General features: G+C 40.9%; 7 protein-coding genes and 1 long non-coding RNA gene across 12 annotated transcripts; 7 read left to right on the plus strand and 1 right to left on the minus strand.

Annotated features, from left to right (window-relative positions):
• Window positions 1-128117: 128117 nt before the first annotated feature.
• LOC134287608 (uncharacterized) lies at window positions 128118-129309 on the plus strand. Its single transcript, XR_009997402.1, has 3 exons — window positions 128118-128308; window positions 128373-128482; window positions 128539-129309. It is a non-coding gene; the product is annotated as an uncharacterized LOC134287608 (long non-coding RNA).
• Window positions 129310-129457: 148 nt separating this feature from the next.
• LOC134286284 (uncharacterized) lies at window positions 129458-131864 on the plus strand. The gene is made up of 2 exons (XM_062847895.1): window positions 129458-131537; window positions 131602-131864. The coding sequence occupies exon 1, from the start codon at window positions 129458-129460 to the stop codon at window positions 130712-130714; it is 1257 nt and encodes a 418-aa protein (XP_062703879.1). The 3' UTR covers window positions 130715-131537; window positions 131602-131864.
• A 10898-nt stretch (window positions 131865-142762) lies between these two features.
• LOC109623006 (fork head domain-containing protein FD4-like) lies at window positions 142763-145737 on the plus strand. The gene has a single exon (XM_062849734.1). It carries the CDS (start codon window positions 144231-144233, stop codon window positions 145335-145337), a length of 1107 nt encoding a protein of 368 aa, XP_062705718.1. The 5' UTR covers window positions 142763-144230; the 3' UTR covers window positions 145338-145737.
• Window positions 145738-445290: 299553 nt separating this feature from the next.
• Window positions 445291-964996, minus strand: LOC109408847 (protein catecholamines up). Of its 4 annotated transcripts, XM_029863770.2 has the most exons (7): window positions 963452-964996; window positions 925359-925848; window positions 653256-653315; window positions 636865-636894; window positions 538062-538155; window positions 450085-450382; window positions 445291-447275 (listed from the first exon to the last, which is right to left on the minus strand). In XM_029863770.2, the coding sequence occupies exons 2-7, from the start codon at window positions 925501-925503 to the stop codon at window positions 447120-447122; spliced, it is 783 nt and encodes a 260-aa protein (XP_029719630.1). In that variant the 5' UTR covers window positions 925504-925848; window positions 963452-964996; the 3' UTR covers window positions 445291-447119. The 4 variants fall into 4 exon arrangements, with proteins under 4 accessions (XP_029719630.1, XP_029719632.1, XP_029719629.2 ...); XM_029863772.2 differs by lacking the exon at window positions 636865-636894 and having other exon boundaries at window positions 963452-964990; XM_029863769.2 differs by lacking the exons at window positions 925359-925848; window positions 963452-964996 and adding an exon at window positions 677921-678089.
• LOC109409081 (uncharacterized) lies at window positions 893344-900769 on the plus strand. The gene is made up of 5 exons (XM_062847942.1): window positions 893344-893619; window positions 893687-895884; window positions 896235-900374; window positions 900434-900497; window positions 900565-900769. Exons 2-3 carry the CDS (start codon window positions 894243-894245, stop codon window positions 897830-897832), a joined length of 3240 nt encoding a protein of 1079 aa, XP_062703926.1. The 5' UTR covers window positions 893344-893619; window positions 893687-894242; the 3' UTR covers window positions 897833-900374; window positions 900434-900497; window positions 900565-900769.
• A 115947-nt stretch (window positions 964997-1080943) lies between the features above and the next one.
• LOC109403417 (uncharacterized) lies at window positions 1080944-1082181 on the plus strand. The gene is made up of 2 exons (XM_062849739.1): window positions 1080944-1081509; window positions 1081576-1082181. Exons 1-2 carry the CDS (start codon window positions 1080947-1080949, stop codon window positions 1081760-1081762), a joined length of 750 nt encoding a protein of 249 aa, XP_062705723.1. The 5' UTR covers window positions 1080944-1080946; the 3' UTR covers window positions 1081763-1082181.
• A 15770-nt stretch (window positions 1082182-1097951) lies between these two features.
• Window positions 1097952-1100144, plus strand: LOC109421127 (opsin-1-like). The gene is made up of 2 exons (XM_019695624.3): window positions 1097952-1099630; window positions 1099689-1100144. The coding sequence occupies exons 1-2, from the start codon at window positions 1098917-1098919 to the stop codon at window positions 1100124-1100126; spliced, it is 1152 nt and encodes a 383-aa protein (XP_019551169.3). The 5' UTR covers window positions 1097952-1098916; the 3' UTR covers window positions 1100127-1100144.
• A 12931-nt stretch (window positions 1100145-1113075) lies between these two features.
• LOC109408854 (ecdysteroid-phosphate phosphatase) lies at window positions 1113076-1135652 on the plus strand. Of its 2 annotated transcripts, XM_019682224.3 has the most exons (8): window positions 1113076-1113552; window positions 1113623-1114059; window positions 1121588-1121686; window positions 1122172-1122344; window positions 1133864-1134203; window positions 1134307-1134643; window positions 1134707-1135113; window positions 1135175-1135652. In XM_019682224.3, the coding sequence occupies exons 1-8, from the start codon at window positions 1113446-1113448 to the stop codon at window positions 1135411-1135413; spliced, it is 2139 nt and encodes a 712-aa protein (XP_019537769.3). In that variant the 5' UTR covers window positions 1113076-1113445; the 3' UTR covers window positions 1135414-1135652. The 2 variants fall into 2 exon arrangements, with proteins under 2 accessions (XP_019537769.3, XP_029719627.2); XM_029863767.2 differs by lacking the exon at window positions 1121588-1121686.
• The last annotated feature ends 17781 nt before the right edge of the window (window positions 1135653-1153433 follow it).

Genomic DNA, 1153433 nt, shown 5'->3' on the forward strand with positions numbered 1-1153433 from the left:
GCGGTCGAAATCGACCCTTACAACGATTAAGTGGCCGCGGAGAGGAAGTCCCGGTAGCGGTGCTGTCGTGGCGTCGGTCTACTGGGTTGGATCAGAGCCCGCGGTTGGAAAGGGGTCCCCGGCAAGGGTCGGGGTAGGTGAGATCCTGCTGTCTGCAACCTACGGGTGCATCTGATAGGGCCTGAAGGGTAGTGATACCCTTCCTTTGCGGGCAGGTCAGATCGGGTTGCACGTGGGCATCAGTTCTTGATGTCCGCTCAGCAGTAGGGCGCGGGCGGGGTTGACCCTGCCCGCCTTCCGAGGACAAAGGGAGTGGCGAGGACCACTCGGGAAACTGGCTAAGCGCCAGCATGCTACCGTGATGGACTCTCCAAAGCGAGTCATCGATGTTCGTTGCTGCAGGCTACGCAGCTAACCTTGTGGGTGCGATGTGCACTAGCCCCTCTCTGAAGCAATACCTTCTTGGTGGTTCCGGAGAGACGTAGGGTTTGGCGACCATAGGAATGGTTTAGTGGGTACGAGGAGAGAGTAGTCCTGGATTTTACTTTTGTTGTAGAAGACGGCCTGTCAGACCTACACTACCCTAACCTTCTGTTAGGGTGTCTGTTGAGCAGATTATCCCCCTATGGTTTAGAAGGAAAAAAAAAAAAAAAAAAAAAAAAAAGAGGCTTTGCAGTAATCCCTTACGGGCGTGCCGCGGAGTAAGGTCAGGTAGTGCAGAATGAGGTTTTTTACGGTGTTGCTAACCAACAGATTTCCTCATTCTATAAAAAAGAGGCTTTGCAGCTACTTCCAGAACAGAGTGCTGATTTATGACACCGAGGAGGGCCAAAAGGAGTAAAATGTCACCGCGGGGGTACCACAAGGTTCAATCTAGGGCCCGGTATAGTGGAACGCGGCATACGACGGCGTATTGAGGCACTACCACCGGGAGTAAAGTTGGTTGGCTTTGGTGACTACATTACCCTGGTGGTATACGGTCGGTTAAAGAGGTCGAGTTGACGGCAGCGCATGCGATAGACGTAGTGGAAGGCTGGATGAGGTCGAGGCAACTGACACTCGCACACCACAAGACGGAGGTGATGGTGGTGAACAACCGCCAGTCTGCACAGCAGGCAGTGGTCACCACGGGCGGGTGCTCGATCGAGTCGAGTCGCTCACTGAAGCTTCTTGGAGTCATGGTCGACGACAAGTTGAACTTCAGTAGTCATGTCGAGTATGCCTGTAAGAGGGCGAGCGTGGCGGTTACGGCATTATCTAGGATGATGCCAAACAGTTCGGCAGTTGTCTTGAGTAAGCGAAAGCTGCTCGTGTCAGTAGCGGTGTCCATACTACGGTATGGCGCCGCTGCATGGTCGAATGCGCTCAAAGTGAAGCGGAATGTAGAAAGACTAGAAAGCACACACAGGCTTATGTGTCTTAGGGTGACCAGTGCATACCGGACCGCCTCGAAAGACGCGGTATACGCGGTATGCATCGGCATGATGCCGATAGCACTAGTGCTGGCCGAGGATGTTGAGAGCTACGAAGAAAGAGGTACAAGAGGTATGCGACGAAATGCCACAATTTCGTCCATGATGAAATGGCAGAGAGTCTGGGACTCTTCGATCAAGGGTAGGTGGACAGGACACACAGGCTCATACCGAGCGTGTACCGGTGGACGTGTAGACCCCATGGCGAAGTAAACTTTCACCTGACACAATTCATGTCGGGCCATGGGTGCCTTAGGTGGTACTTGCACGGGTTCAGGCATGTAGATTCGCCCTCATGTCTGGAGTGTGCAAATAGGGCGGAGACGGCCACGATTAAAAGTATAAGAGTACGATTAAAACAGCGAACGTCGGCTCCCAGATCCACAAGCTTGGCGTCGCTTAGCATGACGTCTCTATTCTCCTCTAAATACGGCTTTTTTCTCCTCGTCCTCTTCCGCTCGACTTTTGTCCAAAGGGAGTCAACCCCTTGGTTCACCCTACTCTGTGGTTGCTGAGGGCCTACCAACGGTCGCAACTCCCTGTTCCCTTCCATCCGAGATGGGCCAACCTTTCCAGGCGCACCCTTTCCAGTTTTCTGGGACTCCAGGCTAAGGCACGTCTTTCCGGCATTACTGCTGACATTAGTATCATGTTAGTCTTGTGGGCACCGCCAGACAGCTTCTCACCTGACGGCTGCCTCACCCGCTTCTGCGAGTGGTTATCACGAGCAGTCGCATCCGCCACACTTTTTAGACTTTCTGCGAAAGCGACGACCTCCGTCTGGGTAGACTTCGTAATCTACACTTTCACCGGTTCCACCGCTGCTGCAGTCTTCACGAGGCTCAAATGATCCTGTTTGGCATTGTCCATCGACTTACGAAGTCGCACCAGGGCCGTTTCAGATCCTTACTAATGTTGGACTTCGTGGACGCAAAATCGAAGAGCTTGCCATGCTGCTGCTTAGCCACCTCGATCGCAGGCAGTCTTCCCGAGTAACATTTTAAGTTTTGTTCGGCTCTACAAGAGATCTTCATGACCAATTTTATAAAACTTGCAATAAAACTGATTTATACACCAAAACCTCTTGATAACCTCTTTAAGAGCATCTTCCGGCTAAGTGGACCACTTTCGGAGAGGTTTCGCAAACCGCATTAAGAGTAGCAATAAAACCATTTTAAAACCTAGTAGAAAAATTTCCTGTTCTCGATTGTTGTTGTTTTTTTTCAACAAAAACTATGACAGCTCAAGATGCAGAGAAGCTTCTTCGATGGCACGTGAAGTTCAGGACGATACATCATTCGTCAGTAGAAGCGGTCATTTCAAAGTAATATTTTAGTTGTTATTGTATTGGTAGACTTATGCGCATTCAATTTTACCGTGAATATTGGGGTTCCAGAATCATAAAATTAATGCGCTTCAAAAATCGTGAATATTATCACCTTGGAATGAAATAAATCAATTTATTTATTTAGTAAAACTATCTCGAATCATAAGAAAACTCAGCAGAGAGAGTTTATTTATGTGAGCATGTTATGGAAATGATGGTAAACAATGAATTCATTGGTAATTTGAGCAAAATTAACTATTTTCCATCCACGTAAGCTAATTCTTCAACATGGCGACGACCATAATCAGCGAAAATAAAACGAAAGCAAGTTTACTTTTATGATGACCGCAATAAACCTAGCAGTGTCGTAGTTTCTGCTCTTCCACCAACAGATGTCGTTACTAATCGAACGGATCGCCATCTGTTGAGAGTTTTAACAGTTTTATTGTGGTAATAATGATTGCCAGAAGGTTTACATATCGGAAAGTTTTGTTTACTCATTGATAAAACATTTTATCAATGGTTTTCATGAAAGCATTCATAAAACTGGAAGTTTTAATTATTGCTGTAATAAAACCCTAATAAAAATCAAACAAAACCAATCAGCAATGAAATTGTTACTTGGGGCTTCTCTCTTTTGGATGATGGCCCTCATCAATCATGCTCCCTCCAGTATCTCCACTGGCTGGCTTTCCGGGGAGTGGATCGGAGCTCCCACGTTGGAGCTGCGTGCGCAGTTTACCGCACCTACCTCCTCGCTTATCCTTAACGGAGACTTTGACAACCCACCTCTTGCGATCTTTTCATGCTTAATCCCACAAGTTGCACGGGAAAGGAGGTCCGCCACGCCAGAGCCCTACATTAACGCGGTAAGTGACAAAATACTTTTCACCCCCTTGATCACTCATTCTTCGGCACGGGTCGCTTGACATCTTGAATAGGGGTTAATAGTCCTATTCTTAGCTGGCAACTACGCGGCTGACTCACAAGCGAGGGGGAGGGGGGGGGGGGGGTTTCGTCAGGCCCCGGGACTATAATCTCTGCTATCCCATGATCGAGAGGTGGTGGCAGCATTACAATGAGCATCTCAATGGTGGCATTTACGTGGTAACAGATCTAGGAGTACGTGTGCAGGACGAAAGACTTCCGGCTCCTAACATCCAAGAGATTGAGGAGGAGGTTGGCCGATTGAAGAACAACAAAGCCGCACTGGAGCAGATCAACTACCAAGCGCGCTTCTAAAATACGGCGGAGAAGCACTACACTGGGTCATTACCAAGATTTGGTAGGAGAAAGTCTTACCGGAGAAATGGATGGAAGGATCAATTCTCCCATCTACAAAAAGAGCGACAAATGGAATAGCAGGAACTATCGCGCTACCTACATGGCACATTATCAAATTTTATGCCGCCGTCTATCACCGATTGGAAGAGTGTTTGTGGAGGAACATCAGGATGGATTCAAGGGTGAACGCGCTACAGCGGGCCAGATGTGTGCCATCCGCCAAGTGTTGCAGAAATGCCGTGAATACAACGTGCCAACATGTTCATCGATTTTAAATCAGCGTCTGACACAATCGATCAGATTATGCAAGAAAACGAATTTCTGGACAAACTGACATGATTGATCAGAATGACGATGGATCGAGTGATGTCGTAGTTCGAGTATCAGGGACACTCTCGATTCCCTTCGAATCACGCAGAGGGTTTCGGCAAGGTGACCCAAGTAACCAAAAGTTCCGCTTCTCATGACAAAATGCACTTTCAAGTTCCGCGAAGTTCAGATAAAGTTCCGAATGAAACTTTCTGGCTGCTTAAGAGGCTAACGATGAGCCTTGCTGGAACTTCGGTCACAAGTTCCGGCAAGGCTCATTGTTAGCCTCTTAAGCAGCCAGAAAGTTCCATTCGGAACTTTATCTGAACTTCGCGGAACTTTGAAGCTGCTTAAGATGCTACTCGGAACTTTGTCGGAACTTTCAAGTTCATAGAAGTTCAGTTCAGTAGCATTGTGTTTCAATGAAGATTTAATTTATTTCTTTTACAGAAAACAACTGTTTAAGCATACACGAATAAAAGACAAATATGAATTTATAAAATCAATGAGCTTGAGCAAAAAAATAAAATAAAAAATTGCCGGATTCGAACCGATAGGCGCTGCGTGAGAAAACTACGCTCTACCACAGTATTACGGCTGCGATTGAGTGGACAGCAGGTAAAGTCTGACTTGAATCAATGTTCTGTCGTCAGCTAGTTTTGCACATTTGTACAGTAGTGAAGTTGGCTTGACTTTGTCAAGTGTCGTCAGCAGCGCAACGGTAATTCGGCAGGCTATCACGCAGAAGGATCCAGTTCAAATTTTCATAGCAGCGACAAGTGTGAAAATATTATTATCAGAAGCAATTTTCAGATGTGAATCACAAACCCACCAACAGGGTTGTGATTCTGAAAAACACATTTTTGTTTCTGCATGAATTTTGTCCAATTCTGTCAGAAGCGGCTAAGAAGGCTATCCAGCGTGCTTATGTGAACTTTCAAGTTCCAAAATTACTTAAAAATGAAGCTGCTTAGAAGGCTAATGAGCAACCTCGAACAAGCTGCTTAGCTTATAAAGTACACTCTTATCTGAACTTTTGGTTACTTGGGGAAGGTCTTTCATACTTGCTGTTTAACATTGCTTTAGAGGGTGTTATAAGGAAAGTGGGGATAAACACGAATTCACGATTTTCACGAAGTCCGTTCAGCTGCTTGGTTTCGCTGATGACATTGATATTATAGTTCATAAATTTGAGCCGATGGCGGAAACGTAAAAGAATGAAGTGAGTGAATCGGAGTAGACATTAATGTGTCGAAGACAATGTACATGATGGCAAAGGGCTCCAAAGAAGAATCACCGCGCCCGCCACTTCGAATTTCTTTCGAAGGTGATGAAATAGAGGCGCTTGAAGAATTCATGTACTTGCGTTCACTGTTGACCGCCGACAACGACACCAGCAAAGACACTCAGAGATGCATTGTGGCAGGAAATCGAGCTTACTTTGGACTCCGCGGAGCAATACGATCCAACAAAGTTCGCCGTCACACGAAGACCGGTATTTCTCTAGGGACATTGAATCATGGATTATTCGTGGACAAACGCGGCATTGGAGTTTTCGAACGGAAGATGTTGCGAAACATCTACGGTGGAGCGCAGATGGAAAACGGAACTTGGAGAAGGCAAATTAATCACCAGCTGCTGAGAGAACCAATCAGCGGCCGCACCGCGAAAATCAGGAGGCTACCATGGGCTGGTCACTTTATCAGGATGTCGGATAGCAACCCTACTAAAATGGTTCTCGAGAGTCATCCGACAGGTACAAGAAGATGTAGTGCGCAGCGAGCGAGGTGGGTCGATCAAGTCGTGGACGATTTGCGGACCCTTCGCAGAGTGCGGAACTGAAGACGCACAGCCATGGACCAAATTGAATGGAGACGACTCCTACGTACAGCAGTGGACACTCAGACCTTAGTCTGACCGGTATGGTTAGTATAGCGAGTGGGATCAATGCTTTGTTGAGGGCTTCATCCAAGTTGTCGAATCATGCTTTAACCGCTTAAGGACTTGGAAAGTAATCAGGTAATATCACAGTCGGCATGAAACAATGACGTGGTTCTTTTGCATACATTCAAGGAAAATACACCAACTCACCCCTATTACCCTACAATCCGTGTAATTATTTAATTACCATCTGAAAACTCAAATCAGCCCGCTCTCTTACGCAAGCGGCCGCCTACCCATTCACCAATTAACACTAATTCAGTGGAGCCAATCTCGATTTCAAACTTGACAAAGCGATAAAATACCATCCAGCCCACTCACATGCTCAGCTCACTGCTCATCTCGCCGGCTCACATGCTCCGTTTCGGTGGTGCTGGTGGGGTCACGCATTCCACACATCGCCGTCGTCGGCGATCGGTCTTCTCTCCTCTCAAACGCGGTACGAGATCAAGCGCGATCCGACCCGTCGTCGTGTGATGATCATGCTTTGATTTAATGAAAATTGTTCCACTCGTTTTACTACCAGGCAATTAGATTAGAGTGGGCGAAGAATGACTTGTGAAAAATGATGTCTTCTCGCCTAATGCGTGCTACCAACTTCAATATGCGTGTAAACAGATAGTTCAACCCACTTTTGGAACGGGTGTGAAATACAGATCAACAAATCGAGAAGTTCCTGAAATTTCTACTGAAGTGAACCTCACAAGTTTGCCGAACTCGGCTATGAAATTGTTGATGAAAATTGATGGAAGTCTACCGACAAAATCAATCGCGTCCCGCTTTTCTGATTTTTGTGTTTTTCTTTCCTAAATAATTAAATCTTTTTAACTTTGTTTTTTTTATCTGTATTAACGAGATTTTTAGCCCTGGGCTAGTTCATCTCAGGACCCACGCTTTACTTCCCTTCCGAAGGAAGAACTCACTTTTTGCGAGTTTGTCGGGAGTGGGATTCGATCCCAGGTCCTCGGCGTGATAGTCACGTGCTTTAACCATCACACCAGGTCCGCTCCACTTTTTAACTTTATTGTCTTTGTGTTATTGTTATTGTTTTTTTTTATTTACCCAAACATTTTGAATGAGGGAAAAGTCCTTTTGAGTGATTTAATTGAACAATTTATTGGATGTTATTCTGAATGTTTCAGTATTACGCCGACTTCAAGGTCACTAATAGTATATGTGACCAGTACGAAAACAGCTTGGAAATTTTACTATTGCGACATTTGCACCCATTTAGACTCTGACCGAAAACATTATTATCACAATTGAATTTCGCTCACGACTTCGCAGCGGCTAACGTACACAAGTTCATTTGAGTTCATGACAAAGTCATCGGATGCACAACAGGTAAACGAAATAACATTGGTTAGTTCTGGGATATAGCAATTCAGTGGATTTCAAATTATCACAGAAGCCTATAAACATAATTGAGAAACCAATATTATATGCTTTGAATCGATCAAATATAGGAAATTTACCTAGGGGGCATCCATTAAGTACGTCACGCAAAATTTGGGAATTTTCGAATCCCCCTCCCCCCTTCGTACGGTTTTTTTGTATACCTAATGCATTACTTGTCACACTTTCCAGAACCCCCCCTCCCCCCTATGAGCGTGACGTACTTAATGGATGTCCCCCTAGTGATAGTCTCGTCATGTATCAGTTGCTGTTTTACCATATTTACTTAGGCGCTGTCCATAAACTACGTAGACTTTTTTTGGGCAATCTCAGACCTCCCCCTCCCCCCTCGTAGACTTTTGTTCATACAAAATTTTCGAAATTTGTATGGAGCGTAGACTTTGGCCAGACCCCCCGTCCCCCCCTAAGAGTCTACGTAGTTTATGGACAGGCCCTTACTGGCAATTTCTTCTGGAGTTTCTTTGTTCTACCAATGAAATTCACTGTGTTTTTTCTTTGATTCGATCATCAAAAGTTCCGCGTCATTTCCAAAAGCCATCATAGCCTTTGAGTTTTGTTCGCATCCATCTATTGTGTAAAGACTCATCAATCGACTGCCATTTTCGGGCACAGCATGAAATCCGAATTATTGATCCATTTGAGTGTACCGGTCCATGCTTTCGTCATACATAAATTCTGACTAAGAAAGGTCACCGCTGCTCAATTACCGCAGATACCTACTAGGGACCTCGCAACTGAACTGACTTTGTCTTGATAATTGATGAACACACACCTCACACCGTATGGTTGTCGACAAACCCTACCTATTGATTGAACGCTCGTCAATCTTCAGCTCGGCCCATCTCCAGCTGCTTACGGATCACAATGGACCCCATGTCTAATGATTCTCAAATATGCAAATCTTTTGTGTGGATTTGGTGTACCCGGGGGCACAAATCGAACTGTGTGCGCGCGAGCTTCAATTATACGATGGATCCAGAATGTGAGAACAAAAACTGGACAATAGAAGCTGGACAATCCGGGTTCCGAATACAGACGTCCAACTTTGTGTTCATCAAACTGCAATTAATCAATCTCGTCTCCCTCCCGGAGTAAGAAGGGTGGTGTTTTCGAGTAAACAAAATATTTTTTTCTCCTACTCTCCGATTTTAAATCATTGTCCATGTTTTATCTTGGGGCTGTTACTTGGCAGGGGTAATGCACACTGAGGTTCCGTCTGCTGCATAGCGGTCAAAGCTGTTAAATTGATGGCCTGAATTCCAAAGCATTATAATGACTTTTCTTTAGGAATTCACGGATTATCACTGGAGCTTCTCCTGAAACCCTTCAAGATTTCCTCCACAAGTCACCTAAAAATTCTCCAGAAATTCTTTCAGAAATGTATTCAGGACCTCTTTTCGGAATGCCTCATTTCTTTGAGAATTACTACAGGAGTTCCTCTAAGAGTTTCCTTTTTCGAAAATTGATTAAAAAACAGCGGCAACCCCTAAGGAGGTCAATAATTTCTCTGACAATCTGGCTTCAAAAGGTCCTTTGGGGCCGTTCATAAACCACGTAGACTTTTTGGGGGGAGGGGAGGTCTTACCAAAGACTACGCTCCATACAAATTTCCAATTTTTTGTATGGAAAAATGGGTATCATCGAAAACTCAGAAGATTCTTTAAAAATTCTTTCAGAGGTTTTCAGTATTTTTCAAGGTTTCTTCAAGAAATCCTTCGGTAGATTTTTCTGGAAGACATTTCTTCACGATTTCCTCCAGGAATTTCATCAGGAGCTCCCGAGAGAAATTCCCAAGACTTTCTCTGAATTTTTTTTGGGAAAAATCTCAAGGAATCAGAAGCTTCATTAATATTTATTTCTAGACTTCCACCGGGAATTAAGTCGGGAGCTCCTCCGGAAATTTCTTAAGGATTTCGACCAGATTTTTCTTCAAGAGTTAGTTTCGGAGTTCCTACTGAAGTTCCTCCAAAAATTGATTCAGCAGTTCCTCCGTTTTTTCTCTCAGGCGTTCCTTTTAAAGTTTCTTCAGAGATTCCTCTAGAAAATCATATTTTTCTTCATTAACGTGGATCTCAAATCATTTACGCATCGAAGAGTTCAATAATAAGTTATTGTTTAAGAGTTCATATGGATTTTTTTGTGAGTTCGACTTTAAATGCATTAAGGAGGCAACCCGCGATTATTTTTTTTTTCAGAAGGTCCTGACTCTTCAGGAGTTCCTCTAGAGATTTCTGTCGAGTTTTCTAGGAAATTCCTTCAGGAGATGTCCCAAGATTTGCTTCAAAAGTTCTCCTAGAATAAAATCGTTAAGAAGTATCTTCAGGATCAGGAGTTCTTTCAAAAGTTTTACTTTCTTGGGAAAAACCATCAGACATTTTTTTAGAAAGTTTCCAGGAACTCCTGCTAGACCTGCTTTAGCGTTTCTTCCAAGAATTTGTTCAAGAAATCCTCCGAGATTTGTTTTTTTTTTTGCATGAGTGTTCCAGAAATCCTTTCAGTAATTCCTCCGGCAATAATTTCAGGATTTACTTCAGAAGATTCTCTCACATTTTTCCAAAATTGCAGTAGTAGGTATTGTTTCCTTGGATTCCAGCCGAAAATATTTCAGTCCGCATCTAGTCATCAGACATATTCTAAACTTTCCCGGAATTCCTTGGGAAACCCCAACATTCGTTCAGGGTATCAATTAGTTCTTTTGGTAGGGTTTCTAATGTTTTTACCAGAAATACCTTCTGGAATACATTCGAGAAGTCCCATCAGATATTTCTCATAAATCTCTTCGTTTATGTTCGAGATAGAATTATTGAAAGAATTTCCATAACAATTTTCGGAAATATCTCTCGGATTGAATTTTTGAAGAAACAACCGGAAGAATCCTCAGAGGAACTACTTGAAAAGATTACGGAGGAATCATTGGAAAATTTTCCGGAGTATCTTCCCAATCAGTTACAGAAGACACTTTTGGAGCTTCCGAAGAAATCCCGTATTTCAGCAAGAATTGTTCTAGGATCCTTCAGAAGGCTTCTAGTTGGTTTTTTTGCCAGAGATTTCTCGGAAGAACTTTAGGGAAAATGTGTGGAATAATTCCCTGAGCAACTTTTAAATAATATTCCAGTGAATCTTTTAAAAAACCATTTCCCGGGGCAAAAACTGGAAGAATTCTCAAAGGAACCTCTGGAAGAATTCTCCCGGGAACTTTCAAAAGTCTTCAAAGTGGATGCTCTCAATATTTCTTAGAAAACTGCTGGAAGAATTCCTGGAGGAATTTCAAGAAAAATTCCCGAAGGAACGTTTGAAACAATTCCAAAGGAGCTATTGAAGATCATTCGGAAGATTTTCCGTACGAAATTTCTATTTAACTTCTGGAAGAATTTCTTTAGAAACTTTTGTGAGAATTCGCTGGGAAATTTCAGGAACATTTCCGGGAAGAATTTCCAGAATAACTTTCGGTGCAATTGGGTTGTTTAGTGAATTAAATAATGCTATTTTCTTTAGCCTAATCGAAAGAGCTTATTTTTCTGAGCATAAGGTGATTTTATTGTGTTCCGATTCCTTTGTTTCGATGGTCAAATAAACAAAACAGTTTTAATTTCCGTGGATAGAATGACAGTTCAATCGATAAAGTGACAGTTTGCCCCGAACAAAAAATTTTCCCCATACAAACTTTAAATGCATTTTAAAAATAGTTCCCGGGCACCAAAAATGATGAAATTTTGGATTTCGACTAATTTTTGGACGGAGATTCCGATTATGCAACAATCTAGATACCCCTAAAGAACCCAATTCCTGGATGATTATTTGAAAGCATTTCCGGAGGAATTTCTTGAAGAATCCCCGGTGAAATACTGGAAGGATTTTCGAATAAACACTGCAAAGGGGCTGTTCATAAACCACGTAGACCAAATTTTGGTCATCTCAGAGCACCGCTCCCTCTCTTCGACTTCGTCCATACAAAAATTTTGCTTTTGTATGGAGCTTCGACTTTGCCCAGACCATAACCCCTCTCCCCTCAAAAAGTCTACGTGATTTATGAAGTCCTCAGAGCCACTCTTCGAAAAATTCGTCTAAAAAATAAAACATTGTGCAACCTTTGAAAGAGTTGCCAGAGTAACTTTGAAATAAACTCCCTGATATGTTTAAGAGAATTTTTGAAACATTTATGATAGAATTTTCAGAAAAACTTCACTCACCGGGAAATTCTTCAAATGTGAAGATGTTCAAGGGTTGATACGTAAATTTCTCCATGAGTTTTGCTAGAAATTCCTGAAGTTTCCCCGGGAATTCTCCAGAGTTTCTTCAAGAATTTTTCAGGAGTTGCGCTGAAAATTTCTTCAGGAGTTCCTCTAGGAATTGCTTTAAGAGTTTCCCCGAAGAAAATCTCTTTAGAAGTATCTGCGGGAGTTCTTTTAGCAGTTTATCCTGAAACTCCTCCAGTAGATTGTTCAGAACTTTCCTTAAGAGTTCTTCTGAGATTCCCTTCATCAATATGTCGGGGAATTTCTCCAGGAGTTCTTCCAGATTTTTTAAAGTTCATTCAATAATTTGTTTGTGAGCTCCATCAACAATTTTGTAAAGAGTTGTCCTGGAATTAATTTTCAACTTCATTTCATGAGATTCTCTTATATTTCTCCAAAAACACCTGCAGTTTAATTTATTTTCATTTAATTTAGAATTTCTTATGAAAATACTGCAGTTTTCGTCTTTTGAGTTTTGGTACTAATGGTATAGAAAGCTCTAGATGAACTTTTGAAAAAAAAAATCGGATGGAATTTCCAGCTAAATCTCCGGCAATTTACTCGGAGTAACATCCGCAACAATTTACGGAGGCATTTCTGAGAAATACCCGGAGAAACCTAAACAAATCAGAGGCAGTCATCAGTTCAAATTTCAGGAAAAACAAACTTCCGGTAGATTTCCAGGAGAAACATTCGGAAAAAAATCGGAGGAACTTCTGGAATAATTCTCCTGGAAAATTCTAGAATATTTCACAGCTTTTCCCAAGAATGACACGGCTTTTCCCAAGATTCTTCGGAAGGACTTCTTAATTGATTCCCGGAGGATTTACTTGGAAAACAACTGGAAGAATTCCTTAAGAAATTTTAAGAAAAAATCCGGAGTAATTTTTGAAATAAATCTTAAGACACTATAAAAGATTAATTGGAAGAACTCCTGCAGGAAATTTCAATTAAACTTTCGTGAGAATTCCTAGAGTAACTTGAGAAAGATTTCCGGGAAGATTGTCCAGAGGAAGTTTTGGCTCAAATCCTGGGTGATCATCCGTAGGTATATCCAGAGGAACTGTGGGAAGCCTTGTGGAACTCCTAAAATAATTACCTATGAACAACAACAAGTATTATTACTCTTCTGTTGAACTCCTACCGCAACTCCTAACTGATCTCCTAGGGACATTCCCGGTGGAATTTATAAAGCAAGGTGTTCCCAGCGAAAGTCCTTCAGGATTTTCCGGATAAACTCCTAGAAGAATTCCCAACGGAACTTTTAAAATAAATCCTAGTGAAAAATATCGAAAACATTCCAGTGGAACAAGCAGTGAAACTCCTAGAATTCATCGTGGAACTTCAAGGGAAATTCATGGTGAAGCTTCTAGAGGAATTCGCGGTTGAACTCCCAAAAGAATTTCCAGTGAAACGTTTAGAAGAATTGCCGAATGAGCTCCTAAAAGAATTCACTATGAAACTCCTTGATAAATTAACCAATGGAACTCTTCAATGTCGTCCCAGGGTAACTCCGAGAAGGATGTCCAAAAGAACCCATAAAAGTATGTCCAGTGCTATTTCTAAAGAAATTCCTAGTGGAACAACTAAGAAAACTCACGGAGAAGCTCTTTCAATGGAGAAGAATTTCCAATGAAACTTCTAGAAGAATTCCCTGTGGAACTCCTAGATCAATTCTAGGTGGAACTTCTAGAAGCATTGCCGTTGGAAGTCTTGAAGTAATTACTATTGGAACTTCAAGAATAATTCCTCTGTTGCATTCCTACAGCCAAAGTAAATGGAAGGGTGCTGGGAGTTAAACCTCTCTTATTAGTGTCATTTACTAGGTGCCTTTACACCTTCTGTCGAGATTACTCAAAACCCTTCCCTGTCGCCTATTCAGTGGACGGGCGTGCCAACAGCAATTCCCAGTGGAACTACCAAAGGAATTTCCGGTCAAGCACCTAGAACAATTCCCAGTGGAACTCTTAAAAATAATAATAAAAATGGTCCAGAGATCCCAGTGGAACTCGAAGTAAAATTCATGATATTACTTCTAGAGGGATTCCCTGTGGAACTCCAAGGGGAATTCACGGCGAAACTCCTAGAGAAATTCCCGGTTAAGCTCCTCAAAGAATTCCCAGAGCAACTCTGAGAAGATTTCCCAGTAATACTCTTCGAAAAAGCCTCAGTGGAACTGCTAGACAAATTTCTAGGGGCTAAAATATAAACGACTCATAAGAAAGTGATCATTCTTCATAAATAATTCGAAAAGTCCCAGTGAAGAAACAGGGCTGTGAGCAGTAATAAATAACAAAATTTCCATAAACAAATAAAAAAATGCATAAATAAATCAAAAGTTTCCATAAATAATTGATTTTTGGGCAATTAAAAACGTCAAAAAAGCAATGAATAATTCAACTGTTGCAATAAAAAAAGCCAATTTTCCCACCAGAAAACTTCAAATTTTCCATAAATAAATTCGATTTTTCCATAAGAAATTAGAAAATCTATATATATAAAAAAGAGTTTGAAGTCCCTTTGAGGCAACAAAACTCATGAACGGCTGAACCGATCAGGATGACTCTTGCACAGTTCGGTTCGTATTCGTGGTGGCTGTGTTTATATGTACAAAAAGTTACGAAAAACAGCTAGAAAAGTAACAAAATTGAAAAAAATTGATTTTCCATTAGCTGGGAAGGAAATCTACACGACCGAAATTAAATCAATCTAGAGTGCGGTGCTATTTTGAGCTCAACAGTTGTCAAACCACCGCAAGACGGCAAGACAAAGTTTGCCGGGACAGCTAGTTCACAATAAAAAAAAAAAAATATCTAAAAAGCAATTAATAATTCAAAAAGTGCAATAAATAAAAAAAATAAATTATCAATAAATGTCAGAGTTCGTAGCATGCCATGCTCGAGTGCGGATGTCAAAAGTTTGCTCCCGCCGCGTTTTTTGTTTTCTCGGGCAGCTGTTTGTAAAAATTCATTTCAAATAAGTTTCAAAGTGAGAAGTGTTAATTGAACAACAATTTGATTGTGTGGAAAGTGTGACATACTTAAGCATAAATACTATGCACTTTTTTTCGCTGCGCTGGGAAGGATATTACAAACTTGTGTGTTCCGAGTTTCTGCTAGTGCCGGTGCTACGCCATTCGGAGAGTGCAGTAATTTTGCGTTGGAAATGTTTTCGAAATGTTTCGTAATTGTGTTCTCTCTGCGTATAAAAGGCATTTGAAACACTGTTTTTGGTGTTGTGAATTATATTCAAGCATGAGAAGTGGTCGGACGATGACCACTAAAGAGGCCAAACGGAATCAAAATGCAAGCAGAGCGAAGACGGCTTCGAAAAATTTTGGTGAGATTGTTCTTATTACACTTTGAATTGCAATTAAAATGCATTAAATACGTGCCAGCATCAAAGAGAATATTTTTGGAGCAGGAAGTGTGCTTATATTATCCTTATACATTTGAAATTGGTAATATATGCATGCGGGGCTTCTGCCGGACAGTGGGTGTTAGATGGAATACACATACACACAAGCCAATTGATGAAACCACAATATTTTTTATGTAAAAATTGTACCCTGCAATGCAAATCTACTGAAGAATTTTCATTCATAAAATCGATTCGTAAAATAGAATATTATAAGGTACCCCGGGGCAAGTGAGACCTACAGCAACAATTTTCTTTATTTGTTAATTTTAAGGCAAACATTCTTCATACAAAACATAGGTACCACACCAACGGATACTTTGAATTCAAAAATTATTATTGTTTTCACCATAAAGAGACCATATATGTTATTGTTGTTCATATGTAATTTTCAATTGACGTAGTGAGATTAACGTACTCTACTATATTCGTCGTTTAAAAATAGAATAACCAATAAAGTAAAACTTTTTCGGTTTCAGGATAATATTTGGAGTGCTTGCAAATAATTTTAATCGAAAAAGCTGTAATTTATTTTCATTTATAACCTTTTGCTAACTGCTCTCACTTGCCCCAGTGCATTTCAGCATCTGGGGCAAGTGAGACCTATGAGAGTAAACAAACACAATTTCATAGTTTGATCTCACTTTCTTCGGCGTAAGTCGAAATTTACACAAAAGTGAAGTAAAAATCGGCACCTTAAGTAATCAATCGTTGAATTATACGTAATTACTTCTATTCTGATGATGAAGGTATTTTTCAAAATGGTATAGTCTTTGATAGAACATATTTTTTTTTTGAAATCATCTATTTTCCATATTTTTGTTTAAGCAAATTCTATTATTTTTTTCATTTTTCGCTGCATATTGAAAGTTTCTGAACGTTAAGGAACCGGCCAGAAGGTATGAAAAAATTGGAAAACGACTTATTCGAAGGTCACGATTTAAAAATCTTTATTTAATGATCGTAAAATTATGTAAGGGAAAACATAATATCTGTAAATCTTGAAAAATCTGTTGGCGAGACTCATCAACTACGTAATATGAAAAGTAAGTTTGGACATCTTTCGGCATTTCACCTTAGGACACTTTTTGTATAAATAAAATCTATTTGTTTTGCAAGAGCTACTAGAGTTAAATGTTGTTTTTTTTTTCTCAGTAATTCGTTATTATATGTGTTACGTAATTTACGCACGATACCACAAAACTTTTCCAACATAAACCGCTAAACATATTTATTCGCATAATATATTTATAATTTATGCTACCTTACATATATGTAGCAACTATAATAAACCATTAGTACAAAAATCCGAATAGGTCCCACTTGCCCCGTGATACGGTGTAAATGAAGATCTGCTCCACTTTTTATTATATGCATAATGTACAGAACTTAAAAATTTTGAAACAGTTTTAATGCCCGTTAATAAGAAGAAATATACCAACAATGTCTTTTAGAACGATTGGAATTATAAAATTATTTTTGTTTAGACTTTTTTGGCTTGACAAAACCAAACTAGCATTTTTTTAGGTCCCACTTGCCCCGGGGTACCTTACAGTAAAAGGCGAATTTTCTAATCGATCAACGCACCTATACCATACCATACCATTTAGGTGTAGCTGTCTCTATATGAAAATTCCTACCAAATATATATAACAAAATACTGTCTAAATTTCAGATAAAATTGTGGGTACTTTTACCGATTCCATAAAAGACTCGCAGTTATGGTTCTAAGTAGTTTGTCGGGTAATAATACAAGGTATTCAATCCAGTCGGGGAAGGGATCGTTATATTTTCTTCTCGTTTCAGAGAGCGAGCAATGGCGCTTAAACCTAGGCTTTCGAGCCAGGACATGAGGGGTTAATACCATAAATACCTTTGTCCCATCCCAGGAAGAAGAGGAGCCCCAACGGAGTGACATTAACTTTCTTAGCAACGTCACTCCCAACGTTTTTGCTTCACATTTATTACACATACGATACGGAGCGGCTGACGAGATGTCGCCGTTCCATAGTTCTGTTCAATTGTTTTCAATAACGCTGCACAGTAGGCCTGGCCGCTTCAATACTTGTAATACATCTCCGATGCCTTGCAAGTATTGATAATGACAAGAAAAATGGTAGAAGTAGTCGATTCTATCATTTTCCAGGATTCTTTCAATGAATGGCTGTGTATGTGTAGACTAGACTAGACTAGACTAAATAAATTATCAATAAATGTCAAAAAACGAGCAATAAACGTAGATGCATTTTGAGCCAAAAAAAAATATATAGAACATGCGGCGAAGCCGCATAGAGGATTGAGGAACTGAGGCGGCAGAAGGCCGCCGAAGTTTCCGATATCCGATGCACCGCAACTGCATCGATTCAGTTCTAGGCAAACCACAGATCCAAGAATTTGCCCGGTATAATGCAAACATAGATGTTATCCCTTTTTTAGGTCCGACGAGCGATAGCGAGTTCGGACAGCAAGCAATTGCTCGGTAAATTGCAATCATAGTTACGCAAACTTTTCAGTCGTTTCAGTCATATATAGGTGCGATTCAGCATTTCACTGTCTCATACTTTCCTGCGTTTGTTTTTCATGGGTAATTTCGTCATTTTTCATTGCATTTTTTGTATTTTTTTATTGCTTTTTCGATATTTTTTATTGTGAATTTGCCCGGTATAATGCAAACATAGATGTTATCCCTTTTTTAGGTCCGACGAGCGATAGCGAGTTCGGACAGCAAGCAATTGCTCGGTAAATTGCAATCATAGTTACGCAAACTTTTCAGTCGTTTCAGTCATATATAGGTGCGATTCAGCATTTCACTGTCTCATACTTTCCTGCGTTTGTTTTTCATGGGTAATTTCGTCATTTTTCATTGCATTTTTTGTATTTTTTTATTGCTTTTTCGATATTTTTTATTGTGAATTTTCTAATTTATTATGGAAAAATCGGATTTATTTATGGAAAATTCGAAGTTATTTGGTGGGAAAAATGGCTTTTTTTATTGCAACAGTTGATTTATTCATTGCATTTTTGACGTTTTTAATTGCCCAAAAATCAATTATTTATGGACTTTTTTTTATTTATTTATGTATTTTCTTATTTGTTTATGGAACTTTTGTTATTTATTACTGCTTACACCCCTGTTTCTTCACTGGGATTTTTCGAATTATTTATGGGAAATTTTGTATTTATTATGGAACGTTTAATTGTCTGCCAATTTCTAGGCATGCCTTAATGCATTCCCAGTGAAACTTTAAGAGGAATTCTCTAAAGAACTGATACAGAAATTTTCAGGGCAACTTCTAGAGAACTTCCTGGTTGAATTTCTAAGTAAGTTCAAGGTAAACTCTAAGATGAATTCCCAGTAAAATCATCGAGAAAGTCCTAGTGGATCTTCAGTGGAATTCACGATGAAAATCCTATATGTGCACTCAGTTGAGCTCCTAGAAGAATTCACAGTGGAACCCTTAGAAGGGTTTCCAATTGAACTCCTATGTGAGTTTATAATGAAATATTCCTTCAGGAATTTTCATTGGAACTACTAGAGCAATTCTTGTTTGAGCTACTAGACGAGTTCCCAGAACGTATCAAGCAAAACTTCTAGAAAAAATCCTAGTTCAGTTCTCTGTGAAACTGTAGAATTCCCAGTTTAACTCTTAGAGGAATTCCCTCTACAGGAACTCCACGGAAAATTCCCAGATGAGCTTAAAGAAAATATACGGTTGAGTTTCTAGAAGAATTACCAGCGTAACTCCAAGAAAACTTCACGGAAGAAAGCAATTACGTGCGAGTGTTTTTTTATGGATTTAAAGTCAAACAACTAATAAAATTCCTGGCAGAAGTGTTGGAGTAATTCTCTGCGGGATTCCTTGAGAAATCTTCTAATCTACCGTGTGCAGCATAGTTATCCCATGTTAATAGGGATTCCCATAGAACATGGCCAGCTATGTTGCACACGATAGTAAAGCGCTCCTACAGCAACTCTTTCTCTTCCAATAATGACACGGCTCAACAAAAAAAAACTATTTTTGTTCTGCCAAGCTCTAAACTTAACATTTTCTGATTGCTCTGGGAGAAGGTAGGGGCGAACTGTTAAAAATTTAGACCAAAAATGGACCAATCCTGAAATCGACCTATCAAATGTTGTTGTCTTCTTCTTCGTGGCGAAACGTCCCAAGCGGGACAAAGCCTAATATTTTTGGCCATCGAGCAGACCAATGTGCTAAAATAAAAAAGAACGGTGGCGGCGGCGGCGATGCTTCCAATTTATTACCAAACTCCTGCTTGGAAACCACAAATCATTTTTTCAACCAGCTGCTTCAAGATTGGAAGCCGCAAGTCCGTTCCATACGGGCTAATTTCTGAAATGCGGGTGCATAAAAGCTTTCACCATGCGCTGCTGCTTTGAATTTAGTGGTTAGGTGAACTATAGCAAACTAAAAATTTTCCTATACGCATATATAGAATAATATCTACCTTTCAAAAGGATGGCAGCAACAACAATGGGGGGAAGATCCAGAAAAGCTCGACTTCTAACGAGGTGGTTGAAAAACTTCTCAATGCGATTGATTGTTGTGTATTGTGTGTAAGTAGCTGAAGAAAAGGAAGAGTTGCCCAAAGAATCTTTGAGGTGTTTCAGTTTAAGCTGCGGCATCAACAGTGTGGGCTAATTATCACGCGAGGAAGCTGTTGTTTGTGCTGTCAGGCTACACAATGGAGGCGGTTTCAACTTGGTTAGTAAGTGAGTATTCTATAAATGGAGTGGTTCTGAAAATAAATATTATATATTAGACATTACAAGCTGTATGATCGACCTGATGTGCCATCACGATCTGTTAACGATTTGTGTAGTTTATGATGATTTCTGAGTTCTAAATTATGTTTTATGGGAAAATATATACTACGATCTCTCGCTGATCAAATGGATAACAGAACTGTTATTCTCATATATATTGTTGATAATAATGAGTCAGTCGCAAACCTAAAATCTTCCTAAATAATCTTTGGTTCACTTCTGCAGCATGGAAAGTGATTTGAATCAATTAATAGAGAATTACTATATCAATTTGTTGAGGAACGGTATTGCTTTACAGTGTTGGTATCAATTTTATTTACGACGTATTGTAATGGAAAAAGTTGTATTTAGATTGGATCGACATCTGCCATACAAATACATGTAATAAATAAATACAAATCATAAGCAACGTCATTTCAATAAAGATGTTGCCAAACAAATGAAGAGGTTGCACGGGTGCTTTTGGGAATACAAACCACAGAGAACAGACATCCAAGCCTATAGACAATTTTCTCGAATGCTGTGTAAGGATTCCATTTTTTTAGCGTTGACAAAACTAGCGTCACCTATGCGGCAAATTGCCACAGTCAGTGGTGAGTACGCATATCTAGATAAGATTTATATTCACCACCGACAACAGCGTGGGAACTTTGCGACAGCAGCGTCAAACCGAAGTTGCCAATTGTGTTGAAATTTCAAATGACCGTTAAATTCCTTACACAGCTTTGGAACTGGACTTAGATGTCTGTTCTCTGTGTACAAACCTAAACAGATTATTAATACAAAGGTCCTTTGGGAAGGACAACACAGTGGCAGTGGTGCACAAGATTTGCCAAGTCATTCTGAAATCATCTTTGTAGGAATAAGTTCTGCAGTGTATTTTTAGGATATGTTGGTTGACAAATAGATACGTAGGTATAAGTTGTTACTGAAAGTAGGGAAACACCAGTAGCTGTGTTATTTTAGGTTTCACCCTTTTCCTTTTCACAATCATTTTCAAACTATGAGGAGAGTCCAGAACATACAATAACAGCATTTTTTTTTATAAGCATACATCACAATAACTCGTGTTCCTTACAGTTTCAAGACATCGTTCGCAATCTTGCGGTAGAGAATTTATACCTCGTATGTAAAAACTGAATTCCGCTCGCTTAGCCCATCCTAATTCTTCTTTTGAATAAGAGAAGAATCTGTAAGCCGATTCACAGTATGCAATTAGATCGCATTTGAATAGTTCCATTCAATCATAAATCATCTGAATGGTTATTTTGTTTTGCACCAAGCCTAATTCAAACTGGAGCTTCAAACAATGACTTCCAAATGCGTTAACCCCCAAAAAAACTTACTTCAATGAACACATGAGACGTCAAGCAACGAAGAAAACCCAAACAATACCCTCCGCCATCTCTTCAGTCGACCCCGCCGATCGAACAGCACACCTTCATAAATACACAATTAGTGTATCAATAATGCTTCTTGCCGTTGGAGAATTGATGATCTCCTCCGGATAATCTTGTACGGCAATCCTTTACAAACAATCGCCGAAGTTCATCCATAATATGTAGGTAGGGACAGCAGAGTAAAAGCAGTATATATAGCCCCAACCCGACAACTCCTCGTCCATGTAACACCAAACAGAACGCCGTAATTTGTTCGATTTCACATTTGATTTTATTTGAAATACATTATGATGTTTTGTTTGTTATTAACTGCCATTTAAGGCGCGGGTCTGCTGAGGGTACCATGCTGGTTGGTTCGGTCGGACAAAACTAGCATCATTTGTCATGTGGCTGCAGGAGATGCCTACGAGCAGGACTGTTGCAAGCCTCTGTGTGTATCAACAAATCAGCGCTACGTATGCTCCCGCTGAGTTTCAATGTTTGGAAGAAAGAAGCCGCTATTCGTGTGTCATTTATTGTTAGAGAATATTACAGTAAAGTAAATGGCTCTTATAACTTACATCATTTCATAAAATATCAACCCTTTGGGGTTAATATTTGTTTCAAACATTCAGCCATTTCATGCAGGACAATGATATAGTGGAAATCCGGTTGTCCGAATGTTGTAAGCAATATTGGGTTTCTCATCAATGTTTAGACTATTGTGATAATTTGAGAATCCACTAAATCATAATTTCCCAGCGAAATTTCACACTAATCAAAATTATTTTGTTTACCTGTTGTGCATCCGACTCCCCTGTCATGAACTCAACCGAACTTGTGTATGCCAGCCGCTGCGAAGTCGTGTGCGAAATTCGACTGTGGTGATAATGAATTTCGGCCGAGTCTAAATGGGTGCAAATGTCGCAATAACTAGTACGGCTGATACGCGCAACGGTGGATGGATCAAAATCAAGTATTCGGATCACAGACGAAGTCTCTACCTCGTTTGTTACCTTGGTTAGATTTAAGCAAATTTGCTCTTCATCGTTGCACTCGAAGTAGCGAATAGCAGGCCTGACGTGCAGAGCAATAGAACTATCATTACATGATCGCACATGCTCCTCAGCTATGCGAACGATATTGATCACATCGGCATCGATCGTAAAGCAGTGGAGGAAGCTTATGCTGTACTGAAAAGATAGACAACGAGGATAAGCTTGATGATCAACTCTACCTAAACAAGAAAATGGAGTGTGGCGCAGACGCATGAATCACCAAGTGCACCAAGTGCAAAATTTGTGAAATATATAAAATACGGCAGACTTCAGTGGACTGAACACGTAGTGCGAATGGCGGAAGAAAATAGCTAGAACAACATTCAGCAGGGGACGGGGTAGAGTTCGGTGACTTCGTGGGCCGCTGTGGGACCTGCGATCCTTACTCGTTTGGGGAAACTGGAGGAAGATCGCCCAAGACCGACGAAGAGGAATCTCCGGAGGAATTCCCGGAGGAATCTCCGGAGGAATTCCCGGAGGAATCTCCGGAGGAATTCCCGGATGAAACTCCAGAGGAATTCCCGGAGGAATCTCCGGAGGAATTCCCGGAGAAATATCCGGAGGAATTCCCGGAGAAATATCCGGAGGAATATCCGGAGGGATTCCCGGAGGAATTCCCAGAGGAATCTCCTGAAGAATTCCCGGAGGAATCTTCGGAGGAATTCCCGGAGGAATTTCCGGCGGAATTCCTTGAGGAATCTCCGTACAAAATCCTGGAGGAATCTCCGGAGGAATTATTGGAGCAATCTCCGGAGCAATTCCTAGAGGAATCTCCGGAGGATTTTTCAGAGGAATCTCCGGAGGACTTATTGGTGATATCTCAGAAGAAATGTCTGGAGATTTGTTCCAGAAGATCCTCTGGTGATTTCTCTAGAAATTCCTCCAGGAATCCCTCGTGGTACTCCCGGGGAAGTCCTGCAGGAATGCTGGAAGAAATGCACGGCAATTCCAGAGGAACTCCTGGAAAATTTCCCGGAAAATTTCCCAGAGAATTCCAGTTGGAAATATTGGTGAATTTCTGATGGAATTCCCGTGGTAATTTTAGGTGAGTTTCTGGGAAATTCCTGGAGGAATTTCCTGGAAACTTTTTGGGGAATTCCAGGGGCATTTCTGCAGGAATTCTCGGGGAACTCCTGCAGAAATTCTCGAAAATCCCCTTGACGAATTCCCGATGAACCCCTGGAAGAATTTCCGGGGAACTCCTGGATATACTCCCGGCGAACTCCTGATGAAATTAACGGGGAACTTCTGGAGGCATTCCCGGGGAACTCCCGGAAGTTTTATAGGGGATTTCCTGGAGATATCACCTGAGAATTTCCGGATGATATCCTGGGAAATCCCTGGAGGAGTTTCCGGAACACTCCTTAAGAAATTCCCGGGGAACTCTTGGAAAAATTCGCGGGAAAGTCCCATGGAAATTTCCGGGAAACTCCAGAAGAATTCCTGATAATCTCCAGGAGGAAGAACTGGAGGAGAACTTCTGGATGAATTTCCGTGAACTCCTGGGGACATTCTGGAGGAATTATCGGGGAACTTTTGCCCCAGTGGTGGGGCAAGAGTTCGAATAAAACACACACATACAAAAAGTTTATATCTCTAAATTGAAAAGGCATTTGGCGTAACTTTGTTAAGCAAATTTTAGCTCATCGATGGTAGTATCCCCACACGGTATTCATTAACCCTTGAGCAGTCGCGTCTTTGACTACCTGCAGCGACGCCGTGCTCACGCTGTGTACCACAAGCGTGCATTTTCCATGGTGCGTGTACTCAGTACACGACGCAACCGCTCCCGGGTTAATTTTAAACTGCTTGGTTTTTTTTTTTGAAAAGCATTGAATTTTCAACTAGGGTGGAACTTTTGCCCCACCTTACTCTATTATATTTTCGATAGAGTAAGGTGGGGCAAAAGTTCGACCCTAGTTGAAAATACAACTTTTATCAAAAAATCGGAGCAGATAAAAATAAATTAATACCGTATGGTGATTCTACCATCCATGAGCTAAAATTTTGCTAAACAAAGTCACCCCTCTTTTCAATTTTGAGTTACAACACTTTTTGTGTGTGTGCGGTGCGTCTTATTCGAACTCTTGCCCCACCACTGGGGCAAAAGTTCGAATCAAGTGCTTGTGGAATTTCGCTAACCGTAGCACACTATTTTGACACTTTTGTAATAGGAATACCTGAATTTAATTAATATTTGATGGTGGAACTGGAATACACTTTAAAGTTCGATCTGGATTTTACCCAAATCAAGATTAAATTTACTACACCAAAAATTAGTAGTTTTTCGTCAAACTCAGATAAAACAACATTTTTTCAACTTTGATGGAATTTTCTCACTAATTCCATCATTTTTAGAGATAATATAGCGCAATTAGTTCACCACTGGACTATCGCACTAGTTTTCAAGAGTGCGAAAACGCAAATAAAAGTGCGCGATTGCATCCAATCGACTCGGTGTCTTCAGAGCACTTATTCAGCATACATCGAAGAATTAGTGCGCCGAAGACATCAATTTGATTTGATGCAATCGCGCAGTTTTATTTACGTATTCGTACTTATGAAGACTCAGTGCGCAGTCCAGTGGTGAACTAAATGCGGTATATGTACATTTTGCAAAATTTTAGGTTTTTACCTTAAGTTGCCACATGACTCGAACTCTTGCCCCACAATTCGAACTTTTTCCCCACTATGTGTAAAATATGACTTCCAAATCTTTTTTGCAAAAAGTTATACATGCTAAAGCATCTTCAAAGTATACCTAGTTACGCTCCAAAACAAACTGAATTTGATTTCATTACAATTCCAATCAATGCGTTGGAAGGACCATCGCATATCACAATTTTTTGATCAAAACCCAGCATTTTGTCATAACTTTTCGAAATATTGATCAATTTTCATAATTTTTGGAGTGAAAGACTCTTTTTCAAAAAGGCTTCGAACAACCTTGACACCCGAAAGAAATAATTTGAATTGAGCTCAAAAACTTCAAAAGAAACTCTTGCCCCACTCGAACTTTTGCCCCACTTTACTCTATGTTTGTTCGCTTCCAAATATAACCAATATATGATCGATTGATTACCTGGTAGTGATAACCAAACGAATAGCTTTTTCCATTTTTTATTTTTCCGATTTTTATAACATCCCTACACTTTTCAAGAAGTTTATTTGCATAACCATTTTTTTAGATGAAAACATTTTGAGATTTTGTGATTTTTCTTTGAATATTTTGATTTTTAAATTTTCTCACGAACAATTTTATTTTCCGTGTATTTAAAAAAAAAAATATTTTAGAATGTATTCAACTCTACTAAACTTTTTAACTGTGATGAAAACATGATTTATTCAATGTGTTGGCGGGGGGATAGAGTGGATTAGGGTGATACACCGGGTTGTCAGCAGCTCGCAAAACACACAGCCAAATTTGTGGTTAGGTGCAGCTTTAAACTGCAAATAGAGATTTATTAAACAAAGCCAATTCAATACTATAACTATTTCTTACACTTTCGGTATTTCCACGTAATTGCGATTCACTCTATACATCCCAGCGCAACAGTGATGTATGCAAACTGTAATTAGTTAAATTATAAATAAGCTAAACTATAGGTTTTAGGAATCCCATTTACTTTTAGAAGCTAGTTTTAGGTTGCATGACTCTTCGATTTCACTTAGTTTTCACCATTCTGTAGATTCTGTAAATAGTTCAAATCATATCAGCTATAAACTTTTACTACTAGTTTGACTATTATTTTAATTTTAAACTTACTATTTATCATTTAGGCTCAAGAAAAGATCAAATTTAGATTGGTATCTATCATTACCTAAGATAAACAAATGCATCATTTAGGTGCACTGAATTCTAACTGACAATATTCTTCTTTCTCTCTCAGTTCTATCTTCAGCGCTTCTCGTCTCATCAATTTCTTTGCTGTCACTCGTTTTGGCCATTGACAGCTGAATAGAGACAAGTATTTAAAGCATGGAGCTCAGGCAGTGTAGCCAGCGGCAACACAATGTATTTTGAGAAATGTAAATACGCTTTAAAAGACATAAAAAACTATTGAGATAGCTGTGCATCTAAATATCGATCAAAAATATAAAGGAAGAAATCTTAAGGCCGGGTTGGGTATTAGAGGGTTAAGAAAAATAATCTTGTAAATATTTGTGCTCCACCTTAAGGCGAAACTGGATCCATTTCCTCACTTTTTGGTTTTGATTTTTTTTTTATAAAATAACGAAACAATATTTTCAAAATCGGTTTTCGTGCACATGTAGAGTATGGATCAAGGTATCTCCTGATTTTTTTTCCTGGTGGAAAATGTTTTTCGTTTTTGCAGAAATCATTTAAAAAAATAACACAAAAAATGGTTTCTGCAAAAATGGAAAACATTTTCAACAACAAAAAAAATCAGAAGATACGTTCATCCATACCCAAGTAACAAATTGACAACCTTTCAGCATTCATGCTTATTTATAAAGGTTTTATTGTAGCAATGTACATGCCACTTTACCTAAAGAGCGCATTTAAGGATGCAAAGCAATTACTTTACTATTGGCTGTCTCAATAACTTTTGTAGCTAGAAAATAAAATCATTCATTGATAAGTTTTAATAACTAATTTAACACGGCATTCTATACCTTCATGAAGCCGTTCGACAAATCTGTCGAATTGATACTTATGAAAACCATAATAAAATGCTTTACAAGAGTGTTTCGTTTCCATAAATGTCACTACTAAACCATACGAACATCCAGCGGAGCGGCTATCGCCCCCGGTGGTCACTGTCATTCGTTTTTTCATCACTGCGAGGAGTAGCGGAATTCCTTAAGGAACCACAATTTGCTAGCAGGTATTATTTGGAGAGAAGCAATCTTGTTATCCAGGTCCTTCCACGGAAATAGGACGTGAATAGATAAACCGATCACTACGTGGGACGCAAACACCATGTCAAATTGGAAGGTTCGGAGACGACAGAACTCTGAGTCGTCAAAGAAAGTCGTTTGCTAAATATAAACTGACGCGGCTCGATGGTTTGCCGATTTCCACTGGGATGTTGTTGCTGAGTGTGAAATAGTAGTATTTATATACATACTTACATGCATCTGAGATATGGAAGCGCTTTTGCGCAATGTAAAATGAGAACAATTTACGCGAAAGATGATTGTAAACAAAGCGGTACATCTGTCAAATTCTTATTCGGCTGCTGTTCGATCTTTACAAATGTTGAAATAATGCTAAACGGTTTAATATCGGCTTTTAAAGCAACTTTTTGGCATGAATTCGGTGATGATGATGATGATGATTAAAGTGTACCCACCACCAGCGCAAGGATTACCTATGGCTGCAGAATTATTCCGGCATGGTATGATCTACCTGATGGTTTGTTGTAGCAGGGTGAGTTAAAATCGCTGAATTCCTTCGGTAGTCAACATAAAGTTGCTAGCTCATGACAAAAGACTGGCTACTCCACGAACTTAAGGACAAACGTCTTGAAATCCCGCTTCAACATTGCATCGAAACTTCAGACGCACAAATCTCAAGAAGCAAGCTTTAAACAACAATGTATTTAATTATTCTGTTCTTACTCACTTGTAATTAGCTTAAAATAAAAAACTCAGGTGCGCTGGTTTTGTTTACGAAGAGATTTGTGCCCTCGAAATCGTGAGTAGGTGCCAAAGTCGGCCATTGTGGCGGCCATTTTGGGATTCTAACAAGTCTGTCCTTAAGTCCGGTCATCAGTTCAATTAACCCCCTTAGGCTACCCCTCCGTGTGTATGTGTGAACCCCGTAATATGAAATGTAAATTATACAATTATATAATAAATAAACAATTAAAGGCAAAGTTGGGTAGATCTCACCAAATTTGTCTCCTGTGAAGACACAAAACACAAGATAATTTCCTTCACGGATTTGAATCGTTTGTAAATCTCTGCAGAGATCAACAAAACATTTATTGGTTTTTCCTTTTTGCGAAAATATACAGCAAAAGGACCAATAAATGTTGGATATGTTTTTATATGAAAAGGTTTGGAAGAATTTTCCTTTGAATTCAAATTCTCCGCAGGCATTGTTCCCCGTCAGATTCCATAATAGGGAAATGACGGGGGTAAATAAGTAAAGGAAGTACAATAAAAAATTAAACTAATATAAATTATAACAAAAAACTGAAAAATAAAAGTATACTTCACCAAACAACTTCGATAAAAGCTTGAAGGTTCAGCTGCTTCACACTCCGAGCCCAGGTTAACAAATCCAAACCACCATCGAACAATAATCGATAAGAAGCTTGAAATTTCCTTCTTGATAATTTCCCCCATGAATTGAAAAACTAACTTGAAAGTTGACTAGCTTCGAACTCCGACTACAGTTCAACGAACTCCACCCGCCAGCGAACGGAACCGCAAACGAACGGGAGCTTCAAATTTCCTCCTTCTCCAAGACCGCAAATCCTTAAGCCACCACCTTCGGAAACACCAAAACTAACCGCATACAATCCGATGCCACCAGAAATCCGCCGAATTCAACAGTCGTAGTCTTGAAAATTTTCGCTCCAGAAACGAGAAAAAACTGTCAGACGCAGGGAAAATCCAACCGGCCAAGACTTTTTGGCATGAATTCGGTGTTCATAAATGCGATTTTAAATTTGTTTGTATTAATGAATGCTTTTATATAAGCAAAGCAGCAATGCTGATAAAAATGAGATTTTCGCATTCGCCATGTTAACTGCATAGATTTTCGTTGATATGAACTGTAATTTTGAACGCATTTTTATGTCACAATTCACATTATTCAGCATTATCTTGAACAAAAATTGTGTCGTGCTATGGAAGAAACCATAACAGGAATGTTTTAGGCAAATTTCGTCAAAACTGATATTTCAGCGAAAACTTAACAAAATTTTGTAATAAAATATTTTAGAATATTACAGATTTCGATGGGGGAACTTGTTTTACAGATGTTTTACGGCACTTTTCACAGTAAATTTTATTGGCCCTTGGAAACTGAGGCACTATATAGCAAATAACTATCCATGAAATTTTGTAATTTTGGAGCTTCACTGAAAGATAATTTATTTTTTAAGATGAATTTATCGAAGCAATTTATTATTTATAAATGCCCCAATGTAACTATGAATGCCCTCGCTAGTGAAAGTAGCAGCTGCCAAGACAGAGTGAGCTGGAGAAGGTTATTATAAATGTCATACAGTCGACTCTCCACATGTCGATGTTCTACATCTCGATATCTCTCTCTATCTCGATGGATTAATCAGTCCCTTCAATCTGCATACATTTTGCCTTTCCACATGTCGATATCTCCTCATCTCGATATCTCTCTATCTCGATGCTATCTTGTGCGTTTTTGTTCTAGATTTTCTCTCCATATGTCAATATGTCCGTTTCTACAGGTTGATAGATCTCGTTTCTTAGGTGCAAAACATTCTGGCAAGGCGAAGTGACATCTGTTTGTTGACGGTTTTTCCTAGTTACGGTCCGTTTTTTCAATCTAGTGTTCATTACAAATTGGTTCTTAAATTCGATCTCTCCCTATCTCGATGTTCCCTTCAATATCGAGATGTAGAGAGTCAACTGTATTGATATTTAGCACTCTTCACAACCTTCCCAAGGGTGGGCCAACTGGCCGGATTCCATTCTCCATGAGGTATTGGTAGAGGCATTGAAGACGTTATTGCTTTGATATGTGTTTTATGGACATTGATTTATAGCAACCTTGTAGTATCTAATCTAATCTAATCTAATCTAATCTAATACATACGCAGCCAGTACAAGAAAGCATCCTGGAAAATATTCAGGTTAGATTACTCCCGACTATTTTTCTTGTCAATATTGAAACTTGTGACATATTAGGAATACGACACAAGCGTCAAAGCGGCCAGGCCTACTGCACAGTATTTACCGCAGAGATGATTCTTGGAAATGCCTCGACTTCTACATTTTATTTCATTTTGTGTCGAAACATTTCTAGAATCTACAGGGGTGGAAGGATGCGTGGACATACCGTACCAAACGCTCCATATTGTACGCAATTGAATTCATGATTGAAATATGAATAAGTAGTATAGCAAAGGTTATTGAGATTGAAAGTTAAATAATGTATGTTGGAAAGATCTCACCAATCTGTTGAGTTGCTCGTTGTCCAATGGTATACTTGAGGAACTTTCGACAGTTGATCATTTTGAAATTTTGGAGCCTGATCCCGTTCAACGGCAGATGGTATGTTTACGGCATTGTTAACATTACTTCACACTTTCACCATGAATCTCTATTATCGCATTTTTGCTACGCCATCACAAACAAATTTTCCCTTGGAGAATATTCTTATAGATCCATGCACATTTTCTGAAACACGGCATGATGTCCCCTCAACTTTCAAAGGAATCGACTGTTTTTTTAGCACCACATCACCAGAGGCAAATTTCTGCATAGCTTCTGGCAGTCAAACACTCGCGATCTCAACAGAAAAACCATATTGAAACGCTGGGCTTTTCATGTGTATCTGTTCACCACTAGCAAATTAGTAATTATTTTAAATAGCCTTCTGCTGGAAGCACCATCCGCGGAATCAATTTTTCTCCAGCCGAACTTTAGAAAAACAGTCGAGACCGCTGTCGAACGCGGCTGGTCTTCTGGCAGCGAGCCGCAATTCACTCAGGAAACACTTTTTGCGAAAAAAAAAAACGTTCTCCAGCAGAAGTTATATTTTCAAAACCAACATTCTAGAACATACAGCCTTACACTTGCTTTTCGAGGCAATCATTGCTAGTTGCGGTAATTATTGGGGTAAAATATGAATTTCGCAGACACAGAAAAAATTGACAGCGGAAAAACACAAACACCCGTACGCACTCGCGGACTGCTGCGATCCTCTGTTGTAAGTCATTGGACGTTCCAGCAGAAAACTCTTGATTTATAGCAACCTTGTAGTACAGCATAAAACTAAACATGTTACTTCGGTACTACATGTGCACGGAACCCGATTTTGAAAATATTGCTTCGTAATTTTATAAAAAAATCAAAAACCAAAAAATGAGGAAATCCTTCCAATTTCGCCTTAAGTGTAAAAAAGAGTAATCAGGAACTTTTTAAGACATATGTATATTTAGCTTCTCCATATTATAACAAAAAATCTTCTTTTCGATACGGTATTTATGTCTTTATTTGTTTCGTCTAACTGTAATTGTCTGGTCAAGCTGTTTTTGGTACATGCTATAAGTTTTGAATTTGTTATCAAGTGGAAAAAATATCACTGGTTTTCTCTCCCAAATAGCTTTCTACATATAAGTAACTGATATAAGAGTATTAAAGCTTTAAACATAACAACTTTCAGTATGCAATCTTCGATACACTCCGTTACCACGCAACGCAACGCAAGAGGAAAAAACATCACTGTATTCACAGATTTTTTAATCTCACACTTCGTGAGCTTTCCGGAGATACCGTACTCATCCTTGATTTCGCATAGCTCTGTGCGGTCGATACTGTCGAACCGGGCGTTGAAACCTGCTATTCGCAGCATTTTAGAGTCTCTGTCGCTGGGTGAAGATCTGGTCTGTGGTCGAGCGGCCATCGACCAAGCCGAATAGATAACTTCTCTTAAATTCATTCACATTAGGTGAAAGACGACGGCAGCTGATCTGGGATAGCACTTCAAATATAGGCGGCATTAACAATTGTGATCGCTCGGAAGTTCCCACACTTCAACTTGTCACCTTTCTTGTAGATGGGGAATATAACCTCTTCCTTCCACTCCTCGATAGCTGTTTGGCTTGCTAGATCCAGACTGTTAGCCGGTGCAGGCAGGTGGCCAACTTTTGCGGCCCCTTCTTGGTGAGTTCCGCTCCGATACCATGCTTATCAGCTGACTTATTGTTCTTGAGCTGCATGTTCACGCTCCCCGCATTATTCAGGTGTTCTTCGTTGGACTGCTTCCACCTTTTAATCACGTAACGTTTATCTGTCAAGATGCTCCCGACCTTATCCCAGCACATTTCGGCTCCCGGCTCGAAGCCTCTTTGCGGGATGCGTTGAGCTTCTGGTAGAACTTCCGTGTTTCTTGTGAACGGCAGCATTTCCATTTCCTCGCACTTCGCTTCTTCCATGCAACGCTTTTTCTCCGGAATAGGTGGCTCTGCTGTCTCCACGTTCATTTATATCCTGTTCCACGTTCTGCCGAGTCCCGTGCTGCAGCATGACCGCTTCGTTATTCTCTTTTCAAATCTCTCTACACTCATCGTCGAACCAACCGTTCCTCCGTCTCCGTTCCATATACCTAATGTTTGTCTCAGCTGCGTTATTGATGTCTGCTTTTATCGTACGCGCGTTTACGGTGGCGACTTCCGGTTGCTTTAGTTACTCCAGATCTTTAGAAATATCTTTAAAGATTACTTAAGGTAATCCTTCAAGATTCCTTCAGAAATATTTTCGAGTTTTTTTTTTCGGAAGATCTTTCAAATATTCCTTCAGAAATTCGTCCTGATTCTCCATGCCTTGTTAAAATTATTATAATAATTCAAAGATTCATTTGGAAATTTTCTTTGGGAAGAGATTTTAGAACTTCTTCTAGGGATTTATTAAGACATTGCAAAAATAGTTGATTGGAAACTCTTGTAAAGAACGCCTCAGTGGTTCTTTAAGAAATTCGTCCATGAATTAAGAAATTCCTCTGCGTGCTTATTCAGCATTTTCCGTGGAAATTTCTTCAACGAATCTTCTATCAAACCTTTTAGACATTCCTTCAGAAAATCTTTCACAAATTCAATCAAACAATCTTCTGTGTTTAAAAATGTTCAGAAATTTCACAAGGGAAGTTTTTTTTAGAAAAAAAAATGATAGCACTGGTTCAAAAATTACTGAATAAATTTCTTCAAAAATGCCTCCGGGAATTCCTTCAGAAGTGCTTCAAAGGATATCTCCAGAAATATTTCGAAGAATTGTTTACGTAACCCTTCAGCGGTTTTCTTCTGAAATTCCTTCCTGATTCCTATAGGGATTGTTAAAAAAACTGTTTCGCTGTTCGGCTGTAGTCCGTAAATTAGTTTGTTCTTAGTCGTCGTATACAGTTCTGTTACTAATGGACCTTGTCACGAAAGCTAGGTTACGTCAGGGTTGTGCAGTTTCAGGATGGTCAATGTCGATTGACACTCGCTCCAACCATCACTTCATACGACAAACGCAGTCCATCAAAACATAATCGATTCACGCAAAAGCCACTCAAGCCAACCCTCGTTCAATGCAGAGTCAACCACATCCAACAGCAGCGATCGTCTCTTGTTTTCGAACCACACGATGAAACACCGAAGCGAGTTTTTGTTCTACGCTTGGCATTCTATTCATAGGGCGTGCTATGTTTGTGTTTGCTGCGCCATGCAATACTACTTAACAAATTGACCCTCATCCAGGCATTTTTAGACGAGAGTCACCCCGCAGTGAGTGACATAGCTCTGCTTCGGAACGACGGTTAAGAAGCGTTCGGCTACTCAAGAGATTTGCAGAGAAAGAACGTGGCGGCGGCAGCCACCGTATCAATGCGTTCGTCTCGAATGTGTTTGTTAGCAACATAGAGACGGTCGGCTGTAGCGTTGATGGAGGAAGAAGGGCAATGTTGATGTTGCGGCTTTTTTGTGTTATGATGGTGATAATGCACAAGACTGGGTTACGTTTATGGTAATATGCAATTCAGAAGTACCGAATGACGAAGTGTACGTAGTTCTTGAACCGTGCAGTGAATTTTAGTTTATAATTATGATTCAAGAGTCACTTCATGCGATTATTTCTAGCACATAATATAAATTCAATGTATAAAGCAGTAATTAATAACAGTAAGAAGCGATTTCTCACGAAATTCTTCCTGAGAAGCGTACAGAAACTTCTCTATGTATTCCATTAGAAAATCCATCATTTTTTCTATGGATTCTTTCGGAGATTGCGCCAAAAAATCTTTACTTATGAGTATTTTATCAAGCGATTTCTTCAGAAATTTCTCAAGATAATCTTTCAGAAATTTTGCGAGACATTCTTTTAGAAAGTGGGATGGTTAAGAAATATCCCCAATGATTTCTTCAGAAGCTTCCAACATTTTCGACAGAAAATGTTTAAGAAAATTTCTGATGAATTGCTTGATAAATTCCTTCATGAATTTCTACAGAAGCTTCAGGAATTCTTCTAGAGATTTCTCGAGAAATTTCTCCAAGGTTTCCTTCAAAAAAACTTCCATGAACATTCTCACAAATTCTTCCTAGGATGTTTTTTTTCAAATTCCTGTGGAGATTCTTTCGGTAAATATTCCACGGACTTCAGAACAGATGAATTTCGGATTTTTTATTTTTTTTTATTTTTCTCAAATTTACTTTATAACTTTTAAAATTCCATCAAGGTATTTATTGGAAATCCACTCAAGATTTGATTCAGAAACACGGTTGAAGATTTCATCAGAAATGTCTTAGGGAATTCTCCAGAAAATCTTCCATGGATTTCTTAAAAAATACTTCAAGGTTTCCTTCTCAAAATCTTTTAGGAATTTATTCAGACATTCTTTCAGTGGTACCTGTAAAGATTCTTCAAAAGATTTTTAGGAAAATCTTCCGGGCATTCAAGTATTTCTTTATTATTTCTTCAGAAAATTTTCCAAGGATTATTCCTGTAGTAAGTCTTTCGTGGTTTCTTTCAGAAAATCGGCTGGGAATTTATTCAGAAAATGCACCATGGATTGCGTCAGTTATTTGTCCCGGGTTTGCTGCAGATTTTTTCCTGGTCCTGGTCCTATTAATGAAGTATAAGTTGTGTAGGGTTCGCTAATAGAAGACTTGGGATTCGAGATAATCGTAAGAAAAGATGGAACTGAAGGGTTGATTAAGGGCCCATATAGCCACTGCTGTGAAGGCGAGGGTATTCAATTTGATCAAGCTGAGGGTGACGGGCTTATTTTCCGGTCGATCCAAAACTTTTCGTGAAGAAAAATTTCTTGACTTCCTTGGACGATACGCTATTCGTGTCCGCTATACGTTGACGTTATACACATGCAAGATCCTAAACAACGTTTTGATGGCCAATTAGTCTTGACGAGGTGTTTAGAGCCGTCATAAAACCTATTACCATTTATTTTGGTTTTATGATGGTTTCAAGAACCTCTTCTAGCTTATTTGACTACAAAATGTTACTTGGGATGATCATTGGCAGAGAAAGCAATCAATAACTGCGGAAGTACTCATAGATCACTAAGCTAAAAAGTAGGCTTTGTCCCAGTGGGGGCGTTAAGACAAGCACAAGGAGAATGAAGGGTCGAATGTAAATGTATTTGAGTAACAGTTAAAAAGTGGCTTACTCAATTAGAATAACGATCGATTTTCTTCTAGTAAATATGCTGCTTTCTTACTCTACCCAACTCAGCTGTACCAAATTAAGGATAGTCTTCCGATTAAAGGACTACAATGGGGTGAAGCAAAAAAAAAACAAGAAAACTACCATCAAACCACTCGAAGGTGGTGGTCCTTATTGCGTTACTACAATAGTTCCGCTTGAGGTGCGATCGGCCACCGCCGCTGCCGCACCGGTTGTGGAACAAATTAAAAAGCCATGAGGAAATGAAAATTACACCTTTTGTTCGGGAGCGCGAACACGGGACCATCCCACGGCTCATCCGGCTGGCTGCAAGACCGTGGTGGCACGGCGTGGCGTGTCGGTGGTCCTTGATAGAAAGGACCTTTCGGGATGGGACATACAGGGGGTGGTGGTGTGATGATATGTGAGTTTTTGCCTAACTGCTGGGCTAGCTTTAGTCGGTGCTGTGGTCAGCTGGGCGAGTCCCGGTGCGTGGTGAAATTTTAATAAAGAAATTATTTACGAATGATAAAGGAAGTGATAATTTTGGTTTTCTTCTGGATCGATGGGGTGGTGTGCATTAGAATGCGGTAGGTCCGAAGGAATTTGTAGTTTTTTGACACATTTTACGAGCGTTTTGATGGTCGTTAGATGGACGATAAACTTCTCCGTCAGGCGAAGCGGAGCCAAAAGGTGTTTTCAAATTCGATGGATTTTGTTATAAGCAGAACATGAAACTGACCATGTGCTGCAGACCTTTTGCAGACCGTATTAATCTTTCCCGGAAGGAGGAGATTTGATCCTGCGAAAAAGACATTGGTAATCCACTTTTTCACCTTCTGTTGACAAATTAAGATAAGAAAAATCTGGCACATTTGCAACCCTTTTCCGGCGAACAACGCAGAGCACAGCAAATCCTTTCTCCCTGCAAAATCTGCAGAAAATTAATCATTAGCCTTTCCTCCGTTTGACTACAATTACTCTGTCTAAACAAACAATGTGCTAATCCTGTTTACATTGGCAGTGGAAGAAGTGGCTGCTCTGACCTGATTCCGAGGAAACAGAGTACGCTGAGCCTTCGAACTGGCCGTGGAAAAGCGGATTAGAGGTTTACCAGAAGATGCCCAGCTAAGAAGGAAGGACAACAGGGGTGAGAATGATTTGACACTTTAAGGCACTTTACGGGATTTGAGGAACAGTTCTTTTTTTCATTTTTTCCTCGTTCACAGTTCACTGGCTTCTCCCTGGAAAGGGCCACTTGAACGGTATTAGAGCTCGAAAAGTTTTGCTTTGTATCGAACCCTAAAGAGGGTAATTGATGTTTTCTATTAAGCCAAATATTGGTTCATCATCGAGGGGTTGACCAGTGTGGTGTTATTCTCGAAATAAAAGAGAAAAGTTCTCTTGGTTGAAAGGAAGTTGCAGATTCATGGCAATTTTTGTTGGCTTCGTGCTAAAAATATTACTTTCCTCAAAGATTAATGCAGAAAGTTTTCCATTCCGTGTTTGAGTACAATGAAATTTGTGAACATTCAATATCTTCCGCAAATAAACATGTTATCGCTTGTTACAATCGGAGCACATCGAACCCAACATGTGATCCTGTGTTCCCTGGAAGCTACACTTGCAAAAGTCATTAAAAATGCACTTCTGACATGCATCACAATTAACGTTCCATTACCACGGAGCACGCATCTCTTTGTGTCGTACTCAGTCATAGGAGGGGAAGGCGGGATTGGATGCACTGCCCGGATTCGATTTAAGCCTAAATGTGTCGAGTAATTTACAACATAAGTCCCATACTAAAATAGTTTAACAGAATAGGCATTTTGAACCGATTCCCCTCCACCTGCATTGTGCTCACAGCGACTGCCAGCGACACGATGCTGTATGCGCGGCGTAAAAAAACAACGATTTCTGATAAGGGCCTATCGGCGAAACAACAAAAGCCTGGACACGCTATTTGTTTTACGTAAACATATCTTAATTGTAATTATGCAAAAAAAACAGCGGCCAAGAATTAAATACCCTGGTTGTACGCTCGAACAGAGGGCGCAATTTCTGACACGAAAGTGTAGCGGACATAAGTGCCCTGCACTGGCTTGTCACAGGGGCATAATTTATTAGCAACCGCTACCACCAACCCTTGTCCGTCCATAAACTGCTTGCTAGTAGCTTACCCGATGGTTGGTGAAAAACATGAAAAATGAGTAACGTCATTGATCGACATAGCTTTCGCCCTCGGGTTATTTGATTCTGGTGTGGAGGAATAGCTTGTTTGGACAAGGAATCCATTTGACCTCAACTATTTGACCCACTGTAAACAGTTTTCAAGATACAGGTTATTTCCATGTAAGAAATATTTGCATTTCACGGTAGGCTAATTAAACATGGTGTTCTTGTGTTATTGACGGTAATAGCTTGAGGTTGAGCTTGGTTGTCAGTCCATAGCTGCTACTCCAGAATCGCAAAATTAGGTATAGTTACACGAGGAACCAATGAGATAATTGCTTTGTAATAATAGGTTTCAATACCACTGCGTCTGCGCAAGTTCTTGCTGAGGTATCGGAGTGTTTGGGGAATGGATGTGTGGAAGAGTACCGGGGTCTCCAGTTAGCCTTGTGGATAAGGCTTTGGATCGCCAATCCGAAGACGATGGATTCGATTTCAGTTCCGTTTGGGAACTTTTCTCGACTTTCCTGAGCATAGTGTATCATTGTCATTGCCCCACAACATACAAATTCATGCAATGGCAGGAAAAGAAAGCCCTTCAATTAAAAAATGTGCAAGTGCCTAAAGAACACTAAGTTGAAGATAAGGCAGGCCCTTGCTTTACTTCCCTTTCGAAGGTAGAATCCAAATTACTTGAGAATTTCGGGAATGGTATCCGATCCCAAGTTCTGTGCCGTTCCCAAGAAACACGGAAGTTCTATCAGAAGATCAACGCATCCCGCAACGGCTTCGTGCCGCGAGCCGAAATAAAGACGGAGGACTCTTGACGGACGGACGTGAGGTGATCGAAAGGTGGAAGCAGCACTTCGATCAGCACCTGAATGGCGTGGAGAAAGTAGGCACGGGAGACCACGGCAACGGAGGAAACGACGACACCAGTGCAGCGGAGGACAGAAATGAACCAACTCCCACGCTGAGGGAAGTTAGCGATGCCATTCATCAGCTCAAAACTAACAAAGCAGCAGGTATCGCAGCTGAACTTATTAAAGTGGGTCCAGAAAAGTTGGCCAGTTATCTGCAACGGCTGATAGTCAGGATCTGGGAAACCGAACAGCTACCTGAGGAGTGGAAGGAAGGGGTAATCTGTCCCATTCACAATAAAGGCGACCATTTGGAATGTAAGAACTTCAGAGCATAGTAATCGCCAAGATGATGGACTCTCATATCTACTCTTCAACATCCCTCTGGAAGGTGTGATGCGACAAGCCGGGCTGTTGAGCCGGGGACAGCTTTTCAAAAAATCCGGTCAATTTGTGTGCTTTGCGGACGACATGGACATTATTGCCAGAACATTTGGAACGGTGGTAGAGCTGCACTGTACACCCGCCTGAAACGCGAAGTAGCAAAGGTCGAACTGGTGGTGAATGTCTGAAAAACAAAGTACATGCTGGTAGGGAGAACCGAACACGACCGGGATCCTTACTGACGGCTAACAACAACGTGAGCCCGTGAAATTCGAAGGCGCATCATCAGCGGATGTCGGGCTCCAGCAGAAGCTACGGTCTAAAAAGATGCACCTACGCACCAAATGCACCATGTACAAACCGGTGGCGGTCCTCTACGGCCACGAGACATGGACCATGCTCGAGGAGTTTTCGATCGTCGGTGGTGTAGTAGGCTGAGAACACAATTGTTATTGTAGTAGGCTAATCTAGGAATCAGGAAATAAACGTCATTGTGGATATAGTAAACAACCGAACTACACGCTCTTCTACATTGGCGACGAGAATAAAAGTTCATTTTCCGCGATTAGGATATCTGTGTTAAAAAAAAAATAGTGCATTGTATTTTAAAACAGTAGAACTGTTGAGAAGTGAAGTGTATGTATAGTGTTTAGAAGTAACCATAAGGCAGGACTGTTGAAAGAGTCTATTCATTACAAAGACAAGGAAATTGCGTCGTCGATGAAAGCTCTTTGGTAATATTGTGAGATTTGTCATTTGGAATTAGAAAATTATACAGTAATCAGAAAGTAAGGAGTGATCTAAAGAGCCAACAGAAAAGGAGAGATAAGGAGTTATTGACCAAAGGTGGGAGGTAAGAAAAACCATATTCGGGTATGAGGAATTCCCATAGGAATTCCTGTGAGAAATGTTACAAGATTTGGTTTGCTCATTGAAAAAAAATCAGTGCACTGATTTAATTTATCACGAAAGCTTGGTTGACACTTTGTTCTGATAATTTGTTATTTGCTGCTGACAGTAACTAGTAATCCTACATTATAGAGATCTGCGGAGGCGGCCATTGTGAGCCAATCGTGCAGAGAGAACTGTCAAAGTGTAAGCCAAATGAACATGCTTATCGTTCGTAGAAAGGCGTCGTATGAACGGTTTTGCAATCGGAACTAAATGAATTAAAATTATTTATTTTTAATATCGAGAAATTGGCGGCATATGTAAGTTTAGTAAAAAGATAAAAATTTATGAATTCTGCTTTCAAAAGCTCATGCTTATAATGACACTTTTGTTGCTGCACTTGTCGAAAAAACTTCCATTGCTACTTCTTGCTTCACTTCTGCCGATATGATTAGCGTAACACTTTTGCAATAAATTTCAGATTTCTTCGATTGCTCCGCTATTTCAATAAAATTTTGAAAAAAAATTCTACCATAATTAGAAAATGTAAACAAAACAACTTGAACCACAACGAAGTCACGCACAAAGTTTGAACATCTAGCTTTGTAGCAAGTGTTGGAAGCTGTTGTAAACAAAATAAACAGCGTTGCCGAATCGACATATGTAACTTCCGCTCATCTCTATGTAGAGGATTTTTAACAGTAACAGTTGCTTAGCAACGGGACGGCAAATGGTATAGCTGCTTTGTTAATTAGATTTAACATTTGAAATAAAATGGCTTCGTTCTGTGGAAGTCATTGGATATAATGTGTTCATTTTTCAGATATATGGAACAAACCTATTTTAAAATGTTTGTTAACTTGTAATGGGACGATTTTGATACAATATGGACATACAATTTGTAAATTATATCGATTTTACCATTGCATAGTTTTCTCAATTATTTGTTATTACCTGTGTTAGAATAGATTATATGTATAATGGTTTATCACCATCATCAGGCTGTTAAAAGCGAAGAAAGATATTCACTTATTCAATTTTACAAACTGAAGGTCGTTTATCGTTAGTTATCGGTTTTCGTCACGCGAAACTTAAAATGTCGAGGAAGATTGTACCGTATCGTCAACGTATCAGAAATAAAAGAGTTGTAAGTGAAAATTAACATGCCAAATTATATCAGAATTAAAAAAAAAAATACATGAGATTTACTGGCAGAGAAGTGATTTACCAGATAAAAATGGCACAAAATAAAGACAAAGGAGTCCTAGAAAATCGCAATGCAAGATGAAAAATATAAATCTTTAAACGCGTGGTGCACAATCTTTACGGTATTCGATTCAATCGGGAAAAACCTGAGGCACATTGAGTGGATTGTCAGATTACGCATGGTAGTGAGTGATATTGCATGAGTGTTTCCTTCCTATGCTTGTGAACGTGATTTACAAATCAGTAGAAGAAATAGCAATTAAGACTATTTTTCTGTTAACCAACTAATACATTACATGAAAAAAAAGTGCTATTGTAGTCTAAAAAAAAAAGTTTCATGTTTAAGAATAGATGAAATATATGAATTGAAATGAAATATAGAATAGCTCAAATATTGAACGTCTATTTTCGATCCATTAGCAGGAACACAAAAGCATGAACTAAACGTTCAGGTTCAACGACAGAAAAAACAATTCCAGACACACTTGCTGAATTTAAGTAGATTCACTGAAATTCAAATGCATATAAAAACGTAAGAAGTTCAAAGAATGCTCGTTTCTAAATAAAGTGGATGAAATCATTCTAGTCTATTTGAAAAGCGAAACAAAAACATGGAATGTAGGGGAATAAAAATCCTAGTCCATTCCTAGAAAGAAACGTAGGGACCTCTCAAGGAGTTCTAGTCCGTTTCTGTTACCAAATATAGAGGATAAAGTTATCCTAGTCTATTTGGAGTTCAAAGAGAAATTATGGAATGTAGGGGATCACGAATCCTAGTCCATTCCTAGTATGAAACGAAGGGAACTTTTGGATAGTTCTAGTCCGTTTCTGTTACCAAATATAGGGGATAAAGTTATCCTAGTCTATTTGGAGATCAAAGAGAAATTATGGAATGTAGGGGATCACGAATCCTAGTCCATTCCTAGTATGAAACGAAGGGAACTTTTGGATAGTTCTAGTCCGTTTCTGTTACCAAATATAGGGGATAAAGTTATCCTAGTCTATTTGGAGATCAAAACTTAAAAAAAAAAACGAATGTAAAGACCAAAATGAAGGAGTCCAGCTCAGTTCGTTTGGCGCAATATTTAGTATGTTGTTTATAAACCTGAAAATAATATATTCTGAAGTTTATTGTAGCTAATATCCCAGAAAAATAAATTGAACAATTGAAGAAACTATCAAGATCGAAGCTGAAGCTGGGGCTCAAAGGAGGATAGTAACATGAAACATTAAATTTCCCAATGACTCTGGTAAGACTATTCCACTGAACTGAAAAAAGAACAAGGTAAACGTATGTGAAAATGGCCTAGTAAACGCCACTTACTTGAAGATATCAAATGGTTTATAAATCCTTATTTTTTATTCCTTTATAGATAACCAAAACTATGTCAAGTTGTCCGAAAACGCATGGGAAGGCCTGACGATTGGTGGCAGTGACCCTTGGACGAAATCCTGTATAATAATTTATGAGTTCAACAGATCTAAAATCAAGAATCATCGAATGTTGTTAAATTTATGATTTGGTATTTTAAATACAATAGTGCTACTTTTTGAAGAAAGGGAGAGATGTAGTAGGCTGAGAACACAATTGTTATTGTAGTAGGCTAATCTAGGAATCAGGAAATAAACGTCATTGTGAATATAGTAAACAACCGAACTACACGCTCTTCTACAGGTGGTATGCAAGAGAACGGTGTGTGGCGGAGAAGGATGAACCACGAGTTCACTGCACTCGAAGGCGAACACAGCATCCAGAAGCAGTGCTGAAATTTTTCGACAGGTTTTGGTTTTCCTGTGAAAGTTGCTTTCCGATCAGCAACACGGGAGCGAAATGAAATAGGTGGGGTACTCACACTTGCACGCAGCGTGCTGAAAGCGAGAGCCACCGCTTGAGACGAATGGCCTGTCAGCATGAGTCGTGTGTGGATGATTGGGAATTGACCTTGTTGGGTCGCTCACGAATGGAGCTCTCGGACTCTGTCAGTTCTCACATCGAGGAACTGAAAACGACCGTCGCAGTCATTCATTTTCGGCTGAAAAACAGGCACTGACACTGATATTTTGCAGGCCTGTTCAGAAGGTGGCCAAAGCCGGAAGGATACGATGGGCTGGGCATGTTGCAATAATGACGGACATCAACCCTGCAAAGTGAATGTTCGCGACAGATCCGGTTGGCAAAAGAAGACGTGGAGCGCCGAGAGTACGATGGGCGGATCACGTGGAGCGTGACTTGGCGAGCATCGGGCGTGACCGAGGATGGAGAACGGCAGCCACGAACCGTGTATTATGGAGAAATATTGATGATACAGTTTTATCTTGAATTTGATGTAATACTAAATTGCTCAACAGTCACAAATTTAATAGAATTCGTTGATTACTGTTTGGAAGCAATGGATAATGAAAACCATGTAGAAGCTTTGTACACCGACTTCAGTAAGGCATTTGACAGAGTTGATATACCCATGCTACTGTTCAAATTACAAAAAGTAGGGATCCAACTCCAACTTCTAAAGTGGATTGAATCATATTTGGTCAACCGTGATCTTATAGTTAGATTTAATTGGCAGAAGTCATCCGCCGTACGCGCCACTTCGGGGGTGCCGCAACGCACTCATTTAGGTCCGCTATTATTTATCTTGTTTGTAAACGATTTGCCACACATTCTCAAGAAAATAGGATTATTAATATAATTATGGTGATGATATGATGCTATATCTTAAGGTAAAAAATACTGAAAACATCGGATCATTTCAAAACGACATAAAAATTTTCCATACATGGTGCCGAAAAAGTCTTCTACAGCTGAATGTGAAGAAATGCTACCTAATTTCTTTTAGTAGGAAACGAAATACCACTAATATAACAATAACTCTTGGAAATCAAAATGTTGAAAGGTGCAACATAATCAGAGATTTAGGTATTCTTTTGGATTCAAAACTTACTTTTATTGATCAAAACAACACAATTATAAATAGAGCATATAGCATGTTGAGCTTTATTAAACACTTTTCTCATAACTTCAATGATCCTTACACTATTAAAACATGTCAGATCAACATTAGAATATTGCAGTATAGTTTGGCCGCCTCATACTTCTACCCACGAAGATAGAATTGAGTCTGTACAGAAGCAGTTTTTGCTTATGTACTCCGCAGATTAGGTTGGTCATCACTTACTTTGCCGTCTTACAGGTAGGGCTATCGCAGTCTTAATGTAATGCATAATAAATCATTATTAATTATTTTAAAACAGCCATTATATGCGTAAGCTAAACTGTGTCCAAAACTATCGTTAATTTCCTTTAAATTGTACAAAAAGCAATGGCCTGGATAAATTGACAAACAAAAATGCAAATTGTAATAAGGAGAAGGTAAATAGACCATTTTTCCTTGAAATGGGCCAAAACCCATGGCGGAAACACCGGATGGAATCAAATGAATCGTTTATACATCAAGACTGAGATAGCTGTTTCAGAGCAATAAGTTCTCCGAGAATTCCTTCAGGCAATCCTCTAATGATTACTATACAGGTTATACTTCAAAGATATCTTCAGCTATTTACAAATTAAACAAATCTTTAAATGATTGTTTTAAAAAATGCTGCAATGATTCCTTCAAGTATTTCCTCAAAGATTTTTTTTAAATCCTCTAATTGAATCTTGAGAAATTCTTACAAATGTTCCTTCAGAGACCTCTCAAAGGAACGAGTCAAAGAATTTGTCTGGAATTTCTACAAATAAATTTGCAATCATTTCTTCAGGAGTATTTTTAGTAACCTCTCTAACTAATTTATTCAAGAAAACTTTAAGTATAGTTGAATGGACTTTTCAAATTGCTTCAAGTATTTATCCAAGATTTTCTCAAAAAAAATCACAAAGACTCGCTCAGGAATTTTCCGAAGGCTTTGAGTACAAACTCCTACAAGGATTCATTCCAGATTTTGCCTTAAGATTTGCTGGAAATTTCTCTAAAAATGTCTTTTGAAATTCATCCAGTAACTTGAATCATCCAGAGTCTATTACTATTCCCTCTGGAGTACCACAGGGGAGCAATCTCGGACCGCTTTTATTTTCGCTGTTCATCAACGACGTAGCGTATGTACTGCCCCGTGGCGAACGCATTTTCTATGCGGACGACGTGAAGATTTTCATCGTGATCACCTACATTGAAGACTGTGTGGCATTACAGGCAGCGTTAAGCTCTTTTGAATGCTGGAGCAGGCGTAATGGTTTAGAACTCTGCGTGGGAAAATGCATTGCTATAACGTTTTGCAGAAAAAGGAATCCAATTCTATTTGACTACTCCTTATCAGGTGAAACGCTGGAACGTAGAAATGAAATTAAGGATCTTGGAGTGATTCTGGATACGGAGATGACTTTCAGGCCTCACTACGATGATGTGCTTTCTAGAGCAAATAAACAGCTGGGCTTCATGTTTAAGATTGCTGAAGGCTTTCGTGATCCTTTATGCCTTAAATCGCTATACTGCGCTTTAGTTCGCTCCATTCTGGAATCAGCAGTAGTAGTTTGGTGCCCATATAGTCAAAATTGAATCGACCGTTTCGAGGCTGTGCAACGAAAATTTGTGCGATTAGCGCTTCGGAGTCTACCCTGCACAGTGGCTGATTTCGTCATTTTAGCGCGCTTAATTAATAACTTTTTAACTATGACGTTTAGCGTCATGGTGTCTTCGAGAAAGTTTTTCGCTATAATAAGGAGCTTCTTTTGAGCTATTGTAAAAAATGATCAATCCCCCTAAAAGTGAGATAGAAAATTTATTTTTTGCATTTTTCAAGATACAAGGTTGGTGTCTTCACAAAAGTTGTAGATAATGTTATTTGGAGCAACTTTGTCAAAGACGCCAAGTTTGTAACTCCGTTACTTTTCAAGATACGTTACGTTTTTTAACATCAGCCCCTTGAAAAGGGTTTTTCCGCAATAACTTTCGAAGGATTGATTCTACATTTTTCCGATGTTCAACTAAGTTATAGATAATGGTAAAACACATAACTTTGCCGAACACGACATCTCGCTTATTTCAAAAATAAAATAGTTATAACGGTTTTTGTAGTTTTTTGGGCCATATTTCAAGCATATATAACCTAGCTATAGGCAATTATATGCAAATTTCCTTTTACGCATGTAAATATACAAGTAATTGCCTCTCTTAGAAAGCCAAAACCATCAAACTGTAAGAGACTGTAAGATGGTTTTTGTACAGAAACTTTCAACCATCTATGTTACTATTATATGGGATTTATTCATATTTTTACCATATTTTTTTGAGAGTTCATTACAGCTTGCATTTTTATTGTTATTGTAAGTGTGTGAATATATAGAAAGGATTGTGGTGCATTCTGCAACATTCATGAAGTACGTTACATGAACACATCAATCCTTCGAAAGTTATTGCGCAAAAACCCTTTTCAAGGGACTGATGATAAAAAACGTAACGTATCTTGAAAAGTAACGGAGTTACAAACTTGGCGTCTTTGACAAAGTTGCTCCAAATAACATTATCTACAACTTTTGTGAAGACACCAACCTTGTATCTTGAAAAATGCAAAAAATAAATTTTCTATCTCACTTTTAGGGGGATTGATCATTTTTTACAATAGTTCAAAAGAAGCTCCTTATTATAGCGAAAAACTTTCTCGAAGACACCATGACGCTAAATGTCATAATTAAAAAGTTATTAATTAAGCGCGCTAAAATGACGAAATCAGCCACTGTGCCCTGGCGTGACGCTGTTCATCTTCCGCCGTATGAGCACCGGTGTATGCTGTTAGGGTTGGAAACTTTAGCGAGTAGGAGGTCGTCAATGCAATCCAATTTCATTGGGAAACTTTTGAATGGTGAGATTGATGCTCCTTCTTTACTGTCAGAGCTCCGAATATATGTTCCAGAACGACCACTACGGCGCCGCAATTTCCTGCATTTGGATCCACGTAATAGTCGATACGGACAACATGATCCCATTAGGTTTATGATTTTAAATTTTAACAATGTATTTGATCAACTTGACTTTCATTGATGTGTTTCGTTAGATTTTTTTTTTTGTTCTTTTATAATGTTAGCATTAGATAGATAAGTTGTGCCGTATATGTAATTAATTGTAATTGTTTGTCATGTACTACTTCAAAAGATGCGGGTTTTTATGCCTGGTTAAGGCTTTTCCCAGCCACACTTCATTGAGATCCAAGTAGATCAGATGAAGAGAAACAATAAATAAACAAAATAAACAAATAAACTGTTTTACATACTCCTCAGGGGATCTTCTCCGAGCATACCCTCAGAGTTCGGTCTGGTTTGCGATGATGGTGCCAGGCAGTAGCAAGAACCCGTTTTTTTCGTTTCGGCCGCGTTGTAGAATTATGCGTGTCGTTATTCTCCGTGCAGCCAGAGCAGTTTGGTTCGGTGTGATTTACTGTGGCGTTACGAAGCAGTGGCAAGATGCTGCGTTTGTCCACATCGATTTGGGGCGCATCGATGAGCTCATTCCACGTTATTAAATTAATGAACATTAAAAAAATAATTATTTTTCGTTTATTTGCCCAACACGTATTGAGAGCTTCGGTTCGGAGTGTCGGTTCATGTTCTCTAGTTATTTCTTATTAATAGTATTTTCCTTCCCTCTATTTTTTTTTTCATTTGCAAAATTATTTTGATGGTTCGTCATCTTCGGCGCCAACATGTGTTAAGCGTAATTAGAAGGAAAATAAGTGTTTTGTTTTTAAAAGAGGTTGCATGAACCACATCACTACTTACCAAAGTGAATCCAGAACATGTGACTTTTCCTCCTCCCCACTAACAAAACATTCTTTCCCGTGACTGTCGTGGTGAAGTAAAAGTGATCTATGTTTCTAGTAGTTCCTTCATTTACTCGATGACCGTAAGAATGTAGCCGGCGCCGTTATTCATCTACAGTCTTCTATGCTTAGGCTCGTTCTCATTTCGTCCAAGCATACCCTCAGGAATTTCTCCACGACAGTTGCATCTACAAAAACGGCTTACGACTCAACTATTGCGCCGCCTTCAAAAGCATGGCTAAACGTAGTACCTTTTTCCAACACAACCTCCCTTACATTATGGGAGCCAGCATTTTCTTTCTTCTTACTCACTCTCCTAAACACACACGAGAAAAATAAAGATAGAAGAAGCTTGGGGAGCGTCTTAAAAATACAATTCCCAGCTGCCGTCACCAATACAATAACTTTCCGGCTTTGTTGATGATGGCAAACGTTTTGTGGTTAAAAATAATCCTTCATTTTAATCTGAAACTATCAAATCTCTGTCAACCATTTCACAAATAAAAAAGTGTATAATCAAACATCAGTTTGTCGCTCTAGTAAACCCGAAAATCTGTTAATTTGAACTAGAATTTAACACTCTAATACCCCGACGGGGTATAGTTTGAGCATTTTTGTAATTTTTGTTTCGTGGAAAATCATTTTTTTTTATTTTTGACTGATATTAAGGACTGTTCTGTATAAGTCAAAACGGTTTTTGGTGTATTTTAAAGCGTATTTATATTTTTAAAAAAATCATTGAAATAATGATGTTTTAATCACCTTTTAGAAGTCATTGTTTATTTTGTATTGAATCGCTACAATTAACATATTTTAAATTTTTCCCGAATCATTCTATTCCAGTTCAATAGTTTAAGCGGGTCGAATACACTCTAAAATTATTTTCCTTAAAATTACACGGAAAATAAAATTTTGCATGAAAAAAAAAATAAAAATAAAAATATATTAACACTAATCATAAAATCTCAAAATGTTTTCGTCTCAAAAAATCCGTGTCCCAAATAGGCATCCAGGAAAAATATAAAAGTGTGGGGATATTCAAAAATAAAAATTAGAAAAATCAAAAACCGATATTCATGAAATCGAGAATTAAAAAGAATCATCTTCCAAAACATGTTTCAATCGATTTTAGATGACGAAAAATGATATTTAGATCAAAATCAAAAATTTGGGTATTAGAGGGTTAATTATGTTTACAATTTGTTTGAGTCCAAAGGAGTAATTGATATAGGACGATTGAAAGACTTCTACCCTGACGTCTACTGTTAAGAAGTTTCAAAATGGGTTGCTATAAAGATATTGAATTTTCCATAATCATAATTTGAAAATACAATGATAAAACCATACTATGATTACTTGTACACGAATGCAAACTCATCTGGTAAAGGGTCTTAATAAATATAATAAAAATAATAATAATAATAATAATAATATCATGCTTTTACTAATAGTGTTTCAGCAAAAAATGATCAATTTGGGCATTTTGTTTACTAATATGTAGTTATTTATGTAACGAATTGCAAAAAGTTGTTTTTGCAACTTGGCACTATAATATTGAACTTTATACTTGCCGTTTAAGTGTCACTACGGCCTACTTTTCCTTACTATAAAAAGCAGTTGCATTATGATTCATAATGCAACTCATTTGGGTTGCATTATGAATCATAATGAAATTGTTTGGGCAACAACCTGTAGTTCCACGTCAAGAGCTTGAAAAACTGTGACGGTTATAGCACAGCTTACTTGATTCAAGTTTTGTGTCTTGCTTGATGGAACACGTGGGTGATCTCGTACAACCACCTGGAAGCATGATGATGCTGATGAAAATGATCATATTACAGTGATTATTTTTTCTCATTGCAAAAAATGTTGTATGCAACTCGTTGCAAAACTCGATTTTTACAGCACTCGTCATATTTATCCAACTCGGCAAGCCTCGTTGGATAAACGTACGACTCGTGCTGTAAAAATCATCATTTTGCAACTCGTTACATAAATAACTATTTTTTTTTCAGCACGAGTCGTACATTTTCCCAATGGAGAGTGCTGAAAAAATCGAGTTTTACATCGAGTTCCCTACAAAATGTTATGCTATGATGTTTTTCATGATACAAACCATGTGGATTACATAATGTTCAGAATACAACTATATTTCATTATGCAACTCATTTCAGTTTCATAACAAACAAGGGCGGAAAAGTTGATCATTATGATACCAAAATGAGTTGTAAGTATAAAATCAAAATTTTGATACTGAATTGCAAAACTCGATTTTTTCAACACTCTTCGTATTTATCCAACTCGGCAAGCCTCGTTGGAGAAATGTACGACTCGTTCTGAAAAACATCTTTATGAAACTCGTTACATAAATAACTATTTTGTTCAATATTTTGCGATCAATATATTTAAATAAAGATGATGAAGCTACAATCGAACAAAAATGTTTGCATTGATATAAACATACTTTCTTGCTACTTGGAATGAAATGTTTATATCAGACAATCGAGTTTAAAGTTTGAAAACATTTATTCAAAACAAGAATTCAGCATGTGGTAGAGGATTAACTTTCAATAATGTAACGTCCGAGCATGCATTCGGATGCCCTTAACAACAGCACCTTCATAATCCCCAGCAATTTGAGCTCGTGCTATTAGCGAAAGGTGAACTTTTCTAGTCCATTTCTTTGTCTTTCTTTGTGTCAGACAACGAAAACTCAGAGTGACTTCTAATTGGCCCTGTTTGATGCCGAGTCAAATATTGACCCGACACACCGTCCTCGTGCGCTCCTCCCTTAGGATTAGTGAGAGAGAGAGATAGAGGCTAAATTTCTAAGGACCTAAGCAGCACGGCCGCATAAGTGACTTGCACCTCATCCAGGTCAAATAAAACCCAAGCCACCATTCTGACACCTTTTTATGTTGATTTCTGTGAAATTATTGTAATTAGCCGCTCGGTTTCGTTTGGTTGCCGTTTTTCCCGGGAAGCCAATCAAACATCTCCCTCCATGCCAACAGGAGGAAAAAAAGGTGAAATCTAACAAATTAACACCTGACTGGGGGCTGCCGCCTTCGAAACACAACTCGACGTTGCATCAGGGCTGTTAATTTCGGGACATGAACAAAGGCATCGGGCCGGTTGCAATCTGCAGGCAGATTACCTACGCGGTTTTGTTGCAATAAAATCATAAGAATGGGAAACCGCCACTAGATACTGCTGCTGCTGAGGCTGATGCTGCAGCAGCGGCATCCATCAGAGTGGGGCGGCCTTTTGTTTCTGGTTCAATTCATCGCACAAACGAGATCCGGATGTTGGGCTGATTTGGCGCGGCTGCCCTCCAATTACAGTGATCATCATCCTACGAAGCGAGCCGCGCTCGTTTGAATTGAAGATCAGCCGCGAAAGTAGTCCTCGGGTGCGATTTTCCAGGAAAAGTCAGCGCATCATGATGTGAAAATAATCGCGCTTCCTCATCGGCAGGCTGATGTTTTTGTTTTCGTACTTATAGGTACATATCCCCGAAAGCGATACTTTACGACGCTAACTCGCGCGGTACATTGTTACAATTAGTCAACAATCACCATAAATTAATGATCACGGCATGCAACCGCATTTTCAATGGCCACCTTCCGTAGCAGCCAGCCGATCAGCTCCGTTAGGGCAGCAGCATAGGCGTACATAGGCGTAGGTGCTAGAACGTCTAGTGCAGGAAGTGCAAACCTAAGCAGATAAGCAACTAACACTAGCCCTAGTCAACGGTGGGGAAACAGAAAGGGTACTGGGGGTTCTAAGGATATCTCAAACCGATGATGAACTGAGCAAATATGTACTATCGTTGATGCGAATATCATCGACACGGCCCACGAAGAAGCAAGTACTGCGGTGCGTGATGACGTGTTCATTCACGACAAAGTTGTGGTTCAATATCTTTGGAGAGAAGGTATGGATTGGGTTGGTCATGTCAGCTTGGAAATTTTCAGGAAGTGGCAGTGATTCCAGAGAGTCCCGAGTGGCCTTGACCAGGATCAAGAATCAGTCGGAGATGATAACATCTGAGTAACTGCAGTTCCATTGGTAATTCCTCCAGAAGTTCCTTCGGGAATTACTTGAGGAACTGCTTCGGGCTTTCCTGAATTTTTTAGGGGTTTCTTCGAAAATTTCTTGAGTAATTCCATTGGGGTTTACAAAAGGAGTTTCTTTGAGAATTCCAGTTAGTGTTCCTTCGGGAATTCAGGTAATCCATCAGGAATTCAATCAGATTTTTTTCCAGGTGCACCCTTAGAAATTTGTTTAGTAGTTCCATCCTGGGAGATGCTTCAGGAGATCCTCCCGTGAATTCCTGCAGGAGTTGCATAGAGCAGGGGTTCTCAAACTTTTCCAGCTGAAGTAGAACATGGCCGACAATATCATTTTTTTATCAAAGCATTTATAAAAATATCGCCCAAGCCTTCGCGACCCACCAAAAATCAGCCCTGACTCATAGTTTGAGAAACGCTGACATAGAGAATCCCTCCAGAAGTTCCTTCGGAAATTATTCCAGGAGTTTTTCGAGGATTCCTTGAGGATTCCATTGGATTTTACTTAAGGAGTTCCATCGAGAATTCCATGGGAAACTCCTCCAGATGCTTCCTCGGGAATTCCCTTAGGAGTTCCATCGAGAGTTCCTTCAGAAGATCTATGAGAAATACCCCTAGGAGTTCCTTCGGAAAATGTCTTCTGTGGTTCCTTCGGCATTTTTCCCGGGAGTCCCTTCGGGAATTACTCCAGGGATTGCTTTGGGAATTCCTCAAGAAGTTCTTTTGAGAATTGATCTAGGTCTTCCTTCGAAATTTACTCCAGGTGTTCTTTCGGGAATTGCTCCATCAAGATTTCCTCCAGGTGATCTTCCTATATTTTCTCTGGGGGGGTCCCTCAAGAGTTCCTACGAAAATTCCTCCAAGTATTCAGACAAGAACTGCATTGGGAGTTCCTTCATGAATTATTCCAGATATTGCTGCCAAAATTCCTCCGGATTTCCTTCAGGAATTTCTTCAGCTTTTCCTTGAGAAATTCTTGTAAGAGTTATATCGGGAGTTCCTCCAGGAGTTCTTTCGAAATTTCTTGAGGAGTAACGTTGAGAATTTCATTAGGTGTTCTTTCGGGAATTGCTTTAAGAGTTCCATCGCGAAATCTTCCAGGTGTTTTTTTTTTCATCGTGTTTTCCTTAACAATATTTCTTTGGGAATTCTTCCTGGAGTTCTGTCGGAAATTCCTTCAAAAATTGAAATTTTTTACAGGAATTATCAAAGGAATTTCATCGGCAATTCCTTCAGCAGTTCCTGCGAGGATTTCTCCAAAAATGCCATCGGGAATTTCTCCCTGAAACAACTCCTGGAGCGATTCTTCAGCTATAAAGTAATTCCGCCTAAAATAAATTTTGACCGGAAATAGCCAAACAGAGAGACAATTTTTCAGGAAAAAAGTTTTCCTAAGGAACTGTTGAAGAAATTCTGGAAGAAATTCCTTGAATGATTCCCGAATCAATTGCTGGAGGAATCCCGATGAAACTCCCAATAAAATTCCTAGAGGATTTATTAATGGAATTCCTGGAGGAATTCCGAATGAACTTCCTGAAGGAGAATGCCTCATAAAACTCTGGGAAAAAATCAGAATAGAGCTCCAGCAGGAATTCCCAATGGATTTTCTGGAGGAATTCACTATGGAACTCCTGGAGGATTTTTTAAGAAACTTTTAAAGAAATTGTTGAAGGAATCAGGTACAGGATAAATTCTCGAAAAACCTGAGAAAATTTTTTGGGAACTTCTTGAGAAATTTCCTTAAGTAGTGTTGGAGAAATTTTCGAAGAAACTCCTGAACCTGAACTTGGAGGAATTTCCGTTGTCCGGGAGTGGTTCTAGAAAAAAAATTGAAAGTATTCGAAATGCAACTCCTTGCGAAATTCCTTACGGAACTCCCAACTCTAGTGGATGTTTCGAAGCGACGTTCGGAGGATTCATAAATAGTATTTCTAGAGGATTCCACAAATTCAAAACAGGGAATTCTTACTAAAGAAATCTTAGAAAGGTTTCCTGTAATGAGAAGATCAGAAAAAGTTTCTGCCGGAGGATTCCCAGAACAAGTTCTGCGCCAGAAAAGTTTATGTGCACCGCACCTTCAGCGATCGGTTTCCGGATGAAATTTCACAATTTTCGCAGATAATTCATGATTTTATTGACCACACTAGCGGCTGCTTGGAATTCGGATATTCAATTCCAAATTCCAGTAATGATTAATGATTTATGATGTTTTTGATTTATGATGTTAATTCCGATTGAGATTCCATCCGCGATTACGGATCCGTTAACGCTGAAATCGAAGTCGAAGTCGACGCAGCATTGTGGCTTCCGCTTAACCTTCTTCGGGCATTAAAAAAAAGTTACGAATAATGTATTGGGGTCATTATGACCCAGAAATTCAAACTCTTTTAGAATGATGATTTTTCCACCAATTCAAATGACCAATGTCTTTTTTGATAGATAATTTCGTCAAGAATCTGTTGATACGTCGAAACAGTGGTTCCGGGAATATTGGCCACCAGGAATCTGCTACACAGGGCACCATGTCGGACGTGTGGGATAGCACTACATTTTGCCATTAGTTGGGGAACCCAGCCAGCAATTTGGTTGCTATATTGAAATTGCAACTGAAATAGTCACACATATATAGCACCAAAGCAATCGTATTCAATGCACGAAACAGGCATATACACTACCCGCCATAAATATGGAATCGCATCTTCTAGTATTGCAACACCCCAATTGAATATTGCAGCACCCCAAAAAGTTTGGCATCACCTGAAAACCTTATGATTTACTAAACTATATCTCATAAACCGTATCCTCTGTAAAGTTTAGACCTTCAGCAAAGTTGTTCAGCGGGTTTATGACCTTTAAATGGTGAAATGTTTGGTACGTAATTCCGCCGCTATGTGGCGCTAGTGTGCATTTACAATGAAGTATTTTGACATGGTTTATCTCATGATTCTGACCACCTAGAATGTTCGTGTCTTCAGCAGTGTTAATCAGAAGGTCTATGGCTATTAAATGGTGGTAATTTTAATGCGTAATTCCGCCGCTATGTGGCGCTAGTGTGCATTTACAATGAAGTATTTTGACATGGTTTATCTCAAGATTCTTACCACCTAGAATGTTCGTGTCTTCAGCAATGTTGATCAGAAGGTCTATGGCTATCAAATGGTGGTAATTTTAATGCGTAATTCCGCCGCTATGTGGCGCTAGTGTGCATTTACAATGAAGTATTTTGACATGGTTTATCTCAAGATTCTTACCACCTAGAATGTTCGTGTCTTCAGCAATGTTGATCAGAAGGTCTATGGCTATCAAATGGTGGTAGTTTTAGTGCGTAATTCCGCCGCTATGTGGCGCTAGTGTGCATTTACAATGAAGTATTTTGACATGGTTTATCTCATGATTCTGACCACCTAGAATGTTCGTGTCTTCAGCAGTGTTAATCAGAAGGTCTATGGCTATTAAATGGTGGTAATTTTAATGCGTAATTCCGCCGCTATGTGGCGCTAGTGTGCATTTACAATGAAGTATTTTGACATGGTTTATCTCAAGATTCTTACCACCTAGAATGTTCGTGTCTTCAGCAATGTTAATCAGAAGGTCTATGGCTATCAAATGGTGGTAGTTTTAGTGCGTAATTCCGCCGCTATGTGGCGCTAGTGTGCATTTACAATGAAGTACTTTTACATGGTTTATCTCATGATTCTGACCACCTAGAATGTTCGTGTCTTCAACAATGTTGATTATAAGGTCTATGGCTATCAAATGGTAGTAAGTTTAGTGCGTAATTCCGCCGCTATGTGTCGCCAGTGTGCATTTAAAATGAAATACTTTGACATGGTTTATCTCAAGATTCTGACCACCTAGAATGTTTTTGTCTTTAGCAAAGTTGGTGATGCCAGTGTTCATTTAAAACGAAGTACTTTGACATGGTTTATTTCAAGATTCTGACCACCTAGAAAGTTCGTGTCTTCAGCAAAGTTGATCAGAAGGTCTATAGCTATCAAATGGTAGTAAGTTTGTTGCGTAATTTCGCCGCTAGGTGGCGCCAGTGCGCATTTACAATGAAGTACTTTAACATGGTTTATCTTATGATTCTGACCACGTAGAAAGTTCGTGTCTTCAGCCAAGTTTGTCAGGCGGTCTATGGGTATCAAATGGTGATAAGTTTAGTGCGTAATTCCGCCACTATGTGGCGCCACTGTGCATTTACAACAAAGTACTTCGAAATGGTTTATCTCATAATTCTGACCACCTAGACCTACCTGTGCGCCGACTATATTTTGCTCGGCGGCAGTGTGATAGCCATTTATGGCCGGCGGCGGTGGCGTCACGCCGGTGGCAGCTTTCGGCAGCGTGAATCGGCGTGACCAAAATTTGACCATAATGTTACATTGACAAAGCAAACAAGTTATCATTACACTCTATAATTTGTAGTCTGAGCTATTTCATGACCATTGATGACATAAACTATTGATTGAATGAGCACCTTTTGTAAGTCCTGTTCAGATCCGTCGCTGCGACCAGTGATAAGACCTATTGTGACAATACTCGCATCCTTAGAGTAGTTCATGTTGCAATACTGCATTGCAATTGAAGGCAATACAATAGAGATTTTGCTGCAATTTTTGTTTCATTTATTTAGAGGGAAGGAATCTCGTTTCTTCTGGGAGGAATCTCAGAGAGAATGCCAGGAGGCACCTTGAAAGAAACTGGAGAAATCCATGAAGAAAATTCTGGGCTTATCTCTGCAGGAACTGCTGTATGAAATCCTGAAGGAACTACTGCAGAAATCTCTGGTGGTTCAAGAGTCTGTCTTAGAGAGATCCCTGCAGAAACTTCTAAAGGAATCCATGATTGAAATTTTCGAGGAATTTCAGAATCCAGGAGGATTCCATAAATGAATTCAAGAAGAAATCCTAAGGGATTTACAGCAGAAATCCTCGAAGGAATGCCAGCGGGAATTTCCAAGGGAATTCGAGAAGGAATCCTTTAAGCAAGGATTTCTAGGAGGAATCAACGAAAAATATCCAGGAAAAATCCCGAAAGATTTTCCAGCAGGAAACGTCAAAAGAATTCAAGTGGGAGTTTAGAAGAAAATTAGAAAAAGAGTCCCCGAAGGAATTCTAAGAGGAATCAACGAAAATTACCTTAGAGGTATTTCTGGAGGAATTCCAGGAGAAATCCCTGAGAGAATTCTAGGAGGAATCCCCGAAGGAATTATAAGAGGAATCCTCAAAAGTTTTTTAAGAGGAATTGCCATAGGAAGTCAGAAGGAATCCCCGAAGAAATTCAAGAAGGAATCCTCGAAGGAACTCTATGAAGAATCCACGAATTCTAGAAAGAATTTCCGAAGGAATTCTTGGAAAAATCACCGAATAAATTCAAGAAGGAAACCCTGAAGGAATTCCGGGAGGAATTCCATGGAGAATTTAAGGAATTCCAGGAGGAATTTCCGAAAAAAAAATAAAAGAGGAATCACCAGAGGAATTTCAAGAGTAAACTTCAAAGTTATTCCAGGAGGAGTTCCCGTGTGAATTTTAGGAGGAATCTCCGAGGGAATATCAGGAGGAATACCCAAAGAAATTTCATGAAGAACCCGTGGATAAAATTGAAAAGGAATCTTCGAAGGAATTTTAGGGGGAATCCCCAAAGGCATTTCAGGAGGAATCCCCGCAGGAATTTCAAGAGCAAATCCCGAAAATAATCCTGCGTGAATCCCAAAGGAATTCCAGCAATTACCCACAAAAAAATTCCAGCAGGACTCCAGAGGGAACTCCCAAGGGAATTTGGGTAAGAATCTCCAAAGGATTTCAATAATGGATCAAAGAAAAATATCCTCTGAAAGAGTTCCAGGAGAAATTCGTGATGGAATTCTAAGAGGAATCACCGAAGGAATTCCAAGAGAAATCCCCAAATGAATTCCAGAAGAAATTTCCCAAGGAATTCCAGTAGGAAACCCCGAAGGAATTCTAGGTGGAATCCCCGGAGGAATTCAATGAGAAATTTCTGGAGCAATCTCCGGAGAAATTCGAAGAGGAATCACAACAGAAATCCCATGAAGAAACTCCAAAGGAAATCCAGGAAGAACCTCCGCAGTAATTGCTGTAGGAGTTCCCGTAGAAATTCCAGGGGGAATCCCCGACGGAATGTCAGGAGGAATCCCCGAAGAAATTTCAAGAGGAATCCTTGAAGGAAGTTCAGCAGAAATTTCCGAAAGAACTCGAGGATCAATCCCCGAATTAATTCCAGGACAAATCCCCAAAAGAACTCTAGGAGGAGACCCCGAAGGAATTCCAAAAGAAATCTCCAAAAGAATTCAAGGAGAAATCTCCGAAGGAATCCATGAAGAAAATCCAGAATGAATACTTCGACGGAACTCCTGAAGGATATCCTGAAGAAATTTCAAAAGAAATCTCCGATGAAATTACAGGAGAAATCCTTGCAGGAATCCCAGGGGGAAGAGGAAACCCCATAGGAAGTTCAGAAGGAATCTCCGAAGAAACTCTATGAGAAATACCCGAAGAAATTCCAGGAGGACTCCTGGAGGAATTCTATGAGGAATTCCTGGAGGAAATCAAGGAGGAATCTCCGCAGGAATTCTAAAAGAAATCATCGAAGAAATTCCAGGAGGAAACCCGGAAGGGATTTTAAGAGAAATCCATGACAGCGTATCAGGAGAAATCCCCGAAAGAATTTCAAGAGGAATCCTTGAAGAAATGCAACATTAATTTTGTTTGTGCACTGATCACCGGCGCGAAAAATAAAAACCGGCGGCGTGACAAACTGCGGCGTATGGCCTAGGTGATCAGAATCATGAGATAAACCATGTCAAAGTACTTCGTTTTAAATGCACACTGGCACCACATAACGACGAAATTACCCACTAAACTTACCACCATTTGATAGCCATAGACCGTCTGATCAGCATTGCCGTAGACAAGAACATTCTAGGTGGTCAGAATCATGAGATAAACCTTGTCAAAGTACTTCGTTGTAAATGCACACTGGCGCCTCATAGCGGCGGAATTACGCACTAAACTTACTACCATTTGATAGCCATAGACCAGCTGACCATCTTTGATGAAGGCAAGAACTTTCTAGGTGGTCAAAATCATGAGATAAACCATGCCAAAGTACTTCGTTTTAAATGTACACTGGTGCCACATAGCGGTGAAATTACGCACTAAACTTATCACCATTTGATAGCCATATACCGTCTGATCAACTTTGCTAAAGACACGAACTTTCTGTGGTCAGAATCATGAGCTAACCCATGTCAAAATACTTCGTTTTAAACGCACACTGGTGCCACCTAGCGGCGGAATTACGCACTAAACTTACCACCATTTGATAGACATAGCCCGTCTGATTAACTTTGCTGAATACACGAACTTTCTAGGTGGTCAGAATCATGAGATAAACCATATCAAAGTACTTCGTTGTAAATGCACACTGGCGCCACATAGCGGCGGAATTACGCACTGAACTTACCACCATTTGATAGCCGTAGACCGTCTGAGATAAACCATGTCAAAGTACTTCGTTTTAAATGCACACTGGCGCCACATAGCGGCGGAATTAAGCACTGAACTTACCACCATTTGATAGCCATAGACCGTCTGATCAACTTTGCTGAAGGTCTAAACTATGCAGGGGATACGGTTTTTAAGATACAGTTCAGAAAGTGATGAAGTCTTCAGGTGATGCCAAACTTTCTGGGGGTGCTGCAATATTCAACTGGGGTGTTGCAATACTAGGCGATACGGTTCCATATTTATGGCGGGTAGTGTACATACTAAAGTGGAGGCCATATCGAAACATATATACGATTTCTGCGATTCCATCCAACATAATTTACGATTTCTCGAAAAATTTCTACGATTTCGCTGATTTTATCCGTCTAAATATACGATTATGCATGATCTTTTTACGATTGAGAATACCAATATACGATTCAAGATTTTCAAATAAAAAAAACAAATGGTGTTCAGTGGGAATCGAACTTAGGTCCTTTGATTGAGAACTGCGCGTTATCTCTATTGGCTATATTGCCAAGCTGAAAATAGAGAGTTCAAAGTGAATGGCATGAAAACAATAAAAATAAGCATGATACGGTGCGAGATTTGTGGTGGGACCGTTGTTGTTGTGTATTGAGTGACACCAAAAGTGGTACCGTGCAAGAGGCCCGGAATTCACATCGTTGTTGGAATCTATACATCACTTATTGTAAGTCATCTGCTAGTATGAAAACCTATATATTTGGTTGAAATTATTGCTACCATGGTTGGAATGTGTCAACAACAACAAATTTTTGTTGAATACCATTTTTTCTTTTTCTCCACCATACAAGTATGTAAACAAAACCATTTACGATTTCCGAGATTAAGATTCGACTATTAAAAGTGCAGTAACAATCATATGCGACTGTAAAAATGAATATACGATTTCATTCACTTCGTATACGACGCAAGTGTGACGCAAACGATCAATATACAACATTGTTATGGTTGTATACGATTTCATCGATTTTGATCATACCTTTAGGTAGCAAGCTCGATTTAACAGATTCATATACGATGTGAAGCGACGATTTCCACGATTCAAAGAAATCATATATACGATGCTAGCGAACTTGTAGCTTGACACTAATGTCGAATTCGTTTATTCCCGACGGTGCACTGCACCGGTGTAGCAATTGACACCGGAAAAACGAACGGTTTCGGTGCAAGTTGTTGACAGCTTATGATGGTATTAGTAAGAGCGCGTGAGAGCGTCAATAAAAACAATAAAGAATATCAAAAATAAACATTATCAATGTTTTCATGATTTCCGTGATTAACAATTTTTTTTTACTTTCTATATCCAATTTAACAGTTTTAAAAGTCTTCAGTAATCCACTTGTACATGATAAACTTGTAATAATAAATGTTACTTGGAAATTGTTATCCAATGTTTTAACACTCCTACATTACTTATCTTCTTCAAATTCTCGTAATACCTATCATAATTTTTCAATTAAAATCAACTTTTTAGAATTTAACAATTTACGTTGCCTAATAAAAAAAGGTGCTAACATACAATTGTCAACGATCTACGTGCACAAATTTAACACAAAAAATGTAAAGGCAGTTCAATAGAAAACGTTTAGCTACAACGTAGAAAGAAAAATAAATAAATGCTTTTTAGAACATTTAGAAACGTTATTGAAACGCAACTCATATTAAAAACGCTTCCTTTGATGACATTTGTTTGACTTTCAATGTAATGCAAAAATTCAATATTTGTTGTAGGAAAAACAAATAGAATTTACGGTTTTTTAAACTGTTTGTACCTACAAAATATTACTTCAGTAATATTTCAGTCCAATTTGAATGAATAGATTTTTATTCTATTCTGGGCTTATCAAAACTTTATTACGTCAATTTTTTTCATAATTAATAGATCACCATGCGACAGAAAATTCTAATGATTAAAATCATTAAAGATAATCCACAAATTTGCGATAATCAAAAAAAAAATTGTAATGGGAAAAATATACGTTGACTCAACTCTTTGAAATTTCATGTTATAGATAAATTTTGAAGATTCCTCAGAAGTTGATTGAAAGACGTGATAATAACGATCAAGGTTAAATAATTTTTAAACGCACAGATTTGCTGTTAAATGTATATCCAAGAAAACTGTTTACCTAATGCCGAAGAGAAAATCATCATTCCTACCAAAACAAAACCACGATACAAGTTCAGCGATATGCATGTATTGGTAAAACTAGCTTTGTACCTGCTACACCGCGCTCAAACTGGGTGTAGCATTTTCTTGCACCGGTGCCAATCGGGTGTCAAAACAGAACAGTACCTGCGAATAAACGAACGGTTTCGGTGCAAGTTTGCTACACCCGGTGGCAAAGCGGTGCAGGCGGTGCAAATAAACGAATTCGACATAAGAATGTATGTTTTTTTCACGATTCTATCCGATTCTGGGCGATCCTACCGATAGTATCTCGCACCTTTTATGATCGGAGACGACTATATGAAACAAAATCGCAATTGAAATTTAATTTGGCATGAAATGCGATTTACGCCTTCATTGTCAACAACTATACATATTATTATACAATTCTGATTCAATATATAAAAATATACGATTTTTTCCACACAATGATTTACAATATGTGGTTGGCTGGGAATATCTCGCGTTCTGAACCACTTAGATATAAACTGTCTTCGTCAAAGTTGCTCAGAAGACTAATAGCTTCCACATAGGAAACAATTTAAAAAGACAAAAAAAAAGACAATACACCGTCTTCGACCAGTGGCCGCACAGACTGAACATAACTAACATTAGACAACGGACAACACACCCAGTGGCCCAGTGGAGAATTTTCCGTTTGACGAAAAGTTTTCCCCGACTGGAGCGGGAATCGAACCCACACTCCGAGGCTTACGAGACACCTAAACGACTGACGCCGCTAACCGCTCGGCCACGAAGCCCACCACATTTAGTTCGAGAATTAATCACTACGTGGCCCTAGTGTTCCTATGAAATTTCAGTTCAATTCATCTAGTGTTCTGAACATCTTTGAAGGATACTGTCTTGGGCAAAGTTACTCAGAAAAACAAATTTAGTTCAAGCTAATCACTACGTGGCGCTAGTGTTCTAGGGAGCACTTAAAAAGATAAGTTTTTGGTGAAGTTGCTCATAATACTTAAAACTTTCCCATTGAAATCAATTTAGTTCGAGATTCTCTCACTACGTGCAGTTTTTTGGTCTATACTTAGTATATTTCGCGTTCTGGACCGCTTTATAGGACACTGTCTTCGGCAAAAATAATAGAAAAATAATAGGTTTCAACAGAACCCTAATGCTGTAATGAGCTTTGATTCAGGGCGTCGCATATCTCACGATCTGGATTACTAAGAATGACAACTGTTGTTGCAAAAAAAGATGGTCAGTTTGATCAAAGCGTAATATATCTCGCGTTTTGAAATGAGTTTGAAATTTGTCCATTATGTGGCGCTAGTGATCTTAGCAGTTCCCAGTTTTGTCTAAGCGTAATTTATCCCGCATTTTGGACCACTTGAAAGAATACCGCTTCAGAAAAGTTGCTGAGACGACTTTCTTCAAGAAAACAATTAAGTTCGAGATTTACTCACTATAATGGTTTAGTGCTATAATGAGCAACGAGTTTGGCTCAGCTATAATGGCAACGTCCTGGACCAATTTAAAGAAAGCAGGTTTCAGAAGATTTGCTCACAAGAATAAAACCTTTTGAATTTTTATAGGATGTTTTCAAGAAATCTGTTTGGAAACTCTTATGGAAATTTCTCAGACAATTGATAGGAAACTTTCCAGCAGTTCTATTGGAATTTTTCAACAATTCATTTAAAAATAGATCCGGCATTTCTATTGGCAATTGCTTTGGAAAACCATTCTGCATTTCATTTAAAAACTTATTCATATTTTTTAATGTTTTGATTTTTTTAATTTCTTCGGAAAGTATTTTGAGAAATTGTTTTTTTTTTAAATTTCTTTGGTAACACCTTCGGATTTTTTTTTCTTAATTTTGGCAATCCTTCAGGATACTTTTTGAGAATATTATATTGATTTATTTGATTGCTTCGACTTCGATTGCAAATTTTTGGTTTCTATTTTTGCAAATTTTTGCAATTATTTTCAAAACATATATCCTTTGAGCATTTCTTCTGCAATTATAATGGAAATTTATTACAAAATTCCTTTGAGAATTTATTCAATAAATACTTTTAAAATTTCTTTCTGCAATTTTTTATTAATTTATTTTTGCAGTTCCGTCGACAAATTAATTGTGATATTATCAAGCAATCCCTTTGGTAATTTCTTTTTCAATTTCTTTAGAAATCATACAAGAAATTCATTTGGAAACGATTGGGAAATTCCGTCAAGGTTTTTAGGAAACTTCTTTTGGAATGCTTAAGGAAGTGCCTTCGACAACTAATTCAGTATTTTTTTTTGTTTTATTAACGACCCTGTAATCCAAAGGATCATTCGAGTCGGGCTTTATTCAAAATTCTACAATAATTTCGTATTCAATTTTTCATAGTCTGCCAACTTTTTTTTCCATCCGTCGTGATCTGCTATATACGGCTAGCCGTCTTCCCACATCTTTTCGATCGGGTTCAGAGTCAGTATCAATGCACGTTTCCATTTCGCTATCCTCTACTTTGTCCATTTCGGTATTTTTTTTGGAAATTTCTTCTGCAACGGAATTTACTTCAGGATTCCCTTGTGTAATTTTTGTAGCAATTCCTTTAAAAAATCCTTCGGTTATTCTTTTAGGGTACATTTAGTTATTTCAGCATTCAAAAGTATTTAGAAATTGCTTTTTGAAATATTCCGGCATTTTTTTTTTTTTTGAGAACTTCTCTGGCAAACACCTTGATTTTTGGAAATCCTTTGAGATTTTCTCCTGCTATACCATTGTATTTTTTTAATCCATAAAAGAATTTCTAATTGAATTTTCAAAGCAATCAAAAACGGAATTCTGTAAAGATTTTCCAAAGGAGTTTCCAGAGGAATACTGAAGAAATATTGAAAAAAAAAATGCAATTAGCTATCGAAAGAATTACAAAAGTAATTATCAGTCAAATATCCAAAGGTGAAACTTCCAAAGAAATTGATAAAGAAAATCCTGAGTTGCCTGATAAATTTGCACACCGTCTTCAGCCAGAGATCACAGACTTGATATAACATACATTTGACAACGGATAACGTGTAAGACTGTAAGGCACCCAGTAGCCCAATGGAGAATTTTTCTTCCGACTGGAATGAGAATCGAACCCACAATAACCAAAGTCAATTTCCAATATTACTGCTGAGAAATTTCCAAGAGTTATCGAACAAAATTCCAAAGGAATTGCCGAAATAATAAAAAAAATGCCCAAGAAAACCCAAAAAAATCTTACATGACGTTTTGGATCAAATTCAATAAAAACAGCAACAAGCATTTCCAAAAAGAAATTGGAAATGTTTTTATAGGGTAACTTAAAGGAAATTCGCCAAATCAATTTGCAAAGTAAATGCCCAATAAAATACCCAATCGAGTTCAGTAAGAATTGGCAAAGATGTTTCCAGAAAAATGTTGACAAAATTTCCAAAGTAATAACCATATGTTTTTCCAAGTGATTTGTAAAAAACTAAAAGTACTTTCAGATGGAATTCCCAAAGAAGTATCCGTGGGAGAAATTTCCAAAGAAGTTCACAAAGCCATTGACGAAGCATTTACTACTTTAATTAAAGTTTTCAAAGGAATTTGGAAAAAAATTTTGCCACTGAATTTTTTCAAGAAATTTCTAACGAAGCTCCTAAAAATATCTTTAAAACTTTCACCAATGAAATTGCGAGTTTAATTGTCGACACAATAGCTGAGACAGTTTCCACAAGAATTGCCAATAAAATTCCAAAAATAATGTATTTTGCCGAGCTCAAAGCTATTTCAAAATAATGCTGAATTTTAACCGGCAAGGTTTGCTGATTTGTTGAGTAAAATCTACTGATCACCATCAACGTTTTGCTGTAACTAAGCAAATTTTGCCGAAAGTCCAGCAAAAAAAAACAACCTTTCAGCTCAGCAAAATTTGGCTGATGTGTAGCATCACATTACGAATGCTGTTAGTAACCTTAGTGAAGCGGAAATAGCAGACCAGCCTTCTTCGGGAGATAAAGTGTCGCCCAGAAGAAGCGGAGTGCGAGAAAACGGAAGTGCTCTGCCAAGAAACACGGAAGCTCTACCAGAAGCTCAACGCATCCCGCAAAGGCTTCGTGCCACAAACCTAAATCTACAGGGATAAGGACGGGAATCTCAAAACAGACAAACGTGAGGAGTTCGAAAAGTGGATGCATCACTTCGACGAGCTACTGAATGGCGAAGAGAATGTAGGACACGAGATTAAGGCAGCGGAGGGATTGACAATGTTTGTGCAGCAGAGGAGGGAATACGATACGGCTAAGCCGTAACTCTATGGTGAACTCAATATCCTGAAAGTGGCCAAAGCTAGACGGATATGGTGGGCAGGGCATATTGAAAGAATGCTGGACCAGGTGAAGCGTGATCTGGTGAACGTTGGGCGTGACCGACGTTGGAGAGCTTTAGTTGCAAATCGAGTTTTATGGCGGCAATTCAATTTTCCAAATTGTTGATTCAGTGTTATCATGAACCACCACATCCATGGAGCCCATCCCTATCCATGCCATTGCAGAGCCGCCCGTTCAAATGATGATCTTTCACCTATTGCACATAAGTTCGCGACCACGACCACAACCCCCGATCAACAGCCGACCGGCCGTGAATGTGAATAAGCATAAAATAGATCTCCTCCACACCCACCCAAAGAGGAGAGCGCTTGTGGTCACCGTTTGGTAGGCCAATCTGTGCTGGTGATGACGACCAGGACGACGACGGGTTTCGAGAGGGTCGGCGATGGTCGATAATCGTTTGTGATGTGGCCGCCAACACCGCCACCACCACATTTCAGAAGTCCATTAATTATCTAATGATAGATCGAAAATGATCGGCAAGCTGTACCGATCACATACGTGTACCCCAATACCAAATGAAGGGTTCTCGGTAAAAGCGTGAAATTGGGATTAATCAGTGAGGATTGGTGCGATAGCTGAAATTTTTAATGAGGTCGATTTGAATGGACTGGGCCACAACTAGGAGCACTGTTACATTTAATATAACGTGTTTTTACTTACAGAGTAAAGGCTTTCTAGATTTTGTTTGATATTGTCTGCAGGCGACCCAAATAGATGAATCTATAAAACAGTATCTTATTCACTATTTCTTCAATTTTTTGTATTTAACAACTTATCTAAAGTAGGAATTCAGACAAAATCAGATAAACAAAATAAAACAGGCCCTTGATAGTTCAGTCAGTCAGCCAATGTAACCCTTTTTTCATCTCCCCAGTAATCACCGTCTCAAACGAGCCTCATCCCAATATATCATTTCCCAAAATAAAGAAAAGATAAAGGCGAAACCCTTTTTATCGACATGATAAAACCCATCTGCAACCCCGCAAACAGCTCGTTACAATCAATCTCGTTGTCCGCATCCTCGGCTGCCAGGATTTGCGCTCGGAACCTGAAAATGTGCGAAAAGGGAAAACTCACCGAGCGGCTAACAAGAAAAGGAGGTGTGCGTGCACATTCCTGGTTAATTTGGTCGATTAAAACGGCGTGGCTTGGCCCGAGACCGGAGTGACCGACCGGAGAAACTCTGCCATACCGAAGCTCTACTGGGACCCGGCTGTTGATTTTGAAATGACGAACTGCGGCATCCCTCTCGGCTTAACAAGCAACACTCGTTTTTCTCCCCTCCGCGCGGTGGATCCTCTGTGCACTAGGGTGGACCAAGCTAGGTTTGTAAGCGACCGAGTTCCTAGCCTATGGCGTTCAGTACCTTGCTATCATCGACACTTCTATGAATCTACTGCTGTTTAAAACTCGACCGTCTCGTTACACATTCTTCCATAGTCTGCCTTATTTGGACCACTCTACTGCACCCGATGCATTCGGCTCTGCCAAAAGCACCGAAAACAAATGAGAAATCAAGGATCTGGACGCAAAATACGACGCGTTATCTGCTGCAGCAGTTGAAATTGAGAAAAATTAAAAAAAAAAGAGGCGAGATCTCCCCAGAAAAGCGCTTCCTCTTCGCGCGCTCTAAAGTGTTTTTGTGTTTATTTTACCAGACTCGTTAAGGAATCGCGCGTGATTTTCCTTTAGCTCGTTTCATTTTTCGGCGGTTTTGGCTGGCCCGGGACGGGCCCAGAGCAACGCAGCAGTCCTTGTTGTTCCGGCACGCCGCGCAACAAAAGGAGCCCGAAATTATAGGACCGGGCATGGTTTACCGCCTATTCGCAAACACCTCGACTTCACGCGTCCGTGATCCCTGGGTAGGCAGGCGGTAGCGAGAGGAGGACCCCCCTCTTGCGCAGAAGAAAAGATGCCGCGCGAAATGTGCTGCTGCCCAGAGCTCTGGGGGCAATTTGGGGCCGTTTTTCTTTTTTTTTTTTTTTTTTGGAGGCAGCATGGAAACCATTCGGTGCAAAACGGCGAAACTCGGTGCGGATGAGTTTCGGAAGGACGCCCGGTCCAGGTATAAACATAATTTGATGTAAGAAATATGTTTATTATTATCATTATATTGCATCTTTGTTCTCTCCCGACCCGGACTGGTACCCTTTTGTCTGCCTCGGCTAAGCGGAACACAGTGGAATCAGAATAATGTTCTGTTGTATGCGTCCTGAATGTTGGAAAAATCATTCTGTTTTCTAATTACGTTGAGAAAATAATGCTATAAAAATCGAAATGTTTGAGTACGTACTTCGTACTCTCTTACAGTTGTAAGTACCTTAAGTTTTTAGGAATCTATTAACAAATTTCAACATAAATGTCCACGAAGACCATGGCTGAAGATGACGTGTGCGATTCCCGCTCTGTGTAAGACCTTTTTGTAATAGAATTATTCTTGAATTCTTGATTATGATCTTAACTGCCACATACCACTCCTAAGAAATTATGATTATGGGAAATAATGTGGTCAAAATTTGAACTGTTTTCATCCATCGATTTAAGCCACAGCCATTTAACGAAGTACTAATTTGGGTGCCTAAATTTTTCACTCCGTATTGCTTTTACTTTCATCATGCGGTTGCACGCTGCTCGGCTTTTCGGACGATATTGATCTCATCGGCACGGTAAAGGCTGGGTATGCTGCGCAATTCAGATCCCATTGTGATCCACTAGCCTCTGCCCAGCAACTCCTATCCCTACCTCCACGCGGTACCGGCCGGAAACTATGAGCAACCTTAGGGAAGATCGGGTAACCAACCCCGGTGGGAACTTTGGTCGTAGGCTGACAGGGAAGGGGGGGTTTGCTTCGGTAAACCTGAGCGTCTGTTCTCCAGGAGGAGCGGCTCACAACAGCGTCTGATCCCCATGTTAGGGGCGGCTGATCTACGTCCGAGTGCCAGGGAAGGACTCTAAGCTCAACTGTGCACTATGGTCCTCCGGAAAGTAGGGGGTTGGTGTCAGGCCCTACGAGCCAGCCGTAAAAACCCATTGTAACGGAAAATCAGCAACAGAATAATACGAACCGAGACCAACGGCAACGACCCCAGCGAACAAAAAGGACTTGCGATTGGAAACTCGGTACGTGGAACTGCCGATCTCTCAACTTCATTGGGAGCACCCGCATACTCGCCGATCTACTGAAGGACCGCGGGTTCGGCATCGTAGCGCTGCAGGAGGTGTGTTGGACAGGATCCATGGTGCGAACGTTTAGAGGTAATCATACCATCTACCAGAGCTGCGGCAACACACGCGAGCTGGGAACAGCTTTCATCGTGATGGGTGATATGCAGAGGCGCGTGATCGGTTGGTGGCCGATCGACGAAAGAATGTGCAGGTTGAGGATCAAGGGCCGATTCTTCAACTTCAGCATAATAAACGTGCACAGCCCACACTCCGGAAGTACTGATGATGACAAGGACGCATTTTACGCGCAGCTCGAACGCGAGTACGACCGCTGCCCAAGCCACGACGTCAAGATCATCATAGGAGATTTGAACGCTCAGGTAGGCCAGGAGGAGGAATTCAGACCGACGATTGGTAAGTTTAGCGCCCACCAGCAAACGAACGAAAACGGCCTACGACTCATTGATTTCGCCGCCTCCAAAAATATGGCCATACGTAGCACCTTTTTCCAACACAGCCTCCCTTATCGTTACACCTGGAGATCACCACAGCAGACGGAATCTCAAATCGACCACGTTCTGATTGACGGACGGCACTTCTCCGACATTATCGACGTCAGGACCTATCGTGGCGCCAATATCGACTCCGACCACTATCTGGTGATGGTCAAACTGCGCCCAAAACTCTCCGTCATCAACAATGTACGGTACCGGCGACCGCCACGGTACAACCTAGAGCGACTGAAGCAACCGGATGTCGCCTCAGCATACGCGCAGAATCTCGAAGCCGCGTTGCCAGACGAGGGCGAGCTCGATGAGGCCCCTCTAGAGGACTGCTGGAGTACAGTGAAAGCAGCCATCAACGACGCAGCCGAGAGCACCATCGGGTACGTGGAACGGAATCGACGAAACGAATGGTTCGACGAAGAGTGCAGAACGGTTTTGGAGGAGAAGAACGCAGCGAGGGCGGTAATGCTGCAGCAAGGGACTCGACAGAACGTGGAACGTTACAAACAGAAGCGGAAACAGCAGACCCGCCTCTTTCGGGAGAAAAAGCGCCGCCTGGAAGAAGCGGAGTGTGAAGAAATGGAACTGCTGTGCCGTTCCCAAGAAACACGGAAGTTCTATCAGAAGCTCAACGCATCCCGCAACGGCTTCGTGCCGCGAGCCGAAATATGCAGGGATAAAGACGGAGGCCTCTTGACGGACGTACGTGAGGTGATCGAAAGGTGGAAGCAGCACTTCGATCAGCACCTGAACGGCGTGGAGAACGTAGGCACGGGAGCCCACGGCAACGGAAGGAACGACGACGCCGGTACAGCGGAGGACGGAAATGAACCAACTCCTACGCTGAGGGAAGTTAAGGATGCCATTCACCAGCTCAAAACCAACAAAGCAGCTGGTAAGGATGGTATCGCAGCTGAACTCATCAAGATGGGCCCAGAAAAGTTGGCCACCTGTCTGCATCGGCTGATTGTCAGGATCTGGGAAACCGAACAGCTACCGGAGGAGTGGAAGGAAGGGGTAATCTGCCCCATTCACAAGAAAGGCGACCATTTGGAATGTGAGAACTTCAGGGCGATCACTATTTTGAATGCTGCCTACAAAGTGCTATCCCAGATCATCTTCCGTCGTCTGTCACCTAAAACAAATGAGTTCGTGGGAAGTTATCAAGCCGGCTTCATCGACGGCCGGTCGACAACGGACCAGATCTTTACCGTACGGCAAATCCTCCAGAAATGCCGTGAATACCAGGTCCCAACGCACCACCTGTTCATCGACTTCAAAGCGGCATACGATAGTATCGACCGCGCAGAGCTATGGAGAATCATGGACGAAAACGGCTTTCCTGGGAAGCTGACTAGACTGATTAAAGCAACGATGGACGGTGTGCAAAACTGCGTACGGGTTTCGGGTGAACTATCCAGTTCATTCGTATCTCGCCGGGGACTGCGACAAGGTGACGGACTCTCATGTCTACTCTTCAACATCGCGCTGGAAGGTGTGATGCGACGAGCCGGGCTCAACAGCCGGGGAACGATTTTCACAAAATCCGGTCAATTTGTGTGCTTTGCGGACGACATGGACATTATCGCTAGAACATTTGGAACGGTGGCAGAACTGTACACCCGCCTGAAACGCAAAGCAGCAAAGGTCGGACTGGTGGTGAATGCCTCAAAAACAAAGTACATGCTGGTAGGCGGAACCGAAAACGACCGGATCCGTCTGGGTAGTAATGTTACGATAGACGGGGATACTTTTGAGGTGGTGGAGGAATTCGTCTACCTCGGATCCTTACTGACGGCTGACAACAACGTGAGCCGTGAAATTCGGAGGCGCATCATCAGCGGAAGTCGGGCCTACTACGGGCTCCAGAAGAAACTGCGGTCGAAAAAGATTCACCCACGCACCAAATGCTATTCGTTTCAGAATTTTATTGAAGCTCGTTGCTGTATGTTTTTGCACAATATCTCTACAACTAAAACTCCGGGGTATCTTTACGACAAACTAAGACCATTCATCAGTTCGAGAGTTAGAGATTATGTCATACCCACTCACACTTCTTCTATGTACGGTAAATCATTTTTTGTTAGAGGCGTTGTTCTGTGGAATTCATTACCAAGCTACATGAAAAATCAACGGTCTATATTTGTGTTCAAGAAGCAATGTCAAGAGTATTTTGATTAGTCAAGATTGTATAAGGAAAGAAGAAAGTGTGTATTTTAATGTGTTATTTTTATTATAATTATGATCAAATTAGTGATGCCCAAATCCATGCCAAAAAGCTGTGTAGCATTTAAAAGACTTTAGTCTTAAGCTATCGGAGAATAAATAAATAAATAAATAAATAAATCTTAAAAAAAAAAAAAAAAAAAAAATGCACCATGTACAAAACGTTAATAAGACCGGTAATCCTCTACGGGCACGAGACATGGACCATGCTCGAGGAGGACCTACAAGCACTCGGAGTTTTCGAGCGACGCGTGCTAAGAACGATCTTCGGCGGTGTGCAGGAGAACGGTGTGTGGCGGAGAAGGATGAACCACGAGCTCGCTGCACTTTACGGCGAACCCAGCATCCAGAAGGTGGCCAAAGCCGGAAGGATACGGTGGGCAGGGCATGTTGCAAGATTGCCGGACAACAACCCTGCAAAGCTGGTGTTTGCAACGAATCCGGTTGGCACAAGAAGGCGTGGAGCGCAGAGAGCACGATGGGCGGACCAGGTGGAGCGTGACTTGGCGAGCATTGGGCGTGACCGAGGATGGAGAGCGGCAGCCACAAACCGAGTATTGTGGCGTACTATTGTTGATTATGTCTTGTCTTAATGATGTGGAACAAATAAATGTATGTATGATCTCATCGGAATCGATCGGAAAAAGACAGTGGAGGAAGCTTATGCTTCTCTGAAGAGGAAGCCATCGAGGATGGGCTTGACGATTAAATCTACCAAGACAAAATGCATGATTGCGTGTAGAGTCAGAGGCAGGTCTAGTGGTGTTATTGCTGAGGTAGTGGTTGATGTGAGAGGGAACAGGTCTTGCTCCTGGACATTTGAAATGGGCGAAGGAGGATTCCAGAAAGTTCTCAGAGAGCATAAAAATTCAGGGGGGTCTGAGGAGCCTGTAAAAGGCATAACATGGGTTTCAGGGGCATTTCAAGGCAAGTCAGAGAGTTTCAGAGAGTTCCAGGATCTTTTCAAGGGCGTTCCAAGAGGTTTTAGGGGCGTTTCATTCGTAACATTCCAAAGACGCTTCAAGGGAATTTCAGGATCATTTAAGGGGGTTTCAGGAACCTTGAGTGTTTCAAGGAGTTTTAGGGGCGTTCCAGGGGGTTTCAAGGAGTTTTAGAGCGTTAGAGGATTTCAGCGGTATTCTAGGGGCATCAAGGGTGTTCCAGGGATTTTCACAAAGTGTTCCAGAGCCTTTCAGGGGTGTTACAGGAGGTCTCAAGGGTGTTCTATGTGGTTTAGTTCGTTTTTTGTATGTGCTGAGTCTATAGTAAACACTAACTGCGCTAAAAAATCATCTGGATTCGATGCAAGACAGCTGAGAAATTGTGGTAAGTAGGTAAGTAGAAATTGCGAAAAGTAGGTGGCAGCGTCTAATAGGAGACTCTACTGTGCACGGAGCCCTTCAAAAGTGGACATGTTTTCCCAAAGTTGTGTATCAGTAGTGTTACTCTAGGAGTAATCTTATAAGAACCAGATCAATATTTGTCGAGATTTTTGGTGGATTCCGACGTGTTGTTACAAAAAGAAAAGAAAATTATTACAAAGTAAGTAAAAAGAAAATCGCGTTAAGTACTGTTCCTTTGAATTCCACTAAGAATTTGCATCCTTTGACAGATACGTATTTCGACCTCAACTGTAAGGTCGTCTTCAGTGTCTTGTACTTGACTCGAGGTCGAAATACGTATCTGTCAAAGGGTGCAAATTCTTAGTGGAATTCAAAGGAACAGTACTTAACGCGATTTTCTTTTTACTTACAGATATTCCCCTAACAAGCCCAGGTTAATCATTATCAATATTACAAAGTATTAACACATCACAACACATAGAACCTTACAAATGTACAAATAGGCAGTGAAAAACACTTGGTGTAATTTCGAAACCAAATCCTGGAGGTTGATAAAAACTATTCTGCAGAAATGCACTTGGAGGCATCAAAAGGTACGGCTGTAGGAATTCCAGATGGAGCTACTGGATTAATCACAAAAAAATGCAAGACGAATTCAAAAAATAATTTCTGAAGAAATCTCAGAAGGAGCTCCGGTGAAGGGACTTCTGGAGAGATCCTAGAAGTAACACCTGTTTAATAACTGTTTATCAAGTGGTTAGAACACTTGACTATCACGCCGAGGACCTGGGATCGAATCCCACTCCCGACATACTCACAGAATGTGGGTTCTTCCTTCGGAAGGGAAGTAAAACGTGGGTCCCGAGATGAACTAGCCTAGGGTTAAAAATCTCGTTAATACAGACAAAAAAAAACTGTTTATCAAACCAAATAATTTGAAAGAAATGGCTTTGAACAGTGAAATTGATGGATTTGCGTAGAAGTTTGATTACCAAGATGTTAAACTAAGAAATGACCATATTCAGATTGAAAAAAACATCGTATTTGTGACCAACTCTCATTCAACTATCTACTTGTTTATTGTTGTCTGGCACCGCTGTGTGACTTGCTGAGGCGCTTCGGCAGAGATGTGCACCGCGGAAAAAACATCATTTTTGGTCAGCGGCGCACACTGGGGCAAGATGCCATTATCGACAGACAAAACCTCTAGCGCTCTGGATATGCATCCTAGAGGTTTGGCGTCTTCTACAAAAAGGCTTGGGGTAATGTGGACCAAATTTTGGTAACTCGATATTTGATCTAGATAAGTTAGAACTGATCTAGATCAGTTCTATCTTTTTACAGTTGCCTCGTATCAAAAAAAATTTCTTCGACAAAGTTGTTTGATGTTATGTTTTTGACATATCTTCCGAAGGCACTAATACTCCACAACTTACGTAGATGGCGCTATCTGATATTTAATCAAAAGTACTCCAAAAAATCAATTTTGACCATTTCTTTATGTGTTGATGTTTTATTAATCATGATTTGCATCGAATGTTCAAATATACATACTAATGGTTCTGGCTGATAAAAATTTTGAACATTTTTCAACTATTTTTTCATAAGTTTTGAAATTAGTTGAAAAAGTATGTTTTACAAATCTATTAATATCTGGGACGAACAATGGTTTTATATATCCACATGATCATACTTGGTTTTAGGCCCCATCTTTTACCCAGGGTTTTTGAACAAACCCAAAGTGTATTGAGACCTTTCTGCACAACTGATTGGAGATGAGAGTTCCAATTCAGTTTTGCGTCGAGTATGACACCTAGATATTTTACTTCGCTTGAATAAACTAGTTGTGTATGATTCAAGAAAAGGGGTTTCAGTTGGACCTTCCTCCGTTTGGTGAAAGGGATAATGGAAGTTTTTGTAGGATTTATGCCTAGTTGTTCCTTATGACACCAGGAAAAAGTGTGATTTAGGGCAGATTGCATTCTTTCCACGATAACACTTTCGAATTTGCCTCGTACAATAATGACAACGTCATCAGCATATCCAACCACTTCGAAGCCTCTTCTCTCTAAGCTGTCTAGAAGCTCATCCACCACCAGTGACCACAACAAAGGAGAAAGCACTCCGCCTTGCGGACATCCCCTTGTTGCTTTAACAGTAATGTATGAACCACTAAGCTCAGAGGAGATTTTTCGATTAGCTAGCATAGCATGTACCCAGGTAACAATGCATGGGTCGAATTTTCTCCTCAACATTGCTGACCCTATAGACGAATAAGAAGCGTTATCGAATGCGCCCTCAATATCAAGAAATGCTACAAGAGCAATTTCTTTTGCATTGAGTGTTTTTTCGATCTTTTGAACTACCGTATGTAGTGCCGAGATCGTAGATTTTCCACTTTGATAAGCGAATTGGTTTTTTGACAAAGGCATTGCTTTCATAAATTTGTGATTTATGTACTCACATAGTACCTTTTCCATAATTTTGAGCATTACAGAGGATAAACTTATCGGCCTGAATGCTTTGGGGTTGGTTTTATCCCTCTTTCCTGCCTTCGGAATGAAGACAGCCCGGATTTGACGCCAATCGTTGGGTATATGCCCCAAAATCAGACTCGCCCTAAAAATCTCAACCAAGGGTGGAACCAGTGTTTTCTTCTCTTTTTGGATCAACGCTGGGAATATTCCATCCATGCCAGGAGACTTAAATGGCTCGAAAGATCTCACAGCCCTCTCAACCCTGGCCCGAGTGAAAGCTTCCTTTGCAACCTTTATTGCGTCTTTTTTAGATCCAGAAACCCATGATTGGATCTCTTGTGGATCTGAGACAGCAATTCCAGTGTCTTGGTCGCCGATGCTCGACTCAGGGATTGAATCAGGGAAGTGGATCTTTAACAATTCGCTCAGTGTATCGCTAGGCTCTACAGTGAGCGCACCATCCGTCTTTCGGAGGCTACCCACACCATTGGAGTGGTCTTTTGAAAGAGTTTTTTGGAGTCTGGCCACTACGGGTGTATTCTCTATGCTTTCACACATTAGAATCCACGATTTCCGTTTGGCTGACCTTATTTCTTTGTTGTAGTTCGTCAGGGCCTTTCTGTATAGGCTCCAATCGCCGGTTCGCTTGGCACGATTGAATTCTAAGGCAGCATGCATTTATTACGTAAAGCAAGAATTTAATTTTTTTGAACTCTGAGTGTGTACTTGGCATGATGTCCATATACTCAGTGTAGCAAAGAGAAATTGAAAATACACCACTCACGCTGTGCATGTCAACAGGAGCCTGTCTCTCATATGTGGACCCACCCCTGAGATTCGGATGTACGCAAGTATGGTGGGTAGACATAAATCTCTTACCTTCCTGAGCACTGGACCAAACAACAGTGTGGTGAGAGCGCTTTAAAATTTTCTCCGGTGAATGTGTAAAAAATCATCTCGGCGCGCGCTTCAGTGAGGATTTTGCGACAGAGTGCGCGCTGCAGTGAAAAACCGGAGAGTTGTCGCCCCAGTGACACCATGGTGCTGATTCGGTGACTGCTGGGTGAAAACACGGGAGAGCGCGCGAAATAGATATCCACAAACGATCCAAGGCGAACGAGCAAGAGCACACACTAGCGCTTGGTTTAGCCACCACACAGAACAATAAGAAAAACTGGCTTCTTGGTGCGGTGAAAAATGTTCAAATCCCCAGTGTGGTCGAGAAACGGATGTCCCAGTGAATCGCTACAGTGAAGTGCCATTTCTTGCACTTGGATTATGACGCCAGCTCTCACTGCTCCCACTCTGAAGCCTCCCTCAGAGACGCTCTCACGCATAGTTTTTCTTTATTTTTTTGTGCAATGCTTTCTCTCCTTTTCTCTTTTGTTAAGTAAATGAAATGTGTGCGGTATGCCACCCCAGGCAGTGTCGAAAAAAAATCAGCACAATGTTGTTCTATTAGTGCGAAAACGAACACAAATAAACAAATTACCCATAAACACGAGGCCTAGAATGAACATGACAAAGAAGAGACGAGACAATGAAAGCGGCGTCTTGTGGTGTCATCCACTGTAGCTGAAGTTCAGTTCAGCTGAATTTCAGCTTGATGAATTCGAAAATGAATACAGTCGAGACTCTTATAAGATCACTGGTCGGGGGCGCAATAGGAATCCGCTTAATAGGAGACTAAGAGCTTATGGGATTTCGGCATTTTGGGGGTGTGGCCTATTATCTCGGGTGTGTTAAGAGTTAACGCAATACTTTCTTCGGCAAAGTTTTAGGGCTTGATAAGATCTACCATTTAGAACTTTGGTTCATATGATTAGTTGGCAATTTGGCCGCTAGAGGGACCATCAACAATTTGATGCTAAATTGCACTACGGGAACCATATCAGGTTGTCAAGCAAACGTTACGATATGCGACAGCTCAAGACCCTGATCATTTGGAAGGATAGTGTCTTCGGGAAAGTTGTTGGGTACGCCAATAACTTACTGACGATGAGTTGCGAAGTTCGAAATTCCTCCACTGGGCGGCGCTAGTGAGCAAGTAAAATTTCAAAACCTCATATCTCAGAATCCCGATAACTTAGGAAGATGGTGTCTTCGGCAAAGTTGATCAGTATGACATGAACTTACACTTTGTTCAAAATTCTGCCACTAGGAGGCGCTAGTGAACTTGCAAATTTTAGAAATCTCATAGCTCAGAATTCTGATAACTTAGAAAGTTGGTGTTTTCGGCAAAGTTGATCAGTTTAACATAAACTTACATAAAAATAAACACTTGTTTCAAAATTCTGCCACTAGGAGGCGCTAGTAAACTTGCAAATTTTAGAAATCTCATAGCTCAGAGTTCTGATAACTTAGGAAGTTGGTGTTTTCGGCAAAGTTGATCAGTATGACATAAACTTCCATAAAAATAAACATTTGTTTCACATTTCTGCCACTAGGCGGCGTTTACCGGGTTTTTTCGTCTTATTTCGACTTTTTTGACGGTTTTTCGGCTTTGCATGTTCACTAGCGCCGCCTAGTGGCAGAATTGCGAAACAAGTGTTTATTTTTATGTAAGTTTATGTCACTCTGATCAACTTTTCCAAAGACACCAACTTTCTAAGTTATCAGGATTCTGAGCTATGATATTTCTAAAATTTGTATGTTCACTAGCGCCACCTAGTGGCAGAATTGCGAAACAAGTGATTATTTTTATGTAAGTTTATGTCATTCTGACCAACTTTGCCAAAAACACCATCTTTCTAAGCTATCGGGGGGAGCGACACTAGTTTTGCCAAGCCGAAAAACCGCCAAAAAAATCGAAAAAAGACGAAAAAACCCGGTAAACGCCGCCTAGTGGCAGAATTGCGAAACAAGTGTTTATTTTTATGTCAGTTTATGTCATACTGATCAACTTTGCCGAAGACACCAACTTTCTAAGTTATCAGGATTCTGAGCTATGAGATTTCTAAAATTTGCATGTTCACTAGCGCCGCCTAGTGGCAGAATTGCGAAACAAGTGATTATTTTTATGTAAGTTCATGTCATACTGATCAACTTTGCCGAAGACACCAACTTCCTAAGTTATCGGGATTCTGAGATATGAGGTTTTGAAATTTTACTTGCTCACTAGCGCCGCCCAGTGGAGGAATTTCGAACTTCGCAACTCATCGTCAGTAAGTTATTGGCGTACCCAACAACTTTCCCGAAGACACTATCCTTCCAAATTATCAGGGTCTTGAGCTGTCGCATATCGTAACGTTTGCTTGACAACCTGATATGGTTCCCGTAGTGCAATTTAGCATCAAATTGTTGATGGTCCCTCTAGCGGCCAAATTGCCAACTAATCATATGAACCAAAGTTCTAAATGGTAGATCTTATCAAGCCCTAAAACTTTGCCGAAGAAAGTATTGCGTTAACTCTTAACACACCCGAGATAATAGGCCACACCCCCAAAATGCCGAAATCCCATAAGCTCTTAGTCTCCTATAACGCTCACCCCTGTCTAGTAGGAGTTCGTTTAATAGGGGCCGTTCATAAACCACGTAGACTTTTTGGGGGGAGGGGGGGGTCTGGCCAAAGTCTACGCTCCATACAAATTTCAAAAATTTTGTATGGACAAAAGTCTACGAGGGGGGAGGGGGGGGGGTCTGAGATGGCCAAATTTTGGTCTACGTGGTTTATGAACAGTCCCATAGGAGTCCGTTTAATAGGAATTCGTTTAGTAAGAGACTCGACTGTATTTCAATTTGGAATTGATTTATTATGGTTTCAGGTATGCAAATACCAATATGTTACCTTAATTCAATGCATTATAGTTACTTTTAGTGAGTGATGCAAAACAAATGCATTTTTTGCTTCTTCATCGTGCTTAACCTTCCTTTTGCATCACGTTGGCAGCAGCTCGCTGACGTAGTGTAAGGTTTGGGTCAAAAATGACCCTAATGCCAAAGGAGGGTTAATTAAAAGTAATCAGTTGAAATTGAAAATACTGATTTTGAATATCAGTAGGTGGTTGAAGTTCAGCAGACAGGGAGTCAAAAGAATTTTGAAAGCATACACTGCAAATTTTGTTTACTGGTATTCAGCAAACTTTGCTGATTTTTTTTGTGCTGATTGCATTCAGCAATACGAGTTTACTGATTATCAGCAATTATTTTTCAACTTACTGAACCATCCAGCAATTTTGACAGTTGATCAGCAATGTTGTGCTGAAATTCAGCAAAAATATTGCTGAAATTCAGTAATTTATTTTGCTGTTTTTTTTTGTGCTGGAAGCTTTTCAAAAAATTTGGTGTGTAGGTACATTTCTGAGAATGCCGCTCGGGTTGTCAAGACGACTATCAAAACAAAAACAAATCATCGGCGCTAACGCCGCTGAGCGTTGGTGCAGAAGACCGTAATTTGACAAGTGTCGACACTGATCCCAGGCGAAAGTTGCGAAAGTTTCGAACAGGCTTGGTTTTGATATGGCCGTAAAAGGCTTGAAGGAAAAAATGAAAGAAGTTATGGCATAAATTGAGATATTAGAACCTGAATTATACACGAATGTCGTTATGACGCCACGCGAGGGAAAATATAAATTTTGAACAGATATTTTAAAGATATTCTTACTTTAGTTTTATCAACATGCTCAAATAATTATTTGATTCTTCTCTTTAACTTCCAAAATAATACGTTGGGTCCACAATTATCAGTCACGTATGTTACGATTGCATGCTTTATACACCTTGTGTGAATAATATGATATTTGCTAGGATTTTTGCCTTTCTCGTACACTAAGTGTACTGGAAAGGCTATATGTTCACTCCGAAAACGACTTTTTAATAGAAGGCCCGGAGGGTCAAGTCACATATACCAATCAACTCAGCTCGACGAATTGAGGTGATGTCTGTGTGTGTGTATGTGTGTGTGTGTATGTGTGTATGTGTGTATGTGTACAAAAAAAACTCACATCACTTTTTGGCAGTAAACCTCAACCGATTTCAATGACCGACGGTTCATTCGACGCGGAATCTCGTCCCATTGTTTCCTATTGAAAATGGTTCGGATCGGTCCAGCCGTTTCGGAGTTATGGCCATTTACGTGTTCCGGACCAGTACCCTTGGAAGGGGTCATACATAAAAATGTAACAAGCACATACATGCGACACATCAAACTGCGGCATTTTGGATAACCTGATGAAAAAATAGCAAGAAAACAGTCTCAGACCATATCTGAACCGGTTGTGTTCCGAAACCGGTTCCGGATGTCCCGCCGGAAGTGGCCAAATATAAAAGTGAACCAAATCCATGCATGCGACACATCAAACTGCTGCATTTTTTATAACCTGATGAGCAGTTAGCAAGAAAACAGTCTCAGACCATATCTGAACCGGTTGTGTTCCGTAACCGGTTCCGGGTGTCCCGTCGGAAGTGGCCAAATATAAAAGTGAACCAAATCCATGCATGCGACCCATCAAATTGCGGCAATTTCGATAACCTGATGAGCAGCTAGCAAGAAAACAGTCTCAGACCATATCTGCACCGGTAGTGCTTCGGAACCGGTTCCGGGTGTTCCGATGGAAGTGGCCGTATATAAAAGTTGACAAAACTTTTGAATACGGCACATCAAATCACGGTTTTTTCGACAACTTGGTGACCGGTTATTGAGGAAGTAGGCTAAGACGACATTATGGACTGTCAGTAGTGCTGAAACTAGTTCCGGGTTTCCCTCCGAAAGCGGCTAAATATAAAATTGAACCATACCCATGGCTTTTTTGATAACCTTATGAACTTTAGCAAGCAAACAGGCTCAGACTATTTAAGAGACTATCGGTAGTGTTCCGCAACCTGTTCCGGGCCGGAAGTGACACCAAACCCATGCATGCGATAGCTCAAATCACGGCTTTTTAGGTAACATGTTGAACAGTTGCAAGAAAATAAAGCATTGTCCACTTAGAATCCGGACGCATGGCATATTTTCTAGGGGCGCTCTCAATGATCACAATCTTTATTTTTTTACAGCAGTCTGATTCTACACTAGTCCTCTTTTAACGGTGAAAATTTCATCGATTTTCTTGCAACGAGTGAAAAGTTATTTCAGATTGAAGACAAGAGAAGGAAAAAAATCTTGCACAAACACGTTGAAAATTTAGCGTGGTCAGGTACGGCAGTCGCAAAAAATGTTAATATCTCCAAAACCATTATGTGTTTTGTGCACAGATGTTGTTAATCATGGCATAAAGAAGTATCTCAGAAGATTAAAGCATGGGTTCATTGATTAATCTGCTTGGAATTCGAAGATTTGGCAAGAAGTACGAAATCTGGGCATCGTTTTTTAAAATCAAGATGATGAGAGCAAGTTTATACAAGGATGACAGCGTCAATAACCGCGTGCTCCTTTTCAAAAACGCACACAAGGGATCTATAGAGGTTTTACCTATTTTGATTTTTCGGCCCATATAGCCGAGGCGGTAAACGCACGGGTATTCAGCATGACCATGCTGAGGGTGACGGGTTCGATTCCCGGTCGGTCCAGGATCTTTTCGTAAAGGAAATTTCCTTGACTTCCTTGGGCATAGAGTATCTTCGTGCCTGCCACACGATATACACATGCAAAATGGTCATTGGCAGAGGAAGCTCTCAGTTAATAACTGTGGAAGTGCTCATAGAACACTAAGCTGAGAAGCAGGCTTTGTCCCAGTGAGGACGTTACGCCAAGGAGAGAGAGAGACCTATTTTGATGATTTGTCACGGCAGCTGGAGCCGTTCAGTGGTTTCGTCATAGATGGGTAGTATTTATCAACGAAAAAACACTCAAATTTCGCGTTCACTCTATTCACCAAATTGCCTCTCATTTCGCAAGAAGAAAAACTTTTTGAATTTTTTCTTCGGAATCCTTATCAGACTAATCAAGGTACTCAGGAAATTGCATAGACGACCTGATTGTTGGACTAACATGCCGATGGGGTTGATTCTAAAATTAATCACCGTTGTGCAGATTTTTGAGGAAGTTAACACGGAAAAAGTGAAAAAATGTATTTGAAATAAAAATAAATAATTTCAATGTAATTTTTCCATGAAACTACAATAAATAATCTTTGTTTTGAGGGCTTCACCTTTTATGTTTGTTATTCCATCCCTGAGATATACGTGATTTTGTCCGTCCGGATTCTAAGTGGACAATGCCATAGACGCAAGCCATATCAGTGTGTTACGGAACCGATTGCGGGTGTCCCACCAGAAATGGTCAAATGTAAAAGAGAACCAATATATGCGACATATTAATGACTTATTCAGTAACAAGATAAACGGTTAATCAACAAAAAATCTCAGACCATATTTGGGAGAACCGGTAGTGTTCCAGATCTGGTGACAAGACGAGTAACGCGTCGGAAGTGGTAAAATATAGAAGGGAACTAAACCATAGCGGCGTTTTTGATAATCTGATGAACGGTCAACAAGATAATAGTCTCAGGCCACATGTAGAGCTTGTAATAATATTCCGGAATCGGTTGTGGACGTTTCATCGGAAGTGATTTAATAGAAGTGAACCAAAATCACGCATGCGATACATAAAATCGCGGCTTTTTCAAAAATTTGCCGAGCGGTTAGCAAGAAAATAACTTCAGATCACATTAATTTTCGGCTTTTCAGGTAACCCGATGAACAGTTGACAAAAACATCGTCTCAGACCATATTTGAGACAACCGGAATTGGTTGCAGGTGTCCCGCCGGAAGTGGTCAAACGCAAAATTTAACAAAACCCATGCAAGCTGCACATCAAATAGCGGAATTATAAAGGTGAAAAAAAAAATAAAAGTCAAAGCGATAAATCAAATTGTGGGTTTTTTGATAGCATGTAAACGTTGGGTAAGATTATAAGATTATATATGCAAGAGAACAAAATCGTGACCAAAGCGATCTCTTCAAATCATATCATTTCAGATTCCTGCGGTGTAAATGTATAGTAGGATGGATCAACGCTTTATGGAAAAAAATATAATTTAATCGCATCAACACCTTATACAGTTTTTCAATCTCCAATGCTGCAATCTCCTTATGCTTCTAAAATTAATGCTCACAATTTGGATGCGACTGGTTGAGCCCTCACTTTTTTTTATTGCGATTGAAATTTGAATGGCAATGAAATTCAAGAATTTGAATGCATTTTTCTCGAAGGAAGGTCAAATTTTACATGAATCATGTTATCAATGAAAATAAAATATAGCCTAAAGTGTGCTGAAATAAACATTGGCGAAGATCACAAAGTGATCTGTGATTGTGAATAAAGTTAACCTTCTTCATGCATTAGCTGACGCTCACCCCGCTACCGTAGTGGATGGAATGGGGTCATAATGACCCCAATATACGACTAGGGTTAAGGTGGTCAAGCAGTCAGCTGAGAGGTCTGATATTTTTCAGCTCTGTTTTGCTGTTGAACATAACATCGGAATATATATCATCTATAAGTTTCGAAAATAGATGATGGCTTTGTTAAAATTGTTGCTTTTCTATATGAAGTGTTTTCAGGATTCAGGAACATTTTGGCTAACGTCGACGAAAAGTTTATGAGTACATATTCGACGAGAAAGGCTCTATCACCACTAGGTGGATTAATCTGGGTTTTTTTATAATGATAGGGTCTTGTATCATTTGGGAAGGTGTACCTATTTTGGGCACTTGCCGCTATAACTAAGTCAATTTCAAACGGATTGTTTTGAATTTTTGTACAGAGTTGGGCACGTACAGTATCTAACTCTACAAAAAAAAACTCAAATCAATCGGTTCGAAATTGACTTAATTATAGCGGCAAGTTAGTACAAGACCCAATATAACTAACTAAAAATTACTAAAATCTCAATGGCAGGACGTTTAATGAAATATTTTGTTTATTCGGTAATGAATGGCATTACCTTATTTAGAGCAACTAAAATGCCGTACCATTTATTGGTTCGGTAGCTTGGTTGGTAAAGCACTTGACTAGCGTGTAAGGGTCGTGAGTTCAAACCTCATCTGTGCTGTGGATTTTCCCCTAATTTAACCTATACTTTATCCTTTTTTGCATATGTACGTTGATTTAAATGAAAAATATAACTTCTGAAAACTGTCAAGTTTGTATCAGGCAAAACCGCATCACCACGTACTGTGCCACCGAGTTCCTCACTTCACACTATCCAAAGGTCCCGACGAATCGCGTGTGTTCTCAAAGTAGGTATATATACATCGCTGTGCATCCCATAATAACGCAAACCGTCTTTGTTTGGCCACGTCTTGTTCCACACTTTTCTCGTTTCGAATTTTATAGTTATTATCCGCCATCCACCAAAAACGATGTGCGCGTAAAAGAGCATTCTCGCTGACGACTCCGTGCTGCGATGCACTGGTACCTGACTGTCTGGTCAGTCCAACTGTCTGGGTGTTGCCCGAGGGGTATGATTAAATCTGGAACAGGGTTTCCGTGGATGGTGGGAGTTGTGAAAATTTGTTTGAAATAGTAGTTGGATGGAATAATGAGTATTGTGAGCTTTTTTCTCTGTAAGTTACTCAACGTTGAACAATTCATCATTGAAATCATCGTCATCATCAAACATTTGAAAGCAGTTTTTTCCTTCAAAACAAAAGTCTTTGCTATGAAAATATATTCACTGTACTCCGCATGAGAAATAGAATGCAGTGAATATATTTTTATGGTCGATGTTTTGATTTACAGCGAGAAAACTGCTTTTTATTTTCCGAAAAATGATGACGAATGCTTGAGCCTTAAGTGTAGAATTAGCTTTTGCTAATTCTACACTTAAGGCTCAAGCATTCGTCATCATTTTTCGGAAAATAAAAAGCAGTTTTCTCGCTGTAAATCAAAACATCGACCATAAAAATATATTCACTGCATTCTATTTCTCATGCGTGTATTAACCTTTTGGTTAAAATACACGTTAATAAAAACAAAAACATAAATTTGTAAGTTACAATTCTTTGACAAATGTTTCAAGTACATTAGTTTCTGAAGATCTAAGACACCTTTCCCACTATGTCTTAACGTGTCAATATATAGTATATGAATATACAATTTGTTTTATTTTTAATCACGGTTAAAGTACAGATATCAATGATTGTGTTGGAAACAAATCAATAATTGACAAACGACTAAAACGGTTTTTAAAGAAACCATACAATTAATAAAACGTACAAAAGGTACCAATAGGAAAACTCAGTAGAAGAAATGACAAAAAAGTTTGTACTCAAGCATGTACAATACATGAATTCAAAAGAAGTGAAGATGGGGTACAATACCAACATTCGAGCTGACATCAAACACAAAAAAAAGGAATGAACGAAATACTCCCGAAGAATCGTTAAATCTACATCACTTTTACGGCTGTTCGATACACTCGGTGACTTCCAATGTTCCACGGTAGGTAGGTGCATATAATAAGTGGATGCATGAGGTATGGGGTTCGTCGCTTGCCACCTCGTCGTTCCCTTACGACCATCCCCCATCATCATCATCGTCGTCATCATCATTCGTCATCCAACTCGTTCGAGAGCTGTCTTCGGGATGGTCGGCCAGCCGGCGAAAAGCCCCAAAATGCCGCACTTTATTATTGGTTTTCTGATTTCGTACAGGCACTCACTCGGCTTATGATGATCAGAAACCCCGATGAAGCACGAAACACAAATTCAGCAGAAGCCCAAAATTTCTGAACGAGCGCACGATCTGTGTCCGGCTCGATTCTGCCGTGTGTCGGTCAGGCCCAAACGATTGTAAATCCGAACCAGTGACCGAACCAGAGAGCGAGGAGTGAAAATGGCCAAAAACACATATATTTCATCCGTAATAAAAGGTGTGATGACTTTAAAATACAAATTTTCACAGCATGGGACCCTGGCGGGTCTTTTCTGGGCCGAATGAGCTATGGGCCGGTCGGGGGATGGTGATCGCATGGGGTGTTCGTTCGAGTGACGGCTCGGCGGCACTGGCTAGCTGGCAGTCGGTATCTTTGATTTGAGTACGAACGACGACGGGCTTTCAGTTCAGGCCGAGGTGCTTTCAGATGGAAATTTTCTGTGCCAAAGGATTCCGACATTAGGTAAAGTGTGTACAAGCGGTTAAAGATTAGGTCGATTAGGAAACGGTGGGCTACCGGACTCGCGGTCGACTGAGATGTCCAGGGCTCAACTGAGTTGGACGCTATCTAGCGTTGTAATCTTAATAGTGTTAGATTGGACACGTTGAAAGTTGTGTTTCAATCGTTGTGTAACCTTTTAAAATCTTCCAACATGGGATACCAATTATCAGTGGAAACACGTTGGGGTGTGTAGGTTTGATCTTCACTACTGTCCCGGATTTTAAAAATCCATATAAAGTAAATTCTGAACACTTTTTACGTTTATTTTATGGGTCGTTTTAACTTTTTTTAACTGTATTAACGAGATTTTTAGCCCTAGGCTAGTGCATCTCGGGACCCACGCTTTACTTCCCTTCCGAAGGAAAAACTCACATTTTGCGAGTTTGTCGGGAGTGGGATTCGATCTCAGGTCCTCGGCGTGATAGTCAAGTGTTCTAACCATCACACCAGGTTCGCTCCACTCGGTTTAACTTGATCGGTGATCGTGCGATAATTCAGCAAGACTCCGAGTTTAGAACTAAGGAATCGATGAGCCAGAAGAGAAGAGGAGAGAAGAGAAGAGAAGAGAAGAGAAGAGAAGAGAAGAGAAGAGAAGAGAAGAGAAGAGAAGAGAAGAGAAGAGAAGAGAAGAGAAGAGAAGAGAAGAGAAGAGAAGAGAGAAGAGAAGAGAAGAGAAGAGAAGAGAAGAGAAGAGAAGAGATGAGAAGAGAAGAGAAGAGAAGAGAAGAGAAGAGAATAGATTAGAAGAGAAGAGAAGAGAAGAGAAGAGAAGAGTAGACCTGTGCACCGCCGCGCCACGCCACCGACACTTTTTGTCCCACGTCGACGCCGACCAAGGTATCGGCGGCGCTCCATACGCCGCTGTTTTTCACGCCGCCGGTTTTCATTTTTCGCGCCGGTTATCAGTGCACAAACAAAATTAAGTTTACATAAAGTTGAGATAAACAAAATCTCACGATCACCATCATAAATGACTGACTACAATAAGGGCCTAAACTACATAGACTTTTAGGGAGGATTCTTCCAGAAGATTCAGTGATGCCTCCAGGAGATCCACCTGGGATTCCTCCAGAAAATTCTTCAGGGATTTCCCCAAGAGTTCTATCATTGATTTTTTTTTCAGTAGATCTCTCAGGATTTCGACAGGGAAAACTCCAGGAGTTCCTTCAAAAATTCTTTCGGGAGGATTCATGGATGCCTCCTAGAGATTCAACAGAGATTCATCCCGAAAATCTGTCAGGGATTCTCATAGGAAGTCCTTCAGAGATTAGTCTGAAAGTTTCTTCTTGAATTCCTTCTGAAGTTCCTTCAAGAATTCATACTGGAGTTTCTTCAGGAACTAGTCCAGGAGTTTCCTCAGAGATTCCTCTGGGATATCTTTCAGAAATTCTTCTAGAATTTCAACAAGGGATTCCTCTTGACGCTCTGTAGGGATTGCTCAAGAAGATCCCAGGTAACAATTTGATATTGATTAAGCGCTTCTCTAACTTATGCTAATCAACCTTAATTTGAACACAAGCTGTGCAAAAGAACTGTAAACATTTGTTCAGCTCTTAAACACCCAATTTTGGTGATTTTATCCAGCCATAAGTTGATTTGAGCTCTCCATGAAGCTGAATTAAGGTTGAAGAAGTGCTTATATCCGAGCGAAGAACGCTTTTCAGCCTTTATCCAGCAATTATTCAACAAATGGGAATGATTTATGATTCTATTTATAGAACAGACAATGATCAGGTGAAGCTTTAGAGTCGCTTAATCATCTTTAGTTCAGCAATTAATCATCACTTCTGCCAAAAATACCAAAAAAAAATCAGAATTAGTCCCACAGAATTTAAGCCAGAATTGTCAGGACTCTTGGTCTAGATGTAGAATAGTAATTCATAGTTGCTGAAATTGAAATATATAAATGATGATTTTAATTGAGAATCGAACTTCGGTGCATTGATTCATAGTCACTTACCTTAGCATCTGCTCCACCTGAAATGGTACGAGCTTAGTGATTTGTGAAAGAACAAGCTAGATACCGTCGTGTCTGAATAAAGGTTGAACAATTATGAACAAAGGCTGTGTTGAGGTTGAATAAGCGATGAAAGTGCTTTGTTACGAATGCATGGATTAGCTGTCAAAACATCATTGTTTTGTTTACAGTTCAGTTCTTGGTTTGGTTATCGTAAAACACCGCTGCAGTCAGAGAAATGAACAGAAATACAGCTAAATATTCATAACTAATATTCCACGGTGTGGATAACAAGAGTCTGCTATCTGTTTTTAGAGAACGCTGATTATTTCGCCGTTGTCGAAACGTTGGGTCAACGGAAGCGTCTTGATGTGGCCAGACAAAAGTACCGCAACGCTTATCAAAGATCGGTCGTCAGTCCGTCTTCAAAATGGTACAGTTTTTCAGACAAACCTCCAAGCCTTGATACTAGTATCTTCCACCTGGAATGTCCTTGATGAAATTGCTCGTGTTCTAAGGCGTGGCCAGTAATGTTCGTGGATCGGAAGGCAGACCATTATCTCGATATTGGTGTTTTATAAGCCATAAGAGATCTTTTAAGGCTTGATGCCTTATGTTATGTTCAATTGCCCATTTCCATAATGATTCTCTTGGTTCTTCATTGTAGAGGTTTGCTTCACAGTCGAGCGCCTCTGCCATACGATCGATTTCCTCTTCCGCCGGTTCATAAGATAGTGAATCACTTATACCGTCACCTTCAATACCATAGATTACCTTTCGATAGTGTAACTTCTGCAGCAGGTTCGCAATCTATCGTTCGGTGATCGAAGACGACAAAATCCCTTTCTTTATTTTCAGAAAATAAGGCCTTCAACACATTTTCACATTTCTCACGTCTTTTTTTTTCAAATTGCGGAAATAAGTACCATTCCTTTTGAATGTTATTTTAGTTTTACAATCCATATTTGTGAATTATTATGGTCCGCACAACTTTCTCACTGATAGTTTGTTATTATCATTAAAGGCTGAATAAAAGAGTCCTAGCGCATAACTTTCAATATTGTAGAAAGGCTGGATAAATGGATATAGAGAAGTTGGATAATCTTCTATCGAATATCATATTCAGCATACGATGATAAGCTGAACAAAAGATACTTTGTAAACTCAACAAGCTACTTTTCAACTAGATGTTCAGCTTACGGCTTATTCAGCTAATGGCACCATTAACCAACCATTGTTCAGCTTTGACTCTCACTGTTCAGCTACCATTGTTATTTGGGATCCTTCAGGGATCACTCCGGGAGTTTTATGAAGGGTTCCAACGGGAATTCCTTCTAACATCCCTCCTGAAATTTGTTCAAGATTCCCTCCTGAAGTTCCATCGGGGATTCCTCTTGGCATTATTTCGGGATGCCTCGTGAAAATTTTTCAGAGATTCTTTCAGGAGTTCTTTCAAGGATTGCTCCAGAAGTTCCTTCGGTGATCTCTCCAGGAGTTCGCTAAGGGATCGCCCCAATAGCTCTAGTAGGATTCAGAGATGCCTCCGGGTGTTCATTAGGAATTCCTTCAGAAGTTCCCTAAGCTATTTTAACAGGAGTTCGTTCAGAAATTCTTCCAGAAGTTCCTTTAAAGATTCTTCGGGAGTATTCATAAATGCAACCCGGAGATTCATCAAGAATCCCATGAGAAGTTTCTTCAGGAATTCTTGCAGTAGGTCTTTAGAAATTAGTCCAGTCCTGCAGGGATTCCTTCTGAAATTCCTTAAGAAATTCCCACAGGAGTTCTTATAGAAATTAGTCCAGGAGTTCCATTAGGGATTCCTCCAGGAGTTGCAGGGGTTCTTGCAGATGTTTCTTCAGAGACCCCTCCTGAATTTCTTCAGGGATTCCTACAGAAGTTCCTTCAGAAATCTCTACAGAAGTTACTTCAAAGAATTTTATAGGAAGATCCAAGTATACCTCCAGGAAAATTCAGGGACTCCCAGAAGTTTATTCAAGGATTTTTATAGGGTAAAACCTCTAGACTTTGCACACCCCTAAAAATTTGCTCTAATCTTCGCCACTTTATACATAAAAATGGAGTTTGTATGGACGGGGTGAAGACAAGAGCAGTGGCGAAGTCTAGTGCTTTTACCCTATAAGAGTTTCTTCCAAGATTTCTTCAGGTTCTTCCTTCGGAAGGGAAATAAAACGTGGGTCCCGAGATGAACTAGCCTAGGGCTAAAAATCTCGTTAATACAGATAAAAAAAAAGATTTCTTCAGGATATCTTTAGACGATTCCTCGAGAAGTTCCTTTAGGGATTCTTCCAGAAGTTAATCCAGGGATCGCTCCTGGGATTCTTTTAGATTGTAGATTGAGATCGGGATTTTTCAAGAAAGACTCACGGATGCCTTCTGGAGTTACATCAGAGATTTCTCCAGAAGCTCATTCAGGAACTCCTTCAGGGATTCTTGAAGGAGTTCTTTCAATCATTTTCTTAGGACTTTAATCAACCATATATCAAGGATATTCTTGAGGGATCTTTCATGGAGTTTCTACGAGAATTCCTCAGGGATTTCGATCCGGAACTCTTCCAGGAGTTTTTTAAGGGAATACCTCCTGCAAATCCTTCCCCTACCCGAAAATATCCTCTGAAAATTCTTCAAGGATTACGCCAGGATATCCTTAGAATATTCCTAGCGGAATTCCTTCGTGCATTTCCCTGGAATCCCTGCTGGGATATCTCTTGTGATTTCTTCGGAAATTCCTCCTTGACTTCCTTCAGGGGTTCCCTTGGACTTCCTTCGAGGATTGCTCCTGGAATTTCTTAGGGATTTCCTCCTGGAATTTTTTCGTAGATTCCTCCCAAAATTCCTTCGTAAATTTTTCTTGGAATTTCTTTGGTGATTTCTCTTAGAATTCCTTCGGAGATTACTCCTGGAATTACTTCGACGATTTCTCATATAATTAATCCAGGGGTTTCTCTTGGACATCCTTCGAAAATTCCTCCTGGAATTCTTCGGGGGATTCCTTTTAAACTTTTTTCGGAGATTCCGCCTAGAATTCATTATGGAATTTCTCCTGGAATTCCTTCGGGTATTCCTCCTGAACATCCTTCATGGATTCCTCCCAAAATTCTCTGGGATTTCTCCTTATTTTCTAACGTGGGTTTCTCTTGAAATCTCTTCGTGGTTTTCTCCTGGAATTTCTTTGATGATTACTTTTAGAATTCCTTTGAAGATTCCACCTGAATTTGCTTTGGGAACTTCTCATGGAATTAGTTCAGGATCTTCCTGGAATTCCTTCGGGGTTTCCTTCTGGAATTTCTTCAGTGATTTCTCCTAAACTTCCTTCGGGGATTCCTACTGGAATTCCTTCGGAGATTTCTCCTGGATTTCCTATGGGGATTCTTCTTGAAAATCCTTCGGTATACACGTTTGGAATGTTATCCTCCCAGAATTCCTTCAGGAGTTCCACCTGGGATTCCTGCAGGGATTTTCCTGTAATTTCTTCAGGGATTTCTTCAGGAATTCCTTCAGGAATTCTTCCATAAATTCCGTCAGGTATTCCGTCTGGACTTCCTCAGGGATTCCTCCTGGTTTCTTTTGGGGATTTCTCCTAGAATTAATTCGAAGATTCCTCCTGGGATTCCTTCGGAATGTCCTCCTAAAGTTCTTTTGGGGAATTCTTCTGGAATTCTTTCGGAGATTCCTCCTGGACTTCCATCGGGGATTTCTCCTGAAATATCTACGGGAATTTCCCTTAGAATTTCTTCGGAGATTCCTCCCGGAATTCATTCGGGGATCCCTCATGGAATTCCTCCGGGGATTCCTCCTAGAATTTCCCAAGGATTTTTTTTCTGGAATTCTTCGGGGATTCCTTTTGGAATTTCTTCGTTGATTCCTCCTAGCATTTCCTCAATAATTTCTCCTGAAACTCCTTCAGAGATTTCTTCTGAATATTTTTCATTGATTTCTCTTAGAAATCCTTCGGGAATTCTTTCTCGAATTACCTTAGAAAATCCCCCTGGATTTTTTTGGGGATTCCTGCTGAAATTTTTTTGAGATTCGTGCTGGGATTCTTTCGGAGTTTCCTCTTGGAATTCCAGCTGGTACTCCTCTGGGAATTATTTCCAAGGAGTTCCAGGAGTTCCATCCTGGATATTTTTCGATGGATCTTTCTAGAAATACTTTGAGGATTTCTTCTCGAGTTCCTTTAAAAAATCTTTCTGGAATTCCTTTGAGGATTCCTCCTGGACTTCCTTCATGAATTCCTCCTGGGATTTTTTTCGGGGATTCCTCTTGATATTCCATCGTGGATTCCTCCTGGAATTTCTTCGGGGTTTTCTCCTGATATTTTTTGCTAGAATTTCTTGGAGGATTCCTCCTTAAATTACTTTGGAGATTCCTCCTAGACTTCCTATGGGGTTTCCTTTTTTTTATTCCTTGTCTAGTATTTAAGTCACTGCGACCACCTGATTGATCTATTGTGACAAAAACCTTTAATGGTCCGCTTGTTATTACTTCGGAGATTCCTCATGGAATCCCTTCGGTGGTGCCCCTTGCCTCATGGGATTCCTGTAGGGATTTCTGCTGCATTTTCTTCGAGGATTCCTGCTAAAGTTTCTTCGGGAATTTCTCCTGAAGTTTCGTCGATTATTCCGTCTAGATTTCCTTCGGGATTCCCTCTTGGAATTTCTTTACTGATTTATCTTCAATTTTTTTTCGGAGATTCTTCCTGGAATTCCTTTGGGAGTCCTCCTAGAATTCCTGCGGGACGTTTTGAGATTTCTTCCTGAAATCACGCCGATTCACGCCGCTGCCACCGCCGCCGAAAGCTGCAACCGGCGTGACGCCGATGACGCCGCCACCGCCAGCCAAAAACGGTCCTAATGCCGCCGCCGAACAAAATATAGTCAGCGCACAGGTCTAGAAGAGAAGAGCAGAGAAGAGAAGAGAAGAGAAGAGAAGAGAAGAGAACAGAAGAGAACAGAAGAGAAGAGTATTTTCGTGCCTGCGCATGACACGCATTATGTACAGTTCAACAAATGAAAGCAAAAACTCCAGTACTAGCTATTCAGGTGCATTTTCTGCATTTTTTTGGCATGTGCTACAACTTTTGTGCATGATTTCATCTGCCTAGGAAAAAGAAAAAAAACTAACGCCCACTGGTTCGACGACCACACCATTAAACCGGAAGGAAGGAGAGAATTGCAAAATAAATGCTTCACAGCCAATAAAATGGGCGGTACTGTGTCGAAGATAATAGGGTATATTCTAAACGAACCCGAAGATTGTTACAGAAGAGAATGATTACGGTCGTAAATGCTGAAATCTTCTTGAGCAGAAGATCTAAAAATTTGCCACAATAGACCTTCAAATAATCTGCTTTCTTGAAGAGGTGTTGGTTCTTAGCACACTTTGAACCGACCCAATTCGACCTGCATTTACCGAAACGTCGAATCAATTCCAGTGCCATTCAACGTTCTGGATATAAATTAAAGTCCCATCAACAACGGGCGGCAACAAATGCTGGTGCTGCAGCGTGAATGTGGGTGGGTTCGTGTGGCACTTCCCTACAACGCATCGAAACGGTCGCCGGCGACCAAAAAAAAAAAGAAAAGAAATCTAATTAAGCCCCGGAACGGCATTATTTGAAGAGTCTCCTGCGGGGTCCCGGCTGCATGTCATCTGTTGCTCAACAACAATCATCACAGCAGGTAGACGCACGAAGCTTTCTCAGAGTTGGATTGCTAGCGTTGGTTGTTCGGATCTCGTCTTGTGATATGGCATGAATTGCTTCGAGCTATTCACTTTTGAGGTGGTTTGAGCCATTTTTGGTGATTTTTTTTGTTTGGGTTCATGTGAAATTAGGATTGAGGCATCATAATACCCATAAAATTGCTGAATAACTTAGTAAAATAATAAGACACATCAACATAATTTAATAAAACTTAACCCTTTGAAGCCGGATTTATTCCAAGCATTGTTATGGAGTTTTTTCTACGTTTTTCTGTAGTTTCGGTGATCAATAACATAAAAACGGTAGAATATTTTGTCTGGTTATTCTAGGTCATCCAAACTGTTCTTGGTTTTAGTTCCTAAAGTCTACGGGTGTAACGGTAACTTCTTTCATTATACAAAGTTACGATTTGTAATCTATCGTGTCCAGTAAATCTTCTGAAAGGTTAATAGACAATATGAGATCAGTCGGGATATCCTAGGTCATCCAAACTGTTTTTGAGTTTAAATCCTAAAGTCTGCGAGTGTAATGATAACTTCTTTAATTATACAAAGCTACGATTTGTAATCTATCATGTCTAGTCAGTCTTCTGAAAGGTTAATGAACAACATGAGATCAGTCGAGATATCCTAGCTCATCCAAACTATTCTTTAGTTTAGATCCTAAAGTCTACGGGTGTAACGGTAAATTCTTTCATTATACAAATATATGATTTGTAATCTATCATGTCCAGTAAGTCTTCTGAAAGTTACAGTCACTACTGACCGTAGCGGCAAAAGCTATTACATATCACAAGTGTAGACCTGAAGCTTTGGTCTCCGGAGTAGTGTTGTTGATCTGGAATATCTCAAAACTATCTTGAAATGACTCATGATATGCCAGGGGGATTACAGATTACAGTTTCAAGTTTATTGTGAGAATAACTACTGTTACTATCAAGAGCTAAACTTCAGAATAGTTTGAACGACCCTCAATATCCCAAAGGTTCATAATAATATATAGTGGACATTGGATTGGTCCAGTCACCGCGATTGATTATGAAACGTTACTCAGTATGTCAGATATAGCTGATGTTACGAGTGTAGATTTGAAGTTCAGAACTCAAAGATAGTTCGGCTGATCTGGAACATTCCCATAGTGTCTCTAAATGATATTTGAGATTTCAAGAGCTTCACTATCTCAGCATGCTATGCTATGCTATGCTGTAATTTATGGTGAAAACACATAAAGCTTTTCTTGTAGATTTGAAGATATAGAACAGTTTGGTCGAATCTGAATGTCCCAAAGGTTTATAATAAAAAAGTAGACTTCAGATTGGTCCAGTAACCACGGATAAATATGCAACGTTACTCAGTATAGCAGATATCGATACTGTTACGAGTGTAGACCTGAAGTCCTGAACTCCAAGGTAGTTTGGCTGTTCTGGGATATCCCTGTAGTGTCTCTAAATGACAATTTGGATTTCAAGAGCTTCGCGGATCCCAGAAGATTATATAATATTATTATTTATGGTGAAAACAGATAAAGTTATTCTTTTAGATTTGAAGGACTTCATCATAGAACAGTTTGGACGATCCTGAATGTCCCAAAGGCTTATAATAAGCTAGTAGACTTCAAATAGCTCCAGTAACTGCGGTAGTTTATGCTACGTTACACAGGCTACTGTTACGAGTGTAGACCTGAAGTTCTGAACTCCAACGTAGTTTGACTGACCTATTCTTAGTGTCTATAAATGACATTGTAGATATCAAGAGCTTCACGGATTCCAGTAGCTATTATTTGTATCGAAAATGCATAAAATTATTCTTGTAGATTTCACGAACTTCATTATAGAACAGTTTGGAACACCTAGAACATGCCAGAATATAAAACACCTTTTGATATTCTTGACGAAGGCCAAATGAATACATATAAGCGTAACCCACATCCAAGTTCAGATTTTAAATCAACTGGTATGTCAATAATTTTCCAAATTTCATGGTGTTCTGGATGTTCTAGGTTATCAATGAAGTCCTAAATACAAATATTCTCATTTTTCCCTGATTGAGTCCTCTAATTTGCAACAACTTTGCTGAAGACAGTATCTGTTTTATCGAATGGGTGAATTTATACAGCTGTTTGTATGTTGGGGTCATATATGACCTCTCCAGCTTCAAAGGGTTAATAGACCTGCCATACAGTCGCGCCTCTGCTCTGTTTTTTTTTGCTGAATATTATCTTCGCGAGTCGTTCTTCCGGCATACTCCAGCATTGCCCTCGGAATGATCCAGGAATCGTCAATTGTCAATTCCCGATGGAAAACTGCCAAGAAGATTCGGGTGATGTATTAGAATGAGTCTCCGCAAGGTCCGAACTTGTCCGTACTAACCTCGTGTTCGGCTGCGTGACGAAGAACAGCAGGAGATACCTGTGTGGCCATTTGATCAACTACCTAAAAATTAAGCCGCGACCACCCGGCTTGATCCAGGAGTTGCCGGTTTCCGTCATCTAAGAGCGGAGCATCGAAAGTAACATAGGGTCGATGACCCAACTGAAGAGCTCCGTGAGACCGTTGGGTCTATATGATTGCCTCATCGATCACTCAACAATCGTGGCACCGAGAACTACCGCCCGCTTCGACCCAGACATTACTCGAATCATCTACGAAAGGCTGAAGTAATAAAATTAGCTCAACGAAAAAAAATAAATAACTGGTCGCGTTTATTTGGAGCCCTGGAGAAGGCCCACACTGGGTTGAAACTTTGGAGAACAGTCGTCGACGGCTAAGTTGAACCCCCGTTCTTCTGCACAAGGATCATTATTTTGCAATAGAGGCACACCTACCACCCCCAAAACATCCTAATCCTGAAAAGTTAGAAGACCCTCCGGGAGCACCCTGGAATCAGACTTTGGCTAAACCAGCAGCTCGGGGCATATTCAGACAATTCAAGTTGATCTGGAAATTACGCGGGGTTTCAAAAAGGTTTGAAGCAGGATCTCTGGGAAGGTTTAGGTGGGCATCAGAGGGATATCAGAGAGATTCTCGGGGTATCAAGAAGTTTCAGGGGCTTCCAGAAGGATGGGATTGTGGGTAATTTTGGGGGGTTTCAAGGGTTTTCAAGGGATTTTAATGACAATTCAGGGCATTTTACAGGTTTTCAGGAGCGTATCATACATTTCAGAGAGAGTTCAGAGGGGCGCTTAAGCAGGCTTCATGGGAGTTTCAGAAGCGTTTCAATGGGCCTTAAGGGGTGTTGGAAGCGTTTCAGGAACTTTCAGAGTTATTTCAGTGGGGTTTCAAAAGCATTTTTGTGGGTTTCATTGGGTTTCAAGGGTAGTAATAACGTTCTAGGGGGTTTTAAGAAGTTTCCGTAGCGTTTCAGGGATTTTCAAGGGCTTTCTGGGGAGCTTTAGCGGTTTTCAGGAGCATGTCAGAGCGTTTTTGTTGTTTTAATGGCATTTCAAGGAGTTTTAGTGACGTGCTAAGAGTTTCAGGGGACATAAGATGGGCTTTAGGGAGGTTGTAGGGTGGTTCAAGCAAGTTTCATGCGGTTTCAGAAACGTTGAGATGCAGCTATTTCATGAACTTTTCGTTTAATTTTGTTTCATAGTACACTAAAACCTCAATCTATGCACATGGCTGGGGGTGCATAAATTTAAAAAGGCATGAAATGGGGGAAATTTGTGCATAAATTAAGTTTGGGCTTTGATGCGGGAATTTTGTTCGTGAGAACAGGTCTTGTTCCCGGGAATTTGAGGTGGGGCAAAGGGGGTTTCCATGAAATTCCCAGAGAGCCCAGAAAAGGGGGTTCCAAGGGGCCTTAGGGGTGTTCCAGGGTGTTGTTTCAGGGGATTTGGGTTGCTTTTAAGAGCGTTTTGTCAGGTTTTGATTGCGTTTTCATGGGATTACGAGTAGTTCAGGGACATTTTAATAGAATTTAGGGGGTTTCAAAGACGTTTCAAGGTACTTAAAGAGAAATTCAGGGGATCTCAGGAGCCTTTAAAATGCGTTACAAGGGGTTTGAAATGGCGTTACACGGCATTTCAGAGTAATTTAAGAGACATTCAGGGGGTTTCATGAGCATTTTAAGGGCGTTCCTAGAGATTCTCGGAGTGTAGAATAGCAATTCAGGGGTGTTTCGAGGTTTTTCAGGTCAGGGTCGTACCAGGGGGTTTTAAGAACATCTTAAATCAAATAGAATTTCAGGGGCGTTTCAAAGGATTTTGGGATGGGGTCCCTGAAAATTCTCGGCAACTTCCTGAAACGTCTCAAAGATCCCCTTTAAACCGTCTCGGACTCCATGTAACGCTTCCGTAACGCCTCTGGATCCCACCGGAAACGCTCTGAAACTTCCTGAAAAATCCCCCTAATACCCCTTCGGACCCCATGTAACGCATCTGAGCTGCTCCGAAACCTCCGTAACGCTTCCGTAACGCCTTAAAATCTCGCAGAAAATGCTCTGAAACTTCCTGAAATGCCTCCAAAATCCCCCTAAACCCCCTCGGACCTCATGTAACGTACCTGAGACGCTTCGAAACCCCTGAAAACTCCTCCGTAACGCTTCCGTAACGCCTCTCATTTCCGCTGAAAATGCTCTGAAACTGCCCGAAATGCCTCTAAAATCCTCATAAAACCCCCTCGGACACCATGTAATACACCTGAGACCCTCCGAAACCCCCGAAAATGCCTCCGTAAGGCCTCTGAATCTCGCCAAAATGCTCTGAAACTTCCCGAAATGCCTCCAAAATCTCTCTAAAATTCCTTCAGACCCAATGTAACGCCTCCGAATCCCTCTAAAACCCACTTGGACGCCAAATAACGCACGTGTGACCCTCGGAAACCCCCGAAAATGTACCTGTAACGCCTCCAAAACCCGTCGAAAATCTTCTGAAACTCTTTGCAATGCTTTCGAAAACCCCCTCAGACCCCCAAAAACCCCCCCTGAGATCATATGGTACCCCACGGAAACCCCTTGGGACCCCCTGAATCTCCCCTGTGGCTTCCATTTGCTCTATAGGGATGCGCACCCCCTGGCAGCCGTTGCAATAGTTACCGTCATTATTAAATATTCTTATGCATAATATTAATTCTGAGTAGCTTTCCTTCTTTTTATGCAGGGTATAAAAAAGGTACATAAACTAAAAGTGCATAAAAATAACATGCATAACTTGAGGTTTTAGTGTATGAGTTTCATGTCGGTTATGTTGCTTACTAGTCTCGAAGCCCATTTAAACCCCACTGAAATCACAGGATCCTTCCAGGAGTTGCGCATGAACCATCCCAGTCAGTGCTCCCTTAAAAGTCCTCAAATTCATCTCAACGTTTCTAAAACTCTTGAAAAGCTTCGCAAAAATGCTCCTCAACCCCCCTAAGACGCTTTGTTACAATTTAAAAACCCCCTGAAACATCAATTCTAAATCATCCCTAAGACCCTTTTGTACCCCTTGAGATGCCATAAAGCGTCCTTGAACCTTCCTGAAAGCACTGAAACCCAATGGTAAGGCCAATGTAACCCTATGAAATCCCCATGTGACCCCATGGTTGAGATGTGAACAGTTTATTAGGGTTTCTGGGAAGTTCCTAGAGAGCCCAAAAAGGGGGTTCCAAGGGGCGTCTAGGGCGTTTCAGGAGGTTGTTTCAGGGAATTTCAGGAGCATTTTAAGAGCATACCATCAGGTTTCGTTCGCATTTCATTCGGATTTACGGGGCGTTTCAATAGTATTACGTGTCAGAGACGTGTGCATAGAACTTTAAGTGCAATTCAGGGGGAGGGAGTCACACGAAACGCCTTTGAAACATTCTTGAGATCTCCTGGTACCCCCCGAAACTCCCAGGGATTTCAAAGGGATTACAGGGGCTTCAGGAGACTCTTAACAGTATGAAAAACTCCCTGGGACTTCCTATTTCAAGGGGATTACAGGGACTTCAGGAGCCTCTTTATAGTATGAATAGCCTCAGAGACCCACTGGAACCCCCTGAGACCCCATGAAATGCTTCTGAAACATTCTTCAGATCTCAAGGTACCCCTTGAAACCTCGGTGAACCTATGAAATGCCTCTGAAACAATCTTGAAATCTTCTGGTACCCCCTGAAGCTCCCAGTGACCCCCTGAAATGTCCCTGAGACCCTTGAAAGAGCTTCGTAAAACCCCGTTGAAAGGCCCTTGAGAACCCTTGGAACGCCCCTGCAACCGCATGGAACCCTTCTGAAGTCCCCTGAGACCACTACAAACACCCCGATAACCCTATGAAGCGCCGATGAGCCCCCAGGAAGCCTCCTGAAACGCTCCTGATATTACCAAGTATCCCCCCCTTAAAACCCACCGATAAGCCCTAAACGCCCCCGAGACCCTCTGGAGCCCCCTGGATCACCCTGAGATCCTAGAAGATGCCCTTTGAGACCCCCTTAGCCACACCTACTTCCTCATGAAACACACTGGGGTCTCTTGAAATGCCCCTGAAATTTCCTGGTACCCGCACAGTAAGGAAAGCTCTCACTCATTCGTCTCTGTCTTTCGTCAAGAACGGGAAATAAGAATTTTAAATTGTGTGAAGTGCATATAAGCTTTTTTGCACCGCACTGAGTATGACGACAAATCCTGATCTCAGAGGTACTTTCAAAGCGATTTTAAGGTTTTCTAGTCAATTTTCAGGGTGTTTCGGGACGTGTCAGAAGAGCATAAAGGAAGTGTATGGAAGAGTCAGGTTTGGGGCCCGTGGCGTAGTCGCTACGCGTTCACTTCATGAGTGGATGGTCATGGGTTCAAGCCCAGCCCCGGCATTTGCAATTTTTCGTCAGTTGCTCTTCCCCCCGAAAGAGGCTAACACCTGATCCTCTCCAAAGCATATGAACCAACGGACCCGGAAACCTGGATATCACCTAACGGCAACTCATAATGGACCCCCAATCAGACTGGAAAAGGAACAAGAGCTACACATCAACATCCTCGTGCTCATCATTCTACCATTGATTGATTGATTTGTCTTTATTTAAGAGATTTTCAGCCCTTGGCATTCTACCATGAACAGGGTTGAAAAGTGACAGTAGCGCAAAGGCATCCAGCTCGATATAGTAGAATAAGAATAGAATACATTTAGGGGCTGTACAAAGTTTAAGTGCCAATTGGAATCGCTCACGCTGTGCCCTAGTGGACAAAAGAGCTGTAAATTAGTTTAAGTGATTTAAGGAAGTGTCAGGACGGTTTTCTAAGGGGTCTTGAGTAGAGCCAAAGGGAAGACTGCAAGATTTTAGGGGGGGGGTTACCGAATGGATTTAAAAAGGTTCACGGCGTTTCAGTGGATTTCAAGGGGTTTCATGGGCCTTCCGTTAAATATAAGGGAAGTCTACGGGCGTCTCGAGGGAATTCCAGGAGGTTTCAGTGGGGTTGATAACATTTTTCACCGTCCCGAAAATCCCGGGATTCCCGAGACACACATTTCTAGCACATTTTTTTCGCTTTTATTTCAATTTGGAGAGTCTTTGAACGTAGGGGAATTGGGGGTAATATGAACACCCTAAGCGATTGTGGTCGTTTCCAATACAAATATGACAAAATCTTTCTTTTTCACCCCGTAATATCGTAGATGGTAATATATTCTAAGAGTTCTGGAAGAAAATATTAATAAAAAATACAGTTTTCTTACATTATTTTTGATTACAAAAAATGCAAGAAAATAGAGTCATGGAAAATAGTGTGTGTAAAATGAACATTCGATGGGGGTAAAATGAACATGTCTTCGAAAACAAGTTTAAATGAAATAAAAAGAAAATCGCGTTAAGTACTGTTCCTTCGAATTCCACTAAGAATTTGCATCCTTTGACAGATACGTATTTCGACCTCAACTGTAAGGTCGTCTTCAGCGTCTTGTACTTGACTCGAGTCAAGCGATTTTTCGGATAAAAATCTTATTTTATGAGCGTAAAATATTTTTTCTCAACTTTTTGCACTAGTTGTGTCAAAATATGTGTTACAGATTTCAATATACCGAGTTTGCACAAAATTTTATAATAAATAGACAAAGTGTTCATTTTACCCCCAAGTAGTTCTGGTTTTTAAGTTGTTCTAAAAAATTTATGGAAAGCGTAACCTAATTTTTTTTCAACTGGATACTATCTTTTGGAAGTACATTGTTGACATATGAGATCACACATGTCACAATTTGCGAAAAGTATACGAATTGACCTTAATTCAGATAAGCTCAATTTTACATCAGAGCATATTTTTTGCGTGGCTTTTGATATTTTCGTCATAATCAAGTAGTTTATTTAATTTTTAAGTTCAAGATCAGTAGAAGTATAATGATTTACGTTATCACGCAGAATCCAATCGTTAAAACATGCAGAAATACGCTAATTGCTGTAAAACAACAACCTGTTCATTTTACCCACAATTCCCCTACTCGAAGAGTCGTGATTTTTTTTTCGAAAATCGCCTTCAACAAAAAATCACGAAAATGTTACATAAACCACTTCAACTGCGTGTGGACATCAAAACTCGTTGGAACTCCACTGAAACGATGCTGGAGCACTTTCTTTCACGGTTTTGATTGCATCAAAGAGATTTTTTTCGAAATAGGCCTTTCTAGACTTATGTTGGACAATGATTTTGAGGTTGCAAAAAAAAGACCTTCAGGAAGCTCTTCAGCCAATCAGACTCGCTTCGGAAGCATTGGGAAGACGAGATGCTAAATTACTTTCTGCGGAAGGCAGCTTGAATTTCTTGTATTCGAAGCTTACGAAAAGTAACTACGAAGTTGGAAATGACCTCTTCCACGCAATCATGAGAAGATTCAACAAACGGTGCCGAAAGGACATAATAACAGCGCTAAAATTCCTTCAAGGTCTTCCGTCGTCAACGCAAGTGCCAGCAGAACTGGAAAGCTCATCGAAAAAGCAAATGATTAAGTTTATCAAGGAACTGGGAGTTCGATTGTTGCGAGACTGCCAAAGACAGATCGATATTGATGCTGCCGAGTTGAATACTGGATTGTCCTGTATGCATATCGAGCATGCGTGAAGAACTTGAAGTTACTATAAAGTAATATGCCAACCCGTCTTAGACTGATTTGGCAATGATTGGTTTTTCAAAACTAATTGCGAAAGAGCTGTCACTTGTTGAGCTAAATGGTAAGTTTATCCCGTATCTGAAAAACGAACTCCGGAAATATCTGTTCTAAAAAGCAATTCTCACTGTCCAATGAAATCATTTATAAAATTTGCTTCTTGAAGTCGTATTTTCAGAAAACGAATTCAAATTGATAAGACCAGTTACTTGATTCGAACCATTGATTTTGCATTATGATGACATGCATATTGATGAATAAAACATATTCCTGATCGCAAAAATGCATTTTTAAGCATATTGAAAAATTTCCCGGGATCCCGGGATTTCCCGGGACAAGCAACAAATTTTATCCCGAATCCCGGGACAACCAAAATGGTCGGAAAATGGAACCTCTACTTTGAACTTGTCATGCTTTTAGATCCCATGATCTATGCTCAAGGCAGTTCTTGGATAGCACTAGACTTGCTCCCACTCCAACATGAACCTATACGGTTTCTAACTTCTTCTTCGGCCCTTTTCCAGCAAACTTTCATTAAATCTCACCATAAATCACCCCACCCAGTCAACCAGTCATCGTATAAGATGTTGTATAAGATGTTAAAGTGGAGGCGATATGCGTACATTTTACATGCGCCTAAATGGAGGCATGCACGCATATGGCCTCCACATTATCATCTTATGCAACATCTTATACGATGACTGGTTGTCTGGGCAACTACTCTGAATGCAATAAAATTCAATTTAGATAATGTTATACCTTCATGGAGGCAAGGTTGCGACCATTCATTTGCCAAGATTTACATTCATTTTCTATTATCTCAGTTCAGAAGCATGCTATCAAAAAACATTGTATGGATGAATTTAACCTTGTAGTTCTATCTGAAAGTTTGCCGAATAACATTGGGGTCGCACACGCATACCAAAGTCGTGAGCGAGCTGTGAACTCAACTTTCCACAGCGTGAATGTAATTTACATTCACCGCGTGGAGAGTAGTCATCACAGCTCGCTCACGACTTTGGTATACGTTTGCGACCCAAATGTTATTCGGCAAACTTTCTGATAAAACTACAAGGTTAAATTCATCCATACATTGTTTTTCGATAGCATGCTTCTGAACTGAGATAATAGCAAATGAATGTAAATTTTTGCAAATGAATGGTCGCAACCTTGCATGGAGGTACCTACATACACTCAGCGAAGTAAACTACCGAAATTCATCAAAATATCTTATGAAATTTAGCCATAACTGTGAAGTATGGATGCCATAAGAATACCTTATGAAAGTTGAACATGCTTATTATGACCTTATTACATGAGATAAACTTATGAAAAGAGCAGAAAAATCACAAAATGATGTAGACTGGAATCGATCCATGAACGTCGAGATCACTGAGCTCGTACCCAACCCACGCGGCTATCGACGCTTGAGAATATCGTGCTGCTAAATGTGTACCCGAGCAGGAATGAATAACTGCCACATAACTGGAGCATACCAAAATCAGGTATCATACCAAGACAAGGTATTGGTCGATTATCCAGGTATTGAAAATAACTTATTTTGGTATTTGGTAGGTATTGATACAATACCTCAACGAGCTATTGGTTTGGTGTTGAGGATGGTTTGAGCACAGAGAATAGACGAACATGCTCGAACAAAATTGTTTGAAAATCTTGTGTAAAGAAAAAAACAAGCTCAGTAGCGACATCGACGGTGACTTTCCCACTCAAAAACTTGTTTCGACACCATGATGGCGCATTCTGAAGATATATTTCACTAGCGCACCTTTAAATTTTCCTATTCAGATTCTGAGCTGTATTTGCTTGAATAACAAGATGTTTATGATTATTTCACTAATGCAGCAACAAAATTTGAGCAACCCATTGATAATTAGTTTCATTACTTTCAATAAGAAACAAGTTGAACAAGAATTCAATTAATGTTTTCCAAGTAAAACCAACACATTCTCTTGGTGGAACTATACTAGGGTGCACACTTGGTGACACTAGCGCCAAAAGGTAAAACAACGGCAAATTTATACCCCGATTCGAAATTTGACAGCGCCGCGTAATGGTCACATTCCCAGTTATTTCAAAACAACCGTTGCAATGCTTTACACAACTGCACTACATGAGCTTGGACGTCTGTTCTCTGTGATTTTAGGTATTTTACCTCTTATGCAGGGCTTCTTAATACCTCATTCAGGTTGCAGGTATTCGATTTTCCATACCTGAGTTAGTTATTCTTCAGTTATTTTCTCCTCTATATATAGAAGCCAAACTGTGAGTCAATTCTGCGTCATAGACCGACCTTATGAAAACACTAGTTTACAGCATTTTTGAACTCGGTAAGTTGATGATCATTTTTTGTGTAGAATCATGCCCTGAGTTCGAAAACGCGAAAGAAAAAAATTACAGTAGAGCGGAAATTTTTTCGACTTTCCATACAAGGTTCATGATATGAAATCGATTTTTTTTCTATTTTTAAGCAAAGTCGCTCACTTCAAACATCTCATTCTCCGTTATCAATGCTCCGATTGAGCTGAAATTTTTACTGTAACTCGCCTACATATGATATATCAAATAAACGTCGAGAAAGAATTTTTAAATGGTTTTTTTTTCTATTGAAAAAAAATACAATTCTTCAAGAATTTTTGGGAATTTAGCTAAAATTTAAGGAGATCGTCCCTAAAACTCGCCAATATCTTGAATTTCATCAATCTGACGCAAAACCTGTATTCAGATGATCGAATGGTATTGTATTCAGCTTTTAATTTATGGAAAAAGATTTAAAATTGCTTGAACAAAACGCAATATATTTGAATTCTAGTAAATTATATATTTTGAAAAGTTGTAAAACTCGATATTGAGCTAAAACTCTAAAACTGTTCTACTTAAAATTTTCTGAAAGTCGGTTTCGAAATCAGCACTAAATTGTGCTTCAAAAATTTTGGTCGTTGACAGAAGTTCACGACTTTCGTTTTATTTTGTAAACGATAAACCTTATGATAATCTTAGGTTAATTTGCCTGAGTGTATAATTTGTCTAAATGGAGGTTCCAGTGTATATGGTAAGTTCAATGATACGTTATTAAAAAAAAACAGGACACAAAGGTAAAATAATTCCGCAGAAATGCGCATCCACCTTTGTTGTCTTAACTTCAATACCGATCTTCTCGAAAAATAAAACTAAAATAAATAAAAGCCGATCAAACTTGACTAGCTCTGAGCAAATAACGCGTCAGTAGGGATCAACTTCAATCAATTATTCACACTTCGTTGGTGGTGCGCTTCGGGGACTTTTCTAACAGCAGTGTTCCAGCCATGTTCTCTCTTTCATCTCAAACCCGCTGTCACCTTTTCTTGGCCGAACCGAACCAATCGAGCCGAAAGTGTAATCCCACAGTTTACGTTGGGATTAGTGTCAAATGGTTTCCCATCATCGCATCGTGGACTCTGGCGGACTGCGGGACTGAGAATTAGGTTAGGCGATGATCGTTGGGTGCCAAAATGCCATAAGTCACGGGTCTAATATGTTTTCGTTCGGCTCGTTGCATGTAGAACATGATCTGTAATCATTTTGATAGGGGAGAACAGGTAAAATGAATGTTTCGAATATAAGGCTTGACATGTATTAAACAATGGGTTCATGTTAACTACTTAAAGTTCAGAGATCTATATAATAGCCTATTGAAGCTTGTGGATGTGGTGAACACATGACAATATGTAATTGAAAGACTTGGATAAGAATAAATAAAAAAAAATCAATAAGAAATGAAATACTGTTCCGTTCCAAAACCTTTTCTAAAAGAAATTTTCCTTTACCTCTCAGGGCATACAGTAGCTTCGGATTACGTACACATTGGGTAAAGTTTATAGTGGCCATTGAAAGGTGGCAAATCTTGCATTAAAGACTGCCCGAAGCTATTTTAAAGCAATGAAACATGCTTGGGAGTTGTCTAATTGTTTTTACATATTTTTTTTTTATTTCACGTGACATTGGAAATTTCTTTTGATTTTGCCTACAAAATGGTTGATCTTTCTGTTGATCTCACCCTAGTAGCTTAGCAACTCGCCCTTCTTGCTTTCATACCTAGAAGCAAAGGGGTAGGTGCAACCAATATGTGTGATTAATCCCAATCACACGACCGACTGAGAAACCTGGCAAAACAAGCGCGAAAAATGATCTAACCGAAAGCATCCTTTCACTGACTGTATGTACTGAAACTGGGAGTCTCGTTAGGAAAAATTGTACCTCACCAATACCCCCTCCCTCCCCCTGACTCTCGTTCGTGTTCCCTTGTTTATTGCATTATTTTTTATCAATATCGAAACAGTTCGTGTGGAACTAATCGCTAACTACCATATTGGAAGAAGCGTGGAATGATGATGGTGCTATCGGCGCGGAAGGATCGATGCGGCAATAATAAGTGCATCCAGTCAGGCTGCGTCCAGCAACGGTTGCCTGTTGCTGCAACAGCCTCGAAGGGAGGGATATATCGAGCAAGATGGTAAACCATATGCAATGTGCAAAGGAGCGAATCAATGGCAGATAACGTTAATCATGTTTAAAAGTTGTTTGTGCAGCGCGACTTTGCCGCTGCGCGATGGCATGGCGAGAGCTGGTGAAACGAAATGATGCCGAAGGGGGTTTGCCTGAACAGGGGCGTCGGAAGGGGTTACTGATGGTGAATCGTTTTTCGTTCGCTGCTTTCAGGTCAAATCCATTAATTTCATTGATTCAATACAACGTAACCGGATGTCGCCACGAAGAGTCTCGAGGCAGCGTTGCCGGACGAGGGTGTGCTCGATGTGGCCCCTCTAGAGTACTGCTGGAGTACAGTCAAAGCAGCCATCAACAACGCAGCCGAGAGCACTATCGGGTACGTAGAACGGAGTCGACGAAACGATTGGTTCGACGAGGAGTGCAGAACGGTTCTGGAGTAGAAGGATGCAGCGCGGGCGGTAATGCTGCAGCTGTAACCGTTCGTTCGAACGTGCTTTCCGGTAAAGTTAGCAGATGGCTTATGCGCCACTCCGGAAGGAGACCATCTACCTGTTTTCAGGGTTGCCCGGCCTGAGACCTCTCGAGGGAAAGGATTTTTGGGTCCAATTACTGGACAGAAAGCACGAAGCACGTCTGGCTACGCCGTTGCAAAACGAAGACCCTCCCTTGGATTATACTCCAGACTGCTAAACTGAATAAAAAGAACCTAGCCGATAGTCTAGACCACATTTACGCCTGTTCTCATCACTGGCTGGCTGTACACGTAAACCCCTCACTGTTTCATGGAAGATTAGGGAGAAGTCCTTGGCTGGATTCGGAGCCAACCTCCCCAGTAAAATAAAATAAAGCAACAAACTAGAAAACGACACCGAGTAACATGTAAACCTCCCCTACATTACCTCTTCTCGCTCAAATAACTCAAACACAGGTCGGTTTGTCTGTGGTACCCTAGCTGTTTATTGAAAGACACTCATCTCCACTTCAACAAATTCATTTCTATATTTAATTCAGTAGGCCTACTTTACCGACTCTCCCTTTCTCTCTTACTCTATATATACATTCTCCAATTCGTTATTCTATCTTCCTATTTCTCCCCTAACACGTGCTCTTGTGCGGTGTGGGCATTCACTTTCTCGAACGACTATGGTCAAACCAAAAATAGTCGGCGCCGCGCGTCTCGAACCAACAATCGGGAGCGGGCAAAAAAAACTACACCATGCGCATGGGACTTTCACTGTTATGCATGCATTTACTCACGGTACCATATCAGCACGACGGGGACGGATGATCGTCAGGCGATGACTCTGCTCGGCTCACTGACGCTGTGGACGCTGTCGTCGGGGCGCGCGTCGGGGGACGCTGCGGCTCTACCGCGCTTCTGACCGACGCTGCGAAACTGTGGGTGGGTCGTACGGTGCTGAGGTGCGGCGCGTCGGGGGACGCTGCTGACTTACGACACTGGCGGGTTGATTCGGTCGACGCTTACCTACAGCACATGTCTGGCGCGCGTGCGCGCTTTCCTGTCGGACAACGGACGTCTACGCTTCACGCTACATTCAGGCGCCGTCGGCGCCTCACACAGATTTGTGGGCTTCTACTTTCACTAGCGGTCGTCACCGAAAGCGGGAAAAACTGTTGCTGCTCGCTGCTGCCTTCTGCCCTGTCTGGGGCGCGGAATTGACGGGCGCGGCCCCCTTCGGCCACGTGTTGCACTGACCGGGATCTTCGAAGCTGCAGAGTGGGGTCAGGAATAGTCTCAACGGAAATTGTGAGGTGGCGGGCTTGGCACGCTTGCCACAAATCTGTTAAAGAAACCACCCACGCACAATCCATTACCACTTAGCATATTCGCACAACTTGAGCACGTGATTTACCTGGTTGGTTTTCCACACTCGCACACTTCCTAGCACTAGCACGCTTTTCTTGCAATAGCTTAGCACGATTTACTAGCCTCAATGGTTTGAACTTTGGCTATCTAAGAGAGATTTGAACTAAAATTAGTAATTTCAAAAAGGCTTCCATGTCACTATAATTCACCTGGACTAACACCTCACGACGCGAAACACAAGCTAAACTACTCCTGCCTCTTCCACAATGCAGATCGAAGTGAACGAGTCACAGCCAGAAACCCTCAGATAAAGCGCGAATATTTTCCACGATCTTCGCTACCGGATTTGACTTGACGAAGTCTCTAAATTCCCTTTACTCAGTCTAACAGTCTATTGTGTCCAAGAGAAATTAGATACTTCGTATTGCAACGATTTCACCAGCCGAGCGCATCAGAATTTCGGAGAGAATTCTCATTAACGAATTCCCGGGGTCAACAAATCCTGAAAAGGTTTCCCACAGGTCGATGGCCACCAACCAACGCTGTGATGTGATCACATGCGCTTGCATTTGCGGTCACATGTTACAACTTTCTTTAGCACTCATCTAATCCATGTGAGACACTGCTTGAGTGCTTGAGCGCAGAGAGAAAAAGCTTGAATTCGCGGTACAAGTGATGGTGGAACTTTAGGATGTTTCAAATTATTTTTAAAGAATTCATTTTACTTAAGCTAACTTTATATTTAAATATTTACAAAAATGCAACGAACTGAAAGTTCGTTACACAGCATGGAACCCGACAGAATGTGGAGCGATACAGACAGAAGCGGAAGCAGCAGACCCGTCTCTTCCGGGAGAAAAAGCGCCGCCTGGAAGAAGCGGAATGCGAGCAAATGGAACAGCTCTGCCGTTCACAAGAAACACGTAAGTTCTACCAGAAGCACAACGCATCCCGCAAAGGCTACGTGCCACAAGCCGAAATCTGCAGGGATAAGGACGGGAGCCTCCTGACGGACAAACGTGAGGTGATCGAAAGGTGGAAGCAGCACTTCGACGAGCACCTGAATGGCGAAGAGAATGTAGGCACGGAGGACCAAGGCAGTGGACGAAATGACTATATTGGTGCAGCAGAGGACGGGAACGAACCAACTCCCACGCTGAGGGAAGTTAAGGATGCCATCCACCAGCTCAAAACAACAAAGCTGGTAAGGACGGTATCGCAGCAGAACTCATCAAGATGGGCCCGGAAAAGTTGGCCACCTGTCTGCACCAGTTAGTAGTCAAGATCTGGAAAACCGAACAGCTACCGGAGGAGTGGAAGGAAGGGATATTCTGTCTCATCCACAAGAAAGGCGACAAGTTAATGTGTGAGAACTTTCGAGCAATCACCATTTTGAATGCCGCGTACAAAGTGCCATCCCAGATCATCTTCCGTCGTCATCCATCTAAAGTAAATGAGTTCGTGGGAAGTTTCCAAGCCGGTTTCATCGACGGCCGGTCGACAACGGATCAGATCTTCACCATACGACAAATCCTCCAGAAATGCCGTGGATACCAGGTCCCAGCGCACCACTTGTTCATCGACTTCAAAGCAACGACAGTATCGACCGCACATAGCTATGGAAAATCATGGACGAGAAAAGTTTTCCCGGGAAGCTTACCAGACTGATAAGAGCAACGATGGACGGTGTGCAGAACAGCGTAAGGATTTCGGGTGAACTATCCAGTTAATTCGAATCTCGACGCGGACTACGAAAAGGTGATGGACTTTCCTGCCTACTATTCAACATCGCCCTGGAAGGTGTTATGCGACGAGCCGGGCTCAACAGCCGGGGAACGATCTTCACGAAACCCAGCCAATTTGTCTGTTTTGCGGATGACATGGATATTATTGCTAGAACATTTGGAACGGTGGCAGAACTGTACACCCGCCTGAAACGTGAAGCAGCAAAGGTTGGACTGGTGGTGAATGCGGCTAAGACAAAGTATATGCTGGTAGGTGGGACTGAACGAGACAGGACTAACCTTGGCAGCGATGTTACGATAGACGGGGACATTTTCGAGGTGGTAGAAGAATTCTTCTACCTCGGTTTCATACTAACGGCTGACAATAACGTGAGCCTTGAAATACGAAGGCGCATCATCAGTGGAAGTCGTGCCTACTACGGGCTCCAGAAGAAACTGCGGTCAAAAAAGATTCACCCCCGCACCAAATGTACCATGTACGAGACGCTAATAAGACCGGTGGCTCTCTCCGGACACGAAACATGGAACGCTCGAGGAGGACCTGCAAACACTCGGAGTTTTCGAGCGACGCGTGCTAAGAACGATCTTCGGCGGCGTGCAGGAGGATGGTGTGTGGCGGCGAAGGATGAACCACGAGCTCGCCGCACTCTACGGGGAACTTAACATCCTTAAAGTGGCTAAAAATGGAAGGACACGGTGGGCAGGGCATGTTGCAAGAATGCCGGACAACAACCCCGGTTGGTACAAGAAGGCGTGGAGCACAGTGAGCACGATGGGCGGACCAGGTGGAGCGTGATCTGGCGAGCGTTGGGCGTGACCGACGTTGGAGAGCTGCAGCTGCAAATCGAGTATTATGGCGCAAATTGTTGATTCAGTGTTATCATGAATTTGATGTTGAACTAAATAAATGAAAAATGAAATGCAATGAATGGGTGAGTTTTTGAGATATTGAGTTTCAAAGTTATGTATTTTTTAATGTGTGCAAGTGAGTGATTAAGTGAGCTAGTGAGTGAAGTAGTTAATTGATAAGTATATGGCTGAGTGAGCTGGTGAATGAGTGAATGAGTGAGCTTGTTATAGTGAGTGAAAGTGTGAGTAAATGAGTGAATTAATAAGCAAGTGAATAAGTGAGTGAGTCTGTTAATTAGTGAGCCCGTTAGTGAGTAAATGAGTAAGTTAGTTTGTTAGTGAGTAAATGATTGTAAGTTAGTGAATGAATGAGTTAGTGAGTAAGTAAGAAATATGTATAGTGAATTAGCGAGTAATGTAGTGAGCTGACAAGTAAATGAGTGAGTGAGCGAGTGAGAAATTGGTTGATTAGTGAGTGAGTGAATCTGTGAGTGAGTTAATGTGTGGGTAAAAAATGAGAAAGTCAGTGAGTGATGTAGTTGGTTTATGATTTGATGAGTGGGTTGTTGCTAAGTGCGTGAGTTAGTAAGTGAGTGAGCCTATTGGTGAGGGATGTAATAAGTTAATCAGAGTTAGTTGCTAAGGGCGCGTATTAGTAAGTGAGTGAGCTTGTTATTGAGTGATGTAATGAGCTAGTGGGTGATGTGGTGAGTTGAAATATTGATTAATGACTGAGTTGATAAAAAGTGAGCAGCTGAGCAAATGAGTGAGTGAGCTAGTGAATTGGTGAAATAGTGACTGAGTGAGCCTGTTAGTAAATGAAGGTGTGAGTAAATAAATGAGTTAGTAAGTGATGTAGTCAGTTACTAATTTAATGAGTGAGTGAGTTGGTAAGTGAGGTAATTTGTGAACAAATGAGTTAGTGAGTGAGCCCGTTAGTGAGTAAGTGAGTGAATGTGTGATTAAATAAGTGAGTGAATTAGTGAGTAAGCGTGTGTGCGTGAATGATAGTGATGGCCACGAATGATGATTAATGAGGATGATATCTGTCATTAAAACAAAGCCCCATCCGTTCAAACGCAATGACCCAAGTTGTTGGTAATGATAACATTGTGTTTGTTGGCATGAAGCTGCTAGCCGCTACCTTACGACATGATTCATTTGCCAATTCACTCACTTTTGAACCCCCTCACATACCAACACACCTACCACACTCATCTAAACATTTGATTCTAATTCATTAATTCATCAGCTTACTGACCAACTCACTAGCACACTCATCCATAAATTCAGTCACCAACTCATTTACTCAAGAACCTGTTCACACATCACACTCTTTTTTACTTCAACTAATTCAGTCATCGAATTTACTACTAACTTAAGATCCCAGTACACAGGGTCAAAAATTTGTCCAAAAAGAAATCAATTCCCAAACAATGTTTGACTCGATCGAATTTTCATTTGGGCCTCGGCCATAAACTACGTAGACTCTTAGGGGGGGGGGGGGGGGTCTGGCGAAAATCTACGCTCCAAACAAATTTCGAAAATTTTGTATGAACAAAAGTCTACGGAGGGGGAGGGGGTCTGATATGACCCAAAATGACCCAAGCAGCACACATGTCACAAATAAGTATCGACAGCGCAAGTTTTTGGTTGGACACGAGTCATTTTCAAGTTATTCTGCCTTTAGGTCAGAATTACATGAATGTAGACCCTGTACAATCAAAAACCTGCGCTGTCGATACTCCTTTGTGGCATGTGTGCTGCTTGGGTACATATCATACTTATCACTTCACTCTCTTGGTTGATCACTCATCAAATCATTCACTCACCATTACCTCATTTACTTTTCAAATTACTTATTCAGAAACTCTCATTTACCAATTCACTGACACATCATCTCACATTCAAACTCCGATAACATATACCAGTCATATTATTCAACATCCTCAGCGTCATCTTGCACGGCATATTACATCGGCTTCATCATGCTACACGACAAATGAGCCACTTGGTTATAACTTTAGTTAAGTTGAACGAACACTATGTTTGCTTTATGTGCTCGCCGTCCATTGCAGTCATATGTAACGTAGAAGCGTCAGGCACTTTTTTTTTGTCTGTATTAACGAGATTTTCAACCCTAGGCTAGTTCATCTCAAGACCCACTTTTTACTTCCCTTCCGAAGGAAGAACCCACATTTTGTGAGTATGTCGGGAGTGGGATTCGATCCCAGGTCCTCGGCGTGATAGTCAAGTGTTCTAACCATCACACCAGGTCCGCTCCCCTACAGGCACTTTTATGAAATCGAAACTGATGTTTGTGAAGAAGCTACAGTTTTCATTCAAGTGGAAAGTAAGTTCTGTTCCAGCTGGAAGGTAATGCCAGCATGAAAGAACAGTATTTACTATGCAACATTGAAATATTCTTGCTATTAAGGCAAGCAGTTTACTAAAAATGTCTATTGCATCAATTTTGCGTACAAGTTTTATAGTGGAACTGGTATGCGTAGAATTTCAGTTGTGGGACTGGTATGCGTAGAAATTCAACAGAGGGACAATTTGACTTGACTGTTTTTCATTGAGTCTTCGAACAAAGTATGTTATTTTTGATGTTATGTGAAAATATATGTATAAATAGAGCGGTTGGTGCCAAAAAAAAAAAAGTAAAAATCGTCAATAACTGACATGGTACAACTATGCGTAGAACGGCAGTACAAGGTATTCTCTCAAATTTGATGCCACCGTCTATCACCGATTGCAAGAGAGTTCGTGGGGCAATATCAGGCTGGATTCATGGGTGAACGCACTACAACGGACCAGATGTTCGCCATCCGCCAGGTGTTGCAGAAATTCCGCGAATACAACGTGCCCACACATCACTTGTTCATCGATTTTAAATCAGCGTATGATACAATCGATCGAGACCAGCTATGGCAGATTATGCACGAATATGGATTCTCGAATAAACTGGTAAGATTGATCAAGGCGATGATGGATCGAGTGATGTGCGTAGTTCGAGTATCATGAACGCTCTCGGGTCCCTTCGAATCTTGCATAGGGTTACGGCAAGGTGAGGTCTTTCGTGCTTGCTGTTTAACGTCGCCGTAGGAGGTTTAATAAGGAGACCGCGACACACGCGAGTGGAACGATTTTCACGAAGTCCGTTTAGCTGCTTGGTTTCGCTGATGATATTGGTATTCTAGCTCGTAAATTTGAGACGATGGCGGAAACGTACATCCAATTGAAGAGTGAATCCAGACGAATCGAATTAGTCATTAATGTGTCGAAGACAAAGTACATGCTGGCAAAGGGCTCCAGTGAGAAATCACCGCGCCCGCCATCCCGAATTTCTATCGACGGTGATGAAATCGAGGTGGTTGAAGAATTCGTATGCTTGGGCTCACGACCGCCAACAACGACATCACCAGAGAAATTCAGGGAAGCATTGTGGCAGAAAATCGTGCTTACTTTGGACTCCGCAGAACTCTACGATCGAATAAAGTTCGCCGTAACACGAAGTTAACCATCTACAAAACGCTGATTAGACCGGTCGTCCTCTATGGGCAGGAAACATGGACTCTACGCGCAGAGGACCAACGCGCCCTTGGATTTTTCGAACGGAAGGTGTTGCGTACAATCTACGGCGGAGTGCAGATAGAAGCCGGCACTTGGAGAAGGCGAATGAACCACGAGCTGCATCAGCTGCTCAGAGAACCAACCATCATCCACACCGCGAAAATCGGGAGGCTACGGTGGGCGGGTCACGTCATCAGGATGTCGGATAGCAACCCGACTACAATGGTTCTCGAGGGCAATCCGACCGGCAGAAGAAGACGTGATATGCAGTGAACTAGGTAGGTCGATCAAGTGGATGACGATTTGCGGATCCATTGCAGAGTGCGTAACTGGAGACGCACAGCCATTGACCGAGTCGAATGGAGACGATTCCTACGTACAGCAGAGGACACTCAGGCCTTAAGCCTTGACCAGTAAGGTAAGTACATGTTACACATATAGCGCTACAATATTATGAGCCTATGGAAACATTCAAAACCCAGTTTGGGCTGCTCTGCAGTTCCGCACACGCCTCTGGCTCCGAACAGCGACTCCGCACTCTCTTTATGTACCGCTCACCGCGTGTAGGTACGAGATGCGCCCGTTCGTTCTCCGCGGCAAAAGCAAAGCTTAAATTATCTTATTTGCGTTCCCCTTATTCTCCGCTGGGTTTCATCGGCTTGTTCTCATATTGCGAACACACAGCCGCCCATTACCGCAGTTACCGACGACCGGGGCCACAGCTAGTTTATACATAATATGATTTCGTTATAAAATAAATATCGTTAGTCCGACCGGACCGAACCGCAGCAATGTCGGCCATAATGGTGGATCGCGCCCTTTCAACACCTCGTGGCGTGGACGAGCCTTTCGCGCTTTGAACAGGAATCCTCGCACGTCCATTACCGTCACATGATCGTCATCAATCCTAGCTAGTCTTGTCGGCGGTGCGGCGCAGCATCGTTCGTCGAAACAGTCAATAAAGGGGCTGTCCATAAACCACGTGGTCATGAGGGGGGGGGGGGGGGGCCAATGAGAATTTTGTATGGACGAAAAAAAAAATTTGTATGGACAAATGACCACGCGGGGGGGGGGTTGAGAAGTCCCAAAAAAAATGACCACGTGGTTTATGGACAGCCCCAAAGTGTGCATCGAGCCCGGGCCTAATGAGGCACAATTATGGATGGACGGAGGAGTCGTCGTAGTCGCTTTCGTGGATGGAAGAATTTGCACACTTTTGAGGAACGGGGTGCGCAATCTTTGCTTTAAGCAGCGTGACCGAATCGTTGACTATGGGAGAGCGCACCAAATCAGGGCTATATTTTACGTGCGGATGCGTGGCTCGTTAGGGCAAGTTTTAGAAAATTGTAGCGGTAATCTAGTTAGGATGCAACATTATTGAAGTTGTGACTATTATTACAAACAATAGTTCGAATGTAATCGTTGTAGAATTGATTTGGTTTCAATGAAGGAAAAGAGATTTAAATATGGACACAATCCAATTTGATACGAATCTCCAAATGAATTAGCATTTCCCAATAGGATTAAATGTGAAAGAAAAGGATAGAACATTACTGAAGTGAAGTGCCACTCGACAACACTTAAATATCAGGTGCGCACTTTACAAGCAGAATCTTGAATGAAATTTCTGCTACCTGATACCTCCAATTCAGACCGCCACCTGCCTGCCTGACTGTCTACTTAGCGCATCAATGAGTACCCAAATGGATTGCTGCTGCTGCTGCTGCTGCTTTAGTTTGGTTGCAAAGGCGTTTGGGGAATTCCAGGTGTAAAGTATGGGCGGTTTGGAAAGCAACCAACAACGGTAGACAACAGTTTCCTCCCGGAATCAAAGGATTTGTGGAATTTACGCACAAGGTAGTTGGAGATGTGCGAAACCCTTTCGAAACTGGACTCTGGGTTTTCGGCAGATCAAATGAAATGAGTTTGAACTTAATAAATACTCAGATCAAAAATAACTATTTTTGCATCTGTTTCAATGTTTTTCATGGATTTTTTTTTTAAATCACTTGCAATATGAAACACAATTGAAATCTTATTTTCCATGCTCGAACATAGAATGCAGCAAAATCAGTTACTCCCGCCTTTCCCTTTTCTTCTAAAATACTTCATCTTTTAAGGACGAACTCTCATAACAAAAGTTAACACAAAACATGGCGTTCAGTACTGAGGGCACTGTTTCACAATAGACTTCACGTAAGGTCTATACAGGTATTTCCTAATGCTTGGAGAACTGATGTAATGTGTTCTCCTATACCCAATACTTCCTTCTTCTCACAATCGCAAACTTCTTCCTCTCTCTAGAGTGATACGTCAATAATGGATGATCCCTTTCCAAGTTTATTGATCCTTGGACAGGCAGAGAATGCAGTTCATTCATTATTTTCAATGTTCCACAGAGAACCTGTTGTTGCCTATCAAAACAAAAAAGGAAAGCAATTTTATAGCAGGACCCTTTCTCGATAATTCGGCATGTTTGAACATTGCTTGACAATTGGTTAAAAGAATATTTGCGCTTGAATTGGCGTTTGAATTCAGTATGAATTTCGGGCAAATGTTTTTGAAGGTATGTCATCTATTTAACACTCCTGCGTCGATGCTATTTTTCACTTACACGAACGTCTATGCCTCGAAAAAAGTTGGAACGCTAATTTCAACCTTCTATATCTCGGCCGTTACAAGTCCGATTTCAAAAATTTTTTTAGCAATGAATTTTTTAGGATCTCTGGATGAGTATACATGTTTTGAAAATTTTCTCTGATCAAAATTCTAATTTCTAGTACTAAAAACCCGGAGCAAGTCGTTATAAATTTCGTAAGATTTTGATGTTCGAGCAGAACTTTAAATTTATCGGGATGACCACATGATTTTTTGATGGTGAATAGCCCACACGAGTGTAATAAAGCTATCAATGTGATTATAGTGATTATTTATCACTCAAAGCACTGCAATATATTCACAAAACTACGTATAATACAGAGAAAACCATATTTTCTTTTGTAACTTTAAATTTGTCGCGATGACCAATGCATTTTTTTATTTTAAAATGTGCGCATATACTTAAGGAAGCAATTCTCAGAACATTGTTGATATTTTTATCTTCAAAGAACTACAAAAAATTCAGAAAACTACGAATTTTTCAGGAAAAATATACAATTTCGTTATAACTTCAAACTAATCTCGAATTCCCATACATTTTATGATTTTAAAATATTTGTGTATTTATCCAGAACAAGTTTGCAGAACATTATTGATACAAATCTGGCCAAACAACTACAAAAAAATCAGAAAACTACAATTTTTTCAGGAAAATTATACAATTTTGTTATAACTTCAAACTAATCTCGAATTCCCATACATTTTATGATTTTAAAATATTTGCCTATTTATCCAGAACAAGTTTCCAGAACATTATTGATATAAATTTGGCCAAAGAACTACAAAAAAATCAGAAATTTACGATTTTTTCAGTTAAAATATACATTTTTGTTATAACTTCAAACTAATCTTGAATTCCCATACATTTTATGATTTTAAAATATTTGCGTATTTATCCAGAACAAGTTTGCAGAACATTATTGATGTAAATCTGGCAAAAGAACTACAATAATTCAGAAAACTACGAATTTTTCAGGAAAAATATACATTTTTGTTATAACTTCAAACTAATTTCGAATTCCCATACATTTTATGATTTTAAAATATTTGCGTATTTATCCAGAACAAATTTGCAGAATATTATTGATGTAAATCTGGCAGAAGAGCTACAAAAATTCAGAAACCTACGATTTTTTTCAGGAAAAATATTTAATTTTGTAATAACTTCAATCTAATCTTGAATTATCATACATTTTATGATTTTAAAATATTTGTGTATTTATCCAGAACAAATTTGCAGAACATTATTGATATAATTTTGGCCAACGAACTACAAAAATTCAGAAATTTACGATTTTATCAGGAAAAATATACAATTTTGTTATAACTTTAAACTAATCTCGAATTCCCATACATTTTATGATTTTAAAATATTTGCGTATTTATCCAGAACAAGTTTGCAGAATATTATTGATTTAAATCTGGCAATAGAGCTACAAAATTTCAGAAAATTATGAATTTTTCAGGAAAAATATACAATTTTGTTATAATTTCAAACTAATCTCAAATTCCCATAGATTTTAAGATTTTAAAATATTTGTGTATTTATCCGGAACAAATTTGCAGAACATCATTGATCAATCAGATTGATCATCAGAACAAATTTTCAGAACATTATTGATATAAATTCGGCCAAATAACTACAAAAAATTTAGAAATTTACGATTTTATCAGGAAATATATACAATTTTGTTATAACATCTTATTGGTCTCAAAATCTTAGACATTTTATGATTTTAAAATATTTTCGTTTGTATCCAGAACAAGTTTGCAGAATAGTATTGATATGAATGTGGCCAAAGAACAACAGAAAATTCAGAAAACAATGTTTTTTTTTGAAAAAATATACAATTTTGTTATAACTTCAAATCAATATCAAATTCTCATACATTTTATGATTCTAAAATGTTTATCAAGAACAAGTTTGCAGACATTATTGATATAAATCTGGCAAAAGAACTACAAAAAATTCAGAAATTTACGATTTTTTTTAGGAAAAATATACAATTTTGTTGTAACTTCATGCTAATCTCGAATTCCCATACATTTTATGATTTTAAAATATTTGAGTATTTATCCAGAACAAGTTTGCAGATCATCATTGATGTAAATCTTGCCAAAGAACTACAAAAAATCAGAAAACTACGAATATCATAATATCTTCTTGATCACAAAATCTTGGACATTGAATGATTTTAAATATTTTCGTTTATATCCAGAACAAGTTTGCAGAACATTGTTGATATAAATATGACTAAAAAACTTCAACAAAAATCAGAAAACGTCGAGTTTTTCGGGAAAAATATATAATTTTATTGTGACTTCAAATTGATCTCGAATTATTATACAACCAGGAAGGGGTCGTCGGCTTCGTGGGAGGCCGCGCACACGTTGGCTTTTTGCAGTTGAGGAGGACCTAAGGACTCTAAACGTTCAGGGTGACTGGAAGCGATTGGCCCAGGACCGAGGCCAGTGGAGGCGGATACTTCATTCGGCGTAGAGTCACCGCAACGAGTTGTAACCCATCAAGTATCAAGTAAGTTATTATACATTTTATGATTTCAGATTTTTTGCGTATTTATTCAAAACAAGTTTGCAGAACATTGTTGATAGTTAAGCTGCTAAGAACTACGAAAAATTCAAAAATCTACGAATTTTTCAGGAAAAATATACAATTTTGTTATAACTCAAAATTGATCTCGATTTACTATATATTTTATGATTTTAAAATATTTGCGTATTTATCCAAAACAAGTTTGTAGAACATCGATCATAGCTTTCTCCTAAGAGAACTACTAAGAAAACTAGGAATTTTTCAGAAAAAATATTCAATTTTGTTATTACTTCAAATTGATGTCAAAATCCCATACGTTTTATGATTTTTAAGTAATTGCGTATTTATGCAAAACAAGTTGCACAACATTGCTGATATAATTCTGCCGAACAAACTTCAAAAAATACAGAACACTACGATTTTTTCGGGAAAAATATACAGTTTCGTTATAATTTCAAATTGTTTTCATTATTTCATATATTTGCGTATTTATCTAAAATATATATGCAGAACATTGTTGATATTATTCGGACAAAAACACTACAAAAAATCAGGAAACTATGAATATTTCCGGATAATTTATAATTTTGTTATAACATAAGATTGATATTATTCTGGTCAAAGAGCTACAAAAAAATCAGAAACTATGAATTTTTCAAAATAAAAAAAAACAATTTTATTATTACTTCAAGTTGATCTCAATTCTTAATTCTTTTTATGCATACAAAATTAATGATTAAAAAAATGCCAATTTTTTCGAAGCAAACCACTGTTGATATTATGCTGGCAAAAGCACTACAAAAATTAAGAAAAATACATTTTTTTTCTGATGACGTACATTTTAATTATAACCAATTATAATCAATTTTAAGATTTCAACATCCCATACATATTATGATTTGAAAAAAAGTTGCATATTTATACAGAACAAGTATTTGAAAAATTCGTAGTTTTCTGATTTTTTTTTGTATTTCTTTGGAGAGAAAACTATCAACAGTGTAACGCCAACTGGTTTTGGATAAATACGCAAATATTTAAAATCATAAAATGTATGAGAAATTGAACTCAATTTGAGGTTATATCAAAATTGTACATATCTGCTGGAAAAAATCGTAGGTTTCTGAATTTTTTGTAGTTCTTTGGCCAGATTCATACCAATAATGGTCTGCAAGCATGTTCTGGATAAATACGCAAATATTTAAAAATCATAATATGTAATGGATTTCGAGATTGGTTTGAAGTTATAACAAAATTGTATATTTTTCCTGAAAAATTCGTAGTTTTCTGAATTTTCTGTAGTTTTTCTGCCAGATTTACATCAATAATGTTCTTCAAACTTGTTTTGGATAAATACGCAAATATTTCGAAATCATAAAATATATGAGTAATTGAAATCGATTTGAGGTTATATCAAAAATGTAAGTTTTCTGAATTTATAACGAAATTGTATATTTTTTCTGATAAATTCGTAGTTTTCTTAATTTTTGTAGTTCTTCTGCCAGATTTACATCAATAATGTTCTGCAAACTTGTTCTGGATAAAAACACAAAAATTTTAAAGTCATAAAATGTATGGGAATTCGAGATTAGTTTGAAATTATAACAAAGTTGTATATTTTTCCTGGAAAAATTTGTAGTTTTCTGAATTTTTGTAATTCTTCTGTCAGATTTACATCAATAATGTTCTGCAAACTTGTTCTGGATAAATACGCAAAAATTGTAAAATCATAAAATGTATGGGATTTCGAGATTAATTTGAAATTATAAAAAAATTGTATATTTTTCTTGAAAAAAATCGTAGTTTTCTGAATTTTGTGTAGTTCTTTGGCCAGATTTATATCAGCATGGTTCTGTCTAAATACGCAAATATTTTAAAATCATTAAATGTATGGAAATTCGAAATTACTTTGAAATTATAACAAAATTATATATTTTTCCTGAAAAATTCGTAGTTTTCTGAATTTTTGTAGTTCTTTTGCCAGATTTTCGTCAATAATGTTCTGAAAACTTTTTCTGGATAAATACGCAAATATTTTAAATTCATAAAATGTATGGGAATTCGAGATTAGTTTGAAGTTATAACGATATTGTATATTTTTCCTGAGTAATTCGTAGTTTTCTGAATATTTGTAGTTTTACTGCCAGATTTATATCAATAATTTTCTGCAAACTTGTTCTGGATAAATACGCAAATATTTTAAAATCATAAAATGTATGGGAATTCAAGTTTAGTTTGAAGTTATAACAAAATTGTATATTTTTCCTGAAAAAATCGTAAATTTCTGAATTTTTTGTAGTTCTTTGGCCAAATTTATATCAATAATGTTCTGCAAACTTGTTTTGGATAAATACACAAATATTTTAAAATCATAAAATGTATGGGAATTCGAGATTAGTTTGAAGTTATAACGAAATTGTATATTTTTCCTGAAAAATTCGTAGTTTCCTGAATTTTTGTAGTTCTTCTGCTAGATTTACATCAATAGTGTTCTGCAAACTTGTTTTGGATAAATATGCAAACATTTTAAAATCATAAAATGTATGGAAATTCGAGATTAGTTTGAAATAATAACAAGTCGAGTCAAGTACAAGACACTGAAGACGACCTTACAGTTGAGGTCGAAATACGTATCTGTCAAAGGATGCAAATTCTTAGTGGAATTCAAAGGAACCGTACTTAACCCGATTTTCTTTTTATTTAACAAAATTGTATTTTTTCCTGAAAAATTCGTAGTTTTCTGAATTTTTGTAGTTCTTCTGCCAGATTTACATCAATAATGTTTTGCAAACTTGTTCTGGATAAGTACGCAAATATTTTAAAATCATAAAATGTATGGGAATTCAAGATTAGTTTGAAGTTATAACAAAATTGTATATTTTTCCTGAAAAAATCCCAAATTTCTGAATTTTTGTAGTTCTTTTGCTAGATTTACATCAATAATGTTCTGCAAACTTGTTCTGGATAAATACGCAGATATTTTAAAATCATAAAATGTATGGGAATTCAAGATTAGTTTGAAGTTATAACAAAATTGTATATTTTTCCTGAAAAAATCGTAGTTTTCAGAATTTTTTGTAGTTGTTTGGCCAGATTTGTATCAATAATGTTCTGCAAACTTGTTCTGGGTAAATACGCAAATATTTTAAAATCATAAAATGTATGGGAATTCGAGATTAGTTTGAAGTTATAACGAAATTGTATATTTTTCCTGAAAAATTCGTAGTTTTCTGAATTTTTTGTAGTTGTTTGAAGAGAAAAATATCAACAATGTTCTGAGAATTTCTTCCTTAAGTATATGCGCACATTTTAAAATAAAAAAATGCATTGGTCATCGCGAAATTTAAAGTTACAAAAGAAAATATGGTTTTCTCTGTATTATACGTAGTTTTGTGAATATATTGCAGTGCTTTGAGTGATAAATAATCACTATAATCACATTGATAGCTTTATTACACTCGTGTGGGCTATACACCAACAAAAAATCATGTGGTCATCGCGATAAATTTAAAGTTCTGCTCGAACATCAAAATCTTACGAAATTTATAACGACTTGCTCCGGGTTTTTTAGTACTGTAAATTAGAATTTTGATCAGAGAAAATATTCAAAACATGTATACTCATCCACAGATCCTAAAAAATCCATTGCTAAAAAAATTTTTGAAATCGGACTTGTAACGGCCGAGATATAGAAGGTTGAAATTAGCGTTCCAACTTTTTTTGAGGCATCGGCGTTTGAGTGTTAATGGTACATCATCAGTCAACATGCCCACATCCTAATCATTATCGTGGAGAAACTCTTAAGAAAAAACAAATATTTGGGAGATCTAGATGATTTTGTGGTAAAATTCAAGGTATAATCTAGTTTCAAACGAGTTAGACTGTTCAATTTCGGTAAAAAGATCAGGTCTATGTACGTCCAGCAAATAAATAGAGAAGTTCTGCAAGCAATTCTCGCGCTTAGTTTCATACGGGCGTATCTACAATGATCGATTTCTCTTCATCGATTTTCTCTTCGGATTATTCCGGGAAGTACGATCAATATTCGGTGCGTTTCGGTGGAGGACGACTAGAACTAGCATCTTAATCAACAAAAACAACCGAGAATGATTTGCCGGCAAATATATTTACGAAAGAGAAAATCGATGAAGAGAAATCGATCATTGTAGATACGCCCGTATGATACTAAGCGCGAAAATTGCTTATCGCTCTGTCACTCTACAGAATTTACGGTGATGTTTATCAAAAGTTCGGCAAAACTTATCTGAACTTGGGTAAACTAAACGAAATTTCTTGTAATATGCACGATCATTTCAATTGGAACTGCCGATCAAGTGTGGTTGTTTGAGCAGTTTCAATCAGAGTTTAAAATTTTCGATTTCAATGAGTGAAATTAACGTGAATTTTAAAATTTGTCAACTGAGGAATCAAAATGAAATTCAGTTTGGTGAATGAAATTTTTCACTTATTCATTTGTTTTTCTCTCACTGACAATTTTCACTGAGAAACAAAACTAGACCACAGCTCCTGATTAAACGTCCAACCACAAAAAATAAACTTGGCTATAGTAATAATTTTAATTTTCTGTATTAACGAGATTTTTAGCCCTAGGCTAGTTCATCTCGGGACCCACGCTTTACTTCCCTTCCGAAGGAAGAACCCACATTTTGTGAGTTTGTCGGGAGTGGGATTCAATCTATGTAATTAATTGGCAAACTAACCATCTGTACCATTTGTTCGAAAATACTCATGACAGGGAATTGAATGGAAAAAGAGAGGCATTCAGCTGACAATGAATGTGGCGAAAAACGAGTGAAGAATTGAGAATGTCAGTTTTCATTTTGAATTTTCGATTTTTTTTTTTACACTCTGGTTTCAATATTGCACATTTTCCACTACACTGGACCCTTTTTGCAGAGCTTAAGTGCGGGATCGTGAATAAAACTGCGATTTCGCATCGAATCGTATCGGTATCTTCTGCACCCTTATTCTGCATTTTGTCGTAAGCTAATAGCGCAAGATTTCAGGAATTTATCAAAATCATAATTGAGGGGTCCAGAATCAAAGGGATGTAAGTGGCCGTTTTGTCGATTTAGAGCTGAGCACATCAAAAAATTCTTCAGATTTCAAGCTTTCAAGCTTTCAGGAACTTTTTTAGGAATATTTTTACGATGATTAGATAAATTGCAATAAATCGTAAAAAATTGGGATGATTTTGAAACTCCATACATTTTGTATGGGATTAAGAATTGGTGAAAAACTTTAAATCTCATTTACTCGAAAGTGGTTTTCTGTCACTTACACCCCTTCGATTCTAACCACCTCAATTGATATACGCGGAAATAATAGAGTAACGGTCGAATTTTGGACCCCTAGAAAACATTAGCTAGAATTAAGTCTAAAACAGGGGTGCCCAACCTTTTTGAGGTGGCGACCCCCTTTGTAAATTGTTAAAACATCTGCGGCCCAATGGAAATGTTTAGGAAAAAATATGAATTAAATAAACGAAACCGAGTTATTTGGGTACAGTGGCGTAGTCAAAAATTTACTGAAGGAGGGATTTTCGACGATCAATGATATTCTTTGTATTTGACACTCACATTTTGTAAACAATGATGATTACATTAAATTTGAGTCGTAGCTTAAAAATAGCGGCACAGCCGAATTTTTTTTTCTTTTGAAAGTGGTTTATACTGAAAATTTATTCCTCAAATTGTGGCCCTTGGGTGTGGCGGTTGGGGTTCGGTAGTGGTTAACCGTGAAAAATGGAAAGGGGGTTTAATGAATGTTTCGCTAAATTCTTGTGTTTTCCAAGCTATTCCTAGAGATATGCAAAATTCATAGTTCTCCTGGGAACTTCTTAAAATATCCAGTCCAAGACAGTCTGACGAACTACAACAGAACTCATGATTTAGTTCTTTTTTTAGATGTTGAATTTTACCAAAAATGGAGTATGTATCATGAATTTGTTCTAAAAAAATCCGCCTATGAATATAAAACAAACTTTTCTTATCCTTTAATTTCAGAAAAAATAAATCTTAAATATTAACTAAAACAACCAACTTTGAAGTTCTGTATAATAAAGTAGATTTCTGAGATGTTTTCAACAAGCATTTTTAAATCCTGAGGAAAAAAAAATCCTATAAATATTAGGGAATGTAACCTTAATGAATTTTCTTGAGGCGAACCAACCAAGGATTGAAAACCTCATTAATAAAGACAATAATAATAATAATAACCTTAATGAATGAATAAACATCTGGACATGGATTGGCCAGCCGAACCAAAATCATGAAATTGATATCTGGACATGTTTCTTGATAATACTGAAAAAATCGCCGCTATAATTCTGGGAATTACTTATTTGTATCCATCTCTTATTTTTACGTGTAACTGATTACCGGTATAGAAAAAAAAACGCAAAACAACTGTTGCCGCTGGGAACACTGCTCTTCCTTTAAGCGGTACAGAACTTCGAGCGATGACAGCGTCGGCGCGTGACAGTAGATTATTTGTGTGGAAAAGAGTAGCAAGAAGGTCTGAAACCATGATTATTAGTTATTCTATTGAAATTCATTGAATCAATTGTTCTACTTAAATCTAAATGTTTGATTATTCTACCTTAAACTAATTGGTGAAGTGAGTCATGCAGTTAGGAATTATTTGTAAAACTATGATATTAATCTAAATCAACTACTTACAGTGCCTAAAATCTACGAACATGCAATGCTAAAGTTAAACTTATCTAAAACATAAAATACTTGTTGCTTGGGAAGGCGAAATCATTGTTAACTAAGTGGAAGCACCGAAAGTGTAAGTAAAATGAATTATTGTATGCTAATTGAATAAAAATGAATAAACATTTGCAGTTTAAAGCTGCACCTTACCGCAAACTTCATGGCGACCCTTCGTGCTGCTGAGAACCCGGTGACGAACTGGATTTCATAACCCTTCCCCCGCTAACAAACTTTAAAACTTTCGATGGCAAACCTACTACCATTGCCGAAAGTAGCATCAAAGGGAAGCAGCGATACCTACCCGCGCCCCGAATCATACCACAACATGTCATACATTGGCCGCAGTGGTTCGTCAGTGAATAAGAGTTCACTAATCAGCAAGGAATCTGCTCGTTTGGCTCTACAACTAAGGCAAATACATGAAGAGCGCGCAATTCAGCAGCGCGCAATAGAAATAGAAAGGCGCACCTTTGCCCTTGAGCGCAAAATCCTGGAAGAAAAATATAAATTGTTGGAGCAGCAGATTCGGATGAAATCAGCTGTCCGCAAACGCACCAATGCCAGCGAATCATCAGCCGATGGTATCCCTTTGTCAGCACCAGCACATACAGCGAGTGATACTACGATGCATCGGGAACCACAATTTGAAACATTAACGATACAACCGAAAGGAATAGAATCCTCACCAGATCGATTGCAAGTGCTTGGGACTCAGCAGCTTATTTCCAGCGCGTTTCCCAAAGCAGATTTGAGAAAACAACATCTGATCGCAGACAGCAGTGAAAGATGGGACGAGACTATCTGCATCTCTCGTCCACCGTATGGAACACCATCAAGCTCCGAGTTCAACTCTGAAGATACGGCAGGCCGACTTCAAGAGCTATATCACGAGACTGGTCAGCACCAGACACAGACTGGGGGCTCGTCCGGGATTCAAGCACAAGTTTGTGTGAAGAAGAACTCGAACAATATTCATAGAAAGGACCAGACTATCACCAATAATTTGCGAAGACTCAACAACATCAACAGTCAGCAGCGTATACTGATACCAATGCCCACACTTCAACTACATCAGTACGAAGAAACGTACAAAACCCTCACCATAGTGTGCGCTTTAAAGCAACTCACGGTTAGAGATCGAGAGCGAAACGAGTATGGACCAACGTTGAGTGAGATACTATTGTTTCGTATGCCTTTGTACCTGGACACAGGTCAGAAGTTAGGAAAAATACGAAGCGCTCAGAATTGGATAAACAACATCGAGGCAATACTCACTCTGTTTTGTGCAAAAAAGATCGACCTCTTGGTAGCTGTGAGACACGATCTCGGAAGCAGTTTGTTGTCGTACGTTTTCGTCGAAGGTCAGAACGCGATGATCAATAGTTTGGTATCGAACGTACCTTTTCCGAACCTCGCCAAGTTGTCGATATTACGTGGATTTTTCACATACACGTCCGCGAAGCAGTTTTGTGATCAACAAGAACTCCAGACCATGACTTCAACGATATTGACTACAGAGTATGCATCAGAAGGCTGCATCACAAAACATTTGTCAAACGCATCTAGCAGTGCAATCCCTACTGCACTTGAGCAGGATAAATCATCGACATCGTCAAAATTTTCCCGCAACACCAATCATTTCTTGCTGGTGTCCTGCTGGGACTTTAGCGTCCGGTCGCACGACGTTGTAAACAACGTCCTGCGCCAGAAGTACTATCACGACGCGCCGTTTTTGGATTGCCCTTTTTACTATTCGGTCCATACGGTCAGCGCCGGTTTGGACAACCTAGTTGAACTGTCCGATTTGAACGAATACGCCGAGAGCTTTGTCGGAAGTCACGACGCTGGAGTGGTGATGGCTACATCGGAGCGGAAGGATCTGAGCTCGTATTTACCCAGCATAGGTCAGCATCTAACCCAGAGGGAATTCACGCTCAAGCTCCAGATCCATGCTATCCGGTGCTCCCCGAATGTGAAGCGGTACATGATAAGTTGGACCGAGGGTCGGGTGGCTGGGGTGTATCTCGACGTGGAAGTGCAAAAGAAGAAAGTCGCCTTCAAGTGCCACCGCTCTAAGGAGAACAACATCGAGCTGATCTGCACAGTCAATGCGGTCAGTTTCAACAACGTATACAACACATTCGATACCGGTGGTTCCGATTGGTATGGAAACGATCTTGGAGGACAAGCATCGTCTAGAGATTCCCAACTGGTTTGCGCTACCTCGAACCAAGGAGTTTGCTCTCACGTCCCACGGAGACAGATTCGAACACAATGCTATCCTGAAAAGCTTGAAGAAGAGAAGTAAGGATGAGGACTACGGGTTGATAACGTTTTACAAAGCTGCGAAGGCCAAGTTCATGCACCAACCGCCGTTATTAAGAGGAATAGAACTTGAAAAGCTGTCGCCGTCATCAGAGAAAGTGGAACCTTCTAAAGAAACTTGGGACAGTGGCGGAAATTACTTTGAAATGGAGGATAAATCTTTGATGCTCAACTGTAAGCTTTCACGGACTAGCGCGGCGCCCTTCTTCGGTCAACTTTTGCTACATGTCCAAAGTTATTACAGGAGTTCGAACGGCGATATTTCAGATTGCCGAGATAACAGTGCAAGTGAACGGTATTTTGAAGAATATGATGTCCTTGAACTAGTGAGTGAATTTTCCGCGAAGGCTATACGTGTCAACGGATTATCCGGGATAAATCAAGCACAGTTGCCAAAGTTAGTTGATAGGCAGACGTCTTAATAGGTCGTAATCGGAGTTATGATTGAAATCCTGGTAACTACAAACTTGTGGGCCTTATTCAGTGAAACAACCATGAACATTTGACATCGACAACGAGAAAACCAAGTGGTATGATATTTGGTAAAACTGGAACCACTAGCTTGCAACTGGTGGCCAGTGTTACGGGGGGGAGTATGTTGCCGCTGGGAACACTGCTCTTCCTTTAAGCGGTACAGAACTTCGAGCGATGACAGCGTCGGCGCGTGACAGTAGATTATTTGTGTGGAAAAGAGTAGCAAGAAGGTCTGAAACCATGATTATTAGTTATTCTATTGAAATTCATTGAATCAATTGTTCTACTTAAATCTAATTGTTTGATTATTCTACCTTAAACTAATTGGTGAAGTGAGTCATGCAGTTAGGAATTATTTGTAAAACTATGATATTAATCTAAATCAACTACTTACAGTGCCTAAAATCTACGAACATGCAATGCTAAAGTTAAACTTATCTAAAACATAAAATACTTGTTGCTTGGTAAGGCGAAATCATTGTTAACTAAGTAGAAGCACCGAAAGTGTAAGTAAAATGAATTATTGTATGCTAATTGAATAAAAATGAATAAACATTTGCAGTTTAAAGCTGCACCTTACCGCAAACTTCATGGCGACCCTTCGTGCTGCTGAGAACCCGGTGACGAACTGGATTTCATAACCCTTCCCCCGCTAACAACAACAGTTACAAAATTAAAAATTGGTAAGATTTGCACGAAATTAAATAAAAATTTACCAGTTTTTTTTGGTAACATCGCGGCCCCCTGGACTGACCCCACGCCCCCCCAGGAACCCGTGATCTAAAACAAACAGGTTCAGAGGGTTGCAATAATGATTATGTTAGTATTATCGTAAAAGCTTCCACTGGTCGTTAAAAATACTTACCGCATTTCTGGCGGGAATTTCGTTGAAAATAAGTAATTTCTGAAGCATCAGTTTTCACTATATCGGACACTCTAATGCATATTGAACCCCTGTTAAGAAATGAATGCTTTCCGTTCCGAGTAATCTAATCTTGCGAATGATTCTAATAACTTTCGTTATCTCTTCATTAATCTTGGAAAGTCTGCGTAACACTAGGGCGGGACACCTCCTAATATCTAATACTTCCTTATAAATATAAGATAGCTAATCCTCGTCGTAAACTATCTCAATTTTTCTATAGTATGTCTTGACTTATATTCAATCCCACAATTGTCAAAAAACTGGAAACTCAGACGGTAAATTTCATTTCACATACTATTTCATATCCGTATTAACAAAACATCCATTTTAAGTATAGAAATGTTACGATGTAAATGCAGAGATGCTCCGAAGAAGGTGATACGTCCCCCACTGGTGTGTGCTAAAGCTATGTAGTTCTTCTGGTGAACATATCGATCTGCGCCTCCCGTTTATCTGCTAAACCCTACGATCAACCCGCCATTGAACGCCATTGAACACAAAAAAAGATTCTTTCGTACAAAATAAAGAAGCTGCACTTTTACTTCACTTTTAATTTGTAAAAATAAAATGAAAATTTGATACTGAGAACATTATGATGCCGATACAATGTCGATGGAGAATTTTGTGTGGGCTGCTTTATTGACCCGGATCCCTCAGGACCCTTTAGATCTATTATTTTTGACTACAAAATAAATACACTATTCTTTACGGGTGCAGCATGAGCATGAGCTTTGTACACTGTACACTTCGTAGTTTCTATTCCGTAATTGACGTAACAGACCAATTGCACAGAGAACCAATAGATAATACTTGGGATTAGCACAACATCCTCAATGTTCATGTTCCAAAACCTCAAACTCTAATGGGTCAATTACGGCGCCGACCACATACACAATTCTTTACGGGTATAATAGGGCCAAAACAGTCAAAATAGACAAAACTTAGGTTGCTCAAGGATTTTAGAGTATTGGTAGGTTTTACATACTCTTGAATGTACTGCACTGAGTACTACACCGGAACCGACATACGATTTACATATAACAAAGCTCTATGCGGTGCTCCGCTGGGGCCCTGACAGGTAATTGTATAATTTTGACAATCGTTTTCGTTTGTTTGTCAAAGATTTCAGCATGGCTTACTTGATTGAAAAGCATTTGGATCTGGGATTAATACTTTCTAATAAGGTACACCGGGGCAAGTTGAAACACGAAGTTTTGAAATAGATTTAAATACAATTTGGAAATTTTTCCTTCACTAAAAGATTGTTTGAATCAAAAACATTGTGTTATGGCGATCAAACTGTTTATCATCATTAGAAAACATCATGTTAACCCGCTGTTTCAACTTGCCCCGGTGTACCTTACTGCTAATATCATTAATAATCATCTAAGCTGTCCCGCCCCTAGGCGTAACTCGACCCACAGGGTCCAAAACATATGGGGGGTTCAAATTATATTAGTTACCCATATCTACTTTTAGATTTGAAATTGAACAATAATGGCTTAATATGGTAGAAATTTACTTCGTCATATGCGCTGATTCCCGTCACATCAGATCGAAAATATTCAAAAATAAAAGATATTCTAGCTTACCTTTGCCAATGACTCGTCAGGTGGAAGCAAAAAGGTGTAGACTATCAACGATGCACTGGAAATGAAATAATTACGTAAAATTTCACATTTCAATTTCATTCCACTTACGACTTCACAATTTTACTCATTTTGTAATTGTGTACGTGAATTTTATACAAACTGGCCATGAGGCATTGGGCGAGGTACAAGAATAAACCCGATCATCATTGGTAGCTGCTTAGCTAGACACGAATTAGACAAAAACCTTAGTTAGCTTCATGGCCGAGTGCTTAGTGGCGTCAGTCGTTAAAGTAAGCCTCGGAGTGTGGGCACAGAGAACAGACGTCCAAGCTCATGTAGTGCTATTGTGTAAAGCAATGCAACGGTTGTTTTGAAATAACTGGGAATGTGGCCTTTACGCGGCGCTGTCAAATTTCGAATTGGGGTACAAATTTGCCGTTGTTTTACCTTTTGGCGCTAGTGTCACCAAGTATGCACCCTAGTATAGTTCCACCTAGAGAATGTGTTGGTTTTACTTGGAAAACAATAATTGAATTCTTGTTCTACTTATTTCTTATTAAAAATAATGAAACTAATTATCAATGGGTTGCTCAAATTTTGTTGCTGGGTGAGTGAAATAATCATAAACATCTTGTTATTTAAGCAAATACAGCTCAGAATCTGAGTAGGAAAATTTAAATGAAATATTTCTTCAGAAATATATAGCCGAGGCGGTAAACGCACGGGTATTCAGCATGACCATGCTGAGGGTGACGGGTTCAATTCCCGGTCGGTCCAGGATCTTTTCGTAAAAGGAAATTTCCTTGACTTCCTTGGGCATAGAGTATCTTCGTGCCTGCCACACGATATACACATGCAAAATGGTCATTGGCAGAGGAAGCTCTCAGTTAAAAACTGTGGAAGTGCTCATTGAACACTAAGCTGAGAAGCAGGCTTTGTCCCAGTGAGGACGTTACGCCAAGAAGAGGAGAGAGGAGAGAGGATTTCTTCAGAAAGCGCCATCATGGTGTCGAAACAAGCTTTTGGGTGGGAAAGTCACCGTCGATGTCGCTACTGAGCTTGTTTTTTCATTACACAAGAAGCAATTTTGTTCGAGCATGTTCGTCTCTTCTCTGTGACTCCATGTATAAGGTATACAAAATAGCGTGACAGACGGGGGAGGGGGGTGTCTAAAATTCCCGAAAAATGATGGACGTCATATTTGAATTGGCCCAATACCCTCTTCGAATGAGTGTAATCAGTTTCGTACCTTTTAATTACGCCCTAATTTGCTCATCCTTTGACAGATACGCGTATTTCGACTACCACTTGTAAGTTATCCACTGACACTGAGGAAGATTACATTATATAAATTTCAAGTTAACGTTGTTTTAATTTAAAAAAAATGGGTAGGGTAATTCGCTAATTGTTGAACACTACCCAAATGTTAAGCAGTTTCTGAATATTTTATTATAATTTTTATATAAGTAGTTTTAATCCAACGTAAACGTATGATGTAGATGCATATACATGTGGGTCACAATATTGCTCTAATTAAATTTCAAAATTATACATATTTTACGTCAAAAAAATTGATTGGAAATTTTGTACCGCTGATGACACGAAAACTGCACAATTCTTAAGATTAATTTTAAGAAATTGCTGTTAAGAAATAAGCTTTGCGTGCAAATCGACCACAAATATCAAAGGCACACCATAGTTACAAGAACTGGAAGGAAGTCATTAACAGTTTAACATTGTTCAAAATAACATTTTCATTGTAATTTAGTTTGAAAAAAATATTTTTCTTATCACACTATCATTATGCATCCATGATCCAATTGTTGAACACTGGCATAACCTAAGATGTTAGCATGACTGCTAGAATTTTTTTCACTTTACCTAACCGTGCATTTCATGGGGTTTCAAGGGCGTTCCAGGGATGTTCTAGGGGTGTTCCAGTGGGCTTCAGAAAGACTCCAGTGGTTTTCAATGGGTTTAAGGGCGTTCCAGAGGTGTTCAAGAGGAATTCAGATTGTTAAGGAGGTCCCAGGAGTATTTCAAGGCGTTCCAGGAGGCTCAGGACCTACCCACGGGTTTTCAAGGGATTTCAGGGTCGTTCCATGAGTGTTCTTGGGGGTTGAATGGGTCCCATGGGTATCCAGGAGTGTTTCAGGGGCTTATAAAGGCGTACTTTTCTTCTTTTTTTTTTTGTTTTTATTAATGTGTATTTTAACTTATAGCTAATTCTACACTTAAAACTTTTCTTCTGTCGTTTTCGCTTCTAATTAAACCTTTTCAACCAATTTTGCATCTAGTCATGTTTAAAACGATTTCAGTCCACTAGAGCTCTCTTCAAATGAGCGATTCCTTGTCATTTAAATGAATTGTCACTGGCTCGGACTAGCTGGGCACAAAACACGAAGAACCCGGAAAAAAATCCGCCAGAGTGGAAAAATATCGGATGTCGGGTCAAAGTCGGGTCAAATTTTATCAAATGTTGGCCCATTGTTGGACTCACATCGGATAACTGTTGGGTCTATGTTGGGTTTGGTGGCCAAAATAAACAGGTGAATGATAGGTTGATGTCGGGTTATACGTCATCAATTATGAACAAAGCTTCAACCGTTCAACAATTGGCGAGAACCGTCCAACATTAGGATGAGCTGGCTTAAGGAAGCGTTCAACATTTGGGTTACAGACCTCCCATACAAATGTTCTATTTTCTCTTAGAAAATGGAATTTATGGGAATACCAATTCAATGGGCAATGTAAGGGATGAGTAGATCTAGACGTTCACTGGATATTTTTCAACTAAAGTGGAATTATGCACGGAAAAACAAACGAAAACCAAAATGCCAGTACTAACCGTTCAACAATTAGCGAATTACCCTACCTCCCATCTATGAGGCTATGTGCAAACAACATTTTGGATATTTTTGGAGTAAATAAGCAATGGTTGATCGTTTGGAAACGTTTGGAATCTTTGGTATTAGGATGAGAACTACTTATACTTGTATGCGTGAAAACTCAAAAACTACCAACACTTCGAGATCAAACTCGCCAAAAATGGTTTCTTTAGAAATAATCCATGTGTATTCGATTTTTTATTTAGTTTTTGTGAAATAATCATAAATAATAATCATCAAAATCATAACGAATGCCGTTAAATAACAGAAATTCTCAAATTTTAGGGAGAACTGGGGTAAAACGGGATCTATAACTTGCCTCAGAGTAGTTGCCCGTGGTGGGACTCTCCGAGATATAATTTTCCAAGTGGAAAGTGATCTACTAGTCGAAATAAGTGAGCTGTACAAAAATGAGCGATTTCGATTAATATTTAGGGGTGACGAAAGGGTTTAAGTGATTTTTTTGCTAGAGCAAACCTTCAAAAACATTTCAAATTTAATTTTCAAACATAACATTTCTAGACTAAATCGGTGATTCTAGAACCCAATTCGACCAAATTTGTGCTCAAAATTGCGATATCTCCACTGGAAAAAATGTCATTATTTGGTAGGTACCCAACCCTTGACCCAACCCAAAAAATACCGAAATACGACATTTTTTTCAAATATCTCAGAAACCAGTGGAGATATCGCAATTTTAGTCTAGAAATGTTAAGGTACACCGGGGCAAGTTGAAACGGTTGGGGCAGGATGAAACAGCGGGTTAACATGATGTTTTCTAATGATGATAAACAGTTTGATCGCCATAACACAATGTTTTTGATTCAAACAATCTTTTAGCGAAGGAAAAATTTCCAAATTGTATTTAAATCTATTTCAAAACTTCGTGTTTCATCTTGCCTCACCCGTTTCAACTTGCCCCGGTGTACCTTATGTTTGAAAATTAAATTTAAAATAGTTTTTGAAGGTTTGCTCTAGCAAAAAATCACTTTTTAACTCCTAAACTACCAAGGGTCCAAAAAAAGTCGGAAGTCCAACTTTGACAAGGCATTTCTCGGCCGTTTTTCAACCGATTTCAAAACTTTTTATTGCGATGGAACCGGACAGGTTTCAAGATTATCGTTCATTTAAAAAAATATAAAATAGATGCGTCTACCCAAAGTTATTAAGCAAAAGGCACTTCCTAGTTTTTTTGAGAGCGCATTTTTTGCGCACATTGATCAATAAAACAAAATTTAAAGCGATGACATATGGTTTTTTCGACTCTTAATCATGCGTACAGCTGGAGTGAACATGTTTATGCAAAATTAGTGATTTTGCAGTACACTGATAATTTACCTTACTCAAAAAACTACTATAATACCCTATTTTTCACATAAAATAAGCAATAAATCAAAATTCAAAGCGATGACATATAGTTTTTTGGTCTTAAATTGTTCGTAGGATTGTACTCGACATTTTTGATGAACAATGAAAATGTTCTAATTACACACTTATTTTGTTTTAGCCGGAAAACTACGAAAATTCCATACTTTTTACACAAAGTATTCAACAAAACTAAATTTAAAACAATAACATGTAGTTTTTTTAGCCTTGAAATGTTCGTAGCAGTTTGGGGGACATACTTATAGAATAATAGTGATGTTTTCATTACACTCAAATTTTGATTCACTCAAAAATCAACGAAAGTACCACATTTTTCACGCAAAGTGCTTAACAAAAATACTGGCTTCAGAGAGTAAAAAATTCGAAGGTTGAAAGTGAAGATTGACATTCTCATTTTTTCATTCGTGTTTGGCCACATTCATTGTCAGCTGAATGCCTCTCTTTTTTCATTCAATTCTCTGTCACGAATATTTTTTCGCACGTCGTAAAATGTCCAATTGCTGTTAACAGACGCACAATGCGACTTAATGGACAAATAGAGAACATAATTAATATTTGAATTAACTAATATACACAAGTTTTGAGGTGATTGGAAGTATAATCGGGAGTTACGGTCCAGTTTTATTTCTCAGTGAAAATTGTCAGTGACAGAAAAATTAATAAATAGGTGAAAAAATTCATTCACCAAAATGAATTTTATTTTGATCCCTCAGTTGAGAATTTTCAAAATTCATGTTGAATTTCATTCATTGAAAATGAAAATTTTAAACTCTGACTGGCTTACATCTGTTACGTCTGTTTGTCTGTGACTTTGGGTAGATGCATCTATTTTGTATTTTGAAACCTGTCCGGTTCCATCGCAAAAAAAAGTTTTGGAATCGGTTGAAAAACGGCCGAGAAATGCCTTGTCAAAGTTGGACTTCCGACTTTTTTTGGACCCTTGGTAGTTCGCGGGAGTTTTTACCTCCTCGGTAGTTTAAGTGTTAAGCCCCTTGTGCCACCCCTAAATATCAACCGAAATCGCTCATTTTTGTACAGCTCACTTATTTCGACTAGTAGATCACTTTCACTTGGGAATTCATATCCCGGAGAGATTTTTTGAAATTAGCCCCACCCTACCCGTTCATGAATCATCCACCAACCAATTCTTGAGAAAATTTGCTTTCAAAAAACCCGCATAAACGATAACCATAAAACGTGCTTAACCACCTATTCGTGATACAACTCGAACAGTATGCGGTATTGTTGAACCGTCTACATTACGGTCCGTATGTGATGTTCGTTTATTAGGGAAGCCATCGATGATCACAAAGTGTCTTGTATCGAGATAGTTATTATATTTTTCCACCTTTGGGCTTGATTTTGCCCAATGTGCACTGAGTTATACAATGTCGCCAACAGAAGACGCTAGTGTGAAACGTCAATCGCAAAGAAAAACGATGTGCGCACCTCTCGATGTGAAAGCAACAACTATGAAGATTTTGTTACCGTACGGTAACTCTAGTTAGATCAATGGACATCTGATGTGGGTCGTAGGAACATAATAAATATTCTATATTAACGTTCAATTTACATGGGTGAGTCAACATAACGACTGCCAAATTAAAACGCATCGGGGGTGGTGTAGGCTACACCTCACTAGCTGCGAACAAAAAGCGGATGCTCGAAAACGCCGAAGGCGGTGGAGACAGAGAGCAATCGGCACGAGAACAATGGGTAGTTGATCTCCGGCCGTCGGCCGAATAAGGCATAGCAACACGCGGAAAAAGTATCGGGATAGAGAAGTGGGTCAGAGGCCAATAGTTAGGGGTGTGATACCAAAGACCCTATAGGCTGTACAGCAAAAGAATGCAGCCAGCCCCCCCACCCCCCTTAAGATTGGCCAGCGTCAAGTCAACGGCTGCCAAAATACCGCAATCTAGTGGTGGAAATTTCTACACTTTCCGTCACCTTTCGGGTTCCTTAGTCCGCTGTGCCGCTGTACCATCGACCGGATAATGATCGACAATCCGGAATCAGCACAAGCTTAGCACCGCTGAACGTTATATCCTCGGTGGATTCCTAGCTAGTCACCACAGTGCTCCGTTAACTACCTCTACACGACTACAACCACCTGAACCCCCCTAAGGGCCGGGTTCCAAGAAGACAAACTATCAACTACGAAGTATTTCGACACCGGCGGCCGAAATATCCACCGGCCGATGGGTTACGACTCTCCATGCCTTCGTGGACCTCACGATCGTCAACCAGGCCATTCCAAAGCTGCAGACGACACCCCCCCCCCCTCGGGTGGGCCTACGGAGAGGTCACTGCCACTGCCACCCACGAGGTTCGTTATTGTACACCACTCATGAAAGAGGTCTAATAGACATGTAAGTACATAGTTCATTGTTATTTAGTTAGGACCACCCACATCTGAAATCTCTCCCACGCTTACAACGCCCTGCGACCCGGGAGCATAAGAGGCCTTCTGTGCCCACCCCGGAAGCGGCCGCGGCTCAGACCAGCTGCTTGGGGCTTAGCGACGTTCCCTTCTGGAGCGTCGAGATTCTCCCGGGGTCAAAAAGCAGTTTCAATTTAAAATAATCGTCAAAAGCGTGGTCGATGGAAATTTCACAAGTGTTACGTCTGCTTGTCAGTGTACCTATGCTCCATGGTTAGTAGATGCGGTGTTATCTCGTCCTGTGTGGGACGTACACGAAGAAACCTAAATTTGAGTATTTTTTAACTCACGCAACCCCGAGTTTGGGTGAAATGAACTCATACTGGGATACTTTTTTCTCCGTGTGCAGATGTGAGTGCAACATAATTTCACAGAGAACAGACATCCAGGCTAGAACAAATTTCATTCAGAAAGTTGTGTAAGGATTTGAATCCTCACTTGAGTAAGATAGCAAACCAAAACATGATGACAACACTAACGCCGCCAAACACCATATTGCCACTGTCAGAGGTGAATTGAAACATTTCAAGTGGTGAATTAAATTAATATGAGAAATTAACCGATTGCAGCGCCACGCTATTGCCACTTGTGTTGCTGATGAAATATTCCTTACCCAAAATTCAGATTGGACTTATCAAAAAATTATTAAGGTTCCAAGCTTTCAGGAGCTTTATTAAGATTATTATTACGATGATTAGAAAAATAACAATAAATCGTAGAAAAATTGGTCGATTTTGAAACTCCATACATTTTGTATGGGATGAAAAATTGGTGAAAAACTTTAAACCTCACTTACTCGAAAGTAATTTTTTGACACTTACACCCCTTTGCTTCTAACCCCCTCATTTCTAAAATCTACAGGGGAAGAAAGATGCGTGGATATACCACAGAGAAACAGATGTCACACTTGGAACATCTTTCATTAAAAAAAACACCGTCACGAAAACCCAATGGCCAAATGCTATAAGTACTGTGTTTGGCCGGGCCATCACTAGGTGACGGTAGTGAGCAAATGCTAAACCAACTACTGAATATTTGAATCAACCGTCAATGAGGTGGTCGATGAAAAGCGATCATAGTGTGACGTCTGTTTCTCTGTGGATATACCATATCAAACGCTCCAGAAACTATACGGTTAAATATGATTGAAAAATGGGTTTGATGTTCCTTTGAGTCTGAGGCTCCATCAGACATTATATTTTACAGGATATAGATTCATTACATATATCAATGGAAATTCTTTGAATAAAAATATAAAAATAGTTGTTTGGGAGCATCCACAAATGAAGCCACATGGCCAATTTTCAAAAACAGTTGCGTAGTTGCGTATAATCATAATTTCACTTCTTCTTATTAGTTACCACTTTGAGAAACCAGGATCCCACGTAACCAGAAGTATCAATAAAACAGCAAATTTCGACTTGTGATTATATCATGCAAATTGTCGCTGCAGATTCATTTATGTCAAAGCAGAATATCATCATCCCCATGATATTTTCGAATGAAAAAGCACATCTTTCGTGAACTTTTGTTGCAAATGATGCAAACGAGTAAAGGACATTGTGATACGCAAAACTAAAATGATTTGCTCGTTTTTCTTAGAAGTGCCGCCCTACTTCAAAGTCCCATTTGAATATGAGATGATCACAATCATCAAGGTTTTACGTATTTTTTCATCAATCATACAAAGATATGCTCGTATATTTTTTGAGCGATTTTATATCAATAGAGCACAGAGGTAAACCGTATATCCTCAGTAGAAAATCATTAAAAAAAAACATTGAAGTTTTCAACACTGTTTCAAATCAACATATAGAAGCGGGGAAAATTTTCAAATATGTCACTCCAGTGTGAAAGAAAAAATGGGTAAAAAGTCCATTTTCCAATGGTTATGTTAATTCGTGAAAGTTAGCTCCGATAGCAACAAACAAAATTTTAGGAATACCTTCGCAAACGATAAACGTTACATATCATAATCAATCGGTATATTTTTGTGTTGACATTCTCTTGATTTTGGTTTTTCCTATATATGTAGTTTCTACCTATCCATTAACAAGTAGTCTTGCACTGACCGTAGTGCAACCGAAAAAATAACCAAGCCGACGGATCACAATCGGGAAATCCCAAATCCCATTGTGAATTAAAGAATGGATAGCAACTACTGCTTGTTGTTGCCTGCATGATTGCGAAGTGCTTGGTACAGGCGCCCATTTGAAGAACGTCTCAAAGTGGTTTTTCCATTACTTTTTTACCCTGGCTGAAAGTAAAATATGTTTGCTCACTGGAAGGTTATTGAATAAAAAAAACTAATATCTATCCCCTTCGTATGTTCAGAAGCGTTCCTCTCAAAACACTTCAACCATATGTTTGCCCACGAAAAAACCTAATTGATTTTAAATTTATGGGTAATTACCACATAATTCAAATAAAAGCGTTTAAAAGCTTGCACCTCTGCTAGCTGAAAACAAGTTTGTAAAACAAAACATCAGTTCACATTCAACTCGCTGCAATCCATTCACTACCGCCAACCCACCCCGATCGATCCAAGTCCAGGCCCCATCTCTCACACCAAAGCGCAATGTAATAAAAACCAGTTTCATCGGAAGAAACCTCACTTCCGCTGGCCAGGCACATCACAACTTCACCCCTTCCTTTCCGGCCAGCAACCGGGAGCGACCGAGTGCCACGCAAACGGCTACTCTCCCGAGTGGTCTTCGCGGGCTGTAGGAAACCGAAAATCATTAAATTTTCTACAAATCATTATCCCCTCGGATAAAACGTAAATTCATAATTAATCATGTAATTTATTTAACCGATCCGTCCGCCGCGCAGGAGGGCGCGAGCCGGCCGGGGGTCTTATCCATTGCACGCACCCAGTCAAAGGGCGAAAACCGCAAACGACGACGACGACGACAACGCAACGATGGCAAAAATGGGGGAGAGAACGCGCTAATCCGGTCCCAGTTAGCCGCGCGGCGAAGTCGAATCCAAGAATCCACGACAAGAAGACATCTTGTTATGTACATTGTTCATGCACACACTCAGCGGCGCAAGCAAGCAAGCAGCGAGAAGATAAATATTTGCTGGCATAAACGTGTGCGCCGCGTTTGGAGGAGACCCTACGAGGAACGACGATGCAATGGACGAGCGAAACGCGAGAGGGATAGCCGAGAGAGAAAGAAGAATGGTGTCGTACGCCACGCCCATTGCGCTTTCTCCTGGTAGTCTGTGGTTGTTGCGCGAGCGAATGGTCGATTGCACTGCACCGGTTTTGAGCGCAGCACTAATACATGTACCCGAACCGGTTGCATATAACGAGAGAATCCATTTTCCACTGTTCTTGACTGTATAGCGGTATGAGAACACAATGGTATTCGAGGGGGAATTCCCTTAAATGAATGAAGTGAGGGTAGAAGAAAAGCAGCGCACGGACGGCATCTCTTTTCAGCTCCATTGAGCGCCGCTTGAATCGAGCTGGGAAATCCCGAACGTTGAAGCGAGAAGACGTTTTTTGTGCGGCCGCTCTGGGCTGCTCGTGCTCACCTCTGCTCGGTCGGAGATTTTTTGTGTCAGTCTCAACCGAGCAAGAGTTACGAACGGATCGGGTGCTCTCAGTAATCCTCAAGTATTATCGATCGATCGACAACTGGTTAATTAATGGTTGAGCTATTTGGAGTAAAAGTGAAGTGAAAGTAAGCGGAAGTGGTTATTTGTTGAACTGCAAACAAACTATCAAGTGAGTGACTTCCGCGATACGCAGAATACAACAGTGAACAAGTGTTACAAGAACAATGCCTCGACCGTCGCGTGAATCGTACGGGGATCAGAAGCCCCCTTATTCGTACATTTCGTTGACCGCCATGGCCATCTGGAGCTCTCCGGAAAAGATGTTGTGCCTTAACGACATCTATAAGTACATTACGGACAGATTTCCGTATTACCGGAACAATACTCAGCGTTGGCAGAACTCCCTGAGGCATAATCTCAGCTTCAACGATTGCTTCATCAAGGTTCCGCGACGTCCGGACAGGCCCGGCAAGGGAGCCTACTGGACTCTGCACCCCAAGGCATTCGACATGTTCCAGAACGGTAGTCTGCTCCGACGGCGTAAGCGCTTCAAGCTGCAGGACGGCGACAAGGAGAGTCTCAACGAGGAGTTTATCGCCCTGGCCAACATGAACCGATTTTTCATGTCCCAAGGAAGTTACTTCCACGATCCTCACTATGCGCACGCCATGCCGGAAAACATCAACCCAAACATGATGTACACACCCATCTCGCCACCTCATTCACCACCGGAAGCGCTCCGTGCGACCAGTCAGTCTCCAGAACAACCACAATCAGCCGCCATGGGAGCGTTTCATCATCCAACCACCGCAACCTCCTCACCCGTCACCAAACCAAAGCGATCGTTCACCATCGAAAGTCTCATCGGTTCCGACGACTCCGACAGCAAGGAGGAGTGCTCTTCATCCGACTCGGAAGACTACTCCAGCTCCCCGCCGAACGTCGTGGCCCCGAACCCTCAGCACCTGGAACAACTCCGGGCGTCCTTGCATCTCAGCCAGCAGATCCAAGCTCAGCAGCAGGCCGCCTTCAACGAATACGCAGCGGCTGCAGCAGCCGCGGCCGCCCATCATCATCACCAGCAGCAGGTGGCAGCCGCCGCGGCCATTGCCGCTTCGAACGGAGTGTCCCCGTACGGAATGCATCCGCTCCTGATGCCGATGGGCAAGTTACCAGCCGGACCATACTTCCTTCAACCGGCGTACCCAGCACCGACGGCAGCTCACCATCACCATCATCATCACCATCTGGCGACGACGGGTGGCATTCCACAGCCGTCGGATGCTCACATGCTCGACTCGCACAAGGACACCGCTATGGTTCTTGGTTAGCGCTTGAGCGTTTTAGTTCTGTAAGTAGAGAAGTATTTATTCCTACCATGTTTTATTTCCTGCAATATTTTTAATCTAGAAAGAATGAGATTATTAACCTCGGGATGTGTTGTTAGAGTTTTATTCTAATATATATTTATCGATAGATTTCGATGTTCATTCTCGATGTTTAGGGAATCCGAATCGAATCCAATCAAATTGTGATGTCTTTAGTTATAGTTACGTATGTAGGAGCCCGCAATATCTCTCCACTTGACCCCTTTCTCTCTCTCCCGTTTCGATCTAAGTTAAGTAGGTTTAAGTTTGCACCCGCAAAGGACTGATATGTTACTCGTTTAAGTGTGAAGAATAAAAATTTATTTCAAAAACCCAAAGAAGCCAGTGGTTCGCCCGTTTTTTTTTTTGCATAATTTGTGGAACATGAAGAAAAGAAAAACCATCCGTGTCGTCATAAACTACTTATCGGAAAGTCGAGTTTCTGTTGTCCGGGATCAATCAGGATTGTGGTTTCTGTTTCAGCATCGGTTACCTGATCGCGATCAGGTTGGAAGCTTAGGATGTAAGGGAAGATTTATTTTACCTGAAAGTGTTGCCGTAAAGCAGTAGTGTTGCCCGATAGAAGTGCGACTGTCATTAGTAGCTTGACACACCGAGTTATAAGTGAGGTTTAGGAGTCTTAAGTGGTGGGGCGGGGTTTGGAATTAACTTTTTAACGCGAAGGGTTGCCTGATTTGAATGTTGTGTTGGTTCGTTGAACGGTTGGGCATTACACGGAAAAATAGAAGTGTTCAAGTTTGAGTAATTTACGGAATGAATTATTGGGATGTGAAACCAATTAGAACTTTTCAGACAATTGTGGACTTTTAACCAATAGTAACTGTCTTTGTAGTTATCCTTGAATTTAGTAAAACCTGTTTCCCCCGTTGCTAAACCATAGTTTTAGCTGATAGAACCGTCTACCCCCGTTGGTTTGAACCACACCTCATGCAAATTTGCACTTCTAGTAACCCTATGAGCGTCGAAAAACACACTGCTGGTAACCTGATTTGCTGTTTTGTTTTGATTCTGCGCTCCGTTTCACCCCGTTCCATTCGCAGAATGACGTTTGAACCATTTTCTAGTCTTGTACGGCAGATTATCGGGGATCGAAATTAAAAGAGTTCAGATTAGATGCGGTCAAACCAACGGGGGTGAATGGAATTATGTTCACCAAATGTTTACAAATATGCAAATGTAAACACGGCTGGAGAAACACTACTGGCTAAATTGAAGGGGTCCACTATTGTCACCAATTTAACATGGTAAGAGAATACGTTCTTTTCAATAGTGAACCCCAACATCCTAAAGCGGACTCCGGAGCAATGGTACTGGGTGTGCCATATCTGGAGCTATATTTGAAAAGGGCTGAAGAAGTCTTATTCCTTCTCATGAAAATGCTCCGTAGAACTTAGTAGAATCTGTAATTTCTGTTTGTGATAGCGTTATTAATTTGTGTGGATATGGAGAAGACTCGCCGGGATGGTTAGAGTACATGCCTTATACGTCGAGGATCTGAAATCGAGTCCGAATCCGGACAAATTCACCAAATGTGTGTTCTTACTGCGGAAGGCAAATAAACCTGTAGGTTCCGAGGCGACCTAGCCGTATCCCAAGTAACACAACATGTTCTATAGGAATTATTTCGACTCCAATATGACCAATTACTGTGTTTTGGTTCATAACAATAAAACCGTTTTTCAGACAGATATATGACCGGAAAAGCGCAGAAGGTGGAGCTTCGGTAACATATTTGAGATGTTATAATCATGTTCTATATGAATCAAAGCATATTTAATAATGTTTCTTAGTATGTTTTACAGTACATAATTCTGACAACTTTTTAATAAACAAACTACACGTCTTCTTTTCCTAATTGAGGATGAAAATTCAGTTTCTTTTCTAAACCGTAATCAATGTTTGTTGCATAACCGTATTCAACTATGTTTCGAAATGTCAAAAAAAAACTATTCAAGTGCAAAATATGGCTTGCGATATTATTTCAGCTAAACTATTCCAACTTAAAATTGGCTTTCCATGACCAGAAACTGTGGTGCGAGTCATTTTTTCTGGTGAAATAGGCATTTGTACTTCGATAAATTTAATGCGCCTTTTAAACACGTATACTTGAAGGATAATAAAATAAAACAAATTAAAACCATCGTTTTACTTGAGCATGTGTAACATAAAGTGCTTTGTTTTCCTAAATAATATTTCTAATTCCTGCAAAAAAAATCATACATCATGGATAAAAATGTGATATTTGACTAGATATTTTATAAATATTAAAAGTAATAATGAAAAAATAAATGGCATACTTGGACACGGCATGCTAAATGATTCGAGATATGATTAGAAATTAGCTTAATGCTTACTAATCTGGAAAATTTGTAAATGTAAATTGAGAATATTATTTTTACAATGTCATACATATAGCCATCACAATTTATATGAATATGAATGAATAAATTTTAAAGTGACATACACATGCAAAATTGACATTGGCAGAGGAAGCTCTAAATAAATAACTGTGGAAGTGCTCGTAGAGTAACACTAAGCTGAGAAGCTGGCTTTGGTCCAGTGTTGACAACGTCAGAAGAAGAAGAAAATGTATTTCACATTTTGGGCTGATTTTATAAACGAAAATTTGACAGGAGGTAGTGTCACTACCTCGTGAAAATCAATATCATTATCAACATTGTTGTCGGTTCGTAAAATGGGTAATTTTTTCATAAAAAAATGCGGTGGAAGTCGATAAGAATTTCCATCTAGAAAAATGATACACTACTAGTTTTTCCAGGATGATAAAATTGATGTATGCCGTCGAGCCAATTGAAATTTTAATAATTAATACAATCAAAATTGGCACGGTAAAAGTATAGTTTTTATTCTTAATTTATTACATATTGAACATCATATCGACATTTTTATGATCGGTAGTGTAACATAGCCTAGTTAAAAATAATGACTTTAGTTTATGTTACATATGTTTGTTTACTTATTGAAAAACCCAGATTAATCCACCTAGTGGTGATAGTGCCTTTCTCGTCGAACATGTACTCATGATCTTTCCTTGGTTGGGATACGACTGGGATGATTTTGCTTCACAATGTTGGCTTCAGCCTTTTGGGGGAATCGAAAACACTAGTTAATGATTTTTTCCGACGTTTCGGTCCGTATGGGGACTTTTCAAGGGTTCAATCGGTCAAGGTTTCCTAGTCAAGATGGCCTTGATTAACTTAAAAATGTCACACGGAAGTTTTGGTATTTATTGAGTCCGTTCGGTTTGAAACCGTCGTGATGCGGACAATCTCCTACCTATCGGACGGTCTAGAATTCGGTCCCTGTTTTGGAATCTTCGACTATTGCTTTGTTTAGCTAGTTTCTGTGCATGGGCCATCATTCCGAAGCATGATATTTCCGTCGACGTAATGCGAACTGTTCCTGAATCCTGAGAATACCTTATTTAGAAAAGCAATAATTTTAATAAAATTGGGAAACTTAATAATTGAACATATTCCGACGTTACGTTAAACGTATAGACAGAGCTGAAAAATATCAGAGTTTTCAGTTGACTGCCTGAGCACCTTCACTATCACTGAAGACCGATCAACATCAAGACGATTATTACAAGCTAGGATATAACGTCTTTCACAATCACAGATGACTTTACGGTCTTCGACATAGTTTTTTCTTCACACTTTAGGCTGTATTTTATTATCATAGGTTTCAAAATTCATGTAAAATTTGACAAAAAATGCAAGCAAGTGAAATTGCCCATCTAAATCCCATAAAAAAATTCCCAGTAGCTTTAGACGCAAAAGAGGATTGAAAAAGCTTTGATGCGATAATTTTCATTTTCTCATATAACGTTGACCTATCCTACTGTATATTTTTACACCTCAGTGATTTGATGAAATTGCTTTAGTACAGAAAAACAAGACATATCAATTGTAACATATTGCTATTATATTCATCGTTACCAAAAAAATAATCGCCAAATGCTAATCAGGTTGCGTTTCACAAGCCGCTGCTGGCTTGATGTTGGTAGTGAGTAGACGTCAAACGAGCAAAAACGATTAATATTTGATTCAACCGTTGAAAACAAGGACGATGGAGAGCAGTCCTGCAAAATATCAGTGTCAGTGCCTATTTTTCAGCCAAAAATGAATGACTGCGGCGGTCATTTTCAGTTCCTCGATGTGAGAACTGACAGAGTCCGAGAGCTCCATTCATGAGCAACCCAACAAGATCAATTCCCAATCATTCACACACTACTCATGCTGACAGGCCATTCGTCTTGTGAGAGTGAGTGCCCTATACAATACCACGGGTGAAAACACTCAAATACAGAAAATTGAATGGAAATTTAGCCCGGTCAGCTCTCGCTTTCAGCACGCTGCATGTGAGTGTGAGTACCTATTTCATTTCGCTCCCGTGTTGCTGATCGGAAAGCAACATTGACAAAACAAAACGAAGAAAATGAAAAGAGCAAAATATCGCTATCATAAAGGCCTGTCGAAAAATTGCAGTACTGCTACTCACTCTCTAATAGAGAGTGAGTAGAGTAAGACGTCTGTATGTATGTGGCCTTAGTTCAGTCAAGATTTTGTTCTCTTACACATATTTATCGCTTGCATTGACTTTGTTCATTTTTGTAGTTCCTGCGAAGCACCCTACGATGCACCCAATGCTGGTTTTGCATCACTATCGGTAGCCTCTAATGTGGTCTGAGCCTATTTTTTTGCTAATCTTTCCTCATGGTTTAAAAAAAGACCGCGGTTTGATGTGTCGCATGCTTCCGGCTGGACACCCTAGATCGGTCCCGGAACACTATCGGTAGCCTTTATAAAGATCTTCGTTGTGGTCTGAGCCTATTTTCTGGCCAATCGTTCATCACGTTATTCAAAAAGTCGCTGTTTAATGTGCCGCAGGCATGGGTTTTGATCTCTACTACATTTGACCACTTCCTGCGGGACACCCGGAACCGGTTCCGGAATTCTATCGGTTGTTCCAAATTTGATCTGAAACTATTTTCTTTTATTAACCGTTTATCAGGTTGCCTGAAGAGCTTGCGATTTGATGCGTCGCATGTAAGGTTTTGGTTAATTTTTGTACTTGGCTACTTCCGGCGTGACATCTGGAACCGGTTCTGCAACAATACCGGTTCCGATATGGTCTGAGAATGTTTTCCTGCCTACTGTTCATCAGGCTATCGAAAAAGCCGCTGTTTGATGTATCGCATGCATGGGTTTGGTTTACTTTCATATTTGGCCACTTCCGGCGGAACGCCCAGAACCGGTTCCAGAATACTACCGGTTCAAATATGGTCTGAGAATGTTTTCCTGCCTACTGTTTATCAGGTTATCGAAAAATCCGCTGTTTGATGTGTCGCATGTATGGGTTTGGTTCACTTTCATATTTGGCCACTTCCGGCGGGTCACCCGGAACCGGTTCCGGAACACTACCGGTTCAGATATGGTCCGAGACTATTTTCCTGTTTACCATTCATCATGTTTTCGAAAGTGCCGTGGTTTGATGTGTCGCATGAATGGGTTTGTATCGTTTTCATATCTGGCCCCTTCCTGGGGTACCGATCCGGAACACCTAAATGGCCATAACTCCGGAACGGCTGGACCGATCCGAACCATTTCCAATAGGAAACAATGGGATTAGATTCCGCGTCGAATGAACCGTTGGTCATTGAAATCGGTTGAGGTACACTGCCAAAAAGCGATGTGAGTTTTTTTTGTACACACACATACACACACACATACATACACACACACACACATACATACACACACAGACATCACCTCAATTCGTCGAGCTGAGTTGATTGGTATATGTGACTCGACCCTCCGGGCCTTCTATCAAAAAGTCATTTTTGGAGTGAACATATAGCCTTTCCAGTACACTTAGTGTACGAGAAAGGCAAAACATGAATTTGACTCAATGTAAACAAACAAAACATAATATTATTATTGTTATTATTAGTTTATTAAAGACACTTTACCACTAGAGTGGCATTCGTGTCGAAAAACATATTATGTTTAACAAAAACTTCATCGAAAACAAGTATTGAAAGACAGACTGAAAATGTTACTCATATATGACTTATGAAACATACTGAACATGTCATCATGTTACACATTTTTGCATACATACTGCAGAAACCCTGAATATGACTTCATTAGAACAAATGAAACATATTATGTTTCGACAGAACTTAACCAAAACAAGTATTGGAAGTAAGACTGAAAATATTACTCTAATACGACTTATCAAACATATTGAGTCTCTTGAGCTGTAGAGGGACTTTCATTTGTTTATCGTGTGGTAGGCATGAAGAAATTCTTGAAAGTTTCCTTTGCGATCTACGTCACTATTGACCCCATTAAATAGTAGTAAATTTATACCATTATTATAAACAGCAAAACAAATCCTCCTGATAGTGCTACGAGTTGACGTAAGTGGTCTGAAGAGGTCTTTAAAGAAACTATTTTAGGAAGACTCAAGCCATTTTATGTCGTAAAATATAAATGTTTATATATTTATTACAATAATCTGGTAAGTTGAACGGCAGTTGTATAGAGAAGAATCTATTGAAAGTTTGTTATTGAAAGTTCGCGTGTTTGATGAACATATTAATACAAATATAAAACTTAATCAGACTTGTCATATTGCGGCAAAATAAACGTTATTAGAACATTTTCAACAAAATTGATATCAACATGTCAGATTTGTTTGAAAAGACAAAATATATACTCAAATACGACCTTTTAATAAGAGATCATTGAAGACTAGTATTTGGAATCATGAATATGACTTATACAAGACAACATTTGTTTTAAAAACCTTGAAACAACTGTTATAGGACAAAATTATTAGTTTAAGACTTCTGATTATGTTTTCAGTGTTACTTGGGATGTTATCTGTTCTTTAATCTATAATCTCATTATTACGATAAAGATTTCTGTGATTGAGTTTATGGGGGCTCAGTAGCAACCAGTGCTGGGAAAGATCGCGAAGTTCATTCTGCGGAGTCAAAACTGTTCAAATCACAGCTACCCATGGTTATGAATGCAATACCGTTCGCTACGGTAGTCTAGTTTGTTGAATTTCATTTGAAAACTTATGTTGCTACGGTAGTTCGCTACAGTAGGTCGTTATGTCATTGTTCTAATGGGATTACCTAAACATGGGGACATGGCTTCGGGATATTTTGGTGAAAAGTTGTGTAGGCCTTCGCTGGATGAATGGGTTGGGCTCCCGGAGACGAGACATTTGGAGAATCGATACATTAACGAATTTTAAGGGGGAGAGGTGTTGCTGGCAGAATCGGACGGCAATCGGAGCGGTGTGCTCCGAAATCGTCGGGCATCGGCTTGTGGCTTTTCAAGCAATTGAGAACAAAACTAAATATTTTCTAAGGATTAGATTAGAACAAGAGGACATCTAGTTATGATTCAGATTTTTATGTTGATGGTGGTAGCTTTTCTGTGGAGCGGTACGCCGATCGACGTGGGGTTTTTACGCTTCCGCCGCCGATTTCCTCGCCGACACGTCAATGCTTTCTGCGTCTAACATCATAAACCTGACTCCACCAGTGCACCATTATCCAAATGTATTCTGGAAAGATTAGGAAGCCGCAAACCGGCTGAATCACGGATAACACCCACGAGAACCAAAGGGAATATCAATGCTTGAAAGGTATAACCATGGAGGTAACGATGCTGGAATGAACAGACAGGTTTTCGGGAGCGTGTCATCGGGGAGAACTGTGCTTCGGGTATGATGGACGATGGTCTCAATGAAGAACGTTAAATACGTAAAAATGAATTTCAATGAAACTCATTTGGAGCTCCCGCGTTGAAGTTGCTACTGTAGAAGTTTTTTGGATCGCCTACTATATTGATCCAAAACATTTTTTTCCGATTCTGAAGAGCCAGCGATACATTCATCAAATTCAAGCAAACTACTGTTACCATTCCCAGCACTGGTAGCAACGTTTATTTAGATATTGTACCGTAACATCACCTAATTTCAATCACTTTTTTTTTAATTCGGAACGGAATTATCTCACCATGCAAAATAAATGGGGTGAACGGAATTAGGAACTGAAAAAAGTTATTGGAATTACGGTACCAGTGTATCAGATGTTCTTCTATTCCATCAGGCATAACATCATTAGTGTCACTAGTAGCTGGTTACTCCAAGCTACTCACTGAGTAACCAGCTCTACTGATCAAAGTATATGTTTCAACTCCCAGAATACGCTTCTTTAAAAAAAAACCTCTTCAGAATTAGGCAAAATTTCATAACACTGTCTAGTGTAGAAGCTTCAGTTTTGGCCAGCCCGGAGTTTTGGCCATAGTGCGGTTTTCAGCCTGTAACGATCTAAATCGGCATACATTTAAAGTATTAATTTTCTGTTACCTGACCCATCTTGCCCCCGTAAAAATTAGGTGGGGCAAGATGGGTCATGTTTTGAAAATTGCTTGTCAAGAATCAGATCTCAAACCTTATGTCCTTTCTATCATCTTATATCATAGCTGATTAGTGTTTCTAAAAGTCATGGTAGAAAACAGAGAAATACGATTTATATTTAGAAAGTAATGGGGATCCATTTCTTAGGCGACCCATCTGACCCCCTCTTACTATAATTTGTAGTTAATGGCATCGGCAGAGTTGTTCGGTAGGGTGGACGGTTGGGTAGAGGGTTAAAATTGAGGGGCAGATGGTAGGATTGAGGGTTAGAATAGAGGGTTGAGATGAAGGGAAGGAAAGACGATATTATGAAGAAATGAAATGAAATTAGAAAAGGTGACATTTTCTCGAGATACCCACATAGAACTTTGGAACTTCACCATAGAATTCCGTTTTTTTTTTCGTGTAATAATGTTTATTTTATTGAAACTTGACTGTTAATCACACTTTTTTATGAAGATTTCAATTGTGAGATACCCTGTGCATTTACGAGTTAACCTCAACGAATTGGTTCTTGCATGCCAAATAAAAGAAAACCGCCTAAAGGTGTTCTAGATTTTTAAAATATGGAAAAATATATATATCTATCTATATATATATAAAAATGCAGTGGCATACGTGGGACCGCGCATAACTTGCGAATGGAAGGTCCGATTCTGGTCGTCTTAGTTTTGTTCTGTTAGTTTTCACCCAAGGAAGGTTTATGAGGCTAAAAACATGGAAAAATTTAGACTTCTTGAAAATCGATCTTTCATACATTTTGACCGGGGACTTGTTCTCGGCTTGAAACTTGAAACGTCAAAAAATGCAGTAAGCAAGACAAAGTTTGCCGGGTACAGCTAGTCTATATATATAAAAATGAGTTCGAAGTGCCTTTGAGGCAACAAAACTCACGAACGGGTGAACCGATCAGCATGATTCTTGCACGGTTCGATTCGCATTCATGGTGGCTGTGCTTATATGTACAAAAAGTTACGAAAATCAACTAGAAAAGTAAACAAATTGATAAAGTACTGATTTCCCATGAGCTGGGAAGGAAATCAACACGACCGAAATGAAATCAATCTAGAGTGCGGTGCTATTTTGAGCCCAACAGTTGTCAAACCACCACAAGACGGCAAGACAAAGTTTGCCGGGACAGCTAGTTAGGTAAAGAAATTGCACCATCATACGTACAACAAATCACTACGATATTGATTTTTTTCTTCCGCTCTCCCAAAAAAGGAAATTGCCTATGTGATTTTTTGATACTTTTGCACAATCAAAAATTGAAGAAAAAAAATCCTTCAACAAACAGTTTTGCGCCCCCGCCCCCTTGGCTTTTAAAATTCAGAGTTTTGTTTCATCTAGGCATATGGAAAACACCTGTGTGTATTTTTTTCGAGTGTGTATTCTTACGAGTTCATAAATATAAAAGAAAATATATAAAAGAAATAAAATATTGTTTTATAAATTTCTCCAGAAATTTCAAAAAGGATTCTCTTTGAACATCTTATATTGATTGTCTTAGAAGTTCTCTTTTAATATATTCAAAACATTCACTAGGGATTCCTTTGAGCTTCCTTTTGCATCGCGTTAAGGACAAGGTATTTGGAGTACATTGCTCAACACCGTTTTTTTAGAACCGTTGAACGGATTTGGATTAAAATGCATCACGCTGTTAACAACCACTGAACAATTAGTGTGATGCATTTTCATCCAAATCCGTTCAACGGTTCTAAAAAACGGTGATCTAGAAATTTTGAGCTATGTACTCCAAATACCTTGTCCTTAACAGTAGCTCGCTGAAAATGTACGGTTTGGGTAACATTAGCGACCTGTTCCCAACGTGATGCAAAAGGAAGGTTTATTTCAACTTCTATTCAATTTCTCTCTTCCTTGCTTAATCGTTTATTTTAGAGAGGCTCATGCGCCATATAACATAACGGAGCCGAAATCATTTGTTTTTATATACAACAAGCTGACCCGGCAAACCATGTATGCCCATTTAAAATGTGATGGTGTATTTTTTTTTTTTGACAATAGTCTACCGCACTTAAGATTGATTTTATTGTGTAGTTTTGGAAATTCTTCTCATCCCATACACATTTTAGTAACGACACAATTTTTTAAATGTAAGGTCTGTATCGTTAACCTTCGAGCAGTCGCGTCTTTGACTACCTGCAACGACGCCACGCTCACGCTGTGTACCACAAGCGTGCATTTTTCATGGTGCGTGTACTCAGTACACGACGCGACCGCTCCCGGGTTAATTATGAGTACACCTCTAAGAATTGCTGTATTAGAAAATGTTTTATTTAGGGGTCGTTCAAATATGACGTCCATCATTTAGGGGGGAGGGGGGGTCTGCCCAGTAAACCACAAATCGTAATGGGAAGTGCATTCAAAATTGTATATCACTCTGTCAGAAATCAAAATCGTAAATACCGTTGAATGTTTTAATAAAAAGGTCAGGTCCAATTGTATATAAATCGTTGCTGCGAGTTGTTTTGGAGTAAGTTTGTTGTGTATAAAGCAAGTCATAAATCGCGCTAATTGAAGTCGTCACTGTTTGCATACGCTTAAAAGTCATATATAATGTTAGTAAAGTTTGGTTGGGAATCGTAATGACTTACTGATTTTCGGCACCGCGACAATGCAAAATGAAAAAAGCAACCCACTTGCCTTGCTCATCACCGCCTGGCCGCTGATTATGTTTTGGGACTGGAAACATTCTGTTTGCCAATAATGATATTCGGGCAATCTTTGCGAGTGTTCATAGTTACCGAAGGAAGATATTTGTCTCACAATTATTCCTACATGAGCAGTAAACTTTTCTCGCGACGACGACGACGACGACAACGACGTCGACGACGACGTCGTCGTCGAAACGTTCACTCGATGCGGGACTGATGTTGTAAACAAAACATGTCGTAATAAGTGCAAATCCAACTCGCTACGAGTTCTATATAAATTGACAACTCATCATTAAGTATACTATATATCAGTACAGCATTGTGATAAATGAAATCGCAATGACTTAGAAAAAATTGCAGCCCATTCTTCATATTCTGCACTCATGTAGGAAGGCAAAGGCAAGTTTCATGGGTGGTTTAGAAAGCTTTAGCTTATATTGGGCAAAATTTGTGCTCTTCTCAAGGCAGATCAGTTAGTGCAATGGTATGGGCTTAGACTCACAATCTCGAGGTGCCGTGTTCTAGGCTTGGTGTCAACTTTTTTTATAGCTAATTTCGGACATCGTATTACATATCACCCGAAGTCGTATTTTATTCTTCCGATCGATTATTCGAGACATCGTAAAGATGATCATATGAAATCGCAAAATATCATCAGAAGTATGTATATGGCCTCCACTTTGGTACGTATATAGCAGTTTTGTGCAGTTAATGCGATTGAATTGGTTCTTATATAGTAGTGTATAACACAAATTATACAGACCAAAATGTTTACTGGGTGAGAAAGTGTGACACGCCATGTATAAGGAATACAAAAAAGCGTGACAGTGGGGGGAGGGGGGGTCTAAAAATCCGAAAAAATGATGGACGTCATATTTGAATCGACCCTTATTTTGTAAATTAAATTCAATAACATTGTTTTTTGACCATCATTATATATTTTTTATTTTTCGTGGATCTTGCCACCTCTTGCACTTTCTTCTTGGTGTTCTTCATAAGGCTTTGGTCAACCGTTCCGACGATGGTTTTGCTTGGGTTGACCCAGTTTTCCTTCAATTTGGTGACGTCCTCTGCTCCTCTATCCTTTTTCCGTGGTTTACCTTTCATCAAAGTTAACTATATCTCAACGGTCCTTATTTGCGGGCAATTTAGAGGATTCATTGCCTTTTCCACAAATTCAACATTGTTTTCTTCATACCAGTCACAGGTGTCAAGCGCATTGTGACAGGATGCCAAATCCAGCCAAAATAATGTATGACCTTTGTGCTTTCAGATGAATGGCAGAATAAGTTTCTGGAAACATTCCTTCCGACATTATTTCGACGTTCATACTTGGGACGGTGAAGAAAGGTGACGATTTCATACCACATTGACAAATTGCTTGCCAAACCAACACATTTTCCGAATTTTTTTTCGCAAAAGATTGATTTCTCCTAATTCCATGCCACGCTTCACAGTGAAAAACTATGCCCCTGGAAGTGCCTTGTAGTCCATCCCAGACAACCAGTTATCGTATAAGATGTTGCATAAGATGATAAAGTGGAGAACATATACGTACATGCCTCCATTTAGGCGCATGTTAAATGAACGCATATCGCCTCCACTTTAGCATCTTATGCAACATCTTATACGATCACTGGTTGACTGGACAATGTGACCTGCATATCATCATCCATGATTATGCACATGTCATTTTTGCTCAAAACATCGTCGTACAGTTTCCATGCCCGAGTTTTCACATAATCTGAAACTTGACTGCGTTTTGGACATTTCTGTTTTGGGTAGGTCTTCAGGGAATTATGCTCCTTGGAGCACTGAACCATTCCAACAGTCGTTCCACACTTTTTTGCACAATTTCTGATGGGTACCTTCTATTTTCCTTTAATGATTTTGCAAATTTTGCTGTCCAAATTTGACTTGGACGCATCTGTTTTTTTTTTGCCGCATCCGGGTAAGTATTTCAGTGCGTTATGCATAGGGGCTGTCCATAAACCACGTGGTAATTTTTTTGGGACTTCTGGGAATGTTTACCGTTTCAAAATCTCGATTTCTCCATAGGAATTTTGTTAACCAACTGTAACGAAAACATAGCCAGTTTGGTTCATGCATCGGCCACGAGATAGTACGATTTATGGTTTCAATATATTTTAACCGTTACGGATGGAGCGTGCGTTCGGGGGATTAGTATCAATTTGAATTTAATTTAATTTCGAAAAATAAAAAACTACACTCAATTAACTGAATAATAATCAATTATGATTTATTTTCTTCATACCGATTCAGTTCATAGATACATTTTATTACTGGAAAGGCTTATCATAAAAGACACTGCCTTGCTTCGGAATCTCCTTTGGGATGTCGTCTGGGGTGTTGTTTGGGTGCGTTGCTCTTGAAAACCATCTTGCAAACTGTCGTTGGTATCTTTGGTCATGGATCCTTGCTCAGGCTGAGCATCCCTGCATGATCTAATTTCTCCTGCTTGGAATCTTCCTTCAGCTCACCTCTGAAAGAAATATAAGCGGTTAGTTATCTGTTTTTGTTGGTGGAAAATGATGGAAACCCAAGATGAAGATGAAACACTTACCTCCAGAAAAGATTGTTAGACCACGCATCCTTTTTTATATTATTTGTGCTCTTTGGTAAATTAGATCAAATTTAAAAGAAAACACTTTACAAACAAATTCCAATGAACTAACGAAAACAAACATGGCTACCGATCACCGCGGAATGCTGTGCTGCCAGACGAAGTGGATGGACATCATCATCTATGGTACCACTAATGTTCGGAAAAGTCTCTCCACAGTGGGGTAATTTCGAACAGTAAATGGACATTAGTTGATGTTGTAACAATATCACTCAATTACTGCAATATCGTTTTACCATAACGAACATACCATACGTGGAATGTATGATAAATAGGTGACAACAAAAATAATGGTAATGTTAATTTTCGAACCGTTTTAGGTACAGTAAATTTCTATGCGGGAATTAACGATACAGTCCTTATATGGCTTACTATCTAGCAGGAAAAACAATAGTATTGTTTGAGGTCAGGTTCAGCACAAGTATATAAAACAAATGGGAAACTGACCTGCCTCAAACTGTTGGGAGTAGGTTGGTACAGAAAACGAACAAAATACTGTGGAATGAATGTTCTACTATGTACTTAACACATTTTTTCATCAAGCTTTGTAGGCCCTGAACCTTTTTGTGGAGTTCCTGAATGTGCTCTTCGGATGAAACTAAAAATTTTGGAAATGTCCACGGTAGAATCTAATTGGAATGCTACGGATACATCCAAGCAAGCAAAAAGGTTCATAAAACCCAGTGCAGAAAAAGCCAGGTCCATACTGAATTTAAACAAAAGATTGGTCTGATGACTGGCCACTGCCCGAGTAAATATAATCTAAGTAAGATTGGAAAAATCCAATCCTCCGAGTGTCGTTTGTGTCAAACGGAAAACGAAACTACCGAGCATTTACTCTGCAACTGCGGAGTGCTGTACCATCACAGATTGGCGATATTTGGTAAAGGGTTTCTAGAGCCCTTGGAAATTTGGAGAAGTAATCCCAACAGGGTAATAAACCTTATAAAACGAGTTGTGTCTAGTTGGGATCAGGTGTTACATCAACCATTGTCCATCACAGCTCAATTGTGACAGGATATTTGACTAGCACCAAATTTAATATGGGTCATACCACAATATTCTTAAATAATGGACGTAGTGGTTAAAAGGCTCTACAGACGAGGAAAAAAAATAACACATTTTTTTTTTTTCAGAAGAGTATTGAACAGCAGACATGATAGTTCATCACCTTGGTCACAGTTTCCGGTGAGATTTGATCAAACAAGACAGATTGCCAGAAACCCTTACGCTTTTTTCCACCGTTCATCGTTGCTTTGATCAGTCTAGTGAGCTTCTCGGAGAAGCTTATCTCGACCATGATTTACCTTCAGCGCGGTTGATGCTCACATATACCATCTTGAAGTCGATGAACAGGTGTTGCATTGAGACCTGGTATTCGCGGCATTTTTTGAGGATTTGCCGCTAGGTGAAAAATTGATCCGTTGTAGACCGGCCGTCAACGAAGCCTGCTTAATTACTTCCAACAAAATCGTTTGTTTTAGGCGACGGATGACGGAAGATGATCTGGAACAGCACTTTGTAGATGGCATTCAAAATGGTGATAGCTATGAGGTTCTTACATTCCAAATGGTCGCCTTGCTTGCGAATGGGGCCGATTACCCCTTCGTCCCACTGCTCCGGTAGCTGCTCGGTCTCCCAAATCTGGCTGGACTATCATCCGGAGCTGGTGAATGTCATCCGCAACCAGTGGCGTAGCAAGAGGGGGGGGGCGGAGGGTATAGTGTTATAAACCTTCCCTGATTTGGAGGCCCCTGAATTCGGGGGCCCAGTTTGCATAAAGTTATGTGATTAGCGAAAGATTCCTACATATAAGTATAAGTTAAATACTTGCCGATCTGCTGATAGGTATGTAGGGGCCTCTTCGTGATTATCAAGAGATTTTGGAATGGGGAACACAGATGGCTATTTTGATGTTCTATTATTAACAATTATAAATGTTCACACTTTATTCATGTAGTTTCGTTAGTTTTGTTTATATTAATTTGATTACTACTCTTTGCACCTGCAGGAGCCCCAAAATACAATAAAAAATGTGTTCGATATCAAAATTGAATTTTACGATATTATGAAAATGTCCCTGATATCCTAACCACAGAACCAAACATAGGTGTTGATTTAGCATAAGATAGCAGCTGAAATTCAGGGGCCCCATTTATCAAAATTAAGAACTGAACGCATGTTACGTTCTTGAAGGATTTCTGCGGGAATTCCTTCGGGCAAGAATATATTTTTCGATTTATCAGGCAGTTACTTCAAAGACTTCTACAAAAATTCCTCTATGATTTACTTCCGAACTTTTTTCAGGGATTGCTTAAGAAAACTTTCTAAGCATTGGTTTACGAATTCTTACAATAATTGCTTCAGGAACTCCTCCTGACATTTCTTCAAGAATTTCTTCAAACAATTATCAAGAAATCCTTCAGGAATTCCTTTGAGATTTTTTTGTAAGAATTTCTTCAAGCAATCGTTCAGAAATACCATTTTGGAACCGTTCATAAAGCCATTCAAGGATTATATCATGAAACTCTTCAAGAAATCCTTCAGATGGACCTCAGGGAATTTCTCCAAGAATGATTTTAGAGATATCTTCAAGCAAGAATCTTGCAGTAGTTCCTCATGGAAAATATATTTGATGATTTTTTGCGATTCTTGAAGCCATACCCGAATTAGAGGTGTGCGCCGCCGCGCCACGCCGGCGCCGCCGCCGGTTTTCTGTTCACGCCGCCGCCGCCGATCATTTTTCGGCGCACCGCCGCTTACGCCGCCGAACTCCATTTTCTACGCCGATCTCAAAATCGCATTGCTAAACTATATTATTTCTTAATTTATTTTATTACAATATTTCTACAGTTCTAAAAATTTGGAACGCTAAAATATATATTTTTTGTCTGTATTAACGAGATTTTTAACCCTAGGCTAGTTCATCTCGGGACCCACGTTTTACTTCCCTTCCGAAGGAAGAACCCACATTTTGTGAGTATGTCGGGAGTGGGATTCGATCCCAGATCCTCGACGTGATAGTCAAGTGTTCTAACCACCACACCAGGTCAGCTCCACGAACGCTAAAATAGATCAAATTACGCGCAGTTTCATTGATAGTTACTTCAAATTCTAAACTTCGCATGTCGCGTCAATGATGTTTTGAAGGTGAAAGCCATTTGAATTAAATCGAGTTCACAAACACAAACCGGGAGTTCCTAAAGATAACCGATGGCTGGAGAAAGAATCTAGGGATTCCGAAGATTGAAGAAAATGCTAGTGATTCTAAAGAAAATGTTTTTGACGTGTTCATCTCCAGAAGTGATGAAATTTCGCCAGCAACTCTTTTGATGATTCTTCCAGCAGTTTCTCCAAGAATCCCGCTAGGAGTTCCTCCGGGAACTCTAGAAGGTCCTTCGGGAATTCCGAGGGATTCCTCCGAGACATCCGAGGAGTTTCTCAGGGCATTGCTACAGAAGTTTCACTTGGACTTTTTGTATTACTTCCTCTAGAAATTCCTCTAAGATTTACTCCGGGTATCATTTTATGAGATCCTCCGGGAATTCCTCTAGAAGTTCCTGGGAATATCTTTAGGAGTTCGTCCGGCAATTCCTCTAGGAGCACCTCCGGGATTCCTCCACGAGTTCTTGAACGAAATCATCCGAAAATTCCTTATCTTATTTCTACGGGAATTCCTTCAAGAGTTCATAGAAATTACACTGGAAATACCAGTGGGTTTCATCGGATATTCCGATAATTACTGTAAGAGTTTCTCCGCTAATTCCTTCAAAAGTTCTTCCGGGAATTCTTCTGGGAGTTCTTCGGCAGTTTCTGTAGCAGTTCCTCCTGGAATTCATCCAGGAGTTTCTTTAAAAGTTCTTCCGGAAATTCTTTCAAAAGTTCCTGTAAGAATTTCTCTAGGATTTTCTCCAACCAAGAATTCCTCTGGGATTTTCTCTACGAATTCCTTCGGGGATTCCTTACCGATTTTTTCCGGGAATTACGCTGAGAGTTTCACCGTGACTTTCTCTAAAAGTTCTTCCGGGAATTCGAATGTCTTCGAGAACACCTTAACGAGTTTCACCGGAAATAAGTTATCCAGGAAATTTCACTACGAGTTGCTCTATAAGTTTTTTTTTTCTAGAAGTTTCACTAGGTATGCCAGGAGTTTCCTCCGAGAATTCCTTCAAGAATTCACCCGGAAGTTCCTCTAGAAGTTTTTCCGGAAATACCTCTAAAGTTCCGGGAATACATTCAGGAGTTTTCCTAAACGTTCCTCCAGGAGTTATCCCTGGAATTTCTCTAGAAATATCTGAGTTCATCCGGGAATTCCTCTACGAGTTCTTCCGGGAATTCCTTCACTAATTTCTTGGGAATTTTTTGGAGTACCTCCGGGAGTACCTCTACGAGTTCCTCTTTGAGTTCCTCAGGGAATTTCTTTACGCATTTCTTCGGGGATTGCTCTTCCGGGAATTCCTTTAAGAGTTCATCCGGTAACTCATCTAGGAATACCTCTGGTAATTTCTCTACGAGTTCCTCCTTGAATTCTTTTCGGAATTTGTTCGGAAATTTCTCTAGGAGTTCTTCCGGAAATTCCTCCGAAAGTTCCTCCGGCAATTACTTTACTAGTTGCTCTAAAAGTATTTCTGGGAGTTGCATAAAGAATGCCCGGAGTTTCCTGCGAGAATACATCTTAAAATTCCTCCGTTAATTCTCTAGGAGTTTTTCTAAGATTTGTTTCCGGAATTCCCCAAACGTTCCTCTAAGAGTTCATCAGGCAATTCTTTTAGATGTTCTTTTGGAAATTCGTTTAAGAGTTCATCCGGAAATTTCCCTACGAGTTCCTCCGGGAATTCTTTCAAGAGTTTATTTTGAAATTCCTCTAGAAGTTTCGCCTGGAAGTCCTCTAAAATATCTTCCGGGAATTCCTTTAGGATGTCATTCTGGATAATTGTTTAGGCAACTGATTGATGATTCACCATAACAATTACTTCAATAAATTTTCAAAAAAAAACATGTGAAAAAAAAAACAAAAAAAAATCGAAAACTATAAACAGGTCATTGCATCTTAAACATTATGAGTTACTAAAAAATAAAACACTGATGTTGATTAACGTATTTAACAATTTTGACCACGCCGTTTCACGCCGCCGCCGCCGCCGAAAATTCATTCGGTGTCACGCCGATCACGCCGCCGCCGCCGGCCAAAAAAGTGCAAAACGCCGCCGCCGACAGATTTCAAATCGGCGCACATCTCTAACCCGAATGGATCCTTGGGAGGTTTTCCAAAGAACTCTTGCAGAAATGTCTGTAGGATTTTTTGTAGAAATTTCTAAAAAAAAATCTTTAAGAATCGCCTAGATCAATTCTAAGATGTATTAGGAAAGAATCATTGGGTTGATTTTGGAGGTATATTTGATGATGTTCTGGAAGGATTACTACAGTACTATGAATTAGTACTGCAAGTACTAGGAGTACTATGAGTAATTACTTAAAGGATTCCTGAAAAAAATCTGTAAGCAAAGGGATTTTTGGAAGAACTATTTATGAAATGCCTAGATAATTTCTCAAGAAATCAATGACGGAAACCCCAAAGAATTCCAAATTCTTTGGTGCAAATAAAAAAAGAATCTTCAAAAGAACTTCCGCAGGCGGCTTTGGGTGAATTTCTGTAAGACCCCCTGAGGAAATTTGTGCAGGAATTCTTTAGGGATGAATGTGTCCATCCTTGTAGGGTTGTCTGAAGAAAAACTTCGAGAAATCCATGAACGAATCTTTCTTTATACGTAACTTGAAAAACAAAATCCTTGTTGAAAAGATTAAATTTTTACTGGAATTTCTGAAAAGATTCTTGAACGAATTGTGAAAAAGGACTTAAAAACATTGCCTAAGGAATCTTTGAGTGATTTTCTACAGAAATTATTAGAGAAATTTATGAGGAAATCCCTGCAGGTATGCTTACTAAAGAAATGCTTGAACAAATTCTTAGAAATCCTTGAAAGGACTTCCAAGAAAAATCGTATGAGGCAGTGCAAAAAGAACCCTTGAAGAAGTTTCTAAAAAATCTTGAAGGAACTATAAAGTATTCCTCTGAAAAAATGCTGAAGAGAACATGTGGGAATCGTTTGTGGATATCTTTAAGAAACTCTTTATAGAGTTCTTGAGATTACATAATACTGAAGAAAATCCTTCAAGGAATTGAAGAAGAAGTTTCCTAAGGAATCGCTGTTGCAACTTTCGCAGAAAATCTTCGAGGAATTTGTAAAGTAGTCCTTGAAGTATTTTCCAGATGAATCGTAAAAGATATCCAAGAAAGAGTTCTTGGAGCTCCGCACTTGAGAAAAAAATATTGATGAAATCGTTAGAAACATTTCGTTAGAAGTTTCGTGAAAGAAATCCGGACGAAACTGGTGTAATCGCTAGAGAAACCGTTAAAGGTATCAATAGAATAAAAATCATATTAACATAAAATGCTTAAATCTTTCAAATTTGATTTGATAAAACGAAATATTTTGCGTGAGTCGTAAATTTAGATGTCAATTGACCATTTTACCTTTTAATTGCTTAGAAAAAATATTTCCATGCTTAACGGATTGCAGTCAAAAAAGCCCAAAATCGCATATTTTGCCCTATAAGTTGAGGTGTAGCTCAAAATTGTGGCGTCCTGAAACAAATCTGAGCCCGGATTCGGATTCAGCGGCCCAAAACCTGTCAGAGACACATACAGGTACTTTGAAAATTAATTAGTCGATTCGTTTGTAAATTTAAGTGGCAACTTTTAAAAGCTTCTTTGGTTATTCCTCTGTAAATTTCTTCTGATAATTCTTTATTAAATTCCGTCTGTTATTACTTTTGATGTTCTATGAGATACATCTTTGCAAATTAAAAATAAATCCACGAATTTACAACGGAACGACCGAGAAAAATCTCAAGAGAATTACCAAAAGAATTTCCAAAAAATTAAGATGATTACCAGAAGAGATCACAAACAAGTTCCTAAAAATGTATGAAGAAATTTCTAGGAGGAATTTCTGTGAGAATTGAAAGAATTCTTTTTTTTGAGTATCTGAAGTATTCATTGGAGGAATTTATGAATCCTTGAATAGGCTTATTAGAGGAATTTCTAAAAAAAATCTAGCAAAAACACTCAATGCATCCCCTGGAGGAATTCCTATGGAATTTCTTGGTGGAATTTTTGTAAGAATCTCCGGAAAACCCTTGCAGTAGTAATTAAATAAATGCATGAAGAAATCCTTGCATAAACAGACCCCAAAAGATTTCTTGTACAAAACTATTTGTAAAATACCTGGAAAAATCAGTTTAGGAATGAATGAATTAAATCAATTGAAGAAACTCTAAGAGAATACTTGATTAAAATCTGAACGAATCTTCGGGCAAATCGCGAGAGAATTACTAAAAAAATCTCTGGAAAAAATCCTGAAGGAATTTTGGGAGCAATTTCTAAAGGCTGCCTTAAAGGAAATCCTTAGAACATTTCCTAAATCCTTGGATAGACTTCTGGAGAAGCTATTTGTTTTGATAAGATAGGATATCTGTTTCTTTACTATTTAGCCATTTACGCTGCCATTTTTATCTCACTCAAAACAATGGAATGAAGCGTTTTTGTTCTGTTTCTTATTTTTGTGTATTTGTTAGAAGTGAGCACGGATTATATAAAAAATAACGTAATAATTCTGGTTTAATCAATCATAAATTCTGGAGAAATAGATTTTTTTTTTAAAGTGCCCAGAGGAATACTAGCAAAAAATCCTGAAGGAACTCTTGAGAAAACTCCTAGAGTTGATGGATATTGAAAAATTCGTTAGAGGAAGTCCAGAAGGATTTTTCGAAAGAATTCCTACAGAACTCCTACAGAAGTCCATCTAAAAATTTAATTTAATTAATTCAATTTCTTCAGTAGGAATCCTTGGAGATTTTGTTTAATTAATGGAGAAATCCTTTGATGAATATCTTAGTAAAACTTTAGATAAACTTCTTGAAGAATCCTTGAAGATTTTTTTTGGAAAAGGGAATTTGGCATTTCTGAAGTAATCTTAGGAAGTATTTCTTAAAAAATCTTTAAATGGACACTTGGATAAGTGATGAATGCTTGAGGAATTTCCAAGTTTTATTATTGGAGAAATATATAAAAGAGTTATTTGAGGGAAGAATTGAGAAATACTTGAAGAATCTATGGAAAATCACCAAAGGAATATTAAGAGGATTCTCTGAAAGAAACGGAAGAATGTTTAAAGAAACCCTAGAAGGGCTTCAATTCCTCTGAGGGAATCCCGATGTAATTTCTCGGAAGAACATCTGGTTCTAAATGAATCATTGATGATTTTTTGTAGTATTTTTTTCTGGAATTTTGAAAGAATTCTTTAGATGATCTTCTAGATGAATCCTCAGAATATAATTGATAGATTCTTGAACTAATATTTCGAGAAATACTCGATGAAGCCTTTGCAAGAATCTTTTGAATTACTCTGTAGTATTTTGAAAACATTCCTGCATGTCTGAGGTGAACCAGCCAAGGGACTGAAAGCCTCATTAATAAGGCTAATTATAATAATATCATTCCTGAAGGAGTGCTTTTAGAGGAATACTGAATGATATCCCTGCATTTACAACTTAAAAGTTTCTTGAATACAAATTATTCTTCAAGAAAAATTTCTTAAAGAAAAAAGTAAAGCAATCTTTGAAAGCGTTTATAAATGATTATTTTGTGCAATTTCTAAATAAATTGTTAAAACATTTTCAGCATAATTCTTATAAAAAAATCTCGCGCTCCCGAAAAAAATCATAAAGGAAAACAGAAAATAAGATAAGATAGATAAGTTTTAACCTTCCGTTGGCCATCACTGCCAGCATCACTAGAATACTGAGTACAAAAAGCGAGATTTTTTCAAAGTTTTGTACAAAATATAACAGTGAGATTATTCGACAGTTAAATGTATAGATTTATCATTGTAAAATATGTACATATTATGTAATTTTCATGGGGGCCTACCAAATTGCTTCCGCACCGGGCCCCCAAATTCCTAGCTACGCCACTGTCCGCAACTTCCTTCAGCGTGAGAGTTGAATCATTTGCGTCCTCTGCTGACGTACTGGTTTCCTCCGTTACATTCTCCATGCCATTTAGGTGCTAACCGTCCAAAAGAAGACCCTTATCCTAGCTTCTATAATTATCACTGCATATTTCGGCTCACGAGACAAAGTTGTTGCGGGATGCGTTGAGCTTCTGGTAGAACTTCCGTATTTCTTGGACGTGGCATAACAGTTCGATTTTTTCGCCATGCGCTTCTTACAGGTGGTGTTTCTTTTTCCCGAAAGAGGCGGGTCTGCTATTTACGCTTCTGTTTGTAACGTTCCACGTTCTACCGGGTTCCATGCTGCAGCATTACCGCCTGTTCTGCGTTGTTCTCCTCAAAAACATTTGTTCCGTCAACTTCTTTGCACATACCCGATGGAGCTATCGGTTGCATCGTTGATGGATGCCTTTACTCTATTCCAGCAGTCCTCTAGAGGTTGATGTTCTCAACTGTATTTAAAAACAGCTTTGTTTTGGCTTCGCAGTCTTCGCAAAATCAAAACACTGTTACTCTATTTTCTCCAAGTTTCGGTCCGTTGCTGGGCACACGCAAAAATCGATGTACACAGCGCAAGGAGTAACTTTCACGCAGCGACCGAAAAGACAAAAGATTTTTCACGCAAATTTATGTAACACCCGATCAGCACATTTTTTGTGTTGATCCTGTCGTACACAAATATGAGTGATAAATCCATTGTCTTTTTGCTCGCTGCGTGAAAGTTACTCGTGTGCTGTGTTGTTTCATTTAAGAGTGCAGAGGCTAGTGATCTCAATGGGATCTGAATTACCGTGGATGAGAGCATATCCAATGACGTGATAGTTTTTCATCCAATTCTTGACATCACCTCCCCTCTCATACATATTTTCTAATAGTTGGATCGCATGCATAGTTCGCAGCTTAATTTAAGACTACCCTCATCCCGAATAGTAATGTTTGTTGTTGGAACTAATGTACTGATAAACAAGAGTGTTTTTAAGAAAATAGATAGTCCATTGAGGCACTGTACAAAGCATTTCCGTGTAAAGTAGGTACTACATAATGAAATCTTGTTTGATTCCATCCAGGCACTCACTATGTTCTTTGAAGAGATTAAAAATAAGCAAAATCAGGAAAATTAAAGTATAAAATAAAAAAAGACAAATATGACATTTCTTTCGAGCAGAGAGCTCTCATGAACGAAAATTAAGATAATTTCAAATATCTCATATTTCCCTAAACTGATGAATCAAGTCAGACAGGTATGGTGCGCCAGGCTTTATTGTGGGTATAATAAGCTCACAAATTGGGCAACAATTTGTTAAAAATGACAAACGAACAGCGACCCCGAGGGCTAGACACCGCACCTGGTCGGCGCGGCGGCGTGGCGATGTGGTGGATTATCGCGGATTTTTCGTCAGGCCGTAGCTAATAAAGATATATCAAAATCGCACCCCGTCGTCGCTAGCTGAGGGGATTGAGCAAACGGCTGGCTGCTAGAATATATCGACTGTATAGAGGCCGGGGTTTCTGCAGTAAGTGAGTAACCGTCCAGCTATTGTTATTAATCCGTCCAGACGGATCCGGCATCGGACATGGCAAAGGCAGTAGCTCAATTCGATCGCAGCCAGTGGCGGTGTTAAAATTCTGCGGTAAATATTTGTTATAATTTCACTATCGGAAGCCTATTCGTGTTTTTTTCGACGATGGTGTTAGCCAAACAGCCAGCTCGAGGCAGACTTGGTCTGATTTATTACCATGCAAGGACGAGGAGCACTGCGGATACATTGGTGGCTATAAAGTAGCAGAAGAGCGTTTCGATTGGGCCTTGCGAAAATGATTGCGGAGAACATACTAATTCAAATATTCAAAAAATGGGCGGTAAGAGAATCGATAGTGCTGGTAGTGTCAGAGATTCATAGTAAGATTGGGCAGATTCGGGCTCAAAACGGAAGACCAGATTTCGAATTCCACTCCCAATCAACTGACACTAATGAACAATCTGTTCTGTCATGTTCCTGCTCGTCGAGCGCCTCCCAAACCTGTGTGGTCCAATCTCCGATTGCGTAAATTGAAGCGTTTGAGATCGAAAGCTTTGCGGAACTATTCCAGATCACGATGCCCTTTTCAGAAGCGATTGTTCGTCCATGCCAGTAATAGGTATCGACTATATAATCGTTTTCTCTACAAACGATATGTGTTACGTACGCAAGAGAATCTTCGTCTAAACCCGAAACAGTTTTGGGCTTTCGTAAACAACAAGAGAAAAGAAAACGGTTTACCTGTGGAAATGTACTTGAAAGATGAAACTGCTACCACGTTGCAGGCCAAGTGCAATTTATTTGCCGTTCATTTTAAATGTGCATTCAACAACGAATCAGCTTCAGCACCACAGATCCTAGAAGTACTGAACGAGACATCAAGCGATGTGATAGATTTTAGCATGTTTCGAATAACTGCTGAACAAGTTAAGTCTGCCATTGAGAAGCTAAAACTGTCTTACTCTACGGGTCCTGATCAGATTCCATCTTGCATTTTAAAAAAGTGTTCAACCGTGCTCATCTATCCGCTTTTGTTACTATTCAATGCTTCGTTACAACAACGGAAATTCCCTCAAGCATGGAAGCTCTCCGAAATGTTTCCGGTATTCAAGAAAGGCGACAAATCTAACATCGAGAACTACCGCGGCATTACTTCATTGTGCTCAACTTCCAAGGTGTTGGAAATCATTATCAATGAGGCCCTTTTATCCAGTTGCAGAAACTATATTTCTACGGATCAACATGGTTTCTTTCCCAAAAGATCAGTTTCGACTAACCTGGTAAGCTTCGTTTCAACCTGTCTACAAAATATGGATTCTGGATTCCAAGTAGATACTGTGTACACCGACCTGAAGGCAGCATTCGACCGAGTTGATCACGGGATATTACTCGGAAGACTGGAGAAAATTGGAATGTGATCATCGTTTGTCCGCTGGTTTAGGTCATACCTCACAGGGCGATCTCTTTGTGTGAGGATGGGACCAGAACAATCAGCATTATTTCGTAACCTCTCCGGAGTTCCTCAAGGCAGCAACCTTGGCGCTTTACTGTTTATCATTTTCGTCAATGAAATTGCAACACTCCTGCCTCCTGGATGCCGCGTTTTTTACGCCGATGACGTGAAAATCTTCATGGTCATCAAAACCCTCTTCGATTGTGTGGAACTGCAAAACCGATTGAGCAATTTCCAAGCGTGGTGCGTACGAAACTTTCTAACATTAAGTGTCGGGAAATGTTACGTAGTCTCTTTTCACCGAAAGCTAAAACCACTGATCTTCAACTACAGCATAGGCGGACAAACACTTCAACGAATGGAGGATGTTCGAGACTTAGGTGTCACACTTTAGATAGTGGGCTTACGTTTCGGACACACTACACAGACATTTTTTTTTATATCTGTATTAACGAGATTTTTAGCCCTAGGCTAGCTCATCTCGGGACCCACGCTTTACTTCCCTTCCGAAGGAAGAACTCACATTTTGCGAGTTTGTCGGGAGTGGGATTCGATCCCAGGTCTTCGGCGTGATAGTCACGTGCTTTAACCATCACACCAGATCCGCTCCACACTACACAGACATAATCACCAAAGCTAACAAACAGTTAGGATTCATATTCAAAATATCTAAAGATTTTCGAGACCTCTATGTTTGCGTTCACTCTATTGCTCACTTGTACGTTCAGTTCTAGAATTCGGGAATGTAGTTTGGTGTCCTTATCATACTACTTGGATAAAACGTATTGAAAAGGTACAGAAAAAAATTGTAAAATATGCTCTACGAAATCTTCCGTGGCTTGATCCTGTAAACTTGCCGCCTTACGAAGATCGCTGCCGACTTTTAGAGCTCAATACTTTGGAGCAGAGGCGATTCAACGCTCAAGCTGTCTTTGTCGCTAAAATTTTGAAGGGAGAAATCGACTCGCCTTTAATCTTAGATCAAATCAATATGTATGCCCCTGAAAGAAGACTCAGACAACGTGGTTTTCTCCAACTAGGCGCGCGCAATGGGCAGTACGGTGAACATGATCCGATAAGATATATGTGCTCATCTTTAAATCTAGTTTTCGACCTTTTTGATTTCAATATGTCCAGCGATAGTTTTCGTTTTAAGTTGTCTCAAAGACGTTAGTATTTTTATGTAATTTGTGTACACGGTAAAATATTTTATAAGTGTTTTAGTTTTATAGTTATTCATTAAGACCTGTGTTGTGTCAAATGAATGTAAACCATAAATAAATAAATAAATCTACAGGTTTGAAATCTCGTTAATGCAGATACCGACATAAGATGCATAAAATGGATAAGTTATCTGTGATGTACAATTCATATGCAGTGAAGACTGAAGACCGAACAAAGAATCCACTTTAATGTTGACCAAAATACATACTTCAATATTGACATCATTAGGTAAGAAACCGCACTTCATCGTTTCGTCGCCATCGCATCAGAACCACTTAATTTCAGTTGATCGTAAATCACTCTCTAAGCCCTTGAAGGACCGACCAGACCTCAACAGTTACGATTCACTCCGGAGCTCATAGCCCTCAGAAGTGGTCTTTTCCATTTTTCCACAACCCTGACTTATGGGAAATTAACTCGTCACCAATAAAATAAAATGCATCAACATTCTTGTCCTGGAGACGACGCGCACAAGCCATTCAATGTCCATGGTACACAAGCTTAACTGCCACCATCCACCTATAGGAATAAAACATTTCAACCCAAGAATGGGCCATTTGGCTCTCTCTGGCGGCATTCAAATGGCTTCATTTTCTGCAACAACGCACCACCGGTGGCAACTCTTTTTACTACAGATACTAATCTCAGTGCGTTTCCTTGTTAAAAATGCATTCGGCTTCGAAAAAGCGTTGACCCACCATTAGTAAATCGGGAAGTTCTTGCACCCTTTTTTGATCGTTCCTTCCATTCCACGCCTAAAAACACACGGCTAGAATAAAGAAGTTTGGTGTTGTTCCAACAACATAATGGAGGCTATGATTTATGGAATTCAAATTTCCTATGATCAAAGGGAATAAATAATCTACTTGATAAATTGTTTTATTTATTTTGGTACCACCTTGCAGCTACACCACCGTAGAAACCCACCATCCGAATGCATCAACTCGCATATCTTCTTGGGCACGTTTGGGCGGCATACCGTCGTCATCATCACCGATGCGATGACGACGAAGACCGTCTGGCTGGCTGGTGGTGTTGTTATTTATCGTTCCGTTTCGGTCGGTCCGCGTCGTCGGTTGCTTCTCCGACAGATGCGGATACCCACGGCTCACCACGAGGGTTGACGACTGAATGGACTAGTTTAGGGCTTACGGGTCGACATAAAAAGGTTTGTCTGTCGTGGCACTTCCCCCTAGGGGCAATGCGTGGTTGGATCGATTGTTGGCTGTGTGTAGGAAATTATGTGGCTGAAGAAAAGGGTTCCCGTTGCGTGTGTTTATGGAGTTACATTAGGTTTGGCGTTCTATCACATTCGTTTATTTCATGCATTTGGTTTACCCACTTATTTTTGGTGAGGTGTTCCAACTGGAACCAAGCCCAATTTTCAGCTTTATATGCTTTATATGCACAGTTACTAAGTTATTTTTAGAGTTAACTGGAAAACCTGGAATGTCCAACGCCACGAGCCATCCTGTCGTGTTCGGTTCCGTCTACTAGTATGTATGAGAGTCCGTCACCTTGTTACAGTCCCCGGGAATATCCGAATGAACTGGATAGTTCACCCGAAACCCTTACGCAGTTTTGCACACCGTCCATCGATGCTTTAATCAGTCTTGTCAGCTTCCCAGGAAAGCCGTGTTCGTTCATGATTTAACATAGCTCTACGCGGTCGATACTGTCGTATGCCCCTTTCAAGTCGATGAACAGGTGATGCGTTGGGACCTGGTATTCACAGAATTTCTGGATGATTTGCCGTACGGTGAATATCCAGTCCGTTGTCGACCGGCCGACGATGAAGCCAGCATGATAACTTCCCACGAACTCATTCGTTTTAGGTGACAGACGACGGAAGATGATCTGGGATAACGCTTTGTAGGTAGCATTCAAAATAGTGATCGCTTTGCAGTTCTCACATCCCAAATGGTCGCCTTTCTTGTGAATGGGGCAGATTACCCCTTCCTCCGGTATAGTTGTTCGATTTCCCAGATCCTGACTATCAGCCAGTGCAGACAGGTGGTCAACTTTTCTGGGCCCATCTTGATGAGTTCAGCTGCGATATCATCCTTACCAGCTGCTTTGTTAGTTTTGAGCTGATGAATGACATCCTTAACTTCCTTCAGCGTGGTTCATTTTCGTCCTCCGCTGCACCGATGTCGTCGTTTCCTCCGTTGCCGTGGGCTCCCGTGCCTACGTTCTCCACGCCGTTCAGGTGCTGATCGAAGTGCTGCTTCCACCTTTCGATCACTTCACGTTCGTCCGTCAAGAGGCTACCGTCCTTATCCCTGCCCATTTTGGCTCGCGGCACGAAGCCGTTGCGGGATGCGTTGAGCTTCTGGAAGAACTTTCGTGTTTCTTGGGAACGGCACAGCAAGTCTATTTCTTCGCACTCCGGTTCTTCCAGGCGGCGCCTTTTCTCCCGAAAGAGGTAGGTCCTTCCGCTACTGTTTGTAACGTTCCTCGTTCTGTCGGATCCCTTGCTGCAGCATTACCGCCCGCGCTGCGTTCTTGTCCTCCAAAAGCGTTCTGCACTCTTCGTCGAACCATTCGTTCCGTCGATTCTGTTCCACGTACCCGATGGTGTTCTAGGCTGCTTTCACTGTACTCCAGCAGTCCTCTATAGGGGCCTCATCGAGCTCGCCCTCGTCTGGCAAAGCGGCCTCGAGATTCTGCGCGTATGTTGAGGCGACGTCCGGTTGTTTCAGTCGCTCTAGGTTGTACCGTGGCGGTTGCAGGTACCGTACATTGTTGATGACAGAAAGTTTTCGGAGCAGTTTGACCATCACCAGATAGTGGTCGGAGTCGATGTTGGTGTCACGATAGGTCCTGAGTCGATAATGTCGGAGAAGTACCGTCCATCAATCCTAACGTGATCGATTTGAGATTCCGTCTGCTGCAGTGATCTCCAGGTGTAACGATAAGGGAGGCTGTGTTGGAAAAAGGTGCTACATATGGTCTTGTTTTGGAGGCGGCGAAATCAATGAGTCGTAGGCCGGTTCAGTTCGTCTGCTGGTGGGCGCTGAATTTTCCAATCGTCGGTTTGAATACTTCCTCCTGGCCTACCTGAGCGTTTAAATCTCCTATGATGATCTTGACCAAGGTTGTTAATCGATAAATTATCGTTATCGGCGATAAAGTTAACGTCTGTTATCGTTTATTTTCGATAACGATAACGTCTTCAGATGGATTCGTTATCGGCGATACAGTTAACTGTTGAAATTATCGACTCGATAACGTCTCCGGAAAATTTTCTTCGCGATCTGAACCGTTGTTGATGCCGTCACTAGGGTTACTAGATTTATCGCAAAATTATCGAAGGTACGTTGATCTTCGCGTTGATTCATCGTTTGGTTATCGTTATCGAGAGATTATCGAGCAACCTTTATCGTTATCGAGTTTGCGTTGAGTTACCTGTCGTTAATTTATCGGTTAACAACCTTGATCTTGACGTTGTGGCTTGGGCAGTGGTCTTACTCGCGTTCGAGCTGCGCGTAAAATGCGCCCTTGCCATCATCAGTGCTTTCGAAGTGTAGCTTAAGTTGAAGAATCGGCCCCAGATCCTCAACATGCACATTCTTTCGTCGATCGGGCACCGACCGGTCACGCTCCTCTGCATATCACCCATCACGATGAAAACTGTTCCCAGCTCGCGTGTGTTGCTGCAGCTCTGGTAGATGGTATGATTACCTCTAAACGTTCAGCACACCTCCTGCAGCGCTACGATGCCGTACCCGCGGTCCTTCAATAGATCGGTGAGTATGTGGGTGCTCCCAATGAAGTTGAGAGATCGGTAGTTCCACGTACCGAGTTTCCAATCGTAAGTCCTTTTTGTTCGCTGGGGTCGTTGCCGTTGGTCTCGGTCCGTATTACGCTGTTGCTGATTTTCCGTTACATTGTTTTTTTTATGGCTGGCTCGTAGGGCCTGATACCTACCCCCTACTTTCCGGAGGACCATATTGCACAGCTGAGCTTAGAGTCCTTCCCAGGCACTCGGGCATTGATCAGCCGCCCCTAACATGGGGATCAGACGCTATTGTGAGCCGCTCCTCCTGAAGAGCAGACGCTCAGGTTTGTAGAAGCAAAACCCCCCCCCCCCTCCCTGTCAGCCTATGACCAAAGTTCCCACCAGGGTTGGTTACCCGATCTTCCCTAAGGTTGCTCGTAGTTTCCGTCCGGTACCACGAGGAGGTAGGGATAGGAGTTGTTGGGTAGAGGCTAGTGGAGCACAATGGGATCTGTATTGCGCAGCATACTCAGCTTTTCCCATACTAAATATACCCATATTACATGGTTTTAGAGCCTAAACACCATTAAAAAACCGCCATCTTGAATTTTTGAGCCGCCATCTCGAATTATGGACCGACATTGTAGAATTTCCAGTCTTCAATGTTAATTTCCGTACAACATTTGTCAACCATGCTAAAGGTTAGAAAAATCGCCGCAGTTTGATGTGCCGCATGATGGGGCTTGGTTCAGTTGTCTATACGGCCAGCTCTGACGGTGCTGGTCCAGATCACTTAAATGACCATAACTCAGGAACGCCTTGACCGATCCGGACCATTTTAATAGCAAATGCGGTTAAATTCGGGTTCGATTCGAGCTAAAATCGGCCAATGCGATGTGCCTTAAAAGTGTGTGACCTCTTTGAACACAGACATACATACACACACATACATACGCTCGGAAAGCTACTGAAAAAAGACATCCTCAATAGACTGACGGCTTTCACAGAAAGAGAATAGGGTTTGTCGGAAATGCAATTCGGATTCCGAAGAGGGAAGTCTACGATAGATGCCATCCAGACGGTTGTTGCTGCAGCCGACAAAGCGAGGACGAAAAAACGACGGGGTAACCGCTTCTGTGTCATCGTCACAATCAATGTGGAAAATGCATTTAACCCTAAAAGGGATACCTGGGGTCCATTGGACCCCAGCCGCCTTTCAGAGCTCGTCTTTGATGGAACACACTCAGCGAGGTGACGAAACTGAGGCCATGAAGGTATCCCTTTTAGGGTTAACAGCGCAAGCTGGGAAGCCATCGCAGCAGCGCTGCACGAGATGAAGGTTTCTGGCTACCTCTGCAGGATTCTCAGCGGCTACTTTGAAAACCGGAGCCTATGCTACCATACAAGTGCAGGTCAGCATAACGTTACGATAAGTGCGGGCGTTCCTCAGGGGTCTATCCTTGGTCCGACGTTGTGGAACGCAATGTACAACAGGGTACTGACACTGGAGCTACCGACAGGCGTCAAAATCGTTGGATTTGCGGACGACATCACGTTGGTGGTAGTTGGCGAGTCTTTAGAAGCAGTGGACTACTTGCTACGGAGGCGGTAGACGCTGGTGAGTACTGGATGCAGGGCAAGAAACTATCTATAGTCTGCCAGAAAACGGAGCTGGTGCTGATCAGTAACTGCAAGGTGGTGCAGAAGGCAGCCATCACAGTAGGGGAGCATGGCATAGTATTTAAGCGGGAGTTGAAACATCTCGGCGTAATGATCAACGACCGGCTAAATTTCAACAGCCATGTCGATTATGCATGCGGGAAAGCAGCAAAGGCGATCACGGCATTGGCGAGGATCACGCCGATTAACTCAACAATCAGCTGTAGCAAGAGGCGGTTACTAGCTAGCGTGTCTACATCGATTCTAAGGTACGCTGGTCCAGCTTGGGTGACCGCAACGAAAACGAAGAGAAATCGCGTTCAGTTCTGCAGCACGTGCAGACTGATGGTCATGCGAGTGGCGAGCGCCTATCGCACGATACCATCGGATGCGGTGTGCGTGATTGCCGGGATGGTTTCAATCGCCTTCGTTCTATAAGAGGATATAGAGTGTTACGAGGCCAGGGGCACAAGAGGGGCGCGGAAGGCAGCGCGGGTCGCCACGATAGCGAAATGGCAACACGAGTGGAATAACACAGCGAAGGGAAGATGGACCCACCGCCTTATTCCAAATCTGGCAGAATGGGTGAATAGAGCTCATAGGGAAGTCGATTTTCATTTCACGCAGTTCTTGTCAGGTCATGGCTGTTTCAAGAAATACCTGCACTGGTTCGGACACGCAAGGTTGCCCTTCTGCCCTGAGTGTGGAGATGTTGAGGAATCGCCGGAACACGTTGTTTTCGAGTGTCCACGTTTCACTGTGGTGGTATAAGGGCCGACAATATTGTGACTAGAATGTGCCGCGACGAAGCCTACTGGAATGCGGTGAATGCTGCGGTGGTAAAAATAATGTCGTTTCTCCAGCGGAAATGGCGAGAGCAGCAAATGAATGCTTGCAGAGACAATCCGGGGCAAGCGTAGTAGTTTACCGGTGTCGTGAGCGAATAAGGTGTGGAGCTAACTGGCTCTCGGTTGGTATTTGGGAAAACTTCCTACGTCATTGAACTCTCTGACGGAGTAGGATAGATCCACTGCCTGGAGTATCCGAGTAGTGCGCGTGAAGTTATTGTGGTAACGGGAGAACTCTTTCGTCGGGGACTTCTCTGCGGAGTAAGTCAGATCCACCGCCGGGGACTGTCAGAGTGGAGCAATCGGGAAGAAGCACCGGAGCATGGTCGTCAGGGCGCCTGTGAACCAGAAGCCGTCCCCAACCGGAATCGCAGGACCGACCTTGGCATCTGCCCGGGAAGTCGGTTTCGGAAGAAGATTCAGTGTCAGGAAACTCTTCGTCGGGTAGGGTAGATCCACCGTCGGGACCTATCCGAGTCGTGCGCGGAAACCTCGAGTGCTAATTGACACACGGGCGGCACCGGGAAGGCACCGTTCTTCGAAGCAAATAAGTAGGAGCCGGAGAGCTTAGCGTGGCTTTAGAATAACACCGCTAAATGACGGAACGTTAAGCATTAACCAGCTAACAGGAGCCGTAAGGCTAAGAACGAATAGAATAACAAATTTGAAAAAGAGCATGTGTGTCGCTAAATGGCGAAACTGTAGGATTAACAATAAACTCACGAAGCGGTGCGCATTCCAAGTAATATCGAAAGGTGGTGTCGGAGGAGAAGGTAATGTACTAAATCTAGGACATTGTTTTTTTTGCGGTGAAAGTCAAAAAATGAACGAACACAACAGACCAGTCTGTCCAGATTTTTTAAACTCCTAGTTGCATGTAAAAATAACACACATACATACACACATACAGACATCACCTCACTGAGCGAGTTATCGATGTTCGTTGCTGCTAGGCTACGCAGCTAACCTTGAGGGTGCGATGTGCACTAGTCCCTCTCTGAAGCAATACCTTCTTGGTGGTTCCGGAGAGACGTAGGGTTTGGCGACCATAGGAATGTGTTTAAGTGGGTCGAGGAGAGAGTAGCCCTGGCTTTTACTAGTGTTGTAGAAGACGGCCTTAACCCCACATTACCCTAACCTTCCTGTTAGGGTGTCTGTTGAGCAGATTTTTCCCCATATGGTTTAGAAGGAAAAAAAAAGACATCACCTCAATTCGTCGAACTGAGTTGATTGGTATATGTGACTTGATTTTTCCACAATTGAATAATACCTCAAGCATCCCTCAATACTAAACCTATAACTCGTTGAGGTATTCTACCAATGCCTACAAAATACCAAAATAAGTTATTTCCAATACCTGGGTAATGACCAATACCTTGTGTTGATAAGATACCTGACTTTGATATGCTGCAGTTATGTGTCAGTTATTTGTTCTTTTGCTCGGGGTCGCAGTCAGTGCTGAAAAATTCATTTCATCATATCTAAATTCAATCACCTACTGCTCATTTAAGAAGCTTAACCTGAGAATATGGTATATAAAAAACCAAGAAAGTCACGAAAAAACCGTCATTTTTTAAATATTTAAGGTAAATGTCACGGACTACCTTCGAAAAATGCCAAATGATATTCACGGTGAATATCATTTGGTATTTTTTGAAGGTAGTCCATGACATTTACCATAAATATTCAAAATATAGCAGTTTTTCCGTGCCTTTTTTCAGAACTGGTCTAGCCGCACAAGTTTTTCATATGCCATATTCTCAGGTTCAGCTTCTGAAATGAATTGAATTGAATTTAGATATGATGAAATAAAATTTTCAGCACTGGTCGCAGTTTATGTTCCCCGTCCACTAAAGAGTGATTGGTATAGAAAGTCGCAGGGCGGCCTTACAAACATTGATCATTTTAATTTTCAATTCGTTTCCTGTTGACTTAAAAATTGCGTGTCGCTTTCTCTTAGAATGCATAAGAAAAAACAAAGTCTCCATCAAATCCCTCTCGTACAATGTCTCCCACTTGCTAAGTACCACCCACTCAGCACGACAAACGATGACATCAATCAACGAGCCCGGTCTGACGTCGTCGTGGACGGTTATGCCCTAAAGAGCTTAACCATCAAGCGAGACAATCAAATTAAAACCGGTTACGGAGGAAAAACAAACACGAAATAATCGAAATAATTGCAACAAATAGCAGCGCAGCAGTAGGTACGTATAGTGCAACTTCAGTAGTAGTTGGATGGCTCGCTACACCGTCGTCGTTTCCTATTGTCAAGCGAGCCGCACTCGGCGGCCAAGTGGGTCAACCCACCGCTGGCGCTGCGTCACCACCAACGAATGGTTTCTGTATGAAGGTATGATTCAGAAGCAAGCGTAAAGGGGGAAAAATGCCCCCAACTTAAAGAGTTCAGCTACAAGATTTATTCATACCAACTACTCTGTAACTCTTACTTCATTCAGGCCTTCAAATTATGTCGCAAGAATTCGTTGGTCGTCCGTTTGACCATTCTGCACGCTATTCGAGCGTTTGTAGAAGGACTGCTTCCACCTTTCAATTATCGGAGGTGTTCTCATACTTGTCCTTGTGAAACTGTGATGAGCTTTTCACTCCCCGGGAGTACATTTCACGCCGACCTCCCTCAACTGTTTGATAAAAGTTGGCAAGCAGTTTGTTCGGTAATCGGTTTGTTGTTGCGACCGAGCAAACAGCAATGAAATAAGTTTGATTTTAGAACAAAACTCGCGAAGCAATTCAACGAACGAGGCGGGTTGCGTGATTTAGTCTGGCATGGCGGCTACCGGCGACGTAGCTCGTCCCAGTAGTGCCTTCAAACAGGCCCCTTCTGTTGATTCAAGTTTGTTTTGTGTACCTTTATTTATTTATTTTTCAATTTTACTCTCCTGTGCGGTTGGCGGTGGTGGTGGTGGCGGTAGTGGACGCTTGTATTGAAACGATTTTCCGTTGTGTGCAAGCAACCAACCATAGGAACTTCGTCCGTACTACGGAGTCCGTATCCCCATATCGGAAGGTTCAACCTGTCAACCTGTGAAGTGCCTACCGTTCGTTGTGGGTGCACCATCGCCATCGCCGTATCGCATCGCATGTTTACACAAGCATTCAGTGTGCAACATTCCTCTGCATTCGCCGCGGAAGAAGCTGTCAATTGGCCTGATCGTCATCGTTATCGATTTGATCGCTGGCTGGGTTGTGGATGACTCGGAAAGAAGGTGGAGGGGCTATTAAATTGGAAAGCAATCAAAACGATGTGGCTCGGAATTGCTTTTGCCTTGGGGCATGAAAAGTGGAAAATTGTTTTTCGCTACTGCCTTACGGTGTTGGCAATTGGTTTGGATGGGTGCACTTGAAGTTTGTTTATTTTCACGGTTAGGTCAGTGATCGTCTATTATTTTGTGTTTGCATTGTGTATTATTTAGGTAATAAATTGGATTGTTACATAAATTTCGTGGTGGTATAGGGAACTGGCAGAATTGAAGTCGTAAGTTCTATACTATTCCAAAAAATTATATGTGAATTTCTCGAGAACTTGTCGAGGATTTAGGCTACGCGTACGTTTGGACATCTTTGATCTTTCAGTTCAAATTACATGTTGTTTGTTCAATCTAACGAATAAACAACACCGGATAACTTCACCAAAAGCGATAATTAGAAGTATCATTTACACCGGCTCTCTCCCGACGGACGGTGCGGCACAGGTGCAGCCCAAAGACGCCACCGTAGCCTCCACACTCTCTTCTGCCCAGTTTCGCACAGGATTCACAAACGTAATGAGCATCCAGCAGCAGACTCGTACAAACCAGCTACATATACCGATACCAGAAGTTGCCACCAGATGATAAAAAAAGGTGTTGCAATCCGATCCAGCTTGCTTCTTGAACGTACGTCTGACTTGGAGCTGGCGAAACTGATTTCAAACCAACTGCTACACCGAGACGCGGTGGCGATGGTTTATGTACGCTAATGACACGGTTCACCATACGGACCCTGATAGTCAGGATCAGGAAAATCATTGGTAGTTGGTTGACCCCGAATGGGAAGGGTCAACTCTATTAACAGCCGTGATGGGATAGTAATGATCATATATGCATGTAATTCATTTAAAAAGCTTAAGATTTGTTTCGTTTGAATTTTTTTTTCTAGGTTATATATGCCAAAGCATACTTTTGTTACTAAACCTTAACTAAACTTTTTTACTTAACGTAATTTACAGGTCTTTTGTCCACTAGCACGCTAACGCCGCTCAGCACAAAAGTGCATAATTTCCAGACTACACCAAAAATGTGTAACCCTTGCACATTCACAAAATCAGCTCCTGTGTCCGCAAAATCGTTAAATTCGCAAAAATTTTTGTACAGCAATCTAGCTAGGTTTACTAGTGACCTTGGAAAACAAAAAAAATATCGACATTTTGCATCTAGACGAGTATACGAGCTGTTTTTGAAAATGTGTAACTGCGACACATTTTTGTGTGGTCTGGAAATTATGCACTTATGAGTAGGGCTTACACATTTTAGTGCTGAGCGGTTTTACTGTGAGGGCACTACGTGAGCGATTCTAATATTGGTAACTGCACTTCCGCTTTTGTACAGTACCTTGATGTATTCTATGATTCTACTATGTATATCGAATAGGTTGTTTTTTGGGCTGCTTTCACTTTCTACCCTAGCCTAGCATGGTATGTTAGGATGTTGATGTGTGGCGGTTGGTAGGTCCTTTTTCCAGTCCGATTGGGGGTCCATTATGAGTTGCCGTTCGCCGATATCCAAGTATCAGGGTCCGTTTGAGCCATGCGCTCAGAAGAGGGTCAGTGTCAGCTGCTCTCAGGGGGGAAGTGCAACTTAGCATTAGCATTGGCATTAGCGAGTCGCACAAATTCGTAGGTGGTACAGTCCTAGACCGCTGTTATGAGGGTCGCCTTCTTCCCGTCCGAACCAAAGCACAAAGATTTGGGACTAATCTCTGACTCTTAGACAAGACTGACGCAACCCTCCAATGGTCGAGCACTGTCCTGGCCACGTCCTTGCGACTGCTGAGGAATGGGAAAGGATGCTTAGTTTTGGACACCTATGAAAAATGAAGACAACTCTACGATCTCTCAGGCCTAGGTGTCACGGGAATTTGGGTGTTGTTAGTGGAAGGGTAAACTCCAAAGGATACGCTTGGTTAACGTTCAGGCACACCATTGTTAGACTGCTTCGAATCAGTTGACTGCCCAATTCATCCTGGTTTCCTTGTCATCTCGTTGGCATTTGGTTGAATTACTAGATTCTTCGGTTGATAATCTGAAATATAAAATAATATTAACATCGTACGTCAAATAAGTTACATATTAGTGATACGCTCGGCACAGTTACATATTTTTTAAATATTAATTATATCGTACGATACATTTGCCTGAATCCTGCTGAAATAAAATGTTAATAAGCAGTACATTGAAACACAAATACTACAAAACACAAGGAAAAGAGCATCAAACTTGGAATATTTAAAAATACGGTAAATATCAAGATCAAAATTTGATTTGGGGTGATACACAAATTATGTCACGCAAAAATTGGCCTTTGTCAACCCTCCCTCCCCCCTATGTCACACTTTTTGTATGGGACCTCAATATTTTTTGTAAGGGTCGTCACGTTGTACCCTCAGGGGGAAGTGCAACTGTTGAAAAATTGCCGGGGATCGAACCCATGATCATCTGCTTATGAAGCAAACGTGTGACTACTTTCACCACGAGCCCCGGGGGCTGTCCATAAACCACGTGGTCATTTTTTTGGAACTTCTCAACCCAGCCCCCCCCCCCCCCCCCCCCCCCCCCGCGTGGTCATTAGTCCATACAATTTTTTTTTTCTTCCATACAAAATGGTCATTGGCCGAACCCCCACCCCCCCCCCCCCCCCCTCATGACCACGTGGTTTATGGACAGCCCCTCGGCCCTGTTTCATTTGTTACTATGTTTATATTAATAGTGACAATGTTATAACTGATCAGATCCATTCCTATACTGCGGTGTTAGATTTGATATCGTTCTCATGACGCCTTTTCTAGCCCGGGCTTCTTCACAATCAACGGCTGCTATTGGATGACGTTGAGCAGTCTGACTCATGTCCATCGGCTCCTTTCTCGCTGCGATCTTCTGGCGTTGTTTGAGATGCTGACCTTGCCAGTAGAGGAAAATCAAACTCTGCATGAAATGGCACTGTTGGTGGAACGAAGAACGCAGGAGGCAGTATTGCCTGTTGTTGTTGCAGAGTAGAGTTTGGGGAACTTCTCGTTGACGAGGCTGATGAACTTCGTTTGTAAGGGTATGCGAGTCTCTACGGAGTGGAGTGTTTGCTGATCTTTTAGCTGTAGGTTTTGCTCGGTTGGACTGCCAACGTAGCAAGCGTTGGTATACGAAATTGTGTCCACATGCAGTTTTTTAAGCAGTAGGGCATTTTTTTTATTATCGTACAAATTGGACCGAAGAGTTTCAGATTTTCATTAAACTTTCTCCACAGGCAGGGCGCATGGATTAATGAATAAAAAAAATGATAAAATTTCAGGGTCGCCTATTTTTTCCGGAAAGGTGGAAATATCTTGTTTTCCCCTGACACTACTTACTTTGAAAAAATCACAGACAAACAGACGTAACACTCTTCAAAACGGCTTGGCACATGCATTTAACGATCAATTCAAATTTCATTTGATTTGCGCGATCGTTCCACCAGATGCGCTAGTGTTCGATCGCTTTGACGTTTGCCAGTGTACACGTTGCTGAATGATGCAAACGAAAATTACAGGCAATTTGTGTAGTAGTGTGCGTGTCAGCAAAACGTCAAATCGAAATCCATCATGGCCGACAGTGTCACGCGCGGTTCTACCAACAGGTGGCAGTGTGCTTATGAAAATGATACCGGGCAAAAGTGTTTGATGAATTTTCTCTAAGAGTTACGTCTGTTTGTCTGTGAAAAAATCATAACTCAAGAACGAAGCATCGTAGAAACAATGTTTTTTTTAGGAAATGAAAGCAAATTTTCAGAAATACAAAAAAAATTTGCCCGACTCGTGAAGGTGGTTTTACATGCTTGGATTGCTGAAATTTTTGGATTGCACTTTTTTTCTTTCCTGAGTTATGAGCAATTTTGTGACCATGTAAGCCTATATTATATGGTAATTTTTCACAAAATTGGTCATAACTCAGGAACGAAAAATAAGTGCATCCCAAAAATTTCAGCAATCAAAGCTTATAAAATTACCTTCTCAATTTATTTTTTCGAAAATTTTCCGAGAGTTCTGACGTAGGAGATCGAAGTAGACAGTGACCGCGAGTGCGTGTGTTTTTGCGTTTGACAGCAAATTTTTCGTGTTAAATGTGTGAGCCAATATTCACGATTTGGCTGATGATCCGGCTGGCCCTACGCCACCCGGATTATAGATTTAATGGAAGTAGAATGTTTCGGAGTGTGTTAGACGTGGTGAAGCCGAGTGTTTCGCCCAAATATCTTTATAAGTATGGTGATTGCAACGAGTGGAAAAGGTTACTCGGTCCACAACGGTTGCATTGCGGCAATCGTCGTTGTTTCGCGTGTGTCCATATCGATTGTCGGATCGCGGTCGGTCTCAGTTTTAGGGCGGCTAATGTGAGCCACCGTGGTATTAAGTGATCGTAGGTGCTATCAGTACGGAATTCAGTTCTGGTCGCATGGCGCTTTTTCTTTGACTTCTTTGACCAAACGTACGTGGCTGACGATCGTGTGACATGCTGTGGAGCTCTCACCCGGAAGCTGCGGAGCGATTTCCCACAATGATCAATTATTTTGCAAAAGTATTCAGTTGAATTGAATTATTCAATCGTACCATAATCAACCTTTAATTAAATAATTATATCTACTATGTACTAATGTTTACTTTTTCAGCGTTAACCAGGTAAATGATTAAACTAAATTAATAACAATTTGTCATTCGCTTTTTCGCCAAGGAAAGCATCCCAATGAACCCCATCCACATCCAACTCCAGATATCTATGAAGTGGCCCAAGTTCTTGGACATATTCTGAGTAGATATCTAATCAACATTTCCTCCCCATCCCCGCTGATCGTAAGGACCTGGCCAGGTGTCGAGAGTTAGTTAAATGAAAAGTTTGTCAAGTCCCAGGCAACGTTTCTGGCGCATTAAACGACTCTATCGACAGCCACCCCAGGATGTGTACGGTCGGCTATGCTATGCTATGCTAATTTTCCGAGAGTTCTGACGTAGTTTTTCCAGCTTTTCTTTATAAATTTTTTTCGACGGTGGAAATTTTTTTTTCCATTTCATATTTTTTTGGATTGCCGAGAAAATTTTCTTTCATAACCTTCTGTCTGTTTTTTGAAAATTTTACACGATTTTGGGCATAGTTTTTCCGGCTTTTCTTTACGAATTTTCTCAACTGTGATTTTTTTTGGAAAACTTTGTCCAGTTCATATTTTTTTAGATTTCTGAGAAAATTAGCTTTCATTTTCATTGAAAAACTTTGTAACTACGGATGCTTCGTTCTTGAGTTATGATTTTTCAAAGTAAGTAGTATCAAGGGAAAACAAAAAAATTCCACCTCAGTTTTCCGGGAAAATAGGCGACCCTGATTTTTTCTCATTTTTTTTTTGTTCATATATCCATGAGCCCTGCCTGTGGAAAAAGTTTCATGAAAATCTGAGACCCTTCGGCCCAAACCCGTACGGTAATAAAACACTCCATTGTATGAGAGCTCTTTGCTTAAGGACAGACTTGTTAGAATCCCAAAATGGCCGCCACAATGGCTGACTTTGGCACCTACTCACGATTTCGAGGGCACAAATCTCTTCGTAAACAAAACCAGCGCACCTGATCTTACTTCAAGCTTATTACAAGTGAACAAGAACAGAATCATAAAATGCACTGTTGTTTGAAGATTGCTTCTTGAGATTTGTGCATTTGAAGTTCTAGTGCACTGGTGAACCGAGATTTTGAGGCGTTTGTTCTTAATCTATGCGGAAAGTATTTTTTGCGAAGCTGCATTTTGAGGACACACGAAAGCACTGCGGTGATGATTGGACACGATGTCTTGAACGCAAATTTCAAAAATATTTTATGGACAAAAGTCTACGAGGGGTGGGGGATCTGAGATGACCAAAACTTAGTCTACGTAGTGTAGGGATTGAGAGGGATACCGGGAAAAGGGTAAACAGGGCATATAGCATTAGCAGCAAAGATGCGGTACCAGATAAACAAAGCAAACGAAACAAACGATCAAGATGAAATGAAACATCAGTCTTGTAAAGTATTTCGAACGAGTAGGTTGCGTCATTCGCAATCTTCCTCGTCGGTGCAGAGTTTCGGCCGGCGGAATTGGCTGGACTGGAATGTCACGGTGTACGTCCGGACACGACATAGACCAAGGTGATTGTCACGTTTGTCACGACAAAAAGAAAGTTGTTCATCGTGGTCAAGACCTATCCCAAGACACAGCAAAAAAAAAAATACATATGAGTAATAGTTCCAGTCAAATGGTTGGACAAACCTGGCCACATGATTCTGGGCATTTCTCCAAAACTGCGGAGGAATTTGTTTACGTTTCTCTTCAAAAATCAATCGAGTAACCATTGACAAATTTAATCAGATATTCAAGCAAACATTTCTCAAATATTTATTTTAATTCCCTCATGAATATTATCAGAAATTATTAAGAAATTCCTTCTGATATTTTTCGAGAAATACTTGTTGAAACTACACAAACCATGCTACAGGAATACCGGATTCGTCCTTTGTGGAGCGGACCTGGTGTGATGGTTAAAGCACGTGACTATCACGCCAATGACCTTGGATTGAATCTCACTCCCGACAAACTCACAAAATGTAAGTTCTATCTTCGTAAGGGTAGTAAAGCGTGGGTCCCGAGATGAACAAGCCTAGGGCTAAAAATCTCGTTAATACAGATTAAAAAAAAATCCGGATTCGTCCAGAGTTGCATGAGTTTCCTCAGAAATAGCTTCATTTATTCATTCCAAAATATCTCCTTAGATTCTTTCAGAAAACCATCCACGGGTTCTGTAAAATAATCTTCCAGTGAATTCTTCCAGAGAATCAAAAGTTCAGAAGTTGTTCAAAAATTTCTCAAAGGTTCCCCCGAGAGGGTAAGCTGACGGTGAATTTCCCCGAGAGGGTAAGCCATAATAAAAAAGCGAATTCCCTCGAGAGGGTAAGCCGATGATGAATTCCCCCGAAAAGGTAAGCCATAATAAAAAAGCGAATTCTTCCGAGAGGGTAAGCCGATGGTGAATTTCCCCGAGAGGGTAGGCCATAAAAAAGCGAATTCCCCCGAGAGGGTAAGCCGATGGTGAATTCCCCCGAGAGGTTAAGCCATAAAAAAAGCGAATTCCCCCGAGAGGGTAAGCCGACGGCAAATTCCCCCGAGAGAGTAAGCCGATGATGAATTCCCCGAGAGGGTAAACCAGTGGTGAATTCCCCTGACAGGGTAAACCATATTATAAAGTGAATTACTAGTAGGTAGGTTAATGATGATATACGTAATGATGAGATATAATGAGAGATAAGAGGAGAGGTGAGAGATTATTAAGGAGAGATGATAGATGAGACATTATAGATGAGAGGTATGGGATAAAGGATATGAGATGGTGATGAAAGATAAGAGATGAGAGATGATGATCAAAGATTAGAGAAGGGAGATAAAAGAAAAAACCCAGATTAATCCACCTAGTGGTGATAGTGCCTTTCTCGTCGGATATGTATTCATAATCTTTCCGTCGACGCAATTAATCTTGCCTTAGAGTCAGTGATCAGCCCCAAATCTCTGTGCTTTGGTAACGGACGAGACGGAGGAAATGCTCATAACGGCGATCTGGGACTGTTCCGAATTTCTGAATCATGAGAATACTTTATTTAGAAATTCAAGGTCATCATCGAATTGGGGCACTTATTCCTACGTTATGTTCAACGTAAGGGCAGAGCCGAAAGTATAAGACCTTTTAGTTGACTGCTTGACCACCTTCATTGGAGGCTGATTCATACCAAGATGACAATTACTAGCCAGGAATTAACTTTTTCACAGATCACTTTGACAAAGTTTAATCTGCTCACTTTATGCTATATTTTATTATCATTGGTTACAAGATCCATGTTAAATTTGTAATGTAGTAATTTGAATTGCCAATGCTACACGCAAAACAAGAAAGGCTACCAAAAATTGAGATATGCCTTTTCTACCAATTAATGTATTAAAAACGTACAGAAAATGTGTTAAATCATAATCTATTCGTTGTATTAGGATGCGCTACACGGTTCCACAGGTTCCATACTACTACACACAAACACCGCTATTCAAACCCGAGAAGTTGAACCGGGATGCGTCTAAAAATAACTTTCGCTTCGCTGCCGAGCTTCGCGTCCTATTGTCTACTAGGAATTTTCCACTAGTAAACAGCACACTGCTGGATGCGGCTTGGGATGCGAGCTTTTCAGTGCACAATGGGTTTAGAGTTATATTTACGAAGACAAAAATGTATCTGCCAAGTTCTGTTATTTTTTTTTGTGTTATTGTGAAATGAGTACGGTCACTCGAGTGTGGCTTATCCAAAAATCTGCTGATTAATTATTCTCTATACAATTTCAAAATGTTCTACAAAGTTGTAGCAAATTTGCACACAAACCAGCCGCTCACTCTCTGGCATCCATTGCGGCACTCTCAAAATGAGTGCTCAAACAAATGTTAGAACAAACATGTTTTTTCAGTTTCTGCCTGCACATTTTGTGCGCGCAGAAAATGTGCACACAAAAATTCGTGTTAAGAGCGCACTCAGTCGTGCTTCCAGTGCACGACAAGTGCACAGACAAGTAGATGTGATACTAACGAAATTTCAATCTCATATGTCTCATGATCCTGTTTACTTAGAGAGTTGGTGTCTTCGGCAAAGTTGTTCGGCTGGTCAAGGACTAACAGATAATGAGACTTAAGATTCAAAATTCCACCGCTAGGCGGTGCTAGTAAGCTAACAAATTTTGTTTTTCATATATATCAGGAAACTTTGCAAAAAATTGCAACTAGCGCCGCCTAGCTGCAGAAACTTGAACTAAACGGTAATTATTCTGAAAGCCCTTGATCTACCAAACAATATTGCCGAAGACACCATCTTTCTACAAAATGAGGATGCTGAGATATGCGAAATTTAAAATTTGTTTGCTCTCTAGCGCCGCCTAGCGGTGGAATTTTGAACCTTAAGTCTTATTATCGGTTAGTTCTTGACCAGCCAAACAACTTTGCCGAAGACACCAACTCTCTAAGTAATCAGGACCATGAGATATATGAGATTGAAATTTCGTTAGTGTCACATCTATTTGTCTGTGATATCTTAGACAAGCAGATGCAACACTGACAAAATTTCCATCCCATATATCTCAGGATCCTGATTACTTAAAGAGTTGATTTCTTCTGCAAAGTTGTTCAGCTGGTCAAGGACTTTCAGAATATGGACCGTATGATTCGTGATTTCACCACTAGGCGGCGCTAGACAGCGTACAAATTTTACATTTTACATATCTCAGCATTCTGATTCTTTAGAAAGATGGTGTCTTCGGCAAAATTGTTTGGTAGATCAAGGGCTTTCAGAATAATTATCGTTTGGTTCGAGTTTCTGCAGCTAGGCGGCGCTAGTTGCAATGTTTTGCAAATTTTCCTAATATATATGGAAAACAAAATTTGTTAGCTCACTAGCACTGCCTGTTGGTGGAATTTGGAACCAAAATATCAATCAACTGTAAGTCTTTGACCAGCTTAAGACGTCTGCTTGTCTCTGATATCACAGGATTTGATACCCCGTAGTGGGTTTAGGACTCACTGGCAAGCTTTTGGTTCACCAAATGCTCAAACAACACATACCCCTTTAAACACACTGCGTGTGCACTGAGTTCTGTTTTTTCTGCGTGCGCGCAGAAATTGCGCACTGGAATCTGACTTGCGGGCTGCCATTGCTCTCACGCAGCACTCTAATCACCCGCACAAAAACTCTGCGTGAGAGACATTATGTACATTTTATTGTTCGTTTTTTCTCTTTTTGTAAGGTAAATGAAACTGAGAAGATCAGTGAAAGATGAGCGTAAATGGGCACAGTTTCTGCGTGACATGCCATCTCTGGACTTAACAAACAAAAGAAAACAAAATTTACAGCTTGTTGATTACTTCACGAAAAAAAAATCAATCATTTGAATGATTTTGCAAATGTGTAACTAGTGCCACTTAGTGACAAAATTTTGAAAAGTGGACCATTAACTGTAAGCTCTTGACTAACTGAATAACATTGCCGAAGACACCATCTTTCTAAGTGATGAGAGTCCTGAGATATATGAAATTTAAAATTTGCTTGATCTCTGGCGCAGCTTATTGGTGGAATTTCCAATTAAACGATCCATCACCATCCATCATGGAATCGTAAATAAAATTATTAGAGAGCAGATTTTTGAATCAGTTTAATCAGATGTTTGACATTACAATAATGGGGAAAAGGATCAACAATTAAAAAGAAACTTTCTAAAACACAATATGTGTCTAAAAACTTAAACAGTTTTGTCTTCGTAAATTCGGCTCTGGGCCCATTGTGCAGTGTGGTGGCTGTATCACTTCCATCACCAAGCCACGTTTGTGTTGTTAATGATGGCTTTCAGTCTCTCGTCTATCCAAGTGCAGTTGTAGCCGTGCTGGTTAGAGTGCAGGGTACTATGTATCATCATAATACTGTCTCGGTTCGATTCCCGCCGCCGCCCGTTTTTCTTTTTAAACATGTTTTGGTAATTGATGCCGCCACTGCTGCCATGACCAGTCTAAAAATAGAACAAATAAAGAGAAACCAATGCGGCAGAGCACACGCACACATGCGAAATTTCCCTTTTCCAGATTCTAGGAAGCCAATACAATTTTTGGTATACTGCCACCTACCAATTTTTGTATTTGCAAAGCCTTAATACAATATTTGTATATGTTCCATACCCAACTGTATTAGAATCTGCCAATCTCAGGTTGCGTGTACAAAAAATAAAATTGCATCCAACCAGAGTGAACTGTAAACCATTCCATAGAATCAGCGAAATGATTTAGTGTTGGTCCAGATGAAGAACATTTCAAGTTATGCTCATCACCGTCAAATTTCTGACTTCCAACCGACTCATAGTAACAATCTGTAGGAGAACACGTTATTAGAAGTACGGATGTTGGAGGATACAACTATGTTCGGATGGTGCTGATCGCCATTTTTCCAAATCACATTCAGCCAGACCGAACCAAATCCACTGCATTTTAGAATCTATTTATTCTCAACAATACAAAAATTAACTGGTCTTAAATACCTGCGTTATGTTGACACACCTCATACTGATAATTTAACACAGAAGCCGTCATTGAACAACAAGGCTAATAAGAATAATTAAGCTAGAAAAAAATCAAACACTTGGTTCGCTTTGTCCCCAACAAGGAAAAAAAAAAAAAACTTGATTCAGACTTAACGACTGACCTTCAGCTAAGTAAAATGACCTAGAGGTAACGTGCTTGGTTATCACTTAAAGGACCCAAGTTCAAATCACTTTAATATTTTCGAATTTTTTTTTGTCTTAGTTCACTTTGGCAGATCATTTTCATGGTTTTCTTCGACCAGTATAAATTTGAAGTACACAAATTGCTCCATTTTCACATCTTAGGATCTCAGGACATGCAAGGACATCATTTTATATAATCACTCTTGCTCTGTGCCTGCACATGCTCCGCCTATAAAAAAAAACATAGGTGGGAAGGGCTGAGCTAAGAGGGCTTCCGGGGCTTCCGCCGTTCATATTTCAAACTATTTTGAAGCCTCCATGCTACCATAATATACGCGTCCTCTCTGATTCATGTAAAGAATTGTGAGTGATATCGATTTCAATTTTATAGACGATGAAAAATCGAGTTTTTTTTTTTTACAATCCGAATGGTTTTCTTTGAAACTAAGAAACACAGCCAGCCACATTGAACTATAAACCATATTCCAATGTTTTTGTTCAGCCAGAGTGAACTGAGTGCGAAGTACTGAAAAATTAAATGTAATTATATCAATGATTTCAAATAGTTTACATGTATTCTTCATCTCTGATGATTCATAAAGGCTTGTAAGTTACATGTGTGTGGAAAAGTTTCAAATAATCTTAGCTGTTGTTTATTTGTGAGTGGTTTAACTTTAAGCTTAATTATCTTGGAATAAAGTTTTTGGCGCTTAGTTCGGTTTAGCCCCGGCCATATCACATTCAAATATAAACAACATTACAGTGCTCGCCCTCCAGTCGCTTCAAAATTTTGCGCAGTAATTTTAGACGCAAATAAAGATTTAAAAGAATGTTCGGGGCTGATGCGCTTAAATTTTAATTTTTCCATACAACGTTGACCCATCCTACTGTAAATTTACGTCTCAGGAATCAAAAACTGTGTGATTTAACGAGATCGCTTAAGTTATATTTAGGTTTTTGGTTCTCTTGCACATATCCATCGCTTGTATTGATTAAGTTCACTTTCTTAATTCCGTTGAAGCACCCAACGCTGCTTCTGCAACACCACCGGTAGCCTCTTATGTAGTCTCAGTCTATTTTTTATTGCTTACGAGACCCCCGTTAATGGTTCCGGAACATTACCGGTATATTTAAATGTGGTCTGAGTTTATGAAAACTTTTAATCAGGTTACCCGGAATTAAAAACACTACCGGTGGTAACTTCTATGGACTGTGCCTATTTTCTTATTATCCATGCATCAGGTTACTGACAAAAAACCGATTTGATGTACCGCAAGCATGGGTTTGATTCACTTTTATATATGTCCATTTCCAGTGGGACACTCTTAACCGGTTCCGGAAAATTTACATGGTTTATTTTTTACATTTGACCAATTCCGGCGGGACACCTGAAACCTGGTTGTGAAACACTAGCGGTGGTCTCTTACGTAATCTCAGCTAATTTTCTTAATAACCGTTCATCAGCTTATCGAAAAAACCGCGATTTGATGAAGCGCATGCATGGAGTTTGGTTCCCTTTTACATTTGACCACATCCGGAGGGACACCGGGAACCGATTCCGGGACACTACTAGTTCTCCCAAGCATGATCTGAGATATTTTTTATTTGTAACCGTTCATCAGGATACTTTAAATGCCATTTGATGTGCCGCGAATTTTTGTTTTTTTTTTTTGCATTCGGCCACTTTCAGCGAGACACCTCGAACCAATTCCGGAACACTATCAGTAGTTTCTAATGTGGGCTTTGCTTATTTTTTTTTTGCTAATCGTACAATTTATCAAAAAGGCTACGATTTGATGTGTCGCATGTATGAATTAGGCAACTTCCGGCGGGACATCAGGAACTGGTTTCGGGATGCTACCGATAAGATATGATCCGAAACCGGTTCCGTAACACTACCGGTTCAGATATAGTGCACGACTATTTTCCTATTTACCGTTCATCAGGTTATAGAAAAAGCTGCGATTTGATGTGTCGCATGCATGTGTTTGGTTCACTTTTATACTTGGCCACTTCCGGCGGGATACCCGGAACCGGTTCCGGAACACTACCAGATCAGATATGGTCAGAGACTATTTTCCTGTTTACCACTCATCAGGTTACATAAAAAGCGGTGATTATATGTGCCGTATAGATGGGTTTGTTTCACTTTTATATTTGGCCACTTCCGGCGGGACACCCGGAACCGGTTAAGGAACACTACCGGTTCAGATATAGTCTGCGACTATTTTCCTGCTTACCGTTCATCAGATAATCGAAAATGCCGTGGTTTGATGGGTCGCATGCATGAGTTTGTTGCAATTTCATACACAGCAAAAATTTTCTTGTGATATCACATCATTTATGCTGCACATCAGTCCCGTCGTAAAAGTGATGTACAAATTACATCCTTTCTACGCATAAAATTGGTCACCGCCTCTTGAAAGTTGGTCTTGCAATCGCTAGAACCGGATCGATGGATGGATCATATATAAGTAAAATATTTTCATGGAATCGTACACTGATCCGTTGATTGTGAGACATATCCCTTGCCTCTCGGCTATTTCACCAAGTTAGAAGGTAGATGATAAATTAGATACTGCTTCTAGGTATCTGCTGGAATGGGTTTATTGACACTTTCCGGTGCCAATCAGGGTGTTCATAATGAGTGTGAAAACTGTAGGAAAATGATGTAACCCAGTGAAATTACGTTTGAAAATGGATACATCGCCAAAAAATACGCGCCTGGATATTACAAAAATATTTGCTGTGTATCTGGCCCTTTCCTGGGGTACCGGTCCGGAACACCTAAATGGCCATAACTCCGGAACGGCTGGACCGAGTCAAACCATTTTCAATAGGAAACAATGGGATCTTTTCGTAAAGGAAATTTCCTTGACTTCCTTGGGCATAGAGTATCTTCGTGCCTGCCAAACGATATACGCATGCAAAATGGTCATTGGCAGAGGAAGCTCTCAGTTAATAACTGTGGAAGTGCTCATAGAACACTAAGCTGAGAAGCAGGCTTTGTCCCAGTGAGGACGTTACGCCAACAAGAAGAAGAAGAAGAAGGAAACAATGGGACAATATTCCGCGTCGATTGAAACATAAAGCGTAGAAATCGGATGATATTTACTATCCAAAAGTGAGATGACATTTTTGTACATATACACACATACACACGCACACACACACACACACACACACATACATACATACACACACACACACAGACATCATCTCAACTCTATTTTTACTAGGTTTAATCACCGCTTGACTTTATCATAATTAACTTTAATTGGCTTTTTTCGGTGATATGAATACTACTTGTGGTACCTTGTGGTATGCACATAATAAATTATTGTATTACTCTATTACGTTTAGCGTGTATGTTTTACATTGAGTATCTGTCATATGTGGAGATGTTGTTATTGTTGTCCGGAGTGTGATTCATTGTATGTAATATTGAAGTATCGGTAATAAAGTGTATACAAATAATGAATACAGTTGTTGTTCGCAACCATTGCGAAGAGTTAGCATTTCTACATAAATCATAGATTTCGACACATTAAATAGACGTAATTATCTGCCTCTTTCCATGCACTAATAGCTTATCAAGTTTAATCAATGAATCATCACAGTAGACTGTCGCCCTGTATAAACGAACCAAAAGAGAATACGCAACCTAACAACTGATAAGGTTAGGACCCTACTGCACCACGCAGTCGTAGGCTGATCACGTGATTCAGAAAGAAAGCATGATAAGGTGTCGATGTGTGATTCCTTTAGGTTTAGAATTAGTATATAAGCACTACTTGAACCAACGAAATACATGATCTTTTGTCAGTCGAAATAGTGCGTTTCACTGTGAAAGAACTCATCCTCGGGAAGTGACTCCTCTACCAAGGTGGATTTCAATCCTCTAAGAAAGCCAGGACTTCTAATGCAAGTAACCAGCTCTTAGGTTTTGAATTTTCATCTCAGAAGTTTCACTTCACCTCTTCGACAATATTTTATCTGAGCCACTTCAGTAACCTTACGCTCTCAAACCATTAGAGCAATCGGCCTGAAGTTTCGCAAGGATACAATATTTCGAAAGGTTCGAGATTATTCCGCCAAACTGCAAACGTAGCAGTGTGTCCGTCTCAATCAGCCGATTGAGACGATTTCATCGGCCATCCATCAAGGCCACTCATCGAGGCCACCTTCAGCCGAAGGTTCCGCCAGTTTCCACCAATGGTCAAGTATCGACCATTTTTTGGTCCTTCGAACCGGATTTCTGATCCACAACCGTGTGAGCGGAGACACCCATCCGCTAAAGGTTGCTGCTAGCCACAGGGGTTAGTCCAGTCCAACCACATTCCAGGAGGAATACAAGGATTCCTCTGCACAGCTACATCTATAGTTAGGACATAAATCCACAATTGTAGGTGGATGATCGGTCCACTCCGTTCCCAGACCGTTGCTTCCGGAAACAAGTTGGTGACAATCAGCCGATTGTACCATCAAACCTCTAAACCGTGATAACACCCAAGAAAGGAAAGCATCGTCGTAAAAAAGTACATTATCAGTGAAAGGAAATCAAAGAAATTTCGTGGTAATCTCTGTGTCCAGCTACAAAGCTGTAGCAAATGAACAATATTAGGGAAAGACGTGTCCCCAGAAAACAGTAAAAGTGACCCATTACAAAGTGCAAGAACTATAACCTAACGATCGGAACAAACTTTCTACATTAAGTACATTAAAACCTGAAGTAAAAAAAGTGTTTTACCAATGCCGATTGAACATACTCCAGTGAAAGAAGTAAATACCGCACAGAAGATGTCGGATATGAAAACCTCAGTTCATCTACGTGGCCAAGTCAAGGCCAAAATAACGCGCATTCGTAAAGCGATTGAGGAGGCTAACGCGACAAATGCTCAATATGACTCCGCGCTATTGAAAATGTTTTCCCACAATCTGGAAAATCATTACAAAGAGTTCTTGAACATCCATCATCATGTGGTGGCAGTGTGCCCTCCCGAGAGAATTGATGAGCAAGATCAAGTATACCTGGTGTTCGAAACACAATTCAATGAAACCTATGTGTTGCTGGAACGAGCAATACAGGCAAGCCGTGACCGTTCCGTGGTCCAACCGCAAGTGCAAACCAACGAAAGCCCTCGCATCATTGTTCAGCAGCAGCCATTAAAGGCTCCAATTCCAACTTTCGATGGCAAACCAGAAAATTGGCCTCGCTTTAAAACCATGTTTTCGGATGTGATGCGATCCTCCACCGACTCAGATTGCATCAAGCTGTACCATCTCGAACGCTCTCTAGTAGGAGCAGCTGCTGGCATTATCGACGCACGCACTCTCAATAACAACAATTACGCCCACGCTTGGGAAATTCTCGAAGACCGTTTCGAGAACAAACGGGTAATCGTTGATATCCATATCCAAGGTTTATTAAGTCTCCGTCGTCTGAACCGGGAAAATCAAAAAGAGCTACGAGAACTCATCGATGAAGTGACTCGGCACGTCGATGGGTTAGCACTTATCGACAACGAGTTGGATGGAGTCGGAGAGAGATTTGTAGTTAATCTTGTGTCTGGAGCATTAGATAAGGATACCAGGAAAGAATGGGAAGCATCCATCCCGCATAAGGAAATTCCATCCTACGAAGACACCATTGAATTTCTAAAGAAACGGTGTGCCATCCTCGAACGCTGTGAAGGTTCATCGAAAATTCCATCAATCATGAAGCCATATATCCCTGTAAAGAATGCTGCCAACCAAATGAAGAACGCACAAGCCAAATCATGTGCTATTACCAGAAGTTCCGAGACAATTTGTGATATATGTTCTGGTATGCATTCCAATTTCAAATGTGAGGTTTTCCGTGCCATGTCCATTCCTCAACGCCAAGCAAAGGTTCGAGAGCTGCGAATGTGCTACAATTGTCTACAAAAAGGTCATCCAGTCAGTTCCTGTAGTTCATCCAGAACCTGCCAGAAATGCCAAGGTCAACATAACACACTTTTACATGTTGAGAAAACATCCTTTGTGAATACGAAACCTGTGCCATTCAAACAAGAGCTTGGACAAATCCCAAAAGTTCCTGAAGAAAAACCTATTACAACATCTTGTTCAATAAGTAAGGCTCCTCTTGATAATAGCCTTTTGATGACGGCTGTTGTTAATATTCTGGATAGTAATGGCAAATTTCATCCATGCCGAGCATTTTTGGATTGTGGATCGCAGGCTCACTTGATATCGGCAAGACTTCTGCAAATGCTAAAGCTTCCACACATTCCTGCCAAGGTTGAGATTATTGGGGCCAATGGAAAAAAGACAACTCTCAACAATATGGCCAAAACTGAAATACGTTCCATACATTCCGATTATCATGCACAAATAGAGTGCCTCGTTACAGATCGGATCACAGGTGTGATGCCATCTCGAAAAATCAACACGCAATTCTGGTCAATTCCTCCCGGATTACCACTTGCAGATCCAACGTTCCACATTCCAGGGGAAATAGATCTCTTGATAGGAATCAAGCTATTTTTCCAACTACTGATGCCAAATCAGCTGAAGATTTCCAACGATCTTCCTATACTTCAAGAAACTCGTCTAGGATGGGTTGTCGCTGGAGCTATGGACGACGAAAACGTGGATTTAATCTACAACCGACAACAGTGCCATGCTGTCATTCTTGAACCACTGAATAAAACCATGGAAAAGTTTTGGTTTCTGGAATCCGTCGGATCATCTCCATTGCTATCTAACGAAGAGCAGCAATGCGAATCCAAATACTGTTCAACAACTACTCGTGATATCAACGGTCGCTACATCGTCCAGCTACCTTTGAAGGACACAGCATCTAACCTAAAGAGCAATCGATCCCTTGCTCTCCGTCGATTTTTTATGCTAGAACAGAGACTTAAGAAAAATTACGAGATGAAGGAGTTATACGGCAAATTTATTGATGAATACAAACAACTTGGTCATTGCCAGCGAGTGAATGAGCTTGACGACACTCCAGGAAAGATAACTTATTATCTACCACATCACGCAGTCCTCAAACCATCAAGTTCCACAACAAAGCTTAGAGTTGTGTTTGATGCCTCAGCGAAATCCTCGGGTGTTTCCCTCAACGAGACATTGATGATTGGTCCAACAGTCCAAGATGACCTCTTTTCAATTCTTTTAAGATTTCGTAGGCATCGCTATGCCTTTACTGCAGACATTTCCAAAATGTATCGCCAAATCCGCATCGACCCAAGCCAGACATCCTTGCAACGAATTTTCTGGCGAAAAGAACCAACCGATCCGCTGGAAGTTCTAGAAATGACAACCGTCACCTACGGGACATCCAGTGCACCATTTCTAGCCACGCGAACTTTGAAGCAATTGGCCATCGATGAAACAAAACGCTATCCCGTAGCGGCGAAAATTGTGGAAGAGGATTTCTACGTTGATGATGTCCTTTCTGGTGCCGATACCGTCGAAGATGCTATTCAATCCCGATTGGAGCTGACCCATCTTTTGCATTCCGGAGGTTTTCCCATACACAAATGGTGTGCTAACGACGAAGCCATCATTGAAACAGTTCCAGAAGGGGAAAGAGAAAAATTTCTTACCTTTGAAGATGCTGATATAAACGAATCCATAAAAACGCTAGGATTACTATGGGATCCAAAAAAGGACATTTTCCTCTTTGTTCCTGATTGTTTTTCATCAAACCAAGAACCTCCGACCAAACGTCGTGTTCTTTCCGAAATTGCAAGACTTTTCGATCCCCTTGGTTTGGTGTCTCCCGTAATAGTGAACGCCAAGGCTATAATGCAGCAGGTATGGTTAAGCAAGTTAGATTGGGACGATATACTTGAAGGTGATTTACTTACGGAATGGCAAATATTTCGTGATTCACTTCATCAAATCCAACAAATCAGAATTCCAAGATATATGGCACTACATGCAGCTATTCATTACGAAATTCATGGGTTCGCCGACGCGTCCAACCTGGCATACGGTGCGTGTATTTATATTCGTGCAGTATCAAATCAAATCGTGAAAACTACGTTGATATGCAGTAAATCCAAAATAGCGCCAATAAATGGTCTAACCATGCCAAGAATGGAGCTCTGTGCTGCGCTATTGCTATCTCGATTAGCCTCAAAGGTTGTTCCTGCCCTCAAGATGAATTTCAACCAAATCACATATTATTCTGATAGCCAAATCTTCCTTGGGTGGCTAAGAAAGTCTCCCATTCAACTAGAATTATTCGTTCGCAACCGTATCATGGAGATTAACAATCAGACACAAAACGCCCAATGGAGGTATGTACGAACAGATGAGAATCCAGCTGATGTGGTATCCCGCGGCCAACTACCACAACAGCTTGCCGTGAACTATTTGTGGTGGAATGGACCATCATTCCTCCGCAACATGTGATCCAGAATGAAGAACCTGAACCTATTCCAGATTGCGAGTTACCAGAATGGAAGCCCACTGTGATTGTTACGCCTGTCGTTCGACTCGAGACTCTTCCATTTATGACCAAATTTAGTTCCTTCCGACGACTCCAAAGAATTGTCGGATATATTTTGCGATTTATAAGGAACACTAAATTGCCTAGGTCCCTAAGAAATATTTCAAAATTTCTCACCATTCCTGAGATGAGACAATCATTGGAAGTCATCGTCAGATATATCCAACAAACCGAACTATTTGAAGATATCCATTCCCTGAAATCTGGTCAACCTACTCGTCGACTTGCAAACCTTTGTCCCATCATAGATAACGATCTTCTGCGTGTTGGAGGTCGGTTGCAAAATTCACGATTATCATACAATGCTAAACACCAACTAATTCTTCCAAACAAAAATCCTATAACGGAGTCCCTTGTGAGAGCATTACATGAGGAGAATTTACACGTTGGTCCGTCCGGCTTAATATCCCTCATTAGACAACGGTTTTGGCTCCTCAACGCCAGAAACACAGTACGTAAGGTAACGAGATCCTGTATTATTTGTTTCCGATCCAACCCAAAACTGCTTCAACCACCAATGGGTAACTTGCCCGAAGCCAGAGTGGTTCCTTCCGCTCCATTTTCCAGAACAGGAGTTGATTTTGCAGGGCCGATTTTTATTCGTCGAGGAGGAAGAAAATCAGTACCGGTCAAGGCCTATATCTCGCTATTCATCTGTTTGTCTACAAAGGCAGTACATTTCGAAGTCGTATCGGATCTGACTGCAGCAGCATTCATAGCAGCACTCCATCGATTTGTGGCCCGACGCGGTCTTGTCGAAGAAATACATTCAGACAATGGAACTAATTTCGCCGGTGCTAGAACTGAACTACACGATTTATATCTGTTGTTTCAAAAGGATCAAATGCAAGGAAAGTTGAATGATTTCTGTCAACCACGGGAGATAATATGGAGATTCATTCCACCTCGCGCTCCAAACTTTGGTGGACTATGGGAAGCCGGAGTGAAGAGCACAAAAACACACTTGAAGAAAATATTACGCAATGCTTCCCTAACATTCGAAGAATACTACACTGTGTTGACCCAGATTGAGGCTATCCTCAATTCACGCCCTCTCTTTTCCCACTCCACTGATCCTACTGAACTCGAGGTGATTACACCAGCGCATTTCCTCATAGGTCGTCAATTAACTGCTATTCCTGAACCTACCTTGGAAGATGTCCCAGAAAATCGGTTGACCCGTTGGCAACATCTACAGAAATTACGGGACCACTTTTGGAAACGCTGGTCAAATGAATATTTGAACACATTGCAAACTCGTCAAAAATGGACCAAACATTCAAAAAACATTACTCCAGGAGTTGTAGTTTTGTTAAAGGAAGAAAATACGCCGCCCCAGTCGTGGAAATTAGGCAAAATTGTGACAGTGTATCCAGGTGCTGACTGCACTATTCGTGTTGCTGATGTCCAGACTGCCGCTGGTCTGTATCGCCGACCAGTATCCAAGTTGGCCCCACTTCCCTTTGAGTCTAATGTCCCACAATCCAATAACGCTTTAGATTTAAGCGCGGGGGGTGAATGTTCGCAACCATTGCGAAGAGTTAGCATTTCTACATAAATCATAGATTTCGACACATTAAATAGACGTAATTATCTGCCTCTTTCCATGCACTAATAGCTTATCAAGTTTAATCAATGAATCATCACAGTAGACTGTCGCCCTGTATAAACGAACCAAAAGAGAATACGCAACCTAACAACTGATAAGGTTAGGACCCTACTGCACCACGCAGTCGTAGGCTGATCACGTGATTCAGAAAGAAAGCATGATAAGGTGTCGATGTGTGATTCCTTTAGGTTTAGAATTAGTATATAAGCACTACTTGAACCAACGAAATACATGATCTTTTGTCAGTCGAAATAGTGCGTTTCACTGTGAAAGAACTCATCCTCGGGAAGTGACTCCTCTACCAAGGTGGATTTCAATCCTCTAAGAAAGCCAGGACTTCTAATGCAAGTAACCAGCTCTTAGGTTTTGAATTTTCATCTCAGAAGTTTCACTTCACCTCTTCGACAATATTTTATCTGAGCCACTTCAGTAACCTTACGCTCTCAAACCATTAGAGCAATCGGCCTGAAGTTTCGCAAGGATACAATATTTCGAAAGGTTCGAGATTATTCCGCCAAACTGCAAACGTAGCAGTGTGTCCGTCTCAATCAGCCGATTGAGACGATTTCATCGGCCATCCATCAAGGCCACTCATCGAGGCCACCTTCAGCCGAAGGTTCCGCCAGTTTCCACCAATGGTCAAGTATCGACCAGTTGTTGAATAATCATTACAGAGAAAGATTCTCACACTACTCAAAGTAAGAGGGAGTAAGGAAAGTAATGAAAGAATACGATGGATAGATACGCAAGCGAGCGATAAGAGAAATTGAACAGAAATTGAAATTAATAGAGGGCCATTGTTGAGCAACACAATCACAACGACGATCTTCTTGCCATGCGTTCTCGAGTTGAACGGCTAGGTAATAGTAGTTAGATGAATACTAGGGAATCGCGCTACTTGGGCGGTGGCTTCTATATTCGTCTGTTTTCCACTATAACTCAGTCAATCTTGAACCAATTGACACAATTCTTGGAATGCGGTGAGATAGGTATAGTATCTACCCGTGTACAAAATTTCAAGTCAATCGGTTCAAAATTGACCGAGTTACAGTGGAAAACAGACGAAAATAACAGACGAAGAAAACCACCGCCCAAGTAGCGCGATACCCTACTATCCCTAGACTGGCAAAAAGATCGTGGTTGTGATCTGTTAAATGTTGCTCGGCGGTATTTTCGGTTCTATCGATCGGTGGTACTTGTTCAGAGATTCATGACGAGCGAACGTTACTTATTGGATTTTTTCGCGTTTTCATCTCGCATGCTCCTATTGTACCATGCGAGATGAAAACGCGAAAAAATCCAATAAGTAACGTTCGCTCGTCATGAATCTCTGAACAAGTACCACCGATCGATAGAACCGAAAATACCGCCGAGCAACATTTAATAGATCACAACCACGATCTTTTTGCCAGTCTAGGGATAGTAGTATTCATCTAACTACTATTACCTAGCCGTTCAACTCGAGAACGCATGGCAAGAAGATCGTCGTTGTGATTGTGTTGCTCAACAAAATGGCCCTCTGTTAATTTCAATTTCTGTTCAATTTCTCGTATCGCTCGCTTGCGTATCTATCCATCGTATTCTTTCATTACTTTCCTTACTCCCTCTTACTTTGAGTAGTATTCATATCACCGAAAAAAGCCAATTAAAGTTAATTATGATCATCTCAACTCGTCGAGCTAAGTCGATTGGTATATAAGACTTAGCCTTCCGGGGGTTCTATCAAGATGTCATTTTTGGAGTGAACATATAGCCTTTCGGTACACCTTGGTGTACGAGAAAGGCAAAAAATGGAACACGATGGTGATGAAAGGAGAGAGGTGAAGGATGCGAGACGTGAGATGAGAGATTAGAAATGACAAAAACGAGAGGTAAGAGATGAGAGACGATGACGACGAGAGATGACAGATGAGAGATGAGATCGGCATTACTGTGCGAAAGGTTAAAAACAGATGTGAAAATGTCTTGGAGAATGTAATAAGTGACAAAGACAAAGATAACACAGCGTAACAATAATTAACTCTTGGTCTGTCTCAAGAGTAAATTTATGTGTCTCTGACAGATTTTGGGCCGCTGATTCCGAATCCGGGCCTAGATTTGCTCCAGCACGTCACAATTTTGAGCTATACCTCGATTTATAGGGCAAAATATACGATTTTGGACTTTTTTAACTGCAAGCCATTAAGCATGGAAATATTTTTTTTACGCAATCAAAAGGTAAATTGGACAAATAACATCTAAACGACTCATGCAAAATATTTCTTTTTACCAAATCGAATTTGATAGTTTTTAAGCGGTTTGTGTTAGGTACGATATTTCCCATACAAGTAACCCATCAAAAGTTGTATGCAATTTTACATTCTCACATAAAATGCTTAAATTTTTCACAATTTGATTCGGTAAAACGAAATATTATGCATGAGTCGCTAAAATAGATGTTATTTGACCAATTTACCTTTTGATTGCCTTAACAAAAATAATTCCATGCTTAATGGCATGCAGTCAAAATAGCCCAAAATCGCATATTTTGCTCCATAAATTGAGGTGTAGCTCAAAATGTTGACGTTCTGGAGCAAATCTGAGCCCGAATTCGGATTTAGCGGCCCAAAATCTGACAGAGACACATAAGTTTGCTCTTGAGACAACAAAATGTTGCGCTGTGTAATGATGAAAGATGAGAGATGAAGGATAAGAGATGAGAAATGAGAGATGAAAGATGGGAGATTAGAGATGATGACAAGAAGATATGTTGATGATACCTACCGATCAGGCTAAGGCCTGGGTGGCCTCTGCTGTACATAGTAGCCGTCTCCATTCCACTCGGTCCATGGCTGTTTGTCTCCAGTTCCGCACTCTGCGTAGGGTCCGCAGATCGTCCTCCACTTGGTCGACCCAGCTAGCTCGCTGCGCTCCACGTCTTCTTGTACCGGTCGGATGACTCTCGAGAACCATATTAGTCGGGTTGCTATCGGACATCCTGATGACGTGACCCGCCCACCGTAGCCTCCCGATTTTCGCGGTATGGACGATGGTTGATTCTCTCAGCAGCTGATGCAGCTCGTAGTTCATTCGCCTTCTCCAAGTCCCGTCTTCCATCTGCACTCCGCCGTAGATGGTACGCAACAGGACCATCCGATGTTGTTTGTAATATCCATTTGGCAAACGAAGTTTGTTCAATCGGAAATCCTTAGATTTCGCAAGCATTTTGTGTCATACAAACTAGAAACATTTGTACAAAGGTTTTTCCAGCCGGATCGTTTAGCAAACTGAAGAAATTTCTGGTAGGCCTAGCGAGCCGACCTGAAAGCCTCCGATACAGTCAAACGTCGTCTGAACAAACTTTTCTACTTTGTTTCCTCAGCTTGGTCAGATCAAAGTTCTACCAAGGGGTTCCTGTTGTCTTCACAGACCGCAGAGAGCAAGTTTCTTTAAAAGCTTCCATAATGAAGGCCGTTGTAGTATCAACGGCATCATCTAAACCACTTTGAGAGTCAAATATTCGAAAAAGATGTAGCGATGGTTAGATTAAAATTCTTTATTGGACACATGCCAATTGGTCATCTCGTGACTCATTCTACTAGAGCAAGGCGTTATGTCTAACACTTCCTCTCTAGCAGATACCATGAAGGTTGGGCGGTTACCCATGTACGGTATAATCCGAGATCTGTACTTCTTAAGTATTCCATCAAACTAGAGCCCCTCATGTAAATATCTGAACTGCCCCAGATGAAATGGTGAGCATTAGCATCACTGCCAACAATTGGTGAAAGGCCTTTTGAAGTGTTGTTTGCCAGCATCCATATATCCCTATAGGGGATGGTTCATCGTGTGGTAAATAAACCCAACTAGACGTATTTCCTGTTGAGGCTTGCAACAGATACATCAATAGTGATAGCACATACATACATCTTTGGTAGTTAGCTCAGAGATAAGTATAGCAACGATTGCGTTGTTGACAAGCACACATGCTCGAGGCATGACACGTGTATTGATCATTTCATTTTTTTTTTCTGAAAATAGCAAACATCGGGTTTACAAGGTTTCCTAGATTGAAATTTCCCTTAAAAAAGTAAGGTTCTTGAACAAAAGGAACTTTAGCTATTCTTTTATGCTGAAGATTGATCTGCGTTATCCTACCCGCAGCTGATTGTCTCGGAGAAACACAGGGTTCATTACGCTATTGCTCCGGTTAGCACAGGTAGGGCATAATACTGTGGAGGGTGCACTGATACTCAACAGGCTTCGTTTGCAATTAGGTTTTTATTAGATCCCGCTAGCCATTCATATCTAGGCACAGCACCTAAACATAAAGCAGCGTAACACCATGAATTGGGGGTTACCTGGCTAGTGGACTCATATTCAGTGGTATGGTAGTCCGTAGTGCTATTCTTAGCCATTTGAACCAAACGCTACCTACACTACACAGCTATCTAGGCTAATCGGGAAAATAAGTTTATATTGATGATGATGCACTTCATACGGGCCCTAGAAGCCGCCCAATGAAATCTTCAAATATGATGTTTATTAATATCTTTGATTAAACTCTTTGATTGCAAATGCATCGATATGATAACCGCAACAAGCTCCTGAAGCCTATTTAGCAACGCAACAACCCGGTCGTCCCAACACCCTTCAAAGTGACAATGAAGTAATAAAAACGTCAAACAAGCGGCACACTATCTGTCACAATTAGTTCAAACATGTAGATCAGCACTTCCTGTGAGTTCGAGTTCGAGGTGTTGGATGAAAAACTTGTCAGAAGCCGTTTTTTTGCTACTGGATCGCCGGAGACGGTGGTGTTTCAAGATCCCGAGCTCGAACCATTTACCCAGGTAGTCAGCGGAATTCTAATCATACTAATTGGCGTTTGCTCGGGAGCATTGTAAAGGCATTATCATTTTATAATTTGCTCAGCTCGGGTCAGTTTCCAGTAGGTAGTGAGAGAGACCGGTCAGTCGGCGCGGCGGCGGTGAGCGCGCGCGATAATTGGATCAGAAAGCGGATTGGCGGCGTTGCAGCTAGCTGCAGTTTCAGCAAACATGTATGCAAATCACGACTTGGCCTGGCCAGAGCGCTCAAATTATCGTCCCAACCGCGGCGCACCGACCGCATCGATTCACTCACATCAGCTTGGTTGGGCCCATAAATCGTTTCGAGGTGTGAAAGGCGTATAATTATTTGCCGTTTTTATGAGTGATCTTATTTTTTATTGTTGTTTGTATCGAACCGGCGCGGCCGGCGCGGCGGTGGCCGATATCGCGAAAGGGCTGCTGATGTGGCTGCCTGCAACCGCGGTTGTCGTTTCATCGAGTGATGAATAAATCGGCACCAACATTTCAAAAGGGCGTAACTGCTTTTTGAAATAGTGCCTTCTTTCAAAGCTGTGGATCGTATGTTCAATCTTTTGGACAATCTATAAGCACTAAAAGAAAGCTAAAATCCCCCTCTTTCTGATAGTGGGGATGGATTTCATGGGAAATATGAAATACGATCTACAGCTTCAAAAAAAGGCACTGTTTTGAAATGCAGTTACGCCCTTTTGAAATGTAGGTGCCGAAATATGGTTGTTTGAGCTGTGGTGACTGGGGCGCTCGAGTTCCTGTACTTAGTAATGAAACCTCTATACGTGCGTCATAGGTACTCGCGGCTCTGTATCACCGTGTCCTAGCACGGACCACTGACTGACTGGCTAGAGGTGTAGGGTTGGGCGCATAAGCCGAGCTGCTACGGTAGCAGCATGTGTGCCGTGAATGTAATTTTCTAGGTAAATATTGAATTTTTTAAACTCTTTAATCTATAATTGATAGCGGGTGCGTTATAATGTAATAATCACCTGCAACGTGTTTTTTCCTAGCGTGACTTGGTGATGTAGTGTGTCGATCGAGATTGTGCACATTGGAGCACAGTTGAATGCAACTTGGAACATTAGTTTTTCTGTGACTATGGGTTGCTGAAGCCGCAGTATGCAATATGTATTACATTAAATTCAAGATAAAACTGAATCAACAATATTTCTCCATAATACACGGTTCTTGGCTGCCGTTCTCCATCCTCGGTCCCGCCCGATGCTCGCCAAGTCACGCTCGACCTGATCCGCCCATCGTGCTCTCTGCGCTCCACGTCTTCTTGTGCCAACCGGATCCATCGTGAACACCAGCTTTGTAGGGTTGTTTTCCGGCATTCTTGCAACATGCCCTGCCCACCGTATCCTTCCGGTTTTGGCCACCTTCTGGTTGCTGGATTCGTCGTAAAGTGTATCAAGCTCGTGGTTCATCCTTCTCCGCCACACACTATTCTCCTGCACGCCGCCGAAGATCGTCCTTAGCACGCGTCGCTCGAAACTCCGAGTCCTTGCAGGTCCTCTTCGAGTATGGTCGATGTCTAGTGTCCGTAGAGGACCACCGGCCGTTTGTACATGATGAATTTGGTGCGTGGGTGAATCTTTTCAGACCGCAGCTTCTTCTGGAGCCCGTAGTAGGCCCGACTTCCGCTGATGATGCGCCTTCACCACCACCTATCAGACGGATCTGGTCGTGTTCGGTTCCGCCTTCCAGCATGTACTTTGTTTTTGAGGCATTCACCACCAGTCCGACCTTTGCTGCTTCACGTTTCAAGCGAGTGTACAGCTCTGCCACCGTTCCAAATGTTCTGGCGATAATGTCCATGTCGTCCGCAAAGCACACAAATTGACCGGATTTTGTGAAAATCGTTTCCCGGCTGTTAAGTCCGGCTCGTCGCATCACACCTTCCAGAGCGATGTTGAAGAGTAGGCCTGAGAGTCCATCACCTTGTCGCAGTCCCCGGCGAGATTCGTATGAACTGGATAGTTCACCAGAAACCCTTACGCAGTTTTGCATACCGTCCATCGTTGCTTTAATCAGTCTAAGCAGCTTCCCAGGAAAGCCGTTTTCGTCCATGATTCTCCATAGCTCTGCGCGGTCGATACTGTCGTATGCCGCTTTGAAGTCGATGATCAAGTGATGCGTTGGGACCTGGTATTCACGGCATTTCTGGAGGATTTGCCGTACGGTGAAGATCTGGTCCGTTGTCGACCGGCCGTCGATGAATCAAGCTTGATAACTTCCCACAAACTCATTCGTTTTAGGTAACAGACGACGGAAGATGATCTGGAATAGCACTTTGTAGGCTGCATTCAAAATAGTGATCGCTCTGAAGTTCTCACATTCCAAATGGTTGCCTTCTTGTGAATGGGGCTAATAACCCCTTCCTTTCACTCCACCGGCAGCAGTTCAGTTTCCCAGATCCTGACTATCAGCCGGTGCAAACAGGTAGTCAACTTTCTTGGTCCTTCTTGATGAGTTCAGCTGCGATACCGTCCTTACCAGCTGCATTGTTAGTTTTGAGCTGATGAATGGCATCCTTAGCTTCCCTCAGCGTGGATGTTGATTTATTTCCGTCCTCCGCTGCACTGGCATCGTCGTTTCCTCCGTTGCCGTGGCCTCCCGTGCCTACCCCAACCAAGTAACAGAACAAGTTGAATAACAGTTTCTTAAGCTAAAGTTTGCTTAAGAGCAGTTTCTTCCACTCTTGTACAGCAAAAATGTTTGTTGGGACGTTCTCCACGCCATTCAGGTGCTGATCAAAGTGTCGCTTCTGGTAGAACATCCGTGTTTCATGAGAACAACACAGCAGTTCCATTTCTTCGCACTCCGCTTCTTCCAGGCGGCGCTTTTTCTCCAGAAAGAGGCGGGTCTGCTGTTTCCGCTTCTGTTTGTAACGTTCCACGTTCTGTCGGGTCCCTTGCTGCAGCATTATCGCCCGCGCTGCTTTCTTCTCCTCCAAAACCGTTCTGCACTCTTCGTCGAACCATTCGTTCCGTCGATTTCGTTCCACGTACCCGATGGTGCTCTCGTCTGTGCCTTTGATGGTTGCTTCCACTGTATTTCAGCAGTCCTCTAGAGAGGCCTCATCGAGCTCGCCCTAGTCTGGCAACGCAGCCTCTAGATTCTGAGCTAAGGTGACATTCGGCTGCTTCAGTCGCTCTCGGCTGTACCGTGGCGGTCGCCGGTACCGTACATTATTGATGACGGAGAGTTTTGGGGGCATTTTGACCATCACCAGATAGTGGTCGAAGTCGATTTTGGTAGCACAATAGGTCCTGACGTCGATAATGTCGGAGAATTGCAGTCCGTCAATCAGAACGTGGTCGATTCGAGATTCCGTCTGCTGTGATGATCTCCAAGTGTAACGATGAGGGAGGCTGTGTAGGAAAAACGAGCTACGTATGGCCTTGTTTTTGGAGGCGGCGAAATCAATGAGTCGTAGGCCATTTTCGTTCGTCTGCTGGTGGGCGCTGAACTTACCAATCGTCGGTCTGAATTCCTCCTCCTGGCCTACCTGAGCGTTCAAATCTCCTATGATGATCTTGACGTCGTGGCTTGGGCAGCGATCGTACTCGCGTTCAAGTTGCGCGTAAAATGCGGCCTTGTCATCATCGGTACTTCGGGAGTGTGGACTGTGCACGTTTATTATGCTGAAGTTGAAGAACCGGCCCTTGATCCTCGTCCTGCACATTATTTCTTCGATCGGCCACCAACTGATCACGCGCCTCTGCATATCACTCATCATGATGAAAGCTGTTCCCAGCTCGCGTATGTTGCCGCAGCTCTGGTAGATGGTATGATTACCTCCAAACGTTCGTACCATGGATCCTGTCCAACACACCTCCTGCAGCGCTACGATGCTGAACCCGCGGTCCTTCAGTAGATCGGCGAGTATGCGGGTGCTCCCAATGAAGTTGAGAGATCGGCAGTTCCACGTACCGAGTTTCGCATTACCCCAACCTGAAACATATCGTGATTCAATATTTGCCAAGACAAAATATTTATTGCGCTTCGGACATTGTAAGTCTAGAATTACGAACTTAATTCACACAGTGTTATCCAAGTTAGGTCTTTAAGGTCAATGAAGACACAACGTGCCCTATGATTCAATACAAACCGGCAATCTTTCGCGGTCAATTGCTGCTATTACACTCCGAAAGTTGTATCTGGCACCTCTGCACAGATGGAATAATTGTTCTGCAAGTGATAGGACAAGTTTCGATTTGCCTTTTTACCTTGTACTACACATCTTTTTTCTAGGAAAAACAACAAAACTTCCATCCCTCAAACGACCGGCACTCAATAGTCAGCTGACTAATTGACTTGGCCACAGCGCACCTGACTGCATGCATGTGTCGCAAATGACCGGTCATTACGTAATGCCACCAATTGAGTTTAATCCCTACGGAGCGACACCCAACAGTGCAAGGAATTAATACCATTCCGAAAAAGTGCTACCGCTCACTAACAATGCCCAAACGAAAATGCATCATTCTCCGGAATTGGTCGCAGAGAACAGAAGCCAAGCCGAAAAAAAAACAGTCAATTGCGTTTGACAGATGCTGTAACCCGCAAAGAGACCGACCGAAAATCATGATGTGCCGGTTCCTATCAGATAAATGACTTATTTTGCCGGGATGACGACGACAACCGGTAGCTTGAGCCATTGCTGCATCATCAAACGTCCGAAATAAAAGGGAAAACGACACGATGCAGTTTCGGTTTTTGTGCCATTTTGGACTCAGCAGCCGCCTGTATGTGCAACGACGAGATATAATTTAGTAATTGTGGTATGATATTAATTAGCCATTTATATGCCAGTTTGTTCGTCTCCGGTCGGTCAGTTTTTCTTAATGGATCAGTGAATTATAGGTTTTTCGGGAAGATGATGTTTTGTCGTCTTCGAGGAATTGCTCTATATTGCAGAATTTGCATTTGTGTGGTTAGGAGCTGAGACGATAGAAGATAGGGTGAATAAGGCGACGGTAATGGAGCCAACTTTCGAAGTGTAATAGCAGCAATTGGCCGCGGATGATTGCCGGTTTGTATAGAATCACAGGGCACGTTGTGTCTTCATTGGCCCTAATGACTTAACTTAGGAATCGGTGTTTGAATATAGTTCATAATGCCAGACTTATAATTTCCGAAACGCAAGAAATATTTCGTCTTGGCAAATATTGAATCACGATGTTATTCAGGGTTGGCAAAGGCTGGCTAATGTGTCTCTGAAAAAAAGCGGACTTGCGATTGGAGGTTCGATTCGTTGCACTACCAATCTCTCAGTTTCATCGGGAGCATCTGTGTAGTCACCGATTTACTGAAAAATCGTGGCTTCTGCAGCGTAGAGCTGGCACTACACAGCTGAAGCTGTGCTAGCCAGCATCAATGATTCCAAGTAAGGGGCTGTCCATAAACCACGTGGTCATGAGGGGGGGGGGGGGTTCGGCCGATGACCATTTTGTATGGACAAATAAAAATTTTTGTATGGACTAATGACCACGCGGGGGGGGGGGGGGTTTAAAAATTCCCAAAAAAATGACCACGTGGTTTATGGACAGCCCCTAACAGTAGTTAGTCAAATAGGCTAGAAAAATTCTTAAAACCATCATGAAACCAAAATAAAAGGAATTGGGTTTTATAACGGTTCTTAAAAACTCTGCCAGAATTATTGGTCATCAAGTTTTTACTTGGTATGTGAATGTCTAGGCAACAAACGTTAGCTGTGAACAGCTACACATTCTACGTTCTTCAGCTCAGACGTAAGTAGGTGTGATAGCCGCCCAAGCCACGGCGACAAGATCATTTAAGGAGACGTAAATGGCCAGATAGGCCTCGAGGAGGAATTCAGACAGACGATTGGAAGATTCATCGAACGTGTGCAAACGGCCTACGATTCATCGGTTACACCTTCTTCAGAAATATGGCCATTAGTATTCATTGGGCACATACTTCCATATCGTTGCTTTGGAAATTATCCGGTACGACCCAGGCCTACTGAAGCAAATGGAAGTTGCAATTACATACAGGTAGAAACTTGAAGTAGCGCTGCTGAAAAAGGGCGAGCGCGATGTGGTCCTTTAAGCGCAGTTTCGAGTCCGAAAGGAATCGCTCAAGAAACTTCTTGAGTGATTCCTGACAGAAACTTTCTTCGGTGACTGCCATTTGAACTGTCATTTCTTCGCTACTGCGTACTGCGATCGAAGAAAACCCGGTTTCTTGAGCGATTCAGGCAAGGAATTTCCCATGCATCAAGATAGGCTGAGAAATTCCTTCTGATCTGCAAACAGTGCTTTACAGAGGAATGCAAAAGTGGAGTCAAAGCAGTGGTTAACCCTCTAATGGATACCTGGGGTCCATTTGGACCTCAGGCTACTTTGGAGTAATGGAAGACAAGTGGGTATAACATATTGACTTTATTTTTACAATACCTTCAAACTAAACCTAGTTCTGTTATTTAAGTAAAAATAAAGTTGATTTCATGTCATACTTTGATTATTGTTCCATGTCAACGTTGAACCGGGTGGTTTTGTATACCTGGGGTCCATTTGGACCCCAAATTAAATCTATATATATAAAAATGAGTTTGAAACCCCTTTGAGGCAACAAAACTCACGAATGGACGGACCAATCAGCATGACTCTTGCATGGTTCGATTTGTATTCATGGTGGGTGTGTTTATAAGTAAAAAAAAGTTTCAAAAATCAACTAAAAAGTAGGAAAATTTATAGATTACTGATTTTTCATGAGCTGGGAAGAAAATCAACACGATCGAAATAAAACCAATCTAGAGTGCGGTGCAGCAATGACCTCAACAGTTGTCAAACCAGCACATCTTGGCAAGACAAAGTTTGCCGGGACAGCTAGTTCTCTATAACTTTTGATTCTGATGTTTTAGAATATTCATGTGTTCAGTGAATTTGTTCGGTAAGTCATGCGCCATATGGCGGTGTATTGGTTAATTCGAAATTTCCTCACTAGATGGCGCTATTTGGCATAAATAATTTAGTAATATAATCTCATCAAACGAAATTATCGGAAGATCTAGAGCTTGTAGCAGCGTCACGTCTTCAGGAAAGTTGCTTTGTAAGTCGAGCGCTTACAGATAATGAACCGATTGATTCGAAATTCCACCACTCAGTGGTGCTAGTGAGCATGTAAATTTTGAGTCTCATATATCACTTGATCCTTATCACTTAGAAAGATGACGCCTTCGAAAAAGTTTTTGTGTTTGTCAATTACTTCCAGATGATGGACCGTTTTATTTGAAACTTCACACATATGTGGCGCTAGTGAGCATGCAAATTTTACATGTCATATATCTCAAGATCCTGATCACATAGAAAGATGGTGTGTTCGGCAAAGTTGTTTCATAGGTCAAGAACTTACAGATGATGCAAAATTTGATTCGAAAATCCACACATAGGTGGCGCCACTGAGTATGCAAATTTTATTCTTCAAATATCCCAGGGCCCTAATAACTCATTTATCGTCTCTACTGTCTTCAGCAAAGATGTTTGGTAAGTCAAGAAAATGCAGATAATGGACCGATTGATTCGAACCTCTGTCACTAGATGACGATAGTGAACATACAAATTTTGATTCATTTTTACATCAGAATTCAGATTATTTAGTAAAATTGAAGATTCTGCAAATAAGTTGCAAGAACTTATAAATGATGAGTCGTTTTACTCTGAATTTTGCTCATAGGTGGCGTCAGTGGGCATGCAATTTGTATATCTCATATAGCACAAGAGCCTGCAAGTCATAATCCCAGTGCACAATTTCTGCGCGCACTCAGAAAAAAAACACCACTCAAAGCATACGCAGAGCGTTCACAGGGGGCTGTTCAAATATTTTGATGATACCAGTAGACAGGCCTGGATTTAGGATTGTGGGGGCCCGGAACCGAAGTGGATGGGGAGGCTCTCGAACGTACTTCAGCAATGTGAAAAATAAATTTAATGTGTGACAATTAAAGAAAAAGATATTTGTGGGGGCCCCAAAATTTTATGTGGTCAGAATCTTGATATATATGTGCTCAAATACTGAGTACTTACATGCTCACTAGTGCCACCTACATATGAAATTCCGAATTAAACGATCCAGCAGCTGTAAGTCCTTGAACAACCCAACAACTTTACAGAAGACACCGATATTCTAATAAATCAGGATCATGCGATACAGAAGAACGAATTTGGGGTCCAAATGGACCCCAGGTTTCCGAAATGGACCTTTATTTGGCAATAAATTCTACGATAAATTAGATGTTTAATTTGCAAGCTCGGTACCGCCACCTACATGTGGAGTTCCGAATTATACGATCGATTAACTGTAAGTCGTTGATCTAGAACTTTGTCGAAGACTCCATGTTTGTTCGAGCTCAGAATCCTGAAATATATAACATATGTATACAATTTGCATGATGACGATTAACCTGGGCTTGTTAGGGGAATATCTGTAAGTAAAAAGAAAATCGCGTTAAGTACTGTTCCTTTGAATTCCACTAAGAATTTGCATCCTTTGACAGATACGTATTTCATCCTCAACTGTAAGGTTGTCTTCAGTGTCTTGTACATGAGTCTGACACGAGTCAAGTACAAGACACTGAAGACGACCTCACAGTTGAGGTCGAAATACGTATCTGTCGAAGGATGCAAATTCTTAGTGGAATTCAAAGGAACAGTACTTAACGCGATTTTCTTTTTACTTACAATTTGCATGCTGACCTATACCATCTATGTATGGCAAATTTCCAAATTTAACGGCCCATGGTCAGTAAGTACTTGGCCTACGCGATAACTTTTCCGAAGACTTCATCTTTCCAAGTGATCAGAATCCCGCGATATATGAGACATATGAAATATGCGTGCTCAGTGGAGTTCCAAATCAAACGCTACATCATCTGTAAGTCCTTGACGTACCCCACAACTATGCCGGAGATATCATCTTTCTAGATGCTCAAGATCCTGATACATGAAACATAAAATTTGCACGATGAGTTGCGCCATCTATATGTGAAATTTTCAAACAAACGGTCCATCATCAGTAAACACTTGGCCCTATAAACTACTTTGCAAAAGACATCCAATTTCTATGTGGTCAGGATATTGATATAAATGTGATCATATACGTAATACTTACTTGCTCACCAGCGACACCTATGTGTGAAGTTCAGAATCAAACGGACCAGCATCTGTCAGTCCTTGAGCAACTCAACAACTTTGCCCAAGATACCATCATTCTAGGTGATCAGGATCCTGAGATATATTTAAATAAAATTTGCACGCTCAGTTGCGCCATCAATGTGTGAAATTTTCAAACAAACGGTCCATCATTAGTAAAGACTTTTCTTAATGAACAACTTTGCTGAAGACACCAAAGGTCAGGACCTTGATGTATATGTGCTCAAATACTGATCAGTACTTACATGCTCACTAGCGCCACCTACAATGAAATTCCGAATTAAACGATCCAGCAGCTGTAAGTCCTTGATGAATCCAACAACTTTACAGAAGACACCGATATTCTAATAAATCAGGAACATGCGATACAGAAGAACGAATTGGGGGTCCAAATGAACTCCAGGTTTCCGAAATGGACCTTTATTTGAGGTTTCCTATAGAGGGTTAACGACGCAGTCGAGAGCACCAATGGAAAGATTGATTGGTAAAACGGGTAGTGCAAAGAGTGCAAAGAACGCAACACGGGCAGTAATGCTGCAGCATTAAATCTGGCAGAACGTGCAGCGATGCAAATAGATGTGGAAGCAGCAGTCCAGCTTGTTTCAGGAGATAAATTCCGCCTATAAAAAGTAGTGTTCTGTGCCGTTCTCAAGAAACATAAAAGTTCGACCATAAGCTCAAAACATCCCACAAAGTTTTCCTGCCGCGATCAGTATTGTGCAGGAATACGGATGGGAGCCTCTTAACGGAAGGGCGTAAGATTTTAGGAAGATGAAAGCAGAAATTTGATGATCACCTTAACGGCACGAACAGCATAGGCCCAGGAATCGGAAGATGCGATTTCGTTATTGTAACATAGAACCGAACCAAGTTGCACATTGAGGGGATTTCAGGCGTTTTTCCACTAGGCTCGAAATAAACAAAACAGAGCTCTGTAAGAAACTGCTATCAAAGAAGACAGAGTGCTGATTAGAGCAGTGATCGTCTACACTAAGGCAAAAAAAACTTAGAAAGAACAGACATTACGATTATTGTTGAAAGTCATATATTTCACGTACGATTAAAGAGAGGAAAATTCCATGTCCTAGTACTTACAAAAATCATAAGTTACGCTAAAAAACATCATACGATCAAAATTATAACTATCGCATGTTTGCTTTTATTGAATTCATTTATTAATATGTATAGAAATCAAAATTATAAAGAATGAATTTCATGTCCCAAAATAAATAATATTCATATTCTACTCTAAGGTTTTTAATGAATTAATTCCTTGATTAATTCTTTACTAAAGCATGTCATGTTTCTTGAATTACATCGTAGGTGAAATTATGTTTCGCATGTATGAGTTTGGTTCACTTTTATATTTGACCACTTTCGGCGGGACACCCGGAACTGATTTCGGAACACTACCGGTAGTTTTAAATGTGGTCTGAGCCTGTTTTCTTGCTAACCATTCATCAGGTTATAGAAAAAGCCGCGATTTGACGTATCGCATGCTTGCGATTGGATAACTTTAACATTTTTACAACCTCCGGCGGGACACCCGGAACTGGTTCTGGAGCACCACCAGTTGTGCGTTTGGTTCACTTTTACATTTGACCACATCAAGTGGGACACCCGGAATCGGTTCCGGGACACTACCGGTTGTCTCAAATATAGTCTGAGGTTAATGAGACAATTTTTGATTTGTACTCCACTTATTCGACATTTGTCGATTTAAAAAATTATCAAATGTCACAGCGTTCCACACTGTAGATGCGAATGATCCGGTATTGTACTGATACTCACACCCGCAGCCACTTCTCTTGAAAAAGCTACATCCGGAAGTTCAAATTTGGTGCAATCCGACACCTGCTCCGTCTGGAGATAAAACCGGAATGAACTCCAGAAGCCAACATTTATAGAAAAAAAAAACAAGCTATCCGTTTGTACCATGTTTGTTTTATATCAGTAACAAATCCGACAATCAAAACAAAAACAAACAAGATCGTGTAGGGTGATCAATTTGTCAAACTAAAATGGGTTGCATGGGTTTGGTTCAATTTTACATACAGAACTAGTTCTAAGGTCTCCTATTAGCCTAGTGGTTAAGGCTTTGGATTGCCAATCCGGAGACGGTGGGTTCGATTCCCGTTCCTGTCGGGGAATTTTTCTTGACTCCCTGGGCATAATGTATCATTGTACTTGCCTCACAATATAGGCTAATCCAGATGACCCCCAATTGTAGAGGCGCTTGGTGAGATAAGGAGAAAATCGTTTGTTTACATAAAAAAAAAAAGTCAATTTTATGTCGTCAAATTTTACTCATTTTTTTGCTCTAGAAGTTGTTATTTTCCATTTACAATGGCTTCCATTATCATCATTCTTGATGGCCATGCCGACAGATACCGGATTGGCTAGCTAACAAAAAATCCGGAAGATCGCCCGCCAGAGGCATAGCAAAAGCTTCTCAAATTAATCACATAAATTGTTCGTAAGTACCTACCGGATCTTAGCGAACCTGAAAGAGAATTAAATTTTCTTTCCAAAAAGTGCTCGTTTGTTTCTCTACGATGCGGAATTCGATATGAAAAAGTGAAAAAAGTGCACTTTGCCTATGCTACGCCATGTGAAATTTTGGAGGAGCCACGTTTTTCATAAAGTTCTCATTCCTGCCACCAGATGCGGAGGGATCGTTAGTCTTCGTTGGATTTACCTATACAAATTCATGCAATGGCAGGCCCTTCAATTAATAACTGTGGAAGTGCTAAAAGAAAGCTAAGTTGGAGAGAGGCAGGCCAAGTCCCAGTGGGGACGTAGAGCCACAAAGAAGAAGAAGAAGAAGAAGAAGAAGAAGAAGAAGAAGAAGAAGAAGAAGAAGAAGAAGAACCAGTTCATGGACTGTGCCGATTGTTCCTAATGTGGTCTGAGACTGGTTTCTAGCTAACTGTTAATCAGTTTTCCTAAAAAGCCGTGAATTGATGTACCACATTCAAAGGTTTGGTTTATTTTTGGCAGTTGGCCAGTTCCTGTGAGATACCCGAAACCAGTTCTGGAACACTACCGGTGGTCCCAAATAGGGTCTGAAACTATTTTCTTGTTAACTGCTTATCAGGTCATCTAAAGAGCCGCGATTCGATGTGTCGCATGCACTGGTATGTTTTACTTTTATATATGGGCACTTCCAGCGGGACACCCGGAACCCGGAACTACTGATTCAGATATGGTCCGAGAATATCCTGCTCACCGTTCATCAGGTTATCGAAAATGGCGCGGTTTGTCGTGTCGTATCGACACGTGACGACGTGTTGGTTCATTTTTATATTTGAGGTTTACTGCCAAAAAGTGAAGTGAGTTTTTTGTACACGCACACAAACAGACATCACCTCAATTCGTCGAGCAGATTTGATTGATATAGGGTAAGTGTACCAATTATGGCTATAGTACCAATTATTCGCCATAGTTGATTTTCACCAATTAACGATGTAAATCAACAAAAAAATTTTGTGAACAACAGATCACGTTCACAAAAAATGGTCGCACTCATTTATACTCCACATTTTGCTCATATCATAGTAGAAATAAATAATTTTCCTTAAAATTTCGGCTTCCTTGCACCCTTTTTCGCCATAGTGTACCAGTTATGGCTAACTCCATAAGGAATGCATGCAAATAGTGCGAAAAGGAACCGAAGTTAAAAAATGTAACCATAACTGGTACAGGGTTCCTATTATTGGCACAAGCTGTAACAAATACTAAAAGTAGTTTTGGCTCCGTTTCTATATTTTTCCTGTTAAGTATGGAAACTGCCCAGTCAACACAAAGTCTTATATGATGTTGATTAGGATGCTAAAGTAGATGCCATATGCGTACATGCTTCCATTTAACCGCGTGTAAAGTGTGCGTATATCGCCTCCACTTTCGCATCCTATCCAACACCATATACGATCGTGTGTTGACTGGGTAAGCTGTTTTTTTTTTTTGACTTAAAGCCTGTATCCACAATAATCGGGACACAGAAATACAGCTGTAACTCTGTAATAGATACATTAAAGTTGCTCAAATTCAGCCTCATAACATCTTAAGATGTGTTAATTTCACCTACAAAATTCCATGTGAATCGGTGCAGTACTTTTTGTTGTAGCAATGAAAGAGTAGACTGTGCGCCATTGAATTTTGTACAGCCCCTAGTTTTGCTTGTCAGCGCTGTAACTTTTAAATTTAGCAAAGGAAATGACTGAAATTTTGAACACAAACCTCTTAATCTAAATTCGTTGCATAGGCAAAATTTCAAAAAAATCGATGCACTATCAACAATTTTATAGTCGAAACATGAATTGGGACTAAACGTGATTTTAGCCCCTCAGACAGCAATTAGTCAGCACCCTTTATTGTTTCGATTGTACTATTGAAAGTACTACATCAATAATCATCAAATTTTGTAGACATAATATACACATGATCAACTACCTTCTGTGAAAATTTCATGAAAATTGGCAGAGAAATACAAAAGTTATGCATAGGCAAACATCGCACATGAAAAACACGAAACACATTCACTAACACAAAAAAAAAAAAATAAAAAAAAAAAAATAAAAAAAAAAAAAAAAATCACAGAACTTTTAACTGTAGTGTAAAACAACCATCTACTACGCGAATGAAAATTGGCCATGATTGTACAAAATGCTTTTAACCACGTCTGTTTGTTTTTTATCCACAATTAAAAGTAATGCATCGATTTTTATGAAATTTGGCACAGATAATAAACATACACCAAAGAGTTCCTAGTCAATTATTTGGACAATTTCACCGATTCATTACAGAGCTGCAGCCGTACTTCTGTGTCCCGATTATTGCGGATACAGGCTTTATTGATGACATTCGTCGGTCTTCTCGTTATATTTGTATAAATAACTTTCCTTGGGTAGTGCCACAATTGGTACACGCACCCTATATAGCCTTTCCAGTGTACGGGAAAGGCAAAAAGGTTCAATGATCGGCATTCGTAAAAACTATAGTATTGGAACATTAAAACTGTCATAAGAAACTAACATCTACAACGGAACCATTCTATTCACTGAATTTCGCCTCCCTGTTTAGAAACAGTTCGCACGGGTTAACGGACGAAAAGAATTCAATAACTATTCATAACTGCTCTAGTAATTTTCCTCGGTTCACTTTTAATTGAAAATCCATTAGGCCGTTCCAAGTACTCAGAGTGCCATTAGTCAGGCACCGGACACCACTTCTTATACAAATAAAGCGAATCCAACTGTGAATTTACGCTCATTAAACCCCGGGGTCTCCTCGGTGAGTTGTCTTCTTCGCGATGGTGTTCATGTTCAAGTCTTCTGTGCCACTCTCGGGGGATCGACTCGTCAGCCACTCGTTTTTTTGCACCTCTAATGATTGTTCAGCTTGCCACCACTCAACCTCACCGCGCTCGAGCCACGACGATGGCTGAGAGTTCATCGTTGCAAATTAATTACCTCGATTAAACCTACCATTATCGGGCATAAATCTTATTCGCTCGCAGTTCGCACCGGCACTTGGCTGTCAAACAAAAACAACCGCGACCGGCCAAGCTAAAAGCTAGTGACTTCTCGCACGCAATAAATGCAAATACATGACACTTTAAGCGCGACGTGCGATAAAAGGCCTGACCAAGCGAGGCTGGCAGGAGAAATTGGCTCTGACGCGGTGATCAAGAGACCTGGGTTTTGGGGTCTTAATTTACGATCAATTAAAATATTTATTCTTTGTCGGATAATGGCGGTTGTTTACGCAACGCGGTGATCTGGAGCTGTGAAGTAGCGAGCGAACCTTATAAGGACTGTGATCGCGTAAATCGTTAATCATATTCCGAATCCAGAGTGGTTGTTCATCATCGCTACGCATATGAAACTGCAAAGAAGGGTGACCCATTCTAAATTGAGGATAATTGGCATACGGGGGACCGTGCAAAACTTCTGTTCTGTTAATTTCCACCCAAGGTTTATGAGGCAAAAAAACCTAGAGAAGCTGAGTTACTGTCGCGTTGAGCAGTCGAACGTCGAATAAAGGATGGATCACCCTAACGAGCTCCCAATAAGCAAGGAAGTAGCCTTCGGACCCCAAAGGGACACTAATGAGCGATCTAAACGAGGTATAGTGCGCAGCCGCCGCCGCCACTTACTTGGACACTTGATTATAGGGGTGCGTTGTTGCTCACACTCATGGTTGCACCTATTAATCACCTGCAAAGTGACAAGTCGGTTGACACCGATTTGAGCTGATGTAGTCACTTGCCACTTTGGATATGAAATTGTGCGCTGGTAAGCTGTTTTAATTACAAAACTGCGAGGGGCGTCGAAATCAGTTGGTAGATATGAGAAATACGATTAAAAATACTTGCTTAGACCTATTGGTGAACCCCTCGGTCGTCAGTTGCCTTCTAGGCTCATATAGCATAGTAATTTTATCACCGTTCGACGCGCAGCCAATCAACACAACTTCAGTGCAATTAATTAACATTTTTTATTTGATTTTCCTTTTTTGTACTACACAAACTACTCTGGTCGCGACTTGAGGTTTGAGCGGGAACTGCCCTGATGGGGACCAACGGTGGATCGCGAGGCTAATAAATTGTGGTCTCCGGTTTTTTTTTAAAAATTCACCACGATCTAGCCGTTAAGGTAAACACGCACAACAACGCAACGCAACGGTGCGACCGGGTGCTTTGAGTCCCCATGTAGGGAAACCACGCGAACACACAAGGGCTGTGATTTTGTTTAACGATTTGTTTATTTGCATATTTATTAATCGCAGCTGAGCGATCTATAAACAGCGGCATAGATAGGTAATTAGATCGATCTGGATCACCGCAATGCAAGTGATAGCGAGGTGAGCAATATGCTTAAAAGGTAATCAGTAGTAGGTCAATCAAAAGTTTCAATATCCATGAGACAATTGTTTGAAATTGTAGTAGCCTTGCAAAAATAGCAGGTGGAATATCGTAGGTCAAAGCCAAAACAACTGGTAGTGCAGCCTGGGTACTGTTGTCCTTTTGACTTCAGCTAGAGTGAGGAAGTACGTCCCAAGCGTATGTACCAAGAAGGTGCGGCTCAAACAGCGTCTGTTCTGGCATCCAGTGGCTGAATAAGAAACACTGTATCGCTTCATCTATACCTAGAGTTGTAGCCCTAGCTATCCAAAGCGAAGGTAACCTGTTCAGTGTCCAAGCCGTTCAACACCACAAAAAATGAAGAAAGAAAAAGATATGCGAACGATACTCCCGAAAACCGACCTAGGGGGCATCCATTAAGTACGTCACGCTCAGAGGAGAGTGGGACTTCAAAAAAGCATGACAAGCAATGCATTAAGTATATGAAAACCCCTTACGAAGTGGGATCATTAATTCCCAAATTTTGCGTGACGTACTAAATGGATGCCCTTTTAGCTACAAAATAAGGACTATGATTAGAAACTCGGTACCTAAGTAAGTACCTTAAATGAACCTATACGAGTGAGATTTTTGGCTCGTGAATTGCAGAAAGTCGGTGTGTGTGGCTGTTATTCAGGGATACTTACTTATTCGATACTTGATGGGCTACAACTCGTAGCGGCGAGTCTACGCCGAATGAAGCATTCGCCTCCACTGGTCTCGGTCCTGGGCCAATCGCTTCCAGTCACCCTGAACGTTTAGAGTCCTTAGGTCCTCCTCAACTGCAAATAGCCACCGTGTGCGCGGCCTACCACGAAGCCGACGGCCCTTTCCTGGTTCTCTGCTGAATATGATTTTAGCTTGTCGTTCCTCCGGCATACGAGCTACGTGCCCAGCTTGCCGTGTTTTATTCGCTTCAGTATATCCATCTCTTTATATACTTGGTACAATTCGTAGCTCATGCGCTGCCACCAAATGCCAACATCCAGTTTACCGCCGAGTATTGTTCGCAGATTTTCTATTTTCCCACTCATGCTCGTGAACAAACTTCCTTGTGTTTATTAAAGCGCCCGCAGCACTTTACGTTCGAAGGCTTCGAAGGCTCTCCAATAAACTTCTTTCAACGTTCACTTTTCCTGACCGTATAAAGCAACCGGGAAAAGCAGAGTCTTGTACAACACGAGTTTTGTCTTCGTTTGCAGCCTTTGGGACTTCAGCTGGTTTCGTAGACCTAAAAAGGCCCAATTTGCAGCCGCAATTCGGCTTCTCATCTCGCGCATAAAGTCATTATCGCACTTTACTAAAGTACCAATATAAACAACACAGAAAAAAATATTCATGTAAAATTCAGCGAGAAATCGTGCACATAAAGGGAATGCTAGAGTTAGTGCATATTTACATGAGATATCATGTAATATTACGTTACTATCGTGTAAATTTCCGCTAATAGTCACGTAACCGGTTGGAGTCCATGATGATTTACGCGATGATTGGTGGAAATTTACACTATGGTATTGTAATTTTACATTATATCTCATGTAAAAATGCACTAACTCTAGCATTCCCTTTATGTGCATGATTTCTCGCTGATTTTTAATTACATATTTTTTTCTGTGAAATTCGTCCACAACCAGTGTTTGGACGAAAAAGTGATCAATGAACCACTCGGCAGTTTTTCTTCCCTTCTGTTGGTTCTGTTTCAATTACCAAGCGGTGTATGTTCTCTCGTCGAGTCGCATGGTTCACGAAGGAACACAAAGAGGATACTCCGATATAAACAAGCTGCGGCGATGAGCGGGCATCGCTAAGTGTAACACTTACCGATGATCGCTCATCGTTGGCTTGGGGCAACTGTGAATAATCGTTATTTTCATCAGTATTTAATGCGTTTTCGCTTTAAAAACGTGAAATACTATTTAATTTAACTGTATTCATGACGTTGCAGGTTGTGTAGTCACAATAAAAAAAGAATTATGGCAATAAAATATTCTTACCGAATGCATCGCTTTCATTAGCGTCATCGAGCATCTTCTCTCTTGATTGCGCTCTCGTATCGAACCGGGCAAGAGAATGAACAGCATTTCGGAGAGCGTTCCCGATCATGTTGGTTCATGAAATGTTACATTCGCGAATGTATCACTTGCTGAGCATGGACCATTCGCGATAAAAATCCACACACTGTCCACAACATTACCTCGCTCCACTTCGTATTACTGAATCGTACGCCGTATGAAATCAATAAACAGGCGATGAGTAGAACTTTCAAAATATACTAAGAATCTACCGCAGCATGAACATCTGATCCGTAGTGGATTGGGCCTCATGAAAACCTGCCTGACATTCGCTGACGAAGGACACCTGAATCGACATCAGCCTGTTAAACAGTCATCCGGACAAATTTGTGTACGCTGAATTGAGAAGTGTTATTTCTCTGTAGTAGACCTGTGCGCCGCCGCGCCACGCCGCTGCCGCCGACACTTTTTATCCCACGCCGACGCCGACCAGGGTATCGGCGGCGCGCCATACGCCGCTGTTTGTCACACCGCCGAATTTCATTTTTCGCGGCGGTGATCAGTGCACGAACATAATTAAGTTTACATAAAGTTGAGATAAAAAAATCTCACGATCACTATCATAAATGATTGACTACAATAATTGATTTTGCAACTTTTAGGACATCTGTTTTCATTTTTCATTAGATTGTATGAATTATTCCTCACAGTGGCGTAGCCAGAAATTGTCTCTAGGAGGGGTTTTCAACAGTCAATGATACCTTTTTTGATTTGATACTTACATTTTATAAATAGTAATGAGTAATTGTATTCGTAGTTAGAAAATAGCGGCGCAGCCGAAAAATGTTTTCGTCGCAAAGCGTTTTATACTAAAAATTTGTTCCACAAATTTTTGCTCTGGGGGGGGGGGGGTTAACCCTATAACCCCCCCCCCCACCCGTGGCTACGCCTCCTCATTCACATCTCTCCAGAAGTTTCTTCAGGGATTTTTCCAGAAGATTCAGTGATGCCTCCTGGAGATCATCCTGGGATTTCTCCAGAAAATCCTTTAGGGACGCTTCCAGGATTTTATCATTGATTTTTTTTTTCAGTTGATCTCTCAGGAAGATCTCGGCAGGGAAAACTCCAGGAGTTCCTTCAGAAATTATTTCGGGAGGATTCAGGGATACATCAGAGATTTAACCCGGAAATTCTTCAGGGATTCTCATAGGAGGTTCTTCAGAGATTAGTCTGAGAGTTTCTTCATAGATTACTTCTGAAGTTCCTTCAAGAATGCATACAGGAGTTTCTGCAGGAACTAGTCCAGGAGTTTCCTCAGAGATTCCTCCAGGATAGCTATCAGAAATTCCTCTAGAGTTCCAACAAATGATTTCTCTTGACGTTCTATAAGGATTGTTCAAGAATATTCTTCAGGGATAAATCCGGCAGTTTCATCAAGGGTTCCTACAGGAATTTCTTCTAGCATCCCTTCTTGAATTTGCTCAAGAAACCCTCCTGAAATCCTCTTGGAATTGTTTCGGGATGCCTTATGAAAATTTTTCAGAGATTCTTTCAGAAGTTCTTTCAAGGATTGCTCCAGAAGTTCCTTCGGTGATCTCTCCGGGAATTCGTTAAGGGATCTTCCCAATAGCTCCAGGAGGATTCAGAGATGCCTCCGGGTGTTTATAAAGAATTCCATCAGAATTTCCCCAAGCTATTTTAACAGTAGTTCGTTCAGGAATCCTTCTAGAACTCCCTTTAAATATTCCTCAGGAGGATTTATAAATGCCACCTGGAGATCCATCAAGAATCTCGTAAGAAGTTTCTTTAGGAATTCTTGCAGGTGTTTAGAAATTAGTCCAGGCGTTCCTGCAGGGATTCCTTCTGAAATTCCTTAAGAAATTACTCCAAGAGTTCCATCAGAGATTCCTCCAGAAGTTGCAAAGCTCTAGACTTTGCCCACCCCCCGAAATTCTGCTCTAATCTTCGCCACTTCATTCATAAAAAAATGGAGTTTGTATGGAGGGGGCGAAGACTAAAACAGTGGCGAAGTCTAGTGCTTTCACCCTATAACAGTTCCTTCCAAGATTCCTTCAGGATATCCTTAGGGGATTCCTCGAGGAGTTTCTTTAGGGATTCTTCCAGAAGTTAATCGAGGGATCGCTCCTGGGGTTCTTTCCGATTGTAGATTGAGATCGAGATTTTCCCAGGAAGACTCACGGATGCCTTCAGGGGCTACATCAGAGATTTCTCCAGAAGCTCATTCAAGAATTCCATCAGGGAATCTTGAAGGAATTCCTTCAATAATTTCCTTACGATTATAATCAGCCATATCTCCAGGATATTCTTGAGGGATCTTTCATGGAGTTTCTACAACAATTCCTCAAGGATTTCCTTCTGGAATTCTTCCAGGATTTTTTTCAGGGAATGCCTCCTGCAATTCCTTACCCCTACCCGGAAATATTCGTTGAAAATTCTTCAAGATTCCGCCTGGAAGTCCTTCGTCTTTCTCTGGCTGCCATTGCATGAATTTAAATATTGTGAGGCAAGGACAATGATACATTATGCTCAAGGAGTCAAGGAAATTATCCCGATCGCAACGGGAATCGAACCCATCCATCGCTAACTGGAAGGACCCTGCAGGGATATCTCTTGTAATTTCTATGAGAATTTCTCCTAGACTTCCCTCAGGGGTTCCCTTTGACTTCCTTCGAGCATTCCTCCTGGAATTTCTTCGGGAATTCCTCCTGGAATTTCTTCGTAGATTCCTCCTAAAATTTCTTCGTGAGTTTTTTTCTAAAATTTCTTTGGTGATTTCTCTTAGAATTCCTACAGAGATTTCTCCTGGAATTTCTTCGTGGATTTCTCATATAATTCCTCCAGGGATTCCTCCTGGTCTTCTTTCAGCGATTCCTCTTGGAATTCTTTCGGAAATTCCTTCTTGACATTTTTCGGTGATTCCGCCTAGAATTCATTCTGGACTCTCCTGGAATACCTTTGGGTATTCCTCCTGGACATCCTTCATTAATTCTTCCTAAAATTCTATCGGGGATTTCTCCTAATATTTTAACGTGGATTTCTCCTGAAATCTCTTCGGAGTTTCCTCCTGGAATTTCTTTGATGATGTCTCTAAGAATTCCTTAGGAGATTCCTTTTGAATTTGCTTCATGCATTCATCATGGAATTCCTTCAGAATCCTCCTGGACTTCCTATGGGGATTCCTCTTGAAAATCCTTCATGAATACCGCTTTGAAATCTTTCGGATATTCCTCCCAGATTCCCTTCAGCAGTTTCACCTGGGATTCCTGCAGGTATTTTTCATCCATTCGATTCATTCGGGGATTCCTCCTAGAATTCCTTAAGGAATTTCTTCTGGAATTCTTCCAAGGATTCCTCTTGGAATTCCCTCGGTGATTCTTCCTAGAATTTCCTCAAGATTTTTTTCCTGGAATTCCTTCAGAGATTTCTTCCGCATACTTTTCGTTGATTTCTCCTAGAAAGTTTTCGGGGATTTTTTCCCAAATTCGCTTGGAAATTCCTCTTGGATCTTTTAAAGAATTCCTTCTGAAATTTCTTTGGGATTCGTGCTAGAATTCTTTCGGAGTTTCTTCTTGGAATTCTAGTGGGAACTTCCCTTGGAATTCCAGTGGGAACTTCCCTTGGAATTCCAGTGGGAACTTCCCTTGGAATTCCAGTGGGAACTTCCCTTGGAATTCCAGTGGGAACTTCCCTTGGAATAACTCCTCATGGAACTCCAACGAGGACTCCTGGATATTTTTCTATGGTTCCTCCAAGAAATACTTCAAGGATTTCTTCTCGTATTCCTTCAACAAATCTTTCTGGAATTCTTTTGGGGATGCCTCATGGATTTCCTTCATGAATTCCTCCTGGGCTTTTTCGGGGATTCCTCTTGATATTCCGTCGTGGATTCCTCCTGGAATTCCTTCGGGGGTTTCTCCTGATTTTTTTTTTCCTTGAGATCGCTTGAGAATTTCTCCTTGAATTACTTTGGAGATTCCTCCTGGACTTTCTGAGGTGTTTTTTTCTTAAAAAACCTTTGATTTTGCGCTTGGAAGTCCTTCGGAGATTCCTCCCTGAAGACCTTCGGTGGTGCTGTAATTTCTTCGAGGATTCTTTCTAAACTTTCTTCGAAAGTTCTTGCTAAAATTTCTTCGGAGATTTCTCCCGATGTTTCGTCGAGGATTCCTTCTGGATTTCCTTCGGGATTCCCTCTTGGAATTTCTTTGGTGATTTTTCTTCAAATTTCTTCGGAGATTCCTCCTAGAATCGGGGATTCGTCTTAGAATTCCTTCAGAGATTCCTCCTGGATATTTTTCGTTGATTCCTCCTTGAAATGCTTAGAGGTTTCCTTCATGGATTTCTTTTGAAATCCCCTTCGGAGATTTCTCCTGGGATTCCTTCTTGAATTCATTTCAGGAATCCTCCTGGAATTTCTTTCGAAAATTCGTCATGGATTTCCTTCTGAAATTCCTCGAAAACTCCAATCATCGATTTCTTCAGAAGCTTCTGCAGGGATCTCTCTAAGAGAGATTCTTGAACCACCGGAGATTCCTGCAGAAGTTTCTTCAGGGTTTCATACAGCAGTTCCTGCAGAGATAAGTTCAGAATTTTCTTCATGGATTCCTTCAGGAGTTTCTTTAAGGCTTTTGAGATTCCTTCCTGAAATCATTCTGGATTCCTTAGTAGGTCTTCCGTAGTTAGACCCATCAAACTATATAAAGTTTGATAGCTTCTGAAGGTTCTGAGAAAACAAAACAAAAACTGTAGCAAAATCGATACTTTTTTGCCCTTGATTTGCAATGGAATAATGCATTACACTAAGGATACAGGTAATGTCACAATATCTATAATCACTGGTATCAGTGATGGACCCGAACAGAAATAAAAAAGGTATTCATTCAAACGTAACAGTTTATGTCATAAATGGTCATGAAAAAGCTCAGACTACAAATTCTAGAGCGTAATAACAACTTCTTTGCTTTGCCAATGTTGACATTATGGTCAAATTTTGGTCACGCCGATTCACGCCGCCGAACAAAATATATTCGACGCACAGGTCTACTCTGTAGTTCGCGCACTCCAGTCGATGGTCTTTAAATATGGAAGGCAAATGAGACCATGTCTTATATCCAACAAGCCCGGATGCGACTTCAAAAGTCGATGACGGCAGCCAAACAAGTCCACGAGAAACTCATGGAGACTGCAGCGACGCCAGCGACAGAGCCCGCCAAGGCAGAGGTTTCGATGTCAACCCAGACTGAGGCCTTCGCTTTCGCGGGTAGCCGACTGCTTTTGACAAGCATTTGTGGAAGCGGGCGAAATACAGGGGATAGACAAAATGATCGGGACAGGATAAATTTTCATCTCTCAAAAAAAAATTAAACAGCTGTAACTTTTCGAAAAGTGCATCAAATGTTCTCAAATTTTCACTGTAAATAAATCAACTAGTTGTGCATCAGTGGACAAAATTTGGAAAAAAATCGGGCTATTCTACACGAAGTTATAAAGATTCTAAAAAAAAGGTAGAATTATCCGATAGCCAACTTTGAGCTGTTATATCTCCGGATTGAATGATTCGAATGTAATGAAATTTTGACCATTTAAGACTTATATAATGAGCTTTGACAAACTTTTGACATAATTTAAAATTCCTAACACGGAAGAAAATTATAACGATTTGATTATTTTTATAATAAAACACCAATTTTTCCTAAATTTTAACATCGTTTCAAAATTCAAGATGCGAATTATAGTTCACTTAAATTCCCTCTGATTGTCTTGAATACAGCTATGTTTTCAATTCATTGAAAAAGTAATGATGACTTAATTCTCGATCCTTCAATGGCGGTCGCACTTATTGTAAAAGTATAATGAAAGATTTCTCACGATCAGGCGATCACATATGAAGTGGATAAAAGTCAGTCGTCGAACACATGATTGAACAATATCGTGTTAATCAATCGCCGTGGATCAAATTTCACCACTTTCATGAAACCCGACAGCGACGATGCGGCATCGTTAAAACCACCCGATCGGTCGATGACAAAAGGCAAAGGCAACCCCGGGCACATCAAAGGGCTAATCCCCACTCGAGACGAACAAAAGCACAAAACTTGAAATCCCGCATGTAGAAAATAGGCACAAAGAGACACATTCACAACGCGGCTCTCCAATAAAACACGAAAACCAATATTGATTTCAATAAATTTTGAATTTGACAATCCGCGCTTTGATGGCCACCGAGAAAAAACGAGATTCTAGCCGACGCGACGCGACGACGAAATAATAATCAAAGCGAACCAAGGAAAAAGATTCACCACCCGGTCGGAGACCGCGGAATGCGCGGAAGAACCGCCGCCGACGACGACGATCGGGAAACAGAGAGATGAAAGAAGAGTTGACAGCCGGCATGAACAAACAAAACATAAATAAGGGAATCGAAGAAAATGGCACCGCGTGGTGGCTTCAATGCAATGGGGGGAAAGATCTCTCCTCACGGAGGAACGGTGGATGGCTGGTGGTCATCGCCGGTTCAGGTTCGTGGCGCGATCGCCACGATCGGCGCGGCTTTGACTGCACCACACCACAAACGCGACGACGGAGGATGCGAGTTATTATAATCCTATAATTTATATTAATAATTTTATTGCACCTCATTCGGGCTCATTTTCATATTTGTTCAGATGAGCTGGCAGCGTTGCGGATGGTTTGTTATGCCAGGATTTGCAGGAAACGGTTAGACAGTTCAGTTAATGAAAACGAGCGGAAATGGTTGGGAGTTTTATCGGATTCCCGAGCAGTCAATGGGTTCTTTATTGATTCCGGGAACATTTTAATGTTTATTCCCTACTATGCAGTCACTAGAGAAAAATGCACATAGGCCGCGAATGTACGGAACCGCTTGAAAAAAAAAATCTCGCTTACAATCCACGAGCTCGTTGCACTTTACGGTGAACCTGGCATCCAGAACGTGGCCAATAGTGTGGGACAAACATCAAATTCTCGCTCAAATCGTCTTTTTTGATTCCATTTACATAGGTCCCATATGAACTGTGCAAAATTTCAGCGCAATCGGTAAAACTATAATTTAGCGCAAGCTGTTCAAAGTTTTCATAGGATTTGCTATGGGAAAAGTAATAGTTTCAGAGAAAAAATCCCAGAGGTCGCCGCTTGTCTCCTTAATTCAAATCAATCAACGTTTCTTGTACAAAAATCATTTATGAAACTTTCCTTCGAAGACCGCAAAACGATTGGATTCTTGTGGAAAAAGCTATTGATTTATTACCGATTAGTGATCCAATGAACGGCTTTTTGTTTTGTTTTATTAGCTTTATTAGTTTTATTAGTTTTATTAGTTTTATTAGGGTCATTCCAAGGAAGTTTCCTTAAAGGCGTATCTTATAAACGACCGTTGAACACGTTCGTTTTGACAGGTCTCCTGCTCGATTGGAACTATGGAGATGACACTAGATCGGCTGTTCCAATTTTGACGTTTCTCCTCTTTGTTTTATCCAGGCTCGTTAGTTCAAACCTCTCAGCAGTAAAATGTGTAAGACCTACTGATTTTTTTCCTCTTTCTTTATTTGAAAGGCTCATGCGCGCTAGGCATAACGGAGCCGAATCCTGTCTGTATTCTTCTACTCTTTGAGCCTCCTCATCAAGGTATTGCTCACGAAGTGCAGAGTCCTTGACATGAACAACGGCGATATCCATGTGGAGGACGAGCGGAGGAAACATCAGAAACTGCTTCGTTGCTATTGCTTTCACTAGACACGGTGATAGGTGGTGCGATACGTTTGGGTGCGTTATTGGCGCTTTTTGTGTCCGAGTCGGTGGAATCAATTGAACGTTGTCGCTTTGATTACTGTTTAGCGGTGGCTTGTTATTTGTCCTATTTGTAACAATGGCCGCCGATTTGCACAAAGAGGGCCATTGTTGTTCAGCAAGCATGGACGAATTTGTACCTACTGATAAATGCTTAATTTCAAGACCATACAAAAAGTGTAACCTTTATACCAGAGAAGAGAAGGTCATCTCTTGAGTCAGAAATTGATGAATATATCATGCTGTTAGTCGCGTAAGTGTTAGTACCCTGCTCTTCTCTGGTTATACTTTTGCATAATCGACTCTTGTGTCCACATACCTAATCGTCAAATTCGCAAGCATTCTTACACAGAAATCTCGTGGAACAAGTGGCATTCGTGATTTAAAAAAATATAGACATTGCACATCCAGCACTTTTTAAGGTCTGATTTTGTGAATGTGTTACGCATATTTGATGTGGGGTGAAAATTATGCAGTTATGAGTAGATCTTACGCATTTTTGTGCTGAGCGGATTTAGCGTGTAGTCCTACGCCCCTTTAAGGATACTGCAAAATGACGTCACTGACAGTTCTGCGAGTAACAAATATACATTGGAACACTACAATTGCATGAAAAAAAGCACATCACAACGATAGAAGAATTTTCTATGAATCGGAGAATTTGGTTCATGGAAAATTCACAAAACTATTTAACAAACGTAACAATGTTAACAGGGACTTAGATTCTGCAGGAGATGTCGCAAAAATGTTTTTGAAATCAAATTTAGTACAACTGGAGTTGAATAATTGGTTTTACATTAGTTTAATTGAACCATATTTTCGTATCACAACGATTTCGGGATGAAAAACGTGAATTTAATGTATCGCCACTTGTTCCAAATTTTCAAATTGAAATATCTCTCAAAACGCAAAAATTCGTTTCCCTAAATTTTCAGCAAATACAAAGCAATACTAGGCAACCACAAATGGAAGAGGTATATTTTGGTATTTTTTGCAAGAGGTATATTTTAGTGATATTTGATCTTTTGTAACAAAGATAGTAAAGCACCAGCGTCTAGCTTTTTACCATGATGCTTTAGAGAGTTTGTTTCTTCGAAAAAGTTGTTCATATTGACAAAATGAACAACTTTTTCGTAGACGTTAAAGTTACATGGCCTACTGTTTTTGGGTTATTATAGAAAAAAAAACATTATAAAGTTTTTTTTGGGGAATATATGCACAGAGTAAACTAATCTATCAATAACATGATAGTATGCTATACAATTTCGACGTCTAAGATAGATTTTTTTCATTTTGTCAATATAAACAACTTTTTCGAAGAAACCAACTCTCTAATGTGTAAAAGTTTAAAGTTAGACATTGGCGCCATCTTTACAGGGTGGAATTAAAAGGTACAAAATTGATTACACTCATTCGAAAAGATTCTTCAGTAATTAAGTTTTCAAAATATCGAAACAACCTCAAACACTGATTTTTGGAAGTGTAGAATTAGCTAAGTTAAAATACACAGACGTTAAATCTGTAGGAAATATCTAAAAAATTAGATGGTGGCACCACTAATGCGGAAAAATATTTATTTATATATTTATTATTTTTTTTATTTATTGATGTATTTGCAATGTAAGGCAACACCTTTTAAATTATTGCAAAAAGAATTCTTTGATGGTACAAAAAAAAATTATGACTACATTACAGTTTCTGAACTCATGATCATGTACATTGAAGTAGTTTACCTATTTTAAAACTAATTCCCTCTGTTGAAAAACTCTGTGCACTCTGAATGGAACCTGCTAAAGTTATCAATAGATCTGATTTCCATTGATTGATTGATTTGTCGTTATTAAAGAGACTTTCAGCTCTTGGCTGGTTCGTCTCTCTCTGATCTGATTTCCAGTGGTAATTGGTTCCAAGAAACAACGCCACGAACGAAAAAAGGTATCTCCATAATAATATGTAGTATGCTGCGGAAGAACGAAATTGCATATCCGTGTATAAAGACGAACCAGCCAAGGGCTGAAAGTCTCTTAAATAAAGACAAATCAATCAATCAATATCCGTATGAATTTCAAATAACTCAACGTACGTATATTTTTCGAAAACTTTAGATAACGCGCTCAGAATATGTACTTATCGACCTTAAATTTCCCAAGTCACAACCCCTAGCTTTCTTTCTAACTGGTAAAATTTTAGCAAATTTCCATGCCCGGGTATATTTACAAGTTAGTATTATTGTATTGAATAAATGAACAATTTGTGTAATGACAAATGGTAAGATCAATTTGATGAATTTCAAAAGCACACCATCTGGACCAATAGTATTGGAGGTAACGGTATCGATCATTTTATGAATTTCAAACTCGTCCGTAAACTCGTCTGTAAATCTGACCCCGTTTTCATTAGGAGGGGGTAATCTAGGGAAACAATCGTCAAAGGTAAAATTGTATGTATGTATGTAGGTAGCCACCATCCTAGCTGTAGTCTTGCTCTGCATGCAGTTCCACTTAACAGCAAAGATCAATTTCATTACCACACTGACTTCAACACACCTCTGTATGAAGGGCCAAAAGGGGGTGTTGCGGACCCGTAAGTAGAGACACTTACGCGAAATCCGCGGGATTAAGGGAATCTCCTCCCAACAGTATGATCCAACAGGGTGAATAATGAAATTTACATTACTTGTCAAGCTTTCTACGGGATGGTTTGTCACAAGAAGGGCGCGTCATATCCATTGCAACTGTTGGGATAGAAGAACCCATCTACAAGGATGTTATAGTTACTTCTCACCACACTCCGGCTGGCAATCCACTCCGTCGTACAGCTACAACTTCAATGATGCCCTGATGCTCCCTCCCGACCCCATATAGTCATATAGTTACAGTTATATAGTTATACAGTAATAAAATTATATTGTTACTAGCTGTATCTGGAAAACTTTGTCTTGCCTACTGCGTTTTTTGACGTTTTAAGTTTCTAGCCAAGACCAAATCCCCGGTCCCCCGGTATGGAAGATCGATTTTCAAAACCTATCAATTTTTCCATGTTTTATGCCTCGTAAACCTTCCTTGGGTGAAAACTAACAGAACAAAACTAAGACGACCAAAACCGGACCTTCCGTTTGCAAGTTATGCGCGGTCCCACGTATGCCACTGCATTTTTATATATATAGATAGATATATTGATTTAGTTATATAGTAATATATTCATATAGTAATATAGTTATGTAGTATAATTCAATATGATGAAATATAATGATACAATGTTATGCAATCAATAAAAATAATAATGAAATATATTGTATTGGAATGTAGATAATTTCAATGGGTATTACACATTTACTGACCATTCTTTTCATGACCTAGATGACAGGGTAGACCATTATAATAATAAAATGTTATCAAGGTAGATGATATATAAATAAAAAAGAATATAATATTGTAGAATATATTATTACGCATTAAAAGGCACTATAATATGCATAATGAAATAATATATAGTGTAGTAGAACGTAAAGGTAGGTGATTATAAGAAATATTATTTGCCGACGAATAGTATAACTGCGTTTGACCTTCAAGTAATGTAGTAGTAGTAGTTGCCCTTAGGAATGCAAAATAAAATAGATATGGAATGACAGCCAACAGATCTATCTACAGTGATATCATAGTGTTTTCTCCCCTTCCTCTGGCTGGCAATCCCTCCATCGTCCAAATGTTTCTCCAGTAAGGGGCTGTCCATAAACCTCGTGGTCATTTTTTTGGGACTTCTCAACCCCCCCCCCCAACCCCCCCGGTGGTCATTAGTCCATACAAAATTTTTTATTCGTCCATACAAAATGGTCATTGGCCGAACCCCCCCCCCCTCATCACCACGTGGTTTATGGACAGCCCCTAAGTCATGTTGCCCTCTCCCAACTCCATGTAGTAATCTAGTTAATCATGTAATGTAATATGACGAAATACAATTCAAAATAGTTGAATGACATTTTATAATATATTATATTTTAACTGCTCTACGAGTGTAGATAGCCCTAGGATGGTGAATCTTGCTCTGCATGCAGTTCCACTTAACAGTATTATTTGTATTACAACTCTGAATTTAACATACCGCTGTATGAAGGGCCAAATGGGAGTGTGGCTGGCCCGTAAGTAGAGATACTTACGCGAACCACTCCGTCGTACAGTTACAACTTCAATGATGCCCTGATGCACCCTCCCAACTCCGAATAGTTATATAGACAATAGTATAGTTTATTATGTTGAAATATGATATTGAAATATGGTTTAATCAATATAATGAAATTATGAAACATATTGTTATGATAGAGAACTATTATAGTAATAAAATGTTAAAGCGATAACTGATATATAATCAATAATGGAACATAATTAAACAGAAAATAATATAAGGCCATGAAAGGTAATATACACTAGAATATACATGAAGATATTAGCATGACGACAGCATATCGCTGAATTAAGGTCCATTCGTAAGTTTAGGTGCCCGTGAATACACCTGCGGAATAAGAGAATCTCCTTCCATATAAATGATCCAGCTGTCCGAATAATTAAATCTGCAGAACCCGTTACGATTTCTACGGGAGGGTCTGTACAAGGCTGGATGCTCTCTCCTTACTCTGGTAGGCAAATCACTCCATCGTCCAGATGTAGCATCAGATGTTGCCCTGATGCAGACTCCCTACCCCATATTATTATGTGGCTTATATTATAATTTATACTGACGAAATATAATATGTAAGAATGGCATAATCAATAAAATATAATATAATCAATAATGATATATATAAAATGTAGCAAAAGGAAATAAAGAATCAATTTATAGGTACCCGAGCAGAGGAAAAAAAGCTCAATAATAGCAAATTTTGATATGGACAACAAAAAGTGATATTTGTTTGTTTGAGATAAGAGGCAAAAGTACTGAAAATAATAGCTCAGTTTTACTCCTGGAACATTATCATAGCACATTTGATTTGCTAACATTTATATCTTTTAGCTTTTTCCAAAGAACATTATTTGAATGAGATGATTCAAAAGAGCGTGAGATATAATCGGATTTAGCTTGATTTATCAGCGTAGTTACATTGTTACGTAAGCAATTATATTGATCTCTATCCAGTTGGTTTTTGGTGCGCTTCCAAATTCGATAAGCTAAATCTCGTTCAACCATTGCACGACATATTTCATTAGTGAACCACTTATTGCATTTAGAAGATCTACGTAAGCGAATAGGTACAAAATCGTTGAAAAGAGAAAAAAATATTTGATTGAAATCGTCTAAAGCAATGTTTGAGTCACTGATGGAATAAAGGATCAACCAGTCAATTGTTGATAGGGCATTATTTAAAGATTCCATATTAATGCAATTATAATCACGGTATGATATTATGTTACTAAGCGATGACCGAGCAACGTTTAAGGAGGAAAAAACGATATCGTGTGCTGAAAAACCTGGTCCTGACACTTGGTTGAAATTGAAGATGAAATCTGAATCATTTGTAAACATCAAATCAATATGAGAACTGATTGATTTCCGACCGTCTTGATAATTTATGGGACTTTTTGGCGCTGTATCGGTCTTCGGGTTTCTTTAAAAACAATCATCACAGCACGGGGAATATGAGAAATACCTTCATTCGAAGCGACGTTGGTTAACAAGCTATCTGATATCGTAGCAGAAGTAATAAGAACATAACGTGTAGAGGACACAGAGGAACAACAGAGGGATTACAGGTGTTATAATTTGATCGGTATTCATTCTTCACGGCTGATTTGAAAGTTTTTAGTTTTCATAGTAACTGTGTGATACAAAGGCAACTATGACGTTGGTTTAATGATCAACGTTGTAAGCTGGTTTAAAGAGTGCATAGGAATAGGATTTCGATCATTAGGTCTTCTCACTAGGATAACTTCGTCTCTTAAGCGTATACGCGTATACCTATAGGTCCCTACACTTGTCTAATCTTTCTCTCCAAGTTTTATCCGAAAGCGCATCTGATTGAATAACAGCAACGGAATCTGCTAACTTTTTCATATTTGATAAATATGCCCTATTTAAAGACGAGATCTCATTCTGCACCAACGAAATTTCTTTTCGAATATCAGCGACGATATCCTGAAACTTAGGGCTAACCATGGAACGTTCTTTCTCGCAAAGCTGCAAAACTCTCTGGAGCAAACCATCCAATGTTGACAAGCGGGAGCCCGACTTTAGCCGCCTGTTAGTAGTCTCCAATCTCCATGATGCTTGACCAGATGATCGTTGTGTTGTGAGCTGTTGTGAGTACTGTCAATACGCGAAGAGATAAATATAAATATGCAAACATTCTTGACAATCGATGTCTCTGTAGGGGCCCGTGGCACAGTGGCCACACATTTGCTTCATAAGCGGGTGGTCATGGGTTCAATCCCAGCCCCAGCACATGCATTTTTTCGTCAGTTGCTCTTCTCCTTGAGAGCGGCTAACACTGACCCTCTTCAGAGCCTAAACTCTAACAGACCCGGAGATTTGGATATCAGCTAACCACAACCTTAGATAATTAATATCTATTAATTATCTATGCCACAACTCATAATGGATGACCCCCAATTGGACTGGAAAAGGAACAACAGCCACACAACAACATTTTATCGTGCTCATCATTCTACCGTGGACAGGGAGGAAAAGTGAAAGCAGCACAAGGGCACTAGTTCGGTATAGTAGAATTAGAATAGGAAACATTCAGGCGCTGTACAAAGCTACAAGTTCAGTTGCCAATTGGAATAGCTCACGTAGTGCCCTAGTGGACAAAAGAGCTGTAAATTAGGTTTAGTGGTTGACAATAAAAAACATCGATGTCTCTGATCATGACAAAAAAAAAACTTTGTCGAAGGCACCATGTGTCGGGAATACTTCGTTTCGGAGTTATTATTTTTGTCCCGCTAGATTGCGATCCTGGCTTTCAGTGCAGTGCTTGCAGTACCCAGTACCCCATATAAATATTGCTTTTTTTACTGAAAATTTTCCTTGCTTCGCTGAACAACATGACGTTTTCTTCCAGCGAAGGCTTACGCGATACAGAAAACCGCTGAATTTCACACTAACACTGCAGAAAATCTGTCAACAATAACTCAATACACATGCATTTTCAGCGAAAAGATCTATTTGCGTGACAACAATCCACTCCCATGACTACCGGGCGGCCGCCGTCAAATATCAGGATTGCCAACTGTCCGGCGACTGCTGTCAGTTTTCTTTGTCGCCGAATCTGGCGCTGGGTCTTCGGCGCGGAAACCCAAAGGTGGGAATAAAATTTTGGGGTTTGCGCGCAATAATGCCTTTTTTACAAGGAATGACCAAACCAACCATTCAAGTCCATTATTCAAGTAGTGTATGGTTTGTGAAATATCGAGAAGCAAAAAGAAAAATCATTCAGATGAGCAAAGAAAACTCATCAGGCATCGAAGTACCGTCTCCATTGGCACGTAAAATCAACGTTCAAACAATTTCGAATGCAAATCTTTGCTCTGGTTTGCCCCTTTTCTTAGATATGCACATCCTCTTTGAGTACCGAACAAACTGAAAAAAAAGAACAAAATCGTTACTTGCTTACCTACTCCATTCAAAACAGATGAATGAACACCGGATGTCGTGGTACTTCTCCTAAGGCATCCGTATATTTATTCACAACCTTCCACCCGAGTCGGGATTTTCCAAACCCTCGAACCCACTCAATTGGGCCCAATTATTAGCAAATATTAGACCACTTGTCACCAGGTACCACATTGAGGTTTTATGATAGCGCACAGCATACAGTATCCTTCAAAAAGAAAAGCCGGTGCCACAGCTTTTTGGCTTCTTCCATTGATGCTGTTGACGATGCTGTGAGGTAAAACAACGGACCAACGAATGGTTTTTCCAAAGATGATTTACTGAAAAGTGAAAAGGAGCCAGTGCAGCAGTTCGTTCGGGAAAAACCGATCCGCTTGTTGGAACGGATCTGTTTTTTGTTTGGCCTACCCTTAGCATCCGAAAATTTGTAATGGGACGCAAACGATGAATGTATAATTTTCTGTTGAGCCTTGAGGGGACGTGTCTCATATCAGCTGTTTAAGTTGGGAATTTGCATACTAAATTAGTGTTGTTCTAGTTACAAATCAGAGCTGACAAGGTACTATATCAGGTACCACACGGCTACCGGAAGATTTTAGGGCAGGTTTAGAAGTTGGCGACCCCATTCCTCTGCAGAATGAATGGCGTTATAAATTTTGATTGATACCATCCTGGTGAATGACATACAGATGTAATTGCTGTCATATTTATTTCTACACAACTAATTGAGGAGTCCCTCGTACGGAAGAAAGTTCTTTCAAAATTGTTCGTTTTCGAAGGATAATAAAAACCATAATAGAGGATACTAGAAGTGCAACGACGAAGACGAGCTCTCCCGATGAAACAAGACCAAAATGCCAATTCATATTCTTATAATTTGTGCTCCATGATAATTTGTCGCTTATCCTTATCAATTTTATTATAATTCTTCGTCAATTTTATGTTTCAAAATTTGATTTCTATTGAGCAATAACCCGATCTCATCAGTATACACGGACATCAGTGTATCGGGATTTTCCCAATCATTCAATCCATTCAACAGGGCCCAATTATTAGATAACACTACCACCACTTATCACCAGGTACAGGGAGCTGATAATATCCACCGCAGTGCTTTTCATGAACAAAAAACCAACGGATGAGGATTTCCTTGAAGATAGAAGGAATAAAATGAGAATCAGTGCACCAATCGGATCGGGGAAACCCAATTCGTACGCTGGACTAGAACGGTTCTGTTTATCTAGCCAGCCTTCAGCATCGCAGAAATTCTGAATGGGTTGAAGGAAACGATGAATGAACCTTGCTTTTGTTTGATCGTGTGAGGACCTGTCCTGGCTCGGATGTTTAAGTTGGGAATTTGCATACTAAATTACTATTGTTCTGGTTGCAAATCTATGCTAACAAGCTTGCAGGTACCAGGCTGCTGGGGAAACTTTATGGCAGGATGTTGAGTGGCGACGCCATTCTTCGGAAGCATTATTGGCGTTATGAATGTTAATTGGTTGTAAAACGGTGGTATTGGGGTCTTAGTTTTGTGAAATATTTCGATCTTTTTCCTGGAAGTAAAAATAAGTCACGCTAAAAATACTCTGGAGAATGTTGGTACATACAGGGGATAGACAAAATGATCGGGACAGGCCAATTTTTCACTTCTCAAAATATTTTCAAATAGCTGTAACTTTTCGAAAAGTGCATCAAATATTTTCAAAATTTCAATATAAGTTGATCATCTAGTTGTGTATCAGTGGACAAAATTTTGAAAGAGAGTAACAACATAGCCGGAAACTTATTGAAAAAGTAATGGGATGCATTTTAAAAATAGACCAATTTACTAAAAAAAACATAAAATAAATTAAATTGCCATTACTTTACCTCTTGTTAATAATTTCAAGTTGAGTCAAACATTTTTCAGTGCTCATTATATAAGTCATAAATGGTCAAAATTTCATTGCATTCGGGTCATTGAATCCGGAGAAATAACAGCTCAAAGTTGGCTATCGGATAATTCTCCCTTTTTCTAAAATGCCTATAACTTCCTGAAAAATAGCCCGAACTTTTCCAAATGTTGTCCACTGATACACAACTAGTTGATCAACTTACAGTGAAAATTTGAGAATATTTGATGCACTGTTTAAAAAGTTACAGCAAATTGAACATTTTTTGAAAAGTGAAAATTTTGCCTGTCCCGATAATTTTGTCTATCCCCTGTTACTGCCGTTCTACGCATAGTTGTCCCATGTTGAAAAACTTGAAACTGAGAAAATCGCGATTGAAGTTTCAAACAGGTTTTTCATGTTTTTTGACCAAATGGCGCAACCAATCGGATTGACGTTTTAATAGCATCATTAGAAATCGCTTATATTTTCATGCCTGAAGTATTTCGAATCAAATATTTTTTAAAATATAGTATTTTTAGCAAAAAAATGATTAGTGGGACTGTTATGCCTAGAAATATGGTCCTATTGGCGAAATTTCTACGCATATCAGTCCCACGATAATTAGTCGTCTCTTTTCACGCTCGATGTGGTCTGTTCTGTACTTTTTGTTATATTTTTTTTTAATAACAAACAATGTTAGCTTCTCTTATAACATTATAAGACTCTCATGCATAAGGCTCAAATGTCTCGAGGCAAAACGGAGCCGAAAGACAACATAAGAGTTACATCACATTTTAGCACTTTCTTAATAATCGGGTAAGTAGGAACTAGGTGAGTGAGTTGGTGAATAAGAAGTTTTAGTGAATTGATGAGAGGATGAATGTGAGGTGCTCCAAGATTAAGTGAGTTGGTGAGTGAGTCAGTTACGAATTAGGAAAGTCACAGCTTACAGGGAGTTGCCCCGTTAATTTTAATGTGTTGGTAAGAGAATTGTTAAATTGGTGAGTGTGTGTGGGATAGTAAGTAATTGAGTTAGTGAGTCAGTGAGTGACATAGTGAATAAGTGAGTTTGTTGGTTTATGAGTATGTGAGATCTTTTCCGTAGGAGTGAGTGCATTAGTAAGTGAATTAGTGAGTTAATAAGTGAGTTATAAAGTATGGGTATCGTGGCCGTGCGGTTAGCAGCGCCAGCCATTCAGGCGTATTGATATCCACGTAGTGTGACTTCGATTCTCACTCCAGTCTGAGGTAACTTTCCATCAAACGAAGAATTCTTCATTGGGCCACTGGGGGTCGTACACTGAAATCTCCATTAAAGAAATAAATCGGGGATATTTTTTAAATGTACATATTCATTACGTAAATGGATTCATTTTTTCACCTCAATAGCTTCCATCGCAGTTTACGTCGAAATATATACAGTATTATCGAAATAAGCGATTAGAACGTTACGCCAAAGACGTTATAAGGTCTGAAAGGTCATTGGGCCGAAAATGTTGTTAGGTCGAAAAGGTCGCCAGGCCTATCGTTTGGTCGGAAAAACGTCGCGTGACCGCAAAATATTGTTACATCAAAGTATTTATATGGCCGAATAAGTCATTAGGCCAAAACGTCATTAAACCGGATTGGTCATTAGGCCGAAAAGGTCATGAAGTCTAAAAGGACTTTAGGTCAAAAATGTCTTTAGGCCGAAAAGGTCTTTAGGCCGGAAATGAATTGAGCTTGAAAATGGCTCTTCCAGTCTTGACAAAATTCAAATACAGCTATTTAATCTTGGGTCTTTAGGCCGAAAAGGTCTTTAGGCCGAAATGGTCTTTAGGCCGAAAAGGTCTTTAGGCCGAAATGGTCTTTAGGCCGAAATGGTCTTTAGGCCGAAAAGGTCTTTAGGCCGAAAAGGTCTTTAGGCCGAAAAGGTCTTTAGGCCGAAAAGGTCTTTAGGCCGAAAAGGTCTTTAGGCCGAAAAGGTCTTTAGGCCGAAAAGGTCTTTAGGCCGAAAAGGTCTTTAGGCCGAAAAGGTCTTTAGGCCGAAAAGGTCTTTAGGCCGAAAAGGTCTTTAGGCCGAAAAGGTCTTTAGGCCGAAAAGGTCTTTAGGCCGAAAAGGTCTTTAGGCCGAAAAGGTCTTTAGGCCGAAAAGGTCTTTAGGCCGAAAAGGTCTTTAGGCCGAAAAGGTCTTTAGGCCGAAAAGGTCTTTAGGCCGAAAAGGTCTTTAGGCCGAAAAGGTCTTTAGGCCGAAAAGGTCTTTAGGCCGAAAAGGTCTTTAGGCCGAAAAGGTCTTTAGGCCGAAAAGGTCTTTAGGCCGAAAAGGTCTTTAGGCCGAAAAGGTCTTTAGGCCGAAAAGGTCTTTAGGCCGAAAAGGTCTTTAGGCCGAAAAGGTCTTTAGGCCGAAAAGGTCTTTAGGCCGAAAAGGTCTTTAGGCCGAAAAGGTCTTTAGGCCGAAAAGGTCTTTAGGCCGAAAAGGTCTTTAGGCCGAAAAGGTCTTTAGGCCGAAAAGGTCTTTAGGCCGAAAAGGTCTTTAGGCCGAAAAGGTCTTTAGGCCGAAAAGGTCTTTAGGCCGAAAAGGTCTTTAGGCCGAAAAGGTCTTTAGGCCGAAAAGGTCTTTAGGCCGAAAAGGTCTTTAGGCCGAAAAGGTCTTTAGGCCGAAAAGGTCTTTAGGCCGAAAAGGTCTTTAGGCCGAAAAGGTCTTTAGGCCGAAAAGGTCTTTAGGCCGAAAAGGTCTTTAGGCCGAAAAGGTCTTTAGGCCGAAAAGGTCTTTAGGCCGAAAAGGTCTTTAGGCCGAAAAGGTCTTTAGGCCGAAAAGGTCTTTAGGCCGAAAAGGTCTTTAGGCCGAAAAGGTCTTTAGGCCGAAATGATATTTTGGAAAGATCTTGGCGAAATGACCTTATTCTATATGTACCTGAATTAATCGGCCCTAACGTCCTTTTCGGCCTAATTACCTGTTCGGCTTAATAAATTTTTCGGCCTAATGACCTATTCGGCCTAATGGCCTATTTTGCCTAATGACCAACAAAGCATACAACTGATTAAGCTTTTGTATTAATTTTAAATGACAAGAAACATGTACATACATTGAAATAAAATATGTTTGGAAATACAACAGCTTAAGTTTTCAAAACATTCTGCACCTTGCCTTCCTGTGCTTGTATGGGTCATATGAATAGGAACCCCAACAAAGATGGTGAGTTATTTGCCATTAGAGGCTTCATGCTTCGTGTATCTTTATTTAAATATGAAGAGTCAGAATGCCGTTAGTAATGGTACGGTTCTATATTCATCCTATTCTAAAACAAGCAGTTACGGTACTATCACAGACAAACAGACGTAACACTCTGATAATTCACATCGTACACCGATTTGACGGTCTTTTTCAAAATTTGATAGTTGGCCAACTGCCCAACCGTGGCGCTCGCATCGTTTTTGTTCGAGTTGACGTTTGCTCACTACCGCCACCTAGTTGGTGGTCGGCCAAACATAGGCCTTTTAGCATTGGGCGAATATGTTTTCGTGACTATGATTTGAATCGAAAAATGTTCGAAGTGTTACGTCTGTTTGTCTGTGGTACTATGTTCACTTTTAATACAAATACAATAATACGAATTTAATGCTTTTAGGCTCTATTATTTCTTTTACATATACACAGAAAGCCGCTTATCTACGACACAACTTACTAACAAGAGTTTACTCAAGAATTCATTTACTCATCAAGTCTCTGAGCGTCAAGTTCACTTTTTTATCAAGTTACTCAATAACTCATTAACACATTCATTCAAAACAGTCACTCACTTACCCATCAACCTATTATTAAACCAACTCACTTATCAAATCACTCGCTTATCATCTTACTCATTTACTCATCAACCCACACACTTACAAAATCTCGCTCACCAAGTAACTCACTTACTCTTCAATTCATTTACTCGGTTGATCTCTCATCAATTGATATATTGATTGCTTGTTCAGTACTCCAGCAGTTCGTCTTCGATTTGAGTTTAACCCAAAAGTGTTCTTTTTATTTTCTAAATAGGCGATAACTAAGCCACTCACTTACCGACACACTAATTCAATCAAATTATTGGGATAACATATTGAAATAAAAAAGTGAAATGCATCAACTCACTTATTAACAATATTTCAAGCTTGCTTAAATTCTGAAAATTTTCACATATACCAGTCATTCAATTCAGCAACCTCTTTATTAACATTATATTGGATCGGCTTCGTCATGCTTCACGACATTTGAGCCTCTTAATTATGTTAGAATGTTTATGTTTGATTTATGAGTTCAACGCGCATTGCAGCAATATTGAAACTGCAAGTTGCGAAGAAATAACAGTTTTTGTTTAACTGGAAAACAAGTTTCGTTCCAGCTGGAGCGTAATGCCAACATGAAAGAAGAGTTTATACCATGCAGTATTGAAATAGCCATGCTATTAGGTGAAGTAAGTTACTAAAAATGCTTAATGTATCGGTTTTACGTAGAAATTTTATAGTGGGACTGTTATGCGTAGAATTTCATTTGTAGGACAGACATGCGTAGAAATTCAACAGTGGGACAATTTGACTTGACATGCTTTTCATTGAGTCTTCGAACAAAGTATGTTATTTTTTGATGTTATATGAAAATATACGTATAAATAGAGCGCCTGGTGCAAAAAAGTCGAAATCGTCAAAAAGTAACATGGGACAACTATGCATATAACGGCAGTACATGCCTGTTGAATACAAAGATTGATGAGTATCTTGTAGCAATCATTGAGATATTTGAAATATTGACGCGTGTAAACCCATGGAAAACTCATGGACAATTTCTGGAAAAAATAAATTCGAGTATTCTGGGAGCTTACCTGGTATTATGGGAAAAGAAGAGTCTGGAATTCCACTGCCGAAAATCTCACAAAATGTGAGTTTTTCCTTCGAAAGGAAATTAAAGCCGTGGGCTCCGAGATTAACTAGCCTTGGGCTTAAAATCTCGCTGAAAATAAAACAGATAAAACATGACTATTGGAACATGTTTCTGGACATTTTCCGATATTCAAATTTTCTGATATTCAAAAAAAACCTAGTACGCTCAAGGATCACTGTTTTGAAATCCAGCTTGCGACATATCGAACTTCGAGACTTTGCAAAACAAGGCTATTGGATCATGTTTCTGAAGTTTTAGATATTGCGCATTACGTTCATCAGTGGACTGTGCACTCAGTCTTCATAAGTGCGAAAACGTAAATAAAAGTACACGATTATTGCATCAAATGGAGTTGCTGTCTTCGGCGCACTATTTCTTGGATCTAAGTTGAATAAGTTCTCTTAAGACTCCGAGTTGATTTGATGCAATCGCGCACTTTTGTTTATGTTTTCGCGCTCTTGAAAACGTGTGCGATAGTCCAGTGTTGAACTAAATGCGCAATACATCTCTTCGGAAGTTTCAAATACGTGGTTGCTCACAGCGAAGAGACCACTTTTCAACCTACCATGTACAATATCTAATTTTATTATTCTTCAAACTTTTCAACTAGTGATACATCATTAAAGCCACTTTAAATTATTTGATTATTTCGCGGTGCAATAAGGAATTATCTGGATCCCTGGAAAATAGTCAATTCTCTTCTGGTTCTAAAGCTGCTGATCCATAAATAAAGCTATCTTAAAGGTGTGAGAATCTTTTTTGGGAATGATTGTTAAACAACTGTATTCATTATATTTTTTATTTGACTTGTGAATAAGTCAGCTATTTTTGGTTATTAGGGTGAAAATACTCAATATCGACAGGTAGAGATATGCCCAGCCAACATGAGGTGTATTCGTGGTAAAATTATGCTATCCAAATTATTCAACTGTCAGTTCAAAACACTTAAAATTGGCTTCCCGCACCAAACTCTTAAAGTTGGGTTGCTTTATCTTTCGCTCTCTGATACTTCATAATGGTCATAATAGAGTTTTTGGCGGTAAAGTCCCTACTTTGCCCTTATCTTACATTCTAAGCGCCCCTTCCCTTTTCCCGAGATTTCGAAAACCCATAGGAAGTATTGCAGACCGGGGTCAAATTGATTTGACTTTTTGCCTTTCTCGTACATAAAAAGGATTTTTTTGTAGAAGGCCCAGAGACTCGAGTCACATATACCAATCAACACAGCTAGACAAATTAAGGTGATGTCTGTGAGCATGTATGTATGTGTGTATGTGTATGTACAAAAAAAACACATCTCTTTATGACACTAAACCTCAACCGATTTTGATGACCGACTTTTAATTCGACGTGGAATCTGGACCCATTGTTTCCTATTGACAATGGTTTGATTCGGTCCAGTCGTTCCGGAGTTATGGCCAAATGACCATACCTAAATAGGTACCTCAGGAAGGGATCAGATAAGAAATTTTCGATAACTTGATTAACGGTAAGCAGAAAAATAGTCTTTGACCATATAAGAACCGTTAGTGTTCCGTAAGCGGTTCCGGGTGTTCCGCCGAAAGTGGTCATATATAAAAATAAACCAAAATGCAAGTGACAGATCAAAACGCGGCATTTTCGATAACCTGAAAACGGTTTACAGGAAAAAAGTATCATACCGTATCAGATTCGGTTATGTTCCGGAACCGGTTACCGGTGTCCCACTGGAACAAACATAAAAGTAAATCAAACCCATGCATCAGGTATCAGAAGGCCGGCTCCAGAGGCACGTTATCCTCCATTTGGGACATTTGTGCCATCGCCAAAATAATAGCCTATTCCGTTATCTACCTGAGGGAAAAGGAAGGAAATAAGGATAAGGATGGGGATAAGGACAGGTAGGGAAATAGGAAAAGTACCCTGAGAGGATACTAACGCATAAGCGTACCACAATGGGTTCAAACAGCGCCCTGAAAAGGGCACTGTCATAACGCATAAAGCAAAAGAGAGCCTATAGCTCTTTACCACAGCGGTTTAAGAACAACAGAATATCCTGAATATTCAGGTCTCTGAAGTCAGTTTCACCTAATAAGTGTTTACCGAATACTCGGAAACGCAGTTGCGCAAAAACTGGACAGTTACATATCAAATGATACGAAGTTCCATAATCGGATTCACAGCTATCACATGTAAATGAAGCAGCTTTCTGAATATACGCCATGTGATAGCTGAGTCGACAGTGGCCAGTCAATGCTTTGACCAGAATGCTGCAATTCTGCTTTAACAGATTTCCCAAGTAACACACTTGTCACCGAAGAGTCACGGCGGCGCAGGTTTTTGTTGTGCAGAAGTCACTGTGACTTACTTCTAGCAAGTAAGTGTTTATTTGTTAGAAGTAAGTCACAGTAACTTCTGCGCAACAAAAACCTGCGCCGCCGTGACTCTTCGGTGACAAGTGTGTTACTTGGGTTGTAAGATACTTCGCCACCCTTGGAGATGGCTCAGTACAATACAATTTGGTTTGACGACATGACTCCAAACTATTTAAAAAAAAGACACGGACAACGTCTTAAGCTTTCGGCTGTACAGACTGTTTTTAAACTTAACATGAGACAACGGACAACGGAGCATGTACCAGTGGAAACGGGGAAGAAACTATTCTCACGAAAAGTTTCAACGCCCGAAGCGGGAATCGAACCCTCACCCCATAGCATGGTGCGATTATAAGCTTGGTGATCCTAACCGCACGGCTACGAGGCTCCACTATTCCAATATTGTCTGTGTTGAGTGGCAGCCCAGGTGTGAATCTGAAGCTTTACCCAACACTTCGATATCGGAATAGCTGGCTCAGGGCCAATGAAGTCATGTGATGCTCCAGTGCGAGCTAACTCATCAGCCAATTCATTTCCAGCGATGGAAGAATGGCCAGGTACCCATACAAGGTGAACAGCGTTTGCTGAATTCAGCTCCTCGATTTGAGTTCGACAAGCGATAACTATCTTCGACCTGGAGTTGGCCGAAGCAAGTGCTTTAATAGCAGCCTGGCTATCTGAACAGAAGTATATTACTTTGCCCATTACGTGCTGCTGAAGTACTGATTGCACTCCGCACATAAGAGCAAAGATTTCGGCCTGAAAAACGGTGCAGTATCTACCAAGTGAGTAAGACTGATGCAGCCTTAGCTCACGAGAATAAACACCAGCACCTGCTCGACCTTCGAGAAGGGAGTCATCAGTGTAACATACGATGCCGTCTGAAATACTTCTTCCCAGATAACCAGATATCCACTCTCCCCGTTAAGGGAATTTCGTGGAAAATGTCCTATATGGAAAATTACAAGCAATTGTAAGATCACTTGGAGCAAGGACAACTTTGTCCCAATTCACCAAAAGTGGAAACAACGAGGTGTGCGTTGATTTAAGACCCTAAGTTGTACCAAAGGTTCGCCGGCATTTCCTGAAGGCCATACAAGCTTTCTTGATTCTGAACTCAATGTGAGGTCTCCAGGAAAGCTTGGAATCAAGAATGACTCCAACGTACTTTAGGGTAATTCATGTATTTTGGACAGGCTGAGGACAACGTTGGAAAAATCATCCCCTAGCTTCCTTAGAAAACAGTTGATTATTTTGCAAAGTTACCAATACGCTTATAATATGATTGTACATTACGTTCCTGGTGACAAAAACCTTAGCGAAAGCATTTTAAGCTGAGAAAATCACAATTTCCAATCACTTGTTAGAATTGCATTTTGGACACCGAATATATGTTTTGGACACCGTCAGGTATATATAATTTGGACAGGGCAATTATCTCAATGTTTAGCCATGAATACTGCTAAATCATGGAAGTAGCATAAATTAACAAATATTTTCTTGCAAATAATCTAATTTCTCCGCTTAACAGGCATCTATTTTGATAACTATTACAATTTTTGTTGAAATCGAGGAAATATCGCCAGACCCACAAAATACGCCTCCAAGTATGCAATCGCACAGCATCCCGATGTAGTTCGTCAGATGACCAAAACATATTTACAGTAGAAAACTTGTAATGTATTTTGGACACCACCTATTTTAAGCTTTCTAGATGAATGTTAAGAGATTGGCTGCCTAATGCTTCTTTATTGACCATTTTTCATTGCAAAAAGGCTTTTAAATTTCATACAATTATTAATTCAATCATTTTGAGGTAAATATTGTATGTGACTGTGAAGTGTATGTCGTCTTGCATACCTGTGCATTTGAGGGGTTTTAGTGAAATAATTTACATTTTCGATAATTTTGAAGTAAATTCTTAATTGTTAAGCGTATTTACAACGTAAGTCATCAGAATAGGGTCTATTTGATCCAATAATGGATATTGAGAAGTATCTACTGTTATTAGCTCTCCGGAACAAGGCATACATCGCCGTGCATGTCCAAATTATACACTAGAGTGGGTCATCGTTTATATGGAAAATAGAAAAATTCAATGGTATCCCATAAGATCAAAGTTTTTTTGATCCCATTTCACGACCCAAATAAGTGTGCAAAATTTGGGCACGATCGGTTATGTCTACGTTTTGCGCATCGTGTTTGAAGTTTGTATGGGGTTTTACATGGGAAAACACACTTTTTTGCATTTCTCTCATAACAAGCTCGAATTTTTCTAAAACCGTGTAACCGATAAAGTGAAAACATAGCCTAGGGTGTCCTGAAAAACTTTGTCGAAGACCGCGAAGTGATCTGATGCTTATGAAAAAAGTTCTAGCGTTGGCATTGCTTGGCGAAACAGCACGATTTTGTTGCTATTGTTATTCCTTTACGTGTTAAAACATAAACACGTGCATGCGGTTCGTTGGTTATAACTATTTTCACAAGCATCGGATCGCTTTGCGGTCTTCAACAAAGTTTTTCAGAACATCCTAGGCTGTCATTTTACAGTATCGGTTAAAAAGTTTCAGACAAACTTTTTCAACTTATGGCTAAAATGCAAAAAAGTATGTTTTCCCATACAAAATCCCATACAAATTTCAATTGCAATGCGCAAAGTGTAGACGCAACCGATCATGCTCAAATTTTGCACAGATACTGAGGACCCGAAACGGAACCAAAAAAGCTTTGATCTGAGAAAACGGTTCCGATGACCCACACTATTATACACATGTCCAAATTATATTTTTTACCCTACCTGAATCAAGGAGACGCAAAGGTCGAAAGCCATTACGGTTTCGCCTTTCCGTAAAAAGAACAATTGATGTTTTACTCGGATTAACCGAAAGGCCATATTGGCGACACCAACCCTCAACTACCTGAAGGGCGCTTTGCATCCAGGTCAAAAAAAGTGGTGATATACATACCATCTAACAATGCTAGGTAGTCGTCGGCAAAACCATAGGTAGGAAAACCGCCGTTATTCAGTTGCCTCAATAGCGTATCTGCTACGAGATTCCACAATTTCCTAATCTCTGCTAGACGCAATGTCGAGAAGAGATATCGGTTTTTGAGCATTTGATGAATCCAATTGGAAATCATTGGAGGTATACCATGACTCCGTGCGGCTTTCAATATGGCATCGAAAGGCACATTGTCAAAGGCACCCTCGATATCTAAGAAAACACCCAAACAAGATTGTTTTTGAGCGAATGCTTTCTTGATATCGTAAACAACCTTGTGTAAAAGAATCACAGTGGACTTACCAGATTGGTAGGCATGTTGGTTCACATGAAGAGGCACGTTGGCCAGATGAACATCACGGATGTGATGATCCACAATGCGTTCTAAGCATTTCAGAAGAAAAGAGGTCAAACTGATAGGTCTGAAAGTCTTTGCTTCTTCATACGACGCACAACCCACTTTCGGAATAAACTTCACAGTAACATCCCGCCAGGATTTGGGAATATACCCTGTAGCAAAACTGCAAACAAATATTTTTTTCAAAACATGTTTGAAATGATCAAATCCCTTCTGAAGCAAAATAGGATAAATCCTATCTGCCCCAGGAGATTTGAAGGGGGAAAGCTATTAAGTGCCCACTCAATCGATACTATAGTTACAATACTCCGAGCCGAAGCCTGGGAATCGTAACTACAGGAAAAGACATCAGGTTCATCCGAAGATGTAATATCCACACATCCAGAGAAGTGTGTGCTGAATAAGCATTCGAGAACTTCCTCATCAGAGGAAGTCAGATCGCCATTGGGCAAACGAAGTTCGTTCACTCGGAAATCCTTAGATTTCACAAGGATTTTATTTAACCGACTGACTTAACTCAAGCTGGAAACATTTGAACAACGGTTTTTCCAGCCGGATCGTTCAGCAGACCGGAGAGCTTTCCTGTAGGCCTTGCGAGCCGACCTGAAAACCTCCGAACCAGCCGAACGTCGTCTGTTCCAACTCTTTCTACATTGTTTCCTGAGCTTCGCCAGATCAGAGTTCCTCCAAGGGGTTCCTCTTGTGATCTTCACAGACCGTAGAGGGCATGCTTCTTCAAAAGCTTCCATGATGAAGGTCGTTGTGGTATCAACGGCATCATCTAAATCACTTGGAGTGTCAATGGATGGTGAGTATCCATGAAATTTGACCGCAACCAAATCAGTAAAAATATCCCAGTTTGTTGACCGGGGATTCCTGAAACGCAATGTTTGCGAAGTAACATTTAAATGTTCAAAAAAGATGTAGCGATGGTCAGATAAAGATTCTTCATCTGACACATGCCAATTGATCAGCTCGATTGGAAAACGCCAAAGGCGAGGATACACAGAATACACTGAGTAAATCGCATTATGCGAGACCATATAGGTGAAAATTTAAACTAATTAACAACATCTTCATAATCCCGCCCTTATTTAGCCTCAAGTGAGACTAAAGAAGGGCAGCTGATTGTCTCGGAGAAACACAAGGTCCACTGCACCATTGCTCCGGTTAGCACAGTAAGGGCAAATACTGTGGAGGGCGCCCTGGTACTCCACAGGCTCCGTTTGCGGTTAGGTTTTTATTAGACCCCCCTAACCATTCATTCCTTGGCACGGTAAGCATGCAGCCGCATCACACCATGAATTAGGGGTCACCTGTTGGTGGACTCTTACCACCGAAACAGGCGGTCCGTAGTGTTATTCTTAGCCAATTGAGACAATCGCTACCAACACTACACAGCTATCTAAGCTGATCGAGAAAAGAAGTTAATATTGATTATCAACTTCATACGGGCCCGAACAGCCTAAAGTTATGGCCATTTAGGAACCTCAGGAAGGGATCAGATAGAAATTAATTAACGGTAAGCAGAAAAATAGTCTTTGACCATATAAGAACCGTTAGTGTTCCGTAAGCGGTTCCGGGTGTCGCGCCGTAAGTGGCCGTAAATAAAAATAAAACAAAATGCAAATGACAGATTAAAACGCGGCATTTTCGATAACCTGATGAACGGTTTACAGGAAAATAGTCTCAGACCATATCAGATTCGGTTATGTTCCGGAACCGGTTCCCGGTGTCCCGCTGGAAGTGGCCAAACATAAAAGTAAATCAAACCCATGCATGCGACACATCAAATCTCGACTCTTTAGAAAAACTGATAAACAATTAGCAAGAAAATAACTTTAGACCATTTCAGGACAACCAGTAGCGTTCCGGAATCGGTTCTGGGTGTCCCGCTTTAAGTGGTCAAATGTAATAGAAAACCAAACCCATACAAAAAAAATCCGTTCCGATATACGTGCACGCTCAGTCACGGCAACGGGAACAAACGGGAACTATGCATAGCAACGATAACATCAATGAGAAATGTACACCGTGAACTAGATGTCACGGTTTCTAGAACGCCCATATTGACAGCTGGAACTAGTTCCAGTTCACGGTGTATATTTGCTTGTTCTCATATTTGCGTTTGTTTGTTCACGTTTATCAGAACGGTTTTCTGAGCGTATATGCGTTGTATATAATATCGGAATATATACCATCAATAAGATTCCCAATTCGAAGATGACTTTGCTTCTATAAATAAAGTATTTTCAGGATTCACGAAACTTTGCCTCACGTTGACGGAAACATCATGAATATATATTCGACTAGAAAGGCACAATTATCACTAGGTTGATTACTCTAGGTTTTTTTTTTCTATGTAAAAATAATATTGTTTCTAATAATACGATTCGGCTTCCCATTCATACCGCTTTACGTGTACTCTAAAACCGTGCAAGCTCCGAATAGACCACCTCACGGCGAAATTCTATCTCTTTCGCTCTTTCAGAAAGTTTGAAAACAACAGGACCAGTACCTGTCAAATTTGACAGGTGTTGGTCCTGTTGTTTTCTAATTTTCCATAGGAGAGAAGGAGAGAGATTTCTTGATGACGTCACCGTGCAATGGAGTATTGCAAATACATGGTCCATCGACTGAAGCAATCAATTTGTAAAAACCTCACACCGTCACCGCTCTTGCAAAACCAATCGTTCGCAATCATACCAAGAAAATCCAAATATTTTCTCATCCACGCGCCACACACTCCAAAGTGAAACACGTACCGATTTTATTGACCGAAACCAAAGGCGATAAATTTGACGACACCCACTCACTCATTCTCTGTTATTCAACCAACTACGTGTGGTAGCTATGTAGCAGGAAGCCAGTCACTTCAGGATTCGAGATTTGCCACAGAAGAATCGAATGCTGCAAATATTAGCTCAGCGCCAGGGTGGATTGTTTCCCTCTGGTCGGTCACGTGAGGAATTCCAAACAGCTCGCTCGCTCTCTGTTCCATGATGGAGTGGGTGACGGTTTGACTTTGGATTTTAGGCAACACGCACATGTCGTCATCGTTGGACGTTGTCGTGCCTCCGTCCGTCGGCCTCTATAAATACTAAGTGGTGTCGAAAGAAATCGGCCGAGAAGGAGAGTAATGGCTACATTAAGAACATTTGTTAGCTTGGTTATGGTGTACAATAATAACGATTGAGGGGGATTTGAGAGCATTCCCGGCCTACCAGTTTGTCATTCACGAAGGGATGTGTGAAGGGTGTTGTATGTGTGGCACCACATATCACATATCCAATAAAATTATCATCATCCGTTGTAACGCCTATTGGGTCGATGGGTTTTTAATTGACTCCCGGATCCATCAGGCATGGCGTTCCACAGGCGTCGTCACCGCCCGTCTCTTGTGACATTAAAAGGCGATTAAGCAGTTAAAATGTAATAAATACAAATATTATTCTAAATATCTTAATAACATACCGTTCCCACCGCCGAACGACCAATGATACCATGAGCCATGTGATTGAAACCACTTCAGCTTTGGAGTAATCATTGTTATTACCAAGTTAGAGCTAATACGGCGGGTGTTGTTTTCTTTTTCCTTGCGCTGTCATGCAAGTCAGCCCCCGACGAGCTACAAAAGCGCTTCCTTCGGAGCCATTCCATGGGAAATCGATGAAATGATACATATAGTATTTGTCGAACAGAAGAATGAATGCTACTTTAACCTTTTTGAGTTCAATTAAATGTATCTTTCGTAAAAAAGGCGCGGAATCAAACTAACCTGTTTACGCCCAAGGTGTCTCACAATTTAAATCATCATAAAGTTTCAATAAAATAAACATGATTTCACGAAAAAAAAATGGAATTCTAAGGTTCCAAAAAAATGTTCAAAGTGGGTCCTCAACATCTGATAATTTTTTCAAGGTCTGTTTTGGCACAACTCACTTGCTGCTTCAGATCTGGCAGACTTTTCTGGGTGCAGCTTTGTTTCGGAATACTTACAGCTGCTACATGCATGTCACCTCACCATCCGGACCTCCTTGAAGCAACGCCTTCCCTGCGCCAGCGCAAGAAGGTGTTGAATGGTGGCGTAGCGGACAACAGGAGAATATGTTTCGCTGTAGCCCACTCCTTTCATTTGCGAGAAACCGTTTTATGGCAAGTCTTGCCTTGTATCGTTCGATGGATTGGTTTTGACCTTGAAGATCCACTTGCTCGTCTCGTTCGCGTTCAACGCATCGAGTTCTGTCTCTATTGCTTCAACCCATCGGTCCTGGCTTAGCGCTTCCTGTAGCGTATAAGGTGTCGTGGCAAAGTTCTCCCACAAATCTCGTTTCAACATTTCTTAGGCTTCATCATAAAACAGTCTATTTTTCCGTCATAAATTAAACACTTTCTCAGCGTGACGCAAAAAACCGAAACCTCCATCCAAATTCTTTACCTACCAAAACATGCAACCTTGTGAAAGTGCTTCCTCATGCGCGCTATGAATTACACGTATATGCAAGACTCAAATAGTTTACCAAACAACTCTAGCGCGTCGTTCTTTCATTCTTATTTAATCTACTAGCATGTTTCCTATTTTCTGTTGAACACAAAACTTAGTTCTTAAGTATCAAGTGAAATAAATTTCATTCCTATTCGCAACTCCATGCCGAGTAGTTGCGTTGAAAAACAAATATCCGAAGTCCGAGATGCCTCACAGAGTTCTTGGAAACCTGTGGAATGTATTCCGGCGGAGCGAACCTGGTATGATGGTTAGAACACTTGACTATCACGCCGAGGACCTGGTATCGAATCCTACTCCCAAAAAACTCACAAAATGTGAGTTCTTCCTTCGGAAGGGAAGTAAATCGGAACTTTAGCCTAGGGCTAAAAATCTTGTTAATACAGATGAAAAATAAAAATGTATTCCGGCAAGAGATGGTGGCCATTATCGAAAGAAAAAACAACTTGCCATGGAATAGGCGCTCCCAGTCACTATGCCGAGTTGTGTGTTGCATTCTGATAGCTGCTTCGTTCGAGTGTGACGAGGGCACAGTGCAGTTAAGCACTGCGCAAGCAATTGTTGCGGACCCAGTGGCTTTTCTAGCACACTGCACTGTTCGCCGACGTCGTCGCACTGTCATGCTCCCTCTCTGCGCTTTTAATACCTACGTCACAGTTAGCAACGGCATGTTACTTTTACCACGGTGCAGTGTTGATCGCCATCCCTGAAATCTTGCTCATGAACTCTCGTGGAAACCATCGGTTCGATGATGGTTCTCCGTAGTTGCATGTCCGAAAGATTGTGAAACTATTGAGAACTTGAGCTATAGGTCCTAAGCCCTGGTAAAGGAGGAAGGTTGCGATGGCTGTTATTCATGGCCATCGTGTAAAGCAAAAATGGATAAACCCCAATACCAAGGTGTCATGCGACCCGTGTCGAGGGCTGAATGGTTGAAGGGGTTCTAAACTTGCTGAACCGCAAACGGAGCCTAGGGTGCACCAGGGTTAACACCCCAGTAAGCAACCCTTACTGCCCTACGGTGGGGCACTGGTGCAGCGGACATTTATTTCCCTAGCTACTCGTGGTATCAAAAATGAGTACAAGTTCTTCAAACAACCTTCAATGTGACGATTGCCTCTCTCAGTCTGGTGAGAGCGAATTAGAGAATACTCTGAGTCAGCTTGGCCTTACCGAAGACCAGCTACTCAGTAGTTCACAGGAGAAGATGGAAATATCCTGCCCCTCAACGCCTTCTCCCGGAGCAGCACATGTTTCGACAAAGCTGATCCAGATCTACGACACCCCTTATCGACCGACTCCAACCTTATGTACATGGAAGATAACGAAGATGATGGTCTAAGGATCGTCATCAACCTCCAAGAATCTTTAGCATGCAGCAAAGGACCCGAAGATAACAAGGGATCTACGGAAGCCCAGGGTGTTCCGAGCAAGAAAATCCCCACACTCACACGCTTACAGAGGAAGCAGCTTAGAATTCTTCGGGAGAATGGAAAAGACCAGAATGAGGCCTTATCCATAATCCTGAATAAGCAGAGCGAGCCCATTTCCTCAAATCGCTCGAGAAACGACCTAGACAAATCCGCTACAGGGGACCCCAAAAAAAGGGTGATGCACCATCTGGATACGAGAGAGCGCGCCCAACAGTCCTCAAACCGCGATCCTCAGAAAAACATGTCTGGATAACAAAAACCACTCATGGGGGAAACAGTTGATATCAGCTACAGTTCTATGGCCAAAAGCGTGAAGGTCGGGATGATACCCAAAGACTTTCCCGCCGTCCAACTCACTACAACCCAGTAAGACTTTCTACAAGAAGCACTCCTGCTCAGCGTAGTTCAACATCGAAACGAGCTAATAAAACCCAAAATCAACAACCTCATCTGCAAGTCCGGTTACATGGTTCTAATCTGTAAGGATCAAGAGACTGCTGAGTGGTTAAAGAGAATATCCCCATCCATGAAACCCTGGAAAGGTGCAGAGCTGATTGCAATGGACGACGTGGCGACTCCACGTCCAGAGCTGATCCGAGCATTCTTCTCACAAAGGTCCAGTTATGACGAAGACGGAATAAAGGCTTTCATGTCGAATGGATCTTCACAGTAGAGGGTGCATCGATGGAAAAGTTGACGAAGTCCAAATATACCCTGAACTACCGATTTGGCGAAATCCAACTAACGAAGATTACAGATCAACCGACTGCCGCTACCAGCAATCCAACTGGAAGACCGACCCAAGAGCAATCTGAGGAAGCCTCCTGTTCGGGCAAAGTTCGGCTAACTGGAAGGTCGACCCAAGAGAAATCTGAGGAAACCTCCGGTTCGGGCGAGGTTAGTAAATCTCACCCCAAAAGCACCATAAAAGCCTAGCCTGTCCGCCTCAAAAGGAAAAGAGAATTTAACCGTTGCCCTCATTCAAGAGCCATAGGTCAATAAATCCAGATTACAAGGTATTCCACAACACTCATGTAAGTTGGTATATGATGACAGCTGGCTTTCTCCTAGAGCGGCTATTATTGTTAATACTTTCCAATTTCAGAATTCATAAAAAAAGACATTGTAGCGGTCAGGATGGTGGTACCTTCCACTAGAGGGAGTTTGGTGGTCTCGGCATACTTCAAAGGCGACGTGGACGAAATGCCCCTTCCAGAAATAGCTGCGGTCGTAGCCTACAGCCACCGACACAACATCCCCTTCGTCATAGAGTGCGATTGATTGATTGATTGATTGATTTGTCATTATTAAAGAGACTTTCAGCCCTTGGCCCATAGAGTGCCATGCAAATGCACATCACACCGTATGCGGAAGTATCAATATAAACACCAGAGGTGAGTACCTGTTACAGTTTTTCTCTTCCAAGAACATTGACATTTGTAATGTTGTTGACAAGCCCACGTTTGAAAACTCCATTCGTCAGGAAGTTTTGGGCTTGACTCTATGTAGCCGGTCTATTTCTGATAAAAAAAAACAGACATGTTTCTGAAGAAATTTCGATGTCAGACCATAATCACATAATCTTCGAATAGGAAGGGGGTTTAACGATAGAAAAAAACGTTTAAAGATCCTTAAAAACTGATTGGAAATCCTACTCAGCTATCCTACAATCCGAAGAGTACATCATAGATAGTCAAATCAAGTCCATAATACAATTGGAAGATGAGTCCAAATCCATTAAAAACAAAATCCATAACGCCTACCAAGAGAGCTGTCCAACTTATTCAACTGGTTGGAACAGAGACGTTCCATGGTCACAGTCATATCACCATGTGAAAAATATCAAACATCGCCTCTGATAACGCACTAACATTTTTGACTAACTTCAGTTTTTTTGAACAGGTGCACCGCGCAGCAATTTATTTCCAAAACGTGCACCGCGAGACAAAACGGCTGAAAACTCCTGGCTTAGAGGATAAACCTAGAACCTAATATATCATTATAGAATAGCTCTTGATGCCCCGATAAACTTTGTCAAAAACGAAATGCATATTTGCGGCCTGATTCTCGAAAAACTGATTCTTGGGTTTTTTTTTTTCAAAAAGGCGATTCTTGGGATTTTCAGGAAAGTTTTGAAAAGGGTTCTTAGGAACAGGTTTTGGTAACATGGGGTTTCGAGGGGTTTCAGAGCAGTAATTGGAAGTTTCTTCAGGGTTTCTGGGGTGTTCCAGAGGCCATACCAGGGGTCATGGGGGTTTCCGAGGCATTACAGGGGGTTTGAAGGTTTTCGGAGGCATTACAAGGAGTTTCAGGTATCAAGGTAGCTACAGGGTGTTTCAGTGGATTTTCAGAGGCAATAAAGAGGCTGCAGGAACCGCAATGCATTTAGGATGGGCCTGCATGTCCCGAAACCCTTTTGAACCCCAAATAGCGTCCCTTAGGGGCTGTCCATAAACCACGTGGTCATTTTTTTGGGACATCTCAACCCCCCCCCCTTGCGTGGTCATTAGTCCATACAAAATTTTTTATTCGTCCATACAAAATGGTCATTGGCCGAACCCCCCCCCCCTCCTCATGACCACGTGGTTTATGGACAGCCCCTTAACCTTTTGAAGTCGGAATTTTTCCAAGCCTTATTATGGAGTTTTTTCTACATTTTTCTGTAGTTTTGGTGCTCACTAGCATAAAAGCGGTAGAATATTATGCAGAATATTTTTTCTGGATATCCTAGGTCATCCAAACTATTCTTGAGTTTAGATCCCTAAGTCTACGGGTGTAACGATAACTTCTTTTCCAAGTAACACACATGGTTACAAAACAAAAACGGCAGCGTACGTAAGGGTTGCACAGAAGTGACTGTGGCTTACTGCGCAACCCTAACATACGCTGCCGTGACTGTTATGTAACGATGTGTGTTGCTTGGGTTCATTATACAAAGGTACGATTTGTAATCAATCATGTCCAGTAAGTTTCAATAGACAGTATCGGGATATCCTAGGTCATCCAAACTGCTCTTGAGTTCAGATCCTAAAGTCTACGGGTGTAACGATAACTTCTTTGTTCTACGATTTGTAATCTATCATGTCCAGTGAGTCTTCTGTTCTTGAGTTGAGATCCTGAAGTCTACGCTGTAACGATAACTTCTTTTATTACACAAAACTACGATTTGTAATCAATCAGGCCCAGTAAGTCTTCAGAAAGTTCAGACAATATCAGATCAATCGGGATATCCTACGTCATCCAAACTGCTCGTGAGTTTAGATCCTAAAGTCCACGGGTGTAACGGTAACTTCTTTCATTACAAGCTACGATTTGTAATCTATCATGTATAGTGAGTCTTCTGAAAGGTTAATAGATCAGTCGGGATATCCTACGTCATCCAAACTGTTCGTGAGTTTAAATCCTAAAGACCATAGAGGTGTAACGGTAACTTCTTTCATTAAACAAAGCTACGATTTGTAATCTATAATGTCCAGCAAGTCTTCTGAAAGTTACAGTGGTTGTTTTTATCGACTAAGCATCATAATAGTAAGGAAGTCCATAATATCCCAAAAATATACAACAACGCTTATTGTTCCTCAAACTACTTTGGTACAGTGGATTATGTAACACTACTCACTACTCAAAGTGGCAAAAGCAGTTATCACAAGTGTAGACCTGAAGCTATGGTTTCCGGAGTAGTTTTGTTGATCTGGAATATCTTAAAACTATCTTGAAATGACTCATGATATGCCAGGGGGTTTACAGACTACAGTTCAAAGTTCATTGTGAGAATAACTACTGTTACTATCAAGAGCTAAACTCCAGGATAATTTGGACGACCCTGAATGTCCCAAAAGTTCATAATAATATGTATATGGTAGACATCAAATAGTTCCAGTAACTGCGGTTGATTATGCAGCGTTACTCAGTATAATCGATATTGATACTGTTACGAGTGTAGACTTGAAGACCTGAACTCTAAGGTAGTTTGGCTGACTTGGAATATTCCTGTAGTACATTTAAATGACATTTGATATTTCAAGAGCTTCGCGGATCCTAGCAGATTATGCAGTACATACTATTATTTTTGGCGAAAACACATAAAGTTATTACGGGATGAATGACCCATAAAAGGTTAAAATCCCTGGTAATAAACAAACAACAACAACAACATAAAGTTATTCTTGTAGATTTGAAGGACTTCATTATGGAACAGTTTGGACGATCCTGAATGTCCCAGAGGTTTAAAATATGCTAGTAGTATTCAAACTGCCCCAGTAACTTCGGTTGATTATGCAGCGTTACTCGGTATATCAAATATGGATACTGTTACGAGTGTAGACCTGAAGTCCTGAACTCCAAGGTAGTCAGGCTGACCTGGAATATCCCTATAGTGTTTGTAAATGACATTATAGATATCAAGAGATTCACGGATTCCAGTAGGTTATGCAATGCTAATATTTGTGGCGAAAATACATAACATTATTCTTGTAGATTTGAAGGACTTCACTATAGGACAGTTTGAAACACCTAGAACATCCCAGAATAAAAGACACCTTTTGATATTCTTGACGAAGGCCAAATGATTACATATAAATGTAACCCACATCCAAGTTCAGCTTTTAGGACAACTGGTACGTCAATAATTTCGTTTTTCCAAATTTCATGGTGTTCAGGATGTTCTAGGTTATCAATGAAGTCCCAATTATAAATAATCCCATTTTTTCCTATATTCCGTATGCGTGATAATGTTTGCACCATCGTACAAATAAGGTACCCATGTCACCTGTACACACAATGTCTTGGTTTTTATTGCATGCACGTAAGCTCTAACTCATATCACAGTAGGTTGCGGGTAAAAAAATCCGATTTCTTAAGTTTAAAGTTTGCACCATGAAGGGGTAGCAGCGGTAGTCGGGACTTGTCCACGCGCAAATGTTAAAAAAGACATTTCAGGAGTGTTCAGGAGAACCGTAAAACGATCTTAGACCGAAAAAAAAAGCAAGGGCAACTATTCCCGAAGGTGTCCACTGGTCGTCCAAGGTTAACATGGATTAAGAAAGCTATCGCTGCCACCAAAAATAAGATTTGGGTGATTTATATGCGCTGAATGAGAAAAATGGCAAAGAAACGCTAAATCAGCGACTAAATGGCATGGCATATCGAAAAGGAAAATTACGGTGGCCTTTATGATCCTTCGACCATAGAAAAAAAAACTTACATTGTTACCAATGGCATCCAGGAGCTACGAGTAGCGCCATATAAGAAAGTCTTGAATTTGCCCGAACGCAACCTCCGTTTTTTTTTCGATTTCCGAAAAACTATCGATCTGTACCAAATTCCAGAATAAATAGTTATCATAACTTTTGTTTGTGTGTCAATGTCTACACCATTAGCCAATGTCAACATAAAAAAATAAATTCAAAAATTGTTAATATTGACTTTGACTCTATCACGGATACTTTTCGACGTTTGCGCGTGGACAAATCACGAGCTAGTTTGCCACTTAGTCATTATGCAAGTGTTCAACTAAGAAAATCAACACTTTTTACTCACAGTCTACTATGATATGAGTTATAGCTTAAATGCCTGCAAATAAAACCTTTAACGAATTTTATTTAACGATGGTGCAAACATTATCACGCATACGGTAGGACTCAATTTGCAACAACTTTGCCGAAGAAAGTATTCTGGTTTACCAAATGGGTGAATGTATACAGCCGATTCTATGTTGGGGTCATGTATGACCCTTCCGGCTCCAAAGGGTTAAACCACCCAAAACCCCTCAAACTACCATACAATACCTTCAACACCCCAGTAACGCGCCTAAAGCCCACTGAAACTCCCACAACGATCCTCAAATCTAAGGAAACCTTCCTGAAGCGGCTCTCAAACCCGCTGAATATGTGCTAATACCCGAGAAAATGGCTCCGGAAACACCCTTAAACTCCCTCGGGCCACCTGTAATACATCCCCCATATACACTCCCAAAAGTCCCACAGAATTCTTCTATTCAGCCCCGGAACCCTTTGCAAATCATTTCGCAATTTGACATAATAACTGATTGAAGGCAATGTGCGTTTAATTGACAACCTGAGAGATAAATTTGTGAAAAAAGTGCCACTTGTTTTGGTGGGATTTGAAGCCACGATTCCGTATCGCCAGTTGGGCGCATTATCCATTTCAGCCACAGAACAAAGAACGATTCAGCGGAATGGGAAGCCAAACTGGTGTCGACAGTGCGGGATATTGACATCTAAGTAAGAGCCGAAGGGAAGATAATGTTGTGGAAGACAGACCTGGTTAGGGAGGCGTTGTCAAATTCAGTTTGACTTCTATTTAGCAGGATTATAGCTTGTTTAAAGAGATTTCCTGTTCCTCATATGCCTTGTAACACACCTAAAACCCTCTTGAACCCAAAAACGGCCCGATCATGGGGTAACGCTCCCTAAATTTGTTGAAAATTTCCCCATCTCAAACACCCTGATCTCGCGAAGTAAGTTTCCTGATTATTTGAAGTGCTGTGTAGACGGTTTAGTTGGTCCTGGATTAAGTCCTGCTCGGGCTCCTGTTGACTTCGGCCAACATGAGGTGAAGCTTGTCGATATAGAATTGAGGTGTTCAGTTCAGTGTAAAACTTGTGTGGGTGGACATATGGTCATTTTTTCATTGATGATTGGCAGATGAGTTAGCTCACACTGCAATGGAGCATCGCATGATTTCACTGGCTTTGAGCCAACTATTACAATGTCATAGTGTTGGATGAAGGTTCGAAAAAAAAACTATAAAATTTTTAGGGTTCAATTCTAATTTTACATATTTTACAATGCAAGATGATCAGGCTTTAAATCATATCTTTCGATTGAAATTGTTTCTGTATGGAAAAAAATAAAGTACTGTCAAAATTCCATGGAATGACCCTTTTAACTAGCTTAGACCCTGCAAATGAGGATCGCTCATTACACGGTGTAAGGTAGTTGTGTGCGGTACAAAAACACCAACGGAAATCGAGTCTAGCCAAACAAAACGCCGCTGCTCCTCGGCCACGACACCTCGCCAGCTCCGTTGCGCTGCCGGAATGTCGCCCCCCGATTGTTGAAACACTAGTTGGTCCCTATTGCGAGTAGCCAGACACCTCACCAAACCATCGCATCGCATCGGCGTCATATCAGGGTAAATATAATGATTGTAATTATCTTGTAAAAACTAACTGCTCATATTAGCGAGCAAGCGTGTCGGTCGGCTCTCTGGGCTGTGTTAGTTGGCTGGTGACTATTTAAGCGCCGGTTTTGTACCTAAAGGTATCGCCAGAAAGTGATTCCGTGTGATGGCGTGCGATGCGATGCGATGGCTCTCTAACAGGCGTCCCCGAGTTAATAACCAAACAACGCACACCACACGGTATAAAGACAGGTGCCAACCTCCAACCAACCGACCAACCAAACAGTTTGCATGTCTATGGAAATGTGAAAATTTTGCCCACTTACTTAAGCGCTTATTGCTGCGACGCGACGGAAGTCTGCGATACGAACGGCGGGCAGCCATGCTAGGGAGGTGTGAACATGACGGATCGCAGAGTTGCAACGCTCTACGATTGTCGGCTAATTAGTTGAAGCATTCGAAAGGTGATTAGCTGCCTATGTGATGCTGGTGAATGGCGAGTATTGGCTGGATGAGAATCTTCTGGTTTATAAATGGCTGAATGATCTGTAGACTTGATAAGATTACATATCATAGAAGACCTAAACGTTCAGGTCATGAGAACGAATTCAACAAACGACGCTTGGTAAGTTCCCAAGACCCATATCGCCACAGCTGTAAAGGCGTAAATATGACCATGCTGAGGGTGTCTGTCTGTCTGTCTGTCTGTCTGTCTGTCTGTCTGTCTGTCTGTCTGTCTGTCTGTCTGTCTGTCTGTCTGTCTGTCTGTCTGTCTGTCTGTCTGTCTGTCTGTCTGTCTGTCTGTCTGTCTGTCTGTCTGTCTGTCTGTCTGTCTGTCTGTCTGTCTGTCTGTCTGTCTGTCTGTCTGTCTGTCTGTCTGTCTGTCTGTCTGTCTGTCTGTCTGTCTGTCTGTCTGTCTGTCTGTCTGTCTGTCTGTCTGTCTGTCTGTCTGTCTGTCTGTCTGTCTGTCTGTCTGTCTGTCTGTCTGTCTGTCTGTCTGTCTGTCTGTCTGTCTGTCTGTCTGTCTGTCTGTCTGTCTGTCTGTCTGTCTGTCTGTCTGTCTGTCTGTCTGTCTGTCTGTCTGTCTGTCTGTCTGTCTGTCTGTCTGTCTGTCTGTCTGTCTGTCTGTCTGTCTGTCTGTCTGTCTGTCTGTCTGTCTGTCTGTCTGTCTGTCTGTCTGTCTGTCTGTCTGTCTGTCTGTCTGTCTGTCTGTCTGTCTGTCTGTCTGTCTGTCTGTCTGTCTGTCTGTCTGTCTGTCTGTCTGTCTGTCTGTCTGTCTGTCTGTCTGTCTGTCTGTCTGTCTGTCTGTCTGTCTGTCTGTCTGTCTGTCTGTCTGTCTGTCTGTCTGTCTGTCTGTCTGTCTGTCTGTCTGTCTGTCTGTCTGTCTGTCTGTCTGTCTGTCTGTCTGTCTGTCTGTCTGTCTGTCTGTCTGTCTGTCTGTCTGTCTGTCTGTCTGTCTGTCTGTCTGTCTGTCTGTCTGTCTGTCTGTCTGTCTGTCTGTCTGTCTGTCTGTCTGTCTGTCTGTCTGTCTGTCTGTCTGTCTGTCTGTCTGTCTGTCTGTCTGTCTGTCTGTCTGTCTGTCTGTCTGTCTGTCTGTCTGTCTGTCTGTCTGTCTGTCTGTCTGTCTGTCTGTCTGTCTGTCTGTCTGTCTGTCTGTCTGTCTGTCTGTCTGTCTGTCTGTCTGTCTGTCTGTCTGTCTGTCTGTCTGTCTGTCTGTCTGTCTGTCTGTCTGTCTGTCTGTCTGTCTGTCTGTCTGTCTGTCTGTCTGTCTGTCTGTCTGTCTGTCTGTCTGTCTGTCTGTCTGTCTGTCTGTCTGTCTGTCTGTCTGTCTGTCTGTCTGTCTGTCTGTCTGTCTGTCTGTCTGTCTGTCTGTCTGTCTGTCTGTCTGTCTGTCTGTCTGTCTGTCTGTCTGTCTGTCTGTCTGTCTGTCTGTCTGTCTGTCTGTCTGTCTGTCTGTCTGTCTGTCTGTCTGTCTGTCTGTCTGTCTGTCTGTCTGTCTGTCTGTCTGTCTGTCTGTCTGTCTGTCTGTCTGTCTGTCTGTCTGTCTGTCTGTCTGTCTGTCTGTCTGTCTGTCTGTCTGTCTGTCTGTCTGTCTGTCTGTCTGTCTGTCTGTCTGTCTGTCTGTCTGTCTGTCTGTCTGTCTGTCTGTCTGTCTGTCTGTCTGTCTGTCTGTCTGTCTGTCTGTCTGTCTGTCTGTCTGTCTGTCTGTCTGTCTGTCTGTCTGTCTGTCTGTCTGTCTGTCTGTCTGTCTGTCTGTCTGTCTGTCTGTCTGTCTGTCTGTCTGTCTGTCTGTCTGTCTGTCTGTCTGTCTGTCTGTCTGTCTGTCTGTCTGTCTGTCTGTCTGTCTGTCTGTCTGTCTGTCTGTCTGTCTGTCTGTCTGTCTGTCTGTCTGTCTGTCTGTCTGTCTGTCTGTCTGTCTGTCTGTCTGTCTGTCTGTCTGTCTGTCTGTCTGTCTGTCTGTCTGTCTGTCTGTCTGTCTGTCTGTCTGTCTGTCTGTCTGTCTGTCTGTCTGTCTGTCTGTCTGTCTGTCTGTCTGTCTGTCTGTCTGTCTGTCTGTCTGTCTGTCTGTCTGTCTGTCTGTCTGTCTGTCTGTCTGTCTGTCTGTCTGTCTGTCTGTCTGTCTGTCTGTCTGTCTGTCTGTCTGTCTGTCTGTCTGTCTGTCTGTCTGTCTGTCTGTCTGTCTGTCTGTCTGTCTGTCTGTCTGTCTGTCTGTCTGTCTGTCTGTCTGTCTGTCTGTCTGTCTGTCTGTCTGTCTGTCTGTCTGTCTGTCTGTCTGTCTGTCTGTCTGTCTGTCTGTCTGTCTGTCTGTCTGTCTGTCTGTCTGTCTGTCTGTCTGTCTGTCTGTCTGTCTGTCTGTCTGTCTGTCTGTCTGTCTGTCTGTCTGTCTGTCTGTCTGTCTGTCTGTCTGTCTGTCTGTCTGTCTGTCTGTCTGTCTGTCTGTCTGTCTGTCTGTCTGTCTGTCTGTCTGTCTGTCTGTCTGTCTGTCTGTCTGTCTGTCTGTCTGTCTGTCTGTCTGTCTGTCTGTCTGTCTGTCTGTCTGTCTGTCTGTCTGTCTGTCTGTCTGTCTGTCTGTCTGTCTGTCTGTCTGTCTGTCTGTCTGTCTGTCTGTCTGTCTGTCTGTCTGTCTGTCTGTCTGTCTGTCTGTCTGTCTGTCTGTCTGTCTGTCTGTCTGTCTGTCTGTCTGTCTGTCTGTCTGTCTGTCTGTCTGTCTGTCTGTCTGTCTGTCTGTCTGTCTGTCTGTCTGTCTGTCTGTCTGTCTGTCTGTCTGTCTGTCTGTCTGTCTGTCTGTCTGTCTGTCTGTCTGTCTGTCTGTCTGTCTGTCTGTCTGTCTGTCTGTCTGTCTGTCTGTCTGTCTGTCTGTCTGTCTGTCTGTCTGTCTGTCTGTCTGTCTGTCTGTCTGTCTGTCTGTCTGTCTGTCTGTCTGTCTGTCTGTCTGTCTGTCTGTCTGTCTGTCTGTCTGTCTGTCTGTCTGTCTGTCTGTCTGTCTGTCTGTCTGTCTGTCTGTCTGTCTGTCTGTCTGTCTGTCTGTCTGTCTGTCTGTCTGTCTGTCTGTCTGTCTGTCTGTCTGTCTGTCTGTCTGTCTGTCTGTCTGTCTGTCTGTCTGTCTGTCTGTCTGTCTGTCTGTCTGTCTGTCTGTCTGTCTGTCTGTCTGTCTGTCTGTCTGTCTGTCTGTCTGTCTGTCTGTCTGTCTGTCTGTCTGTCTGTCTGTCTGTCTGTCTGTCTGTCTGTCTGTCTGTCTGTCTGTCTGTCTGTCTGTCTGTCTGTCTGTCTGTCTGTCTGTCTGTCTGTCTGTCTGTCTGTCTGTCTGTCTGTCTGTCTGTCTGTCTGTCTGTCTGTCTGTCTGTCTGTCTGTCTGTCTGTCTGTCTGTCTGTCTGTCTGTCTGTCTGTCTGTCTGTCTGTCTGTCTGTCTGTCTGTCTGTCTGTCTGTCTGTCTGTCTGTCTGTCTGTCTGTCTGTCTGTCTGTCTGTCTGTCTGTCTGTCTGTCTGTCTGTCTGTCTGTCTGTCTGTCTGTCTGTCTGTCTGTCTGTCTGTCTGTCTGTCTGTCTGTCTGTCTGTCTGTCTGTCTGTCTGTCTGTCTGTCTGTCTGTCTGTCTGTCTGTCTGTCTGTCTGTCTGTCTGTCTGTCTGTCTGTCTGTCTGTCTGTCTGTCTGTCTGTCTGTCTGTCTGTCTGTCTGACCCTTATGGATTCGGAAACTACTGAACCGATCGGCGTGAAACTTTGTATGTGGCTACTTTTGGGGCCGGGGAAGGTTCCTAGCAAAGTGTGCGACTCTTCCGACCTCTGCAAAGGGGAGCTCACATACAGATGAAGTTGCGGGGACTTCTTTAGGGAGCTGTATGACCAAAAAAAACATAGTTGGCAGGCAGTACGACGTTTGCCGAGACAGCTAGTACTATATAAATGAATCATGAAATTAATACCCAATGATACAAGAATGTAAACATCCAAACATATATTTTGCGTTCAGACATCCGTCTGTGTGATGAAAATTCAAATCTTCTCGCTTTTCAAAACCATACCTAATTGACTTTACTACTGCAAAATTTCACGGAACGAATAAATATTTGCATTCTGAAGCCCGTCCACACATCAAAGCACTATACCATCTTCTTTCACATCTTAGGGTAAAACAAAGTTCCATTTTATGACTGAACAAATCGCGAAGCATTTCTGCACCATCGCTCTCGCCGTGGTTGTCTCCGTTGGCCGAGACGCCTCAACATAACTCACTTTGGAACTCACCTCGGTTATTGTCTCGTCCTGTGTGGTACCTAACGTGTGTATCGATAGGTGTCTCGTTCCGCAAGGCCGCAGGCCAAACAAGGTCATCTCCGCCGCAAGAACTTGACCGTTTGGATGCCTTCCTAAGAAGGCGAATGACCACCAACAAAGCCACCTCGCTGGGACCTCTGACCGGTCCCGGTTATCCAACTCCGGCGTGGCTTAGCAAACAGAGTGTAAACATTCTTTCATCGGGGTCTCTGGACCAACCAACCTACCGCAAACACGGGAGGAAATTGTTTCTCAGTTTTGAGAAGCTGACACGAAGCGAAGAAAACGGTCTCCGAGCGGGAGTCGTAAGCTCGCTAATTTATTCGCCAATTTAGTGTCAAAATTTTAATTAAATTATCGATATTTACGATTCAATAATTTAGTTGGTTTTACGATGTTTGGCGCACACGCGGGGTCCTCTCTCCTCGGGAAACAGACGGACAGACCGTAATTCGGAAGATGCGAATTGGTCGGGCGGCTTTTCTACCGGCAGACAGAACACGGGAGTACGGTAGGATCATAAAGGACCTGGACTGATCTCAGCGTGATACAAAACATGCATTTTATGACGTGCTGACGATGCAAGGGCCCATATAGCCGAGGCGGTAAACGCACGGGTATTCAGCATGACCATGCTGAGGGTGACGGGTTCGATTCCCGGTCGGTCCAGGATCTTTTCGTAAAGGAAATTTCCTTGACTTCCTTGGGCATAGAGTATCTTTGTGCCTGCCACACGATATACGCATGCAAAATGGTCATTGGCAGAGGAAGCTCTCAGTTAATAACTGTGGAAGTGCTCATAGAAGCAGGAGCTGAGAAGCAGGCTTTGTCCCAATGAGGACGTAACGCCAAGAAGAAGAAGAAGAAGACGTGCTGACGATTACGCTGAAATTGGAAAGGAAAATATTGAATTTTCTGTCTCAAATAGTCGGGCGCATGGGAGATATGTTGGAGCCTTTCTGGCGGTAACGTCTACGGCTACAATGCAATGCCATGAAAGCGGTTCAAACCGTTGCATTGGTAGGTGGCTAGTCGCTTTCCTATGCGCTTCCTAGTACTCTTTGCACAATCAACCATCTTGCATTCTGCCCTAAGATAATCTTTGTCCTGATGTTCGTTGATTTCGAAAAAAATATCTTAGATCCCTTCTTCATGGATTTTAACCTATAAATAGCTGTTCACTCCAATTTCAATCAGACTAGAATCCAATAATTCTTTTGGTAACCTAAAGTGACCGCAAAAAAGTATCCGCATTTGCATTATGCATCCCATTCAAATTCAAGCAAATTAAATTCCACTGTATGATAAAAAGTTTAGCATAGAAAATCTCTGCCATTCGCACTGCCATCTATCCGACATGGCCCAGTTCAAATCGGACCACTCCACCTGTGACACCGACCCCGACCTGATGAACCGTTTATCTTGTCTGCTCCCCGTATTATGCATATCCTCGGCTGACTAGCTTTTGCTTGAACACAGTTCAATCCATCGCATCGCCGACCTATGTGACGACAAAAGGCGAGCACCCGGATAATGACTTGTAAGCATGCACCTTACCATCTTCTGACTGCCCTGGCTCTGTTGACGACGTCGGCGATGACAACGACGGGATGGGATCGCACTCGATCCAGCAGAACCAAAGCCAATCGAGCATAATTCGCTCGTTTGTCACATGTTATGCGATTACAGACACTTATGCGGGTCGTAAAGAAGAAAGACCGAAACGTCACCGAGAGGATTCTCAGTCGTACCGCTCCCTTTTGAGAACTGTGTCGAAAGTAAGCTGTAGTTTGCCGCTAGTACACCCAAAGCTCCATTTAGGTAATGAGTCGGGACTGCCTAAATAGATCTTTTACCTATAACCTAAAACGAGTTAATTACCTAAATTACCCAAGGATGCAAAGAAGTTTGAGTAGCGCAAGTGGCTAGGAGATTTAACCCTTGAGAACGCACGCCGTTGTAAAATGTACAACAGTACGAAAATACCTCGCGAAAATATCACAGCGCGAGCGCGGTGTAGTTTCAAGATCAACAGGGCGCACGTCCTGAAAGGTTTAAGGGAGGTTATGAGGGGTTCCAGAGGGCTTTCAACGGATTTTCAGCAGGAGGATTAAGAGGCATTACACGGGGGTTTCGGAGGATCTAAGGTGCGTTATAACAGACACCCAAACAGGAAGGTTAGGGTAGTGTGGGGCTGAGGCCGCCTTCTACAACAAATGTAAAAGCCAGGACTACTCTCTCCTCGTACCCACTAAACCAGTGATCCTCAGCCTAACTGTCTCTGCGGGCCAAAATTGTATTTTGAAAAGAGACTGCGGGCCGCAAGTCATTCAAGAGTTTGTTTCACGGTTTATTTTCAACAATTTTCAAGATTTAACACAAAATACATTTGTTTGATTTTTTTTAAATTGTGAAGAATTAGCATTAGTTAAAATTCACGAATAAAAAAAATATTTTTTTTGAAAATATTGAACGGAAGCAAAGAACTAAACAACCTGGAGGTTGTGAAACTGTTATGTTTTCTGAAACTTCTCGTGGTTTTTGAGAAATTTCAGAATAATTTGTAGGGATTTTAGGGTTCTCTGAATAAATTCCGAACAACTGCCTGGATATACTGTTTTGGAAATCCGTGATGATCTTTTTTTTAAGTTTTTCTTGCGAAATTTCTTAGGAAGCCAATGAAGAAAAACTTGCAGACATGATTTGAAAGTATTTGTAGCCAATTTGGAATAGATGTTTAAAGAGGAATTCCCTAAACTATTGCTTGGGGAATGAAGAGTATCTGATCTAATGCCTGCAATTTTTAGCGAAATTCCGAAAGTTTGGGCAACACTTGCTCTAAAAGAAATGGTAGGCAAAAAATCTTTGAAAAGAATTTGGAATAGTTTCCTGGTAGAAGTGCTGAATATGAAGAAGTATAGGGTATGTGTTCCATCATTAATCTCACGCTCCCATATTCATCCTATTCGAAAACAAGCGATTACGGCACTGATTGATTCCGTTATTTTTGTTTTCATGGGAGCTCACTTCTAACAAAAAATACAAAAATAAGAAACAAAACAAACAGCGTTTCAATCCTTTGTTTTTCGTAAGATGAAAATGGGAGCCACATGCTTAATAAGGGAACTAATACCCTATACAAGAAATGTTTTAGCCGATAGAAACAAAACGGAAATTATTTTAATTTTAATTTTGTGAAATTAATCAAATTACACAACGAGTTCTGTCACAAGTCCAAGTAGCCTTTTACAGTGTGTAAAACTTTCAAAAAAATCGTACTTCTTTTGAAAAACTCTCCTCCGTAATATTTTCAAAATTAGTCAAAATTCATTCTACTTTCATCATTTCATTTTCATTATGGAATTTATGAGTGGGCCACTTTCTAATACATTTCAAAATCAGTTCGTGGGCCGCACTAATCCTGGTCGAGGGCCGCATGCGGCCCGCGGGCCGCAGTTTGGTGACCACTGCACTAAACCATTCCTATGGTCGCCAAACCCTTCGTCTCTCCGGAACCACCAACAAGGTATTGCTTCAAAGAGGGGCTAGTGCACATCGCACCTCAAGGTTAGCTGCAACGAGCATCGATGACTCGCTCTGGAGAGTCCATCACGGTAACATGCTGGCGCTTAGCCAGTTTCCCGAGTGGTCCTCGCCACTCCCTTTGTCATCGGAAGGCGGGCAAGGTCAACCCCGCCCGCGCCCAACTGCTTTGCAGACATCAAGAACTGATGCCCACGTGCAATCCGATCTGACCTGCTGAAGGCAAGGGTATCGCTACCCTTCAGGCCCTATCAGCTGCACCAGAAGGTTGCTGACAGCGGGGTCTCCACCTGCCCCGACCCTTGCCGGGGACCCCTTTCCAACTGTGGGCTCGGATCCAATCCAGTAGACCGACGCAACGACAGCACCGCTACCAGGCCTTCCTCTCCGCGGCCACTTAATCGCTGTAAGGGTCGATCTCGACCGCAGGGCACCGGTATGACCTACGAAGCCAACTCCGAACCCCTGGACCACCTCTTGTACTGCATCTGGACTAGCCACTCTCCGAGTCCACGCGCCACCTCCTCTGTAGTTCCCAGACGATATGGGTGATAGCCGTTGAAACGGCGTTCCAGCCAAACTCATCCCTACACATCCTCTGGACCAAGTTGTCCGAGTTTGTGTCCTCCCCGCATGTGGCAAGCATGCGGTCACGCATTGTGCGAAAACGCGGGCACACGAACAAAACGTGTTCCGCCGTTTCCTGTAAACCATTGCACACTGGGCATTCGGGAGAATCCGCATGCCCGAAATGGTGTAGATACTGTCGAAAGCAACCATGACCTGTAAGGACCTGTGTCTGGTGGAATGTAACTTCCCCATGGCGCCTATTAATCCAACTATCTACCCTCGGTATCAACCTTCCTTTGGTGGAACTGTCCCACGCGCGCTGCCATTTGACCATAGAGGCCATCCTGGCAGTCCTGCGTATGCCTCTTGTGCCGCGCATTTCGAAGCACTCCATGTCCTCACTGATAAGAATGCTGATAGGCACCATACCAGTAATGACGCAGAGAGCGTCGTGTGACACGGTACGATATGCGCTCGCAACCCTCAGGCACATAAGCCTGTAAGTACTTTCCAGCTTCCGTCGGTAGCATTTAGTACTTAGCGCGGTGCCCCACGCTGGGCCGCCATACCTAAGTATGGACGTAGCAACACTAGCCAGAAGCTTGCGCTTACTGGCGTACACCGCAGAGCTATTGGACATCATCCGGGACAGTGCCGCAATAGCTGTGGTGGCTCTTTTACAGGCATAATCGACGTGGCTACCGAAGGTAAGCTTATCGTCGATCATCACGCCCAAGTGTTTGACGGAGCGCTTTGACAGGATAGTACACTCTCCTACACTGATCTCCGTCTGCTGCTCCGACTTCAGGTTGTTAACAACCGTCACCTCTGTCTTGTGGTGAGCCAGCTCCAGTTTCCTGGACCGCATCCACGCCTCCACAACCTTGATCGAGTGGTTGGTAGTCAACTTTACCTCCTCGATCGTTTCACCGTAGACTTCGAGCGTAATATCGTCGGCAAATCCAACAATCACCACTCCCACTGGGTACTCTAACCTCAACACCTCGTCGTACATGACATTCCATAACACCGGACCCAGGATGGAACCTTGCGGGACTCCTGAGGTTATGTGAAAGCACTTCCGACCCACCTCCGTGTCGTAGACTAGTACACGATTCTGAAAGTAACTTCCGAGAATCTTGTACAGGTACTCCGGTATCCCTAGACGCAAGAGCGCATCGGCAATAGCAGACCAGCTGGCGCTATTAAACGCATTCCTTACATCCAGAGTCACTACCGCGCAAAAGCGAATTCCCCTCCTCTTAGGCTCGAGTGCTTTCTCGGCGGTTTTTGTAACCGACAAGACAGCGTCTACGGTGGACCTCCCCTACCGGAAGCCGTACTGGTTGCTCGAAAGACCATTTTCGCCCTCGGTGAACCTCAACATTCTATTGCGAATGATCTTTTCGAGCACCTTCCCCGCCGTGTCAATCAAGCATGTTGGTCTATATGCCGACGGGTTTCCGGTTGGATTCTCCGCCTTTGGCAATAGTACCAGGCTCTGCCTCTTCCAAGCTTCTGGGAAAACTCCCTCGTCCAGGCATTTCTACATAGCAGACCAGAACATCTCGGGAGGCTCTGCAATAGCTACTTTTAAGGCCAGGTTCGGAACTCCGTCCGGACCTGGGGCCTTACCTACGCTAAGGGACTTAGCTATCCCCGCAAGTTCCACATCGGTGACCCTCTCCTCATCGCCAGCCCCAGTCCCCGGCTGTCCTACGAAAGGAGGCCAAGGACTAGGATCATGACGCGGAAAAGTCATCCAATTATCCCCTCCAACATCTCTGGAGATTGCTCTGTAAGAGCCATCACACCTCTCGTCTTGGCCATAACGATCCTGGAGGCGCCACCCCACGGGTTCGTATTGGCACTCTGACAGAGACCCTCAAAGCAGGTCTTTTTGCTTGCTCTTATCTCGGTCTTGAGCGCGGCTTTTGCAGCGGCGAACACCACCCGCCGTTCGTTTCGCTCTTCCTCTGATCGTGCTCGCTGCATCCGCCGCCTAGCCCGTAGGCAGGCGCGGCGCAGGTCCGCAATCGCGTCGGTCCACCAGTAAGCCGGTGGCCTCCCATTTCTAGGTTGGACTCGCCTAGGCATGGTTGCATCACACGCACGTGAGAGCACCGCTACCAGCTCGTCGCCGTCTAAACCGATTAAGTTTCGCTCACGGCGGAGCGCTTCCCTAAATACCTCTTCGTCGAAGTATGATGTCTTCCACCTGCGAGGGCTTGGCCTTGGCCTAGCCGCCTCTTCTTCTGTCCGCTGTCTGCTGTTGTTGTAGTCGATACTGTAGCGAACCGCCAGGTGGTCGCTGTGAGTGTAGCCATCATCTACTCTCCAGTTCGAGCTACTTGTTAGGCCAGGACTACAAAAGGTCACGTCAATAATTGACTCCGCTCCGTTCCGACTAAAGGTACTCTTGGTACCGACATTAGCCAAGTCGACATCTAAGATGGCCAGTGTTTCTAGCAGGATCTGACCCCGCTGGTTCGTGAAACGGCTTCCCCATTTCACGGCCCAGGCATTAAAGTCACCCGATATAATCACCGGCCTTCGCCCTGTTAGCACGGTCGTTAAGCGGTCCAGCATTTGCGTGAACTGCTCGATCGGCCACCGCGGAGGCGCATAACAGCTACAGAAGAAGACCCCGTTTACTTTGGCGACCACGAAGCCCTCATAAGTAGTAGACACCAACTCCTGAACGGGGTATTCACCCGTCGTCCATATCGCCGCCATTTTACTGGTCCCATCCGCTACCAAGTTACCGTTGCCGCTGGGTACTCGGTATGGGTCAGATATGATGGCGATATCCGTCTCCCACTCAGAAACCGCCTGACAAAGCAGTTGCTGAGCCGCATCACAATGGTTCAGGTTCAGCTGCGTTACCTGCACTGTGGTTTGTTGTTCACTGCGGCTTTCTTGAAGGCCGGGCACCTTGGACCACCCATCGGATGTCTGTTGTTCGAGGTTTTCCCGGTACAGATCATGCAGATGGGCGGACTCTTTGGGCCTTATGACCTTCAGCGCCGCATCGCCTGCACAGTTTGCGCCTGTCGGGGCCTTTGCAGTCCCACGACTTGTGTCCTGGTTCCAGACACCTGAAGCAAACCTCTGGTGGCTCGTGGAATGTCAGGTGACATACACACCAACCCACCTTTATGCTCCCTACTTCAACGAACTTTTTGACGTCCGCCACAGGTAGCTGAACCAAAGCTATCTGTGTCCCTGCTGGCCCTTTCCGTAGCTTAACGGCTGCGGCGGCCACCTGCACATCGCACTGTTGCCACAGTTTCGTGACGAGCTCTTCCACTTCGGTGATCTCATCAATGTCCTTGACCTTCAGAGTCGCCTCATGTGTCAGAGCCCGCACCTGCACAACCTCACCAAGGACCTCTTCTGCCAGCCTCTAATAAGCGGCGCCCTTGTGCTCCTTCTGGCGCTTCAGCTCCAGGATCATCTCGCCCGTACGAGTACGTCTAATACTGCGTACGTCAACTCCAAGACCCTCAAGCTTTGCGTCGCTTCGCATCGTCTTCAAGACGTCCGAGTACTTGGACTGTTCCATCTTGATGACGAGCACGTCGCCTTGGCGTGCCTTCTCACGCTTGGCACGTGCTCTCCTACGCCTTGCCCAAGTAACAATTATACTTTTGTGGCAACCCTGAAGTAATTTTTAAGATAGAATCATAAAACTTAGCAATAAAGCTCTTTGTTCTGCAAATCTGAGATAAAATAGGTATAAAACATCCATAAGATTAATCTGGGCCACTCTTCAGGAGATCTTCAAAGCTGCTTTTGAAGACTGCTTTGAAACTAGTTGTATTTATGTACATGCGCTGATGATTGACTATAAGAACTTCATGAAACTTTATCAAGAATATCTTGAGGCGTGTTGATCTTTTAGCTGTCTTTCTCAAAAGTGTCAACAGTGCATAATAAATGAAATCTTTTACCTAAGCATTATGCAGATGCAAACAAGTTTTGTTTCATGGATGAAATATTAATTGAACTGCGAATTAATTTTCATCAAATTGAAATGGCTAAAACATTTGCCTGACAGATCATTGATGACAGGGAATCGAAATTTTCCGTGCCATACACTCGAACCTCCATTTAGGTAACGCGTCGGGACTGCCTAAATAGAATTTTTACCTAAATGGATTCATTACCTAAATGGATTCAGTTCATTACCTAAATGGAGTACAAGGTTGCAAAGAAGTTTAAGAAGGGAGAGTTACTAGGAGATTTAAAGAATGTCATGTGTGGGTCATGTGGAGGGAGTTTCAGATGGCTTTCAAGAAGTTTCAGGGGGGGATGGGTTTCAGGAGGGGAGGGGCTTCAGGGGCGTTTTCGGGGGATTTGGAGGGTCTTAGACCAGAATTGTCATTCAAATGGCTAGCTGTGCACGAAACACGAAAAACCCTGCAAAATTCCGCCAGACTGAAAAATTATTGAATGTCGGGTCAAAGTCGGGTCAATTTTTATCGTGTGTTGGGCCATTGTTGGACCAACATCGAACTACTGTTGGGTCTATGTTGGGTTTGGTGGCCAAAATAAAAACAGGTGAATGATAGGTTGATGTCGGGTTTGACGTCATCAATGCTGAAGCTGATATCAATTGAATCATGGAAGGATGGTTGCTTATCTCAATTTCAGCTGGAAATGATGCTGGATACTGACACTTTTCAACACTGCAGGGAGGGGGGGGTGTTTAGGGGATGTATCTCAACATTGCATCCCCTCCCCTCCTACCCTCCCCCCCCCTCCCATATCCTCTTAACACCACTCACTACTTCTTTCCCGTAAGCGAACCTTATACCTAAACTTAAGTACTCCAACTGATCTGAACACAACCAAATTCCATTTAGGTAACGTTACCTAAATGGAGGGACCTAAATAGATTTTACCTAAATGGATCCTACCTAAATGGAGGTTTGAGTGTACCCACTTTTTCGTTGATATGCCACCCAAAACATACGAAAATTACAAAGCGCCTCAAAAATAATATCAATCATTAATATACGAAGACATAAATTTCCTTTAAAAACAGAAGGCTACGCCACTTTTTCAATTCTTTCTAAGCATGGCTGCCGTTCCAAGCGAACAAAACTCATGCAGCCGCCATCAATTGTTATTACCTTTAATCCAAACCCCCTCAAAACAATGATGGAACCAAGTCACCTTGCATGAACGCTACAGCCTTTATTGAAGATTGTTTTTACTAGTTATGATCTTAAGGCAGATTTGTTCGTCTTAAATGAAACTTATTCGTTTTATACAAGAGTAACAGCCTTTAACAATTGTTTGTTTACGTTTTCGTTGCTAGAAAGTTGTTTCTGTACATTTCGCGGTGTTTCGCGTCAAGGTATGCTAATTCAATTTTGTTTCCCTGTATTTTTGCTATTAATAATGAAGTGCAACTTACTGCAATTACACTATTTGGCATGAGCTTAAGCAGAGTCACAGTAAGTACCCATTTCATTTTCGATTCGCATAGCTATGGCCTGTGTGAGAAACTGGTTGAAGGCAGGACGACAGCAGCCAGCTACTCGCATTTTTGATTGGCCGTAAAATCATTATTTCGTTGACATGATTACTTTTTAGCACAAGAATGGCTAAATTATCAGTGAGCAAACATGTTTATGTGTTTATATTTGCATGAGAACGCGGTTTTTCAACCAATTTGTTACATTCATTATTTGGATTGAAAAATAGTTCGTTGTCTTATCATTATTTTGCATAGTTCTTGTTCCAGAGTAATGGCTCTAGCTCAAGAATAGTAGGCTTCAAGAAGTTTTTAAAGAAGGATTAGCCAGATGAAATGCACTTGAATAAACGAAGCATAAACTTTTAATAAAATATGTTGATGTTATGTGTTGAAAACAACTTAAAATACGCCTTAAAACTTATTATAAGATTTAATGCTCTTGTAAATTCAGTTGTTTTATGCGCGAATTTCAAAACTAACTTGAAGACAACTTTAAAACCGCAAACGAACGAAGATTGTTTTCTCTTGATAAAAACAACTATAAAGGTTCCATGAATTGGTCATGCTGTGATAAAGCTTCCATAAAAATAATCAAATCCAAAAGGAATTGAAATTGTTACTTGGGTGGCTTGGCGTCCTGTGCTACTACCGGCGGATTCGTCTTCTTCTTCTTCTTTTTCTTCTTCTTCATCCGCTCTACTTCCGTCCAATGAGGGTCCTTCCCTTGGATCGCCATGCTCTGTGGCTGCTGAGGGCTCACCAACGGTCGCAACCCCTTGTTCTCATCGTTCCGGGACGGGCCAGCCTTTTCAGGCCCGCCCTTCCCAGCTTTCCGGGAACCCTGGCTGGGGTCCGACCTTCCGGCATTGTTACCGACTTTCGGGGTAATTATTCGTCTGGCTTTGCGGGCACCGCCAGACAGCTCCTCGCCTGACGGCTGCCTCGCCCGCTTCTGCGAGTGCTTGCCCCGTTTGTCGCGAGCAGTCGCTTCCACTTGTTTCGGACAAGGTTAGTTGATGAAATAGGTTGCCTGGGTTGAACTAATGTGAGGGCGAGACGGGCGCGGGGGAAGGAGGGAGTTCCCGATTGAGGGGCTTCACGGTGAAGGAGCTTCCTTGCGGAAGGAGCGAATGGAGAGAGGCAGGCAGGGGCACTTCACCGGCAAAAACCCCTTTAGTAGGAATTGCTCCCACACCTAAAATCCGCCCACACCGCCTGGAAACCTCCCACATGGGCTGAAAACCTCCCACACCCAAAATCCTACTTCACCTTCAATAGGAATTGCGCCCATACAGCCTGAAAAGCTCACACACCTACAATCCTACCATCCTAGGGTAAATGATGATGGTTGGACCAACTTGAGACATTTCGATACGTAGTCAAGATGTACGTCAAGAATTTCGTATGATAGAATCGCAATACCATTTCAAATTTGTAGTTGGCAGAAAGCTGTACTCCTCTAGTTTACGAAAAGCACGGAGAATTCCTAAATTACTCAAAAAATAATTGAATAATTCGATTTTTTTTAGAAAAGAATTTTGATCTTGGTTGGACCAACGCAGATTTTGGTTGGACCAATGAAATGATCATGGTTGGACCATGATGTCTGAATATCCAAATATCGGACGAAAGAGTTGCGAAAACAATATTCATCAGGAAACCAAATAGATGCCGGTGACTTCGTGACTTTACGCAGTTCAAGAAAACCTCGGAACTCTGAAAGTTTAAGAAAACTGGAGATACAGACCGACGAAAATGAAGGGGGCATGCAGGATTAAGATTTCAGATAGGTTTTAAGTGGTCTTATAAATGAATTACAATAAACATTAGAATTATAATGATATAGGTTTAATCTCGGATTTAATAATCACCATCAGCGTGTACTACATACTTAGGTAGAAAAATAGGTATTAATGTCCCACTTGCCATAGGGTATTCTTGCCACACAGACGCAGCCTAGGACGCAGCTCTTGGTGGGTGAGCGAGCATTCACTACCATATCTCGATGTAGGGCAGAGATTCATTGTGGATTCAGGGTGATGACAATATTAGGTAGCTGCGAAAATCCTAAATGTATACGATGGGCTTCAGTGGGAGACTGGTGAAGTGCTGTTTGCCAACCAACCGGAGGCACTGTTCTGGTCAACTTAATGTGGATCTTGGTGGACGCGCTAAGGGGAAAGCGACGGGCCGTCTTGATAAGCTCAGCTGTTCGGACCTACGGGACAAGGTGAAGACTTCTTCGGCAAACCGATTCTGGTTTAAGTATCCGGCGGCGTACGAGCAGCAGCTCTTCGGTACACTTTTTTTGGGAACGCGAAAATCTTGTTCAATGTCACCGGGCGCGAAGAAAACAGTAAATAAACTGCATCAGTCCTAGCAACCAACATGGTAACCGCTAGGCCCAACCACAATCATTCGGTGGTCCAACCATCATCATATTCATTTAGTCCAATTTTACTAATTTAATGAATTTTAAATGAAAAATAATTAATTTCAAATATGTCATCTTGACGTCCATATATTTTCGCAGAAGTATAACGCAAAAAATATATGAATTCAAAACTAAATATCACTACTACAGGTGTTACAAATTGAGTAATTTTGTTGTCCAAGCTGCGCTTCTAGTCAGCCATATCAAAATCCTTAATTAATGAAATGATTTAGAGATATACTACATAAAGCCCATTTGATTTCAATACAGATAAGGCTACTTTTTGATAATAGTAAGACTTCGACTCAAGTTTTATAGAAAAAGTTGATCAAATCTGTAATTTCCCAAAGTGGTCCAACCATGATCAGTTTTTCAGTTGGTCCAACCATCATCATTTACCCTACTTCATCGGAAATCCAAGATGGCCGTCGGGCCAAAATCGGGAGTCAAACAACCTATATCTTCAATAAACCTTGGTTCCCTTCTCCGCTGCACTGGCGTCGTCGTTTCTTTCGTTGCCGTCGTCTCCCGTACCTACGTTCTCCACGCCATTCAGATGCTGTTCTATCACGTCCGTCCGTCAAGAGGCCTCCATCCTTACCCCTGTGTATTTCTACTCGTGGTACGAATCCGTTGCGGGATGTGTTGAGCTTCTGGTAGAACTTCCGTGTTTCTTGGCAACGGCACAGCAGTTCCATTTCTTCCCACTCCGCTTTTTTCAGGCGACGGTTTTTCTTCCGAAAGAGGCGGGACTGCTGTTTTCGCTTCCGTTTTGAACGTTCCATGTTCTGTCGAGTCCTTTGCTGCAGCATTACTGCCCGCGCTGTTTTTTTCTCCTTCAAAACCGTTCTGCACTCGTTCGTTGAACCGTTCATTCCGTCGGTTCCGTTCCACGTACCCGATGGTGCTCTCGGCTGCGTCGTTGATTGTTGCTGTCACTGTACTCCAGCAGTCTTCTAGAGGCGCCTCATCGAGCCTGCTCTCGTCTTTCAACGCAGCCTCGAGATTCTGCGCATATGCAGAGGCGACATCCGGTTGTTTTAGTCGACTTAGGTTGTACCGTGGCGGTCGCCGGTACCGTACGTTGTTGATGACGGAGAGTTTTGGGCGCAGTTTGACCATCACCAGATAGTGGTCGGAGTCGATTTAGGCGCCACGATAAGTCCTAACGTCGGTAATGTCGGAGAAGTGTGCCGTACGTCAATTAGATCGTGGTCGATTTGAGATTCCGTCTGCTGTGGTGATCTCTGTGGTGATCTAAGGGAGGCTGTGATGGAAAAAGGTGCTACGTATGGCCATGCTTTTGGAGGCGGCGAAATCAGTCGTGGGCCGTTTTCGTTCGTCTGCTGGTAGGCGCTGAACTTCCAATCGTCGGTCTGAGTTCCTCCTCCTGACCTAACTGAGCGTTTGAATCTCCTATGATGATCTTGACGTCGTGGCTTGGGCAGCGATCGTGCTCGCGTTCGAGCTGCGCGTAAAATGAGTCCTTGTCATCATCAGTGGTTCCGGAGTGTGGGCTGTGCACGTTTATTATGCTGAAGTTGAAGTTGCAGTAGATCGGCGAGTATACGGATGCTCCCAATGAAGTTGAGAGATCGGCAGTTCCACGTACCGAGTTTCCAATCACAAGTCCTTTTTGTTCGCTGGGGTTGTTGTCGTTGGTCTCCGTTCGTATTATTCTGTTGCTGATTTTCCTTTACAATGTTTACGCAACATACCCAGCCAGTGGCGGACGATTGAAATTAGTTTTGGAATTTTCTGTCACACTAAATTTAGAATTTGAACGCATGTCTAATTTTGGATTGTCTTTGTAAAAAAATACGCAACTAACCCAGTTCACCAAAACTTAAACAACATTCCATTTTCGTAGTTAATATTCGATACAGCCCTCAGACTCTGCAAGATCTTTAGGGCTTCACCTTTTTTCAACAGGTATCGTCGACTCAAAAGCGCCGAAGGCAGCTCCTCCTTCTGTGACCCTCCGCCAACGCTCTCCGATGCGTACCGAATCGAAACCAGCTTTAATCGAGCGGAACCGAGAACCGAACGAAGAAAAAACAGCCCGAGGCCTAAATTAAATTATTATATTTAAATGCGTATATAAATATTTTTTACACTTCTTGCCAATATAAGAATGAAAAACCACGAACAGCGGTCCGGCTCGACCCACGTACCGACCCGGCAAGTATGTGCAAAGAATGGGATAAATATTTATTGTTATTATTTTAATTTAAATGCCTCATCAGAAGGCGACCATCGGTTCGGTTTCATTTTAATAACCCCTAAACCGGGGGCTTCCGCTCAGGTCGAGAGACAGACAAAAAACGGTTCTGTCACATTCGCCCGAAAACCATTCGCCCGAATTCCAAATGCCCGAATGACAAACGCCCGAATGTAACAAACGCCCGAAAGTCATTCGCCCGAATAGACCATTCGCCCGAAAAGACCATTCGCCCGAAATACCATTCACCCGAAAAGACCATTCACCCGAAAGACCATTCGCCCGAAAACCATAATAATCTTGGAAATACTTTTCTGAAATCAATTTAGGCGTCATACACGCATATTGCTTTCTTTGAACACAGTCTGTGTCTGATATAAGACTTATACTATTAAAAACATTTTCAGCAATATAGCTGTGAAAACATTCATTGGAATTGTCCCTTCTTTTGTTAATAGGCTTTTCTTCCTAGTTCTACCTTCAAGGAAATTAAATTCATTCTGATGTCATTTTTTACCATAAATTTGCCCTTCTTTCAATCATGGGCTGTTCTTTTAATTTGTTATTTTATGGGGAACCTTGACGTTAAAACAATTTCTGGATTCAAAACATGGTTTCAGAAGAACAGCTTATTTGAGTGCTGCAAATTCTCGCGATTTTGGTGTTTTTTCTGCATCCGTTAACTCACACGTTTTAATTTATATGAACTATTGTTCATTTTAACGATACGTAGTTATTCCGAGTAGATCAATCGCGAATATGTACTATTAATTTAAAAGTATTGACTACTCTGTGCTGAAGTTTTGACGCTATCCTCCCGATCAACAATGCTATAACAATTAATGACCAATTATGTAATATTTTCACAAGAAATTAAGCCTTCTTCAAAACATAGGCTGTTCTTCCAAACTAAGCTTATATGATTATTATTGGCGCTAGTCCAGCTGTTCTTGCGATTGGTCGGATACTAAGTATACCGTGCGTCTGTCCTTAAACTTTCATCATGGCAAACTAGAAAAAAAACTTGTTCAAAGAAATAGCATGGAATCGGCGGATGACTTTCGGGCGAATGGTCTTTCGGGCGAATGGTCTTTTCGGGCGAATGGTCATTCGGGTGAATGGTCTTTTCGGGCGAATGGTCTTTTCGGGCGAATGGTCTATTCGGGCGATTAGAATTCGGGCGTTTGTCATTCGGGCGTTTGTGATTCGGGCGAATGGTTTTCGGGCGAATGTGACAGAATCCAAAAAACAGTATCATCCTTAAAGGAAGCAGCGGCGATGAAATGAGCATAAACCGCAAAACAAGTTTCTTGAACTTAAAGTGTAGCAGAAATCCTTCGGTCGGCAGTCAGTCTGTCAGTTAGCGGTTTATCGATCTCTCTGATCCGTTTGGAAAAGTTGTGCATCGTCATCGTTGCGTTGCACATTAGTTAGGCTAACTACGAAATGAACCGCAAATTCTAGGGCGGTACTGCAGTGCCGGGCTAAAGAGATCCGGACGCACATGGTGACACGACGATACATACCGCATCTTGCCAATTTCGAGAGGCGTCAGATGGAAGTGGTTGCCGGATCTTATAATTTTTCTTAATAAATGTGCGGTTGGAGTAACTGCCACCGGACGGCTCATCTGTGGCGGCAGATATAAGCACTTAATTCTTCGGGCTATTTGGAAGGGTTCGGTAAGAAGCCTGAAGGTGTGAACAAAGTTATGGTTGGTGAAGCGTTTCGATGGGATAGGTTTCGGGACAAAACGATACAGTTTAGAGGAGAAATAGCTTGTTTACGACAAAAAGCAAAAATAAAGGTCTTAGCACATAAGCAAATTGAGTTAAGAGAATTGAAAGGTGGAAGCAGTACATCGAGAAACACTAACCAAATGCAAAGAATAAGTCGTGGTTACATCATTGATTTATAAATGAATCCCGTAAGACATTTTCATCGTCAAAATACAGTATTTCTGTAGCCAAAACGATGTAACCTCGTAAAATTGTGAAAACCGTTGACCAAGTGACCGACGACCTCCGGTGGCCATCATAAACGTAATAAATTTTTAAATCGTTCATCAGAGTCTCACCCCTGTCAGACCACACTTATCATTACACAGTCATCAACATCCCACCACCCGAGAGCGGAGGATGCTGCTGCTGCTGATGGTCCAAGTTGATCCGAAGGAAGGGGTGGACACCGCCGGTCTTATTACCGGAACGCCTTGGTTTTGCACTCCGGTGGAATGCCCGTGATTCTGCTCTGGAGATAAGCCGCGGCGCGCGAAAAGCTGGCGACTAATTGCTGAAAGCGCTCGGCTCAGGCCCGGGAATCATAAAAATCTGAACAGTGCTAATCTGTGCTGCGGCGAAATTAATTTTCCTGTTCTGCTCGTTGATAATAATTACAGCGCCCGGCTGGCTGGCTGGCTGGTCGTAAATGGTCCCAAGATAAATAAGCTGCAGCTACGGCAGTGCATGTGCGGTCTTAGAACTCTTAGCATAAGTATCAAACGATGAGATGGGGGGAGGGTCCAGAAACATCAACATTGATTATAAGACGCGTTAAGCCGGATGTCAGACAGAGAAAAAGCCAGCTTTTTCAATTTGCGGATGGCCAAGACATGTGTAATTGTTTTTTTTTTACGTTTATGAGTTGCAGAAGCGTCTTGAGGTGTTGAGCTCTGCTTCGTGATGATCGATTGTCTAATTGAATGAAACCTGTAGTAGTAGTTTGCTGTATTTTATTTGAAGAACAATGCGGTAGTATTGGCAGATCGCTGAGATTTTTTTGAGCTTACTCTCAGTCCTGGCACCCATGGTGGTGCAGAGGACCGAATTGAAAAATTGTCAGCCATCGCCTTGACCTGTGGCCAGGTTAAATTTCTGTCGACTTGCTTGATTTCGTTGTTGAGGCTGCACAGCCATGAGTCTCTGTGTCTGCCTCTGCTGCGATGTCCTGCTGGGTTCCAGTCTAACGCTTGTTTGCAGATTTCGTTTCTGCCCTGTGTAGAGTGTGGCCGACCCACCTCAACTTTGGCTCCCGAATTTCTGCCGCTATCGGCTTTTTATGCCATTGACGATGGAGCTCCACGTTGGAGATTCAATTGTGAGGCCACCTTGCACAAATTATATACCGCAGGCACCTATTGATGAAGACCTGTAGCTGTTCTCCACTGATACACACCAGGTTTAATTGGCGTATAGCAGCACAGATTTCACGTTCGAGTTGAAAATTTGGATTTTGGTGCAGATGGCTGTTTCTATCTCCTGCACTGATGGAGCTTCGGTGTTGACACGGGTAATGCGTCGAACCCTTGGCGGATCATGCTGAGGTGTTGATGGCGTGACCGACTCTTGAAAAAGGTTTCCAAAGTGCTCGATCCAGTGTTTCAACTTGTCAGTCGGGTCGGTCAATAACTGCCCAGACATGTCCGAATTGTGGAAACCAACCTTCACGTGGAAGTCGCCCATGAAGATCTTGATATCACCTTCCGGAATATTGTCCACGACAGCATTCAGTTGACTGTAGAAGTTCTTTTTGTCTTGCAATTCGGCAGCATCAGTTTCCGCGTAACATTGGATCATGGTAAGGTTTCAAACCCGTGTTCTAAATCTGGCTACAATTATCCTCTCATTAATAGGAGGAGCAGGGCGTTAGGTCGAATGCCGTTAGGCTGAAAGGGTCGTTAGGCCGAATAGGTTGTCATTATATGTGTCTACTGATTTTATCGTTTTATATTGCACAAAACGAAGTAAACATGCAATCAGCTACAACTTTGCCTAAGACCGCATTCAAATCGGATGCCTCATTAATTAGTTAGCGATTTGTATCCAACCGGACAAACTTTAGCAATGATCCTCCAGCTTCCCAACAGGCAACATTGCTGCATATGGCGCCAAAGATGGCACACTGAAATCATGGCTACTATGTTTTACTGCAAAATGCAGTGATGCCCGACGATTATTTTAACCATCATGAGTAAAGATTTCGATTTTGGATAAAAATTGGTTACTAATTAATGAGGCATGCGATTTGTATGCGATCTTCGGCAAAGTTGTAGCTGATAGAGTAGCCTAGAAGTACCAAGGGTCAACTAACGCTTTAGGGAACTTGGGAAAATACTACGGTCGATTGAATAAAAAACATCATTTTCCCATAGTAATTCCCATACAAGCTTTGAAGGGCTTGTGCAGTCTCAATTTTCAACCAAATGAACTCAATTTTTTGGAGAATGCATAGAATCTGGCTACGAATGGCATAAGCGGTGTGGAGCAAAAAAGAATTTTCCAACCACGCTAGTATTTCAGCGATTCCATATCATTAGCTGCCGGCTGGCAGTGTATATTCACGAGCTCTTAGATCGTGTAAAGTTTCAAAATCCTACTCTAAATAACCATTTATACATAGGGTGACGATGGGTATTCTCGGCAGGTTTGTTCTCTTCGTCATGGGGGGTTTTTGTCGGCCAAACTTGGGCATATAGTTCAGCTTGATTGGGAAGGATTTGAGGCCAACTCTGAGATCAACAGCTTTCAAAAAAAAAAACCCTCGGCGAAGAGAACAAAACTGCCGAAAATACACAATTTCCCCTATATCGAGAATTGAAATTAAGAACGTGCCCGGGTACCCTGCCGGCAATACTAGGGTTAAAGGTGTCGACGAATATGGAAGTCTGTCTGTTTTCATAGTAGCGTTTGAACTGCTCACTGATGAACTAACGACCGTTGTCGCTCACAAAAGTATCTGATATTCCAAAACGGAGTCGTATACGGAGTCGTTGCCAGGGTTTTTGAGGTACCGAACAAGATTCCAATTGCGCTCTTGTGTTGGTTTAAGACAGACATCTCACATTCCTTACAAAAGCACACGAGCTGCGCGATGTTGTCCTTGATGGTAGGCGAGTATTCATAACTGCGAGCAACTGCTCTCATCCTTTCGATGCCCGGGTGTCCCTTGTGCAGCATCTAGAGAACTTGCCTCTAGTATTTTGACGGGATGACAAACCTCTCATCATAGGCATGGCACCCAAGTAACAATGGTAGCTGATTAACAGCTTATTCAGCTAAAATTTTAAAAATCTAGCTTAAGAGCGGTTTATTCAGCTGTTGTACAGCAACAATGTTTGTTGGGCAGTCGGATATGACTGACATACCGTCCTTTCGAAGAACTGCTGGCAAGATTCGTTGATGTCACTTCTTTATGTTGGCCAGCCCTGCTGAACTTCTTTGCTGACTTCTTGGAGGACTGGATTTGCTTTGGTCTTCTTGAACTGCTTCGGAAGTTAGCGACAGGAATTCCAGGGACTGCTGCGTGGCATTCTGGAATCCAGTTCTCCATTCGGGCGAATGTGGTAGTTGATGAGACTTTCGGTTGACGCGCACTGAATATCGTAGTCGTATATGTAGAAGGAGGGTTAACGCCCATCGCTGTAGCCTTACTTACCTTACCGGTCAGGCTAAAGCCTGAGTGTCCTATACTGTTCGTAGGAATTGTCTCCATTCTACTCGGTCCATGGCTGTGTATCTCCAGTTCCGCACTCTACGATGCGTCCGCAAATCGTCCACCATTTCCACGCTATAGCCTATTGGAGTTACATATAAACAGGTATTCCCTTTTTGGAGCAGAATATGGCCGGTTTCGAGTATGAAATATCGTCCAAACAGCATCCGATGAAATCGTGTGACGGCGTATATCACGGCTTAACCCACTATTGCTAAGCTGTAGTTTTCTTTGGCCGGAGCGAGACTTCTGGACGCATGGCTGATTGCTTTTACGGTGCCGTGTGGAAGTCGGTGAGCTATCTTGGCACCGATGTCGATGGATGTGTGTAGTGTTCCTTCCAAGGTTCGTCCTTTTTTTACAATACAAAATCGTGTATCCCTATTTTACTCAACCATGATATTTTCGCTACAAAATCAAAACTGCGCAAAACTTACCGTTCAGCCGCAACACCCTTTTTATTTGACGCTGCTGCACAAAAAAACCCAAATCTTACCTTTCCCCATACAAAATTTTTCCGTTCAAACAATAAAATATTTAACCATTCACAATTATCACCTTACTTCATATTGTTTTATTCACAAATGCAATAAATTTTCCTCAAACAACACCTTCTTTGATCACATCCCGTCCATATCACACACTTTCATCCGCCCGCTTCAAGACCCGTTCACAAACTGCCGATTCGCTGTCCTTGGCGTTCTGTTTCGCGTCCCTCTGCTCATTCATTCGGTTTTCGTTCATCCTCCTTCTCTTTCTCCGCATCATCGCAGCGCTGGTGGGCTTTTCGAACACGCCGCGCTACCGTGTACTCCGAAATCCAATGCTCGTGTTCGAAAGGTTAATAGAGCTGTGCAACGTTTCGCGTTGCACAGCTCTATTAACCTTTCTCAAATAAATAAGAGTGCACAAACTATGTGCATTTGAATAAATTATTATCATCATCCAGTCTACAGGGGATGGCCAAAATGTTTGGGATAGGCAACTTTTTTTTCTCTCACAAAAAATTCAACATGCAATTACTTTTCATAGAGTGCATCAAAAAATCTCAAATTTTGACTGTTTGTCAGCCTATTATATGTGCATCATTGGTACAAATTTGGGTTCGATTGAATAATTTTTCGCGAAGTTAGAACCGTTCGGGTAAAACACTATTTTTTAGACAACTCATTTTTGAGCTGTCATATCTCGGAAACCAGTGAACCGAATTGAATAAAAATTTGAACGTACACTAACAATATGTAAATGCTTCACAAACTATTAAAACATAGGTACTTTTTAAACGGGGAAAAAAGTTATCATGGATTGACACTTTTTGGATTTTTCTCGAAAAAATTTATTTTTTTTACATCAATGTCAATAAATTTTAGTGTTGATATCCAAAGATTTTCCACTTCTGTTCTCAAACTATCTCTAATCAAATAGCTTAGAGCCTATTTAGATTGAAGGAAGAGCACATTTAATAATTTTTGTGTGGTATTGTAAGTTTGACTTATTTTCCTCTATATGGGTAAAAATTTCAACCCGGTATAACTTAATTCGCCGTGAGAAAATATTACATTTTATAACGTCGTAATAAGTATCAATATATTGTTGATAAACGTTAAAAAATTCATTCAATTTGGTTCGCTGGTTTCCGAGAAATGACTGCTCAAAAATGAGTTGTCTAAAAAATAGTGTTTTACCCGAACGGTTCTAACTTCGCGAAAAATCAATCAATCGAGCCCAAATTTGTACCAATGATGCACATATAATAGGTTGACAAACAGTCAAAATTTGAGATTTTTTGATGCACTCTATGAAAAGTTACAGCATGTTGAATTTTTTTGTGGGAGAAAAAAAGTTGCCTATCCCAAACATTTTGGCCATCCCCTGTATATCACTACAATCGCCCCCTTCTTTATCTTACATATTTAGAACTAAATTGAAATACAGATTAATTTTCTTCTTTTATACAATTGGGAATAAAATTCAAATGACAATAATTTTGAGCATGACCTTGAACGCAAGGGACAATAATAAGCAAAATATCAATATACTGAGTATTATAGTTTGTTTTACTGACTTTTATCTGAAAAGTTTTGAATTAGATCCTCATTATTCTGCAAATCGTTTAAATGTGATTATTCAAATATCATCGAGCTCACTGAACACAGAATCAATATAAACAGCCAATAAAGTGACCAGATATTTGTTTTGGCTACACTCACAATTAACTTTAAAATAACCTCGTTAGGTAGACAGAAATACCTTAAGTGGTTAATTTTGATCCATTTGAACTTTTTTAATGAGTTGCTTTATGCTAGCAGACAATTTAGACGCATTCGGGGCCTATAGATGCCTTTTCCAAAGAGTTAACTGATATGCAAAGTTTTAGCTAATACACATATTAGAAGAATTTTATGTCATCTGAACGCATGAAAAGCCTTTTGACACTCAATAGCAATTTGAAGCAAGCCTAAGGTGTTTCCCTACGATTAGCGCAACTGCTCAACACGTTTATACATGTTCAATTTAAACAAATCCCTTAATATGACATATTAACCCTTATGTGGCCGGCAGGGTACCCGGGTACCCAGCACCCATTTAAAATACACGGTGTAGAAAAAAGCAAAAAGTTTGCCGGCCACATAATGGTTAATTTCTGTTTGTTTGTTTTTTTTTAATATAGAATTAACTAAATACCTAAACTAAATCCAACTCTTTATGGTCAATTATTTAAAGTCAGTTTTAATTTCTAAAATACATTTTATCGAAAAATGCGATAAAAAACCCCGTTCTCGTAGTCATTGTAGTTACAGTATGACCCATAAAAAAATGCGACAGTTTTCAAAGTCATCGTTCCCCTACTTCGAACTGATTAACCTCGCATGTATCTATTGGATAGTATAGTAGAGCCACTAATCTTATAATGGCAAAGGAACATAGACTGACTCCATGCAAATACCTTCGGAAACATAACGTTGAACATATGGATGTGGAAATCGTCCACGCGCCAGAGGCCGTTTTTTAAGGATATAATTTTCTTTCAATTGCTTTCAATCACATTCAATCAAATTTTATTTTCAAAATAGTACTTTTATGGCTGGATAAGGTCTTCAGGAGTTGGTTGGTTCGTCGGACAAGCACGAAAAAAATATTAACTTATAAATTAAGAGACATTTTGTGAAAATTGAATTATTTGACAAATGATAATTTTTAGAAAATATTATGTTTTAAGCATGAAATTGTTTTTAAGTACATAGTATTTGTACCTATCATAAAGGTAGGTATATATGCCTTCATCGACAAAAAAATGTTTTGAAAAATGTTCTAACAGTGTTAAGTTTTTTATTAAATTATCTTAAATACGGTTTTTAATATGTAGCACCTTTTTAAGTTTTTGTTTCCTAAACATTTGAAATTATTTTTAAAATATTTTTCAAACATGGGCGTATTAAAGAGTACATATTTCTTCATGGGTTCCATGTGTTTAAAAGTTTTTATCTTAGTTCATTTTGCTATGAAAATTATAGGAAAACTTGATTTTATTTAGAAATTGTTAACAATTATAAGGTATCCCCTATACGTAACCAATGAATATTTTGACAAAAATTTTAGAGATCCTGTATGACAATGACCTCCTTATTGTATCCTAATCCAAAAAAGTTTAATTCATTGGGATTATTTCATTAAAAATCATCAAATACTGCAAAAAAATGGAATGTTGCATTTTTTATGGGTCATACTGTATTACCTGACTGGGACAGTAGCTTCTTTCTCAACATAGTACTTAGTATCGTGGTGTCCACATTGTAGTGATATGGACTGGATGATGATAATAAATTATTATCATCATCCAGTCCATATCACTACAATGTGGACACCACGATAGCCAAGCTTTTGCATTGTAGTGCGTCAGCATCAGCGGAGGCATCAAAAGTTCTTTGCGCGTAACTACAACTCAATTGGCCTCTCAGCTCCAATCTTGTGCACGTTTGTTATGCACTACTTGGAAGCTGGTGGGGAGGTGCAAATCGCTGTAGTTACGCACATGGCTCATTGAAATGTCGAACGAATTTTGGAAGGTCGTGTTCCAGTCCCATTTGGTTCCAGCTTTCAGGAGCTTGTCCATACGGTATCGCAATTTCCGCATACCTAGTAGTTCATGGATCCCAAATACGATCGTAGTGTCAATAGGTCGTGGGGTGATGGCATGTAGGCAATAGCAGCAACCTTGTCGAGGTCCGGTCGCACACCATCACCATCCATGATCTGCCCGAGATAATCGACTGGTTGCATTTTGAAGCCGCATTTTTATAATTTTAAGGTGAACCCATATTCCTGCAATCGGTTTAGCATACACTCGAGATTCCGATTGTGTTCTTCTTCAGTTCGGCTGCCCACAGTAACGCAGCCGCAGGTGAATGCGGTCCTGCGAGCATTGCAATGTCCCGAATGACTTGATGCCAGGAAACAAGCGGGTAAATTGGTAGAGCCAGTTGTGGGTGTTTATGGCAATTAGGATTTGGCAGCTTTCATCCACCTCTGCCAAAAGAGGTATTGAATAGGTCGATATGGTTGAAGTACCGACATCCCAACATCTTGGAGAAAACAAAACGTCGTGCAATCTTGTTATAAAATCGGCGCAGATCTGTACTATTCCATTGGGTTTCCGGACGACCACTGAAATCGAAAGCCCAGTCCGAGAAGTCTATTGGTTTCAAAGCATGTGAATTTCTTCTTCGGTGGCACCTTCCATACTATAGAAGACGGGACGCCGAAGTGGGATTTCCTCGCAGCTAAAGCAAGACTTTCGTTTTACCTTTAAGACCCATTTTGTTGGTGAAGACATCTTGGAATTTCGCCTGGAGTAACGCAACGTTGGATGGCATCCAACTACGGACTAGGTTACAGAAAGAGTTAATTGACACACCCCAAAGGCCAAACTTGTCCAACCAAATAGGACCTAGAACTGATAGATTGATTTCCAGTACCATAACACCACACAAACTTCGATTGGAGACACCGTTGATGACAGCGTCACACCAGAATTCGGACGCGATATTAATTGATTCTCCAGAATTTGTCGCTGCTCAGTACGACAATGGAGATGCTACCGGTTTCCCGATTTGCTTCTGCATTGTGCTGGTGAATAATATTCCATTGGGACACAGTCGCGGAACATCGCTGAAATCCGTCGGGAGAGCTTGCTTCAGGATGCCGATTGCTGAGCTGCTGATTTCATTCATTCAGAATCGCTCCAATGGAATCGATTAGAAATTGCGTTGCCGCAAGAGGTTGTGCTCGATGTGGCTCCTCTAAAGGACTGCTGGGGTATAGCAGAAGCAGACATCACCCGAGCAGAAGAAAATAACTAGTGAATAGCATATCAAGGTATTTATCTTAATTGCTATCATACCTTGATATGTTCTTCATTAGGTGGTAATAAGAGGCAAAATAACAAAAATGAATACCAAAATTTTGTATAAATAACACCTAGAAAATAAGAAGTCTTGTTATTTCAATAATTAATGCATACCTAAAATTTCAAGTGCTGTATTTGTTATTCCAAAGTTATTGAATAACAAACTAATAACATTTCTTGCTATTAAATGTTTTATTTATTCGATGACTCCATGATGTAATAGCAAATCTAGTTCATCGGTTATTTTCACTGCTAAACCAACAAATACTACATCAATACCAAACTCTGCTCAAACACCTCCAACTGTTATTGTGATGTTCTCATAACATTTCGTAGAATAACGCAGCAATATCAAGTTTAGGAATTAGAGCACATGTTGCTCTTCGCATGGTATTTCAAAGGTATGCCCTTCTGCTCGGGCAACGACGCAGCCGAGGGCAGCGTCCATTTATTATGTAACGCTGAAACCAACATCTTTTTGGAAGGCAACTCTAAAATTGTTGTACTGGCCTCTCCCCATAGAGCGTTTCGTAATTTGTGGACGGCGCCAGAGTACTGTCGGGTACATAGAACGGAGTGGACGGAACGAATGGTTCGACGAGAACTGCAGAGCGGTTTTGGAGGAGAAGGACGCAGTGCGGGCGGTAATGCTGCAGCATGGAACCCGACAGAATGTGGAGCAATACAGACAGAAGCGGAAGCAGCAAAGCGACTTCTGCCGGGAGAAAAAGCGCCGCCTGGAAAAAACGGAGTGCGAGGAAATGGAACAGCTCTGCCGTTCCCATGAAACACGGAATTTCTACGAGAAGTTCAACGCACCCCGCAAAGGCTTCGTGCCGCAAACCGAAATCTGCAGGGATAAGAACGGGAGCCTCTTGACGAACAAACGTGAAGTGATCGGAAGGTGGAAGCAGAACTTCGACGAGCACCTGAATTGCGAAGAGAATGTAGGCACTGGGGATCAAGGCAACGAAGGAAATGACTATGCTGGTGCAGCAGAGGAGGAAACGATCTAAAACTGTTTCTTTTTCTTCGAATTTTCTGCAATTCTCTTGGTTATGTTAGCCAAATGAAAGACCTCGGAGTTATTCAGGATTTTGAGTTCTACTTCAAACACCATGTCAACTATGTTATCGGAAAAACCTCCGGAATACTTGGATTTATCTTCAGGATTGCCAAAGAGTTCACGAATATCTACTGCCTACAATCTCTATGTTGTACAACGGTAATTTCTTTCTGACTTGCAGTCTTATGTGTTGGCTCACGAAACAATTATTTTTGCTCCAACGTTTCGATCCCGGTTTGTACACTTTCTCGCTCTGTGTTAGAGAACTGCTCGGTTGTTTAAGCACCCCAGAACAATAATGATGTCCCAAAGGATTGAGTCTTTGCAATGACGGTTTTTGAGGTATGCACTACGGAGGTAACCGTGGTCGGATCCGTGCCGGCTACCAAGCTACGAAAGCCGATGCCAGCCGATCAACCTGGAGCCATTAACGATTCGTAGATTTACTGCTGGGCGCTACTTATATTGGATACCCTGCAGGGGAATATAGACTATTTACCCGGCCGTTTTGGAACGGATAAACCTTAACGTTCAGCCACGGCTCTTAGGAACTATAATTATGTTAAAGTTGCTACCGATAAATCGGTCTAACTTTAGCAAGTTTGAAGATGTTAACGGACTGCAGAAAATGTTCAACAGGGTTGCGTCACTTGTCGATTTTAACCTAACTCATCCCATTCTTCATCGCTCAACAGCCGGGTTACGATCTTCACAAAATCCGGCCAATTTGTCTGTATTGCGGATTATATGGATATTATGGCTAAAACATTTGGAACGGTGGCAGAACTGTATACCCGCCTGAAACGTGAAGCAGCAAAGGTTGGATTGGTGGTGAATGCCCAAGCAACACACATGGTCACAAAACAGTAACGGCAGCGCAGGTAATGGTTGCACAGTAAGTCACAGTGGACAATAACGTGAGCCGTGAAATACGAAAGTGCATCATCAGTGGAAGTCGTGCCTACTACGGGATCCAGAAGAAACTGCGGTCAAAAAAGATTCACCACGCACCAAATGTACAAGACGCTAATGCGACCGGTGGTCTTCTACGGACGCGAGACAAGGAACGCTCGAGGAGGACCTGCAAGGACTTGGAGTTTTCGAGTGACGCGTGCTAAGGACGATTTTTGGCGGCGTGCGGGAGAACGGTGTGTGGCGGAGAAAGATGAACCACGAGCTCGCTGAACTCTACGGTGAACCCAACATCCTGAAAGTGGCTAAAGCTGGACGGATACGGTGGACAGAGCATGTTGCAAGAATGCCGGATAACAACCCTGCAAAGTTGGTGTTTGCTAACCATCCGGTTGATACAAGAGGACGGGAAGCTCAGAGAGCACGATGGGTGGACCAGATGGAGCGTTGTCTGGCGAGCGTAGGGCGTGACCAACGTTGGAGAGCTGCAACTGCAAATCGAGTATTATGGCGGCAAATTGTTGATTCAGTGTTATCATGAATTTGATGTTGAACAAAATAAATGAATTACGCCAAAAGCAATTATTCCAAACTGCTATTTGTTGTGTTGCCAATAGCACAACTACTGGCTCAGTTTGTAGGTTGATTTTAATTCAGTGAGTTTGTCGTACGATCACCCCGATTCCAGGAGTCAACTATTTTTTTTACGAGCCGATGCTTTTAGTGTGGCTTTTGTTCACTAGCCTAGTCTAGTGGCAAAAGCTCATTGAGTGAGAGCACCCCAGCCGTCATCCATTCAGGTTATCTGTAGGAAAAAATCGCGAGAGCATCCGTTTTCGCGCATTGCTTTTCAATTAAACCGTAAATGTTTGCAATGGGAGAAGGTCGCGGTGATGGGGCTTGGTTGCTTTTATTGCCCCAAGCTGGTGTCTTCTCTAGTGGGTACACTGACTAATGGCCAAGTCAAGTGTTTCTAGACAAGAGCTAATGCTTTTATGGAGCCAAAAACTTGAACGAAAAAACGACGACTAGGATCGCGGTGTGTGGTTTTCAATTTATTATCACTTACTGTGGATTTTTTAAAGCAAGCAATTATTGTTGCTGCCTCTCTTAGTCGCTGTTATTAGTTTGATTGTTCTGCGCTATTTTTCTGCCCATGCTTTACGGCGGTGTAGCTCGACAGCTTGATAGCCACCGCGTCGGACGTGGAATGGGTATGTGTAGAGATGCAATTAAAAAGTTTTCATAACTCATGGAAAGTTGTTTTTCTAATTTATGGCGATCGCTATATCTCTTCATGACAAGCAGGAGCAAGCCGGCAATGTAATGGAATGGGTTTATTATACGAGGCCATCGCATCATTCATTTCATTAGAGAAGCGAGGTGCTGGTGGCTGAAGCTGAGATGTTTACTATAGTTACACTTTAATGATCTGACTGCAATATAATATCAGTTGTGATGCTGTTCAAACATGTGGAGTATCATTATATGGGTGAATGAATATGATGCCGATGTAATCAAGGGGTACGTATTTCTTACTTAATACTTCACTCACATTTTTGTCAGTTGTTATCAAGGATCCGAAGTAGATGAATGCCTTTATCATTCCGAAATTTCCCATAAATCAGGAATATTTGTTCAATGTTGACGAACAAAAACTCACAAACTCGCAAATACAATCAATCATATAATACTCCAAACAACCGTAGTCAGCAATAAAACATTTCCGAGGCAAGACAATTAACAGTTGGAAGCTGCAAAGTTCTGCACCTTTGCATCAATTTGACCCTGAAGGCGGATCTCCCCGCTCGCTAGACAGTTCCAGTTTTCACGTGTGATGTTTGCGCGAAACCATCAATTTATCATGTTCCACGAACGCTGAATTGTGCAAAGAGAAGGCAAGAAAAAACAGCAAAAGCCGAAGCACCCAAAAATTTGCCTGCTCGGCTGAGTAAACATTTCACACTTTTACAAAGAAACCGCGCTTTAAAACCATGTATTTTGGGTCGATCCGCTGGCAGAGGAAGCCCCAAAACAAACCTTACCTACCTATGGGGGACCAGAGAAGAGGAGCACCACCTCAGGGTGGCCATCTAGCTTCGCCCAGCCGTCCAAAACGATTTCATGTTTAGCACTGAGTCCAGCTCGGCGTATCCTGCTGCCAACTGCCCTCTTCCGCTGATCCAGTCGTGGTCAGCACTATAGAAACAGTAGGGTACTAGGAGGTCAAAATCAAACGTGGAAGAACTATTGCTTTAGCATCACTTTCAACTGATTTTCTAGCAAGTCTTCTGATCTTCTGGTCTTATGGTCTTCTGGTCTTCTAGTCTTCTGGTCTTCTGCATGGGCGAAACTACAGATTTTCTCCAGGGGGTGCACTACAAACAAATATTCATTAGTTCATCCATTCATCATTCATCGCCCTATATCTCACAGCAATGCATTAATATTCTAGGGGGTGCCTGGCACCCCCGGCAGCCCCAGTAGTTTCGCCTATGGCCTTCTGGTCTTCTGGTCTTCTGGTCTTCTGGTCTTCTGGTCTTCTGGTCTTCTGGTCTTCTGGTCTTCTGGTCTTCTGGTCTTCTGGTCTTCTGGTCTTCTGGTCTTCTGGTCTTCTGGTCTTCTGGTCTTCTGGTCTTCTGGTCTTCTGGTCTTCTGGTCTTCTGGTCTTCTGGTCTTCTGGTCTTCTGGTCTTCTGGTCTTCTGGTCTTCTGGTCTTCTGGTCTTCTGGTCTTCTGGTCTTCTGGTCTTCTGGTCTTCTGGTCTTCTGGTCTTCTGGTCTTCTGGTCTTCTGGTCTTCTGGTCTTCTGGTCTTCTGGTCTTCTGGTCTTCTGGTCTTCTGGTCTTCTGGTCTTCTGGTCTTCTGGTCTTCTGGTCTTCAGGTCTTCTGGTCTTCTGGTCTTCTGGTCTTCTGGTCTTCTGGTCTTCTGGTCTTCTGGTCTTCTGGTCTTCTGGTCTTCTGGTCTTCTGGTCTTCTGGTCTTCTGGTCTTCTGGTTTTCTGGTCTTCTGGTCTTCTGGTCTTCTGGTCTTCTGGTCTTCTGATCTTCTGGTCTTCTGATCTTCTTGCCCTCTGGTCTTCTGGTCTTCTTATCTTCTTGACTTTCTGTTCTTCTTGTATTATTTTTCCTTTTTTGCTTATTATATTTAAGTTTGTTATTATGTTGTTTATTATTGTTTTTGTCCTTCTGTTCAAACATATCTTTCCCACAGTGAGCCGGAGGCTATTGATTTGGGGCGCGAAAAACGAGAACCCATTCCGAGTGAAATTAGTACCCTTTCGGGAGAACTCCGAAACACCGACAAAACCCGCAGTCAGTCCTCTCGCACGCAATCCTCCGTGTCCTCCGTGGACGCGGGGCAGCTTGGAACTCTGCAATCATCTGATTTTTCGTTTTGAAGTCCATCCGTCCGTCCGGCCGTCCGGATTATGTCCGCAGCACATCGCACCACATCACCGCACCGCGCAGGTTCTAATTTAAATTTTACTTGTGCTCGTTCGAGTCCGGCCATGAATATTAAATCCCATTTCGGGCTGTGCTGCCGCACCAACCGTCCATACTTGGTTTCCTATTCAAACAAATCAAATTAAACTCGCTTCCATGCTCGGACCCGTTGATGATCCATAACCTCAGCCAGTCAGCGAATGCGCATGTGAAATCTAATTCCGAAAACGAACGAGAAAACGATCTCTAATTAAAGGGTCGGCGCAGTATAATTTGGATTTTTAATATTTTATTTGTTTGTTTCTAGTGTTATAATTCGTGTTTTGCTGCTCATTTCGGGCATTTGTCTAGCGGCGAACCCGGTTTGGTCAATTGATATCCACTAGAAAACTGTATGAGAAAATAGGATAAAAAGCGCCTCTTAAACTCGGTTAAACTCTATTGGAACCCACTTTTCGCTACACAGAGCGGTTGAAACGTGTGCATTTGTGTGATATATGGTGCTCAAGCGACAAGTTAAGTTACGCAACGCAGTGTAAAGTGTAACGAATTGCCCATTATCGCATGCAACACAAGTAGTCTCACGTTCTGCCGGGTTCCATACTGCAGCATGACTGCCGCTTTTCTTTCTTCTCCTCCAAAATTTTTCTACATTCTTCGTCGAAACAATCGCTCTGTCAACACGATTTCATGTATCTAACAGTGTTTTCGGCGTCTATAATGGCTGCTTATACTGTACCTCTCTGTACAGTCCTCTACAGGGGTCTCATGATGCTCGCTTAATACCGAGGTGACATTCGGTTGTGTCAGTCGCTCTGGGATCGAGGCGGCCGTCGGTACCGTGCATTGTTGATTACGGAGAGCCTTGGGTGCCATTTTTCCATCACCAGCCAGTGGCCACAGTCCATCCATCAGAACGTTACATTTGACCCCATCTTCCCCCGCAATTTCCCCGCTCCAAATTGTAACGAATAGCTAGAGTAACACTCCAAATGCCCCAAAACAACTTTCCTCGGAGGCTTCTAATTTAGTCAAACAAGCCGACGCAACGACCGACGACCGGGGCCTCTCTCTAATGATGAATGTTTATTCAACCGCACCGCTCCGCTGCGCTGGCGGACCAAAGAAAGGGGGTCCGACACATTACGGGGCGCCCAGAATGTTTGTATGCCGAGAAAAACAAATCACCAATAAATTATGATTAATTTCTCTGTGGGTCAATCACTTGCTTCGCGCGGCTTGGCGAGCAAGCGCTCGAGAGGGGGATGGGCGAGCAAAGATTTACACAAGGGTATCGATTAGCTCAACGATCGACGTCGACGACGACGAGAGGGAATAGCCAACCACGCTTCCAAAGAAGGGAGCTCGCCGCGTCGCGTCGATGCGGCTCATGAGCGCTCATGTCGATAATTGTAGGCCGGAGTGTGTGGTGAGCGGTTTTAATTAGCCATGGACAAACAGGATTAGCTCGCATTAGATGGCGGGGAACGGTGGTGCTGAGCGATCGAATGTGTTATCGAGTGCTTGGCCGTAAAATGCCTTTTAAGGAAGCGACAAGCGAAATTAAAGGGCTCTAGGTTGAACGTGGGCATTGAGCAAGGGCAGGGCAAATGTTGCACCTGATCGCATAACAAGTTCAAGGCAACTCTTGAATATTTTAGTTTAGTATTTCAAATTAATATACGAAGGTGGATGGTCAGATGAAAAACTGTTCCCTAACCCATTTAAAACATGATAACTTGAACGTAGCATCAATTTATTACATAACAAACTGACAATTGATCATCTTCAAATGTTTGCCTTGGTGTACCAGGTGTACCGAAAGGCTATATCTTCACTCCAAAAACCTAAATGTTGATAGAGCCTTCGGAGGTACCAAGTCTTATATACTAATCGACGAGTTGAGATGATGTATGTGTGCTCCTTTTTTTTTCATCTAGGAATCAAAAAAATCTTTTATAGACGTTGTACGCCTACCCACACTCCTAGTTCACCAACCACTTAAAATTCCCTTCCGGCACCACCATGCAGTATTACTTCAGAGGGGAGGTGTTATGTGCTGTGCACCACTTTCGATAAGTTATTCTACTGAAACATGCTGAGCCCTTTCGCTTACACGACATTCGCCATTCAGCGATCCAAATTATGCTGAGCCCTTCGGCTCCCGTTAGTAATTGGTTATTCTAATCCATCGCGTACTACTCCCGCAGCATTCCCAAAGCAGCGTAGACAGCATCCCCGTTTGCTCTTTCGACAGGGTCTTCGTCCACGTGTCTTTGTCATGACACATCTCTTCGGCAAGGTTGTCGACTGTTATGCCACGCAGGGAAACGCGAATTTCCTCGAAACTGGGACATTCGAAAACGACGTGATCCGGTGTCTCCTTCACGTTAACACACTCCGGGAAAAAAGGCGAGGGAGCGTGCCTAAACCGATGCACGTGCAGTCACAGTCGAACAAAAACTGCGTCAGGTGGAAGTTCGCCTCACCATGCTTCCTATTCATCCACGCTGACACGCTAGGTTCTCCCATTAGCCTAGTGGTTAATGCTATGGATCGCCAATCTGGAGACGGCGGGCTCGATTCCCGTTCCGGTCGGGAAAATTTTTCGACTCCCTGGACATAGTGTATCATTGTGCTTGCCTCACAATATACAAATTCATGCAATGGCAGGCAATTCAATTTATAACTGTGGAAGTGGTAAAAAAACACTAAGTTGAAGCGAGGCAGACCAAGTCCCAGTGGAGACATAAAGCCATAAAGAAAAAGAAGAAGACATGCTAGGGATGAGCCGGTGAGTCCACCTGTCATTCACCGGATTCTTCCACTTCTGCTGCCCTATTATCCGGTCTGACAATATCCCTTACGTTCTTGTTACTTCTGCCAGGTAGCATTCCACATCTTTAGGCGATGTTGCTGCAAATAGACATCAACCCCTCCATAATACATACTACCTGCACTGGTTATGCACGCACTTGTGACCCGCGTGGCACATGTTGGAGCACCATACTTGAGTATTGAGCCTGCCACGCTCACCAGAAGCCGCCTCTTATTACTGCGTAGTCCCCCGACGTTCGGCATGATCGTCGCTATAGCGTTGACAGCCTTTGCCACCTTTCCGCAGACATAGTCGACGTGTTCCTTGAAGTTGAGCCAACCATTGACCATCACTCCTAAGTGCTTCGAAGCGCGTTTCGAAGCGATTACGTACTGTACGGTCTCCATCTTTTGGATTGCTTCACAACTGCTGATCAGAAGCACTTCCGTTTTGTTATGGGCATCATTGATTCCTTCGCTAGCATTTCCAATTCTCCCGTTACCGCCCACATGACGTCGTCTGCGAAGCCCACAATGACGACTCCTTTCGGAAGTTTTAAAGAGACTTGAATCTGTTAAACGCGATTTTGACCACCATCGTTACCACAGCGCAGAATCGATCACTTTTCCGCTTTTTCTTGGACACTTTCTCGGCATTCTCAATGACCGTCGATTTTTCCTTGCGGAATCCGAACTGCATTGCTGACAGCCCTCTGTCACTTCCGGCGCATCCGTGAACCTGTTAAGGATTATCTTCCCTTACAGTTTCCCTAAGGTAGGCATATCGGTTTATATCCTGGGTCAGCTTTCCTAGTTTTGGTAGCAGCACCGACTTTTGATCCTTTCATCTGTCTGGGAAGTAGTCTTCATCCAGGCATTTCAGTAGCAGCGTCCTGATCATGTCCGTAAACGTCCATATAGCCGGTCTTATTGCTATACATGGGGATCCCATCCGGACCGGAAGCTTTCCTGATCTTGAGCCCCTTCGCGAGCATCTTCAGTGGGTTCTTCTTCACTCTCTGCGTATGGGATAGCCAGCAAAAACGTTGGGTCAAAAGACCTTGCACGATCCTCTCCAGTTTGTTCGGGCTCATTTTCACGGGTATTGCTGGACCTTTGAGCTTCGCTACCACGATTCGGAACGCGTTGCCTCAAGGGTTGGCAACGGCTTCTCGACACAACTCTTTGTAGCAGCAGTTCGACTTACTCTGCCTTACCTCGCGTTTAAGAGAGACTCGAGCTTCCCGAAACATGGTACGCCTTGCTTCTCTCTCAGCTTCATTTCTAGCCCACTGGGCGCGTCTCCTAGCACGGATGCAAGCAGTGCGGAGGGTACTAAGCATCGCATTCCACCAGTCTTCCGTTTCTGGGCTCTACCTTCCTCGGCATTGCTATGTGGCATGCCGTAATTATCGCTTCTGTTAGTTCCCCTGCTTCAAGGTTTGCAGCGCCTCGACAAAGACCTCCTGGTCGAAGTCTTTTGTTTTCCACCTTCGCTCGCATTTTCGCGTTCTTCTCGTCGAAGTAGAGGCTCACCAGCCAATGCTGTAAGGAACCGTCCATATACCACGTGGACAGAAAAAGTCATGATTTTTTACCCCCTCCTCCCTCCCCGTGGACAAGCGTGGACTTTCCATTGACCCCTACCCCCCTCCCCTAATGTCCACGTGGACATCGCAATTTTTTTTCAATATTTGGATATTTTAATAAATTGAAAACAGTGATTTTGATATTTTTTAGGGAATCCTGTTTTTGTTCGAAATAGTTCATAACTTTATGTTTAAGTTTATTTAATCTTGAACAAAACAATTGCAGAGGAAAACCCCTTTGAGTGACTTCCTTTCAAGATTTTTCTCAAGATTTGTAACAAAGTTTTCAACATTGGTTTAATTGAACTGAATGTTTTTAAATCCATGATTGTCTAATTTGCTGCTTTTTTCATTTATGAATATGTTTATGTGGTTGTATTTTGATAATTTTCAAAGATTATTTTTGTTAGATTCTAACAAATTCAAGCACTACATGGTCATTTAAAAATGCATAGTGTAGCTAAAAAACTAAATTATATAGTTCTATTATTTAGGTTTCAATATCCTATAAACACATCTGAAATTTGACAAAATTTGAAGGTAAACCTGTAAGAGTAAGGCAAATTTGAAAATCTCTTCATACATTTTGAAACTTTGTAGTATTTTGGAAATTTGATATACAACTTCGAGAACTTCAACGAAAATTCTGACAGAAATACCATCATTTTTATGGCCTACGATCCCTTTTAAAACTCCAAAATTCTTTCCTGATGAAAACACTAGATTATCAGCAAGGATGCTTTAACTCACTTGGCCATCGTTTAACTCAGTTATCTATAACTCAGTTCAGAAGCTTGTTACTAAAATTTGATATAAGGAAAACTTGTAGGGTAGTGCTTTTCCTACAATTCTCAGCAAAGATACCATGTTCTAACTCTCATATTTACACTGTGAGAACGCTAGTATTACTTATTCATACTAAATGATCAAAAATTCAATCCTTTAGTAGCACGAGGTGGTACTAACACTTTTACGCCGTACATATAAGAGTTAGAATAGCATCCTTGTTGATGATTGTAGGAAAAACAGTACCCTACAAGTGAAAGCATCTGATAATCAAAATTCTGATAATTAGAAAAAAGACTAAATTTTCAAAGAGTGTATCACTTAAATAATGCGAGATAAGCCCCCCCCCCCCCCCCCCCAAACCGACGCGACTGTCGCCGGCGACAGCGTTTTTTCAGGTGCGTGAACATTATAGCCGTACAGAGCATTTTCAAAAGCACATATTGGACAAACCGAATAACGCTTTGCCCTGAAATGTTTAAGGACAAACGTTTTGAAATCCCGCTTCAACAGTTCATGAAAACTTCAGACGCACAAATCTCAAAATGCCAGCTTGAAACAACAGTGCATTATATTATTCTTTTCTTGCTCACTTGTTATAAGCTTAAACAAAAAAGATCAGGTGCGCTGGTTTTGTTTACGAAGAGATCTGTGCGTTCAAAATCGTGAGTAGGTGCCAAAGTCAGCCATTGTGGCGACCATTTTGGGATTTTAACACACTAGTGATCATTATTCAATGAAAATTTCGGCACGATTCGATGTTACATTTTTCCCATTTGTGCTGTTGAAAATGCAAGTTTAGGCTTTAATGAACCTTCACCTGAAAAATCGTTGTCGCGGGCAAAAATCGCGTTGGTTTGGCAGAGCCTTACTTCGTTTCGTTAGTGGATCTTTGTTAATTCTTATATCAATGCTGTCCACGTGGACATTTGACAGACACCCACCCCCCTCTCCGTGGACAAGCGTGGACTTTTATCGAACCCCCTCCCCCCTCCAAGTTGTCCACGTGGTATATGGACGGCCCCTAAAGGATCGTCTGGTTATCTCTGTGGATGTACTTCTCACTGACTCTCCCCTAGTAACCATTAGCACTATATTTCGCCACTTTTGGCTCACAGGGCTATTAAGCGGCCAATATAGCGCATGTCAGCTCCTTAATAGCATTATATTCGCCTCCAGGTGAACTATAGTGCCTCGTGGTTACTTGGGTCCGTTAGTGACAGACTGCCCGAGCAATGTCTAAGAACAAAATGTTAGCAAATCGAAAACACGATTTGTAATCAGCAGCAAATTGATATCATATTTTGATATCAGATTGTCTTGATTAATTTCGTTTTCAAATTTTGATATCGTTTTGCTGTCATTTAAAATTATTACAAACGTTTAAGTTTTCAAGTCATTTCAAAACTTCTAGGCGACCTTTTATAAAGCATCTAATGATATACCATCATTGCAATTAACATATTGCATTTAGGTTTCCATATTATTCGAAAAACTATAAATTTAACGATTTTTCCATTTTTTGGCACTGATAGCAAAAACAGTAATCAATTTGCCATCACTGATAGCAGGAATTGTTTTCAACTTGCTCTCACAGGATCATTTTTCTGCTCTCATTTATGATGTTTTAACCGTTAAAACGACCAAAACGACATCAACCTGAATAATCATAATTTGCAATATCACAACATCAAAATTAGTTTTCGATTTGCTGTCAGACTTTGCTCGGGTGCGGATCGTAACAACGATAGTGGATTCACGACCGTCTCTGTGGAATGTGGTGGCCGCACCATCGTAGCAAAGCCTCACATCCAGCTTCGCCAGGGCTTCCAATAGAATATACCCCCTTGCATTGGTAAGCCTACTACCCCCGGCCCAAGCGTTGAAATATCGCCTCCGATAGCTACTGGCTTCCGCTCGAGTAGCACCGTATCGGTGAGTGCATCCAACTTCTTGTTGAATGCTTCATATAAACACCTTAGAGTTGATGATGATGAACCTGGGTGTGATAGTGGAATACCTATAAGTAAAAAGAAGATTGGGTTAAGAACTGTTCCTTCTAGTTCCACTAAGAATTTGCATCCTTTGACAGATACGTATTTCGTCCTCAACCGTAAGGTCGCCTTCAGTGTCTTGTACTTGATTTAACTCGAGTTGATTACCTAGTTTCAACAGGCCAGAATGTTCACCTCCCAAAACCGGCACTCATTCAGGGATCAGGAGTTCCGGAGAAGTTACCGGGAACGATGCAGGCCTAATGACCTTCGACCGAATGGCCTGACACCGCCGGGAACGATGATAATAGAATGAGCCGTCTATAAGTCTCGACTTCCGGTAACTACGCAATCCTTTGTAGGCTTCATATCGTGGCTGATAGTTACGGCGAGGCTAGTTACATAATATGAGCTTCCTACGCTTGATCGGTCGAGGAAGAATGACTAGCACGAAACCTTAAAGCAAAGGTGTCCCTCAATCTCACTCATCAGAATCCTCCATTACATTAACGTCATTTAGTCAAAACTGGGAAATCAGTCAAACCGTGCCCGTATTGTAATCTGGAGAGCGATAAATTGGTGAACTATGGTCGGAGATCAAGTCCCTGAATGATGAACTGTTGAAAACTGACGAAACAGAAAGGTTCCATCCGTGTTTGACTGAATCACCACGAAAAGTGGCATTGTCGTCAATGGAAAGGGTTGTGCATTAGACCGACCAACATTTGTATGATCAGAAAACAAAAGCTGTTAGTACACAGGGTCAAATATTTGTTCAAAAAGAAACCAACGCTCAAACATCTCGATCGAATTTTCTTTAGTGTCAAACTGATGTTGTTTCTTGAGTTCTTTCCTTGTCAAATATTTGACCCTGTGTACTTCAGGCCACAGTTGTCAAAATGCACAGGGTAATTTAGTTGCGGTTTATGCTAACTAAAGCAGGATGAGGACATCTGCACCCGTTTATTCTCGGTTGTTACATACAGCACGTGTTTGCCGTTTGAAACTAGCGCGCTACATCATAGGCAGCTATGTTGTCCTTCATTTTAATTGCCAGTAGTATCCTCCTCTTGATAACGACTTCGAAGCTACAGTTCTAGTATGGAACTGAATCTTCAGGGGTTTGCCCGTACTATTGCATGCTTAGATTATCACTGGAGTTTTGCAGGTTGCCCGTTCTTCTGCCATGTCTCCTTGGAGATTATGCTATCCGACACAGTATCGAGCTGAAGACTGACTTGCCTGCCGTTCACTTCGGATTTCACGTTTCTCTTTCGCTTCCGGATGTTATTTACCTGCACACTTCTGGTCGTTGCTTATTTCGCTGCGTACCGCTTTCTGGGAGACTTGACCTTCTTCGTGCTGGAGCAGTATTCGGCCGTGTGACCGGTTTGACCACATTGAACTAACAATATCTGAAGTAGCGTATGTCACCGCATTTCCAACAAGGGGTTGCTGGACCAGCGCTGACTATGGTAGTCATTCCCCGGAACGGAGGTTGCACTCTGCTTGCACTCCTGCTGACGAAGACAGTGTCTCGATTATCGTCCTTCCGTGCTTGATGTTGAGAAACCGCTGACACTCGTTCTAAATCTGCTCCAATGTAACGTCATCCGGCTCTTCAATCAGCAACCTCGTCCTTATCTCCACATCGCTTTCGCCAAATATTTTTACTATCACAATCACATCTATTACTACTCATCGTAATAGACGTGATCTTGGTTGGTATGATTGATTGTTAACCCAATTCGATTGTTTCTGAGGTTGCCTATTACCATGTCGCACCTAAATGACTTGGGGATTAAAGGAATAAGCTCATCTGTGGTAAATAGTTGCACCGTTGAAGCAAAACGCATCTCTACTTCTTCTTGTTTTTTTTAAGTACTCCCACAGGTATCAACTGAAAGATTGACCATTTGTATACGCGGACACGAAGATACTCTATGTCAATGAAATTAGTAAAGTAGATTTACCGTTACTAAACTAAGTTCCTGAACCGACCGGAAATCGAACCAAGACACCATCCCTCATCACATCATGGCCTGATTCTAAACATGCGCGATTGTTGATTCAGCAAAGTGAAGTCAACACTTTGCTTTTATAGTTTTCAATAGTTTAATATTTTTCAAAAATCCTTTGTAAAATGATAAGGAAAGTTTACATCTGATTTATGCAACTCAAGGTAATCCAATTTAACCAGTATTCCTATCCTGTCTATTGAGTTTTGCGAGGCAATCATAACTTTTAAGATGCTATCGTCCAATCCAAACATTCACCATCAATAGAATGCTGACAGGTTGCGTCGTTGCACAGAACGCTGCCGGCATCCAGCGTGTGAAGAAAGGAATCAAAGTGATGCGGAAAGCATAAGATGATGGGCACACCACACAACCAAACATGCGAACCCCGAGTCTCAGCGAAAGGCCACAACGAGCTTCCAGCAGCAGCAGCAGCCCAGCTCCGCTGGTCGCGGTCGGGGCTCATTTTTCAACGATTGTTTTAACATTTTAACAACGTGTCGGTTGATTTTCTTTGAACAAGAAGTAATTTAGATGATCAAACTGTTATTATTTCACACCATTCGGAATCACGCGGATGCTGAATTTTAAATGAGTTGTATGATTATATGGTACGCCGACCGACCGGTGCGGTGCACGCGGGTACCCCTTCTGGAAGGATCACCACCGACCGAGCCCTGGCGGCAGCATCAGCAGCGACCAGTCCGCGCTTTTCGTCGGGTGTTGTGGTTAGGGCTGAGATTGGACCATATCGAAGGGTCCCTCCAAAGCGGCTCACAGTCAGTGAATGGTATATCGGCCCCGGCTGTTGACCGATCAGAAAGATGGGTGTGGTGGCGGCGGCGGTGGCCACTTTTGTGGTCGCAACGATACCCTGCTCCTTGCTTCGTGCTTGTTTGCTGGTGCGGGCTATGATGGTTTTTCATAACACTTTATAACCCAATGGGGTGGACTGAAGAGTATTGTAAATCTTACATACCAAACGTAAATGCCTAACACGAGGCATTATCAAAGTATTACTTCTAAACTAGACCAGTAATACCAACTATGAAATGAATTCGTACATCAATAGTCAGTTGCTCGAATACAAATATCATCCTATCCTTCTTCTTCTTCTTCAATTTCTTTTTTTCTTCTTCTTTTTCTTCGTCTTCTTCTTCTTATTCTTATTCTTCTAATTATATTCCTCCTTTTTCTAATTTTCTTCTCTTTTATTTTCAAACTAAATATGTTTATGCAATCATATGTAGGGTGACGAAAGATATTATCGGCAGGTTTGTTCTCTTCGTCATGGGGGTTTTTGTGGGCCAAATTTCCTGAAATTTGGGCTTATATCTCAGCTTGATTGGGAAGAACTTGAGGCCAACTCTGAGTTCAACAGATAAAAAAAAAATTCCATGACGAAGTGAACAACACTGTCAAAAATACGTGAGCTCCCCCATGATTATTATATTTCCACAAATCCATACAAATGGTTTTAGTATTTAATAATCGGGGGTAGCGACACTGGTTTTGCCAAGCCAAAAAACCTCAAAAAAGCCGAAAAAAGATCAAAACAGTCGCTAGAACTCGCAAAAGTTATGAGGGTTTTACCGGTTTTTTCGTCTTTTTTCAGCTTTTTGCCTTTCTCGTACACTAAGTGTACTGGAAAGGCTATATGTTCACTCCAAAAATGACTTTTTGATAGGAGGCCCGGAGATTCAAGTCACATATACCAATCAACTCAGCTCGACGAATTGAGGTGATGTCTGTGTGTGTGTATGTGTGTGTGTATGTGTGTGTGTATGTGTGTGTATGTGTGTGTGTATGTGTACAAACGAACTCACGTCACTTTTCGGCAGTAAATCTCAACCGATTTTAATGACCGACGGTTCATTCGACGCGGAATCTGGTCCCATTGTTTGCTATTGAAAATGGTTTGGATCGGTCCAGCCGTTCCGGAATTATGGCCATTTAGGCGTTCCGGATCGGTACCCCAAGAAGGGGCTAGATATGAAAATGCTACAAACCCACGCATGCGATACATCAAACCACGGCATTTTCGATAATATGATGAACGGTAAGCAAGAAAATAGTCTCAGGCCATATCTGAACCGGTGATGTTCCGGAACCGGTTCCGAAGGTCCCACCAGAAGTGGCCAAATATAAAAGTGAACCAAACCCATACATGCGACTCATCAAATCGCAGCTTTTTCAATAACCTGATGAACGGTTAACAGGAAAATAGTCTCAGATCATATCTGAACCGGTAGTGTTCCTGAACCGGTTCCGGGCGTTCCGCCGGAATTGGACAAATATAAAAATGAAACAAACCTATGCAAGCGACACGTCAAATCGCGCCCTTTGCGATAACCTGATGAACGGTTAGCAAGAAAATGGTCTCAGATCACATAAGAAACTACCGGTGTTCCAAAACCGGTTCCGGAGGTCCCGCCGGAAGTGGCCAAATATAACAGTGGAGCAAACTCAGGCATGCGACATATCAAGTCGCGGCTTTTTCAATAACTTGATGAATGATAAGCAAGAAAATAGTCTCAGACAAAGATTCTACCGGTAGTGTTCCGGAACCGGTTCTGTATGTCCTGCCAGATCTGGCCAAATATAAAAGTGAACCGAACCCATGCATGCGACACTTCAAATCGCGGCTCCTTAGGCGACCTGATGAATGGTTGGTAAAAAGTAGTTTTAGACCATATTTGAGACAATCGGTGGTGTTCCGGAACCGGTTCCGGGTTCCCTCCGGAAGTGGCCAAATACTATTGTTTTGTCTTTATTAACGAGATTTTTAACTCGAAGCTAGTTCATCTCGGGACCCCTTCCCTTCCGAAGGAAGAACCTACGTTTTGTGAATATGACGGGAGTGGGATTCGATCCCAGGCCCTTGGCATGATAGTCTTGTGTTCTAACCATCAAACCAGGCCTGTTCCACCGCCAAATATTTAAGTGAACCAAACACATGCATGCGACACATCAAATCGCGGCTCCTTAGGTAACCTGATGAACGGTTAGCAAGAAAATAGTTTCAGACCATAATTGGGACAACCGATGGTGTTCCGAAACCGGTTCCGAGTGTTCCGCTGGAAGTGGCCAAATATAAAAGCGAACCAAACCCATGCATGCGACACGTCAAATCGCGGATTTTCCGATAACCTGCACACTTATTTCTGAATTGCCTGTTCGGTACTTTTTTGACGAGATTATAACAGCAGTACGATCTCGGTAGTTTCGGTAATCGATTTTACTGAGGCTCAGTAAAACAACTGTCAAAATCGTATGGAAAAGGTAAACAATGCATTTTTGCTGAACGAGCTCGGTGCTCAGCAGTTTTAATCTCGTCAAAAAATTACCGAACTCGGTAATCAAAATTAAGTGTGTGATGAACGGTAAGCAAGAAAATACTCTCAGACCACATAAGAAACTACCGGTAGTATTCCAAAACTAGCGTTGGGTGCTTCGTCGGAATTCAAAAGTGAGAAAAATTAAAGCAAGCGATAGATATCTTGACAAAACTAAGACGATCTCATCCAATCACACCATTTCAGATTCCTGAGGTGTAATAATGCAGAAGGATGGGTCGACGATGTATGGGAAAATTATAATTTAATCGTAATAACTCCGAACAAACTTTTTCAATTCTCTTTCGCGTCTAAAATGATGACTGCGTAAAATTTTTGTGCGACTGGTTGCTCCCTCACGCACTTTAATGTGGTTGAAAGTTGAATTGGATTCAGTATGAAAAATTTCAGTTGCTTGCATGTTTTTGTCAAATTTTACATGCATCTTGTAGCCAATGATAATAAAATATAGCGTGTGTAGAAGTGTGTAGAAAATACTTTGTCGAAAATCGTTAAGGTATCTGTGTTTGTGAAAAAGTTGTATCGTCTTGGTGTTGATCGGCCTCCAGTGATAGTGAAGGAGGTCAAGCTGTCAACTGAGAGGTCTGATATTTTTCAGCTCTGCCTATACGTTAAACATAACGTCGGAATATGTGCCATCAATAAGTTTATAGTCAATTCAATGATGGCTCTGATAAAATTCTAAGTAAAGTATTCTCATGATTCAGGAACATATCAGCTCACGTCAACGGAAACGTCATGACTACATATTCGACGAGAAAGGCACTATCACCACTAGTTGGATCAATCCGGGTTTTTATTGGAGTTTTTTGGCTTGGCAAAACTAGTGTCGCTCCCCCTGATAATAATGATAAATATTGTGGTGGGTACATACATCAGCGAAGGATTAGCTATGACTGCACAATTTAATTAATTTATTATTTAATTAAATAATTAATTGCATTAATTCTTTTAGCACAAATTTAAAGATACACTTGTTTGCTACAAGTTTTTTGAACAACGTAAAGCCTGCGCACTTTAGAATCGGTACACTTTCAACCAGCTGCAGATCAAAAACGGTTTAACCTAGGAAAAAATATTGTAAGAAGCAAATGGAGCTTATTTATTGTATTTTGTAGGAAAAATATGAAAAAATCAGTTTTTATTTCTTCAAGATAAAATTTTGACCTGATTATGAAATTCATGCCATTTTATTCTGCACAAACCAATGATCGTCAACATTTGCAAATTTCACAGCTTACGGGCTGATATTTCCACAAGAAGCAAAATTGTATTCATCAAATATATGCTCAAAACAAGTTACGACATTAAACTCTTGACAAATATGGTTCACAAGACCATAATAAACTTATAGCCTTATTGTCCATTCACGCTACATTCAAAACATAATTTTACTCAAAGTATTTTTTATGAAAAAGTATTTCCTGGGATCGTTTTTTGGATCTACAATTCCCCAATTAAGGTGGCCCAACTTAATGGCAGCTATATTATCGCTCAATTAAATATTAAAAATTAGCAATAAACTTGATCAAAATCGCCTAACACTTTGTATGGGTGAAGCAATAAAAATTTCGGTTTTTGTTGAATAACTGGCAATCCTATGGATATTTTTCAAAAGTTTTTTGAGCAGATGATAAAAAGAAGGAACATTTCTCTGTTATCAAAGCTCTGATAGTTTTTAATATTATTTCTGTGATATATTGGCTATTGCTAATTTTTGCCGTTTTAGTGCGCGTTAATATTTTAGTCCAACTTAATTCATATCAAAACCTAGATTATTTTTGGAATTATTAGCAGTTTTCCCTCACAGTAGTCAGAAATTAACAGTCAAAAGACTAACTTTTCATAATAAGCCTAAAATAAGATAGTTTTCATGGATAAAACACTGAAAACCATATAGATTATGGAACTATAGATGTGATTCTATGATCACAAATAAAAAATCTTCTGAGTAGATTCAGTTTCATTAAAAAAATCGTTAGATATTTCACGCCATCAAAACACATCCAATGAATTTCGTCAGCAATAGTCCATACAGATTTCGAGCCATTATTATTTATATTGTGCTGCATCAAATCATTGGTTTCTTGTATATCAATACTATTCGTATAGTATCCTTCCCGTATGCGTATTTGCCGAACTAAAGCTTATGCGAAAACAACTTTTTTGACCTTAAATATCTATGCAAGCCTTTGATTTTCCATAAAACCCTTCAAAGGCTTACCATAGCTATATTGGAAATTTTAAAACACTCATGGAATATTTTATGACCCTTAATCAACAATCATAATACCAACAACTATTCTATACTGCATAATTGGTGGGTTTAGTAATTATATATTCCTACACAAATCTTGAATCTGACAATGATTGGTTTTTGCTCAATGTGTGCTGAAAAAAATTGGCTCTATTTACGAATTTAGATCAATAGTTCATCTAAAAATATAAAAACAGCAAATTTTATATTTTTCCTACAAACTACAATAGATAAGCTTCAATTGCTTCTAACAACACTTTTTTCCAAGTGACACCGTTTTTGAGCGGCAGCCGGTTGAAAGTGTACCGATTCTAAAGTGCGCAGGCTTTATGACAATAAAATTAAAGAAAAAACAGGGGGTGGCCAAAATGTTTGGGATAGGCAACTTTTTTTTCTCTCACAAAAAAGTTCAACATGCTATAACTTTTCATTGAGTGCATCAAAAAATCTCAAATTTTGACTGTTTGTCAACCTATTATATGTGCATTAGACTGGGTCAACAAAGTCGATTTTTCGGAACAAAGCTCTTTCGATTCATTTTAGCGTCCAAGTAACTGTGCAAAATTTGGGAGCGATTGGTTGCTTCCCCGTATTCCGCATTGCGATTGAAATTTGTATGGAATTTACTATGGGAAAACTGTGCTTTTTTGCATTTTTCTTATAAATTGAAATTTTTCGTCTAAAACAACCCAACCAATGACGGTAAAGTATAGCCTAGGATATGCCGAAAAACTTTGCCGAAGACCGTAAAGTGATCCGACACTTGTGAAAAAAGTTATAACGTAAAGATTGCCCAGTGGTGCTTAACATTTAACATGTAAAGGAATAACATCAATAATAAAATCTCAAATTTTGGCCTAACTTACCAGGCGAATAACTTTTTGCAGAAGCATCGGATCACTTTGGGGTCTTCGGCAAAGTTTTTCGGCATATCCTTGGCTATACTTTAACGTCATTAGTTACATGGTGTTGGACAAAATAATTCAACTTATGAGTAAAATGCAAAAAAGTACGTTTTCCCATACTAACTTCCATACAAATTTCAATCGCAATGCGGAATACGGGGACGCAACCAATCGCTCCCAAATTTTGCACAGTTGTTTTGAACGCTAATATACATTGAAAAAGCTTTGTTGCGGGTTGATACGATCAAATTTAAAGTTTCTCCATACAACGTTGACCCACTCTAATGTGCATCATTGCAATGCATTGGTACAAATTTGGGCTTGATTGCATAATGTTTCGCAAAGTTAGAACCGTTCGGGTAAAACACTATTTTTTAGACAACTCATTTTTAAGCTGTCATATCTCGGAAACGAGTGAACCGAATTGAATGAAATTTTGAACGTACACTAACAATATGTAAATGCTTCACAAACTATTAAAACATAGGTACTTTTTGAACGTAGAAAAAAGTTATCATGGATTGACACTTTTTGGATATTTCTCAAAAAAATGTATTTTTTTTTAAATCAATGTCAATAAATTTTAGTGTTGATATCCAAAGATTTTCCACTTCTGTTCTCAAGTTATCTTCAATCAGATATATTAGAGCCTATTTAGATTGAAGGAAGAACACATTTAGTAATTTGTGTGTGGTATTGTGAGTATGACTTATTTTCCTCTATATGGGTAGAAATTTCAACCCGGTATAACTTGATTCGTCGTGAGAAAATATTACATTTTATAACGTCGTATTCAGTATCAATACATTGTTGGTAAACGTTAAAAAAAATCATTCAATTCGGTTCACTGGTTTCCGAGATATGACAGTTCAAAAATTAGTTGTCTTAATAATAGTGTTTTACCCAAACGATTCTTACTTCGCGAAAAATTGATCAATCGAGCCCAAATTTGTACCAATGATGCACATATAATAGGTTGACGAACAGTCAAAATTTGAGATTTTTTGATGCACTCAATGAAACGTTACAGCATGTTGAATTTTTTTGTTGGAGAAAAAAAGTTGCCTATCCCAAACATTTTGGCCATCCCCTGTATCTCTGGTTTGTTTGTTCAGATTATGTTCCGAATGTGTTGCGAAAAACATGCGTGCCTTTTTCATTCTGACAGTTCTCTAACATGTGACAAGGAAGGTGCAATGAAGTAATAAGTAACTTCAATAGATTTTATGGTGTGTTGAGCAGCAATTCTGTCACAGAGCGTTTGGTGTAGTATGTAAAGTGAGTAGTTAATACCCCTGGTGTCCATGGTTCAAGTCTGGATGAAATTTTTTAGCCGTTTTATTTTTTTTATCATTTCCTCTCATTCAAGTTTCATAACGATGCAGAATCTGTGCTTTTTGGGTATCAAATATGAAGCAATTGTGTTTTATAGTCTATAACGGGCAGTGAATAAATTACACTAAGATTGCTGTTACTGGCTTTGAAACAAATAGTGTTGCTTGGGTTATACTGTTCGACATAAAAAGCTCCGTACCTCAACTTAAACGCATACCTACATTGATTAGTTCCCCATTTTCCTACTAGGCCTAGTTCATTACACATTCCTTCTTATACTCTCTTTCGTGTGCGTGGATCTCATCCTCCCATCTTACAATATCCGAGCCGGCGGCAACAGTGCTCGATGAACTTTTACTGTTGGCGCGCAAAATTTGTTAGGTAAGGTACCCCGGGGCAAGTGAGAATTTGGGGCAAGTGAGACCTACAGCTATAATTTTTTTTTATTTTTTAGTTTTAAGGCAAACATTCTTCATAGAAAACATAGGTATTACACCGACGGATACTTTGAATTCAAAATTTGTTATTGTTCTCACCACAAAGAGACCATATATGTTATTGTTGATCATATGTAATTTTCAATTCACTAAGTGAGATTAACGTACTCTACTACATTCGTCGTTTAAAAATAAAATAACAAATAAAGTAAAACTTTTTCGGTTTCAGGATAATCTTTGGAGTGCTTGCAAATCATTTTAAGCGAAAAAGCTGTAATTTATTTTCATTTATTAACTTTAGTTAACTGCTCTCACTTGGCCCAGTGCATTTCAGCATCTGGGGCAAGTGAGACCTATGAGAGTAACCAATCACAATTTCATAGTTTGGCCTCGCTTTCTTCAGCTTAAGTCGAAATTTACTCAAAAGTGAAGTAAAAATCGGCGCCTTAAGTAAACAATCGTTGAATTACACTTAGTTACGTCTATTCTGATGATGAAGCTATTGTTTAAAATGGTAAAGTCTTGGGTAGAATCAAAATCATCTATTTTTCATATTTTTGTTCAAACAAATTCTATTATTTTTTTTTCGTTTTTTGCTGCATAATGAGTTTTTCTGAATATTAAGGAACCGGTCATAAAGTATGAAAAAATAGAAAACGACTTATTCAAAGTTCACGATCTAAAAATCTTTATTTAATGATCGTAAAATTATGTAGGGGTAAACAAAACATCTGTAAAGCTTGAAAAATCTTTTGGTGAGTTCCATCAACTACGTCATATGAAAAGCAAATTTGTAAATCTTTCGGCATTTAACCTTAGGGCGCTTTTTGTATAAATAAAATCAATTTGTTTTGCACGAGCTAGAGTTTAATCATTTTTTTTCTCAGTGATTCGTTATTATATGTGTTACGTAATTTATGCACGATACCACAAAACTTTTCCAACATAAATCGCTAAACATAGTTATTCGCATAAGATATCTATAATTTATGCTACATTACATATATGCAGCAACTTTATTAAGTCATTTGTACAAAAATTCCGAATAGGTCCCACTTGCCCCGTGATACGGTGTAAATGAAGATCTGCTCCACTTTTCATCATATGCAAAATATACAGAAATTAAAAATTTTGAAACAGTTTCAAAGCCCGGTAATAAGGAGAAATATACCAATAACGTCTTTCAGAACCATTGGAATTATAAAATTATTTATGTTTAGAATTTTTTGGCTTGACAAAACCAAACTAGCATTTTTTTAGGTCCCACTTGCCCCGGGGTACCTTATCTACGTGTGCTCCTCCCGTACATTCATGAACGGTATCGGTATCGGGAGAGCGTATTCATTTGTGTGCCTATTCGATCGCATGATCTAATCATGGACACCCGCTGAAAGTTCACTCGGGCAGCGAATTTTGACACCACAGAGGGGTCGACTCTCAACAACTTCTACCCAACTGAAAATTTGTTTATTTTTTTCATCTAGTTTTCGTGATAAAGTTTCAAAAATATGGACTAGTGCATTAACTATATGCATATGCATTACTTTAAATAAAACGTCATGCACGAAATCGAAGAAAAAAATTATCAGTACATTTTGGTAATGCATCTCTGAGTAGAAGTTGTTGAGAGTCGACCCCGCTGTGATTCCACTGTGCTAAGCTGGCTAAAAGCGGATTGTTCCGGTGAGTTACACGATATTCACAACAACAAATAACATGCAAATTTATTACTCACGACCTAGGTTTCACCATAAGGAGGAAGTGGTGAATTGCGGGCTGGCTTCGATCGTTGATCAACGCACGGTGGGCGATTGTGGATGTTATCCTGTTATCGCGTGGTGCTCCTCAAGGATTCACTTACGCTGGACGTGGTACAAATTTCTGACTTCTGCCGATCTTCTCGTCTAACCTTCAGATATATCTCGCGGATATCACCTGCGGTGGCAATCTTTCTCTGCCGAAAAAGACATAGCACAGCTGGCAACGCAGTGAGAAGGTCCAAAGAAGGTCGTTCAGAGGTACACCATGCGCCTCGACCGCCGCATCCTAAATGATTCGCACCTTCCCGGGATTCCTGGGATTTTATCAGTCCTAGAGGGAGGTACCACGTTCAACTCCAATTCCTCAGCCGTTGTTTTGTATGCGTAACCTTTGCTCTGATATTCGGCAATCTGTTTATCCAAACTTGCTTATAGTTCCGAATATTTTCGCAGCTTCTTCTCAAGGCAAATCAGCCAACGCTTGGACATACTATAGCCATGACAACCCGGTGTCGTAATGCCTGTCGGCACCCTGAATCGTTGCAGAATCTCCTTTGCTCGGCGATCTTCTTCAGCTACTGGACCACACGTGACCGAAACCGCTTAATTTTCCAATCAGGATACATGGCGCGGATTTAAATATAGTGCCCATATAGATTCATAAAATATTCACCGAAAAAAAACATCAACGGCGGAAGATGAAGTTAACGGGGATCAAAACTACAATTAGAACTTTCCCCTTTCTTTTCGAAGCCCTCTAAGCCCATCTTTACCCCCTTTTTTCGTACCTCTATTAAGCCCTTTTACACCTTTACAAGATCCCCTTTGTCAGAACAGTCACAGACATTTTTTTAAACAATCTTAAAAGCAAATCATCCACATGTAAAAACTTTCATCAACCCTGCTAGTGGATTTAAACAGCAGTATTTATTATTTATGCTTTCGGTGTCGATTCTGATTTTCCTGTCGTTTCTTTTGGGGCCGATTTTCGCTGCCATCGCATCAGAGATCATCACCAATCATTTAGCAGAGAGTGTGCAGTTAATACAGTGTACGCACGCTGTCAAGTATTTTGGAAAAATCAGCAGCATTTCAAAAACTTTGATAGAGGTGCCGCATGGACTTTGGCCTTTTCCTCAGCCATGACTTCAAATCAAGGAAAATTTACAACAGTCAAAAGTGAACCCAACCAAAACGTAGTCCATTGTAACAGAAAGCTCTCGCAAAACCAATTTTTTCTCGAAATAATATAAAGATGAAATTTTCAATTTGACATGACGCATTAAGTATAAGTAGGATTTTGAGGGTTTTTCCAATTTCGTAGGAGACGTTCACTAGTGGAAGAATGGAAGGTAAGACATGTGCCTCTTTTATTGACATTTTGTGGAATTTAATGCTATTGCCAGAAGGCTTTTCGATATGTTGAACAGTCACATGTGAATTCCGCAAACTGAAAGGTGATGACCAGCAACAACGGTTCGATGTCACCGTGACGAATGAAGAAAATGTTCTGGCCTCAAACCAACCGGTATCGACCGGAGGTAGTGGAAGCAAAGTGTTGCAAAAATTAAATTAATATTTACCGAGAGCCGTTGCCTAATTACAGCCCATTTACCCGTACACCGCTGTTTGCCGCGTAAATATAAGGTAGCGGAGATGCCGCGAATTCAAATGGGAGTTTTTACTAAAACTCACAAACATCACCGTCGAGCAACAGAGTGAGTACAATGATGACCTTTAGCGTATGAAGAAGGTATAAAATGCACTTGCTGATACGAAAACAAAGGGAGTCTATTTATTTTCTCGCTTCGTGTTAAAATAGCAACATTTCAAATCCTAGAACGTGGTTTCGAATAAAAGTCACAATTTACCCCTATCTCCCCCACATCAACAATAAAACTCTCATTGTAATTGCCGTTGATGCCTGTAATGGAGTCAAATCATCATCACAACTGCGACGTGCACTTTCGCATCATTCTCGTACATATTCGCAAACTGGGTGGCGCACCAGAACAACCAACCGTATTCATTGATAAATACCGGCTGCGGGAGCTGCAATTAAAAAATTATTTCCAGCAAATGAAATGAAACAAATATTTGTGTACATTAAATGGTGATACCACGGCACCACACTGTGTGATGGAAGCCACCTTGAAAAAGAGGGATTCCACGGGAAGTTACTGCCGAAGGAAGACTGAGAGCCTATGCCTAAATACAGTACACTTGAATACTGAAAGGCTAGAAGATTTAACGTTTTAAAAACTTAAAGATTGGAAAACTAAAAATCTTGAAAATTTGAGAATCAGAAGCTTTAGGCCTGAATATTTGATTAGATACGAAAAACAAGAAGACAAGAAGATCAGAAGACAAGAAGACCAGAAGACCAGAAAACCAGAAAACCAGAAGACCAGAAGACCAGAAGGCCAGAAGACAAGAAGACCAGAAAACCAGAAGACCAGAAGACCAGAAGACCAGAAGACCAGAAGACCAGAAGACCAGAAGACCAGAAGACGAGAAGCCCAGAAGACCAGAAGACCAGAAGAACAGAAGACCTGAAGACCAGAAGACCAGAAGACCAGAAGACCAGAAGACCAGAAGACCAGAAGACCAGAAGACCAGAAGACCAGAAGACCAGAAGTCCAGAAGACCAGAAGATCAGAAGATCAGTAGATCAGAAGACCAGAAGACCAGAAGACCAGAAGACCTGAAACCAGGAGACCAGAAGACCAGAAGACCAGAAGACCAGAAGACCAGAAGACCAGAAGACCAGAAGACCAGAAGGCCAGAAGACAAGAAGACCAGAAAACCAGAAGACCAGAAGACCAGAAGACCAGAAGGCCAGAAGACCAGAAGACCAGAAGACCAGAAGCCCAGAAGACCAGAAGACCAGAAGACCAGAAGAACAGAAGACCTGAAGACCAGAAGACCAGAAGACCAGAAGACCAGAAGACCAGAAGACCAGAAGACCAGAAGACCAGAAGACCAGAAGATTAGAAGACCAGAAGACCAGAAGACCAGAAGACCAGAAGATTAGAAGACCACAAGACCAGAAGACCAGAAGGCCAGAAGACAAGAAGACCAGAAGAACAGAAGAGAAAAAGACCAGAAGACCAGAAGTCCAGAAGAACAGAAGACCAGAAGACCAGAAGATTAGAAGACCACAAGACCAGAAGACCAGAAGACCAGAAGATTAGAAGACCAGAAGACCAGAAGACCAGAAGATCAGAAGACCAGAAGACCAGAAGAACAGAAGAGAAAAAGACCAGAAGACCAGAAATCCAGAAGACCAGAAGACCAGAAGACCAGAAGACCTGAAGTCCAGAAGACCAGAAGACCAGAAGATCAGAAGATCAAAAGACAAGAAGATCAGAAGACCAGAAGACCAGAAGATCAGAAGACCAGAAGATCAGAAGAACAGAAGACCAGAAAACTAGAATACCAGAAGACCAGAAGGCCAGAAGACTAGAAGACCAGAAGACAAGAAGACCAGAAGAACGAAAGACCAGAAGACCAGAAAAAGAGCAACCAGAAGACCAGAAGACTGAAGTTGGATTTCAAAACTTTCCCCTTCTTCCGCAACCGAACGAAAACAAACAACAACGGATCGAAATAACACATTTCAACTGCAGTAGCCCCTTGAACCTTCTGTATTCTTCGATCACAATTGCAAGTCCCCGAAGGCCTTCGCACCACAGGGCCCACACGAATAAACATCAATCGGTCGTAGACCGTACGTCTCATGCCCGTCCGTCCACATCCACATGGCCGGGGTCCATCAATCCCGCCACAAGATAATGAACAACGTTCCAGTTCAGTCAGCCATGGTGGAGATATGCAAAATGATGCACAATTTTACTGTTTACCTGCACAACAACAGCTCAAATTGCTCCCGAATCATTATCAACGGGTAATCATCGATTTGGGAACGGTGGTCGGCGTATCAGCAGCACAGCGTCGTCGCTTTTTGATCGTCTTCTGGGCACCCGACGGCGCTCCGTCCGGAATTGCTCACCGGTCCGATTTGCTACATTCTTGCGAGTTCCAACCGAGACCGAGATCGCGGCCGAAACTGTGTGTGCTTGTTGGTTGAGTGAGGCCATTACGCTTGACACTTGACGAGTTCAACTAGACAACTCTTGTCAGTTTCCGTTGTTGTGTAGATCGTCGTCCGGACTCCGGGCAGATTGATTGCAAACGGTTGATCAGCTTGAGTGACTTGCATCTACCGCTGCTGACTGACTGTGGCTGCTGTGGGCTTGCTGTGGGGTTGAAGGTAATTGATATGGCTGCATTCGAAGCAATGAGAGCGCCAGCGTGGGTAATTTAATAGTAGGTATGTCAGGGATTGATGGTGATCTCTAGTAGGAAACAGCAATGAGAAGCATGAATAGAGAACGTCCATAAATTACGTCACGCAACAATTGTTCATTTCCAGCCCACTTTTTTTGTATGAGGCCTCTGAATGTTTTTGTATGAATTATTACACTTTGCTGAGCATCCGCTCTCCCTCGGAGCGTAATGCAATGTTTGGACGCTCCCTTAACAAAACGGATTAAGATGCATCTGAGGGTACGCTTGTCTGTCAACGGGTGGCTGAATCAAGTTGTTTGGTCGACAAAATAAATATTTGCACAAGCAGCAGTTGAACATTTCTTGTCAGAATAAATGGTGGGTGCTGAACGCGATATGTTCTAACTCGATTCAGTACTTCATGGGCTAAAATTCGTAGCCATTAGTCTGTGCAGGTATACATCGAATAAAGGAATTTTCTTCACTGGCTAATCACCTTCAATCACCCTGATAGCTCAGAGCTTTTAATTAAGATTGAACAGCGGAGACACGACCGCGTACAATGACGTGAGTACGACAAACTTACCTTTCTTAAAGAAGGCGATTAAAACAGCCGTAAACCGAATTCTGGTCATATCAGACCGCTCCTCGTAGACACCCCACCCGCAAAAGTCTACGAGGTTTATGATTGGTCGCTAAGTGCCATGATAAATTTCTAATTTCACACACTTTTTGAGGAATTCCTGAAGAAACTTCTGGTGCAACTCCTGTAAACATTTTTAGAGAGATCCCTGCAAGAGCTCCTATATAATTCCCGAAAGGATCTCCAGGAAATAATTTTGTAAGAACTTCTTGTTTCCAAAGAAAATCTTATAACAAGTCCTGAAGAAAACTCCTAGAGTTCATGCATTGAAGGAATTTTTGAAGCTAAGCATGGAAAAATGAAAAAAAAAACTCCTAAAGGGTTGCTGAATGAACGCCTATATATATTCCTGCAAGAACTTTTGTAAAAGCTTATAAAATAATTCACCAAGCTAATCTTTTCAGCATACGGCTGGCAACCGGAGTCGCAAACGTGTCAGGACGATTTGGTCTTTTCTGCAGCGCTGAGTAGTCCATTTGATTACTGTAAATTTACATTCCCCAAAATTTTGGAATGCCCCGGTATGCAACAGTAGGTAAAGTTTTTTCCTGTCACTACTCTTTCCAGTGCTCCATGAAGGGATAAGTTGATTTCCCTGCCTCTAGTGCTGTATCTATTGGCTTCATCCGCCGTAACGCAACGCAGAGCGATAATGGTGCGTAGCATTTTAGAATATGCAGCCCCGATTTGGAACCCGTACCATGTTGCGCAGATCATACGCATTGAACGTGTCCAGAACCATGGAATGATCCCGAATACCTCCCAGACTATCCTGCGCGCTGCCGCCGGTTTTTTCGCAATAACTTTTTAATAACTCTCGCGTTTAGTATCATACAGGCGTATCTACAATGATCGATTTCTCTTCATCGATTTTCCCTTCAGATTATCCCGGGAAATACGGCCAATAGTCAGATGATCTCTCGGTGAGATCTGGAGCTGCTCTCTGACCGGCGCAAAAAGCTTCAGCAGTTAGTCGTGTTCGATATTTTGCAGAATAACATTGACAGCCCTGATCTCATGTTAAAACTTTCGTTGAATACACCGCTTCGTCAGCTACGTCACACCGATTTTCTCTTTGTTCCGGGACATAGAACAGACTACGGCCATAACAATCCTCTAAGCTCCTGCCCCGAGCAGAAGGGAATAACAACAACATCAGAAAATGTGTTATTTTGGCAAAATAACTGAGTAATGAAATAAGTTATTTTCATGTTATTAACATAACAAATTATGTTATAAACTTGCCTGTCATAAGCGGCAAAATAAAAAAAATCATAACAAAAAAAATGTTCCTGGTAGACCAATTTAATAACATGTTTTGTTAGTTCGATAGCAACATAATAACAAATAATTTGGAAAATACTTCAAGAACAAATGTTATTTTAAAGCTATTGATAACAATCCGAAAGCAAAATTAGTTATGATAACAAACTAATATCAAAGTAAGTAATAATGCTAGGGTCTTGTACCATTTGGGCAGGTGTACCTATTTTTGGCACTTGCCGCTGTAAATAAATCAATTTCATAACTGTGCAAGATGAGTTACGTACAGTATCTGACGCTATACAAAAATTCAAATCAATTGGTTTGAAATTGGCTTAGTTATAGCATCAAGTGCTCAAAATAGCCCAAATGGTACAAGGCCTTATATGAATAACAAAACAAGCGTTTAGAGCATATCAATTATCATTGCTAGTTATTATATAAAATCAATTGAAAATTACACAACGAAAAGTGCAAGATGAAAAAAAAATCTAATAGTACAAGATGTACATTGTACAATGCATGGCTTGCTCACTGTGCCCCACCCACAAAAACGATACGAGCGGCTCGGGTGGAGCAGTTGGCCAACTAACAAATTTCTAAATAGACCATTAAATTGGTGTACGATTGCAATTATTATTGTTACGTCTGTTTGTCTGTGGTAGCAGGCTACCGTTTTAATAAAATGACAATTACAAATAGAGTAAATGAGGGCCCATATAAACGAGGCAGTAAACGCACGGATATTCAGCATGACCATGCTGAGGGTGACGGGTTCGATTCCCGGTCGGTCCAGGATCTTTTCGTAAAGGAAATTTCCCTGACTTCCTTGGACATAGAGTATCTTCGTGCCTGCCACACGATATACACATGCAAAATGGTCATTGGCAGAGGAAGCTCTCAGTTAATAACTGCGGAAGTGCTCATAGCTGAGAAGCAGGCTTTGTCCCAGGAGGATGTTACGCCAAGAAGAGAGAGAGAGAGAAATAAAGTATATCGCCAATTGTGGCACACTTTAAAAACTGACTCTATTTCTAAGGAATAGCTACAAATACACGTAACTAAATACTAAAAAAGGATCATAAAACAGGTCATAATCATCGAAGTGCTTATAAAATAATAAACTGAAAAGCTCGTTCAGTCTCAATTAGAGGAACTAATCAGATCATACACACGGTATGCTGTAAACAAAATCTAGAATGATGTAGTTTCAATTTCAAAACTTATTATTGTTGTACTATTGTTTGTTAAATATTTGTACACTCTCAATAGTATAATAATAACTAAATTTGTTCCATAACAAAACATATGATTAAAATATTATTTTATTGGTGTATATCGATAGCTTGATCATAACAAAATAAGATTGTCTAACAAAACATTTTATGGAAAGAAATGCCTTGATAAGTTAACAATAACAAAACAAGATATAAAAACAGATTATGTGATTTGATAGTTATTAGTTTGATATTTCCCTCTGCTCGGGGCATAAGGGTTTTCAACGAAGCCAGTAATATTTTTGAACTTGGTATGACGAAGCAGAATTTTAGAAATAAGCTATAAGTTAAGATTAAGTATCAGTCTGTACACGCAAAACAAGAAAAGCTACCAAAAATTGAGATATGCCTTTTCTACCAATTTATGTAGGGTACTGGTTCCCTTATTAAGCACGTGGCTCCCATTTTCATCCTACGAAAAACAAAGGATTGAAGCACTGTTTGTTTTGTTTCTTATTTTTGTATTTTTTTGTTAGAAGTGAGCACGCATGAAAACAAAAAGAACGGAGCCAATCGGTGCCGTAACCGCTTGTTTTCGAATAGGATGAATATGGGAGCGTGAGATTACTGATGGCACTCGTACCATATTAAAAACGTACAGAAAATGTGATAAATCATAATCCATTCGTTGTATTGAGATGCGCTACACGGTTGCATAGCTTTAATACCACTACACACAAACACATCCACTCAAACCCGAGAAGTTGAACCGGATTGCGTCTAAAAATAACTTTGGCTTCGCTGCTGAGCTTCGCGTCCTATTGTCTACATGGAATTTTCCATTTGCAAACAGCACACTGCTGGATGCGGGCTTTTCAGTGCACAATGGGTCTAGAGTCGTTTTTACGAAGACAAAAATGTTTCTGCCAAGTTCTGTCATTTCTTTTTTTTTTCATTATTGTGAAATGAGTACGGTCAATCAAGTGTGGCTTATCCAAAAATCTGCTGATTAATTATTCTCTATACAATATCAGAATGTTTAACAAAGTTATAACAAATTTACAAAAATAAAACATTCGAATCATTGGAACTTTTCGAAAAGTTTTCAATAAATTGCAACTTTTTTGCCTTTGGTCATATTTTAGTCGAGTCCAACGATACATGACGACCAATACATTAGTCACAAACTTTCAAAATTTAATTTAATTCGGTTCGCTTAGTCCTAAGGTACAGTAATTTGATAAACGGAAGTCAAAAACTTGATATAGATGGAAGGGCTCTAATTTCGTGTAAAGTTAAATAATCAATCAAGCCCAAATTTGCACCAATCAAATCAAACTCGTTGAGGAACAAGTAATTAAAATTTGAATAGTTTTGGTGGACTTTATAAAAGGATACAACTTGCTAAAAATGTTTTAGGCAATTTTTAAAACTCAGCATGCTTTTGTATATACCACTAGGCGGTGCTAGAGGTCAAGCAAATTTTAAATCTAATATATCTCAGAATTCTGGTCACTTACAAAGTTGGTGTCTTTGACAATGTTGTTTGGTAGGTCAAGGGCTTACAGTTAATGGTCCACTTGTTTCGAAATTTCGCCACAAGGAAGCGCTAGTTACACATTTCCAAAACTATGGAAATGAATGTTTTTTTCGTAAAGCAATAAAAAAGCTGTAATTTAGTTTTCTTTGAACATATTTAAGTCAAGTCAAAGGATTTCAAAGAGCTATGTATTAGTCATAAATGTGCAAAATTTCATTTCATTCGGTTCACTTAATCCAGAGATATAGCAGTTTAACGAAGAACACTTAAATATGAAACATTTTACTAGAGTCGCTCCAACTTCATGTAAAACTATCCAATCGAGCTCAAATTTGTACCATTTATAGCTGATTAGTTGTGCAACTAGCAGATAAAATTTGAGAATATTCCCTACACATTATAGAAAGTTACAGGTTGCTGAATATATTCGAGATAATAAGTAAGAGATACATGCTTCTACTAATTTGCAACTAGCGCCGTCTACTGGCAGAATCCTGATTCAATCAGCTAATCAACTGAAAGGCCTTAATAAACCAAACAACATTGCCGAAGAAACCAACTTTCTAAGTAATCAGAGTTCTGAGATATATGGAATATAAAAATTGATTTATCGTCAGCGCTACCTAGTGGTGGAATTTTGAATCAAACGGCCCATCACCAGTAAAACTTTGGCTGGCCTAACAACTTTGCCAAGTATACCGAATATTTAAGTAATCATGGTGCTAAGATGTACGGTATGGAAATTTCGCCAGTGTTACATCTTGCTGTCTGTGATATCTGTCATACCAGAGACAAACAGACGTAACACTGATGAAATGTTTATACCAAATATCTCATGATCCTGATTACTTAGAGAGTTGGTGTCTTCGGCAATATTATTTGGCTGGTCAAGAACTAACAAATGATGAGCCGTTTAATTCAAAATTCCACCACTAGGCGGCGCTAGTGAGCAAACAAATATTATATTCCATATATCTCAGGACTCAGATCACGTAGAAAGTTGATGTCTTCGTCGATGTTGTTAGGTTGGTTATGGCCGCTCAGTTGATTAGCTGATTGGTTCAAGATTCTGTCAGTAGGCGGCGCTAGTTACGAATTAATTGAAGCATGCAACTTTTACTTATTATTTCGAATATTTTCAGCAAGCTGTAACTTTTTCAAAAATGCACCAAATATTCTCAAATTTTTCCTGCCAGTTGCACAACTAGTTAGCTATAAACGGTATAAATTTATGCTCGATTGGATAACTTTACATAAAATTGGAGCAACTCTAATAAAGTAGTTCATATTTGAGTGTTCTTCGTTTAATTGCTATATCTCTGGATCGAGTGAACCGAATGAAATGAAATGTCGCACAATTATGACTAATGCATAGCTCTTTGAAAAACCTTTGACTTGACTTAGACACGTTCAAAGAAAACAAACTTACAGCTTGTTGATTACTTCACGAAAAAATATCAATCATTTGAATGATTTTGCAAATGTGTAACTAGCGCCGCCTAGTGGCGAAATTTCTGAATAAGTGGACCATTAACTGCAAGCCCTTGACTCACTTAACAACGTTGTCGAAGACACCAACTTTCTAAGTGGTGAGAGTCCTGAGATGTATGAAATTTAAAATTTGCTTGACCTCTGGCACCGTTTATTGGTGGAATTTCTAATTAAACGATCCATCACCATCCATCATGACATAGCAAATAAAATTATTAGAAAGCAGATTTTTGAATCAGTTTAACCAGAAGAACCACCAACATAACAATAATGGGGAATAGGGTCAACAATTGAAAATAAACTTTCTAAAACACAATATGTGTCTAAAAACTTAAAGCTGAAGCTTAAACAGTTTTGTCTTCGCAAATACGGCTTTGGACCCATTGTGCAGTGTGGTGGCTGTATCACTTCCATCACCAAACCACGTTTGTGTTGATTATGGTGGCTTTCAGCCTCTCATCCATTTATGTGCAGTTATAGCCGTGCTGGTTAGAGCGCGGGGTACTGTGTATCACCATGATAGTGTCTCGGTTCGATTCCCGCCGCTGCCCGTAATTCTTTTTAAACATGTATTGGTATTTGGTGCCGCCGCTGCTGCCATGATCAGTCTAAAAATAGAACAAATAATGAGAAACCAGTGCGGCAGAGCACAACACGCACACATGCGAAATTTTCCTTTTCCAGATTCTAGGAAGCCAATACAATTTTTGGTATACTGCCACCTACCAATTTTTGTATTTGAAAGGCCCTAATACAATATTTGTATATGTTTAATACCGCATTGTATTAGAATCTGCCAATCTCAGGTTGCGTGTACGGTTTATATCGAAGACAAAGAAATAATAATAATAATAAGAAATATCCAACGCCAATTGAGGCACCTATCCTGCTTTAGGCATTATGCGCTTACATACAGGTGGTAGTGTTATCCCTGTTAGGTTTCGAAAAAGCTCGTTTGCTTTACACCATAGCGTACTGAAATGTAATAGTGATTGTTCACGAATGGCCTAAGCGTCGTTTTACAAATGTCAAAACGACCTTGTTCTGAAATGGTAGTGAATCAGACCCTACAACAAAAGGCAGTATGGGACTAGTTCTAAGGGCACCGGAGACTATGCTTTTGATTGTGTTATACGTTGGTGCCAGTGTCTTTATATTTTATACTCGCAGAATTCCGGTACCGTAGGTGTTTACAATGTCATTCACAATGTTAAAGAGTTTGTCGGTCTGCTTTCTTACAGATGGCCCTCAACAGGTTTAGACGAATCCTATCTACATCCTTTTTTAGTTGCTTCGTAGTTACCTTGAATTTGTATTTCTCATTAAAAACGACACCCAGTACTCTCAGCTTTTTGCCTCGATATTTCATTATCATCCAACATAATTTCGGCTTCGTTGCGTTTTGCAGCAGTGGAAAGTTTGTAACCTTTAATTGAAATACCCAAGGATTGTTAAAAAAAACTTCGACACGTGTTTGGTTACAGGTATGCAGTGACTTTAGCGGCACCTTCCAAAGAAGAGTCACAGATACAACGATTGTCGACTTCAACGACTTCTATTACACTGCAGGTAGTTATTCCCAAAGTGTAGCTTTACCGATGCAACTCAAATCAACCAACCGATTACACTCACGGAAACCAATCCAAATAAAATTCAGCAAACTCGAACCCAGTACTCGAGCCCAAAAGGTGCCGATGAAACTCGAGCTGGTGATGGAGACGCGTGGTCTTTCACGCGACTTCAACTGTAGATAACAACTGGGGGGGCGGGCACCGGTTTTGGCCAGTCTAAGGGAAATCATTTTTGTAAAAATAGCCAATGACCCTATGAAAATTACCAATAATGTGTCAAATGAAATGTTTCAATCTATATTTTGAAGGAAAAATGCAGAAATCAAGCTAATACTTTATTTTTGCATCCACGACCAAAATCGAAGCACTACATCAGTCTTGGCCATATTATCAACTTTGATTTCTATTTTGGCCAATCACGTGTATTTCTTATGGAAGTGGCCAAAACAGATATATAAAAGCTGATTTTTTGAGGAAAATTATATTTTTCTACATTTTTTTATCAAAATCTATGGGTTTTCACAGTTATGATCTACTCGTAAAAAATAAGTTTATTTCGATGTGGTCCGCAACGGGCTAAATAACGCACTATGAACAAAACACCTGACTGGGCAAAACTGATGCTTCTAGTGAAAATTTACTTTCAAGAATACTAACTTTTATCAACATTATTCTTAAACCAGTATCCAAAATAAATCAAAAATAAAATTAAGTCTTTAACTGTTTAATGAACGAAAGAGTGTGAAACAAAACAACTGAACTGAGGGAATGCTGGAAGAGCTTGAATGCCGGCAATGAACTCGTAATATGGATCTGGTTCGAAACGCAGCGGGGCGCCATAGTTTAGAGTGGCCGCACAACAAATTCTGCGGGATGAATGGTGTCCTGGAATGTGATAAGGTGGACTTGCTTGCCAGCTAGCGGTGACCAAGTGTCCTGACGGTGTGAACTTCGGTAATAAACTGCACACGCGAGTACTTGTTTGGCTATCGATACTTGAAATCACCGTAACTTGACAACAGTTGCCACCAAATTTGCTCAGTTTTCATCTGTCAGTCAGTATTGATCCAACCCCTTGGTGGAGCTAAAAGACTATAGCTTTTGTTTTCTGAATTTTTGGTTGGTCAGACTTGGGTTTCCGGTTTGTGTATTGAAATTGGTTTTGAATTTTTATCGGTTGAAAAAAGGGTATCCGGTTTGATCTATCGAGCACTAAATCGAGATCGACTATTCATGCGCCTATCGGTATGCAATCTCTTAGCGTCGCATGTGGTTCATATGATAACTTTAACATACATACTAGGGCTGTCCAAATTTTAAAATGTTCTCTGATTCTCAAATCCACCTCCATATTTTGATTGGCATCCTACAAGAAGTAACTGGTCAAAATGTCAGCCAAATCCATTGAAATTAATAGGTGCATCAAATCAATTGTGCGTTTTCCGACAATTTTCGAATTTCAAAAAAATCATAACTACACTAAAACTTGTCAAAGAATAATTCTTTCAGCTCAAATTGAAGACATACTTATTTGTTACAAGTTCTCCGAACAACCAATGCTAATAAAATCAAAGGAAACATATGTGAATATCATATTTGTAATCAGGAAAACCTTAAAAGTTGTTTTTTGATAGCTTTTGTTCTGGAACATCCCAATGCACGTAATAAGTTGGATATTTCAAAACGGTATCATATTCTCTAATATTTTGTGGTTATTTGCTTCTCTGACATCAATGCTGTAGGAATTGAGCAAAAATTATCAAAATTCGGGAAGTCAAAATAACTGCGTAGTACTTTTATTGTCTATCACTGCTACTGTTTTTGAACTGTTCGTCGCCTGACACGTTGCAAGTCCCTATGACTCTTAGCACTTGTAAATGGGGTAATGGAGGCGCACGGTACTATGTATGACTGGAAACTGCACTTTTCTTGGTCTGATGCCGTGGTAGGTAGAGGGATTAGGGGCATAATGGACACCCGGGGCGAAATGGACACCCCTAATTTTGCCGAAACCGTTGACTTTTATGTTGAACTTGTAATGCGTAAGTGTAAAGGAACAAGTCATGGTCCTATTTTTCAAAAGTACCATATATATTGCTCCAAAATAACCAAAATATCATTGAAATTGAAATATGTTTTTCATATGGTGAAATTGTTATAATTTCGAAGCAGCATCAAATAAGGTATTACGAGTGTTGGGGTCGCATATTTTTTTCCAAAGAGCTCAAAGTTCTAACTCGCATAGTTAAAAAGATATTGGCATTTTTCCTCGAAAAATCGCTTTTTCCAAAAAGTCATATCTCAAAAAGGAGCAAATGGATTTTCAATCTCTCGGTTGCATTGGAAAGATCGTACTCTGTTCTATTTATGGTGAAAACACGGTAGGTACCTTTTTTGTTTAAAGCTTTTTATTGAATTTAGAAAATACGATTTTTTTTTTCATGGAAAAGCAGTTGTAACTTTGAAAATCGATGAGATACAAACTTGGGGTCTTCGACAAAATTGTGAGTTTTTGGCTGCTATAAAAGTGCCCAGAACAAAATATTGCGAAAAAATCAACACATAAAATTATATTGAGTAAAAACAGATTTTCATATGGAAAGCGGAACAATTTCAGCAAACTCGACTAGTATTTATTACATAGATCGAAGTAACCATGTCGAAAATGTTTAAATTTGCTTATAATCTTAAATTCGTCAATGAACTCAACTTAAAATGCGATTCTGAGCCGATTTCCATCAATTTAATTTTAATTTAATTTGCGTTGATAGTTCTAAAAGTGCTCGGAACAAAGTATTTACGAGAAACGAACGAATAAAAAGTTATTTCAGGAAAACTGAAATTCATGGATCACCCTAACATGAATCTTTTAAAAAATTATAAGTTAGGAACCATAAGAGATAGAATAATGGTTTCTTCGGCAAACTTGCTCCAAATAAGTTCCACTACAACTTTGTAGAACAAACTATTAAAAAGCAGATGTTTGGATCAGCAGAAAGTAGTGGGACCACCCTTATTTCACAATAATGAGAAAAACCCAGATTAATCCACCTAGTGGTGGTAGTGCCTTTCTCGTCGAATATGAACTCATGATCTTCCCGTCGACGTTAGCCAAAATATTCCCGAATTTTGATAACACTTTATATAGAAAAGCAACTATTTTAACAGAGGCATCATCGATTTGGGAAACTTATTCATGGTACATATTGCGATGTTTTGTTCAACAGCAAAATAGAGCTGAAAAATATCATACCTCTAAGTTGACTGCTTGATCACCTTAACCCTAGGGTCATTATGACCCTATTCCATACGCTACGGGAGTGGGGTGAGCAACAGCATTGATGCATGTAAAAAGTTAACTTTATTCACACAGATCATTTTGTGATCTTCGACAAAGTTTTTTTTTCAACGCACTCTAGGCTATATTTTATCATCATTGGTAACACGATTCATGTATAATTTTACCTCCCTAAGTTTAGTTTCTTGTTGCCAAGTAGAACGCTCAAGTGAAATGCCGCCTTTTTCCGCAAGCAATTTTCACAACTGATCCAGTTTGGGGAGAAACGTTACTTTTTCTTACGGAATAATAGCTCGGACTATTTTTCCGCAAGGAAAAGTGACAGCTCCATTTGATTCGCACGGAAGGCGTTACGAGTGTTACACTTTTTTTCCTTATTTGCCAACTGCGATCCGCTCAAGTACTTTTGAAGCGGAATCATTACTTGACCATTACTTGTCCTATCTTTTTGCACAGTACGTATGAAGTGGAAACTAGCCATTACGAGAAAAAATCAGAAAATGGAAATTTATCATTCAATTTTCAATCGCTATGAGAAGAGCGATGGCTCAACCAGTCGCACCTAAATTATGAGTAGTAATTTGAGAAGCAAAAGGAGATTGAAGATTGAAAAAAACTTTATTCGGTGTTGATGTGATTAAATGATATTTTTTTCCATAAAAGGTTGATCCATTCTACACCGCCAGGAATCTGAAATGGTGTGATTTTATGAGATCGCTTTAGTCACGATTTTGTTTTCTTGCATAAGGTACACCGGGGCAAGTTGAAACAGCGGGTTAACATGATGTTATCCAATGATGGTGAACAGCTTGAATGCCATAACACATAGTTTTTGATTCGAACAATCTTTCAGCGAAAGAAAAATTTCCAAATTGTATAGAAAACTATTTCAAAACTTCGTGTTTCATCTTGCTCCACCTGTTTTAACTTGCCCCGGTGTACCTTATATGAAGACTTTTCTTCACTAATAATCTTACCCAACGTTTACAGGCCATCGAAATCACCACGATTTGATTTATCGTTTTGACATTTATTTTGTTAATTTTATAATTCCGCTATTTGATGTGTAGCTTGCATGGATTTTTATCAATTTTACGTTTGACTACTTCCGGCAAGACACTTGAAACCGATTCCGGTTGTCTCAAATATGGGCTGGGACTATGTTCTTATTTGTTTTTATTTCTTATTTATTCAACTTTGTCTTCAGTGAAATACTGTACAGACTGTATACTTAAAACTAAATAATATGCAACTGTTCATCGAGTTACCCAAAAAGGCGTAAATAAAGGTGATCTGAGGCTATTTTCTTGCGAACCGTTCGGCAAATTTTTTAGGAAGCCGCGATTTTTCTTTCACCGATTCACTTTTATTTAATCTGATGAAACACCCGCAACCGATTCCGAAATACTATTACAAGTTCTAGATGTGGCCTGAGACTATTTTCTTGTTGACCGTTCATTAGATTATTAAAAACACCGCTTTGGTTTGGTTCCCTTCTTTATTTCACCACTTCCGGCGGGTTACTCGCCTCGTCACCAGTTCTGAAACACTACCAGTTCTCCCATATATGGTCTGAGATTATTTGCTGGCTAACGTTTATTAGCTTATTAAAAAAGCCGTGCTTTGCTGTGTCGCATGCATGGGTTTGGTTCGGTTTTATATTTATCCGCTTTTGGAGGGAAACCCGGAACTAGTTTCGGCACTATTGGCAGTCCCTAATGTGGTCTTAGCCTACTTCCTCGATAACCGGTTATCAAGCTGTCGGAAAAGCCGTGGTTTGATGTGCCGCATGCATAAGTTTTGTTCACTTTTATATACGGCCACTTCCAGCGGGACACCCGGAACCGGTTCCGAATCACTACCGGTTCAGATATGGTCTGAGTCTTTTTTTATTATGCCAACCTTTCACTATCGAAAAAGCCGCACTTTTAATGTCACATGCATGGTTTTGGTTCACTTTAATATTTGGTCACTTCCAGCGAGACACCCGGAACCGGTTCCGGAACACTACCGGTTCAGATAAGGTCTGAGACTGTTTTCTTGCTAACTGTTCATCAGGTTATCGAAAATGCCGCAGTTTGATGTGTCACATGCATGATTTTGGAGCACTTTTATATTTGACCACTTCCAGCGGGACATCCGGAACCGCTTCTGGAACACTACCGGTTCAGATGTGGTCTGAGACTGTTTTCTTGCTAACTGTTCATCAGATTATCGAAATTGCCGCAATTTGAGGTGTCGCATGCATAGTTTTGGATCATTTTTATATTTGGCCACTTCCAGTGGGTCATCCGGAACCGGTTCCGGAACACTACCGGTTCTGATATAGTCTGAGACTATTTTCTTGCCACCTTTCATTTGGTTATCAAAAAAGCCACGCTTTGATATGTCGCATGCATGGATTTGATTCATTTTTAACCTTCCAGGACGCGCGCCGTCAAGCAACCGAAACTGCACCGCGCTTTCGCTATATACGACGAGCGAGGATTTTTGATAGTGTTGTACTTTTTACAACAGCGCGCGTGCTGAAGGGTTAAATTTGGCCACTTCCGGCGGGACACTCGGAACCGGTTCCGGAACACTACCAGTTCAGATATGGCCATAACTCCGGAACGGCTGGACCGATCCAAACCATTTTCAATAGGAAATAATGGAACCAGATTCCGCGTCGAATGAACCGTCGGTCATTAAAATCGGATGAGGTTTACTGTCAAAAAGTGATGTGAGTTTTTTGTACACATACACACATACACACACACACACACAGACATCACCTCAATTCGTCGAGCTGAGTAGATTGGTATATGTGACTCGACTCTCCGGGCCTTCTATCAAAATTTCATTTTTGGAGTGAACATATAGCCTTTCCAGTACACTTAGTGTACGAGAAAGACAAATAGGTCTAAAAATAAGAAGAAACTTTCCCAAAAACACCATGTATCTAAAGCTTAAGGTTTAGGCACAAACATTTTTGTCTTCGTAAACATGGCTCTGGACCCATTGTGCAATGGTGAACCCATTGCCAACCATATCCCACAAACGCTCCGACATACGCATAAGTTTGTGCAAGGTATATTCGGTCTGCTGTGGGTACAAACGATTGAAATCATGACTTCCTTCCTCTTCCCCACATTGACCTGCAACCTGACGTGGCAGGCGCCATTGTCGCCTAAAAATAGAAGATCACCAACACTCACACACTGAAGATGCCTGCTAAGTCCCCGGCAGATATCTGATTGGTTCCTTGTGAAAGTGTAGCTGATCTGGCGATACTGGAGTAGCATCGACGGACGGTCAATCAAGCTCAAGCTCAACCAAGCTCAAATTTTGGATCACTGCTCTTAATTGAATTTCAGGAAAATTTCAGCGGCGCCCTAAAGCGTTTCATAAACGTTTCAGGCGGTTTCAGAAGAGATTCAAGACGTTCCAGACTCGTTCATTTAGACACGCTCGGTATTTTTTTTTTCCTTCTAAACCATAGGGGGATAATCTGCTCAACAGACACCCTAACAGAAGGTTAGGGTAGTGTAGGTCTGACAGGCCGTCTTCTACAACAAAAGTAAAATCCAGGACTACTCTCTCCTCGTACCCACTAAACCATTCCTATGGTCGCCAAACCCTACGTCTCTCCGGAACCACCAAGAAGGTATTGCTTCAGAGAGGGGCTAGTGCACATCGCACCCACAAGGTTAGCTGCGTAGCCTGCAGCAACGAACATCGATGACTCGCTTTGGAGAGTTCATCACGGTAGCATGCTTGCGCTTAGCCAGTTTCCCGAGTGGTCCTCGCCACGCTCGGTATGCGCTTGTGTGTCCGTCCGTCCATCTACCCTTACTGGAGGAATCCCATTCCCTCTGCCTCTTCAACATAGACGATGTTCTGGCTATCTTCAGTGCTCTGCCTGTGGGCTGTGGGCATCGTGTCCGCTAGCACGCATACCGCGTCCTTTAAGACCGTGCGGTATGCGCTTATCACCCTAAGGCACATCAGCCTGTGGATCGTGGGTACTCTCCAGTTCGCTTCACGTTTCGATTGACCACTAGTGCATTCGACCAAGCAGCGGCGCCATACCGTAGTATGGAGACAGCTACTATCGCGAGGAGCTTACGCTTACTCGTGACTATGGCCGAGCTATTTAACATTATCTTTGACAATATCATTATCGCCATGCTTGCTTCCGAATTTCAGCTTGATCATGATCCCCAAGTCTTCAGTGAGCACCTGCTCATCGTGATCGATTGTTTACCACCACCACCTCCGTTGTGTGGTGCACGAGTGTCAACTGCCTCGACCTCATCCAGTCCTCCACTAATACCAATTGCATGCGTTGCTGTCAGTTCCACTTTCTCTATCGACGTGCCGTATACCACGAGGGTAATATCATCGGCAAAGCTAACTAGCTTTAGGCCCGGTGGAAGTATGAGCCTCAATACGCCAACAAATGCCACGTTCCATAGTATGGAGCCCTAAGGTACCCCCGCGGTGATGTTTTAGCTCCTCTCGCCTTCATCGGTGTCATACATGAGCAGCCTATTCTGGAAGTAGCTCTCCAGTATCCGGCATAGGCTAACCGGACGCCTTCTTCCCTTCTCGAAGTCCTCTTCTACGGGCGTACCGCTAAGTTAAAGAAAAGAGAGAATGAGGTTTTAGTCGTCGACCCCAACATTATCCGAGAACCCACCTGTAAGATATCTAATTAGCAGATTTCCTCATTCTATAAAAATAAACATCAGCAAGACCACTTTGAGCTACCTTAGCTTACCGGATGCACCAAATCAAGGTCACCAGTATCCCTAACGGGCGTTTCCGCAACCACACAACTGTAACGCCACCTGTACCTCACACTGTTGCCGCAGTGTCGTAAAAAACTCATTCGCCGCAGCCGTGATCTCATCCAGGTATTTACATTGGAGACTTGCTTCAGTAGTGAGGGCATCCAGGCCTAGCTCTTCACCAAGAACTTCCTCCGCCAAACCTTTGTAGGCAAAGCACTTGCACTTGCACGCGGCTTCATTCCTAATAGGTACGAGTACGTCTGATACTGCGTACATCGGCTCTCAGATCCGTGAGCTTTGCATCGCTCCTCATCGCCTTCAGGACCTCCGGGGAAGTAGTTGAACTCGTCAGTCTTAATGGCGAACGTCGCCCTCATTGTACACGACCTCTTCTTCCGCCTGTCTACTAGGCTCCAATGGGTGACCTCCTCTGGACTGCTTTAACCTGTGGTGGCTGAGGAATGTCACACCTCACCCTGCCAGAGCCTTTTAGGACACCTGGCTGTAGCCCGACTAATTCAACTTCAAAAACATCTAAAATGTGTTCAGAATAGAGATAAGAACAGATTACACAGCGTAACAAAAAATAACCTTTTGTCTGTCTCAAGAGCAAACTTATGTGTCTCCGAAGGATTTTGGGCCGCTGAATCCGAATCCGGGCTCAGATTTGCTCTAACACGTCACAATTTTGAGCTATACCTCAATTTATAGAGCAAAATATGCGATTTTGGGCTTTTTTGACTGCAAGCCATTAAGCAAGAAAATATATTTTTTAAGCAATCAAAAGGTTAATTGGTCAATTAACATCTAAATTAACGACTCATGCAAAATATTTCGTTTTACCAAATCGAATTTGATAGTTTTAAGCGATTTATGTTAGGTACGATATTTCCCATACAAGTCACCCTCCAGAAGTTGCATGCAAGTTTCCATACTAACATAAAATGCTTAAATCTATCAAATTTGATTAGGTAAAACGAAATATTTTGCATGAGTCGTTAATTTAGATGTTAATTGACAAATTAACCTTTTGATTACTTAAAAAAATATTGCCTTGCTTAATGGCCTGCAGTCAAAAAAGCCCAAAATCGCATATTATGCCCCATAAATTGAGGTATAGCTCAAAATTGTGACGTGTTAGAGCAAATCTGAGCCCGGATTCGGATTCAGCGGCCCAAAATCCTTCGGAGACACATAAGTTTGCTCTTGAGACAAAAAAATGTTGCGCTGTGTTATTGATCAATTCGCTTACTTCTCCATATCCACCCTTACAACATATAGTTTCCAACTTCATCTACGAAAGATATTGCATCCTATCGAAAGGGTTCAGCCCGATTCGTGCTGCCATATTACGGTAAACATATCCACACTGATTGCCATGATAATAAAATATTAACAACCTCCGCTGTTGGTTGCGCCCGGGCGCAATCAGCCACAACTTTCAAATTCGCCTCCGGCCAGATCTGACCCTCGCAACGTGTCATCGTCGTTCGTTACAGTTGAAGCGGCTCAAAGTGAACCTATAATTTTGCACTCGACTAAGGACCTCATTAGTAGGTTTATCTTAATTGATAATTAAATATCAATTAGCCTACGCGCCAAAAAGGCATCAAGCATTTTGCACCATCCCCAACATCCGGCGGCAAGGAATATGAACTGAAAACTGCCAACGAGGAACGCATATGAAGCTGCTGAGTGCAGTGCGCATGCCGACCGAGAGCCCGGCCAAGTGAAGATTATAAGTAACATTTCTCTCGGCTTACACTAAAGTACAGAAAACAATGACCATAGGCCGTTGAAAAGCTGTCATAATATCCCCCTCTAGTTTCCACCCTCCCCCTTTAGTTGCGCGTCGTTGATACCTTTGGCCAACATAGTCCTCGTCCTTCCCGTCCCGTCCGTCGTCATTGTAACGTACCCCGAAGCGACGGTTCGTGGCAGGGAAGGGCGAGGAAAGTCCTACATAACCGCAATGATTCGTGTACTTTTGCCACTGAGCCGAGCGCGCAGCTTTGGCCATTTTTTATTATTTAAAATTACACCTCGCAAAATTGCCGATGCCGCCGCCGCCGCTTCTCGCGAGCAGTTTCTCAGGGGTTGACCCCAGTGCTGCTGCTGCCTTGTAGTGCCGCGATGATACCGCTGCAGCACTGGTACACGTTGGTGCAGTTTGAGGGTCGTCGTATTCTCTCTCGCTCTCGTTAAATTTACAAACATGATACAAAAACTTTCAGCAACTCTTTTGCAGTTAACGCTGCTGAGCGGTTGGGTGATGGTTTATGCTGCCAGTTTTTGGACGGTGGGACTATTGGGTGACTAATGGGTCAAACTATGTTCAGCAGTTGGCACGAAAGGGCTGGGTTATTCGTGCAATACAGATCCCATTGAAATCACTAGCCTCTGTCCAGCAACTCCTATACTACGTATACCCCGGTGGGAACTTTGGTCGTTGGCAGACAGGGAATGGGGCGGGGGTTAGCTTCTGCAACCCTGAGCGTCTGTTCTCCAGGAGGAGCAGCTCACAACACCATCTGATCCCCATGTTAAGGGTGGCTGGTCAACGTCCGAGTGCCAGGGAAGGACTGCACAATGGTCCTTTGTAAAGTAGGGGGTTGGCAAGGGGCTAGTCGCTTGGAACAGTGTGCCAAGAGGTAACAAGCACACCGTCTTACGCGCTGTGTGCCACACCGAGGCACCCTGAGGCACACTTTTGGCCCTTGAGTCTGGATGAAAAAATGGCTCTACCCTATATGGCGTAATGCCAATAGGCATAACGCCGTTTGGCATAATGCAATTTGGCATAAAGGCCATTTGACGTAACGACCATTTGGCATAATGCCGTTTGGCATAACGAATGGCGAATGCCAGAAGGCGTTATGCCAAACGGCATTATGCCAAATGCCATTATGCCAAATGGGGTAGAGCCGAAAAAATAGGCAACCATGTGCATATGACCTGCAAAATGAAAACAAGCAGCTGGTTGGCTTGGTGGGTGCCAAGCAGAATCTAAATCACCAAGCAGTTGCACATCGAAGCACAATCTAATACCCGGTGTCACACTGAAAATAATTGGCACAAGTAAAGATGTGCTCAAAAAAGGACTTGCGATTGTAAACTCGGTACGTGAAACTGCCAATCTCTCAACTTCATTGGGAGCATCCACATTTTTTTTTTATTCCTGTTCGGGTTTGTCACTGCGACCAGTTTTTAGATCTATTGTGACATTACCCGTATCCTTAGTGTAGTGCATGTCGCATTACTCAATTGCCATTGAGGGGCAATAAAGTATCGATTTTGATACAGTTTTTGTTTTGTTTTCTTAGAAAACAAAACAAGAGTACTGATATTGGCCATGCATCGGAAACCTAGCATCACCCTTGTTTTACTGCTAAATTCTCCCCAGTAGGACCCGGGTTTTAACATTAGCAGCAATATCATTCCAATAATGGAACATGTGTTCAGCAATAAGGATTCTAGTATGTTCCTTGCGTACTAGCACTTTCCAGTTTTCGAAGAGTTAGTACATACATGGATCCCTAACCCAATTTGTTTTCCTTTGCATTGAGTTTAGCCTCAGATGGTGAGGTTTTTAACTATATGCAAAGTAAAGTTGGTAAACTTAGTTTTATTCAAAGACTGGAAGTCATCACAACACCAGTAACAAGGACTAAAAACTATAACGCCTTTAATTACCAGAACACATATTCCAAAATTGAAAATTAGGACGACACTAGATTTCGGTTTGGTAGATCTATCACCGCAACGCAACCCAAAAAGGCGATCTACCCACGCTACGGGCTCCGTTAAAGATTGAGCATCTTTTAAACCCCCTCAACCATTCATCAAAGTTTCCAGTTTCTCCAGAAATTCTGGAGAATTTCTTCTAGAAATTTTGGAGAAATTCTGGAGAATTTCTTCCTGAAATTCTAAAGAATTTCTTTTGAAAATTATTGAGCATGTCTCCTGGAAATTCAAAGGAACTCCTCCGCAAAATTTTGTAAAATTTCTCCAAGAAATGCTTTAGCATTTCTCCCAGAAATGCTAGGGCATACCTTTTAGAAATTCCGGGGAACTTCATCCAGAAATTCCGGAAATTTTCCCCATAAATTCAAGCGATTTTTTTTCAGAAATTCTGGAGATTTTCTTCCGTAAATTACTGAGAATTTCTCCCAAAAATTCTCCCATTGATGGTGGAGAATTTCTTATGGAAATTCTAGAGAACTGCCCATGATCGCATAACTGTCCCATATGAATAGAAAACCCAGCAAATATGGGACTGATATGCGATCATAGAGAAGATCTCCCATGAATTCTGGAAAATTTCATCTGGAGAACCTGAAAAATTTCTTCTTAAAACTACTGGGGGTTTTTTTTAGAAATTCTGAAGTCTTATTTTTTCTAGAAATTGTGAACAATTATTATCAGAAATTCTGGAGAAATTCTCCGAAAAACTCTAAAGACTTTTTCCTAGAGATTCTTTGAATCTCGTATTTGAGATGCTTTGAATCTCGTATTTGAAGTTATATTCAACACATAACATCAACAAATTTTATTATAAGTTTATGCTTCGTTTATTTAAGTATAATTCATCTGAGTTATTCTCCTTTAAAAATTTCTTGAAGCTTTCAATTCTTGAGCTAGAGCCACTACTCTGGAATAAGAACTAAGCGGAATAATAAAACAACGAACTATCTTATTAACTCAAATAATAAATTATGCAACAAATTAGTTGTAAAGAACTTTCTTTTGCAAATATAAACACTCAAACGCTTTTGCCCACTGTTAATTTTGCCGTTTTGGTGCTCAAATGTAGTCATATCGACGAAATATTCATTTTAAAGTCAATCAAAAATGCGAGTTACTGCTGCTGTGGTCCCAACCTTCGGCCAGTTAATCACACAGGCCACAGCAGGGGCCACAGCAACTTGAATCGAAAATGAAATGGGTACTTACTGTGACGCTTCTCATGCTTATGCTAAATAGTGTAATTTTAGTAGGCTGCACTTATTTTTTAATGCAAAATACACGAAACTATAATAGAATTGCAGGATGTACGCAAATTGTACAGAAACAACTTTCTAGCTCCAAAAAGGTAAACAAACAATTGTCAAAGGCTGTTACTCTTGAATAAAACTAATAAGTTTCATTTAAGACAGACAAATCAGCCTTAAGATCATCACTAGTAAAAACTATCTCCGAGAAAAGCTGTAGATTCCATGCAAGGCAACTTGGTTCCACCATAGCTTTGAGGTGGGTTGGATAAAAGGTAATAACAATTGATGGCGACTGCATGAGTTTTGTTCGCTTGGAACGGCAGCCATGTTTAGAAAGAATGGAAAAAGTGGCGTAGCCTTTTGTTTTTATATGAAATTTATGTCTTCGTATATTAATGATTTATATTATTTTTGAGGCGCTTTGTTTTTTTTTCTTATGTTTTGGGTCCCATATCAACGAAGAAGTGGATATTTCACGGAAAATTTTGATTCCCTGTCTTCAATGATCTGTCAGGCAATTTAGCCATTTCAATTTGATGAAAATTATTTCGTAGTATAATTTACATTTCTTCCATGAAACAGAACTAGTTCGCATCTGCATAACGCTTAGGTAAAAAAATCATTTATTATGCACTATTAGCACTTTTGGGAAAGACAGCTAAAAGATCAACATGCCTCAAGCTATTCTTGTTAAAGTTTTATGAAGTTCTTATAGCCAATCAACAGTACAAGTACATAAATACAACTAGTTTCAAAGCAGTCTACAAAAGCAGCCTTGGAGATCTCCTGAAGAGTGGGCCAAATTAGTCTTATGGATATTTTATGCCTATTTTATCTCGGATTTGAAGAACATAGAGCTTTTTATTGCTAAGTTTTATTTTTCTATCTTAGAAATTACTTCAGGATTGCCATAAAAGTTGAATTGTTACTTGGGTTGGTGGCCATTGGGCGTGACCGAGGATGGAGAGCGGCAGCCACAAACCGAATATTGTGGCGTACTATTGTTGATTATGTATTGTTAATGTTATGTTGAGCAAATATCTATTATGTATGTAACTCGTCATACAGACTCCATTGAGGTCATTAGCATCTTCCCAGCAACTTATGTTTCTACAATCTCGTGGCACAAGCTACGAGCAATACTAACAAAGATTGGATACCCGGATAAAAACTAACCATAGGGTATTTGGTGAAAACCATTCCTGTACCATACAGTGTACCAGCTACAATATAATGTATTGTAATGGAATGGTTCGCTAAAAGCTTTGCACATTGGTAGCTATTATACATTTACATCCGATCTTTATGTAACAATATAGTATACTGTTTTTCTTACGTTTGAACCATTCACTATTCCGAAACAATCTTTTTCCGTGCATTTTTAATTTTTTATTCAGTTTATGATTTTTTCCGTGCTTTGTTTTGTTGATGTCCGTGACATTTTTGTTGCAAAGGAAATGAAAGAGAAAAAAGTGAATAAGTTGAAACATCTATTTAAAGTCAATAAAATGTTTAAATAAAGTGGTAAACCAGGTGTCCTAAGGACTGCATATCCAAGAGATATGGTGGGCTAGGTATGTAGAGTGCGATGAGAGGAATACGAATGTAGGTCAACCCGGAAAGACGCAGGCCAGATTGCCGTAAATCAGTGGATGAGTTCAACACTATTCTTTCTCTTCTTCTCTCATGTGAAATTGCCTTGTACAACAACCGAATTAAATGCGATTTATCTTTGACATTTTTAACATAAGGACTGGACTGGACGCTGAAACGACTTCTGAAATAAGTTCGTCTTCGCTTTTTAACCTAACTTATAGTTGAATCGAACTTGACAGTTTTCTCATGAGTTGTTATGTACACATTTCATAGTTCAGTCAAATTGGAGCCTCAATATTGCAATAATGGTTAAGCACGCTGTAATGATACTTATGTACCTCGTCACCCACTTCATGCAACTACATTAGTGGTCTAACAACACTTAGCGCGCTAGGCATAGTTCAATCATGCCGCTCAAAGTGTTGCCACAAATAATGCTTAGTTTGCAAAACCCGGTTATCTGGCTGGGTGGGACATGGGAGCTTAAGCTTCAACTGTTAATGCAATCAGAGGCTACTCAGACTTAGACGAGTTTAGGTTAGTTTGGCTAGAACTGCCATTATCGAAGGAACATGACGAGATAATATAACATTATATGGTTTATCTAATGTAAAACAATACAACATAACAAAAGAGAACCATTCCAAAACCATGATTAAATTTATAATCAGTAGTGAAATTACAATTAAAAACAATATATTTACTGTACATTTTATTGTTTGAAACCATACGTGTACCATACAATGTACGGTATATTAAAGCCCACGTATCAGTATTTCGAACAATTCATTTACAATAAAATGTATGGTTTTGTAAAAAAATATATATGGAGAAAAATATTTTTTTATATTGTTACGATACTTAACAACCCGTATAGTATATTGTAAAAATCTCATTTACAATTCACTGTGTGGTGTCTAACATTACATCTTATTGTTTTTGTATTTTTTATTTTTACAGTGGTGTTTATTGTAACAATATGGTTTTAAATAGTACTGTTACAATACAACATTCGGTTTTTCTACTGTATTTTTTATTTGGGTAACCATCCCCGGTGCGGTAGGAGCTTTTGTCAAAGTGGGAAGTGGGTGCCTTTGCAAGTCTGAGTGTCTGTTGTCCATGTTAGGGGCGGCTTATCAATGTTGGATTGCCAGTGTTGCAATTCAATAAACAACGCGATTGGTTTCAAACCGTTCAAAAACTACTATAAATTTCAACTTATTCTCTATAAACAATTTACTATCAACACTTCCAGTGCGGCATTCCTTCTCAAAACTGCTCAATCTTCTTGCTCTCTTCTGATGTATTGTTATGCCATCAATCCATAGGGTTACCAGGTGTGTAACCGCGCCAACAGCCAGTGAAGGACTTCAAGCTTAAATGTGCGCCATGGCGCATCGAAAACCTATGTGTTGGCGGGTTGGTGTCCGACCATACAAGCCAATTAGGCCTTAAAAGTTCAAAAACGAATCCAAAACAGTCAGAATCAACCGCGTATCCAAGATTCATCTGTCTTAAGATGTTGTAGTGAATAGATGAAATTTAACACAACACATTTATAAGTCTCATTTAACCTACTTCTGACCCTTTTTCACGGTTGTCATCCCAGTGTGTCCCAGCGCTAAATGATCATTGCATGCGAACGCCTTTTTGCACGAATCGGGCATCTCCGGGCGGGAGAACGCTCACTCACCGCAGCGCTCAAATAACCCGCGTCTCTGGAGCAGCGTTCGCGTTCGGTCCACGAATTATAATTTGTTCGCGTGAAAATTAATGAATAAACAGCCACGATTTACCGATGATGCCGGCTCGGCCCGGTAGGTAGGTATAAGCTTTCTTCCTTTCTCGTCGAGCGTGCTTGGTCCATCAATTGCCGTTCTCACTTGCGCGCACTGTAAACTCCGATTTCGCGTGTTCCTCTGATGGACGACCGACGACGGCCTTTCTTTTGTCTTTGACCGCGTACGTACTTACTGCATCAGTCTGTCTGAGGATCGGTTTCTGTGATCCATGTCATGCCCGACTGGGTGCGAATTTACGTGAATATCGTCCAAGAAAGCGAACAGGATCAACTAGAGGTCGAAGCAATACTAGAGGGAGGATAGGGGCCTTGGTAACCCGGGATGGTAAATCGCTCTGGACCGGGACTGGAGTTTCACCCGGTATCAGGGCCGGGATGTGTTGAAGATCGAAATTAACAAATCATCAAAATTACATCAATACTTGCGTTGGTACACTGCCAGCCGCGGACGAGAGACGTGAAGTCTGCGATGGCATTTGTGCAGGAGGGGTGTTCAAAATGCTAAGTGTTTCTATTTTCACGAATGTACGAAATGACCAGTTCAATATGTATAATCTGTTCTCGAAGTTAGCTTTGCATTCTTCCGAATCTAGCCGCGTTTTCGCCGCTGATTACTTTTTGCGTTGGATGGATGGACCATGGATACTCTTCTTCTTCTTCTTCTTCTTCTTCTTCTTCTTCTTCTTCTTTATGGCTCTACGTCCCCACTGGGACTTGGCCTGCCATGCTTGAACTTAGTGTTATTTGAGCACTTTCATAGTTATTAATTGAAGGGCTTTCTTTGCCTGACATTGCATGAATTTGTATATTGTGAGGCAAGCACAATGATACACTATGCCTAGGGAGTCGAGAAAATTTTCCCAACTGGAACGGGAATCGAACCCGCCGTCTCCGGATTGACGATCCATAGCCTTAACCACTAGGCTAACTGGAGACCCCTACTGGAGACCCCATGGATACTCACTCCCCGTAAACATCCATGGTCTCACTGAATACGTCGTTCGTATAAATATCGTTAACCTTCGTTAACTAATCAGTATTCATATTCAACGGGATTGTGTTGTGGATTGGCACCTAAGCCGAAAGGGAGATGAGTTTGTGAAATAGGAGTGTTCACGGTGCGGCTTCGGAGTCAGTTTGGCTTTCTATTCCGCAGAATCATTACTTGTTCTGTGGCATAGCTGGTTAAAGCGCCGGTCTAGTGAATACGGAGTCGTGGGTTCGAATCTCACCACGACGCGATTTTTTTTCACAAATTTCATCTCTCAATTTGTCAATTAGCAACATTTCGTGCCTTCTAATAACAATTTTTCCAGTATGTTTCAGACATACAAGCAAATCTGGTAAAATGCCAGTAAATATGTGCCATTGTCATATTCAATGGTTTCTTGAACATCCCAAATTCCTAAAAATTCTCGCATGAAGATCAATAACCAAGGAAATGCGGTAAGAGACGCGAAAACACACCGTCTTGTTATTAGTTCAGTAAATTGCCAATCGGCAACTTTACAGGCTCTACAACACTCGACAAGCTTCCAAAACCACGCTCCCTGCTCCATCCTTCCGCCTCTGAAACAAGACATGATCAACCAAAGCCATCAAGCCCAGCCAGCATCCCCATCTCGGGCCGTCGTCGTCGGTCTGTAGGCCTACACACATTCACCTTGCCAAAGTCAATTGATGTGAGAAAAGGACACGACACGGAATCGGTTGCAGTGCAGGTAAAAGCGCAGCGGCGGCGGTGGTGGCGGCAACATCAGCCGAGTGGCCGAGCCATTTGGTCTGCTGCACTCATAATTTTGGCTCCAAGGAACGGCCCTCTCCTCTTCTCGCTTGCCATCCTTCCGCCGATGTTGTTGGTCAACTGATATTTTCTCCAGGAAAGAAAGCCTCAGCCTTTTCAGAGCCGGTTCTGAAGTGTCGGAACTTGTTTCCAGCAAGTCTGTTATTTCAAGAGGAGAATCGAAGGGTGGATGGAAAGGCTACTGCCGAAGAAATTCCATCTGATTCAGCAAACGATGCCAGAATGTCTCGTAGGGTTCGAGGTGAATTTAGGTTCCAGTCGTGTGGTGGTTTTCGATTTTCTTTACTTGTGTTGGGCCTTATTTTCATTAAGAAACTCGCTGTACACTTTTTGAGATCCATTCAAAATGCTTTCAAGACAATGTTCCTTCTTGTCTTACTACCTCATGCACACGTTAACATGTAGCTATACTATTTCTGGAAGTTGTGGTTAACATCTAAAAATTTGATTTAAATAATATTTGCCTTCTCTTCAAAACGTTATTCAGTGTAATATCATAAGGATATTATCATAGTCAGTACCGTAGCGATCGGGAAACTTGAGTATAACAAACTAGCACGAATTTATGATCGATTGAGGGCGACTTCAAAAAAAAATCAGATGAAAATTGACGAAATTCCAGCATTTTGAAAATGAGTTGTCGGGGGTTGGGACGTGAAGGTTAAGAATCTCCTGTGGATCGCTTCTAAAATTGCTCTATTGATAAGAAGTCTTTAAATGCGTCACCAAAGTCCGCCATCCCCAAAAAGGCAAACTTTTTGTTTGGGATCTCTGAATTTTACGCATGGGTCATCACTTTTCTGATCTTCTCTTCCTCCTCAAAGCATGACGTAATTTATAGTCGTTTCTTCTTCAGAAATATATCCAGGTATTCCATTATGATATAATTCACGGATTCTTTCAGGAATTCATCGGTTCCTTCAAAAATTCATTCAATAATTCTTCAACAATTCCTCCAAAGATTCCTGCAAAAAATTCATACTGAGATTCCCTAAAGAATTCCTCCGTGTGTGCCTTCATATATTTTCTGGAAGTTCTTCCAGGATTTCTTCCAAAGATACTTTTAGGAATTTCTAGAAACTACTACAGAAATTCCTTTAGAAATTTGTCATAAAATTGTTATGTTATTCTTTACGGAAGTTTAAGTCCTTCTCTAGACATTGTTCCAGGATTTGCTTAAAAAACATTCACGACTTCTTCCGGGTATTCTTTAAGAACATCAATGATTTTTGATAAGAAATTCCTCCAGGAATTTCTCTAAATATTTGTTAATTAATTCCTGAAACAATTTTACCATGGTTTTCTCAAGATTTTTTTCCAGGTATGGGGTCATGCACAAATTACGTCACGCTTTTAGGGGATAGGGGGGGGGGGGGGTTTGTATAACGTGACGACCCATACAAAAAATATTGAGGTCCCATACAAAAAGTGTGACAATGGGGGGAGGGGGGGTTGGAAAAGGTCGATTTTTGCATGACATAATTTGTGTATCACCCCTATTACTTAAGGAATTTCTTCATGAACACATTGTAGGATTTCTTCGGGATGTTTAAGAATTTTCCATGAATGTCAATACGGAATTTTATTAGAAAATTCATCCATGAATTGTTTTTCTTTTCGAAAATTATCTAGAGCTTTTTAAAACATTCTTTTACGATTCTTCTGGAAATTCTTCCAAGAACTCCAGCTGGAAACCTTTGGACAATTTTGTCAGGGTTTACTAAAGATATTTCTAGAAGGTTTCCTTTTGGTACTGCTCCTGCGGTCCCTTTAGAAATATCTTCAAAGATTCCTCCAGGGATTCTTTTAGATATTCCTTTACGAATTTTACAGAAGTGCTTCATAAAATAACAAACACGGGAGATTTTTTTTTTTTTCAAGGATTCCCTGGAGCATTTTCATTAGATATTCCTGGAGATACTTCTGGAGATTCCAAGAAATTTTCCTGGAAATTTTATGAAGAATTTGATGAGAAAATAATCTGGAATAAACTTGTGGAGAAATAGAAGGAAAAACTTCTGAAGGACTTCCCGGAAAACTCTCTGAGGATATTTCTAGAGGACAATCTTGAAGAATTTCTGAAGTAAACCTGGAAAAAATTCTGGAGGAATCCTGTAAATAATGTATTTATGAATCCGAGCAGAAACTGCAGACAAAGTGGACAAAACATCTGCAACATTTTCTTAAATAATCGCTAAAGAAATTTTCGGAGGAAATCCAGCATAAATTTAAAACTAATCGAAGAGTTTTTGAAGAAATTACTAAAATATATTTATAAAAAAATCAGTTTTACAAAGGCATCTCTTATGGAATACCTAGAAATCTGGAATTCCTGGATCAACGTTAAGAAATAAATAATCTTGTTGGAGGAATTTCTGAAGTAATGTCTAGTAAGTAATGGAGAATCCTTGGAGAAATCCTAGTAAGAAACCTCTCGAAGAGCTCCAACTAAAATTCCAAAAAGCATTCACGCAAAAAAATCTTAATTTCTGAATGAATCGCTGGAGAAATTTCCGGATGAACACTTGGAGGATCCTCTGGAGAATGTCCTGCAAGAATCTTTTGATGGATTACTGAAAAATAACTGGAGTAATCTTGAATGAAGGTTCTGAATGAAACTTCTGAAGAATTCGCTAGAGGAACTCCTCTACAATTTGTTGAGGATTTTTTGCGGGATTTTTTAGCAATGTCTGGGTGAAAACTTGACGACGGAAGGAATATCTTTGAGAAGTTCTGGAGAAACTTTTAGAGGAGTTTAAAAAAAAAGTCTAAATTATTGCGGAAAAATAGAAAAAAATCCACTTTGCGGTAGCCGCCGAGTTCTACCGCAGCTGTCAAAGTCCTATCGCAGCCATTAAAATTATCGTATCATTGTAAAATAAATCCTGAAACCAACAACAAACAATGATCTTCGGCGTCGTATTCAAGGCGTTACACATTGGAGTAACAGGGTCCATTTCATGGCCAAAAAGTTTTAACACGTTTTCATGATGTATTATGTATGTACTAGCGATAAAATTGTGAATTTAGATATTTAGGAAGCATTTTGGATTATAAATAGCCATATTAATCCACTTAACCCTCTAATTCCCATGGTTGCTCTAGAGCACCATCGACTTTCGACGAACTGGAGACAAACGGAATCAGATGAATATGATGTAATTGTTTTTAGAATATGATTGTAATCTCATTAGGTAATCCTAATTCCCAACTACTTGTTTCAATAGTGGAACTATTGATAAACAATCAAAATACTATTGATTTACAACTAATTTTTTTTTTCGTTGAATTCGAAAAATTCGATCAATTTGCAATAACTTTTGTTCAAGCCCTTTTTTCGGAAACGCTTTTTTGGCATAGAAATAATCGTTCAAAGTCGTGGGAAGGAAAGGGTTAAAGGCTAGAAATGATTTCTTATAACCTCTCTAAGGACAACGTTTATTTTCACCCCAAAAATCGCTTGAAGCATCGAACATTTTTATTTGACAACAGAGAACTGAAAAATAATTATATTTCCATGAAAAATATTGTTTGGAAACAAGGGCCACCTCGTTTCATAGAAATTCTCCTAGAAGTGTGAGAGAAATTCAATTCTTTTATAAGTGTAGATAACGTGTTTATGTCTTCAGCAAAGGAGTGTCATAATTGGGAAACTTGCTGAACAATTGTTCTATCTTCACATTTTTTGGGAATATGGGCCGTTATTTTTGAACGGTCCCTTAAACTCAGTTTAAATGTTGTACATTTTTCTAGATATTTTGGGAATCACATTTTCATTTTGGGGTAACTTTTATAGTGCCCTGAAAAACACTCAAAACTCAAAAATTAATCATGGATTGAAATTTTAGGAGTTTGAACATGATGATAGAAGCCGTGTGGAATATATAAGTTTGAATTTTTCTATTAAAACATGGTATTTTAACACAACTTTATACATAAAAGTAAGTTCGTGGAGTACTGAGTGAAAAACTCAATGAGTTTAGCTATAAAAAATAATATTTATCTGAAAATATTTTCTTAACGGTGCATCAACATATGATTACATGCTACAAATAGTGAGCTCTTTATTTGAGTTGTTTTTGATTTCTTTTATGGGGATTTTTTTTTATTACCGAACAGGTTTGGGCCGAAGGGTCTCCGATTTTAATGAAAATTTTACCAGAGCTAGAGGTCGTGGATATATGAACAAATTTGGAATTCAAAAAAATCATAGTGGACTATTTTCCCGAAAAACGCTAGATGAAATTTCACAATTTTCCAAATTTTTTCAAAATACCCCAAACTTCAAAAAATAATATCTCAAAAACTATGCATCGTAGAACAAACTTTTTTTAGTGAAATCGACGCCAAATTACCTCAGCAATCCGATAAAAATACATTGAGAAAAAAGTTTCTCAGAAATTTTTTCACCATAGAGAAAAAACTTCTGAAAATGCTGATAAAAGTACCGTCTGTATCATAGATTATTTTTAACAAAATTTTTCCTAGCGCAAAAATTATTGTTCTTCATTTCGTTCTTTGACGCCAAAATGGAATCTCTTACCCTTTTAGAGATATACCCAAAAAACCAACGGCCAGTCGCTATATTCTCATAGGAAGCCATCAACAAAAGCGGCCGTTCACTTGTTGCAACATATTTGCTTTGCGGCGAGCAAATGACATACGCTAATTGCAACGTAATTTTGACACTAACGTGAATCGGAATGCACTGACAGCACATATATGGCACTTTAGTGCCTTTTAAATGCAACAACTTATCAAATTTTGAAATTAATGGATTTGTAACTAGAAAACGTTGCAAATAACAAGTTTACAACGAGCAAACGCATACTTCACCGTATTTTTTTTTTTCAATCAAAGCAATCATATGCCCTTAGAGATGAGTGGATACCAGGAAATTATAAGGTCTCTTTACACATGTAAGGCTTTATTTTGTTTTTATAGAGTTTTTGTTGCTTAAATGATCATTGGTATGTGGATTCTTCTATACACCATGAAGAGACATTTTCCACTCAATATTTAATAAATAGCATGGTCTGTGCATAATGTGTTTGTATAATGTGCTTTAGAAAAAACACTAAATGAAAACTTAACGGAACATTAAAAGATATATACCATGGATGAGAGGAACAAACATGTACTCTCTGGAGCGGATCTGGTGTGATGGTTACAGCTCGTGACTGTCACGCCGAGGACCTGGGATCGAATCCCACTCTCGACATACGAAGGGAAGTGAAGTGTTGTGGGTCCCGAGATGAACTAGCCTATGGCTAAAAATCTCGTTAATACAGATAATAAAATAAACATGTACTAATTAGTACGGGCAACAAATTAAAGTTTATCATGCCTACAACTTCTTAACGCGCTAATAAAACATTGTTGCTTCAAACCAAGCTTTTCCTGTTCGACACAATTCCAACAGTGACGATAATAATATTCAGCAATGGTTAGCAAAGATTAATACCGAGCTCTGTATAGAGCTACTGAGTTGACAACAGTTGAGACAGCACGGTACGCTGGAGGATCGATCATTACCGTTAAAGTAAGTTTTGACATTGATTAATAGAAAAAAAAAACACTGAAATGTAAGATCAATCAATTCATCACTTTTTTCTAACTAACAATTTGTTGTCAAAAAGACTTCATCAGTTTTGAGAACTATCATGACAAACCCATACTACTACCCATAATATATTCGAATCATCCAATAAATCGGTGCACGGTTCGAATGATTAAAATATTGTCTAAAATTGTTTAATGCTCTAAGATGTCAAGTAAATGTTTAATTTCAAGAAATCCTCTAACGTCCTCATTTTCATTCACAGCATGTGCATTTACGAAGCTTCATGGGTCAATATTGGATCCTTAACTATCTATATCTTTTGAAAATTTCTAGAATGCTTTCTTTATTTCTGAACGAAGCAAAAGAATTATAATCAAAAAATATTACACAACTATGCACTTTTGTTACTTACACAGTTAAAAATGTTATATCATTTAACCTGTAACAAAAGGACCTCGTCGTATTGCACACATTTTTCCATCAGTATATAAATTTACAGCTTGCTCTCAGTATGAAGCTTGCGTTCAACATTCCATACAAGAAATTGTTTGATGTAAAATTGAGTTAAATAAGATAGAAATTCGTATGCAATTTTTTTTTTCGTTAGGTGTAATTTCAAATATTTTGCTGAGTAGTAACCATTCTCCGTTAATAGTTTTCTTTGTTTTCATTGTTTTCTTAAATTGAAATGGAAAACATATAGGGCATGAGTGCTATAAGTAATTTTACGCTCACCGGTGGCATTAGCTAATTGTTAACTTGTTGTTTGAAACATATTTTAGTTAGAAACCCGATCATTGCAAAACAAGACTATTTAATGCATTCAAAAGGCACTCAAGTGCTATATATGTGCTGTCAGTGCACTCCGATGCACGTTAGTGTCAAAGTTACGTTACAATTAGCGTATGTCATTTGCTCGTTGCAAAGCAAACATGTTACAACAGGTGAATGGCCGCTGTTGTAGATGGCTTCCTATGAAAATATAGCGACTGGCCGTTGGTTTTTTGGCTATATCTCTAAAACGGTAAGAGATTCCATTTTGGCGTCAAAGAACGAAATGAAGAACAATAATTTCTGCGCTAGGAAAAATTTTGTTCAAAATAATCTATGATACAAACGGTACTTTTATCAGCATTTCTAGACGTTTTTTCTCTATGGTGAAAAATTTTCTGAGAAACTTTTTTCTCAATGTATTTTTATCGGATTGCTGAGGTAATTTGGCGTCGATTTTACTAAAAAATTTGTTCTACGATGCATAGTTTTTGAGATATGATTTTTTAAAGATTGGGATGTTTTACAAAATTTTGGAAAATCGTGAAATTTCATCTAGCGATTCCCGGAAAAATAGTCGACTATGATTTTTTTGAATTCCATATATGGTCATATATCCACGACCTCTAGCTCTGGTGAAATTTTCATTGAAATCGGAGACCCTTCGGCCCAAAGTGTTCGATAATAAAAAAAAATCCCCTTATAACAAATTTTGAACACAACAGTTCTAGCTACATTAGATTACTATTGCATTGCATACATTTAGGCGTTTATCGGTGTATGGAGATTTCTGCTCAAATTTAAGGTACCCCGGGGCAAGTGAGAATCTGGGGCAAGTGAGACCTACGGCTATAATTTTTACTATTTTTTGTTTTTAAGGCAAACATTCTTCATGGAAAACATAGGTATCATACCAACGGATACTTTGAACTCAAAAATTGTTATTGTTCTCACCATAAAGAGACCATATATGTTATTGTTGTTCATCTGTAATTTTCAATTCACTAAGTGAGATTAACGTGCTCTACTATATTCGTCGTTTAAAAATAGAATATCAAATAAAGTAAAACTTTTTCGGTTTCAGGATAATATTTGGAGTGCTTGCAAATTATTTTAAGCGAAAAAGGTGTAATTTATTTTCATTTATTACCTTTAATTAACTGCTCCCACTTGCCCCAGTCCATTTCAGCATCTGGGGCAAGTGAGACCTATGAGAGTAAACAAACACAATGTCATAGTTTGATCTCGCTGTCTTCAACCTAAGTCGAAATTCACACAAAAGTGAAGCAAAAATCGGTGCCATAAGTAATAAATCCTTCAGTTATGTTTAATTACTACTATTCTGATGATGAAGCTATTGTTTAAAATGGTAAAGCCTTAGGTAGAACATATTTTTTTCCGAAACCATCTATTGTTCATATTTTCATCTAAGCACATTCTTTTTTTTTCGTTTTCCGTTGCATAATGAGTTTCTCTGAGTGTTAAGAAACCGGCCATAAAGTATGAAAAAATTGGAAAACGACTTATTCAAAGTTCACGATTTAAAAATCTTTATTTAATGATTGGAAAATTATGTAAGGGAAACATAACATCTGTAAAACTTGAAAAATCTCTTGGCGAGATTCGTCAACTATGTTATATGAAAAGCAAGTTTGGAAACCTTCCGGCATTAAAATGTATAGCGCTTTATGTATAAAAAAATCAATTTATTTGGCACAAGATGCTAATGTTAAATCAACTTTTTTGTCAGTGATGCGTTATTAAGAGTGTTACGTAATTTATGCACGATACCACAAAACACTTCCAACATAAATCGCTAGACATAGTTATTCGTAGAAGCTATTTATAATTTATGCTGCCTTACATATATGCAGCAACTATATTAGGCCATTTGTACAAACATTCCGAATGAGTCCCACTTGCCCCGTGATACGGAGTAAATGAAGATCTGCTCCACTTTTCATTACATGCATAAGATATAGAATGTAAGAATTTTGAAACAGTTTTAATGCCCGTTATTTAGGAGAAATATACCAACAATGTCTTCTAGAACCATTGGAATTATAAAACTAATTATGTTTAGAATTTTTTGGCATGACAAAACCAAACAAGCCTTTTTTTAGGTCCCACTTGCCCCGGGGTACCTTACTAAATTAATTCCATTTGACACATTTTGTTAAGAGATAGAAGACCAGATTTGTATTTCGCTATGATCTATCTACCGAGAATAAGTGGCCATTCATTGAAAAAGTAGTCGAAACGAAGTTGCTTTTCGAAATTAAACCTAAATTGTTACTAAAACTAGTAAAAAAGGTGTAAATTTCAAAATGTTTTATTTGTTCCTCTGGTACTTTCTGGTACCCGTTCTCTTGCGATTCACAAAGGATATGCCTTATATTTTATTGTAATTTTATCCAGATCGCGGAATGATGCAGAATCTGAAAACTTTTTGAATGCTGAAAATGGTTCAAAATTGACAAAAAACATGATTTTGAAAATTCTTCTGTAAGAGAGCAAAATAAATGAAACCAGGTGAAGTTTTTCGTTTAAATGATACACCCTTATCAGGAGAGCAGTGTTACATACTCAGTTGTTTCTTTCAAACTGTCAATATTTCGATAATTGAAGTTCTTCCGATGAGTTATGATGCAAATGAAAAAAACAGTAGAGAAAATCGTCAAATTTCGGCATTTATTCTTAAAAAAATATGCATCCCAAAGTATTTTATTGATTTCCACATGATGAAGCATTACTTCATTTATCTTTAAAAAATATTGGACTCTGGAAAACCCTGAAAAAAATTTTTCGACTTATGGCCAGGAATTTGGCCCACTCGATGATACCTCAGCGAAAATCAGTAGTCTGACAGCTGCGGTAGCTTTTCATTCTATCGTAAGACGGAAAGTTTTCTCTAAAATTGCAATAATACTTGAAGGAAATTCAAAAAGAATTCCTGGAAGTATCTTTGAGGAATATTTGTTAGAATCATAAAAAGGGTTACTGCAAAAAATCCTGAATGCATTTTCATAAACATAATTAATTTTGAGCTGCCGGACAATAGCAGCATTTTCAAGGTGTTCTAGAAACTTTCCTTCTTCTTCTTTTTTGTGGCTCTAAACTTGGCCTGCTTCTCTTCAATTTTTTAGTGTTCTTAGAGCACTTCCGCAGAACTGTGGAACTTTATTAATTGAATGGCTTTCTTAGCCTAAAATTGCATAGTGCGAGGCATGTACACAGTAGGGAATCGCGCCATTTGGGCGGTGGCTTCTATTTTCGTCTGTTTTCCGCTAGAACTCAGTCAAATTTGAACCAATTCACACAATTTTTGGAATGCGGTGAGATAGGTATAGTATCTACCCGTGTACAACATTTCAAGTCAATTGGTTCAAAATTGACTGAGTTATAGTGGAAAACAGACGAATATAGAAGCCACCGCCCAAGTGGCGCGATACCCTAATACACGGGATCGATTCCCGTTCCAGTCGGGAACTTTACTCGACTTCGACTATCGAATTTGCATCCTTTGACAGATACGTATTTTGACCTCAACTATAAGGTCGTCTTCAGTGTCTCGTACTTGACTCGACTATCATCGAATTGTAAGTTGAAATATCTGTAATTATATCGGCTATTTTGCGTCTGATACAACGGGCATTAACGCATATGACGAAGTAGATTACCACCCTAATAAAAAAAACTGTACCAGTATCACATGTAGATCATAAGTATAACTGTCGTGATAGCTTCTCTCTGCAAAAAGATGGTTAACCAAGAAATACCTACAATCGCAGTTATTTGTTTTGCAGTCACATAAAAAAGCCTTTTTCCGATTGGTCACACTTGATGTCCTGCAGCGAAACAACACTGCCTGACCGGCTCACAAACCGATGAATCAAAGACAGAGAAGAACAAATGTCCTCCTTCATTCCTTCATTGGAACCAACGATGACGTTAAGGACGGCGTGGCGGCGAATCGATTCATGGTTTGTCTTTTCAGCGACTGACTGACTGTTTGTTCAATCACAAACAAAAGATGGCTTCGGTCGGTCGGGGGGAGATTTATGATGGTCATAGCCGCCACCGGCCGTCGCAGTCGGTTTCGGTCCATCCCATCCCGTGCCATTATCGCTTTTGGGCGCTTCGGATCCCGATGGGCTTCATCTATTGTCAACCGCCCCGTGTTGTTTACATTCGGAAGATTTACGTCACCTTGTTCGAAGATGTTTTTTTCTTTGTCCTGAACCGCAAAGTTTGTTGGATTTTGTGTGACCTTTGATATGGTTCCGGACTCAATTAGTTACGCATTGTAAAGGAATGTAAACGGTTTCAAACCCACAAGTCCTCATGGTTAAACCATTCGTCGATTACAAAAAGAACCAATATTGAATGTTTCATGCTGTGTCACACAATCGAAGCTGGGTTAGCAGGACCACCAAACGCTCCACGGAATTCCGGATTCGATTCGGGCTACCAAATTTCAATATTGACAATTGACTTCTCCGGGAGTGGAATGTCAATTATTGATCCAAACTTGGAGGGGTACCACGCGCATCGGTATAGGGGACCCTCTGCTGGGTGTTGCCTCATTTACAAGTCTCGAAATAATGCACGAAAAAAAGACCAGTTAACGAGTTGACGATGATCTCAACATGTTTCTTTATTGTGGCCGAAATTGTGCGAGCATCTTCGGGAGTTTTTACATGGAATCAAGTAGGTAAGGCAGTGTTTCCCGACCATATCTGGCGTTGGCATGTAAGAAAAGAATCGTAAACTAAATTATTCATTCAATTTTCTCAATTACTAAGATAACAAGTTCATGAAAATTGTAGAATAGATTACTGAATCAAGTTTCTGATCTCAATTTACTGCAGTTTTTGCTAACCAATAATAACGATCTATTGTGTTTCTTTTTCAACTTTTTATACCACATGATTGCTCTGAAAGGATTAAGTTCAAAAGATACATTTGATCAACGCTTAGGCACCAAAACGATGATATTGTGCACAAACCCCTAAATTTTATTCCAACCTTTGGGTTTTCGCGCCGAACACCCAGCGCCAGATTCGGCGACCACAGGTTCCCTCATGCCTGTGGGATTTCCTCCTGAGATTCCTCAAGAGGTTCTATAGTAAATTATATGTATAGATTCCTTAAAGGATTGTTATGCAAATAATTTATTTATAATGCTTGTATTCTTCAAAAATTACTGTAGGAATTCCTGCAGAAATATTGTCAGAACTTTTCCAGGAGTATTTCTATGGGGTTTCTCCAAAAATTCTTTTAGAAATTTCTCAAGAAACTCTTCTGGGAATATCTCCAAAAGTTTCTCCTGGGAATTATTCATAACAATTCATCAAAAAATGCAATTTTCGCGAGAAATTTTGCCAAAAAGCCTCAGATATTCTCTCAGAAGCTGCTATAGGGGTTTCCTTTTGGAAACCAAAAATTTGTTTTACAGAAACTTTTTGAGAAATTATTGCTCCAAACAACCTTGCTATTTAGTGAAAACATAGGCGAGTATTCTTGAGTAGTTGTCAACAGCGAGCGGTCACCGATTACACAGCGCAAGATTTTTTTGTCTCAAGAGCAAACTTATGTGTCTCTGACAGATATTGGGCCGCTGAATCCGAATCTGGGCTCAGATTTGCTCCAACACGTCACAATTTTGAGCTATACCTCAATTTATAGGGCAAAATATGCGATTTTGGGCTTTTTTGACTGCAAGTCGTTAAGCATGGAAATATTTTTTTTAAGCAATCAAAAGGTTAATTGGTCAATTAACATCTAAATTAACGACTCATGCAAAATATTTCGTTTTACCCAATCAAATTTGTTAGATTTAAGCATTTTATGTTAGTATGAAAACTTGCATGCAACTTTTGGAGGGTGACTTGTATGGGAAATATCGTACCTAACATAAATCGCTTAAAACTATCAAATTCGATTTGGTAAAACGAAATATTTTACATGAGTCGGTCATTTAAATGTTAATTGACTAATTAACTTTTTGATTGATTAAAAAAATATGTCCATGCTTAATAACTTGCAGTCAAAAAAGCTCAAAACCTCATATTTTGCCCTATAAACTGAGGCATAGCTCAAAATTGTGACGTGTTGGAGCAAATCTGAGCCCGGATTCGGATTCAGCGGCCCAAAATCTGTCAGAGACACATAAGATTGCTCTTGAGACAGACCAAAAGCTAATTTTTGTTACGCTGTGTTAGCGGTGTCGGTGATTCTTTTTCGGAGCGGACGCCTTGTAGTCAAGCCGTTTTTCATCGCTTGATGAGCTCATCATGAGACATAGTTGCCTTGGTATGTGTGCACATTTGTGTCGGTATATTCGGATGCTGTTTCTGTGTTCTCGGGCCGCATCGTGTCTATGTATTCGGTATGGCTGAGTCGAACAAACAAGCGCGTTGCGACACAAGCAGATGGGAACATATTCGTTTGCGCTTTTCATTATGCCTGTGTTTCCATATCTTTGCTAATGCTCATCGATGATCGGAACACAGCACAATCGCGCGCGAATATAATACAAATAATGAGCTGTGATGAGCATTCAACCGGTGAAAAATAGCAACATTGGCTTCAAATTCTCCAATGGTTTCGTCAAGTATTATTCAAATTTATTCAGGGATTTTCTCAGGCATTAATTTGGAAATTTTTCTAGCAAATTTCTTCAGTTGTTCCAGGATTATTTCAATAATTTCTTCAACATTCTTTTTCAATTTCCTCAATGGTTTTCTGAACAATTTCAACAGGTGTGTTTTTAATGTTTCCACAGGTTTTCTTTCAGAAATTTCTCCATGTAATAGTTTAGGATTTTCCATGTACAAACCCCTACAGAAAATTGATAACAAATGTTTCTAAAAGTAGTTCTCTTAGTATCTATAGGAGTTTTTTCAAGGTTTTATTCAGGAAATCCTCTAGGGATCCCTCTGAAATTTATTGAGAGATTTCTTCAAGAACGCTACCAGATTCCTCAAGTTTTCAAGGCGTTTGTTGAGACAATCCTCCAGGGATTTCTCAAAAATTCCTTCAGAGATTCCTTAAAGAATTCTGCGGTTATTTTTTTACAATTTCTAAAAATAAACTTTTGAAAAATCCTTGGAGGGATATATGCACAATCTTTTGCAGGGATCTTTAAAGACATTCGAGGAGATATTTCTGATGAAATCTTAAGAGCAATTTACAGAAAAATCATCGTAATTTTATTTCTAGAAATCATTGGAGGAACTTTTCAAAGTATTCTTAGAGAAACCAGTCAAGGCGAACCAGCCTAGGGCTGAAAGTCTCGTAAATAAAGCTAATAAAAATAAAAATAAATAGAGAAACCTTGGGAATTTCCAAAGCAATCCCTATAGGTTTAGTAAGGATTTTTTGGAAGAATTCAGAAAAAAAATCCATGGAAGAAATCGCTTGATTAAATTCCTGAAGCAATTCCGAAAGTTCTGAAGAAGTCTTTGTAGATAAAGGAATTTTGTAACGGATCCCAGCGGGAGTCTCTTTGGAAATCCCTGCAATTTCTATAGAAATCTTCAGTAGAACATTATAGAAATTTTTGGAAGTACTTCTAAATGAATCTTGACGGAAATCCAGGAGGAATTCTCGGGAGAAACTTCTCTGATAACCCAAATGGAATTCATAGAAAAAAAATATTAAGGATTTTATAGGAAAGTTTTGGAGGAATCTTTTAATTAAATTCTTGGTGGATATTCTGAAAGTATTTTTGGAGAAATCTGTGTACGAATTAGAAAAAAAACAATTTCCTGAAGAAACGCTTGGATAAGCGTCTGTACATAGTTGAATATCTGAAGAAAATCCGAAAAAAAATCTGTATAAACTCCTGCTGGAAACTGCTGGAAGTAATCTCTGGGGAATTTCTGCAGAAATTGGTGGACTTGCAGAAAAATCTATGAATGAATTTCTGATGGAATATCTTGAAAATTTGCTGAAGATTCCAGTGGAAGAACTTGTTAGAAAATCTTTGGAAGATTTTCAGATATCCCTGAAGATAATTCTAAAGAAATCCCTGGAGAAATTTCCCATATTTGTTCAAACGAATCCCTAGAAGAATTTCTATAATGATTCTTGGTTGAGTTTCAGAAAGCACCTACAGAAATCTACATTAAAGAATTATTTTAGAAGTTTATGAGGGAATATCTGGAGGAACCCCTTAAGAAAGTTCCTAAAGAATCTCTGGAAAAATTTCTGAAAAAAAAATTTACGGGTGAGTGACTGTAAGAAACCTTGGTAGATTTCAAGACAGAATTCCTGGAGTAATTTCTGAAGGAATCCATAGAAGATTTCATTGGACTTGGAATTCTTGCACAAGTTTATGGAGGAATTTCAAAAAGAAGTTTTGAAGAAATCTCCAGGAAAATTGCTTAAATTATCCATGAAAAAATTTCTGAAGGAATCTTTGAAGGGTGTTCTGTAGGAGTCCGTGGAAAGTTTTCTACATAAAGTCTTGGGAATATTTCTGGAATGTCATTATTCTACAGAACGACGCAAGCGCCATTCCAATTTTCAGCGTGTTCTGGTATATATCTGGCGAAATAATAAGACTGTGGTATACCTGCTATGTTCAGATGCAAGGTCCAGTCGTAATCTAGAATATGTGGAAGAAATCTTATGAAATGGTCAAGAGTTTGATGCATAATTACTGACGTCTAAATGTGCCAAAATTGTCGATGCTGCTTTTACGTCATTATGCAGAATTGCGAAGGTGGAGGAACTCTTGATTTTCTCAAAGAATCGCTAAAAGCATAACTACAGGAATCGGTTGTTAGATTTTGCCTTTCTCGTACACTAAGTGTACTGGAAATGCTATATGTTCACTCCAAAAATGACTTTTTGATAGAAGGCCCGGAAGGTCGAATCACATATACCAATCAACTCAGCTCGACGAATTGAGATGATGTCTGTGTGTGTGTGTGTGTATGTGTGTGTACAAAATAAACTCACATCACTTTTTTGTACTAAATCTCAACCGATTTTAACGACCGATGGTTCATTCGACGCGGAATCGGGTCCCATTGTTTCCTTTTGAAAATGGTTCGGATCGGTCCAGCCGTTCCGGAGTTATGGCCATTTAGGTGTTCCGGATCGGTACCCCAGGAAGAGGCAAGATATGAAAATACTACAAACCCATGCATGCGACACATCAAACTACGACATTTTAGATAACTTGATGAAAGGCGAGCAGAAAAATTGTCTCAGACCAAATCTGAACCGGTAGTATCCCGGAATCGGTTCCGGGTGTCCCGCCGGAAGTGGCCAAATATAAAAGTGAACCAAACACATCAAATAGCGGCTTTTTCGAAAACCTGATGAACGGTTGGCAGGGAAATAGTCTCGGACCATATCTGAACCGGTAGTGTTCCGGAACCGGTTTCGGGTGTCCCGCCGGAAGTGGCCAAATATAAAAGTGAACCAAAGCCATGCATGCGACACATCAAATAGCGGCTTTTTCGAAAACCTTATGAATGGTTGGCAGGAAAATAGTCTCGAACCATATCTGAACCGGTAATGTTTCCGAACCGGTTCCGTGTGTCCCATCGGAAGTGGACAAATATAAAAGCAAACCAAACCCATGCATGCGGCACATTAAATAGTGGTTTTTTCGATAGCCTGAAGAACGGTCAGCAAGAAAATAGTTTTAGACCACATTTGAGGCAACCGGCAGTATTCGGTTTCGGGAGTCCCTCCGAAAGTGGTCAAATATAAAATTGAACCTAACCCATGAATGTGATGTGTCGTGATCGTGACTTTTTCGATAACCTGGTGAACGGTTTGCAAGAAGAGAAAGCCTCAGATCACATTAATAAAGACTAATGTTAGTTAGAGTTGTGTTCCAGAGCCGGTTCCGAGTGCCCCGGCGGAATTGGTCACAAGTTAAATTGAACCAAACCCATGCATGCGACACATCAATTCGCAGCTTTATAGGAAACCTGATGCACAGTTAGCAAGAAACTAGTCTCAGACCATATTTGGGACAATCGGTACTGTCCCGGAACCGGTTCAGGGTGTCCCGTCGGAAGTGGTTAAATGTAAAATTGATCCAAACCCATGCAAAAAACTTTGTCGAAGACTGCAAAGTGATCTGTGATTGTGGAAAAAATTAGCTTAGTTTTTAACTATCGTTTCCATATTACTCGGCCTCCAGTGATAGTGAAGGTGATCAAGCAGTCAACTGAGAGGTCTGATATTTTTCAGCTAGTGCCTATACGTTGCACATAACATCAGAATATGAGCCACCAAAAAGTTTCCCTGCTCGATGATAGGTTTGATAAAATTCTTGATGTTCTAATTAAGGTATTCTCAGGATTTAGGAACACTTCGGCTTATGTATATCGACGGAAAGATCATGAGTACATATTCGACGAGAAAGGCACTATCACCACTAGGTGGATTAATCTGGGTTTTTTTTTAATACTAGTACGGATTGCTTAGAAACTCTAAGGAGGATATTTAAGGAAACCTACAGAAGCTATTCTAGAACAATATTTGGCAGAAATTTCTGGAGGATCCTCCAAAGAAATTTCCAAAGGAAGTTCTAGAGTATATTCTGAAGCGATCCATGAAAGATGTTCTAAGAACTTCCAAAGAAATCCGTGGAAGACTCTCCGAAAGGAATTCCTGGAGGAATCCTTGATTTATCCTGATTATCCGTCAGCAACCCTTCTAGGGTTTCTTCACTTGATTATCTCCGTGCTAACTACCAGGACTTCATCCGGGATTTTAACAAAAAACTTCATTATTCCTGGAATTTGTCACAGAATATTTCATCCAGCGATGCATCTCTTTTTCAGCAATTAAAATTGTTTATGGTCACTACGAGCATAACGGTTGAAACGATTTGACCCCGGGAAAAGCTGCTTAGTCCCAGACGGGAACTGGCCTAAGCCCCAAGCAGCTGGTCTTCAGCCGACGGCCGCTTCCGGGGTGGGCACTCAATGTCGTCTTCTGTCTCCCGGGTCCCAGGGCGTAGATAGTAGGGGGTGCTTCGGATGTGGAAGTCCTAATTAGAAAATGTAAATTTGACTTACGGTGGTTTATTCGGCGATGGGCGACGAGACACACTTGTCAACCGAGGACGTCTTGGCGGTCGGTGGATGTAGAAGGAGTGGGCGATAGGGTTGGTCAATTGCTGGCAGGTATCCTCAACCGTGATGGATGGTTCACCGCCAGAGATCCGAGACTCGCCGGTGGCTTGGCGGTAGCCAGCGAACGTTGGTAGGAGCTTGGTGTTGAACGGGATTACCAGCCGAGGGCGTTGTAGCCGCGGGTAGCCGGGGTGGGCGGTCGCTGGTCGGTCGAGATCCTCAACGTGACGATGGGTTCACCGCCAGGGATCCGAAACTCGCCCGGCGGCCTGGTGGTACCCGGCGAACGTTGGTAGGGACTTGGTAGGACAACGCCCACGTGGTTCCTTGGAAGGGCACTCGGATGGATGGCCAAACTAGGTGGCTTCGATGATGGCTTTCGTGGTAGATCGGGGACTCGGCGTTCTATGGCCCCTACTGATACTTGTCTATCCCAGTAGAAGCCGGAAAATTGGCCACTTAACGGTGCCGACAGTCTCCGTAATTACCGGGGTGGGAAAATCTCCGAGGCACCCGTATCGGACTTCTAACTCATCACTCTCATCCACGATCCCCCTGTACCACTCATTATGACTGTCTCGAGTGTAGCGTTTTGGTGCATCCGTCGTATCATGGGCGTCATCTTCACGTTGCCGCTCACTCATTTGTGTGTCTTGCCTGTGGTTGCTTGTCAGCCGCCCGCACCGTTTGAATCGGTCGTTTTTTCAGATGAACAATTTTCGGTCCCTACTGACCCACATCATGGCAAATCAAATTAAATGTTACCGTACGGTAACACGGTCCGTGAATCTATTCTCGAGTTCTTCCAGTTAAACTTTCAGGAGTTCCTTGAGGTATTCCAACAAGGGTTCCTCGAGAAGTTTTCCAGGCATCTCTCCCGAAATTTGTAAAGGTAAATGCCTAGATATGTTTCTAGGGATTCCTCCAGGTATTTATCAAGAATTTTTTATAAAAACTTGTCCAGGGACTCTTTCAGACATTTTCAAGGATTTCCAGAAAATTCACCAGGAATCCCTCTATAATATTCTGCTAGAACTGTCTCTGGGAGTCCAGGAATAGCTCAAGAGATTTCTCCAAGGCCTTCCAAAGCTTTCTTTAGGTTTTCATATCAGGGCTCCTCCAGGGATTTTTCCTGGCTCCAAAATACTCCCCCAATCTTACTTGTTCTCATTCAAACTTTTTAATTCAATAGCTTTATTCTGAATCTGTTCGCAAGAGATAATACTTTAATCGTTTAAACATTGCTTGGAGGAATCCTCGATAATTCCGGGAAACTTGTCTGAGGAAATTCAGCCTCGAGGGGCTGTCCATAAACGTGGTCATTCAGGATATTTCGAAAACACGCAAACCAGTTTTTTCTTCGATCGCAGTACGCTGCGAACAAATGACAGTCCAAATCACAGTCACTTTAGAAAGTTTTTGCCAGGAATTTCTCAAGAAATTTCTCAAACGATTTCTTTCGAACACGAAACTGGGCATTAAGGAAAAACCCAAAAAGGAATCAATGCAGGTTTTCCGGCTGGAATTCTTTGAATAATTCAGGAGGAATCTCTGAAAGAATCCTGGGAGAAATTCCCAATAAAAACATGGGAAAGATCAAAAAAGGAATCCCTGGAAAATTAGGGAAGGATCTGGGGAAGAATTCCGGGAGGAATCTCTGAAGGATTCCTTGGAGATGTACTGGGAGGAGTAAAGTAGCCCACACGTATATAAAAAACAATCAAATTCGAAAAATGCCGCTTGGCGGCGCTGTAAGCGTTCAATAAATAATACCTTCGGTATTCTTGTAGGTGACTATTTGCCAAACAACTTTGTCGAAGACTGCAAAGTGATCAGATGCCTGTTAAAAAAAGTTTTACCCTTGGTAAACTAACGCGCTTGTCTAGTGAGTAGGAGTCGTAAGTTCGAGTCTCATCGAGAGGACGAGTAGCTTTTTCGCAAATTCCACTCTAATTTGTCCATCTCTCACTCAGCCAGTATTTTTGAAGTCCAGTATTTTTAAATTAGTAAAACTTCCATTCGGCTGGCTCGATAAAGGCGCGCACAAGAATACCAAAGGTTTTATTTCTTAAATGCCTACAACGCCACCAAGCGGGAAAAATCAAAAACTTTAGATTTCTGCATCCATTTGGCCAAGTTTTCCAATACAAACTTCAAGCTCGTTCAGCGTTCCCTTAGACCTAATTGATTTAGATCAAATTTTGAACGTAGCTTCTGGGAGTCGAAAACAACTGAATCAGGAGGTAAGGCATTTTACAAAATGTATGTTTTTCTTATAAGTCAATGAAGGAATCTCGAGGAAATACCTCAAGGAACACCGAGAAAAGTCTCTGCTCTCTTTCATAGACAAATCCCTGAGCAAAACATGACGGAGTCATTGAAGGAAATCCTTAAAAAAAACTTGGGACGTTTTCCAAACAGAGTCCCAGGAAGATACAACACACGAAAGTTCTACGAGAGGCTGAACCGCTCGCGCAGAGGCTTTGTGCCACAAGCCGACATATGCCGAGATAATCACGGGAATATTCTCACGAGCAAGCGTGAGGTGGTCGAGAGGTGGCGGCAGCATTACGATGAGCACCTCAATGGCGACGTTGCAAGTACCGAAGGTGGCGTGGTAACAGATCTAGGAGTATGTGCACAGGACGAAAGACTTCCGGCCACTGACCTCCAAGAGATTGAGGAGGAGGTTGGCCGGTTGAAAAACAACAAAGCCGCTGGAGCAGATCAACTACCAAGTGAGCTTCTAAAATACGGTGGAGAAGCACTGGTGAGAGCACTAAATATACTGGGTCATTACCAAGATTTGGGAGGAGGAAATATTACCGGAGGAATGGATGGAAGGTATCGTATGTCCCATCTACAAAAAGGGCTACAAGTTGGATTGGGGGAACTACCGCGCAATCACATTAGTGAGCGCTGCCTACAAGATACTCTCTCAAATTTTATGCCGCCGTCTATCACCGATTGCAAGAGAGTTCGTGGGTCAATATCAGGCTGGATTTATTGGTGAACGCGCTACAACGGACCAGATGTTCGCCATCCGCCAGGTGTTGCAGAAGTGCCGCGAATACAACGTGCCCACACATCACTTGTTCATCGATTTCAAATCGGCGTATGATACAATCGATCGAGAACAGCTATGGCAGATTATGCACGAATACGGATTCCCGGATAAACTGATACGATTGATCAAGGCGACGATGGATCGTGTGATGTGCGTAGTTCGAGTATCAGGGACACTTTCGAGTCCCTTCGAATCTCGTAGAGGGTTACGGCAAGGATCTTTCGTGCTTGCTGTTCAACATTGCTTTAGATGGTGTAATAAGGAGAGCGGGGATAAACACGAGTGGGACGATTTTCACGAAGTCCGTTCAGCTGCTTGGTTTCGCCGATGATATTGATATTATTGCTCGTAAATTTGAGACGATGGCGGAAACGTACATCCGACTAAAGAGTGAAGCCAGGCGAATCGGATGACAAAGTACATGATGGCAAAGGGCTCCAGAGAGGAATCACCGCGCCCGCCACCCCGAATATATATCGACAGTGATGAAATCGAGGCGGTTGAAGAATTCGTGTACTTGGGCTCACTGGTGACCGCCGACAACGACACCAGCAGAGAAATTCAGAGGTGCATTGTGGCAGGAAATCGTTCTTACTTTGGACTCCGCAGAACTCTACGATCGAATAAAGTTCACCGTAACACGAAGTTAACCATCTACAAAACGCTGATTAGACCGGTCGTCCTCTATGGGCACGAGACATGGACCCTACGTGCAGAGGACCAACGCGCCCTTGGAGTTTTCGAACGGAAGGTGTTGCGCATCATCTACGGCGGAGTGCAGATGGAAGACGGGACTTGGAGAAGGCGAATGAACCACCAGCTGCTGAGAGAACCAACCATCGTCCATACCGCGAAAATCGGGAGGCTACGGTGGGCGGGTCACGTCATCAGGATGTCGGATAGCAACCCGACTAAAATGGTTCTCGAGAGTCATCCAACCGGTACAAGAAGACGTGGAGCGCAGTGAGCTAGGTGGGTCGACCAAGTGGAGGACGATCTGCGGACCCTACGCAGAGTGCGGAACTGGAGACAAACAGTCATGGACCGAGTGGAATGGAGGCGGCTACTATGTACAGCAGAGGCCACCCCGGCCTTAGCCTGATCGGTAAGGTAAGTAAGGAAGATACGGCCAAGCCCGTGCACAAGGGAGGCAGGGGGGCAGTGGTTTGGGTGTTAACCACCCCCCTCCTCCCCCATTACTGACGCTTCAGACACTAGGCGCCCCTCCGCCTTTTGCCGAAATTAGGAAAAACGCCCCTCTTGGCGCCACTTCTGTGCACGGGCTTGGACACGGCCGTCCACAATAGGTAGCGAGGAAGAGGCTTGGGAATTTTAACCGATGCTGTGGGCATAAACCGGGAGGACATTGTTATTCTGACTAGTAGCCATACCTTTCGCGTTTTATTTGAACTACCGAAAATAGAACAAATCCCTGAAAGAATCTCATCAGAAATCATCCCTACAGAACACCCGGAAAGGATGAATCCCTGGAGAACCCATGAAGGATTCGGGGAGAAATCCCTGAAATAAATTCTGGCGAAATCTCTGAGGAAATTTCTAAAAAAAAATTTCTCTGAAAAGTATCTGTCGAATACTCAAGGGGCATCTCTAGAAAAATCCTTGAAGAAATATTAAATAGAATCCCGCTAAGAATCAACGAAGAAACCCTTGAAGGATTGCCGAAAGAAACCCTAGGAAAAACTCCTGAAAATCCCAGAAGGGATTCCTGGAAAACCTGAAGTAATCCCAAGATCAATCCCTAAAAAATGTCAGAAGGAATTCTTGAAGAAATCCTGGGATCCAACCCCTTTGGGATTATCTGAACAAATTACTGGAAGGATCCTGGGAAGAATTGAATGAGGAATCCTTAGAAGTACAGTTAAAGCAGCCACCAATGACGTATCCAAGAGCACCGTCACGAACGTGGAAAAGAGTCATGGAAGCAATTGGTTCAACCATGAGATGTAGAGACATTGTGAAGGCAACGAACGCACCGCGAGCGGTTATGCTGCAGTATGGGACCAGACAGAACGAAGGATGTTACGAACGGACCCGTATCTTCCGCGAGAAAAAAAAGCTAACTGGAAGGAGCAGGGTGCGACAAAATGGATTTGTTGTGCCGTTCTCAACGCATCACGCAACGGCTTCGTGCCGTTAGCAGAAATTTGCAGAAAGGAGGAGGTAAGCGTATTGATTGGCGAACATGAGATGATCGAAAGGTGGAAGAAACACTTCGATAAGCAGCGCGGAGATCGTAAGCACTTCGAATGCATCCTCAGGTGTCCCGAGGATGCATTCGAAGTGATAGAGTAATCCATCTATCTCGAGTCGTGAGTCGTGAAATACGAACACGCATCATCAGTAGAATTCCTGCCTGTGGACTCCAGAGCAAACTGTAGTCACATTTGAGAAACCCTGTACCAAGTACCGCATCTTTCAAACTCAGCTTGTTCCAACCAGCCAACCGGTATTGTTGCGTTCGCTTTTTATAACGATGATAATGCAACGGGAGTCAACTCTTTTTTTTACTGTAAGACATTGTCATCACCTCTCCCGTCTTCGTCAGCTTCCAGCAGCGCGGGACCAGTCAGTGCCAGTGTAGAGCTACCAATGCAAACCGAATCGATTAATTTCAATTTCACAGCTCTCCGGACTCTCTACTGTTGGGCTGATGCTTATGTGTGTGGTGAGACTGTGCAATTCCTCCCAGAGATTCGTCCCCGGCTATGATCATCGGATTGCTCAAGCATATGGAGGCACCGATTGGAAAAGAGAAGGCGATTCTTCGGGTGGGAGATGGTCACCATAGATATCGGTTTATGTGTGCCCCGACACGGGATCGATAGAGCGGCGACATACACCGACCGGTAAATTATATATATTTTGCTTTATTAAGTTAACTGGGGTGCATAGAATAGCCGTCATTGGCGTAAATAGGGGGTGGCCAGGTGGCCATTTGGCCATTTCGGAAAAAAATCACGCAATTCAGGCGAAAAGTATCGTTTTAGTATAAAAAACCTATACCGACATGGCTTTGGCCCCCCCTAGAGCTATGACCTAGTTACGCTTATGATAGCCGTAGTTGAATCAAAGCTGAACAGTGGGAGCCGGCGAAGATCTTCGATAGATCGGTGGTCGTTCAGTTTGTCAAGAAGATGAATCTTTATTACCCGTAATGAGTTCGCATTTTCAGCGACCTTCGCTTTGCTTGGAAGGGAGAAGAAAGGAAACAAGATGCTTTGAGATGAACTGAGCTTTGTGGAACATTCTTATGATCGAGATAGTTTTAATTGGACTAATTGGGCTTGTTGTGATTGAGTGATTTGAGAAAAAATATCGAGAATCAACGACAATTTCAATGGTCCACGGAATTAGTATTATTATAGTGGGGCTCGTGATTTCAAGAATCACACGTTAACTTTTAAAGCTAATGCTTCATAAGGTCAATTCACAGCCCTGTCACCAGTATGTTTTTTTTTTAAACCGATACAAACCGAAGATCATGACGTAACTCGAGTTTTATGTTACGATCAACATCAATGTCTTTCAGAAATAAGTCTCATAACCCTCCCACGGTGCTCCCCAGACCGTTATTATAAAATAAAAATCTGCATCCAATCGGTGCCCACCGTTCGTTTTCTATGGCTATCCTGCATGTCTGGACAAAATTTGAAAAAAATCATAGGGCCCATTTTTGAGTTACGCCCTTTTAAAGGGCGTAAAGCCCAATATTCAAAGAAAAAATCTAAATATTTAATACTCAACCATTTTTTAACGATTTCGATGAAATATTTTCTTGAAGAATTGTAATGCATTGAGTGTTAGATTTGTTAAGCATAGTTTTTTGTTGAAATAATTGAAGTAAATATGACCACAGACAAACAGACGTAACACTCTTCAAAAACAGTTTGGCACATGCATTTAACGATCAATTCAAATTTCATTTGATTTGCGCGACCCTTCCACCAGAGGCGCTAGTGTTCAATCGCTTTGACGTTTGCCAGTGTACACGTTGCTGAATGATGCAAACGAAAATTACAGGCGATTTTTGTAGTAGTGTGCGTGTTAGCAAACATCAAATCGAAATCCATCATAGCCGACAGTGTCTCGCGCGGTTATACCAACAGGTGGCAGTGTACTCATGAAAAAGACACCGGGCAAAAGTTTCTGATAAATTTCCTTTAAGAGTTACGTCTGTTTGTCTGTGATATGACGTTTTTGTGAGTTGACATAAATTGAAGTGTATTTATATGAAAATATTTCAATAATATTTGTAACTTCTCAGGTTCAAATACGGTTAGAAAAACGTTAATGTATATAAACAAAAAAATAAAGTAAATGAAAGGAAAGCTCTAAAAAAGAGAAATTTAGCATAACATGTGAAAAGGGCCTAAGTGCTTTTTGTAAACAAACACGTTTCGGTCGCTGTAGGGCCCAACTGTATCCACGAATATCTGCACCCTTTACCGATAGCCCGAAGATTGCACTTTCGGAAATATCATTGGCGTAGCTAGCTTTTTCTTTTTTGTTACTCACTCTCGTAAATAAACATGAGAAAGAGCGGGATGCAAGAGGGGGCCTGTGCTCCCTCTTTCATCCTTCTCTTTCTCGAGGTTGTTTAGGAGAGTGAGTGAGAGAAAAGAAAAAGCTAGCTACGCCAATGATATTTCCGAAAGTGCAATCTTCGGGCTATCGGTAAAGGGTGCAGATATTCGTGGATACAGTTGGGCCCTACAGCGACCGAAACGTGTTTGTTTACAAAAAGCACTTAGGCCCTTTTCACATGTTATGCTAGAAACGATATAATGTGTGTTTGAATAAATGGAAGAAGAGCTGTTGTTTTAAGCCCTTTACATACTAGTTTTTATCGCACAAGACAAAAAAAACGAATCAATTCTGTATAAAATCATGAACATTTATAAATTTTTAAAAATAATTACATCTTATCAGATATGTATTGTATTTGAAAACCTTGTATTTTGAATAAGAATGTAGTGTATCATAAATAATAACACCTACACTGAATGCCGCTTTACGGTGATAAAGACTACAAAAATGTGTGTAAATTTACTGTTGGAAAACATGATTATCACACCACAAACGCTTCCTGGCAGCGTGTTGTCTTATTTTTTAAAAACTATGTGGACATGAGATGCAATTCAAGAGACTTAGAAAAACGATAATGCCGAGGCAAGTCTGTTTATATCTAATTTTTTTTAAAGTAATATCTATATATTTGCGCGGCTCATTTCAACTTAGGCGCTGTCCATAATCTACGTAAGGTATCATAGTACTTAAATCCAACCTTGCTATTTTGTTAAAACATAGTCGAGTAGCCTTGAGTTGTTTTCAACAGTGAGTGAAAGTCTCTTTCCACCGCAGGACCTGTGCAACCGCCCGTACGAATAGCGCGCGATTGGGTTCGGCACCGATAGTAAATTTAAACACATTTTTGTGGTCTTTATCACCGTAAAGCGGCATTCAGTGTAGGTATTATTTTTTGTAATACATTACATTCTTATTCAAAATATTACGTTTTCAAATACAATAAATACATATCTGATTAGATGTAATTATCATTAAAAATTTTTAAATCATCACATATTGGTGTTCATGATTTCATACAGAATTGATTAGTTTTTTTTGTCTTGTGCGAATAAAACTAGTATGGGCTTAAAACAACAGCTCTTCTTCCATTTATTCAAACACACATAATATAGTTTCTAGCATAACATGTGAAATGGCCTGAGTGCTTTTTGTAAACAAACATGTTTCAGAAAGTGCAATCTTCGGGCTATCGGTAAAGGGTGCAGATATTCGTGAGTACAGTTGGGCCCTACAGCGATCGAAACGTGTTTGTTTACAAAAAGCACTTAGGCCCTTTTCACATGTTATGCTAAATTTCTCTTTTTTAGAGCTTTCTTTTCATTTACTTTATTTTTTTGTTTATATACATTCACGTTTTATTACCGTATTTGAACCTGAGAAGTTACAAATATTATTGAAATATTTTCATATAAATACACTTTAATTTATGTCAACTCACAAAAACGTCATATTTACTTCAATTATTTCAACAAAAAACTATGCTAAACAAATCTAACACTCAATGCAATACAATTCTTCAAGAAAATATTTCATCAAAATCGTTAAAAAATGGTGAAGTACTAAATATTTCGTTTTTTTCTTTGAATATTGGGTTTTACGCCCTTTTAAAAGGGCGTAACTCAAAAATGGGCCCTACGATTTTTTTCAAATTTTGTCCAGACATGCAGGATAGCCATAGAAAACGAATGATGGGCACCGATTGGATGGAGATTTTTATTTTATAATAACGGTCTGGGGAGCACCGTGCCTCCTATAGCTCAGTTTGTCTGATAACATTTTTCACATTTATGAAATGGTTACACTTGATGCGTTCTCAAAAAAGACGATAAAATTTGAATATAGATTGCTTCCTTGATCACGCCCAAAACTGATTCCAACACAGAAAACCACCAACTATTTAGCACAGCAAACATCTCGTTAGCACTCGGCGACGCGTCGCACTCCAAGGCAAACTACTCCAGCAGCCCAAAATTACATTCCATCATGCAGCCGTTACCGCAAAACCAATCCACTTTCGTGAAATGGGAATCTGTACCCATCCGATCCCTAGAAGAACAGAAACCAAAAAAAAGTCCATCAACATCTCATCCTTCAACGGGCCCCGTAATATCGTTTGCGATTCCGTGAAACGCGCGAAAGATTCCTCCTGCGGCGGCCGTTGCTGCAACCGTTCAAGATTCCACATTACAGTTGGGCCTCTGTCGGACGCCGCGAAAGTAAAACAAAAATGAATGGGCAAAAAAATCGGACGAACAACGATGGGAAAGAAGGAACCACCGACAGCCAATATACCGGCCGCCGAAACCAGCCACCGAAACCCATAATTATATTAGGGCTTATTTGTAAATGCTAACACCTCAAGTACTTTGATTCTTTCCGAAAACTAATATTTTCTTCTCCGAGTTCAGCTGCCTCCAATGTTTCGTACCTGAGCCAGAGAGGAATCATTTATCATTATTCTGCTTTGCTTTCGAGAAATAAGTGTAACATGATTTTTTTATGTCTGATTCTTGCAGTGCACTTTTATCCATTCTGGAAAAATGGTCCTTAAAATCCCGTTCCGTTCGAATTCACCACAGATCTGTGATTGTAATAACTGATAAGAGGATCATTAGCTGAGGAAACTTCTATAAAGCATTGTTAGAAAGTAGATATCCTTCTACTATTAGAGCATAGAGCAAAAACATGAAATGAAATGTCACTTTGTTCAGTTTTTTGTAGACGCCATGATTATTCTGGCTTAGGGGGTAGGGCCCATATAGTCGAGGCGGTAAACGCACGGGTATTCAGCATGACCATGCTGAGGGTGACGGGTTCGATTCCCGGTCGGTCCAGGATCTTTTCGTAAAAGGAAATTTCCTTGACTTCCTTGGGCATAGAGAGTATCTTCGTGCCTGCCACACGATATACGCATGCAAAATGGTCATTGGAAAGGAAGCTCTCAGTTAATAACTGTGGAAGTGCTCATAGAACACTAAGCTGAGAAGCAGGCTTTGTCCCAATGAGGACGTTACGCCAAGAAGAGAGAGAGAGAGAGAGGGGGTAGTCTATACACATGCTTATAAACAGCATTTCTCTCAGTTTTGTGGTGCGCCAACTCCATTTTCCTGGACCTCAGCCACGCCTCCACAACTTTGATCGAGTGGGTGGTAGTCAAGTCCACTTCTTCGATCGACACACCGTACACACCAAATTTTTTTCGCTGAAAATAAGCAAAGTTTTGCTGAATTCTGCCAAGCTGAAACTTCAGCAATCAATTCAGTAAAAAAATATATGCTGAAATATTCAGCAAATTCAAATGTCATCATTGTTGACATCGGTTTACTGGATGATCAGTACACATTGCTGAAGTTTCAGCTAATTCGACCGCCGTGAAGTTTGGCACCATTTTGCTGAATGCTTTCAGTAAACAGAATCAAAATACTGCAGTTTCAATTCGATGGATAAACAATTTCAGGCCAAACAAGTCTAAAGGTCCAATCTGCAGAAGAGAGGCTCTCTTTGGTTTCCCTCTCTTTCGTTAATATCTCAGCTGTTTATTTGTATTATGATTGTCTCCTTGCATTGAACGATGGTCAAAGCAATCGTCTTATGATTTGTACTGCAAAAATAGTTGAAAAGTGTACCATTACATTGCAATAATTGAAAGAGAAAGTGAACAAAGAGAGTCTCTCAAATGCAGATAGGACCTATTGAAATGTTTGGCCTGATTTAAAGGAAAAACAGTTTGCACTTATTATATTTTCTGTATTTTTCAACCTTTTCTTCCTAATAACACTTTACGTATAAGTATTAAAATACAATATCCGGAAAGCCGGTGGATGCGCGTTGACCAATCTGCGGAGCCGTTCTTCACCGCGATTGCATCTGCCGATGAAAGGGAACGTTGACTCAAAAACAGTTTAATCGTGTTGAAATATTACATTCCCACCTACCTTCCTTGTTGATGCATGCCAAGTTAATTATTGTTTAATTTTTGTCCAATTCTTTATTAAAACACTGCAGACAAAGAACAAAAGTGCAACACGCGAACTGTTTACCTTTTTTTTATTATTTTGACAGATGACCGATACGGGTTTGCTGGATGATTCAGTTATCTCGAACAATTTGCTGGTTTTCAGCAAACAAAACCAAACTACTGAATCTTCAGCAACATCCTGGTTTGCTGATTGTTATTCAGCACAACATTTTGCAAGGATGTTGCTGAAGATTCAGTAGTTTGGATTTGTTTGCTGAAAACCAGCAAATTGTTCGAGATAACTGAATCATCCAGCAAACCCGTATCGGTCATCTGTCAAAATAATAAAAAAAAGGTAAACAGTTCGCGTGTTGCACTTTTGTTCTTTGTCTGCAGTGTTTTAATAAAGAATTGGACAAAAATTGAACAATAATTAACTTGGCATGCATCAACAAGGAAGGTAGGTGGGAATGTAATATTTCAACACGATTAAACTGTTTTTGAGTCAACGTTCCCTTTCATCGGCAGATGCAATCGCAGTGAAGAACGGCTCCGCAGATTGGTCAACGCGCATCCACCGGCTTTCCGGATATTGTATTTTAGTACCTATACGTAAAGTATTATTAGGAAGAAAAGGTTGAAAAATACAGAAAATATAATAAGTGCAAACTGTTTTTCCTTTAAATTATTTATCCATCGAATTGAAACTGCAGTATTTTGATTCTGTTTACTGAAAGCATTCAGCAAAATGGTGCCAAACTTCACGGCGGTCGAATTAGCTGAAACTTCAGCAATGTGTACTGATCATCCAGTAAACCGATGTCAACAATGATGACATTTGAATTTGCTGAATATTTCAGCATATATTTTTTACTGAATTGATTGCTGAAGTTTCAGCTCGGCAGAATTCAGCAAAACTTTGCTGATTTTCAGCGAAAAAAATTTGGTGTGTACACTGAAAAAATATTTTGTTGCATTGTACAAAATCGCTCGTCCGGTTTACGAATGCCATTCGTTGTTTTCTGCAACGAAAAGATTCGTAGTGTGCCTGAGTTTGTTTCGTAAAAAAAATCACTCCGACACAATAACACAGATTTTTCCTGTCTCTTTTTTTGTCGGACCGACATAAATCATGTTGAAAAAAAAATAGCATGCGTGTATCAGCTTGGCTTTCACAGGGTCCGAACACGCATCTTCTGATTGATACCTACCAGTGCTAGACATCCATCTGTAGGCGCTTGATGAAACCGTTCGGAAACAACCAGAACGCTTTCTACTCTGATTCAATTTATAAATAACTTTTACTTCCAACTGAGAGCATGCTTCCTTTCCTCTTCTCGCACACGCACCGTCATATGTACATAAAAAAAGGTTGCTCTGTTGTCTCTGCGCTCCACTCAAACATCAGTGACGACTGCAAAGCTTTGTTGCATTCTACGATGCGAAATTTTCTTTTTACGCATGGTTAGTAAAAAACGTTTGACATTTGTTTATTTTGTTTCATTCTACAAAGCGGGAGCTTAAGGACAAACGTCTTCAAAACCCACATCAACAGTGCATCAGAACTTCAGACGCACAAATCTCAAGAAGCAAGCTTTAAACAACAGTGCGTTTTATTATTCTGTTCTTGCTCACTTGGTATAAGCTTAAAATAAGAAGATCAGGTGCGCTGGTTTTGCTTACGAAGAGATTTGTGCCCTTGAAATCGTGAGTAGGTGACAAAGTCGGCCATTGTGGTAGCCATTTTGGGATTCTAACAAGTCTGTCCTTAAATCTACGAATAAGCAAGCTTAGCGTCTGTGGGATTCGTGATTTCGTACATGATACAACACCATTTGTACTGTTTCAGCGTGGTGGTACGAATGGACCGTACATTTCACGCAAATTGCTTTCAATTTACGAAAACTGTTTTTACGAAGCATATTCGTTGAGCTTTTACGAAAGTATTTTATCAGTGTAGACTTCGAGCGTAATATTGTCGGCAAATCTGTCAATCTTCACTCTCCCTGGGTACTCTAACCTCAACACCTCGTCGTACATGACATTCCATAACACCGGACCCAGGATGGAACCTTGCGGGACTCGTACTCGATTCTGGAAGTAACTTCCGAGAACCTTGTACAGGTACCTGGGTATCCCAGACGCAGGAGTGCATCGATTCTATAGCTGGCCAACTGGCGCTATTAAATGCGTTCCTTACATCCAGAGTCACTACTGCACAGTAGCGAATTCCCTTTCTCTTACGCTCGAGTGCCGGCGGTTTCTGTACCCGACAGAATAGCGTCTATGGTCGACCACCTCTTCCGGAAGCCGTACTGGCTACTCGAGAGATCATTTATACCCTCGGTGTGCCTCAACATTCTATTGAGGATGATTTTTCCGAGTATTTTTCCCGTGGTGTCGATTAATCATATTGACCTATATGCCGACTGGTCCCCGCCTTTGGCAATAGAACCAGGTTCTGTCTCTTCCATACTTCTGAGAAAACTCCCTCGTCCAAGCATTTCTGCATAGCAGACCTGAACATCTCGGGAGCTTCTGCAATAGCTACTTTTAAGGCCAGGTTCGGAACTCCGTCTGGACCTGGGGCCTTACCTAAGCTAAGAGGCTTTACAGTCCCCGCAAGTTCCACATCGGCGACCCTCTCGTCTCGACCCCCACCCCAATCCCCGGCTGACCTACGAGAGGAGGCCAAGGACTAGGATCATGACGTGGAAAAAGCCCCTCGATGATCCCCTTCAACATCTCTGGAGATTGCTCTTTGGAAGCCATTACACCTCTCGTCTTGGTCACCACGATCTTGTAGGCATCACCAACGGATTCGCATTGGCATTCTGACAGAGGCCCTCGAAGCAGGCCTTTTTGCCCTTATCTTAGTCTTCAGCACGGCTTTTGCAGCGGCGAACACCACCCGCCGTTCGTTTGCTCTTTCTCAGATCGGGCTCGCTGCATCCGCCGCCTATCCCGTGGGAAGGCACGGCACAGGTCCGCAATCGCGTCGGTCCAACAGTAAGCCGGTTGCCTCCCATTTCTAGGGTGGACTCGCCTGGGCATGGTCGCTTCGCACGCACGCGAGAGCACCAGCTCGTCGCCGTCTAAACTTTGTAGGTTTCGCTCAGGGCGGAGTGCTTCCCTAAATACCCCTTCGTCGAAGTACAGATGATGTCTTCCACCTGCGAAGCTAGCAACAGAGTTGATGAGACTAACGGCTTGACGAGGAGTGCAGAGTGATTTTGAACGAGAAGAATTCAACGCGAGCGGCTGCAGTGTTTCTTTACCAGGCTCACTTGTTTACTAAAAAACTCTACCGAGCCAAAAATCTAAATAACAATTTGTTGTACTAAAACTATTCAAAAATATTCAGTAGCGAGTCCGACGGGGAACTTTCATCCTGGGCCCGGAACCGGAACTGGAGCCTGTGAATATTACGCAACTCACTATAACAATCCGTTTCCGACATTCTTAGCAAACTGCAGTAGAATCACTTGGCACGATACGGGACCTCGCAATACAGGCGACTGGCTTCGCCAAAGCTCCACTCCTCAATGAGGCAGCAACACGCTCACTGTCTCGTCATGATGCTTGCTGTCACCGATGCTTACTAGGGGAAGGACACGCAAGGGGAATATCACTAATCATTATTCACGCCCCACAGAGCCAGAACCAGTTCCTGCGGCCGCGAAATGTGCTCGCCGTTGGCTGGCTTGTGGGTTCAGCATCGCTGCCATGATAGCTTTGGCAACCTCTTCCAGTGCTTCTAAGCCTTCCTTACGCCGCCTCTGTTTCTCGGAAACGACCTCTGTATTACACACGGTTTGCTGCATATGTTCCTCTTCCTGCGGCGACTGGTTAACAAAAGCTTCCTCATCTTCTTCCAGAACTTCAATGATGTCGTTCTCCGAGACTTCCGCAATTTTTTGATCATCCGAAGTAGTTCCTTTCCCAGAAACGATGTCAGCCTATGAACTGGATCCCGAGTTTCCTTTTTTCTTCTCGTTCCTGTTTGGCGCTGAGGACAAGAGTCCTTCCGATGACCTAATTCTTGACACAGAAAGCAGGTATCTTTCAGAACCTCGTATAAAATCCTGGCCTTCATATTACTAACAACTACCGCTGACGAAATAGTCGCTTTTACACCCATGTATGTATACTCCTCGCACTCCAGTGTACATACGATCCAGGCCTAAGTCTGGTGGGAACTTTTCCCGTACCACATGTTGTAATTCTCCAAACTCTCCAAGAACCGATGATAAATCAGCATCTGGTATCTCTGGTGGCAGGTTGAACACGCGTACGTAATGCATGTTTGCACCCGCAATTGACATCCTCACGATAACTTTCTTTCCGTTCGCATAAGTAAAATGCCTTGGTTCCAGATTTTTACGTAGCGATTCCTCCATAGCTTCCAACGTCGCATTTCAAGTACAGCGAGCGATCTTGGGCTGCCTTGTAGGTAGCTTCTATCGAAGCTAAATCCGTGTCCAGCTGTTGCAAAAACTTAGCCACTGCTATCAATGACGGTGGTGGACAACCCATCGGAAAACGGAACTGTACGGTGTTTATCCTCATTTCACTCATGTCTATTTGGTGCTATTCCAACAGCACATATAGCAGCAGCGGCAAATGAGACAAAAGTTAACGACCGAGGAACAAAACGCGCGCACAGCGGAAGCGGGCAACAATGCGAAACCGAAGAGAAGAGACACAATTGGTTCCATCCGTGCTAGACGACGGCTGCGATAGAACTGCGGCTGTAGTGTTACCGCTCATAATGTGGAACGATGCATTTGAAGCGGAAACAGCAGATCCGTCTTTTTCGGGAGAAAAGAACGCTGCCTAGAAAAAGCGGAATGTGAGTAAATGGAATGGCTGAGCCGTTCTCAAGGAACACGGAAGTTCTACCAGGAGCTCAAAGCATCCCGCAACGGCTTCTTGCCGTGAGCCGAAAGATGTAGAGATAAGGACCGAAGCCTGTGATGGACGGACCTAAAGTGATCGAAATGTGAAAGCAGCACTTCGACGACCACCTGAATGGCGTGGAGGACTTTGGCACGGAAGACCACGACAACGGATGGAACGAATAGGCCAATGAAGTAGAGGACAAAAATGAGTCAATTCCTACTCCGAGGGAAGTTAAGGGTGTCATTCACCAACTCGAAACCACCAAAGTAACTGGTATCGCAGCTAAACTCATCAAGATGGGTCAAGAAAAGTTGGCAACCTGTCTGCAACGGTTGATAGCCAGGATCTAAGAAACCGAACAGCTTCCGAAGAAGTGAAAGGAATGGGTAATCTGCCATATTCACAAGAAAGGCGATCAATTGGAATGTGAAAACTTACGGGCGATCACCATTTTGAATGTCGCTTACAAAGTGCTGTCGCTGATCACCTTCCGTCGTCTTTCACCTAAAACGTATGAGTTCGGAAGAAGTTATCAATCCGGCTTTATCGACGGCCGGACGACAACGGACCAGATCTTCAACGAACGGTGAATCCTTCAGAAATGCCGTGAATACTAGGTCCCAACATATCACATATCACCTGTTTAAACTTATCAAAGTAGGGGCAACATCAAACCAAGTATTCTGGCATACTTTTATTGATAAAGTGTTATCATAACCAGAGTTGATGTACACGTGCTGTAGTCCCATGTACGGGAAACACATTATAAGCGAGCTCCCTTAAGCTCTGTAAATTTTGAGACTAAAAGTTGTACGCCTCTTTTTTCTCAAGATGTGCCTCATGAGATTCATCTCATGCGCTGCGTGAGCTGTCGGTATCTAAGGTGAAAAATAACTTCTTGGTAACGAAGAACCTCAACAACTTTTTTCCGTACACAACTCAAGTGTCTGGTTGGTCTATGCGATACGACTAGGGACTCTCAATGCAAAGGTTAAGGCTTCAACTCTTGTTCGTTCAGGAAGTTTTTGCCGTGAAATTTTCCAATTTATTCAGCGCATGAGACGAATCTCATGAGGCACATCTTGAGAAAAAAGAGGCGCACAACTTTCAGTCTTAAAATGTACAGTGCTTATGGGAGCTCGCTTGTAATGTGGCTCCCGTACATGGGACTACAGCACATGTAGGGGGATTAGGGGCATAATGGACACCCTAAGCAAATGACTATGTTAGGCCTGTATAACAGACAAAAACTTAACATATTATCATTTGGCTTACAACTTTAACTTGTTTCCTACGTGTTGGCGTTGGCATCGGGGCGCAATCTTCCAATTGGCAGCACGATCGGGGTGTGGTGTTCTTCTTGCGGTGGAACTAGACCAAATACTTACTGAATCCAGCAGCACTCTTGTCCACAGCTATCGCGATGATGAATCGACGATGATCAGGATGACGAAACCCACAATCGTTTCACGGTACCGTTGCGAAGGGATACGGTATTACATTCCGTGCGTGCCAACCAACAGACTAGACGGAACGCGTTACTTTCGAACACCGATACTACTCACTCAGGGTAGGAGGTTCAAGAAGGAGAATAGTTAAAATCGAACGTCCAAATCGTGTGTGACAGGATTTGGGCCTTTCTAGACTCATGCCAACGTTACTCGCATTCGGAACCTTGGCTTACCAGAGTGAGAAAAAGTTTGACCGATCCGATGATTTTGACTTCCACGATTCTAAGTATCAACACTTTTGAAGGATTGAATTATCCAATCAAGTGATCAGAATAACTTAAGCTTCGCAAGTGCAAGTTCAGGATCAAAGGAATTTGAGTAGCAAAATACTTATCCGGGAGGTATCCAGTGTGGAGTCCAAAAACAAAACTGACTGTCGTCTTTATTGATCTTCCTCTTTTATAGCCGCAGGGCCTACCAAAAATTACACATGATCTTTCCTGAAAGGATGATGAAATAGCGGCTCTCGTTACGATCTACACATTTACACTTTCAGTACGTGTTTTAACATGAATATATGAGCGGCCAGATTTCTAGAATGATCTTTCGCGGGTACATGGTTTTTCGTGTTTTCACAGGAGAAATATTTTCTTCTCCGAAGAGAGAATTTTCCTGAATTTGAGCAATCTCTCTAGCTACATGATTTGATTGTATTTGTACAGAATTAGATCTACCATTCATATTTTGCACGATCCCGATGCTCAGCTGGCCTAATTTTAAAGATCAAGTTCAATGATGGATTTTAATTACATTTAGAATGATATCGATCTGCTAGGCTATTGGTATGGTTTCCATCGGGTGTCGCTTCAGATTGTTTATTTTATCATGCTGCTCAAAGTCAGTCGAGTCCCTCAGCCGCATAGCTTTTGCTTCGTTATGCTGATAAACATTGCCGCTCTGCTCTACATTTATAATCGCGGGCCCTATTAGGGGAACTGGGGGTAAGACGCCCACGTTAAGGAAGAGTCAAATTTTAACCACGAAACACTTCATAATACACACTTTTTTGGCACTAGCATGAAGCATCAGCATGTTTCCTTTCAAATAGAAGAAACCATAAACCAGTTTTATGTTTTACTACTGAAAAATTCAAATTTGAAAAAAAAAGTTTGATTTTCAGATTTTTAGTTTCAAGGCGGGGTAAAACGCGCCACTAGCCACAGCTAACGCCAGAATGCCAATTGTGTACATATACTTGCGCGCCTGGTTTATTGTCAACTGTTATTGTTCGTGAATGATATACAGTCATTGCATAATTATGGATCACCTTTAATTATGGGTCAATCCATTTAAACGTCATAGTGAGCTGTTTTATCAATAATTACTACAAAATGACACCTGAATGTGTGATTAGTGAACTTATTCATAGTAAAAATGAAATGTAAATGTAATGTAAATAACTAGGGGTGGGCATTTTACCCCACACATGCCTCAGAAGTTTGGACCCTTGTAAAAAAGTTATAAGGGCCAAATTCGATACTTTTTCCGCTTGGTACACAAACAATGGGAGTGTGCAAAACAGTTTATGGGGATAGCGAGAAAAAAATCTTTTAAATGATGTAAAAAAGTGCAACAATTTGACAGGCTAAAATTGCATCAAAAGTAACCAATATCTTTTTTTGAAGTTTTTGTACAATTTTTTTAGTAAAAATATGTAAACTCAAATGTAAAGAAGCATTTTTATTCTTATTTTAACGATTGCAGTTGAAAAAAGTACTGAAAATAACGTGGTTTGCCTAAAACAAGGGTGGCGCAACTTGCCCCCTATGGGCGTTATGGCCGCAGTTCCCCTATATTGTGGTAGGTTATGATTGTTCGAATTTGATTGGGGTTTTATGATGCGGCTCGCTTGGTTAGTTGTAGGAAATGGTTGGAAAGGAATTCGTTCCGAATTGTGTGGATTCAAATGTACTCCACGCTTCGCGTTCGTAACACTACGTATTTCAATCATTTACAGCAGGTAGAATGTCATTATTGTGAAGAAATAATGAATTGTTAACCGTGTGTTTTTTGGGGCTGGCAGGAAAGGTACGGGACGAAATGGACACCCATCGGGGCATAATGGACACTCCTGCATATTTTATGCTGTATCATTGATAATATCGACCAGTTAAGTAATTTTCCTAGAAATCCACCATATGAAAAACATACCTCAACTTCTATGATATTTTGGTTATTTTAAAGGAATATAAATGGTACTTTTGAAAAATAGAACAATGACTTGTTCCTTTACACTTATGCATTAAAAGTTTTACATAAAAGTCAACGGTTTCGGCAAAAACAGGGGTGTCCATTTCGCCCCGGGTGTCCATTATGCCCCTAATCCCCCTACATCAACTCTGCTTTAAATCCGATGCTACGCAGTAAACTAGTTATAGCGCATTTAGTTCACCACTGGACTATCGCACTAGTTTTCACGAGTGCGAAAACGCTAATAAAAGTGCGCGATTGCATCAAATCAACTCGGTGTCTTCAGAGCACTTGTTCACCATAGATTGAAGAAATAGTGCGCCGAAGACATCAACCTGATTTGATGCAATCGCGCACTTTTATTTACGTTTTCGCACTTATGAAGTCGCAGTTCGCAGTCCAGCGGTGAACTAAATGCGGTATATTAGTTGAATATTAATAAACAAATAAACTGTAGATTTATGAAGCTCCAGATCACTTTTGAGTTTCGAATTGACTTCAAAATCATCACGTGTGTTTTATCTTCCGTAACATCGGGACAGAAAATAATTGATCGAACAAAACGATTCACAGTAGGATTCTGACTTCTTTTCAGGATTCTACCTGACAGGGAGCACTCCCAGGGAAAGATGAAAAAGGACCTGCCGACACCAACGGCTACGCCACCTACCGACACCAGCTCGATCAGGATCCGATCTTTGACGGCGGCGTCCTGCACCTAAACGGATGGAGGTGGGCCACCGGCACATCGTTAGGACCTAGATTTTGTGTGAATCCTGACACTTTTGCAACAGACTGGTCGACAATTTGGTATCCTGCCGCCGCCGCTGCCGCGCCGGATAGGATCCCTGTGGATCAGTTCGGTTCAAATGGGCCAAGAAAGCCATACGGTCGGTCGGACTACGAACGAACTGCTGTTGCAGCTATCCATCCAAGGTGGTTCTCGTCATAATAATTATGCCCTTTTATGTTTCACACATTGCCGGTCGGTCGTCGCCCGTCGAAAAGGTGAGCAGGAACAAAGGATGGCAGAAGCGCAAAGGAAGCTTCGGAGGTGGATGAGGAACAAAGGATGAGCGATAAGGTTCATTCTAGTTTGTGGTTTCTTGACTTTATTTTAGATTCGGAGATTCGTGATTTCGGTTCGTGTGAAGCGCTATTTATTTTTAAGTGGATTTCCTTTTTGAGCAGGTATAATCAATATTTATTCTTCAATCAATTAGACGATGGAATATAGGCAACGTGGTGCACTGAATCGATTTTGAATGCACTTTGTGTCTCCATTTTGAAACATCGATCGGACAACTCCCATATCAAATTCATTGTCGATATAGCCTGTGCATTGCTGCGTTACAAAAGTGCTGTTTAATTGTACACAACCACAATTATTGGTCCCCTGGCCATTCTGCGCAACAGAAAAAAGGGGCCCTACAGGAAAACTAAACGGTTATATGCCCCTGGGGAAGGGATAATTGTTGCTTTTTTGTCCCCTTTCGGAAGGATGGAGGGACTAATGGCAAAGCTATAGCTATGGCGTTCTCTTCATGCGTGTCTAAAATACAAATGGACGAAGGCTTTATATTTGAATTTTATTATTGTCACTGTGTTTAAAATGTTTGATGCAGTTTTAGAAAACCATTGCAAAGTTACAAACAAACAGACGTATCATTGGCAAAATTGCCATCCATTAGCGACCAGTGATCTTTTAGAGATCAGTAACTTTTACCGTGTAGAAATGCGGCCTTTTTGAAGGCTAATGTGTTCAGCAAAGTCGTTGTGGTGGTCAGCGGCTCCCGATAGAACGTTATTTAGTACTTAATTGTCAGTAGGTTCATAATCCTGCTGTTGGCGCGAGTTTCTTCCGGATTAATGAACCACATACTGAGAGCAGCGTATTTCACGGCAGCTTCAATGCTATATTAAAAAGAATTCATTTTTAGCATTTTACACTACATTTTTCCTATAAATAACTTACATGATAGTTTCTTAATCTCTAACGAACTGTCTCCTTTTCGACGCACAACTTAACACTAAATCTTATTACAATTCCAGTACACTTAATTCCTATTAGATAATATAGTTGCCAGTTTCACCTAAATACATGCGATACCGTCGCAACACCTGCGTTGCAGGAGAAATAAGTCCACAAATTTAATTGCAATTGTTAATAGATGTTCCTACGCGACTGCAAGAAACCGTTTTGATGTCATCTGTGGCGTATTATTCCTGGGGTAATTTGCGAGCATATCTTCTAATATCAAATCTATTTAACGTCTAGGCGTACATCTATTTATGATAGCGATTAAATTTACGGGTGGATTTACGGCGAAACACGCAGTTATTATCACGCTCCTGTTGTGAATAAAAAGCGTGGTTTTGCAATGCGTAGTGTAAAAAAACGACAATTACACTGTCTTCGACCTTACGGCCTCTACAGACTGAACAGTACAGGTCGGACTCGATTATCCGGGGGTTCAATTAACCGGGGGCTCGATTATCCGTGGCTCGATTATCCGGCAAAAATGGCACGATTATCCGGGGAAAAGTTTGTTTATGCTTTGTTTACAAGATTTAAGATTATAATATGTCAAAAAATGTGATAAACATCAAATACAACACCTGAAAATTGGATTTAACCTATTTGAAAATTGTTTTTATTTTTTCATATTTTTCAGCTAAAATTTCATTTTCGAAAAACATGGTTATAATAATACCTGACGTTAAGTTTAGGCACTACAACGTCATGTATGTTAGCTTCTATGTTTAACGAACAATTTTTGATTGAAGAACATCAAAAATAAAAGAAAAGAAGCATGGCTCGATTATCCGGGTGATTCGATTATCCGGGGTGAAATAATTTTGGAGTCACCCGGATAATCGAGTCCGACCTGTACAAACATTCGACAACGGACAACACATACACTCCCGTTCAAAAGTTTGGGGTCACCCCCTCAAAAACATTTCATTTTTTTAGGCCCATATCTCCGCCAATTTGCGTCCGATTTCAAAACCCTAGGTTTCATTCAAAAGATAATAACCCAGTAAACATTTTGGTCTGTATAATTTGTGTTATACACTACTATATAAGAACCAATTCAATCGCATTAACTGCACAAAACTGCTATATACGTACCAAAGTGGAGGCCATATACATACTTCTGATGATATTTCGCGATTTCATATGATCATCTTTACGATGTCTCGAATAATCGATCGGAAGAATAAAATACGACTTCGGGTGATATGTAATACGATGTCCGAAATTAGCTATAAAAAAAGCTGACACCAAGCCTAGAACACGGCACCTCGAGATTGTGAGTCTAAGCCCATACCATTGCACTAACTGATCTGCCTTGAGAAGAGCACAAACTTTGCCCAATATAAGCTAAAGCTTTCTAAACCACCCATGAAACTTGCCTTTGCCTTCCTACATGAGTGCAGAATATGAAGAATGGGCTGCAATTTTTTCTAAGTCATTGCGATTTCATTTATCACAATGCTGTACTGATATATAGTATACTTAATGATGAGTTGTCAATTTATATAGAACTCGTAGCGAGTTGGATTTGCACTTATTACGACATGTTTTGTTTACAACATCAGTCCCGCATCGAGTGAACGTTTCGACGACGACGTCGTCGTCGACGTCGTTGTCGTCGTCGTCGTCGTCGCGAGAAAAGTTTACTGCTCATGTAGGAATAATTGTGAGACAAATATCTTCCTTCGGTAACTATGAACACTCGCAAAGATTGCCCGAATATCATTATTGGCAAACAGAACGTTTCCAGTCCCAAAACATAATCAGCGGCGGTGATGAGCAAGGCAAGTGGGTTGCTTTTTTCATTTTGCATTGTCGCGGTGCCGAAAATCAGTAAGTCATTACGATTCCCAACCAAACTTTACTAACATTATATATGACTTTTTAGCGTATGCAAACAGTGACGACTTCAATTAGCGCGATTTATGACTTGCTTTATACACAACAAACTTACTCCAAAACAACTCGCAGCAACGATTTATATACAATTGAACCTGACATTTTTTATCACAACATTCAACGGTATTTACGATTTTGATTTCTGACAGAGTGATATACAATTTTGAATGCACTTCCCATTACGATTTGTGGTTTACTGGGAAAGTCAAAGAAACTTTAAACATGATTTAAAAGAAACTTTTTCAAAAAAATTTGTATGTAAACTTAACTCAAAGTTGGCAAATTTTCTAAAAAATGTATATAAACTTACGGCAGTGTCGCTGGAAGTTGGGTCGACCAAATTTTAAGATGAGAGCGGTAATATGACCCATTTTCTATTAGCTTTCAACTGCTTTTTACAGAACTTAGCTAAAAAATCTAGAAAAAAGTTATTAAGTAAATTAATCCTTGATGTCATCGACCAAAAGTTTGGGGTCACCCCTCAAAATGCTGTATCGGCCAAAAGTTTGGGGTTACTATCGTAAAACATGGAAAAGTGATTTGTTGATATCTTTGTCATCTTTCATTCAATTTTAATTCTTCTTGGCTTATTTGAAACAAAATGAATGATACTTACTGCATAGACATTGAACCACACATATTTGATGAAATTTACATACTAAAACTTAACGTAAAGTTGCCTCATTTTTTGAAGCGTGGTAAAATGTGCTAACTTTACATAACATTTTTATATACAAAAATCGTTAAATACGTTAAGTTGAAGACATCAAACGTAAATTTAGTTAATTATCTTTGAAATGAGCCAAAAATAATTAAAATGGAACTATAGATGACGAAGGTATCACCAAATCACTTTTCCATGTTTTACGAAAGTGACCCCAAACTTTTGGCCGATACATCATTTTGAGGGGTGACCCCAAACTTTTGGTCGATGACATCAAGGATTAATTTACTTAATAACTTTTTTCTAGATTTTTTAGCTAAGTTCTGTAAAAAGCAGTTGAAAGCTAATAGAAAATGGGTCATATTACCGCTCTCATCTTAAAATTTGGTCGACCCAACTTCCAGCGACACTGCCGTAAGTTTATATTCATTTTTTAGAAAATTTGGCAACTTTGGGTTAAGTTTACATACAATTTTTTTTGAAAAAGTTTCTTTTAAATCATGTTCAAAGTTTCTTTGACTTATTATCTTTTGAATGAAACCTAGGGTTTTGAAATCGGACGCAAATTGGCGGAGATATGGGCCTAAAAAAATGACATGTTTTTGAGGGGGTGACCCCAAACTTTTGAACGGGAGTGTATAACACCCAGTGCACAGTGGGAAAAAATAGGTATAAAACTCGAATTAATTTAATATCTCTGCTCGGAGTGGATGGATTCGAATGAATTTTTGACACAAACTGTAAAAATCTCTGTAGTTTCAGATAAGGAGGGTGCCATTCGCCGCACGATGCTGAAAATTAGTGTATTGAGCTCGTTTTACCCCGTTCTCTCTCACACACTTTTTTGAGTAAATCCTCATCGATTTCCGACTGGCGTGCAAAATAAATGACTCATTTCACTCGTATTTGTGTAAAAACTTCCATAGTATCGGCAATTTGACATAGGATTGGTCCTGCTCTTATGGAATGCGTTCCACTCCGGGCGAAGTAGCATGTGAAATTTCAAAGAAATAAGGACTGTATCGTTAATTATGAGTACACCTGAAAATTGCTGTATTTCAAAATGTTTTATTTATTTTGAAAATTAAATTCAACTACATTGTTTACTGATCATCAGAAAAGCCCATGACATGATTGTATATTTAATTTTTCGTGGATCTTGCCACCTCTCGCACTTTCTTCTTGGCGTGCTTCATAAGGTTTTGGACAACCGTTCCTACGATGGTTTGCTAACGTTGACCCAGTTTTTCTTGAATTTTGTGACGTCCTCTGCTCCTCTATCCTTTTTCCGTAGTTTCCCTTTCATCAAAGTTAACTATTTCTCAACGGGCCTTATTTGCGGGCAATGTACACTGAAACCTCCATTTAAGTCGAAGCATGGCTGACCGAAAACATTTTTTACCGTGCAGGCAATGACAAAACTGTAAACTTTTATATTTTTTAACACTTCTCATGACAAAGGAGATTTGTCAAAAAATATAAAACTGTATAGTTAAATCATTGCCTGCACGGGAAAAATTGTTTTCGATCAGCCATGCATCGACTTAAATGGAGGTTTCAGTGTATAGGATTCATTGTCTTTTCCACAAATTGAACATTGTTTACTTCATACCTGTCAAAGGTGTCACGCGCATAGTGGCAGGATGCCAAATCCGGCCAAAGTAATGTAGGACCTGTGTGCTTTCAGATGAGTGGCAGAATAAGTTTCTGGAGACATTGCTTCCGGTATATTTCGACGTTCATACCTGGGACGGTGAAGAAAGGTGACGATTTCATACCACATTGACAAATTGCTTGCCAAACCAACACATTTTTCCAATTTTTTCGCAAAAAATCGATTTTTCCTAATTCGTAACATCCGTGCCATGCTTAACAGTGAAAATCTGTGCCCCTGGAAGTGCCTTGAAGCCCAATTTGACATACGTTTCATCATGCATGATTATCCACATGCAATTTTTGCTCAAAATATCGTCGTACAGCTTCCAAGCCCGAGTTTTCACATAATCCGCCAGAATTTGACTGCGTTTTGGACATTTCTGTTTTGGGTAGGTCTTCAGGGAATTACACTCCTTGGCGCGTTGAACCATACCAACAAACGTTCCACACTTTTTTGCTCAATCTCTGATGTATACCTCCTAAGGAGTGTATCGTAAAGTAGTTGAAAATGTTTAAAATAGCCTCAAAAATAGTTTAATACAACTTTTGAGTAATTTTATTTTTGGAGATACTGTATAAATCCTTGAAAATAGAAATAGCTTTTATGATTTTTTAAAAATGTTCTTTTAACTGGGTTTTTAACCTAGATTACTGAACGCATGTTTTTAAATTTTTGCACACCTTCTAAAAAATTAAAATTGCGAAAAACGTTCGATAATGTTCGAAAATTATTAACTTTTTTGTGCAAATATAATAAGCTCCAGAATCCTTATGATATAGGCAAATTATTTTTTTCAAGAAAAATCTCCACTGCATTTAAGCGCAATTCTTAAAAATGAAAAAAGGCCATTTTTGAGGAACCCCTTTTTTCTATGCTCCTCCAAATCATGTTTACGCAAATAAAAAATACATAAAATGAAAAATTCGCATTTTTTTAAATAGGGTATGTTTTTTAATTTATGGACGAGTAAGTTAGAGCAAAAAATAGAATTTTATAACCTTTTAAGATATTAAAAGCAGAACTTCAAAGTTTGACCAAAAAATAGACGTTTTTTGGAGTGGACCATTTTGTAGATATAGGAGATTTTTCTATCGAAAATATGAATTTTGAAAGTCGGTGTTGAATGATATGTTATGTGTACATAACTGTTAACAAGCATCAATATTTTTCAGATTTTCTATCGTACAAATTTTACTCGCTACAGATTTTTGAAATGTTGAAAAATCTTTACAAAATTGCATTTTGTGCAGATTTTTATTTTGTGAGGTGTATTCATTTATCCATATTTTCAATAATACAAAACATTTTCCAAATTTTTCCAAGGTATTCTAAACTTAACTATATTGTGAAGATTTCATAGAAGAACCGAAATGAAAAGACCAACCCAGCTTCGAGATAGACCATTCTGAACATTTTCAACTACTTTCCGATACACTCCTTATTTTCCTTTAACGATTTTGCAAATTTTGCTGTCCAAATTTGACTTGGACACACCTGGTTTTTGCCACGTCCGGGTGAGTCTTTAAGTGTGTTATGCATACCGAATCGTTTGATAGCATTTTGGACAACAAAAACCCTAACACATTCATTTTTTGCTAATTTTCTTAGCGATGATCATTTTTTATTGCATTGCCTGGTCACAATCGATTTTCGCTTCTCCTCCGTAAACCCTCGCATTGTTGCACTTGAGGAAAAACTTTAACTTTTAATGAAGGTTATCGTTTGTTTACAACGTTAACAACACATAGACACATAGCAGTTGTCAAAATAAGGCATAGTCTTTTTAGTACAGAGCCTCAAAGGTGTACTCATAATTAAAGCCTGTATCCGCAATATTCGGGACACAGAAACACATCTGTAACTCTGCAATAGATACATTAAAATTGCTGAAATTTTGTCTAATAACATCTTAAGATGTGTTCATTTCACCTACAAAATTTCATGTGAATCGGTGCAGTACTTTTTGTTGTAGCAACGAAAGAGTAAAATGTGCGCCATTGAATTTTGTACAGCCCCAAGTTTTGCTTGTCAGCGCTGTAACTTTTGAATTTGGCAAAGGAAATGGCTGAAATTTTGAACACAAACCTCTCAATCTACATTTGTTGCATGGGCAAAATTTCAATAAAATCGATGCACTATCAACAATTTTATAGTCGAAACATATTTTGGGACTGAACGTGATTTTAGCCCCTCAGACAGCAATTAGTCAGCACCCTTTATTGTTTCGATTGTACTATTGAAAGTACTATACCAATAATCATCAAATTTTGCAGGCATAATATACACATAATAAACTAGATTCTGTGAAATTTTCATGAAAATTGGCAGAGAAATTCAAAAGTTATGAATAGGCAAAAATCGCACATGAAAAACACGAAAAATTTTCACTAACACTCACCCCTATCAACACCAGTAGCTTTCAAACCAATTGGTCAAAGTTGATGAAATTTCGCAAGAAAGTGTCTCTATAAGTATCATAACTGCTAACGAAAATTCATAATTATCATCACAGAACTTTGAACTGTAGCGTAAAAGAACCATCTACTATGCGAATGAAAATTTGTCATGATTGTACAAAATGCTTAAAACCACGTCAATTTGTTTTTCATCCACAGTTAAAAGTAATGCATCGATTTTTATGAAATTTGGCACAAATAATAAATATACACCAAAGAGTTCTCAGTCAATTATTTGGCCAATTTTACCGATTCATTACAGCTACTGGCGTACTTCTGTGTCCCGATTATTGCGGATACAGGCTTTAACGATACAGTCCTTAGGGGATATCGGGGTTATTTGAAGATATTTCAATTTTTAAGGCCGTGCGGTGAGCCAAACCAGCCTCATTCGATACTACGTAAGTTTTTACACAAACACGAGGTTAGTAAATCATTTATTTTGCACTCCTGGATTTTTCTTAAAAGGTAAAAAATAGAGAGAGTGGGGTAAAACGGGCCCGATACACTGATTTCCAGCATCGTGCGGCGAATGACACCCTCCTCATCTGAAACTGTAGAGATTTTTGCAGTATGTGTCAAAAACTCATTCGAATCCATCCACTCCGAGCAGAGATATTGAATTTATTCGCGTTTTATATCTATTTTTTCCCATTGTGCAGTGGCCCAGTGGAGAATTTTCCGTTTTACGATAAGTTTTCCCCGACTGGAGCGGGAATCGAACCCACACTCCGAGGCTTACGAGACACCTAAACGACTAACAACGCTAACCACTCGGCCACGAAGCCCACACCTAGAACAAGCTGAAATCACTCACAAACATACGTAACACTTGAATCGTTTCCATCGTTCATCGAATAAATAATTGAATTTCAAAAAAAAGTTCTTACACAGAAAAAACTGTTGTGTAATATTACATCTGAACTGCTGCAACCCGATCAATACGTCGGTTGCATGAATATTACACAGGATGATGTACACATAAGAACAAAAGATTTTATATCAAAACGATGTAGTCGTACATAGTATTCGTGATTACATTGATTATTTGGTACATCGGAATGAGTTACATCGGGCGGGTTGCATTTATTTTTTGCTGTGTATCCACAGAGAAACAGACGTTCGTTACACTCCGCTAACTTCCCATCGATAACATTTTTACCGATTGATTCTAATATTTGGTAGGTTGTCGATTGACCCTCAGCGGAGGTAGGTTTTTGTTCCTTTTGACATTTACTCACTACCGCCACCTAACGATGGCCTGGCCAAACACATCATTACCGATGTTCCATACACTACGCAACCCCTCCGCTCTTTGCTAAATTTAGGACCAATCCCTCCCTTGTCGACTTTTTGTGCACGGACCTGGTTGGCTAGACACCATATTTAATTTCAACATTGGGTCACAGAGAGCAGACATCCAAGTCCTATCTGAATTTTGTGTACGTAAATTCTTCTCGGATATAACCAATGTCCGCACATACCGCAGTGCGAACATAGATTCGGATCACTACTTAGTCGCTGTATTATTGTCGCGCTTATCTTTTATTAGAGTCCTGCGGCGGTCGTACGCTCGCAAGGCATACCGCCGCATGACAGTCGCAAGGCAAAACAAAAGAAAAAGTGTTCCCGCCAAAAACAAAAGCACGTGGGTTTCGCGAAGTGACAGATGTTTTTGAATGTATTTGTGACGAACGGCAAGAGTAGCTCAGTGGAATGAGTGTTCTTGCTGTCAACCCCCGTATAGTGGAATTATATATTTTTAAATCTGGTGACGCTTTTATGATTAGTGACTGTCGCGCTAATATCAGAAGCCAGAGGCAGATAATCGCCATATTCTGATTTTTCTTGAGAGGCATAATACAACGCGTCGAAGTCGAACGCCGCGGCTCAACATCAAGCAGCTACGTAACGTAGAAGTGGCTCAATACTACGCGCAACTGCTAGCAGTGGCTCTACCAACGGAAGAGCAGCTTGGCGCAGCTACACTTGAAGATGGCTGGAGGGACATCCGATCCGCCATAGGTAGTATCTCGGCTACAGCACTACCCAAGTAACCAGACTTATTGCATGCAGATATACGGTGTATTTAGGGCAATCATTACTTTACATGAAAACTTAAAGGTTGATTTAAAGTGGAAATGGGCAATTATAGAATCAAATTAAGATTACACTGGTATAATCTTAATTCTGTCGCATAATTGCCAATTCCACTTTAAATCAACCTTAAATGTTCATGTAAAGTAATGATTGCTCTAAATACACCTTATATCTGCATGAAATAGGGCTTCAGCACCGTGGTTACTTGGGTAGGCTTCGCGACTCCGAATCACAGAAACGATTGGTACGACTGCGAATGTAAACAGTTGAAAAAACGAGAAGAATGCAACATGGACGAGAATGCTGCAACACCGTACGAGAGCGAATCAGGCACGTTACAAACAGGCCCGGAACAGGCAGAACTCAGTCTTCCGGATGAAGAAGCGCCAGCAGGAATAACGAGATCGCGAAACGATGGAAGAGCTGTACTTCGCTAAGGACACACGGAAGTTATAGGAGAAGCTAAACCGCTCGCGCTGAGGCTTTGTGCCACAAGCCGACATGTGCCGAGACAATCAGGGGGATCTTCTCACGAGCGAACGTGAGGTGGTCGAGGGGTGGCGGCAGCATTACGATGAGCACCTCAATGGCGACGATACAAGCACCGAAGGTGGCGTGGTAACAGATCTGGGAGTACGTGCGCAGGATGAAAGATTTCCAGCCCCTGACCTCCAAGAGATTGAAGAAAAGGTTAGCCGGTTCAAAAACAACAAAGCCGCTGGAGCAGATCAACTACCAAGCGAGTTACTAAAATACGGTGTAGAAGCACTGGTGAGAGCACTACACTGGGTCATTACCAATATTTGGGAGGAGGAAGTATTACCGGAGGAATGGATGGAAGGTATCGTGTGTCCCATATACAAAAAGGGCGACAAGTTTGATTGCGGGAACTATCGCGCGATCACACTACTGAGCGCTGCCTACAAAATACTCTCTCAAATTTTATGCCGCCGTCTATCACCGATTGCAAGAGAGTTCGTGTGGCAGTATCAGGCTGGATTTATGGGTGAACGCGCTACAACGGACCAGACGTTCGCCATCCGCCAGGTGTTGCAGAAATGCCGCGAATACAACGTGCCCACACATCACTTGTTCATCGATTTCAAATCGGCGATGATACAATCGATCGAGAACATCTATGGCAGATTATGCACGAATACGGATTCACGGATAAACTGATACGATTGATCAAGGCGACGATGGATCGAGTGATGTGCGTAGTTCGAGTATCCGAGACACTCTCGAGTCCCTTCGAATCCCGCAGAAGGTTATGGCAAGGTGATGGTCTTTCGTGCTTGCTGTTCAACATTACGTTAGAGGGTGTAATTAGGAGAGCGGAGATAAACACGAGTGGGACGATTTTCACGATTTCCGTTCAGCTGCTTGGTTTCACTGATGATATTGATATAATAGCTTGTAAATTTGAGACGATGGCGAAACGTACATCCGACTAAAGAGTGAAGCCAGGCGAATCGGATTAGTCATTATTGTGTCAAAGACAAAATACATGATGGCAAAGGGCTACAGGGAGGAATCACCATGTTCGCCACAACGAATTTCTATCGACGGTGATGAAATCGAGGTGGATAAAGAATTCGTGTACTTGGGCTCACTGGTAACGGCAACGACACCAACGACACCAGTAGAGAAATTCAGAAACGCATTGTGACAGGAAATCGAGCTTACTTTGGACTCCGCAGAACTACGGAGAACAAAGTTCGCCGTCACACGAAGTTAACTATCTACAAAACGCTGAGTATACCGGTTGTCCTCTATGGGCACGAAGCATACGTGCAGAGGACCAACGCGCCCTTGGAGTTTTCGAACGGAAGGTGTTGCGTACAATCTACGGCAGAGTGCCGATGGAAGACTGGACTTGGAGAAGGCGAATGAACCACGAGCTGCATCAGCTGCTGAGAGAACCCACCATCGTCCACACCGCGAGAATCGGGAGGCTACTGTGGGCGGGTCACGTCATCAGGATGTCGGATAGCAACCCGACTAAAATGGTTCTCGAGAGTCATCCAACCGGTACAGGAAGACGTGGAGCGCAGCGAGCTAAGTGGGTCGACCAAGTGGAGGACGATCTGCGGACCCTACGCAGAGTGCGGAACTGGAGACAAACAGCCATGGACCGAGTGGAATGGAGACGGCTACTATGTACAGCAGAGGCCACCCCGGCCTTAGTCTGATCGGTAAGATAAGAATATGAACCAAAGAAACAAAACTTACTTCTATATAAACTCCTTTTTAATTTCAAACCAGGCGTACGCTTCGATCCAACTAGGCACCCGTCCCGCAAAGCTGGGAAGGGTGGGCCTGAAAATACTCGCCCATCCCGGATGGAATAGAACAGAAGACTTCGTCCGTTGTTAGGCCCTCAGCAACCACAGAGTAGGGTGAACCTGAGACGAGACTCGCGAAGAGGAAAAAAAGCAACGTCAAGTGCAGCCCAACTGAGCTGTCAGTTGTAGCCCGTTTGATTACGTTACCTAAAACGAGGAAAGTATTGCTATCCGAGATAAATTCTGAAGCCAAAATTCACTCCGAGCAGCATTTTCTTCTACTCTACTGTCAAAAATAAATTGAAAACAAAATATTCCAATGATTACTTTGCTTGGCGATTGTTGGCGGTGCAAAATTTCACCTCAACATGATTTTGTGCATGAATGGGATTCAGTCACACTGCATGTGAGGTAATGCGGTCACGTACGTGTTTGAACCACCAGCCCAAAACATAATGTCAACACAGATAGGAAGAAGAAAAAAATAACAAAGTGGAGAAAAAGAAGACCGTCTTCGCGAGTCTCGTCTCAGGGGTGAACCAAGGAGAGAATCACCCTTGGACGACAGTTGAGCGGAAAAGCTGTAACCGTTCGCTAACTTTCTCAAGAGATTTAATCAAAGCACGGTGGTTTAAACACCGACAAGATAGCTAGAACAAACAAATTCAAATTTGTTGTCCGCGACGCCATGATGAAAAATAGCCGAACACTACCGCCACCTCTATAACGGTTCGCGTTGATTTGCTAGCTTGATCCCAAACCCTCGCTTTCCGTTAAATTGAGGGGGGGCAGTTTTGAAACACCACTGTCACGTCGGTTCGTCGGTGGTTTAAACGCCACTCTCAAAGAGAGACCACCGGTCGTGTTTGGATGTGCCCGACTTATTAAGAGACTTTTCTTCTCAGGGGAAGTAGAACGGCTCACGGAAATAGTTCTTTAAAGAGCGAAACCCTATCTTAGACTCCAACAAACGCTACCTACTAAAACTTAGGGAAAACTGAAGGGAAATAAACAAGCTAAACGGAATAAACATGAGGTCCACGGGAATGGATGGACGGGACCTTACCATCGATTTTTGGCGCCCGACGGGAGATTCGCTACAGATGATCTAGCGACTGCACTACTCCCGTTTAACTACCAGGGAAAATACTCTATGCCAAAGGAAGTGAAAAATATCCCTTACGAAAAGTCCCTGGACCAACCGACAATCGAACCCACAACCCTCAACAAGGCCATGCCGAATACCCACGCCTTTGCAGCTGTAGCTATGGAAGCCCTGACGCTCATTTACAGCGAGTGTGAAATTTTGCACGCCAACCTGAATTAAAGGTACAAAATGTTAGCATTGTACTCGCCATCCACCTAATAATTTCACAACACTTCCGACCGAGACTTTGCCTTCCAGCTGTGGCATGCTGTGGCTTCTGATGAGCACGGAGCCTGTATTCCCGCTGCTGCAAACCACCTTAAAACGAGTAGGCATTAAACACAATATTACACACAAGCCACATAGCAGCAGCAACGTGGTCAAGCAAGCAAAAACAAACAATAACGATTTATTCGTAATGATAGGGTAGGTATCAGCGAGAGCAACGCGAGGTTTGCCGGTTTCACTGTCATCCCGTATGTACCTCAGCCGTAAAGCGTAATCGAAACGCACTGGGCAATGGGCATGGACATCACGACGAGTATTTCTCTCTTTGTTCTACGTGATCACTGATCACAGGCCTAAATTTTCATTGAAACTTGGCATATTTGCAGCTAAACATTAGTTTAAATTTTTGTCAACGTTATTCGATTATTGTATTATTAAGTTGATTAATTAACTAGACCAGAACCCTAAAATTCACTCTAACCTGTACATGTCCATTTAACATCCTACATAATGTTTAAATCAGTACCTTTACCCTACAGAAGAAGGTATGCATGCCGAATTTAAGATTATCACACATAAAGTTGCTGAACAGTTGAAGCTTTCGATTGTATGCAACGCTTTATCTATATTTCTTGGTTGCTTTAATCGGCCATCTGTGCGTTCGAGATTGAACTAATGACACTCTCATAAATTATTATTCACTAGTTGTTTCGTTATTTTATAAATGTTTTCATTATATGTACGGCTATCGTAAAATGATTAGTCATAAACTTGATCTTTTTTTTATTTTTAAGAAGAAAATGACTTCACAACTTCTTAAAGTAAATAGCTTCGAAGACTACTACTGAACTTAATTTGATATATGAAACTTGTCATTTTCTAAATTAGGTAGACTCAGTTGCTGAGTAGAAATAGATTTAGGTATGCTTTTAACGAAACTTATTTTATCGTTCAGTCGTTCTGTTGCATACATCACAGCGGGAGATTGGAAGCTACACATTTAATTGGATCCGAAATATTTTTGGCATAAATTTGATGATAAAATATGTTTTTCTATCAAAATACTTACGTTCAGTCCTGAGCACCCACACGGAACCGCCAAACTACCCAAAATTGAGTTCTTTTGACGCAATCCCATAGTTCCGCCCTATAAGCCAAAATTGAGTAAATCGATTAAACTCACACTAGGTAAATTGCGTTTACTTCCAGCAAAAAATATACTTAAGAGTAGGTAAATTCAACCCAAGACCCCCCCTCATTCAACCCAAATTTGAGTGTACCTACATTTACTCAAAATTGGCTTATTGGGCTCAAGGACCCCCATTGGGTAGATGCATCTCTGTTTGTTTTTGACAACATCGGTGGGGGAAAGAGGGAAAACAACCTAATTTTGGGTAACTAGTTTATTCGATATACTCAGCTTTGAGTAAAATCGACCCAAAAATTAGGTAGTTTGATTTCTCCGTTCATGGTGGATGATTGATTTGTCTTTATTAAAGAGACTTTCAGCCCTTGGCTGCCACGCATGGTGGTGCAGAGGGCCGAGTTGAAAGATTTCCATCCTGGGCGATTGCCCGTCATTGCACAGTAGACTGTCCCAAAAAAAATCGATGTTCGAAAAGTCAAGGTGCTCAACCCTTAAATGAAAGATATGCATATTTGAAGCATTTTTGTAGAACATTTCGATTTTCTAAAAAATCGTTTAGAGGTTCCGCCAGCGCGGTTTTTGAAAAATTACCCTTTTTCATGAAAATTATCAAAAAAATGTTTTTTTTTCGTAATATTTTTTTCATCTTCTGAATTTTTTAACATTTTTCTATTTTTCTATGGACCTATAGGCATTCTTGATGGGTATTAGTTTTTTAAACAATGTGTTTATATTGACGGCAGAACTTTTTTTGTGCTGATAAAAAGTCAATGTTTCAAGCATTTTTCTTCAAAATTTGCTAAAAAAAATACATGTACTATTTTTTATTTTCAACCATGGAAATTTCATCTGATAGTACTAGTCATATGCGTCATTTCTCTAAAAAAAGATTTGAAATATCTTGTCTAGAAGCTGAGATATTACGCTTTTAGTGAATGGACAATTTTTTTTTTTCAAATATATGCAAAACTTTGTATGTTGGTCTTTGTGCCACCCTAATATATGTATATTAATTAAGGTTAGGCTTAACCCTTTATAAGGCCGAGAGAACCAGGCACGGAATCCACTCGTTCTACATTGGAATATAAAGTACATGTGGTGTAATGAACAAAAACGTTTTTATTTTCAAAAAATTCGATGGTCGATTTTGTATGAAAAAAAATGGTCTAAATTCCAACTTTTTGTCAACAAAGTTTAAAATGTTGTTATTTTGTGATGCGTTTATCAATCATGCTGATTTTTGACAGGTTATTGCCCTAAAATTCATGAGTTACTTGTGTGGATTAGAACTCGATTGGTCAATTATTTAGGACGATATGGCAATTTTAGTACATGCCCATTTATTATACACCTAAACCTTGTTTTACGTCCACTATTGGCTTAGCGAAAAAAAATTTCTACCGACAAAATAATGATCAAAATACACATTTTTATATTTTTGTACACTTCTCCTAATCACAACCCAACTAACATTTTCAGCGCTATAAGCTTCAGTCATTTGCTTTCTGTTGTGTAACCATCGAGTAAGAGCAGTCAACGCTGAATAAAAGGAAAGCTTAGTCAAATATATATCGTAAGCTAATACACGACTGCAAAACAAGCATCATACAGCTACCAAACTCGGTTTTCAGAAATTCATTGCTTGTCACCGGGGCTGCCTTTACTCCACCGTATTCCAACTCCGGGAGATTTCCCGGAAGATGTGAAAACTTGAACACATCGGATAGGAGTCCCCACTAACAAAACAGCTGCTACTATACAGTACAATTCATTATACTGACAAATCCCCAAACCAGCAGCGCTTTAAAGGCCGTTATGCGATTTCATTACGGCTAGAAGCTGTAATAAAGAAACTGTTGGTTCACCAACACGGCTTGTCGGATATAAACATTATTGTCAAAACAAACTTTAAGCGGGATATATAGCTACTACACAAATTCTTTACAGCTATCCATGTATGTGCTGTGAAATTATTTGGGTTGCTTTTCTTCTTCTTCTTCTTCTTCTTGGCGTAACGTCCTCACTGGGACAAAGCCTGCTTCTCAGCTTAGTGTTCAATGAGCACTTCCACAGTTTTTAACTGAGAGCTTCCTCTGCCAATGACCATTTTGCATGCGTATATCGTGTGGCAGGCACGAACATACTCTATGCCCAAGGAAGTCAAGGAAATTTCCTTTACGAAAAGATCCTGGACCGACCGGGAATCGAACCCGAACCCTCAGCATGGTCATGCTGAATACCCGTGCGTTTACCGCCTCGGCTATATGGCTATATTGGGTTGCTTTTATTGCACTTTAATTCAATGCCGGAAGATTTGCCGGAAGATGTACAAATCGAGTAAGAGTCCCAGCCACTACAACAGCTGCTTTTATACAGCAGCGCTTCGTAGCCGTTTAAAGAACACTCTTTCAGCTAGAAGCTGTGAAGAAGAATCTGTTGGCGCAACCACACAGCTTGTTCAATGTAAACATTTATTGCGTTTGACGTTTCACAAGCTTTTACAGCAAGATGAAGTTGGGTAAGCTTTCTTGTGGCACAATTATGAAGCCTTGTCTGGAGTAAAACAAAACGGGCTATTTTCTATGTTATTTATATATAGCAGTGTGGCAGCGAGGACATCATCGGGACCAGTGGATACGGAGATCGGGAGTTCGATTCCAAGTAGCGGCAAGTACTTTAATTATTCAATTTTAAAAGTGATAATTTCAGTTCCACATGTATTGCGTCACGGTATCCATAACATAATTATATTTAATCGTTTAATTTGGGGATGCCGTAAAACTATTATTTAACAATTGCGAAAAGGCTGAAAAAGCGCCTTCTCAAGATGTTATTCAGTTAGTGGTTACATAGGAGCCGAGAAAAAAGCTATGACTAGGTGGCATAGAAGCTGATCGCACAGCATGTACAAGCTGATTAAGTTCGCCAGATTCATTGGTATAGGGCTTGCATAGAAGCTTCCGTCCATATGTACAACACAGTAACTCAGCATCAAGTCGTATTAAGGACGCTTTGTTGACGTTTACATTCACAATAAATGTTAGTTGGGAAAGATGTTTTAAGAAATAAATAACTGTTGAGTTTGCTCATTGTCTTAGCGGTAGAATTTTTTGTCACTTAGCCAAGCATGGACGTTAAAAAAGGACGAGGTGTAGTACATTTTTTCAAAAGGCTGAGTTTCTAAAAGTAATGAAGCAATCAAGTTGAAATTTTGTCCACAAGTAAACGGAACATGCGCCTTTCATTCCCCATCATTCGATTTTCAATTCGCTCACCATAACAGAATTTCGAGCTTATAAACCTTCATGCACTCAAAAATGGCAGTTTTTGGAGAGACATTTTGTTCTAAAAAAGCCCATTCATATTTGTTATGGCTCAAAAAAATCATGAGTGTTCACAAAGGCCTAATGTGTCCATCAGTTAAACAGAAGTTGTAAAAATTTTCTAAGCGAACGGAAAAAAAAATATGTGTATAAGGTGGCAATATAGTTGTCACTGCCTTATAAAGGGTTAAAATAAAAGCTTTACTTGTTAGGTGGTTCAAACATGGATTGTTTTATATTCTGGGATGGTTGGCAGTAGATTCATGAAAGGCTTTTATGTGAATAACTACAACATCGACGGGTGTCGTGATTACTGGGTACGACGTATTAAGTTCGAAATTATTTCCCCGACTACTGCGCCCTTTTTTGTTATGTAGGAATAATCATTCCATTCAGTGGTTACATAATGACGGCGAAATCAATATAAAAAAATAATATAAATTAAGTTAAAATTGATGTTAAATAAATTTATAATATTAAACACAACATTTAGCTTTTGTGGAAGTACTTAGTTTTCTGATGTTTAAACATTGATTCCTCAATGCTTCAAGATCTCAAATTTTCACGTGAAACTACAAATATGCTGAGTTTTGTGTATACAAAGTACAAATAATTTCTGATCACAAGTTTGGGCGTGACAAGGCAACCAAAATATGAAGAATTGATCGGACGCGGCAGCCCTTTCATTTGCACGTGTGTTACTGTCCGATCAGTTTTGTACATTTTAGTTGCCTTGCAGCGCCAAGATATGTGATCAGAAACGTTTTGTATTTCTCATACGCGAAATTCAGCATTATTTGTAGTTTGTGTCAAAATTTGAACTCATTTCATTGAAAAAAATAAAGTTACAGCATCTCAAAGTTGGCAATTTTGTATGAAAAACGGCGTTTGTCCAATCAATTATGCACCACAATGCCGAGTTTCATATGAAATCGTCCAATTCGAAAATTGTGCCTTTACCTTGTCACTTACTGATGCATTGATTTGTCTGAAGTTTTGCTTTTTGATAGAGCTTAAGAATTGAATTTACAAAACTGTGGAAAGTTCTGGCCTTCCTAAGTCGTGATTTGAATGTGATTACAAGACCTAGTCGAAAATTTAACGGAGAAACAGCATTTTTTACAATTTACACATTTTTTTTTTGAATTTAAATGCATACATATTCCTCCCATACTGTTTGCATTCTAAATTTGTGTTGAAATTGAAAAAAAAGAGTTGATTCTACCTGCAATGTTTAAGATGAAAAATTCACTTATTTCCACGAAAACTAAATTGGGTCTATTATAAAAAAAAACATTTAGAATCTATCTTGACTTTATTAGGTTTTTTATTGATTACATCACCATTACGTAATCTCTGAATGGAATGATTATTCCACAGAAAACAGACATGCAGGCTAGAACAAATTTCATCCAGAAAGTTGAGTAAGGATTTGAATCTTGACTTGAGTAAGGTTGCAAACCAATACACGATGAAAACACTAACGCCGCCAAACACCATATTGCCACAGTCAGTGGTGAATTGAAACATTTCAAGTGGTGAATTAAATTAGTATGAGAAATTAACCGATTGCAGCACCACGGTATTGCCACTTGTGTTGCCGATTTCAAATGGCCGTTAAATTCCTTACACAGTTTTGGAACTGGACTTGGATGTCTGTTCTCTGTGATTATTCCTACTCGCACCCAGTAATCACGACACCCGTCAATGTTGTAGTATTTCACATAAAAGCTTTTCATGAATCTACTGCCAACCATCCCAGAATATAAAACAATCCATGTTAGAACCATTCAACAAGTAAAGCTTTTATTTGAAGCCTAACATTTATTAGTATACATACATTAGGGTGGCACAAAGACCAACTTACAAAGATTTGCAAATATTTGAAAAATTGTTCATTCACTAAAAGCGTAATATCTCAGCTTCTAGACAAGATATTTTAAATCTTTTTTAGAGAAATGACGCATAGGTATGACTAGAGTTAATAAACATATTGGCGAAATGCAACAAACTTGCAACCATCATACGGACCAGACACCAGCATCCAGAAAATCTCAGCATTGATATCGAGACCACCATCGTCGAGCATTATGAATCGCCGCATTTGATAAACAATCCCACGGAGGACCATACGCAGTGCATCAGAGTGCAGATAAAATAATCAAAGATCATCATCTTTTAGTTTCACCAAACAGATATCGATCCCACGCTCACAGATTATAAATACCGTTAGGCTAAGATCATTTGTCAGTTCCTTCAGAAGATTGAATAAAGACGGAGCACAAGCTCCTAAGAAATATTTTTTTAAGAATCTCTTAACGTTGAACTTTTCGTCATTGAAATCATCGTCATCATCAAACATTTGAAAGCAGTTTTTTCGTTCAAAACAAAAGTTTTTGCTATGAAAATATATTCACTGTACTCCACATGAGGAATATAATGCAGTGAATATATTTTCATGATCCTTGTTTTGATTTGCAGCGAGAAAACTGCTTTTTATTTTTCGAAAAATGATGACGGATGCTTGAGCCTTAAGTGAGAAAAATTACTGGCGCCCGAATAGGGACCAGGAGTCAAAGTGCAAGTATCAAGTGAAGTGTTTAAAGTGCCACGAGATCAAACTTAGCTGATTCACAGCGTTAGAGCCCCGTGAACGCTAAGTTGCGTAGAACAACGCACCAGGAAGTGTGAACCGTTAGAAGTATCACATTCCTGCGCTTCATTTGAGAACATCACCCGGATCGCAGCTAGCAGCCGCACGGACAACGCGCCACCAGTAGCTGGAGCAGCTGACAACTCGCTCTCTGTGAAAAGGACCAACGCGACCGTGCCGAGAAGGGGATAATACACGACTTCTGGTGCCGACCCAACGATCTCGACTACACCCGGTAGTGTTGGGAACAATAGGATTCGATAACCGACTGGACAAGCGCCCCCACGGATCCCGCAGTTTCTTGGTGTCCCCAGGAAATGTCCAGGATTATATTGTAAGTAATACTAATCAAATTTTATTGCAGGTATAGAAAGAAAAAAAGTGTAAAGTGAAAAGTGTATTATTAAGTAATTCCACTACATAACATCACCGCGTAACGTAATACTAATTGAGTGTGTAGTTATTTAATACGAAGTTCTGAAAACGAATTACAGAGTGAAAGTTTGTGCGCGCGTGTGTATTTAATAAAGCAGATATCAAAATGGAACAAATCGTTGACCAAATACGAGCATTAACAACAAGACTTGCAACTCTTGAGGCAAGCGCTCAAACTAATCAGGAGGATTATTCCGATCCTCCACTTTATCTCGCACATCCAGACGGAACTCCTGTGAGTCCCGACTCGATCGAAGATATCCCTGACCTTGTTAAAGGATTGCCAATATTCAATGGCGATCCTAATGAACTGAGCATGTTTCTCCAAGACGCGGAAACGTTGGTGGCTTTGTACACACCGAACGCACGAAGCTCCATCGACGATAAAAATAAGTTTTACGTCGTCTGCAAATCTATTCGCCGTAGACCTCGAAATCTAATTCCACTTCTACCCCCGAAGCCAGTACACTTACAAAGAATCCCAATGAGGCCTAATGTGATCCCTCACATGAACTATTATCCTCCAAGAATGCCATTCAATACAATGCCTCAACAACAACGGAACACTCAACATTATCAACTTCCACCTCCTAGACAACCTTTCATACCACCACCACAACCTCCTCAAGTACAAAGAAATCCATTCAGAGCCCCACCTGCACCAATAGATACAGATGTATCTATGCGTACAGCAAACGTTAACTACTCTAACAGACCGCAGCTTTCTAACCAGCAACGCCCCCCACTAAAACGCCCGCGATTATATCATGCTTACACCGAGTCCTACCAAAACCCAGATGTTGAGGACCCTGTCAACGAAAGGACAGATTTTGTTCCGTCCGACGATGAAGAATATTATCCCGAGCATACTCAAACCTTCGAACGCTATCTCAGAACAGTAGAAGCGCAAGCAGGTCAACAAAATGAAATTCCAGAAGAAGGGGAAGCAGAGTTAAATTTTTTAGAATGAACTCTGCTTTGCCGTACTTCCTGTACTATGGTAAAGCCGAAAAACCCTTACGAATATTGATTGACACGGGTTCGAATAAAAACTTTATTCACCCGAAATTTGCCAAAATTTCTCACGATGTGAAAAAACCATTCTCTGTTTCTTCTGTTGGTGGAGATTTAAAAATAACTAAGTATTCAATGGGTAAATTTTTCAGGCCTTATTCCGAATTGGACGTGAAATTTTTTCATATGGACAAGTTAAAATCTTTCGATGCAATCATTGGTCATGATACCCTGAAAGAACTTAAAGCTGTCATTGACACTTCAAAAGAAAAATTAATTTTGGAAGGTAATTTTGTTATTCCCCTACTTCAGTACAAACTGCAAGAAGTTAACAAAATCAATATCCGCAACGAACACCTTGAGGAGCACCAAAAATCTGAACTTGAAAAAATTCTCAAGGATTATCAAGATTTGCTTCAACCCCCCGACGAAAAACTGCCGTTTACCACAAAAATTAAAGCTGATATCCGTACCACTGATGATAACCCAATCTATAGTAAATCTTATCCCTACCCACAGGCATTGAAAACTGAAGTTAATAGGCAAATAGAAAAATTGTTGAATGATGGGATTATCAGACCATCTCGGTCTCCCTATAACTCTCCAGTTTGGATTGTGCCGAAAAAGCTGGACGCTGCAAACGAAAGAAAATATAGAATGGTGATTGATTACAGGAAACTGAATTCTAAAACAATTAGCGACAGGTATCCCATACCGGACACCTCCGCTGTGCTTTCAAACTTGGGTGCAAACAATTTTTTTACGACTTTGGATTTAGCCTCGGGCTTCCACCAAATTCCAATGTCCGAAAAATATATAGAAAAAACAGCTTTTTCAGTTAATAATGGTAAATACGAATTCGTTCGCTTACCATTTGGCTTAAAAAACGATCCTTCTATTTTCCAACGAGCTATGGATGATATACTCAGAGATCATCTTGGAAAAATATGTTATGTCTATATAGATGACATAATAATATTTGGAAAAACTCTTGACGAGCATCTCAAAAACCTAAAAATTGTATTAGAAACATTGCGAAAAGCAAATTTCAAAATACAGCCCGACAAATGTGAATTTCTAAAGACTGAGGTCGAATTTCTAGGCTTCATTGTTTCAGAAGGTGGGCTAAAGCCAAATATGAACAAAGTAGCATCAGAAAGTACCCAGAACCTAAGAATCTAAAGGATCTACGAGCCTTTTTAGGACTTTCTGGTTACTACCGACGTTTTGTGAAAGACTATGCAAAAATTGCAAAGCCTTTGACAAAACTTTTAAGAGGGGAAGATGGCCACCGCCAAATTTCCAAAAACAATTCTAAAAACTTTTCAATATCTTTGGATGAGGAAGCAAAACAAGCTTTCCAAGTACTGAAAGAAATATTATCTTCGAATGATATATTAGCATTCCCAGATTTTGACAAACCTTTCATACTAACTACAGATGCTTCTGATAAAGCATTGGGAGCCGTTCTATCACAGAACTTCCATGATGGCGAAAGACCAATTACATTTATCTCTCGAACTCTGTCTAAGACAGAAGAAAATTACGCGACAAACGAGAAAGAAATGCTCGCTGCCGTGTGGGCATTACATTCGCTTCGAAATTTTATTTATGGAGCAAAACTTAAAATATTCACTGATCATCTTCCATTAACATTTACTTTATCACCAAAAAATAATAACGCTAAGCTAAAACGTTGGAAAGCATTTTTGGAAGAGCATGATTATGAAATGCATTACAAACCTGGGAAATCCAACGTCGTAGCCGACGCACTATCACTAACACCCACACAACATTCTGGCCAAGATGATGACAGCTCCTTTATCCCTTCTACCGAAGCACCAATCAATGTTTTTCGGAATCAACTTATCTTTGTAATAAACGAAAAATCCAGCTACGAACAAAATAGACCTTTCGAAAGATTTCAACGACACATCTTTTCAGAACCACATTTTACAAATGATTTTTTAAAAGATAAACTTAAAGAATATTTGATTCCTGGAATATTAAATGGTATTAAAACGGATGAATCAACCATGGGGATAATACAAGAGATATACAAGGACAATTTCAATCCAAAAATAATCAGAGCTAGGTTTTCTCAAAAACAAGTGCAAGATATTGAAGACGAAGAGCAGCAACTCGAAGAAATAAAAAATACCCATAATTTTGCTCACCGTAACGCCAAAGAAAATTCTCTCCAATTGATAAAAAAGTTTTACTTTCCCGGAATGAGTAAAATGATTCAAAACTATGTAAAAACTTGTGAAATATGCAAGATGGAAAAATACGATCGAAACCCACAAAAATATATACCAGTGAAAACCCCTATTCCAAAATACCCCAGCGAAATTGTACACATTGATATATTTCTATATAATGCAAATCATTTATTCATATCATCCTTATGCAAATTTTCCAAATTCCTCAAAATGAAACCCATTAAATCAAAATCCATAGCTGACGTAAAAAATGTGCTACTCGAACTATTATATGATTGGGATGTACCCTCACAAATAGTCATTGATAATGAAAGTTCTTTCGTCTCCAACGTAGTTGAACAGCAAATCAAAAACTTGGGGATTCAAATATTTAAAACTCCCGTTCATAGGTCAGAAACAAATGGACAGGTAGAGAGATGCCATTCAACAATAAGGGGCTGTCCATAAACCACGTGGTCATTTTTTTGGGACTTCTCAACACCCCCCCCCCCCCCCCCCCCCCGCGTGGTCAGTAGTCCATACAAAATTTTTTATTCGTCCATACAAAATGGTCATTGGCTGAACCCCCCCCCCCCCTCATGACCACGTGGTTTATGGACAGCCCCTAAGGGAAATAGCTAGGTGCATAAAAGCACTCAACCCCGATATTACAGTTAACCTTCTTATACAAGAGGCAGTTCACAAATATAACAACACCATACATTCATTCACAAAGCAAACTCCCAAGATCATTTACACCGGAGACAACCCGGACAACTTACCTTATAATGAGTTTCGCAACCAAAGAAATAAGAATAATGCTAAAATACTCGAGCTATTCAAAACCAAGGAAGAAAAGATGCCAAATGACAAATACCAAATTTACGAACCAAATTCATACGCATACGAGAAAGCATGCACAAATAATAAAAGAAAAAGTAGATATAACATGATAATTACATATAAAGGAAGATCATGATACCTATGTTATCGATTCCAACAATAGAAAGATTCATAAAACTAATTTAAGAAAGTGTAACAATAAAACATAACTAATATATCCCTCTTTATTCATTTCAGACTCGCCCTCTGCGTGTCGCTGGCATATTGCAACATTCAAATTCACGACCTTTCGAATAACCCATTGGCCATCATTCCCTTAGGAAAAGCAAAAGTCAGAGTAGGCTATATTAGAATTGTACATCCCATTGACTTAATACAAATAGGCAATACGATCTCAAATGTTAATCAAGAAATTCAATCTCATCCATCAACAAGCCCATTATATGAACTCATGCAAATAAAAAATCAAAAATTATACGAAACTTTTATGAAATTAAAACCATTTGTAAGAAGAGCAAAGCGTTGGGATACGATAGGTACTGTATGGAAATGGGTCGCAGGCAATCCAGACGCTGAAGACCTACGCATCATCAATGCCACCATGAATTCACTCATCACGCAAAACAACAAACAGGTCATGATCAACCAGGCGATCAGTAAACGCATTCAGGAGGTAACCGATATCACAAATCAGGTGCTAACTATGGAGAAAGAATTGTTGCTTAACAACTCGCTGGAGATAAACCATCTTATAATTTTGTCCAACCTCGATTCCATTCAGGATCAAATAGAAACCCTCGAAGAAGCTATTTTAATGGCAAAACACGGAATCCCTAGCAGCAAGCTTCTTTCCATGCGGGATTTCAATACCATAGCAAACTTCCTTGGGCAGCACGACATTTTCGTTACGTCGTTCGAAACACTATTATCATATTCAACCGCGCAAGTTACTTTGAACGATACGCACATAGCATATATTCTCAAAGTACCACAGCTGTCTAAGAATGAGTACGAACTCAACTATATCGACTCCATTATCAAGAACAACAGGAGAATCGCATTAAAACGCAATTATCTAATGCGAAACGTATCTCATATCTATGAACTAAATCAACTATGCATAGATCAAGGAGAATATTTTCTTTGTGAGAACTCGGAACTCAACCCAACTACTGAGTGTATAGAACGACTACTTCGTAGTCAAAATTCAAATTGTACTTTTGAAAGAACATACTCTAAAGGACTTGTTAAAAGAATCAACGATGCCACGATCCTTATTAACGACGCCCCTGTGGAAATATCGTCGAATTGCACAAATTCGAATCAGTTTCTCAATGGTTCGTTCCTTATACAGTTTGAAGAGTGCAGCCTGCAAATTAATGGGGAATTCTACTCGAATTTCGAAACGGTTATACTGTTACCGTCCTAAATGGTAACATTTTACGTGGTTAATGACTAGGGAAAAAGGAAGCTTAATTTCCCTACATCAACGTCGCTTTTAAATGCACTGAGCGGTAGCACCAGCAGCAATGCGTGGGTGGTGCTAACAAACTTCGTCAGGCATGAAGTTGACAGTCATTCGATTGGGATGCAGGGCAGTCGGTTTGAGCGGTCTCCACCGCACGGACGTGCCGCGCTCGAAAGTTCGGGATAATCGGGCCGGTCAGTGTTCTTGGGAAGTGTAACATAATCCGCACACCCCCCCCCCCCCCCTTTTGTGTGGACGGTGGAGGGCCCTCGTCAGCTGCTCTGTAAAGGCGGAGCAAACTCCAGGTTAAAACAAAATACCAACTCCGTGGCGTCTCCCTAGCGGAGGCGCGTTTTCCATCCACGGTCCACGTGGAAATACAGTCGAACCACCGAGGACAACGACAGCCATCAGTGTTCGGGGAATCCGAACATTAACAGCCGAGAATTCGGCGCTCTACGCTCTTCGTCGAGTTAGGCAGAAGGGATCCTCGTGCCTCATCGGAAGACAGCAGACACCCCCCCCCCCTCACGTGTACTACTCCTGTGCCGATCGATTATGTCAAGCTAACCCGCCAGGGCAGCCCGGCTCCTTGACTGAGATACCAGCAGAGTCGATAGCCCCGGAACAACGCCGGGGATGGACATAACGGAGCCTGCCATGCTAGGCTCGCGAGCTCCCAGAACCCCATCAGCCGACGCGACGTCCGCGCCCAGCATTACCGGCGGGACCCCAGAAAGCTTCGGCACGCCTACGCTATTGTCAAGGTTGGCCTCAGTTGCAGAAATACACCCGATTGCTTTAAAACGTGAGTACCTTTTCCACATTCCCCGGTCATCCGAAAACTCTCCCTCGTTTCAACGCCCTGGGACTCGGGAGCAAAAGAGGCCTTTCGCGCCCACCCCGGAAGCTGCCGACGGTCAGACCAGCAGCTTGGGGTCTAAGCAGGTCTCCTTCTGGGACCGCACGAGCTCCCGAGGTCAAAGACGTTTCAATACAAGGACGACCCTATCACCCAACAACAGGTCTGAGAGTAACCGAAACTGATACCCTCGATTCGCCACCTGCTGAATACCTACAAAAGTTAACACTGGAGCATCGAGACCAATTGGAAACATTACAGCTTCAAAATAATTCCCTTACTTGGAAACTTAACATTTTCGGATCACTCGGAGGATTTACTATATACTCTGTTGCCGCCATAATTGGGATATACTTCTATCTTTCCAGGAAGACAGTTGTTAACGCCAAAATCAACATTTCGCCTACAGGAAAGGAAGAAATCGCCCCAGTAGAACTCGAACCATCATCGTCATTGGAATTATCAGAAGGACGGAAAAAGGAAATCGAGTCATTTATCAACACGCCAACTCCATTCCGTAATATCCAGCTTTGAGGACAAAGACTCTTAAGAGGGGAAGAGTTAATAAACATATTGGCGAAATGCAACAAACTTGCAACCATCATACGGACCAGACACCAGCATCCAGAAAATCTCAGCATTGATATCGAGACCACCATCGTCGAGCATTATGAATCGCCGCATTTGATAAACAATCCCACGGAGGACCATACGCAGTGCATCAGAGTGCAGATAAAATAATCAAAGATCATCATCTTTTAGTTTCACCAAACAGATATTTAAGAATCTCTTAAGTGAGAAAAATTACTCTAGTACTATCAGATGAAATTTCCATGGTTGAAAATAAAAAATAGTACATGTATTTTTTTAGCAAATTTTGAAGAAAAATGCTTAAAAAATAGACTTTTTATCAGCACAAAAAAGGATCTGACGTCAATATAAACACATTATTTCAAAAACTAATACCCATTAAGAATTTCTATAGGTTCATAGAAAAATAGAAAAATATAAAAAAAAAATTAGAAGTTGAAAAAATATTACGAAAAAAATATTTTTTTTGAGAATTTTCATAAAAAAAGGGTCATTTTTCAAAAATCGCGTTGGCGGAACCTCTAAACGATTTTTTAGAAAATCGAAATGTTCTACAAAAATGCTTCAAATATGCATATCTTTCATTTAAGGGTTGAGCACCTTGACTTTTCGAACATCGATTTTTTTGGGACAGTCTATTGCACAGTGGTGCGAGAGTGATCGAAACCTAAAAAATGAAAATGCTTTTCACGTAGATATAATATTTTTGTCAGATTCCTAAATATTTCAACTGTAGAAATCCAAAATTTCAGTTCGATTCATTGAAATTTGAATTTTTGACAGCCTCCTGAACGGACTGTGGTTTATGGCCTTCATACAAAAATCTATAATGTTTATTCACAGCTATGCCAGTGTCCCGTGCTTTAATAAACGCATGAACTATAATAGTTTTTTTTTTTTTATAGACGCTTTAACCACGTTCGGTCATTCGCGTAACTATAATAGTTGCTTTGAAGGCTTTGTTCGTAGATATGTGAACATCATCTGTATGGCATTTAAGTTGTGAAAAAGCTGCCTAAAAATGAGTTATCCTTCGATATTCTTGAAAATTTCCCATTTTTGAGTCAAAATTGATCTAAAACTATAGTAGGACGTGCGCGCCCGCGATGTGGTTGTGCGATTTTGTAAGCCTAAGACCAGTGCTTTCGATTGGTGTATAATTTATTTTTCGAAAACTTGCGATAGATTTCATGATTTTCATATGTTTATGAGGGTTTTGGGTAAGAGGTTTTGGCTGGCTTTTGTTCAGCAACGCACCACTGTGCATTGCCTTGACCTGTGGTCAGGTCAAATTTCTGTCGACTTCCTTTATTTCTCATTGGGCGCTGCACCGCCATAAGCGTCTGTGCCTGTCTCTACTGCGATGTCCTGTTGTGTTCCAATCTAACACTTGCTTGTGTGGCCGACCCATCTCCACTTTCGCTTTCGAATTTCTGTTACAATCGGCTTTTGATGACATCGACGATGTAGCTCGACATTGAAGATCCAATTGTGAGGCCAGCATGCACGAAGTATATAACGCATCTATTGATCTATTGATGAAAACCTACAGCCGAAGGTCTTCTCCACTGATACATACCAAGTTTCACTGGCGTACAGTAGCACAGATTTCACGTTTGAGTCACACATTCGGATCTTGGTGCATGACCAATCTGACTCTTTTTTCTTAAACTTACAAAAGCAGTCCTTGCTCGCCTTCTTGATCCGTGCACCTATGTCAATCCTAGTGCCACCATCGGCCGCCATTTGGCTACTAAGATGTTGGAAGCTTTCAACATTCTCCCACAGAGAACAGACATGCAGGCTAGAACAAATTTCATCCAGAAAGTTGAGTAAGGATTTGAATCTTGACTTGAGTAAGGTTGCAAACCAATACACGATGAAAACACTAACGCCGCCAAACACCATATTGCCACAGTCAGTGGTGAATTGAAACATTTCAAGTGGTGAATTAAATTAGTATGAGAAATTAACCGATTGCAGCACCACGGTATTGCCACTTGTGTTGCCGATTTCAAATGGCCGTTAAATTCCTTACACAGTTTTGGAACTGGACAATCAACATACATGTGGCCGAATTCACGTGAGTTTGAACATTTACTTCGCATTTCTGAAGAACGCTTGGACTTTCCTCTTGATACCTCCCATTCGATTCTGCACAACTTTCTCCGTAACATTTCGTTGTGCCGCAGACCAAATTTTCTTGAAGCAATCAACAGAGCTTGCTTCTCTTCCATCTTTCTTGAGATGCCGCCTTATTATTGTCCAGTATCTTTTCACAGGACGCAGTTCAGGGAAGTTTTGTGGATTTTGCCATTTTTCGACAAAATCGACATTTTCCGTCTTGAGCATCTCTAGTGTAGAAGAAACGTAATGAGCGGATGCCAGATCCGGCCAAAACATGTTACGGGTATAAATATTTGTTACAATTATAAGACAGAATAATTGTTAAATGTGTTACAAATTCTATATTCGTGCGTTCTTTGTGTTATATGTTTTATTTTAACTTGTAAATATTCCCCGAGTTTTAATATACATTTATAGGGTTCTGGAAAACAGAGGCCCATGAAATGCAATCCAATATTGATTGCCAACTTTCAGGCTATTTCGGGCAGCGGTCAAGTGCTAGAGATGTAAACCTTTCCCTGCCTCGGACTTCAAGTTGTTGAGCTCAAGTATCGAACCCTGAAACGGGATGCCCGATTAGGATTAGGTTTCCTAGACAAAACCAAGCTATGAACACAGCAACAAATGCTGTGAACTAAAAGGCATACTGCCGACTAAAATACAAGTCCAGGATGACTGATGGACCTAAACCAATAAATGAAACCTCGTCATCCTGTGATCGGAAGGAGTTATCCATCTGGATAAGAGGGCACATTTATGTTATGTGTTGTGCTGCGTCAATTTGTGATGTTCCTAAATTGTGCATTTGTAAGGTTCTATGTGTTGTGAACTGTTAATCCTTTGTAATAATTAATTTCTTTTATTTTTGTAACATGGCGCCCTACTAAAAAACCCCGTGTATGCAAATGAAGGTTGGTTGGAAGGATTATAACTTCAGTCTTAAGGCCATTTTATTTTTGTGGACAGTTAACCTCCATAAAAATAAAGTTTAGTTTAGATTAGACTAATTCGTTACGTGATTTGGAGAGCAGTTTGGCTTTCGGGTAACAATCTTTAGTTTTGAGTTGAGGTGTTTTCTGGGGACTTGTTAGTCCTGTTCACCGCTACGTTTCTGGAAAGCATTGTGGCTTTCGGGTAGCATAATTCGTTTTGGTTTTGTTTTGAGTTTAGGTTAAGTTATTTATCTTTATCGTAGTGTTAAGTTATGGCCTTAACACTATTGTTATGAAGGATATGAAGCATATGGGAGCTGAATTTTTCGTGAATCGGTGAACGATTCAAGAAAAATTCTTGCTCAAACGTTGGATTGTGTTACGGGTATAAATATTTGATACATTAATAAGACAAAATAATTGTATAATGTGTTCAAAGTTTAATATTCGTGCGTTCTTTGTGATACATGTTGAATTTTAACTTGTTCATATTACCCTTGTAGTAATTAGCATTTATAGGGTTCTGGTAGAATAGAGGCCCATGAAGTGCGCAATCTTATTTTGATTGCCAACATTCAGGCTATTTCGTTCAGCGGATAAATACCAGAGATACAAACCTTTCCCTGACACGGACTTCAAGTTATAAAGCTCTAGCATCGAAACCCGAAATGGGATGCCCGATTAGGATTAGTTTTCCTAGACGAAACCAAGCCATGAACACAGCTTTAACTGCTGTGAACTAAAGGGGCAAAGTGCCAAATAAAATACACTTCCAGGATGACTGATTGACCCAAACCAATGCATGAAACCTCGTCATCCTGTGATCGGAAGAAGTTATCTATCTGGATAACAGGGCACATATATATTTTGTGTCGTGTTGCGTCAATTTGTGATGCTCCTAATTTGTGCAATTGTAAGGTACTATGTGTCGTTATATGTTGATACATTGTATTAATTAATTTCTTTTATTTTTGTTACATGTTTTTTTTTTTCTAAATCTAGAAAGGAATAAAGAGAAAAGGAATGAAAAGCAAAGAAAGAGAAGGCCCCTAAACTCAAAGCAAAAATCTGGAAAATTGGCGGGGACCTGAAAAGTCTGCTATGACAGAGACATATTCATATTTTCGAAGGGTTCAACAATTCGGGGGGAAAGGGGTGAGTCGATCGACAGCTAGAGGTCTAATCGTGTAAGAGGTGAACCCTCATCTCCGAGCTGGGACCTATTCCGAAGAATAGGCCCATCTCATTGGGCTAGCAGGAGTGGGAAATAGCTTCTGGATGATTTGCTTTGCATGAGCCTTATTCCCACCTTTCTCCAGACATTTCCACCATGAGGGATAGTCTGTGCAAGCATCGTAAATGGCCACAGGCGGGTACGCGAAAATCGGAGCAAGAAGCTCTACTTTCTTGCCCATGAAAAGTGAGATTGGCGGCTTCTGGGGGAGTCCTTCGATTTGTGTGATCTTTCCCCCGTGGACACAATCACCACCTTGTGGATTCTGTAAGCTCCATCAGCTTTCATGGACTGCACCTGGGACGGCAAGGGCTCGGCCGCCTTTGCTTTCATTCTGGCCAAAAATGGAGCCACTGAGTCCAGCGGATCCGCCTCAGACGGCGGGGCTGCTCGGCTCTTACGCGGGAGATTGTGTTACGGGTATAAATATTTGTTACAATTATAAGACAGAATAATTGTTAAATGTGTTATAAATTCTATATTCGTGCGTTCTTTGTGTTATATGTTTTATTTTAACTTGTAAATATTCCCCGAGTATTAATATACATTTATAGGGTTCTGGAAAATAGAGGCCCATGAAATGCAATCCAATATTGATTGCCAACTTTCAGGCTATTTCGGGCAGCGGTCAAGTGCTAGAGATGTAAACCTTTCCCTGCCTCGGACTTCAAGTTGTTGAGCTCAAGTATCGAACCCTGAAACGGGATGCCCGATTAGGATTAGGTTTCCTAGACAAAACCAAGCTATGAACACAGCAACAAATGCTGTGAACTAAAAGGCATACTGCCAAAAAAAGACAAGTATAAGTGATCAGACCGGTTTTCCAGTGCAGACTGTTTTATCTCGAGTTCATCCTGTTTCGGACGTTTATCAAGACAATGGCATCTAAAGGAGAGAAATCCCGATCTAAGAAGGAGCTAGGGCTGGGGGGAGATCAGCGGGCGAAGGACTTGCAAGAAATCCAGAGAAGAACTTCTTCCGTTGCCAATGAAGCGGAGGAGCTTCTGAAGGGGACCTCAAACTTGGCTGAGCTTCCTCCAGTCAACGATGCAGAAGAGACTCCAGTCCAAGTCCCGGAGTCCTTTGTCTCTCTACTGGACGCATCCCATGCTGCGAACCTAGAGAAATATCAGGCGGGAGTGTCTAAGAAAGGCGCCAAAATATTTCCCGACGAGGGAAAGTGTACCCCAGATCTCCCGGTGCTTCCCGCCGACGTGTCAGGACTTGTTGGAGGAGCTGTTCCTAAAGCCTCTCGTCGAGGATCAGGAGGCATCGCGGCCGAGCTGCCCCCAGAGGCCAAGGCTGCGTCCTTACACTTGGAGAATCTCATGACCAACTCTCACAACGTGGTGGATGGATTCGACACCTACGTCCACCGGGTGGTGCAAGCGGGCATGAAATTGCATGACAAGGGCGCTGCCAAGATATGGAGGGACTGTGAACCCGTGGTGAAGGATCTCACGTCCCGTCACTCTTATAAAGTCTCAAAGATTCTAGTTTCCATAATGCCCTGCTCTGTGGGAGAGTTTTATAACAGAGTTGTGGGTCTCGCTGAGGGAGCTGCATTGGGAGTGTCCGACAACCTGAAAAAAGTTGAAGAGTCCCTGGGGATGTTGGTAGATAACCTGCACGTGAGGTGCCATGAGATGGACAAGTCGCAGCGTTATCACGACACACAGCTAACTTCCTTGGCTACACAGGTTGGGTGTGCATCTACCGCTATAGCTCAATCAGTCAAGTTGGTTGATAATTTGGCCGTAAAACTGAGCGATGCTGTGATGAGGATGCCCTTCCACTCCAAGGCTCCCACCGTCGTTTCTGAGTCGATTGGGTCGTCAGTATTTCAAGCCCCACGTTGGGCGCCATGTTACAAAAATAAAAGAAATTAATTAATACAATGTATCAACATATAACGACACATAGTACCTTACAATTGCACAAATTAGGAGCATCACAAATTGACGCAACACGACACAAAACATATATGTATGTGCCCTGTTATCCAGATAGACAACTTCTTCCGATCACAGGATGACGAGGTTTCATGCATTGGTTTGGGTCCATCAGTCATCCTGGAAGTGTATTTTATTTGGCACTTTGCCCCTTTAGTTCACAGCAGTTAAAGCTGTGTTCATGGCTTGGTTTCGTCTAGGAAAACTAATCCTAATCGGGCATCCCATTTCGGGTTTCGATGCTAGAGCTTTATAACTTGAAGTCCGTGTCAGGGAAAGGTTTGTATCTCTGGTATTTATCCGCTGAACGAAATAGCCTGAATGTTGGCAATCAAAATAAGATTGCGCACTTCATGGGCCTCTATTCTACCAGAACCCTATAAATGCTAATTACTACAAGGGTAATATGAACAAGTTAAAATTCAACATGTAACACAAAGAACGCACGAATATTAAACTTTGAACACATTATACAATTATTTTGTCTTATTAATGTAATTCGTATGTTTTCGATACATGGGTAGAAGTCGTTTTTAATGCATTCCTTTATGTTATTTTCACCGTTGATTGTTCCTGTTGTGAAATACGAAGTACTGTTTAAGCCGCATGAACAATTGGCTTGCCACACCTAAAACTTTTTCCAAATTTTTCGGTTCTGATGTACCCTACATCATCCAGCACATCTGTCCCCTGCTCAGCGTTGAAAAATTGCGGTACCGGAAGTGATACTAGTACACTATTCTCAAAACGACAACTTTTTGGAACACCATTTGTGCAGAATTTATCTGCTAGTCGCTAAGCTAATCCAACCCATCGCTCAAAATTTCTCACTTTTTTTGTTTTCTTTGAATATGTTGCCGAAGTGAACAATGTTTTCACACACTGAGCAAAAATTCACAATATTTTGTTTAGTTCTAACTCTAAACTATTGGTAAACAGATGTCCACTTTCTTTAATGAACAGTCCTTATGACAGATTTTATGTTGCCGCGTTATGCATTTTATATCAGCTGAAAAATGTTTGCTTGTTGTAGTGCACATCATCAACACGCAACCGCGGTTGACCACGCAACAGTCGTAGAGCGAACAAACGAGCGAAGGGGAATTTATTTCCCCTCCACAAAGTGCTTCCGATTGGTCACTAGATGTGTGCAAAATATATAAAAGAAGCGTGCATCGCCACATCGATCATTCTGAAAACGATCGTCATTGACGGAGCATCATCGCCACGAGCAGCAGAGCGGAGCACCAAACCGGTGAGCAGCAGCAGCAAGAAGAAGCAACCCATCCGGGTGCTGGATATATGCAGCAGTCAGCCGCGGCCGCATCGAAAGAGCCAGGTGCCGCCAATGAGGTTTTGAGAGTTTTCCTCACTGGGGCCATGGCACACTTTGATTGCGCCAGTGAAGAAGAAGGTGAGAACTACGAAACCAGCCCGCAAACGAGCGAGAAGTGACGCGCTGGTCTTCAAAACCGAGGCAGACACATACGCCGAGGTGCTGAAGGCCATGCGAGGCGAGAATCGTCTCTCACCGTTGGGCGCGGATGTAAAAAGCATCCGGCGCACCAGGACGGGAGAGATGATGCTAGTGCTGAAGAAGGAAGCAGCCAATAAGGGGCTGTCCATTAATTACGTAAGGAAATTTTCGCGATTTTCTGACACCCCCTCCCCCCTTGTAAGATTTTTTGTATGAGAACCCAAAAATTTTCGTATGGCGCGTAAGATTTCTCAAACCCCCCCTCCACCCATAAACCCTTACGTAATTAATGGACAGCCCCTAAAGGTACTTCCTACAAAGCACTAGCCCAAGAGGTACTTGGCGAAAAGGTGCAGGTAAGAGCCCTAACGGCGGAGGCAACTCTCCAGTGTAAAAACCTGGACGAGATTACCGACGCAGAGGAGCTCGCAGCCGCACTCAAACAGCAGTGTGAGATAGATGTACCAAGTGCATCGATCCACCTGCGTAAGGGTCCGGCTGGCACCCAGATTGCCGCGTTCAAACTCCCCGTAGGGGATGCGAATAAGGCGATTTCAGTCGGGAAGATCAAGGTAGCTTGGTCAGTGTGCCCGCTCAGCATATACGAGCCGCCAGTGGCGTGCTTCAAGTGCTTTGAGCAAGGGCATAAGTCCTGGGCATGCAAAGGCCCAGACCGGAGTAAGCTCTGCAGGAAGTGTGGAGTAGAAGGCCATATCGCCAGGGAGTGCAACTCTGCACCAAAATGCCTGATTTGCACGGCGAACAAGGGCCACACGACGGGCGGGCCTAAATGTCCCGGCACGCGAGGAGGTCGAAGTTTCAAACGATAATGCAGGTTACACAACTAAACCTGAACCACTGTGAAGCCGCACAACAGTTGCTATGGCAGTCAGTCTCGGAGTCAAGTACAGACATCGCACTACTATCGGACCCATACCGCTTCCCTCCCGATAACGGAAACTGGGTAGCGGATAAGGCCAAGCTAGCGGCGATCTGTACAACCGGTCGTTTTCCGGTCCAGGAAATAGTTTCCACGTCGCACGAGGGCTTCGCAATAGCGAAGATCAACGGGGTATACTACTGCAGTTGTTATGCCCCTCCCAGGTGGACGATAGACCAGTTCTCGTCTATGCTGGAATCGTTAACAAGCGCAATGGTGGGATTGAGTCCCGTGGTCATCGGTGGAGACTTCAACGCCTGGGCGATTGAGTGGATAGCCGCTTGACTAACGCGAGAGGTTGAGCCTTACTCGAAGCTATGGCTAGACTAAACGTGGATGTCGCGAACGTAGGCGACAAAAAAACCTTCAGTAGGAATGGTGCAGAGTCCATCATTGATGTAACCTTCTGGAGCCCGGGTCTAAACCCTAGCTCGGACTGGAGGTTCGACGATGGATACACGCATAGTGACCATCTGGCGATTCAATACAGAGTGGAACACGGAGGAAGACGGCCACAGCCGAAGGTCATCGACCGTCATCGGGGATGGCTGACCTCGCGATTCGATAAGCCGGCATTTGTGGAGCGATTGTTTATGGAGAGTAATACCGACGATCTATCCAGCGATGATCTTGTTGGAACCCTAAGCCGTGCATGTGACGCCGCTATGCCAAGGCGATCCCTACCCAGAAATGGACGCAAACCGGTGTACTGGTGGTGTCCAGAAATCGCAGAACTCCGCGCATCCTGTTTAAGAGCTAGAAGGAGGATGCAAAGGGCTCGTACCGATGAGGATAGAATTGAACGAAGCGAGGCCTACAGGGCGGCTGAACTGGCACTGAATAAAGAGATTAAGACTCGTAAGCGGGCGTGCTTCGAAAATCTCTGCCAGGCAGCCAACACGACCCCATGGGGTGATGCCTACAGAGTAGTCATGGCCGAAACGAAGGGCGCGTCAGCACCCCCAGAACGCTCCCCAGAGATGCTGCAGAAGACCGTGGAAACGCTGTTCCCGCGCCACGATACAAGACCATGGGCCTCCGTTCCCTATAGCCAAACCGGCCATAGCAAGGTAGCCTCGGTGACGAACGACGAACTCATTGCAATAGCGAAGTCGCTTAAGTTGAACAAGGCTCCGGATCCGGACGGTATCCCGACATTAGTCATCAAGACGGCCATCGAGGCTAAGCCTGACATGTTCAGAATGGCTATGCAGATGTGCCTAGACAGAGGCGAATTTCCGGAGAGGTGGAAAAGGCAAAGATTGGTTCTACTGCCCAAACCCGGGAAGCCACCTGGCGACCCGTCGGCATACAGACCTATCTGCCTGCTGGACACCGCCGGAAAACTGTTGGAACGGATCATTCTGTCGAGGCTGATGGTCTATACCGAGAAACCCGATCACTCTGGTCTCTCGGATAACCAGTTCGGCTTCCGGAAGGGTCGATCGACGGTGGACGCTATTAGGGCTGTAACCAAAACGACCGAAATAGCGCTCCAAAAGAAGCGAACAGGAATCCGCTATTGCGCGGTCGTCACGCTGGACGTTAAGAATGCGTTCAACAGCGTCAGCTGGACCGCCATTGAGTGCGCAATACACCACCAGGAGTCCCGGTTAGCCTATGCCGGATATTGGAGAGCTACTTTCAGAATAGTGTGCTAATCTATGACACCGAGGAAGGCGAGAGGAGCTACAAAATCACCGCAGGGGTACCGCAGGGGTCCATCTTGGGCCCGGTACTATGGAACGCGGCGTATGATGGCGTATTGAGGCTCAAACTTCCACCGGGCGTAAAGCTGGTCGGCTTCGCCGATGATATTACCCTCGTGGTATACGGCGAGTCGATAGAGGAAGTGGAACTGACAGCAACTCACGCAATTGGCATAGTGGAGGATTGGATGAGGTCGAGACATTTGGCACTCGCGCACCACAAAACGGAGGTGGTGGTGGTAAACAACCGCAAGTCTGAACAGCAGGCAGTGGTCACCACAGGTGGATGCACGATCAACTCTTAGCGCTCACTGAAGCAATTGGGGGTCATGATCGACGATAAGCTGAAATTCGGAAGCCACGTAGAATATGCCTGCAAAAGGGCAAGCATGGCGATAATGGCATTGTCAAAGATAATGTCAAACAGCTCGGCAATAGTCTCGAGTAAGCGTAAGCTGCTCGCGGCAGTAGCGGTCTCCATACTACGGTATGGCGCCGCTGCATGGTCGAAGGCGCTAGTGGTTAACCGAAACGTGAAGCGACTTGAGAGTACCCACAGGCTGATGTGCCTTAGGGTGGTGAGCGCATACCGCACGGTCTCAAAGGACGCGGTATGTGTGCTAGCGGGCATGATGCCCATAGCTTTAGTGGTGGCAGAGGATGAAGAATGCTTCGAGCGACGCGGCATAAGAGGCGCGAGGCGTATCGCCAGAACCTCGTCTATGCTGAAGTGGCAGAGCGAATGGGATTCCTCCAGCAAGGGTAGATGGACACACAGGCTCATACCGAGCGTGTCCAAGTGGACGAGCAGGCCCCATGGCGAGGTGAATTTTCACTTGACTCAATTTCTGTCAGGCCATGGGTGCTTTAGGTGGTATCTGCACAGATTCGGACACGCAGGCTCCCCCGCATGTCCGGAGTGTGCAGACTGCGACGAGACCGCGGAGCATGTGCTCTTTGAATGTCCACGTTTCGTGGAGCAATGGTCGAGTATGCAGAAGGTATGCGGTAGAGATATCACGCCTGACAACATTGTTGAAAGGATGTGTATGGGGGCGGACAAGTGGGACTCCGTTACTTCCACGGTTTCTCGAATCGTACTTGAACTACAGAGTAAATGGCGAGCCGAACAACAGCTAGTTGAGTTGGCCCCCCCTCCCCATCCAGGAGCTTGAGTTCAACGGGTAGTCTAAGTACTAGCCAGGACCCGAGCCTCCAGGGGAGAGTGAACAACTTAAGGCGGTAGCTGGTGGATCGCTTACTATTAGAGTGTACTCATGTACGGTCCCCCCCCCTTCTCGAAGTCATCCCTAACGGGCGTACCGCGAAGGTAAGGAAGAGAGAGAATGAGTTTTTAGTGGGTCGATCCCCACATCACCCGAGGAACCACCTCTTGGGTAGGGTTACCATATTGTTCACACATGAAAAGAGTACATTCAAGAATTCTGATAAAAGAGTACAAAAGAGTACAGTCATCGTGAAAATATTGATCTTTTTTTTCGATTAATTTGACACTCTTGAAGTTTTTGATGTTTAAATTATGTTAATCATACTTGACACCTAAAGGTAGGTAAATTTTCTAACGAAGTGAAAAACTAAAGTTATGTCTACTTAATACATCACTGGATAGTTATTACAGCAGTTCCAATATCACATTTTTTCAGTATTCATGCCAACTATTAACCAATCTAAATACTTGTGTGTTAATAATTTGTTTTCAAATTCCTTTCGTTAAGAATGAGCGAGAACTGTAATTTCGTGCAATAGGTTTCGTATTAAGACTTTTTTTATCTTTTTTTTTGTGAAACGAACCTAGTGTAATGGTTAAAACACGTGACGCTTTCGCCGAAGACCTAGGATCGAATCTCAATCCCGAAAAACTCGCAAAATATGAGTTCTCTCTTCGGAAGGGCTAGAATCTCGTTTACAGATTACAAACTTCTTTAAAGAACTCAATGGAAAATGTAACTCACTGCTTCGTTCAAGACAGTTTAAAAAATTGAGCCTGCTTTCAAAAGCTAACATATTACAGAAACAAAATACTTTCGTTATTATTTACTCTTCCGATTATTGCACGTCAAAGTGAAGCCATTTTTGCAAAGCAAATTAATAAACGACAATTTTAACAACATTTTTCAGCAAGGAGCAAATCATAATCTGAATAATTTGGTGTGATTTCGATGGAAGAAAGGGAAAATAAAGATGGCCTTTCTTCTGCAGATTAGACTTATCGGTAATTTGTAGCACACTGATTTTTTTACTACTTGTAAGGTTATTTTTATTGATATGTATATTTTATCAGAAAATTTTCAAAAAAAATTCAAAGAAAAGTAATTTTTCAAAAAAAGAGTACAATTGGGCCCATTTTACCAAAAAGAATAGTACGCCGAATTTTTTGCTGTAAAAGAGTACATGTACTCTTAAAAGAGTACGTCTGGTAACCCTACTCTTGGGTATCTGTTGCAGATTTTCTCATTCTATAAAAAAAAAAAACACTTTGATTGCACGCTGCGTAGCTGTTTGCAGGTCCTGGAATTTCGACAATGGCGCAGCTGGTAGTAGAACTACGGCTCACCAATTCGGTAAGTATATTGGTAATCTGAAATGCAAAGGAACTGTAGTCGAGACAGTATCCTAGAAATTGCAAGATCTCTGTAGTCGAGACAGAGCATCTGAAACGAAAAATGAAAAGATCTCTGATAGTCGAGGCAGAGAATCTAAAGTAATGAAATAAATGGAACTGTAGTCGAGGCGGTTTCCAATCAATGCTAAGTAGGCTTGAATGCTATGGGAATGTGTTGATGAAGCGCGGCAGACGCTGATCATGTTAGAACATGTTTACAATGATTTTCAATAGAAAGCGTTCGAAACTTTAAGGACGCAGCGACGACGACCGTTGTTACATTAAACGATTTGGTCTTGTTGATGTTGATGATAAGAGCTGCCGCTGAGGAGCGATTGGCAAGACCAACGAGCTTGCTCCACCGACGAACCGACGTGACAGCTAGAACAAACAAATTCAAATTTGTTGTCCTCGACGCCATGATGAAAAATAGCCAAACACTACCGCCACCACTATATCAATTCACGTTGATTTGATAGCTTGACTCCAAACCCCCGTGTGTTCATATAGGAAAAGGTTCGCGTCTGCGCTGATTTGACAGAAGCATTCGCTCGCTGCGCTGGTCGACCGTTAAATTTAGGGGGGACACTTTTGAAACACTAAATACTGTCACGTCGGTTCGTCGGTGCTTGCTCTGCACATCAGAGCGCCGTTAAGCTAGGAGAGCAACGTCATCAGCCAGTTCGAAGTCATTTAGGTGCTCCATGGTAAATGGGCTGCCGCAGTAATGCACGATTTGATTCACGCTCAATCGCACCTACCAGGATCTCGTCGATTAATACGATTAGGAACAGTAGCGGTGATAGTATACATCCTTGCCTCACTCCAGCAACGATCCGGATGGGACACCATTGTGCAGTACTTTGCATGAAAATGCCCTGTACTGTGCATCAATGAGGCCGATGATTTTCTCAGGGACTCCCTTACGCCTGAGGGCTTCCCACATGTTTTCGTGATTGAGACGGTCGAAAGTTTATTCATAAACAATGAGCACCAGGTAGAGAGACTCTTTTAATTCATTGATTTGCTCCAGGATGCTACGGAGCGTGACAATATCGTCCGGCACGGAATTCTGCTTGCGGCCGTCAAAGAGTTGAGGTCAATCCGTCAATCTTCTCCTGTATCCGGTTAAGGATCACTTTGCAGCGAACTTTGAGAACGACACACAGTAACACGATACCCCACCAATTATCGCATACAGTCAGGTCACCCCTTTTGGGTACCTTCACTAAGACACCTTGCATCCAATCGATCGGAAATGTTGCGGTTTTTCATATGTTGCAGAATAATTGATACAGCAGTTATGCAGATAATACGGGATCAGCATCGCGGATCATGCTGAGATTCAGATGGCGAAGCCGACACATGAAAAAGGTTTCCACAGTGCTCGAACCAGCGTTTCAACTGATCTGCCGGGTTGGTCAATAACTAGGGAATAAGAATTGTGGGGGGGGAGCACACGTGGAGGCACCTTGGAGGTACACATGCGATGAACAAACAAGTTTTTCCCTAGGGGCAAGACACTGTGAAATCCGGAGCAACTCTTTTTGTTCGCATCCATTCAGAAACGTCTCCATGAAGCGGGAAATCGGGCAAGTCTGCTCGATTTTTCACTGGTATCAGGCAAAACTTCGGGAAAACTAGAGGGATCCAGAGCTATCCAGAAGAATTCAACTGAGTTACTCTCGCTGAATCTGTCTTGCCCCTAGGTTTTTCTTTGTTTTTGAACAACAAAATGAAAAATTTCTTTATTGTTTAGCAAGCAAAAATGGTTTTTGTGGGGGCCCCTGAAATGTGAGGGCCTGGAGTCCTGTCCAGACATGTCTTTCACGGGCATCGTAGCATTCATCTTCACTAAGGCAACGTGAAACATCGTAGAGGAGACGGATGTCGCCGGTGATGGGGCTTCTCGCCTTCGTCGGCTAGATGTCCGCCCACGCTTTCTTGTCCCATCCACATGAGCATTTCAACTTTCTTCTACCGTATTACCCCGTTAATACGACACCGACTATTGCCGAATAACCGGGGTAAACTTTTAATTCGACAAACTAGTCACCCTACACCACCATGCCATGAAATTTGGCAACTCTATTTTTGTTTTGATTTCCGGATTTGTTATGAAATACAACTTTAACAGATATTGCGGTAGTGCGAATGAAAAACTCGTTCTTTCTACGATTGTTGCCATCCTCAGTTTATTCCAGTTGGTCTCCAAGCGGTTTGGGTGTGGAATAGCATCAACTCAGAACCTCCGGAATTAGCGACTGCAAGAGGAGGTGCTGCGGGTGCGAGTATAAGCGCAATACAAAACTGTTTTGCATTTACAGTGTACATCACTGTGACATTTGAACACTTTTTAATTCGACATGTGTCGAATAAGCGGGATACGAATTAAAAAGTGTCGTATTAAAACGTGTCGAACCAGCGCAGCGGGTTAAGGCGGTACATAGTCGAATAGCGCTGACGGGCTACTGCTTTGGCTCCTCGTTTTTTAGCTCGCTCTATCGCGGCTTTGACGTTCCTTGACTCCTCTATCTTCTTCCTGGTTGAATCAAAATCACCGATTCATGAAAATAATATTAAATTTGATTAAAATTTGTCTTATGGTGGAATTCTGCAAGTGGCATCGGAGGTGTAGTAGAGTCTGGAGTGCCTTTCATCCCATACGGTCTTGGTTGAATCCTAGTCGACGCCGTCGGTGTTTCTGAGACAATAATATCTGGTCACACCCCTCCAGATAACCAGATGTCCACCACTCATCCCGGGAGGGGATTTGCTTGGAAAATGTCCTATATGAAAAATTACAATCAATTCAGGCCAAACATGTCTAAAGGTCCAATTTGCAGAAGAGAGGCTCTCTTTGGTTTCCCTGTCTTTCGTTAATATCTCAGCTGTTTCCTTGTATTACAATTATTGTAAGATCACTTGGAGCAAGGACAACTTTCAGGACATCTTTATGAAGATATCTCTGTAGGGGTTGAGAGAAATAGAGAGAAAAAGATCAATAGGGCATATAGCATCAGTTGCGGTTAAACCGGAAAAACAAAGCAAACGATCAACATGAAATGAAACGTCAGTCTTGTAAAGCATTTTGTGCGAGAAGGTCTTGCTCCTCCTCGTGAGCGTGCGTTCAGCTGCAGGATTCGGCTGGTGTGCTCGAAAGTGTCCCTCCGGACACTACAATCTCCAGGATTCCAACGGAAATTCTTATAGTTTTAGGGATTTCGGCCTTTTCAGTCGGTAAAATCAGCGAAAACTATTTTACCTCTACATCCGACGGTTTCGGTTGCTTTATTCAACCTTGAACCTTGAATAAAGCAACCGAAACCGTCGGATGTAGAGGTAAAATAGTTTTCGCTGATTTTACCGACTGAAAAGTAGAAGGATAGACCACACGGAGGAATTCTCCGGAGCGAACTGCTGCAGGAAACGCAAGGAAAAACTTCTATACTTGGGGGGTTTTCGGCCTTGCAGTCTCCGGTGCAATCAAAACGATATATATTTTCGATGCCCGACGTTTCGATGGACTATGCCATCTTTCTCAAGGGTTCTATTTAAACAAATTGGACGTAGTACATATTAAAGACAAACAGAAAAATTACAAAGGTGAACACAACTTACAGAAATATCGTTCTTCGTCTGGTGGTATGAATTGCACATGAATTTTAGTCAAATTTTGGACGGACTTCATCAATTTCCTACAATTTTACAAACAATGATAGAAATAAACAATTTTACATAACATTTAAGACATTACTAACTATTTTTGTCAGGAAAAACTGGGAAGTTTTGTATGGCGGGTCACTACTCTGATCGTCACTATGTTATTCTAATTTTAAACCGTCAATTTGATTCCAGTCAGAAATTTGTTTGAATGTTGCGTACAAGTTCTGTGGGTTTTAGTTTCCTATTGGGTGTCATTGTCGTTAGTGTTAGTGATGTCAGTTATTTGCCTATCTACGTGGTTTGTTTTGGTTCTTGTCTTTAGTGTGTGTAATATTCCTGCATATATCATACTTAAGCTGTCGCAGTCGCTTCGTTTGTTTACCGTCCTGTCTGTGTTAATAATGTGGCACACTTCTAGAACGGGGAGAGCAGAGAAACGTCGATGGCAGTCGAGTATCTCCGTTCTGTCCAAATCGAAACGATGTTTGTTGTCGGCCGAATGCAGCAAGAGAGCTGTTCTCTCTTTTAGTCGGCCGAGTTCATAGCTGTTGTAGTTGTCGTCGTTGTTGTTGTTTTCGATGTCATTCATTAGTCTGTCTAATTTGGTCATGTCGCTTCTGTGGTGTCCTATTTGTTTCTTCAGCGTGGTGGTGGTTAGTCCAACGTAGCTTGCATCACAATCTCCGCAGGGTATCTTGTAGATGACGTTGTTACGTTGGTCTTTTGGTATTGGATCCTTGGTCTGGGTAAACAAACTCTTGATGGTGTGTTCGTTCCTCATCGCCTTCATGATATTAGGGAAGTCATGTACAAACCTATGGTGTTCGTTCCAAACCTAACAAATAGACTGACAAAAACATTCAAAACTGACTTCCCAAATATCATGACGGCGATGAGGAACGAACACACCATCAAGAGTTTGTTTACCCAGACCAAGGATCCAATACCAAAAGACCAACGTAACAACGTCATCTACAAGATACCCTGCGGAGATTGTGATGCAAGCTACGTTGGACTAACCACCACCACGCTGAAGAAACGAATAGGACACCACAGAAGCGACATGACCAAATTAGACAGACTAATGAATGACATCGAAAACAACAACAACGACGACAACTACAACAGCTATGAACTCGGCCGACTAAAAGAGAGAACAGCTCTCTTGCTGCATTCGGCCGACAACAAACATCGTTTCGATTTGGACAGAACGGAGATACTCGACTGCCATCGACGTTTCTCTGCTCTCCCCGTTCTAGAAGTGTGCCACATTATTAACACAGACAGGACGGTAAACAAACGAAGCGACTGCGACAGCTTAAGTATGATATATGCAGGAATATTACACACACTAAAGACAAGAACCAAAACAAACCACGTAGATAGGCAAATAACTGACATCACTAACACTAACGACAATGACACCCAATAGGAAACTAAAACCCACAGAACTTGTACGCAACATTCAAATAAATTTCTGACTGGAATCAAATTGACGGTTTAAAATTAGAATAACATAGTGACGATCAGAGTAGTGACCCGCCATACAAAACTTCCCAGTTTTTCCTGACAAAAATAGTTAGTAATGTCTTAAATGTTATGTAAAATTGTTTATTTCTATCATTGTCTGTAAAATTGTAGGAAATTGATGAAGTCCGTCCAAAATTTGACTAAAATTCATGTGCAATTCATACCACCAGACGAAGAACGATATTTCTGTAAGTTGTGTTCACCTTTGTAATTTTTCTGTTTGTCTTTAATATGTACTACGTCCAATTTGTTTAAATAGAACCCTTGAGAAAGATGGCATAGTCCATCGAAACGTCGGGCATCGAAAATATATATCGTTTTGATTGCACCGGAGACTGCAAGGCCGAAAACCCCCCAAGTACAAAATTACCAGTCGATAGCATCCACAGGAAAAACTTCTAGTGGAAGTCCTATGAAGAACTTCAGGAGGAATACCTGGAATGAACTCCTGAAAGAATCCTCTGAGGGAACTTATGAAGTAATCCCAAGAAGGAATTTCTGTGAGATTTTCCAGAAGTTAATCTAGGAGTAATCCCCAGAGGGAAATCTTGTAGAAATCCCAAACCGATCTCCTGGGGAATCCTCGAAACAAACGCCCGGAGGAATCCCCAGAGTAATTAATTGAACAATCGCCAGAGAGAAAACTCGGAGGAATTTTTAGAGGGAACTGGGAACTCCCCACAAGGAACTCTAAAAGGAATCCCTAAAAGGAACTTTTACGGAATCACCAAAGGGAACCCCCGGTGGAATCTTCATAAGAAATTCCTGGAGGAATCTTTACAAGGAATTTCTATGGAATCACCAAGAGAAACCTTGGGAGAATCTCCAGAGGGAACACCTCCGGCAGTATCCAAATAAGGAAATCCTGACAAAAACTCCTGAGGGAAACTCCTGGTGGAATCTCTAGAGGTAATTCTTGGCGGAATCTTCTGATGAACTTCCTGCTGGCATTTCCAGAGGGAATCTCCGGAATCCCCAGAAGGAACTCTTAGCGGAGAAATACCTAAGAGAAATACCTAGGCAAATCATCGAAAAGGATTCCTGATGGTCTAGTTCCTGGTCGAAATACCAGAAAGAATTCTTGGTAGATAACATCCGAGAAGCATCCAAATCTTTGATGTTGATTTTCCTGCTTTTCAGCATATTAAATTCGGAATGGATGATCTGGATGTTCCGTGCAATAATAATCAAGCACGCAACACTTGAATAAATCGCGCACAAAAAAAAACTGACAGTGCAACTTATTAAAATCACTCATCAAAGGCAATTGGTGTATTTACCAACACAGCTCATGATCTCGAAAATGTTTGTTGATGACAAAACAAAAGCTAAATTTGTTGCGTACTTTTCAACAGGTGAAAAATCAATAATTATGAACCAAAAATCAAAACTGTTCGGCTCTTCAATAGTGATGTAATATTTACCGACTCGAAGTTACCCCTCGAAAATTGCAATGCAATGCTTATAAATCACTAATCGGGTGGGGTTGGATCTTTGTCCTATTCTGTTGAAGTTGGGACAAACCTATGTCGCATTTGTTGGATTGTCGCAACAAATGTAGTTTGCGATATTATTGTTGCGCGATGATTGAAATTTGATGCAGTTGTGCCTAGGACCGAGTCTAAAGAGAAATATAAGGAAGATGATTCATTCCTCGCTTCATTCGGAGTAGATTAAACGGTGCAAATTGTAGTCCAACTTATCATGGAGTGAACCACTGAATCTGCCACCGTATAAGAGTCTATGTCAACTGATAGGAACTTCACGATTCAAGTTGTCAGCCGTTAGCAACAATTCGATGTTGACTAATTCCTCCCAAGATTGTTGTAAGAAGATCGGTTGTTCAGATCGCCAATGTTGCATGGCGGCCATCTTGGATTTTCAATGTTGTTGCAACACAACGTTTCCTGTTCTGGTGTTGCAGTGTTGTGGTGTTGCAATGTTGCGGTGTTGTGGTACTTGGGACTCATGGTTATGAATAAAAAGAAAAAAATGATAACTACTATGTTAATCAGTGATGGATTGTGTGCACTTATTTTGGCTATTACGTTCTAAATATGCATTGTTTATTAAACCTACCTTGCACCTATACAATACCATACAACACCCAACAATACCCAGCAACACCCTACAACAACCAACAATATCATACAACACTCAACAATAACCAACAACAACAACAACATGGCCAGTCTGCATAAGAAAATCCGCGTAGCAGATATCCACAGATAGACAGCTCACAGCATCTCTCTGTAAGGGGCATCCTGATCCTGCATGCGCTCATCCCCTTCAGCCGTTGACGGACTCATTTGTGTTCATCGGGAAGGTAATCGGGTTGCACTCGATAATTTGAAACCGGTCAAGAATAGTTTCAAAATACGCCTCATGGTTCAGAGAAACTTCTGCGTTGGTTCTCGTTACCACCCGGTAACCTATTGCTGATTCAATGTCCATCATTTCAAAATCCTGACTAAGCTTACGTATTATTTCGTTTTCCTGCGCTTGCAGTTGCTGAACAAAGGGGCATCTTTGACGTGAACTGCAGCGTCGGGTCTAGCTTAAACTTCTGTAAAGCAGCATTCAGCTTCGAATTCCAGACACGGCTGGATTTCTTCAAGCCGTACAGGGCTTTGTTGAGGCAGCAAACCTTGGACTCTTTATGTAAATGTTCTCCTCTAATTCGCACTGCAGGAATGTTGTTGTTGGAGTTACCTACCAATTTCCTACCCCTGTGTACGACCCTATGAGTGCACCCCTAGCGACGCTACTGTCATCGTTCTGTGACACATTATAACTCACAGATCATAACAAACAAAACATTCTAACACGTGGATTAAACGTTGTTCTTTTCTTTAGGTTAATCGCGGTGTTTTAGTATATTACGGCCCATACGCGCCAACTTGTGACGTAGTTGGGGGGGCGAGGCCTCTCAAAATCAATCAAATTCGGAAAATTTCGACGCAGTTCACCTAGTTTAGGCATATTTACGTGAAAACTAGTGCATTGAGCTGAAAAAAGTTGAATGTTGTCCAATTTTGGAGAGCTTCACCTCCCCAACTACGTCACAAGTTGGCGCCTATGTTACGGCCGATAGAATCCGATTTCCAAAAGTTGTTGTGGGGTGTGAATAATGATTAGTGATATTCCCCTTGCGTGTCCTTCCCCTAGTAAGCATCGGTGACAGCAATCATCATGACGAGACAGTGAGTGTGTTGCTGCCTCATTGAGGAGTGGAGCTTTGGCGGAGCCAGTCGCGTATCATGCCAAGTGAATCTACCGCAGTTTGCTAAGAATGTCGAAAACGGATTGCGTAATATTCACAGTTGTAACAGCATTTTTTGATCCACCTGAAGGTCCCATCTTACAGCCAGCTCGAAAAGATATCGCACAATGCTATACAGTGTGAGAAATAAGTATAAAGACAGAGCCGTTTTCCATACAAAATAATCATGTTTAGGGATCAAAATCTCTTTTTCTAGCGATTAAATTATTATGGAATTTTGTCTGCAACCTTAACCCTTAAAAGCGCAATGTTGTTTTAAAACAACATACCTAAAAACGCTCCAAAATAATTGACCTTCACTTTTATTATTAATTATTAATTTATTTTTTAAATCAGTTTTTATTGTCGTGCGCCCTTAACCCTTAACCCTTAAATTAAAGTAACTAGAATTTTGGCTAGAAATATAAATCATCATCCATGAAAACGGTTATATCGACTTTTCAGATTCAAATAAATATAAAGACACTTATTTCCACATAAAAATGTGTCTTTATATTTATTTGAATCTGAAAAGTCGATATAAACGTTTTCATGGATGATGATTTATATTTCTAGTTTAAATTCTAGTTATTTTAAGGTTGCAGACAAAATTCCATAACAATTGAATCGCTAGAAAAAGAGATTTTGATCCCTAATCATGATTATTTTGTATGGAAAACGGCTCTGTCTTTATACTTATTTCTCGCACTGTACCAGGCCACTGGGGAATAGGTGTCCTGATCATCAACTCCCTTCCTATGCGAATATCCTTTTATGTCAAGCCCTTATGTCGGTCAACATTCGCGTTCGCATCAACCTTGATTCGATACCAACACCCACTAGCATATAATCGATTTGCAACCTTTTGGCAATTCGTTTGACATGGGAGCGTTGTACTCGTCGATCATGGCCCGTTTCCACTGGTCAGCATCGTCTCAAAATTGTCTGTGGAAAATCATCACCAGTAATGGCGCTGACAGAATCATAAATGGACTTGCCTTGGGACACGCATTCCATTTGGCAGAGCATCAACCGCTGTTGCGTAACACCGCTAGCTAACAGACCTTTGATTTGAGCATGAGGGGGTGCAACGGGATTTCCGGTATGGGTCGTATCGGGCGATCATCGTTGGGAGTTTGAAAATTTCGAAGACGGCAAGCTTTTGTTCACAATATGAAAGTCTTTATACTTTCTTAAGAGAAAGCGTCCCCGACAGCTGTGCCCCAACGCCATAGGATTCAGGAATCGATTATTGGTGCGGTGGGAGTGCAGAGTCGTCGTCCACGTTGTTGGCATCTTGCGACGATTCATCGCTTAAAGTTTGGTCATCGGGTTCAGCTGCATAATCGTCATCAGGCACTCTTGGAAATGGCTCGTTCAACACGTTTTTGCTGAATTACAATCTCACAAACTACGCCTCTGGTCGTTGGTTGTATCAGCTGTCCCGATGAATACCTTTGTCGACCTGATAATGATACACCCCGGCTCTTGAAGACTTCCTTGCGCTTCATGCTGAACAGGTGGTATGCCTTCATCTCTACGTCCGTAGCAGGTGAAAATGCACATGTCCGCCTTCTGAACCCATATCTTCCGTTTTTGTTTTTGTAATATGGGACACCACGCTGGTTCCAAATGTTCGAATATGCGACAGATTTGGCTTGCGCCCTGTCCATGGTTCTTCCGGTGTCATTTCGTTGGCGATCGATTGATCAAATAGATGGCTGTTGCTAAAACCTCAGCCCATAACGATTTAGCAATTTGTCTTGGTTTCATACAACATGGAACTTGCTCGTTCTGTCACAGTCCGGCTGACTTGTTCCACGAGTCCAATTTGTTCCGGCGTGTACTCCACCGTGGTTTGGTGACGGGTACCTAACTCCTTCAGGTAGTTCTCAAAATTTCAGTTCTTTTACTCCCAGCTCCTGTCCGTCCACAACACCTTCAACCATTAGCCGGTCTGCCGCTTAGTCATGTTGTGGAAGTCTTCAAACTTTTCAGCAAGTAATGAAAAGCTTTCGCCTTGGAGTGCAGTAGACAGAAATCTATCTCGTTTTGATGTCGGTCAGGTAGTACCGACTTCCTCCAAGTGGAGATCTCATCCATCGGACCAGCAATGTTTGAATGCACAAGTTCAAGTATTTTGCATGAACGTGATCCGCCGTCGTGACCAAACGGAAGCCGAGTTTGCTTCCCCATTGCACAGGTCTTGCAGTTTCCGATCACGGTTCTTGGGAGTCTCACTCCTTCCACCATGCCGTTTAGCAGCTTTAGCAAGTTTCGCGCTTATGCCACAGATCCGCCGTTTCTCGGAATGGGCATACCAGGGCCTTAGTTGGCTTTTGTTCCAGCTGGAACAAACCATTCGTCCGTTGCCCTGTGGCAATGATTTTGCCAGTCGGATTGATGGCCATGCAATCTGTCTTGGTAAAAGTAATGCTAAGGTCACAGCACTATCGACTATCTTAAATACCTACCGACAGTAGATTTACTGCCAGCTCCGGAATAAGCTCGTCGTTCGTCACCAGTTAGCACGTTGGCCATAGTTTTGCCTATTCTTCCGTGACAATCCTCATGATTCCTGTGTTGGCCGCGTAGATGCCGCCGTCCGCCGGCCACACATTCTCCAGAAGCGTTTCGTTTTTCGTGAGGTGCTTCACCGAGCCGAAGTCGAAGAACCCCTGCAAGAACCACTCTTCATCCTCATCAGCGTGTCACACAGAAAGCACCAAAGCGAGTCATGTCGAAAAATAAAAGCAGGCTCCGTAGTAGGCTCTACGAAACCGGTCTCCTGCAGCAACTTAGTCAACTGTTATCTGTATTCCAGAATTTTCCAGACCCTTCGCCATCGAGCGATACTTCTGCGGTTATGCAGTCAAGACCAACATACCGATTAATTTGTCGTCCTGAGGAGAAACCCATCCCGATGAGCTGATGCGCAGTCGAAATAATCCGATTCACGAAGGCCTCCAGCGATCCACAATTAGCCATATTCGTCGTAATTAGCTTGTGCAGCAAGCCCCATTGGCGGGTTAGTTCAGTATCCTGGAAGGTGTTCGAGAGCTTCCTTCATACTGCGGCGGTCATTTTCACCTCCTCAACGTGAACGTAATTCACTGGGTCGCGAAACAGAATGATACGTCGCATGATTCTGTCCTTCCGAGCCTCCACAGTGGGAAGCGTTTCGTCCAGATGGGGCGTCCCAGAGGTCTTCCCCTTCCAGATAGGTATTGACTGCGAACTTCCTCGTCCTTCAGTTCTTCCGGCCGACCAGCCGCTCGATTTGAGGTTGGCCCTGTGTGTTTTAACTGTGCTACCGTACCGAATCGCTATCGCCGAATCCGCTCCTTCTAAACATGGATTGCTACGATTGCGAATTTGGGTTCGTCTACTCATTTACCCAGTTGCAAAGCTGGGTGTGTATCTTTCATAGGCCATGTTGAACAACAAGTAGTTCCCTTGTTGTAGTCCCCGGGAAGCTCAGTTACGTGTTCAAAAGAAATCGGTCAAAAACCGATTCCTGCAGACTGCTTATAGCGACTGCTATTTGATTTGTAATGTCTGCGAAACTGCATACTGCGATCGAAGAAAAACGGTTTCTGGAGCGATTAAGGCTAGACAAGACATACAGGGGATACTCAAAATAACTGAGATAGGTAAAATTTTCACTTTTCAAGAAATGTTCAACTCGCTGTAACTTTTCGAAAAGGGCATCAAATATTCTCAAATTTTTACTGCAAGTTCATCAACTAGTTGTGTATCAGTAGTCAAAATTTAGAAAAGATCGAGCCATTCTACACGAAGTTATGAAGGTTCTAGAAAAAGGTATAATTATCCGATAGCCAACTTTGAGCTGTTATATCTCCGGATTCAATGAACCGAATGCAATAAAATTTTGATCATTTATGACTTATATAATGAACTTTGAAAAACAGTTTACTTAATTTGAAATTATACATAAGAAAAAAAGTTGTGGCGGTTTTATTTATTCTATGTTTTTTTAGTAAATTTATCTATTTTTCATATGCATCCCCTTACTTTTTCAATTCAATGCCGGTTATTTTGTTACTTCCTTTCAAAACATATTCATATTGAAGTCAATTAGAGGGAATTTAAATGAACTATAATTACTATATCGAATTTTAAAACGATGATGAAATTTTGGGTAAATTGGTGGTATATCATAAAAATAATCCAATCGTAATAATTTTCATTCGTGTAAAGAATTTTAAGTTTAATCAAAAGTTTTTGATAGCTCATTATATAAGTCATAAATGATCCAAATTTCATTGCATTCGGTTCATTGAATCTGGAGATATAACAGCTCAAAGTTGGCTATCGGATAATTATACCTTTTTTTAGAACCTTTACAACTTCGTGTAGAATGGCTCGATCTTTTCCAAATTTTGACCACTGATACACAACTAGTTGATGAACTTGCAGTACAAATTTGAGAATATTTGATGCCCTTTTCGAAAAATTACAGCGAGTTGAACACTTTTTGAAAAGTGAAAATTTCACCTATCCCAGTTATTTTGAGTATCCCCTGTAGACCGATATGGTTCTTCCCAACAGCAAACAGTCCTAAATATTTGAATCCATTGGATTGTTCACACTAATCTCCTACGTAGTTTTGTACACTATCCATCACTAATTCGGTCTGTGTGGTAAGCCACATTGAAGTCGATGAACAGATGATTCATTTGGATCTCGTAGCAGCGGCATTTCTGGATTATGATTGCACAATTGCTGAAGTCCTGGTTACTTGTAACACCAATGCCTCAAATTAATTTTTAATATCGAAACGATTTGAATAACTACCATACATGTTTTCCAAAGGATTGGTGATACATCACGTCACTTAAACTCCCAACAATGATTTGTTTCTTTTTTAAATTATCGCATTTATTTAAATTACAATTTCCGTACAACTGTATTCTGCCCTGTTGTTGTTGTTCTTGTTGCATGTTGCAGTTTATATATCTGTCACACCACGGGTCGGTCAAACTACACCGACTTCTCTATCTCTGTTCCTCTGGCTTCTACGGCTATCGCGCGTATAGCTTACACGAGGCTGTCAGCAATCCACCACCTTTCCGTGGGAGGGGGTGGTCACCTGACCCAAAGGGCTCGGGGGACTCTATTGTGTCGGTCCACCGTCCCTGGATAACTGCGACCTCGCACCACTCGGCGTCGGTGGTGGTGGCTTTCTTCACCTCCCGTTCTGTCTCTGCTTGTGTTCTTGTGGTGTGCGTTTGTGTGTGTTTGTGTTTATGTGGGGATTCAGTTTTCAGTTTTGGCGGCACTCAATGTGAGTGAACTTTCCTGCTCTCCGAGTTTTCTTCCTCTTTTTTCCTTTTTTCGACGCCTACTACAATCACCTATAGCCTACGGTTTTCAAATTTCAGATGTTTTTTTTTTGGGTTTTCCTGTGTATCCGTTGCGTGCGGTTTTGCATGCATCTCTACTAGCAACACTGGAATATTTTTTCTCGATTGAGTTTAGCTACTATAGTACACAACGTGATCGTTTTTTGTTCAATGCGCGCGTGGTTTGTCCTGATTTTGTTTTTAAGGTGGAAGGGTGCGCAATTTAAGAATCATCATTATCATCATCATCATCGTTTCGGCTTTGAATGCAGTTTTAATAAGGTTGTTTCTAAGTATTTTGAGCTGCCCTAAACACAAAATGGGAGTGGAGCTGATTGACTACACGACAAAATAATAAATATCTATCGCCTAGCGTTGGGGGGTGCCGTGAGGCTGTGTTCGTTCTGCCGTTCATGCTACGATTACACTAGTAAATTTGTTTATATTGCTTTCTTTTGTTTTGATTCGTTTGTTTTATCTAATTTAGTTAAGTTGAAGCTTCTTGTTCTAATGAAAACATATTTTGCTACGTAAAATTAGAGGGTAAGAAAACATGAAAATACTTTCTGTTCTGGTTGTTATAGGAAAAAAATACAGAAATCTAGCAGAACTACATTGAAACTTGTTTTTACACAGACGCTCGAATCCAGTCTCTGAAAGAAGGGGGCCTTCAGAGCGGCTGAGCGCGATTGGCTCTCCTCTCATTTGTGTGTGTGTATGAATGTTTTATGTATATTTTACGTTGTCCCTTCGCATGCCTAACAAAACAAAAAAAAATGGATTTCATGTGTGTGTCAGTCTTCTTCTAGGTTTACTAATAATAATAATTACTTCTGTATCGTTAAGCTTCGCGGTTCTCCTGGACATTGTAGTGCACTAGACGGGCTAGTCACTCCTAACGAAAAATCGACAAACTGGAATGGCGGATCAATATCAATCGTGTGTGGTTGGTTGGCGTTGAAGCCTCCGAAAACTGTGAAGAGTACAAGCGGAAAACTTTCGTCTCATAAAAAATCTGATTTTAATATCAACCTTCGTTTTTTTCTCATTCTTCGTGGTACAAAAATTTGAAATCTTGCTCATAGGAAATTTGACATCCTGGAAAGAAAATTGGTCCCTATCGCTCAGTTAAGAAAAATCCTTCACTTATTCTCACTATCATAAAACTCGACTCTCACAATCGTTCCAAACGTAAAAGAAAAGTCAAAAAATTCTCCAGGATTAAAACCTCGAACACTAATCTCACAATTAGCAGTACGCTCCTACTTCTTTAAATCGAAAAAAAAATAAACTGATCTCTATTATAGTTAGTACTGTTTACAGTTATCCGTCCTCTTAAAGATAAGTGTTATTGTAGCCTTAGTTAACGTTTCTTGCGCTGTTGTTTGCTTTGTTTTGTTTTTTGTTTTTGTGCTGCTGCTGTTACTATTAATAAACGTAGATGGTCTTCAGCTGGGGCTTCAGCTCGGGCGGTATCGCCGGGGCGGGTTCGTGCGATTTTCGCGACACCAGCCGCTTGAAGCGCCCGGATAGCTGTCGCTTCAGTCCCTTGAAGCCGGTCTTCTCGTTGTGTACTAACGCGTCCTGGGGGAGGAGATGGAGAAAGGAGATCAATTAGTAACGATTCGGTTGTGGAAAGTCGGGGTTTGAAGTGGAAGGATAGACAGGGAGAGAAACTGGCATCACTGCTGTCAAACTTGCGATAACAAGTTGACAATAAAATAAGTCAAGTAGATTGTTCAACCTACTCGGGTGATTCTGTAGGCCATGTTGAAATGGAAACGAATCACTTAGATTGCAAAAGCGTTTCCATTTCTAATTGGAAACGAGCTCTTGCGGAAGCATGCGGTAAGCACGCCACCCGCTAAGGTTACTGTCTGAAAAGCTAAGCGCGTGGCATTAGATCATACTTGACTTGCTTCCATCTGCAGCAGTTCAAGTGTGTCTAGCGCAACGTCACTTCTCATAAGAGGTGATTCAGGGATTTCTGAATCGTCTTCGTCAGTCATCCAGTCGGAAGATGCATTCTATCACGATTGGACGAACTGCGAGCGTGCCTTCCGCTGCATCGCATCGTGTCGCTCCAATAGGAATCCAACCAGATCCAAGCAACCAGCTGAACCTTGCATGTTTGGCTGCGTCCTTTCCAAACAGCTGTCACATGACTTCGTTCTTGTGCAACGGATGAGCGAGAAGCTTTCATCTGCCTCGTTTCGTTGTGCAATACACATTGGACGGACGGCTGTCCGTCTGTTTGGTTTGTTCGAAACTCGATTGGCAACAGATGATGGCGATGGCGAAGCCGGAGGAAGAAACCGGCAAAACCCTGATCAATTTACACCCATTGAAGTGATAATGAGCCGCCGCGCTGTCGTCCCCAGCAGACGACCTCGTGGCATACTCACTCACTCGCGAAACGAGTGCGCACGGAGTTGCTGCTTTATTAGCTCATCGCCGAAACGAGTCGCGGTTTTTTGACAGTTTGCAATCGCCTTTGATGGATTCTTGATGTTTCCTGATGACTACACTCCACTTTGGAGGCGCGTCTCACCACTTCGATCCATTGTTCTGATCTGAATGGCTCAGCGAGACAAAGAATGTTTGCCGTCGTCTTGATTGAATAAGAACGGCTTCGAGTGACTGGAATTAATAGGTTTGCGTTAGTGGTCGGTCGCACCGCAGCAGGCGGCGCTTCCTGAAGCGTTAGCATTCTTCGCCTAATGTCGCATGCTAATTTATTCCTGCGCCTCGAGCATCCTATTAGCGCTCTCTTTTACGAGGAAAATCCTCGTCTGTCACACTTTGCATAATTATAACGGCCGTCGCCGCCAACGCCGCAAGGGTGCGCTAAAAGTACAGGGCCTCACGGCACGGGTGCCGCGCTGCCATTTAAAAATACACGGTAGCACCTTAACCCGCGTGCCCCTTGGCGCTCTACACTAGACAACCCTATGCTGCCCGCTTGCTTCGTCGCCGTTCGTACATCGACCCAAATCTTTTCTCTGTAGAAACGCAAGAGAAGAAGCAGTGAAAAAATCGACCACGCTTGCTCTGGCGGTTGCCAAGCGGGCAGAGCAAAGTTTGCTACCCAAAAATACAACAACACACATGCTGTTCCGATGCTTGGTGCTAAAAACTATCCGCTCGAGGTGGTATGCTTCACTTTTTCTTGTCCTAATTTCATTTATTTGGCGATTGCAATCTATTCGGATGTAAATTGAAGAGAAAATGAAAATTCGAGCAGTTTTTTATATGTATTCGAGCAGTAGGTGCTGCTGGAAGACTTTGCGATGTGTCATTTCGTAAGATTTGACTAAAATTTACCTAGTTTGGTCAAATCTGTCAAATTCTGCGATGAATATCAAAATTTGCGAAGTTTTCCCATGATTTCGAGTAGTTTTAGTTTTAGTAAACGAGCAAGGCATCGAAAATCTTGTAGAATAGCGATCGCTTTGTTAATCAGAAAGCAGAGCTCCAAAAATGACGGCACTACTTGCTTTAAAACCAACAAATACGTTGGTTTTATTGTTTTTCAAGCAGTTTCCTGGCCAGTTGTTTTGAAAATTTGAAAAAAAAAGAATAAAGAACGACTTGACAAACAATATGAAATGTACTCGAAGAATAAACGTGCGAAACGAGGGTGTAATTTTTGAAGGAAATGTACGACACAATATCAATTTTCAAACAACTTTTTAATGAAACCAAGCAACTTTGAGTTTGATAAGAAAATCGAGCAGTTTTTACAGGAATTTTCATATTAAATTGATGTTTCATTTCTGATTTCTAAACTTTAAATTAGGAAGATGTTTAGTATGGCAATTCGACGCCTTACAAGAGGTCGAATCCTCAATTTAAAACTGCTCGAATGCCTCAATGTCTTATAATATTAAAGCTTCCAACGACCCCTTAGCAACTGAATCGATTTCCGTCTAGGAGTTCTTTGTTCCCTCCACAAAACCGAAGAAAACTTCTTCTGAAAAATTGATTGGATTCAAGCGAACGAAGCAACCGGAGCAGAGTTACTACCACAACGGTTGCTTCGATGAAGACGGCGACGGGTGCAAAGGGACGAACAAAAGGTGAAAAACTGGAATCCGTTCGTTCAACAACCCATCGCCGTCTTGTCTTCGTCGTCGCCGCCTGCTGCCATCTCTTCCAACCGACCAACCGACCGCCTCTGGAAGAACAACAAACGTTCGGACGGTCGGAGAAGAGTTCAACGACGGACAGAACACGGACGGGTGCAGTGAACCGTAATGTTGACCGCGTCTTCTCTTTGGCCGTCTGGTTCTCATCCGTTCCGTTGTTCGAGGGGTCCCCGATTTGCTTTGGTGGGAATTTAGGGAGTTTTTTTTGGGGATTTTGGAGTTTTGAAATAAGAGGTGGTACTTACTTGACTATTGGCGTTGTAGTGGTACAGGTTAGGCTGCGGCGGTAGCGGAGGAAACACCCACACACTGGACGGGCTTTGCCGGAACGCCACCGGAGTCGGCACGGAGTAGCCATTCTCCAGCTGACTGCTGTTGTTATTACTACTGCTATGGTGATTGTTGTGATGATGGTTGTTGGTGCTGCTGCTATGATGATGGTTATGATGGGTGTTGTTGTGGTTCGACGACGGTGGTGCAGCTTCCACGTTGTTGGTCGCCGTCACTGGACTCACGGACGATTCTTCGCGCTTTCTCAGTTTGCTGCGGACAAGACGCATGGTCATTAGGGTTCCGTTACTGCCGACCATTTTCTTGAGCTTGTTAATTTTGGCGGGCGAGCGATTATCACAGGTACACGTCAAACGTAGTAGGCGAGGCGCCACAGATTCAAAATCTTTGGTTCTAACACGGTTCTATCGGTGCAACTATTGGCACTTGTAGTATCACAATACGGTTCTCCCCCAGGGAAGTCAGACTTCCGCAACGAGCTTAAAGCACAATCACTAGGAAATGTTTGCTTGACTAGAGCGATCGAAGTGAATCTTCCTCCTCTTCACGTTGCAACACAAACTGTTAGAGTTTTTCAATCATTTTCGTTCGATGTCGATCTCCAAATAAACACTCTTCTCTTCCCCAAAAACCAGAAGAAAAGCTGCCTCCGATCGATCGAATTTCACCGAATTTCTCCTCACTTCACGCTGTATCAGCTCCCAAAAACTTATTATCTTCCAATTCCCACTTTTCCTTTGTTGTCACAAATCGAACTCTCCTCCTGCTTCGGTTGGTATTTATTCAAACAATTTCTAGCAGCGCGGAAGTTTTTGGCTAAACGAGAGCGCGAGCAGAAGAAATTTATATTCTTCCTATAAACGAGAACGACAACTGCTAGCTTCAACGGCTAAAACTCAACTTGATTCGGGTTGGCTTCGGCGCGCTCGTTTTATATATTGGCGCGACCGATCCGAACTGCCGCCGGTTCGGCCGCTCGGCACGATCGACGAACGGCGACGTCACCCGAATCGAAGCAACCGTCGTCCGTCGCCGCCGCACACCGATAAACAAACAGATGTTTGCTTGCGCCTTCGCCCGCCCTATCGCTATCACCACACACGCAAACAATCGTTTGTTTTGAAACGTCACAGTTGCGTTCGATTCGAACGAATGTTCGTTCGTTCCGTTGTTTCATAGCAACGGACGGTCGAGTCGCCGCCATGACGCGTGTGTTGCGGAGCTACGGCAGGGAGAAGGGTCGGCAAACAATACACACAGTCGGGCAGTAATTTCCATTCGATTCGATCTCCTCTTTCACTGACGTTAGCGGTGCTGAATCGCGCGCATAACGATTTCCGAATCACGTTGCATCGGTGGAAAATGGAGAAAACGGGGGATGCACGCATCCCACCCCTGCGTGCAACGGCAGCAACCCTGATGTAGCCTAGCACCGCGCCTTAGGGCGATTAGGGGTGGAATTAAATCCGGCTTGATTGCTTGGATTGCGTTTTTCCCGCGTTCAACCTGACAGCGGGTAATCAACGTTGCGCTGCTTCACACCGGTTGGTGATTCATCCGAGTAGGTAGAACCCGACTGGGGCAAGGTCAGTTTCGGAATCTGGATATTCTCGGAAATCACAAAAAATGAGGGGATCTTTTCCGAAGCAGTGGTGATGTTTGCAAACAAATCAACCGGAATCACCATTCGCGATCAGAGTAGTTGTTGAGGCAAGCTCGCCGCAGTCAAAGTCAAATGGTGAAACGTTGTCAAGTCGATTACATTTTATTGCCCACTTTTGTCGGGCGCTAAACGTACAGGACGAAAGTGTTCTTGTGTGCTTTAAATGCGGACACGAGTAGTGGTTTGACAGTGAAAGTAGCCTTTCATTGTGATTGTCAATGTGATTATCACGCTAATAAGCGATCGATTGAAGCAATTGAAAGAGTTGCGTTCCCTTTTGTTTGACGTTTAGAATAACATCGCGTAACTCAATTTCAAAGCCCACCCCTACGTCTAAAACACCCCTAAGCCCAAAACACCGGATATGCGAAAAATTCGGCGGTTATCTCTTCGTGTGAGAGGCGTGGCGTTCAACACTATCAAGAGCTCAGCGTCTCTTATCAGAGCTCAACAAAACCGCAGAAATCGGTCGCCTCTGCCATCATGAACTTCGCTCTTTTGTTTTGATCGGATGTTTTGCTTTCCAAGTTCCAACTGCGTTGCGTAGAATTACGCAAACCGGGGGTTAATCCCCGCACAAAGCCCCAGGAAATCCGTGCAAAAACCGACAGCTTTGACGTACGCCGATCGCCGTAGTCACGAGGTCAAGGATTTCGAGCGGTTCAATCTGGATTCGCCTGGACTCCGTCCGCGAGTCCTGAGACGCCATATCTTTTGTATCATCAATGATGTTGCGAATTTTCCAACTCGCGTTGTTGCTCACTCCACTATAGTCCACTCGCTCGCCATCATCGCGCATCGTATGAGATTTGTTTACTCACTTGTCTCAAACCGCGAGCGAGCAAGCGCCACAACATCCTGTTATGAAGTTCAGTCCATGTGTCCGTCTAAGTCCATCTCATCGCTTAGAAGGGCCCAGCCCCCTTCTTGTTTGTCTTATTTACAACAACTGGGATTGAAATTGGAAAAACAAACTGAGCCCCATTGGTCTGTTAATTAGTCACTACGACGGGTGCTACGCACGTAAACAACACCTCCCTCCAAGAAGCTGCGATCAGAATCATATGTAAATCGGAAGAAGAGTTGCTAATTAACTGATAGCGAGTTTGAGTTTTTTCGCACGGATTGCCGAAAAAATGGGTGATCTCACCGCACACCGGTTGGAAACGTGCACGATCATATTCAGTCGGTGGTGCGCGATCCGATGTGAATCAGATGTTCCGTTTTTCTTTTGGTGTTCATTTTTTTGTTGACCTCAAACTGATTGCAACTTTTTTCGAGCAGTTGCATCATTTTTTTTACTCGTTTGTGGATGATTATCATCTTTGTAGTTGTAATTTAGACAATTATCATCCCTGATCTACAGAAGAAGTAAAACTTTCCATTCTCTTTGAGTTTCTCAGCAATATGAGATTTGCAACACTTTTTTTCAATAGAAGATTGTGAATTTTAACTTAAAGCCCGTTCTTCACAAGTTGGCAACACTGAGGTTCCTTGAATTTCAAAGAAAATATTGAACTTACTTGGAGTTGGTACAACTTTCCATCTATCATAATTTTCACTAATATTAACCACCGTTTCACCCTGAGGAAGACATTTACCCCGTGTCGAAACGTTGAGCATTAAGTCAAGACTGACGAGCCTCCACTAGAATTAATTATTTTTGCTAATGTAATCATTTTTCATCAAATTTCGATTAATGTTTACAAAACTCACGTTAGAAATTATCTGTTTTTTATCCAACTTTTTTTAGAGCTATGAAATAGCTGCTAGAGCTAGGTTGATTTTTTCCACCCGAATTACTCGAAGTAGGTTGGAACACTTGCGGCCAAATTCGAGCAGTTCACTGAACAAAGATTTAGTTTGCTCTTAATATAAGGAGAATGATGGTTTTAGCAGCTTCTTAAGGTTCATAGCGTGCACTTCCTAAATAATATTTTTATTTCGCAGTTTCTAAAGTACAAATCTCAAGAAAAGGCATGATCTGAGAATCGGTCTTAAAATGCAACTCAGTGTTCACGGCGAGTAAGCAATCTACGGGTTACATTTCCAGACTATTTCATTTAATGGATGTAAAAACTTGAAGCATTTGAAGGCAAAGTGCGTTTAATTGACAAATTGAGAGATAAATTTGTGAAAAAGTTATCACGTGTTTTGGTAGGATTTGAACCCATGACTCCGTAGCGCTAGTCCGGCGCTTTAACCAGCTAAGCCACAGTACAAGTAACGATTCTGTGGAACTTGCGATGTTGTTCCTTCCAGGATTTATGAGAGTTGTTCCCTGGGATTTGTACCAGAATTCCTCCTTCAATTTCTGCAGGGGATTTTCACAAGGTTTCTGCAGGAGTACCTCTCTGGATTGACTTCAGAGGTTTGTCTGGTTTTGTTCGTAGATTGTACCGAGAATTCCTTCCGTAGACCCTAACAAAATTCTCCCAAAGTTCCTTCAGGGGTTTCTCTTAGTGGGCATTCCGAGATAGCGTTCCAACAGTTTCTCTTGCGATTATTGCGAGACTTCTGTAGAATGTACTTTAGGTACTGTACTGTACAAAACAATTTCTTCTATTCGCTCTTCGTAAATTAGGTTGGACTTCATTTCCTCTACCATCATACAAAGCACGCTGCATGCTTATAGACATACAAACTTTGAAAGAGCGACGTGAAGTAGCAATGGTTGCTTTCGTAAATGATATCGTTTCGCAAAGGATTGATGCATCTGAAATCTTATCGAAATTAAACTTTTACATTCCTTCAAGGCAACTAAGAAATCGAAACTTATTTCATACAAACCATCACAGAACTAATTATGCCAAATTTGGGCCTTTGAATCGAATGATGGATATTTACAATCAGCATTGTGAAACAATCGACTTTACAATGTCTCGGCAAAATCTAAGAAAATATTTTAATACCATTCGAAATCGCAACACATAACCAGGGTATTCAATCTAAATTTTAATTTTACACATAAACTTTTTTTCTTTTCAAAATATATAAGAACATTAGAAGATAAGAGAAATGTGTACAAATATGTGTACTAGTCTACGCTGATTGACGAAATAAATAAATAAATATTTCTGCCCCAGCACGGAATCTTTCGGGATGTCAATTGGAGTTCTTTCACTCCCCTGTTGCTTTTAGAAAACTTTCCTCAAAGGTTTACAGAGTTTCTTTTGGAATTGCCCTAATATGTACATTTTTCACCCGATATTACGCGCAGAAGTTTTTCCGGGATTTTTTCAGTTTTTCTCTTGATGTCTTTCAAACAAAAACAACGCTCCAACAGTTATTATCGATGTTTCTCGCGAGATTCCGCCAAGATTCTTTCCGATTTTATCCGGGAATTGTTAACAAGAAATTTTGCAGACTATCTCAAATTCTGGAAAATCTCGGCTATTTGAGTAACCTAAAAGAAACACACAAAGGAACCCCGGTAGAGATTCTGGAAAGAACACTGGGAGTTTTCTTGGAAAAAAAATCTCAGGAGAAATCTTGATTAAGAGGACAATCCTGGAAAGACCTCTGAAAGAAATCCCGAGAAGAACTTTATGAGAAGCATAAACAATAGTTCCTGTGAAAAACTCAAAAGGAAATCAGAATGAAGCCTCGCAAGAAATCTCGGCAGAAAAGGCAGGATAAGTCGAGAAAAACTCTGAGAGACATCCCGGGAACAGCACCAGAAAGAATCTTCTACGATAAGTTCCAAGAGAAACTCTGATTAAAAATCTCAGCTCGGTTGAAACTTCAAGAGAGATACAACGTAAATCTTTTGGATATATTCCGGGAAAAACTCCTATATGAATTCCTGAAATTCTTGAAGATATAACAGGACGAACACCGGTAGAAGTTCCCTGAGGAACTCTGGGAAGAATAGTAAGAAAACCTCCGGATAAATTTCTCGGATGAATTTTAGTAGAAATCCCAGGAACAGCTCCTGTAGATACTCTGAAAGAAATTGCTTGAAAATCTTTGCTACAAATTCCGGTAGGAAAGTCGGGAGGAATAGTGAAAAATAATTCAAAACGGAACCTGAGAGAAACTGTAAGAGAAACCCCACGAAAACATCTGAGAAACATTTTGAAAGAAACTCCTGCAATAATGCCAGCGAAAACCTGGGGAAAGTCACACGAAAATGTCTTGGAGAAAACGCAGCATGAGGAACTCTGGGAGAAATTCCGCTACAGACTCTGAGAGTAAAAACTCTGGAAGAAATCCTGGAAAAAATCATAGTTTATCTCAAAGGATGTCAGATTTCTTGTTGAAATTGGCCTAATAGATCCACCCGAGTTTACACCAACACCGCAGGCTATCTCAAACCCTGGAAAATCCCGGAAAGCATTCTCGGAGTAGCTATTTGAGCAATCTCAGAAGGAACACTGAAACGAAGGCCGAGACAGTTCTCGGTAGGGGTTCTGGGAAGAACACTGGAAGTTATCCCGGGAAAAATACTCGGAGAATCACAGAAAAAAAGTCACGAAAACAACAATAAGGAAAACCCCGGGAAAATCTTTGAAAGAAATCGTGAGAAGAACCTTATATGAGATATAAACAATAACTCCTGTAGAAAACCCAATAGGTACTATGAAGCTGAATCTGAAAGAGATCTCGGGAGAAACCCCAGAATAAGACTTGGCAAATTCTGAGAGACATCCCAGGAGCAACTCCAGAAGGAATCTTCTAAGATAAGTTTCGAGAGTAACTCCGAGAGAAAACTCAGCTCAGGTGAAACTTCAAGAGAGATCCCACAAAAAACTTCAGGAAATATCCCGGAAGAAGCTCCTGTAGAAATTCCCGGAGACGAAAGACGAAAGCTAATGATGGTTTCTTGAAGAAATTTCCGGATGAACACCAAGAGCAATGTCCTGAGGAACTCTGGGAGCATTAGTGGGAAACCCTATGGAAGACATTCTGGGAAGAACTTCAGTGGAAATCCCAGGAATAACTGATTGATTGATTGTTTTGTCTTCATTTAAGAGACTTTTAGCCCTTGGCTGGTTCGTCTCTAGAAATAACTCCTGTAGAAGCTTTGGGAGAAATCCTTCAAAAACCTCTGCAAGAAATCCATGGAGTAATTTCGAAGGAATACGTGGAAGAAACAAACTAAAATCATTAACATAATTTTTACTTTATTCTAGAGAATTTCAGCTCTAGACTGGATCAGATCTTGTATAATTCAAAACGAATCCCGGAAGAAACTCTTACGACAATATCTAAGCAATATCCTGGGACAAACTCTTGCAGAAATCGCGGGATAAACCCTGGGAAAAGTCTCACGAAAAATTCTTGGCGAAAATGCAGAAGGAAATCTGAGAGAAATCTCGCTAGAGAATCTAGAAGCAATATCTCAGAAAGGAATACTGATAAAAATCCTACGACATGACTGTGAAAAAGTGCATGCGGAATCCGTCAGAGAAGGGCTCAAGAACCCGGCACGATTATCAAGAAGAAATCCCAGAAAGAATTTTAGGAATTTAAGAAAAATACCGGTAGGAACCCAGAAAAACTCTAAAGGCCGATTTCTTCACCCTGGCTTATGCGTTAAGCCATGTCTAACTATATGGGTAAGCCTGGCTTACGAGTTAAGCCGAGGTGAAGAAATCGGCCCTAAGAAGTTAAAGAGTAATGCTAAGAAAAAATATGTGATAAAATGCGGAAGAAATCTTGTGAGTAATCCTGGAAAGCATTCCAAGAAGTATATCTGGAAGAATTCCATAAAAAAATACCTGGCGGAATTTCTGGAGTTCATTCGGTGCCATCTGCAACTTCTGCGCAGAGCCGGAAGCTTCTAGTAAGAATCCTCAGCATTTCGCGGAAAAGGTTTGTTTTGACAATTCTGAACTATACGCATGTAGTAAAAGCTCATGATTGTAAGAAGAGATGACTTTACTACTGAGTAGACTCTACAAGTAGTGAAGTTCACTAAATTCCGGACTAAATGATCTATTGAAAACTCCTGAAGGCTTCCTTGGAGAACTTTTTCCAGTCAATTTTAGATGAAAATTTTTGGAAGAATATCTGCGCTCAATCCAAGATTCTGTAGAGGTGAATATCCCGAAGGGATTCAGACAAAATTGTGAGTGCCCATGGTGGTTTAAAAAAAAGCTTTTCCAAAAAAATTTGGGAAAAAAATTAATACAGGGGATAGACAAAATGATCGGGACAAGCAAAATTTTCACTATTCAAAAAATGTTCAACTAGCTGTAACTTTTCGAAAAGTTCATCAAATATTCTCGAATTTTTACTGTGAGTGCATCAACTAGTTGTCCATCAGTGGTTCAAATTTGAAAAAGATCGGGCCATTCTCCACGAAGTTATAAAGATTCTTAAAAAAGGTAAAATTATCCAATATAAGGCCAACTTTGAGCTGTTATATCTCCGGATTCAATGAACCGATTGAAATGAAATTTTGACCATTTATGACTTATATAATGAACTCTGGAAAACATTTGACTCAACTTGAAATTTTTAACAAGAGACAAAATTATAGCAATTTTAAATTTTTCACGTTTTTTTTAGTAAATTGGTCCATTTTTAATATGCATTCTATAACTTTTTCAATTTATAGGTGGCTATGTTGTTACTTTCCTTCAAAACACATTTATATATAAGTCAATTAGAGGGAAATTAAATGAACTATAATTTGCATCATAAATTTTGAAACGATGTTGAAATTTTGGAAAATTTGGTGTTTTATTAGAAAAATAATCTAATCGTTATAATTTTCTTCCGTGTTAAAAATACTGAGTTGAGTCAATGGGTTTTCATAGCTCATTATATAAGTCATAAATGGTCAAAATTTCATTTCAATTGGTTCATTGAATCCGGAGATATAACAGCTCAAAGGTGGCTCTCGGATAATTTTACCTTTTTCAAGAATCTTTATAACTTTGTGGAGAATGGCCCGATCTTTTCTTATTTTGGGCCACTGATACACATCTAGTTGATGAACTTACAGTAAACAATTGAGAATATTTGATGCACTTTTCGAAAAATTACAGCTAGTTGAACACTTTTTGAAAAATGAAAATTTTGCCTGTCCCGATCATTTTGTCTATCCCCTGTAAATATAAAATTCCGGTAGTTCAATGTTATGCAGGCAATTCTAGGATTTTACAACAAAAAATCACAAAGCAAAACAGGTAATATTTCCCTCTTTTTAGGCCGGAACAAATCTCATTTTCTTCTTTTGTCACTTTGCTCGTTGGCTCGTCAAAGGGGGGGGGGGGGGGGGTGATATTGATATTGATATTGATGTTTGCTGGTGACCCAACGAGCGAATCCTTGTATTTAAAATGGCATTTCACCAGACTTTTTCAAAATATTTTCAGGGATAATTAAAAAAATCGTTTTATTACCTTCCAATAAATTTAGAAAATAAATTTTGAAAGTATACGCTAATATATCTTGAAACATTTGAAGGAGGAGGAAAACAAATTCACTTCTGTCATTCATAAATCAAGGATTCGAACATCAATTCCGTAAACAAATGGTGTTGGATGTGACTATCTCAAAGTATTTCTAATTTCCACAGCTTGGAGCAGAAACTATGCTATCTATTTTTCAAAGGGTGCTCTCTTTCTTTCCGAGAAGAAATCGTTGTCGGATTCATGATCATAAAAAAAATTTATGCCACAAAAGTTCAGCCTATTGGACGCAGTGGCTTAATTTCCCCAACAGCGGAGGAAAAAAAATGATCATAAACCGCTACATGAATCATTACAATAAGTTATAATAGCATAACCTAGAGGATGGTTACCATGAGATTAAGACGTTTGTTCGTGGCCAGAAGTCATGATTGCGAAGAGCATTACGCGAAGCTATTTTCGTTTTCAGAAATAAAATATCGTGACGCTTAGTCATTGTATCATGACGCAAAGTCATGCAACCCTAGGACTGAGCATTGAAATCATGACTCTGATTTCTGAAAACATGAATCAAAACTTTATACGATGCAAACCTGTCAGTAATTTTTTTGTTCTTATGAACTAATTTCATAGTCCCAGAAATCATGCTTCATAATTTCATAATCTAGTTTGCCATTTTAAATCAAAAATTATCTAAAACGTTACGATAACGCTAAGTTTGCGTTACGACTAAATGAGTCATGATATCATGGTCTGTTTTAAAAGCCTAACAAACACATTTTTTCTCATTTTGTTAGAGATCCCGTTGCACACAATATTTTCTCTACAAGTAGATTGGTATTAGAATTATTAAAATTCGGATTATCATGAGATTGGATGACCACCACACTGGTTCACATTTTTTACCAAGATAAGACTGGTTCGGAAGTCTATTACTGTAGTTAGTTGTGGCCTGAGGCTGACGGGTTCGAATCTGCACATGCGACATGGTCATTAGCAGAAGAAGCTCTCAGTTAATAACTCATAAAACACTAATCTGACGAACAGTCTTTATCCCAGTTGGGATGTTACGTCAAGAAGAAAAAGAAAGCGTCAGGTTGACAATAAGTTTATTTCAACCGTTACCCAAACAAACTGTGTTTACGTCACATTTCGCAGTGTTACTCAACAACATCCTGTTCTCCGCTCAACTATCTGACAGGAAGGGCTTGTCGCTCTAGATCTAGTATGTAACTAATGTAAACTAAACCAAAGCAAAACATTACTCACTGGACGCCGCCATCACGATGATAGGCACTCTTCCTCCCCTTGACAACAACTGCGTCTGCGTGGTTCAACCAAGTGAACAACAACTTGCTAATTGAATAATTGGGAAATTTTCGCACGGTTTGTCCGAAAAATTGGTGATCTCACTTACCCAGATACCATCTGTGCAGACGGGTGTGAATCAGTGGTTGGTTTCTTCCTGTGGCCATTTTTTCTCCTATCAATCGATTTGTTCTCCTTTCAAAACACATGTTGACACCGCAGCATGCTCAGACTCAAACTCAAACTCAGACGTATCATCATCGACATCGATATCGTCGCCGAGGCACGCTTGTTCGTACCATTCTCCTCCATCGTGGTGGCGATAGCTACTGATAACGCCCGGGCCATTGTGCTTCCTTCCTGTGGGCGCGTCTCGCACCACACCAGGCGCTCACCGTCGTGTGTCACCACGCCGCTCGCGAAATGTTGGCACCACTGTTTTGTTTGCGCGCGGCTTGGTGCGATCATGGCCACGATGCGTGCGTGGTGGCGTGGCGCCGCCCCACTGAACTTGGCACTTTTTGTTATTGTTTTTCTTTTGCGGGTTTTCGTTTTGTTTGGATTCGGTAGCTTAAATTTTCGCGGGCGCAACACTTGTCGTTTGCGACAATACGAGTGCAGCAAAACAAAAGTCGTGGCGGCGTGGAATCGCGCACAACGAAATGTTTACCTACAGGCTTTGGAAAAGCGCAGCGGAAAACATGTTTTTCCGCCTATTGGCTGACGCAACGCGAGGCTTCACAGGTACCTAAGGTAAATGCAGTTGGTAGCTAGCAGAGAAGAGAAGGTCATCTCCCGAGTCAGAAATTGATAAATATTTCATGCTGTTGGTCGCGACACCTAGCGGTTGAAGCCACACTTTTTACACGCAAAATTTCAACCGTGTTGACACGAATAAGCAAAGTATTTCGGTGGCAGGTACATCAACTCAAAAACTGATTCCCAAAAAAAATGTGTTTAACTAGAATGTATTTCGGGGACACAGTCAAAGTTGCTTATCTTTTAAAACCGTAAATAGGGTACGCGATACAATAGTGATGGGAATATGTATAAAATCGTTATGATAATTAAGAAAAATTGGCAAAACACCATTATGATGCTTTATAACAGCCTGCAATTGCAAAAAACATCTTTGGTACGTGTACCATATTATTGCAATAGTGGTCGAAACAACAATTGATATGCTCTCAATGAAACAAAATTTTGAAGAATAAGATAATTTATCATCAATATGACGTCATCTGTTCATTAATTTTGATTATACCTGAAATAATCAATACACTTTGATCCACGCAGTTGTTTTGACGTTTATACACGATGGAAACAAAATGGGCAGAAACAAAATAAATCGAGTCGATTTTTCACGCCTAAAATTAATCACTTTTCGTGTGTTCGGTTTGTTCTGAGATGCCCTTCTCTTCTCTGTAGCTAGGCAAGTAAGTATAGTTTGACAAAACACCGCTCTTGGTGGACTACATTTCTCTGAACGACCAGCAAGCATTTGTGTGCTATCATCGTTGCCGTTGTGATCCAGTTGTAAATCAATCTGCTGCGGCTCTGACTGAATGGCAAATAGTAGGCGGGTGGTGCCACCGCTCACTGCTACTGGGCTATGGAAACAGCTGTTTGGCTGCTGCGGCAGCAATGACTGGGCAACTTCGCGAATGGGATTAAGGATCCTGAGAATCGGGAGCACTGCTCCCACCAACAGTTGAACACCTGTGAACACGAACGTCTCGGACATGAACTTTAGGCGAAGATGTTCTTGAATGAAGATGTTTGCCTCGGCCCTAGAAGACATCGTCCCACTTGGATGATTTTCACTTTTGCAGTTGTTTGCAAAAAGTCTACGGGGATTTTGTGCTTTGTATCGCACAGGAAACTAAGCTTACCGCAGTCCCAGTCAGTCGTGGTGAATGTCTCTTCGTACGCCTTTCAGTTGTCGACTGTTGTCATGTTGTTCAACAGAGATGGATCGGTGCAGACGTGCTGACGGTGTGTTGACCAAATGTGTGATTGCCAGCCAGAGTTGAGAGAGGTGTAATTATCTAAACACAAACAAACATTTGTACCTCCTGCTAATGGATAGTGATGGCAATTTGCAGTACACCACGTTGGCGAATGAGACTTTCACCAGCAAAGACATCATTTGCCAGGTGTTGAAGGGATAATTACATGGTACTCATCACGGCGACTCTATTGGAGCTGTTTCTAGGAAGGGAAGGATTCCTATTGTTAAAGTTTGCAATACCTGCTGAGGAGCAGTCTCTGCCTCGGTTGGACTGTAAGGTCACGTCGAAGAAATCATTGCGAGAAATATTGGCGCCCTATGAATCGATCAGAGTTCTTAGAGTTCGTAAAGTACTTAGAGTTCTTAGAGTACTTAGAGTTCTTAGAGTACATAGAGTTCTTAGAGTACTTAGGAGTTCCTAAAGTTCTTAGAATTTTTAGAGTTCTTAGAGTACTTAAGACTTCCTAAAGTTCTTAGAGTTCTAAGAATTCTTAGAGTTCTTAGAGTACTTAGAGTTCTATTAGCTCTTATAGTCCTCAGAATTCTTAGAGTTCTTTTAGCCCTTATAGCCCTTAGAATTCTTAGAGTTTTTAGAATTCTTAGAGTTCTATGTTATTTTACGATTTTGATAGACAATTTTTCATGGTTCTGGAACAAACACTTCCTGGATCTTCACGGATGTCATCATTGTTTAGAAAAAATCAGAAAATTATCCAAGAGTTCTTAGAGTACTTAGAGTTCTTAGAGTACTTAAGAGTCCCTAAAGTTTTGATAGTATTTAGAGTTCTTAGAATTCTTAGAGTTCTAACAATTCTTAGAGTTCTTAGAGTTGCTAGAGTTCTTAGAGTACATAGGGTTCTATTAGCACTTATAGATCTTATAGTTCTTGTAGTTCTTTTAGCCCTTATAGTCCTTAGAATTCTAAGAGTTCTTAGAAATTTTAGAATTCTTAGAGTTCTTAGTTATTTTAGGATTTTGATAGACAATTTTTCATGATTCTGGAACAAACACTTCCTGGATCTTCTCGGATGTCATTATTAATTAGAAAAAATCAGAAAATTTTCCACGAGATCTTAGAGTTTTTAGAGTTCCTAGAGTTCTTAGAGTACTTAGAGTGATTAGAGTTTCTTAGAATTTTCGAGAGTTCTTAGAGTACTTAGAGTTCTTGGAGTTCCTAAAGTTCTTAGAGTTCTTAGAGTACTTAAGAGTTCTTAGAGTTCCTAGAATTCTTAGAGTTCTTTGAGTTCTTAGAGTTTAGGAACTTAGGAACTCTAACCTAAAGTACTAAGAGTTCTTAGAGTTCTATTAGCTGTTATAGTTCTTATAGTTCTTACAGTACTTATAGTTCTTGTAGTTCTTTTAGCTCTTATAGTCCTAAGAATTCTTAGAGTTCTTAGAATTCTTAGAATTCTTAGAACTCTAAATTATTCTAGGATTTTGATAGACATTTTTTCCGGATTCTGGAACAAACCAAACAAACGAACAAACAAAAAATCACTCTGGATTCATAATTAGACACTCCTTCAGAAAATCATCCAAGAATTCTCTCGTAAAGTTCTTCAAGGTTCTTGTCATGCTTTTAGGCAGTTCCATCAGGTGTACCCCCATGAAATTAATCCTAAGATGGCTTCCAGTGATTTGAATATAAATTGTTCAAAGATTATTTCAGAGGTATGTTAAGGGAACCCTTAAAAGATTCATCAAGGAAGAACCTTCAAGAATCTCAAGAGTTTCTGGAAGAAGTTTTTTCCAGAACTGCTCTGAAGGAGTTGCCCGGCAGTTTCTTCAGAAATATCTAGATTTATTCCGGGAGCTCTTCAGGGAGTTCTTGGAAGAGTTTCCGTTCTTCGAAATGTTTCTCCAGAAGTTTGACAATGATTTTCTCGAAGAATTTATCCGGGAATTTCTGATGGAATTCCGTCAGGAAATTCTAGAGGTGTTCCAAAGTCAAATTTGATTTGAAAATTTGATTAGTGATTTTCTAAATAAGTTTACTAGGAACTGGTCAAGATAATGTTATAAAATTTTCTCAAGTAATTTATTCTCTTCCTCCACAAATTCCTCACAAAGTTTCTGCAGGAACTCTTCCAATTATTTCTTTAGTATTTTTTTCAAGATGAGTTGCTTCGGAAACTTTTTCAGGAATAAACGAATTCCAATACATCCAAATACTCCAAGAGATCCCTCAGGTATTCTTAAAGTATTTCCTATAGGAATTGCTTCAGAATTTCCTGCAATATTTTGTTCCCAGTAGGGTTCTTCCAACAATTTGCTCCTGCATTTCATTTAAAAATTTCTTCAAGAGTTTCACTAGAAATTTTTCCAGAATTTTCTCCAAAAATTTTTGAAGATTTTTTTCTGGAAGTTTTTCAAAAATTAAAAAAAAAACTGTTTATCAAAACTAAAAATCCATATTTTTTTCAATGAATTCCTTCTCATCGTCCACAAAATTTCTAAAGAAATTATATCAAATGTTTTGAAATTCTCCCAAAATTAATTGCTGGGGCAACTTTATCTCCAATTCATTTACAAAACAAAAAAAACTCTAGTCTAGATTCATCAGGTATTCATAACGGATTTCCTTTGGGAATTCCTTCAGAATTTCCTGCAGGAATTTCACTTGAAGTTCTTTTAACGATTTTCTCCTCCAGTTTCTTTAAAAATATGTTCAAGAAATTCTCTGCATTTCTTTTTCAGGGGTTCTAGTCTAGTTTAGTCTAGTCTAGTCTAGTCTAGTCTACACATACACAGTCATTCATTGAAAGAATCCTGAAAAATGATAGGATCGACTAATCCTATCATTTGTCTTGTCAATTATTTTCATTCATTTTGAAACGATTTCTAAAGAAATATTTAGAAGAATTCTCCCATAAACTTGTGGACGAAGAAAAAAAAAATACCTGAGAAATTTTGGAAAAAGAATTCATCATGTATTTCTCTAATGTATTTTCCTCCTAGATCAGAGTAATCTTGGATGAACATTTTAAAAACACCTAGAGAAATTCCTGCAATAGTTTTTGGATGAACAACGCTGCACAGTAGGCCTGGCCGCTTTAATGCTTGTAATGCATCTCTGATGCACTTGCAACCATTACATGAATGTTAATGTTAATGGTTACAGTGCATCAGAGATGCATTAGAGTAATGCGGGGCAAAAGTTCGCACGGGGCAAAAGTTCGCAGTGGGTATTTTTCTGAGCACGAGTTAAGAACCCAAACAAATCTGTATAGGTTCGACACATAATCAGGCCAGCTACTCGTCAATAAAATTTGGAACGATTTCGTTATGGTTTGGCAGAGTTATGCGAAAAAATGTGTTTCTAGGGGTTTTGATAGAATTTTTGGACCTTTTGGATTAAGAATTTGTAGTAACAGAAAGAAGAAGAATCTCATGACCTCTTTATGTCGGAGAATCGTTATTCCATAGTAGTTCGCGAGGTGCACTCGAATAAACATTAAACTACTAGTGCTTCTTGCAGAAAGGGACATTGTTAAAACCTCGACAGTGGGGCAAAAGTTCGCAGTAGCTGTGGGGCAAAAGTTCGCACTAGATTTCTGAGTCTAGTACATCAATATAATTACAGAATCTTTGAAGCAATGATAATTTCGTATAGAAACTACTATATATGCATAATATGAGTAGTATGCACCATGAAATCGTTGCGACAGAGGGTCTGAACTTAGTTTTGTAAGAAGATTGATTGTAAAGCAAACATTATGTTCACGCATTTACATCAATGTATGTAAAATGACCAACAAAATAAATTTAAAACATTTTCTTCGTCATCCTCACCGTGTCTTTTCGTATGTTTCTGAAGGTCTTATGTTCATCTATTTTACCGGGGTCTTTTATAGCTTAGTTTGTAAATTCACAGTTATAATCCATCACCATACTGACGGGGATAAGATTCGATAACAGTCCCGTTCAACAGTTTTACTGCATATTAGATTTTTTTTTCATCCATTTTGTGCAACACGTATCTCTATGATTACCCCACAATGTATTTTGACAACTTCAGTAATGCTGCAAAGGACAGCTCTTAGTTAATAGTTGTGGAAGTATTCATAAAACACACTCTATACAAAAGCTGAACACCAGGTCGTATTCCAGTTGGGTCGTAATTCTAAGAACAGAAAGAAGCAGATTTCATGGCTAGAGTGAAAAGATGAACATGAATTAACATTAAATAAATGAACATCACACCAATAAACTACCCTGTACAAGGTGCGAACTTTTGCCCCGCATAATGCGAACTTTTGCCCCCACTATGGGGCAAAAGTTCGCATTGGAGTACTTGTTTTAAAAATTGTATTACTAAAACTACAAAAGGAACGCGAAAAAATCTAGTACTACGTTTTGAAGGCAACATGATAGGAACCCGTTTAACGAAGAAAAACGATATTATTTTCTTTTCGTTCAATATTTATTTTGTGAAGTCTGTTAGGTGCGAACTTTTGCCCCGCATTACTCTACAAGCATTAAAGTTGTTCCTCCAAAACCTATTGCAGGAATTTCTCTAGGTGTTTTTCAAATGTTCATCTAAGATTACTCTGATATAGGAGGAAATTACATTTGAGAAATACATGATGAATTCTTTTTCCAAAATTTCTCAGGTTTTTCTTCTTCGTGCACAATGTCCACACAAAGTTTATAGGAGAATTCTTCAAAATATTTCTTTAGAAATCGTTTCAAAATGAATTGCTATGGAAGCTTTTTCAGGAATCCGTTTACAAAATACTCCAAAACATCCCTCAGGTGTTCCTAATGGTTTTCCTTTGAGAATTCTTTCAGAATTTCCTGCAAGAATTTTCCCTTCACGGATTTCTACTACTGCAGCAATTTGCCCTTGCAGTTCCTTTAACAATTTCTTCAAGAGTTCCTCTAGAAATTGTCCCAGGAGTCCTCTCAAAAATACTTTAAGGAATTTCTCTGGGAGCTTACAAAAACAACTCGTCTTTCTTCCATAAATTCCACACGAAGTTTTCGCAGGAACTCTTTCAAATACATATTTAGAAATCTATCTAAACTATCCCAAAATTAATTGCTGTGGAAACTTTTTCAGGCATTCGTTAAAAAGCGCTCCAAAAGATCCCTCACGTATTCCTAAAGGAATTTCCTGCAAGATTTTTTCCCTGTGAGGATTTCACTTGAAGTTCTTTTAACGATTTGGTCCTGCAGTTCCTTTAGAAATTTCGTCGAGAGTTTCTTCAAAAATTGTTGCAGAAATTTTTCGGGAAGTTTTCAAAGTTCTAAAAAAAACCCACCAAGATGTTTTTAAAAGTTTTTCATGAAATTTATTCGCTTCTTCCGCAAATTCTAAACGAAGTTTTTGAAGGAACTCTTTCAAATATTTATTTAGAAATTCTTTCAAAATGAGTTGCTCAGGAAACTTTTTCGGGAATTCATTCAAAAAAGATCCCCCAGGTATTCCTTCAGAATTTTCTGCAAAACTTTTTTCCTTTTAGGAATTTTACTTGAAGTTCTTTCAACGATTTGCTCCTGCAGTTTCCCTTGAAGTTTCTTCAACAATTTCACTGGAAATTTCTTCAGGAATTTAAACATTCTTGCATAAATTTCACTGAAGGCTTTTCAAAAGTTCAACCAAGATTACTCTCTTCCAGGGGAACAGTTCTATTTTCAACACATGATAAAATTCAGAAAAAAACCCCTCTAAAAGCATTGCCCTCGATTTTCTAAGGGAACTCTTAGTGAAATTTCCAAGGGAACTCCTGGATAAATTACTGAAGAAACTCCAGAAGACATCCCAGAAGGAACTTTTCGAGGAATTTCTGTATGAATTCCCAGAGAATGTTTTCAAAAAACTTCTTCGGCAATTCCAGAAAGAACTTCTGGAGAAAATCCAGCAGGAATTCCCAAAGGAACTCCTGGAGGAATGTCTGCAGGAACTGCCGGGATCATAGTTGACGGGATTTCTAAAACTATTTCTGGGAGAATTAAAAAAAAAAGTTTCTGCAGGAACTTATGAAGTGATTGTAGGAACTCCTGGAGGAATTACCAAAGAAACTCCAGAAGGGATTCCGGAAGGTATTTCTCAAGGAATTCCCGAGTGAACTCTCAGAGAAAGGTATTCGAAAGACTTCAAGAGAAATTCCTGAAGGAACTTCTGAACAAAATCCAGCAGGAATTCCCAAAGAACGACCCGTTATTGTCCCTCGAATTCTGTTTCCGTCAAGTCCACGTCTGTTTCGGGCACAACATGAATACCACGTGACACTGTGGTACATAGGATGGTCTAACATTATGATTTGACCGTAAAAATTGTTTATTCGAAAAGTCAGTCTAATTCTTCGTAATACTAATAAAATGATGTTTTCAAAGCACGATTGAGCAGGCAGTTTTTAAATTGAGATGGATGTAGCTTTAGAATAATGACCGAAAATTTTCAAATAATATTTCTGATCACCAGATCATAAAATACCATCACAGTGCAATGAAGAAACCTTTCCCTGTTGTTCTAAAATGCGATGTTTTGTATGCAGAAAATCCACGCACACATTTACTAGCATCCAGGCGAAGACAGCTTGTTGTTTACATTTTACCAACGGGAAAAAGTGATTTATTTAATAAATTGAACAGCCTTTGCTGCAATCTGCAGCAGTGAAATCAAATTTTGAAGTGTCTCAGAGCTTTTGTGAGGTGTAAATTGAAAGTTGGCTCAACAAGTGCTTCTGGCGAAGTGAAAATTGAACAGTGATGAAGAACAATTCGGCTAGCTGTTGCTTTTGGTGCGCTTGCCTTTGTCATACGTAAAACGAGAAAAATGCTCAACTCGCAAGTGGAGCGAAATTGAACCGTGAAATTTCGCGTAATTATTCTATTTCCAGTGCTATTTATAGGGGCTGGTTTTTGATAGTCTACATCTTATTGGGCCATTGGCAAAGGTAAGTTTGAATATCTGTAGTTTTTGGCTATTTCAAGTCTGATATGACGGGAATTAGAGCATATGACGAAGTAGATTTCTTCCCAAGTTGAAACTCATTGACAAAAGCAGTTTGTTTGGTGAACTGCCAGCCGCATGAATTATCTGAATTATTCCCACAGATAACCATATCAACAAATGTGATAACGGTCTAAAAAATTCGAAACATTCGACAATCAGCTAGATCGGTCCCGCCACATATCATATCCGTTTAGTTGTACGATAATGGAGCAATAAATCTACGAATATCGATGAATTGACACCCTCTCTTCAAAACTACTGACATTCGAATTCATACCGTTGCGTCGCCGTCCTCTTCGAACTGGTTTGGTTCACCTTGTAAAGGGTTATCGCGCTCCTCACCTTGGACGACGGATGATGGTGATGATTTTTTTTTTTCGGGAAGGCGATGTGCTTCACATATCGTATCGTAAAAATTGTTGCTCGATATGGATCTATTTCTCGTCGACCGGTATTATTGGCGGTAGTCATTTCTAAGTTCGGTTGGAGAGGAAATACACTGTTGGTTGTTTGATCTGGCTTTGTACGAGACAACAACCACGCGGCTTTATCGAGCTTGTTTACGCTAGTTGTCATTGTAAAAACGTCGTCGGCGTTGCGAGCGACGGATACTTGTCGTCAAACAACTATACAATACACACAACTGAAGCTCAATCGCGACATGGAAATTACCACCCAGTACACTTGCGGTACTGGAACTTTCGAATGACGGGGTGCGGTCGATCAACGCGCGTTATCAACGCGGTGATTGCTGCCCTTGATTTCGATTCGATGGAGCGAGGTGCTGTTCCGTGACCTGGACACCACCGCGACCGGCATCGTCGTAGCCGTCGTAGATGACCGGGGGCCACATTGGTGAACTTTTCCACGGAACGTACGCAAGTACGGGAACAGCTGAGCTGAGTCATCTTATCTGACTTAGCGGACGCTGTTGTGTACAAGTCAATATCTACTCTGTGATACAGCAGTTCTGCGAAGTGCCAGGCGCTATCGTATTCTCGGGAAGCTTGTTCCGACTGCACTACAACAGAACTATAGGTCATGTTGGTTGGTATCGAAATACATCGTCATCAACGCGCAGCGCTCGCTCATGACTTGATTACGTGCTCGTTTGCTGGAGAATGACTTAGTCCACGTATCTGTGGGCTAAGGGCGGCGGCAATAAAAGCACGTCCAATTAGATTGAAGAAGTTGTCGTAATGAATCAACCAACGTTCATGCTGGAATATCACGCCAAGCCAGACGGACGCATTATTCATAGTTGACGAATTTTCGTAACCAACTGGCCAACCCGTTTCCTGATCGAAGTTATCACCTCCGATTGTCCAGCAGCAGGTGCGCACCGTTATCGCGAAAGCTGAGCTGACACAAAAGATTCGCCGCGTCAATCACGGCTACGATTGGGTAGATTGTGAAAGGCTTCCCCGAAACGATGATGTCTTCGCCAATCACCTTAACAGACCGCCTTACCCTACCATTGATTGTTTGCAGCAGTCTTCTGCGTGACGGCGCAGTGGTGCTAGATCAGGGGTTCCCAACCTTTTTGAGGTGGCGACCCCCTTTAAGAATTTTCGAAACATCTGCGGCCCAATGATTTTTTTTAGAAAAAAAAATTGAATTAAATGAATGAAACCAAGTTTCGTAGCCTGAAATTTACTGTGGGAGGGGGTTTCGACGGTCAATGATACGTTTTTTTTATTCGACACTTACATTTCGTAAACAATGATGTCATGTACATTTAATTTGAGTAATAGCTGGAAAATAGCGGCACAGCCGAAAATTTTTTCTTCTGAAGGCATTTTATACTGAAAATTTGTTCCTAAAATTGTAGCTTTTGGGGGTGGCGTTATACAAAATTAAAAATTTGAAAATTTGCACAAAATAGAATTAGAATTTTACAATTTTTTGGTAACATCGCGGCCACCTTGGACTGGCTTAACGGCCCCCCAGGGGGCCGCGGACCACCAGTTGGGAACCCGTGTGCTAGATGGTAATCGCCTCACCGCACCGTTTGTCAGGTCAGAGTCTTTAGTATGCGTGTGAAGGCGTTCGATCGCCGCCACGCGCCACTGCGCTGCTAAATGATTCAGATGTGGGGGGATTGGGGTGAAACGATCTGTGCGTTTTCCTGCTTTTTCGGAACTTGGAAGCTCAGACCTTCCTACTACAAATGTAGTGGCACCATCTACATTTGGTTGTTTCCCTGTTGGAACCCTACAAATGTAGATTATATCCACCAAGCTGTAGATAGAAACTTCACACAATACGCCGTGATGTATGCATCACCCAAGACACGCATGCGTAACCGCTGACATTGCGCGTAAAACGTTCAATCGCAAATGAACTTGTTCCGGGGGAGCATTTCACCTCGACACCCCCTGCGTGCAATTCGAGAGTTTCTGTTTCACACCATCTTGGCCGATCGGTCGGTCAGCTTTCGTGCAGCACCCGGATAAAGATGAATGCCAGGCCAGCTAGCAGCAGCAGCAAAGTTCTGCAAATCCGTCCGTGGATACACGGAGCCCCGACGTGGTGGAACCCTACTTCTCAGTGTTCAGAGTAGGTAATGCGTCAATCCGAGGGGGTGCACTTTGCTGACTCAGTCAGTGACAACGCGGGCTCCATCGCTGCGCTAGCTGGATTGGCGCGCGCTAATTGCCGGGAACCTTGATGGCGTATAGCCTAGCAATGGGGCTCAACTAGAAGATTGTCTCTCTAAGCTGCTTACCTGCCTAGTGATCAATCTATGAAGCTAGAGAGTGGTGACAATGCAGGAAAATCATTGGGTGCATTTTATCGTTCGCAAGTTCCACAATGCTTATCACCAGTATCAATAATAAGCGCGCGGCTATGTAACGGCAGCGGCGCAAAATGGTCTTGACTCCACCTTGGCGAGTTTATCGAGGGACCGTCCGTGAAGCCGTTTGTAGCGGGAACCACAGGCGTATGACGGCTTGGCGGTGGTGATGAGTCATCCGATAACGGATTTCCTTGAAATTGCAAATTCAGAATCGTGTGAGTTCTAAGAAATGCAATTTTCAAAGACCGGCTTGATGGTCTAATATGGCTACCGCTTCTGATTCACATGCAGAAGGTCCTGGGTTCAATCTCTGGCTCGTTCCTTCTCTCTTACTTTGCATCTTTCTATCGGCTTTCTTACTCTTCTTTTCATCTACAAACATGTATATTCATATGTTTATAGTCATCGCTAGAACCAGAAACGGATTAAAAGAGCACAGCGTCAATCTACCATATAACGCCTGCATGTTATGCAACCAGCGAAATGTGTCGCATCTTCAGAGTAATAAACGCACAAGCTATCCGATACGTCCGGCATCCACGCATAAACAAGAACCATCTGCAGCACAATCATTCACCAAAAACACTCCGATATTGTCGATTTTGTAGCTCATCGAACGCGACGATAAAGGATCACGGTCTAGTTATCGTCGCGTTCGAACGACAATAACAGCGTGTTTTTGGCGAATGATTGTGCGGCAGATGGTTCTTGTTGGTGCGTGGATGCCGGGCGTATCGGATAGCTTGTGCATTTATTACTCTGAAGATGCGACACATTTCGCTGGTTGCATAACTTGTAGGCGTTACATGGTAGATTGTGGCTGCGCTCTTTTAACCCGTTTCTGGTTCTAGCGATGACTATAAACAACGCGTTGCGGGTGAAACCATCGCCAGAGTCGCTGCCAACCAATCAGTTTGCGGGAGCCTGAAGTTTCGCCGATTTCACCAACACAAACATAAGTAGATGCAGTGCTTGGTTCGTTGTGATGATTCTCAAATGCCGATTGGAAGTTATTGACGTGTTTTGTTATGCAAGCAACCCACAGCATCCTAGTATGAAATTGCGCAGACTGCAATCTGGCGTAGTAGGTGCCATTTGCGCTTAAAAATAAATATCACCAACATAAACACACTGACGATACCTGCTATCCTCACGCAGTTATCTCATTTTAGGTTCATTGTGTAAGTGTAGCTAATCTAGCTCTACTGGAATAGACGCTACGTGAAAATTTATGGACCGCCCGTAGTTGCTACTCTAGTATCGCCAGCTACACTCACACAAGAAACCAATGAGATAGCTGCTTGGAACGAACAGGTATCTTCAGTGTGTGAGTATTGATGATCTTCTATTTTAGGCGATAATAGCGCCTGCTACGTCAAGTTGCAGATCAATGTGGGAATGGAGAGGAAAATGATGATTACAATCGCTTGTTGCCAATAGACCGCGGAATTCACTGCATCAGCACAAGTTCATGCGGAAATCGGAGTGTTGTTTGGAAATGTTTATTTTGGGGTTCACGCATTGGTGCGTGGATGCCAGGCGTAAAGAGGTAGATTGTGTGAAGATTACTGTGCAGCTGGCAAAGTTCGCTTGGTTGCATAACTTGTAGGCGTTATGTGATTGATTTCCACTGAGCTTTGACAGGTAAGGAAACGGATTTTTTTTCAAGCCGTTTCTCGTTCTAGCGATGGCTATAAACCAGAACACATGTGAGATATATATGTAGAGAAGAGAGTATATAGAAAGAAGATAGAAAGATAAGAAAGTAGTAGGAAAGGGACGGGCCAGCAATTGAAGCCAGGACCTTGTGCAAATGAATCAGAAGCGGTTGCCACTAGACTACCTAGCTCGTCTAGTAGCTGCCTCTTCCCCATATTATCAGAATCACAAATGCAGAAAGAATTAAGATTCATAACATCATCGATTACATAACATAATTTAGAAAAGCACGGTTCTTAAAACGTTGTGGAAAATGTGAATCACCATTACCACAGTTATCGCAAAGATAAGTGAATCTATTGACTTGAGCACACACTTGAGCCCGAATAGGCTAGATTAGTTTCATTTCTATCTCTCAAGCGCGTGTCTGGCTATAGACCCGTTATTTATCATTGTTCCTCTTTGGGATGTAACGAAAGCTTACTGTTATTGTTTGGAAGTGTTTTTGTTTACGAAAAATCTAACCTTTCAATTTTAGGTAAAGCTTGCTATCACCGGCAAATGTGAGGCAGAGGATCAACAGCCCAAAATTCGTATTGTGGCTCGGAAACAGCTTCAAATTTTATTACAGCGAAATCTAAAAAAATGAAACTATTCTACGTTTGCAAAAAAAATGACAGAATCTGCATTCTAAAAAACTTCCAAAACACTATATTTGAGATGCTTAACACACATTTAAGAATTGAGGAGCTTAGAAGCAAATGATCGTAGGTCACAAAACCTCACTTTTGAGTGTCAGAGTGACAGAGTGTCTACTACCTGGAATACCAGGAATCCTCAGGGAATTTTATTTAACAGGGAAAACCCCGGAATACTCAGGGAATATCGTGCATACTCAGGGAAATTTTGGGTCGTATGAATAAAAAGTAGCGAACTTTATTACTTGTAGATCTACTCAAAAATAGAGTCCACAGAGTTTACTACATCCTGGGTATGAGTGAAAAAAATGGATTATGTTGTGTTAGTGTATCCATTTCGAAAATCGGTTACATCTTTTCCAGAAATTCTGTCAGAGATTCTTTCTGAAATTTCTTTGGAAATACCTCTTGAAACTCCTCCCAGGGTTTTTTTTTACAAGATTGCTTCCGTATATTTTCACGTCATTTGCCTTGATATCCCTTTTTGAATTCCTTCTGGAGATTCTTTCGAATTTCTACCAGTATGTTTCCATGATTTGAACATTTCCTTCCGGGATTCTTACTCGAGAATTTCCAAGATTCCGAAATTGCGATCGATTTCTTTTGGATTGTTTACGGGGATCATTCAAAATTTCTCTAGAGGTTTTCCCAGTATTCCCAGAGTTCCCGTGAATTTCTACCAGGATTTATTCCGAGATTTCCTCCACTGAAGTTTCTTCCAGATACCGTATAGTTGTGTTGTTGTCGTGGAATTTATGTTAGATTTTCTTCCGGGATTCATCATGAAGAAGTTAGTTTCGGGATTTCTACTTAAGCTCCGCCAAGGGCTCAAAGGAACTTTTTCACTATTTTTTTGCAGGAAATCCGTCCGGGATTTCTGCCGATGTTTCTCCTTTCATTTCTTTAAGAAATTTCCGATAGCCTTCCCCTAGAGTATTTTTTTAAGATTTCTACAGTAGTTTCTGTTGGTATATTTTTCAAAGGTTCTCGCGGGACTTCTTTTGAAGTTTCACCTGAGATTTCTCTCGGAGTTTCTCCCGGGACTGCTTCAAGAAGATTCCTTCCAGTGTTGATCCTGGGATGTCTCCCAGAGTTTTTCAGAATTTATCCTGGACGCTCTTCTAAGATTTTTTTTGAGAGTTCTGGAATGTCTGCACGAGCTAGTACTGGTATTTTCCTTGGAGTTCATCCAGTGATTTTTTTTTTGATGTTTTTCAAGGCTTTCCATAGTTTATCATCTATTTTCTTGCAGTGATCCACCTGTAATTTTTTTTAAACATTTTCTCGGGATTAATCACAAAGCTCTTCCCGGAATCTCTACCAGAAATTATCCCGAAATTCTGGATACTCCGTTTTGGGACTTCTTGCAGGATGTTTTGGAAGGAATTTTTCTCGGAATGTCTCCTGGGATAACTTACATGATTCCTTGTAATAAATTCTGGAGGTAGATCTGAAGGTATCCCTGTCAAATATTGCAAAAAAAACTCCTCAAAGCATTGTTGGAGAAATCTTGAGAGGATCTTTAAAAGATATCCTGAGAAAAAACTGGGACAACTCGAAAAAAACTGGGATTAATCCCAGGAGAAACTACAAAGGAAATTTAAGGAAAAACTGAAAAACTCCAAAAAATCCCGGGAGAAACTACGTGCGAAATCCCGCAAGGAAATCCACGAGAATTACTTGAAACCTGTATCTGGAAGAAATCCTGAGAGAAATTGATCGAATACTTTCCCGAAGCCACTGAGAGAAATTCATAATAGAGCTTTGGAAAAAAATTTGGAAAGTTCTCCGGTAGGAATCCAGTGAAAAACTCCGCAAAAAAGTCAAGAGGGTACATACTCTAGCAGATATCCCGTGAAAAAACTCGAGAATCTGAAAACGTGAAGAATCTCGGAAGGAACTATTTTTGGCAGCAAATACGTGAAATGTCTGGATATACTTTGGAAATCCGGAGAAAGTCCGAGAAGAAAAAATCTTTGATAATTTTAAGAAAAAAAAAACTGCGAAAACTTTAAACGAATTTTAAAGAAGAATTCCGAATGGATTTGAAGGACAACACTATATACTACACCACCAGCACAGAATACAAACATGCTAGTTCATACTCAAAACTGTATATGAATTTTAACGGTCATATAGTCTGTGGAATTACTAGTTCAATCAATATGCTGAACTGAATGCTTTTCTTAGTTTTTTAGAGTATTTGGATGTCATTATAGGTGGTAATGTCCAAGCGGGATTGTATCATTAGGCTGAATTTCAAAAGGCTGAATGCACAAAAGGCTGAAAACGAAAGGCTGAAATCAAGAAAGTGTAACATAAGGCTGAAAATACAAAAGGCTGAAAATTGAAAAGGGTGAAAATACGAAAATTCATATATAAGATGTAGAACTTCTTCCTTTTCTTGGAGTAACGCCCGAACTGGGATCGAGCCTGCTTCTCAGCTTTGGCATATCCTGTAACAGATACGAAGATACTCAATGCCATAGGGAGTCAAGAACATTTTCATAATGAAAAGTTCTTGGTCCGAACGCGAATCGTACGCGTAACCCTTAGCATGGGCCCTAGTTCCAAAACTGAGCTTATAGTGAAAAGGCTAATGGTGCATACCAACGAACACAAACAGGGACTGACAATATTCATATCGTTAATTTATCCTTCTTTAAACATGAGCTATTCTTTTGAGCCATGTTGTTTTGGTGATTTTTGTCATTACGGCAACTAAACCAATATCATCAGAGGTTTTCCCTTTTTTGAAATATGTACATATATGCTATTTATTTGAAAAATACTGTCTTAGTATTGTGGGCGTTCAATAATCCATAGTATTATGGCCAGTCGTAAAACTTTCCGATTCCAAAAATGGCTTAGTTTGGTCAACCATGAACTAGGGACGGTAGGACGGTCAATCGTCAAGCTCAAGCAAAATCAGTGCGAGTCCCACGGCTAGGTAATCGACCAACAAGCAAATTTTCAATTAGATCGTAAAATCAATGAAGGTATGTACTTATTCCCAGTTGGAGAGATATGTTAGTCTGAGTTGTTAGTGTTGTGGTTAGCCTCTAGGCTTGTGCGTTTAAAAACTAGTCGAATCACTATTTCAGCCTTATGTTATTTCACCCTTTTGATGCATTCAGCCTTTTGTAATTACAGCCTTTCGTGTTTAAGCCTTTTGTTATTTCAGCCTTTCGTAATTGAGCCTTTTGTACGTAACGCGTCCAAGCAATTACTTGCAATTAACTCAAAACTGGGGAAATTTAGAAATATATTTTTATCGATATTCGTATTATATTCGAAAGAGTTTTTTTTTATTCTTGGAAAAATTCAGCGATTTGGTGGAATATCTCTGATAATAAGTCTTGCGCGTTTTGTCTTGAAATTTTTCTTAAGTTTTGAGGATATATCTGTATACTTTTTGAGGAATAAAGAAGTTTTATAAAATTAGCGCAAATTTTTTACTTATAAACTTTTAAAATTTCACCATGGAAAAACCTGAAAAACCAAGGGAGTTTACCCTAATCGAAAAAACGGACGGAAATTAGCGCCTATGACGAATATTTACCCTATTTCCTGACAGATCTTGCAAAACAAGCTTTACCTTTCACCAACAGCAAACTTGATTTTTTTGTGATTCAATTCAACACTACCTAGTTTCATTTCGTTGTGAAATAGAAAAATTGGTTAGACAATCGTAATCAGTTCTTTCGGCAAACCTCCACCAGGAGAACGTTGTAACAATTTCGCAACGGAAGAAATCCAGCGACCTAGATATTTACCTATTTATTCGCAAGAAACCCGCATGTACGCGGTGCGGCGTTCATACAATACTGAAGTGTACAATTACCTACATTGTAGGTGTAGTGCCTACCTTCACCGCCGACTGTCACTGCCATTGCAGTACTGAGTTTCTCCGCCGCTCAAGGTCCAGAACCTTGGTGGGTAAGATCCCGCACAGAAAACGTTGTCTCATAGTGACTCCCCGATGGTTAATTTTTTCGCACCCTTCAGGTAGCGATCGGTTCGATCCCAGCTATTCAACGTTTCATAACTTTTCGCGACCATTATTGAGGTACTGGTCTCCCTCGCTCGCTCACTTTTCAATCCTTTGCCAATGTAGCTGTCAATCGTACCGAACGTCGTCGTTGAATAGTGGAGGTACACGTTGAAGTCCTCTAGTTGGCCGATAAAGGACGGCTATAGCGCCAACGACGGTGACGACGACGACGACAACGATGAAGGTTTGTCAGTTGGAGGTTTCCACCGGTAAATTGGGCTAGTTGACATCACTTTTCACCAAGTACAATTTCCGATGACAATGTCATCCAAGTGGGACACAGCCTGCTTCTGTCATGTGGCAGATCTGGAATTGAATCCAGACACTCTCCAGTATGGTCTTGCGCGCGTTTGCCGCTTTGTCCAAATGACTCTCAGAAAGTTTGAAGTCCATAACAATTGGATTTCAGAGTTTTACTTCCATGTTGTCTTACTGCTCACTGTTCAAATCGCGCTCGCTTCACGGTACCGATGAAGTTGAAAGTATGGCACGTGTGCGCGCGCGACTTGCAAAAAGCCCCCCGCTCGCGCACACTCGCTCGCTCGCTTGCTGTGTTTGTTCTGGATAATCCATGAGCTGGCTTGAGCTGCTGCTGCTGCTGGAAGCAGTTGACTCAAACGACCGACAAGGCTGCTGTTTCGTGCGCGCCGAGGTGAGAGGGTTCCCTCATATACACACCACGTGATCTGTCAGTGATCACCAGCACTGCCACCGTAGCGCGAAATCCCCTGAGCTGAGTCCCCGTGCGTGAATCATTCCGTTAGGGGACGCGACGCAACGAACCATAAGGATGGACAGTTCCACGAAATTCCGACTTGGGTGATGTGCCCGATTCGTGCATCGCCGCAGCCCCGTCAAGTGTCAATCGGTTATTGTTTTAAGTTTACTGCGGGCTGCCACTTGCGGGGACCACACACGCACGCGCAGTTTTGTAATCGATCTAAATATAGCAGCATAGGTCTGTTCAGGTCCACTCCAACGATGGACTCTTTAGATTACGATCTCTCGATTGTAGGGACCGAATGACGATGACCACGATGATGATGATGATGAAGGGGGCTGGTTTAGTTTAGTCAGCTCTCACCCCCATTGCTATTAGTGTACGGCTCCCTGTAATTATTAATAACTGTCTATCATAGTCACATAGCTAGATTTAGTAACAACTCGATACTTCTGGAGCAATTTGCTGCGTGAATAGAGCTGCGGCTACTTGGTGGTGGGATTCAAGTGGGCTGCGCGATGAGACATGCGATAAACATTGCCCAGACGGATGTTGGTCTGTTTGATGAGTGGAGAGGGCATTGTAATAGATTGTAATGTGTAATTCACCCAGTGGTTAATTGGACTAGGCGAGTAAATCCCCACTGAGGGTTTTCCCAAGAGTTTACCCATTACAAAAATAATGCAAACATTTCCCCCTCCAACAGCAATATTTAGTGATCTCATCATTGTTGCGAATTACCCAGTGGTGTAGCTAGGAATTTATTTAGATATTCCTCCAAGTAATCCTTTAGGAATTCCTTCAAAAATGGCTTTACCGTTTACTTTAAAAAATCTTTCTAGAAGAATATTTTGTCTTCAAGAATCTTCAAGGATGTCATTCAGTATTTCTCTAAGCAGGAATTCTTACAGTATCAGGTATCAGTAGGTCGGCTCTAGAGGCACGTTCTCCTCCATTCGGGAAATTTGTGCCATCGCCATGAACACGAGCCTATTCATCATTTACCTGACGGAGAAGGGAAGGAAAAAGGATAGGACATGGGAAAGGACAGGTAAGGGAATAGGATCGTCATACTCGCAAAAGCGTACCACAATGGGTTCACATAGCGTCCTGAAAAGGACACTGTAATAACGCATAAGCGTGCCACAATGGGTTCGAACAGCGCCCTGAGAAGGGCACTGTGATAATGCATAAAGCGTAAAGAGAGCCTATAGCTCTTTACCACAGCGGGTCAAGAACAACAGAACGTCCTGAAGATTTTGTCTTCAAGAATCTTCAAGGATGTCATTCAGTATTTCTCTAAGCAGGAATTCTTACAGTACTAGTGTAGTCTCCGCCGAGGATGCTTTCAAAAGTACTTTACAGAACTTTAATACATTCTTTCAAAGGCTTCATCAAATACTTCTCGAAACATTTGTTTAGGAAGTCCACCGAGGATTCTATCAATAATATCTCTGACGATTCATCTAGAAGATCGTCCAAAGAATTTTTAAATTCCAGTAAGTACAACTTTAAAAAAATCTGCAATAATTTCTTCGGAAACAGATATTCCTCCAAAAAACTTACATCGGAATCCCGCCAGCGGAAGAGTAGTCCTTCTAGAATCTCTTCAAATATTCCTCCATGGTTTGTTTCAGGAGATCCTCCAAATATTCCTTTAATGGTTTTTCCACGGAAGTCAAGCATTTCTCCAAAGATTATTCAAGGATTACTCAATTATTCCCTAACATTACTATTTCGGAGATTTTGCGAAGGCTTTATATTGACATTTTCTCATTTATTACTCATCTTGGCGTTCCTTTAAAGATTTCAAAGATTTCTCAAGAAATTTTTAAACAATTACTGCAAGGATTCTTCTAGGAGTTTCTCTAAGGTTTTTCAAAGAGACATAATTTCCAAAGAATCCTTGCAAAATAATTCAAGAATTCCTCTAAGGATTCCTACTGAAGTTCCTCTCAGAAAATATACGGGAATTCTTTCGAAAAATGCTGCTGAAATTCCTCTGAAAAAATCTACTCTAGGAGTTTCACCAAAGATTCCTTCAATAGAAGAATTTTTGGTAGCATTCCCCTAAGAACTCTTCTAAAAATTTCAAGAAAATCTATTAAATAATCTCTGAGGATTCCTGGTAGCATCACCTTAGTAATCGATCCCAAATTCATCATATTCAAAAACAAAGCGATTACGGTAACGATTGATCCAGTAGTTTTTGTTATCATTCGCGCTCACTTCTAAAAAAACGAAAAGCACTTCATTCGTTTGTTTTGAGTAGGGGAGCCTATATAATTAAATAGTAAGGTAACAGATATCCTATCTTTAAAAAATAAAATAATTTCGTCAGAAGTTTCTCCAAGGAATCGTTCAGGAATCCCTCCTAAGATTTTATATCCTATCCATTATTTTTTTTTAGGAATTTCTTCAAGAATTCCTACGGGAATTTGTCAATAGATTTTTTAACCTTAATAGGATGGTGGGGTCAATATGACCCAGACAGGCACGCTGAACGTGCACTACGCCATCGTGGTGCGAAAAACCTAACAACTTAGGAGGGTCATATATTTCTTCCAAAAAAATCTCTTGAAAATTATCATAAGATTTTTTCAGATAGTCTTCAAGGATCTTGTTAGAAACTCCTGCGAAAGTATCAGCTATCGGGTAAAGCACTGCTTGTTTAATTTATTTAGTAATTACTCGACCAAGACTTTATTCGAAATTCTGAAGAATTTCTTGAAACATGCCTTTAGAAAGTCCTCCCAAGCATCCTCCAAGATTTTTTCCAAAGATTTATTTAGTACACGGAGAAAAAAATAAAGCCAAGTTAATTATATTGCGGTCCCAATCAAGCATATTTGTGCACTAACTTTTATATAATCCTATTTTGAGATTGTATTGCGCATACTATAATAGGTTGAAGAATAATGGAAGCTTGAAGCAAACAGAATTGATGATCTCTTTAGAACAAAAAGTATGGTTGATATAACTATAATATGCCTACAATAACGATATTTATGGTTGATGATTTGACAGTTCACTTATTTCCATGATAGATTGATAGATTCAAACATGTTTTGTTTAACTTTACCCTTAATTTAAGGTACTTTAACCATGCATAGAAATCGCAGTTATTTCATTTAAAATAATCATGAAAATCTTATTTTTTTTTATAAACGTTTCAATAATGCTAGAATGTATGTGCAATATCTATATATATAAAAATGAGTTTGAAGTTCCTTTGAGGCAACAAAACTCAAGAACGGCTGAACCGATTAGCATGACTCTTGAACGGTTCGGTTCGTATTCGTGATGGCTGTGTTTATATGTACAAAAAGTAACGAAAATAAATTAGAAAAGTAGGAAAATTGATAAAGTACTGATTTTTCATGAGCTGGGAAGGAAATCAACATGATCGAAATGAAATCAATCTAGAGTGCGGTGCTATTCTGAGCTCAACAGTTGTCAAACCACAAGACGGCAAGACAGGCAAGGACAGCTAGTATTCTAATAAATCTATTTAACAAAAGCTTACGCTCACTTCAACAGAAGGCAGCAGGAAAATGCGAGAATCTTGTGACTTCGTCAAAAATGCCCATTCTCCGTTGCAAATTCCACTTTTCTCACTTTTTCTTATCGAAATATGTACATCAGAGGATTGAACAAGTCATTTCTTTCAAAACAAATTGAAACATAACTTGAATTCATTTTGGGAATGAAAAATTGAAATTCAATGTAAACAAACGATTTCTGGTACTTTAACTTTATCTCACCTATCGTTCCTACAATGTAGGCGTATCCCAACGAACATAATAACATAAAATATTGCACTAAAATTCCATATTAGAGAAACGATTACACAATTAGCACAACTTTTTCCTTGGAGAACATCGTTGTCGTTACTTTCAATTGACGCCGATGATGAATCCTTGTGGATGAGTAGACAACAGCTAAAATAATGACATATGCTTGGTATAACTTTTTATGGTTGGTATTCAAATTTATTGATTCAAACGAAAAACATGCTTGCTGTAATCAACAAATGGTTGTGAAATACACATTTGAAGTAACTATACCGAGCATATCATCGAAGCTTGGGCGAACTATCAAAAAAGTCATATTAATCAGATGACATTTCTGTCCGTGTAGTTCATCAAAGAAGTCCTGTTGCGATTTCTCCAAAGATTCCCTCAGAATTTATACAACAACATCCTATTAGAATTTCCTTAAATAATTTCCGCCTTTCTCCAAGTATTCCGTATGATTTTCACAGATATTTTTCAAATAATTATGTACAAAAAATCCTTCGAGAATTCTTTCATGCAAGAATTTCCTTATGTATTTCCATAATTATTCCGATGCTTTCGAAGTTTGTTACACAAATTCCTCCACAGAATATAAAGTATTTCTTCTAGAGGATGCTTTGAATGTTTTTGCTAGAAACTGTTTCAAAACTCCTCCACTTAGCCTCTCAAGGATTCAAGAATTCCTTCAATGAATACTTCAAAAATTCAAATAAAAAATTGTAAGAATTATTTTGATAACCCTCACACAAATTCATTCACTATACTGTACTGTACAGGGGATAGACAAAATGATCGGGACAGGTAAAATTTACATATTCCAAAAAATGTTCAACTAGCTGTAACTTTTCTAAAAGTGCATCAAATATTCTCGAACTTTTACTGTAAGTTCATCAACTAGATGTGTATCAGCGGTTCAAATTTGGAAAATATCGGGCCATTCTCCACAAAGTTATGAAGATTTTTGAAAAAGTCAATGATTTATCATAGCTTATTTTAAAAGTCATAAACAGGGTATGGAAAACGGATCACGCCGAAAAACAAACGCTTTGCCCTAAGCGGTGCATGTTAGTAACAATGGCACTCCGTAACAAACGCATGTCAAGCGATGAGAGTAATAAAACAAACAACGCTTGCCGTGCGTGTGCCTATGTTTCGGCTTTTCTGTTGAAATTTCCGACCCACATCATAGAACTCATGAGCATTTGAACGAATTAAGACTCTTGCCATCCTCAGAGTCGAGTTTCAGTTGTCAAACAATCCGAAAATCACGATGTGAATAGAACGAGACAAATATTTCTACCGTTTTTGTTGTGAACAAACACAAGAGCGATATTGTCATTATCTGCTAACGAAAAAACAAAGCGTAGTTGTCGTGCCTTCTTTGTTGCCTATTTTTCGCTTGCAGTGCCATATTCTGCGTACACTGATCATAAATAGTCAAAATTTCATTGCATTCGGTTCATTGAATCCGGAGATATAACAGCTCAAAGTTGGCTGTCGCATAATTTTACCTTTTTCAAGAACAGTGAAGAGAATTGTCAGACAATAGAGGCAGAGAACAAGCAACAAAGAAGACGTGGCGATTACTCTTAACAGATAATAACATGATCTCCAAAATTTTTGTTGCAGACAAAGCGGAAGCTGATGTTGTCGCGTACTTTTCAATTCGTGAATAATCAATTATTACCAACCCAAAATCGAACGTTTTTGATGATACATCTTCTGCAGCGTAGCAGTGTTTTCCGACTCGAAGTTACCACTAGAAAATCACTATGCAAGCCTTAAAAATCTCTAAACTCGTGGTGCACGATCATTGTCCTATTCTGTTTAAGTTGGGACAAACCTATGTCGCATTGGGTAGAATGTCGCAACAAATTCAGGTTGCGACATTGTCGCTATTGTTGCGCGATGGTTGAATTTTGACTCACTGTTCAAAAATCTTCATAACTTTGTGAAGAATTGCCCGATCTTTTCCAAATTTGGACCACTGATACACAACTTGTTGATGAACTTGCAATAAAAATTTGAGAATATTCGATGAACTTTTCGAAAAGTTACAGCTAGTTGAACATTTTTTGAAAAGTGAAAATTTTACCTGTCCCGATCATTTTGTCTATCCCCTGTACTTCTACTGTATTTCCTTCAATGATTGCTTTAGTTAATGAAAATGTTCTATTTCTTCGGTAACATCAATTTCATCCGGATTTCCTTTACGAAACTTCCATGAAATTTTTCTAACTATTTTATCAAGCATTTGCTCCAAGTGAGGAACCCCAAGAACTCTTTCTTGGATATCTTTTACGATTCATCTAAGAAGTACTTCTTTACAATTTGCTTTGGCAACTCTTCCACACGTTTCTGAAAGATTTTACCCAGTAATGTTCCCAATAATTCCAAAAGAGTTTCTTAAAAATTTCCGCAAACCATTCTTTTGGGGCTACCCCGCATGATCCCTTCAACAATTTCCCACAGGAAGTCTTTCCAAGATTCTGTTTTTGAATTTCTGTATGCGTTATTTTTGTAATGCCTCAAACAGTTTTCTGAAAGTCTTTCCAAGAATTTTTTTTAGTTAAACCTGCAGGGATTACTTCGGAAATTCCTTCAATAATTGCTGTATCGTGCAAAGATTCCGTTAGCGATTTTTCCAAGTCCTCCTTCGCAATTCGTTTAAGAATTCTTTAAGAAATAGTAAGTATTTAATCTTTTCCTTCAAGTATATTTTTCAAGCTACGTTACAAAGATTCCTTCAGGCACTTCCCAAAGTGAAGCATTATTTCAGGAATACCTCCACGGATTCCTTCATAAAGTCCGTTAAGGATTATGTCATGAACTCCTTCAAATAATCCTTCAGATAAGCCATAATGAATTTCTCCAACGATTGCTTTAGAGATTTCTCCAAGAAGGAATCTTGCAGGAGTTCCTCATGGAAAATACCGTTGATGAATTTCCAACATTATACTTGGAACCATGAATGGATCTTTGGGAATTTTTCTAATGGAATTTGTGTTCTTTCTGATTAGCAGTGCGCGATCGCAACAAGTTTGTTTACAAAAAGCATCTAGGCTTTCACACGTTAGCATTGAAGTATTGTGGGTTTAGCACTAAATTGGTGTCGGAAGTAACTTCATTGACCTCCGCTGCCTTTCCAATGCGTTAAATATAACGTCGGAAGTAGTGCGCTGTATGGTAAATCTGATTCAGCGCACTACTTCCAACGTTATGTTTAACGCATAGGAAAGGCAGCGGAAGTCAATCAAGTTACTTCCGACACCAATTTGGTGCTAAATCCACAATACTAGGAGGAAATACGTAAAGTATTCTTTAAGAAATTTTGAAAGCAAAGGGATTCTGGAAGAATTCCTTTAAAATTCTTTGATGCAAATAAAAAAACAATCTTCAAAAGAATTCCTACAGATTTTCTTGGAGGATTTTTGCAGGAGGCCTTGGGGAAATTTCTGTAGGACCCGCTAAGGAAATGAATGTGCTCATCCTGCATTCCTACAAGAATAAATTGCAGAATGTCTTCCTTGAGACATTTTTTAAAGGAATTTCCTGAAGAGTCCCCAGAGATAATTCAAAAGAAATGCCTAAGCTAATTTTCGGAACAAGTTCTGAAAAAAGCCAAGTTTACATTTTTTTCGGAGTTCTCTTGTAATTTTTCAAAGCATTCTAACAAAATTTTCGTAAGAATATCCTCCGGCAATGTAAATGAAAAATTCCTCCATCTTTTTTTAGTTATTTAGAAATTCCTCTTCTTTAGAAAATTTCGTGGGAGATTTCTTCCATAACGCTGATGTCATAATGCTCAATTTAACATTTTCACCACTTTCTTCCCCTTTTCCGGTTTTTGTATGAAAATTCTTGATTATTTATGTGCACCGTAATGCTCGGTCGTTCCTACCCTCTTCCTACACCGTTACGCAGTTTGTGGATGGCGCTTATGATAATTCATATGAATAATGAAAACACGATAACGTACACAATTGCCATATGGTAACATTCTATTCTGGAAGTTCTAGGCCAATCAAAACTGGTGAGTTCGTTCCATGTTATTGTTTGTTACTGCATCTTTCATGATTGGCTCGTCTGAAACGAACTTTAACTGTTTTTTAGCACCCTTTTTATGAAAGCATTGATTGAATCTTTCCTTTGAAGTAGCCTGGATACCAAATAGTTTTTACTTTAAAGATTGCGATAAAAAGGTTGTAAACCACCGATTCGTTCCACACCTGCTGAAGCTACTACTTTAGCAAGAACGTACGCGAGAAGCCACGCGTCAGAGTGAACGTGTAAAAATGTTCAGCCAGCAGCAACTCGTGCGCTCCGTGCCAGCAAACCAAATCTGTTTGTTTTGAAAATAATCACATACCACATTATGTTCGGGGGCTAAGGGCAGAGATCGATAGACGAATAATATTTTGAGCGATTTAGCCCCCCATAAGAGGTTTTCATCGAACAGTGGCCAACTGGACCACGGGAAAAAGGCGTGTTCCTTTCCAGTATCGGAAATGGCCTTAAACGCAAAAACCCACCAATTAACCCCCATGGCAACGCCAGAAGCCTTCCGGTTTCCAGTCGAACACATTTGCAACTTTACGATCGATCCAACGATCGATCGCTCAACCGCCGCTTATGGCGTTACTGCTGCTGGTGCAGCAGCTCATAAATTAGCATCCAAACAAAAGAATCGCGAGCGCCTCTCGAGCGCGCGTTCCAGTTCGCTGAATAACTGCGAATCAATTAGCGGGAAAGGGTGCGTTCAAATATGATGTAACGTAAAGTTTAGATCCGCTTTGTACCTTCCTACTACTACAGTGTAACGTTGTTTCTGAACAACCCCAAACCGTTCGCCACCAATAAAGCTCAAGAAAATGTGTCTATTTTGTTTTGATGGATAGATTATAATTACCATTCCATGTAGAGATACAGATAAACTTCCTCCATTGTGGTGGCGTTTCTCGGGTCGTTGATGGGGGGTCCTGATGAATTGGGAATCCTTTGGAAACGTCCTCCACGAACACGATCGGTGGTCAGGTCACACACACACTCTCTCGCACAGAACAAGCACACTCGCTCGTAGGAGACAAACTCTCGGACACGGCTCGAAGGTCTTCAGAAATGAAGAGGCCAAGCCTCGCGACCTGCGCAGATGACGGGCGCGCACACGACGGGTATCGCTCAGAGCCTGTCCTTTTCGGCGGCCGCCGAAATCACAGATGGTTATCGTACATGAAGATAAGCGCTACGTTCTTCTTCATGGTTTCGTCGTTGCACTCGATTTGGGTTTCGCAATTCGCTAACTAATACTGATTGCTGACATGGGCCAAACTTTTTTATTTTGCTACGAACACATGCGGGGTGGCGGATTTCTTCTTCAACCGGATTCGAGTTCCACGCGTACAGCACTACTGGACTGGGGCCTGTCGAGTTGTCGACTCGCGGAAATCGTTTCGTAAACTGAACTTTGGACTTTCGCTTTGCGAGCGTGGGGCTGTTCGCGCACACTACGAACGCTCACTTCTTCGAGAGCAGCGAACTTTCGGCGAAGGGTTCAAGGAAGGGCGCGCGCGCGGGTGGGCGGGATCAGCTGATCACCCCAGAAACACTACCAGCTCCGTACAAACTGACACCAATGATGGATCACTTTCTATTCAGTACTCGGGGCAGTTATGCAGATCTCACAACTACACTCTCTAGTGCACATACGATGGGGACTGATCACGGAGATTCAGCGAAGATCGGAGTTGAACTGAAGTACTCGACTAGCGGCGGTTGCAGCAGCAGTCGAGATCTAGACCACTCTTTTCCGCTGACAGCTGTCCGAACCGTTCATCATCTTCGTCTTTGTCGTCGTCGTCACGTCGACGAACGTCCAGCACAGCACAGAGATCCCGTCCTCGTTGTTCGTCGATGGCAGTTAAACTGTTGTACGTTCCAGCAAACTAGACACCACGTAGAAAACTAAAAACAGCACGACACGACGAATCAATTCACAAACAAAACGACACTTTTTCCTTTGCAGACAACTCTTTTTCGGGTAACTCTCCGTGCCCCACCTTCCACCGAGGTTATCCACTGATTGGAACGCTTGCTGTAGCAAGCGCGCAAGCAGTCAGGGGCAGACGACGACGGCAGTTATCCACACGAACAAAGGCAAATAAAATATCGGGTTTGCTTCTTCGCCGTTGCTGCTGCTGCTGCTTCGTCTTTCAGTCCAATCGAAATCCAAACACACAGAGAACACTTCCGCAATTCGCTTTTGAGTCACACGAAGACTGCAGTGCGCTTATTGGGTTGATTCACACGCCTCTTGTCCTGCCAGAAACTGCTAGCAATCCTGGCGTGACGAGGTCCGCCTGCAAACGCTGCGGAATGGAGCCCGAACGGCGCGCGCGAAACTCCGCTCAGAGGCACATTAGATCGGTGACTGACTGGCTCGCCGCAGTCCGATTAATAGTTTTATTGTTACAGCCGAGCCCCAGACCTAACAGACCTTTTCCGCGGAACCCAGCTTATGCTGCCGCACCAAAGAGATCTTGCTGAGAGCGTTAACACCAATACTTGCGAGCACGTGGACGACTACGGTGTCGGTCGAAGGGAACTCACAACCAACCGACCGACCGGACTGCTCCGCGCACGCTGCTGCTCAGATCGCGTCAAACCCCACGGAGATCTGACTCGAATTGAAGCACTGCAAGCAGGGAAAAGAAAACGGGAATCCTACCATTCAATCATGGTTCTTTTTTTCCTCCGTTGTGGGAATCCTACCATCATTCCAGACAGGCAGACAGTACATCAAACAAGGGGGAAACCTGCCGCCGCCGCAGCAGACTATAACGGCAACAGCGACGACGACGACGAAGAGGACGTAACGCGAATGCAAATTCGCCCTGGCAACCAGTCAACCAACGCGAATCAGCTGGCAGGCACACGGCGTACTTGCGGGATGTACGTACAGTACCCTCCTAGAGGTACTGGCTACAGCTGTTTTCATTCCCAGTTCGGGTCGGAAAGTTTACTGGCCTTTTCTGGTGGTTGGGGAATGAGATCTCCACCGCGGCGGATAAACTGAAAACAGCTGCTTCTGCTGCTACGGGAAGAGTCGGTGCATATGCTAACGGACTGCGGTGAAAGGCGTCGTCTGTCTGGGACAAAGAGGGAACTCACAACCAAGACCAAGACTACAGAAACTCCGATCCGACGGGGAACTCGCTTTTTATGCTGCTTCGATCGGGTTTGCTGCCCGCTCTCTCGAAGTGGAACATAATTACTGTACCTACATCGCATCGCCTGCCGCGAAGTACGGTTACGGAGAACGAGTAGGGAGCAGAGAGAAGTATTGCAATCCGTTTTTAGATCGCTTTCGCGGTGGGAAGATTTTATCGAGTTCAATCAACTCCGATCGGGACGGACGGACGGTTATCTTCTGGAGCTGGGAGAGTTGTGAGTGATCTTCTTTGTCTACACGGTAGCTTTGCAGCGGGAAGAGTTGGATGCTCATCGACCTACTATCGGACGAGAAGCTTTCAAATTCCATTTTCAGTGGTACAGTAGTCCAATAAAATAAATAACATAACTGTTGTATTAATTTCGATTTTATGAGTTGACGCCGTTTTTCTAGTCAGGAATCTTGACCAGGAAATTAAAATGGAGGCGCCAATCTGCCATTCGGAGAATCCCATAATTTCTGTTCCTCAATAGAGTGTGTCCTACACATTTAAAAGTGACAGTAAGTTTAGGACCAAAAGTTGCCGTGACCCCCAGTCCCACATTTTAGGGTACCCACAACAATACCAACAAGAAAAATCCTAATTAATCAACCTAGCGGTGATGGCGTCTATCTCGCATCTTCGAAAATCCATTTCAACAAACTCAAGTGACATGTTGAAGAATATCGCACTTTCATACGTTTAGTAAAAATCTATTTCATGGCACCAGAAATCATATCGTTTATCTGGCTTTGATGATTGAGCCTCAAAAACGCTATCTTGAATTTTGAGCCACCATTTTGAATTTAAGTCCGCCATCTTGGATATTCTGGTCACCATTTTTGGACTCCAGACATCTTCTCCATGCCAGACATACCCTATTGCATGGTTTTAGCGCCCAAAACTCCATTGAACAACCGCCATCTTGAATTTCAATCCGCCGCAATCGCCATCTTGAATTTAGATCGCCATCTTGGATATTCCGGTCGCCATTTTTGGTTTGGACTCCGGACCGGACATCTTCTACATATTAAATATATCCACATTTCATGATTTTAGACCTCAAAACTCCATTAAACAGCCGCCATCTTGAATTTTGAGCCGCCATTTTGGATATTTTGGTCACCATTTATGCACTCCAGATATCTTCCATATACCAGATATACCCTAATTGCATGGTTTTAGAGCCTAAAACTCCATCAAACATCTGCTATCTGGAATCTGGAGCCGCCATTTTGGAGTTTAGACCGCCATGTTGGATATTCTGGTCACAATTTTTGGACTCCGGACATCTTCCTCATACGAAATATGCCCATATTGCATGGTTCTAGAGCCTTCAAACTCCATTAAACAACCACCATCTTGCATTTGGAGCCGCCATCTTAGATTTTATTTATTTAGTTTTATTTTGAACTTCGGACATCTTCCCCATACCAAAAATACCCATATTGCATGGATCTTACGCCTAAAACTCCGTTAAGCAACCGCCATCTTAAATTTGGAGCAGCCATCTTGAATTTTAGACCACCATCTTGGATATTCCGATAAACTTTCTTGGAATCCGGACCATACATCTTCTAAATATCAAATATATCCATTTTTCATGATTTTAGAGCCCAAAACTCCATTAAACAGGCACCATCTTGAAATTTTAAACCGCCATATTCGATTTTAGGCCGCCATCTTGGGTATTTTGGTCGTTATTTTTGCGCTCCGCACATCTTCCTCATACCAAATATACCCATATTGCATGATTTAACAGCCGCCATCTTGAATTTGGAGCAGCCATCTTGCATTTAAGACCGCCATCTTGGATAGTCCGGTAACTTTATTTAGATTCCGGATCGGACATCTTCTACATATCAAATATATCAATTTTCATGATTTTAGACCCTAAAACTTCATTAAACAGCCGCCATTTTGAATTTTGAACCGCTTCGATTTTGGACCGACATCTTGGGTATTTTGGTTGCCATCTTTGCACTCCGGTTATCTTCTCCATACCAAATGTATTGCATAATATTGAAGCCTAAAACTTCTTTAAACAACCGCCACACAGTGGGAAAAATCGACCCAAAAAACGGATCTTTTAACGCCGCTGGTTTCGGTACGAGAAGTTGACCATTTCTGACGTAAAAATTACGAGAAATCCATTGCTGCTAATTTCATTCACCGCACGGCACGGGAAGTGGTCCATTTTGCCCCATTTTGCCCTTTTTCATACAAAAAGAGAACCAAAATGTACTTTGAAATAACTAATACGACTGTAGATCATTGAAAATAGCTGCAGGTGTAATTGGAAGTTATTAGGAATCATAAGAATACATGACAAATGCCTTCAAATGCTTATTTTACCCCATATGCCCAAATAACTGTCGGATATTCATATTTTTTCCTAATTATGAATGGTCTTTTAATGTTACTGACTTGAAGTCGATTTGTTTGGCTTTTTGTTTAGCTTTAGATCTTTTATCACCAGAATCATCTTCGGGAGTTGATCAATTTGCCCCATTTTGCCCTATTTTCATGAAAAAATGAGATTTAAAATGTATTTATGAAAAACAAATACTGCTATGGGACGTTAAAATTAGTTTTAGGTGCAATTAGATGCTAACAGTTATCATGCGCATAGATGAAAAATATTTTCCCTATTTCACCCTACATGCCCCCAAAACTGCTGTATAATAACATATTTTGTATGGTTTTGTAATGTCGTTGGATGCAAAACATGAAGCCCTGGATCATTTTTGATATATACAAATACGGTTTATCGATTAATACTAGATCATTCTCGGTATGGCATAAATAGCTGTTCATTTCCCCCCAATTTGCCCTGATTTTTGTCATGTAATGAATAAATCAATTTGCCCTTATTTTTTGTCAAGTAAAGAATACATTAATTTCCCTTATTAGCACTGGTACTGATACCAATGTTATCAAAAAGACATATATATGACTTTTTCTATAATTCCAGCTTTTGATATGGAATTAAGGGCATAATAAGCATTTTATGAAATACTAGCTGTCCCCGGCAAACTTTGTCTTGCCTACTGCGTATTTTGACGTTTCAAGTCTAGCCAAGCGCTCAAGTCCCCGTTCAAAATGTATGAAAAACCGATTTTCAAAAACTCGCAATTTTCCCATGTTTTTAGCCTCATAAACCTTCCTTGGGTGAAAACTAACAGAATAAAACTTAGATGACCCAAATCGGACCATCCGTTTGCAAGTTATGCGCGGTCCCACGTATGCCACTGCATTTTTATATATATAGATGTAAAATATGTGCTAAACTGATTAAAAAGGGCGTCTCAAAGCACCAAATTATATATATTAAAGATGCCCCATTTAATCAGTTGTGTGCATATTTGCCACAAATTAAGATTAGGGTTAATGCTTATTGTACCCTGTATTCCCCACCAAAGTCATATGTTTTAACTGTCCTTTTGATTACATTGGTTTTAGTACCAGAAGTCGATAAATTCGGACATAGGTAAATACGGGACATCAAATTATTCATGAGATGACAAAAATCAGGACGAATTGGGGTAAATGGATAGCTATTTATACCCACCCGTGAATGATTCGAAACCTTATTCATAAACCGTATTTTAATATAAGAACTATTATAAGGACTATAAGGACTTCATGTTTTGCAACCAGTGACATTACAAATCAAATCAGTAACATTAAAAATCCATTCAAAATCATGTAAAATTCACAGTTACCAGCAGTTGTTGGGACATATGGGGCAAAACAAGCATTTAAAAGGATCTTTTATATATGTTTATGATTTCTCTTACCCTGTAATTACACCTGCAGCTATTTTTTATGATCTACAGTCGTGTTAGTTGTTTGAAAGTACATTTTGATTCTCTTTTTGTATGAAAAATGGGCAAAATGGGGCAAAATGGACCACTTCCCGTGCCGTGCGGTGAATGAATTGATTTCTCGTGCTTTTTTTACGTCAGAAATGTTCAACTTCACGTACCGAAACCAGCGGCGTCAAAACATCCGTTTTTTGGGTGGATATTTCCCACTGTGCGCCATCTTGAATTTGGAGCCGCCATTTTGGATTTTGGATCACTGTCTTGGATATTCTGGTCGCCATTTTTGGACCCCGTACATATTCTTCATATCAATCATACCCATATTACATGTTTTTAGGGCCTAAAACTCCAATAAACAGACACCATCTTGAATTTGAATCCGCCATCTTGGATGTTCTGGTCACCATTTTTAGATTCCAGACATCGTTCGCATACAAAATATACCCCATATTGCATGGTTTTAGAGCCTTAAACTATATTAAACAGTCGCCATTTTGGATTTGGAGCCGCCATCTTGGATTTTAGATCGCCATCTTGGATATTCTCGTCGCCATTTTTGGACTTCTTCTCTATACCAAATATAGCTATATTGCATGGTATTAGAGCCTAAAGTGCCATTAAACAGCTGCCATCTTGAATTTGATGCCACCATTTTAAAGCGTTTCGGGTGGATTCAGGGAGTTTCAGGCTGATTTGGAAGGTGTTTGCGGCAGTGTTGCGAATACTCACTAGCAAAAAATTATACTCACCTGCTTCGATCTCAGTCCAGAAGCATGCTATCAAAAAATAATGTTTGAAGGGGTTTTAGGTTGTAGTTTAATCTAAAAGTTTGCCGAATAGAGTAAAGGTCGCAGACGCATACCAAAACCGTGAGAGAGCTGTGAGTACAAGGTGAGTATAAATTACACGAATTTTACTCACCTTGTACTCACAGCTCTCTCACAACTTTGGTATGCGTCTGCGACCTTTACTTTATTCGGCAAACTTTTAGATTAAACAACAATCTAAAAGCCCTTCTAACATCATTTTCTGATAGCATGCTTCTGGACTGAGATAGAAGCAAATGAGTATCACTCTTGCAAGTGAGTATTCGCAACACTGGTTTGCGGAGGTTGCAGAATGTGCTCAAGGAGGTCCCCGGGATGTTCCTGAGGGGTTCGCATGCGTTTTGAAACATTTCAGGAATTTTCGAATGAAGTTCATGGAATTTCACGCCGTTTTAAGGGATTTCTGGTGGTTTCAGGGAGTTTGAAAGCACTTGCTGGAGATTTCAGGAAGCTTTCAAGGAATTTTGAAGAATGTTTCAGCGAAGTTTCAAGGCGTACCAAGACGTTTCAGTACGTTTTCTGGCGGTTTTAGAGTGAGCTTCAGAGAGGTTTCAAGACGATTCAAGGTATTGAAAGTAATTTTGGACGGTTTCGAAACAAACTTGAAACTTCCTGAAAACATTGAAATCCCCTGAAGCCCCAAAAATAGCCCTGAATACCCCGACAATCTACTGGAATCTCTGAATGCTCTTTAATCGTCCCTGACACTCTTTGAAGCTCTCTGGAACCGCCTAGCTTGCTCTTGGAACTCCCTGAAATCATATGTTTGGAAATCCCCCGCAACGTCCCCGAAATCCCGGGATATTCTCAAAACGTCCTTAAAACCTCTGGAACGTCTCTGACACCTTCTGAAACTCACTGAATTACGCCCCTGAAATCACCTGGAACGCCCCTGAAATCACCTGGAACGTCCCAACAACCGACTGAAACCCCGTTAAATCTCCTGAAACACCACTGAAACTCATGAAGCTTTTTGGAAAGCACATGAAACCCCCTGAATTGCCTGTAACATTTCTAGAAGAACCCCTGGAACGCTTCCACAACCCACGGAACACCCCTGAGACCCTATGAAGACCCCTGAAACCCCAGGAAGAAATGAGGAGTTTCCCTTGCGTTACCTGAGTAGAGGTATGAATAAATAGTAAATAAATAAATAAAATTTCAGAAGCTTTTCAGTGAGAATCAAGAAAGGGACTCCAGAGAGCTCCAAAGGAGTTTCAAGAGCGGTCCAGGGGGTTTTGTGGGGGAATTTCTGGGGTTCTAGGGATATAAGGAGACGGATTTCAGAAAGTAAAAACTAGGGGATTTCAGAGCCATTTCAGGGAGTTCCACAAGGTTGCAGAGGGATTTACGGTTTTTTTTATAAGTGTTTCAGGGGATCTCGTGGCTATTTTACGAGAACTCAAGGAGTTTCGGAAGTATTTCAAGAGGTTTTCAAGGCGATTTTGAGAAGCTATCATGTAACTTCCATGTAGTCTCCCGAAAGCTTACTGAAACCTCAAAAAGTTCTATTGAAACCCTTTATTCCTCACATAAAACCGATAGACTCGCCCTAAAATTCCATGAACACCCCTGAAGCCTCCTGAAGGGCCTCTTGTAGCCATTAAAATGACCTTTAGTCCCCTCTGAAGCTCCACAGTAACCCTCCGAAGCCCCCAAATCCTCCTGAACCTTCACGAAACGCCTCTGAAATGCTTTGAAGTGTCCCTGAATCCCCGCTGAAAGTTCCATGGATCCCCCTGTAACGTCCTTAAAACCTCTGAATTTACAGCTATATACAGGGCAGGATTTAGAGGCGAGGGGGCATGGCCTCGGGCCCCACTAAACCCCACTTCACGAAAAAAAAATGTGAAACAAAAAATACGTTTCAATGTTTCAATGAACTACATCTACCTACTCAGCTATTTGTGTTCAAGTTTCCTTCACAACTTTCTACACTTCGACCTTATTTTACCTCCGTTTATTTTACGCCGGATTAACTTTACGTTCACTTTTTTACACCCAAAACTTAAATTAACGTCTATTTCATTCATTGCTTGTAAGCTTGAAAAGTTTTCTAAATTTACACATTTAATGTTCATTAAAGTTCGAAAGGACTACAAGGTCAACCGGTGATAGCTCCTGATCAGTGAAGAGAATTGTCAGACAAAAGAGGCACAAAACAAGCAACAAAGAAGGTGCAACGATTACTCTTTATCCCTACTGGTAACAGATAATGACATGATCTCGAAATTTTTTGTTGCAGACAAAACGGGAGCTGAATTTGTTGCATACTTTTCAACTCGTGAATAATCAATTATTGCTAACCCAAAGTCGAAACTATTTGATGACAGAGCTTCACCAGAGTTGCAGTGTTTACCGACTCGAAGTTACCGTTCGAAAATCACAATGCAAGGCCTAAAAATCTCTAAACTCGTGGTGTACGATGTTGATCCCATTATTTTCAAGTTGGGACAAACTTATGTCGCATGGGCTTGTTTGTCGCAACAAATACAGGTTGCGACATTGTCATTATTGTTGCGCGATGGTTGAATTTTGATTCACTGCTCCTGATATAAATGATTCTTCTGTTAGATGGCAACACTGTTCAAATAGAGTCATATAATTCTGAATATATACATATAAATGCGTGCAAAGTATTAGACTCTTAAGCATAATTCAAGGAGACGTCAAACGCTATTTCATGTTGCAAAGAATAACAGTTTTTAAAAGCTGGCAATACTGCCGAACTGTAAATAAAAATCTGAATATGTAATTCACTACAATTGGGATTGGGTTCAAGTTCATTGTAGTTTGAAGTAACGTAACACAGTCATCTAGATTTACCTTGATTACTTGTCTTTGTAAAATTTGGTTCTACAAAATTATCTCTGCAACTGGCAACACTACATAATGTCAACCATGGATCGACACGGTTTTGCGATAAGATATCGAATTCGAATGTTAAGTTAAGATTATGTATAAGTCAAGTTGCGTGTTTGGCGTCATTTCAAAACACATAAATTGTTAACGTGATTTAATAATATGGCATTCTTGCAGTAGTGATCAGCACTGGTGATGTAGATTCAAATACAGCTCAATATCTCTGATATGCGATATAGGCATTGTTGTGCACCTCAAGTACAGCACATTGTTTCACATTGCAACACAAAAATTACACTAGTTAACAAAATAAAACGAAAGTCGTGAACTTCTGTCAACGACCAAAATTTTTGAAGCACAATTTAGTGCTGATTTCGAAACTGACCTTCAAAATTTTTTAAGTAGAACAGTTTTTGAGTTTTAGCTCAATATCGAGCTTTACAACTTTTCAAAATATGTAATTTACTAAAATTCAAATATATTGCGTTTTGTTCAACCAATTTTAAATCTTTTTCCATAAATTAAAAGCTGAATACAATACCATTCGAACATCTGAATACAGGTTTTGCGTCAGATTGATGAATTACAAGATATTGGCGAGTTTTTGGGACGATCTCCTTAAATTTTAGAAAAATTCCCAAAATTTTTTGAAGAAATGTATTTTTTTCAATAAGAAAAAAAACAATTTAAAAATTCTTTCTCGACGTTAATTTGACACATCATATGTAGGCGAGTTACAGTAAAAAAATCAGCTCAATCGGAGCATTCATTACGGAGAATGATATGTTTGAAGTGAGCGACTTTGCTTAAAAATAGAACAAAAATCGATTTCAAATCATCAACCTTGTATGGAAAGTCGAAAAAATTTCCACTTTACTGTATTTTTTTTCTTTCGCGTTTTCAAACTCAGGGCATGATTCTACACCAAAAATAATCATCAGTTTACCGAGTTCAAAAATGCTGTAAACTAGTGTTATTTAATTGCTAGCAACACTTGGCATACTTATTCAAATACAGTGAAATGGATGGAAAGTATCGTGTATCCCATCTACAAAAAGGGCGATAAGTTGGATTGCGGGACCTACCGCGCGATCACACTACTGAGCGCTGCCTACAAGATACTCTCCAGAATTTTATGCCGCCGTCTCACCGATTGCAAGAGAGTTCGTAGGCCAATATCAGACTGGATTAATGGGTGAACGCGCTACAACGAACCAGATGTTCGCCATCCGCCAGGTGTTGCAGAAATACCGCGAATACAACGTGCCCACACATCACTTATTCATCTTTAAATCGGCGTATGTTACAATAGATCGAGACCGGCTATGGAAGATTATGCACGAATACGGATTCCCGGATAAACTGATTCGATTGATCAAGGCGATGATGGATCGAGTGAAGTGCGTAGTTCGAGTATCAGGGACACTCTCGAGTCCCTTTGAATCTCGCCTTGTGGCAGGAAATCGAGTTTACTTTGGACTCCGCAAAACTCTACGATCGAATAAAGTTCGCCGTCACACGAAGTTAAGGACAAGGTATTTGGAGTACATTGCTCAAAATTTCTAGAGCACCGTTTTTTAGAACCGTTGAACGGATTTTGACGAAAATGCATCACGCTGTTGACAACCACTAAACAATTAACGTGATGCATTTTCATCCAAATCCGTTTAACGGTTCTAAAAAAAGGTGCTCTAGAAATTTTAAGCTATGTACTCCAAATATCTTGTCCTTAACTATCTACAAAATCGGCAATCCTCTATGAGCACGAAGCATGGGCATGGACTCTACGTGCAGAAGACCAACACGCCCTCGGAGTTTTGGAACGAAAGGTGCTGCGTACCATCTACGGAGGAGTGCAGATGGAAGACGGAACTTGGAGAAGGCGAATGAACCACAAGCTGCATCAGCTGCTGAGAGAACCAATCATCGTCCATACCGCGAAAATCGGGAGGCTACGGTGGGCGGGTCACGTCATCAGGATGTCGACTAAAATGGATCTCGACAGTCATCCGCACGGTACAAGAAGATGCGCAGCGATCAAATGGAGGACGATCTGCGGACCCTTCGCAAAGTGCGGAACTGGAGACACACAGTCATGAACCAAGTAGAATGGAGACGACTCCTATGTACAGCAGATGTCACTCAGGTCTTAGTCTAACCGGTTAAGTAAAATAATATGTTGTGGCAGGCACGAAGATACTTTATGCCTAAGGAAATCAAGAAATTCACACTATGAAAAGTTCCTTAACCGACCGGAAACCGAAACATGGTCATGCTGAATATCCTCGCCTTTACAGCAAAGCTAATTAATTATTCAAAAATCTCAATAGTACCATTGCTAGTACAATCCTTAGAACACAACGGAAGCTTGATGTGTCATCCATTATTGGAATATACAGAATTCCGTCACTGGATGCTCTACGTCATTTGATAATCAGCTGGTGACCATGTTCTCTAATATGTATAAGCATCGCTGCGGCAGGCTTGTAGCAATTTGCATGCTAATTTATTCAATTGGATCGTTAAAATTTACCACGCATAGATACAGATTTTTTGTTACTAAGGAAAGCTAGTCCAACTAGCGATAAGATTCTAAAAACTACGTAAATCCCGAAGTGCGGTCGACGTAAATCCAACAGCTCAGTCACCCATCTACGGAACACATCACGCGGTGGTGATTTTTTAATTTCATAGAATGACCAATTTCCATAACATTTAAAATAAGAAAAAAAAAATCCCCATTCTATCAGCGCAGCAGCGCTGATGCTGCTAACCGCCAACAGTAGCGCGCGCGCTTCTAGGAAAAACGGTACAAATCTATCAGCGGTTCTGGTACTACACCACACAGCCCCCCGCGCGACCTAACCTCATTCGAGGCATACCCGTCGTCACCACCACGCGATCGCGATCGACGAGCCCCTTTCAACTGTTCATGATTGGCGTGGCGACGCTCACGCATCGCGACCCAAGGTTCGTAGGCAGGCAGCAACGCGGACGACGCGACGGTGGCTGTCGATAACTGACACCAACTCACGCACCATCGCACTAGAGTGTTAGGTACAGAGGATGTTCGATGAGTGGAACATGTTGATATTTCAGTCCGCGGGCTTGCATCGATCGAACGTCTACTGTTGAACACAGTTTCGCGTTTTGCTGAGGCTGTGCTGCGCTGGTGATACTAGGAGGGCATCTTGGCGCACTAACACCGACGTCAATTGGTTGGCGCTTGAAGTCTCTGCGCCTCGGGTTAATGAGTCAAGTTAGCGGTGGTGTTGCGTTCGCTGCGAAGACTGCGATGCCGTCAGTTTTCAACTAACATGGTGTAGTAGTTAAGCCTGCCATACGGAGGGAACTCAACTCAAATAGGAAAAAAAATGAAAGAAAGAACTGTGAATCATACACACAGTGTATGCCAGAAAGTGTGTTCCTTGCTGTTTTACGCTTATCTGGTGTTCATTGGTACCTAAACATCAGAGAAACGATTAACTTTTACTTCTTCTTCTTCTTGGCGTACCGATCCCACTGGAACGAAGCCTGATACTCAACTCAGTGTTCTATGAGCACTTCTACAGTTATTAACTAAGAGCTTCCTTTGCCAATGACCATTTTCATGAGTATATCGTGTGACAGACACAAAGATACTCTATGCCCAAGGAAGTCTAAGAAATTTACGAAAAGGTCCCAGACCGATCAGGAATCGAACCCGTCACCCTTAGCTGAAGGCTTACGCCTTTACAGCTGTGGCTATACATCTGAAACGGTTTACTGAAAATATTCACGCTGTCAGCGAAGCAAATTAATTGGCTGAATCCACTTTGCGTGGATTTTGGACTATCTACAAAAAAGTAATAATAAGTTGAAATTGTTGTTCCATATACATACATATTTGAAAATCTTGCTAAAGAGTTTCTGTCAATATTTACTAGTGAAAAAGTTTTTTTTTTCTAAAAGTGCTTCAAAGCTTTACGACTATATTACTTGAGGTTCATATAAAAACATGTGAAAACCCCAGGTTTTCAGCAAAACTTCAACCAAAATAGTTCGCAAGCAAAAATTCATGTTTGTGGCAAACGTATTAACCGCTACTGTGAGTAGGCACGATCGCATATATCTTGTTATAAGTGATGACAGCGACGGCTGTTGTCTGCGGGTTGAAGTAGTAGGCTGGTTGCTCTGTGCTGGCTATTTGCAATGGTTTTGTAAGCGTTCTGCCTTGGTTCTCTATGATCGTTTAGCGGACAAGTTGGCAGTAGGGTTCATTTCGCTGGTTTAATCCTTTGTCAATCTAGAGTTTTTATTTTTGAAATGTTAGTGCACAAAGGACACAATTCTTCACATATTACAAACGCTCTTCGATTCAACAGGTGCGTATTCGTTGCACAGGTTCCAATCAGGAAAAGTAACTATAGGAAGCCACAAAGCGCGGAACAATCTTTAGCGTTACTTATCGACTTAACATTACTGCATCACTCTCTTGTGCTAGTGCTGATGTGGAGCGTGGCTCATTATGATCGATAAGCGATCGTCGTGACTCGTGAGTGACCAGAAGAGAAATATATGTTTGTGTGAAGGAAAGGCAAATGGAGAAAATGGTTGGATTTGATCGATACACCTACTAGGTTGGAGTGGAGCTTTCCGGTAGACATATAAAGAACCTACTCGCAAAAGAATAAGATATGCTCTAAAATATATTACAAAAAAAATCCTCAGATGTTACGTCTGGTAGTCTACTCATTAAATCAAATAAAGCTCCCTTAGTTTTCCAGGTTTTTTTTGCAGGGGAAAATGTTCAATGTTTATAATTTAAAAATGTTTTTATTTTTTTATTTTTTTTTAGACTTTTTAGAAACTTAAAACTCCTTAAAACGTAAGTCAAAAAAAGGTAAATGCGCAAGCATTATTACCCAAGACAGAGGCGCGACCACGTCCAATTACGTAGGATAAGAAACAAACCTTGCAAATTTAATGTGAACCTGCTTTATGCATTAGTTAACGCTCACCATGCTATCTTAGTACATGCTCAGCGTACTTGTCAGGGATGACCATAATGCTCGGCCCAGGCAAAAAATCCTATCTTCTGAATTTTTTTCTCAACAACCATTTTCAAATATATTATCAATATGTTGGGTTTTATTGTAAACATCATGATGTATTGGGACAAATTTTAGGCTTGATGAGTTCCAAGCGGAAATTTCTTTTCGGAATTCCAGAAAAATGCCAAGAAGTGACTTCGAGAAGCTCATCTTTATTGAAGAAACAAATAGGTTCAAACTTCTGTTCTTCATTGCAGCAATAATTCTTGCAATATCTGCAAAATTACCTATAAAAAATTATTAGGTATCTCCTAGAAAAATCGCAAAAATGATGAAATATATGGAGTAGCTAGTAGAAATCGTTTGAATTGCTTGATATAATAGTAGTTCACTGCACTATTCTTGAGCAAATATTTCATGGAATTTCGCAATGAAGTTCTCATTGGCTAATGCTTCGTGGAACCACTGCAAGATTTCTTTAATGAATCTATGCAGGAATCAATAACAGAATTTCTAGACAAATTTTAAAAAAAGTGGTTTTTTTTTCCATTGATGTTAACTCGGTATCAAAGTTTTCTCTAAAAGCGGTGAGCATTGTTTGTGAGTAGCACAGATTCTTTTGGGTTAATTGCAGAATATTGCTTTGACATTCTCACCTACCATGACTTCCATACACTCTAAAAAATCATGTAAAAACATTCAAGAGTCCAGTCATGTAAAATTATTACAGACCATATTACCAATGAAATCCTTACACAGTTTTGAAACAGAACTTGGATGTCTGTTCTCTGTGATGGTGGTACTGTGAAGCAGAGATTGAACCACTTATATCCATGATTCTTCCTAGAATTCCTTCTTTCAATTATTTCCCAATTTTTATCTCGTGAGTTTTTCTTTAAAATTGTCAAATATATTTTTCTGTGTATTCTGAAATAATGAATTTTCGGCAGCTTTGTTCTCTTCGTCATGGGTGAATAACCAAAAGGAGCCTGTTGAACTCACAGTGGCATCCAATTTTACCCATCCAAGCTGAATTACATGACCAAGTTTTATGCAATTTGGCCGGCAGAAACCCCCCATGAGGAAGAGAACAAACCTGCCGATAATAACCTAAGTCGTCAACCTATATCTATTGATTTTTACCCACTCCCAAAAATAGTACATTCTTAGATTTTTTCGATGTTCTGTCAGAATTTATGATAGTTGTTACAGGGATCTCTACCACAGCTTCTCCCAGGATTTCAGAAGTTTTTCGCGAGATCTAAAGTATGTGTTCCCGGATTTTATGTCCAAAGTTTTTCACTGGATTCCTCCCGGAGATCCTTCAAAAATCGTTCCATAGTTCTTCTATGAATTTCTTATAGTAGTTTCAAGATGGTTTTTTAGACATTTTCCACAGGGTTTCTGCAGAAGTTCTTCTAGGGATTTCTTCCAGAGATTTTTACGATATTTCTCTTGGACTTCCTCGCAAGATGTCGTCCGAAGTTCCTCCCGGGATTTCTCTCAGAGGTTTTCATAGTTTTTCAATAAATTTTCTTACCATTTCCTCTTGGGATTACTCCCAGAACTTGAGAATTCTCCAATAAATATTTTTGGAGGTTTTCGCAAAATTTCACCGAGTTCCTTCAGATACTTATCCGGAAATTTCTATCTCGTAAGCTATCTCAGGAGACATTCCGAGAAAAACTCCTTGAAAAATTCAGCACGAGCTCCGGGAGAAACTATTAAATAAATCCCATAAGGAGCAGCAAGAATCCCAGGAAAATTACTGGTAGGGATTCCAGGAAGAGCTCAGGGAATAAACCCGATAAAATCTGAAAAAAAAAAACTCAAGTTGATCACTGCAAGAAATACGGCAAACAACTAAATACAAGGAAAGGACAGGAAAACGCTCTGAAAGAAATCACGAAAAGAACTCCACGGAACACACTCTCAGCAGGTGGTGCAGAAATCACAGAAGGCACTCCGGAAAAAAGAGAAAAAAACAGGATTAATTAAGAAAAACTCTAAGATTTCGCTGAAACTGTAAATCTATGAGTGAAACTACAATACTCGAACAGGAAAAGTATCAGTTTATTGTTTTTGGAGTTCTTCTGATTGACCGTATGTGTTAAGTAAGCCTCGAACAATGATCCTTTAGCTGATGGTACGACCAAAGTTTAAATTCAAAATTTTGTTTATACACTAGTTTACAGCATTTTTGAGCTCGATTTTCTTTTTACTTACAGAGGTATTCCACTAACACGCCCAGGTTCATCGTCAACCTCAGAAACTGTCCCACTAAAAACATGTTGAAGCACGGTCTCGAAATCAACACTTAGGGTAGGTGTACCAGTTATCGCCATAGTGGTTCCCTATTTGGCCATAGTGGAAATTTAGGAAGTTTTCAAGATTTGACCTATTATGAAAGTCTTAACAGCAAGAATTTAAATGTATCTTATCATTGAAACTCTTTAAATAATGCAAAATTTTGAATTTTCTCTAATAACCACTGTGGCCAAATAGGGAACCACTATGGCGATAACTGGTACACTCAGCCTAATTGTACATCAAAAATGTTGATTGTTGATAGAAGTGCACGACTTTTGTTTTATTTCCTAAACTTGTGTAATTGAAGAACAGGTTATTGCATTTTTCACTGAAAATTTTCGTTGCTTCGCTGACTAATATGACGTTTTCTTCCAGTGAAGGCTTACGCGATACAGTAAATCGCTGAAATTCACACAAACACAGCAAAAAATCTGCCAACAATGACTCAATATACATGCATTTTCAGCGAAAAACAAATAGACATGACAACAATCCACTTCTATAACTAACGGGCGATCGCTGTCAAATATTAGGATTGCCAACTGTCCGGCGACTGCTGTCATATTTCCTTGTCGCCGAATCTGGCGCTGGGACTTCGGCGCGAAAACCAAAAGGTGGGAATGAAATTTTTGGGTTTGCATGCAATACATCGATCGCATCACTTACCAGGGTGAATCCAGATCATGTAGCATGCCATCCCTTTTCACCTCTTTTCACTAACGAAAACTTCTTCCCGCGACAACCGTGTAGATGTAGACGCAATGACATACTTGGTCTCTATTAGTAACGCATGTCGCATTGAAGAAATGCCAATGTGACATTCGTTGTAGGGAAGTGGAGCCATCTCGGCAGGGGTCCTATTTTGGGCACTTTTCTGCTATAACTCAGCCAACCAATTGACACAATTTTTGGAATGCGTTGAGATACGTACAGTATCTAGCCGTGTACACAATTTCAAGTCAATTGGTTTGGAATTGACTGAGTTATAGCGAAGAGTACCCATAATACCGACCGCTGCCCAAGTGGTTCGCTACCCTACTTCTCGAATGACCGTGAGGAAGTGGTTGGCGAATGTTTCAAATTTTCCAAAAATGCTACCCAGTTTTGCATCCCGAAAACAGTACAAAAATGTGTTGTAATGAACTTGAAAAAAAAAAAAACTGCACAGCTGTTGCTGAGAATTGTTATGTAAAATATTCATCTCATGTATAAATAATCCAGGAATCTTTTACATAATATTACTCTTCGAAAGAATAAAACTCTACCATAAATTAATCGATAAATTTTCTGTACCTTCCCAAAAATCTCTTCGTAGTGGGATTGCCTTAAAATTTCATTTATTTCTTTTACAGATACTCTAGAAACGACTCTGCATGAAACTTTCTCAGTATTTTTTTTTTAATTCTGTCAGACATTCCTCTAAAACTCAATTTTAAGCTACACAGTAAAAAAATCTGAAAATTACTTTCGATTTAACAAAAATAGTCCATAATTTTTTTTTTTTGATTTCACTGTAAAGTTCAAATCTAAGAACTTATTGTATGGAATGTTGAAAACATGCTTCATATTAACAGGAAGGTGATGGAACCAAATGTGGCGGGGTCCTTTTGCTACAGGTTTTATGCTGTAACATGTTTTTTAACTACACTGAAGATGCAACTTAAGTGATTAGACATATGACAACGAATATGAAGTCAAGTCTAAAGGTTCCATTAGATATGACAAATATTTGGCCAAACAAGCCCAACAAATGATCAACACAACGTAAAACATGGCAACCTCGGATGATTGTCGGACTACAATGACAAATATTTGTCATTATGACAAACAGTCTAATGGCCCCTTAACTTTACCAATCACCGAATGCAACAAAATCTATAAACGGAGCAAAATCGATATTGAGGTTCGCTGTTAACAGCTTGAGCATTTGAGGAAGGTAAAAGTTGATGATAGGGTATTGTACCATTTGGGCAGGTGTACCTATTTTGGGCACTTGCCGCTATAACTAAGTCAATTTCAAACCGATTGATTTGAATTTTTGTACAGAGTTAGATACTGTACGTGCCTAACTCTATACAAAATTTCAAATCAATCGGTTTGAAATTGACTTAGTTTTAGCGGCAAGTGCCCAAAATAGGTACACCTGCCCAAATGGTACAAGACCCTAGTGTTTCACTAATCAAACCTAATACTGCGTGTCACAAAGGGTACTTATCGTTTGTTTAGTTTTGATATCATCTCTCATGGAAACTTCTTTCAGAAATGAAAATTATGCAATGCTGTTCCATGTTCGGCCTGCAGACCGTATTAAATGCCGCTTGCCTCTCGAATAAGAAAACAGATTGCACAAAGCCCTCATTAGGCCGTCCCAAAACAAAACCAATGTCGAAAAGTCGTGGTGCTCCCTGAATGAAAGATATTCATATTTGAAGCATTTTTGTAGAAGATACCGATTTTCGAAGAAAAAAATCATTCAGAGGTTTCGCCAGGGCGATTTTAATAAATGACCCTTTCTCATAAAAATTCTCAAAAAAAAACATTTTTTTTCTTGTCATATTTTTTAAATTTCTCAGTTTATTTTTCAATATTCTTGTATATTTCTACATATGTATAGGTATAGTCATTATAGTATTAGTTTTTGAAATATTGTGTTTATATTGACGGCACAACCGTTTTGTACTGATAAAATGACTATTTTTGAGAATTTTTCATCAAATTTTGATAAAAAAAAGTTTTATTTTTAACCATGACTGTTTTATTTCATTTTCTCTATAAAAAGATTTAAAATATCTTGTCTGGAAGCTAAGATATAACACTTTTAGTGAATGGGCAATATTTCAAATATTTGCAAAACTTTGTTTATTTGGAACATTTGGAAGTCTGTGTTCACTTACGTATTTAAAAAAGAGTGAGAGGTTTAAAATAACAGCTTTACTTGTTGAATGGTCAAGTACAAACATGGATTTTTTCGATTCTGGGGTGGCTGGCAGTAGATTTATGAATAGCTTTACACAACAACAATAACGGGTAGCAACGCATTGAGGGCCTCTTAAATGAAGAACTTCCATCATTTCCGCTTAACATGCGTTCAAAATTGCATACAAGAAATTGTTCAATGGAAAGTTTAGTAAAATGGCATAGACATTTATGAGTCCATTATTTTTACGTTTCGTGTAATTTTCACAAAATGTTGCCGTGTACATGAGATAGGGTATTGTACCATTTGGGCAGGTGTACCTATTTTGGGCACTTGCCGCTATAACTAAGTCAATTTCAAACCGATTGATTTGAATTTTTGTACAGAGTTAGATACTGTACGTGCCTAACTCTATACAAAATTTCAAATCAATCGGTTTGAAATTGACTTAGTTTTAGCGGCAAGTGCCCAAAATAGGTACACCTGCCCAAATGGTACAAGACCCTATGTACATGTTTCTCGGTCTTGGGGATTTTTTTAATTTTCGTACAAATTGAGCCGAAGAGTCTCAGATTTTCATGAAACTTTTTCCACATGTAGGACTTATGGATATTTAAACAAAAAAAAATGAGATAAAATCAGGATCGCTTATTTTCCCGGAAAGCTTAGGTGGAAACTTTTTAGTTTCTCCTGACATAACATTCTTTGAAACATCATAACTCAAGAGCGAAGCATCGTAGAAACAAATGAAAGCATTTTTTTTTTCAGAAATCCAAAAACATATGAACTGGAAAAAGTTTTCCACAAAATTTTTCATAGTTGAGAAAATACGTAAAGAAAATCTGGAAAAACTATGCCCGAACTCGGTGATTTTTTTTTTGAAAAAAATATTTTTGAAAAGGTTATTCTTCTTCTTCTTATTGGCGTAACGTCCTCATTGGGACAAAGCCTGCTTCTCAGCTTAGTAATCTATGAGCACTTCCACAGTTTTTAACTGAGAGCTTCCTCTGCCAATGACCATTTTGCATGCGTATATCGTGTGGCAGGCACGAAGATACTCTATGCCCAAGGAAGTCAAGGAAATTTCCTTTACGAAAAGATCCTGGACCGATCGGGAATCGAACCCGTCACCCTCAGCATGGTCATGCTGAATACCCGTGCGTTTACCGCCTCGGCTATATGGGCCCTGAAAAGGTTATTAAAGATCATAAAATCGCTGAAATTTTAGGAATGCATTTTTTTCGTTTTTTTTAGTTATGGCCAATTTTGTTGAAAAATGTGCAAATGTGCCATATAAGCTATTTCTTTGAAAAATCATAACTCAAGAACAAAGCATCGAAACAAAGGTTTTTTTAGAAAATGAAATAAAAAAGATATGAAGTGGCCATAACCCAAAAACAAAAAAGTGCATTCCAAAAATTTGAAATGAGCTTCTCAAAATTTTTTTTTGAAAATTTTCCACGAGTTCGGGCATATTTTTTCCGGCTTTCCATTACGAATTTTCTCAACAGTGGAAAATTTTGTGGAGAACTTATTTCAAATATAATATTTTTTTGATTTCTGAGAAAATATGCTTTTATATTCGAAAAAATCTTTGTTTTTACGATGCTTCGTATTTGAGTTATGATTTTTGGTTTGGTGTGAATTTCTTCAGATATCCATAAAAAGTCTTCATTGCTTCTGAAGCAATTCTGCTAGAAATACAGTCAGAAATATCATTCACGACTTCTCTTAAATACGCTCTGGAAATTGTTGAAAACTGCTCTGACAATCTTGAATTTGGATTTTGTCGATTGACTCCAGAATTCTGCAGGTGAAATTTAATATATATTTTATTATTATTAGATTTTCACTTCTTTTATACAGGGTTCTTGTTTTCCAATCACTTTTGCGATGTCCAACCCGGGTAGCTTTAATAAATTTCCTGAATCGTGAAATTATAAGTCTCTCAGCTGAACAATATTTTTGCTGAGCCTCGTGGTACTAACCTACACAATTCGCAAAACAATCCAACCCTGAGCGGTGGACTTTGCGCTGTTTGGATTCACTTCTGCCGAATGGTTTATGTTGACATTTCCTACAAAACAAACAACCTTCGACAACAAGCAGTTCTACAATATCCATCAGTATCGATAATTTATCAAACGGGGGTGACTGTTCTGCCTGCCTAGCCTGGCTGTATTCGATCGAAGTCTCAATCCGATCGACCGATCATCACCCAGTTGCTGGTTTCGAATGACGCTGCGCTAGCGTCTAGCCAGACTGACTGGAGGAGGAGGTTCAACAATTCGGCATTTGACCGCTGCTGTGTGGTGGTCAGTCATTAAACTGCTGCCGCCGTTGCATAATTACGAGCGGTGTCCCATCGTAATTGGAACCGTTCATCGTTCGTCCATCGATGGTAATTGGAGCTGCACATTGCCCTCCTTATGGGTCATCGTTGCCCAGATCGAACGACTTTAATGGGGACGAATTTGTCCGAAAAAAAATCGAGGTTCTGTCAGATGACTCGCAGTCGATGGACGCCACTGCAACCATCCAGCGATGTATTGGCGAGGTGTCATTTGCTCCCGGCAGCAGACAACAGCTCGGCTGAAATTGGATCTCCTCGCTGCGCCGGCTAGGCGGTAGAACGACCCACAAACCCCGGTTTGTTTCCGAGGAAATTGGAATCTCCTCCGGTTGCGACTCCCGGCTCGGATGGGATGTCGCGTGTAAAAACTAACTGTCCGTTGGTTCGTTCTTTCGCAAACCCATACGGTATTTTATTTGAAAATCTGATCTGTCTGAAGCGTGGGTGCACATGGCCACATGTTGGACCAACTGAGACCTGGTACAGTTCTGCTCATTGTCGTTGGTGTACACGCGCAGTCGGTTGACGACGCGACGTGCCGCGGTGTTTAGTCTAGCAGCTCCACTGTAATGGGAGTAAGTCGCCGATAGCATTGGAATAAGTCGGCTAAGGTGGAATCATGACGGCTGTCATGATGTAATGGTCGTTGGCAGGTCAATTGTTGTTCCTATAGTATCCAGGTGATCCGAGTCTTCACTGTGACTCAGTTTCTGATAGGGATCAAACGAACTGACGTCGACCTTGTCGATTCCCAAGTAACAATTTCATTGCTGATTAGTTATATTTGATTTTTATTAGGGTTTTATTACAGTAATAACTAAAACTCGCAGTTTTATGACTGCTTTTATGAAAACCATTGATAAAATGTTTTATAGTATACTTGAAGATATCCATAAATGATATGTTGGCGGCGTAGCAGTCTTTCCACAAATCAAAAACTAATTTGTTTCTATGTCCGACGTTTCGATATATTTAACATCTTTTTCAAGGATTAGAAACTTTAGCTTTTTTGTCAGGTGGCTCTAGTTGCTGAGCAGTAGTCACAGAACATACAAACATCCGAACAAAAAACTTCCGACACAAAGCACTTAATTAACAAACACGTATTATAATATTATCTTTTTCGTCGCAAAATAATTATTTTTGCGACGAAAAAGATAATATTATAATACGTGTTTGTTAATTAAGTGCTTTGTGTCGGAAGTTTTTTGTTCGGATGTTTGTATGTTCTGTGACTACTGCTCAGCAACTAGAGCCACCTGACAAAAAAGCTAAAGTTTCTAATCCTTGAAAAAGATGTTAAATATATCGAAACGTCGGACATAGAAACAAATTAGTTTTTGATTTGTGGAAAGACTGCTACGCCGCCAACATATCATTGCCAGATTCCCTCAGTCGATACTATTCCCTCCGGATATCCATAAAGACAGATTATTAGAGTAAACAAAACTTTCCGATTTGCAAACCTTCTGGTAACCATTATTACCACAATAAAACTGTTAAAACTCTCAACAGATGGCGATCCGTTCGATTAGTAACGACTAGAGGGTCTTGTTTCCCGGACTGAAAAAAATCCCGGGATTCGGAATTTTTATTTTTTAAATCCCGGGATATCCCGGGATCCCGGGAAAAATCAAAATTTCTTAAAACCGATAAAAAAAGTAATGAAATGAATTCTAAAACAGTTTTCATCGAATTTCTGCGACTCGTTCAACTCTTTGGATTTCTATTTCTAATTTTTAAAGATATTTACATTCCTAGAAAAATGAATAAATTATATGAACCTATGAGGTCTCTTTTTGTGTTTTTTTTTCTGGGAGCAAATTCAACAACTTTTGTGACAAAGTTTGAGTGGTGAAGGTTGGAAGAGTGATTTGAAAATTTCTAATGGAAACTTTTTGTCAACATTTTGGTTTTTAAAGAAAAAGTTCCAAGAACTGGAATTAATTTCTTATAAAGTCAAGAAAAAAACGCCAGAATTTCTACTAGTTTTTTTGGGAAATACTTTAAGGAACAATTGGCAAAATGTCGAGAGTTTTTCTTGGCGAGTCCTTCTTACAAATTTTTGTTGTATTGCTTAGAACATATTAAAACATACATTTTCTATTTTCTAAAAACGACTTTGATGATTCCTTTCAGAAACTCTGATTCTATTTAGATATATTGAGTTTCTCATTAATTAATATTTAGACTTCTTATTTGAAAATCTACTGAATTATAACTTCTCAGCAACATTTCACAGTAATAAATCTTATTTTGTTGGATTGTTGTGCAGCAGCCGCTTTGAGCCATGTGCAAAATTATACTGTGATATTAGTGAGGTTGCAAGACGTTATTTTAAGCTCTGGGTCCCAGAGTCTGGGATGTTGAAAGAATTCCATTCTAAAAAGATCTAGTTCTACTGATGGCTGTGTTTTTGGCTCGGTTATATAATACATATCGTTCTGTTTTTTTGTAGGCATACATTTCAGAAATCAATACTGCAGAAAACCTGGACACCTTTTTTGATGGAAATGAAATCTAAAATTATTTTGAAAATTCCTTCAAAATTACTGCTTTAAATTTCTCCATTATTTTTGCCTGGAGTTCAGAAAAAAATGTCTCAAGTAATTCCATTCGAAAATATTCCAGGTATTACACAGTATAGTCCACATAACTTTCGTCAGGAATTGATTACCATGTTTCCAGAAGTACCTACAAGCTTCCAAAAATTCTACAATGGAAACAAAAATGTATATCAGAGAAATTTTACCAAAATGATGTTAGGAATACGTCAACGTCAAGCAATTTCTCAGACCATGAAAATATCAATTTATTACTGTTAGGAGATTGCTCCAGAAACATCTCAAGTACTATGGAATCGATCTTCGTCTAACACTTATTTTTTAATAAGAGATTTGTACAAAAGTTCCCGCATGTTTCGTATACAAAATTGAATTCTGCTCCTTAAAATGCTTTAAGAAATATGGCCATATGAGAGAAACCTCGTAATAGTTTAAAATCAATGCACCGAATCTACATTTTAACCATTTCCGTAGAAAGTTATGGCTTCTGGACTCCAATATAATGTAGAATCGTATGCAAAAATAGAAACATTGATCAATAAAATATAGAGTTTATAGTGATGTTTCAGTAAAACGAATTGTTGTCATTTCGGGAAATCCCGGGAATTGCGGAAAAATATCCCGGGATTCAGGATTTCATAGATCCCGGGATTTCCCGGGATTTTTGTCCCGGGAAATCCCGGGCAAGACCCTCTAGTAACGACATCTGTTGGTGGAAAAGCAGAACTACGACATTTCTAGGTTTATTGCGGTTATCATAAAAGTAAACTTGCTTTCGTTTTATTTTCGCTGATTATTGTTGTCGCCATATTGAAAAATTAACTAACGTGAATGGAAAATAATTTATTTTGCTCAAATTAGCAATGAATTGATAGTCTACCACCATTTCCACAACATACTCACATAAATAAAATCTCCCTGCTGAGTTTTCTTGTGATGCGAGATAGTTTTACCAAATAAACAAATTGATTTATTCCATTGCAAGATGATAATATTCACTATTTTTGAAGCGCATTAATTTTATGATTCTGTCACCCCAATATTCACGGTAAAATTGAATGCGCATAAGCCTACCAACACAATATAAACTAAAATATTACTTTGAAATGACCGCTTCTACTTACGAATGATGTTTCGTCCTGAACTTTACGTGCCATCGAAGAAGCTTCTCTGAATCTTAAGCTGTCATAGTTTTTGTTGAAAAAAAAAACAACAACAATCGAGAATGGGATTTTTTCCTACTAGGTTTTAAAACGGTTTTATTGCTACTCTTAATGCGGTTTGCAAAACCTCTCCGAGAGTGGTCCACTTAGCCGGAAGATGCTCTAAAAGAGGTTATCAAGAGGTTTTGATGTATAAATCAGTTTTATTGCGAGTTTTATAAAATTGGTCATGAAGATCTCTTGTAGAGCCGAACAAAACCTAAAATGTTACTTGGGTTATGACGTCTGATGTTACTCAAGTCTAACATCAGATTGTCAAATCTGTCTATTATTGTTAGTTGAGCTAAACTGGCCGCCTGTAGTTGGCAGCCCAATATCGCCAGATTAGCTACACTCACACAAAGAACCAATGAGATAGTTGCTTTGGACTTATAGGCAACTTATATGTGCGAGTGTTGGTGATCTTCTATGTTAAGGCGAACATGGCGTTTGCTATGTCAGATTACAGGCACAGCATCACGGTGCTCACAGCAGACCGTTTAGTCTTCTGTGTCTGCACCGATTCGTGCCCGAAGATCAAAGTGGCTGTTTGGCAGAAGGTTCACGCTGGTGAGTGGATGCCGGGCGTAACGCAATAGATTGTGTGTTGATTTTTTTGAAGATGATGCGGCACAGTTTGGAAACGGATTGTTTGTCCGTTTAGTACGAAAGTTAGGGTGACGAAGGGTATTATCGGTAGGTTTGTTCTCTTCGTCATGGGGGGTTTTTGTGGGCCAAATTGCCTGAAATTTGGGCATATAACTCAGCTTGATTGGGAAGGACTTGAGGCCAACTCTGAGTTCATCAGGTTTCAAAAAACCCCCCATGACGAAAATACGTAAGTTTCCCTATAAGCATTCCATCAGAATACAAATTAGAAGTGGAAGCCACTAACCATTTGGATTTTAATAAAACATTTTCGATGGATAAATAAAATGTTATAATCCAGCTGGATTATCCAGCATGAAAGATCGTCGCCGCTAATTGAAAAAATAATCACTTTTTTGGGTGCACACGAGTTTTTACACTATCGCAAAACCGATTTCCCTCACGTAATAGCCATTACGAGCCGAGAAGGCAAATTGCAAGCTGGATTGTCTAACCAGATCCCGAGGGCGTGAAAATTAGCAACGTTAGGAACAATCATTATTTTAGCATCGCCACGGGGACGACGACACGACGTGATGACACAATTAGGGCTCTCCGGTGTAAATTTACATTATTTACCTACAGTACACGTATGTTTGTTCTTTGTTCTTAAGGGCTTTATTGATTTTTCACAAATCAGAGTCTGATTGCGTAAATGAATGATCGATGTTGTTTACGTATCGTGGAATGGTGATTTTCGGGAAGTTTCCCGTGCGAATAGGAATTAAGGCGCCAATGCGTCATTTATTAGGGAAGTGGTTCAACTGGAGCCAATTAGCAGAGTCCAAACTTCAATTCAACACCAAACACAAACACTCAAAAATTTGCCTCGATGAAACTCAATTTAAAGAGCAAATATTTACATTGGTAATTATTACCGGTAATGTACCGAAACAAATTGATTTTTATCACCTTTCATTAAAATCAGAGTAAAGTCAACAGGAAAACCAGGAAAATGCCAGTGTGATTCATAATTACACGAAGACGAAATTCCTGCGGCCGTTCACTTGAAAGTTTTCCAGGTAAGTGTTTAAGGAATCCTTTCTCAATTTCTTTGAATTTTCTTTATACATTCCTTCTGCATTTTTGGTGAAATTTCTCAGACAATTCTATGGAAATTCAGAAATTTTCAATTGCTAAGAAATATCTTCTTATAGATAGATGTAGATATTTTCAAAACACTGCCTGATAAATTACCAAAGGCATTACCGAAATAATTTTCTTACAACTTTTTGCCAAAACGCACTAAGAATATGATGAAGAAACTTTGAAAGAAATTCCCAAAACAATTGCTTGAGTAATTTCCAAAGAAATTATCAAACTATTTTCAAAAGACAGTTCCTGAAAAATTCTTAAGGGAATTTCGAAAGGAGTCCTCAAAGGAATTGCTGAAGCAATTTCCGAATGATTTTTTCTAAGAATTGTTAAAAAATCACTTTTAAACGAATCGTCAAACAAATTACAAAAAAAAGACTGCGAAAGGAATTAACAGAAGATCAGTGCATTAGTGATATAAATAAGTTGCTTGAATAATAAACAAGGAAGAGTTAAGAAAAATTGCCTGAAAAAATCAAATGAATTATCAAGAAATTTTCGAAGATATTCGCAAAACCTGCCTCAAAAGTCCCAAGAACATTACCAAAAAATCACGGATTAACAAAAAGAATTGACATAAAAATTGCTGAAAGTGTTTTCAAAAAAAATTGTCGAAAGATCCTTCATAAAGATTTCTTATAAGAATGCTGAACGAATTCCAAAGGATTCATCGAATAACTTGCTAAGAAATTCCACAGCAATTTATAAACTAATTAATTAAAGGATCTGCTGGAGAAATAGAAAAAAATGCCGGAAAATCATCAAAATTATTGGCGTGAAAAATATTGAAAAATATTTAAAGGATTTTCTAATCAAATTTCTAAAAAAATCGATAACGAAATTCTTAGAGAAATTTATGAAACTGTATGCCAAGAAATTGATGGTGAAATTTTGAAAGTAATTGACAATGAAATTTTCTTCAGAGGTGCCGAAAGAGTTTTTGGAGAAATTTTCAAAATATATTACCAAAAATAAATCCAAGAAATGGCTGAATCACTTTCAAAAGAGATTTCATGGCCAATTTAATTTCTCAATTAATAACTGAGGTATTTCCCAAAGAAATTACCGAATAAGTTTATAAATAAATATTTCAAAGAAATACTAAAGGAAAATAATTACCGAAGCAAAGCTCAAAAATTTGAAGAAATAATTCTATGAAAAGTAATATTTAATTGTATCCTACAACTATCGCACCTAATGAACTTTTCAGAAATGTCTAAAGGAATTCCTAAGAAATATTCCTATAAAAAAATCTCAATAAATTTCTGAGAAAAACCATGGAGAAATGCCTATTGGTACCTTTGAAGGGAATTCTGGATGATCTTCCGAGAAAATACAGAGGAATTGAAAGAATCTGTGTAAGAATTTCGGCAGGAATTCATGATGGAACCCCTGAAACAAATCTTGCAATTTTTTTTGTAGTTATCCATAAAGAAATTCCTGGAGATATACCATCAAAAATGTCTACTGGAATAGCTACTGAAATCAATGAAGCAATCCCAGGAGGAGTTCGTGCAAAATTCATGTTCAAATTTTTCCAAGAATCCCTCGTGAAATCTCAGAAGAAGCCACTGCAGGAATTTGCGCAAAAATCCTTGGAAGAATTTCTGAAGCAATTTCTAGAGAAACAAATGAAGAAACATCTGTAAATGTTACCAGAAAGATATTATTAGAAATCATCATAAATTCTTGCATAAATCCCAAGGAAATATTTGTGGAGAAATGTCTGAATAAATTTTTGAAATAATCCATTAATCCGAAGAGGAAATTCTGAAGGAATTTCTGAGAAAATCTTAAGATGAATACACGTAGGAATTCTTGAGGTAATCTTTGTATGAATTTCTGCAAACGCTCCAAGAAAAACTCATGCTGAAATCACTGGAACAAATCTTGCAAAAGTTTCTATAAAAAATTGTTCATAACAGTATCAAATTCTTGAAAGAATCCTTGAAAGAATTTCTGAAGAAGCTGCTGGAAAAATTTCCGAAAGAATTCTTGGAAGAATCTCTGAAGGAATATCTAGATAAACAAATGGATAAACATCCGTTAACACTTATAGACAGGTATCTTGCGAAATCAATAACGAGATTCCTGTAAAAAAAAAATATAAATTCTGAAAAAAAAAATTCATGTACTTGGAGGAATTCTTAGAAGAATCCATGAGAAAATACATAGAACAATACAAGAAGGTATTTTTGAAGCAATCTCTGTGTAAATTTTTGCAGGAATTCCTGCCAGAATTTTTAAGATCGTGAATTTTCAATGGAAACCCTGGAAAAAAATATATAAGTAAGGCTAGGAGAATTGATGAATAAATACCTCTGAATAAATATCCTAAAAAGTTTCAGAACAAATCGATGAAGCAAATCCAAAAAAGTTACGGAAAGAATCCTCGGATAAAAATCACAAGAATCCCAGGAGAATTTCTGAAACAACCCGTGAAAGCCTTTCTTAAGGAATGCTTGGAGAAATTCTTGAAAATTCTTTACTGAATATCTGATGGAATTCATGGAGATTTTTATGATACTAATGAAGAACTTCTGATCTTTGAAAGATTTTATGAAGAAATATCTGGAGTGATAAAACAGTTTTGGTAATAATTCATGGAAGATTTTATGAAGGAATGCTTGAAAATAATTCTGGGGGAACCTTTGCAGGAGTTCATGAAGCAATATTTATAGTTGCTTCTAAAAGAATTTCTGAAAAATATCTTAAGAAAAATTGTAAGAAATTTATGAAGAAATCCTTAGAAGAATATCTACAGATTCCGTAACGTTGGTAGATCACCTTGGAATGGAAGCGTTACGGCGTAAGATCTACCACATCAAGTTTCAATTTTGCTATTTTTATACCTAAAGTGGAAGCATGGATTGAAACTTGATGTATGTTTGTGATGTTTATGTTTTTTTAATGTTTGTACTTTTACAGCGAACGATTTCCATTTTTATTTGTTTATTTATTTTTTCCTCTTCAATCTTGTGTTTGTCAAACATTGATTGGCTGCCTCAATCCTTCGGCCCCCTTAATATCTTCAGTATTGATATGCAGATGTGTATGTTATTTATATTTTTGTTTTTGTATACTAATATACTTTTTATCAGGAATATCAAGTTAAGTTCATTTAACAGATCTGTAAACCATCCATCAATAATGTCATCTGCGCTCTAGGTTGTCGAATAGAGCTCCTCAGAACAATCCCACCCTACTAACACAAATTCCTTTTCCTTAACGTCTATGGAGATAGTTTGGGTACCCTGTATCTTCAAGTAGACGTTAAGCTAGCATTCCTACCCTTTCCTAGCGAGTGTAAGGACGTGGCCAGGTATAGAATGTGATGCTTGTCTCGACCAACTCTAACACGTATAAAAAGACGGTAATTCCAAACGTTATTTTAGCGACGCTACGTGTAGATTTTTCAAAATATATGAAGCTGAGCATTGCATAGCCACCCACGATGTGTACAATCGCCTATGCTATGCTAAATTCTTAGATGAATATCTACAGAAACTCTCGAAATAATTTCGTAAAAATTCTCTGGATGAATTTCTAGAAGACGGCTTACAGAAACTTCTCAGGAGAGCTCTTGGAACCCTTTTTAAGTTTGTTTTGTTTGTATGTTTCTTTTTATTAGGTAGTCCCTGGAAACTTTTGAAAGAATCGTTGGAGAAATTTCTGAAGAAATTTTAGATAAAATCGTACCGTAAACTGGGGTGTAGTTGATCAGTGAGGTGAACCTGATCGCTCAATTACCCACGAATATCGACTTTCAATGAAGTTACCATTCCATTATATTGTTACGTTATTGGATTGCGAATGGTTAAATTAGAATTGTTGCTTCCTTGAATGTCGATATCCGCGGGTAATTAAGTGATCAGGTTCACCCCACTGATCAACTACACCCCAGTTTACGGTACTCTTCTTGAAATTTCTGAAGTATCCCCTGGAGAAATTGGTGAAGGAATACCTGGAGAAAACTTCAGGATGAATCGCTGATTTTTTTTAAGAATTAGTGGGGGAATTTCATGGGGAAATACCATGGGGAATTTCAGAAAGAATCCTTGGAGGATATTCTTAAAGAATTCATGAAAAATTAACAAATGAAACAGTATCTTGGAGAGATTTCTGAAGAAATCTTTAGACTGATTTCCGAAGAAATACCTGAAGAGCTTCCTGAAAGCCTCTCTGGAGAAGTTCATGAAAAAAATCTGTGGGAGGGTTTTCTAAATAAATCTTGAAAAAAATTTATAATGGAAGCTTTTGAGGAATTTCTACATCAAACTCTGAAATAAATTTACAAATATTTAAAACAAGCCCAGGCGAAATTTTGAAAAAAAATGGGAGACGTTACTTCGTGATTTACCAACGGAACCCCTAGAGAAATTCTTTTAAAAATCACAGGAGGTGTTGATGGACTATGTTGTACGAATTCCTGAAGAAAACCATGGAAAATTGTCAAAACAAACCTCTGGAACGATTTCCGAAAAATCTCTGAAGAAAGCTTTGGATACATTTCTGAAGGAATTCCTGGAAGATTTTCTAATGCAATACCAAGAAGATTTGCTGGAGCTCTGGAGAAATTTGTGAAGAAATTCGCGAAAGCCTTTTTAAAGGAATCCTAGAAGAAATTTCTTATGAAAGTCGTAATCGAATATTTGCAGGAAACCATAGATAATTTTTTGATTTTGATTCGGGAACGCCTGATTCTTTACGCAGAAACTCTTGAAAAAATTAAAAAAAAATCTCCCGAAGAATTTCAAGAGAATGGCTGAGAGGAAATTCTGAAGTGGTTCCTAGAAACATTCATTAGGTAATCCCTGGAAACTTTTTAAAAGAATCGCTGGAGCAACTTCTAAAGAAATTTGATAAAAATCGAGATCCTCTAGATACTTCTTAAAGAATTCCTTGAGAAATTGATGAAGATATAACTGGAGAAAACTTCAGAATGAATTTCTGCTTTTTAATAGAATCAGTAGTGAAATTTCTGGAAGAAAACTTCGAAGAATTTCAAAGTTTCAGAAGGAATGGTAGATTTACTAATGGAATAGTTACTTCGCGAAATTTCTGCAGAAATCTTTAGACTGATTTCTGAAGAAATCCCTGGAAAACTTTCGGAAAGCCCCTCTTGTGCAATTTTTGAAGAAATGTTTGAATGGTTTTCTGAAGAAATTTTTGAAAGGGTTTCTGAAGGAATCATTCAAAAAATTTCTGAAAGAAGCACTAGAGAAATATCTACAGCAAACCCTAAGAAACCATAACGGAATATAACAGGGCGAATTGGTGCATTACTGAATTACTGAAGGGATCCCTGGAAAATTTTCAAAAGAAACCACTGGAGAGATTTTTAAAAGAGTCACGGGGAGAATCTCTGATGACTATGAAGGAATCCGTGAAAGCCTATCTAAAAGAATCTGTGGAGAAACTTCTGAAGAAATGCTTTACTAAATATCTGAAGGAATCGATGTAATAATTTCTGATTGTGATTATGAAAACTGATTTTTGAATGATTTTATAAAGGAATACCTGGAGCAATTTTCGAAGGAACTTTTCTGAATTCCTTCCTCTTGGAATCCTTGAAAAATCTCTGGAGAAATTTCTAGAGAAATTTATGAAGCAATCTTTGGAGTTATTTCTGGAAGATATGATGAAAATGTTCGAGAGATTTCTAAAGGAATCCCTGGAATAATTTAAAAAAAAATCTCAGGAAGAATTTACAAAAAAAAATTCTGAAAGAATTTCTGAAGAACTTCCAAGAGAAATTTCTAAAGTGATCCCTAGAAAAAAATCTAAAAGAAGCCCCGGAACCTTTTTGAAAGGAATCGCTGGAGGAATTACTGAAACAATTGGAGAAATATTCGGACCCCTCTAGAAATTTTGGAAGGTACCCCCAGAGAAATGTATGGAAATTGTTTTGCACGATTCAGTGGAGGAATTTCTGAATATTTTCAGAAAGATTCCTTGGACAAATTTTTGAAGAAATTTTTACACCTTTTTTTGAACAAATATCTGGAATACATTCTAAAACCCTCTCTAGAAGAGTTTCTGACAAAATCGTTGGTAGGTTTTCTAAAGGAATCATTGAGAAGAAATCCTCGGAGGAATTTCTATTCTTTCAAGATTCTCTGAAAAACCCAAAAGGGATCTCTTCAGAAATGTAAGCTGTAGCTGTAAACGTGCTGTATTCAGCACGACCATGCGGAAGATATCGGGTGGAAGATTAGTGTCGGCAAAGTTGATCGGAACATCAAGAGTTATCGGATAGTGAACTACTTAGTTCTTGGTTTTTCCTCTAGGTGGCGCTGGTGAGTCTTAAAATTCTAAACTGCTGTATCTCGAGGATCAGATCACTTAGAACAATTTTGTTTTCGGCAAAGTTGATCAAGACAGCAAGGGCTATCCGATAGTGAACTTGATTGTTCGAGGTTTATCCTCTTCGTGGCGCAAGTGAGTTTTAAAACTGTAATCGTCAGTTTCTCGAGAATCGACCCACGTGAAAAAAAATCGCATTTGACAAAGTTGACCAGGGCATCAAGAGTTATCCAATCATGAACTGTTTGATTCTGAATATATCCGCTAGGTGGTACTAGTTAGTCTACAAAATTCTAAATAACAGGAATATCTCTCTCTCTCTCTTCTTGGCGTAACGTCCTCATTGGGACAAAGCCTGCTTCTCAGCTTAGTGTTCTATGAGCACTTCCACAGTTATTAACTGAGAGCTTCCTCTGCCAATGACCATTTTGCATGCGTATATCGTGTGGCAGGCACGAAGATACTCTATGCCCAAGGAAGTCAAGGAAATTTCCTTTACGAAAAGATCCTGGACCGATCGGGAATCGAACCCATCACCCTCAGCATGGTCATGCTGAATACCCGTGCGTTTACCGCCTCGGCTATATGGGCCCTCAACAGGAATATCTGGAATATCTAAATCTGGAGATGCTCCTAAATCATAGTTAACGTATCTCAAACACTAATGCGGAGTATTTAAAATATTTAAATAGCTGTTCAAGTGTACTCCCAATCCCGTTAGTTGAGTTGATCCATCAATAAATTATCTCCGAATGAACGCGGAACTCGCTTCGCATGCGACAGCTTAATCGTTTATCGATTTACCTCCGCGGCGCGGACCGGTAAATTTCCCACTGGCATGACAGTGCAGTGTAGTGAGAGTGCGAAAGCTGCAGTGAATAGAATATCGTGCGGTAATGATCTCTACGCTTCGCGTAGCCTCCCATTAGGTGCCCACACGCGCCAGAATATTACTTATGCACACATCGCACCGCATTTGCTTGAGATCATCCACGCGCGCGCGGGCGCGGGTGGTTGTTGTCTTCTCCGCCAACAAGGAGCGCGGTTAATATATTTGGGAATCGATAAATACCACCGCAGTTCGCAGCTCGTAACGACGACAGGTAGCAGAAAAAATCGATCCACAACCGCGCGCCGCCATATGTGAAGCAATCACCCCGGAAGTGAGCTTCGCGTTTCAAGGATTCGCGATGACTTCGCTACGGTGCGGTGGTAGATGGCGTCGTGTCCGTCGTCGCCGATGTCTACACGAAACCAGTTAGGACGATTTGTGTGTGGTCGACCAGACGCGTCGTCTCCGTTCGTCCGTCGTGAAAATTTCAAACTATCGACCGTTCCAGGAATGTAATCGAAAATCAATTTTCAATTGTCTAGATTCTGGGAAAATCGAACAAAATAATGATGCACTGCAGACCTGTCCAACACGCGGGAGGGATCGTTTGTTCTAGACTTCCTTGTTATGGACAGTCTAATGCGTCCCGACTAAAGCTGTTGTACTGCATAGATATTATCTATTCACGTAAAATTACCGCAGCCATGAGTATGTGTACCTGTGTGTAATGTGTTTGTGTGTGATAGCAACGCTGGCCCTAATCCGATCATTATCTCCGTTATCCACGACTATAGAGGTAATCACGTTCAAATGTATGCGTGCCTTTTTTTTTTGTAGATGTAGTTGTGAAACTGCGAGGAAAATATTTGCACTCTTGCCCCGGACGTTGGTTTTATCATTATTAACCCGTTTTACCCAATTCGATTGGGTAATATTTGCATATGCAATCTGAATAGCCTTTCAATCGGCGTGCACTTTTGTGTGAGGAAAAATTTGCGCTAGTGTTCGTGTGTTGAAATGTCACTTATCTCTATTGCTTCGACGAGGTGAGGGCCCGAGCAAGTACAGCCACATTCACGCATTCATAATTCACTACCACGTTATACCTAGTCGTCGACGACGACGAGCCACTAGCTACCGCACCGCGCGGAATGATATCGATCGGAGGCCAGTCGAACATTCTTGTCATTTCTGTAGTTTCATGTGCGGTCGTCGTTCGTCCGCCATGTAATGGTCATTATTACTTTTTTATAATACTGCTGACGGAAAGCAATCGCGTGTGCTGGGCTCACATACAACTAGATCGGAGGGGGGCATGTAGTGCTGATTAGCTAATGAAGGTATGGCAGGGTAGCACAGATAAACGGATGGCGCACTTGGATGAGCCAAGCGAGTACTACATCTACGTGTTGTAAACTGAGTGTGTGACATCTGTTTATCTGAGGTAATACCATTAGTGGGCATACTGTGTGTACTATTATCCACTACACGAACTATGATAAGCCAAATGGGAAGACTAATGGGTACACAGCTCAAGGTCACCACCATACCGTTGCGTTGAGCAAATCTGGACGAACATTTGAAAAGGGCCTATCTGCTTTTTGTAAACAAACATGTTTCTGTCTCTGCAGGGCCCATCTGCATCCACCCACGCACATCAACACCCTTATCAGAAAGAGTGTTCTTCAAGCTATCTGTCAAGGGTGTTGATGTGCGTGGGTTGATGCAGATGGGCCCTGCAGAGACAGAAACATGTTTGTTTACAAAAAGCAGATAGGCCCTTTTCAAATGTTCGTCCAGAAATAGTTTTAGGCAAATGATAGACTACCGGACGTGTATCGCTAGAGTGATACTAGGCTAGTATCTGTAGTATTTAGGTGATAATTTCAGCAAATATCATTAACATGTATGTAGTAAACCAATCCTGGGAGACATTTGTCTTTCTCGGTAAACAAATATTGATTTGGGGCTGACTACCGAATCGGTGAACACGCGCGTATGCAGCTAGAGCATGCAAGAAGGTGAGGGTATCTGAGATCCATTCCCGATCGATTCAGGAACTTCTCGTATTGGAAATTTCCTTAAGGTGAATATATAACAAAGCCACACTTCGAATTTTCAAAAGCACAAATCTGAAGAACCGAGGGTTGGTTTGCGCTGAAAAGTTGATCGATTGGTCACCACCAGCGGGTCACCAATCGATTAACTTTTCAGCGCAATCCGTCTTTTTGTTCTTCAGATTTGTGCTTTTGAAAATTCTATCTGTGGCTTCGTTATATATTCACCTTAACCCGTCCCTAGTCTAGTCTAGTCTAGTCTGGACCAGTCTACACATACATTCATTGAAATAATCTTGGAAAATGATAGGATCGACTACTTTTACAAGTTTTTTTTTTGTCATAATCAATACTTGCAAGGCATCGGAGATGCATTACAAGCATTAATGGAACCACCGTATACGACACTATATATAGTGTCATAAATGTGAAAAAAAAACGTTGGGAGTGACGTTGCTAAGAAAGTTAATGTCACTCCGTTAGAGCTCCTCTTCCTCAGATTATCTTACGATATTCTACAGAAATATCCCTTTTCAAAATTTCTCTAATTTTTCTCTTACGCACTCACTATTATTTGATTTAATTGAAACTTTTTTTTAATTAACTGAAAACTGAAAAATACTGAAAAAATCTGAGTTACATTTTGGGTTGGTTCAGGACCTTCTCACAAAGGGAGAATCCATAAATCACGGTGCATGACCCAGTAAAACCTTCCGCGATATCTTTAGGATTTTAATCAGAGAGTTTCTCCAGGGATTCCTCAAGGGTTCATTAGAAAAGAAGTCCTTTCATGGATAACCAATTCTGGAGTTTCTTCCCGAAATTCTGTCAAAAATATCTGGAGGAGTTCCTTCTGAGATTCCCACATGAATTATTTCGGGAATTTTTCCAGTATTTCCTTGCGGAATCTCGCCAGGAGTCAATACACATATACTATTAGGAGCTCATTTGTCCAGAAAATTCTTCAGATATTACTTAAGAATTCTAATCAATAAATTCTCCAGGAGTTTCTTGTATAAACTTTGAAAGATTCTTCAAGAAGTTTTTTCAGTGATTCCCCCAGAAGTTTTTTTATAGTTCTCCACAAGAGATACCTCAGAGATTCCTGCACAAGTTGCATTAGAGATTCTTTCAGGAGTTCTTTCTTCTGCAGTTCCTTCAGGAATCACTTTAGGGATTACTTAAGGTGTTCTTTCAGAGGTTCCTCCAGGAGCTCCATAAGGATTCTCCCAGGAATTCAAACAGAGACCCGTCCAGTGGTTCCTCCAAGGATTCATCTATTCCATCAGGAGATCCTTCAGAGATTCTATCAGGTGTTATTTCAGAGATTCCTGTAGGATTTTTCAAGAGAAGTCCTCTCAGAGATCTTTCAGGGATGCCTCCAGGAGATCCTTCAGGGATTCCTTTAAAAATCTTTCATACATTTGCTTGAAATAATATTCAGGAATTCCCTTCAGATGTTCCCTTACGGAGTACCTTTAGCGATTCCTGAAAGAAATCTTTTGCAAAAATTTACTGAATTTTATTTGGGAATTCCTTCTAAATTTCAAGCTGGGTTTACTCAATCAGTTCCTTCAAGAATCTCTTTAGAAGTTCCATTAAGGATCTCTCCAGGAGATCCTTTGGGGATTTCTCCAAAAAAATGCAGAAGTTTATTCAGGCCCCTTCAGGGATTACTACACAAGTTTGATCGGAGGTTCATTCTGGTGTTTTTTTAGTGATTCATCTAAGATTTTGATACAGCATTTCTCCTAGGAATTTCTTTAGGGATTCCTCCTGGAATTCCTTCTAGGATTCCTCCTGGATTACATCAGGATTACCTTTTGGGGTTCGTATAGTAGTTCTTTTGAAGATTTTTCCAGGAATTGCTTTAAGGACTAAATCAAGAGTTCCCTCGTGATTCGGGGATTCCTCCTGAAACTTCCTCTGGGATTCTTCTACAATTTCTCTAAGAGTTCTTTCAGAGCTTCTTCCAGGAGTTCATTCAGGGGTGCTTTTGGGAGTTTCACCATAAATTATCATCAGGGACTCCTACCGGACTTTTTCTTCAGGGATCTCTCTAGAAGTTTTTTCTGAGTCTCCATCAGATATTCCTACAGAAGTTCTTTCAAGGATTCCTACTGGAGTTCCATCTGCGTTGATGAGGAAGTTCCTTCAAGGATTCTTCCAGATTTTCTTTCAGGTAATAGCTCAGGAGTAGCATCAGAGATTTATCTAGGAGTTGCTTTAGGGAGTCATCCAGTAGTTGCTTCAAGAATTTTTTCATGAGTTCCTTCAGGGATTGCTGCTAGAATTTTATCAGAAATTCTTTTAAAATTTGAATCAGGGGGTTCCTTTAGGGGTTCTTCCAAGAGTTCATTCAGGGATCCCCCCAAAAATCCCACCAGAAATTCCTCTTGAAGTTCCATCAGGAATTCCCAGAGGAGTTTCTTCTGCGATTCTTCCCGGGTTAAGGATATCTCCAGGAGCTCAGAGATTCCTAAAAAATCGTTGAGGGGTTCCTCCATGAGTTTATTCAGGCCCCTTCATGAATTACTACACATGTTTGTTTAGGGATTCATTTTAGAGTTTCTTTAGAGATTCCTCTAGGATTTCCCCAGGAATTTCTTCAGGGATTCCTCCTGGGATTCCTCCAAAAGTTCCTCCAGGGATGTCTCTTGGAATTCCTTCCAGGTGCTTCCAGGAGGGTTCACTGATGCATGCAGGAGTTCCATCAGGGATTCCTCTAGAAGTTCTTTCGGGCGTTCCTACAATAGTTTTTTCAGTGATTGTCTGAACAGCTCCATGAGGGATCTCTACAGGAGTTCCTTGAGGGATCTCTCCAGGAGATGCAGAAGTTCCATCTGAGATAAGTTCATGGATACCTTCAGGGATTGGTGTAGAAATTCATTCAGGGAATACTCCAGGAGTACCTTTTGGGATTCGTCTAGGAGTTCCTGTAAGGATTTTTCCAGAAATCGCTTTAAGGATTACTTCACGACTCCCGTTGGGGATTGCTCCTGGAATTTCTTGTGGTATTTTTGTAAAATAACCCCAGGACTCCAGGAGTATATTCAGAGATATCTTCAAGAGTTTCTTCAGTGCTTCTTCCAGGAGTTCATTCAGAGATGCTTCTGCAATTCAGAAATTCCTCCTGAAGTTTCGTCAGGGACTTCTACAGGAGTCCCTTTGGGGATTAGTCCAGAGACTCTTTCAGGAGGATTCGGAGATGCCTACAGGAGCTCCATCAGATATTCCTCCAGACGTTCTTCCAAGGATTCCTATAGCAGCATCATCTGGGATTAATCTAGTAGTTGGATAAGGGTTTCTGCAAAAGTTCCATTAGGGATTTTTCCAGATGTTCTTTCAGGTAGCAGCCATGGAGTAGAGATTTGTCTAGGTGTTTCTTAAGGGAATCCTCCAGGAGTCGCTTCAAGTATGGCTTGTAGTGATTGCTCCTGGGATTTCTTTTGGTATTCCTCCTTGAATTCCATCTCAGATTCCTCTAAAATTTGAATCAGAGTTTTCTCCGAGAGTTTCTTTAGAGGTTCTTACAGAAGTTCTTTTAAGGATCCCCCTAAAAGTCTCACCAGAAATTTCTCTTGAAGTTCCTTTAGGAACTCCCCGAAGAGTAACTTCTGGAATTAGTTCAGGAGTTCCTTCAGAGATTCTTCCAAGAGGATGTAGGGATCCCTCCAAGAAAGCCTTCAGGGATCCCTCCAGGAGGAGATCCTTCAGGGATCCCTCCAGGAGGAGATCCTTCAGGGATCCCTCCAGGAGGAGATCCTTCAGGGATCCCTCCAGGAGGAGATCCTTCGGGGATCTCTTCAGGAGGAGATCCTTCGGGGATCCCTCCAGGAGGAGATCATTCAGGGATCGCTCCAGGCGATCCTGACAGTTTCCTTTTTTTAATTTTTTACATTTTCCATAACAAAATTAACGTTACAATATCAAAAAATCTCTTCCACTACACCCTACGCCACCCGCTTCTCTACCCGTAAAAGTCCTTACATGAATCCCGGGAATATTGTCTGTAATAATAAATCTCAAAAATGAAATCGCTGTAGGAGGAATCCAGAGAGAAATTCCAGGAGAAATCCTAGAAGGAGCTCTGGGTAGAATATTGAGACGATTTTCAGAAAGAATTCCTGGAGAAATTGCCGAATGAATCTGCAAGTATACCCTGCACAAATTTCTGAAGGAATCCCGGAAACAAATCCTGAAAGAATCTCAAGAGAAACCTAGCAAGGACCTTATGAAGAACAGCGTACATCCAAACAATATTGAATCTTATGTGACAATTTGGATAATTCTTTGAGAAAAAACACAGCTAAAAGCATCACTGAATGACACAAAACATTACCCACTTATTGCATTCTTATTGGAAAACGTTTCTCACACAGTAAGACAAAACAATTACAGCTCATCTACGATCAATTGAACTCAATTAGGCTCCCATATAGGCTCATAAACTTCCGATCCACTCAGACCAATCAACTGAGAAAGCGACAAGCTACCGTTCAAATAAATGTCTACATCAATGTATAAAAACGGTTCATATCGAAGCCAAATTGACAATCACAACGCACCGATTTGTGTTTGCTTCAGTGACTTGCTTATGTGATTGAAGTTGAATTCACACTCATTTCGCATCTTGGAAGATGCCAATTTCACGAATTTCGGCGATTGATTATTTCAACCCTGCTATTTTGACGTCCATCGCTGTCAACTAAGATTTGGGTCGAAGATTTATTCCCTATGGACTTATCTACCGGTGAGCTGAATTCACTCGGTCCAATAATATTGAACCTGATGCGGGGCCGCTTCCAATCAAAATTGAACCATTCTGATTGAAATATGACGACGCCATAGTGTCAAAATTCTCGGACCGAGAGAATTCGGTTTACCGCTGGATAAGTTCATTGAGTTTTGCACGAATGAACGTAAGGTTCATTCTCGTTCGGCACGTTCTCTTCCTTCCAGCACGAACTTAAAAGTTTCCAGTGGTTTGTATTAAAAACCATCCGTTACTGTTCCTTTTTTCTCCGAGGAAAAAAATGGAGTTAACTTTCCATGCAAAACTGTATGGACTTATTCACCGATGAACCGAATTCACTCGGCCTGAGACTTTTGCCAATAGAATGGGGGCCGTTTCCAATAAGATTGGGACATTTCTGATTGGAAAAGGCCTCGCCCTAGTGTCTCGATTCGAATGAATTTGGTTCATCGGTGAATACTTCCATGAACTAATTCAAAATCGTCCAATTGACCCCCTTCTAGTGTCAAAATTCTCTGACTGAGTGAAATCTATTCATCAGTGGATAAGTCAATAGGACAGAGGAAGTGAAATCACCTAGCATGAACGAAGATGACCTAGTATGAACGAGGATGAACCAGGAAAAAAACAGAATTGACTTGAGAAATCTACTTTTTTTAAACAATAAGTTCATTCACGTTTATCAAGTTCCTCCAGTCTATAATATGTCTGTGCCAAGCAGATTGAAAATGATGAACGATATACCTACGTACTAATTCCAGATCTCTTATCCCACATACACGAACTCATGTCTGATTAGAATGTCACGTTTCTTCGGTGTCCGGCAAGCCAGATGTGCGATTCGCAATGCCCTGGATTAACAAACAACAACAAATGAATGAATCAACAACGTGAGTGCCCGGTTAGCGAAATATTTGATTTAATTAGCGCTCGTGATCCGCCGGATTAGTGCCATTCCCCCGACAGATAGACAGACAGATGGATGCGATCTTCTCTGGCTGGAGAGACAAGTGATATTGCGACTTTTTGCACGCGAATTGGAGCTGGAAAATTTTCCAAAGAAGGACTGATAATCGGGTATGTTGCTTCGATTATCTTTGCAATTTAGCATAGATTTATCAATCGAAGAACAGAATTCATTCGGTCCGAGAATTTTGACACTAGAGCGGGACCAGAATTGGAAGATTCTGATTGGAATTGGTCCCGCTCTAGTGTCAAAATTCTCGGACGTAGTGAATTCTGCTCATCGGTGGATAAGTCCACCTGTGTCACCTGTTTTCTACTTGGATCAACTTTGATATGCAATTCAAAACACTGTAAAGAACTGTAAGAAATAAAGCGTCAATTATGCAAACATTCATGCGCATGAACACTAAGGGTCATCTGTGAGGTCATTTGGCAAAACTGAATCAGGTTTTTCAAAATGACGCCACAAACGAACGTTCAGTTCATTCTTGCTCGCTTCCTCCTTATTCGAACTTTGACAGTTACCGATGGTTTCTTTTGATTCTCGTTCTCTAGCAGCTTCAACAATCTATGGACTTATGCATAGGTGAACCAAATTCACTCAGTCCGAGAATTTTGACACTAGAGCGAAGTCATTTACAATCAGAATTTTCCAAATCTGATTGGAAACGGCCACGGTCTAGTGTTCTTGAACTGAGTGAATTCGTTTCTTCAGTGGATGGACTTATCCACCGATGAACTGAATTCATCGCGGTCCGAGAATTTTGACACTAGAGCGGGCCATTCCCAATCAGAATTGTTCAATTCTGATTGGAAATCGTTCAATTCTGATTGGAGCAGCCTCGCTCTAGGACCGCGATGAATTCAATTCATTGGTGGATAAGTCTATAAGTCCAAAATGACCTAAGAATTGTTCAATATTTTGAGGTTAGGTTTATTGGTGTAATGAAGATCAATGTCATCTGAAATTTGCGTGAAACACTGTTCCGTTTATTCAATATTTACATCATGATGATGTTAAATGTTGAGGATCGGCAGTGGGAATCTTATCCCTTTGTCAGAAAAAAAAAACACATATTTAGCAGCTCCAAGAAACGTGAGTCACTAATTCGAATCATTTCATCGATCGGGAGATCGCAAATGTCTGATTACCAACGTAGGGCAAAAAAAACAAGCCCCTCTCACACCATCAGATAAGAGGAGCTTCTTCTGTCAGCGTCAGCGTCAGCCAATTCAATCCCGGAGAGGTGAATGAATCTGCTCCGTCCATCTGTAGCTCCGGATCCGCAGAGTTATTGAATGTTTACTTCTTGATCAACAAAGAAGCGCTAACTTTTGCTTGCTGTTGAAAGGGAACGAAGCACGTGATTGTCGATCCCCGATCCGAACGTGCAAAAAGGCGCAACAGATCAATGTCAGATGTGCCGATTTTCTGTTTTGTTTTCACAAAAACAACAGCCTTTATCGTTGTGTTTACGTCCTATGGTTTTACTAGAAATCGTTTTGTTTACCAATTAACAGCTTGGCTACCACTAAGTACTAATTTGCATGCTTCTTCAGGGTCGTCACTCTCATCCCAAGTCTTGATTGACCGGTGTGAATTTCAAAACAAAGCTGATTTGGGCGATTGGAATTTCTGGAACGCACACAACAGTGCGAAACAAAGAACGAAATCAGCGGGATGAATTGCGCATTTTGAGATGATCGCACGGAATGGACTTATCCACCGATGAATCAAATTCATCGCGGTCCGAGAATTTTGACACTAGAGCGGGGTCTGTTCCAATCAGAATCGTCCAATTCTGATTGGAACGGCCCCGCTCTAGTGTCAAAATTCTCGGACCGCGATGAATTCGGTTCATCGGTGGATAAGTCCATGGCACAGGTAGCTAGTTTGGGAATGCTAATTCATCCTTCAATTATGCTGAAAAGAATCGTCGGTGCTCCAGACGTGGGACACTGTTTAGCTCATCAAGCTGGAATTGGATTGATGAAAACATGCACTTTGCCAGTTTAATAGAATCGAAGCTGGATTGGAACATAAACTACTGTTACCGACATGTGATCTATGGACTTATCTACCGATGAATAGAATTCACTCAGTTCGTAAATTTTAACACTAAAAAGCGGATTAAATTCAAATCAGAATTCGACGATTCTGATTGAAAATGACCCCGCTCTAGTGTCAAAATTTTCCAACCGAGTGAATTTGATTCACCAGTGGAAATGTCCATAGACGAGTGCACCGATGAACTGAATTCATCAGACCGCGAATTTTGACACTAGAGCGGGGCCATTCCCAATCAGAATTGTTCAATTCTGATTGGAAATCGTTCACTTCTGATTGGAAGCGGCCCCGCTCAAGTGTCAAAATTCTCGGACCGCGATGAATTCAGTTCATCGGTGCACTCGTCTATAGTCGTTTGAAATTATAAGATTGACGAGCGCACCGATGAACTGAATTCATCGCGGTACGAGAATTTTGACACTAGAGCGGGGCCGCTTCCAATCAGAAGTGAATGATTTCCAATCAGAATCGTCTATAACTTGTCTATAGCGTCAACGATTATAACCTCCAAATTTATAGTGTTCATGCTGATGAATCATGTTAACCCATGAGCACACATGGGTCTTGTATGGGTTTACCAATAGACGAGTGCACCGATGAACTGAATTCATCGCGGTCCGAGAATTATGACACTACAACGGGGTCGTTCCCAATCAGAATTGTTCAATTCTGATTGGAAATCTTCCACTTCTGATTGGAAGCGACCCCGCTGTAGTGTCAAAATTCTCGGACCGCGATGAATTCAGTTCATCGGTGCACTCGTCTATTCGATGTTTGAGCAATACGGACTTATCCACCGATGAATCGAATTCATTCGGTCCAAGAATTTTGACACTAGAGCGGGATCGTTTCAAATCAGAATTTGATGATTCTGATTGAAAATGGCCCCGCTCTAGTGGAAAATTTCACGGAAATCTAGTGAATTCAGTTCACCGGTAGTTAAGTCCATGGACTTATCCACCGATGAACCGAATTCATCGCGGTCCGAGAATTTTGACACTAGAGCGGGGTCTGTTCCAATCAGAAACGTCCAATTCTGATTGGAAACGGCCCCGCTCTAGTGTCAAAATTCTCGGACCGCGATGAATTCGGTTCATCGGTGGATAAGTCCATAATGCTCGAAGAAAAAAAGTAGATTTGACGTTCATCCAGGGGATCCCTCCTGCTTAACGTTCCATCTATCGCTGACATCGGCGGCTTAAGTGAACAACCTTTCAACTTTTTCAATGCATCGACCCATGGTTGACACTTGAACCCTGCACTTGACCGGTTATCGCTTGCTTCAAGTGTAACACGTGTCTTCAATAACTCACTTGCCCTTTATTGATGTTGTTGTTATTGTCGTGTGGTTTTACCGAGCCATAACTATCCTTCGACGAAGCCGATGACGGTGACGCAGCGATATGCAAATGACACTTTTCCATCTAATTTTCCAATCGATGCGCTAGTGTAGTGGCAACCAACGACTGCCGTGCGGTGCCCTTAGTTTGTTTACAAAACAAACTACGCGCACGGGTGCCACTTTCTGTGTCGGGGAGTTTTTCGAAATAGGTTGTAGTTTTACTACGTAGTAAGTGGTGTGGAGGAGCTATTATTAGAAGTACCGCCACCACCACCCGATCGAGAAGAGAGTGCGAGTGGTGCTGGGCAGTTGTCAAGTTTGTAAACATCTTTCTCAATTTTCACCACCCCGTCCGGCCGGGCTAGATCAGCAAGTTTCAGATATGGGAAAGGGATGGCGATGGAATAAGTTTACGTCTCCCAGTTGGGATGACGTTTTTTGATAAATTAACGCGGTCAGGCAAGTTCAAGCGATGTCAACGCAGGACGGTCTTTGACACGGGACCTTGGAATAATTCCCGAGTGGGAGTTTTGTTTGTCATTGTCCGACTACATCATCAGAAATACGCAGTTGATATCTCAGCAAATATTTTGGCAGCACTGCTGTCAAACCATGTACAGGTAGTCATTTATAAAAATTTCCATGGACTTATCCACCGGTGAACTGAATTCAGTCAGTCAGTGAATTTTGACACTAGAGCGTCGCCATTTCCAATCAGAATCGCTAAATTCTGATTGGAAACGGCTCCGCTTATGTGTCAAAATTCTCGGACCAGAAGTAAACGATTTCCAATTAGAATTGAAAAATTTTGATTGGGAATTGCCCGCTCTAGTGTCAAAATTGTTGAACCGCGATGAATTCAGTTCATCGGTGTACTCGTCTATAGTTACTTAATATTTCAGCTCACAACTTCGGTAGAAGAAATGTTCATTCATTCATTTGGAATGAACACACAATGAACTTATGCACCGATGTACAGAATTCACTCGGTCTGAGAATTTCGACAGTAGAGCGGGGCCATTTCTAATCGGAATCGGATGATTCAGTTTGGAATTCCTCGCTCTATGGACTTATTCACCGATGAACTGAATTCATCGTGATCCGACAATCGTGACACTAGAGTAAGGCCGTTTCCAATCAGAATTGAACGATTTCCAATCAGAATTGAACAATTCTGATTGGGAAAGTCCATTGTCTAAATTCTGGACCGAGTGAATTCGGTTCACCGGTGGATAAGTCCAAAATTTATGAAAATTTTCATGAATTTACCCACCGATGAACCGAATTCACTCGGTCCGAGAATTTTGACGCTATCATTATATTTATTAGATTTCGAGCAACAAATCAATAACTTTTAGATATAGTTTCTCATTCGGAGCAAACAAAAACAACCTTGAATGACAGGACCAATTCGTGGAAACTACCCACTACCGTTGGGCGCCACTGAACTGAACGCGATTTCCTCATCGTCATTAGTCAGCCAAAGTTCGCACACAAGTTTTGCGCTCTATTTTGTTAGCAGCGCCCAAACTGACTGACTGCTGACGACGGCTTGTCCAAACAACTAGTTTGTTATGCTTACAGAAGGAACGAGAATCCCATGGAGAGGCAGCGAGTTAGTAAGCAATGATGATGCATGTTTTACAACCTATAGCGATCAATCGAACGGGCCTCCCTTTTCGACCGAGGTGGGGTGATGGATCTAAAAATAACTGCGTCCGAATTTGATCACTCCTTCTGGCGATCGATCATTCTCCTATAGTACGATTAATGATAAATAGGCGAGTGACCTAGAACTGTCACGTTCTCAGCTACTTGGAAGAGTTGAAACGGGTTCATTTGTTTACCTTCTAGAGAGGTTAAGAATAGAACTTCGTGACGCCTGGTGGCTGCTGTTCTGCGATGGAAAAAAAGAAGAATGCTATTCAAAACTCAATCGATTGAATTTTACGTTCACGACTTTTTGACCTCACCTCGCCTGATAGAGAGTACGATTGCTATAAATATACAATAGTCAGCCATCTATCAGCAATTTCATGATCTATAGAACCTTTTGTATAGCATTCTGTACATCAATCAACAATTTCATAACGTCTTTCGATTAATCGAGTGAATACTATTATGGACTTATCCACCGATGAATAAAATTCACTCGGTCCGAGAATTTTGACGCTAAAGCGGGGCAATTTCCAATCAGAATCGTCCAATTCTTGTTGGAAACGACCTGACTCTAGTGTCAACATTCTCGGACCGAGGGAATTCGGTTCATCGGTGCATATGTAAGAAATGTATCAATAGACGAGTGCACCTATGAACTGAATTCATCGCGGTCCGAGAATTTTGACACTAGAGCGGGGCCATTCCCAATCAGAATTGTTCAATTCTGATTGGAAATCGTTCACTTCTGATTGAAAGTGGCTCCGGTCTAGTGTCAAAACTTTCAGATCGCGATGAATTCAGTTCATCGATGAACTCGTCTATGCACTCATCCACCGATGAACCGAATTCACTCGGTCTGAGAGTTTTGACACTAGAGTGAAGCCGTTTCTTATCAGAATGGGACGATCCTCAAAATATTTACTCCAGATTCACTAAAAATAACCCTTAAAATAATATGTAATATTACTTGACGATCATGTTTTGGCACATATTTCCCAAATGTGGCAGAACGTGCCTCTGGAGCCGATCTACTGATACCTGACGATCATGTTCATGATCACATGCTCTGAAAAATATGTGTATAGACGTATGCACCGATGAACAGAATTCACTCCGTCCGAGAATTTCGACACTAGAGCGGGGTCGTTTCTCATCAGAATTGGATGATTTTGATTGAAATTGGTCCCGCTCTAGTGTTAAAATTCTTGGACCGAGTGAATTTTGTTCATCGGTGGATAAGTTAATAGGCCAGGGTAAGTAGTTTACCAAACGTTCATCCATTTTTTCTTAGCATTTATGAAAAGAAAAGTGGTTTTGACATTTGATTCATGCAAGGGCACTCCTCTACGGACTTATCCACCGATGAACAAAATTCACTCGGTCCGATAATTTTGACCCTAGAGTGGAGTCAATTCCAATCAGAATCATCTGATTAGAAACCCTGCTCTACTGTCAAAATTCTCGAACCGAGTGAATTCTGTTCATCGATGGATAAATTCATTGTTATGGAATAGATGAGTGCACCGATGAACTGAATTCATCGCGTTCCAAGAATTTTGACACTAGAGCGGGGCCGCTTCCAATCAGAATTGAACAATTCTGATTGGGAATGGCCCCGCTCTAATTCAAAATTCTCGGACCACGATGAATTCAATTCATCGATGCACTAGGCTATCTGTATCGAACATGATCTAAAATTTTATTTGTTTAATACATCTCTTCACTCGTGGACCATTTCAAATGAAATCTCACCGTAAATTTTCCACAATAATTCCCACAGTAATCAACGAAACGTCATCCCGCAGCAACTTCGTAGCTTTGCTTCAAATTCGTGGCGCCTTGCCTCGTTGGTGACGTGTACTAATCGCCTCGTTCGGGTTAACCTTATCAGTGTAGCCGAACGACCCGCTGCTGCGATGGACGACGCAGCTGATTACGCGGCGTTTACATAATCCGCTCCATCTCGCATGCTGCTCGTTCGGATGATAATCGCTCGCCAAAATAAACTTGCTCTTTTAGACTCATGGTGGCCACGAGGCCACCATCAGACAGCGGTAACTTACCTGATTGTGACTGCTACTAAAACTATGATGAGGCCCACGAGGAGCATGGCAATGACAACTCCACAAACCATATACAGGACATCGTTGGGAGCATCTGAAAGGTGGATGAGAAAAAGTAAAGTAAATAAATCAATCGAGAGGCAATCAATCATGATCAACTACTGTAGGTATAGAGGTAGAAAGACTAGAGATTGACAGGGAACGTGTCGACCGACGACACGATGGCGAGGTTTGTGCTAACAAGATGACGATTCAAAACAATAATGCGAAATTGTTTTGACTGGTTGTTGGCTGATGGTGGCAGTTGAAAGCCCGTGAAATGAAGGAAAAATGCTGATGATCATCGTCTAGGGTTTTTCTCCTCCCATGGACTTATCCACCGATGAATCGAATTCATCGCGGCCCGAGAATTTTGACACTAGAGCGGGGTCTTTCCAATTAGAATTGGACGATTCTGATTGGAACAGACCCCGCTCTAGTGTCAAAATTCTCGGACCGCGATGAATTCGGTTCATCGGTGGATAAGTCCATATCTACCTCTGTTTCCAATGTTGGTTTTTGAAATACAAAAAAACGGCACTTTATTGTGATCCATGGCTGTTAATCTTCATGAACTCCTGATTTCCTTTTCAAACACATGATATACATTCACGGTTTTTGTTTTTTTTTTAACCTTTCGAACAAACTGCATACCAATAGACGAGTGCACCGATGAACTGAATTCATCGCGGTCCGAGAATTTTGACACAAGAGCGGGGTCGCTTCCAATCAGAAGTGAAAGATTTCCAATCAGAATTGAACAATTCTGATCGGGAACGACCCCGATGTAGTGTCAAAATTCTCGGACCGCGATGAATTCAGTTCATCGGTGCACTCGTCTATAGACGAGTACACCGGTGAACTGTATTCATCGCGGTCCGAGAATTTTGACACTAGAGCGAGGTCGCTTCCAATCAGAAGTGAAAGATTTCCAATCAGAATCGAACAATTCTGATTGGGAACGACCCCGCTGTAGTGTCAAAATTCTCGGACCGCGATGAATTCAGTTCATCGGTGCATTCGTCTATGGACTTATCCACCGATGAACCAAATTCATCGCGGTCCGAGAATTTTGACACTAGAGCGGGGCCGTTCCAATCAGAATATAACGATTCTGATTGGGAATGGCCCCGCTCTAGTGTCAAAATTCTCGGTCCGCGATGAATTCGGTTCATCGGTGGATAAGTCCATTGTGATCAATTGTTTTTTTTTGCCGATTTACTAGAAATGAACTCATGAGATGTTCATGTTTGTAAATAATAATGATCTAATCACCGGTGATTAGAATTCACTCGAATCTTCCAATTTCGGTGGGCTTATGAACTTATGAACCGAATTCACTCGGTACGAGAATTTTGACACTAGTGGGGCCGTTTCCTATCAGAATTAGACGGTTCTAACGAGAAATGACCCCGCTCTAGTGTCAAAATTCTCGGACCAAGTGAATTCGGTTCATCGGTAGATAAGCCCATGATAGAGAACTACAAAGGCGATGATTTTGTTTGCGGTTTTCTGTGAGAAAGTGAAGGAGGGATGATTTTTTTATTTCCTCGCACTTCCCTCACACAGAAACAGTTTTTCCCGGCTTATCAATATTCGTAGTTGCGAAAAGACGAGTGCACCGATGAACTGAATTCATCGCGGTCCGAGAATTTTGACACTAGAGCGGGGTCACTTCCAATCAGAATTGAACAATTCTGATTGGAAGCGGCCTCGCTCTAGTGCCAAAATTCTCGGACCGCGATGAATTCAGTTCATCGGTGCACTCGTCTATAGATGAATGCACCTACAGCTGTGAGTTCACTCGGTTAGCAAAATTTGACACCACAGTGGGGTCCACGTTTATCAAATGCTACCCAGTTGGATTTTTTTTTTTAAATTTACTTCACCTGATTATCTCGATTAAATTGTGAAAATATGGACTAGTGCATCAACTATATGCGTATACATCACCTAAATGAATATTCATGTAAGAAAAAACAAAAAGAAAAGATTGAGCAGTACTCTACGAGGTTAGTCATCACTAAGCAGAAGTTGTTTAGAGTAGAAACCAGTAGTGTGTAAAAATTCATCAGGTGAGTGAACTCAACGTTCATCGGTGCACTCGTCTTTGGACGTATCCACCGATGAACTGAATTCAGTCGGTCCGAGAATTTTGACACTAGAGCGGGGCCATTTCCAATCAGAATCGTCCAATTCTGATGAATTCTGGTGAATTCGGTTCATCGGTGGATAAGTCCATTTATCAGAGGATTTTCCACCTAGTTACAAGAAATGAAATAATATTCATTATCGCAAACATCAATAAAAATCAGCTGATCATGGTAGCAGGTCTGACACTGGTATTCACCCAGCCACGAGTGATTTCATGCACTGGTTTTTATTGATATGATGCACCACAAAACATCTGTACTCAAGTTGATAAGAGATGCTCATAGGGCAAATGAAGTGCCAATTTTCTGTAAATTTGTCGGGACTTCTCCCTAAATTTTTCATAATCATGTTTTCGTAGTTACTTGCGTAGATCCTCCAGTAATTACCCAATTGTGACTTTCCTAGATTTTCCAATTTTCCAATATTTAATTGTTCTTTTCAAAGAACTCCTAAAAGACTTCATCCACGATGTTGTTCAAAACCTGGAGCAGAAATTTACTGAAAGTGTGAAGATCCTGCAGGAACTCTCGCTGAAACCCACGGTTAGAAATATCGGACTTCTGGACCTCGAGAGGTTTTACTTCTATTTTTACTGGATATTTTTCTGAACGACCACCTAAACTATAAGAGGGTTAACTCTACGGCGTTTCGTAAAAAATCGAAAATTTTGGAGGTTCCATCCTGCACCTTGAACTCATATAGTTAGAATTTAAAATTATTTTCAAATAACTCAGCAATAGTATGCTTTTTCTTTGTAAAAAATTGGTATTGTTCTAGTGTTACGTGAGAATGTAGCTTGCGAACCCCTGTGCAGTGTCGGAGTTGGTTGTCTATACATGTGTATTGTTTTATACTTCGTGTTTTCTGTCAGTCCCGTTCTGTCAAATATGACACACAATAGAATCAGTGTAAACAAGGCACAGAATGGGCGCGTATAGATTGTTAGAATTCTGGAGCAACATTTGAAAAGGGCCCAAGAGGTCTTGTGTCTTTTTTCTAAAACGCTCCGTAGGGCATAACAGCAGCCCGCCCACGCAAATGAACACCGTTATCCGAATAATCGATGTTTGCTCTATCTGATAACGGTCTTAGTTTTTGTGAATAACCTGAGGGGGGCTCAGGAGCGACGTGTGAAGTCATTGTTTACCAATGCTTGTATGCCCTTTTCAAATGTTGCTCCAGAATTTATATGTGGAGAAATCACCGAAGTTGTAAGTGTTTTAGATGTTTTTATGTTTTAAGACAATAATAAAACATCATTACAGCGTTGTAGCATGTGGCAAATGGTACAACTTAGCGTTTTATTTGCCCTGCTGAAAGGTCGGTGCCCATACATGCTCTGTTCTCAACATCTAGGATTACGAAGGGGAATACGAGGAAAAACTTCGAATAATTTATCAGAATAACACTTGCAAAAGATACTGATGAAATGGCGGCAGAAGCTATCAAATAATTTGCAGGAATGTCCTTTTTTGATTTTTGTGCGATTTTCAGTAAAAAACAACAGCTTTGTATGTATTCTCTTTTCAATGCTCATACCTGCACCCACTCATAATTCCTCACTCTTCACTGCTCAATTCTTACTCCTCACTTCATCACACTCCTCATACTTCACTTTTCACTGCACATTGCTTACAGTTCGCTTATCACTTTTTATTGATCATTCCTTACCTCTCACTTCCTCTCACTACCAGACTCCTCATGACAATGCTTAGTCTACACTACTCTATTCTCACTCTTCATTGCTCACTCCCCAGTCCACAACACATACTTCCCATACATCCCTTATTCACGGCTCACTCATTATTACCTAATTTTTATTCCTCACTTCTCACTCGTCACTCCTTTATTGCCTTTACAGATCATTTCTTCAGTTTTCACTCCTCACTTTTCACTGCTCTCTACTTACTTGTCACTACTCACTCTCCATTGCTTACTTATCATCCCCAATTGTTCACATCTCACTCCTCACTCTTCACTGCTCAATAATTAGTAATTACTGCTCAGTGAGTAAAAGACTGCTCACTCCTCGATTCTCACTACCTCACACATCTCACTGCTTCACAGCCCTTACTTCACGCTCTTCATTATTCCCTGCTCAGCCCTTACTAATCACAGCTCTCTCTTCACTTATCACGCCAAACTTCTCACTCCTCACTCGTCACTGCTCAAATGCTACTCCTCACTCACAGCCCTAACACTCTGCACCCTTCACAGGATGCTTCTCACAGCTTACTCAAACTTCTCACTGAACATTCTACATTGCTCATTTCTCACGCTTCATCATTTGTGGTGCAGTTATTTATACGCATAAACCGAAAATAGGATACGTTTTAAGAACAAACAAATGAACATGGGAAGCCTTCACGTTTGAGATTTCGGCATAAGCTGTCCCATGTTCATATCATGATGAAGCAGGTTATGATGACAAAACTGAACATGAGACAAATTTACTTGGTGTTGTTTCAGTACAGTTTCCATACAAAGTATACTAACGGAGAGTGATTTCTAAAAGTTATATGTGAAAATAGACCATTTGGTAATCAAAGTCAAAATTGTTAAAAAGTAACATGGGACAACTATGCTGCGCATTGCAGCTAATCATTTTGATTTTTTTTATGATAATGCAGTATTTCAGTAATGATTTTAATTTGTTTCAAAGGTTTCGTTTTTTCCCTATTTTTTTACATCTAAAAGCAATTTCTAAGAGACGTTTCGATTTCACCTTTTTACAACTGCTCAACTGCTTGAAAGTTGATTTTTAAATTTGTTGTAGGTCATCGACAACTATTAAAATTTGGATTGTGACTCAGTTTTGCATGCAGACTCCGCAAATGCGATTGTAAATTGGGGTATTGGGAACTTCAATGGACCAATGAAGCAAAATTTTCCCGTGTTCACCGCATGTAAACAAAGGCGCCACCGTATATGGACATGACCATTGTGACAAAATTGGAGTTATGTCAAACACACAAGACTACGGTGGCGCTATCAATTCGCTTCTTAGCGGCCGTTTTAGCTATTTTAGTGATCCATTCTAATTGACATCTAAGCTTTCTCTATCAACTTGGTTGTCTCGGTTGTTCAAAATCTTATAATCACTAAGTGTTTTAAGTGACATTTAGTGACTTCCTTTCAATTCCACTACTTATGCTTATCTTCGGAAAGATAGACCTATTAGGTCTGTGACTTACTGTGGTTTTCAGTGTTGAATGCTCGACTTAGGGGCTGTTCATAAACCACGTAGACCAAAATATGGCCATGTCAGACCCCCCCCCCCTACCCCCTCGTAGACTTTTGTCCATACAAAAATTTTGAAATTTGTATGGAGCGTAGACTTTGGCCAGACCCCCTCTCCCCCCAAAAAGTCTACGTGATTTATGAACGGCCCCTTAATAGCTTTCCTTATTTTGAAGTATTTCATTTTTATTTTATTTTTTTACTTTTGCAAAAACAGTGTTTTTATTTTTATTTTTTTAACAATTGAGACAGTAAAACAAAATTTACTGAATAGCTTAGAATGTGATAATTTAGTTATCTTTACTATTAATAGTTATTGAGGTTTACAAAGTTATCGCAATAATTGAAAAAAATAAAAAAAAAATAAAATATAAAAAGATAAAAATATAAATTGTTTAAAAAAAGAAAAAAAAACTAAGGACGAGCCAAATTCTTTCAATTCCACTACTTATGCTTATCTTTGAACAGATAGGCCTATTAGGTCTGCGACTTACAGTGGTTTTCAGTGTTGAGTGCTCGACTGGGCTTCGTGGCCGTGCGGTTAGCGGCGGCAGTCGTCTAGGCGTATCGTAAGCCTCCGAGTGTGGGTTCGATTCCCGCTCCAGTCGGTGGAAACTTTTCGTCAAACGGAAAATTCATCACTGGGCCACAGGGTGTTCTGCGTGTTGTCCGTTGTCTAGTGTAAGTAATGTGTTCAGTCTGTGCAGCTTCTGGCTGAAGACGGTGTGAATTGTCTTTCTTTTTAAAAGCTCTCCTTATTTTGAAGTATTTCATTTTTCTTTTTTTTTTCTTTTGCAAAAAAAGTGTGAGGTTTTTATTTTTATTTTTTTAACAATTGTCTTAAGTTAAACCAAATTTACTAAATAGCTTAGAATGTGATAATTTAGCTATCTTTACTGTCAAAGTTATTGAGGTTTACAAAAGTATCGCAATACTTGAAAAATATGAAAAATACTTAACTTCAGTTCACCTATGAAAAATATAAAAATATAAATTGTTTTAAAAAGAAAAGCTACTAAGGACGAGCAAATTCCTTTCAATTGTACTACTTATGCTTATTTTTGGACAGATGAGCCTGTTAGGTCTGCGACTTACAGTGCTTTTCGATGAGGAGTGCTCGACTTAATAGCTCTCCTTATTTTAAAATATTTCATTTTATTATATTTTTTTTCTTTTGCGAAAGAAAAGTGTGAGGTTTTTTTATTTTTTTAACCAGTGTCTCAAATTGAACAAAATCTTTTGAATAGCTAAGAAAGTGAGAATAATATAGTCAATATAGTCATCACTGCAAAACACTCGATCGCTGTCTCGGATGTCCCAGCTGTCCCAGTTTTGGTCATTTGAGTCACTACTGATGGTTGTCTCGACTGTATCGGTTGTCTGAGCGTTTTCATTTGTTCTTAATATATCAGTTTTCGTTCCAGCAACGAATTTTTGAAAACTTTCAATACATTTTCCATAGCTTCTATCATTTTGTAAGTCTTTTTCGTTTGCTTTTTTATTTTCCGAACAGTTCTAGCTACATTTGTGTAGCTAGCACATATTTGTATTTTTTTTAATTATCGTTCACGTGATTCTACAGTGATAGACATTCGTTTAGCCGAGGCTAAAAAAATTTCAAAAAAGTGCCAGGAAACTCATACAAAAGATTTTATGATAAAACTTTTTTATCGTAGTGATAGTATATCTAGTACTGTTTTATAAAAATGTGATACATCACACTTACATATACACTGAAACAAAAACGAGGGTAAAAACCCTTCAAATGTCATTTTTTGCCTAGACATTCGTTTAGCCGAATTGTACAATTTCTAGAATTCCATAATAAAAAAACTATCAAATTTCGAAAAATATCCAACAAAGTCATTTTGTATGGTTTGCATTATAGATCGACTTGTAAATCATGAACTTGATCGTTTTTGGAAGTGTTGCCATACTAATTTTCCATGCATCTCATATAAATATGTCATAATATTTTAAATGTTTCTCAATTGAGATTTGATGTAGTTATTTTTATCGGAAGTGTTTCAAAAGAATCTAATGAAAGTTTCATGACCAAAGCAGGTTGAAATTTTGCAAAAAACAACGTTTTTAACAGAAAAAAATAACACCAACAATCAAAAAATCACGTATTTAAGTATTGTTTTGATGAAATATGATGGTTTCACTAGCATAAATCACAGCGTTTATTATTATTACGTCTTCTAATAGCTCCCAATATCTTCTAGACTGTATTCTGGCTGAAATAATATACATTGGACGGCTCATATTTCGAGAAATGGCACCGAAAGTATTCAAATTTCTAGCATGAACTACTTGTTTCATAATTTAGACATTCTTTCAAATAAATCAAGTTGAAAATGAATGTGGTTAACAACTAAGACTCATTTATAATATATTTCTTCAGATTGAATGAAATAAGCCAATTATTTAACCAAATCTTGCATTTTTGTATGAGCATCTGCTTTTGAATAAACAGGGTACACAAAATCTGCCACTTCTTGCAGTTCTTTCACTTTGCAGTCTTTTAACTCATTTAGTAATGGTAGTATCAAACAGGTTTACTCCACAGGCATTAGGGCACGTATTTATTTCAATGCAGAACTATTTATTTTAGCTTTTATCAATCCCATTTTAAAGTTTAACCTACCAAAAACCAATATACTTATTTTTTTCATGACATTTTATGCAATAATTTGAACATTTCTGACAATAATTCTGTGCCATATTTTCAAAACTGCTAATCTAGCTTACGTTTGAGTGTTTACAGAAATCAGTTTTCTTAAATAAATTTGTTTATCGTCGCTTCTCCTTATCGGGACATATTTTATAATATTTCTTTGAATTTCACAAATAAATAAACTTTCAAGGTCAAATATCTTGCGTCATAAACTAAATGCCTTGGAGTATATTCTCGAAATATACTCACGAAATTGCAAAAAATCTATTGAAAACCAATTTTTCATTTACCTTGGCTAAACGAATGTCTAGGCAAAAAATGAAATTTGAAGTGTTTTTACCCTCGGTTTTGTTTCAGTGTATATATAAGTTTAATGTATGACATTTTTATAAAACTGTACTAGATATACTATTACTACGATAAAATAGTTTTATCATAAAATCTTCTGTATGAGTTTCCTGACACTTTTTTGTTCTCGGCTAAACGAATGTCTATCACTGTAGTCATTTGTATCAGCTGTGCTCCCATTCATGTTGATTGTTTCGATTGTATCGTTTGTCTAAATTATTTTAAAATTCCTATCGTTTTGCATATCTTTCTACAAATATGCTGAGAAATTAAACAACAAACGTTTTTTATTGTGTCTCATTCTGTGTCAAAAGACACGACTATCTCACTGTCTTTTATCTATATCAGTTAATTCAGATATTTTCCAAAACTATCATCAGATAATTCGCTTCTCTCATCGCTCTCTGTTTCAATTATCCAGTTTGTGGTTATTTTTAAAGGATTTTGTGGAGACAAATATGCATTTCAATAGTTTTGGTTGTTCCAGTTGGTTCGGTGTCCCAGTTGGACATGTGTCCCATGGCTGTCCCATTTAGGTCAAGTCTATGGGCTCCCTCGAATACTTCGATTGTCCCAACTCTATTGAATTGCATTCCTTCCCATACAAAGCCCCATACGAAAGTTTTAGAAATCTCAAAAGTGTTCTCATCAAAAAGACTCATCTTTTTGGAAATCATTCTAATTGTATTTGTAGATAGTAGCTGTCCCGTCCCACTGGCTTGATTTTAAGAGTTGATGTTTGATAATCCCATTTTTCTCTATTCTAAGATAAGTTGAAATATCTCTTGCCCCTGATCACTGATGACCTCCAGGCGTTGTATTTGTTCTTCTTCATACATTCTTTTGGCTGACCCAGTTATTTTCTCAATTGAATCGGCTGTCCCAATTGTTAAGAGCTACTTAACTGTCCCAAGTTATCCGATTCGATGTCACCGCATCAATTACATACTTGGCCAAGTCAAGTGCTTGGGAGTGCCATCTATCAGAATAAGATATGTTCCTGATGTCCCTGATCTTGGTTTTGTGAGCCATATCGGTTTGTTTTCGATGTCTGTCTCAGAGGTTCCCATATGTCCAGTTGTTTTTACTGTTTCAACTGTTGTGTTTATCATGATCATTTTTTTAATACTTATTAACATGTCTTGTGTCCTTCTGAACACTTTCTCTACTCCGTTAGATGTTCTCGGTTGTTTCATTCTACAAGTTGTCTCGGATGTCCCTGTCGATTGGCATAGTCCTCTACCTTATCCCAGTTGATTAATTTATCTCAATTGTATCTGCTGTATCAGTTGTTTAATCTAACTCGTCTGTCCCAAATTTGTCAACCGTCTTATTTTTCTTAATTTTTCTGTACCTAATAAGAAGTCCTCTCATCGCACCCACCGGTCAAACACCACTTAACATACGAGCTCACCACACGTCGGATTATACCCCCACCCAGGCTCGGTTTAGGTTGGAGGTGACCAAAACAGAATAAGACTGGTTCACGACGATGACGTCATCGACGTCGACACCGACAAGCAAAGCAACGCGAACGATTGCCAAACGCTGCTCTGTTGCTCGCGTTTCGTCAATCACACCTGTTGGGCTGTCGGGCCGTCATCGTTGGCGTCGTCGTCGTTGTTCAGAAATCTGTATAACGTTTTTACATAAGATAAAAAAAAAACAAAAAAAAAACGAAAAAATTTAAACAGTATGCTTTGGCTGAGGTAATGGTCTGTTTTTAAGATGATGTGTTTGGGTAAGATTTGCTTCTAGGTTTTTGATACATTGGAAGAGTCATTTTATTAAGAGTGATTAAAACATGGGTCTTCAGTTAGCTTAGTGTTTAAGGCTATGGATCGCCAATCTGGAGATGGCGCATTGTGCTTGCCTCACAATATACAAATTCATGCCATGGCAGGCAAAGAGCTTTCTTCAGATAATAACTGTAAAAGAGCTCAAAGAACACAAAGTTGAAGAGAGGCAGACTAGGTTCCAGTGGAAAAGTAGAGCCATAAAGGAGAAGAAGAAGGAGCATGGAAAATACGAAAAGAGCTAAAAATAAAAAATAAAAAATACTCAAAACTATTCAAAAACAGGTAAATGTGGGCTACACTTTATACAAGTTTTAAAACTAAAAAAAAATGTTTCCAAACTGTTGTTGTTTGGAATTACAGCTTCAGGAACATAGAAACACTAGAAATCCATTGGAAGCCAACATTCAAATTTGCAAATTTGAGTTTCAAGACTGTTTTTTTTTTATAAATTTTAGAATTCACTGAAACGTAGTTGGCATCCACCTGAAAGCACAATCGTGAATACGCTTGAAATTCTTTCCTACAAACTGGGATTCATTTGTCGTTATCTCAAGAGGGAACGTGTTTCAAGGCGTTATCGTTTGATAAATTATGCCAGGAAAAAAACAATGATACGGATCACCGGTTTGAACCGATTCGTATCGGTTATGACATTGCAAGTCTGTTCTCATCTTCCCTGACATTCTTGCAAGTGCGTGACATCGCACACTACACTATCATCAATTATGTAGTTACAAAGTCCACGTTGCGCTGCAGTTAGTGCAGTCTGAGTAGTGCTCTGTAACAGCCACCATGTAACCAGAACCAGGAAACGGCCAGCTTCGGTCAGAATTTTCAACCTCAAACCGGTTCGGTACCGATTCGAGACCTCCCGTTACTGGTTTCACCTGACCAGGCCCGGCTGACTGGCTTGTTGGTGACGACGATTCGCCAACAATCCACCCGCTTTCATAGCTGGTTGTCTGCGAGATCTCATTAAGTTGCAAGCTTCTTGTCTGCATTGATTCGGGCCAGTTCGTTGAGGAAAGGTTGTCCGGTCAGTTTGAACATAGATTTTAGAAATTTGTTGAGGTTGAATAGGTAAATTCTGACCTTTTCAGGCGAATAATACAGATGGTTTTGATTGATTTTCAATAGAAAAAATTGAAAATTAATTCTAGTAGTTATAGTGAGCGTAATTACTAAAAGTAATAAGAATATTTTCTAACCCGAAAATTTATACAATGAAATTATAAACTATTTAACAAAAATTTAAAAAAAAACGGTATTCAGAGAGGTGATTTAACTAAAAATTAAAATAAAAATGATTCAATATTTTCAGAGTACTTGTAGTCTAAAACGCTTGTTCATTCACTTAAAAACAAATGTGGAAATTTATGCTATGTAGTTTTTTGAGGTTGGTACACAGTTTATTTAAAAAACTCATGAATACAAAAAATAAAAAAAATAAACATTTACAAATATATTGGTAGCTATCAGTGAGTGTTTTTAATTAAAATAAAAAAGTATTGAATTAGTTATAAGTTAAAATACACATTAATAAGAACAAAACAAAAATAAAAATAAAATATTTTGTAAATCCTGGTTGGTTTACGCAAATGTTTTACCGCTTTAAAAAAAAAAGAAAAAAATATATATTTTTAAAATCAAAGTTTTGCTGAGAGTTAAAATAAAATAGAAATCATATTTTTCGAATCCCAGTATATAATAAAAAGAGAGAAAAGTATACAAACAATTTTATAAACAAATTTAAGAAAATTGAAAAAAAAATAGCAAAAACAAAAAAAAACACATTCTTTTTCGAGAATTTTTTTTTCTAATTTTAGACCTATCGATTTTATCATCGCTAATTAACACCGAGTCCGTGAGATAATGTTGAGAGTAAGAGAAATTCCACCATTCCTCTAAGTGACTTCGATCATCGGTTTTTACTACACAAAAAACCAGACGCAGTGAATGGTTAAATGAGCGTTTACGTTTTACGCGATAATGATCCGCGTCTCTCTCTCTATTTCTCTGGTGGGTGGGTGGTGGCGGTGGAACTGGTGATTGAAAGATTTTTTTTTGTCTACCCAATATTTGCATCGTAAAACAACCGGTAGGTAAACCCACGCAAGCAAGCAGCAGTGGTTCGCGGTATGATTAAAAAAAAAAACAAACGGAAGCGAAATAAAAATCTCGTTATTCTCGACTGGTGCGGTACTTCTCTGATTTGGCTTTTTTGTTTGGGTGTGCGGGAAACCGTTTCCGCAGAGGATTTCCTCTAACCGCAGTATTAGTTAGAGGAAAATTTTGGCAAAGGAGGTTTCACTCACTCATCACATGTTCAATAATAAGTGCACAATAAAAAAATCTAAGATTAGTGTTATAAAAACGAGAAAAGAACAACTGAGTGTAATTTTACCAAAATCGTGATAGACTGGCATGAATATCCTAACAAACATTTTAATCTGAAATAGATATAAATAGAGTTCCTAAGTGCCCAAGCAACATTATAAGCCCAATTAGTTTTAGGAAGGTTCTGAGAGCCATGCTCCTGGAGTGTAATTGACTAAAAATGTTACTTGATATGCTGACTGTCGCTATAATAAAACTAAATTTAGCCATTCTGGATTTAATATGGTCTTCAATACTGATTGGACTTCAGTTCGTTGCTTAAGTACAACTAAATAGAGTTTTTCTTCCACGATTACTTTAAAGCCGGTTGGCAGAACTTGTTTAAGATGGACACTGATTAAAAATAAAAAAAAAAAACGATTAAAAAGATTAAAAATGCAGTTCGCTCGTCCTTACCAGATTTTTTTTAAGTTTTTCATTTTTTATTTTCATAAGCTTGATTTTTAACACGAGATTAGCTTTTATTTTAATTATTGTTCTGCAAAGTTGAAGTAAAGAGAAGTGTTTGTTTTATTTTCAACTTGTGTCCTAAATAAATGAAAAAAAACCTAAAAGCTTCGAAATTTCTAAAATTTTCAAGAAATGTGAAAATGTTTTGGTTTTGTGATGGTTCTAAAGACCTCCTGGATTCTTATTGACTCAACAATGTATTTCAGAATTTTCTAGCCATCAGAATAACGAATCAAGCATTTTAGGTTTTGATAAGGTCTCCAAATTCACAAATACAAATAAATTAAACAAAAACTCCAATGACTTCAGTTTGTTGCTTGACCACAGATACATAGAGGTTTTATTCTTTATTGCTCTATGCTTGTTAACAGTACTTATTTCTTTTGGGCACTAATCTGAAATTATTTTAAAAAACACAAAAAAAAAACTAAAAACAGTCGCCCTTTTATGTTTTTTTTTAAATTTTCTTTTTATTTTTTTTTTATTTCTAATAACAAGATGTTTAACACGAGGCTATGTTTTCCTTCTTATTTTTTTGCCAAAGTGAAGTAAAGTGAAGAGTTTGTTTTGTAAATTTTCAACTAGTGTTCAAAGTAAATAGAGTTGTTTTGAAAATTTATAAATTTCTAAAATTTTCGAAAAATATGGAATACTATTACCATGAGGTATTGAAACAACGCCTCCGCATCTGACTTCAGCACTAGTTATACCGCTGACCACAGCTGCTCTGTGATGACGTCTGGTTCATCTTCGCCATCGACGGACGGCTCACCGCCTGCCCGCCGGATATTACTGACCGGGGGATTTTTGTCTAGTTAGGGGGAAAACATAAACGGATTTTTATGGGTGCACAAACTTGTTGGATGCCAGTCAAACGGCGGCTGATTTTATAGTTCACCGAAAATACGATGCTGTTACGTTGGGTTCACGTGCAGCGTGCAAAGGCGAACTTAAGCAAACACAGATGTTGGAGTTGAAGAAAAACCGAAACCGGGATTATAACTGGTTTCAGCGAAAAAGAGGTGGGAGTCTAAACAATCAATGTGAAATAGCACAAATGTATGTATCAACATTCTTAATTGATCGTTGGTGAAATATGAGATAGAAGCTAGAAAACAGTGCCGACATGGTTAAAATAGAGTCCGTTAAACACAATTTTGAAATGCTCTGAATAAATTTCTGAAGGACTCCTCGGAAGATTCTAAAAAAAAATCATGAAGGAATTTATGAAGAAATCTCTAGTCGGATTATTGTAGAAATTCTTGAGAGAATCTCTGAAAGAACAGCAATAAACGACTTGAAGAGTAAACTCCTAAAGGATTACCTGTTGAAACCCCTTGAGAAACTCCTGGTGAAATTCTTAAAATAATCTCTTTAGATATTTTTAGAAGAATTACAGGAAAAAAGCCTTCTCCAAAATTACTGGACAATTTCCTTAGCGATTTACTTGAGAAATTTGTGAATGTATTTCTGAAGGAATTCCTGGAGGAATATCTGGAGATGCAAGTGGATAAACCTCTGTAAATATTCGTTTGAAACATCACTTGGGAAATTTCTCCGATAGACACTACGACACATGTTAAAGGTCTAAACCCATCAGTCGAAACTTCTGGAAATTATAAAACAACCGTTCTCGATTAAATGACTGAGAAAGCCATCCGAAACATCAATCAAACATCCAGTCGAAACTCTCAACTGAATAAAATCCTGTATAAATTTCAAGATAATATTTTTTGAAAACCCTGAATGAACACCTGCAAGCATCCGTGGAAAAAATTCCGGAGGTATTCTTGGAAGAAATCCAGGAGAAATTTTTGAGAAAGAAAAATAAAAAAAAACACCAGGAGGATTTAATTCTGGAGCCACCATAAAAAAGCATGTGACAATCTCTTAAGGAATACCTAAAAAAATGTTTGGAGACATTCCTTTGGAGAATTCCTGGGGAAATTCCTGAAAGAGCCATCGAGAAAATCTGTGCCAATTTCTAGAGAAATTCATCGGGATCAGGAGATGCAAGTGGAAAAATCTCTGTTAATATTAAAATTTTAATAGAAATTTTAAAATAAACTGCTGTAAAATTCAGAAGGAATTCCTGTATTAATCTGTGGAAAAATTCCTAAATATATTCTTGGAGGAAATCCAGGAGCAATTTCTGCGAGAAAAAAAAAAACAGAAACACCAGGAGGAATTCATAACGGAGCCACCATTAAAATCATGTGAGAATCTCCTAAGGTGATGCTAGGAAGGAAATGCTTTGGAGGTAGTTCTTATGGAATCCCTGGAGAAATTCCTGGTGAACCCTTAGGGACAATCTGCATGAATTTTCAAATTAAATCTCTGGAGAAAATATCTGAATTAATTCCTGAATGAGTTTCTGAAAGAGTCCTTGAAATAAACTCTCGAGGCATCTCTGGAAACATTGTAGAAGAATCTATGCAGAAAGTTCTAGAATAATACATCGCAGATTTTCTGAAAATTTCGGGAGGGATTTCAAGACAAATGTTTAAGGAAATCCCCAGAAGACTTTCTGTAAACTCCTGTCGAAAAAAAAAAATTAATTTGCATTTTGTAGGATTTTGTAAAAGAATCCATGGAGGAAATTCTGAATATACATGAAGGACATTTCGAAGCAACTCTTTATGTAATTTTCAGATATCTCCAGAGAATTTCTAAGGACATTCCTGAAGCAAATTTCCGAATGATTCCTTGGAAGATTTTTTGAAAGTCTGTAAATGAATTTCTGTAAGATTCTTGTAAAAAAATTCTGGAAGGTTTTCTTAAAATATCCGAAGAATTTCTAAGAATTTTTCTAAAGAAATGGAAAATTTCTGTGTAAATATTTAGAGGAATTTTCGAAGGTATTCAAGGGTGAATTTCTGAAGAACTTTTTGAATGGACCTCTAGAATAATTTCTGAGAAAAGCTCTGAAAAACTTACTGAAAGTCTCTATGGAGAAACTTATGGAGATATCCATGTAGGATGTTGTAGAAAAATTCTTAGGAAAGAATGTTGTAGAAAGAATGAATTCTTAGGAAAGGATATTTTAGAAAAACTTATGGAGATATCCATGTAGGATGTTGTAGAAAAATTCTTAGATGAATTTCTGAAAATATTTTTGGATGACTTTCTGAAGCAATCCTTGCATCATTTTCTAAAATATTTATTATGATTTTTTCGGGAAATCTCTAGTGAAATTTCTGAAGGAATCCCTAGAGCAATTTCTAAAAAAATTATGAAGCAAATTTCGGAATGAATCCTTGGAAGATTTGTTGAAAGTCTACTGAGGAATTTCTGGAGGAATCTTGGAAAAAATGTCGAAGGAATCTGCGGGAAAATTTCTGGAAGATTTTCTCAAAATACCTGAAAAATTTATGAAGAATTTTCGAAAGAAATGGAAAAAATTTGAGTAAATATCTTGAAAAATTTCCGAAGGAATTCGAGGATGAATTTCTAAAAAAAATTGTGTATGGAATCTAATTTCTAAAAAAAAATCTCTGAAAAACTTGCTGAATTCCTCTGTGGAGAAACTTATGAAACAATCCCCGTACGATTTCCATAAAGAATCCGTGTATGAATTTCTGAAGATATTTATCCTTCTAAGATGCTAGGCTTCACGTATCACAATGGCATAGTGCACGTTCACTTGAATTTATGGAGGACTTTCTGGAGCAATCCATGCAAAGTTTTCTAAAAAAATCTTTATGAAACTTTCTGGAAATCGCCAGTGAAATTTTCTCAAGCAATTTCTGTAGAAATTACTCTAGAAGTTTCTTCTAGAGGAATTTATGTAGATATTCCTTAAGAAAATTTTCAAAAGAATACTGAAAATTTGTAAGAGTCTGAAGGTAATTTCCGGAAGTTTTCTCAAAAAAAAACTTGAGAAATTTTTGAGCGGTCATCTACAGGAACCGCCGGAGAAATTTCTGAATAAATATTTAGAAGAATTTCTGAAGGAATATCAGGAAGAATTTCTGAAGCAATTCTTATAGGAATTTCCGAAACATTTTAGTGAGGACTTGTGAATTCTCCAGTGAAATTTATGAAGGAATCCCTAGAGGATCTTTTAAATAAATCCCTGAAGAAACTTCCGAGCGAATCCTTGGAATATTTTTGAAAGAGTCTGTGGAGGAATTTCTTAACGAATCTTGGAAAAAAATCCGAGGGATTCCCTTGAAGAATTTTCGAATGATTTTGTAAAAAAAAATCATAAGGATTACTTAATGCATTGCTGGCGAAATTTCTGAGTAAATATCTAGAGGATTTCCCAAGAAAATGCAGAATAAATGTTTGAAAAAATTCCTTTAGGAATTTCTGTATACATTAAGAGAGAGTCCTGGGAAGATTTTTTTGAAAGAATCCTTGAGGAAATATTTGGAGAAATCCTTGAAGAAATTTCCGATTTTTTTATAGTAAAACACAATTACATCGTCTTCGACCTTGCGGCCTCCACAGCCTGGACATTACTAGCATTCGACAACGCACAACACTTGTAAAAACCCAGTGGCCCAGTGGAGAATTTTCCGTTAAGCGAAAAGTTTCCCCCGACTGAAGCGGGAATCGAACCCACACTCCGAGGCTTATGAGACACCTAAACAACTGACGCTGCTAACCGCTCGGCCACGAAGCCCACATGGATGATTTATTAAAAAACTTCTGAGAGAATGTTTTGGGAAGCTACCCATACTGGGGGCAAAAGTTCGCACATTGTGAAGGATAGTTTATTGGTGTGAAGTTCATTTATTTTATGGTAATTTATGTTCACCCTTTCACTCTAGGCACGAAATGTGTTTCCTTTTATTCATGGCATTACATATCAACTGGAACACGGCCTGGTTCTCAGCTTAAAGTATACAGGGTATATTATGAACACTTCCACAACTTTCAACTTTTAAGAGCTTTCCTTTCCAGCGTTATTGAAGTTGTCAAAATACATTGTGGACTAATTATAGTTGTACGTGTTACACAAAATACTTGAAAAAAATCAAATATGGTGCAAAACTATTGAACGGGACCGTAATTTTAATCTACCCTTCGTCAGTATAAGTATAAGTATGAATTTACAGAATAAGCTATGAAAGACCCCAAAAAAGTAGAATAACACCATACTCCCAAAAACTTTCAAAGTATGGTAAAAAAATGTTCCAAAATGTTTTTTCAGCCATTTCACATTTTTTTTTGTTTGAAATAGTCGAATACACTGATTGCCTTATAGATCTTCTTCCAAAAATAAGTTCAAACCCTCAGTCAGAACGATTTGAGGATGTATACTACAACTATTATACATCATATAGTAGTTTCTATACGAAATCGTCATTGCTTCAAATATTTTGTAACTATATTGATGCTCTAGATTCAGAAATATAGTGCGAACTTTTGCCCCACAGCTACTGCAAACTTTTGCTCCACTGTCGAGGCTTTAACAATGTTCTTTCCTACAAGAAGCACTGGAGGATTTTTGTTTATTCGAGTGCACCTCTCGAAGTACTATGGAATGACGATTCTTCGACACAAAGAGGTTATGTAGTTTTTCTACTTTCACTCATTACAAATTCATATTCCAAAAGGTCCAAAAATTACATCAAAACAGCCAAAAAAACACTTTTTCCATTACTCTGCTACTGCATAATGAAATCGTTCCAATTTTTATTGACGAGCATCTGGGCTGATAATGTGTCGAACCCATACAAGTTTGCCTTGGTTCTTAACTCGTGCGCAGAGAAAGACCCACTGCGAACTTTTGTCCCGTGCGAACTTTTGCCCCGCATTACTCTACCTGAGAGACAAAATAGAAAAACACCAGGAGTCGCTACAAAGAAGATCAGAATATCAGAAGACCAGAAGACCAAAAGACCAGAATACCAGTAGACCAGAAGACCAGAATACCAGAAGACCAGAAGACAAGAAGGCCAGTAGACCAGAAGACCAAAAGACCAGTAGACCAGAAGACCAGAAGACCAGAAGACCAGAAAACAAGAAGACCAGAAGACCAGAAGACCAGAATACCAGTAAACCAGAAGACTAGAAGACCAGAATACCACAATACCAGAAGACCAGAAGACTAGCAGACTGGTAGACTAAAAGATAAGAAAACCAGACGACCAGAAGATCAGAAGACCAGAACACCAGAAGACCAGAATACTAGAATACCAGAAGACCAAAAGACCAGAAGACTAGCAGACTGGTAGACTAGAAGATCAGAAGATCACAATACCAGAATACCAGAAGGCCAGAAGACCAGAATACTAGAATACCAGAAGACCAGAAGACCAGAAGACCTGAAAACCAGAAGACCAGAATACCAGAAGATCAGAAGATCAGAAGATCAGAAGACCAGAAGACCAGAATACCAGAAGACTAGCAGACCGGTAGACTAGATGATCAGAAGATCAGATGACCAGAAGATCAGAAGACCAAAAGAACAGAAGACCAAAAGACCAGAATACCAGAAGACCAGAATACTAGAATAACAGAAGACCAGAAGACCAGAAGACTAGCAGACCAGAAGACCAGAAGACCAGAAGACCTGACGATCAGAAGACTAGCAGACCAGAAGACCAGAAGACCAGATGACCAGAAAACCAGAAAACCAGAAAACCAGAAGACCTGAAGACCAGAAGATCAGAAGACCAGAAGACCAGAAGACCAGAAAACAAGAAGACCAGGAGACAAGAATACCAGAAGACCAGAAGACCTGAATACACGAAGGCCAGAAGACCAGAAGACCAGAAGACCAGAAGACCAGAAGACCAGAAGACCAGAATACCAGAAGACCAGAATACCAGAAGATCAGAAGATCTGAAGTCCAGAAGACCAGAAACCCAAAAGACCAGCAGAACAGAAGACCAAAAAACCACAAGACCAGAAAACCAGAAACCCAGAAGATCTGAAGACCAGAAAACCAGAAGTCCAGAAGACCAGAGTACCAGAAGACCAGAATACCCAGAAGACTCAGAGACCCAGAGACCCAGAAGACCCAGAAGATCCAGAGACCCAGAAGACCCAGAAGACCCTGAAGACCCAGAAGATCCAGAAGACCAGAAGACCAGAAAACCAGAAGATTTGAAGACCAGAGTACCAAAAGACCCAGAAGACCTAGAAGATCCAGAAGACCCAGAAGACCCAGAAGACCCAGAAGACCCAGAAGACCTAGAAGATCCACAAGACCCAGAAGACCAGTAGACCCAGAAGACCAGTAGATCCAGAAGACCAGGAGATCAGAAGACCAGAAGACCAGAAGACCGGAAGACCTGAAGACCAGAAGACCAAAAAACCAGAATACCAGAAGACCAGAAGACCAGAAGACCCAGAAGACCCAGAAGCCCCAGAAGACCCAGATGACCCAGAAGACCAGTAGACCCAGAAGACCAGTAGATCCAGAAGACCAGGAGATCAGAAGACCAGAAGACCAGAAGACCGGAAGACCGGAAGACCTGAAGACCAGAAGAACAGATGACCAGAAGACCAGAATACCAGAAGACAAGAAGACCAGAAAACCTGAAGACCAGAAGTCCAGAAGACGACAAGACCAGAAGAACACCAGAAGACCATAATACCAGAAGACCATAATACCAGAAGACCAGATGAACAGAAGACTAGGAGAAACGGCGACGGGAAGACGGCGTTATCAAACAAAATCCTAATCATCGAGGAAACGAATAAATCAATTCATTCAGACTCTACTTCGTTTAGTGAAAATCAAAACAATGCTAACAGTGAATTATTTCTGTCGATAGCAACAAGCTAAATTAGGTACACACCCATAAGCCATTTGGCCAACGACGACGACGACGGCGACAGGCCAGACTAAACATAGTCACTTTCTTCGCATGTATAGGAATTAGGAATCACCACCGTCCACCTGCATCGATCTCTTGAGCAAGTCAGCAATGTTTATATTTGGGATTTACATTTGACCATTCATACCCACCCCCAGCTGAAGTGAGGAAGTGATAATCGTGCATGTGATACTACGAAAACCACGAAAGGCACGAGGGTGTATCTATTCGATTGAAATCGAGACACTTGCTGTGCTGCATCCGAACAGGAAGAACTAAGAGAATCGCGATGCGGTGGGGCGGGGTGCGATACGATTTACAATTTTAATAAAGTTCACTTCTTAGACATTCATCACAACCACAGCCGGCCGCGAGCTTCCGAGCTGGTCTCGGCACTCAGCGGCAGTGAACCGCAACCGCAACCAAGGTAGCCGAGTTGTATGTAGCAGAGGGTGTCTACGATAAAATGTGAGGAAGGCGTCTTGTAGCCTGGTTGTGTTCTACCCAGCAAGTTCAGTTTTAAGCTCTTACTTTCTGGTCGTTCTAGAGTCCTTGTTTTTGGTCTTGAGATTTTTTTTAATTTTCTACTTTTAGTTTTGTAGTCTTGTTGTGTTTTTAACCTTATAGACTTGATGTATTCTAACCTTTTTTTTTTATTTTCAAGACTTTTAGTCTTTTGGTGTTTTAGTCTTTCGGTCTTCTAGTCGTTTAGTTATCCAGTCTTCTAGTGGAGTTCTATAATGTTATAATTTCCTAGTGTGCTACCCCCACTTCTGAGGGTGATTGTGGACCTTCGTCCATACAAAAATGGTAGACTTTGGCCATAACCCCTCTCCCCAAAAAGTCCACGTGGTTTTTGAACATTCTCTAGTCTACTAGTCATCTACTTAGTCGTTCTGTGTTATGGTCTAGTAATCTAGTCTGCTAGTATATTTCTTCTGAGTATTGAAGTCTAGTATAATAGCCCTCTAGTTTTATCGTGTTCATCCACTGCTAGGTCGCTAGGTAAAGCAATCAACCCGTGCAATGTCGAGCCCGTCCCAGTACTTGTCGGGCAGCCGCCGCCGCCGTCGCCATCATCGTCGCCAGACTACCTACCTACTTGCTACAAATAACTACCCGAAGGTTACGGTGGCAATTATTTTAAGAATCGGATTTAATTAGATTTCGATAAATTTATTAACGGACGGAACAACTACGAGAGAGAACATTCACGATATTCTTCTTCAACAGAAACATAAGGTACCCGTACCCGTAAAAGGCCAGAAGTTTGTTTATGCCTGAATCATTATCATTGGTCTACACATGAAGATTCACCGTACGTTTCCCGGCAAGACAAATGCATCTCTCACTTTCGCGCATATGAAAAGGTACCTCACCGGTACCGGCCGTGTTGGATACGGTCACTTTCCCCGCGTCGTCGTCGCCGGCTGTATTGTCATAGTGCCAAGGGACTGACGTCAAACGGCTACGGCTGGTGGTCGAAATCGCTGCGCTGCTCGGGAGGCAGAGAATCGCAATAACCGCGCCAAGCCGAGAGGAGCATATGGTTTCAATTTCTAGCTTAGGGCATTCAATTTTGCGCTTCTGCCACGGCAATACATCTGCCTGCTAGCTCTTGTAAAATGCAAAAGTCATGGTCCCTAGCCTAGTGAAGACGACACAGCCGGGCACGTTTGCCCGCCACATCGGGTAGTTTTCCACTACTGGCTACACCTTTGCGGCGGCTATAACAACGGATAGTGCTGGTGAATGGTATCCGGTGGTGGTAGCTAGAGTAGTGCCGGAGGTTTGCGGGGATGGATCAGCTGCCGAAACGGTTGGCGCCGAAACTAGGTCAATTTAGCGGCGGCGACGCTGCATTTCTGGGATTAGGTAAAAGCTGGCAAATGATTAAAATTGTTGGGAGCGAATTTAAATTGTAATGTCTCCCGGCTATATTCCTTCTTCTTCTTCTTTATGGCTCGACGTTTGCATGGGAACTTGGCCTGCCTCTCTTCAACTTAGTGTTCTTTGAGCACTTTCACAGTTATTAATTGGAGGGCCTTTTGTAACATTGTGTGGCAAAAGTACAATGATACTCTATGCCCAGGGAGTCGAGAAAATTTTCTCGACCGGAACGGGAATCGAACCCGCCGTCTCCGGATTGGCGATCCATAGCTTTAACCACTAGGCTATCTGGAGAGCCCTGTAATCTAATATATTTTTTATTTGTTTTGACAATTTCTTAATTTATCCTAGGCTATCCCAGCTAAGTGAAAACTACAATGTTGAAATGCTGTGACATACATGTGCACAGCAGAAACAAGTATCCGATAAACAATTTTTTATTTTAAATTGCGGCAACACACTTCCGCGCTCCGGTGGGAATCGAACCCACGACTCCTTATTCGCTAGAAGGGCGATTCTATACCTCTATGCTATGGAGCCACTTGACTGTCTCCGTCGCTTGATGGCGTTGAACTAAACTCGATTACACGCGGTAAGCAAGTTGAATCCAGAAAAAAAAAACTGAATATTCATTCTGGAGGAACAAGACGAGAGCTCACAAATAGGCAAATTTGACGGAAGCTACGATCACTCTTTTTTCTGGTGGCAGGAATGAGAACCGTATGAAAAGAGTGACTCCGCCAAAATTTGCCATGGCGTAGCATAGGCAAAGTGCACTTTTTCACTGTTTTGTATCGAATTCCACATAAAAGAGAAACAAAAAAGAACTTTTGGGAAAGAAAATTTAACTCTCTTTCAGATGCGCTTAGACCCGGTAGATACTTAGGTACGAACAATTTATGTGATTAATTTGAGATCTCTTGCTATGCCTCCAGCGAGCGATCTTCCGGATTTTTTGTTAGCTGGCCAATCCGGTGTCTGTCGGCGTGGGCATCAAGAATGATGATACTGGAATCAATAACCAATGGAAAATTGCAACTACCAAAGCAAAATATTAGTTAATTTTGAAGACGAAAATTTGAATTTTTAATGTAAACTAGCTGTACCCGGCAAACTTTGTCTTGCCTACTGCGTTTTTTGACGTTTCAAGTTTCTAGCCAAGACCAAGTCCCCGGTCAAAATGTATGGAAGATCGATTTTCAAAAACTCTCAATTTTTACATGTTTTTTGCCTCATAAACCTTCCTTGGGTGATAACTAACAGAACAAAACTAAGACGATCAAAATCGGTCCTTCCGTTTGCAAGTTATGCGCGATCCCACGTATGCCATTGCATTTTTATATATATAGATAGATAAACGATTTTTTCCTCATCTCTCCTAGCGCCTCTACAATTGGGGGTCATTTGAATTCTTCTACAAAGCAGACTTTTCCAGCAAGCCCACCGCTCCAAGAAGAGGCTGGAGAGGATTTCACCGAAAATTCTATCAGTGATTCTTTCTGGAACTCTTATAGAGATACCTTTTGAAATGCATTACAGAATTTCTCAAAAAGTTGCTTCCTTTTACGACATTTTCTCAGCATTCCACATAAAAGTCCTCTCAGAGGTTCAGCCAGATTTCTAATGGCATTTTCTAAAGATTTTAGCAATTCTTTACACATTTCCTCCGTACGAAGTTTCCAGTATTCCTGAATGCTGACTGATTATACCTGAAGTTTCTCTCGGAGAACCTACACGATTTCTTTCATATAGGTACAGTCCCTCGCGCGATTTCTCTCAGAGTTCCTCCAGCGTTTTCTCCAAGAAATTTTCATGGGATTTTTCTTAGGAATTCTACCGGAATGTCTCTCAGGATATTTCTCAAGTATCGTCGCGGGGTTTCTCTGAGAGTTTCTTCCGGTATTCTTCATGAATTCTTTTCTCAAACGTTTTCACCGGGATTTCTCCCAGAATTTCCACAGGCATTATTCCTGAGGTCTCCACTATAGTTCCTCCCAGGATTATTAGAAGTTCTTTCCTGTAGCTATTTATTCCGGAATTTCTTCCAAAGGTTTTTTTTGCGAATTGTTCATAGAATCCCTCATGGGATTGCTGGAGTTTTTCTTACAATTTATTCAAAAAACTATCGTGAGCTTTCGCCTAGAATTTCTGCTGAGATGTTTCCTAAAGATTTCATTCGGAGTTTCTCCCGGAATTTAGAAGATTTCTTCCAGTACTGCTTCCGTAATGCCTCTCAGAGTGTTTCAGAATTTATGCTAGACTTTCTTTACAGGTTTCTCCCGGAGTTCATTCAGCGATCCTTTTGGTTTTTTCTACAGGAGTTATTAGTAATATTTTTCTTGGAGATCTTCTCTCGATTTCATTCTTCGGTTTTTTCAGGCTAATCCTCGTAGTTATTCCCGAGACTTCTTACTGTTACCGTTCTGAAATATGCGTTCCAAATAGTTGAAGGGTCGTTTCAAAGCGATTCAGCACCTTCAACGTCGTACCTGAAACCCAAGTAACATTTTAAGTTTTGTTCGGCTCTACAAGTGATCTTCATGGCCAATTTTATAAAACTTGCAATAAAACTGATTTATACATCAAATCCTCTTGATAACCTCTTTAAGAGCATCTTCCGGCTAAGTGGACCACTCTCGGAGATGTTTTGCAAACCGCATAAAGAGTAGCAATAAACTCGTTTTAAAACCTAGTTGAAAAATTTCCCATTCTTGATTGCTGTTGTTTTTTTATCAACAAAAACTATGACAGCTCAAGATGCAGAGAAGCTTCTTCGATGGCACGTAAAGTTCAGGAGGATACATCATTCGTAAGTAGAAAGCGATCATTTCAAGCTTATGCGCGTTCAATTTTACCGTGAATATTGGGGTTGCAGAAATATAAAATTAATGCGCTTCGAAAATAGTGAATATTATCATCTTGGAATGAAATAAATCAATTTGTTAATTTAGTAAAACTATCTCGAACCACAAGAAAACTCAGCAGAGAGAGTTTATGTATGTGAGCATGCTATGGAAATAGTGGCAAACTATCAATTCATTGCTAATTTGAGCAAAATTAACTATTTTCCATTCACGTTAGCTAATTTTTCAATTTGGCGACGATCATAATCAGCGAAAATAAAACGAAAGCAAGTTTACTTTTATGATGACCGCAATAAACCTAGCAGTGTCGTAGTTTCTGCTTTTCCACCAACAGATGTCGTTGCTAATCGAACGAACCGCCATCTGTTGAGAGTTTTAACAATTTTGTTATGGTAATATTGATTGCCAGAAGGTTTACATATCTAAAAGTTTTGTTTACTTTTATAATCTGTCTTTATGGATATCTTCGAGTATACTATAAAACATTTTATCAATGGTTTTCATGAAAGCAATCATAACACTGTGAGTTTTAATTATTGCTGTAGTAAAACCCTAATAAAAATCAATCAAAACCAACCAGCAATGGAATTGTCACTTGGGAAACCCCCCTACAATCCCAACAAACATTTTTACTGTATAAAAATACACGGAAACCATCTTCAGCAAAGGGCTATACACACTGAACGAAACTTAACACTAGACAACGGTCACGGCATACATTACGAGCACCAGTGGATACGAGGAAGAAACATTTCTTTCGAAAAGTTTCATCACTCAGAGCGGGAATCGAACCCTCTCCCCTTGGCATGGTACGGCTATACGCTTGAATACGCCAACCACACGGCACGAAGCTCCACAAAGTTGAGTAAACAACTCTTAAGCAAATTCTTAAGCTATTTCTGTTTCTTAGGATACAAAAAACACCTGAAACCCTCTAAACTACTTACCCTAAATCCGCCTGCAATCCCCTGAAACCCCTGAATACACCGGAGACTCTGTGCAACGTTGACACCCATGGAACTCCCTGAAAGCCGCTTATACAACCTGAAATGCCCCCAAAAACTCCCTTGCCTTGAAATCTCTAGAAACCCCCTGAAATCCCCTGGAGTATCTTATAACGTCCCTAAGACCAAACTCCCCATGAGCCAAGAGACCTCCTCAGATACCCTTGAGACTTGCTGACTTCCTGAATTTCTTGAAATCCTCTAAAAGTTCTCTGAAAGCCCTTGTTTATTTTGGATTATCTTGAGAACACTTAAACCCTCTTAGACTCCGTAAAATAACCCTGACAACCCCATGAAACAATCTGAGACCCCTGCAACTCCCTAAGACTTGATTTGATACCCTCGACACCACCCAAAACTCTCTGGAACCCCTCTAAATGTCCCTAAAAACCTCCTGGATGCTTCTGGGATCCCCTAAAACGCCATTGAAAACCTCTGAAATCCTCTCAACACTCCCGATAGTCCTTTCAAGGCTCTCAAACTTAATTATTGAAATTTCTTAAAATCATCGGAAACCCGTCCAGCCCATAACTTCCTTGAAACTCTCACAGAAAATCCTATGAAATTCCTCTGGAACCTCCTGAGACCCCAAAAAGCTTATGGGCGTATTCCAAGACAATTATAAAAGTTCTATGGAATCCCCTAAACTCCATTTAAACCCTCTGAAACAACTCTTAGAGATGTCGGGAAGAACGCCGAAAAATCGCAGATAGAACTCTGGGATCAAATCAAGAAAACCCCTTGGATGATATCTTGGGAGAAACTCTTGAACAAATCTAAAAAGAAACCAAAAAAAAAACATCCAGAAATTCAAGAAAAACGGCGGGACAAATCGCAGGAAGAACAAAGTAAGAAACTGTGTAAGCACACAAACAAGAAACTGTGGTAGACACCCCGAAAGGAATACAAGGAAGAACGCTAGATAGAAGTTCGGGAGAAATCTACAAACGAATTACGGAACGAGTTATGAATCGATTTTCAAAAAATCTCTAATGAAAATAGTAATCACTGAAAGATACCTTGAGATCACAAGTTTTCTTCAGAGTTTACTAGTATCCATTGAACTACTCAAGATTATTACGGTTCCAGGTTGTAGTTCCACACAGTATTTGTGTACTACAAAAATATAGTAAGCTCAAGTTCACTTCTTTTTATTCATACGACCCATTGCCACATCAGCATGAACTTGTGAAGCTGTGCTATAAATATATGATCTTAGAATTGTACAAACACTTCCTTGACCAGCAATCTGACGTAGTAGACGCCATTCTCATCTGAAAATTGAATTTTACCAATACTTACAAACTGAAGATGCCCGTTAGTATCAAGCACTCATCTTTCTGGTTCCTTGTGTGAATGTGGCGAAATTGAATAAGCAATAACGGGCAGTCCATCTAGCATCAGGTTCAGCGGGGCAAGTTGAAACGGATGGGGCAAGATGAAACGCGAAGTTTTGAAACCGTTTCCAGGACATTATTCTTTCGCCAAAAGATTGTTTGAATCAAAAATTATGTGTTATGTTGTCCACCATCATTGGATAACATCATGTAAACCCGCTCTTTCATCTTGCCCCGGTGCACCTTAGCTCATAATCTTTTAGACTACTAGGATTTTCGGTTGACAGGCATCCAGTGTTGCCTTTTAGTTCTAAAGACAGCTTGTTTTCTGGTCTTTCAGTCATATGGTTTCCTTATATTCTAGTTTTCTTATTTTGTTAAAAAAAATCGCGTTCTGGTGGGATTCGAACCCACGACTCCGTATTTGCTAGACCGGTGCCTTAACCAACTAAGCCGAGCTCTCGACGCATACCAAATTAGAAACCAGCAAACAAACTGCTGGCCACCAAGTATGCAGAGTGCGAGAGTAAGTCTCGGCTTTTATATAAAAATTCATATAAAATTCGCTCTCACTTGTTGTTATTGGCCACACACGCGGTTGTCTTGACATCTAAGCCGAAAGAGAGATGATTTGTCAAATAAGAAATGTTCATGGTGTGAGTTCGGGTTCAGTTCAGCTTTCTATTCCGCAGAATCATTACCTGTTCTGTGGCTAAGTTGGTTAAAGCGCTGGTCTAACGAATACGGTGCACAGTGGCCAGAAGCCGGACAAAACCTCAAAAATCGACTTCAACTTTTTATTTTTACAATATTTTTCTTCCAATATAGATACTTCAACTATGAAAACCCCAAATTTTCAAGTCATTTGGTCAAAAATTGAGTCTTGTAGATTTTTTCAAAGTTGAGGTTTTGTGTGGTACTTTGCTAGTGTTTATTGTTTTAATTTTATGAGCTTTCTTCATGAGCTCGTTGTAAAACTTAGGAAGCTTTGGATAATGTGACAATATTATTGTTGTTTTTGGGTATGGATGACCATCCTATTTCATGGTTTGTTTGGAATCCAATCACAAAATTATTATATTTTTACAACATGCAAAAATATGGTATTTTATGAAATTTTGGAGAAAAACTTCGTATTAAAAAGATCCAGTACTTGTTTAGGAAACATCAGAAAACAAGGCCGTATCCCGGATCTGACGTGCAATTTTGTCTAGTTTTTGGCTATATAGGTCACTGTTTGCGCATTTTTGCGCTAAGCGCGAAAAAAAAATTTTTTTTGCTATCATGTCACAATGGAGCCGCATGGTTGTAGAGGAAGTGATATTGTGTGAAGTTTATATTTAATCTTAACACAATCCAAATTATCCAAATTGCATTCGGAATACTGACAATTTAGTATAATTCTCATTCTAGTAAAACTGGATGGGGGAGGTTGATAACTGGATGGCAACAGCTCAAAAAATTTTTAATAGTTATTTATGTAACGAATTGCAAAATGTTGATTTTTCAGCACGAGTCGTACATTTATCCAACGAGGCTTGTCGAGTTGGATAAATACGAAGAGTGCTGAAAAAATCGAGTTTTGCAATGAGTTCCATACAAAATTTTATGCAATGATTTTTTTCATTATGCAACTATTTTTCATTATGCAACTCATTTCAGTTGCATAATGAACCGGTACGGAAAAGTAAGGCATTATGATACTGAAATGAGTAGTATAAAATAGAAATTATAATACTGAATTGCATAAAATTTATTTCATTTATTTTTTTAAATTATTTAATTTTTTGACAGAAAACACAATAAGGTGGGCGATCCAGTTAAAAAGAGTAAGCTGGAGAGAAGGAGAGTGATGACTAAAAATGATTAAGCCTTTATTTACTTAGACGCTACACACCCCGCATTATTAAAGACCACCAAATACAACTAACTCTTTGATCCTTAAAATTAATAAAGGCGAAAAAAATTTAACAATAACCACAAACCATTGCTCATTGGTTTTCTTAAACTAATCATTTTTTCGATTCATCCTAATCGTTAGAATTGCCCAAAAAGCTTGGAAGCAATCTCTTCACGAACTTCAATCGTAGTTTCAAAATACAGTGACACAAATTCGTCGACACCTTCGCGCTTCTTTTCTACACGCACAGTTTAAAGCAGAGTCATCTATACAATTTAAAAGAAATTCATTAAAGGGCGCAAAACGCTACGTTAAATATTTTTCTGCGTATACGTCGGGATCACCATGGCAATCTTTGATTATTTTTCTCGATTTTTTTGATGATTAACCTGGGCTTGTTAGGGGAATATCTGTAAATAAAAAGAAAATCGGGTTAAGTACGGTTCCTTTGAATTCCACTAAGAATTTGCATCCTTTGACAGATACGTATTTCGACCTCAACTGTAAGGTCGTCTTCAGTGTCTTGTACTTGACTTGAGTCGAGTCAAGTACAAGACACTGAAGACGACCTTACAGTTGAGGTCGAAATACGTATCTGTCAAAGGATGCAAATTCTTAGTGGAATTCAAAGGAACCGTACTTAACCCGATTTTCTTTCGATTTTTTTTGTTGTTTTTTTTATTCAAAAACTTGGAGTTTTATTGTATGTTATTCATGCGTTTTCTTAGAACACATTTCTACTGAACAACACACAGAGTGATATGGATTTTGGAAATATTTCCTGGAGCTTTATTGTTCATCAATATGATTACCGATCTCTAATTTAATCTCGTTTATCAATCAATTTTGCAAATATGTATTGCCAATTTTTTATATATAAGGTTATTTTGATTGCTTCGACAAGTGATAACAAAGATCAATGTACATCACAACATGTACAACCTAAACTCGGACGAACATTTATGAAGTCGTTGAAATGAAATTTTCAAAAGTCGGTTCAAATTTGACGCAGTTTACTATCTGAACCCATTTTAAATCGTTAATTCACCTCCGTGTATCCACCGTAAAGCATCACATGGTCTATAGAGGGTCCCTGAGAATATCTCACGTCTTGTCAGCCAACATTGTGTGTATCTGAATTGATCCATAGAAAGAAAACGTAGGTAATCGAATTTTTCTAATGATTTATGTAGTTTTTAAAATTTTGGACCACCCTAACAGCAAATAATACACAATTACAGGTAATTTGAATGCCAATACATGATATAAGAACCCTCGCATAAAAAAATTGATCAATAGATACGTTCAAAAACGCATCGTGTTAGCTTATTATCGATAACTTTTCACATGCCTCCCATAATTAGCAGATTTCAAAATGTTGAACTACCCTAATAAAGTAAAATCAAAATAAATTAAAAGCCCCATGCCAGAAATAGGTTTAGGGCACTAAACTCATCTCAACCTGTGAATTTTAGCCATTTCGGTTAACATTTGAGGTTTTGTCCGACCTTTGTATGGAGACCCGCCACTGTGCGGTGTCGTGGGTTCGAAACCCACCAGAACGAGATTTTTTTAACAAAACAAGAAAACTGAAATATAAGGAGACTATATGGCCGAAAGACCAGAAAACAAGCTGTCTTTAGAACTAAAAGGCAACAATGGATGCCTGTCAACCGAAAATCCTAGTAGTCTAAAAGATTTTGAGCTAAGGTACACCGGGGCACAAATTCATCTCTCCAATTGTCAATTAGCAATATTCTGTGCTTTCTAGCTGTAAGTTTTTCTGTCGTAAGGACCTCTTTACACGTTTTTGATTTTCAACTTCTACTTGGGTTGTTTTTTGTGTTGTTTTGTTGCTGTAATCTTTTATTGTTCTGGTTATATACTCTAATTACCTTGTGTTGTGGCCTTCTTTATTTATAATCTACTAGTCATCTTTATCCACAATTGTAAATTCTTCCCATTTGTTCGCATCGTTGAACATCGCATTTAAGATACAAACAGCAAACTCACACAACAATACTCAAGGCGGTGTACCTTAGTTTACAAGTTTGGTCCTCCTCTCGATGTAAATTTTTGGTATTTTCATTTTTATTTTCAACAGGTCGACATAAGACTCTACGAGGACAAGACTCAATGGATGTGAGACTTGTAGCAAGTTCATCAATGACCCTATCTAAGTCAATATTACCTCTTGATTCGACAACATGGACCGTGCTCCAGAAATTCTCACCGACTTTCAAGTCATGGCAGATAACGCAACGAAAAAAATCGTACAATGGAACCCCAAGTGCGCACGCAAAAGCCACGCGCCATTCATCGTTTCTTATCGCATCAAGCTGAGAAAAAGGAAGTATGAAGCCCCCAAATCTCCTGGTATTAAAAATTTCACGCCGAAAGCCCGATAACCTCTGGCCAACCTAATTACATCGCTGCTGACAGGCTGGTCACACGGATTGACGTTCACCCGACTAATCGCTTTTTTTTACGTAAGCGAGCCAGCCAACGCTCATCGGCTTAGCCTATGTCGAATTTCGCTGACGTTGACATTTTCGTGGACTCCACATGTTGGCCTGTGGTGTGTCTCCGCTCTCCGGACCATCCGATTATGATGACGGAACACGAATGTCAACGTCAACCCGGTCAGTTTCCTTAGAGGAGCTGAGTTGATGGAACTGCTGAATGGGCACCGCGTGTGGGGCTCCGATTTCCGCTGAACTGTTTAGAACATCAAACTACCGCGCGCTCCGCCGATGCGATGGAACATAAACTGTTTGTCGTTCTTGACGCGATGGTACATTGCGGAACACCGAGTTACTGACCTAGCCCAACAAGGAACTCTTTGTGGGTTCTTGTTTTGTCACCAAGTGGTATCGAATGGCTAGTGTTTTGCTTTTTTTGCCTTGATGGATTTGTTTAGCGCGGAAAGGTAGTCAGAACCAGAAGAGTCATAGTATCACGTGTGGAAACAAGGTTTAGATTTAACGTTTGAGTATTCAATGTCCATGTCCTGTCCATCTATAATACTGTCAAAATGTTTAATTGTCGAGTTTTCATATACCTCGATAGAATTGTTTATACCGAATTCGTATCCGAATATGCAAATGCCGATTCAAACCAATGCTATTCAGAATTTATTGTACTAAAACTTGTTTATCTGGTAAAACGTTTTGTTTTCTAATTTTAAAAAGATTTCTCGAGATTAGTTGGACAAAGGTATGAACCTTACAAACTAGCCGAGCATATTTAGTACAACGCATTTTATGGATCAATTTTAGTACATACAATGTGTGGTACATTGTTTCCTTCCAAAATCAATCGTTTATCTTTTCGTGTGCAGAATATAAACAATTGCACAAGTTTGTGTTTTAGTACAAAAAGTACAGTTTATCCAAGACATAATAAACTACAAAATAATGACCATCGCAAATGATCTTCCTCAGGTGGATTCGCCCATTTTTCATGTCGTTTACATTCAACAAATTAAAGCACATTTTCATGGGAAACGGCACAACCAACGACCACCTCACCACTCTAACCAACCAGGCCGTTCCTCCTCCCAACACTGGGGACCAAAGGTGCTGCTCATAAATTGCAACTGATGGAAAACTTTGCCCCTCACCTTGTCGGTTGTCGGTGGTTTGCGATTATTGCACTGATAAGGCAAATTCGAAGGCTTAGCAACACTAATCGCCTCCGACACAAAGTTCGACCGCGCGAGCCGGACCATCGAACAAGGATCGTCGATTGATTGAGGAGGGACGCTATTTTTAGTACAGTGGAAAAACATTATTGGTGTTCCACCGCGTCGTCGTCCGTCGTTGCCGTCACGCGGCCCTGGCTGGGGAGATGACCTGCTTCTCCCGTCTTGGTCTCAGCATGATGGGGCTTATCAGTGCTCGGAGGGAGAGAGTAATTGAGCCACAGTTAATGCCGCTAGGCTGCTGGGCTGGGCTGGGCTCATACGGGTCGCGGTAAATCCGCTGTCGTTTCCAAAAATAGATCGCAGTTGATAGGAATGGGGGCTGGCTGGAGGAACGGATGTTGAGCTTAGAGTTATTTTCGAGACATTAGATTGGGTTCATAATTCAACGGGTGGTACGTGTTAGATTGCTGATGTGTGCTAAAAATGTCTATCAGGCACAATATTGAAGCTGATAGTGTCATTGAAGTCATTGCCATTTATTCAAATAGTCGTGTATTAAATCAGATTCTTTAAAATCTGAATGCAACTGGTGATTGTAATTTTGTGTGAATCATCATCGGTTAAAGATTGTACTAAATCGCTCGAATATGTTGAACAAAGAGAAGTATTAACATTTTAGTACTTTTTAGAACTAGAACTAACTTATGTCGTTTTTCTTTTTTAACCTGGGTTGAAACTGGATTGGCGGAAAATGTGTAAACAAACAATGTCAAACGAACTTTAGTACAAGCGAAATCGAATTCGGGTTGGGGTTGAAACTGTGATCTCATCCAGTTCCAACCCAGGTTGGAACTGGATCAAAAAGAAAAACGGCATTAGTTCATTATTCGCGACTACGAAGGTTGATGATCCGGGAAACACTCTTCCCACGGGGTTTCTTATGGGAGTATGAGTGAAAAAAAGCAAAAAATCTTCCCTTCTTCACTTTCTCACTAAAAACCGCAAACAAAATCATCACCTTCGTAGTCCCCAATTACAATAACGCTTTTAATCTCGAATCTTCTTTAGTACGTTATCGTTGTGTAAATCATGAGTGAATTTTAGTTGTGTAAATCATGAGTGAAAATTTTAGTACACGTTGTTCTGATTTGACTCAATGTTCATAAGTTCCCACCCAATGTTCAAAAGGAAAACCGGCATCAAAATTGAAAGTCGCCTGAGGAAAGCTTGTACTAAATAAAACACATGTATCAATTAAAAACATAACCTCATCGAACTTTCATCGTCTCAATCAAATCAATCGAAAACAAAACACACTCACACCCACCGATTTCGAAACGAATTGAAGACACTCTATCAACGTGAAAAGTTTAGAATACCCACTTCGTTGCCACGACCATCACATTTCCACTTATTTGTCAACTCTGTAGCATCAGTCCGTCCAACAAATTGGGCGGAATTGATTTTAATTGATTTGTGGGACAAATTGTGGGAAAGGTCTCCGATGATTGCGGCGTGACTGCCATCCCACCCGACGACGCCGAAGACGACGACAACAGCTTTGTACATAAATATTCAAATGTTTGGGCCGGCCGGTCTGTCGGGAGCCAGTCTCGAAAACAAGACATAATTTGAGCAATCAAGATCTGGGTGCGTAATTATTGGCGCTGGGGTGTGGTGAAGAAAATTTCCTAGGAGAAGGATGTTTTTGTGCATGGAGTATGATCGAATGAGGTCAATGGCACGGTTCTTGGAAATCGTTTTGAGGAATTAAGATTTCCAAGATTCGTTTAGGTTATGCCTCCTTGTTTGAGTTTTATCTCATTGTCCTAATTATACGCCAGTGTAGGATCGCAGCAGTCTGTGAGCGCGTACGGTCGCAAAAAAAAATCTGGCTGTCATTTTTATCATCCTTCAATTTTTTAATTTGCTCGATCTATTTCAAACTAACATTTGTAGAATTTGCATAGTGATTTAGTGAATTTGTTTAGTGCTACGGAAGATGAAACAAATAAAGTGTTTTTTTACGAGCGCTAAAGTTCGGTCGCACGTGGATTGAAAAATGTCAAAATTTTCGTAAAATCCGTTCTGACGAGCGACTGGCAAATGTGAAAACTTCAACCTCATAGCCGCCCATCATGGATTCGGCACCATTGTTACCTCCTGATTCATCATCTGGATCTAGCGAACTCGGTGCTATTTCGGTCAAATGATGTCCCACGGGAGGATTGAAGGCTACAACTGCTAGTTGCTACATCCAACAATCATCGGATGGTAGGATTATTATTCCGCCGGGAGGAATAATCGGAAGGCGGAGAAACACCAGACACGATCGCACTTATTCCCTCAACTGAGGGGAATTGCTGAACGATTACTGGGAGGAATTCGACAAAATATGGAACGTTTCGGAGGAACAGAGGATACCGGACATTGAATTTGGATGTTTTGGAAGGAAATTGTGCATGCTTTGGACGATGTGCAACCAGATAATTTGGTGAGTTCGTTCCAATGTGGAACAGATTTTTAAGTGAGCCATTACCACACATTAGTTGTATATAGTTTTATAATAACTCAGTAGTTTGACTTAACCATACTGAATTCCAAACCATTCCCGTACCAACACCCCATCTCCTTTTTATTTACGAGGGCGTCGGTGAGTCGCTGGCATCTCGATAAATAAATATCATCCACTCCATACTATCCCTTCCTATCCACATAACGCATTTCTTATCGTTTCAGAGAGCGATCAATGGCGCTTAAGCCTAGGCTTGTTAGCCAGGACACAGTGTAAATGCCTGTGCCCCATCCCTGGAACAAAAAGGCCCATGGAGTGACAAAATCTCTTAGCTTCGTCACTCCCAACGTTGGTGTTTAAATATACTGAAACACTTACACTCACACCAACACATCTACATGATCCACTCAAATACACTTACACAATCTGAATCTTGCCGCATCACTCGCTTATAGTGATTCCCCAATCATCCCATTCCAAATATCCAACTCCTTGACACCTATGGGAGTGTCGGTGAGTCGCTGACCTTTTGTAAAGTAGGTGTCATATCATCACATCCTTTCCTATCCTCGTAACGGAGAAGATGGGCGTGGCCGGCAATGGAAGTTCTCATGTCTTTTTTACTTCAACCTCTGATTGGATAGCTGTTCCTTCCCAAACAGCATTCCATAAGCAATTAGAATAGAAGTATTAAAGTTTTAACATGACAACTTTCAGTATGCAATCTACGAATTACTCCGTTACCACGCAACGCAACGCAACGCAACGCATTGTCCTAATTATACGCCAGTGTACTTAAATGACCACTTCGTCTTCAGTTCAGCTATAAGCAACTCGATGGGCTTGGCAACTGAACAGTCATGATTCGATTTAATTGTCGCATCATCATCATAACACGATATGGTTTCATTTCAATGCAGCGTCGTCGACACTTATCTTCGACTAGCCAAACAATGTCAAAGGACAGTTTGACAGGTTGATCATTGATTAATACCTAAAAATTTCCCATCGCTTGGAAGGCGTCCCATGGCTCGTTGGAAGGCGTTGTCAACCAATTATTTGATAAGATCGCCATGCATATAAGGAAATGATCGGCAGTGTGTAGGTAGGCTTGCATGAGAAGCAAACGAGCAATCAACAAACGCAACCTAATAGCACAGGTAGGTTGAGAGACGAAGGCGTGAACATTAGCTTAGCAGCTGGACCCTGTGACAGCTCGAAGTTCTTCAGAACTTGGCAGTGGGACTTTGGGAATTCGTTGGTTTGAATGGGTGCTTTTCAAAGTCGATTCCCCAGCCTTTCAAGTAGCCTTGTCAAGAGTAGCGATGATGAGAGGTGTACTACTATGTAGATGATCTGATAAGGCCACAACTCCGGTCAATCTTGTCCAGAGGATGTGTAAGGATGAGTTTGGCTAGAATGCCGTTTCAACGGCTATCACCCATATCGTCTGGGAGCTACAGAGGAGTTGGAGCGTTGACTCGGAGAATAGCTAGATCAGACGCTATAAAAGAGGTGGTTCAAGGGCTCGGAGTCGGCTTCGTAGGTCATGCCAGTGCCCTGCGGGCAAAATTGGCCCTTCCAGCGATTAAGTGGCCGCGGGAAGAACATCGTGGTAGCGTTGCTGGCGTGGCGTCGGTCTACTGGGTTTGATCTGAACCCGCGGTTGAAAAGAGGTCCCCGGCAAGGTCGGGGCAGGTGAAGGCCCCATGTCGACACGTCCTCCTGAGCGCTGGCTGAGAGGGCCTTATTCGCGAGAAGTTAAACCGCAGTGCACGCGGAATCAGTTCTTGATACTTGCTGTGCAGTTGAAAGCAGGCGTGCTGTCGACCCTGCCTGCCTTCTGAGTACAAACGGAGTGGTAAGGACCAATCGGGAAACTGGCTAAGCGTGGTGAAGTCCTCAGTTAACCTTGAGGATGTGATATGCACTAGCCCTTCTCTGGAGCAATACTTTCTTGGTGGTTTCAGAGAGACGAAGGGTTTGGCGACCATGGCCATGCATGGGAATGTTGGTTAGTGGGTCGAGGGAAGAGTCCTGGCTTTATATTTTTTTAGAAGACGATCCTTAACCCCACACTACCTGGGTCTCCCTGTTCAGGTATCTGTTGTGCAGATTTTTCCCCCATGGTTTAGAAGAAAAGAATAACTGCCGGAATCTACACGGGCATTAAAGATGTTATTTGGATTGGGAACTTGGGCCGACACTTAACGTGACGAATCATTCAATATTTGTTGGGAAATAATTTCAATAATTTGGAACAAGCTCACCGACATACTTCAAAGTGCCCAGTAAATATGTTCTTGATGAAATGATGTCTGTTTGTGTATACGCATAAATGTCTGTGCGCAAAATAGTTTACTCACTTTTGAGGCACTTCTCATTTGTCGATTTTCGGATTTTAAACCGAATTGAACCGGAATTTTACCGCATTGTTTACTTTTGAAAATGACTGGGATCGATCAAGGCGTTCTGGAGTTATGACCATTTCAGTAATCCGGACCAGACCAGCACTGGTAGAACTGGCCGTATGTACAACTGAATCAAGCCCCATCATGCGACACATCAAACTGCGGGGAATTTTGTAACCTTTGGCAAGGTAGACGATTTTGGTATGGAAATCAACACTGGAGACCAGAAATTCCACGATTTCAGCCCAAAATTCAAGATAGCAGCACAGATTTTTGAAAGATTCGCCTAACTTCTTCAGGTTCAGTACACCTCGTAGGTGGTTCTCGATTATGGGCCGGTGGTTTCCGTAGCGATCGATCAACGCTCTCCAAGTGTGGTCGTAGTTAGCTTCGATAATGATTTTGGCGTCGAGGATACCAGCCGCAGCTCGAACGAAGGCCTTGTCCAGATGGTACAGTTTTATTGCATCAGAGTCAGAGCCAGAACTTTCCATCAGGCCTTGGAAAATTAAATAAAAAGAAAATCGCGTTAAGTACTGTTCCTTTGAACTCCACTAAGAATTTGCATCCTTTGACAGATACGTATTTCGACCTCAACTGTAAGGTCGTCTTCAGTGTCTTGTACTTGACTCGACTCAAGTCGAGTTTCTTTTTATTTACAGATATTCCCCTAACAAGCCCAGGTTAATCATCATCATCTTGGAAAATTGTCTCGAACTTAAGCCAGTTGGAGTAGTTTCCGTTGAGTGTAGCAATCGTAACTTTTAGACCACTACGTGAGGTGTTCCCAGTCACAACTTGTGACAGTTGTTCATCCCAAGCGTCGATGGAAATAAGTGCAATGATCTCGCGTGCTAAACACCTTCTAATTTGTCGCTGCAAACGTTGAGCTGAGCCGGACTCATTTAGGCGTCTTTGGACTCGCAGGATGAACAGAACGCCACTCACCTTCTGCTCAACCTGACTTCGTTGATGGAAAAGTCCATTCAGATTAGTCCATTCAGTCCGAGTCCACTTGGTTCTGTCCATGAAATCCATGGAAGGATGATCCACTGCTTTATTGACCTGTATTCGAAGGTGGATCTGGCAATACCACAGAATTCATAGCTTTCTCTGGATTAGGAACTTCCATTGAATTTGGCACAGTTGCTGCTATTTGTTGCTCTTGCTGGATCCGAGAGGGTTTCTGGATCCGGGTGGACCACGGGATTATACTAAGTGACAGGAGTTGACAGCCAGCTTCGAACGAGTGCGGTTCGTCGTTTCGATTGCTCTTTAAAGGTTATTAAATTTGCCTCGGCGCGAGTTTTTTCGGAAGTGAATTTCGGAGTGGTTGGAGTCCGCGAGTGCCCGCAGACTGCGGAGAAGTGGCCGCAAGGCATTTTTTCGGGGATTTTTCTTCCCGCTCTCGATCACGAAACCGCCCCACAGGGGATCGTAAACACGCGCTTAATTCTCCCGTCGCCTAACGGTCCGTGTGTTTGGGAATTGAATCCGGGACGTGGCCAGGGCCACCCCGGACATTGCCTTTCCTCGCCTGAGGGTGGGGAAGGCCAAAAGTGCCCCACGGGGACAGTGGAAAAACAAAAATAGAAAAGAAAAGAAAGTGCCAAAAAGTGTTCCAAAAGTTTGGTTAGCGTGGGTGCTCCGAGAAGGGGCCCAACAGTGAAAAAATCTCCCGGACGCTCCGGAAGATTAATTAGCGTTGTGTAAAGGGGCCCAAGCCCACGGATTTATCTTCCTCCCCTGAGAGGAGTGTGCGGCCGTTGAAGTGGCCTTTTTCGGGCCCTACAGTGAGAACTCAGCCCAAGTAGGACACGTGTCACACACCTGACACCCCCCCCCCCCCCCAACCACCAAAGCACCCCACCCCCTTCCCCCTTCCCCCAATTTTTTTCCTCTTTTTCCTTTCTCCCCTTTCCACCAACCAACCTACCCCCCCTCACCACCCCTCACCCCCCTTCACCACCCCCGCAAATTTTTTCTTCCTTCCGTTTTACCCATACCCCCCTTCAACCCCCGACCCATTAAAGACCCTTTCTCCTACCCCTCCCCCTACGATCGGTAGTGCCGGTTAGACCATCGTAGGTCCTCCCTCTCGAGCCACCGTGGTAAGAGAGGCGAGTTTTTTGGAACAAATTCAGCACTAGTGCCGCGGGTGTTAGTGTTTTTCACACCTGTCCCAGATAAAGGCCGGTCGACTGAGTGGCCCATTTACCACCACAGTCCCGGCCCGCCGGCACCATGTCGGCGAGTGGCCACCCCCCCACCCCCGGGGACCCAGGAGGACCCGGCGGAGGCACGAGAAATAGAATCAACGGTGAGTACACTGGTCGTCTTGTCCCTGAATTTTTGGACCCCCAAGGAAACTCCGGGGAACTACAATTCCTACGCATGCGGGTTGTCTCCGGCGCCATTCCCAATGACCCCTTCCTCCTCCGCCTGAGTGTGGAAAAGTTCATCGGCGGGCAGATCTACGGCGCGTTCAAGGAGAACAAGGGCATCTCCTACGTGCTGAAGATTCGCAGCCAGGCCCAGTTCGACAAGCTTCTGCGGATGAACAAGCTCGCTGACGGCACCGACATCGTAGTCGAGGAGCACACGACCCTCAATCAGGTAAAGTGTGTTGTTTCGAACGCTGACACCGTCGGCCTAGAAGAGCAGTACCTCGCGGAACAGCTCAACGGCCAACGCGTTAAGGAAGTTCGACGTATCAAGCGCAGGAATACCAACACCGGCACACTGGAGAATACCCCCACCCTCATCCTCACCATAAGCGGCACGGTAGTCCCGGAGCACATCGACTTCGGGTGGTCGAGATGTCGCACACGACCGTATTACCCGAACCCGATGCAGTGCTTCCGGTGCTGGAGTTTCGGGCACACGGGAAAGCGCTGCACAGCGCCGGCCAAAATCTGTGGTAGGTGTAGCCAAATCCATGACGAGGACCAAACGCCCAACCCAACAGAAGAAGCCAACGGACAGCAAACACCGAGAAGGACATGCAACCAACCCGTATGCTGCAGGACATGCAACAGCACCCAGCACGCGCTCTCAAGCAGAGACTGCCCCGTCTACAAGCGAGAAAACGCCATTCAGGTGATTAGGGTAGACGAGGGAATTTCTTACCCGCAGGCACGGCGGGAATTCGAAGCACGAGAAGCGGCCAAATCACCGGACAAGAGCAGCTATGCAGGAGTCGCGAGCAGCAGCAAGGACACGCAGATCGCCGAGCTAGAAGCCACCGTCAGAAAACTCCAAAATGACGCCGAAAGAAGAGAGAAGCGAATGGCCGACCTGGAGGCAGCTCTCCAGAACCGGCACGTCGGAGCGAGACTGGAGGCAGCCAAGGAGCACGGCCCAGTAGAAGAGCTGATCCGACAGGTGGCGGAGCTTACTGCCACCGTCAAACAGCTGCAATCCGATCTCAAGGCTAAGGACGCAATCATTGCCGAGCTCCAACGGGACCAACGAGAACAGCTAACCCCGAAGAACTCCACTAACGTCGCCCAAAACCCGCAAACAGCAATGGACCTCTCCCCCAGCCACTGCAGCAATGACAGCTTTACGATGACCATCCGGGACCCCAAGGTGGCCGCCCAGGTTGCCGCATGGATTGAGCCCAACGGCACCGGGCCAACAGCCGCAAAACCTAAGGACAGCAAAGGAGCCACCCCGAAGAAACCAAAGAAAACGAAGGCCAAGAAAAAGACCAGCAACGAATCACAAGAACAGGATCTATGCGCGACCAAAACCCACTCCCTCCTGAGCCGCCAAGGCGATAGAGGTGAGCCCGCTAACCAAGACATGGAAGACAGCGACTATTCAATAGCCACTGTGGCGTCGTCCGCAGCTGGCTCCAAAAGATCGTATCCCATCTCCTCGTCAAGCGCCGGCTCCAATCATAACTCCGGCGATGATACTAAGATCACCCGGAGCCGGAAAAAGCTACCCCGGGACACCGAGCCAAAGACGACGACCCAATAAAGGACCTGCTCACGTCGCTCAACAACATTTCCAAAGATCACCATAACTTGTCCTCACCCCCTCTTTCCCCCTCTTCACTCCCTCAAAAACCCCCGTTAAAAACCCAGAAGCAGAACCAGTTGAGCGACCACCAACCAGCCCCAATAATCCCGGCCTCAACGATAACCCCGCAACACCAAACACACCAGCGACGGCACCAACAAAGCCCGGCACACCCGAAAACGGCCTCCCCACACCGGAAAAAGTAGGCGACCAGCCGCGCCCCCCGCGGCGAAACCCCCCGCGGCGCAGGCTCCCACCGGAGCGCTACCGCAACGATGCGCCTCCCTCCCACAAACCACCTACAGCCGGAACCCCTGGCCGAAGTCGGAACCCTTCGGGAACCAACCTGGACCTCAAGCAGATCCTCTCTGGGTACCCCGGATCGGCAGTTCCGAGCGACCCGGATCCAATTCAGGACCCCCCTGGGCACCTCGGACCTGCAGTTCCGAGTGGTAAGTCCCACCTCAAGCCACGCCCCCTCCCCCACAGGGACCATAAAGGGCCAATACCCAGCAATTCATCGACAGCGACACCGACAACAACAGCAGCCAAAACAACAACGGCCGAGCCGCCAAAGTGCGGCCCCTCGGCTTTACAGAACGCAGATCCCCAACCCTCGGCCCCGCGGCGGAACCCTGCGCGTCGCAGGCTCCAACCGGAGCGCTACCCCGGCAACCTATACAACTCGCACAAGCCACTCTCGGCCCAGGAAAGGAGAAACGCCGCTGCCTATGACAAAATGGTCGCTATCCGCGACCGAATGGCAACTCCTCCTACAGCTGGCCCATCCGGCCGGAATCACCCCCCACCACCTGCATCAAACCCGGGTCCAACTCAGGACCCCCCTGGGCACCTCGGACCGGTAGTTCCGAGTGGTAAGTCCCACCCTATGATGCACCGCCGCCAGCCAGCAAGGACGAAAAATACGACAGAGACCGCTAGCAGAAGACAGGGTCCGCTCGGGCACCTCGGGACTAGCCTCCCGAGCGGTAAGTCCCACCTCATCCAGGACCGCCATCGAGCATCACCCACCTTCATTTTGCAGTGGAACATGAACGGTTTTTGGAACAACCTCCCCGACCTGGAACTCCTAGTTCACGACCAACTGCCCCTGGTACTGGCACTCCAGGAGGTTCATCGAATCGAGGAAAGCGCCATGGACAATACCCTCAGGCAGCGCTACAAATGGTTCAAAACGGCCACCAATTCCATCTATCACTCCGTAGCGATCGGCGTCTCTGCCGAAACCGCGGCTTCCCGACTGGACATCGACACGGACCTTCCAATTGTCGGTGTCCGACTTGACCTGCCATTCGCCGTATCCGTCCTGTCGGTCTACCTCCCCAACGGAAAGCTCCCCGATCTGCAAAACCGCCTCCAAGACGTTCTTCAGCAGGTTCCAGAACCGGTCATAATCGTCGGCGACGTTAACGGACATCACCGAGCTTGGGGTGGCAGCAAGAACAACATCCGTGGCAACTGCGTCATAGAGTTTGCCTGCGCCAACGACCTCGTTATTCTGAACGATGGTTCGCCAACATTCCAGAGGGGAACGACCGAAACGGTGATAGACATCGCGCTAGCCTCATCGAGCATCTCGGCCCGCCTGCTGTGGCACGCGGTAGAGGACCCCCACGGCAGCGACCACTCACCAATCATCATCACCCTGAACAACAGCAGCCCACCGGAAACAACCCGACGACCCCGGTGGCTCTACGAAAAAGCCGACTGGGCAGCGTTCCAAGCGGCCGTCGAAGAAGAGATCGGGACCGGAACGCACACCTCAATGGAGGAAATCACCTCAGCGATCATCCTGGCAGCCGGCCAGACCATCCCAAAAACCAGCCCCAAACCGGGGAAGCGCGCACTCCATTGGTGGGACGAAACCACCAAAGCGGCGGTGAAATTCCGAAGGAAGACACTCCGAGCCTTCAAAAGGGCGAAAGACCGGCTCCCGCCGGACCACCCAGACATAGCGCTAGCGAATGAAAACTACAAAAACGCGCGGAACGCCTGTCGCCAGGAAATCCGCGAAGCCAAGGAGAAGTCGTGGAAGGAATTTTTAGACTCCATCAACGACCAGCAGTCGTCTGCCGAGCTATGGCAGAAAATAAACGGATTGCAGGGCAAGCGAAGAGTTAAAGGCATGTGCCTAACGGTCAACGGCCAGCCTACTAGAGACCCCCAAATCATCGCGGAAACTCTGGCAGGGTACTTCTACGGACTCTCGTCCATCGAGAACTACCCCATCCCCTTCCTAAAAGCCCACCCATCTCCGCGCACCGCAGTCGCAAGATTCGCCGTCCCCCCTGATCGGGGCCAAAACTTCAACCTTCCGTTCCGCCTTCCCGAGCTGGAATTTGCCCTCAGCAAGGCAAAAGGGAAATCCTCAGGACCGGACGAGCTTGGTTACCCCATGCTCAGAAATCTACCTCCCAGCTGTAAGCGCAGCCTGCTGCAAGCAGTAAACGACATTTGGGCTTCGGGCACGCTCCCGGCCGAATGGAAGCACAGCCTGGTGGTTCCGATCCCGAAAGGCACCGGACCAGCCAATAAGGCATCCAGCTACCGGCCGATCGCGCTAACCAGCTGCGCCTCCAAAATAATGGAGAAAATGGTGAACCGTCGACTAGTGGAGCACCTGGAGACCAACGGCCACCTAGACCACCGGCAGCACGCTTTCCGGGCCGGACGCGGCACCGGCACTTTTCTAGCAGAGCTAGGTCAGACCCTGGACGACGCGCTAGACAGCAACCTGCATATCGAGCTAATTTCCCTCGACCTGGCCAAGGCTTACAACCGGGCATGGACCCCCGACGTCCTGGAGAGGTTGGCCCGATGGGGCATCACCGGGAATCTACTCCAGTTCCTGAAGGATTTCCTTGTCGGAAGGACGTTCCAGGTGATCGTCGGAAACAACCGAAGCAGCCCACACGACGAAGAAACCGGAGTACCACAAGGATCGGTAATTGCGGTCACCATCTTCCTGGTGGCCATGAGCGGAATCTACCAGACCATCCCAAGGGGCGTATTCCTCAAGGTGTACGCCGACGACATCACCCTGATTGTGGTCGGAATGCACCCGAAGGCCATAAGGAGGAAAGCCCAAGCAGCCACCACCGCCGTCGGCAAATGGGCCGCCAAAGCCGGATTCGACATCTCCGCCGCCAAGTCTGGGAGGTTGCACATCTGCGCGGAAAACCACCAGCCGCCACGGAAACCCATCACCCTAAACCAGGAGACCATCCCCACCAAAAAGACTTTGAAGACCCTTGGCGTCACTCTGGACCGGCATCTCACCCTGCAGGCCCACTTCGACCAGGTCAAGAAGAGCTGCAAGAGCCGTTTAAACCTTCTTCGGAGCATCTCGGGCAAACGAACCCGGAGCGACAGAGCCACCCATCTGAGGGTCGCCGACGCCATCATTGGCAGCCGGATAACGTACGGCATCGAGCTAACCTGCCGAGCTCAAGACCGTTTAATCAGGACGCTAGCACCCATCCACAACCGGGCCATTAGAACCATTTCCGGCCTGCTCCCCTCAACCCCCGCAGACGCAGCATGCGCCGAAGCTGGCGTTCTGCCCTTTCGGCACAGAGTCGCGCTGACCACCTGCGACCGAGCTATCGGTTTTTTGGAAAAAACCCGGGAGAACGGGCAAGGCTGCTTCCTCGCCGAGCAAGCAAACCTGGCCCTCCAAACCGCGGCCAACGCCACGCTTCCCCCGGTGGCTGGTCTCCACCGGCTTGGGCCGAGAAGCTGGTCGGCCAGGGCACCCGAAGTTGACAACACGATCAAGAAACGTTTCAGACGGCAGGCTCAACCTCAGCAAGTTCAGGCACATTTCCACGAAAGGATTAGGAAACGGTACCACAATTGGGCGATCCGGTACAGCGACGGCTCCAAGGTAGGCGAACGAGTGGGAGTGGGAGTTCACGGTACCGAACCTGAACAACACCACCGACTCCCGGCGGAATGTTCGGTCTTCTCGGCTGAAGCTGCAGGGATTTTCCAAGCAATAACAGCCCCAAGAGACCGACCCGTACTTGTTGTGACTGACTCACAGAGCGCTATCTCAGCAATCGAGAGCCCAAAAGCGAAACATCCCTTCATTCAGGGCGTCCAGGCAGAATTAGATTCCGCCGAACACCTGACAGCTCTAATGTGGATCCCCGGGCACTGCGGAATTCGTGGAAACGAGCGAGCCGACGTGCTGGCTGGCATCGGCAGGAACAGCCTCCTCCTTACACCGAAAACCCCAGCAGACGACGTGAAAAAGTGGGTCAGGGACACCATATGGCGGTTCTGGTCCGACGAATGGAGGCGGGACAGGATTCTGTTCCTACGAAAATCTAAACCATCCACGGGCCCCGGCGAAGACCTGCCAAACCGGCGGGAACAAACTGTCCTCTCTCGGCTCAGAACGGGACACACTCGGGTGTCTCATAGTATGACCACCAACAGCTCCGGCTTCCACCGACAATGCGAAATCTGTGTCACACCAAACACGGTCGAGCACTTCTTGTGCACCTGCCCAGTTTACGAGGCCCTCCGTCAGATGCACCAGGTGACAGACGTCCCCAGGTCACTGGCCAACGACAAAGTCAACGAGCGCCAAGTAATCAACTACCTCAAGGAAGCTGGCCTCTTTGACAACATTTGAGCGATCGGCGTAAGAACCCTGGTCGTGGGCACCTCGGACCTCTCGGTCTCTCCGGGATCCGAGTGGTAAGTCCCACCCCAAACAACCCACCCCTCCACCACGACACCACGATCAATCCGATCGTCAAGGAGGAAAGAATGTCCCCGTCACGGGCACTCACACAACATACAACCGAAGGAGAACATCAATGGTTAACCTCCTGCAACAGTCGGGGCGCCGTCCAACCGGAAGTCGGAAGGGGACCGGCATGGACGGGCCGACCTCGGCGTTGTAGGGAAGAAACCGGCGATACGGAGCATACCCTCCGGCAGTCGGGGCGCCGTCCAACCGGAAGCCGGCAGGGGACCGGCATGGACGGGTCGACCTCGGCGCCGGCAGGACGATGGAAGCAGCAGAAACCGAAATCCAAAAACTACCGGGAACGGTGGGCACCTCGGACCTCTCGGGTTCCCGGGATCCGAGCGGTAAGTCCCATCCCCACTCAACCTGAAGGCCTACCCCAACGAACCTCGAACCAGAACCCCCGGTGGCCCCCCTCGGGCTTCCCTGGGACCCAAGTGACAATTCGTACCACAAAACGATCCTCCAAACCACCACGAACCACCGGCGGGCAGAGCCCCACCACCACGGAACCACCAAACCACAAAACCATCAATACCCCGGACCCCCCGGCCTCGCCGGGACCACATCGACCCTCAAGGTCATTGAACCCGGTCGTGGGCACCTCGGCCCTCTCGGATTCCCCGGGACCCGAGTGGTAAGCCCCACCCCAAGCGACCCCCACCAACACGCCCACAACCACCAGCCTGGTCGGAAGAGCCCGCACCTCGGACCCCCGTTTCCGGAACCCGAGCGGTAAGCCGCACCCCGCTCCAAACAAGCGAAGGAACAGACCCCCTGCGACCAACCCGACCGACAAGAAGAGGCACGAAAGAAGCCGCAGGCCCCTGGACCCCGGACCCGAAAAAAAAAAAAAAAAAAAAAAAAAAAAAAAAAAAAAAAAAAAATGAAAATTGAAATGTAAAAATTTATATTAATTTGTAAAAATATTGTATTTTCCCGGGTGAGCCCTTCTGGCTCACCTCTTGTTTAGGATAGAGACGAACCAGCCAAGGGCTGAAAGTCTCTTTAATAAAGACAAATCAATCAATCAATCAACTAAGTGACAGGCTTGATCGAAGAGTACGGCACTGGTGACATTTTGGAAATTGCAATTCACTGCAAATGGAAACGGGTACTTCGTAGTGTTTCGCTAGATTTAAAGAGTGAAACGTTAGAACTGGAAACTGGAATTGTTGAGTCGATATCCGGATGGAAAGCTTGATATCCGGGCTCGACAGACTCAATTATGTACCACACTAGCTGGTGGAGCCCGAGAGAGGAACTCGTTGGAATGAGGAGAACTATGTAGACTTGATGGACGACTCCCTTCTTGACAGTGCCGCAGTGGAGGGAACTGCATAGTTCGAAATTTGAGATGTAAGGAAATCGTTGGAAAGCAGACTTCTTGAATGCGTGGGACGATTTCCTTACTGGAGAACACTTTAACACTTGTAGTACTTGGATCTTGGAACAATGAACTTGGCATTTAGATTGGAACACTACTTTCTTTTTATTTCAATTTTACTTTAGATTTTCGAAAAAAAAGAACTCAAATTTGGCTAGTTTGGCGGTTACGTGTAAATACTCATTTTGGGTACTTCCAGAACTTTCGGGCAATTTCCAGTAATTCGTGCACTCAGAGATTTCGTGGTTGGTGCTTACCATCCCCTACTGTCATATCGGTGTTATGAAATAATCGAAAAGGACCTTGGATTAGATTAATAATATAGGACTTAATACAAACCTATGATTCAAATTTAATTTGGTGCTATTTATTTCCGCTTTGATTTCAGCGATAGAAACTCCTTCCGGTACGAAAGATTTGGTAACCTTCCGTAACTATCGCGGTTTGTGACCATCGCCAGCCCCACGCTAATACTGAGTACGAAAAGCGAGGTTTTTCAACGTGTTGTACAAAGAATAACAGCGCGATCCTCCAAGTTAGAGAAAGTTCGATCAAAAAATATCTCGACCCTTGAAAAATGCCTAATTCCAAGGCTGAAACGTCGGTAATGTAGATAAAACTTGTTCTCAATTGTAAAGACTGAGAAAGCCATTTTACTTTTTCATCAAGTTTCCAGTAGTAAAACTCCATACAAAATCAATCCCTACTTGAGCCTTAGTAGCTACTCCGGAACAGATGACACAGGTGCAACTAAGCACTGGTGATCATAAACACCAGGGCCAGATCCCACCACAGCCTTGTTGGAGACCTTCCTGAATCCAATATCCAAACATGACGTGTCGCAGCTCGTGGCGCAGTGGTCACACATTCGCTTTATAAGCGAATAGTCATAGGTTCGATTCCCAGTTCCGGCACTTCGAAACATTCATAAGTTGCTTTTCCCCCCGATAGTGGCTGACACTGACCCTCTTCTGAGCCCATAGCTCTTAGGGATAGGTTAACTGGATAACGGAAAACGGCAACTCATAATGGACCCTCAATCGGACTACAAAACAAACAACAGCCACACATCAACAGCATCATTCTACCATGAACAGAGTAGAAATTTAAGACAATCAGTTCGATATCGTAGAATAGAATATAAGGGACTGTAGAAAGTGCAGCTATCATTTGCAATCGCTCACGTCGTGGAGTGTGAGTGGATAATAGAGCTGTAAATAAGGTTAAGCGATTAAGAATAAAAATAAAATGCATTGTCCAGCGTTCGACTAGCACGGTACAATGTAACGTTAGCATTGGTGAGCTCGTTCCATGCTATTATTTTATTTTGAAGGTTCTGTAAAATGTGTTAATATGTGATTATAAAGGTGGATTATGTTGAGAAAAAGAGCAGAAAAGTAACGTATATTTTTATTTTTTATTCAACAGAAGCTTTCGTTCGTAAAATTATTTTCATCATCTGTCATCATCCGTGACGTCCATCGAATTTATGTAGTCATTGAAATCTATGTGTTCAATGAAAACAGCATCCAACAGCATCGTCGTCATCGTTTTCGACGTCGTAGCCACAATCTTCGTCACCATCATCATGTGGGTGCTGCTGAGCCTGACAGAAACGAGGAAAAAAAATCGACCAAAATATATAACACAAACCTGCTCTGCTCAGGCATAGTCAAGCCAAAACAAATCCCGTGATACTTGGACGCTTCGGCGCGGCGTGGAAAGTACCATTGACTGCTGCCTGCCACTGAACTGACTGCCAGAGATTGCACTAATTTTAGACGATGTTCATCCAAAATAGTGAGAGTAACCTTGAAAGCGAAGTGGCATCCCACCCAACCCAACTGTCACTGACGATGGGCAGCCTCCGCCCGCGCCGCTGTTGAGATGAGGTGAGAGGTGGGTCCGGTCGACCCGGTCAACGTCGTCGTCGTTGTCGCTATTGTTAGTAGTGGGTGACTGAATGGGCGGTATCCCGTTTGAAAACGGGAGAAGCGTGTGTTTGAATGATGATGGATGATGGCGGCGCGATCTGATAATGGTCAATCACAGGGCATCGAAACAACATGGGTAGGGGGATGTCTCAATCCGAATTTCGGGGTGGATTGTCAGATGATTTCAGATGATTGGGCCTAATGTATTATTACAGTTCAACCAAACAATAAGAAGTATATTGTTCTAGTTTTGCTGGTAACCATGGACTACGAGAATTATCCCATGCTGAAAATGACCACGATGATGGCGAGTTGATTTTAGATGAAACGACGATGATTGATGTCGAGATCGTTTCTGTTTGCTTTTATTGTCATAAACCAAATTATTTATGGAAGTAGTAGAAAATTATGTTTTTTTTTATTTGAAATCCTATTCTTCTGTTTTACCTACTTCAAATCACTCATAATGAACTGGCATCGTCTTTTCAACACATAACTTCCCGCGCTAGATCTAGACCTAATCATATGACTAGATTTTCCTGCGCTCAGAAAATAATGCAAATCTCAAAATAAACTGCCACCGTCTAATGGACGGACGGGTATAGTCGCCTAGTAGCACTGTAGTTTTTCACTACCACCGCATCGTGTGGCGAAGATATTTTTGTTGCCTAGTGAAAACCGCATGCCGTCGCTTCGAAGAGAGTATTTATTAGCCAAAACAGCTTCAGTTTGGGCGAATATATCGTGCGTTCAACTCCTCTCCAAATATGAAGACTAACATTTGAATTGGGAGTAATAGCTATTGTCAACTGTCAGGTTTAAACGATTGTTGAAAATCGTTTCAAAAACTCTGGTGAGATCAAAATTGAATTCAGACAGAACCTGCTATGAATATTCTCAGAATACCAATGCCTTTCTTTGACTGAAAGTCGCAATCCCCCGGGAAAGAAGTCAACTTCCCAGTCGAGTCTCTTAGGAGCATTATTTAGTTAACTTTAACAAAAGTAAACTGAATAATTTGAACCCAGAAACCTACTCATTGCCGCAAGTGTTAGGGTGGAAAATGGAACTAAACACTGCCACATGGATGCTAAATACATGATTTGAAATGGTGCTTTTCACAGTAAGGACCAAGGTGAAAAAAAAGAAAGCAGAAAATTGAAATGTAAGGATTGCAGACGTAATTGTAAGTACAACTTTTGGGATGTAAAAAAAAAGTTGTTGAAATGCGTACCCGGCAGATGAATTGTCCCCCATTCATCTGCCGGGTACGCATTTCAACAACTTTTTCACATCCCAAAAGTTTTACTTTTAGTAACGACTGCAATTCAAAATAATTACAGGTAGGATTTCTACCAACGTGGTTTCGCCCTAGATTTCCACAAGTTCCACGGTCCATGGGAAATTTCTAGTAGGTCATTATTGGTATCTTCGCCAACCGTTCGCGCTGGCTGCTGACCGCCAGAGCTTATCGAACGTGTTTTGAACAGCAGATTTCGTGACGAAATGTATCAACAAATGCGAAGTTTGTCTGATCGCCACCCGCGCGCATACAGTTCTGGTTCTCGAAACAAAACACCGCCTATTTGTTAGAGAAAGAAGTTTGTTCAGAAGTAGGTATATGTACTTGCTATGACGTCAAACGACCAGTCAGTCAGCAGCAGCCGCGTGTCGTCGCGTTGCTCGATTTTACGTTTTCGTACGTGTCAAACAGTTGCGTGGTGCTCGTTTTGTTGTTGTTTGTGTTTGGCTTCGCGTGTTTTTGGGGCCAGATGAAATACGTTTCATGTTCTTACGAAGGTTGTACGGGAGAGCGCAGCGTGGGGAGGATTTCGTAACCGGCTCGGCCAGGGTTCTCGTTTTGTTCTGCTGAGACGCAAAATGCAACTGGTGTGTAACGTTTTACCGGGAGCAAAGGTCAGGTTTTGTGTTTTTTTTACTGCGAAAGCGTTTTACGACTGTAAAAAGGAATCGAATATACAACCAATGCGAAAGACGTGTCAAAAATAGGATGTGGCGCACAACAACCATATGTAGAAGTAGACTACGCACAAATGATTCAAAGATACAGGAAAGCAAGAAGTTCTTCAATATCAACGTCTAACAATGCGTGTTGTTGACAAGATGAACATAGTTACTGAGTAGGTTGCAGGTGAGCTCGTTCCAAATTATTAAAATTATTACTCAACAAATATGGAATAATTCGTCACGTCAAGTGTCGGCCCAAAGCTCCCAAGTCCTTTTAGTTTCAAAGTTTTTTGTTTTCTTTAAGGACAAGATATTTGGAGTACATAGCTCACAATTTCTAGAGCACCGTTTTTTAGAACCGTTGAACGGATTTGGATGAAAATGCATCACGCTAATTGTTCAGTGGTTGTCAACAGCGTGATGCATTTTAATCCAAATCCGTTCAATGGTTCTAAAAAACGGTGCTCTAGAAATTTTGAGCAATGTACTCTAAATACCTTGTCCTTAATTTCTGCATTTATAATAGTTATGTATTTATGTAACGAGTTGCAAAAAGCCTCGTTGGATAAATTTACGACTCGTGCTGAAAAAATCGAGTTTTGCAATGAGTTCCATAGAAAATTTTATGCAATGATTTTTTTTTCATAATGCAACTCATTTGAGTTGCGTAACGTTCATAATGCTACTCAAAAGAGTTGCATTATGCAACTCATTTCAGTTGCATAATGAACCAGTTCGGAAAATTGAACATTATGATACCAAAATGAGTTAGATAAAATATAAATTAAGATACTGAATTGCATAAAATAATTTGAATGTTTTGTCGTTTTCGGTTTCGACATACTTGTTGTCCGCAGACTCATTTTTGGCCATCTCAAATCCACCATCTCCCCCTCGTAGAAATTTCGCATCATTTACCAAAATTTCTGAATTTTCATCGTCAGTAATTAGTAATCAATAATTCTAGCAAGGATTCTCATAGCCTTCCTAGAGAGATTGCCCTAGACGTTCCTTAAAATTTGCTCCAGAAAATCATCAAGTAAAATATTCTGGAGCTCATACGTGCATCAGAAGTAGCTAGCTTTTAAGGGCTTCCAGGATACCTTCAGGTTTTATTTTTTCGAGATTTTCTCCAGGAGCCCCATCGCAAAATATCCAAGGCATTCTTTCAAGGATTCGCCAATCAATAAATTCAAGAATTTTCCCCAGATTAATCCAGGATTTTTTTTTCTAGGATATCTCCACAAAGTCTTTTGTAAATTTTGCTCAGAAATTACGAAGAACTACGAAAAACAAACAATTCAAACACTGTTTGTTTTTTTTTTTTTTGTATTTTTTGTTAGAAATGAGCATGCATGAAAACATTTTTTTTTTCTTTTTATTATGGAATTTTAACTTATGCTAATTCTTCCCCCCAGCATGAAAACAAAAAAAAACGAAATCAATCGGTGCTGCAATCCCTTGTTTTCGAATATGTTGAATTTGGGAGCGTGAGATTACTTATGGCACTTATACCCTATACAATATTTCATTGGAACGTCAGACAGGGATTCCTTAGGGGTTTCCTCCAGGAATTGCTCCAGAAGTTTCATCAGGAATTATTCCAGAAATTCCCACAAAAAATCCTCCACAAATTGTTCCAGAAATTCCTCCAGAAAAAAACTTAAGAATTTCCTCTAGAAATTCCACTAGGAATTTCTCCAAAACAATCTTCAGGATTCATCCTAGTATTCATCCAAAAATTCCATCAGCAATTGCTGTACAAATTCTTCCAGGAATTTCTTCATATCGCCCCCTTAATGCTAGATCTAGGTAACTCGTTTTGGGAAGTATGGGTAAAAATGGCTGGTAAAACTTATCCTGCTATAAAACAAACACTTTGTTGATCTTAAAAGAAGAATCATTATGTGTTTTTGCAGTTTCAATCGACAAACTTTTGTTTATTGTGGTGAACGTTCAGATGTAAACAAATTGCTCGAGATTTCGTAAAACCAGTTACCTAGTTCTAGCATTAAGGGGACGATATATTTCTCGAGGATTTCCTTCACATATTTTCCCGGAGATTCCTCTAGCAATTACTCTAGAAATTTCTGCAGGAATTCCACCGGGAAGTTGTCCAGAAACTCCCCCATGGTTTTCTAGAGAAATTTCTTCACAAGTTTCACAAGACATTTCTCCATAAACCCCTCCAGAGATTCTCCTAAAAATTGGTCCAAAAATGCATTCGAGTACTCCTCCAGAAACTCTCCCAGCGATTCCTCTGGAAATTCCTCCGAAATTTCCTCTAGGAGTTCCGACAAAAATTTCTGCAGAAATTCCTCGAGGAATTTCTCCAAGAGCTCCTTCAGAAATTTCTCCATAAATACGTCCAGGAATTCCACTAGGAATTCCTCCAAAAAATCAACAAGAAGTTCTTAAAAAAAATTAAAAGAAGTTCCTCCAGGAATTCCTCTGGGAATAAGGAATTCCGCAGAGAATCAGGAACTCGTATAACAATCCTTATGGGTGGAGTTTTCAGAAAAATCCCTAGATAGAAGAATACAGATGAAATTCTGGAGGAATTCCCCAAGGAAATCCCCAAGGGTATGCTCAATGAAATTACTGGTGTTTTTTTCCAAAGGGATTCCTGTGCAAACTACTGAAGGAATCTCCGAATGAATTCCTGAAGAAAATCCATGCAATGTCTAATTTTCTTTCGAATGAATGAATGAATGAATGGATGTTTGCTCACACTTGTATTCGCCTATGGAGGAGGCTATGAAATGCATGCGGGGATTTTCTGCATACGAAACCTCTCATTTCACAACCGCAGAGAAAGATTTCTTCGTTGCACTATGAAGGCGTTTCATGATCTGGTGGGCAAAAGTATGAATTGAAATATATTGGTCGATATCAAAAGCTTTAAAGATCTAAAGCTAGATCCATTTCAACTCAAAAGTTTCTGCTCAATCAAACTTTGAACAAATAAATTGATTTGGACGAAGAATTTAATCGATTTTTTTTAATAAATTATGTGCCATAGTATCACGCTGAAAGTGTGCCAAAAATTGAATTCAAGTTGTGCCCAAAATAGACGTGGACTGGACGAAAACAGAACGCGAGGGACAATTATTCAATCTTAATATTTTGAGTAAATTGTAATTCTTTTACAATAGTTTTTACATGATATGAAAGCTAATTTATAAATTAGTAATTTAAACCAAATTAGCCAAGATGCGTTAGGCGAAAGGCAATAATAAAATCGATCATTACACGGTCGATCGGTGCTTACACAGACGGAAATTAGATGAAAACCCTAGTTCAGTACATCACTAGAAGATGATTAGAAAGTTCTAGTAATTGACTGATACTGAGACTGATACCTTGTATTCCTGCAACTTTGACCCACTGACAGCAATTAGTACCCGACTAGCAAAAACAAAATCCTCAACCGCGGGTAAACAAAACTGCATCACATTGTTTCAAATGGCCGGGTTAACCCACTGGAGCAAGGAGAGCAAATACACAGAGATATGTTAATCCCATTTTACGACCAACAACCCCCCGAGATAAAGCGTGGATCGCAACAAAAAAAATAAAACCGTATGTACTATGCACTGTTAAGTTCACTGCTGTTTACACCTGTTGCACTGCCGCGCACTGTACGACGACCAGTTAAAGTTGACTTCAACATCGCTACGACGACGGGTGAGATTTACCAAGCCCGATCACCAATTCTCCTGGTAACAGTGGAATGTGATTTTCTTTTTGTCTTTTGGCATTACGGTCTAGCCGAATTAGAGACTGTTCCTCAGCTTTTCAAAAGCTATCCGTAGATAGCGTTTTTTTTCTGACAAAATTACGGTTTTTGCATTCTAAGTCCTAGATCGTGTGGCAGGCTGGAAGGTTGATGACCATTTCATTTGTCAAACCCTCGGCTGGAAAATACTTGTCAGTATGAGAAGACTCCAGACCTTTTCGGCATACATTCGCTTCGTAGCCATGTGATACCTCTCTAAGCTAGCAAGGCAAAGGCAATTAATCTTGTACGCGAAAAAAAAGTAGATAACTCTCAGGAATGAAATAAGGTCCATTGGGGACGACAGGTTGTATAAACATGGGCAATAAATTACGACAATTAGACTTGCTGCAGGATGTTTCACACATTGTGGGACCTTTCAAGTGGTTGTTTGAGTAAACAGTCATCAATACTAGAAGATAGCCACATCCCTTACCAAAGTGGACCACCCGATTTCAATCGAATTGCGAGACACGTTTATCCCATGTGGTGTTCAATAAAAAAAATCAAGTTTAAATCTTAAAACAAACAATCAATTTTCGGGCCGCATTCAAAACGCATTCCCGTTTGATGCCTCATCAATAATTTCGCTGTGGATCATCTTCACACGAGACTAACGGTGGCCGCTCTTTTTTTTTTCTTCACCGGGATTCGTTCACTCAGCGAAGTAAACTACCGAAATTCATCAAAATACCTTATGAAATTTAGCCTTAACTGTAAAGTATGGATGCCATAAGAATACCTTATGAAAATTGAACATGCTTATTATGACCTAATTACATAAGATAAACTTATGAAAAGAGCAGAAAAATCACAAAATGATGCAGACTGGAATCGATCCATGAACGTCGAGATCACTGAGCTCGTACCCAACCCACGCGGCTATCGACGCTTGAGAATATCGTGTTGCTAAATGTGTATAAAAGCCAAACTGTGAGTCGATTTTGCGGCATAGACCGACCTTATGAAAATCGTTCTAGCCGTTATGAATTGCTTAAAGGCCTTTTCATAAGTTAGACCTTATGATAATCTTAGGTTCATTTGCCTGAGTGTTCGTTATGTTTATCATAATCAATCAATGGTTAATGGTGGAAACGTGTGGAGTTTATTCCTGGAGGCGATTTCCCGGCTTCAAAGGTGTGCTATTTCCATCCCGCGTGCGGCAATCATTTTTCCGACTAATGATTTCTTTTCTTTTTTTGACGGTCGGTGCCCCGTGTCCGTGTGTCGGATTTGGACTTCAAACGAATATTTATACTCGACACCCCCATCCACGTGCAGTAGTAATTGGCTTTTTTCGTTCCAGAATAACCCCTCCCTCAACCATACCTCTTTCGAACCGATCCGAATCAGTCAGTGTTTGTAGAACAAATGGGTCTCTATTTTCGGAGCAGCTTGGTTGCTATCCGTTCCCATTATTCCATGCCACATATGAGTATGAGATATGGATTACCCAACACCTACCCCCGATTGAGGTGGGTGGATTGCGGGAAAAGGGAAAAGTCAGGCAGAGAGAAAATGAGAAAAATCGAGAATAAATCACCTGTTGCAGTTGGTGATAGGAGTCGTCGTCGTCGTCGCACGTTTGTTGGATGGCTCTTTTGTACTAGGTTGTCTGCTGGAAATAGGCGAATGCTGTCGTCAATGCCATCCCATCGAAGTTCAAGGTAAAAATATCTACCAATAGATTCACCACAGCAACAGAGTAGAACCGTTAGAGCTAGGCACGTTACGACATCGGAATAGAAAGAGTGCCTGTTGATATGCAACGTTTATTCGAAATTGCAAGTGACGTAGATGGTAACTGGACATCTCCACAAGCGCCTAACAGGTTCACATATTTAGCAGAGTGCTTCTATTTGATTCAACGATCGCCCCCTCCAGTTCGTTCAAGCGACACGTGCGAACGTGTTTCTCGCTCGCTCTCGGCTACGGTTTGAAAAGAAGTGTTTTTTTCTCCCCGCGATTTCGGTTCCCCGCGACCTCTCCCCGGCGCTTGCCTGTTTGCTACGCTTGGCAAGAGGCAAAAAAGTGAAACGCCTGGCAACGAAAAGCCCGCGACCAGATCCACCTGCGATGGGTCGCAACAGCAGGAAGGCATCCGCTTCCGAAGAATCCCCGGCGGCGTCCGGGTCTACCGATGGCGTGAAGCGAGCGCGTCATAGCGGAACCGCCCAGTCGGCTCAGTCGACACTGCTGGCGAATAACCAATTTGCCGTCCTCCCGGTGCAAGAAGTGCCAACGAAAGTGCGGGTTCCCCCGCTATTCACATCCTCCAAGGATGTCGCTGCTCTCCGGGCTGCACTAGCGGTGAAACAAATTCATCCGCTGTTCAAGCTGTGCAGCACCGGGACCAAGATTATGTGCTCCACGATGGACGACTTCAACGAGGTGAGCGGCTATTTGGCTGCTTTCAAGCACGAGTTCTACACTCACGACACCCCTGGCAGTAAACCGATGAAAGTAATCATCAGAGGACTTCCGGAATACTCGCCAGAGGCTATCATGAGTGAACTGAAGGCAGCCAAGCTAAAGCCACTGAAGGTGTTCCCAATCCGTCGAGGGGAACCAGGAACGCATCGGGACAAGCTGTACCTGGTGCACATCGAGAAGGGCTCCGTTACCATGGCGGATCTGGTGAAAACCCGAGCCCTCTTCAGCATCATCATCCAATGGGAGCGCTACCGCCCAAAGAAGAAGGACGTGACGCAGTGTGGGAACTGCATGGCGTTCGGTCACGGAACTCGGAACTGCCACATGCGATCCCGCTGTGGCAAGTGCGCCGGCCCGCACACCACTGCCGACTGCCAGCAGATGGATGAAGGAGTTGACCCCAAGTGCGCCAATTGTGGCGCGAACCACGAAGGTAACAACCGGGCCTGCCCCAAGCGTGCACAGTTCCTGGAAATCCGGAAGAGAGCTTCCACACAAAACCAGCGCGATCGGCGCCAGAAACCACCTCCCCCGAGGACTGAGGAGCACTTTCCGGCTCTCCGCTACCAGGTACCGAATCTCCCACCGCTCCAACCGCACCGCCAACAACCAAGCCACCAACCGAAGCCCTCCTACCAAGCGAAATCGGTCCAACCCCGCCTCGCGGCGGCCGCTGCAGCTCCGCATGCTCAGCCCCCACCAACATCAGCCTGGGGAAACCCAGGTCGAAGTACCCCGCCACCCGGATGGGGAAGCACAGGGCTAAACAACACCACCGCCCCACTTGACGACGGCCCTCTGTTCACGCCTGAGCAAATGGTGGAGTACACGCGCGAGCTGTACACCAAGCTGCGATGCTGCCGCTCTCGGCAGGAACAATTAAAAGCCGCCACACTGGTGATGATGAACTTCCTCCACAAATATGGGCCCTGAGGAAATCATCAAAATCAGCAATTGGAATGCTTGTTCCATCCGGAACAAAAATCGTGAGTTGGTCAACTTCCTTAACGAGGAAGGGATCGACATTGCAATCATCACGGAGACTCACCTTAAGCCCGAAGTGAATGTCTTCGTCCCAGGTTTCCGTCTCGTGAGGCTGGACCGGTGCGGCTCAAGCGGAGGAGGTGTTGCCATTGCCCTGCGGTCCAACATCAACTGCCACCTGCTGCCGAGCTTCCAACTCAAACTCATCGAGGCCGTCGGTGTCGAAATAAGCACCACCGTAGGCCCAATCACCATCGTCGGAGCCTACTGCCCCAAGCAAGCAAATCTAACCGACCAGTCATCGGCGGCCTTGAAACAAGATCTTCGCAAGCTCACTCGGCGGCGGGGGCAGTTCATCCTGGCAGGCGACCTGAACGCAAGGCATGAAGCGTGGGGAAACGCTCGCCGCAACCAAAACGGCATAATCCTCCAACAGGACCTGGAGGAAGGCGACTACACCATCCTATGCCCGGACGCTCCCACCCGGTTGAGCCGATCTGGGGGGCACTCCATCCTCGACGTGTTCCTCACGAACATGCCGAACAACATCTCCAAGCCGGTCGTCCACCAGGATCTCAGCTCGGACCACTTCCCGGTGGTGGCCGAAGTTGGGTCCCTGGTCAACCGGCATACGATCACCCGAAGGAACTACCATCGAGTCGACTGGGGTCGGTTCCAACGGTGCGTCGATGGCAACGTCGACTACGAGGTGCACCCAGAAACGCCTGAAGACATCGACCGGCAGCTCCACAACATCGAGGCGGCCATCTCCTTGGCGCGTGAGCAGCATGTCCCGAAGTCCCGTCCGGTGAGTAACACCCTACCAATTGATAGGCTTACCAAAGATCTCATTCGTTTGCGCAACACCACTCGCAGGCAGTACCAACGCACTGGTCTGCCTGCTTTGAAAAGCGATGTAAATCGCATGAATAAACTTATTAAGGCCAGAATGGTGGACCTTAGAAATAATGAATTTGCAAATAAGATCCGCTCTCTCCCAGACTGTGCTAAGCCGTTCTGGAAGTTGACGAAAATTTTAAAAACTAAATCTCGACCCATTCCACCGTTGCGTCCACTGGACAACACCAGCTCTGTGGATCGTTTGATAACCCCTGATGAGAAGGCTGCGGAGCTAGGCCGGCACTTCATCAGCTCCCACAATCTCGGGCAAGACATTGTCAGTCCGCATGAAGCTGTCGTCAATGAACATGCTTCAAATCTTCATCTGGTCCCCAACGACTTCTCGGAGGAGTTGGAGATCACAGCTGATGAACTGACGGCCTACATTAAAACATCGAAAAATATGAAGGCCCCAGGCTTCGACAACATCCTGAACTTGGAGCTCAAGAACTTGAGCTCCCAGTTCTACCAACATCTGGCACTGATTTTCAATCAGTGCCTCAGACTTAGCTACTTTCCCTCGTCGTGGAAGTCAGCTAAAGTCATACCTATCCCGAAGCCTGGGAAGGATCCTACTTCCCCCAAAAGTTACCGCCCCATCAGCCTTCTCTCAGCGTTATCAAAACTCCTGGAAAAGGCGATCCACAGACGGCTTCTTGCCGCAACCAACGAAAACAACATCTTACTTGAGGAACAGTTTGGCTTCCGACACGGTCGTTCTACCGTGCACCAACCGAACCGAGTAACCAACATCCTCAGGCGGAACAAGTCTGTGACCAAAACATCCGCCATGGCCTTGCTAGACGTTGAAAAAGCCTTTGACAACGTCTGGCACGATGGTCTGGTGTACAAGCTACAGCGACACAATCTTCCCAGCTACCTGGTGAAAATAGTACAAAACTATCTGTCGGGCAGGACCTTCAGTGTTTCGATGCATGCTGCAGTCTCTGACGCGCAAGATGTGTCCGCCGGCGTTCCGCAGGGAAGCATACTAGGTCCACTTCTGTTCAACATCTTCACCTCGGACATGCCCCAACTCCCTGAAAATGGATCTCTGTCGCTGTTCGCCGATGATACCGCAGTCGTCCACAACGGTAGGGTTATACGAGCGCTCACGTCGAGACTGCAAAGAAGCCTGAATGTCCTGACAGAGTACTTCACCAGCTGGAAGATTTGTGTCAACGCGGCGAAGACCCAGACTATCCTCTTCCCCCATTCCAAATCCCCCAGACTTGTTCCGGCTGAGGATTGCAAGATCACCCTCAATGGCTCAACGGTGGAATGGTCGAACATAGCCGATTATCTTGGCCTCACCTTAGACAGTAAGCTGCTGTTCAGACAACAGGTCGACAAGACGGTCACCAAATGTAACATCTTACTAAAAGCACTTTATCCTCTCATCAACCGGAAGTCGACCCTGTCTCAGAAGAACAAGCTTGCTGTCTACAAACAGATCATCTTACCAGTCATCGAATACGGCGTGCCCGTCTGGGAGAGCTGCGCCAAAACACACCATCTGAAACTCCAACGAGTTCAAAACAAGTTTCTACGGATGATTCTCAACACTCCTCCGAGAATGAGAACATCCGAGGTCCACCGTCTGGCCGGAATAAAAACACTCGATGAGCGCTTTGGTGAGTCTATCGAGCGGTACAGGGCACGTTGCCAAAACTCGGACCAACAGGTCATCCGGGACCTAGTTCCAAACCCATAGAATAATAAATTTTGTATATAGTAGTTTTGTATATAGTAGCTAGGTTATCAAATTCTTTCCAATCTCTCCTCTTTTCCTTTTCATAAAAGCTACCAGAGCTCCAGCAGGAGCCGATATGTAAATTAGAATTTTAAATTTAATAACACCAGAAAAAAAACATGTATGTATCCCCAAAGTTGAAGTGCCCCAGGGCAAAACCCTTGAAATGTAAAAACAATTGTAAAACCAAAAACGAAGAAAATAAACGAAATTTAAACGGTAAAAAATAGACCTTTTTTTTTGTACACAGCCATACATACACACACATACACACACATACATACACACAGACATCATCTCAATTCGTCGAACTGAGTTAATTTGTATATGTGTCCAAGCCAATTAGGGTTAGAAATCAAATGTACCAAGCTGTGTAAATAAGCGACATAATGCAACCTGCCAGAGAAAACACAACCATAGTCCAGTGCTGTCGTGGTAGAATCAGAGCTGGTTACTCAAAGTCTCCAAATTTCAGCGTCCCATAAACTGATACGCCCCTTTGGGAATGATTTCACTGTTGCGCCTAATTATGAATTATTCCAGGAAAACTGTTCCTTGATTTATTATTCCACGAATTTATTCTGTAATTATCGTGGAAAGGACATTCTGTCTGGTACTTTTATGAGTTTTGCAAGAATTCTTCTAACAGCTCTCTAAAAAAATCTACAGGGTTATTTTCAGATTCGTTGGGGATTCTTCGAGGAGTTATCAAACATTTTCTGGAGAATGTTTACCGAATGAGAATTCTCGCAGGATTTTTTAGAATGATTCCAACAAGTACTCCTCTAAATATTTCTCTTAGTATCCCTTCAAAGTGCATCCGTGTCCATGAATTGTTTTGAAAATTTCACCAGAGATTCTTTCGGGAATACCCCTATAAATTTTCCTTAGCACTTCTTCAGTAGTTTCTCTAGGAATATCTCAAAATGTTCTTTTTGAAATTGGTCCACGGGTTATCTCATTTTGAGAAGTGCTACATAAGATCATGCTTGTATTATTATAAATTCTTTCAAACATTTTTAAAGAAATTCTTCCAGAAATATTCTCAGATTTTTTTCCAGTAGTTTTTCTCGGGGATTTCTCCGAAAATTCTTCTAGTAGTTTCTCAAAAAAAATCTTCCAGGAACTTCTAAAGGAATTCCTCGAAACAAATCTTCAAAAGATGCATGTCCAGGAGATTTTTCTTCACAAAGATTCGGAGATTCTTTCCTAAATCCAAAGTTTTCATTAAGAAATTCCGAAATTTCTCCATAAACTTTTTCGGAATGATGATGATTAACCTGGGCTTGTTAGGGGAATATCTGTAAATAAAAAGAAAATCGGGTACGGTTTTTTTTTTTTAACTTAATCGTTTATTAAAGGCTCATGCGCCATCGGGCATAACGGAGCCGAATTCAATTTGAAACATTTTTACAATTTCATGTTTGTGTCTTATTTACTAGGTTAGCTTTGGGGAACCGTAAAACTCGCGGTTTGGTCGAGGTTAGGGGGAACAATAGTTTTTAAGGAAGGGATGGGATAATGGGGCTTTTCGTTGACTCTCTGCAGCATGGCGTGACGTATTTGCTGCTGGTCAAGCGTAGAGTGGACAAACGACCTGCAACGATACAAACAAACGGTTTTCGAAGGGACACGAGGTGGACAAGTGGAACAACAAGACGAGGATATCAAACGAAGACTTCAGCTTGTTTCAAGAAGTCGTACACAAGCTTCATGTACTCAAGATCAAGTTTACCCAACACATCTCTAATGTCTTCCTTTTCTGGTTTCCCTCGGGCCCTGAGGGATGCACATAAATCGGATCTAGCAATACCGTACTCGGGGCATTCCCAGACAACATGGTTGATATCTTGATAGCCTGCACCACAGCTACAGCGATTGCTATCTGTGAGCCCAATTCGATAGAAGTGCGAGCCCAGAGAGTAGTGATTGGACATAAGTCGACACATTATCTTGATAAAATCTCGACCCATGTCCAACCCCTTGAACCACGCCGTCTTCGATACCTGTGGGAGAATTGAATGTAACCACCTGCCCAATTCTCCTGCATCCCATTTTTGTTGCCAACTGACCAAGGCATGCTGACGAGCAATCGAAAAAAATTCATTGAAGACGATATGACGGTCATAAATATCGCCTTCCATAGCGCCCACCTTGGCGAGTGAGTCCGCTTTCTCATTGCCCGGGATCGAGCAATGCGAAGGGACCCAAACCAAGGTGATGTTATATGCTTGATTCGATAGAGCACTCAAAAATGATCGTATTTCGCTTAGGAAATACGTCGAGTGCTTTACCGGCCTCATTGAACGAATAGCCTCAATTGAACTGAGGCTATCCGTGAAAATGAAATATTGATCAGAGGGAAGAGAGGCGATTCGCTCTAATGCGTAGTGTATAGCCGCTAATTCTGCGACATATACTGAGCAAGGACTTTGAAGTTTATAGGCGGCGCTATGAAGCTCATTAAATACACCAAATCCAGTGGAATCATTTGTTTTTGACCCGTCAGTGAAAAACCTTCTGCCACAACTGATATGACCAAACTTGCTTGCAAAAATTTTTGGAATGTGCTCCGATTGAAGCGGATCTGGGATTCCACGGATTTCTTGCATCATGGTCAGATCAAAACCTATAGTGGAATTGGAGAAATCTGGGAAGCAATCGCGGTTGGGAACGTTCAATGAAGGGTGAACCTCCAGAGTCATGTACGAGTAGTACACTGTCATAAATTTTGTTTGATGAATTCGTTCGATCAGCTTCTCAAAGTTTTCAATTACCAAAGGATTCAGCACCTCACAGCGGATGAGGAACCTTAACGACAGTTCCACGAAACGATCTGATAAAGGGAGTACTGCTGCTAGTACCTCCAAACTCATTGTGTGCGTCGAGTTCATGCAGCCTAACGCGATCCGAAGACAACGATACTGGATACGCTCTAGCTTCAGGATGTGTGTTTTCGCGGCGGACTGAAAGCAAAAGCTACCGTATTCGAGAACCGACAGTATCGTTGTACGATAAAGCTTTATCAGATCTTCCGGGTGGGCTCCCCACCATGTTCCGGTGAGTGTACGCATGAAGTTGATTCGTTTTTGGCACTTCTGATACAGATAATTAATGTGCTTTCCCCAGGTGCCTTTAGAGTCGAACCAGACCCCTAGATACATATGTGAAAGAGCTTGAGAGAGTTCCTTACCCAAAAATTGAAGCTCTAGATCGGCTGGATCTCGCTTCCTAGAAAAGACAACTAACTCAGTTTTCTCCGGAGAGAATTCGATACCCAGCTTTACAGCCCAAGCAGACGAATTGTCCAGAGTATCTTGCAATGGTCCTTGCAGAGCTTCCGCCTCTGGTCCGGTGATAGAAACCACGGCGTCATCCGCAAGCTGTCTTAACGTGCAATTTTCCACGAGACATTCGTCGATATCTCTGACGTAAAAATTGTAAAGAAGAGGGCTTAAGCATGAGCCCTGGGGGAGACCCATGTAACTAATTCGTGAAGTTGCCGAGGTTCCATGAGAGAAAAACATGTGCTTCTCAGACAACAAGTTGTACAAGTAGTTGTTTAAAATCGGAGAAAGCCCACACTCGTGGAGTTTGTCTGAAAGGACATCAATCGGGTACGGTTCCTTTGAATTCCACTAAGAATTTGCATCCTTTGACAGATACGTATTTCGACCTCAACTGTAAGGTCGTCTTCAGTGTCTTGTACAGTCGAGTCAAGTACAAGACACTGAAGACGACCTTACAGTTGAGGTCGAAATACGTATCTGTCAAAGGATGCAAATTCTTAGTGGAATTCAAAGGAACCGTACTTAACCCGATTTTCTTTTTATTTTTCGGAATTATTGTTTGAATTTATCCAGAGTTGCCTTCAGGCATTAATCCATTTATTCAGGATTTTTCTCGGGCATTTATTTGAAAATTTTCTAGAGAACTCTCAAGAGATTCTTTTGGAAGTACCTTTTGGAACTTCTCCCTTTGACCCTGTGGGGTGTGCACAATAATTAGTGACATTTCCCTAAGGTGTCCTTCCTTAGCGTCGGTGACAGCAAGCGTCATGACGTGGTGGGCAGTGTGATGCTACCTCATTGAGGAGTGGAGCTTTGGCGGAGCAAGTTCTACAGAAGTTTGCTAAGATGGCTGGGAACGGATTGTTCCGGCGAGCTACGCAATATTTATATTCCCCACAGGCATTCCTCCTGGATTTGACTTTATCCCTTCAAATATTTTTTTCATAAATTCTCAAAACAATTCTTGCAAAAATTACTGCAGAATCTATTCCTCAGCATTTTCCAAGGAACTTTAAAAAATAACTTTCATGAATACCTGTAGAGGATTCTTCAGTTCTTTCAGATATTATTTAAAAGATGCTTTCCTTTTATTTCCAATTTGTTTTTCTATGAATTTTGACACTCGGATTAAAATATTTTCAAAGAATTTAAAAATCCGTGTTCTGCCAAAAGTACCCCGTAGATGAATTTGAAAACATGATCTTGTACCGACTTTTCGAACCCTCTAAGCAGAATACTCTCTTCAAATAAGTGTCATCAGTTTCGTACCTTTTAGGATTCAGAACATGCCCAATTCGAAAAGTTCGAATTTTTAACTCAATGTATTCCATATTTGCGAAAACGTCGATTGGAGGAGCATGGAAAAAAGGGTTCCTCAAAAATGGATTTTTTTCATTTTTTAGAATTGCGCTAAAATGTAGTGGCCATTTTTCTAAAAAAAATCAATTTACCTACATCATTGGGGCCAGAGAAGATATTATTTTCTCAAAAAAAAAAAAAATAATAATAAAAATGATAAAAATATACATCATAGTATCTCTAGGAGTTCGTCAAAGGATTCCATCAGAAATCTTTCGGGATCCTTTAGAAGCTTATTGAGTGTTTTTTTTTCAAGAATTACACTTTGCGATTTTTTTAGATTTTTTTTCAAGAAATTCTTTCAGATTGCTCTTGCACTTTTTTTTGAATAACTAATTTGCATGTATTCCTCCATAAGTCTCGAATGAAACTTTTTTTATAAGAATAAGGGGAGTATCTTAATATGTTTCTTAATTAGTATTCTTCTTTGTATTATCAAATATAGTATAAAAAAATCTTTGGTATTATCCTACCCAGCCAACACAAAGTCGTATATGAAGTAGAATAGGATGCTAAACTTGAGGCCATATGCGTACATGCTCCCATTTACCCGCGCGTAAAGTGTACGCATATCGCCTCCACTTTAGAATGCTAATCAACAGCATATGCAATCGTGTGTTAGCTGGGTAAGCATTCATCCAGAAATTGTTTCAGATATATGTCCAGGAATTCCTCCAAAAAAAAAAGAATTTCTTCATGGAGTTTCCAGAGGTATCTCCAGAAATTTTTTCAAGAGATTTCTAGATACAATCCTCTATAAATGTCTAAGAAATTACTTCAGGGATTGCCCTAAAGAGTTCTTCAGTATTTTTGGGCAATTCCTGGAAGATATTCTGAAAAATCCCTGGAGGAATAGTTGCACACATTCTGCAGGGACCGCGGGAGATATTTCTGGTAGAACCGTAAGAGTAATTTCTAAAAACATTCGGTGTAGTATTTTCTGCCGAAATCACTGAAGGAATTTCTCAAGAATTTTTCGAGAAGCTTTGGGAAGAATTTTCGATTTTTTTTCGAAAATTTTGAGAAGAATTTCTGATAAACTCCATTGAAGGGCTTTCGAAAAACTTAGTTGCTGAAATTCATGAAGAAATCCCCAAAATTCTAAACAAGTCAGTGGAGATAAAAAAATACAATTTCAAAAGTAATCCCAGCATGAATTCCTGAAAGAAAGCCAGAGGAGTTCTGTGACCATTGGCGAATCTAGATTTTTCTTTTTTCTCACTCATTCTCCTTGATAAAAACGAGAAAGAATGGGATGCAAAGGGGTACCGCGGCACCCCATTCCATCCTTCTCTTTGTAGTGTCTGTTTAGGAGAATGAGCAAGAAAAAAGAAAAAGCTAGATTCGCCAATGTCTGTGATCAGTAGGACAAACTCTCCCCTGTAGTGTCCTTTCATTCTAAAAATGTATGTGTACAGTCCAGCAAAACTCCACATTCGAGTGCAAGAATATTTGGTAGTAAAGAAACCTTCAGTAGAATCTCCGTAGAAATCTTAGGAACTCAAGCAATTTTTTTTAGTCAAAAAAAAAACGTTCTCAGAATCATCATAAAACCAAAATAAAAGATAATAGGTTTTATGGCGGTTCTAAAAACCTATACAAGAATATTTTATCATCAAAATGAACATTTAGGAGAATATCCGAAGAAATCCCAGTGAAATTCTTGTACGAACTTCTGAAGTAATTTCTTAAGAATTTCTTGGAGAAACTACGCAGGAAATCTTTGGTACAATTCCTGGAAAATAAAAAATTTCAGGGTTTATCGGGAAATTTCTGTAGAAATCCTTTAGTAAAATTCTTAGGAAGATTTGTATTGTCTGTGAACGATATTTTTCTGTGTCTGCAGCGTGATTAGGCAAAGATCCGTAGAAAAAAACTCTTGAGATATTTCTAAGGGAGTTCCCGTGAACATTCCTAAGAAATATTTTAAATATATTTCTTGAAGAATCCTTGGAGAAATTAATGGAGGTATCCTTAGAGAAAATGCCGGATACATTTCTGGGGTAATCCATCAAGGTATATATGGTGGTAAAACTTGGGAAATTTTGGAAATCTCTGCATCAACTCCTGCAGGAATCTCTTTAGGAACTGCTGCCTGAATCACTGAAATTAACAATGCAAGAATCTGCGGAGGAATGTATGCAGGATTTTGTGGATGAATCTCTGTAGAAATTTCTGGGCACTTTAATGTGAGAAATTCCCAAAAATCTTACAGAAAATTCATGAGAATTCATCCACAGTTCAAAAAGGAATTTTCCTAAGAGTTTATTCGGGAATTAATCTAAGAGCTCTTTACAGAATTCTCCAAGTTTTTTTTTTCATTACCTAGGTTTGAATCAATGATTTAGGACTACTTTCGAATTTTTCAAGCATTCTTTTAGAAGCTCTTTTCAGGGTCTGTTCTTATGTATAGTTCAAAATTTCTCTCTGAGCTTCTTCGGGAAATCTCCCTGGAGTTCTACAGCAATTACTTCTGAAGTTCTGTTGGGAATTCTTCCGGAGGTTCTTCGAAAACCATACGACGAGTTCCTTTGAAAACTTATCCAAAAGACATTTTGAATTTCTCCAGCAGTTCGTTCAGGAAATCTTGCAGGTGTTGGTCTTAACTCCTAAAAAATTGCATAAGAAATACTGAAAAATTATCCAGGAGGATCTGCTGAAGGTAAGCTTGAGATATCTCACATAACATACTCAAAAAACTCTTGGAGGTGCACCGTTGGGGCTCTAGAAAGAATTCCCGATGGAATTCCTAAAGAAAGTCCAGGAAAAATTCACGAAGATGATGATGGATTTCTTCAGGAAACTTCTGGAAAAAATCTCCTGAAATTCTAAAAGAAAAGCCTAAAGGAGTTAAAAGGGTCTTCTGGAAGAATTGGAGACGCAAATTTTGGAAAAATATATCAAATTAACTTCCAGAGGGGTTTCCGAAGGTATTTCTGAAAAAAAAAAGAACCTGGAGAAAGTCCTGGAGAAATTCTTAAGGGAGTTCTTTAACACTGCTTATACCAACAGAGTTATTGTAACGTAAAGTGTAACTTCAATCTTTTTGCGTTAACGGAATCCTACGCTATCCTAGAGAGGTGTAGTGAAAGCCGATTGAAATTTCATACAGCTTCCGGTGAGAACCAGGCGAAAACATTAGTTACACATTTTTAACTTCTTCTGGTTCCGTTTAGTTCCCAGATAGGAACCTCGACAATATAGCAACATTCTGTCTTCGGCAAAATTGTTCAGTACACCAACTGTTGCCTGGTGATGGATTTCATAGTTCCGAATTTCCCCACCACGTGGCGCTAGTGTACATAGTGACTTCGGGTATGACTTTGGTCGAATATAGCATGAGATTGAATCCAAATAAAAAGGTGCGAACTTCGGCAAAGTTGTTCAGGACTACGAGTACTTTCAGGCCATTGAGAGCATAGTTCAATTTTTTACCATCACGTGGCGCTAGTGTGCATAGTTACTTCCAGTAGGACTCTGGTAGGATATGGCACGAGATTGAAGCCACACAGGATGATAAATCTTCGGCAAAGTTGTTCAGGACTACGAGTACTTCTAGGTTATGAAGAACATAATTCAGAATTTCACCACTACGTGGCGCTAGTGTGCATAGTAACTTCAGGAACGACTTTAGTGAGATATATCATAAGAATAAAGCCAGATAGAAAGGTACGATCTTTGGCAAAGTTGTTCAGCACTACGCGAACTTCTAGGTCATGAAGAGCATAGTTCCGAATATAACCACCGTGTGGCGCTAGTGTACATAGTTACTTCATGTAGGACTTTGGTGGGATATAGCACGAAATTGAAGTTAGACAGGAAGGTACGATATTAGGCAAAGTTATTCAGGACTATAAGTACTTCTAGTTCTGAACGTCACCACCACAAAGTACCATGATCTGGCAGAGGTGTTGAAGCATATGTGGCACCTGGAGGACGTCCGTATAGTGTTCCGGTTGTCCTTTCGACGAGCGGGGTCATCCCTGAATGTCTCCTGAGGTCTTTAGACGAGTTGGAATTGAATAAGGATCTGAACAGCATCTTGAAAGCGGTGATTCATTGGAAACCGCAATAAAGTTAGACGGTTCCACAACTAAAGGTACCTCCAAATCACTTTAGTTCTCTATGAACTATTGCATGGTGTTTAACTAATGTCGTGGATAATCGATGACACTTTCCTCTCCGACAAATTTAGGACCGTACCGAAATTCTTACGCTGACAGTCAAGCATAGAATTAGTTTATAGAGCTCTGCATAATCACCATCTGAGCTAAAACAGGCTCCTACTCAAATATTCAGATACAGCTACAAGTTGTTCACATCTGTGATCAAGCATTCTGGAAAATTCCTTCAGATCAAGATTTACAATTGTACTCACGACATCAAACAAGGCCTTCGCCCTTCATCTTATGTCGTATCTCCTAATGCATATCTCTCCTAATGTGGGAATCAGATTCTTTCCAATCAGCTGGCGCAGGTTCCGTTAATTTCTATTACTATGCTTAATAATAATTAATATTATGACGCAAATTGATTGATGTGAAATTATCACGCACAATTAGTCATTTAAACGCCTCACCACCACCTTCCCGGCCAACCACTCACTACCCACTGGATCCACATCGTCGAGCATCGAATTTCGCACAATAATCGCGTATCGAGACGGTAAAAATGGCACCACATAGTAACCCCTCCCGTGATAGCGGATTTCACACCCGTACAGCCAGCGCAGGGGTGTTGAATTGATTTGATTTGAACCTTTATGTAGCACGATGCGAGGCGAACGAATTATGCGCACGCTTTCCTACTGACTGTTGTCAAGGCGCTTCTGGTGTGGTTGGCTGTCGCCAACGCTCATCATTGCGCGCGAATGTAGGTAATTCGAGCGTAAGATTTTTGTCTGTTTCATATTCCTTCGGTTTTGTTTGCAGCCGAAAATATCACCCACTGACTGTTTCCAACTCGAAATTTGATTCGATCGTGAGGAGCCGCTGTTGAATTTACTCGTTGATTTCTGCTTTAGTTTATTGGGTTTATTATTCTTTTATTTTTTTAAATTTCTTCTCGTGTTCTTTGTAGAATTTCAGCAGGAGTCCTTTTTTATTCTTCAATTACTTAACCTAATTTATAGCTCTATTGTCCACTTGGGCACTGCGTGAGCGATTCCAATTGGAAGCTGTACATACACTTTGTACAGCGCCTAAATGTATTCTATTCTAGTTGTACTACATCGAACTGGTTGCCGTTGTGGTGCTTTCACTTTCTACCCTATCATGGTAGTCTACCATTGGTAGAATGATGAGCACGAGGGTGTTGATGTGTGGCTGTTGGTTGTTCCTGTTTCCAGTCCGAATGGGGGTCCATAATTGATTGCCATTCGCCGATGTCCAAGTATCCGGGTTCATTTGAGCCATGGGCTCAGAAGAGGGTCAGTGTCAGCTGCTCTCAGGGGGAAAGAGCAACTGACGAAAGTGCCGGGGCTGGGATCGAACCCATGACCATCTGCTTATGAAGCAAACGTGTAGCCACTACGCCACGGGCCCCGGTAATTATTCTTTTATGTATTTCTGGAATTACATGTGCTTGATATCCAACTTTTCTGTCACAGCAAGATAACATAGCAAGAATGCTTGCACAAATCGTGCTTTGAGTAGTGAAGATGTGTATATCTATTACAATTGCAGATCTACAATTACTTAGAGCTATTCATCTTCACACACTTGACCAAGTACTTGCATTTTTCATAAGTCCTTCCATTAGGAGGCGAACCAGCTCTGAAGCTGAAAACCTCTTAAATAAAGATAAAAAAAGTCCTTTCATTAACTTAAAAAGCTTCCAGACCTAAAATAGCTGCGGAATGATGACAGAATACTAGAAAATGCGAGATCATAAAACACCACCACAGTGCAACGAAGAAATCTTTCTCTGTGGTTGTGAAATATGATACATCTTCCCTGAGACGAAGACAACTGTTTGTTTACAATTCACAAACGAGAAAACTTTTTTTTTTCAATAGATGAGCAGCTTTTGGTGCATTCTGCAACAGTGAAATACAACTTTGAAGTGAACAGTGCTTCTGTAGGGTGTGAATTGAAGGTCAGTTTAATAAGTGAATCTGGCGAAGTGAGAGTTGAACGGTGATGAACAACGCGGTTTCCTTCGGCATACGCAAAACGTGAAGTCGTAAGTGAAATGAAATTAAATGTGAAATTTTGCGTATTTTTTTGATTTTCAGTGCTATAGGGACTGGTTATTGATAGGCTACATCTTTTGGCTTCCATCTAATGATTCATTGGCAAAGTTAAGATAGAGTTACTTTATTTATTGGCTATTTTCCATCTGATATGACGGGAATTGGCGCATATGACGAAGTACCTTAATCAGATTTAAACATTTTTTTTTCTTTGAACCAAGTTTGCGCACTACGTTGTGCTTTTTAAAGACGTTAAAAACAAAACAAAAGCGAGTAAATACAATCAGTGTTGCCAGATTTCCATATTTTTTTTGGAAATTAGAGATGCAAATCTTCCAACTTATTTTCGATTTCCAAAAATTTCCATTCTATTTTTTTAAATAAATGCCCCCCTAAAAATGCGAAGATAAGGTATTAACCTGGGAAACCATCAACCTTATCTAGATAAAAACTATCTTAGCCATAATTTTTCAAATTTGAACTCAAACATCACAGGGTCCAAATCAAATCCAACCTATCGTTGAAGGTAGTTTCATCTATTTGCTGACCCATCCTAGGACCCATCTCAACTTGACGCCCAATGACAATCGATCGACTATGGCGGCTCGATTTTTGATTGAATAAGCAAATCGATTGGGGATGCGGGTTGTTGTTATCATCAGCCTACAGCCAACAACCAGCCGCGGAGTGATCTAATTATTATGCATGCGCAAATCAAAAGGCAAAACAGATGGTGTTTTGATATACATCTCTCTCCGCTGGAAAACTGGGGAGAAAGAGTGCGATTCACACATTTGTTGATTTGACATTTGTACCTTGCACCCTTGTTCGGTGTGGATAGTATGTTGTTGTTGTTATCCGCAGCACGATATCACCCAGAGCAAATAGTGACACACAATCTTTCTTAAATGAGCGGTTGAGGTAAAATGGTTCATTTCAATGAATCAACTACGACTTTTTCGTTTGATGTGTAGCGAAATTCAGTAGAAAATTTCGGTAAAGAAATCACATATCGGTGTATTAAGAAGATTTTTTGAGCTGTTGGGCTGTTCCAGAACAAAGCTCGTCGATTTTGAAAATTCTAGAGTCAACAGTGTTCCCAGTTCAACAACTTTTATTCGTAGTCAGAACATATTACGAAAAAATAATGAAGCACTGCAAATGCATATTAAAATATACCATATTGTAGTGGAACACTACAAATGCGTAATAAATTAAAACATCACATACGAACATACACGACACATAACATAAATTTTGACCTGTTACCCTAGTGGATAACAATTTCCGAACCCAGAATGACGAGGTTTCATAAATGTTGTTAGTCCATCAGTCAATCCTATAATCGTATTTTCTCTGGCAGGTTGCCTTTTGTTTGCAGCATTAGTTGCTTTCATAGCTTGAGTTTGATCTAGGAATTTCTAATCCTAAAGGGGGCATCTTGATTCGAGTTTCAATACAAGACCTATACATTTTGATGTTCCTGTTAGGGAACGGTTCCCTTATCTGGTAGTCGGTTTTTGCTCGAAAGAACCTAAATGTATGCTACCAAACTGAGACTGATGAGATCTCATGATGCTCGATTACGCCAGAGCATAACAAATGTGCATTTAACTTGGTGACATATTAACAGGTTAAAAATGTCATTTAATTTCCGCGATCGTTCCACCAGAGGCGCTAGTGTTCGATCGCTTTGATGTTTGCCAGTGTACACATTGCTGAATGATGCAAACGAAAATTACTGGCGATTTGTGTAGTAGTGTGCGTGTTAGACAAACGTCAAATCGAAATTCATCATGGCCGACAGTGTCCCACGCGGTTATACCAACAGGTGGCAGTCTGCTCAGGAAAAAGACACCGGGCAAAATTGTTTGATGCATTTCCTCTAAGAGTTACGTCTGCTTGTCTGTGGTATGACCATTTAGAAAGTACCTGGAGCCTATTTCCGACGAGGTCCAGAATCTTTCCCTGATTTCTATAGGGCTAGTATATCTCTGTATCTGCAGAGTTGGCCTAAAAAGTATTTAGTTAATAACTGTGGAAGTGCTCCCAGAGCTGACAAACAGATTCTGTCTCAGTAGGGACAATCACGCCCGAGGATCCACTTCACCCCAATCGCCCCTACAATGTTCGTCTGAATTGGCAGAGGAAGCGCGTCTGCTGTTCACGCAGTCGAAAGATGCGGAGCAATTGACACCGAAAAGGACGGTTTGTTGTGGTTGGTTGTCAAGTTGATTGCCGATGGTAGCCGATTGGTGGTGGTAGCTGGCGGAGCGAGGAGCCCGAGTGCAGTGGTCGGAAGCTGGCCGAAATTCGAAAAAAAAGGTTATAAAATCATCCATCGATATTTTCCGGCTTTCCTGAATACTAAATAGTCGCGCATTTCCTATTTGATTGAAAGTGGAAAAATAAGCAAAACATAGACAGTTTACATTTCAAGCTATAGACAAATATACTCCTTGAAAAGCTCTGCAACTTAAGAAAATTGCAACCAAACTGTTCTCAAAGCAGAAAAAATCATTACTCAGCATAGACGCGACCTATTTCGGTTCAAATGAAATTTAGCTCATGTATGAGCTATAGGGGATAGACAAAATGATCGGGATAGGCAAAATTTTCACTTTTCAAAAAAAGCTCAACTAGCTGTAACTTTTCGAAAAGTGCATCGAATATTCTCAAATTTTTAATGTAAGTTCATCAACTATTTGTGTATCAGTGGTCCAAATTTGGAAAAGATCGGACTATTATCCACGAAGTTATAAAGATGCTTGAAAAAAGGTATAATTATCCAATAGCCAACTTTGAGCTGTTAGATCTCCGTATTTAAATAACCGAATGCAATGAAATTTGGATCACTGATACACAACTAGTTGATGAACTTACAGTAAAAATTTGAGAATATTCGATGCACTTTTCGAAAAGTTACAGCTAGTTGAACATTTTTTTGTACAGTGAAAATTTTGCCTGTCCCGATCATTTTGTCTATCCTCTGTACTATCTGAAAATGTTTTTCATGTTATTTGTTGTGCAGTATTCTTCACCTAACTTTTGAAAAGGACGTATGAAAAAACCCTAAGTTTCTTCTTCAAAAAAATTATAACACGAAAACGGTTTGTTGGACTGGAATGATGTTTTCGAAGATGTTTGAGGATATTCGAAGGACTACAGGAAAAAAATACACTGAGAGTAGTATTCATCGCGGATCTGTGTTAGATGTCATACAATTTCAACTTTTCAAAAACCTTGCTCTTCGAATCCAACAAACTGTTATCAAATCATATTTTTTTAAAGAAGAAAATTTGGTTTTCTTTTCATGCACCCTTTGTAAAAGTTAGGTTAGGAAAAAATGGCTGTGTTGATGCAAAAGTTAATAATTAACGAAATCCAGTTCATGAAAAAAATCTCATTCGAGTTGAAAAATATCAAGTCAAAAATGGAGCATAATGCTACATTTTGATCAAACTATGTGACATTTTTACTTTTGATCATTGTTTGTCCAAAGTGCGACCACTGAGCGAGAAAAGATATTGGCAAATGCGATTCTCCAACCGATTATTATCGAGTGCGTCGTCGTGATTGGGAAATTATTGACACCGCATCGATCACCAACCAAATCAATTTGATGAAAAGGCCGAGATCGTGTCGGCTTGGCGCGGGGGTGCTAATGGGACACAAATTTGCGTTCGCGGGGCCTCTTAATTGTTTGCTATTCGCGGGCCTCTCGCAAAAAAACATGTACTACACAATATGCGTCAATTGGGACGACTACGGTTTGCGGTTGTTGTTTTCATTTATTAAAAATTTGCAAGTGAGAAAGGCAAACAAAAATCGGGCGACCGAAAAGAAACGTGCGGCGAGAGCATATCGTGGTGTTACTACACTGCTGGTAACGGCTGGTAGAGCGATGTTTTCAAGAGATGCTGGAATCGAACGTTGTTTTGCTGTTGCGGCGGCGGTTACCATGCCAGACCGGAGCCAACAGCTGGCTAGGGTGTTTTGTGTAAATAAGAAATTATGTTGTTTTGCAGTTTTGTTCCGAGCCGAGAGAAATACATTATTATTTGTAAATAGGTTTATCAGTTCGTGATTGCATCAATAAGCTGCAAATTAATAAGCTGCAAGCTTTGCGGGCGATGTTATATTAAATATTGAACATTAAGAGCTAGGTGATTCAATGGCTACCGCATCGGATTAGGGAAATTTAATCATATTGTCATTGAATTTGAATTCCTTTTAGTTGTATTTTACAAGAGAATTTAAAACATTTCCAAAGACCAAAAGTCTGGAACCCAAATGTTGAACACATCCTTAAGCAAGCCCATCCTAATGTTGAACGATTCTCGCTAATTGAAAATGGTTCAGTCCGGCTGTCAGATTTGTATTTTCTATTTTCATGGGAGTTTTAGAAGGGTTTCGGAGGGGTTCCCAAGGTTTCAGGGATGTTTCAAAGCGTATTAAGGTTTTTCAAGGGGTTTCCGTGGGATTCAGGGAGATTTAAGGAGCTGTCAAGGAAGTTTTATGAAATTTCCAAGGAGGTTCCAGGGATGTTTCACAGTGGTTACAAGGCGTTTCAGGGGGTTTTATGGGGCTTTCAAAGGAAGTTTCAGAGTTCTAGAGGAGTTCCTCTGTGTTTCAGAAGGCTGCATAGAGTTTCGGAACTCGTCTAAAACCACCTGAAACTCCTCGGAACCACCACCAGAATCCCCTGAAACTACCTAAAATCTCCTGGTTCCCACTGAAACGCGCTGGAAACCTCTTTAAACTGCTTGCCCTGGTGTTCCCTGGAACGTCCCAGAAACCCTCTGGAACGTATGTCAAGTCGCCTAAAAATATTTCTGGAACATCTATGTACTCCCTAAAACGCCCCTAAACCACTCCTGAAACCCTTTGAGACCCCCACGTGCCTCTGGAGACGACCTACTGATACCTGATATCTCTGAAACCCCTAGAACCTAGCCTTGAACAATCCTGGAACGCCCTTGAAACCGCCTGAATCACCATGGGACGCTCCAGAAACCCCTTCAAATGCCCTAGAACACCCCTGCAACCTCCTGAAACCGCATGGAACACCTCTGAAACTTGGAGGCCGCCTTCGCTTACCTCTCGTTAGACAGCAATCTGGTGTAGCAGACATTGAAGATCGGTATTGAAATATGTCAGTATCAACACAAGGTGTCCGTATTAAGCCAGAGGCTCTACTGCAGGAGCCATGATCCAATTAAGGCAAAATTCTTGGAATTCGAATGCGTTCATGTAACATATATGATGACGAGAATGAGAAACAACTGCAATTCTCGTGAATAAAACTTTGAAATGTTATCCTATTACTGAATTCATTGGACGTGACAGCGTGGTGGTCGTGATTGAGATCTCTTCTAATAGTATAGATGAATATATGTAACAAGGGCAATAAATCTACACTTTCAAATGACATCAGAGAAAAGGTTTTAGATTTGTGGGCTTCGTGGCCGAGCGGTTAGCGGCGTCAGTCGTTTAGGTGTCTCGTAAGCCTCGGAGTGTGGGTTCGATTCCCGCTCCAGTCGGGGAAAACTTTTCGTCAAACGGAAAATTATCCACTGGGCCACTGGATGTTTCATGTGTTGTCCGTTGTCTAATGTTAGTTATGTTCAGTCTGTGCGGCCTCTGGTCGAAGACGGTGTAGTCACTTAAAAAAAAAGGATGTCCGCAAGGAGTATTATTCTCTCCACTTTTGCGGTCTTTGGTTGTAGACGATCTTCTTAGAAGCTGAAGGCTTCGAAGTTGCAGGCTTTGCTTATGATATAGTCAATAGTCATCTTGGTAAGAGGAAAGTTTGACCACATAGTTCGAGAAAGAATGCAACAGGCCGCTTCAATAGCAATGGGGCACTGGCCGACAGTATTTCAAGCAGAGCTAAATGAGAGCAATGTTTACCTGAAATGAAAATACAGACAATTTCAGATGAAGATCCAGATGCGTTTTAAGTCCTTACAAAGTGTTTCAGATGGCTTCATAGAGTTTTGGATCGCACTTGAAACCACTCTGAATCCCTTGAAATGTCCTCTGAAACTTTCTGAGACTCTGAGAATACTTCTGGAACTACCTGAGACATGCTGAAATCACCGGAAACACACAGGAACACCTCTGAAACCCCTTGAAACCTCTGGAACGTCCAACAACCACTACTGAAACACTCCCTGGCACCTCCCAGAAATTCCCTGAAACCCCTTGGGACATCCCTGACATAGTCCTGAAACCCCGTCATAACACCTGTAACGCTCATGAAACCTTCTGATACTCCAAGAAGCAAATATTGCAAAATTACGGTGGTGATGACAATGCCATGCCAACCGGAGGCATGTTGTCATATTTTTGGCGCTATTTTCATTTCGTTCTGTTGTCGTCGTCATCATCGGTTTGTTCGTGTGTCAGATACAATATGTCGCCCTTGTCCTCTTCGTTTAAAATCACATACCTAATCACTGTACACTTGGATGGATGTTTATCGGTGAGCTTGTTCCATTTCATTGAAATTATATCTTATTATTAAACTTAACATTTTTTTTAATATTCATACTAGCAATCCCGGCAAACGTCGCACTACCTGCCTACCGTGTTTTTTGCCATACAGCTTCTTAGAGAAGCCCCCCGCAACTCCATCTTTATTGGAGCCCCCCTTTCCAGAGGTAAATCAATTGAGTGAAATTTCTATTGTTCTGGTCTATCACGGAGTCGCAACTACGAATTGCATGGTCATCTACGCCCATGCTATCGAAGCGCTTTTAAAAGTATAAGGGCACTCTGAAAAAAAGCGTCTAAGGTCTCACTTAATTTGTTAAACCTGTTTCTATCTTGCTTGAAACGCCCCGAATCGGTCACCAATCAATATACTAAACCTATTACACGATTTGCCACTTTTCATCTTTTTTCCGACATGTGGCTTCCATCTCGCCTACAACCCATGATGAGGTAATTGGCCAGCAGCCAGAAATAAATCTGTCAGATATTCGCTTGTACCGTGTCCAGCGACATTTCCCAGACGTGGTGTCTGGTGGAATTGGCCAAATTGCGTTACCGATGGTCTATTCCAAGCTCCTAAAAATAGTTCTGCCGCAGAAATTAATATGTCACCGAACTTGCCGTCCATACATCGCACTCCCCTGCCACCGTGGACCCTTCCCTCCCCCTTTTGCAATGAATAACCTTCCAAGAAAGCAGTTTCACTTTTCATCACAGCCGCCGCCGACCGGTCTGCTACTGAGAAGAGGAGAAGATCTACCTCGAGTAGCACCTCAGACACCCACGCTGCTCTCTCGACCAAACATCAACCGCGTACAGGTTCGTTCACATAAATTTCCAACCACCGAACACAACGGTGTGTCCATATTCCCGAGAATCGCCTCCACGTCCATCGCGCCACGCCGGTTTGGGACACACTCTTACTTTCCATACGAAACGTGCGTGTCAGTGCCGTCGTCTCCACCGCAGTGTTCTGACGTCAATTCTGGTGAACGGAGCACGGTCCGGATTTTCCCACCGCAGGCAGACGTTGATCGTCCATCCGTCCGTCCGTCCGTCGGGGAAGTTGATCGACTTTCCACGAAAGCAGTACCTACCTCATCATCTCATCATCATCGCTCGCCGAAAATTACGATTATGATGTGTTTGAGCTGCGGAGCGATTCGTGCAATTCGGCGCTGGGTCGTGCGCACGGTAACCTGCAGCGCCCGGTGGCGGTGAATCAGATCAAGGGCGACGTCCGTCCGGCCGTCCGTCCGTCGGTGTTGGTTTGGGAGTGAATCAATCTCGTCGTAGCCGTTGCGGTTTTGTTAGGAGATACCTACTTGAAATCTTCACAGGAACCGGCCGCTTGTGCACTGTGCAGCTTGCTCCAATAAATAAATCCCAATTGACTTGCGAAATCATGCCGGTTTCGAGTGGGATCGAAATGGGCGGCAGAAGATTCTCAAATTTACACCGAAATAATTAGAATCGATCCGGTTTAGAGGAGAAAATTTAATGGATTCGAAACTGGAACGTGTGAATCAGGTTATTAGAACGGGAGCATCAGTTCAGAGAATTGAGAATGACGTAGTCTAATATCTTCTTTCCGCAAATCAGTGCTTCTTATGCAATTCTGCTAGAATTGCCACAGCAATTCTGGTAGAATTGCACCAGCAATTCTGCTAGAATTACCACAGCAATTCTGCTAGAATTCCCACAGCAATTCTGCTAGAATTGCCACAGCGATTCTGCTAGAATTGCCACAGCAATTCTGATAGAAGTGCCACGGCAATTCTGATAAAGTTGCCACAGTAATTCTGTTAGAATTTCCACAGCAATTCTGTTAGAATTGCCACAGCAATTTTACTAGAATTGCCAAAGCAAATCTGCTAGAATTTCCACACCAAATGCCAGAAAGAAATTGGCTAGAATTGTCACAGAAATTCTGCTAGAATTGCCACACTAATTCTGCTGGAATTTCCAGAAAAAAAATTGACTAGAATTGCCACAGCAATTCTGCTAGAATTGCCACAGCAATTCTGCTAGAATTACCACAGCAATTCTGCTAGAATTGCCACAGCAATTCTGCTAGAATTGCCACAGCGATTCTGCTAGAATTGCCACAGCAATTCTGCTAGAATTGCCACTGCAATTCTGCTAGAATTTCCACAGCAATTCTATTAGAATTGCCACAGCAAATCTGCTAGAATTTCCACACCAGTTCTGCTGGAATTGCCAGAAAGAAATTGGCTAGAATTGCCACAGCAATTCTGCTAGAATTTCCACAGCAATTCTGCTACAATTGCCACAGCAATTCTGCTAATATTGCCACTGCAATTCTGCTAGAATGTCCAGACCAGTTCTGCTGGAATTGCCAGAGAGAAATTGGCTAGAATTGCCACAGAAATTCTGCTAATAAAGCCACTGCAATTCTGCTAGAATTTCCACAGCAATTCTGCTAGAATTCCCACAGTAATTCTGCTAATATTGCCACTGCAATTCTGCTAGAATGTCCAGACCAATTCTGCTAGAAATGCCAGAAATAAATAGGCTAGAATTGCCACAGCAATTCTGTTAGAATTTCCACAGCAATTCTGCTAGAATTGCCACAGCAATTCTGTTAATATTGCCACAGCAATTCTGCTAATATTGCCACTGCAATTCTGCTAGAATTTCCACAGCAATTCTATTAGAATTGCCACAGCAAATCTGCTAGAATTTCCACACCAGTTCTGCTGGAATTGCCAGAAAGAAATTGGCTAGAATTGCCACAGCAATTCTGCTAGAATTTCCACAGCAATTCTGCTAGAATTCCCACAGCAATTCTGCTAATATTGCCACTGCAATTCTGCTAGAATGTCCAGACCAATTCTGCTAGAAATGCCAGAAATAAATAGGCTAGAATTGCCACAGCAATTCTGTTAGAATTTCCACAGCAATTCTGCTAGAATTGCCACAGCAATTCTGTTAATATTGCCACAGCAATTCTGCTAATATTGCCACTGCAATTCTGCTAGAATTTTCACAGCAATTCTGTTATTGCTGTGTGCATTCGAAATGCAAATATCAAATGCGGGAACACCAAATGTGGTAAGATTTTCTAACAAGTAACCCGATGTCAGTGGTTGCATTTGGATCCATGGTTGGCAGTAGTTTTGGCTATGGTTGCTAAGTTCCCTTTGGTAACACCATAGACTAATTTCAACTTCAAGACCTCGATGTACCATCGAAAACAGGCATTGCATTTATCATCTGAGCAAGAGATCATCTTGGCTTGATAGAAAGATAATATCCCTAATCAGAGATGGCACTGAAATGATCCATCTCGTCATCTTAAGATGATCTGAGCTATCTTGACAGATCGAACAACACAAGAGTTGAATTTGAAAATTAAATTAGTTCTAGGAATATATTTATGAACGAACGTAGATTTGCGATCAGTATAATTTGGATGTGGTTTGCATTCCGTCGAGCTGTGGAATCTTCATACTGAAACTACTGGTAGATGAATTCCCTTTTGAATATCTTTTTAATTAGTGGATTGTAAACAAGTCGAATCTACTTTTTCAACGATATTATTATTATTATTATTATATTTTATTAAAGACACTTTACCAAAAAAGTTGGCATTCGTGTCCACTTCAACGATATGGTTTTACGGAAAGTGTCCAAAACAGGGTGAGTGGAACCAGATGTAGGGTTGGGTGTGTGTGGGAGAAACCTTACATACATTATACTTTTCTTCTAAGTAAAAGCATCTTTTCGATTATACCAGAATGTATGTAATAACCAAGATAAGTAGAATGATGTGAAATGTAACAAAATGTAAAATCCTGTCCTGTTAGTTAATTGTACAGAGGTAGTGTCTGAGAAGCAGTTTAGGTCTCAGAGTTCAAGTATAAAAAATCAACGAGGGGGAGGGAGGTGGAGGGTGCTCATATATAGCCAAAATTAAGTCAATTGTTTTTCATGGCTTCCAGTAATAATTCTAGACAAACATGTGAAAGGGGCGGATTTCCAAAATCTCGGAATCGAGAAAACAGCTAGCAAAGGTTTGCCAACAGAAATCAATTCCTGTTTTGTAATAACAGCATCAATGATATATCTTTTATGACCAAATTGATGTTAATTAAGCATACTTGCGTATCATATACCGAATATTCGAATAAAAATGTTATTCTGAGCATAAAAATGTAAAAAGATAATTATACCCTTTCTACCTTCAACGTGTACTTTCGCCGCAGATGATTTTCGCCCAATAAACGTCAGATTTGGAAATTCGCCGTGGAAATGTACCGTTGTGTCATCCTGTGTTGTTGTTATGCCGTGGCTCTTGTGCTCCACGAACAGCAGGCGAGGAATTACGCCTTCGGAAAAATTTACTGAAAACTACGATTTTCTTCCAGTTTGTGCGGAAACAGCAAAGTAAAAGTGTTTCGGGAACAAATCCACAACAGCGTGAACAATTGAGATAGTGGTGCGACCGCAGATGCGACTGAATTCAGCCAGTGGAAATCTTTTGAAGACCGCGCCGTGGATACAATCATCACAGCTGCAAGACAGCTGCTGATTTGGTTTTAATTCGATGTAAATTTTACAATGCATCGAATGCTTTGCTCTCCGGAATGGTTTGTCCGTAAGTAATAGTGTCGGTGAAGATATTACAGCATTCATTTTTGGTATAAGCACCTTATTTAACGGATACAAAAATTATGGCGGAACAACCATTCCCATTCATGAACAGCGTAATTCCTGGGCGTAATTCCATGTTGACATTTAGATGGGTGGAAGGTGCGGCGTAATGACGACTATGCTGCCATATTGACGTAACAACAAATTACAATTATTTTTACTAAAAAGGACGATTGTGAACAGAAACCAGCATTAAAACTTCGTGATTAAATTAAAGGCATGTTATTTACGATTTTGCTTTCGAAATTTTCCTGAATCTTAAGTTTTCACATAAATTTCAAAGGCGGAACAACATAGCGTGTTATTTAGTAGTAGCTTGGAGTTACGCCAGAATTATTTTTTAAATTTCCATCGAAAGGAAACTTTATTTAACATAACTGATAAGCTCAAACCATAGTTCAAGTACTACTCTATCGATATGTAGAGTAAACCTATTTGTTTACATATTGGCTCTTCCGCCCTTTTCACATGTTTGTCTAGAATTTAAATAGTTTTTTATGTCTCATTCTGTATTTAAAAATCAATCACAGAGTAGTAAGGTAGTATAATAAATCGGAATCTGCTGCAAGCGTTCATCTTTGCGCTTCTTTATTTGACGCGCCTCGGTCTGGCCACACCGATAAGACAAGTTTGATTTTTACATGTCCAGCCGCTCATGTAAGGCGGAGAAATTCTAAAAATTAAAATAAAGCAATTCAGATCACGTATTAGTTTATTAATTACGCTATATTTACTTACCGATTTATATACATAAAAAATTAAAATCGTAAATCTCTCTTCACAGCTAGATACGTTGCTTGTTCTGTAGAAACTGTCAGAGTTTCCGTGACCAACAGCCTTCCCGGGTTGCTAAGATAGAATTCCCAATCAGATGATCAGATGAGCATTAGATTGTTTTGAAAAATTTAATCCAAGAGCACTGGGATTTGAGAAGATGAAAAGATGAGATTAATTGTAATGCCTGATCGAAAACCATTAAATTTTCTGTGTCCAGTCCAAGGATGGAAATCTAGTGATCATGATAGGATACCAAATGTGTCGCGGTTGGAAGGCATCGCGCGATCATAGCAACAACGATAGAATTTTGTCGTCAAGCATTCACAACAACCCATGCTCCGCGAATAATGAATCGCTCGGCATGTGCGGCCGCGATGCGATCGTTATCATGAAGTCGAAATGATAAATTTCGATTTTCGATCACTTTTTGTGCATTCTTATTGCTGAAGCTTCACGATCTGCATATGAATGTAATATTCCAGATCATGAATTTTGGTTCCGGGTGCAAAAGTGGCCATAATCGTGATGAATAAAGTTTATCGCGACTTGTAACATGATCCGATAACCATAGATCCTGCGATAAAGCGTGCATCAGATGTTTGATTGCTCTGTGATACGAGCACAGCGCGAGGGCGTCCCATCATGCTACCGCAAGAGCAACGGCTATCTTTGATTGTTCGTATGGTGTATCATTTATCGTTAGAATTGATTTTCTTCCATCCTTGGTCCAGTCCGGTACCCAATAAATATTCATTACCGTGTATTTCTTTCCGTGTAAATTGTCTTTTGTGTAAATTATGTTTAGCGTGTTACACCGATCAGACAGCTCTGACAGTAAGGGTTTAAACATAAATTACGTAAAGTGGGTACCGAGGATTGTTCACAATCTGCGAACTTGACTGCGGAAAAAATTGCGACCATGACGCCGCTGGTAACACTGTGTTATCGCGTTTGAAGCGCATTTGGACACCGTTTGCATCTTGAACGCACACAGAAATAGAATTTCCACAGCAATTCTGCTAGAATTGCCTTTGCAATTCTGCTAGAATCAAGGCGAATATAGATTCGGATCACTACTTAGTCGCTGTATGCATGCGCTCAAAACTTTCGACAGTTATCACCACGCGTCGAAGTCGAACGCCGCGGCTCAACATCGAGCAACTTCGTAACGTAGAAATGGCTCAAGACTACGCGCAGCAGTTAGCAGTGGCCCTACCAACGGAAGAGCAGCTTGGCGCAGCTACACTTGAAGATGGCTGCACTCTTAAAAAATTAGGAATTTACACGTGACGTAAACCATCAACGTACGTAAATATTTCATGACTGAATTGCAAATTTGACTCCATTTTACATCCATCATGCAAGTTCGAGTTGGTTACACCAGATGTCAACAAACCAATCTGACCAGATAGGTAGAAACAGTTTTACATTTATCGTTTGTCTCACAACTCGGTGATACAGCCGAGAGGTATAGTACGCGCCTTTCAATCGGCGGACCAGAGTTCAAATCCAGTTCATTATTTTACATACACATGTTTTATCTCTCGCTTCGGCTCTAGTGATTGCTAGCTCGACTTTATTTGTGATAGAAGACGTAAATTTGTGTCAAACGGGCCGCTCCTTTTATGTGCATCCAAGTGAACTTAAATGTACATGATTTTTTCTAAGAGTGTGGAGGGACATCCGATCTGCCATAGGTAGTACCTCGGCTACAGCACTAGGCTTCGCGACTCCGAATCACAGAAACGACTGGTACGACGGCGAATGTGAACAGTTGAAAAACGAGAAGAATGCAGCATGGGCGAGAATGCTGCAACACCGTACGAGAGCGAATGAGGCACGTTACAAACAGGCGCGGAACAGGCAGAACTCAGTCTTCCGGATGAAGAAGCGCCAGCAGGAAGAACGAGATCGCGAAGCGATGGAAGAGCTGTACCGCGCTAAGGACACACGAAAGTTCTACGAGAAGCTGAACCGCTCGCGCAGAGGCTTTGTGCCACAAGCCGACATGTGCCGAGATAATCACGGGAATATTCTCACGAGCGAGCGTGCTCATCGTAATGCTGCGGCCACCTCTCGACCACCTCAATGGCGACGTTGCAAGTACCGAAGGTGGCGTGGTAACAGATCTAGGAGTATGTGCACAGGACGAAAGACTTCCGGCCCCTGACCTTCAAGAGATTGAGGAGGAGGTTGGCCGGTTGAAAAACAACAAGGCCGCTGGAGCAGATCAACTACCAAGCGAGCTTCTAAAATACGGTGGAGAAGCACTGGTGAGAGCATTACACTGGGTCATTACCAAGATTTGGGAGGGGGAAGTATTACCGGAGGAATGGATGGAAGGTATCGTGTGTCCCATCTACAAAAAGGGCGACAAGTTGGATTGCGGGAACTACCGCGCGATCACACTACTGAGCGCTGCCTACAAGATACTCTCTCAAATTTTATGCCGCCGTCTATCACCGATTGCAAGAGAGTTCGTGGGGCAATATCAGGCTGGATTTATGGGTGAACGCGCTACAACGGACCAGATGTTCGCCATCCGCCAGGTGTTGCAGAAATGCCGCGAATACAACGTGCCCACACATCACTTGTTCATCGATTTCAAATCGGCGTATGATACAATCGATCGAGAACAGCTATGGCAGATTATGCACGAATACGGATTCCCGGATAAACTGATACGGTTGATCAAGGCGACGATGGATCGAGTGATGTGCGTAGTTAGAGGGCTACGGCAAGGTGATGGTCTTTCGTGCTTGCTGTTCAACATTGCTTTGGAGGGTGTAATAAGAAGAGCGGGGATAAGCACGAGTGGGACGATTTTAACGAAGTCCGTTCAGCTACTTGGTTTCGCTGATGATATTGATATTATTGCTCGTAAATTTGAGACGATGGCGGAAACGTACATCCGACTAAAGAGTGAAGCCAGGCGAATCGGATTAGTCATTAATGTGTCGAAGACAAAGTACATGATGGCAAAGGGCTCCAGGGAGGAATCACCGCGCCCGCCACCCCGAATTCATATCGACGGTGATAAAATCGAGGCGGTTGAAGAATTCGTGTACTTGGGCTCACTGGTGACCACCGACAACGACACCAGCAGAGAAATTCAGAGGCGCATTGTGGCAGGAAATCGTGCTTACTTTGGACTCCGCAGAACTCTACGATCGAACAAAGTTCGCCGTAACACGAAGTTAACCATCTACAAAACGCTAATTAGACCGGTCGTCCTCTATGGGCACGAAACATGGACCCTACGTGCAGAGGACCAACGCGCCCTTGGAGTTTTCGAACGGAAGGTGTTGCGTACCATCTACGGCGGAGTGCAGATGGAAGACGGAACTTGGAGAAGGCGAATGAACCACGAGCTGCATCAGCTGCTAAGAGAACCAACCATCGTCCATACCGCGAAAATCGGGAGGCTACGGTGGGCGGGTCACGTCATCAGGATGTCGCATAGCAACCCGACTAAAATGGTTCTCGAGAGTCATCCGACCGGTACAAGAAGACGTAGAGCGCAGCGAGCTAGGTGGGTCGACCAAGTGGAGGACGATCTGCGGACCCTACGCAGAGTGCGGAACTGGAGACAAACAGCCATGGACCGAGTGGAATGGAGGCGGCTACTATGTACAGCAGAGGCCACCCCGGCCTTAGCCTGACCGGTAAGGTAAGTTAGGTAAGTAAGTAGAATCAAGGCTAGAATTGACACTTCAATTCTGCTAGAATTGCCACTGCAATTCTGCTAGAATTGCCACTGCAATTCTGCTAGAATTGCCACTGCAATTCTGCTAGAATTGCCACTGCAATTCTTTTAGTATTGCCACTGCAATTCTGTTAGTATTGCCACTGCAATTCTGCTAGAATTGCCACAGTAATTCTGCTAGAATTGCCACTGCGATTCTGCTAGAATTGCTAAATCAATTCTGCTAGAATTGCCACTGCAATTCTGCTAGAATTGCCTTTGCAATTTTGCTAAAGTTGCCACTGCAATTTCAGCAGAATTGCCACTACAATTCTGCTAGAATTGCGACTACAAGTTTGCTAGAATTGCCTTTGCAATTCTGCTAGAATTGCCTTTGCAATTCTGATAGAATTGACACTACAATTCTGCTAGAATTGCCACTGCAATTCTGCTAGAATTGCCACTGCAATTCTGCTAGAATTGCCACTGCAATTCTGCTAGAATTGCCACTGCAATTCTGCTAGAATTGCCACTGCAATTCTGCTAGAATTGCTACTGCAATTCTGCTAGAATTGCCACTGCAATTCTGCTAGAATTGCCACTGCAATTCTGCTAGAATTGCCACTGCAATTCTGCTAGAATTGCCACTGCAATTCTGCTAGAATTGCCACTGCAATTCTGCTAGAATTGCCACTGCAATTCTGCTAGAATTGCCACTGCAATTCTGCTAGAATTGCCACTGCAATTCTGCTAGAATTGCCACTGCAATTCTGCTAGAATTGCCACTGCAATTCTGCTAGAATTGCCACTGCAATTCTGCTAGAATTGCCACTGCAATTCTGCTAGAATTGCCACTGCAATTCTGCTAGAATTGCCACTGCAATTCTGCTAGAATTGCCACTGCAATTCTGCTAGAATTGCCACTGCAATTCTGCTAGAATTGCCACTGCAATTCTGCTAGAATTGCCACTGCAATTCTGCTAGAATTGCCACTGCAATTCTGCTAGAATTGCCACTGCAATTCTGCTAGAATTGCCACTGCAATTCTGCTAGAATTGCCACTGCAATTCTGCTAGAATTGCCACTGCAATTCTGCTAGAATTGCCACTGCAATTCTGCTAGAATTGCCACTGCAATTCTGCTAGAATTGCCACTGCAATTCTGCTAGAATTGCCACTGCAATTCTGCTAGAATTGCCACTGCAATTCTGCTAGAATTGCCACTGCAATTCTGCTAGAATTGCCACTGCAATTCTGCTAGAATTGCCACTGCAATTCTGCTAGAATTGCCACTGTGATTCTGCTAGAATTGCCACTGTGATTCTGCTAGAATTGCTAAAGCAATTCTGCTAGAATTTGCCACTGCCACTGCAATTCTGCTAGAATTGCCTTTGCAATTCTGCTAAAGTTGCCACTGCAATTTCAGCAGAATTGCCACTACAATTCTGCTAGAATTGCCACTACAATTCTGCTAGATTTGCACTGGCAATTCTGTTAGAATTGCACTGGCAATTCTGATAGAATTGCACTGGCAATTCTGCTAGAATTGCACTGGCAATTCTGCTAGAATTGCACTGGCAATTCTTCTAGAATTCCACTAGCAATTGTGCAAGAATTTCATCAGCAATTCGGCTAGAATTGCATCGGCAAGAATTAGGATTGCACCAGCAATTCTGATAGAATTACAGCAGCAGTTCTGCAAGAATTTCACCGTCAACTTTGCTTGAATGCCAATAGCAATTCCGCTTGAATTGCACCAGATATTCTTTTTGAGTTGCACTGAATTTCTGATGGATTACAGAATAACCTCAAATTGCAGTTTTAACTTAATCTTTGCTCCGGAACTGTAGCAGCATTCAACAACAGCTGATAAATGGCCTTTCAAGTTCAAGTCTCTCATCAATCGCAAACCGTCCCATCTTCCTCGACAACCATGACGTCGGAACCACATCGTTGCTGTACGCAGTTGCCATCCGACCTATTTCCTAACCGAAATTTAATTCAAAAGTTGATGACCGACTGCCAGCCAGCCGGCTGCCGACGATTTTTCGTTATAAATCACCCTCGGCTTGGCATCAGAGCAGCAGTGCCAGAATTCGAAGCTCAAATCACTTGACGAAAGCCCTATGAAGCGGTTCAACGATCGCTCGATCGTAGAGGCCTTCATCGTCGCTAACGCCACCTCCGCCCGTCACATGATTAGTGTCATTACAAGTTTACGAGCTTACTACAGTTAGTACGGAGATGCTCTAGGCGAGAGGAAGAAGTCTACGTCGCCGCCGTATCAACAGAACATGATCAATGGGGTGAGAGGCGACACGATGAGCTCTCTAAAATAAAAGCTCTCATTTTTGAGTAGCGCCCATGCCGCACAGGGACTGTGTTGGAAACACACATTTTTTTAAATTGCTCGTACGCTCACATTTTTGCAAAATATCAATATTTTTCGGTATTTGAAGGTGGTTTATAAACCCAGTGAGTTGCCATGTCGAAATTATTGCAAAATACATGCTCATGTGAGCGTACGAGCAATTTTAAAAAAATGTGTGTTTCCAACACAGTCATGTGCGACATGGATGTTTACTAAAACTGTGCAGGCCGAACACATTTTTGAGCGCAGCCGTTTTTGCGTGAGAGTGCACAGTTTGATTGGTCGCCGTCACAGTCAGTCGCCGGGCGGCTTCTAGATTCATGGACGTGACCTCGTCAAGGAAACAAAACAAGAAAACAAGTTGTTTTTAGAGGCGCCATTGCATCAGATTTCTTTCCGAGATGCATCCGGATGGATGTGCGTTTAACCAGTCGCAGTCGCAGTCGGTGCAAAGCGCAGTTAACGGCCTGGACTAATCCAAGCGGCGCAGCGACTGACGTCAAACTGCTCGATTGTAGTCGCTCGCGTACGATCATCGTGAGGATCGCGCTTCGCTGCTGGGGTTGTTATTGCGAGGATGTTAATTATCTGTGAACAAATATTTTCAACACCACGATCAACGCACTATTTGTATAAGTATGTACGATGCCGGTCAAACAGAACATTCCAGACCAATCTCGAGCCGGAGGCTCGTCCTTCCGTTGTGGTGTTGTGATGTTTTTGTGTGAACGTGTTATCAAATTGGGCGATAATGAGGTCCAATGACGGATGGTATACGGAAGAATTCTGAGCGTAGTAAAGATGGTATTAACCAGATTAACGTCAGCTGCAGCGAAGGGTTGTTATTGCAATGTTGGTTTATTCTTGCGATGAGTAATCAGGACTAGTACAATGTAGAACAAATTCGATAATCGAAGCCTGAATCGAAAGCCTTGCGTACTTCTTTCCAACTACATTACATAGCATTGCCAACCAACTCCACGAATAGAGCAATTCCAATCAAACATTCCACAACACCTTCCCATTTGATTGCAGCGGCAATTCTAATAGAATTGCTGATGCAATTCTAGCAGAACAGTTCTAACAGAATTCCTGGTACAATTCTAACATAATAACTGATGAAATTCGAGCAGATTCGCTCGTGCAATTCTAATCGAATTGATGGTGGAATACTAGCTAAAAAGCTGTTCAATTCTAATAGAATTATTGGTGCAATTCTATCAGAATTGCTACACAATTCTAGCCGAATTGCTAGTGCTATTCTTCTAGCTGAATTGCTAGTGTAATTCTAAAGAATTGTTGGTGCGATTCTAGCAAAATTACTTGTGCAATTCTAGCAGAATTGCACCAGCAATTCATGCAGAATAGCAGGTGCAATTCTAGCAGAGTTGCTGGTGCAATTATAGCAGAATTTTTGGTGCAATTCTTACTATATCCACAGATAACAGATGTTTATGCTAGTACAAATTTTTCGCGGAATCCTGTGTAAATGTTCAAAACGATATACGTTGGCTCACTACCGCCATCTACTCAACTGATTGCGACATTACATCTAACTTGAATGCAAGAATAGTTTAAAGTTCCACTTTCATTCAAGATCGAATACAATCTTGAATGTAAAATTGCGTAGAGCATGCAATCTTGAAAGCGATCACTGACTATCGATCACTGCGCCATCTCTAAATGATTGCCACATGAGTTTCAGCTGCTCGTTACATACAAAATGACTGTTGAGCATTTTTACACACATTGCCAATATAAGCATAAACGTCTGTTATCTGTGCTATATCGCTGGCGCAATTCTAGCAGAGTTGCTGGTGCAATTCTAGCAGAATTTTTGGTGCAATTCTTATTATATCGCTGGCGCAATTCTAGCAGACTCTAGTAAAATTGCTGGTGCAATTCTAGCAGAATTGCTGGTGCAATTCTAGTAGAATTGTTGGTGCAATTCTAGCAGAATTGCTGGTGCAATTCTAGCAGAATTGCTGGTGCAATTCTAGCAGAATTGCTGGTGCAATTCTAGCAGAATTGCTGTGCAATTCTAGCAGAACTGCCAGCGCAATTCTAGCAGAATTTCCAGAGCTATTCTAGCAGATTTTTTAGCGCAATTCTAGTAGACTTGCCAGCACAATTCAAGCAAAATTGCGAGTGCAATTCTAAGAGAATTGCTGGAAAAATACTAAAATAATTTCTGGTGCTATTCAAGCAGAATTTCTGGAGCAATTCTAGTAGAATTTCAAGCGCAATTCTAGCAGAATTGTCAGCGCAATTCTAGCAGAATTGTCAGTGCTCTTCTAGCAGAATTGCTGGTGCAATTCTAGCAGAATTGCTGGAGAAATTCTAGCAAAATTTCTGGTGCATTTCTAGCAGAATTTCTGGTGCATTTCTAGCAGAATTGCAGTAGTAATTCTAGCAGAATTACAGTAGCAATTCTAGCAGAATTGTCAGCGCTCTTCTAGCAGAATTGCTGGTGCAATTCTACCAGAATTCCAGCAGCAATTCTAGCAGAATTGCAGTAGCAATTCTAGCAGAATTGCAGTAGCAATTCTAGCAGAATTGCAGTAGCAATTCTAGCAGAATTGCAGTAGCAATTCTAGCAGAATTGCAGTAGCAATTCTAGCAGAATTGCAGTAGCAATTCTAGCAGAATTGCAGTAGCAATTCTAGCAGAATTGCAGTAGCAATTCTAGCAGAATTGCAGTAGCAATTCTAGCAGAATTGCAGTAGCAATTCTAGCAGAATTGCAGTAGCAATTCTAGCAGAATTGCAGTAGCAATTCTAGCAGAATTGCAGTAGCAATTCTAGCAGAATTGCAGTAGCAATTCTAGCAGAATTGCAGTAGCAATTCTAGCAGAATTGCAGTAGCAATTCTAGCAGAATTGCAGTAGCAATTCTAGCAGAATTGCAGTAGCAATTCTAGCAGAATTGCAGTAGCAATTCTAGCAGAATTGCAGTAGCAATTCTAGCAGAATTGCAGTAGCAATTCTAGCAGAATTGCAGTAGCAATTCTAGCAGAATTGCAGTAGCAATTCTAGCAGAATTGCAGTAGCAATTCTAGCAGAATTGCAGTAGCAATTCTAGCAGAATTGCAGTAGCAATTCTAGCAGAATTGCAGTAGCAATTCTAGCAGAATTGCAGTAGCAATTCTAGCAGAATTGCAGTAGCAATTCTAGCAGAATTGCAGTAGCAATTCTAGCAGAATTGCAGTAGCAATTCTAGCAGAATTGCAGTAGCAATTCTAGCAGAATTGCAGTAGCAATTCTAGCAGAATTGCAGTAGCAATTCTAGCAGAATTGCAGTAGCAATTCTAGCAGAATTGCAGTAGCAATTCTAGCAGAATTGCAGTAGCAATTCCAGCAGAATTGCAGTAGCAATTCCAGCAGAATTTCAGTAGCAATTCTAGCAGAATTTCAGTAGCAATTCTAGCAGAATTGCAGTAGCAATTCGAGCAGAATTGCAGCAGCAATTCTAGCAGAATTGAAGCAGCAATTCTAGCAGAATTGCAGCAGCAATTCTAGCAGAATTGCAGCAGCAATTCTAGCAGAATTGCAGCAGCAATTCTAGCAGAATTGCAGCAGCAATTCTAGCAGAATTGCAGCAGCAATTCTAGCAGAATTGCAGCAGCAATTCTAGCAGAATTGCAGCAGCAATTCTAGCAGAATTGCAGCAGCAATTCTAGCAGAATTGCAGCAGCAATTCTAGCAGAATTGCAGCAGCAATTCCAGCAGAATTGCAGCAGCAATTCCAGCAGAATTGCAGCAGCAATTCTAGCAGAATTGCAGCAGCAATTCTAGCAGAATTGCAGCAGCAATTCTAGCAGAATTGCAGCAGCAATTCTAGCAGAATTGCAGCAGCAATTCTAGCAGAATTGCAGCAGCAATTCTAGCAGAATTGCAGCAGCAATTCTAGCAGAATTGCAGCAGCAATTCTAGCAGAATTGCAGCAGCAATTCTAGCAGAATTGCAGCAGCAACTCTAGCAGAATTGCAGCAGCAATTCTAGCAGAAATGCAGTTGTAATTCAAGCAGAATTGCAGCAGCAATTCAAGCAGAATTGCAGCAGCAATTCAAGCAGAATTGCAGCAGCAATTCAAGCAGAATTGCAGCAGCAATTCAAGCAGAATTACAGCAGCAATTCAAGCAGAATTGCAGTAGCAATTCTAGCAGAATTGCAGTAGCAATTCTAGCAGAATTGCAGTAGCAATTCTAGCAGAATTGCAGTAGCAATTCTAGCAGAATTGCAGTAGCAATTCTAGCAGAATTGCAGTAGCAATTCTAGCAGAATTGCAGTAGCAATTCAAGCAGAATTGCAGTAGCAATTTAAGCAGAATTGCAGTAGCAATTCTAGCAAAATTGCAGTAGAAATTCTAGCAGAGCTGCAGTAGAAATTCTAGCAGAATGGCATTAGCAATTCTAGCAGAACTGCAGTAGCAATTCCAGCAGAACTGCAGTAGATATTCTAGCAGAATTGCAGTAGCAATTCTAGCAGAATTGCTGTAACAATTCAAGCAGAATTGCAGTAGCAATTCTAGCAGAATTGCAGTAGCAATTCTAGCAGAATTGCAGTAGCAATTCTAGCAGAATTGCAGTAGCACAGATAACAGATGTTTATGCTAGTACAAATTTTTCGCGGAATCCTGTGTAAATGTTCAAAACGATATACGTTGGCTCACTACCGCCATCTACTCAACTGATTGCGACATTACATCTAACTTGAATGCAAGAATAGTTCAAAGTTCCACTTTCATTCAAGATCGAATACAATCTTGAATGTAAAATTGCGTAGTGCATGCAATCTTGAAAGCGATCACTGACTATCGATCACTGCGCCATCTCTAAATGATTGCCACATGAGTTTCAGCTGCTCGTTACATACAAAATGACTGTTGAGCATTTTTACACACATTGCCAATATAAGCATAAACGTCTGTTATCTGTGGCAGTAGCAATTCTAGCAGAATTGCAGTAGCTATTGTACCAGAATTGCAGTAGCAATTCTAGCAGAATTGCAGTAGCAATTGTACCAGAATTGCAGTAGCAATTCTAGCAGAATTGCAGTAGCAATTCTAGCCGAATTGCAGTAGCAATTCTAGCCGAATTGCAGTAGCAATTCTAGCAGAATTGCAGTAGCAATTCTAGCAGAATTGCAGTAGCAATTCTAGCAGAATTGCAGTAGCAATTGTACCAGAATTGCAGTAGCAATTCTAGCAGAATTGCAGTAGCAATTCTAGCCGAATTGCAGTAGCAATTCTAGCCGAATTGCAGTAGCAATTCTAGCAGAATTGCAGTAGCAATTCTAGCAGAATTGCAGTAGCAATTATAGCAGAGTTGCAGTAGCATTTCTAGAAGAATTGCAGTAGCAATTCTAGTAGAATTGCAGTTGAAATTCTAGCTGAACTGCTGTGGCAATTCTAGCACAGTTGCAATGTCAACTCTAGCAGATTTGCAATGGCAATTCTTTCAGCACTGCAGTAGCAATTCCAGCAGAATTGGTTTGGCAATACTAGCAGAATTGCAGTAGCAATTCTGACAGAACTGCAGTAGCAATTCTAGCAGAACTGCAGTAGCAATTCTAGCAGAATTGGTGTAACAATTTCAGCAACATTTCTGTTACAATTCCAGCAGAATTGCAGTGACAATTCCAGCAGAATTAATGTGACAATTTCAGCAGAATTGCTGTTGCAATTGTAGCAGAATTGCAGTGGCCATTCTAGCAGAACTGTAGTGAGAATTCTAACAGAATTGCAGTGACAATTCTAACAGAATTGCAGTGTTGATTCTAGCAGAATTGCAGTGGCAATTCTAGTAGAATTTCAGTAGCATTTCTAGAAGAATTGCAGTTTCAGTTCTAGCAGAATTGCAGTTGCAATTCTAGTAGAATTGCAGTTGAAATTCTAGCTGAATTGCTGTGGCAATTCTAGCAGATTTGGTATGTCAATTCTAGCAGATTTGCAATGGCAATTCTTGCAGCATTTCAGTGGCAATTCTATCAAAATTGCAGTAGCAATTCTAGCAGAATTGCAGTAGCAGTTCTAGCCGAATTGCAGTAACAATTCTGGCAATTCCAGCAGAATTGCAGAAGCAATTCTGGCAATTCTAGCAGAAATGGTGTGATAATTCCAGCAATTCTAGCAGAATTGCAGTAGCATTTTTAGAAGAATTGCAGTAGCAATTCTAGCAGAATTGCAGTTGAAATTCTAGTTGAATTGCTATGGCAATTCTAGCAGAATTGCAGTAGTAATTCTAGCACAACTTCAGTAGCAATTCTAACAGAACTGCAGTAGCAATTCTTGCAGAATTGGTATGACAATTCCAGCAGAACTGATGTGACAATTCCAGCAGAATTGCTGTGGCAAATACCAGGATTTTGCATACGAGCAGATGATTTTCCTGGTCCCTCATATTTGTAAATTTCCGGGTTCTTATCGTCCCTTATTTCCCGCGGCATATCTATTCAGTGTTTATCCAACACTGTGCCGAACGAGATAATGATTTAGCAAGTTTTTCTATGCATTATCAACCCTTTTCCACTGAATGAAGCAATATTATCTAATCTGTCTCTCAGCAGTTGGCCTTTGGGGGGAAAAAAGATACAGAGACAAGTAGCGAAATTTATGGTATGGGATGATAGATAGACATAATATAAAAACGAACTCTGATAGGATATCCAGCTGTGGAAAATAACCAGATTCGACTGATTTCCATCCAGACCACGATGTGGAAAATGGGAAAATATGAAAAGAAACCCAATTACATACAGCAATCATCTCTGCGTGGAAATTTTTGTCGTTATCCTTGAAGTGCCACTGAAAGCATTCAAATTATAGCGGAAAGGTCATGTTTCCAGTAGCGGAAGCTTCAGTACACTGACGGTAATGTTATTTCCGAATGATGCGAAGCTATCATTCACCATTTCCCTCCGTGTACCTTTTCGTAATTTTCCAGTAGCTTTCCCAGAAACTTTCCATTTGTCATCATCATCTACTTCTCTCTATTTTTCCCACAAAGATTACCCTTTTATGAGTACAGACAGCTGGGAGACGAGACGACCATACTGCTAGAGGAGAAGCCATATCGTTTATTTCCGTCTGTTTCTAGCTCCTATGCCTCCGAGTTTTTTCACAAAAATAGTCTCTTCCAATGAATCAAATTACAGCCCCCATTTAATTAATGCTTCGCTTCTCAATGAAATTGGTACGAAGTACAAATCACGAGGTCGAGTCGTGAACCCTAACAAATGGCTTTCCATGTCATGGCCTTTCCATCAGATAATCACGCCGATTACGAATGGATCTTCTTTTTGCGAAATTTGTTTTGATACAGCGGAGTTATCGGTGAAACGGAAACTCGCTTAATCCGGTAAACCCGATGACCCTGAAACCGTAAACCAGGAAGTGTTGTGATACCTACCTGAAATGTCAAACCTAGAGATAAGAAACAAAACAACCGTATCGTATTGCAAACAAATGGCACGCGTGTAGGGCAAAAACAAAATAAATGCAAACAAAAACAATGAGAACAATGCTTGTAAAGATCAACAAATAAAGCGGCACACTTACCAACATGCGATAGGGAGGAAAGTTCTGAATCTGAAATGATAGAAAAAGACAAAAACAAAAAGAACGTGTGAACAACACAGGCAGATGACAGATGATGTGTGAACTAAATGCGCAATAATAAGCGGATGACGCAAGAGAGCGATGGTGGAACAATTAAAAAGGGCGCACCACTATAAACCACGGTGAAATCGATGTCAATCGCTTTTCCATTCCAGAATCGAATCGGGCCTAATTCTGGAGCTCGATTTGAATAGGTCGTATGTGCTTTTGTCGATTAAAAATTCGATCAGTTTATTTTAGTCATTGTAGCAATATGGCAGATATTTTGCAAACTTTCAATGATGGAACAGAAAGCCTGTTTTGTGAGGATTCTGCTGTATGTATCAGCTTTGCTTAATTTCAACGGTTTTCGCTATAATAAGCGAATCCAACTGATCGAATTTTGAATCGACAAAAGCACATACGACCTATTCAAATCGAGCTCCAGAATTGATCCCTTCTAGCAAAAGTGGTGACGTAAATCGAGTCGAGATCACGTATCGACTCACGTGAACATAACCTCAACGCTCAACATGATGACGGCAACTGCCATCCGTGTCAGTTGGCTGTCATCGCGCGCTTACGCAGATGACGCAGATGGGTCCAATTATACTGGGCGAGCGGTGACACTTTTCAATCAAGGGATCAAGAGCGTGGAGTGCACGTTCACGCTGAATGATCCCATTCAGTCTATCATGGAAAATTAATCCAGCGAGGAGTGTTTTATTTATAAATAAAATTGTCCCGACCGACCGAGATCCGGTAAAGTGGTGGACGCATTCCAGGTCACTAATCCTCCCACTACTGCACTACTGGATTGGATTGACGGCTGTTGGACAAACCGGGATAATCGACTGTGTTATCGTCTCCATTATGGGGCGGTATATTGCCTTTAATCCACCGCACACCGGTGGAATGTGTGTTCTGGATTAGCTGGAGGCCACTTGAAGGCCAAAGAAAGGGTTGTAAAGTTCGCCGTTGACGTGTGGAATGGCATTCATTGTCCACTAATCCACAGTCATTTTTTTTATTCCCTTGATCTTAAGGATGGTTAGATGTAAGAAAATATATGTCAAGTTTTTTCTTTGGAAAGTGTATGTAGTATCTATTTTTGGTATAAACAATGATTTCCTTCTACTTGTTTTTGTAAATCGATGAAAAATAAAAAACAGAAAAATAGTTAGAAGCATTTGACCATCCTAGGCTAACTGGCAAATTGTAAGGCTAAAAGTAAGCTTTCTAGAGAAAAATAATAGAAGGGTAAGGATTTTGGAAAAACAAATAAATAATATCCTGAAACTTTTTCAAAGGCATGGTTTAAATTTATCCCATACACCCTTTTCGAAAGCTAGGTTTTTATATTGCAAAACTAATAACATAAAAACATTTTCGGATAGAAGCTCATTGGGATTTTTTTTTTATCTAATTCCCGTCTATCTAAGCACCGACCAAAAATGGTCAAGTTTATTCTAATACTTCGCCTTACAACTCATGGCCAATTTGGTATCAATTATTAATTTATAAATAATATTCCATATCATATAAACATACATTGTGAAAGAACTACAGTTTCCTTCAAATAACAAGATTGAATAATTGTCCCTCGAATTCTGTTTCCATCTAGTTCACGTCTATTTTGTTGGGGAATTGGTAGTGTACTACCCCTCGTCCAGTAGAATATCAGCGATGATAGTGCCATGTCCTGACCGAGTGAAACTGTCAGATTGGTAGTGTTGTTGTGAAGAAGATCATGTTAGTCTGTAACATTTGTGTCGTTGGTAAATAAACACATATTTTCGTTACCATTAAGTAGATTACTGTTTTCTTTCTTCGTAACGCGAAAGTACCGTGATGTTCCACTGAAGAACCTGATCTTTCTATTTTTACGACGGGAAATACAATTAATTTCGATTAGTAAGCAGCTTTTGGTGCATTCCGCAGCAATGCAATTCAACTTTGAAGTGCACAGAGCTTCTGTGGAATGTGAATTGAAAGTCAGTTCAACAAGTGATTCTGGTTAAGTGAAAAGTGAACGGTGATTGAGAATAATTCGGCTAGCTGCTACTCTGGTTGCCTTTGGCATACGCAAAACGAGAAAAAAAGGTGAAGTCCTAAGTGGAGTGAAACTAAAACGTGAAATTTTGCGTAATTATTCGATTTCCAGTGCTATTAGGACCGGTTTTTGATAGTCATTATCTTTTTGCTTCTATCTAATGCGTCATTGGTACCTAATGGTAAGTTGAAATATCTCTAGGATTTGGCTATTTTCTATCTGATATGACGCGAATTAGCACATATGACGAATTAAATTTCTACCCTACATGAGCAAAATTTCATTTAAATTGAAATAGATCGCGTCTACATGATTAGTGCGATAAGCTGCAAATGCTGTGGAGCAAAATTTCTAGAAAAAATACAAAAAAGAAACAAAACAAATACAAAAATAAACAATTGAAAGAGAGCTGAAAATAGAAGCACTATGCTTAAAAAAGAACGACAAGAATTTGTTAAGCAGCAATCGCTAAATTAGAATAATTAAAATTCTTCACTTCAGTTATTAGCAATAAGAAAAGAATCATAAATTTGTTGCAAATGCTCTGCAAATGGCGAATAATCAACTATGCTGATTTTTTTATAGGTGCCTTTTGGTTGTATGAAGCATTATTACAGATTATTACGATTGAACATAGTGTATGAATAATCACATATCTTAGCACAACAGAAATATCGGAAGAATATTAACTGCAAGTAGGCCACACACGATACAGTGTGCTATTTGTGATGTTCAGAGCGCTAAATGAATATAAAAAAGCTCACCCTAAAAAGTTGCGTGCAACTAGAGGAAGCTTATTCTATGGCCATTCTCCACATAAGCATAACGAGAGGCCAGAAGAAAACTTGCACACAAGTGTGAGCAAAGCTTTCGTGATAGGGTGGTTCATAAAAGCTTTTGTTACTAGATCCAGCACGAAATCGGTGAAAAATTCGATTATTTGTACTTATATCGATGAAAATGCGCCTACTGTAGAACGATATGATTAGACTCTTTAGTTTATGAAACGGACAAATGACCATGATTAAATTGGATTGGATTGTGTAATATCTTCTTTTGTTGGGTTCGTGGGACTTTAACCCGAAGGTCATTCGTCCCTATTATTACACTGAGAAAACTAATCTCAAGTTTGTCTTATGAACTTTCGACATAAGAAAAAAAATTTGATTTCCATAAGACATTCCAGGGGGAGCGACACTAGTTTTGCCAAGCCAAAAAACCTAAAAAAAGCTGAAAAAGCCCAAAAAAGTCGCTAAAATCCGCAAAAGTTTTGCGGGTTTTACCGTTTTTTTTCGACTTTTTCGGCTTTTTTGGGGATTTTCGGCTTGTCGCTTCGTGTCGCTCTCCCCGAGAAATTCCTATATGATATCATTTTATTAGACATCTTATGAAACATGTTTACGCAATAGAAAAAAAAAATGTCGCAACCTGGAATCGAATCAAGGACATCGAGATCGGAGAACGCGTGCTTTACTCACGCACCTATCTACGCTTCGGAAGTTGGAGACGGTGGCTTATGTTCTAAAGCAGTAGCTCCAAGACCACAGGGTTATCACTGGCTTAGTAACTGTGCGTCCTTGCAATCTTCGGAATCAAAACAACGGCGTTCTTTAAAGTTACTTCCAAATAAAAATGGAATTCATTGAAAGATTAATACAAAATGATGTCGGAAGCCTCCTTGGGCATTAGGATCATTTTTGACCCAAACCGTTCACTACGTCAGCGAGCTGTAGCCAACGTAATGCATTAGGAAGGTTAAAATGTTACATACAATTATTTTCAAAAAAGGTATATAATGATATAAGATCGAGCCTGGTTGAAAATAAATAATAATAAGTTTTTCTACAATCGAGGCGTTGTATTGGTGAAGCAAAAAGTATGCAGTTTTTCACTATGACCATCATTATGGACGAAATTTGTGATGAAGAATACTCTTTCAAGTATATATTTCTTCAGTACCATTTAGGAAGCAATTCTCAACATGGCTGGACAAATTGAGAGTATGATCTATAATCTATATAGCATCGCTAGATCTAAATATATTTTCTTTATAAATTTCCATAAAAACAGAGCACCTCACTACAGCAAGCATCATACTGTTTGGTGCTTTATTACTGACCAGCTTACCAGTGTATTATTAGTTCATGAAATTGTAAATGTTAAGTATGAGGAAAGTAAGGTTGAATATTAAGAAATGTGTTGTTATTGATCTTAAACTAAATCCAGTTCAGGTACATAATAACGAGTTTTCTAAAATATTATAGTTTTCCTACCTTGTGGAATATTTATTGAAATTTATGCAAAAAACTGATATTTTTTATCTGTATTTACGAGAGTTTTAACCCTAGGCTAGTTCATCTCGAAAGTTTGTCGGGACTGGGATTCGATCCCAGGTCCTCGGCGTGATAGTTAAGTGTTCTAACCATCACACCAGGTCCGCTTAAAAAAAACGCTAAAACTGATATTGTATTTATCAAAAATAAAAAGATATCGAAAAATACAAAGATATCGCATTGTAGTTAGCAGCGGTTAGCAACGGTTAGGAATGGATAAATGCGGATTTTCCGGTAAGAAAAGGATATGTCATTCCCCTTGAGTTTATCAATAAGTTGTGTATCAGTCAAGGTATCAGCATAGACTAATTTCAAGACCTCGATGTACCAAAGAAAACCATTGAATTTTGTGTGTCCTGTCCGGTACTCAATAATATTCATTACCGTGTATTTTTTTCGTGTAAATTGCCTTTTGTGTAAATCAAATTTAGCGTGTTACATCGATCTGACAGTAAAGGACTAAACATAAATAACGTAACTGGGTACCGAGGATTTTTCACACTCTGCGAACTTGACCGCGGATAAAATCGCGACCACGACGCCGCTGGTATCAGTGGTCCAAATTTAGAAAAAAATCGGGCAAATTTTCTTAAAAGTTTTTCATAGCTCATCATATAAGTCATAAATGCTCTAAATTTCATTGCATTCGGCTCATTGAATCCGGAGATATAACAACTCAAAGTTGGTTATCGGATAATTATACCTTTTTCTTGAACATTTGAACTTGTGTAGTGTAGAATAGCTCGATCTTTTCCAAATTTGAACCAAGAAGTTAAGGTACCCCGGGGCAAGAGGGACCTAAAAAATGCTAGTTTGGTTTTGTCATGCCAAAAAATTCTTAATATAAATAATTTTATAATTCCAATGGTTCTAAAAGACATTGTTGGTATATTTCTTCTTATTAACGGGCACTAAAACTTTTTCAAAATTTTTACATTCTTTATATTATTCATATAATGAAAAGTGGAGCAGATCTTCATTTATTCCGTATGATGGGGCAAGTGGGACCTATTTGGAATTTTTGTACAAATGGCTTAATATAGTTGCTGCATATATGTAAGGTAGCATAAGTTATAAATATCTTATGCGAATATTCATGTTTAGCAATTTATGTTGGAAGAGTTTTGCGGTATTGTGCATAAATTACGTAACACATACAGTAACGAATCATTGAGAAAAAAAAATGATTTAACTCTAGCAGCTTGTGCAAAACAAATTGTTTTTTTTATACAAAAGGCGCCATTAAGTTAAATGCCGGAAGATTTCCAAACTTTCTTTTCATATAACGTAGCTGATTAATCTTGCCAGAAGATTTTTAAAGATTTACAGATGTTATGTTTTCCATAACATAATTTTACGATCATTAAATGAAGATTTTTAGACCATGAACTTTGAATAAGTCGTTTCCAAATTTTCAAACTTTATGGCCGGTTCCTTAACACTCAGAAAACTCATTATACAGTGAAAAACGAAAAAATAATGGAATTTGCTTCGATGAAAATAAGAAAAATAGATGGTTTAGAAAAAAAATGTTCTACCCAAGAATTTACCGTATTAAACAATAGCTTCATCATAATAATAGAAATAATTATGTATAATTTAATTATTGATTACTTAAAGCGCCGATTTTTACTTCACTTTTGCGTAAATTTTGGTTTAGGTTAAAAAGAAAGCGAGATCATACTATGAAATTATGTACGTTTACTCTCATAGGTCCCACTTGCCCCAGATGCTGAAATGCACTGGGGCAAGTGAGAGCAGTCAACTAAATGTAATGAATGAAAATAAATTACAGATTTTTCGCTTGAAATAATTTCAGAGCACTCCAAATATTATCCTAAAACCGAAAAAGTTTTACGTTATTTGCTATTCTATTTTTAAAAGACGAATGTAGTAGAGTACGTTAATCTCACTTAGTGAATTGAAAATCACATATGAACAACAATAACATATATGGGCTCTTTATGGTGAGAACAATAACAATTTTTAAATTCAAAGCATTCGTTGGTGTGATACCTATGTTTTCCATGAAGAATGTTTGTCATATAAATAAAAAATAAAAACAATTATAGCTGTAGGTCTCACTTGCCCCGGATTCTCACTTGTCCCGGGGTACCTTACAGCTTCCGACCATTTTTCGAGAAGTGACAATTTTGGCTGTCCTGATCATCTTGTCTATTCATGTATAGCTCATGTATGGAATGGTTGTACGGTACTTGTTTGAAGAAATAATAAAAAAAAAACAGCATAACTATTTGAATAGTTACGGTGATCGATTATACAGCGATTCAGTAACACGACTGTTAATACGATATGTGCAATGGTGTCTCGTTTCTTCACCTCTTACCTTAAAAAATAACCATTAAATGCATAGGCATATTTGAGGATAAGAATTTGCCACGGAATATATGGAATTGGTAAACAGTCCATTTTTGCTAAACAAGTTGTATGTGATTGACCTTATAAAAAAACCGAGCTCAGTGTTTGAAATTAAGTATGTACTTGGTTATGGTACCTCAAATTCAACATGAAACCAAGCATGAAACATTTTGTGAAAAAAAGATTGCAGTCATGGTTTTATGATTGGTTAAAATTTGCTCAAATTATGATAAAAATAGGATAAATCATAATTATTTGACCACCTCAAGCAAAAGTCGATTGAAGACACAGAAAACAACGTTGAATCTGTCGCATTTCATATGGTCATAATGATTCTAATAATACTGCAATAGATGCATTAAAATGGCATAGCGCAATAGTGTTAATGAAACAAAACAATAATTTTAAAAAAAAATGTGGATTATGCGTTGATTTTGAACCGTCGGGGTAATATGAGCGAGTACCCTTATTTCAATAAAGAATTTATCACGCCTAATATAATACAAACTTAAGGCGAAACTGGATCCATTTCCTCACTTTTTGGATTTTGATTTTTGCCTTTCTCGTACACTAAGTGTACTTGAAAGGCTATATGTTCACTCCAAAAACGACTTTTTGATAGAAGGCTCGGAGGGTCAAGTCACATATACCAATCAACTCAGCTCGACGAATTGAGGTGATGTCTGTGTGTGTGTGTGTATGTGTGTGTGTGTGTGTGTGTGTGTGTGTGTGTGTATGTGTGTGTGTGTATGTGTGTGTACAAATAAACTCACATCACTTTTTGGCAGTAAACCTCAACCGATTTTAATGACCGATGGTTCATTCGACGCGGAATCTGGTCCCATTGTTTCCTATTGAAAATGGTTCGGATCGGTCCAGCCGTTCCGGAGTTATGGCCATTTACGTGTTCCGGACCAGTACCCTTGGAAGGGGCCATACTTAAAAATGTAACAAACACATACATGCGACACATCAAACTGCGGCATTTTGGATAACCTGATGAACAGTCAGCAAGAAAACAGTCTCAGACCATATCTGAACCGGTAGTATTCCGGAACCGGTTCCGGGAGTCCCACCGGAATAGGCCAAAAATAAAAGTGAATCAAATCCAAGCATGCGACACATCAAATTGCGGCATTTTGGATAACCTGATGAACAATCAGCAAGAAAATAATCTCAGACCATATCTGAACCGGTAGTGTTCCGGAACCGGTTCCGGGAGTCCCGCCGGAAGTGGCCAAATATAAAAGTGAACCAAATCCATGCATGCGACACATCAAATTGCGGCATTTTGGATAACCTGATAAACAGTCAGCAAGAAAACAGTCTCAGACCATATATGAACCGGAAGTGTTCCGGTACCGGTTCCGGGAGTCCCGCAGGAAGTGGCCAAATATAAAAGTGAACCAAATCCATGCATGCGATACATCAAAGCGCGACTTTTTTGATAACCCAATGAAAGGTTGGCATAAAATAAGACTCAGACCATATCTGAACCGGCAGTGTATCGGAACCGGTTCCGGATGTCCCACTGGAAGTGGTCATATATAAAAGTGATCCAAACCCATGCATGCGGCACATCAAACTACGGCATTTTCGATAACCTGATGAGCAGTTAGCAAGAAAACAGTCTCAGACCTTATATGAACCGGTAGTGTTTCAGAACCGGTTCCGGGTGTTCCGCCTGAAGTGGCCGTATATAAAAGTTGACGAAACTCTTGCATGCGGCAAATCAAATCACGGCTTTTTCGACAACTTGATAACCGCTTATTGAGGAAGTAGGCTAAGACCACATTATGGACTGTCAGTAGTGCCGAAACTAGTTCCCTCCGAAAGCGGCTAAATATAAAATTGAACCAAACCCATGGCTTTTTTGATAACCTGATAAACTTTAGCAAGCAAATAGGCTCAGACTATTTAAGAGACTATCGGTAGTGTTTCGCAACCGGTTCCGGGCCGGAAGTGACACCAAACCCATGCATGCGATACCTCAAATCATGGCTTTTTAGGTAACATGATGAACAGTTGCAAGAAAATAGACGCAAGCCCTATCAGTGTGTTACGGAACTGATTACGGGTGTCCCGCCAGAAATGATCAAATGTAAAAGAGAACCAATACATGCGACATATCGATGACTTATTCAGTAACAAGATAAACGGTTAACCAACAAATAATCTCAGACCATATTTGGGAGAACCGGTAGTGTTCCAGAACTGGTGACAAGACGAGTAACGCGTCGGAAGTGGTAAAATATAGAAAAGAACTAAACCATAGCGGCGTTTTGGATAATCTGATGAACGATCAACAAGAAAATAGTCTCAGGCCACAGTAGTTCGGAATCGGTTGCGGGTGTGATTTGATAGAAGTGATCCAAAACCATGCATGGGATACATAAAATCGCGGCATTTTCAAAAATTTGCCGAACGGTTAGCAAGAAAATAGCCTCAAATCACATCATTTTCCGGCTTTTCAGGTCACGTGATGAACAGTTGACAAAAACATAGTCTAAGACCAGATTTGAGACAACCGGAATCAGTTCCAGGTGTCCCGCCGGAAGTAGTCAAACGTAAAATTTAACCAAACCCATGCAAGCTGCACATCAAATAGCGGAATTATAAAGGTTAACAAAATAAATGTCAAAGCGATAAATGAAATTGTGGCTTTTTTGATAGCATGTAAACGTTGAATAAGATAAAAAATGAAGAAATGATCAAAGTCTTCATATATGCGAGAGAACGAAATCGTGACCAAAGCGATCTCTTCAAATCACACCATTTCAGATTCCTGCGGTATAAATGTATAGTAGGATGGATCAACGTTTTATATAAAAATATAATTTAATCGCATCAACCTTATACAGTTTTTCAATCTCCAATCTCCTTATGCTTCTAAAATTACTGCTCACAATTTGGGTGCGGCTGGTTGAGCCCTCACTCTTCTCATTGCGATTGAAATTTGAATGGAAAATCTCCATTTTCTGCATTTTCCTCGTAGGAAGGTCAAATTTTACATGAATTGTGTTACCAATGATACTAAAATATAGCCTAAAGTGTGCTGAAATAAACATTGGCGAAGATCACAAAGTGATCTGTGATTGTGAATAAAGTAAACCTTCTTCAAGCATTAGCTGACGCTCACCCCGCTGCCGTAGTGGATGGAATGGGGTCACAATGACCCCAATACACGACTAGGGTTAAGGTGGTCAAGCAGTCAACTGAGAGATCTTTTTCTGCTCTGTTTTGTTGTTGAGCATAACATCGGAATATGTATCATCAATAAGTTTCGAAAATCGATGATGGCTTTGTTAAAATTGTTGCTAGTGTAAAGTGTTTTCAGGATTCAGGAACATTTTGGCTAACTTCGAAGATACCCGTAACGTGGGTAGATCACCTAATAATGGTGCGTTACGGAGTAAGATCTACCATAACCAATTTTGATTTCGTAATTTTCCAGCTTGTTTGATTTAAATGCAGGAAAATTTTAAGATCAAAATTTGGTTTACTTTTCTGTGTTTTGTTTTATTTTTGTATAATGTTTTTTCCACTACTAATATACCATTCGTTTCAGTGATATTTACTTGATGTAAACTTCAAATTTAATAAAATAACGATTTGTTTCAGCGCTGTTCAGGTAAATAAAGTTGTAATTGTAATGTAGGTCAATTTTAAATTATGTGTATCATAATCATAAAATTTATTGTTTCAGGTAAACTCAGGTAATTATACATATTATACATATAAATACATGTATTTAAATTACATGCACTTGGGATATTGGGAGGGGTAGCCTAAGGAAGCTAAATGAACTGGTTTCTGGACAAATGTTCGTGGGGTGGCCAGACTTTGTCACGAGATAACAACCATCGTGTTGTCTTCCGAAGGTTTCCAGTAAATTTAGCTTACCCTGCTACAACAAACCATCAGGTAGATCATTCCCTTCCGGTATGACTCTGCAGCCATAGGTAATCCTTGCGCTGATGGTGGGTACAAAATCATCATCATCATCATCATCATTTTGGCTAACTTCGAAGAAAAGTTTATGAGTACATATTCGACGAGAAAGGCACTATCACAACTAGGTGGATTAATCTGGGTTTTTATTAAATAACGAAGCAATATTTTTAAAATCGGTTTTCGTGCATTCGAAAAACATTTTCTACAGCGTAAAAAATTTAGAAGATAGGGTATCGCGCTACTTGGGCGGTGGCTTCTATATTCGTCTGTTTCCCACTTTAACTCAGTCAATTTTGAACCAATTGACTTGAAATGTTGTACACGGGTAGATACTATACCTATCTCATCACATTCCAAAAGTTGTGTCAATTGTTTCAATTTAGACTGAGTTATAGTGGAGAACAGACGAATATAGAAGCCACCGCCCAAGTGGCGCGATTCCCTACCCTGATCCATACTCTACATGTGCACGAAAACCGATTTTAAAAATATTGCTTCGTTATTTAATAAAAAATCAAAAACCAAAAAAACGAGGAAATGCTTCCAGTTTCGCCTTAATATGCCTATCCAGACATGGAATCATATACTATAAACACAGACAAACAGACGCATCACTGGGAACAAAATGCGATAAAAATAATCGTCACGCAAACATAATCGCCAAATGGTAATTACGCTGTGGTACGCAAACCTACTGAGTAGATGGCGGTAGTGAGCAAACGGCAAACAGGAGGACAATCAATGCGACGCAATGCGCTCGGAATATTAGAATTATTATTATTAAAACCAAAATCTATTACCACTTCTAACGCCCTGATAAAGAAGAAAATATGATTGTTTCATTGTACTTGAGACTACCCAAGCAAACATCTCTGATTTTTATCGTCTTAGTTTTGTTCTGTTAGTTTTCACCCAAGGAAGGTTTATGAGGTAAAAATTGAATTTTTTTTTGCTCGCAATTGACAACTTGTACCATGTTATGAATACCACCAGTTTGTCCCTGATATAAATCGCAGTAGTCATCCGACATCTTGGAGAAACAGCTGTCAGAATTCGCCATGCAAAGTCCTAGAAGAAACATGGCTAAGGCTACTGGATTTGTGGTACAAATTCCTGAAGAAAAAGAAACTGCAAAAAATAGAGCATCTCTAAAAACCATGAAAAAACTGAATGAAGAGGGGTCGAGTTTCTAGAAGAATTTCATAACATGTTTAAAAGGCAGTGCCTAATTCAAAAATTCAAATCGATATCTACCTTTCAAATAGACGTAACTGCTCTTTCAAACACTCTTATAAACAGTCCTCCTTACAAAGCTACAAGCTTAATTTTACTCTCACCACGCGATCTGTCCACTGTCGTAAAGATAAAGATTTCATCTTACTATGAGCATTTGCAGCCCAAAAGATGAAAAAAATTGCCATTTTTAACTCGATATTCTTTACTTTGAAACATAAAAATGAAACCTAATTTTCAAAAATATATAACTCGAAAACAGTTAGTTGGATTGAAAGGACTTTTACGAAAATGTTTACGATATTTAGAAGACTATTAGAAAAAAAACATTGAGAGTGATATTTATTGTGGATACGTGGATAAGAAAACTTTTCTGTATCATTTTTCCACGTAACCAAATGCTTCTAACTATTTTTTATTAAAGTTTTATTTTTCATCGATTGTTTAAGGTGAAATGGGACCACGTCCAGGTGCATTTTTGACTCACATTTTTGAGAGCACCGATCTCGTCATCCACAAAATGCCCGAAAACGAAAATGCTACTCAATGTTTACCGCGAGTGAGCAAGGCTACTGATTGCTTTTTCAGCTCTGTTTGTTGCTTCGACGACGAGATCCGTGCTTTCGATATTTGCAAGGCAGCCATTGTGACGGCCATCTTTGGATTCGCTCATATATGTCCTTAAACCAACAGAAAGACACAATTCTTGACAAGTTTGATACTGAAAACATATTGTACGTACAATTTTCAACAAAAGATGTGGAGATATTTTGTTTCGATATTCAACTGTACTTACACACTTAAATTCAGAAATTGATCTCGGTAAAGGGTTTACCGAGAATTCAACAGCTGATACCTCGGTAAAATATTTACTGATTCTCGGTGAAAATTTTACCGAGATTTCGGCAAACCATTACCGAGTCTCGGTGAACTTTGCCGAGATCTCGGTAAAAAGTTGGATTACCGAGATCTCGGCAAAGTTTTGACGACATCTCGGTAAAACTTTTACCGAGATTCAGTAAAAATTATTACCGGATTCTCGGCTGTTGGATTCTCGGCAATCCGTTTGCTGAGGTCGGCGATTTAATTTAAGTTTGAAGTTACAGCAAATTCAAAAAATACTAAGCATAAGTGATGGGAAATTGTGAGATTTGAGAATCAAAATGATTACTTTTTTTTTGTTTTTTTTTTTTTTCAGAACTTCGCGTATAACATTTTACAAGGTCCATTTTTTTCATTTATGAGCATGAGCATGAGCATGAGCATAGATGACCGTAAAATTCGTAGTTGCTACTCCGTGATTAACCAGAACAATCGAAATTGCACAAGGAACCAACAAACGGAGCTTGGGAGTAGCTACCGCTCTCAATGTGCACAGTTCGAGAATTTCAAACTTTATTAGTCAATAACAGCGCCGGCCACGTCCTTACGGTCATCATGGAAGGAAAGGAATGTTAGTGTGGCGTACGTTGCTACTAGAGACCGAGATCACCTCATCTTCTCCACGACTGTCACGGGAAGGAGTTTTTGTTAGTGGGGATGGGGAGAGTCACATGATTTGGATTCACTTTGGTAAATGATGTGATTCATGCAACCTTTATTTGAGTCAAAACATTTATTCATTTTGACTAAAATATTAAAATGTCGACACCGAAGATGACGAACCATTCAAACTTTTTTGTACATGCAAAAAGTGAAAGAAAAATGTTTGTGCATTTGGAACTAGCGCCGACACATGACGTGACGAACTTTTCAATATTTGTTAGATAAATACACAAAAACCAGAGCAGAATTTTATATATCCTTTAGCATTAATTATTATGATAAAATGGAACGAGCTCACCAATAAACATCCTTCGAAGTGTGCTGCAGCATCTTCCACTAACTGGCCTCGAAATCACACTGAACCGCTACAACTGCACACGGGTACGACGATGTGCACATTCAAATTGACGACGACGACGCGTCATCCGCTGCTGGCATCACACGACCGACTCTCACGAAAACTAATTTTTTTTTTCTCTAAAAGCACGCACACAGAACGACGACAAAATGCAACGACGAACCAAGACGGACTCAAGGTCCATTTTTTTCATTTATGCATGTTTGTTATTCACCGTTACTATGGAACGGTTTAATCACAGATAACAGACGTTTATGCTTATATTGGCAATGTGTGTAAAAATGCTCAACAGTCATTTTGTATGTAACGAGCAGCTGAAACTCATGTGGCAATCATTTAGAGATGGCGCAGTGATCGATAGTCAGTGATCGCTTTCAAGATTGCATGCACTACGCAATTTTACATTCAAGATTGTATTCGATCTTGAATGAAAGTGGAACTTTGAAATATTCTTGCATTCAAGTTAGATGTAATGTCGCAATCAGTTGAGTAGATGGCGGTAGTGAGCTAACGTATATCGTTTTGAACATTTACACAGGATTCCGCGAAAAATTTGTACTAGCATAAACATCTGTTATCTGTGGTTTAATGTAAGAAAAAATGTATATTTTTTCATAGGAAACTGTCTGTAGAATCTATTTTTGGCTTGAAAAATATCAAAAACTAGTTCCTTCTGCTTGTTTTAAAAATCGATTAAAAATAAGAATCCGAAAAAAAAAAACAGATTGAAGCATTTGACCATCCTGAGCAACTTGGCAAACTTTGAAGCTGGAATTTAGCTTTCTACAGAAAAGTAATAAAATAAAGATGAAAGGTAAGGTTTTTTTTTCAAAAAATGAAACGACATCCGCGATCAATATTCCCCTTAATGTATTTTTATTTTTAAAGTCCTTCAAATATCCTAAAACCTCCTCGAGGACATCATTTAAATCCAACAACCGTTTTTGAGTTACAATTTTTTAAGAAGAAAATTTGGTATTTTTCAAACGCCCACAGAACATGGAATATGTCTGAGTATTGAAGAAATTAGGTTGTAGCTGGACCGAATCAAAAAAGTTTTTTGGGCAAATATCTATAAGTTTTAAACAAACAGACGAAATTTCTATTCATGTTTGCGAATATCAATAATATGTTTTAGTTAAACAAACTGAATTCCTATCTAAAATATTCTCCACACACTGATTCATCTGTCTAGTTCAAAAGCAATCGTGTTTTTATATTTATAATAGTATACCCTGTTTGGTAAAGGGAGCATCCATTAAGTACGTCACGTTAAAATCAGGATTTTATGACCCCCTCCCCCCTTCGTACGGGTTTTTCCTATATTTAATACATTGCTTGTCACACTTTCACAAACCCCATCCCCTCCCCAAGGGCCGTGGCGTACTTAATGGATCGCCCCAAAGGATCATTTCGTAAGTATTACAAATCTGTATTCCATATAACAAGGTTTCAGGCAATTTGGACGACAAAAACCCCCTCATGACGAATAGAACAACACGAAAATACCAGAGCCATTAAGGACATATATGAACAAATTCAAAGATGGCCGTCACAATGGCTGCCTTGCAAATATCGAAAGCACGGATCTCGTCATCCAAGTAACAAACAGAGCTGAATAAGCAATGAGTACCCTTGCTCACTCGTTGTAGCATTTTCGTTTTCTAGCATTTTATGGATGACGAGGGCCCATATAGCCGAGGCGGTAAACGCACGGGTATTCAGCATGACCATGCTGAGGGTGACGGGTTCGATTCCCGGTCGGTCCAGGATCTTTTCGTAAAGGAAATTTCCTTAACTTCCTTGGGCATAGAGTATCTTCGTGCCTGCCACACGATATACGCATGCAAAATGGTCATTGGTAGAGGAAGCTCTCAGTTAATAACTGTGAAAGTGCTCATAGAACACTAAGCTGAGAAGCAGGCTTTGTCCCAATGAGGACGTTACGCCAAGAAGAGAGAGAGAGAGAGAGAGAGGATGACGAGATCGGTGCTCTAAAATACGCGAGTCAAAAATGCCCAGATGCGCTCCCATTTCATCTTGAAGCATTGGAACTGTGAAAATCATATAAAAATGAGTTATAAGGTTTTTCAGTGCAGAAAGAAGCGCCCGTGTTCCATCACTTACGTTACAAAGGATAAGTAACTACACGTATCACAAATCTTCTGCTCTGCGCTGTACTTGCATGCAATAACTTGCACGCAGAAACTCACGCCAAGAAAAAGCTACTACTGGTAGTTGCAATGGAAACGAAAACAAGTCGATTCATTGCAGCTTGAAATATAATTTTCATCGTGTATGCGATGAAAGTTGTACACAAGAAGCTAAGCGGAGATCTCGAAAGGCTTGGAAAACGAAATGCGATGAAAATTGCACTAAAGTTGTTGCGCGCAAGTTTTTAACACTCTGGTTTGGTGAGTTTAGTCAAATTACTCATGGTGTGTGTGTTAATTGAGGGTGGTGAAAACTGATTGCTCATACATGAAGGTATACTCACCGGTATCATTTAGCAGATCCTGAATGTTGTTGGTTTCTACGTCACTCCCCTCTCCACCAGCTGAAACGAGAGAGAAAAAAACATCGAATCGATTAGTGCTCTGTTTCTGGTAAATGTTTCGTTGAGAAGATTTCAACGCTTGCATTCTCGTCGCAAGTTTGACGCGGTTTTTGCACCAATAATCAACATCACATCGACATCATATATAGGAAGCGGTCGCGTCGGTGTCACAAAACCCAACGAAGCATACCGCGTGGAGCGAATGCACGGGATCAAGTTCGTTGCAGAAAACAACAACGGGGCCGCTAAACAGCATGCTTGTTGTTTGTACGTCAACGATGAGAGATCAGCACGCTGTTTTAGCCGGTTCGTTGGTAGGTGGGTGGGTGGTGAATGGTGTGCAGGCGATCGGCTCAGCAGATGATTCGTCAATTTAGTGAATATTATACCCAGGTAGGGTAAACAGGTATAATATGCCCCCCTTAAGCAGAAATGGCAATATATCTAAAATTGGCGCCTTATTCCATCTGTTGTCCACTGCAAATCGTTGTTCCTAAAGTCAGTGAAGTGTTGCATGAGAACTTTGCCTTTAGAGGGACGGCTATGGAAGCTTTGAAACATTTTTCGAAAACGTTCCAAAATTTACCTTATCAAAACAAACGGGGCAATATGCCCCATCAAAAGAAAAACGTTCAGCCCCGTGATAAAACTGTATCAAGGATTAATTCCACCACATGCTTTTCCTAGGAGGGTCTTTTAACAAGTGTTCAACTGCATAAAAGTTGCAAAATAACATAAGCGAACAGAACTAGCTTCGTTTACAATGTAGTCAGTTTACAAGAGGTAAAATATTACGCCAAAAGCCTCGATTTCAGACTTTTTGATATTTTTATTGCTTTTCTGTACCAATCAACTAACGGACCAGCTTGATGGCAATTATTCTTCAATATTTAAGATCTCTAATCGATCACGCATGCGGAAAGCGCTTGAATCGCTAGAAAATTAAGGGGGGCGTTTTACCCCGGTGGGGCGTATTATACCCTTTTACCCTATGTATTGCGAGACTTGGCTGAATAGTGAATAGCACCGGAAAGTTTGTTTGTCTTTCGAGTATAGTGGTAGTGGGTAAAGGTAGAATATGCAAAATTGACTCTAATGAACAATCAATTACTGACGGTTGAAGTGTTTACAGTCGCTGGTCAAATGAAATACAAAAAAAAACACATTAATATATTAGATAATTTTTTATTAGGGTCTAACTGACTTGATCGATCTCTCTTCGTCGATTCTCTCTTCCACCAGTAACTTAATCAAAACAAACAAAATCAGTATTCTTCGAATGAGCGTAATCAGGTTGTACCTTTTAATTCCGCCCTGTTTAGCTTAACTTTTGACAGATACGCGTATTTCGACTACCACTTGTAATCCACTTGTGTGAAAACAGGGTGGAAAGGTACAAACTGATTACACTCATTCGAAGAGGATACCGTCTTTTTTTTTCTTCTCAACCATAGGGCGATAATCTGCAAACAGACACCCTAATAACAAGGATAGGGTAGTGTGGGGCTGAGGCCGTCATCTACTACAATAGTAAAAACCAGGACTACTCTCTCCTCGTCCCACTAAACACATTCCTATGGTCGCCAAACCCGACGTCTCTCCGGAACCACCAAGAAGGTATTGCTTCAGAGAGGGGCTAGTGCACATCGCACCCTCAAGGTTAGCTGCGTAGCCTGCAGCAACGAACATCGATTACTCGCTTTGGAGAGACCATCACGGTAGCATGCTGTCCTCGAAAGGCGGGCAGGGTCAACCCCGCCCGCGCCCAACTGCTTAGCAGACATCAAGAACTGATGCCCACGTGCAACCCGATCTGACCTGCCCGTAAGAAAGGGCATCACTACCATTCAGGCCCTATCAGATGCACCCGTAGGTTGCAGACAGCAGGGTCTCACCTGTCCCGACCCTTGCCGGGGACCCCTTTCAACTGCGGGCTCGGATCCAACCCAGTAGACCAACGCCACGACAGCAACGCTACCGAGACTTCCTCTCCGCGGCCATTTAATCGCTGTAAGGATCGATCTCGACCGCAGGGCACTGGTATGACCTACAAAGCCGACTCCGAACCCCTGGACCACCTCTTGTACCGTATCTGAACTAGCCATTCTCCGAGACCTCCTCTGCAGCTCCCAGACGATATGGGTGATAGCCGTTGAAACGGCGTTCCAGCCAAACTCATCCCTACACATCCTCTGGACCAAGTTGTCCGGAGTTGTGTCCTCCCCGCATGTGGCAAGCCTGCTGTCACGCATTGTGCGAAAACGCGGGCATACGAGCAAAACGTGTTCCGCCGTTTCCTCTAAACCATTGCACACTGGGCATTCGGGAGAATCCGCATGCCCGAAACGGTGTAGATACTGTCGGAAGCAACCATGACCTGAAAGGACCTGTGTCAGTTGGAATGTAACTTCTCCATGGCGCCTATTAATCTAACTATCTACCCCGGTATCAACCTATGGGTCCACCTTTTTTTTTTTTTTTTTTCCTTCTAAACCATAGGGGGATAATCTGCTCAACAGACACCCTAACAGAAGGTTAGGGTAGTGTAGGTCTGACAGGCCGTCTTCTACAACAAAAGTAAAATCCAGGACTACTCTCTCCTCGTACCCACTAAACCATTCCTATGGTCGCCAAACCCTACGTCTCTCCGGAACCACCAAGAAGGTATTGCTTCAGAGAGGGGCTAGTGCACATCGCACCCACAAGGCTAGCTGCGTAGCCTGCAGCAACGAACATCGATGACTCGCTTTGGAGAGTCCATCACGGTAGCATGCTGGCGCTTAGCCAGTTTCCCGAGTGGTCCTCGCCACTCCCTTTGTCCTCGGAAGGCGGGCAGGGTCAACCCCGCCCGCGCCCTACTGCTGAGCGGACATCAAGAACTGATGCCCACGTGCAACCCGATCTGACCTGCCCGCAAAGGAAGGGTATAACTACCCTTCAGGCCCTATCAGATGCACCCGTAGGTTGCAGACAGCAGGATCTCACCTATCCCGACCCTTGCCGGGGACCCCTTTCCAACCGCGGGCTCGGATCCAACCCAGTAGACCGACGCCACGACAGCACCGCTACCGGGACTTCCTCTCCGCGGCCACTTAATCGTTGTAAGGGTCGATCTCGACCGCAGGGCACCGGTATGACCTACGAAGCCGACTCCGAACCCCTGGACCACCTCTTGTACTGCATCTGGACTAGCCATTCTCTGAGTCCACGCGCCACCTCCTCTGTAGCTCCCAGACGATGTGGGTAATAGCCGTTGAAACGGCGTTCCAGCCAAACTCATCCCTACACATCCTCTGGACCAAGTTGTCCGGAGTTGTGTCCTCCCCGCATGTGGCAAGCATGCGGTCACGCATTGTGCGAAAACGCGGGCACACGAACAAAACGTGTTCCGCCGTTTCCTCTAAACCATTGCACACTGGGCATTCGGGAGAATCCGCATGCCCGAAACGGTGTAGATACTGTCGGAAGCAACCATGACCTGTAAGGACCTGTGTCAGGTGGAATGTGACTTCCCCATGGCGCCTATTAATCCAACTATCTACCCTCGGTATCAACCTATAGGTCCACCTTCCTTTGGTGGAACTGTCCCACGCGCGCTGCCATTTGACCATAGAGGCCATCCTGACAGTCCTGCGTATGCCTCTTGTGCCGCGCATTTCGAAGCACTCCATGTCCTCACTGATAAGAATGCTGATAGGCACCATACCAGTAATGACGCAGAGAGCGTCGTGTGACACGGTACGGTACGCGCTCGCAACCCTCAGGCACATAAGCCTGTAAGTACTTTCCAGCTTCCGTCGGTAGCATTTAGTACTTAGCGCGGTGCCCCACGCCGGGCCGCCATACCTAAGTATGGATGTAGCAACACTAGCCAGAAGCTTGCGCTTACTGGCGTACACCGCAGAGCTATTGGACATCATCCGGGACAGTGCCGCAATAGCTGTGGAGGCTCTTTTACAGGCATAATCGACGTGGCTACCGAAGGTAAGCTTATCGTCGATCATCACGCCCAAGTGTTTGACGGAGCGCTTTGACAGGATAGTACAGTCTCCTACACTGATCTCCGTCTGCTGCTCCGACTTCAGGTTGTTAACAACCGTCACCTCTGTCTTGTGGTGAGCCAGCTCCAGTTTCCTGGACCGCATCCACGCCTCCACAACTTTGATCGAGTGGTTGGTAGTCAACTTTACCTCCTCGATCGTTTCACCGTAGACTTCGAGCGTAATGTCGTCGGCAAATCCGACAATCACCACTCCCACTGGATACTCTAACCTCAACACCTCGTCGTACATGACATTCCATAACACCGGACCCAGGATGGAACCTTGCGGGACTCCTGAGGTTATGTGAAAGCACTTCCGACCCACCTCCGTGTCGTAGACTAGTACACGATTCTGAAAGTAACTTCCGAGAATCTTGTACAGGTACTCCGGTATCCCCAGACGCAAGAGCGCATCGGCAATAGCAGACCAGCTGGCGCTATTAAACGCATTCCTTACATCCAGAGTCACTACCGCGCAAAAGCGAATTCCCCTCCTCTTAGGCTCGAGTGCTTTCTCGGCGGTTTTTGTAACCGACAAGATAGCGTCTACGGTGGACCTCCCCTTCCGGAAGCCATACTGGTTGCTCGAAAGACCATTTACGCCCTCAGTGAACCTCAACATTCTATTGAGGATGATCTTTTCGAGCACCTTCCCCGCCGTGTCAATCAAGCATATTGGTCTATATGCCGACGGGTCTCCGGGTGGTTTCCCCGCCTTTGGCAATAGTACCAGGCTCTGCCTCTTCCAAGCTTCTGGGAAAACTCCCTCGTCCAGGCATTTCTGCATAGCAGACCTGAACATCTCGGGAGCCTCTGCAATAGCTACTTTTAAGGCCAGGTTCGGAACTCCGTCCGGACCTGGGGCCTTACCTACGCTAAGGGACTTAGCTATCCCCGCAAGTTCCACATCGGTGACCCTCTCCTCATCGCCAGCCCCAGTCCCCGGCTGTCCTACGAAAGGAGGCCAAGGACTAGGATCATGACGCGGAAAAAGTCCTCCAATGATCCCCTCCAACATCTCTGGAGATTGATCTGTAGGAGCCATCACACCTCTCGTCTTGGCCATAACGATCCTGTAGGCGTCACCCCACGGGTTCGTATTGGCACTCTGACAGAGACCCTCAAAGCAGGCCTTTTTGCTTGCTCTTATCTCGGTCTTAAGCGCGGCTTTTGCAGCGGCGAACACCACCCGCCGTTCGTTTCGCTCTTCCTCTGATCGTGCTCGCTGCATCCGCCGCCTAGCCCGTAGGCAGGCGCGGCGCAGGTCCGCAATCGCGTCGGTCCACCAGTAAGCCGGTGGCCTCCCATTTCTAGGGTGGACTCTCCTAGGCATGGTCGCATCACACGCACGTGAGAGCACCGCTACCAGCTCGTCGCCGTCTAAACCGATTAAGTTTCGCTCACGGCGGAGCGCCTCCCTAAATACCCCTTCGTCGAAGTATGATGTCTTCCACCTGCGAGGGCTTGGCCTTGGCCTAGCCGCCTCTTCTTCTATCCGCTGTCTGCTGTTATTGTAGTCGATACTGTAGCGAACCGCCAGGTGGTCGCTGTGAGTGTAGCCATCATCTACTCTCCAGTTCGAACTACTTGTTAGGCCAGGACTACAAAAGGTCACGTCAATAATTGACTCCGCTCCGTTTCGACTAAAGGTACTCTTGGTACCGACATTAGCCAAGTCGACATCTAAGATGGCCAGTGTTTCTAGCAGGATCTGACCCCGCTGGTTCGTGAAACGGCTTCCCCATTCCACGGCCCAGGCATTAAAGTCGCCCGCTATTACCACCGGCCTTCGCCCTGTTAGCACGGTCGTTAAGCGGTCCAGCATTTGCGTGAACTGCTCGATCGGCCACCGCGGAGGCGCATAACAGCTACAGAAGAAGACCCCGTTTACTTTGGCGACCACGAAGCCCTCATAGGTAGTAGACACCAACTCTTGAACGGGGTATTTACCCGTCGTCCATATCGCCGCCATTTTTCTGGTCCCATCCGCGACCCAGTTGCCGTTGCCGGCGGGTACTCGGTGTGGGTCCGATATGATGGCGATATCCGTCTCCCACTCAGAAACTGCCTGACAAAGCAGTTGCTGAGCCACATCACAGTGGTTCAGGTTCAGCTGCGTTACCTGCACTGTGATTTGTTGTTCACTGCGGCTTTCTTGAAGGCCGGGCACCTTGGACCGCCCATCGGATGTCTGTTGTTCGAGGATTTCCCGGTACAGATCATGCAGATGGGCGGACTCGTGCAGCTTTGGGCCTTATGACCTTCAGCGCCGCATCGCCTGCACAGTTTGCGCCTGTCGGGGCCTTTGCAGTCCCACGACTTGTGTCCTGGTTCCAGACACCTGAAGCAAACCTCTGGTGGCTCGTGGAATGTCAGGTGACATACACACCAACCCACCTTTATGCTCCCTACTTTAACGGACTTTTTGACGTCCGCCACAGGTAGCTGAACCAAGGCTATCTGTGTCCCTGCTGGCCCTTTCCGTAGCTTAACGGCTGCGGCGGCCACCTGCACATCGCACTGTTGCCGCAGTGCCGTGACGAGCTCTTCCACTTCGGTGATCTCATCGATGTCTTTGACCTTCAGAGTCGCCTCATGTGTCAGAGCCCTCACCTGCACACCCTCACCAAGGACCTCTTCTGCCAGCCTCTTATAGGCGGCGCCCTTGTGCTCCTTCTGGCGCTTCAGCTCCAGGATCATCTCGCCCGTACGAGTACGTCTAATACTGCGTACGTCGGCTCCAAGACCCTCAAGCTTGGCGTCGCTTCGCATCATCTTCAAGACGTCCGAGTACTTGGACTGTTCCGTCTTGATGACGATAGCGTCGCCTTTCTCGCGCTTGGCACCTGCCCTCCTACGCCTTGGCTTGGCGTCCTGCGCTACTACCTGCGGATTCGCCTTCTTCTTCCTCTTCCGCTCTACCTTCGTCCAAGGGGGGTCCACCCCTTGGATCGCCCTACTCTGTGGCTGTTGAGGGCCCACTAGCGGTCGCAACCCCTTGTTCCCATCGTTCCGGGACGGGCCAGCCTTTTCAGGCCCACCCTTCCCAGCTTTCCGGGAACCCTGGCTGGGGTCCGACCTTCCGGCATTATTACCGACTTTCGGGGTAATGATTCGCCTGGCCTTGCGGGCACCGCCAGACAGCTCCTCGCCTGACGGTTGCCTCGCCCGCTTCTGCGATTGCTTGCCCCGTTTGTCGCGAGCAGTCGCTTCCGCCTTATTCGGACTTCCTGCGAAGGAGAAGGCCTCCGTTTGGGTAAACTTCGGCACTTTCTCATTTGCAGGCTCCGCTGCTGCAGCAGTCAGCAACGCGAGTGCCGCGTGCTCCTGCTTGGCATTGTCGATCGACGCCCTAAGTCGAAGCAAGGCCGTTTTCAGGTCCTTGCTTATATTCGACTTAGTGGACGCAAAGTCGATGATTTTGCCAAGCTGCTGCTCAGCCACCTCTATTGCGGACCGTCCTTTGGATCCTCGGTTGACGGCCCTCAACAACCACGCTCCGTCCATAACCTCCACCGGCTGGCTTGCCGGGAAGTGGACTGGAGCACCCACGCTTGAGCTGCGTACGCAACTCCCAGCGCCTATCTCCTCACTTCTCCTTGTCGGAGATCTCATCAACCCGCTTCTTGCGAAGGGGTTGATCCCACCACTACTACCTGCTACACTTGATTTCTGTATTGGTTTGTTACTCATATTTTATTCCCACGAGTCGCACGAGAAAGAATGTCCACCACGCCAGAGCTCTGCATTAACGCGGTAAGGGACAGCTTACTGTGGGGGGTGCCCAGGTGCCCCACAGGCTCCGTTAAAGATCGAGCATCTATTTCACCCCCTCGATCACTCATTCCTCGGCACGGGTCGCTTGACACCTTGAATTGGGGTTAGTAGTCCTATTCTTAGCCGGCAACTACGCGGCTGACTCGCAAGCGGGGGGGTGCGTCAGGCCCCAGGACATCCGTCCCTGCTGCCCCTATGGGTCCACCTTGCTTTGGTGGAACTGTCCCATGCGCGCTGCCATTTGACCATGGAGGCCATCCTGGCAGTCCTGCGTATGCCTCTTGTGCCGCGCATTTCGAAGCACTCCATGTCCTCACTGATAAGAATGCTGATAGGCACCATACCAGTAATGACGCAGAGAGCGTCGTGTCATACGGTACGGTACGCGCTCGCAACCCTCAGGCACATAAGCCTGTAAGTACTTTCCAGCTTCCGTCGGTAGCATTCAGTACTTAGCGCGGTGCCCCACGCTGGGCCGCCATACCTAAGTATGGACGTAGCAACACTAGCCAGAAGCTTGCGCTTACTGGCGTACACCGCAGAGCTATTGGATATCATCCGGGAAAGTGCCTCAATAGCTGTGGAGCCTTTTTTACAGGCATAATCAACGTGGCTACCGCAGGTAAGCTTATCGTCGATCATCACGCCCAAGTGTTTGACGGAGCGCTTTGACAGAATAGTGCACTCGCCTACACTGATCTCCGTCTGCTGCTCCGACTTCCGGTTGTTAACAACCGTCACCTCAGTCTTGTGGTGAGCCAACTCCAGTTTCCTGGACTGCATCCACGCCTCCACAACCTTGATCGAGTGGTCGGTAGTCAACTTCACCTCCTCGATCGTTTCACCGTAGACTTCGAGCGTAATGTCGTCGGCAAATCCGACAACCTTCACTCCCACTGGGAGAGGATAGGTATTCTGCTCAGAGGGCTCGAAAAGTCGGTACAAGATTATGCTTCTTGTTTATATAGCAAGATGTATCCGTCCCATACGGATTTGGAAAACTCAATACACATTCTGTAGTAATAGAAAGAGAGGGTCGATGAAGATAAATGTCAGTGATTCAAATCTCGTGAACACGAAATCACATATCAAACGGAAAAGTACGAAGCATATAATCAACTACTTAGGTCAGCTTTGTCCTTGAACATAACTTTCCGGTGCAACGCCGCGTTACAAACCGGCGCAACAACAGCAAGAAACTGTATACAGTACAATTACAGTTATGGGGAAGTAACAGTTTTACACACCAATTTCCGAAAGACCGGATTGTGTGTTCAGTTTACACGAGTCATTAATTGCGCTTCCCCGCGCCATTTGCTGGGGGTGGTGTTTCACACCTGGTCCTCCTTCCTCATCGCACCTGACTTTCTTATTGTGCTGCGTTCCATCGCCATCCATCGACCAATTCGATGCACCCCCTCGTCCGACACAAACAAAGCGCGATTCCCATAATTTAAATATGCGCGAGAATCTGATACGGGGGTGCTCATCGCGCGGCGCTGAGTGTTCCGAAAGCGCTTATTATTTAAAACATTCACAAACCTGTCGGAAATGGTCGAGCAATGGTGGTGAGTGAGTGAATGTTCCACATTGGCGAGCGCGGGGGAAAAGAAAATGTGAGCTTCTAGGAGGGGGTAATGGTGGAGGGGCAGGGGTGCGAGACCCGGTCATTAATTACCGTGATAAGCTTCCTCAGCTGCTACTGCAGCAGTTGGTGTAGCGCGATTTAGTGGAATCCACTAAAGTGGGTTTATTTTTAGTTCCAGTTGGGGTTTGTTGTTAGCTGTTCGGCGTGATCGGAACGTCTAAAAGGCCGGAAGTGTGAGTGATAAGCAGATACAGTCACTCACGCAAAGCGACGATCGACGCCGAGATTGAGCGTATACGCCGGAAGACAAAGGGGTTTGAAAGGAACAAGCGAAGATGACTGTAAATGTATCATATAGAAGAATGTATGAAGGAAATTAGAGACGAAATCTAGAAGAACTTCTGATAGTTGAATGCTGGGTTTTTATCTAATTCCCGTCTATCTAAGCACCAATGATGATCGAATTTCTTCTTACACCTCGCCTAACGCCTCATGGCCAATTTGGTATCATATAAGAAAATATTAAGGAATATCTACAGTGAGATTGATTAAATGCCCCTCGGATCTCGTTTCCGTCTAGTCCACGTCTATTTTTTGGCACTACCTGAATTCAATTCCCTTCACACTTCTAAGTGACACTATGATACTAATCAAAAATGATTTAACATTATGATTTGACCGTAGATTCTTCGCAATACAAATCACATCATGCATTAATGACCGCCAGCTGAGAGTTGTGCTCCCCGCAAAGATATCCACAAAGTCTTCTGGAGATCACCCGACCATCAAATAGAAAACCAAATCAACCACCTTCTAATCAACGGTAACTTCGACACTGATTTTTCATTTGGGCCTAACTGACATTTTCGAGTTCTCTTCATCGATCCTCTCTTTGTGTTATCACAGAATGTGTATTGAGTTTTCCAAAGATTTTTTGGTTGAAATGCGAAGAAGATGACTACATGTTGCTATAGAAACAAAAAGAATAAGGATTTTGTTTGTTTTGATCAAGTTATTAGCGAAAGAGAGAGTCAACGAAGAGAAATCGATCAAGTCAGTTAGGCCCTTATGAAAAATCATTCTCGACTTCTTCTCGGATATAACAAATGTCCGCACATACCGCAGTGCGAATATAGATTCGGATCACTACTTAGTAGCTGTATGCATGCGCTCAAAACTTTGGACAGTTATCACCACGCATCGAAGTCGAACGTCGCGACTCAACATCGAGCAGCTGCGTAACGTAGAAGTGGCTCAAGACTACGCGCAGCAGCTAGCAGTGGCCCTACCAACGGAAGAGCAGCTTGGGGCAGCTGCACTTGAAGATGGCTGGTGGGACATCCGATCCGCCATAGGTAGTTCCTCGGCTACAGCACTAGGCTTCGCGATTCCGAATCACAGAAACGACTAGTACGACGCCGAATGTGATCAGTTGAAAAACGAGAAGAATGCTGCAACACCGTACGAGAGCGAATGAGGCACGTTACAGACAGGCGCGGAAGACGCAGAAGTCAGTCTTCCGTATGAAGAAGCGCCAGCAGGAAGAACGAGATCGCGAAGCGATGGAAGAGCTGTACCGCGCTAAGGACACACGAAAGTTCTACGAGAAACTGAACCGCTCGCGCAGAGGCTTCGTGCCACAAGCCGACATGTGCCGAGATAATGACGGGAATATTCTCACGAGCGAGTGTGAGGTGGTCGAGAGGTGGCGGCAGCATTACGATGAGCACCTAAATGGCGACGTTGCAAGTACCGAAGGTGGCGTGGTAACAGATTTAGGAGTATGTGCACAGGACGAAGGACTTCCGGCCCCTGACCTCCAAGAGATTGAGGAGAAGGTTGGCCGGTTGAAGAACAACAAAGCCGCTGGAGCAGATCAACTACCAAGCGAGCTTCTAAAATACGGTGGAGAAGCACTGGTGAGAGCACTACACTGGGTCATTGCCAAGATTTGGGAGGAGGAAGTATTACCGGAGGAATGGATGGAAGGTATCGTGTGTCCCATCTACAAAAAGGGCGACAAGTTGGATTGCGGGAATTACCGAACGATCACACTAGTGAGCGCTGCCTGCAAGATACTCTCTCAAATGTTATGCCGCCGTCTATCACCGATTGCAAGAGAGTTCGTGGGGCAATATCAGGCTGGATTCATGGGTGAACGCGCTACAACGGACCAGATGTTCGCCATCCGCCAGGTGTTGCAGAAATGCCGCGAATACAACGTGCCCACACATCACTTGTTCATCGATTACAAATCGGCGTATGATACAATCGATCGAGAACAGCTATGGCAGATTATGCACGAATACGGATTCCCGGATAAACTGATACGATTGATCAAGGCGACGATGGATTGAGTGATGTGCGTAGTTCGAGTATCAGGGACACTATCGAGTCCCTTCGAATCTCGCAGAGGGTTACGGCAAGGTGATGGTCTTTCGTGCTTGCTGTTCAACGTTGCTTTAGAGGGTGTAATTAGCTTTTTCACCTCGTAGGCCAGAGTGCAGCAGAATTTGACCCGACACGACGCCAATCAATCTGTATTCTCCAAAGTTCAGCCAACGGACTTCGCTCTGTCCTCAGATCAAAAGCTTCATACGGCATGCCTCTCTGGATAGTTGTTCCAGTTAACTTGCTGTGGTTAGTTATTTCGCACTAAAATTCGTTGCCGTTAAAACAGTTCATAATGTTTAATTTTCAGTTTCTGTAACGGTTTTTGGGTTTCAAGAACAGTTGGCATAAGGTCCCCTATCCACCGTAGTGGGACTGCCACCTTTGGTATAGCTTCCAGTGGAGGAGCATTTCATACTCAGCCCTGGATGCCAGAAAAGACGCTGTTTGAACCGCACCTCCTTAGTGAACAGACGATCAGGACGTACCTCCTGGATCTAACTGAAGTCAGAAGGACAACAGGGCCCAGGCTGCACTACCAGCTAAGCATACAACTCTGAGCTGGTGGTCTTTGTCATCGCTTGACCCGTGGAAAACTTGTGACCAAAGCTGTATGTAAGCTCACAATTTTGCAGCACACCTTTTCGGCTATTTGGGTTCTCTATGGTCTAATAGCCAAAATGGTAATATCTTTATTCTGACCTAAAGGGTCTCTAATTGATTGCATTGTGGGAAATAGGTTAACTGATCTTTCAATTACCGGCACTCCATTGCTCATAACTATTTATTTTCTGAATTGCGGAAACCCTACATCGCTCTCAATTATTCCATGAAACCTTTTTGCATAACCTTTCTGCACTCCACAAAAACAAAATCCAATCGCACTCTACAACTATGTATCTCCCAATCCTCCGAAGCACGTGTTTTCCGGCTTCCCCATTGGCGTATCTAGGATTTTTTCCTAAGGGGTGCCTAGGGGGTGCCAGTTTAAGTGGCTTCCAGGTTGTTTTGTTTTTTTTTTGTAAAGGAAATACCGATCCACCCTCAATTTCTTAGTATATGTAATGAGATATTGCGTCGCGGGAAAAATCAGACCGCAAATTTAAACGCGCTATACATATTTTAAAGAACATTTTGTTTTTGAAAATCCGAACCATTGCAACAACAACAACAAGTACATGTACTGATTAAACACTTTCCCCGCCATGTGAGGTTTGAAAACTTGATAACTTGATTGCGTATAATAAATGGAATTTGTATTTTCAGTTTGAGCAACAACCTCTTTGTTTTATAGATTGAAAACAATCAGGTCCGTGAGATTACGTTTTCACATACAAAATTTGGACTCGATTATCCTTAGTTCCGTTCTAAAGCTTCACGAACATATTATCAATCCAGTTGAAGCCCGGAATTTGGAGCGAGCGAACTTCGATTTTTTTCTTCGGGAGTCTGAGGCTCGCACCAAATTCCGATTTAGCTATATGAAGCTGAAATTTTGACTTACTTAAAACCAACATTGTAGTAATAAGTCAAAATTTCAACTTCGTACATTTTGGATAATCGAGTATGATACAAGGAATTTATGCTTTCGGCAAACATTTTTTCGGTAGTTCTTCAGAGAATATTCCCGGCAATTTATTTGGAAATTGTTTAGCAATTTATTTCTCTCATTAATTACATTGGACATGGCAAATTTCTTCGGTAATATCTTTGGATCCCTTTCGGCAATTTATTTAAGAATTTATTAGGTAATTAGTTTGGACTTTGATACTAAACACCTTTCACGCATCCTTTGAAATTTTCATAGGGAAATTTCTTCGGCTATTCCATTAGGAGTTTATTTGGCTTTGCTAATGAAATAAGCAAATCCTTTAAAATGTTTTCTCGGGATTTCCTTCGCCATTTTTTTAGTAGTATTTCAAGCATTATTTTGTTAATTTTAGCAATACTATTGATATTTGCTTTTTAAAATTCTCCAGGCAATTGCTTTGGGGATTCCTTTAGTGAAGCCTTTGGTAATTCATTCGACAATAACTCTAAAATCTTCCTCACATTTTTTTTGGAAATGTCTTCGGCAAGTCATTGGCGCCATCCACAAATTACGTAACGCTCTAGGGGGAGGAGGGGGAGTATCGTCGAGCGTTACGGTCCATACAAAAAATTTCGGGGTTTCATACAAAAAAGCGTTACGGAGGGGTGAGGGGGGGTCGAAAAATGCCGATTTTAGCGTTACGTAATGAATGGATGCAGCCATTCTACTTTTTTTTTGATTTTCGTCAATTTTTTGGACTATTATTATCTATGCTATTCGGTATTCCTTCGAAAACTCCTTCGGAAATTCTTTCATAAATCGCGGTACTTTAAAAATTCTGTCACGGTGATTCAACGGCAATTACTTTTAAAATTCTTTCTAAATTTTCTTAAGAAATTCTTTTGATGATTTCGGAATTTTGTTTTAGAATTGCTTTGTTTTTTTTGTGAATGTTTGTGGAAATTTTTATAGAATATATTATTATTTTCTTCAGGAATTTCTTTGGTTATTCTTAGATGAATTCTTTGGTAACTTTGAGAGTTTTAATGCAATTTCAATGGCGTTTTTCCGGCAATTTCTTTGGGAATTTGTCAGGAAGTTTTTCGTGAGTTTCTTAGAATTTTCTTTGAGTAAGTCGAGTTGAGGATGTCTGAATTTCCAGTTCAGCAATTTTCGGAAGCAATAAATATAAAAACAATTCAATCATAAAGAATTACAAAAAATACGATAAAATTGCCTGAGAAATTTTCAAAATAACTGAGAAAGAAATAACTGAAAAAATTTCGAAGAAATAGCCATTGAAATTATAGAACAAAAAATCTTAAGAAATTTCTGATAAAATTCCAATGAAGGTACCGCAGATTTTTTTTACAAAAAAAAACAACTATGCCGAAGGAACCCTCAAAGCTATACATACTGCGGTTTAGCGAATGCGGAGTCGTGGGTTTGAATCCCACCAACATTTTTTTTCACAAATTCACATCTCAATTAATCAATTAGCAACATTCTGTGCCTTCAAATTATTTACAAGTTTTCCCCGAACATTCCTATAGGACTTCATTACAGGATTTCTCTGGAAATTCCAAATATTCTCGAAATTCTTTTAGGGATTCCTCAAGAGATTTCTATTGGGATTCAGCTGGAATTCTTTGAAGAGGGCTAAGAGGAGTTTCAGGAGTAATACCATGATTATTTTCTAGAGAAATTAATGAATAACAATTCTAGAGGAATTTCTGGATGTGTCTAGTATGTAAAAAAATCCTTTAGGATTTTCAGGAGGAAACATCGAAGGTATTTTTGCAAGGCTCCTAGGAAGATTGCCTTGAATAATCCCAGCAAGTTTTTTGAAGTAATCCCTGGAGAAATTCTTAGAAGAATCCCAAAAGAGTTTCTGGATGAGTTCTAGAAGGAATTGCTGGAAGAACCACAGCAGGAATAGCTTGAGAAATCCAGCTGAAATGCCTGGAGGAAGGCCAAGAGGAGTACCTGGAGGAATTCCATGAGAAATTTATGAGAGAATCCTTGGATAAAATTTCTTGGATAAAAAATTTTGGAGGAATCACTGGAGAGCTTCTGAAGATATCAAAGGAAAAGTCTCAGGAGGTATTCTAAGAAGCATTCTGGATTTTATCATTGTATAAATCTCAGCAGAAATCCTAGGAGGAATTGCTGGAGGAAGCTATACATGAAATTCTAGAGAAACCCCATCAGGAATGTCTGGGGGAATCCAAAGAAAAAATATTTGGAATACCTAGAGAAGTCCCTGCAAAGACCGGTAGAGATATTCTAGAAGAATCTATAGAGAAGGCCCTGAAGGAATAGCAGGAGGAATTTCTGAAGGAATCTCAGGAAGATTTCCCGGGTGAATTTGATTCGTATAGGAATCACTAGAAGAATTTCTTAACGTATAATTGTAAGAATTTTTGGAGAAATTGCTGGAAGAATCGCAGGAGGAGTTTGAAGTATTCTTGGAGGAAGGCCAAAAGTAGTTTCTGCAGGAAATCCATGATGAATTTCTGGTGGAATCTTTGGATAAAATCTCTGAAGGAAATCCTGGATGAGTCCTTGGAGAAATCCCTGGTAGAACAACCAAAGGAATTTCTGAAAGAATTCTAGGGAGATTGCCTGGAAAGATCCCAGTAAAAAAAAGCCAGGAGAAAGCGCTAGAAGAATCCGTAGCATAATTTCTGTAGTACCACAGGTAGTTTCGCGAATTGCTTGGGGAATCCCAGCTGAAATATCTGGAGGAATATTCCTAGAATTCCGGGAGGTATCATAGAAGTATTTTTGTGAGAAGTCCTAGAAACAGGAATACCAGAGGTATCCTAAGAGAAGTTCCTCTAACAAATTCGTTGAGGAATTTCTACAGTTATCCTTGAAAGGATCGGTAGAAGTAGAAGGAGGAATCCCTGATGGAATCACAGGAAGATTTTCTGGAGAAATCCCAGGAAGATTTCCCGAAAGTATTGCAGCAAGTAAGTATGCCAGGAGAAATTCCTAGAAGTATTTCTGAAGGAGTCCTAATAGGAATTGCTTGAAGAATTCCAGCTGGAATTTATGGACAAAAGTCAATAGAAGTTCTTGGAGAAATCCCCTGTGGAATTTCTGGAAAAACCCTTGAAGAAATCACTGGAAGAATCACCGAAAAGATTTTTAGAAAGAATCCCTGGGAGATTTTCCTGAAGGTATTACAGTGAGAATTTTTGGGGGAGTTCTTAGAGAAATTACTGGAAGAACCGCAGCATGAGTTGCTTGAGGAATCCTAGCCACACTTCCTGGAGGAATGCCATGAGAAATTTCTGAAAGAATCTCTGAACAACATCTCTAAAGGAATTCCTGGAAGAATCACCGTCGGAACTGCTGAAAGGATCCCAGGAAAATTGTCTTGAATAATCCCACCAGGAACTCCTGAAGGAATCCCAATAAAATTTTTTAGAGAAATCCCTAGAAGAATTCCGAGAAGTATCATAGTAAGAATTTCCAAAGAAATTCTAAGAGAAATTGCTGGATCAATCTCTGCAGAAATTTCTAGTATGCAAAACCCCATCAAGACTGCCTAGAGAATCCTAACGGAAGTTTATTGAAGAAATATCGGGAAGAATCCATAAAGGAAGCCTAAAAAAAATACTGTCTGAATAGATAGAGGTATTTTAGGAGGAATCCATGGAGAAGTCTGTTGATTGTTCTTACCAATATCCAAAACGTAAAAATGTACATAAGTAAATTCGGGAGTGCTTTAGTTTTGTTTAAATCAGTGATTCCCAAAGTGGGCGAAATCGCCCCCTTGGGGGCGAAATCGCCCCCTTGGGGGCGAAAATCAGGCCCAAGGGGGCGAAAATTTGAGAAATCAAAATTGGGGGGCGAAAATACTAAAAAGGGGGGCAATTTTTTCAATGATTGAAAAATATCAAAAGTATTGAATTACAAGTCGAGAATGTGAATCATAAAAACTCCCTGATAAAAACAAGCTGACAGTTCAAGTTTTGTCTAAGATAATAAAAAATGCTTTGCAAACAGTTCGTACTTGGGTGGAACGCTGATGGAAGAGGGAAAGGTCGACGGTCGTCAGTGACAAGCAGGGCGCGGAGGCTGAAACATGCCGCATTTCGTCGTTCCCGCGTTTTCGTATTTTTCCTTGTGTTTTTTGTTCACACTTTATGTAAACGATCGAAGATGGCTCGGTGGCAAGAGACCACATTGCCCGCATCGTGGTGCTCGTGTCCGTCGTTATTCCGAGTTCGGAAATGCTGAGACCAAAGCCAAACATAGAAAACCAGCTGGTCAGGATTACCCGGTGAGTTCGTTCCTTATTATTACTTTTTATATTTGAACATGACATATTTGGGGATTTCGGAGGGGTAGCCTAAGGAAGTTAAATGAACTGGTTTCCGGGCAAATGTTCGTGGGGTGGCCAGACTTTGTCACGAGATAACAATTATCATGTTGTTTTCCGAAGGTCTCCAGTGAATTTAGCTTACCCTGCTACAACAAACCATCAGGTAGATCATTCCGTTTCGGTATGACTCTGCAGCCATAGGTAATCCTTGCGCTGATGGTGGGTACACAATCATCATCATCATCATCATCATCAGATAATAAAAAATGCTGTGACTATTAAACATAAGCATCGACTTAATTCTACAGAATTATTGGTATTTATGTGGACTCTTTGGCAAAATTGCTAGACGTATTTCTGAAGGGTTTGTGTGATTCTGGAAATCTAAATAAAAATATATTTGGAAACTCCTATAATGAATATTCATGAACCATGATTAGTTTTGTCAAAATTATGAAAAGAACATGTTTTTTTTCGCGAATTGAGTAAAATTGCGTTTTAATTCGTAGGCGGACTTATTCATTAAATTTTCAAGGAATAACATGAATACCTATCAGTCGAATTTCAGATCACTTTTCTGATGAAATTCGTATCACAGTATTTACAAACAACTGTGTTTGGAAGTATTCCAGAGAAGCTTCTCGGTAAAATTCCATTTAAATATGCCATTTAAATCTAGTCATGAATGCTGCATATTCACTTATTTGATAATTAATTTAAAACACAGGAAGCATTCAAATTTATACGAAGCTCGTTGATTTGAATCTGGATGTGGATTTGGAAAAACGTAACTATATTTAAAAATACACCAATATTTATTATTATTATTTTTCCTTATTATCGAGATTTTCAGCCCTCGGCAACAAACCGATATTTTTCTGAATTGCACTTTTTCACATAACATATGTTTGAAATTGTTTTCAAATTCTCCACCAGTCTGACTACTTGTGACCAAACATTGACTCTCAGTTATTCAAAAAATCCTTTTAAGAACAATGATAAAACATCTGGCTGCTAATGTCGAGTGTTCATATGTATTCACAGTTCGTTCTATTTCGATTAATAAATGTTCAATTAACAACGGTTTGAGAAATAGGCATAAACACAATTTCAATATTTTTGTAAGTACGATTTAAATTCACTATATTTTCTTTTTTCAAATGCGGAAAATAAACGCATTTACAAAACTATTTATTGAAAATGAGAGCGACACAGATTTAGATACACTGAAAGGCACTGCTAGTTTTGCCACAGTAGTGCTTTTAAAGGCATTAGTTAAGCACAGTTTCACCCTTCTACTATAGAAAAAGTCAAATCTCACCTAGGGGGGCGAAAATATTTTTTTGAAGCTCTAAGGGGGCGATACCTCCTAAAAGTTTGGGAAACATTGGTTTAAATGTTCCATTAATAAAAGCTTGTAATTGTTGTGTGAAGTTTTAAATCACACTGACAGTCACCTGTAAATTCTAGGGGGTGCCAAATTTGTTCTAGGGGGTGCCTGGCACCCCTGGAACCCCCCCTAGCTACGCCAATGCTTCCCATTATTGTCTTCCGCGACGACGACAGGCAGATGCCAAAAAGCATTACCTCTGTACCTCATTGTACCAATCAATTTCCTCCCCTTGCATGGTTCCCTTTTCATTGCCAGCAGCGCAATCCACATTTGTGTTGGTAGTTACCTGCCGGTTGTGCTTCTTTATTCGATACCTTACTGACCGACCAACCGAATTACTGTTGTGGTATCCGACCTTATGCAATACTTACTGCTACCATCATCCTCATCAATTGCGATCGCCGATCGAAATGTGCTTTCTTCGGCAGGCAACCAACCAGCCAGCGGCGCTTCGGGCTGAAGTTCACGGGACATTAACTGTTTCCACTGTGTTGCATCCGAATCGGAACCATTTCAACAGCACCTAATGATGCCTGGGGAGAGCGGGTTGTTATGGGTTTTCCCAACATGAACTTTCAATCCTTTGGTTCCAACTCGGACAGAGTCTGCTTATCGCGTACCCCATCCTGTTGGAATCCCTTCAGGTATTCCTGAAGAACCCCTAAGAGCGATTCCTGGAGGAATCTCTAATGAATTTGCTTGAGAAACTCCAGCAACAATTTTCAAAAGAATACTAATAGGCATGCCTAAAAGAATCTTCAGAAGAATTCTTGAAGGAATCCTTGGAGGGCCGATTCTGGAGGAATCACAAGAAGATTTTCTGGAGCTCTATAGAGGGACAATATCATAACATTAGAGAAATTCATTAAGACACGTAATTCAAACCCAATGGAACATTTCACACCGCATCCCTCCCCGAGTAGCTTCAGATTGGATCGATTGGCCACCCTGCTGTCGGTGATTAATCGTCATTGTTGACCAAATTGGCACCTCTTTGGGTAGACTTGTATTTTGGGGATCTGCTCACTACTTGCGCGGCGCGGTGCGGCGCAGCGCCGCTGTGGAAGGTTGCAGCAGCAATTGTGTAATGTGTCAAGCAGACCGTGGAATTGTAATTAAAGTGCACAATGGCAGTCAGTGTACCAGTCAGTACCAGTACCAGTACCAGTCAGTGAGGTATGGAGAGTAGTGTGCCAAAATATGTTGGTCAGTTGGGAATCGTCGCGGCGGGCGGGTGACGATCGAATGAAAGGCGACGATATGCATGCACCGAAGAGTCATTGTTTGATTTTTACGAGTTGTGTATCGATGAATGAATAAGGTTGGTGGATTGGAGTAACTGAAAACGTATCACTGCAGTAGGTAAAAGGGTGACTAAGTGGTACAACAGTAGATTATGCAACGACTTTCTTTGTTGTCCTTTGGGATGTTATGTGAACAGTTTTTCAACAAAGTTTTTAAACATGAATTCGCTACAATCATTCTCAATCAGGCTTCGTTTCTTGGCATTCTTCCTAGCTTAATGATTTTCCGAGTACTTCCTCGATTTATTTACAAAAGAGAGAATAGAGAAAGTAGATATAAAGTAGGAGGAAAGGGATGATCCACAGCAAGGGATCACTCACTTTTGACATGTCGTTGCTCCAGAGACTCGGTACTAAATCGACCTCATACCAGTCAAAAAATAGCCAAAAATGAGTTTTAGGCAGCTCTAATAAAGGATATAGTGCCTGTTAGATCTGTTAACGATGCTCTAGATACGAATATAGAACCGATTTGAAGCCAATTTGTGCGGCCTATTGGTCACTTCGGATTATATGTATAGATTATTATGAACTACTCCAAATGACATACGTAATGCCTGAAGTTCATTCGCACAATAAGTGTTGAAAAATGGACAAATTGAGTGGAAAAAATACGAAAAAATCCACGCAGTTCTGGTGGGATTTGAACCCACGTCTCCCCAAGTTCGCTAGACAATATGAATATATGACAAAGCCACACCTAGATTTTTCAAGAGCACAAATCTGAAGAACCGAATGTCGGTTTGCGCTGAAAAGTTGATCGATTGGTTACCCGCTGGTGGTGACCAATCGATCAACTTTTCAGCGCAAACCGACATTCGGTTCTTCAGATTTGTGCTCTTGAAAATTCTAGGTGTGGCTTCTTCATATATTCACCTTAACTAACTTCGCAACAGAACAAGTAACAACTCTGTGAAGTAGAAAGCCAACCTAAATCCAACGCCTTTTCTCGCAATTCACCAACACCTTCGGTCCTTAGATGTCCACTTCCAACACTCTCTGAGCGTGCCTACGAACAACAGTGAGAGCATTAGTAAAAAGAAAATCGTGTTGAGTACTGTTCCTTTGAATTCCACTAAGAATTTGCATCCTTTGACAGATACGTATTCCGACCTCAACTGTAAGGTCGTCTTCAGTGTCTTGTACTTGACTCGACTCAAGTCGAGTCAAGTAAACTTTCGGTGATTCTTAAAAATAATCAAAAGTTCCTCCAAAATTTCCAGAAGTTTTTTTAGAAAAGAAAACAACATCTTCAGAAATTCTTCCAATAATTCCTTGATAATAATTATTTTCCCCCTGAGGAAGACACTATCCCCGTGTCGAAACGTCGCGTGAATAAAACAACTCGTTTTTTTTTAAATCCCAAGACTGCGTAACCGTTAAACAAGAGATTCTTCAAGAAGATTTCCTGAAGATTTCTTCAGAAGTTCCTGATAAGATTCCTACATAAACTTGTCCAAGTAAATCAAGTCCAAGGCAATCTTCTATGAATTTCTTCTCAAATTAATGCATTGATTCCTTCAGAAAGTACTCTAAGAGTTCTGTTTTCAAATTTAACAAGGTTTCTTTCAGTAACTTCTTCGTCAGTTTTTTTTCTATTTTTTTTCCAGGGATTCTTAAAAAAAATCCTGGGCTTCCTTCGGATATGCCTTTATGTTTTTCTTCAGAAATTTCTTTAAGAATTCTTTCATGTAGGTTTCTGAAACTCCATCAGCAAATACTATAGAAAATATTCTAAGGATTCGTTTACAAATCTTTTTGGAAATTTTTCCAAAAAATAGGAATTTTCTACAACAATTTTTTTTTCAAAAATTCTTTCATAAATTCTTCAAGTGATTCAGAAATTCATTCCGGTATTTCTGAAGGAAGTCAACCAGAGATTTGTTTAGGTACTGCTCTTGAAATTTCATTGAAAAACCCCGCACTAATGTGTCCATGAATTTCTAAATTCCTCAGGGATTCATCCAGAAAATAATGCAGTAATTCCTCCAGAGATTCTTGCAATATAACATTCAGTGATTTAGGCAGCAATTCCTCCAGAGCTTTACATTAAAAAAATCCTGTGAGGATGCCTGAAAAACTGCCTTGATAAGAGTCTGTTAAGATTTCTAGAAAAAAAAACTACTGGGATATTTTTGAAGAAATTTCTGTAGAAATTTCTTGGATAATTCTGAATAAATTCAAGGAGTTGTCCGGATAAATTTCTGGTGAAATTCATGGAGGAATATCTGGAGGAAATTCTGAAGGAATCCTTTTAACAACCGAAAAAACAACATGGATTATTTGAATGAATATCTTGAAGAACTGCAGAGCTCTCTTAAATTATTAAGTAATCGAAAAATCGTGAAACTTCCTTGAGAAATGCTTAGAAATAGGCTCAAAAGAAATTTCAGCAGGAATTGTTTAGAGAAAACTTGAAAAATTTATAAAAGAATCCCTGATGGAAAGTCTTTTTTTTATAAATGTCCAATAAATCCCCGAATAAAAGAAGTCATGCTTGAAGGAACCTTTGGAGAAAACCCCACAGGAATTTCTGAAAGAATCTTTGCAATAATTCCCGAATCTTTGAGGAAAAAACTCTCCTGGTATTGCATCTTTTGAAGCAACGTTTGAAAGAATATCTGGAGAAACCTCCGGATAAATTTTCAGAAGTTTTTGAGAAATTTCTTGGTGATATTTTGGAGTAATACCCAAGAAAAACTACTAGCGAAAACTCTCCCGATATTTCTGGAGGAATACTTTCAGAAATGTTTGCAGAAATACATGAAGGAATACTAGCATAAACTTATGCAGCAATCCTTGAAGGAATTTCCTGAGGAATGCCTTAAGAAATCCTTGCAGTAAGTCCTGAAGGAATGTCTGAGGCAGCCCGTGCACCCATTTCAATATGAATCATTTGCGAAATTCCTTGAGAAACAAAGAAATGCGTAAACAGTTATGCATTTAAAGGGGATACCCAGAGGAATCTTTTGAAGCATTCTTGTCCAAATCATTCTAGAAAATCTTGCGAGAATCTTGTTTCTGTAACAATTCCAGGAAATTTTTGATGAATTCGGAAGACTCCTCAAAGGATTTTATGGCAGTGCCCATGCAAGTGATCGTGGATAATTTTCTTGGAAAATTAATAATTAGATTTCTTGGAAAATTAATAAATTAGATACTTTAGAATCTGTTTTCGGAAAGGTGGTTCATTATGAGAGTGATTTACACCGCTTGGCTCGAAATTCTTCATAAAATACCTTGGGAAATTCTCCAAAGAATTTCTTGCCAAATTTCCTAATTCTTCTAAAAATTTCTTCAGAGTTTCTTCCAAGTTTGTTTTCTGATATTCGATGGAGAATTTCTTAGGAAATTCTTTCCAGAATTCATTCGGAAGTTCCTTCCAGAATTTCTACGTAAATTCTTTCCAGAATTTCTTTGGAATTTTTTTAAATAATGTATTTGGAAACTCTTTCAAAATTTCTTTCAGGTTTGTCTTTTGGATTTTTTTTTTCAGATCTTTCTTTTGGATATTATTCCAAGAATTTCTTCGGAAATTTTTGAAAGATTTTTTTCAGAAATACTCTTGAGAAATTCTTCAGAAATTCATCCAAGAATTTCTCCAGAATTTTTTCCAAGTTTGTTTTAAATATTCTTCCAAGAATTTATTCGGAAATTCTTTCGAAAATTTCATCAGAATTCCTTCGGAACTTCTTTTAAGAATTTCTTTAGAAATTCTTAAAAGAATTTCTTCGAAAATTCTTCCAAAACATTATTCAAAAATGTTTCCAAAAATTTCATCGGAAATTCTTTCCAGATTTTTTTTGGAAATTTTTAAAACATTTTCTTCGGAAATGCTCCTGAGAATTTCTTCGGAAATTCATCCAAGAATTTCTCCAGAAATTCTTCCAAGTTTGATTTTGGATAATCTTCCAAGAATGTCTTCGATGTCGATTTCCGGTCTGCCTTGAAATACAGACATTTCCAATTCTGGGAAAAATTTCCCAAGAAATTCTGGGAGAAAATTCCCAAGAAATTCTTTCTATAATTTCTTGGGAAATTTTCCCAGAATTTCTTGAGAAACTTTTCCCAGAATTGGAAATGTCTGTCTTCCAAGACAGACCGTCGAATCCGTCACCTTCAGCATGGTCATGCTGAATACCCACGCCTTTACAGTTGTGACAATAGGGGTCCTCTCAGACGATAACACGCACTACTGAACTACAAAAACAGAATTTCATCCCTAAAATATTCAAACAATTACCTGTGAAAGCCTGCGCCAACGTCCCATTACTGCCATGATCGGATCGAAGCTGCTCCAGCAGCGCTTTGGCAACACTGGACGAGGACGGCGACGACGACGACGATGATGACCCTACAGCTGCTGCCACAGATGCTTCGTACAATTTCACCGTCATTACGACGGCGTGGAGCTTCTGAGCTAAACTGAGCCTCGCTCCGATCACACACTAAAAACAATCACCGGATCACGTGTGTTGATCCGTGCACTATAGGCAGGCACGTTTCACCGCACTCCGCAATCGCCCGCCGGGAACAATTCAGCTCGATAATCACTAATTTGGGTTATTTGTAGCCCACCGCGACCGCGGCTGTGGTTGTCACTGTTGCTTCCGTTGTTGTTGAAGCTGTTATCGCCGATGTTGATGATGATGATGATGCATGGTAATCACTGTCTATTGCTTTCAGTAGTTTCCCCACCAGCACGACACGTTGCTGTCGTCGTCGTCGTTAGAGGAATTTCAATTAGAATTCACACGCTTTGGCAGATACACTGATTGGCACATTTTTTTTCTGTTTTTCCTAGCACTAGCACCTACTGCACGAGAATGATTTACTGCCAGATTGTTCACCGAGCGCAAGAGTGAGAAAGTGATTTGAATGCACGAGTACGATGGGTATGCGAGAGGGTCGTAAAAATCAGGTGATTTCGATTGTGGGAAAGAATAACTCGTTTGGAGTCTGATGCAATACAAAGTTGGTTGAGAATTTATGATCAAAGATTTTATTTATTGATAACTTTGAAAGAATTTCCGATTAAATTCTTGGAAGAATTTCCGATGTAATTCTTGGAAGAATTTCTAAAGAAATTCTGGGGAAAAATACGAAGAAATACTTGGAAGAATTTCCGAAGAAATTCTTAAAATAATTGCCGGAGAAATTCTTGGAAGAATTTCCGAAGAAATTCTTGGAAAAATTCCAGAAGAAATTCTTAGAAGAATTTTCGAAGAAATTCTAGGAAGAATTTCCGAAGAAATTCGTGGAAGAATTTTCGAAGAATTCTCGAAGAAATTTTTAAAAGAATTTCTAAAGAAATTCTGATAAAAACTTCCGAAGAAATTATGAGAAAAAATTCCCAAAATATATCTGGGAAGAATTGCCGGAAAAAATCTTTGGAGAATTGTGGAATAAATTCTTGGAAATATTCCCAATGAAATTCTTGGAAGAATTTCCGAAGAAATTCTTAGAAGAATTTTCGAAGAAATTCTTGGAAGAATTTCCAATGAAATTCTTAGAAGAATTTCCGAAGAAATTCTTGGAAGAATTTGCGAAGAAATTCTTGGAAGAATTTCCGAAGAAAATCTTGGAAGAATTTCCAAAGAAATTTTTGGAAGAATTTCCGAAGAAATTCTTGGAAGAACTTCCGAAGAAATTCTTGGAAAAAATTCGGAGGAAATTCTTGGAAGAATTTCAAAGAAATTCTTGTAAAAACTTTCAAAAAAAATCTTGTAAAAACTTTCAAAAACAAAATTCTAAAAAGAATTTCCGAAGAAATTCTTGAAGAATTTCTGAAGAAATTCTTGGAAGAATTTCCAAAGAAATTCTTGGAAGAATTTCCGAGGTCATTTCTAAGGAATTCTCTGAAGAATTTCTTAAAAAATCTTGCCAATAATTTTCTAAGAAAACTTGTGGAGAAATTTCCGAAAGATGTCCTGTGGGACTTTCCCGAGGCATTCCTAAGTTAATGGATCCGAAAGAATTTCTGAAAGAGTTTTAGCCTAGTAAATCATCCGACATAGATCCCTGCTCCAACGACGATAGACGACGTGGTACCACATCGCAGAGTACTCAATAACCTTATCGCTTCTCCACCTCGAGGTTCTGTCTTATCCGCACCTCGTCAAGTACCGTGTAGAAACATGGCGCAAAAACCACCGCATCTCATTGGGGCCATTATCGATTGGATTCAACAATCTTGGCTAGGTAGTCAGGTACATAGTTTGAAGTACCGCGCCGCCAATCGGTGTCAGGAACACTTCCGCTGCTGCGTCTGTCTCCGGTGTCGCATCGGTGCGGATCAAGAACTTGAACTTGTTCCACTTCAGCGTCGCTGCACTGAGAGATCTCCATAGAACAAAACCATAAGTCATTGATCGATAATCTTGAACGGAGATCTTGTGCCGGCTTGCTGGAAACAAAGCTCGACCGAACCGCACGTGCCGGCGCATCTACGGCATAAGGCCTTTCCAACAAGTGTCACCAATTAACGAGCCAGCTGCAGAACGGCAGATCGTAAAAGAGTCCCATCAGGGTTTTGTAATTACCGTGAAAGGAGCACGAGATTATATGATTCCAGATGTTTTCGGATGTTGATTACAGTCTGGTCGGGTGCCAATTGTTACACCGCCGACACCAACGCCCACCCCCTTGTTTAGATTGGTAGCAGCAACTGCTGCGACGTCGTAACATGTAAATCAGGCCGCAAAGTCGTTGACATTACGCTTAGCAGCGATACGGACGGAGTGTGAACGCGTTAGTATTTATCAATGCGTCTGACGATCAACGATTGCAGTGCAGGGCTGGTACCGTCAACAAGACTCGAAGTGTTATGATATGGAAGTAAACCAGCACCAGATGATATTTCTCCAGAAGATCCTCCGCAAGATTCTCCACAAGATCAATCAAAAGTTTATTTAGAAGAATCTCCGAAAGCTTTTCCGGAAAATCATCCGTAAGATAAACAAGATTCTCCGGAAGTTTCTCCAAAAGATCCTCCGCAAGATTCTACAGAAGATCCTGCAGAAGTTTCTACAGAATATCCTACGGAACTTTCTCCAAAAGATCCTACGGAAGTTTCTCCGGAAGATCCTCCGGAAGTTTCTTCAGAAGATCTGCCGGAAGTTTCTCCAGAAGATCCTCCAGAAATTTTTCCAGAAGATTCTCTGGAAGTTTCTCCAGCAGAGCCTCCAGAAATGTCTTCAAAAGATCCTCCGGAAGTTTCTTCAGAAGTTTTTCCAGAAGAATATTCTCCAGAAGATCATTCGGAAGTTTCTCCAAAAGTTTCTCCAGAAGATCCTTCGCAAGTTGCTTTAGAAAATCCTCCGAAAGTTTCTCCAGAACATCCTCCGCAAGATTCTCAAGTAGATCCTTCGGAGTTTTCTCCAGAAGATCCTGCGGAAGTTTTTGCAAAAGATCCTCCGGAATTTTCTCCAAGAGAACGTCTGGAAGTTTCTCCAGATGATCCTCCAGATATGTAATTCTCCAGAAAATCTCTTAGAAGTTTTTCTAGTAGATCCTCCGGAAGTTTCTCCAGCAGATCCTCCGGAAGTTTCTACAGAAGAGCCTCTAGCAGGAATTCTTCAGCAGATCTTTTGGTAGTTTTTTCCAGAAAATCCTCCGTAAGTTTCTCAAGAAGATTCTCCAGAAGATCTTCCGGAAGTTTCTCCAGCAGATCCTTCAGAAATTTCTCCAGAAGATCCTCCGGAAGTTTATCCAGAAGATCCTCGCAAGATTCTCAAGAAGATCCTTCTGAAGTTTCTCCAGAAGGCCCTCCGAAACTTTCTGCAGAAGATCCTCCGGAAGATTCTACAGAAGATCCTCAGGAACTTTTTCCAAAAGATCCTCGGGAAGATTCTTCAGAAGATACTCCGTAAGATTCTCCAGAAGATCCTTTGGGAGTTCCTCCAGCAGATCCTCTGGAACTTTCTCCAAAAGATCCCCCAGGAGTTTCTTCACAAGATCCTCCGTAAGATTCTCCAGAAGATTCCCTAATAGTTTCTTCAAAAGATCCTTCAGAAGTTTCTCCAGAAAATCCTACGGAAGTTTCTACTGAAGATCCTCTGGAATTTTCTCAAAAAGGTCCTCCGCAATTTTTTCCAGAAGATCTCGTACAAGTTTCTCCAGAAAATGCTTTAGAAGTTTCTCCAGAAGATCCTCCGGAAGTTTCTACAGAAGATCCTCCGTAAGATTGTCATAAAAATCCTTCGGAAGTTTCTCCAGAAGATTCTCCGCAAGATTCTCAAGGAGATCCTTTGGAAGTGTCTCCAGAAGATCCTGCGGAAGTTTCTGCAGAAGATCCTCTGGAAGTTTCTTAAGAAAATCCTTCAGAAGTTTCTCCAGAAGATCCTCCGGAAGATTCTCCAGAGGATCATCTAGAAGTTTAGCAAGATTCTTAAGAAGACCCTTCTGAAGTTTCTCCAGAAGATCCTCCGGAGCTATCTGCAGAAGATCTTCCGGAAGATTCTTCAGAAGATCCTCTGGAACTTTCCCCATAAGATCCTCCACAAGTTTCTTCAGAAGATCCCCTTGAAGTTTCTCCGGAAAATCCTTCAGAAGTTTCACAAGAAGATCCTACGGAAATTTCTACGGAAGATCCTCTGGAACTTTCTGAAAAAGGTCCTCCGGAAGTTTCTCCAGAAGATCGTCTACAAATTTCTCTAGAAAATCCTCCGGAAGTTTCTACAGAAGATTCTCCGCAAGATTCTCAAGAAAATCATTCGGAAGTTTCTCCAGAAGATCCTCCGCAACATTCTTCAGAAGATTCTTCGGAAATTTCTCTAAAAGATCGTCTGGAAGTTTCTCCAGAAGATCCTCCAAAAGATTCTCCAGAAGATTCTCTAGAAGTTTTTCTAGTAGATCTTTCGGAAGTTTCTCCAGCAGATCCTCCGGAAGTTTCTACAACTTCCGGAATCATTCGGAAGTTTCTACAGAGGATCCTCCAGCAGGAATTTTCCAGCAGATCTTTTGGTAATTTCTCTAGAATATCGTCCGAAAATTTCTAAAGAAGATTCTCCAGAAGATCTTCCACAAGTTTCTCCAGAAGATCCTTCAGAAGTTTCTCCAGAAGATCCTCCGGGAATCTCTCCAGAAGATCCTTCGCAAGATTCTCAAGAAGATCCTTCTGAAATTTCTTCAGAAGATCCTCCGGAAGTTTCTGTAGAAGATCCTCTGGAAGATTTTTCAGAAAATCCTCTGGAACTTTCTCCACAAGAACCTCCGGAAATTTCTTCAGAGGATATTCCGCAAGATTCTCCAGAAGATCCTTCGGGAGTTTCTGCAGAAGATCCTCCGGAAGTTTCTCCAGAAGATCCTCTGGAACTTTCACCAAAAGATCCCCAGAAAGTTTCTTCAGAAGATCCTGCTCAAGATTCTCCAGAAGATCCCCTAGAAGTTTTTCCAGAAGTTGCTTCAGAAGTTTCTCCAGACGATCCTACGGAAGTTTCTACGGAAGATCCTACGGAAGTTTCTCAAAAAGGTCCTCCAGAAATTTCTCCAGTAGATCCCCTACAAGTTTCTCCAGAAGATGCTTTAGAAGTTTCTCCAGAAGATCCTCCGGAAGTTTCTACAGTAGATCCTCCGCAAGATTCTTTAGAAAATCCTTCGAAAGTTTCTGCAGAAGATCCTCCGCAAGATTCTCAAGAAGATCCTTCGGAAGTTCCTCCAGAAGATCCTGCGCTAGTTTCTGCAGAAGATCCTCCGGAAGTTTCGTAAGAAGATCCTTCAGAAGTTTCTCCAGAAGGTCCTCCGGAAGTTTCTCCAGAAGATCCTCAGGAAGTCTCTACAGAAGATCTTCTGGAACATTCTCCAAAAGATTGCCCGGGAGTTTCTCCAGAAGATCCTCCAAAAGATTCTCCAGAAGATCCCTTGGAAGTTTTTCTAGTAGATCCTTCGGCAGTTTCTCCAGAATCCTCCGGAAGTTTCTCCTGAAGATCCTTCAAAAGTTTCTACAGAAGATCCTCCACCAGGGATTCTGGTAGTTCTTTCAGAAGATCCTGCGGAAGTTTCTCTAAAAGATTCTCCAGAAGATCTTCCAGAAGTTTCTCAGCAAGTTTCTTCAGTAGATCCTTCAGAAATTTCTCCAGAATATCCTCCGGAAGTTTCTCCAGAAGATCATTCGCAAGATTCTCAAGAAGATCCTTCGGAAGTTTCTTCAGGAGATACTCCGGAACTTTCTGCAGAAGATCCTCTGGGAAATTCTCCAGAAGTTCCTCTGGAACATTCTCCACAAGATCCTCCGGAAGCTTCTCCAGAAGATCCTTCGTTAGATTGTCAAGAAGATCCTTCGGAAGTTTCCCCAGAAGATCCTCCGGAAGTTTCTGCAGATGATCCTCCGAAAGATTCTTTAGAAGATCCTCTGGATTTTTCTCCGAAACGTCCTCTGGAAATTTCTCCAGAAGACCCCCTAGAAGTTTCTCAAGAAGATCCTTCAGAAGTTTCTCCAGAAGATCTTCCGGAAGTTCCTCCAGAAGATCCTCCGCAAGATTCTCAAGAAGATCCTTCAGAATCAAAAGCTTCTCCAGAAGATCCTGCAGAAGTTTCTCCAGAAGATCCTCCGGAAGTTTCTACAGAAGATCCTCTGGAAAATTATCCAAAAGATCGTCTGGGAGTTTCTCCAGAAGATCCTCCAAAAGATTCTCCAGAAGATCCCTTAGATGTTTTTCTAGTAGATCCTTCGGCAGTTTCTCCAGCAAATCCTCCTTAAGTGTCTACAGAAGATCCTTCTGAAGTTTCACAGAAGATCCTCCAGCAGGAATTCTGGTAGTTTCTCCAGAATATCCTCCGGAAGTTTCTCAAGAAGATTCTCCAGAAGATCTCCCAGAAGTTTCTCAAGAAGATCCTCAGCAAATTTCTCCAGAAGATCCTTCAGAAATTGCTCCAGATGATCCACTAGATTTTTTTTTAGAATATCCTTCGGATCCTTCGGAAAGAAAATCCTCTCGAAGTTTCTCCAGAAGATTCTTCGGAAGTTTCTCCTGAAGAACCTCCGGGAGTTTCTCCTGAAGATCTTCAAGAAGATCCTTCGAGAGATTCGACAAAAGATCCTCTCAAAAGTTTCTACAGAAAAAAAATCTTAAAATTTCCTCCAAAAATGCTCCAAAAGATCCTCCTGCAGTTCCTCCAGGAATTCCTCCGGAAATTCCTCTAGGAATTCCTCCGGAAATTCCTCTAGGAATTCCTCCGGAAATTCCTCCAGGAATTCCTCCGGAAATTCCTCCAGGAATTCCTCCGGAAATTCCTCCAGGAATTCCTCCGGAAATTCCTCCAGGAATTCCTCCGGAAATTCCTCCAGGAATTCCTCCGGAAATTCCTCCAGGAATTCCTCCGGAAATTCCTCCAGGAATTCCTCCGGAAATTCCTCCGGAAATTCCTCCAGGAATTCCTCCGGAAATTCCTCCAGGAATTCCTCCGGAAATTCCTCCAGGAATTCCTCCGGAAATTCCTCCAGGAATTCCTTCGGAAATTCCTCCAGGAATTCCTCCGGAAATTCCTCCAGGAATTCCTCCGGAAATTCCTCCAGGAATTCCTCCGGAAATTCCTCCAGGAATTCCTCCGGAAATTCCTCCAGGAATTCCTCCGGAAATTCCTCCAGGAATTCCTCCGGAAATTCCTCCAGGAATTCCTCCGGAAATTCCTCCAGGAATTCCTCCGGAAATTCCTCCGGAAATTCCTCCAGGAATTCCTCCGGAAATTCCTCCAGGAATTCCTCCGGAAATTCCTCCAGGAATTCCTCCGGAAATTCCTCCAGGAATTCCTCCGGAAATTCCTCCAGGAATTCCTCCGGAAATTCCTCCAGGAATTCCTCCGGAAATTCCTCCAGGAATTCCTCCGGAAATTCCTCCAGGAATTCCTCCGGAAATTCCTCCAGGAATTCCTCCGGAAATTCCTCCAGGAATTCCTCCGGAAATTCCTCCAGGAATTCCTCCGGAAATTCCTCCAGGAATTCCTCCGGAAATTCCTCCAGGAATTCCTCCGGAAATTCCTCCAGGAATTCCTCCGGAAATTCCTCCGGAAATTCCTCCAGGAATTCCTCCGGAAATTCCTCCAGGAATTCTTCCGGAAATTCCTCCAGGAATTCCTCCGGAAATTCCTCCAGGAATTCCTCCGGAAATTCCTCCAGGAATTCCTCCGGAAATTCCTCCAGGAATTCCTCCGGAAATTCCTCCAGGAATTCCTCCGGAAATTCCTCCAGGAATTCCTCCGGAAATTCCTCCAGGAATTCCTCCGGAAATTCCTCCAGGAATTCCTCCGGAAATTCCTCCAGGAATTCCTCCGGAAATTCCTCCAAGAATTCCTCCGGAAATTCCTCCAGGAATTCCTCCGGAAATTCCTCCAGGAATTCCTCCGGAAATTCCTCCAGGAATTCCTCCGGAAATTCCTCCAGGAATTCCTCCGGAAATTCCTCCAGAAATTCCTCCGGAAATTCCTCCAGGAATTCCTCCGGAAATTCCTCCAGGAATTCCTCCGGAAATTCCTCCAGGAATTCCTCCGGAAATTCCTCCAGGAATTCCTCCGGAAATTCCTCCAGGAATTCCTCCGGAAATTCCTCCAGGAATTCCTCCGGAAATTCCTCCAGGAATTCCTCCGGAAATTCCTCCAGGAATTCCTCCGGAAATTCCTCCAGGAATTCCTCCGGAAATTCCTCCAGGAATTCCTCCGGAAATTCCTCCAGGAATTCCTCCGGAAATTCCTCCAGGAATTCCTCCGGAAATTCCTCCAGGAATTCCTCCGGAAATTCCTCCAGGAATTCCTCCGGAAATTCCTCCAGGAATTCCTCCGGAAATTCCTCCAGGAATTCCTCCGGAAATTCCTCCAGGAATTCCTCCGGAAATTCCTCCAGGAATTCCTCCGGAAATTCCTCCAGGAATTCCTCCGGAAATTCCTCCAGGAATTCCTCCGGAAATTCCTCCAGGAATTCCTCCGGAAATTCCTCCAGGAATTCCTCCGGAAATTCCTCCAGGAATTCCTCCGGAAATTCCTCCAGGAATTCCTCCGGAAATTCCTCCAGGAATTCCTCCGGAAATTCCTCCAGGAATTCCTCCGGAAATTCCTCCAGGAATTCCTCCGGAAATTCCTCCAGGAATTCCTCCGGAAATTCCTCCAGGAATTCCTCCGGAAATTCCTCCAGGAATTCCTCCGGAAATTCCTCCAGGAATTCCTCCGGAAATTCCTCCAGGAATTCCTCCGGAAATTCCTCCAGGAATTCCTCCGGAAATTCCTCCAGGAATTCCTCCGGAAATTCCTCCAGGAATTCCTCCGGAAATTCCTCCAGGAATTCCTCCGGAAATTCCTCCAGGAATTCCTCCGGAAATTCCTCCAGGAATTCCTCCGGAAATTCCTCCAGGAATTCCTCCGGAAATTCCTCCAGGAATTCCTCCGGAAATTCCTCCAGGAATTCCTCCGGAAATTCCTCCAGGAATTCCTCCGGAAATTCCTCCAGGAATTCCTCCGGAAATTCCTCCAGGAATTCCTCCGGAAATTCCTCCAGGAATTCCTCCGGAAATTCCTCCAGGAATTCCTCCGGAAATTCCTCCAGGAATTCCTCCGGAAATTCCTCCAGGAATTCCTCCGGAAATTCCTCCAGGAATTCCTCCGGAAATTCCTCCAGGAATTCCTCCGGAAATTCCTCCAGGAATTCCTCCGGAAATTCCTCCAGGAATTCCTCCGGAAATTCCTCCAGGAATTCCTCCGGAAATTCCTCCAGGAATTCCTCCGGAAATTCCTCCAGGAATTCCTCCGGAAATTCCTCCAGGAATTCCTCCGGAAATTCCTCCAGGAATTCCTCCGGAAATTCCTCCAGGAATTCCTCCGGAAATTCCTCCAGGAATTCCTCCGGAAATTCCTCCAGGAATTCCTCCGGAAATTCCTCCAGGAATTCCTCCGGAAATTCCTCCAGGAATTCCTCCGGAAATTCCTCCAGGAATTCCTCCGGAAATTCCTCCAGGAATTCCTCCGGAAATTCCTCCAGGAATTCCTCCGGAAATTCCTCCAGGAATTCCTCCGGAAATTCCTCCAGGAATTCCTCCGGAAATTCCTCCAGGAATTCCTCCGGAAATTCCTCCAGGAATTCCTCCGGAAATTCCTCCAGGAATTCCTCCGGAAATTCCTCCAGGAATTCCTCCGGAAATTCCTCCAGGAATTCCTCCGGAAATTCCTCCAGGAATTCCTCCGGAAATTCCTCCAGGAATTCCTCCGGAAATTCCTCCAGGAATTCCTCTGGAAATTCCTCCAGGAATTCCTCCGGAAATTCCTCCAGGAATTCCTCCGGAAATTCCTCCAGGAATTCCTCCGGAAATTCCTCCAGGAATTCCTCCGGAAATTCCTCCAGGAATTCCTCCGGAAATTCCTCCAGGAATTCCTCCGGAAATTCCTCCAGGAATTCCTCCGGAAATTCCTCCAGGAATTCCTCCGGAAATTCCTCCAGGAATTCCTCCGGAAATTCCTCCAGGAATTCCTCCGGAAATTCCTCCAGGAATTCCTCCGGAAATTCCTCCAGGAATTCCTCCGGAAATTCCTCCAGGAATTCCTCCGGAAATTCCTCCAGGAATTCCTCCGGAAATTCCTCCAGGAATTCCTCCGGAAATTCCTCCAGGAATTCCTCCGGAAATTCCTCCAGGAATTCCTCCGGAAATTCCTCCAGGAATTCCTCCGGAAATTCCTCCAGGAATTCCTCCGGAAATTCCTCCAGGAATTCCTCCGGAAATTCCTCCAGGAATTCCTCCGGAAATTCCTCCAGGAATTCCTCCGGAAATTCCTCCAGGAATTCCTCCGGAAATTCCTCCGGAAATTCCTCCGGGGATTCCTCCGGAAACTCCTCCAGGAATTCCTCCTGAAACTCCTCCAGGAATTCCTCCAGAAATTCTTCCAGGAATTCCTCCAGAAATTCTTCCAGGAATTCCTACGGAAATTCCTCCAGGAATTCCTCCGGAAATTGCTCCAGGAATTCCTCCCGAAATTCCTCCGGAAATTCCTCCAGGAATTCTCCGGAAATTCCATCTCAACCACTACTCGCTACCACCCCTGCCACAACTACCGATCACTCGCCTGACAGGTGGCAATTTAGGCTGCGCGGCAAGAATGACGATTACAGTCGGGCGATCCTAGACCCGTTGAAGCATTGACGTCCGGGATTGTTTGTGACTAGTACTAGACACCAGTCAGGAGGAGTCAATCGCCGACTAGCCAGTATCCAAAACAACATTGTTTATTTTTTTTCCTGGCGCGAAAAAAAAAACGTGTTCCCCTGTTGGAAACGAGACTTGCTGAATGCATTAAAAGTGCCGACGCAAATTAGCATATAGAGCGAAAATGGATCGGCAGCAGATCAAGCACGGGATAACACGGGACTCGAACGTGAACGCTTGGATGTGGAGTTACGGCGACGACGACGACGGGATCGTGAACGACCTGAGATGATTCACCGCGCGAGTTAAGCACGCCTACGTTCGGCGGTAATTGCAACCATTTTTGGGTTGGTGGTGGGGTTATAAATAATCTGGATGATGAGTCATTTGCCTTCAGGGGGTTGAGACGCTGATAAGCAGGTTCTATATTTGCGTAATTAACGTGTACTCATTAAGCGACCATTTGAGCTTTTTGGTTAACGCAATTAGGTGGTGGTACTATGTGTTTCAGTTGAGTACGCTAGAACAGTCGTTCGCAATCAGAAAATAAATTCATGTTACGAAGGGGTTTCTCCATTTTTGAGATTCAATCAAGCACAGATACTCTCTAGCATGATTTTCCGACGAAAAGTATTGTACTTCGGCCAAGATTGTTCATAGAACAATCAAGGAAGCCTATCTGTACAACTCTACCATGACGAAGGTCATGGTAGCGGGTAGAGACAGAGGTATTGAAGAAGGTGATCAACAATTTCTTTATCTTTAAACGCTACCTGAGTTTTTTTATTGTAAAGTGCTGCGTAGAAAATCTAAAAATACAAAAAATTGCAATTGACAGTTGGTCGATGTCGTCTTGGTGAAACAAACAAAAGTTCTGATTTACACGCTGCAGCGGAAATTCTTCCGTATCTTTCTCAGTTTGTATGATAAACTTGATTATTGTACGCCATTGTACAAAATCTGCAAACAACGTACGTAAATAGTCAACCACCTTGTCAACGATAAATTGGTGTGTATAGATATGGCAAACAACCGGGTCGTCATCGATTGATATCAATTAAAATTGATAAAGCATCTCTTCCACCGCACTGTTCACATGACCGTTCACGACCGATAAAGGTGGACGATGGACGACGACGGTACGACGACATTGTTCAATGCAATCGATTGACTGCCTTCTGTCTCTCTCTGTTCGTGGTCCGGTGGGAAGACGAATGTTTCTAAAGGCTTCTAAAGTTCGACAGTTTGTTGTCCTACGTGAGTTTTCATGTGATTCTACAATGGTTGCAATTCAATACGATCAATGTATGTGGAAAATAAATCTTAAAAATAGCCCTCTACAAAAATTAGGCGAATTGACAAGGTCGCGCTAATCACATGAGTTTTTCTGTGACGAATTGATACAGCTGAACAAGAGATAACCGTTACCTCATACAGTATCGGTCGATGTATTTGCCAATTTTCAGTACAAAATGATCAACTTTCGGAAGCTGGTTCTCAGATTTGCTAGTACAGATGTCTGAAATATACGAGATAACTTGTAAATTAGATAGCACAGCATTGATTAGTTGTAAAATTGAAAGATGAATTGGTAAAAAAAACAATACGCTCTAGTGGGATTCGAACCTACGACTCGGTATTCGCTGGACTGGCGCGCTTAGCAACGAAGCTGCAGAACAAGTTAACGTCTAAGCCATAAGTAATCACAATTTGATGAAATTTTAACATGGCTTCTGGTTCAACATGTATTTTGATACATGGCCTAGATCCAGCCCTATGAAGTTGCCCAGTCCATCTTGCATGAATAATCGAACAAATTGCAAAAGTAGTTGTTTTGTTGACAGATACTGTACAAGCCGTCGTCGATACAGATGGAATGCACCGCAAGTCACTACGACAAACAAGACCAAGTGAAGCAGAAAAAATCATCTTTTTTTAACCAACAAGCTAATTGGTTGTGGCTATCTTCGGTGGTACGATGGAGATATGATGCAGGGGAGGAAGGGTGGAAATGATAAGATAGGATTGTTTCTGATGAGGGGGATGTGAGGCTTTTCAATTGGCGTCACGTGTTTTTGAGCAAATTTCTGGTTGAGCTCAGTAAACAAACGAGGGAGCTTATTTGATGCAACCGTACAAAATGCAGCAAGCATATGGTTAAACATGATTTGGTAAGAACTAATTTTAATCCCATTTCTGATGATTTATCCATCTGCCCAATAGTACCGTTCGAATGCACAACATATGCTTATCTTTCAACGTATATTACGTTATCGCAACAGTCCCTTACCGGACTATTCATTATTACTGAATTGTGAAGCCTTATTGGACTTTTCAGCCTAACTATACTATTCAGCCTTACCACACTTTTCAGGTTTAACGAATTTTTACCCTACCCAAACATTTAGCTCTGGACTTTTTCAGTTTTATCAGATTGTTTTAGCCTTTCCGAATCATTCAACCTTACCAAACATGTCACTCACCCTTAGCTATCTTTTCAGCCTTATCGAACTTTTCGGCCTTAGTTAGATAAGCTTCAGTCTCAGCAAACTTTTTGGTTTACCGAATTTTTGAAGCTTGCCGGAATTTTCAGCCTGTCCTGACTGTTCAGCCCTACTGATTTTTTCAGTCAAAACAAACTTTTCTGCCTTACAAGATTTTTCAGGCTTACCTTTCAGCCTTATTGGAATATTAGTCTTATCGAAATAGTCAGCCTTAACAGACTTCCCAGCCTTATAAGATTCTTTGGCCTCACCAAACCTTTTAGCTCTTATAGATCTATACGCCTTGGCAGATTTTTCAGCCTTACCGGATTGTACAGGTTTACTAGACTTTCTAGCTTTATCGGACTTTTTAGACTCTCTGAGCTTTAAACCATACCGAACTTTTCAGCCTTACTTTTCTTTAGCAGGATTTTCAGCCTTACAGAATAGTAAGACTGGACTATTGATCCTTATCGAACTTTCAGCTGTATGTTTTTTTTTTTTCAGTATTACTGGACTTCTTGATATATTCCGACTTACAAGATTTTCGAACCTGGTTAGACTTGACATGTACAGGAAGTCAACCCTAGGATCATTTACGCTCTTTAGCTTGTACAAATGCTAAGTTGTCGTCTAAGGGGCCCAATGGTTTAACAATTATGGGTGCGGAGTTCACGAAAGTCAACTGAAATGGATTGTACTTACAACATTTCTTGGAAACACAATAAAAACCAGCAAAAAAATTGAAAAAAATACATAGTTCCTGGCAGAACATTATTCTATGTTGTCAAATATCTAGTGAAGATATATAGCAGCTCTGACAATATATATTTATTTAAAAAAAAATGATGTAGAGGATACATCGGAAATATTTTTCGATTTTAATGCTCTCACTCAATTTTCAGGGAATGCTTAGCATTAGCTGCCGTTGGCAAAGTCCAAGCAAACTATATTCTGTATTAGGGAAAGATAAGATTTTATTGGCAGCCTAAAGTATCCAGAACAAGAAGATGTTCATAAACATATTATTTCTTAAATAGTATAGCATAGCATAGCATAGCATGAATACTTGCACAAATCTTGGATGGAGTTGCAAAGTTGAATATTTCCATTGACATTGCTGATGTCGCTACTATCTACAATGTCATAGATTCACTCAGCTCCACACACCTGGCCAAGTCCTTGCAAGCATTTATAAATCCCTTCATCAACTTAGAAAGAGCCCAGAACTGAAGCATCTTCCAATAGATGAAAGGATGTTGAAAATAGCGAATTTTCAACTTATATGCAGTTATAAAGTAAATATACTGAAATAGAAATATTCATAAATAAATAATATTGGAAAGATCTCACCAATTGTTGTGGGGTTTTTATGGTTCAATGCCGATCATCTAATTGTCTTGATTAATGTTCTTCTCTGTAAAGAACATGACAATACTCAGCAAAGAACAACACAATACTCCATAAACATATTATTTCTTAAATAGATACCAATAATCTCAAGTAACATTTTGATGATCAATTAGCCTTGAAGAGGTTTTGAGAACAATCATAAAACCTAATACGTTCTAATAAGGATCATAATGGTTCTAAGAACCTCTTCTAGTCTATTTGACTTAATAATATTACTTGGGAAGCTATATATGCACTTCCTTGATAACTGATTTGCAATCCTACATATTCGTGTAGCATTGTTCATCGACCTAGGATATCATGGGTTGTCCAAACTGTCCTGAAACTCCTAAGAGCTTTTACAACAGTAAAAGTTATCCTGTTTGGAACTATTTCCATTTTGGAATTTTAAATGTCATTTCGAGACACTTTCGAAATATTTCGGAGTAACCAAACTACCCTGGGGATAAAAATTACAGATATACACATGTCATGTTCGTTACAATTGGTTACGTTCCATAATAAAGCCATGTCCACTGAACTTCTTGAAGACCAATGGACATTGTTTTACATTTTTGAGGCATCCTAGTATACTTCGCATCTACAGCTGTTAGAGTTGTACTTGTTGCTATAAACTGTAAAATTACCAATCTAAGCAGTAATTAAAAGTCGAATTAGTTTAGAGGAAGTACTTAAAACCTTCATAATTCTCTAACTATTTTAGTTTAGTTTTATTGCGTACCATTCAATTAAGAACCACCCACAGGAACAGGATTAACATCCTAAGTAACATTTTGACGTCCTATTAATCTTGTAGAGGTTTTGAAAACCGCTATAAAACATATTTCCTTTTATTTCCGTTTTTCTGATGGTTCTAAGAATCTCATCTAGTATAGGACTAAAAAATCTCCATGTCCAAATTGACGACATTTAAGCATTGGAACCACCAACATTTAATGTGTTTGGGAAGGTCCGTGGGGAGCTGACAAGCACCAAGGCTGTTGGGAGGGACGACATCTCGGTCGAACTTCTTAAGCACGGAAGCGAACAGCTGCATCAATCAATCCACCAGTTTCTTATAAAGATATGTGCAAGTCTCTATAGATTAACGGCTACGCAGTCTTAGGGTTCAAAAAACGAGTTTTATTATTCACCCGACGTTTCGACACGGGGATAGTGTCTTCCTCAGGGGGAAAATAAATATTAACGTTTTTGGTCAAATGTTTTGTCTAACTTTAACTGTCTCGTTTTGTGTCGTTTTTGGTACATGCTTACACTTCGAAATCACTTAAACAGTTCAACGGTTTTTTGGCCCAAAACGTTAATATTTATTTTCCCCCTGAGGAAGACACTATCTCCGTGTCGAAACGTCGGGTGAATAATAAAACTCGTTTTTTGAACCCTACACACCAAAAATCGAATGAGGGTTTCAGCAAAATTTTGCTGAATTTTGCCGAGCTGAAGGCTTCAGCAAAAATTTTGCTGAAATTCAGCAAAATTTTGCTGATTTGTTCCGTAAACTCTGCTGATCACCAGTAACATTTTGCTGAAATTCAGCAAACTTTGCTGAAAGTTCAGCAAAAAATTTTGCTGGACCCTTCAGCTCGGCAAAATTCAGCAAAATATTGCTGAAAGCGTTTAGTGTGTAAGACTGCGTAGCCGTTAATCTATAGAGTCAAGATTACAGTCGATTCCCAACAGCGATATGTGCAAGGATATGAGATGATGATGAGTTGCCCATCAGCTGGTAAGATGGCCTCATGTGTCCAATCCAATCTAGAAGAAAGGGCATAAGCTAGAGTATGCAAACAACAGAAGGAATACTCTCTTTAAATTCGTCGTACAAGATACTATCGCGTGTCCTGTTCAACAGACTAAGCCCTCACGAGAAGTTCTTCGTCGGCGAATACTAGGTTAGTTTTCGTGAGGGTTCAACAATGACGAACCATATAAATTATAAAAGAAGTTCAGACTACGAAAGTATGGCTTCGTGGTTGTGCGGCTAGTGTCACCAATCATTTAGTCGCATCGTGAGGAGGAGCGCGCGCGGGTTCGATTCCCGCCGCAGCTATCAGAATGCTAGTCAGTTGTACAGTGTCGTGCTTCCTTCAAAGAGCGAATAGTTCACTGGAAGCATCAAACGTATACGTGTCTTTTCTAAAAAAAAAAACAAAAGTACCGGAGTAAAGAGCAGGAATCAAACATTCCGTGCAAAACATCTGAAAGGTTCGGCGTAGGAGGTCGTCGAATCCTGTTAAGAAAGTCTCCGACATGTTCGGATGTTAGCGAGCTTCTCGTGGCGGTAAAAGTTGATAGTCGGCCGTTTGGAGAAAAGGTGTAGAGATTGCGAGTAGTAGGGTTGTTGGACAGTGGAGGGTGGGTGCCCAGAATGCAATTCGAAAACCGAAGTTGAAGATTTTCAGATGAAGTCAAAGGCACCGTGAGTCTGGTGGTAACTTTTGAAGATCTAGCACGGTTTCTGACTACCGTGGTGGCTTCTTCGATTAAGTAGATTGGAGAAGGATGGTCTGCAAGAGTACAAGACGTTGAAGGAGGTCCCTTTGAAACTACATCTGACAAAAACAAAATTGGGTTTTAGAAGAGTTTTCAGAGCTCGCCTCCTGTACGTCCCCTGGTCCCTGGGAGTGCAACGGAAGGTGATTGATCAACGATTAACTTAATAGATCATTCTCGTGATGAAGAAGATGGACAGCAGAAAAGCGAGGTCCAGAACGATAGTATTCACGTATCCACTGCCTTACCAGGGTATAATTTTGGACAGCTTGGGCTAATAATTTGTTCAAAGCTCTTTGGATAAGGACTCAAGGAAATATACGGAGTTCGTATCGTTTGGGCGAGGACGGTTCCAATGCACCCGGCTACGTTCGAAGTGGTCAACAACACGTCAATGGTGACGTTTTCGAGATTGATGGACCAGGGTCTAGATTATGGAGAACTGGAACCCAATGTTTTTGTTTACCTGGACGACATTGTTGCTGTCAGTAACTCGTTTGAAGAGCATGTCTGCAGACTTTGTATGACTTTGAATGAATGAACTTTACTTATTGTCCTGTTGCTCAGTTCTTCAAATCTGCAATAATATAAGTAGTTTTTTCATAATAAACAATAAAACTTCACAACTCGCCAGGACCTATTAACCTTTTGGAATCTTAAACGCCATTCTGAAACATTTTTTTTTTTTTAATATTCCAGGTCACCCAAACTACCCTGGAGATCGAAATCCCAAGTCTACACTCGCTGTTTTCGTTACAGTTGGTGACGTTCTATAATCAACCATATCCACCGAACCTCTTCGAAAACCAACAAATATTGTCAAACATTTTTGCGGCTTCCGGAGCCCTCCGAAATGACCTGGAGTTCATCAATTCGCATCTAAAGCCGGTACAGTTGTTGCTGTCGCTATAAACTGTAACATTACATAACCAAGTATAACAAATGATCCGTCTGGAATCTTCGAATTCTTGTTACAATGTATTTGGGGAACTATAGATCACCCAAACTTTTCTGGAGTTAAGAACTTCAGGTCTACACTTGTGGCAATACAGGTCGGAATCGATTATCTGGAATGAGGTTCTGATGCTTATTCAACATATATCTGAGGAATGGAATGCTCTACAAAGCTAAAATTTTGTCATTTTATTAAACCTACCTTGATTAGTGATCAGTCAAAATTTCAGCTTCTTACATCATTCCGTTTGCAAGATATTAATGTGGGAAGCGCCAGAAGGCGACTCCGGATAATTGAGTCCGACCTGTAGTCATTTCTACTACACTACGATTATTATACATTTAAGGGATATTCTTGGGGATAGCCGTTCAAACTGTTCTAAAGATCAGTTTTTGATATCTACAGGTGTTACAGCAGTTATGGTCACTATACACGGTAACACTATAAATCAGTTAATCTATGACGCCCTTGGAATCTTACGAGGCGCTTTTGGGATAGTCCAGATCAGTTCAACTACCATGGAGTGTCCACTGGAATGCCTTATGACGTTTTAGGGTCATTATTTACCCAAATCGTGCACTACGTCAGGGAGCTGTTCCCAACGTGATCCATTAAAAAGGTTAAAGGTCATCTGGGTCATCCAAAATATCATGAAGCTAATCCAAATATCCAAAAGCTTCCAAAAGTTTTTCATGACAATATGTATTATGAGTTTCTTTGGCCGCTTGATTCGAAGGTCGATTCGACACCCTTTTTCAAACGCCCTCCTTACTGTCACTTTTGCACATATGTACTACCTCGTTTTTGATGCGACCTTCTGCTGTCATCGTTGCAAACGAATCTGTGAAGGGCAGTTAAGGCTAGTTAAAGTAGGAGCGGCAGGGATTCTAAAGATATCCAAGAACATAGATCATTGGATGTTACAAACATAACTAGTGATCATTTAAAGCACTATGAACATAGCTCATGCTCACTTAGCCTCATGCAACTATGTTCGACTGAACTATGTTAAGTTTAGTGTTTTATGAGCACTTCCATACTTAAATTTCGTGTGGCAGTCACGAAGATACTCTATGCCCAGAGAACATTTTCCTAACAACATGTTCCTGGACCGATCGGGAATCGAGCCCGTCACCCTCAGCATGATCGTGCTGAATACTCTCGCCTTTACAGCTGTGGCTATAGGGGCCCGATACGTATAAATTTGATAAATGTGCTCCAAAAACTCCTTTAAACAAACCTTTGAAATGTCCAGAAAGCTTTTGAAACGCCTTGAAACCCACATGAAACCCTGTGACACCTCGTTAACTCTCCTCAGACTCCTTGGAAGCATTACACACACTGAAACCATCATAAAAGCTTTCTTAATAGCCCCTAACCTTTCATAAAAACTCTGAAAACCTCCATGAAAAACCCATGTAGCCCTGAGATGCTTTGAAATTCCCCAGGAATACTCCTGAAACCACCATGAACTTCTATTGAACTTTTCTGAAATCTCCTGGAGCCTCACTGAATCCTCCTGAATCACTCTAGAATGTCTTAATGCTTTTGGAAACCCCTCTGAGATCTCCGTTAACTTTCCTTAAATAGTCCTGAAGCACCATTGAATTCTTGCAACCCCTTGAAATCCATGAAAACGCATTAAAACGTGTGGAAACCATACTGAACTCTCCCCCTGAGTATCTCCAAAAATCGAAGCGCCCCCTCAAATCACTGGGAGCCCCCTGGAAACCTCGGATACCCTTGAAACCTCATGAAACCCACTTCTTGAACTCTCTCTGAATACTAACTCCTCTACCGTCCCTCCTAGAAACCTTATCTGATACTCTTATTAAAGTCCCCTCCAATCACGCATCACATCATCCAATCACGCATACACAGTTAGAAAAAATCACCGACTTCGGTAATGTTTTACCGAAATCTCAACCGTTAAGTTTGTTTTACAGGAAAAATTCGGTAAAGGTAGCAACTTCTACCGAAGTTCGTTAGAGTTTGACAGATAAACGATAACATTTTACCGAAATTTGTTATTTATTTACAGAATTTCGTTAAAAACCATTACCGAACGCTCAGCGGTTGAGATTTCGGTAAAAATTACCGAACGCGATTAGCTGTGTAACATCATCTAGAAGTTTCCTAGCCATTAACGTGAAGATAAGGTGAAGCCATATCTCGTATTTTCAACGGCACAAGTTAGAAGAACCAAATGACGATCGATTTTTCAGTGTAAATCGTCACTTGGTTCTTCAAACCTTGGTTGTAAACTGATTTCTAAATGGAGCTTCGGATGAGCTAGAATAGCATCAAGATTTTCATAATGCGTTATGAGGTTTCAAGCGTTCCAAAAGGTTCTGTAGAATACATGTCAAAGGTTTGTATAAAGGAAAGGCTTCTAATTACTACTAGGAAATTGAGGGGCAAGAATGCCTACTTGCCTTCCCTCATCTTATTCTTCTTCTTTATTCTCTTCCTATTCCCTTTTCTTTCCTGCTCTTTCAAGTCTTATATATCACTCACTACTTTTGTCAAACCTTCGCCAGTAGTTTATAGTTCACACGAAAACTTTTTATAATGAAAATTTCCCCTATTTTATGGGGCAACTTCTGGTATTCTGAAATTTCCAGGTACCATTCAACACTCTTCAGGTCACGACTCACCTCGAGCTGATTTCTGGTGGGTCGTGAGGAATTGATGGAATAGTAAGGGGTCATTTGTAAACGACGTAGGTCAAATTTTGGGAGCTCCCGGCTTCCTCGAATCTCGTGGACAATTGTCAATGCAACATTATGTGCCTTCTAATTACAAGTTCACCCAGTATTTTTCACACATACCAGCAAATCTGGTAATTGTCAGTAAAGGGCAATATATATCTCAGTACCCTAGACACACTCTGCGTAGAAATGAGCAGAAGTTACATATGTCGGTTCGGCAACGCTGTTTGTCTTGTTTACAACAGCTTCCTCCACTTGCCACAAAATGTAGGATAACTATTGTACCCCAGCATGCATCGCAAAAAATTCGCTCTCTCCGCTCCACGCCTCCGCTAGACAGAAATGTCTTGTAATTTTACTGCCAGAAAGAGAAAATGTTACAGAAATGATCAACATCGCTGCTCTTCTCGCAAACGGTAAGGGAGCATTTCGGTCACGATACAACTGTCCGGAAAGGCAAGACATTTCTATCTAGTACAGACGTCGGATTAGTGGGCGCAAACGCGAGTGTGTTGTGGATTGGCATCGAAAGAGTGATGGATTTGTAAAAAAGTAGTGCTCGTGGTGTGACTTCGGAGTCAGTTTGTCATTCTATTTCACACAATCGTTACTTGTTCTGTGGCTTAGTTTGTTAAAGCGCCGCCCTAGTGAATACGAAGTCGTGTGTTCGAATCCCACTAGAACGCGATTTTTTTTCACAAATTTCTTCTCTTAATTTGTTAATTAGCTGTAATAACAAGTTTTTCCAGCATGAAACCCCAATAGTTGTTTTTTTTTTATTTTGAAAAAAAAACAGTGTAATACAAGAAAGCTTATTTTTCTGAGCCACTACTTTTTTATATTTATTTTATAGTATTATTTCTTTTAAAATGAAATTTCAAACCGATTTTTTGGTATCGCCTTTTGACAGCTGCGCCCAGTTCTAAATCCTACAAGAAGCTATTCAACTAGTCGGTACCATACAAACTCTAAATTGCTATTAAAACAGGTTCCCGGGCATCAAAATTCATTAACATTTGAAATTCGGCATGCAGTCTAGGAATTTAGTTCTTTTTTCAAAACTGCTAAAGAAGTCAATTGTCTCTTTCTTCATGGAACACTTTAGCTGTGTATATAATGTATGCTAGTATTTTCATTGCCACAAGTATATTTTACATCGTAAACATATCGTTAAATTCCAGTGGCGCCAATATTCGGTACAATAGCATGCTCTTTTTCGTAGATAATATACAATCAAACGTGGGTAGCTTGTATCACTTGACAGTTGATCGACAAGACAGATTAACTGCCGAACGGCATAGACCAAACGTCAAAATACTCAATGCCTACCAGAAGCTTAGCTTCAATTTATTTCAACAAGTGCATGTGGCGAAGTGAAAATTGAACGGTGATAAAGAACAATTCGGCTAGCTGCTGCTTTAGTGCGGTTGCCTTCGTCTTACGCAAAATGAGAAAAAAAAATATCAAATCGTAAGTGGAGTGAAATTGAAACTTGAAATTTCGCGTAATTATTCGATTTCCAGTGACTGTTCCACATCTTTTTGCTCCCAACTGATGAGCCATTGGCAAAGGGAAGTTGAAATATCTGTAATGATTGGCTATTTTTCCATCTGATATGACGAGAACTAGCGCACATAACGAAGTAAATTCTACCCTACATGCGAAAAAGATTAAACCACTTCGAGTGGCATCAACCTACCTCACTGAACAGGACCATAAAGCTAAGTTTTGTCATAAATTTTCGGTTACAAGTTCAATGTTTGACGTCAATTCCAATCTAATGCCTAATTGTAAAAATGTCATAAAATCGTGCAATCAAACCACAATCGAAATCAACATATCTCGCTAATTGAACACCACAATGGAGCGAGCGTTGCATCAACGCTGTCCACGAACCTCAAACCACAAAAACCTCATCCAAAAGCCATCCGGTAACCAACGCCAACGCTTCGATTAACCCGCAAAGGCGGTGGTCATTCATCACTTCCTCATTCTTGTTGTCGGCGTGTGAATGTTTGTAAACATTCCTTTTCTTGATGATGCGATGTTGTCGCCTCGCTTCACAAGTTCACTTTCCACACCTGTACAGGTGTCCCGTATTCTCACTTTCACTCTGGACTGGATGACACCTCGAACAATTCGATACCGTTAGATGAACTGCGATCCTACCGCAAACTTCAAGGTCGTCATCCGAAACAAGCAGAACAAACTCGATCGCGCGAATACTCGAACGAACCGGCGACGCGGCAGTGTGTCTTGTCCCGCTAATTCTTGACCGAGCACACTCTCCTGCACTGCACTGGGGCGACAAAAACGACGAGACCTGGCAGAGTTCCAGGACTGACTAACCATTCAACACACCGCGGCGCGGTTCAATCGACGTTCTTACGACGGGACGGGTAACAATACACACAGTCACCGTCCGTTACCGTCACCGTCATCATCATTGTCATCCAGCCAGAGCAACGCGGGAGAATGTATACACTATACTAGTCATCAACAAAACGAAGTGGATGATTGTCGTGACTGATATTGATATCTACCTATATAGCAGGAGGAGAGGTTCCATAGGGAACGTTCAAAAATTACGTCCAACTTTTGGGGGAGGGGGGGGGGTCTAGGAAAGTGTGACAGTACGTGTATTGGGTATAGGAAAATAGCGTGACAGAGGGGGGAGGGGGGGTCTAGAAATCCCGAAAAAAGATGGACGTAATATTTGAACCTTCCCATACGACGAGTTCACCACGGGCTGTGCATTAGTAGGTACAGATAGCGCTTGATTGCCGGGCAATTCGCGACCGAACCACAGCTGATATGACACCGGTGGACTTGATTGGACCATGACGGTCGCGGTGACGGTGACGTCACTAACCCGGCGAGCGTGAGCGAGGGGTCCGACGATGAGTGGGATTGGTGTTCCTGGACCGGGCTATTGGATTGGTATGATTCGCATATGTTTACTCAGTGAGAAGATAATGCATGTATTTGATAGTCGGGCATTCCAGAGGTACTCGAGCGGAACTCCTCAAATAACAGTAATTACAATGTGGGCGGCCTTCGGCGAAAAGAGACTACCGAATAATCCGTTCATACAGATAGCGAAGCCAAACAGACATTAGCTACCGTAATTTGTTCAGATTTGACCCATTCAGCCACCCATGAAAATCAAGGTGATTGATGATAACAATCGTTTAGTGTTAGTGTTCTGGGAGCTCTTCCACAGATTTTTACTGGTAGCTTTCTTCATCAATGATCAAATTTGCATTCAGGAAACAAGTAGCTAGAACACGAATACTCTAATCCTAAAGAAGCCAAGCAAATTTCTGTTATGAAAAGTTCCAAGACCGAACTAGAATCGAAACCAGACGCTTAGGTTCGAAATCAACTTCTCTCAACACACTTAAATTTAATCGCCGACCTCAGCAAACGGATTGCCGAGAATCCAACAGCCGAGAATCCGGTAGTAGTTTTTACTGAATCTCGGTAAAAGTTTTACCGAGATGTCGTTAAAACTTTGCCGAGATCTCGGTAATCCAACTTTTTACCGAGATCTCGGCAAAGTTCACCAAGACTCGGTTTACCGAAATCTCGGTAAAATTTTTACCGAGTATCAGTAAATATTTTACCGAGATATCAGCTGTTGGATTCTCGGTAAACTGTTTACCGAGATTAATTTCTGAATTTAAGTGTGAACATACGGCTGTTGCAGTAGACATTGAATAAGTGCAAAATATTTACGTTTCAGTTACCGAGTGTTGTCTGAAAGCTGCAAAAACTGACAGACGTCAAAGAGCTGTCAGTTGCTTAAGAATACAGTCAAAGGGCACTAGAAAAAACATCGCTTAGTAACAAAAGTGCATTCGCACTTATCGCTCTTCTAATTAAAAAACATTGACTACATATGAGCAGAACGGTGAAAGGAAAATTTTCTCCATTTATATTCTCTCATAAATAGGTCTGTTTGTCTGTGCTCAATACTGAAAACCGGGTGAAACAGGTAGAACTATATGGTATGTAACAACAACAGAATGGGGACAGGTCGGTGACATCTCGCGCATCGAAATGGAATATCTAGCAACTACCGAACCGTGGATTTGATTGCACCTAATGAACGGTTAGAGCGCTGTGTGATGGTTAATTCGCGAATAAAGCTATCTAATTGATGATGCGGCGATGTCGCCGGTCTGGACGAAACGTAGAACGGATGGCGGAAAATAGAGCAATTTTTGTTCGATAGGGGTACCAGGTTTTTTTTATTGCCTAGCTGATCAGCTCTGCTGATAAATTGTAGATGCTTTTGATTTGTTGATTCACGACGGTATTATCCTGCGGAAACATCGCGATCAGCAAGGCAGTCTTTGATTAAGCCATTTCCTAATTCCATCCGCGAAGAACTTTTTCCGGGGTGCTATCAGGGACTTTTTTTTCGCATTTTTAGGCTTTCTCCCTAATCATTAACTCCTCTTGGATTCCACTAGGAACTTCTATCGGGATTCCTTAACGGTATTTTTCCAAGAACTTCTTCCGGGATTCGTCCGGGATCTTCTTCCCTGATTCTTCCAAGAACTGTCTAGGGGATTCCTCCAGGAATTTCTTCCTGAATTCTTTCGGAAGATCTTTGGGGGGTCCCTTCGGGATTCTACTACGAACTTGTTCCGGAAATGCCCTAAAAACTTCTAGAGGAATTCTTTCAGAAACTTTTTCCGGATTGATTTTCAAGAATTCAAATAGTTTCCTTTTAGTTTCCTGTAGCAACTCTATTCTAAATACCTCCAGAAGCTTCATCTGGAATTCCTTACGAAGTCCATTCCGGAATTCTCCCAGACATTCCTGGAATGAAAATCTTCCAGGAGTTCCTCCAAGAGGTATTTTTGTAGCATTCTTTATAGAATTACCCTAGCAGTTATTTAAATAGTTCCTCCAGGAGTTTTTTTTTGGGACAATTCCTTAAGGAATGCTCCTGTCAACTTCCTGAGGATTTCCACCATTGAAGTTCTTCTGACTTTCTTCCAAAAGCAATACAAGAGTGCCTTCCGGAAATACATTGTCCATGAATTCCTTCTGGAAATCCCAGAAAAAATAACTCCTAAAGATGTTCAAAAAAAAAAAACTGTTCCTGGAGGAACCTTGGAAGGAATTCCTGAAGCATTCCCAAAACACCTGAAGAAATCCCAGAAGGAATCTCGGAAGAAATCCTAGAAGAATCCCCCAAATATCTTAGATTGAGCTTCCTGAGGAATCACAGCAAGAACTTCTTGAGAAGCGTGGAGAAAATCTCTGAAGAAACCACGAGAGGAATCCTAAAAAGGAATCTTAGAAAAAATTGCTACGGTAATCTCAGGAACTTCTGGAAAAATGCTAGAAGGAATGCCTGGGAGAATCTTGAAGTTTTGTGCCCTCGTTGCTTACGATTCGAACTTAGTTAGCTTTTGGATTTAATTCAAAATGTAGAGTACTCGTGTGTGGGAAAGTGGGCTGATTTATGATTTGATGGTGGCACCCTTCCAGGAATTCCATCCCGGATTCCTCCAGGAAATCCTTAACAGTCTCTCCACTAATTGCTTCCACGACCACTCTACGAGTTTCTGCTATGATTCCCTGTGAGTTCTTGATGAGATTCTTCCGGGGGGTTTATTTAGGTTTCCTTCAGTACTTACCTCTGGGTTTCTTCCAGGAGTTACTTCTGAGAAATATAAACAGGTTGCGTCTGGAATTCCTCCAAGACCTCTTATCGGAATTCTTCCAGGAGGTAGTCTCGGGGTTCTTGCAGAGATTCTTTCTGAGATATCTTAAGGAATACCTTCCGAGATTACTTCAGGAGATTCTAGATTTTTTTGAATTTGGATTTCTTTTGAAATGTCTTCAGATTTTTTAGACTTCCAGAAGATTTTTCTGGAAAATATGCCTGAAAACTTCAACAATTTCACACGGAATTTCTTTCGGGACTCGGGGATTGCTTCAGGAATTCTTTCCACAGTTCCCTCAGCAACTCCTTCAAAAGTTCCGTCAGAAACTATCCCTCTTTTACAACAACCTTCATCCCTGGAGGGATTCCTAAGGAAATCCCCGGAGGGATTCCTGAGGAAATCCCCGGAGGGATTCCTGAGGAAATCCCCGGAGGGATTCCTGAGGAAATCCCCGGAGGGATTCCTGAGGAAATCCCCGGAGGGATTCCTGAGGAAATCCCCGGAGGGATTCCTGAGGAAATCCCCGGAGGGATTCCTGAGGAAATCCCCGGAGGGATTCCTGAGGAAATCCCTGGAGGGATTCCTGAGGAAATCCCCGGAGGGATTCCTGAGGAAATCCCCGGAGGGATTCCTGAGGAAATCCCCGGAGGGATTCCTGAGGAAATCCCCGGAGGGATTCCTGAAGAAACCCCCTGAGGGATTCCTGAGGAAATCCCCGGAGGGATTCCTGAGGAAATCCCTGGAGGGATTCCTGAGGAAATCCCTGGAGGGATTCCTGAGGAAATCCCTGGAGGGATTCCTGAGGAAATCCCTGGAGGGATTCCTGAGTAAATCCCTGGAGGGATTCCTGAGGAAATCCCTGGAGGGATTCCTGAGGAAATCCCTGGAGGGATTCCTGAGGAAATCCCTGGAGGGATTCCTGAGGAAATCCCTGGAGGGATTCCTGAGGAAATCCCTGGAGGGATTCCTGAGGAAATCCCTGGAGGGATTCCTGAGGAAATCCCTGGAGGGATTCCTGAGGAAATCCCTGGAGGGATTCCTGAGGAAATCCCTGGAGGGATTCCTGAGGAAATCCCTGGAGGGATTCCTGAGGAAATCCCTGGAGGGATTCCTGAGGAAATCCCAGGAGGGAATTCTGAGGAAATCCTTCACGATAAGACCGCTCAGCACCTAGAATGTGTAAGACCGACTCATAAGTGCATAATTTCCAGACTGCACCAAAAATGTGTAACAGTAACTTATTCACAAAAACAGCTTATACACTCTTCTAGATGCAAAATGTCGATATTTTTTGTTTACCAAGGTCACTAGTAAACCTATATTGCCGTACAATTTTTTTTGCGAATTTCACGATTTTGTGGACGCAGGAGCTGATTTTGTGAATGTGCATGTGTTACACATTTTGGTGTAGTCTGGAAATTATGCATTTTAGTGCTGATCGGTTTTTGGGCGCTGGAGGGATATCTGAGGAAATCCCTGGAGGGAATCCTAAGGAAATCACTAGAGAGATTCCTGAGGAAATTTCTGGAGAGATTTCTGAGGAAATCTCTGGAGAGATTCCTGAGGAATTTCGTGGAGAGATTCTTTAAGAAATCCATGATGGAAATTCCTGAAGAAATCGTTGGAGGGATTGCTTCCAGCATTCTTTCGGGAACTCCTTCCGGAAGCTTCTTCGAGTATTCCTCTGGGAACTTTTTCTGGCCTTCTGTCAGAAAGTTCTTCTGGAGTTTCTCCAGGAACTCGTTCGCATGCATTCCTTCTGGAACTTCTCCCGGGACTTTTTTGAAAACTTATTTAGGGATTTCTTCAGGAGGTCTTTCTTAAATTCATCTTGGAACTTTTTTCTGCATTCCTCTAACAGTTCCGCCTGGAATTGTAGACTATTATAGAATTCTTTCAGAAATGCATTTTGGATTGTTTTAAGATGTTTCTAATGGAAATCCTTCAGGAGTTTAATAGGGAATTGCTCCAAGAGTAGCAATTCCTCCTTCAGTTTTTTATTTATGAAATTTATGGAGAATTCCCGGAACTTATTGAGACATTCCGGATAAAATGACGAGTTCCTTAAGGATTATCAGAGGAAATTCCTGAAATGATCCCAGGGAGGAACCTTTGAAGAAACTCCAAAATGAATCTAATACATAGCTCCTTTAGGAATCACAAAAGGCAATCCTAGAGGGATCCTAGAATAAATTTGTGGAGAAATCACAAAAAAAGTTGCCGGAAGATCTCAGGAAAAAATCTAGGGTAATTCTAGAAGAAATTAATCTGGAGAAATCTCGGAATTGATTGTATTTGTATTTTAAATAATCAGGCATATTTTTTTCCCTCACTCACGCGAGTAACGATCTATTGCATCACGATCTTATCCTTGCATTCATAGACGATTGAAAAGGCTCTCACTCCGGTTCTTTTCCCAAGCAACCAAAAGTTCGGATAAAATAGCATGTTTGGGCTTAATCAGCTATTCGAAGGTATATGAATAGCATTCTATTCAGCTCACTTTTTAAGTAATTAACCGAACTTCAGTTCACAAAAAGTACACTTGTGTCGCTGAAAGGAACGCTATTCAGCTTAAAAATAAACTTCGAAAAAATGAAAAAAAATTGTTTAGTCCACAAAAGTAATTTATTATTAAGAACCATTAGTTCATGTGGAATCCAAATTGACTAATACCTTGAAATAATGTTTGATGTTTTTTACTTACTGAGATTTGAACTCGGGATCTCCTCATTGAAAGTCGGTGCCTAACCACTACTCCATGTATGTGTTGTTATGCACTGTGGGATTTTACTCAATGTGCTGATATCATATAGTCAGTGCCTAAAAAATTCAGCCCAATGATGTTCAATCAGTGCGAAAACGCACACAAATAAACGAATGCAGTCTCCCACCAAAATGACACAGAGAATGAACATGACAAAGAGAAAGCAAGACAATGAGAGCGACGCCTCGTAGTGTAATCAACTGTAGCTGAAGTTCTGTTTTGATCTTCAGTCCGAGCTCGGTGAATATGAATATGACTTTTTTAATTTGGAAATGACTTTTTGTGATTTTAGGCTATTTAAGGCACGCAAATGTCGATATGTTGCCCTAATTCTAGTAATTATGCTTGCTTTAAGTGAATGGCATGCATCAGCAGCACTTTTTGCTTTTAATCGTGCTTAAATCAAAAAATATCAATTGAAGATGAATATGCTGACTTTGAATATCAGTCCGTGGTAAAAATTCAGCAGACAGCGAGGTAATGAATTTTTCATCGCTTGAACTTCAGAGAGTGGCGCAGGGGTTGTCGAGGCGATAATCAAAACAAAAACAATTCTACGACGCAAGAGCCTCTGGGCGTCGGTTGGGATGACTGTAATTTGACAAATTAAGACACTGCATATAGTAGAGCTCAATCAGGTTCGCGTATGAACTTTCCCTGAACTTGGAATAGTTTTTGAAGTCGAAAGTTCGAAAGAAGTTCACGTGGAACTTCTTGTGAACTTACGCAGTTTGACATTTTCAGTTTGTTGTGGTTCGCAGTGCAATGCAATAAATTAAGGCCAGTGTATCGACTTCAAGAAAAAATTATAAGTTTTCAGCTTGGTTTTTAGTGAATACGATTGCGTCGATTACCGGTGCGCTGCATTGACAAGTGAGACGGGTGTGAAAACATCCAGCAAAGCTGGAAAATTTTTGTGCGCAGCCGAAAAACCCCCGGCGGCATCCTGGGGGGAACAGTTTTCCGCTGCGGGGGCAGCCTTTGAGCCACACAATACGGATCCTTTGCGTTGATTACAAGTAAGTACGTTCAAATATTATAGTGGAACAAAGTGTACTTGTGAAATTAACACAAGCTGTGGCTGCTGGGCTCGATTTCCGAGTGATTTAATTGAATGAGAACTTCTCCCCGGCCCCGCTGTCGCCGAAGTTCGAGTGAAGTTCACTTTTGGTACGGTTAATATTTATCAGAACTTTCAGTAGTAAGTTCAAAACAAGTTCGAAACAAGTTCGGAATGGATGATTTCAAGTTGTTGGAATATGTTCAAATGAACTATATTTGAATTTTAAAGGCACGCAAAAGTTCAACATGAGTTCGGTTAATATTTGATTGAACTCTGTTTTAAAGTTCAACATAAGTTCTTTTTGAACCTTTTTTCGACTTTAATGTCGTTTTGAAGGGAAGTCAAAAGCTTGTACATGTACTTCCAAGTTCATAAACAATACAAAAGTAACTTTTTGGAGAATTAAGTTCAACGAAACCTGGAATTGAACCGAACTTGAACTTCTGATTTCGTTCTTCAAGTGGAATCCGAACTTTTGGTTGCTTGGGTTACGTGATAAAAGTATTTGTATTTATACTCTCTCCAACTAACGCTCACTCACAAATCGTATCCACTTGCAAAAGAAAGAAGTCTCTGTAATAAAGACAAACCAATCAATCAAAAGAAAACTTGCTCGGTATACACCAATCTACGCTTTCAGTCAGTAAACGTCGGAGCGGTGCCGTGTTATCTAGATTGCCATGGAAACAAGTACATTTTATGTAAACACGGTACTTCTATTTTTCATCTCATGCAGTGAAAATTCATTATTGTGGATTTACCGGCTACTTGTATTCCATGTTTCCCTCCTTCACTATATTTCGATGACACCCGATTTGAAATGAGGAAGTAAAACAGCGCAAAAAATCCTTTTTTTAGGTGAAGGTCATCAGCACTCGCTTTCCAAACAGCCCATTTTGCCACGCATTTTCTCGTGCACAAATCCGAAGGACCATCAATCGCCTTCGGTTGAAAATGCTATTCGGTGGTCACTGCGAGTAAGCATACAACAAGTAGCATTTTCAGATCGATTTGTTTGATGCATCTACAGATTTGTGGTATAGAAAATTCGAGTAAACTGGAAGACGGTCATTGTGGAGGCCATCTTTGTACTCTACCAACCTTGTGCTTGAACCACCCTTTGGAATGTAGTTGTCATCCAGCATACCACTTTTAGGTTAGCATACCTGTAATGAGAAAGAAAGTATGGAGAATGTGTTACAAAAATATGAGCATTTGAGTAAATAAACAGTTAAAAGAAATACAAAATATTAACGTAGATTTGCTTTGATCAACCAACTTTCTATTCTTCATAGAAACAATGATGACTACACGAAATTTAAAATTGAATAATATTATGATTTTATACGAAAGTAATTTAACTTGGTTAACTAGCTTAAATTTCTTCAAATAAGATGTAGTAACTCTATTATATATTAATGAATAAGACACTTCTCACTTCGCATTCCATTCTCACAGATCGGTCGCTTAAAATGATTTCATTCAGAACCAATTCAAGCCTGCTGGTATGCATAAAAAAAGGAAATAAAAGCTGAATTCTGCTGGATTGGAGTTTATTCAATAAACCAATAGGATCCTCAAGCCGTACCCTAGATTCTTTGTTGAAACAACAATACAGGTTCCAGGAATACAGTAGACGTCGGATAAATGCAACATGATTACGTTCCACATAGCGAGTGAAACGTTAACTTTATTCAACTGTTCATTTTGGCTAACATGGTGCACCAGTTTGACGTTTGGCGATGCGATAATAGCAAATTTGTTTCACTCACTGGACTTGCACTTAAAAACCATTACTGTTAAACAAACCGTTTGCTCCGACTGAACGTCTATTGTACAAAGCAAACATTTTGAAAATTAGGTCAACGTGGTTTCGCACCAGCCTCATAGTTGAAATACAGAGACGTTTACTGAATCGTTCAGAAAAATGTGTTTGAAATTATCGTCATGAAAATATAATCGTTCAATGGATCAGGGGAGCAAACTTTTCTAGCATTCTCCACATGTAAACAAAGGCGCCACCGTACATGGACATAAGCATTGTAACAGTAGTAGAGTTATGTCAAACACACATTGCTACGGTGGCGCCATCTGTTCATTTCAGAACGGCCGTTTTAGTTATTTTAGTGATCCATTCTGACCACGCCGTGTTTCACAAAGCGTTCGTTAGATGACGGTAGTGAGCAAACGTCAATCAAAATCAAAAACGATGCGAGCGCCATGAGTGAGCGATCGGTTAACTACGGAGCAAATGAAACAATCGTCAAAATTATCAATTATGGCCAGTGAGTAGAGTGAGACTTCTGTAGTCTGAGTGGTAGGCGTAATTATTTTTGAAGAATATTTGTTTTAAAAATAGCGTATAGGGTAGGTAATCAAAAGTTGAACCAAATTGCAGCGAAGTAGCGCAAATTTTGAGTGATTTTTTCTGCCACATGAAAATAATTTACTACGGCAAAATTTTATGTACATGAAAGCCATGGGTATAAGCTTTCTGTTAAGTGGTAAAAAGTTTGTATTTGCACCGAATTTCATTGAAAAAATCGATTATTCGTCAACAATGATTTTAATCTTAATTTGAACCATCGTAATCATAATTTGAACCAATTTTAATCTTAATTTGAACTACTGGCGGCAGCAGCTCGAGCATCTCCCACAACAGCCAAGGGAGCGTCCATAAATTACGTCACGCAAAAATTGCCCATTTTCAACCCCCCTATGTCACACTTTTTGTATGAGACCTCTGAAATTTTTGTATGGGTTGTCACACTTTACTCAACCCCCCCTCCCCCCTAAAAGCGTGACATAATTTATGGACGTTCCCCAATTTCGTGCTGAACAATAGAAAAACACGTGGATCTGCTAATTCCCATAACTATTTTTCATTAGGCAGTGGAATTTCAACTAAGAATGTTTCAAACTCTTCAGGAACTTGAAAACTAAATTTGGAATTTTTCATCTCCCAAGAGTAAACAAAACAACCACTAGCGCAGTCTGTTGGCCAACACTGGAAGCTCGCCCCCGTTTACTAGTTCAAATTTAGATTACAAATGGTTCAACTTAAGATAACATTCTCCAAGTAAGAATTACTTAAATTTGATAATTTTATGACAAATAATGCGGAACATTATTCGGTTGGTCGATTCTACGATAAATAGGCTTTCATTTGACGTGTTCGCATATTGCGTGTGATACAATGCATGAGCTGTACGAGTGCACCGAAAATGTGCTTTCTCTGGGGGGAAATGGGTGAAATCACAGTGATTTTTCAATTGCCTGTTTTCCATGACAAAAACGCTTTTTTCAATGCTTTTAAAGTCCATGTTATCAGGTTATATTACGAAAAGCTGTTTAACATCTTTTTCGGAACAATATTTGCCTAAAAAGTACGTCGTTTTAATGAATTTCGAAATGGTTCAAATTAAGATTACAATTTGACTAGTTCAAAGTTTGATTTCTTACCCTACTTATAAGCGTAGTTCAAGGGTTAAGTCACAATTAAATATCAGTTTGACAGCTCAAGGCTCAATTAGAAAGCAAAAAGAGTTCAAAATTTATTGTGTATAGACGCAAGTCATGCATCCAATCCAACTGAAATGATCTCTGCAAGAGCAAAACAACACCACAAACCGTTTGATCGCCTCAATAAACAATGAACCATGTTTTTAAAAGCTTTTAATTACATTCCGCATGGCTATTTTGCATGCGAATTCCATAGCAGCAGAGTGCAGGCATACACCGTAGAGATCGCGCCATTTTCAACAACTGGACAAATAATGTCATCGCCGATCTCCGCCAAACGGTTGTCAGTGCCGTGAAAAACAATGATAAACAAACAAAGCACCAGCGATAACAACAACAACAACGACATCAAAACAAGATCAAAGCGAGGGCCCCCTGGCGGCGTCGAAAACAAAACATTGCGGAAACGTTGTACACAAAACTTTGCATCTTTTATTGGTGCGCTGTGCGCTATAATTAAAAGCTTTTATTATTTAGGAAAGTGCAGCCGTGCTGCAGGTTCGTGAGTCACCTTCCGCCATGTTAGAATCAACGTAGATGATGATGCACCGGGTGCCGTTAATCGATGCGAACCGTGAACAAACGAACGAACAATGTTCACAAAGTGTTGTTCAATTTTAATGTTCGGGATCTGTGGAGATTGAATAATCGTCGTCGTCGTGACTCAATCACGACGATTAGTTAACCGTTACCGTTATGGGAGGGCGAAGTGCGGCTCTGTTGCGGCGCTGATCTCTACCCGATTGTTAGGTGTGAGATGCCGATCGAGGGGTCACTCAATTATTGTGACGGGCAATTTTTTAGACGGAGCACTCTACAGTATACGGTGTCCAAACAACTATCGTAAAATCGAAACTTGGGACCACGACAATTGGCTCAATTAAAATCAATATTTGAACGCGTCTTCAACGTCAATGGTGAGACGCTGTGATTTCTCTCGTTCTCAAGTTCACAGTCATCACCATTTGTCACATAATTTGAATGAATCTAATTTTCCCATTGTCTGGAGATGGAGCGTTGGCAGTCAAGTGACCTTTCCCGTTTAAAGTATTTTGCGAGTAGTTATGAGCACTGAGCAGGTATCCAAGACAGGGTTGCCAGGTAAGTTCTTCAGTGTGTGAATATGGAAAATTAATATTTGTTCCTACTTTTGCAAACATTTGGACCTGTGGTAGAGTTTGTCCCAGAGTTCTGGGTAGAATTTTCCCTGAAATTTGGTAGAGATTCTCCCACAACCCTGTTGGAGTTTCTCCCAGAGCTCTGGTAGAGTTTCTACTAGAAATCTGTTAAGAGTTTTTCCCAGAACTCTGGTAGAGTTCCACCCAGAACTCTGGTTGAGTATCTCCTAGAACTCTGCTAGAATTTGTTCCAGAACTCTGGTAGAGTTTCTCCCAGAACTCTGGTAGAGTTTCTCACAGAACTCTGGTAGAGTTTCTCCTAGAGCTCCGGTAGAGTTTCCTTCAGAACTCTGATATAGTTTCCCACAGAACTCTGGTAGGATTTCTCCCAGAACTCTGCTAGAGTTTCTCCTAGAACTCTGGTGGAGTTTCTCCCAGAACTCTGGTAGAGTTTCTCCCTGAACTCTGGTAGAGTTTTTCCCAGAACTCTGGTAGAGTTTCTCTCAGAACTCTGGTAGAGTTTCTCCCAGAATTCTGGTAGAGTTTCTCCCAGAACTCTGGTAAAGTTTCTCTCAGAACTCTGGTAGAGTTTCTTCCAGGACACTAGCAGAGTTTCTCCCAGCACTCTGGTAGAGTTTCTCCCAGAACTCTGGTAGAGTTTCTCACAGAATTCTGGTAAAACTTGTCCCAGAACTCTGGTAGAGTTCCTCTCAGACTTCTGGTGAAGTTTCTTCCAGATCTCTTCAGAGTTTCTATCAGATCTCTTGTAGAGTTTCTCGCAGAACTCTCGCAGAATTTCTTTCAGAACTCTGGTAGCGTTTCTCCCACAACTCTGGTAGAGTTTCTCACAGAACTCTGGTAGAGTTTCTCACAGAATTCTGGTAAAACTTGTCCCAGAACTCTGGTAGAGTTCCTCTCAGACTTCTGGTGAAGTTTCTTCCAAAACTCTGGTAGAGTTTCTTTCAGGACACTGGTAGAGTTTCTCCCGGAACTTAGTTAGAATCTCTCCCAGAACTCTGGGTGAGTTTCTCATGGAAAAATGGTCCTAAAACTCTGGTAGAATCTTTTAAAGAACTCTCGTCGAGTTTCTCCCAGAACTCTGGAAGAGTTTCGCCCAGAACTCTGGTAGAGTTGTTCCAGAACTCTGGTAGAGCTTCTCCCAGAACTCTCGTAGAGTTTCTCTCAGATCTCTTGTAGAGTTTCTCGCAGAACTCTCGTAGAATTTCTTTCAGAACTCTGGAAGAGTTTCTCTCAGAACTCTGGAAGAGTTTCTCCCAGAACTCTGGTAGAGTTTCTTCCAGGACACTGCACTGGTAGAGTTTCTCCTCGAACTCTGGTAGAGTTTCTTCCAGGACACTGGTAGAGTTTCTCCTAGAATTCTGGTAGAGTTTCACCCAGAACTCTGGTAAAGTTTCCTCAGAACTCTGGTAGAGTTTCTTCCAGGACACTGGTAGTGTTTCTCCCAGCACTCTGGTAGAGTTTCTCCCAGAACTCTGATAGAGTTACCCCCAGAACTGTGGTAGAGTTTCCTTCAGAACTATGGAAGAGTTTCTCCCAGAACTCTGGTAGAGTTTCTCCCGGAACATTGTTAGAGTCTCTCCCAGAACTCTGGGTGAGTTTCTCATGGAAAAATGGTCCAAGAACTCTGGTAGAATCTTTTACAGAACTCTCGTCGAGTTTCTCCCAGAACTCTGGTAGAGTTTAGCCCTGAACTCTGGAAGAGTTTCTCCCAGAACTCTGATAGAGTTTCTTCCAGAACTCTGGTAGAGTTTCTCTCAGAACTCTGGTAGAGTTTCTCTCAGAACTCTGGTAGAGTTTCTCCCAGAATGCTAGTAGAGTTTCTCCCTGAACTCTGGTAGAGTTTCTCCCAAAATTCTGGTAGAGTTTCTCCCAGAACTCTGGTAAAGTTTCTCCCAGAACTCTTGTAGAGTTTCACCCAGAACTCTGGTAGAGTTTCTCCCACAACTCTGATAGAGTTTCTTCCAGAACTCTGATAGAGTTTCCTCCAGAGCTCTGGTAGAGTTTCTCCCAGAACTCTGGTAGTTTCTTACAAAAATCTGGTAGGGTTTCTCCCAGAACTCTGGCAGAGTTGCTCCCAGAACTCTGGCAGAGTTTCTCGCAGAACTCTCGCAGAATTTCTTTCAGAACTCTGGCAGAGTTTCTTCCAGAACTCTGGCAGAGTTTCTACCAGAACTCTGGCAGAGTTTCTCCCAGAACTCTGGTAGTGTTTCTCCCAGAATTCTGGTAGAGTTTCTCCCAGAACTCTGGTAGAGCAACTCTGAGAGAGTTTCTCCCAGAACTCTGGTAGACTTTCTCCCAGGATTCTGGTAGATGTTCTCCCAGAACCCAGGTTGAGTTTCTCCCAGAACTCTGGTAGAAATGCTCCCGGAACTCTGTTAGAGTCTCTCCCAGAACTCTGGTAGAGTATCTCATAGAAACCTGGTCCTAGAACTCTGGTTGAATCTTATACAGAACTCTCGTAGAACTTCTCCCAGAACTCTGGTAGAGTTTCTCCCAGAACTCTGGTAAAGTTTCTCCCAGATCTCTGGTTGAGTGTCTCTCAGCTAGAGTTTCTCCAAGAACTCTGGTAGAGTTTCTCCCAAAACTCTGGTAGAGTTTCTCCCAGAACTCTGGTAGAGTTTCTCCCAGAACTCTGGTAGAGTGCATCCCTAGAACTCTGGTAGAATCTTTTACAGAACTCTCGTTGAGTTTCTCCTAGACCCCGGGTAGAGTTTCTCACAGAACTCTGGAGTTTCTACCAGAACTCTGGTTGAGTTTCTCACAGAACTCTGGTAGAGTTTCTCCCAGAACTCTGGTAGAGTTTCTCCCAGAACTCTGGTAGAGTTTCTCCCAGAACTCTGGTAGAGTTTCTCCCAGAAGTCTGGTAGAGTTTCTCTCAGACGGGAATTAGTGCATAAGACGAAGTAGATTTCTACTAAAAGCTAGAAGTCTACGGTCTTTGAAATGTCTCCACATCTGGCAGCTCTGATAAGCAGTGACAGTGTTGCACAACCCCAGCAGCAGCGAACGTGACCCACATTCCTCTAGTCTAACGAGATTGGTTATCTTCTTCACACCGACTCAGTCCCCCAACAATGTGAATCAAATCGACTAAAAATGGCGGAAAATTATCGACCACAATCGTAGTCGATAATTTTGCTACGCCTGCTTCGACGTTCGACGAAGCGGGCTTATGAAATTCTCAGCCGATTGGCTAAAATCGCTGAGCCGCCCGAAGCCAATCAAATTATTCGCATGTACACAATCGCACTCGAATGTAAACAAATCGGTTGAATCGGTTGATGTTTGTTTACCTCCTCGATTGCTGACGTTTCCCAATGAGCTGCATCTCTTCTTCTTGTTGTGGGCGCTAGTTGTTGATCAAACAAACAACATGGCGAAGAGTGCACAACTTTAAGCATTCCGAAAGCGTCTTCAACACTGCGCACGTTGGGCAGTCAGTGTGTGACGCATTGCGAAAGGTTTGGTTCGACCGACCGCATCGATGCAAATAATGCGCCAAATTTTTGTTTACATTTCTCCGACACCGCAAACTCCAGTAGCCCTCCTCTTATAGTGGCCGGCTGCGGCCGGCGGCCATCAGAGAGTAGCAGTCCGGTTTCAAGCCGGATTTTTGTTTTCGGTTTTGTTTTCAAGTGCAATCCTTTTGACACTGGCAGCGATGGCGTGAATTCGGATCGATCCAGTTTAGCAGTAACAACAGAAAAAAGTGTTAATATTCGACGAAATGGTTTGCGGCCGGCGACGTGCTAAAGTGGTGACTCTCTCCCTCTGTCTCGGCGACTCACGGTGCTCTTGCTCAATTATGAATACCTTAACCTCAATTTTGCACGTTTTTTGTTTCTGTGTGGTTGATATTATTTGCGTTCGATCAACCGAGTGGTTGATGAACACAAATATTTTGACCCAGGTTTTGCCAAAGCAATCAAAGGTTCGGATAAACGGACATGTTCAGACTTAATCAGCTAGTTGGAGGAGTTCGAGTAGCATCTTACAGCTTAATTTTTATGTACGATAAAATTTAGGTCATCTGCGCTAATTCCCGTCACATCAAACGAAAAAAAAACCGATCATTACAGATATTTCGAGTTACCTTTGCCAATGTTTGATAAGATGGAAGTAAAAAGATGTAGATTATCGATAACCATGTTTTAATTTCACCCCACTTACGAATTGGCATTTTTTCTAATTTTCCGTACGACGAAGGCAGCCACACAAAGCAACAGCTAGCCGAATTGTTTTTCATCACCGTTCAATTTTCACTTCGCCAGATTAACTTGCTGAACCAACCTTCAATTCCCACCCCACAAAAGCTCTGTGGTACTTCAAAGTCGAACTTCATGTTGCAGAATGCAGCAAAAGTTGTTCAATTAATCAAATCCTTCGCTTTTTCCCAAGATGTACTTTTTTTCCTTCCATAACAATTCAAAACCTTCTATTCAATATTTGTCCATCCTAGATCAAATATTGAATGCGTTGCGTTGCGTTGCGTTGCGGTGCGTGGTAACGTAGTAATTCGTAGATTGCATACTGAAAGTTGTCATGTTAAAACTTTAATACTCCTATTCTAATTGCTTATGGAATGCTATTTGGGAAGGAATAGCTATCCAATTAGAGGTTGAAGTAAAAAGAAATGAGAACTTCCATTGCTGGCCACGCCCACCTTCTCCGTTACGAGGATAAGAAAGGATGTGATGATATGACACCTACTTTATGAAAGGCCAGCGATTCACCGGCGCCCCCATAGGTGTCAAGGAGTTGGATATTTGGAATGGGTTGATTTGGGATTCACTATAAGCGAGTGATACGACAAGATTTTGTGAGTGTATTTGAAGAGTATATGCAGATGTGTTCATGTGAGTGTAAATGTTTTAGTATGTTTAACACCAACGTTGGGAGTGACGTAGCTAAAAAGGTTTTGTCACTCCTTGGGCCTTCTTGCTTCAGGGATGGGGCACAGGCATTTACACTGTGTCCTGGCTAACAAGCCTAGGCTTAAGCGCCATTGCTCGCTCTCCAGAGTCACCGACCACCTAGATCAAACATTGAATGTCACCAAAAAGTCAACAAGCCGAACTTAAATCAAAACATCAACAGTCTTGTGAATAACTTAATAGTAACGTCATCACTTCATACTGAGTCAGTTCACCGAATCGAATCAAACTCTCAGAAATCCACCCGTCGTCACCCCCATTATCACAATAAGCAGCACGAAAAATAAACATATTTTTCGCCTTAGGTATTTATTTGATAAACCAACTGAAAGCTTGATTGAGAGTTCCCGCCATCCGCTTCTTCCTACCACCTGTGCACATACATAGGTCTACGGCGCGGCACGGCGCCAATGCGATCGATGTCTGACCGCCCGACTGACTCGCGAAAGCCCACCCGTTCCCAGATGTAAACAACAACAACGGTGGTGAAACGTGCGGAAGCAAACAAAACAAGTGAAGGAAACGAAAATGCCAAACAACTCAATTCCACTTGAGGTGGGTCATCTCTTCCCGAGGCGGATAATCTGGCGGACATCGAATCAAGCACTGCGCCATCAATCCCGTGAATGGTTGAGGAATGCGCAATATTTGCTAGAGTGCGATTTGATTAGGTAACGTTCCACAGAAACGTCCCCGTTTGCGTCGGATTGAGCATTAGGCCTGGCCTATTCACAAGACGTTCAATGTGATTTAAAATCCACTAATTTTGGTCTATTACCACACGTTGAAGTCGAACGCCGCGGTTTAATATCGAGCTGCTGTGGAACGTAGAATTGGCTCAAGACTACGCGCAGCAGTTAGCAGTGGGCCTACCAACGCGCAACGGAAGAGCAGCTTAGCGCGCCACACTTGAAGATTAGTGGAGGGATATCCAATCCGCTATAGGTAGTATCTCGGCAGCAGCACTAGACATAGTTGCACCGAATCGCAGAAGCGACTAGGCGCGTTATAGACAGGCGCGGAACAGGCAGAACTCAGTCTTCTGGATGAAGAAGCGCCTGCAGGAAGAACGAGATCGCGAAGCGATGGAAGAGCTGTACCGCGCTAAGGACACACGAAAGTTCTATGAGAAGCTGAACCGCTCGCGCAAAGTCTTTGTGCCACAAGCCGACATGTGCCGAGATAATCACGGGAATATTCTCACGAGCGAGCGTGAGGTGGTCGAGAGGTGGCGGCAGCATTACGATGAGCACCTCAATGGCGACGTTGCAAGTGCCGAAGGTAGTGTGGTAACAGATCTAGGAGTATGTGCACAGAACGAAAGCGTTCCAGCCCCTAACCTCCAAGAGATTGAGGAGGGGGTTGGCCGGTTGAAAAACAACAAAGCCGCTGGAGCAGATCAACTTCCAAGCGAGCTTCTAAAATACGGTGAAGAAACACTGGTGGGAGCAGTACACTGGGTCATTACTAAGATTTGGCAGGAAGTATTACCGGAGGAATGGATGGAAGGTATCGTGTGTCCCATCTACAAAACGGGCGACAAGTTGGATTGCGATTGCGGGAACTACCGCGCGATCACACTACTGAGCGCTGCCTTCAAGATACTCTCTCAAATTTTATGCTGCTGTCTATCACCGATTGCAAGCGAATTCGTGGGGCAATATCAGGCTGTATTCATGGGTGAACGCGCTACAACGGACCAGATGTTCGCCTTCCACCAGGTGTTGCAGAAATGCCGCGAATACAACGTGTCCACACATCACTTGTTCATCGATTTTAAATCGGCGTATGATACTATAGATCAGGACCAGCTATGGCAGATTATGCACAAATACGGATTCCCGGATCAACTGATACGATTGATCAAGGCGACGATGGATCGAGTGATGTGCGTAGTTCGAGCTTCAGGGACACTCTTAAGTCCCTTCGAATCTCGCAGAGGGTTACGGCAAGGTGATGGTCTGTCGTGCTTGCTGTTTAACATTGCTTTAGAGGGTGTGATAAGAAGAGCGGGAGAAAGACGAGCGGAACGATTTTCACGAAGTCCGTTCAGCTGCTTGTTTCGCCGATGATATTGATACAATAACTCGCAAGTTTGAAATGATGGCGGAAACGTACATCCAACTAAACAATAGATCGAGGTGAATCAAAGACAAACTACATGATGTCAAAAGGTTCTAGGCAGGATTTAACATGCCAACCACCCAGAATCTGTATTAACGGAGATGAAGTTGAGGTGGTTGAAGGAACTGTATACTACGACACCATTGGCGTTAAGCAAGTCACACAAGTTCGTAGACGGTTCAGTCCTAGACCGCTGTTGTGAGGGTTACCTCGGGAAAGAGGTACCAAAGTACAAAAATTTGGGACTTATCTTTGACTCTAAGCCAAGATTGACTCATTCCTCCAACGATCGAGAACTGTCCTGGTCACGTCCTTGCGACAGCTGAGGGATGAGAAAGGAACATAAGCTGGACAGTGATCGCCGACAACGACACCAGCACAGAAATTCAGATACGTGTTGAAGTAGGAAATCTAACTTACTTTGGACTCCGCAGAACTCTACCAACGAACAGAGCTCGCCGTCATACGAAGTTACCTATCTACAAAACGCTGATACGACCGGTTGTCTTCTATGGGCACGAAACATGGACTCTACGTGCAGAGGACCAACGCGCCCTTGGAGGTGTTGCGTACCATCCACGGCGGAGTGCAGATGGAAGACGGGACTTGGAGAAGGCGAATGAACAACGAGCTGCAACCATCGTCCACACCGCGAAAATCGGGCGGCTAATGTGGGAGGCGCAGTGAACTAGGTGGGTCGATCCAGTGGAGGGCGATCTGCCGACCCTTCGTAGAATGACTGGCTGGAGACGCACAGCCATGGACCGAGTCAAGTAGAGACGACTTCTACGTACAGCAGAGGACACTCAGGCGTTAGTCTGACCGGTAAGTTGAAATCCTGAAAACATTTTCTAGAAGATGTCGCAATGTCGCTACTTCAGACATATAAAACTTCCCAGGTAGAGGTGAATGAAAGCTGCAAAAATCTGCTCATCATCAACTCCCACAAGGAACTCAACCAATTCATCCGCTTGTCCCATGACACTAAGTCAGCCCCGGGGGTGTTCCGGCAATTGGTAGGTGCAATGCCCTACTTGGACTCTAATACACCTGAGGCTACCTGGAAGGCGTTCTTATAGGCGATCGAACTGAAGAAGAACGCCTGGGAGTCTTGAGCGTATGCTGAACCCGATTGCGGGAATATGGGTCGACCAGATCATCGGTCGTGCTTGACAGGACCCCGACAAGGTCGTTGCTTATTGCCAACAAGTCTCCAGCCCATGACCTTTCGTTCTTTCGGTCGTATTCGGGAGCCGTGATCTACTACGTGAAATACATTCGAGAGATGAGAAAGTTGCGGTACCCTATGGACAAACTCCTGAATGTCGCAATCAAATGGGATTAGAACACGTCCTGCCAAAACTCGTTCCTTGGTAAGTCTCAACCTGAGATCACCAATCCTGGCAAGTTTTCCAACCCAGCGCAAGCTGGTCACGTAAACTCCAAGGTAGCCGGAGCCGCCCCCCGGAGCACGAAAGAATCAAGCCAAGGCGCTGTCCATACCCAGCCAACAAATTGATTCACATAGCTCTGCTACAACTCTGCTAAGTAAACTCTTATCCGTCCAAAACACATTGTATAAGATGCACCAAATATGCTCTATTCGCACAAATTTGGAGGCCATATACGTACATTTTGAGAAAATCACTTTGAGATATGCAATTTCAGGCGAATTCATTTGGCATGTAATATAACTTTTTTGTATAACTTTGCTTGGCAATATATACGATTTTATTTTCACATGTTCAAATATAAAAAAGGAAGTTTTCAAGCTTAGATTTTCCGACCTGCCGCTCATTAATCAGATACCCTACCATTGTGTCAATCACTAACTGTTGTAGGATGTGGAATTTAAGCAAATATAAATTATTAGATGACCGGTCTGAATGGCCACAAGGGCCAGTATTGGGTGATAAAACTGTACACTAAAACCATCCAACAATGTTGTTGGCATTACTCACTCGCAAGTTAGCTATGTGAATACTTATTTGTTCAAAAAGGATTCTTTAACATACTCAGATTTGCTCTATTCGTACACTTTTTGGAGTTCATATGTATGTACTGACAATATCATTTTGACACAATTCTAGACAAATTCATTCGGCGTTTTATATGATTTCATATACAACTTAGTTTGATGCTTTATATGATCTCTTTTTCACAAACAATAAAATATCAACAAGTCGTGTCAGCCTATTGATTAAAAGTATGAATAACAAACTTGGTGGTGAAAATGCATGCAAAGTGTAAAACAGATTTTGGTGGTCTCGTAAAATGTATAATTATGCTGATACCTGGCTGTGCAGCAGATTCCGTTCGGAGATCGGGATAAACATATAACTAGAACAGCGCAGCTGCTGATCCGCGATACGGCTGGGCTGGGACTTGTACAGAGCTGTCCTTGGAGCTGCTAGTAGGAAATTCAGGTAGGTGAATGTGAAAACTAGCCTGCATCTGTATTTATTAGAGTTAAACGATGTGCCTAGCGAAATATTTTCAGAAATACTTAATTTGTATCATTCAGTGCCGCTCCCACCAGGTTTCGGCCCCGTATAACTTAATTTTTACAAATATGACCTCATATGTAATCTCGCAGTTAAGATTACAATGGGGTCGCAACAAGTGCATTTGAAGTTGTTGAAGAATGTCAACTTGAAATTGTATAATTGTTAACGCGTAGTTACAATTACTAATACTGCCAAATGAAATCGGAATAAATTGTGGACTTCATATACGATTTCACACAATCTGTTATTGCACCTAATATAATTCTAACTTAATTTGTTCATAAATATAACTTTAGACAAACATGTTTATATGACTTCTGGTTTGGTGGGTAAACTACGTAGACTCATTTTTGGCCGTCTTAGTCCCCCTCCCCCTCATAGACTTTTGTTCATACAAATTTGGTGGCACGTCTTCTCTCTGCCTCACACGAGGTGCACCACAACCCGTTGTTTTTAAGGCCTCCAATCTGTCAAACTCCTGTCTACCCGCACGTTCTTCAGCTGTGGTGATGCGAAACCAGTGGCCAACTGCATCGTCCGGTCCATCCATCTGTTCTGTACACTTCTCTATGGACGCACACCTCCGACGTTGGTCCAAAACCGATACCCACCAGAGTGACACCTGACCCCATCGGCACTCTCCTCCACGTTAGCCTGTGGTGGTTGGATACCACTGTTGGGCGTTGGCTCAAGACCAGCCGCTTGGTGGTTAGGTAATAGGTAAGTCTCCGTCTTGGGACCGAACCTCCCGGAGTCGTCAAAATGTTTCAGTGTGTTTGATGGTAACCCGAATAGAACGCAGACTACAAGAGGGCAGCTACCACCACCCTGCAATTTCACTCACCAGAGGACTCCGCATGCAAGCATGACACCGGTCTGGTAGCCATTATTGGTAGCTTATGGAGGACATGTTCCTAGTATGTAGATCTTGGATTGATCGGAATGGTAAGATCGGCCATTTGTTCAAGTAATTGACACGAGTGAAGACCATTGTATTGAGTGTGTGGGGGTTTTCAAGGATACAGGTAAATTCTGAATCTCGGTGACTCTCACCTTCACCCTCACCTTCTCACAGAACCCCGAGGTTTTACCACAAACCATGGTTACCTGAAATCCGAGGTCATCTCGACACCAAGGCGAAGAAAAACCACAAAATGAGTTACCTTCCGCCGTTGAAGAGCTTGGGCGGGTGAAGTGTATCGGCCATACGCTACACCTGGCCAAGGAACTACTGGAGAACCGTTCTCCATGTACCGAAAATCTCCTGGTTCATTTGGGCGGCAAAGGTAGCATTTGAGCCGAAGACCGAGAAGAAGCTGGAGCGTGGAACGATAGCAAATAACAGCTAGAATAAAGGAGTTTGCAGAAGGACAAAGGTGTACATAGTTATCTAAGGAAAAATGGAGTAGGGCGCTGAAGCTTAATATGCCCAAGTATGAAAAAGGAACTCAAGTATTTTCCTGAGTCTGTGAATAGCAAGAATAAGCATCTGGACATCTAGAGATTGAGGACTGGAACAGGGAGGGCCGCTGGGAAGGGTCACCTTCTGTGACCCTCTCCTTGTCGACGACGGTAGCTGTTGGATAATGTCCATAAGTTACAGATCAAAGCAGATCCCGTCCTCCAAGTAGTCGTCAAACACGTTCAGCAGAGATGGCCAAATGGACTTGCAGAAAGGTTCGTCGATACTTTTAGGCGGGCTCTCAAGAAAAATTACAACGGAAGGAGAAGGTCTGGCAGATCCAATCAACACTTTCCTGCTCTGCTATTGTTCCATACCAAATCGAAACGCTTCGGAAGAGAAATACCCTGCCCAATTACTGCTAGGTAGGCCCCTAATAACAGCGTAAGACTTGCTTGAACCTATGGAAGACATGGGCTGCAAAACGGTGAGTCGATAAGGAGAGCGTCTATCGTCTATCATAGCTCTGGTCCTCACAAGTTCCGACCTCATGCTTCCATGGGTCAATCGATGACAAAAACTACTAGCTAAGAGTTGTGTCCTTAGCTGGTAGTGCAACCTGGGCACTGTTGTCCTTTTGACTTCAGCTAGATTGAGGAGGTACGTCTCGAGCGTCTGTTCACCAAGGAGGTGCGGCTCAAACAGCGTCTGTTCTGGCATCCAGTGCCTGAGTATAAAATGCTCCTCCACTGGAAGCTACACCTAAAGTGGCAGCCCCACAACGGTGGATAGGGGACCTTAGGCCAACAACCCTCTATTCTCGAAACCCAAAAACCGTTACAAAAACCGAAAATGAAAGATTCCGACCCTTCGGGCCAAAGTATTCGAAAATAACAGTTGGCGTTGGGAAGCAGGATGGATGCTCGAGCGCGTGAGGAGCGTTATTTACAAGGTTTGGCTACCAGCGCAGAAGATCACATCAGGTGTGACAGGAAACACTGGATATCCTGCTAGACACGTTGGCTCAAATCCTAGATGTACAGAACCAGAAGATCCGTAGTTTGGGCTGGCGGCCAAACCAAATCAATGGCGTACCTTTAAAGGCACCGGAACCTTGAAGTTCACCCAGTTCTTCCTGACATGATTGTTGTTTTGCTAAACGCAATAACGCTTGATCTGACACCACCTGGTCTGCTGTGGTTAGGAATGGCGTTCTGCCTTTGGTGGACCTTCTTACTACTGCATCCTTGAGGGAACGTTTGTACTTGCCCGAAGCAGAGTGGCCCACGCAAAGTATTTCTACGCCACCCACGGAAGATGAGCTTCGTCCATGTTATGCGCACAAAGCGATACAGATCCCGGAACAGCTGGTAGTCATAACCCGCTTCTCGACTATTCAGAGCAGTTCGCGCTGTCGCCTATGTATATCGTTTTGCTGAAAATCACATGCGTTTAAAACATGCGTTTACTACTGGATCAATACCACCGTAAATACCTACATGGGAATACCGAAACCGTGGTCAACAAGTCCGTCAACGATACTACGTCCCGCGACTTCGGACGGCGGTAAGCAGTTTAGCCAATACTTGTCAATGGTGTCGAATTAACAAGTGCTCACCGAAGATTCCGCGCATGGCACCGTTACCGCTGGCTCGAATGGCTTCCTTCGTGAAACCCTTCACGTACACGGGCCTGGACTTCTTTGGGTCGCTGACGGTGAAGATCGGGAGGAGCAACTCGAAACGTTGGATAGCTGTGTTCACGTGCCTAACTATAAGAGCAGTGCACGTGGAAGTGGCACACAATCTAACCACGGACTCCTACGTCAAGTGTATCCGACGGTTCATCTGCCGCAGAGGTGCGCCGGCCGAAATCTATTTGGACAACGGCACAAATTTCTTGGGTGTCGCTAGACTGTTGAAGGAGAAAATTGAACAACTAGCCGTTACTTTCACAGGAACTGTCACCAAGTGGGTTTTTAACCCACCTGGCACTCCGCACATGGGCGGGGCATGGGAACGGATGGTTCGCTCCATCAAAGTTGCTGCTGAGACGGCGTACAACAACAGCCGCAGGCTGGACGACGAAGCGTTGGTCACTTTTATTGTGGAGGCCGAATCGATAGTGAACAGCCGACATCTAATCTATCTGCCGTTGACGTCGGAACAAAACGAGGCAATAACACCGAACCACTTCCTGCTCGGCAACTCAAGCGGAGTTTGGCAGCCAATAGCTGAAGCAACAGATCCGGCCAAGGTTTTAAGATCGTCGTGGCATCAACTGCAGCATCAGCTAGACGTATTCTGGAGAAGGTGAATAAGGGAGTACCTAGCCACGCTGACTATGCGACCGAAGTGGTGCGGTGAAGTGGATCCTATAGCTGAAGGACAGTTAGTGCTGGTACATAGTTGGTGATGGACGAAGGAATGAGTGGACAAGAGGTCGAGTAGTGCAACCAATCAAGGGGGCAGATAGGAGGATTCGGCAAGCTATCATACAAACTGCGAGGTGGCTTGTGCGCAAGCCTATGGCAAGGCTGGCGGTATTAGAGATAGATGCTGGTAAAACTAGACCTGGTGGCTAGTGTTACGGGGGAGAGAGTGTTGGTACTGGCAGCACTGTTGGTCACGATACCGTGACGGCCGAAACGACCGCTGACAGCTTTGTCAGGATGACAGGGCAAAGTGACGGATGAGAAGACAGATGTGTTGATCAGATGACATGCAGTAAAATATCCATTGTTATAGTGAAACTCGATAAAGTTCGACAAACCCATAAGGTTAAAATTGAACTAAACATCATCATGCAATTTGAACTATTTCTAGTTTACTTACAGCTAAATGCTAAATTTGTTACCTATCTAAAGACAAGGAACAACTACCTTGTCTACAGTGTTAGTGATTTCATGCAAAATTGTAAGTTACCTACCGTCTACCCTCGTTGGTTTGACCGCATCGAAACTGAACACTTTTTAGTTTGACCCCCTCTAATTTGCACATCGTTCAAACTAAAAATGGTTCAAACGTCATTCTGCCAATAAAACGGTGTGAAACGGAACACAGAACCAAAACAAAACACCACATCAGGTTGCCAGTAGTGTGTTTTTCGATGCTAACAGAGTTGCTGGACGTGGGCTTCGTGGCCGTGCGGTTAGCGGCGTCAGTCGTCTAGGCGTTTCGTAAGCCTCGGAGTGCGGGTTCGATTCCCGCTCCAGTCGGGGAAAACTTTTCGTCAGACGGAAAATTCTCCATTGGGCCACTGGGTGTTATGTGTGTTGTCCGTTGTCTCCTGTATGTAATGTTCAGTCTGTGCAGCCTCTGGTTGAAGACGGTGTAGTGTCCTTTTAAATTAAAAATGAACCCCGTTGATTTGCATGAGGTGTCGTTCAAACCAACGGGGGTAGACGGTATTTCTATCATTATAACTTAACCTAATCAGAAAGTTCGCATGCAGAAATCATAGAAGTCCTCTTCGCACTTGCAGACCGATTTATGTTAGTAAACTTAAACTAATGAATTGAACTTAGACTAATCCGTAAATAAATTATGCTATAATGCAGCAAAAGCTACGTTATAGCAGAACAGAACTGTTGTAATTTGCTCAAAGAAAATCGACCTCGAAAAGGACAATACATAACCTCCCTCCTCGCGGAACACTACTCGTAGGGATGGTTATCCTTGGTCTTCAGCTTCCAGAGTCGCTACATGAACATCTTGGCAGTAGCCGTAACTTACCGTAACTGGTCCGACGAGGCCGAACGGATCGAAAATCTTGGCAAAGTACGGGATGACCTTGCGTTCGGCGAGGATCGGTGCTGGAAGTGGCATCTCGAAATTGAACCGGGACATGTTCGTTTAGGTGAGGGCCCATATAGCCGAGGCGGTAAACGCACGGGTGTTCAGCATGACCATGCTGAGGGTGACGGGTTCGATTCCCGGTCGGTCCAGGATCTTTTCGTAAAGGAAATTTCCTTGACTTCCTTGGGCATAGAGTATCTTCGTGCCTGCCACACGATATACGCATGCAAAAATGGTCATTGGCCGAGGAAGCTCTCAGTTAATAACTGTGGAAGTGCTCATAGAACACTAAGCTGAGAAGCAGGCTTTGTCCCAGTGAGGACGTTACGCCAAGAAGAGGAGAGGAGGAGGATGTTCGTTTAGGTGGCCCAATCAAGTCCCAGTGTTGAGACGGATTGATCATCTTGCTGATCGTGGAGTGGTTTGACGTGGCCAGATCTATGAATGGTATTTCGGCTAATGCTTCTGGTACGTACGTTTCTCGATGGCTACTTTTATATTCGCTGCTCCAGGCAGGAGGTCGTCGACATAAAAGTCTTCTATTACGACTTCAACGGCTTCTGGGTACTTCACTCCCTTATCATTAGCGTAAAAGGGTTCGTGTGACCAGGTATGGAACTGCTACGGTGCCGTATATGACCGTGAGAAGCTCGTAGGAGGATCAGAAGGATTTCGTCGAAACAGAATGCACAGAAAGTGTTGATCAGCAGGGTAATGGAGTACCTTCCGAAACATCTTTTCCACGTCCGCGACAAAGACGACTACGTCGAACCCGGAAACGAATAGTGATGTTGACGAGAGGTTGTTGCACAACTGGAACGACACAACGGCAGAGGATGCCTTGCCAGAGGCGTTGAATACTACGCGCACCTTGGTGGTGGTGCTGCTCTCCTTGAACACCGAGCGGTATGGCAGGTTACAATGTGAAAAATCGTCGCCAACAACATCGAGCTTGCGCATATGGTCGAGGTGAATATATTCGGCGATGGAATCGTGGTATGTTTGCTTCAAGGCGGAATCTTCCTCTAGGCGTGCGAGATTGGCCGAGGGTGCCTTGTGGATCTTCGGGTGCAGGAAGGCGGACGACGTACTTTCCGAAGTGAGTTCGAGTGGTGGAATTGGCATAGATTTCTTGGCATCGTTTTTCTTCAGTGGAATACATGGGGATCAACGGCTTCGAACTCCCATAAGATCTGAAGCGCTATTTCTAGTGGCTAGGTAAAGTCGACAGGTAGCATATTGTTCGCACAACGGAGGAATTAATGACAGTTTTTGCAGATATTGTACATCCGAAATGGGTACCTGATTGACAGACGGTTACCTGTATGAATTTTGTGTTAACATGGAGCCTCGTGGCCATGAGGTTAGCGTCACCAAACGTATAAACGTACCATGTCATGGGGTGAGGGTTCGATCCCCGCTCCGAGTGATGAAACTTTTCGCAAGAAACGTTTCTTCCTCTTATCCACTGGTGCTCGTAATGTGTGTGTGTCGTGTTCGTAGTCTAGTGTAAAGTTTCGTTCAGTCTGCACAGCCTCTGGCTGAAGACGGTGTCTGTGTCTTTTTTATAACATCGACATCGCTGATGACGATGTCGATCATGCTTGGAAGGGTAAAGTTAGGCTCGCCCAACAGAACCTTTGGCAAGTTTCACTATGCGGAATTGATGGTGGTTGTGGGTTTCTTAAAGATACGGAATTTGATCGTTGCGAAGATCCACCGCTTGATCTGCTTCGTCGATTCTCCAATTCCTGCTATTGGAAAATTACCCTTCTGCAACATTATCCACGGCTTGACGGGTTGCAAGGGCGTTTGCCAGCTTCTTGGTGATGTAGTTTGACATTGCAGCAGAATCGGGGAATGCACGGGCAGTGATTTATTTGCCTTTGCCGTGATTGCCGCCGATGGAGAGGATAACTAAACTGAGGTTTAATTACATTATCAATCCAGATGATCGCCTCGCCTCATCTGCTCTTGTCTAAGCACCAGCGCGATTAACTTACTGAATGAAAGTGTTATACATATTCATACGAAGGACGCTGAATACGAGAGACTGTTTTGAAATCTAATGAATACATTCGAAAGACGAACGCCTGTCTCTGTGCCTCTAGCTGCTAATAAAGCCACGAGCTCATGAATGCTAATCAAATCTTGAAGAGAAAAGAGGTAGCTGAAGATAGGTAGCCAGAGAGATGAGGTGCTTCTGAAGATGAGTGCGGTGAGTTGGTATCTTCATTATTATAATGTCATGTGCATATATTTTGATTTGGCTGGCTTTACGTAACTGTCTGAGAAAGTGCGAAACCCTCGGCACTTCGTAGTCGAGATGAATGGGTTTGATTCCGGATCCAAACAGCGAAGGTAGAAATTATCTGAAGACCTTTGGCAGCGTCTGGTAAAAATAGACAGACGGTCATTATTGCTTACGAGATTGTCGAAAACAAATTTGGTGTCAGTAGTTGAGTAATGCAAGGATTGCGTAAGCATTGATGAGTGGTGTATGTCTACACTACAATCTGGTCATAACAGTGGTATTCATGTTAATATGAGATTAGGTTAGCTGTTTCATGTAAGAACTTCCAGTTCTGGAAAATCATACTTTACACATCGACAAAGATTAACATAGTTGATAGTTCGCTTTTGACAAAGAATAACATGACTTGTTATTATAAACATATTCTACTACGAATATTTTTCTACTTGAGTACATCCAATTACAACGATTTCAATGATTCAAATAACTCAATTATAGTTTGAATGCGTGCCCTTCAAGTATGATTATTATAATCCCATTGAAAACTAGCCACTCTTAGGCACATACGTACCACTCTAATCAACTTTAACCAACCAGCAAACACACATTCATTCAGCCTTGAACCCCCTTTAAACGGAGCCTATTGACAATCAGGTGCTCGGCCATCCCGAGTTCTGAGCCAGAGCCCCCCTAGTGAGGTCCAGATCTCTCACTCTGGATATGGCCAGCAAACACCCCACTTGAGCACGCGCGCATGGTCCACGGCTCAAGTTCCCTGATTGACACGGAGGGTCCTCCAGCAATCAGGAAAGGAACTTTGTCGAGAACGGTACGTGTACACAAATTCTCACTAATTGAATAAATAACGTTCGAGTTGCGGAGTCCATTCATTATCTACGCTATTCTGAAGAAAGAAAACAACTTGATGATGAATCATTGTTGGTGGTTGTGATTATCTCGCGTCCGTCTGGATACGTTAAGACTCCTAGCGATAGAGACTAGGTTTTTTATCTGTATTAACGAGATTTTTAGCCCTAGGCTAGTTCATCTCGGGACCCACACTTTACTTCCTTTCCGAAGGAAGAACTCACATTTTGCGAGTTTGTGGGGGAGTGGGATTCGATCCCAGGTCCTCGGCGTGATAGTCAAGTGTTCTAACGATCACACCAGATTCGCTCCACAGAGACTAGTTGATTCAACCCACAATTTAATGAATTTTAATAGAGTTTTATCTAACTCCCGTCTTACTTTAACTCCAACTTTAAGTTCCACAAGGGCTTTATGGGGTGTGAATTGAAGCTTAGTTCAACAAGTGAATCTGGCAAAGTGGTAATTGAACGGTGATGAAGAACAATTCGGCAAGCTGCTGCTTTGGTGCGGTTGCCTTCGTCGTACACAAAATTTCAACTCGTAATTGGTGTGAAATTGTACCGTAAAATTTCCGGTGCTATGGGGCTGGTTATTGATAGTCTACCTATTGGCAAAGATAAGAATATCTTCAATTATTGGCTGTTTTTCTTCTGATATGACGGGAATAAGCGCATATGACGCATATGAGCGCAATTTCCATCCCAAAGATTTGTTTTCATTTTTCGTTAATAAATAGGTGTTTTTAGATACCTGCTTTTGAATTCTATAACAGTGAACAGTTTGCAAACAATAAATTATGGATTTTCTTATGTTTGCACGGATCACTTAACGAACCGATTGGTTCGTGTGGTGTGGTTGTGTTTCCTCGTCTTATGATTCTAATTGACTGTTTAAAAACCCGCCAATAAATGGCACTAATGATTCATTACTTCATTCAACAGCTGCCAATTTATTAATTAATCCGCAGTGACGAGGCTGACCTTCCTTTGGCGTAATTTGCTTGTCGTCGTCGTTTGATTGTTTTCAAACCTCCACCAAGGTGAAACACCATGATGATGACGAGAGACACTCCCATCTTCACATCCATCATCTGCATCGGTTGATCAGCGGCAGTCTGCGCCAATAAATGGAAGAGAATTCCTCCACCGGCGGCGCGACGCGGAGCGGTAGCGCAATTGACCCAGATTTGTTTTTGTCATAAACGATGAAAAAGGAAATCATCACTGCGCGGTGCGGACCTCGGCAGCCGCGCACTCAAACAACAACCAAACCAACGCCTCTTCTTTCTTTGGACTGCTACTGGCTGCTGTGCTGTAGAATGCGCTCCTGCAATAAGTGACCATGACGGGCTCGCGCCAAAAGCCGTCGGATAGCGCTAAAAGCAATTAACGACAACCGACGACGACTGACCAAACGATGAAGATGATGATGACAATTGCGGCGAAAACGCACTGCTCACTGCCCGTTGAAAGTCAATGTGAGATCCTTTCATCAACGATTCAACGAACGGGATGATGTTCGGGGGCTTACCTGCAATAAATGGAGAAAGAGAAGAAGGAAAAATTTTAATGGATCTGCTGCAGATATGTTGCCAGAAATTGTAAAAATGTTACAGTGGTTGGGGTTCACTTTACCATTTTTGCATTTTGTGTCAAATGTGGTAAGCTGGAAGATGTTCCATACTTGGGGAAGCCAAGGAAATATCCGTTAGGAAAAGAATCAGGCAACACCAATCTCAAATGTGTATTGATAAGGTCAAATTAACTTCGTCATATGCGCTAATTCCCGTCACATCAGACAGAAAATAACCAACAATTACAGATATTTCAATTAACCTTTGCCAGTGCCCTATTAGATAGAAGCACCAGCCTCTTTAGCACTGGAAATCGAACAGTTACAGTAAATTTCACGTTCCAATTTCACATGTTTTGCGTACGACGAAGGCAACCGCAGCAAAGCAGCAGTTAGCCGAATTGCTCCTTCATGACCGTTCGATTTTCACTTCGCCAGATTCAGTTGTTGAACCAACCTTCAATTCCCACCCCACAAAAGCTCTGTGGGACTTCAAAATTTGATTTCACTGATGCAGAATGCAGCAAAAGCAGCTCCATTATTGAAATAAATTGTTTTTTTCCCGATGGTAAAATGTAAACAACATGTTGTCTTCGACTAGGGAGGATACCAGCAAATGTGTGTGTGTGAAACATCGTATTTCACAACCACAGAGAAAGATCTGAAATAATTTTGGTCGATGTTCTAAAGCTACATCCATCTCAACTTAAAACTTTCTGCTCAATTGTACTTTGAATGCATGGATTGATTAGGACTGCGAAGAATTCGACCGACTTTTTGAATAAACACCTACGGTCAATCATAATGTTTGACCATCCTATGTACTGACCATAGCGTCACGTGGAAGGTGTGCCGGGAATTGAATTCAGGTTGTGCCCAAAATAGACCTGGACTGAACGGAAATAAAATTCGAGGGACAATTATTCAATTTTACAATTTTAAGAAAGTTGTAGTTCTTTAAAAATATTGTATAACATGATAAAGAAGCTAATTTATAAATTCGTAATTGATACCTAAAATTGGCCATGAAGCATTAGGAGAGATGCAAGAATAAATTCGATCATTAATGGTCGATGCTTGGTGTGATGGCAATAAGATACCAGCCTCATTCGCAAATCAAAATGTCATCACACGTTCAGCAATGTCATGAGGTGAATGAAAGCAATTTGGCATTCAGCGCGCGGCAGGAGCAATCATGTCGAAAAATTTACCGCATCTGACTAGATCTTGAGGAGTCTCGAGACAGTGTGTCGACATATGTAGCTGTATCCTGAGGGGATCTACAACTAGCAGGTCTGTCGAGGTACACGAGAGCCAACCTGGCGACACTTGAGCCCCCGATTGAAAACACACATGTGACTGAGAAAGCACATTGACATTTTCGAGTGCCAAAAATTGCATCGTAACCATTTCGGCCAACCTGCTGAACCTGCTGCGCTGAGCAAAAGGGTTTGCAAATTGGCAAACACCCTAAGGGCGGATAGCCAGTCGGAGCAGCGTTGGAACAAACTATACGCTGTTGTTGACCTTCAGTGGATTGCGAAAAATTGTTGAATGTGTAAATTGTTACTTTTTAAAATTAGAAAACTGGACCCTGTGGGCACCAGGGCACCTTCCACAGCATTTTACCCTTACTGCGCTAACCAGAGCAATAGCGCGGTGGACCTTGTGTTTCTCCGAGACAATCAGCTGCCCTTCTTTTGTCTAAAAATTGAGGCTTAATAAAGAGTGGAATTATAGACATGTCATTGATTTGTTAAAAATTCCACTTATATTTATGGTTTCGCATTATGTGATTTACACAGTGTATTCTGTGTATCCTCGCCTTTGGCGTTTTCCACTCGATACCGATCTGGCTTTATTGCTGCTTTCTTTATTGTGCTGCAATTGTTAGGAGTTTATCCTTGCCTGCTTTGGGTAGTGGCTATGGTAAGAGCTGCCCAGATCAATCTTCAGCATAAAAGAACAGCAACGATCATCAGTCTTTGCAGACTTATGCAAAATGGCACAGCCTAAGTTGCTTTAGTGTAAAAACCTTACTTTCGTAAGGGGAATTTCTATCTAGGACACCTTGTTAACCCGGTGTTCGGTACTTTCAGTGAAAAATAAATGGTAAACTCGCGTGTCATGCCTCGAGCATGTGTGCCTGTCAACAACGCAATCGTTGCTACACTCATCTTTGAGCTAAGCACCAGAGATGTTTGAGCTGTTTCAATTGATGTATCTGTTGAAAACCTCAACAGGAAATACGTCTATTGTTCGGTTTATTTACCACATGATGAACAATTCCCTACGGATACTTTCAAGCAAGTCATCGCATAGTGCACTTCAAAAGGCCTTCCGCTAATTGTTGGCAGTGATGCTTACGCTCACCATATCATTTGGGGCAGGTCAAACATTAACCAGCCAGCCTGCTATTAAAGTACTTGCATCGGCCAATTCTAGGTCGAAGTTGGTTATCGCTTGTCGAGCTCACATCGAGGAGCTGAATCCAGCAAACGCTGTTCACCGTGTATAGGTACCAGGCCATTCTTCCATCGTTGGAAATAAATTGACTGGTGAGTTAGTTCGCATTGCAGCATCACATGACTTCATTAGCCCTGACCCAGCTATTCCGATATCGAAGTGTTGGGTAAAGCTTCAGATTCACACCTGGGCTGCCCCTTAACACAGACAATACTGGAGTAGTTTGGAGTCATGTCGTCAAACCAAATTGTATTTTACTGAGCAATCTCCAAGGGTAGCAAAATATCTTACAAATCTGTCAAAGCAGAATTGCAGTATTCTGGTCAAAGCATTTACTGGCCACTGCCGACTAAGCTATCACATGGGGAATATTCAGCAAGCTGATTCACTTGTATGTGACAGCTGTAAATCTGATTATGGAAACTTTGTATCATTTGATGGGTAACTGTCTTGTTTTGTCTAAAACCTAGACAAAATGAAATTCCAAATTGTTGATTTATAACCCAGTCTTGAAAAAGGTCACTTTCCGAAACCAAACGTTAAAAAGAAGATTTAAAAAAATGAAAAAATAAAAAATTACAGCAAAATCAGGCAAAGAACAATAAAATAACGGATATAAAATAGTTTGAAAAATAAATATTTATTGTTGTCATAAAACCAAAACTATCTCATCAAAATAGAAAATCCGTATTCACATCTCAATCGGAAAAACCCTCACACATTGGCTCATCATCGCTCGAATGGTAGTAGCTCATGGAAAATCCTCGGCTGCGATACGTATTAACCTTCGTCACTGGTCGATTCAGCGCAAATAGATCCTTCCTGTAAGCGAAATTGTTCAGATTGCAGCTTGAGGGTCCAGCTAGCTCCTGGGTTTCTTCATGGTCATGACCATGATCACCTTCTTCTGCACCAGCTTCATCCAAAACTTGGTTATCGGAGCTGTAATCTGCATTGCTGTCATCATCACTGATTACAATACAACTATCTTCTTCGCTGCTGCCACTCGCAAGGGATTCCTCTTCACCTTCACCATCATCAGTGATGTTGGAGTGTAAACTAACCAGTTCCTCCTGGGTATTCTCTTCAATGTCAGTGCCTTCGTGTGATTCTTCCGGAGTTGGTCCTGTCAATGTAGCGGTGGAAGCTTCCGATGAATTCCTATCCCGTAGTCGAACTGATCGGCGGAGAGCCGTCGAAGTTTGCATTTTGTTGGCCATCAGGTTCAGATTACGGGGAATCCGACTATGTATAAACTGCTTGGTGAAGTACTCGAGGTTCAGTCAAAATAATAGAATGAAAATCATGGCAAACTCAGAATCACGTTAGGATAGGAGAAGAGGGAGAAGAGCCTGCCAAGCAACGATTTGATGACCAATTTGCTTTGAAGAGGTTTTAAGAACCGGCATAAAACCAAGTTGATTTTAATTTGGCTGATGATGATGATGGTGTTTAAAACCTCCTCGAATTCTGTGTTCGAGGAACAACGAAAAAGGCGTTCCGAACGAATCAAAACACGATGGCGGATACCTGTTTGATGGAAAATTTATCATAAACCTAATTATACATCATCGTCGCCGCGCGCATCTGATCCCAGAGACTAGACGATTCGCGATTCCAGACACCCGGTCTCAATCGACGGGAGGATCACTTGATACGCCATAGCTGCCGACGATATAGGATTACGTGTCAACTCATCACGATTAACTGCTGCACCGGTTACACAACTGCTGGCTAGTGTGTCTGGCAGCCGCTCAGGCTGATTAATGAATATGATGGAGGATAATTACTCTTAGGGTTCACAAATGTCATTAAGGGGGAAAATCAATCGTGGTGGCGTCGTCGGATAAGAAGTGCTCGTAATCCAGGTAGGACGGAAACGCTTGTTTGGCCATCTAGTTCTAGAACTATTGCTTCAGAATTTTGAGTAATCGCTCCAAATCTGCAACACAAAGAAGAGGCTTCAGATTCCTCTTCCAGAACACCAGAACCAGAACAGGATTTGACGAAAAAACGCAAGCTTTTCGAAGACAAAGTGTGTGTTTAATTGACAAGTTGATAGATGTATATGTAAAAAAAATTACCACTTTTTTTTGGTGGGATTCGAACCCACGATTTCGTATCACTAGTACGGCGCTTTAACCAACTAAGTCACAGCACAAATTAAGATTCTGCAGAATACAAAGTCAAACTGGGCTCGAAGAATCACCCTAAGCGGGTCCATCTTTCACAACTTTATCTTTCTTTCGGCTTAGATATCAAATAGTCAGCCTCTCCGGACTTTCTAACGAAATCTATGTATGTATGTCTGAAAAAATCTCTGGAAAACTTCCCAAAAGCTTCTCTGAAATGAAGAACTTCTGATGATATCCTTGGAGTATTTTCTTAGATACCCCATATAAGAGTTTCTGGATCAATCTATTGCACTTTTTTTTTAAGAAATCGTTACATTTCTGCAAGAACCTCAAAGAATCTAAAGATTTCCAGAAAAAATCCCTGGAGGAATTCTTTGAGAATTTCCTAAACAAATTCTGGTAATTTTTGAAGGAATTTGTAAAGGATTCTCTGGTTAAATTTTACACAATTTTCGGAGGATTTTTTGAAAAAAAAAGACCTTCAGAATAATTTCTGGAAAAAAAAAATGCTGGAGAAATTTTCGGGGGAGGGAAGGAATCCCTGAATTAAAAAACTTCTGAATATATCTTTGGAGAATTTTCATAGTTATCCCATAGCAGAGTTTTTGAAATAATCCATCATTTTTTCAAGAAACAGTGGTGCAATCCAGGTACTCCTAGTTACTCACTAAGCAACCAGCTCTTCGAATATAAAATAATCCCACTAGGGATTCCTTTACAAATTCCTTCATGGATTTTTCCGGGGTTACTCCAATGATTTCTCTAAAATTTTCCACAGGAATTCTTTCACGGAAAATTTGTTAATTGTCTTCAGGGAATGCTTTAGGAATTCCTCTTGGGATTGCCTTAGAAATTCTACTTGGGAAGATTCCTTCAGAAATTTAACGAAGAATTAAAAAAAATCTTGCATCCTCCAGGGAGTTTTTTTCAGACACTTATCCCGGGATACCTTCTGAAATATTTCTGTTTATATATTTAAACATTTCTCAAGGGATTCCTTTACAAAATCCTTCAGAAACAGCATCCAACAAGTACGTTACACTTCGAAGCGAGGAGGTTTTCAAATGTGTGGCAAGCAATACATTAAGTATAGAAAGTATACTTAAAGAATGCCTCCAGAAACCCCAAGATATTTTCAAAAAATCTTCCCAAAAATTATTTCAGAAATTTTTCCATGAATTCCTTTGGAAAATCCCATCATAATTCCTTCACAGTCTGTTTCGAAACATTTTCTACAGATTCATTGGAGAATGCTTTAGAATTTCCTCCAGGAGTTTTTAGAGAAATTTCACTAGGAAAGATTCTTCCACGAATTTCACCAAAGATTCTTGTAAAAAATCTAACATTGTTTTTTTTTTTCAAAAATTCGTCTACGATTTTTTTCAGAAGTGTCTCTATATATTAATTCAGAATTTTCTCTTCAGGGATTCCTTCAGAAATTCCTGCGGGTATTTCTAAAGAAAATCCCAATTTTTTTACAGAAATTTTTCCAGAAATGCTTTTAGGCAGAGATTCATTAAAAACGAGTTTCCTTCAGAAATTTCTCCACGTTTTCCAAAACAAGATCCTCACAAATTTCATTAAAAAAATTTTTGCAGAGATTTTACTGGAAATCGCATAGCGATCCCTTGACAAATTCCTTCTGGGATTAAAAACAACTTGCAGGTTCTCAATCGGAAATTTTCTCCAGCGATTCCTTTAGAAAATTCTTGCAGAAAATCTTCCCAAAGAAGTATTTATTTAATAATTCCAAATTGAATTTCTTCAGAATTATGTTCAAAAATTTCTCCAGAACTTTCGTTAAAAGAATTCCTTCAGATATCTCCCCACTGTTTCTTTTGGAAAATATTTATCCCTCTAATTCAGAAATTTCTCCAGTAAATGAAAAACGTTTCAACATTGTTTATGAAATTCTTCAAGGGACAGATTTAAAAATCTCTCTTGTTATTCCTTCAGAAACACTTCCCCATATTTTTAAAATTCCTTTAATTTTTTTATGGGAGTTGTTCCAAAGATTGCATCAGAAATTCCTTAGAATCCTTTCAGGATTCCCATCAGAATCCTTTCAGGATTCCCGTCAGAATCTTTTCAGGATTTCCGTCAAAATCCGTTAAGGATTCCCGTCAGAATCCTTTCAGAATTCTCGTCAGATCCTTTCAGGATTCTCGTCAGACTCCTCTCAGGATTCTCGTCAGAATTCTTTCAGGATTCTCGTCAGAATCCTTTCAGGATTCTCGTCAGATCCTTTCAGGATTCTCGTCAGAATCCTTTCAGAATTTTCGTCAGAATCCTTTTAGAATTCTTGTCAGAATCCTCTTAGGATTCTTATCAGAATCCTCTTAGGATTCTTGTCAGAATCCTCTCAGGATTCTTGTCAGAATCCTCTCAGGATTCTTGTCAGAATCCTCTCAGGATTCTTGTCAGAATCCTCTCAGGATTCTTGTCAGAATCCTCTCAGGATTCTTGTCAGAATCCTCTCAGGATTCTTGTCAGAATCCTCTCAGGATTCTTGTCAGAATCCTCTCAGGATTCTTGTCAGAATCCTCTCAGGATTCTTGTCAGAATCCTCTCAGGATTCTTGTCAGAATCCTCTCAGGATTCTTGTCAGAATCCTCTCAGGATTCTTGTCAGAATCCTCTCAGGATTCTTGTCAGAATCCTCTCAGGATTCTTGTCAGAATCCTCTCAGGATTCTTATCAGAATCCTCTCAGGATTCTTGTCAGAATCCTCTCAGGATTCTTGTCAGAATCCTCTCAGGATTCTTGTCAGAATCCTCTCAGGATTCTTGTCAGAATCCTCTCAGGATTCTTGTCAGAATCCTCTCAGGATTCTTGTCAGAATCCTCTCAGGATTCTTGTCAGAATCCTCTCAGGATTCTTGTCAGAATCCTCTCAGGATTCTTGTCAGAATCCTCTCAGGATTCTTGTCAGAATCCTCTCAGGATTCTTGTCAGAATCCTCTCAGGATTCTTGTCAGAATCCTCTCAGGATTCTTGTCAGAATCCTCTCAGGATTCTTGTCAGAATCCTCTCAGGATTCTTGACAGAATCCTCTCAGGATTCTTGACAGAATCCTCTCAGGATTCTTGTCAGAATCCTCTCAGGATTCTTGTCAGAATCCTCTCAGGATTCTTGTCAGAATCCTCTCAGGATTCTTGTCAGAATCCTCTCAGGATTCTTGTCAGAATCCTCTCAGGATTCTTGTCAGAATCCTCTCAGGATTCTTGTCAGAATCCTCTCAGGATTCTTGTCAGAATCCTCTCAGGATTCTTGTCAGAATCCTCTCAGGATTCTTGTCAGAATCCTCTCAGGATTCTTGTCAGAATCCTCTCAGGATTCTTGTCAGAATCCTCTCAGGATTCTTGCCAGAATCCTCTCAGGATTCTTGCCAGAATCCTCTCAGGATTCTTGCCAGAATCCTCTCAGGATTCTTGCCAGAATCCTCTCAGGATTCTTGCCAGAATCCTCTCAGGATTCTTGCCAGAATCCTCTCAGGATTCTTGCCAGAATCCTCTCAGGATTCTTGCCAGAATCCTCTCAGGATTCTTGCCAGAATCCTCTCAGGATTCTTGCCAGAATCCTCTCAGGATTCTTGCCAGAATCCTCTCAGGATTCTTGCCAGAACCCTCTCAGGATTCTTGCCAGAACCCTCTCAGGATTCTTGCCAGAATCCTCTCAGGATTCTTGCCAGAATCCTCTCAGGATTCTTGCCTGAATCCTCTCAGGATTCTTGCCAGAATCCTCACAGGATTCTTGCCAGAATCCTCTCAGGATTCTTGCCAGAATCCTCTCAGGATTCTTGTCAGAATCCTCTCAGGATTCTTGTCAGAATCCTCTCAGGATTCTTGTCAGAATCCTCTCAGGATTCTTGTCAGAATCCTCTCAGGATTCTTGTCAGAATCCTCTCAGGATTTTTGTCAGAATCCTCTCAGGATTTTTGTCAGAATCCTCTCAGGATTTTTGTCAGAATCCTCTTAGGATTCTTATCAGAATCCTCTTAGGATTCTTATCAGAATCCTCTCAGGATTTTTGTCAGAATCCTCTCAGGATTCTTGTCAGAATCCTCTTAGGATTCTTGTCAGAATCCTCTTAGGATTCTTGTCAGAATCCTCTCAGGATTCTTGTCAGAATCCTCTCAGGATTCTTGTCAGAATCCTCTCAGGATTCTTGTCAGAATCCTCTCAGGATTCTTGTCAGAATCCTCTCAGGATTCTTGTCAGAATCCTCTCAGGATTCTTGTCAGAATCCTCTCAGGATTCTTGTCAGAATCCTCTCAGGATTCTTGTCAGAATCCTCTCAGGATTCTTGTCAGAATCCTCTCAGGATTCTTGTCAGAATCCTCTCAGGATTCTTGTCAGAATCCTCTCAGGATTCTTGTCAGAATCCTCTCAGGATTCTTGTCAGAATCCTCTCAGGATTCTTGTCAGAATCCTCTCAGGATTCTTGTCAGAATCCTCTCAGGATTCTTGTCAGAATCCTCTCAGGATTCTTGTCAGAATCCTCTCAGGATTCTTGTCAGAATCCTCTCAGGATTCTTGTCAGAATCCTCTCAGGATTCTTGTCAGAATCCTCTCAGGATTCTTGTCAGAATCCTCTCAGGATTCTTGTCAGAATCCTCTCAGGATTCTTGTCAGAATCCTCTCAGGATTCTTGTCAGAATCCTCTCAGGATTCTTGTCAGAATCCTCTCAGGATTCTTGTCAGAATCCTCTCAGGATTCTTGTCAGAATCCTCTCAGGATTCTTGTCAGAATCCTCTCAGGATTCTTGTCAGAATCCTCTCAGGATTCTTGTCAGAATCCTCTCAGGATTCTTGTCAGAATCCTCTCAGGATTATTGCCAGAATCCTCTCAGGATTCTTGCCAGAATCCTCTCAGGATTCTTGCCAGAATCCTCTCAGGATTCTTGTCAGAATCCTCTCAGGATTCTTGTCAGAATCCTCTCAGGATTCTTGTCAGAATCCTCTCAGGATTCTTGTCAGAATCCTCTCAGGATTCTTGTCAGAATCCTCTCAGGATTCTTGTCAGAATCCTCTCAGGATTCTTGTCAGAATCCTCTCAGGATTCTTGTCAGAATCCTCTCAGGATTCTTGTCAGAATCCTCTCTGGATTCTTGTCAGAATCCTCTCAGGATTCTTGTCAGAATCCTCTCAGGATTCTTGTCAGAATCCTCTCAGGATTCTTGTCAGAATCCTCTCAGGATTCTTGTCAGAATCCTCTCAGGATTTTTGTCAGAATCCTCTCAGGATTCTTGTCAGAATCCTCTCAGGATTCTTGTCAGAATCCTCTCAGGATTCTTGTCAGAATCCTCTCAGGATTCTTGTCAGAATCCTCTCAGGATTCTTGTCAGAATCCTCTCAGGATTCTTGTCAGAATCCTCTCAGGATTCTTGTCAGAATCCTCTCAGGATTCTTGTCAGAATCCTCTCAGGATTCTTGTCAGAATCCTCTCAGGATTCTTGTCAGAATCCTCTCAGGATTCTTGTCAGAATCCTCTCAGGATTCTTGTCAGAATCCTCTCAGGATTCTTGTCAGAATCCTCTCAGGATTCTTGTCAGAATCCTCTCAGGATTCTTGTCAGAATCCTCTCAGGATTCTTGTCAGAATCCTCTCAGGATTCTTGTCAGAATCCTCTCAGGATTCTTGTCAGAATCCTCTCAGGATTCTTGTCAGAATCCTCTCAGGATTCTTGTCAGAATCCTCTCAGGATTCTTGTCAGAATCCTCTCAGGATTCTTGTCAGAATACTCTCAGGATTCTTGTCAGAATCCTCTCAGGATTCTTGTCAGAATCCTCTCAGGATTCTTGTCAGAATCCTCTCAGGATTCTTGTCAGAATCCTCTTAGGATTCTTGTCAGAATCCTCTCAGGATTCTTGTCAGAATCCTCTCAGGATTCTTGTCAGAATCCTCTCAGGATTTTTGTCAGAATCCTCTCAGGATTTTTGTCAGAATCCTCTCAGGATTTTTGTCAGAATCCTCTCAGGATTTTTGTCAGAATCCTCTCAGGATTTTTGTCAGAATCCTCTTAGGATTCTTATCAGAATCCTCTCAGGATTTTTGTCAGAATCCTCTCAGGATTCTTGTCAGAATCCTCTTAGGATTCTTGTCAGAATCCTCTCAGGATTCTTGTCAGAATCCTCTCAGGATTCTTGTCAGAATCCTCTCAGGATTCTTGTCAGAATCCTCTCAGGATTCTTGTCAGAATCCTCTCAGGATTCTTGTCAGAATCCTCTCAGGATTCTTGTCAGAATCCTCTCAGGATTCTTGTCAGAATCCTCTTAGGATTCTTGTCAGAATCCTCTCAGGATTCTTGTCAGAATCCTCTCAGGATTCTTGTCAGAATCCTCTCAGGATTCTTGTCAGAATCCTCTCAGGATTCTTGTCAGAATCCTCTCAGGATTCTTGTCAGAATCCTCTCAGGATTCTTGTCAGAATCCTCTCAGGATTCTTGTCAGAATCCTCTCAGGATTCTTGTCAGAATCCTCTCAGGATTCTTGTCAGAATCCTCTCAGGATTCTTGTCAGAATCCTCTCAGGATTCTTGTCAGAATCCTCTCAGGATTCTTGCCAGAATCCTCTCAGGATTCTTGTCAGAATCCTCTCAGGATTCTTGTCAGAATCCTCTCAGGATTCTTGTCAGAATCCTCTCAGGATTCTTGTCAGAATCCTCTCAGGATTCTTGTCAGAATCCTCTCAGGATTCTTGTCAGAATCCTCTCAGGATTCTTGTCAGAATCCTCTCAGGATTCTTGTCAGAATCCTCTCAGGATTCTTGTCAGAATCCTCTCAGGATTCTTGTCAGAATCCTCTCAGGATTCTTGTCAGAATCCTCTCAGGATTCTTGTCAGAATCCTCTCAGGATTCTTGTCAGAATCCTCTCAGGATTCTTGTCAGAATCCTCTCAGGATTCTTGTCAGAATCCTCTCAGGATTCTTGTCAGAATCCTCTCAGGATTCTTGTCAGAATCCTCTCAGGATTCTTGTCAGAATCCTCTCAGGATTCTTGTCAGAATCCTCTCAGGATTCTTGTCAGAATCCTCTCAGGATTCTTGTCAGAATCCTCTCAGGATTCTTGTCAGAATCCTCTCAGGATTCTTGTCAGAATCCTCTCAGGATTCTTGTCAGAATCCTCTCAGGATTCTTGTCAGAATACTCTCAGGATTCTTGTCAGAATCCTCTCAGGATTCTTGTCAGAATCCTCTCAGGATTCTTGTCAGAATCCTCTCAGGATTCTTGTCAGAATCCTCTCAGGATTCTTGTCAGAATCCTCTCAGGATTCTTGTCAGAATCCTCTCAGGATTCTTGTCAGAATCCTCTCAGGATTCTTGTCAGAATCCTCTCAGGATTCTTGTCAGAATCCTCTTAGGATTCTTGTCAGAATCCTCTTAGGATTCTTGTCAGAATCCTCTTAGGATTCTTGTCAGAATCCTCTTAGGATTCTTGTCAGAATCCTCTTAGGATTCTTGTCAGAATCCTCTTAGGATTCTTGTCAGAATCCTCTCAGGATTCTTGTCAGAATCCTCTCAGGATTCTTGTCAGAATCCTCTCAGGATTCTTGTCAGAATCCTCTCAGGATTCTTGTCAGAATCCTCTCAGGATTCTTGTCAGAATCCTCTCAGGATTCTTGTCAGAATCCTCTCAGGATTCTTGTCAGAATCCTCTCAGGATTCTTGTCAGAATCCTCTCAGGATTCTTGTCAGAATCCTCTCAGGATTCTTGTCAGAATCCTCTCAGGATTCTTGTCAGAATCCTCTCAGGATTCTTGTCAGAATCCTTTCAGGATTCTTGCCAGAATCCTCTCAGGATTCTTGCCAGAATCCTCTCAGGATTCTTGTCAGAATCCTCTCAGGATTCTTGTCAGAATCCTCTCAGGATTCTTGTCAGAATCCTCTCAGGATTCTTGTCAGAATCCTCTCAGGATTCTTGTCAGAATCCTCTCAGGATTCTTGTCAGAATCCTCTCAGGATTCTTGTCAGAATCCTCTCAGGATTCTTGCCAGAATCCTCTCAGGATTCTTGTCAGAATCCTCTCAGGATTCTTGTCAGAATCCTCTCAGGATTCTTGTCAGAATCCTCTCAGGATTCTTGTCAGAATCCTCTCAGGATTCTTGTCAGAATCCTCTCAGGATTCTTGTCAGAATCCTCTCAGGATTCTTGTCAGAATCCTCTCAGGATTCTTGTCAGAATCCTCTCAGGATTCTTGTCAGAATCCTCTCAGGATTCTTGTCAGAATCCTCTCAGGATTCTTGTCAGAATCCTCTCAGGATTCTTGTCAGAATCCTCTCAGGATTCTTGTCAGAATCCTCTCAGGATTCTTGTCAGAATCCTCTCAGGATTCTTGTCAAAATCCTCTCAGGATTTTTGTCAGAATCCTCTCATAATTTTTGTCAGAATCATCTTAGGATTCTTGTCAGAATCATCTCAGGATTTTTGTCAGAATCCTCTTAGGATTCTTATCAGAATCCTCTTAGGATTCTTGTCAGAATCCTCTCAGGATTCTTGTCAGAATCCTCTTAGGATTCTTGTCAGAATCCTCTTAGGATTCTTGTCAGAATCCTCTTAGGATTCTTGTCAGAATCCTCTTAGGATTCTTGTCAGAATCCTCTTAGGATTCTTGTCAGAATCCTCTTAGGATTCTTGTCAGAATCCTCTTAGGATTCTTGTCAGAATCCTCTTAGGATTGTCAGAATCCTCTTAGGATTCTTGTCAGAATCCTCTTAGGATTCTTGTCAGAATCCTCTTAGGATTCTTGTCAGAATCCTCTTAGGATTCTTGTCAGAATCCTCTTAGGATTCTTGTCAGAATCCTCTTAGGATTCTTATCAGAATCCTCTTAGGATTCTTATCAGAATCCTCTTAGGATTATTATCAGAATCCTCTTAGGATTCTTATCAGAATCCTCTTAGGATTCTTGTAAGAATCCTCATAGAATTCTTGTCAGAATCCTCTTAGGATTCTTGTCATAATCCTCTTAGGGTTCTTGTCATAATCTTCTTAGGATTCTTGTCATAATCCTCTAAGGCATTGATCCTCATGCCTAGTTTTACAACTGCCGGTATAGCAACACCTGGTTCGATCCAGTACGTTCTTCCTGATTATTAAACATTCCAAGAAACTCTAGGGCAACAAAGAGAACTGGTGACCGCAGCTCTAAGGGTTCACAGAATCCTCTCAGGATTCTTGACAGAATCCTATCAGAATTCTTGACAGAATCTTATCAGGATCATTGACAGAATCTTAACTGGATTCTTGACATAATCCTCTCAGGAATCTTGGCAGAAACCTCTCAGGATTCAGTTTTAGTGGAACTTGAAGGCGTTTAGATGATTCAGTGGGTTTCAGTGGATGTTAAGAGACTTAAAGGAGATTCTTAGGATTCCTCAATAGGTAATTGGGAATTTCAGTTGTAAGTGAGCATTAAAAAGTTTCAAGGTGAAAGCTCCTTGAATCTCCCTGACACACCTTGAAGACCCTCTTAACCCTGTGAAGATTTCTGGACCTTCTCTTAAACCCCCGGAAGTCATCCACAGAATCGCTTTGAAAATCAGTGAAACTCAACTGAAACTTCCCATAGTTCTCATGCATACTCCCATTAAGCCCCATGAAAATTCCTGAAACCCCCATGAAGCCCTTTCAAAAGCCACCTAAACTACCAAGAAACTTCTCACAAATCTCCGGGAATCCCCGAAAGCCCTTGAAAGCCTCATAAAATCCACTGAAACGCTTTGAAACTCTTAAAAAAACCCTTCTGAAACCCCCTTAAGATTTCCACAGACTTCGCGTTATCTCTCCTGGAGACCCGAAACTCAATGGAACCCCCATGGGGTTTTAAAGAGTTTTAAGGCGATTCAATGGGTTTCGGGTGAAGGGGAAGGAAGGATAGAAAGAATACTTGGAGAAGCTAAAACAAAATATTGCGGGTGTCTTGGTGGTTTCAGAGTAAATTCAAACGTAACATTTTGATGACCAATTAGTCTTGAAGAGGCTTTGAGATCCGTCATAAAACCTTATATCTTTTATTTATATTTTACGGTGGTTCTAATAGCTTCTTCTAGTCTATTTGACTAAAAATTATAACTTGGGATGTTACAAGACGTTTCAGTGAGTTTCAGAGGGCTTTAATGAGCCTCAGGGGGTTCCCGAGGAGAAGTTTCTAGGGAGTTCAGGTAACGTTTAAACGGGTTTCAAGTGGGTTTCATGGATTTCAAATCGACCTCCTTTTAATATAGCTTTTTCATAAAACTTCCGAAACGGTCATGAACTCATTAATTTCAATAAGTTAATCCGTCATTGTCGATGAAAATCGTCGATAAGTCCATAAATTCGTCCTACAACGCAAATGACCTTAGTCACATTGCTGATATGACTGCACACCGCACCCCTTTATTGTATATATCTTATACAACCACTAAATAAATAAACCAAAACAAATGTCCAACATCATCTCCATTAACATCATCCCCCCAGAGGTAAACTCACACAAAAGCAGCCGAGGAAGAAGGCAGCCTTGATCGGACGGATCTAGCAGCAGCCAGCAGTAGTAGTGGGTACTGACCGCGATCGGAAAGATCAAGATCAGGGTTGACCACTTCTCCGCCGGGCGGCCGTCGTCGCCCGCCACGCGACGCGACAATGATAGCGCTGCTGCCCGATTGCCACTTAAGGTAAATATTATGAATATTGCAGCCGGCGCGATTGGAGGAATCTTGCGCTCTCGATAAACTGGATTGATTTACGATTTGATATTTGCTGGTTTTGGCAAGACGCAGACGATGACCCACCGACGCGTCGTCCCGGATTATGCGGAAACATTGGAAACGTGGGTGATGGCAGCTATTTCGAAATTCGAATGCTAATTTGTCCATTATCGATCGGAAACTGTATACATTTCGTCCGGATGTGGGACTCACGCCGAGCGAGAAATGTCAATGCTGAAATTGGTGATAATTTTGTCGTTTGGCACATGGTCACCACCACCGCGGGATTCAACCCTGAACGATTCACGACGAAGAATGTTCTAGATGCCCGCGTCATCGTCGTCGTGTGGCACCCTACACTCTCAGTCAGTACGTAGTGACATGACCCGAGCACGCAACTTGATCCGAAGGACACATCCATCTCTTGCTGCTAGGTATCTACACCTGGCTCACTGACTGACTGACTTAGGTACACTGAATCTGAACGTTCATTGTGGCCGCACCTTGTCCGGATCGATCATGTCTTCCTGCCTGTCTTGCCTGTCTGCCCGCTCGAGCGAGCTATGGCAGCCTGCGCCGATCCGTCGAAGGCCTCCTCCTCAACTACTGACCCCGACACTCACGATCAATAGTCGTCAAACCGCACACGCACTTGGTTATTGGGGAGGACGGAGTAATGTGGAGGTTGCTACTCTAAGATTGTTCGTCAACTGTTCTCTTAGAGGCTTCCCCAAACCAACCCAAGAGCATGGGAATTGGAAGAACCAAAGATCGTCTTGTTCTGAACATCTAATCGAGTGATCATAGGCAGCACGAAGACACTCTATTTTCAAGAAAGTTAAGGAACTTTTCATTACGAAAAGATTCAGGATGGAGTAGGAATAGAGCCCAGACATCGTCAGGGTTCCGGGTCATTTGGCCGAACGCCATTTGGCCGAATGCCGTTTGGTCGAACGCCATTTGGCCGAATGGGTCATTTGGTCGAATGCCATTTGGCCGAATGCCGTTTGGCCGAAAATAAATGATGAACTTAAGTGTCCATGTCACTATTCCTCGCATCAGTATAACTCGAAAGAACAGCCTATGATTCAAAGAAGGAAAAATCTTTGATAAAATATTGACAGGTTCAACGCCAACTCATCCCTGAATGTCAAAACTAGAAAGAATAGCCTATGATTAAAAGAAGGAAATATTTCTGATGATCATATTGGTAGTTGGAATGTCAAAACTTCCTCTGAATTCTTTTGAACATAATTCGGCCAAACGGCATTCGGCCAAACGGCCATTCGGCCAAATGGCATTCGGCCAAATGGCGTTCGGCCAAACGGCATTCGGCCAAACGGCATTCGGCCAAATGGCCGGACACCCATCGTCAGCATGTTCGTGCTGAATACCAATCCGTTGTACTATACTTTTTTTTTAGTTGTACACAATTAGGTGCAACATTTTACACCGGTTCCCCCTTATCGAACCCAGAGGGCACGACCTGTATGCGTCGAGAGTCATTACTCGCGTGGAACTTCAAGATTGCGCGATGAATCGTGATTCAATGCATTCCCCCCAGTCGGTGTCAGTAGTGGCAGCTGGCAGCAGTTCACAGAACAGACTCCGTAGCGAAGGTGCTGGGTTGAAATGTAGATGGTTCTGGAAAAGCCTGCGACTCAGTAGTGTCAGTCTGATGGTTTTGGGAACTAGTTTCCCAACTGGAGTAGTAAGTACATCGTGCGTGAGCGCGACTCTGGCGACGACGGTTAGACACAATGTCGACGTTCTGCGGTTGGTGATACTATAGGGAGCAACTCGCGGGTACGAGAGATGGTGGGCGAACGACGCGACGTGAGGATAGAGATGAATACATTCATGAAATGAATGACTTCATTAATGGAAACGTGTAACGCACTGCATTTATCCTACACCGTGATTGATTGATATTTTATGTTTTTTTTTATAGAATAAAATAAAGTAAAGTTACATACATCTTCGACGTTTTTAAGAATATCGCCTTGGGAGACGAACAAGTGGCGGATTTTTTCCTGAAGATGACCAAAACAGTAAAAAAGTAGGTTAAAACGGGGTTTATGTTGAAGTTCATTATCACAGAGAAAAAACAAAAAATCTTCTTGCTAGCGTAACGTTCCCACTGGGATAGATCCTTCTCAACTTATCAGTTAAGTGTTCAACAGTTATTAACTGGATGCTTGCTATGCCCAACTATTTTTTAATCGTTTATTGTTTGTCAAGAAAAAGATACTTCTTGCTCAAGAAAGACAAATGAATTTCCATTACCAAATTTTCCTGAACCATTCGAGAATCACACCCAGACACCCTTATTTTGCTTCTGAGCTGGTTTTGAAGTTCCAGCAGGCTCTACCGCACTCTGTATTACCTAAAAGTGCGTAAATAATTTATTTAATGTGGAGCGAACACCGCGTTCGATCACGTCATTATCACGCCTAAGACCTGGGATCGAACCCCAGTCCCGACAAACTCACAAAATGTGAGCTCTTTCTTCCTTCGGAAGGGAAGTTAAGTCGTGGGTCATGAGATAAAGCATTACAGCATTGAAAACATTGTTCTGAAGCTCGTGAGGAAAATCCCAAAGAACTTTCTAATGAAAGATGCTGGCATAACGCTCACAATGCGGTGGAATCCATATACGGTGACAGCTTTGTTTCGATGTGGAGGGTGCCAGAAAAAAGTTACAGTTATGCATTCTAACGGTATTTCAAAACTTCTTATGGGTCAAATGATTTTGCTTAAGAGTTCTTAATGTGTTCTTAGACGTTTGCATGAATTTCAATAATTGTTGAAAAAAAATAAAAGATTTTTTTAAAATTTAATTAGAATTTTGGCGCAAAACTCCGCCAATATTGTCAATTTGTTAAAACGGTCAATGATGTTGCTCAAGCTTTTAATAAATAGCTGCAGTTAAAAGGCTAAATAGAAATAACGTGAAAATGTATGAAGAATAAGCACTTGTCAAAGCTCACGAATAAAAAAAAAACTTAAAAAGAGTAACGTGAGGAAGTTAAAAAAGTTTTAAAAGTTGCATCCTGATATTATTTTTTTTAGTCAATAACTTCTTCCGACGCCGGGGCCCGTGGCGTAGTTGGTCACACGTTCGCTTCATATGCGGGTGGTCATGGGTTTGATTCCCAGCCCCGGCACTTGCAATTTTTCGTTAGTTGCTTTTCCCCCGAGAGCAACTGACACTGACCCTCTTCTGAGCCCCATGGCTCAAACGGACCCGGATACCTGGACATCGGCGAACTGCTACTCATAATGGACCCCCAATCGGACTGGAAAGGAACAACGGCCATCCATCATCATCCTTGTGCTCATCATTCTACTAGGTATAAAGTAGAAAAAGTGAAAGCAGCAGAAAGGCAACCAGTTCAATAAAGTAGAATAGAATCTAGACGCTGTACAAAATGTAAGTGCAGCTGTCAATTGAAATTGCTCACGTAGTGCCCCAGTGGACAATAGAGCTGTAAATTAGGTTAAGTGATTAAGAATAAAAAAAAACTTCTTCCGACATTTTTTAATCCTGTAAAATCTCTCCACTAGATAAAACATCGTCCAATTTTCTCACAGATTGTTCAAAGATTTTTCTATTCTATTCTATTTGTTATGCAAGGTTATAAAAAATCATGAAGATGAACTATTTCCGAAATAATATCAGTAAACAGCACAAATCTCTTTGTTTTTTTTTTGGGTTTAGCAGATTTTTTTTCAGAAATTCATTGCAATCCTTGTCGTGACATAGGGTAGTGGACGTATTTTGGCCCGGGGCATGTATTTTGGCCCACCCGGGAATTTTTATTACATTTATCGTATAATCTCTACAAAATTTTGGCAAATGATTATTGAGAGTTCCAATAATCTTTTGCCAAGATTTGGTAACGATTATATGATAAATGTAATAAAAACCCAGGGTGGGCCAAAATACATGCCCTGGGCCAAAATACGTCCACTACCCTACCTTCAAAATCTTTTAAGGAAAGCTTGCAAGACTTCCTATGCGCATTTTTCCATGGATTTTGAGAGCCCTTAAGGCGAAACTGGATCCATTTTCTCACTTTTTGGTTTTTGATTTTTTATAAAATAACGAAGCAATATTTTCAAAATCGGTTTTCGTACACATGTAGGGTATAGATCAAGGTATCTCCTGATTTTTTTTCCAGATGGAAAATGTTTTTAGTTTTTGCAGGAACCATTTTTAAACAAAATTTTACAAAAATATGGTTAATGCAAAAACGAAAAACATTTTCCACCTGGAAAAAAATCAGGAGATACCTTGATCTATACCCTACATGTGTACGAAAACCGATTTTGAAAATATTGCTTCGTTATTTTATAAAAAATCGAAAACCAAAAAATTGAGAAAATGCTTCCAGTTTCGCCTTAATGTGAGCCTTCAGAGCCTGGCAGAGATCACGAGGAGAGCAAATCTGCGATCAGTTTCTGTAGCTCAGGATTCCTCACAATTCTTTGGATATTCTCTTTTCCGCACCAAAGTATAATTTGGCATCAATCTAAAATCGAACAGCGTTACGTGTGCTGAAGTAAAACAACGGAAATCAATGGACATATTTTAAAGAGATGATCAGAATGCCTCTGGGTTGCTTTCGTTTGCTCAGTGCCTTGTCTCTGGCAAATTTCCAGAAGAAATATTGAAAAAAAAAATCTTGGAAGATGTTTTGGAGAAATTTCTGGAAGAACTCACTGCAAAATTTCTAGATAATGATCTGATAAACTCTTTAAAAATATACAAGCCGTTCCTAGAGAAATTTCTGAAAAAGTTCGCTTTGGAATTCCCGAAGAAGTCTGTGAATTATACTCTGATAGAACCCTTCATGGATTTTTTGGAGAAACCGTCATACAAATTTCGATTTGAGTTGTCGGAGAAATTTTATGACTCTTTTGGACAATAACATGAAAAAAAATGTTAGAGAAGCTTCTGGAAAACGGAAGATATTGCTTGAAATTTTCATCAGGAATTTCTAGAGGAAACCTCCCAGAAATTTGTAGGGGAATTTTTAGAGGAGTTTCTGGAGGAATTTCTCGGGAAATCTTCGGATAAACTTTTATAGGAACATTTTTTCTGGGAATTCTCCTAAACATTTCTTAAGAACTTTTCAGAGAAATTCCTTGAGAATTTATCGGAGAAATTTATAGTGAATTTCTAGAGAAATTGATTACCCGCAAAAGGCCGGCTCCAGATATCCTCCATTTGGGATATAAGTGCGTTCACAGTTGATCGGTGAGACAAAAATCATTAAATTTTGTATGGTGAAAGGCACTACAAAGTTTTGAGGGAATCTTCGTCGATTTTTTTTGAGGAATTTTGGAAAAAAATCCTAGGCAAAATTATGGGAAAATTTATTCTTGAAAAGAAAACTTCGCATTAGAAATTTATAAAATAAAGTCTTCAGGAGTACTTCCAGAGCTATCTTCGAATTAGCTTCCGAAGGAGAAATTGCTAGAGATATTTCCAACAAATACACTGAAGGCCGAAACAGTTCTGGAAGAATTCTTCGGAATAATTTAAGGAATCTTTTTAAGAATTCCAGAAATTCTGAAGAAACACATGGAAGAATCTTCGGAGACTTTTAAGTGGGAACCATGAGCAAATATTCGGCGAACTTTCAAGAGGGTTCCTTGTAGAAGCCATCGGTGAAATTTCAGAAGAAATTATTTATAGAAAAAAGAATCTTGAGGGATTCTTGGTGGTACGCTTGAAAGAAGCCTTGAAGAAATTTTCGGACAAATCCTTGGAAAAATCTGTATATGGGTAATTCTGCAGCAATTTTCAAAGTAATCTCTGGATAAATTTCTTGAGTAATTCCTAGAGAAATCCTTGATGGAGCTCCTAAAACAAATCTTTGGTAGAATTGCTGAAGACATCTTCTGAGAATTTCCTTAAGCAAAGATTTCAGAAAGTTTCCTCTGCAGAATTTAGGGAGTTAATCGTAAAACAATTCTTAAAAACATACTTCACACTACTGGAAATATGCATAGAGAAGTTCTTGGGAGAATTGGCGAAAGTAATTTTGAAAATGTTGTCGAAGAAATTCCTAGAATAAAGTCGTAGGAGTTCCAGGAAAAATATCGCCGGAATTCTTGGACAAATCTTCGGACGAATCAGTGGGACGTTCTTAGTGCAACTCCCAGAGGAATTTCTGGAAGATATTGTGTTTTCATCCTGGTTAAAGTTTTCGAAAAAAAAACAAAGAAATTTTAAGAAAAAAAAGTCATAATTTTTTAGAAAAGTTTTTCGAAAATCTAAAAGGAGAATATTCGAATGAATTCCAAAAGGAAAATTCAAATGAGTTCTTAAAAGACTGTTGGAATCTCCGCTGGAAAAGTGTTCAGATGGAGTGATGAAACTTTTAAAATTCTTACACATAGAAACTTCAATTGTTTTGAAAGTACCCTACAAGAATTTCCAAAAATGTTATGATGATTTTCAAAATTACTGAAACAAACAACATAAATTGACATTATCTATATTTCTATAAAAGTGCTAGTGGAGCTCTTCAAAGTTGTCATGACAGTTTTATAATTATTTACTCCAAAATCAAATCCAATCGAAATCTCACAGGAATTTCTTCTTGGATTGCATCATATTTACCAAATGTTGCGTATGAAAACGCATCTAAAATTTGAACATAGATTAGACTAAATATATTTAAACTTTAGCACCCCTAGTCTCTGTAGCAAAGAGAAATATAATGTCAAATAGAAGTGAGATCAGTATCAACAGCGAGGAGGTGGTAGAAGGAGCTAAACCACCGAATATGTAAGATTATTTGTACATGTTTATACATTGTTTTATTTAATAAAATATTATTTAAGCTTTATAGCTGATCGTAGGAGAATCTACGTTTTTCCTTTCTGCTGAAAGAGTCGGGACTCGCCACCACCTTCCGCAACCGCAACACTATAAAGATATTCGATGCAGTGAATCAACGAATCTTTTTGCTTCTCCGGTGGCATCATATGACCCAACGCGAGAGGCTGAATTCCGAGTTTATTTTCACCGCGAGATGCACAGAAATTGACCTGGAAGTCACCTCTCCGAACCGTCACAAAACGCCAAAGGAGGATCGTCGCCGGGAATGGCTATTGTTCATCAAGTGAGATAGAGAACAACGCGTGTAGCAGCCGTCAACGCACCAATTTTGTGTACCGACCGAGGCTGTTGCACAAAGCATTCGTATCCGATGTGATGGATATCAACAGTGAGCGGGGAAACCGTGTGTTGCTTGAAATGCAACGAAATCACAAACTTCCGATCGTTTCACTGCCATCAGAACCAGCACGAATGCTTTGAATGCACGTTCAATATTTTTGCATTGTAGCAATAGTTATTCTGTGACGTGGTGTTTAGAATCAAATTCAGTAGCAATGCATTGCATTCTCATTTTGCGCTATTGTAGCTTACAGTGAATACCCTAATTTAATAGCAAATGCGTATAGGGTTGATCAAAAATAATTATTGTCTAAAAGGCATAGTCAATATTTGTAAGTGTATGTTAAGATTTGCTTGTTCCCCATTGCTGTAGTATTCATGTTTATGCATAGGAATTTTCAAATTTTAAATATGATGTAAAACTTCTGTAAGTAGAAGTGTTACGGGGGGGAGTGTTGCGTATGAAAACGCATCTAAAATTTGAACATAGATTAGACTAAATATATTTAAACTTTAGCACCCCTAGTCTCTGTAGCAAAGAGAAATATAATGTCAAATAGAAGTGAGATCAGTATCAACAGCGAGGAGGTGGTAGAAGGAGCTAAACCACCGAATATGTAAGATTATTTGTACATGTTTATACATTGTTTTATTTAATAAAATATTATTTTAGCTTTATAGCTGATCGTAGGAGAATCTACGTTTTTCCTTTCTGCTGAAAGAGTCGGGACTCGCCACCACCTTCCGCAACCGCAACACCAAATATGCGTTTCATCAGAAATTGTTGCAAGAATGAAGGTGTTTGTTCATTTTTTTTTCAAATATGAGACAATATGTATTTTAAAAACTAGTTGACCGATTTGCATTTTTTTAATTGTTCGTATTTGAAATCTCGAGGTATCGAACGGTTCACTTTTCATAAAAAAGGCATAATTGACTCAAAAAAACAATTTGTTTAAACTTTTTACGCCAAAAACAACGATGTTTTGCTTCAACGTGGATTTTTATCGTGAAAAAAAAAAACATGTTTTTCGTTAAAGTGAACCGTTCAGATCCTCGAGATCTCAAAAACGAACAATTAAAAAAAAGTTTGCAAATCGGCCAACTGGTTTTTAAGATATCGTGATCAAGTTACACACTGAGTAACCAGCTCTTGAGGTAAAAAATGTTTCTAAACTCCCACTGAGTAACCAGCTCTTGAGGTAAAAAATGTTTCTAAACTCCCAGTATGAGCAGCCCTTGCAAATATATGATGTGATTTTTGGCATGTATGCGCACTGAAGAATTTAAGAAAAAAATGTCCTTTTGAGTATTCCAAGTATTCCAAGAAAAAAAAAAGCTTTGTCATTTTGAAAGGGCAGAGGAGGCTCTTATATATTTAGCGATTGCTCATGTGATTTGTTTACGATTTTTTTTGCTCCTTCATAAATATAAGAGAAGTTACCCGCACCATTTTTCAAAATATAGTGCTTCACCAAATTGTAAGAAAAATAAACGTTTACATACTATTACATTTTTATTTGGCCCTCTTGATATAATAAAATCGCTTTGAATATTTATATATTATAATTTTTGTGCCTCCATACGTATTGAAAAATTCTCCAACTCAATATAAGCAAAACGTCTACAAATAATGTGTGCCCTTCAACGGATTTCTTCAAAAAAAAATTCTCGTGTTACCTCACAAATGCCCTCAAAATTTTCTTCTCGGTCTCTTCAAAAAAACTTTCAAAGATTTGGAGAATTTTCACCAGGGATTGCTTTAGTTTCTTGCTGTGACCAATTCCAAGATCAATTCAGATATTTCACTAGCTATTCCAGGTCCAGGTCTCCAGTTAGTCTAGTGGTTAAGGCTATGAATAGCCAATCCGGAGACGGCGGGTTCGATTCCCGTTCCGGTCGGGAAAATTTTCTCGACTCCCTGGGCATAGTGTATCATTGTACTTGCCTCACAATATACAAATTCATACAATGGCAGGCAAAGAAAGCCCTTCAATTAATAACTGTGGAAGTGCTCAAAGAACACTAAGTTGAAGCGAGGCAGTCCCAATGCGGACGTAGAGTCATAAAGAAGAAGAAGAAGAAGAACTAGCTATTCCTCCGAAATTTCTCACAATATTATTTTAGAAAATCTTGCATGATTGCTTCAGAAATTTCTCCAATTTTTTTTTCAAACCTTCTTTAGTGATTATTTCAGAAATTCTTTGAGAAATTGCTCCACAAATTTCTCTAAGGATTCATTTAGAAACCATTCATGGATATTTAGGAATTTCTCCAGAAATTCCTTCGTAAAATCTTCTGGAGAATTTCTTCAGGAATTCTTCCAGAGATACCTTCATAAAATGCATTGCATCCTTTAGGTTTAAAAATATTACCCCAGAAATTAATATAAGAACTACTTAAAAAAAACGTTTCTTGGATTTCTTCCAAAACTGGTCAATATAATTCCTTAAAGCGAAACTGGAAGCATTTCCTCATTTTTTCAGTTTTTGATTTTTACGAAAAAAAAATCAGAAGATACCTTGATCCATCCTCTATATGTGTACGAAAACTGATTTTGAAAATATTGCTTCGTTATTTAATAAAAAATCAAAAACCAAAAAGTGAGGAAATGCTTCCAGTTCCGCCTTGAGAGATGAGCTCATAAAAATCCCTAAAGAAATTTCTGAAGGAAATGCTAACAAAACAAAATAAATCCGGGAGGCATTCTTTAGAGAACCACTGAACAAATTTCTGAGAAAAAACTAAGTTTTTGAAGGAATTTTTGAAAGAACACCCTGATGAACTGGAAAACCTTTTCGTAAGTATTCATACAAGATTTTTTTTTGAAAAATATCTTGAAAAATGTAAAGAAATACATTCTGAAGTCACTTCAACACGAATGGCTGAGAAAATTTTTGGAGAACTTCCTGAAGCATCACCTGGAAAAGAAAGATCTGAATAAATCCTGGAGCATTATCTGGAGGGATACCTGGAGGTACTTTGAGAAATTTTCAGATGAAACTCTTTAAAATTAAATGCCCGAGAGAATCCTTTAATATATAAAATCCTACGAGGCAAAGCTGTAAAGAAATTCCCACAATAATTTCCCAAAAAAATCTGAAAAAAATTGAATGGAAATCTCTGGAAGAACTGCTGAAAGAATCAGAAAGAATCTCTGAATCTTTGTGAAAAAAATAAATCTCCTGAAATTCTTCAATTCCTGAAAATCTTTTGATGAATTATTTCTAGGAATTTCTGGAAAACCGCTGGAGAAATTACTAGAAGAATTTCTTGCGCAATTTCTATAACAACTCATGCAGAAACCTTAAAGAAAAACTTTTGGTGGTAATTCTGATAACATTTATGAAGGAATTCTTTCAGAAATTTGGGAAAAAACACATGAAGAAACACATGCACTTATTTCTGCAGAATCCTTGAAGAAATTTTTCCAAGAATCTCCAGAAAAATCCCAGTAGGAATTTCTGAAAAACACTTGGACTAGTTGCAAGACGATATTTTTGAGAAAATTTTCGAGAAGCTCCAGAAGAAGACCAAGAATAATTCCTGGAGGAATCCCTTAAGAAATTTTCAAGGAAATACATGAACAACAGAAGTGCATACTATGGAACACCTGGAGGAGTCTCTGGAGGAATTTTTGCTGAAATCATTCCAGGAAACTAAAAAAAATCTTTCTGTAAAAATTCCGGAGATTTTTTTATAAATCCCGAAATAGATCATATAAAAGAAATTCATACAAAAATGGTCCATCCACGATAATAACAGAAAAAAAAGTCATGAAGAAATTTATAGACGGATTTCCGTGGAATATTAATGTATAGGGGGCGCTGAAATGAGGAAACCTTGAGTAAGCAGCCCTGATTTTACTATGACAGCACTGCCGGGATCACGAGATCATTACGGACGTCCTTGTTCTTGCCAACAGTGTATTTTCGGCGACCGGGGGGTTGACCCTAACTACCTTCCTACCCTAAGTACCTTCGACGAGTTGGAATCGAAGAAGAACCTGTAGTGTAGTTAGACGGTTCCTGAATCACCACAACTAAGAGAAAATCCAATGCATACTCGTTAGGATTATAAGCAAAGGCGGCTAATGAGATCCTCAAAGCCTAATCACCTTTGGCATGCAGATTTCCCGAGGAAGGTGAAAGTTTCCAGCATCTCAGCAAAAACTCTATAATAATAATAATAATATGTATTGGGTGAGACAGTGCCGGTAATTTTCTGTAATTAGATGAAATTGGTGCTTGCTACGACAAAATGCGAGTCAATAAGAAAAAGGCAGGTAAATGTTGATGCAATCGCTCGCCAACGACATCAGACATGGTTGTTGAAGTATTGGAAAATTATTTCGGAGGAAGAGGTTTAAGTTGGTTCGTGGGTTGTTAAATAGTACACACAAGGTATATTGTAATTTGGGAAAGCTTGTTGTCGCAAAAATTCGCGGGTTGCGTCATATTCTTCAAGTGATCGCGTCAGAATCAAGTGATAAGATGTTAAGCATTATCCATTTCACGTGTCTATAATGTTTCGTACTTTACACTAATTCAATGAATGTCAACAAATCTCTTCCAGCACTGCAAAACGCCTAATTTTCAGGGAACCATTACCATTCGGCCCAACCAATTAGCCTCCGGTCATGCCCGTAACCACTCAAATCACACGCAAAAACATCCCGCAATCCGTCATCCATACACACTCCACCGGAATTAATTTGTTTGTTTTGTCGGTTCATGACGACGTCCAGGTTGACAAGTTGATGCTCCCTCTATTACCATCACATCACATCACAACGTGTGCGGTAGTCGGTCGGTACCATCACGGTCTGTCACCATCATTAGGTATACCTAGCAGTAGTGGCCTGGGCCGTGCCATCCGTGCCGATTCGCTTAATTGCTTGAAACGGGCCTTTTGTTTTTGCGCCGATAAGCGTTATCGCTCGTGCTGGCTGGGATGCGACTGTTGAAGGGGGTTGAAACCTAGAGGGACTAGAGGGCGGAAAGCCTCCGGTAGGTAGTTGGATGTGAACCATTGTTATCTTTACTTACTGCGGCCTAACCCGGCGGCGTCTGGGGTAAATAAATGAAGATCGTGCTAAAATTAGTTACGTGTGGAAAGCAATTATAAATCATGACAGCCAGTGTTGGTTGGGGTCAATATTTTGAAATGAAAATCTTCGTCACGAAAGTAGGCTCAGCTGCTCAATGGCGTATTGGAATGTTAGGAGGCGATTAGAACCTGTTATCTTCGTAACGACTCTACGACTGATGTTGTCCATTATTGGTAACTCTTACTTCTACTTATTTTTCTTGGTGTTTGTTTTAACTAGGACTAAGCCTGCTTCTGTTCCTCTTTTTTTTAGATTAACCTGTTTCTGTTCTATGAGCACTTTTACAGTTATTTACTGAGAGCTTCGATACTCTATGCGGAAATTTTGTTTACGAAAAAATCCTAGACCGACCGGGAGTCGAAGCCGTCACCCTCCGGTAACTCTTCATCACTGTTGATGCAATTTGGCTCAACTGGCTAATATTGGCTATATTTGGCCAATATTGGCCATTATTGACTAATGTTGGCCACTTTTAGTTATTTGATTGCCATGCTGTTTCACGGTTATGTATTCCTTGGCCTTAATTTCCTTAAATATCACTGTGTCCTTCCTAATCAGATATACCCTCTCAGATCAGTCATAACTCCTTCGCACGAGCTGTCACCTCTCACGAACCGTACCAGTTCACCTCAACCAGCAGCGCCACAAGCTCTAATTGTATAATAATTACATGATTTTTTTTTTGTTTTTGCGATTCAGATAGCACCACCGCAAATCATGCACCGATTTTTCTCCACCGCCGCCACCGCAGAGATCTAATCTCGGGCAACACACAGGCCCCATCCCCTGGAGTCAACACAACATTCCGCAGAAACCATAAAGACTCACGTGCTATAGCTACGGCGGCGGAGCTGGCTGTCAACCTACGACGTACCACCAATCACGTCGAAGAAAGCCGGCATCGCCGCCGCCGTAACACTCCGGTCGTCGGTCCCAGTCCAGTATGTGCGGTGGTGTGATGGAGGAAAAATTACGCAATGGCTCTTTCTCTGGCGATTGCCATGTCAATCGCATGCCACTTTAGTAGTAGGTACCTAACAGGTAGGTAGCGGCGACTTTTCCTTTTTCGCGCACTTGCTCTTGGCAGCTTTTTAGCGTATGCGAGCGAGGAATCTAACTAGGGCTATTTATAGGCTAAAAGGCTTCGGGAACTTACTGACTACGATAGTGGCGGTGGTCCAAGCCGGACTCGGATCCGTATGGATCTCAGTTTTTGCGAACATTTTTTCTGTTATTGCTGAGAGTGAGGTGTCCCTCCTAACGATAATGATGATTGCGATGCAGTCAGTGGAAGCGGTTGCCTTGGCGGCCGTGTCTTATGTAAATTTCGTGGAATTTCATACATTTGCTCGCAATTAGTCGCTGCTGCCATATCGGAGGCACGGGAGGCAGGTTTTGAAGCGAGCGATCGAGTGCTCGCTCGCTGGATGCAATTCCCAGAAGTGAGTGCGAAGAAAGCAGATCTGGATTTGTGCTGCTCTGGCCACCCTGCTTATGTTTGTTGGTTTCTATTTTTCTTTGAAATGGGAAAATCGCGTAATCGTCATAAAGTTTTTATGAGCATGAATTATAGCACTACACAGTATAGAGATATGTGTAACAGCAGGTTTGGATCTGTTGCATTTGAAGAATGTAGTGTATTACCTCCATTGAACTGTGCCGAACATTTCATGATTCAATTGAAAATATAGATGCCATACCTGAAAGAGAAGAAGAAATAAAAATTAGCCACAACTACGAATGATAGGTATCCAAGATCAGTGCTGTTCAATATCAGGACGGTTAATGCCAAACGACACTGACTGTGACCCTCATTTCAAATAACATCGATGCTCGTCGTTTGTTAACTGAGACGAACCACACAAATTAACTCTCGTTCCATGCAGTATCAACAACATCCAATATCAGTGACTGTCACTTCTCCTTGAAACACACGATAAAACACGAAGCTCTGACTGCATGAATTTTATTTTCTACGTCTTACATTCATAATGATTTGGCGAGCCTCATTCGGACCAAACGTGATGACGATCATCCAGTAGTGGACGTCATAATTTCTGCATCCGTTGAGCTGTTGTTGATCCTCAGATTTGCAGATGATATTGATCGGATCGATTGTAGGACAGGGAGACAGTGAAAATAGGTTTAACAATCCACTCGATCAAGACGGAGTATGTGGTTGGGGGTAGAGACAAAAAACAAGTCCACTTTTTAAAACCCGAAACCCGACCCGAACCCGAACCCAACGGGTACGGGTCGGGTTCGAGTTTGAAAATTTAAAAAATATCAGGATCGGGTCGAGTCCGGGTTTTGAAAATTCCAAAACTTTCGGGTACGGGTCGGGTCGGGTTTGATTAACGTCGGGTTCAAGTCGGGTTTGAGTACCAGTGCAGATATTTTGGTACCTAAAAAATGCTTTATTTGTCATACACGTTACATTTAATAATTATTTTTGAACTCGGGTTTTGGTCGGGTTTCTTGAGAAATATTTGTTCGGGTTCGGGTCGGGTTCGGGTTTGACCGCCGAAATTTTTTCGGGTTCGGGTCGGGTCTGGGTTTCACGAAAAAAAAATTGTCAGGTTCGGATCGGGTACGGGTTTAAACATTTATTTTTTTTCAGGCATGGGTCGGTTTCGGGTCTGTAAATCTGAAACCCGACCATCTCCAATATATACCCGTAATGCATGGTTTTAGAGCCTAAAACTCCATTAAACAATCGCCATCTTGAATGTTGAGCCGCCATCTTAGATATTAGACCGCCATATTGGATATTCCGGTCGCCATATTTGGACTCCGAACATCTTCTGCATATCAAATATACCCATATTTCATGATTTTAGAGCCAAATCCTCACTAAAACAGACGCCATCTTGAATTTTGCGACGCCATCTTGGATATTATGGTCGCCATTTTTGAACTCCAATCATCTTTCCCATACCATATACACCTATATTGCATGGTTTTAGAGCCTGAAACTCCATTAAACAGCCACCATTTTGAATTTGGAGCCGCCATTTTTGGATTAAGAACCATCTTGGATATTCTGATCGTCATTTTTGGACTCCAGACTTCTTCCCCATTCCAATTATGTATACCCATATTGCATGGTTTTGAAACCTAAAACTCCATTAAACAGCCTTATCTTGAGTTTGGAGCCGCCATCTTGGATATTCTGGTCGCCATTTTTGAACTCCGGATATCTTCCCCATACCAAATATACCTATATTGCAAGGTTATAAGGACCTGAAGCACCATTAAACAGACGTCATCTTGAATTTTGAGACATCTTGGATTTTACACTGCCATCTTGGATATTCTGGTCGCCATTTTTGGACTCCAGACATCTTCCCCATTAGAGTCTAAAACGCTATTAAACAGCCGCCATCTTTAATTTGGAGCCGCCATCTTGAATTTGGAGCCGCCATCTTGAATATTAGGATGCCATCTTGAATTTTGGGCCGACATCGTGGAGTTTTTGGTCTCCAGTGTTGATTTTCGCACAAAATTCGTCAACCATGCTGAAGGTTACAAAAATCGCCGCAGTTTGATGTGTCGCATGATGGGCCTTGATTCAGTTTTAAATACGGTTAATTCTACCGGTGCTGGTCCGGATCACTGAGATGGCCATAACTCTGGAACGCCTTGACCGATCTGGACCATTTTTTATTAACAAGCAATGCGGTAAAATTCCGGTTCGATTCGTGCTAAAATTCGAAAATCGGCGAATAAGAAATACATACCTTAAAAGTGAGTAACTTCTTTTGTACACAGCCATACATACACACATATATGTATACACACAGACATCATCTCAATTCGTCGAACTGAGTTGATTGGTATATGTGACTTGACCCTCCGAGCCTTCTATCGAAAATTTTAGTACACTTTTAGTACAGGGGTTACATTGGTTTCCTAGGTGTTTCGGGGGGGTCTGGGCTTCTAGGGTTATGATTTTTGCCTCAAAAATCTCTCTGAATCCCTCTCGGACCCCATGTTCCGTACTTAAAACTGTCCGAAGTTCCCGAAAATGCCCATGTTCCGCCTCTGTAACGTTTCGGAAACCCGCCGAAAATCCTCTGAATCTTCCTGAAATGCCTCCGCAGTCCTCCCTCAGAAACGGGTAAGTTACGCTACATCACATCAAGAGAGTGAGTGTCGTATGCTGTGTCTGAGAGAATGAACTGCAAGCAATCCTATTCGCTCCGTGAGATTCGATCATTCATGACTGAGCCGCGGATCCGTTCAAAAGATCCGGTTCACCAGAGAGATTGATCCGTCTCGGATCCGATCGTTGAAGTGAGCCATTTTGCCCATCTCTCCTGAGAACTATTATACAACCAAAATAAAAGGTATAAGGTTTTATGACGGCTCTAAAAACAACTACAAGACTAACTGGCCATCAACATGTTACGCGGGAGCTGCTTAAGGGTGTCTGCGAGCTCCTTGGCATCGGTAATCTCATCCGGGTGTTTGCACTGGAGAGTCATCACCGTCAGAGCTCTGACCTGCGCCTTCTCGTCCTGACCTCTTGAGCTAGTGCCTCGTAGGAGGTATCATTTTGGACCGCCTCCTTTACCGTAACAGTATCATGTCTCCGGTCCTGCTGTACCGGGTGCTTTTTAATCCGTGCCCAGCGACGAGAGCCGATTTTCATCTATCTAAGCCCTCAACACATCGGCGTTCGTATCTGCCTCGGTCTTGAAGACCAGCGCGTCTCCCCTGATGCACTTGTGAGCTGACTTAGCCTTCATTCTCAGATCTTTCCTTTTCCCAAACGTGATACAGGGATTCTTTTTCACCTCTGGTGTGCTTTGTAGCCGGCTTAGGTGTCTGACTATTCGTGCTGGCCGTTCCCTTCGTCTCCAGTGGTTCGCCGTCCTCTGCCAGACGCTTTTTTGCCCCCATCGGGCAGCGCATCTCTGGCAGATTTCGGCCATGCAGATTGGGCCCATAGTGTGATTTTCCCTATCCCTTACAGCTCCGGCGAGCAGCATGGTCTCATGCGTCATTGCCGAGCATTCGAAATGAAAAAGCTATCCGATTGGGTTGTCCTCTTTGTTCGCATCGATCGTGCTTCGCTCTTCGACCAGAAGGTCGTACTCCTTTTTGCCCAGAGCCACAGACTTTTGGAGATTCAGCAGGCCCTGTTTAAGGTCCTTGCTGGTATTGTTCCGCCCGCTCGGGTACCCGATCAGCTCGGAGACTATCTTCGTTAGGCCACTGCTGATACGGTTCAACGATTGCGTGAGATTGGCGCTTCCTTTGCTGGCGCTGTATCACCTAGCGCCCCACCTGGCTGATCACTGATGAGCACTCCAGCTTATGCCTTTACCTCTCATGGCAGCAATCTCGCCAGGACACCTCTCGCGAACAGGTTGAGGGCGAGACCTATTTCTTCACTTGCACTAAGATCGAACCCTGAGGAAGCTGCTATCTATCTCTGCCAATGAAGTAGTTACCAGTGATCCTAGTAATTATCTACATGAACGCACTTTAAGGCCACGCCACGGTTTTAAGGAACGAAAGACAACGACGATTAGTCCACCAAGTCAGCCGACCCTACTAAGAGGACAAAATGACATCGCTACCAGTTCACAATTGAGCATGATTAGCTAAGCACCATCTCAGTTGCCAGTTCCAGTGTGTTTATAAGTATGCTAGAGTCAAGAACTTACTAGCATCGTTCCTGATGTGCCCGAGGTGCTTCTAGCTGGGCTGAGGCATTTTGGAAGCGGTACCAGGACGTTTATACAGAGCTTCTTTCGGATGTGTGGGATTTTTGAAGAGGTCCAGCAGAACGCACTGTTTAGCCCCTGCCACGCCTATGCCTTCTCTTGTACATCACGAGCTCGTTTACCTCCCGAGGAAGTACCAAAGGTGGTAAGTTCACTGATGTAGGAAAGAATCCTAAACTTTCACCTAAAAGGCGATAATGTGTGATTGTTTGTTTCTTTTTGTCTGGCGATCTTTTGTCTCCCGAACTCTGCCGTATATGCAGTCTCTTTCTGTGCTTGACTCTACGCAAGATTGTTTTATAACCGTTTCAGAGGAGATCCTGGGCGTCTTGGGTATCGGGGTTGCCGAAGGATTTCAGAGGGATTGTTCGGCAATGAACACAAGTAATTTTAGGCGAAAAACTGGACTGTACTTAGCACGACAGAAAGAGAAATCTGGGAGTCGGATAGGCAGGCAAAAGCACTTGTTCACTTTCACACTTTATTCTCTTTCTTACGCTATTTACATTTTATAATTTCGCATTGTTTTAAGCCACGCGAACGCTTATCACTTCCACGTTTGGTTTACAACTAACACGCTACTGCGAGGATGTCGCGTTTAAATACACTGCAAAATATTTTTGCTGGTAATCAGCAAACTTTGCTGATTTTTGGCGTGCTGATTTCATTCAGCAATACAAATAACTGAGTATCAGCAATTATTTTTCAACTTGCTGAACCATCCAGCAATTTTGACAGTTGATCAGCAAAGTTGTCCTGAAATTCAGCAAAAATGTTGCTGAAATTTAGCCATTTCTTTTGCTGATTTTTGGCGTGCTGGAAGCATTTAAAAAATTTTGGTGTGTAGGTAGTGATGTTCCCCTGTTCGAGAAACATATATGGAAAGTTCTACGCGCGCGGAGAACCCACGAGGAGACGAGAGTCGATGATGATGACGGCTACGGCGGCGGCGTTCGCTGCTACTCTCACGGTTGGTTCTCACGACACTCGCTCTCTCGCTGTTGTTCCGTCGGCTCGGGTGAGTGAGTGTTAATCGTGTCGGTGGTCGATGATGACTCGAATGCGTTGCGTTGGTTGGTGTCGTTGGTGTCAGTGCCCGCACAGTCCAGCATGCTGCTACCTTTGTTGGGAGCGCATGTGCGCGAACATACTCCCGCCCGTTGGAATGCAATTCCAATTCCAGTGATCGTTGGTTGCTGTTCTCCAATTGATGCCCTTACTAACGACTGGATTACTTGCTCCAGATTGTGGTCAGTACTGGCCATTCATGCATCCCCTTTTGGACTATCGACGATGTTTTTCGCCAGACATCCCTGAGAGCGGTTGAGTTGAGGTTGATGAGGTTCTTCACATGACGAGTGTACGCATCGATGAGACTCCGGAGTTCCTTCGACGTTTTTTTTTCTCCTTTCAAGGAGTTATCGAGATGGTACAACTTCACGGCGTCTGAATCTTACGAACAGGGTTGTGCAGTTTCAGGGTGGTTAATGTCGAACGACACTCGCTTTAACCATCACTTCATACGACAAACGCAGTCCATCAAAACATAATCGATTCACACAAAAGCCACTCAAGCCAACCCTCGTTCAATGCAGAGTCAACCACATCCAGCAGCAGCGATCGTCTCTTGTTTTCGAACCACACAATGAAACACCGAAGCGAGTTTTTGTTCTACGCCTTGCATTCTATTCATAGGAAGTGTTTGTGTTTGCTGTGCCATGCAATACTACATAGCAAATTGACCTTCATCCTGGCCCTTTCAGATGAGAGTCACCCAGCAGTGAGTGACATAGCTCTGTTCGGCTGCTCAGGAGATTTGCAGAGAAAGAGCGTGGCGGCGGCAGCCACCGTATCAATGCGTTCGTCTCCAATGTGTTCGTTAGCAACATAGAGATGGTCGGCTGTAGCGTTGATGGAGGAAGAAGGGCAATGTTGATGTTGCGGCTTTTTTGTGTTATGATGGTGATAATGCACAAGACTGCTTACGAATGCTGCAGGTCCTGAAACATGGCCTTGAAGCGGGGCCATGCTTCATAATGACCATCGAAGGTTGGCAATGGAGCACCAAAGGATTGCGATTGCACGAAGATCGATTGGTGGTTGGTGACACATGGTGGTTGCTGAGTTGGAGGCACGGCAATCAAGAGGTTTCGATGGCATTTTAGGAGCTTTAATTGGCGTTTTAGAGTGTTTCAGAGTTTTCCAAGGGGTTTCAGGACGTTTCATGAGCGTCGGAGAGTGTCTTTAGGAGTGGTGGTTTAGGAAGATTTTTGGACGTTTCGAGGGGTGACGTTTCAGGGGGTTTCACGAAGTCCAAGAAGGATTTCAGGAGGCGATTTGAATGCCTTCCAAGGGGTTTCAGGGGCACTTTCGGACCTCACAGAAAGTTTGGAGAGGTTGTAGGGGGTTTCACTAGGTTTCAAAGGGGTATGTGGATTTCAGGGAGATTCCAAGAGGTTTCAGGGGCATTTCAAGGGGTTGAAAGGGCGCTTCAAGAGAGATCTAGCGGGTTTCATGGGAATTTCAGGATGGTTTCAATTGTTTTTTTTTTTTGTTTACAGGGACTTTCAGGACGTTTAAAGAGGATTCAGGTGTTTCAGAAAATTTCAAGGGATTTCAGGAGCCAATTTAAGGTGAAGATATGACGAAGCCACACCTGGAATTTTCAAAAGCACAAATCTGAAGAACCGAATATCAATTTGTTCCTTAAATTTGATCGATTGGTAACCTGCTGGTGGTGACTAATCGATCAACTTTTCAGCGCCAACCGACATTCGGTTCTTCAGATTTGTGCTCTTGGAAATTCTAGGTGTGGCTTCGTCATATCTTCACCTTAAGAAGAGTTTTTTTCGGGGACTGAGGGGAATCATCCGAAAATTCGATGCGTTGTCATGACTCATGAGCATCCTTCTTCACTGTGCCGATCGCTTGTGTCCCTTGGCATTGAGTGCTTCTAGATTCTTTTTAATCACAAACAGCCCTGAAAAAAATACTGAATAATATCTTCACCTTTAGTTTTTCGGCATCTTTGCGAAGTGACCAGCACAACACCATTATCTCACGTTACTTGAGTTTCAAGGTCTACACACATTCTTCCATTACTTCAAGTTTTGCTCCACCTAATACCACTCCGCTACCAATACCACTATTGACCCACGATGTCTACCAGCGTTCATATACTCCGTCTTGTCCGTGTGAGACCAACTATTGTTGTCTTTCTTTTGAAAGTCACGAATGCCCTCGCTTATGGTGGATCTGTAAGTTCTACTCCTCCAGAGAGTTTACATTTGGGAAACATAGTTTTTAAAAGCATATGATAGTCTAACATTGCGAGTCAGATGCAAACGTAACTTTTCTCCCATTAAAAAAAGTGTATCACCACTGGAATTCAGGTCCCGCCAAGAATGGCTCGTCTGGCACGATGGAAAGTGAAGGTGTCACTCGTGTCTGGCATCTTTCACTTTCATCTGCTGGCTGGCTGACAAACTTGGACTTGAACATTGCTTATTTAGCACAAAATATGGCAACCGGTCGTCGTCGTGATTTATCGTTTTGCGTTGCGCGTGACACCACTGAACCAGTTCCTGTCCTTCTCTCAAAAAGCCCTCGCGGGAAACGAGAACACATCCCATGTGACAACTCGGCTTTGTCTAATTACGGTCATTAATCGGGAAAACAACAACCGCTAGATTCTCACGATTCATCTGCATCGGATAACACAGCAACGGCCCGGTCGGTCGATCCGACCGGAACAAACAAATCATTCCAAGGTCGCAGTACCAGCCTGGATACTAAGCCGGCGGCGGCGGCAGCTAATTTCATAATGACCACATCATTCCAGGAAACTACCGTCGTCGTCGTCGACGACGACACCGCGTGTCCGCACGATCCGCTCATCCCACACGCGACTCGGTCGGCCACTCACATGGCATGGCAAGCGCGGTCCGAGAGGCTTAGGTTTCCATCACCAATTACGGAGTCTGTCAATGTCAATCTCCACAGCAATCCGCATGGCTCAGTGGACCACAGTGCGGTGATTACGCCGGATGAGACAACTAGTAACAAATCAATTGCCGTGGATAACAACGTGATGATCGCACATGGGTGGTGGTGGTACTTAATCGATTTCGTCGGAATTGGCGCGCGCGCGCGCGAGAGTGAAAGTGGCATGATTGCCCGCGAAACGGTTCCAATGCAATGGTAAGAATCACCGATCGCCGTTGGGAGTGAAAGCAAGGCCGAGTTGCATCACCTTGGCCAGAATCTGGATAGGCTGGGCGCCTTGAATTATCTACCTAGACGACTTTCTCTCTGATCGTTTGAGTTGGATTATGGGAACGATTCATACCGTCTGGCGCCAAAGAATCTAAGTGTTTATTAGGAAAAGTTCTTGCAATAGTAACAAGCGTAGCGTAGATTCCTTGATGTGTCAGGCGTTATTATCGCCTAAAATGATGATGCATTATACACTAAAGGTATTTTTTTACACGTAGGATACGTACCGTTGAAAAAAAAAACGTAAAAAAACGTGTTAATTCGCGAAACCGTGTAAAAAACCGTGCTAATACGGGAACCCGTGTAAAACAACTGAGGGAAATCTAAAAATATTTGAAATGTCCTCATCTTCAGATATCCGAGGATTGTTTTAGAGAGTTAATAAGGAAAGAGAGGGGGGGTAGTAGTAAGGGTTGAATCTAGAGGTGAGTGGGGAAGGGGACAAGGGATGGGTTATGGGGTGGAGAGTGCATACTAATTCCAAGACAGATCGCAGAGAATATTTTGGGGTGCTAAGGACTGTTTAGACGGACGAAGCGAAGGATCAAGGAGACTGTCAACACCCAACAGCTCCGCGGAACAAGGTGGTGTAGAGAAAGATGTTCCAGGACACCCAAGAACTTTCGCGAGTAAAGGCTTTAATATCTACGAGCGTAATCGATTGATTGTTGTTACATTACTGACACTGTGCAACATTCTACAGGTCTATGGAGCATTGTTCTGTCAATAAATAATATTCAAACATGACCTCCAGTTTAGATCTCCAAAAACTTCCGCGAGTAAAGGCCTGAAGATCTACAGACATAGCCAATGGTTTCTTGCTACATTGCCGATGCGTTGTAACATCCCAGAGGTCCATCGACCATGGTACTGAAGAGTATTCATTTCTAAAGATATGCTAGGTCTTCCATGAACTTCCGCGACTTATGGCCTTAAGATAAGCGTAATCGATGGTTTGTTGTTACATTATTGATACGTTGTAACATCCTACAGGTCCATGAACCATTTTTCTGTAAGGAACTAATTTCCAAAGGTGTTCTAGGTCCTCCAAGAACTTCCACGAGTAAAGACCTGAAGGTCTACAAGCGTTATCAATGATCTGTTGTCACATTACTGATGCAGTGTAACATCCTACAGATTCATTGAGCATTGTGCTGAAGAGAATTCATTTCCAAAGATATGCTTGGTCCCCAACCTCCACCTCATTGATTCCTTGTGTAAGTGCAGCTATCGGATCAGCTGTAATAGCAACTACGTGTGGTCAAGCCAAGTTGAGGATCAAGTTGCACTGGTCGACATAGTATAAATAAGACGAGTTTTATTTTTTCTGATATCCCAAAACTATCTTGCACATGATGAACGCTTACTTTTCGCGAAAATCAATATACTCCCGACAAGAAATGTTCCAAATTCGTCCAAACCCTTCAATTTTTAATATTATTCTGCAGAAAGCTGAATTCCAACCTCAAAATTTGCCAAGTAACCCAAAATGGTCAACTGCTCCGTTTTCTTTATTACTAATTTTTATTTTTAATCGATTTTTAAAGCAGGAAAAAGAAAACAATTTTTGAGATTTGCATAATTAAGTTACAGCAAATTCAAAAATCTTAAACAATAAAAACATATATGGGGCCCTGGGAAATGTTATTTGAGATTTGTTTTTACTGTTTTACAGTTTAAAGTATCAAAAAAGGATGAATCAATTGTCAGGTAAGTGAAAAAATATGTATAAGTTTTTCAACGGAACTCATACATAAAATGTATTATAGATATAAAACATTTAATGAATTGTTTCCTTTCGATTATTAAAAAAAAAATTAAAAAAAAACTGCCGGGCCCCGTAGCGTAGTGGCTACACGTTCATTTCATAAGTGGATGGTCATGGGTTCGATCCCAGCCCCGGCACTTGCAATTTTTCGTCAGTTGCTCTTCCCCCCCCGAGAGCGGCTGACACCTAACCCTCTTCTGAGCATATGCTCTAACGGACCCGCATAACATGGATATCGGCTAACGGATCCTCGTGCTCATCATTCTACCATGGACAGGGTAGAAAAATGATAGCAGCGCAAAAGGCAACCAGTTGGATATAGTAGAATAAGAATAGTATACATTTAGGCGCTGTACAAATTGTAAGTGCAGCCGCCAATTGGAATTGCTCACGCAGTGCCCTAGAGCTGTAAATTAGGTTAAGTGGTTGAAGAATATTTTAAAAAATTGATAAAAAATTTAAAAAAAAAACAAGAAAAAAAATAATTAGAAGCATTTGACTATTCTGGTCAGCTTGGCAAACTTTGAGGTAGGAAGTTAGCTTTTCACAGAAAAGTAATAATAGGAGAGTAAGGTTTTTGGAATGCTGCTATTATATGACATCTAATATACAGGAGATAGACAAAATGATCAGGACAGTGAAAATTTCCAATCTTCAAAAAATGGTCAACTAGCTGGTACTTTTTGAAAAGTGCATTGAAAAATCTAAAATGTTCACTTTAGGTTGATCTACTAGTTGTCTATCAGTGGTCCAAATTTGAGAAAGATCGGGCCATTCTACATGAAGAAAGAAAGATTCCAGTAAAAGGCATAATTATCCGATAATCAAACTCGAACTGTTATATCTCTAGATTCAATGAGCCTGTCCCGATCATTTCGTTTTTTCCCTGTAGATCCGTGAATGACTATTACTCTCAGCTCTCAGTCTTTGTTTTTTTTTTTTTTTTTTTTTTCTAAAAATCCTGCAAATATCCTCAAACATCTTCGAAAACATAATTTGAATCTAATAAACCATTTTCAATTTATATTTGTTTTGAAGAAGAATATAAGGTTTCTTTCATACGCCATTTTCAACTTATTTTTATTGCTTTCGGTTAACTTCAGAACTGACTTCAATATTTCGTGCATTATTCAGTTACTTCTTTCTGGATTTGCTTTTATTTTGTTTTGTTTTGTTTTGAAGCTTCTCCTGTGACTTAACTAGAAGATTTTTATGAGATTCCTCCAGATGTTGTTTCAGGCATTTCTCCTAGAATTTCTTCTGACATCTATCCTGCAGCTCCTTCAGAGACTTTTCCAGGAATTCATTCTGCTATTTCTCTAGCTATCTTTTCTGGGAATCCTCCAGAAGATTTTTCTAAGATACTACAAGGATTTCGTTCTGGGGTTTATCATGATTTTTCTTCCAAAGATTTTTTTTCAAAAAAAAAAAAACAAAAAAAATTAAAAAAATGAATTTTGAGATTTTTTTTAGTGTTTAGTGTTCAGAAGGTTTTCCAAACCTTCCTACAGAAAATTCTCCAGGGATCCGTCGGAAACTTATTGAGCGATTTTTTCAAGAATTACAACAGTATCTTTTTCTACAATTTCTGCAGACATTTTGAAGAGATTTGTTTAGAAATCCTTCCATTGGTTTCTCCGGGAATCCCTTCAGAAATTTATCAAGTAGTTTTTATTTCAGAGTTACTTCAAAAGATTCCAATGATTTTTATTTCTAGGAATGAAAGAGGCATCATTCAAGTATCCTCCCAGGCAATCATCCAGGAATTCATCCAGAGTTAACTTTAGAAATTGCTTCATGAATTTTTGTCCACGATTTCCTCCGAAAAAATTTCAAAAATATCTTCTACGAATCTCTAAGATATCCTTAGGAGTTTTTTAAAGGTTTTAAGCGACTTCTTCAGAAATGCCTTCAGAGAATCTTTCAAGAATTTTCCCACTATTTTTGAAGTAACTTCTAAAAAAAATCCTGTAGGAATCTCAGGATGTATTTCTGATGGAATCGCAGGAGCAATACGGAAATGTTTAGTGGAAGTTCTGAAAAACTTCATGGAAGAACTTAAAAAAAATCGCTTAGTGAAATTCTGGAAGTAATATCTAATTCTGAATTCTGAAATTCTGAAGACGTCTCCGGGGATAATTTTGAAGAAATTCATGAAAGAACTTCAGAAGGAATTCTAACAGTAATTTCTGAAAGAACTTCTGAAGAAGTTTTCGAAGGAATATTCAGTAGAATCCCTGTGTTAATCTAAAGAAGAACACTTGAATGATTCTCTAAAGGAATAACTAGAAAAATCTCAGAGTAGCACTGGCAGGAGTCTGAAGAGGAATATCTTAAGAAGTTTCTGATCAAATACCTGAAGAACCTCCTCGGAAAATTTTAGGAAGAATTCCTAGAAGTGTTAGTAGGAAAATTCCTGGATAACACTTTCAATAAAATTCGTTGGAAAAGAAGTACTCCTGAAGCAATCTGTAATATCTGATGAAATCCATGGGGCAATTTCCATAGAGGATTTTTGGAAGGAATCCTTGAACATTATTATGGCAAAATCTCATGAAGAATTTCTGAAAGAATCTCCAGTGAAATTTATAAAGGAATCTCTGTAAGAATATCTGAACGAAACTTCGGAAGATTTTCTGAAGGAATCCATGGAGGATTTCTGGAATCCTTGGAGAAATGTTTGAATGAATTATAAACTTATAATTTTCTGTAAGAATCACTGAAAACCATGCTGAAAAAGTGCGTGGATAATTTCCTGAAAGAATTTACGTACGATTTTTTGAAAAAGATATCAAGGAAATTCTGAGAAAATTCATGGAAACTTTTATAGATGAATTCTTGGAGAAATTTTTGGAGGATCCTCTTGGGGAAATTCTAGAGATAAGGAAGGTATCCGAAAAGAACTTTCAAAAAGAATCCGTGGTAGACCTTCTGAAAGGAATTCCGGGAGGATTTTCAAAAGGAATTAATTTGGCAATTTTGAAACGAAGTTTAAAACGGGAGTTCTTAAAAAAAAAATCTGAGGTAATCTCTTGTAAACTTTGGAGAGAAAGTTCTGAAGAAAAGTTTGAATTTTGTAAAAAAAAATCTTAGAAAGAATTCTTGGAGGAATCCTTGGAAAAATCTTCACAGGCATGTCTGGTAGACTCTCTTCTCTGAAGGATTTCTCACAGGAATTCATGGAGGAGTTTTTTGAAAATATTCTTTGAATATTCAATGAATATTATTCATGGATGGTTTTCTTAATTAATCCTTCAATAATCAGGACACTCTTCAAGAATTTCTACAGGAATTACTAAAGGAATTCTGAAGAAACTCATGAAGAATCTTTGGAAAAAGAATCGGAGGAATAGCTTATGTTAGAAACTGAAGATATCCCTGAAGAAAATTTCGGAATAGATTTGATAGATTTTTTCAAAGATTCCATAGAGGAGTTTCTGTAAGATTTTTTCTGTAGGAAGATTTTTCTTAGATACTACAAGGATTTCTTTGTGGGGTTTATCATGATTTTCCTTCCAATTTTTTTTTCAAAAAAAACAAGAATTTAAAAAAATTGGATATGGAGATTCTTTTAGTGTTCAGTGTTCAGGAGGTTTTCCAAACATTTCTTCAGAAAATTCTCCAGGGATCCATCGGAAACTTATGGAGATATTTGTTTAAGAATTCTACCAGTATCTTTTTCTGTCTTTTTGCAGACATTTTGAAGAGATTTGTTCAGAAATCTTCTCTTGATTTCTCCAGGAATCCCTCCAGAAATTTCTCAAGTAGCTTTTCCTTGAAATCACTTCCAGAGTTCCTCCAAAAGTTCCTCATGATATTTATCCCAGGAATTCATCTAGAAATTCCTCCACAGATAACTTCAGAAATTACTTCAGGAATTTTTGTCCAGGAATTCATCCAAAAATTTTTCAAGAATTTCTTCTTGGAACCTCCATAAGGATATCACCAGGAGTTTTAAAAGGGTTTTCAGTTACTTCTTTGGAAATGCCTTCAGAGATTCTTCCAAGAACTCTCCCAGTATTTGTTGAGCAATTTCTCAAAAATCCCTGTACAAACATCTGTAACAATTCTTACAGGAATCTGTACAAGAATCTCATGATATATTTCTGACGGAAATATCTCTAAAATTATGAAGATGACTCCGGAGATATTTTTGAAAAAACTCCATGAAAGAAATATCAGGAGGAACTTGAATGGTTCTCTAAAGGAATAGCTGGAAAAATCACAGAGTAGCTCTGGAAGGAATCCCAAGAAGAATATCTTCAAAAGTTCCTGAAAAACCTCCTCGGAAAATCGTTAGCAAAATTTCTAGAAATGTTAGTTGAGGATTTCTTTTTTTTTTTAATTTCTGGATAAATCTTCCAATGTAAACTTTCTGAAAGTATTCCAGGAGCTATCTGTAATTTCTGAAGGATTTTGGAAGGAATTCATAGAGGATTACTGGAAGGAATCCTTGAACAGATTTATGGCGAGACCTCATAAAGAATTTCTGAAGAAATCTCCTGTGAAATTTGTAAAGGAATTTCTGCAGGAATATCTGAACGAAACTTTGAAATAATTTCTGAGGGAGTCCTTGTTAGATTGTTAATGAAATCTTTGGAGAAACATTTGAAAGAATTCTAAACTATAGTTTTTCCGTAGAAATCGCTGAAAGTCTTGCTGAAAAGTTCGTCGATGATTTCCTGAAAGAATTAACGTACGAATTTTTTGAAAAAAAAAAGCTTTCGAGGAATTTCTGTATAAACCCATGGAAGCTATGACCTAAAGGAATTCTTGGAGCAATTTCTGGAGGACCCTCTAGGGGAAATGCTGAAAGAAATTCTAGATATAAGTAAGATACTCTTAAAGAGCATTCAGAAAGAATCCTTGGAAGGACCTTTTGAAAAGAATTCCTGGGGGATTTTCAAAAGGAATCAATGTGGCAATTTCGAAAGGATGTTTAATAAGGGTGTTCTTAAATAAATTTCTGAGGTAATTTCCTCTTGTAAACTTTGAAGGGAGTACTATACAAAACTTTGAATTTTGTAATGGAATCCCAGAGAGAATTCTTGAAAAAAATACATTAAAAATCTGAGTGTCTGGTACACTTTCTTAAACATTTTTTGAAAGATTTCTCACGAGATTCCAAGATTTTTTTTTATATTCATGGATGGTTTTCTTAACTAATGCTTTAATAAATTTCTTGAGAAAACTCTCAACTAGAACAACTTAATGAATTCCGAAGAAATTCATGACGAATTTCTGAATCAATCCATGCAAGATTTGCTATAAAAATCTTAGGAGAAAAATCGGAAGAATAGCTTGTGAAATATCTGAATTATTCCCTGTTAGAAACTGAAGAAATCCATGAAGAAAATTTCGGAATAGAACTTGATAATAAGTTTGGAGGCATAAAGAATTGTGATATTCGGTGTTCGGCCGTTTGGACAAATGCCATTTGGCCGAATGCCATCTGATAGAATGGGTCATTTGGCCGCAGGCAGTTTGGCCGAATTAAAATCAGTAGAATTTAAAAGAACTTTTTGAAGAAATTTCCTTCAGAAGTAACTTGAAAACAGCTATTACAACCAGGGATGTCTGATTTTTTTTTTTTGAAAAATTGTATCACTCGTTTCAAAATTTGGGTGAAGTTTCTTATCTCATACAAAAATAAATAACCCCTCAAGCTAAAAAAATCTGTATTCTATATAAAACGAAATCTGTACGGATCCCTGATTACTGAATGTTTCTCACACACCCTGAGTTACCCCTGTTTATTTGCGACGTAATTTCATCACGAAACGTTGTTACCACTATAGTATACCTAACCTACCCAAGTCAGTTGTTCAAAAATGAGTCAAATTACGTAATCCACGAGCGAGTAAATGTCATCTTCCCGGCCTGTCGGCGAACAAGTGTCGACCGAAGTGATGCGAATGTAAATTACTTAACCGGTATTCCATAATGACTACCGTCGGCCAATTGGCCGCATCGTGGTGACGAGATCTCAGTGACTGGCTGGAAGATGCATCAAATTTGATAAGGGTAGCACTGATTAACTACGCTGGAAACGAGCGGTGGACGCCATTTCTGTGTGCACTGGACTGAGAAAACGGGTCTCGCCGTTGTTATAAGACTGAAATGTTAGGAACCTAGAGACGCCTAGATTTGGGAACAATTGATTTCCTCAACGACGCTTCGGCAGTGAAATAGCAAACAAATAATCATTCCTGACGATCTGTTGGCATAACATTCCATCTAGGATAGAACCTCCTCCTCATCTGAGTGTTCGCTTAGCATTTCCACTGTTATTTACTGAGATCTTTCTTCGCCAAATGATTGTTGTTGTACTCGCTTATCGTGTGGTAGGTAATATGAACAGCGGATGCCAAGGAAATTTCATGACTTAAAGAGCCAGGACCGTACCAAAAATCGAGCCTCGACACCTTCAACATAGTCTCACTGAATATCTGGGACTTCAACAATTGAATATAACTCCACAGTGCGTTGCAATATTTAACTTCAGCAAACACTGAAAAAGTTTTCGACCCCTCTGCACTACCCAAAAACCATCACCATTGATTAGAGAACATTTCAGTCTAAACAACGTTCGTGACCAGAAAGATCGATGACCTCCACCCCTCTTTGTACTGGTGTCTTCAGTGAACCAGAATTCACATCAAACCGAACCGCACCGAACCTACCAATTATCTCTGTCTCTTGGTTGTTGGATGCCCTTCTTTTTCGGCCCCAGCCCAACCAGCAGTCCTCGCAGAACATGAGGCGCAACCGGTTTTAAATTTTCTTGGCAGTCGAAGACGACAGGCATCCTTCAAATGTGCAACGTAATTTTACTGCTTGAGAAAGGAAGAGGTCTACTGGTGCTGCTACTGCCACTGTTGCTGTCGCTGTTGGAAGATCCCTGAAGGCCATCGCCGGCCGGTCGTCCTCATCCCTGCGCAGCCACCAACACCTTGACTGAAGCTGCGTCCCGACCAGAGTTCTCCTCATTTGATAACCGAGCGACGTTCGACGTCTTGCGGTAAGTGTTTGAGTTTTGGGACGTGTGTGTGTGTACGTTTTTGGGGAGATCGTATGACTGAGTGATCGTCCCACTTGACGTCGATGTCGGCTACCAAATTACAGATGGGCCAAACAAGGGAGTTTGCCGGCCGTTGAGTTACTGTATTATCAACGAGGAATACGTATTGTATCCAGTGCTGTCAAAAGTCATGAAACTCATGTGTTCTAGTCACATCGACACTGATAAAAACTTAACTTGTATCACTCTGTCCTTGTGCAATTTTAGTTGCTCTCTCTCTGCAGTCCCTGCAGTCACCAGAAAAGACTGAGTTCCACCATCCTCGTTTTGTGATCATCACCATTGATATGGGTATGATTGTCATGACTTTATACTTCACCTCTTGCTGCGGGAAGCAGGACCAGCAAATCTGTATGCGAAACGATGCACTTTGATTAGTAAACGCACGACATTCGTTTCGCATAGCTCCGTTGGAACGCTTCACTTTCGTCAGAAATCAGACCTAACGACTATCTCGTGCTGGTCACGATAATTCACAACACTGGCACTGGTGGTGGGTTTGATTCTTGTTCGATTTTGTTAAAAGTGGTGCGACATGTTTTCTAGATAACTGCACAGATGATCAAAATTGCACAAATAGAAACAATCTCATGTTCGAACATTTTTATCGAATCAAACCAAATGTTCTAGGGATTTGATTCTACATATCTGACAGAAATTCCTGTTAGGGAGATAGACGTTACTTCCGAATCTGGAACGTTAACCATTGCATTGGGACAGCGCATCACCGGATCCACCAATCATGGGCAACCCGAATACGCCGAACAATGCTCAATATTACGTACGATGACCTTTTGGGCCAATTTAAGTGGTATCACAAACGTGGTTGCTTCGTTGCATTCTACTTCATCCTAATTCTCATCGAAGCGCAAGAACGAAGAACAACGTGGATGATGACGACAACGACCACCCAGTGGCGTAGCTTCGAATTTGGGGGCCCTGTGCGGAGCCAAATTTGAGGGCCCCCATGAAAATTACAAATGTACATATTTCACATATACATTTAACCCTTGAATGATCGCGCAGTTGTATTTTGTACAAAACGTTGAAAAAATCTCGACTTTTGTAGTCAGCATTAGCGTGATGCTGGCAGTGGTGGGCAATTGACTGACGGAAGGTTAAAAATTATGTTCTGTATTCCTTTATGAATTCATTCAGGGATGTCTGTAATGTAAGATTTTTTCTAAGAATTATGTCGTTTTATAACAATTTATTTAGGAATTGCACCTAGTAATCCTTTAGGAAAACTTTCAAAGATTACTTTACCGTTTTCTTAAAAAAATCTTTCTTGATGAATAATCTGTTCAAAAATCTTTTAAGCGGGTAATGCAAGAATAGGATGTCATTCAGTATTTCTCTAAGCACTCCTTCAAGAATTATTACAGTGTTGTCTCCGAGGATGTTTTCAAAAGTACTTCAGAGTACTTCAAAAGATTCTTGCAAAGGCTTCATCGAGTATTTCTCGAAATATTTGTCCAGTAAGTCCACTAGGGATTCTATCAATAATATCTCTGAGGATTCATCTAGAAGACCATCCATAGAATCTATTAGAAATTCCAGAAAAAATACTACCAAAAAATTTGCCAAAGAATCTTGTGGACCCAGATATTCTTCCAAGAAATTACATCGGAATCCCGCCAGAGGAAGAGAAGTCCTTCTAGAATTTCTTCAAACATTCCTCCATGGTTTCTTTCGGAAGATCTTCCAAATATTCTTTTGATGATGTTTCCTTCAAGAATTTTTTAATTATTCCCTCATATAACTCTTTCAGAGATTTCTCCGGGAATTTATCTTGGCATTCCCTCGAACATATATCACTCATCTCGGCTTTTTTCAAGAATGTTTTTTAAGTATTCTTTCAGAAATTCCTCCAAGGATTCTCTCAAAAATTACGGCAACGCTTTTTTTTTTTCGAACATTGTCTGCAATGATTCTTTGAGGAGTTTGTCTAAGATATTCATTCAAGAACTTCTTATTGGCAAAGAAGTTTCCAGAAGAGTGTTGAAGTTATTGCCAAAGTAATTACCAGAGGATTTTTCAAACGATTTGTCTAAAAAAAAAAAGAAAAACAGCGAAAAGTTGCAGACAATTTTTTTAAAGAAATTTACGTAAAAATAAAATTCTGAAGAAGTTCTCAAGTTGATTGAAGAAGTTTCCGAAGAAATTGCCTAACAATTTCTCAAAATAATTGCTGCAGAAATTTTACCAGAGGAATAGTGAGCTCAATTTTCGACACAATAGCTGAGACAGTTTCCAAAAGAATTGCCAAAGAAATTTTCAAAAAATAATGCAGAATGAATTTCGAAAAATAGCTTATTGAATTCCCAAAGAAATTTAAGATGAAAATTTCCAGAGTAATTGCTGAATGGATTTCTAAATATTTTAAAAGATTTAAAAAATATTTTTTAAGAATTTCTGCACGGATTTCCACAGTAATTTCTTAAAAAGATCCAAAACAAATTTCCGGGGAAATACTTCAGAAATTCTTTTTTTTTATATTCCTTCAAAAATTCTCGCAGAAATTCCTCTAAGAAATTTCATTGAGATTCTATCCATGAATCCGTAAGGTATTCTTAAGGTTTCCAACAGGAATTTTTCTATCGATACCTTTCAATATTTATTTAGCTCTAACACCCGTTTCGTCCGGATTCCTTTCACGAAACTTCTAAAAAATGTTTCTTACGATTTCATTAAGCATTTGTTCCAAGTGAGGAACTCCATGAACTCTTTCTCAGTTATCTTTTACGGTTTATCTAGGAATCACTTCTGGGACTTCTTGACAAATTCCTCCAGGATTTCTTTAGAAAGTTGCTACAGCGATTGCTTCGGGAACTCCTCCAGGCGTTTCTAAAGGAATCTTTCCAGTAATGTGCATTCCCAAGAATTCCATAAAAAAAATCTTAAAGATTTCCACAAACGATTGCTACTGTGGTAATCCTTCAAGAATGTCATAAAAGATACCTCCAAAATCAGCCCAATGATTTTTACTTAATACATCTTGGAATTCATCTTCATTCTTCAAAGATTCCTTTAGAAATTCTTCAAAAATTCTTTCCAGCATTTCTACAAGGATTCCTTCGGGAATTTCTACAAAATTCATTTAGAAAATCTCCCAAGGATCCATTCAGGTATGACTTCAAGCATGATCTCATAAATCTATGAAAGATATTTTCCATGAGGAACTCCTGCAAAATTCCTTCATGGAGAAATCTCTAAAGAAATCCTTGGAGAAATTCCTTAAGGTTTATCTGAAGGGTTTCTTAACCCTCTACAGGAAACCTTAAATGATGGTCCATTTCGGAAACCTGGGGTCCATTTGGACCCCAAGTTCGTTCTTCTGTATCGCGTGATCCTGATTTATCAGAATATCGGTGTTTTCAGTAAAGTTGTTGCGTTGCTCAAGGACTTATAGATGCTGGACCGTTTAATTCAGAATTTCATATATAGGTGGCGCTAGTGAGCATGTAAGTATTCAGTATTTGAGCACATATATATCAAGTTCCTGACCACATAGAATCTTGGTGTTTTCAGCAAAGTTGTTTATTAGGTAAAGTGTTTACTAATGATGGACCGTTTGTTTGAAAATTTCACACATAGATGGCGCTACTGAGCGTGCAAATTTTACATTAATACAGTGTATCAAACAATTGTCCGTACAGCAATTTTTTGGTCAAAATAATTTTCCATTCAAATGTTCATAAGTTTTTTATACGTCAATCAAAAACGCTGAAATTTTGACCAATTATAAATCTTATATTGAAGCTCCATTGGTAAAATATTGAGCGAGATCGAATAAGATTTCTGAAAGTTATGGAACTTTTAGAAAAACTTATAAGATTTTTGAACATATTTTTAAAACATTATATCTCAATATGTAGTCGATGAAACTTTTTCAATCTTTTTTGTGTTACAGTTGAAACCTAAGGCTTCCATATGCAGCTGCTTTTAAGGTTTTATATTCACTACAAAAAATATGAAAAATGTGATTATGTAGTTGACGATTTTTAAAAATTTACCATATTTTGCACATATAATCTGCCAAACGTTTTCCACCAATAAAAGTGCATTAACCGAATGAAAAATACATAGGACCTACTCTTTATACGTAGTTTAGTAGGTCATGTATAAAAATATTACATTAAGAGAGTTTCAAAACGTTGAAAACACTTGGCACTTTTATTGATCAAAATATGGTAAATTTCCAAATTACCCTCTGAACACATACAGATTTTTCATATTTTTCGTAGTGAATATAAAACCTCAAACAAAGCTGCATATGAAAACCTTAGGTATAAGCTGTATCACAAAAAAAATTGAAAAAGTTTCATCGAATACATATTGAGATATAATTTTTTAAAAATGTGTTCAAAAATCTTATAAGTTTTTCTAAAAGTTCCATAACTTTCAGAAATCTTATTCGATCTCGCTCAATATTTTACCAATAGAGCTTCAATATAAGGTTTATGATTGGTCAAAATTTCAGCGTTTTTGATTGACGTATAAAAAAGTTATGAACATTTGAATGGAAAATTATTTTGACCAAAAAATTGCTGTACGGACAATTGTTTGATACACTGTATATCTCAGGATCCTGATCACCTGGAATGATGGTATCTTAGGCAAAGTTGTTGAGTTGCACAAGGACTGGCAGATGCTAGTCCGTTTGATTCGGAACTTCACACATAGGTGGCGCTAACGAGCAGGTTAGTATTAAGTATATGATCACATTTATATCAAGATCCTGACCACATAGAATTTTGGTGTCTTTGGCAAAGTAGTTTATAGGCTCAAGTGTTTACTAATGATGGACCCTTTGTTTGAAAATCTCACACATAGATGGCGCAACTAATCGTGCAAATGTTATATTTCATATATCAGGATCTTGAAAACCTATAAATATGATATCTCCGGCATAGTTGTTAGGTACGTCAAGGACTTACAGGTGATTTAGCGTTTGATTTGGAACTCCACGTATAGGTGGCGTTGCTGAGCACGCATATTTCATATATCTCTTATATCGCAGGATTATGATCACTAAGAAAGATGGAGTCTTCGGAAAAGTTGTTGCGTAAGCCAAGTACTTACTGACCATGGGCCGTTAAATTTGGAAATTCGCCATACGTAGATGGCATTGGTCAGCATGCAAATTGTATATGTCATATATTTCAGGATTCTGAGCTCAAAGAAACATGGAGTCTTCGGCAAAGTTGTTGGGTAGATCAACGACTTACAGTTAATCGACCGTATAATTCGGAACACCACATGTAGGTGGCAATACCGAGCATGCAAATTAAGTATTTCATTTATCTCAGGAATCATTTCCATAACTTTTAGGTTTACCCATTTTGTTGAACAAGTTACTTTTTGCGTCGTGGCTCACGCTGTACAACATACTGACAATGAGTACAATTTATGTGTGGGTATATGTTTGTTCTACTTACATGGCAAACTTGTGGCCATGCGGATAGCATCGTCAAACATACTCGATGGTGTGACATACTGTTTGAGCAAGAGAGAAGACAGCGCTGAAGTCGTAGTGGATTGGAAATTCTTCCACTAGGCGTAGCTAGAGTGTAAACAAATTTTAAATTTTACAAATCTCAGGATCCTCAGCGTCCTGAGATTAATAAAATATAGGCTCTTTAGCGCTACCTATTAGTGAAATTTCGAATCAAACGGCCCATCAACTGTTAGTCCTCGACCAGCTTAACAGTATTGCCGAGCACATCAACACTCCAAGTAATTAAAACCCTGAGATATATGGGTGAGAAATTGTGTTATTGTTGTGTCTGTTTGTCTCTGGAGTTTCAAATCAAACGGCCCATCATCTGAAAGTAATTGACAAACACAACAACTTTCTCGAAGGCGTCATCTTTCTAAGTGATAAGGATCCAGTGATATATGAGATACAAAATTTACATGCTCACCAGCAACACCTAGTGGTGGAATTTCGAATCAATCGGGCCATTATCTGTAAGCGCTCGACTTACTGAGCAACTTTCCCGAAGACGTGACGCTTCTACAAGCTCTAGATCTTCCGATAATTTCGTTTGAAGACATTATATTACTAGATTCTTTATGCCAAATAGCGCCATCTAGTGAGGAAATTTCGAATTAACCAATTCACCGCCAGATGGCGCATGACTTACCAATTAAATTTGCCGAAGACATGAATATTCCAAAACATCAGAATCAAAAAATATAGAGAATTCAATTTGGGGTCCAAATGGACCCCAGGTATACAAAATCGCCCGGTTCAACTTTGACATGGAATTAAAATCAAAGTATGCCATGAAATCAACTTTAATTTTGTTTAAATAATAGAACTGGGTCTAGTTTGAAGGTATTGAGCATGAGCATGAGCATGAGCATAGATGACCGCACAATTCGTAGTTGCTACTCCGTGATTGACCAGAGCAATCGAAATTGCACAAGCTTACTATTCTCAATGTACACAGTTCGAGAGCTCTAGACTTTAGTAAGGTCAATAACGGCGCCGGCCACGTCCTTACGGTCATCGAGAAAGGGAGGGAATGTTAGTAAGACAAACGTTGTTAAAAAGACCGCGAATCGCTGCATCTCCACGTTTGTCTCAAGAAGGATTTTTTTGTTAGTAGGGTAGGGTACATTGTCAGTCTGGGAGTCACCTATGATTGGTGATATGATTTGACAATGGATCAATAAACACTAACTTTCGCGCACAATCGACCACTTTTCTATAAGAAACATATCTAATAAAAGAAATCCTGTCGCGCGTCTCCACCCCATCTGGGAGCAGAAACTTTAAGCCCATTCCACACAGGAATAAAGTGAACGCAACGGAGGACATCAATAAACCAAACCATATACATTCACAACATGGGACAACACAATACTAATAGGTCTAGTTTGAAGGTATTGAAAAAATAAAGTCAATATGTTATACCCAACTTGTTTGCCATTACTCCAAGGTTGCCTGGGGTCCAAATGGACCCCAGGTATCCATTAGAGGGTTAAAGGACTGCATGACATAATCCTTCAGGGATTTCATGAAAGAATCCAAACAGGTATTTCTGAACAAATGCTTCAAAACATTCCTAAAAAAATCCTTGAAGATATTCCTGAAGGATTTCTTGAAAAATTTTACTTACATATCGGAACTGAATTTCGTAAAATTTAATTTTAATTTCTAGATTTTTTTGTATTTTGTATTTTGGGACTACTGTAGGTACAAATACAAAGAGTATTGATGATTACTCTAAACAAAACTAAACTACTTGAATAAAGTGTGCACATTAACAATTGTTAATAATAGGACTCCAAATTGTGTGCCCCTTTTTCAAAATTTTTTGATAATCTCGAAGGAGCCCCTACATACCTATCAGCAGAACTGCAAGTATTGAACTTATAGAAAACTTTTGCTATTTAAAGATTCAAACTAGTGTGAGAAACCGTCTCTGAATTGGAGGCCCCTGAATTCGGGGGACCGGTGCGGGCCGCACCCTCCGCACCTCCTTGTTACGCCAGCGCGACCACCACCGATACCGATCAATTAACATGTTTGGTTAATCGTTCTTTCTGAGGCAGTCATGAGGAGCTGTGCTACCGTGCGCTGTGCTTCGATGATGGTTGGTTTACGAAACGTTAATGGGATGTTGAGATGATGCGATGCATTTGGTTAGGCAGGAACGTGATCCGACGGCAAAATTAAGCGTATGCCGCGTCACGTGATCTGAGCGCGTGCCACGTTGTTTTATCATTCTATCCTAGTGATTAATTCATTAGTAATAAAAACGCAGAAAAAAGTACATTTTCATTAATAATTGCCTAAATTATGGAAACATTTCCCGAGAAACAGCATTGAGACACATCCTAGAGCACCATCGGATACGTGGGAAGGAGCCGACAGAACGATTGATTCCATGAGGAGTGCAGAGCGATTTTGAAGGAGAAGAACGCAGCACGGGCGGTAATGCTGCAGCATGGAACCCGGCAGAACATGCAGAAGCAGCAGGCCTTCCTTTGTCTGCAAAAAAAAACTCAAACCAACTGGCAATTGATTCATGCTGTGAGCCAAAATGTGCAGTCATGAGAACAAAAGCTACTCAACCAACGGTCGTTAGGTGATGATTGTTTTCAGATTGCGCCTGAGAAAATTCGAATTCTAGCACAATGATGACTTCCATCATCCCCATCATTGCGAACCTCAAAGTAGCTCAGTTAACCTTGCATGGATGCTGTCGTGTCAATCAGTCCAACCTAGCTCCAAAGATTAGCATTCTCCTGTCGTCTTCAATGGGCCGCGAACCTTCATCTCACGTAGATCATGTGCTATAAAAGTCTCTTAAGTAGAATCTGTCATCATCATCATCATCATCGCGTGCATGAGAGAAATCCTTGGCGGTCAGTTTACAATTGAAGTACGTGATTGACGACCGAAAAATAATGTTTTTGAACACGTCCACATGCTTGAGAACCTTGGACGACTAGAATCTCCTGAACCGTAATCCTCCGTTTCGACGATTGTTCCAAATCCGTTACGCCGTCAGTTATCGTTTCCTAGTTCCTTTCTGTGTCGCGTCGTGATTCGTGCCAGCCCGCACTCTAGCTCTTGAACTCAAAGAGAGACACGTGTCCAAATCCGTTGCTCGCTTTAGTGTAGGAAGTACCGATTTGGATTCACCGCAACTCCGCGGTCCGCAACCGATCAGGTCGCACTCAGCTCTGCGTGCGTATGCTAATTCCCCGTGGCGGCCACTAAATTGCCAGTAAGCAGAGCGTGTAATTGTGCCTCGCCCACCCCTTCGTCGTCGTGGGTCCCCCACATTCAATCTAATCTAAAACTCGGCAGTTTCGTTCCTTCCGTTCCTTCCGAAGCTGGACGAGTGAACAATAATTCAATTATCAAGCGAAAAGGTACAACAAGAAGGGTGGTGGTGGCGACCTAGTGCCACTCGAAGCGTGACCGATCACCTCACTGCTATGGGGACGACGTCGCCTACCTTTGATCGGTGCCACCTCCTAGGAAAAAGGGACCCAACGAATGGAGTAGAACCGAACCCGACTTCGGTCGGGTTGTATGCGTGACGCGGATCACTACCTACCAACCAGTAGCAGCGGAACTTCACGGCCAAGGTCGCAAGTTTGTTCACGCTCTGTCTAACGAGTTACGTTTGCCGCCACCGCCACGCCAATCAGTAGTGGAAGGGAAAGGGGTGTACGCACCTCCTGCTCCACCCTCACCATGCACTGCCCTCAGACCGGACCGTGTTATGTCGGAGATCATGACGTTTAATGGATGCATTTGCTAAAGCCAATTTTATGCTTGGCGTTGCGTTGGTTGTTGAGTTTATCGCAGATAATCGTTGTCGTTAGCGTGGTTAAGCACCACTGAGTCCGAGATTGTAATCCGGTGCGGATACTTCCGGAGATTGAATTAATTTGCACTGGAGAAAAAGAATAATAGCGTTGCATGCTCTAGTGAAGAATGAATAACACTCTGCTAACTTGGGCTAAACAAATTTAGAAGGTTGCAAATCTCGGGCGCGAGTAGGACCGCTGCCCAAGCCACGACCTAGCCATAGAAGACCTAGGCGCTCAAAGTGGGCCAGGAGGAGCAATTCAGACCGACGATTGGAACATGCAGCGCTCACTAGCTGATAAACTATAAGATAAGACCGCGTTCTGATTGACGGACGGTACTTCTCCGATATTATCGATGTCCGGTTCTGTCGTGGAGCTGACCTTTGACTTAGTGATGGTTAAACTGCACCCAAAACTCTCCGCAATCAACAATGTACGGTACCGACGGCCATCTGGGTACGACCTGGAGTGCTGAAACAACTCGTTGTCACCTCAGCATCTTATGGCACAAATTTCCCAAATGGAAGATAACGTGCCTCTGGAGCCGACCTACTGATACACGTCACCTCAGCATACCTCAACAGCCATCAACAAGGAAAGTAGAGGAAATTTCCATGGAACTCCGGGAGATATTCCCAATAGAATTGCTGGAGGAATTCCAAACGAAATTCCTCCAGGAATTATCGGGGGGATCCCCATTGAAACTACTGGAAAAAATTTCGATGCAGAGGAGCATTTCCCGATGGAATTATTGGAGAAATCGCCAAGAGAACTTCTGGAGAATCTCCCGGATGAATTTCTGAAGGAACTCCTTGAGGAATTCCATAAACAAAACTACTCGACGAGTCCCCGAATGGACTTCTGAAGGAACTTCTGGATGAATTCTTGAAGCAACTTTTGAGGATTTCCCGGATAAGTTCCTAAGGAACTCTTGAAGGCATTCCCGGATAAATTCCATACAAGATCTTCTGAAAAAAATCACGAATGATTTCCTGGAGGAAGTTCTGGAGAAATTTCCGATAAAACTGGAGAAATGATAACCGCATAAAATGTAGGAGCAACTCTCGGATGAATTTCCGAAGGAACTCATGGAGAAATTCTAGAAGCCACTCCTGGAGGAAGTTCTGGAGCAATTTACGACACATCTCCAGGGGGAATTCTCGAAGGATTTCCTTGAAAAAAACCTCAGGTGAATACCCGGAAAAACTTCTGAAAGGATTCCCGAAATGCTGCTGCAAAAAAATCTTTGAGGAATTCCTGGAGCAACTTCTGGTTGTTCAATAGTTCATTGAAGTATTTCGCAATCAACTCCTTGAGAAATTCCGCAGGAACTCCATGAGGAAATCTTCAAGGAACTCCTTGAGGAATTCCTCAAGTAACTCCTTGAGAAGTTCTCCAAGGAATCCCTTGAGAAGTTCCCGATGGAACCAGGAGAAATTCCCGAAGAAACTCTTGGGAAAAGTCCCGAGGGATCTCTTAGATCAATTCGCAAGGAACTTCTGGAGAAATTCGAAGTATTTCCGAAGAAACTCCCGGAGAAATTCCCGTAGGAAATCTTTCAGAAATTATCCCGAAGGAAATCCAAGAGGAGTATAACAATGAACCCCTTGAAGAATTTCACTAGAGGAGATCTCCATCTCGAAGGAACAACTTAAGGAATTTTCGGAGGAACTCCTAAAGAAATTCTCGAAGGGACACTTGAAAAGTTCCATAAAGAACTCCTAGAGTAATTCACGAAGGTATTCATGGAGAAAGTACTAAAGAAATTTCCAACAGAACTGAAGAAATAGTTGCCGCAGAAAAGCTAGGAGAAATCCCCGGACGAATTTCCGAAGGAACACATGGAGACATTCTTGAGGGCACTTTTGGTTGAAGTTCTGGAGAAATTCCAGACACAACTTCTGGAAGAAATCTCGAAGGATTTCCCTAAAAAACCCTAGATGAATGCCCGAAAGAACTCCTGAAAGAATTCTTGACGGAACTCCTAGAGGAGTTTTCGAGGAATCTCCTTGAGGAATTCCAGATGATTCCTGAAGGTACCCCTCGAGCAATCTCAAATGGTATTCCTAGAAAGTTCTCAAAGAAACTCTTACTAGTGAAATTTCTGAAAGAATTCCAGCTAAAGGAATCTCAGAAGAAATTCTTGTTGCCGGAGTTCCGGAAGAAATCGCTACTATCAGAATAACAGAAAGAATTCCTATTTCCAAAATGTCAAATGGAGTTCCTTTTGTTGGAACACCGGAAAAAATCTCTGTTGAAAGAATCTTAGAAGAAATTACTGCTTCCATGAAATCCAGAAAAGATTTCTGTTCCCGGACTCCCGAAAGGAAATCCGGAAAAAGGTGGAATTGAATACTGAAGTCCTTGAGAATTCCTGGTGCAATTTCAGCAATAGGAATCTGTAGATGAATCCCTGCTCGAGGAATCCCGAAAGCTAACCTCGCCTAAATAAATTTAAGTGGATCATTCAAAAATTTCTCCAGAAATTTCTCCAAATATTTCAATTGTAAGTATTTCATGGATTCCTTGTGAATTTATACAAGCTTCCAAGTATTCCTACATAAATTCCTTTGTAGTTTGCTTCTCGAGTGTTTTTTTAGGAAACCTTCCATGCCTAACTGTAGAAAATTCTCAAATAGTTTCATCAGAAAGTCCTTCAGTATTTTTTACAGAAATTTATCAAGAGACAGCCCAGAAATTCTATAAAAGTTTCTTCAGATAATCTTCAACAGATTTTCTCAGTAAATCTTCCAAGGATTTCTTCGGATGGGATGCCTTCCATGGATTTCGTCACAAATTTCTGCAGGAATTTCTTTAAATTTTGTTTCACGACATTTACAAGACGCGACACGCGAGACAAGACATAACACTTATCGTTCTTACAATCGTCAAAGGGTTAAAATTGCCTTTGTTGTCGGCCGGTTTGTTTCACATAATCCTTCAGAGATTCTTCTATCGATCGTATTGTTTCACACATTTCTACAAGAATTTCAATGAACATTCTCGATGGAATGTCAACATATGTTTCTGCAGGGATTCCTCTAAAGACTGCCGTTTAAGTTTTATCAAATGTACCAGCAGGAATGCCTTTAGAGATTTCTGCCGAAAGTCATTCAAAGATTTCTTCAAGATTTGTTTCAGAATTTCCTCAGATGCTCTAGGTTTTTCTCCACGTACTCGTCCAGAAATTCATCAAGACATTTCTCCAGCAATATTTACATGGAATTTATACAGGAATTTGAATAGAAATTTCTCAAAAAAAAACAAAGAGAATTTTATCAATTATAATCAAGATACTTCTTCAGAAAAACACAGAACTCCAGAAATTCTTCTGTAGATATTTAGATTTTTTAGTAATTTAGATATTTCATCAGGGGTTTCACAAGCAGTTTCTAAAGTATTTTCTTTAAAAAGTCCTCCTTAGATTTCTTCAACAATTTCTTTTGGATTCATTCAGATGTTCCAGCAGGGATTCTTTCATGAATACAGCCTGAGGTTCGACCTGGGATTCGACTAGAGGTGTTTCAGAAAATTCCGTCTGATTCCGTCAGTAATTCACTGAAAATTTTCCTCATTTTCATAAATAAAAATGTATCAAAATATCTTCAGAGATCGCTTCAGTATTCCAAGGATTTCTTATAGAGATTATCAAAGGTCCAAAGTCCACCAGAAATTCTATGGGGACGTATCATATTTGGAGCGTCAAATTTTCAAAACCTTGAGTAATCAGCGCTGATGTAATCAGCATTAAGGCACTGTGCAGGGGTATTTCAAGGAGTTTCAGAGCGTTTCATGTGAGTTCCATGAGTTTCAGGGCGATCCAGGAGTGTTCCAGAAGATCTCAGGGAGTTTCAGAAGGGTCAAGGACATTCCAAAGGGATTCAAGCGTTTTCAGAATAATGCCAGGGGCGTTTCGGGGGTTTCGAAAGGTTTCAGGGATATTTTAGGGGTCTCAGGGGGTTGTAGGGACGTTCCAGTGGATTTCAGGGGCATCGTTGCTCCAGAAATTATCTGAAAATCCTCGATACGCCTTTGAAACATACCTGCAACATTCTTTTCAAGCTCCTTGGATCATGCATGGGTATACCAGGGGATTCAGGCAGGGGTGTTTCAGGGGGTTTCAGGGCGTTTATAAAAGTTTCCAAGGGGTTAAGGGGCGTTACAGGGTTGTGCTACAAGTGTTTCAAGGGGTTTCAGGAGCATACCAAGGCTTTTCAAGTGGTTTCAGCGGTCCCAGGGGTTTTCAAGGGGTTTAGGAGTATTCCATGAGGTTCTAGAAGCATACCAGGGGCTTTTTAGGTGAGTTTCAGAGGCATTCCAGGAGTATTCAAGGGGTTTCAGGGATGTTGCAAGGGGTTTAATGCGACTTCACAGTGGGTTTCAGAGCAGTTCTAGGGGATTTTATGGGCGTTCCAGGGGATTTCGGATGATTTTGATGGCGTTCCGGAAAATTTCAGAGGGTTTGTGGCGTTCATTAAGATTTCAGGAGCATTGCAGGGGTATTTTAAGGGGTTTCGCGGGCTTTCTAGGGGGTTTCAGAGCGTTCCATGGTTGTTCCATGGGTGTCAGGGCATTCCAGCGCATCTCAGGGAGTATTCAAAGAGTCGAGGACATTCCAAATGGTTCCAAACGTTTTATGAAAAATGCTAGGGGCGTTTTAGGGGGGTTCCTGGAGGTTTCAATGATGTTTAAGGAGCCTCAGGGGATTGCAGGGACGTTCCAGTGGATTTCAGGGGCGTAGCCTCTACCTTCCCTTCGGAACCCTCCTGCAATTACCAGAAAAAGCTTGATAGCCTTTGAAAATTACCTGAAACAGCCCTTTTAAGCTTCTTGGATCATACATGGGTGTTCCAGGGGATTCAGGAGCGTTTGCAGGAGTTTCAAAGGGATGTCAGGAGCGTTCCAAAGAGTTCCTGCGGCTTCAAAGAGGGTTTCATGGCAGCTCTAGGGGATTTCAGGGGGTTTCAAGGGCGTTCCAGGTGATTGAGGTGGCGTTCCGAGAAATTTCAGGGTTTTTCAACGGAATTCTGGGGCTTTCCAGTGGTTTCAGGGTGTTCCAGGGAATATCAGGGAGTTTTAGATGGGTCAGAACATTCCAAAGCGATTCAAGTGTTTTTTGAATAATGCCAGGAGTGATTCAGGGAGTTCCATAAAGACATTCCAGGGGATTTCAGGGGCGTCGTCTCTATCTTCCCGTCGGAACCCTCCTGAAACTTTCTGAAAAACATTGATACACCTTTGAAACATACCTGAAACACCCCTTTTAAGCTCCTTGGATCATACATGGATGTTCCAGAGGATTCAGACTTCAGAGGCGTTCCAGAGGGTTTCAGGTACCTTTGCAGGGGTTTCAGGGGCGTCCATTGGGTTTTAGGGGCGTTACAGTGTTGTGTTAGAAGTTTTTCTCAGGGGTACCAGGGATTTTCAAGTGGTTTCAAGGGTTCCAAGGGTTTCCAAAGGGGTTTAGGAGTGTTCCATGAGATTTAGCAGCATACCAGGGGCTTCACTAACGATAAACCCCAAGAAAACCCAACAACTATTAGGTCTCAACAAAAGGGATCTCAACATCTACACCGGTCTAATAACTGGACACTGCCCCTGCAGATACCATCTACAAAAGATCGGAGCAATCCAAACCTCAAATTGCCGCTTCTGTGACGAGGAGAGGGAAACATCAGAACACATCCTCTGCTATTGCAGTGCACTCACTCAACGTAGGTTCAAAGTTCTCAGCAAGCCCTTTTTAGGGCCTGCTGACATATGGATCTTATCTCCCAAGGACGTGGTTGGCTTCATAAAGCTAGTCTCGCCAGAATGGGGGAGTCACATACTGTAACTCAGGATCTCTATTCATCAATAATAGATGGTCTTGAGTTCAGTCGATACCAAGGTATCTCAGTGACAAATATGTTACTGAGATAACTTGCGTACCTCACAGCAAAAGGGTATATCACAATAGTTCTAAAATCTGGACGCAGTGATCTTCACCCGACAAACGAGAGAGAGAGAGAGAGGGGCTTCACGGACGTTCCATGGGCTTTAGGGGTGTCTCAGATTTTGGTGGTGTTCCGGAAAATTTCTGTCATTTTCAAGGGGTTCTGGGTCGTTCCTGTGGATTTCAGGAACATTTCAGGGGTTTACATGGGGTTTCAGGTGTATTCTAGGGGGTTTCAGAGCGTTCCAAGGGTGTTCCGTGAGTTTCAGTTCACTCCAGGGCATTTCAGGGAGTTTTGTAAGGGCCAAGAACATTCCAAAGGGTTTCAAGCGCTTACTGAATAATGCCAGAGGCGTTTCAGAGGGATTCAGTAGGTTTCAGGGATGTTCAAGGGGTCTCAGGAGGTTGTAGGAACGTTCCAGAGGATTTCAGGAGCATCGTCTCTATCTTCCCTTCGGAAGCCTCCTGAAATTACCTGGAAAAAAAAATATACGCCTTTGAAACATACCTGAAAACCCCCTTTTAAAGTATGCAGAGGTTTTCAAGGGGTTTCATGAGCGTCTAGAGAGAAGATTACTGGGTTGTGCCAAGGGTGATTCAAGGGGTTTCAGGAGCATACCATGGATTTTCAAGTGGTTTCAGAGGCGTTTCTGGGCTTTTCAAGGGGTTTAGGGGTTTAAGCAGCGTACCAAGGACTTCATGGTTATTCCAAGAGGTTTCAGGGGCGTTCCACGTAGTTTTAGAGGCGTTCCAGGGGTCTTCAAGGGGTTTCAGGGTTGTTCCAATGGCTTTCAGCGGTTTTTCAAGAGGTTCCAGGGCAGTTGTAGGGGATTTCAGGGGTGTTCCAGGTAATTTTAGTGGAGTTCCAGGAAATTTCAGGGGGTTTAAAGGGGTTTTTGGGGCGTTCCTGTAGATTTCAGGAGAATTACAGGGGTTTTCAAAGGGTTTAAGGAGTATTCCAGTGGATTCAAAAACGTTCCATGGGTGTTCCATGAGTTTTAGGGCGTTCATGAGGATCTCAGGGAGTTTTGGAAGGGCCAAGGACATACCATAAGGTTTAAAGCGTTTTCTGAATAATGCCAAGGGTGTTTTCGGGGGATCCGAACAGGCAAGGGATTGAACCCAGGACAGGACCTTCTGAAGAATGCGGTAGCCATTCATATTTCACCAAATGTATGTATACTTTTGAATGTACAGAAAATGCTTGACGTTCCTTGCTACTACCTTCATTGAAGTCTTTCTCATCAAATGAATGAGAAAGCAGCATCTCTCCAAGCTTCAACGCTATTCGACCTTTGCTGAAATCGATTTCAATGCAAGCGCAGCAGAAGATTCTAAACAGAAGACGATGATGTCATCAAGCGTGAGTCATCCCGAATCAACTGATCATCGCGTTGAATTCCAATAACGATGGTGATGATGATGACGATGATGAGAGCTGAATTGCCTATTACCAGATCCATCAAGCGCCTTGATAGCCCAATTTGGACGATAGTTTATAACTCGTCGTCGTAATTGTTATCGCTTGTCGTAGCCGCCGCTGCCGCCACCACAACAACACTAGTTCAAGGAGTCCCGAATGGACGGGTTCGCGGCACGGCACTATCGGGCAAAACAAATGACACCATCGGAGGACACACCGCGCTGGCTGACTAGAGGAAGCTGATTTGCATTCGGAATACGTTCGTTCGCTTCGCGCGTACAGTGTGTTTGTGTCGCAAGAACGTGCTCGCGTTTTATCGATTCAACATATGAGGGAAGTATCGTCGGAAAAAAAGGACTCGACGGTTTGATTACGGTACATATAGACTACTGGTGGGACGCGACAACAGCGACGCGACGACGTGTGCATAGCGGAACTCAATAACAACCTGTGAGTGTGTTTCAGCAATCAATCAGCTGCGTGCTGCGTTTGCGCGTCGAAGGACTTGTGCGGTCGTCGAGCCGAGCGAGCTGCGTTCGATGATTGCGGCGGTTCTGTGTGAAATCGTTTGTGGGACCAAGCCGATCCGAATTGGATTGGGATGACATTTAGGGGGAGGCAAATCGATATCCAAGAAAGGAAAGAACCAATTGATGATCGAATCAGTGGCGTATATGGTGTGGGGTAACGAGGTTCCTGGCGGGAATGGTCGATTATGACTTGAACTGGTTTTATGATTTTCTGTTAGAACGTCAAACCGTCTTTACCATAATTTATTTATTTGTTGCCAAATTCGTTACATGTTGTTTATTGCGTAACGTGAAATGGAACATCTAGTTGTAGTGAATTTCTAGATTTGGTCACAGTCTGTAAGACCATCTGTAGAAGATGGTAGACAATGGTCCATGATCCATATTTAACTAGAAGAAGTACTGTACATATAAGCAAAGCATCTCTAACGCTCACATTAACATTTGATGTTGTTTGCGTAATCCTCTCGAAGAGTTGTACGAGCGTAAAAAAAAAAAGAAACCCATCATAGATGCAAGGATGAACCAGTGTAAACCAAATGAGTTGCGAAGAATCCAGAACAAACTGGATATAATTGCTTTGCGATGGTTTATGATATACCGGAGAATATTTGAAATCATGGCCTCAGAGGTTCTAAGTCGAAGTCAATAATGTGGACAAGCGGCTCGAAGCTTTGCTTAGCTCGTGCATGACCATTTGCAGGAAAATCTTGTTTTGAAAGACTCAATTTCAGGAATTGTGTCGTAACAAATGTTTGACTGTTGTTTGGCCCATAATTCTAATATGTTTTGATGAGTCAAACACTACGAAAGTTACATTCGTAATTAGCTACAATTTGTACATGAGATTCGCTCTTTGTTCTAGATATTCCATAAAGTTCCACATACTCTTTTTCACTAGTCATAATTAGACCGCTTGTTACCGAGTAGCTTTCGACTTGGACTTCCCGGCTTCAGTCTCAGCTGATTCGTAAGTTCTGCAAGTTACGATGATGTTGCATCTTCCTCCAAAACAAAGACCGAGAGATGTGCAAACGCAATCATCAATACGTATTTGATAAGTATTGCAAGCTAACTACCCCACAATTCAGGCCATTTATAGCCAATTGACGCCCCCTAAAGCGTACACTGCTCTCAACTTATTCGACTACTACTGACCGAAGAAGAGCGTTACGAGAAAAAAATCTGCGGATCATCGTCTTCACCACCGACGGCGACGTCGACGTTGGCCTTCAAGGTTGAACGCTTCATACACCGCCGATTAAAAACATAAGCCCATATATCTAGACGTAAAAACTTGAAGTATTTTTAGGCAAAGTACGTTTAATTGGCAAATTGAGAGATAAATTTGTGAAAAAATTACCACTTGTTTTGGTGGGATTCGAACCCACGACTCCTTTATCGCTAGTCCGGCGCTTTAACCAACTAAGCTACAGAACAAGTTACAACTCTGCAGAATAGAAAGTCAAACTGGATTCGAAGCACCACCCTAAACCGGGTCCGTCTTTCACAACTTTATCTCTCTTTCGGCTCTTAGATGCCAATCTCCCGCACTCTCGCGGCCTACGAACGACAAGTGTGCGCGTATTGTTTTTAGAATGTTGATATTGAAGCTCGACTGACACATACTTCGTCACCAACCATATGATCGGTGCAAACTCAGTATGCGTTGAGCGCTCAACGCGGACGGACGCACGGCCGTCCAACTGCGCTAGAGAGAACGCAACTCATGTATGACAATGATTTTATTGCCCTTTTCCGGCTATACCAGTCGGCTAGTATGTCTGAAATAGACGTAAAAACTTGAAGTATTTTTAGGCAAAGTACGTTTAATTGGCAAATTGAGAGATAAATTTGTGAAAAAATTACCACTTGTTTTGGTGGGATTCGAACCCACGACTCCTTTATCGCTAGTCCGGCGCTTTAACCAACTAAGCTACAGAACAAGTTACAACTCTGCAGAATAGAAAGTCAAACTGGATTCGAAGCACCACCCTAAACCGGGTCCGTCTTTCACAACTTTATCTCTCTTTCGGCTCTTAGATGCCAATCTCCCGCACTCTCGCGGCCTACGAACGACAAGTGTGCGCGTATTGTTTTTAGAATGTTGATATTGAAGCTCGACTGACACATACTTCGTCACCAACCATATATCTGCCATTTTGCTGGAAACAAATTTGCGTCTGATGAAAAAGAAATCAATACAATGCACATCTTCTTCAGCCAGAGGCTGTATTGACTGAACATTACTACACACTAACACTAGACAATGGACAACACTCATACCACCCAGTGGCCCAGTGGAGAATTTTACGCTTGATGAAAAGTTTTCTCAGACAGGAGCGGGTATCGAACGTACTCACTGATCTCGGAGTCGGTCGCAATTGGGCAGAAGTATGAAAACAATGGGGCAGGTAGTCTATATTGGAACCATTATTGAACTTTTTTACCTTAACCTTCTAATACCCAAGTTTTAGATTTTGATCTAAATATAATTTCTCGTCATCTAAAATCGATTTAAACATGTTTTGGAAGATGATTCTTTTTAATTCACAATTTTGTGAATTTCGGTTTTTGATTTTTCTAATTTTTATTTATATTTTTCCTGGAAGCCTATTTGGGAGACGGATTTTTGAGACGAAAACATTTTGAGATTTTATGATTATAATTATTGTTGAAATATTTTATTTTTTTTTCAAATGGAATGTTATTTTCTGTGTAATTTTAGGGAACAGAATTTTAGAGTCTATTCGACTACCTTAAAAATTCAAAAATATGTTATTTGTAGCGATTCAATACAAAATATACAATGACTACTGAAAGGTGACTAAAGCATCATTTTTTTAAATGATTTTTCAAATATGTAAATACGCTTTAAGGTGAATATATGACGAAGCCGCACCTCGAATTTTAGAAAGCACAAATCTGAATAAAAGAATCAAACCAACATTTGGTTCTTAAGATTTCTGCTCTTAAAAATTTGAGGTGTGGCTTCGTTATATATTCACCATAAAAGACACCAAAAACCATTTTGAGATATACAGAAAAGTCTTAAATATCACCCAAAAATATAAAAATTTTGATTGTCCATAAAACAAAAATTACAAAAATGCTCAAACTATACCCCGTCTAAAGGTGGGGTTGGGTATTAGAGGGTTAACAGTAAAAAATTTAAGGGAAAATGTGAGAGACTTATTACTTCAGAAAATCCACCATATCGCTGCATCTTTCCAAGATTTTTTTTTTTGAAAAATTCCTTAAAAAATTAAAAAATAAATCGGTTAAGGAGTATTTTGAGATTTTTCTGGGTGAGTTGCAGATTCTTTTGGGTAAATTGCAAGAAATTGCTAAGATTTTTTTAAATGATAAATCTAAAAAATCGGGGGAAAATATGCAGTAGTTTAATTTTCACAGATCATACGACTGTTAAATTCCTTACACAGTTTTGATACTGGACTTGAATGTCTGTTCTCTGTATTCGAGGTAAAGATGACAAATGTCATGGAATGTCATGAAAAAAATATGTCATGAAATTTTTCAATTTCCACCACTTTCGAGGTAAATTAACGTTCGTTTACATCACTTATCTATAGTGGTGAATAGTTATGAAAAATCAATGATGTCGTCGGTAAACATGTCTTACTAGGGTCGGAGAAATTACCATGTAACTAAATGGCAATTTTATGACTTTTCCCAACCCTGAGTGTAGTAATGTTGAGATTTCGATGGTAATACGGGAAACTGAAAATTACGAAGCATATCAAAGATTTGAATAAAACTGCTAGTACCGATTATTTTGGCTATTTTGATATACTTCAAAAGAACTCTTTTAAAAATAAGGAACTTTTTCAAAAATTTTTTAAGAAATTTTATTGGAAAAAAATTAATCGGAATTCGTTTAGATTTTTTTTAAGGATTCTTCTCGAAATTCCATCCATGATTCTTCCTTGGATTACTTCCGAGGTTCCTCCTTAGATTTCTACCGTAATCGCTCCTTAAAATTTTCCCGCAGTTTCTCGCAGAACTCTTGCGTGATTTTTTTTCTTTAATTTATTAAAAGTTTTTTTTCCTGACGGTTTGCCGATTTTGTTTCTTGTTTACTCCGACTCTTTCAAGTTTCCATCTAGAAGTTTTTACGTATTTGTTCACATAAACAGCTCCCTTCGAGATTTTTTCGGCGTATTTTCGGGATTTCTGAGAGATTTTTCCCGGAGTTCCTCCCAGGATTTCTGTAAGGGTTACCATGGAGCCAGTACAGGAATATTTCCCGGGATTTCTTCTAGAGGATTTCTCAATATGCTTGCAGAGTTTTGTGCTGGATTCCTTCCGGTAAAGCACCCAATATTAATATGGGAATTTCTCTTAGTGGTCTTCCGGGATAGCTTTCAAACAATTTGTCTCGGGATTTTTGCAAGATTCTTGCAGAAGTTCTTCCAGGGATTTCTTCCACAGAGTTTTTCGGTATTTCTCTTGGATTTTCTCGTGGGATTTCACCCGTAGTCTCTCCCGAGAATTATGTTTGAGGATTTCAGAGTTTCTCTTTAATTTCCTTAATTTTTCCTCACGGGATTACTCCTAGAACGTTTATCACATAATTTTTCAGGATTTCTTCCTTAAATAATTTCTTGCACGGAATTTCAAAACGCTCTGAAAAAAAAACTCCTAGAAAAAATCCCTTCAAGAAAATCTGTAAAAAAAAACCTAAGGTGGATTACTGCAAGAAATCCGGTAGTCAATTCCTAAGAAATTTTCGGAGGAGCTATAGTAGACATCCCAAAAACAAACCTGTTTAAAACTCTGATTTCCCCCAGGAAGATCTACTGGGGAAGTCCCAAGAGAATCGCGGAACTCAGAGGAATCGCGAAAACTCTTCAAAAGGAATCCCCAGAGAAACTCTAGGAGAAACTTAGCGACAACATATACAATATATCCTGAGAGGAAGTCTAGCGGAGATCTCAGAATAAATCGTGTAAGAAATCCCAGGAAAATTACTTTGGGCAAAACATGGGAGGAACTCCGGGAAAATCCCACGAATGATTCTATGAGTGATTCCAAGAAACCCTCTGAAAGCAATTCTAGGAAAATCATTATGGACTTCACACAAAAAAAAACTCCAGAATAATTCGGTTGAAATTCAGGAATCCTGGCAGATACTATAGGAAGAATCCCTAAAAGAATTTTTCGAATCTTGAAAAAAAAAACAATTCATACTCCCTCAACACCTCCTGTAACGCCCCTAAGACCCTTCGGATACCCCAATATGCCTCTGAAACCCGTTGAAAATCTTCTGAACTTCCTGAACTGGCTCCGAAAACCGCTAAAACTACCGTGGACGCCCTGCAAAGCACTTGAGTACCTCTGTAAGACTGGAAACGCTTATGCAACGGAATTTCCTGAAAACTTCTGACGCCCCATCGGAGCCCATGTGAAGCACTTGAAACCCTCCAAAGCCCCCTGAAAACTACCCTTAACCATTTTTTGACGCCCATGAACTGTGTTTATTGCTTTGGACACAACGTTTCAACTTTATGGTAGGGAGCGTCTTTTAATTACGTAGCATTTAAGAAGGAGGAGGGTCTCTGTTTACGAACGGTTTACGAGGTATGGGAAAATATGCTACAAGGGGGAAAAGGTGTGTAAAATATCGGCCAAAAAATGTTACGTAAAGCCATAAGTACCAACTTTGAGTGTAGAATTAGCTATAAGTTAAAATACACATAAATATAAACAAAAAAAAAAAAAAAAAACAACCAGTACCAACTTTTCCGGGAAAATGTTTGCCCTAAAAGTATGTCGTTACAATGAACTACGAATGATGGCTGAATTAGTTTTTGTTTTTGGGCCAAGTTCAAGAAAATAGTGATCAAAAGGTGACATACGGAATGCAAAAAAGCGTATTATAGTGGTACTGCGAAACCGGTTCAGAAGGGGTTCACGAAAAACACTTCGAATGAATTTCTGGTCAAATAGTTGACAAAATCTATTGACGTTCTCAAGTATTTCTGGGATTTATTTTTCTTTGATTTTTCTCGACACTTTTGAAAAAAAAAATCTTAGCTGTATTGTCGATAGAATTCAAAAAGAAATATCTGACTGCGATTTTTTTTGAAATTATTTTCCATCGAAATAATTTAGAGATAGGTCTAATGCGTTGGGAAAACATACTGAAGAATAAGCAGCCGATAAAAGAATTCCGTTAAAAAAACATTTTGAATAAATTTAAGTAAACTAGTGGCGACAGAAGGATTTGTGAAATCAAATGTCTAGTAAAATTAATAGGGAATCGCGCTACTTGGGCGGTGGCTTCTATATTCGTCTGTTTTCCACTATAACTCAGTCAAATTTGAACCAATTGACACAACTTTTGGAATGTGGTGAGATAGGTATGGTATCTACCCGTGTACAACATTTCAAGTCAATTGGTTCAAAATTGACTGAGTTATAGTGGAAAACAGACGTGGCGCGATACCCTATAGAAACTCCCCAAAACATTTTAAAATAATTCAGCCAGATTTTTGAATAAATGTCTTACAAAGTTTTTGGAATTTTTATAAGAACGCTAGTCAAAAATTTGCACACAACTATAGCAGATGTTTAAAGACGGCAAAAATTTTCCTGGAGATAGCACAAGATAGGTTTGTTATAGTTCTAGTGACAATTTTTCTTAATGAGATATCTCGTAAAGTTGCAAAAAGTTGCAAAAAAGTCAAAGCATAATGAAAAGTTGAATAACATTGCTATCTTATACAGGTCAACTGATTAGATGGTCTTTGTCTCTTCGATGCCCCAATTTTGTTTAAAAATTGCCATTTTTTCACTTTTTAGCGTTGACATAAACACTTTGACTTTATTTGCAACATTTTGCAACTTTGCGAGATATCTCATAAAAAAAACGGTCATTTTTTCATAGAAAAATAGAAAAATCACGTTGAAATAATAACAAAATGGCAACGCTGTCTTCAAAAAAAAAAAAAAAGATGCATAATAACATACTGAAAAATGTTCAGAACATCAGAAGCCATGAAAACCTCATCCAAGAAAGATATAAAGGATTTAGTGGTTTTTTAAGGTTTGAAGGGGTTGTTTATACTAAATTTATTATATATCGCTTATTTCAAAAGATAGCGCAAAAGTGTCTTCGGCAACATTTTTCTGCATGATATTATCTACAACTTTGACGAAGATACCGTTCAGTTTTCTTGGCTTATTTATAAAATAGATTTTATATCTAACTTTTGAGTAAACTTATCAAAAAAACAAAACTTATCAAAAGTTGCTACTAAAAATATGTTACAACTTTGCAGAACATCATATTATATTATTTTCACATTTTTACACTCAAAATGCCCACGATCGTGTTTTTTTGCTTTTTCAACCACTGCACAATGGGAAAAAATAGGTATAAAACGCAAATGAATTCAGTATCTCTGTTCGGAGTGGATGGATTTTTTTCGTGTCTTCCAATTTGTCTTTAGTCTATTTAAGCTTTTTGCCCTTTTCGACCTTTTGTCCATTCGACCTTTTGTCCATTCGACCTTTTATCCATTCGACCTTTTGTCCTTCGACCTTTTGTCCTTCGACCTTTTGTCCTTCGACCTTATGTCTTTCGACCTTATGTCTTTCGACCTTTTGTCATAGATTCGATGGAAGTGTGAAAATAGCATGGTGCATGGTGTGGGCTCGGAGTCAGTATGACTTTCTATTCTTATCGTACCTGTTCTGTGGCTTAGTTGATTAAAGCGTCGGCCTAGCGAATACGAAGTCGTGGGTTAGAATCCCACCAGAGCACGATATTTTTTTCAGAATTTCATCTCTCAATTTGCCAATTAATCATCATGATGTCGATGTGCCTTCTAATTTTTAAGTTTTTCCCAGTTAAATCGAATTTTCAAGCAAATTATATTGTTTTCAATATTTCAAAAGTTTCCTCTGAAATTTCAGGAATGCATGCAGCGATTTCTCAGGAAATTTCTTCTAAAAATCTGCATAAAGTATCTTCTTTTCTGTTTTTCCAAAAAAAAACAGCTTATTCAACAATACTTTACAACATTTCATCCTGAAAATCTTACAAAAATTTGTCGTAGTAAACTTCAAAAAAATCTTCACGGATTCCATAGAGAAATATTGTTATGAATACTTAAGACATTCAAAAGCATCTTTTTAGGAATATCCTATACTTTTTCTTGACGTATTGCTTGTTGAGAAATTTTCCTGAAACTTCGTTTATACTACTTTCAAAAATTCTATCAACGAGATCTAGTAAATCTATGAGAAATTCGGAGCTACTGCATTTTTTTTCTAAGACTAGGAAGAGAATACTTTAAAAAATAACTATGAGTACCGTCCTTCAAGAATTCATCTTGAATATCTATTAAAAACGAATCCAGAAATGTTGCATAATTTCAAATCTTGATAATGCGAAGGAACTACAGTATTTACAAAAAAAACCGATTCAATCTACCTATGGTGAGCAGAACCCTTCTTACACTTATTGAAATTATTGTTGTATTATTTGTATTTAACATATTTATTTCGTGCTATTGACCAAAAGTTCTAGAAAATATTATGGATTTGGCATCTAGAGGATTGGTTTCCAAAATATCATCATGGACCATGGGCTAAACTACCAGAAATGCCAGACACCTCCTAGAATCTTGTATGGAATGTTTAAAAAATAGCTTACATATTCTGGAATATTGTATCTTTTGTTAACTGCCAAAAGATCTTGAATCGATTAATAAATGGATAATAATATCACCGAGATACACTTTGTCTAATATCTCTTAATCAGTCGATTAAATTAGCTCCGAAGTACTTGGTATTCATGGTTATGGTGTAGAAAGGACAAAAATGATATATCTACAGAGTTAATCAGTTTTGGCATTAGCTAGTTATTTTGGCTGTCTGGTTCTTGCATTTTTCCCACAATATATAAATTCGAAGCTTTCATTTAACATATTGTTAGTTTTCATAGAATTCCTGTTTATTTGTAATTTGTTATTTATAATTTTGTTGAAAACAATAACCTGCTATAGTATACACTATATATGAGGTCAGCATTATTTATTGAAAAATAATTTCCCATATAATGGTCAAAAACTCATGCAAGATAACAAGTGAATATAATAATAAAATAAAAAAAGAATTTATTGAAATACTCTTCGTAAGATATCAAATCTCAAATCGAAATAAAATTTCAGGGTCTTTTACAAGGATATTGCAGCTTTCATTTGGTGCCAAGAGAACCCAAATCGGTTGACAGACGGCTGAGATATTTATTAGGGTACCCTTGGTCAAAAATCTCTCAAAAAGTTAACATGTATTACTCCCAAGTACTCTTTGAAACATATCTCGGTAACCAAATGTCCAATCCTAATGAAATTGTATAGGAGTCTGCTAGAATGTTGTAGCTTTCATTTGGTGCCAGGAGAACCGAAATCGGTTGACAGAAGGCTGAGATATTTATTATGATACACTTGGTCAAAAATCTCAAAAAGTTTAGTTGTATAAACCCTAAGTACTCTTCGAAAGATATCTCTGTAACCAAATGTCCAATCGAAATAAAATTTCTGGGCGATCTACTAGGATGCAGTAGCTTTCATTTGGTGCCAAGAGAACCCAAATCGGTTGACAAACAGCAGGGATATTTATTATGATACACTTAGTCAAAAATCTTAAAAAGTTTAGATGTATGACTTAGATATCTCGGTAACCAAACGTCCAATCGAAAAAAAAATTCAATAACGTTCTACTAGGATGTAGTAGCTTTCATTTGCTTCCAAGAGAACTCAAATCGGTTGACAGACGGCTGAGAAACGTGCGTGACTTTTTTTGTAACGCACATACACACACACACACACATACACACATACACACACACATACAGACATTTGCTCAGTTCGTCGAGCTGAGTTAATTGGTATATGAGATCGGCCCTCCAGGCCTCGGATCGAAAGTCGGTTTTTCGAGCGATATTTATACCCTTCTTATAGGTGTAAGAAGGGTAAAACATTGGGTTTGGGTATTTTTGTTTCTTTTTTGTCATGAGGCATTTTTGTTGGCCAAACTGCCTGAAACTTGACTATACAACTCAGTTTGGTAGGTAAAGTATTGAGGACAACTTTGAGTTCAATTGAGAAAACAACCCATGACGAAGAAAACAGAGCTGCTAATAGAAGGGAAAGGTTGCTTTAAAACACATGTCAATCATATTTTGTTCTGATATTCTTTAGCACCAAAATTGACCAGAACGGCTCAAGAGTTCCCTGAGAGGTCCAGGTAAAATTGAATTTCCTGATAATTTCAGACTTCCCGGGTTTTTCTAGTTAAAAGACACCCTGGAATACTATTCAAATTATTCTGTTTTCTTCCATGACTTTTTAGTACTTCAGAAAGCTTTGACATGAGATGAATAAAAATTCATTAAATTTTAAGCCTGTTCTTTAACAAACCATTTTCAAAACGTGACCCATCTTGCGTAATCTTGTTTTCACGGGGCAAGATAAGTCAGCTAGCTAAACATCAACGTCAATTTCTCGGTTTTTGCTTAGGCTAACCAAGCTAAGTGAGCATTACAACGTTTGATTGCTCTGACATTCATGCACACAACAGAAACAACTGTTTGATGAACAAAATGAGATTTGAATTATGAAAAGAAAAGAAATTCACGTGCTCCGGTGGTAATTGAACCCACGACTCCCAATTGGCTAGACGGGCGCTTCTTCCCTCCAAGCTACAGAGCCACTTGACCATCTCCGTCTCCTGAAGGCAGAGAACTGAACTCGATTCCACTAATGCACATGGTTTGTTCCTTTTCCATAATCCAAATCTCCTTCGGATGGGATTAGATAAACATCTACACGTCTCTGTTGTGTGCAGTGTGGTGCATGGAAGTCAGAGCGGAAGAGGAATTATTTTCGAAAATTGTCGTGAGCGTCGGGCACTGTCTATCCGGTGACTTATCGGTACCCACAATTAAGGCTGTCAATGGTTGTAAAGTCGTTAACAGTTTCCCTGATTCACGGAAAGTAATCTACTTAACTTTCATAATAGAATAATAGCATGCAACGCACTCACACAAATTTCACACTGAATACACCCGTTTATGACCAAAAATGGTTGGATTTCAGTTAGAACGCCTTAGAATTAGGGACTTTTGAGTGCCTTTATCCAGAGAGAATGACCGAATCACTAAAAAGTGATTTCGTACCAGCCCTGTGAAATGATTCAAATAATGATTTCTTGCCCTAACCGTGTTTGTAGGGGATGACCTCAAACTTTTGATCGGAAGTGTTCGAACTTACTGGACGCGACGACGCAGCAACGAAGGCGAAAGTCACTTACGAGCGGAATTCGTTCGAATCGTAAGTGCGCTTCGCTCTTCTGTGGGTGAGTGTCTAAACGTTGTTGATGCTGGTAACTAGCATATTACTGTTATCCGGCGAATACGGAATACGTGGGAGATGCTTCATACCTGTGAATGAAAAGAGAGAGAGAGAGAGAGAAAATAGATGCGTTTATTAATCAAGAAAAACAAAGCGTTTGGTTGATGATGATGGGAAAAATATGTAGTATGTAAAGTGTGCCTCGAGAGCGATATCTAGATCGGGAAATATGTTCCGCGGAAGCGGAAGTTCCGCGGAACAACGATAACCCTAAATAAACATAAACAGACGGTGTTTCTCAGCTTAATGTTCATTGAGCACTTCCACGCAGAGCTCCCATTGCTAATTGACCACTTCTGCACTAGTTTTTAGTATTCTATGCCCAGGCAAATCATGGAAATGTATACTTCGAAAATATCCTCGACTGACCAGGAATCCAGCCCGGACACCCTCCACAAGGTCTTGCCAAATATAGTTGCCCGTTCGGGACATAAGTTATTAAGCGTTACTGATTTCGGCAATACGCAAATCTAGCAAAACAAAACCAATTGCGCCCTTTCTAAATATATACGAAGCCCATCTCTGCTAATCGGCTAACGAGCTGTGTTAAACTGCCCATCAATCGGCGCATGATTAGCAAATTGTGTCACGTTTCACGTGAGCGAACTCATCGAAGGCCGTGTTTACCGGTTTCTCCAAATCCCCCGTGAGAACTCGAACGTAAACAAATGTGTATCTGTCTGTACCTAGTTCACAATTACTATTCTGGAATAAACGTTAATTGTCCCAACCCAGTCTAGGTCGTGGGGCGGGCGGCACACTTCGGTTAATCCAGAAGCAATTATCACATCACCGCACCACGCCCCATCCCAGTCCACCCGATCGAGTTATTTTCAACGCAAAATTACCGATTCAGGTTACCCTGCGGTGGCAGGCGGCGGTGATGACCACGCCAGCAGAACATAAACCTTCTACGACCCAATCCATACGTTCTAATTGACCGACCACACTTCGATCCAATCGCCTTAATCACCCGCGCAGAAATTTGATCCGACGAGCGAGCGAGCGGTCGAATTCGAATTCGATTAGTAAACCACTTGCGGTTCCGAGTCGAACTTCTTAGACTGCGTAGGTATGAGTGTGCTGCAATTGCGCACCGCGGGGCGCACGCGACTTGATCGAACTCACACCTTAGCCTAATCGATCGCTTCTATTATTGCGCGTGATTGACTCTGATCCACGCAACAATGTAGGAGTAAGCTTGGTACGATCGCATTGTGTGGTGCTGTGCGTCGTCGTCGCCGCCGAGCCGTTCGTTCTAGTCGCAACAAAAGGTGAAGGCCATCGACCGATCGACGACGGCGGCGTCGTCGTCATCATCGGTTTGAGATATTGAAATTAAAGTGCGCTAAACGTCGTCGACGCACGAGGCTGTGCGTCGTTAAGCCATCGCGGCAACCCGAGCCCCTTGTAGGCTGGAAGTAGACAATAGAGTCGGTATCGGTAGAACGACAACGATTTGCGCCCGCGCAAATCATTTCCTTATTCAATTTCCAATCTCCACGCATCTTATTGAATTAGCCGATCAGTAGGGCGCTAAGGGTGTGTAAGCAGAGGTTCTTAATTGTCTGATAGTTGGAATTCCTGGAAGAATTTTTGGAGGAATTGCTGGAGGAATTCCAGGAGTTATTCTAGGAAGAATTCCAGGAGGAATTTTAGAAGTAATCCCAAGTGGAATTCCAGAAAAATTCCAAAAGGAATTCAAAGAACAATTCCAGAAGAAATTCCAAGACAAAATCAAGAAGAGTTCCAAAAGGAATTCCAGAAGAAATTCCAGGTGGAATTTAAGAAAGAATTCCAGGAGGAATTCCAGGAGGAGTTCCAAGAGTAACTCCAGGAGGAATTTCTAGAGGAATTCCAGGAGGAATTCCAGAAGGAATTCCAGAAAGAATTTCAGGAGAAATTCCAAGTGGAATTCCAGGAGGAATACCACGAAGAATACCAGGAGGAATACCAGGAGCATTACCAGGAGGAAGTTCTAGAAAGAATTCCAGAAGGAATTCTAGAAGGAATTTCAGGAGAAATACCATGAGGAATTCCAGGAGTAATACCATGAGAAATTCCAGAAGGAATTCCAGAAGAAATTCCAGGAGGAATTCCAGAAGGAATTCCAGGAGGTATTCGAGGAGGAATTCCAAGAAGAATTCCAAGAGGAATTCCAGGAGGAATTCCAGGAGTTCCAGAGGAATTCCAGGGAGAATTTCTGAAGGAATTCCAGGAGGAATTCAAGGAAGAATTCCAGGAGGAATTCCAGATGGAATTCCAAGAGGAATTCCAGGAGGAATTCCAAAAGAAATTCTAGGAGGAATTTCAAAAAAAAAATCCAAAAGGAATTCCAGGAGGAATTTCAAAAGAAATTCCAAAAGGAATTCCAGGAGGAATTCCAAAAGGAATTCCAGGAGGAATTCCAAAAGGAATTCCAGGAGGAATTCCAAAAGGAATTCCAGGAGGAATTCCAAAAGGAATTCCAGGAGGAATTCCAAAAGGAATTCCAGGAGGAATTCCAAAAGGAATTCCAGGAGGAATTCCAAAAGGAATTCCAGCAGGAATTCCAAAAGGAATTCCAGCAGGAATTCCAAAAGGAATTCCAGGAGGAATTCCAAAAGGAATTCCAGGAGGAATTCCAAAAGGAATTCCAGGAGGAATTCCAAAAGGAATTCCAGGAGGAATTCCAAAAGGAATTCTAGCAGGAATTCCAAAAGGAATTCCAGCAGGAATTCCAAAAGGAATTCCAGGAGGAATTCCAAAAGGAATTCCAGGAGGAATTCCAGAAGGAATTCCAGGAGGTATTCGAGGAGGAATTCCAAGAAGAATTCCAAGAGGAATTCCAGGACGAATTCCAGGAGTTCCAGAGGAATTCCAGGGAGAATTTCTGAAGGAATTCCAGGAGGAATTCAAGGAAGAATTCCAGGAGGGATTCCAGATGGAATTCCAAGAGGAATTCCAGGAGGAATTCCAAGAGGAATTCCAGGAGGAATTCCAAAAGAAATTCCAGGAGGAATTCCAAAAAGAAATCCAAAAGGAATTCCAGGAGGAATTCCAAAAGAAATTCCAAAAGGAATTCCAGGAGGAATTCCAAAAGGAGGAATTCAAGGAGGAACACCAGCAGGAATTCCAGGAGGAATTTTAGGAGGAATTAGAGGAGGAATTCCTTGAGGTTTTCCAGCAGGAATTCCAGGAGGAATTCCAGGACGAATTGCAGGAGGTATTCCTGGAGAAATTCTTGGAGGAATTTCTGGAGATCGGCGTGGGATTCCAGTTGGAGTTCTTGAAGGAATTCTAGAAGGCATTACAGGAGGAATCCCTGGAGGAATTTCTGAAGGAATGCCTGGAGGAACTTCAGAAAGAATTTCTGGGTGAATTCCAGGAGAATTCCAGGAGGAATTGCTGGAGAAATTCCGGGAGGAATTCCAGGAGTTATTCTAGGAGGAATTCCAGGAGGAATTTTAGAAGTAATCTCAAATGGAAATCCAGAAAAATTCCAAAAGGAATTCAAAGAGCAATTCCAGAAGAAATTCCAAGACGAAATCAAGAAGAATTCCGAGAGGAATTCCAAAAGAAATTCCAGGTGGAATTTAAGAAAGAATTCCAGGAGGAGTTCCAGGGAGAAATCCAGCAGGAATTCCAAGAGGAATTCCAAGAGGAATTCCAAGAGGAATTCCAGGAGGAATTTCAAGAAGAATTCCAGGAGGAATTCAGTAAGGAATTCCAGAAAGAATTTCAGGAGAAATTCCACGTGGAATTCCAGGAGGAATACCAGGAAGAATACCAGGAGGAATTCCAGGATGAATTCCAAAAATAATTCTAGGAGGAATTCCAGATGGAATTCTAGAAAGAATTCCAGAAGGAATTTTAGAAAGATTTTCAGGAGTTATCTTAGGGGGAATTCCAGGAGGAATACCATGAGGAATTCCAGGAGGAATTCCAGATGGTATTCCAGGAGGAATTCCAGAAGAAGTTCCAGGAGGTATTCGAGGAGGAATTCCAAGAGGAATTCCAGGAGGAATTCCAAGAGGAATTCCAGGAGGAATTCCAAGAGAAATTCCAGGAGGAATTCCAGGAGGAGTTCCAGATGAATTTCAGGGAGAATTTCTGAAGGAATTCCAGGAGGAATTCAAGGAGGAATTCCAGGAGGAATTCAAGGAGGAATTCCAGGAGGAATTCCAAAAGGAATTCCAAGAGGAATTCCAAAAGGAATTCCAAGAGGAATTCCAGGAGGGATTCCAAGAGGAATTCCAGGAGGAATTCCAAGAGGAATTCCAGGAGGAATTCCAAAAGGAATTCCAGGACGAATTCCAAAAGAAATTCCAGGAGGAATTCCAAAAGGAATTCCAGGAGGAATTCCAAAAGGAATTCCAGGAGGAATTCAAAAAGGAATTCCAGGAGGAATTCCAAAAGGAATTCCAGCAGGAATTCCAAAAGGAATTCCAGCAGGAATTCCAAAAGGAATTCCAGCAGGAATTCCAAAAGGAATTCCAGCAGGAATTCCAAAAGGAATTCCAGCAGGAATTCCAAAAGGAATTCCAGCAGGAATTCCAAAAGGAATTCCAGGAGGAATTCCAAAAGGAATTTCAGGAGAAATTCCAAAAGGAATTCCAGGAGGAATTCCAAAAGGAATTCCAGGAGAAATTCCAGAAGGAACTCTAGAAAGAATTTCAGGCGTTATCCCAGGAGAAATTCCAGGTGGTATTCCAGGAGGAATACCAGGAGGTAAACCAGGAGGAATTCCAGGAGGAATTCAAGGAGGAACACCAGCAGGAATTCCAGGAGCAATTTTAGGAGGAATTAGAGGAGGAATTCCTTGAGGTTTTCCAGCAGGAATTCCAGGAGGAATTCCAGGACGAATTGCAGGAGGTATTCCTGGAGAAATTCTTGGAGGAATTTCTGGAGATCGGCGTGGGATTCCAGTTGGAGTTCTTGAAGGAATTCTAGAAGGCATTACAGGAGGAATCCCTGGAGGAATTTCTGAAGGAATGCCTGGAGGAACTTCAGAAAGAATTTCTGGGTGAATTCCAGGAGAATTCCAGGAGGAATTGCTGGAGAAATTCCGGGAGGAATTCCAGGAGTTATTCTAGGAGGAATTCCAGGAGGAATTTTAGAAGTAATCTCAAATGGAATTCCAGAAAAATTCCAAAAGGAATTCAAAGAGCAATTCCAGAAGAAATTCCAAGACGAAATCAAGAAGAATTCCGAGAGGAATTCCAGAAGAAATTCCAGGTGGAATTTAAGAAAGAATTCCAGGAGGAGTTCCAGGGAGAAATCCAGAAGGAATTCCAAGAGGAATTCCAAGAGGAATTCCAAGAGGAATTCCAGGAGGAATTTCAAGAAGAATTCCAGGAGGAATTCAGGAAGGAATTCCAGAAAGAATTTCAGGAGAAATTCCACGTGGAATTCCAGGAGGAATACCAGGAAGAATACCAGGAGGAATTCCAGGATGAATTCCAAAAATAATTCTAGGAGGAATTCCAGATAGAATTCTAGAAAGAATTCCAGAAGGAATTTTAGAAAGATTTTCAGGAGTTATCTTAGGGGGAGTTCCAGAAGAAATTCCAGGAGGAATTTCAGAAGAAGTTACAGGAGGTATTCGAGAAGGAATTCCAAGAGGAATTCCAGGAGGAATTCCAGAAGGAGTTCCAGATGAATTTCAGGGAGAATTTCTGGAGGAATTCCAGGAGGAATTCAAGGAGGAATTCCAAGAGGAATTCCAGGAGGAATTCCAAGAGGAATTCCAGGAGGAATTCCAAGAGGAATTCCAGGAGGAATTCCAAGAGGAATTCCAGGAGGAATTCCAAAAGGAATTCCAGGACGAATTCCAAAAGAAATTCCAGGAGGAATTCCAAAAGGAATTCCAGGAGGTATTCCAAAAGGAATTCCAGGAGGAATTCCAAAAGGAATTCCAGGAGGAATTCCAAAAGGAATTCCAGGGGGAATTCCAAAAGGAATTCCAGGAGGAATTCCAAAAGGAATTCCAGGAGGAATTCCAAAAGGAATTCCAGGAGGAATTCCAAAAGGTATTCCAGGAGGAATTCCAAAAGGAATTCCAGGAGGAATTCCAAAAGGAATTCCAGGAGGAATTTCAAAAGGAATTCCAGGAGGAATTCCAAAAGGAATTCCAGGAGGAATTTCAAAAGGAATTCCAGGAGGAATTCCAAAAGGAATTCCAGGAGGAATTCCAAAAGGAATTCCAGGAGGAATTCCAAAAGGAATTCCAGGAGGAATTCCAAAAGGAATTGCAGGAGGAATTCCAAAAGAAATTCCAAGAGGAATTTCAAAAGGAATTCCAGGAGGAATTCCAAAAGGAATTCCAGGAGGAATTAAAAAAGGAATTCCAGGAGGAATTCCAAAAGGAATTCCAAATGAATTCCAGGAGGAATTCCAAAAGGAATTCCAGGAGGAATTCCAAAAGAAATTCCAGCAGGAATTCCAAAAGGAATTCCAGCAGGAATTCCAAAAGGAATTCCAGCAGAAATTCCAAAAGGAATTCCAGCAGGAATTCCAAAAGGAATTCCAGCAGGAATTCCAAAAGGAATTCCAGCAGGAATTCCAAAAGGAATTTCAGCAGGAATTCCAAAAGGAATTTCAGTAGGAATTCCAGCAGGAATTCCAAAAGAAATTCCAGCAGGAATTCCAAAAGGAATTCCAGCAGGAAATCCAAAAGGAATTCCAGCAGGAATTCCAAAATGAATTCCAGCAGGAATTCCAAAAGGAATTCCAGCAGGAATTCCAAAATGAATTCCAGCAGGATTTCCAAAAGGAATTCCAGCAGGATTTCCAAAAGGAATTCCAGCAGGAATTCCAAAAGGAATTCCAGAAGGAGTTTCAGAAAGAATTTCAGGAGTTATTCCAGGAGAAATTCCAGATGGTATTCCAGGAGGAATACCAGGAGGTATACCAGGAGGAATACCGGGAGGAATTTTAGGAGGAATTCAAGGAGGAATACCAGGAGGAATTCCAGAAGGAATTTTAGGAGGAATTAGAGGAGGAATTCCTTGAGGATTTCCAGCAGGAATTCCAGGTGGAATTCAAGGAGGAGTTCCAGGAGGAATTCCACGAGGCATTGCTGGAGGAATTCCAGGGGAAATTTCTGGAGAATTCCTGGAAGAAATACTAGAGGAATCTCAAGAGGAAATCCTGAAGGAGTTACTGAAGAGATTCCAGGAGAAATACCCCAGAAAAAAATCCAATAGTAATTCCAGGAGGAATACCAGGAGCAATTCCAGGAGGAATTCTAGAAGGAATTCTAGGAGGAATTCCAGAAGGAATTCTAGAAAGAATTTCAGGAGTTAATTTAGGAGGAATTCTAGGAGGAAGTCCTGGAGGAAGTCCAGGAGGAATACCAGGATGGGTTCCAGCAGAAATTCTAGGAGGAATTTGTAGGGGATTTCCAAAAGGATTTTTTTTTATTAATGTGTATTTTAACTTAAATGCTAATTCTACACTCACATTTCCAAAAGGAATTAGAGGAGGAATTCCAGGAGAAATTAGAGGAGGATTTCCAGTAGGAATTCCAGAAGGAATTACAGAAAGCATTGCTGGGAGAATTGCTGGAGGAATTCCAGGGGGAATTGCTGGAGGAATTCCAGGAGAAAATGCCGGAGGAACTCCAGGGAGAAAATGCTGGAGGAGCTCCAGGGAGAATTCCAGGAAGAAATTCTAGGAGGGATTCCTGGAGGAATTCCAGGAGGAATTCCATGAAAATTCCAGGAGGAATTTCAGAAGTAATCCCAAGAGGAATTCCAAGAGGAATTCGAGGAGGAATTCCGGGAGGATTTCCAGCAAGAATTCCAGGAGGAATACAAGAAGGAATTCCCGGAGAAATACAAGAAGGAATTACTGGAGGCATTCAAGGAGGAATTTCAAGAGGAAGAATTCCTGGAGGAATTCCAGCAAAAATTCATGGAGAAATTTCAGGAAAAAAATCTGGAGGAATCCCTGCAGAAATTCTAGGAAGAATTCCTGGAGGAATTTCAGGAATAATTTCAGAAGGATTTGCAGGAAGAATTCCTGGAGGAATTCCAGGAAGAATTCCTGGAGGAATTGGAGGAAGAATTCCTGGGGAATTCCATGTAGAATTCCTGGAGGAATTCCAGGAAGAATACCTGGAGGAATTCCAGGAAGAATTCATGGAGGAATTTAGGAAGAATTCCTGGCGGAATTCCAGGAGGTTCTTGTGGGAATTCCAGGACAAATTTCTGGAGAAATTCTAGAAGGAATTCCTGAATTAATTCCAGAAGAAATGCCTGGAGAGATTTCAGAAAAAGTTCCTGGGGAGATTCTAGGTGGAATTCCTGAGGGATTCTTTTTTTTGTTCTTATACTTTTAATGTTTTTTTTTTTAATTATTGAATGTGTTTTTTTAGCTAACCAATAACAACAACAATCAAATTTTATCCAAATTCTTGGTCGCTTTACAAGAAATCCTTTCAATGATATGTCCACTCTCTATCTGGAATTGTCATGGAAATGGTGAGAAAAAAGTGTATTTTAATCGCCTTTTTTGTTTCAAGAAACATTCTTGGCTACTAATCGCCACCAAACTCACCTGTCGTCGATGACACCTGCTGTGGCCGATGGCTTGTGGTCGAAAGATTGTTGACAACATTGTAGCTGTAGTACTCCAGCTTTGGGCTGGACACCGCCGGTAAGTGCGCCAAGGCTCTAGGTGCTCCCGTACCCCCAGAGAGGGGTGTACTACCGCTAGAAAATCAGCTTCAATTGCGCTCCTGCTCACTGGACTCCTCAGTATGGTAAAGATTCGTTGTTGGCTCTTATGCTCGCTTTCATACGATGATTTGGATTGAACACAACCTTTTTTCACTCGAGAACATTCGATCCACTTCGATGTTAGATTCTAGATTTTTCGATTTTTTTTTTTCGCACAAATTACACTTTACAGCTTTTCACACTTTTCTAAAAAAAATGAAACTTTGGAATTTGCGACGAATCTCAATCAAGCAAACCGTAGCACTCAATTTGATCTCACAACAATATTTGCATTTGCATCAACTTCACACGAGCACCCCTGCAGGCGGCAGAGTAGGTACAATGCAAACACTTCCAACACTGAAATTCACTCAGCTTGCTCGGCTCTTCCCTCGACGTTCGTAATATGTAGCAATGTTGTTATTACTCTTTCCGGAGAGTCCCATCCCATCCAGTGATCCCCACACTTCCTCACCTCAGTGGCAGCAGCAGCGCACACTCGAACAAGTAGGTTTATAAATACGCCTATAAATTACCATCAAAATCCTCGGGTTTGGATCTTCCTGGAGCCCTGAAGAAGATCCAAACCCGAGGATCGAAACGTCGGCGATGAAATAAAAGGACCAACGCTTATTTTCTAAGTAACATTCTAAGTTAGTGGAGAACATCCCAAGAGGATCTTAAAAAATCGAATTAGCAAATTGAACCCCAAAGTTTCAGACAGAATTGTTGAACAACAGTTCATCATTTGATGCCGCCATTGACGAGATTAGGTTCGACACATTTCTCACTGGGGATTCTGAAATATTCCTTTTTGATACACACGATAAAAAAAAGTCACACGAAAAACGGTATTAAAACTACGAACCCAAAAATTAAAAAATAATATATATATTTTTATATTTTTACCCTTCTTGAGATTTCCTATTGTAGGAATGGTACGAACACTTTCTTATCGATTGAACAGCTCCGTAATCTTGATGGAGTGAAACCAGCGTATCCACTAAGCCGACGACGTTTCGACACTTTGGTTAGTGTCTTCCTCAGGGTAGAAAAAAAAAGAAACAAAATTCGTATCATTCCCCCCTGAAGAAGACACCATGCAAAGTGTCGAAACGTCGTCGGTTTAGTTAATAAACTGGTTTCAATCCATCAAGATTACGGAGCTGTTCAATCGATTGGAAAATGTTCGTACCTTTGCTACAATAGGAAATGTCAAAAAGGATAAAAATGTAAAAATATTTTTTTTTTAATATTTTGACTTGTGTCCCACCCGTAGCTATAAACCCGTTTTCCGTATTATTTTTTTTACCGTGAGCGTTAGAGAATCAACTAGTTTAAGTTCATAAGGACTGCAAAGCAGTTATGCCAATAAGAACAATTTTAATTTTCAAGAAAAATGATATAGTTCCTTAATGATAAAATTTTAAATTACAAATAATGCATATTAGTTTTCCAACAGTCGCAAGACGCCCATTTCCCACTTGATCCCTTTTCCTGGTAACACACTGCATCGGGAACAGGAACGATAACAAAACGGGCGAATCTGGCCCGGTGATTTTCAGTTTTCTCCCTCATATATGGGTGGTCGGTCAGAACTCGGTGTTGGGTAAATCGTTCAGCTTTATGGCCGGGGCCCGTGGCGTAGTTGGTCACACGTTCGCTTCATATGCGGATGGTCATGGGTTTGATTCCCAGCCCCGGCACTTGCAATTTTTCGTCAGTTGCTTTTCCCCCGAGAGCAACTGACACTGACCCTCTTCTGAGCCCCATGGCTCAAACGGACCCGGATACCTGGACATCGGCGAACTGCTACTCATAATGGACCCCCAATCGGACTGGAAAGAAATAACGGCCATCCATCATCATCCTTGTGCTCATCATTCTACTAGGTATAAAGTAGAAAACGTGAAAGCAGCAGAAAGGCAACCAGTTCGATAAAGTAGAATAGAATATAGGCGCTGTACAAAAGTGCATCTGTCAATTGAATTGCTCACGTAGTGCCCCAGTGGACAATAGAGCTGTAAATTAGGTTAAGTGATTAAGAATAAAAATCGTTCAGCTTTTTGCATTCCACACTACTGCTTGCGATGGATTTCTGTCATTGTCACTTACTGAGCCATTTGAGAGGCTCGCAAAGTTTTGAACACACGCGTGATGTACGGAACAATGGTTCACAGTAAGACAACTACTGATTTACTGCCATCGTGATTAGGAATTGAGTGAAACGTTAAGGGTGCTGGGTGATAACACCCAGGAAGCCTTCCGATAGTATAGGCAGTAACGTATCAAAAGCTTCTGACGATAACGTATCAATGACTAGATAGAGTATTTTTATGCAGCCATGTTTTTTTGCTTACTCACGGTTTAGCTTTGTTTATTTTTCTTTATTTTTGTTTTTTTTTTACTTTTTTATATATTTTTCTAAAACTTTTTTACGGGAGTCAAAATTCAATCCGTTCAAAGATCTCTGCCAACTTATTCAAATGTATATGGCATTTACTTATTTTTTATCCTAAATGATCTAGTTTTGACTGGAAGGAGGCCACTATTAAATCTTATTGACTTACGTTTTCAAAGGTACTTATAAAGAAAAATTATCTTGGCTTTTATTTTATTTTATTTTTTTTAATTTTTTTCCACGGTTTTAAAAGTTATAGAATCTTTTTCACAGCATTTTTGGCAAAAAATAAACTTTTTGCGATAAAAAAACATGATTTGTTACGGAAAAATATTAGAAATAAAATAATTTCGTATGAAAAACTGATTTTTCGAAATTTTACCCTGAAGGCAGACGGCCTCCAATCGTCACCCTCGCAAAATACCGGGTAAGTGGGTGTTGAGGAGACAGATAATGACACTGTGTCGTCGGTCGGTCGTCGTCGCGAGCGTAACAATTACTGTGATTTTTCTGGAAATTGTGGAATCAGTATTACTCAGTGTGACGACGGGAAGCACGATGTATTCAGCCCGCGGAATGGGACAGAGGGCGTCACGTCGTCTTCGTCATAGTCATTTGTTTGTAGCTGCTCAAGGTCGGAATGGGATTTGAATTATGCGTTCTCGGCACCAACAGTGTGGCGTGGCGCGGTGGGGGAGCATTGTGTGACTATGAATAATTGAGTGTGATACCGCAAGCTGTGAGGTGTAAGTTTGGGGCGACTTTTGTGGAATTTTGTCGACAATAATAGGATAATTATGTTTAAAAATATCCACATTTTATCTTCTTCTCCATGAGCTCACAAGTTTTGAATTAAAATCGCCATATTGATGAACTCCGAACCAAGAATCTTAAAATAGAAAGAAATTATCTGTGGGATACAATTATCGAGCTCACAGGTAGAATTTGTAACACTAGATAAAAATACTAATAAACTCTTCACTTTACTTCATTTATGCACTTGACTCAATTACATACTGATGAGCCATCTGTTCCAATTTAAAAAATTCAAAACTTTTTGATTTTTTTAAAAGAATGAATTTAATTTTTTTTATTTTTTGCAAATGTAAAGGACATTTTTGTTTGGTGTTGTTTCTAATTTGTGTTATGTTTAACTTGTAGAACAAGTTCTACTTAATTGGTAGTGCAGGTAGGATGTGTTTGTCAACGCATGACCCAACCTTGTTGCACCCTCATAATTCGCAGTTTATGCTCGAGTGTCTTGACCCGAGCGAGGGAAACATGCTGCAAGTGAACTAGATTGTTGCATCAGATTTTGGCGATTTGCTTCGAACATTGTTATGTCAGAATGGTGTATTTTGCAGCCAGCTAGACAGATAGAGATCCGAGGCTTTCCGAGTTGATGGACGACTTTCGGTTTGCTGGAAAAGCAGTAATCTTTGCTGTAAAGAATGTTGATGGCTGTAAGGCTTTCATGATTCATGCACTGCATATGTGGTTCATATCGTGAACAAAAATTCGGACAGATTGTGATCAGAACATTGTACTGTACTGACGCCTGCTATCTATGTAAACAATAATAACTAGCATCAACTAACTGGCAGCAATAGTTCACTGAACTGCCTGTAGCTTTGGTTGGGCTGATTGGGTTGGTTGGTAAATCTTTGGAATTTTCAAGGAACCAACTGTGAAATCATCCGGGATTTCTGTCAAAGGTATTCTAAAAACTTTACAGGAAGTTCGGTTTTTCAGCAGTTTTCATAAGGATTTCCGCTACAAAAAGTACTATAGAATAAACATCACTGCACCAACATTCGCCAGTAATTAATTTCAGAAATAAAATTCTTTTGAGAAGTCGCCTAAGACATCCCTAACTACTATAAAACTTTGGAACTTTTTTTTAAATTAAATTCCAACGAACATTTTCATGGAAATCATAATTTTCAGATGTTGAACCAGCAATTTTCATAAAAGCTCTGATTGAGCTTTTGCAGAAATGATTCCAGAATGATTTTTAAATAGGTTCCCGGGCACCAACATTCACGAATATTTTGATTACGGCTCAGCTTGGCATGCAGATTCAGAATATGAAATTATCTCAACACCACTAAAGAAGCCAATTGTTTCTGGGTTTTTATGCAATAATCACTATTATTAGAAGAATTTCATTTTTTTTAATTTTTTCCCCTTATATTCGTTAAACATAACACCTAAATTCCAATTCTGGATATTCGTTATAAATGAAGAATAGTGGGTCGCATTTTTTTTTCTAACTAAGCGAATTGTCGTAGTTTTACATTTTTCTACAACATTAACAGTTTTTTTTTCGTAAAAATGATAGTTTTGTGTTTTTTATTTATCTACACTAAAACTAAACCAACTAAAAATCCATTTTCTTTTTTTTCCTTTTTTTCATCTGTATTAACGAGATTTTTAGCCCTAGGCTAGTTCATCTCGGGACCCACGCTTTACTTCCCTTCCGAAGGAAGTACTCACATTTTGCGAGTTTGTCGGGAGTGGGATTCGATCCCAGGTCCTCGGCGTGATAGTCAAATGTTCTAACCATCACACCAGGTCCGCTCCACTCCATTTTCTTGTGATTTTTTTGAAAACCAACAAATTGCCAAAATGACAAGACCTACAAAACGTGAAGCATGAGTAAGTTCAAGAGAACAGGCTCAATTTGAATGTTTAAAAGAAAAAAAAGAAAAAATGGGTTCCTGAACATTTACAAAAATATATTTAAAAATTTAAAATTTATTTTTTTAGGATTTTGAAGGGATGTTGGCACTATTACTGAATGAGTTGACGCGTAATATGCTAGCAAAAATGTCATATACCGTACATTTAGAAAATTTAACTGTATTTCCCCAAAAACAAAAATCTGCAAAAGAAAAAAACATTTTTTTTTATTCGTAAGTTTTAACAAGAAAATTCATGATCCGCAGTTCGACTTTAATTTTATAAATGTTTTTCATCGAGACTTAAACTTTCAACACGGAAGGAAGTTCAGACAATTCCCCAAAACGTCATCCCTACAACACTTTTATGTAGGTCTTGTCAGTTTTGAGTTACACTGATTTTCAAAAAATGGAAAGTCGATTTTTCGGAACAAAGCTTTTGGATTCCTTTTAGCGTCCAGAATAACTGAACAAAATTTAGGTGCGACCGGTTGCGTCCCTGTGTTCCGCCTTGTGATTGAAAATTTGTATGGGATTTAGTACGGCAAAACGTTTTTTTTTCATTTTTCTCATTAGTTAAAAAAATGTCTGAAATTATACAACTAATTACGCAAAAGTATAGCCTAGTTTATGCTGGAAAACTTTGTCGAGGACCGCAAAGAGATCCGTCACTTGTAAAAAATGCTCTACGCTTGGTAATTTAGACCAAAAAACGAGATTTTATTATTGATGATATTCTTTTACATCCCAAATAACATTCCGATAAAACCTCATATCTCTTATTTTAGTTTAATGGTGGTTCTAAGAACCTCTTCTAGACTATTTGACTAAAAAATGTTACTTGTGATGTCAAAGGTTAAGCACCATTAGGTGAGTTGTACTTTACAACTTTTGTCACAATTTTTGGATTGCTTTGCGATCTTTGACAATTTTTTTCGGCACACCAGGAGCTATGTTTTACTTCGTCGGTTACATAATTTAAAAAGAAGTTTAACTGAGTCCTGACCACATTTCAATCGTAAATAATTAAAAAAAAACAATGACAGGTTGACGTTACAGTGGAATACAGCGTCCTTCCTGACAACTTCTTTGTTAGAAAAGTGCTTGACCCAAATATTCTTGCAAACAGGCTAAATTATCGTTAAAAAATTGTGAGTCAATAATTAAGAATTACTCGATGTCTGGGTACTATTTTATGGGAATTGATTTGCCTGATTTTTTCATGTTTTATTGAACATTCTCAGGTTCACCACGTATTGTACAGAATTTTATATATAACATCGCTGTTTTTCTGACGCTAATATTAGCAATTTCAGCATTGAATAAAACTTGTATTGTGTGTATAATTTAAAAAAATGTTAAAGTGATAGTTTAATGTTTGAATAACAGAAACAATTTCTTAAAAGAAAATTGCGCATTTTGAGCAAAATTATTGGAACAATTTGGCATTTTTTGGTAGAAATTGCGAAGAAAAATCTTAAGTAGGTGTTGCAAGATCTTTTCGCATATTTTTTTAGAAAAAGTTTTTAGTTTGTTTTTAAGCCATCGAAAATGTAATAAATATTACCTTTGTGATTATTTTTCCCATTTTTTACGGCTAAATTTCCTTCTTTCTCAAAAAAGCATTTTTTTAAAAACGCTCCTCAGGGATTTAAGGATTTTTTCCCCACTATCCTGGATTTCAAAAAATCGCCTACGTGTTAAGTTCTATATTCTTGCACTCTCAAAAAAAAAAGGAAAAAAATCGTTTCTAATTGTATTGGCATTCCTACAGTGTAAGAAAAATCCCCTTTGTGAGTTTTGATTTTTTTTCACGTATTAGAAAAACCTCGTTTATGATATTGCAAATTTCTTTATCGCTTTCCTAAAATTACGTAAGTTGCGTATGTGATTATGCCAAATATTTTGCTCCCTTCCTACTTAAAAAATCACTTGTTTTGAACTCTCCCATAAAAAGATATTGATTTAAGCACAAAATAATATTTGTGAAATTAATCGTAGTATATTTTCAGAAATTTCTCCAAGGATTCTTTTAAAAATCAGAGGTTCCTTGAAAAATTATTCCGCAGAATTTTAAGATAATCTTCCATCAATTATTTCGGAAATTTCTCCATGCATTCCACCAGCAATTTCCTCATTCTCTCTTTCAAAAACAGTTCAAGGATACGTTCGTAAATGTAATTCAGGGATTCACTCAGAAGCTCCACAAGAGATTTGGAAATTTCACAAAGTTTTTAAGAATATCTTGCACTGATTGCTTAAGCAACTCCTCAATATTTTTGTTCAGAATTTCTTCCGGGTTTCCTTAAACCTCCCTTCGGCATTAGGATAATTTTTGACCCAAACCGTACACTACGTCAGCGAGCTGCTGCCAACGTGATGCAACAGTAATGTTAAGCAAATCCTACAGAAATTTCCCCGGGGTTTTTTCAGACAAAAAATAGAAATTCTTTAAGAGGTTCCTTCTGTTCCGAATTGTTTCAAACATTTTTCCAAAGTTTTTTCAATTTTTTTGCAAAAAATTTGAGTTTGCTTTAGGAATTTCTCCAGGAATATCTCCTGAAGTTCTTCTGTTGATTCCCTCGGAAATTCATCTGATGATTTCTCCGAAAATTTCTAGAAAAACTTCATTAGAAATCCTAGGGAAACTCGTGCAGATACTTTCTGAAAATCTTTTTGTTATCCATTTGGAAATTTATCCGAGTTATTAGAAAATCATCCATGGACTGCTTAATGAAGTTTCATATGGGATTTTCTCCAGATTAAATCGAACATGCATTGTTCCACCAATTTCTCCATGAATTTCTTCACGTGGTGTTACGGTTTGGCTTCGCAGTCTTAAGGGGAATGGAAAACACTAGTTTTTGATTATTCCCGACGTTTCGGTCCGTTTGGGACCTTTTTCAAGGGTTCAATCTTTAAGGTTTTCTGAACCCTTGAAAAAGGTCCCAAACGGACCGAAACGTCGGGAATAATCAAAAACTAGTGTTTTCCATTCCCCTTAAGACTGCGAAGCCAAACCGTAACAGTACATAACCTAAGTCGTATCCAGAAAAAAAAAAATTTCTTCACGTGGGCTTTCCAGAAAAACTTCCAAATTGATTTTCAGAAATTCTTGCAGGCAATTTCCTGAAGAATTCCTCCAGAAATTCTTCTGGAAGAACCTGCACGGCTATATATACTCAAAGGATACCTTTGAAATTTTATTTCAGGAATTGCTGAAGACATTCATCAAGTGATTTCTTAGAAATCACACAAAGTATGGCACAAATTTTCAAATAAGTCTCTTAAAAAATCGTATAGGTTGCTTTAGCAATTGATCCTAGAGTTTCTGTGAAAATTCCTCCTGGGATTCCTTCAGAAATTCATCTAGAGATTGCTTCGGGAATTTCTCGAAAGATTGCATACGAAAACCTTACAGGCATTCTTCCAGAGATTCGTTTTGCAGATCTTTCTGAGATCTATTCGTGAATTTCTCTCCTGCGATTGATTCAGGAATTCCTTCAGAACTCTGCTCTGAGTAACTTCGGAAATTTTTCGAGGGATTCCCATGGGATGCTTGTTTCAAAATTGTTCCAGATATTTTCCCTGAGATTTCTTTACAAAAAAAAACACTCCAGCGAATCCTTGAGAAGTTTATTCGGAGATTCTTTCACAAAATATTATAGTAATTCCGTTAGAAATTCATCCAGGGAGTTCTTCTGACTCTAGAATTGGCTCGAGGAATTTCGTCAAGAACTCCTGTAGAAAATTTTCGAGATATTGCTTCTTAAATTGTCGCATAGGTTCTATTACAATATTTTTCACTAATTCCTTTCAGAAACTGTTCCACGGAGTCATCCGAAAATTTCTACATGGATTCTATTTTTTTTTTTAATAATTTTTGACAAACAATTATTTATAATTTACTTGTAGAAATTCCACAAGTGTGATTCCTTCTGAAATTTCTCCATGGATTCCTTCGAAAAAAAAAATGTTTTCAGACTGTTTCAGTCTTTCAAGAATTGTTCCATGTACTTCAAGGATTAGTATAAAAAGTCCCCCTACAGAAATTACTTGAGAAATTCCAACAAAGATTCTTTCAGAAATCGCTCCAGCGGTTCATTCAGAGATTTCTCTATTTATATATTTGTCCGAGGAAGTTTTTTTAGACAATCTTTCATTTTTTGGTCAATCTCATTCAGCAATTTTTATTGGAAAAATTTCACTGGAGAAATACCGTACAGATTAGGAAAAACCATCCAAATAATGTTCTAAAGGGGCAATACTGAAATCATCGAGGTGTACCAACATAAGGGCGCTTAAATTTGGAAACCTTGGGTAACCAGCTCTGACTTGACCATGGCAACACTGCCAGTAATCAATCAACGTGTCTCTTGTTTAGCGTGAAAAAGAAATATAACCATTCTAGGGCAACTTGAGAGAATGACTATTTTTGAAACCTCAGCTTTAACATACAATTGAGACGAGTCTTCTTATAAGGTTGGAGCTGATTTGATCAATGTGTTTCACCATATCTCGATTAGTTTTGATCATCATCGATTGCTCGTCTTGAATTCTGCAATGACAAAAACTGAGGAAATCGTCAATAAGAATGCTTAATAGTCAGTAAACAAAAATAGTTTCAGGAAAATATTTGTGGAAGGTGGAAATTCCAAGAGCAAGCAATATGAGATTGTTTTTAACGAGTGTCTGAAATATTCCTTGGAAAGCTATTGGTGGGTCACTTAGTGAAACCCCAGTGCCAGCAGTCTTTTTCCAAATATTATTTGCAAATCTGTTTGAGAATCTCCTAGAGCAATAACAGAGTGACCAGAGGAGAAACTTTCCAGAGAAGTATCTGGTGGAATGTCTGGGAAGATTACTGACGAAAGATTTTTGGATAGCGAAGTCTCTGAGAGCATCGCATATTGTCACAGCTGTAAAGGCGTCGGTACCCAGCATAACCAGGCTGAGGGTAACGGGTTCGATTCCCGGTCGGTCCAGGAACTTTTCGTAAATGAAAATTCCTTGAGTTCCTTGGGCATAGAGTATCTTTGTGCCTGCCACACGATATACACAAGCGAAATGGTCATTGGCAAAGGAAGCTCTTAGTTAAAAACTGTGGAAGTACTCAAAGAACACTAAGCTAAGACGAAGGCTTTGTCCCAGTGGGACAATAATGACACCATGAAGAAGGAGAAGGTGGATCACAAGCACGATTTAGATTTTAGTTTTATTGATTTAAGCCTATATCTAATCACGTGCAAAAAAACAGTTATACGATTCAAAGGTGAATTAAAATTGTTTTAATATCCCCTGCAAAACTGTTCCTCTTCTGCAATCAAAAACATGAAATACTCTCGTCATAAGGAGGCATCCATTTACTGCGCCACGCCAAATTTTAGACCCCCCCTCCCGCCTTCGTACGGGTTTTCCGTATACCTAATACATTGCTTGTCACACTTTCGGAAACCCCCCCCCCTCCCCCACCCCCCTATGAGCCTGACGTACTTTATGAATGCTCCCTAAGTGTATCTTTCCCATCTCCTATCCCTTGTCTTGTTGTATTAAGACACAACTGACAGATGTTTACCGATTAAACACCGCACCCGGCACACGCTGCATTAGCACCTCCGTCCGAGTGTTGCTGAAACCTGATAGGTGGCAAATGTGGGCAAATCAAATTTTTTGACACTTCACAAACCGCAAACATCCTTGTTTGCGCTAGATTAAACGGGTAGATCTGTGTTTCACTCTATCTCACTGATTCGAACGTCATCAACATTCAACATCATCGTCACGGAGGAGTTTCACTGCGCCCTAGATTCCTCTTCGTCAACGATTCACTCTTCGTTTCAAACACCGAGGAATAGGTAATCGTTTAGAATTTTACTGATTGGAAGCTTCACATGCCAACGCCGACACTGAACACCTTGACCGTGGATAAGCCGAACCGGCCAGACAACGCAACGATGCAGTTTTCCCTTTTTCCACACTGTTAGCACAATTTCCATGGAATACACCTCACCGCACTGTACCCCCGAAGAATAGCTACAATCGCCGAAGAATGCTTCAGCTGCACCACCTGGTTCAACACAAACGATCGACCCGGCGAGTTTCTCCCTCGATGGATGAGGAAATCGACTCGTCTTCAACCTTGTTCTGCACACTACACTAACTGACTGCTTGGTTCTACAACGCGCAATGCAATTCCTAGGGTTAAACTTGCTTTCGTGGAATTTCCCAACGATTCTTGTTGTTTGCTCCCTCTTCAAGGAGCAATCTCAAAAATCGCTTTCAACTATTTCGAAATCCAACATCACAAACCACTCTCGAATTAACGCAAACCGACCCGACAACCAACTCTGCCGAAACGTCCAAGCAGAACACTACTGTCGCCTTTATCTCTTCCGGACAGAACCTCCGACGAACATCCGAACGCACCGGTCAATGTCGACTAACTGCGCAAGCGTATCACCGGGAGAGCCCAAAGAACCCCACCGCTGGCTGCTGCTCTCGCGCCCATCATCACCATCAGTCAGGATAAAGAAGGATCGGACGTCGGTCGTCCGTCACGTCGAACAATAAACAACGTCGAAGACGGCGACGACGACAACGACGACGACGACGACGACGACGGTGACGCTGCTGCTGCTCGCGAACAAACGACTGTGAAAAGAAGCGCGTTCCCGAAAGGAAGGAACAAAACAATCGCCGCCTCGTCGCTTTAGCTAACAGCTCTCCGCGCCGATATGCTGATGATTATAATGACGACGACGACGGCGCGATGATGATGGTCGGGCGGGTGGTGATCGATCAAACGCGATCGTCGGCTTGATCGTGGGCGACGTGCGGGCGGGCGGGCGTGTGTCAGTGCGGATGGGGGAGTGATACCCGGGTAATGAGAACTAGACAGCGAGAGAGAAAGGGAGAAGGGAAGTGCGATTTTTTCTGTGCGCGATCGAGGGAGAATCAAGAACGCGACTGACGCGGCGCGGTTCGGGCGATTAGATAAAGAGCCATAGAGGAAGCATACAACGAGCGGACAGACAGATAGGTACTTCAACGTAGAGCGGCCCGGCTGCTGTCAGCGACCGCGCCGACGTCGTCGTCAGCGTTGTCGTGGTTCGGGCGTTCGGGGATGGAGTACAGACGGAACGCTGTGTTCTATACTATCGTTGAATGTACTGGTAAGCTCTCTGGCAAGTGGCTGTCTGATGAGATATACTAGTAGATTGATAAATAAGTACATTTACCGCACGTGGTGTGGGGTGGCGACGCCGCGACGCAACAACGGTAGTATATCAACAATAATAAGCACCCGAGACCGGAGAGCTGGCTCCGAACGGTGCGGCGCAGCTGATGGACAGGTGAGCGTGGAGTAACGACCAACGAGACGTAGAGAGCTTAGTCTGCCGGATGGGAGATGTGATGCTGGCGATAAAACTTGAGGAAGACGGGAAGGAGAGGATCGGTTCGGTAGAAGCTTTCGGGCTGTTGTTGATACCGAATCAGAAAAAAAAAACCTATATGCAGAGTATACAAAGTTCTATGAAATGTATTCTTAAATCAAGCACTTTCTTGAAAAATTAAAGGAGTTGTGCATAAAAATCGACCGCATATTTAACGTGGGACAACGCACAAAAAAGATTACCTTCGGCACAAAATGTTGAATGCCAAAACTTCGAATGTCAAAAAATAAATAGGAACATATCGTCGAAAACGAAAAATTTTGATGGTAGATCGACATTCCGACAAAAACGACTATCCTGGGAAGCTGGTTAAACTAATCAAAGCAATTTTGGATGCTATGCAAGACTGCGAAAAGATATCGGGTGAACTATCCAGTTCATTCTGATCTCGCCGGGGAATGCGCATTGGCGTAGCTAGAGGGGGGGGGGGGGGCTGGGGGCCAGTCCCCTTCGGGAATCCACCAGGCCTCCCCCCCAGAAAATTTTCATGACTTTATATATGGAAATAAAAAAAATCTGTAAACCACTGTCTCAATGACAAACATAGATCTGTAATAGACATTTAATTGGAATAATATGTGTTGAAATTGATAATTTTTGTAGACTATTCTCAGCTTGTCACACTTTACAAGATCATTGTCCAAAATAGTATACATGGTTTATACTCTTAGTTTTGTTTGGAAATTTGATATAACCAGAATTATGCTTTGTACAACTTATTTTTTAAATCACCGAGAAAAGAAATCGAAATAAAAGTTTTCAAAGGAATTCTTTGATGGGTATCCCAAAGAGCCTCTGAATTTTCTAGCAGCATTACTGCAAAATATTGTCAAGTGCTTCCTTGTGGAATTAAAGTTATGTTAAGGAATGATTTCCTTCAAAAAATTTCCCAGTAGAACACAATGGAAGCCCGTCCCTAGATTTTTCGAAAATGTCTACAAAATGTCTTATGATTAACTGGAGTTTTTCAGTAATTAATCATCCAATTTGTCTACAAGCTTAATTTTAAATGCCGAATCTTGGTTTAACAATGCCGAAATTTGTATAGCCGAATTGTCAGTAAAATGTTTTCAGGAGATCTCAGCTTATAAATGCCAAGAACCAGTATAACATGCCTTGTTGCCAAGCAACCTTTCACTTTGTTAGCTGAATCTCGGTTAAAATTCAGAAACCGAGATTCGCACAGCCAAAACTAAGTGTGTAAGCTTATTAGCAACCTTGAAATAGCCTGGATCTCTATTCCTCTAATAATATACCTTTAGTTGTATTGTTGTATTGTACACACTATTTTTATTTCGCTGGAAACCAGCAAAATTTTGCTGGTTTTTGACATGCTGTAAAACCAGCAATCCATCCAGTAAAATATTTCTTGCTGGTTTTTCAGTAATGCATTTTGACAGCTTGTTATGCTGGTCGTTCAGCAATTTTGTCCGAGCTCGAATCCGGCCGGATTTTTTTTTGTTTTTTTTTTTCTTTTCAGCCAAAATAAAAATGTATAAAAATGTGCGTTTTAACTTGATCTTTAGTAATCATAGGTAAGTAAATTCGATGAAGGCTCATCTATTAAGTGATACAATTAAATTTAGTGTTAATCACGACAAAAAATTAAAAAAAAAATCAGGTGATTTTCTGGTCTTCCGGCTTGTGCAGTGCCTCGGGCAGGAGTGCGCAAAATGTGTCAAGGAAATTCCCTGGGGAAATGCTAAATGTTTGACAACTCTTTTGCTGATGTTCAGCAATTTCAAAATTTGCTGACTCTTCAGCTATTGTTACTGAATTTTCGGCAAGCTACAGATTGCTGATCACGTTCCAGCAATTAGTTTTGCTGGATGAAAAAATCAAAATTTGGTGAGTATTATTGTATTGAGTACATCCTTGCCGGAATTTTTTTAAGAACAGTTTTACATAGGGTCTGGGACCATTTGGGCAGGAGCACCTATTTTGGGCACTTGCTGCTATAACGCAGTCAATTTCAAACCGATTGACTTGAATTTTGCACATGACTATATACTATGCGTATCTGATCGAGTCTCAAAAATTAGGTCAATCGTTTTGAAACTGACTGAGTTATAGCAGCAAGTGCCCAAAATAGGTGCTCCTGCCAAAATGGTCCCAGACCCTACTCCCTATAACTCATCTCAGAACATAACCTTTAAAAATGTAAAAGCCTTGAAACTATCACTGGAAGAAACCCTTGAGGAGTCCTTGTAAGAATTTCTGAAGAAAATCCCTGGAGAAATTCTTGAAGATTTATTTTAGGAGTATTTTCGGAGAATGATGGAGTTCTTGGAAAATCCCTTGCATTCCCCTGGAGGAATTCCTAGACGAATAGCTGTAATGAATTTAAAAAAAATCTGGAGGAATTCAAAAAGCAATTTCTAGAGGAATTCGGGGTGCATTTTCTAGAGAAAATTCGAGAGGGAATCCAGAGAAAACACCCAAAGAGTCTGAAGAGAGGTGAATTCCTGAAAAATTCCAGCAGAAATGTCTAATAGCGCTTCTAGCGTGTAAGTACGTATATGTTTAAACTAAGTCACAGTGACTGTAAAATAATAACGGGATATATTTCAAAGAAACTCCTTTGCAAAAGCGGCACAAGGTATTTTCGAAGGAATTCATGAATGGACTCCTGAATACCTGATTCCTGAACCTCATCTGTGGATAAACTCCTTAAAGACTACTCGGAGATAATTGTGAAAAAGTTCCTGGATGACTTCTTTTAGAATTTCCTGACTCCTGTATCCCTCTGAAATTGACTTAAAGTATTCCAACACAAGCCTCTGGAGGAATTCCTCTAGAAATCCTTCTAGTAATTCAAAAAATCTTAAGGGAAATCTGGAAAAAATATTTGGTGAATCCCTGGAAAAGATGATGAACGGATTTCTGAAATTTCTGACCGAGCTCCTGAACATTTTTTTGAAAAGATCCAGAGAGGAATTTCTGAAGAAATCACTACAGGAATTCCTGGAGCAATCCCTGGAAGAAATCCTGGAATAATCCCTGAAAGAACTCCTGGAGCAATCCCTGAAGGAATTCCTGAAGAAATCGCTAGAGGAATTTCTGCAGATATGTCTGGAGGAATCCCTGGATGAAATTGGTATCCTTAAAGCAAACATGGGGGAATCTTTGGAGAAATGTCTGAAGAATCGCGGGAGAATTTCCTAGACAAATTTCTGGAGAAATTCTTGGAGGAATTTTTGGATGAATTCCTGAAGGAATTTCTAGAGAAGTTCTTGGAAAAGATATTCCTGCTGGAATATCTGAAGGAATTTCAGGAGAAATTCCTGGAGAACTTACTGCAGAAATTCCTGGATGAATTCCTCCAGCAAACCTTGTTAGAAATTCTGAAGGAGTCTTTAAATGAATTCCTGGAGGATTCCCCAGAGGAATTCTGGGAGGAATCTTTGGAGAAATTTCTGAAGAAACCTCTTGAGAAATTCCGGGAGAAATCCTTAAAGAAATATCTACAGAAAGTCTTGGAACAATCTCTGGAGTAATCACTGAAGCAATTACTAGAGGAACCACAGGAGAAATTCCTGGAGGAACTACTGGACAAAATCCTGGTGGAATTCCAAGAAGAATTCCTGGAGAAATCCCTAGAGGAATTCTTGGGATACTTCCGAGGAACTATCTCTAGAAGAATTCCTGGAGGAATCCATGAATTAAATTCTGAAGAAATCTCTATAGGAATTCTGGGAGGAATCCCTGAAGAAATTTTCTGGAAGAATTCTTGGAGGAATATCTGTATGAATTACTGGAGAAATCATCGGAGGAATTCCTAGAGGAATCTCTGGGAGATTCCTGGTAAATTCCTGGAGGAATTCCTGGTAGAATTTCCGGAGGAGGAATCCCTTGTTCCAACTTCTGGAGAAATATTTGGAGGGATCATTGGACGAGCTCCTGGGGAGAAATGTCTGGGTAAATTCCTGAAGGAAACCCTGGAAAAAATCTCGGAGGAATTCCTGGAAAACCTCCTAAAAGAATTACAAAACAAATTCTTGAAAGAATTTCAAAAAGGAATCTGGAGGATTTCCTGGAGAAATTTCTGATTAAATTACTGTAGGAATTTCCGAAGGAATTCCTGGAGGAATTTCTGGATCAATTCCTGAGAAATTCTTGGGGACATTCCTGGATAAGTCTCTTAAGAAATGGCCGGATGAAATCCTGAAAGAGTACTTGGAGGAATACACGGAATAATTCCTGGGGGAATTTCTGAAGGAAACCCTGGAGCTCTTCCTGGGGATTTCCGAAGAAATCCTTGAAAGAATTCCTAGCGGAATCTCACGAGGAATTCATGCAGGAATCCCTGGAGGAATCCTTGGAATAATGTCTGTACAAACTCCGTGAGGATGATTTCCTGGAGAAATTGCCGTAGTATTTTCTGAAGGAATTCCTGGAGAATTCCTGGATCCATTCCTTGTAGAATTTCTACAGGAGTTCCTGAGGTAATTTCTGCAAGAATTCCTGAGGTAATTTCTGCAGGAATTCCTGGTGCAATACATTAAGGTTTTCCTGGAGGAGTCCAAGAATTAAATCCTGAAAGAATGCCTGGATAAACCCCTAGAGAATTCCCTAGAGGAACTCATAAAGGAATACCTGGTGACATGACTGTTAGAATTCCTCGAGGAATCTCTAGAGAAATTCCTTGAGAAATCTTCAAAGGAACTCTTGGAGGAATCCCTGGAGAAATTTCTGAAGAATCGCTGGAAAACTTTCAGGTAGAATCCCTGGAGAAATCCTTCAGAGAATTCCTGGAGTAATTGCTCGAGAAATCCCTTGTGGAATATCTAGAGGAATAGCTTGAGGAATCTCTAGAAAAATACCTGGAGGCATTTCTGGAGGAATTCCTAGAGGAATCCTTAAGAAATCTTCAGAGGAACTCCGGGAGGAATCCCTGTATAAATTCCATTAGGAATTGTCAGAGGAATTTCTGAAGGAATTCGTGGAAAAATTCTTAGGCCGTTCGCAATGCTGTTTTATTTTGTATGGCGAGTTTTAAAAATTTTAAAACTCGCCATACAAAATAAAACAGCATTGCGAACGGTCTTAGTGCAATCTCAGGAAGAATCTTCTGAGGAAGCCCTGAAGAAATTTCTGGTAAATTCCTGGAGGAATCCCTTGAACCATTTCATGGAAAAATCTCTGCAGGATCTCTTGGAGGAATCCCTGGAAGAAACAATTCTGGGTAAATTTCTCAAGAAAACCCTGAAAGAATTCCCTGGAAAAACTCCTAGAGGAATTACAAAAGAAATTTTTGAAAGAATTACAAAACGGAATCCTTGCAAGATTTCCTGTTGAAACTGGTGTATGAATTTTCGAAGGAATTTCTGGAGGAATTTTTGGATCAATTCCTTGAGGAAAATGCCGGGATGAAATCCTGAAGAAATGCTGGGGAAATTTCTGAAGGAATCCCTGGAAGAATTCCTAGAGTAATCTCAGGAGGAATTCAAGTAGGAATCCCTGGAGGAATATTTGGAATAATGCCTATATAAACTCCGGGAGGTTGATTTCCTGGAGAAATTTCTGGAGAAATTGCCGTAGTTTTTTTTTATGGGTTGTCAGCTGGAGCTGCGTGACAGCTTATTTGTCAAGTCTGAGCCCGTTTTTTCAAATTTCATCTCTACAACAACCAATGTTTAGATGGAATAAGCTATGTTGCCCACTTGAACAATAGTTTTTACATTGTGTCTATGTAGTTTTAATAAAATTTTAGCATTTTCCCTCCCGTAGATAGATCAGCCCTTAGTCATAAGAATTTTAACCCACGGAATCTAAAGCACCAGGAACGTTCATGTCCAACAGCAAATTACTTCTTGGAAATAGCATATATCACAACATGCTGCCTATGATGACAACTGTACTTATGTTACTTCCAAGACATATTATGTTAAACGTTTAAACAAATCTATAGCGGTCAAATACCAAATGAAAACAACAACCCTTGCTGCGATGATACCTATGTTGGTATTCACCTACAGCACTGGCACTATCCCCAATGATAGACAATGATTTTAACATTGCTAATTCACAGAAAACTTTTCGTTTTACGGTTTTACGGCTAGTTCATCTTGGGACCCACGCTTTACTTCCTTTCCGAAGGAAGAACCCAGGCTTAGTGAGTTTGTCGGGAGTGGGATTCGATCCCAGGTCCTTGCCGTGATAGTCGAGTGTTCTAACTATCACACCAGCTCTGCTCCACAGTCAGACTACTGATTTTCACTGAGGTATCATCGATCTACCCTAGCGATGCCTTGGATATGACTCCGATAATCATTGTTTGTTGTTGGTTTTCAGTGAAATTTACCTTGCAAGCATACTTTGATTTGGAAATTACCGTAGTAATTTCTGAAGCAATTCCTGGTGAAATTATTAAAAAAAAAGACACTACACCATCTTCAGCCAGAGGCTGCACAGACTGAACATTACTAACACGAGACAACGGATAAAACACATAACACCCACTGGCCCAATGGAGAATTTTCCGTTTGACGAAAAGTTTTCCCCGACTAGAGCGAAAATCGAACCCGCACTCCAAGGCTTACGAAACGCCTAGACGACTGACGCCTCTAACCGCACGGCCACGAAGCCCACAGCTATTCCTGGAGGAGTCCCAGAAATAAATCCTGAAGGAATGCCTGGATCAGGCTTGGAAAGAGTCAGTGTCAACACGTGACGTTACGTGATTTTTACAGAAATGCCTCTCTCAATGTCATCGAATCCGGAGAAAACCAAGAGAGTCTAAAAATATTCGCTCATTCTTCGATCCTGACGTAGGGTCACATGGTTGTAAACTAAATTATTACCACATCGAAAGATTTTGTTATTGTTTGAATCCTTTAAATCATGAATATATGTCCTCTCTATCTATTAAATATAACGACAAGCCTAAATTTGCTTGGACCAGGTGAAAATTTTAATTTCAAAACAATATGGAAGTTTTCGTCATGATGCTTGATTATTTCGAAATGACATGACATGCGAGTGCTCGTTTTATTTTGCGACGATTAAAAGGCCTACTTGTTAATCGTCATGGGATGGTCACGACCAATAGCAGCACTGATCTGGATGAATCCCCATAGAAATCCCTGGAAGAGATCGTGGAGGAATGCTTTGAGAAACTCCAGAAGGAAGTATTCATAAAAGAATTCAGTGCAGTTATTCATAAAAGAATTTCTGGAGGGATTCTTAGAGCAATTTCTAGAGGATTCCCTAGAAGTTCTCCTAAAGGAATGCTCGGAAGAACTCTTGAAGGAATTTGTGGAGACATGCCTGTGATAATTCCTGGAGGTATCTCTAAAGAAATCCATTGAGAAATCCTCAGAGGAACTCCTGGAGGAGTCCCTAGAGAAATCCTTGGATAGTTTTCTTGAAGAATCGCTGGAGAATATTCAGGTAGAATCCCTGAAGGAATTCTTTAAAGAATTCCTGGAGGAATTCCTCGAGGTATCTCTGGAGGAATAACTGGAAGAATTCTTAAAGGAATCTCTAGCGGTATTTTAGAGAAATTCCTGGACGAATCCCTGAAGGTATTCACAGAGGAATCTAGGAACAATTCCTGAATGAATTTCTGGATGAATCCCAAAGAGAGTAGTTGGAGGCATTTTAAAATAATTCCGGATGTTGACCCTAAAAGATTCACAGAAATAATTCTCGAGTGAATCCCTGGAGGAATTTCTGAAGAAACTCGGGAGGAATTCCGGAAGCAATCCTATAAGGAATTCCTTAGGGAATCACAGAAAATTTTCTTAGCGAATTTGGTCACCCTAATGACGAAATAAAAAATACGGGTCTAGGTCTATGAACCCACCAAGTTTCACGACAATCGTAGCTGCACTATATCGTTTTTCTATGGAATGGCTGATATAGGAAACAGTAATGGTAATCACGCCTATAGCCGTAAATATGTTACTCCAAAGAAATGCCGTTTTTCAAAAGGGTGGTATGTTCTACAATAAATTAGTATCAGGAAAACTATTATACAAAAGTAAAAAGAAAATCGTGTTAAGTACCGTTCCTTTGAATTCCACTAAGAATTTGCATCCTTTGACGGATACGTATTTCGAACTCAACTGTAAGGTCGTCTTCAGTGTCTTGTACTTGACTCGACTCTAGTCAAAACACTGAAGACGACCTTACAGTTGAAGTCGAAATACGTATCTGTCAAGGGATTCAAATTCTTAGTGGAATTCAAAGGAACAGTACTTAACACGAATTTCTTTTTACTTACAGATATTTCCCTAACAAGCCAGAGTTCATCATTATATTATACAAAGCCCAAATTAAAGGATCGATTCTGATTCCGGACGGGATATTTTGTTGAATTCCTGGGTACAATGTAAAATTGTGCTTGTTATACAATATAAAAGCTAATGGAATGGTAGGCAAAGAAAGTCTTTTATTTGATAACTGTGGATGTGCTAAAAGAACACTAAGTGAAAAAGACGCAGGCATAATGCAATGATAGCTTAAAGTCAGAAATAAGACGATAGAAAAAATTTAAGATTATTCTCTGTCGTTTTTTTCATTCGGCCTTTTGATCTTTTGACCACTTGTCCTTTCGACCTTTTGTCCTACTTATTTATATATTTCGATTTTTTAACTTTTCCACTTTTCGACCCTTCGACCTTTTGACCGTCGACCTTTTGACTTACAACCGTTTTCGGTTGTAAGACAAAAGGTCGAAGGTCAAAAGGTCGAAATTAAAAAAAAACAGTTGGGAAAAAAAGGTTGAATGGACAGAAGGTCGAAAGGCCTTACTTTAAGTTTTCACTGCAACTTTTCCTGCACCTACAACTTAGTGCTCTTTTATCACTTTCAAAACTATCAAAAGAAAGGGCCTTCTTAGCCTGCCAGTGAATTAATTGGTAAATTATACAACAAGCACAAAGATACACCATACAGGAAATTGAAAAAGTTACCTGATCGGAACGGGAATCGATTCTTTGGTTTGGGCTTTTTATAATAGTTGGCGATTATCTCTAGAACTAACTTATTTTGGAACGTATCATTCTTTTAACCCTCGAGCAATCGCGCTGTTGTATTTTGTACAACACGATGAAAAAATCTCGCTTTTTGTACACAGCATTAGCGTGTTGCTGGTAGAGGTGGCCAACCGCGCAAGTTACGGAAGGTTAAACAATGGCGGTTTTTCAAGTTACATATTTTCAAAGCTTTGGCATGATTACTATTACTTTTCTTATATAATTTTGCCTTCTTTTTTACAAAGGCTGTTTTTTCTGGTAATGCTTTTTGTCCATTTTTTGATTACCGTAAAACGAGGTAACTTTAATAGTTTTTCAGCAAATTTTCTTAATATTTTTCTATGTAGCTGTATGTAATCTTAGGAGTATGAACATGATGAAAGAAGCCTTGTGGAACATATCGGATTGAATTTTCATATCAAAACATGGATTTTTTTTTACAAAATTATATATATATATATATATATATATATATATATATATATATATAAATAAGTTTGCGGAGTATTGACGAAAAACAGTTAGTTTGGCTATTAAAAATCATTATCTCTGTAAAAATATATTTTCAGCGGTACATCAACATATTATTACATGCTATTCATGGTGAGATCTCTTTTTTGTGTTGTTCTCGAATGTTTTATGAACAAATTTTGAACACAACAGATTTAACTACATGGAATTACAAGGCCATTGCATACTTTTAGGCGTTTATTGATTGATTTATGTCCCAATTTACGAAATTGATTCCAGTTCGTAAAATCACACTTCGTTAAGAGATTCAAGGTCATATTTGGAATATACTACATATGATGGATCTATCGAGAATAACAGGCCATTCATTGAAAACATAGTTGAAACGAAATCGTACAGCAGATTGTTTGAAGGGGTTGCCAAATGACAAAAATATCAACAGTTTTTACATTTTTTTTGCCCAAAAAGTTTAATATAATTTTGGTTTCAATGAAAATACGTCTAAGATGAACTTTCATATGAATAGTTTTGATCCACGTTTGCCTTTTTCTTAACTGATTGAAGAAAGCATGTTACAAGATAAACTATACAATGCCTGTCGCACTATCAAAGTTACCGCATTATCAAAGTTACCCCGTTTTACGGTACTTACTATAATTGTTTCAAATATTTTCCTTTCTTTAAAAAACAGGTCGTTCTTTCGAGCTAATCTGTCACAGGTTATTTTATTTTGAACCTATTTATGGTGTATATCATCCGCCGCAGGTACTTGATTTAATTTGAAATTCGCTCCTCGTACCTAAAGAATCCTGGATCTTTTAGTTTTAATACTGCAGTCTTCGACACAGGCTGCTACACGATACACACATGCAAAATGAGCATTCGGCAGAGCAACCTCGCAGTTAATAACTGTGGAACGGAATATAACACTAAGCTGAAAAGTAGGCTTTGTTCCAGTGGGGACTTTACGTCAAGAAGAAGAAGAAGCTTAATTCGTCCTTTCGACATTTTGACCGTTCGAACTGTTGTCATAGATCCTCAGAAAAGTATCTATGAAATCTATCAGTATTTTCAATCAGAAACACCAAATTATACCTCCGGTAAACTCATTCCCTGTTGTGCATTTGGACGAGTCGGACGTGTGCTCCGTATCTCACCACGCGATAGACCTCGTAGAAGTAGAGTTACCCCCCCCCCCCCCGCAATTGCGGAAGGTTTTTTTTTTTAATCGTGCGATCTCTTGCTTGTGCGAAGTGTAGTGTCGCAAGGTGGTATCCAGCGCAACTCGGAAGCGAGGTGCTTGCATCATCGTTCATCAAGGTCAAGGAATAATCGCATCCAGAAGTCATCATTATCGCCATCATCAGCCCCTCCGTCAACACAGAGGACGGCGGCGACGGGTGCGAAGGCAGACGCGACGGACAGCTTTACCATCTGCCTGCCTGTGATAAATATCTACCCAAGTAACCATGACGCTGTATATAGAGCATTAATTTCGCTTTATAGTGTTTTATATGACATGCGATATAAAGTTGTTTTGTCATATAGGCACCATTAAAGTAGGTTTAAAGTCGAAAGTGGCGCTACTATTGTTGATTTAAAGCAAGTTTTACTGTGGTGATTGCTAAAGCATATAAAATGCTTGTACCATATAGCTAATGCAATCAAATCGTACGGAACGCATACTTAATGCATCATGTCAAAAAAAAAAAAGTTTTTCATTTTTCTATCTATTTTTATCTTCTCATGCCTGTTCCGATACTCTAACTTTGATGTTTTTTTTTGTATTTCGGGAATTGAACCTAGACCGCTGAAACTGGAGCACGATGAAACTCGGACGCGCTAACGCTGTGTGCTACAATACCATGTATTTTGCACCAGGAAAAATGTGCAACATAAGGTAACGTATACTTAGCTCGTGCCTTATTGAGTTGTGTTTTCAGCAACTCTAAAAAATGTGCTGGGGTCTGAATGCCATCAGTAATCTTACTCTCGAACGAGCTCTCGAATATAAATTCGTCTGTTGATTTTGTTTTTTTTTTCTTGTTTTCATAGTGCTCACTTCTACCAAAAAATACAATAAATAAGTAAACATACAAACAGCGCTTTAATGAAATCGGGGTGTTAAGTTAAATAAGGAAACCAATACCCCACATAATTTTTGTTCCCTCAGCATCTGATAGTTTGTATGTCCCAACCAGAAACCCGAAAAACCATACATAATATAAATTTTCAAACAGCAACATCTGAGCATGATAATCTAAGTGCTACGCAGCAATCCATGAAAATTTTGGTTTGATTTTCTTTTGTTTTGAAAGGTTCTGTTTCTAAAAATGATCAACAGTTTTTTTTTCGGACTGAGGAGTATTTTTCTGCTTACAACGATGGAAGCTTTAGTAAAGGCATATATAAAGTAATAAATGCTTGCATTATTGATTGCTATAAAGCTTTTAACATGGTAATGCAATGAAGCATTAAACAACGGCCCTATAGAATTATACAGAACTGTCAAAATCTCGTAATGCTTCAATGCTTTCATAATGTAGATTAAACGCTTTATTACTTGACAGATGTAAAATAAAAGTTATCTTGCATTAGCTAAACTATAATACGATTGAATTAATGTTATGATATAATGCTTGTGGTTACTTGGGTACCTGCTCCGGTCAGCTAAGTATCACTCTTTCGATACACTCTTTTGTCCGCCCAATTTGTTTTGATCGCTTTTGTCTATTGCATCCCCAGTCCACATTCGACCACGTGTTTTTTTTTTGACATCCATAACAGCGGTTCCCAAACTACTGTATATGGATAAGGGTGTACAAACTGTAAATAACAGAACATTTTTTTGTTCTTTTTTTATTAGTTTTTTTTCACTTTTCTCTCACAATACCGTTTTTTTGCGTCCTACAGGGTGTGCCAAAATAAAAATAAGAATTGAATTTTTATATTATTACTACTTTTTTTATTAGTTTATTTATTTTTTAATATATTAATAACATTGTTTGTTTAACGAACCAAACAGTTCTCGTCCTAAAGAAGAAACTGAACTGTTAATACCTTAAGGTTTTTCTTTTTCTCTTTTGCACTTTTGACGCGTAAGTATCCTGGGACCGTTGTTCACCAAGTGAAAGCATCCAAGCTGCGTGTTACCGCACCTAGCTACAAAGCAGCAAATGAAATTGCTCAACACGAAGCGTTTACTGTTGAATACGCGGTCTATGTGCCAGCACGAGAAGTGGAGGTGGAGGGGAAGATCCTCGACGAAACGCTGACATGTGAGGACATCAAGGCCGGCTTTGGTCGTTTCAAAAATAGGTCAATCCCTGATGTGGCTATCCTAGACTGCAAACGCTTGTCTAAGGCTTCCATGGAAGGGAATAAAAAGGTGTACTCGCCTTCACCGTTTCTTCGAGTGACTTTTCCAGGCTCCGTCCTCCCGGAATTTGTTGTAATCGATGGTGGTTTTTACCCAGTGCGTCTTTTTAGGCCGAAGGTTTTTAATTGTACGAAATGCAAGCAGTTTGGTCCCAGTGCTGTGCGACAACAAGCCCCGTTGTGGCAAATGCAACCAGGCTCATTTAGAGGACTCTTGCACACAGGAAGCGGAAAAATGTAGCTACTGTGGCGGAGACACACGACTTGCAAGTTTGCCCGGCTTACAAAAGACGCATTCGAAATGAGAGTCGCTCTATTGTAAGGCGCTCCAAGCAGACCTATGCGGAGATGGTGAAATCTTTTAAAACACCAGTTTCCGTGTCTGAATCAGCTGTCCCAGTTGAAAATCCCTATCAGGAGTTGTCTTCCGATGATCAGGACGAAACTGATGAGGGTGGATCTCTTTCGGAGGTACACGCACCTGGAAAAAGGAAGTCATCATCTTCCCCGGGATTGCGCCGAAAGGTCTTTTTGAAGTCTTCCCTCAAAAGTTTACCTAATGTCAAAGGAGGCGGGGTAAATTTAAAAACTCCGAAAAATCAGGTTCTATAAGCTTCAGATTCATGTTTTAGCAAGAATGTGTCGCCTGTTAAATACACTTCAAAGACAAATATTCGACAAGGTAGCAAGAAAAAAGCTACCAAAGTTCCTCGCAGTTCAAGCAAGCCTCCTAGACCCAAGCGAGGACTCAATTGGTTGTGTTTTCTAGAAAGCGGAACCCAGCCCAACTGAAACTCAATCTTTTGGGAATAGAAATCGACCAGTCTTTGACTTCGAAATACCTTGGGGTCTGGTTTGATTCAAAAGGCACTTGGGGTACCCAAATCAAGTATTTGGTGCAAAAATGTCAACAGAGGATCAATGTTCTACGCACAATTACCGGAACATGATGAGGTGCTCACCCGGATGACCTCATAAAACTTTACAAAACGACTATTCTCTCTGTTATTGAGTGTAGCTCTTTCTGCTTTCACTCAGCAGCAAACTGCCACCTAATAAAGCTGGAACAAATTCAATATCGTTGTCTGCGCATTGCCCTCGGATGTATGCACTCAACGCATAATGCGAGCCTAGAGGTCCTGGCAGGGGTGAAACCTCTCCAGAACCGCTTCTGGGAGCTCTCGCTAAGGTTACTTATCAAGTGTGGAGTGAGCAACACACTTGTCATTGAAAACTTCGAAGAAATGCTCAGTCTGAACACTCAGTCAAAATTCATGAGAATCTATCTGTTCTACATGTCATCTGACATAAGCCTACTAAGTTATAATCCTCCTCGTGTACACTTTACTGATGACAGTTCCTCTGTTAAATACGATCTGTCCATGAAACAAGCTATTCATGGAATACCAGATCAGCTTTGATGTATATCTATTCCTCGCATTTTTAACGTAAAAGTACCAAAATGTCAATTCCTGTAAGAGATTCTTCACTGGTGGGTCTCGCATAAATGGATCCACTGGTTTCGGTGTCTTCAATGAAAATTTCACCGCCTTCCGCAAACTTCAGGAACCTTGTTCGGTTTATGTTGCTGAGCTGGCAGCAATCAATTTCGCTTTTGGGATGATTTCAAACATGCCCGTACGCCAGTTCTTCATCTTCTCGGATAGCCTTAGTTCGATTGAGGCACTCCGGTCGATGAAACCTGTAAAACATCCATCTTATTTTCTTACAAAAATAAGGGAGCGGATGGGTGCACTGGTCGAAAGATCATACAAGATTACCTTTGTATAGGTCCCCTCACATTGCTCAATTTATGGCAATGAGAAGGCGGACTCTCTCGCAAGGGTGGGCGCACAGGAAGGTGAGATCTATGATAGAAGAATTTCACACGATGAATTTTACCATTTTGTTCGCCAGAGTTCTCTTCAAAGTTGGCAAAATGATTGGCGAGATGGCCAGCTGGGACGGTGGTTACATTCCATTATTCCTAATGTTTATTTGCGAGTGTGGTGGTATGGTCTGGATGTAAGTCGCAATTTCATTCGCGTGATGTCAAGACTTATGTCCAACCATTACTCGCTAGACGCGCATTTACACAGAATTAACCTCGCGTTGAGCAATGTTTGTACTAAGTGCGGTTCCGGTTATGATGACATCGACCACGTAGTTTGGCAATGCCCGGATAATGACGCCTCCAGAGCGCTACTATTAGATACCCTTTTGGCCCGCGGTAGACAACCCTTTGTTCTTGTGAGAGATGTGTTGGGGACCCGCGATGTCACATACATGGGGTGTATTTTCGACTTTCTTCGCTCTGCTGGTATAAAAGTTTAATTCGCTTGTGTTTTCTTCTCCAGTTTTTTTTTCTCTGTTTTGTCCAGTTTGTGTTACCAAGCTGCTCCTGGCCATCCGGAAGACCAAGTCCCACAACAAGTTGGTACCAACACCACAAGGCACCGAATAGGCTAGCAAGATGCGATTCATCCCCGTATGAGCTGCCGTGAAACCTTTGGTCCAAATCTTACCCTGTTCATCCCTCAAAATGTGACCTTCTAACCTCGAGCTGCCACGAGTACCCTGGCTTCCACCCATTACTAACAAGTATCATTAAAAAGTTATTACTCTGTATAATGTACACGTTCAGAAAACCGTTCTGAACAAGCAAATATACACCGTGAACTGGAACTAGTTCCAGCTGTCAATATGGGTGTTCTAGAAAACGTGAAATCTATTTCACGGTGTACATTTCTTATTGTTGTTATTGTTGCTATGCATAGTTCCCGTTGCCGTGACTGGGAGTGCACGTATATCGGAACGGATTTTTTGCGTGTATTCTATTAAGTACAAAAAAAGATCTCCGGCTCCGTTAAGCGTTATACGCGATTGAGCCCAAAATAAAAGAAATAGATAAAAAAACGAGAATTTGAAAAAAAAGTTACATACTTAAGTTCAAACTTTTCCTTATTTTCACGCACCTCAACATATATAACCCCTTGTTACTTCCCTGGTGATCGGTATTGAAACCCTAACGAATAGATTTCTAGATTATTTATTGTGAAAAAAAACGGTGAATGTTCGTGCTTCTGAACAACCTGCGAGTTGATGACCAAGTGCGGAAGGATAGGAAAACGGACGACGGTGCGGCGGGTACCAAGTTCATTGATTCACGCAAGAGAGAGGTTCTCTCGGCTCTGGTCAGACTGCTTAGAGCTGCTTAGTTCGATTGGCTAGGTGAAGCGAATTTGCGGTGCGTGAGTACTACTATAGCCAGTCAGGCTTTGTTTGAGGAAACAATTTAATGTAGATTTCAATGACACTCGGTGGATTAAGCGTTTAATAAGTATGTTTGACGATTACGGTGAAGTTTGCTAGTCGACGTTGGGTGGCACTGCAATCGTTTAGAATCAAGTTCGTTGTTGGATTGATTTATTCATTTTAGATATATGTATAAATCACTTCTCGTTTTCAATAATTGAGAAGTTAAGTCGTGGATATTCTGTAGAACCCCAGATATCTTGGGATAAACGTTCCATAACGGGCATCCTTATTGTTATTTTTGACAATTTGTTTGATGTACTTTATACATAATACGATGCTAGTTGTAAACTTTCAGCATTTAAGTTTCAAATCGAATCGAACTCAGATACGTTCAGCTTGGTCTTGCTTTGAAGCTGGGCAAGGGTGTAGCCAGAGGGGGGAAGGGGGGGGGGTTTATCCACAATTATTTTTCTTGAGAACCACAGAAAGTTTTGCAAAGTATTTCTTCAAGAGAACCACTCCAATCTTATCATAGAATTTTACCAAATAACAAACTTGGTTGAATGGTTAAATTTTGTGATGTTTATTCATGGAATACAAAAACTTCATGCTAAATTTCCAAGATATGCTGGAACCGGTTGCGGTAGGGAAAAAAAGGACTTTGTAGAACCTGTTTGCTGCTATAGAGTGCAGCTATGTGCTACGGTGCTACTGCTACACGAATTTTCACTTGTATTCTATTCAATCAAAGGTCATGCTAAGAGCAAAATAGCTGGGATTTCTTTACGAATTCTTTCAGGGACACCACCAGAAATTCCTTTAGGCATTTATTCAGGAACTTCCCCAGAGATTCTTTCAGAAATCCCTCAAGGGACTTGTACAGGAGTTTCTCCTTCGTGAATTCTTCCATGGGCATCTTGCATGGTTCAGATAGTTTCCTTTTCAGGGTTTGTTCCAAGCATTGCTTCAAGAGTTCCTCCCACGATTCCTTCAGAATTTTTTACAGATACTTCTGCAAGGATGCATCGACGAATTCCTTCAAGATTTTTTCCATAGCTTCCTTTCATTGATTTTTTTTTTCCTACAGATATTCTTTCAGGAATTTGTTAAGAAAGCTTTCCTGAGATTTCCTCAGGAATTCCTCATGGGATTGCTTCCGAGATTCCTCCAGGTTTTCCTTCAAGAATTCCTCCAGGAATTTACCCGGGAATATTCTCTGTGTTTCTTCCAGGAACAACTCCAGGGATTATTTAAAAAAATCCTCCAAGGATTCCCCCAGGAACACTTTTTAGAATTCCTTCAGGAGTTGCTCTTGGAATTCTTTCAAGAATTCTTCCAGGAACTAATCCAGTATTTCCTCCAGGGATTGATTAGGGATTCCCTTAGGAATGCCCCTAGGAATTGCTTCCGAGATTCTTCCAGGGGTTTTTTCAAGAACTGCTACAGGGATTCCCCAAGGAGTTCCTCCACGAACTCTTCTTAGAATTCCTTCAGGATTTCTCCAAGGATTCCATCTGCAATTTCTTTAGGATTTATACCTGGGATTCCTCCAGGAATTTCTTAAGAGATTCCTCCAGGAATTATTCCAGGGATTTCTCTGGGAGTTGCTGCAGGGATTCCCCTAAAAATTCATCCAGGGATTAATTCAGAAATGCCTTTGGAGATTCCTCCAAAAATTCCTCCAGGAGTATTTCTAGAGATTCCTCCGTTGATCTCCATGGGCATTCTTCTAGGATATCTTCCAGGGAATGCACCAAGAATTTCTGCAGGGCTTTACTCGGCAGTTCCTTCTGTGATTCGTTCTGGAACAACTTATTTTAAAAAATCCTCCAAAGATTCTCCCAGGAACTCTTTTTAGGGTTCCTTCAGGAATTCCTCATTGTATTTTTCAAGGAACTCTTCCAGGGATTGATTCAGTACTTCCTCAAGGAACTGTTTGAGGATTCCCTTAGTAGTTCCTCTTGATATTGCTTCCGGAATTCCTTCTGGAGTTTCTTCAGAAACTCTTCTAAGGATTCCTCCCGAATTTGTCCACGAATTCCATCTGCGATTCCTTCAGGAAATATTTCTGATGTTCCTCTACGCATTCCTTAAGCGATTCCTCCTGAAATTAATCTAGAAATTCCTCTAGAGATTTCACCAGGAATTCCTCTGGAGATTCCTTTAGAAATTCTTACAAATATCCTCTACAATATCCTCAACGAATTCCTACAAGATTTTTTTTCAGAGATTCTTCCAAGAAATCCTCCAGAGGTTTCTCAATGCATTTCTTCAGGACTTCCTCCAGGCATTCATTCAGAGATTCCTCCAGTAATGCGTCCGGGATTCTTCCAAGAATTCCTGCAGAGATTTATCCAGGAATTCTTCAAGGAATTCCTCCAAGGTTTTTTTCCAGAGACTCCTACAGCAATTCCTCCTAAGATTTCTCCAGGAATTACTTCAGGGGATCCTCCAAGAATTCCACCACGAATTCTCCTAGGCATTCTTCAAGGAAATTTTCCAAGCATACTTCCAGGGATTCCTCCTTGGATTCTTGCAGAGATTTCTAGAGGAATTTCTTCAGGGATTCCTCTATGAATTACACCAGGAAATCCTTTAGGAATTCCTTCAGAAATTCTTCCAAGTTTTTCTATTTGAATACCTTCTGGATTTTTTTCCAGCAGTTCCACCAAGAATTCTTCCAATTTTCCCTTCAGGAATGGCTACAGGGATTCCTCCAGGAATTCCACTATAAAATTCTCTTTTTCAGGGATTTTTCCAGGGATTTCTTCAGAAATTCGTCTGAGGATTTCTCCAGGACTTCCTCCAGAGATTTCTCTAGAAATCCCTCCAGGAATTTCTCAGGTTATTTTTTTAGAAATTTCTCTAAGAGCTCCTCTAGAGATTCTCCCTGAAATTCATCATGAAATTGTTGAAGAAATTCCTCCAGAGATTCCTCCTGGAATTCCTTTAAGGATTTCTCCACCAATTCTCAAAGGAGAACCTTCAGGAATTCCTCCTGGCATTCCTCTAGGATTTTATCCAGGAATTTCTTCAAGAACTCCTCCAGGAAATTCTCCAGGAATTACTCCAAGACTTTTTTCAGGAATTCCTCCAGCAATTTCTCTAGGATTTGTTCCAGGAATGGATCTTGGACATCCTTCAGAAATGATGTCAACAACTTCTCCAGGAATTTTTCCAGAAAATCTTCTGGGGATTTTTTTTTTCAGAAATTCTTCCAGGAATACCCTCAGGAATTTTTCTGGGATTCCTCCGGGATATTCCCAGGGATTCCTGCAGGAAATCCTTTAAGTCCCTTTAAGGATTCTTCCTGGAAATCCTCTAAGGATTTATTCAGAAATTCTTCCAGGATATTCCTGGAGGAATACCTTCAGGATTTTTTCAGGGAATCCTCCAGGGATTTCTTTACAAACTTCTTCTAGGATTCCCCCAGGGATTCTTTCAGGAATTCCTCCGAGCATTTATCCAGGAATTCCTCCAGAAATTCTGCTAGAAAATGCTCCAGAATTTTCTCAAGGGTTTTTTTTTTCAGAAATAGAAAAACAATTGAACAGAAATATAAATCTCCAAGAATTCTTCTAGAGATTCCTCCAGCAATATCTTCAGGAAATACCCCAGAAATTTCTTAAGGAATTCCCCCAGGAATTTCTCCAGGAATTTCTCCCGAGATTCTATCAGAGATTTCTCCATGGAATCTCTTCAGGAAATTGTTCGAAGATTCATCCAGGGAATCGTCCAGAAGTTTCTCCAAGGATTCTTCCAGGAAATCCTCTAGGGATTTCTTCAGAAATTCTTTCAGGAAATTCTTCAGGAGTACCTTCAGGATTTTTTCAGGGATTCCTCCAGGTATTCCACCAGGAATTCCTCCAGAGAATCCTCTAGGGATTTCTTCGCAAATGTCAAGTATACCCCAGGGATTCCTTCAGGAATTCATTCGAGAATTTCTCTAGGAATTCCACCAGCAATTCCGCTGGAAATTCCTCCAGGAATTTCTCAAGGGTTTTTTTCTCAGAAATATAAATATAACAGAAATCTCTCAGAATTCTACTGGAGGTTCCTCTAGATATTCATCCTGTAATTCTTTCAACATCAATTTCCACAAGAATACCTCTAGCGACTCCTCCATTTAATCCTCCTGAATTTAATCCAGAATTCTCCTTAGAAACTTCTCCAGAAATACCTCCAAAAAATACCCCAGGAATTTCTTCCGGAATTCCTTCACAAATTATGCCAGCAATTCGTCTAGGAATTTCTCCTTGAAATCCTGCAGGGACTTCTTCAGAGGTTCTTCCAGAAAGTTCTGCAGGAATACATTGAGGAATTTTTCAGAGATTCATCCAGACATTCCTCCAGAAATTCCTCCAGAGATTCCTCCAGGAATTGCTTCAGGGATCCCTCCAGGGATTTCTCCATGAATTTTCCAGGGATATTTCCAAGGATTCCACCAGGGAATGCTCCAGAAATTCCTCCAAGGGTTTTTTCAGGAAATCCTCCTGGAATTTCTCAATTGATTTTTTTTTCAGAAATTTCTCCAGCAATTCCTCCAAGAATTCCTCTGGAGATTTTTTCAGGAATTCCTTCCGGAATTCTCCCAGGGCTTGCTCCAAGAATTCATCCAAGAAATTTCTCAAAGAAATTTCTCCAGGAATTCCCGCTGGGTTTAATCCAAGAATTCCTCCAGGAATTACGTCAGGCATTTGCTCAGAAATTTCCAGCAGTATCTTTAGAGATTTTCCCAGAAATTGTTTAAGGGATTCCTCCAGGAATTCTATCAAGCATTTTTACAAGGATTCCTTCAGAAATTTCTCTAAGATTTCCTCTGGGAATTGGTCAAGAGATTTCTTATGAATTTTTTCTAGGGATTCCTGTCAGAATTTATCCAGGAATTTCTCCAGAATTACCTCCAAGGAATCCTCCAGAAATTTTTCTAGGATTTCTTCTAGGATTTCCTCATGAGATCTCTTCAACTTTCACTAGGTATTCCTCCCATAATTAATCCAGGAATTCCTACAGGTTTATTTTCTGAAGTTCTTCCAGGGATTCCTCCAGGGATTTTTTTTTATCTGTATTAACGAGACTTTTAGCCCTAGGCTAGTTCATCTCGGGACCCACGCTTTACTTCCCTTCCGAAGGAAGAACTCATATTTTGCGAGTTTGTAGGGAGTGAGATTCGATCCCAGGTCCTCGGCGTGATAGTCAAGTGTTCTAACCATCACACCAGATCCGCTCCACTCTCCAGGGATTCTACAGGACTTCCTCTAGGCATTCCTGTAGGAATTGCTACAGGGATTCATCCAGGTGTTTCTTCAGGGATTTATCCAAGAAGTCTCCTCTCAGGTTCTCTTCAAAAGTTCATTCAGGAGTTCCTTCGGAAATTTCAGAAATCCTTCAATCATCTTTTAAGGATGTACCCAAGAACTTCTCCAGGATTACCTGATGACTTTTTTTTATTTTTTTCAAAACTTTCTGGAGGAATTCCTCCAGCGAATAGTATTGGAAGATAATTTGAAAAGGACACATAGGGGGGGGTGGGGGTAAGACGGACATGTTTAGTAAACACTCTATTTTGACAGTGTAAACAATGCGATAATTAAAATTTTATCTCCATGCTATATACTTCAACTAAAGTACTTTACAGTCTGCAAGCTGATTTTGCAATAAAATTTGATTTTCCATGACTTTTGAGATGATTAAAAAGTGATCTCCAAATGTATGTTTTTCAACAGTGTGGGTAAGACGGACCGGTAGGGTGGGTAAGATGGACACGTTTGGAAATTTAGCTAATACGCCTCTAATTGGGTTGTTTAGTGAATAAAATATTGCTAGTTTCTATAGCCTAATCGAAAGAGCTCATTTTTCTGAGTATAACGTGATTTTATTGGATTCCAATACCTTTGTTTTGATGGTTAAATTAACAAAACAATTTTAATTTTTGTGGATAGAATGACAGTTCAATTGATAAAGTGACAGTTCGACCCGAACAAAAAAATTTCCCCATACAAACTTCAAATGCATTTTAAAAATAGTTCCCGAACTCCGAAAATTATGAAATTTTGGATTTCGACTTATTGTTGGGCGGAGAATCCGATTATGAAATAATCCGGATACCCCTAAAGAACCCAATTGTGTGAAATGATGTTTGTGGCCGTTTGTATTCGGTAGATCAATCATAGTAGAATCTAAATTTGGCCTTAAATCTCTTAGCGAAACGTGTTTCTGCAAATTAAAATCTATTTTGTAAATTGGACACCTCCATAGACTGATAAACGCCTAACAGTATGCAATGCTCTGGTAATTTTACAAAGTTCAAACAGTTTCAACAACAAAAATTCTAATAAAATGAATTTTTGAATAAAAAATCAATATGAAATGCTTTATACGGCTTCCACAATCATTTTTGTACTCCATAGATTTCAATCTGTGAACAATGTGTGGGTCTTAATGTATTTCTTACGGCACTATCAAAGTAACCCCAACACTGTCCGTCTTACCCACCCTCAAGGCGGACCGTCTTACCCCCACACAACGCAAAATATTCATTCCACCACCGTTATTTATAGTCCAAGAAATTAACCTGAATGTCGTTGTGTATAGGATGGAACAGTTTAAAACTACTGGGAAAGTCAAAATAAAATGCAAAAACTTAGCAATTTAATGTTAAAAAGCTTATTTATTGCCGCCTCAAAATTAGATCCCAGCACAAAAGCGTGTAGGCTGGTAAATGATTGATTATTTTTTGCACTTTTGACATATGTATTCTCTCATGGAGTGGTTCAATAATCATCAACTGATAAGAAGATAGAGTTAATCGTAAAAGAAAGTCAAATTTCAGCTCTTAAGTGCCAGAACTAGTCGATGGTCCGTCTTACCCACCCGGTCCGTTTTACCCCCACCCCCCCTACAGGAACCAGGAAGTTCTAGGTTAGTCCTCAAAAGAGTTCGTAATTTCCAAAAGAGTTCAGCTATAATTTCTTAAGAATGTTTAGTAGACTTTAACAAAAAAAAATCAGAGCAAAATAATACACGAGTAAATAAAAATCCATAATCTTCCAGAAATTGGTCACCGCTACCAGCACTACGTTGATTTGTGCTGATCAGGCGAGCTTTTTTTAGCGTATTGTACACAATACAACAGCGTGACTGCTGAAGGGTTAAATAAAGCTTTTAGGAAATAATGTTAAAGTATTCAATTTCATCGTGTTGCGTTTATTTATAAGAGCAAGTAGGTACATAGCTTGCCCCCCCCCTGACCGAAAAGCTGGCTACGCCCTTGAAGCTGGGTGTTCAACAGCCTAACTAAGGGTTTCTTCTTTTATTTGTTTAACTAGACTCAGTGTTCTAGTTATGGCTCGCCATAGTCGATTTTCAACCTTTAATGATGCAAATCATCAAGAAAAATATTGTGAACAACATATCACGTTTACAAAAGATGGTTGCATTCATTCAAACTTCATAATTTGCTAGAATTGTGATAAAAAAATCATTTTCCTTAATTGTTCGGCTTCCTTGTACCCTATTACGCCATAGTGTACCAGTTATGGCTAATCCCATAAAGAATGCATGCAAATAGTGCGAAGTGGAACCCAAATTAACAAATGTGTCCATGACTGGTACAGGGTTCCTATCATTGGCACACGCCGTAATAAATACTAAAAGTAGTTTTGGACCCGTTTATATATTTTTCCTGTAAAGTATGAAAACTAATCAATCGTTTGACATATCGATGACACTTGACGGTCTTCTTCTTATTTTGTATAAATAGTTTTTCTTAGGTAGTGAGATAACTGGTACAGGCACCCTGTTCTCTTTTTACTAAAATTTAATTTATTTCTTTGCCCATTTTTCCAAAAACCCTTGATAAGGTCATTACCCGTCAAAACAAATCAGCATTCCACTCAACAACCAATCCTTCAAGTATTGAGGAAAACCTCAACTACAGAGCTCATTCCCGCTCACAAAGCGGCAGCGTATCGAATTTCATCTTGAGGTACCAAATAACCAACTCTGCATCGAGCGTTTCAAATTGGGTTGCAAGCACAGAGGATAGGGCACGATAACTATTTATTGACAGACTGATCCCGTATGTGGCGCGGCAAGTCCGAGTGGAAAAGTGTTCCACTAGGTCAGTAATGCCCAAGGTACGCGCGGTGGTCTAGAGACTTAGCATCGAATCGAATCGAAAGAAAGTGAAAACGGTGCGGTGGTGCGAGAAAAGGTTCACAAAGAGAAGCGCGCATAGCTTACGTCACCATCACCAACCAACAACAGGTGAGTGCGCTGCCAAAACATCTGCGCGAAGGGCCGAGCTAATAGCATCCGCGTCTGCATGCGCAGAGGGCTGTGCAGAAATGTCGAACAGTTGATTGCTAGCTTCGTAATCAACATAATGCGAATAAGTCTGATAAATGGAAAAGTTGTGGAAACGTTTCGCATTTTGGGTTTTCTGCAGTTATGGTTGGTGCTGAGGGCTGGTTTTCTCTCATTATGGACAATTAATGAGTATTTGACCCCAAATGATTTAAGGGTCAGTTTGTTTAGGTCTAGGGGATTTATTCAGCGGATTTCTGGAGTCTTTTGAAGGCGTCCCAAGGGGGTTCAGGGGCTTTTCTATTTTTTTACGTGGATTTCAAGGGCATTTCAATAGAATTTTTGATGTTTCAGGGACGTTTCGAGGCATTTCAGGAGTGCTTCAAGGAGTTTCAACGGTCGATTCAGGGGGTTTCTGACACCTTTTGAAGGCGTTCCAAGGTTTTTCAGGAGCATTCCAAATGGATTACGGAGATTTCAAGGGCGTTTCAATGGGATATGGAAGTTGCATGGGCGTTTCAAGGGGTTTCAAGGGATCACAGGAATTGATGGGTGTTCAGGAGTATTTCAAAGGGATTACGGGAATTTCAGGAGCACTTCAATAGTATGAAGCACTTCGGACACCCCCTGGCACCCTGAAACGCTAATGAGACTTCTAGGTATCCCTTGAGACCTCCAGAAACGCTCCTGAGACCCCTGGAATCTCTCTGAAACCCCATGGGACTCAGTCGCTCCTTAGACTCCCTTAAATGCCTTTGACGTCCCCAGGAACCATATGGAACCTCCTGAAACGCCCCTGGAGCCCTCGTGAAACCCCTGGGATCCTCTGAAAAGCACCTGTGACCTCCTGGTACCCCCTGAGACCCCCTCAGCCCCTCTGGAGCCCCCCTGAAACGGCCTTGAGATCTTCTGAGACCTCTTGAAACCTTACCCGCAGCAAATCACTAGGATTATTCTTCGCTCAATTAATCCGGCAAATTCGCATACTTTAAGTTCCAACTGTATGAGTGTAGAAACTTTCTCAATCTAAACCATTGCACCGATTGCACTTCAGCAATCGGTGCAATGAAAGTGCATTTATTTTAATTAATTTTCAACAAAACACTTCACTTAATTATCACGTGATTACAGAGTTTTAGTTTAGTCGAAACGATCTCCCTTTCAACGATTGCGGGTGGCACGAACTAACAACATCACTTTGGCGGGTGATACACATAAAGGGAGAGAAAAAAAAAACAATATCACCACCAACACAACCTCCACTAATTGATTGATTAAGGCGAAACTCTGGCTTGCTCGAGTCAATGAGCATTGCGTTTTCGCTTCTCTCTCGCCGCCACCGCCGCCGATTCGTGTGCGTTGCTTGCAGTACTACAATCCTTCAGCAGCTCAGCACCCACCCCGCAACTCACTATCATCCGGTGCGAGTAAGCTTCATGGAAACGCAGGGTCTGTTCCGGCATCGCGTGCCTCACAACAAGTTAGTTTGTAGATACTCCTTCATCATAACCATTCTGTGCTGCTGCTGCTGCTCCTACCCCATCCGACGCTTTCCGACTGGACCACATGGAGCAGTATAGGGTGATCCAGTTGCACTTTTGAATTTGCTTTTTTGGTAACCCCACAAGAAACGATCGACTGTGGCTACAGGACCGACTCGGGCGATATATCGGTAACTCTTCAGATGTGTAGAACTCGATTTTCAATCTTCTTCTGGCACATCTCATTCAATGTCTGCATCCAACCACACAGTTCCCCATCATGGAGCACCCTACTGCCCCAATGCCATACTGCCGCCGTGGTCTTCCGTGTCTCACCGTCCGTCCGTCCGTGTGAACTGTAAACGACGTTGGCCGTCGTGAACTCGCGATCCCACCGAGAACGCGACGCGCGTGCGACCGACCCAATCAATGTCAAACGCGTTCTCGCGTTTATCGACCGCGCACGCGACACTTCTCACCTCCTCCACCTCACCTTGTCCAGTGAACACAAGAAAACAATAAAACCCACCGACGACGAAAGGCACTTCGAACAAAAAAAAAGGCGCTGAACCTGGGTGTGCGCGAAGATGACGACGACGACGACGACGACACCGAAACCGCGTATTGGCAAGTCACCAAAGGAGATACGAAAGCTTGAATGGAAGGCTCCAAGGAAGGCTTGCACGCCGCCGTCGAGCGTCCTGACTGTTGTGTTCTTACTGGAGGTTCCGAATCAACTGAATAACGAGTTACGATGTGGACCGGCTGCTCCTCGTCAGCAGCCGAGTCGTCAGGCTGTCTTGAAGGAACAACAACAACCAGTCAGTCAGTCAGTCGGTGTACCTGCTGTTTGAGGTGATGGACGGGACAGGAGTCCGAACGAAGTTATGCTTCCTTCCAGCTTCCGCACCCCCAGGGATGGATGATTCGAAATGGTCCAATGAGAAGAAACCCTAAAAACGCATTTAACTACCCTTAAGTACGATGTTTTCTTAAAAACTACACACTGAAAACAGATTCGCTGCCACGGCAAAAACGCGCACAGTCATGTGCTCAGTAAAACTGTTAACTGATGTCCGAGCAAAAAATTGTTAGCTGACTCTCAGCAAAACCTTTGCTGAATGTCAGCAATGAACTGTAAAAATAGCTGGGATCTCGGCAAAATTGTTGTTTGCTGATTACTCGGCTGTGCAAATCTCGGCAAAAGAATGGATAAATGCTGATATCCCGGCAATCTAAATTAAGTGTGAAGGTTGCTATCAGCTGTATGAATCCATCTGAACGCAATCAGAAGAGGACTGGGGGAGCCTTGACCCGCCCTCCCTTCTGACTACTTAAAATCATCTCGAGCCAGATTAACAATAATTGTGCTGGATGAGTACGACTGGAATATATTGATTCCGGAATGCTGGATTTCTCAGTCTTGGGTAAATCAAAACGGCAAGTTTTGCTTTTCCCGACGTTTCGGCTTTTTATTAAGCCCCTTGAAAAAGGCTTAATAAAAAGCCGAAACGTCGGGAAAGCAAAACTTGCCGTTTTGATTTACGCAAGACTGAGAAAGCCAGCATTCCGGAATTATCAATAATTCAGAGTTCCAAAACAGAAAGAAAGTGATTTAATAGTTTAGGTATTTATCCATTTTTTTTTCTGAAAAACTAACAAAGAATTTTGCCAAGAATTCCCCTAAAAGCTCCACTCAAATCTATTCATAGAATTGCGCCAAAATCTTTCAAGATTTCTTCAGAACTGCTCACATGAGTATTTCCAAGAATTCTTCAACAAAGGACTGTATGAATTCCTATGTAGATTCTACTAGTAAGTACGGAAACTGTTACATCTGTTCAGTAGGTTGCTCCCAATTTCATCCTACTCAAAATAAAAGATTGAAGCAATGTTTGTTTTGTTTCTTATTTTTGTATTTTTTATCATACGTGCTATGATAACAAAAAGAACGGAATCAATCGGTGCCGTAATCGCTTTGTTTTCGAATAGGATGAATTTGGAAGCGCTAGATAACTAATGGCTCCCTTACCCCATATTACAATATCATGCACGAAATTCAATGAATAATTTCCAAGGAATACCTTCAGAACTTTTTCTTCAAAGATTTATTTTCCAGAATTCCAGCAGACTTCGATTTATATTCTTTAGTGCCTCGATGGTTGCAGCACGACCATACTAAGAGTGACGGTTCCCGGTCGATCCAGCAATTTTGCGTAAAAAAATGATTTCAGAAGAAATTCCGCAAAAAATCCAGAAATTTCTCAGGATATCTGGCAGTCCCTTGACAGCTGGTTGAGTTTTCCCAAACCGTACTTCATTTATTCTGGAAATAAACTGCAACAATTTGAGACTGGTTAAACTGCGCCCAAAACTCTCCGTTATTAACAACGTACATTACCGGCGGCCGCCCCGGTACGATCTAGAGCGACTGAAGCAACCGGATGTCGCCACCGCATACGCGCAGAATCTCGAGGCAGCGTCGCCGGACGAGGGTGTGCTCGATGTGGCCCCTCTAGAGGACTGCTGGAGTACAGTGAAAGCAGCCATCAACAACGCAGCCGAGAGCACTATCGGGTACGTAGAACGGAGTCGACGAAACGATTGGTTCGACGAGGAGTGCAGAGCGGTTCTGGAGGAGAAGGATGCAGCGCGGGCGGTAATGCTGCAGCATGGAACCCGACAGAATGTGGAGCGATACAGACAGAAGCGGAAACAGCAGACCCGTCTCTTCCGGGAGAAAAAGCGCCGCCTGGAAGAAGCGGAGTGCGAGGAAATGGAACTGCTGTGCCGTTCACAGGAAACACGCAAGTTCTACCAGAAGCTCAACGCATCCCGCAAAGGCTACGTGCCGCAAGCCGAAATCTGCAGGGATAAGGACGGGAGCCTCCTGACGGACAAACGTGAGGTGATCGAAAGGTGGAAGCAGCACTTCGACGAGCACCTGAATGGCGAAGAGAATGTAGCCACGGAGGACCAAGGCAGCGGAGGAAATGACTATGTTGGTGCAGCAGAGGACGGGAACGAACCAACTCCCACGCTGAGGGAAGTTAAGGATGCCATCCACTAGCTCAAAAACAACAAAGCGGCTGGTAAGGACGGTATCGCAGCAGAACTCATCAAGATGGGCCCGGAAAAGTTGGCCACCTGTCTGCACCAGTTAGTAGTCAAGATCTGGGAAACCGAACAGCTACCGGAGGAGTGGAAGGAAGGGATAATCTGTCCCATCCACAAGAAAGGCGACAAGTTAATGTATGAGAACTTTCGAGCGATCACCATTTTGAATGCCGCCTACAAAGTGCTATCCCAGATCATCTTCCGTCGTCTTTCACCTAAAGTAAATGAGTTCGTGGGAAGTTACCAAGCCGGTTTCATCGACGGCCGGTCGACAACGGACCAGATCTTCACCGTACGGCAAATCCTCCAAAAATGCCGTGAATACCAGGTCCCAACGCATCACCTGTTCATCGACTTCAAAGCGGCATACGACAGAATCGACCGCACAGAGCTATGGAAAATTATGGACGAGAACAGCTTTCCCGGGAAGCTGACTAGACTGATAAGAGCAACAATGAATGGTGTGCAGAACAGCGTAAGGATTTCGGGTGAACTATCCACAGGCCCGGATTAAGGATTGTGGGGGCCCGGGGCCCGAGCGGATGTGAAGGCCCCTCAGAGAGAAGACAAAAAATGTTTTTCCTTATTTTCGAACAGCACTTGAGTAATATGAGAAATAAATCTAACGTTAGCACTCGAAAAAATTTTTGTGGGGGCCCCTAAAATGTGGGGGCCCGGGGCCCGGGCCCCCCCGGCCCCCCCTTAGATCCGGCCCTGACTATCCAGTTCATTCGAATCTCGACGGGGACTACGACAAGGTGATGGACTTTCCTGCCTACTCTTCAACATCACCCTGGAAGGTGTTTTGCGACGAGCCGGGCTCAACAGCCGGGGTACGATCTTCACGAAATCCAGCCAATTTGTCTGTTTTGCGGATGACATGGATATTATTGCTAGAACATTTGGAACGGTGGCAGAACAGTACACCCGCCTGAAACGTGAAGCAGCAAAGGTCGGACTGGTGGTGAATGCGGCTAAGACAAAGTACATGCTGGTAGATGGGACTGAGCGAGACAGGACAAGCCTTGGCAGCAATGTTACGATAGACGGGGATACTTTCGAGGTGGTAGAAGAATTCGTCTACTTCGGTTCCTTACTAACGGCTGACAATAACGTGAGCCGTGAAATACGAAGGCGCATCATCAGTGGAAGTCGTGCCTACTACGGGCTCCAGAAGAAACTGCGGTCAAAAAAGATTCACCCCCGCACCAAATGTATTATGTACAAGACGCTAATAAGACCTGTGGTTCTCTACGGACACGAGACATGGACGATGATCGAGGAGGACCTGCAAGCACTCGGAGTTTTCGAGCGACGGGTGCAAAGGACGATCTTCGGCGGCGTGCAGGAGAACGGTGTGTGGCGGAGAAGGATGAACCACGAGCTCGCTGCACTTTACGGCGAACCCAGCATCCAGAAAGTGGCCAAAGCCGGAAGGATACGGTGGGCAGGGCATGTTGCAAGAACACCGGACAACAACCCTGCAAAGTTGGTGTTTGCTAACCATCCGGTTGGTGCAAGAAGAAGTGGAGCGCAGAGAGCACGATGGGCGGACCAGGTGGAGCGTGATCTGGTGAGTGTTGGGCGTGACCGACGTTGGAGAGCTGCAGCTGCAAATCGAGTATTATGGCGGCAAATTGTTGATTCAGTATTATCATGAATTTGATGTTAACTAAATAAATAAATGAATGAAATTTGAGATTTTTTCGTGGTTTCTGAGATCATAAGGAATTCATGAGCCCATGAAATATTTTGAGACAGAATTTTCGAAATTATCAAACAATTTTTTTAAGCAAACATCAACAGGCAAATCCTTGAGGGAAATTTAAACTGTCTTTCTAACGTAACTTCTGGTGAATTCCACTTGGTAAGACGATAAACCAACAGATATTCATACTGAAGTAACTTATTAGAAATTGCTGCCGAATAAAAAAAGACATTTCGTTTGCGAAAATCTTTTAGAGAAATTCTTAATTTGACAAAATTTAGTTGCTTAATAAAAAAACTTTGAAGAAGCTGTAGGCTATAATTTAACAAACATAGAGGTGAATTAACGGAAATATTTATGTTTATATTCAAAAATTGCCAAAGTTCTTTTCTGCCTGACAGCTTAGAATAATTTTCGACGAAAGATTGGAGACAAGTGAAATTTCAGGCAAAGCAGCAGGAAGAATCACTAATGAAATTCCTTTAGACATTGAATTTGAACATTTCTCTGCAGCATCAGCGAAGTTCCCCATGAAGATACGTTCGAAACAATGTTGTAAGCTATTTCTAAAAAAACCTTCATAGGCGTTCTGGGAGAGTATCTAGTCGAATCTTTTATAGTTCTGGAAGAAATCTTAAGCTAACTTTTGCCAAAACTAAGTTTTGTTTAAGAAATTGCAAGAAAACTTCTGGGACGAAATTGCGTCAAATATAAAGGAAGCTTTTTTTTCTTGATCTTTTTTTATGCTTTTTTTCTATTTATTATGAATCCCTACAAGAACTTACGCAAAAACTTTTATTTACAAAGATTTTTTCCTAAATCGTTGAAAAACAATAAAACTTTCGCATGCAATTTTCTGTAAAAAATCACTTAACAACATTACATTGAAGATCATAAATTTAACGGTAAACATTAAACTCTTCCAGTAAATTTATTTACAGGGAATTTTCAGAATATACAATTATTCTATCGTAACGTCTTAAGGTGAAGGTCCCTTGCGTACACTTCGTAAATGATGCATTTTGTCTCACGTTTTTGTGAGCACAAATCAAAGCATCCGTCAAACGAAGTGGGCTGAAAATGTAACTCAATATTCTTTGCGAGTCAGCAAGCAACAAGTAGCATTTTCAGTCTTGTTTATCTGCTAGATAATCATATTTGTGCTCTTGAAAAAATATAATTGAATTGCAAGGCGACCATTGTGGCGGCCACATTTGGATTCTAACAACCATGCCCTTAACAAGAGGGTCTTGTTTCCCGGACTGAAAAAAAATCCCAGATTCCATAGGGTAAATGTACCAATAGTGGTGCTATTAGTAGCTGCTTGTAGTAAAATAATTGAATAAAATTGATAATACCATAGAATAAAAAGTCTGAAAACGTTAATAGGTAGTTTTTTTTTATTTAAACTTATATTACTCTCAGTGTATTTTTTTCTAAAAGTCCTTCAAATATCCTCAAACATCTTCCAAGACATCAATTCAACCCAACAAACCGTTATCGAGTTTTAATTTTTTGCAGAAGAAAATAAGTTTTCTCGTGTGTTTCGTAGATTATCCCGGCGATTTTAAATTTCCGTGTTTTTCACGGGTTTTGTGATTACACAATCCAATCAAGATTTTTTTAAGAAGTATTTGAGGGATTTCCTCGCGGAGTTCCTTCTGATATTCTTCCAAAGTTTCCTTTTGGAGCTCACTCACATGGAACTTCCTCCAGAAGTTTCTACGGGAACTCACTCAAGAGTTCCTCCTTGAGTTTCTTCCGAGATTCTCCTAAGAATACCAATTTTGATTCCTGTTGATTTTTTTCCAAGATTCCGTTAGGTTGTCTTAGAGGACTCTTCTATGTTATCTTTTAAAAAAAATCCTTCAGGATTCCTCGAGTAGCTCTTTCTGAAATTCTTTTTTTTTTAATTCCTCCAATTCATTCTATTCCTGAGACTCCTCTCGTAGGGTTTGCAGGAGGATTATCGAGAAAGAATTCCTGTGAAAAAAATCTGGCATCGAGAAAAACATGAAAGAAATCGCAAAAATGAGTTCAGCTTCAGAAAACCTGAAATGCAACTGCGTGACAATTCTGGCTAGGATGTGCCACATTCTAAAAAAAATTGACTAGTGGCAGCTTTTTGTTTAATAATTTGATCCTTTTTTTGCAATGGAATCATTCAGTACAACCGCTAGCATTGAACAGTTATTTTTACAACTTGAGGCTCGAAATAGTGTAGAATGAATAACGTCGGAATCGTTCTAGGGGGCACTTCAATCCACCGTCTGGTAAGATTCAAAACATTACAAGGAAAAAAAAGAAAAGGAAACAAGTGGAGCTTTTCCAATGTAGGTACCTATAGATGCTACCGTAGTCAGTCAATAAGACTTTAGTCACAGTCTTGTTGGGTTGATCATGAGGAAGAACTCGACCAAACAGATGATACATTTTTTAATGGTTTATAACTCAGTCCAGAGAATCCATTCGCCATTGGCGAGATGAATGATATGAGAGCAGGGAACAAAAGAGGGCACCCAGGTAACTGCGACGTTGGAGGTTCAAATGATGGAGACGATCTAAATATCTTTAACACGTCTGAGGAAGATGGAAACTGACAGTTTATTTTGTTGTTTCTGTTGTATGTGTGAGTCTTCTGTTTTTTTTTTGTAAGTTGATTTCAATTTAAAGATTAAAATGAAATAATAACACCGATGTTCGATCCATTTCAAAAATTCACAATCATTCAGCTTTATAAATTCAATACAATAGAATTTCTGACTTCCTTTGGTATAGGATATCTTTGTGCCTGAACCACGATGCACGGATGAAAAACTGATCAGTTGACAGTAAAGGCTCTCAGTAAATAACTGTGGTAGTGCTCATAAAACACTCATGAGCTGAGATACAGGCTCATTTTGCAGTTGGAATGTCAGCTAAAGAATAAGGAAAAGATGTTAGAAGATCTTAACTGCCACTCGATGGAAAACCAGATGTTTTAAACATTTGAATCAACAGTAGATGAAAACCGTGTAGTTCAAACACGTGTGTACGATCCAAAAAATAATGGTATACTAGCATTTTTTTATAAACATTATGTATCCAACTTTTATTTTATGTAACTCTTATATTTTTTTGTTTTTTTTTTATTTTATTTTTTTATACATCCCAAATAAGACACAAAAGATTGCAATGAGGCCATTGAGACTTCTCGTTCAATTGGTACAAGTACAATGTTCATCTTTCTGTTCTTCTGTTCTTCTATTTTTTTTTCTTCAATTGGTATCACTTTATTATATTTGAGGGGCCCAGAATCATAGGGGTGTAAGTGACCATTTTGTCGATTTTGAGCTGAGCATATCATAAAATTCTTCAGAGTTCGAGCTTTCAGGAACTTTTTTAAGATTGTTTCTACGATGATTGGAAAAATTACGATAAATCAGAGAAAATTGGGTTGATTTTGAAGCTCCAAACATTTTGTATGGGATGAAAAAATGGTCCAAAACTTTAAACCTCAATTACTCGAAAGTGGGTTTTTGTCACTTACACCCCTTTGCTTCTAACCCCCTCATTTTCTTTACTTTATTTTCACTTTTTTATTTGGTAAAGTTATAGTTGATATCTCCCAGAAAAGATTAAAACTTTAAATTTTGAACGATCTACAGAGACGTTTCATTGAATTTGAAGCAATTTTTATTTTATTCTAATTTATTTTAGTTTTTTTTTAATTTTTGTTTATTTTTTTCTATCTCACTGGGTTACTGAGTTATCTCGTTAAACTTGAACCAGTTCAGTTTTTTTATCATTGTATTCATCTAGTTCTATTAATTTAATTATGCTTTATTTTATTCTATTTAATTTCTTTTGAGATATATCAGAAAAGACCCAAAAACGTCAATTTATTTTCATGTAATTTTATTGTTCTTTTTTTTGTCTATTTCGTTTCTCACTGAGAAGATTCAAAAGATTTCAAATGAGCCCTTGAGATGTCTCGTTGAACCTGAACCTGTACATTTTTTGACAGCATCACTTCTCAAAATACACAGCCGGTCGCTAAATCGCATATCATTTGGAAGCGATTTGTCATATTGTTGGACAGCCCTCGAACGAAACCCATCCACGGTGCCGGTGGCGCGGCGGCGATCCAATTAATCATTTAGATACGCCAACTACTGCCGGCGATTCAATAACCTGTCACATTTTTTTTTCTTGTATTTAGGTACTAGTTCGGTTCGCTCAATTTAAAATCCAATTCTTCTAGTAATAGGTAGGGTGTAATAATCACGGCTCACAATTCTCACACATACGTCGAACCCCACCACTAGTTATTAGACTAGAGACATCGATTGCTTTGGATGTCAGTCGGTGAAGGGGGTCTACACTGCTGCTGCTGGCAAATTAGCGATAGAGGTCAAGTTTATAGCGTTGAACTTGAATTCGACAGAACTGGTTCCAGCACAGCGGTGTGGCCGGATGGTTGTTGGTGGAAGTCCGTGTGGTGACACGGAGAACTGCCGCGCCACGCCGTGTCAAGATTGGTGAGAAACATATGTTGCTTGGTACAAGAGCGAATGCCTGGCCTGGGAGTTCAACGGGCCCAAACTGGGCTGTGAGTTTGCTTTTATGATTCCGAGAGGTGTCGAAGCAATGTTTGTTCAGTTGTAAGGTCATTATCAAATTTGTACTCATACTCATGAACCGGCTGACATACATATGCTGGAGCTCCCGAGTAGGAGGATATAACAGTACTATATCACATTGAAACTAACGTGGAATGGGGTTGAACAAGAACCTTCAATGCAATTTTATTATGAAAACAAACATTCTAATAGGGTATAACAAACTGTAATGGATTCATTTTTGGATAGTTTAACGTCAGCTGATTTGAAATGACGGGCTAGGTGGTCTAGTGACTACCGCTTCTGATTCGTATGCAGAAGGTCCTGGGTTCAATCCCTGGCCTGTCCCTTTACTCTTACTTTGTATCTTTCTATCTACTTCCTCTCTACAGAGAGAACTACATATGCAACTCATGTTTATTCATAAGTTCATAGCCATCGCTAGAACAGAAAGGGGTTGTAATGCCGTTTCCCTTCCTTCCAACATTCACGGAACAGTGTCAATCTATCATATAACGCCTATAAGTTATGCAACCAAGTGAACTCTACCGCTACTCCCTCAGAGTAATCTACACACTATCTATCATCTAAATATATCCCCTATCCATGGATACGCATCATTTCCCAGATGTCACATCCTTACCCTACTAACAAATACCCCATCCGTGGTGGTTGTGGGGACGCAGAGTACGCTCGGTCTCTAGTAGCAACAACCATCACACTCTAACATTCCTTCCCTTCCCAACTGACTGTAAGGACTTGGCCGGCGTCGGTATTGATCCAAAATATATGAACTTCTTAAATTGCACTTGAGAATAAGTGGGAGTGTCCCAGCACTTTTATTCAGTTTGATCTCAATGCAATTTATAACAGTTCAGATCAATCACGAAGGAGCAACCGTTGACATGTACACAGTAAGTTTAACGTTGAACTTTTCGTCATTGAAATCATCGTCATCTTCAAACATTTGAAAGCAGTTTTTTCGTTCAAAACAACAGTTTTTGCTATGAAAATATATTCACTGTACTCCACATGAGGAATATAATGCAGTGAATATATTTTCATGATCCTTGTTTTGATTTGCAGCGAGAAAACTGCTTTTTATTTTCCGAAAAATGATGACGGATGCTTGAGCCTTAAGCTAAGCTAAATTTGACGTGAGCTGAAATTAAATGTAAAGCTACTAAGTAGAAAGAAGGTCATGAGAGGCTAAAAAGCGATCGACCAGTGAGTCGAGCCTGGATTAGGAATGGCTTAGCATTGGGATGAGCGTGAGCTGAGTGTGAGTCGAACGTGAGTTGAGAGAGTAGATCGAGAGTGTGTCGATGGTCAAGAGTAAATATAGAAATAGATCAACAATAAATGGAAATAAGAACAGTTGAAGAGCTAGAGAGACAAGAGTGAATCAAATGGAACATAAGTGAGTCGTGTGCGACTCAAAAGTGAGTTGGAAGTAAATCGAGAGTGATAAGTGGGAAAAAGTGAGATAAGATGAATGTGATCCTTAAGTGGCTAGAAAATCGGTGGAAGCAAGAGCGTATCGAAAAAAAAAACATCAAAATGATCATAATATTGGTAGACAGAACTCCATCATCGAAGCGAACAATAAAATATGCAAACGGTACCGACGAAACATGGTTGATTGAGAGCTATACGAAAACAATTCTGAAGTGCCAACTGTATTGAACTTCAAGGGTGGATCGAGAGTGAGACCAGATAGAGTAAACATGAGAACAGGCATGATTCTAGTGAGAAGAAGTTAAGAGTGGGCCAAATGGTTCGAAAGTGAGACAAATGTGTCTCTAGAGTGAGTTGACAGAATCAAAAGTGAGGCGCATTCCAAAAGAGAATGAAAGTGAGTTAAACGAAAGTGAGTCGAATCAGTTAAAAGTAGAACGTGGTTCTAAGTTAATTTGTGAATAAGTTAATAATAAATTCATACTGAACCCCTCCAGAGAGGCTAAAAAGCGATCGGCAGTGACTCGAGTCTGAATTAGAAGTGGCTTAGGAGTATTTCTCTCAAGAATGATTAAAACTCATTCTCAGTGAAATGAGATTAAAATAAGAGTGGAGCAAATGAGTCCAGTCGCGAGTTGAAGCTAAATTGATCCTTGGTTGAGACTGTGTCGACTCGAAAATCTAGAGTGAGTGACTCGAATGAATTAAGACTCAACTTAAACGCAGTCGTTTCACATTCGATTTGACATCTCTCGTTCAAAGTTTACTCATTCTCATCGTTGTTCACTGTGATCACCTCTCTGATTCTTTCGCCTCACTCAGGATTCACTCTAGATCTTCGATTCACTCACGACCTATTTTCAACTTATTTTAGAACCAAACCCATCTCATGGTTTGATGCTCAAGTAAACTGAGAAAAGATCGTGAGTAAGTCGAATATCAAGTGAGAACACAAATCGAACACAAACGAAAAGAGTTAATAAAAGTGAGAATTAAAAAGCTTGAAACAAATGTCAGCCACATTGAAAGAGAAACGAATGAAAATTTAAGATGAGTTTACTAAACGTCGATTCATTAAAGGTCATTCTCAGCAGAAGTGAACTGAGATTGAAATAACAGTGGAGTAATGGACTCATGTCGTGATTCGAAGCTGAATTGATCATTGGTTGAAACTGTGTCGACTCGAATATCAAGAGTGACTCGAATGAGTTGAGACTCTCGACTCTACCGCACTCGTTTCACTTTCGATTTGCCACACTGTCGTTTCAAGTAAGTTTACTCATTCTCACTTTCATCCACTCTTTTCACCCCTGACTTTCTCTCAACTCACTTAGGGTTCCCTCTAGATCTTCGATTCACTCACGACCTTTTCTCAACTTGCTTTAAAACCAAAGCCGTACCATGGTTTGGTGCTCAAGTAAACTTGTGAAAAGGTCGTGAGTGAACCTAGAACAAATCGAGAGGAATTCAAAAATGAAAAAAGTGAAAAATTAGTTAATATGAAACGAGAGTCTGACCAATTGAAAGCAAAGCGGGTGAGATGAGACTAGCTCGAGAGTGTCAGCTGAGAGAGTAATTATCTCACGAGTGATTGAAACTGAGGACGAACCGAAGTGAAACGAGGTCGAGGTCGAGCTAGACTATTGCGAACAATTCTGAGTAGAGAGTTAGTCGAGGCTGTTGTGAAGGTCAAAAGTAGCTCAAGAGTGCCGCAAATGAGATGAAAATGAGACTGAAGTGAGTTGAGCATATATCAAGGATGAAGTCAAGGCAGAATCGAGCAAAACGCTATAAAAAGTGAAAACGAGCACGAGTCAATCGAGAGATAGAAAATAGTCATAGGAGCACGTTGAATAATGTGTAGACATGATCGAGGTTGTTGGCATAATGTGATGCAGAACTAAAAAATAAAATAAATAAGTTAATTTAAGGTGTAACGTATTCCACAGTTAAAGGAGAATGATTCGAGAGTATTTCGAAGGTCAAGAGCGAATCGAGAAGGAGTCCAGAGTGAATCAAAATGAGAACGAGAAAACGTGAGATGAGAGTGTTGCATGAGAAGGTGGAATGAGTCGAAAATGAGAAGAGAATAAACTGAAAAACGACAGAGAGCGATTCAAAAAATAATCTTTTTTTGTGGTTTTTATTTCTGTGTATTTTAACTAAAGCTAATTCTACACTTTCCGTTGAACCGTCACTATTGAGTCGTCACTATTTAACAAGATTGAGAACATCTAAAGGTGAAACGAAAGATAGATAAGTGTGAACTAGAAGAGCCGATAATGAGACGAATATAACTTGATAGTGAGTTGAGAGTTGGTCTAAGTTTGTCAAAGGTCAAGCGTGGTCCAAGAGTCGATAAAAGTGAGCACGAATAGAAGTGAACAGAGAATCAAGCATGAGTGGGATTCATGAGTCAAGAATGAGAACAGTTTGGCATAAACGTGAGCGGAGAATAAATTATGATCGTGTCGGAGGTCAAAAGAGTATCCAAAAATAATCAAGAAATCTGACATAAGTAGGCCAAGAGAGAGAAAGGAAAAAAAATTGAGAACAAACAGAAATGAATAAGACTAAAATGTTATTCCATTCTCTCACTCTTCGCGAGTGATTGCACAGCGATTGAGAGTAAGATAAGTGTATTTAGTATACTCAAATTCAATTTGATAGGGTAATATTTTACTTCATCATTTGCGCTAATTCCCGTCGCATCAGACGGAAAATAGCCAATCAATACAGATATTCCGACTTACCTTTGGAAATGCCGCGTTAGATGGAAGCGAAAAGATGTAGACTATCGATAACCAGCCTCTCTAGCACAGAAAACCGAATAATTACACTAAATTTCGCGTTTCAAGTTCACTCCACTTCAGAGTTGACATTTTTTTTTCTCGTGTTGCGTACGATGAAGGCAACCGCACCAAAGCAGCAGCTTGCCGAATTGTTCTTCATCATTGTTCAATTTTCACTTCACCAGAATTACCTGTTGAACCAACCTTCAATTCACATCGCCACAAAAGCTCTGACTTCAAAGTTAGATTTAACTGATGCAGAATGCAGCAAAAGATATTCCATCGGTAAATTGTAAACACCAAGTTGTCTTCGTCAAAGGAGGACGTAAGCAAATGTGTGCGTGGATTTTCTGCATACGAAACATCGTATTTCACAACCACAGAGAAAAAATTCTTCGTTGCACTGTGACGGCGTATTATGATCTGGTGGGTAAAAATACTATTTGAAAAATTTTAGTCGTTATTCCAAAGCTACGTCCATCTGAATTCAAAAGCTTTCTGCTCAAAAGTACTTTGAAAACATGATTTGATTTGGATTGCGAAGAATTTGACATAGTTTTCGAATAAACACCTACGACCAAAATCATATTTTTTGACCATCCTTTGTGCCATAGTGTCACGTAGAAGGTGTGCCGGGAATTGAATTCAAGTTGTGCCAGAAATAGACGTGGACTAGACGGAAACAGAACTCGAAGGACAGTTATTCAATCTTACTATTTTTAGGAAATTATAGTTCTTTCACAATATTTTTTTACAAGATATGGAAGCTAATGTTTTCATTTAGTCATTGATACAAGCATAAAATCGACCATTATTATTCAGTGCTTAGATAGACGGGAATTAGGTAAAACTCCTATTGATTTGAATTATTTATGTTTGTGAATGTTTGGTAATTTGGTGTACATCGATGATGAATCAATAGTGAGACAAGAATAAATTAATATGAGAACAAATAGGAAGTTGAAAGAGTGATTCGAATGTCTCAAAAGTGAGAAATTTTGTTTCATTTTGCTATTCGAGACACCTCTTTCGAGAAGGCTACTTCAGAGCCGCACACAGATCTAGATTCCGAAAGGGTTTCCAATGATACACTTATCCAAGTTACGTTGCCGCATTATCTTATCTTCTGCTCACGAGCAGCTATTCAAACTTAATTATGCATAAATATTCCACCATACTGTGCCTGCTGGAGCCGGACTGACTGACTGACATACATACGTGACGAAGGCTACCGTTGGCGTTATGGGGTATGACTTTCCACCCCCTGACGTACATTCGTTGTTAGTTTGGTTGATGATAACGAGTGATCTCGCAACAGATGATTTCTGCAGTTTTTTTTGTTTCATCATGAACGTGCGATCTTACCTGAAAGAGAAGTAAGAGAACAAAATTAGTTTAAACCCCGGGTAATTATCTTAAATCCATCATCGGATCTCGCAACAGCACTCGCACCCACAAAGAAGTGACGCACATACATTCGTCGAACTGAGTCAAACCACCGGGTGAACAGTTAAACCGCCGAATTTTGCGGTGGTAATCAAAACAATCATTATCGTGATCTTGCCTCCTAAATATATACGTACAGAAGGGACATTCCCGCCGGTTTGCTAAGCGGCAAACATCAGAAACTTTAAGTGACCAGGCAGTGGTCAGACATGCTGTGCAATAAGGAAAGAAACGAACTGTTGACTTTGGACTTTGGAACCATCATTGCCCCTTTTGGTGATTAACTGGTTTCATGATCGGTTTAACGAGGTACGAAAGCTATACTTGGGAATTTCCGGCACACTGTGCCAGGCGACTGACTCGCAGTGAAACCCTAGAGCGTCGAATACTAAAAAAATATATAAATTCTACTTCAAAATGTGGATTCGTTGATAATTCAGCAATGGGCTGAAAATCCCAATAATAATATAATCTCAATAATAATGTAAAGCTCCGTCGTCTAATTTCTACTATTCAATCGCCCAATGTTATACACTCAAGCATTTCATTCCAGAATTCAAATTTGGCCACCACAAATACCCACCGTGTCTTCATGCAGGAACAGTGTTATGAAATCAGTTCTGACTGAGTTCTGCGAATGATGAGTTGACAAGTTTTTTCAGCACAATTTCTCATTCTGATGTTCAATTGTGTGGTGAGTGCACACACAACATCCTAAATAAGCTCTTGGACTTTGAATGTTCCATTTTTGGTCATGCTTAGAGCGTTCCACAGAGCATCAGCATGAGTAACCAGGTTCGAAAGCGAAAATTATTTCCCAGTGGATAATAGATTGCTGTTTTGTTGCCCCGAGGAGAGGAGTATTCAGCTGTTTTCAAGGTGCCATTGCATTGTGAGCCAGCAGATTTGTTGTGTTTGTGGCGTTTGTGAATGGAATCGATGATAATTGTCAGAATGTTCTTTACATATCGATGGTTAATTATACCAACGTGCCACTGCCACAGTGGTTTTTGTATTTCATCTCAGAAATATCTCTGAGAGGATGGCTGCGAAATGCATTTAGGTTTTTGCTTTGCTTGGAAGTTTGTTTATTTTTATTATATAATAACGATGAGTTATCATTCGGATATATTAGAAATGTTGATGACTGTACAACTTTTTCAATAGTATCTACATTATACGAAAGTATAAACATACATTATCAATTAACTTTGAAACAGAGATGACCTAAAGATGAAAAGACAACAAGAGAAGATGAGACTACGATAAAATCAGAAGACGAGACGATGCAAAGATGTAAAGACGAGAAGATTAAAAGATGAAAAAACTAATAGATGAGAGTATGCGAAGATAAGAAGATCAGAAGACGAGAAGATATGAAAACATGAAGACTAGACAAGACGGAGTCAAAAGTGGTAGAAGACGAACAAAAAATAGTAAGATGAGAATACGAGATGATAAAAACACGAGAGAAAAGTAGGCGAGAAGTTGAAATGAATAGAGGACTAAATCGAGAAAGAAGGCGGGAAGATGAAAAGACTTGTGAACGATACGATGAAAAGAAGAAAAGACGAGAAGACTGGAAGACGAGAAAACTAGACGACAGAAATAGATGGTGACAAACGTTTGGTTTTACAACCGTGGATTCTTCACTTGATAGGGGTTTTTCAGCTCTGTCAGTCTGAGTGGGCTGCAAAAAGCCGTTTTGCTCCTACATCCGACGTTTCGGTTATATTTATTAAAACTTCTTTAGCTAACTCCTATTAGGTAAGTAAAAAAGAAAATTGGGCTAAGTACTGTTCCTTTTAATTCCACTAAGAATTTGCACCCTTTGACAGATACGTATTTCGACCTCAACTGTAAGGTCGTCTTCAGTGTCTTGTACTTGACTCGACTGAAGAGATCCATCGCATTCCACACGTTTTATACATCTTAAAACATTTTTAGATAACTTAATCTAGGTGGTTTTTGTTTATGAGCATTACTCTTTTTACTTACAGGTAATCACTAACCCGCCCAGGTTCATCATCATCATCATAACTCCTATTACCTAAAGAAGGTTATATAAATATAACCGAAACGTCGGATGTAGGAGCAGAACTGCCTTTTGCTACCCACTCAAACTGCCAAAGCCGAGAAACCTGTATCAGATGACGAAAAAACAAAAAAAAAAAAAACAATATGACGAGAAAATAAGCAGACGAAGGGAAAATAAAGAAATGGGAATATGAGAGGATTGGGAAGATGGGATACAAGAGACTTAACCTTGTCAGCTCTCACTTTGAATCTTCTACATCTGCTATACAAAATTCACTTGATACCTACTCCTCTATCCTTGACTGAACATCATGTCCTGAATGTCCTCTCAACCTTTCACTAGAAATGACTAGACATGATAAGCCGCTCTCGGGGGGAAGAGCAACTCACAAAGTACCGGGGCAGGGATAGATCCCATGACCATCCGCTTATGAAGCGAACGTGTGACCACTGCGCCACGGGCCCCGGCTTTTCTAGACTTCTAGACTTGCCCCGTTGAATTCCCCATTCGTCTGCTTCTACCCACATCTTTCGTAATTTCCTCATGTTTTCTTAAATTGACCTTCGACTTTATACATGATTATCACATTGACTTTTCCCAGACGTTGCCTCTACATCATTTCCCAAACTTTTCCTTTTTTTCTTCTTGTCATCCTTCTTCAACCTTCCTCGTAGAATTTATCCTCTTTTATCCTTTATCGACCTTCCCTTTAGACTTTATTCCCTCCTTGATTTCCCAATCGACTTCTCGTTTTGACTTCCTTCTCCCTTCTGAAAGAGTAGTCCCTTGTATGGCACTTTTGTTGTGGGCCTTCCTGGTCTTCCTTCTTTCAGTTTATTTGCGTTTCCCTCATTGCTCCAATGACTTCACCCTTTGAGTTCATCCCGTGATTATCATGCTGACTTTTCCTAAACGTCTATCACTTACCCTTTTAACTTCTCCTACTTTTCATGTTTTCTTCCTTTGACTTCTCTTGCAGGCTCTATCATCTCACATATAATTTTTCTCATTTGTTTCCGTTGATCTTCCTCCCTGATTTCTTTCGTGATTCTTCACTCTCTCGACATTTCGTTTTAAATCCCTTCTTAACTCTGATAACTCCATTATGTGTGACTATCACGAGTCTAATAAAATCTCTGCTGACTTTACTTGTTGAACGATTATGCTCTTGACTAGTATAAACGCCTTTCAAATATCCCTCTCAATATTCCTGTCTACCGTTGGGCTTCCTTTGAGTTTCTTCATTTAATTTCTCCTTGACTTCTTACTTGATTCCTGTACTTTTTTTCTCGACTTCTTTCCTGCATTCCTCTTGAGTCAAGAGTCAAGAGTCAAGAGTCAAGAGTCTTGACTACCATAATGCGTGCCTCTCTAAATTTTCGCCATGGCTTTTCCACCTGACTTCATCCTATTATAGTATTGACTGTTCTAGACGTCCCTCCCTACCTTTTACCTAAATATGTCTCCTTGGCTTGTCCCCGTAACTGCTTCCTTTGTCTTCCTTCTATGAAGTCACTGCTTGACTTTCTAATTGATTTTCATATCGATTTTCTTCTTAACTTTCTTGGTTGACTTCCATCGTTCTCTTCCCACTTGATTTCTCTCCTATTCTTCTCCCCCTGACTTTCCTAATTAATTTCCCCCTGACTCCCCCTAGAATTCTCGCATTGACTTTCTTCTTCACATCCTCTTGTGTCACCATTTTGTGCCATGTTTGACTTCTATTTAACCTTTTCTTCTTGGCTTTATCTCACGATTATGCCCTTGACTCTTCTAGACGTCTTGACTTACGTCATTTTTAATTTAAACTTGAATATTTCTGCCTTTACCTCGTACTTTCACCTTTGATATTTTGTGTTGATTTTCCCATTGACTGCCTACTTAACTTTCTTGACTTTCCCGTGACCTTCTTACTTATCGCATGCTTCCCGCATCTCTATCTTGGTTTTTCCTTTCTACTTATTCTCATCAAATTTGTTTGGCTGTTTCCTTCCTTCTTCTTTCTTCAGCATTTTTGTTTGACCTTACTACTTCCCCTTCATTCTGTGTGTATTTGTTTTGAGAGGAACTTTAATTTACTGATCATTCGCCCCTTCTTCCCCTTTGCTGCTTCTCTTGTCTTCCCATGATTTCGTTGCTAGAATTTCCTAAATGTCTTTGATTTTCTTTATTCCTCGTTCATTGTATTTGGTTGTCTTCCTCGACTTTCACCGTTCTCTTCCCACTGGTTTCACTCCTTGATTTCTCTCCCTGGCTTCCCTTCCTCGACTATCCCCAAGAGCCACTGCCTTGTGTGCTCTCCTTGACTTCTCTCCTAGCCTTTACTTTCCTTTTTTTGGTTTTATTTTGATCATCTCCTTGTGCACCTCGATTGATTTTCTCTTTGACTTTTCCAGTTGATTCAATCCAACGTCATTGCCTTGACATGACATTTTCCATTGGCTAATATCTTTGACTCTTTTCTTCACTGCAATCCTTCTCATCCTCGTCAGACTTTCTTTCTAGACGTTCCGGTGGATTTTTATCATTTATTTTACTTAATTAATCTAAAGTTTCTTTCATTACTTCTTTCGTTGTTCTCCCATTGGATTTGCATCCTTGGCGTTCCTTCTTGACTTGACCTCGAACCTAACTACCCCTATGTGTGTTTCCTTTGACTTCCCCTTCAACTTTCCTTTCATCTAGCATGTCCCCTTGTTTTCCCCGCTTCATCACGCATACTTGGAACTCTGACAAACGATAAACGTCACCGATGGCAGTGTCTCCTGTTGGGCTGCTGAGGTTAAAATCGGTATAAAAACGTAACAGTGTTAGTGCCCCATTCATCACCCAGAAGCGCTGCTAACAGAGTCTCTCTCTAGATTTCCAGAACTACTGTTTTCCCTCACTAACACTCCTTGGATTCGTCTTGACTACTGCCTCTACCATTACTTTATGTGTCTACTTTGACAGCCCCCCCCCCCCCTCCCCTGCTCTCTCTGAATTCTCTTCTTAACTTACCTCCTTGGCTTACAACTTGGCTCTTCCGCTTGACTTCTATCTTTACTTTCCCCTTGACTATTGCTTTGTGTGCCTTACCTGACTTTATTCTGACTTTTCCGCTACGTCCTTGTTTGATTCTTCCCTTGTTAGTGCCTCCCTTGATATTTGCTCTTGAATTTATCCAACAAGTTGACTTTACAGTAAGGTGGCCCACACTTATATGAAAAATAAAAATTTCGAAAAATGCCAAGTCTTACCTCCTAAATCAGTTGTTTTGGACTCCCAGAAGCTACGTTCAAAATTTGAGCAAAATCAATTAAGCCTAAGGGGGCGCTCAAAACGCTTGAAGTTTGCATGGGAAAACTTGGCCAAATGTATGCAGAAATTTTAAGTTTTCGAACTTTGCCGCTAGGTGGCGCTGTAAGCGTTCAAACCCTTTGGTATTATTGTAGGTGACTATATGCCAAACAACTTTGTCGAAGACCGCAAAGTGATCCAACGTCTGTGAAAAAAGTTATACTCTAGGTAAAGTGGGTTTATTTTTTGAACGCTTACAGCGCCACCTAGCGGATAAATTCGAAAACTTAAAATTTCTGCATACATTTGGCCAAGTTTTCCCATAAAAACTTCAAACGTTTTCAGCGCCCTCTCAGGCTCAACCTATTTTGCTCAAATTATGAACGTAGCTTCTGGGAGTCCAAAACAACTTATTTAGGAGGTAAGACTTGGCATTTTTCGAAATTTATGTTTTTCATATAAGTGTGGGCCACCCTACTTTAAACCCGTAAGATCTACCAAATCAAATTTTGATCTTGATATTTACCGTATTTATAAATATTCCAAGATCAAAGTTTGATGCTTTTTTGTGTTTTGTAGTTAATTTTGTTTAAATGTACTGCTAATCAACATTTTATTTCAGCAGGTTTGAGGTAAATTTATCGCATGATATAAATAATATTGTAAAAATATGCAACTGTGGCGAGCGTATCACTAATGTGTAGCTTATTTGACGTACGATGTTAAAATTATTTTATTTTTCAGATTATCAACCGAAGAATCTAGTAATTCAACCAAATGCCATCAAGACGACGAGGAAGCCATGATGAATCGGGCAGACAACTGATTCGAAGAAGACTTACAATGGTGTGCCTGAACGTTGACCAAGCGTATCCTTTGGAGTTTACCCTTCCACTAACAACACCCAAATTCCCGTGACACCTAGGCCTGAGAGATCGTAGAGCTGTCTACATTTTTCATAGGTGTCCAAAACTAACCATCCTTTCCCATCCCTCAGCAGTCGCAAGGACGTGGCCAGGACAGTGCTCGACCATTGGAGGATTGCGTCAGTCTTGTCTAAGAGACAGAGATTAGTCCCAAATCTTTGTGCTTTGGTTCGGACGGGAAGGAGGCAACCCTCATAACAGCGGTCTAGGACTGTACCACCTACGAATTTGTGCGACTCGCTTAATGCTAATGCTAATGCTAATGCTAAGTGTGGGCCACCCTACTTTACAGTTTCCTCCAAGACATTCCGATGGACTTCCACCTTTGGTTTTATATATTCGCCAAATCCATATCCCTTCTTATCTTCCTATTCAGACTTACCTTACTTTCACATTGATTTTCTGCTTAGGGGAATATATTTAACCCCTGGACTTCCTTCCATTAATTGCCTTTGTTGTCTTCTCTTTTGATTTTCTTCCTTTACTTCGCTCCCTGGTTTTTCTTCATAAATTGTTCCCTTGACCTCTTACATTGGCTATATATTACCTCTTGACTTCTACATTGGTAATGGTTTTGTGTGTCTCACTAGAATTATCGCTTAACATATCTCTTCGCATTCACTTCGATTGTCCCCTTATGTGCTTCCTTTGACATTCTCCCTAGATCCCCGTTTGGCTTCCCTTTAACACTGTGCCCGGGGCGGCGGGGTGGTGGATCAGAGGTGTTTCCAGGCGTTTCAGGGCGCTTCAGGAGGTTTCAAAGCGCTTTTAGGGCTTCATAGGCTCTCAGGTGAACTTCACGGGGGTTTCAGAGGCGTCCCAAAGCGTTTCAAGGTGCTTCAGGAGATTACAGGGGGCTTATAGGCTCGCATATGAGCTTGACGATGATTTCAGAGGGGTTTCAGAGACGTTTTAAAGCGTTCCAATGTTTTTCAGGGCGTTTGAGAGGTGTTTCAGGAGGCTATGGAGGTTCAGTTTCGCAGAGGTTTCAGGGGGTTTCAAAGGCGTTCCAAAGCGATTCAAGGCATTTTAAAGCGTTTCAATGCGCTTCAGGACGTTTCAGGGGCGGCGGGGTGGTGGATCAGAGATGTTTCCAGGCGATTCAGGACGCTTCAGGAGGTTTCAAAGCGCTTTTAGGGCTTCATAGGCTCTCAGATGAACTTCACGAGGGTTTCAGAGGCGTTTCAAAGCGTTTCAAGGTGCTTCAGGAGATTACAGGGGGCTTTATAGGCTCGCATATGAGCTTGACGATGATTTCAGAGACGTTTTAAAGCGTTTCAATGCGCTTCAGGGCATTTCAAAGCGTTTCAATGCGCTTCAGGACGTTTCAGGAGGAGTTTCAAGGGCGTTTGAGAGGTGTTTCAGGAGGCTATGGAGGTTCAGTTTCGCAGAGGTTTCAGGGGGTTTCAAAGGCGTTCCAAAGCGATTCAAGGCATTTTAAAGCGTTTCAATGCGCTTCAGGACGTTTCAGGAGGAGTTTCAGGGGAGTTTAAAGGGGCGTCAGAGGCTCGCAGCTGAAATTCACGGAAGTTTTATTGGGCTTTCAGATGCGTTTCAAAGTGCTCCAAGGCATCTCAGGTGAATTTCACGGAGGTTTCATAGGGGTTTGAGCGGCGTTTCAAAGCGTTTCATGGCTTTTCAAGGCGTTTCAATGCGTTTCAAGGCGTCTCAGGAGATTTACGGGGAGTTAAAGAGGGCTTCAGAGGTTCGCGGGTAAATTTCTCGGAGGTTTCATGGGGGTTTCGGAGACGTTTCAAAGCGTTCCAAGACGTTTCAATGCGTATTCCAGGAGGTTTCAGAGTGGTTTTAGGGGGCTTTAGAGGCTCTCAGGTGAGCTTCACGGGAGTTTCAGGGTGGGGAATTTTTTTTTTGTTTGTATTAATGTGTATTTTAACTTAGGAGCTAATTCTACACTTGGGGGGTGGGGAATGGTTTAAAGGCGATGTATGGCATTTCAATTCGTTTCAATGTGTTTCTGGGCGTTTTAGGGCGTTTAGGGGTAAAGGCTTTTGGTGGGCTTAAGGGGACTTCAAAGACTTTCAGGTGTGCTTCACGGGAATTTCGGGGCGTTTCAGAAGGGTTCAGAGGGATTTCGGGTGCTTCAATGGTTCTCAGGTGGAGGATTCGGCTCGTTTCGAGACATTTCAAGGCGTTCCAATGCATTTCAGGTCGTTTCAGGAGGTTTCAAAGGAGTTTTAGTGGGCTTTATTAGCTCTAGAGACAGCTGAAAGGCGTTCAAGGCGTTTCAGGGCGTTTCTGGATATTCAGGAGGTTCCACAAGGGTTCACAGATTCTCAGTTTCACATGCTTTCAGGTGAGCTTTTTGGAGGTTTCATAGGCGTTTCAAGGCGATAAGAAGCATTTCAATGCTAGAAATTTCTGGATGTTTCAGAGGACTTTTACGGGGCTTCATAAGCTTTCAGATGAGCTGCAGATTTCAGATTCAGATCCGATGATGACCTATAATCAAGGGAGTTCTTAGAGATTCTCAAACAGCCACTGACTTGACCAATTGACAGCACATAGTTGCATGAGCATGAATTCTTTTAGACTCCTTGGCGTATCATAATTTTCGCATCGCTTGATTAGAATACCTATGAGCTTAAAGCTTGAGCTTCATTGACCACCCGTGAATGCTACTCCAGTATCGCCAGAAAAGCTACACTTGCAGGCTTTCCAAATGTACATCCTTCTCGCAACAGCCCGCGCAAGGCTGAATCGACACTCTCTTATGTGTGCAGACCATCTCTCGTTACCGTGTGCAACACCATCAGTAAGAAATGTATCGCCAACAGCACGCACACGCATGAGCGAAAGATGTATTGAAACAGCCGCTGCTTCGGCTGCTTGCCTGACAGTTGCATACTCGAGTCGTTTCGAGCCGAGTGGGAAACGTCGTCAGTATTGTTGGCCGCATGGCGATGACAATCTTCGGCTAACCAAGCCGGCTGTCGCGTAAAGGGTGTCATAGGCTGTCACGGGAGCACATGGCTTAACGCTAAAAGTTATTCACAAAATATGTGCTCAATAAATATTTTTTATAAACATGATATGCCTTTCACAAGATGCCCCAGGGGCGAAAAGAAGTTTGTGCCAGCGTTTGTCAAAATTGTAATCTGGCTAAAATATACCACTGATGTGAGATTAAACTCTCTTTTATATTGAAAACATGGCAGTGCATTTAACATGCCAATAAAAAATAATGCTATGCAAAATACTCTACTAGAATAAGACTTACAGGTACATATTCTCTATTTGAAAAAATACATAATACATGAAACGCGTCGATAATTTTGAGCGTGCGATATACCACGATACTCGACTCGTTCAACAGAAGTAAAATGCTCGGGCCGAGCGCAGCGATTTTCGTCACTTCGTGTCCAGCCAACGAGAGACGGTTTGGGCTAGAGCCGAGGTTGTCATCGGCGAACGAACGCACAGCGAAAGCAAACGATGTGAGCAGTTCCCGACAGTGATGTTGTAGGTCGCATGAGTTTTATTCTGTGGGCTGTCATGAACCATGCATTCACAAGGCTGTCATGGGAATAAGAGTGTGACAGCCATCAAAATGCTATCATGATGCGGTACTTTTGGGAAGCCTGAAGGAACCAATAATGAGATATCTGCCGGGGGCGAAGCAGTCCTCTTCAGTGTGTGAGTGCTGGTGATCTTCTATTTTTAGGCGACAATGGCGCCTGCCACGTCAGGTTGCAGGTCAATGTGGGGAAGGAAAAAGAAGTGATGATTGCAAACGTTTGTATCCACAGCAGACCGAATATACCTCTGCGTCTGTACAAATTCATGCGGATGTCGGAGTGTTGGTGGGATATGGATAGCAAAGGGTTCACCACATTGGTGCGTGGATGCCAGGCGTAAGGTGAAAGATAAGTGTTTTTTTTATTACTCTGCACAGTTCCAAATTGTTACATCGAGTTCGCTGTAACAAAATGACCTCCATCACTTTCAACACAATTCTCCATCGGTTCGTTAAATTACAGGTTGTCTGCAGTATGGAGCTTGCTTACAATTTTGCGTGCAAGGAATTCTTTTATGTAAAACCGAATGAAATTAAATGGAAATTTTAGCGTTCCAATATTTAAGTCAAGTGTAGATTTCAGAATTTCTTTCTGTGTGGAGATAGTGCGGCACAGTACGCTTGATTGGATAACTCGTAGGCGTTATCGGATAGATTGACACTGTGCTATGAAAGTTGGAAGGAAGGGAAACGGCTTTTTCAACCCGTTTCTGTTCTAGCGATGGCTATGAACATGTGAATAGGTGAGTTGTGTTTATACAGAAGAGGGAGAAAGTATATAGAAAGATACTAAGTAGGAGGACAGGGACGGGTCAGGGATTGAACCCAGGATCTTCTGCATAGGAATCAGAAGCGATAGCCACTAGACCACCAAGCCCGTCTATTAGAATATGTATCCAAGTTTAGAACGCATTACAAACGCAAACGGCGTCAGCAATATAAATATGCCCTGAAGGTCCCTGTTCTAGCGTCTTATTACCACCCATTATCGATTGCCATTACTGCTAAACATGATTCCAAAATTCTCCTTCGTCATCAACCACCTGTCATAACTCGTTTCATTCGGACACACGAATCGAATGGGAACAGGCGCCTTCTTAGGAAAGTGTCCCCTCGAGAAATTCATTTTTACGTAATAAGTACGCACCCCATTTGGAGTAAGATGTTGTTAGTTTTTGTGTCAAGTCATTCCTACAATAGTCTTAATGTGTAACAATCGAAAAAATAACAGCGGATTGAAGCCTTTCGCGATCCCGGGGCAGCCCACATTCTAGCGAAGAACCTGCTGGAGGCACCGTGTACCTGGTAATTAGTGACTTGTGCCAGTTGGAATTCTCCGAATGACTTCAAGGCATTTTCAGCAACCGCCACAGCAGCGTTTATCTATTGAACGTGTGTGATGGTCATGTTCGTCGACGATCGGGCGACACCTCCGAGAAACTGTGTTGGTGGGATTCGATGGAAATTGGCCCACTTGTTCGGCCTTGCGTCCGTCGTCGGTCCAAAATGACCTGGAGTGGTCCAGTCCGTGCGACATCGCATCGGTATGCGCAGAGGCTTTTGTCTCGATCAAAGTTTTAGACTTGTGGCATTGCCTTCGGGGAAGGTTGCCGACTGGGTAGTACCTTCCGTGCTGGGGCTTGATGACGACGTGCAAATTACGTAATGGTTAAAATTGGCTTGGACTGTCTATCGATCAGTTGATCGATAGACACGAGCGACACGCCCCATTGCAATTTATCAGAGATAAAAAGATTTTGCGACAGTCAAATGATTATTCTTATACGGCTTGAAGTCGAACGAGGATTGAACACTGATTGTGTAAACGATGTAGATTATTAGTATGAATTTAATCATAATAGAATGATCGTATTAATCTGTCATGTAATTATTTGTATATTTAAGAAACCCGAATCACGAAGGATATATGTCTGTAAGTACACCTCTTACTTGTATCAATGCATAATATAACCCGTAATAATGCATAATTCAACTCGTATAGATTACAACCTGCCTTTCACATATACAATCTACGTGGTAATGGAAATTCGAGCGATTATTTTTGGCTATTGGTAAGTGAAAAGTACTATACCGTCTACCCCCGTTGGTTTGAACGACACCTCATGCAAACCAACGGGGTTCGTTTTTTAATCTGAACTTCTAGTAACCCTGCGGACATCGAAAAACACACTGTTGGCAACCCTTTTTGTTGTTTTGTTTCGATTCTGCGTTTCGTTTCACCCCGTTCCATTAGCAGAATGACGTTGGAACCATTTTTAGTTTGAACGATGTGCAGATCAGCGGGGGTCAAATTAAAAAGTGTTCAGATTAGATACGGTCAAACCAATGGGGGTAGACGGTATTTTTTGAGATTATCTGATAGTTTGATACTCGAATTTTCCGCAGATATTTTGTGTTTCATTGACGGCTCCACCAAGCTCCTAGTTTATCAAATTCAATCGATCAATGATTCCACTTAATTATATAGACGCTCGAACCGGAGCTACTCGACTTTTCCAACGCAAAAGGATCTTGCACCATACCATGAACAACAGTGATGACGGATGGATGGTTGGATGCCTGGGCCAGATGGCCCCGAGAAAACTCATTAATCTTGCAAGTCGTTAACGACGACGATAACAACAACAGCGTGGCAGATCGGCGGATCCGAGACATTTCGTGCAAAATTTATACGAGCCATTAAAATTTAGAGCTTAATGCAACATCACGAGTGGAGCCTTAGCGCAGAAAGGTTGTCTCGGCCCCCGCACCGCACGGGTTTATCACGAGCGCAGAGGCCGTTTTTAACGATTATGATCGCTCTCTTTACATACACTTTCGGTGAGGTGTGTGCGATGTTGTTGCAAAATCAAATGCAATGCCTTTCGAAATTGATTGTCCACATAAGCTTTAGTAGATTGTTTGACCGCCCGAAGAGGCAGTATCGCCAGATGAGTCACGCTCACACAAGCAACCAATAAGACAGCTGCTTGGTACTAACAGGCACCTTCAGTGTGAGAGTGCTGTTGATATTTTATTTTTACGTCAGAATGATGTCTGCTACGTCAAATTGCAGGTTAATGTGGGTAAGGGGAAGAATATGATAATTGCAGAAAGATACAACACGTAGGAAGAAAGGGACGGATCAAGAATTGAATCCATGAGCTTCTGCATATAGAAGCGGTAGCCACTAAACTACCATGGCTTGCAAGCCCTTCCGAATATCGAAGTGATCGAATTATCATGAAAAACAGTATACATAGAGCGAAAACCAGCGTCCGGGTCTCGGTCGGTTGGTGCGTAACAGAGAGCATCAAGTTCTCCTCGCTTGGCATTCCAAAGTGAGAAGGGTCTGCCTCATGGGCTGGCATAGCGGTGGAGATCCATGAAGGGTTCTATGTTGTACAAGCTCAAAACATGCTCCCAACAACCTTGTTGACTTTTATTTAGTTCTTTACTCTCTTGGCCACCGCGGGTTCGAAATTGCTACTAGGTAGTAACTTTTGTCGGTAGTAAGTAGTCAGTCTGTATGGTTCCAAATATTTTACCATAAAAGTACGTCGTAGGGCGGTAGATGAGGATCATATTTCAGCCGTTTACAGCATTGGCTCGAGAGCTCGTTGTTGCAAAATATGTAAAGTTGGCAAGCATCACTAAAACAATTCAGTGGTCAAGGATCTGTAGTGTCCGGACGGACATCTCTCATCTCTTATCTCCCAACTTTCATTTCTCATTTCTCATCTCTCATCTCCCATCTCTCATCTTTCATCTCTCATATCTCATCTTTCATCTCCCATCTTCCATCTCTTATCTCTCATCTCTCATCTCTCAATTCTCATCTCTCATGTCATCTCTCATCTTCCATATCTCATCACTCATATTTCATCCCTCCAGGGTTCCTGATTTCCACTTTTCATCTTCTTCCACATTCGAAGACAGTCAGCAGCGAACGGTTGTCGCTTTAGTTTGTGTGTATGCTTGTCAGCAACGACAGCAAACTCCGGCGAACGGTGGGAAGCCACACTTGGAAATTACTCATTCGTCCACATTCGCATCGCAAGCGATCGAGCGGTGATGCGATTCGTGAGTGATACGATTGATATTGTGCATATGAATTTTTGATGTTTTCGAACTATTTTCTTTGCTAATCAAGCATTCCAACAACAATAGAGTAAAAATGTATGCTTTACATGCAGAAATTCTCTTCTACTTATGATAATAGCCGCTTAGACCGCTCACCAGCATTCTTCACCATTCGCCATTCATTCATTCGCTAGCGATGCAAACTGCGACGAACGGTAACGAATATCTATGTCAAGCAGCTGGCGCATCGCTTCCCACTGGTGATGGGGTTGCGTGTTTGCTCACGACAATCCTTTTGCTGCATCTTTCTCGATTCGCTTCAGCAAAGAGGAGTGAATCTGAACGGAGTGAGGCGAAGCTATACCTCAATTTATAGGGCAAAATATGCGATTTTGGGCTTTTTTGACTGCAAGCCATTAAGCAAGGAAATATTTTTTTTAGGCAATCAAAAGGTTAATTGGTCAATTATCGTCTAAATTAACGACTCATGCAAAATATTTCGTTTTACCAAATCGAATTTGATAGTTTTAAGTGATTTATGTTAGGTACGATATTTCCCATACAAGTCACCCTCCAAAAGTTGCATGCAAGTTTACATACTAACATAAAATGCTGAAATCTCTCAAATTTGATTTGGTAAAACGAAATATTTTGCATGAGTCGTTAATTTAGAAGTTAATTGACCAATTAACTTTTTTATTGCTTAAAAAAAATATTTCCTTGCTTAATGGCTTGCAGTCAAAAAAGCTCAAAATCGCATATTTTGCCCTATAAATTGAGGTATAGCTCAAAATTCTGACGTGCTGGAGCAAATCTGAGCCCAGATTCGGATTCAGCGGCCCAAAATCTGTCAGAGACACATATGTTTGCTCTTGAGACAAAAACATGTTGCGCTGTGTCATCATTACCATCTATCACCTTTCATCAATCAATCAATCCCTACATTCTCCACCTGTCCTACGCTCCCATTATTTTAAAAGTTTAATTTTTTCCACCAAATATTCACTTCGTATACAGCACATTTTACAAATAATCTTGTTCTAAAGAAAGATATTATCAACAATCATCCTCGTTTTCAATTATCTTCTTTGTCACTTTTATTCATTTTCAAATATTTTCTTAACTTTTTTTCTCCCATTTCTCATTATCATCGTCTCTCATCTCTTATTTCTCATCCCTCATCTCCAACCTCTCTTCTTTTATATTCCATTCCTCCTTTTTCATTTCTTATTACTAATTTGTAACAAATTGTCTGAGATGAGAGCCTCATTTCTCATTTCTCATCTCTCATGTCTCATCCCCCATATCTCAGCTTTTATTTCTCATCTCTTATCTTGCATCTCCCATCTTCCATATCTCATATCTCATGTCTCATCTTTCATCTCTTACCACTCATATCTCATATATCATCCCTAATTCCTAACCTCTCATCTCTCATCCCACACCTCTCATCTCTCATCAACATCAACATCATCTCTCATCTTTCATCTTTCATCACTCATATTTCATCCCTCATCTCTCACTTCTCATCTCTAATCTCTCATCTTTCATCTCTCACTTCTTATCTCTCTTCTCTCATCTCATCTCTTAACTCTCATCTCTCGGCTCTCATCTCTCATATCTCATCTCTCATCATTATCATCATCTCCCATCTTTCATCTCTGATGGTTAGATTACCTGTCTATCTTGCCGAGGATCCGGGATCGAGTCCTAGTCCTAAAGAACTCACAAAATGTGAAGAATTGGGTTTTTAAATTTTGGAAAATTTATTGATTTTTTGATTTTATACGAAAGGGCACCTATTTCTGAACCACCAAGATTTTTTTTTCCGATTTTTAGAACTTCATTTTGGTACCTAAAATCAATTTCGAAGAGATTTTTTGAAATCACCTTTTGACAGCTGGGCAACTGCTTGACAGTTCCGCCCAATACAAAATGCGACAAGGGGTGGTTCGACAAATCGCTCCCATACAAACTTGAAACTGATTTTTAAATAGGTTCCCGGGCACCAAAATTCATAAAAATTTGGATTTCGGCTCAATTTGGCATGCAGATTCAGAATATGGGATTAGGGGCTGTCCATAAACCACGTGGTCATTTTTTTGGGAATTCTCAACCCCCCCCCTTGGTCATTTGTCCATACAAAAAAAAATTTTCGTCCATACAAAATGGTCATTGGCCGAACCCCCCTCCCCCCCCCCCCCCATGCATGTCCATGGTTTATGGACAGCCCCTTATCTCAAAACCGCTAACGAAGCCAATTTGGTGCCGATGTCGACGACCAGAAGATCAGAGACACCTCAGCTGGAGATATGATCTTCACGTTAAAAACGACCAAAAAATAGAAGTTCAGTACACAAAGAGCTTACGGAGAGTGTTAAGGTGATTCTAGAGCCAAGCCACGGGCTGCAAAACGGTGAGTCGATTAGGAGAGCGTCCAACATAGCTCACAAGCTCCTACGTCATGCTTCCACGGGTCAAGCGATGACAAAGACCGCCAGCTAAGAGTTGTGTGCTTAGCTGGTAGTGCAGCCTGGGCACTGTTGTCCTTCTTACTTCAGCTAGATTGGGGAGGTGCGACCCGAGCATCTATTCACCAAGGAGGTGCAGCTCAAACAGCGTCTGTTCTGGCATTCAGCGGCTGAGTAAGGAATGCTGCATCACACCCAGCTAGATCCGCTAGGTGGTAGCCCCATCAGCGTGGACGTCCCAGTGGTGGTAGAGACGTTAAACAGAACTGGCACGATGGCCCTCCGACGAGACAGGAGTGCGTTGGCGTAGGCCCAATAAGCCACCCGTAAAAATGTCCATTGCAAATAACATAGGAAAAACTAGGAGTGGGCAATGTCTGAGACATAACCGCAATGTTGACGTAGGACAAAGGCTGGAACGAGATTTCGACTTTTATATTTCCATAATACAATGTTTGTTGTTATGATAATACAAATGGTGAAGTAATGTGTTGAGTAAAGTTGTTGTGTGATGTACTGATTTATCGACCGTATTCTATAATTAACTTGATGATTTTGTGGCTATATCGGTCTCTTTCTACTCTTAAGTATAAGGGAGTAGAGATCAAAGTGGATAATGAAATGATAGATATGATAGAGTGCGAATTCCGAAAAAGCTACCGATCGATAGAATTTGTGATGAAAACAGAACAATACATAGGCAGTCGGGTGCCTGAAACTTTTGCCAGTCTTGGTAAGGTGGTACCTATGAACTACCAACCAAGCCGATCTGCCGACACGGCCGTCAAAGAATAATGAGCGAAAACGCAAACGAAGAAAGTCGGCAGCTCTCGTTCGATGCGTTCACCTCGAGACGACAAAGACAAATGAGGGAAGATGCGAAGAAGCAGTAGCTTTTATATGCGACGGGAGCATCCAAAATGTGCTCGTTCGTGATTGGCTGGAATAAACATGGGTTTACTTTTACCAATTTTTCAATAGTTTGTTATTGAAAATCAGCAAATGTTATTATTGGGCATAATTGGTGTAAAGATTTGCAATCGATTGGTGCCAAAATTTTGAAAAATCAACGAGAAATGGCTGAGTTATTAACGATCAAAATCTCCACTTCAAACGTAACGCGGCCGATTTCTGAAAATTTAGAATGACACCCGGTATAGAAAAGAGAGACGTAGTCCTACGTCAAAAATACGACTCGATACAATCAGCTTAGATCCACTCGACGAAAAAAGGACTACGATTGGAAACTTGAAACATAGAATTGCAAGCCACTTGGTTTCGCAGGATGTGACAGGATAATCTACGACGAATAACATCCCCGCAACTTCGACATCGTGGCGTTGCAGGAGCTTTGTTGGACTGGACAGAAGTGTGGAAAAGCGGGCATCGAGCGGCTATACCTTCTACCAAAGCTGTGACACCACCAATGAACTGGGAACAGGATTTATAGTGTTGGGCAAGATGCGACAACGTGTGATCGGGTGGCAGCCGATCAACGCAAGGTTGTGCATGTTGAGAGTTAAGGACCGTTTCTTCAACTACAGCATCATCAACGTCCACTGCCCACACGAAGGGAGACCTGATGACGAGAAAGAAGCGTTCTACGCGCAGTTTGAGCAAACATACGATGGTTGCTCGCCGCGTGACGTGAAAATCGTTGTCGGCGACATGAACGCGCAGGTAGGAAGGGAGGAAATGTACAGACCGGTAATCGGGCGAAACAGCCTGCACGCCGTATCGAATGATAACGGCCAGCGATGCGTAAACTTTGCAGCCTCCCGTGGTATAGTAGTCCGGGGCACCTTCTTCCCCCGCAAAGTCACCTCGAGTTCACCCGACCATCAAACAGGGAACTAAATCGACTCTTCTCGGATTTAACCAATGTCCGCACATACCGCAGTGCGAATATAGATTCGGATCACTACTTAGTCGCTGTATGCATGCGCTCAAAACTTTCGACGGTTATCACCATGCGTCGAAGTCGAACGCCGCGACTTAACATCGAGCAGCTGCGTAACGTAGAAGTGGCTCAAGACTACGCGCAGCAGTTAGCAGTGGTCCTAACCAACGGAAGAGCAGGCGCAGCTACGCTTGAAGATGGCTGGAGGGACATCCGATCCGCCATAGGTAGTACCTCGGCTACAGCACTAGGCTTCGCGACTCCAAATCACAGACTGGTACGACGGCGAATGTGAACAGTTGAAAAACGAGAAGAATGCAGCATGGGCGAGAATGCTGCAACACCGTACGAGAGCGAATGAGGCACGTTACAGACAGGCGCGGAACAGGCAGAACTCAGTCTTCCGGATGAAGAAGCGCCAGCAGGAGGAACGAGATCGCGAAGCGATGGAAGAGCTGTACCGCGCTGAGGACACATGAAAGTTCTACGAGAAGCTGAACCGCTCGCGCAGAGGCTTTGTGCCACAAGCCGACATGTGCCGAGATAATCACGGGAATATTCTCACGAGCGAGCGTGAGGGGGTCGAGAGGTGGCCGCAGCATTACGATGAGCACCTCAATGGCGACGTTGCAAGTACCGAAGGTGGCTTGGTAACAGATCTAGGAGTATGTGCACAGGACGAAAGACTTCCGGCCCCTGACCTCTAAGAGATTGAGGAGGAGGTTGGCCGGTTGAAAAACAACAAAGCCGCTGGAGCAGATCAACTACCAAGCGAGCTTCTAAAATACAGTGGAGAAGCACTGGTGAGAGCACTACACTGGGTCAATACCAAGATTTGGGAGGAGGAAGTATTACCGGAGGAATGGATGGAAGGTATTGTGTGTCCCATCTACAAAAAGGGCGACAAGTTGGATTGCGGGAACTACCGCGCGATCACACTGCCGAGCGCTGCCTACAAGATACTCTCTCAAATTTTATGCCACCGTCTACCACCGATTGCAAGAGAGTTCGTGGGGCAATATCAGGCTGGATTTATGGGTGAACACGCTACAACGGACCAGATGTTCGCCATCCGCCAGGTGTAGCAGAATTGCCGCGAATACAACGTGCTCACACATCGCTTGTTCATCGCTTTCAAATCGGCGTATGATACAATCGATCGAGAACAGCTATGGCGGATTATGCACGAATACGGATTCCCGGATAAACTGATACGATTGATCAAGGCGACGATGGATCGAGTGATGTGCGTAGTTCGAGTATCAGGGACACTCTCGAGTCCCTTCGAATCTCGCAGAGGGTTACGGCAAGGTGATGGTCTTTCGTGCTTGCTGTATAACATTGGCTTTAGAGGGTGTAATTAGGAGAGCGGGGATAAACACGAGTGGAACGATTTTCACGAAGTCCGATCAGCTGCTTGGTTTCGCTGATGATATTGATATTATTGCTCGTAAATAAGTTTGAGACGATGGCGGAAACGTACATCCGACTAAAGAGTGAAGCACGGCGAATCGGATTAGTCATTAATGTGTCGAAGACAAAGCACATGATGGCAAAAAGCTCCAGGGAGGAATCACCGCGCCCGCCACCCGAATTTATATCGACGGTGATGAAATCGAGGCGGTTGAAGAATTCGTGTACTTGGGCGCACTGGTGACCGCCGACAACGACACCAGCAGAGAAATTCAGAGGCTCATTGTGGCAGGAAATTGAGCTTACTTTGGACTCCGTAGAACTCTACGATCGAACAAAGTTCGTCGTCACACGAAGCTAACTATCTACAAAACGCTGCGTAGACCGGTAATCCTCTATGGCCACGAAACATGGACTCTACGTGCAGAGGATAAACCGGATTTTGGAATTTTCGAACGGAAGGTGTTGCGTACCATCTACGGCGGAGTGCAGATGGAAGACGGGAGTTGGAGAAGGCGAATGAACAACGACCTGCATCAACTGCTGAGAGAACCAACCATCGTCCATACCGCGAAAATCGGGAGGCTACGGTGGGCGGGTCACGTCATCAGGATGTCGGATAACAACCCGATTTACAGCTCTATTGTCCTTTACGTGAGTGATTGCAATGGACTATGCGCAGCTGCTCTTATTTGTACAGCACCTGAATGTATTCTACTCTACCATATCGAGCTGGTTGCCTTTTTGATGCTTCCACTTTTCTACTTTGACATTGGATTGGTAGAATGTATGTTGATGTGTGGTTATTGTTGCTTTTCCAGTCCAACTGAGGGTCTATTATGAGTTCGCCGATATGAGTAGTTGTTGCTTTCATGATTGGATCAGAGCTGACCTATTTCGAATACAAAATTAACACCTATCGCACACAAATAAAGCGCGCCTCCATAGTATGTATATGCAAATCTCCCGACGAATTGTCCGTCCACTGTGCAATTAAACTTTCATATCACATTCACACGATCCTATTCGATCACCACACCTAGACCATAAATGCAATCATCTGACGTACCGAATCCGATCGATATGCCGCAGCACAGCCCGCCCATTGCAATCACCAAAAACGTCAAAACAATCGACTAATGATGGTTATTCCATTTTTGCAAAGTGCCATTCGACCACACACACGCACGCTCGTGAGAGTACGAGCTCCAAAGGCGCGAAAGTTTGCTTCGTGCACGCCGCCGTTTCATTATTATCTCCGTCGTCGTTGACGCCGCCCGCCCGAGGGACGCGCCGCCCTGTTATAATGAAGTGCTATAATAGACAACTGCTCTGCTGCAGAACGCTACATTCGATCGAAAGCAATTATCGATTGCGTTAATATTCCTTCGAATCGACAACGCGGTTGAGCCGTTGCTGTTCGTGGAGGATAATTGCTGGTTTAATCGACTTCTCTCGTCGACTAATTGACGGCATTGTTTGCAACAACTAAAATTCCATGTCTGAATTGGATTGAGTGTGGTTCGGCTTGGAGAGCCAGACAAGCGTCGCTGTGTTTTGGCGCTGATCAAGTACCCAGTTCGTAGCCAAATGCAGCCGGAATTTCGGAATCGGAAACCTTGAAATACCCAAGACGTAAGAAGCCATCGTGCACTTGTTGAAGCTGTCGCAGCCCTGCGTTCGCCATGAAAAACCGGACCTCTCCGGACCATAATCCAAAAACCGATAGGCGATTGCACCGAGCCATACCGACGAGACTCGAGAGCGCGTCATCATGTCCAACTAAAACGATTCAAACGACGGCAACTATCTGTGAAACCAACCACGCTCGGTGCGCTTCGCGCACGGATGCACAAATTCGAACGCGAACACGAATCACGTGTTTGGTGGATTCCGTGGCGAACCAGTTCGTGTGCGCGCGCGGGAAACTGGTTCTCCAGCGTCGTCGGTGCTTTCATCTGTCTGGCTGGGATCTCTCGTGCAAAAGCACACCCTTTCCACGCTGGCCTTCAATTAGCAGTTTACTTCCACACAAACACAGGCAAGTGCAATCACTGAAATGATGATGATGATTGCGAGACAGTTCGAAGCGAGTGAAGAAGATGTCACAGCCATGGCTCAGCCAGTTTGCATTTTTATTACCAACAGTTTCTGTTTTCGCTCGCTCATTCAAATCGTTTCAACGATGGTGATGGTGGTGATGGTGATCGGCATCGGACGCCTCTTTGAGAACTCACGCTGGAGAGAGAGTGAGCGGGAGCGATTGATCGTGCCGGTCCGGTGGATTAAAATGACAAAGCACTTATCATCATTACCACCCAACCTATATACAGGTAAGCCAAGTGATTTAATACATTCAAAGAGAACAAATTGCGCTAGTCGGCAACAGGTGGCTTCTAAGTTCTGAATAGACAATGCGATGGGTGTTGTATAGAGAGCCGTATACGGAACAGAAATGATTTAGCAAACGGTGTGAGTCATTCAGGGTGTTTTTAGAATGCTTTAGCTTTAGCGTAGTCGTGTAGGTATTATCGACGTGCGAAGTAAATTTGAACTAGGGGAAAGTGGGGCAATATGCCATTTTTCAAACTTTCATCGTTTTCAATAATATATAGCTTCATTTACTAGGCTTCCAAAGTGTTAACAGCAACTAGACAATATTTGCTCGATACTTCAGCAAAAATATTCACTAAACTAATGTATTTTCATCGATTTATAGCGATTTCAAAAACTGGTTCGTAAAACGGAAGTGGTGCAAAAAGGCCACCTGCCATGGGGTAAGATGCCACTTCATGAAAACGTTCACAAATTACGTCCATCATTTTTCGGGAATTTCTGACTCCCTTTGCTCCTCTGGTCCGCTATTTTCGTATGCTCAATACATGGAGTGTCACCTCTCTCCCCGCTAAACGATGGTCGTCATATTTGAATGACCCCTAACATGAAAAGCGTAGACATCAACAACCATGCGCCTCCATGTGTGTCTCAATCTGCTTGGAAACACTTGGCTGATAATAAAATCACCAGAAAACCTTAATTGCAAGTACGAAAAACCGGAAGTTGATAGTTTTCATTGGGAAATCGAAAGATTTTCCATGGGTATGGCGGCTTAGCTTCTAGAAGAATGTTTTACGTTAACATATCTTGACACCATTCACCTATAGTAATGGTCAAATCACATCGAGGAATGATTTTATGAGTTGGGCCATTTTACCCCATCTTGGCATTTTGGGTTTTGTTCCCCTAGTTGTTGGCATTGCGCTTCATTCAGCTAATTAAGAGCTACAATATGCACTCATCCGAATCGAGTTGCGACACATAAAAGTAGGAAAAAATTCAACCCAGGTCACTTTATAAATATTTCAAGCAAAAGCATATACAATTCACATGCCAAATTTGACAGGTATTGGTCCTGTTGTAAGGAGTGTATCGGAAATTAACTGTAAACGTTCAAAATTCTCTATCTCGACGCATGGTTGGTTTTTTTTTATTCCGGTTCTTCTATCAAATCTTCACAATATAGTCACAGACAAACAGACGTAATACTTGCGAAATTGCCATCGACCACGCTTTTACCGATCATTTTAAATCGTCATAGTTGAGACTTTCACAACCAGAGGCGCGCTCATCGTTTTTCTTTGCATTTGACGTTTCACACTAGCGCCTTCTGTTGACGACGCAGTGTTCGAGGTGTTACGTCTGTTTGTCTGTGATATAGTTAAGTTTGGAACAGCCTGAAAAAATCTGGAAAATGTTTAGTATTATTAAAAATATGGTTCAATGAGTTCACCACACAAAATAACAATCTGTGCAAAATATATGTTTTTTCCCTTCTTACACCCATAAGAAGTGTCACGACATAATCCCTCGTTGTGGCAACACTGGCCAGTCTGACTCTGCATTATCCACTACAAAGGGAGAAACGTCAAACAAGCGATAAGGAAAAAAACAGTGACTATCATAAAGTGCTGAGTCAGTGGAAATTTAATCTTTATTCAACGGTGAATTTATTACATTAGATTAACTATTATTATTATACTAAATTGTGAAATATTTACAGTATCAATCGAAGTTCTCTACGGAGTTAATTTGTCTATCTAATTTGCATTCATTATTATATAATTGTAAGTATAGACTAGGCTTTTACATATGATGTTATGCACGGGAATTAATATGTTAATGAAATTGTAGATCGTACATTGAAAGCGGTGTGGGAATTCGTAAAGGGTCTGAACTTTCGGAAGAGTTTACCAAATTTGTAAGCATATGATTGAATTAACTAAAAATGAATTTAATCAAATAAAATCTATTTGCAGCTTAAAGCACACTAATACCAAAAGGAAGTGTTTGCTATACGGAGTTGGTGACGTAACCCTACAACAAATTTAAGAAATTTGTACGGGAGCCGAAAGATGGCAGATTCACAGAAGTCCCCCCGCAACTGCCAGTCATGTACAAGGAAGGATTCTGCGGAAAATGAGATGGTGCAGTGCGGTTCTTGTAAGTTATGGGAACACTTTAGCTGTGCTGGAGTCAATGAAGAGGTCCGCCAACCAGACCGTACACCTGCAAGCAGTGTGAAAAGCCCGAGACATCTAATCGCGGAAGGCTTGGAGTTCCTACAGTTGAAGATCGCCCATCTAAAGGCGCGAAAGGTGGCTCCAAAGCTAGTTCAAAGGCTGCTTCCCGTAAAACGAAGAAAACTCTAGATCCAACTGGAAGTGTGACTTCAAGCGTGCGTGCTGCTATGTTGGCCGAGCAACTAAAACTTCTCGAGGAAGAACGGGTCCTGGCCGAGCGAGAGTTGCTTGAGCAAGAAGAAATCAAAAAACGGCAGATGGAGGAACAAGAACGACGTCTTGAGGAAAAACGGAAGCTAGCGGAGGAAGCAAATCTGCTTCGTGATCGAAAAATGAACGAGGAAATGGAATTGAAGCGTAAGCAGCAGCAAGTAAGAAGAGAATCGTTCGAGAAGAGGCAGGAAATCATCCGACAACTGGCAGAAACAAGTAGCAGAAGCAGCTCGGTAGTCAGTTCTAAACAGAAGGTGAAAGATTGGTTAAACGGACACGACACAGGAAGATCAGATGGAGATATAGCTGGACAAGTGAATACCTTGAATCAGATCCCAGAAGACCCGGTCAATATTCCCTCGGCACCGTTCCCATTGGAACCGTATAATCCAGTCAATCCGCAACCGGTTGGACAAGTGATCGCTTCCAGCATGAATCAGTTCTCCATGCACCCGGTAGATCCTTCGTTTCTAGCACCAGCTTCGGTGCCTCTCGATCCGGAACATCCCAGACCACTCCGTCATGGATATCAACAACACTCTATCGTCCCGTTAACACCGGTAGTTGCGTATTCACTTTCGCAAGCGCAAATTGCAGCGCGTCAAGTGCTTGGAAAAGACCTACCTGCGTTTAATGGGAATCCAGAAGACTGGCCTATATTTATTAGTAATTTCGAGCAGTCTTCAGCTACGTGCGGTTACTCTGACGCGGAAAACTTAGTTCGTCTCCAGCGAAGCTTAAAAGGTCACGCACTGGAGTCAGTAAAAAGTCGACTACTCTTGCCCGCGAGCGTACCACACGTTATACAAACTCTTCGTACGTTATATGGGAGACCAGAGCTCATCATACGCTCGCTGATGAGTAAAATTCAGCACGTTGCAGCACCAAGGCACGACCGACTAGAAACATTGATTCAGTTTGGCCTGTCGGTCCAAAACTTTGTAGACCACCTTAAGGCAGCCAACCACCAGAACCATCTATCAAATCCAGTACTGATGCAGCAGCTGGTGGAAAAGTTACCTGGATCGATGAAATTGGACTGGGCCGTCTTCAAAAACAAAAATCAGCCAGCAAACCTTGAGACGTTCGGAGATTTTATGTCCGGACTGGTTACTGCTGCTAGCGAGGTGTCGTTCGATCTACCTGGGTTGAGCAACAACATTTCCAAGAACGACAGACATAAGCCCAGAGATTTTGGCGCTGTTTATTCACACTCCGGTGAACGAGCTCCGTTCACTTCTACCGATGGCGCACCTAACAACACAAAGGCAAGCAAGCCGTGTGCAGCCTGTGGGCGAGCCGGCCATCGAGTGTCCGATTGCCATCAGTTCCAAAATGCTAGTGTGGATGAACGCTGGGAACTAGTTCAACAGAAGGGATTGTGCCGCACTTGTCTCAACAGTCACGGAAAGTGGCCTTGCCGGTCCTGGAATTCTTGTGGGATCGAAGAATGTCGTCAAAAACACCACACCCTTCTGCATACAGACTCTCCTCGTCTAGAAAACTTGGGTATCTCAGCAAGTCACGTGTCCTCCGAAGAGTTCAAATGGCCACTCTTTCGAATCGTACCTGTGACCAGGCTTGTCCGCACTCAGCGCATGAAAATTCTGCTCTTTTGATTTACACCACCAAAACCATCGTATCAATGCAATCTTCCTACCTTATCTGATAGAAGGATGTTGAAATATTCTAAACGTCATTTGGAACTGTCAAAAAATTGCACCGCAGTGCCACACTGTGCGCGCAAAGAGAATTTCACCCGGGTGAATTCACCCCAGTGATTTTCTCTTTGCACGCTCAGTGCGGCACTGCGGTGCGATTTTTTGACAGTTTGAAATGACATTTCGGATATTTAAACATCCTTCTATCAAGTAAGATAGAAAGATTACATAAATACAATGGTTTTGGTGGTGTAAATCAAAAGAGCAGAATTTTCATGCGCTCAGTGCGGACAAGCCTGCCTGTGACTCTCTTCAACAACGACAACTCGCAAACAATTTTCGCATTCATAGACGAGGGCTCTTCGTATACACTGCTAGAAGAATCTGTCGCAACGCAGCTGGAAACCAGTGGTCAAATAGAACCCCTCACACTCCAGTGGACCGGAAACGTGAAACGTGTGGAACCGAAGTCACAGCGTGTACAAATTGAAATCTCCGGAAGAAGTTGCGCTACACGATACAAGCTGATGGACGCTCGTACTGTTGGTCGCTTAGTCCTTCCCTCTCAAACACTTAACTATGGAGCCCTAGCAAAACGATTTCCTCATCTACGAGGCCTCCCGTTGAACGACTACGAACTTATACAGCCGAAACTGCTAATAGGTCTGGACAATTTGAGACTGTGTGTGCCGCTGAAGTTGCGAGAAGGAAGACCCTCCGATCCTATTGGTGCGAAATGTCGGCTGGGTTGGAGCATTTATGGGTGCATTCCTGGGCAGTCGTCAAAAACGGCAGTTGTTAGTCTTTACGTTGCGGCGGCACCCGATCAGGACCGAGAACTAAACGAGCAACTTCGAGATTATTTTGCTCTAGAGAACGTCGGAGTCTCAAATCCATATGAGTACACGGAGTCTGATGAAGAAAAAAGGGCCAAAAAACTGTTGGTAGATACGACGCAACGCGTTCAATCTGGATGCGCATTCGAGACTGGCCTGCTGTGGAAATCTGATCATCCGGACTTTCCAGATAGTTATCCAATGGCGTTACGGCGTTTGGAGGCTCTCGAGCGGAAGCTCCAAATGGAACCAGCACTAGGACAGCGGGTGCGAGAGCAAATTGTAGAATACGAACGTAAGGGCTACGCACATAAAGCCAACTTGATCGAATTGACGTCGGTTGAGGCTGGGCTGATTTGGTACCTTCCCCTAGGCGTAGTCACTAACCCAAGGAAGCCTGAAAAGGTCCGATTAATATGGGATGCGGCGGCTAAGGTAGGCAACATCTCCTTCAATTCCAAGTTGCTGAAAGGACCCGATCTATTGACTCCGCTTCCAAAAGTGCTCTACCAATTCCGGCAATATCCCGTTGCGGTGTGTGGTGACATCATGGAGATGTTTCACCAAATCAGAATCCGCTCTCCAGACAACCAATCACAACGGTTCTTGTTCCGTGAAAAACCGACGGACCACCCCAACGTTTACGTAATGGATGTAGCCACGTTCGGGTCCACATGCTCTCCAGCCTCCGCACAATTTGTAAAAAATCTCAACGCCGAAAAGTTTTCCTCAGAATATCCACGGGCATCTGCAGCTATAATAAACAAGCATTATGTGGATGATTATCTGGATAGCTTCGAAACCATCCACGAGGCTGTCGCCGTAGTGAAGGAGGTGCAGTCAATCCACTCTGAAGGCGGATTTACTCTGCGACATTTCCTTTCCAACAAGCTGGAGGTGCTTCAGGAAATAGGAGAAGCTTCCGGAATCGAGCCCAAGGATTTGGACTTGGAAAGAGGAGGAAAGACTGAGTCGGTGCTCGGGATTAAGTGGATGCCGCAGGAGGATGTTTTTGTATACTCATTTGGTTTGAGAGAAGACCTGTAATACGTTCTCCAGAATGGTCACGTTCCAACCAAGCGAGAGATTGCCCGGGTAGTCATGAGTCTATTTGACCCACTCGGTTTCATCGCTTTCTTCCTTGTGCATGGGAAAATCCTTCTTCAGGAGCTCTGGGCTCGAGGAACAGAGTGGGACCAGAAAATACCGGATGATCTATGCGAGCGGTGGCAACAGTGGACGGGCCTATTTGAAGAGTTGAACCGTCTACGCATACCACGATGCTATTTTAGTGCAGCAGTCCCTACAGATTTTAATCGTATTCAACTACATCTTTTCGTTGATGCCAGCGAATTAGCGTTTGCTTGTGTGGTGTACCTCAGCTTGAAAACAGATAATGAAGTACAAGTAGCTCTTGTAGGTGCCAAAGTAAAAGTGGCCCCCATAAAAGCACTCTCCATTCCCCGATTAGAATTGAAGGCAGCCTGTCTTGGAGTACGTCTATTGGAAACTATTCAGCAGCAACACAGCCTTTCAGTTTCCAAACGCTACTGCTGGAGCGATTCTGGAACCGTGCTCGCTTGGATTCGCTCACAAGATCATAGGCGGTACAACAAATTCATCGCTGTACGTGTTGGTGAAATATTGACATCCTCGCAAAAGTCCGAATGGAGATGGGTACCGTCAAAACTAAATGTTGCGGACTTCGCCACAAAGTGGGGTAACGGCCCAGAGTTGACTACTGACAGTCCATGGTTCCAGGGGCCACACTTTCTTCGTGATCCAGAAGAGCGTTGGCCGCAACAACGTACGATTACTCCAACGAATGAGGAGCTCCGACCTGCACGTCATCATTTCGTGCATTTTGTTCCTGTAATGGACTTTTCTCGCTTCAATCGTTGGTCCAAAGTACATCGTGTAACAGCATACGTATTACGATTCATAGAAAATCTCCGTTCAAAAAAGGAAAAAAAGCTGTTGGAGCTTGGGACCCTCAACAGCAAGGAATTACTGCGAGCTGAACAAGCACTATTCAAGGCGGCACAAAGGGAAATGTTTCCAAAAGAAATTGCCGCCCTCCTTAGTTATCAAGGCGTACCAGAAAAGCGAGACAACATCGTTGACAAATCCAGCATCATCTACACCAAGTGGCCGTTTATGGACGAGGATGGAATTCCACGAAGCCGCGGTCGAATTGCTGCTGCGCCATACGTAACAAACGACGCTAAATTTCCCATAATTCTACCCAAGGAACACCCCGTAACACTACTCCTTGTAGACTGGTATCACTGCCGGTATCGTCATGCCAATCGGGAAACCATCTTTAACGAAATTCGTCAGCGCTTTGATATTCCAACACTAAGAAGACTTCTGGATAAGGTTGCACGGGCCTGCATTTTCTGTCGCATAACGAAGGCTGTACCAAAATCACCATCAATGGCTCCACTTCCCTCAATGCGTGTTACAGCCTTCATTCAACCGTTCACCTTCACCGGACTAGATTATTTTGGACCTGTACTGGTTAAGGTGGGCAGAAGCAACGTAAAGCGGTGGATTGCTATCTTCACGTGCCTCACCATCAGAGCTGTACATATTGAAGTGGTACATTCCCTGGCAACTGAGTCATGTGTTATGGCTGTGCAACGATTCGTGGCACGCAGAGGTTTGCCAAGAGAATTTTGGACAGACAATGCAACGTGTTTTCACGGAACCAGCAATGAACTAGAAGCGCAAAAGTTGACCAGAAACAAAACGCTCTCCGAAAAATTTACTACTGCTGAGACCTCCTGGAGATTCATTCCCCCAGCTGCTCCCCATATGGGCGGAGCATGGGAAAGGATGGTCCGCTCGGTAAAAGTGGCTATTCGAAGCATGCTTGACAACCCTCGGAGACCAGATGACGAAACTTTGGAGACAGCCCTTCTCGAGGCGGAGGGAATGATCAACTCAAGACCACTCACCTACATCCCTCTTGAACATGCTGATCAGGAAGCTCTAACTCCAAATCATTTTCTATTGGGCAGTTCTAGTGGAGCAAAACTGTTACCGATGGATCCTCCAAGCAACCATTCACCATTGCGAAGCAGTTGGAAACTTGCTAGGTATATCCGTGATCAGTTCTGGAATAGGTGGCTGAAAGAATACCTTCCTATGATAACACGGAGATGTAAATGGTTCGATGACACAAGGGAACTGGCAGTAGACGACTTAGTTATGGTTGTTAATGGGACTACTAGGAATCAATGGATTCGTGGGCGAATCGAAGAAGTGTTTCACGGAAAGGACGGTAGAGTAAGGCAGGCGTTGGTCCGAACATCGACGGGAACAATACGACGACCAGCGGTGAAGATTGCTGTATTGGATGTCGAGGGAAACTGTAACCCAAGCACTAGCGTCCATGATGCCTTGGACCCTCTAGTGGGATTACGGGCGGGGGTATGTCACGACATAATCCCTCGTTGTGGCAACACTGGCCAGTCTGACTCTGCATTATCCACTACAAAGGGAGAAACGTCAAACAAGCGATAAGGAAAAAAACAGTGACTATCATAAAGTGCTGAGTCAGTGGAAATTTAATCTTTATTCAACGGTGAATTTATTACATTAGATTAACTATTATTATTATACTAAATTGTGAAATATTTACAGTATCAATCGAAGTTCTCTACGGAGTTAATTTGTCTATCTAATTTGCATTCATTATTATATAATTGTAAGTAAAGACTAGGCTTTTACATATGATGTTATGCACGGGAATTAATATGTTAATGAAATTGTAGATCGTACATTGAAAGCGGTGAGGGAATTCGTAAAGGGTCTGAACTTTCGGAAGAGTTTACCAAATTTGTAAGCATATGATTGAATTAACTAAAAATGAATTTAATCAAATAAAATCTATTTGTAGCTTAAAGCACACTAATACCAAAAGGAAGTGTTTGCTATACGGAGTTGGTGACGTAACCCTACAAGAAGGGTATAAATATCGCTCGAAAAACCGACTTTCGATCCGAGGCCCGGAGGGCCGAGTCTCATATACCAATAAACTCAGCTTGACGAACTGAGCAAATGTCTGTATGTGTGTGTGTGTATGTGTGTATGTGTGCATGTGTGTGTGTGTGTGTGTATGTGCGTTACAAAAAAAAGTCACGCACGTTTCTCAGCCGTCTGTCAACCGATTTGAGTTCTCTTGGAAGCAAATGAAAGCTACTACATCCTAGTAGAACGCTATTGAATTTTTTTCGATTGGACGTTTGGTTACCGAGATATCTCTCGAAGAGTACTTATGAGTCATACTTCTAAACTTTTTAAGATTTTTGACCAAGTGTATCATAATAAATATTTCGACCGTTTGTCAATCGATTTGGGTTCTCTTGGCACCAAATGAAAGCTACAGCATTCTAGTAGATCGCTCAGAAATTTTATTTCGATTGGACATTTGGTTACAGAGATATCTTTCGAAGAGTACTTCGGATTTATACAACTAAACCTTTTGAGATTTTTGACCAAAAGTATCATAATAAATATCTTACCCGTCTGTCAACCGATTTCGGTAATCCTGGCACCAAAGAAAAGCTACAACATTATAGTAGAACCCTATACAATTTCATTAGGATTGGACATTTGGTTACCGAGATATCTTTCAAAGAGTACTTGGGAGTAATACAGGTTAACTTTTTGAGAGATTTTTGACCAAGGGTACCATAATAAATATCTCAGCCGTCTGTCAACCGATTTGGGTTCTCTAAGCACCAAATGAAAGCTACAATATGCTTGTATAAGGCCCTGAAATTTAATTTCGATTCGACATTTGATTACTGAGATATCTTACGAAGAGTATTTCAATAAATTCTTTTTTTTATATTCACTTGTTATCTTGCATTTGTTTTTGACCAGTCTATAAGAAATTATTTTTCAATAAATGATGCAAACCTCATACAACGTGTATACTAGCAGGTTATTGCTTTCAACAAAATTATAAATAACAAATTACAAATACACAGGAATTTTATGGAAACTAACAATATGTTAAATGAAAGCTTTGAATTTATATATTGTGGAAAAAATACAAGAACCAGACAGCCAAAATAACTAGCTAATGCCAAAACTGATTAGCTATATCATTTTTGTCGTTTTTACACCATAACCATGAATACCAAGTACTTCGGAGCTAATTTAATTGACTGATTAAGATATATTAGATAAAGTGTATCTCGCTGATTTTCTTACCTATTTGTTAATCGATTCAAGATCTTTTGGCAGTTAACCCTTATGTGGCCGACAGGGTACCCGGGTACCCTGCATTAATTTAAAACACACGGTGTAGAAAAAAGCAAAAAGTTTGTCGGACACATAACGGTTAATAAAAGATACAGTATTCCAGAATATGTAAGCTATTTTTTAAACATTCCATACAAGTGTCTGGCATTTCTGGTAGTTTAGTCCATGGTCCATGATGCTATTTTGGAAACCAATCCACTAGATGCCAAATCCACAATATTTTCTAGAACTTTTGGTCAATTACACAAAATAAATATGTTAAATACAAATGATACAACAATAATTTTAATAAGTGTAAGAAGGGTTCTGTTCACCATAGGTGGATTAAATCGGTTTTTTCTAATTTTTTTTAACGTTTCAATAATTTGCAGCGAAAAAAAAATGTACTGGGAAAGAGCTGGAACATAATAATTATTATTAGCAGTTATGTACACTTAGACCTGTGCGCCGCCGCCGCCGACACTTTTTGTCCCACGCCGACGCCGACCGAGGTATCGGCGGTGCGCCAAACGCCGCCGTTTGTCACGCCGCCGATTTTCATTTTTCGCGCCGGTGATCAGTGCACGAACAAAATTAAGTTTACATAAAGTTGAGAAAAAAAAAAATACCACGATCACTATCATAAGAGTTCGATTACAATAACTGATTTCTTAACTTTTAGAACCCACATTCACATCTCCCCAGAAGTCAAAGAAATTCAAAAAATTTTTCAGAAGGATTCAGTGATGCCTCCAGGAGATCCACCTGGGATTTCTCCAAAAAAATACTTCAGGGATGCTTCCTAGAGATGCATCAGATTTTCATTCAGAAGAAGATCCTTCAGGGATGCTCATAGGATGTCCTTCAGAGATTAGTCTGAGTGTTCCTTCATGGATTCATTCAGAAGTTGCTTCAGGAATTCCTACAGGAGATTCTTTAGGAACTAGTCCAGGAGTTTCCCCAGAAATTCATCCATTTGTTCAAGAATCCCTCCTGAAATTCCTTCGGGGATTCCTCTTGGAATTACTTAGGGATGCCGCAAGAAAATTTTTCAGTTGTTCTTTCAGGAGTTCATTTAAGGATTGCTCTAGCTAGAAGTTCCTTCGGTAATCTCTCAGGGATTTCCCCCAATAGCTCCAGAACTAGGGGCAAGACAGATCCAACGAGAGAAAATCTGTGTTCGAAGTGTTGTTCAGAATTCCTCACAGTTCCTCAGATTTTCTCCCATTCACGCCAAAGTATGATCTGGCACCAATGTCAAACTGCAAAGTGTTGCGTGTATTGAATGAAAATTGCTGTTTTGGGGATGTCTTTCAACAAATTTCGTCGATCAGTGACAAAAAGAGTAACTCAGAATTTTTCAGAGTTGCTCTCGTTTTCACAGTGTCTTGCCCCTAGCTCCAGAAGGGTTCAGGGATGCCTCCAGGTGTTCATTAGGAATTCCTTCAGAAGTTCCCAAAGCTATTTCAACGGGAGTTTGTTCATGTATCCTTCCATAAGTCCCTTTAAAGTTCATTTTGGGAGGATTCATAAATGACACCTGGAGATCCATCAAGAATCCCGTGAGAAGTTTCTTCAAGAATTCCTGCAGGAGGTCTTCAGAAAATAGTCTAGGAGTTCCTGCAGGGATTCCTTCTGAAGTACCTTTAGAAATTCCAACAGGTGTTCTTTCCAGGAATTCCATCAGAGATGCCTCCAGGAGTTTCTTCAGAGATTCCTCCTGAATTTCTTCAGGAATTCCAACAGAAGTTCCTTCTGAAATCTCTACAGAAGTTCCTTCAGAGAATCTTATGCGAAGATCCAAGGATACCTCCAGGAGAATTCAGGGATTACCACAGAAGTTTAATTAGGGATTCCTATACAAGAGTTCCTTCCAAGATTCCTTTAGGATATCCTTAGGGGATTGCTCGAGAAGTTCCTTTGAGAATTCTTCCAGAAGTTCTTCCAAAGATCGCTCCTGGGGATCTTTCAGATTGTAGATTGAGAACAAGATTTTTCCAGGAAAACTCACGGATACCTCCAGGAGTTACATCAGAGATTTCTCCAGAAGCTCATTCATGAATTCCTACAGGAGTTCCTTCAGGGAATCTTGTATGTGGAGCGGATCTGGTTGGATGGTTAGAACACTTGACTATCACGCCGAGGACCTGGGATCGAATCCCACTCCCGACAAACTCGCAAAAAGTGAGTTCTTCCTTCGGAAGGGAAGTAAGGCGTGGGTCCCGAGATGAACTAGCCCAGGGCTAAAAATCTCGTTAATACAGATAAAAAAACAGGAATCTTGTAGGAGTTCCTTCAATAATTCCCTTAAGATTGTAATCAAGCATATTTCCTGGATATTCTTGAGCGATCTGAGCGAGTTTCTACAAAAATTCCTCATGGATTTACTTCTGGAATTGTACCAGGAATTATTTAGACAATACCTCCTGCAAATCCTTCCCCCTACCCGGAAAGATCCGCCAGGAAATCCTTTGGATATTCCTACCGGAATTCTTTCGAGCATTCCCCTGGAACCCCTGGAGGGATTTCTCCTGTAATTTTTTCGGGGATACCTCCTAGATTTCCTTCAGGGGTTCTCCTGAACTTTTTTCGAGGATTCCTCCTGGCTTTGTCCTGGAATTCTTTCGGGGATATCTCTTGGAATTCCTCCGGAGATTCTTCTTTCTTTCGGGGTTTCCTCCTAGACTTCGTGGATTCCTCCTTCTATTATTCTGTCGAAATTCGTTGGTGATTCCTCTTAGAATTCCTTCGAAGATTCTACCTGGATTCCTCATGGAATTCCTCCAGGGATTTTTCCTGCACTTCATTTAGGAATTCCTCTTGGACTTCTTCCGGGGATTACTCCAGGAATTCATTCTGGAATGTCTCCTGGAATTCCTTTGCGGATTCCTCCTGGAATTCCTTTGCGGATTCCTCCTGGAATTCTTCCGGGTATTCCTCCTGGACATCCTTCATGGATTCCTCCTGAAATTCTTTCGGGCCTTTCTCCTGATATTCTAACCGTGGATTTCCCCTGAAATTTCTTCGGGGTTTCCTCCGGAAATTTCTTTGATGATTTCTCTTAGAATTCTTCCGGAGATTCCTCCTGGATTTGCTTCAGGGATTCCTCATGGAATTCCTTCAGAAATTCTTCCAGAATTTGCTTGACTTCCTTCAGGGATTCCTCCTGGAATTCCTTTAGGGATTCCTCCTGGAATTAATTTGAAGATTGCTCCTTAAAATCCTTCAGCGATTCCTCCTAGAGTTCCTTCGGGGATTTCTCCTGGGATTCTTTCGGAGATACCTCCTGAACTTTCTCTGAGGATTCCTTTAAAATTTCTTCGGGAATTTCTCCTAAAATTTCTACGGGAATTCCTCTTCGAATTTCTCCGGAGATTCCTCCTGGAATTCTTTCGGGTTTTCCTCTTGGAATTCCTGCGGGAACTCCTCCGAGAACTATTTCAGGGTTTTTTCATGAAATTCCCATGAGGGTTCCTACGAGGATTCCTCCTGGATATTTTTCGATGGTTTCTCCTAGAAATACTGCGAGGATTTCTTCTCGAATTTCTTTAAAAAACATCTGGAATTTCTCTGGGGATTCTTACTGGACTTCGTTCATCAAATCCTCCTGGGACTTTTTCGAGGATTCCTCTTGATATTCCGGCGTGGAATCCTCCCGGAAATGAAAAAAAAAAAACTTTTGAGAATCTATGATGGAACTGATGGATTTCCGGAACTCCTGTAGAACTCCCGGAAGAAATCCCTTAAAGTCCCAGAAGGAATATCTGGGAAGGAACCTTTTAGTAATCTTAGAAAGGATTCCAGAGGGAATTTCTGATGGAACCCCTCAAAACAATCTCAGATAAAGAAATCCTAGAAGAATCCAAGGATAAATTTGTAGGGAAACCACGGAAAAAATCCCGAAAGAATCTCAGGATAAAATTGGTGGGTTATCCTAGAAGGAATTCTTGAAGGAATTTCGGAATTATTTTCTAGAGAAGAAAGAAATTTAGGAACTCCTGCAGTAATTTCTTTAAAAACCCCAGCACAATTCTCTGGAAGAATCTCGTAAGTACTTCCTGGAGGAATCCTGGCAAGAGCTCTTGAAGGAACCCCTTTAGGAATCTCAGGAGAAACTCCTGAAAGAACCCCAGAGGGAACTTCCTCAATAACAATCCTCAATAAACCCCCGGAAGAATCACATCAAGAACTCCCTGGGAATCCCACAAGAAAATCCTGGAGGAGCCTTGGAACACATTTGTGAACAAACCGTGAAAAACTTCTTGGAGAAATCTCGGATGGAATTCCTGTGGAATCTCAGAAGGACCTCCTGGAGAGGTACCACCGTGCCGTCATCCAGCCATAAATAACAACAACAACAACAACAACATCGTAAACAACAAGACCACGAAACGTCAAAGACTAAGAAAAAATGATCTTAGCAACCGCGGATTGCAGTGCCCTATATCACCGCCAAGCTAGGATCAAAAAGTTTCCGTTGCCATCGGGTTATTGGATAGACAATTCTACCGCATTCCGCATTTGGTTTACCGCATTCCGCATTTGGTTTACCGCATTCACGGAGACAAATTTCGTTCGTTTGAAACAAAAATATTCATGTTTTTTTCGGTAAACTGATAAAACGTTTAAAACTAAAATTTTAATTTTTAAAACTAACGCAATACATATTGATTTCGACAATACCCATTGAGGAGCCCTCCGTTCCGCCGTCGAGAACGTAAACAAAACTCACAAGTTCCAGCTGCAACATCAAGCAAGATATCCTCCTGCAAAAAAAGGCAAGGTCCACCAAAAGTTTCCACGAAATCCCGTTGTTTTCGGGAGCGTCTGTTATTTAATAGATGTACACTTGATGTTGACATTGGAAGTACAACACGGGAGGTAGTTTTTCCAGGGAAGGAAATGACTTAATAAGTTTAATGGGAAAACAAATATTTCCGTAGGGTCGACCTGCCACAAAAAAAAAAAACAAAAATATTTACATTTATTTCTAACTTAATCTGTCAGAAGATGCCTTTTTGTTTCAAACATGAATCAACTTCAAATGTGACGTTCGATTTGCTCCAAACAGTTTTATATATGTGGCCTGAACAAATTGACAATTTATTTGAACTTACCTCAAATATTTTTGATTTAAACATAGTTTTTTCTGCGTGTTTATTTTATGTTTTTTTTAGTAAACTGGCTTATTTTTAACATGCATCCTATTACTTACTTTTTGTCTTTCTCGCACACCAAAGTGTACTGAAAGGCTATATGTTCACTCAAAAAACGAATATTCAATCGAAGAAGGCTCGGAGGTTCAAGTCACATATACCAATCAACTCAGATCGACGAATTGAGATGATGTCTGTATGTGTGTATGCATGTATGTCTGTGCGCATAAAGAGTTCACTAACTTCCCACTGGCCGATTTTTCGGATTTTAGCACGAATCAAACCGGAATTTTACCGCATTGTTTGCTATTAAAAATGGTCAGGATTGGTCAAGGCGTTCCTGAGTTATGGTGATTTCAGTGATCCGGACCAGCATCGCGATGCATCGTTAGAACTGGCCGTATACAGGGTGTTAGGCTCCTGAGTGCAAACTTTTTAAAGGGTGATAGAGGACCATAAATGGTGAAAAAAATTGTTCTACGCATATGGTCAAATCTCAACCGTTACGTAGTTATTGAACTCCCCATGTTTTTGACTCTTATTGCCTTAACTGGCTATAACTTTAAAATGGTCAAACTTATCGCACTTTCTTAACCCTTATTCGAAAGATTATTGAATTTTCTATCAAATGGCATCTTTGAACCGATCGGTTTAGTTAAATAACTAAGTTTTCTAGATCAAATAGCCTAAAAGTTGTGTGTTTTAATTTGTTTTTGTCAATTATCTTTGATAAATGCATAATAATTTAAAATTCTTTCTTTGGCAAAGTTGTGGCCCCTGTTTCACTCTACAATTCGTTCTTTGACATCAAACTTCTATCTCTTATCGTTACCTTGCAATTTCGATTTAAACGTCGCATTTCAGATCAGAAATTTGCAATCGTCATGGTAAGCACTTTTTTGCGCACTGTGCTGCACATTTAAATCAAAATTGCAAGAAAATTATAAGAGATAGAAGTTTGGCGTCAAAGAACAAATTGTAGAGTGGAATAGGGGCCACAACTTCCCCAAAGAAAGAATTTTAATTTATTACGCATGTTTTAAAGATAATGGACATAAACAAATAAAAACACGCTATTTTCAGCTATTTTGCTCTAGAAAACTTAGTTATTTAGCTAAACCAATCGGTTCAAAGATGCCATTTGATAGAAAATTCAATAATCTTTCGAATAAGAGTAAAAAAACTGCGATAAGTTTGACCATTTTAAAGTTATAGCCAGTTAAAGCAATAATAGTCAAAAACATGGGGAGTCCAATAACTACGTAACGGTTGAGATTTGACCATATGCGTAGAACAATTTTTTTCACCATTTATGGTCCTCTATCACCCTTTAAAAAGTTTGCACTCATGAACCTAACACCCTGTATAAAACTGAACCAAGCCCCATCAAACTGCGGCGAATTTTGGAACCATTAAATATGGGTGAATTTGGTATGGAGAAGATGTCCGAAGTGCAAAAATGTTAACCAGAATATTCAAGATGGTGGTCTTAAATCCAAAATGGCGGCCCAAAATTCAAGATGGCAGCTGTTTAATGGAATTTTAGACATTAAAACAATGCAATATGAGTATATTTGGTATAGGGAAGATATCTGGAGTCCAAAAATGGCGACATGAATATCCAAGATGGCGGCCTAAAATCCAAGATGGCTCCAAATTCAAGATGGCGTCTGTTTAATGGAGTTTAGGCCCTGAAACCAATATGGTATAGGTATATTTGGTATAGGGAAGATGTCCGGAGTCTAAAAATGGCGACCAAAATATACAATATGGCGCTCTAAAATCCAAGATGGCGTCTGTTGATTTGAGTTTTAGAACCTAAAACCATGTAATAAGGGTATATTTGGTATTAAGAAAATGTTTGTAGTCCAAAAATGACGACCAAAATATTCAATATGGCGGTCTAAAATCCAAGATGGCGTCTGTTGATTTGAGTTTTAGACCCTAAAACCATGTAATAAGGGTATATTTGGTATGGAGAAGATGTCTGGAGTCCAAAAATGACGGCAAGAATATTCAAGATGGCTTTCTAAAATCTAAGATGGCGTCCCAAAATTCAAGATAGCGGCTGTTCAATGGTGTTTCAAACTATTAAATCATTCAATATGATTATATTTGGTATAGGTAGGATTTCCGAAGCTTAAAAATAGCCACCAGAATAACCGATTGGTGGTCCTATATCGAAGATCGCGGCTGTTTAATGGAGTTTTAGGCCCTAAAACTATTCAATATGAGCATTCAATATGATTCATTCAAAATGGCATTCAGAATTTCCAAAATGGCGAATAATAATTCAAGATTCCAGCTTTTTTAAAGAGTTTGAGGTTCCAACATCAAATTCTAACATTTTCTGGGAGTTACGTAAGGCATTCCTTCGAGAAATTGTATTGTGAATTTCTGTGTAAATCTGCAAAATACTCATCAAATTCTTAATATTCAATATCGAAGAACGCCTTCATTTGATGCCTAAAAAATCCGAGAGAATTACCACATTAATATTCTCTAGGAAGTTTTTTTTTTGGAAATTTATCCAAATGCCTGGAAATTCAACCTATAAATCATACAGATTCGAAATTTCGAGTCACAAGCACACATGCATTTACTTTGCTTTAGTTTTTCCCAACTCAGTTGGATCGGATACACGATTGCAAAATGAAGCCGGCAAAGCACCTCTCGACGCCACGATGACATATTTTTTTTTTGCTTTGCATAACGAAACTACTTCCGCACGCGATACCACACTTGGACACGCAATCTTCATATGGAAACCGCACTATCTGAATCTGCCACCACCACCAGTTCTCCGGGTGCTGTCAACCGGAGATTGCTTCGCTCCCAGGTCTCATTTATTATATGGAAACGCGACGACCATTGACAACCACAAAAAAAGTTATTCGCATCCACAAGAGCTGGGGAGGGCAACGGGCGATCTTGGGCAACCGTTTGATCTGAGATCTCGAATGTCGTGTGGGGCGGCGGAAATATAAATTGCAACGGATGCAGCGAAGAAACTCGATTACCCTTCTGCAACTGTGGAAGGTGTGCCTTTCCGTTAGGTAGAACTTACAGCGTGGAAAAGCAACGTTGGTTCTAGGTGTCTGTCTGTACTGAAACAGAGTTGCATATTGTGAAATTTTCCAACTGAAAGCCACTCAATTATATTGTTTCTACCGTTGTTGACAGCCTTATTTCGACAACTTGATGCAACCGCCGTCGGCAACAGTTCCACCGTGCACCCGGTGTCAGTCGATTGCACGGAGCCGTTATATTGTCGAGGAAGTTTTCGAAAGCGAAAATGTTTGGGCCTCTCCTGCCTCTTCGTCGTCGAGAAGCCGATAATTGAAATAAAGGTGCGCCGCCGCCTCGCCATTACGAATCGCGCAACCACGCTGTACTCTGCAGTTGTGTCTTGGGCCTTGTGCAGCGACGATTAAGGCAGCCACGATCCTGAAAGCGAAAGTGAACAACGGGCAGAACATTGCTGGATGTCGTCACCGACCGAACCGAGCCACTTGACCTGGCTCTGTCACATGATTCATCACAATTAAGTTCGCCGACTGTCGTGGGTCACTGCATTTGACCTACCACCACTTACCACTCGGTCACTAGAGCAAAAAGAGCTCCAGGCAGGGTTGCCAGCAAGAGTATTATAAAGTTTTTACAGTACACCTACTGGTAACTTATCACGTTTCCACATTAAGGTTTTTCTTGTATACATTTTATACCCTATATATTCATGGAAACTTATAACTTAATAATACTAAGCTAGTATTGTATAAACCTTTTTACCTTTCTCGTACACGTACACCAAAGTCTACTGAAAGGCTATATGTTCACACAAAAAAAACGAATTTTTGATAGAAGGCTCGAGGGGTCAAGTCACATATAAAAATCAACTCAGTTCGACGAATTGAGATGGTGTATGTATGTGTGTATGTATGTATGTCTGTGCGCAAAAAGAGCTAACTAACTTTTCGGGCACTTCCCATTGGCCGATTTTTCGAATTTCAGCACGAATCGAACCGGTACTTTACCGTATTGATTGCTATAGAAAATGGTCCGGATCGGTCAAGGCCTTCCGGAGTTATTGCCATTTCAGTGATCCGGACCAGCACCGGTAGAACTGGCCATATATAAAACTGAACCAAAGCTCATCATGCGACACATAAAACTACGTCAATTTTTGTAACCTCCATCATGGTTGACGAATTTTGTGCGAAAATTCTACGATTTTGGCCCAAAATTCAAAATGGCGGCTCAAAATTCAAGATGCCGGCTGTTTAATAGTTTTAGGCTCTAAAACCATGCAATATGGGTATATTTGGTATGAGGAAGATGTTCGGAGTCCAACAATAACGACTAGAATATCCAAGATGGTGATCCAAAATCAAAGATGGCGGCTGTTTAATGGGGTTTTAGGCTCTAAAATCATGTAATATTGGTATATTTGGTATGGGGGAGTTGTCCACATTCCAAAACATCCAAGATGATGGTCCAAAATCAAAGATGGCGGCTCAAAATTCAAGATGGCGGTTGTTTAATGGAGTTTTAGGCTCTAAAATCATTCAATATGGGTATATATGGTATTGAGAAGATAACCGGAGTTCAAAAATGGGGACCAGAAGGCTTAACCATCAAAGGCCAGATAAACGATTTGATTTTTGTTAAACGTATAATAACATGATTCTCATCAACATGTAAAATGATCTCTCGAAGGCACGAGAAAGGCACCATCGCCGCTAGGTGGATTAATTAGGGGTTTTTCAGCTGCTCTCACTTCCATGTATCGCTCTCTCTCTCTCTCTCTTCTGCTTCATAAATTCCTCCATGGGTTCCAGTGTAGAAATTTCTAGGTATTATTTTAGAAACTCCTCTGAAGATTCCCACAGAAATCTTCCAAAGATTTTCGAAGAAAGTTTTTCAGGAATATCTTTTTAATTTTTTCTTAGAGTTCCTTCAGCATCTCTTTGGATTTGTTTAGTAAATTAAAAATTCCCTCTAGAATTTTCTCCAAAGTTTTCTAGAGATTACTCTTAGAATCAATTTAAGAACTCGGTTACAAAATCTTCATTGGATTACTTCTGAAATTACTCTATGGATTTCCTTAGACATTTCTCCAGGAATTCCTTCCAGAAAGTCTTACACGGATTCCCTGTGAAAGTTCTTTACAAACATTTGCCATGGATTGCTTGAGAAATTCCATTTAAATTTCTTTCGAAATTTTCTCTAGATGATCCTTCTGAAATGTCTTCAAGAATTCCGCTGGAAGAGCGTCTACGGATTTCCTCAGAAGATGCTTCACAGATTTGTTAGGAAATCCATACGAGAATCCGTTCAGGGAATCATCCACGAATTTCTTCAGAAAATCTGAAGTTCAGCATTTCCCAAGAAAATGCTCCGAGAATTTCTTTAGAGTATATTCCACAATCTTCTTCCGATTTTTTTATGAGATTTGTCCAAGGACTATTTTAAGACATCTTCCATTGGTTTAGTCCAAATTTTCTCCATGGATTCCTGCATAAATTACACCACCAATTTGGTCTTGGAATCTATCAACGTTTCTCTCGGAAGAGTTTCTGGAACAATTCTAGCTGATTCTAGAAAATCCTCCAAGTATCGTCTTTCTATAAAAATTTTGGAGAAAAAAATGATAAATCCAGAATGAATTTCTAAAGGAATCTCAGCCGGTGTCCCTGGAGGTGATAGTGGAGAAATTTTTAGAGAGGTACGGAAGGAATACATTCTAAAAGTATTCTCAAATAAATCTTTCGAAGAATTCTTATTGAACTCATGAAATTCAAGAAATTTTCGCAAGATTGCCCCTTCTACGATAATTTTGAAAATTCATTGCGACATATTTTACGGTTTGCATGGACTGGTTTTGCCCAGCAATAATTCTTAATTAGACGCAACATTGAAGTCATTTCCATGAGGGTGTACCAGTATAGGGCCGCTGAAATTTGGAAACCTTGAGCAACCAGCTCTGATTCTACCATGACAGTACTGAGATTAATCTTTGATTCTGGCAACGCTGCCAGTAAGAGAACATTCACGTGGTTCAACCACCCTTCTTATGCGAATGCAGTTTCCTTCTCGAGTCACTACTGTGTAGGTCGTTGGACGCCTAGTCGAGTGTCTCCTATCCACGTTAAACAAAAACAAAAGCGAGTGCATGCAAATTGTTGTCTACTCGCGAGAGACATCTCGTACCCGCGACCTCCCTCCACCATGGATAGTCTGTCAATCAACAGCACAACCTGACACAGCAATTTGTCGCACAACGATTGCACTTTGACGTTTTGGTGACGACGACAACGACAGACGGGCGGCATACAGCGTGACTAGACTGTGTCCCAGAAAATCTCAAAAGCCAATTATCCCATAGCCATTACCACAATCGCGCAATCCGTGCCTGGGCGGTGTTTCGGATTACCCAATTGTACTTTTTCGCGTCGCGCCAAACCTGTTTGAACCTCCTACGGGTCACAATCTGGATCTTTCTCCGGCGCTTAGGCAACGTAGAAACAAAGTGGATTTGCCAAAGTGATTGATACCCGGAGATATGACAACTACCACCAGGTGTCACGCTTCGGCTCACGAATCAGATCAAGTGCAGCTTTGCTTGCAGCAGTATGATTGAGTTCAAGCGTCGTTGTCGCCGCTTCGGCTGATACGACGCGACACTCTGGCACCGAAGATCACGTTTTTTGTCTCCGCTGTCTGTGGTCCAAATCAAGGTTTTTATATAATGGAAGGTTAAGCAGGACGTTTAGTTTATGGAGAAAAGCAGAGGAAGCCAAATTTCAAAGGAATTTGCTGAGAGGGGGTGTTTGTTTTCAGAATTTCTCACGGTGAAAAAATAATGGCCGCTCAGCCAGTTTTGACATCTAAGACTACCTTAGAATATGTAAATACCTTGGTCCAAATTACGATACATATCGATGATGAAGCCTTGCTCTAGCACACCTCTTGCGTAACCAAACACTCGACTAGTAGCCGCGATGGTAGCGATGTGTTTGTCGCAGTAGGACCTACCTGCGGTCATAAATTTGGAAGCCCAGAAGTCCGTGGTGACTGGTGACACAAAAGCGAAATTTGGTTTGCGTTTTTTACGATGGAATCCAGTTTTGGTGAAATTGAGTTGGCGTCCATTTTTATGCGATAAAATCTGATCGAACGGGCGATTGCAGCTCGTGAAGTCCACTTTATTTAGGATAAAACTGACTTTACGTTTCTTATTCTCCGACGTTACATCTTTTTTTGGAAGAGAACCGGCTACAAAGCTTAATATTATATGAGCACTTCCACAGTTTTAATGTGAGCTATCTCTTTGCCAATTGGTCATTTTTTTTTCATAAGTAGGGAGACTGTTCCCTCTGTTCAGCGCGGTGCTCTCAATTTCCTTCTACTCAAAACAAAGGATTGAAGCGCTGATTGTTGTGATTCTTATTTTTGCATTTTTGGCCTTTTCCGTACACCAAAGTGTACTGATAGTCTATGTTGTCCACTCAAAGAAAATAATGTTTCTTTTTACCAAAGGCTCGGAGGGTCAAGTCACATATACCAACTGACTTAGTTCGAATTGAGATAATGTCTGTATGTGTGTATGTATGTATGTATGTGCACGAAAAACGTTACCTCACTTTTAAGGCACTTCCTATTGGCTGATTTTTCCGATTCTAGCACGAATCGAACCGGAATTTTACCCGATTGTTTTCTATTGAAAATGGTCCCGATCGGTCAAAGCGCTCCGGAGTCATGGTCATTTTAGTGATCCGTGTAAGAGTGCTAAATGAAACACGTCTTCTTGCTTCAGTGATAAAATATAAGTGACAGATTTATTACCTAATCATGCTCAGCTTACTCTGATGGTAACATAGCATATCTAGCCTACTACATCTCTCCTCCGTTTTATTTTAATTTTAATTTGATGTGCAACTGCACGGAATAGAAACACAGTTAATTTACGGAAGAAATTAAATTAAATTTGAATATCAGAATATACAATATCCGCGCTCGTCTTATAACATCCTTTTTGATAGCGATAACTTCTCTTCTGAAAAGAATGGCTGAAAATTAAATTAAGTAGCAATACAATTCTGTGAGATAATACTACACAGTAATACTTATTGCTCCTTTTTTTCAAAGGATGAAAATGTCTACAATTTGATCATGTGTTCGCAATGGTGGCCTTTATCGATTGATGCTCGTTTTGGGTTTCACCTGTGATCCATACACTTTTCACATTATTTTTTTTTTTTTCATCAGATTGAGTAAGCGGTAGCAACTTTGTAATATATTATATTGTCAATCATCCATTCTGTCATATCTCTACGACCTCTTATACTCTAGTACTTCATTTCAAAATTCTGTAGAGTCCAGTACCAGATTACACCAAGAATTCTTGTTTTTTTTAGTCATAACTAAATATATGGTTTCGAAATTAGTAGGTGGACCATTCGCAACTATCACAGTTTTCGGGCTGGTTGTTCAAGTGCAAATGGTAATCTATTTTTGTTTTTGTGAAGTAAATATTTAGTTGCAATATTTTTACCTACATTCAATGCAACGTAAATAGCCGTTTTATAGTGGTATAAAGTGCTCGATCATCGCATCATTTGATTACTAATGCAGTTGACTCTCTACATCTCGATATCGACGTAGCAGCAGTTTTTATTTATTTATTTATTTTTTATTTTGTTTTTTTTCGTATAGCAGAAAATATAAAATGTTCTGGACTTGATACTACTAATCCTTAAATGGTTTCACCTTCTTTGAAGAAGGTCAAGGTTTTCATACTAAGAACTATAAAACACATAAAAAGACACGGTTGATTACCAAAACGAATTCTCAGAAAAAATCAAGATCAGATTAAAGAATGCTTATAACGATAAACTGTATAAATATACAGTACACCAAATACTAAACTTTTGTCACAACAATTCAAAAAACTTAATAAGAGTTACAATATAGAGACCATCAATGAAATCATCACTTTCGCTATTCTGAAATCATCCAATTAATTCTGAATTACAGCATGCGATATATTCACTCAGATGTTTCATGGAACTTTGTTACACAATTTGCTTGAGCAACTTATGTATGGTTCAAGTATGACTAGACTTAGCAATATATTAGTTTCCATTACTAATTTGTGACAAATTGAAAATTCTTTGGCATTGTCAGCTTTTTCAGTACCTCTCTCAATATTTGTATTCTATTCCTATTCACCTGCGTTTAAGGGATATGTTTCATAGGATCACTGTTCTCATTTGGTCTAATTTGATGGAAACACTTATTTCAGTTGAAAATTCCAGAAAACGCAATCGATTTGTTTAAAAATTCTTTTCAGCCATGTAAAGAATTAGCTTTAAGTTCATTAACGAAAATATCCTAACCGAGATAGTTAATAAAATCTATTTGCAGCTTTGAAAAATTGCCTGTGGCAGAAAAGTTAAAATTTTTAATTATTTCATCATTTTCCAATCTACGTTGTCCGTGAGCGCCGGTGTGTCAATTGTTTGAATTTTATCAAGTGAGTAGTGGTTTCTTTCCTACTTTTAGTACTGAATTCAATATGCAAATGTCGCCATGGCAATTAACGAAAATTTCCAAACAATTCATCTCTACTTTTGCAGCATATATGAAATACAGAATATTAATTCTTATACTTTTGGTCTTTTGACTTTTGTTTCTATGCGGACTAGAATTCAGCATTCTCTTCGCTTACTCACCAGATGTACGGACTGGAATTCTTGGTTCCCTTCGTTATTCTGGGTTTAATGTGCGGACTGGAATCCTACATTCCCTTCGCCGGAGAACCAGGTGTACGGACTGGAATTCATCATTCCCTTCGTTATCCTGGGTTTCAATTGCGGACTGGAATTTTACATTCCCTACGCTAGAGTACCAGGTGTACGGGCTGGAATTTTTGGTTCCCTTCGTTATCCTGGGTTTTGGTTTGCGGACTGGAATTCAAAACATTCCCTGCGCTCTTCAGGTTCATGGACTAGAATCAACTTCTGTCCGTCTTCCTGGACGTAACAATCAACACACTTGTTAGGACATTTGGAGTGATTGATGTTCAACTAGGACATTTTAGATTACGTGAAATAATAATTACCGTAGTATTTCCCCTTCCACACTTATTGTGATGACCGGATCTTACAGTAAGCTTCGTCAGACTTCACAGGAACTTCTTGGTTCAGATGCTTCACAGTTGTTTTCTCCTGGTCGGAATCCAAAAATCATCCTCGTCTGCCAATGTAAAGCGCTGTTTGCAGTTCAGAAGGAATTTTTCGGCCTATCTTGATGCATGGGAAATTCCTTGCCTGAATCGCCCAAGAAAACATTTTTCTTCGATCACAGTACGCAGTTGCGAAGAAATGACAGTTCAAATGGTAGTCACCGTGAAAAGTTTCTGCCAGGAATCGGTCAAGAAGTTTCTTGAGCGATTCCTTTCAAACACCAAACTAGGCTTAAGAGTGCTAAATGAAACACGTCTTCTTGCTTCAGTGATAAAATATAAGTGACAGATTTATTACCTAATCATGCTCAGCTTACTCTGATGGTAACATAGCATATCCAGCCTACTACAATCCGGACCAGTACCGGCGGACCTGGCCATATGTAAAACTGAACCGAGCCCTTTCAACTGACCCGACTTGAGTAACCTTTAGCATGGGTGACAAATTTTGTGCGGAAATCATCACTAGAGACCAGAGATTCTACGATTTCGAACCCAAAACTCAAGATCGCGGATCAAAATTCAAGACGGCGGATGTCTAATTGGGTTTTAAGTTCTAAAATCATGCAGTATGTGTGTATTTGGTATAGAGATGATGTCTAGAGTCCAAAAATGGCGACCACAGTATCCAAGTTAGCGGTCTGAAATCCAAGATTTTTTCTGTTCAATGAGTTTAAGGTTCTTTTGTTATACCATTTCCACATAGTGTTCTCTCCACTTGAAAGCCACCATTGTTTTGTCCGTCGGCAAGTTTCCACCATGGTTGTTGTACATGACGGGAGAAGGCACTGGTTTTCTCCGCATGCAATTGACAATTCCGAAAAACTTCCGTTTGTCATTCTGTTCCATACTCTCTTGCGCCTGAGCAATCACATTTTCGATGAACAAATTGAGATTCGAATTATGAAAAGAAGTCCGCGTACTCCGGTGAGACTCGAACTCACGACTCTCAATTCGCAAGACGGGCGCTTCTATTCTTTCAAGCTACGGAGTCACTCGACTATCTCCGTCACCAGTAGCCGTAGAACTCAATTCAATTCCACAGTCGCACATGGTTTTGCTTCTTTTCACAATCGAAATCCCCTTCGGCTGGGATTAGATGAACAACGAAGTCTTCAGCTGGAACTCCTCCGATATCTTCAATTGAGAATTTCACATTCCATTTTTTTTCTTTAAATCCTCCAAAGTTTCTTCTACTTTACCCAGAAATGTCACCAGGAATTCATGCAAAAGTTTCATCAAAACGTAATGCAATCCGTTTTTTTTTCTTTTATGAGGAATTCATTAGGATTTGTTCTCAGCAGTTCAGAATTAATCCGCGAAAAATTTGACATAAAACATCACAAAAACTACAGAAATGTTTCAAAATTTTTTGCTAAACATTCTTTAACAACCCCACTCAACTCACCTCTTCGAATTTCATCAAAAATTACGGAGGGCCTTGTTCTAAAATTACAAAAACAAATCAAGTTCACTAGGGATTCGTCATGAGTTTCCTATACATTACTATTCAACTTCTCCCAAGAGATTTTTGATCATTTGGCAGAAGCCCAGATTTTCATAGTAACCATTATGAATCTCCAAGCAATTTCCAAGGATCCCAGCAGAATTTATCGGCTTCTTCAGCAGAAATATTACCAAAAGCTGTGCCAGGAATTTCCTTAAAGAATATACCAAGATTTCGCCCAGAAGTTTTCCCATTTTTTTTTTCGAGGAGAAAGGAATTTATTTTTTATGTGTTGTGGGCGTTCCATGGCAAATAATTTCGAACGTAATTATATAAATCCAAAAACAATTTACTACATACTTGAAATACAGTTTTTAGAGCCGCTTTCTAATGGACCTTGAAATTGAAAAAATGCTTCAATTATCACAAAAAAAAAACTTTAATATAGCTTGGAAAATAATCAACTATAAAACCGTGAAATATCATTAGAGCGAGGTAGGTAAAAATATCTGAATTTATTTTTGATAGAACTCGAGGAGAAATTCATAAAGGAGTCCTTGAAGGAAGTATTGGAGAAATTTAAGAGAAATACGTAGTGAAATATTGTGGAATATCAGGAAGATTCTGCATGTGTGTCAGGAGGATATCCCAGTGCTTGAAATTGAGTGAATATGAATGGTACGATCAGTCATCAACGCCAACCATCACTACAAACGAACACGCACAGGGAGCAAAAAGAAACCGAACCAACCGCGACCACTATTCCTCATTGGTCGGTTGGCTGGTGAAGCATACTGACTGGAAACCATTATTTCTCGCTTGCTGCGGTGAGGCTGAAGATGCGTAAATGATTCAGTGGATTTATTTTTTGCTCAAAACTTGTAAAAATAATCAATTTATCCATAAGAGAATGATACATGTGTCTATTATAATCGATTTAATTGGAGTTTATGTCATTTGCACTGTAATAACGAGATAAATATCAAGTATATTCATTGCCGTATACACCGGCGAAGAGAGAGATTCAGAGAGCCGCACGGCGCTGAATCGTCGTTCCTCACTCTCACTCATATTTTTTATTGCTCCCGCTCCCACTTGCTTCTGAAGCATGTTAGCCAATGAAGGCATATTGCTACCGCTTTGGGTTGAAAAGCGCCTGTCAAAGAAGAGCAAATTTTGATTCGTCTGAGGAAAAACGCTTCAATTTTCAAGCGCTGGGATATCCTGATAAAACCACTCAAAGAAATCTTGTAATATTCTCTGGAGGAATCTCTGAAAAAAACTTCTGGAAAAAAATATTTGGAAACGCCAGTCGATCAGAGTTTCAGACGTGTCATTATCACCAAAACAAGGCATCCAAAAAACCAGAGCTCTTTGATCAGTTTTGCTCCAGTATCAGCGTAGTATTTCGATAGTATTTTTAGTACTCTGCTATACTACAAAGAGTTTAGAGTTGCAGGCCCCTTGGGAATTTCCAATGGATATACCCATTTGGGGCCTCGACTTGGTAAAACGAAATATTTTGCATGAGTAGTTAATTAAGATGTTAATTGACCAATTTATCCTTTGATTGGTTAAAAACAAATGTTCCATGCTTATTGGCTTGCAGTCAAAAAAGCTCAAAATCGCATATTTTGGCCGATAAATTGAGGTATAGCTCAAAATTGTGACGTGCTGGAGCAAATCTGAGCCCGGATTCGGATTCAGTGGCCCAAAATCTGTCAGAGACACATAAGTTTGCTCTTGAGACAGACCAAAAGCTATTTTTTGTTACGCTGTGATATTCATCCGAAAATTTTCTAATGAATTGCTCATGCAATTTTCCAGAAGTCTTGCGACAATTCTTAAAAGTTTCAGACGGCAATTTTTTGGAGTTGTTTTCAGGAATTTCAACAGCAAATCATTCGGCATTTTTTTTCCCTTAAGTAATTTCTTCACAAAGATCTTTGGAAAATTACCCAAAAAAAAATCTCTTAAACTTGGGGGCTTGCTCCACAGAATTCTTGAAAAAATGCTAGTGAAATTTATTCAGAATTTTTTTTGGCAATCTGTTTGGGGTTTCTTTTAGTTTTTAACCCATGAATTGCTCTGACTATTTGTATTTGCCAGGCAAATTCTTCTCAAATTTTTCCACGAGTGTTTCTTTCAGCATTTCTGTATGATTTCCAGGATTACTAGAAATCCTCTGGTATTTTTTCTAAGAATTTCCTCTGGAAATTCTTTCAGAAACACATTTTTTCAATTCCCCAACAATCTTGCTGAAGTTGTACGACAGTCCCTCTGACAGTTTATCGTGAAATTCCTCTCGTAGTCTCTTCTGTCTGGTATTCATCCGACACTTTGTCCAGGAACTGTTCTGCAAATTCATGCATGATTTTTCTCAGGCAAATTAGAGAATTTTTCTAGAGAGAAATTTCTCAGTCAATCTCTGTGGAAATTCAAAAAAAAGTATTAGGAGATCTATCAACAATTTCTGTAGAAATTGTGAAAGAATTCAAACTTAATTCAATCATGCATTTTTTCTGGGAGTTCCATCAGCAATTCCTTTGATAGTTTGTTATGCATTCTTTAGGTAATTTCTTCAGGTAATTATTTAAAAAAATGTTAGAAAAAAATAAATAAAATTCTCTAAATAAACAAAATTCTCTAAAAATTGGAAGATATTTTGGAAATTTTATGAAAAAATCCTTTGGAAATTTACTTAGGAATATCTTGAGCAATTTTTTTAGGGTTCTCTTAGACTATTTACTCAAGAGCTCCCCTCACAGTTTCAGTAGAGATTTGAAAATTGATTAGAAAATTCCTCTAAGAGCTTTTCTTTCGGAAATTGCTCTGCCGTTGCTTGAAGATTGCCTCCGACATTTATTAACGATTTCAACCGAAAAATTCTCTAATAACTTCTCTCAGGAATTCCTCTTTTAGGAGCATTTTCTAATGAATACTCCCACATTATTTTCTATAGGGATTTAACAGAAAATTTATGCGAAAATTCCTCAGAAATTACTATGCAGGTGCCTCCGACATTTCTTAATGATTTCCACCTACAATTCCTCTATTACTTGCACTCAGGAATTCGGCTAGACATTCTTTCAGGAGCATTTTCTTATGAATACTACAACATTTTTTTTATTAAGTTTTATGGTGGTATCTCATACAGTTTCTTTTGGATTTTCTCTCGTAATCTATAAAGGAGTTCATCCGAGAAGAATTCCTTTCAATTCGCTTGTAGTTTTTAGGGAATCTCCTTCGAAAATTATTCAAAAGTTTTCCATATTATTGCATAGCTTCTTTATTATTAAGTTTATTGAATAAATTTCATCATGAATTCATGAGTTAAAGTTAAGTTTCTTCAGGATTTTTTTTCATTTTTCAGGGCATCCCACGGGTATTCGCCTAACATTTTTTTTTTTTGAATTTTCTGAAGGATTTCCTTAGGAGAGTTCTTGAGATATTCCTCCGAAAGTTTTCAAATAACTACTACTTTTTCAGGATGCAGGATCTCCTGACAGTTGCCTCAGCAATTCTCAATGGATTCGCAATTGGAATTTTTTTTTTCAGGAATTTCACCTGTAATTATCTAGAGACTCCTTCAGCGATTCCTTGGACTGTTTTTTTAGAAATTTCTGAGGAAATTTGTGCAGACATGCCACCGGCATGTATTCGGTCAATCGTCAAGGAAATCCTTTGGTAAATTCAAACAAAAAAATCTTCCGACAATTCCTTCACAAATATCTCCGGCAATTTCTTTAAGAATGCTTGTTGTTCTTTTAGGAATTCATTCTAATATTATCTATGAAACTGTTTTGAAAATTTTCTCCAGAATTGCCAAGCAATTTCCGTAGAAGTTCCTCCAAGAATTTCTTTGAAAATTCTTCCGCCAATTTCTTCGACAGTAAGTTCAACACTATTTTTCTGAAATACCTTCGATTTCCTGCACTATATTATCCAGCAAACATTTTGAATTTTGTTTTTTTTTTTGAATTTTTTTAACGAATTTTCTGTAGTTAGTTCATTGGGAAATCCTTCGATATTTTTTTTAAGAATTTCCTTTGTAAGTTTCTTTGCAAATTGTACAAGAAATTCCCTGAGAAATTCAACATTGTCTTAGGCAATTTCTTCTGAATTTTCTATTGGAATTCTTCAGGAAACTTCATCAGATATTGTTTCGAAAATTTTCCAAGGAACACCACTTACAATTTATTAGAAGATCCTGTGTCATTTTTTAGAGAAATTCTTAAGTAATGCATACGGAAATTCGTTGGGATTTTTTCAGGAATTTGACCTGCAATACTTTCGACAATTTTTTCAGGAATTCTCCAGATAACTTCCTTAGAAATGCCTTCGGCATGTCTTCTGCCGATTTAGTAAGGCATTTATTCGACTTATTCAAAAGAACTGTCTTCGGTAGTTTCTTCTCGAATACCACTGGCAATTTCTTTAAGAATTTCGGTTGTTCATCTAGGAACTCATTCGAATTTTTTTTCTTAAAACTACGTCGGAATTATGTATTCTCCAAGAGTTAGTTAAGCAACATATGTAGGAGTTCTTCCGAGTTTTTTTTTATAAATTCTTCCACCAATTTCTTCGACAGCAAGTGAAAGAATATTTCCTCCGAAATTCCTTCGAGTATTAATTCCTTCGGTAAATAACTTTTACAAGATTTTCTAAAACAATTATTTCCAAAATTTCTGGGGTTCCTTTGAGGAATACCTCTGGATAAATTTCCAAAGCAAAGCTCGAAGAAAAATTTCGAATGAGTAAATGGATTTGATTTTAAGAATAAGTGGAAGAATTCTCTGAGTAGTTTTTGTAGGAATCATTTCTGATGGAATTCCTGCAGGAATTTCCGAAAACTTTTCCTTAGAAATCCCGGAAAATATTCTAAAGAAATCACTGGAGGATATGCAGAAGAAATCCGCAGAATTTCTGAACAAAAACCTTGAAGAATTTCAGTTCCGAAGAAAAATGAAAAAGTTTTTGAAAGAACCCGTGAAAATTCTTGGAGATACTGATAAAGATTAATCACCGCGGAATCTTATTGATTCTGAGGCGTCTTAAGAGGGCTGAAGAGAAGAAGGCCGAAACGCGGAACGCGAATTATGCTGTTTTTATTGCGTCACCGAAAAACACCAATCCACTGAAATCAATTCTTGGATATGTTTAAGATGGACTCCCTGAAGAATGTCCAAAGAGATCTTTTTAAAAGTTTTCTAGAAAATCTTTGAAAAAAATCAAAAGTGATCCTAGCTTCTGAATGAGTTTCTGAAGAAATCCCTGTACAAACTTCTGAAATAAACCGTGGTAGAATTTCTATTTCCTGAAAGGAATAATGCTCACAGAGTTTCTTTGCTCGTTAGAGGGCGCAATTCTTTCATATTTTGGATGAGCAATTTCCAATACCATAAAGACGAATTTTCTTACGCACAACATTTTAATATTTACAAGGGAAAACATTCTTATAATCGTATGGGAGCAAAAAAACGTTATCTTCGACACGTTATACACCCGATTCCTTTTTAGCACAGGTCATCATTTTGCTACAACTCAGTCAATTTTGAACCGATTCTCATGAAATTTTGTATACTCATAGTACTAATCGTGCCTACATTTGTTCAAAATTTAATGAGAATCGGTTGAAAATTGGCTGAGTTATAGCAAAAACCCGATCCGTGCAAAAAAATCGGGTGTACATATACGATATCTGGTGAGATTTGAACCCATGACTCCGTATTCGCTAGACCGGCGCTTTAACCAACAAAGCCACAGAACAGGTATGAATCCCGCAGAATAGAAATCCAAAGTGACTCCAATCCATGTTTTTTTTTGGCTTAGATGACAACATCTGAGCACGCCAGTCTATTTTTTTTCTTTGGTTGATTTGTTCAAGATTTTTAAATAAACGTTATCTTAGAAAAAGGGAGATACCATTAACAACACACGAGTAAATAAGTTCCCTCCCGGATCGAAAATTTCAATAGTTGAGCAATCTGTATAGTCATTATCATACGCGATAAAATTCCCACTTATCTGGTCGAAAACATCCGACTTTCAAAAGCGTTTGAACAGTCAGTGTCGCCAAAATTATGTAAATTATCCAATGCCCACAAAGGCAACGCTCTGTCCAGAGACCATATAATGGTGGTTGGTCTTTATTATTTCTCGGAATCTTGCGGTTTACTACATCGCTGACTGCGCGAACCGGTTTTCCCGCTATAAATCACCTTATAAAACACCCGTGGACCCTCTCGGCACTTTTCGGGGCTTTTGCCAAACACGGCACCATAATGTCCCAAAATGGTCGAAAAATTCGCACTTGTCACAAGTGATCAATCAAATCAAAACGGTTGTTTGTGTTTGCCTTTTTCGTATGAAACTATGCCTGTTCAACTTAAACTTTTCGAAATTCTCTCCGACTGTATGTACGTCTCCTAGTTTTGAATGAAACATTTCTTATCGACAGTCACTCACCTGAATCATGATGGTCGTGGCTCTCGTGGTGGCCATGGTGCCCATGGTGGTCGTGGTCATCCTGCAGATGGTGCTTCAGGTGATGCAGATGCGCATAGAAGTGGTGGTGGTGCAGCACGCAGGCCAAATCCGTACAGTTTAACATAGCGCTTCGTTATGTGTGGGGTAGGGGAGAGGATTACGAGGGGGATTCACCGCTAATCAGCTGATTGCGGTCGGTGATGATACGCCGGAGATTTACTGCTGGAGAGGGACTAGGGACTGGGAAGGGATCACTGGGATCAAGTCAAGATAGGTGCGTGGGGTGCCCTCGATGTTACCGCGTACGGCTAGAGCGCAACGGTCACTTCACCATTGGCACTGGGATTTGGGCCGGCAGAGGGCGTGGCGCGGGAATCGTGATGATGGATAAGGGATTGGGGGGATGATTAAGTTTTGTTTGTTTGGGAGTGGCGCAGCTGCGAAGTCCTACGACGTAAGTTGACACCACCTGCAAAGAAAGAGAAAAGACGAATTAGTTTGTTTGTGAATTGTTGAATTTTCAAGATCATTCAAAGTGATAAGGGAACGCCATATGTTTTGATGAGCTATGGATCCAGTAAGGTGGAATATTAATCAAGTTTGACATAAATTTAACAGAAGATTTGGAAACTAGCAATAACCGGTTGAACACTCAATTTGATTAACCCTAAGCTTGCCATTGTCATTGCCAAGATTTTGCTACAGCTCCTGATTTTATTTTAAAGTTGATCGTTAAAGTCATTACAGAGCTTATAATTTGGACTTATAATTGTCTGTTTTCAGTGTTCCAAGATAATGATAAAAAATAGAAAAAGAAGGAAAATAAATAGAAATAGGAAAATAAATAAGAACCATTATAAAAAAAAATAAAAATATAAAGCATAAAAAAAAACAAAAATAACAAAAAATTAATGAAAAAGATAACTTAAATGCTGTTTCACATCGTAGTTTTCCTTATCCGCATACAAAGTAGCCATAGCCACTAATGAATACAAATGTGATCTATCATCCACCTAATCGCCATTACTGCCACACCGCAAAATTAATTATCATCGTCGGATCTGATAGGAGTATATTTAGTAGCAACATCTCGTCGAGACGGGAAACGAACTTCATATTTATGGACTGATTGACACTCTCAGAACCAGTAACTGTTTCACCTTTAAGGCTGAGGCTAAGCCCAGCCTCGTGCAGCAGCTGTTCAGCTTTAAAAACTTTACTATAGTGATGATAGTTCAACCATCAGACAACATCCCACAAGTCACGATCTACTAAAGAGGGAGCGAAGATGATATCTCTATCCTGCGCTTCGTGAAGCCGGAAGTAACGTGGCACCTGACAACGCAATCGTAGGGGGATATTGACCCCCTAAATACACGGTGGATTTATGAGACAAAAAATTGATTCCCATCAGCGTGCGGCTGGCTACTAACCGCGACACATTTATGGTGATATTATAAGTGGACCCCCGTCTATTTGTGAAGCTCTCTGTCTCGGCTCGGTGGTGTAAGAAAATCGCCATCGCCGGATTCGAGATGAAACCAGTTTTCGGCGGGCTTACGATAAGCAAACTGGAGGAAAGCAGTTATCCAATCGTCATCATCGGATCGGAGTCATTGGCAGTTGGTCAGCTCGGAAACGGTTCTGCCGGCGCGGTGTATGTGTGGTGGTGGCAATGATTAGCATAACTCCTGCGCCGTTCAGAAGTGAATGTAATCAATCAATAGTTGCTGGCGCTGTCGATGCTGATGCGATTGGAATCTTTTGGAAGTGACGTGCCCTTGAACCCAAATGAACCAACCCTTTCTAACCATCCGCTCCGTAATTTAGAAATCTGTGGACTTTGAGTCATTTCTTATTGAGAAATAATATAAAAAACCAATGAAATATTTATATAAATTTTTGAAACTTTAAATAAATCGTAGTCGAATTCATGACCAAAAAGTCATGAAATAATGAACTGATTTATTATATCATGACTGTAAGTCGTGATAATATGACCAACACGATGGTTATCACAATAACAACAATAATAAGGAATCATGATTATGAAAAGCGTTATACGAAGCTACTATCGTTTTGAAAAATAAAGGATCAAGATGTTTACCCAAGTAACACACTTGTCACCGAAGAGTCACGGCGGCGCAGGTTTTTGTTGTGCAGAAGTCACTATGACTTACTTCTAACAAATAAACACTTACTTGCTAGAAGTAAGTCACAGTGACTTCTGCACAACAAAAACCTGCGCCACCGTGACTCTTCGGTGACAAGTGTGTTACTTGAGTAGTCATTATAGCATGACGCTAAGTCATGAAACATAGCTCTGTTTCATGCAATCATAGCTTCGACTACTGTAAACATGATTCCGACTCACAATGCAAGTCTGCCAGCCAATCTTTCATCTCAATCAAGGAGTTCCATCAGCAGTGTTTTTCGATAGAACTTAGTTTTAACTAATTGTGTTTAGCTTTACTTCAATTATAGGTTATCCTTGAAAATATACAATTCAGGTTCAAATTGAGTTATAAGGCTAACGAATTTCCAGCATACCAGCACACTACTATACGATCGATTTCATAAATTTTACTGTTGATCTACTAATGCTAATAAAGAATAATCTAAATCAATAATAATTTTGGCTTGCATACACCGCACAACACATTTCATGTAGCTTCTGTTTTGATTTGTTTTTGCAATTCATCAACGAGGAGCGGATCGATCGGTGGCTACCTACATGTCACGTGGACGTTACCACAGCTGACCCTTATTCGTTTAACTTCGGTTAACGCGCCGACTTAGGGGTCGCAACAACTTTATTGAAATACCGTCTACCTTCGTTGGTTTGACCGCATCTAATCTGAACACTTTTTACTTTAACCCCCGCGCATAGTTCAAATTAAAAATGGTTCAAACGTCATTCTACTAATGGAACGGGGTGAAACGGAACGCAGAATCAAAACAAAACTCCAAAAAAGGTTGTCAGCAGTGTTTTTCCGTTGCCTACAGGGATGTTAGAAGTTCAAACTCAAAATGAACCCCGTTGGTTTGCATGAGGTGTCGTTCAAATACACGGGGTTAGACGGTATGAATAATAAATAACAATATCTAGAATCACGAACGATGTATGTGTTTTCATGAATTATGTTCCTGTCAGACAGAAATTCACCATTTTTAAAACAGTCGTTATATGTGTAAGCAAAACTCTGACCAAAATTATCATTTAAATTACCCTAAAATTGTACAAAAAAGCAATGACCCGGATAAATTGACAAACGCAAATGCAAATTTATAACAAGGACAAGGACGATAGACAATTTTTCCCTTGAAAAAGGCCAAAACCCATGACCGAAACGTCTGGTAGAATAAAATAAATCGTCGTAAATTAAGACTGAGATAGCCGTTTCTACGCAATAACATCCAGTTCCAGTCGAAAAATCCCAAATCAGTTATCTGAAACGTTACTACATATAAGGTTGCGACAAAATAATTCATGACATCAAGACCTTTTTCGTGATGGTATTTCCATCGCGAAATCATGACTCATTTGGCCAATTTTGGCTACAGGATTTTTTTTCCCGCGTATCCACCAGGACAATTAGAAATCCCTTAATTAGATTTACAAATTTTCCATCAATTGTTCACAGATTCACAGAGTGGGTTTACCGTCATTTTTTTTCTTGACGTAACGTCCCAAGCACGGCAAAGACTGCTTCTCAGCTTAATGTTCTATGAGCACTTCCACAGAAATACTTCTTGGAACGCCTTCCAGAATGTCTCACAAGAACTCTTTCGTACTTTTTCGTGGCACTTTTTTTGACCTGTCTTCTTGAATTTCTCTCACAGTTTTTTTTCGTTCTTGCATTTCAACCAGTATTTTTATCAAAACTATAGCAATTATTCTCCTCGAAATGTTCTTAGGATTACTCTCAGGCTTCATTCCGGGATTCCTACAAGAGGTTCTCAAAGGTTAGCCCAGAACTTTTCGTTTTTTCCCAGAGTTCCTCTTGACTGTTTTTTCACGATGACTTACGGTGTTCCTCCCAGGATTTATACTAGAGTTTCTACAGAGGTATCTATCTATATTATCACCAGAGTTTCCTTCAGAACTTATGGTGCAGTTCTTCAGGGGCTTCAGGTCATTTGGCCAAATGCCATTTGGCTGAATGCCGTTTGGCTGAAAAGAGAACGCTTAACCCTCGAGTGATCGAGTGATGTGATTCAAAGAAGGAAAAATATCACCAAAATTTTAGCAGTTTCAACGCCAACTAATCCCCTCGGTAAAACAAGAAAGCCAACAAGAATGAAATATCAGTGATGATCACATTGACAGCTAGAACGTTATCCAGAGTTTGTCAGTGTCTGTGAATTTTTTGATCATAATTCGGCCAAACGGCATTCGGCCAACGACATTCGGCCAAACGGCGTTCAGCCGAATAGCCAAACACCTTCTTCGGGAAGGCTCCGGAGAAGCTTTTTTTTCTATATTTCGGGATGTCTACTAGAACTCAACCCAGGATTTCTTCATTAGTTTCTCACGAGTTTTCAGCATTTTCCGGAATTTCTTTCTAAATCATTCCCGATAATCCAGAGTGAGTCCCTCGCAGGATTACTCCTGGGGTTTTACCTGTAATTTCGTCAAAACATGTTCGTATACAGTCTTCTTAAGTTTCCCCCGGGGTTTCGTAAGGAATTTTCTAGCGAGATTTTTCTTGAAATTTAACCAAGGATTTTTCTGGGAGTTTTCTCGGCCCGTCTCTTGAAAGATTCCTTTCGGTTTTGCTTCCGGAAAGTCTAAAGAGTTATGTTTTTGTATTTATCCTGGATTTTCCCCAGGAGTTTCTATCGGAGTTTGCAGGATCATTTTCTGACATGTCTTGTGGAGTTTTCACGTTTTTTTTTCTCAAAATTTTGCTCGTATTTGTTCCGGATTTCGTTTTGCAGTAACCCTCCTGAGATTTTCCCGAGATTGCTTTCAGAACACTTCTTGTAATCCCTACCGGAAATTGTCACGGTATTTTTCTCAGTAATGATTTTGAGATTTTTTTTTAAATAGTTACTCCTGGATTTTCAGCCGCATTTTTTGCGTGTTTTACATGGATCATATTTAACCCATCCTAATCTTTTCACAAGACATTTCCGGATAATTGTCTTGAAATCTTGCGAGTAACTCTGCGAAGAACTATTGGAGAAATCCCGAGTGAAACTTCGAATGTTCCCCAGAGAACCTGGAAGAAGGGGTTACAAGGGTCTTCAGGGGCGTTTCAAGGGGTTGTTTCAGGGGATTTCAGGAGCCTTTTAAGGACGATCTGTCAGGTTTTGACATTTAAATGGGATTACGATGAATTCAGAGGCATTTCAATAGTAGTAAGGAGGATTGGGAGTCGTTTTAAGAGGCTTTATGGGCAACTCAGAGGGTTTCAGGAGCCTCTAAAGGCGTTACAAGGGTGTTGGGGGGCGTTACAATGCATTTCTGAGAGTTTCCGGAGGTTTCAGGAGCATTTTAATGGCTAAAGATTTCAAGGGCGTTTCAGGGAGGCGTCCAAAGGAGTTTCGGAGGCATGTTCAAATGATTATGATGACTAGAAGGGCGTTTCAATGTGATTACAGAGGTTTCATAGGCATTTCGAGGCATTTCGAGGCATTTCAGGTCAGGGTCGTATCAAGGGTTTCAAGAACACCCTTATATCAAAGGGCATTCCAGGGGAGTTTTGAAAGATATTGTGATAGGGTCTCAGAAAATCCTCTGAAAATTCCTGAAATGCCTCAAACATCTTCCTAAAATCCCCTCGAAACCCATGTAACGCACCTGAAACGCTCGGAAACCTTCGAAAATTCTCCCGAAACGCATCCGCAACGCTTCTTGATCCCATCGAAAATGCCCTGAAACTTTACTAAATGCCTCAAAAATCTCCCTAAAACTCCCTCGGACCCTATTTAACGCACCTGAGACCCTCCGCAACGCATCTGAACCCAGCCTACATGCTCTAAGACTTCCTGAATTGCCTCCGAAATCCCCTTAAGACCCACTTCAACGCAAGGGTTGGTTCCGCCATGATCTCGGAGAAATGAGCGAGAACGCAGAGCTGTTTGCAGAGTTTTTGGTAATAATTACATGATGATTGGGGGGTCGCTCTTTCCTCATCAACCAGTGCATGAAGTGACATGGGTTTCCCTTGATGGCGTCACGGAAAATAAAATGGACCATATGCGCATCAGCCGAAAATGGAGACGAAGCCTTCTTGATGTGCGGAACAAACGTAGCGCCGACATTGCGTCTGACCATCATCTCCTAATCGGCGTGATCCGACTGCGTATTGCTAGGATCTATCGACAGGAGTATAAAATCGGGCGCCGGTTCTACACACGCCGACTGGAAGGCGCTGCGTCCTTCGTCAAGGAGCTAGATAACTGTGATGCGAATATTCCAGAAGGTGGAAGCGTAGAAGATCAATGGAGCGCCATCAAGAACGCCTTCATCGCTACCGGCGAGAATCATTTGGGTGAGATACGCATCCGAAGGAAGCAATGAATCACAGATGATACATGGAGGAAGAAGGATCGCCAAAGCCGCGATAGAGCGAGCGAAAACACGATAAGCCAAAGCCGTAGCCCGTCAGCACTTTTCGACTCTCGAGAAGGAAGTGAAACGCTCATGTAGACGAGATGAAAGAGCGTGAGCGGATTCTAGCCGACGAAGGCGAGAAAGCCGCAAAGACCGGTGACATCCGTCTCCTCTACGATGTCTCACGTCGCGTCGCCTTAGTGGGACCAAGATGAATGCTACGATGCCCGTAAAAAACACGTCAGGACAGTTACTGACCGACCCAGCTGACAAGTTGAAACGCTGGTTTGAGCAATTTTGAGACCTTTTTCAAGTGTTGGCCTCATCATCAACACCTCAGCATGATCCACCTAGGGTTTAACGTATTACCCGTGTCAACACCGAAGCTCCATCAGTGTAGGAGATAGAAACAGTCATCCGTAGCATGAAATCGGTATATTGGCCGGAAAAGAATGGTGAACCTCTGACCATCCGATAACGAAGCGGACATTTAGCCCTCCAGACAATAAGGCCCTAGCATGGTTATAGTGGATATACTTCTACATCCTTCACGAAGTCCGCACCTCACATTGACCCCGTAGAGCTAATGGACCAGACCTGCAGAATCGTTTCCATAGCAAATAACCATGATCAGACATGATTGTCCTACTTCGATTACCGTTTTCGAAGGCGTACATCCCCCTTGACCTTTGTAGACTAGGTACACAAATCTACCCAGAACCGGATATGTACTGCTCCCATCCCTACGTATGTATGGTTAGCTCAGCCTCCCCGACGGCTCCAACGTCATGAGCGCAACTTGTTCCACACACAAATCATCCCACTAATCATCACTCCATTATGGAATCATCGTTTCCGAGAGTAGGTAGGTATGATCCAAAGCGCCTCAGCAGCGCTTCCAAAGGCCACAGTATTTGCACTTGCACTCTCGCTTGCGCACACGATTTACCGGTATGTAAATAGATGCTCCACGTCGTCGTCCGGGGGTCCAAGTTGCTGCAAGCTAGCTCCCTCTCTAGCGTGCGCCGCAGCGCAGCTTCTAGAAGCGACGATCTCGGATTGTGCCGATGATCAAGTCAAGGACTCCGCCGACTGGCCCACGATCGGCAGCAGCAGCAGCTTCTTCCTCGACGAGACGTGCCGGTGCGGTGGTGCGATGGTGACGATAATGACTATTGTAGGTAACCGGCTGTACCTACCGCCAGCAGCCAGCAACACTACCATTATAGAGAGAGGGAGGTTCGGTGGCTTTTAAAAAGATCATACGGCAAGTGGAAAATGAAATAAATAAAAAAAATCATGCAACGCGATGGGAATGAAGGGAATAAAAACTCCTATATTATTGGCAAGAACGTGCAGTACCTCACTCGCTGGGGGTCTCTTCCTTGTTCAGAGATTCTAGTTATGTGTATCGCAAGTGGGAGCTCTTTTAGTGCGCTCGTAAAATACACTGCTTGTACTGCAATACACAGTCTAAACAAAATGTTCAAGCAAAATTACATAGCTTGTCGATTTTCGTTATAACATACACAACCGAACCAAAACTGAACCAACTATTATTTTAAAAAAATTGAGTTTTCTTAACCATTTTATCAAGATATTTTAATCTTCCAGTTCGAAACCCTACTTGGGCACCCGCGTCAATTCCCGGCACCTCACAGCAAAACAAATCAAAATATCACTTGCCGCATATTTTCCAAACGCACTTCCGTATGTAATCATCTCCCGCAATATTTCCGCGACGGGATCCACAGTCAATGAGCTACAATTTCACTCTGAAGCCGCGCCGCACAAGTGCTCAAAACAAATCAAGCCAAACATGTCTAAAGGTCCTATCTGCAGAAGAGAGGCTCTCTTTGGTTTCCCTCTCTTTCGTTAATATCTCAGCTGTTTATTTGTATTATGATTACATTGGACGATGGTCAAAACAATCGTCTTTTGATTTGTACTGCAAAAATAGTTGAAAAGTGTACCATTACATTGTAATAATTGAAAGAGAAAGTGAACAAAGAGAGCCTCTCAAATGCAGATAGGATCTATTGAAATGTTTGGCCTGAAATATTACACGCAGAGGAGTGCACTTCGGCAGCACAAAGATGAGTGCCGAAGTGATTCCCCATTTGATTTTGCTGGAAGTTCGGCACTGGTGCCGAGAATTGGCGTTGGACTAGGTGCAGTAAACTCGTTTAAAATCAACTTTCCGGCAGAAAATCTTCACAACAATCACTGTTAACAACAAGTTCACGCAATAAGATATCTGTTTCAGATGAAAGAAATAGGCGAAAACGGTCGTTTCGTTGTAAATTTAGGCAATGAACAATTTTGTTTACCTATTGTGCCGGGAATAGGGTCAAAAACCCCATGTAAAATATCCAGTAATTCTAACAGCTCTTCGTGAAGTAAGTTCAAAATTTCTGTTTGGCAGAACACAGAAAAAAAATAAAATGATATCCAATCAGAGTGAACTTTAAACCATTCCACAGTGGGAAAATAAGGTACAAAACCGACAAAGAATTCTGTAACTTTTGAAAACCACGAATGCGGTTTACGAAGTTATACTTTTCTTATGCAAAAATGTGCGGGGAATCCAATAAAACCGGTTTCATAGGCCGCACGGATCGTTAACATGCTCATTTTACCCTAATTCCCCAATTTTTTAGCCATTTTTATAGAAATTCATGTATTTTCAGAAGCGGAAATGATCTTGAAGTATGAAAACTCGACCGATCATGCTCATATATATTGCGGATATGAATAAAAATGTTAAACTTGACCGCATGAATGATTGTCATGCCCGTTTTACCATATTCCCCCAGATTATCGCATTTCTGGCAAGATATGCCATTTATCTAGGGAGAAAATCAGTAAAAATCCATCAAAATGAGTTTTTACCTGGTAAATACATTTGAGCCATCGAATATATCGGAATAAAAAATCGAACGAACTGGTTTTTTGGTCATTTTGCCTTGATGCCCCAAAAATATCATTTTTTGAATTGAAGAGTTCTGCAACTTTTGAAAACCATGAATTCGGTTTACGAAGCCATACTTTTCTGATGTAAAAATGTGCGGGGAATCGAATAAATCTGGTTTCATATGCTGCACGGATCGTTAACATTCTCATTTTACCCCAATTCCCCCATTTTTAGCCTTTTTTGATAGAGATTCATATATTTTCAGAAGCGGATGTGATCTTGAAGTATACAAACTCGACCAATCAAGCTCATATATATTGCCGATATAAATGAAAATGTTAAACTTGACCGCATGAATGATTGTCATGCCCGTTTTACCATATTCCCCCAGATTATCGCACTTCTGGTAAGATATGCTATTTATCTAGCGAGAAAATCAGTAAATGTCCGTCCATATGAGTTTCTAATTGGTGAATACATTTGAGCCTTCGAATAAATCAGGATAAAAATAAAAAAAAACGAATATATCGGAATAAAAAATCGAACGAACTGGTTTTTTGGTCATTTTGCCTTGATTCCCCAAAAATATCAATTGAATTGAAGAGTTCTGTTACTTTTGAAAACCACGAATGCGATTTACGGAGTCATGTTTATCTAATGTAAAAATGTGTGGAGAATCGAATAAAATTGTTTTCATAGGTCTCACGGATCGTTAACATACTCATTTTACCCCAATTCCGCAATTTTTCGTGTGTTTGATAGAAATTCATGTATTTTCAGATGCGGAAACGACCTGGAAGTATAAAAACTCGACCAATCAAGCTCATATATATTGCCGAAATAAATAAAAATATTAAACTTGACGGCATGAACAATTGCCATGCCCGTTTTACCATATTCCCCCAGATTATCACATTTCTGGAAAAATATGCTATTTGTCGAGGAAGAAAAGATTTTTATTTGAATAACACATTTGAGCCATTTATCTATTAAATCCGTGAACAACAATCTAACGATTTTATGTCTTGGTCATTTTGCCTTTATGCGCCAAAAATATCATTTTTTGAATTGAAGAGTTCTGTAACTTTTGAAAACCATGTATGCTATTTACAAAGTCATATTTTATTTAAATTTAAAATGTGCGAAAAATTTTATGAAACTGGATTCAAAGGCCACAAGTATCGTCAAAATACTTATTTCACTCCAATTTCTCCATTTTTTGTGGATTTTCATAGAAATTAATGTTTTTTTCAGAAGCAGAATGACCTTGATGTTTAAAAACTCAACCAATCAAGCTCATATATACTGCCGATACAAATGAAAACGTCACACTTGACCGCATGAATGGTTGTCATGCCCGTTTCACCATATGTTCCCAGATTATCGCATTTTTTTTTGGTAAGCTATGCTGTTTATCTGGAGAGAAAACTTGACCGCATTGACAAAATGATTGTCATGCCCATTTTACCCTATGTATCGCATTTCTGGCAAGCATAGCATACATCTAAGAAAAATCAGTAAATGCCATCCAAATGAGTTTTTTTATTTAAAAAAGACATTCGACCCATCTTTTGAACCGGATAAATAAATCTAACGAACTTATATCTAGTTTATTTTACCTTGATGCCCTGAAAAAGTATCTTTTTTTTTAATTGCTGAATTCTAAAACTTTTGAAAATCTTGAATGCGGTTTACGAAGTCAAACTTTTTTAATGTAGAAATGTGCAGGGAATTGAATTAAAGTGGTTTTATAGGCTTCACGGACCGTTATCGCACTTTCTTATTTTTCCCCAATTCCCTATTTTTAAGTATTTTTTAATAGAAATTCATGTATTTTCAGAAGCGGAAACGACTTTGAAGTATAAAAGCTCAGAAAATCTGTTGAGTTCATATAAGTTTTTATTTGAAAAACACACTTGAGCCATCCAATACATCAGGAAATAAAAATCGTACGAACTATCTTGCCATTTTGCTGGAAATCCCGCAATATAAATATAATATTTTGAATATGTACAAGAATTTTATATGCTTTGAAAAACCGCTAATGCAGTTTATGAAGTCATAACCTTCTTAGGTAAAATTGTACGAAGAATCTAATGAAAGTGGTTTCATAGGCCTCAAGGGGTTAATGCGCGTTAGCATACTCATTTTAGCCCAATTTTCAATTTTCTTGGGATTTGATAGAATTTCATGTATTTTCAAAAGCGTTAATGACTTTGAAATATAAACACTCAAAAAATCCAAAAAGGCCCATTCAAATGAGTTTTTGTTTGAAATATACATTTGAGCCATTTAATAAATCAGGATACAACAATCGAACGAACTTGTATCTTGGTCATGCTCTTGGTCATTTTGCCTTAATGCCCCGAAAAATATCCTTTTTTGAATAACTGTACAACTCAGAATGTTATCAAAAGCGTTTATTCTAAGATGTGAATTTTCTAAGACAAAAATCCTGTAAATTGGATTAATGCCCGCATGAGTCATAATTGTGATTTGAACTCGTTTTTTTTGCGAATTCATCTAAATTATTGTATTCAAGGTTAAACAAGCTGCATCTAGAATTCACGGGTTTTATCTTTAAAAAACTGTTTTTATAGAAAAACGGATCAGATTATTTTTGTGTTACACACTTATGTAAAGTTAATTGTTTATTTTACGAGGAATCAGTGCTAAATAGGCAAAAAGCATTTCCGACCGATTTTCGTAACACGTTTTCTTTAGATAGTTAAAATTGGTAATAAACAAAATTTTATTAAATTTGTAATTTGTTGATTTTGTTTATAGATGTATAGCTTGTTTAACCCTAAAAAGTACAAAACTGAAAATGTTTAACAAACACATTATTCACAGTTAGTATTTGGATAATCTGGGAGAATATGGTGAAACGGGTATGACAACCATTCATGCGGTCATGTGTGACGTTTTCATTTGTATCGACAGTATATATGAGCTTGATTGGTTGAGTTTTCAAAGTTCATGGTCATTTCCACTTAAAATAAAACATTAATTTCTATGAATATCCACAAAAAATTGAGAAATTGAAGCGAAATGAGTATTCTGACGATCCTTGTGGCCTTTAAAACCAGTTTCATTAAATTTTTCGAACATTTTAACTTAAAAAAAATGACTTTGTAAATAGCATACATGGGGCATAAAGGCAAAATGACCAAGATATATGTTCGTTGTTGTTCCCTGATTTAATAGATAGATGGCTTAAATGTGTTATTCAAATTAAAATCTCTTAGATGGACATTTACCGATTTTCTCCCTAGACAAAAAGCATATTTTTCTAGAAATGCGATAATTTGGGAAATATGGTAAAACGGGCATGGGCATTGTTCATGCGGTCAAGTTTAATATTTTTATTTATTACAGCAAAATATATAAGAGCTTGATTGGTCGACTTTTTAAACTTCAATATCGTATCCGCATCTGAACATGAATTTCTATCAAACACACGAAAAATTGCGGAATTGGGGTAAAATGAGTATGTTAACGAACCGTGCGGCCCACGAAACCAATTTTATTCGATTCTCCACATGTTTTTACATTAGATAAACATGACCGTAAATCGCATTCGTGGTTTTCAAAAGTAACAGAACTCTTCAATTAAAAAAAAATGATATTTTAGGAGAATCAAGGCAAAATGACCAAAATACCAGTTCGTTAAATTTTTATCCTGATTAATTCGATGGCTCAAATGTGTTTATCAAGTAGAAACTCATATGGATGGACATGTACTGATTTTCTCGCTAGATAAATAGCATATCTTACCAGAAATGCGATAATCTGGGGAAATATGGTAAAACGGGCATGACAATCATTCATGCGGTCAAGTTTAACATTTTCATTTATATCGGCAATATATATGAGCTTGATTGGTCGAGTTTGTATACTTCAAGATCACATCCGCTTCTGAAAATATATGAATCTCTATCAAAAAAGGCTAAAAATGGGGGAATTGGGGTAAAATGAGAATGTTAACGATCCGTGCAGTCTATGAAACCAGATTTATTCGATTCCCCGCACATTTTTACATCAGAAAAGTATGGCTTCGTAAACCGCATTCATGGTTTTCAAAAGTTGCAGAGCTCTTCAGTTCAAAAAATGACATTTTTGGGGCATCAAGGCAAAATGACCAAAAACCAGTTCGTTCGATTTTTTATCCCGATATATTCGATGGCTCAAATGTATTTACCAGGTAAAAACTCATTTTGATGGATTTTTACTGATTTTCTCCCTAGATAAATGGCATATCTTGCCAGAAATGCGATAATCTGGGGGAATATGGTAAAACGGGCATGACAATCATTCATGCGGTCAAGTTTAACATTTTTATTCATATCCGCAATATATATGAGCATGATCGGTCGAGTTTTCATACTTCAAGATCATTTCCGCTTCTGAAAATACATGAATTTCTATAAAAATGGCTAAAAAATTGGGGAATTAGGGTAAAATGAGCATGTTAACGATCCGTGCGGCCTATGAAACCGGTTTTATTGGATTCCCCGCACATTTTTGCATTAGAAAAGTATAACTTCGTAAACCGCATTCGTGGTTTTCAAAAGTTACAGAATTCTTTGTCGGTTTTTTACCTTATTTTCCCACTGTGGCATTCCATGGAATCAGCGATATATTTTATTTTTAGTCATGATGATGAACCCTTCAGGTTCTCCTTAACATTGTCAGATTTCTAACTTTTTACCAACTCATAGTAACAATCTGTGATCCGGCTGTTCGGGTCCATATGAAGTTAACCATCAATGTTAACTTCTTTTCCCGATCAGCCTAGATAGCTGTAGCTGTGTAGTGTCGGTAGCGGTTGTCTCAATTGGCTAAGAATAACACTACGGACCCCCTGTTCCGGGGGTAAAAGTCCACTAAACAGGGAACCCCAATCCAAGGTGTCAGGCGACCCGTGCTTATGGAAGAATGGTTGAGGGGGTTTAAAATATGCTCGATCTTTAACGGAGCCCGTAACGTAGGTAGATCGCCTTTATGTGTTGCGTTACGGTTCAAGATCTACCAAACCGAACCCTAGTGACATCCGGTTTGTCAAGTTGGGGTAATGTGTTTTGGTAATAAGGATGCATGGTATAAAGTCCTTGTTACTTGTTACAATTTCTAAAATTGCATTTATTCTGCCTTGCTGATAGTTAAAGAATCGGACCTTGCCCACCCGAGACTACACTTGATGTTAGGAAAACAAACATGCTTTACGTATCTAATTGCGTACTAACCTATCAAGGACTGTTAAGTTCTGGTAATTTAAGGACTCACGTGCATTCTTATTGCAGAACACATTCTCTAATTTGACAGAGTTTTGCAACTAGCCTAAAGTCCCGGGTTTTTCTTTGTTGTCCTGGGACTAAACTAGAAGCAAAACATGGATGGGGCTAGAGTTCCGATGCATGGATAAATATCAGTACCACCGTTTTGTTTTTCTCAGAATGCGAATGGATTGTGTTTGATTAGGCGCGCTCTTTCACTGGGATTTAAATCTCTATGATAACGTAACCTTTTCATCGCAATCGATTTCTTACACCTCAGGGATAACAAAACAGGAACTGTACAGAAATCGATGCTTCATTGCCTCTCAATGACAATGAAGTAGTACGACATGCACTAAATACTAAGGATACGGGTAATGCCACGAAAGATCTACATACTGGTCGCAGTGGCTCACCCGAACAAAAAAAAACAATCTGTGAGCGAATTGAACACGTTGTTTGAAATATAGGTGTTGGAAGATCCAATCAATGTTTCAAATTATCACCTCATGAGTGCTCATCACAACTTATCAACCGTATTTTAATCGCTTACGATTGAACCGTGCATTGCCAATCGATGACCATCAGATGCAAAGAGGTGGCAAAACGAGCATTATGTAAATCGCAAACGATTTCGTTTCAATCTTTCAGTGTCGCCACACACTCGAACAGCCGAGCCACACCGAATGAGTTGGTTGTAGAGGCTACGGCACGAATGCTCGACACGTACACAGACGCAAAATATGCGTCTAACTATCTGGTTAGATGTGTGTCGCTCGCTGTGATCTGTAGTATGCAGTGCAAGAAGTCCCAACAAATTATGAGAAAATATCTCTGTTTAATGTTCAATGCTAAATGGCATTTCAAGAAGCTCCTCGGTTGACTGCTTATCCCTTGAAAAGGTCCAATACACGGGACCGAAACGTCGGGCAATGCCAAACTAGCCATTTCAATTCTGTTCTACCACAACAGTTCAATAATCTTGGCTGTTATTTATTTGTGAGTGGTTGAACTGTACGTTTAATTATCTAGAATACATTTTATAGCACTTAGTTCGATTAAGCAGGTCTCTGGCCTGATGGGATTTCCCCAGAAATTCGTAATGGGATTCCTAAAGCAATTCCTAATGGAGATTCTTCAGCAATTCCTGGAGGATTCGTAAGAGCAATAACTGCAAAAATACCATCTGGGAATGCTTGTGAAAACACAGCAAAAATGCTTGGAGAAATCCTGGTAGGAGTTTCTGTAGGAATTCCAGTAATAATACATGGTGGTATGTATTCAAAGAGGAATTCCTAGAGGTATTATTGCAGAAATCCCTAGAGGAATCATCGGAACAATTTCTGAAGGAGTCCTTCGCTAAATCAATAGAAGAATGCCAGCCGATTTTTTTTTTTGCAGAATTGCATCAGGAATTCCTGCAGGAATTCTAAGAAGAATTTTAAATGACTGCTGGGGTTCCTCCAAAAAATCCTTTTAGGATCCCTGCAAGGTTTTTCATAGGATTCTTCAAAGGAGTACTCCTGAAGTTCGTCCAGGAATTTCTGCCATGATTTCTCCAAGGATTCCTCTAGAAAAACTTCTCTTGCAATAGATCCAGTAAACAGCAGGGATTCCTTCAAAGCCATCCACACTTTCTTCGGGAGTTCTTGTTGAGATTTACAAGCATTTTAAGCTAGAATATCTTAAAATAAGTGCAATTAAGTTCTCCAGGAATTCCTGGAGGATTCTTTGCAGATATTGGGAGGGATACCCAGAAAAAAAAAATAACCTGGAGGACACCTACCTGAAACGTCTGGAGAAACCCAGGTAGTAGTCCTGGAGCAATTCCAGCAGTAGTTCCTAAAATAATCTCAAGAGGATTCCCAGTACCCGAGCACAAGAGAATAACAATCGCATTACAAAATGCGTTATTTTGGCAAAATAACTAAGCAATGAAATCAGTTATTTTAATGTTATTAATATTAAACATTATGTTATAAACTTGCGTGTCACAAGCGGCAAAATAACAGACAACATAACAAAAAAAATGTTTCTGGAAGACCAATTTAATAACATGTATGGTTTGTATCAATAACAACTTAATAACCATGAATTTGGAAAATATTTCGATAACAAATTTTGATATTCAAAAGTTATTGATAACAAACCAAAAGCAAAATTTTTTGGACCACCCTTCAGATAGAGTTGTTCTAATTGCGAATCTCCGAAGAACTACTAATCCACCAAGTATTACAACATTCTGAAATTTTCTATGGAATGGATACGACTATATGTAATTGGATACAAAACAAGATAATAACAGGACATTATTGTCGAAGTGTTCATAAAATAATAAGCTGACAACAATAATAATTAGAATGATTTGATAATATGTACGGAATGCTGTAAATAACGTTAATCTCCAATGTTGTAGTTATAATTTAAAAGCTTTTTATTGTTGTGATATTGTTTATCAAATATTTGTACACTCTCAATATCACAAAAATAACTTAGTTTGTTCAATAACAAAATATGTTATTTGAATGTTGTTCAATAGGTGCATATCAATAGATGTATATGTAATAACAAAATAAGATTGTCCAACAAAACATGTTATGGAAAAGTAATTCCTTGATAAGTTAATAATAATAAAACAAGTTATGTTATTTTTTAATTATTGTTTTGCTATTCTCTTCTGCTCGGGTAGGAATACCTATTTTTTGGAGAATGAATAAATTACAGCAGGAATTACTGGAGGAATCCCAGCAATAAAATCCTTTTGGTAATGCCAGAACAATTACTGGGTGAGTCCTTGCAGAAATTTTTGGAGGAATCCGAAGGGGGATTTTCTGGAACAGTTAATGGAAAAATCTCTTCAGATGTCTCAGTAAGAATTTCTGGAGGAATCCCTGCAGACAATATTGGAGGGTTTTGAGAGCAAAATCTGAATGTATCCTTGGAGAAATCACTGGAAGAACCATTGCGGAAATGTTTGGAAAATACATGGAGGAATTCATGAAGAAATTCTTGGCGAAATACTTGGGTTGGATTCCCTGGAGGAATACCAGGAGAAGTTCCTGAGGGAACTCTTGAAAGTATTTCTTCAACAATATCAGCAGGAATCCCAGAGAGAAGCCCATCCGGTATTCCTAAAGACAATTCTCTAGGAATGCATCAACAAATGTTTGATGGGCTTCCTCTAGCAGTTCTTGTTGGATCGATTCAGAGTTTTTTTTTTCGAAGAATTTTAAACATATTCTTATACATATTCCTTCTGTGATACCTTCAAAATTGTCTCCAGAGATTTCTCCAAGGTTCTTCAGAAGTTTCTTGTAGGACTCCTTTAGAAATACCTACTAGAATTTTCCTAGGAATTCTAGCTGAGATTTTTTAAACAATTTTAGCTGGCATTGCTCAAGAAACTGCTCTTGGACGCCATTCTAAAAGTCCTGAAGGAATCCCTGCAGACATTGCCTGAGAAATCTAATCCAAATTTCCTGGTGGATTCTACCAGAAATTTATGAATGTTTCCTAGCATCATTTTTCATTCATTTCCTCATTCTTCAGAACAAACACGAGAAAGAAAAGGATGGAAGAGGGAGCAGAAAGAGGTGTATTGCTCATTATAAAGAACAACTTTAGAGAACACTTGAAAGTTTCCAAAAATCTATAAAAAAAAGTTATATCGCAAAACCTATTACAAGGGGTCGTCCACGAAAATGACACAAAGCATTTAAAAGTTAAGCAAATGAGGTGATAGTTTGTTCGGCAAATACATTTTTCTGCAACTTTGCAGAAGACACCAATACGCTATATTCATTTTCAAGAAAAGTAAATTCCTATCGTCCTAGGTGGATTAATCACAAAGGAGAAAATTACAAAATAAAAGGGGTACTCACTAAACAGACTAAATTGCTGCGTAAGCCATGATTTTCTGCTTATTTGAAATGTTTCATTATTTTGCGAATGATATAATCGAAGATTGCCTTGGTGATCGCGATGTTTAACCAGTTTAATCGGTTTACGCTGTTTAGTGAATCCCCCTAAAGTGTTAAGTATATAGAACAAACTCTTCTAAGACACCATACCACTGAACTTAATACAAGAAGCTACAACGAATTGATTATGTATGTGAACTCCAGTATACTGTAGTAAGGGGTTTCTCCAGAGATCATGTCCGGTGGCCACATCCGGTAGCTCCTTAACGGTATGCGTGAAATTCAATAAATTTGCCGAAAAATACCCTCGTGGCAACGCGTTTCTCAATACCCTGAAAGGGAGGAGGGGTCAGAGCGATGCCACACCCAGATATTGGAAGACCAACTAACCGCATTTAATTAAAAATTGGTTTCAAAACGTTGATTGAATGGTCTTTGAAGAGTACCTGTTTGAAAAAAGTAGTTCGTCTAAGGCTGTTAAGGGTTGATCACCACAGCAGACGGAATCCCAAATCGACAACGTCCTGATTGACGGACGGCACTTCTCCGACATTATCGTCGTTAGAATCAATCATGGCGCTAACATCGACTCTGACCACTACCTGGTGTTTGTAAAAATGCGACAAAAACTCTCTGCGATCAACAGCGTACGGTACCGACGGCCGCCATCGCACAGATGCAGAATGTCGACGCAGCGTTGCCGGACAAGGACGAGCTCAATAAAGCCCCTCTAGAGGACTGCTGGAGTACGATAAAATAGCCATCAACAACGCAGCTGAGACCAACTTCAGGTATGGGGAACAGAGTCAAAAAAAAATACAATTTTTTCGACGATGAGAATAGAGATTTTGGAAGAGAAGAACACAGCGACGGCGGTCATGCTGCAGCATGGGACCCGACAGAACGTGAAGCGATAAAAAAAATCGGAAAGTGCAGATCTGTCTCTTCCAAGAAGAAGCGAAATATGAACAAATGGAGCTGCCGTTCATAAGAAACACGGAAGTTCTACCAGAAGCTCAACGCATCCCGAAAAGACTTCGTGGCTGACGGACGTAAGGTGAACGAAATGTGGAAGCAGCACTACTACAAACACCTATTTAGGAGCTGAAATAATCAAGATGGATTCGGAAAAGTTGGCCGGGGATGTAGGAGTCTGAACAACTGCCGGAGGAGAGGAAGGAAGGAGTCGTTTGCCCCATCGACAAGAACGGTGGTAAGGTGGAGTGCGAGAACTTCAGAGCGATTACAATTCTAAATGCCGCCTACAAAGTCATATCCCAGGTCAACTTCCGTCGTCTTTCATCCAAAGTTAATAAGTTTGTGGAAATTTATCAAGTTGGACTGTGGGTGAATGCGTCAAAAACAAAGTACATGCTAGCAGGCGGAACCGAACACGACCTGTTCCGTCTAGGTAGTAATATTCATCTATCTCGGATCCTTACTGAGGGCAGACAACAATGCTAGCCGGGAAATACGAAGGCGCATCATCAGTGGTAGTCGTGCCTACTACGAGTTTCAGAAGAATCTGCGGTCTAAAAAGATGCACCAGGTTTTTTTTTAATAAGACCGGTCCTCTACGGGCACAAGGCATGAACCATGCACGAGGAGGACCTGCAAGCACTCGGAGATTTCGAGCGACGCGTGCAAAGGACGATCTTTGGCGGTGTGAAGGAGAAGGATGAACCACGAGCCCACTGTACTTTACGGCGAACGAAGCATCCAGAAGGTGACCAAAACCGGAAGGATACGATGGGCAGGACATGTTGCAAGAATGCTGAAAAAAACCCTGCAAAGCTGCTATTCGTGACTGATCCGGATGGTGCAAGAAGGCGTTGACCGAGAAGCCGTTGGGCGTGACCGAGGATGGAGAGTGGCAGCCACAAACCGAGTATTGTGGCGTACTATTGTTGATTATATCTTACCTTAATGTGATGTTGAGCAAATAAATGAATGCATGTACTTCTTCGATTTTCTCATGAACTACATTAGTTCTTCCATTGTCGCAAAGCCCCTTCTACCGCAATCGAACAGCGGTGATAAATGGAGTTCCAGCGTAATTAAGACCCGGTCCGCACTTAAATTGGAATAAGATTATGGTAGTTACAGTAGATTAAATACACCGTACTGCTGCACATGCTCCGAACGACGATCATTGAATTTTTATGTAAGTGACCGGGTAAGTCCTGACTGGTAGGGATCGTCACACGCCGCCGTTGGGTTTGATGGTATCAACTTCAAGTTCCATTTCTTGGAATAATTGGAACCCCGCGATCGATTGCGGGAAGTGACCGACGGCGGCGGCGGCGGTGATTATCTAGGAAGTCGATGGCTCCCTGGTTCTTCCAGTTGCTAGGGGGATGCCCATTCTAGGAAGCGGCTTTGCTAACCGGTTAGACTTCGAGAATGGTGTGATTGTGCCCAATTTGCCGCAAGAAACGGGGCGTGGGTAAGCTTTGTGTTTCCAAGTGCTCCTCAAGATCTTGATAATGATGGGCTTGAAGTGGTTCGCGCGAAAGGGAAAGTCAGGACGGTTCCCGTCACTGGCTGGCGCTGACCTTGATCCAGGCTGGTGGTCCCATGGGCGGATTCTATGGGAACTGGAAACACGAAGAAACTAAGGATGTGGGCTAATGGCTTGTGAACAGTAGCAATAACGTTGGTTCAGCTGAACTCTTGAACGTAGAAGAGGGGCGAAGCCTTCTGCAGAGGTTGACACATGCAGTGTTCAGTAAAGTTCGAGAGAACAATAAAAGCCATCCAGTCAGTGATAGCTTTCGTATATTATTATAAAAACGAAATATTCCTCACTATGATGGATAACTCTAACAGTACATTAATTGACGTTTTATTTATTTTTCAGATGAGCAAATATTGCATTTTATCCACATCATCCACGCTTGGCAGCCGTGTGTGAAATTTTCGTCTGATAAAAACCATTCGCTCGATTGACTTGGTTTCCATTTCAAATGACGGTGAAAGTCCCATAAAGCAAGTGATTATTTCATCTAGGTACCGACCGCGCAGTGATCGCCATAAAACTTTCCAATAAAACATCACCCAATTATAGATGTCACTGGTAATTTGATTCACCACTATTAACAACAGCAGGAGAGGACCCACTACTGGCCTAAAGTTGCCTCTATCAGCGCAAACACCCGCACTCTCGCACATTCCGTACATTGGAGCCGAACAATGTGCATTCTCTGCCAGTTGCTACCGCATTCAACACTTTCGCTATATCTATGCACATAAATATCACGGGTGCTGCACCCGATTAAAAAGTGCTAAAACAAAAGCTGCAACATAAAATTGAATTTAACAGCCTGCGCCAGGTAAAGTGGGTATCACCATGCGTGTCTGCAAACCACGACCACGATCCAGAGACAGAGAAAAAAAGTGAAACCCGAAAAACGGCGCGGCATGACTTCCGCTTTCGGCAGCGGTTGTGGTCCAATTTTTTACAACCTTGCGCTGCAACCAAGTTACCTAGATCCCAAACGAACCTCCGCCGTGCCCCGAGAGGAGAGGATCGATTCACGCATACCGGCGGCATCAAGAATCACGTAATCGCTATAGCGTATGAGCTTGATCGTGGTTACTCCACATCCACAGCAGAAGAGCGGTGATCTTCAGAAGCCTGGACCACGTCCGAACACGAAACTCGCGCAGTTGCAGCACCACCGGCCGGTATAGGTCGGTGGCTGCTTTCACTTTCGACGACACCCTTCTACCACCCAGCGGAGTTGCTGACTACATCCCATGCCTCTGGCTGATCGGGAGTTGCGTTAATCGGATGTAATTCATATTATTGCATCCGATGAGAGCGAGCGGTCGAGTGATAAAAGTACCAGCAGCACCAGGTGGAAGTCGCGGTTACGAAACTGTGCGATAGCGCGCTCAACGCGAGGTTTATGGTTTTGTTGAAGGTGGTTTCCAGTGCAGTAAAGTGGGCTGTAAAACGGTGAGTCGAAAAGGAGAGCGTCCAACATAGCTTTGATCTTCACAAGTTCCAACCTCATGCTTCCACGGGTCAAGCGATGACAAAGACCGCCAGCTAAGAGTTGTGTGCTTAGCTGGTAATGCAGCCTGGGCACTGGTGTCATTCTGACTTCAGCTAGATTGAGGAGGTACGTACCGAGCGTCTGTTCACCAAGGAGGTGCGGCTCAAACAGCGTCTGTTCTGGCTTCCAGCGACTGAGTATGAAATCTTGTATCGCGTCAGGCATAAGAGGTAGCCGCTTCAACGCGATGTAGGCAGCGCGGCCCGGTAGGGTAGCCTGCTGAAAACCTTCAAACACCAAAAAAAAAAAGCAATAGTAGAGTAAACTGATTGATTCAACGGCAACAGACCCGGCAACGAATGAGGGACAACGAAGTCAGATCTTGGAACGTGGAAACTTTGAATGAACTCACACGTGTTGGGCTCCGGCTCGTTAACTGCGGAATGTCGGCGTTAACCTGGCAGCTGTCCAGGAGAAACGCTGGCCCAAAACCGGAAAACGCGAATTCCAAGCGGTGGATCCCTTCACTAATACTTCTCTTAAGGCGAAACTGGAAGCATTTCCTCACTTTTTGGTTTTTGATTTTTTATTAAATAACGAAGCAATATTTTCAAAATCGGTTTTCGTGCACATGTAGAGTATGGATCAAGGTATGTTCTGATTTTTTTTTTTGTAGTGGAAAATGTTTTTCGTTTTTGCAGAAACCATTTTTGAACAAAATTTCACAAAAAAAAAATGGTTTCTGCAAAAATGGAAAACATTTTCCACCTCAAAAAAATCCAGAAGATACCTTGATCCATACTCTACATGCGCACGAAAACCGATTTTGAAAATATTGCTTCGTTATTTAATAAAAAATTAAAAACCGAAAAAATGAGAAAACACTTCCAGCTTCGCCTTAAGTACCACATTGACTACTGCGGCGGCGATAAGGCAGTAAGGAGTTGACTTCAAAGTGATCGGGAAACAGATGAAGCGAGCTATTCGGTGGTAGTCGATAAGCGACCGAATCTGCGTGTTGAGGATGAGGGGCAAATTCTCCAATTACAGCCTGATCTGCATCTATGTGCCAACTAACGATAAAGCCTATGACATGAAGGATGAGTTCTAAGAGATCTTACGGAGCTACGAAGCTTACGGAGAGTGCCCAAAACAAGATGGCAAAATAGTCATCGGAGATGAAAATGCGCAGATCGGTAGATAAAGTTTCTTTCGACCTGTCATTGAAACGGAAAACCTTCTCTCCGTTGTCAACGATAATGGTCTGCGCCTTGTGACATTCGCTGCTGCTAAGCATGAAATGGCAACCAGCAGTACAGTCTGCTTTGTACGTAAGAATATCCGAAAACACTCCTGGCGACACCCGCATGGTGAAATTTGCTTTCAGATAGACCACGTACTGATCGACGGGATACATTTTTTGGACATCTGAGATGTAAGGTCCTACACAGGCCCGAACATTGACTCGGATCATTATCTTGTAGCCGTAAAAATCCGGACGCGATTATCCAGCGTCACGAGTTCAAAAAACAACAGAACGATGCGTTTCAATATCCAACGCTTGGCAGCCAAAAGGGTTGCTGCACAGGAGTATCAAAAGCTAAACGAGAGGATAGGTTAGACCAACGGATCTGGAGATGTCAACAGTTTATGGGAGTTTATCCATGAAGAAGTAACAACAACAGCCCAAGAGGTGATAGGTACCGCTCAGCGACGCCAACGTAATGGTTGGTTCGACGAGGAGTGTCGAATGAAAAGAATACCGCAAGAAGTCGAATGCTAGTGGCCGGTACCCGGCTCAATAGGAAGCGATACAGGGTGGCAAGAGCAGCAGAGAATCGAATCCACCGCAGAAAAAAAAAAAGGCAGCACGAAGAGAGTGTGATTGCTGAAGCGCAAGAAAATATGGACAGGAACAATTTACGGAGGTTTATGCAACTGTCAATAGTAATAGTGCGCGGTACAAGACTACGCCAGTGGTCGCCATGTGCAATGACCGGGAAGAAAATTTGCTGACAGACAAAACAACGATGGCAGCTAAGTGAAAGAAGCACTTCGAAGAATTGTTGAATTGTAGCAGTGAAGCAGTACCCAGGAACAGTATAAGCGTAATGGTTGACGGCCAAGCAGTGGAACCACCAAAACTGGAAGAAGGCCCTCAAGGAGCTGAAAAGCACGAGATACCGGTCGAACTTCTTAAGCACGGAAGCGAGCAGCTACATCAATCAATCCACCAGATTATTGTAAAGATTTGGGACGATGAAGAATTACCCACCAGCTGGTTGGATGGACTCATGTACCCAATCTACAAGAAAGGGCACAGACTAGAGTGTGTCAATTACAGGGGGATTTCTCCTTTTAAATTCGACATATAAGATACTGTCGCGTTCAACAGACTGAGACCTCTTGTAGAGTCCTTTGTCGGCCATTACCAGGCTGGTTTTCGTGACGGCCGATCAACGACGGATCAAATGTTTAACCTAAAAATGATACTAGATAGATTTCGAGAATATAATTTGCAGCCTCACTATCTGTTGATTGATTTTAAAGCAGCGTACATGGTTTTCCCGCGAAACTGATTAGGCTGATACAAGGGCTGATACGCGTAACGTTGGATGGATCAAAATCAAGTGTTCGGATCGCAGACAAAGTGTTTACCTCATTTGTGGCCTTGGATGGATGGAGAAGCAAGGTGATGCTCTTTCAAAAATGTGTTGTTCAACACTGCACTCGAAGGACTGATTCAAGGGTTTGGCGTGCAGAAGAAAGGCACTATCATCACACGGTCGCACATGCTTCTTGGCTTTGCGGGCGATATTGATCTCATCGGCATCGATTGTAGGGCAGTGGAAAAAGCTTATGATCCCTTGAAGAGAGAGACAGCGAGGATAGGCTTGGCGATTAACCTTACCAAGACGAAGTATATGATATCTGGTAGAGACAAAGGCAGGCGTAATGATGTTAGTGTTGAGGTAGTGATTGATGGAGATGTGTTTGAAGTTGTTGAAGAATTTGTTTATCATGTATGTGACAATGACGTTTCCCGTGAAATGGAACGGCGTATTGCAGCTGGCCCTATGGCCTTTTACGGATTGCGTAACCAGCTTTTTTTTTATTCCTGTTCGGGTTTGTCACTGCGACCAGTTTTTAGATCTATTGTGACATTACCCGTATCCTTAGTGTAGTGCATGTCGCATTACTCAATTGCCATTGAGGGGCAATAAAGTATCGATTTTGATACAGTTTTTGTTTTGTTTTCTTAGAAAACAAAACAAGAGTACTGATATTGGTCATGCATCGGAAACCTAGCATCACCCTTGTTTTACTGCTAAATTCTCCCCAGTAGGAAGTTTAGGACCCGGGTTTTAACATTAGCAGCAATATCATTCCAACAATGAAACAGGTGTTCAGTAATAAGGATTCTAGTATGTTCCTTGCGTACTAGCATTTTCCAGTCTTCGAAGAGTTAGTACATACATGGATCCCTAACCCAATTTGATTTCCTTTGCATTGAGTTTAGCCTCAGATGGTGAGGTTTTTAACTATATGCAAAGTAAAGTTGGTAAACTTAGTTTTGTTCAAAGACTGGAAGTCATCACAACACCAGTAACAAGGACTAAATACTATAATGCCTATAATTATCAGAACACATATTCCAAAATTGAAAAATAGGACGACACTAGATTTCGGTTTGGTAGATCTAACACCGCAACGCAACCCAAAAAGGCGATCTACCCACGCTACGGGCTCCGTTAAAGATTGAGCATCTTTTAAACCCCCTCAACCATTCATCCCTCAGCACGGGTCGCCTGACACCTTGGATTGGGGTTACCTGTTTGGTGGACTTTTACCCCCGGAACAGGTGATCCGTAGTGCTATTCTAAGCCGGCAGCTACACGGACCGTGCGTAACCAGCTTAGGTCCCGTAACTTTCAAACGCAAACGAAATTCGCTCTATATAAGACGCTAATTCGTCCGGCTACCCTCTACGATCACGAGGCGTGGACGTTAAAGGAGATAGACCGAAAATCTGTAGGAATTTTTGAGCACCAAGTGCTGCGGATAATTCTCGGAGGGAAACAAGAACATGAAGTGTGGAACAGACGCGTAAATCACGAGTTGTACCAAGTGTATAACAATGCGAATATTGCGAGACGGATAATATACGACAGACTTCAGTAGGCTGGACACGTAGTGTGAATGTCGGAAGAAAGAATAGCGAAAACAATATTCAGCAGGAAACCAGTTAGAAGTCGACGATTTCATGAGCGGCCGCGAACGCACTGGCTGCACCCAGTTGAAGAAGATCTTCGATCCCTACACGTTCGGGGAAACTGGAAGACCATCGCCCACCAAGACCGACGAAGATGGTGCTCTACTATCCTCTCGGCGTTCAAGTAAAGTTACTTTGTAGCCAACAATATGCATGTCCAAGGAACTCGGAAATTTCCGCGACAAAAATTTTCTCGATCGACCGGTAATAAAACAGATAGTTTCAGAGTTACCTTGTCTGGAACCTTACTTAGAGATACATTTCGTAATACTTGGCCTTCTTCGTGCATTAGCTAACGTTCACGCCGCATACGTAGGGTACGCTTAGCGTGCCTGTTTGGCTCATAATGACCCCGCAATGCCCGACTAAAGTTAATTATTTAAATTCACTTGTAGTTCATCAAAGTGCTGCACTCAAAAACACATCGAACTTGTTGATGAGGCAAGACTCTGTCTGTCTGTACTAAAACTTTGAGATAATGGTGACGATGAGGTCCACGCGCAGTGCACCCATATCTCACGGGCTAATTAGGGCTCAGTACCTCCATCATTAGATATTGACGTTGGCGCTGAAACGGTGGTGGCTTGACTACGGCAACTTTCGTTGCTTTCTTCAGCAGCGGCACTCACTCTAAGGCTTGCATAATACGCACAGTGCGGTGCGGCAAGGCGGTTTCCCAATTCTGATTGCACGTGTTTCGATTCGTTTGAATATTGGCGGTATTTTTTTTTTCTTCCAATACGCCCGCCAATGCGTAATGCGCTTTTGATCGATGCGACACGCGTTCGAAAGTGGAAGAAGATCGATTAGCTCGCTGTCAATTTTAATTAGGAAAAAATATCGTTGAACATTACATTTTATTTACGAATTGACAATTTTGTGATCATTGACTTACATGATTTTAAATCAATAAAGTAGGACGTATAACCAACAAACACATTGAGGTCGAACAGTAATGTGTCCAGGTTCAGGTTTTTTTTATCTTTATTATCGAGACTTTCAGCCCGAGGCTGGTTCGTCTCCGCGGTTCAGGTTTACGTCTGCAGCGAAGCTTCAATAAAAATAGAATTATTCCATTCAAGCCCGACCTTTGAGTATAGCAATAAGCGAATTCAACAACGCATTCGCGTTTGTGCCCACTGTGGATTGGCATTTAGGCCGAAAAAGAGATGGGTTTGTGAAAAAGGAATGTTTACGGTGTGGCTTTGAAGTCAGTTTGGTTTTCTATTCCGCAGAATCATTACTTGATCTATGGCTTAGTTGGTTAAAGCGCCAGTCTAGCGAATACGGAGTGGTAATTCAAATCTCACCATAAAGCGATTTTTTCACAAATTCCATTTTTCAATTTGTCAATTAGCAACATTTCGTGTCTACTCCAGTATGTTTCAGACATGCCTAAGGTATAACTTTTTTCAAAGGCGTCAGATTCCTTCGCGGTCTTCGACAAAGTTGTTTGGCATATAGTCACCTACAATAATACCAAAGGGTTTGATTATTGAACGCTTACAGCGCCACCTAGCGGCAAAATTCGAAAGCTTAAAATTTCTGCATACATTTCGCCAAATTTTCCCATACAAACTTCAAGCGTTTTGAGCGCTTCCTTAGGCTCAACCGATTTTGCTAAAAATTTTAACGTAGCTTCTGGGCGTCCAAAACAACTGATTTAGGAGGTAAGACATTTTTAGAAATTTTTGTTTTTCATATATGTAAGTGTGGGCCACCCATTGATTTCTTGGACAATGTCATCTGGGATTATTTCAGAAATACCCCCAGTAGTTTTTTCTGTGACTTTTTCAAAAATTACTCAAGGAATTTGTCATCTTGAAGCTGAGCCACGGGTTTCCGCAAAAAAACCTTTTAAAATTCTTCCTGGGATTCCTACAAAAAAAATCCTTTAAAGAGAATATCTAATGCTGAATAAGTTAATGCGTGTATTCATTCCTTCATGTATTTCAAACGGATTTCCTCTTAAAAATGAATGTTTTTTGGAGGAGTTTTTCTAAGGGATTTCTATGAGTGTCTCCAGAAATTCTTCCTAACGATTTTTTTTTTCAAACTATGATATTCCACTAGGAAAAACTTGGAAATTAGAAGACGCAGAATGTTGATTAGTTGACAACTTGAGATATGAAATTGTGAAAAAAAAATCACGTTCTGGAGAGATTCGATCCACGAATCCGTATTCGCTAGACCGGCGCTTTAACCAACTAAGCCACAGAACAAGTAACGGTTTGGTGGAACAGAAAGCCAAACTGACTTCGGGCCTACGCCATACTAAATATACACCGGCAACACATTCGCTCTCGCTTGTATATGTAATTAGAAGGCACATCTGCGAGCGTATTGAGAGGCTGGTTTCTAAGCCGAAAAGAGATGGAATTGTGAAAATATGAGTGTTCATGGTGTGGGCTCGGAGTTAGTTTGGCCTTCTATTCCGCAGAACCGTTACCTGATCTGTGGCTCAGTTGGTTAAAGCGCCGATCGAGCAAATACGAATTCGTGAGTGCGAATCCCACGAGAACGCGATTTTTTTTCACAATTTCATCTCTCAAGTTGCCAATTAATCAACATTCTGAGTCTTCTAAATTACAAGTTTTTCCCAGTACGTTAAGTTGTACCAGAACAAGCCTGTAAAGGGCAACATAGACGTGTGATGCAATTCCAGGAGATTTTATTGCACAAAAAATTCTTTGAGAAACTCCTTTAAGGTTTTCATTATAAAATTTCTGTATTTTAACATGGATTTCTCCAGAGGTTTTTTTCAGTTATCGACAGCATAATAATATATGTCATTTTGGCATAATTCTTCATTACACCAACAAAGCTAGCCATGAAAATGTTTGACACTTGACAGGTCATTTTGACAGACCACACACATGCACGAAAAAGACGGATCATATACTCTACTTTATCGAACTTGTTGCCGTCCTTTTCATGCTCATGTTACATCTGTCAAAATGACCTGAGAATTGGGTTCTTTAGGGGTATCCAGATTATTTAATAATCAGATTCTCCACCCAAATATTAGTCAAAATCCAAAATTTCATAATTTTTGGAGTCCGGGAACTATTTTTAAAATGCATTCAAAGTTTGTATGGGGATGTTTTTTGTTCGAGTCGAACTGTCATTTTATCGATTTATCTATCCACGAAAATTAAAACTGTTTTGTTAATTTAACCATCAAAACAAAGGTGTTGAAATCCAGTAAAACCACGTTATACTCAGAAAAATGAGCTCTTTCGATTAGGCTAGAAAAAATAGCAATATTTTATTCATTAAACAACCCAATTGTCAGTCATTTTGAGGTTAGGTTCGTTGGTGTAATAAAGAATAACTGTATAATGGAATCAGTAATTTTTATGTTATTTACATATCTAATTTTGTTATAAACTTGTCTGTCATAAGCGGCAAAATGACAAAAATCATAACAAAAAAATATTCCTGGAAGACCAATGTAATAACATGTTTTGTTAGGTTAAATAACAACTTAATAACAATGAATCTTGCAGTGAATTTGAAAACTTGTTATTGCTGTGTTATAATTCATCACATATTTGTACATTTTCAATAGTAGAATGATAACAATACTTGGTCTTCAACAAAGTATATTATTGAAATGTTATTAAGTGGATAAATCTTAAAAACTTTATCATAACAAAAAAAGATTGCCCAACAAAATATGTTATAAAAAGTATTACTTCGATATGTTAATAATAACAAGTTATGGTATAAAAAGAGGTTATGTATTTCTGTTGTTATGAATTTGATATTCTCCTCTGCTCGGGAGGGGTTCCTCCAAATAGTTCATTCAAGCTTCTTGCTTTGGATATAATCAGGATTCTAGAATCTATACATAAGCATTTGCAATGATGTTTTCAAGGGTTTTCCAGTTCTTCCAGGTATTATTAAAAAGATTCAATCAAAAATTATTGTTTTTAAATTTCTTCAGTGGTTCTCTACAGCATTCCTCCAGGATATCCCTTCAGGAATTGCATAAGATTTTTTTTTCTGAGAATTTCTTAGGATATATCTCCAGCAGATCTCACAAGCATTCCTGCTGAAAATCTCCCAGAGCTATCTCATGAATATGTTAAGGAATTTCTTCAAAACTTCGACCAGTGTTTTTGTCTGCAATTTCTGAATACATTTATAAAAAGATCCCTTCAGAAATAACTGTAGTATTTTTTTTTAAATTACTTTCAGAGTTCCCTCAGAAGTCTCTCAAGATTTTTTTATCCCAAAAGGTGATTTTCAGGTATTCTCAGAGGCATTATCGTAGGCTTTCATGCAGGAATTGATCAAGAGATAACTACAGCTTCAGAAATATTTGTTCAGGAATAATTCCTAAAAAAAAAACAAATCCAAGAATTTCTTCTCAAAGTTTCCAAAGGCATCTCCAGGAGTTCTTACAACAGATTTATTTCTTCAAAAAATCTTCTTCAGATTTCTTAGAAATTCCTTCTTAGATTCCTTAATGAATTATTCAGTAATGTTTTTGTAGTTTCTGTAAGAACTTCTGGAAAACACAGGAAGATTACTGAACAAATTCTGCAGGGTCTCTAAAGACATTCCAGGAGACATTTCAGATGGAACTGCAAGAGCAGTTTTTATGAAAAAAAAAATCTGGTAGGAATTTCTGAAGGAATCACTGAAGGAGAATTACTCAAAGAATGCTTGGAAAAACCCTGAGAAGAATTTCTAAAGAAATCCCTGAAGGAATTGTGAAGAAATTTTTAGAATAATTTCTGAAAACTCCATGGAAGAGCTTTTAAAGAAATCTTTCGCAGATACCCCTAAAATTTCATCTCAAAGGAATTTCATACGGAGTCCTAGCACGAACTTCCAAAAGAAACCCTGAAGGAATTTCTGAACAGTAGCATCCCTACAGAAATCTTAGGATGCACGTTTGTCTGAATCTCTACAAGGATATTAGAAGAAATGCAAGGGCAATTCTTGAAAGAATCCTAGGAGGCATTACTTCAGAACTATCTGGAGAATCTTCTCGGGAAACCATTGGTGGAATTCCTAGAAAATATTCTTGAGGGATTTGCATTTCCTAGAAAAAACCTTGAAAATAAAAGTCTTGGAAGATTTTCTAGAAGTATTCCTAAAGAAATCCGTGGACGAATTTCTGAAAAAAAAAACCCTTTTAGGAATATTTGGAGAAACGCATAGATGAACGTTTGCAAAGATTCGATTAACAAAATTGAGATATTGCTAAACGAATTTCCGTAGAAATTTCTTGGAAATATTTTGGAAAAAAAGTCCTAAGGTCTCCATGGAAGCATTAAAGGAGTCATTCTAAGAGGAAATGCCGGATAAATATCTGGGATGAAACATGGAGGAATAGTTGGAAAAATCTCTTTGTTGAACTCCTGCAGGAATTCCTTCCTGAATAAGTGAAAGTAGTAATGTAAAAATCTCCGGAGGAATTTCTGCAGGATTTCCTGGGAATATTCTTGAAAAAAATTCTGGACACAATCATATGGGCATTTTCAATGGAATCCCTAGAGCAATTGCTACACAAATCTCTGGTGAACTGAACAAATACCTGAACGAATTTATGAATAAATAACTGGGAAATTTTCGGGAGAAACCACTTAAACAATTAATTAGGAAATCTTTGAAAAATGTCTAAAATAATCTCCGCAGACAATTATGATGGAATTTCTGAAGAAATTTTCAATGAAATTTTCAAACGAGTCTTAAGAAGAATTTCTAAAGTCATTTGCGATGGTGTGTCAAAAATAATCTACAGGAACCTACCTACGGATCCTGTAGAAAATCTTGAGATATTCATCAGAGAATATTCGAAGAAAGCCTTGGAAAAAATCCATTGCGAATCTCTGCAAGAATTTCTGAAAAAAAATTGCTGGAGGAGTTTCTGAAACAAACATTGATAAATGTCAAAGTCCTGGAGTAAGTTCTGAAGCAAGCCATGAAAAAATTATGGAAGAAAACATACAAGATTTCCTTCGACTTGAAATCCTTGGCTTGAGCTTGATTGACCGCCCGTAGTTGCTACTCCAGCATTGCCAGACCAGCTACACTCACACAAGGAAGCAATGAGATATCTGCCGGGGACTAGCAGGCATCTTCAGTGTGCGAGCGTAGGTGATCTTCTATTTTTAGACGACAATGGCGCCTGTCACGTCAGGATGCAGGTCAATGTGGGGAAGGGAAAGGAAGTGATGATTGCAATCGTTTGTATCCACATCAGACCAAATATACCTCTGCATCTGCACAAATTCATGCGGATGTCGGAGTGTTGGTGGGATTTTGTTGGCAGAGAGTTCACACATTGGTGTGTGAATGCCAAGGTAAGATGATAGAATTGTGTGTTATATTATTCTGAAAATGCGCGACATAGTTCGCATGATTGCATAACTTGCAGGCGTTATCTGATAGATTGACATTCTGCTGTGAAAGTTAGGAAGCAAGGAAACGGATTTTTCAACCCGTTTCTGTTCTAGCGATGGCTATAAACATGTGAATATACATGAATTGTATATGGAGAGAGGAGGGAGAAAGTAAACAGAAAGTTACAAAGTAGAAGGAAAGGGACGGGTCAGGCATTGAACCCAGGATCTTCTTCATACGAATCAGAAGCGGTAGCCACTGACTAGACCACCAAGCCCTTGGACTTGGAATCCTTGAACAAATTTTTGGAGGGATCTCATAAGCCATTCCTGGAAGAATTCCCAGGGAATTTTTAAAAGAATTTCTGAAAGAACATCTGAGATCTGAAGGAATCTTTGGAAGAGTTTCTGAAGGAGTCTGTGAAAGATTTGCTAAAAAAATCCTTGGAAAAATTTCTGGAAGAATCCTTGATTTTCTTAAAGAATCGCTGAAAGCACTTCCACGGAATCTGTGGACGATTTCTAGAAATAATTCTCGTACGGATTCCTAAAAAAATATGTAGCAACTTTTAAGAAAACCATTCATGCAGCTTTTATTGAAGATGTTTTAAAGAAATTTCTGAAGGATCCTCTAACGAAAATTCGAAGGAAATTCTAGAGGAAACTCTGAAGCAATCCATGGAACCGTACTTAACCCGATTTTCTTTTTATTTACAGATATTCCCCTAACAAGCCCAGGTTAATCATCATCATCATGGAACATGTTCAAAAGTACTTATTAAAGAAATCCGTGGAAGGCTTTTCGAAAGAAATTTGTGATGGTTTTCGTGGAGAAATATCTATCGAAAAAAAAAATAGGGAATGTTATATTAAAAATTCCTAGATTGATTTTGGGGGTAATCTAGTAAATTCTGAAGAAAACATAGAATTTTTTGAAGGAATCAATGGAAGTATTCTTGAAAATTTCTTAGATAAAACTCCGAAGTCATCCATGGCAGATTTTTTATAAAAAGCTGAGCGATCGGTAATGGTTTTTTACCGAAATCCTGTAAAAATTACCAAATTTCGGTAAAATGTTATCGTTTATCTGTCAAAATTTAACGAAATTCGGTAAACGTCACCGAATTTTCCGGTAAAAAACTTAACGGTTGAGATTTCGGTAAAAAAATTACCGAAGTCGGTGATTTTTTCCAAGTGTGTATGTCTCAACGGTGTTTGATTTAGACGTGTGCGCCGCCGCGCCGCGCCGCCGTCGCCGACGATTTTTCCACGCCGCCGCCACCAGTTAAATTGACTCGGCGCGCCGCTGTTCATATTTTTCAACGCCGCCGAACAAAACTTCCCACGCCGATGAGAAAACGACAAAGATTTTTATTCACCAACGCTTTACGAACCACCTATTTAAACCTGATAGCAATTTTTTAACAGTTTCTTTTGTTTTTTCTTCTGTATATATATTAGTTGTATTTTTCTGAAGTTCTTCTTGCCTATCTTTTGTAACATTTTTATGTGGTTTACTTTAGTGATTTCTAACAGCAATACTTTGAATATCCTCACTTATTCTATTTTACGTACAAAGTAAGTCTCTTTTGTAAACCATAACGAATAATCAACAAAATTCTTGGCAGTGATCTAGGTTCACAAACATATACTCCCACATATCTCTTGGAAAATTTGCATGGCAATTTACGAATGACATTCTTGGAGGCATATATTGCATGCAATCTTCACAAATTTCTAAAGAGGACCCTCCAGAAAATTCACCATGAGTTCTTCTAAAAAAACTCCATGCTTAAGATACTCCCCCATGGATTATTTCAGACATTTTTCCGGAGATTCTTTCATAAAACCACCCATGGATTCCTGACAATCTAACAGGGTTTTATTTTTTGGAAATAAAAAGTCCAGAATTCTTTCAGACATTTCTCAGGGGATTCTTAAAAAAAAATGTTTCTTCAGAAATATTTTTTAGTTTCTCCATAATTTTTTCAAAGAATTTCTATGGAGATCCTCCTAAAATAGCGCCATTGATTTATTAGGAAATTCCATAAATAAGGTCACGCAAAAATATCAATTTTCAACACAACATACCTCCCCCTTCCGTTCTATGGCACACTTTTTCTATAGAACTCCTCTGAAATTATCACATTCTTCGGAACCCCTCGCTCCTCAAAGCATGGCGAGTGGTTCCGAACTCTACAAATTATATTTACACAGATATTCCAGGGTTCTTTCAGAAATTCCTCTATCGGATACTCCGAAAAATCTTTTAGGGCTTCTTTTATAAACTTCTTCATGGAGTGTCTCTAGGACATTTTTCAAAAGTTCTTCCGTAATTTTGTTTTGTAATTCTAGTAGATATTCTTTCAGTGATTTCTGAAAAGAAAATCATATAGTTCATGAGTTACTCCGGGTATTCCTTAACGTATTTACCAGTAATACCTCCTGAAATTCTTCCAAGGATACCACTAAGAATTTTTCTTTGAATTCTTTAAGAAATAAAGATATATCTTCAATAACAATTTCTAGAAAGTTTTACATATATTCTTTTGGAAATTTCTAGGAACCTTTACAGAAGTTTGAGTATTTCTCCAGTTTTTCTTTCAGGGGTTCTTTTAAAACTATGTTCACGAATTCCTTTCCGAACATCCTCCATGAATTTTATTGAAAGATTTGTCTCGGATTTTTTCTTAATATGTTTTATAAATCCTTGTAGAAATTTCACCAAGGGGTTCTTAAGGAAGAGTTTCCAGAAATTCATTTAGTAACTCTTTCTAGAATTATTTCAGAAAATTCCTTAGGATTCTTTCACATAATCTTCAGGAATTAGATAAACAATTTATTCAAAAATTCCTCCAAGGATTCTTTCAGAAATTCTTCCATGAATTCCATCTAAAGCTTACTAAAGAATGCCATCTGAAATATCACTTCAGTAGTTGAATGATTTTTAATGAATGACAGTAAGATATTACTTCAAACATTTTCCAACGATTTTCTTCCAAGGAATCCCTTGGAAAATATTGTCAGGGGTTACCGAAGAAATGACTAGAAGGTTTCTCTTTGGAATGCCTCCTGCAAATCTTTCAGAAATATTTTCTGGGCTTCCTTTGGAGATTCCTCCGGAAGTTCTTTGAGATATTACTCCACAGATATTTACAGAAATATTTTATGAAATTTTATAACACATATAGGAGTTATTCTTGGAGGTTTATCGGAAAGAATTACTATAGAAATGTTGAAATAAAATCCTGATGAGATTTAATTTCATTGAAACAATTTCAGAAACAACCGTTGGAGGAGCTCCAGGAATAGTCCTCCATAGATTCACCACAAAAGTTCAGTTAATTGGACGCAGTAGTTTAAAATCCCCAACAGGGTAAGAAAAAAAAACTCCTAAGATGGTTTTGGAGAAATTTCTAGAAAAATTTAATGATAATTTTTTGGAATAATTTAAGGAAAAATATCTTGGACTAGTTTCTGATAAAATCACTGAAGGCATTTTTAAAGAAAATCCTTGAAGAATTTCTGAATTAAATCATGAAGAAGTTTCTGGAAGAATTCTTGAAAACAATTCATCGAGAATTTGTGCAAAAAATGCAGACAAAGGTACTAAAAGAATTCTTCAATAAATCCCCTTATGAATTGTTGAAGGATGATTTAGAACAAACCCTGGAAGAACTCCTGGACATACCTCTGGATTCTTGAAAAAAAGTCTTGCAGAAATATCCTGGAAAACTGGAGAATGCTGTGCAGTAATTCCAAGAAGAGATATTCTTAAGATATTCCTGGAGAAACGTCAAGAAATAAATCCTGAAGTGATTTCTTAAGGAACTGCTGAAAGAATCTTTGCTGGAAAAAAAATCTGAAAGAATTCATGAAGGAAGATTTTTTATAAATCTGTAGAAAAGTTTACGATCCCAAACGTGGAGGACTATCTGAGGATCTTCCGGGAAGTCCCCTGGAGGAGGAATTCCTGAAGAATCGGATGAAAGAATCCTTCGAGGAATTCCTGGAAAGAACCCTAACAGGACTAAAAAAAATCAGGTATTACCATGACAGCACAGATTTAAAATGAGTTTTAGAAAAACTATCCCAAGAAGAGACGAGCGACGTTGTAAATTTCTATCGAGAGGAATCTTTCATAAATTTTCTGGTAAATATGCTCAAGGATTCTCTCTAAAATTTATAGCATAATTCTTGCAAGGATTTATTGAAATCTCTGATATACATACGTTTACACAAGCGTTTACACCTTTCACGCAAAATAGACGATTGCTTTGAAAGCAAACATATTATTCTGTATTACCGGAGATGAACTAGCCTAGGTCTAAAAATCTCGATAATACAGATAAATAATAATAATAATAATAATAATAATTTTGGATTATTAGCATTTCACCAAAAAATATATCGTCACGCCGATTACGCCGCCGCCGCCGCCGCCGAATAGGGCGAACGGCGTGGCGCCGGCGTCGCCGCCGCCGCTGCCTCAAATTACTATAACCGCCGCCGCCGGTGAAAACTGCTTCGGCGCACACGTCTAGTTTGATTTGATGTTATGTGTTAAAAGCCGAATTTGTTATATGAACTGCTTCATCGAACGAACACACCTAAGAATTACCTAACTACAATATAATCACTCAGGCGAAGCTCCTCTCTAATCTTGAAGCCCAGTAGCTCCAAATCAATTGAACATTCATGAACTACCTAATGAAAAAATAAATCCTCAAACAAGCTTGTTCAACATCGTCCACATCCGTAACTTACCTGCTTCCAGCGATGCGTTGCGCCCGTAAAACACACACACCTCAACGATTGATGTCACTTTTAATTGACGGAAAAACTCCACACAAGCTTTTTCGAAACATTCACAAAAAAACGCACTCCAAAAGCGCTGAATTGATTTCACACTCCACCGGAGGAGGACCGGAACACTTCAAACAACGATGACAACGACGTCAACGAAAGGCACTCCAAATCACTCTTCACTTATTTTCCTTCCTCGGTGGAACTCTTCCTCTGGATATTTTTTTCTTCTGTTGTCGTCTACACGGGTATCCTGGGATCACTTGCAAATCTTCCAACGCTGCACTGGGTTATCTAACTGCACTTTTTTTTCGTTTGCTTCTTTCTCTTCGCTGCGCTTCCGCAGCTTTTTCAAGTATAATTTCGGGCCCAAAGTGATGTTGTCTGCGTCGATTATCACGAATTAACGATTGAGTCGGCTCCCAAGCGATGATCAATCAATTCACTGCTGCTTCCCAGCGCGTACGGCACCACGTTCATCCGAATTCACCTTCAATTAATACCTCAACAGGTTTAAGCGTCGGGCCTTCTTCACCTTCCAATTGGACGGAAAATCAATTAATTTCACTTTTGTTGCACCCACTCCTCTGCGCCGTTGTTATCAATCGCTTCACTTTACACGCTTCTCTTATCCGTCAAAATTACGAGAGATTTTCACCCGCTGCACGTTCGCTTTTCTTATCGTTTCGCTCGTTTGCACCTTGAAGATTCCTTGAGCTCGTTGCGATTCAAAACCGCACACCTACTATCTATCGGAACGTGTCGTGACGCGCCCGCGATCTTCGTTGCGTGGGCACTCACTTGCCGCGGATAAGCTCTGAAGGATGCTCCGTCGAGGACCCAGAACTTTCACAACCACCCGAAACCTTCCCGTTAACTTTTCAGCAAGCACGCCCTTAGACCTGAATGTCACCGCCGTTGAGTAATCCGTCACTGTCACTTGGCCTAGACCTGGACGCGCGCCGCGAACGCGAAACAATCTCACTCACTCACTCACTATCGAAGACTGGTGACGACCACGGGTCGTTTCTTCCGAACGTTCGCCTCACTGCAGCAGACGGTGGCGTTGAGATCTCCACGCGATCGTGCCCCTACTCCGCCGCACCAAGCCAAAAATAAAAGAACCAAAAGAAAACAAGTTTAAAACCAAACCTCGACGTCGGCCGCGACGATCACCACTCTCTTCGATGCTCTCGATCTTCGGCTTTTTTCGAAAATTACGCGAACCGTCGTCGCTACCGTACCGATCGCAAAGACGCGACGAGAGCATTGGATTTGCACACCAAATATCGCTCGGACGTTCGTTCCAACTGATCTTCGCGCGATGCAACCTCACGCGCCGTCCCGCCCGGCGATGATCGTGGCTTCGCGTCGCGATTCGGGCGTCGTCGTCGCGGCGCACAGTTGAACAAAAGAAAAAACGATCTTCTATTGTTGTGACTATTTGCTCCCAGCGAACTATGCAACGCGTGTAATTCGTCAATTTAGAGCACCGTCCGCTTGCACTTGAACACCGACCGAACGAGCACACATTCCAATCCGCAGTTGTCACACGTGCGAACGAAGATCAAGCGCATCCAGCAGCAGCACGGCCCCGTCGTCAATAGGTGTCCCGGTGTCCGATCCGAGTCCTAGTCCGATCGAATGCCAGTCAGTGTTTAGTCAGACTCAAATTCATCTAGATGAAAATCGCGCGTCTAGCTAATTGCACACCCCAAACAACGCGAAGCCATTAGCGCTCGGGGTTCGGGCCATTGTTCTAGAGTTCTCACCTAGCATCGGAAAATCGTTTGTACCCGTCGTCGTAGTCGTCGTTGATGAACCATGTACTCTAGTCAATTGAAGTCATGCAACCGACGGACGCGCGACTGACAGCGATCGCAGTTTGTGGAATGGAATTTTGCTGTTCGCGTTATGTGATTGAGCGTGACGCTGCTGTGCTGACTGATGAGCAACCCCTAGTCAAACATGCGGTGGACTGTATCTAGTACTGTACTATGTAGCTGATGTGCGCGGTCGCGGTGCGACGAAGCCCGACGAGAGATGGAGAGAGAAGTGGATCACCTTCGCGGTTTGGTTTGTTTCCTCCTTTCCACACAACAACAACGCGCCGCGGCAACGCAACGATCGATTGAGCACTGACTAACTTGATGTTTTACATCGATCACACACGTTGCACACGTTCGGGTTGGAATGGATTCGATGTGCGGGATCCTCTGCAGTCCCGGCGTCAGGTGTTTCGGACGGTCATGACTTACTGATGCCTTTGCCTGTGCACTAGGAAATCGATCCGATGTCAGCGTGTTGTAGCGCGGCGGTCACGACGACGACGCAGGGAACAGCTGTGCGTGAGAGAAAGAAATGGAACAGGTATTAGAATGCAGACCAGGTTGCAGGTTGGATTGGAAATGTACGTGTACGGAATTATTGATCAGGCGCGTGGCTGCTAGTATATTTTCCGGGAGGAGCGTGCCCTAAATTGAGTGGAAAAAATATTGCATTTTTTTTACTGTAAATGAAATAAACTTCATCTCCTAGATGCCATTTCATCATCAAACTTTTTGTATGGTAATATGCTGATTACGAATAGTCCGCCTAGAATTGATGAACTCGAATGCACTTTCATTGTAGAGGCGCTAGGTAAGATAAAAGAGAATCGACATCAAAATCGTTTGTTTTCATCCAATTTAAACATTTCCTTCTTCAGAAATAGCTTATACGATCACCAGGAATAAATCTGTAGGGAGTCGATGCCTGAAATGGATCGGATCTACACTGTCCCTATTCGCATAACAGTCCCATGTTTGCTGGGTTTCCTATTCACATGGGACTGTTGTGCCAATGGGGGCAATACAGCAAGTTCTATCGAAGATCGACTCAGCTTCTTTCGTGCTGCCACTTGGGACAAAAAAACAGTGGACAAAAAGTCAGAATATCCTCGAGATATCCTCAGTCAAGCCTTTTTTTTTCAAGCGTTAGCGCCAGCAACGTTCATTGCCAACGGAAGAGTCATATCGCAACAATCTGCGAACTGGATTCTCAGACCTCCGTTCACGGAACTTCTCCAACATTATCGACGTCAGGACCTATCGCGGCGCCAACATCGACTCCGACAACTATCTGGTGATGGTCAAACTGCGCCCAAAACTCTCCGTCATCAACAATGTACGGTACCGGCGACCGTCACGGTACAACCTAGAGCGACTGAAACAACCGGATGTTGCCTCAGCATATGTGCAGAATCTCGAGGCCGCGTTGCCAGACGAGGGCGAGCTCGATGAGGCCCCTCTAGAGGACTGCTGGAGTACAGTGAAAACAGCCATCAACGACGCAGCCGAGAGCACCATCGGGTACGTGGAACGGAATCGACGGAACGAATGATTCGACGAAGAGTGCAGAACGGTTTTGATGGAGAAAAACGCAGCGAGGATGGTAATGCTGCAGCAAGGGACCGACAGAACGTGGAACGTTATAAACAGAAGCGGAAAAAGCAGCCCCGCCTCTTTCGGGAGAAAAGCGTCGCCTGGAAGAAACGGAGTGCGAAGAAATGGAACTGCTGTGCCGTTCGTGTCGCGAGCCGAAATATGCAGGGATAAAGACGGGAGCCTCTTGACGGACGGACGTGAGGTGATCGAAAGGTGGAAGCAGCACTCCGATCAGCACCTGAATGGCGTGGAGAACGTAGGCACGAGAGACCACGGCAACGGAGGAAACGACGACGCCAGAGCAGCGGAGGACGGAAATGAACCAACTCCCACGCTGAGGGAAGTTAAGGATGCCATTCACCAGCTCAAAACCAACAAAGCAGCTGGTAAGGATGGTATCGCAGCTGAACTCATCAAGATGGGCCCAGAAAAGTTGGCCACCTGTCTGCAACGGCTGATAGTCAGGATCTGGGAAACCGAACAGCTACCGGAGGAGTGGAAGGAAGGGGTAATCTGCCCCATTCACAAGAAAAGCGATCATTAGGAATGTGAGAACTTTAGGGCAATCACTATTTTGTATGCTACCTACAAAGTGCTATCCCAGATCATCTTCCGTCCCCTTCATCTAAAGTAAATGAGTTCGTGGGAAGTTATCAAGCCGGCTTCATCGACGGCCGGTCTACAACGGACTAGATCTTCGCCGCACGGCAAATCCTCCAAAAATGCCGTGAATGCCAGATCCCAACGCATCATCTGTTCATCGACTTCAAGGCGGCATACAACAGTATCGACCGCGCAGAGCTATGGAGAATCATGGACGAAAACGGCTTTCTTGGGAAGCTGACTAGACTGATTAAAGCAACGATGGACGCTGTGCAAAACTGCGTAAGGGTTTCGGGTGACTATCCAGTTCATTCGAATCTCGTCGCTGACGGACTCTCATGCCTACTCTTCAACATCGCTCTGGAAGGTGTGATGCGACGAGCCGGGCTTAACAGCCGGGGAACGATTTTCACAAAATCCGGTCATTTTGTGTGCTTTGCGGACGACATGGACATTATTGCCAGAACATTTAAAACGGTGGCAGAGCTGCCACCGAGGTGGTGGAGGAATTCGTCTACCTCGGATCCTTACTGACGGCTGACAACAACGTGAGTCGTGAAATTCGTAGGCGCATCATCAGCGGAAGTCGGGCCTACTACGGGCTCCAGAACAACGCTAATAAGACCGGTGATCCTCCGGGCACGAGACATAGACCATGCTCGAGGAGGACCTGCAAGCACTCGGAGTTTTCGAGTGACGTGTGCTAAGGACGATCTTCGGCGGTGTGCAGGAGAACGGTGTGTGGCGGAGAAGGATGAACCACGAGCTCGCTGCACTTTACGGCGAACCCAGCATCCAGAAGGTGGCCAAAGCTGGAAGGATACGGTGGGCAGGGCATGTTGCAAGAATGCCGGACAACAACCCTGCAAAGCTGGTGTTAGCAAGAGATCCGGATGGTACAAGAAAACCAGGAGGGCAGCGTGCAAGGTGGGCGGACTAGGTGCAGAACGAGCTGATTAATGTGCGACGCAGCTGAAGATGAAGCACTGAAGCCATGGACCGAGTGTGTGGCGAAGAATATTTGATTCAGTTTTATTATGATTAAAATGTAATGCCAAATAAATGATATGCGAAGCGGCAGCAGCTGAAGGAAGTGGAAAGCGCGTCCCGACCGGAACGGGATCGAACCCGCCATCTCCGGATTGGAGATCCATAGCCTTAACCACTAGGCAAACTGGAGACCTCTGTTCTCCAGTTCTGGCAACCCCTGGTTCTCTGTTCTGAAACGTAATGAAGTAACCGATGCGTTCTTGAATGATGGATCGTCAGCAAGCCTCCGGGAGCAAGCTAGAGCCGATGGACTAAGAGTATACGGCAAAGCACTATCATATTGAACATGCAGTGGACCGGAATCGACAAGGAGATTGCTTCAACACAAATAGCTATGCTGAGTATTTCAGAACCTGGGATACAAAGGAAGTTACAGTTGTCGGAAATCAGAACCGTTGATAGCCTGAAGCTTTTGGAGCAGACGATCGACCTGGATAAACTAGCAAAACAGTACAGTGAAACCTCCATTTAGGTAGGATCCATTTAGGTAGAATCTATTTAGGTCCTTCCATCTAGGTAACGTTACCTAAATGGAATTTGATTGTGTTCAGAGCAGTTGGAGTACTCTAGATTACTGATAAAGTTGTTTTGCGAAAAAAAAAGCAGAATTAAGAGTTAAGGAACGTTTACGGAGTGTTTAAGTGTTAAATGTTTAAGAATATCCGAGAACTCTCTGGAGTTTAGGCCATCTAATCTACAAGCGTAATCAGTGATCTATGCTCCAATGAATGAAATATGTGCTTACACAGCCGCATGTGGCTATGTGTTGTCAAGCGATGAGTTCGTTGCAAGTTTGAGGATCTCGAAGAACTTCCTTGCGTATAGATCATCGGATCTACCAATGATTCTTTAAGGTTCTCCAAGAACTCGCTTGAGTATAGGTCATCGAATCTGCGAGGGCTACTAGCGGTATCTAAGAGCATTAAGAATGAGGTTTATACTCACACCGCCTCACAAATGTCCCAAATGTAGGATAACGCGCCCCTGGAGCCGGCCTTCTGATGCTTACACAGCCTCATGTAGCTATGTGCTATCAAGTGATGAGTTCGTTGTCAGTTTGAGGATCTCCAAGAACTTCCTTCAGTATAACTCATCGGATCTACTAACGTATGTGGTTGTCTCTAAGAGATTTACGACTGAGGTTCATACTCACACAACCTCAGGTGACTATGACCAACAAGATTTGAGTTCGAAGTATCTTTAAGGGTCTCCAAGAACTCCCTTGAGAATAGGTCATCGAATCTACGAAGGCTACTAGTTGTATCTGAGAGCATAAAGAATAAGGTTTATACTCACACAGCTCCAGGTATCTATGTTCTATCACGTGGTGGGTTCTATGATTGTATAGGAGTACCCGAGAACCCCCTGCAGCTAAGGCCATCTGATCTACAACTGTAACATTATGAATGAAGTTTATGCTTCCACAGCCTCATGTAGCTATGTGCTATCAAGTGGTGAGTTCATTGTCAGTTTGTTTTTTTCAAAGTTTTCATTTACGTGTATTTTACCTTAGGCTAATTCAACACTTGTTGTCAGTTTGAGGATCTGCTAGAACTTCCTTGAGTATAGGTCATCGGATTTACTAATGTATTTGTTTGTCTCTAAGAGATTTACGCAATAGAGGAAAAGTTAAATGGGCTTATATTTTCCCCTGAAACTGCTCTGAAGACCATTGAGATGCCTTGAAACGCTTTGAAACGCCTCTAGAAACCCAATGAAATCTTCATCGAATTCTCCTGAGAGCCTCTGAACCCCCTGAAACCACTCTGAAACATCCTGAAACGACCTGAAACGCATTGAAACGCCTTGAAACGCTTTGAAACGCCTCCAAAACCTCCATGAAACCCGATTATCCTCCGAGGCCCTGTTAGCCCTTTTGAAATGCTTTGGAACGCCTTGAAACGCTTTGAATTGGTTTGAAACGCCGCTGAAACTCCTATGAAACCTGCGAGAAATTCACCTGTGAGCCTCTGAAGCCCCCTAAAACTCTCCTAAAACCTCCTGGGAAGCCCTGCAACGCATTGAAAACCCTTAAAACGCCTTGGAACGCAGAAAAACGCCTCTAAAACCCCTACAAAAGCTCCATGAAATTCACCTGAGTGCCTCTGAAGCCTCGTAAAACTCCTGTAAAATCTCCTGAAACGGCTTGAAACACATTGAAACGCCTTGAAACGCTTTGAAACGCTCTGAAACACCTATAAAACCCCTATAAAACTTCCTTAAAAATACCTGAGAGCCTCTGAAGCCCCCTAAAAACCCAGTGAAATCTCCTGAAATGCCCTAAAACGCCTTGAAACGCTTTGAAACGGCTCTGAAGCCCCTATTTAACCTCCGTGCGAGCCTTTAAAGCCCCCTTAATGCTCCCTAAACCTCCTGAAACGCATTAAAACGCCTTGAAACGCCTTGGAACCTTTTGAAACGCATCTGAAATTTCTATAAAACTTCAGTGAAATTTACCTGAACTCTTCTGAAGCCCCCTTAAATCCCTGTGAAACCTCCTGAAACGCATCGGAACGCATTAAAACGCTATGAAACACCATTGAAACCCTCATGAAACCTCCTGAAACGCATTGAAACGCCTTAAAACGCTTTGAAACGCCATTGAAACGTTCATGAAACCATCAAGGTGAAATTCACCTGCGAGCTCCTTAAACCCCCTCATCGGAAACCTTCTGAAATGCCCTCAAACACATTGAAAAGCTTTGAAACGCCTCTGAAACTCCCATGAAATTCACCTGTGAGCCTCTGAAGCCCCCTTCAATCCTCTTGAAGCGCCCTGAAACGCATTGAAACGCATTGAAACGCCATGAAACGCCTTGAATCTCTTTGAAACGTTTCTAAACCCCTATTGAACCTTCATCAAATTCATCTGTGACCCTCTGAAGGCACCCTTAAACCTCCTCTCCAGAAAGGCCATGAAACGCCCTGAAACGCATCTAAGCACCTTGGAACGCTTTGAAACGCCTCTGAAACTTCCAGGAAACCTCCGTGAAACTCACCTGAATTTCTGAAGCCCCACAAAACCTGTCTGAAACCACCTGAAACGCCTAGAAACACCTCTGAACCACAAATGAGATCCATGTGAAACGCACCTGAAAGCCTCTGAAGCCGCCCCCTAAAATACCTCTGAAACGACGCCCTGAAACGCCTTGAAATGCTTTGGAACGCTTCTGAAAGTCCCGTGAAGTTCACCTTCCGTTGGATGTGAACAAGGTCAACCCTTCCAGCTATACGGTAGCTGGGCAATCAGTGGAGAATGTGGAAAGCTTCCAATACCTTGGTAGCCAAATGGCGGCCGATGGCGGCACCAAGATCGACATAGGTGCACGGAACAAAAAGGCGAGGGCTACTTTTGCGAGTTTAAGAAATGTATGGAAAAACAACCAAATTAGTCAACGCACCAAAATCCGAATTTTCAACTCGAACGTGAAATCTGTACTGCTATACGCCAGTGAAACCTGGTGTGTATCAGTGGAGAACACTCAACGGCTGCAGGTCCTCATCAATAGATGCCTGCGGTATATAATTGGTGCATGGTGGCTTCACAATTGGATCTCCAACGTGGAGCTCCATCGTCGATGTCATCAAAAGCCAATAGCGACAGAAATTCGGGAGCGAAAGTGGAGGTGGGTCGGCCACACTCTACGCAGGGGCGGAAACGAAATCTGCAAACAAGTGTTAGACTGGAACCCAGCAGGACATCGCAGCAGAGGCAGACCCAGAGGCTCATGGCGGTGCAGCCTCAACAACGAAATCAAGCAAGTCGACAGAAATTTCACCTGGCCACAGGTCAAGGCAATGGCGGATAATCGCCCAGAATGGAGATCATTCAATTCGGCCCTAAGCAGCACCATGGGTGTTCAGAACTGAAAGTAGCAAAGTAGTACAGAAGTCACTTTTCTTGGATGATCTCTAAAATGTATGCTATTGTATAACTTTTATCGGGAAAACATCTATTCTGGCTTACGATAATTAATTTAAAATTTTACCTCCGTACAAACTCAAGAGATTGCAATCAAGATAGTTGCGGTTAACACACTTCGATTCGTCTGCAATGTTTCGGAAGTACTTTGGAAGCATTGATTAATGTACCTACCTCAGGCACCATACACCACCACCAAACACCGTATAGCATATGTAGGTACCCACTTCAATCACCCACAAAAGTGCCGGAATTGGCAGCGCTGGGTGTTACGCAGTCCAACCACCTGGCAAAACCATACTTGAAATCCGAAGCCGTTGTCGCTTCGCAGCTACCTATAAGGTACTCACATGCTTTCGCTTTCAAATCAAGCACCGGATAGATTTCTAGCACCCCTTTTGTGGTTTCGGCTTAGGTACCTCCAAGCAATGTGTTATATTGCCACTGAATTAGCGACGATGCGGTGAGTTTCAGTTCTGCGGTCTTATGGAAGTGCCCGATCGTATGTCAGCCACGAACCGTGTGATTCTTCCATAACCCATGGGCCAACTTCGAGGAAGTAGAAGAGATCGATGGAAGCGCCACCAAAATTGCACAAGGTGTCATCATCGGTCGGTCGTGCAGCGATCAATCGACCCCGAACCAGACTAGATCACCATATGCGCAATGCGCATGCACTGCGCGGTTTTGTAATGAACCGTTACCTAAGTCCGAATCACCGCGTGCCATCAAGCACCGCCGCCGCTTGCTGCCGCACCGGTCGCGGTCTCGTCGTCAGAAGCTGGAAATGCAACTGACGACCCCGAACCAACGCAATGTACCGAAATGCGACCAATTGCATGCAGCAGCGAGCGCTCTGTCTGGGTGAAGGCTTCAATTTGCGGTTACACGAGTGATGAAATGACCCCTGGTGCAAGTTTTGCGTGAGTTTGAAAATCGCGCAACTCCACTAATCGATACCGTTTGCCGGAAGCGCGGAGTTTTGGGCGGGGTCACTGGATAATGTATAGTGCAGAGATGTCATGGGGAAGTACACCACTAGCACGACGTAACCTTTACCGCTGGGGATTAGTTCACCTTATTTGCCTTTCAATCCGACGAAGATGAGCGTGTCAATACAAACAACAACAACCTGCCAAAAAGTCGCACAAACAAATTCTCTTTGTTCAGTTGCGAAACCTGACGGCTTGATTCGCATCATGGCTTGTTTGTTCGTTTTACTACAGCACACAATTCCCCGTTTCCATGTTGTCCCGCTCCTCTGCTCTGGACCCGTTGTCCAGGTTGTGTCAGGTCGTGAAGCCGTCATCCATATACTCCGGAGTAACTAGTGAATTGTATGGGTGGTCCGTCCGTTGAAGTATTCACAATTCGGTAAAAAAGGAACTACCTGGGCAGAAGAAGTTTTTGGTGAATGCACATAGGTAGCAATTATGTGCTCTTGTTTGTTGAGCTGTGCGTAAGCTTACTTGTAGGGGTGTAGTACCGGAACCGAAAATATCAGTACTGAGTGCAGCTTGGTGCCGGTAGTTTCGGCACTGAACAACCTTGCCTAACTTCTGTATTCCGGACTTCAGTGTGAATAGCTCGCTCCACTGGCAGTGGCGTCATTGTTCATAACGCAAGACGAAGCTGTTTCCGCACGTATTTGACAGTTTCGTCAAATCTACGCATATTATTTTCTTCTTCATACTACATCTTCCTTCTAAATACGGTGAATTCTTTTCTCGGTTGCTTTCACTTTCTTGTACCAATTTCTATTTTCTATATACCTACCACATTCTACCATCCAACTTCTTGCAACGTTCTTCTCTTCTGACAGCTTATGGCACTCCCATGAAACCAATCCAGGGTTGGAAAATGTTGCAAAATGTCGTGACATTTTTCAGTTCCACCGTTTTTTGTACAAATTTCCGACCGTGAGCATAAAACTTCAATAATGATAGTTATGTTGGATTTACGATGTCATGTCATCGACAAACATTGCTTAATAGGGGCGATTATTTATTGGACGCAGAGGCTAAATTTCACCAACAGCGGGGAGAAAAAAAGGGGCAATGAAATTGATCAATTACAAAATGACATTTTTTGACATTTTACAAACCTTAACCAATCGTTTCTGGGAGGTTTTTGAGCAGTACCTATCACATCTCGCTCGACTGTGCTCCGTGGATAGATTCCCACAGATTGTTGAGATTTTCATTGATTACTCTTATCTGCTCATTCAGCAGTTAGTTTCAATGTACTCTGAAACACAAAATTGATTTGATATATCTCTAAATTTCAATGAATTTGAAATTTCGACCAGTGGCTTCTTTCCTCATGCTTATCAAAATATGGGGATAAACTCTTGAGAATCAAAGAAATGACAAAGTGAACTGTTCTACTGTTTAAGTGATTCTTTGTAAATTTATCGAAGAATTTCTCCGGTGATTCTTTCAGGAATTCCTCCAAAAATTTTCCTTGGTTATTTTTTCAGGAGTTTCTCAAAAAATGTCTAAAAAGATTCCTCTTGAAATTACTTTGCAAAATCCATTAGATATTCCGTGGCGAATTCCAGAGTTCACAATGGAATGGCCGAAGGAAGTCTTAAAATAATTACCAAAGAAATTTCCAAAAACATAAAACAATATCAGAGAAATTCTCAAAGATTTGCTGAAAAATTTCACGAAGAAATTTCCACAAAGTTCACATAGAAATTGCCGAAGCAACTTTCCAAAAGAACTGCAACAAGAACTACCAAAGGAAATCCGGAAGGAAATACCGACTGAAACCCAAACAAAGAATTATACACAAGAGTTGCTGAAGCAATATAAAAAAAAACGAATAAGTTTGGAAAGGCACTATCAAATTAATTCTCAAAGAAATTCCCGATGAATTTTCAAAGGAGATCTCGGAAAAATCCCCAAGGAATTGCCGAAGGAATTCCAAAGAAATGACAGTGACAGTGATAATTATATTTGATATATTTGAAAATTTATTATAATTGTTGAAGAAATACTCAAAGGACATATTGAAAGATTTAGCATAAAACATTGCCAGATTTAAACAAAGAGTTAGAGGAAAGAATTATCGAACGAATTTTTTGCTGAATAGTTGCCAACCAAGTTGAAATGGAACTGCCGTAGCAATGCATAATGGCATTGTTGAAGGAATTCCCGCAGCTGATTCTGCAAAACATAAATCATTGTCTCTTCAAAAACAAACTTCCGAAGAAAAGTACAAAGTAATTATTGAAGAATTTCAAATAAATTACTGAAAAAATAAAAAAAATAAATGCTCAGGGAAACACCAAAAGCATTGCTGAATGGCTTCCCAAAGAAATAGCCAAAGTATTTCTAAAAGGAATTTCCGAAGAATTCAAAAAGATATTTTGAAAGAAATTCCCGAAAAAAAACCTAAAGTTTTGTATAAAAATATCTCAGAATAATAACAAAAGAAATTCTTACAGAAATTTTAAAACTAACTCTCATAAAAATGCCAAAACATTTTCAAAAAAAAAAAAATGCAGAATAAGTTACCAGTAGAATTGGTGAAGCAGATTACAAAGGGATTGCCGAAAAAAATCCAAATGTACTTTTAGAAAGTTTTTTAATAAATTTAATAAACACTTCCAAAAAAGTCAGAAAGCTTACATTCTTCTGATCATTTTAGGGTCAAGTAGTACTTGTTTTCTATGTGAATGCTAATGATACTATTTTCGGAAAACTTACTTAGAACATATACTATGTTCTAAATAAGTTTTCCGGTGGAGCGGATCTGGTGTGATGGTTAAAGCACGTGACTATCACGCCGAGGACCTGGGATCGAATCCCACTCCCGACAAACTCGCAAAATGTGAGTTCTTCCTTCGGAAGGGAAGTAAAGCGTGGGTCCCGAGATGAACTAGCCTAGGGCTAAAAATCTCGTTAATATGTACAGATAAAAAAAAAAGGTTTCCGAAAATAGTATCATTCTTAGTGGTCCTTAATGCGAGATGTATGATGCTTAGCCCAGTCTGATAGCTCTTAAGAACACAGGTGCCAGGTAATTAGTGTGTTTCGAACTAAGTTGTTTTTTTTTTTTGAATGAAATCTTTCGTCTTTTCAAGTAACTTTGCCGAAGATAGTATGCTACCAAACGTTCAAGAACGCGGAATATCCAACGCTTAGACCAAACTGGTATCTTATTACGGCACTAGCGCCACGGTGTGAGTGAATTTCAATCTTTATTGTTTTCAATCTTTGATTTCCGTGGCAAAATAGCCCCAATTAGAAACTATTTTTTTAAGCTGTAAAGTATTCAATAGATCTGTCTAAATACGATTTTAAAAAAGTAGCACTTCTTTAGTGTCTAAGAGTCTAAGCATTTGATATTGTTTTCAAACAGTTTTCCAAGCGAGATCGTTTTTAGGTGTACATACTTCTGCATGATTTCTATGCGTTCAAAAAGTCTTCATCGCAATTCGTAAGGCTTCGAAAATCCTAAATTTAATAAAAAAAAAGTCATTAAAAGTACTGCAACAAAAAATATCAAAGAAAATAAAAACGATTTCGGTTTTTTAATTCAAAATCTCCACATAAATACTTATAATACAATTGATATTGACATGAAGTCAAGGAATTTTTTGAGGACTTTTTTCGGTATAGTTTTTGAGTAAATTTCAACGAAAACGCTTTTGAACTATTCTTTGTAAATTTCTTTGGTGATTTCTTGGCAATTTGTTTTAAATGTACTTTTGGGGATTTCCTGCCGAATTTTTACGACAATTCTGTGAAAATTAATTCAGCAATTTTCTATATTTCCTATGAGAACAGATATCGACAATTTCTTAGTAAATTCTTCGTCAATCCTTTGCAGGATTCCTCAGTATTTCAATGAGAATTTCATCAGCAACTCCACCGAAGATATGTTAAAAAAATACATTGAAAACGACTTCGAAAACTTTTCTAGAAATTTAATTCAATTTTATTCTCTTGAAAATTGAATCGGAAATTCTTCCGGAGTTGGGATTTTTACGGAGATTTTTAAAAAATCCGTCGTCAATTGCCCTGGGAATTTCTTAGGCATGGCACTTCCCTTACTGAAGATCTTCAGCAAGTTTTAGGTAAACTGTTTCGGCAAATTCTTTGGAAACAAATTTAGCAAGTAGTAGGGGAAATTCTCCAGAAATGCCAATCTTGTGTCGGACGGGCGATTCGGGGTTTTAAAAAAGATAAAACTTATTTAACTTTTAATTCAAAGATTATTAATGATCTATTCACTGATTCTTCTTGTATTTTGATTAAGTAATTAATTATATTGTATACTGATGGGACACCAACGGTAACGAACCGGCGCGACACTTGATAATATGAAACTGAACCATCTACCACAAGGGAAACATCGATCGCCCCGTCAGCAAGATCGTTCTGAGCTGCTACGACGTGGCACGCAACGTGATCAACTTTGAGCCTCTACCGCCGGAAACGCGAGTAACAAAACCAATTCGCGGACTGTGTCCGCTGTTCAGTTTCATATTATCAAGTGTCGCGCCGGTTCGTTACTGCAAAACGGTGAGTCGATAAGGAGAGCGTCCAATATAGCTCTGGTCCTCACAAGTTCCTACCTCATGCTTCCACGGGCCAAGCGATGACAAAGACCGCCAGCTAAGAGTTGTGTGCTTAGCTGGAAGTGCAGCCTGGGCACTGTTGTCCTTCTGACTTCAGCTAGATTGAGGAGGTACGATCCGAGTGTCTGTTCACCAAGGAGGTGCGGCTCAAACAGCGTCTGTTCTGGCATCCAGCGGCTGAGTAAGAAACGCTGCATCACGCCCAGCTAGATCCAAGGTGGTAGCCCCATCAGCGTGGTCGTCCCAGTGTTGGTTGGGACGTTAAACAGAACTGGCACGATGGCCCTCCGGCGAGACAGGAGTGTTGGCGTAGGCCCAATAAGCCACCCGTAAAAATCCCCATTGCGAATAACATAGGAGAAAATACGACTCGATACAATCGGCAAAGACCAACGCGACGAAATAAGGACTACGATTGGAAACTTGGAACATGGAATTGCAAGTCACTAGGTTTCGCAGGATGTGACAGGATAATCTACGACGAACTACATCCCCGCAACTTCGACATCGTGGCGTTGCAGGAACTTTGTTGGACTGGACAGAAAGTGTGGAAAAGCGGGCATCGAGCGGCTACCTTCTACCAAAGCTGTGGCACCACCAATGAACTGGGAACAGGTTTTATAGTGTTGGGCAAGATGCGACAACGTGTGATCGGGTGGCAGCCGATCAACGCAAGGATGTGCATGTTGAGAGTTAAGGGCCGTTTCTTCAACTACAGCATCATCAACGTCCACTGCCCACACGAAGGGAGACCTGATGACGAGAAAGAAGCGTTCTACGCGCAGTTAGAGCAAACATACGATGGTTGCTCGCCGCGTGACGTGAAAATCGTTGTCGGCGACATGAACGCGCAGGTAGGAAGGGAGGAAATGTACAGACCGGTAATCGGGCGAAACAGCCTGCACGCCGTATCGAATGATAACGGCCAGCGATGCGTAAACTTTGCAGCCTCCCGTGGTATGGTAGTCCGAAGCACCTTCTTTCCCCGCAAAGATATCCACAAAGCCACCTGGAGATCACCCGACCACCAAACAGAAAACCAAATCGACCACGTTCTAATCGACGGTAAATTCTTCTCGGATATAACCAACGTCCGCACATACCGCAGTGCGAATATAGATTCGGATCACTACTTAGTCGCTGTATGCATGCGCTCAAAACTTTCGACAGTTATCACCACGCGTCGAAGTCGAACGCCGCGGCTCAACATCGAGCAACTTCGTAACGTAGAAGTGGCTCAAGACTACGCGCAGCAGTTAGCAGTGGCCCTATCAACGGAAGAGCAGCTTGGCGCAGCTACACTTGAAGATGGCTGGAGGGACATCCGATCCGCCATAGGTAGTACCTCGGCTACAGCACTAGGCTTCGCGACTCCGAATCACAGAAACGACTGGTACGACGGCGAATGTGAACAGTTGAAAAACGAGAAGAATGCAGCATGGGCGAGAATGCTGCAACACCGTACGAGAGCGAATGAGGCACGTTACAAACAGGCGCGGAACAGGCAGAACTCAGTCTTCCGGATGAAGAAGCGCCAGCAGGAAGAACGAGATCGCGAAGCGATGGAAGAGCTGTACCGCGCTAAGGACACACGAAAGTTCTACGAGAAGCTGAACCGCTCGCGCAGAGGCTTTGTGCCACAAGCCGACATGTGCCGAGATAATCACGGGAATATTCTCACGAGCGAGCGTGAGGTGGTCGAGAGGTGGCGGCATTACGATGAGCACCTCAATGGCGACGCTGCAAGTACCGAAGGTGGCGTGGTAACAGATCTAGGAGTATGTGCACAGGACGAAAGACTTCCGGCCCCTGACCTTCAAGAGATTGAGGAGGAGGTTCGCCGGTTGAAAAACAACAAAACCGCTGGAGCAGATCAACTACCAAGCGAGCTTCTAAAATACGGTGGAGAAGCACTGGTGAGAGCACTACACTGGGTCATTACCAAGATTTGGGAGGAGGAAGTATTACCGGAGGAATGGATGGAAGGTATCGTGTGTCCCATCTACAAAAAGGGCGACAAGTTGGATTGCGGGAACTACCGCGCGATCACACTACTGAGCGCTGCCTACAAGATACTCTCTCAAATTTTATGCCGCCGTCTATCACCGATTGCAAGAGAGTTTGTGGGGCAATATCAGGCTGGATTTATGGGTGAACGCGCTACAACGCACCAGATGTTCGCCATCCGCCAGGTGTTGCAGAAATGCCGCGAATACAACGTGCCCACACATCACTTGTTCATCGATTTCAAATCGGCGTATGATACAATCGATCGAGAACAGCTATGGCAGATTATGCACGAATACGGATTCCCGGATAAACTGATACGGTTGATCAAGGCGACGATGGATCGAGTGATGTGCGTAGTTCGAGTATCAGGGACACTCTCGAGTCCCTTCGAATCTCGCAGAGGGTTACGGCAAGGTGATGGTCTTTCGTGCTTGCTGTTCAACATTGCTTTGGAGGGTGTAATAAGAAGAGCGGGGATAAACACGAGTGGGACGATTCTCACGAAGTCCGTTCAGCTGTTTGGTTTCGCCGATGATATTGATATTATTGCTCGTAAATTTGAGACGATGGCGGAAACGTACATCCGACTAAAGAGTGAAGCCAGGCGAATCGGATTAGTCATTAATGTGTCGAAGACAAAGTACATGATGGCAAAGGGCTCCAGGGAGGAATCACCGCGCCCGCCACCCCGAATTCATATCGACGGTGATGAAATCGAGGCGGTTGAAGAATTCGTGTACTTGGGCTCACTGGTGACCGACGACAACGACACCAACAGAGAAATTCAGAGGCGCATTGTGGCAGGAAATCGTGCCTACTTTGGACTCCTCAGAACTCTACGATCGAATAAAGTTCGCCGTAACACGAAGTTAACTATCTACAAAACGCTGATTAGACCGGTCGTCCTCTATGGGCACGAAACATGGACCCTACGTGCAGAGGACCAACGCGCCCTTGGAGTTTTCGAACGGAAGGTGTTGCGTACCATCTACGGCGGAGTGCAGATGGAAGACGGGACTTGGAGAAGGCGAATGAACCACGAGCTGCATCAGCTGCTGAGAGAACCAACCATCGTCCATATCGCGAAAATCGGGAGGCTACGGTAGGCGGGTCACGTCATCAGGATGTCGGATAGCAACCCGACTAAAATGGTTCTCGAGAGTTATCCGACCGGTACACAATGGTCGGGAAAAGATAAAGTTCGGCCAAAACTCTTTTTATGTGTTTAATCGAAGTTATAGGTTGCCTAGATATGGTATATAGTGTTTTTAGTGTTTAAAAAGGGGTATTCAAAAATTACTTAATTTCAATAATTTCAAAAACGGTAAAAAACAGTGAACCCCATATTTTTTGCGTTTTTTGTTAGAAAATCAATTCGGATTTAAATAAATGATCATCTTTCGATCAAATCCAATCAAGTTTGTTCAGAACGTGTGAAAAATGTGGAAAGATAAATTTTATTTCAGTAAAAAATGGAAAAATATCGTAAAATATATGAAAAAACATGACTTTTTTAAATAGCTCTAAATTGAAAAACAGCAAATTTCTGCAAAATATTTAAACGTTTTTAGGCAGCTCTAAGCATGATGTTTAAGATGTACTATTCGAAATTGCGGCGACACGTGACGACACGAACCGTTTTTTAACTTAAAAAATCCCAAAATTTCTAAGGTACAATATATGAAAATTTGAAAAGTTTTGTGACATATTAATTTTGCACCATACGTGCATTCAAACAGTCCAATAACAAGCTTTCATATGCTGGATAACTTAAAACATATATTCCATTCTCAAAATATTATTATTTTACTTTTTTCGAATAATTCATTTTTCAATTTTATGACTTAGGCCACTTTGGCAGTGAAAATGTCATTGAAATACAAAAGCTGGTATTTTTTTAATTAAGAATCATAAAAGTACAGTACATTAGCTTTGTTATAAGGTGAAATAAAGTTTAAAATTATCAATTTCGTTTTTCGAGAGTTTTGGCCGCCCCTTTGTATGGAGCCCGACCAATGTGCGGTACAAGAAGACGTGGTGCGCAGCGAGCTAGGTGGGTCGACCAAGTGGAGGACGATCTGCGGACCCTACGCAGAGTGCGGAACTGGAGGCAAACAGCCATGGACCGAGTGGAATGGAGGCGGCTACTATGTACAGCAGAGGCCACCCCGGCCTTAGCCTGACCGGTAAGGTAAGTAAGCCGGTTCGTTACCGTTGGTGTCCCATCAGTATACAATATAATTAATTACTTAATCAAAATACATGAAGAATCAGTGAATAGATCATTAATAATCTTTGAATTAAAAGTTAAATAAGTTTAATCTTTTTTAAAACCCCGAACCGCCCGTCCGACACAAGATTATATGCTTGGGACAACTTCTGCCAATCCCTTTGGGAATTCCTCTGGTTGTTCTTTTGGGAAGTTGTTCGGAAGTATCCTTGCAAACTTGTTCGGCAAAAGCTATGGGCAATTTTCTGCAATTTCTAAAAAAATCCTTCTAAAAATTCTATGGGGATTTCTCGGTATCTTATTCGGTAATTAAGTTGGATTTTTTAAGGCAACTCGTTTGGAAATTTCAATTAATTCGGGAATTCTTTGGAAATTCCTTCAACAACTAATCTGCCAATTTATTTTTGCTTAATTCTTCGGTATATTTATGGATTTTTTTTAGGGAAATTCCTCGGTCCGTCTTTTGAAAATTAATTATTGAAATTCTTTTATTAATACGTTTGGCAAATCTTTAAGATTGTTTCTTTCTGTTGATTTTCAGATTGTTTCCTCCAGCATTTACTTTGTAGAATCATTCTGTAATATCTTTACTAACTCCTTCGGCAGATCATTTCAAAATTTGTAAATTTCCCAAAGAAATTGTCAAAGAAAGGCTGGAAGAGTTTCTTAAGAAAGTATTCCAGTTATTCCTTAAAAATTCTTTTAAGAATTAAAAAAATCCATCAAAGATTGTTTCAGAAATTCATACACAAATATATTTCTTCAGAAACATCTGAAGGAATACTTTCAGGGACTCTATTAAAATTTTCTCCAGCATTTTTTTAGGAATTTCTCCAGGAATTCCTCTTGCAATATCTTGAGAAACTATTGTTGGAATTCCTCTGGTGGTTTTCCAAGGAATTTCTCCGGGTATTCCTCCAAAAATCTCCTAAAAATAACGTTCTGGCAGACATTTTTTACAGTTCTTGCAGGATTACGTCTAAAAATTCTAGTAGGAGTTCCTCCAGAGATTTCGGCAGGAGTTCTTGTAAGAATTCCTATACCAATGCTTTCAGATTTTTTTCCAGGATTGTTTTTCAGAAATGCTTACTGGTATTCGTCCGGAGTATTTTTTCCGGTTTATTCCATATATTCTGCTGCGCTACCGTCAAAAATTGCTCCAGAAACTTCCTCCAGCATTTTTTTATTCCTCCACGAATTATTCCTTGGCATTTCTGCCGAAGTTATTCTAGGAAATCCTCTAGAGATTCTTTTAAAAGTTCCTCCAAAGATGTTTAAAAATTTCCTCTAAGGTAGCATCTATTAACCCTCGAGCAGTTGCGTCTTCCACGACCATCAGCGACACCACGCTCACGCTTTGTACCACAGGCGTGCTTTTCTCATGGTACGCGTATTCAGTACACGACGCGACCGCTTCCGGGCTAAGTACGTCACGCAAAAAATGGGAATTTGCATTCCGCCTCCCTTCGTACGGGTTTTTCCCATACTCAATTCATTGCTTGTCATACATTTGAGAAACCACCCCCCTCCTCTACAAGCATGACTTACTTCATGGATGCATCCTAAGGACTGCTCATAAATTCATTTTAGGATTTTGCTTGATTTATCTTTCTTCAGGAATTCTTTGAGGCATGTTCAGGAACAAACGGTAAGGTTCTTAAGCTGTTTTCCAGAGTTTCATTCCTTGGCACTCCTCAATAATATTTTTAATACATGATTCTGGGACCGGCAAGAGAGCAACTTTAGTTCTTCCAGGTATTGCTTTAGAGGTTCATTCCAAAAAAATCCTTTGTATCAGTAATTTCCTTAAAGGATCCCTGAAGGAGTTTGGTTTTCAAAAATTTCAGCAGGACTCCCTCTCATAAGGTATTGTACTATTTGGGCAAATGTACCTATTTTGGACACTTGTGCGATAACTAAGTCAATCGTATACCTAATAACTTAACCTTTAGCACACGGTGATATACGTACAGTATCTCACCCTGTACAAACATTCGAACCAATTGGATTGAAATTGACCTGGTTATAGCCAAAAATAGGTACACCTGCCCGAATGATACAAGACTTTATCATGAGAAATTGCGCAATAAGCTTTTCGAAGCTTTTCTTCTGAAGTAGCTCCAAGAGTTTTCTGGCTGTATAAGTAATTTCACCAGAGAATCCTTCAAAATATTCTTAAAGGTGTCCATTAGAAACTCTTCGGGAAATTTCCATCCCTCCAGAAAAAAATCTCCAAAAACTTGTTCAGAAATTCCATGGAATTATTTTCAGAACTCCTACAGACGATTTTAGATTGATTCTTTTAGGAATTCTTTCAGATTTTCCCCCAAGGATTATTCCAGGAATTCCTCCAAAAATTACTTCAGAAGTTGCTTCAAAGATTACAGGATTTCAGTACTTTTTTCTAGGAATCTCTAAATTTATCATCCTGAGTCCTTTCTTACTGAGAATTTCAAAGATATCCCTTCAGAAATTCAAAAATTCCTACATTTTTGGCAATTTCTGGAAGAACTGCTGGACAATCTCTGAAAGAATCTAAGGATGGATCCCAGGACATATTTCTGACGGAATTGCAGGAACAATTCCTAAAGAAACTCTTAAAGGATTTTTTTTTTCAATTCTTGTCGAAATTCCTAAAGAATTTCATAAAATTTTGAGATTCCCTGGAGATATTTCTAAAGAAATCCCTGAAGATGTTTTAGAAGGAATCCATGAAGGAATCCCTGAAGAATTTTTTTGCTGAAATCTCCAGTCTAGTTTCTGTAAAAATCCTTGCAGTTATTTTTAGAAGGAATTCTAGGGAAATTCCTGATGGAATCTCAGAAGGCATTTCTGAAAAAAAAAGTTGGAGCAATGCCAGGGAAAACTGCTTAAAAACGCTTGGTAGAACGATGAAATTCCAAGACAATTTAGAACTTAAGAAGAGTTCCTGGATAAATCCGTCAAAGGAGTACCGGACGATTTTCTTAAAAAAAATCATGAGGAATGCGATAAATCTTTTCGGAAATTTCCTTGAGCATGACGATGAACATTAGGCCGACTCTTGTTTTGCAAAAAAGGGAAATTGTCAAAGTTCTCCGTTGGAAAATGGTCGTTCTAGCTGAAAAATTATAGTGACTAAAGTTTACGTCCGTATCTCAAATGTAAGAGGTCCCTCAAGGAGCCTAAAGTTCTCAAAAATTGTATGGGGCTGAAAAAGGGATTTTTTTTATCAGAAATGCGCTATACTACTAAAATCGGTGACTACAATTTCCTCAAAATAATAACACACACCTTCTACTTGACACTATGATACATAGGATGGTCAAAAATTATGATTTGACCGTTGGTGTTTATTCGAAAAGTCGGTCAAATTCTTCGCAATCCAAATCAATTAAAATATTTAGGGTCCGATTTAGCAGAAAGTTTCAATTGATAGGGGATGTAGCTTTAGAATAACAACCAACATATTTCAATTAATATTTTTTTCCCCGTCAGATCATAATACGCCATCACAGCGCAACGAAGAAATCTTTCTCTGTAGTTGTGAAATATGATGTTTCGTGTGCAGAAAATCCACGCACACGTTTACTTCCATTCTTCGTAAACGAAGACAACTGTAAACAAACATTTTACCGACGGGAAAAATCGATTGATTTGATAAATTGTACAGCTTTAGCTGCATTCTGCAGCAGTGAAATCAAACTTTGACGTGCAACAGAGCTTGTCTGGAGTGTGAATTAAAGATTGGTTCCACAAGCGGATCTGATGAAGTGAAAAATTAAACGGCGATTAAGAACAATTCGGCTACTTTGGTGCGATTGCCTTCGCCGTACACAAAACGAGAAAAATTGTCAACTCGTAAGTGGAGTGAAATTGAAACGTGAAATTTAGTGTAGTTATTCGATTTGTAGTGCTAAAGAGACTGGTAATCAATAGTCTTTCCATCTCATGCAGCATTCGTAAAAGTAGGGTCTTGTACCATTTGGGCAGGTGTACCTATTTTGGGCACTTGCCGCTATAACTAAGTAATTTTCAAACCGATTGATTTGAATTTTTGTATAGAGTTAGGCACGTACAGTATCTAACACTGTACAAAAATTCAAATCAATCGGTTTAAAATTGACTTAGGCTCAGTGTACCAGTTATGGCTATAGTACCTCAAATTCGCCATAGTTGGTTTTCAACCTTTGAAGATACAAATCAACAAAAAAAAATCGTGTACAACAGATCACGATCACAAAAGATGATTGCAATCATTCAAACTTCACAATTTGCTCAAATTATGGCAGAAATAAATCATTTTCCTTAACTTTTCGGCCTCCTTGCACCCTATTTTGCCATAGTGTACCAGTTATGGTAAATCCCATAAGGAATGCATGTATATAGTGCGAAGTGGAACCCAAATTAACAAATGTGTCCATAACTGGTACAGGGTTCCTATCATTGACACACGCCGTAATAAACACTAAAAGTAGTTTTGGCTCCGGTTTTATATTTTTCCTGTAATGTATGAAAACTAATCTATAATTTGACTTATTGTTTACATTTGTCGGTCTTCTTCTTATTTTTGTAGAAATAGTTTTTGTTAGGTAGTGCGATAACTGGTACAGGCACCCCAGTTATAGCGGAAGGGCCCAAAATAGGCACACCTGCCCAAATGGTACAAGTCCCTAAGTCGAAATATTTGTAATGATAGGCTTTTTTCTGTCTGATGTGACGGGAATTAGCGCATATGGTGAACCGAGGATTTGCTTCATATTTTCTAAATGTTTTTTTCTACAATTCAAAACACAAACTTTGAGTATTGTATCAGAAATTCCAAACAAGCTAGCATAAATTTATAAAAAGCCCCCTTCTAGCTACACCACTGTTTTTAACACGGTCGGAATGTTGCCCCGGCAGCTGATTAGCACCGGGCTGCATTTTGACGGTTGACCGACTGACGGACGACTGTGGCTTCTTCGCCACGCCGGTTTCACCTGTCTGGAAAATCTCCGAGTCTGATGGGTGAATTATGACACACGTGTGCGTTCGGATGGGGGGTTCCAGGTACGGATTGACACGGCGGCGCGACGAGCTGTTGGCTCGGGGCGTAGGGCAAATATGTATGCGATGGATAGAGAAAATGGGGCGCCACCGCTGCGCCGGGTTGCGCTTGTGAGGTAACAACGTAACAACATGTCATGTTCGGTTGTTTGGTGAGGTGAGTTTTTAGCCAAAACGGCAAATCGTGTTTTGGATGTGCTTCATAGCTATAGAAGACGAGTCGTCTATGCTCCGGGTGACGAGGATCGGTGATAATTAAGTCATCATTTGGTTTGAAGACGTTTTGGAGGTGCATATTGCTCAATTAGTAACTACTTTTAGAGGCTAATGGCTCAAAATTCGAATGTTGACGAGGTTGAGCGATACAGTGGAAAATGTCTGAGATGATCGATTGCGTAATCGTCATTCGTGATTCGAAGATATACGATAATAGTTGGTAATTGTGATACTAAATGGAAGCTCATCAGGCCTTGCTTGGGAAAGGTAAGGTTACAGAGTTGATAGGGCACATCAATTAACGCCTTATGAGTTATGCTAGTGAGGTTCGAATGATTTTATTAAGGAGGAGGTCGCCATTGGGTTCGGTTCCAAATCTGACCACAAAAACCACTGGTAGTCGAATTTGTCATCTGAGCTGACGTCATCGTCCCTCATCATAGTTATCTCACCGAACAATCGTCCCACTTTTACCTACTACCTTCGTACATATCAAACATAGGGTATTATCCCATCCTCGAAACTCGCACGCATTAGATGCAAATTTTGCATCCGCTTCACTAACTCGCTTGTGGACGACGTTGACGTAGTTATTGCCTCTATCACAACGATCGGTTTCTCCGGTGACTATCACACATATATACAGAGTAGTACAGCAGCATGTACTAGGTACATGCATGCATATCGACAGTGTACAGTCGCGGTGCGTTGTATGCTAAAGCACTAGACACGCAAAATGTATCGCGAAAAGATAAATACAAAGACCCTCATCGAAACCGGTGGCGGAGCTCGCCCCCTCCTGTATCGCCTAGTCCCAGCAGCCCCAGCCAGCAGAGAGCTTCAACATGATCTCGTTTTGATGAACCTGTTACCGCTGCACTGCCACTGTGTTGTCGGCCGTTGCGTTTTTTTTAGTCGATTGACGCTGACCAGCATCACCTGCTTATATGTACCAACGAACAGCAACAGCTCGCTTCGCCAGCCAGCCAGTCAGTGTTATGAATGATCTAGCTCTAGCTCTCCACATGTATCGTATATGTATCGCGCAACGCACACGACACGACGGTATACAAAACACGTTGGCTTTGCGCGATGCAATTAAATTCAGCCTCGATCGAAAAATGATCGAGCGTTTCGAAGAGTTTTGCGGAGGAGATCAGCTTCGGTTAGTTTTTTTTTTCTATCTGTTTCGTGCTGAATGAAGCCGGAATAAATACAACAATGATTAGAAGAAAAAAAAATCGTCAAACTTTTGCAGCGATCTGCGCGGGGATGTTTGCAGTGGGTCAAGGTGGTGCGGAAAACTTCCGGAACGGACCGGGTTCCGTTGAATATTTGGGATTTTTTTGTGACCCACCGCCACCACTAACCCACACACCAGAAAGCCCCCTCGATAGTGAGCCCATACAGCCGAAGCGGAAGACGAAAACTAGAGCATGCTGACGGTGACGGGCTCGAAAAACGGTCTAGAAACTTTTAGGAAAATCACTTTACTTCCTTGGGCATAGAGTATCTTCGTGCCTGCCAGACATTCAAAATGATCACGGACTGACAGGGGAAGCTCTTATTGAATAACTGTCGAAGTGCTTATTGAACACTAAGCTGAGAAATACCCAAGTAATAATGAAAGCTGAATAACAGCTTATTCAGCTAAAATGTGTAAAATCAAGCACAAGACCGGTTTATTCAGCTGTTATACAGCAATGTTTAATAGGCAGGCTTTGTTCCAGATGATACGTTACATTAAGGAGAGAAAGATGATAAAGAGAAATCAGACAGATTGTGTTCAGACATTGGGAAACTTTTATGAAGCTTCTATTAAACACTCTCTAGTAGCACTCTTCTCTCGTTCAGAGTTTTTGCCAGAGATTATGAACGATGTGAAAGTTATGATTGAATTTTTAGAAGAAACCCTAATTACATGAGACGCTTCAGACATATAAGACATAAAGAAGCTCTAGGTGGAGCATCATCTGAAATTTACTTCGGAATTTCTTAAGCAACTTAATAGGGATATTTGTATCCCTAAAAGATCTTATAGGGTACCGAGCCACTTGGGCAGTGGCTACTATTTTGGGCACTTTTATACTATAACTTAGTCAATTTAGAACGAATTAACTTGACATTTTGTAGACCACCAGATATTATATCTATCTCAATGAGTTCCAAAAATGTTGTCAATTGGTTCAGAATTGACTGAGTTATAACGGAAAGTGTCCAAAATAGAAGCCACTGCTCAAGTAGTTCGGTACTGTACATAAACTTTGGAAAATTATAGAAAAAGTTAGTTTGTGAATTTTCAAGCCAGTTATTTTAGGTTGAGAAGGCTTAAAAAGTATTTGAAGACGTGGGGAAAAGTTCGAGTGAAACAACAGTACGTTTTGAAGTTTTTGAGCTCAATTCAAATTGTTTCTTTGTTGTGCCAAGGTAGCTCAAAACCTTTATGGACGAAGATCTTCACAGCTAAGATTCCCACACATTTTTTTATGTGATTCCTTCAGAAATTTTTCTTAGTATTTACCCAGTAATCCACTCGAGATTCTTCCAAGAATTCTTGCTGGAGTTTCTCAAGCAAATCCTGCTGGGAATTCTTCAGGAATTCTTGTTGGACTTCTAAGAACAACAACTGAAAAAATCTGAAAAAAAAAAACGATGAATTCCTGAAAAATCTCTGTAGGACTATCTGATGGTGTCCTAGCAAGAATTTCTGCTGATGGTCCAAGAGAAACTTCTATAAGAATCATAAGAAAACCGGTGGAGAAAATTAAGAATTACAGGCAGGTTTTGTATAGGATTCCTTAGAGAAACCTCTAGGGCTATCTCAGTAAGAATTTCAAGAGAAATCCCATCAGAAACTTATGGAGGAATTCCAATAGAATTTCTCTAGAGATTTTCCATTGGATTCTTCTAAGAGTTACTCTTGGAATTTCTCTGCGGATTTCCCCAAGAGTTCAAGCAACACTCAGGGCCAGATCTAAAAGGGGAGGGGCAGGGCCCCGGGCCCCCACATTTAAGGGGCCCCTACAAAACCTTTTTTTGATTGCCAACATTCAATTTATTTTTCATATTGCTGAAGTACTGTTCGAAAATGAAGAAAAAAATTTGCTCACTCCTCCGAAGGGAACCCAATCGGCTCGGGCTCCGGGCCCTTACAATCCTTAATCCGGGCCTGAATACTCTAGGAATGCCCACTGGGATTGCTGCTGTAATTTCTGCTGGGATTTTTCAAAAAGTTCCTCCATAAATTACTCTTGAAATTTTCCTCAAAATGCCTGCTAGGCTCAAGAAATTCCTCATGTCATTCCTTTAGAGATTTTCTCATAGATTCCTCCAGTAATACCTCTTGGAATTGATCCAATTCCAATTCCTCTGGGATTACCTCTAGACATTGTTGTTGGGATTGCCCGAATTATTCTTACAATCACTGCTGTAACGTTTTAAGGTTTTTCAGGAGGTTTGAGAGGGGTTGTATCGACTCCACAGGCTCTCAGGTGAATTCCACGGTAGTTTCAGAGGCGTTCAAGAAGTTTTAAGATATTTCAGAGCGTTTCAGGAGGTTTAGGGAATCTTAAGGGTCTACACAGGTTTTCAGGCGAGTTTCATGGGGGTTTCAATGCGTTTGAAAACGATTAAGATCGTTTCAGGGCATTAAAGGAGGTTTCAGTGGGGTATTAGAGGTCTCCACTGGCCCTCAGGTAAGAGTTTTACGTGGGATTCAGAGGGTTTGAGAGGCGTTTCAGGGTGTTTTTAATTGCTGTAAAAGGAGTTTTAGGGGGATGGGTGACAAAACAACGAAAGACAATACGCCAAATGCCAAAACGTCGAATGCCAAAACGTCGAAAAGTGAAAGAATGGGGTTCCTTTAAGCTTGAGCTGAGCTCTATTTTTAGGCGACAATAAGAAGGGGAAGGATGTAATGATTGCAATCGTTTGTATCCACTTCAGATCAAATATACCTCAGCTTCTGCACATATTCATGCAGATGTCGGATGAGTGTTGGTGGGATATGGTAGACAGAGAGTTCACACATTGATGCGTAGATGCCAGGCGTAAAGTGAATTGAGTGTTTTATTATTCTAAAGATGTGCGGTACAGTACGCTTGATAACATAGCTCGTAGACGTTTTCTGATAGATTACCACTGTGTTTTGGAAGTAAGATGGAAAAAGGGCTTGTTTTCAACCCGTTTCTGGATCTAGCTATGGCTATGAACGGACATATACATGAGTTGTATATGTAGAGAGGAGGGAGAAAGTACATAGATGATACATAGTGGTATTAGAGGGAAAGAACATTCTGCATAATAGTCAGAAGCGGCAGCCACTAGCCCGCCAAGCCCGTCTGAATGAGGATCCTTTTTAAAACAATAAATAAATCACTATTTGCTTAGATACTCGTATTCGACGTTTTGGCATTCGACGGTTTGTCTATCGACGTTTTGTCGACCGTTTTAGGGGCCTTAATCGGCTCTAAGGGGGTTCAATGGAGTGCAATGGGATTTCGGAGGGCTTTTATAGCGTTGCAATACGTTTCAAGGTGTTTCGGGGCATTTCAGAGGTACTTATGGGTCTTTACTGGCTCTTAGGTGACTTCTTCGGGGGCTCAGGGGATTTCAGATGCGTTTCCAGGCATCCCATGGCATTTCAGCAGGTTTCAGTGAAGTCTCTGCAGGTATTGCATTGCAAACTCAGAGGAAATATCCTTGAGGATTCCTACCAGAAATGTCTAGAGAAATCTTAAAAGCAGATCTGGAGCAATCCCAGAAGTAGTCCGTAAAATAATCTCACGATGATTTTTAATTTTCTGGAGAAATCCATGAATAAACTACAACAGGAATTGCTGGATGAATCCTTGCAGAAATCTTTGGGGAAATCCTCTTGAAATATATCCCTAAGTATCTGATGAGATTCCTCCGAAAATTCTTGTTGGATTGATCCTGATTTTTTTTTTTTTCAAAGGATTCCTATACATTTTCTCACACACATTTTTACTGTGATACCTTCAAGTATTCCTCCAGAGATTTTTTCTAAGGCATTCTATAGAAGTTCCTCTAGCGATTCCTTCAGAGATTTGTTTAAGGAATCCGTCAGGAATTTCAGCAGATACTCCTACTAGAATTTCTCCAGAAATTCTTGCAGGAATTTCTCAAACATTTTCAGCAGGGATTTTTCTAGTATTTAATTGCTCTTGATAGTCCTCCAAGAACTCCTGGAGGATTTCCGAATGAATCTCAGCATCATTCCTGGAGCAATCCCAGCAAGAATTCCTGAAACAATCTTAAGTTGAAAAATTTCTGATATAATACTCGTAGAAATCCCGAAGGAACCTCAGCTAATCATTAGCATGGACAGCTTTTTCATTTTTTTACCTACTCTTCTGAATCAACCAGTGCTGTCATGCTAAAATCAGAGCTGGTTACCCAAGTTTTCAAAATAGCTGCGCCCCTTATGATGCTACGCCCCCATATAAATAATTCAAGCATTGCGCTCAATTTAACTATTTTGCTGTTCCCAAAATAAAGCAAACAAGACAATTTTCCCGCTCACAAAAAAGTGTTAGTCTTGGATGTTAAAATTGCGCTCATCTTATACCAAAAAAGGATAATAGATTTTTCAGTTCCCAAAATATAAAGTGGCTATCTCAGATTCGAAAACAGCTCTCATCGTTAATCAATAACAATGTGAAAATTCCTTCGCTTTTCAATGAGCTGCGATCTCAGTCGTAGAAATTCCCTCAAAATATATCATTAACAATGTAATATATGAAATTACGGATTTATATGATTTTGTTTGGACAAGTTCAATCATATTTGAAAAATAATAGTGTAATAGTTTCCAATTTATCAAATTTGTTGGTCGGAAAAAAATACATATCATAATTCAAAGATAAGTGGTGTAATAGCTGGAAACTTCATAAAATAAAAAAAAAACTAGTGGTGATATCAGATGAAAAACTTGCACTCATAATATCAAGTAAAATGTGACAAATTTTAATTCAATTTAATTCAATATACTAGAAAATTGCTCTCATCGCAAATTGATAAAAATGTGAGAATGTCTGTCTACCCATTTAAAATAAAGGATTTGCAATCTAAGATGATAAAATATCTTATCTAATTGAAAACATTGAGACAATTTTGAAGTACTTAAACAAAATAAACGAGTTTGAATGTTAGATGAGACCATTGCGCTCTTCATACATTAAAAACAGAACATTAATTTGTCGGCTCCCCAAAATAGAAGCGGCGATCGAGGCGGCGATCTTATATTCATAAAACTTCACTCATCGGATAGCCATATGAAACTTCGTCGCTCTTTATAATAAAAGAGTCGCGTACTTAGTTGGGAAAATGTTGCTGTCATATTAAATAGATAATTTGAAAATTGCGCTCATCAAACATGTAAAAATGTTCGCTCTCCTCATAATATTTAGCTTAGCTTAGCTTAGCTTAGACTGACTGCACATATCTATGGTTGCTACTCCGTGATTGACTCGGACCAATGACAGTTGCACAATGAATCAACTGAATAATTGACTGGGAGTGGTCAACATTCTCACTGTGCACGCTTCAGAGGCTCTCTTTAACAGTACAATAACGGCGCCGGCCACGTCCTTGCAGTCAGGTTGGAAGAGTGAAGGAATGTTAATAGCAACCTTTGTTATGTGAAAGTTGGCGTTTACCGCACGTCTCCACCAAAGGCTGCAGGAAGGAGTGATTGTTAGTTAGGAAAGGTATCGTTGGGTCAGGATTCACTTTGATAAGTAATATGACCTTTTGAGGTTGGAGCATGCCGTGCAGACTGCAGTGATGTTGTTCGCTTCACGCGGAAAGCAAACAACCAACCACCCTCGTCAGGTGGTTGCTCAATATTTACTACAAATGAAGCAACAAAATATGCAGACGGAAGTGCTATTGATCGCATCACGCGGAAAGCAAACAATCGGCCACCCACGTCAGGTGATCGTTTAATATTTACCATTGAAGACGCGACAACATATAAAAACTTATTGTTCACTCCGCGCGGAAAGCAAACAAACAGCCACACGCGTCAGCTGGACACTCAAGATTTACAACAAAAGACGTGACAAAACATGCAATCTGATGCGCTATTGCTCGCTTCACGCGGAAAGCAAACAATCGACCACCCACGAAAGGTGATCGCTCAATATTTATAACAATACATACAACAAATATACATGGACAAATACATAGAAAAACAGTATATCGTTAGGAGATTGCACAAAAAATGAAATTCAATAAATAGAAGAAATAATTTGTAAGATGCCATCCCGAACAGTTACAAAATGGAACAAAAATCCAAGTCGACACTCATGGTGACGAACTATACAAAATCAATGAAAAAGTATTTGAAGAGAGGACATTATATATATATGAATACAAACTATCACCAATGGTATAAAATTGAACTATTATAATAGTTGATATAGAATCCATAGAAAGAGAATAACAAGGAACAAACTCACCGGATAATCGCCTGCCATCAATCGAACTAAAAATGCGAAAGGAAAAAATAAATCGGAGCACCGAAGGCAACGCGCGCGCAAAATCGGCCTCCAGCTGCCGAGCCGTCACTACACACACTGACTGAAGCTGGATCTTCTTCCTCTGCCATCAACCGTGCCAAAAGCGCAAAAAGCAAAAGAAAACAAAAACAAAACTAAATTGAGGCACCGAAGGCAACGCGTGCGCAAAATCGGCCTCCAGCTACCGAGCCGTCACTACACACCTGTTCGCTCTCCTCATAATATTAAAAAAAAAAACTGAAAACTGAAACGATTTCTGTTAACTGGCCAAAAGAGAAAAAACTTTCGCTAACTTAGAAAAATTTGACCTACCCTAATACGTTAACTACTTTGAATTACCCTAATGAACTAGATGTAACTTGTTTTCCTTTCCAAGTAAACTTACACTACCACAACTATAGACAGCCTGTGTGTAACCCAGTCAGAACAGAAATAAAATGAGTCTATTGCAAACAGTAAAGCTGTTCGGGCGCGTTCTTTTGTTATTTCTCCCCGTCCGAATAATTCCCCGCGAGTTGGAAGTCCGCCATATTCGAAGTCCACTGCGAAACCCTCGAAGGCCGGTTCCCGAGATTTGGTCGGTTGTGAGCTGTGACCGGGACCGGAAAAAAATCTGGATTTTACATGGTCCTTCGGCTCGAATTTTCGGTTCGGTCGTTTTCCCGGTATGCAAAAGTGCAAATCCGTCCGACTCGTGTTACTGTGAAATTACGCCAAGGATTGGCTGACACCGACAAGGTGTAGTGAAATTGAATCCTCCACATAAAATTGTGCGAGAAACGGTGAAAAAAGTGCGAAAGTGGCTAAAAATCGACGAAATTCGGTCGATATCCGAAATTGCGCAGTGAAATTTCTCGAAGCGCCACCGAAAGAAAAGAGAAGTTCAAGGGCGGCCATCTTGTGCCGAGAAATTTCCACGAGATTCAGCCAGGTTTCAGAGTGTGTGAGTGAAGGAGATCCAACTTGGATCACGAAGTACAGTGCCAGTGTATTGTGGGGAAAGAAAGCAGAGAAGATACGGCACTTGTGAGTGTCTTTAGTGGTGGCTACCCCGACCACTGCGGCTGAGTGGTACAGGCCATCCAAGTGAGAAGAGAATAGTGCGCCGTTCAGTTGTTGCTGTGTATTCCCCACGCAGACCGAGGATTATTTGCGTGTATGCTACCTGCGCCGCTGCTATGTGCGTCGGCGAGAGCAGAGCAAAGAGCGAACTGCCGTTCGTTTGCTCGCGTTTCATTTTCTACGCTGTTCCCGAGGATTCTCTGCCAGCCAGCCACAACAGGGATCGACTGCTGCTGCCGTCATTGAGTGAGTACCTACGCTGCTTCTTTATCATTGCACACGACTCGCGTTGTGGTTCGTTAACCCGTGCCGTTGTCGTCGGCGTCGGTGAGGTACGACTGTTCGTCGTCTCGTTTAGTCGGTTCGGTTGGTCGAGCCTATTGCAGGCACGGAAAGAAATTCGTTTCGTTTCGACTATCGCGTTGAGCCACCGTAAAGACAATGATTAAGGTTGAGGGTGATAAGCAAGCAGATGTCCTGAGCAGGGTTCCTGATTTCCACTTTTTATCTTCTTCCACATTCGAAGACAGTCAGCAGCGAACGGTTGTCGCTTTAGTTCGTGTGTATGCTTGTCAGCGACGACAGCAAACTCCGGCGAACGGTGGAAAGCCACACTTGGAAATTACTCATTCGTCAACATTCGCATCGCAAGCGAATGCGATTCGTGAGTGATGCGATTGATATTGTGCATACGAATATTTGATGTTTTCGAATTATTTTCTTTGCTAATCTAGCATTTCAACAACAATACAGTAAAAATGTACAGGGGATACTCAAAATAACTGGGACAGGTAAAATTTTCACTTTTCAAAAAATGTTCAATTCGCTGTAAATTTTTGAAAAGGGCATCAAATATTCTCAAATTTTCACTGTAAGTTCATCAACTAGTTGTGGAGAATTCCCAGAAGAAATTCCTGGAGGAATCCTTGGAAGAATTTCTTGAGGATTAACTAAAAAAAATTCAAGAGAAATCCCTGGAGGAATTCCTGGACGAATCCCAGGAGGAATCCCTGGAGGTATTCCTGGAATAACGCCTATAAGAATTCCTGGGGGAATCCCTGGAGGAGTTCCTGTAGGAATTCCTGGAGGATTTCCTGAGAAATTCCTGGAGGAATACCTAGAGGTATTTCTGGAGGAAATTCTGGAGGAATCCCTGGAGGAAGCGCTAGATGAATTCCTGGAGGTATCCCTGGAGAAATCCCTGCAGGAATTCCTGGAGGAATACTTGGAAAAATTCCTGGAGGAACCCTGGAGAAATTCCTTAAGAAATCCCTGGAGAAATTCCTCGACGAATCGCTGGATTATTCCTGGAGGAATCCCTGGACGAATTCCTTGAAGAAACCTTGGAGGAACTCCTGGAGCAATCCCTAGAGAAAATCCAGTAAGTATTCCTGGAGGATTTCCTGAGGACTTCCTTGAGGATTTCCTGTAGGTATTTTTGGAGAAATTCCTGTAGGAATGCTTGAAGGAATCCCTGGAGGTATTTTTGAAAGAATTATGATAATTAGCTTTATTAAGGACAGGGCCCCTATAGCCACAGCTATAAAGGCGTGGGTATTCAGTATGACCAAGCTGAGGGTGACGGGTTCGATTCCCGGTCAGTCCAGGATCTTTTCGTAATGGAAATTTCCTTGGGCATAGAGTATCTTCGTGCCTGCCACACGATATACACGTTAGACTGGGTCAACAAAGTCGATTTTTTGGAACAAAGCTTTTTCGATTCCTTTTAGCGAGCAAAACAACTGTGCAAAATTTGGGAGCGATTAGTTGCTTCCCCGTATTCCGCATTGCGATTGAAATTTGTATAGAAATTAATATGGAAAAACGTGCTTTTTTGCATTTTTCTCATAAATTGAAATTTTTCGTCTAAAACAATCAAACTAATGACGTTGAAGTATAGCCTAGGATATGCCGAAAAACTTTGCCGAAGACCGCTAAGTGATCCGACACTTGTGAAAAAAATTATAACGTACAGATTGCCCGGTGGTGCTTAACATTTAACATGTAAAGGAATAACATCAATAATAAAATCTTAATTTTTGGCCTAAGTTACCAGGCGAATAACTTTTTTCACAAGCGTCGGATCACTTTGCGGTCTTCGGCAAAGTTTTTCGGCATATCCTAGGCTATATTTTACCGTCATTAGTTATATGGTATTAGGCAAAAGAATTCAACTTATGAGTAAAATGCAAAAAAGTACGTTTTCCCATACTAACTTCCATACAAATTTCAATTGCAATGCGGAATACGGGGACGCAACTAATCGCTCCCAAATTTTGCACAGTTGTTTTGGACGCACTTATAGATTGAAAAAGCTTTGTTCCGGGTTGAACCGATCAAATTTAAAGTTTCTCCATACAACGTTGACCCACTCTAATACACATGCACAATGGTCATTGGCAGAGGAAGCTCTCAGTTAATAACTGTGGAAGTTCTCATAGAACACTAAGCTGAGTAGCAGGCTTTGTCCCAGTTGGGACTTTACGCCAAGAAGAGGAGGAGCTTTATTAAGGAAATTTTCAGCCCTTGGCTGGTCGATCTCCGGTTTTTTTTGAAAGAATTCGTGCAGGATTTCTTGGAGGAAACCCTGGAGGAAGCTCTGGAGGAATTCCTGGAGGTATCCCTGGAGAAATTCATGAAAAAAAAACCTTGGAGGAATACTTGAAAAAAAAAACCCTAGAGAAATTCGTTAAGGAATCCCTGGAGAAAATCCTGGAGGAATCGATGGGTGTATTCCTGGAGAAATCCCTGGAGGAATTGCTTAAGGAAACTTTGGAGGAATTCCTGGATGAATTCCTTAAGGAGTCCTTGGAGGAATTCCTGGAGCAATCCCTGGAGAAATTCCTTGAGGAATCCCTGTAGGAATTAATGGAGGAATTTCTGGAAGATTCCCTAGAGAAATCCCTGGAGGAAATCCTGGAGGAATCCGTGACGAAATTCCTGGAGGAATCCTGGAAAAAATATTTAAAGAATCCCTGGAGAAATTCCTGGAAGAATCCCTGGGGAAATTCCTGGTGGAATTTCTTAAGGTATACTTGGAGGAATCCCTGGAGCAATTCCTGGAGGTATTTCTGGAGGATCCCCTGGAGGAGCCCTTGGCGAAATTCCTGGAGGCGCCCTGGAGGAATTCCTTAAGGAATCCCTGGAGAAACTCCTGGAGGAATCCCTGGAGAAATTCCTGGTGGAATTCTTGGAGGTATTCCTGGAGGAATCCTTCAGGTATCAGTAGGTCGGCTCCAGAGGCACGTTCTCCTCCATTTGGGAATTTCCTGAAGAATTCCTGGAGGAATCTCTGCAGGTATTTTTTAGAGGAATCCTTGCAGGAATCCCTGGAGCAAGCCCAGGAGGAATCCCTGGAGGTATTTTTTGAAGAATTTCTGGTGGAATCCCTGGGGGAATCCCTGGAGGAAGCCCAGGAGAAATCCCTGGAGGTTATTTTTGGAGGAATTCCTGGATGAATCCTTGGAGGAATCCCTAGAGAAAGCCCTGGGGGAATTCCTTGAGGAATCCCTGAAGGAGTTTCTGGAGGAATCCTTGCATGAATTTTTTGAGGAATCCCTGGAGAAATTGCTGGGGGAACCATTGAGAAATTCTTGGAGAAATCCCTGACGAAACTCCTGGAGGAATCTTTGGAGAAATTTCTTCCGGAATCTCTGTAGGAAATCCTGGAGGAATGCCTGGGGGAATTCCTGGAAGAATCCCAGGAGGAATCCCTGAAGGTATTTCTGGAGGATAGCCTGGAGGAATTCCTTCAGGAACCCCTTGAGGCATTCCTGGAGGAATGTCTGGAGAAATTCCTGGAAGAATCCTTGGCAAGGGCGTAGCCAGGGGGGGCAGGGGAGGGCCGTGACCCCCCCCCCCCCTGACCGAGCAACTATATTCTAACTTAACGGAGAAACATAGATGATCAGAGCTGTTTTTGACTAGTAAAAATAAAATTCTACTGCATCCTCGTATTTTTTTTTGATGTATGCAGGAATTCCTTCGGAAATTCTTGAAGGAATATCTTCGAAAATTCCTGAGGGTATTCCTTCGGAAATTCCTGAAGAAATTCCTTCGGAAATTCCTGAAGGATTCCTTCGGAAATTTCTGGAGCAATTCCTTCGGAAATTCCTGGAGGAATTCCTTCGGAAATTCCTTGGGGAGTTCCTTGGGAAAATCTTGGATGAATACCTTTGGAGATTCCTGGAGGAATTCTTTCAGAAATCCATAGAGAAATTCGTGAGGAAATCCTTAGGTAAATTCCTTACGAAATTCCTGGACAAAATAATCCCAAACTTCCTGGAGGAATGCTTTTGGAAATTCCTGGAGGAATTCCTTCGGAAAGAAGCTGGACGAATGTCATTGAAAATTTCTGGAGGAATTCCTTCGGAAAGTCCTGGAGGAATTCCTTCGGAAAGTCGTGGAGGATTTTTTTCGGAAATACTTTTTGGATTTTTTTTTGGAAATTCTTGCAGCAATCCTTCGGAAATTCCAGGAGGAATTCTTTCGGAAATTCCTGGAGGAATTCTTTCAGAAATTTAGGGAGGAATTCCTTCGGAAATTGCTGGACGAATTCCTTTGGAATTCCAGGAGGAATTCCTTTAGGATTTCCTGGAGGAATTCTTTCGGAAATTCCGGGAAGAATTCCTTCGGAAATCGCTGGAGGATTTTTTTCGGAAATTCCTGCAATAATTTCTTCGGCAATTACTTGAGGAATTCCTTCGGAAATTGCTGGACGAATTCTTTTGGAAATTCCTGGAGGATTTTTTTCGGAAATTCTTTTTAGATTTTTTTTTGAAATTCCTGGAGGAATACCGTCGGAAATTTCTAGCAGAATTCCTACGAAAAATCCTGAAGGAATTCTTTCGGAAATTCCGGGAGGAATTCCTTCGGAAATTGCTGGACGAATTCCTTTGGAGATTCACGGAGGAATTTATTCGGAAATTCCAGGAGAAATTCCTTTAGGAATTCCTGGAGGAATTCTTTCGCAAATTCCTGAAGGAATTCTATCGGAAATTGCTGGATGAATTCCATTGAAAATTCCTGGAGGAATTCCTTCCAAAATTCCTGGAGGAATCCCTTCGCAAAATCCTGGAAGAATTCCTTCGGAAATTTCTGGAGAAATTCCATCGGAAATTCCTGAAGGACTTCGTTCGGAAATTACAGGAGGAATTCAATCGAAAATTCTTTGGCGAGGCACTTCGAAAAATCTTGGATTAATACTTTCGGAAATTTCTGGAGGAATTCTTTCAGAAATTCCGGGAGGAATTCCTTCGGAAATTGCTGGACGAATTCCTTTGGAGGTTCTTGGAAAAATTCATTCGGAAATTCCAGAAGGAATTTCTTTAGGAATTCCTGGAGGAATTCTTTCAGAAATTCCGGGAGGAATTGCTTCGGAAATTCCTGAAGCAATTCTTTCAAAAAATCCTGGAGGAATTCCTAAAAAAAATCCAGAAGGAATCCCTTCACAAATTCCTGGAAGAATTCCTTCGGAATTTCCTGAAGGAGATCCTTCGGAAATTCCTGAAGGAATTCGTTCAGAAATTCCTAAGGGAGTTCCCTCGAAAAATTTTGGATGAATACCTCCGGAAATTTCTGGAGGAATTCTTTCAGAAATCTATAGAGAAATTCCTGAGAAAATCCTTGGATGAATTCCTTAGGACATTCCTGAAAAAAAAAATCATTCTAAACTTCTTAGAGTTATGCTTTTCATGACTCCTGGAGGAATTCCTTCGGAAATTACTGGACGAATTCCTTTGGGAATTCCAGGAGGAATTCCTTCGGAAATTGCTGGAGGATTTTTTTCGGAAATTCCTGCAATGATTTCTTCGGAAATTACTGGAAGAATTCCTTCGGAAATTCCTAGAGGTATTCTTTCGGAAATTCCTGGAGGAATTCCTTCAGAAATTCCTAGAGGTATTCCTTCGGAAATTCCTGGAGAAATTTTTTCGGAAAGTCTTTTTGGATTTTATTTTTGCAAATTCCAAGAGGAATTCCCTCGAAAATTCATGGAGGAATTCCTTCACAAATTCCGTTAGGAATTCCTTCACAAATTCCGTTAGGAATTCCTTCAAAAATTCCTGGAGGAATTCTTTCGAAAATTCCGGGAGGAACTCCTTTGGAAATTGCTGGACGAATTCGTTTGATGATTCATGGAGGAAATCTTTTGGAAATTCCTGCAGGAATTCTTTCGGAAATCCTTAGGGGAATTTCTTCGGAAATTCCTGGAGAAATCTTTCCGGAATCTCTTGGATGCATTCCTTCTGAAATTCGTGGAGCAATTATTTCGGAAATTCCTGGAGGAATTCCTTCGGAAATTCTTGGAGGAATTTCTTTAAAAATTCCCGGAGGAATTCCATTGGAAATTCCTGGAGGAATTCCTTTGGAAATTCCTTCGGAAATTCCTGGAAAAACTCTTTTGGAAATTTCTGAAGGATTTTTTTTAATTCCAGGAAGAATTCCTTCAGAAATTCCAGGAGAAATTCTGTCGGAAATTCCTGGAGAAATTCCATTGGAAATTTCCAAAGGAATGAATTTCCGATGTAATTCCACCAGGAATTTTGCGAAGGAATTGCTTCAGGACTTTCCAAATAAATTCTTCCATTTATTTCCGAGAGAATTCCTCCAGGAATTTCCGTTGCAATTCCTCCAGGAATTTCCCAGGGAAATCCTCCAGGAAATTTCGGAAAAATCCCTCCACAAATTTCTGGAGGAATTACTCTAGGAATTTCCTCTTGGAATTTTCAAAGGATTTCCTCCTGGAATTTCCGAAGGAATTCCTTCATGAATGTCCGAAGAAATTCTTCCATGAATTTCCGAAGGAATTCCTCCAGAAATTTTCTGACGGAATTCCTCTACGAATTTCCGAAGAAATTCCTCGAGAAATTTCCGGAGGAATTCATCCAAGAATTTCCGAAGAAATTCTTCTAGGAATTTTCAAAAGAATTCCTCTTGGAATTTTTAAAGGAAGTCCTCCTGAAATTTCCGAAGGAACTCCTCCATGAATTTCCGAAGGAATTCCTCCATGAATTTCCGAATGAATTCCTCCAGGAATTTTGCGAAGGAATTTCTAAAGAATTTTCCGAAGGAATTCCTACATGAATTTCCAAAGGAATTCCTCCAGAAATTTTCCGATGGAATCCCTTCACGAATTTCCGAAGAAATTCCTGAGAAATTTTTCCATGAATTTCCGGATGAATTTCTTCAGAAATTTCCGGAGGAAATCCTCCAGGAATTTCCAAAGGAGATCCTCCAGCAATTATCAAAGAAATTCCTTCTGCAATTTCCGAAGGAATTCCTCCTGGAATTTCCGAAGGAATTCCTTCATAAATTTCCGAAGGAATTCCTTCAGGAATTTCCGAAGGAAATCTTCCAGCAATTTCCGAAGGAATTCCTCCTGGAATTTCCGAAGGAATTTCTGCAGTAATTTCCGGTGGAATTTCTCCAGGGATTTTCAAAGGAATTTCACCTGGAATTTTCAAAGGATTTCCTGCCGGAATTTCCGGAGGAATTCTTTCATGAATTTCCGAAAGAATACCACCGGGAATTCCTTCACGAATTTCGGAAGGAGTTTCTCCATAAATTTCAGAAGGAATTCCTCCAGGACTTTTGCGAAGGAATCGCTCAAGGATTTTCTGAAGGAATTCCTCCATGAATTTCCGAAGGAGTTCCTCCATAAATTTCAGGAAGGAATTTCTCCAAGTATTTCCGAAGGAATTCCTCCGGGAATTCCCGAAGGAAATCCTCTACGAATTCACGAAGGAATTCCTCCAAGAATTTCCGAGGGAATTCCTCCAGGATTTTCCCGAAGAATTCCTCCATGAGTTTCCCGAGGAGTTTGTCCAGGAATTTCCGTAGGAATTCCTCCAGGAATTTTCAAAGAAATTTCTCCTGGAATTTTCAAAGGATTTTCTCCTGAATTTCCGAAGGAATTCCTCTACGAATTTCCAAAGAAATCCCTCCCGGAATTTCCAAAGAAATTTCTTATGGATTCGCCTTGAAATACCTCCAAAAATTTCCGAATGAATTCCTCCGAAAATTTTTGACGGTTGTCCTCAAAAAATTTCCTTAGGATTTTCTCACATAATCCCCAAACGTGTTTCTGAAGGAATGTTTGAAGAAGTTTCTCAAGTTTTCGTAGGAGTTCCGCAATACATTTTTGAAGGAATTTCTTGAGGAATTTCCGAAGAAACTTCTCAAGGATCTTTCGCTGGAATTCCTTGAGGAATTTCAAAAAGATTTATAAAAAAAAAACGAAAAAATTCCTCAACGAACTTATCCAACAATTTCTCACGAAATTTCCGAAGGTATTCCATAAGACATTTCAGACATATGTAAAAAAAATCCAAACGGACTCCTTTAACAATTTCCGAATTTTCCTTATCAAGGCTTTTTTAAAGGAATTCTTCAAAGAATTTCCGAATGAGTTCCTCTAGGAAATAAAAAATCACAAAAAGCATTTCTTCAGGAATTTCCGAAATATTTTTTCAAGGAAGTTTTGAAAGATGTTTAAAGAAATTTCTTATGGAATTTCAGAAGGGATATCTCATGAGACTTTTAGTGGAATTTTTTCAATATTTTCGAAAGAATTGCTTCAGAAATTTGGGAAGGAATTCTCACAGAAATTTCCGGATGAATTCCTCCAAGAATTTTTGAAGGTTTTCTTCAAGGAATTTTCGGAAGAATTCCTCACGAAAACTCCGAAGGAGTTCCTCAAGGAATATTCTAAATCTATTTCAAAGAAATTCCTAGGAATTCCCGAAGAATCTTCTAAAGGAAATCGTAGAAGAACTCTCGACGTCCTATGGAATTTCTCAAGGAGCTTTAGAAATGAAGGAATTCCTCAAGAAATTTCTGAAGAATTTGTCAAGGAATTTCCGGTGGAATACCTCAAGGATTTTCGAAATAAATTCCTGAAATTATTTTTAATTGATTCCTTTAAAAATATCTGAATGCATTCCGAATAATTCCGAAGGAATTCATTAAAGGATTTTTCGAAGAAATTTCTCCAAAAATTTCTTAGGGTATTCCTCTATTCTTAGTTTGATTGGAATTTTTGAAAGAATTCCCAGATAAATTCTTAAAGTATTTTCTGGAGCTTCTCAAACGGATTTCTGGTGGAATTAAAAATGATATTTGTAAAGAATTACTGGGGAAATTCTCAAAAGAATGCATGGTAAAATTCGTAATAAAACTTCTGGAGGAATTTTTGAAGAAATTTCTGAAGGTATTCTCAACGGAATTACTGCAAGTTTTCCGAAGGTAATTTCTGCTGGAATATCTACATTAAAATAACCTGGAAAAATATTAAAGAAATTTCTGGAGAAACTGCTGGATAAATTCAAATTCATGATGGCATTTGTTAAGAAATTCCTGAAGCAATATCTTGAGGAATTCCTCAGGATTATAATCATATATGATTCTTCCATTGAACCATTCCTGTTAATCACCCATTTTTCATACTTCACTTTTATTTTTTTTAATGATGAAGTATTTGAACTCCTTGTTACTGCAAAGTGGTTTTCAGTGTAAGGATGCTTGCCCCCCCCCCCCTGGCCGAAAAGCTGGTTACGCCCTTGATCCTTGGAGAAATTCTTGAAGGAACTCTAGAGAAATTCCTGAAGACATTCCTGGAGGAACCCTGGAGGTATTCCTGGTGGAATCGCTGCTGGAGTTCCTTGAGGAATCCTTGGAGGAATTACTGGGACAATTCCTTGAGAAATTCCTGAAACCCTGGAAGAATTCCTGGGGGAATGCCAGTAGGAATGCCTGGTGGAATTCCTGGAGAAATCCCTAGAGAAATTCCTGGAGGAATCCCTTGAGGAATTTCTGGATGATTCCCTGGAGGAATCCCTGGAGGTAGCCCTGGAGGAATTTTAATTCCTTAAAGAATCCCTGGATAAATTCCTGGAGAAGTTTCTTGAGGAATCCCTGCGGAAATTCCTGGAGGAATCCCTGGACGAATTCCTAAAGGTATCTCTGGAGGAATACTTGGAAGTATTTTTGGAGGAATTCCTGTAGAAATTTCTGGAGGAATCGCCGGAGAAATTCCTGGAGGAATCTCTTGAGGAATCGCTGGAGGAATGCTTGGACGATTTTCTGGCAGTTTCCCAGGAGGAATCCTTGGGGGTATTCTTGGAGGAATCTGTGGAAAAATTCCTGGAGGAATCCCTGGAGAAATTCCTAGAGGAATCTCTGGAGAAATTTTTGGAGGGATCTTCGGAGGAATTCCTGGAGGAATCCCTCGAGGAATCGCTGGAGGAATTCCTGGAGGAATGCTTGGATGATTTCTTGGAAGAATCCCTGAAGTTTTTTATTGAGGAATTCCTGGAGGAATCCTTGCAGAAAAGAATGCGAATCTTCACAAGAATCAACGATTTTTTTTTCTCATAAATTCCGAATTTTTTCTCATTAGTTGCCGAAGAAACGTTCAAAATAATATACGAATATTTTCCCGAATTATGCCGAAAGAATCCCTCAACATAATGTAAGATGAATTTGCAAAGTAATTGCTGGAGAAATCCCTCAAAAAAAAATTATGAAGGAATTTCTAAAAATTGCCTAAAATAAATTTCAAATTATTTTTCGGAAGAGTTTTTAAAGAAATTTTCAAAAGTTGGTACTTCTGAAAGGATTTAATAATAATTGCTGAAAACGTTGTTGCAGGAAAGTTGAAAATAATGTCTGGAAAATTCTGAAAATATTGAATAAATTCGCGGAAGAATTGCTTGATGAATTCCCAAATAAATTGCCAAAAGAATTATTGATGAATTTGGCAAAATAACTTTAAAACGATTTACGACAATATTTGTTAAATATTGCCGCAGGAATTTCAGAAATTGCTGTTGAAATAATTATATTATTTCCCGAAGAAACTTATAAAGGAACTACGAATAATTCCTCCAAATACTACCGCTGGAATTTCTATAAAATTTGCCAAATAAATTTCCCAAAAAAATATTTAAGCGTAGAATTAGCTTTAAGTTGAAATAACATAAAATAAAAACCAAAAATGATTTCGAGAATTTTGAATAAACTTCTAAAAGAATTCACAAATAAGTTTTCCGATCAAATTTAAATAAAATAATGTCGAAGAGAAAATAATTGTTCTTGGACTTTTTATGGGAATTTCCGAATTCCATACCATATTCATATTTATTATGGTTATAATAAGTGATTGCAGGCGACGAAAGGTACAAAACCTCTGGAATTCCGGCAGCTGTCTCCGATTGACCATCGCGGAAACCCTCTATACCGAGCTTGACGGTGTTCCCTCTGATGGTCACATTGTCCAAAAACCTCCGAATTCACCTCCAACACTCTTGATTTGCAAAATCATGATGTTGGATGTGTCGCAAGCCAGGTTTCGTAATTGTTCGGGAAAAGGTCACTATTTCCGGGTAGCCCCAGGTTCCCGAAACATCCGGGATGGTGGTCAATATGTCCAAAAATTTCTGAATATTCCTCCCAAATACTTGATTTGCGACACTATGTAGAATGGGACATGACAAATGTGTTTTTTAGAATTATGCTATGCAAAATGTCAGGTGTCAGGAACTTGCGAAATGTGTCTCCTGAAGGCACCCCAAACGTGACCCAGAACATCCGAAACCAGAACCAGGTAATACCAATTTACTCAAACAATGCATTTGCAATAATAAAACGATAATAGAACACATTTGCAATCTTTTTCCATGTGTTTCTCACAAATAATCAGTGATTAAAAGGAAGTTGATCCATTTTTGACCCTATTTGACCCCCCTTCAATAACTCAAACCCCAAGAACCAAAAAACCATTTTGATATTTTTCCATGCAACTAGGGATGTAGCGCGGTCTTCATTCCAAATTTTGTAAATATCGGTTGAAAAATGAAGTCACGGCGATTTTCTGAAATTAAATTTCTAACTATGACCAAAACGGGTTAATCAAAGGTTTTTCTTTCGAGTGGCATTGTTGTATAGCTTATGGCAGTTGAACTGTTAACTCTATGGTAGATTTTTTCCGTAATTACACTGATAAAGGTTTTACTAGCAACCAAACTGCATAGTTCATATGAGATTTTTCCTTCTTTTAAAAATAGGCTGTGCATTCGAATTACACTGTTACGAAATAGTGGACCTTCCTTTCTTAGTCAAGCATATGGAATCATGAAACACATGGGAACAAATGCCCCAAATGGAAGATAACGTGCCTCTTTAGCCGGCCTTCCAATGTATATGAGTAGACATATAACTAATAAACGAAAGAAAAAAATATCAAAACTAATGATCAATTTGTTCGCAGGGTGACTGTGTTATGAAAATAAACAAAAAACATTAGAAAAACTGTGAAATTCTTATAAGCTTTATAAGAAGAGAGAAATTTAAAACCATCTCGATTAAACCAAGTGTCGTAGTGCAAGAGCCACAATTGAAATGGGCAATACAAGGTTTGCCGAGTCAGCTAGTGAATACATAAAAATAAAGAATCAGGGAACAAAAACTGTGTGCTAAAGTTTCCAACTGGTTTTTTATTTGTCAAGGACATGTATAAATTGGAACAATGCAAATGTACACACATTTTTCTGATTGGAAATTATTGCCAAGGAAAACAAATTTTAAACGCCCAAATGTATGCACAAGAAATCAACCGTATACAAGTTATAAGAAAAAGTTAAACATTTTCAATCACACGACAGTATCGCAAACGTAACATGGACATGCATGAGGAGTACACAGGGTGTGAATTTACCATATATAATATACTAATGTTTCAGTTCAGTTCAGTGAAGTGAAGTGATCTGAAAATTTTTGAAGATGTGCACCCAGCTGGTGGTAATAATAACATTACCCATTTCTTTGGGAATTTTGAAATAAAGCGTTTTTGGCTTTAAAATAAAACTCCTTAGCGTTAATGCCCTGAGGGGGCGGTCCAGAATGTCGAATTGTTTAAAAATCCATATTCACTAAAACTGATGTGGTCAGGGCGTTACCAGTGTGCACCCAAAATAACCAAAATTGGCATTTTATAATATTTCGCTTCCTGAGGGGGCGGTCCAGAATGTCGAATTGTTTAAAAATCCATATTCACTAAAACTGATGTGGTCAGGGCGTTACCAGTGTGCACCCAAAATAACCAAAATTGGCATTTTATAATATTTCGCTTCCTGAGGGGGCGGTCCAGAATGTCGAATTGTTTAAAAATCCATATTCACTAAAACTGATGTGGTCAGGGCGTTACCAGTGTGCACCCAAAATAACCAAAATTGGCATTTTATAATATTTCGCTTCCTGAGGGGGCGGTCCAGAATGTCGAATTGTTTAAAAATCCATATTCACTAAAACTGATGTGGTCAGGGCGTTACCAGTGTGCACCCAAAATAACCAAAATTGGCATTTTATAATATTTCGCTTCCTGAGGGGGCGGTCCAGAATGTCGAATTGTTTAAAAATCCATATTCACTAAAACTGATGTGGTCAGGGCGTTAACAGTGTGCACCCAAAATAACCAAAATTGGTATTTTATTATATTTTGCATCCTGAAAAAAAAAATTTTTTTTTGAACTGAAGAGCTGGTTACTCAGTGAGTAACTTGGAGTAACCACGATGACACCACTGCCCGAGGGGGCGGTCCAGAATGTCGAATTGTTTAAAAATCCATATTCACTAAAACTGATGTGGTCAGGGCGTTAACAGTGTGCACCCAAAATAACCAAAATTGGCATTTTATAATATTTCGCTTCCTGAGGGGGCGGTCCAGAATGTCGAATTGTTTAAAAATCCATATTCACTAAAACTGATGTGGTCAGGGCGTTAACAGTGTGCACCCAAAATAACCAAAATTGGTATTTTATTATATTTTGCATCCTGAAAAAAAAAAATTTTTTTTGAACTGAAGAGCTGGTTACTCAGTGAGTAACTTGGAGTAACCACGATGACACCACTGCCCGAGGGGGCGGTCCAGAATGTCGAATTGTTTAAAAATCCATATTCACTAAAACTGATGTGGTCAGGGCGTTACCAGTGTGCACCCAAAATAACCAAAATTGGCATTTTATAATATTTCGCTTCCTGAGGGGGCGGTCCAGAATGTCGAATTGTTTAAAAATCCATATTCACTAAAACTGATGTGGTCAGGGCGTTAACAGTGTGCACCCAAAATAACCAAAATTGGTATTTTATTATATTTTGCATCCTGAAAAAAAAAAATTTTTTTTTGAACTGAAGAGCTGGTTACTCAGTGAGTAACTTGGAGTAACCACGATGACACCACTGCCCGAGGGGGCGGTCCAGAATGTCGAATTGTTTAAAAATCCATATTCACTAAAACTGATGTGGTCAGGGCGTTACCAGTGTGCACCCAAAATAACCAAAATTGGCATTTTATAATATTTCGCTTCCTGAGGGGGCGGTCCAGAATGTCGAATTGTTTAAAAATCCATATTCACTAAAACTGATGTGGTCAGGGCGTTAACAGTGAACACCCAAAATAACCAAAATTGGTATTTTATTATATTTTGCATCCTGAAAAAAAAAAATTTTTTTTGAACTGAAGAGCTGGTTACTCAGTGAGTAACTTGGAGTAACCACGATGACACCACTGCCCGAGGGGGCGGTCCAGAATGTCGAATTGTTTAAAAATCCATATTCACTAAAACTGATGTGGTCAGGGCGTTACCAGTGTGCACCCAAAATAACCAAAATTGGCATTTTATAATATTTCGCTTCCTGAGGGGGCGGTCCAGAATGTCGAATTGTTTAAAAATCCATATTCACTAAAACTGATGTGGTCAGGGCGTTAACAGTGTGCACCCAAAATAACCAAAATTGGTATTTTATTATATTTTGCATCCTGAAAAAAAAAAAATTTTTTTTGAACTGAAGAGCTGGTTACTCAGTGAGTAACTTGGAGTAACCACGATGACACCACTGCCCGAGGGGGCGGTCCAGAATGTCGAATTGTTTAAAAATCCATATTCACTAAAACTGATGTGGTCAGGGCGTTACCAGTGTGCACCCAAAATAACCAAAATTGGCATTTTATAATATTTCGCTTCCTGAGGGGGCGGTCCAGAATGTCGAATTGTTTAAAAATCCATATTCACTAAAACTGATGTGGTCAGGGCGTTAACAGTGAACACCCAAAATAACCAAAATTGGTATTTTATTATATTTTGCATCCTGAAAAAAAAAAATTTTTTTTGAACTGAAGAGCTGGTTACTCAGTGAGTAACTTGGAGTAACCACGATGACACCACTGCCCGAGGGGGCGGTCCAGAATGTCGAATTGTTTAAAAATCCATATTCACTAAAACTGATGTGGTCAGGGCGTTAACAGTGTGCACCCAAAATAACCAAAATTGGTATTTTATTATATTTTGCATCCTGAAAAAAAAAAAATTTTTTTTGAACTGAAGAGCTGGTTACTCAGTGAGTAACTTGGAGTAACCACGATGACACCACTGCCCGAGGGGGCGGTCCAGAATGTCGAATTGTTTAAAAATCCATATTCACTAAAACTGATGTGGTCAGGGCGTTACCAGTGTGCACCCAAAATAACCAAAATTGGCATTTTATAATATTTCGCTTCCTGAGGGGGCGGTCCAGAATGTCGAATTGTTTAAAAATCCATATTCACTAAAACTGATGTGGTCAGGGCGTTAACAGTGAACACCCAAAATAACCAAAATTGGCATTTTATAATATTTCGCTTCCTGAGGGGGCGGTCCAGAATGTCGAATTGTTTAAAAATCCATATTCACTAAAACTGATGTGGTCAGGGCGTTACCAGTGTGCACCCAAAATAACCAAAATTGGCATTTTATAATATTTCGCTTCCTGAGGGGGCGGTCCAGAATGTCGAATTGTTTAAAAATCCATATTCACTAAAACTGATGTGGTCAGGGCGTTAACAGTGTGCACCCAAAATAACCAAAATTGGTATTTTATTATATTTTGCATCCTGAAAAAAAAAATTTTTTTTTGAACTGAAGAGCTGGTTACTCAGTGAGTAACTTGGAGTAACCACGATGACACCACTGCCCGAGGGGGCGGTCCAGAATGTCGAATTGTTTAAAAATCCATATTCACTAAAACTGATGTGGTCAGGGCGTTAACAGTGTGCACCCAAAATAACCAAAATTGGTATTTTATTATATTTTGCATCCTGAAAAAAAAAAAATTTTTTTTGAACTGAAGAGCTGGTTACTCAGTGAGTAACTTGGAGTAACCACGATGACACCACTGCCCGAGGGGGCGGTCCAGAATGTCGAATTGTTTAAAAATCCATATTCACTAAAACTGATGTGGTCAGGGCGTTACCAGTGTGCACCCAAAATAACCAAAATTGGCATTTTATAATATTTCGCTTCCTGAGGGGGCGGTCCAGAATGTCGAATTGTTTAAAAATCCATATTCACTAAAACTGATGTGGTCAGGGCGTTACCAGTGTGCACCCAAAATAACCAAAATTGGCATTTTATAATATTTCGCTTCCTGAGGGGGCGGTCCAGAATGTCGAATTGTTTAAAAATCCATATTCACTAAAACTGATGTGGTCAGGGCGTTACCAGTGTGCACCCAAAATAACCAAAATTGGCATTTTATAATATTTCGCTTCCTGAGGGGGCGGTCCAGAATGTCGAATTGTTTAAAAATCCATATTCACTAAAACTGATGTGGTCAGGGCGTTAACAGTGTGCACCCAAAATAACCAAAATTGGTATTTTATTATATTTTGCATCCTGAAAAAAAAAATTTTTTTTTGAACTGAAGAGCTGGTTACTCAGTGAGTAACTTGGAGTAACCACGATGACACCACTGCCCGAGGGGGCGGTCCAGAATGTCGAATTGTTTAAAAATCCATATTCACTAAAACTGATGTGGTCAGGGCGTTAACAGTGTGCACCCAAAATAACCAAAATTGGCATTTTATAATATTTCGCTTCCTGAGGGGGCGGTCCAGAATGTCGAATTGTTTAAAAATCCATATTCACTAAAACTGATGTGGTCAGGGCGTTAACAGTGTGCACCCAAAATAACCAAAATTGGTATTTTATTATATTTTGCATCCTGAAAAAAAAAAATTTTTTTTGAACTGAAGAGCTGGTTACTCAGTGAGTAACTTGGAGTAACCACGATGACACCACTGCCCGAGGGGGCGGTCCAGAATGTCGAATTGTTTAAAAATCCATATTCACTAAAACTGATGTGGTCAGGGCGTTAACAGTGTGCACCCAAAATAACCAAAATTGGCATTTTATAATATTTCGCTTCCTGAGGGGGCGGTCCAGAATGTCGAATTGTTTAAAAATCCATATTCACTAAAACTGATGTGGTCAGGGCGTTAACAGTGTGCACCCAAAATAACCAAAATTGGTATTTTATTATATTTTGCATCCTGAAAAAAAAAATTTTTTTTTGAACTGAAGAGCTGGTTACTCAGTGAGTAACTTGGAGTAACCACGATGACACCACTGGAATCAACACGAGAAAGAAAAGGATGGATGAGGGGGGACTTGTTACCGCAGCTAGTGGCTGTAATTACATGAGACAATCCTAGATTCCCTCCAGAAATTTCTCAAAGGACTCCTCCAGGAAATCATTCCGTTGAGATGCGTTACTCCCGTAAGAAGAAAAAGAAAAAGCAGGCGTATTCCTTAATAAAGAACAACTTTGAAGAAAACAGGAAAGTTCAAAAAAAAATCCCTAGAATAAGTTATAATGAAAAAGGGATCGTCCACAAAAAAAGACACATGACTCTCAAAGTTGTGCAAATAAGGTTATGGTTTGTTCGAAAACTTTCCAGCAATACATTTTTGCTAGTTTACAGAAGACATCAATTCTATATCTTAATTTATGGGAACAGTAAAAAACTTTCGCACTTTTAAATAGATTAATTTCCAAAGTGAAAATTTCTAAATAAAGAGTAAAGCATGTAGAACGAATTTTTATATTTCTTAAGTCAAAACTTGAGTTCGTAAAAATGGATTAAACTGGATGTGAACTCTAGTATACAGTAGGTAATAGGTTCCTACGAAGATTATGTGTGGTGGTCACATCCGGTAGTTCCAAAGGGGGCGTGCACAAATTATGACACGCTATTAGGGGGAGATCGTGATGATCCATACAAAAATGGTAAGGTCCCACACAAATGACATAGGATCGATTTTTGCGTGACATAATCACCCCGAAAAGATCAAAAACAGTTTATAAATAATGTTCGATGGTATAAATTAAAATGGTTGATATAGAAGCATATACAGGGGGTGGCCAAAATATTTGGGATAGGCAACTTTTTTTTTCTCTCACTAAAAAGTTCAACATGCTGCAACTTTTTATAGAGTGCATCAAAAATTCTCAAGTGTTGAATGTTTATTAACCTATTATATGTGCATCATTGGTACAAATTTGAGCTCGATTGGTTAATCTTTCGCGAAGCTAGAACCTTTCTCGTAAGACACTATGTTTTAGACAACTAATTTTTGAGCTGTCATATCTCGGAAACCAGTGAACCGAATTAAATGCAATATCGAACGTTTATTAACAATATATCAATGCTTGAAAATTCTTCAAAACCTAGGTACTTCTTGTACGTTTTTTTTTTTTTTTTTTTTTTTTTTTTTCCCCTGTAGGGGTACACAACCACTGCGACCATTAATTGATCTATTGTGGTAAGACCCAGTTGCTTTATGCAGTACATTAGTACACTCACTAGTATTAAGAACTAGCGATTGTTTTTTTTTTTTTAGGCCTGCATTATACCCCAGTCTGGAATAGCTTCCAAAATGAAAGCCACTACCTTCTTGGGATTTATATTCCACCAGATATCTCGGGGATGCATGATACATCCACCGAAATAACGTTCTCTCTTCTTAAAGAGAAAACTACACTCACAAAGTAGATGTTCCGAGGTTTCAGAGTTGAAACCACAGAACCGACATTCTTCTGATTCAATCTTCTTGAGCTTCAATAGAAAGTGTCGAGATGGGCAGTGCCCAGTTAACAATCCTGTGTACACACTTAATTCGCGTTTACTAAGTTTCAGTAGTGTGTTCGTGTTTTTCACGCTTGGCACGATGAATCTCTTTGACTGGGATATTCCAGGTGCAGTATGCCAGTTTGCTCCTACGCTCTGTTTCTCCCATTTTTTTAGCTCCATCGATAGAGCACTTGATGATACTCCACAGAAGGGTTCTGGTCCATACAAGGCACCCAGAGATCCCTCCCTAGCTAGCTGGTCCGCAATTTCGTTGCCTGCAATTCCACAATGACCTGGTACCCAGAATAATTTTACAGTATTCCTTCCAGCCAGTTCCTTCAGTAGTGTAATGCACTCCCATACTAGCTTAGAATAACATTCAAATGTGCAGACTGCCTTTAAAGCTGCCTGACTGTCTGAAAAGATATAGATATTCGCATGTCTATATTTTCTTTTAAGACAGATGGCAGCGCATTCCAAAATAGCTTGAATTTCAGCTTGGAACACCGTTGGCCATTTACCCATTGGTATGGCGAGTTTAGTCCTGGGTCCATATACTCCAGCCCCAGTTCTATCACTCATTTTCGATCCATCCGTATAGAATACAATAGATCCTGGTCGAACCGTTGGTCCTCCTGATTCCCATACGCTCCGATCATCAATCGAAACTTTGTATGGTATATCTAAGATGAATTTTGGTTCCATCCAGTCTTCATTTTGTATTACTAGTGGATTTACAGTAACATTGGTTAAAATTTTCAAATGTCCTGTTAGATCGCCTTCTAAGATGTTCTTATATCTTTTTAACTTCAAGGCACTTTTCTTCGCCTCTAGTTGCACTTGTACGTTGAAAAAGGTTATGATGATGTAACATTTTCACCCATTTTCCTCTATATGAGTCTAATTTACAATACCGCAAAAAAAATACTAAATGCGTTCTTTCTTCAATCTTAATGGGTTCTAATATATCTAATTATATATAACAGAACAGAAGTATATAATCTTTAAATATCAAAAATTAAATTTAATGACATAGATGTGAAAAATTTACATTTTTTTCTAAAAAGATCCTAAAAGTGTCAACCCATCATAACTTTTTTCAATGTTTGAAAAGTACCTACGCTTTAAAGAATTTTTAAGCAGTAATATATTGTTAATAAACGTTCAAAATTTCATTCAATTCGGTTCACTGGTCTCCGAGATATGACAGCTCAAAAAATAGTTGTCTAAAAATAGTGTTTTTCGAGAACGGTTCTAGCTTTGCGAAAGATTAACCAATCGAGCTCAAATTTGTACCAATGATGTACATATAATAGATTGACAAACAGTCAAAATTTGAGAATTTTTGATGCACTTTATGAAAAGTTGCAGCATGTTGAACTTTTTTGTGAAAGAAAAAAAATTGCCTATCCCAAACATGTTGGTCACCCCCTGTAGTTCACAAAATTGGGAAAATTTCTCATAGAAAAAAAATATTGGTAATTTTGTGTCACTGATGACATGAAAACTGCACAATTCTTTGAACCAAATTAAAGAAATTGGTATTAAAAATGAGCTGTTCTGGTAAAACAATAAGAGATAATAAGGTCGTATCACAATCACAATAACTTAGGGGATGTCCTTAACACTTTTGCATTGTTTAAAATTACCTTCTCATTGGGACTTTATGAATTTTTTTTCATCTTTTATTATGCATCCATGGTCCAATTGTTGAACATTGGCATTACCTAAGCTGTAAACATGACTACCAGATTTCTTATTTCGATTTCCAGGGCGTTGCAACTCCAAGGGAATTCCCAGTCGGCCTAAAGGGGTTTCGGAGGCGTTCCAGGTGTGTTCCAGGTGTTTTAGATACATTCCAGAGGTAAGGGTTGTCAAAGTCGTTCCATGGGATTTCCGATGGGCTTCACGGATGTTTCCGGAGATTTCAAGGGCATCCCAGAGGGTTTCAATGTGTTCCATGGGCGTTCTAGGGGGATTCAAGAAGTTTCGCTGCCGATCCATGGCTCTTCAGTGGAGTTCTTGGAGATCCAGAGGTGTTCCCGGGGGGTTTCAGGGGTGTTCTAAAGGGTTTCGAGGGATTTCTTGGTCGTTTCAGGGGATTTCTCCGACGTTCCAGAAGCTACAGAGATCTTTCAGTAGGTTTCAGGGCTATTATAGAGGTTGTCTAAGGCATTAGAATCTAGCCTTGACAAATACTGGCTTGAGCGAGAAATGGACAAATTGAGGTAAAATTTGCGAAAAAGTTACTCGTCCTCTCGGTGCGACTCGAACTCACGACACCTAGGTACTCACTAGACAGACGCGTTACCACTACAACACGAGAAGACTCGAATTTCGAGTTGAACATGAATTCAGCAGGTCAATCACTACATCTTCGAGTCTTCCTGTGGTGTAGTGGTAACGCGCCTATCTAGTGAGTAGGAGTCGTGAGTTCGAGTCTCGCCGAAAGCACGAGTAACTTTTTCAGAGTAACCTCAGTCTCCGTTGGTGGCGTTGAGGTTACACTTAGTGTGAGTTAGTCCTTTACATAAGCTGCATATAAATATTTTTTATTTCAAATGAAATCGAGTTAAACGTTTAAAAATTTCATAATTTTTGGAAGTGCATTATGACTGGTCTGACTTTTTGAGGTTGGAAGTTGTCAATGTAAACCATCGACTTAGGTTCCATTTCGATAACGAGTGGCGTGGATATCCACACAGTGTACGCTCAATGAAAGCATACCCCTTAGTTTACAACCCCAAAGAATGGCGACCGACGAGGTTACAAAATGGTCCCATAAAATTAGCGTACCACGGTTGCATGTACCTACCCTCGTCGGTTACCTGATGGAACACCAATTTTACGACGATGCGATGGTTGTCGTTATTGGTCGCAGTTGCCGCTGCCACACTGTGGCCTGGCACTGGCACTGACTGTCGTCGTCGTCGTCGAGGTCGTTGTCGTTGCAATGTGAGTGTTGCTCACGCAGGCCCCGACCAGGTAATCGCAACATGACAATTACATTGGGCATTGGGTGAACTGTGGTTGGCGCTCACATCAGAGCATCGTGTTTGAATAGTAATTTTACATTGCCTACGCCGAAAAAAAAACAACAACGACGAACATCAGGTGTAGTCTTTACGGACTGAAGTCGTTCAGAAAAAAGGATTTGACGTTTAGTCACGCAATTTAGTCAAAGAAGATCTGAACCAGCACGAACCGCGATGCGTTTAGGCTCAATTGAGGTCTTGGTCGTTTCGTGGGTACAATCTGTGGTTTGAAATTGGTTGTTCTGAATGAAATGGTGTTTGCATAGTTGAGGTTAGTTTTCTGCGCTTTGTAGTTATTGCAAAATGTATTTTTGAACGTCGAGAAAATAAACTGTTTGACAAAATCGCCCTACTCGTAAAAAAGTTGTTGAACCACGTACCCGACAGATGAATCGGAACGTCAATTATACTCGTTACTCAACAGGTAGGGTCTTGTACCATTTGGGCAGGCGTACCTATTTTGGGCACTTGCTGCTATAACTAAGTCAATTACAAGCCGATTGATTTGATGTTTTGTATAAAGTTAGATACTGTACGTGCCTTACTATACAAAACATTAAATCACTCGGTTTTAAATTGAGTTAGTTATAGCAGCAAGTGCCCAAAATAGGTACACCTGCCCAAATGGTACAAGACCCTACTGCTTTTACTTTTTACTTTAAACAAAGTATTGTTTTTCATTAAACTTTTAATAATTGCTTCTTCTTATTGTTATTTGCTAATTTCAACTTCTTTTTTCTTTGTTTTCTTCTTCTATTACTTCCTTTTTTTTTGTAGAACTTTCCAACTGAGATAGATTCTCTTTCTTAGTGACCACTTTTACAGTTATCAATCGAGAGCTGCACTTTGATGATTCATCATTTTTGCATTCGTACCTACAAATTTTATGGGACAGTCACGGAGAAAATGGCTTAAACCCGGATTTTGGAGGAAAACATACAACATGAGCCAAAACACTAACTGTACTCTCAAGGTTCACGCATTTTTGTATGTATTCCAAATGTTATATTGGAACCAACACAAGCACAACAGCGCCGTCAGAGGGACCTCCTCAATGGAAAGACCCCAACATGAACGAACTCACTCACTAAACCTCGTTCAAGGAAGACAACCACCGACGGAGGCGGGTGGTGATAGCAGAAATTCAAAAAATATCCACACAACCAACCGACGACACCACCCCACGTCGTCGCCGCACAACATATTTACGGTTCAGGTTGTAGAAATTAGAAAGTGTTGCACCTCTTGCTTTGCAGGAGCCACTGACTTGGCCGGTCGGTCGGTCGGACCTGGTCGGACGCTCGGTGTTGGTGGTGTTTCTGTTTGCTTGGGTGTTTCCTCCCTCGCCTCCTACCTACGACGCCTCCCACGGTTATCATAGCTCATTCATTATGGGCGGAGTGAGTGAGGCTTCGGCGGTGTTGGCTGTTGTTGGCGGCCGGACTTCGTTATCGCTTTGACTTGAACCAAAGCGCCAAATGCGAGCTTGACGCGTCCCGAAGTGCCGGCAGCAGCAAGCAATCCGAACAGTGGTTCAGGGGTGTTTTGAAAGGTGGTCATTATGAATATACTTTACATGATATAAGTATTCTATTTAGCAACTCAAACGTGGAAGTAAGCAGCTTTAACAAGCAATACATTAAAATCTTATTTACAAACATCCGACGAATCGCGGATGGAGCATATTCAAACAACAGTCGGAGATGCGATAGCCACGACGATCTGGATGGACGAGCTCTACAAATTCGTTCCCAAGAAACACGATATCCACAAGGTTACCAAGAAGCTGGTGTTAATGATCCAGCGGGCTCAAGAATCAGTCGTTAAGGGGTTGACCAACGTGATGCAGAGAGTAGATATAGCCGAAAGCGAATTGGCATTGCCGAAAAACGTTACAACAGCAAAAGCCTAGAGCTAACCGGGAAAACTCGGCAAGAAGGAGAAGCTAGCGCGGACGGATTACACGCCGAGTTTCTCCAGTATATGAAAGATCAGGAGGAGACTCCAAAAGGACGAGAGACTTTCTGCGCAAGTGAATGGTCGCTGCACAAACAGAACAGGTAGGAGTCGGCAAGAAAGAGATCCAGTGGCTGATTTTCCAAAGAAAGGGAAAGATGAAACCAGGGGGAGCGACACTTGTTTTGCCAAGCCGAAAAATCCCAAAAAATCCGAAAAAAGTCGAAAAAACCCAGTAAAACGCGCAAACCTTTTCCAAAAACATTCCAGGAACTTTTTCTAAGAAACCTTCTCTGAATTCTGCTTCATGGATTCCATAATAAAACCTCCGGCAGGAATTCCGTTCGAAAAGTCTTCTACGGGTTTCTTTGAAAAGTTCTTCAAAACAACTTTCACGGATTGGCGCCCGAGCCTTCTTAATAAACAAACAACTTCTGGAATGTTTGCTAGAGGATCCTCCAGAAATGCCTCTAAAAATTACTCCAGAAACGTACCCATGGGTTTCCTCAAAAATTTCTACATAGAGTTTTTAAGGAACCAGTATTATTACTGGAGTATTATTACTGGAAATCACAAAGATTGTGTTGAATTGTTTCAGGGATTCTTTTCAATATTTCCCTGGATACTCCTTCAAAAATTCCTTATAAGATTCCTTCATAAATTTGTCGAAGGATTTCAAGTTAATCTTTCATGGATTTATCCAAAATTAAGCCATGGAGTCCTTTAGAACTTACACCAGCAATTTGGTATTAAAATCTATCAAGGGTTGTTTCAGAAATTTCTTCGGTGTTTTTTTTTTCTTCGATTTTTTTCCAGGGATTCTTTAAGAAATTTCTCCAGGGCTTCCATTCATCCTAAGTGAATTTCCCAAAAATTCTCCAGGAATCCTTATAAATTGATTTCTACGAGTTTCTTCGGAAACTCCACCAAAAATTACTTTAGAAATTTTTCTAGTGATTCGTTTAAAAAATCACCAGAAATTTCTCAAGCGGTTACTTCAAATTTCCTTACAGGGCAGGGATTTCTTCACAAATCCTTTCAAAGATTCTCAAGAACTTTTCAGAAAATTTTCCGAATATTCCTTCAGAAATTCGTTCGGGCATTTCTTCAGTCCACCAGAGATTGCTCAAGGAATTCTATTGAAGATTCTCACATATGTACATCCCCAGAAATTTCTTACGGCATTATCCAGAAAATCCTGCTGGAATTTCTCAAGAGATCGTTGCATTACCACCTACATTGATTCAGGTAGGAATGTTTCCGGAAATTTCTGTAGGGTTTCCTCCAAATATTTCTTCACGGGTTCTTTTAGAAATTTATTCAAAAAAGTTCCAATGAATTTCTACGGAAATATTTCTAATCTCAAGAGTTTTTTTAGGCATCTTTGCAAACTTTTATCTATGGTATCGCTAGTGGATTTTTCAGAACTTCGTCCACGGATTTCCCCAGGAATACCTCCAGAAAGTCCTCCAGAAATTTTATTAATTACTTTTTCCAATAAATCACTCAATACTTTTTACCAGGAATTACCAAGGGTTTCCCGAGAAGTTTCTCCAGGAATTTAACCAAGATTTTCTTAACCCCTCAGGACGCGCGCTGTTGTAAAAAGTACAACACTACAAAAAAAACCTCGCTCGTCGTTTACAGCGCGAGCGCGGTGCAGTTTCGGTTGCTTGATGGTGCGCGTCCTGAAAGGTTAAGAAAATTTGGCTCTCAAGTACCTAAGATTTCTTCAAGAATTACCCTAGGATTTCTTCTGAGAGATACAGTCACACGTACTCTGTAAGTTTTATACCACAGAAAATTTCTTCAGAAATTGCTTCAGAGTTTTTTTCCAGAAATTTCTGCCGGGATTCCTTCTGATTTATTTTTAAGCAGATACTTTTATAATTTCAGCAAGGGTTTTCTTCAAAAGTTCATCTATGGACTTTTTCAGAAATTTTTCAAAAAACTTCTTTACAAATCCTACAGGAATGCTTCGGAAATTCTTGCCAGGGTTTCTCGAAGAATTCTTTGGGATATTTCTTTAGTGATTCCTGCAGAAATTTCCACAAAAAAATTATTAGAAATTGCTCTTGCGGTTTTGCATCAGAAATATCTCTTGAGATTAGAGATCTCTGCAGAGTTTGTTCAGTTCCTCCTGGGATTTTTCAGAAGTTTTTTTAGAAATTGCACAAACATTACAGATGATTTTTTTCAACGAATTTATGAAACTCTTGAGGATTGTTTCTAGAAACCTCTTAGAACTCCTGGAGACACCCTCATAGAGATAAACTTCGAGAAAACATTCTTGTTGGATAACTGAAGAAACACCTTAAGATACCTTCTTGCTTGCCAGATAAAAATCTTGCGAGAGTTCTGGAGAAACTCTGGATAAACTGCTCGAGAAATTTCTTTAGGAATTCCTGGAAAATTCGTAGAGGAATTTCTGAAGAAAACTCTTAAGACATGCTGGCAGAAATTGGAGACAAAGTGATATTTTTCATTTCTATGCGGCATGGTATGGTAAGGTTAAAGGCTTGGTGACGCTAATCACACGGCTACGAGACATCAAAGCTATGGCAAGGATAAAAGGCCCAGCGACACCACCCAAGAGGTGTCCAGAAAAATTGAAAGCCGTTGCAGATGTACTGTTTCCTCAGCATGAGCCAAAACAGTTTGACCTCTTACAGCATACGAGGAGATTACCGCTAATAGAAGAAACCCGATTTTCCAAAATGTTTTGAAGCCAAAAAGTTGCCATGGGTTGCAGGACTAAATGGCATCTCCAACTTGATTCCTGAAACAGCAAAATTGCCAAGCCCGCATATGTTTCCTAGCGACGACGGGAACTTCCACGATCGATGGATACGGCGGAGGCGTTTCGAGCGTCACTCTTTTTTCTTTAATTGCCCGCTTCGAACTGCTCATCTATCTTTTTACACAGTACGTACGAAGTGGAAACTAGCCTTTAGAAGAGAATGTAGGCATAAGCGGGTGTCCTCAGAACTCAATAGTAGATGCCATTGAACGCGATGTACGATGAGTTGCTGCAGTTAAGTTTACCAAGAGAAGTGCATATTGCTAGATTCGTGGACGATGTCGTGCTCATGTAAATCGAAGAGCCGCTGAGTGCAGTGAAAGTACGTGCCACTTCGGTGGTAGAAAAGACTTAAAACTGGACGTATGAGAGGAAGCTGACAATAGACCATTATTGGGGTGTTGATTGACGACCGGTCTTCAACAGCCACGTCGACTACGCTTGCTAGCAGTGTTGGTAAAAACTCAAATTCTCAAATCTCATGCTTGAGTTGTTTCACGCGCGATTCTGGACTCGCCAAACACACCGCCGAAAAAATCATGCATGAGTTGACTCGCGATTTCACTCATCTCTTTATTTCTTGCTGTTCTTATTATTTACATCGAAGTTTTTAGGATTATTTGATAGAGCAAAAGCAAACCTATCGTAACAACATTGGATGTCGTTCAAATTGATTTGGATTCGTTTTAAAAGCGAACGAGATTTCGGCGCTTGGCTCGTTAGAGCGAGATTTTGCATGAAAATCTCGCGCGCGAAAAAATGATTCAGAATCGCGCGCGAGTTTGCTCACGCAGGAGCGGTTCACGAGTGTGCTTTGAGTGTGATTTTACCAACACTGCTTGCTAGAAGGCATCTGAAGCAAGAATTATATCCATAACAAAACGACGATCAGTTGCGGTACGCGGAGACTTCTTGTCAACGTATCTATGTCGGTACTTCTGTACGGCCCTCGCGTCTGGGCAGCAAGACACCTGAGGGCTGCGACTAGAATCAAAATGCTTGTCAAGATATCTCCATGCACCGCTGTCAAAATATCTCCGTCGAACTATCACAGCTCCAACAGCTACTGTTTTTATGCGATTCCACCTAACAGAAAAAGTATTGCAACAAGATTTCTTCAGAACAAGTCAAACAACATGACAAAGCGCACTAGTTCACATGGAAAACGAGAAAAGTTCTAAAAAATGTTATGAGTGCATTGTAGTTAATTTTTCAACGATAAAACATTAAAATTTCCACCCCAAATTGAAAATGGATAAACTTTGAAAACGAGATTAATATTGGAGTCAAGTGGGATTGCTCATGTTTACCCTTTTCGAACAGCGTCGCGACGGCGTGTTTGACAATCGCGCCGAGGATGGTGGCGGCATGAAAATTAAACGCTCGTGCGTGTTTTCAATCCAAGTGTCAGAAGTGTGTTGGTGTGCGTTAGCTAGCTTGAAAAATAAAACCGTTCCTATTCGCAGTACTCAGCTAGACACTACACGGGGAATCGAAACTACTTAAAATCGAGATAAAAAATACTCAAAACTAAGTACTTCCAGAAGACTATCGTTTTGGATACTATCATGTTCTCAGCTTTGAATACTTTTCAATCAACCAGGAAGAACAATCAAAACACTTAGCTTTGAGTAATTTGATAGTTGTCATCTTCGAAAAGTTTATTTGTTTACTTCTCCCACTTCCGAAGTATCCAAAATTGAGTATTGTACTCGTACTTAGTTTTGGATGAAAATTTCAGCCGTGCGCCATCTTGCCTGAATTAAATAGATCAAGTTAAGTTTTCAAAGTTTTTAACTGAAAGCTGCCTCATTGTGGGTAGGTTTTTTTGATTTTCATTATTATTAAAATTATACTAATTGGTATTCATTAATTTTTAGAGCTAACGCCGAGCCGAAACGGAGTACTGCTATTTTAATTAAAACGGTAAGTTGTGAATACTTTTACAAGTGGCATACATAATTTAACGTCGCGATTTTGCACCAAAACAGAATTTCCAATGAAGGATGATATCGATGGAAACGGAAATCTTGCCGGCCACCAGTAGGAGCAACTATGAGATCCGGATAGCAGTACTTATCATAAATAATATTAAATAGAATTGTTACATGAAGTGTATATTTATATATGGAGTATTTACGATAATAATAAAATTGTTGAATGCCATACGATTGCACTTAATTATATACCAATGATGAGAATATTCATCAATTTTCGACGAAATCAGCTCTAGCTCAAGACTTCACTTTGAGTAGTTTTAATCCAATGGTTACTGATTGCAAAAAAGTTAAAATAACGCAAACCGAAGTTATTGTGAAACCACTCAAAATTGAGTATTATGCGAATAACTCAATTTTGACTGGTTTTACTTAGCTGTCAAGATGAGTGAAAAGTACTTAATTTTGAGTTATTTCGTTTCCCCGTGTATCAAAGAAGAACCTGTCGCGGCTGAATAGCACAAACAAGCTTATAAGGCAATCCATGGGACAGATGCGATCTGCTGGTTTTTTTGTTTACCATGTATTTTTGACAATCGATGATCGGGGTGACAGTTGAACACAAAGGAATTTGTTAAGCATCGACGACACTTGACGAAACTTTGTTAAGTTGTACTCACACTGTGTTTACAGTTTTGGCTGTCACCCCTATCGCGAAAAGTCGTCATGGATTGCCTTATGGCCATGAAAGTAACAGTAGGCCGAATCCAGAGGCACGTTCTCCTCCAATGTGGGAAATTTGTGGCTTTGAGAGTAGCCAGTGCGTACCTACCGGATCATACCCACGGAAGCGACCTGCGACAAAGTTGGTATAATTCCTATCAAAAAGGGTACTATGATTGTTAAGTCCTCTAGAGGGGCAACATTAAGCTCCTTCTCGTCCGGTAACGCTACCTCATGATTCTGCGCGCGTATATTGAGGCGACATACGGGTACTTCAGATGTTCTAGGTTGTACCGTGGCGGTCGCCGGTACCGTACCTAGTTGATAAGGGGCTGTTCATAAACCACGTAGACCAAATTTCTGTCATCTCAGAGCCCCCCCCCCCCCTCCCCCCTCGTAGACTTTCTCCCGTACAAAAATTTTAAAATTTGTATGGAGCGTAGACTTTGGTCAGAACCCCCCCACCCCTACCCCCAAAAAGTCTACGTGGTTTATGAACGGCCCCTAATGGATAGTTTTTGGCACAGTTTGACCAGCAACAGCTAGTGGTCCAAAGTCGATATTAGCACAATAATAGGCGCTGATGTCAATAATGTCGGAGAATCGCGGACGAGTTTCGAATCCACCAGCTGTGATGATCTCTAGGCGTAAGATTAAAGAAAGCTGTGTTGAAAGAACGTGTGACGAATGGACATATTCTTGAAGGCCGTTTTCGTCCCTCGGCTGATGTGCGCTGAATTTCCAGTCGTTCCTCCTGGCCTACCTGAGCGTCTAGGTCTCCTAAGATGATCCTGACGTAGTGGCTTTCACACCGGTCATACTCACGTTCGAGCTACGCTTGGAATGCGTCTTTGCTATCATCAATACTACCAGAGCCAGGATCAAGTTAAAAGCTATTTCCAGCTCGCATGTCTTGCCGTAGCTCTGGTAGATGGCATGATTACCTCGTTCACACCATGAATCCTACCCAACACCTGTTGCAGTGCTACGATAGCGAACGCGCAATCCGACATTACATTGGCGAATATGTGGGTGCTCCACTTGAAATTGAGAGATCCACAGTTCCACTTACCTAGCTTTCAATCAAAAATCATTTTTCTGCTTTGGTAACGGTTCGCAAAGTAGACCATCTGTCTGTACCGGTTGGTAGTCAGGATCTGGAAAACCGAACAACTTCTGGAGGAGTGGAAGGAAGGATAATCCGCCCCATTCACAATAAAGGCGACCAGTTGGACTATGAAAATTCAGACCGATCACCATTTTGAATGCCGCCTACGCAGTGTTAAAGACTGGACTCGAAAAGAATGAGACACAAAGAATAATGTATAACTTTTGATTGCGTGCACAAAAATAGCTGATTTTTTTATCAGGAATATAACATTTTGTGTAGCTAATACCATACAAATTTCATCAAAATCGGTTAAGTGTTGGCGAAGATATCGTCGAAACAAGGGGCTTACCATTTGATAATCTTGGGCCAAACAAACACTTTAAAAAATATCACATTTTTTACCTAAAACTGTAGAGCCAAAAATACTGATTTCAATGAAAATTTTTCTGTACAAAAAGTATGTATGTAGATGTGTTGTGTCAGAATTTCTTTCAATTTGATTTGACATTTAAAAAGTTATAGCCATATATGTAGCACTATGTCACAATAAGCAGATGTGGTTTATGGTATGGGGGCATCCGTAAACCCCCTCCCCCCTAGGACCGTGACGTACTTAATGGATGCCCCCTGACATTCAAACTACTCTAACTTTTAAAATATTCAATCAAAATGGCTGAAATTTTCACTGAGAACAGATTAACACAACGATTTTACACTGTCAAAGTTTCAAAAAAAAAATCGGGACAGTGTTGCCAATACTACAGTCAAAATAATGCACTGATTTTAAAATGTTAAAAAAGTTCCCAAAATTTGAAAACCCCGTTTTTTTCGTTTGAATTATTAAAAAAAAGTACTAAACCGATTACAGTCAAATTTTCAGACGTTTTGATGAGCTAACAACCAAGTTATAGCCTAAAAAAATTTTAAAATGGAAGCCCAAAATTTCCAAAATCACATTTTATTGTATCGACAATATTTGCGCCAATACTGAACCTATTTTGATGAAATTTTTAGAGCATTAACTACACATAACATGCTATTGCTGGTTTAAAAATCAGCTATTTTTGTGAACGCAATCAAAAGTTATACATTATTTTGAGTGTCTCATTTTTTTCGAGTCCAGTCTTTATCCCAGATCATCCTTTGTCGTCTGTCACCTAAAACGACGGACTGCAACAGGATAACGGACTCTCATGCCTATCGGCAGGCGAAAATATATAGAACGGTGGCTGTGTACACCCGATTGAAACGACAAGCAGCAAAGGTTGAGCCTGTGAGGAATGCGAAAGTACCAAACCAAAGTAGGGTGCCTGTACCAGTTATCGCACTACCTAAGGAAAACTACTTCTACAAAAATAAGAAGAAGACCAACGAATTCCGTCTATATGTCAAATGATAGATTTATTTTCATACTTTACAGGAAAAATATAAAATCTGAGCCAAACCCACATTTACTTTTTATTGCGGCGTGTGACAATGATAGGAACCCTGTAGAACCCCTACCAGTTATGGACATATTTTCAAATTTCGGTTTAACTTCGCACTATTTACATGTATTCCTTATGGGATTTGCCATAACTGGTACACTATGGCGAAATAGGGTGCAAGGAAGCCATAATTTTAAGGAAAATGATTCATTTCTATCATAATGTGAGCAAAATGTGAAGTTTGAATGAGTGCAATCAGCTTTTAGGAACGTGATCTTTTGTTCACATAATTTTTCTTGTTGATTTGCATAGTTAAAGGTTGAAAAACAACTATGGCGAACTTAATGTACTACATATAGCCATAACTGGTACACTGAGCCTGCATGCTAGTAGGCGGAACAGCCCATGACAGGATTCGTCTTGGAAGTAGTGTCACGATATGGTATGGTTAAATAAATTTTGGCCAATATAGCGTTACTTTGTCATACAATCTGCCGGGTTGGATGGATGGCGGCGACGTGCGTCGCAGTCATCGGTTGAACCGTAGCTGTAGTGGAGGAGAAGGTGCACAAGCAAAAATATTTATGCTGGCCTTTCCCGCCCGGGCTTACTGGTGGCGATGATGACAACGCTGAGTCCCCTGGACCTGTTGTTGGTTGGGCAGGCACACGATATGCTAGTGGAGGAGGTAGTGTGGTGAGGACTTGCACAGTTATACAAATATCAATACGCGTGCAACGTATACCCGCGGCGGTACTATGGTCAGTGGGTGTCTTCTTCTTTTTCAGCTGGGGCTTCGAAGCTTGGCGTTTTGAACCGCGCGACTCGCGCAACAGCAACGCAAAGCAAATGTAGAGCTGGTAGATATTATTGTTGTGTTGTACACACGCGGGTCGTTGTTATGATATGTGTTGTTGTTTGCTGTGTTCTCCATCTCTTCCTCGTCGTCATCGTCGTCGACGTTGTCGATTGGATTCTCTTTTCGCGCCAGGTTAGGCGTGAAGATGACAAGTATTTGCATTCCAGCCATGCCGGGTACTGTGTGGGCTAGGGGCAGTCCGTCTGTTTGTAGGTATGTAAGAAGTTATGTTCCCTCCGGGGAAAATACCATTTCGTGACACAGTGTCAAGACCGGTGGGGGTCAACATCGAAGAGTTTCTTTTTCTTGTTTCTTAACGCCGGTGATGTTTTGGTTTGTGGTTTGGCGAATGACCCAGTTATAGGGACTTTACGATGGAGGTATTGTATTGAAAAAAAAAAAAAGTTTAGCAACAATACTGCTTAATACTGCTGTTGATAAATGTTTTCCTGCAGAACATTTTCCAAGTATGTAACTTTGCTTGGTCCTAACATGAACCACGCTTTGTTGACTCATAATTTAGAGAACCACTTCGTTTACAGTCTGAAAGAGCCTACAGTAGAGTCCCACGCATTTGGCTCCCAATTGCTCTAAATGGCAACTCCGAATCGAAAAAGACAGTCTTGTAAACGCGGTTGGCGTAAAGTGAGTTGCAGAGTCTTATGGAAGACCCGACTGTCATATGGCATGCCAACTAACTCTTATGGCTTTGGCCACAGCAGTAGCGTAAAACGTCCACATATCGTTTCGATCCGTGCTTCCTGCGCGTCAAAAATACATACATTCCATCGTGCCGCATTTCTTACTGCGATAGATTCGTTTCTCATGTTGGTGAGTGGATGCCAGGCGTAACAGTTCGCAGATTACATAACTTGTCACAGTGATATGATAATTTGACACTGTGCAGTGTTTCTGGTTCTAGATATGTAGATAATCGGGAGAGAGTAGACTGAAAGAAGGGCAAAGTACACCTTCTGCATGCGAATTAGAAGCGGTCAGACCATCAAGCCCGCATAGAAATGTTAAAACAAAAAGATTTAATAAATAAGAAAGAGACTGTTACACTTCAACGCTCGGAAATGTTTAAGTGTAGCTAGTGTGTACAGACCGAGTTAAGCTTATCGGCTTGAAGAAAACCAACGTAATACCGTAGACACAGACATCCCCCTTCCATTGAAATCAGCTGACAATCTATCCTCCAGAATCGTTCAAGCAAATCCACTCTCGATTGTTTGGCATTATCGGTTAATCTTTTAAATGTGCCTCGGACAACATTCACGTTTAAATTCGTTCATTGATCGAATAAAAGTTTTTGCGTGTTGGCTTTCCTTCGTGCCGAAACTGACCCGTACGCAACCGCACGCACCTTGGGGCGCTTGCTCAAACCCGGTCGCTTACCCGTCTGTTGTATTGTATAGTTGAGTGTACCAACACTGCAACTCCGCATCGCATGTGCGTTGCACTCACTGGTGGTGTGGTGGCAGCGGCGCAGCGGTCAGTCACGCACACCACACGCGTTCGGGTGCACATTTTCGACTTTATGAAAAGTGGAATAAGCCACTATCGCCACAACAGTGACTGTGCTTTGCTTGCTGCAACAGCAGCAGACTCGGTGACTTCGGCACACTTTTGAACTCTGCTTGCATAGGAATATGTAAATACCTACATAGCATACTCAAACATACACTTATCAAACACACGAGGGAGACGAACGAATGACCGGCGAAGCGATGAGCAGCGGTCAACGTCGATCTGAATCGGATTGGACGTGATTGAATTTGAATAAACAATAATTAGAGCAGACCATCCAACACAACGGTATTGCCACTTGCTGCTGCTGGTGCTTCTGCTTCTCCTACGAACGGATCGCCCACACTTTGCAGCAGTCAGTGGTTAATCACCGTAATCCGATGAGTTTTTGCACCACTCTCTGATATTTATTTGGCTGATCTTTCAAGTCGAGGATAACCCAAGTTACAGTGATAGCCGAATAACAGCTTATTCAGCTATTTTTTTAAAATCAAGTAAAAGAGCTGTTTATTCATTCATTGTAGGTTACCGAGCCACTTGGACGTGGCTTCTATTTTGGGCACTTTTTCGCTATAACTCAGTCAATTATGAATCAATTGACTGGAAATTTTGTACACAATTGACTGAGTTATGGCGGAAAGAGTCCAAAATACAGACCACTGCCCAAGTGGCTCTTCAGCATACACAAAACAAGAAAAATTGTGAAGTCGTAAGTGGAATGAAATTGAAACGTGAAATTCAGCGTAATTTTTCAATTTCCAGTGCTAAAGGGGCTGGTTATTGACAGTCTACATATTTTCGCTGCCATTTAATAAGTCATTGACAAAGGTAAGCTAGAAAATCTTTGATCATTGCCTATTTTCCATCTTATATGACGGGAATTAGCGCATATGACGAAGCGAATTTATCAACTTAAAGATACCCCTCGAAAATCGCAATGCAAGGCAAGGCTAATTAATCTGTCAACGAGTAGTGTACGATATTCTGTTAAGTTGTGATACACCGATGTCCCATTGGGTAGATTGTCACAACCAAATGCTAATTGTGAAATTGTCATTATCGTTGCTCTTCGAAATCAATGAATCGAATGAAACCTCTGAGCCGAAACTGCACAAAAGCCTATCGATCGGTAATCGGCTAAATAAAGCGAATCTTTACTCTCTAACCCCATTGATCTGCGTTCTGACCTAAGTGTCGTTCTAGTATAAAAGTAGAAGATCACCTGGAGAAACTATCCTCGCATCGGTTCAATCTATCCCCAGGTTACAGTATCTCGCTAGAGCAGGTAACCGTGGTCAGTTAAATGGTCAGTGCCATTCCGAGAATGATGCAAATAATGCAAATACCATCCAATTCAACAACAACAGAAGCAGATGGAAAATGTGTGTTGGGAAGACGGTGGTATGCGGTGTAGTACAGGTGGTAGAAGGGTTCGACTGACCAGAAGTGGACAGCAGAATGGTTGAATGATAACACCAGGTCCATGCTGCTCGGTGGTTCTGTGTGATGGTGAAGGTATTCATAACAAATATATTAGAAAGCTGAAAATAGCGGAGCTCATTATGGTAAATGTAATCGATTTCTAGCTTTCACCTCTTTGCACTTGTTGAGCGATCACCATTGCTTTGGAATTCCTTCAAAAATCTCCCCGGGGTTCCTCTCGAAATTCCTCCGAAAATGTTTCCATAAGTTCTAGTTCATTCGCTTATTTCCAAAGTAAGTCAGGACGGGACCACTCCTAGAATTCTCCCAAGGATTCTTAAAGGAATGTCCTCCGAGTATTCCTACAGGAATATCCTCCAAAGATTCCTACAGGAATGTCCTCCGGGGATTCCTTCTACAGGAATGTCTGCCAGGGATTCCTACTACAGGAATGTCCTCCGGGGGGATTCCTACTACAGGAATGTCCTCCGGGGGGATTCCTACTACAAGAATGTCCTCCGGGGGGATTCCTACTACAGGAATGTCCTCCGGGGGGATTCCTACTACAGGAATGTCCTCCGGAAGATTCCTACTACAGGAATGTCCTCCGGGGGGATTCCTACAGGAAAGTCATCCGGGGATTCCTACTACAGGAATTTCCTACGGAGATTCCTACTGCAGGAATGTCTTCCGGTGATTGCTACTACAGGAATGCCCTACGGGGGTTCCTACTACAGGAATGCCTTCTGGGGATTCCTCCAAGAATGCCTTTCGGATATTCCTCCAGGAATGCTACCCGGGGATTCCTTCAGGAATGCTATCCGGGTATTCCTACTGCAGGAATGCCCTCCGGGGATTCCTACTACAGGAATGCCATCCGGGTATTCCTACTAAAGAAATGTCCTCCGGGGATTCCTACTACAGGAATGTCCTCCGGGGATTCCTACTACAGGAATGTCCTCCGGGGATTCCTACTACAGGAATGTCCTCCGGGGATTCCTACTACAGGAATGTCCTCCGGGGATTCCTACTACAGGAATGTCCTCCGGGGATTCCTACTAAAGGAATGTCCTCCTAGGATTCCTACTACAGGAATGTCCTCCTGGGATTCCCACTACAGGAATGTCCTCCGGGGATTCCCACTACAGGAATGTCCTCCGGGATTCCCACTACAGGAATGTCCTCCGGGGATTCCCACTACAGGAATGTCTTCCGTGGATTCCTACTACAGGACTGTCCTCCGGGATTTCCTACTACAGGAATGTCCTCCGGGGATTCCTACTACAGGAATGTTCTCCGGGGATTCCTACTACAGGAATGTCCTCCGGGGATTCCTACTACAGGAATGTCCTCCGGGGATTCCTACTAAAGGAATGTCCTCCTCGGATTCCTACTAAAGGAATGCCCTGCTCGGATGCCTACTACAAGAATGTCCTCCTGGGATTCATACTACAGGAATGTCCTCCAGGGATTCCCACTACTGGAATGTCCTCAGGGGATTCCTACTACAGGAATGTCCTCCGGGGATTCCTACTACAGGAATGTCTTCCGTGGATCCCTACTACAGGAATGCCCTCCGGGGATTCCTACTACAGGAATGCCATCCGGGTATTCCTACTACAGGAATGCCTTCCGAGGATTCCTACTAACGGAAAGTCCTCGGGGGATTCCTACTAAAAGAATGTCCTCCTGGGGTTCCTACTACAGGAATGTCTTCCGGGGATTCCTACTACAGGAATGCCTCCCGTGGATTCCTACTACAGGAATGCCTTCCGGGGATTCCTACTGCAGTAATGCCCTTTGGGGATTCCTCCATGAATACCTTCCGGAGATTCCTCTAGGAATGCCCTCCGGAGATTCCTCCAGGAATGCCCCCCGGGGATTTTTTCAGGAATTTCTACATGGATTCGTTAAGGGATTTCCCACTAACCCCTCCTTAACTTCTCCCAGGGATTTCTCCAGGAATACCTCCGGTATCTCAACGGATGGAATGAAAGCCAAGACTTCACTATATTAGAATCGGTTCAGAGGAATGTCTTCACTTGATTCTTGATGCTCTCTGCTGCTGTCTCGTACAAGTGTGCCAATAGCAGCGCTGAGGACAACTCCAGTCGGGGTATCAGCTGCCTTTTCTTCTTCTTGCTTAAGTCTTTCAGTGGAACTACCTTGGGCATGGCCATCACCAGTCGAACTGTATCCTTCCCGGCTTGTGCACCGTAACGTAAATATATTGCTGATCCGTACACTTTTTCCAAGGCGCCACATAATCCGTGTAATTCGCATGATTTCACATTACCGCTGAATGCGATCCAATCGGGAACGGAAACTGCATCGATTCGATCCAGGGTTGTGCTGAACTCGAGCCACTGTGATTTCAAATCTGCGCTCAACGGAAGAATACTTGCGTTTCTAAAGTTCTTGGAGAAAATTTTTCACCTGCACGATCGCTGGACCGCCGCGCATCTCTTCAAGCTCCGTGTTGCTTGATACGGTACCGCACAAGTAACGCAGGTTACGGCTGTTAGCTGATACGTTCGGAGATGAGTCATCTATGGACTATAGCCTAAGAATCCTCTTAGATAATGCATCATAGGATACAGCTTCTCCACATCAGCAACGATCAACGATGTTGGAGTCGAAAGCGAATCAGAATGGAAACGGAGAGTTGATCGCTCAGAACTACCGGTCCCACCATCAGAGTATCGTTCAGGGAAACTCCGGTGTCTGTCGCTCAAGATGCGTTGAACACTCCGAGTACTGTCAGGTTTCAGAACTGCATGATATGCCCCCAGATTCGTGTTCAAGCAGCGTTCTAGTCCCTTGAACCGCCTGGTTGCAATCGCCTTAGACACGCCTAACTGCTTCAACACATACTTCTGCTTCGGTTACACTACCGGAAACTTGCCATTCGAAGATTGATTCACACTTAGACTCCTCGATAAAAGGACAGCAGAACGAGAGCAGGATTCCAGTTCCTAAAAAAAAATATAAACTGCTCGTGGATCTCTTTTTGGTTAAAACTGAAGTGGTCTCTGCGCTGAAGGTTATGACAGAAGATTCTAGAATCTCTCCGGCCACTATCTAATTGAGTTTTGCACCACTCGCATCTTTCCAAAACGACGACACTATTCAACACTGTGCTGCCCACCATTGCTTATCTGATAGCTGATGGCACTAGGGTGTGAACAGCTGACCTCTTGAAAGGACATTTTTGCTCGAAACCTCTTCGTGTAGAAGTAGACTGGAGAATTGCGCAATGCTTATCCATTATCGAGGGATATCCTTGGACACATAATAAGGTTCCCGTTGGCGAAGCGCAGCGGTATCCAGCTTCTGCGGTATAATGAACGTCAAACGAGTGCTCCAATGGTTGGTGTTCTCTCCAAGTTTCATCAACTGCTGTAGGTTAACCTTAAACGTCGTTAGAACTATGTTCAGGGCTACGAAAAATTTCGACTTCATTGACGGAACTAAGAACCGGTCCGGAAATCGACGGTAATTCTAGCTCTGGGTACTTCACTCCGGGCCCCCCGGGAGTTCCTTCCGAAATGCTTCCGAGGATTTTAATTTCAGGAATGACCTCGGGGAGTTTTCTAGGAATGACCCCGAGGATTCCTCCAGAGATTACTCCAGGAATTTCTCCAGATATTTCTCCAAGAATCCCAACAGATATTCTCCCAGGAAGTCCCCTGGACATTTTTCCGCAGATTCCTCCGGTGATCTTTTAGGAATACCACCGGGGGAGATTCCTCCTGAAATACTTCCAGGATTCCTCCGGTCATTCCTCTAAAAAATTCTCCAGGGATTCCTCCAGGACTCATTCAGGGATGCAGGGATTTCTACAAGAACTCCTCCGGAGAGTTCTCCAGGAATTCTTCCAGAAATTCCTTCAGGGATTCTTCCAGGAAGTCCTCCAGGAGATTTTTCCGGCGTTTCCACCAGGGATTTTTTCCTGGCATGTCCCGGAGATTTCTCCAGAAATGTCCTCAGGGGTTTCTTCAGAAATGCCCTCGACGATTCCTTCAGGAATTCCTCCGGGGATTTCTTTCATAATTCCTCCGGAGAGTCCTACAGGAATTCTTCCAGAGATTGCTCCGAAAATTCCTTCAGAAGTTCCTCCAGGACCCTCTACGAAGTCCAGGAAGTCCTCAGGGCATTCTCCCGCGGAATTCTCCGGCGATTCTTCCAGGAATGCCTCTAGGGATTTTTTTTTTTCAGGAATGCCCCCCAGGATTCCACCAAGAATTCCTTGGGTGATTCCTCCAAAAATTTCTCCAGGACTTACTCCAGGGATTTCTACAGGAATTTCTCCGGAGAGTCCTCCACAAATTCCTACGGAGAGTCTTCCGGAAATTTCCTCAGGGCTTCCTCCAGGAAGTCCAGGAAGTCTTCCGGATATTTTCCGGCTTTTCTATCAGAGAATTTTTCCTGGCATGCCTCCGGAGATTCCTCCGGGAATCGCCGAGGTCTCCATCAGAAGTTCCTCCAAGAATTCGTTCGGGGATTTCTTCAGGACTCCCTCCAGTAATTCCACCGGAGATTTCTCAAGGAAGTCTTCCGGATATTTTCCCAGAGATTCCTTTGTTGATCCCTGCAGGAATTAGAGAAGATTTCTTTCTTTCTATAATGACCCTTTTCTGATTACGTTATGTCACTTCCCATGGCTCAGAATATGAACAGTAGCCAACAACACCGTTCAAAATCCGAACGTGATTAGATTATAGACAAACGAGTCAATACAAATGAGATAACCAGGCAAACGTTCAAACTGTGGTGACTCAAACCCCATTCCCATACTCAAACTGTGGCGTGCCTTGTTTTCTTTTCGGGCGAATCTTCTAATCGCGAAACCTCCTTTGGTCCCCATCATCGTCGAAGTCTTCCACTGCCACCATCAACCCCCCTTGTGAGACATCGTCAACATATGACGGTCCAATGCAATGGTATAATGTCAATGCCAGCGGACTGTGAAGGATACGCCGTTGCCGTTGTCGGCGTCGTTGCCGCCGCTGCCGCGGACGAGTGACACTGGGATCGTCGCAAGTTTTTCGGTTTTAGCAATTTGTCCATTTGTCGAGTAATGGAGCTGTTCGCGCCGAAATGTGTTCTTCAGTGCATTAGCCAAGCGACAAAATTGATTACCAGCCGTAGAGTACGATACACCACACACATGGTACTTACGGCGCGCAGTGATGGACGCTGATAGACGCTGCACTAGGTGTTTTGTGTGTGGCCGGCTACTGAAATAAAATCACGAAAAAAAAACTTGATGGAGCCTTCCGTCCAATTAACAACGACATGAGACGATGACGACGACGACGACGACGACGCAACCCGCGGGGTGAAGCAATTTCAAGGTGGACAAAAAAGGTTCCCATCACCATCGCTGGCTGGTCTCAGCCGCAGCAACGTTCTCTCCGCTCTAGACAGGCTGGCGATCCGCGTCGTCCGTACGTATAGGTGCACTACGCGACGATGACATGTGCATTAGAGTGGCCCGAGTTCTTGAAAGAAAAGTGAAAAGTTTGTCTCGGTCAATACGATCTTCTAAAAGCTTGAACTCATCTCACAATCATGACTTCGATACGAATTTCAGATTCGTCCAATTTTGACCCACTCTAACATGCATGCAGCGACAGTACAGAAGTTGAAGGAACCTTCGAGCTCTATAGAGCTAGACGCAGCCGGACATCGAGCGTTGCCCATGTTTGGTGGCGCTGCCGCCCGGACGTGGAGGCACTTCGAGGCTCAATCTTATAAAAATCGATTGTTGATGACTGCGACTATGGTAGGTTGGAATGGTTGGTAGATTGATAGCTCGAGATGGACTCAGGGTTTGGACCCTCAAAACACAAAATACCAGTTTCACCAGTACACGCACCGTTCGGTAATTTTCCAAAAAAAGCCTAGCTACAACTTTCGATCGGTTCGCGTGTCACTATCATGAATCAAAACTACATCCCTCTTGGGTGTACGTCGGTTTCGACATTGGACGTTCTCCGATAAGGTGTGTTTTTCTTTTCTTGATTCTTTGATTTTGCTTCATTGACAAGTTTTGTTTGGGATCTTTCAGCTTCGTTTTTTCTACACACTTCGATTGTAAGGCGGCACTGTAGGTACCGCCAAAGTTGTTGAGATTGCTTTTATCCTCGTGACGGTCAAAGATATGGGAATTTCTAGAAGCGTTTGTCACCCTGCTAATTTAGAACAACTAGATATTGGATGCTGTAGCTTTTCGTTCTTCTTCTTCTTTATAGCTCTATGTCCCCACTGGGACTTGGCCTGCCTCGCATCAACTTAGTGTTCTTTGAGCACTTCAATAGTTATTAATAGAAGGGCTTTCTTTGCCTGCCATTGCATGTATTTGCATATTGTGAGGCAAGTACAATGTTACACTATGCCCAGGGAGTCGAGAAAATTTTCTCGCCCGAAACGGGAATCGAACCCGCCGTCTCCAGATTGGCGATCCATAGCTAACTAGCTAAGCAATTTCGTGGGTACTCGTGGTAGTAGTGGTGGTGCTGTGGTTATCAGTCTCCTTCTGAAGTCACAACCTTTCCTCAATGTTTTTCCAGTCAGCTTTAGAACTTTATAACATCACGCACAGAAGAAAATATGTAATTAAAATTCAGCGAGAAATCATGCACATAAAGGGAATGCTAGAGTTAGTGCACTTTTACATGAGATATGATTTAAAATTACATTACCATCGTTTAAATTTCCGCCAACCATCGCGTAAACCATCATGGACTCCAACCGGTTACGTGACTATTAGCGGAAATTTACACGATTGTAACGTAATTTTACATGATATCTCATGTAAATATACCCGAACTCTAGCATTCCCTTTATGTGCATGGTTTCTCGCTGAATTTTACATGAATATTTTTTTCTGTGCGGTCTTAAAATCATTCGCGAAAAACTGTGCTGTATGACCGATAGGAACAACGTGCAAGCACCAAAGAGTGATCCCGGCAACCAGAATTCTACGCCTCATCCAGAAAGATATAGAAAAAAAAGTCATAGAGTAAACAACGATTTATGATAACACGGATACTTAAAATATTATACCTATTGTGCATCATTATCATCCGTCAGTAACCATTCTATTATATGAGGGATGTCATAAAATGTAAATTTAAATTCGGGGATAGATCGAAGCAGTGAAGAAGCAATTTACAACTATGTCATTTTCTGCAAATAATTTTGGGTTTTTGGTTTTTGAATTGGCTGTTATAAAACTGGTTTTCAAGCCTCTTTTTATGTTGATGTGGTAGCGGATATGTTGAAGTCAAACAGGACGTTAGATACCGCAACACATGGGAGCGGTCAGGTTAAGCTAAAACGGGTATTCTGATATCATAAGAACTGCTGATTTTGTGTAAGGTTTGGCTCGTATCATCATCGTTGAGAATATTTAACAACACTTGCTAAGGGCAAGTAACACTTATAGGACGGCAACAACAGAACGACAAGTATCATTAATACATTGAAACGTTTGGTACAGCTCGCTGACGTAGTGCACGGTTAGGGTCAAAAATGAACCTAATGCACAAGGAGGACTAAGGGTGTTCTGACAGATTTCGCTGGTGTTTCAATAGTATTACGGGGGTTTCAGGGCCGTTTCAAAGGTTCTTTAAGGGCGATTCCGAAGATTTCAGAAGCCTTTAAGAGACGTGACAAGGGTTTAAGGGACGTGCCAAAGGGTTTAGCGGGTTCCATGGGGTCTCATGAACCTAATAATAGCGTTCAGGAGTATATCAAAGGGATTACGGGGATTTCAGGAGACTTTCATACAATGAAATCCCCTGAAACGCCTCTGAGACCCCTTGAAAGACCCTTGAGACCCACCGGTACCATCTGAAACGCCCCTGGACTTCCCTGAAGCCCCCTTAAATAACTCTGAGACACTTTGAAGCTCCTCTTCTGGTACCCCCTGAAACGCTCCTGAAAACACTCCAGGAACACCCTGAAAGACCCTTTGGACTCCGTTAAACATTTCTGACATAAAACGTGGATGAAAAAGACCTGGGGGCCCTAGTATGCGCTCACAACTACGCAAGGTAGGTAATGCTTGCTAAAAGTATTCTCTTATATCGAATTCTATACGAATTTTGCGAGACATTTCCCTGCCCGTACCCACATTGATTCGATTATTTTTTTTTGGCAGAAACCACTTTTAAACAAAATTTCACAAAAAAATTTTTCTAAAAAAATGGAAAACATTTTCCACCACAAAAAAAATCAGAAGATACCTTGATCCATACTCTATATTTGTACGAAAACCGATTTTGAAAATATTGCTTCGATGTTTAATAAAAAAAAATCAAAAACCAAAAAAATGAGGAAATGCTCGTGGAAGTTCTTGGAGGACCTAGAAAATCATTGGAAATGATTTCTCTACAGAACTATGCTCCATGGTTCTGTAGGACGCTACACTGCACCAGTAATGTGACAACAAACCATTAATAACGCTTGCTAATCTTCAGACCTTTACTCACGGAAGCTCTTAGATGACCAAGAATATCTTTGGAGATTAGTTCTCTTCAGCTCAGTGCTCCATGGACCTGCAGAATGTTGCACCATATCAGTAGTGTAAGAACAATACATTGATTGCGCTTGTGAGCCTTAATTCACGGAAGTTCTTGGAGGGCCTAGAACATCTTTGGAAATTATTTGTTTACAGAACTATGTTCCTTGGACCTGAAGGACGCTACACTGCATTAGTAATGAGACAATAAACCATTGATAACGCTTGTAGATCTTAAGGCCTTTACTCGTGGGAGTTCTCAGAGGACCTGGATCATCTTTGGAAAGTAGTTCTCTGCAGAACCATGCTCCATGGACCTGTAGAATGATGCACTGTATCAGTCATGTGCGAACAAACCATTGATAACGTTTGTCTTATCTTCTTAAACCCGCTCTACTGTATTTCTTCCTTCACGTTTCTGAACTCAGGATATGATTCTATACTAAAAATGATCATCAGCTTATCTAGTTTTCTGTTCAAAAAGAATCGCCCAAAAAGTTGCTTGACCGACTCCTGACAGAAACTTTATACAGAGACTGCCATTTGAATAGTTAATTTCTTCTAACCTTCGTATAGTATGCGGCAGGAAAAAATCTAGATCTGCTAAAACTGATCTAAATAAGTTTTGTCTTTCAATATGACGCTCTAGTGTTATTGGTATGCTTCCTAGAAGGATGGAGTCTTTGGCAAAATGCTTTGGATTAATTGGTATTACATTCTTACATCTTCGGTTTTGATCTAGATCTGCTGAAACTGATCTAGATATGTTTTATCTTTCAATACGACGCTCCATTTTTATCTTTCAATATGACGCTCTAGTGTTCTTGGTATGCATCCTAGAGGGTTGGAGTCTTCGACAAAGTGTTTTAGATTGATTGGTACTGCAGGAGAGTCGATATTGAAGGGACCATCGACTCAAGGAAATATCGAGCAGTGGAACAAAAATGCTTTGGGAAGCTTTTTACCTCCATGAGTCGATATCGAGTCAAGGAACATCGACTCATGGAGGTTCGACTGTCCATTCCTACGTCTTCGATTTTAATCTAGATCTGCTGAAACTGATCTAGATAAGTTTGACCTTTCAATACGACGCTCTAGTGTTGTCGACATGCGTCCTAGCGGGTTGTAATCTCGGCAGAGTGCTTTGGATTGGTTGATCCTGCATTTTAACATCTTCGGTTTTGATCTGGATCCGCTGAAATTGATCTAGATGAGTTTGATCTTTCAATAAGACGCTCTAGTGTTCTCGGTATGACAAAGTGTTTTGAATTGGTTGGTATTACATTTTTTTTGTCTTCGGTTTTGCTCTAGATCTGCTGAATCAATCTAGATAAGTTCTTTCTTTCAATACGACGATCTAGCGTTCTTAGTATGCATCCTAGAGGTTTGGAGTCTTCGACAAAGTGCTTTAGATTGCTTGGTACTACATTCTTACGTCTTCGATTTTAATCTAGATCTACTGAAACTAATCTAGATAAGTTTAACCTTTCAATACGACGCTCAAATGTTCTCGATATCCGTCCTAGCGGGTTTAAATCTCGGCAGAGTGCTTTGGGGCTGTTCATAAACCACGTTGACCAAATTTTGGCAATCTTAGACCCCCCTCCCCCCTCGTAGACTTTTGGCCATACAAAAATTTTGAAATTTGTATGGAGCGTAGACTTTGATCAGACAACCCCCCCCCCCCCCCCCCAAAAAGTCTACGTGGTTTATGCCCCTTTGGTTGGTCCTGCATTTTTACATCTTCGGTTTTGATCTAGATTAACTTTAACTGATCTAAATGAGTTGTATCCTTTATATATGGTTATGTGGTGTCCTAGATATGCATCCTGAAGGGTTGGAGAACACTAGAACTTAGATCCTAGAAGGTTGCAGTCTTCAACAAAATGCTTTAGGTCGATACTGCCCATAATCGCATAGTTGACGTAAGCGCCATTGTAGTTTTCAACACACTTTTGAAATTTGAAAAAAATAATAATGGAAAGTTTAAGATTTTTTGTCACGTAGACATCTTGCTACTGATTAGAACTTGTGCACTTGTGCTCTACTGGTCACAATTATGCACATGTGATAGATATTAGCTTTTAAATGCTGACTTTGCTAATGGTGGTTATGTCGACTATGCGATCATGGGCAAGTCAGTTGCTACATTTACATCTTCGGTTTTGATATAGATCTGTTGTAACTAATCTAGAGCAGTTTATATTTTTTTCAATATAGCTCTTAAGAGCTTAAGATATGCATCTTCTTGGGAGGCAGTCTTTGCTAAAGTGCTCGGATTGGTTGGCTCTGTAGACGTTTGATAAGCGCAACTGCAGCATGTTTACGTTTCGTGATCTGAAATACATTCAAAGGTGCATCGCTATGTTACTGTCGTCTGCTCTGACAGAAATTCGACGGATAGCGGTGCGATAATTACAAAATTGTTGCACTTACTGCAGTTAAAATGTTTGCACCGAGCAAACGGTTGATTTTCGACCGTCTCTATTATTAATTTGCCCAAAATTGGTCATAACTCAGGAACGGAGAAAAACCAAATCGTGAAAATTTCTCAGAGTAGCTTATAAAATTTCCTTTCAAAAAATTTTTTTTTTGATTTTTTCCAGACTTTGAAAGTAGTTTTTCCGGCTTTTCCAACCGACTTTCCATAACAGTGGAAAATTTGGTGGAAAATAATTTTTTTTTTTGTATTTTTATAACCATCCAATGTTATTTCGACATACAGTAAGGACCCGATTTTGTCAGCCCCTGGTAGAATTTTGGGCTGACAAAATCGGGTACCTGACAAAACTGGGACATTTTTTAAAATCGTTTTTTTTTATATATGAAAAATTGTTCTGAGCACGTCAGCGACGGAGATAGGTGTGGAGGGTCTCGTTCAAATATTACGTAACGCCAATGAGGGGGGAGCCCAGAGCTGTGTTACGCTTCAGACAAAATTTTAAAATTACTATTTCAAAAATAGTTACGCGATGGAGAGATAGCGGATAGGGTCTAAAAATGCCAAAATTTTGCGTTACCTAATATTTGAACGAACCTTTTGTGACAAAAATATCGAAAGGGTGTAAAAGGGCACAGAAAAAAAATGGTATTTGCAAAGTTAACATTCGTGCTTTTTTACAGCAGAACTATTAAATCTTTTATTTCTTTTTCTTCTTGTCATAACATCCCTACTGGAACACAGCCTTCTCCTAGCTCAAAGCAATTGTGGTCTACAGAAGACAGTTGACACTGGTTAACGCAATTTAAATCATAACATCTAACTTTAGCTGTCAACGAATGAAAATGAACCAACATCTGTTTGACAAGTATAGGCACTAAAACTGTTCGAATTGGCTACGTTTCCGCTACTTTTCCACCTTAATTTCCAGAGCCTAATTTCATAAGATCTCTGGAGAAATCTTTGAAGAAATGTTCGGGGAAATTTTTAGATAAACTACCCGAGGATATACGGAACGTAACCCTCAAGACATTCCCGAAGGGATCCTGTAAGTAGTTTCTACAAAAACCTTTAAGGGAGCTCCGGATAAATCCCTTAAGTTATTTCTGGAAGAATCCTTACTGTAATCTCCGTAAAAATCTATATAGGCATTTCTTTAGCATTTTCATAAAAAATATTGAAAGTATCCCTATTGCAATCTTTCAAGAAATCTCCTTGAAAAACCCATGAAGGAATTCCTGGAAAAAAGTGCTGGGCAAATATCAGGAGCAGTTTAAGGAGAAACCATATCAGAATGAATTGTTGAAGTCTAGCATGAATTCCAGAAGTATTGCCAACAAAATTTTCTAAAGGAATTTCAGATGCAATATCAAGGGATATTCGTAAAGAAATAGCAAGAGGTTACCGTGGAAAAATCTCAAGCGGGACTACCGCGAAATCCATAGAGGATGCTCAATTGGGAAATCTAACAGAGGAATCATAGTGAAATCTCTAGAGGAATTCTTGTATGAGTAATAACTGAAGGCAATAACAGAGGAACATTTTACGAAATTCCTAGAAGGATCCCTGAAGGAACACTAAGAGGAATTATTGAACAAACCCCTAGGAAAATCGCTAGATTTATTCATCGATAGAATGACTTAAGGAGCACGTTCTCTTCCATTTGGGAAATTTTTGCCTTCCGTAAATTTATTCATGGACTAATGCACGCAGTAATTCATAATGGAATTATTTCCGAAATATCTACAGAATACTCTGAATACATCACTAGAGAAGAATTTCTGAAGGAATCTCAGCAGGAGTTCGTCAACAGGGGGTTATCATAGGAAGAATGCATGAACAATTCTTAGGGAGATATCTGAAAAGGTTCTTATAAAAATTTCCAGAAAATTTCTTGGAGGAATTCCAGCAGAAGTTTCTGGACTATCCAAACAGATATGTATGGAGTAATGCCTGCAGGATGTCTTGAAAGAATCGCTAGGAAAATCCCTGGATAAATCCACATAGCAAATGGAGGAGGAATTATTGGAGAAATCCTTGGAAAAACCCCTAGCTGTAGGAGTTCATGTAGATTTTTTTTTTTGAAAAAAAAATGCTGTAAGAATATTAGCAAAACTTTTGGATGAATCCTAGCAGGAGTTCACGAACAAGTCTCAAGAAAAGCTTCTGGAGAAATTACAGGAGAAATGCCTGAAAAAATCTTAAAGAGAATGAATCGTTAAAAATTCCCGGAAGAATTCCTTTAAAACGAATTCTTGGAGAAATACCATCTCAAATTTCTTAAGAGTTTATAATTCTGACAGACATTTTTGAAGCAACCCAAGCAAAAATCCACAATACACATCTCATAATAAGTCTAGACCGACATGTAAAAAAGGGCGGAACAATCATTGCATGTCTCAACTTCGCCCACTTTATCTAGGCGTATTTCAATTTATTTGTGCAAACTTATCCCGTTATCAGATAGAGGGTAGTCTGCTCTATCTGTTACTGGTCAGAGATAACATGAAAAAGGGGCCATATGCTCAGAAGGGAGGAAGAAGCAAAAATTCGAAACGGTTGTAGCGCCCTTTCCAAATGTTAGTCTATCTGGATCAATCCAAACAAGTAAAACTAGAGGAATCCCAGAGATGCCGGAAAGAAGTAAACAGGCAGCGTTTATTTTTTTCTGTTGCTGAGGAAATTCAGAAGAATTGTCTTTAAGCCCATATAGCCGATGTGGTAAGCGCACGTACAATCAGCAAAAGCGTGCAGAGGGTGAGGAGTTTGTTTCCCGATTAGCTCATAATCTATTTCTTAATTGACATTTCCTTAACTACCTTGTGTATAAAATATCTTCATGACTACCACACGATATATGGAGCAGGCTGTGTCCCAGTTAGAACGTTACGCCAAGAAGAGAGAGAGCTGGAATCTTTTAGCAATTTAAAACAATAGGGCACTGCACTGTTTTGATTTTGTATGGGATTTTGACGTTTCGTGGCCTTGTTGTTTACAAAATTTCTGTAAGAGTGAAAGAGAAGGAGATAATTTCATGCACTGCCCTATACTAGCTGTACCCGGCAAACTTTGTCTTGCCTACTGCGTTTTTTGACGTTTCAAGTCCCTAGTCAAGTCCAAGCCCCCGTTCAAAATGCGCAAAAACCCGATTTTCAAAAAACTCTCAATTTTCCCATGTTTTAGTCTCATAAACCTTCCTTGGGTGAAAACTAACAGAACAAAACTCAGACGACCCAAATCGGACCATCCGTTCGCAAGTTATGTGCGGTCCCACGTATGCCGCTGCATTTTTATATATATAGATTTGCTACTACATCTCTGACAAAAATTGTCACACAGACTGTTTTAAAAAAATTTAATCCTATTCTTAAAAACTAGTTTACTTATATTAAAATCGAAAACGTCACACACTTGATTAAACAATCTACAACAAAAATCCAACGGGTTAAACAGTCCATAGTTAGTGCGGTGGCCAGGAATCCACAACAGTTGCCGATTTCGGAGCTGACGAGTAGGCGCGTAGAGTCTTACGTTCTCGAGAAGGGAGGTGCAGTCGATATTGCCCTTGATGACATCAAAAATGAATAGTCTTTGCAGTATAATTCGACGACTTGCTATCGGTTGTAGACTTATTAGTGCACATCGTTGCTCGTAGGGAGGCAGTTGAACCGGGTCGTTCCATGGGAGATTCCGTAGAGCATACCTTATGAAACGTTTCTGGACATTTTCGATACGGTTGACATTAACATCGTGGTATGGTGCCCAGACTTGAACTCCGTATTCCAGTACGCTTCGCACTAAGGCACAGTACAAGGCCTTTAAAGCATACACATTATCGAATTGAGCTGTATTGCGGCGCAGGAAACCGAGCATCGCTAATGCTTTTGCAGATGTCACCGCGACATGATCATGGAATCGAAGCTTACTGTCAAGCACCACACCGAGGTCCTTAATCGAGCTAACCTTTTTTAGTGGCGTGTTGTTGAGGGAATAAACAAACGTAGTAGCAGACTGGCGACGTGTGAACGTGATCGCGTTGCATTTCGACACGTTCATCTGCATTCCATTCACATTACACCAGCGTGACACGCACTCGATGTCAGCTTGCAAAGCACAACAGTCCACAAGCGACTTAATCACGCGGAAAAGCTTCAAGTCATCAGCATACAGAAGCTTGTTAGAGTTGAGTTTGCTGCACAGGTCGTTGATAAAAAGGATGAAGATAAGCGGGCCAAGATGACTGCCTTGTGGAACACCAGAGGGAATGTCAAATACATTTGACTTAGCGTCATGTACTTTGACAAACGCTTTGCGCATCGAAAGATAGGACTTCAACCATCGAATAATCCATGACGGAAGCCCAAGGCGAATTAGTTTTTCTATTGCTAACTCATGAGGCACTTTGTCGAATGCCTTGGAGAAGTCAACGTAGATGGCATCGACTTGGTTACTCTTCTCCAGCTCGCTAATTATGGCGTGAGTGTATGCCATGAGGTTCGTTGTTGTAGATCGCTTTCTTACGAAACCATGTTGATAATCAGATATCGTAGACTGAACAACTGGGTACAGTGCGTCATGCATTAGGCTCTCGAAAACTTTTGCGAGACAATTTAGTATAGATATCGGGCGATAATTCTCAACGCTGTGCATACTGCCAGTCTTGTGAATTGGGGTGATAGAGGCCAGCTTCCAAGCATCTGGAAACACTCCTTCGAGCAATGAACGATTGAAAATCGAAGTGATCGGTGATGCCAAAGATTGGGCACACTGCTTGATGAACATAGGTGGGATCATGTCAGGACCGGGACCTTTTGACGCATCCACTGCACTGAGAGCGTGTAAAATTTCATCGTTATTGAAATTTACCTGCGGAAGCCGAAGGTTGTACGACGGAAGACTTTCCAAGTATTCTTCGGACAGCGGAGGCGGGGTATCGTCGTGAACGGAACGGAAGAAATCAGCAAACAGATTCGCAGTTGTGGCAGACGAGAATGAACTACGAGAGCAGTAGCTAACATCAACCGGGATACGAGCTGAACTTTTGCGTTTGTTGATGTACGTCCAAAAAGAAGATGGATTTTGTTTGAAATTTTCTTGAAGGCTATCGATGTACTCTATATATAGGTATATAGATTGGTTTAAAACATTGGCGAGGGTTGGATACTGAAATTGCCTCAAAGTTACATGAGTTTTGTTCATTGCGTAATCTTTTTATGACGCCTAAAGACATCAACTTCATTAATAATAATTATAAAATTAAAATTCTGAATGAAATACAAATTATTTTTTTTACTTCAAAAAAGGCTGACAAAATCGGGGGTAGACCAAATCAGGGGCTGACAAAATCGGGTCCCCACTGTATCTAAATTCAACCACCTACAGTTCATTATAGAAGCTGAACCTGAGAATATGGTTCATGAAAAACTTGTGCGGCTAGACCAGTTCTACAAGAAAGTCACGGAAAAACTGCTCACTCTGTACTGCGATCCAAGAAAAACGGTTTCTTGAGCTCAAGATAGGCCGAGTATTTACACTACCCGCCAATAATATGAAATCGTTGCAATACTCAGTATTGCAGCACCCAAAAAGTTTGGCATCACCCAAAATAAGGAGGAAAAATTGTGTAAACCTAGAACCAATTAGGTTTTGAATGAGAATTAGGGGGGTCATCAGTGATTTGTGCCTCAAAGACCTGAAATATTCACATTTTAGGGTGATGCTAAACTTTTTTGGGTGCTGCAATATTCAGTATAAGTGTTGCAATACGCGATTCCATATCTATGGTGGGTAGTGTATGTTTTCTGCAAACAGCCCTTTAAACAAAAATGCCGTAAACTAGTGTAATAATAATTACAAATCCCGAGAAAGTAAACCAATATTAATAATGAGAAAGACTTACGTTTTATTCTTGGAAATGATGCAACATTTATTCCATTTGCTTCCCGGCAGCTACCATTCATCGGCTTATGAACTCAATTCCAGTGCATTTAAACTTTCAAAATATGAGAACCATCAATTAGACCATTCCGTGTCAGAAGCTTCCTTTGTTCTGAAAACCAGTTCAACTTAATGCCGAACTAATTAGTCACTGCGTAAAGACCAATTTCCCCACTGAAACTGGTTGTTACCAAAACATGATCGTTGACTATAGTTACCACAGTGAGTGCTGGAGCAAAACAAGTCCATTTTTAGTTTAATCTGCCGCAACTATAAACATCTTTCATGATTAGACGACACACGATGTAGCCTATTGAGAGCTTCACAACAATGAGACGGGTAGTCAGCATATGGGTGTTATCTCTTATCAGTTCGCCGTCACTTGACAACGATTGCACTCTTCATCACGCACTCACACCACGCTGACGATGCCGATCGGTTTCATTCACTTAGGTTCTGCTTTGCATTCGATTCGGCAGCAATCGGTTCAACAACTTTCAAATTCTTCCCCCTGGTCAAGATCACAGCGCGGAGGGAGATACGAAATTTCGCCAAACGCCGTGGTGATCCCAAACAAACACCCCCTTGCGTCTTCGGTTCGGATCGATCGATGATCTTCGAACAGAAATGTGTGTTCGCGTTGAGTACAACACAAACAAGTTTGGCTCCTTCCAGAAGATTATCACCTCCCGCCTCTCCAACGAGATTGAATAAAAGGTATCTCGTTATGCTGATCTATTCCGTTACACTCCGTGCGCATAAAAACAGCACTTCTACAAAATTTGTATTGTGTATTGTGTATTTAATACACAAACACTGTAGTAGGGGCACAGGTGTGGGTCGTCCTCATCAGGCTCTTCTAGCTTCCATAGAGACACACTTACACAGACACGTACTCGAAGCGGCGGCACAACAACGGCGCTGATTACGTCCCGCCGCCGAGAATGATTACAGGTTTCCGAGCTGAATCGGGCACGACCTAGCTAGACGACGTTCAACGGACTACGATTACTACGAAGTGATCGATTAATCCTCGCGCGATCGCGAACACACAAACCGCGAAACTCGTGCAGCCCAAAACAGGGCCGATCCTCGCCTAGCGTTTCGCTTGGCTCAAAACTAGCCGGACGATCACCTCTACTGACTGGCTGGATACCTGCACGTTTGCAGGGGTTTACGAGCGAGAGCGAGAGAAAGACGCCGTGAAATGCGCACACCTCTCCTAACTACTGACTGCTACCACGTATACGAGACCGAGACGACACGGACGACTTCGAAAATTGTTAATCCGGTGAAGGCTTGTCAAACACTGAACCGAGCTGGAAAGCAAAATTATGTTTAAAGCAAAGCAATCAACCACCTCGTTGCTCGCAGTGCTACGGACGACGGGCTCGTCCGTCTCTCCTCCCAAGTGCATTGCATACCTACTTGTGTGAACCGGGTGTCGTCGTCGAGCTTAGTTCGTTGTAAGTACACCTCTCCGCAAGGAGGTAGGAGCTACCGACCTGGGGTGCAGTGTTGTTCAGTTCATACGTGGTGCCATGAAGCAGTCGTCTCTAATGGATTTGCATTGCACTAAGCCGGGTAGTTCCAACCGGAGGGAGTTGAGAGCCATCGTGCGGTGATTCCCGGGCTTTTGGAAGACAGGTAAACCCGAAACCCTTCAAAAGAAAGGAGCACGTGCATAATGAAAGTGTATAGATCTCTCCAAAAAAGAAATTCGGCGATTGCGCGCACGTTTCGGAGAGATTTCCCAAATGAGTTGGCGAAGCGGGTGAGCAATATCAAAACAAAAGAGTCGAGAGAGGAAACTGCGACAAGAGCCAAAGAGAGTGCGCGCGTCGCTGCACGGTTAGAGAAGTTACACAGATTTGTGTACTACTAGATCAGCCTCACCGCTGTGTCAAATGTACACAGATACTTTTCCGGCTCCAGCGCTGGCATGAAAACAAAATTAACAATTATTTTTGCATTGATCGATTCCTGATAATGCATGTCATCGTTCAGAGAAAATTAGTTACGAACTTTGCTCCCATACCAGCGCTAGAGCCAGAAAAGTGACTGTGTACATTTGACACAGGGGTGGAGGCTGATCTAGTGGTACACAAATCTGTGTACATTGTACACAAGCCTGTGTACATTGTACACAAGCCTGTGTACATTGTACACAAGCCTGTGTTGTTTCGTTTTAGGGTGTGGTCAGTCACACACACGTGATAAAAGAGCGGGAGAAAGAGTTTTGATGATGTTGTCGGTCCGGAATCCGAAATGGTTCGAGCTGCATAGCAGCTCAAGCTCAGCTGATAATGAAGAGATGCAACTGTTGTGGCTCGCAACGAGGGGATCGGTATAAAGTGCGTCGTTGGAGTGAATCTAGTAGTAATCGGTCGTATAAATTATTTTAGTGATGCTGAGGGCAACTGGATAACTGAGGAAGATTACAAGTTGGATGAACATTAGAGGCCGGGATTAAAAGGTACAAAACTGATTACACAAGTTCGAAGAGAGTATTTTACTTAGAGGGTTCGAAAAGTCATTACAAGATCTTTGGGTAACACCTATCCGGAAAGCCGGAAACAGACCGGTAGTCCTCTATGTGCAAGAAGCATGGACTCTACGTGCAGAGGACCAACGCGCCTTTGGAGTTTTCGAACGGAAGGTGTTGCGTACCATCTACGGCGGAGTAGGCGTGTGCGCCGAAGCAGTTTTCACCGGCGGCGGCGGTTATAGTAATTTGAGGCAGCGGCGGCGGCGACGCCGGCGTTCAGGGCCCTACATTTTCAATTTCAATTGAAATTTTCAGGCGAAGTTTGTAAACAACGTTTTCAATCGTCAATGGAAACAAGGCGCCGTCGTCGTCGCTCAGCCCGACTGTCATCGTCACCGATGAACCGACGCTGCTGCGCCGTCGCAGATGCCACTTTGTTTCGCACTCACAAGCTCACGCACGCTCGTTCGACATCGAACGAATTTCTCTGTTATAACTAAATTAATGAGTGTAACAACCGTCAAATCTGTGTACTGTTGATGTATGCTATGCATATTTTACTCAAACAGTTTATTACCCATAAAAATATTAAGCAAACATACATTTTAGACAATTAGAAAATTTCAATTGAATCCCAGTCGGTGTGAAAATGAGCCGCCACCCGTCGTTGCGTCGAAGAAAGTGACAAGAAGGGTGGATGAAGCGAAGCGCATGCATGTTGTTTTGAATGTTCCCGTCGTCGGCGTCCGTCCGATGCTGATGGGCGCTCGCTTTCAGCGTCATGTTTTGGTTTCGACGATGTAGGCCCCTGCCGGCGTCACGCCGTTTGCCCTATTCGGCGGCGGCGGCGGCGGCGTAATCGGCGTGACCATATTTAGTGAAATGCTAAAAAACGGTAATACAGAATAATTTGTTTCCTGCTTAAGTACAATCGTCTATTTTGCGTGAAAGGTGTAAACGCTTGTGTAAACGTATGTATATCAGAGATTTTAATAATTCCTTGCAAGAATTATGCTATAAAATTTTGGGGGAATCCTTGAGCATGTTTACCAGGAAATTTAAAAATGATTCATCTCGATAGAAATTCACAACGTCGCACGTCTTTTCTTGGGATAGTTCTATTCTATTCTATTCTATTATAGTGCTTGCACAGCCAGTATTGAAAAGCATCCTGGAAATATCAAAATTTCTTCTGATATTTTCTTGTCAGTATTAATATTTGCACTTATGAATAACATGATTGACAAACCTTTTTGAATTGAATGAAGGAAGAAACGGGGACAACCGTACCAACCGTTTCGTTTTAGGGGGATTAAGTTTGAACAAAAAACCGTTGGGAGTAGTGCTGCTCAGAAGGTTAATGCACACTCCGTAAAAGTTGACGTCTCTTCTCCTGGGATGGGGCACAGGCATTTCTCCATGTGTCCTGGCTTCAAAGCCTAGGCTTAAGCGCTATTACTCGCTCTCTGAAACGAGAAAAAAATGTAATGCTCTTTTCCCGAATGTACAGAATGAAAAGTACAACAAAAATAGGGCATTGCTACAAATATGCCATACTATCAGGAAAAATGAAATAATAATTACAGAGTCATCACGGTTTACTAAAAGCAATGTCTTCCTGAGCCTAGGTTTGATCTGGCGATTATTGCAACGAACCACAGTTGCAACATGAACCCGATATTGAAAATTATTGGAAATCATTGTTACCGAAGAAGTATATAAAATGGTTGCTGAAGTACACAATATTTTGCTAACCGTCTTTGGCTGCCATGAAAAATCTATTTCACAATACAAAAACAACATTAAACGAACTCACCAACTCAGGAACGCATCCCTCCACTGCTCCATTGCCTTGTCCATTGCTATTCATATCTTAAACGGTATCTTTTACGTCCGCTCGAGAACAAAAGAGCAAAATTTAGACGATCTGGAACTCTAAAGTGTAAAGCAATCCAGAATAGAAATATTTTCACGTTTTTCTCTGAATTTAGGCTACTGTTCATTATTTGACACTGTTTTTTCCTTTCGTCGTATCATACACTTCAACTAATTTTCTCAGCTTGACGGTTACTCCCCCGGCGGACGATCACCAACGCCACACGGTGAGACGCGATTAAGAGAAAGAATCTAAACGAAAAAACGACGATGCAAGCTAACCCGATGACGACGGGAAATCGAATGCACTTTTTTCACCGATTCCTACAGAATTATTGTTACCATAAGCTTGTTGGCAGCGGTGGGCACTCGTACATGGGCTCAATTTAGAACCATTCAATCATTTTTTTCTTCTTGGAACATAATCACCACACATTTTCAAACGAATTCGAATCTTCCAAATTTGAAACGCACAAATTGACGCACGAAAAGTTTTCACCCCGATTTTGGATTAATGGTGCTCTTTGAGAGAAACTGGAGAAATCGCACGTCTTTTCTTGGGATAGTTTTTCTAAAACTCATTTTAAATCACTGCTGTCATGGTAATATCTGATTTTTTTGGAGTTCTGTTAAGGTTCTTTTTTAGGAATTCCTCGAAGGATTCCTTCATCCGTTTCTTCAGGAATTCCTCCGAAAAAAAAACTCTCAATAGATTCTTCTGGAAGTTCCTCCAGGGGGCTTCCTGGAAGAACCTCAGACATTCCTCCACGTTTGGGATAGAAAACTTCTCTAGAGATTTATAAGAACCTTCCTTCATGATTTTTTTTTTCAGAATTTTTCCGACGACCCTTGAAAAATCCCTCCAAAGAATCTTTCAGGAGTTCCTTGAGAAATCACTTCAGGATTTATTTCTTGACATTTCTCCAGGACTATCTTAATAATATCTCGTCTTGGAATTACTGCACAGCATTCTCCAGTTTCCAGGATATTTCTGCAAGATTTTTTTTCAAGAATCCAGAAGTATGTCCAGGAGTTCTTCCAGTTACAAATCATCCTTCAACAATTCATAAGAGGATTTTTTTTCAAGAATTCTTTTAGTACCTTTGTCTGCAATTTTTGCACAAATTCTCGATGAATTGTTTCAAGGATTTTTCCGGAAACTTCTTCATGATTTAATTCAGAAATTCCTCAAGGATGATCTTTAACAATGTCTTAAGTGATTTTATCAGAAACTAATCCAAGATTTTTTTTCCTTAAATAAGGCCGTTATAAACATTTGTTCCACTTTTTGTCCCACCACTCTTTGGCTGGTCGAGGGGGGGGGGGGATAAAGAAATAAAGCATTTAATCTGAAAAATATTTAAAACTCATCGGATTTGTTAAAGAATTTTCACCAAACCCCAAATTTTTTGATAAATATTTTTTCATCTGCCCCCTCAAAATACAAAATCCAGCCAAAATTTTTTGAAGGGGGGGGAGACAAAAAGTCAAAATATAATTTGTATCAGCCTTATTCCAAAAAAAATATCATTAAATTTTTCTAGAAATTTCTCCAAAACCATCTCAGGAGTTTTTTATTTACCCTGTTGGGGAATTTAAACTACTGCGTCCAATTAACTTTTGTGGTGAATCTAAGGAGCTCCTTCAAGGATTTTTCCAGGAGCTCCTCCAACGAATGTTTCTGAAATTGTTTCAATGAAATTAAATCTCATAAGGAAATTTTTATTAGATCAATTTCTATAGAAATTCTTTCAGATAAACCTCCAAGAATAATTCCTATATGTTTTATGAAATTTAATAAAATATTTCTGTAAATATATGTGTAGTAAGATCTCAAAGAACTTCCGGAGGAATCTCAAAAGGAAGCCCAGGAAATATTTCTGAAAGATTCGCAGGAGGCATTCCAAAGAGAAACCTTCTAGGCATTTCTTCGGTAACCCCTGACAATATTTTCCAAGGGATTCCTTGGAAGAAAATCATTGAAATATGTTTGAGGTAATCTCTTACTGACATTCATGAAAAATCATTAAGCTACCGAAGTGATATTTCAGAGGGATTCTTTAGTAGGCTTTAGATGGAATCCATGGAGGAATTTCTGAAAGAATCCTTGGAGGATTTTTTGAATAAATTGTTTATCTAATTCCTGAAGATTATGTGAAAGAATCCCAAGGAATTTTCTGAAATAATTCTAGATAGAGTTACTAAAGAAATTTCAGGAAACTCTCCCTAAAGAAACCTTCGGTGAAATTCCTACAAGGATTTATGAAACATATTTAGAAAAAATCCGAGACAAATCTTTTAATAAAATTCATGGAGTATGTTATAAAAGAATTCACGCAGGAATTCATAAACATAGTTTTAAAAGAACCCCTGAAAGAATGTTTGGAGAAATATTCTAAGTTCTGTAAAGGTTCCTAGAAATTTCCAAAGGAATATATGTAAAACTTTCCAGAAATTGTTATTGAAGATATTTCTAAATTTCTTATAGAATTCAAAGAAAAATTCTTAATGGTATTCATGGAAGAATTTCAGGAGCAATTACTGGTGAAATACGTGAAGGAATACCCGGAGTAACTCATAAACAATATGATATTTTTTTTCAGAAGTTACTGAAAGAATATCTACTGGAATCACAAAAAAATCATGGAAAAATGTCCTAGAGACACTCCATGAAGAAATTTATAAAAGGAGCCCTAAAAGAATTTTCGGAGTATCCGATAGAGGAATGTCTGAAAGAGCCCTGGGATAACTGTGTAAATATAATTCCAAGAATGTAGTTCCGCAGAATAGTTCCGTAGAATGTGATAATTTCAGAGGAGTTCTTCACAAAAATGTGCCTTAGAAGGGAAGGGGGGGAGGTGTGTGGTGTTGAAAATGGACATTTTTGCGTGACCTTATTTATGGAATTTCTAATAAATCAATTGCGCCATTTCAAGAGGATCTCCATAGAAATTCTTTGAAAAATTTATGGAGGAACTGAAAAATATTTCTGAAGAAACATAAGATTTTTTTTGGAGAATCCTTGGAAAAATTCCTGAAAGAATTCTGGACTTTTTATTTTCAAAAAATAAAACCCTGTTAGAATGTCAGGAATCCATGGGTGGTTTTCTGAAAGAATCCCCGGAGAAATGTCTGCAATAATCTGGAGTTTCTTAAACATGGAGTTTTTTTCAGAAGAAATCATGGTGAAATTTCTGGTGGGTCCTCTTAAGGAGTTTCTGAAGATTGCATGCAATATATGCCTCCAAGAATGTCATTCGTAAATTGCCATGAAAATCTTCCAAGAGATAAACAAAGAATAAGTAGGAGGATATGTATGTGAACCTAATTAGATCACCGCCAAAAATTTTGTTGATTATTAGTTATGGTTTACAAAAGAGACTCACTTTGTACGTAAAATTGTATAAGTGAGGATATTCAAAGTATTGCTGTTAGAAATCACTAAAGTAAATCACATAAAAATGTTACAAAAGATAGACAAGAAGAACTTCAGAAAAATACACACTCCTAAAAAATAGGAATTTACACGTGACGTAAACCATCAACGTACGTAAATTCTATGACTGAATGGCAAATTTGACTCAATTTTACATCCATCATGTAAGCTCGAGTTGGTTGCAGAAAATGTCAACAAACTTATCTGACCAGGTACGTAGCAACAGTTTCACATTTATCATCAATCTTTCAACTCGGTGTACAGCCGAGAGGTATAGTGGTTGCCTCGCAATCAGAAGACCGGTGTTCGAATTTAGGTCAACGTTTTACAATGTATTTTACTTTCATGTTTTACCTGTCGATTCGGTTCTAGTGATTGCTAGCTCGACTTTATTCGTGCTAGAAGACGTAAATTTGAGTGAAACGGGCCGCTCCTTTTATGTGCATCCAAGAGAACATAAATTTACATGATTTTTTCTAAGAGAAATATACAGAAGAAAACACAATAGATACTGTTTAAAAATTGCTATCAGGTTTAAATAGGTGGTTCGTAAAGCGTTGGTAAATAAAAATATTTGTCGTTTTCTCATCGGCGTGGGAAATTTTGTTCGGCGGCGTGGAAAAATATGAACAGCGGCGCGCCGGGTCAATTTAACTGGCGGCGGCGCGGCGCGGCGCGGTGGCGCACACGTCTACGGCGGAGTGCAGTGGAAGACGGGACTTGGGGAAGGCGAATGAACCACGAGCTGCATTAGCTGCTGAGAGAACCAACCATCGTTCATACCGCGAAAATCGGGAGGCTACGGTGGGCGGGTCACGTCATCAGGATGTCGGATAGCAACCCGACTAAAATGGTTCCCGATCGGTACAAGTAAACGTGGTGCGCAGCGAGCTAGGTGGGTGGATCAAGTGGAGGACGACTTGCGGACCTTTCGCAGAGTGCGGAACTGGAGACACACAGCCTTGAACCGAGTAGAATGGAGACAACTCCTACGTTGGAGGGCACTAACCGGTAAGGTTAGTAATCCGGAAATCGGGAGTGCGTTTGAACGAGTATCAGAAATTCGGTCGACTAAATTGTCTCATCTTGAATGGAAGGCAAAGCAAACTGTTCAAAGAACACTAAGCTTAAAGGGACAGGCCAAGTTCCAGTGGGGACGTATAGCCAGAAAGCAGAAAATGGGGAAGAAATTACCCATTCATCGAAAGTATTCCAGTCTGTCGGCGTAAGCCCCGTAAGGTGGACAGTTCAAGGTACCTGAACATTAAAAAAAAAAACAATTTATCACGCTTCCCGCAATGTGCAGTTTCTGTCAGGGGTAAAAGGATACCGTAAGTTGCATGGTGTCGTTAACAAACAACAACCTAGCAAAGGTGTATTTTTCTTTCTGTCGACATTATTGTATAAAATTTCATTCATTGAAATTTTCGGTGAAATCGTCAGGGGGGCGTTCAGCTTCTACAAGTGTTGCATTCTACCTGATTGCATAGAGCTGTCGATGCAGTATGTAGGTATGTAGGTGGAACATAATGGGCTAGGACCTTTACGGATTACAAAAGGTAAAACGTTCCCATTATTGTTCGAATTTGCATAAATTATCTTCGTTTCTCTTCTCCAGTTGAAGGTTATTCATACTTTACAGGTAGAAGAATACTTTGGATCGGATTTTAAAATAACTTGAAAGTTTGTATATGTAATTGATAGACAATGCATAAATTTCATTCATACACCGTCGACCAAGTTTTCTGAAATCCACCTAGCCACATCTGGATGATCATACACCATAATCGTCTTGACCAATAGACAGGCCATTTTTTTCGAGGTTTTCATTGCTTTATTGATGCTGCACCGCCATGATACTGTAAGTCAGCTTCCGATGTGATCATCGCTAACACAAAGTCAGATGTGATGTTGTAAAGGATCACATCTACCGGTAACTAGTCAACTACGAATAGGAAAAGTAGTAACAATAGTTGTATATACCAGACAAGACAACCTCGTGCAGTATCCTATACACTCGGGAAAATTGCCTCATACTTAATGGCAAATATCCATGTGCCAAACCACATCCAAAGTATATGCAACCAATACCCGATTACGCAGGCAAATTAGCACATGAATAGTATGTGCTCTAAATTGTATGAGTCGCTGCTGTATGGTGCCTCATCAAAAGTATGAGTCGCACTAATGGAAAACATTTGTTTACCCCCATTGCAAAAATCCATGTCCCGGACACATAGAAGGAATGAAGATTTTTTTCCCAGTGTACGAAAACGCCTCGTATTGTGCCTCAATAATGTCGATGATTTTTCCGGGACACCCTTGCTTCTCACGGCTCCTCATATATGTCCATGAGTGAGACGGTCAAGGAACTTTTTCATATGCAACTAGAATCAAATGGATAGATTCTTTGAGTTCATTAACATGCTCCAGGCTTATAAGGAGCGTAAAAAAAATGGATGCAGCCTTCACAAGATCCACCGGCACGGAAACGTGTCTTGCATTTATTTAGTCTAACCTTAGGTATAACATCAAATTTAACCTTCTCCGTGCATTAGCTTGCGCGCACTTCGCTGGCCTAGTGCACGTTTAGGGGTCATAATGACCCTAATGCACGAAGAGGGTTAAGATAAAACCGATTCAACAATATTACGCCATAGCACACGAATCGTGGCTTTCCATTTCCAACCTCGGTGATGTTCAACGCTCGCCAGATCTCTTTCAATCTAATGCGCTCACCTTGCACGCTACTTTCCAGGTCATCTTGTACCATCCGGATTTCTTGCGGACACCAGCTTTGCAGGGTTGTTGTCCGACATTCTTCACAACATGCCCCGCCCGGCGTATCCTTCCAACTTTTGCGACCTTCCGAATGCGTGGTTGGCCGTAGAGTGCAGCGAGCTCGTGATTCATTTTTTGCCGCCACACACACAGTTCTTCTGCACACCGACAAAGATAGTTCCAAGCACCCGCCGAACAAACAATTGGGTTTTTGAATTAAGAAAAATGTATTGATTTTTTGATTTTATACAAAAGAGCACCTTTTTCTGAACCACCATGATTTTTTTCAGATTTTTAGAACTTTATTTTGATACCCAAAATCGCTTTCGAAGAGATTTTTCGAAATCACCTTTTGACAGCTGGCTAACTGCTTGACAGCTCCACCCAGTACAAATTGCGACAAGGGGTGATTCGACAAATCGCTCCCATACAAACTTCAAACTGATTTTTAAATAGGTTCCCGGGCACCAAAACTCATGAAAATTTGGATTTCGGCTCAGTTTTGCATGCAGATTCTGAATATGGAATTATCGTAACACCGCTAAAGAAGCCAATTCGAGTGCTTGCATCAAGGCTTGCATGTCCTTCTCGAGCATAGTCCAAGAACCACCGGTCTTATCAACGTGTTGCACATGGTAGAAGTGCGAGGGTGAATCTTTTTCGACCGCAGATTCTTGTGGATCTCATAGTGGGCCCGGCTTCTACTGATGATGCACCTTCGTATTTTGCGGTTAACGTTGTTGTCTGCCGATAATAAGGACAAGAGGTAGACGAAATCCTCAATCACCTCGAAGGTATCCCCGTCTATCATAACACTGCTGCCTATAGGCTTGGTATATTCTTCGTGATTCCGCCTGCCAGCAGTGTTGGTAAACTCACACTCAAAGCTCACTCATGAACCGCTTCTGCGGGAGCAAACTCGCGCGCGATTCTGAATCATTTTCTCACGCGCGAGATTTTCATGCAAAACCTCCCAAGTAACCAAAAGTTCCGCTTTCCAGGACAAAATGCACTTTCAAGTTCCGCGATGTTCAGATAATGTTCCAAATGGAACTTTCTGGCTGCTTAAGAGGCTAACAGTGAGTCTTGCTGGAACTTCGGTCACAAGTTGTGAACCTTGCCGGTTCATTGTTAGCCTCTTAAGCAGCCAGAAAGTTCCATTTGGAACTTTATCTGAACTTCGTGGAACTTTAAAGCTGCTTAAGACGCTACTCGGAACTTTGTCGGAACTTTCAAGTTTATAGAAGTTCAGCTCAGTAGCATTGTGTTTCAATGAAGATTAAATTTATTTCTTTTACAGAAAACAACTGTTTACACACTTAGTTAAAATTACCGACGTCGATAATTCGTTTACCGAAATCTCAACAGCTGAGCGATCGGTAACGTGTTCGGTAAACGAACAGATTACCGAACGGTCTGTAATTTGCAGCGGTGAGCTCAACTGTCAAATTAGCTGAGGCATCGGTAACGCATTATCGACCAACGGTAATCCAGGACGAAAAAGATTTCATGGGTTCTCATTCTGTTTTTTGTTTTTTTTTATATATGTGGATGCAATGAAAATACTTTATTATTAAGGCAAACGTTCTTTGCACTTATAATTTGCACTAATAAATTGAAACAAGCCGCTCAGTAGTTTCTACACCACTTGTTTGCCATGTCCTACGGGGACATTGCATTTTCTCGGATGTCATCAGTTTTACAGCTGAAGATGCAAGATTGCAGCATCTATTATTGGGTGTATTCAACAAGCATCTTCTACTGGAGACTGTACATTCAGGCGGCCGGAAGAAAGATGAGGGCCACCCGTGCTGGATCCAAGGCAAAATCAAAGTTCGGGAAGTCAACGATCTGAAAACAAATCGCGGTATAATTCCTTCTTAATTGTGTGCTAAGGCAAAATTTATAGCGTTTCTTACCTCTGTTTGTCCTCCAATTGTTCCTCCAGATGCGAAAAAATACTTTTGGTTGGAGCACGAGAAGCACGAGATCCGCAGTCATCTGCGGCTAAGGTAAACAAATATGACGGAACTGTGAATGATGATCTTCAAGATTACCGAAGTCGGTGAACTATTAGACCGATTACCGAAACTTCAGCAAAATATTTCACCGTCATCGGTGGTTCAAATACATTACAGACTTTTCGGTAAAAAAGTTGACAGGTCAACCTGGAATCACCGAAGTTCAGCAGAATTGACTGTCAACAATGACCCATTTACCGAAACATCTGTAAAACTTGAGATTACCGATCAGTTTCGGTAATTTATTTTACCGAACTACGAGAGTCTGTTTAACTGTGTAAGCATACACGAATAAAAGACAAATACGAATTTATCGAATCAATCAATACTAGGGTTGAGCACAAAAAAATTGCCGCCCTTCGGATTTGAATCGATAGTCGCTGCGTGAGAACCCTATGCTCTACCACAGTACTACAGCTGCGATTGAGTTGACAGCAGGCAAAGTCTGACTTGAATCGATATTCTGTCGGCAGCTAGTTTTGCACATTTGTACAATAGTGAAGTTAGCTTGACTTTGTCAAGTGTCTTCAGCAGCGCAGCGGAAATTCGGCAGGCTATCACGCAGGAGGATCCAGTTCAAATCTTTATAGCAGCAACATGTGTGAAAATATAATTATCAGAGCCAATTTTCAGACGTGAATCACAAACCGAAGGGTTGTATACAAAACTTTCTATAATTTATTTTCATTTCACGATATTTCAAGTAGAAATAATTGAAGTGGATCATTCAATAATTACGTATCGTGCTCATTTTCAAATGTCGACTTAAATTTATCTTTTTTTGTACGTAACCTTCAAACAAAGAGAAGGACTTCCATATTTTGAAATTTTATCATGTTTCACCTCGATTAAAGTTTAATTTAGTTTATGGACGATCTTAAAACAATCACCAACATGCATTCTGAACCTAAAAGAGTAAATTATTGCACTAGAATGCCCAAATTGTTAAGCATTGTTGACATTTTGTAACTAGTACTGAGTCATGAGCTCTACATATATGCAATATTTGTGACGTAAAACCTGCTGTGAAACCATATATCCTCGCTTATAATAACTATCAACCCTTTAATGAAAAAATCATATATCAGTTGGTTAGTGTACATCTTTTCAAAGCATTTTCCACGCTTTACATCAAAAACTTATAATATGAACAAGAACTAGATTGTAAGAGCAGTTTAATGGTAGCTAATTTAGCTTCATGCCATGTGTTGCAAGTTACCCCACAGATGGGGTAACTTGCAACAAGCATGTATTTTGCACCTCCTGATTAGGTGGCAACGTATTTTGGTAAATCAATTGCTGCATAGTATTCTACTCGTGGTAATTAGTGTACACGATGCTTTATAGTATGCTTCAAAGTCGAAAAGTGTTGCAAGTTACCCCATTTGACGGTACTTAAATATGAAGCTGCAATAATGAGCAACCTCGAACAAGCTGCTTAGCATATAAAGTACCCTTTTATCTGAACTTTTGGTTACTTGGGCTCGCTCTCACGAGTCAAGCGCCGACGTCTCATTTGCTTGTAAAACGAATCCAAATCAATTTAAACAACAATATTTGTTGTTGTAAGCAAGGTTTGATCTTGTTCTGTCATACAATCCTAAAAACTTCGTTGTGAATAATAAGACTACCAAGAAATTAAGGAATGAGTAAAATCACGAGTCAACTCATGCATGATTTTTTCGGCGGTGTTTTTGGCGAGTCAAGAATCGCGCGTGAATCAACTCAACCATGAGATTTGAAAATTTGAGTTTTTACCAACCCTGCCTGCCAGCATGTATGTACATCGTTTTCGAAGCGTTCACCGAGAGTCCAACCTTTGTTGTTTATAGTTTCAGGGGGAGTGTACAGTTCTGCCACCGTTCCTGACAATGTTCTTCCATTAATATCCATGTCATCCGCAAAACAGACAAATTGGCTGGATTTCGTGAAAATCGTGCCCGACTCATCGCATAACTCCTTCCAGGGCCATGTTGCACAGCAGGCATATGCTGTGTTGTTTGCAATGGCTGAAGCTACTCGCGGAAATTCCTTGGTATGCTCTTGAACGTTAAAGTTTTCCACATGTTGGGGCGAGGTAGGTGAGCATGTGGACCCGAATGTAGCTACAGTGTATCAAACAATTGTCCGTACAGCAATTTTTGGGTCAAAATAAATTTTCATTCAAATGATCATAACTTTTTATACATATATTAAATATGCTGAAATTTTGATCAAACCTGAATTATATATCAAAGCTCCATTGGTAAAATTTTGAGCGAGATCGAATAAGTTTTCTAAAAGTTATAGAACTTTCAGTAAAACTTATAAGATTTTTGAACACATTTTTAAAACATTATATCTCAGTATGTACTCGATGAAACTTTTTCATTTTTTTTGTGATACAGCTTATACCTAAGGCTTTCATATGCAGCTTTGTTTGAGGTTTTATAATCACTATAAAAAATATGAAAAATCTGTATATGTTCACAGTGTCATTTGGAAATTTATCATATTTTGATAAAAAAAAAAGTGCCAAGTGTTTTCAACGTTTTTAAACTCTCTAAATGTAATATTTTTTATACAGGACCTACTAAACTACATATGCAAAGTAGGTCCTATGTATTTTTCATTCATTTAATGCACTTTTATTGGTGTAAAGTGTTTGGCAGATTATATGTGCAAAATATGGTCAATTTTTAAATATCGTCAACTCCATAAGCACATTTTTCATATTTTTTGTAGTGAATATAAAACCTCTAGAGTAGCTGCATATGAAAGCCTCAGGTATCAGCTGTAACACAAAAAAAAATGAAAAAGTTTCATCGAGTACATAGTGAGATATAATGTTTTAAAAATGCGTTCAAAAATCTTATAAGTTTTTCTAAAAGCTCTATAACTTTCAGAAAACTTATTCGATCTCGCTCAAAATTTTACCAATGGAGCTTTAATATATGATTCATGATTGGTCAAAATTTCAGCGTTTTTGATTGACGTATAAACAAGTTACAGGGCCCATATAGCCGAGGCGGTAAACGCACGGGTATTCAGCATGACCATGCTGAGGGTGACGGGTTCGATTCCCGGTCGGTCCAGGATCTTTTCGTAAAGGAAATTTCCTTGACTTCCTTGGGCATAGAGTATCTTCGTGCCTGCCACACGATATACACTATACACATGCAAAATGGTCATTGGCAGAGGAAGCTCTCAGTTAAAAACTGTGGAAGTGCTCATTGAACACTAAGCTGAGAAGCAGGCTTTGTCCCAATGAGGACGTTACGCCAAGAAGAAGAAGAAGATAAACAAGTTATGAACATTTGAATGAAAAATTATTTTGACCAAAAAATTGCTGTACGGACAATTGTTTGATACACTGTACGTACATCACATACATTAGATGGGATCTATCGGATGGTTGCGGAATACGAAACGTTGAAATAGACAATCTGGAGAGCGTATTTTATTCTAGTAGAAAATCTTCATTATGTCCTTCCCCCACAGCTACCGGAAATTGGCGAAATGGACTCAAAACTTGCGGACGTGGAGTTAGGCGATCGGGACCTTGCTCGGGAGTCTCGAGTTGAAGGACACTCGACCCGCTTCGGCTGTTGCGTTCCAAATCAATCTGACTTTTCCAGGCATTTTGTGATTGGTAACGAGACCAAATGGTAGATACAACATAGGATCTGTCGTTGTTCGAACTGGGATGTTGTAGCGTTGGGTAATTTTGAATTGATGTTCGCAACATCGATGTTTTTGTTTCGATTAATCGATTTTTCGAATTGATGTTGAAACCCCACGAAATTGACTGAATCGATTTTTTACATTCGATTTTTTTTCGATTCAAAAATATTAAATTTCTTTTTTTAGAACGATTCGGAATGGATTCTAAGCTTTTTCTTGAGAATCCGTCTCAGAATTCTAGATGAATGTTTTTTTAATAATGTAAAAGATCCTCTCTTAGGAATCATTTGAGGGTTATGGGGCAATCTCTGGGGATTCTAATGGGATGTCTTTCAATACTGCAGGAGAATTTCTATCACGATTCCAGGAGAATCCCTCTCAGGATTCTTGAAAAATCTGTCAGGGAGTTCTGGGGATATCCGTCTAAGCATTCTGGGAGAATCTCGAGGGAAAACATCTCTCAGGATTCTGAGGGAATCCATCTCGGGAATCTGAGGAAATCCCTCAGGATTCTGGAAGAATTCCTCTAAAGATTCTGAGAGAATTCATGTCAGAAAACTGGAGTTATCTCTCCTAAAGTTCTAGGAAAATCCTTAATAGAAATCAGGGAGAATTCCTATTGGAAAAGTTTTTCTCTCTTTATAAGGGTGTCAGGCCATTCGGCCGAAGGTCATTAGGCCGAATGGTCATTAGGCCGAATGGTCATTAGGCCGAATGATCATTAGGCCGAATGGTCATCAGGCCGAATGGTCATTGGGTCTTCTTTTTGCCGTTACGTCCCCACTGAGACAAAGCCTGCTTCTCAGCTTATTAACTGAGAGCTTCCTCTGCAAATGACCATTTTGCATGTGTGTATCGTGTGACAGGCACGAAGATACTTTATTGATGCTGAATCTACTGATATTTTACCCATGAATTTTTCCTTCTTTTAAATATAGGCTGTTCTTTCTAGTATCATTGCTGAAATAGTTTTTGGCGCTGAAACTGCCGATATTCAATTCATAAATTTTTCCTTCTTTAAAACATAGGCTATTCTTTCTAGTTCCATTGTTAAACTAGTTTTTGTCAAAAATTGTTGGAAAAGGTAAAACAACGGCTAACTTTCAATTCGTCCTGATGACCATTCGGCCTAATGACCATTCGGCCTAATGACCATTCGGCCTAATGACCTTCGGCCTAATGACCCAGCATCCTTTATAAGGTCTCTCAGGATGCTGGTGTGGTAATTTTCAGCATTTTAGAGGAATCTCTCACAGAATTTTAGAGGAAACCTCAGAATTATAGAAGAGTCCCTTTGAAAATTCCGGAGGATTTTTTCGCAACAGTATTATATGAGAACACCAATTAGAATTCGAGGGAATCTCTGGATTCTAAGGGAATTCATTTCAGGATTTTGGAGTATTCCAGGGTTCCCTACCAAGGTTGAAATACCTTTCAGGATTCTAAGAAACTTCTGGATGATCTGGGCCGATTCCTCTAAGAATTCTGGAAGACCCTCACTTCGGATCCCGCTCAGAATTCTGAGGAAATCTTTCTCAGCATTCTCAGGAACTCCTCTCAGACTTCTTGGGTTCACTAGAATCCTTCTCAGAATTCTGCGTAAGATTCTTCTTCTGGGGAAATATCACTAAGATTCTATGAAAATTCGGATTTCTGGGGTAATCCCAATCAGGATCACGGGTAAAAACACTCAAATACAGAAAATTGACTGGAAATTTAGCCCTGTCAGCTCTCGTTTTCAGCGCACTGTGTGCGAGTGCGAGTACCTATTTCATATCGCTCCCGTGTTGCTGATCGGAAAGCAACAATGACAAGAAAACCAAAACGGAGAAAATGAAAAAAGCAAAATATCGCTATAATAAAAGCCTGTCGAAAAATTGCAGCACTACTCATGATTCTGGAGAAAAAAAATGGGGTCCTGGGGCTATATTTTACAAGATTATAGGGCAATGTCTTTCAGAATTATTAGTTATTGGAGAATCTATCACGAGATTCTGGGCAGAATTCTCTAGCGAAATTTGGATTTTGGAGAATCCCTCGCATAGATTTTGTGATTCCTCTAAGGGTTCGGAAAAAATCTTTCTCAGCATTCTACGAGAACCCCAGTAGAATTCTGTTTCCTGTGCTCTGGAACAGTTGGTCCCAGAAATCCCTTTCAGGGTTCTGGGAGAATCCCTCTTAGTAATCAGGGAAAATCCCTGACAAGATTATGGGAAGATTTTCTTGAGATTCTGTTGTAATAGTTTAAAAAATTCTAAAATCTAAATTCTAAAAAAATCACTCACAGTTCTGCGACAATCCCTTTAAGAAGTTTGAGGGAGCCCTTTCAAAAATTCTAGTGGAATGTCCTTCAGGAATCTCCGGTAATTTTTTGTTTTATGTGAATTCAGAATTCCAGAGAATCCAGCTGGGCAAGCCCATCACTAGCGTGCGCAGGGTTCTTGCTTGGGGGGGGCACTATAATAATGGTGCAATATATGTATGATCATGGTGCAAAATAGAATGATGGTGTTACACGCAATATGAATTCCCAAGTAGGGGTTTCAACATGTTGTGGTGCCAACATCACCAAGTACTTCATATTGGGGTTCTATGAGAAATTCCTCAAGGAGTTCCTTCAGAAAATTGTCCAGGAAATTCTCAACGAATTTCTTCAGGAATTCCTTCAGGGATTCATCAATGAATCATTTCAAAAAATCCTTCTTAAATTCCTCAACAAATTCCTCCAGAAATTTCTCGAAAAATAACGCCAGAAATTCCTACAGGAATTCCTAAAAAAAATCCTCCAAGAATTCCTCATGAAATTCCTCCAGGGATTTCTCCAGAAAATCCTCTAGGAATTTTAGCCAGAATTCTCCAGAGAATCCTAAAAGAATGTTTCCCGGAACTCTGCCAAAAATTTCGCGAGCAATCTCTACAGGAAACCCTCCACAGATTTCTCCAGTAGTTTCTCCAGGATTTTTTCAGGAATTCTTTCAGGGATTCAATAATGAATTTCTTCTGAAATTCCTCCAGATATTCCTTTAGAAATTCCTCGAGGGGTCTTAAAGAAATTTCTTTATAAATTCCTCCAATATGCAACCAGTGATTTCCCTCCACGGATTCCTGCAGAAAATCCTAAAGGAATTTCTTCCAAAACTCTTCCAGGAATACGTCCAAGCAATCCTCTTGGAATTTCTTTAGGATTTTTTTCCAAAAATTTCTTAAGGAATTTCTTCAGGGATTCATTACTGAATTTCTTCTGAAATTCTTCTGAAACTTCTTCTAGAAATTCCTCCTGGAATTCCTTCAGAAATTCCTCGGGGAGTTCTTTCAGACATTTCTCCAGGAAGCCTCATATATTTCCAGAAAATCTTCAAATAAATCCCTCAGGAATTCCTCCAGTAAATACTCCTAAAATTCCTCCAGAGATCCCTCCTGACATTTTTTTAGGAAAACTCCTGAATGTCTGTCTGTCAGTATTCCCCAATATTTCCTCCACGGATGCCTCCATAACATGCTAAAGGAATTTCCCACGGAATTCTTCCAGGTATTCCTCAAGAAATTTCTCCAAGGATTTTTCCATGGATTCCTTCAGGGAATTCTCAAACAATTTCATCAGAAATTCCTTCATGGATTTCTTCAGAAATTCCACAAAAAACCCTCCAGAAATTCCACCAGGAATTCTTTCAGAAATTTGTCGAGGAAGAACTCCTGAAATTCCTCCAGCAGTTCCTCCAGGCATTCCTCCATAAAGTCCTCTAGGAATTTCTGCCTGAGTTCCCCAAGAATGTCTCCCGGAACCCTTTCAAGAATTCCTCGAGGAATTCCACAAGGAAGTTGTCCAGGAAATCCTCCACGGATTCCTTCAGGAATTGCTTCAGGATTTTTTCCAACAATTTATCCAAGAATTCCTGCAGGAATTCATTCATAAATTTATTCAAAAAATCATCAAAAAATTCTCCCCGAAATTCATCCATGGACTCCACCAGAAAATCCTAAAGTAATTTCACCCGAAACTCTTTCAGGAATTCCGGGAGTTCCTCGAATGATTCCGCGAGAAATTCCACCAGGGAATCCTCCACGGAATCCCCTAGGAATTTCTCCAGGATCCCGAGCAGAGGGGAATATCAAATTCATAACAACAGAATCACATAGCCTGTTTTATATCATAATTTGTTATTATGAGCTTATCAAAGTATTACTTTTTTATAACATGTCTTGCCTGGCAATCTTATTTTGTTATGATCAATTTATTGAGATTCATCCACTAAATAACATTTCAATTATATGCTTTGTTGTAGACCAAGTTTTGTTATTATTCTTTTATTGAAAATGTATAAATATGTGATGAACTCTAACACAGTAATAACAAGTTCTCAAATTTATTGCAAGATTCAATGTTATTAAAATGTTTTTGATCTAATAAAACTTATTATTATATTGGTATTCCAGGAACATTTTTTGTTATGATTTTTGTTATTTTGCCGCTTATGACAGACAAGTTTATAACAAAATAAGATATGGTAATAACATATAAATTTCCAATTCCATTATACAGTTGTTATGCCAAAATAACATATTTTATTATGGAGTGTAGAATTAGCATTTAAGTTAAAATACACGTTAGTAAAAATTAAAAAAAAAATATTATGCTGTTGATATTTTCTTCTGCTCGAGATTTTTTTCCTGAAATTTCTTCAGGAATTCCTCCAGGGATGCAATAATTAATATCTTCAGAAATTCCTCCAGATATTCCTTCAGAAATTCCTCGAGAAGTTCCTTCAGGCATTCCTCCATTAATTTTCCAGGAAGCCTCATATATTTCACCAGAAATTCCTCAAATAATTCCTCTGGTAAATACTCCAATAATTCCTCCAGAGATTCCTCCTGAAATTTTCTTTTAGGAATGACTGTCAGAATTCCTACAATATTTCATCTAGGGATTCCTCCAAGAATTGATCCTCGCATTCCTCCAGATAATCCTAAATGAAGCGGAACTCTTCCAGGAATTCCTCCTAGAATTCCTCGAAAAATTCCCCCATGGATTCCTCCAGGAAATTCTCAAGGCATTTCGACAGGAATTCCTCCGAGGATTCATTCATGAATTTCTTCAGAAATTCCGCAAAAATTCCTCCGCAAAAACTCTTTCAGAAATTTCTTAAGGAAGAGCGCCAGAACCTTTTTTTTATCTGTATTAACGAGATTTTTAGCCCTAGGCTAGTTCATCTCGGGACCCACGCTTTACTTCCCTTCCGAATGAAGAACTCACATTTTGCGAGATTGTCGGGAGTGGGATTCGATCCCAGGTCCTCGGCGTGATAGTCACACCAGGTCCGCTCCACAGCGCCAGAAATTCTACCAGGAAATCCTCCAGGGATTCCTCTAAAAATCCTCTGGGAATTATCACCAGAACTACAGGGATTTCTCCTTGCATTCCTCAAAGAATTCCTCAAGAACTTTTTCTAGGAGTTTCTCAAGGAGTTCCTGCAGGGATTCGTTAAAAAATTTCTTCAGAAATTCTTTTAAAAAAATCCTGCAGAAATTCCTCCAGAAATTCCTTCAGAAATTTCTCGAGGAGTTCCTTCAGAAATTTCTCCAGAAAATTTTCTGAAAAAATCTTCATGGATACCCCCAAGAATTCCTCTAGGTATTCCTCCAAGAGTCCATCCACGGATTTCTCCAGAAAAAAACTTCTCCCGAAACTGTTCCAGAAATTTTTCAAAGAATTCCTTCAGGAAATCTTCCAGATTTTTTCCAGGAATTACTTCATTTTCTCAGGAATTTCTCCAGAAAAATCTTTAAGGATTCTGCCAGAATTTTTTCTAGGAATTCTCCAGGGATTCATCCTTGAATTCCTCCTAGGATTACAGCAGGGATTTTTCCCGGATATTTTCTAGGAATTGCTCTAGGAATTCCTTTAAGGATCTCCATGGATTCCTCCAGGAATTTCGTCGGGAATTTATCCAGGAGTCCATCCATGAGTTTCTTCAGGAATTACTCAAAAAAAAACCTTCACAAATTCCTCGAGGAGTTCCTCTAGACATTCCTCCGGGAAGCCTTAAATATTTGTCCAGAAATTTCTTAAAGAATTTATCCAGAAATTTCTCTAGTTATTCCACCAAAAAAATCTTCAGGAATTTATCCAGAAATACCTCCCGGAATTCAAACATGGATTCCTCCAGGAATTTCCCCAGAAACTCCTCAAGAAAATCATCCAGGAATTTCTCCAGGGATGTTTCGCAAAAAATTCCTCAAAAAATTCTTTCGGAAATTCCTCCAGGAACTCCTCCATTATTCCTGCAAAAATTCCTCCATTATCCCTGCAAAAAATCCATCTTGAATACTTTCGGGAATTTCTACAGAGATTCCTCCAGGAATTTTTACAAGGACTCCTAAATGAATTCCTGCTCGGATTCCTCCAGAAAATCTTGAAGAAATTTCTCCCGGAACTCTTCCAGGAATTCTTCGAGAAATTTCTCCAGGGATTTCTACAGACATTTTTCCAGGATTTTTTTCTGGAATTTTTCAAGGAATCTCTCCAGAAATTTCTCCTGGGACAACTATAAAAATTTCTCTATTAATTGCTCCAGAAAATAATCTTTAAAATTCGTCTTGGATTTCTCCGAGAATTCCTCTAGGTATTCCTACAAGAATTTATCCACGGTTTACTCCAGAAAAAAAAAACTTTTTCTGGAACTGTTCCAGGAATTCTTCGAAAAATTACATCAGGTAATCCCCCATAGATTTCGCCAGGAGTTTCTCCAGGGATTCATCAATGATTTTTTTAGATATTCCTCAAAAATCCCTCTAGGAATTCTTTTGCTCAAGGAGTTCCTTTAATCATTCCTTCAGGAAGCCGCAAATACTTTTCCAGAAAATTTTCAAAGAACTCCTTCAGAAAATCCTCCAGAAATTCTTTCAGGAATTCCTACATTTTTTTAGGAATTTCTCCAGAAAAACCTCTAGGGATTCTTATAGAAGTTTCTCTAATAATTCTCCGGGGATTCATCTTTGAATTGCTTTACAAATACCTTCAGGAATTCCTCCTAGGATTACAGGAGGGATTTCTCTAGGAATTTTTCCAAAGCTTTCTCTAGGATTTTCTCTATGAATGTCTCCAAAGATTCCTCCAAGTATTCCTCCTGAAAATCCTCCAGAAATTTTTCCAATGATTCTTGAAAGCATGCCTCCAGAAATTCCTCCAAGATTTTTTTCGCGGATTCTTTCAAAAATTCCTTCAGGAATGACTCCACTGATTCCTCCAGAAATTGCTCCACAAGTTCCTCCAGAGATTTTTCCAGTTATTTCTGCAAGGATTCGTCATTGAATTCCTCGAGTAATTCTTCCACAAATTCATGCAGGAATTTTTCCAAAAAATCCTTCAGGAATTCCTCTAGCAACTCATCCTGGAATTCCTCCATGAATTATTTCATGGATTCCTTCATGGATTCCTTCTGTTACCCCTCCAGTGTTTCATCCTGTTATTCCTTCACGGATTCCTTCAGGAATTCCTCCAGGGATTACATCAGGGATTTCTCCCGGAATTTCTCATAGCTTCCTCCAGGAATTCTTCTAGAAACTCCTCCAAATGTCCCTCCAGAAATTTCCTCAGGGATTCCTTCAGAAATTCCTCCGGACATTCTTCCAGAAGTTCCTGCAGGAATTCTTTCAAGGAAACCTCCAGGCATTCTCCCAAGGATTCCTTCAGGAATGCCTTCAGAGAATCCTCCAGAAATTATTCCAGGAATTTCTCCAGGGTTTCTTCCAGGAATGCCTCCAGAGTTTACTCCAGGGGTTCGTTAATGAGCCCCTGCTGGAACTCTTCCAGAAATTTGTCCAGGAGTTTTTCGAAATATTTCTCCACAAATTCCTCAATGAATTCTTTCACGAATTCCTCTACGGATTCCCCCAGGAAATTCTTCAAGGTTTCCTTTAGAAATGCCTCCAGGGAATTCCTTCAATAATTTTTCCAGCAATTCCTTTAGTAGTTCCTCCTGAAAATTATACAGGAATTTCTCTAGACTCCTCTTCCAGTTTTTAAGAGCTACGTTCAAGAATTCTTTCAAGCACTTCTTTAGTAATGCCTTCAGGGATTCCTCCAGAAAGTCCTTCAAGGATTCCTCCTAAAATTTCTCCAAGGATTTCTCCTGGAATGCCTTCACGGTTTACTACAGATATACGCCACGATTACGCATTGAAAGCTTTAGTAATGCATAAAATTTAACAATGGTGCATTATTTTGCAATTAGACACATATTTGATTCAAAGATGGTGCGTGAGATGATGCCTGGATGATTCTGTGAACATCATGGTGGTGCATGGAATGAATGATGTATGTATGGTGCATTAGCTATGATTCTGTTATACTCGTCATGTTTCATATTAAGGTACACATGCAATTCGTGCAAAGGTGCAGGAAACTCAATGTGGCACAGAAATCAACATGTTCCAGGTACGTGGAATACTATTTTGTATGCGAAATGCCAAACTGGTGCATCAAATTCAAATGTAAACCGCATCATAATGGTGCATAAGATACCTAGATGGTATAATGAATGCCAAAATGGTGCATGAAAAGCTTTGAAGAAGGCGTATGATGCTAGTGTGCTGCATTAGTTGTCGCCGTTATTCAAAGATTATCAACATGTTGCATGGTTAGGTGCACGAATTGCAAAAATGGTGCATAGAATACAAAATAAAAGTATTTTATGTGATGCTCACAACATAATGGTGCATCAGATGCCTAGATGATATAATAAACGCTGAAATGATGATTGGAAAGCTTTGATGGTGCATGAAATTTAACGATGGTGCATATCAGTATGATGCATTTGATTTCTAGTTGATTAAAAGATAGTGCATGAGATCAGCATAATGCGTGGATACCTAGTTCATTCTGTGGACGCTTTGAAGAAGGTACATGGTGTTAGTGTGCTGTATTAGTTGTCACCGTTATTCAGCGGCACTCGCCATTGTGTATGGCTAGGTGTACGAATTGCAAAAATGGTGCTTGGAATTTAATGTGGTGCCGAAGTCACCATGGTTCACGTACATGGATTACAGTTTTGGAATACGAAATGCCGAAACGGTGCATGTTATTCGAATATGGTGCTGACATCACTGATTAGTTAAAAGATGGTGCGTGAGATTAGCCTAAAAATGTTTCTGAGAACATCATGGGTGTGCATGAGATACTAAGAAATTGTATGTATCAGGGGTGCATTTGTTGCCACCATGATTCAGTGATTCTCAACATTGGGTGATTAGATCCAAAATGCAAGAATTGCAAAAATGATGCATAGAATTTAATGTGGTGCGGAAGTCAACATGGATCAGGTACATGGAATACAATTTGGTGTACGATATTGCAAAATGGAGCTTATGAAATTCAAATGTGAAATAAATGCTTAGATGACGCGTGAGATGGTGCTTAGAAATTTATGTGATCATCATGGTGGTGCATGGAATGCAAAGGAGCTACATGATGTTTGTATGGTGCATTAGTTTTACCATGATTCAGTTATACTCAACAAATTCCATAAGTAGGTGCACGAATTGCAAAAATGGTGCAGGAAACTCAATACGGCACAGAAATCAACATAGACCAGGAACAAGGAATGCTATTTTGTATGCGAAATGTCAAAATGGTGCATCAAATTCACTTGTGAACCACATCATAATGGTGCATAAGATGCCTAGATGATATAGTGAATGTCAAAATGGTGGTTGGAAAGCTTTGAAGAAGGTGCATGATGCTAGATGATGCATTAGTTGTCACCTTTTTTCAAACCTTATCAATATGGTTAGGTGCACGAATTGCAAAAATGGTGCATATCATACAAAAAAATGTATTTTATGTGGCATTACGGTGCTTTAGATGCCTAGATGATATGATAAACGCTGAAATGGTGCTTGAAGAGCTGTGATGGTGCATGAAGTTTCATGATGGTGCATATCAGTATGAGGTATTAGATACTTAATTGATAAAAAGACATTTCATGCGATCATCATAATACGTGGATACCTAGATCATTCTGTGGACATCATGATGGTGTATTGAAAGCTTTGAAGAAGGTGCATGATGTTAGTGTGCTGTATTAGTCGTCACTGTTATTCAGTGATACTCGTTATTTTGTATGGCTAGGTGCACGAATTGCAAAAATGGTGCTTAGAATTCAATGTGGTGCCGAAGTCACCATGGTTCACGTACATGGAATACGAAATGCCAAAATGGTGCATGTTATTCGAATATGGTGCTGACATCACTGATTAGTTAGAAGATGGTGCGTGAGTTTGGCCTAGATGATTCTGAGAACATCATGGTTGTGCATGAGATACTAAGAAATTGTATGTTGCAATGGTGCACCATGGCTCAGTGATTCTCAACATTGCGTGGTAAGATGCAAGGTGCAAGAATTGCAAAAATGGTGCATAATTTTTTTTTATAGAAGGGGGGGCAAGTGCCCCCCCTTGCCCCCCCCTGTGCACGCTAGTGAAGCCCATTCTAGAAGTTTTCGTAATTCCTTCCAGGGATAATCCTTATCAGATTTTCGGAAAAGTCTCTCTTGGGTTTCTAGATATATTTCTCTGGAATTACCTCTCTTATGATCCCTCTCAAGATGCTGGGGAATCACTCGTAGAATTCTGAGGAATACCTTTCGGGATTCTAGCAGAATTATTCTTAGCATTCTAATTGATTCCACCCAGGATATTTTGGGAATTCTGGGAGAATACTTAAAAGGATTCTGGAGGAATTCTTCTAAAGATTGTGAGGCCCTATCTCCCAGAATTCTGTGAGAGTAAATCTAAGGTTTCTTTGGCAATCCCGCCCAGTACTTTGAGGGAACCTTTCTCAGGATTCTGGAGTAATCCTTCTTGAGAATCTAAGCTACCCTTTCAGGATGCAGGGTCATTAGGGAATTATCCCAAGAATCCGAACATCTTTTTTGTGAGAATCTTTTTCAGTTTTCTAGATGAATTTATCTCAAGAATGTGGAAAAACCGATCTTGAAATTCCTCGCATAATTCTAGGAGAATTCATCCTAGGATTCCGGGATAATCCTATTCAGGGTTCTGGGATAACCCCTCTTAGGATTCTTGAAAATTCCAAGGGAAAGCTTATCTTAGGATTCTGAGCAGGGAAGCCAGATGATTTTTTGAAAAATCTGTGTCACTATTTACAAAAATCTGTATCCCATACAAAATTTGGGTTAAGAATCTGTATCCTATACGAAAATAAAATAGTTTCTCAAGCTCAAAAATCTGTATTTCATAGAAAACGAAATCTGTAGGGATGCTTTAAAATCTGTATAATACAGATACATCTGTATTTATGGCATCCCTGATTCTGAGACAATCTATCATAGGATTCTAGGAGCATTTATCTTGAGACTCTGCTATAATCCGTCTCATAGAAATGGGGAAATCTCTCTCAGGATTCTAGGAAAATCCTTAATAAAATTCAGAGAGATTTTCTACCAAGATACCGGAAGAGTCTTGCTTTATTTTCTAGATAATGTCGCTCAGGATTTTGGTGTATTTTCAGCATTCGTAAGAAATCTCTCTTATAATTCTAGAGGAACTCCTTACAGAATTCTTAAGCATTCTCTTTAAAGATTCTGCGGGAATTCATCTCAGTAGGGGAGACTGGGGAGACTTGATCCCTTTTTCTTAATTTGCCTGTAATTTTAAGAAAAAACACAAAACTAGATCCATTTTTCATACAGAATGGCAGGTAAACATCTATTGCAAGTTTATACACAACAGAAGGACTTTAAATTATTGTTAAAGTTTTCAAAACTGTGTTTTCATGGAGGCATGTCTTATGATGTATTTTTCAAAAATGGGTCAAAATTGATCCCCTCTTAAGCACATGGTTAATTTAAAGGGAAAATAACTGCAGAAGCTTCCTATTCATTTTCTTTTCAAGTTTTCTTGCATTCTTGATGCATACGGTGTATTTGACATTATAATATTTCCTTAAATTGTTAAGGATATACCGTATCTTGAAAATGGGGAGACTTGATCCCCTTTTCATGGTTTGTACTAAAATAATAATTATCTGACACGTTTTATCACTGAATTTACTAGTATTCCGAGTAAATAGAGGCTTCCAAAGAGAATTTTATTTTTCATATGTATAATGTGTGTGTAATCCTCGAGGGATCAAGTCTCCCCATGTCACTGTTGTGTACACTAAGCTACATTATTTGGAATATTTATATAACAGCCTTATTTGGACAAATACGTTTGATAGTACTTTATTTATACTATGTGCTGTGAAATTTTGATACGATTTGGTTAAATTTTTACAAAGTTATTGAGATTTTTCGGAATCGCCTAAAAGATTTCTGAAAGACCGAAAACAAACCATCAGCCATTAAAAAATAATGCAATACACAATTATAATCAATTGTAGCCAAATCATTGTCGTCTGTCCAGATGTCGTTTTGGAAAAAAATATGCTAGAAGAAAACTGTTTTTGATTCCGAGAAAATATGGGGGGAACAAGTCTCCCCAGGGATCAAGTCTCCTCAGTCTCCCCTACTATATGGGAATACTTCTCAGAGTTCTGGGGAATCTCAGGTTCTCAGTATTTTTCTTTCGATACGAAATTTTGAATTTCATTTTTGTTTTTCAGAATGCACTCTCTCAACGTTATATCCACTTTCGAATCAGATTCACGAAGTGTTTGAAGTGCATGTGCAATCTCAAATTTTGATATTGAATTTACTTAGACATACCATGAACTTCAACTACATGCAGCAAACGAATCAATTTATGGTTTTGTAATATTTTATAATATCGAATCGATGTGAAAACATCGATTCAAAGCATTCGATTAAATCGGTAAATCAGGGAATCAAAATTCAACCATCGCGCAACAATAATGACAATGTCGCAACCTGTATTTGTTGCGACAAACAAACCCATGCGACATAAGTTTGTCCCAACTTGAAAAAAATGGGATGAACATCGTACACCACGAGTTTAGAGATTTTTAAGCCTTGCATTGCGATTTTCGAACGGTAACTTCGAGCCGGTAAACACTGCAACTCTGGTGAAGCTCTATCATCAAACAGTTTCGACTTTGGGTTAGCAATAATTGATTATTCACGAGTTGAAAAGTACGCAACAAATTCAGCTTCCGTTTTGTCTGCAACAAAAAATTTCGAGATCATGTCACCAGTAGGGATAAAGAGTAATCGTCGCACCTTCTTTGTTGCTTGTTTTGTGCCTCTTTTGTCTGACAATTCTCTTCACTGCGGTAAATTGATTTTGCTGATCCGATTCGAATCGATTCACAAAAATCGATGTCTCAGCTAGATTTGCCCAATGCTAGGATGTTTATTCATCTCGTTGCCAGGATTGGGCACTATCGATTGACGATTCCGGCAGTCGATGTTCGCCTGGGGATACATCCTAATGTAGCTATATTTTGTGTGAATCAGATTCATTGGCCCTCCTTCGTGAAGCTTGACTACACTACACAGTTGAAGATGACTGGATGTGCTCGTAGTCTTCTAGTGAAAGATATCTTAGGCGATAAAAACGACATACAAGAACTTGGCACTTCAAAATTTGCGAAGGGAGTACCAGAGGACGATCTATTTAAACATAAATAAGGCGAAGAAAAAAGTGCGACTTTGCCACAGAAACCGTGATAACCAATCAACTCCCTAGCTGAGTGATGTCATTCAACAGCTCAAGTACAATAAGGTAGCTGGTAATGATGGTGTTGCAACTGAACTCATTAAGATGAACTAGGAAAAGTTGACCATTCCGGTTCACCACATGATTGTCAGAATCTGAGAAACGGAATAACAATTGGAGGAGTGGAAGGAAGAGGTGAGAACTTCCGAGCGATCACGATTCTGAATGCCGTACACGAAGTGCTATCACCTATAACATGACGAATGAAGTTATCAGGCCAGTTCCATCGACGGCCAGTCGACAACGGACCAGTGCACCATCGTACAGCAAATCCTCTAGTAATGCAGTAAATAGCAGGTCCCTTGTTCATCGATTACAAGGCGGCACAGAGTTATGGATAATTATGGACGAAAACGGCTTTTCTTGAAAGATAACCAGACTTATCAAAGCGACGATGGGCGGTGGGAAAACCTGCGGAAGGGTTTTGGGTGAACAATCCCGTACACCGTGTACAAACCACCGTTGAAGGATGAAACAACAAACTCGCTGCATTCTTTTTCAAACTCAGAAACCAGAAGGTGGCCAAAGCCGGAAGGATGCGGTGGGCAGGATATGTTACAAGAAATCCAAATAATAAAACTATAGTCAGATTTCTTGAAACGTTAACACCGCGCGGTCGTTGAAATGTTTCAAAAAGAGGCCTTGCACAAATTAAGTTCACGCGGTCTATCGTTTTCGCAATGTTATTTCCCATAAGGATGAAGTAAAGAGGGAGTGAAAGCCGCGGCTGTACCTTTCGGAAGCGATCGGCCGCGTGCACTTTTGTGCAAATCTCTCAATAACTTTTGTTTTATCTTTGGTTTAACGGGAAAGTTTGAGATGGACTATTCGAATATGTCTGTGGCACCCCCTGTGCATGCCATTGAAATACTGCATGGAACACCCTGTAAAGCAGCTGTCAGGATGCGCGAGTGAGATATATGTTGTGGTTGTTGTTTTACTATGTGTAATGGTGAATGTCGAGAGTGTAGATTAGATTAATATGGAATTGTATTGTGTGAAAACAATAGTGTTATTTATTTATGAATATCAACAAAGAATCCGAATCTTAAGGTCTAACATTGGCAACGAGGACGGTACTCTGAACCTGCGGAAAAACGGAAAGGTGAGAAGTGCAATTTCTGTTAATCTGTTACATGGTGTAGTCTATGGTTGAATCGTAAATAATTTCCTAAATGTTTTGTTTTTAGTGATAACTGAAAAATAATTGTGCTTAAGCATCGCCTGGAGGCAATTTGGTACGACATTTGTGTTTATTTGTCTGATATTCTAAAGGTATGTTATCCAAGAAAACGAAGAAAATGGGCAAAGTTCCACTGCAAAAAGGCTTCAATGCGGAAGATTTAGGCTTAGATGCCGTTGTTTAATGAAGATGGCTTAAATTCCGATTGCCAAATAAAGGCTGATTGGTGTCGATGTCGATAAGGAAGGGTTTGATCCCGTTGGCTTAAATGCCGGAAAATTTGGTTTAAATGCCGGAAAACTTGGCTTTAATGCCGTTGAACAAAATAAGTGAGAAACTGATATTGATAAAAGCAGAAGTTCTTTTACAGTGGGGCTTAAATGCCGTAAAACTATCTAAATTTATTATGATTAACGTATTATTTCGTATATAGGAACATGGATAAATGGTAGATGCAACAATTTGCCTTTAAGGTTCTAGCTCAGAATGAGATTCGAGGTCAATGGCTCCGCTGGAAGCGCAACTTTCAGTATGTAGTTGCTGCTAGTGGAGAAAAAGACCAAACGAAATTGAAATTTCTGTTGCTAGCGAAAGCAGGGCCAGATGTGCAAGAAGTTTTCCAGTCTATTCCCGATGCTGATGTGGTAGAGTCGGACAATATTAACCCTTATGAAGTCGCGTTGGGTAAATTAGATGAATATTTCGCTCCTAAACACCATGATTCGATGGAACGAAATATTTTTTGGACTCTGAAACCTGAAACCGGAGAGAATCTTGAAAAGTTTATGTTGCGAGCTCGTGAGCAAGCATATATGCAATTTTGGTGAAACGCAGCAAAACAGCCGTGACATATGCGTCATTGATAAAATAATACTTATGGCTCCACCTGATCTGAAGGAAAAACTTTTGCAAAAAGATAACATGTCTTTGGATGATGCTTTAAAAATAGTGTCTTCTCTTCAGTCGGTTAAATACCAAGCCAGCCAAATGGTGACACCTGGCCCGTCAAGCATGACATCGTTTTCCAATGCAGGAGGAAGTATAAACCGTATGTATGGTGATCAACCCGGGCGAGTTGGATTAGAGTGCTCTCGATGTGGTCGAAAAGGACATCTTGGAAATGACCCCAAGTGTCCTGCTCGAGACAAGGAATGCGGTTTCTGCAAGCGTATTGGGCATTTTGCCAAGAAATGTAAAACTGCTAGTGCAAAAACATCGAGGTTTGAATCTCAAAGAAGCAAACCAATGAAAAGCGGTCCACAACAAAATCCCCAGCGAGGTCCACAGCGTATTAGAGTGGTTCCGTCGGAAGAAGTAGAAGAGATCGATGAAAGAAATCGTCAGAGTTTTATATTTTCCATTGGCGATGGCGATGAGTTCATTTGGCTGAAGCTAGGAGGTGTAATGACTCAAATGTTAATTGATTCCGGTAGTCGCAAGAACATAATTGACGGTTCTACCTGGGATTGGCTTGAATCGCAAAATATTCCTATTCGGAATGCTACCAAGAGCGTTGATCAGAAATTTCGTGCCTACGGTACGAATTCAAGGTAAAGTGTGGAATTAGCATTACGTTAAAATACAAACAAATTAATGTATAAAAAAATGATTTCAAGGTCGTTAGATGCTATAGGGATGTTTGATTCTACTATCGAGATTCCTAACGGAGATCACCAGGCCCGGTGTGATGCAAGGTTCTACGTGGTACGTGACGGAAATCAGCCACTGCTGGGGAAGGATACGGCAAAGGAACTGGACGTTCTGCGATTGGGAGTTCCAAGTGATCGAAATCAAATTGCGTAGGTATGTTAGTATCATTATATTACTGTTATTGTTTAAAGTTAATTTTTTTTTGATTCAAATGACAAAGATTGTTGTCAAATCGACTTTTCCGAAGATGAAAGGCATAAAACTGCACATACCAATCGGCAAGTCAGTGACACCAGTGGTTCAGCATGCTAGGAGACCTCCGATCGCCTTACTGAGCCGAATAGAAGAGAAGTTGGATCAACTCGAGGCAACCGATATAATAGAGAAGGTGGATCAATACAGTGATTGGGTTTCGCCTCTGGTCGTCATAGTGAAAGACAGTGGAGAACTGCGAATTTGTGTGGACATGCGAGTTGCTAATCGAGCAATCAAGCGAGAACATCACCTAATGCCTACAATAGAAGACTTTCTCCCACGTTTCAAGTCGGCGAAGTACTTTTCAAGGCTGGATATAAAGGACGCTTTCCATCAGATTGAACTTGATTAATCATCCCGTTGTATCACAACTTTCATCACTCATCGTGGAATGTACAAATACAAACGGTTGATGCTTGGAGTGTCATGTGCTCCAGAAATGTTTCAGAAGATAATTGAGCAACTTTTGGCCGACTGTGAGAACTGTGTCAATTTTATTGATGATATTTTTGTATTTGGTGTTGATGAGGAAGATCATGATCGTTGTTTGCGAAAGGTTTTGGATGTTTTACGAAAGCATGATGTTCTACTGAATGCTAGGAAATGTGTATTCAAAGTCACCGAATTAGACTTCCTGGGTCATCACGTTTCGAGAGAAGGTATTCGACCTGCCGAAAGTAAAGTAGAAGCTCTACAAAGTCAATGATCAATGACGCGGAGATGGTTTTAGTGAGAGATGCTTTACGTTCTGGTTCATGGTACAGATCTGAGACAAAATCGTATGAACCTTGTCAAAATGAGCTGGGCCTTGTTGGTGAAATAGTAGTGCGCAATAACCATTGGTTATTCCACAAGGCTTAAGAAGAAGGTTTATGGAGTTAGCTCATGAAGGACATCCAGGTGAACCAGCGATGAAACGAAGGATGCGCGATAGAGTTTGGTGGCCAGGTGAGTGTAATATTAGTCCTAAGTTTGAGATCACATTAATAAATATTTCAAATAAATGGTGATTAGGAATGGACAAGGAGATTGCTAGATGAGTTGCTACTTATGAAGGATGTCGACTAGTTGGATTACCTCAGAAACCAGAGCCGTTGCATAGAAGCCGGTGCCTTCTAAACCGTGGATAGATGTGGCGATCGATTTTCTTGGTCCGTTGCCTTCCGGGGATTATTTGTTGGTGATAGTTGATTACTATAGCCGATATAAGGAAGTCGAAATTATGACAAAAATAACCGGCAAAGAGACAGTCAATAGACTACATAGCATATTCAGGCGTTTGTGATTCCCTCGCACAATTACCTTAGACAACGCCAAACAATTTCTCAGTTCGGAAGTGAGCGACTAATGTAAAACAAATGGTATTTTTCTCAATTTAACAATACCTTACTGGCCACAACAAAACGGAGAAGTCGAAAGACAAAATCGTTCACTATTAAAACGACTGCAAATTAGTTCAGCCTTGAAACGTGGTTGGCAAAAGGATCTAAATGAATACCTTATCATGTACTACTCAACTCCACACTCTGTAACTGGAAAAACTCCAACTCAGCTGTTGATAGGTCGTACTATTCGAACTAAAATTCCTTTTCTAAGGGATGTAGAGACAAATACTTCAACTGAAGAATTCCAGGATCGCGACTGGAGTAGCAAGTACCATTCTCAACAACGGGAAAACGAAAAACGGCATGCAAAAGAATCTAATTTAAAGAAAGGAGATAGAGTGGTGATGCAAAACCTTACTCCAGGAAACAAGTTGGCAACTACGTATGATCCAGCGGAATGCACAGTAATATCGAAGGCAGGAACACGCGTTACCGTGCAAAACCAACAGACCGGAAGAACTTACCAACGCAGCTCGGCACATTTAAAGAAGATTTTAGGCCGTGAAGAACAACTCCAACCTTCTATGAATTCTTCTTCTTCACAGGACTTTCAAGAGGATCATGATGTATCGGAAGGGGTTGGCAGGCAGGATCAACCGACGACCTTTGAAGAACCTAAACGCCTCGGGCAGGACAAGGAACAACCAGGGCCTTCTGAACGACCGAAACGAATGAGTCGACGTCCTACGAAGTTCGATGATTACGTCTTTGATGAGTCTTCTGATCCTTGAGAAAAAACGAGATGTGGCACCCCCTGTGCATGCCATTGAAATACGGCATGGAACACCCTGTGAAGCAGCTGTCAGGATGCGAGAGTGAGATATATGTTGTGGTTGTTGTTTTACTATGTGTAATGGTGAATGTCGAGAGTGTAGATTAGATTAATATAGAATGGTATTGTGTGAAAATAATAGTGTTATTTATTTATGAATATCTACAAAGAATCCGAATCTTAAGGTCTAACATGTCAACATCAACTTTTTATGATATTGCTGAATTGCTGATTGAGATCAATCATACAATCATGTTATAGCCTGTTGATTAGACAAATAAATAAATGTTTCTCTTTACCACTAAATAAATCATCGCTTCCAGACAAGGAAGCTCATTTGTTTAAACAACACGAACAGCCGTTTTTTCAAATTTCCTGTTTCCCGACGTTTTTCGTTTACCGAATTTGGTTATAAACAAGGCAATGGATCTGAGATTGACATTTTCACTATACGTTCTTGCCGCCAACTAGCGGAACAAAATATCCCGCTAATTAAGTTGTACCTATCAGGTTTCAATCAATAGCTGATCGTTCACTACGCGTCCAGCTGTGTTGCACTGCAACAGTATTAAGTGACAAATATTAAGATGTCAATCTCCAACTACCGCCGCAATGGAACTCCACGCCCGACCAGGAAATTGCTGTCACAATAATGTCCACGGCACGGCACTCGAATTCTGATTCGTTGACCTTTCAGAGGAATGAGATCAGAATGCCGTGTGTGTGTGTAAAGTAATCTCACCGTTCCGGTGCAGCGCACTGCAACATAACAATTTGCAGGTGGATGCTGATGTGATCGTTAATGCTTTAATTAGTACTTACCCGTTGGCTCTACTGTTACTTGCTTTGGACGATGTCGAGCAGTTCTGAACCAATTGATCTGTATCTGGACGTATCTTGGTCTAGGCGATCGTGGTCTAGATTCTAGAATGATCGTTCCAAAAGACAATACTTACTCGATCTAGTATGATTTCTGCGCTCAAAACAGTCTCCATCTCGAGCTAAATTACCGAAGCCGAGTTTAACATAGCCCGAACATCGCTGGAGGCTGCAGACAGTTGCACGATTGCAATAAACACTTTTTTGTTATCTACACGAACATCGGGTGTGATCGCTACTTCACAACAGGTCCAGTTTCTCCACCGACCGACCGCACACTTCGTTCGACCTTGAAGGGGCTGTCCAAAAAGTAGGTAAAACAATCAACTAGCTGTTGTGAACTGTGCCTGCATCGCCGCGTCGGCAACATCTGTTCAGTTCGGGATCCGTTTGCCACTCGAAAATGCGTTGAACAAAGTTCTCTTTTTTGCCCCTCCTGGACGAGATGCGTTAACGACCCAGGGTCATCTACGCGAAGAGGGAAATTTTCCTCGTTCGCGCACAGTAATTATCGCAAGGTTGCTTACTTTTGAATGCGGATCTGCTGGAAACCCTGCCGACAGAGCCTCATAATTTCCGCCGCGCGTAGTTCGGAGAGCGAACCTTAATACGTTTGACCTACAAATGAGATATTGTGGCGGGCGACCGCGTGGATAGCCAGCGTGCCTGTGTCTAATGAAATGTGTTGGAGTGCGTTCTTGTCGGCATTTTCTCATTTGCTGCTGCTGCTGCTGCTGGACGATTGGATTGGATCGACTGACTGGTTGTCGTGAAGGTGGCGTGGTGGAAGTCACACGCATTTTTGACGGGCGGACGGCCGTCTGATCGCTAGTCATCGCGTACGATGCAGCAGCCGTGTCCCTTGGCTCGGGCGCAAATGAGTTTCCTTTCACTTTCCGGTCACTACTGTCACAATGTGGTGAAGTGCGATGGCAGGCAGAAAACCGCAGACACCTAGCAGACCTGTTGTTGTTGGCTGGCTGGCTCAAAGGGAGCGAGGAACAATGACATTGCATGTTACTTTTTCCTCTCGGTGGATCACCTTCAGAAGTCTTGGGAAAAATATGGTATCAAAGTTTAGATTTTTTATGACCATAAAATGGTACAAATTTTGTACAAATACGATATTCTATTCTGTTAATTTTAGATGAACTAAAAGTGAATTCAAATATTCCCAGGATATCCAAATTCTAGATAACCAGGATCTCAGGATGGCACCCCAAGACTCCGAGGCCCCCAAGATGCCCGGATCCCCAGATTACCTGATCCACAGGATCTCCAGATCCACAGCATTCCCAGATCCACAGAATCCCCAATTTCGGAAGGTCCCCAGATCCATAGGATCCAAAAATCCGCAGGACCCCCACATCAGCCGGATCACCAAATCCGCAGGATCATCAGATCCGCAAGATCCTCAAACCAGCAGAATCCCCAAATCCGAAAGATCCCCAGATCTTCAGGATCCCCAAATCCACAGGATCGCCAGATCCACAGGATCGCTAGATCCACAGAATGGCCAGATCCACAGGATCGCCAGATCCACAGGATCGCCAGATCCACAGGATCGCCAGATCCACAGGATCGCCAGATCCACAGGATCGCCAGATCCACAGAGGATCGCCAGATCCACAGAGGATCGCCAGATCCACAGAGGATCGCCAGATCCACAGAGGATCGCCAGATCCACAGAGGATTGCCAGATCCACAGGATCGCCCACAGGATCGCCAGATCCACAGGATCGGCAGATCCACAGGATCGCCAGATCCACAGAGGATCGCCAGATCCACAGAGGATCGCCAGATCCACAGAGGATCGCCAGATCCACAGAGGATCGCCAGATCCACAGAGGATCGCCAGATCCACAGAGGATCGCCAGATCCACAGAGGATCGCCAGATCCACAGAGGATCGCCAGATCCACAGAGGATCGCCAGATCCACAGAGGATCGCCAGATCCACAGAGGATCGCCAGATCCACAGAGGATCGCCAGATCCACAGAGGATCGCCAGATCCACAGAGGATCGCCAGATCCACAGAGGATCGCCAGATCCACAGAGGATCGCCAGATCCACAGAGGATCGCCAGATCCACAGAGGATCGCCAGATCCACAGAGGATCGCCAGATCCACAGAGGATCGCCAGATCCACAGAGGATCGCCAGATCCACAGAGGATCGCCAGATCCACAGAGGATCGCCAGATCCACAGAGGATCGCTAGATCCACAGAGGATCGCCAGATCCACAGGATCGCCCACAGGATCGCCAGATCCACAGGATCGGCAGATCCACAGGATCGGCAGATCCACAGGATCGGCAGATCCACAGGATCGGCAGATCCACAGGATCGGCAGATCCACAGGATCGGCAGATCCACAGGATCGGCAGATCCACAGGATCGGCAGATCCACAGGATCGGCAGATCCACAGGATCGGCAGATCCACAGGATCGGCAGATCCACAGGATCGGCAGATCCACAGGATCGGCAGATCCACAGGATCGGCAGATCCACAGGATCGGCAGATCCACAGGATCGGCAGATCCACAGGATCGGCAGATCCACAGGATCGGCAGATCCACAGGATCGGCAGATCCACAGGATCGGCAGATCCACAGGATCGGCAGATCCACAGGATCGGCAGATCCACAGGATCGGCAGATCCACAGGATCGGCAGATCCACAGGATCGGCAGATCCACAGGATCGGCAGATCCACAGGATCGGCAGATCCACAGGATCGGCAGATCCACAGGATCGGCAGATCCACAGGATCGGCAGATCCACAGGATCGGCAGATCCACAGGATCGGCAGATCCACAGCATCGCCAGATCCACAGGATCGCCAGATCCACAGGATCGCCAGATCCACAGGATCGCCAGATCCACAGGATCGCCAGATCCACAGGATCGCCAGATCCACAGGATCGCCAGATCCACAGGATCGCCAGATCCACAGGATCGCCAGATCCACAGGATCGCCAGATCCATAGGATCGCCAGATCCACAGGATCGCCAGGTCTTCTGGGTCTTCTGGATCTTCTGAGTCTTCTGGGTCTTCTGGATTAACTGGGTCTTTATGATCTTCTGGATCATCTTGATCTTCTGGATCCTTAGGATCTTCTGGATCCTTAGGATCTTCTGGATCTTTTGGATCTTCCGGATCTTCTGAATCTTCTGAATCTTCTGGATCTTCTGGATCTTCTGGATCTTCTGGATCTTCTGGATCTTCTGGATCTTCTGGAACTTCTTGATCTTATAAATCTTCTGGATTTCTGGATTTTCTGGATTTCAAGATCTTCTGGATCTTCTGGATCTTCTAGTTATTCTGGATCTTTTGGATGTTCTAGATCTTCTGGATCCTCTGGATCTTCTGGTTTCTCTGGATCTTTAAAATCTTGTGGTTCATCAGAATCATCTGAATATTCAGGTTTGACTTTCTTCGAATTTTGGAGTAAAAGTGGCGCCAAAACGGGTAACTTCTTCTGGGTCTTCTGGATCTTCTGGATCTTCTAGATCTTCTGGATCTTCTGGATCTTCTGGATCTTCTGGATCTTCTGGATCTTCTGGACCTTCTGGATCTTCTGGATCTTCTGGATCTTCTGGATCTTCTGGATCTTCTGGATCTTCTGGATCTTCTGGATCTTCTGGATCTTCTGGATCTTCTGGATCTTCTGGATCTTCTGGATTTTCTGGATCTTCTGGATCTTCTGGATCTTCTGGATCTTCTGGATCTTCTGGATCTTCTGGATCTTCTGGATCTTCTGGATCTTCTGGATCTTCTGGATCTTCTGGATCTTCTGGATCTTCTGGATCTTCTGGATCTTCTGGATCTTCTGGATCTTCTGGATCTTCTGGATCTTCTGGATCTTCTGGATCTTCTGGATCTTCTGGATCTTCTGGATCTTCTGGATCTTCTGGATCTTCTGGATCTTCTGGATCTTCTGGATCTTCTGGATCTTCTGGATCTTCTGGATCTTCTGGATCTTCTGGATCTTCTGGATCTTCTGGATCTTCTGGATCTTCTGGATCTTCTGGATCTTCTGAATCATCTGGATCTTCTAGAACTTCTTGATCTTCTAGATCTTCTGGATTTCTGGATTTTCTGGATTTCAAGATCTTCTGGATCAGCTGAATCTTCTGGATCTTCTAGTTATTCTTGATCTTTTGGATGTTCTAGATCTTCTGGATCCTCTGGATCTTCTGGTTCTTCTGGATCTTTAAAATCTTGTGGTTCATCAGAATCATCTGAATATTCAGGTTTGACTTTCTTCGAATTTTGGAGTAAAAGTGGCGCCAAATCGGGCAACTGCATCGTTGTGCTGCGACCCAGATAGCTTTTCGGATATTTCTCAGATATTTCATCCAACGGAATACCGCCACCGCTGGCAGGCGATACGTTACGTCTGGGACAAATGTGGCGTATGCTGTGGGCTCATACTTACGATAAAACGGAGCATAGTTAATTCCCAGAAGAAGGCGCAATATAGTGACCGAAACGTCGGATGAAAGCTTAAGAAACCGTTTTTGAGTTATTCCTCCAAAGACTGAACGTAATAAGGTACACCGAGGCAAGTTGAAACGGATGGGGCAAGATGAAACACGAAGTTTTGAAATAGATTTCAATACAATTTGGAAATTTGTTCTTCGGTAAAAGATTGTTTGAATCAAAAACTATGTGTTATTACATTAACCCACTGTTTCATCTTGCCCCACCCGTTTCAACTTGCCCCGGTGTACCTTACTTGTGTCTTTTTGTCTTTTTGTGTCTTCTTGTGTCTTCTTGTGTCTTTTTGTGTCTTCTTGTGTCTTCTTGTGTCTAATTGTGCTCTTGTGTCTTCTTGTGTCTTCTTGTGTCTTCTTGTGTCTTCTTGTGTCTTCTTGTGTCTTCTTGTGTCTTCTTGTGTCTTCTTGTGTCTTCTTGTGTCTTCTTGTGTCTTCTTGTGTCTTCTTGTGTCTTCTTGTGTCTTCTGGGTCTTCTTGTGTCTTCTTATGTCTTCTTATGTCTTCTTGTATCTTCTTGTGTCTTCTTGTGTCTTCTTGTGTCTTCTTGTGTCTTCTTGTGTCTTCTTGTGTCTTCTTGTGTCTTCTTGTGTATTCTTGTGTCTTCTTGTGTCTTCTTGTGTCTTCTTGTGCCTTCTTGTGTCTTCTTGTGTCTTCTTGTGTCTTCTTGTGTCTTCTTGTGTCTTCTTGTGTCTTCTTGTGTCTTCTTGTGTCTTCTTGTGTCTTCTTGTGTCTTCTTGTGTCTTCTTGTGTCTTCTTGTGTCTTCTTGTGTCTTCTTGTGTCTTTTTGTGTCTTCTTGCGTCTTCTTGTGTCTTCTTGTGTTCTTGTGTCTTCTTGTGTCTTCTTGTGTCTTCTTGTGTCTTCTTGTGTCTTCTTGTGTCTTCTTGTGTCTTCTTGTGTCTTCTTGTGTCTTCTTGTGTCTTCTTGTGTCTTCTTGTGTCTTCTTGTGTTCTTGTGTCTTCTTGTGTCTTCTTGTGTCTTCTTGTGTCTTCTTGTGTCTTCTTGTGTCTTCTTGTGTCTTCTTGTGTCTTCTTGTGTCTTCTTGTGTCTTCTTGTGTCTTCTTGTGTCTTCTTGTGTCTTCTTGTGTCTTCTTGTGTCTTCTTGTGTCTTCTTGTGAGGAATTCCACGGAGTCATGTCAGTCGATCCTGAGCGACCATTTCAAAAATATCTGAAACTTTGCACAGTTTTTCAATTTCATCTAAATCGCCATTTTTCGATATTAAACCTTCATACTCACTCACGACTAACTTTCCAAAAGGGTGTATGCGGAAATAGTTCAAAAATATTATAAAAGCTGTACAGCAAAAACGGATTGTTCGATTGTTATGAATTTTTCAGCAAAGTTAGATAACTAAATGATGATTCCTTAGAAAATATACACTGTAAAAAATTTCTTTTTATATTTAAAAAAAATATGATCTTTGTCACAAAAACTCAAATATCTCAAAACCCTATCTTTTTACCAACGTCAATTTTTTAGGGGAAATGGCCCATTATATCAGCTATCTACCATAAAATTTTGGTGATGGTAAACTGATAAACAAAAAAGTTATGACATTTCAAACATTTCACAATTTTTACATTTAGTAACAACAATTTTTTTTTTCTGTGTAAATTATTTCGAGAATTATATTTTGATGCTGATTTTATTGTAAAGGGTACCGCCTGAATTAAACAAGTTGTTTTCATGATATTTTTGTTTGATTATTCATAATTACAATAGTATCTATTTGAAACTTAGACGCGATCCAGTGTTGTGATCAAAAATATTGAGAGTGTCATACTTTTTATTGTACGTGACTGGTGAAAAAATCCCTTGATAGTGTTGAAAAACTGTATAATAAAAGTTTTATATACGCGAATACGTCTAGTTTATGTGCAAAAAAATGCCTCTTAGAGAACAGACTTTATGATCGGAAGAATGCGAGTAACTTCAACAACAACAAATGCATGAGAGGTACATACCGCAGACAAACAGACGAAACGCCTAGAACAGTTTTCGTGAAAATCCATCGCCCAGTTCACACTACCACCACCTGGTGGAAATGTTTCACGAAACACTGCGTTGTGCAATATCGTCATCAGAAGGCGCTAGTGTGAAACGTCAAACGCAAAGAAACACGATGGGCGCTCTTCTGGTTATGAAAGCCACAACCAAGATTCAAAATGATCGTTAAAGGCGTGGCCAATGAAAATATCGTCAGTGTTACGTTTGTTTGTCTGTATACATACCATGACAATGCTCACGAAATAGCAAAAAAATACTACCGCTATGGATATTAAAAATTTTATAGTAAATTTTTTCTTCAGCCAAGCAAACAACACCAAACTAGTCAGTTAAAACTAATAAGTGATTTTGTTTATTATAATCTAACGAACAACATGAACAGTCGCTTTCTCAAAGGTCTTCAACTCAACGCTCTCTTGTAGACCGTTTGAGGAAAAAAAAATGTTCAAAAGAGTTACGTAACCCGAGCAGGAATGAATAACTGCCACATAACTGGAGCATACCAAAATCAGGTATCATACCAAAGCCAGGTATTGGTCGGTTGTCCAGGTATTGAAAATAACTTATTTTGGTATTTTGTAGGTATTGATAGAATACCTCAACGAGTTATTATTTTGGTTTTGAGGACTGATTGAGGTATTATTCAATTATGGAAAAATCACTATTTGTATGGAAAAATCACCGATTATTATTTAGGTATTACCATACCTGAAGTCATTATTCGCGTGTTATTCACAGGAAACACATCAGTTATTATTTTAGGTATTTTACCTCTTATGCAGGGCTTCTTGATACCTCATTCAGGTTGCAGGTTTTCCATACCTGAGTTTGTTATTCTTCAGCTATTTTCTCCTGCTAGGGAATCTCACCGAAAGCACCATAGATAAACTGAAAGAGACTGGTTATGCCCAAATGTCCACATTGAATACAAATTTACGCATTTGCACGTCCTGCCGTCTAGACTTTGACAAACGAGCCATCTGTATATCATCGGTAAAGCAGGGCGCAGGAAGTTCGAAAACGACAACAACTGAGAAATTGCCAGAAGTGCTAAGTGCAGAGAGTCATGCCACCGTACCATCAGCGACATCTCTTTAAACAATTTAATCACGCCCCTTTTCAAAAATGCTTTGAAATATTCTTCAACATCTATACCCATTTCAATATTTTTAACGTTGCAAAACACGCCTTCAACATTCATCTTGAAGAAGAGGGAAAACACTTGTCCTCAAATGTAACAGCAAATTAATGAATAAACGACTGATGCGCGGAGGGCGTGATAAAATCGGAACATTACTGTACATATAATATACATAATACATAATAAAAGCAGCTTGTTTTACTCACGCAAGGCCATTAACAATAAAATCAGCATCAAACTGCGATTTCCGACCAAAATAATTTTCACTAAAAAAAATATTTGTCATAACTTTTTTGTTTATTAGTTTATCATCACCAAATTTTTATGGTAGATTGCTAATACAATGGACCGTTTTCCCTAAAAAATTACGTTGGAAAAAAGATTGGGTTTTGAGATATTTGAGTTTTTGTGACAAAAATGATATTTTTTAATGTTAAAAAAGATTTTTTTTCACAGTGTATATTTTCTTAGGAATCACCATTTAGATATCTAACTTTGCTGAACAATAAAATCAGCATCAAACTGTGATTTCTGACCGAAATAATTTACACAGAAAAAAATATTTACCAAATGTGAAAATTGTGAAATGTTTGAAATGTTATAACTTTTTAGTTTATTAGGTTACCATCACCAATTTTTTATGGTAGATTGCTAATACAATGGACCGTCTTCCCTAAAAAAATCACGTTGGTAAAAAGATAGGGTTTTGAGTTATTTGAGTTTTGGTGGCAAAAATTATATTTTTTCATGTTAAAAAAGATTTTTTTTTACAGTGTATATTTTCTTAGGAATCACCATTTAGTTATCTAACTTTGCTGAAAAACTCATAGCAATCGAACGAACCATTTTGGCTGTGCAGATTTTTGAATATTTTTGAACCATTTTCACATACACCCTTTTGAAAAGTTAGTCGTGATTCAAAATAAAAATTTGATATCGAAAAATAGCGATTTAGATGGAACTGAAAAACAGTGCAAAGTTTCAGTTCAATAGAAAATCATGAATTAAAAAATTTCCTTAATTTTGATGCTGTTGCTTGGAATCGCTCTTGTGTCTTCTTGTGTCTTCTTGTGTCTTCTTGTGACTTCTTGTGTCTTCTTGTGTTCTTGTGTCTTCTTGTGTCTTCTTGTGTCTTCTTGTGTCTTCTTGTGTCTTCTTGTGTCTTCTTGTGTCTTCTTGTGTCTTCTTGTGTCTTCTTGTGTCTTCTTGTGTCTTCTTGTGTCTTCTTGTGTCTTCTGGGTCTTCTTGTGTCTTCTTGTGTCTGCTTATGTCTTCTTGTATCTTCTTGTGTCTTCTTGTGTCTTCTTGTGTCTTCTTGTGTCTTCTTGTGTCTTCTTGTGTCTTCTTGTGTCTTCTTGTGTCTTCTTGTGTCTTCTTGTGTCTTCTTGTGTCTTCTTGTGTCTTCTTGTATCTTCTTGTGTCTTCTTGTGTCTTCTTGTGTCTTCTTGTGTCTTTTTGTGTCTTTATGTGTCTTCTTGTGTCTTCTTGTGTCTTCTTGTGTCTTCTTGTGTCTTCTTGTGTCTTCTTGTGTCTTCTTGTGTCTTCTTGTGTCTTCTTGTGTCTTCTTGTGTTCTTGTGTCTTCTTGTGTCTTCTTGTGTCTTCTTGTATCTTCTTGTGTCTTCTTGTGTCTTCTTGTGTCTTCTTGTGTCTTCTTGTGTCTTCTTGTGTCTTCTTGTGTCTTCTTGTGTCTTCTTGTGTCTTCTTGTGTCTTCTTGTGTCTTCTTGTGTCTTCTTGTGTCTTCTTGTGTCTTCTTGTGTCTTCTTGTGTCTTCTTGTGTCTTCTTGTGTCTTCTTGTGTCTTCTTGTGTCTTCTTGTGTCTTCTTGTGTCTTCTGGGTCTTCTTGTGTCTTCTTATGTCTTCTTGTATCTTCTTGTGTCTTCTTGTGTCTTCTTGTGTCTTCTTGTGTCTTCTTGTGTCTTCTTGTGTCTTCTTGTGTCTTCTTGTGTCTTCTTGTGTCTTCTTGTGTCTTCTGGGTCTTCTTGTGTCTTCTTGTGTCTTCTTATGTCTTCTTGTATCTTCTTGTGTCTTCTTGTGTCTTCTTGTGTCTTCTTGTGTCTTCTTGTGTCTTCTTGTGTCTTCTTGTGTCTTCTTGTGTCTTCTTGTGTCTTCTTGTGTCTTCTTGTGTCTTCTTGTGTCTTCTTGTGTCTTCTTGTGTCTTCTTGTGTCTTCTTGTGTCTTCTTGTGTCTTCTTGTGTCTTCTTGTGTCTTCTTGTGTCTTCTTGTGTCTTCTTGTGTCTTCTTGTGTCTTCTTGTGTCTTCTTGTGTCTTCTTGTGTCTTCTTTCGTCTTCTTGTGTCTTCTTGTGTCTTCTTGTGTATTCTTGTGTCTTCTTGTGTCTTCTTGTGTCTTCTTGTGTCTTCTTGTGTCTTCTTGTGTCTTCTTGTGTCTTCTTGTGTCTTCTTGTGTCTTCTTGTGTCTTCTTGTGTCTTCTTGTGTCTTCTTGTGTCTTCTTGTGTCTTCTTGTGTCTTCTTGTGTCTTCTTGTGTCTTCTTGTGTCTTCTTGTGTCTTCTTGTGCCTTCTTGCGTCTTCTGGGTCTTCTGGGTATTCTGGGCCTTCTGGGCCTTCTGGGTCTTCTGGGTATTCTGGGTCTTCTGGGTCTTCTGGGTCTTCTGGGTCTTCTGGGTCTTCTGGGTCTTCTGGGTCTTCTGGGTCTTCTGGGTCTTCTGGGTCTTCTGGGTCTTCTGGGTCTTCTGGGTCTTCTGGGTCTTCTGGGTCTTCTGGGTCTTCTGGGTCTTCTGGGTCTTCTGGGTCTTCTGGGTCTTCTGGGTCTTCTGGGTCTTCTGGGTCTTCTGGGTCTTCTGGGTCTTCTGGGTCTTCTGGGTCTTCTGGGTCTTCTGGGTCTTCTGGGTCTTCTGGGTCTTCTGGGTCTCCTGGTTCTTCTAAGTCTTCGGGATCTTCTGAATATAATATTTCTTTGAGATTTTGTGAATCATCTGGATCTTTCGGATATTCTGGATCTGTTGGATCTTCTAGAGTACCTAAATCTTCTGGATCTTTTAGAACTTCTGGATCGTAAAAATATTCTTGGTGTTCTTGTGTCTTCTTGTGTCTTCTGGGTTTTCTGGGTCTTCTGGGTCTTCTGGGTCTTCTGGGTCTTATGGGCCTTCTGGGCCTTCTGGGTATTCTGAGTCTTCTGGTTTTTTTTTCTTTTTATTCGTGAATTTTAACTTAGGCTCATTCTTCACACAGTCTTCTGGGTCTTCTGGGTCTTCTGGGTCTTCTGTGACTTCTGGGTCTTCTGGGTCTTCTGGTTCTTCTAAGTCTTCAGGATCCTCTGAATATAAAATTTCTTTAAGATTTTGTGAATCATCTGGATCTTTCGGATATTCTGGATCTGTTGGATCTTCTAGATTACCTACGTCTTCTGGATCTTTTAGAACTTCTGGATCCTAAAAATATTCTTGGTGTTCTTGTGTCTTCTTGTGTCTTCTTGTGTCTTCTTGTGTCTTCTTGTGTCTTCTTGTGTCTTCTTGTGTCTTCTTGTGTCTTCTTGTGTCTTCTTGTGTCTTCTTGTGTCTTCTTGTGTCTTCTTGTGTCTTCTTGTGTCTTCTTGTGTCTTCTTGTGTCTTCTTGTGTCTTCTTGTGTCTTCTTGTGCCTTCCTGCGTCTTCTGGGTCTTCTGGGTATTCTGGGCCTTCTGGGCCTTCTGGGTCTTCAGGGTATTCTGGGTCTTCTGGGTCTTCTGGGTCTTCTGGGTCTTCTGGGTCTTCTGGGTCTTCTGGGTCTTCTGGGTCTCCTGGTTCTTCTAAGTCTTCGGGATCTTCTGAATATAATATTTCTTTTAGATTTTGTGAATCATCTGGATCTTTCGGATATTCTGGATCTGTTGGATCTTCTAGATTACCTAAATCTTCTGGATCTTTTAGAACTTCTGGATCCTAAAAATATTCTTGGTGTTCTTGTGTCTTCTTGTGTCTTCTGGGTTTTCTGGGTCTTCTGGTTCTTCTGGGTCTTCTTGTGTCTTCTGGGTCTTCTGGGTCTTCTAGGTCTTCTGGGTCTTCTGGGTCTTCTGGGTCTTCTGGGTCTTATGGGCCTTCTGGGCCTTCTGGGTCTTCTGAGTCTTCCGGTTTTTTTTTCTTTTTATTTATGAATTTTAACTTAGGCTCATTCTTCACACAGTCTTCTGGGTCTTCTGTGACTTCTGGGTCTTCTGGTTCTTTTAAGTCTTCAGGATCCTCTGAATATAATATTTCTTTTAGATTTTGTGAATCATCTGGATCTTTCGGATATTCTGGATCTGTTGGATCTTCTAGATTACCTACATCTTCTGGATCTTTTAGAACTTCTGGATCCTAAAAATATTCTTGGTGTTTTTGTGTCTTCTTGTGTCTTCTTGTGTCTTCTTGTGTCTTCTTGTGTCTTCTTGTGTCTTCTTGTGTCTTCTTGTGTCTTCTTGTGTCTTCTTGTGTCTTCTTGTGTATTCTTGTGTCTTCTTGTGTCTTCTTGTATCTTCTGGGTCTTCTTGGTCTTCTGGGTCTTCTGAGTCTTCTGGGTATTCTTGTACGTTTGTTTAATAACGTTTTCGATGTTTAACTTCAACAAATGATGCCGAATAAGAAGTAAAAAGTAAGCAGTGGTGAGTGAGGAGTGACCAGAGCAGAATGTGGATTTAGCAGTAAAAGTAAGAAACTGGAATAAGCTATGAGGAATAACCAGTGAAGAAGTGAGGAATGAGAAATGAGCAGAGTGAAATATGAGAAGTTTGGAGTGATAGGACTGAGCTGTGATAAGTGCGGGGTAAGCAGTGAATAGTGAATATTGATTTGTGAGGAATGCAAAACAGTGACTCAATTCTGAGTAGCGTAGCGAGGAGTGGGCAGGGAGGCGTTAGCAGTGAGTAGTATGAGTGAGCATTGATTTCTGAGTAATGAACAAAGAAGAGTAAATGAGAAGAGAGCAGTGCTGTGTGAAAGAGTGAGGAATGCGATGTGAGTAGTAAGTAGTAGTGGTAAGAGAGAAGTGACAAGAGTGATAAGTGAGAAGTGACAAGAGAGAAGTAGTGTAGAATGTGAAGTAAGAAGTGAGCAATGTCAAGCAATGAGAAGTGAACTGTGAAAAGTGAGTAGCGAAGAGCGAGCAGTGACAAGTGAGCCAAGAGAAAAGTAAGGAATGAGTAGTGAACAGTGAGTCGTGAAGTGTCAGGAATGAGAAATGAGAAACATAGAGTGAGTAATGAGAAGGGACCATTGAAGAATGAGGAGTGAGCAGTGAGTGAAAAGGGAACATTGAAAAGTAAGACAAGTAAATAATGAGGAGTGTGAATTAGTGAAAATTGAAGAGTTAGTAATGAGAAGCGAGCAGCGATTAGTCAGAAGTAAGAAATAAGCAGGGCGGAACGATAAATGTAAAAAATTAAAAAGAGGAGTTTATAGCGCAGTGAGAAGTGCGAAGTTAGCAATAGCGAGTTAGGAGTGACCAGTGATAAGTGATTAGTGAAGAGAGAGAAGTGAGGGGTATCAAATGGGTAGTGTGGAGTGAGAAGTCAATAGTAAGGAGTGAGCAGTAAAAAGTGAAAAACGGGGAGTGGAAATAAAGAAGGAATGAACAGCGTTAATTGAGAAGTATGTAGTAAGTGAGGAGTTTGATGAGTTCAGGAGTGGGAAGTGGGGAAAAAGTGAGATATTAATAGCATGAGTTAGTATGAAAAACTAAAGAGCGTGGAGTGTGTATGAGTTAGGAGTGTTTATCAGTGAGGAGTGAGAAGTGAGTGGTAAGCAGTAAGGAATGAGCCCGTTCCAAAAATACCCATTTTGTTTGGGATTTCAAGAATTAAAAACTTACGCGTTCCTCTAAATTCAGTGACGAATGTCAATTCACTCGTTATCCTGATGAACGAGAGAAAAAATAGTGTTGATGTTCAAATCGCGTTTTCTCATGGGACAACTATGCTGCATGCATTGGTTATCGTAAAAAAATCAATAATTCCTTCTTAGTAGCTGGTCACTAATCACCAACCATGGAAAGCGGATTAGCTATCAGACTAGAAAACTCACATGTTTTCTACCCCACCGGAGTTAAAGCTAAACATTTTCAGCCTTGGGTTTCAGCAGATCAATAGTTGTGTTCCATGGATACCATTTCTCGTCATATTCCTACGTTCATTTACTTGGAATCATTAGTATCGATGAGCTGATACGCAACAAATGGAGCGTTTAATATTTTTGGCCAGTATATTTACACGCTTAAAATTGGATTAGGATCTGGCACCCTAGAGCAAAATCGGCATAAAAATGGTCAGTTGCTCCACAAACTCTGCAAGTTCGGCACAGGACATGCCGGGATCAACACGCAATCGAAAAGCGCCTCGGAGATTGTAACCTAAGTACAAAGTGACTAGTGAACATTTGCTGAGCGAGCACTTGCGATGGCGGCGGCTTACTACGGTCCACCCGCGAACCTGTGGGGTCATGGAGTGACAAACCTCACCGTTGTCGATAAGGTTCCACCGGAGATCATGCACCTGGTCGATCCTCATTGGTATCAGTTTCCACCGCTGAACCCGCTGTGGCACTCGATCATCGGATTTGCCATCTTCGTACTGGGAATGATTTCCACCATCGGAAACGGGTTTGTGATCTACATCTTCTCCACGGAGAAGTCGCTGCGAACGCCGTCGAATCTGTTCGTGGTCAACCTGGCTGTGTCGGACTTCCTGATGATGGCCACGAATGCGACCACCATGGTGTACAACTGTTGGTTCGAAACGTGGTCTCTGGGACTGTTGATGTGCGATCTGTACGCTTTTACCGGGTCGTTGTTCGGATGCTGCTCGATCTGGAGTATGACCATGATCGCCATGGATCGGTACAACGTCATCGTGAAGGGTTTGTCCGGTAAGCCGCTTACGAATGCTGGGGCAAATGTAAGGATTGCGATCTGCTGGACGATTGGGATTGTTTGGGGCAGTATGCCGATGTTGGGCTGGAATCGGTATGTGCCGGAAGGGAATATGACCGCTTGCGGAACGGATTACCTTACGGACGATTGGCTCAGCAAGTCGTATATCCTGTGTTACTCGTTTTGTGTGTATTACGTTCCACTGTTCACCATCATCTACTGCTACGTTTACATTGTTAAGGTAAATCCGACCCTTTTTAGCACTGAAGCATTTAACGAAGATTTTCTTTTCCGAACAGGCTGTCACTGTACACGAGCGCACCATGCGAGAGCAGGCGAAACGTATGAACATCCAATCGCTTCGTCAAGGAGACGACGGTAAGGCCGCTGAAATGAAACTGGCCAAAATAGCACTGGTCACCATTTCGCTATGGTTCCTAGCCTGGACCCCGTACACTATCATCAACTACACGGGCGTGTTCAAAATCGCAAACCTTACGCCCCTGGGCACCATCTGGGGCTCGGTGTTCGCCAAGTGTAGTTCCGTGTACAATCCGATCGTGTACGGCATCAGCCATCCAAAGTATCGGGCGGCGCTGGTCCGACGGTTCCCAGCGTTGGGATGTAGCGATGATGCCACGACGGCCGGTGGTGGCGATGAGAAGTCGATGGCTTCGGGGGTGTCGGCAGTTAGTGGTGGGATGGCGGATGCGCCGACTGCAACAACGACCGCTTGAAAAGGGGTAAAGAATGGATTTTTTGATATTGACCTGGCAATTTTCTGTATAATATTCTACTAATTTATGTTGTGCTCAGAAATAAAAATTGACTATTATGGCAAACACATTCAGAGCCCATCAATTATTGAAGAAATATCAACATCCTAATCTTGAAAAATATTTTCAGAGGAATTCAATGAAGAGTAACAATCTGTTCCAGCCATCTTAGCCAACTACAGTTGAATCACTTGGCTTGATACGGAACCTCGCGATACAGGCGACTTGCTCCGCCAAAGCTCAACTCCTAAATAAGGCAGCATCACACTGCCCACCTCGTCATGATGCTTGCTAGGGGAAGGAAACCCAAGGGGAATGTCACTAATCTCTGTTTACACCAGTGGTCACCAAAGTGCGGCCCGCGGGCCGCACGTGATGCCGAGTTCTCTATGTTGCCGTAAAATTCCTTGCAATGTTTCTTATGGAGATTGTTCTACTCTTAAAGGAATCTAGAAAAACGTGTTGAATGATTCACAAATGGATCCAGGAGGTGCAATACAAGTAGTTGAGAAAATAGGCCTGAGGATCACTGGTTTACACCCCACATTTGGAAATAACTGCAAGATTCAATTCTAAGAATTCTAGATTTTTAAATTTCCCGGTAAAAATAAAAGCGAATTACTTGCGTTGGTTCCTGCTGGAGATTCAAAATTTAAAGTACCGCTTTCTCTGCGTTTAGCAACGCACAATACTTCGCGTATTGATCCTTCGACGCCAAGTTTCTTCCTTATTTCCACTCGTGCTGGGCGTTTAACTAGTATGCGTTTTACGAATAGTATGTGTCCACATTTTTGGCAACAGCTCAAATTCTCAGCCAAAAGAGAACCTTTTTATTTATAGAGTTTTCCATATCTCTCCAATTTTGTGTGTCATTCAAATTCAACGAAGAAAAGCTTTCTGGTCAAAGTGCCAGGTTGCATTCCAAAAAGAGTAACCAAAAGAACTTCCTGAGTCCTGAGGAGCATGATGCCCTTGATTAGCTAGATCATCGGCAATCTTTTTGCCTATGGTGCATGCGTTCCAAGGCACTCAGACAAAAGTTTTGTTAGTGAAAGTACCTTTGCACCTCAATCAACCACGAGTGTCCAACCAGCCCATAACCTAAAGCGGATAGACAACCCGCGAAGTCCGAGAATACAACGATCCGAGACTCGTTTGCATGCCTGCACATTTGCAGTAATTCTTCGGCCTTAGTGAGAAAGGTGACGCGCTCGTCATCAAGACGGAGGAGTCCGAGTACTCAACCGATACAAGTACTCAGCAACGCCAAGCTCGTGGATCTAGGACTAGGACCCGACGTACTGCGTACTGCCTTCGACGTAGGCGACCATCGAGCTCAATCGTGACAAAGAGCTCAAGGGCACCGCCTACAATTGTACGACGGAAGAGGTGCAGGTGGCCAGCCGTTCGGTTTCGGAAAGGTCCAGCAGGGACACAGGTGGCCTTGCTATAGCTACTTGATCCTAAGAAGTTTGTTAAAGTAGGGAAATTGGAGATGGGCTGGTCAATATTCCAATTGACCATACACGAGCCATCGGTGGCTTGCTTCAGGTGTGTGGAACCAGGGCACAATGAGACTGCAGTAGTCCTGACAAGAGCAAGCTTTGTAGGCGATGTGACGATGAAGGCCACAAGGCACAAGGCTGGTTCTGGGAAATCCGTCAACAGTGAGCACCCGACGGGGGTCCAAGGTGCCCGGCCAGAAATTGGTGTCTACCACTTTCGAGGGCTTCGTGGTCGATAAAGTAAACGGGGTCTTCTTCTGTAGGTGTAATGCGCCTCCATGGTGGTGGATCGAGCAGTTCACGCGTATGCTGGACTGGATGACAACTGTGCTGACAGGGCGAAGGTCAGTGATAATTGCGGATGACTTCAATACCTGGGCCGTGGAATGGGGAAGTCATTTACGAGCCAGCGGGGACAGATCCTGCTAGAGACGCTGGCTATGCTAGATGTCGATCTGGCTAACGTCGGTACCAAGAGTACCTACAGTTGGAACGGTGCGGAGTCAATCATTGACGTTACTTTTTGTAGTCCTGGCCTAACAAGTAGTTCGAACTGGAAGGTAGACGATGATTACACTCATAGCGATCACCTGGCGGTTCGCCATAGTATCGACTACAACAACAGCAGGCAGCGGGTAGAAGAAGAGGCGGCTAGGCCAAGGCCAAGCCCTCGCAGGTGGAAGACATCATACTTCGAAGAAGGGATATTTAGGGAGGCGCTCCGTCGTCAGCGAAACTTGCTTGGTTTAGACGACGACGAGCTGGTAGCGGTGCTCTTACGTGCGTGTGATGTGATTATGCCCAGGCGAGTCCACCTTAGAAATGGGAGGCCACCAGCTTACTGGTGGACTCAAGCAATTGCGGACCTGTGCCGCGCCTGCCTACGGGCTGGACGGCGGATGCAGCGAGCACGATCTGAGGAAGAGCGAAACGAACGATGGGTGATGTTCGTCGCTGCAAAAGCCACGCTGAAGGCCGAGATAAGGGCAAGCCAAAAGGCCTGCTTCGAGGGTCTCAGTCAGAGTGCCAATGCTAATCCGTGGGGTAATGCCTACAGGATCGTGATGACCAAGACGAGAGGTGTAATGGCTCCTACAGAACAATCTGCAGAGATATTGGAGGGGATCATAGAGAGTTTTTTTTTGCGTCATGATTCTGTCCGTGGCCTTCTTTCGTAGGACAGCTGCGGACTGGGGCTGGCGATGATGCTGCCAGGGATGGAACTTGCGGGGATTGCAAAATCACTTATCGTAGGTGAGGCCCCAGGTCCGGACGGAGTTCCGAACCTGGCCTTGAAAGTACCTATTGCAGAGGCTCCCGAGATGTTTGGGGCTGCTATGCAGACCTGCCTGGACGAGGGAGTTTTCAAAGAGGTTTGGAAAGGGCAGAGCTTGGTACTATTGCCAATGGCGGAGAAACCATCTGGAGACCCATCGGCGTATAGACCAATATGATTGATCGACACGGCGGGGAAGGTGCTAGAAAAGATCATCCTCAATAGAATGTTGAGGTTCACTGGGGTGTAAATGGTCTCTGGAACAGCTAGTTCAGCTTCCGGAAGGGGAGTTCGACCGTAGACGTTATCCTGTCGGTTACAAAAACCGTCGAGATAGCGCTCCAGCGTAAGAGAAGGGGGATTCGCAACTGTGCAGTAGTGTCCCTGGATGTAAGGAACGCGTTCAGTGGCGCCAGTTGGCCGGCTATTGCCGATGCGGTCCTGCGCTAGTGTACAAGATTCTAGGAAGTGACTTCCAGAATCGAGTACTAGTTTACGATACAGAGGTGGTTCAGAAGTACTTTCTTATAACTACACGAGTCCTGCAAGGTTCCATCCTGGTCCCGGTGTTATGGAATGTCATGTACGAAGAGGTGTTCAGGTCAAAGTTCCCTAAGCGAGAGGCAATTACCGATTCCGCTGACGACATTACACTGAAGATCCACGGTGAATCGATCGAAGAAGTGGAATTGACTGCTGCCCACTCGAATGCAGTTGTGGAGGAGTGGATGAGATCCAGGGCACTGGAATTGGCTCATCGCAAAACTGAGGTGGTGTTTGTGATCAACCGAAAGTCGGAGCTGCACTATCACTTTGAAGCGATCCGTCAGACACTTGGGGTGATGATCGACGATAAGCTTACCTTCGGTAGCCACGTTGAATATGACTGCGAGAGAGCCTCCACAGCTATAGTGGCACTCTCCCGAATGATGTCCAACAGCTCTGCGATGTGCCAGCAAGTGTAAGCTTCTGGCTAGTGTCACCTCGTCCATACTATACTACATTATGGTAGCCCGGCTTGGGGAACGGTGATATGAAGCACAAGCTACCACGGTAAACTGGAAAGTATTTATAGGCTAATGTACCTGGGGGTTGCGATCGCGTACAGTACCGTGCCACACGATACGCTGTGCCTAAGTAGGTGGTTCAAGGGGTTGGAGTTGGATACGTAGGTCATACTGGTGCCTTGCGGTCGAACTTCGTCGTGGTGTCGAGGTACTGGGTTCAATCCAAGCTCGCGGAGGGTCAACGGTAAAAGCCGGGGTAGGTGAAGCCCCCTTAACGGTAAGGCTTTCTTTGTGGTAGCTGATAGGGCCTTTGCCTTCAGGTGGTCAAATTGCGGTACGTGCAATAACAGTTCTTTGTGATCTTCGCGATTTGCGAATGCTAGAAGTTGTCCACTCGATTAATGTGAACGGGTGACGCCGATCGGACGATTGGAGTCATTTCTGTAGTATGGGTAAATTAAAACAAATTTATTATGACGCACATCCTGAGTGCTTCGCTTTTAGCGTTTATACTGGTTGCTTTAACTTTAGCGTGTTTGACAGCTAGAGCCAGAATTCTCAGTTTTGTGAGTGTTGTTGTCGCGGATGGTTGGTTGTTGAATCCCACGTGAAAGTGATTCGGCTGATGACGGATCAAGCGGATATAAAGAGGTTAGGTATTTCTGGCTCGGCTCTGACACTACAATGACGTAAGTCGGTTTGGAACCGTTGCGCTTCCTCTTGTGATAACGATGCCAAAAAAAAGGTTTGTATGTTTACGGAATAATGATTTCGGCAGTGTCCGGAAGGCTCCGTGGATAGAAAATGGTGTAGGCAAGTTTTCCTGGTAGGCCGCCTGTCACAAGGTAGGCCAGGAGAAGGACAACAGCTTGGTAGGCCAGGAGGAGGACAACAAAATTTCCCGGAAAGACTCCCTGACGCGAGGAGTAGGCCGGGAGGTAAGATTACAGATAAACATATGATGTGATGATGATCACAGACAAACAGATAATGTGATAATTATCACAGACAACCAGATGATGTGATGTTGATCACAAACAGATAATGTGATGATGATCACAGACAAGCAGATAATGTCATGATGATCACAGACAAATAGATAATGTGATGATGAACACAGACAAACAGATGATGTGATGCTGATCACAGACAAACAGATGATTTTTTTGGACACAATGGCGAAGAAGAGAGTACAGAAGAAGGCGGCTGTAGTAACTGGTAAATTAAAACAAATTTATTATAACGCACATTCTGAGTGCTTTGCTTTTAGCGTTTATACTGGTTGCTTTTATTTTAGCGTGTTTGACAGCTAGGGCCAGAATTTTCAGTTTTGTTTCGAGGACGGTTGGGTGCTAAATCCCACGTGAAAGTGATTCGGCTGATGGCGGATCAGCCGAATAGAAATGGGTTAGGTATTTTTGGCTCGGCTCGGGCATTACAATTTCCTCATGGTGTTTCCCAGGTAGAACGAAGTGTTCGATTGGTTTGTGTACTACGAGGCGTTAGTCATAAGTGCCATTTACACTTATCAATAAATTGATTCAACCAAGAGGTTCAATCCTTCCTTCAACTTCATCAAGAAACACAAATTGATAGAAATATTGCTAAATGTATTGCTTGCATTTTTATTGCGAAGAAGATGGATGATAATGTTGAATCTTGATATAAATACTGACCAACCTGCAAAAGCGAGATTGAGGTTGGTGTTTATATCTTCAATAATTTCCCCTCCGAAAGATTGATCCAACCACCGCTATCATCCAGTTTGACCAAACCATCAAGATCATCCAAGTCCGTCAAACTTTCCCCTTGAGTTGTTTTATTCGATCAATCCAGCAGGGTAAAAGAGTCAGCAGATTGAGCGAAGACCATCCCATCAGTGAGGAAGAGATAGCAATTCACCAACATTCAGCGCGTGGTTCACGGCGTTCATGGTGGCCAGCTCAATTGAATTTTATGGAATGCTTTGAAAGCAAATTTTTAGAAATAAAGTGTCACGTTTTTGCATTGTAAATAAAATAAAGACTTGATCATTAGAAAAGTGCAAATTTCTATATTTCACTTGCTTATTCAATTCCATTAATGATTATGAAAAAAAAAATAATGTTTTAATAATTCTGGTGATTTACCACGCCATATTCGATTTTTTGTAAGCATTCATAAACTCTTATTTATTGAACCCAATCTCTCGGATGAGTATGATGAATTGGTAAATAGTGGATCTATTTATTAATTCATCATGCTATTTTTCCTAATGTCTTGAGAAGGTTAATGTTTTTTTTTTAATTTCTAACACAAGTTATGAACTTCTACCGGTGAACCAAAATATTTCATACAAAATGGAGCTTAAACAATAAGTATGAACAGTTAGGATCGAACTTCAACATGTAAATTTGGAAATCACTCTAAGGGGCTTTTCCCTCTTACAAAATTTAAAGTTAAAAATAAATAAATAATTAAATAATTAGGTTCGAACAAGTTTTGATTTTTGCTAATGTCATAGTCATAGTAAATATGTAAAGCAGTAGAGGTTTGGAAAACAAAGGCTGATATGAGGTTATTGCCATATTGATTTGGTTGTTTCGGCTATAATTGAAAATGTTTGCTTTATCCGTTATTAACAGGTTTATCTATAGCTAGATTGATTACTGAACGATGATTAAATTATATGCCTTGAGAGTGACTTTGAGTATTATTGGCAGTGTTTCTCTCTTTGCCATAAGAGTTTTTTGTCGTCCAAATAGCTTGAAACTTAGTTGTAAACAGTTTGATTGGCAAAATGTGACGCCAACTTTCAGTTTATCAGACTTTAGATAACACCCCATGACGAAGAGAACAAAGCTGTCGAAAATATACTGAGTTTTGTAGCATTTTATACTAAAGGCACTAGAAAATCGCATATGCGTTAGTGGAAATTAAAGATGTGATATAAAACATGATGAACCAATGTTAAATATTAAACATTATTCCTAAATAATCTAATGAAAATTTACGATGCGCAACATGTGCTTGAAAATGTTTATTTGGCAGCGCTTTCTTGTTTCCTTTATCCCACCATTCCATCAAGTATTTCTTTCTCAAGGATTATTGATGAAATCACGAGGATCAAACCAAGTATCAATCCAATATCTTTCACGAGAGATAGATCAAGCCGAGGCTCGAGCAGAGAGAAAATCTCCCGGCAGTATGAGAGAAGTTAATGCATAAAGAGAAAAAAAAAACAAGTGTCCGTGCATGCTTATCATACGTGCACAGCTAGCAAAGCAAAGCCTTTTAGGCCGGAACAAATCTCATTTTCTTCTTATGTCACAATACTCGTTGGCTCGCTAAGGGGGAGGACAATAAATAATAAATGTATGTGACGAAGAAATACCCAAACAATTTGGCAAAATCTATAAACTCATCGGATTTGTTAAGAAATTTTCTGTGCAACTCTAATTTCACCTTGAAATTTTAGAATTTCTTGAATAATTTATTGTTGTCCCCCCTCAAAATGTTGAATATCGACCAAAATTTTCCGAGGGGGCGGTGACATAAGAGAAAATCGAAATTTGTGTCAACCTTATGGAATCAATGCGTCGTCGGTGGGTGTGCGGTTGATTTTCAGTCCTACCGATCCCAATGCCCAATGTATACAATGCATTTCTGTCACATTTTTATTTATGTTTTTAATGAATTTTCTATTCACATTAATTCTTCTAAGCTTTACCATTTTTACATATGTAATCAAACATTTTACATATTTTTTTATTACGAAAAGTTTTTGGACAGCCCATGGGATGGGACTCGAAACACCATCAGTGCCGTCTTGCTGAATTACCTTTATATTTCGACATTACACAAAATTACTACAGAAGGGTGTTCTTTGTCAGAAGGGGGTATTTCTAATTTATAGGCAACGCAGCTAAGCATGTTACCACCCTAATGTGCAAATTATTAATTAACTGGTGTTAGAAACCGCCAGTGCACCAGTAATTTTTAGCAAAGTTCGGTGGGACACCAACCGAGTTATAAGATTACACAAAAAATGTTGTGAACTGTTTATTGCTGACTGCACCCCAAGTTGGACTGACACAATAGTGTGCACACACCTTCAAAGTGTGATTGCAGCGCAGGGATACGTCGGATCGAATTGAGGTCTTCGGTGCACTTATTCCTTGTAAATGGAGGAATAAGTGCACCGAAGACGTCGAGACGATCCGAGGCAAATGTGCACTTTTATCACACTTTTTAGGCGTACCAAAAAAAGTGTGATAGTCCAATTTGAGATGTAGTCTGCAATATTATCGCTAATGCATTGTAATCGTTGGGTTCATTACATTTACCTCTGCATAAACTTATATAAACTTTGCATAAATTTACTACATTACTTCTGCATAAATTGTTTTTTTTTTGTTCGATGATTTATTACATCTGAATTCAGTTTTTTTGTATAATATATTTAGCTATTGAAATTTATTTAAATTTAAATTTAAATTTTATATTTAAAAAAAATACGGCAACACGGCAGAATGCACTGCAATGATGACGCTCTCGTTCACGCGCTGCTGCATTGAAAGAATGATAGGTTGATCTGGAGGGAAAATATTGAACCAATCAATTGATCCATGGAATAATTTGACCCATGGTTTGAACAATCTTCGAGAGGATTGATGTAACAATTTTGAAGGTGGGGAAATATTGTAGAGAAAATTGAAGAAAAATGCGCTATGGAGGGGAAATATTGCTGTGTGGTTGATCAAACGGAAGATAGGGGAAAAGTTGAATGATTGATGTCAATCTATTTTTGAACAATATTATACATTCAATGTTTCCATAAAACGGCCAACTATTGATCAATATATGCACCGTGTGACTGGCGCTATAGCCAAATTCAGTACGCGTATCTCTCGGTTCGTTTGTGACAGCGGCGGCGAATAGAAAAACAAGGCATTTCGGTCATTTTACCCAAGGTTAGTAAAAGGAAGGTAATCCAATATGTCAGATTCCACCATCCGCCATATTGGAAAACCTAACGACAGCTGGCAAGTTTGTTTTTATTTTTTTCACTAGTGAGATGACAAACAAAAACTTTCAGTCCTAGCAACGTAGCAACCCCACAGAAACCATTCACGCTTAACTTTCTCCGCACTAAAATCTGACAAACTCCATGACACTCATCGAGTGTTTCCTACTTACACGGATTGCAAATTAGCTCGTACACCCACTTAAGCAAATATTTTGCAATATTTTCGGCAAAGCAATCTCTTTTGGTAAAGAAATCACCATAATATTCATAATTAACAAAAATGTGGGGGCACGAGCAAATTTTAAACCTGGGGGAATATTACTCATTTTATGAGTGCCATGGAAATATGTCAACATTGGTTGAGAATGCTGTTGCCGTCGCGGCGCAGCAACGCTTCTGTAGCGTTCTGCAGCATAAACAAACTGGCCGGCTGTCAACTCCATCCCCCCGCAGTGTGCCGCACTCCCCGCATCCACTTACTGCTTATACGCTAACACCTTCCTTATAAACATCTTGAGTGAATGGATCCGTGTTAACCGGAACTCAACGGTACGAGCGAACGGATGAATAAATGTGTTACAGCCTGAGGGTTTCAGCCAAACGGACTCGTATATCGTTTGAATATGTCCCTCTGAGGCCTAAAACAGCGCGGAATGAAAATTCCACAATTTCGTTGTTCGTTTGGGGGATTCGTGACAAGCCGCAATGCTTGCATTGCTGTGGTTCAGGAAATACTCAAGTCATTTTGGTTATCTACGTGGATGATGTACTCATCGCCAGCGGTTATCGGGAAGCTTGTTGGGACAATCAAGAAATGTTTCGCCATCGGGTTTGAGATGACGGACGTCGGGGAGGTGAGGAATTTCTTGGGAATGCGGATTAATCGGACTGCTGAGAAGAAAACCCTTCGGATTAGTTAACGGCGGTATTTGTCAAACCTTTTGAATTCTTTCTAGATTGAGGACTACCAACCGATCACCAAGTCGATGAAAAACCAGATTAAGCTGCCAGAAGATGAAAAGTCGAAGAGAACGAGCAAGCCCTATCGTGAACTGGTTGGATGCGTCATGTACCTACGTTTCGCTAACGTCTCGATCGCACTTGGATCACGGCGTGTGTATGGGAAAAGTTTATAACAAAAAAATAGGCATCGTCAAATTTTTCGCTATTCAAAAATAGAGGCTTTCAGCTTTCATTTGCAGGGTCCCTCAAAAAAATCCACCGAGGGATCCCGAACAACTTTTTCAGAATACTGTTTTTCCCAATACAAAATGCACGGTTCCAAATTAATCCCTATTTCTACTTAACAAACATACCCAATTTTTGTATGAAAAAGTTCCCCCGATGGAATATTTCGATGTTGGGCTTGAATGAAAGCTGGTAGCGTCAACTTTCACGTAGCGTAAAAATTAGCGATGCCTATTTTTTTTGTAATAAATTTGTTCTACCAGACACACCGTGGGATGTTGCTGCAAATTACTTCAGCCAGTTTCAGGCATGCCTCAACGAGATTCACTGCGTACATCTACGCCGTGTATTACGCTACATCAGAGGAATGCTGGATCTCGGGCTGATTAAGTGAGGATGCGACGTTGGTCCGGCACTCGGAGCAGGGCAGTGCACAGAGAATGCGTAAAGGGAGGGGTTTTTGGCATTTTCGGTAAAAGGTGGAGGGGCGCCTAGTATATAAAACTGGCGTATAGGGGAGGGTTTAACACCCAAACCCCCCCCCCCCCCCCTTGTGCGCGGGCTTGACTCGAAGCATATTCTGACGATGACTGGGCGAATGACGTTACTGATCGGACATACACAAAAAGAATCTTACAGGGCCTGCATTCAGGAAGCTTCGAACATACCTAGGATTGATCAACTGCAGGGTTTGAGCGGGTATGTTACGTGTAAAAACTCTACTGCTAAGACCCTACTTGACATCGGCACCCCTGCATACACCCCAATACATTTTAAGAGTATTTTCCGTATTTTAATTTCGATCCGCAAACGCCTTCCACCGGATGATTTTACCTTGGATACGGGCTTGCGCGGGTGCTGATATTTCGTTGGTGGTGATATCTGATATGTCGTGTGCTGAATGTATTTTTGCCTTTCTCGTACACCGAAGTGACGAATTGAGATGATGTCTGTATGTTTGTATGTATGTGTGTATGTGTGTATGTCTGTGCGTAAAATAGTTCACGCATCTTTAAGGCACTTCCCATTGGCCGATTTTTCGGATTATAGTTCAAATTGAACCGGAATTTTACCGCATTGTTTGCTATTAAAAAGGTTCAGATCGGTCGAGGCGTTCGGGAGTTATGGCCTTTTCAGTGATCCGGACCAATACCGGTGAAATTGGCCGTATATAAAACTGAACCAAGCCCCATCATGAAACACATCAAACTGCAGCGATTTTTGTAACCTTTAGTATGGTTGACGAATTTTATGCAAAAATGAACACTGAGGCCAGAAAGGGCTCATTCACAAATATCATAACGCCAAAATTGGCCTGTTTTGACACCTACCCACCCCTCCGTAACATTGTTCGTATGAGAAGAAAAAATATTTGTTCGGGCTGTAACACCATGAAGGACACCCACCCACTCCTCCTGTGATATGACATTTGTGAACAAGCCCAAATTCCACGACGTTGGCCCAAAATTCAAGATGGCAGCCTAAAACTCAAGATGGCGGCTCTAAATTCAAGATGGCGGCTGTTCAATAGAGTTTTAGGCTCTAAAATCATGCAATATAGGTTATTTGGTATTTGGAAGTCTGGACTCCAAAAATGGCGACCATAATATCCAAGATGGAGGTCTAAAGTTCAAGATGGCATTTCAACATTCAAGATAGCTGCTATTTAATGGAGTATTATGTTCTAAAACTAAGCAATATAGGTTTATTTGGTATGGTGAAGATGTCCAGAGTCCAAAAATGGCGACCAGAATATCCAAGATGGCGGTTCAACATTCAAGATGGCAGCTGTTTGATGGAGTTTTAGGCTCTAAAACCATGCAATATGTATATATTTGGTATTGGAAAGATGTCTGGAGTTCAAAATTGATGATTAAATCATCCAAGATGGCGACCAAAATATCCAAGATGGTGTCTCCAAATTCAAGATGGCGACTGTTTAATGGAGTTTTAGAACCTAAAACCACGCAATTTGTGTATGATTGATACGGGGAAGAAGTCTGGACTCCAGAAATGACGATTAAAATATCCGAGATGGCGACCAAAATATCCGAGATGGCGACCAAAATATCCAAGATGGCGTCTCAAAATTCAAGGTGGCGGCATAAACTTCAAGTTGGCGGGTGTTTACTGGAGGTTGCGGCTCTAAAACCGTACAATATGGGTATATTTGATATGGGGACGATAACCGGAGTTAAAAATAGCTACCAGAATTTCCAAGATGGCATTTCAAAATGGCAGCTCAAAACCATCCAACATCTGGTGTATCTGGTATGGGGAAGAAGTCTGGAGTCCAAAAATAGCAACTAGAAGTTCTAAGCTGCAGGACTTCCAAAATGGGGGCTTAAAATTCAAGATTGCTGTTGTTTTTCAGGAGTTTAAAAATCAAAAGCCAGATAAACGATATGATCTCTGATGCCTTGAAACGGATTTCTGTTAAACGTATGAAAGTGCGATATTCATCAACATGGCACTTGAGTTGTGTTGAAATGTGTTTTCGAAGGCACGAGAAAGGCGCCATCACCATTAGGTGGTTTAATTAGGGGTTTTTTTTTCAAGGACACAAACAGCTAAACAAATTGCTGACCTCTCGGTTTATTATTTTGTTAACCATCTATTTGGAAAAATAATTTAAAATGTATCAGGTTTTTTCCCTGCAGAGGACTTCGTTCTGGACGATTGAGTTAGCAGACCAACCTCTAAAGTCTGAATCAAATGATAGAGTTCACCTCAGTTTATGCAACCCATCTCACATTTGTAATGATCTAGATAGATCTAGATCACAGAACAACCTTTCCGTACGGAGCGTTATCGGAGCTGAATTTTCAAAGCAAAACAAAATACCACCACATGCACCATGTCCCTCTTGCTCACTTCTTCTCTTATATATTTTGTATGCGTGTCAAACGTCAAAAACAAAAATAAAACCCACAAACGAAGCGCAGACAGACGGCTGCCTAAACTGAAGCAAGCGCGGAGTGTGCAGTGCAGTGCGGACGACGGAGAGTGATAATTATAAATACGCAACATTTACTGTTGGTTGGAAATTTTCATCTCATATCCGAACCCAAATGTAGAGTAATATCACACCGAGCGGGAACACACTCTCCTTGAGGCGCGCACGTTGCATTGACGAATGCAACCACCACCGTTCACCACTGAGGCTGCCGGCTAGGAGGAACGAACGGGGGTTCGACTCAAATTTCACCGTCGTCGTCGATTACACGGCGGGTTCGGTCGTCATCGCCACCTCTCCAGGCAGACCAGTCCAGTGACTGAGCTTGAGCTAGGCGGAAATGGCGGCTCTGCCACCGCGTAAAAATCCTACGCCAACGAAAATCTCCAAGCAACATCTCACTCCGCTGCAGATCCTGCTCCAGATGGGCTTCCCGAAGCATAGGGCGTAAGTGTTTTTGCGCCTCAATCTCAGGTGAAAGTGAAAGCCTTCTGACCTCTTTTCCTACTTTCCGAAGGGAGAAGGCGCTGGCGGCGACCGGAAATCGTGGCGTGCAGCTGGCCTCCGATTGGTTGTTGGCCCATGTCAACGATCCGTCGCTGGACGAGTGTTCGCCACGGGAGTACATCCTGTACGCTTGCCCGACGGGACCGTTTCTGCAGCAGTTGGAGAACTTCTGGACGCAATCGCGGGAACTGTGCGGCTGGAATGGAGCGCACAACTTCACGCCGCATATCACGCTGGTTTCGTTCTTCAAGGCGCCGGACGAGTGCGCTCCGCAGCTGTCGAAGGCGCTGAAGGAGCTGATGACGTTGCCGGGGGCGCTTATTGATCGACCGATCAGCTTGGAGCTGTACACCAGTCCGAACTTTATGGGCTTTTTTGTTGTGGAGGATGATGCAAACTATCTGAAGCGGTTGGCGCTGCAGTACGTCAAGGAAGTGTCCCATTCGAGTAAGTGTTACGTTTTATGTAGATCTTGACATCTGGGAGTGGACTAATTCTTTAAGGTGGGATCAAGGTGAATCATTACAGAATTAATCCATGATATCAATGGTACAGTAAAGTGACCCAAAATAGGCCAAATCTGGAATTTCAAATCTTACCCTGAAATGAAAGTTTTAGCAGTCAATATGTAGAGGAAGCTCTCGACTGAGGAATCAGGAAACCTGGGACGATTTTTTGGCTTGACAGTCGCAATTGCATTCAAACGATCAGATATTCTCCATCATCCGACGTTTCGATGTTTATTAGGGTAGGTAATCAAAAGTTGAACCAAATTGCGGCTTTCCGAAGTAGCGCAAATTTTGAGTGATTTTTTCTCCCACATGGAAATAATTTACTATGGCAAAATCTTATGTATATGAAAGTCACGGGTATAAGCTTTCTGTTAAGTGGTAAAAAGTTTGTATTTGCACCGAATTTCATTGAAAAATTCGATTATTCGTCAACAATGATTTTAATCTTAATTTGAACCATCGTAATCATAATTTGAACCAATTTTAATCTTTATTTGAACTACTGGCGGCAGCAGCTCGAGCATCTCCCACAACAGCCAATTTCGTGCTGAACAATAGAAAAACACATGGATTTGCTAATTCCCATAACAACTTTTCATTAGGCAGTGGAATTTCAACTAAGGATCCCGACTAGATGAACATAACAAGAATATGTCATAATTATATCTTAATGTGATATAACTAACAAGTTATGTTATAATTTTGTTACGACATGGACTGTTTACTAATTTTTCAAACTAAATTTAAACAAAATATATTATAATCTTTTATAACTTATTTTGTTACAAATAAATCAGAACAAACTCTGTTATAACTTTGTTGTTTTTGCAACTGAACAAAATGATCAGTTAAAAAAATAACATAATTATACCAGAATATGAAATAATTTAAATTTTTAACTATTTTACAAAAAATGAGAAATTTGATTATGTATTTGTTTTTTTTTTTCATTGCTTGTAGAGCAAAAGGTCGATGGATAGCAGATAAAAGATAAAAAAGATGCTTATAAGACCAAGCCCACTCATGGGCTCAATCAAGCGTTTTAACGTTAAGTAGAGCCCCGAACAAAGAAGCGAACCGCACCGGTCGCTGCTAAGTAGGGCTCGAAAGCGAAAAGTTTACGTACGGTTCGTAGCAGGGCTTAGAATATAGAGACACGCAAAGTACGGTCTCTATCCGTAGGCTCGTGCGCTCTCTCGCGTTTAGCTCTCTGGGTAGCGTAAAGAGGAGACGAAAGAACATGAGTATAGATTTGTTGCCAGGTGTATAGTTTCTAGAGAATGATTATCTTGTTTTGTATAGGTAGGATTTTATTTTAGTTTGCATCAAATATTTGAAATTTTCAACCAATCAATATCATAGATCGTTACACGAATAACAAAACAAATGGTCTGACATAGAATTGTGATAGAGTGACAATACAAACGCAGAAAAATAATAGGTTTAAATTGACAAGCTTTGCTTAAGTATGTTATGAATAAAGTTTTCGCTTCTTCGCCAATTTTAGGATCATGCATATCGAAAATGTATTGATTTTCTCTTAAAAATAGTTATGATTGCTCATAATCGCACCTTTAGTTTTTTATTCGGCCGATCGTTTCGAAACTAATATTTGAAGAAATGTATAGTGATTCAGTGAGTTTTGCTGTTTTAACACGTACATGTTTGAGCCGGGTTTTCTACGCAGCAAGTAAAGCTTAGTTTCGCACATTTAGAAAAATGTCTAAATAAATAACTCGCGAAGTTCGTTCCGACAAGTTTCAAAATTATCGTCATCCGACGCAGATTCCGGTGAGAAGATGTGCGTATTTTCTAACCCGAAAAGAAACTATTTGACGGTAATAAGTGACCACAAGGTTTTCTTTCTTCACTTTCCGGGCTGAGATCCTCCGCTTTGAAAGAGCTGTGCCTCGCGTTTCGTTTTGTCGTGTATATTTCAAAAAGGCAAAAGAGTTTTGGTTTGATTGCTGTTTTTGAAAATGGTGGTCGTCAGTGGGTGGGTTATTAAATATAAATTTAAAAATATAAATTAAATAAACGAGACATTAGGAAGAAAGTTTGCGAAATGGGTAACTTCACCGTCCACGCATCCTTCCTTCCCTGTAAATTCGAGAAGTACCTTGCCGAAATAAAATATTCTGTACTCTAAGTATTTCGAAGAATCATCTTTGCGCGTAAATACAACGCAGTAGACCAGGCCGCTTTGATGCATGTGTCATATCACTGATATGCTGCAAGCATCAGTATTGACAAGAAAAGTAACACGATTGCTTTCCAGGGTGATTCCGCGTATGTATGAGATTAGATAAGAGTAGTTACGATTTTTCAAAGATGCATTGGCTGTACCTAACTCAACTCAGATATCATAGAAACACTACAGTTATTTCTTTATGTAAAAACTAAATCATACTGATAAAAATCTTAAAAAATGTAGTCGAGCTGCCAAGTTTCACCAATTAAAATAGGCGGTGTGCAGGACTGCCATATTGTAGGTTCCTCGTTATAGAAAAAACAAGGCGTTGGATGTTAAAATACAACAATTGTTGTATGAAGTGCCAAAAAGGAGAGTGGGCTCATTATGTACTTTGACAAATACGCAGTCTACTTCAAGCGCATAGAATCTGCTTCCAACAAAATATTCACCAGCATTCAAAAGATCGCAATATATATTAAGATTTGCGAGTGATGCTTTGTAACTAAAAGGTTGTGACTGAGTATAGAATTAGCTGATGTTAAAATACACGTTAATGAAAAAAGGTTGCGCAAACTTATCGCACACTGTTAGAAGACAGCTTCTACTATGACCAGGATTCAAGAATCTTGACCTACGCGAAGTTGTAAAGCAGACAACTACGTTATAAATGTGTTGGAAATTCAAGGGATGTAATTATTCAATAAACCTAATTATTAAAAAAGATGCTCATAATCTCAAATTCAGATAAATTTCTTGCGAGAAAGGCAACATGAATATTGAAGAGATGAATATTATTTTAGATAAAAATTCAACCTACAAGTCATACAGTAAGCAACAAACATATAATTTAAAAAAAGGTTGCTTGAATTCCGGGATTAAATACAATCATAAATTATTGAGAAAATGATATCTTCAAACGCACCAAAACTGGTACAAATCTCCAAGGGAATTATTTATTTGAATTCATTTTTTACTAACAGTTTTCAGTCTTATCCAAAACCCCATCTTTCATAATATGAGCACAAATTATTATACTGAATAAGATTTGCAGTAATTCCATTGAAATACACAAAATATTGCGATGATTTACAGAAGTGCAAAAAACCGATGGTACGGAGAGAATAGAGACCACCGGTGCGCAAAGGCGACCGATCATTATTTTACTCACATGGAAACGAACGACCGGTGCGAAAATGGGTGGATAACGAAATTAAAAATCGTTAACGACGTGCTGTTGCGTGTGTAGTATTAAGCCCACGGGTGGGCTTGGTCTAAGGAAACAGCTTTATTCTGTGTAATTGAAAAATTTAAGTAAAAAACATTCAATTGCTGTTGAGTGGCTGCAGTTTTGCTTGTTTTTTATTGCGTACAATGCCAGAAGCGTATCCGGCTACCCTCAAAACTGAAAAGTACTGAATTTTTTTCAACTTTAAACCGATTTAAGTAAACTTCGACTCGTTTAACCGTTATGTGTCCGACAAACTTTTTGCTTTTTTCTGCACCGTGCTTTAATTTTTAATTTTCATTCGCCTTTACCAATGAGGCTATCACAGCACTTGAAGTGAGGGATGAAAGAAGCTTTACTGGTTCTACGCTGAGGTTCTACGTATTGCCAGTTTCCCTATTCCCCCATCTCTTGTTTGTCAGTCGCAGGACAAAAATAGACAGAGATTTGAATGCAAGATCAAACAATGAACTCTCTCTCTTACCAACAGCGCTATCGCGGTGCGCAGACATGCGCACTGAAACACTAATAACAGTGGTGGCGTTCGCATGGCCCGTCGTCGTTTTTTTCTTTCAAGGAACTAAGAGAACGACGAAAAAGTTGCTAGTCGACTATTTATGATTGAGCTTCGTCATGGGGTGCATTTTGGCGGCGACAAAGATTCTTTCCGGACGGAGATGATTTTTATTTTATTTTTTGTTTTGTTCGCGCTGCGAGAACGGCGATTATACACGAACCTATGTACGTGAGCGAAGGTAAAATGTGGCTTTGTTTTAATTGATCACAATTATATCATATGCCGATATGATTACTTCTGCAGATGCTGTTTAGTTTTGTTCTGTTTTAGATTATTTTTAGTAATGAAAAAAGATATTTATGATATAATGTCAAACAATATATGGTCGAATAATAATAGATCGAAAGAAAAAAGTTGTAATAGACAAATGCAATCATCAATTGAGCAGAACTGTCTGTATACATAGTTGACATTTTTATTGATTAGAATTATTTAGTAGGTACCACATTTGCTATCTCCACGCTCACTAACATTCATTACTTCATAATACATAGTCTGTTCGGTACTTCTTGACGTTATAATTAGAAGTTGGAATAGCAGTACTGTTAAAATGACATATAAATCCAACTGTTTACTCAATTTTGAGATTAAAAAAACTCATGTGCAGATGTATCACTTTTTGAAGCTAAAATTTTACTTAACCTATAAGAATTGGGAATCGTAGAAAAGTGATAGGATTTTGCCAACGTAACGGGACTGGGATATTGAAAGAAGGAAATAAATACTTAGATAAACATATCAATAGCTATGATGCTATATTTACTCAAAAACTCAAATTAAAGCAATGAATAAAATAAAAAAATACGGAAGAGTCTGATGAAATTTCTAGAAGTTGCAATGTCTTTATTTTTTACTTCATAGTATGAAACAGCAGTCAATAAACTAGAGAAGGTATACTATGTAATGGTTATATCTGCGATAAATTTTCTCCGATTTTGACAATATTGATCTCATTGTCTAGAGTTATTTTTTCCATCTAAAACAAATCCTACTGAACCGATCTGGTCATCGTGGGTTAAGGAAACCCCGAATTGCCATACGCGTGGAATTTTCCATAGACCAGCTGCAATAGCATATCTGCCCAGCCTAGGCCCAAAGTATTGACTTCAAAGTAATCATTACTAAGCATGTTTCAAGAGACCATGTCTTTTCAATACGCCAACTCCAACAATGACGATATTAGAATAGTGGAGCTTAGAAGCAAAGGGGTGTAAGTTACAAAAACCCATACTTTCGAGTAAATGAACTTTGAAGTTTTTCACCAGTTTTTCATCCCCTTCAAAATGTATGGAGTTTCAATATCAACCCAATTTTCTCTGATTACTGTATTTTTTCTAATCATCATAAAAATAATCTTTAAAATGTTCCTGAAAGCTTGAAATCTGAAGATTTTTTTATATGCTCAGCTCAAACTCGACAAAATGGTCACTTACACCTCTTTGCATCTGGGCCCCTCAATAGCATAAAAACATGTTCCAGAAAATTTGGACTTTTAGGAATACCGCGTAATCCAATCGTTCTATTCGCATAACCAATAAATAAAAAAAAATATTTCTTATTCAAACGAGTCGAAGTTCACTTAAATCGGTTCAAAGTTGAAAAAAATATGAGTACTTTTCAGCTTTGAGGGTAGCCGGATACGCTTCCGGCATTCGACGCAATAAAAAAACAAGCAAAACTGCAGCCCCTCAACAGCAATTGAATGTTTTTTCATAAATTTTTCAATTACATGGAATAAAGCTGTTTCCTTATAAGCATTTTTTGATCTTTTACCTGCAATCATCGACCTTTTGCTCTACAAGCAATGAAAAAAACGAATACATAATTAAATTTCTCATTTTTTTGTAATATAGCTAAAAATTAAAATAGTTTCATATTCTGATATAATTATGTTATTTTTTCAACTGATCATTTTGTTCAGTTGCAAAAATAACAAAGTTATAACAGAGTTTGTTCTGATTTATTTGTAACAAAACTAGTTACAAAAAATTATAATATATTTTGTTATAATTTAGTTTGAAAAAGTAATAAACAGTCCATGTCATAACAAAATTATAACATAATTTGTTAGTTATATCACATTAAGATATAATTATGATATATTCTTGTTATGTTCATCTAGTCGGGCTCATCTGTAAAGGCGACTGAATATTTACGATGGGAGGATTGGTGATTCAAATTCCGTCCGGTTTTGTAAGTTTTACACTCGAAAGTTTTTTTATGTGACGTATTATTTTCTAAAAATAGAATAACACACTTTAAATAATTACCCAAAAAATGAGTATAAAAATTTAATTTTCACCCAATTTGATTTTTACCCTAATTGAAAATATCAAACTGCATTATAATTTTGATATATTTTATCAAAAACTTAGAACAGAGCTTGATATATTTTTGATGAATTTGTAACGAACTCTGATACACTTTTGATAGAACCCTTTTGATTTTTAGTTAGAATTTTTGTTATTTTAACAACATCCTGTATCTAAATTATAACTACCTATGTTAGAAAAAATCTGTATAACATAATAACATATTATGATATAATTTTGTTATGATCGCCTAGTCGGGATGTTCTTAACTCTTCAGGAACTTGGAAACTAAATTTGGAATTTTTCATCCCCCAAGAGTAAACAAAACAACCACTAGCGCAGTCTCCAGGCCAACACTGGAAACTCGCGCCCGTTTACTAGTTCAAATTTAGATTACAAATGGTTCAACTTGTTGTTCGATTCTACGATAAATAAGCTTTCAGTTGACGTGTTCACATATTGCTTGTGATACAATGCATGAGCTGTACGAGTGCACCGAAAATGAGCTTTCTCTGGGGGGAAATGGGTGAAATCACAGTGATTTTTCAATTGCCTGTTTTCCATGACAAAAACGCTTTTTTCAATGCTTTTAAAGCCCATGTTATCAGGTTATATTACGGAAAGCTGTTTAACATCTTTTTCGGAACAATATTTGCCTAAAAAGTACGTCGTTTTAATGAATTTAGAAATGGTTTAAATTAAGATTACAATTTGACTAGTTCAAAGTTTGATTTCTTACCCTACATCTTCTTCAGGGAATAAGAAGTGTTAATCGCTTTCGATCTGAAAAGCTTTGTGGGAGCATTATCCGTCCAAAACAATCATTTAAAAACGTTGGGATCCACTTCTTGAACACTAGTAATTTGCCGAATTCGGCGTACACTTCTAACAACACTACCAACGCCCAATTGGTTTAAGCTAACATTAAGCTAACATTCTAAGAAAAATGACTACTAAAACTTTCTTTTCTGGTTTTGAAACTTGAGACATTATTTTCTATTATAGCTTGAGCCCCTTCATTGCTACAGTCATTCCATGCCAAAAGGGACTCAAATAGCTTTGCAGAACTTCTCTAGGTTGACCATAATGCATTGTATACTGTATTCTATCATTCTTCATTAAAACTCTATTGTTCTATCTCACTCGCTCAATCAGTAATCAGCGACACCTACGAACAGCTAGACGCGCTAGTAACCTGTTTTCCGTGGTGTGGGGGAGTAACATCAGCCCGTTGTATTCCGCGTAGCAGCCGATGTAAGCATTTTGGGAACCGGGTGGCTATGGGAGTAGAACATCCACATCTCAGTTTCATTTCTTTCTTCTTATAGGACAGCCCATCTACTCTGTTGTGTATGATTTCGTCTTCCTTCCACTTCTCCTTAACCATAGCGCTCGACCTCAGTATTTAGTTCAGTCTTGTGCCGCACACGTAGACGCTCCTCACAAAATGAAAATTCTGTTAGTATATTTTTTTATTTCTTCCGAGTTTTATTACAAAATTGGTGCTTTTTAACTACATTTTACGACGTCGATGAATCGTACTAATTTTGCATGCTTAAAAGTTCAACAGTTCTAATGTTTACACTAAACACAGATTGCCGACTCTGTGTGGAAAATTCGGTAACAAAATTATCGTTTAACTTCGACCAAAATTTGACTAACATCAAATATTCCTACTAGAATCGGTGATCTGTTGTTTAGTGTGCAGCGAATATTTTAATAATCGTTTACAATTTTAGCGATATCGTTGGAACCGCATGTCAAGTCGTTGCACCTAACGTTGGCATACCAGTTCCCAACGGCTCAGTTTAACGCACTGAAGCAACTGGTGGAAAATCTGGACAGCTCCAGCACTGGAGCAAATTGGGAGTTGCGGCTGTATTCGCGAGATGCACGACTGGCGACCAAGCAGGTGAGTAACGGATATTGCCATCAATGATGCCCTTAAAGAACTTAAAACTGAAGATAGCTTTGTCTCGGCACAAAAATATGACCCAAGTTCCCATTTTTTTTTCTACAACAGTGTGGTTTTAGGTGTGATTTGACTTTCAACCGTAGTTTATTAAAATTTTATATTGAAAATTTCAAGGTACTGTCACCCAAGATACCAAGTAAAACCAAACAGTTGCATCGAGAGTGTTCGATCTCTCAACTCCATGGTGGCAGTAATGACGCTACCTATCTTCTGTGTGGATGATCCAATGCAATGACTACGATGACGGGGACTTCCACTGTGGACCGACGACAGTAGACATTCTTCGCTAGCGTTTTTAACATGAAATTTGACATCGATTTCAAATCCAGACGTGTAGCACAACCTCCGTCACATACTGTACCACCATCGTTCTGCCTGATCATTGACAGATTGCCAAGAATCAGGCAGAACTGAATCCAGCTGCCGCCGAACAAGTCGTAGAAGGCTTCTTCGTCGACAATGTGCTGTGTGGCGCAACGGATGTGAAATCTTCTGTAATTTTCGTCAGCAAGTCACCAATATGCTTGAATCCACAAGAGTAGCCATGAAGAAATAGGCATTAAACACTCAGGAAGTGTTGCAGGGTGTTCCACTGATTGGACGAGCTTCTCCACGTGTAGAATGAGCAACCGCCGATACAAGGTAGAACTAACACTACCCGCTGCTATCCTAACCAAGTGCAAAGCGATGCCGTACGCGTACATTACTTAGGTATTCGAACCTCTGGTGCCAGTTTTAGCAAATGCCAAGCTTTTCATACGGCTGAAGCAGGACAGTATTTATTGTGAGTGAGATTCTCGGTTGCCAGAAAAACTTCAGCAAAAACGTTGCGGCACTCCTACACAAAATGCCATCGCCAAGCAAGCACCCTGTGCCGCTCTTTTGGCAACGCAACTCTACAAGAAGATCGAAGCAACTCTGAAGATCATACCTACAGCCTATTTCTGGTCAGAATCCAGTACCGTGCTGCAGTGGGTGTGCACTTCTTCAACCCACGGAAAGATTCAGAACACCACATCCAACGGCCACGGGAGCTATATCACTGGCTCCAAAATTCTCCAGTTGGGATTTCTCGCAGATCTTGCAGACAACCTGAGTTGTTATTGTTTGTGACGAGGCTCGACTTGGCTTTCCCTGGCTCCGGACTGCTGGTCCATGATCATGATCAACCAAGCAAACTCTTCCGCGACGTCCGAGGAAAGACACAACAGCCCCTTTGTGACGATGACTGAGCGTAAACAACATTCTGTGGAAACTTATTGTCTCGTTATTTCCGCTACAAAAAGCCATGTCGTGTAGCAACATTATGAAGTTACTATCTGCACTGTATGAACGAGCGCCGTGCCGTCACCACTGCCACTGCGTTAAGCTTCAGCAATGAATTAACTACATCGGCTGTTTTCCTACTCTCCGCATCGACCAATGTGGCGCTAGCTTCTATGCGCGAAAAATCGCTAAAAGTAAATCGCAAAAATATTGTATGGCGAATAGCATCTTAAGGCAAATTTATCGAAGTGGAATACATTATTCGAAAAATATTTGGTAGTGGTTGTGCACAATAGTGACTACTATTAAGCCTACCAAATATTTTTTTCAGTAAAAGCTTTCTATATCAAGTAATTCAAGTTTAGATGCTTTTCACCATGACCATGACTCCGACCACTATCTGGTGATGGTCAAACTGCGCCCAAAACTCTCCGTCATCAACAATGTACGGTACCGGCGACCGCCACGGTACAACCTAGAGCGACTGAAGCAACCGGATGTCGCCTCAGCATACGCGCAGAATCTCGAAGCCGCGTTGCCAGACGAGGGCGAGCTCGATGAGGCCCCTCTAGAGGACTGCTGGAATACAGTGAAAGCAGCCATCAACGACGCAGCCGAGAGCACCATCGGGTACGTGGAACAGAATCGACGGAACGAATGGTTCGACGAAGAGTGCAGAACGGTTTTGGAGGAGAAGAACGCAGCGAGGGCGGTAATGCTGCAGCAAGGGACTCGACAGAACGTGGAACGTTACAAACAGAAGCGGAAACAGCAGACCCGCCTCTTTCGGGAGAAAAAGCGCCGCCTGGAAGAAGCGGAGTGTGAAGAAATGGAACTGCTGTGCCGTTCCCAAGAAACACGGAAGTTCTATCAGAAGCTCAACGCATCCCGCAACGGCTTCGTGCCGCGAGCCGAAATATGCAGGGATAAAGACGGAGGCCTCTTGACGGACGGACGTGAGGTGATCGAAAGGTGGAAGCAGCACTTCGATCAGCACCTGAACGGCGTGGAGAACGTAGGCACGGGAGCCCATGGCAACGGAGGAAACTGTAGTGGATAAAGCATCTTGGTAACAAATAAATGAAAGCGAGCGATTCGTTTCGGTGTATACTTCAAAGTTTCCTCGGGGATCACCTTAACTAATCGGAAAACCGAACGAATAGAAATGAGTGATAATTAGAGAGAAAACAAATACTGCTCTGAATGGGTACAATGGGTGAGAGAAAGTATAACAGTTCAACATGAAAACGAAGTTGATCCACGCGCTTTTAGTACGGCAAGAAGAAGTGAGCGAAAGGAAAGCCTTCGTCGCATAATACGACCCGAGAGCGATCGGCGGGGTATGCCCGGCATTCTTGTGAGCACCGCTCTCCCCATGCCACCGACACGACGTACAGTACTGAGTGTAGAGCTGTTCGGGGTGAGTCGTACCTGTTCGTACATTCGCGCGCTTCTTACACCGAACCAGAAACGCCCGAGAGTGATACCGACGGGGCGATGGTGTGGCGGTTTGAGAGCGGGTGCGAGTGAGTGAGAAACGTCCAGCATTGGGTTGTGTAGAATTGCTCTCGGATTTGAAAAGCAGTGGGGTTCGCGATAGCTGAAGCCGAAGTCGATCGTCATTCTGTTGGCTATTGTTAAGACGACAGCACGTTTTTCGGATTCGCGGGTGCTTTTTGAAAAGTGGAAATTTTCTGCTTGGCGGGTGCATTGGAAAAGTGGTGGATCGGCGTTTTCTATATTCCGATTTGGAGCTTCGAAAGCCAAATTTCCTAATTTGCGGAAAATGGCCAGTAAGCGGCACGACAGGTATGAATAAAAAAAAGTTTTCGATTATGTAGTGTTGGTGTATCCATCCATCCCACTACAGAAACGACGACGCCAATGCAGCGGAGAACGGAAATGAACGAACTCCCACGCTGATGGAAGTTAAGGATGCCATTCACCAGCTCAAAACCAACAAAGCAGCTGGTAAGGATGGTATCGCAGCTGAACTCATCAAGATGGGCCCAGAAAAGTTGGCTACCTGTCTGCATCGGCTGATAGTCAGGATCTGGGAAACCGAACAGCTACCGGAGGAGTGGAAGGAAGGGGAAATCTGCCCCATTCACAAGAAAGGCGACCATTTGGAATGTGAGAACTTCAGAGCGATCACAATTTTGAATGCTGCCTACAAAGTGCTATCCCAGATCATCTTCCGTCGTCTGTCACCTAAAATGAATGAGTTCGTGGGAAGTTATCAAGCCGGCTTCATCGACGGCCGGTCGACAACGGACCAGATCTTTACCGTACGGCAAATCCTCCAGAAATGCCGTGAATACCAGGTCCCAACGCATCACCTGTTCATCGACTTCAAAGCGGCATACGACAGTATCGACCGCGCAGAGCTATGGAGAATCATGGACGCAAACGGCTTTCCTGGGAAGCTGACTAGACTGATTAAAGCAACGATGGACGGTGTGCAAAACTGCGTAAGGGTTTCGGGTGAACTATCCAGCTCATTCGAATCTCGCCGGGGACTGCGACAAGGTGACGGACTCTCATGTCTACTCTTCAACATCGCTCTGGAAGGTGTGATGCGACGAGCCGGGCTCAACAGCCGGGGAACGATTTTCACAAAATCCGGCCAATTTGTGTGCTTTGCGGACGACATGGACATTATAGCTAGAACATTTGGAACGGTGGCAGAACTGTACACCCGCCTGAAACGCGAAGCAGCAAAGGTCGGACTGGTGGTGAATGCCTCAAAAACAAAGTAGGCGGAACCGAACACCACCGGATCCGTCTGGGTAGTAATGTTACGATAGACGGGGATACTTTCGAGGTGGTGGAGGAATTCGTCTACCTCGGATCCTTACTGACGGCTGACAACAACGTGAGCCGTGAAATTCGGAGGCGCATCATCAGCGGAAGTCGGGCCTACTACGGGCTCCAGAAGAAACTGCGGTCGAAAAAGATTCACCCACGCACCAAATGCACCATGTACAAAACGCTAATAAGACCGGGGATCCTCTACGGGCACGAGACATGGACCATGCTCGAGGAGGACCTGCAAGCACTCGGAGTTTTCGAGCGACGCGTGCTAAGAACGATCTTCGGCGGTGTGCAGGAGAACGGTGTGTGGCGGAGAAGGATAAACCACGAGCTCGCTGCACTTTACGGCGAACCCAGCATCCAGAAGGTGGCCAAAGCCGGAAGGATACGGTGGGCAGGGCATGTTGCAAGAATGCCGGACAACAACCCTGCAAAGCTGGTGTTTGCAACTGATCCGGTTGGCACAAGAAGGCGTGGAGCGCAGAGAGCACGATAAGCGGACCAGGTGGAGCGTGACTTGGCGAGCATTGGGCGCGACCGAGGATGGAGAGCGGCAGCCACGAACCGAGTATTGTGGCGTACTATTGTTGATTATGTCTTGTCTTAATGATGTTGAACAAATAAATGTATGTATGTATGCTTTTCACCATACAAAATAAAATGGATTTACTCCTGCTGATCAACTGTGGGTCTGCGCCAAGCGGGTAGTCCATTAATCGAAACCTCCGCCTGTTCCATACCTCACCATGAGCTTTAACACGATGAACCTCTTCTCTGCCGATTCGCACAGTCAGTACGAAAAATGTGCTGATGTGTTCTCGGACCAAGCAAACAGCCACTGTCTGTCTGCTCTGCCAGTTACCAGTTACCACATAATTCTAATGTAGGGCTGCATCCTGCTAGCCACCCTCCGCCAGAAGTTCTTGGCGGCAGAGGTCTTGTGAAGTCCGTCTTCCACCAATGCTACACTTGTTTGCGATCTGAGCCTACTCTAGTCAAGCAGAGCACAGCCGATCTGACGGTCTGACGGTCTAGTGAGTTTCCCGACCCTTGAAAAATATGGCATAGACCATCGAAACGTCGGGCGTAGAGAACATATGTCGTTAATTGCACTCCGTAGACTGCAAGGCCGAAAGAAACCCTCAAGTTGATACCAACCTCCACAGAGCTGTGTGATGCACCTCTAAGGATATACCTACAATACAACACTCCTTCTCAGGCCCGTGCACAGAAGTGGCCCCAATGGAGGGGTTTTTCCCAATTTCGGCAAAAGGCGGAGGGGCGCCTAGTGTGTCAAACGTCGGTAATGGGGTGGGGTTGGGGGTTTAACAAACAACCCCCCCCCCCCTCCGGCCCCCCTTGTGCACGGGCTTGCTCCTCCTCATCACGCACTCAGATCCGACGCGTCCTGAGCTCCACCTGGCCACCGTACTCCTCTAGCCTATCGAGCTCCTCCTTTGCAACCGAGCTACCCAGACTCCTCCTGGCTTCAAACATATTCTGCTACCAGGCTCCTGGCCCCAAGCTACGTCTGCTACTAAGAGGCTACCAAGCCCATCCTGGCTCAGAGCGTCTTCCGCCCCAAGTACCTTCTGCCATCCAGCCCCAGCGTCCACGATCGGCCAGCACCCCATGTTCCAGCTCAGATCCCACACGGCTATCAATCCTCACTGAGTGTTGGTCCCCCTCACCGCATCACGGTATCTAAACGAATATTGGCACCAGGCCTCATCGCATCTTGATACCTCATCGGATATTGGCCTCCTCATCGTATCTTGGATACCCCATCTTGGTCTCCTTGCTTCCCGAACAACCACCTCTTGAGATGAGGTTTGCAGTGGAAAGAAAGTCAGAGTTCAATTTAATAACGAAAAACTAAAGATTTATTAACACAACGATGCGTACACAGCGAGTACACATTTTGGAATAACAAAATGGCGCACCATGCGTAGCCAGCTGTAAAAACAAAATTAGGCTGGTACAATTATTAGGTTGGCGGATTCGAATGTTCCGGTGGACAAATTCAACGACCAGAACTAAGCGATCTGGAAGTTTAAGATGCGACTTTTGTTGACGCGGGAGAAAGTGTTGGATGTGGTGACAAAACCTAAGCTGGTTATTGCGGATGCAGCCTGAGTCGAAAATGACGAATTCACGTGCATGATTCACGTCGTTGATAACGTTGCGGATCCTAGACGACGGGGACATGGCGGAACATCTCATACAGATGACGGCGTTGCGGATTCGTTTGTCTGCTTTGGTTATGAAAGACCACTGGTTCGTGGCTCTGATGCTGTCCTGCCTGCCGGAGTCCTACGGCGAATTGATCATGGTGCCCGTCTTGGCTCTTCCTGGCTCAGAATGGTTGGCCCATGACCATCACCAACCAAGCAAACTCTCCTGCCTTCAGTCTACACTCAATCGGATATGATCTTGAATAGGATGACAAAGTATAGGCGATACCCCCTGTTTCCAGGAGCAATTCAGGGGGTCCCAGTGAGTTCTATGGGGTCTCATGAGAGCTTCAGAGGGCCTCAGGGGTGTTTTAGAGAGTATCAGGGACATTTCTGGGGGACTCAGGAGGCCCCGCCTAAGAGCCACCAACTCGCCATCTTCCAACCCATAATTGTCAAACTAGACCTCATCTGCAGCGGCGAGCGCTCGGAAACGTCCAGCAACGCCCCGGTACTTACCACTGCAGGCTTGATAAACCTCCTCGAAATCAAAAGAGTTTTGCAACATGCTCTAGAGCGGTGTTTTGCTTTTGCCTCGTCGCGAGGGAGCGAACGAACCCCAAACAGAGAGGCAATAAAAACTGAGCGAGGAAGAGGGGAACAAAAACAGAGCCGATGATTATTTCGGGTTTTTGAGTGCGATTTTCGCCTCTTTGTATGGGAGTGGAACTCGCGAGAGCTTTTTGAGTGTGAGTGGACGTGAAAAACATAACAAGCAATTATGAGTGTTGGACGAACTCCTCGCTGCGGGGCAAGCTCGCGCTCGGTGCTATTGAGGATTTGCGTTGTGATTTCCAGGGTTGTGCAGTTTCAGGATGGTCAATGTCGAATGACACTCGCTCTAACCATCACTTCATACGACAAACGCAGTCCATCAAAACATAATCGATTCACGCAAAAGCCACTCAAGCCAACCCTCGTTCAATGCAGAGTCAACCATATCCAACAGCAGCGATCGTCTCTTGTTTTCGAACCACACGATGAAACACCGAAGCGAGTTTTTGTTCTACGCTTTGCATTCTATTCATAGGGCGTGCTATGTTTGTGTTTGCTGCGCCATGTAATACTACTTAACAAATTGACCTTCATCCTGGCATTTTCAGACGAGAGTCACCCAGCAGTGAGTGACATAGCTCTGCGTCGGAACGACTGTTAAGAAGCGTTCGGCTACTCAAGAGATTTGCAGAGAAAGAGCGTGGCGGCGGCAGCCACCGTATCAATGCGTTCGTCTCGAATGTGTTCGTTAGTAACATAAAGACGGTCGGCTGTAGCGTTGATGGAGGAAGAAGGGCAATGTTGATGTTGCGGCTTTTTTGTGTTATGATGGTGATAATGCACAAGACTGGTGATTTCTGAGTTTTATTTTTACTCCTCAGAAAATCGCCGAAAATCGCTTCCTCATTTTCTCGCGAGGGAGTTTCTGTCAAGCCTGCATACCAGAACAACTATCTTTACCACAAACTAGCCCATATCAGTAGTAAGAGCCCAATAAACTTCAGAAACCAATATTCAAGAATTCCTTTCGTTGATGATATTGACCGTCTTGGCCCTTCCTGTCTTCGAATGGTTTCTCCATGACTATCATCAACCAAGTAAACTCTCCCGTCTTCAATCTACACTTAATGGGATATGACTTTTAATAGGGTGACAAAGTACAGGGATGCCTTCTGTTTCCAGGAGCAATCCAGTAAGTTCTATGGGCTCTCAGAAGCGCACACAATTTCCACAGTTCCTCGTAGAGAGAATTTCAAAGAGTTCCAAGGGTCTTTTGAGCATTTCAAGGGGTTCTATGGGGTCAAAAGGGGTTCCACAGGGTCTAGAGGGAGCTTCAGGTGGTCTCGAGGGCGTTCAATAGGTCTAGGGGGCGTCTCAGAGGGGCTCAGGATGTTTTAGGATGGTACCTGGAAGCCTCAGGAGCGTTTCAGAAGGCCTCAAGTTACCTGGAGATCCAAGGTTTATGGGATTTCAGGGAGGTTCTAGGTGATCTCTGGGGCTCATCAATGAAGTCATCATACTATTTACCTGAAATCCCCGTAATCACTGAAACGCAATTGAAATGCGTCGAAACGGCCCTGAAACCTCCATAATTCCATTGAAGTGTCCTTAACCCTCCAGCGATCGCGCTGTTGTATTTTGTACAACACGTTGAAAAAATCTCGTTTTTTGTACTCAGCATTAGTGTGGTGCTGACGCAGGTAGTCAACCGCGCGAGTTACGGAAAGTTAAAATCCCCGTAATTTTCACCCTTATCTCACTCTTGAAAGGTTCCTGAACCCCCCTGAAACGGCCCTGAAAACCTATTGAAGCACTCTTGAAGTGCTTCGGAACACCAAAGAAACCTCCACGATCCCATTGAAACGCTCTTGAAATCATCATAAATAATTTGAAAACCCCCTGAAACGCCTTTAAAAAGCTCTGAAAACCCCCTGAAACGCATCTGAAAACCTTCTAGTAGCGTTCATGCAATCAAACGCCCCAAAAATTTCTCGGGGCGCCTCTAAAGAATTCCTGAAATCCACTGAAAGTCTCTTAAATGACTCGGAAATACCTTGAAACGCTCAAGTGAACCCCCTGAATCGTTCTGTAAACTCTTTGAAGCGTCTTTGAAACCTCCGTAATCCCATTGAAACGCAAAAGAATCCCGTCGGAACAACCTTCAAAAGGCTTTCAAAATCCCCTGAAACAACCCCCTGAAATGCCCCTTGGAACGCCCTTTTTCGGGCTCTGGAGCTCTGGGTACTTTCTGGAAATTCCTTTGACCTCACTCAAATGCCCAAGGGCAAGGCCTGTGCTGGCGAACTAGGTTTTCTTATGGGAGCCCTAACTCTAACTTTATTTCTGCACAAAATTCCTTATTTTTTCGCCCTTAGCTCATGGCTTAAGATGTTCCACTAAGGGAATAAGGGAATAATGGCTGTCTAAGACTTTTAGAGAGTTTGTTCATTCTTTTGGTGGACTTTTAGTGGTGTAAGCGTCTTCCAGAACTCAATTGAGTTTAGGTCATCGAATTTACAAACGTCATCAATCTGATATGTATTGGAGTCCTTCTGAGTAGCCCCCAAAAATTCCTAGAAAACACTTGAAATCCCCTAAAACACTTTGAAACACCACGCCACCGCCCTGAAACACCCTTGAAACTCTTCTGAAACTCTCCTGAAAGTCTCCGAACCTTTTAAAATCTGCGAAAACGCCCTGAATTGTCTGGACGCCTAATTAAAACCGTCTGAAACACGGTGAATGCCTTTGAAGCTCCAAAAGCTTTCAGAAACCCCACTGAAACGCATTGTAACACCTTTGAATCTTCTTGAAGCTCACCTTACAATCAGAGAAGACCCTGAAGCTCACTTGAAAGCCAGTGAAGTAACCTAAGGTACATGGAACACCTCTGAAACACTCTGGCACGCCCTGACCACATTGAAACATCTTGAAACTCATCTTCCGAAACCTCGGGAAGCTCACCTGAAGGCCTGTAAAGCCCCCAAAAATCGCCAAAACTGACTGCAATACTTCAAAATGACTTAAAACGCCTCTGAAACGCCTCTAAAATGTTCCTGCTACTTACCCAAAACACCTGAAGCTCACCTGAAAGGCTGCGTGAAATTCTATCGATCCCCCGGGAACCCTTCCGAAACTCTTCGAAGCCTTATTAAATCCCCTTAAAACGCCACTTTAAAACCCTCCTGAAAGCCTCTGAGCCCTTTAAATCCTACAGGTACACCCTGAAACTTTTTTACCCCTTCTGAAACTCCTCTGGTCTTGAAACGTATCTGAAGTCTCATTAAACCCCACTGCAACACCTTTACAAACCACTAAAAATCCCTGAAACATCCCCTAAAGCCCTTCTGAATCGCCTGGAAACGCCTCTGATATTTTTATGCGGTCCGTGTAGATGTGAAAAAATACTATTTAGACGTTTCAGGAATTCCAGGATGTTTCAGGTAGGCTTTAATGAGTGTTTCAATGCGTCTCAGGGAATTTCAAGTGGTTACAGGACGATTTAGGAAGGTTTCAGGTGCGTTTGAAGCGGTTTCAATATGTTTAAGATGGACTTTTAGGAACCGTCCAAGTAGTTACAGGATGTTTCAGAGAGATTTCGGATGTGTTTCATGAGTTTTCAACGATATCGGAAGGTCTTATGTGCGTTACAGGGGTCCGAGAGGGTATTAGAGGGATATCTGTGGCACATCAGGAAGTTTCAGAGGATTTTCGGTGGGTTTCAGAGGTTACATGGGCGTTTTCATGGGGTCCGAGTAGGTTTAGGGGAATGTTTGATATATTTCAAGCAGTTTCAGAGGATTGTCCGCGTGTTTCAGAGGCGTTGAAAAGGTGTTTTCGGGGGTTTCGGAGGGATTTAGGTGCGTTATTACGGAGGGATATTACGGTGATTTCTTCAGAGAAGCTTCAGAGTAATTTCGGCGGGTTACAAAGACGTTATAGAGGCATTTTTGAGGGTTCCAGGGGAACTCAGATACGTTACAGGAGGTTAAGAGAATTTCAGGAAGTTTTTAAGGATTTTCAGTCGGTTTCGCCTTGAAACACCCCTAAAAGCCCACCTAAAACATCCGGTAACCCCTGATGCCTCCTCAAATCCCATCAAACGCCTCTGAATCCACCCTGAAACATCCTCTAACTAAATCTTGAAACCCCCCGAAACCCCCAGAAACTCCCTGCACGCATCTGAAACGTCCCTGAAACGTACTGTAACCTCTTGAAACGCCCGGAAACGCATTGAAACACCCGTAAAAGCCCACCTGGAACACCCTGAAACCCCTTAATACGCATCTGAAAACTTCCATAAACGTCATGTAACCCCTTGAAACTTCCTTAAAGACCCTCTGAATCATCCTGGAACCTCCTGAAATCCCCTGAAACACCTCCGAAACCTCCTTTAAACGGGCCGTAACCCATTGAAACGCCTCAGAAACGTCCCTAAAAGCCCCTTAAAACATTCTAGAACTCTCTGAAACTTACAGTCTTCACATCTACTTGCAATTCAGATAACCAATGCACAAAGCTAGGCACAACACCACCGATCGCGCTGAATTTCATCTCATTTGTTAGGAGCCACCGTGGAACCAAAAATGCTACAATTTGAGAAAACAATCACAATCACTCACCCTAATATATTTCTTCCGATTCCAGGTCCACAAAGTCCTGTACCCACACACGCCCCGCGAACCGGATGAACTGGAACTTCGCATAGGTGACTACATCTACCTAAGCTCCGAAGCCATCCAAAACTCCTCCGACGGATGGGTCGAAGGCATTTCCTGGCTAACCGGCACCACCGGATACCTTCCGGAGAACTACACCGAGCGGACCGCGGAGTCCGATGCATGGACCATGCACCGTACCGTGCAGCTATGCGATCCCATAACTCCAGATTTGGGCGAACAACCTTCCGATATGGTAGATGGGATAGCCGGTTTCAACCGGTCAGCGACGATACACGAGAATCACGATATTGAGTCACTCGAAACGGGTAAGCAATTTCGGTTTCAATGATTCGGCGTTATTTGCGCGGTTTGATAAGATAACGCGCGCGCGTCAAAATATAAAGTGTTATTTCACGATCACGCTTTCAGTATCAGTAGGTCACGGTGAAGTGCAGACGCAACAACAGCTAGTGGAGATGTCACAGGTGGACGCCAGATCGAAGGAAGACGCCGTGTCGGCGGAGAAGTTGTACGAGCTGATGAAGAAACGCACCGCCCAGTCGGTGATTGGTGGCAGCAGTGCCGGCGAGGAGTCGAAGGAAAACTCGGTGGCCAAGGACGATGGCGCCGCGGGAAGACGGATCTACGTGCTGCGACATGGCGAGCGGATTGATTTTACTTTTGGAACGTGGATTCCGTACTGTTTTGACCAAACCGGGAACTACATCCGGAAGGATCTGAACATGCCAAAGTCTTTACCTCAGAGGTGGGTTAGAGTGTTTGTTTGCGCGGTAACTTGAAGTGAAATGTGTGATAATTCTATTTGTAGAATAAGTGCCCAATGGAAGCGAGATTCGCCGTTGACCAACATGGGTCTGTATCAGGCTCGGCTGACGGGTGAAGGGATGAGAGACGCTGGTGTCCGAATCGATCACGTGTACAGTTCACCGTCCTTCCGTTGCATTCAGACCACTACGTCAATACTGGAAGGCCTTGGTCTGAAGGACAGTCATCCGATTCACGTGGAACCGGGGCTATTCGAGTGGTTGGCATGGTACCAAGAGGGACTGCCGGAGTGGATGTCCAAGGAGGAACTGGTTGCGGCCGACTACAACATCGTACTAGACTATGAACCTCTCACCAAGGAGGACGATCTCAAGGCAAGACTGCAGGAAGGTTTGGAAGAGTTCTACCAGCGGAACTCGTCCGTTACAGAGTATTTGATCAACAATACAAGTGAGTGTTCAAAAATGTCAATCATTCCAAGAAGTTCACTGACAATACGATTTTCTTCTAGGCGGGAACATTCTGATCGTAGGTCACGCAACGACCCTGGACACCTGCACGCGACACATTGTGGGTGAAAAGCTACGCTCAACGAACGACATGAGCCGCATTATGCAAAAAGTTCCTTACTGCAGTATGGCTGTGATCGAGTCGGAGGACGGTCTCGGCGATTGGAGGCTGGTGGAGCCACCGTGCGATCCCGTCACCCATACCAACAACAACCGGTTCGATTGGAAGATTCTTGCCTAGAGGAAAGGGGAGAATCGCGGCGGCAATCTTCCATGAACAAATTAGCAGTCAAGGAAGGAAAGAAGGAACGAAGGAGGTTCCATAAATCTGTCGACATGCACGTGTTTGACGGTGGACAGAGGACATCCGCGTGTTTTCGAACTTATCTAATAATTAACAAATTACTCTCGTCGAATAGATTGTGGTGGTGTTCCATGAGCATGATTAAAATGACGTAGGATTAGTTTCGGTAAATTGTATAGGTATGTTTCTTTTAAAGTTCGCTAGGCTTTCAAAATCAGTACTTCGGGTTTACAAGTATAACCCACTTATCTTGTAGGAAGAGTTCTCTAAACTTCCAGATGCAGTTCTTCCGGAAACCCTGCCAATTCATTTTCTGTTTTGAGTCCTGTGGGACTCAGAGATCTTCTGGGCAGAATCTTGGGGCTGTCTAGTTTAAGCCATCTGGACTTTCAGTTGAAATTCTTCGGGCTTCTAGACGGAGTTCAATGGACTTCCAGACGAGGTCTTATGGACTTCCTGGCGGATTCTAGACGAAGTCCTCTGGGCTTCCAGAGGAAGTATCCTAGGCTTCTGAATGAATTCCTCTGGGCTTTCAGACGAAGTCCTCTGGACTTCCGGATGAAGTCCTCTGGGATTCCTGACGATGTTCTCTGGGCTTCAAGACGGCGTCATCTGGGTTTCCAGACGAAGTCCTCTGGGCATCCAGACGAAATCCTCTGGGCTTCCATACGACGTCCTCTGGGTTTCCCGATGAAATCCTCTGCGCTTCTAAACCATGTCCTCTGGGCTTCCAGACGAAATCCTCTGGGCTTCCAGACGAAGTCCTCAGGGCTTCCAGACGAAGTTCTCTGGGCTTCCAGGCAAAGTTCTCTGTGCATCCAGACGAAATCCTGCGGGCTTCCAGACGAAATCCTCTGGGCTTCCAGACGAAGTCCGCTGGGCTTCCTGGTGAAATCCTCTGCGCTTCCAGGCGATGTCTTCTGGGCTTTCAGACGAAATCCTCTGGCCATCTAGACGAAATCCCCTGGGCTTCCAGACGAAGTCCTCTGGATTTCCTGATGATATCCTCTGCGCTTCCAGACAAAGTTCTCTGGGCCTCCATACAAAGTGCTCTGGGCTTCCGGAAGAAGTCCTTTGGGTTTCCAGACGAAGTTCTCTGGGTTTCAAGACGAAGTCCTCTAGGTTTCCAGAAGAAGTTCTCAGGGATTCCAGACAAAGTTCTCTGGGCTTCCAGACGAAGTCTCCTGGCTTCCGGATAAAGTCCTCTGGGCTTCAAGACGAAGTCCTCTAGGCTTCCGCACGAAGTTCTCTGGGTTTTCAGGCGAAGTCCTCTGGGTTTCCAGACGAAGTTTTCTGGGCTTTCAGACGAAGCTCTCTGGGTTCTCTGGGCCTCCAGACAAAGTCCTCTGGGATTCCGGACAAAGTCATCTGGGTTTCCAGACGAAATCTTCTGGGCTTCCAGATGAAGTCCTCTGGGATTCCAGTCGAAGTCCTCTGGGATTCCAGACAAAGTTCTCTGGGCTTCCAGATGAAGCCTCCTGGACTTCCGGATAAAGTTCTCTGGGTTTTCAGACGAAGTCCTGCGGGCTTCCAAATAAAGTCCTCTGGGTTTCCAGACGAAGTCCTCTGGGCTTTCAGACGAAGCTGTCTGTGTTCTCTGGGCTTCATGATGGCGTCCTATGGGTTTCCTGAAGCTCTGTCCTCTGGGCTTCCAGACGAAGTCCTCTGGGCTTCCAGATAAAGTCCTCTGGGTTTCCAGATGCTGTGATGTGGGCTTTCAGACGAAGTCCTCTGGGTTTTCAGACAAAGTTCTCTGGGTTCTCTGGGTTTCCAGACGAAGTTCTCCGGGCTTCAAGACGGCGTCCTCTGGGTTTCCAGAAGAAGTCCTCTGGGCTTTCGGACGAATTCCTCTGGGTTTCCAGACGAAGTTCTCTGGGCTTCAAGACGAAGTCCTCTGGGTTTCCAGACGAAGTTCTCAGGGATTCCAGACAAAGTTCTCTGGGCTTCCAGACGAAGTCTCCTTGGCTTCCGGATAAAGTCCTCTGGGCTTCCGGATAAAGTCCTCTGGGCTTTCAGACGGCGTCCTCTGCAGAAGTTCTCCGGGCTTCAAGACGGCGTCTTCTGGGTTTCCAGACGAAGTCCTCTGGGCTTCAAGACGGTGTTCTATGGGTTCCCAGACGAAGTTCTCACAGATTCCAGTCAAAGTTCTCTGCGCTTCCAGACGAAGTCTCCTGGGCTTCCGGATAAAGTCTTCTGGGCTTCCGGATAAAGTCCTCTGGGCTTTCAGACGGCGTCCTCTCCAGAAGTTCTTCGGGCTTCAAGACGGCGTCCTCTGGGTTTCCAGACGAAGTCCTCTGGGCTTCCAGATAATGTCCTCTGGGTTTCCAGATGAAGTGATGTGGGCTTTCAGACGAAGTCCTCTGGGCTTCCAGACGAAGTCCTCTGGGCTTCCAGATAAAGTCCTCTGGGTTTCCAGATGAAGTGATGTGGGCTTTCAGACAAAGTTCTCTGGGTTCTCAGGGTTTCCAGACGAAGTTCTCCGGGCTTCAAGACGGCGTCCTCTGGGTTTTCAGAAGAAGTCCTCTGGGCTTCAAGACGAAGTCCTCTGGGTTTCCAGACGAAGTTCTCAGGGATTCCAGACAAAGTTCTCTGGGCTTCCAGACGAAGTCTCCTGGGCTTCCGGATAAAGTCCTCTGGGCTTCCGGATAAAGTCCTCTGGGCTTTCAGACGGTGTCCTCTCCAGAAGTTCTCCGGGCTTCAAGACGGCGTCTTCTGGGTTTCCAGACGAAGTCCTCTGGGCTTCAAGACGGTGTCCTATGGGTTTGCAGACGAAGTTCTCAGAGATTGCAGACAAAGTTCTCTGCGCTTCCAGACGAAGTCTCCTGGGCTTCCGGATAAAGCCCTCTGAGCTTTCAGACGAAGTCCTCTGGGTTTCCAGACGAAGTTCTCAGGGATTCCAGACAAAGTTCTCTGGGCTTCCAGACGAAGTCTCCTGGGCTTCCGGATAAAGTCCTCTGGGCTTCCGGATAAAGTCCTCTGGGCTTTCAGACGGCGTCCTCTGCAGAAGTTCTCCGGGCTTCAAGACGGCGTCTTCTGGGTTTCCAGACGAAGTCCTCTGGGCTTCAAGACGGTGTTCTATGGGTTCCCAGACGAAGTTCTCACAGATTCCAGACAAAGTTCTCTGCGCTTCCAGACGAAGTCCTCTGGGCTTCCAGATAAAGTCCTCTGGGTTTCCAGATGCTGTGATGTGGGCTTTCAGACGAAGTCCTCTGGGTTTTCAGACAAAGTTCTCTGGGTTCTCTGGGTTTCCAGACGAAGTTCTCCGGGCTTCAAGACGGCGTCCTCTGGGTTTCCAGAAGAAGTCCTCTGGGCTTTCGGACGAATTCCTCTGGGTTTCCAGACGAAGTTCTCTGGGCTTCAAGACGAAGTCCTCTGGGTTTCCAGACGAAGTTCTCAGGGATTCCAGACAAAGTTCTCTGGGCTTCCAGACGAAGTCTCCTTGGCTTCCGGATAAAGTCCTCTGGGCTTCCGGATAAAGTCCTCTGGGCTTTCAGACGGCGTCCTCTGCAGAAGTTCTCCGGGCTTCAAGACGGCGTCTTCTGGGTTTCCAGACGAAGTCCTCTGGGCTTCAAGACGGTGTTCTATGGGTTCCCAGACGAAGTTCTCACAGATTCCAGACAAAGTTCTCTGCGCTTCCAGACGAAGTCTCCTGGGCTTCCGGATAAAGTCTTCTGGGCTTCCGGATAAAGTCCTCTGGGCTTTCAGACGGCGTCCTCTCCAGAAGTTCTTCGGGCTTCAAGACGGCGTCCTCTGGGTTTCCAGACGAAGTCCTCTGGGCTTCCAGATAATGTCCTCTGGGTTTCCAGATGAAGTGATGTGGGCTTTCAGACGAAGTCCTCTGGGCTTCCAGACGAAGTCCTCTGGGCTTCCAGATAAAGTCCTTTGGGTTTCCAGATGAAGTGATGTGGGCTTTCAGACAAAGTTCTCTGGGTTCTCAGGGTTTCCAGACGAAGTTCTCCGGGCTTCAAGACGGCGTCCTCTGGGTTTCCAGAAGAAGTCCTCTGGGTTTCAAGACGAAGTCCTCTGGGTTTCCAGACGAAGTTCTCAGGGATTCCAGACAAAGTTCTCTGGGCTTCCAGACGAAGTCTCCTGGGCTTCCGGATAAAGTCCTCTGGGCTTCCGGATAAAGTCCTCTGGGCTTTCAGACGAAGTCCTCTGGGCTTCCAGATAAAGTCCTCTGGGTTTCCAGATGAAGTGATGTGGGCTTTCAGACGAAGTTCTCTGGGTTCTCTGGGTTTCCAGACGAAGTTCTCCGGGCATCAAGACGGCGTCCTCTGGGTTTCCAGAAGAAGTCCTCTTGGCTTTCGGACGAATTCCACTGGGTTTCTAGATGAAGTCCTCTGGGCTTCCAGACGAAGTTCTCTTTCAGTAATTTATCGTTTTAATCATGCACATTGAATACTTCTCTTATTTGGTCAATGTATGTTGAAGCAAAAAAAAAAACAATATATACAGTTATATATTATACACTTATTTATACTGTCGCAAATATAATGAATACTCGTACATAGCATACGCAGTTTAGGCAAGCTTTAAAAGTGTACTTTAATGTCGTAATGACATATTTTCGTCGCATATATATGTTGATATCGCTTACAAAACAAACAAAAAAAAATATGACGCTAACATTAGCAATACCAGAACAATAACTAAAAGAATACAATTTTACGATATTTATATAATTATAGGTACAAGAGTCATTAGACCCACTGTTACAGTCATCACATTTAGCTTGCATAAAACATTCACTTTATTATAATGCCCATAGGGGGCACCTCGTACTCCCTAGACACGAACTCATTTATTAGAAATGCACCCTCAGAATCCACTAGATGGCTCCACCGTTATCAATCGTTCTCGCAGCAACTCATAGGTTAATCTTTCTCCCAGCAATGTTACCAAAGTAGTTCACACGTACTCACACACACATACAACCAGCCATCCGAAGCGCAATAGCTCGCAAGATAGTACACAGATTAATTACACAGATTTGGCAGCCGAATCGCTGCTGTTCCCGATAGCTTGTTGAATTGTATAATCTCCGCCGTCATCACATCCAAATACTACAGCCCAGGCAAATATTGTACCACACACACTACATATTGTAGCAGGAGAAACATAGTTAGAAACCCATTAAACTGGACGCCTCAAATCGGAAACCCTACAAACGGCAGTCAGTGGACAGTTTCATTCCTCTTTGTTTCGAAAGTCCTACAACCGAACCACCCTCGCCTCGCTCGTATAAGCTGATAAGATAACTCCACTCTGTTGGTTGATACCTCTTCAGACTATTCATTGTAATGAATGTAACTAGTTCAAGTGGGCTAAGTTCAAGGACCAGGTTTCCCTTTATTCCGAAATAAAATGTTTTAGAAGTCTACTGTTATAATTGTAACTTTCAACGAAAACGTTATGTTATACCACACGGGTCGAGACTCGTCAGATTTTCCAACATTTTCGGTTTGGAATAATCTCACTTATCCAGTAGACTGCGCTGATGCGAAACGTTACACCTGCAAGCGCCTCTTGTTGTGAACATGAAAACTTGAACAGTCAGCCAGTGCTGCGTCTGTTCATCTATGATCTGAACCATGTCCATCGTCTCTTTTTTATCGCTGTTATCAGGTTGACGATTGCGGTTCAACCATTCAACATCCATTGTTCGCAGTGCAGACAGTGCAAATGGTTTTGCGATGCAACAAGTAGGTACATGAAATAGCTGCAATGCGACCGCAACTCGGAATGAGTTCGTACCTACATGGTTTTGATAAGCGAAGCGAAATGCAGATATCGTGGTTTTGATGACATCAGCTTCGCAGTCGCTACCACTCGAACGGTCGAACGAAGTTCAGTTTCGAAGGCAGCAAAAAAAAAAGTGGCAGCAAATGAGGTTTCGGTAATTTGGGTGGGAAGTGATTGATCAACCATGAAGCAGTACTTGAAACCACATGGTTGGTGGTTGCTAATTGGGACTGAATGACATCATTCCTGTTTTTATGGATACAGAACACGGGCAATGACTGCTTTATAAGAGATACCTGTGCTCGTGATTGTTTGCGTTGACGTCAATGGCAGAAACTTCTACCTATTAACTGGGTGATATTCAAATCTACACAGTTTCACCAATTGGGTTTGTCAATCAATCAAATTGAATCAATTTTAATAAATTGACTCATCCTTCTCTGCCCTTAGTTGATATTTAATATCTCGTAATAATACAATTGTTAACAGCTACCCGTACACTATATTTGCAGCAATATTCTTGGAGAAAATTTGATAAGTAATTGAACAGCTGCTGTTCTATTAATCGGTCTTCAAGCTCCCATAGAAATAAACAACTCCAAATGGAATCAAAATTGTTACCTAGTGAAATTTCTTAGAATCTATTTCTTATCACTACGTCCCCACTGGTACTTGGCCTGCCTCACTTCAACTTAGTGTTCTTCGAGCACTTCCACAGTTATTAATTGAAGGGCTTTCTTTGCCTACCATTGCATGATTTTGTATATTGTGAGGCAAGAACAATGATACTCTTTGTCCAGGGAGTCGCGAAAATCTTCCCGACCCGAACGGGAATCGAACCCGGCCGTCTCCGCATTGGCGATCTATAGCCTTAACCACTAGGCTAACTGGAGATTGCTTCTTGGTATTCCCCCTGTAGTTTCTTCTGGGATTTTTTCGGAAATACCTTCTGGGATTCCTCAGGATTTTGCTTCTCAAATTTTTGCAGAACATAAGTCTAGGTTTCGTTCAGGATTTCACCTGGACTCTCTTCTGGCAATAATCTTGAAGTTTCTTCTGGAATTTTTAGAATCAAATGGTCCTTTTGAGCCCCTGAGCTTATTCCCAGTATACCTAGCAGTCAATCATAATTCAACCATCGCGCAACAATAACGAAAATGTCGCAATCTGAATTTGTTGCGACATTCTACCCAATGCGACACAGGTTTGTTCCAACTTGAACAGAATAGGACAAAGATCGTGCACAACGAGTTTAGAGATTTTTAAGCCTTGCATTGTGATTTTCGAGTGGTAACTTCGAATCGGTAAACACTGCAACGCTGCTGAATATGTATCATCAAAAAGTTTCGACATTGGGTTAGTAATAATTGATTATTCACGAGTTTAAAAGTACGCAACAAATTCAGCTTCCGTTTTGTCTGAAACAAAAATTTTCGAGGTCATGTCATTAACTGTTACCAGTTGGGATGAAGAGTAACTACCCCGTCTTCTTTGTTGCTTGTTTTGTGCCTCTTTTGTCAGAAAATTCTCTTCACTGATACCTAGTGTAATTTCTTCTGGGATGTTTTCAGGACTGGATTCTGAGGTTTTTCTTCTAACATTTCTTCTGAAGATCTTTCAGAGACTTCTCGGAGAGTTCTCACTTCAACTTTCCTGGATTTTGTCTGGTGTTGTTCCTGGAGATTCTTCTAAGATTTGATTAGAAATTTCTTTTGGTGCTCCCTTTCATTTTAACTTCCCACAACATCTGATATACATCAAACAGTGACTTCTTAGATTTCCAAAGAAGTTGCCGGAGTTGCTCTTGGAGTTCTTTTTACGTCTTTGTACCTTTCTATACACCTTCTCCCTCCTATTAAAATATACTTATGTATATTAACACGCTCCATCGCTAGAGCAGAAACTGGTTGAAAACCCCGTTTCTCTTCCTTCCAATAGCACTATGTCAATCTATTAGACAACGCTTACGAGTTATGCAATCAAGCAAACTGTGCCGCATCATCTTCAGAGTTATGAAATATGAACACACTAATCTCTTACCTTACGCCGGGCATCCACGTACCTATGTGTGGACCCTTCTGCCAACCGTATTTCTGTATCTCACCAACACTCCGACTTCCGCATGGATTTGTGCTGACGCAGAAGTATATTCAGTCTGCTGTGGTTTCAAACGATTACAATCATCGCTTCCTTCCCCTTCTCCACATTGACCAACAATCTGACGTGGCAGGTGTCATTGTCGCCTAAAACTAGAAGATCACCAACACTCACACACTGAAGATCCCGGCTAGTCCCCTGGCAGATGTCTCATTGATTCCTTGTGTGAACGTAGCTGATCTGCGTTACTGGAGTAGCATCCACGGATGGTCAATCAAGCTCATATTTTTTCAGGAATTTCTTTTAGATTTCTTCCGGATATTTCTTCTGGGATTATTCCAGATTGATTGATTGATTTGTCGTTATTTAAGAGACTTTCAGCCCTTGGCTGGTTCGTCTCTATTATTCCAGAAATTTTTTACTAAGATTCTTCGAGAAGTTCCATCAGGATCCAGAAATTCTGCTAGGATTCCTCCAGAAGCTTTTTCGGAGTTTTTGGAAAACACTCCAGAAGCTTTTTCGGAGTTTTTGGAAAACACTCCAGTAATTATAATAGAAGGATCTACATGAAAAATTTTAGAATGATGTCCAGTACTAGGTCCAGTATGAATCTCAGAGGTATTTTCGATGATGTGTTTCACAAAGAGCTTCCTGAGAAATCCCAGATGGAATCCTGTATGAAAACTCAGAAGGCACTCCTGGAGGAATTCCGTAAGGGCTTGTCAATAAACTACGTAGACTCTTAGGGGGGGGGGGGGGGGGGACGGCCACCTCCGGTCTGGCCAAAGTTTACGCTCCATAAATATTCCGAAAATTTGTATGAACAAAAGTCTACGGAGGGGGGAAGGGGTCTGAGATTGCCCAAAATGAGTCTACGTAGCTTATGGACAGCGCCTAAAAAAGTCCAAAAGAAACTTCAGAAACATATCCTTGAGAATTCTCAGAAGGACCGTGGAAGAAATTTGTGGAAGAATTATAGAGAAAATTTCTAAAAATAATCCTAAAGGAACTAATGCAGGAATCTTAGAATGATTTTCACAAGAAATGAATCCAAGAAATGAATCCAAGAGTTTGATTCAAACTTTGATCAAAAACGGGCTAATTTTTGAAGAAACCAGATGACCAGAAAATTCATAAATATGCTCAAACTAGCTGGCCCGGCAAATTTTGTCGTGCCGTCTTGTGGTGGTTTGACAACTGTTGAGCTCAAAAAAGCACCGCACTCTAGATTGATTTCTTTTCGGTCATATTGATTTTCTTCCCACCTCATGGAAAATTAGTTCTTTATCAATTTTCTTACTTTTCTAGCTGATTTTCGTAACTTTTTGTACATACAGGGGATAGACAAAATGATCGGGACAGGCAAAATTTTCACTTTTCAAAAAATGTTCAATTAGTTGTCACTTTTCGAAAAGTGCATCAAATATTTTCAAATTTTTACTGTGATTTATTCAACTACTTGTGTATCAGTGAACAAAATTTTGAAAAGATCGAGCTTTTCTGCACGAAGTTATAAGCATTTTAGAAAAAGGTAGAATTATTCGATAGCCATCTTTGAGCTGTTATATCTCCGGATTCAATGAACCGAATGCAATGAAATTTTGTCAATCAATGACTTATATAATGATCTCTGAAAAACGTTTGACTCTACTTGAAATTATTAACAAGAGAAAAAGTTATAGCGATTTCAATAATTTTATGATTTTTTAGTAAATTGGTCTATTTTTAATATGCATCCCATTACTTTTTCAATGAATTGCCGCCAATGATGTCACTTTTTTTCTAAACATATCTGTATTCAAGACAATTAGAGGGAATTTTAATGAACTACAATTAGCCTCTTGAATTTTGAAACAATGTTGAAATTTAAGAAAATTTGGTTTTTTATTAGAAAAATAATCTAGTCGTTATAATTTTCTTCCGTGTTAAAAATTTTAAGTTGAGTTAAAAGTTTCTTAAAGCTCATTATATAAGTCATAAATGATCAAAATTTCATTGCATTCGGTTCATTAAATCCGAAGATATAAAAGCTCAAAGTTGGCTATCTGATAATTCTACCTTTTTCTAAAATGATCATAACTTCGTGCTGAATAGCCCGATCTTTTCCAAACTTTGTCCACTGATACACAACTAGTTGAGTAACTCACAGTAAAAAATTGAAAATATTTGATGCATTTTACGAAAAGTTACAGATAATTGCACATTTTTTGAAAAGTGAAAATTTTGACTGTCCCGATCATTTTGACTATCCCCTGTATAAACACAGCCACCACGAATACGAACCGAACCGTGCAAGAGTCATCCTGATCGGTTCAGCCGTTCTTGAGTTTTGTTGCCTCAAAGGGAGATCAAACTCATTTATATATATATACTAGCTGTCCCGGCAAACTTTGTCTTGCCAGGTCTTGCCAATTGTGTGGTGGTTTGACAGCTTTTGAGCCCATAAGCACCGCACTCTAGATTGGTTTCGTTTCGATCATACTCATTTTATTCCCCAGTGATAAAAATCAGTACTTTCTATTGTTTTAGCTCGTTTTCGTTACTTTTTGTACATACAGTAAGGACCTGATTTTGTCAGCCCCATTTTGCAAACAACTTTTTGCTCCCATTACCATACGGTCACATTTTATGCAATTTATTAATTTTTATCATCAATCTACTGCTGAGATGCAGAACATAGAGGGATAAAAAGTATGAAAAACTGTTTCAGTCTTTGAAGAGAGTAAAAAATGTGTTCCGAAAAGAGGCTGACAAAATCGGGTCACTCATGTATAAACACAGCCACCACGAATACAAATCGAACCATGCAAGAATCATGCTGATCGGTTCATCCGTTCTTGAGTTTTGTTGCCTCAAAGGGACTTCAAACTCTTTTTTATATATATAGACTAGCTGTCCCGGCAAACTTTGTCTTGCCATTTTGTGGTGGTTTGACAACTGTTGTGCTCAAAATAGCACCGCACTCTAGATTGATTTAATTTCGGTCGTGTTGATTTCCTTCCCAGCTCATGAAAAATCAGTACTTTATCAATTTCGTTGCTTTTCTAGTTGATTTTCGTAACTTTTTGTACATATAAACACAGCCACCACGAATACGAACCGAACCGTGCAAGAGTCATGCTGATCGGTTCATTCGTTCTTGGGTTTTGTTGCCTCAAAAAACTTTAAACTCATTTTTATATATATAGATATAGATATAGATTGGCCGAAAATGCTTGTAATAAACTTAAAGGAGTTCGTTCTTTCAATTCTTTAACTTTAGTGCCTACGCGTTGAACAAATAAATTACACTAATAACTCCCAACTTCCTGTGATGTCGATGAAAGAGGCAAAGGTCTCTGTTATTCTCTTAAAAAGGCATCCATCTAACCATCAGGTATCAGTTGATTTGCTGCAGAGGAACGTTCTCCCATATTTTGGGAAATTTGTGCCATCCATCCCGAGCAAAGTGAAAAAATCTCAATTAATAGCCTAAGAAAAGCTCAATTAGGGTAAGAGGTAAAAGCACTGAAAATAATATATCAAATTTTCTCTCAGAACTTCGTCATCATAGCACATTTAGCTATTGATAAAATCTAATCAATAGCAGTGAGCACGGTAAAGGCTGGGTATTAGGGTGGCCCACACTTATATGAAAAACAAAAATTTAGAAAAATACCAAGTATTACCTTCTAAATCAGTTGTTTTGGACTCCCAGAAGCTACGTTCAAAATTTGAGCAAAATCGGTTGAGCCTAAGGGGGCGCTCAAAACGCTTGAAATTTGTATGGGAAAACTTGGCCAAATGTATGCAGAAATTTTAAGTTTTCGAATTTTGCCGCTAGGTGGCGCTGTAAGCTTTCAATAATAAAACCCTTTGGTATTATTGTAGGTGACTATATGTCACACAACTTTGTCGAAGACCGCGAAGTGATCCGACGGCTGTGAAAAAAGTTATACCCTAGGCAAAGTGAGGCAAAGTATTGAGATTTCATTATTGATATTATTCCTTTGCATGTATTGGAAAAATAACAAAAAAGATTATCCTCACTTTACTTAGGGTATAACTTTTTTCACAGACGTTGAATCACTTTGCGGTCTTCGGCAAAGTTGTTTGGCATATAGTCATCTACAATAATACCAAAGGGTTTGATGGTTGAACGCTTACAGCGCCACCTAGCGGGAAAATTCGAAAACTTAAAATTTCTGCGTACATTTGGCCAAGTTTTCCCATATCAACTTCAAGCGTTTTGAGCGCCCCCTTAGGCTTAATTGATTTTGCTCAAATTTTGAACGTAGCTTCTGGGAGTCCAAAACACCTGATTTAGGAGGTAAGACTCGGCATTTTTCGAAATTTTTGTTTTCATATAAGGCTTCAGGGGGTTTCAGGAACGTTCCAGGGGTTATGAAGGTGTTTTTGAGGGTTTTTACTGTGCTCTAGGTGACCTCGGTGGTTTCAGGGGAAATCAGGGAAGTTCCAGATGGTTAAAGGTACGTTCCAGAGAGTTTTAAGGGGTTTCAGGGAGGGTTCTTGGGGTACCACCCTGATATCATTCAAAACTCCAAAATGACTTGAAACTTTTCTGAAATCCCCTGGGAACCCCTCAAAAACTCTTAAAACCTCCTGAAAAACAGTGATGCTTTGAAATTCCTCTGACACATCCCTAAGCCCCTCTTCACGGACAGAAATCAGTGCGATTTGAAATAACAAACACGTTTGTTAATTTTCATACCAGACTAATAGTAGCATCAAAAGGCATAATAGTTGTTTTTAAACCTAATTCTTGGTTTGAATTAAACCGATAGGTTTGTTGTTTCTACTTCCAAAGTATCATTCTGGAAATTTCAGGTAGCTAAGATTCTGCTGTCGAATGCGCTAAACAATCTGAAACCTTAGTTTCATTCAACCCACCGGGTAATTATTTCAAACTATATTTTTGTTGAGAGCAAAAACAACAAACAGATTAGTTTGGAATGAGCCAACATTTTGTTGTACTTTCGGCATTGACCAATCCAAATTCCTGTGTGGTAGTGGTTTGTGTTCAGATTTCCCGTGTTAAGCTATCTGTAAGAACTTTGTAAACATCTTTTGTTCTCACGTATATGGATAGGCTTGCATTAGGTTTCGTGAGACATTTTTTGGACAACTCTTTGGGAACCCACCGCTGGCTCTTGCATTGTTTCAATTTAAAACTTCAGAATAATAGTCGGATAGTGAAGCGTTCTGCAAACTTTCAATATTTTTAGGTAAGTAAAAAGCTATAATTGTTGGCTTAGTGAATAAAAGCAAAAATCGTTTGTATTTATTTTAATTCATCATAGATCTCAGTACCTGATGAAACGCAAAACCTGACTTCGCCGTTCCAGCTTATCGGACCCATGGACGCCATCTTGACTACCTTTGCTGGTTGTTAGCACAGATATCTGGAGAAGCTGCAACAAAAAGCCATTTCTACGTCAGATGGGGAAGAATCGATAGACATTCCTTGTCGTAAGGCAAAACACACCGGAATTTAACGAGAGAAAAACAAATTCCTTGGGTTAAAGCTCTCGTTTGTCTAACAAGAACAATATTTAGGAAAATAAAACAATGATACCACATTTGCCCACCGGAATGCTCATCGGAATTTTATAATGAAGGTAAAATCTATATACATATAAAAATGCAGTGGCATACGTGGGACCGCGCATAACTTGCAAAGGGATGGTCCGATTTGCTCCGTCTGAGTTTTGTTCTGTTAGTTTTTACCCAAGGAAGGTTTATGAGACGAAAAACATGAAAAAATCGAGAGTTTTTGGAAATCGGGTTTTCAAACATTTTGAACGGGGACTTGGTGTTGGCTAGGGACCTGGATCGTCAAAAAATGTAGTAGGCAAGACGAAGTTTGCCGGGGACAGCTAGTTATTTTGTAAATAAAGACAAATAAATTAAATGTATCGAAAACCAATAATTTATTTTATTTATTATTTACAAAGAAAGAAGGGAAGAGCAGGGAATTTCAACCGGAACAAATAGTATTTTCATCAATTTAGTGCGTTTGTTGCAAACTAAAAATAGTAAAAAACAAACCAAAAATATTAGTTGAAACAACTAACGAAATCATTTGTTTTCGTAGTTGTCAAAATCAAACAACTAACAGATTGGTTGTTTCAACCAGATGTTTGTAGAATTCAACCACTGAAGCTCCGTCTTAACTACCGCGGTTAGTGAAATCAAACTAATATTCCGTTTGTGCTAAATTCAACCCGAATTTCCGGGGGAGGAGGGTGGAGGGTTGTTAACACCCTCATGAATAGCCCTCATAAAAACTCCATGAAATTCACCTGCGAGCCTCCTCAACCCGCTCAAATTCATCGGAAAGCTTCTTAAATGCCCTGAAACGCATTGAAACGCTTTGAAACGCCTCTAAACCCCCAATAAACATCCTTGAAATCCACCTGCGTGCCTCTGAAGCCCGCTTAAACCTCCCTTAAACCTTCTGAAACGTATTAAAACGCCATGAAACGCGTTGAAACACCTTGAAACGCTTTGAAACGCTTCTGAAACCCCCATGAAACCTCCGTGAAACTTACCTGAGAGTTTCTGAAGCCACCTGAAACGCTTTGAAACACCTCTGAAACACAAATGAAATCCATGCCAAACGCAACTTAAAGCCTCTGAAGCCCCCTAAAATACCTCTGAAACCTTCTAAAATGCCCTGAAAAGCCTCTGACCCCCCTCCCCCCAAAACTCCTTTGAAATCCCTCTGACCATCCCCTTTTTACATCTCTGAAAGCCTTGATCTCCTTCCCTTTACATCTGCAAGCCACTTGGCCTTCTTAAAGTTGTTTGCAACCTTGAAATCCATTTAGGTGGAAATTCTTTTTAGACAGTCCCGACTCGTTACGTGAGGTTCGGGTATATTAGGTTAGTTTTCTTATATAGCCAAATATAAGCACAAATTTCAACATCGTGTCAAATTTGGAGATGATTACTGTAGTTCACTTAAACTGCTTTTAATTGAATTGAATATAAATACGTTCTTAATGGCGTTCTTAATGGCTTTAAACTTGAAAACGTACTGGGATTCATGTTTAAAAAGACCAACTTTCAATGTTTTTGTATATTAAATTCAATCGTTAACTTATTTTATAAAAAAACTATATTAAGTTAAGTCAAACGATTTACAAAGATCATTATGTTAGATATTTATGTTCAAATTTTTACCTCATCGGATGATTGAATCTGCAGATCCTTACCATTAAATTTTATTATATTTTTTCTAGAGAAATCTGACTTTCAGCCTCAAAATTTGCCAGGATGGTCAAATGCTTCTAATTATTTTTTCTCAATTTTTTAAAGGAATAACTAAGTATTTTTTAAGATTTTTTATATCAAAAATAGATTCTACGTACAAGTTATAAGAAGGTTTCTCGACTTCCCTGGGCATAGGGTATCATTGTGCAAGCCTCACAACTCACACACTCATACTCATACAATAGCAGGCAAAAAATGCCATTCAATTAAGAACTGTGAAAGTGCTCACAGAACACTAAGTTGAAATGAGGCAGGCCTAGTTCCAATGGAAACGTAGAGTCTTATAGAAGAAGACAATGTACGTAAAATCTATGTTTTTGATATCAGAAATCTTGTTTTTTTTTGGTAATTTCATTAGTAACCACCTGTTTCCAAAAAGAATAAGACACACATGGAGGCGCATGATTGTTGGTACCAATGCGCAATGGTCCACGGGCCGTAATTAAGTGGAACAAATTAATTACGCCTAAACTATTAGATTTAGCTAAATGCTGTCTTCGGGAAAGTTTCTTCATACTTTTTGAACATTTTTTTCAATAATGTAAAATTAGAGTGGTCCAAATGGTTCTCAAGATTACAATGTCAACTTTTTATTGTTTTCATATAGAGCAATGAAATGTTCTACAAAGTTGAAAAGCACTTAATTTTGAACAACTTTACCAAAGAAACCATATTGCTATCTCTTATGGTTCCAGAGATATTATTTAAAAAAAAATAGGGTGATACCGGAAAAAAAGGTTTTTTTTCAATAACTTTTTATTCATTGATTTTTCGCAAAAACTTTATTCCGAGCAGTTTTAGTGCATTTAATATGCAACATTTTTTACAAAAACAGCAAACTTCTATATCCTCAATTTAAAAAGTTATTCATGGTTTTCTTCTAAAAATGGCCTATTTTTGACACTGAATATCTCAGAAGGGCGCAAGCCGATTTCAAATCTTTTGGCCTTGTTCAAAAGATCTTATTTTCATCTTCCAATGGTGTAAAAACGAAAAGGGTGTAAAACTGCTTGGAACAAAGTTTTCGCAAGAAATCAATGAATAAAAAGTTATTGAAAGAAAACCTTTTTTTCGGGGATCACCCTATTTTATTTCTTTAAAAAATAATATCTCTGAAACCATAAGAGATAGCAATATGGTTTCTTTGGCAAAGTTGTTCAAAATTAAGTGTTTTTCATTGCTCTATATGAAAACAATAAAAAGTTGACATTGTGATCTTGAGAACCATTTGGACCACCCTAATTTTGGATTTGTGAAGAAATGTTCAAAAAATATGAAGAAACTTTCCGGAAGACAACATATAGCTAAAACTAATAGTGTAGGCGTAATTATTTTTTTTTCCACTTAACCATTCCACGGACCATTGTGCAATGCTATCCATGTTAAGTGGTATCTTACCTAATGGCAAAAAGAATTTTGCATCAACTAACCACCCAATCAACTTTAAATAAAAAATGTTTAAAATCATATAGTTTTAGTAATGTTTTCATTGCATCGTAGTATCAAGAAAATATTGCTGAGTTGCTGTTAAGTCTTTGAAATGCCTTTTAACCTTCCGTAACTCGCGCGGTTGACTACCTGCGTCAGCACCACGCTAATGCTGAGTACAAAAAGCGAGATTTTTTCAACGTGTTGTACAAAATACAACAGCGCGATCGCTCGAGGGTTAAATGAGACCGTTTTTCGTTGGAAAAAGAAGAAAGTTTGAAAAATGGCATCTTACTCCAGCGAACCTTACATGGCTAATAATAATTCATGTTCAACAAATGTATTGTCAATTTCGAGAAAAATGTAATTCATTAAGGAAGGTAACTGTTTAAATAAAACCTATGAAGCATTCATGCTTTCACTTGTGAAAGCCCAAATTTCATCATTCTTACGCGATAACCAACCATGAAAAGTCTTGAAAGGTGATGTCAGGATATCGATCACCCCACAACCGACGACATCGAAAATAACCTTCTAAAACCAGCCTAGTCATCGTGTCACTTCAAAATCAATATCAATCAATTAGTACAAAGTGCAACCAACCACGAAAGTGGCAAATAGAACAACACATCACATCACCCATCCACATGTTTACAACCATTTTTCCCAATGGTTCCTCCCTACTGTAGTGTGTACAACAGCAATGGCATCAGCGCCGACTCATGGTTTGTCTGGCAGGCTGCGCCTGCCTGCGTCATGGAAAAAACCATCAACCATTTCAACCATCAGGCAGGGTGCAAAGAATCATGGTTTTGAGTTCCAACACCGCGTGACCGTGGAATACAGCACGCAAGCAAGCAAGCAAGCAACCCAAATCCTCCATGGTTGGGTCCGGCTGCAAAACAAACACCATGCTTTCGTTTCATCGTTGTCGTCGTCGTGAGAGTCTTTGTGCTTCCCCGAATCTACCCAGACCCAGTCAGAGAAATGTTAGTAGGAATAAGCAACGAGAAAACAAGCTGGTTTTTTGATAACAAACCATCCAATAACAGCTGACTACGTACAACTACAAAGCGGCGATGCACACGAAGTGTGGGTGCTGCACACTGCCCAAAGCAAAGCAGAGTGAGTGGCCGGTTCGTGTGATTGTGTGTACTAGCAGGAATGTGGTTTACGGAGAGACATTCATACGCTCAAGCAGCCAGCGAGGGTGAGATCTTGCTGGGTGCCACTGGCTACCGCAGTGGACGAATGTATTGCGTTCGAGGAGAAGGCGGAAGGAACGCACAAGGGTCAGAAAGCCCGCTGGATGGGGTGCAGGGATATAGGGCAAAGGGATGGCCGTGGTTGCACAGCATGATGGAAATTAGTAATGCGCAAATGAGGTTTTTGGATTTCATATTTCTTGGAAATCT

The sequence above is a fragment of the Aedes albopictus genome, chromosome 1 (assembly GCF_035046485.1).
Source record: "Aedes albopictus strain Foshan chromosome 1, AalbF5, whole genome shotgun sequence".
NCBI classification, from domain to species: domain Eukaryota; kingdom Metazoa; phylum Arthropoda; class Insecta; order Diptera; family Culicidae; genus Aedes; species Aedes albopictus.

Bases quoted from the DNA above. Each gene is read 5' to 3' on its own strand.
- LOC109421127 (XM_019695624.3), top strand. From the start codon at position 1,098,917: ATGGCGGCGGCTTACTACGGTCCACCCGCGAACCTGTGGGGTCATGGA. The intron at 1,099,631-1,099,688 runs GTAAATCCGACC...TTTTCCGAACAG, and splicing joins GCTACGTTTACATTGTTAAG to GCTGTCACTGTACACGAGCG.
- LOC109408847 (XM_029863769.2), bottom strand. From the start codon at position 678,074: ATGACGGTGAAATTGTACGAAGCATCTGTGGCAGCAGCTGTAGGGTCA. The intron at 538,156-636,864 runs GTAAGTGTGCCG...TCCACCTTTCAG, and splicing joins TTCCTCCCTATCGCATGTTG to ATGCTCCCAACGATGTCCTG. The intron at 447,276-450,084 runs GTAAGTACCACC...CTCCTCCCCCAG, and splicing joins ACTACAACGCCAATAGTCAA to GACGCGTTAGTACACAACGA.
- LOC109623006 (XM_062849734.1), top strand. From the start codon at position 144,231: ATGCCTCGACCGTCGCGTGAATCGTACGGGGATCAGAAGCCCCCTTAT.
- LOC109403417 (XM_062849739.1), top strand. From the start codon at position 1,080,947: ATGGTGACACCTGGCCCGTCAAGCATGACATCGTTTTCCAATGCAGGA. The intron at 1,081,510-1,081,575 runs GTAAAGTGTGGA...AATGATTTCAAG, and splicing joins GCCTACGGTACGAATTCAAG to GTCGTTAGATGCTATAGGGA.
- LOC109409081 (XM_062847942.1), top strand. From the start codon at position 894,243: ATGTTGGCCGAGCAACTAAAACTTCTCGAGGAAGAACGGGTCCTGGCC. The intron at 895,885-896,234 runs GCATGAAAATTC...TCATGCGCTCAG, and splicing joins CAGGCTTGTCCGCACTCAGC to TGCGGACAAGCCTGCCTGTG.
- LOC109408854 (XM_019682224.3), top strand. From the start codon at position 1,113,446: ATGGCGGCTCTGCCACCGCGTAAAAATCCTACGCCAACGAAAATCTCC. The intron at 1,121,687-1,122,171 runs GTAAGCATTTTG...TTACAATTTTAG, and splicing joins TATTCCGCGTAGCAGCCGAT to CGATATCGTTGGAACCGCAT. The intron at 1,122,345-1,133,863 runs GTGAGTAACGGA...TTCCGATTCCAG, and splicing joins CACGACTGGCGACCAAGCAG to GTCCACAAAGTCCTGTACCC.
- LOC134286284 (XM_062847895.1), top strand. From the start codon at position 129,458: ATGCCCACACTTCAACTACATCAGTACGAAGAAACGTACAAAACCCTC.